Source organism: Bufo bufo, chromosome 4, assembly GCF_905171765.1.
Source record: "Bufo bufo chromosome 4, aBufBuf1.1, whole genome shotgun sequence".
Lineage (NCBI taxonomy): Eukaryota > Metazoa > Chordata > Amphibia > Anura > Bufonidae > Bufo > Bufo bufo.
Genome location: NC_053392.1, coordinates 451,217,049 through 452,240,929, shown reverse-complemented (window position 1 = coordinate 452,240,929; position 1,023,881 = coordinate 451,217,049). Strand labels below are relative to the sequence as shown.

Below are 1,023,881 nucleotides of genomic sequence, written 5' to 3'. Positions count from 1 at the left end.
CAACATTTCGGTTCGCACACTGGAACCTTTTTCAAGCAGTGATACAGAAAGGGAGTGCACATAGCATATATATAGCATGTTCCATATCAATTAATCAATAACATAATTAAGTAAAAAAAGTGATAAAAATCATAAAAGTGTATTTCAAAATCAAATTATAAATGATTCAAAAACAAGTGAAGCCCATATTAAACATACAGTATAAGTGGCCTAAATGTATGTATCCTCAATAGTGCATATACCTAAGAGACTACAAGTCATATTTCATGATGATTAAGCCATTCATTAACACCCAGGTGATCTAATAAATAACATAATTAAAAACAATAGTTGAACGTTTGTAACCTGATTCGGATCCCAACGACACATGGAGATCTGGCATGGTGTAGAAACAACTGCGCCTGCGCGACATTGCTTCCGCAATCCTCCTGGTGTAGGCAGTCTTCTATGAGTGGATGTGTCCCCTGATCAACAGGTCAGCTGACCGGAGGATCAGGTGACCGGAATGCTGAGATCACATGAGGCCTATTTGTAAACGTTGCTACAGCAACCATCACATGACTAAGGTCCTGCATTTTCTTAACAAACCTTTCGCAGGATCTATGTCTCCATTTGTTTTATAGGAAGATAAAGATAACCTCCATCACCCTAATATAGTAACCTATATCCACACCCGCAGTTCCCGGATAGCAGAGAAATACATCTCAATTAAGTAATCATTGTTATTGACTTGCAAGTTAGTTAATTGAGTGGAGTGGCTCACTGCTGTTAGTGGATGGTACGGTGCTACAAACTAATAATTGAGGACGCCCTGCCTCAATTTGGTAAATGTAGTAAATGAGTAAGGAAGCGAGCACTCGCTCTATGGCAATACTCAGATTTAATGGTTAAAAATGGCAAGTTAATACACTTTGAAATAATACAATGATAAAATACAATGGGTTAAAACACAATATAATTAATAGGTCGACCTTATATGAGGCAATAGTGGGGTTGGTACAATTTCATATAGGGGGCTTATTCAAGCATAACTAATTCTCCAATGGTATCCAAATATAAACGTGATACAACCAATATGTGAATAAAACCAATTAGGTGAAAAAAGGTGAAAAAATAGTCCTGGCATCAGGATAATAAATACATAATAATGTCCATAATATACAAAATAGTGCTTGAAAAACGTGAAAATATCTGAAAAATAGTGCAAATAAAAAGAGGACCGCTGATGGAGCGATGCGTGCTTGCGCACACCAATGTGCTTGTATTCCTTCCTATAACAACCAAGAGCGTCCGAGTAGCTGTAGATGCGCACCTGACCGCAACAAACAATATTAGCCGTTGGCTGTGTTCCGTTGTTCAATGTTACAAACAGACTATAATAGCCGCTGACATATTACCTCTAAATAGCTCGCTTCCTTACTCATTTACTACATTTACCAAATTGAGGCAGGGCGTCCTCAATTATTAGTTTGTAGCACCGTACCATCCACTAACAGCAGTGAGCCACTCCACTCAATTAACTAACTTGCATTTCAAACGCCCATTGGGTGTGAGCTCCTTCTGCTAGTAGGATGGACCTATGGCATCATATTCAGAGCAAAAAACTTAAGGCAGAGTCCTATAGATTCACGGCTGATGAACATATATCTATAGAAGGAGATAAATCTGTAACAATGAGTTTCAGAGAATTAGAAGGTCTGCTTCAGAAGCAGCTGAGGCAATTTTGGGAAATCAGATCGCTCCAGCATCATATTGAACATGGGATAATACCCAAAGGATTGCAGATCATCAAAATTCCAGCACAAGATCTTCTCAATGGTGCTTTTGAGAGTGAATGGAATAGCCTTCTGTTTTCTCAATCTATTGCCTTAATGAACTTAATTGTTAAAAGGAGAACAGAAATATTGGAGGACTTAAATAAGAAAATAGATAAATTGAAAGAGCAACTAGACAAAATCCCCAAAAATGACGAATATACGATGTGGCAGGATAGAATCTGCAAAGGATTGGATAAAACAGAGGCAGATATAATAAATAAGAAAACTAAAAAATATACAGAGACTCAGGGAATTAAATATAGAGGGAGTGCACATAAATCTGATATACCGAAAACACAGGTATATGTGAATGAAGACAGAGCCATGAATAGACAGGATGATAATAGGGAGACACACCATACGATACCAACTAGTAATAGGTATGACCTATTATCAGAACATCATCATTTTTTAGATCATACTCCTGCACACCACAAAACTCGGGTGAGACAAAGGGAGGAATCACCGAGTTATCATCGCCGACAATCACCCACTCACCACTACAACCTGAGACACAAAAATCCCCCACACCAAATACCGAGGGAGGACAACTTTTACCATACCCCTCCTCCTCGGAAACACTATGGGAGACTGAACGAGGAAATGAACAACAACAGATCCCAATATTACAAACCGTCAGAAGAGGGAAAACTAGGAGGAGCAAAAGAAAGAGAAACGAGGTACAGGAAGCATCATTAACATCAAATAAAAATGTTATTGTAAATCTCAGCCCAATTACACTTACAGAACCACAAGTTTCTTTGTTAAATAAGGGCTTAAAATATGCTCCCACTGCTCAAATAGATAAATTCTCCACGTATATAGGTATACAGAAATTTATTAGGAAGATCTGCCTGAAGAAGCATTTTATTAAAAATCCGTTAGAAACTGCAAGAAGTCAGCCGACTAATTTGTTCCAATATACTACTCTTAGGAACAAGTCGAAAATGTACCCACGTAATGAAATCAGCAAAGAAATGGCCACCTTCCAAAAATGTGTGGAGAGAGATCTAAGAAAGATGAGAGATAAGGCCAGTAATAATAACTTGACCACAAGAGAGATTTCAGCGATTAGAGAATTACAGAAAAACAAAGCCATCACTATACGCCCAGCAGACAAGGGGGGCGCGACAGTGATATTGGATACTGGGAAATATAATGATGAGTGTTGGAGACAGCTGATGGATACCAACACTTATCAGAAGCTGTCAAAGGACCCATTGATACAATTTAAACAGGAACTGGGAGAACTATGTGAAAAAGGATTACAAGATCAGGTTCTTCTCCAACGAGAATTGGATTTTATATTGGGCACTCAGGGAAGGCTGCCTGCCTTCTACTGTCTGCCCAAAATCCATAAAAACCTAGAGAACCCCCCTGGACGTCCGATAGTATCCGGTATAGGCTCCATTACCTCGAATTTGTCCAAGTATATTGATACTCATCTTCAACCATTGGTGAAGAAATCTCTATCTTATGTGAAGGATACCACTCACATTATAGAGATCTTGGAACAATTGAGGGTGGAGCCTAACTGGATAATGGGTACATTGAACATACAGTCCTTGTATACGGTGATTGATCACCAACAAGGCTTAGATGCTATACAAAGGCAACTGACTACAGATGCAGTTCTACAAGTTACTCAGATTGATTTTATTTTGAAGGCTATTAAATATATTTTGCAGCACAATTATTTTTATTTTGAGGGAGACTACTATCTGCAGCGACAGGCACCGCCATGGGTACCAGGTTCGCCCCCAGCTACGCCAATTTATTTTTGGCTGATTGGGAGATGACCACCATAGACCCTATGCTGGGGGGGGGACCTGGTCCTATGGCGGCGCTATATTGATGATGTCATTTTTATTTGGAAAGGAGATATGACCACATTGGAAGTCTTTTTGAAGAATTTGAATTCAAACAATAAGGGCTTGATTTTCACCTCAAATATTAAAAATAAGACAGAATATTTGGATTTATTAATTGAAGTTGCTGATGGGAGATACAAGTGTAGTTCCTTTCAAAAACCCACAGCGACTAATAATTTTATTCCTTTCTCCAGCTGTCACCTCCCAAGGTGGTTGATCAATGTCCCCACCGGGCAGTTTAGACGATTAGACGCAACTGCACGGAGGATGCTAAATTTGAGGAGGAGGCTAGAAAAATGAAATCCTACTTTGAGGATAAACAGTACCCTAAGGGAGCGATTAATGAAGCCCTAACCAATGTGAGACAACTGGATAGACAGAAATTTTTCAAGGAGAAACAACAGTTGCAGATGGATGATTCCTTTTTGGATATCAGACTTGTGCTCCCTTTTAACAATAATTATAAAAGGATCCAAAAGATGATTAGGTCCCACTGGCCATATCTACTGAGTGATAAAACTATAGGTCACCTCCTACCACATGTACCTAAAATTACTTTCACTAAAGCTCCCAATTTGGGTTTAAAGGTAGCCCCATCAGTCCCGAATAAAATTCAAAAAGACAGTACACTAGGTTCCTTTATGAAGATGAAAGGATTCTATAAATGCGGCAGGTGCATAGGATGTAAATCCAATAATCTACCACGCAAAACCCTAGAGATTTGTTCAACCCAGAACAAATACAAATGGAAAATAGATGATTGTATCTCTTGTAATACGTCAAGGGTGATTTATCTGATCCAATGCCCCTGTAACCGTCAATATATAGGTCGCACAAAACGCCCCCTACGGGAACATATCTCGAATATCAAAAAAGGGTATGAGAAGCACTCACTGTCAAAGCATTACAAAGATACACACAATAGTAATCCAGGGAACCTAAAATTTGTCGGACTAGAGAGGATCAACCAACATTGGAGAGGAGGAGACTATATTCAGAAGATGTCCAGAGCAGAATCTAGGCAGATTTATGAATTCGGTTCCTTACTACCATTTGGACTAAATTCTGATATGGAGTTGTTTGGTTTTATTTAAGGCTGGGGCCCCATTCCCGATGGTGGGTCCCAAACTTGGCCATTTATCGGCGCTGGGACCCCCCCTCTGGTTTGGGACCCTGGCCATATCCGACCATCTCCATACCTACACAATATCAGTGCCTATGATCTATTTATATTTATATATTTTGTTCATTTATTATTCGTTGCTGCTTTTATCTTTTTTTATTGTACATATACAATTTTTATGTCATTAGCTAATATATTTACTTTTTAATTGGGGTATACTGATTGATTATAACCATTTAAATAAAAAATAAGCAAAAACGCACCTATAAGAAAAAAACCGCAACAAAAACGCAATAGAACCGCAACATGGCCGAAATTGCCAAAAACACTCCAATCCTGGATTATGGAAACCAGGACTTATAGAGGACCCTATGAACGTATAAAAAGGAGGAGGTTAGGAGTGCATGATATACCACTGAGGAAGGGATTGGAATCCTCCCGAAACGCGTCTGGACTATCAGACATTCCGCTTATACCTTCATATGAAGGACTTATGCATGGCCATGCTATAAAGAAAAACTACTGACCTAAGAATTGCTACTTTATGACAAATTGAACAGCTCCAACCACCTGAGCGGGTACAGAGACCGGACGGAAGTCCCACTCGTATCATCGCGAGAACGGGCTGGAGTGTCAGAACCTGCAAGCCGTGAAGACACAGCGGTGTGCCTAGCAGATTTCTTACAGCGTCCAAAGTAAGCGATCCCTCTACATGCAATATTTTAGGAGGTAAGATCGTTCAACTCTTGGGAAGGACTATCCTCTATTTAGAGGTAATATGTCAGCGGCTATTATAGTCTGTTTGTAACATTGAACAACGGAACACAGCCAACGGCTAATATTGTTTGTTGCGGTCAGGTGCGCATCTACAGCTACTCGGACGCTCTTGGTTGTTATAGGAAGGAATACAAGCACATTGGTGTGCGCAAGCACACATCGCTCCATCAGCGGTCCTCTTTTTATTTGCACTATTTTTCATATATTTTCACGTTTTTCAAGCACTATTTTGTATATTATGGACATTATTATGTATTTATTATCCTGATGCCAGGACTATTTTTTCACCTTTTTTCACCTAATTGGTTTTATTCACATATTGGTTGTATCACGTTTATATTTGGATACCATTGGAGAATTAGTTATGCTTGAATAAGCCCCCTATATGAAATTGTACCAACCCCACTATTGCCTCATATAAGGTCGACCTATTAATTATATTGTGTTTTAACCCATTGTATTTTATCATTGTATTATTTCAAAGTGTATTAACTTGCCATTTTTAACCATTAAATCTGAGTATTGCCATAGAGCGAGTGCTCGCTTCCTTACTCATTTACTATTGTTATTGACTGACAACGTGAGTTGCAGACTACATTTCTGCACCTATGGGGTCATCAACATCTGCTGACATCGCTAAATGCCAACAGTTGTATCCGTAGGTAGCACCAGCCACACTGCCAGTCCCCCAACACAGCAGAGTAAAACTGTAATGACAGGGAGGATTGGCCCCCACACAAACCGCTTCAAGTGATACTCAGAGCGAATGTCAGGTAACCTCATCAAACACTGTCAAAAAAAGGGATCTACTAGGAATATGCAGGGCTCCCATTCCTAGGGGCTCCAGCATACTTCATTTACATCCCACTGATTGCCCTAGTAGTCATCTGCAACTCACCTATGTCAAGACAAAGGTACAAATTGTACCAGGCTAAATCCAAGAACTACTAATGAGGAAAGGGAACAAATAGGGAGAGAACAGTGACCTCATGTTCAATCACATCTATTATCCATAATTCTCCATATGCATATATTCGCTATAATTATCTAGCATCCTTATGTGTGGAGGGGATCTGAACCATTTCTTCGTATTCTCCAAATGTTCAAAAATACATTATCTGCAAGTTAAAACAGAACAATCCAGAAGAAAACACACGTCAGAGAGAGGAAAGAAACATCTTTACCATCTACTTTTTTAGATGTCCCTCCAACTCCGGATTTAGGAAACCAACCAGGAGAGGTGGACAAGGAGACACAGAAAATGGAAGAACAAGAAGCAAGAGGCAAACAAAAAAGAAGAATGTGAACAACAGACAGTGGTAAATATTTCCTCACATATCTTATCAGATGAACAGTTACATATTCTGTCAAAAGGTCTTAGCTTCTGTCCCAGTTCAAAGACGGACTGGATGCAATTAGAAATTGATTTGCACCAGTTCTTCAGGAGACTGAAGCTAAAAACCTGGTTTGCTACACATTATAGAAATATGGAAGAAAACCACAGAAATAAGATAATAATGCACTTAGTAAAGTAGATGCAAGCATTATATATGGACAAAGTCCTCACTCTGATATGATATCTGAGACACTTAGTCAATATATTTTGATCAAAACACATCTAAGCCCGCCGACCAAGCGCCAAGGTGGTCTCAGGTCAGGCGGGTCCTACGCTAAACCTACCTAAGCCATTGGGCTTCTATGTTCAGGAGCGCAGACGCCGCACATATGGTGTGCTGCTCCTAGTCACCTCCATGTGCATGAAGCAACCAATGGGAGGAGGAGTAAGCACACCTATATGTACCACCTAATCAAGGTGCTCTATTGGATAGGAAGGGCAAAAGTGCAGAGGAATGCTACTCCCAAGATAAAATAGGTGGGCATTCACACTTGAAGGTGCCACTCCCTCAAGCAAATACTACATAGACAAAAAAAAATTCCTCAGAATTCCGCCTGACCTGAGACCACCTTGGCGCTTGGTAGGCGGGCTTAGATGTGTTTTGATCAAAATATATTGACTAAGTGTCTCAGATATTATCATATCAGAGTGAGGACTTTGTCCATATATAATGCTTGCATCTACTTTACTAAGTGCATTATTATCTTATTTCTGTGGTTTTCTTCAATAATATGGCCAGGGACATCCGCACATTTGTATATCATATCGTGCAGGATGTTTTTATCTTAGTTTTTCTGTGGAATTTTTTTTTTGCCTAATAGAAATATGGACTGCACCGCAAGGACTGAATTACAACTATCTGATTTTGACCTATTCACTAAAAGTGATTTTTCTCCTCCCATTCCCTTTGGTGCTATTGATGTGTTCATGGAATCAGTCATTAAGGATATTGATATGTTAAAAAAAATCTGACACAGGGAATTTGCAGCACCCCAATGTGACTGTGAAAGAGAGGCATTGGTTGCTCTTGCCCGTGACCACGACCTCACCATCAAGTCAGCTGACAAGGGTGGTGCGGTCGTGGTCACGGACACAGGGAAATACATTGAGGAAGCCATGAGACAGCTAAATGATCCTTCTGTGTATAAAAAATTGTCTCATGACCCGAAATGGGAACTTGAGAGACGTATTAAGACACTATTGGATTTGGGCCTACGAGATGGCCTAATAGATGAAAAACGTAGGACTTTCCTGACTGTGCTGTATCCAAGAACACCAATATTGTATTTGCTGCCAAAGATACACAAAGACCTTTTCAATCTTCCTGGGAGACCGAAGCCTCGGCCAGGGATTCCCTGTTTAGCAATATATCGATCTTTCTTGGCAGAGTGTTGCGTATATATGCAATCTCTGCCATATCATACATCAGGGATACTTCAGATTTTTTTGTTAAAGATCAGAGAGGTGACAATACCAAATGGCGCGTTGTTGGTGTCCTTGGATATAGTCAGTCTCTATACTAGCATCAGACATGAATTGGGTCTGGAGGCAACTAGGGATGCACTAAAAAACTCCAAGTATACACCTGAGTGTCAAGATTTCCTTCTGGGATTACTCCATGCCGTACTGACCAATAATTATTTTCTTTTTGGGGATGATTTTCTTATGCAAATGAGGGGTACGGCAATGGGGTCGAATGTGGCACCCACTTACGCCAATATCACTGTGGCCTTCCTGGAGGAGATGTACGTCTATATGTCCCACCACTTCAGCCCTGTGCTGGGGTGGTAGAGATACATAGACGACATCTTCTTCATTTGGACGGGCACGGAGATACAGTTGGCTGAGTTCTTTACGTATTTGAACTCAGTGGATCAGGACATCAAGTTCATCATTTCTCAATCTCTTGACAAAATGGTGTTTCTTGGTACCCTGATCACTATTCATGATGATGATGTGGAAAGCAGGATACGCATTAAGCCCACTGATAGGAATACACTATTACATTATACAAGTGCACATCCGAGACCTATGGTAAAATCTTTGCCGATGAGTCAATTCCTAAGGGCCAAAAGAATAGTGAGTAATCCGATACATTTAAAACAAACTTTGACTAATTTGACGGATGCTTTCAGAAAACGTGGGTATCCAGGAAGGAGTCTTGACACACAGATGAAAAAGGTAGAAGAAGTGAGCAGGGAACAACTGCTGACTACCAATAGAAACAAGATACATAGAACCAATAAAATTCCTCTGGTGACCACTTACACAGAAGATAGCTATCAGGTCAGGAATATCATCAATAAACACTGGCCCATTTTAAAACATGGCCTTGGTGAGGTTGATGAATTTAAGAGTGCACCCTTAATGTCTTGCAGGCGACATAGGAACTTAAAGGATAGATTGGTCCATGCGGATGTGGGCCCCATTAAAAAAGTGGGACAAACCTTTTTAAAAATACCTAAGAAGGGATGCTTCTCATGCTTGAACTTCATTAATTGCAAACAGATTCAGAAAGGAGGAACATTTATGCATCCAAAAACTGAGGTCACATATAAAATAAATTTTATGTGACATGTGATTCTACTTTTGTGATATATGTGTTGTGGTGCCCTTGCCTACTATTATATGCAGGAGAAACTACATTGGATTTTAAAACACGCTTTAACCAGCACCGTTATACCATCCGCAAAAAGCGGATGGACTTACCGGTGTCAAAACACTGTTCAGAAATGGGTCATGGTGAGAGAGATATAAAATGGATGCTCATTGACCATGTCCCATTGTCACGAAGAGGTGGGAATAGAGGCCTAATGTTAAAAAAAAAGGAGAAATTCTCTGGATTATGAAATTAAATACCTTAAAAGCGATGGGATTGAATGTTGAGTTCAGACCTTGGATATGTACTTAGATGGTGTCTCCATTGGTTGTGACTCAAGTCTTGCTATGTCGACCTGCTAGTTATATGTGGGGTGCTATTGACTTTTTTCTAATGGTCCCCCTTGTTTTAACTTGCAGATAATGTCCTCCCTGTCATTACAGTTTTACTCTGCTATGTTGGGGGACTGGCGGGCACAGCTAGACTGTATTTGGGGACAAATGCAGTGTGGCTGGTGCTACCTACGGATACAACTGGTGGCATTTAGCGATGTCAGCAGATGTTGATGACCCCATAGGTGCAGAAATTTAGTCTGCAACTCACGTTGTCAGTCAATAACAATGATTACTTAATTGAGATGCATTTCTGCTATCCGGGAACTGCGGGTGTGGATATAGGTTACTATATTAGGGTGATGGAGGTCATCTTTATCTTCCTATAAAACAAATGGAGACATAGATCCTGCGAAAGGTTTGTTAAGAAAATGCAGGACCTTAGTCATGTGATGGTTGCTGTAGCAACGTTTACAAATAGGCCTAATGTGATCTCAGCATTCCGGTCACCTGATCCTCCGGTCAGCTGACCTGTCGATCAGGGGACACATCCGCTCATAGAAGACTGCATACACCAGGAGGATTGCGGAAGCAACGTCGCGCAGGCGCAGTTGTTTCTACACCACGCCAGATCTCCATGTGTCGCTTGGATCCGAATCAGGTTACAAACGTTCAACTATTGTTTTTAATTATGTTATTCATTAGATCACCTGGGTGTTAATGAATGGCTTAATCATCATGAAATATGACTTATAGTCTCTTAGGTATATGCACTATTGAGACTACATACATTTAGGCCACTTATAGGCTTCACTTGTTTTTGAATCATGTATAATTGGATTTTGAGATACACTTTTATGAATTTTATCACTTTTTGTACTTAATTATGTTATTGATTAATTGATATGGAACATGCTATATATATGCTATGTGCACTCCCTTTCTGTATCACTGCTTGAAAAAGGTTCCACTGTGCGTACCAAAACGTTGTTATTGGTGAGTAAGCTACACGCTTTTACTTAAGGAAGTGCCGTGTATTTCCTGGGATTATTTATATATATATATATATATATATATATAGAACAAAGAAATCGGACTGCACTCCAGTTGTGTCTTCAATGAAAAAAGGTTTATTCACCCATAAGTGGCACAAGCGACGTGTCGGCTCGCAATGAGCCTTTCTCAAGCATTGATAGGATGTGAACAAGTTACATATAAAGGGGTGTCAATCATAACAATTAGTGCTTAAACTTAATTGATAATTACAATCATATCTGCAGAAAAATATTACAAATAGAACAACATATTGCCAATTCAATATAATTGAATAAAGTGAAAAAAAAACAGTGAGTGCATAAAGTGCATAATGTATCAAAATCACATCTGAATTCATCCAAAGCCCTAATTGGTCACAGCTGTATTCTACTCAGGACATGACGATTACAGAAATCATAACGATACACATGTGTGAGAGGAGAAAACAAGTTAATTGGTACCTGGAATAGTGCTAGCGACCACGCTGTCCATCGCGCTGTACAGCGCGTCCTTGCAGTGTCTATGCGCATGTCCCGACCGGCTACTGCGTCATACTACGGCGCCCTCTATGGGACGCAAGCACATGTTCGAGTCACATATCAGTGACGTAGGCGACGTATGCTGCGTCATACTCCGGCGCCCTCTATGGGACGCAAGCACATGTTCGAGTCACATATCAGTGACGTGGGCGACGTATGCTGCAGTAGATACACGGGATGACGTGAACTACCTAAAAAGGAAGCGCATGCGTGTAACTAGTCCCCGGTATACTAACCACCATATTGGATAAGGGAATGCTGCCCTATTGTAAATATATATGATGTATACTATGTAAATTGCCGTTTTCCGTTCCACATTAAGTCACTCAAAATATGGGCAGGTTGGAAGAGTCCCCTCCTTTTCCAAGAAGGAGGCTCAATTCCAATCGTTACCCCAGTCCTGGAAGTACGTCGGTACCATCAGTACTGTGGGTTCCAAACCTGCTATAATACGTGACCAAGAGGGAGTCTCCTCATTATCATGTATCAGAACGTTACTTATTGTTAAGTCGGCAACATAAAATGATATGAACCTAAATTCCATTCTAATAAAAATTGGAAAAAATGAAACAACTGACACAAAAATTCCCTATATTGCACCTTCGGGACATGTGCAAGACACCACAAGAGAACAATATATAAATAATAAAGAAACCATTTTTTTCAACGTAGGTCTCTCATCCACTGTCCAGGTCCATCAACTTTGCAAGATACTGTCACTACCAGAGCTTTGGGAAGTTCTCACAGCTCTGTTTCTCCACCCCTGTGATGATGTCACTACTAGAGCTGGGAGGCGTTCACTACTCTGTTTACTTCTGGTTTCTTTCACCACAGCTGTCCTTCATGTGTTTGATTTTCTTCTCTTTATATCACCCCTCCTCCTATGATAGGATGTGGATTATAGTTCTCACTTCAGTTGTGGCTCTTGCTTTGGTTTCTTCACTTGTAGCTATCAGTCCACTGGACCAGTGTTCTGCTGCAGCTAGCACTCCGGATTTTGCCAGCCTGTCCTTGGATCCGTCTTCTCTGCGGCTACAACACCTTCAGCTAAGTCTGCAGACATTGTTGTATTCCTGTTTGTTTTCTGACTGGATCTGAGGTGGCCACGGTTCCCTCCATATACTGAGTAGGGCACTGGTGGCCGTGCCCCTTCCACTATTGTAGGGGTTACAGTGGTCATTAGTCTTAGGCACGTGGGCATGCCTCGTTCCGCCTTTTGGATCCGGGCATGTGCTTTAGCAGAATAGGGAAAGCGTTGAGGGTCGGACAGGGGTCACCCTTTATCCTCCCTAGTTCTGGGTCCAGTCAGTTGCTCTGTACTGTGAATTACTATCGTTGCTCACATACACCCGTGACATTATAATCCACCAAAACCGTCCTTTTTTGACATGGATCCGCTTTCTGACCTGGTTGACCGCATGCAGGGTCTTTCTTTGGAAGTAGCGGATCTCCGTCAATCTATGACCCAGCTTCAAGCATTGGGCCCTGCTCCGGCTCATGGAGTCTGTTGCGAGCCAAAAGTCTCACTTCCGGAGACGTTCTCCGGGGGCAGTGAGAATTTTGTTCGTTTCAGAGAGGCATGCAAACTCCATTTTTGCTTGTGTCCTCACTCTTCTGGTAATCAAGAGCAGAGGGTGAGGATTGTCATCTCCCTGCTCAGGGGTAATGCTCAGACTTGGGCTTTTTCGCTGCCATCAGGGGATCCCTCCCTTCGATCCGTGGAGGGATTTTTTGTGGCCCTGGGGCAGATTTATGATGACCCGGATCGTGTTGCTCTGGCCGAATCTAACCTACGTGTTTTATGCCAGAACAAACGGTCTGCGGAGCTTTATTGTTCTGAATTTCGGAGATGGGCAGCTGATTCGGGTTGGAATGATGCTGCACTCCGGAGTCAGTTCTGTCATGGTCTCTCGGAGAGATTAAAAGATGCGTTTGCTTTCCATGAGAGACCAACGTCCTTAGAGTCTGCCATGTCATTGGCGGTACGCCTTGACAGGCGTCTAAGAGAAAGAAACGAGACCTCTCTGTCCAGCCATTGTCAGTCTAGGGGCAGTGGTGCGGACTCATTCAGTGTGCAGGGGCCTCATCCTGTCTCGCTCCCCTCTGAGGAGGAGCCCATGCAGCTAGCTCGACTTGCCCCTGATAAAAGAGGATTTAGTCCTCAGAGTATGCTGTGTTTTTGTTGTGGGGGCATAGGTCATTTGGCAAATGTTTGTCCGTCTAGGAGATTCTTGAACCGTACTAAGAGCGATAATAAGAGAAAAATCTCAAAAGGTAAATCATCAAGTTCTGCTTCATCTGCTACTTTGGGCAAAGTTGATGTAGGATTTGATGCTTTTCCTCTGACCTGCAGTTCCCGTTTTCTCCTGTCTGCCAGGGTGGCGCTAGAGAGCAAAGTAATTTCTTGCGAGATTTTTGTCGATAGTGGAGCGGCCGTCAATCTTATTGACACTCAATTTGTAGCCATGCATGGTTTTCAGGTTTGCACATTAGATAAAGATATACCTGTTTTTGCTATTGACTCTGCTCCACTCTCACAGAGATCTCTGAAGGGCATTGTTCACAATATCCGGCTAGCTGTAGGTGACACTCATGTGGAGGATATATCTTGTTTTGTCCTTAACGGATTGCCGTCTCCTCTAGTTTTGGGGTTACCCTGGCTCACTAGACATAACCCCACTATTGATTGGCAAGGAAGGCAAATAAATGAGTGGAGTGATTTTTGTAGAGAGAATTGTCTCACAGCGACTTTTGCAGAGGTGTCTACTAAAACGGTGCCATCATTTCTCTCTGATTTCTCGGACGTGTTTTCCGAGAGCGGTGTTCAGGAGCTACCTCCTCACCGGGAGTTTGACTGTCCCATTAACCTCATTCCCGGCGCCAAGCTGCCAAAAGCACGCCTCTACAATCTCTCACAACCGGAAAGAATCGCAATGCGAACTTACATCTCCGAGAGTCTCGAAAAGGGGCATATTCGTCCCTCAAAGTCACCTGTGGCCGCGGGTTTTTTTTTTGTTAAAAAGAAAGATGGCTCTCTGAGACCTTGCCTAGATTTTAGGGAGCTGAACCGTATCACGATTCGCGATCCCTATCCCCTTCCTCTGATCCCGGACCTCTTCAATCAAATTGTTGGGGCCAAGGTGTTTTCCAAATTGGATTTGAGAGGCGCGTACAACCTGGTCAGGGTCAGAGAGGGGGATGAATGGAAAACGGCCTTTAATACCCCTGACGGGCATTTCGAGAATCTCGTTATGCCTTTCGGCCTGATGAATGCTCCGGCCGTCTTTCAGCATTTTGTTAATAGTATTTTCTATCATTTAATGGGGAAATTCGTATTGGTATATCTTGATGATATTTTGATTTTTTCCCCTGATGTTCAGACCCATCAGGATCATCTTTTTCAGGTTCTGCAGATTCTGCGGGAAAATAAATTGTACGCCAAGCTGGAGAAATGTCTTTTTATGGTATCGGAGATTCAATTTCTGGGTTTTCTCCTCTCTGCTTCTGGTTTTCGCATGGATCCCGAGAAGGTCCGTGCTGTACTTGAGTGGGAGCTTCCTGAGAATCAGAAGGCATTGATGCGCTTTCTGGGTTTTGCGAACTATTACAGAAAGTTCATTTTGAATTATTCCTCTGTTGTCAAACCCCTCACTGACATGACAAAAAAGGGGGCGGATTTTTCCTCTTGGTCGGAGGAGGCGCTTGCAGCCTTTTCTAAGATTAAAGAGAATTTTGCGTCTGCTCCCGTCTTGGTGCATCCCGATGTTTCCTTACCTTTTATTGTTGAGGTGGATGTTTCCGAGGTGGGTGTGGGTGCGGTTTTGTCCCAGGGCCCTTCCCCTGCCAAGTGGCGACCCTGTGCCTTTTTCTCTAAAAAACTCTCCCCGGCAGAGAGAAACTATGATGTGGGAGATAGGGAGTTGTTGGCCATCAAGTTGGCTTTCGAGGAATGGCGCCATTGGTTGGAGGGGGCCAGGCACCCTATCACCGTTTTTACCGACCATAAGAATCTGGCATACTTGGAGTCGGCCAGGCGTATGAATCCGAGACAGGCCAGATGGTCTCTGTTCTTCTCCAGATTCAATTTTGTTGTTACATTCCGACCTGGGATAAAAAATGTGAAGGCTGATGCTCTCTCTCGCTGTTTTCCGGGAGGAGGAAACTCCGAGGACCCGGGTCCCATTTTGGCGGAGGGGGTAGTTGTTTCTGCTCTATATTCCGATTTGGAGGCCGAGGTCCAGGCTGCCCAGACTGAGACACCTGCCCGTTGTCCTTCTGGGAAGTTGTTCGTGCCTCCTGAGCTACGTCACAAACTCTTTAAGGAGCATCATGATACGGTTCTTGCTGGTCACCCCGGGAGTAGAGCCACGGTGGATCTCATTGCTCGGAGATTTTGGTGGCCGGCTCTTCGTAAGTCGGTGGAGGGTTTTGTGGCTGCTTGTGAGACGTGCTCTCGCGCTAAGGTCCCTCGTTCACGGCCTTCAGGTTCCCTTCTCCCGTTACCCATTCCTTCCCGTCCTTGGACGCACCTGTCCATGGACTTTATCACGGATCTTCCTCGTTCCTCGGGGAAGTCGGTGATCCTGGTGGTGGTGGACCGTTTTAGCAAGATGGCTCATTTCGTACCTTTCCCTGGTTTACCCAATGCTAAAACGTTGGCGCAAGCTTTTGTCGACCATATTGTTAAATTGCACGGCATTCCCTCTGATATTGTTTCCGATAGAGGCACGCAGTTTGTGTCCAGGTTCTGGAAGGCTTTCTGTTCTCGCCTGGGGGTTCGGCTGTCCTTCTCTTCTGCTTTTCATCCGCAGTCGAATGGTCAGACTGAGCGCCTTAATCAGAATCTGGAGACATATTTGCGCTGTTTTGTTTCAGAGAACCAGGAGGATTGGTGTTCATTTCTCCCTCTTGCTGAGTTTGCTCTGAACAACCGTCGTCAGGAATCTTCCGGTGAGTCACCATTCTTTGGTGCATATGGGTTTCATCCGCAGTTTGGTACATTCTCGGGAGGGGCTCTTTCTGGTTTACCTGAGGAGGAGAGATTTTCCTCGTCTTTGTCTACCATTTGGCAAAAGATTCAGAGTAATCTTAAAAAGATGAGTGAGAGGTATAAGCGTGTGGCTGATAAGAGACGTGTGCCTGGTCCGGACCTGAATGTGGGTGATCTGGTGTGGTTGTCTACTAGAAACATTAAGTTGAAGGTTCCCTCCTGGAAATTGGGTCCCAAGTTTATTGGGCCTTATAAAATCTTGTCAGTCATCAATCCTGTTGCCTTCCGTCTTGATCTTCCACGGGTTTGGAAGATACATAATGTATTTCACAGATCTCTCTTAAAACCATATGTCCAGCCCACGGTACCCTCCTCTTTGCCTCCTCCTCCGATTTTGGTTGATGGCAATCTGGAGTTTGAGGTTTCCAGAATTGTGGACTCTCGCATGGTCCGCGGTTCTCTTCAGTACCTCGTTCATTGGAAGGGTTATGGTCCTGAGGAGAGGATGTGGGTTCCGGTGTCGGACATTAAAGCCACTCGCCTCATCAGGGCATTTCATAGGGCTCATCCTGAGAAGGTGGGTCCTGGGTGTCCGGAGTCCACCCGTAGAGGGGGGGGTACTGTCACTACCAGAGCTTTGGGAAGTTCTCACAGCTCTGTTTCTCCACCCCTGTGATGATGTCACTACTAGAGCTGGGAGGCGTTCACTACTCTGTTTACTTCTGGTTTCTTTCACCACAGCTGTCCTTCATGTGTTTGATTTTCTTCTCTTTATATCACCCCTCCTCCTATGATAGGATGTGGATTATAGTTCTCACTTCAGTTGTGACTCTTGCTTTGGTTTCTTCACTTGTAGCTATCAGTCCACTGGACCAGTGTTCTGCTGCAGCTAGCACTCCGGATTTTGCCAGCCTGTCCTTGGATCCGTCTTCTCTGCGGCTACAACACCTTCAGCTAAGTCTGCAGACATTGTTGTATTCCTGTTTGTTTTCTGACTGGATCTGAGGTGGCCACGGTTCCCTCCATATACTGAGTAGGGCACTGGTGGCCGTGCCCCTTCCACTATTGTAGGGGTTACAGTGGTCATTAGTCTTAGGCACGTGGGCATGCCTCGTTCCGCCTTTTGGATCCGGGCATGTGCTTTAGCAGAATAGGGAAAGCGTTGAGGGTCGGACAGGGGTCACCCTTTATCCTCCCTAGTTCTGGGTCCAGTCAGTTGCTCTGTACTGTGAATTACTATCGTTGCTCACATACACCCGTGACAGATACCTTCTCCAAAAGTATAATTGTACCTAAAATAATGAAATAAAAATATATTAGCAGTGATTTATATATAATTCATTTCACAATTTTCTTTTTAGTTACTAATTTTTGAGTTACTAATTTTAAAAGAAATGTATTATAGCCAATAAATCCGTCTACTGCAAAAGAATCGCCTGACGTAATACAAAAGCATAAAAAGGCAAACCACCCCATTCATAACCCACCTACATATCTATAGTCAATGTTTAATCCATTAGGGTGTAAACTATTTAAGGTCTGAATCCAATACATTTCTCTTTTTTTGAGTAGAGAAATCCGGTCCCCACCTCTCCGTGGCATTTGCACCTGATCAATTATCCAGCACCTAAGTTCTTTTTCACTATGCTTTTTTGAGCTAAAGTGTCTGGGAACTGGAAGGTCTGTGCGTCCCTTTCTAATAGTGTAGCGGTGGTTATTCAGTCTGGTCTTTAAGTCAGTGGAAGTCTCTCCCACGTAAAGGAGTTGACATGGGCATGATAAAACATATATGACGTACAAAGAATCACATGTTAGGTGAAACTTAATAGGATATGTCTGTCCTGTCTCAGGGTGTGTGAATACCCTGGATCTACATATCACACGGCAGTTAACACAATGTAGGCATGGATAACACCCAATGCCACATGGTGCCAACGTTGTCTGTCTGGAAACTACTTTGGGTCCAACGTCAGCTCTCACCAGCTGATCCCGGATGTTCTGACACCTACGATAGGCACATAGTGGTAATGCCTCAAATTCTGGTACTGACCCTCGGCAACATCTTAATATTGCCCAATTTTTCTTTAGGATTTTGTTTATGGCAATGCTATGCTCAGAATATGTGGACACAAACGTAATTCTACTGTGGCTCTTGCTTTTTTGATTACCTGACAACAGGGTATCTCTGTCCACCGCTGACGCTTTTAATTTCTGTGCCTCAAGCAGTGTACTGGGGTACCCCCGTTGCTTAAATTTAGTTATCATCCCATCTACTGTTTGTCCATAGGTATCATTATCTGCCACAATCCTCCTAGCCCTTAAAAATTGTGAGTAAGGCAAATGCTTTACCATACTCCTGGGGTGACAGCTTTCATATCTTAACATCATGTTTTTATCGGTGGGCTTTGTATATAATTCAGTAGAAATGACCCCATTGGACACAATAACATTAGTGTCCAGAAACTGAACAGAAGTATCCGAATAAGTGACGGTAAACTGTAGTTCATCATCCACCCCATTCAAATATCCGTGGAAGTCCTTCAGTTGTTGTTCGGTCCCAGTCCAGATGAGGAAGACGTCGTCTATGTACCTCCACCATCCCAGTATATACTGGGCATGGTGGGAGCCATAGATGACATCCTCCTCAAACTGGCGCATGTACAGGTTCGCATAGGTTGGGGCCACATTGGACCCCATCGCTACGCCTCGCTTCTGGACATAGTATGTGTCCTGAAACAGGAAGTAGTTGTGTTCAAGTACAATAGTGAGTAAATCAATAATAAAGGAACAGGCCTCAGATGTCAATGACGACATATCCAGCATTTTCTTAACTGCAGAGATACCTTTCGTGTGGTCAATAGAGGTGTAGAGGGATATGACGTCAAAAGAGGCCAGAATATTTACTCTAGTCTTATCCAAATTCACTTGATTCAGTTTTATCAAGAAATCAGATGTGTCTCTGATGTAGGACTGACCCCCAGTAGAGAAGCCACGTAGCACCTTATCAAGAAAGATCGCCACGTGGCCAAATACTGAGTCAGTGCCCGAAACAATGGGGCGCCCTGGAGGGTCCACCATTGTTTTGTGGACCTTTGGTAATACATAAATTACCGGCGTGATGGGATGAGATACCAACAAGTATTCTTTGAGCCCTTCATCTATGATCCCTGCCCTCAGGGCCCCAGACACACATTCATCAATCATCCGTATAATACAGAATTTTGGATCGTGTGGTAACGGATTATACACTTTAGTATCACTCAACTGTCTTAAAATTTCTTTCACATATTTGACAGTGTCCATCACCACAACAGCACCGCCTTTGTCGGCGGGTTTAACCGTTAAGTCGCTATCCCTTTTAAATTCATTCAATGCATACACCTCCGCTGTAGTGAGATTGGGATACTTGAAGCCACCCGGCCGTGAAAGAGACTTCAACTCCCCAATCTCAGTTTTAACTGCAGAGATGTAGGCATCAATGGCTGGATCATTAACCACCGGTTGGAAGCAGCTTCTGTTGGACAAATTAAACATCTTACAATTAAACTCACTAGATCTCATAGTTTGTTCACAACTTGTTCCCTGAAACCATAATTTTAACTTAAGGGAGCGAAAAAAATTACTCAAATCGGACTCCACATCCTGCCAATTCACCTGTGTATTTGGACAAAATGATAGTCCTTTAGATAAAACAGTTACCTGTGCAGGAGTCAATATTTTTGAAGATAAGTTGATGACTGCTACTTCTTCGTTTTTTGTTGTGTCCGTGTTTTCATGTTGCGCATTTTTGCGGTACCTTCTATATCTGCGGCCGCCTCTCCTGGTTCGCTTCTTTTTGCTGTATTTAAGTCCATTTTGTTCCCTAAAAAAGCCTCAGAACCGCTTTGATGTGATTGAACATTTTTCTTGGTTTTCTTATCCCTTGTGTTAGTAAATCCAAAATTGCCAGGTTGCCAGCTGTAGATGTCTCCTTTTTTGTAGTCTTCACTATCCCGGGCCCATTTGATTCTCTTGCCGTCTTCCAACTCTAGTTGTAATTGTTGGAGCTGTGTGTATGTAGTATCCTTGAATTGTACAAATTGATCCTCCGTCATAAGTGTGCATAGTTGCTGTTCAATCTGCACCAGATCACTTGTCAATGTGGCGACTTCTTGCTGTAAAAACTCAATATTTAATAGTATAAAGTCCATAGAGTATTTATTGGATAACGTCTCAAACCGTTTACAAAAAGAGTCACTACTAGAAAATAAATTGGGGCGCAAATGGGATCGCATCCCTCTGGGGATCCTTTGTTCCCTATAGTAATGCCCTAAAGTGGTCATGTGAAGTTTCAAAGATAATGTCCGTTTAGATGAATATTCATATTTTCTTTTAAGTTCTTTTAAAGATGGGTTAGTGAGAAAAGCAGTATCTCCCTGTATGCCATTCATAATGCGTTCAGCATCCTCCTGCGTGAAGACGCAACCACTGGGTGTGTCATCTTGCGACATGTTATTGCAGTACAATTGAAACGATGGTAATCGAAAAAATATTTAGAACGGTGTGCTATGCCAATATCACATGAATATTTGGAAAAAAATTACCAGCAGCACCACCAAAACAGGAATCAAGTAGAGAGGGTGCAGGTCCGAGTATGGTAACTGGTGCTTACCCACTGATACGGAACAAAGAAATCGGACTGCACTCCAGTTGTGTCTTCAATGAAAAAAGGTTTATTCACTCCCTTAAGTTAAAATTATGGTTTCAGGGAACAAGTTGTGAACAAACTATGAGATCTAGTGAGTTTAATTGTAAGATGTTTAATTTGTCCAACAGAAGCTGCTTCCAACCGGTGGTTAATGATCCAGCCATTGATGCCTACATCTCTGCAGTTAAAACTGAGATTGGGGAGTTGAAGTCTCTTTCACGGCCGGGTGGCTTCAGGTATCCCAATCTCACTACAGCGGAGGTGTATGCATTGAATGAACTTAAAAGGGATAGCGACTTAACGGTTAAACCCGCCGACAAAGGCGGTGCTGTTGTGGTGATGGACACTGTCAAATATGTGAAAGAAATTTTAAGACAGTTGAGTGATACTAAAGTGTATAATCCGTTACCACACGATCCAAAATTCTGTATTATACGGATGATTGATGAATGTGTGTCTGGGGCCCTGAGGGCAGGGATCATAGATGAAGGGCTCAAAGAATACTTGTTGGTATCTCATCCCATCACGCCGGTAATTTATGTATTACCAAAGGTCCACAAAACAATGGTGGACCCTCCAGGGCGCCCCATTGTTTCGGGCACTGACTCAGTATTTGGCCACGTGGCGATCTTTCTTGATAAGGTGCTACGTGGCTTCTCTACTGGGGGTCAGTCCTACATCAGAGACACATCTGATTTCTTGATAAAACTGAATCAAGTGAATTTGGATAAGACTAGAGTAAATATTCTGGCCTCTTTTGACGTCATATCCCTCTACACCTCTATTGACCACACGAAAGGTATCTCTGCAGTTAAGAAAATGCTGGATATGTCGTCATTGACATCTGAGGCCTGTTCCTTTATTATTGATTTACTCACTATTGTACTTGAACACAACTACTTCCTGTTTCAGGACACATACTATGTCCAGAAGCGAGGCGTAGCGATGGGGTCCAATGTGGCCCCAACCTATGCGAACCTGTACATGCGCCAGTTTGAGGAGGATGTCGTCTATGGCTCCCACCATGCCCAGTATATACTGGGATGGTGGAGGTACATAGACGACGTCTTCCTCATCTGGACTGGGACCGAACAACAACTGAAGGACTTCCACGGATATTTGAATGGGGTGGATGATGAACTACAGTTCACCGTCACTTATTCGGATACTTCTGTTCAGTTTCTGGACACTAATGTTATTGTGTCCAATGGGGTCATTTCTACTGAATTATATACAAAGCCCACCGATAAAAACATGATGTTAAGATATGAAAGCTGTCACCCCAGGAGTATGGTAAAGCATTTGCCTTACTCACAATTTTTAAGGGCTAGGAGGATTGTGGCAGATAATGATACCTATGGACAAACAGTAGATGGGATGATAACTAAATTTAAGCAACGGGGGTACCCCAGTACACTGCTTGAGGCACAGAAATTAAAAGCGTCAGCGGTGGACAGAGATACCCTGTTGTCAGGTAATCAAAAAAGCAAGAGCCACAGTAGAATTACGTTTGTGTCCACATATTCTGAGCATAGCATTGCCATAAACAAAATCCTAAAGAAAAATTGGGCAATATTAAGATGTTGCCGAGGGTCAGTACCAGAATTTGAGGCATTACCACTATGTGCCTATCGTAGGTGTCAGAACATCCGGGATCAGCTGGTGAGAGCTGACGTGGGACCCAAAGTAGTTTCCAGACAGACAACGTTGGCACCATGTGACATTGGGTGTTATCCATGCCTACATTGTGTTAACTGCCGTGTGATATGTAGATCCAGGGTATTCACACACCCTGAGACAGGACAGACATATCCTATTAAGTTTCACCTAACATGTGATTCTTTGTACGTCATATATGTTTTATCATGCCCATGTCAACTCCTTTACGTGGGAGAGACTTCCACTGACTTGAAGACCAGACTGAATAACCACCGCTACACTATTAGAAAGGGACGCACAGACCTTCCAGTTCCCAGACACTTTAGCTCAAAAAAGCATAGTGAAAAAGAACTTAGGTGCTGGATAATTGATCAGGTGCAAATGCCACGGAGAGGTGGGGACCGGATTTCTCTACTCAAAAAAAGAGAAATGTATTGGATTCAGACCTTAAATAGTTTACACCCTAATGGATTAAACATTGACTATAGATATGTAGGTGGGTTATGAATGGGGTGGTTTGCCTTTTTATGCTTTTGTATTACGTCAGGCGATTCTTTTGCAGTAGACGGATTTATTGGCTATAATACATTTCCTTTAAAATTAGTAACTCAAAAATTAGTAACTAAAAAGAAAATTGTGAAATGAATTATATATATATCACTGCTAATATATTTTTATTTCATTATTTTAGGTACAATTATACTTTTGGAGAAGGTATCTTGCAAAGTTGATGGACCTGGACAGTGGATGAGAGACCTACGTTGAAAAAAATGGTTTCTTTATTATTTATATACAGGGAGTGCAGAATTATTAGGCAAGTTGTATTTTTGAGGATTAATTTTATTATTGAACAACAACCATGTTCTCAATGAACCCAAAAAACTCATTAATATCAAAGCTGAATATTTTTGGAAGTAGTTTTTAGTTTGTTTTTAGTTTTAGCTATTTTAGGGGGATATCTGTGTGTGCAGGTGACTATTACTGTGCATAATTATTAGGCAACTTAACAAAAAACAAATACAGTGGGGGAAATAATTATTTGACCCCTCACTGATTTTGTAAGTTTGTCCAATGACAAAGAAATGAAAAGTCTCAGAACAGTATCATTTCAATGGTAGGTTTATTGTAACAGTGGCAGATAGCACATCAAAAGGAAAATCGAAAAAAAAACTTTAAATAAAAGATAGCAACTGATTTGCATTTCATTGAGTGAAATAAGTATTTGAACCCCTACCAACCATTAAGAGTTCTGGCTCCCACAGAGTGGTTAGACACTTCTACTCAATTAGTCACCCTCATTAAGGACACCTGTCTTAACTAGTCACCTGTATAAAAGACACCTGTCCACAGAATCAATCAATCAAGCAGACTCCAAACTCTCCAACATGGGAAAGACCAAAGAGCTGTCCAAGGATGTCAGAGACAAAATTGTAGACCTGCACAAGGCTGGAATGGGCTACAAAACCATTAGCAAGAAGCTGGGAGAGAAGGTGACAACTGTTGGTGCGATTGTTCGAAAATGGAAGGAGCACAAAATGACCATCAATCGACCTCGCTCTGGGGCTCCACGCAAGATCTCACCTCGTGGGGTGTCAATGGTTCTGAGAAAGGTGAAAAAGCATCCTAGAACTACACGGGAGGAGTTAGTTAATGACCTCAAATTAGCAGGGACCACAGTCACCAAGAAAACCATTGGAAACACATTACACCGCAATGGATTAAAATCCTGCAGGGCTCGCAAGGTCCCCCTGCTCAGGAAGGCACATGTGCAGGCCCGTCTGAAGTTTGCCAATGAACACCTGAATGATTCAGAGAGTGACTGGGAGAAGGTGCTGTGGTCTGATGAGACCAAAATAGAGCTCTTTGGCATTAACTCAACTCGCTGTGTTTGGAGGAAGAAAAATGCTGCCTATGACCCCCAAAACACCGTCCCCACCGTCAAGCATGGGGGTGGAAACATTTTGCTTTGGGGGTGTTTTTCTGCTAAGGGCACAGGACAACTTATTCGCATAAACGGGAAAATGGACGGAGCCATGTATCGTGAAATCCTGAGCGACAACCTCCTTCCCTCTGCCAGGAAACTGAAAATGGGTCGTGGATGGGTGTTCCAGCACGACAATGACCCAAAACATACAGCAAAGGCAACAAAGGAGTGGCTCAAGAAGAAGCACATTAAGGTCATGGAGTGGCCTAGTCAGTCTCCGGACCTTAATCCAATCGAAAACCTATGGAGGGAGCTCAAGCTCAGAGTTGCACAGAGACAGCCTCGAAACCTTAGGGATTTAGAGATGATCTGCAAAGAGGAGTGGACCAACATTCCTCCTAAAATGTGCGCAAACTTGGTCATCAATTACAAGAAACGTTTGACCTCTGTGCTTGCAAACAAGGGTTTTTCCACCAAGTATTAAGTCTTTTTTTGTTAGAGGGTTCAAATACTTATTTCACTCAATGAAATGCAAATCAGTTGCTATCTTTTATTTAAAGTTATTTTTTCGATTTTCCTTTTGATGTGCTATCTGCCACTGTTACAATAAACCTACCATTGAAATGATACTGTTCTGAGACTTTTCATTTCTTTGTCATTGGACAAACTTACAAAATCAGTGAGGGGTCAAATAATTATTTCCCCCACTGTATATACCCATTTCAATTATTTATCTTTACCAGTGAAACCAATATAACATCTCAACATTCACAAATATACATTTCTGACATTCAAAAACAAAACAAAAACAAATCAGTGACCAATATAGCCACCTTTCTTTGCAAGGACACTCAAAAGCCTGCCATCCATGGATTCTGTCAGTGTTTTGATCTGTTCACCATCAACATTGCGTGCAGCAGCAACCACAGCCTCCCAGACACTGTTCAGAGAGGTGTACTGTTTTCCTTCCTTGTAAATCTCACATTTGATGATGGACCACAGGTTCTCAATGGGGTTCAGATCAGGTGAACAAGGAGGCCATGTCATTAGATTTTCTTCTTTTATACCCTTTCTTGCCAGCCACGCTGTGGAGTACTTGGACGCGTGTGATGGAGCATTGTCCTGCATGAAAATCATGTTTTTCTTGAAGGATGCAGACTTCTTCCTGTACCACTGCTTGAAGAAGGTGTCTTCCAGAAACTGGCAGTAGGACTGGGAGTTGAGCTTGACTCCATCCTCAACCCGAAAAGGCCCCACAAGCTCATCTTTGATGATACCAGCCCAAACCAGTACTCCACCTCCACCTTGCTGGCGTCTGAGTCGGACTGGAGCTCTCTGCCCTTTACCAATCCAGCCACGGGCCCATCCATCTGGCCCATCAAGACTCACTCTCATTTCATCAGTCCATAAAACCTTAGAAAAATCAGTCTTGAGATATTTCTTGGCCCAGTCTTGACGTTTCAGCTTGTGTGTCTTGTTTAGTGGTGGTCGTCTTTCAGCCTTTCTTACCTTGGCCATGTCTCTGAGTATTGCACACCTTGTGCTTTTGGGCACTCCAGTGATGTTGCAGCTCTGAAATATGGCCAAACTGGTGGCAAGTGGCATCTTGGCAGCTGCAAGCTGCAGCTTGACTTTTCTCAGTTCATGGGCAGTTATTTTGCGCCTTGGTTTTTCCACACGCTTCTTGCGACCCTGTTGACTATTTTGAATGAAACGCTTTATTGTTCGATGATCACGCTTCAGAAGCTTTGCAATTTTAAGAGTGCTGCATCCCTCTGCAAGATATCTCACTATTTTTGACTTTTCTGAGCCTGTCAAGTCCTTCTTTTGACCCATTTTGCCAAAGGAAAGGAAGTTGCCTAATAATTATGCACACCTAATATAGGGTGTTGATGTCATTAGACCACACCCCTTCTCATTACAGAGATGCACATCACCTAATATGCTTAATTGGTAGTAGGCTTTCGAGCCTATACAGCTTGGAGTAAGACAACATGCATAAAGAGGATGATGTGGTCAAAATACTAATTTGCCTAATAATTCTGCACGCAGTGTATTGTTCTCTTGTGGTGTCTTGCACATGTCCCGAAGGTGCAATATAGGGAATTTTTGTGTCAGTTGTTTCATTTTTTCCAATTTTTATTAGAATGGAATTTAGGTTCATATCATTTTATGTTGCCGACTTAACAATAAGTAACGTTCTGATACATGATAATGAGGAGACTCCCTCTTGGTCACGTATTATAGCAGGTTTGGAGCCCACAGTACTGATGGTACCGACGTACTTCCAGGACTGGGGTAACGATTGGAATTGAGCCTCCTTCTTGGAAAAGGAGGGGACTCTTCCAACCTGCCCATATTTTGAGTGACTTAATGTGGAACGGAAAACGGCAATTTACATAGTATACATCATATATATTTACAATAGGGCAGCATTCCCTTATCCAATATGGTGGTTAGTATACCGGGGACTAGTTACACGCATGCGCTTCCTTTTTAGGTAGTTCACGTCATCCCGTGTATCTACTGCAGCATACGTCGCCCACGTCACTGATATGTGACTCGAACATGTGCTTGCGTCCCATAGAGGGCGCCGGAGTATGACGCAGCATACGTCGCCTACGTCACTGATATGTGACTCGAACATGTGCTTGCGTCCCATAGAGGGCGCCGTAGTATGACGCAGTAGCCGGTCGGGACATGCGCATAGACACTGCAAGGACGCGCTGTACAGCGCGATGGACAGCGTGGTCGCTAGCACTATTCCAGGTACCAATTAACTTGTTTTCTCCTCTCACACATGTGTATCGTTATGATTTCTGTAATCGTCATGTCCTGAGTAGAATACAGCTGTGACCAATTAGGGCTTTGGATGAATTCAGATGTGATTTTGATACATTATGCACTTTATGCACTCACTGTTTTTTTCACTTTATTCAATTATATTGAATTGGCAATATGTTGTTCTATTTGTAATATTTTTCTGCAGATATGATTGTAATTATCAATTAAGTTTAAGCACTAATTGTTATGATTGACACCCCTTTATATGTAACTTGTTCACATCCTATCAATGCTTGAGAAAGGCTCATTGCGAGCCGAAACGTCGCTTGTGCCACTTATGGGTGAATAAACCTTTTTTCATTGAAGACACAACTGGAGTGCAGTCCGATTTCTTTGTTCCGTATCAGTGGGTAAGCACCAGTTACCATACTCGGACCTGCACCCTCTCTACTTGATTCCTGTTTTGGTGGTGCTGCTGGTAATTTTTTTCCATATATATATATATATATATATATATATATACACTCACCTAAAGAATTATTAGGAACACCTGTTCTATTTCTCATTAATGCAATTATCTAGTCAACCAATCACATGGCAGTTGCTTCAATGCATTTAGGGGGGTGGTCCTGGTCAAGACAATCTCCTGAACTCCAAACTGAATGTCAGAATGGGAAAGAAAGGTGATTTAAGCAATTTTGAGCGTGGCATGGTTGTTGGTGCCAGACGGGCCGGTCTGAGTATTTCACAATCTGCTCAGTTACTGGGATTTTCACGCACAACCATTTCTAGGGTTTACAAAGAATGGTGTGAAAAGGGAAAAACATCCAGTATGCGGCAGTCCTGTGGGCAAAAATGCCTTGTGGATGCTAGAGGTCAGAGGAGAATGGGCCGACTGATTCAAGCTGATGGAAGAGCAACGTTGACTGAAATAACCACTCGTTACAACCGAGGTATGCAGCAAAGCATTTGTGAAGCCACAACACGCACAACCTTGAGGCGGATGGGCTACAACAGCAGAAGACCCCACCGGGTACCACTCATCTCCACTACAAATAGGAACAAGAGGCTACAATTTGCACGAGCTCACCAAAATTGGACTGTTGAAGACTGGAAAAATGTTGCCTGGTCTGATGAGTCTCGATTTCTGTTGAGACATTCGAATGGTAGAGTCCGAATTTGGCGTAAACAGAATAAGAACATGTATCCATCCTCTGATGGCTACTTCTAGCAGGATAATGCACCATGTCACAAAGCTCGAATCATTTCAAATTGGTTTCTTGAACATGACAATGAGTTCACTGTACTAAAATGGCCCCCACAGTCACCAGATCTCAACCCAATAGAGCATCTTTGGGATGTGGTGGAACGGGAGCTTCGTGCCCTGGATGTGCATCCCTCAAATCTCCATCAACTGCAAGATGCTATCCTATCAATATGGGCCAACATTTCTAAAGAATGCTATCAGCACCTTGTTGAATCAATGCCACGTAGAATTAAGGCAGTTCTGAAGGCAAAGGGGGGTCCAACACCGTATTAGTATGGTCTTCCTAATAATTCTTTAGGTGAGTGTATATATATATATACACACACATATAGTTCTATATTTAAGTCAATTTTGTCAATTTTAGTTAGTAATAGTTTAGATTTTTGAACCCACACACGTTCCGTCTGCGTGTGTGGGTCCTGCACCTGCTGAGCGCCGGTCAGTATTGTCAATTACTGACTGCGTCTGCTCAGGTTTAGTGCCTTTAAAAAAATAAAATAAAATCAGTTAGTGCTAGCTACTTATATATATATATACATATATATATATATATATATAATGGAAAAAACTATCGGCAGCACCACCGGAATTGATGGTATAACAAAAAAAGAAGGACGGGTGCAAAGTCCAAGTATGGTAACTGGTGCTTACCCACTTATAGACGGCAAGAAAATCGGACTGCACTCCAAACGGTTCTTCAGTAAAACAGTGTAAGTTTTATTCACCCATATGGTGGCAAAAGCGACGTTTCGGCTCGTACATGAGCCTTTCTCAAGCATTGATAAAAAGTGCACAACATATACACTCACCTAAAGAATTATTAGGAACACCATACTAATACGGACCCCCTTTTGCCTTCAGAACTGCCTTAATTCTACGTGGCATTGATTCAACAAGGTGCTGATAGCATTCTTTAGAAATGTTGGCCCATATTGATAGGATAGCATCTTGCAGTTGATGGAGATTTGAGGGATGCACATCCAGGGCACGAAGCTCCCGTTCCACCACATCCCAAAGATGCTCTATTGGGTTGAGATCTGGTGACTGTGGGGGCCATTTTAGTACAGTGAACTCATTGCCATGTTCAAGAAACCAATTTGAAATTATTCAATCTTTGTGACATGGTGCATTATCCTGCTGGAAGTAGCCATCAGAGGATGGATACATGTTCTCATTCTGTTTCCGCCAAATTCGGACTCTACCATTTGAATGTCTCAACAGAAATCGAGACTCATCAGACCAGGCAACATTTTTCCAGTCTTAAACAGTCCAATTTTGGTGAGCTCATGCAAATTGTAGCCTCTTTTTCCTATTTGTAGTGGAGATGAGTGGTACCCGGTAGGGTCTTCTGCTGTTGTAGCCCATCCGCCTCAAGGTTGTGCGTGTTGTGGCTTCACAAATGCTTTGCTGCATACCTCGGTTGTAACGAGTGGTTATTTCTGTCAACGTTGCTCTTCTATCAGCTTGAATCAGTTGGCCCATTCTCCTCTGACCTCTAGCATCCACAAGGCATTTTTGCCCACAGGACTGCCGCATACTGGATGTTTTTCCCTTTTCACACCATTCTTTGTAAACCCTAGAAATGGTTGTGCGTGAAAATCCCAGTAACTGAGCAGATTGTGAAATACTCAGACCGGCCCGTCTGGCACCAACAACCATGCCACGCTCAAAATTGCTTAAATCACCTTTCTTTCCCATTCTGACATTCAGTTTGGAGTTCAGGAGATTGTCTTGACCAGGACCACACCCCTAAATGCATTGAAGCAACTGCCATGTGATTGGTTGACTAGATAATTGCATTAATGAGAAATAGAACAGGTGTTCCTAATAATTCTTTAGGTGAGTGTATATATAGGTGTACCAATCAGACCAATCAATACATCAGCATAATTGGAACTTTACAGAAATCCGTGAAAAAGTATCCAAATATTCATAAAAAGACCATGGTCATGATGATTAATAAAGTGACAAGTGCTACAAAAGTGTCAAGTGAAAAATACGATAAAATATCATATAATATTACAGCAGATACATAATTATACACAGTTGTTCCATGTGCATACATGATTAGGGCTAAAACTTTAATCATAAACATGTGTATAGGGAATAGGCTAATGAGTTAGTACCTGGTGGAGTGATGGTGCCCACATATACTATCGCGCTGTTCAGCGCGTCCCTGGGATGTTACAGCGCATGTCCAGACTGCACATACAGTACAGACCAAAAGTTTGGACACACCTTCTCATTCAAAGAGTTTTCTTTATTTTCATGACTATGAAGGCATCAAAACTATGAATTAAAACATGTGGAATTATATACATAACAAACAAGTGTGAAACAACTGAAAATATGTCATATTCTAGGTTCTTCAAAATAGCCACCTTTTGCTTTGATTACAAGATGGGAAACCCTCCTCCAATTGTCCCCCCAAGGCTACCTGCACGTCAGTGCCATCCGCACCGTGGGTGACATTACTGCTATATTGCGTGACTTAGAGGGTTCTCCTCAATTGGATGTAACAGAACGGTAACTTATAATAAGTCAGAAGTCAGCAATATAAACTAAATCATTATCCTTTAGAAAAACATCCTCCATTATATACAATCGGGACATCCGCACAAACCCCCAGAGAATAAATATGAAATTTTCACAATAAAACGAAGAAATTCATTGTGGGCTCCTCATCCACCATCCAGGCTCATCAGTTTTCCATAATATCTTCCCCCAAAGTTCAAGTGTTCCTGAAATGATACAGAAGTATTAGTGATGAACATGACACCAAAACTTATACCCTAGTTTTACTTATTTTAGTTTTTGTTAATACTTTTTCCATTTACGTTTTTTTTTGTAATATTTTTTATCAATGAACCTGTCCCCTACAGGAAGGAATACTTCGCATACCATCCACAGCAATACAGGGCAAACGTGCCTCTCACATACCACCCCCATACCCAGTGTCGGACTGGGGTGCCTAGGGCCCACCAGTGGAATAGATTTTGGGGGCCCACCCTAGAGCTGGAGATATAACTTGTTCATTTTTCAGTCTCGCACACATGAATGTATGCATTTTAGCACACAATACAGAAACAGTATGCTAAACAGAACAGTATTGTGCACTGCACTATATCAAATAGTTTCTCTTTAAAGGGAGTCTGTCATCACAGTTTCACCTTTTTAACCCTTCCCATAGCTTTCGAGCAGCATTACAGTTGATAAAAACGTTACCTTTATAAGCAATCGTGGACTTATAAAACTGGCAAAAATCATCTTAGTAGGATGTGCAAATGAGGGCTCGCAAGTGCCCAGGGGCGGCGTCAACCTCGTAGGTGCCCAGGCAGCTCTGCCTTATCGCCGCTTCCCCCCGCCCATCCTTTCCCTCTGCCCGCCCATCTTCTTACTTCTTCTTTTGCAGAGATCCCGCGCCTGCGCACTGAGTCCGTTAGCCGGCACATGCGCATTAATTACTGTGATGCCGTACCAGGAATGGACATCGCAGTGTGCATGCGCCGGCCGATGGACTCAGTGCGCAGGTGCGGGATCTCGGCAACTACGAGGTTGACGCCGCGCCTGGGCACTTGCGAGCCCTCATTTGCATATCCTACTAAGATGATTTTTGCCAGTTTTATAAGTCCACGATTGCTTATAAAGGTAACGTTTTTATCAACTGTAATGCTGCTCAAAAGCTATGGGAAGGGTTAAAAAGGTGAAACTGTGATGACAGACTCCCTTTAAGCAACTCATTTAGTTGATAACTGTATCTGTTATGTACAGTCAGCAGTTTGGACAGCAGTCACACGTGGACCTTCCATGTCCTAGATGAACCACCCAGTCCCCCAGCCTAAACAATATCCAAAGTGAAGGAAATGTTTCCTGCATATTCAAAAGGATAAGTTTATTGAAGTGCTGGCAGTAGTGCCCGGCCTCCTCACAGCTCACCAAGCTTAGCGCCGTACATTGTATAGTGGCTGTGCTTGGTATCATGCTCAGCCCCTTTCTCTTCTATGCGGCTGAGCTGCTCCTAGGCCACTTGATCAATGAACGTGACATCACATGTCCCAGAAAAATCACAGAGAAGGGCACAGGGCTCACAGGAGCCCCGGTGCCTTCTCAAACAGCTGATCGGCAGTGGTCCCAGGTAGGGATCGACCGATTATCGGATTTACCGATATTATCGGCCGATATTCAGGGTTTTCAAAGTTATCGGTATCAGCATCTAACCTTGCCGATATGTCGATAACGAATCGCGAACATGGATCGCGCTGCTATCAATGCGATCAATGTTCCCTCAGCAGCACAGGGGAGAAGGAAGCAGTCCCTCCCCCCTGTGCCGCTGCTGCCACCAGTGAGAGGCAAGAGGGGAGGAGGAGGGGAGGGGAGGGGCTGTGGCCATTGCGCCACCAATGATGTTAACTCAGTTATTAATTCAAATATAGGAGGCGGGTGAATCATATAGCTGCACCTGAGGGGTTAACTGTCGCGGATCGCAGCTACCTCTCATAGAGGTCAGGTGTCGCTATATTTTAATTAATGGGCAAGTTATGTTCATTGGTGGCAGTGGCAGCTTCTGATCAGAGCCCAAGCAGTGTAATTGCGGGGCTCTGATCGGGTACCATGGCAGCCAGGACGCTACTGATGCCCTGGCTGCCATAGTCAGCTCCCTGCTGACGTGTACTATGCACAGGGCAGCAGGGAGAGTGTGACGTCCTATTCACCCTGATAGAGCTCTATTAGGGTGAATAGGACAAGGGATCCAGGTTCTAGCCCCTAAGGGGGAGATAGTTATTAAACTAAAAAAAAACACCAAAATATTAAGTATAAATATTTAATCTTAGATATATAATGGCATCTCTTCATTTAGCAACAGATTTGTGTAGGAATTTGTGAAAATGCACAAAATATTGGCATAAATTATCGGCTATCGGCCTGAAAGTTCACAGGTTATCGGCTCTAAAAAAAATCTATATCAGTTGATCCCTAGTCCCGGGTGTCAGACCCCCACCAATCAGATACTGATGACCTATCAACAGTCATATGTGACTGATATCAGCCGCTCCTCTTATAACGCTCCAGCACTGATATAACCTCCAGAGACATTACATCCTATGTGACTGATATCAGCCGCTCCTCTTATAACGCTCTAGTACTGATATACCGTATTTTTCGCCCTATAAGACCCACCGGCCCATAAGACGCACCTAGGTTTTTGGGGAGGAAAATAAGAAAAAAAATATTTTTAACCAAAAGGTGTGCTTTTGGTGGGTTTGGAACTAATGGTGGTCTGTGGATGGCACTGTTACTGGGGATCTGTGAAGGAGACTGTTATGGGGGGGGATGTGTGAAGGACACTTATGGGGGGATCTGGGGATGGCACTGTTATGGGGGATCAGTGGATGATTCACTGTTAGGCCTCATGCACACGACCGTTGTTTTATTCCGTGTCCGTTGTTCAGTTTTTCGGGATTTTCTGCGGACCCATTGACTTTCAATGGGTTTGTTGAAAACTCGGCTAATGCACCGTTTGTCATCCGCGTCCGTGATCCGTGGTTCCAGTCCGTCAAAAAAATATAACCTGTCCTATTTCTTCCACGGAAAACGGTTTGCGGACCCATTCAAGTCAATGGGACCGTGAAAAAACGCGAAGGCACACAATATTGTAATCCACGTCCACGTGTCCGCATCCGTTTTTTTCCTATCATTTGCATGGCAAACTTGACTTAGATTTTTTTTTACTTTCCTTCATGTCTGGTGATCCTCCAAAAATAAAGGAAGACACACGGAAACAAAAACGGAAACGGAACAACGGAACCCCATTTTGCGGAACGGAACACAACAACGGTCGTGTGCATGAGGCCTTATGGGGGGATCTGTGGATGACGCACTGTTATGGGGGGATCTGTGGATGGCACTGTTATGGGGGATCTGTGGATGGCACTGTTATGGGGGATCTGTGGATGGCACTGTTATGGGGGATCTGTGGATGGCACTGTTATGGATGTGCCATCACAGACCCCCCCCCACCCCATAACAGTGCCATCCACAGACCCCCCCCACCCCATAACAGTGCCATCCACAGACCCCCCACCCCTTAACAGTGCCATCCACAGATGTCCCCCATAAAACTGTCATCCACAGATCCCCCCCACCGCTCCAGTGCTGCAGTATACAAATATAAAATGTCTCATTCAATTAAAAGTGATTAAACATGCCCCCTCACTCCTAATATTACCGTACACCCTAACAGCTTCTGTACTACGCAGGCAGGCAGGCAGGCCGGGCGGCCAGCGCGTTACTCACTGACGTCACGTGCCTGCGCCGCCTGCTTGATTCATAAAGTAGGTGGCGCAGGCAAGTGACATCAGGGAGTTATGATGCCGCCCGGCCTGCATTCTACAGAAGCTGTTAGGGTGTACGGTAATATTAAAAGTGGGGGGGGGGGGGCATGTTTAATCACTTTTAATTGAATGAGACATTTTATATTTGAATATTGCAGCACTGGAGCGGCGGCGCCGGAGTACAGTGACTGCACCGCCCCGCCGCAATTGCCGGCCCCCAGCTCCTCCTCCCAGTCCCTCCCCGCTCGCTCATACATCGCAGCCTGCGATGTAAAAATGTCAGCATTCGCCCCATAAGACACAGGGGGGGGGGGGGGGGGGTCTTATGGGGCGAAAAATACGGTAACCTCCAGAGACATTACATCATATGTGACTGATATCAGCCGCTCCTCTTATAACGCTCCAACGCTGATATAACCTCCAGAGCAGGGGCGTACATGCAGGGGTCGCAGTTGCGACCGGGCCCGGCACTCAAGGGGGCCCAACTGCCTGTGGACCCCTGGCCCCGCTCTGCAGTAGTGCTGTGCCTGCCTGTATAAGGGCTGTTTCACACGAGCGAGTGAGTGTTTCACAAGTGTGTGAGTGTGAACCTCTGCTCTGGACATAGCGACATAAAGCTGTCAGTATGATTCTGTAGAAATAAGGTCAAGCAGAGGCACATAGCATTATAAATCATGATAATGCCGTGCGCTCCTGCAAGTCCAGAGCGGAGGATCACACTCACACACGGAGCGCGATTCCCGCAATGGACTCGCTCGTGTGAAACAGCCTTAACCCGGGCGGCCGACCTGGGGCCTGCCGCCCAGTGTTGCGTTTCTGCGCTGCAGTGCCAGCCCTACCCTCCTTGAGTGAGTCTCCTCCCCCTGATTCTCCTCCCCGTGCGGGTGCGGCGTGGCTAGTCATTTCCTGTTGGGTGGCCGCACCGGACATGACGTTTCCCTAGGCTGCGCAGGCGCACAACAACGGCGAGACGCAGCAGGGAGAAGGCGCCGGAAAAGCTTTCGGGAGAGCGTGAAGAAGCCGGTGCCGGTCCGGAAGTGAAGATAAGATTTGTGAAGAAAAAAAAAAAAAAAAAAAACTACTACCCAGCATGTTCTGGCAGTAATAGTAAATGGATATTGGTGCAATTCTGAGCTACTAGTCTATATAATACAATATAATATTATGTATTATATAGACTAGTAGCTCAGAATTGCACCAATATCCATTTACTATTACTGCCAGAACATGCTGGGTGTAGTAGTTTCAGCCCAACTGGGCAGTCAGAGGTTGCAGGCTACAGAAATATAGCAGAGTTAGGCTACTTTCACACTGGCGTTTCTGGGTCCGCCTGTGAGATCCGTTTCAAGGCTCTCACAAGCGGTCCAAAATGGATCAGTTCAGCCCCAATGCATTCTGAATGGATGCGGATCCGTTCAGAATGCATCAGTTTGCCTCCGTTCAGCCTCCATTCCGCTCCGGAGGCGGACACCAAAACGCTGCTTGCAGCCAAACGGATCTGTTCTGAATGGATACAAGCATTTGCATTATAGGTGCGGATCCGTCTGTGCAGATTCGTTTTGGTGTCCGCCTGGCATGCGGAGCCAAACGGATCCGTCCTGTCTTACAATGTAAGTCAATGAGGACGGATCCGTTTTCACTGACACAATATGGTGCAATTGAAAACGGATCCGTCTCCCATTGACGTTTAGTGTAAGTCAAAACGGATCCGTTTGCATTATCTTGTTTTTTTTGTTCGTGGTAATGCAAACGGATCCGTTCTGAACGGATACAAGCGTTTGCATTATAGGTGCGGATCCGTCTGTGCAGATACAAGACGGATCCGCACCTAACGTAGGTGTGAAAGTAGCCTAACTCTGCTGCTGGTGGAGGGAGGTTGGGGGGGGGGGCCCCATGGATTGTGTGTACGCCACTGCTCCAGAGACATTACATATTATGTGGGGGTGAGGGGCTGGGAAAGTGTGAAATGCCACTGATGAGAGGGAAGAGGGGGACACTGGGAGACATCACTTGCTCTGTATAAAGTATAGGTGAGATAGTTGGTGGGCAAAGGTCTGTGAGGGGCTGGAACAACAGGGGGACACAAGATGTGCTGGGGCAGCAGCTTCAGGACTCTCCTAACTTCCCACTTCCCTCCCACAGTAACTTACCCCAGTGCTGCTGTGTGGAGTAGTGGGACCAGAGAAGAGGACTGAATTTTATACTGGAGGGAGGCACAGTGACACAGAGAGAGCAGCGTCTCCATCTCCTGCTGCTGCCTGCCTCGGCTGTCGGCTCCTCTGGCTCCGCCCCCTCCTCACACAGGATGGAATCTCACACTGCAGAGAGGAAGGGGGGGGGGAGCTGTCTGCTCATGTCGGGTCGGTGAAGTTTACTTTGGAGAAAGGAACAAGTGCTGCAAGGTATTGTGCTGTCCCTTTCACCGAAGTAAAATGCTATGTGTGCCAGTGCTGCAGTCCAGCCCCTGATAACAGCCAGGTGCCTGAAAGAATAGTAACTGCCCTACCCCTGCTGGTGGCTCTGGCAGTAGTATAAGCAGACAGGCAAGGGGCCCACCGGGCATTTCACCGGCTTCCCGGTGAGCCAGTCCGAGCCTGCCCATACCTATAGTCTATGTTCAGTCCATTAGGATGTAGACTGTTTTATTGTGAAAATTTCATATTTATTCTCTGGGGGTTTGTGCGGATGTCCCGATTGTATATAATGGAGGATGTTTTTCTAAAGGATAATGATTTAGTTTATATTGCTGACTTCTGACTTATCGTAAGTTACCGTTCTGTTACATCCAATTGAGGAGAACCCTCTAAGTCACGCAATATAGCAGGAATGTCACCCACGGTGCGGATGGCACTGACGTGCCAGTAGCATTGGGGGGAAAATTGGAGGAGAGTTTCCCATCTTGGAAAAGAGGGGACCTCCTCTATACTGCTGATAGTGGGATTCACCCATAGTGACTTAATGTAGAACGGCGCAGGCTGTCAGCTTTTACTATAATGATCTTACATAAGAACTGGTTATGTTCCCTTTTTCAAGATGGCGGTTGCTAGCCCAATGATGACTATGCGCATGCACCGCCTTCCTCTGCCATCGGCGGATGGACGCGGCTGGTGACTGCAGTGTGCGCCGGTTGCGTCACTAACGTGTGACGTCGCTGGTCATGTGCGCCACCGCTCGGACGCCTGCCGATGATGTATGTGCAGTCTGGACATGTGCTGTAACATCCCAGGGACGCGCTGAACAGCGCGATAGTATATGTGGGCACCATCACTCCACCAGGTACTAACTCATTAGCCTATTCCCTATACACATGTTTATGATTAAAGTTTTAGCACTAATCATGGATGCACATGGAACAGCTGTGTATAATTATGTATCTGCTGTAATATTATATGATATTTTATCGTATTTTGCACTTGACACTTTTGTAGCACTTGTCACTTTATTAATCATCATGACCATGGTCTTTTTATGAATATTTGGATATTTTTTCACGGATTTCTGTAAAGTTCCAATTATGCTGATGTATTGATTGGTCTGATTGGTACACCTATATATATATATGTTGTGCACTTTTTATCAATGCTTGAGAAAGGCTCATGTACGAGCCGAAACGTCGCTTTTGCCACCATATGGGTGAATAAAACTTACACTGTTTTACTAAAGAACCGTTTGGAGTGCAGTCCGATTTTCTTGCTATATATATATATACACTGCTCAAAAAAATAAAGGGAACACTTAAACAACACAATGTAACTCCAAGTCAATCACACTTCTGTGAAATCAAACTGTCCACTTAGGAAGCAACACTGAGTGACAATCAATTTCACATGCTGTTGTGCAAATGAGATAGACAACAGGGGGAAATTATAGGCAATTAGCAAGATACCCACAATAAAGGAGTGGTTCTACAGGTGGTGACCACAGATCACTTCTCAGTTCCTATGCTTCCTGGCTGATGTTTTGGTCACTTTTGAATGCTGGCGGTGCTTTCACTCTAGTGGTAGCATGAGACAGAGTCTACAACCCAAACAAGTGGCTCAGGTAGTGCAGCTTATCCAGGATGGCACATCAATGCGAGCTGTGGTAAGCAGGTTTGCTGTGTCTGTCAGCGTAGTGTCCAGAGCATGGAGGCGCTACCAGGAGACAGGCCAGTACATCAGGAGACGTGGAGGAGGCCGTAGGAGGGCAACAACCCAGCAGCAGGACCGCTACCTCCACCTTTGTGCAAGGAGGAACAGGAGGAGCACTGCCAGGGCCCTGCAAAATGACCTCCAGCAGGCCACAAATGTTCATGTGTCTGCTCAAACGGTCAGAAACAGACTCCATGAGGGTGATATGAGGGCCTGAAGTCCACAGGTGGGGGTTGGGCTTACAGCCCAACACCGTGCAGGACGTTTGGCATTTGCCAGAGAACACCAAGATTGGCAAATTCGCCACTGGCGCCCTGTGCTCTTCACAGATGAAAGCAGGTTCACACTGAGCACATGTGACAGACGTGACAGAGTCTGGAGACGCCGTGGAGAACGTTCTGCTGCCTGCAACATCCTCCAGCATGACCGGTTTGGCATTGGGTCAGTAATGGTGTGGGGTGGCATTTCTTTGGAGGGCCGCACAGCCCTCCATGTGCTCGCCAGAGGTAGCCTGACTGCCATTAGGTACCGAGATGAGATCCTCAGACCCCTTGTGAGACCATATGCTGGTGCGGTTGGCCCTGGGTTCCTCCTAATGCAAGACAATGCTAGACCTCATGTGGCTGGAGTGTGTCAGCAGTTCCTGCAAGACGAAGGCATTGATGTAATGGACTGGCCCGCCCGTTCCCCAGACCTGAATCCAATTGAGCACATCTGGGACATCATGTCTCGCTCTATCCACCAACGTCACTTTGCACCACAGACTGTCCAGGAGTTGGCAGATGCTTTAGTCCAGGTCTGGGAGGTGATCCCTCAGGAGACCTCCCGCCACCTCATCAGGAGCATGCACAGGCGTTGTAGGGAGGTCATACAGGCACGTGGAGGCCACACACACTACTGAGCCTCATTTTGACTTGTTTTAAGGACATTACATCAAAGTTGGATCAGCCTGTAGTGTGTTTTTCCACTTTCATTTTGAGTGTGACTCCAAATCCAGACCTCCATGGGTTGAAAAATTTGATTTCCATTTTTAATTTTTGTGTGATTTTGTTGTCAGCACATTCAACTATGTAAAGAACAAAGTATTTCAGAAGAATATTTAATTAATTCAGATCTAGGATGTGTTATTTTTGTGTTCCCTTTATTTTTTTGAGCAGTGCATATAGGCTACATGCACACACCAGTAAAAAAAAAACGTCCGTTAAAAACTGACACACTGTCAGTTTTTCATGGCCATTTTGCATCAGTGTGTGCATCCATTCTCTGTCCTGTGTCCCTTTTTTATGTCCGTTTTGCATCAGTTTTTCATGTCCGTCAAAAACGAATGAATGAATTTGATTGGCAGTTATTTGTAGACCTAACCTTCTGAGAACACCCACAGGATGGTCACATGATTAACCCAGAAGCCATTTTCTGTTGCTTCAGGAGCATAGAGAGCCTTTTAGGATTTCTTAGTTTGTTTTCAGTGGTTTCAAGCATCTTTATTGCATGGACCGTGGACCGTGGACCAATGGACCGTGTTCTGTACCATGGCAACAGGGTTCTGTACCGTGTTCTGTACCATGGCAACAGGACCTCATCTGATTGGGCTCTTGTGACCAGTGGACATGATTTCCATAGTTTACATATGTTACCTAAATTCTAAAATAAAATAATTTGGAAATAATTGTTTGCTGTAATTTGTTGAAGGGCTCCTGTGTCCTCAAATAAGCTGCTGGCTCTCACTGATGCCAGCCTACTATAGTGACACATTTCCAGAGCTCACTGTGCAACTTCTCTCATGGCAGTCAATACTTTATTGACACCATCATGGCAAATATTGACTGCCATGACAGAAAATGGTAGATGCTAGGCCCACCTCCCACCAGTGCCTCTCAATCCCCCATTGATACACTTCACAGGGATGCAAAAGTTAACTTGTTTAATATCATAAATTAAAGAATTTCTAAACGTTTACTATGTGTGGTACTGAGCATGTGCATCCACCTCAGGTGGATAAATACTGAAAAGAACAAACAGCAGGTGGCGCTATACAGATATATTTTGTTGAATAACGACGGGCTAAATTAAGGGACAAATTTATTAAGAGCAGCATTTTAGACGCCAGTCTTAATAAAGCCCCTGTGCTGGCGGAGGATCCGCTGAAGTTATGAAGAGGCGTCAGCCTCTCCTTAACTTTGGCCAATCCAGCGCCACTTCTAAATGTAAGACAGCTTACTAGCTGTCTTACATTTAGACTATTTTCTACGCCTAAAACAGGCGTAGAAAATGGTGAATGAGACAGACTACCCAGCCCATCCCCCTTTCCCGCCCACAATTTTAGACCTGGCATGAGCCTGGCAAAGTCGCAGATAGTGACGCAACTAACTGTTGCATCACTATCTGCCACGGAAATACGCCTAATATAGACGGATTTCAGAATAGAAAATGACGCCCGTTTACATGCAATTCCATAATAATTACGATCCAGGTGCTGGTTTGAAAAAAGTAGGAAATATATATGAATTTTTACTAAACTAAATAAACTGTAAAGAACCTGAAGCAAAAACTTCAGCAAGGGAAATTATAAGTCCATCAAATGGCCAGAGGTGGAAAGCAACCCTGAGGTGTCTTGTGATCTTTCTTGGCCGCCTTGGCTGGAACACAAAGGGGATGTGGATGGCTGTCCACTATTACCGGAGGAGGATGGCTGTGACCAATGATCATATTGACTTTGTTGAGGAGGAGGTGGGGCATACAGGCCAGGTCCAGATAGAGATGGGCCACAAGGATTTCCTTGAAAAAGAGAAGATGCTATGTTACGGGGCCTCAAATGGTAGTCCTGATTGTAATGGAGGGATGTTGATTCCCCCCCCCCCCAATACTGCGTACATGGTGCAGATGAGCCAGGTGGAACAAGGGCCTTATCTTGCTGAATACGCCACATATTCACAGCATGCAGTATGGGAGAGGGATCATGAGGTGGTACAAATGCCTCCAGTACAGTAGCAACTACCATTTGGGCCCGATAACATACCACCTCTGGGACCCGCCTTAAAAGGGGTGCCAGAGATCTTAGGAAGGCCTCTTCATATCCTTCAGAAGAGGACTTCTCAACATAATTCAGCACCCGCTCATGAATTTGGGCCCTGGTAGCATCCTTACGACGCGTTGAGGCATAAGGCACAGCGATGCCCAATTCCAGTTTTTAAACATATTGCCCAAAACATGAACACTATTAATTTATATGGAAAGAATATACTGACTGTTGCGTATCCATCACACGCTTTAAAAACTGTAATTGCCTTGCAAATGTATAAGGCCTCTTTTTGCTGGGTGCATCTCCGCTCCTTCCATGTTTTAATGTTTTTTAAACTGATCTTGGCAGGATGCCCATCTTGATTTCAGATCTTTCACTAGAGCAAAAATCTAAAGAATTTATAATTAAAAAAAATGGAAAAAGTGGACATTATACCATGACACTGCATACATTAGTGCAAAAGAAATTGACTGATATACTTACCAAGATGTTCTTTGGCTGAAATAGCGTGGAACATCTGGCCTGCAATGTCCGACCATGCTGTATCTTTCTTATAGCGGTCGTGATACTGATCCAAATTGACATCCCAAATTTCTGGATTGTCTTGGACCAGTGTGATGAGACGCTCAACATCAATGTACAGAGGCATGATGATGATGCTATGGAGAGCATTACAAAGCAAGTATAAATTGTAGCCAAAATGTTTTTAAAAATATCTACTGCAGGTGCGCTAAGAGGCATAACAGCTTGTGCCTGGAGGTGCAAAGGGGGCATAAATAGTGTGTGTGCGGGCAAGGGTGCATAACTATTGTTATACACTGTAGTAGTAGATCATGAAAAAGGCAAGCAAAGGTTTATAATTTTAACGTATTTGTAAAATTATAAAAGAATAGAAGTGGGGCACTCTCTTGAAGTATAGGGATCTTTAATTACACATATCACAATAAACTAATAAAACAATCACAGTATAATATCAGCGGTAAAAGAGCAGATAAAATGTTGGTATTGGCAGTAGTATAAAATGGTATAAATATTGAACTTAAACAAATAACGATATAAATATATAAAAATATATTAAATAGGCAGTATCAATAAATAGGATCCCAATATATATAAATTTTGAGGATAGGATGTTATATTCAGATAGTCAATGATAGTAATTTTCACTAATCATGCTCTGATGTGTAATTCCATACACGGTGATTCACTCCGGCACCAATCCTTATAGCAGGTATTTAATTTAATAGTCAAAGTCCCAGGCGTATGCAGCTTTGAAAGTTTGTTTAAACAGTAAATCAGCTGCTTGTACGTACAGCGGCGTCCCGCTGTATTGGTAGGAAGCGATCGCTTTAGGTGGGATATGCAAGAGCTTACCCGAGAATACTTCTATTCTTTTATATATTTATTCTTATCAGACTGGGTGTTGTCTGTTAGTGGGTGCACCTCTGCTGGATCCCCATCTCATTTTAGTGCGACATTACCTATTCTTATCGTATTTGTAAAATTATTTCATTTTTCACAGATCTGCTTTTGGCCTGCGACGGATTCGCTGGACTACATGAACGTGGCGTGTCTAATTGATTGCATAAATTGGTCAAAAAGGGCTGTAGTTGGTGTGTGTTTTTTTAAATAAAGATTTTTTCCATTATGGTTTTATTTTTTTCCATTTAATCACTGGGTCTTATTGTCAGCCAGCAGTGTTTTTCTACCCCAGAGCTGATATTAACCCCCCCACACACACACATTACCCTGATACCCAAAGCCTCAGGGCTGCCGGGTTGCCGTCAGGGGTGGAACCATTTTATGTGATGGTTCTGCTCTTGAGGCGGCTGGTATTTTTATGGTGAGAAGGGGCCAAGAACCATGGACCTTCTCATCCTGATAATGTCAGCCCCTCAGCTGTTGGTTAAAGCGGTTATCCGAAACTATAAACTCCCCCCCCCCCCCATATGCTGGGCCCCTCACACAGAATATACTTACCCTGCTCCCTGTGCCGCTCCTGATCCCCGCACCGCTGCTTCTCCCCCTGCACCTATGAAAACATCCAGTGTCAGGGGGGAGCAGCCAATGGCAGACGGGAACGGTCACGAGTCTCTCTAGCATTACCCGCGATGCTAGGGAGGCCCGTTCCCGTCTGCCATTGGCTGCTCTCCCCCGACACTGGAAGTTTTCATAGGTGCAGGGGGAGAAGCAGCGGTGTGGGGACCAGGAGCGGCACAGGGAGCAGGGTAAGTATATTCTGTGTGAGTGGCCCAGCATATGGGGGGGGCATTTTATAGTTTCGGATAACCCCTTTAAACCTAGGCTGGTTATGAAAGAGGGGGGACCTTATGTAATTTATATTTTTTTTATTTGGGTTAAAAAGAAGTGGGAATCCACTTTTTTCATGAGTTCTAGAGATAAATAAAGCAAGCTTCCGTCTTCGTACAGCATTAAAATCATGGGCACAGCAGATGCATATTGAGTTATCACGAAGTCTTGGTGAATAACTAAGGATATCAATTATTAAAGGGGTTGTCCGAAATCTCTCTGACACACACGTCACTCCTGTTCTTTGCATGGCCACCGCTGCATCTCCCCATTGCTTGGATCAAAACATCCGGCGACGGGGGAAGAAGCTAATAGAAAGCAGAGATCACGCTAGGGAGGCTCGTCCCCGTCGTGGCCTCCTGGGGAGATGCAGTGGTGGCCGTGCAGTGATCAGGAGTGACGCGATGTCACTACCAGAGCTTTGGGACATTCTCACAGCTCTGTTTCTCCACCCCTGTGATGATGTCACTACTAGAGCTGGGAGGAGTTCTCACTGCTCTGTTTACTTTTGGTTTCCTTCCTCCCAGCTGTTCCTCATGCGTTTGATTTCCCTCTCTTTATATCACCCCTCCTCCTATTGTAGGGCGTGGATTATAGTTTTCATTTCAGTTGTAGCTCTTGCTTTAGTATCTTCACTTGTAGCTATCAGTTCACTGGACCTGTGTTCTGCTGCAGCAAGCATTCCGGATATTGCCAGCTGTCCTTGGATCCGTCTTCTCTGCGGCTGCAACACCTTCAGCTAAGTGTACAGACATTGTTGTGTACCTGATTATTTTCTGACTGGATCTGAGGTGGCCACGGTTCCCTCCATATACTGAGTAGGGCACCGGTGGCCGTGCCCCTTCCACTATTGTAGGGGTTACAGTGGTCATCAGTCTTAGGCACGTGGGCATGCCTCGTTCTGCCATTTGGATCCGGGCATGTGCTTTAGCAGAATAGGGAGAGCTTTGAGGGTCTGACAGGGGTCACCCTTTATCCTCCCTAGTTTGGGTCCGGTCAGTAGCTCTTTTACTGTGTATACTATTGTTGCTCACATACAGCCGTGACATTATAATCCACCAAAACCGCGCTTTTTTGACATGGATCCGCTTTCTGGCCTGGTTGACCGCATGCAGGGTCTTTCTTTGGAAGTAGCGGATCTCCGTCAATCTATGACTCAGCTTCAAGCATTGGGCTCTGCTCCGGCTCATGGAGTCTGTTGCGAGCCAAAGGTCTCACTTCCGGAAACGTTCTCCGGGGGCAGTGAGAATTTTGTTCGCTTCAGAGAGGCATGCAAACTCCATTTTTGCTTGTGTCCCCACTCCTCTCGTAAGGAGGAGCAGAGGGTGAGGATTGTCATCTCCCTGCTCAGGGGTAATGCTTAGACTTGGGCTTTTTCGCTGCCATCAGGGGATCCCTCCCTTCGATCCGTGGAAAGATTTTTTTTGGCCCTGGGGCAGATTTATGATGACCCGGATCGTGTTGCTCTGGCCGAATCTAACTTACGTGTTTTATGCCAGAACAAACTGTCTGCGGAGCTTTATTGTTCTGAATTTCGGAAATGGGCAGCTGATTCGGGTTGGAATGATGCTGCACTCCGGAGTCAGTTCTGTCATGGTCTCTCAGAGAGATTGAAAGATGCGTTTGCTTTCCATGAGAGACCAACGTCCTTAGAGTCTGCCATGTCATTGGCGGTACGCCTTGACAGGCGTCTAAGAGAAAGAAACGAGACCTCTCTGTCCAGCCATTGTCAGTCTAGGGGCAGTGGTGCGGACTCATTCAGTGTGCAGGGGCCTCATCCTGTCTCGCTCCCCTCTGAGGAGGAGCCCATGCAGCTAGGTCGACTTGCCCCTGATAAAAGAGGATTTAGTCCTCAGAGTATGGTGTGTTTTTGTTGTGGGGGCATATGTCATTTGGCAAATGTTTGTCCCTCTAGGAGATTCTTGAACTGTACTAAGAGCGATAATAAGAGAAAAACCTCAAAAGGTAAATCATCAAATTCTGCTTCATCTGCTACTTTGGGCAAAGTTGATGTAGGAATTGATGCTTTTCCTCTGACCTGCAGTTCCCGTTTTCTCCTGTCTGCCAGGGTGGCGCTAGAGAGCAAAGTCATTTCTTGTGAGATTTTTGTCGATAGTGGAGCGGCCGTCAATCTTATTGACACTCAATTTGTAGCCATGCATGGTTTTTCAGGTTTGCACATTAGAAAAGGATATACCTGTTTTTGCTATTGACTCTGCTCCACTCTCACAGAGATCTCTGAAGGGCATTGTTCACAATATCCGGCTAGCTGTAGGTGACACTCATGTGGAGGATATATCTTGTTTTGTCCTTAACGGATTGCCTTCTCCTCTAGTTTTGGGGTTACCCTGGCTCACTAGACATAACCCCACTATTGATTGGCAAGGAAGGCAAATAAATGAGTGGAGTGACTTTTGTAGAGAGAATTGTCTCACAGCGACTTTTGCAGAGGTGTCTACTAAAACTGTGCCATCTTTTCTCTCTGATTTCTCGGACGTGTTTTCCGAGAGCGGTGTTCAGGAGCTACCTCCTCACCGGGAGTTTGACTGTCCCATTAACCTCATTCCCGGCGCCAAGCTGCCAAAAGCACGCCTCTACAATCTCTCACAACCGGAAAGAATCGCAACGCGAACTTATATCTCCGAGAGTCTCGAGAGGGGGCATATTTGTCCCTCAAAGTCACCTGTGGCCGCGGGTTTTTTTTTTGTTAAAAAAAAGATGGCTCTCTGAGACCTTGCCTAGATTTTAGGGAGCTAAACCGTATCACGATTCACGATCCCTATCCCCTTCCTCTGATCCCGGACCTCTTCAACCAAATTGTTGGGGCCAAGGTGTTTTCCAAATTGGATTTGAGAGGCGCGTACAACCTGGTCAGGGTCAGAGAGGGGGATGAATGGAAAACGGCCTTTAATACCCCTAACGGGCATTTCGAGAATCTCGTTATGCCTTTCGGCCTGATGAATGCTCCGGCCGTCTTTCAGCATTTTGTTAATAGTATTTTCTACCATTTAATGGGGAAATTTGTATTGGTGTATCTTGATGATATTTTGATTTTTTCCCCTGATGTTCAGACCCATCAGGATCATCTTTTTCAGGTTCTGCAGATTCTGCGGGAAAATAAATTGTACGCCAAGCTGGAGAAATGTCTTTTTATGGTATCGGAGATTCAATTTCTGGGTTTTCTCCTCTCTGCTTCTGGTTTTCGCATGGATCCGGAGAAGGTCCGTGCTGTACTTGAGTGGGAGCTTCCTGAGAATCAGAAGGCATTGATGAGCTTTCTGGGTTTTGCGAACTATTACAGAAAGTTCATTTTGGATTATTCCTCTGTTGTCAAACCCCTTACTGACATGACAAAAAAGAGGGCGGATTTTTCCTCTTGGTCGGAGGAGGTGCTTGCAGCCTTTTCTAAGATTAAAGAGAGTTTTGCGTCTGCTCCCGTCTTGGTGCATCCCGATGTTTCCTTACCTTTTATTGTTGAGGTGGATGCTTCCGAGGTGGGTGTGGGTGCGGTTTTGTCCCAGGGCCCTTCTCCTGCCAAATGGCGACCCTGTGCCTTTTTCTCTAAAAAACTCTCCCCGGCAGAGAGAAACTATGATGTGGGAGATAGGGAGTTGTTGGCCATCAAGTTGGCTTTCGAGGAATGGCGCCATTGGTTGGAGGGGGCCAGGCACCCTATCACCGTTGTTACCGACCATAAGAATCTGGCATACTTGGAGTCGGCCAGGCGTATGAATCCGAGACAGGCCAGATGGTCTCTGTTCTTCTCCAGATTCAATTTTGTTGTTACATTCCGACCTGGGATAAAAAATGTGAAGGCTGATGCTCTCTCTCGCTGTTTTCCGGGAGGAGGAAACTCCGAGGACCCGGGTCCCATTTTGGCGGAGGGGGTAGTTGTTTCTGCTCTATATTCCGATTTGGAGGCCGAGGTCCAGGCTGCCCAGACTGAGGCACCTGCCCGTTGTCCTTCTGGGAAGTTGTTCGTGCCTCCTGAGCTACGTCACAAACTCTTTAAGGAGCATCATGATACGGTTTTTGCTGGTCACCCCGGGAGTAGAGCCACGGTAGATCTCATTGCTCGGAGATTTTGGTGGCCGGCTCTTCGTAAGTCGGTGGAGGGTTTTGTGGCTGCTTGTGAGACGTGCGCTCGCGCTAAGGTCCCTCGTTCACGGCCTTCAGGTTCCCTTCTCCCGTTACCCATACCTTCCCGTCCTTGGACACACCTGTCCATGGACTTTATCATGGATCTTCCTCGTTCCTCGGGGAAGTCGGTGATCCTGGTGGTGGTGGACCGTTTTAGCAAGATGGCTCATTTCGTACCTTTCCCTGGTTTACCCAATGCTAAAACGTTGGCGCAAGCTTTTGTCGACCATATTGTTAAATTGCACGGCATTCCCTCTGATATTGTTTCCGATAGAGGCACGCAGTTTGTGTCCAGGTTCTGGAAGGCTTTCTGTTCTCGCCTGGGGGTTCGGCTGTCCTTCTCTTCTGCTTTTCACCCGCAGTCGAATGGTCAGACTGAGCGCCTCAATCAGAATCTGGAGACATATTTGCGCTGTTTTGTGGCAGAGAACCAGGAGGATTGGTGTTCATTTCTCCCTCTTGCTGAGTTTGCTCTGAACAACCGTCGTCAGGAATCTTCTGATAAGTCACCATTCTTTGGTGCATATGGGTTCCATCCGCAGTTTGGGACATTCTCGGGAGGGGCTCTTTCTGGTTTACCTGAGGAGGAGAGATTTTCCTCGTCTTTGTCTACCATTTGGCAAAAGATTCAGAGTAATCTTAAAAAGATGAGTGAGAGGTATAGGCGTGTGGCTGATAAGAGACGTGTGCTTGGTCCGGACCTGAATGTGGGTGATCTGGTGTGGTTGTCTACAAGAAATATTAAACTGAAGGTTCCCTCCTGGAAATTGTGTCCCAAGTTTATTGGGCCTTATAAAATCTTGTCAGTCATCAATCCTGTTGCCTTCCGTCTTGATCTTCCACGGGTTTGGAAGATACATAATGTATTTCACAGATCTCTCTTAAAACCATATGTCCAGCCCACGGTACCCTCCTCTTTGCCTCCTCCTCCGATTTTGGTTGATGGCAATCTGGAGTTTGAGGTTTCCAGAATTGTGGACTCTCGCATTGTCCGCGGTTCTCTTCAGTACCTCGTTCATTGGAAGGGTTATGGTCCTGAGGAGAGGATGTGGGTTCCGGTGTCGGACATTAAAGCCACTCGCCTCATCAGGGCATTTCATAGGGCTCATCCTGAGAAGGTGGGTCCTGGGTGTCCAGAGTCCACCCGTAGAGGGGGGGGGTACTGTCACTACCAGAGCTTTGGGACGTTCTCACAGCTCTGTTTCTCCACCCCTGTGATGATGTCACTACTAGAGCTGGGAGGAGTTCTCACTGCTCTGTTTACTTTTGGTTTCCTTCCTCCCAGCTGTTCCTCATGCGTTTGATTTCCCTCTCTTTATATCACCCCTCCTCCTATTGTAGGGCGTGGATTATAGTTTTCATTTCAGTTGTAGCTCTTGCTTTAGTATCTTCACTTGTAGCTATCAGTTCACTGGACCTGTGTTCTGCTGCAGCAAGCACTCCGGATATTGCCAGCTGTCCTTAGATCCGTCTTCTCTGCGGCTGCAACACCTTCAGCTAAGTGTACAGACATTGTTGTGTACCTGATTATTTTCTGACTGGATCTGAGGTGGCCACGGTTCCCTCCATATACTGAGTAGGGCACCGGTGGCCGTGCCCCTTCCACTATTGTAGGGGTTACAGTGGTCATCAGTCTTAGGCACGTGGGCATGCCTCGTTCCGCCATTTGGATCCGGGCATGTGCTTATCCGGGCATGCAGAATAGGGAGAGCTTTGAGGGTCTGACAGGGGTCACCCTTTATCCTCCCTAGTTTGGGTCCGGTCAGTAGCTCTTTTACTGTGTATACTATTGTTGCTCACATACAGCCGTGACACACGAGTGCTGGAGAGCAGGTAAGTATAATCCATACAAGGGGACCTGGCATTTGGGGGGAATATTTTTGATATTGGACAACCCCTTTAATAATCGATTTCCGAAGATATTTACCGAGACTTTGGTGATAACTAATTACACATACACACAGCCTATGCATTTTACTGCTGTACAGAGAAGGAAGCTTTCTTTTTAACCACCCAAATAAAAATAAAAAAATTACATAGGGTCCCCCCTTTTTTTTATAACCAGCCAAAGTTTAGCCAACAGCTGGGGGCTGACATTATCAGGATGAGAAGCTCCATGGTTCTTGGCCCCTTCTCACCCTAAAAATACTAGCCCGCAGCTGCTTCAAGAGCAGAACCATCATATAAATGGTTCCACCCCTGACAGCAACCCGGCTCTTCCTGGCACCACTGAGACTTTGGATACTGGGGTAATGGAGGGGGGTTTAATGTCAGCTCTGCAGTGGAAGAACACCACTTGCTGACAATAAGACCCAGTGATAGTTATGGAAGCTGTTAGATACCTCCATTACTACCACTGCAATTAGATGGAGATAAATCAAACCACAATGAAAGAAATCTTTATTTAAATAAACACGCCCCAACTACAGCCCTCTTTGACCATTTTATTCAATAAACTCCACATGACTCTTTCATGTAGTCTAGCGAATCCGTTGTAGTCAAAAAGCAGATTTGCTAAAAATGAGAGAGATAACAACAATTTACCATTGGTTTTGCAAAATAGTAGTTATGGTCCCTCTGCCCCCATCATAGTAGTTTTGGCCCCCTACGGTCCCTAAGCAGTAGTTTAGACCCCATACTGCCCCGTAAACATTAGTTATGACACCTAGCAGTAATAATGTCCTCCTTTTTGGCCCCCAACTATAATCATGACCCCCATGGTGCCCATATTGTCCTCCTTAGTGCCCCTAACTAAAATAATGTCCCCCACGGTGTATATAATTTTTTTTATACTGCCCCCAGTTTTAATAATGCCCCCATGTAGGCTCCCAGCTAAATAAATGTCCCTCACGGTGTATCGAATTTTTTTTTATAGTGCCCCTAGCTTTAATAATGCCCCCATGTAGGCCCCCAGCTAAATAAATGTCCCCCACGGTGTATATAATTTTTTTTATAGTGCCCCTAGCTTTAATAATGCCCCCATGTAGGCCCCCAGCTAAATAAATGTCCCCCACAGTGTATATAATTTTTTTTTATAGTGCCCCTAGCTTTTATAATGCCCCCATGTAGGCCCCCAGCTAAATAAATGTCCCCCACGGTGTATATCATTTTTTGTATAGTGCCCCGGGCTTTAATAATGCCTCCATGTAGGCCCCCCAGCTAAATAAATGTCCCCCACGGTGTATATCATTTCTTTATACTGCCCCCAGCTTTAATAATGCCCCCATCTAAATAAATGTCCCCTACGGTGTATTTCTTTTTTTTTTTTTTTGCTGCCCCCAGCTTTAATAATGCCCTTATGTAGGCCCCCAGCTAAATAAATGTCCCTACAGTGTATATCTTTTTTTTTGCAGGCCCCAGCTTTAATAATGCCCCCATGTAGGCCCCCAGCTAAATAAATGTCCCCCACAGTGTACGGTATATCATTTTTATTAATTTTTCGCTGCCCCCAGCTTTAATAATGCCCCCATATAGGCCCCCAGCTAAATAAATGTCCCCCCACAGTGTATATCTAGTGTCAATCGGCTGTAAAAAATTGTCCCATTGATTTCAATGGGGTCTGTCCAGACGTAAAAACAGCCAAAGATAGGACATGTCCTATTTTTGGACGGATGCTATTCACTTCCATTAAAAGAACGGCCATGTGAATAGCCCCATAGACTTTGACTGGTGCTAAAGGCCAGTGTCACGTGCATGAGGCCTAAGTCAATTTTAGTTAGTACTAGTTTCGATTTTTGAACCCACACACGAGCCGTCTGCGTGCGTGGGTCCTGCACCTGCTGAGCGCCGGTCAGTACTGTCAATTACTGACTGTGTCTGCTCCGGTTTAGTGTTTGTTTGTTTTTGGAGCCTTTTTTTTCTAAATTTTAATTTTATTCTTTCACTTATCTTTTTCTCTTTTCTTTCTCTCTTTTTTTCTTAATCATAAATTTTATTTTAATTAAATTCATTACAAGCCCCCTCACGTGTTAAATCACTACATACACCCCCTGACATTTTTCACTTTACATACACCAATAAAAATAAAAATGTCCCATTCATCCCAGAGAATGTACTCCGCTAAAGAGGCATATGCCATCCTTGCCTCTAAAACGGAGTTTGCAAGTGAGGGAGAAGAGGATGCCACATTCCTCTACTCCATCATCATCGTCATCTGGTGATGAGGGACAATCAAGGAGACACCCCAGGAGAGATGAAGTAGAGCCCCACCTCCCCAGTGATCCCCTATGGACAACACCGCCTGAGGATTATGAGCCCCAAATTCTAGAGTTTGTGGGAAACTCTGGAATTGAGATTTTCAGATTGACTGCACGGGCTTCAGAGAAATAGATTTTTTTTTAATTTATTTCTCTGACAATCTCATAAATTTGATGGTGACCCAAACAAATTTGTACGCCCAGCAGTTTATTGCTCAAAACCCGACATCCTCATATGCTAGACCCCTAGGTTGGACCCCAGTAAATGCAGCATTCATTATGGGGCTGTTGCTGCATATGGGCCTGGTAAAAAAAAAAAACTAAATGAGACAATATTGGAGTTCAGATGTCTTTTTTTTTGTAATTTAATTTTTTATTATTGTATCTAAGTTACAATCACATCTGTAACAAACAAATGAATAGCAATGCAATTATCATGATCCATGCAGGGATCCATCAAGAAATAAGACTGATGCATGTTACATACCAAGATTCGGACATAAACTCAACATAAAATCAAGAACATTCTTCTGAAACAAGAAATAACATTGGTACATTAGCAAGAAAGGCACATAGCAATGAATTGTATATAGAAGAGAAGTTGGTTGCTCGACAGGGGTTAGTTTGTGACACAATTCACTTGCGTATCCATCTTTGGCTGGTGAATTGTATCCAAGTTTCCCACTTAGCCAGTAATTCTGACCATTTATTAGTTCGGAGAGCATATAATTTTTCCAACTCTAAATTCGCTTGTACAGAATTGATCAGCTCACGAATGGTTAATGGGGAGCTAGATTTCCATGATTTGGCAATCATCGCTCTGGCTGCTAATATGATCTGACCACAGACTGTCCTGACCTGTAACGGCAAGATTTCCAATCCCACAAAACACAGGGCCAATGACGCTGATTTAGTGATCTGCCCACCCACGACTCTCTCAAGAAAAAGGAACATAGCTTCACAGAAATTGGACACAATGGGACATTCCCACCAGACATGTTTGTAAGTGCCCACTTGGCCACAATTTCTCCAGAAAATTGGTGAGTATGTGTGATTGATTTTATGAATATGAGCTGGTGTAAGATACCATCTTAATAGTATTTTGAACGAAGTCTCCCAGTGAGAAGCGCTTTGGATACTTGTTTCACTATGGGAAAGGCTGAGAGCCACTCCTCAATAGTATGTGTAACCCCTAATTCTTCTTCCCATTTAAGTACAAAAGAAGGTTTTAGTGATGTCGCGGGCGATATAAAAATGTCATTAAAAAAAGTAATACCTTTTACAGAAGGTCTCTTATTAGAGAAAAACTCTTGTATTTGCTTAGGAAATTCTAGTAGATGATTATTAGGATTAATTAATGCATGCCTGATCCTCAAGTATTTATAGAAATCTCTATGTGAAATATCATATTTATTAGCTATATATTCAAAAGTATGCAATACTGTGTCATCAAAGAGATGTTGAATTGTTGATATACCAGCTGTCACCCACAAGATCCGGGATCCATACTTGTATATAGTGGTATGGAGGTTTTGGTTAGTGCGCCCATATAAGGCAGCATATTTTTCCAGGCTGTAGCCGATGCTCTAATACTAAGTAAGGAATGACCACCCCCATGAGTTTTTTGAGGATTTAAATAAAAAAAATTACATAAGGGGTGTAGGAGATGCTGAGCTCTCCAATTTTACCCATCTTTTATCACTGTCCCTCACCCACCAATCTTTCGCCTGAGCTAATATACACGCCCAATAGTATTTTCTAAGGTCAGGGATACTCATTCCCCCCTTAGCCCATGGTCTGGTCAGTGTAGAAAATTTAACTCTCGATTTTTTACCAGACCAGATAAAATCGGTGAGCAGTTTTTGAAGGGACTTAAATAAAGATTATGGTACTGAGACCCCTACTGTGCGAAAAATGTACAATTTTGGTGATTGCCACTCTTCATGCCCAGGACAATAAGGGCAGCGAGAAATTGCCGATCATATTAGATATCTTGGATCACAGTGGGGTATAATTTGATGCGTACATGTCTTTGCTGGAGTTGGTCAATGTGATTCCCAGGTAAGTAAAGCCTTTAGTCTGCCAGTGAAAGGGATATTGGGATATCAATTCTGCTCTCACCAAAGGTTCCACTCCGACTGTGAAGGCTTGGGTCTTCGTTAAGTTGAGTTTATAATTAAAAAACAGACTAGAACATGTTAATGATCCCTTGCACCCCTGGGAGGAACATCTCCGATCGAGATAATGACAATATGACGTCGTCAGCATATAACCCTAAAGTGTGCGAGGCGCCCTTGCCTTTAATGCCCGATATAACGGGGGACTTTCTAATCATTTCTGCAAACGGTTTCTTGCCTGGTTTAGGCAGGGTAACTATATGAGCCATGAGCATCTCATCTGGGAATTTACTTTCTGTCGCAGCTTTGTTAAAAGCCTGCGCTAGGTATGGCGCTATTGTCGGGAAGAAATTTTTATAATAGGCATTAGTAAACCCATCTGGTCCCGGGGCTTTACTTAATGGTAGAGATTTGATTGACATTTGTATCTCCTCGAGATAATGACAATATGACGTCGTTAGCATATAACCCTAAAGTGTGCGAGGCGCCCTTGACTTTAATGCCCGATATAACGGGGGACTTTCTAATCATTTCTGCAAACGGTTCCATGACCAGAGCAAAAATTATAGGGGACATTGGGCACCCTTGTCTTGTTCCGTTAGAGATAATGAATTGATCTGACAGGAATCCTGAGTAGAACACCTTGGCTGAAGAAGAAGAATACAGAGCTAGAATTGCAGATTTGATGAATCCCCGAAAGCCAAACTTATCTAATGTGGCCGAGAGATAACCCCATTACACCCGATCGAACTCCTTCTCCGCATCCAAAGCCAGAAACAGAGAAGGCGTTCGAGTGCGCTCGACCATCTGAACCAGATTAATGAACCTTCTTGTTCCGTCAGACGTTTGTCTCCGTGCTACAAATTCTGCCTGATCTGGGTGGATCATAAGTGGAATATATTTCAGTAGGGAGTTGCAAGGATTTTTGCATAAATTTTCACATCTGAGTTCAATAAAGATATGGGGCGGAAATTTGCGGGAGTGATCGGGTCCTTGCCTGGTTTAGGCAGAGTAACTATATGAGCCATGAGCATCTCATCTGGGAATTTACTTTGTCGCAGATTTGTTAAAAGCCTGCGCTAGGTATGACGCTATTGTCGGGGAGAAATGTTTTATAATAGGCATTACTAGTAAACTCATCTGGTCCTGGAGCTTTATTTAATGGTAGAGATTTGATTGACATTTGTATCTCCTCGCTCGTAATGGGACCAGATAAGACCTCGATCTGTTCTAGTGATAGATGAGGTAGCCAGACAGAGTCCAGAAAGGTATTAATGGCATCCTCTGTGGATTGCATAGTTTTATCATCATTTCGTAAGTTATAGAGCATTTCATAAAATTGCTTAAATTGATCTACTATTAGCCTAGGATCCATGATTTTGTGACCATTTTTATCTAGCAAGAAGCCAATGCGAGATGAGACTGTGGTCTGCTTAAGATGTCTGGCTAAAAAGGCGCCTGCCTTATTGCTATGTACATAACATTGCAGCTTGAACTTTTTAAGGAAGAATTCATGCTGTGAGGCAAGGATTACTTGTAGGCACTTTCTGAGATCCCTCAAGATTATTGAATGAGAGGCGTTTACTGAGGCTTTATTTAGAGTCTCCATCCGTTGAATATTGGAGAGTATATAATTAATCTCCTAATTACATTTCTTCTTCATCTGTGCACAGTGCATTCCACAAAATTTGGGGATCTATGTCAGGAGTTGCGTTAATATCGAAGTATGATACCAGGGCTTTAATCTATTCCTATAGTCTGGATGATTAAGTATTGAACCATTCAAACGCCATTGTGATGGGAGAGGAGATGAGAAGTGTTCTGAAAGTGTGACCGTAATGGGGGCGTGATCTGACCACGTAATGGTCTTAACAGTAGATGATATTACCTGGAGTAAGGAAGCTTACTTACCTTATTTACTAGAAAAAATTCATTCCTGGAGTATGATTTATGGGGGGTGGAGAAAAAGGTGTAGTCCCTTTCATTACCATGCTGACAACGCCACACGTCAAAGTATCCCTCTTCATTTAGAGACCATAGTGCCCAATTGATTGTCTAGAATGGAATTAAAATCCCCTCCCAGGATGGTAACTGCAGGGATGGAGCACGGTGCAGGAATGTCCACCAGTTGTGGCTAGCAGGAGCTCCGGCCTAATGACGGCAGCAGGTATGCAGCTCCCCGCTGGGTTCATGGCCGTGCTGGAGGCCAACTTGGCTGTAGCAGGCAGACATTACAAACTTTGAGCCTGGCGGATAAGTACAGAGCGCATCATTTACCGCCGCAGAGCCGGCCGTGCAGGGACCTGGCAACACTTGGTGTCCTGGGATGTTGCGCTGCCCGATCATGTCCACTGCTGTATACAGCAGGAGGAATGATGATGGGCTGATTGTCTTCCCTCCACTTGTCAGCGAGTGCAGCGCCGCTACCTGTGCTCCCGCTCTGCCTCCCCTGCACTAACTCCTCTTCCCCCGCCGAGGCTCTCTCACCGGAACACGGGCTCTGATGTCTGCCGGACAGTTATCACATAAGTATCGTCCGGGCTCCGGTAAAGGCTTCGCCATTTTTAACTGCCCTGGAGATGACGCATGGCGACATCAGCACGCTGCGACCGATAGACGGCGAGAGAGAGTAGCCAAACCACGATGGAACCGAAAGCTGAGGGGTCCGGGCAGGGTGGCAGTCCGAGCCTGGGCGCAAGTGATTTAAAAAAAAAAAAAAGGTTTCATTTTGCTCGCGGTCCTAACCCTCCAGTGGCTGCGCCCGGCTGCTGGTGTGCTGGGCCTATTTTCAAGCAGGGGCAGGAGCCCTGTATTCTGGTATTAAAAAAACACCCATTTTGGGCACAATACTTAATTTGCGCCCTTGTCTGCATCTGTACGTGTGAGATACACACTTTAGATACTGCTGTGCTATTCTGGTATTAAAAAAACACCCATTTTGGGCAAGATCCGAGAAATATGAGGAGAGCGTCAAAAAAGGGACGTGGCCTCGGTCGTGGTGCTGCTGGTGGAGCTCCTGTTACAGAGAGAGGACGTGGTCAATCTGTGCCAGCTACACACACAAGTGAAACACCTTCCTCAGGAGCGAGTAGGCGACAGAACCTTCAGCGGTATTTGGTCAGGCCTAATGCGGCTCTACGAATGGCGAGTGACCTGTGTAGTTCGGAGGAAGAGGCGGTGGTCACACAGAGCCACCAGCACAGCAGAGCAGGGTGCAAAAGCGGAGCGGCCGTCCCCTAGACAGTACGCCTGCTACTGCCCACTGCAGCAAGGGACCGAGCACACCAAAGCCAGCTCCAAGGAGTTCCCTGGCGTGGCAGTTCTTCAGACAATGTGCTGACGATAAGACACGAGTGGTTTGCACACTGTGCAATCAGAGCCTGAAGCGAGGCATAAACGTTCTCAACCTGAGCACAACCTGCATGACCAGGCATCTAAGTGCAAAGCATGAGCTGCAGTGGAGTAGACACCTCAAAAAGCAAGAAAGGTCTCTGGCTCCTCCTGCTTCCTCTTCTGCTGCAGTCTCTGCCTCTTCATCCAACTCTGGAGTGACAGTGCCACCTGCCACCCCGCAAACAGAGGATCTGCCAGCAACACCACCACCTGGGTCACCAAGCATCTCCACAATGTCCCACAGAAACGTTCAGCTCTCCATCTCCCAAACACTGGAGCAGAAGAGGAAGTACCCCCCTACCCACCCGCGATCCATGGCCCTGAATGCCAGCATTTCAAAATGACTGTCCTTTGAAATGCCGTCATTCTGTCTGGTGGAGACGGAGCGTTTTAAAAGCCTTATGGCGGTGGCTGTCCCAAAGTACGTCGTGCCCAGCCGCCACTACTTTTCCAGGCGTGCCATCCCAACGTATCGTCCTTAATTATGTCACTGGAGCGTGATCGTAAGATGCGTGAGTACAAGCACACGCTGGTAGATGCGCTGCTGGTGTTATTCCCACCTGACAGCGGGGGCACAGTGGAAGCACAAGGCAGAGGAGGAGGAAGAGGTCGCCAACACAGCTGGGGCACCACCAGCACCTCAGAAGGCAGGGTTAGCATGGCTGAAATGTGGAAAAGCTTTGTCAGCACGCCACAACAACCAGCACCACCAGCTGATATGGAACGTCTTAGCAGGAGGCAGCATTTCAACATGGTGGAGCAGTATGTGTGCACACGCCTACACATACTGAATGACGGGTCTGCCCCCTTCAACTTCTGGGTCTCCAAATTGGGCACATGGCCTGAGCTTGCCCTTTATGCCTTGGAGGTGCTGGCCTGCCCTGCAGCCAGTGTATTGTCTGAACGTGTAGTTAGAACGGCAGGGGGCGTTATCACAGACAAGCGCAGCCGCCTGTCCACAGCCAATGTGGACAAGCTCACGTTCATTAAAATGAACCAGGCATGGATCCCACAGGACTTGTCCGTACCTTGTGCACAATAGACATGTATACCGGCCTTGACCAGCCATTGTTATACTACAGCGCAATTGCTTATTGTTGTATTTTGGATATTTCACACTCTTTTGGAGTGTACCCTAATAAAAAATATTAATTATAATTAAAAAAAAAAACTGTGTTGGCTACCTTGTCCTCCTCCACCTCCGCTTCCACCTACACCGCTACGTCCACCGCCTCCTCAAACTACTCCATATGGACCTCCACCTCATAAATCAATTAATTTTTTTTTTATTTGTACGTATTTTATTTTATGTCAATTCACTAAATTGTCTGTAAAATTTTCGGGTTAAATTCACCACTTTTTGGGTGTGATATACCCCTGCTCTTCCTAGTAGATAGGTAACATTTCACAAATTTGTCTGTTACATAATTGGGTGTAATTCACCAATTTGTGGGTGTGATATACCACTGCTATACCTAGTAGACAGGTAAAAAAAAAAACATTAATTTGTCTGTTACATATTCAGGTGAAAGTCACCAATTTTCAGGTATTATATACCCCGGCTGTACCTAGTAGACAGGTAAAAACATCTCACTAATTTGTCTGTTACACTTTCGGGTGAAATCACCAATTTTTGGCTGTGATATACCCCTGCTCTACCTATTAGACAGGTTAATAAATTTCACAAATTTTTCTGTTACATTCTTGGGGGACATTTTACCATTTTTGCTGTGAATAAACCCCTGCTCTGCATAGGTGACAGGCAGTGGCGGATTACAATAGGGACGTTCGGGTCGGGGGGCCCAACGCTGACCCGAACGCCCACATACTGCGGCGGGGCAGGGGAGCGCATAGCTCCCTGTCCCGTTCGCGATCACCGCCATAGGCTTCAGGCCTTGTAGGCCTGAGGCCTATGCGGTAGAGAAATCCCGGCGCAGGCGTGCGTGATGACGTCATCGCGCGCCTGTGCCAGGATGCAGCACTGTGACGCGCCTGACTCATCCCGCCTTCCTCTGCGAGCAAGCGCCTGGCCCTGGACATAGGTGAGTATTTATCTTTTCATTTTTTTGTTAATTTTTTATTTTTTTATTTCATGTGCCTACTTTGGGGGGGGGGGGGGCACACAGGAGGACATATTAGGGAAGTTAAATCGAGTACATGGGGGCTGTATGGGGCCAAATTATTATGGGAGAGACTACTATGTGGGGGCAAATTTCTATATGCGGGCAGTGTGGGGGAAACTATTGTGTGTGGGGAAATTGCTATGTGGGGACAAATTACTATATGGGGCAGTGTGGGGGCAAATTACTATGTGGGGCAGTGTGGGGACACATTACTATGTGGGGCAGTGTGGGGACAAAGTACTATATGGGGCAGTGTGGGGGCAAATTACTATGTGGGGGAAACTATTGTGTGGGGGAAATTGCCATGTGGGGACAGTGTGGGGAAATTGCTATGTGGGGACAGTGTGGGGAAATTACTATGTGGGGGAAACTATTGCGTGGGGGAAATTGCCATGTGGGGGCAGTGTGGGGAAATTTCTATGTGGGAACAGTGTGGGGGCAAATTGCTATATGGGGGCAGTGTGGGGGCAAATTGCTATGTGGGGGCAGTGTGGGGGCAAATTATTATGAGAGGGACTACTATGTGGGGGCAAATTGCTATGTGGGGGCAGTGTGGGGGCAAATTTCTATGTGGGGGCAGTGTGGGAGCAAATTGCTATGTGGGGACAGTGTGGGGGCAAATTGCAGTGTGGGGAAAAATTGCTATGTGGGGGCAGTGTGGGGACAAATTATTATGGGAGGGACTACTATGTGGGGGCAAATTTCTATATGGGGCAGTCTGGGGGAAACTATTGTGTGTGGGAAAATTGCTATGTGGGGACAAATTACTATGTGGGGCAGTGTGGGGACAAATTACTATATGGGGCAGTGTGGGGGCAAATTACTATGTGGGGAAAACTATTGTGTGGGGGCAGTGTGGGGAAATTGCTATGTGGGAACAGTGTGGGGAAATTACTATGTGGGGGCAGTGTAGGGCAAATTACTGTGTGGGGGGCAAACTACTATATGGGGCAGTTTGGGGGAAATTACTGTGTGGGGGCAAATTACTATGGGGGGATTACTATGTGGGGGCAGTGTGGTGGATATTACTATATGGGGGTGTTGCTATTGGGGAGGCACTGTAGGGGCAATTCTATTATTTCTGGGGACACTATACAGGGATTATTGCCTGGAGCACAATATAGAGTGTTATTATTACTGGGGGCATTCTAGGGGACATTATAGCTGCTGTGGACACTATAGGGACATTTGGGGTAATTTATCAAACTGGTGTAACGCAGAACTGGCTTAGTTGCCCATAGCAGCCAATCAGATTCCACCTTTCATATTTGACAGCTCTTTTGGAAATCCAGTTCTACTTTACACCAGTTTGATAAATTACCCCAATTATGTCTATTAGGTCACTATTTTTTCAGCAGTATAGTTCCTGGGGCATTGGGAAGCACAACCGGCACAGTATTGGGGGTGGCAGGATGACACCAGGATGAGGAGGTTGATGGAAAAATTGAGAAATCTAACGTGTCTGTGTTACAAACTGTAGAGACGAGATGCGGCTGAAAGAATTTGCCATGGTGGTCTGGGTCAAATGGAGGAGAAGAGGAAAGAGAAGGTCTACATGACAGGAGATGTCACTGGATGTAAGAGGTATGTGGTGCTGTATTCTCCTCCATGTCTTTTTTATTACAATTATATGTATTTTAAATTTGGTGACCAAATTTTTCAGTTTAGGACCCAATTTGGGGTATTTTTTTAGTCTGAAGAGGTCATATGGCCTAAGAAGAGACTGTAGTGCCCATGAAGCACCGCAGCCTCTTCATACAAAAAAAAACTAAAAACTAAAATGGGGGGGGAGGGGGGGCAAGTTGGGTAGACAGCCCCGGGCCTATCATGCACTTAATCCGCCCCTTGTGACAGGGACCGAACTTTTTTAAAATCATCTGGTCCATTGGTGGGTGACCATTTCTGGTGACGAAAAACCCCTGCTCTGCATAGGTGACAGGGAATTAAATTTGTAAAATTCGTCTTTAAATTGGCCCTTTCATTCAATCCTTCTGCTTTAATAATTTGTCCCACATTTCACCTCTATCACATTGCAGCCATTGACCTCCCTTGAATATGGTCTCCTTTTCTCACGCTCCCTCTCCAGCGTGGAAACCTGATTCCCCGCTAACCGTGATCAACATGGTAGGCGCAGAAAAGAACATTGAAAGTTGATAGAGCAGATATCCAATTGGATCGTGGACATCACGGAGACTTGCGACATAGTGGAGCAGTATGTGTGCACCTGACAGCGGGGGCACAGTGGAAGCACAAGGCAGAGGCGGAGGAAGAGGTCGCCAACGCAGCTGGGGCACCGCCAACACCTCAGAAGGCAGGGTTAGCATGGCCAAAATGTGGAAAAGCTTTGTCAGCACGCCACAACAACCAGCACCACCAGCTGATATGGAACATCTTAGCAGGAGGCAGCATTTCAGCAACATGGTGGAGCAGTATTTGTGACCACGCCTACACATACTGAATGACGGGTCTGCCCCCTTCAACTTCTGGGTCTACAAATTGGGCATATGGCCTGAGCTTGCCCTTTACGCCTTGGAGGTGTTGGCCTGCCCTGCAGCCAGTATATTGTCTGAACGTTTGTTTAGCACGGCAGGAGGGGGTTATAACAGGTTATATTTCCCAATGTTTTGGGGTGTACCATATTTTAAACAAAAAAAATGTGTTGATTATCTCCTCCTCCTCCACCGCCACATCCACCGCCTTCTCAACCTCCTACTCCATATGGACCTATAACGATAAAGTCATTTCCCTATCCACATTTGTTTGCAGAGCACTAGCCATGCTCTTAACCACATTTTGATGCAATTTGCAGCTCTCTAGCCCTTTCTATGACATTTTTACAGCCATTTTAGTGCTCTAAAGTTTGGCTCCCCATTGACTTAAATGGGGTTCGGAGTCAAGTTTTTTGTGAAGTTTGACCGAACCCATCGATTCCGAACATCCAGGTGTCCGCTTAACTCTACTTTCCACCGCTTAAAATGTTTGTACGGGGGTGCTCTTTCCGAAATGGGGTCACTTGTTTTTTTATTTTTATTTCTGGGGACCTCAGGAAATTTTTAAAATGTGACATGGCAGCTAAAATCCATGTTTGCCAATTCAGGCCTGCAAAAACCATATTTTGCACTTTGCCTCTAAAGGCCGAATGTGCGCCAAAACAGCAGGCTACGAGCACATATGAGGTGTTCGCAAAATGGGGCAAAAATGGGGAACATATACTGGGGTGCATTTTTTCCTTGTGAAAATGAAAAATTGGGGTCTGCTAGTAATTTTTACAAATGTGTGCTTTGAAATGCTTATCTCAAGTAATTCTGCCTTCTGTGAGACACCTGTTTGGTAAAAAGTACCCTTTCCACCACTTAAAATGTTCGTACAGGGGTGCTCTTTACGAAATGGGGTTACTTCTTTGGGTTTTTCATTTCTGGGAACCTCAGGAATTTATTTAATGCAACATGTCAAAATCCATATTTAGCTGTTTGTGTCTAGAGCCCTGCCATGCGCCCATACATCGTTTTTTTTTAGCACATATGGGATGTTGGCGTATTTCACAGCCAAGCCTTTCTTAATTCTGTGAAACGCCCGATGGGTCTAAGTGCTCACTATTTTTGTTTAACAGTCTTGTTCTCAGCCATAACAACGTGCCCCTGCGCTTTGGGATGTGCTGACTGACCCCCTTTTTCTTTGCAGTAAGTGCTCACTATACACCTTGAAATATTCCTTGAGGGGTGTAGTTTCCGGAATGGTGTCACATTTTCGGGGTTTCCACTCTAGGGCCACCTCAGAGTGTCTTCATATGCGACATAGCTCCCAATTACCATTCCAGCTAAATCCTCTTTCCTAAACGCCATATGGGGCTCCTTCCACTCTGAAGCCTGCCGTGCGGTCATACATAATTTTTTGAGCACATATGGGGTGTTGGCGTATTCGGGGGGAAATGGGGAACAAAATGTGGGGTGCATTTTATTCTTTTACCCCTTGTGAAAGTGAAAAATGTGGGTGTAAAACAACTATTTTCGGTAAATAAAATTAATTTTTCATTTTCACAGTCAAGCGTTTCCTAATTTTGTGAAATGCCCGATGGGTCAAAGTTCTCACTACACAACTTGAAATATTCCTTGAGAGGTGTAGTTTCCAGAATGGGGTAAATTTTGGGGGGTTTCCACTCTAGGGCCACCTCAGGGTGTCTTCATATGCGACATAGCTCCCAATTACCATTCCAGCTAAATCCTCTTTCCTAACACCATATGGTGCTCCTTCCACTCTGAAGCCTGCCGTGCGGCCATTGTTACGACCAGAGGATGTGGATCCACTGTGTCAGCTGATAGAGGACTGGGAATTAGCCCAATATTGCTGACTGCTGACTCGCAGAGTCAGGACCCTGGTGTCTGCACCAGTTACCCAGAATGCAGCTACCTGCAGTAGTGTGAACAGAGTCCAACAAAGGCGGAGTAAAGGAACAGATGGTCTTTACTGGCAGACAGTATTCAAAAGTCACTTGACAGATACAGGCAAAACAAAGTTCAGAGCAATACAGCTTGCAGATATAAGTGGTCTCTGTCAAGGATGGTGTTGAAGAAAACTAGAAGACACAAATGAAGATCCGACTGACTTGATCCAAAACTAAGGAACAAGAGGGTAAGCCCTGTAACAGCCCTAGCACTCTCCCTTACTGCTCAGCCTATGCAAAAATCTCTATGGTAGATAATTGCATACCCTCTTTCCTCGACTGTATGACACCTGAACACCCTATAATAGTGAGGGGACACGACCACCGGCTCCCTACACTAAATACGGAGGGAGTCAGGGTCACCTAGGATCAAGACCACAGGAAAACAGAAATAAAGGAAGAGACTTATGTTGTGGATGCAGCAGTAGCAGCTTCTAGCATCAGCACAGTCCAGGAAGTTGTATAAACCGCAAGGTGAGGCAGCATGGGGAGGAGATAAATAGGGAGGCAATCACTGCTAATAGATGACAGCTGGGAGAGATGTCAAAATGAAAGCAAAACAAAAGAAGATCATGCAGGAAGTACTGAAGAACGTCTATCAGAACTTCTCAAAGATCTGGTGGTGACAGTACCCCTCCCTCTACGAGTGGACTCCGGACACTCAGAGCCCACCTTCTCAGGATGGGACCTATGGAATGCCCTGAGAAGACGAGTGGCCTTAATGTCCGCCACTGGAACCCACATCCTCTCCTCAGGACCATAACCCTCCCAATGAACGAGGTACTGAAGAGAACCGCGGACAATACGAGAGTCCACAATCCTAGAGACCTGAAATTCAAGATTACCATCAACCACAATCGGAGGAGGAGGCAAAGAGGAGGGTACAGTGGGTTGGACATAAGGTTTTAATAGGGACTTGTAAAAAACATTATGGATCTTCCAAGTCTGAGGAAGATCAAGACGGTAGGCAACGGGATTGATGATGGACAAGATTTTGTAAGGCCCAATAAACTTAGGACCCAACTTCCAGGAGGGAACCTTCAATTTGATATTCTTAGTAGACAACCATACCAGATCACCAACATTCAGGTCCGGACCAGGCACACGTCTCTTATCCGCCACACGCTTATATCTCTCACACATGCTCTTTAGATTATCCTGAATCTTTTGCCAAATAGATGACAAAGACGAGGAGAATCTCTCCTCATCAGGTAAACCATAAGCCCCCTCTCCAGAGAATATCCCAAACTGCGGATGAAACCCATATGCACCAAAAAATGATGACTTAACAGAGGACTCCTGACGACGGTTATTTAAAGCAAACTCAGCAAGGGAGAGAAAAGAACACCAATCCTCCTGATTCTCTGCCACAAAACAATGCAGATATGTCTCCAGATTCTGATTGACGCGCTCCGTCTGGCCATTCGACTGCGGGTGGAAAGCAGAAGAGAATGACAACCAAACCCCCAAGCGAGAACAGAAGGCCTTCCAGTATCTGGAAACAAACTGCGTGCCCCAATCAGAGACTATGTCTGAAGGGATACCATGCAGTTTGACAATGTGATCAATAAATGCCTGCGCCAGCGTTTTAGCATTGGGCAAGCCAGGAAAAGGAACAAAATGCGCCATTTTGCTAAAACGGTCCACCACCACCAGAATCACAGTCTTCCCCGAGGAACGAGGAAGGTCCGTGATGAAATCCATGGACAGATGTGTCCAAGGACGGGAAGGAATGGGTAACGGAAGGAGAGGACCCGATGGCTGTGAATGAGGGACCTTGGCACGAGCGCAGGTCTCGCAGGCTGCCACAAAACCCTCAACCGACTTACGAAGAGCCGGCCACCAGAATCTCTGAGCGATGAGATCCATTGTGGCTCTACCCCCCGGGTGCCCAGCAAGGACAGTATCGCGGTGCTCCTTAAAAACCTTGTGTCGCAAAGCGAGAGGCACAAACAACCTCCCAGGGGGACAAAGATCAGGAGCCTCTGCCTGGGCTGCCAGAACCTCTGCCTCCAATTCAGGATAAAGAGCAGACACAACCACCCCTTCAGCCAAAATGGGACCCAGGTCTTCAAAGTTGCCCCCTCCCGGAAAACAACGTGACAAGGCATCCGCCTTCACATTCTTAACCACAGGGCGGAACGTGACAACAAAATTAAACCTTGAAAAGAACAAAGACCATCTGGCCTGTCTCGGGTTCAGATGCTTGGCTGACTCCAAGTAGGCCAGATTCTTATGGTCGGTAAACACGGTAATAGGGTGTCTGGCTCCCTCTAGCCAATGGCGCCATTCCTCAAAAGCTAACTTGATGGCCAACAACTCCCTATCTCCCACATCGTAATTTCTCTCTGCGGAGGAGAGTTTCTTCGAGAATAAGGCGCTCGGCCACCATTTGGCAGGAGAGGGACCCTGAGACAAGATCGCACCCACACCCACCTCAGAAGCGTCAACCTCAACTATGAAGGGTAAAGAGACATCAGGTTGTACCAAAATGGGAGCGGAAGCAAAACTCTCCTTGATCCCAGAAAAGGCCTTACGCGACTCTACCGACCAGGAGGAAAAATCTACCCCCTTTCTAGTCATATCAGTGAGTGGTTTAACAACAGAGGAATAATTCAAAATGAACTTCCTGTAATAATTGGCAAAACCCAAAAAGCGCATCAGCGCCTTCTGATTCTCAGGAAGCTCCCACTCAAGCACAGTGCGGACCTTCTCAGGGTCCATGCAAAAACCAGAAGCGGAGAGAAGAAACCCCAGAAATTGAATTTCTGGAACCACAAACACACATTTTTCCACTTTAGCGTACAATTTATTCTCCCGCAGAATGAGCAAGACCTGACATAGGTGGTCCTGATGAGTTTTGAAATCAGGAGAAAAAAAATCTAAATGTCATCTAGATACACTAGTACAAATTTCCCCATTAAATGATAAAAAATGCTGTTCACAAAATGCTGGAAGACGGCTGGAGCATTCATCAAACCAAAAGGCATAACCAAATTCTCAAAATGGCCCTCAGGGGTATTGAAGGCCCCTCTTAAATCAAACTTGGAAAAAACTTTAGCCCCAACAATCTGGTTAAACAGGTCCGGGATCAGAGGAAAAAACTAAAGAAAAAACAAGCAGCAACAGGTGACTTAGAGGGTCGTCTGTGTCTCTTTCTCAGGCTCTCAGAGATAGAAGCACGCATAGCGACCCTTTCAGGTTGGGAGAGATTGCATAAACGAGATTTAGGCAGCTTGGCACCTGGGATGAGATTAATAGGGCAATCGTACTCCCGGTGAGGGGGCAGCTCCTGAACACCACTCTCAGAAAACACATCCGAAAATGCAGAGAGAAAAGATGGTACAGTCTTAGTAGAAACCTCTGAAACAGATGTTGAGAGGCAATTCTCTCTGCAAAAGTCACTCCACCCATTTATTTGCCTCGCTTGCCAATCAATGGTGGGGTTATGTTTAGTGAGCCAGGGTAGCCCCAATACTAGAGGAGTAGGTAACCCACTTAGGACAAAACATGACACATCCTCAACATGAGTATCACTGACAATCAAACGGATATTGTGAACTATGCCTTTTAACGATTTTTGAGAAAGTGGAGCGGAATCGATAGCAAAAACAGGTATGTCCTTTCCCAAAGTGCATACCTGGAAACCATGTGTTATAGCAAATTGATTATCAATTAGATTGACAGCTGCTCCACTATCTACAAAAATCTCACAAAGAATGTTCTTGCTCTCTAGCGCCACCCTGGCAGGTAGGACAAAACGGGAACTACAAGCAAACGGAAAACCTTCAATTTCCGCATGAACCTTGCCAATAGTAACAGATGGAATGTTTTTAGAGGACTTTTTTTTCTTTTTGTTACTTTATTACTCTCAAAAAACTGCCTGAATCTCCTAGAGGGACAATCATTTGCCAAATGATTTATACCTCCACAACAGAAACAAACCCTCCTCTGAGAGCTGAATCCTCTGTTGTTAGAGGCAAGCAAGCCCAGCTGCATGGGCTCCTGCTCAGAGGGGAATGAGAGAGACTGAGACCCCTGCGCACTGAATGAGACCGCCGCACTGTCCTTGGACTGAGTATGACAGGAAGGAGTGATCTCTCCTCTCTCTCTAAGACGCCTGTCAATACATGGCACACTCCAAGGAGATAGGTCTCTCATGAAAGGCAAATGCATCTTTCAATCCCTCTGAAAGACCATGGCAAAATTGACTTCGGAGTGCAGCATCATTCCAACCAGTATCAGCTGCCCATCTCCGAAATTCTGAACAGTATATCTCTGCGGACTGTTTACCCTGGCATAAAAGGCGTAGTCTAGATTCAGCCAGAGCAATACGATCCGGATCATCATATATCTGACCCAGGGCTAAAAAAAAATAATCCACTGAACGGAGGGGCCGTGCCCCCACCGGCAGCGAAAAGGCCCAAGACTAAGCGTTATCCCTGAGCAGCGAGATGATGATCCCCACCCTCTGCTCCTCATCACCAGAGGAATGGGGAAGTAGGCGAAAATGGAGTTTACAAGCCTCTCTAAAACAAACAAAATTCTCACTACCCCCGGAGAACGTATCCGGGAGCGAGATCTTAGGCTCAGAACAAACTCCATGAACGCAAGCTGAACCGGTCACCTGAAACTGAGATACAGTTTTACAGAGATCTGCTACCTCCAATGAAAGACCCTGCATGCGTTCAGTCAAAAGTGAAACCGGATCCATGCTTGAGATGGTTTTGGCGGTTTATGTCACGGATGGTGTTGAAGAAAACTAGAAGACACAAATGAAGATCCGACTGACTTGATCCAAAACTAAGGAACAAGAGGGTAAGCCCTGTAACAGCCCTAGCACTCTCCCTTACTGCTCAGCCTATGCAAAACTCTCTATGGTAGATAATTGCATACCCTCGTTCCTCGACTGTATGACACCTGAACACCCTATAATAGTGAGGGGACACGACCACCGGCTCCCTACACTAAATACGGAGGGAGTCAGGGTCACCTAGGATCAAGACCACAGGAAAACAGGAAAATAGAAATAAAGGAACAGACTTATCTTGTGGATGCAGCAGTAGCAGCTTCTAGCATCAGCGCAGTCCAGGAAGTTGTATAAACCGCAAGGTGAGGCAGCATGGGGAGGAGATACATAGGGAGGCAATCACTGCTAATAGATGACAGCTGGGAGAGGGAAGAGAGATGTCAAAACGAAAGCAAAACAAAAGAAGATCATGCAGGAAGTACTGAAGAACGTCTATCAGAACTTCTCAAAGATCTGGTGTTGACAGTCTCGTTGTCAGGCAGTGCAGGGTCAGGATCCGGGCAGACTTACAGCAGGCGATGTGCAGATGCGTAGTCAGATAGTGCAAAGGTCTATAATCCAGGTGATCCAATAAACAGATGGCAGGCAGATGCGTAGTCAAAACGAAGCAGAGGTCAGAATCCAGGAAATCCAATAAACAGACACAGTGGGGCGCTTTAGCAGGAGTCAAAAGGTAAAACAACCACGCTTGGGCACTTCATGATGAGCAAAGCTGCCTTAAATACAAATAGCCCTGCCTCCGAGTGGGGACGGTAATCAGGAACCAGCTGCCTACTCTTATAAGAAAGGGAGAGGTGCGTGCGCGCATGCTATAGCGCATCAGATGACACCTGGCAGTGAGGACGGATGCGGCGGTATGCTGGCGGGTGCCTGCGTCTCCTACCAGGTAAGCCAGTACTGGGACCCATGGTGCTGCGATGTGCAGACAGTGATCTGCCACCCTGCGGTGGGGACATAGAGGCATGAATATTCTCCGCTGATTCCCATGACCTTTCTTCAGGCCCGTAGCCCTTCCAGTCCACCAAATAAAAGGTCTTACCTCTGATAATCCTCCTGTCTAGAATGTCCTTGACTTCAAACTCATCATCCATAGTGACAGGAGGAGGGTTCTGTGAAGTGCCTTTGCAAAACCTGTTAAAGACAGCTGGCTTAAGTAACGAAATATGAAATGAGTTGGGAATCCGCAAGGTAGGTGGTAGTTTGAGCTTGTAGGCAACAGGATTAATTTTCTCACAGAAAAAGGTCCCAAGAATCGCAGAGCCAGTTTGTAAGAGGGAAGTCTGAGACGGATATTCTTAGAAAAAAGCCATACCTTGTCTCCAATGGCAAACTGAGGAGGAGTTCTGCGCCTCTTATCCGCAGACCTTTTCATCTGGTCCGCTGTTCTCCGAAGCGATACCTTAGTGTCAGACCAGACCAGAGACAGCTGCTCCACACAGGAATCTGCCGCAGGAACTCCTGAAGAAGGCCGCACGGGAAGAGGAACACTTGGATGTCGTCCGTAGACCACAAAAAATGGAGATTTACCTGTGGCTTGGTTGACTCGATTGTTATGAGCAAATTCCGCCCAGGGAAGATGCTTCACCCAGTCGTCCTGATGGGCATTGGTGAAATGTCGCAGGAAGCTGACCAATATTTGGTTCAGGTGTTCCACCTGGCCTTTAGACTGTGGATGATAAGCAGAAAAAAAGTCAAAAGAGACATTCAGAGACTTGCATAAAGATCTCCAGAACTGGGAGGTGAATTGTACTCCTCTATCCGAGACTATATGGAGAGGAAATTCATGAAGGCGGAAGATATGTAAAATGAATAGCTCAGCCAGACGAGGAGCAGATGGCAGACCTGGAAGCGGAATAAAGTGTGACATTTTAAAAAAAATGGTCAACTACAACCCAAATGACTGTACAGCCCTCGGAGACAGGTAAATCGGTTATAAAGTCCATACCAATATGCTTCCAGGGGACTTCGGGCACCGATAGTGGCAATAATAAACCTGAAGGTTTCAGTCTGGAAGACTTATTCTAGGCACACAAGGTACAGGAAGCCACAAAGTCTCCAATATCCACGGTTATGGATGGCCACAGGGAAATATCTGGAGTTCAGATTCAAGGTCCCCCGTTGACCTGGATGGCCAGCAATCTTGGATGCATGCCCCCACCGTAAAACCTTCCTTTGTTTAGATTCTGGAACAAAGATCTTACCTGGGGGGACCTTGGACAGGTTGACTGGAGCCACTGGGACTACTTTAGTTGGCTCAATGATGAACTGGGGTTCGTCTTCTGAATCTGTGGTTTCAAAGGACCTGGAGAGAGCGTCTGCTTTGATATTTTTGTCAGCGGACCGAAAATGCAGTTGAAAATTAAATCGGGCAAAGAAGAGACCAACGAGCCTGACGAGGATTGAGTCGTTGAGCTGTCTGCAAATAGGTCAGGTTCTTATGATCGGTGTAAATTATGACCGGTAGGCTAGAACCATCCAGAAGATATTTCCATTCCTCTAGAGCCATCTTAATTACTAAGAGTTCCCTGTCCCCAAAAGAATAGTTTTTTTGGGCAGTGGAAAATAACCACAAGGAGACATACGACATGAGGCATTCTTCTGTGACAGGACCTCCCCGGCTCCCACGGGTTCTGGCGTCTAAGGACTGGAGCTGAAGAAAATGTTTGCTTGAGGGAGGAAAATGCTGTCTCTGCTTCAGCGGACCATTGTTTGGGATTGGAACCCTTCTTGGTCAGACCAGAAATAGGAGCTGTCAGGGTAAAAAAATTACGGATGAATTGACGATAGTAATTGGCAAAACCCAAGAACCTTTGTATTGCCTTCAGGCCGGAGAGACGGGGCCAGTCGAGCACTGCTGCCACCTTTCCAGGATCCATTTGAGACCATGATCCGAGATGATGTACCCCAGGAAGGGCAGGGACGACTTTTCAAAGACGCACTTTTCCAATTTAGCGTACAGACGATTCTCTCGTAAGCGTTGTAAGACCATCTGCACATGCCTGCGATGAGTTCTGATGTCTCTGGAAAAAATAAGAATATCATCCAAATAGACAACACAAGAATAGAGCAGATCTCGAAAAATATCATTGACAAACTCCTGGATGACAGCAGGGGCATTACTGAGTCGAAAGGCATGACAAAGTATTCATAGTGGCCATCCCTGGTATTAAAAACTGTCTTCCATTCGTCACCCTCACGAATATGTATTAAATTATATGCCCCCCGCAAGTCCAGCTTTGAGAAAAACTGAGCCCCACGGAGTCTATCAAATAATTCAGAAATTAACGGTAAAGGGTATTTATTCTTGATGGTGATCTTATTCAGACTATGGTAGTCTATACAGGGGTGAAGAGACCCATCTTTCTTTCACAAAAAAGAATCCTGCCCCTGCGGGTTAATTAGACTTCAAGGTTCTCCATAATGTAATCTGCTGTAGCCTGCGATTCAGCAGGAGACAGAGGATAAACATGACCCCGAGGAAATGTCCCAGGTAGTAAATCAATTGTGCAGTCATAGGGGCAATGAGGTAGTAATATCTCAGCCTCTTTTTTAATAAATATATCCGCAAAGGAATGATAGACCACCGGCAAGGCCTCTAGGTTTTTAGGGAGGGATATAGAAACCCTTTGTTAAATAGAACATAAGCACTTGCCTTGGCACAGCCCATTAAAGAACCTCTCCAGAGCTCCACTCGATTACTGGATTGTGCATCCTAAGCCAGGGCAACCCCAGCAAAAGAAAATGGGACAGTTCAGGGAGCACATATAGAGAAATCATTTCAACATGTAACCACCCCACCCGCAGTTCCAACGGCTCAGTGACGAACCGCACTGGATCCGTCAGTACTTGTCCACTGACGCCAGTTACCAGCAGGGGATTTTTAAGCAGGCGTACAGGAATGTGGTATTGACTCACCATAGCTTGATGTATGAACTTCCCCGCAGACCCGGAATCCAAGGGAGCGGATATGGAGACCTTGATGCCACCAAGAACCAGAGTCACAGGAATTTGGAGAGTAGAACAGTTTTCGCCTAGGGCGCCTCTCCCAAAGACCCTAAGCATTGGAGTTTCCAGACTTCTGGGGACAATTGCGGAAACGGTGACCTGGACCACCACAGTAGAGGCAGTGTCCAGAAGACATGCGAACACGACGTTCCTCATCCAAGAGCCGAGTGGAGTTCACCTGCATGGGTTCAGGATCCGAAAAGGAGGTGCGTAATGGAGACAGACATATTAGACTTAAACAGGTGTTGTGGAAGTCTTTTTTCCCGACGGACCTCCTGAGCTCGCCCCCCGAAAACCGTATGTCAATTTTAATAGCCATAAAGATCAGAGCCTCAAGGGAGGTAGGCACATCACGACCTGCAAGTTCATCCTTAATACATCCAGACAAACCTTCCCAAAAGGCCGCCACCAAAGCCTCCTCATTCCACGAAACTTCAGACGCTAAGGTGCAGAACTGAATCGCATATTGGCCCACCGACCAGCTTCCTTGACGGATGTGCAGCAGCGAGGAGGCCGCAGAAGAAGCTCGACCTGGCTCCTCAAATACCCTCTTAAAAGAGTCCATAAATAGTGCCACATTACTGGTGATAGGGCCAGATCTCTCCCATATTGGATTCGCCCAGGCCAGAGTCTCACCCTCAAGATGAGAGATAATGAACGCCACTTTAGCGCGATCTGATTGAAAGTAATGAGGAAGCGGCTCAAAGTGAATTGTACACTGGTTAAGAAACCCCTGACAGGTTTTCGGGTTGCCGCTGTAACTGGACGGAGCAGATAATGGTGGTCCGGAAAAGCTTGGCTGCGCTGCAGCCACAACCGGGACAGCAGGAGCAGTAGGAGCCTGTGCAGACTGTTCTGTAGAAAGGGGGTCCAGGTGAGCAGCTACATGCTGCAAGTAATTTATCACTTGTTTTTGGGTGGTACACTGTTGTTCAAGTTCCTGTAGTTCAGACATTCCTGGTTTAAAGCTGGCGGGATCCATGGCCCAAGCGTACTGTTACGACCAGAGGATGTGGATCCTCTGTGTCAGCTGATAGAGGACTGGGAATTAGCCCAATATTGCTGACTGCTGACTCGCAGAGTCAGGACCCTGGTGTCTGCACCAGTTACCCAGAATGCAGCTACCTGCAGTAGTGTGAACAGAGTCCAACAAAGGCGGAGTAAAGGAACAGATGGTCTTTACTGGCAGACAGTATTCAAAAGTCACTTGACAGATACAGGCAAAACAAAGTTCAGAACAATACAGCGTACAGATATAAGCGGTCTCGTTGTCAGGCAGTGCAGGGTCAGGATCTGGGCAGACTTACAGGAGGCGATGTGCAGATGCGTAGTCAGACAGTGCAGAGATCTATAATCCAGGTGATCCAATAAACAGACGGAAGGCAGATGCGTAGTCAAAACGAAGCAGAGGTCAGAATCCAGGAAATCCAATAAACAGACACAGTGGGACGCTTCAGCAGGAGTCAAGAGTTACAACAACCACGCTTGGGCACTTCATGATGAGTGAAGCTGCCTTAAATACAAATAGTCCCGCCTCCGGGTGGGGACGGTAATCAGGAACCAGCTGCCTACTCCGTTAAGAAAGGGAGAGGTGCGCGCGCACGTGTGCTATAGCGCATCAGATGACATCTGGTAGTGAGTACGGATGCGGCGGTATGCTGGCGGGCGCCTGAGTCTCCTACAAGGTAAGTCAGTAATGGGACCCATGGTACTGCGATGTGCAGACAGCGATCTGCCACACCTTGAAATATTCCTTGAAGGGTGTAGTTTTCAGAATGGGGTGACTTTTTGGGGGTTTCCACTGTAGAGCCACCTCAGGGTATCTTCACATGCGACATAGCTCCCAATTACCATTCCAGCTACAGTCAGGTCCATAAATATTGGGACATCGACACAATTCCAAAATTTTGGGCTCTATACACTACCACAATGGATTTGAAATGAAACGAACAAGATGTGCTTTAGGCCTCCTGCACACGACCGTTGTGTGCACCCGTGGCCGTTGTGCCGTTTTCCGTTTTTTTTTTCGCGGACTCATTGACTTTTAATGGGTCCGTGGAAAAATCGGAAAATGCACCGTTTTGCAGCCGAGACCGTGATCCGTGTATCCTGTCCGTCAAAAAAATATGACCTGTCCTATTTTTTTGACGGACAATGAAAGAACACGGATGCACACAAGATTGGCATCCGCGTCCGTGATCCGTGGCTGTAGGTTATTTTCATACAGACGGATCCGAAGATCCGTTTGCATAAAAGCTTTTTCAGAGCTGAGTTTTCACTTCGTGAAAACTCAGATCCGACAGTATATTCTAACACAGAGGCGTTCCCATAGTGATGGGGACGCTTCTAGTTAGAATATACTAAAAGAACTGTGTACATGACTGCCCCCTGCTGCCTGGCAGGTGCTGCCAGGCAGCAGGGGGCAGGCCCCCCCCTGTAGTTAACACATTGGTGGCCAGTGCAGCCCCCCCTCTCTCCCCTGTAGTTAACGGGTTAGTGGCCAGTGGGCCCCCCTCCCTCCCCTGTAGTTAACTCTTTGTTGTCCAGTGCGGCCGGCCCCCCTCCCTCCCCTGTAGTTAACTCGTTGGTGGCCAGTGGGCCCTCCCCCCTCCTCCTAATTAAAATCTCCCCCCTATCATTGGTGGCAGCAGAGAGTAACGATCGGAGTCCCAGTTTAATCGCTGGGGCTCCGATCGGTAACCATGGCAACCAGGACGCTACTGCAGTCCCGGTTGCCATGGTTACTTAGCAATTTGTAGAAGCATTATACTTACCTGCGAGCTGCGATGTCTGTGTCCGGCCGGGAGCTCCTCCTACTGGTAAGTGACAGGTCTGTGCGGCGCATTGCTTAATGATCTGTCACTTACCAGTAGGAGGAGCTCCCGGCCGGACACAGACATCACAGCTCGCAGGTAAGTATAATGCTTCTACAAATTGCTAAGTAACCATGGCAACCGGGACTGCATGTCATGGTCTTACCTTCTTGCTGTTCTCCTTCGTTTGACATGTGCTGGCGGCCATCTTGGTTTCTGGGTTTCTTGTAGCCTCCCACCCTGCGGCTCCTCCTTCCCACTGGGAGGAGCTGGATGCCCAGCTCATATATATAGGAGGTCTGTGGCTTCAGTTCCTTGCTTGGTCCTCCTGTGTTCACATGCTTCTAGACTGCTGCTGCTTCTGGTTCCTGATCCTGGTTTCGTCCGACTACCCTGCTGGTTCCTGATCCTGGTTTCGTCCGACTACCCTGCTGGTTCCTGATCCTGGCTTTGTCTGACTACCCTGCTGGTTCCTGATCCTGGCTTCGTCTGACTACCCTTCTGGTTCCTGACCTCTGGCTTCGCAAAGACTCTGCTTCGGTTTCGCCATCCGTTTGGACTTTTGCTTTACAGCTTTATTTTCAATAAAGCCTTCTTATTTTCACTTATCCCTTGTTGTACGTCTGGTTCATGGTTCCGTGACATTAGGACCAAGCCATGAATTCTGACGGTACAGGGCCATCCTCGCTACCCACGCTGGTTGCCAGACTTGATCAGCAGGATCACCTGTTGGGTCGGTTCGCTGTGGCGTTGCAAACCCTGCTTGAACGCACGGCTCATTTCGCTCCCGTTGCCGATGGGTCGGTTGTCGCTCCTGGGCCCGCGGTGTTTCGGGGTATGACCGGTTCTGTCCCTCTTCCACAGCGCTTTGGGGGAGAGCCAACTCAGTGCCGAGGTTTCCTTAACCAGGTGGGCATTTATTTCGAGTTGCTGCCACATGCCTTTCCCACTGAGAGATCAAAGGTGGGCTTCTTGATCTCGCTGCTCTCGGACAAGGCCTTGGCCTGGGCCAGCCCTTTATGGGAGAACAACAATCCGGTGGTTGCCGAGTTTTCCGGTTTTGTTGCTTCTCTTCGGAAGGTATTCGATGTGCCGGCTCGTGCTGCCTCTGCTGCGAAGCTCCTTATGTCCATCAGACAGGGTTCACGATCCGTAGCTGAATACGCCATTGAGTTTCGTACCCTGGCAGCAGAGGTGGGCTGGAATAATGAGGCTCTGGTCGCTGCTTTCTCTCATGGTCTCTCGGATGCCTTGAAGGATGAGGTTGCAGCTAAGGACCTACCAGTTAAGCTCGAGTCTCTTATTTCTTTCCTGATTTTGATTGACACCAGACTCAGGGAGAGACCTTCCTTTAAGGAGAGCCTGCGGAGGTTTTCTAACAGATTGGCGCCTACGTTTGCTGTCCCACCCGTGCCTCCCTCTCCTCCCACGCCTCCTGGGGATGACTTGTCTGGGGGTGAACCCATGCAGCTGGGGTTTGCTCGCCTGTCCGAGGGGGAGAGGGTACTCCGGAGACGCGAGGGCCGATGCATGTACTGTGGTCTCGGTGGGCATTTTCGGTTGGCATGTCCGAACCGTCCGGGAAACGCTCGCACCTGAGATCCTGTCGGGGGCAGATCTTGGGTGGAGTCTCCTCGTCCCCGGTTTCCCGTGTTGACAAACCACTGATCACTGTTGTCCTCTCCTGGGTCGGGGGCTCGGTGACGACCCAGGCGTTGGTGGACTCTGGTGCTGGTGGTTTGTTCATTGATAATGTGTTCGCTGCCGCCAATTCCATTCCTCTGCAGGCTCGAGGTTCCCCACTGGCTCTTGAGGCGATAGACGGCAGACCCCTTCTGCCGCCACACGTGACTCATGAGACCCTTCCAGTGGGGATAGCCATTGGTGCCGTTCACAGAGAGTCGGTCTGCCTCCAGGTTATTTCGTCTCCACACTACTCGGTGGTCTTGGGGTACCCCTGGCTCCGGAAGCATAATCCGACTTTCGATTGGAGATCGGCCGAGATCCTCTCGTGGTCACCGCAGTGTGGGGCTAGTTGCATCCATGGGTCTGTCAAGTTGCTGTGTACTTCCTCGGACTCTCTGTTGCCTCCTGAATACGAGGAGTACCGGGATGTATTCGATAAGGTGCGCGCGGTTGCCCTACCTCTGCACCGCCCATACGATTGTGCCATAGAGTTACAATCTGGTGCCGTTCCTCCTCGTGGCAAAGTCTATCCACTGTCGGTAGCGGAGAATGAGGCCATGGAGGAGTACGTGAGGGAGGCGCTTTCACGCGGACACATTCGCAAATCCTCGTCCCCGGCAGGGGCTGGATTTTTCTTTGTGAAAAAGAAGGGCGGTGAGTTGAGGCCTTTCATCGATTACAGGGGTCTCAATCGCATCACGATCAAGAACGCTTACCCGATACCCTTGATTTCCGAGCTGTTCGATCGCCTTAAAGGGGCCACGGTCTTTACCAAACTCGACCTGAGGGCGGCATATAACCTGGTAAGGATCAAGGCGGGCGATGAGTGGAAGACCGCGTTTAACACCAGGACCGGTCATTATGAATCCTTGGTTATGCCCTTTGGGTTGTGCAATGCGCCCGCAGTCTTTCAGGAATTCATCAACGATGTTTTCCGTGACCTGTTGCAGCAGTGTGTGGTGGTCTATTTGGATGACATCTTGGTATATTCTGAATCCATGGAGGCCCACATTCTGGATGTCAGACGAGTGTTGCAACGGTTACGAGAGAACAAGCTGTTCGGTAAGCTTGAGAAATGCGAATTTCACCGATCCCAGGTAACCTTCTTAGGTTACATCATTTCCGCTGAGGGGTTCTCCATGGATCCTGAGAAGGTTTCAGCTGTCTTACAGTGGCCCCAGCCCAGTGGTCTTCGTTCCCTGCAGCGCTTTTTGGGCTTCGCCAATTATTATCGGAAGTTCATCAGGGACTTTTCCATGCTAGCCAAGCCTCTCACGGATCTGACCAGGAAGGGCAGTAATTCCCAGGTCTGGCCGCTCGAGGCCATCCGAGCTTTTGAGGCTCTAAAGTCCGCCTTTGTGTCGGCTCCGATTCTGTCGCATCCCAACCCTGGGTTGCCCTTTGTCCTCGAGGTGGACGCGTCTGAGACGGTAGTAGGCGCCCTTCTGTCTCAGCGTAGAACACCAGAGGGTCCTCTGCTTCCTTGTGGGTTTTACTCCCGGAAACTGTCTTCCGCGGAGTGCAACTATCAGATTGGTGACAGGGAGTTATTGGCCATCGTGCAGGCCCTTAAAGAATGGAGGCACTTGCTCGAGGGTTCGGTGGTTCCGGTCCTCATCCTGACGGACCACAAGAATCTGACCTACCTTTCTGAGGCCAAGAGATTGACACCACGTCAGGCCAGATGGGCTCTGTTCTTGTCACGTTTTAATTACGTGGTCTCCTACCTACCCGGTTCCAAGAACATCAGGGCGGATGCCTTATCACGGCAGTACTCCGAGCTGTCCAGGGAGGAGTCGATTCCGACTTCGGTCATACCTCCGAATCAGATCTTGGCCGCCATTCGCACCAGCCTGACCTCTCCCCTGGGTGAGCAGATTTTGGCGGCTCAATCTGGTGCTCCCTCTGGGAGACCCAACGGCAGATGTTTTGTGCCTGAGGAGTTGCGCACTCGGTTGTTGCGAACCTACCATAACTCCAAGACCGCGGGGCATCCTGGAAAGAATCAGCTGTCCTGGGCTGTTTCACGTCTGTTCTGGTGGCCTTCCCTACGTTCCGACATCGCCGCATATGTAGCGGCATGCTCCGTTTGTGCCAACCTTCCGTTGGGCCTTCTGCAACCCATAGCCACCGGGGAGCGCCCATGGTCACACCTGGGGATGGATTTCATTGTGGACCTCCCTGCATCCCGAGGCCATACGGTCATTCTCATGATTGTGGATCGGTTTTCCAAAATGTGCCACTGTGTTCCTCTCAAGAAGTTACCCTCTGCACAAGAGTTGGCCACGATTTTTGCCAGGGAGGTCTTCCGGTTGCACGGTTTGCCCAAGGAGATTGTGTCGGATCGGGGGAGTCAGTTTGTGTCCAGGTTCTGGCGCGCCTTTTGCTCCCAGTTGGGGATTCATCTCTCCTTCTCCTCGGCCTACCACCCTCAGTCCAATGGGGCCGCAGAACGATCCAATCAGGCCTTGGAGCAATTCCTTCGTTGCTATGTCTCCGATCACCAAGACAATTGGGTTGACCTCCTGCCTTGGGCTGAGTTTGCCAGGAACACGGCGGTGAACTCTTCCTCTGGGACGTCTCCCTTCATGGCCAATTATGGGTTCCAACCTGCCGTGTTACCGGAGGTATTCTCTCCCCAGGATATTCCGGCTGTGGAGGATCACCTTTCCGTCCTACGTGCTTCTTGGGTACTGATCCAGAAGTCCCTTGAGGTCTCTGCGCAGCGCCAGAGACTCCAGGCTGATCGCAGACGAGCGCCTGCTCCTTCCTACCAGGTCGGAGACCGTGTATGGTTGTCCACCCGCAACCTCAACCTTCGAGTGCCCACTCCCAAGCTGACGCCTCGCTTTGTTGGTCCCTTCCGAGTGCTTCGCAGGGTAAACCCGGTAGCCTATGCCCTTGCGCTTCCTCCTGGCATGCAGATCTCCAACGGTTGGGTGCAGTTTTTGGTCCATTGGCGTGGTTATGGGTTCCCTCCGCAGATGTCCATGCTCCTGCCTTGCTCCGAGCCTTCCACGCACGCTTCCCTCAGAAACCGTTCTTTACTCCGCGGAGGAGGGGCCCTTGAGAGGGAGGTACTGTCATGGTCTTACCTTCTTGCTGTTCTCCTTCGTTTGACATGTGCTGGCGGCCATCTTGGTTTCTGGGTTTCTTGTAGCCTCCCACCCTGCGGCTCCTCCTTCCCACTGGGAGGAGCTGGATGCCCAGCTCATATATATAGGAGGTCTGTGGCTTCAGTTCCTTGCTTGGTCCTCCTGTGTTCACATGCTTCTAGACTGCTGCTGCTTCTGGTTCCTGATCCTGGTTTCGTCCGACTACCCTGCTGGTTCCTGATCCTGGTTTCGTCCGACTACCCTGCTGGTTCCTGATCCTGGCTTCGTCTGACTACCCTGCTGGTTCCTGATCCTGGCTTCGTCTGACTACCCTTCTGGTTCCTGACCTCTGGCTTCGCAAAGACTCTGCTTCGGTTTCGCCATCCGTTTGGACTTTTGCTTTACAGCTTTATTTTCAATAAAGCCTTCTTATTTTCACTTATCCCTTGTTGTACGTCTGGTTCATGGTTCCGTGACACTGCAGTAGCGTCCTGGTTGCCATGGTTACCGATCGGAGCCCCAGCGATTAAACTGGGACTCCGATCGGTACTCTCCGCTGCCACCAATGATAGGGGGGGAGATTTTAATTAGGAGGGGGAGGGGGGAGGGCCCACTGGCCACCAATGAGTTAACTACAGGGGAGGGAGGGGGGCCCACTGACCACCAATGAGTTAACTACAGGGGAGGGAGGGGGGCCCACTGGCCACCGAGTTAACTACAGGGGGGAGGGGGGGCCGGCCGCACTGGCCACCAATGAGTTAAAAACAGGGGGGGGTCTGCCCCCTGCTGCCTGGCAGCACCTGCCAGGCAGCAGGGGGCAGTCATGTACACAGTTCTTTTAGTATATTCTAACCTGAAGCGTCCCCATCACCATGGGAATGCCTCTGTGTTAGAATATACTGTCGGATTTGAGTTTCACGATCTAACTCATATTCAACAGTATATTCTAACATAGAGGTGTTCCCATGGTGATGGGGACCGCTTTAAGTTAAAATATACCATCGGATTGGAGAAAACTCAGATCCGATGGTATAAAAGGGACTCCTGGCTTTACATTGAAAGTCAATGGGGGACGGATCCGTTTGCAATTGCACCATATTATGTCAACGTCAAACGGATCCGTCCCCATTGACTTGCATTGTAATTCAGGACGGATCCGTTTGGCTCCGCATGGCCTGGCGGACACCAAAACGACTTTTTTTTCATGTCCGTGGATCCTCCAAAAATCAAGGAAGACCCACGGACGAAAAAACGGTCACGGATCACGGACCTACGGACCCTGTTTTTGCGGACTGTAAAAAAAAATGGTCGTGTGCAGGAGGCCTTAACTGCAGACTGTCAGCTTTAATTTGAGTGTATTTACATACAAATCAGGTGAACGGTGTACAACAGTTTGCATATGTGCCCTCCACTTGTTAAGGGACCAAAAGTAATGGGACAGAATAATAATCATAAATCAAACTTTTGCTTTTCAATACTTAGTTGCAAATCCTTTGCAGTCCATTACAGCCTGAAGTCTGGAACGCATAGACATCACCAGACGCTGGATTTCATCCCTGGTGATGTTCTGCCAGGCCTCTACTGCAACTGTCTTCAGTTCCTGCTTGTTCTTGGGGCATTTTCCCTTCAGCTTTGTCTTCAGCAAGTGAAATGCATGCTCAATAGGATTCAGGTCAGGTGATTGACTTGGCCATTGCATAACATTCCACTTCTTTCCCTTAAAAAACTCTTTGGTTGCTTTTGCAGAATGCTTTGGGTCATTGTTCATATGCACTGTGAAGCGCCGTCCAATGAGTTCTGAAGCATTTGGCTGAATATGAGCAGATAATATTGCCCGAAACACTTCAGAATTCATCCTGCTGCTTTTGTCAGCAGTCATATAATCAATAAATACAATAGAACCAGTTCCATTGGCAGCCATACATGTCCACGCCATGACACTACCACCACCATGCTTCACTGATGAGGTGGTATGCTTAGGATCATGAGCAGTTCCTTTCCTTCTCCATACTCTTCTCTTCCCATCACTCTGGTACAAGTTGATCTTGGTCTTATCTGTCCATAGGATGTTGTTCCAGAACTGTGAAGGCTTTTTTAGATGTCGTTTGGCAAACTCTAATCTGGCCTTCCTGTTTTTGAGGCTCACCAATGGTTTACATCTTGTGGTGAACCCTCTATATTCACTATGGTGAAGTCTTCTCTTGATTGTTGACTTTGACACACATACACCTACCTCCTGGAGAGTGTTCTTGATCTGCCCAACTGTTGTGAAGGGTGTTTTCTTCACCAGGGAAAGAATTCTTCAGTCATCCACCACAGTTGTTTTCTGTGGTATTCCGGGTCTTTTGGTGTTGCTGACTCACCGGTGCGTTGGATGGCAACAATACTCTGTAGCGAAAAATTAACCCCTAAAATGATAGATTATGAAGTTACTCAGCATAAAACTGGATCCAGAAGAAAAATCATCTTCACAACGTTGGGAGCTGTAGTTTTCCCAATTGTTTTTGACCCATCAGATGATCGGGGAGAGAGGTATGGCTTAGGCCGGCTTGCCATCACCGTTTTAGCTTACTGTTCTACTCATCTGTCAGAAGAACAGAAAAATAAACAACAACAAAAAAAAAATTGATCCTTTAGGCTACATTCACACGAACGTATTTCGTTTCCGTTCAGTTTTGTTTTTTTGCGGATTGGATGAGGACCCATTAATTTCAATGGGTCCACAAAGAAATGAGGACATAACACTGTGTGCTGTCCGCATCCGTATGTCCGTTCCGTAGCCCCGCAAAAAATATAGAGCATGCCCTATTCTTGTCCGTTTTGCAGACAAGGATAGGCATTGTTACAATGTATCCACACAAAAATGATGATTACACTTACCGGTAATAAGATTTTCCATGCCCCACGACAGCACCATAGAGAGAGAGAGAGAGAGGGATCCACCCCCAGGGACAGGAAACCTACAGAGTAAAATGGTGGAGCCTCTCTAACCCATCAGTGGATTTCAGAGCAAGAGAGGGACTCCTACTTATATTAAACAATTAATCAAGCAAAAACATCAATATAATCAAACAACATTTCTATATACAGTACAGACCAAAAGTTTGGACACACCTTCTCATTCAAAGAGTTTTCTTTATTTTTATGACTATGAAGGCATCAAAACTATGAATTAACACACGTGGAATTATATACATAACAAACAAGTGTGAAACAACTAAAAATATGTCATATTCTAGGTTCTTCAAAGTAGCCACCTTTTGCTTTGATTACTGCTTTGCACACTCTTGGCATACTCTTGATGAGCTTCAAGAGGTAGTCCCCTGAAATGGTCTTCCAACAGTCTTGAAGGAGTTCCCAGAGATGCTTAGCACTTGTTGGCCCTTTTGCCTTCACTCTGCGGTCCAGCTCACCCCAAACCATCTTGATTGGGTTCAGGTCCGGTGACTGTGGAGGCCAGGTCATCTGGCGCAGCACCCCATCATTCTCCTTCATGGTCAAATAGCCCTTACTTTCAAAGTTTTCCCAATTTTTCGGCTGACTGACTGACCTTCATTTCTTAAAGTAATGATGGCCACTCGTTTTTCTTTACTTAGCTGCTTTTTTCTTGCCATAATACAAATTCTAACAGTCTATTCAGTAGGACTATCAGCTGTGTATCCACCTGACTTCTCCTCAACGCCACTGATGGTCCCAACCCCATTTATAAGGCAAGAAATCCCACTTATTAAACCTGACAGGGCACACCTGTGAAGTGAAAACCATTTGAGGGGACTACCTCTTGAAGCTCATCAAGAGAATGCCAAGAGTGTGCAAAGCAGTAATCAAAGCAAAAGGTGGCTACTTTGAAGAACCTAGAATATGACATATTTTCAGTTGTTTCACACTTGTTTGTTATGTATATAATTCCACGTGTTAATTCATAGTTTTGATGCCTTCAGTGTGAATCATCAATTTTCATAGTCATGAAAATAAAGAAAACTCTTTGAATGAGTAGGTGTGTCCAAACTTTTGGTCTGTACTGTATAAATTTTAATTTAATTATTTTTTTGTTCTCAGAAAAGAACACAGAACTCCAGACAGGGAGTGAATAAGGAATGGTGCTCTCATGGGGTCTGGAAAATCTGATTACCGGTAAGTGTAATCATTTTTTCCCTCCCCCATGACAGCACCACAGAGAGAATTATAGACGAGAACGCCCTTCCTTAGGGAGGGACCACCGCTTGTAAAACCTTCCTACCAAAAGAAAGATCAGAGGAAGAGTACAGATCCAAACAATAGTGTCGAAAAAAAGTACAAGGAGAAGACCAGGTTGCTGCCCTGCAGATTTGTTGTATGGAAGCACCCTGTAATGACCGACGACATGCACAGGGAGGAAAACAGGGAAAGCCCTGCCCAAGGGAGAGGGAAAGGTGGTGACCCCTAACTCACCTTGCGGCTGGCACCTGACTGCCCTGACGTCCCTAGACGGGTTCCTCACCCGTGCGGGCGATCGCGTGCCTAAACCCTGGCTTTCCCTAATATGAGCCCTGGATAGTGAACAGGCCGGTGGGATCGCTAGTCCACACCACTATCACTAAGAGGGAAACACCAGGGAGAGGACAGACAAAACATACAAACACATACACCCAGGTGGGCGACCACAATAAACCAAAAAGGTCCAACAGGGATCTGGAGGGTAGCGTACTGGACCAACTACCAGCGAACGCAGCAACACAGCTCCAGAAGGTCAGAATAGATGTCCAGGCAGGAAGTTCTATCTCTGGCAACCAGAGAAGTGTGAGAGAGAAATATAAGGAGGTCTGGGAGTGCTGGACAAGGAACAGCTGAGAAGAAGGAGCTACGGATCCCTGAGTGAGCCAAAAGGGTTTGCTAAGCAAACCCAGAAAGCTACCATAAGGAAAACAGCCCTATCTTAAATAGAGCGTGCAGCCAACCGCTGCGACTTCCTGACCCCGGGTATAACGGAGTCAGGCATGGTCCTCGACACCCTCGTGACACACCCAAGAAGTGGAAACAGCGCGAGTTGAGTGAGCCTTCTCCAAGGTTGGAGGTGAAAGATCAGCCTCCAAGTAAGCTTGCAAAATACCCAGTCTAATACATCTAGACAGAGTATTTTTGGTAGCCTTCCTACCCTTATTCGGACCAGAGAAAAGACCAAACAAGGCAGAAGACTTTCTCCATCCTTCAGAAATTTTTAGATTTTTTTAGGATGGTCACAGAAAGAAGGAAGAATGATCTACTGAGATCTATGAAATTTTGAGGAGACTTGAGGCAGGAAAGCCGGGTCAGGATGAAAGATGACTTTATCTTCAAGAATTATGGTAAAGGGAGGATTTATAGAAATAGCATGAAGCTCACTAATCCTCCTAGCTGTTGTGAGTGCTACCAGTAGAACCATTTTATAGGTAAGGGTACTTTCACACTTGCGGCAAGACGGATCCGACAGGGTGTTCACCCTGTCGGATCCGTCCTTCCGCTATTTCGCCGTGCCGCCGCTCCGTCCCCATTGACTATAATGGGGACGGGGCGGAGCTCCAGCGCAGTACGGCAGTTCGCGTTCAGAGGCCGCCGGACTAAAAAGTCGGACATGCAGGACTTTTAGTCCGGCGGCCTTTTGCCGCGCACTGCCGTGCTGCGCCGGAGCTCCGTCCCGTCCCCATTATAGTCAATGGGGACGGGGCGGTGGTCCGGCGAAATAACGGAAGGACGGATCCGACAGGGTGAACAGCCTGTCAGATCCGTCCTGCCGCAAGTGTGAAAGTACCCTAAGATGTTTAATCGTAGCCGACTCAAAGGGTTCAAATGGAGGCTGAGTTAAGGAATTAAGGACCAGGTTTAGATCCCATGGGGGGACTCTTGGAGATTAAACTGGAGTTATCCTATCCACTGCTTTAAAAAATCTAAGGACCCAAGGATCCGCAGCAAAAAATAATTCAAATAGTACCAACAAAGCCCCATGGTCAGACCCTTCTGCAGAAACTCTAGAACATAAGAAATAGGGACTGAAAGAGGTAATTTTTCAGGGTTACATTTACAAAAATCTATACATTTTTTCCATGTTCTAGCGTAAATAGAGACTGTTACTGGCTTTCTACTTTTAAGCAGTGTGGAAATAAGCTCCTGAGAAAAACCTTTCCTGTCTAATAGGTTCCTTTCAAATTCCAAGCAGTTAAGTGTAGACCACCTACTGCTGGATGGAAGATTGGACCCTGGTTCAGTAGACCGGGAATCCCCGGAAGAATCCACGGTTCTGAGACCGACATTGTCCTGAGAAGGGTAAACCAGGCCCTTCTCGGCCAAAAGGGAGCTATGAGGATTACTCTCGCTCTGTCGCTCCTGATCTTCTTCAGAACTACTGGCAGTAATTGGAAGGGGGGAAAGGCATAAGCTAGAGAAAAGTCCCATTTCAGTAGGAAGGCGTCTACCCCATAAGGGGCCCTTGGATTCAGTTAAAGGGAATCTGTCACTAGCATATTAACAGGAACTGAAGTGCAGTGCCCGCCTAAATTTGAAAACTAATAACTCCTCCAAGTTCAGCTAAATCGCCTCCCAGAGGCGAGGCTAAGTGCTCCCCCCCAGCGCCGAGCTCTGCGGCAAACACCCCCGTCCTCCTCTCGCCTGCAACCGAAATCCCGCGCAGTGTCGGCGATTTAGCTGGCTGAGGAAACAGCGAACACGTCACTGGGATCGGCGCATGCCCAGTGACGCTGTTGAAGCTGTTGCCCTCAGTAGTCTTATCATAGCGCAGGCCCAGGAAATCGCCGGCACTGCGCCTGCGCGGGATTTCAGTTGCAGGCGAGAGGAAGATCGGGGGTGTTTGCCGCTGAGCGCGGCGCTGGGGGGGGAAGCACTTAGCCTCGCCTCTGGGAGGCGATTTAGCTGAACTTGGAGGAGTTATTAGTTTTAAAATTTAGGCGGGCACGGCACTTCAGAGGGGCGTTCCTGGGCACCGTGGAGAAAGAATAACGCCCCTCTGGGCTCCTTACAGCTTCATTTGCATATCATAAGAAGCGTTTTTTTGAAGAAATGACAAGACTCACAATAAAAAGAACAAGACATATGGATATAAGGTACTTTATTACACATGGATTCATTAAAAAAAAAATTGCTAATATGCTAGTGACAGATTCCCTTAAACAAAACAGATCTACCTTCTTGTTTTTGCTCGAGGCGAACAGGTCTATTAATGGCATGCCCCACAACCTTGTGATCTTGGAAAATATTAAACTGTTCAAGGACCATTCTCCCTGTCTTAGGGGATATCTGCTTAGGTAGTCTGCCTGCACTTTTTCTTTTCCCTTTATATGGAGAGCTGAAACATGACAGACCTGCTTTTCCAATCTCGTCAATAATTGGTATGCTTCCCAACTCAGGGCTACCGACTTTGTTCCCCCTTGGTGGTTCAAATAGGCTACCGTCACCTGATCTGATAATATCCTTACATGACCCGAGCCTAGAAGGGAATGGGAAGCCTCCGGTTGGAGGAAAAAAGTTTTTGACTCAGGGACCATTGACCCTGAAAGCTGTGCCCCTGAACATAAGCTCCCCACCCCCAGGGGTGATATGCCCACGGAATACCCTGACTCAAATTTTCTCTGTCCAACCATCAAGGTCGTCTTCGATATTTTTATCCTGATATCTAGGGCTCCTTTGTTCTTCTTGAATGCCATCAAAATTTCCGACTGCAACTGACGAGAATGCAGCTGCGCCCATTCTACCGCTGGGATACAAGATACCAGGGACCCCAGGACAGACATAGCCGTTCGAATCGACAGAGATGTAGAATAAAGGGATCTGATTTGGACTGAGAATTTTTTCTTCTGGGAGATATACCCTCTGTGTCACTGAGTTCAAGATTAGACCAAGAAACCTCTGCCGTCTTACTGGTTTTAGCCTGGATTTTTTGTTGTTCACTATCCAGCCCAACTCCTGAAAAGTTTTCATTACTAATTGAACTGCCTCCCTGCAACTGTTGCGGGATTTTGCAATGATTAAAAAGTCATCTAGGTATGGTATTATCAACACATCTTTTAGTCTTATAAACTATATCATTTCTGCTACCACTTTGGTAAAGATCCTCGGGGCCATCGACAGATCGAAGGGTAACGCCTGGAATTGATACTGCTGCAGATGACCGTTCATAGAGATTGCAACCCTGAGATACTTCTGGAATTCCAGGTGCATGGGTATGTGAAAATAGGCATCTTTTAGATCTATTACCACCATGAAACACTGATGAAACAGAAGCTGTATCGTGTTCCGCATTGTTTCCATTTTGAATTTTTTGAACACCAGGAATTTGTTCAAATCCTTCAGATTGAAAATAGTTCTGTGGGAACCACCTGGCTTGGGTACCAGAAACAGTGGGGAAAAATAACCCTTGTACAGTTCTTTGTGTGGAACAGGAACAAGGACATCATTTTCTATCAGATCTTGCACTTCTTTTATTATGGGAAAATAACCTTTTACAGAACAATTTTTTGCAACGACAAACCTTTGATGCGGCAAGAAGCGAAACTCTGGTTTTAGGCCTGTTTGAATAATGTCTAAAACCCATGGTCCTGCAATTTTTTCCCAGGCGGGAAGGAAGAATTTTAATCTTCCTCCCACTTTTAGCCTGGCGTCATTGCTGCGACTGTTTCCTATTTGATGAGGATGAGTTTCGAGCCAAATTTCTGGCCTTTGTCTTTGATCTTTGTCCCTAAACAGTCTCCTATTTGAATTACCCCTAAAGGAAAGAAAGGACTACCTGTACTTAGAAGAAAAAATCCAAGAAGGGTTAGGAGTAGGAAACCTTTTTTTTCTTTATCAGCTGCCTTCTCTAACAAATCATCTAAGTCAGGACCGAATAGAAACTCTCCCTGGCAGGGAATACCACATCATTTTTGCTTTGAGGCCACATCCCCTCTACTCCAACTCTTAAGCCAAAGCGCCCTACGAGCGGAGTTTGTAAGGGATGCAGACTGAGCGCTAAGTTTAACTGCATCAACAGAAGCGTCTGTCAAAAAGTCAGCCGCTTTCTGTAAGGTGGGCAGAGAGGATAAAATTTGATCTCTAGGGCATCTATCCTTTAACTGGACTTCTAGCTGTTGTAACCAAAGAGCTAAGGTTCTGGCAGTCACCGTAGCAGCTATGCTATGAGGAAGTGGACGCTTCCCATGCCCCTCCGTCACCCTCCGCACTGCCGCATGAAGTAGCTGTGCTCTGGTCACATAGAAAAGCTGCGTGTCAGAGCCTTCATTCAAGGATGTCCACGCACCATCTGCTCCAACAGTGTCTGGATCCTGAGTGCCGAGATGGAGCTTCCCGCGGGGCAGAGTTGTCCCCGAAAGTTACCCCGCAAAAACTGCTGCAAGATACGGAGGGCCCCTGGAGCACCTCCGTATCCTAGGGTCCTGCCAGCATGCCATTGCAGTGTGATGGACCCCAGCAGTACACCGTCAGCCCTCTAGGGCCTCCCTAGGAATACCAGACAGACGGTAAGAACCTGCAAAAGAAACTGTAGGCCTCCCACTCCAGGGACAGGAAACCACTGATGGGGTAGAGAGGCTCCACCTTTTTATTCTGTAGGATTCCTGTCCCTGGGGTTGGATCCCTCCCTCTCTCTGTGGGGGAGGGGGAAAAAGGATCCAATACGGATGCTAAAAGGACGTCAACCATATTTTTTGCGGACTGCAAAACACATACGGTTGTGTGAATTGTAGCCCTAGGCCTCATGCACACGACCGTGCATTTTTGCGGTCCGCAAACCGCGGATCCGCAAAAAAACGGAAGCCGTCCGTGTTGCCTTCCGCAATTTGCGGAACGGAACAGGCGCTGGCAATATAAATGCCTATTCTTGTCCGCAAAGCTCGGACAAGAATAGGACATGTTATATTTTTTTAGCGGGGCCGCGGAACAGAGCCACGGAGTGCTGTCCGCATCTTTTGCGGCCCCATTGATGTGAATGGGTCCGCATCCGAGTTGCCAAAACGGCGGCTCGGATGCGGACGCAAACAACGGTCGTGTGCCTGAGGCCTTATTTTGAGCATCAGTTATGATCAGTTTGTATAATTTCCATCAGAGAGCAGTTATTTCTGGTGGGAGAAAAAGTCCTGCATGCAGTAGTTTTTCTTCATTCAAAAATAACTAAACTCTGTTGGAAGTGACACAAACTGATCATAACCGTGTCACGGATGGTTATGCAGAAAACTAGAAGTCACAAATAAAGATCCAACTGACTTGATCCCAAACTAAGGAACATATGGGTGAGCCCTACAAAAGCCCTAGAGCTCTCCCTGACTGCTCAGCCCATGCAAAAATCTTAATGATAGAAAGTTGCATGCCCCCGTACCTAGACTGAGTAACACCTGAAAACCATATAATAGTGAGGGGACACGACCACCGGCACTCAATACGGAGGGAGTCAGGGTCACCTAGAATCAAGCCAACAGGAAAACACAAATAAAGGAATAGACTTATCTGAGCAACCAGCAGTTGCTGCATCTAGCAGTGAGCACAATCCATGAAGTGGTATAAACCGCAAAGTGAAGCAGTATGGGAGGGGATATAAAGGGAGGCGATCACTGCTAATAGATAACAGCTGGGAGAGGGAGGAGAGATGACAAAACGAAACCAAAACAAAAGAACATCATGCAAGAGGTACTGAAGAACCTCTGTCAGAACTTCTCAGAGATCTGGCAGTGACAAACTGATGTTCATAATAAAGGATCCGTTTTTTTTTTCTGTACTTCGGACGGATTAGTTGAATGGAAAGCTAAAAAGTAGTGTCGAGCGAACTTGTGTTTTCAAGTTCTGCATACAAGGTTCGAGTTATCTAAGAATTCCGTTACGGATTCCGCTACTACGGCCCATAACTTAGGGTCCGTGGTAGCAGAATCTATAACAGAATTTTTAGATAACCCGAACCTTGTACGCCAAACTTGAAAACACAAGTTTGCTCATCCCTACTAAACAGTGATGTGAACTATAAGCCTTAGGCCTCATGCACATGAATGTTATTTGGGTCTGTATCTGAACCACATTTTTTGTGGCTCGGATGCGGACCCATTCACGTTAATAGCGCCACAAAAGATAGTGTTGTCCACATCCGTACTTCCGTTACGCGGCCCCGTAAAAAAAAAAAAAAAAAAGCTGTGTGCATGAGGCCTTAGGCCTCTTTCACACGGGCGTGTCCGGATGCGTCCCGGTGCATTGCGGCAAACCCGCGGGAGTAGGAACTCAACTGCAGTCAGTTTTGACTGCGATTGCGTTCCAATGTTCAGTTTTTATTGCGCGGGTGCAATGTGTTTTCTACGCGCGTGATAAAAAACCGACTGTGGTACCCAGACCCGAACTTCTTTACAGAAGTTCAGGTTTGGGTTAGTTGTAGTGTAGATTGTATTATTTCCCCTTATAACATGGTTATAAGGGAAAATAATAGCATTCTGAATACAGAATGCATAGTACAATAGGGCTGGAGGGGTTAAAAAAATGTTAATTTTTTTTTAACTCACCTTAATCCACTTGTTCGCGCAGCCGGCATCTCTTCTGTCTTTAACTGTGAGCAATAGGACCTTTGATGACGTCACTGCGTTCGTCACATGGTCCATCACATGATCCATCACCATGGTGATGGATCGTGTGATGAGCTAAGTGACGTCATCAAAGGTCCTATTGCTCACAGTTAAAGACAGAAGAGATACCGGCTGCGCGAACAAGTGGATTAAGGTGAGTTAAATTTTTATTTTTTATTTTTAACCCCTCCAGCCCTATTTTACTTAGCATTCTGTATTCAGAATGCTATTATTTTCCCTTATAACCATGTTATAAGGGAAAATAATAATTATCGGGTCCCCATCCCGATCGTCACCTAGCAACCGTGCGTGAAAATCGCACCGCATCCGCACTTGCTTGCGGATGCTTGCGATTTTCACGCAACCCCAATCATTTCTATGGGGCCTGCGTTACGTGAAAAACGCACAAAGAGGAGCATGCTGCGATTTTCACGCAACGCACAAGTGATGCGTGAAAATCACTGCTCGTGTGCACAGCCCCATAGAAATGAATGGGTCAGGATTCAGTGCGGGTGCAATGCGTTCAACTCACGCATCGCATCCGCGCGGAATACTCGCCCGTGTGAAAGGGGCCTTATTCCGCATGGGTACAATGCGTGATGTGAACTCATAGCACCCGCACTGAATTATGACCCATTCATTTCAATGGGTCTGTGTATGTGACTGATTTTTGTCACGCATCAGTTCTGCGTTGAGTGAAAAACGCAGTATGTTCTTTAGGCCTCATGCACACAACCGTATTTTGTTTCCGTGTCCGATCCGTTTTTTTTTGCGGATAGGATGCGGACCCATTCATTTCAATGGGTCCGCAAAAAACGCGGACAGCACACCGTGTGCTGTCCGCATCAGTATGTCCGTTCCGTTGCTCCGCAAAAAAATAGTGCATGTCCTATTTTTTTCTATTTTGCGGACAAGGATAGGCATTATTACAATGGATCTGCAAAAAAACGGATCCGCAAAAAAAACGGATGCCATACGGAACATCATCCGTTTTTTTTGTGGATTCGCAATTTGCAGACCGCAAAACACATACGGTTGTGTGCATGTAGCCTTATTCTGCATTTTTCACACAGCCCTGGCCCCATAGAAGTGAATGGGGCTTCAGTGAAAAACGCATTGCATCCGGAAGCAAGTGCGGGTGCGATGCGTTTTTCACTGATGGTTGCTAAGAGATGTTGTTTGAAAACCTTCAGGTTTTTATCACGCGAGTGAAAAACGCATCAAAACGCATTGCACCCGCGCAAAGAAAAAACCTGAACAACTGAACGCAATCACAGACAAAACTGACCGAACTTGTTTGCAAAATGGTGCGAGTTTTACTTAATGCACCCTAAACGCATCCGGAGCCAATCCGTCACGCTCGTGTGAAAGAGGCCTTACAGTCTATCAGTTATTGTGAGCCAAAACCAGGTACTGCTCTAAACACAGAACAGGCAGCAGATCTTTCCCTTCTACCTCATGTCCGATCCTGGTTTTGGTTCGCAATCACGGACGTGTGAATACGGCATTAGGCCCCTTTCACACAAGCGTGACGGATTAGGTCCGGATGTGTTCAGGGTGCGTTCAGTGAAACTCGCACTATTGTGCAAGCAAGTTCAGTCAGTTTTGTCTGCGATTGCGTTCAGTTGTTCTGTTTTTTCCGCGCGGGTGCAATGCGTTTTTCACGTGTGTGATAAAAAAACTGAAGGTTTACAAACAACATCTCTTAGCAACCATCAGTGAAAAATGCATCGCACCTGCACTTGCTTGCGGATGCAATGCGTTTTTTACGCAGCCCCATTCACTTCTATAGGGCCAGGGCTGCGTGAAAAACGCAGAATATAGAGCATGCTGCGATTTTCACGCAACGCACAAGTGATGCGTGAAAAACAACGCTCATGTACACAGACCCATTGAAATTAGTAGGTCAGGATTCAGTGCGGGTGCAATGCTTTCACGCCACGCATTGCACCCGCGCGGAAAACTCGCTCGTGTGAAAGGGGCCTTAGGCCTCTTGCACACGAACGTATTTTCTTTGTGTCCGTTTCGTTTGGTTCCACATACGGTCCGTAAAAAATTCACTTCAATGGGTCCGCAAAAAAACTGAAGTTACTCCATGTGCATTCTGTTTCCGTATGTCCGTATTTCCGTTCCGCGAAAAAATAAAACATGTCCTATTATTGTTCACATTACGGACAAGGATAGGACCGTTCTATGAAGGGCCAGATGTTCTGTTCTGCAAAATAAGGAATGCACATGGACGTCCTCCATGTTTTTTGCGAACCACAACATCCATACAGTGGTGTGAACACAAGCCCAGTCTGCCTCTCTCAGCTGTTGACCTGGGAGGTGCAGGCCCGGCTTCAGGAATTCAGGCGCTCCTCTCCACACAGGAGTGGGCGCGTCCAGGAATTCAGGCGCTCCTCCCCACACAGGAGTGGGCGCGTCCAGTTATTCAGGCGCTCCTCCCCACACAGGAGTGGGCCCGACTTCAGGAATTCAGGCGGTCCTCTCCACACAGGAGTGGGCGCGTCCAGGAATTCAGGCGCTCCTCTCCACACAGGAGTGGGCGCGTCCAGGAATTCAGGCGCTCCTCCCCACACAGGAGTGGGCGCGTCCAGTTATTCAGGCGCTCCTCCCCACACAGGAGTGGGCGCGTCCAGGAATTCGGGCACTCCTCTCCACACAGGAGTGGGCGCGTCCAGTTATTCAGGCGCTCCTCCCCACACAGGAGTGGGCCCGACTTCAGGAATTCAGGCGCTCCTCTCCACACAGGAGTGGGCGCGTCCAGGAATTCAGGCGCTCCTCTCCACACAGGAGTGGGCGCGTCCAGTTATTCAGGCGCTCCTCCCCACACAGGAGTGGGCCCGACTTCAGGAATTCAGGCGCTCCTCTCCACACAGGAGTGGGCGCGTCCAGGAATAAAGGGCGACGCGGGAGCGCGCGGGGAGTGACGTGCACGGGAGGAGGGGACACAGGGCGATAAGGAAGCGCAGATGCCTGAAGGAACTCTCGCCTGGTATCTCCTTTTGTATTGTCTATGGACGTGATCATGGTTGACCGGTCCTAGAAGCAGACAGGTCTCTTCCGCTTGTGGCCGGGGGCTGGCTGTGATGGTTACGTTCGGGTGCTGACACCACTGTGGGCTGCACGTTGGGCTACATTCTGCCGCTCCGGCTCCCAAGGACGACGGACGGATCAATACAACCTCGGGGAAATACATATACGTTTTGCTTTCTTTTCTTTGCACCTTTCCAGCTGGGTGACTGTTGTTCAGTGAAGGGAAGTCATGTCGGGGAGCCGGGAAGAGGAGCGCCGCAAACTGGCCGACATAATTAACCACTGGAACGCCAACCGGCTGGACCTGTTCGAAATTAGCCAACCCACCGAGGTGAGTGCCCCTCCCGAGGGAAGCTGCAGAGGCAGATGCCAGCATAGGCCTCAGACGGGATCCGGAGCAGGCCCCGAGCAGGCTCTGTAGGTCAGGGCACGGGCGGGAGGCTAGCAGGTGGTGGCATGGCCTCCCCCATTCACCCTGGAATGGTGTTCTCGGGACAAGTTGTAGAATGTCACTTCAAAGCAACCTGGCATGAGCTGTATGCTGAGCTCCCTGGCAGTGGCGACAAGCTGGCTTCAGGTGTGTGGCATCATCATTGCATAATGCCAACTAATGTCAGGAATAAGGACAATAGCACAAACTATATTAACTCGTATAGTAAATGATATATAAACTGCCCATCACAACGGTGGCGGGTGATATTGCTGCTCTAATTATAAGAGACCATTAGGCCCCTTTCACACGGGCGAGTTTTCCGCGTGGGTGCAATGCGTGAGGTGAACGCATTGCACCCTCATTTAATCCGGACCCATTCATTTCTATGGGGCTGTGCACACGAGTGGTGATCGCAGCATGCTCTTTTGTGCGTTTTTCACGTAACGCAGGCCCCATAGAAGTGAATGGGGTTGCGTGAAAATCGCAAGCAAGTGCGGATGCGGTGCAATTTTCACGCACGGTTTCTAGGAGACTATCTGGATGGGGACCCGATCATTATTTCCCCTTATAACATGGTTCTAAGGGAAAATAATAGCATTCTGAATATGGAATGCTAAGTACAATAGGGCTGGAAGGGTTAAAAAAATAAAATAACTCTCCTTAATCCATTTGTTCGCGCAGCTGGCATCTCTTCTGTCGTCTTCTTTGAGGAATAGGACCTGTGGTGATGTCACTCCGCTCATCACATGGTCCATCACCATTGTAAAAGATCATGTGATGGACCATGTGATGAGCGCAGTGACATCACCACAGGTCCTATTCCTCAAAGAAGAAGACGACAGAAGAGATGCCGGCTGCGCGAACAAGTGGAATAAGGTAAGATATTTTTTTAACCCCTCCATCACGATTGTACTATGCATTTTGTATTCAGAATGCTATTATTTTCTCTTACAAACCATGTTATAAGGGGAAATAATACAATTTACACATCCTTGAACCCAAACCTGAACTTCTGTGAAGAAGTTCGGGTCTGGGTACCACATTCAGTTTTTTTTATCACGCGCGTGCAAAACACATTGCACCCGCGCGATAAAAACTGATCGCAGTCAAAACTGACTGCAATTGTGTACCTACTCGCGTGGGTTTGCTGCAACGCATCCGGACACGTTTGTGTGAAAGATGCCTTACTCTTTAGCCCCTGAGGAAGCCGGACTTGTGGTTGGTTGCTGCCGTATTGCCCTTTTTGCCTTGTGTCCGTATAGTGCTGTTTCTTTTTCATTCAGGTGCTGTGGGACACATTTATTTTTTATGCACTTTACTAACCCGTTTGGGGTCTCCTTACTGTCTACGGTATAATTATTTACTCCTATTTGTTTTTGTTTTTGTACCGTATGTACATTTCCTGAGTTTTGGAGTATATGGAACCTTATGCACTTGGTTAAAGGGTCCCTGTCACCTAGAAAACCGTCAGCAGTACCTTGTTGTCTTCTGTAGCGTAATTCCACAGTTGCTTGCTGTTTAATGTGCTGAAAGTCTCAGACTTTTATTCAACTGTCTGCACTATGTAAATTGTGGGTGGTCTTGAGGTCAAGCTTGCCGTCCGCCCACTCTCCCGCCCCTTAGCATTTGATAGTTCTCATTCCCTCAAGTGCTGGACTCTCTAGAACTTAGTCTTGCGCGTGCACCTTGTCTCTACCGCTCCTGCGCATTGTTCCCTAACGCTGTGAGCTAGTTTTCAGTGGCGCAATGTGCAGGCCTGCACGCATGAGCGCGCCACTAAACATTCATGTGCATACGACGTAGCCGTGCCTGAGTGTTCAGTGAGATGCTCTCACACATGTGGAAATGGTGGGGACGGGGCATACATGAGACTACGTTCTGGCGTCTAGCATTGAAGAAATAAGAACTTAGGGACGGGAAAGGGGGCGCTGTGAGCTTGACTTCAAGCGAGAAAGCTGCTGCCCCCTTGACTTAAAGACCACAGTTTACATTGTGCAGACGGTTGAATAAAAGTCTTTTTTTCACATTTTTGGAACCGCAAAGACACAAGCAACTTTGGAATTGTGCCACAGAAGACAAAAGGTACCGCTGACGGTTTTCTAGGTGACAGGCTCTCTTTTATAAGTAGGGTAGAAATATCACTCGCTACTAGTGTTGAGCGAACTTGTGTTTTAAGTTCAGCGTCTAAAGTTCAGGTTCGGGTTATCGAAGATTTGCGTTATTGATTCGGCTACCACGGACCAAGTTATGGTCCGTGGTAGCGGAATCCATAACGCGATTCTTCGATAACCCGAACTTTAGACGCCGAACTTAAAACACAAGTTCGCTCAACACTACTCGCTACCTTTTCAGTTGTGATTAATTTATTATATGCATTAATAAAGATTGTTTTTGTGAAATATATAATCTTTATTCCTTATTTGCAGACTGCCATTTTGTAGGTATTATGGCTTCTTTTGGACAGGACTGTGGAGTGGGAGTTGTGCTCGGTTCTAATTGTGGCTGGAGTTGGGGGGGTGGGGGGACTCTGGAACAAATCTGACTCCGTCTTTATAAAAAATCTCTTATTGTAGAATTCTTTCTTAGGAAGTTTAGGACATAAATTCAATCAACGGCTCTTATGTTACGGTCATAGATGTTGCCAGTGTGGTCACTGCTTTGCCACCAACAGAGTAGTAGAGAGGTGGTTCTCTGCTCTCGGGGCATCCATGAAAGAGGATCTGACTAAGACCTCATGCACATGACCGCAGTTTTTGCGGCTCGGATGCGGACCTATTCACTTCAATGGGGCCGCAAAAGATGCAGACAGCACTTCGTGTGCTGTCCGCATTCGTTGCTCCGTTCTGTGGTTTGCAATTTTTTTTTTTTTTTTTTTTTTTTTTTTTTTAACCTTTCCAATTGTCCATTTTGCGGACAAGAATAGGCAATTGTATCAATCGCTGTCCGTGCCACACTGCATATTGCGGAACGCACACGGACGCCATCTGTGTTCTGTGGACCGCAAAACACACCGGTCGTGTGCATGAGGCCTTAGGCTACATTTACATGACCTCATGTGTTTTGCGGTGCGCAAATTGCGGATCCGCAAAAAAGATGATGTCCCTATGGCATCGTGTTTTATTTTTTCCTTTCCTATCCATTGTAACAATGCCTAGCCTTGTTAGCAAAATGAACACTAATAGGACATGTTCTATATGAAAATCTTTTTTGCAGGGCTACGCAACGGATTAGGATAGCTCACGGTGTGCTGTTGACATTTTTTGCGGTCCCATTAAAATGAATGGGTCCGCATCCTATCCACAAAAGGAACGGACACAGAAACAAAATACGTTTGTGTGAATGTAGCCTAAAGGCAATATTTTTTCTGAGGACAAATTGATGGATTTCTTATTAAAAGCATAACCAAGTTTTCCAGTTATTGCAGGAATTTAAGGGAAACTCGCACGTACAAAACTGGTGACATGGCTACATAGCTACAGAAACAGAGTCCATCCAGACCTTTATTGTACTTGTCCATGGCTGCAACCTTCTTAAAAATGCTATTTATTGTCACCGTGAAGGGTCACAGATTTGTGAATGAGGCACTGAAGTGCCCCGGCATGCATGATCTTTCTGAGCCCTGCTGAAAACCTGCGCATGTGCTGTCATTGACAGAGATACCACTCACTCTGGACCCGCTCATACTGCGCACAGTCACTGACAAGTAAGCTGTAACTCTGTCCCTGATGGTGCACGCACAGGTTTTCAGGAGGGCTCGTAGAGCTGTCAATTATTCATGAAGGCTTGTGTAGCAGAGCCGAGAGAGGCGTTGGGCCGGGGCACTTAAAGAAGTATTCCCATTTTGAAAAAACATGTCCGCCGGGTGCTCTTCAGCCTCTTTGTCCTGATGCAGGGAAACCAGGAGGCCACTGAGAGAATAGCTTCCAGGGCTATGCCATTTGCGCAACTCCCATTCAAGTCCATGGGAGGTGTCAAATAGCGTAATTCCGCTACTTTAGCTTTCTCCGGACTTCCGGTGTCCCCAGGCTGGGATGAAGAGGCTGGAGAGAGTCCTGTGTTTCAATATGGGAATGCCCCTTTGACCGGCCACAATGACAATAAAAAGCATTTTTTACGTAATTCCGGTCATTGACACAGTAGATGTCTATATAGTCTCAGTGCTTTCATCCCTATTCAGCCATGTCACCAGTTTGCTATGTGACACTTTACCTTTAACTCCTTTAGGACCAGGCCATTTTTTGCAAATCTGACCAGTGTCACTTTAAGTGGTGATAACTTTAAAACGCTTTGACTTATCCAGGCCATTCTGAGATTGTTTTTTTTCATCACATATTGTACTTCATGACACTGGTAAAATGAAGTCAAATACCAAATTTGCCAAAAATGTGTAAGAAAAAAAAAAAAGCATATTTCCAAGTTTCAATTTCTCTACTTCTATAATACATAGTAATACCTATTAAACCAACAACCTGTTGGAAGAATGCATGACATCATATAAAACACCAAAAAACCCGTAGGGACGCACATATGAATAATATGAAAACTTTATTAGGTAATGAATAATTACAACAACTCATAAATAAATCATGGCAGCAATGCAGGTAGGTGCTGTCACAAGTAGCTCACCTGCTGACAAAGTATGACATCCCCACAACTTGTCTTGCTCAATACAAGAATATCTCAAAAGAGCAATAGCAAAAGTATACCAGTAATCTCCCAGAAAACTACCCCATATACCCAAATGCCTTATGTATAAACATCCGCATAGGGTCCCATAAGGGAAACAATCTGTGGATATATAACAGGCAGCTAAAAGGGAAAAAAAGGACAGTGAAATACCTAGGAAATGGTACAATACGGGGATCAAACCTCTAGTCAGCTGTGTATCTATAATTCATAGTAATACCTCCAAAAATAGTTATTACTTTACATTCCCCATATGTCTACTTCATGTTTGGATCATTTTGGAAATTATATTTTATATTTTTTGGGGATGTTACAAAGTTTAGAAGCAAATCTTGAAATTTTTCAGAAATTTTCAAAAACCCAATTTTTAGGGACCAGTTCAGGTCTGAAGTCACTTTGTGAGGCTTACATAATTGAAACCACCCAAAAATGTCCCCATTCTAGAAACTACGCCCTTCAAGGTATTCAAAACTGATTTTACAAACGTCGTTAACCCTTTAGGTGTCCCACAAGAATTAATGGCAAATGGAGATAAAATTTCAGAATTTAGATTTTTTTTTGGGCAAATTTTCCATTTTAATCCATTCTTTCCAGTAACAAAGCAAGGGTTAACAGCCCAAAAAAAGCTATATTTATTGCCCCGATTCTGTAGTTTGCAGAAACACCCCATATGTGGCCGTAAACTACTGTACAGGCACACAGTAGGGTTTAGAGGGAAAGGTGCGCCATATGGTTTTTGGAAGGCAGATTTTGCTGGACTGGTTTATTTACACAATGTCCCATTTGAAGCCCCCATGATGCACCCCTAGAGTAGAAACTCCATAAAAGTGACCCCATTTTGGAAACTACAGGATAAGGTGGCAGTTTTGTTGGTACTATTTTTAGGGTACATATGATTTTTGGTTTATCTATATTACATTTTTGTGAGGCAAGGTTACCAGAAATAGAAATTCTGAAATTTCATCTCCATTTGCCAATAACTCTTGTGGAACACCTACGTTTGTAAAATCAGTTTTGAATACCTTGAGGGGTGTAGTTTCTTAAATGGGGTCGCTTTAATGGTGTTTTTACTCTAGGGGTGCATCAGGGGGGCTTCAAATGGGACATGGTGGCAAAAAAAAAAATGACATCCAAATCTGCCTTCCAGAAACCATACCGCGTTCCTTTCCTTCTGCGCCCTGCCGTTTGGTCATACAGCAGTTTACGACCACATATGGGGTGTTTCTGTAAACTGCCGTATGATGGTAATAAATATTCAAGTTTTGTTTGGCTGTTAACCCTTACTTTGTTATTGGGGCACCGTTATTTTTTTTACCATGTTCATCTGAGTTGTGGGTTATTTTTATAGAGCAGTTTCTTACGGACGCAGCGATACCTAATATGTCTACTTTATTTATTTTAGTTTTACTAAATATTTTTGAAAACAACTTTTTTTTTTTTTTTAAGTCTGAGAACCAGTTTTTTAATCCAATTGTCAGTGGCTAAATTGGGATATAAATTTAGTACTCCATTAAAGTGTGGTACTCCCTAAAGCCACCAATAATGCAAAGGCCCGGATGATCGGGGCACGTGTCACACTGAGTAGTGGTGTCCTTCCGTATCCCCCTCCTGTGACACTCTCTGTACCTTTTTTTTGGGTCCATCCCTTCTTTCCAGTATGTGGGACCACACCTAGAAAGTGTTGGCCAGGGACTATCCGGGCGCCTACAGTTCCCGAGGTACTTTGGCCTGCTCTTTCCTGGTAAGAAACATAGAACTGAAGGCATTTCCCTGTGTTGCCAGCGCTCTGGGACAGCACAAAAGAGTTGTAAAAGGCAACCTGTACCAAGTAGACCACAACTTTTTTGTACCATGCCTGGGTTTTGCGCATGGCGTTGTATGGCTTGAGGACTTGATCAGAGAGATCAACTCCTCCCATATACCGATTGTAGTCGACGATACAATCGGGCTTGAGGACCGTTGCCGCGGTACCTCGCACAGGGACAGGGGTGATGCCGTTAACATGAATTGTGGACAGTAGAAGGACATCCCTCTTGTCCTTATATCTGACCAGCAACAGTTTTCCAGTGGTAAGGGCACGGGTCTCACCCCTGGGGATAGGTACCTGGAGGGGGTGGGCATGGAGGCTGCGTTGATGATTTTTTTTTTTTTCACACTGTCCCACAAGCGGACGTGGATCTGGCGGCGAGGGACTGGAACAAGGGGATACTACTATAAAAGTTATCCATGTAAAGGTGGTAACCCTTATCTACCAGTGGATTCATAAGGAACCACACAAGTTTCCCTCTAACACCAAGAGTGGGGGGACATTCTGGGGGTTCAATACAGGAATCTCGCCCCTCGTACACACACAACTTGTAAGTGTACCCTGAGGTACTCTAACAAAGTTTGTACAGCTTCACGCCATACCTCGCCCGCTTAGAGGGAACATACTGGCGGAAAAGGAGTCTCCCCTTGAACGCAATGAGAGACTCATGAACCGCGACCTCCCTTTCAGGTACATATGCCTGTACAAATTTGGCCCTGAAGTGATCGATGACCGTCCTGATTTTGTACAGGCGGTCATAGGCAGGATCACCTCGGGGGGACATGCTGCATTATCTGAATAATGCAGGCATTTCCGGATGGCCTCAAACCGGGAGCGTGTCATGGCCGTACTGTAAAATGGGGTCTGGTAGAGGATGTCCCCACTCCAGTAATGCCTGACACTAGGTTTCTTGACTAGGCCCATGTGCAGCATGAGGCCCCAAAACGTCCTCATCTTGGCTGCACTGATCGGGGTCCAGTCACCGGGCCTAGCCAAAAAGGAGCCCGGGTGTTGAGCAACGAACTGTTGGGCGTACAGGTTCGTCTGCTCCACCATCAAATTTACAAAGTGGTCACTGAAAAAAAGACTAAAATAGTCATATTCAGTGAAGCCCACTGTGGAAATCTGGATTCTTGGTTGGCCTACAAAATCAGGAATCACTGGCTCAAATCGCTCTGGGGTACACCAGACAAGGTCACCGGCAGGGGGCTCCGGTGGATTTAACTGGTGGGCCGAAAAACTAGTACGAGCCCCAGAGCTGCTTGTACTAGGGTGGGCCACAGGGTCCCTAGCATGGTGGTAACCTTGCTCCGCCTGGCGGCATCTCCGCCGCCTTGGGGGCTCATCATCGCTAGATGATGAGGAGGACACGGATGACAACAGGAAAGTGGGGTCGTCCTCACTGGGGCTCTCGGACTCTGAGGCAAGCTGGGCGTATGCCTCCTCTGCCGAGAACATCCGGCGGGCGATAGGGGAGTGTGTGTGCGTGTAAATCTTTATTCAGTGTGCATGTATGTGGGGGCACGGGTGTTCGCGAGCTCACCCTAAACCTAACAGACAAAAAAGGGGGAAAAAATGTGAATTTTTTTTTCAAAATCGATGATCAACCGTCCGAAGTTGATCAGCGGTGGGGTGTGCGATGCGCTAACAGTGGCCGGACGCTAAGAGTGCCAGCCACAGTCAGCGTACGCATAAAAAAAAAAAATGCTTGCACCCCTGCGGTTTACAGCTCGTTCCTATGCTCAACAGGATAAAGCTCATATCTGCATGGTTCTCACCTGCGCGTACGAACGTGCTGTAAAACTCCCTATGCCAAAGAAGTACAGGAGATTCTTTGGGGCGTATTGTCACGCGTTCGCACCCATAGACTTCAACGAGAACGCGGCGTAGGTTATCGTACATGGCCCAGAACTGTCCTCTTTGCTGTCTGTTCGCAATCGCAGGATTGACCCAGAACAGTCGCCTGCTCAGTCTCCTTCTCCTCAAACGCATTATATGCACTGCTGCAACTATTGCTGCAGTTCGTCTTCGTTTGCAGAGATCCATGGTTTAACAGACTGCATCCAACACTCCCCTCTGTACATAAACACACAGGAAAGGGTGATGGTGCTCCGCAGGAAGTCTTTCATTGGACACCTCAGTGTAGACATGGCTGTTTTTCATTGGACGCCTCTGTGGTCAATCCCAAGTGTAATGCAACAATTTTTTTTTTTTTTTTCTTTTTTCTCCCTATCTTTCTCTGAATATACCTGGGGGGTGCTGGGGACAGATTGGGGTGCTGGCTGGAGATCAGTGCAGTTCTGGATCCACGTGCAGCTCTCCTCGGCTCCCGGACACAAAAGTAGGAGGAGAGGAGCGCTGCGATAATTTGAATGAACCGCCGACCAATGAGAGCGGTCCTGAGGTGATGTCACCATCACCCCTCAGGATCGCAGGATGGTGGTGTATTATCACACCATCGATCACCATCCTGTTCCGGGTTATCGGGTCCCCCAGAGACCGGAATAACCCGGAAACGCAGCAAACCGCAGGTCTGAATTGACTACTCTTGGCGCATTTAGCCAAGGTGCCTGCTCAATGATTTGAGCAGGCATCGGGTTCCGAGCACCGGGCGGCGGTGTTCAGAACTATACATGACTTGTGTCCGGAAGAGGTTAAAGGGAACCTGTCAACTCCTAAATGCCTGTAATCCCGCCAGCACTACCTCAGAGTAGTCCGCAGTGTAATGCTAATCATACTTTATATCCTGCAGTAAGATGCGGCATAAGGAGGTCTCTCCCCCTCCCAGTGGCGTGCCTTAGGTATTTGGCACCCCTCCATATAACCCCCCCCAAAAAATAAATAAATAATAATAATAATGGGGTACAGCTGCTATGACATGGACGGTGCTGTTCTTGGTGAGCAGAGAGAAGGCCCTGTGCCAAGTTCTCAATCCAACCCCTCCCCCATCCCTATTGTTAGAGCTATTTGATAGGACATTACATAATACATCGCTATGAAACGTACAGGATACTCCACATGCCTCTTACATCCAGAGATGTCTCTTCTGAGGTAGACTTTCTTGTCTTAAAGGGAACCTGTCATGAGGATATTTAAGTATAATCTAATTATATACAATCATTAACTACTAAAAAGTACCTTAGTTGTATTCACTTACTGGTGTGACAGATGGTTACCTCATAATATACACACAAAGATGCCTTATGCTAATGAGCTGATTTGAGTGCAGCGTGACATCAGTGAGTCCAGGTTTTTTTTTCTTTTTTTATTAAATTTTTTTTTTTTTTCAAATCAGATTTTTTATTTAGTTTTTATATAAAATGCTTTTTTGAGGAAAATAAATTGCCATCTAAAGGTTATTCCATCATGAAATAAAGATTTGTTTTTTAATTATGTAGAATAAGGCTGTATGTGTTTAATTTTTTTTTTGGTAAATAAATTCCATTAAAGGATAACTGTCACATTAACCCTAATTTAAATTTTCATATATGTAGTTACTAATAACATGATATTCCAGAATCAGTTACTATTAGACTGACTTACCCCATATTTAATAAGATTCAGCCCTTAGCAACCAGTCTGCATAAAACTGCAATTTCACTATTCAGTTAAGATGGCCGCCACTGCCCTCACCCTGAGGCTAATTCCGCCTGTCCTCACTAGCCAGTAACAATAGCCCCCAAAAGTGTCAATAACCAGAGCCCTCCCCCTAAAGGGTTAATCTCCTGCAGCACAAAGGGGTCCTCTTACCACATGTTGCTTTCATTTATACACTGAGCAGATGGCAGATCTCCCTTCCCTGCTCTGCGCTGCTCCAACTCTGCATTCTCCAGCTCTGCTGAGTGAGGGAGCGTCGGGGAGGAGCTGGCTTTAATCATTTACTTACAGTCCCTGGCTGTCAGTAATGTGAGCCTGCACGCTGCGTGCTCAGTCTAAACAGATAGACGGACCATGCCTAGCAACCCTATTTTAAGCACAGGTAAAAGTAGGCAGTACAGGGAACAAAAATGTGGAATTAAGGGGTAATTCAATACACAGTGAAAAGTTGAAATAGGGCCACCAAGGAGATATTAAAGGATTTCTGTCATCAGAAATTACTCCTATAACCTATACATATGGCGATGTCCCTAGTAATTCAGTGAATCCTAAAGTGACTTTATCAAATGATCCTGTGGCTCTATAATCATAAAAAAGACTGTTTATATCACCTGTCAATCACTTCAAAATGTGTCCAAGGGGACGTCTCATGCTGAAAGGTGCCCAGCTGCAGCCATCTCTTTATGTGCCCAGCGCCGCCTCCTCAAGTGAAATCGCCGCCCTCCCTTTTATTATATACGCCTACTTCAGTTCGTGGCCGCCTCTGTGACCTCCGCTCGCTTTAGCCCGATCCTGCGCGTGCGCACTAGGTATAACCTGATGCGCCCGTGCGGACTACTGGCATCGGCCTCGTTTAGCAAAGTGCTCGAACCTCGTTTAACTTCGCTCGAAACTCCACAAACCGGCTGGGATGGGCTGTAATAGGGCGGTCTGTGGAGGTTCGAGCGAAGTGCGCCGGCAGGCGCATGCGCACTTCGCTAAATGAGGCCGATGCCAGTAGTCCGCACGGGCGCTTCAGGTTATACCTAGTGCGCACGCGCGGGATCTGGCTGAAGCGAGCGGAGGTCACAGAGGCGGCCACGAACTGAAGTAGGCGTATATAATAAAAGGGAGGGCGGCGATTTCACTTGAGGAGGCGGCGCTGGGCACATAAACGAGATGGCTGCAGCTGGGCACCTTTCAGCATGAGACGTCCCCTTGGACACATTTTTAAGTGATTGACAGGTGATTTAAACCGTCTTTTTTATGATTATAGAGCCACAGGATCATTTGATAAAGTCACTTTAGGATTCACTGAATAACTAGTGACATCGCCATATGTTTAGGTTATAGGAGTCATTTCTGAAGACAGAATCCCTTTAATCACTACTCCAAAAAAAATAAAAATGACAGTTATCTTTTAATCCATTCACAATGTCATGCTCTTCCAGAGGTTTTTGTAAGATTATTGGTCAGTTTCCCTGCCTACAAGATATTATCACAAATGCTTGGTTTACTTTTTGCAGTTCTCAAAACTGAATTTGACTCGGCAGAGATCACATGCCTCTTCTTCAGGCTACTTTCACACTTGAGGCAGGACGGATCCGACAGGCTGTTCACCATGTCGGATCCGTCCTGCGGCTATTTTGCCGCTCCGTCCCCATTGACTGAGCGGCCCCCGGGGGCGGAGCTCCGGCGCAGCACGGCGAAAGGCCGCCGGACTACAATGACCGCATGTCAGGCTTTTTAGTCCGGCGGCTTTCGCCGTGCTGCGCAGGAGCTCCGCCCCGTCCCCATTACAGTCAATGGGGACGGAGCGACAGTCCGGTGGCACGGCGAAAATGCCGCAGGACGGATCCTTCCTGCCGCAAGTGTGAAAGTAACCTCACAGCAAAAATGTTATAACATGAACAGAGTTGAGAAAAAGACCTTAATCCTAACTTCTACAAACCTATGAATACAGAATCAACCTAATCAAACTAATATGAAAAGTTATTCTAAAAATATTAATCTACTTGCATATTATAAGTTTATACCAGCAAGAATTAGTCCTTATGTAGAAAACTATGATTTAAATCAAGCCTTACTGACTACCTGTGCTCTTGCAGTCATCTTTATGGGACTGCCACTCCTAGGGAGAGTAGCAGCAGTGCTGAACTTTCTCCATTTATAGACAATTTGTCTTATCGTGGATTGATGAACAGCAAGGCTTTTGGAGATACTTTTATAACCCTTTCCAGCTTTATGCAAGTCAACAATTCTTAATCGTAGGTCTTCTGAGAGCTCTTTTGTGCGAGGCATCATTCACATCAGGCAATGCTTCTTGTGAAAAGCAAACCCAGAACTGGTGTGTTCTTTTATAGGGCAGGTCAGCTGTAACAAACACCTCCAATCTCATCTCATTGATTGGACTCCAGTTGGCTGACGCCTCACTCCAATTAGCTCTTGGAGATATCATTTGTGTAGGGGTTCACATACTTTTTCCACCTGCACTGTGAATGTTTACATGGTGTGTTCAATAAAAACATGGTAACATTTAATTCTTTGTGTGTTATTAGTTTAAGCAGACTGTGATTGTCTATTGTTGTGATTTAGAGGAAGATCAGATCATATTTTATGACCAATTTGTGCAGAAATCCATATCATTCCAAAGGGTTCACATACTTTTCCTTTCAACTGTATATTATACTTGCCTGGTCCCCAGCACCCGTGTTGCTCCTGATCCCCGCACATGTTTTGATGCACGCAATTGGGAGATGCAGCTGAGTAGGTCAAGTATAATCTATATGAGAGGCCCTGGCATGGGGGTATTATTGGGGCTTAGTAACCAATTTAACAGTTTCAGTTGGCTGGGGGCCTTTTTGTTTTAACTTGCTTTTTGCCACATATGTCCCCCAAGACATCAAAGATATCTCGGAGTACATGGCCATCACTGGCAGCCAGAGACTTGACCTGGTCCTGCTGGAGTGCTGAACCGAGGAACACAGGTGATGCCACAGGCAGACGATCAGCCTTGTTTCTGTCCAGAAAGACTGGCTCTGCATACTGCGGGTTGTGCACTCCTGGCTTAGAGCCACGTGACTATTGGCAACATGTGACTAGTGACATCACTCCTCCTTCTACCCACTCCATTCTAGCTTCTACATTGTGAAAAGTCTGGTTGTTCATGATCTCCTGCTTTCTCCTTCATAAACTCCTTTTTGCCCTGCCCACTTGATTAATAATAACTATTATATAGCACCACCATTTTCCACAGCGCTATACAATTCACAGCACCATGTACAAATCAAAATAGACATTACAGAATTATAGACTTGTATATAATTTGAACACTAGGTTTTAAGGCCCTGCGCTCAAGAGCTTACAAACTATGAGGAAATGGGGGTGACGCAAAAGGTAAAATTGGTTGTTTATAAAGTGGTCTAGCCATCTTTGTATTCAATAGTGTGGTGCAGAGGTAGCTGCATTGGCAGTTCTCTCCTAGGGAGAAAATGAAGGAGATGGTTGTCAATCATGAGCAGATGGGCGGGGAGAGCTGAATAACATGACTCTTCTCAGGCAGTCTTTTCTAGGTTTGGACTGCAATAATTATGATGCAGGTTCTTGGCAAGCACTTACTTTTTGCGCATGAATGACACATTGCTGAAATTAGCATGTCTGTCACTACTTTGAGGGCAGCATAACGTTGATGACTGGTTTCTTTTAAATAAAAGCTTTTATATTCAATGGCCGGTCAGTGAATTAGCATTGGCATTATATGGAGTTGGGCGGCATTTAAAACTGCTTCCACTCCTTGGAAAGCTTTCTACAAGATTTTGTAATGTCTGTGGGAATTTTTGACCATTAATCCAGAAGAGCATTTATGAGGTCAGATGCTGATGTAGAATGAAAGGGTCTGGCTTGCTGTCTCCATTTTAGTTGATTTCAAAAGTGTTCGATGTGGTTGAGGTCAGGACTCTGGTGGGTCAGTTAAAGGTGTATCCTGGTTCTTACAAGTTATCCCCTATCCACAGAATAGGGATAACTATTAAATCGGTGTATCTCCTACTGCTTAGATCCCCACCAGTCATGGGGACTGGGACCCTATGCCCCTTAAACGGCCACTCCACTCTGTACTTGACTGAAGCATACCTGGACTAATGGGCCTAGGCTAACCCTAAAAACAACACCATGGCATCATCCCTCCTCTACCATACTTTATAGTGGGCACAATTCACCCTACCCAGACTCCTTCATCAGACTACCAGAGAAAGAAGCGTAACTCGACACTCCACTGAAAACCTTTCTACTGCTCCAGAGTCTGGTGGCAGCTGCTTCCCATCCTGTGCTTGGTGATGTAAGGTTTGCATGCAGGCGCTCCATGGCATGAATCGTGTGGTGATGTGTGAGATTGGCATAGGGGGTTAGTGACTTTTATACACTACACATTATACTTGAGCAAATTGACCTTCAGGTCATAGATCCGAAGTTGATTCGTTCAAATACTTTGACGTTAATGCTGTTTCCGTACCGCACTAAAAATTTATTGGCTCTGTGGAACCGAACCTATAATGATAACCTATGAACTTTCAGGCCGATAGCTCCCTGGCTGTGCTGTAATCCAATCACAGCGGAGAGCTCACAGCCAAGGAGAAGGTGAGATCTGGAGCAAAACAATGTTAAATCAGCTTAAAAATCCACAGGTTAGGTTGGGTTCACAGGATGTGACCAGCGTTCTGTCAGAAGTATATGGCAGGAGGATTCCTGACCTATACGTATAATGGAAGGGTGTAATGTGGCGGTTATGTTGCCGATGCTTTTTTCAGTTACTGTTTCCTTAAGTCTTCAGACTGTAACTTGCCCCTTGTCCACTCGCCACCAGCCTTCCCTTGCAGACACAGCCTGGCATGAGAATTTAGATCTCCTCTGTCCTATTGGAGTGATCTGAGTGATGGTACAGTATATCAATATGTGGACAATGTCAGTCTGTGTTCATTGGTGAACTAACCAAACCCATGTACATCTTTTGTCGTGTGTGTATATGTATCTATCTTTATATCTTTTATTTTTTTATTCCTTTTAAAAACACTTTATAGGTTTTTGGTCACAAGACTCAGACAGATTAAAACGATTAGTGGCGTGGGTCGCTCCCTCTTTTCTCTGTCCTAGTATTATTCCTGTTACTTCTCAGCAAGTAAATAGTATCGATACCAACTGCAGCCTATTATTGTCTTATTTGTACCTATACTAGCTGTAATTCACTCCTGTTACGGAGCTCCCTCACTGCCACTAAACCTAAAAACATAAACACTGATACTCCCTGCATCATTAAAGGGAGTCTGTCACCTACTGGACATATTAAACTGTTATCACTGTCCTGTAGGTGACATAAACCGTTATCAGTTCGTACCTTTCTTTCTTATTTCTGTGTCTTTGATGTTTAACAAACAGTTTGAAGATATATGCAAATGAGCTGCAAGTGCCCAGGGGTGTACCTCTCCGAATGCAAGTGCCCATGTTCTCCTGAGAATGCTGTTATCGCTCCTTCCGTTTCTCAATGTAAGCCAGCCCAGTGCCCTGAAATCATGGACTCTGCCAGGCCCAACACTGACACAAACTGCCATGGGATTTCAGAGAGCAGAGTACATGATGTAAGGGTGCTGGGCTGAGGGGTGTTAACCAGTTGGGCGGTGTCCCTGCTCAGTCTGACCAAGTCAGCACTGACTGGATAGAGTGAGACTGTGCCGCCCCCCCCAACTGGTTAACCCCTCAAATAAAACAGTAGAGGTTTCCTGTTTAACCCCAACAATGAAAAAAAAACAAGCAATGATGCCAGGGTAAGGAGGTCTTTGATAATAGAAAATCTTTGGAATTCTGTGGACACAGATTTGATCCTGCTGCAAGATGTGAAAAATCCTATTCAACTAGGAGCTGTTATTCCAGTACCTCAGTCACAGACATTCAAGAGTCATTATTCCAAACTAACAGATCGCCAATTCAGAATGGAGATTGATCAAGTCAACCGTAACCCTCATGGTGCATTATGTCTGCATTTTTCCAGAATTTCAACAGTATCTCCGGTTTGTGGTCAAGGAAGGGGTAGAAATTCTTAATTTCTAGTTCTAATGTCAATCCTTAGGCCCCTTTTCACACGAGTGAGTTTTTTGCGTGATGCGAACGCATTGCGCCTGCACTGAATAAGGACCCATTAATTTCAATGTTCAGTTCTGCGTTGCATGAAAAACGCAGCATGTTCTATATTCTGCGTTTTTCATGCAGCCATGGCCCATAGAAGTGAATAGGGCTTCAGTGAAAAACGCATTGCATCCGGAAGCAAGTGCGGTTGCAATGCATTTTTCACTGAGGGTTGCTAAGAGATGTTTATAAACCTTCATAATATAAATATATTTTATTTATATCAACCGTGTGAAAAAACGCATCTTGACTCCTTGCTCTCGGGCGGGAAAAAACCTGAACGCAATCGCAGACAAAACTGACCAAATTTGCTTGAAAAATAGTGAGTTTCCCTGACTGCAATCTGGACAAAATTCAGTCTCGTTCATGTGAAAGACGCCTTAGGGATCTCTTCTGCTACTTGTCACTTTTCCTAAAGGTGATTGTACAATTTATGGCGTTCCTCAGGCAAAGATATCATTGTCCCATGCCTGGATGGCTTTCTTCTGATAGCATCATCCAATGTGTGGCTTCAGACCCACCTACAGTTAGTTCTAAATCTTCTGTTAGACCTGGGCTGGGTCATAAATATGGAGAAATCTGATTTTCTTCCAGACACCAAGAAAATATTTCTAGGCACTCTTTTAGAATTCAGGACTCTGCATTCGTTCCTGCTGATATGAAAACAGTTGTCGATAAGGAAGAAAATGTGTACCTTCCAGAGGTACATTTGCTCCTTTAAAGAAGCCATGCCCATTCTGGGTCTGATGTCCTCATGCATAAACATTCTACTGTGGAGCCAGTTTCCTATGTGACCCCTAAAAAAACCACGAATGTTGTCATTCAGGAATAGAGACCACTGAGTCTTAAAGCAAAGGATTCTGCTACCATCAGCAGTGAAACAATACCTGACTTGGTGGACTTCTCTGGCAAATTTGTGAGGGTTTCCTTGGAACCAGAGTATTTTTACATTTAGATATCCACATATGCCAGCAAACAAGGATGGTGCACTCAGGATAATAACTTTCAAGGCATTTAGCCAAAAGAGATGGCAGAACGATCCACAAATTTCCGTGAACTTCAGTCTGTTTGGGAAACCCTGAAGCTTGAGATTTTTATTAGACAACATGATGATGGTACCTTTTCTCAATCATCAGGGAGGAAAAACTCTTTGGCAGAAAAAAAAAATTGGAGCAAAAAATCCTTCCTATTGATTTCAACAGTTCATCTGAGAGGGTCGGGCAACCTAAGTGCAGATTACGGGTGCATATCAATACATTTAGAATATCATCGAAAAGTTAGTCAGTAATTCAATTCAAAAAGTAAAGATTCATTACACAGAGTGATCTGTTTCAAGAAGTTCTTTTGATGTTTCTTATGGCTTACAGCTAATGAAAACCCCAAAGTTAGTATCTCAGAAATTAGAATATTATGTAAGACCAATTAAAAAAATTATTTTTAATGCAGAAATGCTGGCTGAAATATATTTACAGTATATGCACTCAATACTTGGTCGGGACTCCTTTTTATGTAGGCGATCAGCCTGTGGCACTGCTGAGGTGTTATGGAAGCCCAAGTTGCTTTGATAGTGGCCTTCAGCTCGTCTGCATTGTTGGGTCTGGTATCTTTCATCTTCTTAACAAAACCCCTTAGATTCTTTATGGGGTTTAGGTCAGGTGAGTTTGCTGGCCAATCAAGCACAGTGATACTGTGGTTATTAAACCTGGATTTGGTACTTTTGGCACTGTGGGCAAGTGCCAAGCCCTGCTGGAAAATGAAATCTGCATCTCCATAAAGCTTGTCAGCAGAGGAAAGCTTGAAGTGCTCTAAAATTTCCTAGTAGATGGCTGCACTGACTTTGGAATTGATATAACATAGTGACCCAACACCAGCGGATTACATTGCTCCACAAACCATCACTGACTGGAAACTCCACACTGGGCCTCAAGCAACTTGGATTCTGGGCCTCTCCACTTCTGGGTCATGAGTGGTTTGACAAAAGGAATGTGACAGTTGTAGGACATGTCCTACATATGTCTGTGTGGTGGCTCTTACACTCAACTTTTCATTAAAATGCTTGGATACTGCACTCTGTAAACAGCCAGATTCTTTAGAAGTGACTTTTTGTGACTTATCTTGTCAGTGACTGTTTTCTGGACAACTGTCAAGTCAGCAGTCTAACCTGTGACCTTTGCAGGTGTTTTGTGTTGGTTAGCTGATTAGAGTGTGACAACAAGAGTCTACATCTTGAACTGTTTTGCAGTATTCTAATTTTCTTAAATACTAACTTTCAAGTTTGTTAGCTGTAAGCCATAATCAACATTTAAAGGAAAGAAATGCTTTAGCTAGATCATTCTGTATGTAATAAATCTATAGAATTAGAATTTTTATTTTTTTTGTTACTCAAATTAACTTTTTCGATTTATCTTCTAATTTATTGAGATGTATCTGAGTTGGCATCCAGGTCACTGAACATGGTCAACCACAGATAGACCTGTTTGCAAAAGACAGTCTACTCAGGTTTTTTCTTCTCACTAGTTCCCAGAGACAATTCAACAGCTATAGAGGCTCCTTATTAAATATGACACCTGTAACTAGCGTCTGCATCTCCCTCTTCCTTCTCCATTCTTTCAGTGATCAATAAAATTAGTCTTCTACTTTACAGTGCAGCACAAAAAAATTCACTTCCGGAAACTGAGAAAATCTGGAAAAAATATTGCTTATATTGAGGAGTTTCTAATTAAAGTTCGAGGTATGGGAGGTGGAGCCTGGCACACTAGGGGATGGCTGCTTGAGTTAGTGGTCCTCTCCTCGGTCTCATTGGCCTTAGCAATTGAAGTCCTCACCCGCCTTCATAATGGGCAAAGTTGGCAGACTTCAATATAGAGAAGCTTCTGGTACCCCAAAGAGCTCACAAACCCAACCAGATGTTGATAAATTTATTTTAAAAAGGCATGCTGCCCCCTCAAACGGAGCGCCGCTTCCTGTGTTGAGCAAACGGAAGACTCAGGGAATCAGGGCTTAGTTGATCTTAAAGGAAGTCTGTCACCAAAATTTGACAATATAAAGTGGCGCTCTAGCACAACTACACAAGATTCCAATGGTACCTTTTGTATTCTTCTGACTTTCACCAGCTGAAAAAAAGTTTTATCTATATGCCAATGAGGGCTCGCAAGTGCCCAGGGGCGGGGTTCTTGTTGCAGGTGCCCAGGCTGCTCTGCCTTCTTTTCATATTACCCCTCCCCAGCCTCTTGCTGGTCCCTCCCTGTAAGGCAGTTTCATCATCCCAAGTACCGGCCGAGATCCGTCGTGTGCACAGTTCACCGCCGGCCTGAGCATGCACACGGCAATGTGGATTTACTTGCCTTTCTCTCGCTCGGCTTGCCTCCAGTCTCCCTGCTTGCTTTCGGTCCGCCCCCTTGCTGCTGGTTTCGTGCTGTCCGCCGGCGCATGCGCACAACATGAAGCGATGTTGCTGCCCGCCATGGGCCTCGTAGTGCGTTGCCCAGGCCGGTGTTCCGTTATATTTTCCTACCTCGTGAGATTTCCCTACCCTCGTCACTTCCGGCCACACCTGACATGACATGAGGAGGTGTGGTGCGCCGCGCAGGCGCACAACGACTGGGTAGGGAAATTTCACAGCAGAGTTAGTTGGACACCAGCCGACGCTGCGCATGTGCCTGGAGCCTCACCAGCGGTTAGGCTAGGGATCAATTACGGGCCAGTGCGCAGGCGCGGTGATCGGATGGATGTTCTCAGCTGGACACCGGCCGACTCTGCGCATGCGCTGGGAGCCTCACCAGCTGTTAGGGAAGAGAGAAATTACGGGCCAGTGCTTTTTTCCTACCCCAACCGCTGGTGAGGCTCCCAACGCATGCGCAGTGTCGGCCAGTGTCCAGCTGAGAACATCCATCCTATCAACGCACCTGCGCACTGGCCCGTAATTTTTCCCTAGCCTAACCATTGGTGAGGATCCCGGCGCATGCAGTGTCGGCTGGTGTCCAGCTAACTCTGCTGTGAAACTTCCCTACCCCGTCATGCGCTTGTGCGGCGCGCCACACCTCCACATGTCAAGTCCAGTGTGGCCGGTAGTGACAAGGGTAGGGAAATATAACGGAAAACGGGCGCTGAACTGCGCACGCGCCATATCTCGGCCGGTACTTTGGATGATGAAACGGCCTTATAGGGTGGGACCAGCAAGAGGGTGGGGTAATATGAAGTCAGAGCAGCCTGGGCACCTACAACAAGAACCCTGCCCTTGGGCACTTGCGAGCCCTAATTTGCATATAGATAAAACCTATGTTTTTTCAGCTGGTGAAAGTCAGAAGAATACAACAAAGGTACCATTGGAATCTTGTGTAGATGTGCTAGAGCGCCACGTAAGCAGTTTATATTGTCGAATTGTGGTGACAGACTCCCTTTAACACAACTGGTGGTTGAGGGGACTCGGAACCAATCTCATGCAAGCTATCTCTCCGGTGATGAGAGCTCCTAGAAATTAAGTCTTACCTTCGACACATGGGGCAGCGGGTGGGCTGTATGCTCCATACATACGGTGCTGTCGTCTATACTCACCTTTGATAGGGTAATTCGCCAGAAATTTCTCCAACAACTCCATTTGAACACTGCCTTCAACTATATTGAAGACCAAGAAAACCTAAGCTGGCGTCAAAACCTACACATCGAGGGCTTGCCAGAATTCTCTGCACCAGGCCACCATCTTTGATTCCCTCATAGGACCGGACCGTGCTCGGGACACTCATCGAGCGCATACATAGAGCTCTGTGTCCTAAACCTCATACTGGAGACCCACCTCTAGAGATTGTCGGCTCCTTAATTAAAACGACCCTGAGGATCTTCCCCAGGCTGTGCGCTCTAAACCTGAAGGAGCTGCTGTGGCCCTGTACAAGGATAGCTCTCTGGGGCTCAGATCTGTAACCATGGAAACCAGGACGCTACTGCAGGCCTGGTTGCCATGGTTACTTAGCAATATTACAATATTAGAAGCATCATACTTACCTGCTGCGCTGTCCGTGACCGGCCGGGAGCTCCTCCTACTGGTAAGTGACAGATCATTAAGCAATGCGCCGCACAGACCTGTGACTTACCAGTAGGAGGAGCTCCCGGCCGGTCACAGACAGTGCAGCAGGTAAGTATGATGCTTCTAATATTGTAATATTGCTAAGTCACCATGGCAACCAGGCCTGCAGTAGCATCCTGGTTGCCATGGTTACAGATCGGAGCCCCAGAGCCATTAAACTGGGACTCCGATCGGAACTCTCCGCGGCCACCAATGATATTAATACAATGTTGGGGGGGGAGGCCGCACACTGGCCACCAATGATATTAATACAATGTTGGGGGGGAGGGGAGGCCACACACTGGCCACCAATGATAATACAATAGAGGGAGGCCGGGGGGGGGGGGCACACTGGCCACCAATGATATTCAAACTGGGGAGGGAGGGGGGGGGGTCTGCCCCCTGCTGCCTGGCAGCCCCTGATCTCTTACAGGGGGCTATGATATGCACAATTAAACCCTCAGGTGCAGCACCTGAGGGGTTAATTGTGCATATCACAGCCCCCTGTAAGAGATCGGGGGCTGCCAGGCAGCAGGGGGCAGTCATGTACACAGTTCGTAGTATATTCTAACTAGAAGCGTCCCCATCACTATGGGAACGCCTCTGTGTTAGAATATACTGTCGGACATGAGTTTCACAATCTAACTCATATCCGACAGTATATTCTAACATAGAGGCGTTCCCATGGTGATGGGGACGCTTCAAGTTAAAATATACCATCGGATTGGAGAAAACTCCGATCCGATGGTATAATAGGGACTCCTGACTTTACATTGAAAGTCAATGGGGGACGGATCCGTTTGAAATTGCACCATATTGTCAACGTCAAACGGATCCGTCCCCATTGACTTGCATTGTAATTCAGGACGGCCAGGCGGACACCAAAACGACTTTTTTTTTCATGTCCGTGGATCCTCCAAAAATCAAGGAAGACCCACGGCCGAAAAACGGTCATGGACCAACGGAACTCCGTTTTGCGGACCGTGAAAAAAAATACGGTCGTGTGCATGAGGCCTATCTGTCTATTTACCTCGGATTTCGTTACAGTCCACTTCACATATCAGACCGACCTTGAGACATTCCATACCTACTTGGGATATGACAGTATTTTACTCAACAGTCCCTGTGATTAGGGCTGCAGTAAACAATTATTTTAGAAATCTAGTATTCTACACATTTATTTTTACGATTTAATTGAGAAATAAAATATGAATGGTTTTCCTTTAATAAAAACTTCTCAGACCCCCTGCTATCAGTCCCCAACACCATTCCTTCCCCCCCCCCCCCCCCCCCGTGCGATCAGCCCAAGTGCATCAGCTCCACTATCCCCCAGTGCCATCAGCTCTGCTCCCCCCACCCCAGTGCAGTCACCTCCCCCACTCCCCCTCCTAGCCATCAGTGCCCAGCCGTAGTGCCAGTGAACTAAAATGTCCTGATGTGTATACGTCAGGATCCAGTGCAGCATTGTGCGAGCAGGCGGGTGACCACGGAGCGTGAGTAATAGCAAGCTCTTCACTCACATTCTGTGGTCACATGGCACAAACGAATCATCGATTTGAGTATTTTTTATTTTGTAATTATTTCAGCTCCTACCTATGATTCTCCCCTTTTTGAACTGCTGAAAGAGTTAAAGCTCTTGTCTCTAAAGAATTTTTTTTTTTTTTTTTTTTCTCATGATCACTTTAATCTGAAACCTGGGAAAACTACAAACTGTGACCATCAAAGAGACTTGCCTTTTTTTTATTTTTTATTCTTCAAGACCAACTCATCTTGAAGATCGATCCACGGTTCTTGCCCAAGATTGCGTCCACATTCCATAGGAACCAGGAAATTTTTCTGCCTTTCTTTAGTACTTCTCCATAATTTTGACCAGGAACAACATTTTCATTCTTTGGTTGTCAGGAAATACCTGTCAGGAAAAATAAAATACCTGGAAGCGAGAAAACATTGGAGAAAGCATCAGAGTCTGTTTGTCCAATTCTTGGGTAAAGACAGAGTGGTGAAAACCTCAAAAACCACCTTTAGCAAGATAGCAATTCAAGAATCCTCCACAAACCAAGGGATTTCTAGTCCGGTTTAACATGACAACAACCCTTTGTATTTTGGCTTGTGAATTTTTCCATGCTAAATCCATAGTGTAGCAATTTGAAAGACACTGTTGGGTGATGGTGGAAGAGGTAATTTTACCTCTGTGTTTTGTCCCAACAGAGGGTAGCAAGGGTAACGTCCTGTGGTTCTGTCATGTCAGACAGAACCCGGTGATCTGTGCCTTACTAGCTCACTGACTTTAGTTTGACAAATAAACTTAGACTTCATTTGGAATGAACAGTAACTCCTCCATCCTTGTGTAATTTTGTATTTTCATTATTTTGTGTCCAGGTTATTGGCAGAAAGCTGAAGTTTGGTGTATAAGGGCTCATGCGCAGGAACATGTGTGCCCAGTGTACGTTCTGTGGACTGTTAGTGTGCATGTCGTTTGTGGATGCGGTCCCATTCACCTGAATGGCTCCACAGTCTGCAAGAGACGGACCTGTTCTATTATTTTTGTAGTGTGGAAGCACGGATCGAAAGCACTTGGATGTCCACGATAGCACTGCTAATCTGTGCCTCCGGATTGCTCTGTATCTTGCGTACCCATTCAAGTTAATGGGTCCGCATTAAGAATACTGAGTGCACAGGGCCATTGCCAGTGCCTGTTTATTGTGGACTGGCGGTATGCAGGTCGCAATACGGGCACAGGGCACACATACGTGTGCATGAGCCCTAATAGAGTGGTATTCTTTCAATGAGTTGATTGTTCAGTAAACTCTACCTGTCATGCAAGAATTCTGTCTTTCAATTCTATTTGCTTTTCAACATGCTGCTGGAAAAAATAGCTTGTATTTTAGTGCACACTGTAGCTGCCCTATATGTAGAGTGTTGATATTAATAAAAATATATATATTTTTATTTTTTGACTTCGCAGTAAAGTAATCACTCTCCCATGTGTGAGCTTTGCTTTATAGCACCATGACCAGGGTTTACATGCTGTGGCACCCCAGTAAGGGTATGTTCACACATAGTGTTGAAGAAATGTATAATCTGTACTGAAAGAAGGTTGTGCAGCATGGTTTTTACAAACTCCATTCAGATGAAAGGACCAGTTGCAAAAATTTCTGTGTAACATGCCCAAAGTGTATTAATGTGGAAATTTCTGTAAATGTCGCATCTCCTGTGCTTTGTTCAGTTTTTTATTTTTTGTTGGTACTCCTGTAAAAATTTGTGGACGCTCCCTTATAATGTCCGCTTTGGTTCTTAGGGTGGTGGTTACTCATGTGACACATTCCTAAAGGAAATTAACACTGTTAATGCCATTGCTCACACTGAGCTATTTATGAGGAGTGACATTCCTCAGCTATTGTGTGCATGGCCCTGTTCTTTCCTACTCTCTGACTCTGTGCATCGTAGTATTCACTGAACGTATGTTGTTTGTGTTTGCTTCTCTAACCACCTCAGCCCCCCTCAGCTTAAACCCTTAATGACCAGACCACTTTTTACAATTCTGCACTACACTACTTTCACGGTTTATTGCTCGGTCATACAACTTACCACCCAAATGAATTTTACCTCCTTTTCTTCTCACTAATAGAGCTTTAATTTGGTGGTATTTCATTGCTGCTGACATTTTTACTTTTTTTGTTAATCGAAATTGACCTAAATTTTTGAAAAAAATGACATTTTTCACTTTCAGTTGTAAAATTTTTCAAATAAAACTACATTACCATATAAATTTCTCTAAATTTATTGTTCTACATGTCTTTGATAAAAAAAATGCAATTAGTGTATATTTATTGGTTTGCGCAAAAGTTATAGCGTTTACAAACTATGGTACAAAAATGTGAATTTCCGCTTTTTGAAGCAGCTCTGACTTTCTGAGCACGTGTCATCTTTCCTGAGGTTCTACAATGGTCAGACAGTACAAACACCCCACAAATGACCCTATTTCGGAAAGTAGACACCCTAAGGTATTCGCTGATGGGCATAGTGAGTTTATAGAAGTTTTTTTTATATTTTTTTGTCACAAGTTAGCGGAAAATTGTTTTTTTTTTTTTTTATATTTTTTTTTTGTAACTTGTGACAAAAAATAAAAACTTCCATGAACTCACTATGCCCATCACGAAATACCTTGGGGTGTCTTCTTTCCAAAATGGGGTCACTTGTGGGGTATTTATACTGCCCTGGCAATTTAGGGGACCTAAAGCGTGAAGTCTGGAATCCAAATGCCTAAAAAATGCCCTGTGAAATCCTAAAGGTGCTCTTTAGAATTTGGGCACCTAGGCTGCAAAAAAGTGTCACATGTGGTATTGCCGTACTCGGGAGAAGTAGGGCAATGTGTTTTGGGGTGTATTTTTACATATACCCATGCTGGGTGAGAGAAATATCTCTCTAAAAGACAACTTTTCCCTTTTTTTTATTTTTTTTTTTTTATACAAAGATGTCATTTTAGAGATATATTTCTCTCACCCAGCATGGGTACATGTAAAAAGACACCCCAAAACACATTCCCCAACTTCTCCTGAGTACGGCAATACCACATGTGTGACACTTTTTTGCAGCCTAGGTGCGCAAAGGGGCCCAAATTCCAATGAGTACCTTTTTAGGAGGGCATTTTTAGGCATTTGGATCCCAGACTTCTGCTCACGCTTTAGGGCCCCTAAAATGCCAGGGCAGTATAAATACCCCACAAGTGACCCCATTTTGGAAAGACGACACCCCAAGGTATTCCGTGAGAGGCATGGCGAGTTCATAGAAGTTTTTTTTTTTTTTTTTTGGCATAAGTTAGCGGAATTTTTTATTTTTTTTTTAATTTCCCTCAGTCTCCCTTTCCGCTAACTTGTGACAAAGTTCAATCTTTCATGGACTCAATATGCCTCTCAGCGAATACCTTGGGGTGTCTACTTTCCGAAATGGGGTCATTTGTGGGGTGTGTTTACTGTTCTGGCATTTTTTTGGGGGGGGGGGGGGGGGGGGGCTAAATTGTGATCAACCCTGTAGAGCCTAAAGGTACTCGTTGGACTTTCGGCCCCTTTACGCACCTAGGCTGCAAAAGTGTCACACGTGGTATTGCCGTACTCAGGAGAAGTAGGGCAATGTGTTTTGGGGTGTATTTTTACATATACCCATGCTGGGTGAGAGGTATATCTCTGTAAATTGACAACTTTGTATTAAAAAATTAAAAAAAGTTGTCATTTACAGAGATATTTCTCACACACAGTATGGGTATATGTAAAAATACACCCCAAAACACATTGCCCTACTTCTCCGGAGTACGGCGATACCACATGTGAGACACTTTTTTGCAGCCTAGGTGCACAAAGGGGCCCAAATTCCAATGAGAATCTTTACGATTTCACAGGGCATTTTTTACGCATTTGGATTCCAAACTACTTCTCACGCTTTAGGTCCCCTAAAGTGCCAGGGCAGTATAAATACCCCATTTTGGAAAGAAGACCCCCCAAGATATTCCGCGAGGGGCATGGAGAGTTCCTAGAATTTTTTTTATTTTTTTGGCATAAGTTAGCGGAAAAAGTTTTTTTTTCATTTTATTTATTTTATCTCTTACAAAGTCTCATATTCCACTAACTTGTGTCCAAAAATTAAATTTTACATGAACTCGCCATGCCCCTCACGAAATACCTTGGGGTGTCTTCTTTCCAAAATGGGGTCACGTGGGGTATTTATACTGCCCTGGCATTTCAGGGGCCCTAAGGCGTGAGAAGAAGTCTGGAATATAAATGTCTAAAAAATTTTACGCATTTGGATTCCGTGAGGGGTATGGTGAGTTCATGTGAGATTTTATTTTTTGTCACAAATTAGTGGAATATGAGACTTTGTAGAAAAAACTATTTCCGCTAACTTGTGACAAAAAAAATAATCTATGAACTCGCATGCCCTCAAAAGTGATCTTTTTATAGCGCCGCAGCGATTTTACAGTTTTTGCAGTGATCAGAAAAAAAAATATTCTGTCACTGCGGTGGGGCAGACTGAACGCGAGTGTGCGCACAAGATCAGGCCTGATCGGGCGAACACTGCGTTTTTTGTAGAGCCTATAGAACATGTCCTATTCTTGTCCGCAATTGCGGACAAGAAAAGGTATTTTCTATATAGTTCTGGCAATGTGCGGATCCGTAAAATGCGGAAAGCACATTGCCGATGTCTGTGTTTTGCGGATCCGCAAAACACATACGGACGTCTGACTGGAGCCTTACAGGGGGGGTGATCAATGACGGGGGTGATCAGGGAGTCTATATGGGGTGATAAGGGGTTAATAAGTGACAGGGGGGGGTTTAGTGTAGTGGTGTTTGGTGCTACTTTACAGAGCTGCCTGTGTCCTCTGGTGGTCGATCCAAGCAAAAGGGACCACCAGAGGACCAGGTAGCAGGTATATTAGACGCTGTTATCAAAACAGCGTCTAATATACCTTTTGGGGTTAAAAAAAATCGCATCTACAGCCTGCCAGCGAATGATCGCCGCTGGCAGGCTGCAGATCCACTCGTTTACCTCTGGTTCCCGTGAACGCACGCTCCTGTGTGCGAGATGACGCGCCGGCGCGTCCAGGAGGAATAACAGGGCCGCCGCCAGGACGCAATCCTGCGTACGGCGGTCCTGAGCTGGTTAAAAAAAAAAAGTTTGTGTTTACATATTTAAGTCTGTTAGTTTAGTGGATAACTATTTTTAATATATGTGCTACTATTTAGATAACATTACGCTGTTGCTATTGTATTTTGGAGTATCCCCTCATCGCTCTTACGTGCAGACATTCTTGACTTGTATCTATGCCTGAATGTGCAGCATAAAAATGTCAGATTTTTGTCATCAGCATTACAAGCCCAAAAGGATATGTAAAATCCAAATATATAGAAAACCTTATACCTTAAAATGGCTCTGAACATTGTGAAAACTTCTGATATGTAGTGTTGATCGAGCACAAAGTGCTGTGGCCGAACACATCGAGGTGCTCAGTAGAGTATAATGGAAGTCAATGGGAGAACCCGAGCATTAAACCAGGCACCCCTCTGAAGAGGGGAGAGTGCCTGGTTCATAGGAAAAGGTCAGAAAGTGACAAACATCACAAAATTTGTTCGGGAACAGCATGGGGGAGGATGTCTGGATGCATCTTGGACTCCCAGGTCGCTGCTGGGAATGATGTTGTCTGAGTAGTACGCCACTTTTACAGACTGACAATAATACGCACAAAACCAAAGATAAAATCGATTTTAGAGGAAAGCATTTTTAGTAAACTTTCTTTCCTGTATATTTACTTGTATATAAAGTGCAAGTTCTGCCAAAAGAGGCACTCCGATACAACCTGTATATCACATAAAGGAGGGCCTCATTCACATTGTGGTACAATTGTTCAGGTAGTGGGACTCCTACACTCATAAAGCCTATGCACTAAGTGAAATGGCTGCCAAAAATTACAAGGAATCGGCACTCCAATACACCCTTTGTTACACATAAAGGAGGGCATCATACACACCCTTGAAAAATTATGATCGATGGCCTGCTGATGACCCTCCTAAAGCATTTTGGAGCAAGGGCCTGCTGATCTGACAATCTAAAACATTAGGGGTGAGGGCCTGCTGCTTAGCTGACCATTGAAAAAAAATGTTAGAGTTCAAATCATCAGGCCGGCTCGCCTGACTACTTCAGCTAGGAATAATGGAATAGGACTCCGGTTCTATTTTTTGTTGGTTTTCGAAACTGGGGCCATTATTGAGAGGGACGGCTGGGGGCATCCGTATTGCGTTGGTAGAGGTGAAATTCTTGAACCGGCGCAAGACGAACCAAAGCGAAAGCATTTGCCAAGAATGTTTTCTTTAATCAAAAACTAAAGTCAGAGGTTTGAAGACTATCAGATACAGTCATGGTTCCAACCATAAACTATGCCATCCCGGCGGCCTTATTCCCATGACCCGCTGTGCAGGTTCCGGGAAACCAAAGTCTTTGGGTTCCGGGGGAAGTATGGTTGCAAAGCTGAAACTTAAAGGAATTGACAGAAGGACACTACCAGTAGTGGAGTCTGCAGCTTAATTTGACTCAACACGGGAAACCTCACCAGGCTCTGACACTGAAAGTGTTGACAGATTGATAGCTCTTTCTCGATTCTGTGGGTGGTAGTGCATGGACGTTCTTAGTTGGTGGAGCGATTTTGTCTGGTTAATTCAGATAACGAACGAGACTCCTCCAAGATAACTAGTTATGTGACCCCCGGCGGTGAGGATTGTGTTGACCAGACTCTTGGATAGTGAGACTGGACTTGTAGGTGAGGGCCTGCTGGGCAGCTGACCCTCTAAAATTTATATGTGAGGGCCTGCCTGCTCAATAAGCATGTTGATATGATGGAAGAGGAGGAGGTTGAGAAAAGGAAGATTCAACTATATACCCTTTTTTTTTTGCGATTTTGGAAGGGGTGCATGGGAATAGTGTATTCAGTACATTATAAATAACACATTTAAAGAACCTTTGCGTTCAGCTGCTTTACCTCTGCAGTCTAAGTCGGGGGCAATCCAGGCCTTGTTCATTTTTATGAACCGGTCAGCATTTTCAGTTGACAGGCGGATACGCTTACCTGTTATAATACCAGCAGCACTAAATACCCGCTCAGACAAAACCCTGCCGGCAGGCCAGGACCTCCAAGGCGTAGAGCGCCAGTTCATGTCACATGTCCAGCTTGGACACCCAGTAGTTGTAAGGCACTGAGAGATCATTGAGGATGCCGACATGGTCTACTATGTACTCCTTCACCATCTTCCAAAATTTTTCCCTTCTTCTGACACTAGGCGGCGCATCAGGGTGAGGGTGCTGGCGGGGTGTCATGAAACTGTCCCAGACTTTGTGGAGTGTTGCCCTGCCTCTACCTCATGGTTTTTGGAAGGCAGATTTTGCTCGACTAGTTTTTAGATACCATGTCTTATTTGAAGCCCCCCTGATGCACCCCTACAGTAGAAACTCCAAAAAGTGACCATTTTGGAAACTAGGGGTTAAGGTGACAGTTTTATTGGTAATATTTTTAAGTACATATGATTTTTTTAATCGTTCTATATTAAGTTTTTTGTGAGGCAAGGTAACAAAAGGCTTTTTTGGCATCTGACAGGTTAGATCATGCGCTATTTTTATAGAGCTGGTTGTTATGGAAGCGGTGATATCAAATGTGTGTACTTTGTTTCCATTTTACTTAAAGTATTTTTGAAAAGTTTGTCCATTTTCTGAATGAAAAAAAAAAATAAAAAATATATATATATATTATATAAAAAAAAATTATTCTGCCAATCGTCTTGTGCAAGCGCTCATTTTTTGCAGGCAGAGTTGACGTTTTTATTGGTACCATATGTTTTTTTTTTTTTTGATCATTCATTATTACACTTTGAGGCAAGGTGACCAAAAAAATTGTTTGTTTCGACAGTTTTTTAATTTATTTTTACAGCGCTGAACTGAGGGGTTAGGTCACATGATATTTTTATAGAGCCGGTCGTTACGGACAAGGCAATACTTTTTTCTTTAAGTTTTACACAATAATTTGAAACAAAAAAAAAAAGTTTGTTTCTCTATAGTCAGAGCCATATTTTATTTTTATTTTTTTGGGCGATTGTCTTAGGTAGGGGCTATTTCACTTTAACACAATAATTGCATTACAGTGTGTCAGACTCAGTACCAGCCAGCATTGCACTCGAGCACAAGTGATACTCGGCAGATCAACACTATTGGTATGTCATAGAGATGACAAGTTTTCTTTGCTGGCAAATTGCAAATGAAAGCTTACTGATAGTTTCTACCCTGAAGATGTAGTGGCTTTAGTCTACAAATAGCATGTGCACATAATTTCCTACTCTCTTAGCCAGGTGGTGTAGACTTGTCACGGTCCCTCCCGTGACAGGTGAGAAGATCGGCTAGACTTGCTGCACAGGTCTCTGTTTTCCTTTGTATATTTTTGTTTGGCAGGATCTCTCCTCTCCTCCAGGTTCTGCTTGTTATCAATGATGAGGCTCTATTTAGGTCCACCTCACACTGCGGTTGAGATTTCCTCTTGGAGTTGCTAGAGCTTGTTTGTCTTGGATCTCCTGCTTCTTCATTAATCTCAAAGCTAAGTACAAGTTGCCTGTTCTGGTTCTAGGCATCAGGGAGACGTGGGTTTCTTCATCTGGGAAGGAACCAGCTGTCTCGTTTCCTACCTATCCTAGGGCTCGTCAGTTTTAGCAGGGCATAGGTATCCGGCATATGAGAATTTCTACCATTAGGATCTGCTCATATTGGCAGGAGTTGGGGAAAGACCTAGGGATCACTAGCCGGTCACCATCCGCTTACCTTAGCTTTTGAGGCCTAGATTGTTGTCAATTCCTTGTGTGTATCTGGTGTTTTCTCCTTCCCCATTACCCGTGACCTTCTCAACCGCCCGAAAAACTGTTATCCTTTGTTTTTTAGTGCAGCTATGGATACTGTTTCTTCATTAGTTGATCTATGCAGGGGCTGTCTTTTGGAGGTAGCTGACCTCCGTACAGCCATTGCACAATTTCAGAGAGCACAGGCGGTCGGTTTCGGCAGCGGGAACCAAGCCTGCCCTAAACCTAAGGCCGCTCTCCCAGATAGTTTTTTTTCTGGGGTAAGTGACAACTTTTGTTTCGTTTCAGGGAGTTGTGAAAATTGTATTTTTGACTACGTCCTAAATCAGTCTTGGGCTTACTCCTTGCCGAACGTATCACAATCCCTCTGGTCAGTAGATGAATTTCAGAGCTCTGGGACTTATTTACGATGACCCAGATCGGGTTTCCCTGGCGGAATCTAAGTTGCGTGGTTTGCGGCAGGGAGAGTGTTCTGCTAAGTCCTATTGCTCTGAATTTAGGAGGTGGGCAACTGATACGGAGTGCAATGACCCAGCTCTCCGTAATCTGAGAACCTGAAGGACGCCTTGGCATTTTACGAAAATCCAGAATCACTGGAGGCGGCCATGTCTCTAGCAGTACGTATTGATAGAAGCCTGATGGAGAGATCTAAAGTTTCTTTGGCCCGGGACGTACTATCATATGGGGAAGTGGCCTCTAAAGAGACACTCAAGCTCATGTCTGGTGATGAGCCAATGCAATTGGCTCAGGGCACTCCTGGACCAGGTGATTAAAAACTTTTGGGGTTAAGAAAATACTTAGTTTTTTTCTGTGGTAAAGGAGGACATTTTGATAACAGATGTCCTTATGTTAAACATCAAGGTGAAAAAACAAACAAAAAACTAATGTCTAGTCCTCTTCTCACTCTTGGTAGTGTGGATGGGGAATCGTGAGAATGTACTTTTGTCATTTACCGATTAGTACCTGATTTCTCCTGCCTACCAAGGTGGTGCTAGTCATCAAAACTGTAGAAATGGAAGTATTTATTGACAGTGGGGCAGGGGTTAATCTAGTGGATGGCCAGTTTGTCCGTATGCATGGTTTGACAAGCGCATTAAACAAAAATATTTCTGTTTGCAATTAATTCCGCCCCTCTCTCTCAAAAGTGTCTGTCTGAAATGGTGTAGGACATTCGCCTAAAGGTTGTAAATGTTTTGTGCTGGAGTGTTTGCCGGCTCCTCTGGTGCCTGGTTTACCATGGTTAACCAAACATAACCCTACCATCAATTGACAAGCGAGACAGATTCTAGAGTTTGAAGTAATTACTGCATTGACAACTGTCTCAGCACGTCGATTTCTGTAACTACTAAAATGTTAACTTCTTTCCTTTCTGATTTTTCTAATGTTTTCTGAGGGTGGAGACCAGGACTTGCCTCCTCATCAGGAGTATGATTGCCCCGTCAACCTTATTCCTGGAGCTAGATTGCCAAACTCTCGGTTGTATAATCTTTTTGAACCCAAAAGAGTAGCCATGCTAAAGGTCATATTAGACCATCCTAATCACCAGTGGCTGCAGGGTTTTTCTTTGTTAAAAATAAAAAAAATAAATGATGGAACTCTTAGGCCATGTTTGGACTTCCGTTAACTTAATCGCTTCACTATGCGATATCCCTATCCCCTTCCTTTTGATCCCAGATTTATTCAATCAGATTGTCAGTGCCAAGGAGTTCTCTAAGTTGCATTTGAGGGGGGCATATAGTCTGTTAAGAATTGAGGAAGGGGACAAAAGGAAAACTGCCTTTAGTACTCCTGAGGGTCTTTTTGAGAATCTGGTCATGCCTTTTGGTTTGACCAATGCTCCTGCTATTTTTCAAAACTTCATCAATGACCTCTTTCATCATCTGGTGGGCAGGTTTGTGGTGGTTTATGTGGATGATATTTTAATTTATTCCCCTGATATGGAGATGCATGAGGATCACATGAGACATGTCTTACAGATCCGAAGAGGGAATAAATTGTATGCTAAAATGGAGAAGTGTGTGTTTGCGGTCCTAGAACTGCAATTCCTGGGGTACCTACTCATCTTCGGGTTTTCGTATGGACCTGAAAAAAGTCTGCTGTGTTGGACTGGGATTGACCCAAAGATCTGAAGGCACTCGTGCGATTTTTGGGGTTAACTAACTACTACCGTAAATTTATCTTGAATTACTCTACTGTTAATCCTTTAAACTGATATTACCAAGAAAGGCACGGATTTCTCAGTCTGGTCTGAAGAAGCATTACATGCTTTTTCAGTGATAAAGTAATGTTTTGCTTCTGCTTCTATTCTGGTGCGACCTGATATGTCACAACCATTTATTGTGGAAGTTGACGGATCAGAGGTAGGGGTTGGCGCAGTCTTGTCGCAGGGTCCTTCTCCTAGCAAATGGTTTGTGCTTTTTTCTTTAAAAAACCCTCGAACTTCCGGTTCCGGCGCTGGTATGTGAGGACGCGGTAACCGCAGCTCCTCACCGTCGGTTATAGCAGACCCGCTCCACCGGCTTCCCCGATCAGCGGAGGCATAAGTTTGCTGATCGCAGCCTCTACGAAGCGCATGGAGAGATATCTGCTCCGGAGCGGGCACAGAACAACTCTCCCCAACCGCATTGCTCCCGAGGCAGACAGGGAGCTTCTCAAGATGGCGCCGACCCCATCACCAGCGGTGCCGGACGCAGATCAGAAAGCGGTGGGTGAGGAAAACACCCAAGTGGATATGTTTGAAGGGGCAGGGGGATCTACAGACTTAAAACAGCTGGCGATAGAAGTAGCCAAACAGCTTGCCCCAGACCTCATAGCCTCGCTGTCCTCTACCATACAGTCAGCATTAAATAAGCTGCAAGAAGAAGTGGCACTGCATGACCACAGATTTCAAGAACTGGAACAGCGGGTGGAATGCATTGAGGAGGATGCTGCAGATACAGCAAGGCAGCACAAAGACATGGCACAATTAGTAGTCAAGTTACAGGAAAAAGTAGAGGACCTTGAGAACAGGTCCAGAAGAAGTAATTTACGACTAGTAGGGATCCCGGAATTAATACCGCCACAAGACCTACGTCGCTTATTTGAATCGGAGCTGCCGCAAGCATTAGGCCTACAAGGGAGGCGAAAAGTAGAGAGGGCACATCGAGTGGGACCCCTAAGAGAGCCACCCTCATCTCCATCTGATAGACAAAGACCCCGCCAAGTCATCTGCAAATACCTGGATTACTCGGACAAGGAGGACATTCTGAAGGCCTACAGGGTGAGAAGGGAGCCTTTGATTATCCGTGGCCATAAAGCATTGCTATTTGCTGATTACTCAGTAGAAACTACGAAAAAGCGCAGGGCTTTCAGCGCAATATGCACGGAACTTTACAGAAAAGGAATCAAGTTCCAATTGTTGTACCCGGCAGTGCTGAAAATTAATAAGGGAGACGGCACATTCTGTCATTTCACTGAACCCCAAGAAGCAGAAAACTTCTTGAATCAAGATGAAGACGAAGAAGGTCCGGCGAAAAGACAGAGGCAAAAGACACCTGAGGATCCCAACATGAACAACAGCTGGAGTCGAATTCCAGCTTCTTCTAAATCCTCGAACCGTGGATCGCCGAAGGAACAGCGGTCCTACGCCAGACAGCACGTCACTCACCGGGTGGACTGACCTCTCCTCTCATGGACGGTAAAACAGAAAAGGGGACTTTAACAAGAATATTACACTGACGGTGAGATACAGTTGCGCACTAGTTAACCGTGTATACCAGAAAAAAGGAAGGTCTATACTACTGGAGTGGTGATCCAGATAGAGTATATATGTTGTTGCTATCTATGCCTGTTATATTTTTACAGTTTATGTTGTTTCTTCAAGTTACAGGGATACCTGTTACAGGTAAATTAGAAATGTGCAAAGAGATCATGTGGCGAGGGAGGGATTGCTCTGCTGGGAGGTGGTCTCTCCGTTGGAGATGGGCATTGCTCTTCTCCCTATATATTATACCGAATAACAAAAGTCACAATACAACTTGTAGGGGAATTACATGAAAGTCATTTCATGGAACGTAAAGGGGTTGAGGTCTCCAAATAAGCGTATGAAAGTTCTCAGGCAACTTAAAAGGCTGAAAGCCGATATAGCGTTACTGCAAGAAACACATCTTGCTGGAGACGATTTTTCCAGAATGAAAAAGCTCTGGGTGGGTACGGTTTATGGATCAGCGGCAGTAGGAAGGAAGGGAGGAGTACTGACGTTGATAGGACGCCATATTCCACATACACTGAATGCCACTGACTCGGACTCAGAAGGCAGATTATTGCACACTCATATCTCAGGTCCATTTGGAGATTATAGCATATATAATATATACGCACCTAACCGAGATCAAAAAAGCTTTCTAGAAAAAGTAAGCAGCAAATTAGCGAGAGATACTCATCCGCATAAGATAGTAGGTGGAGATTTTAATCTAGTGATGCATACCCTTGAAGACAGGAGAAATGACGGAAATAAAAAACAGGTGCACACACTACAGGACTTTGCAGCATTCACAGGTTTGAAGGACTGCTGGAGGCTGCGACACCCGCAGGGCAGAGAGTATACACACTACTCACATGTCCATGATAGCTGGTCACGGATAGATTACCTGTTTTTGTCCCCGAGCATTTTAGGTAAGGTGAACAAAATTACCATAGGTGATCTGATTATATCAGATCACGCCCCGCTCTTACTCGAACTTACAGATCTTTTCCCCAGGGGACAAGATTATATCTGGAGATTTCCTAGCTTTCTCCTGCCAGATGATAACTTTCAACAGATGTTGCAGGGTTGGTGGATGGAGTATTTTGGGGACAATCAGGAACACGTCCATACGCCTGCACTGTTTTGGGAAACAGGGAAGGCTGTCCTACGGGGCCGTCTAATAGCCTATGTATCCTCCATTAAAAAGTTAGCGAGAGCACGATATCAAGCTGCTAGTGAAAAACTGAGGAACGCATACAATACTTATCTAGCAGATAAAACCTTGATACATAAAGAGCAATGGTCCACAGCCCAGAGAGAATTTGAGGACTGGGTAGAAAAAATAGAACATTGTAAAAAAACTAAACTAGATAGATTTACATAAATTTGGACATAAGTCTGGCAAACTTTTGGCGTCACTGGCGAAGGGGAGGAGACAAGACACATATTCACAGCATTCGTACGGGCGACAATACTAGGATACACAATCCCCAACAAATAACCAAGGTTATGGGGGAATACTTTGCCAGGTTTTATGAAGAGAAGGAAAATAATAGGGAGTTGGGAAGGCAGTTTTTGGAAACTCTGTCATTGCCTACACTTACAGAAGATCATTTGTTAGTACTAAATGCCCCAATCACAGCGGCGGAAATACAAGCTACCATAAAATCGTTCCCCACGGGGAAAGCTCCAGGCCCAGACGGCTATACATCTGATTTTTACAAAGCACTAACCCAGCAAATAACTCCTACCTTAACTACACTATACTCCTCTGTCCTGGAAGGACAGAGTATCCCTGATCAGATGAATACAGCGTTGATATCCCTTATTTATAAAAAAGGTAAAGATGCTGAAGATCCGGCATCTTATAGGCCAATCTCCCTTATCAACCAAGACATGAAAATACTCTCTAAAATTCTGGCAAATAGAATGGCAGAAATTCTCCCTTCCCTAGTGTCACCATTGCAGGTGGGATTTGTTAAGGGGAGATCTGCGGTAACGAATATACGAAAAGTGTTGCTGGCTCTTTCGGTGGCGAAATCCCCTAGATACAAAGACCTAACCCCAGCGGTGGTCACACTGGATACCGAAAAAGCCTTCGACAGCATAAGCTGGTCGTGGCTCAACCAAATATTAGACGTGTTGGGTTTTCGAGGTAGTTTTCGTACCTATTTGACGGCGATTTATTCCAATCCCACAGCTAGGATTTCTATGACTGGGTTTCTGTCCCCGGAGTTTGCGTTAGGAAGAGGAACGCGGCAGGGGTGTCCCCTGTCCCCCCTCCTATTTGACTTAGCAATTGAACCATTGGCCAGATATCTTGACTCCCCAGAACTCTATAAAGGGCTAGAGATTGGTTCCCGTAGCATGAAGGTAGCCCTATTTGCAGATGACATAGTGCTATTTATGGAAGACCCGGTGAGACATCTTCCTAAGGTGCTTCAAACAATATCCAGCTTTGGATCATTTTCGGGACTGAAAATCAACAATGACAAAAGTGAAATACTATTTCTGAATGATAGGACGGAGGTGAACGGGATAATAGCAATAGAAGGAATACCTATAGCCCGAACCTTTATCACGTACCTTGGTATCAAAATAGGAAGAAATATGGAATCTATATATAGGTTGAACTTTACCCCCTTAATAGAAAAGATTCTCAGGGAATTAAAACAGTGGCACGACCTTCCCCTTTCACTGATGGGCAGAAATCACCTGTTAAAAATGATGTCAATGGCAAAACTTCTCTACCCTTTGCAGACAATCCCCCTACTATTGAAGCATAATGACATTAATAAAATCCGCTCTGCTTTTGTTAGATTCTTATGGCACGGCAAACGCCCCAGGATTAATATACAAAAGTTAATAGCTCCCAAGGAATTAGGTGGCATTGCCTTTCCTGATGTTAGGCGATATAACCTTGCCTGTATGGCTAGGCATATAGCGGACTGGGTTAATAACACTAGTTATTACTCTGCGTTATCACTAGAAAGGGCATATTGCGCTCCTTGGTCGTTGAGTGCCCTACTACATGCTAGGCTACCCAATTTACCAACCTATATTAAGTCTTCAATCCTATTTAAAGACACAATAGCAACATGGCGCATACTACGTAGGGCGTACTGGCTACCGTTTAGGATTTCAAAGCACCTTCCGCTATGGGGGAACCCAGAGTTTCTGTTGGGTCGTACTAATAGCTTGTTTAAGGAGTGGAGAGATAAGGGGATCTGGTTGGTCAAACACCTACTACACGCCTCAGAACCCCGTTGGTTGAGCCGTGAGGAATTAATAGAAACATACTCCTTAACCAGATTTCAAACGATCCAGTTTGCACAAATTAAAATGGCTATACATTCCAATTTGGTTATGGTACACAAAGAAATAGGACAGAATGCTATAGACAAACTACTAGGTTTGGGGGGTGGGAAAACGTCAGTCTCTCATCTTTATTATGGTCTAAGGCAGGAAGACTCACGATACAATAAAATGGGCGACTTTAGCCAGTGGGAGGAGCAATTAGACACTGAAAATGTATCTCAATGTATAATAAAAGGATGGCTGAAGGTGCGTAAGTTCATTATTAATGAGGTGTGGAGAGACACCCAGCTACGTATCATGCACAAAGCGATCTACGGTTTTAACATTCCACCTCATCCACTTAGGCCTGATCGCGTAACAAACTGCCCCAAGTGTGGACTGGGATATACAGACCTTTTCCATGGATTATGGTCCTGTACACAATGTACTCAGCTATGGTCTGCTGTTAGTGATGTGGCATTTGAGATATGGGGACTAAGATTTACACTGAATCCTTTATTGTACATATTCCACTACGATGCAGAGGAGGAAAGAGGAAAACACCCCCCCCAGTTGTTCCATTCACTTTGTATTATTACTAAACGAATGATACTACAAAGGTGGCTGCAACCAGAATTACCCACTATTGCAGAAATACTCCACCAGTTAAAAACTTTGTTCTATATGGAAAGATCAATGATTTTTCAAACAAAAGAAAAACATACGCAGAAATTGTTTCAGAAATGGAAAAGATACTTGGTAAAGTACATGTCCATTGCGGAATTGCACTCCATCATGGAACCGTTTACACTAACGGAATGGTACTTGACGGAGCAGCTGAGGGGGAGCTTAGGCAGGTTGCAGGTAACGATGACTTGAGGAAAATCAACCTAACTCTTGGTTTAGCTACTGACCTCAATTTAAATGTCATGAACTCTTCTATGCACATTATACTATCTGTACCACTTACCAAATCACATTTAATTGATAAGATGCTGATAATTTCCCTGTGATTGGATCCCGTTGTTGTTTTAAAATACTTGAACCTGGGGTCTGTGTACCCCGATAACTGATTATGAACACGAATATATCTATTATGTTACATGTTTGTAATATGTGGGGCGTATTGCCCAATGTTATGTTGTCCTTTATACTAAGAAAAATGAATAAAGAAATTTATATAAAAAAAAAAAAACCCTCTTCTGCCAAAAGAAATTATGATGTAGGTAATAGAGTTGCTGGCCATTAAATTGGCTTTTAAGGAATGGTGTCATCGGTTGGAAAGAGCGGTTCATCCCATTACGGTTATTACTAATCACAAAAACCTGGCTTACCTGGAGTCGGCTAAATGTCTGAACCCAAGGCAGGCCAGATGGTCTTTTTTTTTTTTTTTTTTTTTTACTAGATTTAATTTCATTGTCCCTTATCGCCCTGGGATTACTAATGTCAAAGCCGATGCCTTGGCGCATAGCTTTCCCGGGGGTGGCGGGTGATTGTGATGATTCGGAGGATCCTGCTCCAATATTCCGATATTGGCGGATGGGGTGGTTGTTTCCGCCCATTATCCTGAACTTGAGGCAGAGGTGTTGGAGGCCCAGGCAGTGGCACCTGATTCCTGTCCTCCAGGGAAGTTGTTTGTCCCTTTTGGAACTACGACACAAGGTGTTTAAGGAACATCACTATACTGTTCTTACGGGACACCCTGGGAGCAGATCCACTGTGGATCTCATTTCCCAGAGATTCTGGTAGCCAGGGTTACGTAAAATGTGTTGAGGGCTATGTAGCAGCTTGTGAGACTTGTGCGTATGCTAAGGTGACTCATTCTCGGCCTTCAGGATCTCTATTTCCTGACCCTGGACTCATTTGTCCATGGACTTTATCACAGATTTGCCTAATTCCTCTGGAAAAACTGATTCTGGTGGTTGTTGACCGCTTCAGCAAGATGACGCACCTTATACCATTATCAGGTTTACCCAATGTAAAAACTCTCGCTCAAGTGTTTGTCGATAACATCGTGAAACTACACGGCATTCCCTCTCATGTGGTGTATGATAGAGGGACTCAATTTGTTTCCAGATTCTGGAAGGCGTTCTGTACTCTTCTGGGGGTCCAATTGTCCTTCTCTTCTGCCTTTCATCCTCAAGCGAACGGACAGTCTGAGCGCACTAACCAGAATCTGGTGACTTATTTGAGATGTTTTGTCTCTGAGAATCAAGAGTAGTCTTGATTTTTGTCATTGGCAGAGTTTGCCATAAATAACCGTAGACAGGAGTCCACTGATAAGTCGCCGTTTTTTGGTGCATATGGGTTCCATCTGCAGTTTGGCACATTTTCTGGTACTGAGACTTCTGGTATACCTGAAGAGGAAAGATTCTCCTCTTCGTTGTCATCTATTTGGCGGAAGATTCAAAACAATCTAAATAAAATGGGCAAAAAGTATAAACGTATGGCTGTCAAGAGACGTATGAGTTGTCTGGACCTGAGTGGGTGACTTGTGTGGCTGTCCACAAGCATTTAAGTTGAAGGTACCATCTTGGAAGTTAGGGCCAAGGTTTATTGGGCCATACAAGATCTCTGCCATCATTAATCCGGTGGCTTTTCATCTTGTACTTCCGCAGACGTTGCGAAACACATTATGAATTTTCAAGTCATTGCTTGAAAAATATGTCGAACTTGCTGAACCATCCTCCCTGCCACCCCCTCCCGTCATGGTGGATGGTAATCTTGACTTTCAGATTGCCAGAATAGTGAACTCGCGTGTTTTTTGTGGATCTCTTCAATATGTCGTACACTGGAAGAGCAAAGAATGTGGTTTCCGGCGATCGACAAGATTGCCAGTCTCCTTGTGAAGAGCGCATCCTGATAAGGTCTGTCCTGGGTGTCCAGAGGCCACCCGTAGAAGATGGGGGGGGGGGGGGTTTGGTACAGTCACAATCCCTCCCGTGACTGAGGTGAGAAGATCGGATAGACTTGCTTCACGTGAGGCAATCTGACAGGTCTATCTGTTTTGCTCTTTGTATGTTATTTGGCAGGATCTCACCTCTCCTCAGGTTCTGCTTGTTATCAGTGATGAGGCTCTATTTAGGTCCGCCTCACACTGCTGACCATGCGGTTGAGATTTCCTTTTGGAGTTGCTAGAGCTTGTTGGTCTTGGATCTCCTGCTTCTCCATTCATCTCAAAACTAAGTTCAAGTTGGCTGTTCCGTTTTGTTCTCTGGTGTGTTTTGGTTCTAGGCCTCAGGGCGACTTGGATTTCTTCATCTGGGAAGGAACCAGCTGTCTCGCCTCCTGTTATCTATCCTAGGGCTCGTCAGTTTTAGCAGGGCATAGGTATCCGGCGTATGAGCATTTCAACCATCAGGATCTGCTCATACTAGCAGGAGTTAGGGAAAGGCCTAGGGATTATTAGGAGGTTCCTCTTCCTTAGCTTTTGAGGTCTAGACTGTTGTCTATTCATTTCTTGTGTGTATCTGGTGTTTTCCCATTACCCGTCACAAGAACGTGTGTGATTGCATAATCTGACCATCAGTTTTGGCAGTGGGTCCAATGAGCCTGGTAGTGATAAGCAGATATGATCTCTAGAGCAGTGGTGGCGAACATACGGAATGGGTGCAGTTGGCACTCAGAGCTCTCTCAAGAGAATGGAGCGAGTACTTGTAATTATGCTGCACTTCCGAGATGATGGGCAGAGTAATGAAGAGTAAGCAATGCTGGCATAGAACTTTTCTTCCTCTTCAAATAGCAGATTAGTGGGGATGCAGTGTTGGACTCCCACTAATCAGATATTGGTGACCAATCCTAGGTCATCATTATAAACAGGCTGCACAACCCCATTAACCACTTAGTGACCACTAATACATATTTTTACTGACGTAAACAAATGGGGTTTTAGCTAAACAGCTGGCCTTAATCAATCATTACATGTACCCAAAATGGTGCATTAAAAACCTTTAACTTGTTTTGAAAAAAAAAAAAAAAAAATCTCATACAAGTACATTGATGAGAAAACAAAAAAGTTATAGCTCTTGGAATGCGATTTTTTTTTTTTTTTTTTTTTTTTTTTTTGTGTGGTCACTAAGGGGTTAATTGCAGTCTCCTTTCCTGTTAAATCTCCATGCATGCCATTTATCGTGCATGCGTCTGATCCTGTAATATCAAAACACGCATAAGGTAAGTACATTTTTTTTTTCACAAGAGAAGAATCCACTTGTGACAATAACTATATAGCTTTTTTCTTGTAACCCATTATCCCTTTCATGCTTTGCCGCAGAGCCTTGCTATCCACTTTTCAAACTGGTTTTCTGTCTTGTCCTTATTTCCTTTTTGTGGCCTTCCCAAAACTGAGAAGATTGTATGATGTCATTCTTGTATTCACTCTTGTCTCCAGAAATCTGCATCATGTTCTAAAGTGCATCTGTTCAAATAGTTAATGGCTGTATTAACTTTTGCCATCACTTGAATCTCCTTAATACTTAAAGGGGTTATGCAGTGATTTATATTGATGACCTATCCTCAGGATAGGTCATCAATATAGGATTACAAAAAGGGAGCTCTATGGCACATCAGAAGATTCTTTTTCAAGTGATTTAATACATATTTGTGCAATTACATCATTTTGTGTTTAATTTCCATCCAGAGTATGTATATAATATATTGGACCATAAAAGAAAGTCCCAACGTTTTGGTTGAGTATGTACCTTTATCAAGGGATCCTGGCCCATGTATGGAGCGAATACTTCTGGATCAATATGATTGGCTGGAATCCGACACCTGGCATCCCCGCTGATGAGGAGGTGGTGCTCCATACGAGTGTTCTGCATTGTCTCCTGTGGAGCTGTGGCATAGTTTGATTTCAAGTACTCACTCCATGGCTACTTGTATTTACACTGTACTTCTGAGACTAACAAGAAGTAGCACTTGTATGGAACGCCACCTCCTCTTCAAACGTCTGATCTGTGGGGTCCCGGGTGTCGACCTCCACGATCAGATGTTGATTACCTAGCCCATCGATAGGTTGTGAATTTAAATTGCTGCACAACCCCTTTTAACTTTTATTCTCATAATTAAAATGCTCATGATTAAGGTTATCGCTGACTCTCTGTATTACAACGCAGAGCTTATATGATTACCATATTTTTTTCATGAAAATGGGTATTTTAATGATCAAAGTATTAAAGGGTATTCAGTGAATGGCAATCTAGGGTAATATAGCCAGAAGTTATTTGAACAGATGTATTTTACCATGTTTGGTCTACCCACCGCTTCTGATTCAGTAAAATTGCAAACTTTTTTTTTTTTTTGTGCTGTTACTTCTATTAAAAACTGTAGGTACTCCAGTACTGCTTCTGTGAGTACATTAATGTCACTATCTGAGCTGATTCAGAACATCTGCCAAAGCATCTTGTAACATGGCTTCTGATCTTTCGTTCCAAGGCCTTACTTTTTTGTTATCACTTTACCTCACAAACATAATTGACTAAAAGTGATCAAAAAGGTATTAACAAAAACTATCTCATCCCACATAAAATAAGCCTGCATGCATAAAACACGGATACTGGCTCATGTGCGTTCCACCATCATAGAAAATGCCTATTCTTGTCTGCAATTTTTTATTTCTTTTGAGGGACCTCAGCACGGAACTATGGATGCGGACAGCACACAGTGTGCTGTCCGCATCTTTTGTGGCCCCATAGAAATTAATAGGTCCAAACCTGTTCCATAAAATTGTGGTACGGATGCGGACTCGTTCATGCGGTCCTGTGAATGCAGCCTTAAAGTAATCTGCTCGCTGTTGGTGGTTTGATTTACTTGTGACTGCTTTTAAGTTGAAAAATAAAATGCACATCTGCTCATTGTTGTAATTGGCGTATGAATCTTTGTTCATGTTGTGTGTTTTAGGACTTGGAGTTCCATGGCGTTATGAGGTTTTACTTCCAAGACAAAGCAGCAGGAAACTTTGCTACAAAATGCATCAGAGTGTCAAGCACCGCCACAACGCAAGATGTCATAGAAACCTTAGCAGAAAAGTTTCGGCCTGACATGAGAATGTTATCCTCTCCTCGCTACTCTTTGTATGAAGTTCATGTCAGCGGGGGTTAGTGTTTATTAATCATGGTGTTTATAATTTGCACATTTAGAAAAAACTTATATTGCCCTACTGCGTTCAACTATTAGCCATACTATGCCCAGTATCACAGGTTTAGGTGTCATTTCCTGTTTATATAGCCTTAATATATTCCATTGCTTTATATTACGATTATATCCTGCTCTTGCGAGCTAATTTCAGCAGATACTAAATAGGAGCTGGAAGGGTTAAGGGTGTTTTGTTTGATATGTTAATGCACTGCTTTAATGTCTTAAAGAAGAAAGAAGACTTGATGTTGATGAGAAGCCTTTGGTGGTTCAGCTTAACTGGAATAAGGATGACAGGGAAGGAAGATTTGTGCTCAAGAATGAAAATGACCTGATGCCTCCAAAGGTACTGCCCGTTTCCTTCACCGAACATCGTATAATCATTGCATTTTTTGTTTTGCCTCATTTGCTTTCGTCCTCCTTTTGGGCATGACTCTCCCAATACATGCACCATCCACAGTGTGTTTTACATAATTTTATACTAAACTATTGCATAGTTGTACGCAGATGACCACCATTGTAAAAACATTTTCCATGCAGCTGTAGAGTAACAGTATACCCACATTGCAGATTGACCCCTTTAGAAATTGCCCAGGAGTCTCCTGGTACATATGCCAAATGTTTTTTTTGTTCTCTCTCTCTCTCTCTCTCTCTCTCTCTCTCTCTCTCTCTCTCTCTCTCTCTCTCTCTCTCTCTCTCTCTCTCTCTCTCTCTCTCTCTCTCTCTCTCTCTCTCTCTCTCTCTCTCTCTCTCTCTCTCTCTCTCTCTCTCTCTCTCTCTCTCTCTCTCTCTCTCTCTCTCTCTCTCTCTCTCTCTCTCTCTCTCTCTCTCTCTCTCTCTTTCTCTCTCTCTTTCTCTCTTTCTCTCTCTCTCTCTTTCTCTCTCTTTTTCTCTCTTTCTCTCTCTCTTTCTCTCTTTCTCTCTCTCTCTCTTTCTCTCTCTTTTTCTCTCTTTTTCTCTCTTTTTCTCTCTTTCTCTCTCTTTCTCTCTTTCTTTCTCTCTCTCTTTCTTTCTCTCTCTCTTTCTCTCTCTTTCTCTCTCTTTCTCTCTCTTTCTCTCTCTTTCTCTCTCTTTCTCTCTCTTTCTCTCTCTTTCTCTCTCTCTTTTTTTTTTTTTCTCTCTCTTTCTTTCTCTTTCTTTCTTTCTCTCTCTTTCTTTCTCTCTCTTTCTCTCTCTTTCTCTCTCTTTCTCTCTTTCTCTCTTTCTCTCTTTCTCTCTTTCTCTCTCTCTTATCCATATGTTTCTCCCTGTATAATCATTGACCTTCATACTGGTAGTGAGTCTGAGGAGGTTTCTAATTTTTATGTTTGAGATGGTCCTAAAAACTACTTCAGAGCTGCTACCACAGGACAATTGGGTAGGGTACAAGGCGACCAGGCACACACAAAGGGAGGCGCTTCTTACTTTCACATTGTACTGGCAAATGGCTGACATTTTATTTAACCCCTTAAGGTCCAGTCCCCAAGCATGACGCCAGCTCGCATGTGCAGTGGGTGCCATAGCCCCCGGGTTTCTGCTATTTTTAATATATTTTGCCTTTCAGATGCCATGGTCAAATGTGGCCATGGCATCTGCGCAGTCTGGAAGCGGAAGTCGCACACTTCGTTCCGGTAACGGTATTCCCCGGCTGAGATGGTGGAACCTGTTACACTGCTCTAATAGGCTGAAACCTCAAGCAGGCATCAGAGCCTATTAGACGGACTATACCAATACAGGCCACTAGGTGGCAGCATTGTATTGGTATAGTGCAAATAAAGTCTTCAATGATGGCTATATAGCCATCAATGAAGACAATGGGCAATCTAATTGCCAGTTATTGTCACCCAAGGTGACTTAAAAAAGTAAAAAAAAAAAAAAGGTTTTACAAATATAAAAAAATAAAAGTTTAAGCCTTTTACTTAAAATAAAAATACTTAAACATTAAAAAATAAATATAATGGGCATCGCCGCGTGCGGAAATGCTCATACTATTAAAATATAACAATATAAATGGCATACGGCAAATGGCGTAACGAGAAAAAAATATAAACTGCCAAATTGTTTTTTTTTTTTTTTTTTGTCACTTCAACTACCAAATCACTTTATTTAAAAAAAAAAAAAAAAAAAAAAAGATCGAAAAGTCGTACACTTTTCAGATTTGTATCACTGAAAAGATCGTCCCGCAAAACATGAGCCCTCACACAGCCCCGTACACAAACTACAAAAAAGTTATAGGGGTCAGAATCCCACTTTTTTTTTTTTTTTTTTTTTTTAAAGGTTTAAATTTTTTTTTTCTCAGTATTAAAACACAAGAAAAATTATACAAGTGTGGTATTGTAACCGTACTGACCTGGTGAATGAAGATAACAGGTCAATTTAACCGCGTAGTGTACAGTGTAAAATAATAAAAAAAATATATTAAAACTTTTATCAGAATTGCGTTTTTCCCAATTCTACCCCATTTGGAATTTTCCCCCTCCGTTTCCTACTACATGATATGCAACCGTAAATGGTGCCATTAGAAAGTACAACTTGTCCTGCAAAAAATAAGCTCTCATAATGCTATGTGAATGGAAAAATAAAAGTTAGGACTGTGGGAAGGTGGGGGTGTAAAAATCAAAAACGCAAAAATTGATAATCTCGGGGTCCTGAAAGGGTTAATATAACAAAGAGGAATCAACCTGTTCTTTAACCACCTCCGGACCGCCTAACGCAGGATCGCGTTCCGGAGGTGGCAGCGCTGCGCAGAGTCACGCATATACGCGTCATCTCGCGAGACGCGAGATGACGCTCAAAGCCGGCCCGCGCATGCGCATCGCGGGCCGGCAAAAGTTAAAGAAGAAGTTCGTCACCAGCCTGCCAGCAACGATCATTGGCTGGCGATTTTTAAAAAATCCAATCACTGGCCATATAACAGATCATATTAGTAAATATGATCTGTTATATGGCTTCTCTGCTGGTCCTTTTCGTCGGTTGGATCCAGCAGAGAAGCAGACTGAACTGTGAGTAGCACCAAACACTTCACTGTAGCCCCTGATCACCCCCCTGCACCCCAATTAACCCTTTGATCACCCCTTTGATCGCCCCTGTCAATCACTTAGTGAAAGACAAAAAGTGATCAGTGTAAACTGTCACTTTTTTTTTTCCACTAGTATTGGCTGTTAGGTTTTAGGGATAGTTTAGGCCCCTTGGTTAGGTAGTTAGCGTCAGTTAGCGCCCATCCCACCGCAGTCACTTTTATTCGCTGATTAGCGTATCGCTAATCAGCATCTGTACTTTTATAGTATCTGTAAGTGATCAAAACTGATCACGGTCAGATCTAGAATAGTATTAGTGTCACCTTAGCTCGCCCTCCACTCAAAATGCAGTGTTTGCCTGATCAGGCCTGATCGGTCGCCCACACGTGCGTTCACCCACGCCCGCCCTACCGCAGTGACAAAAAAATATATTTTTTTGATCACTGCACATTCACTTTACACGCACTGCGGCGATAAAAAAATCAGTTTTGATATTTTTTATCAACCGCAGCGGCCTCCGGTACTTCGCTAGCCTCCCCTTTGTAAGACAGGTTTGCTTTTTTTCTTGGGTAGTCTCAGGGAATACCCCTAAATTTAGTAGTCCAAAATGTCAAACAGGGGGTATTCTTCTGAAGAGGCCTACAGGATTCTGACCCAGTCGGATGAGGAGTGGGAACCCTCATCTGACGAATCTAGCGGGTCAGAATATGAACCTGTGGAAAGCAGTGGCTCTCTGACCCAAAGTTCGGACGAGGAGGTGGAGGTCCCTGGCAGCACCAGGCGTACCCGGCCCCATGTCGCTAGACCACAGGTTGCGCAGGATCCGCTTCAAGAGCAGCAGAGTGGGGTTGTCGCTGCCGGATCACGTGGTGAGGCCTACACCAGCAGCGCAGCCCTTCCTGGACCTAGTACCAGCACTGCCGTACAACATGGTGAAGTAGCGAGCACCAGAAGGGCAGTTGAAGCTGGTACGGTGGCACGTGCAATAGTTACCCCATCGCAGCCACCGCACAGACAGGCCCGTAGAGCCCCTAGAATCCCTGAGGTGCTGGCAAACCCTGATTGGCAGTCACCAACTTCAGCCGCACCAGTAGTTCCCCCTTTCACCGCCCAGTCTGGAGTTCGGGTTGAGACGGCTCAAATCGTTTCGGCCCTGGGATTTTTTTAGCTGTTCTTGACTGCGGAGCTCTTGGACTTAGTCGTGGCAGAGACAAACCGGTATGCCACACAATTTATAACCGCAAACCCGGGAAGCTATTATGCCCAGCCTTTCCAGTGGAAACCAGTCCAAGTTTCCGAACTTAATTTTTCTGGGCCTTCTCCTCAACATGGGCCTGACAAAAAAGCATGAATTGCGGTCATATTGGTCCACGCACCCGATTCATCACATGCCCATGTTCTCTGCTGCTATGTCCAGGACACGATTTGAGACCATCCTGCGTTTTCTGCATTTTAGCGACAACACCACCTCCCGTCCCAGAGGCCACCCTGCTTTTGACCGGCTCCACAAAATTCGGCCCCTCATAGACCATTTCAACCAGAAATTTGCAGATTTGTATACCCCTGAGCAAAACATCTGCGTAGACGAGTCCCTAATACATTTTACCGGGCGCCTTGGCTTCAAACAATACATCCCAAGCAAGCGTGCCCGGTTTGGGGTCAAATTGTATAAGCTCTGTGAAAGGGCCACAGGCTATACCCACAAATTTCGGATCTATGAGGGAAAAGATCAGACCCTGGAGCCGGTCGGTTGCCCTGACTACCTGGGGAGCAGTGGGAAGACAGTCTGGGACTTTGTGTCACCCTTATTCGGCAAGGGGTACCATCTTTATGTGGACAATTTCTACACAAGTGTGGCCCTCTTTAGGCATTTGTTTCTAGAACGGATTTGCACCTGTGGCACCGCGCGAACTAGTCGCGTGGGCTTCCCCCAACGGCTTGTAACCACCCGTCTTGCAAGGGGGGAGAGGGCTGCCTTGTGTAACTAAGAACTGCTCGCGGTGAAATGGAGAGACAAGCTCTCCTCCATTCACGCAGACACGACAATCCAAATTGAGCGAGCAACCCGTGTCATTGAAAAGCCCCTCTGTGTCCACGACTATAATGCGCTCATGGGAGGGGTGGACTTCAATGACCAGATGTTGTCTCCGTATTTAGTTTCCCGCAGAACCAGACGCTGGTATAAGAAGGTGTCTGTATATTTAATTCAATTGGCGCTGTACAATAGTTTTGTTCTCTACAGTAAGGCTGGGAGAACACGATCTTTCCTCAAATTCCAGGAAGAGATCATCGAGAACCTCCTTTACCCAGGAGGTTCCGTGGCCCCATCCACCAGTGTAGTTAGCCGTCTACACGAGCGACATTTCCCCAGTGTCGTTCCTGGTACCTCAACCCAACCGTCACCCCGAAAAAGATGTCGTGTCTGTAGCAGGAGTGGAATAAGGCGTGACACCCGCTATTTCTGTCCTGACTGTGCTGACCACCCTGCCCTATGCTATGGAGAGTGTTTCCGGAAGTACCACACACAGGTACACTTCGCATAGGGATTGCATCTCACAGGACAGGCACACAGGGCTATTAGGGCCCTTTTACTCACAGCTGCTGCAAACCTCTCCTTTCACCTGGGATAAAGTGCATAATGTACTTTGCCACATCTTTGGGCGATTTGCACATTGTCCCATGGGGAAGGAGAGGTTTGTTCTATAAAGGTAAAAAAAAATAAACAAAAAAAAAATTACCGGTAAGTAAAAAAGTTAAAAAAAAGTTAATATGTTCTGTTCTAAAGTTAATAAAGTTATTGCTTTGCGGCCTGTTTTTTTTTTTTTTTTTACCTTCCAGGTGGACCAACCGATCGACTAGCTGCAGCACTGATGTGCATTCGGACAGAAGCATTGCGCTGCTGTCAGATTACACGCAAGTCGGTGTATGCGGCGCTGCAAGACGAGATTTCTCCTCTGCAGTAAAAGATACGTTTGCCGAGGCATATGAGCTGAGGAGGTGGCGGTGTTCATATACTTTGGCAAACACTTTGTATATATATATATATATAAAAAAAAAAAATCCCGGCAATGATTTATTCATCCACATCGATTGATGTGAATGGAGAAATCTGGTTTGCCAGGGCATACGAGCTAAGTGGGTATGGATGTTGGGCGGAGCTCCTATGTCCTGGCAGACGCCTTTCCCCTCCTTTTTCTTTTTTTGGCAGAGATTTTTTCATCCACATTGATCGATGCGAATGAAAAAATCTGTGCCGTTCATTTTTTTTCTTTCAGCCCAGAGGCTGAACGGAAAAAAAAAATCTCATTACCCGTATGCTCAATATAAGGAGAATAGCAGAAACTCCTAATGCTGGGCATACATGTAATGATTGCGGAGACCCTCAAATGCCAGGGCAGTACAAACACCCCACAAATGACCCCAATTTGGAAAGAAGACACCCCAAGGTATTTGCTGAGGGGCTTATAGAGTCCATGAAAGATTGAAATTTTTGTCCCAAGTTAGCGGAAAGGGAGACTTTGTGAGAAAAAAATAAATAAATCAATTTCCTTTAACTTGTGCCAAATTTTTTTTTTTCTATGAACTCGATGAACTCGCCAATACCTTGGGGTGTCTTCTTTCCAAAATGGGGTCACATGTGGGGTATTTATACTGCCCTGGCATTTTAGGGGCCCAAAAGCGTAAGAAGAAGTTTGGTATCCAAATGTCTAAAAATGCCCTCCTAAAAGGAATTTGGGCACCTTTGCCCACCTAGGCTGCAAAAAAGTGTCACACATGTGGTATCTCCGTATTCAGGAGAAGTTGGTGAATGTGTTTTGGGGTGTCATTTTACATATACCCATGCTGGGTGAGAGAAATATCTTGGTCAAATGCCAACTTTGTATAAAAAAAATGGGAAAAGTTGTCTTTTGCCAAGATATTTCTCTCACCCAGCATGAGTATATGTAAAATGACACCCCAAAACACATTCCCCAACGTCTCATGAATACGGAGATACCACATGTGTGACACTTTTTTGCAGCCTAGGTGGGCAAAGGGGCCCACATTCCAAAGAGCACCTTTCGAATTTCACAGGTCATTTACCTACTTACCACACATTAGGGCCCCTGGAAAATGCCAGGGCAGTATAACTACCCCACAAGTGACCCCATTTTGTAAAGAAGACACCCCAAGGTATTCCGTGAGGGGCATGGCGAGTTCCTAGAATTTTTTATTTTTTGTCACAAGTTAGTGGAAAATGATGATGATTGTATGAAAAAAAAAAATAAAAAAAAAAAAAAAATCATCATCATTTTCCACTAACTTGTGACAAAAAATAAAAACTTCCATGAACTCACTATGCCCATCAGCGAATACCTTGGGGTCTCTTCTTTCCAAAATGGGGTCACTTGTGGGGTAGTTATACTGCCCTGGCATTCTAGGGGCCCAAATGTGTGGTAAGGAGTTTGAAATCAAATTCTGTAAAAAATGACCAGTGAAATCCGAAAGGTGCTCTTTGGAATATGGGCCCCTTTGCCCACCTAGGCTGCAAAAAAGTGTCACACATCTGGTATCTCCGTATTCAGTAGAAGTTGGGGAATGTGTTTTGGGGTGTCTTTTTTACATAAATACCCATGCTGGGTGAGATTAATATCTTGGTCAAATGCCAACTTTGTATAAAAAAATGGGAAAAGTTGTCTTTTGCCAAGATATTTCTCTCACCCAGCATGGGTATATGTAAAATGACACCCCAAAACACATTCCCCAACTTCTACTGAATACGGAGATACCACATGTGTGACACTTTTTTTGCAGCCTAGGTGGGCAAAGGGGCCCATATTCCAAAGAGCACCTTTCGGATTTCACTCGTCATTTTTTTTACAGAATTTGATTTCAAACTCCTTACCACACATTTGGGCCCCTAGAATGCCAGGGCAGTATAACTACCCCACAAGTGACCCCATTTTGGAAAGAAGAGACCCCAAGGTATTTCGTGATGGGCATAGTGAGTTCATGGAAGTTTTTATTTTTTGTCACAAGTTAGTGGAATATGAGACTTTGTAAGAAAAAAAAAAAAAATAATCATCATTTTCCGCTAACTTGTGACAAAAAATAAAAAGTTCTATGAACTCACTATGCCCATCAGCGAATACCTTAGGGTGTCTACTTTCAGAAATGGGGTCATTTGTGGGGTGTTTGTACTGTCTGGGCATTGTAGAACCTCAGGAAACATGACAGGTGCTCAGAAAGTCAGAGCTGCTTCAAAAAGCGGAAATTCACATTTTTGTACCATAGTTTGTAAACGCTATAACTTTTACCCAAACCATTTTTTTTTTAACCCAAACATTTTTTTTTTTTTATCAAAGACATGTAGAACAATAAATTTAGAGCAAAATTTATATATGGATCTCGTTTTTTTTGCAAAATTTTACACCTGAAAGTGAAAAATGTCATTTTTTTTTTGCAAAAAATCGTTAAATTTCGATTAATAACAACAAAAAAGTAAAAATGTCAGCAGCAATGAAATACCACCAAATGAAAGCTCTATTAGTGAGAAGAAAAGGAGGTAAAATTCATTTGGGTGGTAAGTTGCATGACCAAGCAATAAACAGTGAAAGTAGTGTAGTCAGAAGTGTAAAAAGTGGCCTGGTCTTTCAGGGTGTTTAAGCTAGGGGGGCTGAGGTGGTTAAAGGGGCTGTTCAACCCCTCACTCAAAATTAATGAAGATCTGGAACATGTTTATGATAACTGAGCTGCTTGGAATTTTTTTTTTTTTTTTTTCTTGTAAGCACATCAGCTTTTAATTTTGACTTTAGTGGTTGGACTACCCCTCTAAATTACTTGTGAAGTAAACCTTTGTGTGTTCAAATTATATGAAATACAGAAATAAGTACTACCACTGTTTAGGTATGGATGATGACATATATTTGGTTATCTGGATCTATACAAGGTCTTTATGTAAGCTCTTATTGTCTTTCTTGTAAAGTGTAAAGTAAAGTAGATGTATTGGATTCCACGGAGGAAGATTAACATTTGGCATTATCCTCATTTGAACACTGTGTCTTTGTAATACAAATTTAATAATTTAATGTTCCATTGTCAGCCCAATGTCTTAAATGGCATAGCTCAATACAGTGCGCTGTTCTATTAAAGGGCTTCTGTGACTCCACTAAACTTTTTTTTTTTTTTTTGTCTCCTTAAAATCCTTATGCTGCGATTTCTCAATATATAATGCTATTACTCAGTTTGGTTCAGTACTTTATTTTTTAAAAAACTGACTTTTATAATATGCAAATTACCTCTCTAGTAGCAGGTAGGGCGGCTACCTGCTGCTAGCAGCCGCATCCTCCATTCATAATGACGCCCCCTCCTCATGTTGATTGACAGGACCAGCCAATGCGCTCGTCCTCTGACTGGACCTGTCTGCGTTTTAAATCTTGCGCCGGTCTTCAGTTGGCGCCGGCGCATTGAGTGGAGGACGCTCGCTCGGCCGCTCCATCCTTAGTGCGCCTGCGCCGGGTGTACATGTGAAGACCGACGCGAGATTTAAAACGCAGACATGGCCAGTCAGAGGACGAGCGCGTTCACTGGCCCTGTCAATCAACATGAGGAGGGGGCGTCGTCATGAATGGAGGATGCGGCTGCTAGCAGCAGGTAGCCGCCCTACCTGCTGCTAGAGAGGTAATTTGCATATTATAAAAGTCATTTTTTTTTTTTTTTTTTTTTTTATATAACTACTGAACCAAACTGAGTAATAGCATTATATATTGAGAAATCGCAGCATAAGGCTTTTAAGGAGACAAAAACAAACAAACAGAAGCCCTTTAAAGTCGACTGCCAGTATTTGTATTGTAATCATGTGGGGCTTTAGCAGCAGGAGCATAAACTGGGATTGTATAGATAAGGCTACTTTCACATCTGCGTTTTCAATTCTGCTATTGAGACCTGTCATAGGATCTCAATAGCGGAAGAAAACACTTCAGTTTTGTCCCCATTTATTGTCCATGTGGACAAGAGTGAACTGAACTAAACGGAGAGCACCAAAATGTATTCCGTTCTGTTTGGTTGCGTCCTCATCGCGGACAGAAAAACACTGCAAGCGGAGCAAGACGGATCCGTCCTGACAGTCAGTGGGGATGGATCCGTTTTCTCTGACACAACTGAAAACGGATCTGTCCCCCATTGACTTTCAATGGTGTTCATAAAGGATCCGTCTTGGCTATATAACACATAATACAACCGGATCCATTCATGACGGTTATATTATCAGAACGGAAGTGTTTTTGCAGATCCATGACTGATCCTCAAAAAAACGCTAGTGTGAAAGTAGCCTTAGGGCTGTTTCACACAAGCGAGTCCATTGCAGGAATCGCGCTGTGTGTGTGATCCTCCACTCTGGACTTGCAGGAGCGCATGGCATTATCATGATTTGGATAATAAAGCTGTCATTATGATTCTGTAGAAATAAGGTCAAGCAGAGGCACATAGCATTATAAATATGATAATGCCGTGCTCTCCTGCAAGTCCAGTGCGGAGGATCACACTCGCACACGGAGCGTGCTCGTGTGAGACAGCCCTTAGTCAGCAGTCTCACTTATTCTTTCCAATTGATTCAGCAAGACCATGCACAGTGATAGTAGACTGGAAATGCCTGTGAAACTTGTTTTCTGAATTGCCTTTCTGAATGTAGGTCACATTAGGTTAATACCAGTTGCATTTCTGTCTTTAACTTTAGAAGACTCAGAGTAATGGACCTGAAAAGCAGGAAAAGGAAGGTGTAATACAGAATTTCAAGAGGACCCTTTCTAAAAAAGAAAAGCGAGAAAAAAAGAGACGTGAAAAAGAAGCAATAAAATTAGCTGTGGATAGCGAAGATGGTCAGCAGTTCAAGGATGACTTGTAAGTATATTGTGAGGGTTTTTAATACTATTGTTTGTGTCTCCATTTGGTCACATCAACTCATCTACTCAGAGTTTTCAAAGTCTTGAGTGAGTTTTAGAAACTACTTCTTCGGCTTTACTATTGCACACTTACTCACCTTGAAAAACTTATGCAGAGCAGTTGGTGAAAATCCATGACAAAGAGCTCTTGAATCAGAAACGTTTACATTCCCCTTAGCTACATTCACCTTTCTGACATCTGCTGTAATAGTATGGCAGATGTCGGAGATGGCTTCCTCTGTGTAGCGGAGCAAGTGCCTTAGCAGCCAGGTGCCTGCAGTGTCACATAGCAGACCCCTGATGCTAAAGTCTGTGATTGGCGATAAGGCCGATTGCTGACATTTAACTGTTATATTCAAATGAAGGCCTGCAGATGGCAGCACTGCCTTGGAATATACTGAATTCTATATTCTGTAATGCATAAAGTATCCTTACAGAATAAACTTGGCAATCAAATGGTTGCCTGTTATAATCACTTAGTGTGACTCAAATAAGAAAGAAAAAATGTGAAGTAAAAAAAAAAAAACACTTATACGAAAAAATAGTTTATTGCTTTGTGAAGACAGAGTAGCAAAAAAAAAACCTTAAAAATGGAAAATGGCCATGTCAGGAAGGGATTAAAGCTCTGTTTTTCATAGTTCATGCCATTTTAATCCTTTTACACATTCCCTCTCTTAGGTCAGTTAGAATGACTTTTATATTTCAAGCATGTGACATGTCAGAATAATAGTAGAGACTGATTTATTTCAGTTTTTTTCTTCAGTGGCTCAGAAGTTTACATACACTTGGTTAGTATTTGATAGCATTGTCCTTAAACCCTTCCAAGTCTGCCATCTCAAACAGCAAAAAAAATAGATCCTGTGTTTTAGGCATTCGCTATGCACATATTGCATCCGTTTTAGCCATTTCCACCTGAAATCCGTTATTTTAGACTGGGAAAAAAGTCCTGCATGCAGGGTTTTTTCACTCTCTATCTTAAAAAAGAATCAGTTGCTGGAGGGGGCAGATGAATATATAGCCCTGATTGCGAGGTCTGTGATTGGCTGGGCCTTGTAATCGTGTTGATTCAGGATGCTGAAAGCGTACCTGCACTGCATCTGCTGGTCAGCGATCACTCACTCCCTCTGCATACTACATACTTGTGTTCTCACTACTGACTGACTTTCACACTAGTATTTCTCTTATCTGGCAGAGTATCTCAATACTGGAGAAAAACACTTACGTTTTGTCCCCAATCATTGGCAATGGGAACGAAACAGAACTGAACAGAATACTCCAAAGTGCGTTCCGTTTGGTTGCGTTCCCATACTGGAGAGCTGCGGTTTTCTTTACGTCATGGGATGTGGTTCAAAACAGATCCAACGTGACCCACAATGCAAGTCAATGGGGAAGGATCAGTTTTCTCTGATACAATAGAAAACGGATACGTTCCCTATTGACTTTCAGTGTTGTTCGTCATTGCTATGTTAAAGATAATACAACCAGATCCGTTCATATGGTTTTTTCTGTACCCTGCCAGATCAGGCAAAAAAAACGCAAGTGTGAAAGTAGCCTTATGCATTCTGAATGTGTATTCACTACTGACTACACTGTGTGTGCAATTATTAGGCAAGTGAGTATTTTGACCATATCATTTTTATGCATATTTTCCCACTCAAAGCTGTATAAATTTGAATGCTTATTGGGTTAAAGCATGATGAGGTGATGTGTGTTTGTGCAACGAAAGAGTGTGTGGCCTAAAAAGATCAAGACCCTTTATCAAGGTGTGCATAATTTTAGGCCCCTGTTTTTCTCTGGCAAAATGGGCCAATAAAGATTTAACTGACTCTGAAAAGTCAAAAATTAAGTCTTTCAAAGGGATGCAGCGCCCTTGAAATTGCTAAGATATTGGGGCGTAATCACAGAACCATCAAACATTTTGTTGCAAATGGTCAACAGGGTCGCAAAAAGCGTGTTGAGTTAAAAAAATAAAAATAAAAAATTTCCAAATTGACTGCCGGAGATTTAAGAAGAATCAAACATGGAGCGACCAGGAACCCAATATCTTCCATTGCTGTCATATATTCCACAACTGCAACCTCCCTGGAGTGCCCAGAAGTACAAGGCATTCGGTGCTCAGACACTTGGCCAAGGTAATGAACCCTCAAATTATTTATGGACTGATGAGATGAGTGACTCTTGCTGGCCCAGATTGACAAGCCTGTGGCTGGATTAATAACGGCACAGAGCTCCACTTCTACTCAGAAGCCAGCAAGGTAGTGGGTGGGGTTTTGTTATGGACTGGTATTAATGAGGACCTTTTTCGTGAAGATGGACTGAAATTCAACTCCCAAACTTAAAGGAAAAAGTCTACATCTTTGAAGAAAACCATGCTTTTTATGTAGGACAATGTTCCATCACATACTCCACTAAATGGCTAGCTAGTAAAGGTCTTAAGGATGAAAGAATAATCACATGGTCCCCTTCCTTTCTTGACCTAACCCCTATTGAGAACTTGATAATGAAGGTTTTGGAACCGCGCTGCTTGAGACTATGTTCCCCGGTCAATAGTGAATAGCACAGGGCACCGGCCCCTCTCCTCTTCACCCAAAGGATCCGATCTTCCACAGACCTCCTCCTCTACAGGGTTTAAGAAGATTGGCAGAATAGTGAAGCACCCTTTTGCAAGTTGGTTTAAAAGGTTTTATTCTACTCACAAGAGTCGGTAGACAAAAAGCATATAACACAATAAAACCGTCACGTTCCTGCCCGACCCGGGTTTCGCTGCCTCGCTTCTTCAGGGGCGACAACTGCGCATGTCCGCAGTAGGGCCCTTTAAATAGCCCAGCTTATCCCATTACATGAGCCGGTATTTATCCGGATCATATCCCAAAGTTACAAACAGTTTCAAATCATACATATTAAAATTACAAACGGTAATCTTTTTATACATTCAAAATAAAAGTAAAATAAAAGTTTCTCTTGCTATTATAAACTTGTTCACATATTCACCCTTTCGGGTTACCGCAATTCTGTTTAATAGGTATACTTCTTCAACCTACTACTAAACATTTCTATCCCACATCATAGCAGCCGATATCTTAAATCCCTCCAGCTTTACCTTCAATGTTCATAGTGCCGTCACCTAGGCTCTGCCCACTCCTGGAACGTCATTCAGGTATTCTCGACCTCTCCTCCTCCCTCCGACGCCCACATCACGATGTACCACCGCCCAATTGAACGGTCAGACCTTCATGACGTCGCTCAAAGGCCCTCAAGAGGCAAGGTAAAGAAAACCTGAATAGTGCTACCAATAGAGACACTTACAATATGCATGGTTTCAAATCAAATTCTATGTTCAGCCCACCTGGTTGTAGGGTCCCTAGCTGGTAGATCCACTCTACCTCTTTTCTATTAATTTGTGCCAACGAATCCCCTCCTCACCAGTGTGGCTTGACAATTTCTACTCCAGCAAATTTCAAGCCCCGCTGATTTTTTCCATGCGTGAGCTTGAAGTGGGCTGATACACTGTGGGTCATCAGACCTTTTTTGATGTTCCGTAGGTGTTCTTGTATCCTAACTTTCAGCTTCCTTACCGTCCTACCCACGTACTGGAGCCCACAGGGGCACTCCAGCACGTATATGATGCCCTCATTTTCGCACGAGCAGTTTCCTCTTATACGGAACTCCGCTCCATTCTTTTTGGATAACATACAGTTAATATTTCTCTGCCATTCTTTTGTATTCCGGTTCTTACACCCTGCACAAAATCCACACCAAGTGAATTTTCCTCCTTCCTTATTTAACTTTATATTCACTGGGGGGATAGCTCTGTGCACAAGCTTTGTTCTAATACTAGCCGCTTTCCTAAAAATAAAGGAGGGATTGTCTGGTATAATTTTTCCCAATATTGGATCGTTCTTTAATATTCCCCAGTTCTTTTTCACCACTTTTTTAATATTGTCAGACATCGAGCAGTATTTTGTCACGAAGGAGAACCTATAGTCCCTATCAGCCCTTTTCACTTTTTCTCTCATACATTTATTAACAAATATTAACTGTATGTTATCCAAAAAAAATGGAGCGGAGTTCCGTAGAGTGTCTCTATTGGTAGCGCTATTCAGGTTTTCTTTACCTTGCCTCTTGAGGACCTTTGAGCGACGTCATGAAGGTCTGACCGTTCAATTGGGCGGTGGTACATCGTGATGTGGGCGTCGGAGGGAGGAGGCGAGGTCGAGAATACCTGAATGACGTTCCTGGAGTGGGCGGAGCCTAGGTGACGGCACTATGAACATTGTAGGTAAAGCTTGAGGGATTTAAGATATCGGCTGCTATGATGTGGGATAGAAATGTTTAGTAGTAGGTTGAAGAAGTATACCTATTAAACAGAATTGCGGTAACCCGAAAGGGTGAATATGTGAACAAGTTTATAATAGCAAGAGAAACTTTTATTTTACTTTTATTTTGAATGTATAAAAAGATTACAGTTTGTAATTTTAATATGTATGATTTGAAACTGTTTGTAACTTTGGGATATGATCCGGATAAATACCAGCTCATGTAATGGGATAAGCTGGGCTATTTAAAGGGCCCTACTGCGGACATGCGCAGTTGTCGCCCCTGAAGAAGCGAGGCAGCGAAACCCGGGTCGGGCAGGAACGTGACGGTTTTATTGTGTTATATGCTTTTTGTCTACCGACTCTTGTGAGTAGAATAAAACCTTTTAAACCAACTTGCAAAAGGGTGCTTCACTATTCTGCCAATCTTCTTAAACCCTGTAGAGGAGGAGGTCTGTGGAAGATCGGATCCTTTGGGTGAAGAGGAGAGGGGCCGGTGCCCTGTGCTATTCACTATAGTCTCAAGCAGCGCGGTTCCAAAACCTTCATTATATGTATATCCAGTGTGAATTACCTACCACACTACTCCGGGACCAGCAGCAGCGCAAGTAACTGTCCGTGTTGGGACACAGGACTGACTTTTCTCTTTTTATTTTAACCTATTGAGAACTTATTGGCACTTCTTAAATGGGAGATTTTCAGTGAAGGAAAAATGTGCGTCTCTGAACAGTGTGTGTGTGTGTGTCCTGTAGGCGATCGCAGCAAACCGCAGGTCAATTCAGACTTGCGGTTTGCTGCGTTTCTGGGTTATTTGGGTCTCTGGGGACCTGATAACCCGGAACAGGATGGTGATCGGTGGTGTGATAATACACCACCAATCACCATCCTGCGATCCTGAGAGGTGATGGTGACATTGCCTCTCAGGATCGCCTCTCATTGTCCTTTTCAGTCCGGAAGCCCGAGGAGAGAGGAGCGCTGCGTCGTGTCTCAGAGCCAGCACCCCCCATCTGTGCAGAGATCAGGATCCAGCACCCCATCTGTGCCCCAGCACCAACAGGTATTTAGGGAAAGGCTAGGGACAAGTTAGATTAGGCAGGGATATTTAGGGAGCGAGCGAGTTTTCCATGCGGATGCGTTGCGGGAGGTGAACGCATTGCATCCGCACGGAATCCTGACCCATTCATTTCTATGGGGCTGTTCACATGAGCGGTGATTTTCACGCATCACTTGTGCGTTGCGTGAAAATCGCAGCATGCTCCTCTTTGTGCGTTTTTCACGTAACGCAAGCCCTATAGAAATGAATGGGGTTGCGTGAAAATACCAAGCATCCGCAAGCAAGTGCGGATGCGGTGCGATTTTCACACATGGTTGCTAGGAGACGATCGGGATGGAGACCCGATCATTATTATTTTCCCTTATAACATGGTTATAAGGGAAAATAATAGCATTCTGAATACAGAATGCATAGTAAAACAGCGCTGAAGGGGTTAAAAAAAAATAATAAAAAAAATTTAACTCTCCTTTAATCCACTTGATCGCGTAGCCCGGTATCACTTCTGTCCCCTTTACTGAATAGGACCTGTGGTGAGCATTAATTATAGGTCAAGGACATTTGATGACGTCACTCCGGTCATCACATGGTACGTCACATGATCTTTTACCATGGTAAAAGATCATGTGACGTACCATGTGATGACCGGAATGATGTCACCACAGGTCCTGTTGCTGCACAGAGATCAGATGAAGCCAGAAGGAGATGCCGGGCCGCGAACAAGTGGACTAAGGCGAGTTGAAATTTATTATTTTTTTTTAACCCCTCCAGCGATGTTTTACTATGCATTCTGTATTCAGAATGCTATTATTTTCCCTTATAACCATGTTATAAGGGAAAATAATACTATTTACAGAACACCGATCCCAAGCCCGAACTTCTGTGAAGAAGTTCGGGTTTGGGTACCAAACACGCGCAATTTTTCTCACGCGAGTGCAAAACGCATTACAATGTTTTGCACTCGTGCAGAAAAATCGCGGGTGTTCCCAGAACGTACCCGCACATTTTTCCGCAATGCCCGTGAGAAAGAGGCCTTACTGATTGCATCACCCTAAATCGGGTGTCTGGGGTCCACAGCACAGCTGTGTGACCCTAGACCCCCCAGGGGTGTAGCAGCTTGCCCCACCCCCCTGCCCCCACAACTTTTGTGGGGCGCAGGCAGGTTTTTTTTTATATTTATTTTGTGTGCGTACGCTGACTGTGGCCGGCACTCTTAGCGTCCGGCCACTGTTAGCACATCGCACACCCCACTGCTGATCAAATTTGGACGTTTGATCAGCGATTTTTTTTTTGATTTATTTTATTTTTTTCCCCATTTTTTTTTTTGCCTGTTTAGGTTTAGGATGAGTTCACGAACACCCGTGTCCCCACACACACGCACACCAAATAAAGTTTAACACGCATGCAGACACACACTCCCCTATGGCCTGCCGGATGTTCTCGGCAGAGGAGGCATACGCCGAGCTTGCCTCAGAGTTCGAGAGTCCCAGTGAGGACTAGGATGACCCCACTTTCCTTTTGTCATCCGCGTCCTCATCTAGCGATGATGAGCCCCCAAGCGGCAGAGCAAGGGGTCCGCCATGCTAGGGACCCTGTGGCCCACCCTAGTACGAGCAGCTCTGGGGCTCGTACTAGTTTTCCGGCCCACCAGTTAAATCCACCGGAGCCCCCTACTGGTGAACTTGTCTGGTGTACCCCAGAGCGGTTTGAGCCCGTGATTCCTGAGTTTGTAGGCCAATCAGGAATCCAGATTTCCACAGTGGGCTTCACTGAATATTATTTTTTTTTTGTCTTTTTTTCAGTGACCACTTTGTAAATCTAATGGTGGAGCAAACAAACCTGTACGCCTAACAGTTAGTTGCTCAACACCTGGGCTCCTTTTTGGCTAGGCCCGGTGGCTGGACTCCGGTCAGTGCAGCCGAGATGAGGACATTTTTGGGCCTCGTGCTGCATATGGGCCTAGTCAAGAAACCTAGTGTCAGGCATTACTGGATTGGGGACATCCTCTACCAGACCCCACTTACCCCACTTTACAGTACGGCCATGACACGCTCCCAGTTTGAGGCCATCCGGAAATGCAGCATGGTTCCCCCAAGGTGATCCTGCCTATGACCCCCTGTGCAAAATCAGGCCGGTCATTGATCACTTTGGGGCCAAATTTGTACAGGCCTATGTACCCGGAAGGGAGGTCACGGTTGAGGAGCCTCACAAGGTGACTTCAGACCTGAACTGGTCCCTAAAAATTGGGTTTTTTTAAATTTCTGAAAACTTTCTAACCCTTGTAACATCCCCAAAAACTAAAATGTCATTCTCAAAATGATCCAAACATGAAGTAGACATATAGGGAATGTAAAGTAATAACAATTTTTGGAGGTATTATAGAAGTAGAGAAATTGAAACTTTTCTCATTCAAAGAGTTTTCTTTATTTTCATGACTATGAAGGCATCAAAACTATGAATTAACACATGTGGAATTATATACATAACAAACAAGTGTGAAACAACTGAAAATATGTCATATTCTAGATTCTTCAAAGTAGCCACCTTTTGCTTTGATTACTGCTTTGCACACTCTTGGCATTCTCTTGATGAGCTTCAAGAGGTAGTCCCCTGAAATGGTTTTCACTTCACAGGTGTGCCCTGTCAGGTTTAATACGTGGGATTTCTTGCCTTATAAATGGGGTTGGGACCATCAGTGGCGTTGAGAAGTCAGGTGGATACACAGCTGATAGTCCTACTGAATAGACTGTTAGCTGCTTTTTTCTTGCCATAATACAAATTCTAAGTAAAGAAAAACGAGTGTCTATCATTACTTTAGGAAATGAAGGTCAGTCAGTCAGCCGAAAAATTGGGAAAACTTTGAAAGTAAGGGCTATTTGACCATGAAGGAGAGTGATGGGGTGCTGCGCCAGATGACCTGGCCTCCAGTCACCGGACCTGAACCCAATCGAGATGGTTTGGGGTGAGCTGGACCGCAGAGTGAAGGCAAAAGGGCCAACAAGTGCTAAGCATCTCCTTCAAGACTGTTGGAAGACCATTTCAGGGGACTACCTTTTGAAGCTCATCAAGAGAATGCCAAGAGTGTGCAAAGCAGTAATCAAAGCAAAAGGTGGCTACTTTGAAGAACCTAGAATATGACATATTTTCAGTTGTTTTACACTTGTTTGTTATGTATATAATTCCACGTGTTAATTCATAGTTTTGATGCCTTCATAGTCATGAAAATAAAGAAAACTCTTTGAATGAGAAGGTGTCCAAACTTTTGGTCTGTATGTGACGAAAAAACAATCTCAGAATGGCCTGGATAAGTCGAAGCGTTTTAAAGTTATCACCACTTAAAGTGACACTGGTCAGATTTGCAAAAAATGGCCTGGTCCTTAAGATGAAATAAAGCGCTGTCCTTAAGGAGTTAAGGGTACTTTCACACTTGCGTTTTTCTTTTCCGGCACTGAGTTCCGTCAAAATGGCTCAATGCCGGAAAAGAACTGATCAGTTGTATCCCCATGCATTCTGAATGGAGAGCAATGCTACGGTTTTATCTCCGGCCCAAAAAAACTGAAGACTTGCCTGAATGATGGATCTGGCATTTTTTTCCCCATAGGAATGTATTAGTGCCGGACTCTGCATTCAAAATACTGGAATGCCGGATCTGTCCTTCCGGTCTGCGTACTGATCAGGCATTTTTAAGATTGATCAGTATCCTGATACGTCTTACAAATGCCATCAGTTGGCATACGTTTTCCCGTATCCGGCAGGCGCTTTCTGCATGTGCGAGTGGGCGCTATCTTTAAAGTGGCGACTTTCACCATACACGTACAGCAGAGGTCACCAAGGGGTTAATAACTGTTTAACCACCTCCGGACCGCCGAACGCAGCGACGCGTCCTGGAGGTGGTTGATTCATTCCTCCTGGACGCGCAGGCACATCCTCTCGCGAGACGCGAGATTTCCTGTGAACGCGCGCACACAGGCGTGCGCGTTTACAGGATCGGAAGGTAAGCGAGTGGATCTCCAGCCTGTTATGATAACAGCGTCTAATATATCTGCTACCTGGTCCTCTGGTGGTCCCTTTTGTTTGGATCGACCACCAGAGGACACAGGTAGCTCAGTAAAGTAGCACCAAACACCACTACACTACACCCCCCCCCCCTGTCACTTATTAACCCCTTATGAACCACTGATCACCCCCTGATCACCCCATATAGACTCCCTGATCACCCCCTTGTCATTGATCACCCCCCTGTAAGGCTCCATTCATACGGACCTCTGAATTTTACGGATCCACTGATAGATGGATCGGATCCGCAAAACACATACGGACGTCTGAATGGAGCCTTACAGGGGAGTGATCAATGACTGAGGTGATCACCCCATATAGACTCCCTGATCACCCCCCTGTAAGGCTGCATTCAGATGTCCGTATGATTTTTACGGATCCACTGATGCATGGATCGGATCCGCAAAACACATACGGACATCTGATTGGAGCCTTATAGGGGGGTGATCAATGACAGGGGGGTGATCACCCCATATAGACTCCCTGATCACCCCCCTGTCATTGATCACCCCCCTGTAAGGCTCCATTCAGACATTTTTTTTGGCCCAAGTTAACGAAAATTATTATTATTATTTTTTTCTTACAAAGTCTCATATTCCACTAACTTGTGTCAAAAAATAAAATCTCACATGAACTCACCATACCCCTCACGGAATCCAAATGCGTAAAATTTTTTAGACATTTATATTCCAGACTTCTTCTCATGCTTTAGGGCCCCTAGAATGCCAGGGCAGTATAAATACCCCACATGTGACCCCATTTCGGAAAGAAGACACCCCAAGATATTCCGTGAGGGGCATATTGAGTCCATGAAAGATTGAAATTTTTGTCCCAAGTTAGCGGAAAGGGAGACTTTGTGAGAAAAATAAATGTCAATTTCCGCTAACTTGTGCCAAAAAAAAAAAATTTCTATGAACTCGCCATGCCCCTCATTGAATACCTTGGCGTGTATTCTTTCCAAAATGGGGTCACATGTGGGGTATTTATACTGCCCTGGCATTCTAGGGGCCCTAAAGCGTGAGAAGAAGTCTGGGATCCAAATGTCTAAAAATGCCCTCATAAAATGAATGTGGGCCCCTTTGCGCATCTAGGCTGCAAAAAAGTGTCACACATGTGGTATCGCCGTACTCACGAGAAGTTGGGCAATGTGTTTTGGGGTGTCATTTTACATATACCCATGCTGGGTGAGATAAATATCTTGGTCAAATGCCAACTTTGTATAAAAAATGGGAAAAGTTGTCTTTTGCCAAGATATTTCCCTCACCCAGCATGGGTATATGTAAAAAGACACCCCAAAACACATTGCCCAACTTCTCCTGAATACGGCGATACCACATGTGTGACACTTTTTTGCAGCCTAGGTGGGCAAAGGGGCCCACATTCCAAAGAGCACCTTTAGGATTTCACAGGTCATTTACCTACTTACCACACATTAGGGCCCCTGGAAAATGCCAGGGCAGTATAACTACCCCACAAGTGACCCCATTTTGGAAAGAAGACACCCCAAGGTATTCCGTGAGGGGCATGGCGAGTTCCTAGAATTTTATATTTTTTGTCACAAGTTAGCGGAAAATGATTTTTATTTTTTTTTTCCTTACAAAGTCTCATATTCCACTAACTTGTGACAAAAAATAAAAACTTCCATGAACTCACTATGCCCATCACGAAATACCTTGGGGTGTCTTCTTTCCAAAATGGGGTCACTTGTGGGGTAGTTATACTGCCCTGGCATTTTAGGGGCCGAATGCGTGAGAAGTGGTTTGAAATCAAAATCTGTAAAAAATGGCCGGTGAAATCCGAAAGGTGCTCTTTGGAATGTGGGCCCCTTTGCCCACCTAGGCTGCAAAAAAGTGTCACACATGTGGTATCGCTGTACTCAGGAGAAGTTGGGAAATGTGTTTTGGGCTGTCATTTTATATATACCCATGCTGGGTGAGAGAAATATCTTGGCAAAAGACAACTTTTTCCCCTTTTTTTTTTTTTTTTTTTTTTTTTTTTTTTATATACAAAGTTGGCATTTGACCAAGATATTTATCTAACCCAGCATGGGTATATGGAAAATGACACCCCAAAACACATTCCCCAACCTCTCCTGAGTACGGAGATACCACATGTGTGACACTTTTTTGCAGCCTAGGTGGGCAAAGGGGCCCACATTCCAAAGAGCACCTTTCGGATTTCACCGGCCATTTTTTACAGATTTTGATTTCAAACTACTTACCACACATTTGGGCCCCTAGAATGCCAGGGCAGTATAACTACCCCACAAGTGACCCCATTTTGGAAAGAAGACACCCCAAGGTATTCACTGATGGGCATAGTGAGTTCATAGAACTTTTTATTTTTTGTCACAAGTTAGCGGAAAATGATTTTTTTTTTTTTTTCTTACTAAGTCATATTCCACTAACTTGTGACAAAAAATAAAAAGTTCTATGAACTCACTATGCCCATCAGCGAATACCTTAGGGTGTCTACTTTCCGAAATGGGGTCATTTGTGGGGTGTTTGTACTGTCTGGCCATTGTAGAACCTCAGGAAACATGACAGGTGCTCAAAGTCAGAGCTGCTTCAAAAAGCGGAAATTCACTTTTTTGTACCATAGTTTGTAAACGCTATAACTTTTACCCAAACCTTTTTTTTTTTTTTTTTAGCAAAGACATGTAGAACAATAAATTTAGAGAAAAATTTATATATGGATGTCGTTTTTTTGCAAAATTTTACAACTGAAAGTGAAAAATGTCATTTTTTTTTGCTAAAAAATCGTTAAATTTCGATTAATAACAAAAAAAAAAGTAAAAATGTCAGCAGCAATGAAATACCACCAAATGAAAGCTCTATTAGTGAGAAGAAAAGGAGGTAAAATTCATTTGGGTGGTAAGTTGCATGACCGAGCAATAAACGGTGAAAGTAGTGTAGGTCAGAAGTGTAAAAAGTGGCCTGGTCATTAACCACCTCAGCCCCCAGTGCTTAAACACCCTGAAAGACCAGGCCACTTTTTACACTTCTGACCTACACTACTTTCACCGTTTATTGCTCGGTCATGCAACTTACCACCCAAATGAATTTTACCTCCTTTTCTTCTCACTAATAGAGCTTTCATTTGGTGGTATTTCATTGCTGCTGACATTTTTACTTTTTTTGTTATTAATCGAAATTTAACGATTTTTTTTGCAAAAAAATGACATTTTTCACTTTCAGTTGTAAAATTTTGCAAAAAAAACGACATCCATATAGAAATTTTGCTCTAAATTTATAGTTCTACATGTCTTTGATAAAAAAAAAATGTTTGGGTAAAAAAAAAATGGTTTGGGTAAAAGTTATAGCGTTTACAAACTATGGTACAAAAATGTGAATTTCCGCTTTTTGAAGCAGCTCTGACTTTCTGAGCACCTGTCATGTTTCCTGAGGTTCTACAATGCCCAGACAGTACAAACACCCCACAAATGACCCCATTTCTGAAAGTACACACCCTAAGGTATTCGCTGATGGGCATAGTGAGTTCATAGAACTTTTTATTTTTTGTCACAAGTTAGCGGAAAAATTATGATTTTTTTTTTTTTTTTTTTTTTTTTTTTCTTTCTTACAAAGTCTCATATTCCACTAACTTGTGACAAAAAATAAAAAGTTCTATGAACTCACTATGCCCATCAGCGAATACCTTGGGGTCTCTTCTTTCCAAAATGGGGTCACTTGTGGGGTAGTTATACTGCCCTGGCATTCTAGGGGCCCAAATGTGTGGTAAGTAGGTAAATGACCTGTGAAATCCGAAAGGTGCTCTTTGGAATGTGGGCCCCTTTGCCCACCTAGGCTGCAAAAAAGTGTCACACATCTGGTATCTCTGTATTCAGGAGAAGTTGAGGAATGTGTTTTGGGGTGTCTTTTTACATATACCCATGCTGGGTGAGATAAATATCTTGGTCAAATGCCAACTTTGTATAAAAAAATGGGAAAAGTTGTCTTTTGCCAAGATATTTCTCTCACCCAGCATGGGTATATGTAAAATGACACCCCAAAACACATTCCCCAACTTCTCCCGATTACGGAGATACCAGATGTGTGACACTTTTTTGCAGCCTAGGTGGGCAAAGGGGCCCATATTCAAAAGAGCACCTTTCGGATTTCACAGGTCATTTTTTACAGAATTTGATTTCAAACTCCTTACCACACATTTGGGCCCCTAGAATGCCAGGGCAGTATAACTACCCCACAAGTGACCCCATTTTGGAAAGAAGAGACCCCAAGGTATTCGCTGATGGGCATAGTGAGTTCATGGAACTTTTTATTTTTTGTCACAAGTTAGTGGAATATGAGACTTTGTATGAAAAAAAAAATCAAAAAAAAAATCATCATTTTCCACTAACTTGTGACAAAAAATAAAAAATTCTAGGAACTCGCCATGCCCCTCACGGAATACCTTGGGGTGTCTTCTTTCCAAAATGGGGTCACTTGTGGGGTAGTTATACTGCCCTGGCATTTTCCAGGGGCCCTAATGTGTGGTAAGTAGGTAAATGACCTGTGAAATCCTAAAGGTGCTCTTTGGAATATGGGCCCCTTTGCCCACCTAGGCTGCAAAAAAGTGTCACACATGTGGTATCGCCGTATTCAGGAGAAGTTGGGGAATGTGTTTTGGGGTGTCATTTTACATATACCCATGCTGGGTGAGAGAAATATCTTGGCAAAAGACAACTTTTCCCATTTTTTTATACAAAGTTGGCATTTGACCAAGATATTTCTCTCACCCAGCATGGGTATATGTAAAATGACACCCCAAAACACATTCCCCAACTTCTCCTGAGTACGGCGATACCAGATGTGTGACACTTTTTTGCAGCCTAGATGCGCAAAGGTGCCCAAATTCCTTTTAGGAGGGCATTTTTAGACATTTGGATACCAGACTTCTTCTCACGCTTTGGGGCCCCTAGAATGCCAGAGCAGTATAAATACCCCACATGTGACCCCATTTTGGAAAGAAGACACCCCAAGGTATTCAATGAGGGGCATGGCGAGTTCATAGAAATTTTTTTTTTTTGGCACAAGTTAGCGGAAATTGATATTTTTAATTTTTTTCTCACAAAGTCTCCCGTTCCGCTAACTTGGGACAAAAATTTCAATCTTTCATGGACTCAATATGCCCCTCACGGAATACCTGGGGGTGTCTTCTTTCCGAAATGGGGTCACATGTGGGGTATTTATACTGCCCTGGCATTCTAGGGGCCCTAAAGCGTGAGAAGAAGTCTTGAATATAAATGTCTAAAAAATTTTACGCATTTGGATTCCGTGAGGGGTTTGGTGAGTTCATGTGAGATTTTATTTTTTGACACAAGTTAGTGGAATATGAGACTTTGTAAGAAAAAAAAAAAATTATTCTGCTAACTTGGGCCAAAAAAATATCTGAATGGAGCCTTACAGGGGGGTGATCAATGACAGGGGGGGTGATCAATGACAGGGGGGGTGATCAATGACAGGGGGGGTGATCAATGACAGGGGGGGTGATCAATGACAGGGGGGTTGATCAATGACAGGGGGGTTGATCAGGGAGTCTATATGGGGTGATCACCACAGTCATTGATCATGCCCCTGTAAGGCTTCATTCAGACGTCCGGATGCGTTTTGCGGATCCGATCCATCTATCAGTGCATCCGTAAAAATCATGCGGACATCTGAATGGAGCTTTACAGGGGGGTGATCAATGACAGGGGGGTGATCAGGGAGTCTATATGGGGTGATCACCACAGTCATTGATCATGCCCCTGTAAGGCTTCATTCAGACGTCCGGATGCGTTTTGCGGATCGGATCCATCTATCAGTGCATCCGTAAAAATCATGCGGACATCTGAATGGAGCTTTACAGGGGGGTGATCAGGGAGTCTATATGGGGTGATCACCACAGTCATTGATCACGCCCCTGTAAGGCTTCATTCAGACGTCCGGATGCGTTTTGCGGATCCGATCTATCTATCAGTGGATCTGTAAAAATCATGCGGACGTCTGAATGGAGCTTTACAGGGGGTTGATCAATGACAGGGGTGTAATCAATGACAGGGGGGGTGATCAGGGAGTCTATATGGGGTGATAACCACAGTCATTGATCACGCCCCTGTAAGGCTTCATTCAGACGTCCGGATGCGTTTTGCGGATCCGATCCATCTATCAGTGGATCCGTAAAAATCATGCGGACATCTGAATGGAGCTTTACAGGGGGGTAATCAATGACAGGGGGGTGATCAATGACAGGGGGTGATCAGGGAGTCTATATGGGGTGATCAGGGGCTAATAAGGGGTTAATAAGTGACGGGGGGGGGGGGGGGGTGTAGTGTAGTGTAGTGGTGCTTGGTGGGACTTTACTGAGCTACCTGTGTCCTCTGGTGGTCGATCCAAACAAATGGGACCACCAGAGGACCAGGTAGCAGGTATATTAGACGCTGTTATCAAAACAGCGTCTAATATACCTGTTAGGGGTTAAAAAAAACACATCTCCAGCCTGCCAGCGAACGATCGCCGCTGGCAGGCTGGAGATCAACTCTCTTACCTTCCGTTCCTGTGAGCGCGCGCGCCTGTGTGCGCGCGTTCACAGGAAATCTCGCCCATCGCGAGATGACGCATATATGCGTGACTCTGCGCAGGGCTGCCACCTCCGGAACGCGATCCTGCGTTAGGCGGTCCGGAGGTGGTTAAGGGTGTTTAAGCTAAGGGGGCTGAGGTGGTTAATGAAGTATCACGAGCAGAGAAATTTCTATTTTCAAAAATTGTGCATTTTTCCTAAAAAAATAAATAAACACACAACTTTTTACCCAAATTTTTTTATTTTTTTTATGTAAAAACATAACTCAAACTTGCCACTAACATGAAGTACAATTTGTTACCACTAGAGATGAGCGAATTTCAGGTTATAAAATTCGTTCATGCTTTGTTTACTGGTAAAAGGTGAATTGTGTTATGGATTCTGTTACCACGAACCATTCTATGACTGAATGCATAACGGAATGCCTTTTAGATGCATTCAGTTATTCATTCAGTCAAAATAAGTCTATGGGCTGCATAAGGCTGGGTTTACACGAGTGTGTCCGGATTAGTTCCGGATGCGTTCCGGTGTGTTGCGGCAAACCCGCGCGAGTAGGAATGCAATTGCAGTCAGTTTTGACTGCAATTGTGTTCCGATGTTCAGTTTTTATCGCGCGGGTGCAATGTGTTTTGCACGCGCGTGATAAAAAACCGACTGTGGTACCCAGACCCGAACTTCTTTACAGAAGTTCAGGTTTGGGTTCGGTGTTGTATAGATGTTATTATTTTCCCTTATAACATGGTTATAAGGGAAAATAATAGCATTCTGAAAACAGAATGCTTAGTAGGTGATCAATTGAGGGTTAAAAAAAATAAAAAAAATTAACTCACCTTCTCCTCTTGTTCGCGTAGTTCTCCCGGTCTTTAGTTCTTTAAAAGATGAACTATGGGCTAAAGGACCTTTGGTGACGTCAGATCACATGCTCCAATCACATGGTCCATCACCGCGGTGATGGAGCATGTGATCTGACGTCACCAAAGGTCCTTTAGCCCATAGTTCATCTTTTAAAGAACTAAAGACCGGGAGAACTACGCGAACAAGAGGAGAAGGTGAGTTAATTTTTTTTTTTTTTTTAACCCTTAATTGATCACCTACTAAGCATTCTGTATTCAGAATGCTATTATTTTCCCTTTATAACCATGTTATAAGGGAAAATAATACAGTTTATAGACTGTCACCTAGCAACCATGCGTGAAAATCGCACCGCATCCGCACTTGCTTGCGGATGCTTGCGATTTTCACGCAACCCCATTCACTTCTATGGGACCTGCGTTGCGTGAAAAACGCAGAATATAGAGCATGCTGCGATTTTCACGCAACGCATAAGTGATGCGTGAAAATCATCGCTCATCTGAACAGCCCCATTGAAATGAATGGGTCCAGATTCAGTGCGGGTGCAATGCGTTCACCTACCGCATTGCACCCGCGCGGAAATCTCGCCAGTGTGAACGCAGCCTAATGGATCTGTCCCGTTTCCGTTATGCAGGAAAAAACTCCCCTGCATAACTGAACGGATCAGTTTTGTAGCCCATAGACTTCTATTATGACGGAATGAATAACTGAATGCCTCTAAAGGCATTCCGTTATGCATTCAGTCATAGAATTGCGTTATGGTCCGTGGTAATGGAATTCATAATGGAATTCACCTTTTTACCAATAAACAAAGTGAACGAATTTCAAAATATGAAATTTTCTCATCTCTAGCTACCATAAAACCGTCTACCAGAAAATGACTTTGATAAGTAAAAGCTTTCAAAAGTTATTTCCTCATAAAGTGACATGTCAGGTTTGCAAAAATTGGCCTGGACCTAATGGTCAAAAGTGGCTTGGTACTGAAGGGGATTAACAGGTGAAAATAGACAAGTGAGATGGGAAAATTTTCGTTTTTGTTTAGTTACATAACTCTGCACAGTAATTATGCAGACACAGATAATATCCTGAAAAAGCCAAAACCTCTTAATTTTATTTCATTTTTTATATTCAGGTTTATTAACTTTTTGGATCGTCTGACTGTTCAATAATAAAATTTGTCCTAAAATTCCACTTGCCCAATAATTGTGCACACACTGTATATAGTGTATACTGCATTTCTCCTTACTATTGTATACTACAGGGTAGCCCGCCTCACATAACTTCCAAATAGTAAGTCTGTCTTACTTGTCCATAGCAACTAATCAGAGCTCAGCTTAAATTTCCCTGTAGGAACTGAAAGCTGAGCTCTGTTTTTTGCTATTGGCCTGATTTATTATTCAGTTTGATAAAAGTGGCCTATTGTGTCAGAAAGATGGTGTTATTCCTGGAACAGTGAGTTGTGGAAGGCTATGTGCGAAGCAGATTGATTTATGATGACGCAAGCGACTTGAAATATAAGTTCACTCAACAGTAGTCTCAACGTTTCCTCTCATAGCTTGAAAAAAAGGCTCTGTGAATGAGCTGAAAACAGTGCGACCACAGGGTTGAATAAAGTGTTTGTGTGCAGAGATATATTTATATATATTCTCTCTCTCGAAGTCACTTTTTAAACTTGTGTAAAGTAGAACTGGCTTTGTTGCCCATACCTACCAATCATATTCTACCTTTCATTTTTCACAGTTCCATTGGAAAATGAAAGGAGGAACCTGATTGGTTGCTATGAGCAACTAAGCCAGTTCTACTTTACACTGGTTTTGATGCGTCTCCTCCACTGTGTACTTCTGATGATGATGTATAGTCTTGTGTACACACAGTCTTACCCTTGGGTCCTCGATGCGCTTAGCTGGCTGATTCAAGAAAAAGGCATGACACTTTGCCATGGGCCACAAAGGCCTAGAATAAGGCACCTATTCCTGGGACCAATTTCCTAGCACTTATCAAATGGAGAATCAAGAAAAAAAAGGAGGGGATCTCAAGGTTCAAAGGGTTCGGACGAGATAAAGAGAATGTGAAGAGAATAAAATTTGTAAATGTGAGGAAAAAAGTATCTTTAAAATAGAAGGGACATTACCAACCGTGAATTTATACTCAAAAATTTAGGAAACCCCCCAAAATTATATGAACCAAAAATAAGTGTTAGGAAGATCAAATGCCTGTTTGAAAAGTTACGTTTTCATCGCACGTCTGAATGAGGAGACTGGGAATCATTTTCAGGGCCAGAGGTAGGTGGTTCCAAAATCTGGCCCCTTGAGCCGAAAAGGATCTACCTCCACGTCTGATCTTGTTAACTTGCGGGATGTTCTATGTGTACATAGCATTGTGTGTCGTCACACTATACCAATCTGTGTGGGAAAAGTGACAGTTCATTGTGCAGATTGCACACAATACTTTATTTAGAAGAGTGTCAGTAATGAAATCTATATCCTGCTTATAACGCCATGCTTCTGACTGTAGATCGCTGCACTAACGTAATCAACAGAAATATTTATTGCTGTCCACAAATAATGGACTTTCTACAGAATGTAAAGAAATAAATCTGCTGATTACAGGTTGTAGCATACAAGCCGTCTGTATAAGTGGATGATGGCTGTGCTAAGTAACAGGATGTGGGGGCGCAGCCGTGGAGCTTGTGCTGGTGCATGTGAAATCCACAGGAACACCCACAGAGCTGAGGAGACATGAGAAACAGTGTTGTCAATCTGTGCACGTGAAGCAAATTGATACCAGAAAACTAACAAGTGCAGTTTTATTATGTGCTGCATTACAGTAAGAGATGGGGTTATTGATTTATAGAGCACAAAGGTGTCCATAGCCGTTAAAATAGAAAGTGTCCACTAACAATCCACATCCTCTGGATGAACTCAAGGAACACATCACAAACATTATCCGCCGCATCACAAGCAGTATCGGCCACATAATCAGACGTTCCCAAAGATGCATAGATGTGAACGGTGACCACTTGCAGCATCTTTTGTGACTTGTTGACTGGTGACTTATCATCTGGTCATACTATTGCTGGGAGCGGGCTACTTTTTTGTGGGTCATCCTGTATATACTGCATGCATCCTCACTGATTATATACTGAATGTGTCTTCGCTACTGACTTTATACTATATACTACTGTTGTAGAAATATTAATAATTGTAATCTGCTCGCATCAAACTTTGTGTAAGGAAATGTAAACCCCCTTTCCCTCAGCCACAGTCAGAGGCAGACACAGGTGTTACCATCTTGAATTCTGAGCAACTCCTCCTTCCCCCTGCCCAGTCTGTTTCTTTTATTTACTCGTAAAAGGGGCTGGCCCAAGACAAGGATACAGGAAGTGATGACATACAGGAAGTGATGACATGTCAAAGGACAGGGAAGGGCATCAATGTGGCTGGACAGACAATGCACACCCCATCCCTGTATAAGGAAGGAGAAGTCATGTCTATTTTTCTAACCAGCCAGGTGGCCGCCCATCCCCCACCACTGTCAGCATGGATCCCATTCAATACTGCTCAAAGCGACCAGTATCTAGTGAAGATCATTCTACTGTTTCTTATAGGTCTGTGAGACATTGCTACGGCTATTGTCAGTATATGGTACGAGTATACCAACAAGGCAGATATGCATGTCTTAAAAGCAGATATGTATCCAGAAAGGGATAGCGAAGCCGCAGCAGAGGTATAATATGTATCTCTCGTTATGCAGACTTCACTTCTCTAATGTGTATAGACATTTGAAGGGAAAAAGCCCAGTGCATTGCACTTAGAGCTCACAAACCGGCAAATGCCCCCCTACACGTCTCCAAGCCCATGAGAAGGTTTTCATACTGACTGTTTTACCACTGGTCCCGATTCAACCCAAGTACCCCCTGCTAGAGCGTTCTTTGTCATCTGTCTCCCTGTGTCGGATTTAGTCAATCTATAAAAACACACACACATCCAAAGATAAGATGTCCGCGTAATAAAATTTCCACAATACTACATTCAAAGAACAGTATGTATTTTGTGGTCTGCAAAACGCAGATCTACAAAAAAAATAAAGATGACGTCTTGCAATTTTTTTTTTTTCTTTTTCTTTTTTGCGGACCCATTGTAACAATGCCTATTCTTGTCTGCGAAACGGACATATGGAAATAAATGGGTCTGCATCCAGTTTGCAAAAAAATGCAGATCAGATGCAGAGCAATAATATGGTTGTGTAAATGGAGCCTTAATAGTATATCAATGTTTATCTGTGGTGTTACATAGGACTTCAGGTGTGGGAGTTGATTGCCTTGGAAGCATGATGAGTAGGGATGGGTACCCAGTGGTTATAGATGGATTGATTGTTAAACCAGTGTTAAATGGAGTCTTTGAGCAATAGTTTATTGGACCGCACAAACGCTTGTGGCCGTGTGCATGAGGCCTTAGGGCTCATTCACACGACTGTGGTTTGGTTCCGCATCAGAGCTGAATTTTTTGCGGCTTGGGTTCGGACCTATTCACTTCAATGGGGCCGCAAAAGATACGGACAGCACTGCGCGTGCTATCCGCACCTCTTGCTCCGTTCCATGGCCCTGCAAAAATTATAGATAATTTCCTATTGTCTGTTTTGCGTACATGAATAGGCATTTCTATAATAGGCCGGCCATTCTGTTCCGCAAATTGCGGAAGGCACACGGGCAGCATCAGTGTTTTGCGGATCCGCAAAACCACTGCACGTTTGTGTGAACAAGCCCTTATGCTGTGAAAAGCGCATGCCAAAGATCATGCGCCATTCACACGTGTTGAGAATAATTGTTGGCTTTCTAGTTTCTGCTTACAGTAAATGTTACACAGAACTGCCATTAACCACTTTCCTACTGCCGCACGAGTTTGAATTTTCGCGGCGGTAGGCATGTATTTGTAACCTGACGTATTTTCTCTTCAGGTTACAGAACGAAGTGGTGGCTCCATGTAGTGTAGGAGAAGGTGTTGGGGAGATCATGGGAGCGTGTTGATATTTGTGAAATTGAAGTAAAGTAGGCCCAATGATGGGGTGACTGGAGAGTGCAGTGAGTGTTCTCCTCCCAGTCCATGGCAGGAGGGCCAGAGGGGTCTGGGAAGAGTTGTTCAGTGGAGACCCATTGTTTGAATGGAGCATGTCGACACCAATCTGCAACCCGTTGGAGCATAGATGCAGCGTAATATTTCTGAAGATCAGGTATCCCTAATCCTACCCTTGTCCCTCGGAACATGGAGTAAAGATCTGGCCAATCTCTGGTTCCCATATACCAGAAGAAAAATCCCAGCACTTTCAATGTTGATTTTAAGCCGTAACGTCTTTATTCCGGTGGATACAAATATTACAGCCATTCACATCACATGCGGTAAAAACACGCGGTCTTGTCAGTCGACGCGTTTCAAACTTGGCAGTTTTTATTCATGACTCTGGTTCATCCCCAGCCCAAATTAATCTGAAAAGGTCACGTGTACAGTATCAAAGAAGCCAGCTGGTACGTTTATGTGGAGAGTCTGAAAGAGGTAAGGCAGACGCGGAAGAACGTTCATTTTGAAGATGGCACAGCGGCCAAACCAGGTATATGAACCTTTAGACCATCTCTTAAGGTCTCCCCTAATCTGACTTAGAGGGGTGTAATTCCTGCAGTATACTTCCTTCAGGTCTCTCGGAATCATTGAGAGCACACCATTAACCTTTGTGGCTGCTGAAGGCGAGGTATAAAGGGAGCGGATCCATGTCAACATTGAACCCTCAATGGCCACGTGATTCAACACTGCAAATAACCAAGGCCATCCCACTCTGTCAAAAGCTTTTTCGGCGTCAGTGGATAAGAGACAGAGAGAAGAGCGTTGTAACCTGGCATGATGAATCAAGTTCAGCACTTCGGTGGTATTGTCTCTCTCCTCCCTCGATGGAACGAAGCCTACCTGGTCGCTGTGTATAAGATCAGGCAGGAGCGGGACTAAGCGTGTGGCCAGTACTTTCACAAATAACTTAAGATCAACATTGAGCAATGAGATGGGGTGGTAATGTGCGTAGGCAGTAGGGTCCTTATCCTCCTTGTGGATCACTGTAATGTGTGTGTGCATCGTATTTTTTTGGGGAGGGGGTTTTCCAAACCTACCCTATTCAAGGCATTGGTAAGAGGGGTCTGGAGGAGGGGGTGATATTTTTGTAATATGAAGCTGGCAGGCCATCTGGGCCTGGAGCTTTGCTGGGCTGCATGGACTTCAGTGCCTCTCCAAGTTCCTCAGCGCTGATCGTTCCGCCTAGGCCCTCAAGGGCCTCTCTTGGGAGTTTGGGTAAACCCGACCTGGCCAGGTATGTGCACATAGCTGGGTCTAGAGACAGGCTATTGGGTTTAGGATAGGGGAAATTGTATAGGTTCTGGTAGAAGTGGGCAAAGGCCTCCGTTATGGAATCAGGATTATTCAGGACGTGGCCCCGTGGGGGGGCAGTTTGGGGGACATAATTTCTTGCTCTCTGTTCACGTAATGATCGTGCTAGAAGTCTACCACATTTATTACCATATTCAAAGAAATTTCTTCAACCCCCCTGGTAAGGATGGTTTTCGTGCGGACAACTAGCTTACCCCTGGCCGCCATTAGAGCCGAGCGAACGGTCAGTGCGTGGGAACATTTGTGTCTGCTCTAGACCGGCAATTTCAGACAATCTGAGAAATTTCAGACGCCCTCTCCTTTTTACGTCTAGCTCCATGCTTGATGAACTCCTGCCTTACTACACATTTGTGCGCAGCCCACACCGTAAGAGGAGAGATATTGTCAACTTGATTTTCCTCAAAATGGTGAGAGAGAACCAAGCTTCTTTCTTGAGACTTCCAAATCCTTTTTACAGGGATTCGTTCAGGCGCTATTGCCAAGATCTGGGAGACGAAAGAGGGGATTTCAAAGAAACATGGAGCATGGCATGATCCGAGAACGTCATGGGATCAATTGAGGAAGAGGCGATGAGTGGAACTGCCAAGTGTCTCCGCAAAAAAATTAATCTAATCGGGAGTAAACTTCCCTAGCTGCAGAGTAGTAAGTGAAATCCCTAGCGTTCAGGTTGACTGCTCGCCACAGATCCACCAGCTGGTGAGTGTGAAGATGATGATGTTTAATGCGACTGAGACATCTAGAGACATCTACAAGTGGGTCTAGAGCAACATTTAAATCTCCGACCAAAAGTATGCTCTCTGCAAAGCTATCCAATTTTGATGGGGTTCTTGCCAGGGCCCTGAGTTGCTTGGTATTAGGCAAGTATATATTGGCCAAAGTATAAAATTGACCCGCTATACGACCCTTGACAAACAGAAATCTGCCAGTGTCCTCTGAACTACTATCTAACAATTCCCAGGTAGTGGATCTAGCGATGAGGATACTCACGCCTCTCTATTTCAAAACGCAGCTATGGTATGCATCTGGGTATCTGGGGGACCTAAAAATCGGCATCACATCCTTTGCGAAAATGCATCTCCTGAATTAAGGCCATTTGTATGTTTTTGCACCACAGGAGCCAGAGAATGGAGGAGCGTTTCTCAGGCGTATTCAGCCCATTGGCATTGATTGATGCAAAGGTAATATCGGACATAGTCAAGGCCTGCAAGAGAACAAAAGGGGAGAGAGGAACAACAGGGGAGAAGGAAAAGAACAGTAGGATAGGTGGGCAGTACACTATTTATTTCAAAGAAAGGTAATTATGCCTGTGAGGCTAAATATCCAAACTGGCTAATCTAGGTCAGATAAGACAAAAATTAACCAGATAAGTAGTAAGGAAAATATACTAAATGAATAAACTAGAACTGAAGATGGCTTGCAAGAGAGGTTTGAGAGAGCACCTCATAAGTAAAGTTCTCCTAGACAAATCGGGTAGCATTTGAATCTGTGATCCAGCATACCATGTAGGACCCTGCCTCCAGGCTCTTTTCAAAAGTTCCTCCTTTTCTCTGAAAAAATGGACTCTACACAGAACATCACGCGGAGCAGAGTTATCTGGAGGTCTAGGACCCTGTGAACTCTGTCGAGCTCTATTTCTGACTCCGTAGGCCTGGAGAGAAGAGAATTGAATATGGTAGACACTGCTTTGCGCAAATCGGTGGCGGGGACCTCCTCAGGAATCCCGCGCAGCTTGTTAATGCATCGACCCCTGTTTTCTTGGTCGTCCAGCTGTAAAAGCAAGTGTCTGTTTAAAGCCTTTTGAGAGGCCATAGTTGTTTCCACATTCGTCAGATGAGCATCTAGATAAGTTGAAACTTGAGCTTGTGACGCCAGTTTAGTAGAAATGTTTGTTAGGTCAGCCTTGAACTCTGCTATAGCCTGGTCATTCTTAGATTCGACCATTTGTATGATCTCCTCCAGGTCCGTCTTAATAGGAAGAGTACTGAGGAGCGACCATATATCTCTTAGTTTCGGGCACTTGGAACGTCTACCAGGCGAAGAAGATGGAGTCTCTGAACAATCAGAAACTGCTGGAGAGTGAAAAATAGCAGGGGTAGAAGGGAAATCTACATGTGAGTTCTGGGAGGGCTGATCGTCTGTTGGCAACAGGTAAATAATCCTGTGCATGGCTGTGCCACTCGTGGAAGTTGGATGCCACCAGAATGTGGGGCCAGTGTCTCAGGCTGACAACAGAGAGGTGGAGAGGCCGGCAGACTGCAAGTCTGAGGACTGGATGTTGCGTCATGGGGTAGATCACTCACCAGAATAGGTAAAGAGGCTGCATTATCTGCTTCCATAAAGCAGGGGTCTTCAAGGGCAGTGGGAGAAGGTCTCCGGTAATCAATGCAGGAGGCTGGGGGGGCCGTTCATAATGATACCGGCATGTTGAGGTAGTGAGTTTGGTCTTGTCACGGGAACAGTTTTCTCATGCGCTCCCGAAGACGGGAGGGCCGACTGTTCCAGCGCCAGCGGGCATGGAAGGTGAGTGCAGGCGCGGGTACCTTTTTGTAGTTTGGCCATCAGCAGAAGTCGTCTGCGACGAGAAGGCCGACTGCATTGGGTTCGGTAAGCTGAGGGAAGGAGCGTGGCTTAGGGGAGCGAGTGCTGCTGTCACTTTGTTCCTCTGCGGGTGCCATCTTGGGGGAGCTGGGTAGGTGGGCCAGAGCCGAAGTTTGAGAGAAATAACTCGCGATGTGCGGTTCCAAAGTCAAATATGTGGACCCACAGCGGCCCGAACGTCTCACCATCCTCTTCTAGTATGATAGTGGTGTTGATGTGTTTAAAAGGCAGATGAGGATACACAGGGTCCGGGAGCTCTGTAAAGTGCGTGTTCACCGCTCCATGCTCAGGCCTCACCCCTCCTAAAAATAAAATAAAAAATTGGGTGAAAGTTATTTTATTGGTATCGTTAGTGTATAGCCCTTCCTACATTAGATTAGTCTTGAGGTGTGTGTGTGTGTGTGTGTGTGTGTGTGTTTGTGTTGTTTTTTTTAAATAAAAAATGATTAGTAGTAATAGACTAGCGGAGTGTTTGGTGTGTGTAATATATAGATAGGTGTTCTTTTCATAAAACGCACATGCGTAAATCTTCTCTTTATTTGTATAAAATGGTGCGTAGATATTTCAGCGCTGAAGTGGTGTATGCTTTTGCTAGTTCCTCCAGTGAGGAAAGTTGTGGAGAAGAGTCCGGTTCTGAGTATGAACTCATTGAAGGCCGTGACAAATTGACTGCAAGCTCTGGTGGCTCTGACTGTGACACCCACATGCCATAAAAATTCCAGAGAAGGCAGCAGAGTTTAGTCGCCAGTGATGAGGAATGTTTGGCGAGTGCCAGCCGTTATGTGCCCAGGCTGTCTGCAACCCACGTGGCACAAAGAGCAAGTCACAGCATTGGTGAACAGGGGGGGGGGGTGAATCTGTATGTGAAACTACCAGTGCCAAGGTCCATAGTCGGCTTCAAACACTATCTGCCCAGTCTGACATAAATCTGGTATGGTCCCTCTCAAATACGTCAAAAAATTTTCCCCACTTTGATTTATTTTATTTTTTTTATTACTGGGGAAATTTTTGAGGAACTTGTGCATCAGACAAATTTATATTCCTTGCAATATTTGGCAGAAAATCCAAATTCATCTTGTGCAAATTCAGGAGGCCAACTAAGGTGCCAGAATTTTTTTTTTCTTTTTTCTTGCCCTAACATTCAATATGGGAATCACCAAAAGAGCTCAGCTGACATTCTACTGGTCCACAAATCCCATACATGATACGCCAATTTTTACGTCTGTGATGGCTAGGTCACGTTTCCAATTTTTTTTTTGAGATTTTTACATTTCAATGATAATTCCCTTTGTCACAGCGACAATCCAGCTGGGCAAGTCAGACTTTACAAACTGAGGCCCCTTGTATCGTACCTTAATGGGAAATTTAGAGGAATTTATACCCCCAAGAAAAACGTCTGTTGAATCCCTGATCCAATTTACTGGCCGACTGACATTCAAACAGTACAACCCAAGTAAACGTGCTAGATATGGTGTGAAGATGTATAAGTTGTGCCTAAGTGGTATCTGCTACACTTACACATTTAGGGTGTATGAAGGAAAGAACAGCCAGTTGGATCCCCCTGATTGCCCATGGAAAAAATGGTCTTAGATCTAATAAATCCATTACTGAGACAAGGCCATCTGTGTGTGGACAACAACTATACAAGTATTCCACTGTTCAGACACTTGTATGAGAGTGGTAGTGCGGGAAGATTAGAAAAGGCTTCCCACAGTCACTTGTCAATAAAAATCTAAAGAAAGGAAAATCTGCATCTCTGTCCAGCTCAGAATTACTGGCTGTGAAAGACAGAGATAAGAAAAATGTTTTCTTACACGGCACAATCCATGACACTTCCGTATTCCTAGTATGCCTAAGTCGAAGACCCGCACATACAGAAAAGCCGCTCTGTCGTTGAATATAATAAGTACAGTAGGTTTCAACAATGAAATGATGAAACCTGGCACTACGAAAATCCAAACATTGGTACAAAAAGGTTTCTCTATCTGCTGCAGTATACAAAGAATCTGGAAATCGGGGTGCTTTTCTAAATTTTCAAGAGGAAGTTATAATATCACTACTGTATCCAACAGGTAATATTCCTGTGAGCTCTGAGTCGGAGTCTGTCAGTAGACTGAGCGAAAGGCATTTCCCTGATACCAATTCTCAAACCGGAAGCAAAACTAACCGGCAGAACAGGTGCAGGGTTTGTACAAAGAATGAAATTCTAAGGTCTGTTTCACACGAGCGGATGCCGTGTGTGACATCCGCTGCGTGAATGACAGCCAAGACCCAATGCGGACAGCAGAAGCACGGAGCATTAACATGACTGATAATGCTCCGTGCCTCTCTGTGATCTCTTTACTACGAAATCACAGTGACAACTTTATCTCACTGTGATTTCGTAGTAAAGAGATCACTGAGAGGCTCTGAGCATTATCAGTCATGTTAATGCTCCGTGCTTCTGCTGTCTGCATCGGGTCTTGGCTGTCATTCACGCAGCGGATGTCACGCACGGCATCCGCTTGTGTGAAACAGCCCTAAGAGACACCAGATATTATTGTGCTCAGTGTCCATCAAACCCTGGCATCTGTGTAAAAAATTGCTTCAAGGAATACCACGTCTTTACATTATTAGCCAAAATGTACCATATTTGCCCCAAATTTTCATACTGTATATTGCCATAAAACAAAATAAATAATTCGGTGGATTTGGCCAAAAACATTGTCACAAATAGGCTGTGGTGGTACGTGTATTTCTTACTGTGCCTAAACACAAACAATATAAAAATCTTTCACAAAGTTAGTGGATTGGGGGGGGGGGGGGGGTGTGTCGGTCATCATATAGAAAAGGTGTGTGTGTGTGTGTGTGTGTGTGTGTGTGTGTTTTTTTTTATTTTTATGGTTTGGCAGTTGACAAAATCTTTTCTGGCAGTATTGTGAAAAAGTATTTTGATTTTGGCCACCTAAATTCATTCAATTTTCCTAAAGAAAAAAAAAAGCCGAAAGCGCAAAGTCCAAATTTCCCCTAGATGAATTCCTTAGGGGGTCAACATAAAAAGTAGTCACTTTGGTTGTTTGTCAGGTTTTGGTACTGTACAACGTGTGTTCTGGCGGTATGGTGCTATAAAACCACCAATAGAAAAGTAGGCATCTATAATCCTCTCTACTCATTTCAGGCCTCCTGGTGGGCCCAGCCAGTAGGTAAACTTCACAAATTGCATCAATTTTCATAGTACACACATACGGTAATGGTTATAGACGTTTATTACAATTTTTTTTTTCTTGATCTTTTGTAACCGTTAAATATTGCTAAGATTGTAAAAATAAAAATTTATTTTTCCCCATAATTATAATTTTTTTGCTTAAATTTTTTTAAAATTTTTTTTTTTTTATCTGTCTTTTAAAGGGGTTGTCTGAGTTCAGAGCTGAACCCGGACATACCTCCATTTTCACCCAGAGGCAGCCCTCCTGACTTCAGCAATGGAGCAGTTCATGCTCCAATGCTCTCCTTTGCCCTGTGCTAAATCGCGTAGGGCAAAGGCATTTTCAGGAGTTCCGGTGAGGAACCGTGCTCTCCATGGGGCTGCCAGGAAGCACGGTAAAGTCACTGGCACTGATGGGTCGGCTTTAGCGCTGCCCTAGCCAGTAAAACGGCTAAAGCACGCCCATCTGAGGCGGTGACGTCACCGAGCACACTGCCGGGCGGAAGCCTCAGTCGGCAGTGTGTTGTTGTTAAAAAAAGAGCCCTTGCCCTGCGCGATCTAGCGCAGTGCAAGGTTGTGCATCAGAGCAAGAGATGCTCTGATGCTAACATCAGGGGGGCTGCCTAGGTGAAAATAAGGCTATGTCCGGGTTAAGCTCTGAACCTGGACAACCCCTTTAATGACATAAAAGAAAGGTCTAAGGTGCCCTGTGAAAAATGGCAAACACATGTAGGTTGGCTCAGAAAATAGATAGTTGTTTGCAGTTAGATAGCACCATTGCAAAAACTGAAAAAATGGCCTGGTAAGGAAGGGGGTTAAAAACTCTGTGTATAACATACATATAAGTAACTTCCTAATGTCTTCATGCAAAAGTGCTCATGCCTTAATTTTATCCTCAGACAGATATGTAAAATCCTCAGACAGATGTACAATAGAATTTGCCTCCTTGGAGTCACTTGTCAGCCCCTTTAAATAACAATATCTACATGCAGTAAAATGGTTGTATATATTTTTTATTCAGGCCTGGTGATAATCTTGCACGGTCTCCAACTTTTTTTTGTTGTCCTAGCGAGAACTCCCACTTTGCTGCTGAAGTTTACAAAGATATGCCAGAAACTAGTTTTACACGTACCATATCCAATCCAGAAGTAGTGATGAAAAGGAGGAGGCAGCAGAAGCTAGAAAAGAGAATGCAGGAGTTTCGAAGCTCTGATGGTCGACCAGACTCTGGTAACTAAATTACTTCTGTCTTGTTTTTATCATATAATGGAATTTAAGTACCGTAGATTACTACACTCATATACACAAATGTTTTATGTTATTTAGTGATGAGCAAATACAAGGACGGGTTAACCTTTCACCTTGCAGTGCATATTTTAGCAATCCTTGTGTATGTGTGTGTGTGTGTGTGTGTGTGTGTATATATAATTTCTTTTTTTTCTTTTTTCTTTTCATAACCTATTATTGACCACCAGTAAATCTTTTAAAACTGTCAATAAATAGCCTTGGGCTAGGGCAGGGGTGGCCAACCTGCGGCTCGCAAGTTGCATGCGGCTCCTAGCAACTTAATTTGCGGCTCGCAAGGCACCGGTCGGGACTTGTGTTATTGCATTACTAGGCTGCGCAGCCTAGTATCTCCTCTTATAAGAGAACATGGCATGTTCTTTCTGGTCAGACAGTGGAGAAGGAGGGAGGGAGTCCCTCCCTCTTATGACACGGCCGCCACTTAAAGCAGTGATGAGTGGGCTCTGAAGCTGCCAGCACCACTGCCACCAATGAATGTGCTGCTAATTAAAGCAGGAGGAGGTATGAAACTGCTGCACTGTTTGAGCTAGTGAGCTCGGCGAACAGCTGCAGCAGCCTCCTCCTCCTGAGTGTCCTGTCCTCAGCGTCAGCCTGAGCCCCCAGTCCCAGAATCGGTGTGCATTAGTGCACTGAGCAGCCAGCATAGCAGGTACAACATCCCCACACAGTGCAAGAGTGAATAGCCTGCCTCAAAGTAAAGGCAGGCAGCCAGTAAGATGTGGGGTTGATGTGACTCATTAACCCTAATCTTGCCACGGCCATGTTTTAAACGTGATAGGGGTCGTTTATTTTTAATGTCAGGCTGGGCACATGCTTTTGGACTGAACCCCATGTGCCTCACATTAATAAGTGACCCCCATCTCACGTAATGGGCAACATGGTGTAAGGGCTCATTCACACGCACGTGTGCTGCCTGTTGCCGTATTGTGGACCGCATTTGCGGATCCGCAATACACTGGCACCGTTCCGTGTGCATTTCGCATGACGGATACGGACCCATTCACTTCAATGGGTCTGCAAATCCGGAGATGCGGAATGGAAGGGCAGCACGGAGTGTGTGAAGTCCTATTCACCCTAATAGAGCTCTACTAGGGTGAATAGGACAAGGCCTTAAGGGGGCTAATAGTTATTAAATAAGAAGAAAGAAAAAAAAAATAATCTTAGAGGACCTTTTCATGCGATTTAATTAAAGGAGATATACACTTGTACCCTGCTTGATTTAAAAAATAAAATAAAATAAAAAATAAAATAAGAATATTCCTCCTGTGCCCCAGTGGATTTATTTTTTTGTGGTAAAGGGCGCTTTTTATTTTTATTTTTTGCTTCTTTTTTCACTTTATTTTTGTCCCACTCTGGGACTTCAACTTTTGGGGGGGTCTGATCCTCTTTACAATGCTTTACAATACTTCTGTATTACTGAATGTAATGCATTTCAGCCTGCATGCCTGTGAGATGAAGGGGGCTGGATCTCACAGGCTTTCTTGTAAGGAAGGCATCGGGCTGCCTTTCCTGCCTTTTTTTTTTTTTTTACGGTGTTCACCTGAGGGGTTTGGTCATGTGATATTTTTATAGAGCAGGTTTTTACGGACGCGGCAATACCTAATATGTATACTTTTTTTTTTATTTACTTAAGTTTTACACAATCAGCATTTTTTTAACAAAAAAAAGTTTGTGTCTCCATATATAAAATAGTACTAATCTTACAGTCACCTCATACCGCAAAAAATCAGCCCCTAAGCCAAACGCCCAAAAAATAACTATGGCTCACATAGTTATTATTTTTTGGGCGTTTGGCTTAGGGGCTGATTTTTTGCGGTATGAGGTGACTGTTAGATTAGTACTATTTTGGGGGGCACACGCCTTTTTGATCACTTGGTGTTGCACTTTTTGTGATGTAAGGTGATATAAGGTGTGTGTGTGTATGTATGTATATATATATATATATATATTCAAAGAATGAAGAGGCAGCACTTCCAGTTGTTAGGTGATAGGGTGACGACCCCAAACTTTATTCCAGCTACGTTTCTGCCTTCTCAATGAGGCCTTTGTCAAGCTACAACAGTGCTACACTGTGGGGTTCATATACCCACAATCCAATACAAATTGGTGCAATTAGTGAAACCACATGTGCACAATAAAATCACATGATCCCAAAAACGTCACATCTCACATGACTATTTGTGTAAACATATTCTACATGTCAAAATTTTTTATACAGAAGTGGTAACCTATTCAATAGTGAAGTACCTACTTAATAGGTTCTATATATATCATACATAGTGTTCCAATGTGCTGTATCAATATCCCTCGTGTACAGCTTCTAATTACACATATGTGAATACAAAAAGTGCTCCATCCATTAAGGGTTAAAATCAAATACTCGATGCAGCTGCATCATATTAAACTTTAAAAACTTTTTGGGACTAACAGTCATTGATCAGCCCGGCGCGTTGGCATCAGCGTCCCTCCATCAGCCAGGCGCATGCGCCGCGCGTCATCCGTCCACCTCCCCACGTCGTCGCGTCATCACGCACGCACCCTGGAACGCAACTTCGCCCAGTGGAGCGCACAGTGAACATAGCGGCGGCGGGGGGAGGGAAAGAAAAGACACATGACCGGACACACTGCCGGGGCGTCAAGGGGGCGTGCCTGTAACCATGGTGACACAGTGGAAATCAATACAAAACAAAAAGAGAGGGACATCGAGGCAGTCATGAGCGCATAATTACCTAGCCAACCTGCATATTGATGTGCAAATGAACCCAGGAGTGGCGGCCACTACAGCATCCATACACTGACCTGACGCAGTGCGCCCCCTAGGTTAATGTGCACATCCAGAGTGAAAAATCTGTGCAGTTGCAATGAGAGGGATCCATCCCATCTCCATGCACTAAAACTTGGTATATATACAGCCAACTTCTGGCTTATAGATTCCCGGTCCAGGTTGGCATCAAGTACCATTCTAGTAAAAATTGATGCAGGTCGGGTTGTCCTAACGTGCTACACGTGACTTGTCATCAGCGCCCCTCCTCAGCATAAGCCACTGGTCACCATTATGTCAGCGCGCCGGGGTGGTCCATATACGGAGCAGTCCAATCATGAGACAAAGGTTCATTGTGTTCTTCAAAACTTCCATCTATAAATAAACCAAAGATATGAGTGTATTTATCATACAAATGATTACAAATAGCACTGTTGTATATCCTCCCCATTCGACTCAACGAATAATATCACCTCCACATCTGATGAGCAAATAACACATTACCTATCCACATAACTCCCATCTGCATTCAGCATTAAGACCATCAGGTCTAAGTGTGCGCAATTTGTGTATCCACATGATCTCACGTTGTTACCTCCCCTTTTAAGTGGGGGAATAAAATCTATCACCCTGAACTTGAGATCCTTTTCCCTGTGTCCAGCCTCTACAAAGTGTTTGGACACCGGGAGGTCTCTCCGTTTCTGACGGATGGAGTACCTGTGATAGTTCATTCTCGTCTTCACATCACAAGTAGTCTCCCCAACATATAGGAGACTACAGGGGCATGTCAATAAATAGACCACGAATGAACTATCACAGGTCAAGAAATGTCTGATCTCAAACACTGTATTGGTCACTGGGTGTGTAAATGTTTCTCCCTTCAACATATAGTTGCAGTTTACACAGTTCAAACATGGATAGCTTCCAAATCTTTTTCGACCCATGTATGTCTGAACTGCGGTTTTATCACCTGCCACCTCTGCTCTAACCAATTTGTCCCTCAGACTGTCAGCTCTCCTGTAAGACATCAGGGGGGGTGTAGAGAATTCTTTCACATGGCCAAAATTGCTACTCAGTATAGGCCAGTGTTTCCTAATAACCCTTGCTACTTGAACACTTCCTTCAGTGTAGGTGGAAATGAATGGTATTCTGGCTTGTTCAGTCACTCTCTTAGGGTTCCTAGGTTTCAGATCATCCAGATGTTTCTGTATTAATCTCTTGGGATACCCTCTATTTAGAAATTTCTCGGCCATCTCAGACAGTCTTTTATTTTTTACAATAGGATCCTTTACAATGCGCTGGATACGGAGGAACTGGCTCCGTGGCAAAGACTTGACCATAGGCCGCGGATGGCAGCTCTCAAATCTCAAGAGCTTATTGCAATCCGTCGGTTTAATGTACAAGTCAGTTACCAGCCTCTTATCTTGTTTCCTCACCATAGTGTCCAGAAACTGGACCTGCTCGGTGGAGTGCGTCAGAGTGAACCGGATTTCAGGATCCATATTGTTCAAAAATTCATGGAACTGGGTCAATTCACCCTCAGTGCCCTCCCAGATGACGAACACGTCATCTATGTATCTCCACCACCCCAGCACATGGCTGAAGTGGTGGGACACATAGACGTGCCCGGCCTCCAGGTCTGACATGAAAATGTTGGCATAGGTTGGTGCCATATTTGACCCCATCGCGGTTCCGCGTAATTGGAGGTAGTAGCCATTTTGGAAAGCGAAATAATTGTATCTGAGCACTACACCGAGCAGGTCAGTTATGAACTCCTTACATTCATCAGTATAATGTGTTGAGATCAGACATTTCCTAACAGCCTCCACACCCCTATCATGATTGATAGAGGTGTAGAGACTGACCACATCAAAAGATGCTAGTATAGTCATGGGTGTCACTTCCACTCCAGCTATTCTGTCTAGGAAATCGCCTGTGTCCTGTATGTACGATCTAGCTGAACAGGCAAACCGCCGAAGAATCCTGTCCAGAAAGATTGCCAAATTAGAGAGTACAGACTCCCTCCCGGAAACTATGGGTCTCCCCGGGGGGTTACACATGCTCTTATGAATCTTTGGTAGCACGTACATTAATGGTGTCTTGGGATGTGTAACCAATAGAAAATTGTACAAAGACTCATCAATCAGACCTCCTAGTTTGGCTCCATCAAGTACCCTGGTAATGACTTTAATCACTTCAAACTTGGGGTCATGATTCAACCGTTTGTAAACCAGAACATCACCCACTTGTCTCTGTATCTCAGAGATATACCATGCGGTGTCCATTACAACGACGGCTCCCCCCTTATCAGCGGGTTTCACTGTGAGGGAGCCGTCGTTGCACAGCTCACCTAGGGCCCGTATCTCAGCAGATGTCATGTTCGGGTGTTTGAGACCACTGGTTTGTAAAGAATCCTTTAACCCTTCCATCTCCACCTTCACTGCATTAATGTACGTGTCAATAGCTGGACTTCTAATCTGTGGCGTGAAGTCGCTCTTCACGTGTAATCCAACACTGTGAAGGGAGAGTTCACAACCTCGTGCATCAGTATTTACAATTGACTGCTTCTCAGAAAACCAGACCTTCAACTTAATATTCCTAAAAAAATTTTGTAAGTCGACCTCAAGCTGAAACCAGTCAATACCAACTGAAGGACAGTATGATAGGCCTTTAGCCAAAAGTTCAGTCTGTGCAACTGTTAAGACTTGAGAAGATATATTTACCACCACTGATGATTTCTCTTCCTCGTGGGCCGATTCTTTACTGTGCGCTGATCTTTTTCTACATCTGTATTGTCTTTGTCCCCCACGTCTGGTCCTTTTGGATCTGGAGTGGGGCCTAAAAACGGTCATCACGCCGCTGTTCCATTTGCATGGATCCCACTTCTGTAGCCGCTTTCATTCTCTGGGTAGAATTACTGCTGTTGTTCCTGATATTGGTGGTGTTACCATAGTTAGGTTGTCGTCTCTGATTTCTCTGTTCTTGCCATGTGTACACATTTCCCCGTTTGTAGTCCTCCTCATCTCGTAGCCATTTACGCCGCTTAATCAATTCTTGCTCTTTTCTGAATTTCTCCAGATAGGCAGAACAATTGGTTAAATAAGTGTCATAGTCCTGTATAGGGAGAGCATCTTTCAATTTAATATCAGCTCTTTCGAACTGCTCACGTGTTGCTCCTAGTTCATGCTGAAGAAACTCCAGATTTAGCAATATCACATCTAGGGCATACTTGTTGGAGATTTGTGTGAACTTGTGTGCAAATTTGCTATCAGCCGGAAATATATATTATTTTCCGGCTGATACACACACCTGTACGCCCTGTGTCCCTGAGAGGTTAAGGGGATGGTGTGGTATGGAGGTCAGTGTTAGGGGGGCAGATTACTGTAGAGGACACTGTTAAGGAGGTGGGTGTTGTGGAAATCACGGTTAACTAGATGGGGTACTGTGGAGGTAACAAAGGGCTGGCTTCTGTTGTGGTTACTGTTTAGGGGGCGGGGGACTGTGGCGGTCACGGTTAAAGGGGAGGGTGCAGTGGATGTTACTGTTAAGGGAGCAGGCTGCTGTGGAGGTCCCTGTTAATGGAGAAGGGGGACTGTGGAGACCACTATTAAAGGGGCAGCGGGGGTACTGTAGAGGTCCCTGTGATGAAGAACACTATTTTTTTTTTAATGACACACAAACATTAAATGAAATGGATGATATATGCCGGGTCCTTCTACGTGTGTATATGTATTATTGACAGACTTATACATTAAAACTAGAATTCTCTTTTGGCCTATTATGTGAAAATCCCATAAACTTTGTAACAGACTGAAAAACTTTCTAATTTCAACGAAATTTTTATCTACCCCGGTCTTGTTAGATATTTTTGTGACTTCCTTAGAATCACTTTTCGTTAACCCTTCATTCCCCATCTGCAATGCTCTCCTGATGATGGTTCTTTGTTCATTCATCCTTATTTTGACTGAAAGCAAGGTCAGCCCAACATATCCTTTGCCACATGGGCGCTTCAGCATCTAAATAGGACAGAATGGGTTGCAGGTAAAATACCCTTTAATCTGGATTTTAATCCATTTCATGGGGTGTATACCAACATGACTCTTAATAATTGAAGATCAATATTGGCATGACGGGCATGAAAATCTGTTGATTGGGCATGCCTACTATCTTACATTATTTATTAATGGTATGTCTAATCATTCCTGAATGTCTGCCATATGTGGAAATGAAAACTGGACTTTCACAATTTTTTTTTTTCCCTTTTAAAAAGCTGCTTATGTGGGATGGCGAACACTTCTAATCTAGTTCTCCTCACCACCTCTTCCTGATAAGTTTCCTCATCTCTGTATAAGGTACTCTTTATCTGAGCTACACATCCAACGTGCACGGATGAATTGCATTTTCGGAATACCTTTTTAAACACTTGTGGAGCATGATAATTATCGGCTTTCAACAAATTGTTCTTATCCTTGGGTTTAGAATAAAGTGTGCTGGAGAAATGATTTTTATCTTTATGTACTTTGACATCCAGGAAATGAATCACTTCAGGTTCAGCATCCATTGTAAATTTAATCAAATCATGGCAATCGTTCAGATACACAAGGAAACACTCAACTCTATTCCCGTGCCACAGCAAGAGCACGTCATACACATATCGGAACCAGGCAATGATCTGATCTTGGAATAAACGAGCACAAAACAATTTTCCAAAAAAATACATTAAGATACTTCCATAAATTGAAGCCACAGGAGACCCTATTGAGGATTCCTGTAGCTGCAAGAAATATTCTATATCAAATCTGAAGTAATTTTTATTAAGTATTATATCGAAAATCTTTAGAAACTTAATAGCATTATGCAAAGCTGGATTTTCACATAACTTTTGGTGAACTGCCAAGATCTTATTCATAAAGGCAGGGGCGTAGCTATTGGGGGAACGGCTGATTTTAGGGTCCAAACCTAGAAGGGGCCCACGCAGAATGAGGACTAAAAGATTTCATGGTCAGGGCCCTCTCAACAGTATTATAATATGACATTGTATACAGAGACACTGTAGGAAACAGACTGGCTGCTGGGCCACGTCTGAGAGGGTGATCTTGATTAGGTACAGGAGTGGGGGTTGCATTGGAGTCCTTTCTAACTATGCCACTCCATAAAGGATATTGGTGTCTAGTGTACATAACTGTGACATTGTAGGAATCAAGTCCTCTTATTTTATTTAAAAACTCTCCAGTGTCTCCAGCCTCCGCACAACATCCTACAGAAATGAGCTAACATATAATTGAAGTGGGGATGAGGCTGAGTTCACACCAGACACAATCGGTCTACCCAGTGCTCTCAACATTTTTGTGTGTTTTTGGAAATAGATATAAGATTGGAACTTGAGGGAAGGGAATACTCAATTCAGTGAACAAATATGTACCAATAATACTTGCCACATATAGATTATTTTTTAAATGAAGCCTTTCACGTTTAATAATCATTTAATCTATGTTATACTTATAGCTTCCTCAACATATACATCTCTATTAATCGCCCCTACACCTTCCCCTTATTCACTTTTTTGATAATGATAGATTCTTCTTGTTTGAGTGATGTCATAGGTTGTTTCTCTCCACTGGACAAGTTATTAAAACTATGCCTATTGCATATGTCCCACTCTGTTAGGACATCCTTAATCACAAGGGTCTGAAACGTCTCAAGCAAGTCAGATTTCACCTCTGGATTGGAACAGCTTTTTTGCCTCCATGTAACTGGAATATCTCTCTTCTGCAATTTTTTTGAATGATTAAGGGTCCGTTAATAAAACACTATTTCTGGGTCCGCATCTGTTCTGCAACTTTGCAGAACGGGTGCAGACCCATGCATTTCAATGGGGCCACAAATGATGCGTTCAGCACACTGTGTGCTGTCCGCATCGATAGGTCTGTTCCGTGTCCCCGCAAAATAGATGGAGCATGTCCTATTCTTGTCCGCAATCGCAGACTAGCATAGGCATTTCTATCATGGGGCCAGCCATGTGCGATCCACAAAATGCGGAATGCACACTCTGTATCGGTGTTTTGCGGATCCGAAATTTGCAGACCGCAAAACACTTACGGACGTCTGAATGGACCCCAACATCGTAAAAATACATCTTGTAACACATATTACAACAAAGCTGATAAAAGACCAGCATAAACTCAAATTTATCACTATCCATCTAACAGGCACAATTCCAGTCTGTTATTTAATAAGGAATGCTTCCTTTCAGTTATATCACTAGACAATAGATTAACAGTTACTTCAACAGTGCTCTTACCGCATGTATCTGCATCGCTAGAGGTTCTTATTCAAAGAATTAAGGAATCTATTCTTCCGGTTAAGGCCTTTTTCTCACTGCCGTATTGCGGACTGCATTTGCGGATCCGTAATACACGGGTGCCGTTCCGTGGGCATTCCGCATCACGGATGCGCACCCATTCACTTAAATGGGTCCGCAAATCCGGAAATGCTGAATGGTACGGAAACCTACAGAGTGCTTTGAGGGCTGATGTGTTGTGTGCTGACAACTGTAGAGGCTCTGGGGTGAAATAATAAATGGAACCCTCAAGAGGTGATCCCATCTTGGAAACTACTCGCCTCGGCGGTGCAGGAAAGGTAAGTTAATTTATTTTATATCTTATTTTTGAGGTCTGATAAGGTTTTGGGGTCCAATTTGGGGGCTGGCGAGTTTTGGGTGGTCTGATCGGAGGGCGGGTGAGGGTTCAGGGTCTGGTCGCAGAGCTGGTGAAGATTTTTCTTTTTCTTATTTTGCTCATCTGCTGGTATGATCTGAAAAAGTAAGTGTGTGTGTATATGTGTATATATATGTGTGTGTGTATGTATAATATATATATATATATATATATATATATATATATATATATATATATATATATAATCATATAATCTATATATATATATAATCTATCAGCACTCCAGAAAGTCAAAGTCTTTATTTATTGGGGTAAATAAAGGTACTTTTTTTACTTTCTGGAGTGCTGCCCATTTTTTCTGTTTTTGTATTTCTGGATTGGCTTTGATCCGCATTGGGACAGTTGCACCCACCAGCTTGTTTCAAGGACGGTGCTGCCATTGTTTTTTCTTTTATATAATATATATTATATTATATTCCGCTTTATAGGATGCACTACTTCAAAAGCAGAAAAGCTAAGTAAATGTATTTATTTTATCTCTGATGGGCATCTGATCTGTGGTCTGACATAAGCTGTCATGGGGGTCTGATTGTGTGATGAAAAATATTTTGTTTTCTTTTCCTCTAAAACCTAGGGGGTGCTCCTTATCAGGTGCGTCTTATAAAGGGAAAAATATGGTGTATGTATAAAAAAAAGCATAGCTATAATTTTATGTAGATGGGAAGATGGATATATCCCTACATCTCCATTTCCTTTTGACTCGATCTATCTCGCGCTCTCTCTCTCTATATATCTATATCTAGAAAAATGTAAAAAAGGGCAGCAGTCCAACGGATAAAAAATAGAAAATTACTTTTTATTTTCCCATAAAGATGATGCGACGTTTCGGCTCTACACAGGAGCCTTCCTCAATAGATTATATTCTGAGTGTATGTACTTCCGCCAAAGGAATCTGCACCGTTGCATTTACAATTTGGCACACGGGTAGATCAGGTGTCCAAGAAGGTTTCTCGGCTCTCTAGGACGTACCGTTCCTGAGATATTCCCCAAAAATACAAATAAGGCACCATCACATGACCTACATTAGCCAATAGAAGCCTGCAGGTCTTTCTCCTCATACCCTAACTTTTTTATTTTTTATTTATTATAAATTTAAGGATACTTTTCCTATCGCCCATGACAGCACCACCGGAGAGAGGAGGATCCGCCCCACAGAGGCAGGAAACCTGCAGAATAAAACGGGCGGGCATACTCCTCCTCTTCAGTGTGGTTTCCTATCTCTGATGGGAAGCCTGCAGATCGGCATGCTGGATCCTTCCCTCCGGTAGTTCCCCACTAACCTGCGATCCCTGGAAGTGCGGCGGGAGCTGGCAGAGGCACATCTGAGCTCCGGAGGGGGCGGCAGTGTGCGGGGAGACGGCGGCATGTGTTACGCCGGAAGAAAACGCTGACCACCAGGGGGAGGAAGAGGAGCTGCTCCGGCTGTGAGTAGAAGTCTGCTCACAGAGCTGCTCCTAAAGTCACATGACGCCGGCTGTGACGTCATCTACAGGCGCCTATGAGAGGTGCACGAGTTTGTCTGCCCGGCGTCTCTTCCGATTAAGCCATGGAGGATGAGAGCCTTCAGAAGCGATCTGAGGATCCCACAGTTCCTGCCCCAGCTAAGCCCAAAAAAGTGGGGGCAAAGAAGAAAAATAAGGAGTGTGCGTTATGCAGCATGGGGTTGCCATCTGAATGGTAAGATGGAAATGTCTAAACATAACTGTTATAGCTTAGACGGAGTATCGCTGGGTAATTACATTTTGACCTGCAAACCTGTGTAATTCATTTCCCAGGGATAAGAAGATGTGCCAGCCCTGTATAGATAGGACGGTGGCTGAAGAGTCTCCCTCATTTTACAAATGTTTGCAGACATTGGTACGCTCTGAGATCAATGCATCCCAGGTAGCCCAGAAACGGCAAAAACCTAAAACCAGAGAACCCCCTTCGTCAGACGAGGGTGAGATCCCTTCTTCAGTATTTTGTCCTTCTGATATCTCATCACAGGACTCGTCGGGGGAAGAAGAAATACGAGGGGACCCTGTTTTCCGGTTGAAGACACCGAGAAACTCCTTAAAGCTATTCGCTCGACTATGGGCATAGAAGAAATTCGGGAACCCCGCTCAGTTCAGGATATTATGTTCGGGGGGTTGGAGTCCAGGCAGCATGGTACCTTTCCAGTGCATAAAAATGTATCAGCATTGATTTAAAGGAGAGTGGAAAAAACCCAATAGGAGGGTATTTATTTCCAGAAGTCTTAAGCGTAAATATCCTTTTAAGGAGGAAGATTCTGCGTCTTGGGATAAAGCACCTAGGATAGATGTGGCCATATCCAAAGTTTCCAGGAAAACGGCCCTACCATTTGATGACACCGGAATCTTGAAAGACCCGCTGGATAAAAAGGCGGATGCCTTTCTGAAAGGGGCCTGGGAGGCATCAACCTCCTTCTTTTAGGCCTAGTATAGCCTCCACTTGCACGGCCCGGTCTCTGATTGTATGGTTGGAAGAGCTTGAATCCCAATTAAAAAATAGATGCCCCCGTGAAGAGATAATAGCCTCCCTCCCTACAATTAGGAAGGCTGCGGACTTTCTGGCGGATGCCTCAGCCGACTCGGTTAGGTTGGCAGCCAGATCAGCGGCTTTGTCCAATTCTGCACGGAGAACTCTTTGGCTGAAGGGCTGGTCTGGGGACATTGCTTCTAAGTCTAAGCTCTGTGGTGTTCCATGTGAAGGGGAATACCTTTTCGGTCCATGTCTGGACGACCTGCTAGATAAAGCGGCAGACAGGAAGAAAAAGTTTCTGGGGTTTCAGGGATCTTTTTCTAACAGAAATAGGTTTAGTCGGTCCTTTCGTCCCTTTAGGGGTAGCCAGGAACAAGATAGGAGAACAAGGGAGGACCGATTCAGAGGGCAGAGGAAAAATAGAAATGATTTCTTTAACCAGTCCTCCGCAGACAAAAGAAAGCCTGAACAACAATGACGCCAGGATTCCGGTTGGAGGCAGGCTGAAGGACTTCTTAACGGAGTGGAAGAAAATTTCCCTAAGTCCGTGGATTTTAGATACAGTCAGCAAAGGGTTAAAGTTGGAATTCCTTCAGTCCCCTCCGGCCCGATTCCTTCCAACCATAGTTCCTCCTTCGGTCTTAGGGAAGTCAGTGATACAGGCAGAGGTGCTGAAATTAATAGAGAAATCTGTCTTGATCCCAGTATTAAAGGAAGAAGTAGGCAGAGGATTCTACTCTCCTCTTTTTTTTTTTGGTCAAAAAACCAGACGGTTCTTTCAGGACCATTATAAATCTGAAAAAATTAAATCAGTTCATTCAGCCCAAAAGATTCAAAATGGAAACAATACGATCAACAATCAATCTTCTTTATCCCTTATGCTTCATGGCTGTTCTCGACTTAAAAGACGCATACTACCACGTCCCCATTGCAATAGAACACCAGAGGTTTTTAAGGGTGGCCATCCAGTTGAAGGGTCAACTGGAACATTTCCAATTCCAGGCTCTACCCTTTGGCCTTTCCATGGCCCCAAGGGTGTTTACAAAATTAGTGGCGGAAGTAGCAGCCCACATAAGGGAGAAGGACATTCTCTTCGTCCCTTACCTGGACGACTTCTTAATAGTAGGTCAGACGGAAGAAGCGTGCATCTGGGCAGTATCAGAGATCCGGGTTATCCTGAACAGGTTAGGGTGGATAATAAACGAGGAGAACTCAAGACCCCATCCATCGAGGATGCAGACCTTCTTAGGCCTAATACTGGACTCTTCTCTCCAGAAAACCTTCTTACCTACAAGCAAGGTAGTAGTTGTCCAGAACAAGATCCGAAATCTAACCCGGAGACCGGTTACTTCAGTAAGGACAGCAATGTCGGTCCTCGGCTCCCTCACATCCTGTATTCCGGGAGTAAGGTGGGCTCAGCTGCACTCCAGAGCTTTACAGTGGGAAATCCTGTCTGCTTGGAAGGAAAGCCGGTCCTTAAATGCAAAAATGGAGGTCTCAGTCCAAACCTTACAGAAGCTATCATGGTGGCTGGATACGGAAAATCTCGTCCAGGGGATCCCGTGGAAAACGGGCGGATTAGTGTGTCTGACTACAGATGCAAGCCCTTGGGGGTGGGGTGCCCACATTTAAGGAACTTCCTTCCAGGGTCGTTGGGATCCCCTACAAAAAGTAGAGTCCTCCAACCTGAAAGAATTGATGGCAGTCGGCCTTGCGATGAGGGCCTCCCTTCCAAAGATAAAAGGGAAGGACCTAAGGATCCTTTCGGACAACAGGACTGTAGTCTCCTATTTGAACAGGCAGGGAGGGACAAGATGCAGGGCTCTTATGGAGGAAGCTTATGTCACTCTGAGTCTGGCAGAAAGGGTATGCACCTCGATTTCAGCAGTCCACATCAGAGGGGTAGAGAACAGACAGGCGGATTTTCTGAGCCGTCATACCCTGTCCCAGGGGGAATGGTCCCTAGACCCCATGGTTTTCCAGAGGATAGTAGATCTTTGGGGGTTCCCCGAAATCTACTTATTTGCCACGTATTCAAACAAGAAGGTGGCCAAATTCTATTCCCTAAGCAGAGCGGGATCCCCCTGTGGGATAGACGCCCTGACACAGGAGTGGAATTTCCACCTGGCTTATGCCTTTCCCCCTCTTCCCCTGATTCCCCGAGTTTTACGGAAAATCAGGGAGGAGCGGGCCACAGTGATCCTGATTGCGCCCTTCTGGCCCAGGAGGTCCTGGTTCACGGGACTCCGAACCATGTCGATTGCCGATCCCTGGGTGCTTCCGACGGTCCGGGGCCTTCTGAGCCAGGGACCTGTGAGACATCCAGCTGTAGACGCCTACATTTAACGGCCTGGATTTTGAAAGGTGGTTATTAGAAAAGGAAGGGTTCTCTAATGCCTTGGTTTCTACCCTGCTAAAAAGTAAAAAGGAGGTTACTATAAAGATCTATAGCAGAGTTTGGCACAAGTTCTTAAATTTTGCCCAGATCCAGTTAAGGAGCCTACCTAGGGTTGCTCCCTTGCATTCTATTCTTGAGTTTCTCCAGAAAGGTCTAGAGATGGGTCTATCAGTCAGTACCCTGAGAGTTCAGGTCTCTGCCCTGTCGATTCTTTTTAATCAGAACATAGCTAGTAGCCCTTGGGTTGCCAGGTTTTTTAGAGCTGTGGAGAGGTCTTCCTTGGTGGTAGTTCCAAAAGCCCCCCCCTGGAGTCTGGAGGTGGTATTAAAAGCTTTGTCTGGGCCCCCCTTTGAGCCCATTTGATTCTATTTCAATTAAGCACCTTACCTTAAAGCTATCCGTTCTGATAGCCTTGACTTCTGCTCGGAGGATTGGTGAGATCCAGGCCATCTCCATCAACCCTCCGTATACCTTGATTTTAGAGGACAAAGTTATCATCCGTCCTGACCCGGCTTTTCTTCCAAAAGTCGCCACCAAATTCCACCGCTCTCAGGAGATTGTTCTTCCCACTCTGTCAAAATCCTTCCTCTGAGGAAGAAGAATCTCTCCACTGTCTGGATGTCAAGAGAGCTCTTTTGGCCTATCTGTCCTCTACCTCTTCCTGGCGGAAATCTTCCTCACTCTTCTTACAGTTTCAAGGGAGAAACAAAGGTTCTGCTGCCTCAAAGAGTTCCATATCTCGGTGGGTCGTGTCAGCCATCTCCTTATCCTACCTTTCATCGGGGTTGTCTCCCCCGGGGGGCCTAAGGGCCCACTCGACCAGGGCGGTGGCTGCTTCCTGGGCTGAGAGGTCTTCTGTTCCAATGGAGAAAATTTGTGAGGCAGAGACCTGGTCTTCCCCTTTGACCTTTTTTAGGCACTATAGGTTGGACTTGAACTCTTCTGGTGATCCTTCCTTTGGTAAAGGGGTTCTTCTTTCTACTTCCCACCCTTATGGATTACTCTAGTAAATCTCCGGTGGTGCTGTCATGGGCGATAGGAAAAAATTGTATTACTTACCGGTAATTTGATTTTACAGAGCCCATGACAGCACCCTGGGTTTCCCTCCCTGGTGGTTCTTCTTTATTACACGGGTGTTGCAAAAAAAAAAAAAAAAAAAGAATATATAATATATGTTCCCTGTATACAAATTGCATGTCTAATTCATGTGGCGGCCTTCCTCCGATACTTGGAAAACTCACTGAAGAGGAGGAGTATGCCCGCCCGTTTTATTCTGCAGGTTTCCTGTCTCTGTGGGGCTCCTCTCTCCGGTGGTGCGGTCATGGGCTCTGTAAAATCAAATTACCGGTAAGGCTACTTTCACACCTGCGTTTAGGTCGGATCCGTCTGGTATGTGCCCAGACGGATCCGCACCTATAATGCAAACGTTTCGATCCGTTCAGAACGGACCCGTTTTGCATTACCATGAACAAAAAAAAAATTTTTTTTTTTTTGTTCATGATAATGCAAACAGATCCGTTTTGACTTTACATTGAAAGTCAATGGGAGACGGATCCGTTTGAAAATTGAGCCATACTGTGTCAACTTCAAACGGATCCGTCCCCATTGACTTACATTGTAAGTCTGGACGGATCCGTTTGCCTCCGCACGGCCAGGCGGACACCTGAACGCTGCAAGCTGCGTTCAGGTGTCCGCCTGCTGAGCGGAGCGGAGGACAAACGGAGCCAGACTGATGCATTCTGAGCGGATCCGCATCCGTTCGGGGCCGCTTGTGAGAGCCTTCAAACGGAACTCACAAGCGGAGCCCCGAACGCTAGTGTGAAAGTAGCCTAAGTAATACCATTTTTCACACCTGGCGTTTCTGGATCCGCTTGTGAGATCCGTTTCAGGGCTCTCACAAGCGGCCCAAAACGGATCAGTTCAGCCCCAATGCATTCTGAATGGATAAGGATCCGTTTAGAATGCATCAATTTGGCTGCGTTTGGCCTCCGTTGCGTTTTTTAGACAGTCTGACGATGCGGAGCCAAACGGATCCGTCTAGACTTGCAATGCAATTTTTCACTCGCACAATATGGTGCAATTGAAAACTGATCCGTCCCCCATTGACTTTCAATGTGAGTCAAGACGGATCCGTTATGAACAGATACAAGCGTTTGCATTATCGGTGCGGATCAGTCTGTGCAGATAAAAGACGGATCCACACCAAACGCGAGTGTGAATGTAGCCTAACTTGTGCTTCTGATTTTAAAGTTGCATGTGTTGGGAGAATTTGCTATCATAAGAGACAAAGGTAGAGCCAAGACACTATGTGAATGTAGCCTAACAGCCTTGTCAGTGATATGGTGTCTTATCTTCATACCTTTTAAAGGGGTTATGCCATGATTGATGTAAAAAAATAATTATCATATAGTATCATATACCTTTCTAACAAAGTTAGATCCAATCCCGTACCACACATGGATCCAGAGATCTCCCCATTCATTGCCCTCTAGATTATATTCAGCCCGGCCGCTCAGAGATGGTTGTGTACTTTCTGCTGCAGCTCTCTTCCTGTAACTGTCACAGCTTCTAACAGAAGGTACAGCTAAAAGAAAAGGTATCCCACGGCGCAAAAACCACCCGAAAGTTGGAGTGATATTGGTTATTATTTGAGCAAGTGGTACAACGCGTTTCGGGGTTTAACCCCTTCTTCAGGTACAATTGGCTTGCATACATACTGGTAAAATTGCATACATTTAAATACAGTAAAAAAACGCCAAAAACACACAGGAGACATTTTAACATCATAGCGAAAAATAAAAAAGAGGCAGACCAAATGGAAGCGCTAGCAGAATCTACACCTCAAGATCGTTTCATCAATACTGATCTGAGACCACGGTCTAACTTTTACCCCCTACATCATAAGGGGAATTTTATAGAAACTTTTTATGATCTGGTTTTAGACTATTTTAGATCAGTCGACAAATTACAAATTGAGAAACACAATCTCAGTTCCAAAGAGAAACTGGCTATCAAACCGCTCCAGGATAATCCGGACCTAATAATCCGCAATGCGGACAAAGGAGGTGGCATTGTCCTCCAGGATAGGAATGACTATATCAAGGAGGCGAATCGGATTCTGTCAGACACGGAATATTATCAACAGTTGACCGAAAATCTTCTCATGGAACACCAACAGTCGTTCAAAGCTCTTATCAACTCAGCATCCCATATCCTGAGTAAAAAGGAACATAATTACATTCTTATCACAAACCCAGTTATTGCTACCTTTTACCATTTACCCAAAATCCATAAGAGCACCTCTAATCCCCCTGGCCGTCCTATTATCTCAGGAATTTCATCACTCACGTGCAATCTATCCCACTACGTCGATATCCTCCTACAAAAATATGTAGTACAATTACCATCTTACCTGAGAGATTCCACTACCCTAATACAACTCTTGCGGAATATCAAATGGAAAGAAACATACCATTGGCTGACCCTAGACGTTACATCACTCTACTCGAATATTAAGCACGAACTGGGTATCAAATGCGTAAAAAGCTTTTTAGATACCGACGACCAATTACCAGCGGAACAAAATGATTTTATCCTAAGAAGTATTGATTTTATTTTGACTCATAATATTTTTAAGTTTGAAGATAATCTATATCTACAGACTAAAGGAACCGCGATGGGTACGCGTTTCGCGCCCAGTTTTGCTAATCTTTTTATGGGGGCTTTTGAGGACACTTATCTATAAATCAAAATTTTGGACACAAAATATAATTTTTTATCGTCGCTACATCGACGATTTGATTTTAATCTGGGAAGGCGACATTTTAACAATAAATGATTTTATTAAGGACCTAAATTCCACCAATTGGGGTCTCACCTTCTCAGGCTCAAGTGATAAATCCAAAGCTGAATATCTTGACCTAGAGCTACATATAAATGATGGATCCGTTAACACACAAACATTTTTTAAAGAAGTGGACTGCAACGGCTATTTGGACTATTCAAGTGAACATTTCAAGAAGTGGAAGAAAAATATTCCGTATAGTCAATTTAAGCGAATTAGGCGTAATTGCTCCAGGGACGAAGATTTCGTCACACAAAGTAATATAATTCGGTCCAGATTTCTACAAAAGGGCTATCCGACAGATGTAATAGATACAGCTTTCAATAAGGCACAAGCGCTTACACAAGCAGAGTGTCTGGCAGGAAACAAGAAACAAAACGATACCAAATACCACAATACCAACTTTTTAACCACCTATAACAGCAACCACATAGATATCTGTAAAATTCTGTCTAGACATTGGTATATCCTAAGAAAAGATCCCTTCCTGAACTCTGAGATAACAAAACAACCGTCTCTAGTATTCAGACGAGCAAAAACATTAAAAAATATGCTAGCCCCAAGTAAACTGAAGAACAAACGTGAAGAAGTAGGCAGCCAAGTTAATAAAACTCCGGGGAGCTATAGATGTAACCAACCAAGATGTCTCTGCTGCAGATCTATGAATAATACCACTTCTTTCATGGGCCGAAATGACAAATTTTTTAAAATCAAGGACGAACTAAACTGTGGATCATCCAACATCATCTATCTCATCACGTGTCCCTGTAATCTCCGTTATGTAGGGCGCACCATACAGACCTTGCGCAATCGACTTAACAAACACAGATCCAATGTGAAGAAAAAATTCCTCCAGCATAGTATCTCCAGACCTGCTACCGTCCACCACCAAGGCTCTTTTTTGGGATTCACGGTTATCCCGATCGAGCAAGTCCGATCCAACGGATACAACATTATCCAGACATTGAGGAAACGCGAGATGTTCTGGATATACAAATTAAACTGCCTCAATCCATATGGCCTGAATGAGGCTTTCAATATCAATTTATAAAATCCACCACTCCGAGTCCAGTTCATGCAAATACCCCAGCCCCAACAAACCCCCCCCCCCCCCCTTCTCCTATTATGTCCCATCCCCCCCCACCACATCCTTCGTCCATAGAGGTCCCTCCAAGGACCCTCCTTTAGTCATTAAAATTCTGCCATCCAATAAATCAGACACTTTAGCGACATAGCAATCCCACTTATTATCTTTTTCATACACCCTGCTTCTTTCGCCATCCCCAAGAAATGAATAGAAATGTCATACATCAAATATTATACATTTACCATAATCCAGCTCATTTCCAATGTGACATTCACTCTCTGACCCACTGATTTATTTATTTCCATAATATAGCCCAATATAAGTTCCATTAGTTTTAAATGCTATTCACACATTAGTTCTAAATTAGTTTTAAATGCCATTTATTTATTTATTTATTTATTTATTCATCTATTTAATTCATTTATCTTATTTTACCCTCTGACCCACTGATTATTTATTTCACCCTTGGACTTTCACCCTCTGACCCACTGATTATTTCCATAATATAGCCCAATATAAGTTCCATTAGTTCTATAAGCTATTTACACATATAACACATTTTATTTATTCATCTATTTATCTTATTTTAGTCCAAAACCAGGTTCTTCATAAAGGTCCCATTGTTTCCAGTCTGTGCAGTACGAATGTACTGCTCTTCAGCCAGCCCGATCCGACACTCCCCCTCTCTGACGCTACAGCTCGATTCGACACCCCCCCTCTCTGATGCAACAGCAGCGTCTGGTTGCTATGAGACTGAGTGTGACGTCTCCCAGCATGTGACCGGCCGCTGCCTCATGCGACCGCCTTTCGCTCCCAGCGGCTGCCTCCCCCTCATGCCCACGATCTTCATTAGACGGCGGTCACATGGTACAGCCATGTGACCGCATTGCATGACATCACCAGGGCCTGCAGGAACGCCCACGATCCAACCCTGACGGCGGTCACATGGTATAGTCATGTGATCAGATCACATGACAATACAAGGTCCTGCACCACTTCAAACTTTCTTATAACTTCCCCTGTATCCTAATCAATAAGTAGAAATCACAACACTAAGAATGATCTGCCCTTGAACAGGGACACCAAGTCTATATATCAAAATAAAGTTTTATAGGTAGTAAAGTATTTTAACCCCTTTGTTCACACAGCTCTGAGAGCCTGTTCAGTACCGCCCACTGACCCGCCCCTACCCCGCCCCCTGTGTGTTTTTGGCGTTTTTTTACTGTATTTAAATGTATACAATTTTACCAGTATGTATGCAAGCCAATTGTACCTGAAGAAGGGGTTAAACCCCGAAACGCGTTGTACCACTTGCTCAAATAAATAATAACCAATATCACTCCAACTTTTGGGTGGTTTTTGCGCTGTGGGATACCTTTTCTTTTATCTGAACCACTGGCTTTCTGCGGGATTCCAGGCATCCCTGAACAGAAGTATCCATCCCGGGCTGCACACCATCCGTTGTGAGGAGTTCATGGCACTTTGATATACGTCCACATTAGAGTTGTGCCTAAACTAGCACAACTCTATCAGGTGAGCCTCCCCAGTGGAGATACCTTTTTATCTATATTCTTTACGTTATTACCCTATGGTGCGCCATTCTTTTTTGTTCTATAGTGGAACGACGCCTGTTTCTGACTCTAACAGAAGGTAGGGCTGGTGATCGTTTAGGCTAGGAGGGCTACATGGCGAAATTTGTCGCAGAAAAGTAGCACAACACTTTTTATAATGATAGTCAATTGTCGCACTGAGAAATGCTGTGACTGCTACATGACAGTCAAGAAAATCCATCCAAGTTGATCGGCACTCATGTCTCAGCATGTCATAGTACGATACATTTCACTATCCTAAAAAATATCAGGCGACTTTTCTGCGTCGTTTCTAGTTGTACCCCTTTTGTCGCCCGACACATGTTGCCGTTTACCCCTAGACTTAAAAGGGTTGTCTCACTTAAGCAAGTGGCATTTATCAACGAAGGAAAGTTAATACAAACCACTTTCTAATGTATTATTGTTATACATATTGCCTCCTTTGCTGGCTGGATTCACTTTTCTGTCGCATTACACACTGCTCGTTTCCATGGTTACGACCACCCTGCAATCCATCAGCGGTGGCCGTGCATTCACACTATAGGAAAATGGATTACAGGTTGGTTGTAACCATGGAAATGAGCAGTGTATAATGTGATGGAAAAGGGAATCAAGCCAGTAAAGGAAGCAATATAGACAATCACAATACATTAGTAAGTGCCTTGTATTAATTTTCTCTACATGATGAATGCCATTTGCTGAAGTGAGACAACATCTCTTAATTGAGCATGTTCGACCAGTTCAGTGAGGCGAAGAAATAAGGAAAAGAACAAACCGCAGATGACTAGCTCACTGGCTATACTAAACTTTAATTACATGCAATTACAAAAGTATTCAGATCCAAATAGTGGTTTGAAAAATGTAGACTTTTTTTGCAACACAACCTTTTTGAGGTGGATTCCATGCATTTTTTTTGTAGATTTTTTTTGATGTAGGTTTTTGAGCCAAACACAGAAGTGGACTGAAAGGGAATAATATAAATATATATATATATAGCTTATATATCAGCTTGAGAAAGGCCTCATTGAGCAGGCCGAAACGTCGCTTGAATAAAGTTTGGGGTCCTCACCCGTTCACTCTATACTGGAAGTGCTGCCTCATCATTCGTCTGATATATATATATACAGGGAGTGCAGAATTATTAGGCAAGTTGTATTTTTGAGGATTAATTTTATTATTGAACAACAACCATGTTCTCAATGAACCCAAAAAACTCATTAATATCAAAGCTGAATATTTTTGGAAGTAGTTTTTAGTTTGTTTTTAGTTTTAGCTATTTTAGGGGGATATCTGTGTGTGCAGGTGACTATTACTGTGCATAATTATTAGGCAACTTAACAAAAAACAAATATATACTCATTTCAATTATTTATTTTTACCAGTGAAACCAATATAACATCTCAACATTCACAAATATACATTTCTGACATTCAAAAACAAGACAAAAACAAATCAGTGACCAATATAGCCACCTTTCTTTGCAAGGACACTCAAAAGCCTGCCATCCATGGATTCTGTCAGTGTTTTGATCTGTTCACCATCAACATTGCGTGCAGCAGCAACCACAGCCTCCCAGACACTGTTCAGAGGGGTGTACTGTTTTCCCTCCTTGTAAATCTCACATTTGATGATGGACCACAGGTTCTCAATGGGGTTCAGATCAGGTGAACAAGGAGGCCATGTCATTAGATTTTCTTCTTTTATACCCTTTCTTGCCAGCCAGGCTGTGGAGTACTTGGACGCGTGTGATGGAGCATTGTCCTGCATGAAAATCATGTTTTTCTTGAAGGATGCAGACTTCTTCCTGTACCACTGCTTGAAGAAGGTGTCTTCCAGAAACTGGCAGTAGGACTGGGAGTTGAGCTTGACTCCATCCTCAACCCGAAAAGGCCCCACAAGCTCATCTTTGATGATACCAGCCCAAACCAGTACTCCACCTCCACCTTGCTGGCGTCTGAGTCGGACTGGAGCTCTCTGCCCTTTACCAATCCAGCCACGGGCCCATCCATCTGGCCCATCAAGACTCACTCTCATTTCATCAGTCCATAAAACCTTAGAAAAATCAGTCTTGAGATATTTCTTGGCCCAGTCTTGACGTTTCAGCTTGTGTGTCTTGTTCAGTGGTGGTCGTCTTTCAGCCTTTTTTTACCTTGGCCATGTCTGAGTATTGCACACCTTGTGCTTTTGGGCACTCCAGTGATGTTGCAGCTCTGAAATATGACCAAACTGGTGGCAAGTGGCATCTTGGCAGCTGCACGCTTGACTTTTCTCAGTTCATGGGCAGTTATTTTGCGCCTTGGTTTTTCCACACGCTTCTTGCGACCCTGTTGACTATTTTGAATGAAACGCTTGATTGTTCGATGATCACGCTTCAGAAGCTTTGCAATTTTAAGAGTGCTGCATCCCTCTGCAAGATATCTCACTATTTTTGCCTTTTCTGAGCCTGTCAAGTCCTTCTTTTGACCCATTTTGCCAAAGGAAAGGAAGTTGCCTAATAATTATGCACACCTAATATAGGGTGTTGATGTCATTAGACCACACCCCTTCTCATTACAGAGATGCACATCACCTAATATGCTTAATTGGTAGTAGGCTTTCGAGCCTATACAGCTTGGAGTAAGACAACATGCATAAAGAGGATGATGTGGTCAAAATACTAAGGCCTCTTTCACACTTGCGTTGTCCGGATCCGGCGTGTACTCCACTTGCCGGAATTACACTCCGGATCCGGAAAAACGCAAGTGTACTGAAAGCATTTGAAGACGGAACCGTCTTCCAAATGCTTTCAGTGTTACTATGGCACCCAGGACGCTATTAAAGTCCTGGTTGCCATAGTAGGAGCGGGGAGCGGGGGAGCGGTATACTTACAGTCCGTGCGGCTCCCGGGGCGCTCCAGAATGACGTCAGAGCGCCCCATGCGCATGGATGACGTGATCCATGCGATCACGTGATCCATGCGCTTGGGGCGCCCTGACGTCACTCTGGAGCGCCCGGGGAGCCGCACGGACGGTAAGTACACTGCTCCCCCGCTCCCCGCTACACTTACCATGGCTGTCAGGACTTTAGCGTCCCGGCAGCCATGGTAACCACTCTGAAAAAGCTAAATGTCGGCTCCGGCAATGCGCCGAAACGACGTTTAGCTTAAGGCCGGATCCGGATCAATGCCTTCCAATGGGCATTAATTCCGGATCCGGCCTTGCGGCAAGTGTTCCGGATTTTTGGCCGGAGCAAAAAGCGCAGCATGCTGCGGTATTTTCTCCGGCCAACAAACGTTCCGTACCGGAACTGAAGACATCCTGATGCATCCTGAACGGATTACTCTCCATTCAGAATGCATTAGGATAATCCTGATCAGGATTCTTCCGGCATAGAGCCCCGACGACGGAACTCTATGCCGGAAGACAATAACGCAGGTGTGAAAGAGCCCTATTATATATATATATAAATATAAATATAAATATTTTACTTCTTCCAGCTTTAAACACTACTGGCTCAGGTGCAGAAAACAGCAGTAGTGGATGAGATGCATGAGAGTAGTGGATGTGTGGGGTCTCGGATGGGGACTGTGTATATAATAGATCTCTCACATATAGGACCTCTAATAAGAGCTTTTACCCTATACAGTCCCGATCCGAGGTCCTTGACAGATTCCAGGATTTCGTTCAGAGGGATCTCTGTGCTTTGAAAGCCATTTCAGATAAAAAAAAAATGTATAAAAATAATCTTACAAAAAATGAATATAAAGCTTTTGAAGAGTTACAAAATATGCAAGATGTTGTCATACGGAGAGCTGACAAGGGAGGAGCGGTAGTGATCCTAGACAGCGAGCTATATAAAAATCAGATTCTGGACTTATTTGAAGATTCCAGTGTCTATCTCGCATTGGATTGCAATCCTCTCCTCCCTTGTCAGAAAATGCTCAGTGCAATTTTGAATAGGGGCCACTCCCTGGGCATTCTGTCTAAAAAAGAAACTGAATTCATATATGTGGAACATGCAATTACACCCATATTTCACGCGCTCCCTAAAATTCACAAACCAGGTTTCCCTCCCTCATTACGCCCGATTGTGGCAGGCATCGGCTCTTATTCCGAAAACTTATCGGAATGGGCAGATTCCCTATTACAGCCACTTGTGCCACTGATACCGGGATATTTGAGGGATACTGGTACGGTTCTGGGCAACTTTCTTTCTTTTGACTGGCATAAGGATTATATATGGGTAACAGCAGACATCTCCTCATTATACACGAGCATACCTCACAAATCTGCCATTGTTGCTTTAAAATGGTTCTTAGTGTTACAGCAACTACACTCCAGAGCTGCAGGAATTTTTATGTTCATGTATAGATTTTTTGATGAAACATTAATTTTTTTATGTTCAATAAAAAATATTACCTCCAGCAATCAGGAATCCCTATGGGGGCTAAATACTCACCTTCAATCGCAAATATATATATATGGTGTGGTGGGAGAATAGAGTCCTCTTTTCTGACAATAACCCATATAGGGAGGATATAAAATGGTATGGTCGATTTATCGACGATATGCTGTGGGTATGGCAGGGGGACAAAGAGAGAATAGTAGTGTATAGAGTACTTGAATAACTGTACTACATCAATAAAATTAACGTTTTCCAGCGATCCGGAAAAAAATGTTTTTCTAGATCTCTGCCTGGAAGTGGATAATGGCACTAATAGGGTGGTTACATACACCCATAGAAAGCCTACAGCTGGTAACACTATTCTCTCTGCCTCCTCCTGCCATCCACCACACGTCCTAAAAAATATCCCCAAGGGAGAAATGATAAGGGCTAAGAGGAATTGCTCCACCCAGGAACTCTTTGAAAGAGAGGTTAAAAACATTGCAGGCAGACTTAAGATGAGAGGATACACCTAAACCAGTATAAACAGAGGTATAAATTTTGCTAGATCCAAAAATAGAGAAACCCTCATTTTCCCTGAAAAAAATAAAAACAAGAATAAAAAGGAAAATATTACTAACAAAGAGGAACCCATTACTTTCACCACAAATTATAGCAGAGATTATTTTAAGATTTGCAAAATTATACGAAAACATCTACATATTCTGAACTTCAATGAGGATTGGAAAAATATAGCATCCACAGGGATAAGATGTGTAGCGAAAAGAGCTCCCACAGTGGGCCAAAAAATTAGTCCAAGCCTATTCAGGGAAAATTTTCCTAGAATAAGCACCTGGCCCAAAACTAACGGAAATGACAAATGTGGCAGCAAAAAATGCATCTGCTGTCGACACATGCTCATCTCAAAAGAAGTCACATCCATGGCCAACAATAAACAACATATGTTAAAACAGTACATAAATTGCAATACAGATCATGTGGTATATGTTATAACATGCAGAACATGCAGTTTACAATATGTGGGCTGCACCACAAATGATTTGAAGGTGTGTATAAGAAAGCACTTAAGTGATGTCCCTCATTTTATGTCTCGCAATGTCTCAGCGGGAACAATGCATTTTGCCACTGTTCATAAGGGTGATATTTCTGCGTTTTCTGTACAGGGGGTGGAGGTTGTTTCCGCACCTATCAGAGGAGGTGATCGGAAACAAAAGCTTCTGAGTAGAGAAACATATTGGATGTTCATTTTGGAAACTTGTATACCAAAGGGTTTGAACAGGAAACATGATTTAACCTTGCAGTACATGTAATTCATCAGTATGTGATTTTTGAATGTATAACACTGATTTACTGCTTCTCCGCCCACGTGTTCCTGGGAGGATCTCCTAATCCTGGAACACCTGGGCCTGGGACGCAACCTCCATCCAATTAGAGAGGGAGGAGGAACCCTCCTGTGTTGTATATAAGTACCTGTTTTTAGCACACTATGTATTGTCTTGAAGAAGGGCTCAATACCACAGCCTGAAACGCGTCACAATCACTTTGTGTCTCTCCATGTGATATTTGTTGGATCTTAAACTATGCAAGCCGAATAAAGAACACATTTTTATACGTTAAAAGCTGGAATCAACCTCTTTGTTTTCGGACACATGAGAGTAGTGGATGCATGGAATAGCCTTCCTGCAGAAGTGGTAGCTGCAAATACAGTGGAGGAGTTTAAGCATGCATGGGATAGGCATAAGGCCATCCTTCATATAAGATAGGGCCAGGGGCTATTCATAGTATTCAGTATATTGGGCAGACTAGATGGGCCAAATGGTTCTCATCTGCCGACACATGTTTCTATGTCTGTTTTCCAAAATATGCTCTTTGTGAAACACCCTTAGGCCTCATGCACACTAACGTATTTTCTTTCCGTGTCCGTTCCATTTTTTGGATCCGCAAAAAAACCTGGAAGTTACTGTGTGCATTCCGTTTCCGTATGTCCGTATTTCGGTTCCGCAAAAAATAGAACATGTCCTATTATTGTCCGCATTACGGACAAGGATAGTACTGTTCTATAAGGGACAGCTGTTACGTTCCGCAAAATAGGGGAAGCACACGGACGTCATCCTTATTTTTTGCGGATCTGTTTGCGGACTGCAAAATACCTACGGTCGTGTGAATGAGGCCTTATTCTGCTACCCAGTTGCTGCTGTGCTCTTCATTCCACAGAGTAGAGTGAACTTTTTAGGATATGGAGATATATATATAATTTTTTTCTTTTTTTTTTTTTTCATTCTACACAATCAGATTTCTGACACCCATTGTATTCAATGGGATAATTTTCTGTGTTGTGTTGTGGAAAAACAAGCCATGGAAAATGCAGCATGTGTTTGTATGCAGATTTGCAATATTGGATGGGGGTGATACGTGGCATGACAAACTACAAATATATACAGCAGGATGCCAAGAATTGCAGGAAATGCCCAAAACATTTTGTACGTATATTCAGTGGATGTGAACATAGCGTACGTTTTCATAACTGTTCATGAATATATCATGTCCACTCAGGTTAATTGCAGGTTACCCAAGGCTTCTTCACATTTGCATTATTTTTATTTATTTTTTCTTTTAAGCATGCATAAATTGTTTCACATTGTCTTTATGATAAAATAATGTTAATTTTTTTTTGTTTACATAGGTGGTACCTTACGAATTTATGCTGACAGTTTAAAACCCAACATTCCATATAAAACCATCCTGTTGTCCACAAATGATACAGCAGATTTTGCTGTTATTGAAGCATTGGAAAAGTATGGGATGGAGAAGGAAAATTCTAGCGAGTTCTGCGTTGCCAAGGTGAGAACCTACACACTTGAAGGGTCTTTTCGAGGTTACTAGGGTGTTTCACAGATATGTTCATGTAGTTGCTTACCTCCTGTACATCTTTCCCATGTTTTATTCAAGTTGTACCACCAAAATATTTGATATTGTTCACAAATATATCCTTATTTCGTATCCGGACCCTGCCTTTGTCAGAGTTCACCATTTGGCATACAGATGTGCTTCTAAAAAGCTCCAACACCTGGTTCTGTGCATGCATCTAGTCTATTTGTAGATCAATCCTCCCCCCGTTACTGGGCCCTTTGCACGGTCCGATTCTCAACCAGATGATTGCTAACAATTGACTGTCTACTGGGTCCTCACTACTGAGTGTATACTGCTTGGGTCCTCCTCTCTACTGACTATACTATATACTGCATGGGTACTCACTACTAACTGTATACTGTGCACTGCATGTGTCCCCACTGTTGTCGATTTTGCTGGCTTGATCCATTTTTCCATCACATTATACACGGCTTGTTTCTATGGTTACGACCACCCTGCAATCAATCATTGGTGGTCGTGCTTGCACACTGCAGGAGAAAGTGCCTAAGCACACTCCCATGGTCATGGCCACAAGAGAGGCCGATGCTTTTTCCTATAGTGTGCAAGCATGGCCGCTGTATTACACAGTGGTTGTTACCATGGAAACAAGAATCTAATGCGACTGAAGAATGAATCAAGACAGCAAAGGAAGGTTTGCAGACTCAAAACAGCTTTTTTTAAAAAAAAAAAATTTTTTATTCATAAATATTGTGGTAGACTTTTTAGTCAGTTGCATGACAACTTTATTTTCTGTTTTGAATGAGTTAAAAATGGATGACTACATACAGGTGAAAGTCGAAAAATTAGAATATCATGAAAGTCCATTTATTTCAGTAATGCAAATAAAAAGGAATTGCACTAATGCAGCTTAAAATTGGAATTTTGTGAAAAGGTTCAATATTCTAGGCTCAGTGTCTCACTCTAGTGCGTCTTATGGGGTGAAAAATATGGTATACGGTTATACTTTTTTAAATTTAAGGTTTGATAAATGTTATCTTTAATAATTTATGGTCAGTTCGCATGGCTGATTTTTATTTTTCAAAATACAAGAAAAAGCGCTGGATTCAAGCAGATTTTTACGCCTCAAAATTGTGTTTTTTGACTCGTTTTTCAGGCAGATTTTGTACAGTAATTTACCCAAAAGCATATCTTGGTGCGTTTCTTTTTTTTACACGTGTCATAAAGAAGCAAGTGCTGCTTCCCATTGAAATGAATGAGAGGCTGTTTCTAGGCTTTTTTGGAGCAGATTTGGCGCTCATTTTTGAGCTCCAAAAAAACTTGTGTGAACTGACCGGTACTATGCACAGCATTAATTTATTTTTATGTATTAACGTGAATTCTAACATCTTGTTTACAGATAGTGTTACCTTCTGGTACTCAACATTCTGATAAAGCTATGAAAGAAACTATACTAGAAGATGAGGAGTGTCCTTTACAGATATTCCGGGACTGGCCAAGTGATAAAGGTAGTATCTGTTTTTTCTTTTTTTTCTTTTTTTATATTAAATGGTCACTATAATTTCACACAACTCAGTAGTACAGCCTAATATATTAAGTTATAATATGAAAAAAAAAAATATATATATTTTTCTCCAGTTGTTATTTTTTTTTTTCTACAGATCCCACACCCCCATCCTAAACTTTCATTCTAAAATGTGTGGTAAATCCATCTTGTTAAATTGTAGAGGGGCTGTAACGTAGTTTGTAAGGCTGAAAAAAGACATCCATCCAGTTCAGCCTGTTATCCTGAAAGTTGATCCAGAGGAAGGGAAAAAAAAAAAACCTGTGAGGTTAAAGCCAATTTTCCATATTTTAGGGCATAAAATTCCTTCCTGGCTCCAATCAGGCAATCAGAATAACTCCCTGGATAAAAGATCTCTCCAGAAATCTAATAAATATAAGGCTACTTTCACACTTGCGTTTGGGGTTCCGCTTGTGAGATCCGTTTGAGGGCTCTCACAAGCGGCCCCGAACTGATCCGTTCATCCCCAATGCATTCTGAATGGATAAGGATCCGTTCAGAATGCATCAGTTTGGCTCCGTTTCGCCTCCATTCTGCTCTGGAGGCGGATACCAAAACGCAGCTTGCAGCGTTTTGGTGTCCGCCTGGTCGTGCGCAGCGAAACGGATCCGTCCTGACTTACAATGCAAGTCAATGGGGACGGATCCGTTTGACGTTGATACAATATGGTGCAATTGCAAACTGATCCGTCCCCCATTGACTTTCAATGTAAAGTCCCTGTTTAATATACCATCGGATCTGAGTTTTCTCCAATCCGATGGTATATTTTAACTTGAAGCGTCCCCATCACCATGGGAACGCCTCTGTTAGAATATACCATCGGATTTGAGTTAGATCGTGAAAACTCAAATCCGACAGTATATTCTAACACAGAGGCGTTCCCATAGTGATGGGGACGCTTCAAGTTAGAATATACTAAGAACTGTGGACATAACTGCCCCCTGCTGCCTGGCAGCACCCGATCTCTTACAGGGGGCTGTGATCCGCACAATTAACCCCTCAGGTGCCGCAATTTTAGAAGCATTATACTTGCCTGCGCTGTCTGTGGGGTTAATTGTGCGGATCTCAGCCCCCTGTAAGAGATCGGGTGCTGCCAGGCAGCAGGGGGCAGTTAGTACACAGTTCTTAGTATATTCTAACTTGAAGCGTCCCAATCACCATGGGAACGCCTCTGTGTTAGAATATACTGTTGGATCTGAGTTTTCACGATGCGAAAACTCAGATCTGAAAAAGCTGTTTATGCAGACGGATCCGTTCTGAACGGATGCAAGCGTTTGCATTATAAGTGTGGATCAGTCTGTGCTTATACCAGACGGATCCGCACCGAATGCAAGTGTGAAAGTAGCCTAACCTGTAATATTACACTCAAGCAAATACATCCAGGCCACTCTTGAACACTTAGTGAATTCACCATCACCACCTCCTCAGGCAGAGAGTAATCTCACTGCTCTTACCGTAAAGAATCCTCTTCTATGTTTGTGTACTGTACAAACCTTCTTTCCTCTAGACTTCTTTCCTTGTTAGGCTCACCTCCCTCGTCACTTAACAACAATCCATAAATGATCGAAATTTCATGTGCAGGGGCACAGACACAAAAGCACACGTTCTCAAATTGTGTAAGCTGGGACTGAAGAAGAGACTGAGGGGAGAAAGAGGATATGAAGCTTCACAACTAGGTATCTGAGCCAGGTCCCTGGGTTTAGATCTAGGGTCCTTTAACAGTTCAGACAAAGACTTAATTCCACCCCCACACTAAGAACATCCTGCAATGGGAGGAGAAAATAAAAATGGTATAGAAGAAAAGGATATGTGTTTCTATCTGGTTTTAAGTGACAGAAAAAAATCTTTGAACTTTTCTTTTAAGTACACTATTTTTATCTATACTACGCACATCGTGAGGTCACTACAGGGCACTTTCATCGTTTCATTTACTAATGAGTGCTTTCATAATGGAAACGCTTCTTAGTATTCGCCCCATAAGACGTGAGGGGAAAGTGTGTCCTATAGGGCGAAAAAAATATAAATATAAATAGATATATAAAATATATATATATATATATATATATATATATATATATATATATATATATATATATATATATAAAATATACAATTTTTAATTTTTTTGGTTTATAGGGGAGCTTGTTTTTCAGTTGAAAAGGAGACCCATAGACTACCTCTCAAAGAAGAACAGGAGAACAGAAGGAAAGGTTTCAAAGAGCAAGGAAAGATTGGACACCTATGGCTATTCGCTTTCTCCAGACAAGCTACCTTATCTGGTTGAATTAAGTCCAGGTACTTTTTTTTTCCCTCCCCTTTGTCTTCATAGTGCAACAATCTGAGAATGCAAATTTTAAAGGTAGCTTAGAGGTCTTCTGGCATGCATATTAAGTTGTCATGTTACTGAACACATTCTCCTGTGGAATGTCGCAGACAGTATTATGTCATTCCGCTGCCTATGTCAGAGGCTCTGGAAATGGCAGAGTTGGGTACCAATGATTCTATTGTTCAGTCAATGCTGTCGGATGCTCTATTTTGTATCTGCATCCAATAGACTCATTTACAGTTGAGTGCAGGGACCACATAAACCTGGTGAATTCACCTGGTGCCACCTTAGTAATGGTGCACCATGGGCCCCACGTGCACCATTGTTTATTTGCCCTGCCTGTATTGCTTTCTTTAGGACAATGATGCAGTTGAATACTGTGGCAGGGGTGGTATTATTTTGTGCTGCACTGTTGTATTTTGCTGTGCTGGTAACGTATTTTGTTACACTATGGTATAGAAGGGCCCTCCTACTTCTGTTTTCCCAGCCCACTTGTGTTGCTCTGCCTTCTGTCAATTTGGACCCGCCTCCCACGTGGAGACGCTTTTATTTTATTTTTCCAGGGTCACGTTAATTTCCCAGTCTTCACCTGGGATGGGCAGAAATTACATGGCTCCTGAGCTGTGATGGGGATAGAACTGCAACTGAAAGTACTGAGCTGTCGGCTTAAAATAAATGTAGTAAAGCAATTGGAAAATGAATAAGGAGAGCTCTGTATCAATGTGAGGTACAGAGTGGATTCAATTTTTTTTAGAAAGATTATCATGTATTATGTTTTGTCCAATTTTTTTAAATTTTATTAAATATTGGCATAACCTAATTTGACTACTCATAGACCATAAACTCGACATATAGCTATGCAAGCGATATGCTGCTTCCTGGCCCGGCGGTCAGATATCTGCCGAGACTGTAGTATCAGCCATGGAGTAAGGCTGTACAGCATAGTATATTACTGTAAAGCATCTCTGTGGGTTGTATTCCCCCTGTACCTAGGGTTACTATGTCAGCCCTAGTTACAGGAGAAATTGGCATTTAACAAAAAAATATATATATTTGAGGTTTAATGTGCCCCTGGGGTCTTGTATGACCTTTTATGGGGGACACAAAATGAAAAATAAAAATTTCAGATGTAATAAAAACACCCTTTCCCCCAATTAAGTAAATTAAAATAGACCTATTTGGTACCACCACGTTGGTAACAACCGTCTCTATAAAAATATCACACGATCTACCCCATTTGGTGATCACTGAAAAAAAAAAAATAATAATTATGCCAAACAGCTATTTTTCTATTTCACTACCATGACGGCAACCAATTAGAGATTGACCCATGACCTTTGTAGGGGCAGGAACAGAGTTAAAATTACCCCCTCCCACCACCGTTCACCAGTGTGTTCCTGCCCCTACAGTGGTCAGGACAGAGGAAGCCCTCTCTGCCAGTCAGGGATGTGAAAAGGATTGTTATATTTTTTTTTATTTTTTTTTAGGCTACTTTCACACTTGCGTTAGGAGCGGATCCGTCTGGTGTCTGCACAGACGGATCCGCTCCTATAATGCAAACGCTTGCATCCGGATCCGTTTGCATAACCATGAACAAAAAAAAAAAAAAGTCACATTGAAAGTCAATGGGGGACGGATCCGTTTGAAAATCGAGCCATACTGTGTCATCTTCAAACGGATCCGTCCCCATTGACTTACATTGTAAGTCTGGACGGATCAGTTTGCCTCCGCACGGCCAGGCGGACACCCGAACGCTGCAAGCTGCGTTCAGGTGTCCGCCTGCTGAGCGGAGCGGAGGCTGAACGGAGCCAGACTGATGCATTCTGAGCGGATCCGCGTCCACTCAGAATGCATTAGGGCTGGACGGATCCGTTCGGGGCCGCTTGTGAGAGCCTTTAAACGGAACTCACAAGCGGAGCCCCGAACGCTAGTGTGAAAGTAGCCTTACCTGGGCACCGCATCGGGAGTCTGCGCTTCCCTGGCGGTATTTACCTGGGCACCGCATCGGGAGTCTGCGCTTCCCTGGCGGTAATCTGCTCCCAGGTATGTCTCCTGGCCTCCGGCGGTGTATTCCAATGCTGGCAGGGAGACTGCAGGGTCATGCTCACTGTTGATCAGGAGCCTACCCTGATGCTGCCACTGTCTCATATCTCCTAGTGAGACTAGCAGGCATCGACGCAAGAGCAGCACATATCACGGACGTCAGACATCACTTCCCGGTTCAGAACGGTGTGTGCGCACGCATACACGGAAGTGCTTCTAAATCCGGGAGACAGCAGGCACAGAACTGAGGGAGGTCTGGTGCCAGGAGAAAATATCGGGCCCAGAGATGCAGCCAAGGGAAGGAATAGTCTATTCCCTTACTAAAGTCTGCAACAGGGTTTTTAGCGGATGCTTCGGCTAAAACAGTCAGATTTTCGGCTGAAGACGCAGCGTTGTCAAATGCCGCAAGGAGAGCACTCTGGGTGAAATCTTGGGCAGGATATAAAACTTCTAAGATGAAATTATGTTCAATTCCTTTCTCCAGAGAGTGTGTTTGGGCCGGTCTTGGACAAAATACTAGAAAAGGCCACAAATAAGAGAAGGGTTCCCTGAGGAGAGACCACCTAGGAGAAAATTGACCTTTAAGTTCCCAAAATAACCAAGAAAGGTCTTATCGGGGGAAGGGCAAAACTGGACGCTGGAGTTACCAGAAAGGGGTGCGCAGTAGAGGGCATCTTCTCAATCTCCAAAATTAAAAGTACAGACAGACAATGACTACAGGGTATAAGAGACACTAAAAGGGTTTGTTCCTCAATGGCAGTCGATAACTTCAAACCCTGGGCCATAAACCTCTACCCCTCCAACACTGTTCTGTGTCTTTAAACCATTCCTCAAAGATACTCCTAAAAAATATCTAGGCACGTGTTCAGGAGCTCATAAAATTAGGAGTAGTTGTTCAGGTTCCTCAGTCCCAACGGGGACAAGGCTATTATTCAAATCTGTTCCTTGTGGGGGAAAAAAAAAAACTGGGGGTTCTTACCGAACCATAATAAACTTAAAGGATAACTGTCACATTTAGACCCTAATTTCAGTTTTCATATATGTAGTTACTAATAACATATTTCCGAATCAATAACTATTAGACTAACTTACCCCATATTTAATAAGGTTTAGCCCTTAGCGACCAGTCTGCATAAAACTGCAATTTCACTATTCTGATAAGATGGCTGCCACTGCCCTTACCCTGAGGCTAATCCCGCCTGCCCTCACTACTCACAATGCATTGAGCTCTGCACTAGCTTCTCCACCTCAACTGCACTTAGTAAACCCATGCAAGGGTTAATACAAGGTTATGGGGGGGCTGTACTTACTGAACCCATGCAGAGGTTACTTGTAGGATGCAGAGAAGTTGGTGAAGCCATGCAGTCATGCAGGGGCTGCACTTAGTAATCCCATGCAAGGGTTAATACAAGGTTATGGGGGGCTGTACTTACTGAACCCATACAGGGGTTACTTGTAGGATGCAGAGAAGTTGGTGAAGCCAAGCAGTCATGCAGGGGTTAATCCATAGGACTCCTGCAATGAAGTTCGTGAAGACCAGCACTGTATAGGAAGGTCTTGCAGTGAAGTTCCCGGGTCTGGCTGAAGCCTGTAGTCCTCCAAGCGCTCCTCTTACCACATGTTGCTGAGCGGCTCCTGCTCCAGCCCCCATTCTCCAGCACTGCTGAGGGAGCGTCTGCCAAGCGCAGGGATGTGGAGAAGTGTACACAGCCCAGGCACTGTTATCAGCTGCCAGGGAGGACCTGGCTTTTTATCCAATTCCTTACAACTTTTACTCTGGCTATCAGTTCAGACCAGTAATGAGAGGAGCAGCAGGCAGGAGGACAGCCTGCTTGTGTGTCCCCTGTCTTCCTCTGAGCAAGCTGGTAGACTTGGATGCCTAGCAACCTGATTTTAATCTCTGGTAACAATAGGCAATACTGGGGACAAAAATGTGGCTTTTAGGGGTTATTTATTAAACAATAAAAAATTGAAACAGGGCCAACAAGGTGATCTTAATCACCAAAATCCAATAGTGAAAAAAATAAAATAAATGCGACAGTTATCCTTTAAAGGTTCTGAACAGGCATATAACATACAGGAAGTTTAAAGTTGGAATCTCTGAGCACTGCCATCCCGCTGATGGGGAAGAACGCGTTAATGTGTACGATCGATTTTTAAAGTATGCGTACTATTACGTCCCAAACAAAGCTCAATCACTGGAGTACCTAAGATTCGCCATAAAAGATCCTATGGGGAACATCGTCCATTTTCCACCTCATCCACCATGACTGCAAAGATGAGATTGACCCTTGACCTCTGTAGGGGCAGGAACACAGTTTAAATTCCCCCACCCCTCCACCCCCTCAGTGTTTTCCTGCACCTACGGGGGTTAACACGTGGAGAGAGCCCTTGTGGAGGGAAGAGAAGAAGGAAGATCCCATTCTATTAACGGATATCCGGCTGCCCTCCCTCGGCAGGGGCTTAGGCTGGGCTGCAGGAGCATTGAGGACCCTTGTTCCGGCTTATGCTGGGGCCTGCGGTCCTTCCCATTCAGCAGACCTCCTTCCTCTGGTGGAAGCAGTCGGCTGCGAATGCGGTGTCCTCTTGTTCTAACAGGAGACCGGCGGGGGGAGCAGATGTGGCGCATGAAGCGCTGAGGCTAGAGGACGGTGCGGCGCATGAACGAGCCGGCAGCCCCAGGCGCAGTCTGACTTAAGACGCTGGAATTTGAAAAAATCGCGGGACTTCACTCAGCACTTGCCTGCAGTTCGCCCGCGATGTCTGAGACACCTACTCCCCGTCAAGAGGTCCCGGACCCCTCTGCAAGTGCCAGTACTGTGAGTCCCCTGTGGGGGTTTTGAATGCTAGACTCCTCTTTTCTGTAGACAAGCGTTCTAGCTCTATTAACTGGTTGTATACTTGGTTGTTCCTTTGTTTCCAGGGCACAAAATACTCTAGATCTAAGTCAAAGATATTAAAATGTAATGCCTGCTCTAAGAAGCTCCCGGAAAATTTTATAAGAAAAGACTGTGCAAGTCTTGTCTTTCTGAGATATGGAAGGAGGAACAACCAAATATTTTTTCTGAGATTAAAACCTTTATTCAGGATGAAATATAGTCCTCCTTAGCCTCTATATCTGCTCCCAGTGGTCCCCTTCATCCGCCAAAAAAACTTTAACTTTCTGTCCAGTCCTCTGAAGCGGACGAGGCAGAGGAAATTTCGGTCTCCTCTAAACAGATTATGGGAGAAATCATAGAGGAGGATAAGAAGTATTTTTTTCTCATCTGAACAAATGGAGGAACTATTAAGATCTGTCAGATCCACTATGGGAATCGATGACACACCTAAACCAAGCACTGTCCAGGACGAAATGTTCGGGGAACTTGGATTAAAAAAAAATCTATTGTTTTCCCGATAAATGAAAACATAAGAGACGATCATGGACGAGTGGCTAGACCCAGAGAGGAGACTGGGTGTCTCTAAGGAATTTAGAAACAGACTTTGTTTTGACTAGTCCTAGTGTAAGATCTTTAATGAGACAGCCAAGGTAGATATTCAGGTGGCGAAGGCAGTTAAAAGAACAGTGCTCCCATTTGAGGACTCCTCCCAACTAGGTGACCCCATGGACCGTAAAGCTGATTGGTTATTAAAAAAGGCCTGGGAATAGTCTGTTTAGCGTAAAGGCTAACATAGCTGCTACATCTGTAGCTAGGGCCATGTACATCTGGTTAGGGGAACTGGATGAACTTCTTAAAAACAAAGCCCCAAGAGAAGAGATCAGAGATTCTATCCCTTTACTTAGATCCGCTACAGCCTTCTTAGCTGACACCTCTGCGGAAACTATTCGTTTCTCCGCTAAAGAGGGGGCATTATCAAATGCTGCGCGTAGAGCATTATGGATGAAAGCCTGGTCTGGCGACAAGGCTTCAAAGGCTAAGTTGGGTTCTAACCCCTTCTCAGGAGAGTTAGTTTGTGTTTGGCCCTACATTAGACAAGATATTGGAGAAGGCTGCGGATAAGAAAAAAGGTTTTCCGGAGGATAGGGTTGAAATTGACGAAAGGGCTTCTTTTAAACCCTATCAGAGATCATATAGGGGAAAGGGGGAAGAGGTAGAGGTTTCATCCTTAACCCTCAAAACGGACAGTCTAGTAAACAATGACGCCAAGGTGGGGGGCAGACTGGTAAGTTTTTTATCTTCATGGAAGCAGATCACAACAAATCCCTGGGCACTAAACATTATTGCACAGGGATACAAGATAGAATTCTTTTCAGTTCCCCCCCAGAAGATTCCTAACCTCGTCTCAAGGCAGGTCAGATTTACCCACGTTATGGGACTCTTAAGTTCAGCCGTAATTCAAAGAGTTCCAGATCCAGAGAAAGGGGACGGTTTCTATTCAAACCTTTTCCTAGTAAAAATAGCCAGACCAGTCCTATCGTACCATGATTAATCTAAAACCACTAAACAGATCCATTCTGTACAGAAGATTCAAGATGGCATCCATCAGATCCACAATCCCGTTCATCCTGAAAGGGGCATTCATGTCCTCAATAGACCTCAAAGATGCCTATTATCACATTCCCATCCATAATCTCTCACGGAAATTTCTACGTTTTACAATAAAAGATCTAAGAGGTACTTTACGTCACTTCCAGTACGTTGCACTTCCATTCGGCATCTCTTCCGCTCCCAGAGAATTCACATAACTAGTGGTAGAAATGGTCGCTTACTTTCGCAAGGAAGGTTCAATCATTATCCCCTACCTCGACGACTTCCTGATTATCGCCCGGTCAAAGGGAGAAAATATGGCAGCAACCCAAAGATTCTTAAACATCCTTTCAGAGTTAGGCTGGATTATAAACATAAAGACATCTTCCCTCACTCCATCAAAAAGGGTAAGATTACTAGGAGTAGAATTTAAATTCGGACTCTCAAAAGACCTTCCTACCGCAGGACAAAGCAGAGTGTCTTATCAAAAAGATTTCGAGATTTTAAAGAGCTCACAGATGTTCCATACGAGAAGTGATGAGTCTGCTAGGGAATTTAACGGCTTGTTTAATTTCTGTTCCTTGGAGCCAGGCACACTTGAGAATAATTCATAGTTGGAACCTGAAAGAATGGAACAGAAACCAAGACAGATTTGGACAGAAAGATCCAAGTACCTCAGCGGGTGAAGTCCGATCTCGAGTGGTGGAAGCTCAGAAGGAACCTTCTTCAGGAAATGAGCTGGTTAAACCAGCCAGAGATCCAATTGATAACTGACACCAGAGCCTTAGGCTGGGGCGCAAAAATCAGAGAATTGTTTTTCAAGGTACTTGGCCAGAAAACAAAGAGAAGATCTTCCAACTTCAGAGAGTGATGTCCTCATGTCTCTAAGAAAAGGGGATTGGCTTCTAAAAGGTCAGCATCTAAAAGTTCTGTCCGACAACATAAAAGTAGCTTATCTAAAACGCCAAGGGGGAACAAGATCCAACCCTCTAGGAGAAGTAGCAAAGAAAATTTTTGCTTGGGCAGAAGAAAATTCCCTATAGTTATCTGCAATCCACTTGAAGGGTTCCGAAAACATAGAGGCAGACTACCTCAGCAGGAGAAGAGTAGAGGCAGTAGAGTGGTCTCTAAACAGGGTCATCTTCTGGGAAATAGTCTCCAGATGGGGTCGCCCAGAGATGGATCTATTTTCTTCAAAAGAAAATGCTCAGATAGATCTCTTGTTCCCTAGATCCAAGGGACAAGCCTTGGGCAGTGGACGCTTTTTCAATAAGCTGGAATTGGAAGCTGGTAAATGCGTTCCCTCCAATACCCTTTATACTTCGGGTCATTCAGAAGATCCAAAGAGACTGCTACAATAATCCTGGTAAACTCCTCTTTGGGCCAAGAGAAGCTGGTTTTCCAGTTTAAAACAACTAGTCCTGCAGGACCCGTGGGAAATTCCTTTCCAGAGGGATATGCTTGTCCAGGGCCCTCTAATTCCTCCAGATCCCCAGATATTCAAGTTAGCGGTATGGATCCTGAAACGAGACATTGAGAAGAAAGGGCCTTTCTGATAAAGTGATCCTTACACTCAAGGCTAGTAGGAAGAATGTTACTAATTCCATTTACCTCAAGATTTGGATAAAGTTTTGTTCCTGGCTCGGAGATAACCATCCGGATACATCTTCTCCCCCAGAATGGTCTAGATCTAGGGCTAAGACCCAGTACGCTTAAGGTGCAGATATCTGCTCTGAGCCCCTTCTTTGACACTAGCCTAGCTGAACATTGATGGTTAAGATGATTCATCAAGGCAGCGGTTAGATTAAGGCCTACTCTAAGGTCCAGAGTTACCACGTGGGATCTGAACACAGTACTTGAGGGATTAACAATGCCCCCCTTTTTTTCCTTTATCCAACATATTGTTAAAACCGCTATCCCTAAAAACGGCCTTAATAGTTATTACTTCGGCTAGGTGTATTGGGGAGTTACAGGCCCTCTCTTGCAGAGAGCCATATCTTTAGATTCTGGAGGACCATATTTGTCTCAGATTAGATCCAGGTTTCTTGCCAAAGGTGGTCTCTTCCTTCCACCGAGACCAGGAGATATTCTTGCCTTCCATTCCCATTCACCAGGAGGGGGAGATGGAAGACAAAATGAGACTTAGACGTGTACTGAGACAGTTATTCAGTATCTGGAGGTCAGAGAATTTAGGAAGGACTATAACTTACTGGTCCAATTCTCAGGTAGGAATAAGGGGAAGAAACTTACTGGGTCCTCCTTAGCCAGGTGGATTAGATCCACTATTGAATGCTGTTGTTCCATCCAAAAGAAGTCCTGCCCGGGGGTAGTTAGAGCTCATTCTTATCGAGCCACCGCCTCCTCTTGGGCAGAAAAAGGTGGAGTTCCCCTAGATCAGATCTGTAGGGCTGCAACTTGATCAAGTGTAAATACCTTCATTAGACATTATCGCCTTAGTCTGCCTGATTCTACGAAAATCCAGTTTGGCTGGAAGGTTCTACAGGCGATATCCCACCCAGGTTAGCCCATACTAACCCCATCCCAAAAAAAAAATATATAAAAAAATTAATAAAGTGGGTAATGGAAGAACTCTTTTATTCTGGGGTATGAAGTAATATCAAAAAAATTTTCTGTTCACCTACCTTGGTAATTTGTTAAACACTGAGGGGGTGGAGGGATGGGGGGGAATTTAAACTGTGTTCCTGCCCCTACAGAGGTCAAGGGTCAATCTCATTGTGGCCATCATGGTGGATTCAAGGAAATGGAATTACCGGTAAGACTAATTACGGTTTTTCAGTTTGTCGCCCTCCTCTTTGGAATTTCATCTGCGCACCAAGTTAAAAGTGGAGATGGTGGCTTTCCTGAGGAAAGAGGGACTTACTATAGTCCCTTATCTGGATGATTTTCTAATGATATCAGATTCAAAACATCAGATGGAAGCAGATCTAGGCAGATTTTGTCAACTTTTAGAAGGTCTAGTATGGGTAATAAACCAAAGACGAGGATGAAATTCCTTGGCATACGCCTAGACTCAAGAAAACAAGCATCCTTTCTTCCACCAGAAAGAATAGAATCCTTACAGGAAGCGACACGAGAATTCCTAGGAAAAAGGTCCTACTCTCTTAGGATTAATGACAGCCTGCATCGTGGCAGTTCCCTGGTGTCAATTCCACTACAGAACTCTCCAGGCCTGTTTACTGAGGAAATGGTACGCCAGAAATCACTAGACCAGAATTTTCTGATCCCGGGGCATGTAAAAAAAAAAATCCATCCGTTGGTGGCTAAATTCAAAAGAATTGGGGAAAAGGAGTAGTCTGGCAGAAAGTACCATCGATAGTAATCCACACCGACGCAAGCGGTACAGGATGGGGAGCAAAGGTCGGCTAAAATCTCTTTCAGGGAATCTGGTCTCCAGAGATAGCTGCCCAGTCATCAAATTATCGTGAACTCTGAGTAGTTTGGGAAACCTTTTAAAAGGTAGTCAAGGAGGAATTGAAGGGCCAGCACATAAAGATGATCTCCGACAATGTGACAGTCCATTTCAGCCATACATCTAAAGGGAAGCAAAAATTATGTAGCAGATTTCCTAAGCAGGAAAAAAGTAGACCAGGGAGACTGGTCTTTAAATATACAAATTTTCAAAATTTTCAACATGATTGTAAAAAGTTGGGGTCGTCCATCCATAGACCTATTTGCCTCAAGGGACAACTCAAAGGCTCCAATCTTTTACTCTCTAAATCCCAGGGACCAGCTCTAGGCGATAGATGCATTCTCTTAGACCTGGGATTGGGATCTCTTACGCTTTTCCTCTATTCCAGCTAATTCCCAGAGTTAGGTCCATAAATATTGGGAGATCAACACAATTTTAAGATTTTTAGGTCTATACACCACCACAATGGATTTGAAATGAAACTAACAAGATGTGCTTTAACTGCAGGCGGTCAGCTTTAATTTCAGGGTATTTACGTTCCAAATCAGGTAAACGGTGTAGGAATTACAACAGTTTTCATATGGGACCAAAAGTAATGAGAAATAATAATCATAAATCAAACTTTCATTTTTTAATACTTGGTTGCAAATCCTTTGCAGTCAATTACAGCCTGAAGTCTGGAAAGCATAGACATCACTAGACGCTGGGTTTCATCCCTGGTGATGCTCTGCCAGGCCTCTACTGCAACTGTCTTCAGTTCCTGCTTGTTCTTGGGGCATTTTCCCTTCAGTTTTGTCTTCAGCAAGTGAAATGCATGCTCAATCGGATTCAGGTCAGGTGATTGACTTGGCCATTGCATAGCATTCCACTTCTTTCTTTTTAAAAAACTCTTTGGTTGCTTTTGCAGTATGCTTTGGGTCATTGTCCATCTGCACTGTGAAGCGCCGTCCAATGAGTTCTGAAGCATTTGGCTGAATATGAGCAGATAATATTGCCCGAAACACTTAAGAATTCATCCTGCTGCTTTTGTCAGCAGTCACATCATCAATAAATACAAGAGAACCAGTTCCATTGGCAGCCATACATGCCCACGCCATGACACCACCACCACCACCATGCTTCACTGATGAGGTGGTATGCTTAGGATCATGAGCAGTTCCTTTCCTTTTCCATACTCTTCTCTTCCCATCACTCTAGTACAAGTTGATCTTGGTCTCATCTGTCCATAGGATGTTGTTCCAGAACTGTGAAGGCTTTTTTAGATGTCGTTTGGCTAACTCTAATCTGGCCTTTTCTGTTTTTGAGGCTCACCAATGGTTTACATCTTGTGGCTGAACCCTCTGTATTCACTCAGGTGAAGTCTTCTCTTGATTGTTGACTTTGACACACATACACCTACCTCTTGGAGAGTGTTCTTGATCTGGCCAACTGTTGTGAAGGGTGTTTTTCTTCACCAGGGAAAGAATTCTTCAGTCATCCACCACAGTTGTTTTCCGTGGTCTTCTGTGTCTTTTGGTGTTGCAAAGCTTACTGGTGCATTCCTTCTTTTTAAGAATGTTCCAAACAGTTGTTTTGGCCACGCCTAATGTTTTTGCTATCTCTGATGTGTGTTTTTTTTTTTTTCAGCCTAATGATGGCTTGCTTCACTGATAGTGACAGCTCTTTGGCTCTCATTTTGAGAGTTGACAACAACAGATTCCAAATGCAAATAGCACACTTGAAATGAACTCTGAACCTTTAATTTGCTCATTGTAATTGGGATAATGAGGGAATAACACAGCTGAGAAGCCAATTGTCCCATTACTTTTGGTTCCTGAACAAGTGAGAGGCACATATGCAAACTATTGTAATTCCTACATCGTTCACCTAATTTGGATGTAAATATTCTCAAATTAAAGCTGACAGTCTGCAGTTAAAGCACATCTGGTTCGTTTCATTTCAAATCCATTGTGGTGGTGTATAGAGCCAAAAGTGTTAGAATTGTGTCGATGTCCCAATATTTTTGGACCTGACTGTATACAGAAGGCCATTCAGGAGAAAGCAAATCTGATTCTGATAACGCCATTCTGGCTCAAAAGGAGTTGGTTCTCCCTGTTGAAGAGATTATCACCACAACAACCATGGATCCTTCCCCTCAGGAAGGACATTCTAACTCTGTGCCAGATCACACATCCTCATCTGGAATTCTTCAAGTTAACGGCATGGACCCTGGATCTGACATTTTTGAAACGCAAGGGTCTATCAGGGAAAGTTATATCCACTCTGAAAGCAAGCAGGAAGATGCTGACCTCATCCATATAGCTAAAGATATGGAAAAAGTTCTGTTCCTGGGCAGGAGAAATCAAACCCAATCACTCAGAACCTAATATTCAGCAGATTCTTGAGTTTCTTCAAAGGAGCCTAGAGTTGGGCCTTAGACCCTCTACCCTGAAGGTTCAGATATCAGCTCAGAGCGTTTTCTTTGATACTGATTTGGCTAATCACAGATGGATTAAAAGACTCATCAAAGCTGCCTCTAGATTAAAACCTTCAATTAGACCTAGAGTCCTTTCCTGGGATCCAAGTACGGTTCCCAGGGGCCTAACAAGACAGCATTTTGAACCTTTGGAGGGAAGTTCCATTAAGTTTCTATCTCACAAGACTGCTTTCCTCATAGCCATATCATCGGCCAGGAGGCTGGGGGAAATACAAGCCCTCTCGATCAGGGAACCTTATCTTACCATACGGGATGACAGAATAGTCTTGAGGTTAGACCCAGGTTTTTTACCTAAGGTAATATCTGATTTACATAAAGACCAAGAGATAGTACTACCTTCATTTTGCATAGATCCTAAAAACTCTAAAGAGGAAGCATTTCATTCCCTGGATGTCGGGAGAATGGTCCTAAAATATTTAGAGGTCACAAAGGACTTCCGATTAGCGGATAACTTGTTAGTACAATTTTCGGGTACAAATAAAGGGGAGATGGTATCTAAGGCATCCATCGCCAGATGGATTAACCCCTTATGGACTCGGCCCTATTTCACCTTACGGACTTGGCCATTTTTTGCAAATCTGACCAGTGTCACTTTAAGTGCTGATAACTTAAACGCTTTGACTTATCCATGCCATTCTGAGATTGTTTTTTCGTCACATATTGTACTTCATGACACTGGTAAAATGAAGTAAAAAAAAAAAAACATTTTTATTTATAAAAAAAAATACAGAATTTACCCCAAAATTAAAAAAAAAAGAGGAAAATTTCCAAGTTTCAATTTCTCTACTTCTATAATACATAGTAGTACCTGCAAAAATAGTTATTACTTTACATTCCCCATATGTCTACTTAATGTTTTGGATCATTTTTGGAATGATATATATTTTTTTTTTTTGGGATGTTTCAAGGCTTAGAAGTTTAGAAACAAATCTTGAAATTTTTCAGAAATTTTCAAAAACCCAATTTTTAAGGACCAGTTCAGGTCTGAAGTCACTTTGCAAGGCTTACATAATAGAAACCACCCAAAAATGCCCCCATTCTATAAACTACACCCCTCAAGGTATTCAAAACTGATTTTACAAACGTCGTTAACCCTTAAGTGTTCCACAAGAATTAATGGAAAATAGATACAATTTCAAATTTTCACTTTTTTGGCAGATTTTCCATTAAAAATTTTTTCCAGTTACAAAGCAAGGGTTAACAGCCAAACCAAACTCAATATTTATGGCCCTGATTCTGTAGTTTACAGAAACACCCCATATGTGGTCGTAAACCGCTGTACGGCCACACGGCAGGGCGCAGAAGGAAAGGAATGCCATACGGTTTTTGGAAGGCAGATTTTTATAGATGTTTATAGAGGCGGTCGATATGGACACTGCGATACCTAATATGTATACTTCTCCCCCCCCCCACCCATTTTTACCAATTTTTTATTTATTTTTTTATTTGGGGAAAGTTACATTTTTGTTTATTTTTACTTGAAACTTTTTTAATTTTTTGGTGGGAAAACTTTTTTTTCCACTTTTTTATTTTTTTCACTTTATTTTTTGTCCCACTTTGGGACTTGAACTTTTGGGGGTCTAATCCTTTACAATGCGTTTTTAGCCGTGGTGCCTGCTCAATGATTTGAACAGGCACAGTGTTCCGATCACCGCCCGCCGTCATGGGTCCTTAAGGATTCGGGATCCATGCCGTGTCGGTACGTCATGGGTCCCTATGGGATTAAACAGACCATTTCAGATTGCTTCAAGATTCAGGGACTTAATTGACCAATCAATATAAAAGCTCATTCCACTAGAACCATGTCATCTTCATATGCAGAAAAAGCTGGTGCTTTGATGGAGCAGACTTGTAGGGCCACAACCTGGTCCAGTATGAACACGTTTGTGAAACATTACAAATTAGACTTGTCGGGGTCCTCTGAACTATCATTTGGACGGAAAGTACTTTAGGCCAGGGCTCGACAAATCCCAGGCGCCAGGTCGCCATGGCGACCAGGAATTTAGTCCTGGCGCTTGGGTATTTGTCAGCCCGTTTTCAAAGGTGCCCGGGCGATGGGTGCGGAGCTGCCGTTCTGTCCGGAGGCAGCACCGTTTGAAACATCTCCGTCACAGCACACAATAGCAGAGACGCTGGCAGCAGGGAGGGGAGGGGCTCGGGAGGAGTGTAATCTGATCCTAGAGTGGAAGCTGCTTCTGCCAGCCCCTTCCCTCCCCGCCCACCAACCAATCAGAGCTGAGGCAAGGCAAGCACTAGCAGCTCTGAGCCGTCTGTACAGGGAGTTAGAATAGAAATGAATCGAATGAGTCACGGGTTAAAAGAATCTAAAGATCCGATAGAGACTCATTCGATTCATTGAGTTAAAAGAACAGTCAGTCAGACTCTAGAACAGTTTACACTGAGGCTGTGCTCATGCTTTTGCAGCAGTGATGTGACAGTGACAGGACACAGTTCAGATTACAGTGTGAATTAACCCTTTAGGATCAAATTGGCTTCTCAAGGAGATCTATATGTTAAAGGCATCCCTTCTTCTGTCTCATTCAGTAGCTATAGAACTAAGGGTACTTTCACACTTGCGGCAGGATGGATCCGGCAGGCTGTTCACCCTGTCGGATTCGTCCTTCCGCTGTTTCGCCGGACCGCAGCTCTGTCCCCATTGACTATAATGGGGGCAGAGCTCTGGCGCAGCACGGCAGTGCATGGTAAAAGTACTGCATGTCCAACTTTTTAGTCCGGCGGCCTCTCACCGCGAACTGCCATGCTGCGCCGGAGCTCCACCCCCGTCCCCATTATAGTCAATGGGGTCTGGGGACAGAGCGGCGGTATATGTAACATGGTATACAGCATTATTGGGGGGGCTCTATGGAGACGTGGGGGGGGGGGCACTATGCGGGCACCTACTGGGGGCTTTATGACGCGGCTCCGCCTGGCTCCTAACTTTTTTAGCTGGCTCCTAGATTCCAAGGAAATTTGTCAAGCCCTGCTTTAGGCCACAGTCCCCCCTTAATTTAAAGTGATCTTAGGTCTCTAATTGGTTGCAGTCAGTTTCCATGAATCCACCATGATGTCACAATATTCCCCCCCCCCCCTCAAAAAAAAAATAATAAAAAAAAAAAATTAACTTTTATATAGTTGGGTTATGGAGCACTGTAATCTAGTAACATGCTGGTAAACGGTGGTCGGAGGGGGTAATTTAACCTTTCTCTGTTCCTGCCCCTACAGAGGTCAGGGGTTAATCTTTAATTGTTTGCCATAATGGTGGATTCATGGAAACTGAATTATCGGTAAGTCTTATTCCTTTTTTTTTTAAATTTATTTATTCACCTAACAAAAAACATATCAAGCGATCAAAATGTTGCATGTACCTCAATGTTACCAATGAAAACGCCACCTTTTGGTGTCACCGTGTCTTTAACCACTTCCCGCAACTGTAACGCCGAAAGGCGTCATTGCGGCGGCTCCCCCAGGCTACGCTAACGCCAATAGGCGTCATCTCGCGTGAGCCGAGATTTCCTGTGAACGCGCGCACACAGGCGCGCGCGCTCACAGGAACGGAAGGTAAGAGAGTTGATCTCCAGCCTGCCAGCGGCGATCGTTCGCTGGCAGGCTGGAGATGTGTTTTTTTTAACCCCTAACAGGTATATTAGACGCTGTTTTGATAACAGCGTCTAATATACCTGCTACCTGGTCCTCTGGTGGTCCCCTTTGTTTGGATCGACCACCAGAGGACACAGGTAGCTCAGTAAAGTAGCACCAAGCACCACTACACTACACTACACCCCCCCCCCCCCGTCACCTATTAACCCCTTATTAGCCCCTGATCACCCCATATAGACTCCCTGATCACCCCCCTGTCATTGATCACCCCCCTGTCATTGATCACCCCCCTGTAAAGCTCCATTCAGACGTCCGCATGATTTTTACGGATCCACTGATAGATGGATCGGATCCGCAAAACGCATCCGGACGTCTGAATGAAGCCTTACAGGGGCGTGATCAATGACTGTGGTGATCACCCCATATAGACTCCCTGATCACCCCCCTGTCATTGATTACACCCCTGTCATTGATCACCCCCCTGTAAAGCTCCATTCAGATGTCCGCATGATTTTTACAGATGCACTGATAGATGGATCGGATCCGCAAAACGCATACGGACGTCTGAATGAAGCCTTACAGGGGCATGATCAATGACTGTGGTGATCACCCCCCTGTCATTGATTACCCCCCTGTAAAGCTCCATTCAGATGTCCGCATGATTTTTACGGATGCACTGATAGATGGATCGGATCCGCAAAACGCATCCGGACGTCTGAATGAAGCCTTACAGGGGCGTGATCAATGACTGTGGTGATCACCCCATATAGACTCCCTGATCACCCGCCTGTCATTGATTACCCCCCTGTCATTGATTACCCCCCTGTAAAGCTCCATTCAGACGTCCGCATGATTTTTACGGATCCACTGATAGATGGATCGGATCCGCAAAACACATCCGGACGTCTGAATGAAGCCTTACAGGGGCATGATCAATGACTGTGGTGATCACCCCATATAGACTCCCTGATCACCCCCCTGTCATTGATTACCCCCCTGTAAAGCTCCATTCAGATGTCCGCATGATTTTTACGGATGCACTGATAGATGGATCGGATCTGCAAAACGCATACGGACGTCTGAATGAAGCCTTACACGGGCGTGATCAATGACTGTGGTTATCACCCCATATAGACTCCCTGATCACCCCCCCTGTCATTGATCACCCCTCTGTCAGGCTCCATTCAGACATTTTTTTGGCCCAAGTTAGCGGAATTATTATTTTTTTTTTCTTACAAAGTCTCATATTCCACTAACTTGTGTCAAAAAATAAAATCTCACATGAACTCACCATACCCCTCACGGAAACCAAATGCGTAAAATTTTTTAGACATTTATATTCCAGACTTCTTCTCACGCTTTAGGGCCCCTAGAATGCCAGGGCAGTATAAATACCCCACATGTGACCCCATTTCGGAAAGAAGACACCCCCAGGTATTCCGTGAGGGGCATATTGAGTCCATGAAAGATTGAAATTTTTGTCCCAAGTTAGCGGAACGGGAGACTTTCTGAGAAAAAAATTAAAAATATCAATTTCCGCTAACTTGTGCCAAAAAAAAAAAATTTCTATGAACTCGCCATGCCCCTCATTGAATACCTTGGGGTGTCTTCTTTCCAAAATGGGGTCACATGTGGGGTATTTATACTGCCCTGGCATTCTAGGGGCCCCAAAGCGTGAGAAGAAGTCTGGTATCCAAATGTCTAAAAATGCCCTCCTAAAAGGAATTTGGGCACCTTTGCGCATCTAGGCTGCAATAAAGTGTCACACATCTGGTATCGCCGTACTCAGGAGAAGTTGGGGAATGTGTTTTGGGGTGTCATTTTACATATACCCATGCTGGGTGAGAGAAATATCTTGGTCAAATGCCAACTTTGTATAAAAAAATGGTAAAAGTTGTCTTTTGCCAAGATATTTCTCTCACCCAGCAAGGGTATATGTAAAATGACACCCCAAAACACATTCCCCAACTTCTCCTGAATACGGCGATACCACATGTGTGACACTTTTTTGCAGCCTAGGTGGGCAAAGGGGCCCATATTCCAAAGAGCACCTTTAGGATTTCACAGGTCATTTACCTACTTACCACACATTAGGGCCCCTGGAAAATGCCAGGGCAGTATAACTACCCCACAAGTGACCCCATTTTGGAAAGAAGACACCCAAAGGTATTCCGTGAGGGGCATGGCAAGTTCCTAGAATTTTTTATTTTTTGTCACAAGTTAGTGGAAAATGCTGATTTTTTATTTTATTTTTTTTTTCATACAAAGTCTCATATTCCACTAACTTGTGACAAAAAATAAAAACTTCCATGAACTCACTATGCCCATCAGCGAATACCTTGGGGTCTCTTCTTTCCAAAATGGGGTCACTTGTGGGGTAGTTATACTGCCCTGGCATTCTAGGGGCCCAAATGTGTGGTAAGGAGTTTGAAATCAAATTCTGTAAAAAATGACCTGTGAAATCCGAAAGGTGCTCTTTGGAATATGGGCCCCTTTGCCCACCTAGGCTGCAAAAAAGTGTCACACATCTGGTATTGCCGTACTCAGGAGAAGGTGGGGAATGTGTTTTGGGGTGTCATTTTACATATACCCATGCTGGGTGAGAGAAATATCTTGGCAAAAGACAACTTTTCCCATTTTTTTATACAAAGTTGGCATTTGACCAAGATATTTATCTCACCCAGCATGGGTATATGTAAAATGACACCCCAAAACACATTCCTCAACTTCTCCTGAGTACGTAGATACCAGATGTGTGACACTTTTTTGCAGCCTAGGTGGGCAAAGGGGCCCACATTCCAAAAGCACCTTTCGGATTTCACTGGTCATTTTTTACAGAATTTGATTTCAAACTCCTTACCACACATTTGGGCCCCTAGAATGCCAGGGCAGTATAACTACCCCACAAGTGACCCCATTTTGGAAAGAAGAGACCCCAAGGTATTTCGTGATGGGCATAGTGAGTTCATAGAAGTTTTTATTTTTTGTCACAAGTTAGTGGAATATGAGACTTTGTAGGAAAAAAAATAAAATAAAAAAAAATCATCATTTTCCGCTAACTTGTGACAAAAAATAAAAAGTTCTATGAACTCACTATGCCCATCAGCGAATACCTTAGGGTGTGTACTTTCCGAAATGGGGTCATTTGTGGGGTGTTTGTACTGTCTGGCCATTGTAGAACCTCAGGAAACATGACAGGTGCTCAGAAAGTCAGAGCTGCTTCAAAAAGCGGAAATTCACATTTTTGTACCATAGTTTGTAAACGCTATAACTTTTACCCAAACCATTTTTTTTTTACCCAAACATTTTTTTTTTATCAAAGACATGTAGAACAATAAATTTAGAGCAAAATTTATATATGGATCTCGTTTTTTTTTGCAAAATTTTACAACTGAAAGTGAAAAATGTCATTTTTTTGCAAAAAAATCGTTAAATTTCGATTAATAACAAAAAAAGTAAAAATGTCAGCAGCAATGAAATACCACCAAATGAAAGCTCTATTAGTGAGAAGAAAAGGAGGTAAAATTCATTTGGGTGGTAAGTTGCATGACCGAGCAATAAACGGTGAAAGTAGTGTAGTGCCGATTTGTAAAAAAGGGCCTGGTCTTTAGGGGGGTATAAACCTGTGGTCCTTAAGTGGTTAACAACTGGCTCTCTAAAAATATAATCTATTCCATCAGGTGAGCTCTGTAAAAAATAAAAATGATGCCAAAACAGCTGTTTGTCACCTCGCATCTTAAACATGTATACTGAATAAAATGGTACTGAAAAAAAGTACAGTATGTCCTGTAAAAAGCAAGCCCTTAGAAATCTATGTTGGCAGAAAAATAAACAAAAGTTTTTTTTTATAAATGTTAGTATATGGCGAAAATATAACAGATTTTTAATAAGATTTTATGAAAAAGTAGGAAAACATAAACTATATAAATTTATCGCTATTATCGTATCAACCTGCATATGCCACATATTGAACCACATAAAAAAAATTACAATTTATATCTTTGCCCTCCTCACCTCCCAAAATAATGCAAAGTGATAAGAAAACCAAATGTACCCCCAAATGGCACCAATAAAACTTATAGCTTGTCCTGCAAAAAAAAGTCCCCACACAGAAAAGTCAACAAAAAAATTTAAGTTATGGCTCTTAAAAACGATTTCTGCAAATTCCATGTTAGAAAATCCAAATGCCGCTCCTTCCCTTCTGAGCCCTGGCGTATCCCTAAACAGAATTTTTCATTTTCACAATCAAGTGTTATAAATTCTGTGAAATGCCAGTTGGGTTAAAGTGCCCACTACACCCCTTAAAAATTCCTTGGGTGGTATAATTTCTAAAATGTGGTCACTTTTTGGCAGCTTGCACTGTAGGGGTACTGTACCTTAGGGTCTCTTCAAATGCAATGTATGTCACCCAAAGACCATTCCAGCAAAATTTCCCTCCAAAAACCATATGGCACTCCTTGCCTTCTGAGTGCTGCCAGGTGCCCATTCAGCAGTTTACGACCACATATTGACCTCCAAATTGATTCTAAACATTCTAACGTCCTAAAAAATAAATTGGCGTTACCAAACTGATGCCAACATAAAGTAGACATATGGGGAATTTTATTTAATAATTACTTTTATTCAGTAACACTGTCTTAAAAGCAGAGAGATTCAAATTAGAAAAATAGTGAATGTTTCCAAAATTTATGTAATTGTTGTTGTAAAAAAAATAAATTAACCAATCCATTCTGAGATTGTTTTTAAGTTAAAGCATTCCAAAGTTATTACCACATAAAGTGACACATGTCAGATTTGCAAAATTAGGCTTGGTTAGGAAGAGGGTAAATGGCTGATGTGGAATTGGTTAAAGTGTAACTGTCATTCTTTTTTAAATGTGTAGGGGTAGGGATACTGACCATTTTTGTAATATACTTTACTTAAAGGGATTCTGTCACCTCGTTTTAGCCGATAGAACTGCGGACATGCACGGCTAGATCGCCGCTAGCATGTCCGCAATATTCATGTCCCAAAAAGCTGTGTCCTTTTATTGTGTTTAAAAAAGGATGTTATAGATATGTAAATTACACTGGTAAGGAGCCCAAGGGGCTGTACTAACCTTCTTGAAGCCCAGCCGCGCCCCCCCCCCCCTGTGAAGGAGCCCAGCACCGCCTGCGTCCTCCGAATCTCCTCCTTGCTCACAGTTAGATTGCCGTATTCTCTAAAGCGAGGTGACAGAATCCCTTTAAATCGTACATTTCTATTACAAAAATAGCTCTAAAGTGGCCCATTTTAAACCTTAGCAATTCTCCTCTGTCTTCGGTTTACATAACTTAGGAGACTTTCTCAACAAAGACTGTGTTATGTAAACAAGACAGAGGAGCATTGCTAAGGCTCAAAAGGGGCCACTTTAGAGCTATTTTTGTAATAGAAATGTACGATACAAGTAATTAAAGTATATTACAAAAATGGTCAGTATCACTGCCCCTATACATTACAAAAAAATAAAAAGCATCTCCTGCATACATCTATTACTTGGTAGTATTGTACAGTGCTATTTTGTACATTGCTATTTTGTAACAGTTTTTGTCTCAAGCTGCAATTGACTGTAGTTCCCAAAGATAGATGTTTACAGGGCTTGTAAAGGCAGGAGACTGAACTGCAGCTCCCTGCAGTCTAAGCAGAGCGCCTTTTGAGGAGAGTCTCAACTCGCCTCATAGATGATGATCCCCATCTAAATGCTTTTGTGAGGAGGGTGGGGGGAGAGAATCTGAGTAGACAACAGCTTTAATAAAATAACAATAAAACATTTGATATTTTACTTTAAGGGTACTTTCATACTTGCGTTAAACTTTTCCGGTATTGAGTTTCGTCCTAGTGGCTCAATACTGGAAAAAAAAACTGATCAGTTTTATCCTAATGCATTTTGAATGGAGAGCAATCTGTTTAGTATGCGTCAGGATGTCTTCAGTTCAGTCCCTGTACGGTTTTTGGACAGGAAAAATAGCGCAGCATGCAGTGTTCCGGACAAAACTGATCCGGTTTTGCGGTCAGCGCATGCGTAGACCTTTAAAAATTTGAAAAAGATAAATACCGGATCTGTTTTTCCAGATGACAACTGGAGATAATGCAATGCATTTGTGAGACTGATCCGGATCCGTCTACAAATGGTATCCGTTTGCATACACCTTGCCAGCGACTGAATTGCTTGCCGGAATCCAGCAACGCAAGTGTGAAAGTACTCTAACAAAAAATTCTACACTTCTGTTCATTTTATTGAACTTCTGTTTAGCAAGTTTCATGGTCTTTGCCTCGTGTTTCTTCTTATTGTAATTACTGCCCACTGAAATATTATCCTATGTCACTTTCTGTGACTGCAGCAGCCAGTGCCTGGCTCCAGCTCTGACGTTCCATACATAGTGAGGTATTTCTGCAGAAATGGTGTAGAATATTTATAAATGTTTGTTTTTTTAATTTTTATTCTCAACCAGTTGAAGCTTACTCTTAATGGTCAGAAAGAATAAAAACTGGAACTGAATTTTATTGATCTATATAATGTACTTGCCCAATCTGTATTTAATAATTTGTTTTTAATTAATTTATGTTCCTTTTTGAAAATGGAGATGGGTCAGACTCCAGAGATAAGCCAAAACTTTATCGACTTCAGCTGAGTGTCACCGAAGTTGGAACTGAGAAGCTGGATGAGAATTCAGTACAGGTAATCTATTTTTAATTTTTATTAGTATTAGAAAGTGTAAGTGTTTTCAAGTGATCACTAAAATCACAATATTTTCCACATACAATAATTTTTTCTGGACCTTTTTGAATCCAGAGGGAAAAAAAAGGCAGCAATCTGATTTGGAGTTTGCGAGCATATGAAGTTTGATCCCAAGTGTGTGTGTGTGTGTGTGTGTGTGTGTGTGTGTGTGTGTGTCACTGACTTTAGATTCATTAACTTATTTCAGGGACTTGGGTTGCAAGCTCAGGGCAAGAACCTCAAAGGTAGTATTTTCTGAAATGCTACATGTACTATGTGCCATACCAGAAAGACAGCAAGAAATTTAGGAGGTAAACAAGTGGCTCAAGAACCGGTGTAGGAGGGAGGGGTTTGGGTTCCAGGAGAACTGGGACCACTTCTGTCTGCTACAGGGCCTATCGTAGGGGTGGGATGCACCTCAGTGGGGAAGGTGCATCCATTTTTGGGGAGAAGATGGCTAGAAGGTTGGAGTGTTTAAAGTGGGGACTTGGGGGGCGGATAGTTATGACACTAGAGGGACTAGAAGAGTTCATAGCGAAAGGTGTGGTGTGTGTGGTGTGTGTGTGGTGTGTGTGTGTGTGTGTGTGTGTGTGTGTGTGTTAGTTAAAAAACAAAAAACAAAACAAAAAAAAAACATACAAAAACCTCTTGATTGTGCGAATACTAATGCCAGAAGCCAACAATAAAATTGTTGAACTGCAATGTCTAAACTATGAGATACTGGGAATAATTGAGACCTGTCTGGATGATGACTATGATTGGGCGGTTAACGTACAACGTTAGTCTGTTTTAGAAAGGATCGTAAAATAATGTAGAGGGCAAGGGGTTTGCTTTTACGGTATGTAAATTCTTGAATAAGGCTCAATTCAGACGTCCGTAAAATGTGGCTGCATCTGTTCAGCAATTATGCGGAACGTGTGCAGACCCATTCATTCTCTATGGGGCCGGAAGAGATGCGGACAGCACACAGTGTGCTATCCGCATTTCCGGAGCGTGGCCCTGATCTTCCGGTCCACAGCTCCGGAAAAAAATAGAGCATGTCCTATTCTTGTCCGCAATTGTGGACAAGAATAGGCATTTCTATGGGGTGCTGGCTGGAGCCTAAAACCCATACTCTGGGAAGATGTAAGTGAAGGAAAAAGTCACTGTGGGTAGAAATACATGGAGGCAAAAACAATTATACTGGTAGGAATTTGTTATAAACCACCTAACACACTGCCTGTCCAAAAAAAGTCGCCATAAAAATTCTCAATGGTGTTAAGGTCTGGACTCTGTGGTGGCCAATCCATGTGTGAAAATGATGTCTCATGCTCCCTGAACCAGTCTTTCACAATTTGAGCCCAATGAATCCTGGTATTGTCATCTTAGAATATGCCCGTGCCATCAGGGAAGCACAAATCCATTGATGGAATAACCTGGTCATTCAGTATGTTCATGTAGTCAGCTGACCTCATTCTTGGAGCACATACTGTTGCTGAACCTAGACCTGACCAACGGCAGCAACCCCATATCATTGCACTGCCCACACTGGCTTGTACAGTAGGCACTAGGCATGATGGGTGCATCACTTCATCTGCCTCTCTTCTTACTCTGATGCGCCCATCACTCTGGAACAGGGTCAATCTGGACTCGTCAGACCACATGACCTTCTTCCATTGCTCCAGAGTCCAATCTGTATGCTCCCTAGCAAATTGAAGCCTTTTTTTCTGGTTTACCTCACTGATTAGTGGTTTTCTTACGGCTACACAGCTGTTCAGTCCCAATCCCTTGAGTTCCCTTCACATTGCACATGTGAAAATGCTCTTACTTTCACTATTAAACATAGCCCTGAGTTCTACTGTTTTTCTTCGCTTTGATTTCCCCAAACGTTTAAGTTTCCCGCCACATTTCTTCCTCTAATACGATGGGTCCCCAATATCCTTCCAGTTTTTAATAATGCATTGGACAGTTCTTAACCCAATTTTAGTAGTTTCTGCAATCTCCTTAGATGTTTTCTCTGCTTGATGCATGCCAATGATTTGACCCTTCTCAAACAGACTAACATCTTTTCTACGACCACTAGATGTGTCTTTCGACATGGTTGTTTAAGAAATGAGAAGCAACTCATTGCACCAGTTGGGGTTAAATAGCTTTTTGCCAGCTGAAAGATAATCGCCCATGCAGTAATTATCCATTAGGAGGCTCATAACTATTTGCTTAGTTAAATACAGGTGGCGACTTTTTTTTTTTTTTTTTTTTTTTGGACAAGCAGTGTATAACATGCACAGAAAATCTACTAAGCGAAATAGATGAGGCGGCAAATCATGAGGTTGTTAAGGGGGACTTCGGCTACTCTGATATAGATTGGGAGAAAAATAACACTGAGCTTCCAAAAAGTAAATGTAAAATGTTCTTCAATTATATAAATGGGAAAAATTTAAACTGGGAATTTTAGGCCATTTAACCCCTTAAAGACCTGGCATATTTTCATTTTCACCTTTTTCTTTTTCTGGTCATGTTCCAGTAGCCATAACCTTATTACTTTTTTCGTTCACGTAGCCATATGAGGGCTTATTTTTTGCCAGACAAGATGCACTTTTTTAATGGCACCATTTAACTTTCCTTGTCTTGTATTGGGAAAACAATTCTTTGTGCGGTAAAATTTAAAGATAAAAAAAGAAAACACAATTCTGTCAAGGTTTTGGGGGTTTTGACATAATTGTGTTCACGGTGCTCTAAAAATGATACAACATCTTTATTCTGCAGCTCAATACAATTACGATGATACCAAACTTGTATAATTACTATTTTGTTTTATTTAAAAAAAAAAAAATTTAAAACCTTTTTGAAAAATCTATTTTTTTGTTTGCTTGAGCATTTTCTGACAGCCATAACTTTTTTGTATTTTAGTCTGCAGAGCTGTATGACAGCTTTGTTTTTTTGCAGAAAGAACTGTAGTTTATTGCTCGCATTTTTTGGTATGTACAACCTATTCATCACTGTTCAAATTTTTTTGTGGCAGACCGAAAAATATGGCGAATTGTGTGTTTACATTTTTTCCGTTACGGCGTTTACTGCACGTCAAAATTTATTCTTAGAATTTAGTTTAGACATTTTCGGACATGGCAATGCCTGTCTCAACATTCTTCATTGCGCGGGTTATGATCGGAAGGCAGAGGGAGCCGCATACTCTGCCTTACCTAACAGATGCTGCAATTTCTGTTGATTGTGAGATCTAAAGGGTTAAATGATGAGGTCTGGCATGATCACTGCAGCAGCCTTCTTCACACAATTGTGGGCACATAATGCCGTTCAAATATTAAATATTTCCATTTTGTCCACTATGACGGTTTAACCATGAGATTGACCCCTTGACCTCTGTAGGGGCAGGAACACTGTTTAAAAGGCCCCCCCTTTCCCCCCCCCCCCCCCCCCCTCTTCCTCAGTGTTTCCTGTCCCTTTGGGGCACTGTAGAATAACGTCCTGCATTTCTCTATTTTTCAAGAAATGCTTTAGAAGGAGCCCAACAAAATGTGCAAAGTTCGTGATGAAAGATAAAAATTAGGATTTAATTCTCATAAAAAGAAAGTTACAAAGTTTAGAAAGAGAAAAATATAGCACAGCAAGAAGTCTTGAAAGGTTACAAGCAAGCAATAAAACAATTAAAATAAGTGAAAAAGCTTATTTCCCCAAAATAACGTGTATGTGTGAATCTGTGTGTGTGTGTGAGAGCAACAGGTGTCCGTGCAAGAATGCTCTGCCTATGTCATGAAACAAAGCCATTTTATAGGTTGACTCTACATAGAGTTACATTGTATCCTAAATTTAACATTCTAACAGACATATATGGTTAACAAGTAAATTCCCTTACATCATGGTCTTCTATGTATACCTTATTTGTAAAGCTAATAATAATAATATGCTGAGAAGGAGGATTCCTAACCTTCCCAAATGCTATTGTCGTCTCAACCTGTCAAAATTGACACTTCAACACAAGTGCTGCCCTTGCATGGTCCTTGAAATAACCCTATCCTACTAAAAAAGTGTTAGTTTTATTATTTTACATTTCCCCCTGATTATGATTTGAAATATAAATCTTCAATCATAACCTCCTAATCTAACGCAATTACTCATCATTCGTATCTCATTTGTATCACATTCACTCATTGACCATGTTATAGCACTTGGTTGTTTGATCCATTTTTGATTCAGTATTCCATATAGAATTGGTATACTGAGTTCTTTTTAACATTTCTTTCAAAATGTTATCTCCTTTGTTAATTTCTTTCTTTATATTACTATATGTTTTCCTAATCCTATACATAACAAAAACTTGATAGATAATACACAAAAAATATAATAATAAATATAATAATAATAGGATGGGATAACGTATTCTCAACTGCTGTTTGTGTAGAAGATTTTGACCACATATTTACAGATTTCTTCAATTTTCCCCACCAAGATGTTCCAGACATGATATTCCATTCATGTTCTATTTCTGATAATTGTCCTTGTTTATGATTAAATGCAATTTCTGCTTCTTTTATTTGTTCACTTAATATTTTTAAAAGACCTTTATCTTTTTTAATTTCTTTTGTCCACTCATCCCACGGAAATTTGTCAATTGGAGTGAGATTAAATTTCATTGGAAGGATTTTCAATTGGGTTGTATTTATGGAAGAAATATTGAGTCTTCCTAAATTCATAGAGATTGCTCTCCAGTCTCCTTCCAAACAATATAAACCCTTGGTTAAATTCTCGTGATGTACACAAGAAGAAAAGAATGCTACAACCTTTTCTTTCTCAGACATCACTTGTACACAAACTTTGTTTGGACCAACTTGAGTTACCAAATCATGAATTGAGTATACATTCTCAATTCGTGCAAGGCAAGAAGTTTGATTATGGAAACAAGAATGATAAATCTCCTTATCTTGTTCCGGTAAACAGATTATTTTAGAAACAAAGTGTAAACATGAAGAAAGATCCAATTGTTCTATATGAGAACCATCATATGCAAATTCCGTATATATTGCAATTGATAAAAAATCAACTGTGTTTCACTCACGGGAACTCCTAAAACAGTTACTGGAACTACCATTTGTTCTCTTCCAGCTACTGGAATCAATGAGGTAGCTATACATGTGTTCTTATTACATCCTAACCACTTACTTACCCATAAATCTATATGTCTCATACTATCTCCAATTTTCCACCCAATTTTCATCAACTTTTCCTGTTATGGGAAAAATTTATGAATCCATTCTTTTTACATAATTCTGGGTTTTGAAACCAAATTTCCTCTCGAGATTTTCCCACTTTTCCTAATGCTATCTTATCATTTGTGAGATCTCCGGACCATGTAGCTGGCTCATTTCCTTTTATCACAATACTCCAGTATAATACATCTATTGATGTACATTCCCATGAACCAGTTCTATTGTTATGTATAAATGTTCCTTGTAATTGTGTGAACTTTGGTTTGGGTCCTGCTGTTACATGTAATTCAATGTGTGTATTATGTCTGAAGTGTATTTCAATACAACAGCTAGCACCAAAACCCATACAAAGACTTCCGGAAATGTCTCTGGAATTGTCCTGAATTTGTTCTTCCAGAAAATCCTCAAGACGAAATCCTCTTCTTCTTCGTGCAAGGATTGAAGTCTCTTTGTCATGATTACTCTTTTTATCATCAAGGAATTCTGCGAACGTAGCAGTTGTAAATATCATCATCAACAATGACATTCCCATCATGAAACAGCTTTTCCGAAGACATCCTTGTTTGTTGTGGATTGTGTATAACGTGAAGATTTTCATTCCCTGTGAAGAAAAGCAGTATCATTATTTTGGTACATACAATTTACACTGATCAACATGTACCCACAGTTTTTGTTGTCTGCGAGTATTCTTTGAAGCATTTGGTGTTCTTTGAACCAAAATCATTACTTGTCCCCTAGTGTCAATTATTTCGAAGGGACCTTCCCAATTGCTTTCCCAAGGTCCACTCTTCCTGAAGGTCTTAATCATTACAAAAGCACCTTTTACAAATTTAGAAGAGTGAGGTGGTATCATGCGTTGCATTTTAGATGCAGCATATGGAAGAATTGTACTTAAATTCTCCTGCAATAACTGTAACCACCTGGACCTTGCTATTGCATCTTTTTGAGGTGTAGACAAGAATGGTTCGTTTGGGAATATTAATGGCATTGTTCTTCCCGTCATTAATTCAAATGGAGTATACTGTGTTGTAGAGGAAACGGTTCCTCTTATACTCATAAGAACAAAGGGTACTGCATCAACCCATGTATTTCCTTTATCTAATAACATTTTTGCAATTCTTGTCTTAATTGTTCGGTTCATTCTTTCCACAATGCCTGCTGATTGTGGGTGATACGCTACATGGAACTGTTGTTGTACTCCTAGAATAGTACAAACAGTTTGCATGATTTTACCTGTAAAATGACTTCCTCTGTCAGAGGTAATCATTCTTGGGATCCCCCAAGTACAAAACACATGATTTACCAATGCCCTTGCTGTAGACAGAGCATCATCTTTCCTGACCGGTAAGATCTCTACCCATTTTGAAAATACATCCACCACCACTAATGCATACCTGAGTCCATGTTTACCTGAAGGTAGAGGACCAATGTAGTCTATCTGTAATGTAGACCAAGGACCATCAGCAGGTGCAATTCGTAAAAGTGGAGGTTTTTGTCCTTTAGGTCGTGGGTTGACTTGAGCACAAATGAGACATGACTGAACTACATCTTGAACAGTCTTCTCCATTTTGTCCCAATAAAATTTCTCTTTGAGAACTCCTAACAATTTTTCCTGACCCAAATGACCTAAACTCTCATGATTGTATTTGGTGAATTCCATTTGTAAATGTTTTGGGACAACAGGACGCAATTCCCCCTGACAGTCATGACACAAAACCCCGTTTTCACAAACAAAGGGAGGTTTTGGATCAACCTGAGAAGCAGCAAGGGACGAATCCTTCGCTTGTTCTTCTGCAAAAGAAGGAAAATGCGTGTCTGTTTTCCTCACTGGTAAAGCTTTCAAAGATTCAATTTCTTCCTTCAATTCTCCTGTCATAGCTGCTTCCTTAGCCAATGTGTCTACAGTGTTGTTTCCAATAACTAACTCATGTTTGCCTTTCCTATGTGCTGGGACTTTGACTATAGCATAGCTATTAGGATGTTTTGAAGCTATTTTGAATATGTCCTTGAGTGTATCACTATGCACTAGGACCTTGTTAGAGGAATCTACAAATCCTCTCCTTTCCCACACTGGTAAATAGTCTGTCAGTGATCTCACGACATATGAGCTGTCACTATAAATGACCAATGGATTCTTGTTTTCTTTCTCATCAATTGTCAGTACTGTCTTGACTGCTTCTAACTCTGCTCTCTGAGCTGAATAGTGTCCTGGCAGTCTATGCTGAACTGCATATCCTCTTTCAGGATACCAGATAGCATAACCTGTATAATACTTTCCCCCTGAACAAAATCTTGAACCATCAACAAATACTGGTTCATCACTGTTCTCTGCATCTCTCCTAAACAAGCTAGGATATGATTCATAAAATGTTTCTGAACATTCATGAGTTTTCCCTTCATACTGCATTAATTGAGGAAGTACATACTTGGCCTTGTGATCAATCTCAATTTGTTTTGATGATAAGGACAACAACCAATGTGCAAATCTTTGATTTGACACACCTGGGAGGTTTTTCTCAAGGAGAAGTTTTAGTGTGGAGTGAGGAGTCTGCAGAATGATTTTGTTAAATCCAACAATGTGTTCTGTTGCCTTAACAGCAAAATAAACACCCACCAAATGTTTTGCACAAATTTCAAACCCTTTTTCCACAGGTGTGAGAAGCTTAGAGAAATAGCCCAAAATCCGCCATTCTCCCCCTTGCAACTGCAAGAGTACAGCTGACACAGCCGTGTCTGAGGAGTGAACCTGCAAAGCAAAAGGTGCCTGAGTCATAGCTGTTGACAATGCTGGAGACTTTTGCATACTTCGCTTTAAAAGTTCAAATGCCTTCTGTTGTTCCTCTTCCCATGGTCCAAAAGAGTCATCATCATTATTTTTCAAGAGATCATAAAGAGGTTTAGCTTTTTCTGCAAAGCCTTCTATGAATTCTCTGGAAAAGTTTACCAGACCCAAGAAATGTCTCAGAGCCTTGTGTGATGTTGGAATGGGAAGAGAAGCAATAGCCTCAACCCTTTCTTGAAGCGGCTGTCTCTTTCCATGACTGATTAACACTCCAAGATATCTCACTTCAGTCTGTAAAAGTTTGACTTTCTTGGTGTTCAATTTCAAACCTGCTTCATGCAACAATGAAAATAATTCTGCTAAGAGAGATAAATGCAACTCTCTATCCTCAGTGGCTAAAAGAATATCATCAACATATTGCAACAGACAATCTGGTCTTGAAAATTTGGACAATACTTTTGCAACTGCCTGATGAAATATGCTAGGTGATAAATGTGCTCCTTGAGGTAATCTGCAAAATACATATTGCTCATCCATGAAACAAAATGCAAATTTGTATTGACAACTCTTTGCAAGAGATATGCTGAAAAAACCATTACTGATGTCTAAAACAGAGAAAAACTTTGCCTTAGCATTCAGTCGTGCCATTATGTCATGAGTATCTGCAACAATGGGTGCCACATTTGGGGTATACTTATTCAGCAGTCTTAGGTCCAATAACATTCGGTATGAACCATCAGGCTTCACGGTACACCACAGTGGATTGTTTGTTACTGAATTAGCTTTTCTAATGACACCCTGATCAAGCAGTTCCTGTATGATTTTAGACATGGGACCAATTGATTCAGGTGGCAATTTGTACTGCTTTTGGGGAGGAGGGTCTCTCCCCTCCACATTGACTAACACATCTTTCATTGTGCCCACATCATTCCTGAATTGTGCCCACAAAGAAGGAGTATATTGTACAATTTCTTTTAGAACTTCATCATCACCAGTTTCTGGCCACAAATGTTCAGAAGAAACAACTTCGTTTAGGCAAACAGTACCAACATGACTGTATTCAGTGGGATCAATGACTACAGGTTTAGATCCATCAACATCTTTCCAGATCACCTTATTTCCTAAGTCAATGACCCAACCCCATTTTTTCATTAGGTCAGTTCCTATGATGTTTTCAGAATTAGTACTATGCCAAATGTCTATTTTTGTTTTCAGATAGCCTGGTATTTCTAAATTAACATTCTGTGCTAAAATTGCCTTAGTGCCGCTTTTCCTACTAAAACCAACAATTGTACAAACAGGTGCATTTGGAGTTAGAGGCAAATCCTGATTAGTCACACTTAATTGAGCTCCTGTGTCAATGAGAAATGTCACCTCATTGCCCCGTAAGGATCCCCTTACAAATGGTCTTCCACAGTCATCTAATGAAACTGGAGCTACTAATTCCAAAGGACGAGAGGTCATAGTTCGTCCTAGTCATGGGGAAGGTAATAAACCAGCTGTCTCCTCAATTTTATTACCATAAGATTTCCCCTTGTACGAATTATTCAATGTTAATTCTCTAATTTGTCTTATTAAAGGTGCATATGGTGATTGTGACTGATCCTGCTCTGGAGGAGGAGCAGTTGGCACAAAACCATTTTCTTTCCCTGCATTCTGTGACTCATTTAGGAATTTCCTACATTGCCATTTTAAATGTCCTATTTTTCCACAATAATAACAAGTAACTTGTCCTCTTTGACATGACACCTTTCCTTTCTGTTTATATTGGTCTCTTTTCATGGGAGGGTTTGATTTAGGACGATTTGAATCTGTTACCTGATTTTCATCCTTTTTTTGGACTGCAGCAACTTTGACCCTTATACTACTTTGTTTTATGGATCTCCTTATTTGATCAATAAATGTTGCCGCTTCCTGTAACGTAGGCTTTCCTAGTGCTAACTCCCTGGAGACTGGATCAAGATATTTGAACCGTTTTACAAATGACTTTATCATTGCAGTGGGTTCAGAATCATCCTCAATTTCCATGACCATTCTATACGCCTGTTCAAATTTTATCAAGAATGCAAATGGATCATCCTGTAAAGTGGGCTTTAACATGTCAAGGATTTCAAATGTAGGAGTAGATTCTCCAGTAGTAAATAAAAGTAGTTGCCTCAATCGATCTGCTGGGGAACTATGTATTATTTCACGTTCATCATTTACTCTTGGTGTAGTCTCTAATCTCCTTGCCATATATGAGGGAAGCCATAATTTAAATACTTTGTTTTTCTGTTCATTATTTAGATTGAACTTATCAGCATTAGATTCAAAGATATCAGCATTGTGAAATGCATCCATCTTATCCGTATAAGCTGGGATATCTTTACAAATTTTTATCAACTGATCATGTATTTTTAAATTTAACTTGGCTGCCCTGTCATGTAATTTCCTCCTTTTGATTTCCTCAGTCTCTATGTTTTCATTTACATCAGCTGGACTAGTGTCTGGAATGTAGGACGCACCCGTATCTATGCCACTTTTTGTAATAATAGAAACTTTTTTCGTACGATGGCATAATTTTGATATGAGCTGTGTCCTAATTTCCATCTGATCCTCCAAATCTTCTATGTGTTGTGCCAAAATTTGACACTTTGGACAATCTTTAAAATCATCCTCTTCTATGTGTTCCTGTGTGTCTGTATCATGTGTGTCCTTATTATTCACACATATACTATGTGTCTGAGTCTGTGGCTGCCTGTCTTCAAGAACTAATGTATTGAATATTTTCACCATATGTAATACATTCCTGAGCTTCTTCTGCAATTTATCCATACACAACAACTTTTTGTCAATACTTATGTTTTCTTCTTCACATTGAGTATATAAACTTGCCCATAATTGTGCATTAGTATGGCTACTTACAACTTTAAACTCCAATTTACTTTTATCTGAATAAGAATTAAGAAATTCCATTACTTACTCAGGTACCGTGTATGTCCCCTTCTTACGTCTTCTTCCCACAGTCTATGGAAGGATCTCTGTGTAGTTTCTTCACAAGCCTCCGTCTGTAATACGTCTGGGAAGTGACACTTGCAACAGATGTATGGCTCAACTTCTTCTTTCTTTAGATTCGTTGTTGTTGTTTTCCTGAAGCTTGTAATAATAGTAATTACTCTCTTGGGCCCACCTCTTTACAAACTGAAGGAATTCAACAAAAATCCGCTGGCTCGCCAATGTAGAATAACGTCCTGCATTTCTCTATTTTTCAAGAAATGCTTTAGAAGGAGCCCAACAAAATGTGCAAAGTTCGTGATGAAAGATAAAAATTAGAAGGATTTAATTCTCATAAAAAGAAAGTTACAAAGTTTAGAAAGAGAAAAATATAGCACAGCAAGAAGTCTTGAAAGGTTGCAAGCAAGCAATAAAACAATTAAAATAAGTGAAAAAGCTTATTTCCCCAAAATAACGTGTATGTGTGAATCTGTGTGTGTGTGTGAGAGCAACAGGTGTCCGTGCAAGAATGCTCTGCCTATGTCATGAAACAAAGCCATTTTATAGGTTGACTCTACATAGAGTTACATTGTATCCTAAATTTAACATTCTAACAGACATATATGGTTAACAAGTAAATTCCCTTACATCATGGTCTTCTATGTATACCTTATTTGTAAAGCTAATAATAATAATATGCTGAGAAGGAGGATTCCTAACCTTCCCAAATGCTATTGTCGTCTCAACCTGTCAAAATTGACACTTCAACACAAGTGCTGCCCTTGCATGGTCCTTGAAATAACCCTATCCTACTAAAAAAGTGTTAGTTTTATTATTTTACAGGCACATCACAGAGAGACCTCCTGTGGGAGGTGAACATTTTTAGCTTTATTATTTTAAGTACCTGTTTGTGTTTTTTTTTTTTTTTTTTTTTTTCCCCTCCCTTCCCTCTGCCCTCCTATGGTTCATCCTAAAGCCGGGCAGAGGAAGACATTTGGGAGCAGATCTCGTCCCTTTCCAGCAAGGGCCTGTTTTCTCGCCACATGCACAGGGTCCTCCTTCCTTTTCTGTGTGGAAGCTGACCGTGCACTACAGAGCACACTGCACGCCGACCTCAGCGCCTGCTGTAAAAAGCGGCAGATTCAACAAGGCACCGCTGTGGTGTTCCTCCTCCAGGATAGAATGTGAGTTCCTGATGCCCCTGCAGGCTAGATGGATTCTACAGACCCACCATCAGCTACTCCAACCGTGAGTTCCCCTCTGAGGAGAATATGTATCACTATGACATGCTTAATGTTTATGGTCTTCTTATACCTGGTTGCTCCTCTTATAGGGAGTTAAAGAGCCCAGAATTAAATCCAAAGTCTCTAGATGTGCAACTTTTACCAAGAGGCTTCCTGAAAATCACAAAAATAAGCTCTGTCAGTCTTGCATTAATAAGCTTGTAAAAGAAGAGCAACCATCTATCCTTATGGAAGTTAAATCTATGATCCAGAACGAGATATAAAATCCACCCTGGCCTCCCTCAAATCTGTTCCACCTGCGAAAAGGTCTAAGATGTCCGTTTCATCCTCCTCTGACGCAGAGGACACGGACGAGGAGGCTTTTACCTCTAGTCAGAACATTGATGTTCTGTCAGAGGGAGAAATTGCGGAAGATAGTAAAAAATATTTTTTCTCTTCTGAGGATATGGAGGAATTATTGGGAGCTGTAAGAACTACCATGGGCATTGATGAAATACAAAAGCCCTGGTCGGTCCAGGACGAAATGTTTGGAGGACTTAGAGCAAAGAAATCCAAAGTGTTCCCAGTAAATTAAAATATTAAAGATATGATTCTGGACGAGTGGACAGGTCCAGAAAAGAGATTAGGTCTCTCTAGGGAGTTTAGGAACAGGCTGTTTGATCAAGCTGAAGTAAAAATCTTTAATGAAACACCAAGAATTGATGTCCAGGTAGCGAAAGTTGTCAAAAAGACCTCCCATCCATTTGAGGATTCTTCTCAGCTACTAGATCCAATGGAAAGGAAGGCTGATGCTCTTCTGAAAAATCCTGGGAAGCATCCATGTTTGGAATAAAAACTAACATAGCCGCAACATCAGTGGCTAGATCTATGTATATTTGGCTCAGCGAATTAGAAAACCATATTAAAAACAAGACTCCTAGAGAGGAAATCCTAAACTCTATTCCTCTTCTCAAGTCAGCCACAGCGTTCTTGGCCGATGCCTCAGCTGAGTCTGTTAGGTTCGCCGCTGAGGATGTGGCTCTCTAATTCAGCGAGAAGAGCATTGTGGATTAAATCTTGGGGAGGAGATAGAACATTTAAAGCTAAGTTATGCTCTATTGCTTTTTCTGGAGAGTATGTTTTCGAACTGGTCTTTATTCTCGACAAAGCAGCTGACAAAAAGAAAGGGTTCCCTGAGGAGAGTAAAAAAAAGCCCTTTCGTTCCTTTAACGCTCAGTCCAAATCCTGTAGAGGCAAAGGAAAATCGGGGAGGTGGAGCCATCAAAAAATGGGGGGAAAGGCAGGGGGTTTCCTTCTCAATCCCCAAAATAAACAATCCAATGAACATGGACACCAAGGTTGGGGGAAGGTTGAGAAGTTTTCTATCCCAGTGGGAATCCATGACCCGGAGTCCCTGGGCCTTGGACATCCTAGAAAACGTCTACAGGATAGAATTCTCAACTCCTCCAAAGAAGTTCGGGATAACCTCCCACAGCCAGAGCGTGTTAGACAAAATTTGGCCGGGAGTCTTAGATTTAATAGACTTAAACGTTCTCGAACTAGAAAAGGTTATTATTTAAACCTTCTTTTTTTTTTTTTTTGTCCAAAAAAACGGATTGGTCTTCCCGTTCCATTTTATAAATCTAAAAGGATTAAACAAAGCCATTACCTACAGGAAATTCTAAATGGAGTCTATATCTTCTATTATCCCCTTAATAAAAAACGGAGCCTTCATGACGTCCATAGATCTAAACGACTCCTATTACCACATCCCCATACACAGAAGTTCTCAAAAATACCTCAGATTTGCATTAATAGACAACGCCGGTGTGGTAAATCATTTCCAGTTCACTGCTCTACCCTTTGGGATATCTTCCGCCCCAAGGGTTTTCACAAAACTGGTGGTGGAAATGATTTCCCCTCTCAGGACAGAGGGATTAAAAATGTTTCCATACCTAGACGATTTCCTTATTATAGGCAACTCAGAACTAGAAATATCCAGTCAAAGGGATTACTTGATTCACAAGTTCACCGATTTGGGCTGGTTAATAAATCGCACAATCTACTCTAATGAAATTCCTAGGGGGTGATGCTAAATTCTATTACCCACATGTCATCTCTACCACAAGAAAAGTTGGCATCTTTCAAGGAAACAGTCAGTGTTCTATCAGGAGTGCCATGAGCCTTCTGGGAATGATGACCTCTTGCATCACCGCAGTGGAATGGTGCTAGGCCCATACCAGGATAACTCAATTCTGGATACTAGGGAAGTGGGACAGAAAACAGTCCTCCCTAGAGAAAGAGATCTATCCGCCTACGCGTAAAGTCAGATTTAAACTGGTGGACGGAAAAGAAGAATTTGTCGAGGGGCGTAACCTGGTTGAGAAATCCAGAAGTCCAGATCATGACAGATTCAAGCGGCACGAGCTGGGGAGCAAGGTAGTCTTCTCAAACTACCAGGGCAGGTGGTCAAACGAAATAAAACAAAGATTATCAAACTACCAAGAGTTGAGAGCTGTCTGGGAGACTCTAAAAGTATCCCAAAAACTATTGTCCGTAAAACATCTAAAAATATTCTCCGACAATGTAACAGCTGTGGCCTACCTAAAACACCAGGGGGGCACAAGATCTTCAAGCCTAAAGGGTCTGGCAGAAAGAATATTCTTCTGGGCAGAAAGAAATGTACTTTCAATAACAGCGATCTATCTAAAGGGTTCTGAAAACATAGAAGCAGACTAGATCGGCAGAAAAACTTTAGACCCAGGGGAGTGGTCCCTAAATCAAGAAATTTTTCAGAAAATTTTCAGAAGATGGGGAGTCCCTCCAAATAGACTTATTTGCGTCAAAAAACAGCGTGAAAATGGGGCATGGGCAGTCAATGCCTTTTCAGTCAGGTGGACCTGGAACCTCTCTTACGCTTTTCCTCCCTGAGCCCGAATTCCTCGCGTACTGCAGAAGATGATAACCGATCCTGTAACGGTAATACTGGTAGTTCCCTATTTGCCGTAGAGAAGTTGGTACAGTGCCATGGAAAATACCTCTCCAGAAGGACATTCTATCACCGGGTCCCATCCTTCATCAAGATCCCAGCCTGTTCAAATTATCAGCATGGATCCTGAACGCGAGATCTTAAAGAGTAAAGGTCTTTCAGAAAAGGTTATTAATACTCTAAAATCCAGCAGAAAAAGAGTTACGGTACTTCAGCAATGTATCTCAAAATCTGGAGAAAATACTGCAGTTGGCTGGGACAAGATTCACCAATAAATTCTCCCCCCAAGTATCGATTTTACATTTTCTCCAGAGGGGGCTGGATATGGGCCTCAGACCCAGTACACTAAAGGTACAGATATCTGCCTTGGGTGCATGCTATGATACAGATCTAGCCAGCCATAGGTGTATAAGAAGATTTGTAAGAGCTGCTTCTAGACTAAGACGGTCTATAACCCCAAGGATTCCCCAGTGGGATTTAAACCTGGTCTTGAAAGGTCTAATGAATTCTCAATTTACTCCCTTACAGGACATTTCAATTAAACATCTTAATTTCAAAGCTGCGTTCTTAATAGCTATAACATCAGCTAGACTTAAAGGGCTTCTGTCACCCCACTAAACAATTATATATATTTTTTTGGGGTACTTATAATCCCTATCCTGCGATATAGCTATACATTATTTTAATAATCATTTTCGTTCTGTAGATATGCCAAAAAATGTACTTTTATAATATGCTAATTACCTATCTACCAGCAAGTAGGGTGTCTACTTGCTGGTAGCAGCCACAAAAAACTGCCCCCTCCTCTTGTTGATTGACAGGGCCAGCCGCTATCTCCTCCTCCGGCCAGCCCTGTCAGCATTTCAAAAATCGCGCGCCTGTGTTCATTCAGCGCAGGTGCTCTGAGATAAGGAGGCTTGCCTCCTCAGCACCCCCTCAGTGCGCCTGCGCCGATGACGTCTTCTCTTTTGGTGATGTCATCGGCGCAGGCGCACTGAGGGAGTGCTGAGGAGGCGAGCCTCCTTATCTCAGAGCGCCTGCGCCGAATGAACACAGGCGCGCGATTTTTGAAATGCTGACAGGGCTGGCCGGAGGAGGAGATAGCGGCTGGCCCTGTCAATCAACAAGAGGAAGGGGCCGTTTTTTGCGGCTGCTACCAGCAAGTAGACGCCCTACTTGCTGGTAGATAGGTAATTAGCATATTATAAAAGTACATTTTTCTGGCATATCTACAGAACGAAAATGATTAATAAAATAATGTATAGCTATATCGCAGGATAAGGATTATAAGTACCCCAAAAAAAAAATTTGTTTAGTGGGGTGACAGAAGCCCTTTTAGGTGAAAATGAGCCCGGTCCATAAGGGGTTAAATGGGTTAAGAACTTTATAATGAAAAGGATTGTTCCACAGGATTGATGCTTGGCAAATGTGATGCCAGTATTCAAAAAGGAGTCAAAAACAGGAATATTTCAATGAACATAAGCCAATAACACTGTGTCAGCATGACTTCATGAGGGAACAGTCACGTCAAACTAATTTAATCAGTTGCTATGGGGTTTGCCTTTTATGTAAAGTCCTTGCAAAGAAGACCGACACTCGCTGATATCAATGCGATAACTTTTCTTTTGTTGTCACATGGAGGAACAAGTACAGGTGACGTGTTTCGACTCCATACGAGTCTTTGTCAAACCAGTGAATGGGAGTACAAAAATAGTACATTTAAATAGACCGCCTGTTACTACGTCAGCGGAAGTGACGTTCCGTAACCAGGGGAACATACAAACAAATGGAGAGCTTACACAAGAATATAGGCGCAAATACACGAAGGGAGGAACATCAAGGTAATAAAAATGTGAATATCAAAAAATAAGAAATATTAAAGGCAATAAATACAAGCTATCTCAATAAATGATATACAAAGATGTTCAATAATTGAACTCTATCTCCTTCCCTATGAGGAGATTGTACTTGCTCTATAATTTGGAAACTTAATTGGGAAATGTTGTGGCGACAGCTATCGAAATGAAAGGATATGGGTAACAGTAAATTTTTCTTCCTTATTGTCGATTTGTGTTTAGAAAACCGGTCTTTCATTCTGGTCGATGTCTCCCCAACATACAACAATCCACATGGACATTTTAAAATATAGACTATAAAGCCGCTGTCACAGGTGAAAAAACCTTTAATGGGAAATTTCTCTCCAGAATGTGGATGTACAAAATATTCCTATTTGACACTTGAGCAGTGGATACATTGTAGGCACGGAAATGTGCCCCTTTTAGGTGTAGCAAGTGTCATTTGTCGCAATGCGGTTTTATTGCTACCCTGATAATAATGTCCCTTTATGTTCTTGGACCTTCTGTAACAAATCATAGGTAAATTCTGTTACTATCCTCAGGATATGAGGAGACGGCAGTACGCCGTTCAAAGGGGTTGTCACTTCAGCAAGTGGCATTTAGCATGTAAAGAAAGTTAGAGGTTGTCCGGTCCCAAAATCTATTTTTATTTTTTTATTGTGCTCCTAACATTCCTCACCCTGCATACATATGTCCCCAATACCTGTTTTTCATGTCTGAGCTTTCCATCCACCCTAGAAGAAATCACATTATTCTGGCAGATCTGTTTACTTTATCCCCTTCTTGTTTTGTTGAATACATAACTTTATTGATACACAAGCCTGGCTGCACTGCACAGTGATGAGTCACAGGCTGGCCACGCCCCCCACTCTGCTCTGCCTGCAGCAGCCACACTCACTACAACTCCTGTGTCCAACTTTTTACACCCAGACATGAATCTACTTCTCACCCAGTGTCTAAATCCCATTACTGACCGTCCACAGGCTGTGCCCTAGCATGTGTATCTAATCCTATCCTGTGTGATACAGCCTGATGAGCGGTGTATCTAATCCCATCACTGATCGTCCACAGGCTCTTCCCTCACTATCTCCAGATTGTAATAAACAGCTGGAATCAGTAAGCGTATCTAACCCTTACATGTGTGTGCCTGATACACATCTTGTTGTGTGTGATACTGCCTGCTGAAGTGTATATCTAATACTATCTTGTATGATCTGCCTGCTGAGCTGTGTATCTAAACCCTTATGCATACAACCATATCCATTTTGCGATCCATATTTTTTGCAGTCCCATTGAGTTCTATGGATTTGAGATTTTGAAGACCAGAATAGGACATGTTCTGTCTTTACTGGAAGTGACATTCGGATGTAAAAAACACACTGACGTTCAAGTGCTTTCCACATCCGTATGTCAGTTCTGCAAAAGAGAGAACATGTCCTCATAATGGAAATCTAAAACCCATAGAACTCCATAGGACTGCAAAAAATGTGAATCGCACATGCATAGTATCCTTATTTAGTGGATCCGCGACTTGCAGACCACAAAACTGATACGGTTCTGTGCTCGAGCCCTATCACTTATACTCATTGCCCTTAACAGGGTCGTCGACTGCGCCCCCATAACGTGGACGTTGACGTTGCCCCCAGTTTTAAATCCAGTCGTCGTCTCCCCCCCCCCGGGCCATCCAGTACCCCCTGTGACATGCACAGCATAGCGATCAGCCTCTGTGGCTGATCGGTATGCTATCACTCCTGCACAGCGCTTACGGTGCCGTCTCCTGCTGGAGAAAGGAAGAGAAGACATGAAGATAAGAAGACTGACTACGGCCAGAAGCACAGAAAAGCCATCTGGAGGGACCATGTGAACGGGAGGCAGATTTCAAGAACGGCTGCACTCTGGAAGGGTAAGTATGTGAGCAATAATCTTTCTTCCACAGGTTAGCTTGTAATAGCCAAAAAAAGGTTAAGCCCGGAGAACCCCTTTATTACAAGCCACTTACTAATGTATTATTATCCCTGTTGCTTCCTTTGCTGTCTTGATTTATTTCACATTATACCTTGCCCGTTTCCAAGGTTATGACCACCCAGCAATCTTATCAGCATGGTCGTACTTGCACACTATAGGAAAAGGTACTGGCCTCTCTGGAGGCCAGGGCTGTGGGAACTCACATAGCCTGGTACTTTTTTCTATAGTGTGCAAGTACGACCATGCTGATAGATTGCTGGGTGGTCATAACCATGGAAACGGGCAATGTATAATGTGAAATAAATCAAGAAAGCAAAGGAAGCAACAGGGATGGTTGTAACCATGGAAAGGAGCAGTAAATAATGTGATGGATAAATGAATGAAGCCAGGAAGCAGTATGGATAAAAACAATACATTAGCAAGTGCCTTAACTTTCTCTACATAATAATTTCTGAAGTGACTCAACGTCCTTAACTGTAGCAACCAGTGGCAGGCAGCAGCTGTCAAGGCCAATAAGATACTGGGTGCTTCAAAGAGGCATAGATGCCTGTGATGAGAACATAGTCCTGCCACTTAAAAAATCTCTAGTCAGACCGCACATGGAGTACTTGGTACACTTCTGGGCTGCTGTGAACAAGGCAGGCATGGCAGAGCTGGAGAGGGTTCAGAGGAGGGTAACTTAAAGGGAACCTGTCACCGGGATTTTGTGTATAGAGCTGAGGACATGGGTTGCTAGATGGCTGCTAGCATATCCGCAATACCCAGTCCCCATAGCTCTGTGTGCTTTTATTGTATAAAAAAAAACCGATTTTATACATATGCAAATTAACCTGAGATGAGTACTGTCCCTGACTCTTCTCAGAGACAGGACTCGTCTCAGGTTAATTTGCATATGTATCAAATTGTTTATTTTACACAATAAAAGCACACAGAGCTATGGGTACTGGATATTGCAGATGTGCTAGTGGCGATATAGCAACCCATGTCCTCAGCTCTATACACAAAATCCTGGTGACAGGTTCCCTTTAAGTACCATATTTTTTGTCTAAGACCGATACGGCCAATAGGATGCACAACAAGTACAATAAGAATATTTTTTTTTTTCATTAGACGTCAGTTCAGACCACCTATCGGACCCCCATTGTTAATCAGACCTCAGCTCAGACCCCAATGTGATCTCAGGTTGGCCCCAGCCTTAGACCAGCCCCAGCAGATGAGCTCCCTTCCTCAGATCAGCCCCAGCAGATTAGCTCCGTGCCTCAGGGCTATCTCAGATCAGATCCCAGCAATTAAAATAAAAAAACACTTTTCTTTTCCCTAACGCCCCCACAACGGCACTTATTAAAGGGATGTCCCCGCCCCGGACAGTAAACAACGACGTAGAAGCAGAAGATTTAAGAACCTCCTCCCCCTTACCTAGTCAGTCGTTGTTTTCTGTCCGGCAGAAGTACGTGGAAGCCGCTCCTGTAGCAGGAGAAACTGTCTTTTCCGCCCAGCCTCACCTCGGTCCTGGGGTCCTTCCCCACTTTCATGTGGGAGGGCTGGAGCAGGGAACGGGTCCTCGGGGACGCATGGCCTCCCTTCCTGTTCCTGGGGATGCGCGGTAGTTCCCGAGAACTAACGCGGGATCTGACGTCAGCGGGTGAGATTCTCCTTGGGCAAGAGAATCTCGCGAGTAGGCGGAGCTCCAGCGGCGCGGAATTTAAAAGTTCCTCTCAACCAGCGTCCTCATGCTACGCTGAACCATGTTAGGCCCTGGAGATATGGACACTGCAAGGAAGCCTGTGGATCCCTCAACCTCTGCCCTCAGCCCGGTAAGCCTTCTCCCAGAGGAGTGATATGCTTAAAAACTGTGATATTCTGTAATTTAATCCTTATATTGCACACTTGGTGCCTGCTGCTTTCCACCACCGGTGAAGGGTCTGGCCTCCTTAGATGGTTCTTCTGCTGGTCTCTAAATGTGTTCCCCATTTTGTTTCTATGTTGATCTTAGGCCAGAGAGACCGCGACCCCGAAACCGCCTGGTGGAGATCTGGCATGGGAAAAAATGTGGCATTTGTCGCAAAGCACTCTCCTCCAAGTTGAAAAAACCTCTGTGCCCCAAGTGCACAGAAAAATTGTCTCAGAGGAATCTCCTTCCCTTCTCGATTCTATGAGGTCAATAATTAAAGAAGTAAATGCAGTAGACCTAAGAATGCCGTCATCCCCAAGACCATCCACCTCTCAAAGATCCCTAGGAGGAGGTGAAGGAGGCTCACTCTGTACAAGACCAGATGTACCAGGGGTTAGGGGAAAGGAGAAAAGAACCTTTCCCATTCACAATAATGTCAAATCCCTTATTGCTAGGGAGTGGAAAGATCCAGAAAATAGGGTTGCTATATCAGGCCCCTTTAAACGCAAATACCCCTTTGATGACGCCGATTCAAACCTGTGGGAAAAAACCCCAAAGGTAGATTCACCAGTAGCCCGGATCTCTAAAAGAACCTTGCTGCCTTTTGAGGATACTGGCCTCCTCAGGGACCCCATGGACTAAGTGTGAAAGCCTTTTGAAAAAATCATTGGAGACTAACACAGCTATGCTGCGTCCAAGTATAGCTTCTACCTGTACTGCAAGAACACTCTGTTTGGCTGAACCAGCTAGAAGGTCACCTGGCGGCGGGTACCCCGCGAGAAGAAATCCTGGCTTCCCTACCAGCTCTCAAGAAGGCGTCTAATTTTCTTGCTGTTGCATCTGCGGACTTAGTGAAACTCTCTGCCAGGTCAGCAGCCTTATCAAATGCCACAAGAGCTGTCTGGCTCCGCACCTGGTCAGGGGACGCGAGCTCAAAGAATCGCCTATGCTCCATACCGTGTGAAGGCGATAGATTATTTGGTTCCATCTTAGACGATATTCTGGATAAAGCTGCGGACAAAAAGAAGGGCTTCCCTATGGAGAACCGCTATTTTTCATCAGAGGCGTTCCTTTCGAAATCAAAGAAAGCCCAAAGGGGATCCTAAGGAAAAAGAGTTCAAAGAAATGGCAGCCCTCCAGAGGTAGGGGTAGAGGGTTTCCCTTTAACCCCGGAAATGCTTCATCCTCAAAACAATGACGCTAGACGTCAAGTGGGGGGCAGACTAATCCACTTTGCTGCCGTCTGGGAAAATATAGGAGCATCTCCCTGGGTGGTAGACACCCTAAGTCATGGCCTAAGGTTAGAGTTTCTGTCAATACCAACAGATCATTTCATGATCAACAAAATTCTGCCTCATCGAGAAAAACAATCTTGCCTAGAGTCAGAAATTACGTCACTGATTCAGAAAGGAGTAATTCGTCAGGTTCCTGCGGAAGAACAGGGCAAAGGGTTTTACTCCCCTGTCTTCTTAATCCAAAAACCCAACAAGACCTATAGACTAATTATAAACCTAAAAGGCTTAAACAAGTTTATCGTTTACAAGCGCTTTAAGATGGAGTCAGTGAGATCCACCATAAATGTCCTCCCTCAAGACTGCTTCATGGCGACCATGGACCTTCAGGACGCTTATTACCACGTCCCGATTGTTATGGCCCATCAAAAGTATTTAAGAATTGCTATCTATATAAAAAAAACTGGCTCTGTCACTTTCAGTTCATAGCCCTCCCCTTCGGGCTCTCCTCAGCCCCAAGGGTGTTTTCAAAGATCATGGCAGAGTTCGTCAAAGCCCTTCACCTAAGAGGCATTCAAATTATACCTTACCTGGACGACTTCCTGGTAGTTGCTCCCTGTGCAGAGACCCTTCTGTCCCACCTAGCAGACGTTCAGGAATTTATTACCACCCTAGGGTGGATAATAAATTTCAAAAAGTCAGACTTAAATCTGGCGCAAAGGAAGACCTTTTTAGGGGTAACATTAGATTCCCATCGATTAATGTCTTTTCTTCCACAGAACAAATAGATCGAGCTCCAGGAAAAAGTCTCGCTATTCTGCAGTCAAAGATCCACAACGGTAAGGAACCTCATGACCATTCTAGGTATCCTTACGTCAACAATCCAGTCAGTAAGGTGGGCCGAACACCACACAAGACCACTTCAGGCGTTCCTCCTATCTTCCTGGGATGGCACCTCCTCTGCCCTGGAAAAGCGCGTGATGATTCCGAAGTCGGTAAAAATATCTCTTATGTGGTGCAGAATCCGAAAACACCTTCAGACGGGTGTTTCCTGGAGACAAGGAGATCAAATGATCATAACCACAGACGCCAGCAGCATCGGCTGGGGGGGGTCACTCAGGCGGAAGAGTGGTCCAAGGAACGTGGGGAGCAGATCTACTACAAGCCTCCTCCAACTTAAGGGAACTCTCAGCGGTTTACAAGGTCATGGTCGCCCTCTTTACGCCTACATCACCAAAAAGTATAAAAGTCTTCTCAGACAATACTACTACGGTCGCCTATTTAAACAAACAGGGAGGCACCAGGAGTCGCTCCCTAGCAGCTGTAAGCGACAAGATCTTCTCCTGGGCAGAGAGCAACCTAATTTCCCTTACAGCCTGACATGTCAGAGGAGAAGAAAATACTTTGGCCGACTTCCTCAGCCGTCAGACTCTGAAAGAAGGAGAGTGGTCCCTAAATCCGCAAATATTTCATGAATTGTGTCTCAAGTGGGGGACTGCAAAAATAGATCTGTTTGCGACAAAGTCCAACAAACAGACCAAACAGTTCTGTTCCCTCTCCCAAAGGGACCAGCCTCTATGGATAGATGCCCTATCCCGACCATGGCCAAACTGCCTTCTTTATGCCTTTCCTCCCTTCAGCCTAATATCAAAGACTCTGATAAAGGTACAGGAAGAAAAGGCCAAGGTAATCTTTATAGCCCCTCACTGGCCGAGAAGATCCTGGTTCCCCTTGCTACTTCATCTTTCAGCAGGGGAATCCTGGATCCTCCCATCCGTACCGGATCTCCTTCATCAAGGCCCAGTAAATCACCCAAGCGTCAAACACTTGAACCTGACTGCCTGGAAACTGAGCGCAGCACCTTAAAAAAGAAGGGACTCTCGGATCCAGTTATCTCCACTTTCATGCTCAGCCGAAAAACCCATAACATCCAGAATTTATCTGCGGACCTGGAAAGCCTTTCAAAAATTCTCGGGTGACGTCATTTTGCCAGACATTCCTCAAATTCTGCAGTTCCTTCAAGCTGGACTTGAGAAAGGCCTCAGACCAGCAACCCTTAGAGTGCAGGTATCAGCCCTAAGTGCGTTTTTTGACGTCAAGTTGTCAGAATCCTCTTTAATAAAGCGTTTTCTTAAAGGCGCTATGAGAGACTCCTGTAGCCCGTCCTACCATTGCTCCCTGGGACCTTAACTTAGTGCTGTCTGTCCTAATGTCTCCTTTGTTTGAACCAATAGAAGAAATATCCCTGAGACTTCTTACGTTGAAGACAGTGTTCCTTACGGCCATTACAACTGCTAGAAGAGTCGGGGAGATCCAAGCCTTTTCATATAAGCCTCCTTATTTAACAATCCTCGATGACCGCATAATTCTGAAACATTGCCCAGCCTTCCTACCTAAGGTAGTGTCTAGATTTCACTGTGAACAAGAAATTTCGCTGCCCTCGTTCTGTCCTTCACCAACCTCGGAAAAAGAGAAGAAATACCACAACTTGGATGTAAGAAGGGTTGTAATCTGCTATCTCAACAGAACTTCATCCTTCAGGCACTGGGACCAACTGTTCTTACAGTACCAAGGGCCCAACAAAGGTAGCGGGGCTAGCAAACCTACAATATCCAGATGGATAAAAAATATGATCAAGCTAGCTTACCTGCAGAAAGACCTCCAGCCCCCGGTTAGGCTAAGGGTTCACTCCACCAGAGCAGTGTCATCCTCATGGGCTGAGGCGGCATCAGTATCATTAGAACAGATATGTAGAGCCGCAACTTGGGCCAATCCTATGACTTTTTTTCAATCACTATGACTGGATATCCTTAAGAACCAGGACTTATCATTTGGGCGCAGGGTACTTTCTGCTGCTGTCCCTCCCTAATCATATTACTCTGTTAATCCTCCAATAAGTGCCGTTGGGGAAAATAATTACTCTTACCGGTAATTGATTTTTCCGATAGCCTCCACAACGGCACTGGGATTCCCTCCCTGATATGTTGTTACATGGATCTAAGTTCTGCTAAAGACTTATTGTTTTCTTTCTAATGATGTAATTGTCCTTGGTTATTAATACATATGATTTTTTTGGCATCACTTCCGTGTCCTCTCTTATTGACTGACTAGGTAAGGGGGAGGGGGTTCTTTAAATCATCTGCTTCTACGTCGTTGTTTCCTGTCCGGGGCGGGGACATCCCTCCAATAAGTGCCATTGTGGAGGCTATCGGAAAAATCAATTACCGGTAAGAGTAATTATTTCTTTTTCTCTCCTGCTCCTCTCCTCCAGCGCTCTTCCTTCTGTCTGCTGTAATGTGACCCGACGCTTACAGCATGAGGTCACAAAGCTCTCTCATACTGTGGGCTGCCACAGCACAGGGGGAAAAAGAGTGTATATTATTGGGGCGAAAAATACTTGAATAACTGGAATGGGTGGACTACAGTACCCTGAAAGATTATCAAAATTAGGGTTATTCACTTTAGAAAAAAGAGGATTCTTTACGGTAAGAGCAGTGAGACTATGGAACTCTCTGCCTGAGGAGGTGGTGATGGTGAATTCACTAAAAGAGTTAAAGAGGGGCCTGGATGTATTACTGGAGTGTAATAATATTACAGGCTATAGCTACTAGAGAGGGGTCGTTGATCCAGTGAGTTCTTCTGATTGCCTGATTGGAGTCGGGAAGGAATTTTATTCCCCTAAAATGAGGAAAATTGGCTTTCACCATGTTCTCTTTTTTTTTTTTTTGTTAGTCCCCCCCCCCCTTGGATCAACTTGCAGGATAACAGGCTGAACTGCTTTTCAGCATTGTAAACTGTATGTGTATGCCCTTTCAATTTACATAGTAAGAATGTCAGATACACTTGCTTCCATGGTGTATTTGACCAATTGACTGGTAGATGCAGGCAGTCAACATGGGCATCTCACTGGTTAAACACCTGTATTACTACAGTGAATGCACTGATCGATATAATAGTGCATCTACTGTACAGTGCAATACTATGTGCTCTGCCAGGATGAGCTGCTGCTTTGGACATCAGGTGAGGGTGAAATAAGGTTGAAACATCTCAAAAAATGATTTTCAAATTCTTGTCTTGACCTTTTTGTATAAGGACTTGCTTAATCCCTCTTATGATTCTTTCTTTTTTTATAATCTTCACATTTTTAAATCCTATTTTGGATAATTTGGCACCAATTAGTGTCCAGACACCTTGTGGTTTCATTGTTTTCAGCTTACAACTGTCCTTCTGGAACAAATTATTATGTATCTTCAGGCTTCACCGTATATCCTTTTGTGTAAATGCAGTAGAACTGAATGATGTGAACTTGATCTTTTTATGTATTTTGGGGAATTTCTGGACAGACATCCACACAAAAACTGCTTCACAGCATGTTTACACTGCTGATTTTCCATGTGGATTTGGCATGTATGCCACACTGAAAGTCACATGTCCTTTGGGTCATCAGTGTGAATGAGATTCTGTTCCTCCATGTGCACTGGAATTAGTGTTGGGCAATAAAGCTGTATTAACGATATACCGTGGTATTTAGAAACGGCAATATGGCGATATCGCCATTTCTTAGATGCCACGGTATATTAGTGACGTCATAGGGGCAGACATACATCACAGTGCTGAATGCCTTTAAAACGTCCGGCGCATATTACTGCTGGCACAGTGGGGAAGGAGAGTCTCTCTTCCCAGTGTGATCCTGCTGCCGCTGTGCCACCAATAAGAAGGTAATAGTGAGGAGGAGGGGAGGGGCTGTGGCCTCTGCGCCACCAATGAGAATTACCCTCAATACAAATATAGACTTCGGGTGCCGGCCGTATCACATACCCGGCACCCGGTCTCAATGACAGGAAGCGGCGATCCCGCAAACCGAGGCAATTTACCCCTCAAATGCGGCACCTGAGGGGTTAATTGGCACGGTTGGAGCGAACCCTGTCATTAAGGCCTAGTGCCGGCTGTGTGATATAGCTGGCACCCGCAGTCTATGTATTATGGGGTAAATTACATTCATTAGTGGCGCAGTGTGCACCCATACCCCCAGTATTATAAATTATAATCATTGGTGGCACAGTGCACCCAAGCCCCCCAGTATTATAATCATTGGTGGCAGTTGCCACAGGGTCCCTTCCCCTCTTCACTCTTCATTGGTGTTGCAGTGGTAGCTTCTTATCAGAGCCCCAGCAGTGAAATCTCGGGGCTCCGATAGGTTACCATGGTGGCCAGGAGGGGGAGGGAGGAGGGACCGGTGTCATGCAAATGCGGTGGGGCCGGTGCGGTCACTGTACTCCGGCCCCACCGCTCTCTCGCTGCTTTATTGCTTAAACCTTTTATAATAATAATTTTAATTGACGCTTCGATCCTCAGCCCCATCTGTACTACCGTACTGACTAAATGTCCTGTAGCAGGCAGAGCAGGGCGGGCGGCCGTGACTCACTGACGTCACGTGCCTGCGCCGCCTACTTCATTCATAAAGTAGGCGGCACAGGCACGTCACGTGACATCAGTGAGTTCCGCCCGCCCTGCTCTGCCTGCTACAGGACATTTAGTAAGTACGGTAGTACAGATGGGGCTGGCGATCGGAACGACAATTAAACTTTGTATTATTATAAAAGGTTTAAGCAATAAAGCAGTGAGTGAGCGGCGGGGCCGGAGTACAGTGACCGCACCGGCCCCTCCTCCCTCCCCCCGCCTCCCTCCCACTTCTAACAGGTTTAGCTATGGTATATTAGGGCATCTGTGGATGCCACTATTATGGGGTGGGGGATAGGTGGATAGCACTGTTATGGGGTGGGAGATCTGTGGGTGACACATATATAGCAGTGCCATCCACAGATCCACCCCCATAACAGTGCCATCCACAGATCACCCCCTCCATAAGTGCCATCCACAGATCATCCCCCTCCATAACAGTGCCATCTACAGATCCCCTCCATAACCGTGCGTCATCCACAGATCCCCATAAGTGTCATGCACAGACCACCATTAGTTCAAAACCCACCAAAAGCACACCTTTTGGTAAAAAAAAATAAAAAAATCGTATTTTCCTTCTCAAAAACCTAGGTGCATCTTATGGGCAGGTGCGTCTTATAGGGTGAAAAATACGGTACATAAAAAAAAAAAAAATAATAAAAAAAACTAATTGGGTATTGCCATGTCTGAAGAAGTCCAAATTAAAGGGACACTGACAGGCCCAATAAGCATATTTAGGTATATATATATATATATATATATATATATATATATATATAACAGTACAGGTCTTCTAAAGTGTATAAAAAGCATATTAGTATACCCCCTACCACCTTATAAATACAGTAAACTGAAGTTTTTATAACCTGGTTGAATCGTCTTCATTCTGCCCAAGTGGCGGCGTTTCATCTCCACTTCTGCCCAGCCAGCCGTCCCCAACTGCCGTTTTGAAGCGCCGCCCAGCTCATCAATATTCACTTCGCTGGGCGGCTACTACTGTCCCCGACTTCGCAAGATCCGGCGCATGCCCAATACAATCCTATGGGCATCGGCCTCAGTCTCATCTTCAGCACTAGTATTAACCCCTTCTGAGGTGTAAGAGAGCAGCTCTCTGAACAGTGCCCGGCGCATGCGCATAACGCAGAGGCTGTAGCAGCCTCTAAGATGCAGACTGAATGCAGGCGCGATGTGATCCCAGCCAGTAAAGGTGCCGGGCACATGCGCTGAAGATGAGACTGAGGCCGATGCCCATAGGATTGTATTGGGCATGCGCCGGATCTTGTGAAGTCGGGGACAGTAGTAGCCGCCCAGCGAAGTGAATATTGATGAGCTGGGATGCACTTCAAAACGGCAGTTGGGGGCGGCTGGCTGGGCAGAAGTGGAGATGAAACGCTGCCCCTTGGGCAGAATGAAGACTATTCAACCAGGTTATAAAAACTTCAGTTTACTGTATTTAAAGGTGGTAGGGGGTATACTTACATGCTTTTAATACACTTTAGAAGACCTGTACTGTGTGTGTGTGTGTATATATATATATATATATATAATATACAGTACAGACCAAAAGTTTGGACACACCTTCTCATTCAAAGAGTTTTCTTTATTTTCATGACTATGAAAATTGTAGATTCACACTGAAGGCATCAAAATTATGAATTAACACATGTGGAATTATATACATAACAAACAAGTGTGAAACAACTGAAAATATGTCATATTCTAGGTTCTTCAAAGTAGCCACCTTTTGCTTTGATTACTGCTTTGCACACTCTTGGCATTCTCTTGATGAGCTTCAAGAGGTAGTCCCCTGAAATGGTTTTCACTTCACAGGTGTGCCCTGTCAGGTTTAATAAGTGGGATTTCTTGCCTTATAAATGGGGTTGGGACCATCAGTTGCGTTGAGGAGAAGTCAGGTGGATACACAGCTGATAGTCCTACTGAATAGACTGTTAGAATTGGTATTATGGCAAGAAAAAAGCAGCTAAGTAAAGAAAAACGAGTGGCCATCATTACTTTAGGAAATGAAGGTCAGTCAATCGGCCGAAAAATTGGGAAAACTGTGAAAGTAAGGGCTATTTGACCATGAAGGAGAGTGATGGGGTGCTGCGCCAGATGACCTGGCCTCCACAGTCACCGGACCTGAACCCAATCGAGATGGTTTGGGGTGAGCTGGACCACAGAGTGAAGGCAAAAGGGCCAACAAGTGCTAAGCATCTCTGGGAACTCCTTCAAGACTGTTGGAAGACCATTTCAGGGGACTACCTCTTGAAGCTCATCAAGAGAATGCCAAGAGTGTGCAAAGCAGTAATCAAAGCAAAAGGTGGCTACTTTGAAGAACCTAGACTATGACATATTTTCTGTTTCACACTTGTTTGTTATGTATATATGTTTGTTATGTATATAATTCCACATGTGTTAATTCATAGTTTTGATGCCTTCATAGTCATGAAAATAAAGAAAACTCCTTGAATGAGAAGGTGTGTCCAAACTTTTGGTCTGTACTATATAAATTTTTTTTTAAAAACACAATTTTTTTTTAGTCTCCTTCTCCCCTAAAAAATAGCATAGAACTGTTCTATTATGGGCCGCACGTTCTATAAATTGCGGAATGCACACTTTTTTTGTGCATTTAATTTTTCTTTTGCGTTGTATCGAGTATCATATAACTTTTTTATGGGACCGACATTGAATCAAAATTTTGGTATTGTGACAACCCTAGTCACGGGGGTATAAGTCCTTTAGGGCACTAAGAAATTGCATCTAGTGGCTGTAAATCCCAAGAGTCAGGAGACAGGCGCTGGATAACCGTCACTGCACTCTGGGGGCTGCTGCACAGAGAGGCTGGGGTTGAGAACAGTCACAGCGCTCTGGGGGCTGTGGTAATATGGCTGTAGTGTGTAGGGACTAAGACCCGTATGGGAAGCTCCAGTGTTTAGTAAATGACCCCCAATGTTTTATTTGACAGGCATCTTTATGATACCAAGGTGCCCTTCCTGACAGTGTGCACCTATGATGGGCACACTCTGAACAACCCACTTATCAGGGTTTTCTAGGATGTCCCATTTTCTGTGGGAGCGGTGAAGATGGCTGATATCTCCAGCACTCCCATAGAGAATGAATGGAGCAGCAGGGGACACGGCCGCTCCATCAGATTTGAGGGGGAACTGTGACCCCGTTCTTGGTGGGCAACTAAGAGATATTACTTCATGGGGGCATCAAGGAGACATTATAATGTATGGGGGCAACAAGGAAACACGAGTACATGTTTTGAGCGTTTTTTTTTTTTTTTTTTCTAAATGGGCATTTATCGCAGTCAATTTCTTGTTATTGTGGGAATATTTTTGATATCGCCCAACCCTAACTGGAAGTGGAGCTACACTGTGAAGTGCTCTCTGCCTTATATCTCAGTGACAGCTATATCATCCAGCCAGGAGACCACTAAGACGGTGAAGTAACTCAATGCAGAAAGCACTTAAAGGGTTTCTAACACCAGAAATACTGTATATGTAGCTGACTGACATTAGCGATGTGCTAATGTCAGCAGTACATAACAGTATGTTTCTAACGTTAGTCCCTGCAGCCGTTTTTGTTAAAAAAGCACTTTTATCATATGCTAATGAGCCTCTAGGTGCGATGTGGGCGTAAAATCAGCACCTAGAGGCTCCGCCCACTCACGCTTTATCCCGCCCAAGTCCAGTGTTGTGCCCGCCCAGCTCCTCTTGATTGATGGCACGGTCCGCCGCACCGCTGCCGAAATCCCGCGCCTGCGCCGTTCACTTCTGTCTTCGGCGCAGGCTGTGAGTGAAGGCAGCTCTCCTGATGCCGGCTTCCTCACTGTGACGTTGTCGGCGCAGGCGCAGTGAGGAATCCGGCACCAGGATCGCATCATTCACTCACTGCGCCTGCGCCGAAGACAGAAGTGAACGGCGCCGGCGCGTGATTTCGGCAGCGATGCGGCGGACAGTGCCATCAATCAAGAGGAGCTGGGCGGGCACAACACTGAACCTGGGCGGGATAAAGCGTGAGTGGACGGAGCTTCTAGGTGCTGATTTTACGCCCATATAGCACCTAGAGGCTCATTAGCATATAATAAAAGTACTTTTTTTTTAACAAAAAACGGCTGCAGGGACTAATGTTAGAAACGTACTGTTATGTAGTGCTGACATTAGCGCATCGCTTATGTAAGTCAGCTACATAACAGTATTTCTGGTGGTAGAAACCCTTTAACAGTGAAGCACCCCCTGAAGTGCACTTGCTGGAGCCGAATCTGGAATAATTAAACATTATTGGGTCATTTATCAAACTGGTGTAAAGTAGAATTGGTTTAGTTGCTCTTAGCAACCAATCAGAATCCACCTTTACTTTTCCAAAGGAGCTGTCAAAAATGAAAGGTGGAATCTGATTGGTTGCTATGGGTGACTAAACCAGTTCTAACTTACACCAGTTTGATAAATGATCCCATTTATTCACTCCACTCCTGATAATAAAAGCTCCACAAAGCTGGTTTATACTGTTCGTGCCAGCTCCTACCAATTGGATTCAACAGCTTAGCATGGTCCAAACTGCTGACAGACTCCGTATAACTTTTGAATTGTTTTTGTGACTTCTTACTTGTAATCATTTGATGCTGATGTATTGAGTTTGTATGCTAATTTGCATTGAGTTTGCCATTTTTAGTCATTCTGTTAATTTTGTCTTTTATGATAGTTGTTTGCACCAGGCATACAGCCCCATCACTGTGACCTTACAAATATGGATGGTGTAGTGACTGTTACTCCAAGAAGTGTTGATTCGGATATATATGTTGATGGTCAGTGCATCTCTGAAACCACAATGTTACACAGCGGAATGAAAGTGCAGTTTGGGTCATCACATGTGTTTAAATTTGTGGATCCCAGTTATGATCAGTCAGTGGATAAAAGACCTTCAGATACTGGACAAATTGCTAGAGGACAAAGGAATAAGTCTGGGTAAGTTGTTGACATATCAAGCTTTTTCCATTTCACAATTTGGATTCAGTATAATGTCTTTTTTTTTTTTTCCATCCATGACCGGTTGGGGTTCCTGCAGGACTTGATTGGGAACCATTGCATAGACTGTGGTTGATGGATTGAAGTCCCTTGTATGGACAAAAGCGGCACTGTTTACATGTTGTGGGGCTCAATTCAGTGTGCGCTGTAAGAACACACGATTTCTTTATTCATTTATATATTTTTATTTTTTTACACATTGATACAAATTTAATTTTGAAAATGCACCAGAATTTAGTCAATTTGTGTATATGCCTTGCACTAAGATAAACTATGTTAGACTCTTATTTTACCTCCTCTGACAAGGGGGCTCGGCTTAGCAGGAAATGGTAAATCAATCCCATATCCACCGAAGTAGTGGCACTAACCATTTAGAAAATATTTAAAATTGTTTAGTCCATGAGGTGGCAGGGCCTGCATGGTTAGGCCCTAGCCTGTGGGTCCCTTGTAGTCAATCTAAAAAGAAATACTACAAAGAAAAAATTTGGGGGATTCAGTCAGCACAACCCTATATGCAGGTGCACATCGCTATGGCGAAATACATATTCAAAGAAAAAAACACAAATGCAATAGCACTCTGCAACCAGCACTCCGCCCTGCCTCCATGCTGGATGTTGAGGCATTGGTGTACATTTTGGCCAAAGCGTAATAAGCCACTCACCACGTCAAGGTCGCCTCTATGGAGTGGTCCCTAACACTAGTTCCTACCTGTTTATGGGCCATGACAGCCACACAAAGTCCAGGGAGCGCAGGTACAGCATGAACGCCAGGCACACTCTGCTTTTAACCCCGTCCTGTGCCGTTACAGCTTTCATCGGATCCAGGGATGCAAGTACCAACATGCATGCTGAGCCCACTATATACTTCTCCTTTAGCCAAATGGCTACTGGTAGGCCCTGTAGAAGTAGACTCAGTTTTATACTGACTTTAAAACCAGCCTCCAGGGCAGACTAACTGGTCAGGTGTGCATGACTGCATGGAGATCACCACGCCTCCAATATATACTACAAAGAAAATTTGGGGGATTCAGTCAGCACAACCCTATATGCAGGTGCACATCGCTATGGCGAAATACATATTCAAAGAAAAAAACACAAATGCAATAGCACTCTGCAACCAGCACTCCGCCCTGCCTCCATGCTGGTTGCAGAGTGCTATTGCATGTTTGTGTTTTTTTTCTTTAAAAAGAAATACTGCAGCACTCTGTCTTCGTTTAATAATAGTTTAGGTTTATTCACCAAGAAATGTGTGACGTTTGAAATACTGTTGGGAGTACAAAAGTCGCACATGTCTTGATGAATAAACCACAGCAGGAGCTTTTATATAGCGCCGCAATATTCCTCAGCACTACTGGGTAATAAACACCTAGAACATTAGGAGTAAGAGCCCTGCTTCCAGGAGCTTACAATCTATGAGGGAATGAGGGTCATACAAAAGGTAAAGTTAATTGTTTTACAAAGCGTTCAAGCCACCTGTGCACTAAATAGAGTTGTGCTGGCCGAGCTGCATGAGCTAGTGGGTTTGGGGATTATAGTGGTTTGTGAGAATACGAATTCTAAAGTGCAATAGGCACATGATCTTCAGGTGCCCATTTCGCTAGATAAAGTAACATATAAAGTGTATTAGAAATGTTATTTCCTTCACTTGTAGGATAGGTTTTAATGAAGTTTACCGAAAGATGCAGCACTGAGTATAAACCTGTGTGGTACAGTATGTATCAACTCCTCAAATCTAACAGTTTGCAAGGTTGTGTGTATTAAAGGGGTTGTTTGGGTTCAGGGCTGAACCCAGATATAAGCTCCCCTTTACCATGTACGAATGGAACATCGCAGCATTTCCATATTTACATGGTCTCTGTGCCAGAGTTTTTTTTTTTTTTTTTTTTTTAGAACAAGCTCTTGTTGATTGTATACTGTTGTGGTATTTGACATTTGCACACCTTCATATTCATGTTACTGTTACATTATTTTAACTCCTTCTGAGATTTTCTTGTGCCACTTTGTACCTCAAGTTAGTGGTAAATTTGAGTCAATATGTTTTAACTAGGGATGCTCCGTACAGTATTAGAATGTATTGTCTCAGATGAGCCGAAGTTATTACCTCCCGAGACTTTGCGTAATAACTACATAAATTTGATTTATACTGTTAAAAACAATTTCCTGAACTCTGGTTCAGTTCCAAGTGGTACCTTCGTACAGTATTGAAACATCCAAAGTAGATTCACATATCCCTAGTTCTAACCTTTTATTTATAAAAAAAATAATAATCTAAAATGTACAGAATTTGGAAACAATTGTAATTTTCTAGATTTGAATTTTTGCTTTTAAGGCATATAGTGATGCCTCACAAAATAGTTATATTTTTACATTTCCCATATGTTAACTTTGTTGGCATCATTTTGGGTTAAATAAAAAAATTATTTATAGAATCGCACATCAATAACAAATGTAATAATACAGGAAAGTCATCAATGTAAAACATACAATCTCCAAGCATAATATAAATGAGGTTCACCCGTAAAAAGGAGATCAAAATCTAGCCATAATAGTAACAAATACAATTAAGGACAACACAAGACGTAACACAAAAGGGAGGGTCCTAGTTCTGCCAGAGAATAACATAATAGAAGAATAGACAAGCTAGCTGAATTATGAAAAGTATGCATGTCCACTGTATTGTAAATGTCTGGCATTGGGTCTGACTAAAGACTTGAGTGAAGAAAAAGCAGGAAAAGAAAAATAAAAAATGGCGAGGGAAGGAATAAGATGAAAAGAAAAGGCTACCTCAAGTTAAGCCTCCTCCATCCAACCAACTATGATATAAGGGGGAGTTTCTAAATGAAACTCACGGAAGTCATAAGGAGGTAAATGTGGAGTATATACCTATTTCAGATGCGATCATATCCTTCATTCTCTTAATCCTATGCAATTCCTTGGCCCAATTCACCCTAGAATGTGCAGTTGAGGACTTCCAAAATCTTGGTATCACCAATCGCATAGCCGCCACAAAACAGCAAAAGATACCCTTTTCGATGTGGTGAACAGGGCCTGGGAACATAGACAGAAATGCAATTTCCAAGGATATAGAGAAGGATGCATGAAAGAGCTTGTTATATAAAGCAATGTTATCATTCCAGAGTTGAAAGATCCTGGGACAGGACCACCAAATATTTTCCATGGTCCCCACCTCCACACCACATCTCCAGCAGGCATCTGAGCACGAGGGTTATAGCTTATGCAAACTAATAATAAATATTTAGAAAAGTTCCACCAACAAACTGCTGGAGCCCAGCCTTTCAGTTACCAGCTGAAAAAACGAATAAATCAAAAATAATTTAGGCTGGCTCACAGTATTTTTGCATATATAAAATTTATTATCCTGCTAAATGTTTAAAATAATAAACAAAACTTAGTTTAGTATCGACATATCAGCATAAATAAATGTATAGATATATACAGTGTGGAGCTCACGCACACACCTATACAGCTGGAGTACTCCAAACAAATAATTGCGTTTCGGAACAAAGTTCCTTCCTCAGTAGGAAGCATTTCACATTTATCTACTGAGGAAGGAACTTTGTTCCGAAACGCGTCTAGTGTGAACTAGACCTGACTATTGGTGCGTTTTTATAATCCTGCAAGAATTATCGTATCGAATACATTTTGAAAGGAGTGATTCTGACACCAACTTTAAGCGGTTCCAGCTGTAAATCATCGGCAAAGTGGATGAATATATGTCGGTATACTTAATACAGCAAAAATAACTCTAATCAGAATCAAACTGTGTACTGAGTGAACTCTGCTGTACCAACTTCCGCCACCCCGACAAACTCAAGCGGACTACGTCATCGACCAATGAACTACCATCTAGTTGGTCACGTGAGACGCCACACAAAACGGGTCAAGAGCCTACTCCGCAAGAAGAGTGAGTGAATTAACATCAGTCGGAGGCGGTGTAATCACCATCAGCTAACACGATTTGAGTGCAGAGCTTCTTTCATCAGGGACCGCAGAAAGGACACTTCCTGAACCACTCCGGTTCCAACAACCGGTAAACCAGTACATAATTATATGAACATTCGAGTGGTTTAACTGAACGAATCTTGCAGATAGACGCCAATATTGTTAGCCAAAAGGTCTAATCCAATTATTTGTTTGGAGTACTCCAGCTGTATAGGTATATCTTATGCAATCTAGACAGTGTCGGGTACCATCTGGACAGTATCTTATAGCTATTCTGTTGGATACCACATGATATTTAGATTGTATGAGTGAGGAGCATAGCCTTGTCCCACTCCTCTGTAGAATAAGAACTGCCTTTAGACTTCTCCCATGCACTAAGAAAGGGGATGGTATTGGTGGCCGTCCCTCCCAGGGGCACCCCATACACCGTGGAGACCAAATGTGTGGCTGGATAACAAGACCAGCAAATCTTCTCAAACAATAAAATAGAACGGGTCAGTTCCTCACGATGAACGTGGACCTTACCCAACTGCACAAGTGGCTATGGACAAACCAAGCTCCTCTTGGGATATTGACATTGGGATAAAAGAAGGAAAGAGACCTCAACCGACCAAATTAGCAAATTTGCATTAGAAATGACCTCTTTTTCCTTAAGTGCCCCAGCTCGGCCAAGTGTAGCCCCGGTTCAAAGTTCTTATTACCAAACAATGGTGTCATAGGGCTCTTTGGATTTGCAAGATTGTATAGAAGTTTAAACTTATCCCAACATCTAATGAGGGTGCGGAGAAAAATTGAAAGTGAGGATTAGTGACCTCAATGGAAGGGAAGACTTATCCGCTTCCATTTGCTCCCACAGTTTGACAGCCTGGTGTAAGTGGAGATTAAGTATAGTCATTGGGACCGTAGCTTTATAGTAAAGGGTGAAGTCAGCTAGACCACAGCGCCTTTTCTCCTTACTCCTACATAATATATTGTAACCTACTCTAGGGCCCACTCCTCCCCAAAGAAACTGATTGTTTTCTGAGGGTGATGAAGACCTTTGGCACCCAGATCGGCAGTGCCTGTGCTATATACAGAAACCTAGGGAGGATATCCATCTTCACAGCATTTGTCCTGCCAAACCAAAAAATGGGTAGAGCAGACCATTTGCCCAGATCTCTCTGAACACCCCCCAGACAAGCCTAATAATTCAACCGGAAAGCCCATTCAGGGCTTGGTGGGAGTTTTACCCCCAGATGTGTATTATAATCTGTAATCAATTTAAATGGGAAGGATTCCTTCAGGTGTGAGGCCCGAAAGAGCAGCCATGTAAGAATATATCGCCGAGAGTTTGGCTAAAGGTAATATTAGAGCATCCAAATCCCCAGTGGCCGCAGGGTTCTTTAAGAAAAACTCTTAGGCCATGTTTGGACTTCCGTGAGATAAATTGCTTTACTGTCTGTGATCCTTATCCCCTTTCTTTGATCCTGGATTTGTTCAACCAGATTGTCTATGCCAACGTGTTCTCTAAATTGGATTTAAGGGGGCATATAATCTGGTATGGATCAAGGAAGGGGACGAATGGAAGACTGCTTTTAATACCCCTGATTGTCATTTTGAGAATATGGTCATGCCTTTTGGGTTAACCAATGCCCCTGCGGTTTTTCAACATTTCATCAATGACCTCTTTCATCTGGTTTGTGGTGTATCTGGATCATATTCTAATTTATTCTCTTGACATGGAGACTCATAAGGATCAGTGTTACAGATCCTAAGAGAGAATAAATTGTATGCCAAGTTGGAAAAGTGTCTATTTGCAGTTCAGGAAGTGGAATTCCTGGGTTACTTACACTCATCTTCAGGTTTTCGTATGTATCCAGATAAGGTCCGTGCTGTGTTGGACTGAGATCGACCTGAAAATCTGAAAGCGCTTATGCGGTTTTTGGGGTTCACCAATTACTACCTTAAATTAATTTTGAACTTCTTGACTGTGGTTAAACCTTTAACGGACATGACTAGGAAAGGTTTGGATGTCTGTCTGGTCTAATGAGGCATTACAAGCCTTTTCAGCTGTGAAGGAATGTTTTGCTTCTGCTCCTATGCTGGTGCAACTGGATGTGGAAGTTGACGCATCAGAGTTTGGGGTAGTAGCAGTGTTGTCGCAGGGCCCTTCACCTAGTAAATGGCGCCCATGTTCTTTCTTCTCTAAGAAGCTCTAAACTGCTTAAAATAATTAAGATGTGGGTAATAGAGTTGCTGGCCATTAAGTTGGCTTTTGAGGAATAGTGTCATTGGTTGGAAGGAGCAATTTCATCCTACTATGGTAATTACCAATCACAAAATTATGGTTTACCCTGGAGTCTGCTAAACGTCTGAATCCAAGGCAGGCCAGATGGTAGTTGTTTTTTTACCAGATTTACTTTCGCCCTGGGGTTAAGAATGTCAATGCAGACTCTTTGTCGCATAGCTTTCCTGGGGGGTCCAATATTGTCTGAAAAGGTGGCAATATCCGTCCTTTATCCCGACCATGAGGCAGAGGTGTGGGAGGCCCAGGGAGATGCATCGGAGTCCTGTCCTCCAGGGCAAGTTGTTTGTTCCTTCCGAATTACGACACAAGGTCTTGGAGGAACATCATTTTACAGTTCTTAAAGGACACCCTGGGAGCAGATCTACGGTCAATCTCATTTCTCAGATTCTGGTGGCCGCATTTGCCTAAGTGTGTTGAGGGCTATGTGTCAGCTTCTGGTACTTGTGCACGTGGTAAGGTGACACATACTCTGCCTTCAGGATCTCTACTTCCATTGTCCGTCCCGACCTTGGACTCGCTTGTCCATGGACTTTATCACAGATTTACCGAACTCCTTAGGAATAACAGTGATTCTGGTGGTTGTTGATCGCTTCAGCAAGATGTCGCACTTTATAGCATTATCAGGTCTACCTAATACTAGAAGTCTCGCACAAGTGTGGTGTCTGATAGGGGGGCTCAGTATGTTTACACAATCTAGAAGGCATTCTGTACTCTCCTAGGAGTACAATTTGTCCTTCTCTTCGGCCTTTCATCCTCAGTCGAACGGACTGACTGAACACACTATCCAGAATCTGGAGACTTATTTGAGATGTTTTGTCTCAGAGAATCAGGAGGAGTGGTCTTCATTTTTTGTCTTTTGCCATAATTAACTGTAGGCAGGAGTCCGCTGATAAGTCGCTGTTTTTTGGGGCATATGGGTTCCATCCGCAGTTTTGCATATTTTCTGGTACTGAGACTTCTGGTATACCTGAAAAGGAAAGATTTTCCTCTGTCATCTATTTGGCGGAAAATTCAAAATGAATTAAAATAATGGGAAACAAGTATAAACTGATGGCTGACAAGAGACTTATGAGTGATCCGGACCTGAAAGTGGGTGATTCTGTGTGGCTGTCCACAAACATTAAGTTGAAGGTACCTTCTTGGAAGTTGGGTCCAAGGTTTATTGCTCTATATAAGATCTTTGCCATTATTAACCCGGTAGCCTTTCATCTTGAATTTCTGCAGGCTTTAAAAATTCATATGGTTTTCCACAAATCATTGCTGAAGAGCTATGTCGAACCTGCTGAACCGTCCTCCTTGCCTCCCTCTCCTGTCATAGTGGACGGTAATCTTGAATTTCAGATCTCCAGGATAGTGGACTCACGAATTCTCCGTAGATCCCTTCAGTACCTTGTTCACTGGAAGGGTTATGGTCCAGAGGAGAGAATGTGGGTTCCAGTGGCCGACGTTAAACTTTCACAAGGCGACTAGCATTTTCACAGGGCCCATCCAGATAAGGTCGGTCCTGGGTGTCCGGAGGTCACCCGTAGAAGGGGGAGAGGGGTGTACTGTCACGTTTCCTCCAGTGACAGAGGTTAGAAGATTTGAGACTGGCTGCACGTTAGGTTATCTGACAGTCTCTCTGTTTTCACTTGTTGCAGTGTTGGTAATGACCACACCTCTTGTCTCAGGTGTAGATTATGGTCATTTCTGCTCCTCTATTTAGTATGGACTTAAACTTCATACCATGTGGTTGATATTCTCTGCCTGGAGTTGGAAGAGCTGGTGTGTGGTCCTAATTTGAGTTCCTGCTCATCCATTTTCTATTGAAGATAAGTGTACTTCTCTTGTTGTTTTGTTGCTCCCATTTGCTCATTGTTTACTAGGCCTCAGGGAGTTGTTAGTTCGTTCATCTGGGAAGGAACCAGTAGTCTCAGGCCCTGTCTCTAATCCTAGGGATTTTCAGGAGTACTAGGGCCTAGGTTTCTGGTGTATAAATATTCCCACCTTCAGGGTCTATTCATACTGACAGGAGTCAGGGCTAGGTTTAGGGTTTTCCTAGGTGGTGACCTTTTCCTTTCCTTATCCTTGAGGCCTAGTTCCTGTTCATTTTCCTTCTGTTGTCATTCTGGTGTTCCTTCCATCCCCCTACACCAGGGGTGTCAAACTCAAATTCATCGGGGGCCGCATCAGCAGTTTGGTCACCCTCAAAGGGCCGGAAAACTTGGTTACTTGGCTTGGCCCTTGGGGATCTCTGACGCCACTTCCACACTTTGGCCGGGGGCTCGGTGGAGCTGATGAGGTGTTTTATCCTAATGAGAAAGATTTCATAATAAGTATTTGGAGAAGGTGCAGAGGGATAGCAGAGCAGGGAGAGGCTGGTGCTGCTACTAGGGGGTCATACCATGGGGGAGTAATAACCCTTCATAATGCCCCCCCAGTAGTAATAAATCTCCTTATAATGTGACAGTGCAAAAAATACCCCCTTGTAATGCCCCCATTTGAGCTAATGTCCTCATAGTGCCCAATAATGTGCCAGTATAAAATACCCCTATATAGTGCCCCTAGTAAATGACCCCATAGTGCTCCACACCCTCCTTCCTCCTAGTGCCCCCCATAATGTACCAGTATAAAATGCTCCAGTAGATGCCCTCAGTGTCCCCCATAATTTGCAAGTATAAAATACCCCTTCTTAGTGTTCCCCGTAGATGACCCCATAGTACTCCTCTCCCCCCCTTCTTCATAGTACCCACCATGTGTCCCAGTATAAAATTGTACTGTACAGAGAGCCCATATAAAATACCCCTTCTTTGTGGCATCAGTAGATGCCCCGATAGTGCCCCCAATCATGTGCCAGTATTAACAGCCCCCCCGTGCCAGTAATAGCCCCCTATGCCAGTAATAGCAGCCCCCTATGCCAGTAATAGCAGCCCCCCTGTGCCAGTAATAGCAGCCCCCAGTAATAAGAGCCCCTCTGTGCCAGTAATAAGAGCCCCTCTGTGCCAGTAATAAGAGCCCCTCTGTGCCAGTAATAAGAGCCCCTCTGTGCCAGTAATAAGAGCCCCTCTGTGCCAGTAATAAGAGCCCCTCTGTGCCAGTAATAACAGCCCCCAGTAATAAGAGCCCCTCTGTGCCAGTAATAACAGCCCCTCTGTGTCAGTAATAACAGCCCCCAGTAATAAGAGCCCCTCTGTGCCAGTAATAACAGCCCCCTGTAATAACAGCCCCTCTGTGTCAGTAATAACAGCCCCCCCTTTGCCAGTAATAACAGACCCCCCTTTGCCAGTAATAACAGCCCCCCCTTTGCCAGTAATAACAGCCCCCGCCAGTAAAAGTATTGTACATAATAATTTTTTTTTAAAAAAAACACTTACCTCCATGTCAGTGATGCGATGCAGGCCTCTTCTGGCCTGTGTCCCACGCTGTATGGCTCAGGCAGCGCGATGACGTCATTGCGCCGCCTGCGCCGGCCTCTGATAGGCTGCAGGCACTAGGCCAGCAGCCTATCAGAGGAAGGGAAAGGGACACACCTCTCCCTCCCCTACCGCAGCACAGGCAGGCATCTGTATCGCTGTCCTGAAATATCTTGGCAAAAGACAACTTTTCCCATTTTTTTTTTTTTTATACAAAGTTGGCATTTGACCAAGATATTTCTCACCCAGCGTGGGTATATGTAAAATGACACCCCAAAACACATTCCCCAACTTCTCCTGAGTACGGCGATACCACATGTGTGGCACTTTTTTGCAGCCTAGGTGGGCAAAGGGGCCCACATTCCAAAGAGCACCTTTCGGATTTCACCGACCATTTTTTACAGATTTTGATTTCAAACTACTTACCACACATTTGGGCCCCTAGAATGCCAGGGCAGTATAACTACCCCACAAGTGACCCCATTTTGGAAAGAAGACACCCCAAGGTATTCGCTGATGGGCATAGTGAGTTCATAGAAGTTTTTTTTTTTTGTCACAAGTTAGTGGAATATGAGACTTTGTAAGAAAAAAATATAAAAATAAAAAAAATCATCATTTTCCTCTAACTTGTGACAAAAAATAAAAAGTTCTATGAACTCACTATGCCCATCAGCGAATACCTTAGGGTGTCTACTTTCCGAAATGGGGTCATTTGTGGGGTGTTTGTACTGTCTGGGCATTGTAGAACCTCAGGAAACGTGACAGGTGCTCAGAAAGTCAGAGCTGCTTCAAAAAGCGGAAATTCACATTTTTGTACTATAGTTTGTAAACGCTATAACTTTTACCCAAACATTTTTTTTTTTAATCAAAGACATGTAGAACAATAAATTTAGAGAGAAATTTATATATGGATGTCGTTTTTTTTTTGCTAAATTTTACAACTGAAAGTGAAAAATGTCATTTTTTTGCTAAAAAATCGTTAAATTTCGATTAATAACAAAAAAAGTAAAAATGTCAGCAGCAATGAAATACCACCAAATGAAAGCTCTATTAGTGAGAAGAAAAGGAGGTAAAATTCATTTGGGTGGTAAGTTGCATGACCGAGCAATAAACGGTCAAAGTAGTGTAGGTCAGAAGTGTAAAAAGTGGCCTGGTCATTAAGGGTGTTTAAGCTAAGGGGTCTGAGGTGGTTAGTAAATTAAAGGGGTTCTGCAGTTCTTTTAAACTGATCTATCCTATGGATAGATCATCTGATCGGCGGGGATTGACACACAGGACCCCCGACGACCACCTGTTTGAGAAGGCAGCGGCGCTGGCAGTAGCCCTTCAGCCTTCTCGCTGTTTACCGCAGGCCCAGTAACGTCACGACTACTTTCACTGGTCTGGGCGCGGCTAAGCTCCATTCAAGTGAACAGAGCTTAGCCCCACCCAGGCCAGTGATACTAGTCGTGACGTCACTGGGCCTGAGGGGATACAGAGAGAAGGCTGCGGCTCTCCTGGAGCATTTAATTACGGGAATCGTCATTATTGCGGGTCACAGTAACTAGCTGCAGATCTCTGCTGTTTGTAACAGCAGTGATCTGCCGGCCATGACGCCCGCTACATGTTCAAGAGGGCGCTGTTTTTACACAACGCTCCAGCGTCGTACATGTACGGCACTGGTAGTGAATGGGAGAGGAACGGTCACCACAAAATGCAGTGCAATCTGGGAGCACCATGCTATAGGGCAGGAGGCGCTGAGCAGATTGATATATAGTTTTGTGGGAAAAGATTCGGTAAAACCTGCAATTTATACTTTTTTATCTTTGCTTTTCTCAGTTCCTAAACCACTATCTTTCTAGGGAGAATGTGTTATCAGTGATTTTATAGCATTGTGTGCATAAGCGATAGCTATTATTTACTGATAACCCATCCCTCCTGTACTGATACTTGTTCAGGAAGTGAAGAAATGCAAAGATATAAATGTATTACTAGTTTTACTGAATCTTTTCCTACAAAAATATATACCAATCTGCTCAGCTCCTCCTGCTCTATGACATGGTGCCTTGAGATTGCACTGAATTTTATGGTGACAGGTCCTCTTTAAAGTAAGCTCACAACATACATTGAGCTGAACAAGCATAAAAGTCGATAGAACATGAAATTCAACTCCCATTTCCTCCGGGAGTTTTGAATACCAGAGGAAAAAGTGTAGTACTACTAGAGTTCACCAAACAGTTCCTGTTGTGTTTTATTGGAGGGATACAGAAGCAAGATGGTCATCTGCACAAAGTACCGTACTGGAGTGTATACTACCTGCAATACTGCTCAAATTGAACTTTGTGCAGTAAACTAAAGTTTGATATCTAGTCTGCTCCGAAGTTACATGCTTATCAAATTAGTGGCAAGAACCTCTGTTCCCCAGTAACTATTTTAATGAAAGCGCTCCGGGACACAGATTTTTCAGAAATTTGATATGTTAGAGACATAAGTTAAAGACATGAGTGCTGGGACTCCACCCGATCCCTAGAATTAAGAGACAATTGCTGGCATATAGAGTTCTCTCTACTTGCTGCAGAAGAGGAAGCTACAGACTCTATATCAAATCTGTGGTGTGGTCGTGCTTGCAGTGTTGTGGTCTCCTGCATTGAGGAGAGAGCGCATGTAATGTACACACTTGCAGAACAAAATATTTGTCTCTGACATATCAAAAGTTTTCTGCAAACTATGACCCTTTAAATGAATTAAAGTTGGTATAGACTGGTGCTATGAAGTTGCCATGTTATTTAACCCACTGCTGTCTTAATGAAAATGTAAGGACTTTGGTATTACAACTGATACATAGAACGTTGATGTGTATCATATTAAAGTACAGAATCCTTTAAAAAAAAAAAAAATAATAAATCCATTAGGTTTTATTTAAATATTGTACATAATTATAGTGTTAATGTAATTATAATGGTACCTTTCTGCTATTGACCTCTAGAGCTCATGAAACGACGTTTGGAATGGAAGAAGAGGGATTAAGTGGACCATTACTGCAATCAAATAAGGTAATACTATTTTCTCTCTGTATGGCTGTTATGGTCTTGGTAATAGCTCCCTTTTGATGTGTATTTTCATAAATGCTTTGAATTCTGCTTAAATTTACAATGCTCAGCTATAGTATCTTTTCTTAAAGGGTCAGCCGCCCTCCATTCATTTCTATGGGGCCGCCGAAAATAGCCGAGCGCTTCGTTCTCGTTGTAGGTGCGGGTCCCAGCGGTGGGACCCGCACATATCAGACAATGGGGGCATATCCTAGTGATATGCCCCCATTATCGGAGATGGAAATACACCTTTAATTTTAAAACTGAAAATCGGACAACATATAGTACATGACAACCTGTTTTTAACAAAGCTAGAACCAGCCCTATACCTCACATGGGTCCAGAGATCTCCCCATTCATTGCTCTGCTAGATTTATATCAAGCTGGCAGCTCAAGGGGAGTGGCTTGTCTGCTTCAGCTAAGGGGGCGTGTCCATGATCTTCCTATCACAGCTCAGGAGGCAGTTGAAGGATGTAACTAAGCTTAGTGAGCAGGACAAATAAATAAGAAATGAAAAAAAAAAAAAAACTAAGAAGGTGGTGTTACACAGATACATTTTATTGAATAACTCAGTGGCTATACTAAACTTACATGCAATTGCAAAAGTATTCAGTTACAGGTGCTATTTTGAAAACCGTAGAATATTTTTTGTGGGACAACACCTTTAACCGCCTCCGGACCGCCTAACGCAGGATCGCGTTCCGGAGGCGGCAGCCCTGCGCACAGTCACGCATATACGCGTCCTCTGGCGAGATGCGAGATTTCCTGTGAACGCGCGCACACAGGCGCGCGTTCACAGGATCGGAAGGTAAGCGAGTGGATCTCCAGCCTGCCAGCGGCGATCGTTCGCTGGCAGGCTGGAGATGCGTTTTTTTTTTTTAACCCCTAACAGGTATATTAGACGCTGTTTTGATAACAGCGTCTAATATACCTGCTACCTGGTCCTCTGGTGGTCACTTTTGTTTGGATCGACCACCAGAGGACACAGGTAGCTCAGTAATAAGTAGCACCACACTACACTACACCCCCCCCCTGTCACTTATTAACCCCTTATTAACCCCTGATCACCCCATATAGACTCCCTGATCACCCCCCTGTCATTGATCACCCCCCTGTAAGTCTCCATTCAGACATTTTTTTGGCCCAAGTTAGCGGAAATTTTTTATTTTTTTCTTACAAAGTCTCATATTCCACTAACTTGTGTCAAAAAATAAAATCTCACATGAACTCACCATACCCCTCACGGAATCAAAATGCGTAAAAATTTTTAGACCTTTTATATTCCAGACTAATTCTCACGCTTTAGGGCCCCTAGAATGCCAGGGCAGTATAAATACCCCACATGTGACCCCATTTCGGAAAGAAGACAACCCAAGGTATTCGCTGAGGGGCATATTGAGTCCATGAAAGATTGAAATTTTTGTCCCAAGTTAGCGGAAAGGTAGACTGTGAGAGAAAAAAAAAAAAAAAAAAAAAAAAACATTTTCCGCTAACTTCTGCCAAAAAAAAAAAAATTCTATGAACTCGCCATGCCCCTCATTGAATACCTTGGGGTGTCTTCTTTCCAAAATGGGGTCACATGTTGGGTATTTATACTGCCCTAGCTTTTTAGGGGCCCTAAAGCGTGAGAAGAAGTCTGGGATCCAAATGTCTAAAAATGCCCTCATAAAAGGAATGTGGGCCCCTTTGCGCATCTAGGCTGCAAAAAAGTGTCACACGTGGTATTGCCGTACTCAGGAGAAGTTGGGAAATGTGTTTTGGGGTGTCATTTTACATATACTCATGCTGGGTGAGAGAAATATCTCGGCAAAAGACAACTTTTCCCATTTTTTTATACAAAGTTGGCATTTGACCAAGATATTTAATCTTGGTCAAATGCCAACTTTGTATAAAAAATGGGAAAAGTTGTCTTTTGCCGAGATATTTCTCTCACCCAGCATGAGTATATGTAAAAAGACACACCAAAACACATTGCCCAACTTCTCCTGAATACGGAGATACCACATGTGTGACACTTTTTTGCAGCCTATGTGGGCAAAGGGGCCCACATTCCAAAGAGCACCTTTTGGATTTCACCGGCCATTTTTTACAGATTTTGATTTCAAACTACTTTGCACGCATTTGGGCCCCTAAAATGCCAGGGCAGTATAACTACCCCACAAGTGACCCCATTTTGGAAAGAAGACATCCCAAGGTATTTCGTGATGGGCATAGTGAGTTCATAGAAGTTTTTATTTTTTGTCACAAGTTAGTGGAATATGAGACTGTGTAAGGAAAAAAAAATAAAAAATCATCATTTTCCGCTAACTGGTGACAAAAAATAAAAAGTTCTATGAACTCACTATGCCCATCAGCGAATACCTTAGGGTGTCTACTTTCCGAAATGGGGTCATTTGTGGGGTGTTTGTACTGTCTGGTCATTGTAGAACCTCAGGAAACATGACAGGTGCTCAGAAAGTCAGAGCTGCTTCAAAAAGCGGAAATTCACATTTTTGTACCATAGTTTGTAAATGCTATAACTTTTACCCAAACCATTTTTTTTTTTTATCAAAGACATGTAGAACAATAAATTTAGAGAGAAATTTATATATGGATGTCGTTTTTTTTTGCTAAATTTTACAACTGAAAGTGAAAAATGTCATTTTTTTGCAAAAAAATCGTTAAATTTCGATTAATAACAAAAAAGTAAAAATGTCAGCAGCAATGAAATACCACCAAATGAAAGCTCTATTAGTGAGAAGAAAAGGAGGTAAAATTAATTTGGGTGGTAAGTTGCATGACCGAGCAATAAACCGTTAAAGTAGTGTAGGTCAGAAGTGTAAAAAGTGGCCTGGTCATTAAGGGTGTTTAAGCTAGGGGGGCTGAGGTGGTTAAGCTGGCCTACACGTTAGTCTTTTGTCGACTGAACCCACAGAGAACGTCAAGTTAGGCGCTCACACTGTGTGTGGGGATCTCCTTACCAGGATCAACCCAATCCCTTTGTTCTAATGGGAGACACCTCCAGAAGTGTCTGGTAGCAACTTTCTCTATACTCTAATATAAATATTAGATGTATGGGGAAGCCAGTATAGAGGCGGGAAATTATGGGGGGATCTGTGGATGACGGACACTTATGGGGGGATCTGTGGATGACGGACACTTATGGGGGGGATCTGTGGCTGGCACTGTTATATATGTGCCATCCACAGACCCCCCAGCCCATAACGGTGCCATCCACAGATTCTGTGTGCCCCCCGCCGCCGTTTAAAGTTATTAAACATGCCCCCCTCACTCCTAATAGTACCGTATATCCGAATTTCTTCTGTATAATGTCGGCAGGCGGGCCGGGCGGCCGGCGCGTCCCTCAGTGACGTCACTTGTCTGCGCCGCCTGCTTCATTCATAAAGCAGGCGGCGCAGGCACGTGACATCACTGAGGGATGCGCCGGCCGCCCGGCATGCCTGCCGGCATTATACAGAAGAAATTCGCACACCCCAAAGGCCGGCCCTGAACGAGCCCCCCTTTACGGAGTCTGGCGCCCCTTCCTGGGGGGCGCGCCCCACTATTTGAGAAGCACTGGACTAGAGGAACAAGGTACCGGCCATGTGCGTTCTACATTTTGTGGAACACACGCGACCAGCCCTGTGATAGAAATGCCTACTATTGTCCATGCTCTTTTTTTTTTTGTTGTGGGGCTGTGGAATGGAACTATAGATGCGAACAGCACTCGGTGTGCTGTCTGCATCTTTTGCAGCCCAATTGAAATGAATGGGTTCACACCAGTTCCACAAAGTTGCAGAACTGATGCGGACCAAGAAATACGGTCGAGTGAAGGGGTCCTAATGTTGAGGACAGTGGTTGGCTACAGCGATCACCTGCTGTACATCTAAAGTGACCATGCATGACACAGACACCATGGCACATGACTGCTAGAGCCAATTACTATCTTTAGGTACTGGCTTTGGGTGGTCATGTACCATATACCAGCACATCACCCTTGCTGTTTGTAAACAAAGAGCTGGAAGACCTCACTGTGCCACAGAGATTGGTGCGGGAGAAGAGGTTGAGTATACCATCATTTCTTGCTTCAGGCTATTGGATGGCTTGAACACGAGTTAGATAAACAGAAAAGGCGGCACTCACCACTGTGGTAAAGAACTCCTTTATTCTTTCAACAGGATACAATAAAAATAGGGCTGGGGCGGACTCTTGCCTCTACACTGGACGCGAAGAGGTCTGTGTAGAGGCAAGAGTCCGCCCCAGCCCTATTTATATTGTATCTTGTTTTAAGAATAAAGGAGTTCTTTGCTACAGTGGTGAGTGCCGCCTTTCCTGTTTATCTAACTCGTGTTATTGCATGGACTATTTTCGTTTGAGGCTGAGTACCACAATCACTTTTGCTATAGACAGGTGCACATAAGAATCCATCATTACCTGTAGACATCGGCGGTGCCGCCCCCCTCATTCTGTTCTGTTATACTAATATACTATTGGATGGCTTGTCCAAGATTTTTAATTTTCTCAGACAGGCCCTTTAAGGTGATTTCCCCCAGTTCTCTCCATAACAACACACCTGAGACTGCCTTCCCCTGATAGGACAGGGAAAAACAGAGGTTTCAAAACCTCACCCTTCCTCTCCAGCACCAGTGCTTTTTCCTGTCCTGTCAAAGGGCAGACAGCCAAAGAGGTGATGGGAGCTTCCATTGGAAGTTCCTGGCTGAAATGGCACCAAAACTACTGCGTGCTGGCAGTGCTACAGTTAGTGGATGAGCATTTCTGAAGACCTTAAGCAAGCCCAATATATGTGGGATGTTTGAAAAATGGTTACCCTCCTTCCCATGCTAAACCTTTTTTTTAATGACTGTACTTTCATGGTGATTGAAGGGGAATCGTCAAATTTTCTGGAAGAAATCAGAGTCCTGGTTAAAGAGGCAATTTAATCAGACCTCTCCTCTAGGGATTCTGTAGCTGCTCCAAAAGTCCTGGCGTTTTCTTCCAAGAAACAGATTTATTGTAGTTACTGATTCTGAAGACAAGGTAATCTCTGATTTACAAAAAGGGGAAACATTACTTGTTTTCGCTAAGGATAATAAATATATATATAAAAAAAATCCTGTTTTAGAAAATAAAATGATTAAAGCATTTAAAGCCACTCTTCAAATAGAAATTCTAAAGAAGCAAGTCTATACAGAATGAGATTTTTGGGGGCTTAGGAGAAAGACAGCAGTCTGCATTTATGTTTCTTTATAATTTCAAATGATTCACAATTCTGGCAAAAGGAAGAATTCAGAAAAAAAAAAATATAATATTTATTTATTTTTGGCTAGGCAGCAGTATCAAGAGAGACTGAAAGATGAAGGAAAATTAAGTAGATTGAGTTATGGTAAGGGAAGGAACTTTCTCTTTAACCCCAATCAAAGTCTGCTCCCTCTCAAAAGTTCATCCTTACCAGTCTGCCATGCCCTCAACAAATCCTAATAAATGAAGGGGTCAAAAATTAAATTCAGCTGGAAGCAGTTCAACCAGTTCCTAGGGAACAATGTGGTACAGGTCACTACTCTAGTCTCTTCCTTGTAAAGAAACTGGGAAATTCAGAATTATAAATTATAAACCCAAAAATTTGCATTCTACCACAAATTCAAGATGGAGCTAAAAGGTAAGGGTTCTTTCACACTAGCGTTTTTCTTTTCCAGCATTGAGTTTCGTCCTACGTGCTCAATACCGGAAAAGAACTGATCAGTTTTATCCTAATGCATTCTGAATGGAGAGAAATCCGTTCAGGATGTCTTCAGTTCAATCTTGACTGTTCAGGACTGAGAATACTGCAGCATGCTACGGTTTTATCTCTGGCCAAAAATCCGGAACACTTGAACGCGGAGACCGAAAGGACGAATCTGGCAGTGCGGCATTTTGAATGCCGGATCTTGCACTAATACATGCCTATGGAAAAAAATAAAAAAATAAATCCTGTATCCGTTTTTCCAGATGACACCAGAAAGACGGATCTGGCATTTCATTGCATTTGTAAGATGGATCAGGATCCTGATCAGTCTTACAAATCCCATTAGTTGGCATACGTTTTGACTGATCTGGCAGGCAGTTCCGGCGACGGAACTGCCTGCCGGATTCCTCTGCCGCAAGTGTGAAAGTACCCTAAGCCAGTTATGGCAACAATAGGTTTGAAAGACGCCTACTATTGTATACCAATTTGTTAGTCATGTCAGTATCTCTGTATATGTACACTCATAGTATTCACCATTTCCAATGTTCATGCCAACTCTTCAGGTTATCTTAAGCACCTCGCATTTTCACAAAAATCATGGCCGAGGTGGTGGCAGCCCAGAGACTGAGATCAATCTGGACAATATTTTGGTAGTAGCAGACTCCAGTAGTAGAAGAACCAGCTGACACGTTTAAATCACACTTCAATTCCTTCAGTCCTTAGGTTGAATTGCATATTGGGTAAATTCAGACCTCTAGTCGAAAAGTATTTTTAGACATCCTTATAGATTTTGTCTGTATATGGGAGGTAAAGATATGATTGACCTGGTGGCTATCAAGTAAACATCTTTCAAGTGGGGTCCAAGACACTCGTCTACAATTCCTCTTGCAAAAGATTTCTGTCTGAGCAGAAAAGCTGGTAGTCACTCTAAGCAGTGCATTTGAAGTGCTCTCAATGTAAAGACAGATTTCCTCAGTTACCGCATAAGAGAATGGTCCCTTTTGTCCCAAAGTATTAACTCCATTGGTGAATTCCATTGATATTTTTGCATCGAGGGGGGGAAAAATGCAAAGAGGCCAATTCTTCTCCCTGTATCTAGGGATTACCCCACAGCTGTGGTTGTGTTTACCCAAAATAGACATTTAATCTAGCTTATGCTTTTCCCCCTCTGCTGTTACCCAAAGTTCTACAAATATTCATGACAGATTCTGATAGTTCCTTGTTTGCCCAGGAGGATCTGGTTCGGGCTGCTGAAGGCTTAGTGTAGAACACAATTTTTCTACCAGCACTTCCAGATGTATTGACCCAGGATCCAGTAAATCATACCAAATTCCAGATGCTAAAGCTGTTAGCATTAATTCTGAGAAGTCGTATTTGTTAGAAAAAGGGTTTTTGGAAAGAGTAGTCCAGACACTTTTATGTAGTAGAAAGTCTTTAACGCATCTAAAATATACCTTAGTCTGGAAGAAATTTGCCTCCTGGTGTGGTTTAATGATGGTTCTTCAGATATCCCCCTAATATTCCATATAATATTATTACCTAGTCCTTTCGTCCTGTACACTTAAGTCTGTATTACACCTGCCGATTTTTCAGCAGATGGTCGCTAACTAGCATTCATATGAGCACTCGTTAGTGAACACCTTGCAGTTTAATACTGCTGCCGATCGGGATATATTTTAAGCACGCTTAAAAATAATCATTTGCTAGTGGCAGATTGTGCCAGATTGTGCCGGCTGCTGCTGCTGGCAAACCCTTAGACAGCATGGGGATGAGCGATGGCATGACAATCGCCCCTTCCCCATGCTGTGGTGATCGCTGTGCCAATCCTAGGAATGAGCAAGTCAACTTTTCATAGATTTCCAGATATAATATTTCCAAGCTTATTTTTAAGTTAGTTCCTAGTTTTATGCCCAAGGTTTCCACTCCCTTTCATAGATTCCGGGATATAATATTTCCATCCTTTTGTGCCAATCCTAGGAATGAGCAAGCGTCAACCTTACATAATCTAGACATTAGGATTGGAGAGTTGACAAGAACCTGTTTATTCAGTTTGCTGGCCCTAATGAGAGAAAGAAGGCAACTTAAAATTTGTGGCTAAGGGCAAATCACTGTCAGCATTAAAAAGCCCACTTGACCAGGTCAATGGCAGCCTCCTGGGCAGAAAGCTCATTTAGGGCTCATTCAGACGGCCGTATGCTGTCCGCAAAAATACTGAATGCTATCCGTTTTTTTGCGGATCCGCAAAAAAAATGAAACATGTCCTATACTTGTCCGTGAAAATCAGGACATGGCCCCATTGAAGTCTATGGGTCCGCAAAAATACTGAATGCTATCCGTTTTTTTGCAGATCCGTTTTTTTGCGGATCCGCAAAAAAACGGATAGCATTCAGTATTTTTGCGGACAGCATACGGCCGTCTGAATGAGCCCTTACTTGTATAGAACAGATATGTAGAGCTTAGGGCTGCAGTAAACTATTATTTAAGTTATCGAGTATTCTACCGATTGTTTTTACGATTAATCAAGTAATCTAATAAGAAAAAAATGAATTAAGACTGTTTTTCCTTTATAAAAACTCATCAGACCCACCCTACCATCAGTCCCTAACACGCTTCGTTCCCCCCTGTGCAATCAGCCCAAGTGCATCAGTTCCCCCCCCGGTGCCATCAGCTCCACTATCCCCCAGTGGTATCGGCTCCGTTCCAATCAGTGCTTTTAGCTCTCCCATACCCCCAGTGCCTTTAGCTCCCCCCGCTCCTCCTGACACCCGGAGTGCACAGCGTCATTGGTTGCGGCCTTAGTCGCACCAACTTAACTTTTCAGCAGGGGCGCCGCTGACACTCCATCGTTCCTCGCTGCTCTGCGCCTGACGTCACACAGCACGTCAGGAGTTTAGTGCAGGCGGGGCCATGGATGTGTTGTGGAGTGTCCGGAGGCTTGAAAGGTGAGTATTCCGAGCGCAGCGGGAGACCACGGAGCTGGAGTAATGGCAAGGGTTTCACTCCCTCACCATGGTCACGTGACACAAACGAATCCTCGATGTAAAAACTAAGCATTGAGGATTTATTTTTTTGTCGAATTACTCGATTTAGTCGATTACTCGTTACAGCCCTAGTAGAGCTGCTACATGGAAAAGAATTGACATTTTTACAAAGCATTATAAATTGGACATATTTTTTCCAATAAGGACATGGCGTTTGGCCAGAAGATCCTTTGTGTTATTGTGCCACCCTAATCCTTGTAGTTTTTTGTTAAGTCTCAGATGTGCTGTTATGGACCTGACATGGGAAATGGTTACTAAACTCACTTGTAGTCCTGTTTTCTGGAAATATCTGTGAAAGCACAGGTATTTCTTTAATTTTGCTAGTTATCGTCCTTCTGTATTTAATGGTTCTGTTAAAACACTTTGGTGTTGGAGGGGAGAGGTTTTTAAACCTCTGTGTTTTGTCCTATCAGGAGAAGGCAGTCTAAGGTGTGCTTTTATGGAGACTTCAAGAAACACAGATTAGCAGTGATTGTAATAGGTCATCAGTATCTTTGCACTGCAAAATCCCTTTACCCTTTTGCTACCAGATGGGTAAGGCTACTTTCACACTGGCGTTTTGGTTTCCGCTTATGAGATCCATTTCAGGGCTCTCACAAGCGGTCCAAAACGGATCAGTTTTGCCCTAATGCATTCTGAATAGATAAAGATCCTCTCAGAATGCATCAGTTTGCCTCCGTTCCGCCTCCATTCCGTTCTGGAGGCGGACACTAAAATGCTGCTTGCAGCGTTTTGATGTCCGCCTGACGATGCAGAGGCAAACCGATCCGTCCTGACACACAATGTAAGTCAATGGGGACGGATCAGTTTTCATTGACATAATGCAAAACTGATCCGCCCCCCGTTGACTTTCAATGGTGTTCAAGACGGATCCGTTTTGGCAATGTAAAAGATAATACAAACGGATCCGTTCTGAACGGATGCATGCGGTTGCATTATCAGTGCAGATCAATGACTGATCCACACCAAACGAGATTGTGAAAGTAGCCTAAGCAAATGCAGCTGGCGCCATGGCCGGGTGGGGTCTACGCTGTTTCAAATAGCAGAGACCCGTGGCTAGGGACTTCGTCCGGGACAAATACCAATCACAGTCATTACGGCATCTCATAGCTCAAAAACCTGGGAGCACGCACTTCCAGGCTTCTTACTGGCATCCTCTGCGACCAATTAAGATGCCCGTAATTGAATTTAATATGCTGGGTCTCTATGAAGAGACCTAGGGTGTTGAAGCTGCAATTCTATCAGAAATGAGTAATTCTAGTACCATCATGGATCTATAAGAAACATGATGGTACAGAATAAAAAAAAATAGTGAGTCTTGTAGCCTCAAACATGAGCTACATAACCATAAAAAAGTTGAAAATATAAAAATTTTAATCACCCGCCTTTCCGTAGCATAAAAATATTAATGCATAAATAACAAAAAAAAAATAAACATCATGGACATCGTGTCTGAAAATGTCCATACTATTAAATGTAAAAATATTTTTCCAGTGCGGCGAATGGCGTAACGGAAAAACTTAACTTTCCAGCAGGGGCAACACCGACACTCCATAATTCCGCGCTGCTCTGCGCCTGACATCACACAGAGCGTCAGGTCACGGCGTGCGTACGTCAGGAGGTCAGTGCAGCGCAGGACCATGGATGTGCTGTGAAGTGTCCAGAGTCCCCCTGCTGGAAAGGTGAGTATTTCAAGCGCAGCGGGAGACCACGGAGCGGGAGTAATAGCAAGCGCTTCACTATCGCTCCGTGGTCACATGACACAAACGAATCTTCGATGCAAAAAATTTGCAGCGAGGATTTTTTTGTGTCGAATTACTCGATTTAATCGAGTAATCGTTTCAGCCCTAATCGACACCGATCGTGGCATCTGTGAGATAAAGCACAGGGATGCGCTTCCCTCTGCTTTCTGATTGGAGTGAAATCGCGGGGGTCCTATCGGTTACCATTGTAGTCTGGATGCTTCTCAAGTTTTCCAGGCCTGCCATGGTAAGCTCCCTGCTAAGTTGCTCAGCAGGGCGCGTGTGAAAATCCCATTCATCCTTATAGAATTTCTATTAGGGTAAATGGGGCAGGGGATGCAAAGATCACAGGTTCTAGCCCCCAGAAGGGGTTAAAAGTTGTTAATATAAAAGTAGAAAAAAGTTTCAAATAAAATTTGAAAAAATGAAATCACTCCTATTTCCCAATTTTACATATAAAAATATAAACAATAAAAAAAAAAATCAGCTATTGCCACGTCTGAAAAGTGTCTGAACTATTAAAAATTCACTTCCCCCTCCCCTAAAAATTTTAATAACAGGGTTCAAAAAGTCATACGTACCACAAAAATGCCACCAATAAAAATTACGGTTAATCCTACAAAAATACCTTTTTTCTAATTTAACCGCCCAATTCCCCCCCCCCCCCCCCCCCATTTTCAAATAACGGACATGGTAAATTAGATTGCGCCCTTAAAACTACAATCCCGCAAAAAGTAAGCCCTTATCTGTCTATGTGAATAGAAAATTAGCTATTGTAACATGGGGAGGAAAAAATGTTGAATACTAAAGCAAAAATGGGCCAGGTGCTTAAAGAATTTGATGTTTTTAATTTTTCTTGTCAAGAATTATGGTTTTAAAGCAAAAACTATAAAATCCTTCAGTTTTCCCACTGGCCGCTAAGCCTAATAGGTGCTACTTTTTGGTCTGTATTGGTCACTTTACTGGAGTTACCTGTTTATCTATACACAGAGGTGATATTACAGGCAAGATAAGACTGACAGATAAAACAGGATCCACCATTCAGATTAGGTGATTGTCAAAGCTTATCTATTCTTTCCTTGTACAGTTACCTCTGCACAGGTCACAGAGCATGCCTAGAGAACTCTCCCATAAAAGTCAATGAGGTCCCCTCAGGTCAGTTGCCTTAAAGCAACAGCTCAAGCAAGACGGCAGCTCCCATAATCATGTGCAGGTAATAGAATAAATGTGTAATCAGAAAAAAAAAAATTGATGGCACATTTCCTTTAAGTACCCCTGGGTGACCAGCCATTGTCTGAAGATTTAGGGTGCATGCTCTGACTCTTTGGGAGCTGGAGGGAGTATGTCCTTCGGGCAGCAAGAAGTAGTGCAGGTAGGATGTAGGCTACAGTCTGTGAGCATAGACGGCCAGCTACCCTGGTGGCCAGTCCTGCTGGGAAGGTGGAGGAGAAGACCAATGGGTGTCAGCTGCCAGCACACAGATGTGTGGGGAAGCATCTCATCTGCTCTCCAGCTGTTTGACAGTTTTCTCCTAGGGAAAAGTAGCAGGATGTGAAAAAAACAGACCATTCACTGGCTGCATGTGAGTCTTTTCCAGCTTGTGCTGCAAGGATTAAAAATAAATGATCCACAGACACCTAACAGCTGATAGGGGATCATTTGTTCCTATTCAAAGGGTTGTTCCAGCCAGAAGCATTTATCACAAATACATTGGATAGATCTGTGGGCTTCCGACCCCTAGGACCCCCACTATTCAATTCAGCTGCAAAACCTTGGCAAGGAAGGGTTTGGATGGAGTGGCAGTGAATCTTTTGCCTTGCCATTCCATTAAAAGTCTATGGCTCTATTAGAAACCATCAAGCCCACAGAGTCCTTAGCTAGGTTACATTCACATGCGAGACTCGAACAGGAACTTGAAAATGTTATCACTAAAATCAACCAAATTAAATATGATGACCTATCCTCATCCTTGAAGAGGCACTGATGCTCCAGTGAGCTCTGCAGTCTTTCACAGCTTTCTAAGCACAGCATCTTCCATAGGATAGTGACTGGGCTGATTTAGAGTAGGTGCTTGGAGTCACCTGACCCCACCCTCCACCGATCTCATATTGATGACCTATCCTGAGGTTAGGCCATCAATATCTCCAAAAACCCTTTAAAGCTCGTTTTCAACTAGGTAAACCCCTGGGGAGAAAAATCTGTGGATGATGCTTTGCCCCCACACCCTGTTTTACTTACTTGATCCCTTCTGTTCTGGACATCCATGGTCTTAAGATGGGCTTTTTCTCCATTTTGTTTCTTGTTCAAGACCAGCACAATGATTGGCACTCTGGGAACCTTTTAGTAGGGGAGTTGGTCTGCCTTGGGCAGGTACACTCCATAGAAATGAATGAGTGCATGTGAAACAGCTGCTCACTCACATTTTGAAAGTTTCCTGCGCTTATAGTAACTGAGGAGGGTTGAAATGAGAAAGCGGGATCTGGTACCTCTTTACTCATAGGCTGGTTTTGAGGATTTTATTGTGAAGTCCATTTCTAGATCACAATCTTCTGGGCTGCAGTGATGACATTGCATCAACAACACGTGATCATTTAATCCATTCAGGACCAAGACATTTTTCACTTTCCAAATATAATTTAGCAAATCTGAAATGTCCCTTTATGTGGTAATAACTTTAGAATGCTTCTTATGTATCTAAGCGATTCTGAGCTTTACAGAAATTTTTTTTGTTTCCATGTGTCTTCCTTTATTTTTGGAGGATCACCAGACATGAAGGAAAGTAAAAAAAAAAGTGTCAAGTTTGCCATGCAAATGATAGGAAAAAAACGCATGCGGATGACAATCTTGTGTGCCTCCCTGTGTTTTTTCACGGTCCCATTGACTTGAATGGGTCCGCGAACCGTTTTCCGTGAAAAAAATAGGACAAGTTATATTTTTTTGACGGACTGGAACCACGGATCACGGACGCGGATAACAAACGGTGCATTAGCCGAGTTTTCAATGGACCCATTGAAAGGCAATGGGTCCGCTGAAAATCACGAAAAACAGAACAACGGACACGGAATAAAACAACGGTTGTGTGCATGAGGCCTTATGCTGACAGAAATACTGCTTTTGCAGCCCAGGCCTGGAAAAGTCGAATCTACCTGAGAAGAGTCCTGGTTATCCATAATCTCCTGCTCTCCCCATCCATCTGCTGATGGTTGGCAGTTCTCTACTAGCGAGAAAGGGAGAAAACTAGGTAGAAGACAGTCAATCAGCAGGTGGGCAGGGAGAGCAAGAATTCATGAATAACCAGGACTCTTCTCAGGTGTCCGTGACTGTTTTCCAGGCCCAGTCTGCAATGATTGTGATGTTGGTTCTCGGCAACCACTTAGTTTTAACTTATAAATAACAGACCGCTGAAATCAACTCGCCTGTCTCTACTTTATACTGCCATTAGTATGGGCAGCATAAAGGTGATGACAGGTTCCCTTTAAGTCTGTTCTATAATGCCCTAAGGTACTGCAGCTGCTTCTGATGTGTGCTACTGAGATATTTACAAATAATTACAAAAGGAGGCAATGCTAAAAACACAAAGCAAAAAATATTAAACAGTAATCAATGTAGCAATTGGTGAATACAAAACCCCATCTTTTGTTCACAACAAATAGTCTTGCTCATATATTTACTCAAGCCGAGGATCCTATTTATTCAAAGCCCAGAAGTTGAAGATAAATGACCCTCTAACAATCCCTCAGACTAAATGAGCTAAGGCTACTTTCACACTCGGGTTTTGGGTGGATCAATCATGGATCTGCAAAAACGGATCCGTTACAATAATACAACCGCATGTATCCGTCCTGAACGTATCAGTTTGTATTATCTGTAACATAGCCAAGACGGATCTGTCATGAACTCCATTGAAAGTCAATGGAGGATGGATCTGTTTTCTATTGTGCCAGATTGTGTCAGTTAAAATGGATCCGTCCCCATTGACTTACATTGTGTGTCAGGGCGGATCTGTTTGGCTCAGTTTCGTCAAGTGGACAGCAAAACACTGCAGGCAGCGTTTTGGTGTCCGCCTCCAGAGCAGAATGGAGACTGATCGGAGGGAAACTGATGCATTCTGAGCGGATCCATTCAGAATGCAGTAGGGCAAAACTGATCAGTTTTGGACAGTTTGTGAGAGCCCTGAACATCTCTCGTAAACGGTAAGCCAAAACGCGAGTGTGAAAGTAGCCTAAAACTGGTGCAATGATACTGGTAAGCAGACAAAATCAACTCTTAGGGTTATAACTTAAAACTAAGTCCCAGACCACTACCAAGGTAAGAACTATTTCTGTGGAGACTGCCATGAGTAAGTTGTGGCTACTTATTTCTTAATAATAGTAAGAACACTAGCCGATTCACCACTCTTGCTGCAATTCACACAGCTGGTAAATAGCCACAACAGTCCCGCAATGAAATGTTAATACTTAATATAATTCGGAAAGGCTACACATCTGCTATTATCTAAGGGTACTTTCACACTTGCTTTGTGAGGATCCGGCAGGCAGTTCCGTTGCCGGAACGGCCTGCCGGATCCGGAAATCCATGCGCAAACGGATAGCATTTGTAGACTTATCTGGATGCGGATCCGTCTCACAAATGCATTGCAATACCGGATCCGTCTCTCTGGTGTTATCCCAAAAAACGGACCCAGTATTTTATTTTTTTCACATTTTTAAACGTCTGCGCATGCGCAGACCGGGAAACCAGATCAGTTTTGCCGGAACACTTGGTGCCGGATCATTAATGCGTTAAAGCATTTCAATGGAAAATAATGCCGGCATTCCGGCAAATGTTCTGGAGTTGTGGCTGGAGATAATACCACAGCATGCTGCAGTATTTTCTCCGGCCAAATACCTTAAGAGTGACTGAGCTGAAGACATCCTGATGCATACTGAACGGATCGCTCTCTATTCAGAATGCATTAGAATAAAACTGAAGCGTTTTTTATCCGTTATTGAGCCCCTAGGATGGAACTCGATACTGGAAAAGAATAACGCTAGTGTGAAAGTACCCTAAGGCTCAATGCATTTCTACATCTTACTAATGCCTCATCAGGAGCCTACCATGTGACCTAATATTCTGAGCCAAAAATAAGTATGAATGGGTGATAGCAGTGCGCGTCCCCTTTCACACAGGGGCAGCGCTTCAGCACTATGATGGAATTATAACCCTAAGAGTTGTTAACGTCCGCTTACCAGTATCATTGCACCATTCTTGGCTCATTTAGTGTGAGGGATTGTTGCTTAGAGGGTTACTTATCTTCAACCTCTGGGCTTTGAATAAATAGGATCCCCGGCTTGAGTAAATACATGAGCAAGACTATTGTTAAATTTTATATGTGAGCCCTACTCTGAGATATGGAGCAGATTATCCTTTTTTTCTATGTCCTGTGTATGTGCAGACATGATACCAGTTCACTCATCATGTTCTTACACGACTCAGTTTGAAGAATTACATGAAACTACTGTTACTTTAGAACAACCAATTTCAATCTTTCTTGGCCGATTTTGAAAAACATATATAGTTACGTAGTTGTTAAGGTTGGCGAAAGAGAAGTCCATCAAGTCCAACCTGTAATCCTGCTATATCGATCCCTGGATCAATGTCCATTTTCCTTTTTAAAAAGGGGTTGGGCCAAAACAAGATTTCTATACATTGTCATAAGCTTCAATGTTATTTTGAATTAAAAAGTAATCTAAACCTTTTTTGAAGCCATCTACTGTATTTGCTGTGACCAGCTCCTGTGGCAGGCTATTTCAGAGATTCACAGATCTTAGTGTAAAGAATGCTTGTCCCCTCTTATGACTGAATCTTTTTTTCTCCAGTCGTAGGGAGTGGGCCCTTTATTGAGGGGCTTTAACACAGAATTGCTTCCCTTGATATTTGTACTGGTTAATCGTGTCCCCCCTTAGACGTCTTTTTTAAGGCTAAACAAATTCAGTTAATCTAATCTTTTCTCATAACGAAGATCTTCCAGGCTCTTTGAGTTTAGTTGCTCTCCTCTGTACTTTTTCTAATGCCAGGGCATCCTTTTTGTGGACTGGTGCCCAGAACTGAACTGCGTGTTCCAGTTGAGGCCGCACCAACACTTTGTATAGTGGCAATATTACATCCCTGTCCCACAAGTCCATACCTTTTCTGTTGGCCTTAGAGGCAGCTGACTGGCATTGCATGCTGTTTTTTAGTCTATGATCTACTAATACACCCAAATCCTTCTCAACAACTCTCCCAGTTTCACTCCCCCTAGGACATATGCTGCATGCAGATTATTATCCCCCAAGTGCAAAACTTTACATTTATTTATATTGAACCTAATTTGCAAAGTGGAGGGCCCAAACAATAAGTTTGTCCAAGTCTGCTTGTAACTTAACAACTTCCATAGACTGGACCCTATTACATAGTTTGGTGTCATCTGCAAAAATAGAAAAAGCACTATTAATACCATACTCTGTCATTAATAAATAAGTTAAATAATAGTGGACCCAGCACCGAACCTTGGGGTGCACCACTTATAACTGGGGACCATTTAGAGTAGGAATCATTGACCCAAAACTCTTTGGTCCCTTTCACACGGCCGAGTATTCCACGCGCCTGCAATGCTTGAGGTGAATGCATTGCACCCGCACTGAATCCTGACCCATTCATTTCAATGGGGCTGTGTACATGAGCAATGTTTTTCACGCATCACTTGTGCGTTGTCAAAATCGCAGCATGTTGTATATTCTGTGTTTTTCATGCAATGCAGGCCCCATAGAAATGAATGGGGCTGCGTGAAAATCGCATTGTATCCTCAAGCAAGTGCGGATGCGGTGCGTTTTTTTTTTTTTTTTTTCCCACCCATGGTTGATAAGGAGATGAGGGATGAGCGACCCAGGACCCCATTTACTTTATTATTTTCCATTATAACATGGGTATAATGGAAAATAATAGTCAATTGAGGGTTAAAAAATAAAGATTAGTCACCTCATCCACTTGATTGCACAGCCAGGATCCTCTTCTTTGTTCTTCTTGAAGGTCCTGTAAAGGTACCTTTGCTGACGTCATCGCACTCAACATGTGACGTCAGCACAGGTCCTGCTGAATGAAGATATAAGGTCCTTCAAGAAGAACCATGTTATAATGGAAAATAATAAAATCTACAGAACACCAAACCCAAACTTCAGTGAAGAAGTTTGGGTTTGGGTCTGGGTACCACTTTCAGTTTTTTTCTCACGCGCGTGCAAAATGCATTGCACTTGTGCAGAAAAAGCTGGGCAACGGAACGCAATTACAGCCTAAACTGACTGAAATTGCGTGCCTACTCGTGCGGGTTTCCCGCAATGCACCCTGAACGCATCCGGCCCTCACCCGTGACACCCATGTGAAATAGGCCTTTGGATACGATCATGAAGCAAATTTTCTATCCAATTATAAATTCTATTTTCTAAACCAATAGACCTCAATTTACCCATTAGTCGTCCGTGTGGGACAGTATCAAATGCCTTTGCAAAGTCCAAAAAAAACAATTTTTTTTTTCTTTTAACCAATGTACCTCCTCAGTACAAAGCTACATTTCCTTAAGGTTTCTGACGCAGATTTGCGCCAAAAAACGCATGTTTAGAAATTTTATTTTTGCTTCCCATTCATTTCAAAGGGATATAAAGATTTTGCACCAAGATAGGGCATGCTGCCCTCTTCACAATTCTTTTTTACATGTGCTTCAAGTGCTGTTTGCCATTGGAATGAAAGGGAGGCTTTTTTGGACCTGATATTTGAGGCAGAAACGCTCCAAAATCAGTACAAAAAAACTGTGTGAACTGGCTTTCGACCAGCAGATTATCGACAACGAACGTTCCTGCAAATGCTCGTTCCCAACAACCTGGCCGTGTAAAGGTGCTGTACATCACCCGATGAACGAGCAAAATACTCGTTCATCGTGTGATCCTTTTGTTCGCGCAGGCACATAAATTATCCTGCTGCCCAGAAATAATACAGCTGTATGAGGACAAGCGATCCCAATAGCGACAATAGCGATCCCAATTGTCCTAATACTGTGGAGTTAATCACTGCATGTAAATGTGGCACTTTACCCCTACTGAATGAGCAGCTGACTGTCAGGAATGAGCACCTCCTTCCCGAAAATCTGCTGCTCCTTCAAGCGTCTAAATGCGGCTTTACTATGTGAATGCTGTTACACCCCCCCTCCCCCACTTTGACTTTTCCAAAATACCTATGTATCAATCTGCGCAGCTTCTTAAGCTCTATAACCTGCTTCCTGCATTTTGTTGTGACAGGTCCTCTTTTTAATGGGTTTAAAGCTCTTCTTTATTCTTCTACTATATATGAGTGGAGCATCGAAGCATTTCCTTGTCTTGTGCGGTCTGTTGGTCTGTTTACTGCCGATGACCTACCGGGCTTCATTTCATTATGCTAGGCGGAGACTTCACCAACACAAATGGGTGTCCGCTACTACTTTGCATAGTACCTGCCTCCAAAACAGCTTGGTGCAGTGCTATAAACAGCACTAGCATATCGAGGAGAAGTCCAGTACATCACCAGCAGAAAACAAACTGACCTTGCGCCGTGCAATGGGACACATCGGCAAGGAAATGCTTCAATGCTCCACTCATATATAGTAAAGTAATAAAGTATAGTGGAAGAGTCTGATTATTGTGTTCTTTTGAAGTGATATATGCTAAAGTTAACAACTGCAATGTTATTCACTATATAATTGCTTAATTGTAGATGACCACTAAAGTGGATAGTGATAGGATGCCAGGCACAACAGAACATGGCATGGTAAAACCAATCATCCGGCAAGATAAGCTACATGAAGGACTGAATGGAAGGTAAAGATACAAAAGCACATTGAGCAGAATTAAGTCAAATCAAAGGGGAAATTAGTTGAGTAGATGTCAAGGCTTTATTACGAACACTTTTGAATTTTTTTATGCAACTACCCAGGTGTACATAATTTTTTTTTTTTACACTGGCCCATAGAGTACACAGAATAAGCTGATATTTGCTTTTTTCTTACATATGATTTGTTGGTAACTTGTCAACTTTGCTCTGTAGACTTGGGAGAAGTCAACAAAGGGCAGGAGAGACCCCTCTATTAAAGAGGACCATTCCAGACATGCCTGTTTTAACCCCTTCTCTACCAAGCCATTTTTTTACTTTAACGACCTCAGCCCCCCTAGCTTAAACCCCCTTAATGACCAGACCACTTTTTACAATTCTGCACTACACTACTTTCACGGTTTATTGCTCGGTCATACAACTTACCACCCAAATGAATTTTACCTCCTTTTCTTCTCACTAATAGAGCTTTCATTTGGTGGTATTTCATTGCTGCTGACATTTTGACTTTTTTTTGATATTAATCAAAATGACATTTTTCACTTTCTGTTGTAAAATTTTTCAAATAAAACTAAATTTCTATAGAAAATTTTCTCTAAATTTTTTGTTCTACATGACTTTGATAAATAAAAAATGCAATAAGTGTATATTTATTAATTTGGGTAAAAGTTATAGCGTTTACAAACTATGGTGCAAAAAAATTAATTTGCACACTTTCTGAGCACCAGTCATGTTTCCTGAGGTTCTACAATGCCCAGACAGTAGAAACACCCCACAAATGACCCCATTTCGGAAAGTAGACACCCTAAGGTATTCGCTGAAGGGCATAGTGAGTTCATGGAAGTTTTTATTTTTTGTCACAAGTTAGCGGAAATGGAATTTTTTTTTTTTTTCTTACAAAGGCCTCATGCACACGAACGTTTTTTTTCACGGTCCGCAAAAACAGGGTCCGTAGGTCCGTGATCCGTGACCGTTTTTTCGTCCGTGGGTCTTCCTTGATTTTTGGCGGATCCACGGACATGAAAAAAAAGTCATTTTGGTGTCCGCCTGGCCGTGCGGAGCCAAACGGATCCGTCCTGAATTACAATGCAAGTCAATGGGGACGGATCCGTTTGACGTTGACACAATATGGTGCCATTTCAAACGGATCCGTCCCCATTGACTTTCAATGTAAAGTCCGGAGTCCCTTTTATACCATCAGATCGGAGTTTTCTCCAATCCGATGGTATATTTTAACTTGAAGCGTCCCCATCACCATGGGAACGCCTCTATGTTAGAATATACTGTCGGATATGAGTTAGATCGTGAAACCTCATTTCCGACAGTATATTCTAACACAGAGGCGTTCCCATTGTGATGGGGACGCTTCTAGTTAGAATATACTACAAACTGTGTACATGACTGCCCCCTGCTGCCTAGCAGCATCCGATCTCTTACAGGGGGCCGTGATCAGCACAATTAACCCCTCAGGTGCCGCACCTGAAGGGGTTAATTGTACTATCATATCCCCCTGTAAGAGATCAGGGCTGCCAGGCAGCAGGGGGCAGACCCCCCCCCCCTCCCCAGTTTGAATATCATTGGTGGCCAGTGCGGCCCCCCCCCCCCCCCCCTTCCTCCATTGTAATAAATCGTTGGTGGCACAGTGTGCGCCCCCCCCTTCCTCCCTCTATTGTAATAATTCGTTGGTGGCACAGTGTGCCCCCCCCGCCTCCCCCCCCCTTCCTCCCTCTATTGTAATAATTCGTTGGTGGCACAGTGTGCGCCCCCCCCCCCCCCCCCTCCTTCCTCCCTCTATTGTAATAAATCGTTGGTGGCAATCATTGGCCCCCCTCCCTCTATAGCATTTTCAACATTGGTGGCCAGTGTGCGGCCTCCCATCTTGCGCCCCCCCCCCCCCCGATCATTGGTGGCAGCGGGTTACTAGCAAAAGTACAAGATTCATACTTACCTGGGAGCTGTGATGTTCGTGTCCGGCCGGGAGCTCCTCCTACTGGTAAGTGACGGTTCATTTAGCAATGCGCCGCACAGACCTGTCACTGTCACTTACCAGTAGGTGGAGCTCCCGGCCGGACACGAACATCGCAGCAGCAGGTAAGTATTAATCTTCTACTATTGTACTATTGCTAAGTAACCATGGCAACGAGGACTGTAGTAGCGTCCTGGTTGCCATGGTTACCGATCGGAGCCCCAGCGAATAAACTGGGACTCCGATCGGAACTCCGCTGCCACCAATGATGATGGGGGGGAGGGGGGGGGGAGATGGGAGGCTGCACACTGGCCACCAACGTTGTTAATGCTATAGAGGGGGGGGGGGCAATGGGGGGCGCACACTGTGCCACCAACGATTTATTACAATAGAGGGAGGAAGGGGGGGGGGGGCGCACACTGTGCCACCAACGAATTATTACAATAGAGGGAGGGGGGGGGGCCGCACTGGCCACCAATGATATTCAAACTGGGGAGGGGGGGGGGAGGGTCTGCCCCCTGCTGCCTGGCAGCCCTGATCTCTTACAGGGGGATATGATAGTACAATTAACCCTTTCAGGTGCCGCACCTGAAGGGGTTAATTGTGCTGATCACGGCCCCCTGTAAGAGATCGGGTGCTGCCAGGCAGCAGGGGGCAGTCTTGTACACAGTTTGTAGTGTATTCTAACTAGAAGCGTCCCCATCACCATGGGAACGCTTCTGTGTTAGAATATACTGTCGGTTCTGAGTTTTCACGAAGTGAAAACTCAGCTTTGAAAAAGCTTTTATGCAGACGGATCTTCGGATCCGTCTGTATAAAAACTAAACTACGGCCACGGATCACGGACACGGATGCCAATCTTGTGTGCATCCGTGTTCTTTCACGGACCCATTGACTTGAATGGGTCCGTGAACCGTTGGCCGTGAAAAAAATAGGACAGGTCATATTTTTTTCACGGCCAGGAAACACGGATCACGGATGCGGCTGCAAAACGGTGCATTTTCCGATTTTTCCACGGACCCATTGAAAGTCAATGGGTCCGCGAAAAAAAAACGGAAAACGGCACAACGGCCACGGGTGCACACAACGGTCGTGTGCATGAGGCCAAAGTCTCATATTCCACTAACTAAAGACAAAAAATAAAATTTTACATGAACTCGCCATACCCCTCACGGAATACCTTGGGGTGTCTTCTTTCTAAAATGGGGTCACTTGTGGGGTATTTATACTGCCCTTGCATTTTTGGGGCCCTAAAGCGTGAAGTAGTTTTGAATCCAATTGCGTAAAAATGCCATGTGAAATCCTAAAAGTACTCATTGGAATTTAGGCCCCTTTGCGCAGCTAGGCTGCAAAAAAGTGTCACACATGTGGTATCGCCGTACTCAGGAGAAGTAGGGCAATGTGTTTTGGGGTGTATTTTTACATATCCCCATACTGTGTGTGAGAATATCTCAAAATGACAACTTTTTCCATTTTTTTTTTTTATACAAAGTTGTCAATTTAGAGATATTTCTCTCACCCAGCATGGGTATATGTAAAAATACACGCCAAAACACATTGCCCTACTTCTCCTGAGTACGGCGATACCACATGTGTGACACTTTTTTGCAGCCAAGATGCGCAAAGGGGCCCAAATTCCAATGAGTACCTTTAGGATTTCACAGGGCATTTTTACCCATTTGGATTCCGTGAGGGGTATGGTGAGTTCATGTAAGATTTAATTATTTTAGTAATCGAGTATTCAATCGATTATTTTTTGCGATTAATCGAGTAATCTAATAAGAAAAAAATAATACTGTTTTCCTTTATAAAAACTCATCAGACCCCCTGCCATTAGTCCCCAACACCCTTTGTTCCCCACTGTACGATCAACCCAAGTGCATCAGTTCCCCCCAGTGCCATCAGCTCTGTTCCCCCCCAGTGCCATCAGCTCTGTTCCCCCCCAGTGCCATCAGCTCTGTTCCCCCCCAGTGCCATCAGCTCTGTTCCCCCCCAGTGCCGTCAGCTCCAATATCCCCCAGTGCCGTCAGCTCCAATATCCCCCAGTGCCGTCAGCTCCAATATCCCCCAGTGCCGTCAGCTCCAATATCCCCCAGTGCCGTCAGCTCCAATATCCCCCAGTGCCGTCAGCTCCAATATCCCCCAGTGCCGTCAGCTCCAATATCCCCCAGTGCCGTCAGCTCCAATATCCCCCAGTGCCGTCAGCTCCAATATCCCCCAGTGCCGTCAGCTCCAATATCCCCCAGTGCCGTCAGCTCCAATATCCCCCAGTGCCGTCAGCTCCAATATCCCCCAGTGCCGTCAGCTCCAATATCCCCCAGTGCCGTCAGCTCCAATATCCCCCAGTGCCGTCAGCTCCAATATCCCCCAGTGCCGTCAGCTCCAATATCCCCCAGTGCCGTCAGCTCCAATATCCCCCAGTGCCGTCAGCTCCAATATCCCCCAGTGCCGTCAGCTCCAATATCCCCCAGTGCCGTCAGCTCCAATATCCCCCAGTGCCGTCAGCTCCAATATCCCCCAGTGCCGTCAGCTCTCCCCCACCCCAGTGCCGTCAGCTCTCCCCCACCCCAGTGCCGTCAGCTCTCCCCCACCCCAGTGCCGTCAGCTCTCCCCCACCCCAGTGCCGTCAGCTCTCCCCCACCCCAGTGCCGTCAGCTCTCCCCCACCCCAGTGCCGTCAGCTCTCCCCCACCCCAGTGCCGTCAGCTCTCCCCCACCCCAGTGCCGTCAGCTCTCCCCCACCCCAGTGCCGTCAGCTCTCCCCCACCCCAGTGCCGTCAGCTCTCCCCCACCCCAGTGCCGTCAGCTCCCCCCCACCCCAGTGCCGTCAGCTCTCCCCCACCCCAGTGCCGTCAGCTCTCCCCCACCCCAGTGCCGTCAGCTCTCCCCCACCCCAGTGCAGTCAGCTCTCCCCCACCCCAGTGCCGTCAGCTCTCCCCCACCCCAGTGCCGTCAGCTCTCCCCCACCCCAGTGCCGTCAGCTCTCCCCCACCCCAGTGCCGTCAGCTCTCCCCCACCCCAGTGCCGTCAGCTCTCCCCCACCCCAGTGCCGTCAGCTCTCCCCCACCCCAGTGCCGTCAGCTCTCCCCCACCCCAGTGCCGTCAGCTCTCCCCCACCCCAGTGCCGTCAGCTCTCCCCCACCCCAGTGCCGTCAGCTCTCCCCCACCCCAGTGCCGTCAGCTCCCCCCCCCCCCAGTGCCGTCAGCTCTCCCCCACCCCAGTGCCGTCAGCTCTCCCCCACCCCAGTGCCGTCAGCTCTCCCCCACCCCAGTGCCGTCAGCTCTCCCCCCCACCCCAGCGCCGTCAGCTCTCCCCCCCACCCCAGCGCCGTCAGCTCTCCCCCCCACCCCAGTGCCGTCAGCTCTCCCCCCCACCCCAGTGCCGTCAGCTCTCCCCCCCACCCCAGTGCCGTCAGCTCTCCCCCCCACCCCAGTGCCGTCAGCTCTCCCCCCCCCCCCCCCAGTGCCGTCAGCTCTCCCCCACCCCAGTGCCGTCAGCTCTCCCCCACCCCAGTGCCGTCAGCTCTCCCCCACCCCCCTCCTGACACCTGGATTGCACAGCGTCACTGGTTTCTATGATGCTGTGCACTCCAGGTGCCCGGCCTTAGTCGCGCCCCACCCCCTCGGTTTCACCAACTTACCTTTCCAGCAGGGGCGCCGCCGATACTCCATCGTTCTGCACTACTCTACGCCAGACGTCACACAGTGCGTCAGGTCATGGCGTCTGTACGTCAGAGCAGCGCGGGACCATGGACATACTGTGAAGTGTCTGGAGGCCCCCTGCTGGAAAGGTGAGTATTCCAAGCGCAGCGGGAGACCACGGAGCGGGAGTAATAGCAAGCACTTCACTCCCGCTCCGTGGTCACATGACACAAACGAATCTTCTATGCAAAAAAATTGCATCAAGGATTATTTTTTTTTGTCGAATTACTCGATTAAATCGAGTAATCGTTTCAGCCCTACTTCTATGAACTCGCCATGCCCCTCAAAAGTGATCTTTATAGCGCCGCAGCGCAAAAAAAAAATTCTCACTGCGGTGGGGCGGACTGAACGCAAGTGTGCGCACAAGATCGGGCGAACACTGCGTTTTTTGTAGATCCTATAGAACATGTCCTGTGGTAACATTGAGTCAAAATATTTTATTTTTATTTATTAAAAGATATCAGATTTAACAAATTAAAACTTGTTAATTTGCAAACTTCAATTTCTCTACTTTTATAATAGATAGTAATCCCTCCAAAAATAGTTATTACTTTACATTCCCCATATGTCTACTTAATGTTTAACCCTCCTCTTATGTTAGCTTTCTATTACTATCCATGATGTTAACAGGTCGGTTTTGACCCGTGTCTTAAATCAGCCATAAAATACCCTCTGAACAATTATTTATCATCCAATTTGTTTCTTACCTCTTGGTTACCTTGTTAGGCTTCTTTATCCTTGAAAAGATTGGTTTTAATATTTTTGGTGTGACCCCTTAGACCTTTCTTTTGATGGCATACCTCTCATTTTCAAATTTAAAAAATTGTAAAATAAACCTCAATACAATATTTACTTTATTTAGAGAAGCAGACAAGCAGGCAAAGAGATAGGCCCCTCCCTAACTACAGCTCACAGGGCTGAGAGGTGATTGGCTGTCAGTGTTACTAAGCAGAGAGTGTTTATGATTTCAGTTTTGGCATTTATTAGTGTCCTATAATCCTATATTATAACTGGGTCAGAATTGACCCTAACACCATAAACGTCTTAATTTTCACCACAGTATTTTATAATTTAGTGAAAAGGATTCTTTTTCTATTACATTGTTTAAAGGGCTTCTGTCACCCCATTAAACCGTTTTTTTTCTTTTTTTTTCTTTACTAATAATCCCTACACTGCGATCTCATCATACATAAGCTAATTAATGATTTTCGTTCAGTAGAATTTGTTAAAAATCTATTTTTGAAATATGTAAATTACCTTGCTACCAGCAAGTAGGGCGGCTACTTGCTGGTAGCAGCCGCATCCTCCGATGGTAATGACGCCCCCTCTGCTTGTTGATTGACAGGGCCAGCGGACGGGATCTTTCTCTGCTGGCCCTGCCTGTTTTGATTCAATATCTGGCGCCTGCGCCGCGGCCGTACCTCTCTTCAATCTGCGCAGGCGCACTGAGAGGCGGCCACTCGCTCAGCCGCTCCATCCTCAATGCGCCTGCGCCGATGACGTCACATCTACACCCGGCGCAGGCGCATTGAGGAATGAGTGGCCGCCTCTCAGTGCGCCTGTGCAGATTGAAGAGAGGTACGGCTGCGGCGCAGGCGCCAGATATTGAATCAAAACAGGCGGGGCCAGCAGAGAAAGATCCCGTCCGCTGGCCCTGTCAATCAACAAGCAGAGGGGGCGTCATTACCATCGGAGGATGCGGCTGCTACCAGCAAGTAGCCGCCCTACTTGCTGGTAGCAAGGTAATTTACATATGATAAAAATCGATTTTTAACAAATTCTACTGAACGAAAATCATTAATTAGCTTATGTATTCTGAGATTGCAGTGTAGGGATTATTAGTAAAGAAAAAAAAAAAAAACTGTTTAATGGGGTGACAGAAGCCCTAACGCAGGATCGCGTTCCGGAGGTGGCAGCCCTGCGCACAGTCACGCATATACGCGTCATCTCGCGAGACGCGAGACTTCCTGTGAACGCGCGCACACAGGCGCGCGCGCTCACAGGAACGGAAGGTAAGAGAGTTGATCTCCAGCCTGCCAGCGGCGATCGTTCGCTGGCAGGCTGGAGATGTGTTTTTTTTAACCCCTAACAGGTATATTAGACGCTGTTTTGATAACAGCGTCTAATATACCTGCTACCTGGTCCTCTGGTGGTCCCCTTTGTTTGGATCGACCACCAGAGGACACAGGTAGCTCAGTAAAGTAGCACCAAGCACCACTACACTACACTACACCCCCCCCCCCCCCCGTCACTTATTAACCCCTTATTAGCCCCTGATCACCCCTAATCACCCCTGATCACCCCATATAGACTCCCTGATCACCCCCCTGTCATTGATTACCCCCCTGTCATTGATTACCCCCCTGTAAAGCTCCATTCAGACGTCCGCATGATTTTTACGGATCCACTGATAGATGGATCGGATCCGCAAAACGCATCCGGACGTCTGAATGAAGCCTTACAGGGGCATGATCAATGACTGTGGTGATCACCCCATATAGACTCCCTGATCACCCCCCTGTAAAGCTCCATTCAGATGTCCGCATGATTTTTACGGATGCACTGATACATGGATCGGATCCGCAAAACGCATCCGGTCGTCTGAATGAAGCCTTACAGGGGCATGATCAATGACTGTGGTGATCACCCCATATAGACTCCCTGATCACCCCCCTGTCATTGATTACCCCCCTGTCATTGATTACCCCCCTGTAAAGCTCCATTCAGACGTCCGCATGATTTTTACGGATGCACTGATAGATGGATCGGATCCGCAAAACGCATCCGGACGTCTGAATGAAGCCTTACAGGGGCATGATCAATGACTGTGGTGATCACCCCATATAGACTCCCTGATCACCCCCCTGTCATTGATTACCCCCCTGTCATTGATTACCCCCCTGTAAAGCTCCATTCAGATGTCCGCATGATTTTTACGGATGCACTGATAGATGGATCGGATCCGCAAAACGCATCCGGACGTCTGAATGAAGCCTTACACGGGCGTGATCAATGACTGTGGTTATCACCCCATATAGACTCCCTGATCACCCCCCTGTCATTGATCAACCCCCCTGTCATTGATCAACCCCCCTGTCATTGATCAACCCCCCTGTCATTGATCAACCCCCCTGTCATTGATCACCCCTCTGTAAGGCTCCATTCAGATATTTTTTTGGCCCAAGTTAGCGGAATTTTTATTTTTTTTTCTTACAAAGTCTCATATTCCACTAACTTGTGTCAAAAAATAAAATCTCACATGAACTCACCATACCCCTCACGGAATCCAAATGCGTAAAATTTTTTAGACATTTATATTCCAGACTTCTTCTCACGCTTTAGGGCCCCTAGAATGCCAGGGCAGTATAAATACCCCACATGTGACCCCATTTCGGAAAGAAGACACCCCCAGGTATTCCGTGAGGGGCATATTGAGTCCATGAAAGATTGAAATTTGTGTCCCAAGTTAGCGGAACGGGAGACTTTGTGAGAAAAAAATTAAAAATATCAATTTCCGCTAACTTGTGCCAAAAAAAAAAAATTTCTATGAACTCGCCATGCCCCTCATTGAATACCTTGGGGTGTCTTCTTTCCAAAATGGGGTCACATGTGGGGTATTTATACTGCCCTGGCATTCTAGGGGCCCCAAAGCGTGAGAAGAAGTCTGGTATCCAAATGTCTAAAAATGCCCTCCTAAAAGGAATTTGGGCACCTTTGCGCATCTAGGCTGCAAAAAAGTGTCACACATCTGGTATCGCCGTACTCAGGAGAAGTTGGGGAATGTGTTTTGGGGTGTCATTTTACATATACCCATGCTGGGTGAGAGAAATATCTTGGTCAAATGCCAACTTTGTATAAAAAAATGGGAAAAGTTGTCTTTTGCCAAGATATTTCTCTCACCCAGCATGGGTATATGTAAAATGACACCCCAAAACACATTCCCCAACTTCTCCTGAATACGGCGATACCACATGTGTGACACTTTTTTGCAGCCTAGGTGGGCAAAGGGGCCCATATTCCAAAGAGCACCTTTAGGATTTCACAGGTCATTTACCTACTTACCACACATTAGGGCCCCTGGAAAATGCCAGGGCAGTATAACTACCCCACAAGTGACCCCATTTTGGAAAGAAGACACCCCAAGGTATTCCATGAGGGGCATGGCGAGTTCCTAGAATTTTTTATTTTTTGTCACAAGTTAGTGGAAAATGCTTATTTTTTTTTTTTTTTTTTTTTCATACAAAGTCTCATATTCCACTAACTTGTGACAAAAAATAAAAAGTTCCATGAACTCACTATGCCCATCAGCGAATACCTTGGGGTGTTTTCTTTCCAAAATGGGGTCACTTGTGGGGTAGTTATACTGCCCTGGCATTCTAGGGGCCCAAATGTGTGGTAAGGAGTTTGAAATCAAATTCTGTAAAAAATGACCTGTGAAATCCGAAAGGTGCTCTTTTGAATATGGGCCCCTTTGCCCACCTAGGCTGCAAAAAAGTGTCACACATCTGGTATCTCCGTAATCGGGAGAAGTTGGGGAATGTGTTTTGGGGTGTCATTTTACATATACCCATGCTGGGTGAGAGAAATATCTTGGCAAAAGACAACTTTTCCCATTTTTTTATACAAAGTTGGCATTTGACCAAGATATTTATCTCACCCAGCATGGGTATATGTAAAAAGACACCCCAAAACACATTCCTCAACTTCTCCTGAATACAGAGATACCAGATGTGTGACACTTTTTTGCAGCCTAGGTGGGCAAAGGGGCCCACATTCCAAAGAGCACCTTTCGGATTTCACAGGTCATTTACCTACTTACCACACATTTGGGCCCCTAGAATGCCAGGGCAGTATAACTACCCCACAAGTGACCCCATTTTGGAAAGAAGAGACCCCAAGGTATTCGCTGATGGGCATAGTGAGTTCATGGAAGTTTTTATTTTTTGTCACAAGTTTGTGGAATATGAGACTTTGTATGAAAAAAAAAAAAAATAAATAAAATCATCATTTTCCACTAACTTGTGACAAAAAATAAAAAATTCTAGGAACTCGCCATGCCCCTCACGGAATACCTTGCGGTGTCTTCTTTCCAAAATGGGGTCACTTGTGGGGTAGTTATACTGCCCTGGTATTCTAGGGGCCCAAATGTGTGGTAAGGAGTTTGAAATCAAATTCAGGAAAAAATGAGGAGTGAAATCCAAAAGGTGCTCTTTGGAATATGGGCCCCTTTGCCCACCTAGGCTGCAAAAAAGTGTCACACATCTGGTATCCCCGTACTCAGGAGAAGTTGAGGAATGTGTTTTGGGGTGTCTTTTTACATATACCCATGCTGGGTGAGATAAATATCTTGGTCAAATGACAACTTTGTATAAAAAAATGGGAAAAGTTGTCTTTTGCCAAGATATTTCTCTCACCCAGCATGGGTATATATAAAATGACACCCCAAAACACATTCCCCACCTTCTCCTGAGTACGGAGATACCAGATGTGTGACACTTTTTTGCAGCCTAGGTGGGCAAAGGGGCCCATATTCCAAAGAGCACCTTTCGGATTTCACAGGTCATTTTTTACAGAATTTGATTTCAAACTCCTTACCACACATTTGGGCCCCTAGAATGCCAGGGCAGTATAACTACCCCACAAGTGACCCCATTTTGGAAAGAAGAGACCCCAAGGTATTCGCTGATGGGCATAGTGAGTTCATAGAACTTTTTATTTTTTGTCACAAGTTAGTGGAATATGAGACTTTGTAAGAAAGAAAAAAAATAAAAAAATAAATCATCATTTTCCGCTAACTTGTGACAAAAAATAAAAAGTTCTATGAACTCACTATGCCCATCAGCGAATACCTTAGGGTGTGTACTTTCAGAAATGGGGTCATTTGTGGGGTGTTTGTACTGTCTGGGCATTGTAGAACCTCAGGAAACATGACAGGTGCTCAGAAAGTCAGAGCTGCTTCAAAAAGCGGAAATTCACATTTTTGTACCATAGTTTGTAAACGCTATAACTTTTACCCAAACCATTTTTTTTTTACCCAAACATTTTTTTTTTATCAAAGACATGTAGAACTATAAATTTAGAGCAAAATTTCTATATGGATGTCGTTTTTTTTGCAAAATTTTACAACTGAAAGTGAAAAATGTCATTTTTTTGCAAAAAAATCGTTAAATTTCGATTAATAACAAAAAAAGTAAAAATGGCAGCAGCAATGAAATACCACCAAATGAAAGCTCTATTAGTGAGAAGAAAAGGAGGTAAAATTCATTTGGGTGGTAAGTTGCATGACCGAGCAATAAACGGTGAAAGTAGTGTAGGTCAGAAGTGTAAAAAGTGGCCTGGTCTTTCAGGGTGTTTAAGCACTGGGGGCTGAGGTGGTTAAATAGAGGTTCCTGACAAAGTAAAAAAATCTTGATGCAATAAACAAATTTATGTGATACTTATAGACATTCAAAACCTGAAAACGGGTCGGTTCTGACCCTAACATAAGAGGAGGGTTAAATAATTTTGAAAATGACATTTTATTATCTTTGTGACATTAGAAGGCTTAGAAGTTCAGAAGCAAATCTTGAAATTTTTCAGAAAATTTCCAAAACCCACTTTTTAAGGACCAGTCCAGGTCTGAAGTCCACTTTGTGAGGCTTACATAATAGGGCCAAACTGATTCTACAAACTTTCTTAACCCTTTAGGTGTTCCACAAGAATTTAAGGAAAATGTAGATGATATTTCAGAATTTCACTTTTTTGGGCAGATTATCCATTTTAATCCATTTTTTTTTCAAGTAACAAAGCAAGGGTTAACAGCCAAACAAAACTCAATTTATTGCCCGGATTCTGTAGTGTACAGAAACATCCCATATGTGGTTGTAAATTGCTGTACGGGCACACGGCTGGGTGCAGAAGGAAAGGGAGCGCCTTATGGTTTTTGGTGGGCAGATTTCACTGGGATAATTTTAAGTTGCCATGTCACAGGGCTGGGACAAGGTCCACCACCAACAGAGGCTGAGCTGCCCAAGTGCGCTGCCCCCCCCTCCATTTAGATATGTATATTTGTTATTAATCAGACAACAGAAGGTTCTTATGGACGCGTCAATACCTAATGTCTACAATTTTTTTCATTTTTTTTTTTAACATTTAACAAAGTATTTTTTAAACAAAAAGAACTCATGTTTTAGTGTCTCCATAGTCGGAGAGCCATAATTTTATTTTTTGGGTGATTGTCTTAAGTAGGTGCTCATTTTTTGCGGGATGAGGGGACGGTTAGATTAGTACTATTTTGGGGGGCATGCGTCTTTTTGATCGCTTGGTGTTGCAGCTGTCAGTGACTGCAGGACCCCCACCGCTGATCGTGGCGGGCACAAGTCCTGTGCCCGCCCAATCAGTGCGTACATGTACGGCACTGTTATTTGTGTCCCGCATTTCTGCGCCGTACATCTACAGCGCTGGTATCCTCTGGGTTAATAGCTTCATGCATTTCCCATGTAATAACCATTCTAGAGCATCTATTCTTATTTCTCTATTGGTGCCATTCCTTTATTATTAAAGGGGCTGTCTGTGTTCAGAGCTGAACCCAGACATACCTCCATTTTCACCCCGGCAGCCCCCCTGACATGAGCATCGGAGCAGTTCATGCTCCTATGCTCTCCTTTTGCCCTGAGCTAAAGCGCACATTTTTTGGAGATCCGGTGACGTATAGGGGCTCTCCATGGGGCTGCTAGGAACCCTGGTGACGTCACCGGCCCTGATGGGCGGGATTTAGCGCTGCCCTAGCCAGTAAAAACGGCTAGGGCAGCGCGTAAGTTTGCCCATCAGAGCCGGTGATGTCACCGAACACACAGCCGGGCGGAAGTTTCCACCTGGCAGTGTGTTATTGAAAACAAAAGAACCCGTGCCCTGCACGATCTAGGGCAGGGCAAGGGAGCGCATCGGCGCATGAGCTGCTCCGATGCTAGTCTCAGGGGGGCTGTCTGGGTGAAAATAAGGGTATGTCTGGGTTCAGCTCTGAACCCGGACAACCCCTTTAAGTTATGAATGAATTGTTAGCAGTCTGCAGTAAGGGTACAGAGGGGTGGCAACGAGTTGGGGTGTGTACCTGCTATTGCAATCCCTCGTCCCCGTACAGAATCATTGTTTCTGGCCAGCAGAACTGTCCAGAAACTATGATTGATGTGCCTGCACGAACAGCGGGATCACCTGATAAACAAGCTTTTCACTAGTTCATCGTGTGATCTGCAGCACATTTAGATGGGCAGATTGTCTGGAACGAGCGTTCACAGGAACAGTCATTGATAATCTGCCTGAAAATCAGGCAGTCTAAATCCACCTTAAAGGCGTATTTACACTTCCCAATATTTGGGCAGATTATCGGGAACAAACGTTCCTGCAAATGCTTGTTCCCGACAGTTTGCTCGCCTAAATGTGCCGCTGATCAACAGATGAATGAGTGAAACGCTTCCAGGTTTTGGGCTTATCAGCTCCCAGCCTCTAAGTGTAATTGGTCCCTTTCCCACCCTGCATCTCCTCTAGCTTACTCTCTACATTCAACCTAGTCACAGAAGAAGTCTACAGGCTCCTCTTTTTACTTTCCTACTACATGCACTACTAACTAATATCTTCAATCTCTCTCCCTCTCCCTCTGCCTCCAAACATTCTATCATAAGCTAAAAAAAAATTTTTTTTTAAACTTCTTTTGACATGTCCTACGCAGATTAATACAGACCTGTCTCTAATCTCCCCTTTATCTCTAAACTCCTGGAGCGTCTGGTCTACCCTTTCCTCATCAGCTATCTCTATGCGATCCATTAGTTTGGTTTTCACACCCTACATTCTACAGAAACTACCTTTACCAAAGTGACCAATAACCTGACAGCTAAATGCAACAGTGACTACTCTTTACTAATTCTCATCTATCTCTCTGTGGCATTCAACACTAGGGATGAGCGCATAGACTTCGGATTAAAGATCCGAAGTCGATTCTCAGAAAACTCCCTTTCAATACTGTACGGAGCGAGCGCTCTATACAGTATTAGAATATTAGAATGTACCTTGGAACCGAACCCGAGGTCGGGAAATTTTTACTGTATTTATGCAAAGTCTCGCGAGAGTTTGCGAAGTAATAACTTCGACTCATCTGAGCCAATACATTCTAATACTGTACTGAGTGCTCGCTCCGTACAGTATTGAAACAAAGTTTTATGCGAATCGACTTTAATTGTTTCATCCGAAGTCTATTCGCTCATCCCTATTTAACACTGTAGATCACCATCTCCTCCTCACCATGCTCGACTGTATCGTCCTTAAGGACAGCGTTCAGTGTATCATCCGCTGACTCAACCTCCCCTCCTTTCCCTCTTGCTGTTGGGGTTCTTCAGGGTTCAGTCCTTGGTCATCTTCTCTTTTCCATCTACACAGCCCCTATTAGACAGGCGGATTTGGTTTCCTGTACCATCTCTATGCAGTTGATACCCCACTATATACTTATTTCTGTGATATCACCCATGCTGTACTACTGAACACAAGTGACAGTCTGTCCGCTGTCTCTAACATCCTGTCCTCTCTCTGTCTGAAACTGAATCATTGAAAAACCGAACTAGTTGTGTTTTCGTCATCGAATAACCGACCTAAACCTGATGGCGCTATCCTCACACTTAGGCAGCAAGCCTGCTATCTCGGTGTTTATGTTAAACCATTCTCTATTAAAATGAGGAAATGGAGCGAATTAAAGCCGAGTCTTCAGACCGCCTCCTCTCATGTTCATATAGACAAAAAGTACATCAGGTTAGGGGACGTAGCACAGTCCATCCATGGATTCCATATTTTAGAGAAGTGTTCTCTAGAATCAGGAAACGTCACATTGTTTCTGATATAGTAGTATTCTGTTGATTTTATGAATAACTGCTGATAGGGGGGGGGGGGAATTCAATCTGGAACTGCATGTATCCGTGCAGCGATCAATATATATTGTCAAAGCTTATACACCGCGTTATTAATTCTTGGAGGTTTACGACCCAATAGGTATTCGAGAGGATACCATAGATACTCTATGGAGTACTTTCAAGGATGTCTCCACAGTGTCACTTGCAAACTTCCTTTTCCCCCTCACGACAGCACCACCAGAGAGATGGACTCCTCCCCCAGAGACAGGAAACCTAGAGCACAAAAAGAAGCACTTCCTTCCCCTTCATCAGTGGTTTCCTGTCCCTAGGAAGCCTGGAGTAATCTCATAGCCTGGTGGGCTGTGTGTAGGGTCTGGCTGGGGGACCGTGGTAGTTAGAAATCCCTGTAGTTCATGGTAGCTAGCCCTGTAGTTCATGGTAGCTAGGTCCACCGTATGGCTCCCGGTGTAGAGCCGGTTCGTTCACCCCCAGCTGCAGGTCCTTTGACTTGCCGCCTGCCTCCTGCTCCCACCGCCCGCTCCTCGCCGCGGCCCGCTCGTACTGCGGGAGGGGCCGCGGCAGGTTAGTTGGAAAGCTTACCGCTTCAGCTGTATTACAGCTGCGGGTGGTGTGAAGGAAGGGTCCGGTGCTCCGGCGTGGTTGCGCTGGGAGCGCTGATAGCTGCTGCCATTTTGGAGGCGGGACCAAGATCACATGGGGCTGGGGAGGAGGAGTTCCTTTGGCTGCAGTTCTGCCTCCATTAAGTGAACTGAACAGCCAGTGTCGGTGATTCAGCTTCCAGGAGGGGGTGTTTGCCCAGAAGATGAGTGTCTCCAGTGAGGATACGGGCTCCAGGAGTGCTCGCTCAGAATCTTCTACCAAGGTCCCATTTACAGTACCGTGGGGCGAGGTGGTGAGTGTTTGTGTTTGGCTTGTGAATAGTTTTTTTCCTGACCCTTGGTATGGTTACTTTTTTCTTTTTAGGATGAGGGTCCCAGGAAATATAAAAAGGTTAAGAGCAAAGAATGTGCCATGTGCAAAGTCAGTCTTGCGGCTGACTATAATAAGCCTAATTGTGTCAGCTGCACTAATAAGGTTATTGCGCAAGAAACGCCGTCATTACTACCCCAGATGCAGCACATGGTCAAGAACCAAATAGAAGCCTACCTAAGAGGAGTTTTGCCAGCGCTTACGTCACCTGCACCTCAGCCGGCAGTTGCCCCTTCTGTCCCAGTGCCATCTGACGTTGAGGAAGAAGGTTTAATTATGGCCCATTCGGACTCGGGTATAGTCTGCGGCTTGTCAGACCTTTACTTCGATGTATATTTTTGTATATATGATTTTGCTCCAGCTATTTCTCTTACGTTTATGCAGGAGAAGAGTCAGAAAGGTCTGAAGATGATATGTCAGGCAGACCGTTATTTCCATGTGAAGATACGGATCAGTTGGTCAAGGCAGTAAGATCAGCTATGGATCTGGAAGAGGCTAGAGAGCAGAAATCTATCCAGGACATCATGTTTGAGGGTCTTGAAGTAAAGAAAAGGAAAATTTTCCCTATTCACCAGACTATGTCCCAACTTATTAAATGGGAATGGGAGAACCCGAATAAGAAATCGTTTATTTCTAGGGCCATAAAGAGGAAATACCCCTTTGATGACGCAGAGACCAGTTCCTGGGATCATCCGCCTAAAAATTGATGTGACTATTGCCAAGATTTCTAGAAAGGGTTCTCTACCTTTTGAAGATTTGGGGTCTCTTAGTGAGCCCATGGATAAAAAGGCGGAGGGGTTCCTTAAGAGAACCTGGGAGTCCACGGGGGCATCTCTTAAACCAAGCATAGCGGGTACCTCAGTGGCTAGGTCCATGATATTATGGATTGACCAGCTCTCAGCAGATATCCAAAATGAAGTTCCTAAGGAGCAACTGTTTGCCTCTCTTCCCGCAATTAGGCAAGCGGCCGCCTTCTTGGCGGACTCTTCTTCGGATACCCTGAGGCTGTCCGCTAGGGCTGGGGCCTTGACTAACTCGGCTAGGTGCGCTCTATAGGTAAAGAACTGGTCAGGGGATCTCGGCTCCAAAAATAAATTGTGTGCCATACCATGTGAGGGCCAGTTGCTTTCTGGTTTGGTCCTCACAGATTTGTTAGAAAAAGCGGGAGATAAGAAGAAAGGGTTCCCTCTGCCTCAGTCCTTCAGGCAATACCGTTACTTTTGTGCGAAGGGAAGGGGGCCAGGATAGAGGTAGAGGCCAGTCAGGCTTTAGATGGAGGGGTTCCCGTAAAAGGTAGCTGCTTTATGTTTAACCAGTCCTCCTCTTCCTCCTCTAAAAAGCCCAGCCCCCAATGACTGGGTCTTGCGGGTAGGTGGCAGGCTAAGAAACTTCTTGGCGGAGTGGCAGTTAATTTCAAGGAGTACATGGGTCCTGGAGACCATAAGGGAAGGTCTCCGTCTCTAGTTCATCAGCCTGCCACCTACCCGTTACATAGTCACAAAATGTCCACCGGGTCCCTCGGGTCTGTCTTCTCTCCAGCTGGAAGTCTTATCACTGATGGAAAAAGTGTTCCGGTTCCAGCAGAAGAAATAGGTCAGGGTTTCTATTCGACTCTCTTCCTTATAAAAAAAGCCGAACGGAACCTTCAGAGTCATCATAAATCTGAAGCCTCTGAATCAGTTTCTCACTTACCATCGGTTCAAGATGGAGACCCTGAAGTCAACGATAAATCTGTTAATAAAGGACTGTTATAGGGCATCTCTAGACCTAAGGGACGCCTACCTCCATGTGCCCATCCACAAGGACTTCCAGAAGTACCTAAGGTTGGCAGTTCATGTAAACTCCCATCTGTTGCACCTACAGTTCTGTGCCCTACCATTCGAAATTGCCGTCGCTCCAAGGATCTTCACAAAGATCATTGCCGAGATGGCTGTCCACATCAGAGAGGGGGGTGGCATCGTCATCCCGTATTTGGACGACTTCCTGCTGGTGGCAGAGTCCAAGGAAAAGTTTCTCTCTGGCAGAATCCTGACTAAATTCAATATCAGCGGTTCACTTAAGAGGAGACCTGAACCTGAGAGCAGACTATCTCAGCAGACACCGGATTCGTCAAGGATAGTGGAAGTTAAATCCAGAGGTGTTCCGGAAGATCTCGGCCTTATGGGGCAAGCCTCAGATAGATCTCTTTGCCACGAGAGTAAACAGGCAAGTCAGCAGATTTTACTCCCTATCTCCGGTGGACGGACCTCTAGCAGTGGACGCTTTATCTCAAAAATGGGATTGGGACCTAGCGTACACTTTTCCCCCGCTGGCACTGGTCCCCAGAGTTATCAAAAAGATAAAGGAAGAAAGGACAAAAGTCATCCTGATGGCTCCCTTTTGGCCTCGGAGGGCTTGGTTCTCCTGTCTAAGAGCCATGTCGCTAGGGGATCCCTGGCTCCTTCCGGAGCTTCCCAACCTAATCTTACAGGGCCCAGTATGTCATCCGGAGGTGCTCAATCTCCATTTGGCGGCTTGGCTTTTGAAAGGTTAACCTTAAAAGCTAAGAGATTGTCTGATGCCGTCATCTCCACGTTACAAGCCAGCAGGAAAGAAGTTACGTATAAGATTTGTCAGGATCTGGAGAAAATTTCTGTCCACTATTAACCTTGCTTCATTTGACCTGGAAAAACCCAGTTTGGCGGATATTTTGGATTTCCTGCAGGAAGGTCTGGAAAAGGGGTTGAGTGTGGCCATTTTCAAAGTTCAGGTTTCTGCCTTGGGAGCTTTGTTTGGCCAGAAGATTGCGGATCATCTCTGGATCATCAGATTCCTTAAGTCAGTCAAGAGACTGCAGTTATCCGTACCGATACGATCGCCAACTTGGGATCTTTCAGTGGTTCTTCAGTCCTTATGTGTAGGTCCTTTTGAGCCCTTAGCTGATGTTCCTCTCAGACTGCTAGTTCAGAAGACCGCCCTCTTGGTGGCAGTGACATCGGCTCGTAGGGTAGGGCAGTTAGCAGCCTTATCTGTCAGAGAGCCCTATACTCAGATCCTAGAAGACAGAAAAATCTTTTAACCGGTTCCAGCATTTCTGCCCAAGGTGGTCTCCGCTTTTCATATGTCCCAGGAAGTGGTGCTGCTCTCCTTCTGTGCTAATACCTCTTCCGAAGGAGAAAGGTGTTTTCATATGTTGGATGTACGTAGATGTGTCCTGGAATACATAGACAGGACTAAAGATTTCAGGAAGTCTGATAGACTCTTTATTCAGGTGTCAGGGCCAAATAAAGGGGACAAAGTAAGAGGAGACACCATCTCTAGATGGATCAGGCAGGGCATTTCTACAGCTTATGTCTCTGCAGGTTTGTCTCCTCCGGATAATCTGAAGGCCCATTCCACTCGGGCTGTGGCATCTTCCTGGGCAGAAAGGAGAGGGGCCTCCATTGACCAGATTTGCAGGGCGGCTACCTGGTCGTCTCCACACACTTTTTTCCGTCACTATAGACTGGACGTGGGGTTCCTTTTCTTCCTTAACTTTTGGCCGTAAAGTGCTTCAGGCGGTGGTCCCACCCTAATTTTTTTCTCTGGTATTCTCTCTGGTGGTGCTGTCATGACAGGGGGGAAGCCGGTAATAACTCACCGGTAATTGTTTCCTCATGGTCACGACAGCACCACGGGACTTCCCACCCTTCTATTTTTGTTTGTGCACAAGTGGTGTTCACGGGGTGTGGTTAAAAAATAAGTGTTAGCCTGTTCTTTGGTTGTTTAAGTTGTATGTGTTTAAGATGTTAACTAACTGGAAGGCTTCCTAGATCTCTGTAATTCACTGATGAAGGGGAAGGAAGTGCTTCCTTTTGTGCTCTAGGTTTCCTGTCCCTGGGGGTGGAGTCCATCTTTCTGGTGGTGCTGTCGTGACCATGAGGAAACAGAATTACCGGTGAGTAATTACCGGCTTTCTAGTCACTGTACAACAGTCGTGCCATTGCTGCAGTGTGAGATTCCCCTAAATCGCATTCCCTGCCATACATAAAGAACAATTTATTATCAGAGAGAGTGGACACGCAAGCAGGCACCATGTTTACCCCTCGCTCCAGTGCCGTACATGTATGACGCTGGTAGCGAAAGGGTTAAAAAGTCACAACCTTCCTTCTAGTAGGAAGGTGGAGTAGGAAAACTGGAGCAGCTTTTCTTGGCAAATGTTAGGTTTAAGTAGGGGTGGGCGGTATAGGCGATATAGGCGATATGCGATATAAATTTGGGCCACGATATGGATTTTCGCCATATCGCCTATATCGCCGGACCGCGATATGTTTGCGCTCTCTGCGCGCACCATTTACTCCTGAGCCTGCCGGCCGGCACAGTGGAGGGAGAAGGAGGGAGTCCCTCCCTCCCCACTGTGCGCGGCTGCCGCTGAACACCAATGAGGAGAGGACAGAGTAGGAGGAGGAGGGGAGGGACTGTGGCCGGCCATATCCCACAGGGTCCCCCTCCTCCCCCCATCATTGGAGGCAGTGGGCAGTTCCGATCGGAGTCCCAGCAGTGTAAAGCTGGGGCTCCGATCGGTTACCATGGTAGCCAGGACGCTACTAAGGCTCTGGCTGCCATGGTATGTTAGTGAGCAGCATTATACTCGCGTGCGCCGTGGCCGCCGGTCGCTCCTTCTGTCTGTGCGGCGCATTGCTAATGCTTATAGCATAGGGGGGCAGATAAGAGGCTGGGGGGGGGGGGCAGATAAGAGGCTGGGGGGGAGCAGATAAGAGGCTACCATAGGGGGGCAGATAAGAGGCGGGGGGGGGGGCAGATAAGAGGCTGGGGGGGAGCAGATAAGAGGCTGGGGGGGGGGAGCAGATAAGAGGCTGGGGGGGGAAGCAGATAAGAGGCTGGGGGGGAGCAGATAAGAGGCTACCATAGGGGGGCAGATAAGAGGCGGGGGGGGGGGGCAGATAAGAGGCTGGGGGGGAGCAGATAAGAGGCTGGGGGGGGGGCAGATAAGAGGCTGGGGGGGAAGCAGATAAGAGGCTGGGGGGGAGCAGATAAGAGGCTGGGGGGGGGGGAGCAGATAAGAGGCTGGGGGGGGGGAAGCAGATAAGAGGCTGGGGGGGGAGCAGATAAGAGGCTGGGGGGGGAGCAGATAAGAGGCTGGGGGGGGAGCACATAAGAGGCTGGGGGGGGGGAGCACATAAGAGGCTGGGGGGGGGGAGCAGATAAGAGGCTGGGGGGGGGGAGCAGATAAGAGGCTGGGGGGGGGGAGCAGATCAAAGGCTGGGGGGGGGCACATGAGAGGCTGGCTGCCATGGTCAGCTCCCTGCTGTTGTGTGCACAAAGCACAGGGCAGCAGGGAGAGTGTAAAGTCCTATTCACCCTAATAGAGCTCTATTGGGGTGAATATGACAAGGGTTCTAGCCCTTAAGGAGGCTAATAGTTATTAAATAAAAAGTAAAAAAAAAAAAAGTTTAAACACCCCCCAATATAGAAAACAATATATCGCAATATATATCGCATATCGCACATGCTTAAAATTATATCGCAATATAAATTTTAGGCCATATCGCCCACCCCTAGGTTTAAGGATAAGACAAGTTTATCAAACAAGTGACATATTTTATAAATGTTGCATAAGGTAAGACCATGCAACACAAAACACGTTAAATGGTCCCACAGTCTATTTCAGTAGTCTACACAATCATGGGAAAAACTGACATGACCGTTATCCAGAGGACACTCATTGACGCCCTCCACAAGAAGATTAAGCCGCAGAAGGTCATTGCTAAAGAAGCTGGCTGTTCAGAGTGCTGAGAGATCCCAGCATATTTATAGAGAGTGCAAAGAAAAAGTGTGTTAAAAAAAGGTGTACAAGCAACAGGGATGACCACAGCGTGGAAAATATTGTCAAGAAAAGGCCATTAAAGAATATGGGGGGGATTCACAAGGATTTGACTGTGGATGAAAGTCAGTGCTTCAAAAGCCACCACACGCATTTCTTGTTTCAAGCCACTCATGACCCAGAGACTATGTCAAAAGCATCTTACCGAAGCTGAGGGGGAAAAAGGATCGGACTGTTGCTCAATGGTCCAAAGTCCTGTTTTCAGATGAAAGTCTATTTTGAATTTCTTTTGAAAATCAAGGTCTGAGTCTGGAGGAACAGTGGAGAGGCACACAGCCTAAGTTGCTTGCGGTCCATTGTGACATTTCCACAGTCATTGATGGTTTGGTGAGCCATGTCATCTACTGTTATGTCCAAATTTTAGTGCACTTCATGCTTCCCTCTGCTAACAAGATTTATAGAGATGCTGATTTGATTTCCTAGCACGGGTCTTGGCACCTGCCCACACTGTAAAAGTGCCAATACCTGGTGTTATAACCACGTTATCACTGTGCTTGATTGGCCAGCAAACTCGTCTGACCTGAACGCAATAGAGAATCTGTGGCATATTGTCAAGATGAAGATGAGACACCAGACCCAGCGATGCAGACAAGCTTATGGCCGCTATCAAAGCAGCCTGGGCTTCCATAACACCTCAGCAGTGCCGCAGGCTGATTGCCTCCATGTCATGCCACATTGATGCAGTAATTCAATCAAAAGGAGAACCGACCAATTATTGAGTGCATATACTGTACATACTTTTCAGTAGACAAACATTTCTGTTTTAAAATAACTTTTTAATTGGTCTTGTATATTAATCTAATTTTTCCCCTCCCCTCCATGACGGCACCTTACTTGGAGATTATCCTCCTCCTCCAGCCAGGCAGGGACAGGAAGGTTCAAAAGGGCCCGCCTCCTCACTTATCTGCAGTGTCTTCCTGTCCCTGCCAGGCAAAAGATAGGAACTACGTTCGTGCTCCGGTCGGGAGCTATCGCGGATGGCGGGTGCATTGCGCCAGCCACAGTCTTACCTTGGGCAAGTAAGTCCGTTCCATGGAGGCCTGCCGCGGTCCTCTTCCTGTTCAAAACTCGCGCGCGCCAGCGCGTAGTGGCAGACCGCGGCAAACGGACACTCAAAGGAGTACTTCCGGTATCTAGGCCGCCCGTTGCCCGAGATTCTCGGCTCCGGCGGGTGACGTCATCTGGGGGCCTAATTGTGGTAGCCTGAGAGTCGCCAGCCTGGGTGACGTCTGAGGTCCTGGGGAGACTTCCGGCCATACGTAGGTTTAAAAACTGGCGCCCTGGTCAAGTCGGATGTCGGCCTCTGACCAGAGAGATTGCAAGCTTTCCTGCAGCCTCAGATATCCGCACATATGGATCAGGAGGAAGCTATGGACCAACCTGTAGCTGTGAGTGACATCCAGGTTGTGAGTATGGAATGCTGCTTGCACTGTTACTAAGCCTTTCTCATCTTTCCCCTTTTTTTGTATGGAAGAGTGACAAAGATAGTTCTGTAGGGCCTAAAATAACGCAGAAATCTAAAATTCCTAGATGTCGCGTGTGTTCGGCCAAACTCCCCGATAATTATGCTAAAAAACTTTGTGGGAAATGCATTGATAGCATTGTCAGGGAAGAAGTCCCGTCTTTAAAACAGGAATTGCAGTGCCTGATTAACAAAGAAATAAAATCCGCTTTCTCAGATTTTTCTGCAGCCGCTAGCGTTCCATCAACATCAAAACAGGGGCCCAGGAAAAAATCCCCCTTAAAAACCTCTTCATCTTCCTCTGATGTTTCTTCAGATAGCGATGAGAATAGTAATAATTCTGACTCTGATGGAGATTTTAAAAATTATCTATTTTCATTTGACGATATAAACGATCTATTGAAAGCGGTCAGGGATACCATGGAAATTAAAGAAGAAAAAATACATAGGTCCGCCCAGGATAGAATGTTTTCAGTATTAGAAACCAAGAAAAAAAGGGTATTTCCTGTACACAAAAATCTACAGTCTCTCATCTTGAGGGGGTGGAAAAACCCAGACAGGAAAGTTTTCCTACCCCGAACAATTAGGAAAAGGCTTCCTTTCGACGAAGAAGAATTATCCCCATTCTTGAATTGTCCTAAAATTGATGTTTCACTCTCCAAACTAGCTAAAGGGTCTTCTTTACCATTTGAAGATACAGGATCATTGCGTGATCCTATGGACAAAAAAGTGGATGCTAACCTTAAAAGAACCTGGGATGCGGTCGCGGCTTTATTTATACCTAATATCGTGGCCACATCCGTAGCTAGGTCCCTAAAAAGTTGGTTGGAACAACTAGATATACTATTAAAATCCAATACCCCATACGAAAACTTTGCAGACTCCTTCCCTCTCTTATTAAAAGCAGTAGACTTTTTGTCAGACACAACAGCGGATTCTGTTAGGCTGGCCGCAAGAGCTACGGCTCTAGCCAATAACTCTAGAAGGGCACTTTGGCTAAAAGCTTGGTCCAGAGACACAGGTTCCAAAGCAAAATTATGTAACATCCCGTTTTATGGTAACCTTCTCTTTGGTCAGGACTTAGATAAAATTCTAGAGAAAGCTTCTGATTCCAAAAAGAACTTCCCAGAGGATAAAAAGAAGAGGAAAGCTCCTTTTTTTTTCGTCCCCAAAAAAAGGTTAGTTTTCAAAATAAAAGGAGTAAGACGGAAAACTGGAGATCAGGAAGACAGAAAGGGAAGGGTTTTATGTTCTCTCCCCGTTCCGAGAAAACTTCCAAAAAATGACGCCAGAGCCCCAGTGGGGGGAAGGCTGGGAAAGTTTGTGGATTGCTGGGAAAAATACTCATGCAGCCACTGGTTACTAAATACCCTCCACAAGGGGTACAGTATTCCCTTTGTCAAGAGTCCCCCCTCTCTATTTGTTCAGACTCCAGTTCAGAGCTCGGAACATCTCCAGCTTTGCATGGAGCAAGAAATCGAACTGCTAGTTCAGATTAACGTCTTAGTTCCGGTACCAATGGATCAAGTCGGTCTGGGTTGTTATTCCAGGGTTTTCTTGGTAAAAAAAACCAAACTGAAAAATGCGTCTCATTATAAATATGAAAGCCCTGAACAGGTCCATAAAGTACGAGAAATTCATAATGGAATCGATAAGAACCACGGTCAAAGTTCTACAAGAAGGGGTGTTTCTAGCATCCACAGATTTAAAAGATGCGTATTTTCATGTACCCATTCATCCAGGGTCACAACCTTTCTTGAGAATAGCGGTATGGATCCAAGGGCATCTGAAACATTTCCAGTTTCAAGCACTACCCTTTGGGATAACGACTGCCCCCAGGCTTTTTACAAAAATTATGCTAGAGGCAATAACCCCTCTGAGAAAGGGAAAAATAATGATAGTTCCATATCTGGACGACCTTTTGATAGTGGGGGACTCCCAGAAAGACCTAGAGACCAATCTATCCAAAATGATAGACAGACTGGAGGAATTGGGTTGGATTTTAAATCGGGAGAAGTCTCACTTAGTTCCCACACAAAAAATAGTTTTTTTGGGAATTCTCATAGACTCGGTGAGCCAAAAATGCTTTTTACCAGCAGAGACGATCACAAAAATCCAATCCCAAGTAAAACAATTCAGTCAACAAAAATCCCACACCATAAGACAAACTATGGCCCTGATAGGGTCCTTTACAGCTTGTATCCCGGCAGTGAAGTGGGCGCAAATACATTCCCGTCCTCTTCAGACGTTTATGTTAAAAATATGGAACCGGAAACAGGATTCCCTGGACAGTCTAATAACAATTCCGGATCACATTCGGTTCTCACTAAAATGGTGGGAATTAAATTCAAATCTACAGAGGGGAGTTCCGTGGATAGTGAGAGATCAATTGATCCTCCCCACGGATGCCAGTCTATGGGGCTGGGGAGCACATCTCCAAACAGAGTCAGCCCAAGGGGAGTGGTCACAATCCCAGAAGAAATACTCATCAAATCACCGGGAATTTCTGGCGGTGTGGGGGGCTCTGAGTTACTTCTCAGGAGTTAAAGAGGTCCAATGTAGGAAGGAACAGATGCGCTAGCTCTTCCTTGGAATTTCCAACTGGCATATTGTTTCCCACCTCTGCCTCTGATTCCAAGGGTTCTCAGGAAAATAAAAGAAGAGAGGACCGAGGTAATCCTAATTGTTCCCAACTGGCCGAGGAGATCCTGGTTTCCTCTCCTGGCAAAGATGTCCAAGGAGGATCCATGGATTCTTCCCTGGTCAGAAGACCTCCTCTGTCAAAGGCCAGTTCTCCACCCAAAGACGCAAAGTCTGCACCTCTCTGCTTGGATCCTGAAAGGGCAGTCTTAAAATCTAAGGGTCTATCGGACAGAGTAATACCATGCTAGCCAGCAAAAAAGAAGTCACTAATAGAAGCATTTTCTGAACACCAGGAAACATATCTATTCCAGATTTTGCGGTAAATTCTAACTCCGCGGGGAGTATTTTGTCTATTCTAGATTTTCTTCAAGAAGGTTTTAATAAAGGGTTAAAACCTAGCACTCTTAGAGTTCAGATTTCAGCATTAAGTGCCTATTTAGATGCAAAAATAGCACTTAATCCGTGGATCATTCGCTTCATGAAGGGAACCGTCAGACTCAGACCCCGGAGCAGACCTCTGGTTGCTCCGTGGGATTTAAACTCTGTCCTTTCCGGTCTCACTAAACCCCCCCTTTGAACCCTTGGAGTCAGCAAATATCAGATATCTGACCCTTAAAACAGTATTTCTAGTGGCCATTACTTCTGCACGTAGGGTTAATGAGATACAGGCCTTCTCGGTTAAAAAACCCTTCATGACGATCAGGGACGACAGAATAATTCTAAGATTCGACAATTCCTTTCTACCTAAGGTGGTCTCGGAGTTCTATAGGATGGAGGAGGTGGTTCTCCCTTCGTTCTGTGAAAATCCCAGATCTATAAAAGAAGAAGTTTTTCACACTTTGGATGTCAGAAGGTGTGTTCTGAAGTATATATCAGAAACTAAAGACTGGAGAAAATCTAATAACCTATTTGTCCAATTCTTAGGGGGTAGGAAAGGATTAAAAGCGTCCAAACCTTCTATTACACGCTGGCTAAAATCGGCCATTTCAGAAGCCTACATAGCAATAGGAGAACGACCCCCGGTAAATATCAAGGCTCATTCTACAAGGGCAGTATCGACTTCTTGGGCGGAAGAAGCATCCGCTTCCTTGGATCAGATCTGTAGGGCAGCAACCTGGTCGAGTCCTCATACCTTTGTAAAACACTATAGGATAGATATTGATTCTAAAAGAGACCTATCCTACGGTAGGAAAGTTTTACAAGCAGTTGTCCCTCCCTAATTGACTAATCTGTTAGTTCTCCAAGTAAGGTGCCGTCATGGAGGGGAGGGGAAAAGTTGAATTAGTCTTACCGGTAATTCCTTTTTCGCAAATCCTCCATGACGGCACCGCTTATATTCTCCCCCCCCCCCAAAAAAAAAAAAAAAAAAGACTAGTTATAAAATGAAATAATTAGTCTAGAGTTATATGTATGAGATTTAATATGTATAACAGAGAATAGTTAAGTAACTGGTTAAGGTCACGAATGAGTGTGTAAGTTTAGGGCCTGTCAAGTCCAGAAGACACTGAAGATAAGTGAGGAGGCGGGCCCTTTTGAACCTTCCTGTCCCTGCCTGGCTGGAGGAGGAGGATAATCTCCAAGTAAGGTGCCGTCATGGAGGATTTGCGAAAAAGGAATTACCGGTAAGACTAATTCAACTTTCTGAGATGATGACTTTTGGGTTTTCATTAGCTGTAAGCCATAATCAACATTAAAAGAAATAAAAGCTTAAAATAGATCACTCTGTGTGTAACAAATCTATTTGGTATGAGTTTTACTTTTTGAATTGAATAACTTGTATTACGTTTCGAAGATATTCTAATTTAATGAGGTGCACCTGTAAATCAGATTCAAGGAGTACCCATTGTGGAGGATTAGGTAATGCATGAGTAGACAATAGAGATAACTGGGACGCTAAATAATACTTATAAAGATGAGGCGCTAAAAAAACACCCACTCTCTTGGGAAGATGCGTAATAGATCGAAATATTCAAGGATGTTTAAACGTCCAGATAAACCGGAAGATCTCATTTTGTAGGGGCAGATCCAGTGTCCTAAAGTAACAGTATTCATGGTAATGTAACCATCTGAACAGTATTAATGATTCACATCCATTTCAAACAGTGTAGCACAGCAAGCTGTACTGTTTTCTAGTTAGGGAAACAGCATAGCTTATTGTTTTACCTTGTTACTGTAGCTCTCATGCACTACAGTGAGAGCTACTGAAACAGTGAGCAACAGTGCGATCTGCAGTTTCCCTGCCGGCTAGTGGTCCGTGGTCCGGACTGTATCTTATCACCCTTTTGGTAACTGTGAGATAAGACAATGTTTTCAACATTAGTTAATGTGAGATTACCTTGAATTCCTATGTAACTTTGCGGAGAAATACACACCTGACTTTTTGCATGATCTTTGGTCACATCTCCTGGAGTTACTAATAATAGTCTTAATTTCCTCCATTTGTACACAATCTGCCTGGTGGTGTCTAAACTCTACGGAGGTGGTTTTGAAACCTTTTCCAGCCTGATGAACATCAAAAACTGAGTACCTCAGAAATCTTTAGTTTGTGCCAAGATAAACTTCCACAAATGTGTTGTGAAAATCACACTTTGATAGATCCATTTTGCCACTCAGACATGATAGTGGTTGATTTTTCCTTAACAGATAAATTGCCACGTCTAATATTTTTGATAAAAATTTGGTTATAGATAATTTTGAGTGGTTCACAAACTTTTAACAAGGGCTATATTAGTAATTGCTATATAATCATCTTACAAACACATTTGTCAGCAGTATCCACTAAGTGGCTAATCCCTTTAGGCACAGGCAATTATTTTCAACAAGCTTTTTCTCACCACATTTTATTTTATTTTTTTTAGAACTCAAAAGTCACATGGATCAGATCATGTATTGCCTGCAAGTATTGAGTTTAGAGAAAATTGTAAGTATTGAATTAATTCAGATGCTTAAAATCTGTTGGCGTACACAGTTGAGTCGCATTATTTTGACCACCAGCTAATATCCATAGTAACCACTGTGTGCAGGACAGACAGAATGGGAGTGATTCAGTAAGGTCCTAGTAGGCGGTCACAGGTATCTGGAGTCGTGTTGACTGTAGTGCATCCCACAGCTGTTGGAGGGTGCAATGGGGAGGATCCAAAGAGCGAACACAATGATAGAGATGGTCTCACAGATTGCATTTTGGTCTTTACTATTATTGAGCCATTTCTCTAGCTGTGTTAGGATGAGTTACTACTTCAGTTATTTGGTCAGTTATTTTCATCAGTTATTGTGAGCCAAAAACCAGTAGTGACGCCTACTCAGATTAGATGTAATGATTTGATTTGCATTTATTCTGTGTTTTTGACCTGCCCCAGGTTTTGGCTCCCAATAACTGATCGAAATAACTGACCAAATAACTGAAGTAGTAACTCATCCTAACACGGCAAGTGTGAATTCCGCTGAGCTCATGCACATGACTGTGTAGTTTATGGTCCGCAGAAAATACGGATGATGTCTGTGTGTATTCCATATTTTGTGAAACGGAACAGCTGGACCCTAATAGAACAGTCCTATTCTTGTCCGTAATGCGGACAATAATAGGACATGTTCTGTTCTTTTGCAGAATGGACATACGGAAATGGAATGTACTAATCATGAATAGTACCCCTCTGTAATGTAGACTACAACAATGAAAGGTCCAATATGAAATAATTTTTAATGGACTATGCTATATAGACAAAGCTGCAAGTATAGCACAAAAAACGCACCTTAATTAAAAAAAACTAACCTGAATCGCAAACGAGCTGCGATGGAACAAAATTACTCGCTAATAAGATCCGGACCAGATTTTAGATATAACCAAGATCCAGGCCGGACTTTTTGAAATACCAAGGCTAACTATAAAACACACTAATCTACGGAATCGGGGTATGCCACTGAGGAAGGGGAAAGCGTCTCCCCGAAACGAGTTTGGCGTGAATCCTGGACAGATACCCCCGAATCTTTCCTGGAACTTAGTGCACTATAACAAAGAGAAGGATTCCTTTATCCTACAACAAAAAGACCTCAATACATCATCCACCTGCGCCTGGAAGCAAAGAGCCGTGATCCTCACACAGGACTATTACCTGACGATCAGCTGTGAGAGATACGAGGGACGCCGACAACTCCACAGCCGAGACACCGGCACATAAAGCGGAGGAAAAACCAACTAACAAGTCCCATTGAAACAGCAACGCAGGCGGAGGTAAGCCTACACTTGTGGGTAAAATTCTATGAGGCTTACTATTGCGGTATGAGGAGGTGAAGTGAACGATAATAAACCCCATCACTCACCCACCAAGGATTTCCCTTGCCGGCAACTCGATTACAATATCAGAGCAATTGTCTGGAACTGTGTCGGCAATTCGATTACAACATCAGAGCAATTGTCTGGAACTGTGTATAGCTATTGTAATAAGAGTGGATATTCTCTACAAAAAAGCATTTAGTGTGCGGAGCGCTAATTGAATACTACCCATCTCTGGACATAATTCTGTTGATACGGGACATTATTAATACACAGTCATTCACCAGCACAATCGGTGTGATTTCACAATACAACAAAAGAGTATTGTATGGGACCATTTTATGAAGTTTGACCCATCAGGAGGAGTACTATTCTAGAAAGCGGAGACTGATTGCAACATTTTCTCTCCAATTTATTAGTCTATTTTTTTGAGGACCTATCGGGCCCATATTAGGAGACGCAGGAAGAGATAATTTAGTGCTATCAGTCCTTGCTACACTTCCTTTTTAAACAATTTTTTTTTTTACCATTGATAATATGCATATTGTGTTTTGATGTAATATTTATCTGCAATCCTATTTTTTTTTTAATTGTATTTGTCATTGTTGACATATATTTTACACACCATAATAAATAGTATCCTATTTTTTCCGTATACGAGTGCCTATCCCATATTTTAGTACATAACATAGTACATAGGGCCGAAAAAAGACATTTGTCCATCCAGTTCGGCCTGTCATCCTTCAAGTTGATCCAGAGGACGGAAGAAAAAAAAAAAAACACTGAGGTAGAAGCCAATTTTCCTCACTTTAGGGGAATAAAAAATTCCTTCCCGACTCCAATCAGGCAATCAGAATAAGGGTCCATTCACACTTCCGTTTTTTCTTTCCTGATCTGTTCCGTTTTTTGCGGAACAACAGATCTGGACCCATTCATTTTCAATGGGTCCAGGAAAAAATCGGACAGCACAATGTGTGCTGTCCGTTTCCGTTGTTCCGTTCCGCATGTCCTTTTAAAGAGGACCTTTCACCGATTCTTACCCTATGAACTAACTATACAGATATGTAGAGCGGCGCCCGGGGATCTCACTGCACTTACTATTATCCCCGGGCACCGCTCCGTTCTCCTGCTATGCCCTCCGGTATCTCCGCTCACTAAGTTATAGTAGGCGGAGATACCAGTCCCTAAGTTATGGTAGGCGGAGTCTGCCCTAGCGCTGGCCAATCGCAGCGCAGAGCTCACAGCCTGGGAGGTTATTTTCTCCCAGGCTGTGAGCTCTGCAATGCGATTGGCCAGCGCTAGGGCAGACTCCGCCTACCATAACTTAGGGAACGGAGATACCGGAGGACATAGCAGGAGAACGGAGCGGCGCCCGGGGATAATAGTAAGTGCAGAGAGATCCCCGGGCGCCGCTCCACATGTCTGTATACTTAGTTCATAGGGTAAGAATCGGTGAAAGGTCCTCTTTAAATATAAAACATGTCCTATTCTTTTCCGCAAAATTCAGATCCTGGTACAATACAAAGTCAATGGATCCGCAAAAAACGGAAGACATTCGGATGTCATTACGTATGTCATCCGTTTTATGCGGATTCCGTTCCTGGAAATTACATTTTAATTTTAATTTTATTTTTTTCAAAGAAATCCAAACAACTTTATTTGCTTATTGAAATTTATACATGTTTCCGTTTTTTGCGGATCCGCAAAAAACGGATGACATACGGAAACATTTTCAGGAACAACGGATCCGCAAAAAACGGACCGAAAATCTGGATATAGAAAAATACTGACGTGTGAATGTAGCCTTACTCCCTGGATCAACGACCCCTCTCTAGTAGCTATAGCCTGTAATATTATTACGCTCCAGAAATACATCCAGGCCCCTCTTGAATTCCTTTATTGTACTCACCATCACCACCTCCTCAGGCAGAGAGTTCCATAGTCTCACTGCTCTTACCGTAAAGAATCCTTTTCTATGTGTACAAACCTTCTTTCCTCCAGACGCAGAGGATGTCCCCTCGTCAGTCACAGTTCTGGGGATAAATAGATGATGTGAGAGATCTCTGTACTGACCCCTGATATATTTATACATAGTAATTAGATCTCCCCTCAGTCGTCTTTTTTCTAAAGTGAATAACCCTAATTTTGATAATCTTTCAGGGTGCTGTAGTTGCCCCATTCCAGTTATTACTTTAGTTGCCCTCCTCTGGGCCCTCTCCAACTCGGTCTGCCTTGTTCACAGGAGCCCAGAACTGACTAGCGATTTGTAAAGTGGTAGGACTATGTTCTTATCACTGGTATCTATGCCCCCTTTTTATTTTTTTGAATCAGTGTATTTTTTTTTATTGTCGATAAAATTGCAGCCAAATGACAATCAGCAAGTAACATTTGTTTACACAATAAAGTGCATCAATATTACAATATCTATTCGTTTTTGTCTTCATTACATCGCGTGCTTGACAACATTTTTTTTTATTCTCCCCCCCCCCCCCCCCATTTTTAATACCCTCCCACCCCAACCCTAACCCATAACAAAAAGTGCATTGTATTGTTTAGTGTTGTACATCATTACATCCCATTACAATGTGCGGTGAGACGGCCAACCCAACATCACATAGCATCCTATCATATTTAACAGAGCATATCCTATATTTCACTACTAGTATGGGACATTCCACAGAGTCAATCTCATTCTCTCAGCGATTCAACACGATACATTGTGGACTATAACGTGTGAACAGGATTACGGTAATCTACCTAATCCAGACATTTTGATCTCTGATACATTCTTCTGCTAGCGTCCTTGAAACTAATCCGGAATCGGACAGCCATCTATGCCCCTTTTTGATGCAACCCATTATCTTATTGGCCTTGACAGCAGCTTCCTTACACTGGTTTTTGCAGCTTAGTTTGCTGTTTATTAAAATTCCTAGATACTTTTCCATGTCGGTGTTACCGAGTGTTTTACCATTTAGTATGTACGGGTGACTTGCATTATTCCTTCCCATGTGCATAACTTTACATTTGTCAGTGTTAAACCTCATCTTCCACTTATCTGCCCAAGCCTCCAATCTATCCAGATCCCTCTGTAGTAGTATACTGTCTTCTTCAGTGTTAATTACTTTACACAGTTTAGTGTCATCTGCGAAAATTGATACTTTACTATGCAAGCCTTCTACAAGATCATTAATAAATATATTGAAGGGAATAGGGCCCAAAACTGACCCCTGAGGTACCCCACTAGTGACAGTGACCAGGGGGTAACTAAAGGCTCATGGGCTCCGGTGCAAGAGTTCAGCTTGGGCCCCCCTTCCCTCAGTGCTTTGTGTGTCTTCTTATGTGGCACAAGTGTCTTTGGGCCCCTTCATGCTCCTGGGCCCGGTAGCGACTGCTACCTCTGCACCCCCTATAGCTACACCCCTGACAGTGACCCACTCTGAGTGTGTACTGTTAATAACCACCCTCTGTTTTCTATCATTGAGCCAGTTACTTACCCACATACAGACGTTTTCTCCCAGTCCGAGCATTCTCATTTTATATACGAACCTTTTATGTGGTACAGTGTCAAATGCTTTGGAGAAGTCCAGATATACGACATCCATTGATTCACCGCAGTCAAGTCTAGAACTTACCTCCTCATAGAAACTGATTTAAATTAGTTTGGCATGACCGATCCCTCATGAAGCCATGCTGATATGGCGTTATTTGCTTATTTCTGTTGAGATGCTCTAAGATAGCATCTCTTAGAAAACCTTCAGTTTACCCACAACAGATGTTTAATTTACTGGCCTATAGTTTCCAGGCTCTGTTTTTGGACCCTTTTTGAATATTGGCACGACATTTGCAATGCGCCAATCCTGTGGGACATTCCCTGTCAGTATAAAGTCCGCAAATATCAGAAATAAGGGTCTGGCTATGACATTACTTAATTCCCTTACGATACGGGGGTGTATGCCATCCGGTCCTGGCGATTTTGTCTATTTTAATCTTTTTAAGTCGCTGATGTACTTCTTCCTGGGTCAGACAGGACACTTTTAATGGGGAATTTATTTTTACATTCTGCATGTTATCTGACAGTTTATTTTCCTCAGTGAATACATTGGAGAAAAAAATATTTAACAGCTTTTGCTTTCTCCTCGTCGCTCTCTGCGACTCCCCCCTCATTACTCTTTAAAGGGCCGACACCTTCAGATTTATACTTTTTACCATTTATATAATTGAAAAACATTTTAGAGTTAGTTTTACTCTCTTTGGCAATTAATCTCTTGGTCTCTAGTTTGGCTGCTTTTATTTGTTTTTTTAAATGTTCTATTTTTTTCCTTAGAGTTTTTCAGTGCTTCCATGCTACCCTCCTGTGTTAGTGATTTTATATGCTTTATTTTTGTCATTTATTGCTTTCTTTACAGTTCTATTTATCCACATTGTTCTATTTTTTTTTGCGATGTGGAGGCACGAGGGGAAACCCCACGGAAGCACTCAATAGTGCTTCCGTGGGGTTTTCGTGCCTCCGTCCCACACCAGACCTTCCGGATTGCGGACCTATTCAAGTGAATGGGTCCGCATCCGTGATGCGGGATGTTCCCGGCTAATGTCCGCACATTGCGGACCTACTGTTTGCGGGCTTCAATATGGGCAATGGCTGTGTGCTTGAGCCCTTAAGGAGCTGTCAGCTGAGCTGCCTGACCGAACTAAGTGAAAATTCAGATCCTGTTACTAGAGAAATTTTTTAATAAAGACCAATTTAAAAAATATTTTTAGCTCTAAATGAGCATAGTGCAATAATAAAAAAAAATTGGCCCCAAAGGTCTCCGTAGCCTTTAGGTCTGGGGAATTAGGGAAGCATGGTCCTGCTGGAAGATCCTATCTGCCCCAGAAAAGAAAATCCGCTTGTATGAGTGTAAGTGATCTGCAAGGATGGATTCTTACCAAATGGCTTGTATGCCCAGAAAATGGCATGAAAAATTTCCCAGGACCATTACTATGCCACCACCCTCTTGTGTTCTTCTAGCAATGGTTGCAGGTTATTTGTTCTGTTTCTCGCCTGACACACCACTGTCCTTCTGTTCGATGAAGCAGGAAATATGACTCATTGGAGAAGCAACCCTTTGCCAAGCAGTGATGTCCAATTCCAATACTGCTTTAAAAAATTTCTACCTATGCAGTTTCGTTAGCAGAGGTGCATTGACCATATTTCTGCTTCGGATCCCCATCCACAGTATGGTTCGGGGAACTGTTTTAGATACACATCTGGTAGCCCCCCTATTCCCTTTGGTGATGAGCTACTCCACTGTAGCAGCAATCCACCCTTGCGCAACTTCCTAGCCGACGTTCACCCCTTACATTCATGGCACCTGGTGCTCCGTAGTTTCCATGTGGCTTATTCTCATTGGTGCCATTTGTCAGCACTTTTGCCACAGAAGCACGCAACAGTTCACAAATTGTGCAGCTGCTACCCATGGCCTGGAAGACAATAGTTATCCTTATTTGCAACTCATATTAATCTCCCCTTTCACCCATGACAGCAACCATGTATATTTGTGCAAACAGCCTATCGCAACACCTTTATATACCCACCAAACAGGCTCGTGACGCGTTACTAACTTCATGAGCTACGGGTATAGTCTGCCACCATCGAAAGTAGGAAGTGGCCATAATGGGACTTGATATAATTGATGTGTTTTACGAACACATGTAAAAATCATGGTTATTAATGATTAAAAGTTAGACACATTTATGGCAATTTACCTTTGCTTTTTACTCGTTTTTTTTTTATTACTTTGCCTTTTAAAAAGTTTTTTCCAATACAGCTTTCCATTTCAGTGCAGTTGCAGACTTACCTTCGGCTTTACCGTGAATTCCTTAAGTGAACTGCTCTGATGTGTAGCCCTTTTATGTGAACTCCTGACAGGTCATAAACACTCATTTAAGTTAAATTCTTATGAAACTGATAAGACTATAGGTATAATGACTAAGCAGTCAGAATTTTATAGATAAGGGCTACAGAAGTACAGTAAAACAGAAAGTAATGGTCTGCAAATGCACTGGAAGCTGTAGTGGTAAATATATTTAAAGGCTTTTTAAAAGACTAGTTGAAAAATGTTTCAAGATTAATGAAATGCAGATATAAAAATAATTGCTCCCAAATGTGTCTATAGCGTTTAAAGGGTTTCTGTCACCCCACTAAAGTGTTGTTTTTTTTTGGGCTAGTTAAATTAGTTATATAGTGATATATTAAAATATAATAGTGTTCCTTACTTTGATCCAGCAGTTTAGTCAAAAAACGAAGTTTTATCATATGCAAATTCGGTCTCTACCAGCAAGTAGGGCGTCTACTTGCTGGTAGCTGCTGCAGAAATCCGCCCCCTCCTCTTGTTGATTGACAGGGCCAGCCGGGATCTCCTCCTCCGGCCAGCCCTGTCGGCATTTCAAAAATCGCGCGCCCATGTTGAATCTGCGCAGGCGCTCTGAGATGAGGAGGCTCGTCTCCTCAGAGCTCCCTCAGTGCGCCTGCGCCGATGACATCATCGAAATAGAAGACGTCGTCGGCGCAGGCGCACTGAGGGAGTTCTGAGGAGACGAGCCTCCTCATCTCAGAGCGCCTGCGCAGATTCAACACGGGCGCGCGATTTTTGAAATGCCGACAGGGCTGGCCGGAGGAGGAGATCCCGGCTGGCCCTGTCAATCAACAAGAGGAGGGGGCGGATTTCTGCAGCAACCAGCAAGTAGACGCCCTACTTGCTGGTAGAGACCGAATTTGCATATGATAAAACTTCGTTTTTTGACTAAACTGCTGGATCAAAGTAAGGAACACTATTATATTTTAATATATCGCTATATAACTAATTTAACTAGCCCAAAAAAAAAAAATCACTTTAGTGGGGTGACAGAAACCCTTTAAAGGGAACCTGTCACCGGGATTTGATGTATAGAGCTGAGGACATGGGTTTCTAGATGGTCGCTAGCACATCCGCAATACCCAGTCCCCATAGCTCTGTGTGCTTTTATTGTGGAAAAAAACCGGTTTGATCCATATGCAAATTACCCTGAGATGTGTCCTGTACATGAGATGAGTCCAGCGTGAAGGAGCGCAGCACCGCCTGCATCCTCAGAATCTCCTCCTTGCTCCCAGACGTCAGACAGCCAGAGCGCCGTAATCTCGCGATGCACGAGCTAGCGCATGTGCAGTGTCCTCATAGTGTTCCTTCCCTGTGCTGGCATCAGCCTCAGGGAAGGAACAGCGCTCGTGCATTGCGAGATTACGGCGCTCTGGCTGTCTGACGGGGAGCAAGGAGGAGATTCTGAGGATGCGGGGCGGTGCTGCGCTCCTTCACGCTGGACTCCTCATGTACAGGACACATCTCAGGGTAATTTGCATATGGATCAAACAGTTTTTTTCCCCACAGTAAAAGCACACAGAGCTATGGGGACTGGGTATTGCGGATGTGCTAGCGACCATCTAGCAACCCATGTCCTCAGCTGTATACATCAAATCCCGGTGACTGGTTCCCTTTAAGAACAAAATAAGAGCAGAAATACATAACCACTTCTTTCACCTTTTTTTAAAACTACAGCGTGTTCATTGCTGCTGCAGTTTTAACAGAAGAAAAATATGTACTAGCTCCATTTGATCTAGGGGTCTATTAACCCATTGTGGTCATTGCCCATGTATCACAAAATCTCAGTAGAGGACATGATTTGACTGCTAAGTCGGAATAGACCATAACTTTGTAATATTTGCCAACTTAAAGGGCTATTCGAGGGTTTATTATTGATGGTCATCAGTCGGATGGGCAAGGGTCTGACCTCCACTTTCTTAAATACATGTGCTATGTAAATGTTATTGTTTTAATACAAAAAGTTGCACAGTTGCAAGAAAAAGTATGTGAACCCTTTGGAATGAAATGGATTTCTGCACAATTTGGTCATAAAATGTGATCTGATCTTCATCTAAGTCACAACAATATACAGGGTGGGCCATTTATATGGATACACCTTAATAAAATCGGAATGGTTGGTGATATTAACTACCTGTTTGTGGCACATTAGTATATGTGAGGGGGGAAACTTTTCAAGATGGGTGGTGACCATGGCGGCCATTTTGAAGTCGGCCATTTTGAATCCAACTTTTGTTTTTTCAATAGGAAGAGGGTCATGTGACACATCAAACTTATTGGGAATTTCACAAGAAAAACAATGGTGTGCTTGGTTTTAACGTAACTTTATTCTTTCATGAGTTATTTACAAGTTTCTGACCACTTGTTCTAAAATGTGCTCAATGTGCTCCTTATTGTGTTGGGTGTCAGGTCCGAGCATTCCTAGATGAATAGTTTCCTGGAAAGTGGATTGGTCGTCGTTGGCTAGTTGAATGGCCCTCAAGGTTTCCCGATCTGACCCCCTTAGACTTTTATGTTTAGGGTCATCTGAAGGCAATTGTCTATGCTGTGAAGATACGAGATGTGCAGCACCTGAAACTACGGATACTGGAAGCCTGTGCTAGCATTTCTCCTGCGGTGTTGCTATCAGTGTGTGAAGAGTGGGAGAAGAGGGTTGCATTGACAATCCAACACAATGGGCAGCACATTGAGCACATTTTATAAGTGGTCAGAAACTTGTAAATAACTAATGAAAGAATAAAGTTACGTTAAAACCAAGCACACCATTGTTTTTCTTGTGAAATTCCCAATAAGTTTGATGTGTCACATGACCCTCTTCCTATTGAAAAAACAAAAGCTGGATTCAAAATGGCCGACTTCAAAATGGCCACCATGGTCACCACCCATCTTGAAAAGTTTCCCCCCTCACATAACTTCCTGTGGCGTTTCCTGTAGTTGCAGATCAGACTTGCACAACGGTCAGGAGTAATTCTTGACCATTCCTCTTTACAGAACTGTTTCAGTAAAGCAATATTCTTGGGATGTCTGGTGTGAATCTCTTTCTTGAGGTCATGCCGCAGCATCTCAATCGGGTTGAGGTCAGGACTCTGACTGGGCCACTCCAGAAGGCGTATTTTCTTCTGTTTAAGCCATTCTGTTGTTGATTTTACTTCTATGCTTTGGGTTGTTGTCATGTTGCTGCAACACCCATCTTCTGTTGAGCTTCAGCTGGTGGACAGATGGCCTTAAGTTCTCCTACAAAATGTCTTGATAAACTTGGGAATTCATTTTTCCTTCGATGATAGCAATCGGTCCAGGCCCTGACGCAGCAAAGCAGCCCCAAACCATGATGCCCCTACCACCATACTTCACAGTTGGGTTGAGGTTTTGATGTTGGTGTGCTGTGCCTCTCTTTCTCCACACATAGTGTTGTGTGTTTCTTCCAAACAACTCAACTTTGGTTTCATCTGTCCACAGAATATTTTGCCAGTACTGCTGTGGAACATCCAGGTGCTCTTGTGCAAATTGTAAACGTGCAGCAATGTTTTTTTTGGACAGCAGTGGCTTCCTCTATTTTATCCTCCCATGAAATCCATTTTTGTTTAGTGTTTTACGTATAGTAGATTCGCTAACAGGGATGTTAGCATATGCCAGAGACTTTTGTAAGTCTTTAGGTGACACTCTAGGATTCTTCTTCACCTCATTGAGCAGTCTGCGCTGTGCTCTTGCAGTCATCTTTACAGGACGGCCACTCCTAGGGAGAGTAGCAGCAGTGCTGAACTTTCTCCATTTATAGACAATTTATCTTACCGTGGACTGATGAACAGCTTTTGGAGATATTAACCCTTTCCAGCTTTATGCAAGTCAACAATTCTTAATCGTAGGTTTTCTGAGAGCTCTTTTGTGTGAGGCATCATTTACATCAGGCAATGCTTCTTGTGAAAAGCAAACCCAGAACTGGTGTTTTTTTTTTTTGTTTTGTTTTTTTTATAGGGCAGGGCAGCTGTAACCAACACCTCCAATCTCCTCTCATTGATTGGACTCCAGTTGGCTGACGCCTCACTCCAATTAGCTCTTGGAGATGTCATTAGTCTAGGGCAGGCATCCTCAAACTGCTGCCCTCCAGGTGTTGTAAAACTACAACTCCCACAATGCCCTGGTGTAGGCTGTTCAGGCATGCTGGGAGTTGTAGTTTTGCAACAGCTGGAGGGCCGCAGTTTGAGGATGCCTGGTCTAGGGGTTACATACTTTTTCCACCTGCACTGTGAATGTTTACATGGGGTGTTCAATAAAAACATGGTAACATTAAATTCTTTGTGTGTTAGGCTACTTTCATACCTGCGTTCAGGTGTCCGCTCGTGAGCTCCGTTTGAAGGAGCTCACGAGCGGTCCTGAACGCAGCCGTCCAGCCCTGATGCATTCTCAATGGAGGCGGATCCACTGAGAATGCATCTGCCTGCCAGCGCTCAGCCTCCGCTCAGTGAGCGGACACCTGAACGCTGCTTGCAGCGTTCGGGTGTCCGCCTGGCCGTGCGGAGGCGAGCGGATCCGTCCAGACTTACAATGTAAGTCAATGGGGACGGATCCGCTTGAAGATGACACCATATGGCTCAATCTTCAAGCGGATCCGTTCCCCATTGACTTTCAATGTAAAGTCTGAACGGATCCGCTCAGGCTACTTTCAGACTTAGAAAATTTTCTAAGTTATAATGCAGACGGATCCGTTCTGAACGGATGCGAACGTCTGCATTATAGGAGCGGATCCGTCTGATGAAACATCAGACGGATCCGCTCCGAACGCTAGTGTGAAAGTAGCCTTAGTTGTTTAAGCAGACTGTGATTGTCTATTGTTGTGACTTAGATGAAGATTAGATCACATTTTATGACCAATTTGTGCAGAAATCCATATCATTCCAAAAGGTTCATATACTTTTTCTTGCATCTGTATGTGGTTTTGATTTTAGATTTTTATGCTCTTTAAAGATCTAAATTATCTTAGTGGCCTACAAGGATTCTTTTGTGTTTTCTTAAAGGGGTTGTCTCAGTTCAGCTAATAGCATTTATCATGTAGACATGGTTAATACAAGGCACTTACTAATGTATAGTGATTGTCCATATTGCCTCCTTTGCTGGTTTGATTTTGTTTACTTTTTCCATCACATAATACACTGCTTGTATTCAGGGGTTACAACCACCCTGCAATCCAACAGCGGTGGTCGTGCTTGCACTACAGGAAAAAGTGCCGACCTCTCTCGTGGCCAGGACCGCAGGAGCGTGCATGTTGGCTGGTGCTCTGTTCTATAGTGTGACAGCATAGCCACAGCTACTGGATTGCAGGATCGGGTCGTAAGCCCTAGATCCAAGCAGTGTATAATGTGATGGGAAAATCAATCAAACCAGCATAGGAGGCAATGTGGACAATCAGAATACATTAGTAAGTCCCTTGTATTAACCATGTCTACATGATAAATGACAACACCTTTTTTAATGCCTTTTTTTTTTCTTCTCTCATTTCAGTGGAAGACTCCTTCCTCTCTGCTATTATTAACTATACCAATAGTTCAACAGTGCACTTCAAACTATCACCAACATATGTGTTGTATATGACCTGCCGGTATGTATTGTCTAATCAGTACAGGCCAGACTTCAATCCTGCTGAACGTACTCACAAGGTGATTGCCACTGTAAACAAGATGGTTAGCATGATGGAAGGCGTTATACAGGTGAGTAACTAGCTGTCATTGGGTGCCCACACATGTTTTCCAGTCGCGGGATCTGTATATATGAAATACCTAATAGCAGCTCCTGTACCTGCTATTTGAAACCGTAGCAAGTATCGGTGCAGTCTGAAAATGATCAAGAATTCACATGTGGATTCCGTAGCTAGACTGCATAATGTATGGTCACTGATGTTATAAAGGGCAACTAATATTAGGCTGCCAACACTGTTAAACATAGGTTTACCATCTTACAAATGTGTAAACAATGTGCATCGACAGTCTCTATCTTGGTGTTATCACACATTAGGGAAGATTTACTGATCTAATACTTCATGTAGTAAACGTGTGCTGCCTAGAAATCCATCAAATTTATGTATGATTTATCTGGTGCATGGCTGTCTAACTGATAACAACTATTGGCTTAGTTTGAGACAGAAGTTTACACCAGTGTTGTGATGCAATTTTGGTGCCAAATGCCTCATGTTAGGCCACACCTCTTAAAGGGGTTGTCCGGGTTCAGAGCTGAACCCCGACATACCCTTATTTTCACCCAGGCAGCCCCCCTGAGGCTAGCATCGGAGCATCTCATGCTCCGATGCGCTCCCTTGCCCTGCACTAGATCGTGCAGGGCACGGGTTCTTTTGTTTTCAATAACACACTGCCGTGTGGAAACTTCCGCCCATCAGTGTGTTCGGTGACGTCACCGGCTCTGATGGGCGGGCTTTAGCGATGCCCTAGCCGTTTTATTGGCTAGGGCAGCGCTAAATCCCGCCCATCAGTGCCGATGACTTCACCGAACATACTGATGGGTGGAAGTTTCCACACGGCAGCCGGGGTTCCTGGCAGCCACATGGAGAGCCTCGGTACGTCACCAGATCTCCAAAAAATGCCTTTGCCCTACGCGATTTAACGCAGGGCAAAGGAGAGCATCGGAGCATGATCTGCTCTGATGCTCAAGTCGGGGGGGGCTGCCTGGGTGAAAATGGAGGGATGTGCGGGTTCAGCTCTGAAACTGGACAACCCCTTTAACTGTAAAGCAAAACCCTTTGATTGTTGAGCCAAGCACTTTTGTCAGACTAGACACAGATAATCTTTCTAAACCTAAATGAACCGAATTGCGCCACATCTTTCCTCATTAGTGCTAACATTAGTAAATGGGGGTCATTGTGTCTGAATACCTTTTTATCTTTTTTGCATAAAGGCCGCCCCCTTGTTCATGGATTTATCTCCAATCATGTACTTGGCCACCGAATATCTGCTGTGTAAAACCGCAGTTTCACTGTTTAGCTTACAAAGACCAGACATCCACCATACATGTATGGCCTATGTTGGGAATGGGTTAAACAGTTCACATTTTAACCCTTTAATGACCAGGCCTGAAAAGGCCTTAACCGCTTGCCGCCACGCTAACGCCGAAAGGCGTCATTGCGGCGGCTCCCCCAGGCTACGCTAACGCCAATAGGCGTCATCTCGCGTGAGCCGAGATTTCCTGTGAACGCGCGCACACAGGCGCGCGCGCTCACAGGAACGGAAGGTAAGAGAGTTGATCTCCAGCCTGCCAGCGGCGATCGTTCGCTGGCAGGCTGGAGATGTGTTTTTTTTAACCCCTAACAGGTATATTAGACGCTGTTTTGATAACAGCGTCTAATATACCTGCTACCTGGTTCTCAGAGGACACAGGTAGCTCAGTAAAGTAGCACCAAGCACCACTACACTACACTACACCCCCCCCCCCCGTCACTTATTAACCCCTTATTAGCCCCTGATCACCCCTGATCACCCCATATAGACTCCCTGATCACCCTCCTGTCATTGATTACCCCCCTGTCATTGATCACACCCCTGTAAAGTTCCATTCAGACGTCCGCATGATTTTTACGGATCCACTGATAGATGGATCGGATCCGCAAAACGCACACGGACGTCTGAATGGAGCCTTACAGGGGCGTGATCAATGACTGTGGTGATCACCCCATATAGACTCCCTCATCACCCCCCTGTCATTGATCACACCCCTGTAAAGTTCCATTCAGACGTCCGCATGATTTTTACGGATCCACTGATAGATGGATCGGATCCGCAAAACGCACACGGACGTCTGAATGGAGCCTTACAGGAGCGTGATCAATGACTGTGGTGATCACCCCATATAGACTCCCTGATCACCCCCCTGTCATTGATTACCCCCCTGTCATTGATCACACCCCTGTAAAGCTCCATTCAGACGTCCGCATGATTTTTACGGATCCACTGATAGATGGATCGGATCCGCAAAACGCACACGGACGTCTGAATGGAGCCTTACAGGGGCGTGATCAATGACTGTGGTGATCACCCCATATAGACTCCCTGATCACCCCCCTGTCATTGATACACCCCTGTAAAGCTCCATTCAGACGTCCGCATGATTTTTACAGATCCACTGATAGATGGATCGGATCCGCAAAACGCATACGGACGTCTGAATGGAGCCTTACAGGGGCGTGATCAATGATTGTGGTGATCACCCCATATAGACTCCCTCATCACCCCCTGTCATTGATCACACCCCTGTAAAGCTCCATTCAGACGTCCGCATGATTTTTACAGATCCACTGATAGATGGATCGGATCCGCAAAACGCATACGGACGTCTGAATGGAGCCTTACAGGGGCGTGATCAATGATTGTGGTGATCACCCCATATAGACTCCCTGATTACCCCCCTGTCATTGATTACCCCCCTGTCATTGATCACCCCCCCCTGTCAGGCTGCATTCAGATGTCCGTATGATTTTTACGGATCCACTGATACATGGATCGGATCCGCAAAACACATACGGACATCTGAATGGAGCCTTATAGGGGGTGATCAATGACAGGGGGGTGATCACCCCATTTAGACTCTCTGATCACCCCCCCCTGTCATTGATCACCCCCCCTGTCATTGATCACCCCCCCCTGTCATTGATCACCCCCCCTGTCAGGCTCCATTCAGACATTTTTTTGGCCCAAGTTAGCGGAAATTATTATTTTTTTCTTACAAAGTCTCATATTCCACTAACTTGTGTCAAAAAATTAAATCTCACATGAACTCACCATACCCCTCACGGAATCCAAATGCGTAAAATTTTTTAGACATTTATATTCCAGACTTCTTCTCACGCTTTAGGGCCCCTAGAATGCCAGGGCAGTATAAATACCCCACATGTGACCCCATTTCGGAAAGAAGACACCCCCAGGTATTCCGTGAGGGGCATATTGAGTCCATGAAAGATTGAAATTTTTGTCCCAAGTTAGCGGAAAGGGAGACTTTGTGAGAAAAAAATAAAAAATATCAATTTCCGCTAACTTGTGCCAAAAAAAAAAAATTTCTATGAACTCGCCATGCCCCTCATTGAATACCTTGGGGTGTCTTCTTTCCAAAATGGGGTCACATGTGGGGTATTTATACTGCCCTGGCATTCTAGGGGCCCCAAAGCGTGAGAAGAAGTCTGGTATCCAAATGTCTAAAAATGCCCTCCTAAAAGGAATTTGGGCACCTTTGCGCATCTAGGCTGCAAAAAAAGTGTCACACATCTGGTATCGCCGTACTCAGGAGAAGTTGGGGAATGTGTTTTGGGGTGTCATTTTACATATACCCATGCTGGGTGAGAGAAATATCTTGGTCAAATGCCAACTTTGTATAAAAAAATGGGAAAAGTTGTCTTTTGCCAAGATATTTCTCTCACCCAGCATGGGTATATGTAAAATGACCCCCCAAAACACATTCCCCAACTTCTCCTGAATACGGCGATACCACATGTGTGACACTTTTTTGCAGCCTAGGTGGGCAAAGGGGCCCATATTCCAAAGAGCACCTTTAGGATTTCACAGGTCATTTACCTACTTACCACACATTAGGGCCCCTGGAAAATGCCAGGGCAGTATAACTACCCCACAAGTGACCCCATTTTGGAAAGAAGACACCCCAAGGTATTCCGTGAGGGGCATGGCGAGTTCCTAGAATTTTTTATTTTTTGTCACAAGTTAGTGGAAAATGATGATTTTTTTTTTTATTTTTTTTTCTTACAAAGTCTCATATTCCACTAACTTGTGACAAAAAATAAAAACTTCCACGAACTCACTATGCCCATCAGCGAATACCTTGGGGTGTTTTCTTTCCAAAATGGGGTCACTTGTGGGGTAGTTATACTGCCCTGGCATTCTAGGGGCCCAAATGTGTGGTAAGGAGTTTGAAATCAAATTCTGTAAAAAATGACCAGTGAAATCCGAAAGGTGCTCTTTGGAATATGGGCCCCTTTGCCCACCTAGGCTGCAAAAAAGTGTCACACATCTGGTATCTCCGTATTCAGGAGAAGTTGGGGAATGTGTTTTGGGGTGTCATTTTACATATACCCATGCTGGGTGAGAGAAATATCTTGGCAAAAGACAACTTTTACCATTTTTTTTATACAAAGTTGTCTTTTGCCAAGATATTTCTCTCACCCAGCATGGGTATATGTAAAATGACACCCCAAAACACATTCCCCAACTTCTCCTGAATACGGAGATACCACATGTGTGACACTTTTTTGCAGCCTAGGTGGGCAAAGGGGCCCACATTCCAAAGAGCACCTTTTGGATTTCACCAGCCATTTTTTACAGAATTTGATTTCAAACTCCTTACCACACATTTGGGCCCCTAGAATGCCAGGGCAGTATAACTACCCCACAAGTGACCCCATTTTGGAAAGAAGACATCCCAAGGTATTCGCTGATGGGCATAGTGAGTTCATGGAAGCTTTTATTTTTTGTCAGAAGTTAGTGGAATATGAGACTTTGTAAGAAAAAAAAAAAAAAAAATCATCATTTTCCGCTAACTTGTGACAAAAAATAAAAAGTTCTATGAACTCACTATGCCCATCAGCGAATACCTTAGGGTGTGTACTTTCCGAAATGGGGTCATTTGTGGGGTTTTTGTACTGTCTGGCCATTGTAGAACCTCAGGAAACATGACAGGTGCTCAGAAAGTCAGAGCTGCTTCAAAAAGCGGAAATTCACATTTTTGTACCATAGTTTGTAAACGCTATAACTTTTACCCAAACCATTTTTTTTTTTACCCAAACATTTTTTTTTTATCAAAGACATGTAGAACTATAAATTTAGAGCAAAATTTATATATGGATCTCGTTTTTTTTGCAACATTTTACAACTGAAAGTGAAAAATGTCATTCTTTTGCAAAAAAATCGTTAAATTTCGATTAATAACAAAAAAACTAAAAATGTCAGCAGCAATGAAATACCACCAAATAAAAGCTCTATTAGTGAGAAGAAAAGGAGGTAAAATTCATTTGGGTGGTAAGTTGCATGACCGAGCAATAAACGGTGAAAGTAGTGTAGTGCCGATTTGTTAAAAAGGGCCTGGTCTTTAGGGGGGTATAAACCTGTGGTTAAAGGGGTTGTCCATGTTATTTTTATTGATGTCCTATCAGGATAGATTATCAATATCGGATAGTCAGGGGTCCGACACCCCCACCAATCAGCTGGTTGAAGAGAAGGTGCACCCTGTGCCAGCCCAGCCTTATCATCATTGTTTACCTGCTCCTAACCGCAGAGGTGAGCAGGTGGAACTACAAGAAGTTGTCCCATTCACTTCAATGGGACAGATCATTCCTATATACTTGAATGAGCTGTCCCATTGAACCCCCGCCGCTTTGATATTGACCTATCCTTAGGATAGGTCATCAATAAAAATAACTTGGACAACCCCTTTAATGACAAAGCCAGATTTCTCGCCCATATTCCTTGGGGGACACAGGAAACCATGGGTATAGCTCTGCTCCCTAGGAGGCGTGACACTAAGTGAAAGCTGTAAGCCCCTCCTCCATCAGCTATACCCTTCAGCCTGGAGAAGAGACTGCCAGTTTTTGCTTAGTGTCCAAGGAGGCAAGACACCCCCTGCTTATGCAGGGTTGTTTTCCTATGATTTTTTATTTTTGCGTTATTTGTTGTTTTTAATTCGTTTTTTTTCTACCTACAGGGACAACAGAGGCGCATTAGACCCCTCTGTTTCTCCCGGGGTTGAGTTGCGCCAGTGCCGGTAATTCCGCACTGCCGCCTCCCCCACAGAAGACAAGGTGGACCAGGGCAGCCTCGCTCCCCTGCGTCCCGCCAGCTCAGGGTCGCCCGCACGCCAAGTCCCTCCCCCGGCTTCCTGCCACTGCGGTGCCAGGAGCTGAAGGGGCGACCCCGCTGGATGGATTGAGGGCGAAGACAGCGTATGGTGAGACAGGCTGCTCCAGCCTCCCCTTCCTCCCTCCCACCGCTGCTACAGGCCTCCTGGGCTCCCATGGCCACTGTTACTACATGGCCACTGCTACATCGTGCGCCCACCCCTCCCCCCCCCCCCCCCGGGCATATATCGGGACCGTTACCGGGCAGGGGAGTTTATCTGGGACGCTGCCTTCAGGGGACGGCTGCAGGAGAAAAGCAAGCCGTCTGCCACATCCAGGCGCGGAGGGGGCCGCTTTCTTGGCGTGAACGGCGCCATTTCAGGCCGGCACTTCATCATCCTTGGGGGTTAAAATCATTTTGCCGCGCGCGCGCGGCTCTGCTTCAGAGCGGCAGAGAGGGGGCGGAGCTTCCTACATGCGCTCCGCTACTTCCGGGTTCATCGCACAGTGCTGCGTGGAATCCTCTCTGCAGTGCGATCCGAAGCCGGTGCTGCTGCCTCTCCTCCACAGCCTCCTCAGTCTGTTCCCCTTACCGCTGCCGCTTGCATCATCCGGGTCTGGTAGGACTTTTAACCCCCTCCGTGCCACAGTACTGTCGCTTGGGTGTTATCCCCATTCCTTTCCTTGGGGTCTCCCACTTTAAGTGCAACATCTTTGTTCCACCATGTCAGACCCTTCTGCAGCCGCCAAGCCTTGGTACCATGCCTGTACTGCTTGTAGGGAACCCTTTCCCCGGGGGCAGTCTGATCCGCACTGTACTGCATGCCGGGCTCCACCGCAGCCTCAGTCGCCCGCTGTGTCGCTCCCTGCTGCCTCTGACCCGCCTGACTGGGCTAGATCCCTGTCCCAGGCCGTGGAAAGCCTCACTCATGTCGTGGGCCGCCTAATAGACAGGCCACCTACCCCGCAGGACGCCTCTCTGATTGTCGCGCCCTCCGGGTCCACTGCTTCTGCCGCTGCAGCGGGTTCACTCTCTATTAGTGACCCCTCCCGAGCTAGGCACTCTCAGAAGCGTATTAGAGTAGAGCGAGCCTCCTCCTCGGATGCCTCCCTCTCCCCGCCACGCGTGCGCACCCAGACGAGCCTCTCCTCTCCAAAGGATTCGCTCTCTGAAGGTGAATTGGCGGTTTCAGATTTGGAAATGGACTCGGCCCTGCCGTCCAAGCTAGCCTCAGCGATGGGTCAACTCATCTCTGATATTCGTGACACCTTTAAGGTGCAGGATGATCCCCCTAGCTCGGACGCAGCTAGCGTCTCATTTATCAGACCCAGGCAGGTCTCAAAAGTCTTTCCAATCCACTCTGATTTCTCCTCTGTGGTGTCTAAGGCTTGGGCTCGCCCGGACGCCCGTTTTGTCAACCCCAAGAAGCTGGACATTTGCTATCCTTTTCCAGCCGATGTCGTGGCCACATGGTCTTCCCCACCCAAGGTGGACCCCCCTGTGGCCCGGCTGTCAAAGAAAACGGCCATCCCTGTTCCCGACGGGTCCTCTCTTCAGTCAGCGGAGGACCGTCGCATGGAGACCCTTTCTAAGGGCATTTTTGCTGCCTCCGGTTCTGCTCTCAGACCGGTTTTTGCCTCTGCTTGGGCAGGGAAAGCAATCTCTGCTTGGGGTGCGCAGCTGGAACAGGAGTTGGACTCGGACGTCCCCATCCAGGACCTGCGTTCCTTGGCCCAGCTTATTGTTCGGGCCGGGAATTTTGTTTGTGAGGCCTCCCTTGATGCGGGAGCCCTTATTGCACGCTCCTCCGCCCTGGCAGTTTCCGTCAGGAGGGAGCTCTGGCTGAAGGTTTGGAAAGCGGACGCTGCCTCCAAACGTTCCTTGGCGGGGCTACCGTTTGCGGGTTCCCGCCTTTTCGGGGTCCGCCTAGACGAACTTATTTCGGAGGCCACGGGTGGTAAAAGCACCCATCTTCCTCAACCCCAAGCCAGGGGCGCCCCCCGCGGACGCCCTGGTGCGTCTCGTTTTCGGTCCTCCCGCAGGGCCTCTGGGGCTCCCACCACAGCTGCCGCTTCGGCTCCTCCCCAGGACAAGCATAGGAAGCCGTTTTTTCGGGCGCAGCCCTCCTGGCGCAAGCCGCAGGCTGCCCGCACACCCGCAGCAAAGCAATCCTCTGCCTGAAGGCGCGCCCCCACCCACCCGGGTGGGGGGCCGGCTCCTCCTTTTCAGGGACGTCTGGTTGGCTCACGTCTCCGACGCCTGGGCCCTCGAAATTGTGTGCTCCGGATACAAAATCGAATTTGCATCCTTCCCTCCAGATCGGTTCTTTCGCTCCCGCCCGCCACGGGACCCGAAACGCGCGGTTGCGTTCTCCGCGGCCGTTCAAGCCTTACTGGACAGGGGGGTGATTACCCCCGTTCCTCTAGAGGAAAGGTTCCAAGGGTTCTACTCGAACCTCTTTGTAGTTCCCAAGAAGGGAGGTTCCGTGCGGCCCATTTTGGACCTCAAAAAGCTCAACCGTTTTCTCCTCCTTCGACGGTTTCGGATGGAGTCCCTCCGTTTCGCGGTGGCTTCCCTGGAGCAGGGAGATTTCATGTCTTCCATCGATATACAGGATGCCTACCTCCATGTTCCGGTAGCCTGGTGTCACCATCGCTTCCTCCGATTCGCCGTGGGGGACCTCCACTTCCAGTTTGTCGCCCTTCCCTTTGGGCTGGCAACAGCCCCCCGGGTGTTCACCAAGGTCCTGGCCCCGGTTTTGGCCTTACTCCGTTCCAGGGGTGTTTTTCTGCTACCGTACTTGGACGATATCCTCATCAAGGCTCCGTCCCTTTCTCAAGCGGTTGCCAGCGTGGATCTCACTCTAGAGACTCTGACGAGGTTCGGTTGGGTCATCAACTTCCCCAAGTCCTCCCTTCCCCCCTCCAGACAACTGGTCTTCCTGGGAATGCTTTTAGACACGGGAGCGGCGGAAGTACGTCTTCCCTCGGAAAAACGTCTGATCCTCCGTGGGGCGGTTCGGGGTCTCCTTCTCCACCGTCGACCGTCCTTCCGCTTCTGCATGCGGGTCTTGGGGCAGATGGTTGCCTGCTTCGAGGCGATCCCGTTTGCGCAGTTTCACTCCCGCCCTCTCCAACGGGCGATCCTCTCCTCCTGGGACAAATCGCCGCAGTCTCTGGATCATCCCTTCCATCTATCGCCTCCGGTGAGGTCATCTCTCCGCTGGTGGTTACAGTCCCCTCTTCTGGGCAGGTCTTTTCTGCCACTCAACTGGTTGGTGGTTACAACCGATGCCAGTCTCTTGGGCTGGGGAGGCGTGTTTCCTCCCCGATCCGTCCAGGGCATTTGGTCTCCATTGGAGTCCAAACTCTCGATCAATGTCCTGGAGCTGAGAGCGGCCCTTTTGTCTCTACGACACTAGACTTATCTGTTGAAGGGTCATCCAGTTCGTGTACAATCGGACAACGACACGGCTGTGGCGTACATAAACCACCAGGGGGGCACTCGCAGCGCTGCTGCAATGAGGGAGGTCTCCAGCATTCTTCGTTGGGCGGAAGCCCACGTCCCGGCCCTATCGGCAATTTTTATTCCAGGGGTGGACAATTGGGCGGCGGACTTCCTCAGTCGCACCACTGTCGACCCCGGCGAGTGGTCTCTTCACCCGGAGGTATTCGAGGCCATTTGCCTTCGTTGGGGCATACCGGACGTGGACCTCATGGCCTCCAAGTTCAATCACAAGGTCCCCGCCTATCTGTCCAGGGCCAGGGATCCGGGAGCTTGCGGAGCCGACGCCCTCGTTCTTCCTTGGCGAGGCTTCGCGCGTCCATACATATTCCCTCCCATCCCACTCCTGCCCAAGGTCCTTCGGAAGATCGCGGCGGAAGGCGTCTCGGTGATTCTGGTCGCTCCGGACTGGCCCCGCCGGTCTTGGTATGCCGACCTCATGCTGCTCCTGGCAGACGCGCCCTGGCCGCTGCCCGCCAGGGAAGATCTTCTCTCTCAGGGACCGATCTTCCACCCGCGTTTAAGGTCCCTACGTTTGACGGCGTGGTTGTTGAGACCACCGTCCTGACACGTAGGGGTTTTTCTGCGGACGTCGTCCGCACCATGATCCGCGCCCGTAAGCCGTCCTCTTCTAGGATCTATTATAGGACCTGGAGGACCTATTTGGGGTTCTGTGCCGATCTGGGGATTCCTCCGCTCCGCTTTTCTCTCCCCACCGTTTTGTCCTTCCTGCAGAGCGGACTTGCCCAAGGTCTGGGTCTTAGTTCTTTGAAGGGTCAGGTGTCTGCGCTGTCCATTTTGTTTCAGCGCCCACTGGCCCCCCTTGGTCCTGTCAAGACCTTCCTTCAGGGCGTGGCTCACGCGGTTCCCCCGTACCGGCCTCCGGTACCGCCCTGGGACCTGAACCTGGTTCTCTCAGCGCTCCAGGCTTCTCCTTTCGAGCCTCTGCGGACGGTTTCCTTGCGACTTCTGTCCTGCAAGTTTATTTTCCTTGTAGCCGTCACCTCTCTTCGGAGGGTGTCCGAATTGGCTGCACTCTCCTGTCTGGAACCTTTCCTAGTGTTCCACCAGGACAAGGTAGTTCTTCGTCCGGTCCCTTCCTTCCTTCCTAAGGTGGTCTCCGCCTTTCATCTGAACGAGGACATCGTTCTCCCCTCTTTGTGTCCTTCCCCTTCCCACCCTAGGGAGAGGGAGCTTCATCGCCTGGACATTGTCAGGGCGCTCAAGGTTTACCTGGAGGTAACCAGCTCTTTCAGGCGTACTGACTCGCTCTTTGTGGTTCTGGAGGGGTCGCGCAGAGGGTTGGCGGCATCCAAAGTTGCTATCGCCCGTTTTGTCAAGATGGCTGTTACTGAGGCTTATCTCGCCAAGGGCAAGGTTCCGCCCCTCGGTGTTACCGCTCATTCCACTAGAGCGGTCGGGGCTTCCTGGGCTCAGAGAAATCGGGCTTCTACGGAGCAGATTTGCAAGGCGGCCACTTGGTCCTCCTTGCACACCTTCACCAAGTTCTACAGGGTGCATACTCATGCGTCGGCTGACGCTGCTTTAGGCCGTCTGGTGTTGCAGGCGGCAGTTGATTGATGCCTCCGGTGTTGGTCTAGTTTGTTCTGGTCCCTCCCTTCTGGGACTGCTCTGGAACGTCCCATGGTTTCCTGTGTCCCCCAAGGAATATGGGCGAGAAAAGGAGACTTTTGTATTACTTACCAGTAAAGTCTCTTTCTCGCTCTTCCTTGGGGGACACAGCACCCGCCCTTCATTTGGGTTTACAGTTGTGGTTCCGGCTTGGTTGCCCCCGTTGGGGCTTGACGGTTCTTTTTTCCGGTTGGTGGTTATCTTTCACTACTTGGACTCGCAACTGGCAGTCTCTTCTCCAGGCTGAAGGGTATAGCTGATGGAGGAGGGGCTTACAGCTTTCACTTAGTGTCACGCCTCCTAGGGAGCAGAGCTATACCCATGGTTTCCTGTGTCCCCCAAGGAAGAGCGAGAAAGAGACTTTACTGGTAAGTAATACAAAAGTCTCCTTTTTTTTTTGACTTTCAGAGAATAACTCATTAAGTCTACTTTCACATCAGTGTTTTTCCTTTCCTTTCATTGTCATTGGGGACAAAACTGAATGGAATGCACCCGAATGCACTCCGTACCGTTCGGTTGCGTTCCTATGCCAGACAGAAAAACGCTGCAAGCAGACGGATCTGCTTTGGAACATAATGTAAGTCAATGGTGCTGGATCTGTTTTCTTGGACACAAATGAAAACTGATCCGGCGCCTATTGACTTACAATGATTTTAGTGCCGGATCCGTCAAGGCCATTTTAGAGTTGATACAAGCGGATTCATTCATAACGAATGCAGCCCATTGTATTATCCTAACGGAAGCGTTTTTGCTGGATCCAGCAAATACGCAGATGTGAAAGTAGCCTTAAAAGTATTGCACATCCAAGTAATACGGAAATTCCCCGCCCCCCCCTCATATTGTACTTTTATTTAGTTGGTTAAATTAGACCTATACAAATTTGCATATATTTACTAAGAAAATTAAGTTATTTAAAAAAAAAATATATATATTTTTTTACTATTTTAACTGCAGTGTCTCATATATATACATACTATACAAAAATACTTTTTACATTTTTGGACAGTTTAGAAGACTTACTTTTAACATTTTGAAATGTAATGTGTTTCCTTAACCAAACCAAGTTTCCGGGGCACACAGGTTTCAGAATGATTGATTGAAAACACCCAAAGCGTCAACATTTTGAATCCTAGTCCCCTTAGCGTACTCATCTAGGGGTGTAGTGAGTGTTTTTGTCCAAAAGTTTTTGGTAGATATTACTGACCAGCAAGTCAAAAAAATAAAAAAATTACATTTTTTCCATGTGTCCTTTCAATGTCATATTGTTTGCACAGTGGAAGCAAAAATAAAATATGGGGTGCATTTCTTCATCACCTGTGTATAAATAAGTATAAATATATGTCTGGTCTAAGGGCCACCTAAACAAGTGACACTTTCTTTAATTGACCCAGCCATTTGCCAAAATCTTGTATGGAACAGCTCCAGCGTATGCCAATGAGTCCCCATTTTAATTAGCCCACCTGCTGCTAATTTATATGGGGGAAAAAACAGTCAAAGACAGGTGGGCGGAGAGAGCAGTGAGCTCATGAGTATGAGGACTTGTACGGCATGCGCTGGAGCTCTTGGTATTTTAAAAGTGAGGGCAGCAGAAAACTGGTGACTCAATACCTTTAAGCCAACTGCAAATCCATTGGACTTTTCAGGATTAAGTCTAATTTTCGTAACTCTTTATGTGGAACTATATTCTAGGCTTTAGTGAAATCCAGATAGGTAATATCCATGGCACTACCTTCATCCAACACAAGTGACAAAGTCAGAATAGTTTAACATGATGTAACCTCAGTGAAGCCATTCTGTTTTGGATCCAACAAGTTATTGGTTGTTAGATGGACAATTAGCTGCTTCTAAAGAGTTTTCATTATTTTTACTGCTACTACAATCTAACTGGCCTGCAGTTATCAGCCATTTTCTCTACTACCCTTCTTGTGGATAGTAACAACTTTGGCTATTCTCCAGTCATCAAGATCACTTGTTAAAAGGGATTGGTTATAAATCGGTGAGAGGTGCAGCAATCAGATTGCTGCTCCTTGATGTGGACACCGTATAGGCCTTTTTAACTTCAAACATGCAAGTTGACCTAAAACATTAGTCTTTAACAACACTGGAGCTTAACTTTTAGGCTAGGTCTACACGACGACATTTTGTTGCACCAATTTTGCGCAACAATTTTTATAATGGCAGTCTATGGTGTCGCACTGCAACATACTGCGACGCAACAGTCGCAGAAAATCCATTTTAGATGGATTTTTCTGTGACTGTCGCTTTGCATGTTGCAGTGCGACACCTTAGACTGCCATTATAAAAATTGTTGACATTGGTGCAACACAATGTTGCACGACAAATGTTGCAGTGTAGTTGTGCCCTATTTGTCTCGCGACAAATGTCGTCGTGTAGACCTAGCCTTAATCCTTTCCTGATATCCTCCGAACATGTGTTGAGGATGTCGGGTCTTTGAAGATTTTACACAGACTTAACTCAACAGAGCAAGATGCCATAGACTGCCATAGCAGTCTGTGATATAAGGCGCGCAAGTTTAATGCAAGAAACACTCTGTGTAAGAGCAATTTCCAGTTCTGACCCCTGCTCCTCCTATTATGATTTATAATGCTGTGTGTCCCTGCAATACCTCTGATCTATGGAATTGTTCTGACATTCCGTCATTGTAATTCAGGAGCTACAGCTCTGGCAGGAGCACACAGTATTATATAAATCATTATAATGCTGTGCAATCCTATCAGAGGAGCAGAGAGCAGAACGGGAAGTCATGCTAACACTTGCAGCATGTTTCTTGCAATGAACTTGATCGTATGAGTCTGGCCTGATTATAATGGTCATGTGTTAAAAGGAGAACTAAACCCTGATGAGACACAAATGCATTTAATCAATAGTGTGCACATAGCTCTGTCTTATAAGGTACTCTTCAAGCAGCTGTCATAAGCTGTTTAGGAAAGAACTTCCTTTTCCCCATTCTTCTCCATCTTCAGCTAAGGAAAGGCTAGATGAATGTGCCTGATGTAACACACATACAGAACAGGAAGTTCGAGAGAGGGGCGGGGCTTAAGCATCCACACTTTAACAGTCCCTGCCCATGGTCCCCACAGCCACTTTCTCTCCCAATCCTGAGACCCATCATCTGCCTCCAAGCCTTTTTAACTTGCTCATTCCACTCCAGCCAATTTCATTTTAATCCATTTACCCATGGGTGCTATAGACCGCCCATCTATGCCAGTGATGTCACCAGGCTCACTGCTAGGCGGAAGTCCCCGCTTAGCATAGTGATGTCCGGTATGTCACCGGCAGTTAACAAACACAGGCTTGTGCTAAATGATGCAGTGTGACAAGGGGGAGCGTTGGAGCAAAGAAATGCTCTGATGCTACACATATATAGTAAAAGAATAAAGAGCTTTTATCCAGCGTTCAACCCGTATAACCCCTTTTAAAGGGTGTATTTTTCTAAACAGGGTCACTTATAGTTTCACTGTCAAGGTTTCTGCAAATGTCATGTAATGTCAGCAATTGTTTTGCCGACTGATGACAGAACATCATTGTCTGAAAAGAGATGTGTGTTTTTCATCCTATTGGTGAAAGAGCTCTACTCAAGATATTTCTTCTGGTGTCATTGAACGTGTATGCACACTAACTAGAGCCAGCAATATGGACGGCTATATCTGCCAAGTAATTGTTCATTAGATGATAATTGTTCAACAGCCAGCAACCTACTTCTGTCTGTGTATGGCCACCTTTTAGATTAAAATTAAGAGAACAGTTGAAGTATGTGTTTGAGTGTCTTTTATATAGAAAGTCCAATGTTATCTGTAGGATATAGCTCTAAACATAAGAAGCCAGCCTACATACATTGCCTATAAAATCACCAGTAGAAACAATGTAAGCTGTCAGTGACAGTATCACAATGGTTATACATACACAGCCACCAAATATTACTCGGATATATACACAACTCACAAAAAGTTAGGGATATTTGACGTTCAGGTAAAATTTTATGGAAAATGTAATAAGTTCACTCTAGAGTGTCATTATAACATGAAAGTAGGGTATTTAAGTAGAAGCAAGCAATGGAGATTTCCTCATCTCAAACAATTCATTGAAACAAAAGCCAAAAGTGGTGGGTATACCCACACAAAGTCTCAATAACTTGTCAAGTGGCCTTAAGCATCAATTGCTGGTCAACAGCGACGTCTCATGCTGTTCACTAGTCAACTTATTGTCTGCTGTGGCATGGCATCCCATTGTTCTTGAAGGGCGTCCCTCAGGTCTTTGAGGTTCTGGGGAACAGAGTTACGAGCTTCTACATGGCAACTCGGCTGATCCCATAGGTTTTCAATGGGATTCAAGTCTGGAGAAAGTACAGACCACTCCATTTGAGGTACCCCAGTCTCCAACCGCCGTTCCCTAATGATGCGACCTCGATAAGCTGGCGCATTGTCGTCCATGAAGATGAAATTAGGCCTGTGTTCATGCAGAGACACAATGACTGGATTAATTATGTCATTCAAGTAGTATTGGTACCACGGGCGAATCTAAATCCCCCTCGGTCACGAGGGGAATATAGAGACAAAAAGAGAGAGGGGTGGGGGGCGCACAATAGGGTAGTACGTTCAACACAAACTAAATTGTTTGACAAATAGAGGTGCTCACCTTTAGGGGTTGTGCAAGTATAGACACAACTCTATTGTAGATATGTAGGTAGTTTATAGACCTTTAGGATCCGTGAGTGCAGCCGCAGAAGGAATGTCTTTGGGATCGGATGCCCAATCCCCCAAAGGATGCTTGCAGTAGGAGAAAATTCTGATCAGGCGCAAAATCACTGGTTCCAATGAGTCTCTGTTGGTGAATCTTCTTTATTTACATAATAAGTAATTATGCATAGAACAACGCGTTTCGGGGCTCACTGTCCCCTTCATCAGGTTAGCATATGGTCACCTGATGAAGGGGACAGTTTGAGCCCCGAAACGCGTTGTTCTATGCATAATTACTTATTATGTAAATAAAGAAGATTCACCAACAGAGACTCATTGGAACCAGTGATTTTGCGCCTAATTCAAGTAGTATTGGATTTCACTGTCCTATTCACCAAGTGTAGGGCAGTTCTGTATTGACCAGACACACCTGCCCATACTCTAATACCACCACCACCAAAGGCACAGTTGGTGACAACAGTGGTTGATGCGTGAACAGCACTCACGTTCATTGATCCCTTATGCAGTGTAGAATCTCCCTGACCCATGCAAGATGATGATGATGCCTGTGGTCAGGTACACTTGCAGGTGATAGAACACACAGACCATGCTGATGTAAATGGTTTTGAGTGGTCTGATGTGACACTTGGGTACCTATCACCTCCCTTAAATGTGATTGGCGTTGTGTGGCATTCTTCATCTGGTTCCACAGGGCATTGTTCACAATGAAGCGGTCATCAGTGTGGGATGTTTCCACTTCTATGCCTTTCTGTTACTCTTCCAGACTCTCTGCATGGAGGACATGGCCCCAATGAAGTCTATGGGTCAGCAAAAAAAAAAAAAACTGAATGCAATACGTTTTTTTGCGGACATGCTGAACTGTGTCAGCAAAAGGTCAGCAAAAAAAACTGAATGCAATCCGTTTTTTTGCGGACATGCTAATCCACGTTTTTGCAGACGGCATACAGCCTTCTGAATGAGCCCAATCTCTGTTGCAACCTGCTGATGATGACCTGCTGTGACACAATATAAGCTCAGTGGCCACTTCTGTCTGAGAACATCCTGCTTGAAGCCTCGTTGATCAATTGTTAGGAGTCATCTTGGTCTCATGATGTCAAAATGTGAACCGCATAATGAGGAGGACTGTTTAAATACCAGTTCTAAATGAACCAGGAAATTTATTGGGCAATTCATGGATCAAACACCTGTTGTGAATTTTGCTGTTAAGCTCCTTGTTAGAGAACAGCAAGTTGTGCAAAAAGTACTGAACATTGAACAGTTGGACGTGTGCATTCAAAAGTTTTGAGAAGGTAACATTAAGTTCATCTGTACAGGTTAGGCTACTTTCACACTAGCGTTCGGGGCTCCGCTTGTGAGTTCCGTTTGAAGGCTCGCACAAGCGGCCCGAACGCTCAGAATGCATCAGTCTGGCACCGTTTGTCCTCCGTTCCGCTCAGCAGGCGGACCCCTGAACGCAGCTTGCAGCGTTCGGGTGTCCGCCTGGCCGTGCGGAGGCAAACGGATCCGTCCAGACTTACAATGTCAATGGGGACGGATCCGTTTGAAGTTGACACAATATGGTGCAATTTTCAAACGGATCCGTCCCCCATTGACTTTCAATGTAAAGTCAAAACGGATCCGTTTGCATTATCATGAAAAAAAAAAAAAAAAAAACTTTTTTTTTTTTTTTTTTTTTTTTGTTCATGCTAATGCAAACGGATCCGTTCTGAACAGATCTAAGCGTTTGCATTATAGGTGCGGATCCGTCTGTGCAGATACCAGACGGATCCGCACCTAACGCAGGTGTGAAAGTAGCCTTAGAGTGCATTTTAGGTTCATCCTGAAATTTCACCCATAAGCCAAATATCCTTAACATTTTCTGAGCAGTGTATGTACATGTGCATATGACCAAAAACTACACATAGAAAGCCTATCAGAAATTGCCAGACCGCACAGAGATTAATTATAAATACTTTATGAAATCGTGAATAAAAAGGTATCGTAAACAGTGCAGGGAAAAAGTCGCATCACTAGATGAAACCACAAAGGGTAAAGTACACATTGCAATAGTCACTGCTGACAATATAAAAATCATCTACAATAGCATCATTTAACAAAGCCACCAATATATTGCCCATAATGCGAGTCTGTCTAGGTTGGCATCATCCTGGACAGAGACTTGCATTATGGGTAAGTCATTACTGGCTTTGTTACATGCTGCTATTGTAGATTCTTTTTATATGGTCAGCAGTGACTCTTGTAAGTGGTTTACCCTTTGTGGTCTCTTGCGGGTTTTAACACCTGTAAGATATATAGTACACTTTTGACCATTCCTGCTAGAGTCTTCACTTCCACTCGTAATGCATAATTTGAGGCTGTGCTGGGTCCACCATGCAGAGGATTTGAACAGTAGCCCTTTGTCCATTAGTAAACAGAGCCTGACCTAATGGAAATGGCATTTTACCTTCTGAGCTGTACTTATTCATATCTTGTCTGTAATATTTGTTTACAAGTTTCTTTCTCTGTTTTGCTTGATTTCCTCATCTGTTTTTCTACAGGAAGTAGACCAGGGTGACCAGGTAGGATATGGCAAACCCAACTACTTCAGCTTAGCTCAGTCTCATGCTGCTTTCATATATGAATACAATATTCTTTTATAAATGGGTGGACTGAACAGTTCATTACACTCATTCGGCGACTGGGGTTGTGCTGTACTAAAAATTCTTTTTTGACTGTGATTTTTTTGGCATCCCATAATCCTCTGCTTAATGCACTGCAATGTGGATATAATACAAGTTGTTTTGTTTGGTTTTTCTTTTTTTAATACCTTTCTTTTCTTTTTTTTTCTGGTTCCTATTTCTTGGGTCTCATCTAACCTGGCCCAGTATTCTTATGGTTGAGAAATGTGATAAACCAGTACCAAGTATTTGTTGCTGAGCACTTTGGGGCATAATGTATTTGCTTGGGGACACATGTTCTAATTACCAGATCGGTCATTACTTTCCACCTGAATAAAAGGACTTGCATTTTAACACATTCATACATGTAGATTTAAAAATGTGTATAGCGCATGTAGTGGTACTGGTTTATCTATGGTAACCTTTCTCTCATTTAGAAGGATGTAAACTGTTAGTGTTGTATTTGCGAAATATATTTGGCTTTTTTTTCTTTTTTTTTCGATTTATGCAGAAGCAAAAAAATATTGCTGGAGCTCTCGCTTTCTGGATGGCAAATGCATCAGAGTTACTTAATTTTATAAAGCAAGACAGAGATCTCAGTCGAATCACATTAGATGCTCAAGATGTGTTGGCCCACTTGGTTCAGATGGCATTCAAGTAAGAATTTTTACTTTGTTCTATGTATTGGACTTACGAGGTTAACTGGAAATTAATTTTTCATACCTATTTAGTTATTATCTGACCTTTTCTAGCTGCTGTTGTAGATTATAATTTGTGTTATTGCCTGCTGTAGCTTTTTGCTAGTAATAAAACAGTTAGTAAATCATATTGCAGCAGGTGTCTCATGCCGTCTTGTTCGCACCAACTTCTATCAGCCCCTGGTTTAACACCTTCCTCTTGCCTAAGAACAATCCTGAGACCTTCCCTGCTTAGAAGCAGCCCTGTATTATGTCACTATACAGAAAATAATAAAAAGATAATCTCTGCTTTAGGAGTTCTGTGTTACATGAATTTTTACTGCAATTTGTTAATTAGTTTTGATAGCTATATGTGTAATGTTTGCACAGAGTGGCATGTAACCCAAAGCAATGGGAGGAAATCTGTGAGAGGTAAGGCATGCTGTGCTGCCCCATTCATCAAAAGTGCCTGTGAGAAATTGATCTGGTTGCCCATAGCAACCATTTATATTTACAAAGCCATCTAAGAATTTAAACTTAAACCGAGATTGCCTTTGCTCTAACACTTTTTGCCCTGGCCTAGCTGCAGCCTGGCTGGCTGAATGATCCTGCCACATACAGGGCGGATTCTAGCTTTTCTGCTGTCAGAGAAAAATTGAGATTGCACCCCCTCCTCTTCCTCCTCCTCCCCCTTCCCAGTGCCAAATTCTTAATCCAATGCCTCCCCCAAATCTACTATGTGGATGGATATAGCACTGTGTGTATACAGTGCTATGAAAAATACAGGAGAATTCAGAACTACTTTCCTATTGCATTCGGTGATGTCTCCTCTGATGTAGATGTTCTCTTTCCTCATCTGACATTATGACTTCTTTAAGCCACGTCTTATCTCTGCAGAGTTTGCCACTCAGGCATCTTAGGTTCCTCACTTTTCCTTTATCCTCATGCCTCCTAATGCCCCAAAAAGGCTATCTTTCTGCTACCCCAATACCGTGCCTGTTGAGCTCCCCAATAGCCACAAACAGTATAGTGGAAAAAATGTAAATGCCATTGTGCCATAGTCCTCCATAGTAATAGTGCTCCCGAAAGTCCCACCAATAGTAATTTTCACACCGTGCCCTCATTAGTAACTGTGCTCCCAATTGGGATAATGCTCCCCAGAGTGCTCCCATTAGTAGCATTGCTCTCCATATTGTGCCCAATAATAATAATGCCCCCTATAGTGCTCCAGTAGAAATAGATATTCTGAAAGGCACCACTATAGAGTCCTCAGTAGTCATAAGGCTGCGTATAGTGTCCCCAGTAGTTAATGCATCCCTATAATACCCCCTAGTATTTAATATGCCTCATATAGTAGCCCCAGTAGTTAGAATGCCTTCCGTAGTGCACTCTGTAGTTATAAAGCCCTCCTGTAGTGCCTCCTGAAGTTCTACTGCCCCCTGTAGTTTTTTGCTCTGTAGGGCTAGTATGTATACCACCCTTCTGTAGTGCTCCATGTTTTATAATGACCCTTATAGTGCCAGTGTGTATAATCCTCCCTTGTAGTCCCCCTAGTAGTACCGACATATATTAAATAAAGAAAAATACTCACCTGACTCCTGCTCCATGCCATGTGATACAGGCTACAGGTCTCTTGCGGCTTGAGTTTCCACATTACATCACAGGTGGTCGCAATGACATTATGACCTCCTGTGCTGGTCTCACATGTTGACAGCACTGCTGCTTAGACAATGTTGGTCATTAGCACTGGGTTATTTACGCAGTGCTTAATTAGAGTTCTATTTTTTTAATACGTTTTTAAATTCTCTCCCCTCCCCGACACACCTGTGGCGTCAAGCATACTTACCTGCTCCCTGTGTGTCCCAGCTCCTTCAGTCCACTGCTCTCTTGTCCCTGCATGTAAACTTCCAGCATGGACAGGGGTCATGTGGGCCACTGCAGTGGAGCATGTGTCCTCTATACGTGCCAGATTACATGCATTCATCAGAGTGCAGCAAAGAGAGCGGTGGACCGAAGGAGCTAGTACTCAGCGTTGGGGAACGGGTAAGTATGCTTGACTCCACAGGTAAGCCAGGGAGGGTGATGTAAACGCAATCGGTCATCATGAAAATGCAATGTAAGGAAGAGGCTGTCACGATCTTGCCCGATAACCCAGGTGGCAGTACCTGATCAGACCGGGATCAGGTACCAGCAGTCAATCTGGACAAGTACTGACACTACACACACTATCTCAATTTGATCACTCTGCTTCCTACAATCTACCAGATTGCACGGGAGATCAAATTGTTGCCGGTTCCTTCCAACATTCTGAGAATCGCATTTTAAAGCAAACCGGTAGCTCAAAATTAGTAAATTGTAATTGCCTTAAAAAATATTGCCTGTGCTAGGTTAAATTGGTTTTAATAAAAATTGAAAGATGTAAAAAAACAAAAGCATACAAATATACACAGAGTTTTTAAAATAAAAAGTATGAAAAAAACCTGACTCCTCACACAGAGACTTGCAGCTTTCAGGTCCTGAGGCAAGACAGAAAGACACAGATCCTCATTCAATCAGATTGGCCTCAAAATGGGGAACCCGGTACAATCTGCTCTTTCCAATTTATAAGAATTGGTCCAGGCAGTCTGTAAATCCGCCTTTAGGGCGTGACATATGGGTTGGTCAGTCACGCTGAAATCTGGTCTAAAATGGATTTCTGCCCATAACTCTACACAGGAGAATGCCCGCCCGATAACTGTGGGCTAATTTTTCAGCTCTCAGTATTGGGGTCACAGGGGTACTAAACACGGGGATTCCAATCAGAATAACTGATTTTCTGAGCCAGGATTTAACATACGTGGGTGGCTTTTGGCATGTGTGGCAGTTACCTCCTGACCGTTAAAATGGCGTACCTCAATCTCTATTGAGCTGTATCTTTATTATGACCGGAGTAGGATTTTTGGATTTTCCCAATGACAGCGAGGTGTGGAGAGCAGCTTGCCCCCACCCTCCGGAAGCATGCCTCTATCACAGTGGTGGGCAAAATTTTTAGTCAACTGAGTCAAATATCAACAAAACCGCGATTGAAATTTCTTTTAAGAGCCAAATTCTTTCCTTACCCGGGAACTTTCACTACCCTCGTCACTTCCTGTTGTGACGCAGCACGTTCCGACGTTTGGAAGGAGGAGGTTCCTATTAGTGGGCAGAAATCTGGGTGATATGAGATGTACATGCCCTCTCCAGCTTTGCTAGGTGAAATGGGGCCCTGGGGCGAAAAACAATAAGGGCCCCCCATGCACATTTCTCCAGTCCAAACAGAACCAGGGCGGCCGCGGCCCCATGGCACATTTCTCCAGCAGTGGCAGTGCCAGCACATACACAGACATCTCTCTCATGAATATGAGATGTCTGTCCATGTGCTGGAACTGCTGGAGAAATGTGCCATGGGGCCGCCCTGGTTTTGTCACATCTCTCTCATGACTGAGTCATTCGCCCCCTCATGCACATTTCTCCAGTTCAAACAGAACCAGGGCGGCCCCATGGCACATTTCTCCAGCAGTGCCAGCACATGCATAGGCATCTCTCTCATGACCCCCCTCCAAATCCAATGCACATTTCTCCAGTCCAGTCCAAAAAACAGAACCAGGGCAGGCTAGTTACAGTACACTGGCTGGCACTAATGGAATCCAGTAACTAAGTTTTTATAACTTACCAACCTACCTACCAGTAACTGTTGGAACTTGGCTGCCTCCTGTCACAGTCCTTAAGTCTTCTGTGTGTGGGCGGCGGGCCTTCCCTGGCAGAGTCTGTGGGCTGTGGCTGGCTGCCGCTGGTTGTTCTTCTCTGCTCTGGGGGCGGAGCTGTGGCAACGTCAGACAGACGTGGCACGCTCACTCACAGCCACTGCTCTTCGAGTCTTTTAAAGAGGGAGGCAGAGTGGGGCTCAGAGCGGCCGCCGGCGGGGGGCCCCCTCCTGTCCATATTAGTTCGGACCGCGCGCCGCCCAGGACTGCGCTTAGCGGAGCGACAGTAGCCGAGTTACAAATCTTAGCAGCGCCACCACACGTCACCTGTAAGAGCCGCATTCAAGAGGCTAAAGAGCCGCTTGTGGCTCGCGAGCCGCGGTTTGCCGACCACTGCTCTATCATAAAGTAATAAACACCTTTTCTCGTACATTCTATTGGGGGACACAGACCATGGGTATAGCTTAGAGGTATTACTAGGTGGGACACTATGCAAATATAAAAGAGAGCTCCTCCTCCTCGGGCTATACCCCCAAGCTCCACCAGGAGGAAGTCAGTCTTTGCTTAGTGTTTGGTGAAGGAGGATGACACTTTAGTGATGCTACTCCGTTTTGTTATTTTCTTTGGCGCTTTCCTGGTCTCCCGTGGAGTGCCCTCCGCCGTCTGTTGGACGCTGCCTGGCTGCCTCCTCTTTCCCCCCCAAAGAAGACAAGCGGATCCGGGCTCGACCTGTTGGCTCCGACATCCCACCAGCTCCTGGGTCACCTGTTGCTGCCCTCCATCCAAAGCACTGTACTCAGGTGAGTCAGATGTCTGAAGAGGTGAGCCCTGCTGGTACAGAACAGAGGGAGAAGACTGCAGGAGCAGATAAGTATGGCTTCCCCTCTGCCTCACCCTTCTGGGATCTGGTGGCGGCTGGCTCCTGACAATGAGTCAGGGGAATGGATGGGCTGCCTGAGTGAGCTGGGAGATGGGTGTTTTCGTCCTGGAAGGGGCACCTGGAGGCACTATACCACGATTATCTCCCTGCTGGGTCTCTTAGACATTAACCGCCGATGCCTGCAACGCCGGCCCTGGTTAGGGGCGGAGTCTTCTTTCCGGCAGCTCCCGGCCAGCGGTGGACTCCCCGCCTATTCTGAGGGCCTCCGACGCTTTTAACCCCCGCCTTGCCGCTTTTCAGACACCGGACGACTGGGGGCAGCCATTTTTTTTACATAAAGCGCGCACACATCCTTCCCGCTTCTATGACGCGTCCTTTGAGCGGAGCCTCAGCGCTTCGCTCTGGCGCCTTTCTCCGCTTCCTGAGAAGCTCCTGCTGTTCTCTGCTCCTCCGGTGGATGTCTGTGTGTTGCCAGGGTGGTAGGTTTGTTTCTTTTGCATCCGGTTGTGGTTGCCATCATGCTTAAGCCTGGGGCCCCCCTTAAATCTTCCAAGACCTCTTCTCAGACCCCAATGGGGTCCTGTATGAAGTGTTTTCTGCCACTTTCGGTCTCTGGTATCTGTGCCTCCTGCCCTGCCCCTGAACAGGATCATCCCTCTCCTCCTTCCCTTGCCCAGTCCAGTTCCCCTCCTGTTCCTACGGAGCCTGCGGTTCCCGCTTGGGCATCTGCCATGTCCAGCGCGGCCGCTGATTTGGCCTTAGTCGCCAAGGCAGCCATGTCCTTTATGGAACGTATGGCAGTTTCCAATCCTGTGGCGCCAACCACTCCATCTCCTCTGTGGTTCTCGCAGAGGTCGCCTGACTACTAAGAGGCAGCGTGAGCGGCAGCATCCCTCCTCGGATAACTCAGTTCCCCCCCCCCCCCTCCCCCCCCAGGGAGCGTAAGTCTGAAGGGGAATTGTCCGGCTCGGACGAGGTCATGAAACGTGACCCCCTCGCCTAAGCTCTTAAGCTCTCCACCATCGTGGCTGACTTAGTGGCGGCTGTCCGTGACACCTTTAACCTCCAAGGGGATTCTCCTCCTTCCACTAGTCGGGAGTTCACCCTTTTCCCGCCCAAGAAGCCGGAGGCTGGCGCGTTTCCTGTCCATGAGGAATTTTCCGCGGTCATATCCAGGGCCTGGGACCGTCCTAATCAAAAGTTCTCTGCCACCAAACGCATGGATATGCTTTATCCTTTTTCGGCTGACAGTGTGGAGAAGTGGTCTTCTCCCCCCAAGGTGGATCCCCCGGTGGCCAGATTAGCCAAGAACACGGCCCTCCCTGTCTTAGACGGCTCCTCTTTGCAGGACGCTGTAGACAGGCGCATAGACTCTCTTTCCAAGTCCATTTTCTCACTGGCAGGCACATCCCTGCGGCCTGCTTTTGCCTCGGCATGGGTGGCCAGAGCCCTTTCGGTGTGGTTACATCGCCACCACCAAGACCTGGCGGAACAAGATGCGTCTGCTGACACACTGGATTTGGTTCTCCAGATGTCTCAGGCTTCCAAGTTCCTTTGCGAAGCTTCCATGGACATTGCTTCCCTCTTTGCCCGCATTTCAGCCCTCTCGGTAATTCAGCGCAGAGAGGTCTGGTTAAAAGTGTGGGACGCTGACGCTTCTTCCAAACGCTCCCTTGCTAATCTCCCCTTTGGGGGTTCCAGACTTTTTGGGCCTCAGCTGGACGAGTTCATCTCTGCCGCCACTGGGGGCCAAAATACTCATCTTCCCCAACCCAGGTCCAAGTGCATTTTTCGCACCAGGTCCTCCGGCTCCCGGTACCAGTCCTTTCGCCGCTTCTCGTCCAGTAGGACGTCGCCTGCTTCCTCCGCTGGGGGGTCTCAGGACTCCCGCAAGAAGCCCTCCTTCAAGCCCCAGCCTTCCTGGCGCCAGAGGGCACAGTCGGCCCGCCCTGCTGCTCCCAAGCAGTCTTCCGCATGAAGGGGCGCCCCCACCCCTCGTGGTGGGGGGCTGCCTGCTCTCTTTTCAGCAGGTTTGCAGAGCTCATGTTCAGGACGCATGGGCTCTAGAAATTGTAACATCAGGTTACAAGATAGAATTCGCGTCCAGACCGCCGGAACGTTTTTTCCTTTCTCGCGTTCCGGGGGATTTGGCTCGAGCCTCGGACCTCTTAATGGCAGTTTCCTCCCTTCTGGACCGGGTCGTTATTACTCCAGTTCCCCCAGAGGAACAGGGCACAGGTTTCTATTCAAACCTGTTCGTGGTCCCAAAGAAGGAGGGGTCGGTGCGTCCGATCCTGGATCTAAAGCTGCTCAACACGTTTCTGCGGATGCAGAGGTTTCTAATGGAATCCCTCTGCTCCGTTATTGTTTCTCTTCTTCCAGGGGAGTTCCTCGCGTCCGTAGACATCCATGACGCCTATCTGCATGTCCCGATCGCAGAATCTCACCAACGATTCCTGCGCTTCACCATTGGTGGCCGGCACTTTCAGTTTGTCGCCCTTCCTTTTGGGTTAGCGACCGCCTTTCGGGTCTTTACCAAGATCCTAGCGCCGCTTATGGCGCAGGCCGAGGACAGCGTCAGGATCACTGTTCAGACTCTGTAACAGTTCGGCTGGCTGATCAACTTCCCAAAATCCTCTCTCCTCCCATCCCAGAAGCTCTCCTTCCTGGGGATGGTTTTGCTTACCTCGGCCGCCAGAGTGTTTCTTCCAGTCTCCAAGTCCCCCCAGATCCAGGGGGCAGTGTCGCAACTGCTGCGCTCCCCATGTCTCTCCATCCGGGAGTGCATGCGGGTCCTGGGCCTTATGGTAGCCTCTTTCGAGGCCGTTCCATATGCCCAGTTTCACACTCGTTTGCTGCAACAGGAGATCCTTTCCCTCTGGAACAAGACCTCTCGTGGTCTGGACGCTCGCATCCGCCTGTCTCAGCGGGTTTGGGCGGCTCTTCCTTGGTGGCTGTCTCCTATGAACCTGACGTCAGGAAGATCTTTCCTCCCGTTCTCCTGGACGATCGTCATCACCGATGCCAGCCTCCGGAGTCGGGGCGGCGTTCTCCTGTCCCACGCGGTTCAGGGGGTTTGGTCAGCGGCGGAATCTCGCCTCCCGATCAACATCCTGGAGCTGAGAGCGATTTTCCACTCCCTCTCCCATTGGACTCCTCTCCTGGCCGCCCGGTAAGGATTTAGTCGGACAATGCCACGGCTGTGGCTTGCATCAACAATCAAGGCAGGACCCGCAGCCGGGCAGTGATTCAGGAAGTGAGGAGAATTCTGATGTGGGCGGAGTCTCATGTTCCGGTGTTGTCAGCGGTATACATTCCAGGAGTAGACAACTGGACAGCGGACTTTCTAAGCCGCAACAAGGTGGATCCGGGCGAGTGGTCTCTGCATCCGGATGTATTTGAAGATGTCTGCCGCCGGTGGGGCCGTCTGGATGTGGACCTGATGGCGTCCAGGCTCAACAACAAGCTCCCGTGTTCCTGGCTCGTGCCCGGGATCCGAAGACGTACGGGGTGGACGCGTTGGTGTCTCCGTGGCGGGACTTCAGCCTTCTCTGTCTTCCCTCCACTTCCTCTGCTGCCGAAGCTTCTACGCAAGATCGAGGTGGAGGGGATTCCGACCGTTCTCGTCACCCCGGATTGGCCTCGCCGCGCATGGTTCTCGGACGTGGCTCGGGTGCTGGCAGACGCCCCATGGCCTCTTCCCGACAGAGAAGATCTACTGTCTCAGGGCCCGCTCTTCCACCGGAATTTCCCTTAGTTTAACAGCGTGGCTGTTGAAACCTCCATCCTGAAGAAGGGGTTCTCGGATTCGGTGATTAGAACCATGATCAGAGCGAGGAAGCCGGCTTCCTCCCGGATTTACTATCGTACCTGGAAGGCCTTCCTTGCCTTTTGTGAAAGCTCGGGTTTTCCTCCCCTTTGTTTTTCCGTCCCTACGGTGCTCTTTTATTCAGTCCGGTCTCGAGTTGGGACTGTCGCTGAGCTCCCTGAAGGGTCAAGTTTCGGCTCTGGCCGTCCTTTTTCAGAGGTCCCTTGCTCTCCTGGGTCCTGTGAGGACCTTTCTTCAGGGGGTGGCGCATTCGGTTTCTCCGTACGTCTCCCCTTTACCTCCTTGGGATCTCAACTTGGTCCTGCGCGCCCTCCAGACGGCCCCCTTCAAGCCTCTGAGGGAGGTTTCCCTGACCTTTCTCACTTGGAAAGTGGTCTTCCTTGTGGCCATAACTTCCATCAGGCGGGTATCTGAGCTAGCCGCACTTTCCTGCCAGGAGCCTTTTCTGTTTTTTCACCAGGATAAGGTGGTGCTCCGTCCGGTTCCCTCCTTTTTGCCCAAGGTGGTCTCTCCATTCCACCTTAACGAGGATCTTGTCCTGCCCTCTTTTTGTCCTTCTCCGGCAAACCCCAAGGAACGCGCTCTTCATTCCCTGGATGTCGTCCGAGCCCTGAAGGTGTATCTGACGGCTACCGCCTCCGTCTGCCGTTCAGGCTCCCTCTTTGTGATTTCCGAGGGACCTCGTAAGGGTCTGGCGGCCTCCAAGGTCACTGTGGCGCGATGGATCAGTTCGACCATCTCCGCGGCTTATCGCGCTCGTGGTAGAGTTCCCCTGGCTCGGATTACCGCTCACTCCACTAGGGCGGTCGGAGCTTCCTGGGCAAGGCGCAATCGGGCCTCTGCGTCTCAGCTGTGTAAGGCGGCCACCTGGTCGTCCTTAGATACTCTTACAAAGTTTTATCAGTTGCATTCTCTGGCTTCGGCTGATGCTGTCTTGGGCCGCAGGGTTTTGCAAGCTGTGGTTCCTGTTTGACCGTTGGACATTCCTCCTGGTGGTGCTGATGGTTTTTTCCCACCCCATGGACTGCTTTGGGACATCCCATGGTCTGTGTCCCCTAATGGAATGTACGAGAAAAGGATATTTTTTGTGAAACTCGCCTGTAAAATGTTTTTCTCGTCTTTTCCATTGGGGGACACGGCTCCCACCCATTCTGCCTGTTGCAGGAGGGGTCCAGTTCAGTTTTGTTTTGTGGTCGGACCTCATGGGCTTTGGGTCGATGATTTCCATTATCTTTTTCTTTTCTCCTTCTCCTACTGCTTTTGCAACGTCGGACTTCCTCCTGGTGGAGCTTGGGGGTATAGCCCGAGGAGGAGGAGCTCTCTTTTATATTGCATAGTGTCCCTCCTAGTAATACCTCTAAGCTATACCCATGGTCTGTGTCCCCCAATGGAAAAGACGAGAAAAAGATTTTACAGGTGAGTTTCACAAAAAATCTCCTTTTGAAGCTGTCCACTATACAGGCATGTTTATATAAAGTGGAGGCCAGTGATCGATGTCGCCTCGTGTCAGGACTGGAATAGTGGATCAGGTATGAAATCCTTTGGCAGTCACGAAATAATCCCAAAAATTAGCGTAGTACAAAAAAGGTCAATCCAATCGGGTAGTCGGTTCCAGTTCCGGGTCGTGGCGGGCAGCAGAAATCGTAATCGAGGAAACGGGCAAGGAGTCGGTAGCTGGGAAGTCAGATTAAACAGGTTCACAGGAGGGAGCTGGGTGTTCACCATAAGGTTGAATAACTCAGCAATGAGTCAAGGCTCTGACTGGCTTTAAGTACACAGTGAACCCAGGACCGCCCCCCTGGTTGCCGGGCAACCAGGAGGCTTCCTTAGTCAGAAGCCAATCATAAGGCTGAGGGCGGTGACGGAGGCTGAAGCCCTCCCCCAGCCTGAGTAGCACCTGTGGTCTGGAATGGAGCATGTGCACTACGCTTGTATCCCTGCGCACGCGGCTTGTGTACCGCGCACGCGGCATCCGACTCGCGCAGGCGCACTGGCCACATTGACGTCAGGTGTCCTGTCAGGAGGAAGAGGAGGAGCTATCTGCGCCCGCCAACCCGATGCGAAACGGCCCCCCTGTTTCCCTGACACCTCGGGAGGTGGTCTGGTTTTGGATGTGGGGGAAGATGGAGAGGAGGGAGTTATTTGTTTGAATAAGGACATGCTCCAAGTCCCCAGAACACAGGCCAGCACTCATGCTCGGTGTGCCACAGAGGCATCATGCTATAGAGCAGGAGGAGCTGAACAGTTTAATATAGTTTATAGGAAAATATTCAGTAAAACTTGTGTTTTTATTCATTTAGGTTCCTAATTGTTCTGGGCTTTGAAGTCAAGGAGGTGGTCCTGTCACCGATGGACAGCCTTCCCTCTATGGCTGTGTATACAAAGGTAGCTGTTAATCACTGATAGGACCTCCTCCTTGACTTCAAAGACTAGAATGAGCAGGAATATAAATGTATAAATTACAAGTTTTACTGAATCTTTTCCCACTAAACTATATATCAATCCACTCAGCTCCTCCTGCTCTATAACATTCTGTCTGTATCTCAAACACTGCACAATTTTCCCTTTTAAAAACTTGTTAATGGAAACGTGTAACCAAAAATGTTATCTGCCAGTTAAAACCAAATGGTGACACATCTCCTTTTTTTTCTAATCTGTTTTAATTTTCAGATTTGTAGATTTTTATTTATTTTATTTCCTGGGGCTGCTTTTTTGCCTGAGCTGTTCATAACGGCATTTACGCAGCATTAAAAATTGCTTCACGGCATTCCCATGGGCCATAGCCACAATGGTCAGGAGGGGACCTCATTGTCTTCTATGGGAGAGTTTTCTAGGCATACTCTGTGACCTGTGCAGAGGTAACTGTACAAGGAAAGAATAGATCAGCTTTAACTATCACCTATTGTGAACAGTCGTGAGGTGTTATTACAGGCAGGATTAGAATAAGTTAAAGGGTTTCTACCACTTCGTTTTCGCATGATTAGCTTTCAGACACTAGCGATCTGCTAGTGTCTGCTCTACCAAACAATCCTAATATAATAGCTTTTGGTGCAGCCGTTTCACTAAAAAAAGAATTTATATGGATATGCTAATGAGCCTCTAGGTGCTATGGGGGCGTCATTAGCACCTAGAGGCTCGGTCTACCTTAACAAAATGCCGCAGCCCAGCGCGTCCCTCCAGCCCGCCCATCTCCTCCGGAATGCGATCCTCCCTGTGAGCAAGCAGACTAATTCTCGCGCATGCGCCGTGCGCGTCTGTATTCGGCGCATGCGCAGTGAATGTCTGACCGCTTTCTGCACAGACATCTCCACTGCGCCTGTTCCTCGGAGCACTATGACGTCATCGGCGCAGTGGAGATGTCTGAGCAGGGAAGCGGTCAGACATTCACTGCGCATGCGCCGAATACAGACGCGCACGGCGCATGCGCGAGAATTCGTCCGCTGGCTCACAGGGAGGATCGCATTCCGGAGGAGATGGGCGGGCTGGAGGGACTCGCTGGGCGGCGGCATTTTGTGAAGGTAGACCGAGCCTCTAGGTGCTAATGACGCCCCCATATCACCTAGAGGCTCATTAGCATATCAATATAAGTTCTTTTTTTTAGTGAAACTGCTGCACCAAAAGCAATTATATTAGGATTGTTTGGTAGAGCAGACACTAGCGGATCGCTAGTGTCTGAAAGCTAATTATGTGAAAACGAAGTGGTAGAAACCCTTTAACTACAGTGATCTGTACAGACCAAGAAGTGGGGCCAATTATTAGACATAGTGCCCAGTGCAAAAACTGCAGGATTTGTGGTTTTAGGTTAAAAAAAAATAACAATGATCAGTTTTATCCTAATGCATTCTGAATGGAGAGCAATCCGTTCAGGATGTCTTCAGTTCAGTCTTTTTGCCTTTTCAGGATGGAGATAATACCGCAGCATGCTGTGGTTTTATCTCCGTCCAAAATTCTGGAACACTTTCCATTTTTTCCCATTGACATGCATTATTTCGGATCCAGCCCCGAGTTGTCCGGCAAAACGGATCCGTTTTTTGCGGCCTGCGCATGCTCAGACTGCAAAAAATGTGAAAAAAAATGAATGCCGGATCTGTATTTACGGATGACACTGGTGAATATTTCAATGCATTTTCCATCAGTTTGCATATGGTACGTTTTGACAGATCCAACAGGCAGAATCCTCTGCCGCAAGTGTGAAAGTACCCTTACATTTAGACCTTTTTCTATGCCTTCCTAATTTTTTGCCACTTTTTTTCAAGGTTTTTATTCTTTCTGCACTAAAATGCAAGAATTACTATGTGTGGTATTGTGGTAATCGCATTAACCTGTAGAATGAAAGCAACAGGTAAATTTTACCACATAAAACACCATTAAAAAAAACCTGGTCAAATTGTTTTGTTTTTTTTTCCAATTCCACACCATTTGGAATTTTTTCCCCCGCTCACTACTACATTGTATGCAACTGTAAATGGTGCTATTAGAAAGTACAACATGTCCCATGAAAAATAAGCCTTCATAAGGCTATGTGAATGGGAAAAAAAAATAAAAAGTTCTAAGCAAATTAATAAATACCACATAAACAATTCTGGAGCAACTTTTCTTAATACTGTGCATTATGTCTTTTCTCAACTGGGTGTTAACATTTACCTTTATCAAAGCGGTGTATCAATACAGCCTGGCACTGTCAGCACTAGTAGATGGTGTCAGATCTTGTAGAGATGCATTCCCAACTGGTAACACTCAAATGGTAATATATTGATAAACTTCCTGTACAAATAGAGGAATGGCACAACATAGGGTTTTAGGAAAATGTGTGTTTAATTAACTCCCTGAGTATGTTTCTAATATATGACGAAGAGCATGCCTCGTAATTCTCCGGCAGTCGACGCACATAAACAGAAATCTACGGCAGCTCCTATCTGCTGTAGATTTCTATCTTCATTTGCATCAGAAAACTTCTAAAAATAAATTGCTGGCCAGTCCTCTCCCCTCCCGACCAAGTGAAATGTGACTCCTTTTTTTCCCCATTGGTGGTTTACTGCCACAATGGTGTATTTTCTTGGTTTCGGTTTATGAACTTCTGTGTGGCCTCCAATTAAAAACATTGAGAAGTGGATTCCACGCAATGACTGGTGGAAAATTTCCACAGTTGAAAAGCTTCTTGCCCAGAGGCCAGACACACACAGCAAGTTTCTTTCATTGAACTCGCTCATGTGTGTCTGGCCTAGGAGTTCTTGTGGAATCCATGTCTTCATTGATCTGAGCTATTTTGCCAGCATATGGGAAACATGCACAATATTATTAGGCAAGTGGTTTTAATGTTTTGTTTGATCCAGAGTCAAAGAAACTGGTGATGGTGCCAAACACAGGAATCACTATTTCTAAACTGTATATAGTTTTTTGTTTAGTGGGTTGTGTTATGCCTATTTATAAAAATGTATATTATCATACTTTAGCACACATAGGTACAAATGGTGACACAGGTTTTAATTTTTTATTGTACTTTGTATTTGTTTTTCCATATATTTAAAATAAATCTCCATTTTTCTTCCCTTCTTATCAGATATTTGGTGCATTGTTTGCAGTTGGAACTGAGCAACTACATGTCTACATTTTTAGATGATCCAGAAGAAAACCACTCTCAAAGACCTAACATAGGTTAGAAACCACTACCAAATTGAAATCATTTTATCATGTTTAAAGGGGTATTCCAGTCTTGCAACAGCCGGACACTGAATTATCCATATGCTTTAATAGAGAGGTTGCTGCACATGTGCATGACTCTCTCCAGTAAACAAGCAAGCAATAATAGGTTTGCCTCACATATTTCAATGGCAAGTAGCAGTGTTTGTGTACAGCTCTCTTAATAGAAGTACAGTGGGATGCGAAAGTTTGGGCAACCTTGTTAATTGTCATGATTTTCCTGTATAAATCGTTGGTTGTTACGATAAAAAATGTCAGTTAAATATATCATATAGGAGACACACACAGTGATATTTGAAAAGTGAAATTAAGTTTATTGGATTTACAGAAAGTGTGCTATAATTGTTTAAACAAAATTAGGCAGGTGCATAAATTTGGGCACGGTTGTCATTTTATTGATTCCAAAACCTTTAGAACGAATTATTGGAACTCAAATTGGCTTGGTAAGCTCAGTGACCCTTGACCTAAATACACAGGTGAATCCACTTATGAGAAAAAGTATTTAAGGGGGTCAATTGTAAGTTTCCCTCCTCTTTTAACTTTCTTTGAAGAGTAGCAACATGGGGGTCTCAAAACAACTCTCAAATGACCTGAAGACAAAGATTGTTCACCATCATGGTTTAGGGGAAGGATACAGAAAGCTGTCTCAGAGTTTCCAGCAGTTAGGAACATATTGAGGAAATGGAAGACCACAGGCTCAGTTCAAGTTAAGGCTCGAAGTGGCAGACCAAGAAAAATCTCTGATAGACAGAAGCGACGAATGGTGAGAACAGTCAGAGTCAACCCACAGACCAGCACCAAAGACCTACAACATCATCTTGCTGCAGATGGACTCACTGTGCATCGTTCAACCATTCGGCGCACTTTACACAAGGAGATGCTGTATGCGAGAGTGATGCAGAGGAAGCCTTTTCTCTGCCCACAGCACAAAAAGTGCCGCTTGAGGTGGGCTAAAGCACATTTGGACAAGCCAGCTTCATTTTGGAATAAGCTGCTGTGGACTGATGAAACTAAAATTTAGATATTTGGCCATAACAAGGAGCGTTATGCATGGAGGAAAAAGAACACAGCATTCCAAGAAAAACACCTGCTACCTACAGTAAAATATGGTGGTGGTTCCATCTCCAGAGTGCACTCTGCTATTTTTTGAAAGTCAAAGTCCCATAGCAGTGAATGGAGAGAGAGACACGCAAGCACTGCCACCTCTTCATTCACTTCTATGGGACTGCTAGAAATAGCTGCGCCGACACAGAGCCATTTTTGGAACTCCCATAATGGTGATTGAGGGAAGAGCAGGCACCCCCCAATTTGGTGGCCTGTTCTGGAGAGAAGAGTGAGTCCAAGAGAGGTGGGACACATACTTATCTGACATTTGTGACATAGCCTAACTATATTTCACAAATGTTGAGATGACAAAACCCCTCTAAATGTACTTTTTTCTTCTTTTTTATAGAATTTCTGGTTATTTTATATATATCATTTTTTTTTTTTTCCCCATATCCCTGAGCCATAGACAGAGAACTGAACTCAGAAGGTAATTCAGTATAGTTCTGTACGGGTAACCCAGGTACCTGTACAGAACAGTACGTTTTATCATTTTATTAGGCCTGTACAATTTTGTGGGGTTTTTGTTTGTTTTTTTTTCAACAAAAATTCTGAAAAAGAATTTAACATATAACAGGATGTAAACAATAGGTCATTTTCCAATGGATCGGTATGATTAGCGAAACCAGATTTATATAGGCAGGGGTGTGGAAATAAAGAAAAAAAACTACTTGTCGAAGGACTAAAGTGGGGGCTCAATCTACTTGTCCCTCATGACCATCTACTTGTCCTGAACTTATACTAACATTATACTGTATGGGGCGGGGGCCACAAGGAGATGTTATGCTGTATGGGGCGGGGGCCACAAGGAGACATTATGCTGTATGGGGCGGGGGCCACAAGGAGATGTTATGCTGTATGGGGGTGGGGGCCACAGGGAGACGTTATATTGTATGGGGGCGGGGGCCACAGGGTGACGTTATATTGTATGGGGGCGGGGGCCACAGGGTGACGTTATACTGTATGGGGGCAGGGGCCACAGGGTGACGTTATACTGTGTGGGGGCAGCCGCTTGGTGACGTTATACTGTATGGGGCACTAGGGCAGCCCCAAGGTGATGTTATACTGTATGGGGGCATAAGGAGACGTTATACTGTATGTGGGCAGCCCCAAGGTGATATACTGTATGGGGGCAAGAGGGAGACGTTATACTGTATGGGGGCCACAAGGAGACGTTATACTGTATGGGGGCAACAGGGAGACATTATAGTTTATCAAGTGCCACGTGCAGTGCAGATTGCAGGCAGGGCCAGAGCCTCAGAAGACAGACAGCACAACCTTTATTTCTGACACCCCTGCAGATGAGCGTTCCTCCCGGAGCCTGTCCACATCGCAGCTCCTGGCCTGACCTGCAAGCGCTGACTGGGGTCACATAGCATTATACTGATTTATGATGCTATGTAACCCTTACAGTTCTGGAATGTATTGGATAACACTGACATAATGCTGTCAGTGTTATCCAACACCTTCCAGAACTGTAAGGGTTACATAGCATCATAAATCAGTATAATGCTATGTGACCCCAGTCAGCGCTTGCAGGTCAGGCCGGGAGCTGCGATGTGGACAGGCTCCGGGAGGAACGCTCATCTGCAGGGGGCCGTGGGGTCTCTCACTCCTCTTCTCCCATCTTGGCCTGCAATTACTCAGTCTCTGGAGACTGTGTGCTGACTTACTGTGCGCTCCTGTGCTGGCAGGTGGGCGGAGACTTCGATACAGGAGCCGGGAGGAGCGGGGGCCGCCTGCAGGAAGTGATATGTACGGTACTCATATGCACGATGCAGGGGCAGGCTGACATAGATTTAGGAGCGGTCAGCTCGCGGCTAGCATATGACCGCTCCTATTACTGCCTAACCGACATGTCCCTGCTACTTGCCCGCACAGGGCTAAACAACTGTTCAAACTACTTGCCCGGCGCCCGGAACTGCATGTCCCGGGCGTCGAGCGATAGGAATTCCACACCCCTGATAGGTATGTTTAACCCGTCATGTATTATCACATGCAAGTACATAATAATGTGTGAGGGCTTGTATGGAGCAGGCTGCTGCTGTGGCTGCTTGCTGTTTATTACAGCAGACAATTGTCCGTACTGACTGGGAAAGGCAATCATGCCGAATGCAGTCATTTAACCCCTCAGATGCTGCAGTAAGAGATTGCAGTTTCTGTAAGGTAAGGCAGAGTGATGCTGCTTCCTCTGACTTCCAGTCGGAGACCCCGCTGGGCTCTGGTTACCATGACAGCATGGGGCCTAATGAGGCTTCCCGGGGCTGTCATATTAATCTGCCTGCTGAGCGATACACGAGGCCTAGCTCAGCAGAGAGTCCGGCAGACTTCCATTCACTCTAATAGTTTATTTTTAATGTAAAAATAAATAAATCAAATACTAAAAGTTTAAATCACCCCCTTTCCCAGTTTCACATATAAACAATAGAAAAATAAACATAATTAGGTATTGGCACATCCAAAAATGTCCGCACTGTTAAAATATGAAAATTTCTGTGAAATTGAAAAACACACTTTTTTTTGTCACCTTGTCCAGCCCCCCCCCCCCCCCCCCCCCATGGGCTTTATTTCTTTAAAAGTAGTAAAAAATAAAAACGATACTAGTCTGGTATCGCTGTAATCATATAGGAATGCCATGTCATTTTTAGAACACTGGAATTTTTATTTAATTAATTTTTTTCTCAATTTAACGCCACAAAGCATTTTTTCCAATGTAAGACATATTAACATAGTTTGTAAGGCTGAAAAAATACATCTTTCCATCCAGTTCAGCCTATAATCCTGCAATTTGATCTAGAGGAAGTCAATGCTACTCTATTCCAGATCATCCTCCACTCCAAGTGAAAGAGTGCGATCTAAAATCGTCTCCCATTTGATCATATACGCATGCTTAGTTAAGTCCCCTGGTGGAGTCTGAGAGCTTACACAATTTTTCAAACACAGTTGGTGTAGATACCTGTGAAGAATTTTATATAAGCTTTGGAAAAAGTGTTGTAACTGGGTATGTTCATAGAGGACTCAGGCAAATTAAACTAGGCTTTAATGCTTTCGAAAGGTAGTAGTCGCAGAGTTCTTTAGTCGACAATATCCGCGAATTGAAGTAGTTTGAGAAAACCACGGTCTAAGGTCTCCATAGCCATCGGGAGCAGCAGATTAAATAAAAAGCAGGTCATAGACTATTTCTCAGAAGCTAAGGGAAAGTGTTTACGTTTTCGCCATATGTTATATGTGAAGGACATCGGTCCCAGTAATTTTGTAGTTAATGTCGCTGGTACAGGTGACCACATGAGGGAGTTGGGATGTATAGGTGCTATCCACAGCTTCTCAATCTCCATCCACCTGGAGTAAGCGAAAAGTGTTGACCACGCCGGCAATCTCCTTAGGTGTGTAGCCTAATAGTATCTGGTAATATCTGGAACTGCTAGACCACCCTGCAGTTAAGTGCCGTAAGGGTGGTACACGCTATTCGGTGTCTTTTCCTGTTCCAGATGAACCGGAGTATAGACGACTGGAAACCCCTCAACTCTTTTCTCGGCACAGCAACTGGCAGAGTTTCAAACAAATATAATAGCTTGGGCAGGATAGACATTTTAACCGCTGCAATACGGCCAAATAGGGATATGGGTAAGGACATCCACCTGCTCATAAGAGCCTTTAGGTCTTTAAACACAGAAGGATAATTTTTCGCATACAGGGAAGAATATGTGGTGGATAAGTCCACACCCAGAGAGCGTATCGTGTCCGCACTCAATTTGAAATGAAAATTGGCTTTCAAGGTGGCTAACCCATCCGGAGGAAGGTTGAGTGGTTAAAGCCTCTGTTTTTGTTGTATTTACCTTGTATCCTGAAAGTCTGCCATATGTGTCCAACAGTTTGAAAAGATTTGGGCGTGTGATATGTAAGTCTGTCAGAGTGAGGAGAAGAACATCTGCAAATAAAGAAAGCTTATACTCAACCTGGTTAACTTTGATCCCATGTATGTCAGGATGAGATCTAATAGCAGCTGCCAGGGGCTCAATGCATAATACAAACAGTGGGGACAATGGACATCTTTGACACGTACCGTTATATATGGAAAAAGCGTTGGATGGGGCGAGAGGCATTTTAATGGTCGCTGTGGGTTGAGTGTATGTAGAGCATTGATGAATGCGCCTTTTTAATGCCAAAGGCCTGCAAGGTGGAGAACATAAATATCCAATTTAAACTGTCAAATGCCTTTTTGGCGTCGAGACTTAATAATAAAGCTGAACTATTTATGTTTATTGATGATTTCTATTAGATCAATAGTTCTTGTATTATCACCACCTTGACTGTCCCTGACAAAACCCAACTGGTCTTTGTTTATTAATTGCGGGAGCAAAGTTGAAAGTCGATTGGCGAGGGTTTTGGTAAAAAGTTTTAGGTCTGAGTTGAGAAGAGCTATAGGCCTATAATTTGCACAATCCATTAAATCTTTTACCGGTTTTGGAAGGAGTGTTGAGTGTAAAATTGAGGCAGGTATCGGGGATTCCTGAAGGAAGGTATTGAAGAGTGGAGTCAAATGTGGTAAGAGGATAGAGGAAAATGTCTTATAATATAAGTAAGGTAGGCCGTCTGGTCTGGGGGATTTATTGTTTTGTTTTAAGACCTCCTGCAGTTCCTCTATCGTGATTTGTGCATTTAGCGAGGAAATGGCCTCTCCAGACAGTTGCGGCAAGTTACATTGAGACAAAGGAGTGAAAAAGTGTTTGCCGTTTTGTCTGATCAGACGGTACTTGTTGAGGGAGGGAGTATAGGGATGCATAATATTCTTGAAAGAGGTTCGAGATAGCACCTGGTTCATATAACAGCGTGCCATCAGCCTTTCTCAGGACTGTTGGTTTCCCTGAGACTTTAGAGTCCCGCAATTGACGTGCTAAGATAGTATGGGATTTGTTACCCCAAGTATAAAACCTTTGCCATGAATATAACAATAGCTTTTTAGTTTTTTGATACGCCAGTTCGCGCAATCTAGCGCACAACATTACTATACGGCGCAACAAAGGCCGTGAGGGTCGTAATTTCAACTTGGTCTCCAAATTTTTTAACTGGGTCGTGACAGTAGTTTGTTGCAGATTACGGTCTTTTTTTTTTTTTTAAATCTGGCCCCCATAGCATTACAGTGACCCCTGAAAACTCCCTTTTGTGCCTCCCACGGTGTGGACATAGAGGATACAGAAGACTGATTTAAGAGGGAAGTATTCGGAAAGGCTGTCATGTAACTCTTACCTAAGTATTGGTTTAGCAAGGAAGGTTTCATTCAACCGCCAGTGGCAGACTTTCGTATGGTACCCAGAGGCTTTAATGGTGATGCAAATAGGCGCATGGTCTGACCATGTAATGCTTCCCACCTTTGCTGCACCTAGCATTCTAAGGGCTGGGATATTCCCAAAAGAATAATCTATACGGGTATGTGTGCGATGTGGATGGGAGTAAAAAGGGGAGCATTTAGAAGTGGGATAGTTTATTCTCCAGAAATAATATAGTGCATACTTTCGAATCGGGCATCTAAATAAGCGTGAGAGCCTACATTGTGCAGACAAGTGTGCAGTTACATTCGGAGACAATCTATCCCAATGCTCAGAGAAAGAGATATTGAAATCCCCTCCTATGATCATTGATGCTGGTAAGTAGCTGGAAAGATTCATAAACACCTTGTTAAGGAAGGGAATTTGAGCAGTATTAGGGGCATATAAATTACACAGTATAAGCAGATTACCAATAAGAGTAGCCTTAAGAATGACATATCTGCCATCAACATCATACACATGTGAGTCGACTTGCATAGGACAATCAGCAGATAGAAAAATAACATCCCCCGCAGTCTTTCTGCCCGCTGTTGAAGAGTAAACTCGCGGGAATGATTTAGCTGCAAATCTAAAGGAGCCCTCTCTGTCAAAATGTGTCTCCTGAAGGAAGACTACATCAGCTTTTTGAGAGCGACATTCATTAAGGGCCAACAGACGCTTGATCGAGTTAAGGCCATTTACATTTAGTGATACACATTTAATCATTTTCCATGTGTACAGAGGGCCCGATACCTGCTATAATAAGTACCCCAGGTGTTCCTGCAGGAGTCTTCCGACCAAAGATGCCTCCAGAAATCCTTAGTATGCCCAAGGCAAAACTGCAATATCTAGAAATATGAAAAGAGGGAGGAAAACACAGAAGGGAGGGAAAAAACACAAGACTTTGAACACAAATAAAAAAAACACACCATATTTTCAAAACCTTGGGGGACAGTATCCAGATAGGGATCAATATACACTGCTCCAAAAAATAAAGGGAACACTTAAACAACACAATGTAACTCCAAGTCAATCACACTTCTGTGAAATCAAACTGTCCACTTAGGAAGCAACACTGAGTGACAATCAATTTCACATGCTGTTGTGCAAATGGGATAGAAAACAGGTGGAAATTATAGGCAATTAGCAAGACACCCCCAATAAAGGAGTGGTTCTGCAGGTGGTGACCACAGATCACTTCTCAGTTCCCATGCTTCCTGGCTGATGTTTTGGTCACTTTTGAATGCTGGCGGTGCTTTCACTCTAGTGGTAACATGAGACGGAGTCTGCAACCCACACAAGTGGCTCAGGTAGTGCAGCTTATCCAGGATGGCACATCAATGCAAGCTGTGGCAAGAAGGTTTGCTGTGTCTGTCAGCGTAGTGTCCAGAGCATGGAGGCGCTACCAGGAGACAGGCCAGTACTTCAGGAGACGTAGAGGAGGCCGTAGGAGGGCAACAACCCAGCAGCAGGACCGCTACCTCCGCCTTTGTGCAAGGAGGAACAGGAGGAGCACTGCCAGAGCCCTGCAAAATGACCTCCAGCAGGCCACAAATGTGCATGTGTCTGCTCAAACGGTCAGAAACAGACTCCATTAGGGTGATATGAGGGCCCGACGTCCACAGGTGGGGGTTGTGCTTACAGCCCAACACCGTGCAGGACGTTTGGCATTTTCCAGAGAACACCAATATTGGCAAATTTGCCACTGGCGCCCTGTGCTCTTCACAGATGAAAGCAGGTTCACACTGAGCACATGTGACAGACGTGACAGAGTCTTGAGACGCCGTGGAGAACGTTCTGCTGCCTGCAACATCCTCCAGCATGACCGGTTTGGCATTGGGTCAGTAATGGTGTGGGGTGGCATTTCTTTGGAGGGCCGCACAGCCCTCCTTGTGCTCACCAGTGGTAGCCTGACTGCCATTAGGTACCGAGATGAGATCCTCAACCCCTTGTGAGACCATATGCTGGTGCGGTTGGCCCTGGGTTCCTCCTAATGCAAGACAATGCTAGACCTCATGTGGCTGGAGTGTGTCAGCAGTTCCTGCAAGACGAAGGCATTGATGCTATGGACTGGCCCGCCTGTTCCCCAGACCTGAATCCAATTGAGCACATCTGGGACATCATGTCTCGCTCTATCCACCAACGTCACGTTGCACCACAGACTGTCCAGGAGTTGGCAGATGCAGACCGTCCGCCACCTCATCAGGAGCATGCACAGGCGTTGTAGGGAGGTCATACAGGCACGTGGAGGCCACACACACTACTGAGCCTCATTTTGACTTGTTTTAACGACATTACATCAAAGTTGGATCAGCCTGTAGTGTGTTTTTCCACTTTAATTTTGAGGGTGACGCCAAATCCAGACCTCCATGGGTTGAAAAATTTGATTTTTATTTTTAAATTTTTGTGTGATTTTGTTGTCAGCACATTCAACTATTTAAAGAACAAAGTATTTCAGAAGAATATTTAATGAATTCAGATCTAGGATGTGTTATTTTTGTGTTCCCTTTATTTTTTTGAGCAGTATATTATGCCAAATAGAGTCCAAGCCCTATGGGAAAGAGGGTAAAAAAAAAAAAAAGAACCCGTTTTGGGGGAGCGAGACTGAATGTCCCCAAAGTTAAGGCACTCAAGGGACGTGAGCAAAGAAGAAAAAATATGGCCAAAAAGGAGAATGCTATACAAAAAGAATGTGTAATTTTCTCTAATCATGAAGACTCCGCATAATTACATGGCACTAAACAGGATATGTGCAGTGGAGGTCATCCCCCAGTAGGCTGTTCATGGGGGAGTAGCATGAGATCTGGATTCAGGTAGTCCATCCTGCAGAGGTGAGTGATGCCTCTTCTTTCAGACCGTATGCCAAATTTGGTGCTGGAACAGGCGATGGGTCTGGAACCTCCCATTCTTACGTTGCAGGCACAAAGATGTCAAGACCGGAGCAAAAAGACGGAACATCCGTGTGCGCACGGAGAATGGATGACTTGCCGTTCCTGGAGGCTATCAGCACAAAAGGAAATCCCCATCCATATGGGTTTTTCTTCTCTTAAGCGGACAAGTAGTGGCTGCAGGCTCTTCCTCTTCTGTAGTATCTGCGGGTCTCTTCATGATCCGATTCTACAGTCAGTGCGAGCAGACATTTGTTTAAGATCTTGCCTTAAAGAGGAAATTTCAGATTTGCAAGCACTCCTCACCTCAGTCAACAGCGCCTTGAAATCTTCCTTGGTAGGCAGGTGTTGTAAGATTTGGTGAAGTAAATTGGATGTCTGTGAAGACTCCTGTATCTCCTCATCTCCTTCGTCCACATAGTCTGACAACTGCTCCCAATTTGCGCGATCCCCATCGGTGCTCATTTGGGAATGCACTGGATCCTTGAGGTCGATGGGAGGGTCTGCCCATTCACGGCACCGCTGTGATGGCATGGCTGTTTGCCTGGGCTGTTTTGCCGCAAGTTTCGGCGGCATGTCGGTGTCCAGACAGGGTCGACTGGGTGATACCAAGACTGCCCCTGCTGGGTTCCGCCTTCTGTGTATAGGAGGTCTGGGGACAAATTCCCCCACCAGTGGGGATAGGAGAGAGGCGGTCGGGTTCTGTACCTCTGTGCGCTGTATTTGGCTGCAGAGGACGCGCGTACTTCCCCACCACACAGTCTTCAGGTGTCCGGACCGGAAGCAGGCCACAGTCAGTGGACGAAGGCGCCAAACGCTGTGTAAAATATGAATCAAATGTGGAGGACCTCAGGTGGGTGACTGGAACAGTGCTGGGTGCTCTTGGGTGCGTTTTCTTACCCATAAAACGTGCTGGTAAAGCATATGGATCTCCGTGCTTTAATAGTGCAGCGTTGCTCGGCACTTAGGCTGCCATCTCTGCAGATGTCCAGGCCCTGCCCCCTTGAATGAGTTTTTGATCCCTTTTTATAGAATTTTTTTGGGGAAGAAGTTGAAGCAACCAAAAATTATTAAGCCATTTCAATTTTTTGCCGTTACAGTGTTGGCTATAACACTACAAGATAAAAAAATATATAACGTACAAGATAAATATTTTATATTTTTATAGCTTAGGTAATTTTGGACCTTTTCATTATAATGTTTTTTTGTCATTTTTTGGGTTATTTTTTATATGTAAAAGGGAGAATTTAAAGGGAGTCTGTTACCTCGTTTTCACCAGTATAACAGCATTGCCCCACAGAAAATTGCAAACACATTCCAAACATACGTGTGTCTACTTAGTGTCTTTATTCCATGTCCAGGAACAGTACTTTTAGTCTGCTGAAAAACTGCTCCCAAGTGCCCAGCTGAAAGTAAGAACATCTTTTACTCCGACTTGTTCTCTAAAAGCTAGATCTTCCGATATAGTGGAAATAATGCTGTGTTTCTGGTATCGCCAACTTTCAAACAAGGTCAAGGCCATATTTCCTGCTGCTACCAATCTCAAGATATGAGCAGCTAAAGCAGCCTTCATTCTGATTTGCTTAGGGCACTTGGAGCAGCAAAACTCTGCACTTGGGAATTGTTTCCAGCATAATATAAGTGATTTTCTTGGACATGGAATAAAGACACAAAGTGTACACAGGTATGCTTGGAGTGCGTTTGCAATCTTCTGTGGGGCAGTGTGTTGAAAATATGGTGACACTCCCTTTAAAAGTTTAATTCTTGCGAATTGTTTTATCAACTTTTTTTTTTTAAATACATTTTTAGCTCTCTCGCGGGAACTTAAACATGTGATCATTGGATTGCTTATACCATAGACTGCAAAGGTTTACCTTTTGCACTCAATGAAAACTTTGCTATTTTCCTATTAAGCTCCCTACAGTTTTAGAATGTATTGGCTCTGATGGAACCGAACCAGAGTTCGGGAAATGTTTTTTTTTTTACAGTATAAATTTATTTCTAAAGTTATGTGAAGTCTCGCAAGACTTCGAAGTAATAACTTTGGCTCATCAGAGCCAATACATTCTAATACTATACGGAGCTCCTGCTCTGTACAGTATTAGAACAATGTTTTATGCAAATCAACTTCGGATGTTTCATCCAAAGTAGATTCGCTTATCTCTAGTTACAACCACACTGCAATCCAGCAGTGGTGGTCGTGCTTGCACACTATAGGAAAAAGTGCTGGCTTCTCTAGTGGCCAAGACCATGGGAGCACGCATAGGCACACATGCGCAGCAGGTGGCCCCAGATACGAAGTGGCCAGCAGTTGGCCGCCCTGGCCTCTTCATATCTGTGCTGCAGTGGTGGTCGTAACCCCTGGAAGTGAGCAGTGTATAATGCAATGAAAAATTTATCAAAGCAGCAAATGAGGCAATATGGACAATCACAATACATTAGTAAGTGCCTTGTATAAACTTTATCTACATGATAAATGCTATTTGCTGAAGTGAGACAACGCTTTTAAATTAAGATAATAAAATTAGGGGGGCACTCTACTACCTGGAACCAGTTGGACAAAAATATTTGCAGAAGTATTGTATAAATATATCAAATTTATTAAATACAAATAATATAAATAGTATAATAACGCTAGTTCAACCCAGTATTGTAACACAAAAAATATGAGAGAGAATTTTTAAAACATGTGGAGTAGCACATATTGTTTATCCCAAAGAAGAGTTTTTATATAGAGGGTGGAGATAGTATTGTTAATCTCTCAGGTGTCTCAATAAAATCCGGAAGACTGTTATTACAAGAAGTTTGATTGATTTGAACTACTAACAACTATATTGGATACCAACACTAACACACATGTGCTTAACCCCTTTAAGGACCGGGCCATTTTTTCCACCTTAACCACTTCAAATCCGGGCCATTTGCCCCCTTCCTGACCAGGCCTAATTTTGCAAATCTGACATCTCACTTTATGTGGTAATAACTTTGGAACACTTTTACTTATTCAAGCCATTCAAAGATTGTTTTCTCGTGACACATTGTACATAATTTTTTTAGGATGTTAGAAGGCTTAGCATTTTAAAAGCAATTCTCACCCACTTTTTAAGGACCAGTTCAGGTCTGAAGTTACTTTGTGGGGCTTACATAGTGGATACCTCTATAAATGACCCCATTGTAGAAACTACGCCCCTCAAGTTACTTAATACTGATTTTACAAACTTTTGTTAACCCTTTAGGCGTTCCACAAGAAAATGGAAAATGGAGATCAAATTTTTAAATTTCACTTTTTTCTGCAGATTTTTAATTTTAATCACTTTTTTTTCTTTAACACATCGAGGGTTAACAGCCAAACAAAACTCAATTTTTATTACCCGGATTCTGCGGTTTACAGAAACGCCCCACATGTGGTCGTAAACTGATGTAAGGGCACATTATGGGGCAAGGTGACCAAAAAATTGGTTGTTTTGGCACAGTTTTTATTTATTTTTACAGCGTTCACCTGAGGGGTTAGGTAATGTGACATTTTTTTTAGAGCAGATCATTATGGACGTGGCGATACCTAATATGTATACTTTTTCTTAAAGGGTTTCTGTCACCCCACAAAACTCATTTTTTTTTTGGGATAGTTAGATTCCTCATAGCGCGATATAGGAGAATATAATAGTCTTACTGTACTTACTTTCATGCGGCCGATTCTTTATAAAACGAAGTTTTATAATATGTAAATGAGGGCTCTACCAGCAAGTAGGGCGTCTACTTGCTGGTAGCCGCAGCAGAAAACCGCCCCCTCGCCGTGTTGATTGACAGGGCCAGCCGTGATCTCCTCCTCCGGCCGGCCCTGTCAGTAATTCAAAAATCGCGCGCCTCTGGTCATTCGGCGCAGGCGTTCTGAGATGAGGAGGCTCGTCTCCTCAGCACTCCCTCAGTGCGCCTGCGCTGATGACATCACCGAAAGAGAAGACGTCATCGGCGCAGGCGCACTGAGGGAGTGCTGAGGAGACGAGCCTCCTTATCTCAGAGCGCCTGCGCCGAATGACCAGAGGCGCGCGATTTTTGAAATACTGACAGGGCCGGCCGGAGGAGGAGATCACGGCTGGCTGTGTCGATCAACACGGCGAGGGGGTGGTTTTCTGCTGCGGCTACCAGCAAGTAGACGCCCTACTTGCTGGTAGAGCCCTCATTTACATATTATAAAACTTCGTTTTATAAAGAATCGGCCGCATGAAAGTAAGTAAGACTATTATATTCTCCTATATCGCGCTATGAGGAATCTAACTATCCAAAAAAAAAAAAAAAGAGTTTTGTGGGGTGACAGAAACCCTTTGTTTTACACAATAATAGCATTTTTGAAACAAAACAATTATGTTTTAATGTGTCCATGTTCTGAGAGCTATAGTTTTTATTTTTTGAGCGATTTTCTTATGTAGGGGCTCATTTTTTGCAGAATGAGGTGACTATTTTATTGGTACCATTTTGTGGGACATGTGCCTTTTTGATCGCTTGGTGTTGCACTTTTAGTAATGTAAGGTGACAAAAATGGCTTTTTTTGACCGTTTTTATTTTTTATGGTGTCTATCGGATGGGGTGGATCATGTGATATATTTATAGAGCCGGTTGTTACAGACGCGGCATTACCTAATATGTGCGTTTTTAATTTTTTTATATAAAATCAGGGAAAAAAGGCTTTTTTTATTTTTTTTTATTTGAAACTTACAATTTTTTTGCTTTTTAAAAAAAAAACTTTATTTCTGTCCAACCCTGGGACTTTTGGGGGTCTAATCCCCTCTGCAATGCATTACAATAAATCTGTATTGTAATGCATTGCCTGTTAGTGTATGACACTGAGTCATACACTAACAGGTTGCCTAAACATCCTCGGCACCCGTAGAAGACAGGTCCCAATGCTGTGCAAGGCATTGGGCAAACTCTGCACTGCCTTCTGACACATCGAGTCCATGCCACAGCAGTGCATGGACTCTATGCGCTCACTTACCCGCCGGAAACAACTTCTATGTCGCGGTCAACGTGGACCACTGTATATAAGGGGTTAATCCGCCGACATTGCTGTAAACAGTGATGTCGGCCAATACAGCAGGGCCCCGGCTACCAGGGACAACCGGTCCCCTGCACGGCGTTTTGCGTTAAGGGATTAAAGAAATTACATTATCTATTTGAATACCATAGAAATATCTCCCAGATTTTCTTAAGAGAGAATTGTAAAATTAACAATACTATCTCCACTTTCTATATAAACTTTTCTTTGGGATAAACAATATATGCTACTCCATATGTTTTTTTTAAAATTATTTCTCTTATATTTTTATTGTTAGAATACTGGGTGTTTATACTATTTATATAATTTGTATTTAATACATTTTATATATGTATATATTTATACAATACTTGTGCAATTATTTTTGTCCAACTGGTTCCAGGTAGTAGACTGCCCCCCTACCTACTTTTATTATTTTTATTATTATTATTTATATTTCATCCACGACTTGGGGTGTGTCGATGGTTGAGCACCACATCGGTACTTATCAGACTGTTTTAGCCACTATTCCCACTCTTTTAAATCAAGGTAACCACTAACATGTAAATATAATTTTCTCATGTCAAGGGATTAAAAATTGTGTAAAATATGTTTAAATGCAGTATGATTTATCACTTACTAATGTGTTGGTAAGCTACTTTAAACATGTTTTCACATGACTGGGATGCTGGCGTTCTCTGCATTCCTCCATCCCTGAGGTACGGGAAGTAACATATTTTGTACTTTTTCTCATGTCTGCCATTTTTGTAAATGGGCTGTAACTGTTGTAGGGTTGTCATATACTGTTGATGTGATGCCTGTTATTTTAATAACTTTTAGTATATTGCTCATTACTTTAAAACCATTTTCAAGCACAAAGTTTAAAAAATATTTCTGACATTTAAAAAGTCTTCAGCTGACTAATATTTTTTATTTATTTTTATTAAATTTGACTTTTTTTTTTTTTTTCTTTGGTCATTTTAGATGAAGTTCTGCATACTTTGACAGGAGCAATGTCTCTTTTGAGGCGTTGTCGAGTAAATGCGGCCCTAACTATACAGCTTTTCTCTCAGCTATTCCACTTCATCAATATGTGGCTATTTAACCGGCTGGTCACTGACCCCAACTCTGGCTTGTGTTCGCACTACTGGGGAGCCATAATTCGTCAGCAACTAGCTCATATAGAGGCATGGGCAGAAAAGCAAGGTTTGGAGCTAGCTGCTGACTGTCACCTTAGCAGAATAGTTCAGGTAAGTACTGTGACAATATTAGTGGGATTACAACCAGATAATAAAGGACTATTGGTTTAATCCTTATGTTGCAATGAATTTCTGGACAATTTAATGCTTCTGAATACACAAATAGACAAATATCATATTATACCTGTATATTATCTAAAACCAGGGACCTAAAACTATGTAGAAATTCCACCAGTTTTTACATTTTCAAAAAAGTTTATACATGCTACTTATGCCTAGGTGGCACTAGACATAGCTTCACAAAATCTCCAAAACTGAAGATAGTATTTCCAAGTTTTTAAAAAACTTGTCATCTGTATGTATCAGATTGGTGGGGCTCAATGGTCCAGCACCCTAACATTGAATTATGAAGAAGAGCTTTAATCCAGGGATTGCAGTTCCTTAAAGGGGTTGTGCAGTGGCTAAATATTGATGACCTTTCCTTTAGAATTTGATCAGCGGGTGTCCTGCTGTAGTCACTCCTGCCAATCAGCTGTTTGAAGAGGTCACTGCATTTATATGAGCACTGCTTTCTTTTCAAAATTATCTTTACGTTGTCTTTTTTGTAGCGACAGTGCAGTGTAATTAGAACTGCAAGTCCCATTCAATTCTCAAGACATACAATTATGGCGACAGTGGGCAACCCTGACAGCTTCCATCATGTGTAATAAGATTAAAGAGGTGTGCATGGGAGTGCTTCACCTATGCATTTGGGGAAGAGTAAAGGTCCCCCAACATTTGTGCTTAAAGGGAATGTCGTCATAAAATGACCTGCTGTTTACATCACCTTTTTATGCTTAACATATTTTAAAGCATTGATATTTTTAATTTTCCATGTCACTTTTTATATTCAAACTAAAACCACAAATCCTGCAGTTTTTGTACTGGCCACGATGTCTAATAATTTGCGCCAATTATCCCATGTAAGTCAATAGGGTCCCCTCCTGTCCAATGTGTCTGACCCATGCAGCTGCCATAAATAAAAACATTTTTTAATGCTTTGTAAATGCTGATAAGAACAGCTTAGGCAGCCCCATCATAATGTTCGGGAAATAAAAAATCTACATTTGGAAAATAAAAACAGATTAGAAAAAAGTGTTACTATCTGGTCTTAACTGGGAGTTAAAGGGTAACTGTCATATATTTATTTTTTATTTGTTAATTTATTAGAGCTAGGCATGTATACCTAAGTTAGTCTGTCAATGATTGTCAAAAGATCTGTAATTATCTTATAATAACAGAGTTTAATTAATGTCCCTTTCTACTGCTCCCTTAAAAGATCGTTACTAGGGCTTGTCTGTCTCCCAACGTAATGTCCTGGAAACAGAAGACGGAGGGGCGCCCCTTCACACTGCATGCCTGAATTAGGCTTCAGAGTGAGGAGGCGTGTCTCTCAGTAATCCACTCTGATTGGCTGGCAGTGAGCTGCTGGCTACAGCAAGTGTGTATGGGAAGTGAGGGAAATAAGTTTTGGCCTCAGAGAACTGGCAGAGGAGCCATCTTGAGATGGTCCTCATATTGTAAATGTTTAAAAAGCCGTAACTAAGGTGAAAACAAGGAAAACGGTGGTATGTGAAGAAACTAAAGATTGCTTTATGCATAATGCTGCTGCAGCAGTAACATTATGCTAAAATTGATTTCTTAATGATAACATGACCGTTATCCTTTAACATTTTTGTTGACACATTTCCTTTTAAAGACTGGTGGAACCAAAATGCTTTACTGTGCTAAACGCAAAAAAAATTATCAAGATGATAGAAGGCCTTTTCTGCATCTAAAAGAAGTAGAAGGCCCTCTACTCCCTCCTCCCTAGTAGCAGCATCAAGAGGATCCACCACCCATGTAGTATTATCTCTCATCTGATCAAAATGAACAGCGCCCACCTGGGACTTATAACCAGATGGGTAAGCTAACTGTTTAGAAAGGTAGTAACTTGGTAAAAAATCTTTAGATCAGAGTTCAGTAGACTGATGGCATGGTAGCTGGGGGCACTTAGAGGAATCTTTCTCTGGGTTAAAGGGGTTGTCTCACTTCAGCAAGTGGCATTTATTATGTAGAAAGTTAATACAAGGGACTTACTAATGTATTGTTGTTATCCATATTTCTTCCTTAGGGTCTATTCACACGTCCGTAGAATGGGTCCGGACCTGTTCCGCAACGTTGCAGAATGAATCTGGACTCATTCATTCTCTATTGGGCCGGAAGAGATGCGGACAGCACAGTGTGCGGTCCGCATCCGCATTTCCGGAGCGAGGCCCCGATCTTCCGGTCCGCGGCTCTCGAAAAGAATAGAACATTGGACAAGAATAGGCAGTTCTATGGGGGTGCCGGCCGGGTGTATTGTGGATCCGCAATACACTACGGACGTGTGACTGGTCCGTAGACTAATTTTCCATCACAAATTGTACACCGCTCGTTTCCATAGTTAACCTGCAATCCATCAGAGGTGGTCATGCTTGCACACTGTAATAAAAAGCACTGGCCTCTCTGGTGGCCAGGACCATGGGAGCATGCGTAGGCTGTGCTTTTTCCTATAGTGTGCAAGCACGACCACCGCTGCTGGAATGAAAGGTGGTCGTAACCATGGAAATGAGCAGTGTATAATGTGATGGAAAAATTTGTCCAGCCAGCAAAGGAAGAAATATGGATAATAACAATACATTAGTAAGTGCCTTGTATTAACCTTCTGTAAAGAAGTGCCATTTGCTGAAGTTGGGCTACTTTCACACTGGCGTTTTGAATTCGTTTGTGAGATCCGTTTCAGGGATCTCACAAACTGTTTAAAACGGATCAGTTCAGCCCAAATGCATTCTGAATGGATAAGGATCCTTTCAGAATGCATCAGTTTGGCTCCATTCCGCCTCCATTCCGCTCTGGATGCGGACACCAAAACGCTGCCTGCAGCGTTTTGGTGTCCGCCTGGCGATGCGAAGCCAAGCGGATCCGTCCTGACTTACAATGTAATTCAATGGGACTGGATCTGTTTTCACTGACACAATATGGTGCAATTGAAAACTGATCCGTCCCCCATTGACTTTCAATGTAAGTCAGGACGGATCAGTTTTGACTTTATTCTTAATAATGTAAACGGATCTGTTCTGAACGGATACAATAGTTTGCATTATAGGTGCGGATCCGTCTGTGCAGACACCAGACGGATCCGCACCTAACGCGAGTGTGAAGGTAGCCTTAGACGAGCACTTTAAGGGATTACTGTAATAATAAGATTGCAATGTGCACTCTGGGATACTCTCCCTTGCCATGAAGGTATTGAATAACTTGGTCATGAGGGAACATTATGACCCATACATTTTCTTTTAATGAGTCCAGATCAGATTATTTTCCTCCTGAAGCACCTCAACCATGTCCCCATCTCCTTCACAGTGATGATCTGTTTCAGGCGAGGTAAAGCCTCTGTTGTGAAGGGTGGGCAAGGAACATGCTTAAAGAGTGTCATCTGGCAGCATATTCCTCATTCCCTCATCTTGGTGGAGGGCAGAAAGAAAAGAGTACAATGGTGAATGATAATTATGAAAAAGGGGGTCTACTTAGTTGGTTCATACTAAGGTTTACCAAGAAAATTTTCAACTCAATATGAGATTGCGATAGCAGCATGAACCCATAATTGTCTGGCTAATAATTAGACTGCTTGCTTTTACAAGACATGCGACTTTTGATTTCAGTACCTCAATAGTGGAGTGTGTGAATACATATCTTCAAAGGTTTTCAGTAGTCACAACACAAATGCATGTACATCAATACATTCTTAAAGTATTTACATTGTGGTTCATTGGCAGTGATCAAATGCTTCGCTGATTCTTTAACAAGCCAGATATTATTCTATGTCTGCATTCAAGTACTTTGGGGGGTGGGGGAACATTGATTTGTAAATTAAATGCTTCTTTCCAACTTTATAGGCAACAACTCTTCTCACCATGGACAAGTACACTCCTCAAGATATCCCCAACATTAACAGTACCTGCTTTAAACTGAACTCCTTGCAACTGCAGGCTCTTTTGACAAATTATCACTGTGCCCCAGATGAACCTTTTATTCCTACGGTAATTATAAAAGATATTGCATCAAAGACTGTGAAAGCTGGAAATTGTCTTGTCTAGTCCTTACTACAGTGTGCTGATATTCAATATTTCCTATTTCACGCAGGAGCTAATAGAGCATGTCAGATCAGTAGCTGAAAATACTGCTGATGAATTGGCTCGCAGTGATGGACGAGAAGTTCAGTTGGAGGAAGATCCAGACCTACAGCTGCCTTTCCTGTTGCCTGAAGATGGTTATTCTTGTGATGTAGTTCGAAACATTCCTAATGGTTTGCAGGAATTTTTGGAACCACTGTGTCAAAGAGGTATGTAACACCCACATTAATATCTTCAGTTTGTATTGCTATATAGTAACAGAACCACAGAGCTTTGATTTGTCCTTTTTATATTTATTTTTTTATACATGTTGACTCATTTATACGTTGTAGTTGTCTCAGACATACTTTGGGTTTAAAATATCAGAGAAACACCTAAATGGCAAAACGTTCTGTATTTTATATTTTTGCCGTTTTCAGTTATGTACAGTTTTATATTGTGGTCAGATGTAGTGCCATACAGCACTAACATACATAATACATATATTGTTCCAAGATTAATCGTTTTGTACACTGTAGATTAATGGTGCATCCCTGCAGTACTAACCTATGATGTTGATGTCCAGGTCTCTAGGAGCAAGACTATCATAATCTGTAGCATAGGGAGCAGGGCTGTGGATCATACCATTGGCTGCCAGCAAAGTGCAGCACCACACGGTCTACAGTGCCGTGGATCTACTGCTTTGGGGATTAAAGGGATGAGGAAAACTCTGTAGTATGCATAGTATCTAGAATACTGGCAATATTCATGATTCATGTCGACCAGTTCTACCTTTTCTGATGCCTGAGGTGAAAATTAAAAAGGCATCCCGTTCCAAATTCTCAGTCTAACCCCTCTTCCCCAGCTCTACTGCTAAAGCCATAATTGTGATTGGACATTACATACAGCACGACATACCTCTTACATGCAGTGATGACTCTTCTGTTGACGTTCTCTTTTTCTCATCTTCAGTCCAGACCATCATGACTGTTTGCAGACATCCTCGATTCTTCTATAATTTTCTATCACCCTTCCCCTCCTGGTTTCCCAACAGTTTAATCATGATGCTACCTACAATACTGTGCCCCAAATACTATACTTATGAAATAACAGTGCCATATAGAAAGTCCCCACAGTGCTCCCCAGAGTCCTACCAATATTAATATTTCTCTCCCAAAGTGCTCTCATTAGTAATAGTGCCTCCCACAGTACCCCCAATAGTGATAACACTCCCTAAGAGTTCCCCATTAGTAGCAATGCCCTTCATATTGTGCCCAATAATAATACTTTCAAGTAGGGGCTGGCGATATGGCCTAAAATCTATATTGCGATCTAATTTTAAGCATGTGCGATATGCGATATATTTTGCGATTATATTGTTTTCTATATGGGGGGGGGGGTTTAAACTTTTTTTTTTTTTTTTTTTTTTTTTTTTTTTTCTTTTTATTTAATAACTATTAGCCTCCTTAAGGGCTAGAACCCTTGTCATATTCACCCTAATAGAGCTCTATTGGGGTGAATAGGACTTTACACTCTCCCTGCTGTCCTGTGCTTTGTGCAGCCTCTGATGTGCCCCCCCCCAGCCTCTGATGTGCCCCCCCAGCCTCTGATGTGCCCCCCCAGCCTCTGATGTGCCCCCCCCAGCCTCTGATGTGCCCCCCCAGCCTCTGATGTGCCCCCCCAGCTTCTGATGTGCCCCCCCAGCCTCTGATGTGCCCCCCCAGCCTCTGATGTGCCCCCCCAGCCTCTGATGTGCCCCCCCCCAGCCTCTGATGTGCCCCCCCCAGCCTCTGATGTGCCCCCCCAGCCTCTGATGTGCCCCCCCCAGCCTCTGATGTGCCCCCCCCAGCCTCTGATGTGCCCCCCCCCAGCCTCTGATGTGCCCCCCCCCAGCCTCTGATGTGCCCCCCCCCAGCCTCTGATGTGCCCCCCCCCAGCCTCTGATGTGCCCCCCCAGCCTCTGATGTGCCCCCCCCCAGCCTCTGATGTGCCCCCCCCAGCCTCTGATGTGCCCCCCCCAGCCTCTGATGTGCCCCCTCTAGTAACTCAAACCCACCCCCCTCCCTCCCTCCCCAGTATTAATCATTGGTGGCAGTGGCCACAGGGTCCCCCCCCCCCCCCCCCCCCCCCATCATTGGTGGCAGTGGGCAGTTCCGATCTGAGTCCCAGCAGTGTAATGCTGGGGCTCCGATCGGTTACCATGGCAGCCAGGACGCTACTGAAGTCCTGGCTGCGATGGTATGGTGAGCAGCATTATACTCACGTGCGCTGTGGCCGCCGGGCGCTCCTTCTCATAGGTCTGTGCGGCACAGACAGAAGAGGGAGCGCCCGGCGGCCACGGCGCACGTGAGTATAATGCTACTCACTAACATACCATCGCAGCCAGGACTTCAGTAGCGTGACTCCTGGCTGCCATGGTAACCGATCTGAGCCCCAGCATTACACTGCTGGGACTCCGATCGGAACTGCCACTAATGATGGTGGGGGGGGGGGAAGGGGGACCCTGTGGGATATGGCCGGCACATTCATTGGTGGTGCAGTGGCCACAGTCCCTCCCCTCCTCCTCCTACTCTGTCCTCATTGGTGTTCAGCGGCAGCCGCGCACAGTGGGGAGGGAGGGACTCCCTCCTTCTCCCCCCACTGTGCCGGCCGGCTCATCAGGAGAAAATGGTGCGCGCAGAGAGCGCAATCATATCGCGGTCCGGCGATATGGCGAAAATCCATATTGTGGCCCAAATTTATATTGCATATCGCCTATACCGCCCACCCCTACTTTCAAGGTACCCCCAGTATTAATAATGCAGTTATGTCTCCTTGTAGTGCCACTAGTATTTATAATGGCCCCCCTTTAGTGCCTTCACTATTTATAATGAACCATTAGGTGCCCCAATACTTAAAATGCCCCCCAGTAGTGCCACCAGATTTACTGCCACCAGTATTTAGAATTGCCCCCTGTAGTGCCCTCAATATGTTTAGTGCCACCCGGTAGTGCCTCCTTCATTTATCATTAATCCCTCTGTACCACTCCCTGCAGTGCCCCTTGTATTATAATGTCCCCCAGCAGTGCCCAATGTATTACTATAATATCACTACTGGTGCTGGGAAAGAAAAAAAAGTACTTACCTCCACATCGCATATCCTTTAAGCCTGAATTCCCTACGTCCCGTTGCAGGCAGCACAATGACGTCACTTGAGCCAGGATGCATGCAGACGTAGCATTGTCATTAAGTGTCTGACACCTGGAGCAGCGGGTCATATGTGACCCCCTGTGCCATTATTTGGCCTCATAGGCTCCAGGCCTAAAAGGCTAAGGCCTATGAGAGTGAACAGTAGGTCCATGCTAATCTGGTGCTGTTTGACTCACCTGTCTGGTGGCTCATGATTTTTAATAAAAAAGGGAATAAGAAAACCGTGTCAATTTGATATCCCCATAATTGTATCCACCCACAGAATAAAACAAACATGTAATTTATACTGAACAATGAACACCACCCACATAACACCAACTCCCCCCCCCCCCCCCCCGCCGCAAAACAAAAACCCCTGATAGACTTGCAATTCTTGACCACATTACTTACTAAGGCAAGAAATCTACATTTTGTCTAGCAAAATCACCAAGTCTTCACACAGTTCAACTGATAAAAAAATTATAATTGTGGCTCTAAAAATTCTTTTCTGAATACAGAATGCATAGTACAATAGGGCTTGAGGGGGTTAAAAAAAAATAATAATAATAATTTAACTCTCCTTAATCCACTTGTTCGCGCAGCCGGCATCTCTTCTGTCTTGTTCTGTGAAGAATAGGACCTTTGACGTCACTACGTTCATCACATGGTCCGTCACATGATCCATCACCATGGTAAAAGATCATGTGACGGACCATGTGATGAGCGTAGTGACGTCATCAAAGGTCCTATTCCTCACATAACAAGACAGAAGAGATGCCGGCTGCGGAACAAGTGGATTAAGGTGAGTTCAATTATTTTTTTATTTTTTTTTAACCCCTCAAGCCCTATTGTACTATGCATATCTACACAACCTTGATCCCAATTCAGGTCTGGGTACCACATTCAGTTTTTTATCCCGCGCGTGCAAAACGCATTGCACCCGCGCGATAAAAACTGAACAACGGAACGCAATCGCAGTCAAAACTGACTGCAATTGCGTACCTACTCGCGCGGGTTTGCCGCAACGCATCCGGACCTTATCCGGACAAGCTTGTGTGAAAGAGGCCTAAGAGTTTTACAATCTTTGTAAGGCTAGTTTCACACTAGCACGAAAATCTTCCAACAGAGCCTGCCGGAGTTCATTGTATCGCGCATAGCCAGAAAGGGCCGGACCGCTGCCAGGCCCCATTGACTATAATTGGACCCAGTTGGGGATCCCGCATGTTTCCGGCATTAGTGACTGAGTTCAGCAGGACAAATACTTCTGCAAGTAAAGTTTTTTTTGTCCGACCGCATCTTGGCTCTACCGCCGGGTCCCATTATAGTCTATGGCCTCCAGTGGGGAAAGGTAGGATCTGGCTATGTCGGATATGATGATCTCAAGCAGAACAGTCCGGCAGTTTTAGCGCTAGTGTAAAACTAGCCTAAATGTTATTTTGAATACTTTTTTTGGAGTACAGTCAGCCTTCTAACATCCCCAAAAAATAAAAGTAAATGACCCCATTTTGGAAACTACACCCTTCAAGGTATTCAAAACTGATCTTTACCAACTTTGTTAACCCTTTAGGTTTTCCACAAGAGTTATTGGCAAATGGAGATGAAATTTGAGACTTTCAATTTTTTGGCAAATTTTCCATTTTAATCCATTTTTTCCAGTAACAAAGCAAGGGTTAACAGCCAAACAAAACCCTATATTTATTGCCCTGATTCTGTAGTTTATAGAAACACCCCATATGTGGTCTTAAACTTCTCTACGGGCACACAGCAGGGCGCAGAAGGAAAGGAACGCTATTTGGTTTTTGGAAGGCAGATTTTGCTGCATTGGTTTTTAGACACCATGTTCCATTTGAAGCCCCCTGATGCAACCCTAGAGTAGAAACTCCCAAAAAAGTGACCCCATTTTGAAAACTACAGAATAAGGTGGCAGTTTTTTGTTGGTACTATTTTAGGGTACATATGATTTTTGGTTGCTCTATATTACACTTTTTGTGAGGCAAAGTAACAAAAAATAGAAATTCTGAAATTTCATCTCAATTTGCCATTAACTTGTGGAACACTTAAAGGGTTAACAAAGTTTGTAAAATCAGTTTTGGTTACTTTGAGGGGTGTAGTTTCTTAAATGGGGTCACTTTTTGCAGTTTCTACTCTAGGCGTGCATCAGGGGGGCTTCAAATGGGACATGGTGTAAAAAAAAAACAGTCCAGCAAAAACTGCCTTCCGAAAACCATATGGCGTTCCTTTCCTTCTGCACCCTGCCGTGTGGCCATACAGCAGTTTACGACCACATATGGGGCATTTCTGTAAACTAGAGAATCAGGGCAATAAATATTTAGTTTTGTTTGGCTGTTAACCCTTGCTTTGTTACGGGGAAAAAGATTAAAATGGAAAACTTGCCCAAAAATTACTGTTTTGGCACAGTTTTAATTTTTTACAACATTCATCTGACAGTTTAGATCATGTGCTATTTTTATAGAGCAGGTTCTTACCTAATGATATGTATACCATTTATTTAGGTTTTACACAATATCATTTTTGATCCTGGCTCCATAGTCTGAGAGCCATAGTTTTTTTTTCAGTTTTTAGGCGATTGTCTCAGGTTCGGTATCATTCTTGCGGGATGAGATGACTGTTAGATTGGCATTTTTGAACGCTTGCTATTAAATTTTTTTCACAGGGTTCATCTGAGGGGTTAGGTCATGTGGTATTTTTATAGAGCAGGTTCTTACAGACGCGGTGATACCTAATGTCTACTTTTTTTAAAATTATTTTTTACGTTTAACATAAAGCATTTTTGAAGCAGTCTGAGAGCCATAGTTTTATTTTTTGGGCCATTGTCTCATGTAGGGGCTCGTTTTTTGTGGGATGAGGTGACCGTTTGATTGGTACTATTTTTAAAACATAAAAAAAAAAAAAAACATTTTGAAGTTTCTGATACTCCCTGTGTCTGTAAGAGGTTAAAGGATATGGACACCTTCTGGTGTCAACGTCCCTCCCACCCCTACAGCAAACAGAAGTTGATTTTTACCTTCATTTTTGCAATCTTTCGGCTGCGGAGTGGCCTAACAAGATAGAGATGTGTATGTTACTAGGGGGTAATCCTGCAGTGTATATTTGTATATCTCACTGCCGCTCCACCACAATCTGCTTACAGACAGGAAGATTCTCCTGCGCCCATGAAAGACAAAGCAACTGATCAGGCTTGGGAAACTTGCCTGCCCGCCAGTCCTCCCGTCCACCTGAATGCCTGTCTGTATAGGAAATATATACAAGAATATATCATAGATCTCCTGCACATATACTACTATATATGTACTATATGCAGGATACATACATACATACATTCATTCATTCATTCATTCATTCATATAGGATATGTACATTGTATGGTGTGTGTGTGTGTATATATATATATATATATATATATATATATATATATATATATACTCTACATGCGCGGTATCTACTATACATACTGTATATATAGTACATCTTTAGTGCATATATAGTAGTATGTATAGTGTGTAATTTTATTATGTGCTGCATAACGGTAAGATATGGTTTAATAGATTTTATTTTTTTAAACCATTTGTTTTTATTTCGGTTTTGCCACAAGTACATCACATACCTTTAAATGAATATTTTAATAAACATTGTGGAGAACTTTCCATAAACTCCCCCCCCCCCCCCCCCCCGTCCATGCTACCCTTCCTCCCCCTTTGGTGTATGTATATATCGCGATCCTTACACCAGGACACTGAGGTCCACATATCACAAATTTCAAGAAACTAATGGTATTCTTATTGTAAGAGCAAAAAGTGCCAGGGATCTGATGGGTTCAGTTTCAAAAACCATTCCGTATGTAGGAATGGCCGCACCACTTCCAGTCTTTCCTCTATCGTGAAAAAAGCTGAAATGTATGGCCTCTATTTCCCAAAAAAAGATTTCGTTAGTTTGGATTTTTGTATTCTGCTTCAATTTTCTCCAAGTTTAGACATTTTTTAATGTCTTGAAAAGTTTCTGAAACAGGGGGGTATTTCCCAGCAACCAGTGCCTTAGAAGGCTCCTCTTGGCTGCTAAAATTACCACATGTATCACTCTCTTGGCTGCTAAAATTACCACATGTATCACTGGGGGAAATTTTGCCTTAGCTGTTTCTGTTTGTTTGTGGAATAAAAATGTTGGATTTAAAGGGAGTGTCACCCCCATTTTGTGTTTGATTTCATGTACGAAGCTCTCCCAGAATTCCTTCACCTTCGGGCAAGACCACAGACCATGCAGAACATCTGTATTTGATAATTTACATTTTGGACAGTGTGTGATCCTGCCCGCGATTATTTTCATTGGGTCTCTGGGGGTATGGAAGCCATATATTGCTTTGTGCATTATTTTATATTGAGTCTCTCTCCATATTTCGTTGCCTACCCATTTGCACACCTTTCCCCATCCTTCCACTATGTCTCCGGGAAGGTCTAGCTCTGGAAATTTGCGAAGCCAACCCTGGAACAGTGCAGCGTCTCCCCTCCGGGATATTACCTCGTTCATCACCCCATATATTTGGGCTAGGGAAGATATTGAGTTATTTGATCCTTCTAAGGTATCAAAAGGGTTGGTCTTCTTTTCTTTTGAAATATCTTGCACTCTGGATTTCAAGAAAGCTAGCGGTTGGTGAAAAGCTAAAAAATGGGAGCTTGGGATATTGTATAATGTCTGGATCTCCTCAAAGTTCATTTATCTGTTTTCCACTTTGTGCCATAGGTGTTTTACTTCCCTTATCCCTATATTCCTCCATCAAATAAATTGCTTGTTTATTGCGAACGCACTAAATTCTGTGTGAGTCCATATTTTCATGTATTTTGATAAACGTACCGGTAGGTGGAATAATTGTCTAACCACTTTCCACGCAGCAATGGTATCTCTCAGCAATATACTTAGTTTGACCTCTCTTGGAATTTCTGAGTATTTCGTGTGTAATATGGCATTCAAACTCCAGGGTTTGACCATTTCTGCCTCAATGGATAGTACTGAATAGTGTCATGTGTCTTTTAGCCAGTCTATACTATGCCTCATCAATCCCGCTAAATTGTACCTCCTAATGTCTGGCATGCCAACTCCCCCATTGCCTCTTGTCCTAGTGAACTTGTTAAGAGATATCGTTGATTTTTTTTTCCTTGCCATATGAACCTTCTAAATTCTTTGTTGAGGTTCTGGATGTCTGTATGTTTAATTAGGATTGGTAGTGTTTGCATTGGATATAATAATTTGCTAAAACATCATTTTTATAAGGTGGCAGCGGCCCAAGAATGATAAGGGTAGGTTTTTCCACATCCTAAGTTCTGCTATTATCTTACTGAATAGCGGGGAATAATTTAAGAAATAAAGTTGATCCGGGGTTTTCCCTATTCGGATTCCCAGATATTTTATTGAAAGTGGTGCGACAGTCACTGGACAAACCTCCAGTGGGAGATTATTGCGGTTTTTAGTTGGGGATAAGTCTAGTAACTCACATTTGGTCGGGTTTATTTTAAAACCTGAAAGCTTACCGAACTGTGTTAAGAGTTCAAAGACTTTGGGCAAGTCCACTCGGGGTTGGGATAAAAATAGTAGTAAATCGTCAGCACAATCTCTCCTATTCTGATCCCTGAGGTAACTCTGGTCTTTGCTAGCTTCCTGGAAAGCGGTTCTAGGGCTAGGTTGAAAAGCAGCGGTGATAGCGGGCAGCCTTGCCTGGTGCCTTTCTGCAGTTGGAAAGGTTGTGATAAGTACCCAGGTATATGTATTCTAGCTGTGGGATCTTTATATAGGGACGAGATATATGTTCTGAATGGTCCCATAAATTTCATGGAATCTAGTACCTTGTTGAGCCACCCCCAATTTACATTGTCGAAAGTCTATTGCTAATAATGCTGGGGCTGGGTACATATTTGGTGTTATCTTTATGGCATCTAAGATTGCTAATACTTTTCTAATATTGTATACTGCTGATCTTCCCGCTATAAACTCTGTTTGATGACATGACACCAACTTAGGCATGATTTTTGACAGCCTGTCCGCCATTATTTTCGATAAGTATTTTATGTTGTTGTCAATTAGTGAGATCGGACGGTAGAGTACCGTCTCTTCCTGGTTTCGGTAATACCTTTATATACGCTGTGTTCATATCTGCAGGTATTGGGAGCCCTTTCAACATTTGGTTATATAGAGTTGAGTGTGGGGGCTATTTTAGGGGCCAATATTTTATAGAATTCATTGGTATAGCCATCTGGGCCTGGGGTTTTACCATTCTTAGATGAACGCATGACATTTAAAACTTCCATCTCTGTAACGGGTTGGTTAAGTTTTGTCATGTCCTCTTCCGATATTTGCGTTAACAGTGAGAGATATTCGTTCGCATTATCTCTATTAATTTCTTGGTTTGTGTTCGCATATAGGGCTTTATAAAAGTCGCGTAAAATCCCTACTATCTCTTTGGGGTTGTGACACACTGTCCCTTTTGAATTTTTTAGGGTGGGTATTGTGGATGTGCATCTTTGACCTTTAGCCAGGTTCGCCAAGAGTTTACCCGATTTGTTCCCAAATTTAAATAAATGAGCTTCTCTTTTTAGGCCATAATATTCTTCTTTCTGTTTTAGCCACCTTTCATAGTTTGCTTTAGTTACCATCCATTGTTGTCTATTTAGTGGAGATGGGTTTGCACGAAATTGTGTATAGGTTGCCCGTAATGCTTTTGATAGTTCCTGGATTTTAGATTGGATGGTTTTTCTTAACCCCATGGTGAAGGTCATAATTTGTCCCCGCATAACCGCCTTTCCCGCTCTCAATATCAGGTGAGGGTCCCCGCTTTCCGAGTTTGTGTCCCAATAAGTGGGCTGAGGTCGTTGCGACGTTCCTGGCGTCTGGACCCTAGCAAGTTTTTTCGATCTGCCCGATGATCAAGCTGCCGACTACCTGACCGTAAAAGGTGTGATCCTGGCGAGACTGGGGGTGAATGTGTTGGTCCGGGCCCAGCGAGTGCATCAGTGGGAATTTAACCCAGTTGAACCCGCCAGACCGCAGTATTATAACCTGTTACACTGTTTGCAAAAATGGCTGCAGCCTGACGTACTGATCCCCACCGCTATGCTGGACCGTTTCTTGGGGTATGTGTTCTGGAGGGCTTTGCTGTACCCTCTCCAGCACTGGATTGGCCAGGTGTCTCCGGGTAATGCCTTGGAGATGGTCGACCTGGTGGAGCTCTACGAGGCCACCAGAAATCTACACTGGGGGTTCTTTTGGGAGGGGGCCATTCAAACCCCGGAAATCTCCACCCCAGACCCGGTGGCCGGTGCCAACTAAATTATGCCCCTCTGTAGACCTAGCCCCGGTGGTCTGCTGGTGATGTCAGGAGCCTGGACACATAAGGGCCGACTGTCCCCATCGGGGTGAACCCATGGACCCCAACTATGGCTACCGCCACTCATTATATGCCAGGAAGTTGTGTGCCACAGGAACCTCAGAGACTATAGACAATAGCCACCTGTGCCAGATGGAAGTGGGGGACACTCTGGTTAGTGGCTCTGCTGGATTCAGGGAGCCTGGTGTCCCTGGTAAGAGCTGCCCTGGTACGGCCCGCCGAGTATACTGGCCGAAAGGTCAGTGTAGTGTTTTCATGGAGACTTAAAGGACTATCCCACCTTCCTGGTCTCTCTATCAACGGTGGCCGGCAGGTGGACTCATGATGTGGCCGTCGCCACAAAATTACAGTATGAACTCATAATTGGGAGAGACTTTCCCGGCACTATGGCCGGATACGAAAGTTACCGACACCCTGGAGACAGACGTAACCCTAGCGCAGTGGCCTGGCTCAGGGGGGAGACCAGAACCCTGGGAACCTGGGCCAGCGGTAGGGGCAACTGCCACTTCGGTGGAAGAGGGGAGACAACCCCGCTAAGTGTGATGGTGAGAGACGTGGAGGACTTACCGCCGGCGTTGGCAGACCTCAACGTCTCCAGAGATAATTTTGGTACAGCACCAGAACCCGACTCTATCTCGAGCCTGGGAGAATGTGGTAGAAGTTGAGGATGAGCTGCAACAACCGGGGGCCGAGTCTGTTTCCCCGTTTTGTGGTTCAACAGGAGATGCTATACCGGGTAAATCAACTACGGGGTGAGCATATTGAACAGCTGGTGGTGCCCAAGGCATATCGCAAGCTCGTGTTGAAGTTAGCCCACCAACTTGTTCTTGGGGGACACCTGGGCCAGCAGAAAAAAACTAAGGATCGGATTCTACAGCAGTTCTACTGGCCTAGTGTGTTCAGAGAGGTGGAAAAGTATTGCCTAACTTGCCAGATAACCAGCCCCCAGCCACATTTCCATAGTCCTCTGATCCCTCTTCCAATTATTGAGGTTCCATTCGAGCGGATTGTTATGAATATCATAGGCCCAGTACCTAGGTCTGCTAGAGGGCACCTACACATATTGGTCATCCTCGACTATGCTACTCTGTACCCAGAGGCGGTCTGACTGACCAAGGGCCCCCATTTATGTCCAAGGTCATGAGTGAACTCTGTAAGTTGTTCCACATAAAACCGTTACGGACGTCCGTGTATCATCCACAAAGGGATGGCCTGGTAGAGAGGTTTAATCAAACATTAACAAACATGTTAAAAAGAGCGGTGTCTAAGGATGGGAGGGATTGGGACCTTCTTCTTCCCCAGGCCTCTACTGGATTCTCACACTTCGAACTGCTATACGGCAGACACCCTCGCGGTCTGTTGAATGTGGCCAAAGAGGCGTGGGAACAACAACCCACACCGCACAAAAGTGTTGTTGAATACATAACCCAGATGCAAGGACGGATGGAAACAGTGTTACCTCTGGTTAGGGAGCATATGGAGGCAGCACAGTGAGCCCAGAGTAGGGTCTATAATCGGCGGGCTCGGGTCCGGAGCTTTAACCCGGGTGATCGGGTGTTGGTTCTGGTACCGACCGTAGACAGTAAGTTCCTAGCTAGGTGGCAGTGGCCCTACGAGGTACTTGAAAAAATTGGAGAGGTAGATTACAAGGTACACCAGCCAGGGAGGCGAAAGCCGGAGCAGGTGTTCCATGTGAATCTGCTCAAACCATGGAGAGATTGGGACACCTGTACAAAATACAGCCCACGACCAGGGTTTTTAGGGGAAGCAGTTTCGGCCCCTCTGTAGCAAGGGAAGTGGCTTCCACAGTGAAAATTGCTGACAGCCTCTCCTCTAAACAGGCTCAGGAAGCCAGGGAGTTCATTAGTCGGAATACTGATGTGTTCTCGTACCTCCCTGGACGCACGTCCATAATCTGGCATGACATAATCACTGAGCCTCAGGCAAAAGTCTGGTCAAAACCGTACCGGCGACAAGCCATCGCGGAAGAACTGCAGCTAATGCTCCAGCTAGGTGTCATCGAGGAGTCGAAAAGTGAATGGGCCAGTCCGATAGTCTTAATACCCAAGCCGGATGGGACATTGCGGTTCAGTAACGACTTCCGCAAACTGAATGAGGTGTACAAGTTTGACGCATATCCCATGCCCTGAGTAGATGAGCTTATTGAGAAGTTAAGCCAAGCCCTGTATTTTTTTGTTGGACCTCACCAAAGGGTACTGGCAGGTACCCTTGACGGAGGCTGCCAAGGAAAAAACGGCTTCCCTGTCAGACGGAGGATAATCCACCCCACCTGACAGTGCTGCCTGTGTTTTATAGCCCAAACCAAGACCCGGCCTGGAATGTGGGGAGCACCCTGCACTTTGGCTGCTCCCAGTAAGAGCCGGCCCGAATCTGCTTTGCAGCCATACTAAATAGCAAAACCATGTCAGCCACCACTAGCTGCCGCGGACACATGCAATTAGCGGCTCTTACCTCACCGAGGCCAGGCATCTCAGTGAAACATACCTACCGTCAATGACGGACCCTTGCGCCTTCCTACAATATATATTATTTTATATATATATATATATATGCACTTATATATTTTATGCGCTTATATAGCGCTACTATATTCCGCTGCTCTTTACAGACATTAGCATCAAGCTGTTTCCAATGGGGCTCACAATTGAAGTTCCCTATCAGTATGTCTTTGGAGTGTGGGAGGTAATCGGAGTACCTGAAAGAAACCCACGCAAACATGGGGAGAACATACAAACACCATGCAGATGTTGTCCTTGGTCTGATTCGAAGCTAGGACCCCAGTGCTGCAAGGCACCAGTGCTAACCACTGAGCCACCGTGCTGCCCACTTTAAATATTATGCCTTCTCAAATAAACACGAATCGATAAACACTGTGGTAGGTGGGTTTGATTGGATCCAATGTCACCTAATCCATTTCCAGGCCTGAAATTGTAAATGCTGTGTATTCAGATTTATGATGGGGTCCCAGGTACATGAGCCCAAGATGCAAGTTTTAGTTTGAAAAGGAAACCTGTATCTGATATGTATTCCAAATAAAATTCAGATCCCGCTTCCAAAATCCAGATAACCGTGGACATTCCCATGTCGTATGCAGAATGGATTAGCTCTTACTCTACCCATTTAAGTGTTGCATTTGAGAGGCTATGAAATATAACCAGGGATTAGGGACAGAAAGCCCATTTGAATCCTTCCCTTTCTGGAGCATCTACATTTTATTCTAGCCGGGGCGCTTCCTCCAGATAAAGCTTCTGAATAAGCACGGAATCTTAAAGATCCTCTGGACATCCACACTGAGGAGTTGTGTAGGATGTACATGAGTTTCGGCATAAGGATCATCTTGAGAAGATTACTTCTCCCCACATCAGTCATTGGCAGTTTACACAAAGTATTGATTTTGTGTACAAAGCCAATTAGAAGTGAGTTTATATTATCCCTAACATAGTTACGAAGATCAGAAGATATATTGATTCCTAAGTATTTAAACCGATATGCTACCTGTAGCTGCGTGTTGGACAGTGAAATATGGGAAAATACAGGATCCAATGGAAATAGGATTGATTTATTCCAATAAATGGTGAGACCTGACCTGGTGCCAAAGTCCGTAATAAGAGACATAAGCAGATTAATGCACTTTTCAAGATCCCTGACATAGATTAGCTTGTCGTCCGCATACCGGAACACATGTTCTTTGTTCGTCCCAGGAAACATGCTAATGGTCCAATAGCATCGGAAAAAAGGAGAGCGGAAAGAGGGCAGCCCTGACTAATACCTCTCTCCGGAGTGAATCTTTCCAGAGCACCGCCATTAGTCTGGACCCTAGCTACGGGAAGATGGTATAATAATTTCACCCTTGAGATAAAAAAATTCCCAAAGCCCATGGCTCCCAAAAATAGCCCCATTTGATGCTGTTGAAGGCCTTAGATGCGACTAGTGAAAGGACACCCAGTAGTTTCAGAACGCCTCTGAATATTAATAAATAAATCTTCTGAGGTTAACCAATGTGGATTTATCTGGCATAAATCTGGCTTGATTCCTGTGAATATTGGTTGCAATCACCTTTTGTAACCTATTCACTTGTACTTTGGCTAAAATCTTAACTTCCGATGTCAATAAGGAAATAGGCCTATATGAGTCGGGGAGAGTCGCCTCTCTGATAGTCTGGTAAGACTCCCCTCTTCAAATGTTCAGTGTATACCGCCAACACTTTTGGCAATAAAGTATCTTTATATTGAAAAAAAAAAAAAAACTGTGTAGGCACTCCATCTACATCGGGGGTAGCCCATCTAACTGCAAGTGTTGGTCCAAGTACTGTGAATGCTCTGCAGAGAGTGAAGGCATAGATATTCCAGAAACATAGGCCTCAATATTATCCTAGTCTACTGTCCGTTTAGATCTATATAAATTCTTGTAATAAGAATGAAGCACAGCAATAATATTTAAGTGCACCATAGACAAAGCTCCCTCTCCTTTCCTAATATTCAAAATCCTTGACAGGCCGTTTTGTGCCTGGACTACTCTCACTAAAAGACGGCCAGAACTTTTCCCAGCCTCAAAATATCTTTATTCATTATTATTATTATTATTTTTTTTTTTAAGTCCATTATACTTTGTATGCATTAAGTGCTCTTTCAAGGTGGTCTGTGCAGACACTCGTGTAGCTTCATTCTCAGGGGAGGCGTTCATAGTATACATGATTTCCGTTTCTCTAAGACTGCTGACGAGAGTTCTAACGTTCTCTAGATTTTGTTTTACATCTACTAATTGCCCCTGAACAAATCTCTTGCATGCATCCCACACAACTCCCCCAGATGCCGACCCCACATTAATGAAAAAAAAAAAACTCCGCAAGGGCCCCGGTTATGCTCTCCCCAGTGTCAACCAATTGTTGCAAAAAAAAGTTACATTTTCACAACCCAACCTCAAAGTGCATCCTACTTTGAAAGTGGGGAGTGGTCTGACAGACTCCTGGGAAGATATTCAATGTCCACAATATAAGCCAACATATCTGGGGACCCTATTGGTAAATATATCCTAGGAGGTGTATTGGAAAAATGACCTGCCACAGGGTTTTGTACCCGCCATAAATCATACAGGCCTAACTCACGGATTTATGTGTTTTTTTTTTTTTTTTAGACTTACTATGTAACTGTAGAATAATAGTTACAATCACAATCTGATCAAGCTACCCCTGTTAAAAAAAAAAAAAATCAGACCTGTCAAAAAAATTTTTTTTAATTGACACTAGTAAGAAGTGACCTATTTTTATGAACTGTGCAAGAATTTATAGAAAGTTGGCAATGTCCCATTTCCTGCCTATTTCTTGGATTTTTTTTTTTTTTTTATAGTATTTATCAATTTTGATTCTATTTCCTGTATTTTGACCATTTGCTGCCTGTTCTGACTTTCGCCTAATCTCTGTACTGACCCTGTGCTACCTGCCCAGACTGTTTACTCATATCACAAACGCTGCCAGCGTGTCCCTGACTATGGTTTTGTCTGATCCCTTGTTGCTTGCAACCGTATCTCGACTGCCGTGGGTCAGCAGTCACTTGAACAGAGACTACTCCAAGAGTTAGTGACTTTATGGTTCCCCTGCACCGAAGTCCAGATTCCTGTATAGGGGTTAAATTATTAATACTGCGGTGGTTTGCATTTATGTGCAGTATCTCCCACAGGGGTAGCCCCAGACCAAATCTGTTTCAAGTGAGACCGTGGATTAACATCAGCTTTTTTTATTTTATTATGAATGTTTTCTTTAAACCGTTTTTTTGGTGGTGTTTTTTTTTTTTTTTTGCTATTTCTTTTTGTAAAAATCTGAACTTTTTCCATTTTTTTTTTTACTACTCATTGGGGGAGATTTATCAAACTGGTGTAAAGTAGAACTGGCTTAGTTGCCCATAGAAATCAATCGGATGCCAACTTTCGTCTTCCAAAGGAGCTGTGAAAAATAAAAGATGGAATCTTAATGGTTGTTATGGGCAACTAAGCCAGTGCCAGTTTGATAAATCTCTCCCAGTGTGCGTACAATATCCCATAGTTCTATTTTTTTAGCTGTCCTTCCTGCTTTTTATATTTAGACTGGAGTAAGATCAGCAGAGTAATCCTATAATTAGAGAACCTGGCGGGCAGTGTTATTTTCCTAAAGACTTCGTGCTGGAGTTGGGTGTGTAGGGCCCACCGGTAAAATTCATTTTGGTGGCTGACTGTACAGCTACTGTCCATGCAAGTATTATTGGACCACTGTTCTCAGTTTTGGGTATCTGTGCTAAACACAGTAGTAGTAGCCTGCTGCCTAGCCTATGCCTCAAAATGATCTGTCCTGGAGCCAATGTCAGTATTATGGTGACTGGCTCTGGTCTTAGACTAAGGCTTTCTTAGCTACTGTATGTGAGCTAGAAACACGTTCTCAGTGGCAGATAGCAGCAAGACTCTTTAAGAACATTGGTGATTGGGGGCCCTGCACCAGAATTAATAAGGCGAGTTTCTGGGGAAAGAGGATACTGGCTGAGCAGAAGGCTGATTGATGCTCTACACTGCCTATCTTTATGTAGTACAGTCATTGTGCTCTGTCATGTGCCACTTGTGCAGAAGGTGGGGGAAAAGGGGCCCACCCTCGCTCATTGCCCTCTGGGGGATTCACCTTCTCACATGAATGATCCAAGTCTGTTACAGATGGGTTCCAATGGAGATGGATTGGAGTTTGATTGCTTGTTCAAGTTCCCTAGGGCAGTGGTCGGCAAAGTGCGGCTCGCGAGCCACAAGCGGCTCTTTAGAACCTTCAATGCGGCTCTTTGATGCGGGTGGGCGGCCGCGCAGTCATATTGCGCCGCTCAAGCCGCTTGCAAAATGTCCGTCATGCGCCTCCTGCCCCGTCTGTCTGCTCCTTCCACTTTATGAATGAAGCAGGCGGGGCAGGAGGCGCATGACGGAGGGTGAGATGTCACGCGCACAGCAGCAGAAGGGCGGGCAGCGCGGCTCTAGTTCGGCTGCCCAGTGTGAGGAGGGGTGGTGTGGTGAAGAGGCCGCCGCTCAGGAGACTTGGAGCGAAATGTCCTGCAGCAGAAAGGTAGGAGCTGCCCCCGGTGTGTGCCCAGCGCCGGGCACTGCACCGGCCCCGCCACAAGTGTCCCTGCCTCCTCCCTTCCCCCCACTAATACATTACTTTACTTACTAGAAGGCACTTATGGGGGATATCTGTGGAGGGCACTTATTGGGGATATCTGTGGAGGGCACTTATTGGGGATATCTGTGGAGGGCACTTATTGGGGATATCTGTGGAGGGCACTTATTGGGGATATCTGTGGAGGGCACTTATTGGGGATATCTGTGGAGGGCACTTGTGGGGGATATCTGTGGAGGGCACTTGTGGGGGATATCTGTGGAGGGCACTTGTGGGGGATATCTGTGGAGGGCACTTGTGGGGGATATCTGTGGAGGGCACATATATAGCATCTTATGTCATCCACAGATATCCCCCATAAGTGCGTCATCCACATTACATCCACATCTGCAGACAAGTTTAATAAAAGTAAAAAATGATAAAGATAAAATGAAAAAATAATCAAGATCCAAATAAAAGAAAGTACATATAAAAGTACCGTATTTTTCGCCGTATAAGACGCACTTTTTCTTCCCCAAAACTGGGGGGAAAAAGTTGGTGCGTCTTTTACGACGAATACACATTTTGCCTGCATTAAAACTGCCCCTAACTTTGTGTGGTGCTTGTTCGCAGTCCTCTTTTTATGCTGTGTGCGCTGCAGGCTGGATTTGTGGCATGTACTGCGGGCAGTGGAGACTTCTCTGACCCTCCCTGCACGGCCAGGCTGTGTGTGTTCGGGCTTCCCTCTTCCTCCTATAACGTGCCTTGTCCCCCCCCCCCCTTCCTCCCGACAGTCTAACCACGTGCTGCCCGGGCACCATGTCAACGCTCTGCTGAGCTTACCAATACCTTTCCCTCCATCAGTGCGGGCTGTGCCTCCTCATGTCTCCCCGGGCAGTCTCACTCCTTGCTGGGCAGTGTGGGCACAATCCGCTTCTGGGCATATCTCCCGGGCACTGGGCATATCTCCCGCTGCCCTCAAATGTCTGCACGTATGCCCCTCCTGCTCCATACGTTCCGCCTCCTCCGGCCAAGGTTTACTGTGTGCTGTCCGTGCTCTGCTCCGCCCCGCTCCTACTTGATTTGATGCCCGTGATTGATGGGCAGAAGAATTGATCCGCCAAAGCTCCGCCCCCCCGAATCCCGGGGAGAAGACACCGCCCTCCCTACCTCATATTGCTGCTCCTGCTCCGCCCCCACTTCGCCTACTACTCTATTGGATGCCCATGATTGATTTGTATTTGGTTCAGAATCTTTTTTTTTTCTAGATTTTCCTCCTTAAAAATTGGGTGCGTCTTATATGCCGGAGCGTTTTATACGGCGAAAAATACGGTATGTAAAAACACACTCTGGGCTCATGCCCAGGAATGTAAGGGCGCCGTGCCTGTGCTGCGGACTGCAAATAGCGGTCCGCAATGCACGGACACAGACCATGGGGCAGCTGCATGAGGATCGTGGACCCATTCACTTGAATGGGGTTCGCGATCCACATCCGACTGCCTGCACCGCAAAAAAGTAGCGCATGCTGAAGTGAATGGGTCCATGATGTGGGCTGCACACGGCCGTGTGAAGCCCGCATCATGGACCCATTCATTTCAATGGGTCCAGGATCCGGGATATGAGTGCTACAGAGTGCTTCCGTGGTGCTTCTGGCTGTGCCTCCGCACCGCAAAAAAAGTTTTTTTTCTTTTCACGATTAACCCGTTCGCTACCAGTACTGTACATGTACGGCACTGGAGCGATGTGTAAACATGGCGCCCGATCGCACGGCAATAATGTCGATCGCGGTAATTAAATTCTTTAGATGCTGTGACCAAGTGAGATCACGGCATCTAATTGCGCAAAAACCGTGTGGCCAATTGGGGCATCGGTAATTGTGCTGAACACTTTGTCTCGCTGAAGAGGCTGAAAGTGTTAATGCTGCAATTCTTATTTTTGCCACCAGATGGTAGGCCAGGATCAGAAATTAGCAATATTGAGTTTAAATGGCATAACAAAAATCCCTGATGGAACAAAATGAAAAATAAAACAAACATTTATAGACTCATCTATGAGCCACAAAATCGCTAAAAAAGTAACGTTTTTTTACAAAATATATATATATATAAAAATATAAAAGTTTAAAATCACCCCCCTTTCTGTATAATTAAAAAATAAATACCTAAATAACAATAAATATAAACATCATGGGTGTCACCGCGACTGAAAATGCCCATACTATTAAAATAGAAGAAAAATAATTCCAATATGGCGAATGGCGTAACGGGAAAAAAGGGTCAAAATGACCAATTGCCCATTTTTTCATTTCTTCTCTTAGGCCCCTTTCACACGGGCGAGTATTCCGCGCGGATGCGATGCGTGAGGTGAACGGATTGTACCCGCACTGAATACCGACCCATTCATTTCTATGGGGCTGTTCACATGAGCGGTGATTTTCACGCATCACTTATGCGTTGCGTGAAAATCGCAGCATGCGCTATATTCTGCGTTTTTCATGCAACGCAGGCCCCATAGAAGTGAATGGGGTTGCGTGAAAATCGCAAGCAAGTGCGGATGCGGTGCGATTTTCACGCACGGTTGCTAGGAGACGATCGGGATGGAGACCTGATCATTATTATTTTCCCTTATAACATGGTTATAAGGGAAAATAATAGCATTCTGAATACAGAATGCAAAGTAAAATAGGGCTGGAGGGAAAAAAATAAAAATAAAATTTAACTCGCCTTAGTCCACTTGCTCGCGTAGCCCGGCATCTACTTCTGTCTCCTTTTTTGAATAGGACCTGTGGTGAGCATTAAATACAGTTACAGGACCTTTGATGTCACTCCGGTCATCACATGTTACGTCACATGATCTTTTACCATGGTGATGGATCATGTGATGACCGGAGTGACGTCATCAAAGGTCCTGTAACTGTATTTAATGCTCACCACAGGTCCTATTCAACAAAGGAGACAGAAGTAGATGCCGGGCTACGCGAGCAAGTGGAATAAGGTGAGTTAATTTTTATTTTTTTAACCCCTCCAGCACGGTTTTACTTTGCATTCTGTATTCAGAATGCTTTTATTTTCCCTTATAACCATGTTATAAGGGAAAATAATACAATCTACAGAACACCTATCCCAAGCCCGACCTTCTGTGAAGAATTTTGCGTTTGGGTACCAAACATGCGCGATTTTTCTCACGCGCGTGCAAAACGCATTACAATGTTTTGCACTCGCGCAGAAAAATCGCGGGTGTTCCCGCAACGCCCGTGTGAAACCAGCCTTACCCCAAAAATTTTTATAAAATGTGATTAACAAGTCACGCACACTCCAAAATGTTATCAATAAAAACTACAGATTGTTCCGCAAAAAATTAGCCACTGAACAGCTCAGTAGACATAAGTATAAAAAAGTTATGGGGGTCAGAATATGGTGATGTGTAAAAAAAAATAAAAATAAAATCTAAGTTTTCATTTATTTTTACTCTATTTAGACATAAATAACATATACATATGGGGTATCATTGTAATCGTACTGACTCAGAGAATGAAGAGCATGGGTCAGTTTTGCCGTAAACAAAACATCGTGGGAACTAAACCCGTAAAATTGCATATTTTTTCTAATGCCACCCCATTTGGAACTTTTTTTTCTGCTTCCCACTACATTTTATGCCATAATTAATAGTGGCATTAGAAAGTACAACATGTCCCGCAAAAAAAAGCCCTCATACAGCTATGTGACCGGAAATATTAAAAAGTTACAGCTCAAGGAAAATGGGGAAGAAAAACTAAAACGAAAAAACCTCCGGTAGCCTAAGGATTAAAACAGAAGAAAAACTATAAATGTGGTATTGTTGTAAATGCCCTGACCTGGAGAATGAAGGTAACAGGTCTTTTTTACCACATAGGAAACACTATGGGAGGCTTGGAGTAAAAAATGGAGGGAAAAAAAATATGTCCTGAAGGGATTAATGAAGTAAAGTACATAATAAAGGGGTTCTCCAGGAATTAATAAAATAAAAATAATGAAATATCATTACTCTTTAACTCAGTGTTGTGAAGTAACTTGTCCTGCTGTTATATTAGGACAGATTTTGTGTGCACTAATAGGACAGCAGCAATTTGATTTCTGACAAAACGAGCCATTGTAACTAATGAAAGGTATTTAGAAATATATTTTATATTAAAGTAATATTAACCTATAGGATACCAGCAGGACATGACTTAAGTCTTAGCGTCATACAGGTTTGGCACAGAACCGGCTGTCACTGACAACAGAGCCCCTGCTGAATACGCTGGCATTGGTGAAAACACTGATGTCTGTGTATTAACCCTTTGTCTGCCGCTGTCAGTTGACACTGGGCTTGTGGAGGGTATGGGTCCCCACGCTGTGTTGACTGGGTCCCAGTGGCTTAGAAGGCAGCCAGATGCCTTGCAGAGGCATCAAGGATTGTCTACGGATGCTTAGGAGATCCAGCGCCCAGGCTGGGTCTCCTAGGCAGTTATCAGTGTACTACACTGGCAGCTCAATGTAGTACAATGTGACAGCTGTTTTCCTTTTTTTTTTTTTTTTTTTTTCTTCACCTTCCCTCAGAAAAAGTGTAATACCAAGCGATCAAAGAGTCATATGCACCCCAAAATGGTACTAATCAAACCATCACCTCATATTGCAAAAAAAAAAAAACCTGCACAAGATTATCGGCAGAAAAATATTAAAGAAATATGTCTTTTAGAAAATGGCAACACAAAAACATGATCACGAAAAAAAAATGCTTTTGCTTTGTAGAACTTGACAAAACAAAAAATTTACATATTTGGTATTGCTGTGTCCATACCGCCCTGCTCTTTGAAAATATCACATGATCTATCCCCTCAGGTGAATTCCATGTAAAAAAAAAAAAAAAAAATCTGCCATTTTTTGGTCACCTTGCTGAAATATTGAACTGTAAAAAAAAAACATATGTACCCAAAAATGGTAACAATAAAAAGGTCAACTCTTCCCACAAAAATAACTAGTTTGAACCAAAGCAGAGTTCGGTTTCAAGTTTTAAAGTGGTTTTCCACTTAAGTAACTTTGGTAGTTTATTTTTTAACGAAGTCATGCGCGAGTTCGCAAATAAGTTTACTTCGGCTCATCGGAGCTCATACATACATTCTAATGCTATACGGAGACTATCTCTGTACAGTACTATTCCGAAGTTTTGAAAGAAGCGACTTAGGATTAAGCATCCGAAGCTCGCTTCGTTCAACACGAACAACTATTTTATTAGTTATCACTATCTGCTTTAAAAGCAGAGAAATTCTAATTTAAAAAACGAATTGTTCAAAATTTTCTGTAAAAATAGTATTTTGTTTTGTTTTTATAAATGAAGGTGAAACATATGGACTCAAATTCACCACTAACATGAAGTACAATATGTCGCCAGAAAACAATCTCAGAATTGGATAAGTGTTCCAGAGTTATTACCACATAAATTTGCAAAAATTATCCTGGGACTAGAGGTGAAAAGTGGTTAGAGTATTTTAATTTTCTTAATTCACGGAGAACCCGTTTAATAAAGTGAGGCGATGATTCTTTCTCTTTAAATGGAATAGTTGATATACCTTCATTTTTCTGTTTTTTAAGAACTGATGCCAAATTTTATTGGTGTAATCTTTTCTGTTGACATTTTTTCCTGCAGGTTACTGTAGACTTCTCCCTCATCCTCGTTCACCTGGGACTTGGACAATTTACTTTGAAAGTTCTGACTGTGACACTCACCTCCTGACTGAAAACACAGACATGGTAAAGTTTCATATTCAATTTTTATTTAATTTAAAAAGGAATTATTTTACAGCAGCTAATTGTTGGGATCTTCTGTGTTTTGCTGGAATGCCTTTTAAGCCCGTATCACATGCAGTCATGACTGTGCTTGTGATGTTGGTCTCGTGCTTGTGTGACATTCTCTCAGACTTCTTCTTTATAGTGCTGGCATTGTGCTGCAAAAAATAGCAAGATCATGTTAACACATTATTATTATTTATTATTAAAGCGCCATTCATTCCATAGCGCTGTACATATGAAAAGAGGTATACATACATAATACAGACAATTGCATTAATCATAAACAAGACGAGTTACAAACTGGTACAGAAGGAGAGAGGGCTTACAATCTACATGGTATGGGAGAAGGACACAGTAGTGAGGGTAATGTTAGTCATGGTGTGGGAGATGCACGGGAGAAATCTTTGAGGCGATTGTGGGAAGAGGTGATAAGAGGAGAGAAGGAGGTCTTGCGAGGATCGGAGATTGCGTGTGGGGATGTATCGGGAAAGTAGCTCGGAGATGTAGGGAGGGGACAGGTTGTGGACTGCCTTCTATGTACAGTATTTGTTAGTATTTTGAACTGAATTCGCTGGGCAGTGGGGAGCCAGTGAAGAGGTTGGCAGAGGGGAGAGGCAGAGGAGTAACAGGGTGAGAGGTGGATTAGTCGGGCAGCAGAGTGGAGGATAGATTGGAAGGGTGCTAGATGGAAAGCCACAGAGGAGAATGTTGCAGTAGTCTAGGCAGGAGATGATGAGGGAATGTACAGTCGTGGCCAAAAGTTTTTTTGAGAATGACACAAATATTCATTTTCACAAAGTTTGCTGCTAAACTGCTTTTAGATCTTTGTTTCAGTTGTTTCTGTGATGTAGTGAAATATAATTACACGCACTTCATACGTTTCAAAGGCTTTTATCGACAATTACATGACGTTTATGCAAAGAGTCAGTATTTGCAGTGTTGGCCCTTCTTTTTCAGGACCTCTGCAATTCGACTGGGCATGCTCTCAATGCACTTCTGGGCCAATTCCTGACTGATAGCAACCCATTCTTTCATAATCACTTCTTGGAGTTTGTCAGAATTAGTGGGTTTTTGTTTGTCCACCCGCCTCTTGAGGATTGACCACAAGTTCTCAATGGGATTAAGATCGGGGAGTTTCCAGGCCATGGACCCAAAATGTCAACGTTTTGGTCCCCGAGTTATCACTTTTGCCTTATGGCACAGTGCTCCATCGTGCTGGAAAATGCATTGTTCTTCACCAAACTGTTGTTGGATTGTTGGAAGAAGTTGCTGTTGGAGGGTGTTTTGGTACCATTCTTTATTCATGGCTGTGTTTTTGGTCAAAATTGTGAGTGAGCCCACTCCCTTGGATGAGAAGCAACCCCACACATGAATGGTCTCAGGATTCTTTACTGTTGGCATGACAGGACTGATGGTAGCGCTCACCTTTTCTTCTCCGGACAAGCCTTTTTCCAGATGCCCCAAACAATCGGAAAGAGGCTTTATCGGAGAATATGACTTTGCCCCAGTCCTCAGCAGTCCATTCACCAAACTTTCTGCAGAAGATCAATCTGTCCCCGATTGTTTTTTTTTGGAGAGAAGTGGGTTCTTTTCTGCCCTTGACACCAGGCCATCTTCCAAAAGTCTTCGCCTCATTGTGCGTGCAGATGCGCTCACACCTGCCTGCTGCCATTCCTGAGCAAGCTCTGCACTGGTGGCACTCCGATCCCGCAGCTGAATCCACTTTAGGAGACGATCCTGGTGCTTGCTGGACTTTCTTGGACGCCCTGAAGCCTTCTTAACAAGAATTGAACCTCTTTCCTTGAAGTTCTTGATTATCCTATAAATTGTTGATTGAGGTGCAATCTTAGTAGCCACAATATCCTTGCCTGTGAAGCCATTTTTATGCAACGCAATGATGGCTGCACGCGTTTCTTTGCAGGTCACCATGGTTAACAATGGAAGAACAATGATTTCAAGCATCACCCTCCTTTTAACATGTCAAGTCTGCCATTTTAACCCAATCAGCCTGACATAATGATCTCCAGCCTTATGCTCGTCAACATTCTCACCTGAGTTAACAAGACGATTACTGAAATGATCTCAGCAGGTCCTTTAATGACAGCAATGAAATGCAGTGGAAAGGTTTTTTTGGGATTAAGTTAATTTTCATGGTAAATAAGGACTATGCAATTCATCTGATCACTCTTCATAACATTCTGGAGTATATGCAAATTGCTATTATAAAAACTTAAGCAGCAACTTTTCCAATTTCCAATATTTATGTAATTCTCAAAACTTTTGGCCACGACTCTACAAGCATTTTCGCAGATTCAAAGTTAAGGAAAGCCCGAATGCAGGAGATATTTTTGAGTTGGAGGCGGCCGGTGTTGGAAAGGGCTTGGATGTGCGGTCGGAAGGAGGGGGAGGAATCCAAGGTCACTCCAAGGCAGCTGATTTGGTTGACCGGGGATAGTGTACAACTATTGGTTGTGATAGATAAACTGTTGGGGGCGGTTGAGCAAGATGGGGGGAAAGATGATGAATTCTGTTTTATCCTTGTTAAGTTTTTAGAAAGCGAAAGGAGAAGGATGATATAGAAGATAGACATTGTGGGATTCTGGATAGTAAGGGAGTGACGTCTGGACCAGAGAGGTAGATCTGTGTGTCGTCAGCATAAGAGTGATACTGAAAGGCATGGAACTCTGAGATGTCCCAGGCCAAAAGTGTAGATAGAAAAGAGCAGGGGTCCTAGGACAGAGCCTTGCGGGACACCAACAGAGAGGGCATGAGACGAGGAAGTGGTGCAAGAGTGGGAGACCCTAAACGTCCGGTCTGTGAGGTATGATGTGATCCAAGAGGGGGCCAGGTCATTGATGCCAAGAAATTAGTTTGCAACGGAAGGGAGTGGTCAACCGTGTCAAAGGCAGAGGACCGGTCAAGGAGGAGGAGGATAGAGTAATGTTTTTTGGTTTTGGCTGTTAGTAGGTCATTGGTTACTTTGGTAAGACAAGTCTCAGTCGAGTGGTGGGGTCAGAAGCCAGGTTGTAGGTGGTCAAAGAGGGAGCAGGAGGAGAGGTGAGAGGACAGTTCAGAATGGAAATGTTGTTCAAGTAGCTTTGAGGCATACAGAAGAAGTGATATGGGGCGATAACTGGACAAAGAAGATGGGTCAAGTGAAGGCTTTTTGAGGATGGGTTTAATAGTAGCATGTTTAAAAGCAGAGGGGAAGACATCAGAGGTTAGTGATAGGTTGAAGAGATGAGTTAGGGCTGGGATAAGCACTGTGGAGAGGTTAGGGATGAGGTGGGATGGGATTGGGTCAAGTGCACAGGTGTTGAGATGTGATCTGGAGAGTAGAGTGGAGAGTTTTTCTTCTGTAATGGCGGTGGAGAAGCGGGTTTTGGGAGAAGAGGACCGAGAAGTTGTGTAGAGGGTCTGTGGGGACTGTGTACTGAAGCTTTCTCTGATGTTAACTATCTTTTGTTTGAAGTATATTGCAAAGTCCTCAGCTGAGAAGAGAGGAGAGGGTGGGGGGACAGACGGGAGTTAAGTTTTAAAATGTTGTTTAGGGCTGTGGGCCAGGGAAGATATGAGAGATAAGAAGTAGGCCTGTTTTGCATCAGCGAGTGAGGCTTTGAATATGAGGAGGGATTGCTTTTATGCAGTAAATTGATCTTAAGAATGGGATTTCTCCCATCACAGCTCAGCAGCCCTGGAAGCTTGTCTGAGTTTTTTGGGCAGGTTGTTTTGCCAGGGTTGTCTGTAGATTTTTCGGGTCTTGTTGTGTGTGAGGGGGGCAACAGTGTCCAGAGCTGTACTTATGGTGGTGTTATATCGGGTGGGGGCAGCATCTGGGTCTTGGAGGGAACATATGGTAGAGAGTTGTAGAAGAGCGTCAGCAAGCAAAAGTCGAGATATTTAAGGTTCCTGCGGGGTTGTGCTAGTGTGTGGACCCGGGGAGCAGCAGAAGAGACCAATGAAGAGAAGGTGAGTAGGTTGTGGTCGAATAGGGGGAGAGGTGAATTAGAGAGGTTATATAGGGAGCAGAGGAGGGTAAAGATAAGATCCAGAGTGTGACCATCTCTGTGGGTGGGAGCTGAAGACCACTGTGATAAACCGAAGGAGCAAGAGAGTGATAGTTTAGAGGTGTCAATAGGGATGTTGAAGTCACCCATGATAATGGTGGGGATGTCTGTAGAAAGAAAGTATAGTAGCCAGGTGTTAAAGTGGTCAAAAAAGATGGTGGCTGCGCCTGGGGGGGGGGGGGGGGTCTGTAAATGACAGCTAGTTGGAGGGAGAGTAGATTCAAACAGAGTGTACTTCAAATGAGGTGAGCGTAATGGAGGATGGCAGTGGAGTTGAGCTGTAGGAGCAGGTGTCTGATAGGAGAAGACCAACTCCTCCACCATGTTTGCAGCCGGGGCGGGGGGGATGTGAGTGAATTGAAATCCACTATATGAGAGTGCAGCAGGGGAGGAGCTGTCAGAGGGTGTCAGCCATGTTTCTGTGAGACCCAGAAAGGAAAGTTTTTTGGAGATGAAAAGTTCATGAATGTAGGACAGTTTGTTACAGACAGAGCGAGCATTCCATAATGCTCCTGCAAGAGGAACCAAAGAAACAGGGGTCAGAGGAATGGTTATTAGGTTTAAGGGGTTGCAGAAATTTGTAGAAGGAGATTTGTAGTGGGACCTAGAGGTGATAGTGGGTATTTCCTGAGGGGGGCCTGGATTTGGAGAGTTATCACTAGCAATAAGGAGAAGCAGAGAAAGTGTTAGTAGGTGAGAATAAGAGAGGGCATGAGGTATCTGTGTGTGTTTTACGTTGCCAAACAGGTTTGTGCAAGTGGTCAGATGAGAAGGTAAGATGGAGGAAGAGATGAATAGTTCCTTGCTGGGTGAAAGGATGTGGAGGTATTTCAGGAGGGTTTGTAAAAGTGGGAAGAGTAAGTAGAAAAAGTGAAACATTGTTTGCATTAACTAGGTTTGTAATTACCTGTGGTCACCTTCTTGTCCAATTCTGGTATAATTCGGTATGTGCCCTTAAAGAGTTGCACTTGAAATATGGTGCATTGAAAAGACTAAGGTCTGAAAAGACCTAAGGACTTACATTTATACCACTCAGTGTTCAATCAGGTGTGACCAATTGGGAGGGTGCTACATATGGCTTAATCAAGGGAGGACCAGATACAGGGTGAAATAGTCAATGTAAACAAATACTCAATAAATCCAGCAGGGAAAAAGACATTAAAGTTCAGTTCAGACATACCAGGAATTAGAAGGAAAGATTTTATATATTAACCGTTTATGTGGCCTAGACCCCATCCAAGTGAACAGAGCTTAGCTGTGCTCAGGCCAGTGATACTAGTCGTGACGTCACTGGGCCTGAGGTAAACAGAAAGACGTCCACAGCGCTCCTGGAGCGCCGCTCCCCTCTTAAACAGCTGATCAGCAGGGCTCCCGGGTGTCAGACCGCTGCAGATCAGGTGCTGATCTATCCAGAGGATAGATAATCAGTTTAAAGAACTGCAGAACCCCTTTAAGATATAAGATCTCACCCCTGTCCAGTCCAGAACTTTTCATAGAAACTGATTAGTTTGACAGAACCATTCCCTCATAAACCCATGCTGAAATGACGTTATATGCTTACTTTCATTGAGATACTCCAGAATAGCATCTCTTACAAAACAGTTTACCCAGACAGATGTTAACCTTAACAGCCTATAGTTTCAGGGCTCTGTTTTAAACATTTTTCTGCATATTGGCAGTATATTTGCTAAGAGTCAATTCTGGGGAACAGGCCCTGTCATTATAGAGTCCTTAACCGCCTCCGGACCGCCTAACGCAGGATCGCGTTCCGGAGGCGGCAGCGCTGCGCACAGTCACGCATATACGCGTCATCTCGCGAGACGCGAGATTTCGCTCAAAGCCGGCCCGCGCATGCGCATTGCGGGCCGGCAAAAGTTAGAGGACAAGTTCGTCACCAGCCTGCCAGCCAATGATCGTGGCTGGCAGGCTGGCGATTTTCAAAAAAACAAATCAAAAGCCATCTAACACATCATATTAGTAAATATGATGTGTTAAATGGCTTGTCTGCTCCTCTGCTGGTCCTTTTCGTCGGTTGGTTCCAGCAGAGGAGCAGAGATCACTGTGAGTACCCACCAACACTACACTTAGCCCCAGATCACCCCCCATCACCCGAATTAACCCCTTGATCACCCCTTGATCGCCCCTGTCAATCACCTAGTGAAAGGAAAAAAGTGATCAGTGTAAACTGTCACTTTTTTTTTTTCACTGGTATTGACTGTTAGGTTTTAGGATAGTTTAGGCCCCTTGGTTAGGTAGTTTAGCGTCGGTTAGCGCACAGCCCCCCGCACCACAGTCACTTATTCGCTGATTAGCGTATCGCTAATCAGCATTTGTACATTTATAGTATCTGTAAGTGATCAAAACTGATCACAGTCAGATCTATAATTGTATTAGTGTCACCTTAGCTCGCCCTCCACCCAAAACGCAGTCTTTGCCCGATCAGGCCTGATCGGTCGCCCACACGTGCGTTCACCCGCGCCGCAGTGACAAAAAATATTTTTTTTTTTGATCACTGCACAATCACTTTCCAAGCGCTGCGGCGATAAAAAAATCAGTTTTGATATTTTTTATCAACCGCAGCGGCCTCCGGTACTTCGCTAGCCTCCCCTTTGTAAGACAGGCTTGCTTTTTTTCTTGGGTAGTCTCAGAGAATACCCCTAAATTTAGTAGTCCAAATGTCAAACAGGGGGTATTCTTCTGAAGAGGCCTGCAGGATTCTGACCCAGTCGGATGAGGAATGGGAACCCTCATCTGACGAATCTAGCGGGTCAGAATACGAACCTGTAGAAAGCAGTGGCAGTCTGACCCAAAGTTCGGACGAGGAGGTCCCTGATAGAACCAGGCGTACCCGGCCCCGTGTCGCTAGACCACAGGTTGCGCAGAATCCGCTTCAAGAGCAGCAGAGTGGGGCTGGCGCTGTCGGATCACGTGGTGAGGCATACACCAGCAGCGCAGCCCTCCCTGGACCTAGTACCAGCACTGCCGTACAACATGGTGACGTGGCGAGCACCAGAAGGGCAGTTGAAGCTGGTACGGTGGCACGTGCAGTAGTTACCCCGTCGCAGCCACCGCACAGACAGGCCCGTAGAGCCCCTAGAGTCCCTGAGGTGCTGGCAAATCCTGATTGGCAGTCACCAACTTCAGCCGCACCTGTAGTTCCCCCTTTCACCGCCCAGTCTGGAGTTCGGGTTGAGACAGCTCAGATCGGTTCGACCCTGGGATTTTTTGAGCTGTTCTTGACTGCGGAGGTCTTGGACTTAGTCGTGGCAGAAACAAATCGGTATGCCACACAATTTATATCCGCCAACCCGGGAAGCTTTTATGCCCAGCCTTTCCAGTGGAAACCAGTCCAAGTTTCCGAAATTATAATTTTTCTGGGCCTTCTCCTCAACATGGGTCTAACCAAAAAGCATGAATTGCGGTCATATTGGTCCACGAACCCGATTCATCACATGCCCATGTTCTCTGCTGCTATGTCCAGGGCACGATTTGAGGCCATCCTGCGTTTCCTGCACTTTAGCGACAACACCACCTCCCGTCCCAGAGGCCACCCAGCTTTTGACCGGCTCCACAAAATTCGGCCCCTCATAGACCACTTCAACCAGAAATTTGCAGATTTGTATACCCCAGAGCAAAACATCTGCGTAGACGAGTCCCTAATACATTTTACCGGGCGCCTTGGCTTCAAACAATACATCCCAAGCAAGCGTGCCCGGTATGGGGTCAAATTGTATAAGCTCTGTGAAAGGGCCACAGGCTATACCCACAAATTTCGGATCTATGAGGGAAAAGAACAGACCCTGGAGCCGGTCGGTTGCCCTGACTACCTGGGGAGCAGTGGGAAGACAGTCTGGGACTTGGTGTCACCCTTATTTGGCAAGGGGTACCATCTTTATGTGGACAATTTCTACACAAGTGTTGCCCTCTTCAGGCATTTGTTCCTAGAACAGATTGGCTGCTGTGACACCGCGCGAACTAGTCGCGTGTGCTTCCCCCAACGGCTCGTTACCACCCGTCTTGCAAGGGGGAAGAGGGCTGCCTTGTGTAACGAAGAACTGCTTGCGGTGAAATGGAGAGACAAGCGTGACGTTTACATGCTCTCCTCCATTCACGCAGACACGACAATACAAATTGAGCGAGCAACCCGTGTCATTGAAAAGCCCCTCTGTGTCCACGACTATAATTTGCTCATGGGAGGGGTGGACTTCAATGACCAGATGTTGTCTCCATATTTAGTTTCCCGACGCACCAGACGCTGGTATAAGAAGGTGTCTGTATATTTAATTCAATTGGCTGCATATAATAGTTTTGTTCTCTACAGTAAGGCTGGGAGAACACGATCCTTCCTCAAATTTCAGGAAGAGATCATCGAGAACCTCCTGTATCCACAAGGTTCCGTGGCACCATCCACCAGTGTAGTTAGCCGTCTACACGAGCGACATTTCCCCAGTGTCGTTCCTGGTACCTCAACCCAACCGTCACCCTGAAAAAGATGTCGTGTCTGTAGCAGGAGTGGAATAAGGCGTGACACCCGCTATTTCTGTCCTGACCACCCTGCCCTATGCTTTGGAGAGTGTTTCCGGAAGTACCACACACAGGTACACTTAGCATAGGGATTGCATCTCACAGGGCTATTAGGGCCCTTTTACTCACAGCGCTTTGCACATTGTCACATGGGGAAGGAGAGGTTTGTCCTATAAAAGGTAAAAAAAAAAAAAAAAAAAAAAAGTAAGCAAAAAAGTTAACTTCAGTTCAAAAAGTTAAAAAAAAGTTTGTTCTGTTTAAAAGTTATTATAAAGTTAATAAAATTTATTGTGTTGCGGCCTGGTTTTTTCTTTTTTTTTTTTTTTACCTTCCAGGTGGACCAACCGATCGATTAGCTGCAGCACTGATGTGCATTCTGACAGAAGCATTGCGCTGCTGTCAGATTACACACAAGTCGGTGTATGCGGCGCTGCAAGACGAGATTTCTCCTCTGCAGTAAAAGATACGTTTGCCGAGGCATATGAGCTGAGGAGGTGGCGCGTGGCGGTGTTCATATGCTTTGGCAAACACTTTGTGTGTGTATGTGTATGTGTATGTATGTATATATATATATATATATATATATATATATATATAAATATATATATAAAATAATAATAATCCCGGCAATGATTTATTCATCCACATCGATTGATGTGAATGGATAAATCTGGTTTGCCAGGGCATACGAGCTAAGTGGGTATGGATGTTGGGCGGAGCTCCTATGTCCTGGCAGATGCCTTTCCCCTGCTTTTTTTTTTTTTGGCAGAGATTTTTTCATCCACATTGATCGATGCGAATGAAGAAATCTGTGCCGTTCATTTTTTCTTTCAGCCCAGAGGCTGAACGGAAAAAAAAATATCTCATTACCCGTATGCTCAATATAAGGAGAATAGCAGAAACTCCTAATGCTGGCCATACATGTAATGATTGCGGAGACCCTCAAATGCCAGGGCAGTACAAACACCCCACAAATGACCCCATTTTGGAAAGAAGACACCCCAAGGTATTCACTGAGGGGCATATTGAGTCCATGAAAGATTGAAATTTTTGTCCCAAGTTAGCGGAAAGGGAGACTTTGTGAGAAAAAACTAAAAAATATCAATTTCCGCTAACTTGGGCCAAAAAAATAAAAATTCTATGAACTCGCCATGCCCCTCATTGAATACCTTGGGGTGTCTTCTTTCCAAAATGGGGTCACATGGGGTCACATGTGGGGTATTTATACTGCCCTGGCATTTTAGGGGCCCCAAAGCGTGAGAAGAAGTCTGGTATCCAAATGTCTAAAAATGCCCTCCTAAAAGGAATGTGGGCCCCTTTGCGCATCTAGGCTGCAAAAAAGTGTCACACATGTGGTATCTCCGTACTCAGGAGAAGTTGGGCAATGTGTTTTGGGGTGTCATTTTACATATACCCATGCTGGGTGAGATAAATATCTTGGTCAAATGCCAACTTTGTATAAAAAAATGGGAAAAGTTGTCTCTTGCCAAGATATTTCTCTCACCCAGCATGGGTATATGTAAAATGACACCCCAAAACACATTGCCAAACTTCTCCTGAGTACGGAGATACCACATGTGTGACACTTTTTTGCAGCCTAGGTGGGCAAAGGGGCCCACAATCCAAAGAGCACCTTTCGGATTTCTCCGGCCATTGATTTCAAACTACTTACCACACATTTGGGCCCCTAGAATGCCAGGGCAGTATAACTACCCCACAAGTGACCCCATTTTGGAAAGAAGACACCCCAAGGTATTCGCTGATGGGCATAGTGAGTTCATAGAAGTTTTTATTTTTTGTCACAAGTTAGTGGAATATGAGACTTTGTAAGAAAAAAAATAAAATCATCATTTTCCACTAACTTGTGACAAAAAATAAAAAGTTCTATGAAGTCACTATGCCCATCAGCGAATACCTTAGGGTGTCTACTTTCTGAAATGGGGTCATTTGTGGGGTGTTTGTACTGTCTGGGCATTGTAGAACCTCAGGAAACATGACAGGTGCTCAGAAAGTCAGAGCTGCTTCAAAAAGCGGAAATTCACCATTTTTTTTGTTACCCAAACATTTTTTTTTAATCAAAGACATGTAGAACAATAATTTTTGAGAAAAATTTATATATGGATGTCGTTTTTTTTTGCAAAATTTTACACCTGAAAGTGAAAAATGTCTTTTTTTTTTTGCAAAAAATCGTTAAATTTCGATTAATAACAAAAAAAGTAAAAATGTCAGCAGCAATGAAATACCACCAAATGAAAGCTCTATTAGTGAGAAGAAAAGGAGGTAAAATTCATTTGGGTGGTAAGTTGCATGACCGAGCAATAAACGGTGAAAGTAGTGTAGGTCAGAAGTGTAAAAAGTGGCCGGGTCTTTAAGGGTGTTTAAGCTATGGGGGCTGAGGTGGTTAAGAACCGGTCCATACGAGACCGGGAGATGTCTGTGTGAGATAATCACAGATCTTGAACTCCGTCAAGTCCGGTAGTGCAGGGAGTTAAGGTAGCAAAGCACGGCCTGTTGCGGAGCTTCACTCAGCACGTCCTGCCATGTTGGCGCCGGAACCCGAAGTCTAAAAATATTTTTTTTATACGGCGAATAGTGTAATGGAAAAAAGGATCAAAATGACCAATTTGCCATTTTTAATTGCTTCTCTTACCCAAATTTTTTTTTATAAAATGTGATAACCATTTTGGAGTGTGAGACTTTATCAGTCGCTATAACTATAAAAGAAAGTTATGGGGGTCAGAATATAATGTAAATCATTGTAATCGTACTGACCCAGAGAATGAAGGGCATGGGTCGGTTTTGCCACAAACAGGATGCCGTGGGAACAAAACCTGTAAAATGGTGGAGGAATAGCCCCCCCCCCCCCTCCCCGAATTCTTCCTATTTGGAATTTTTGTTACCAATTCCGAATACATTGCGTGTCATAATAAATAGTCTCGTTTACAAGCTTCTCCCTGCTTGAGGGAGTAGCCCGGCTCTGTAAACGAGACGTCATAGCCTTTGGTGCCCGCCCCTCTCTCCCTCTCCTCACACAGCCTCGGTGATGGTAAGCGATCGCTCATGTGCGATACTTACCAGAGCCGAGGTGATAGATTTTCTCCAGCAGCAGCACCAGCAGCAGGGTATGTGTCTGGCTCCTTCCCTCACTTGGGCAAGTTTTCACGTTCCCCTCCCGCGTCTGGGGATTGTTATTACACCCCGGGCCCCCTCAACAAGTCCCCATTATACGGTTAATACCCCCCCTCCCGGGAAAAAAGGAAATAATTGTCCATCATATAGCTTAGATATAGCTATATCTGCATCCAAGATATATCTTTATCTAATCTGTAGCTTAGATACAGCGGTAGCTTAGATACAGCTATATTTCCATCTTATGGATTGAGCCGTAGCTGTATCTGAGCCGTAGCTGTATCTGAGCCGTAGCTGTATCTGAGCCGTAGCTGTATCTGAGCCGTAGCTGTATCTGAGCCGTAGCTGTATCTGAGCCGTAGCTCATTCATGAGGGAGAACTCAGGCATTGTTGTTATACGCCCCCCTCAGCATGTAAACACAGCAATAACAGAACCATGTAAGGCTACTTTCACACCTGCGTTCGGGTGTCCGCTCGTGAGCTCCGTTTGATGGGGCTCACAAGCGGCCCTGAACGCAGCCGTCCAGCCCTAATGCATTCTCAGTGGAGGCGGATCCGCTCAGAATGCATCCGCCTGCCAGCGTTCAGCCTCCGCTCCGCTCAGTGAGCGGACACCTGAACGCTGCTTGCAGCGTTCGGGTGTCCACCTGGCCGTACGGAGGCGAGCGGATCCGTCCAGACTTACAATGTAAGTCAATGGGGACGGATCCGTTTGAAGATGACACTATATGGCTCAATCTTCAAACGGATCCGCCCCCATTGACTTTCAATGTAAAGTCTGGACGGATCCGTTCAGGCTACTTTCACACTTAGAAAATTTTCTAAGTAATAATGCAGACGGATCCGTTCTGAACGGATGCAAACGTCTGCATTATAGGAGCGGATCCGTCTGATGAAACATCAGACGGACCCGCTCCGAACGCTAGTGTGAAAGTAGCCTTAGGCCTCTTTCACACTACAGTATGTCCATTTCAGTGTTTTGCGTTCCGTTTTTCACTGATCCATTTTTCCATATTTTTTTTTTCGTTGTGTTTCCGTTTCAGTTCCGTTTTTCCGTTCCGTTTTTCTGTATGGCATATACAGTATACAGTAATTACATAGAGAAAATTGGGCTGGGCATAACATTTTCAATAGATGGTTCAGAAAAAAACGGAACGGAAACTTGCAAACAAGGAAACAGTCCGCTTAAGTGCCGGGGTAGGTGTGTGGTTACACCCGCTTGAAATTTGTAGTAGCTTGATGTCTTTAAGCGGACTGTTTCCTTGTTTGCAAGTTCATAGCTCACATTTAAAGTTGATCGGAGGTACGACTTCCTGCGCTGATAATACGTGGGACGCCACGTTAAGCGCAAAAAATCCGAACACTTTACTGCTTCCAAACAGTGAGTAATCTATCATAACCATTATATTATCACAGTGCACTAGCTAAACACTACTGAGCTATAACTGTGAAAGATTATATGCAATGAATCGCAAAGGACAATATTTCTATCTCAGCAAATTCCTATATTGAAAATATCGCTGATAAACTGCGGATTAACACAGAGACTGTATTCACTATTATTTTATAAACTGAGACTCGGTAGTATTGAAATGGACATTATATCCACTACTGAAATCTCAGATTGAAGTACACATTAACCCTTGGCATGGCTATATTTTAAGCATGTATTTTATGATTTTAGAGCGATAAGGTACCATATTTTGCATATTATATTAAATTGTATTTAATAAATTTTTAAAACTAAACATCGATTAGCGTTGGGTGTGAATCAGATGCAGGTGTGCCCCTTTTACATATTTTAATTTTTTTCCCCATACCTCGGATAACCCCTTTAACTCACATGTACAGTATATACCGTTATTTATATTATATTAACAATACTATTTTGTACCAAATTTGTCAGAGAGCTGAAAGGTGGACCCTCATTGTAGACTCCTCTGGAGGGCCCAAAGTACCCCAGTTTAACACTGGGCTGCAGCAATGTCGATCAGTGATGTACTAGAGTTTTATTGTAAACCTGTATCAAATTACTAGAAGACGAATAGCATTCCTAAAAACGTTATTGAATATTTAGTATTTTTTTTATTCTTTCGTAATCCGATTTTTGTTGTCTTATTCCTCTTTAGCTGTTAAGAAAAGACCCTGAAATGATCACTGTGACTTTAAAGAAACAAAACGGCATGGGATTAAGCATTGTAGCAGCAAAGGTGAGCGAGTCCATTTATGATTGGTTAAAGGGAATCTGTCACCCTGATTTTGGACCATTATCTACAGTAATGGTGGATTTAGATGCAGATAATCGCTTAAGCAATCACAGGCATCAGCGACTAAACGATCAAACGTTGTAGCAGACAACTAGTAATTCAATTAAACGATTATCGTGCATTTCATTAATGACAACCAATGATTGTACTTGTTCGCATTACTATTTCAAGACATTGAGCGAGCTTTTTTTGGTCGGATAGCTCCATTGTTAGAAACATTTACGTGAAACAATATTCATTCATCAACCGCTTGCGTTGGAATCGTAATGATTATCTACTCATCTAAATCCACCTTAAAACATTAGTATTGCAGATACTTCTGTATTGTCATGCATTGGCTGTAAGTGTATTACACACTGTAATACCCTTACAGCCTTCCTGCCTATGAGATCCAGGGGGCTGGATCTCTCAGGCTGTCACGGAAGGCAGCCCAGATGCCTAAGGAAGGCATCGGGCTGCCTGCCATGCCATCGGGTCCCTGTCACAGCAGCGCGGGGACCCGATGGCTGCTCCCTTCCTCCATGGACATCGCACATCCCGCGATCTGTGCAGGGGTTAATGCGCTGGCATCTGTGATTTCACCGATGCCGGCACATACAGCAGGGGTCCTGCTATCAGTGACTGCCGGACCCCTGCCGCTGATCGGGCGTGCACAGCTCCTGCACCTGCCCGATCAGCGCGCTGTAATTCATGTGGCACTGGGCGTGAAGGGATTAATCGAAGTGCTGCAAAGCGCTTGGATTAAAGCTTCTGCCCTTGCACTGCTGCTGTCAGGGACAGTGCAGAGCCCAGTAATCCTATTTAGAGTGGTCCCTTGCCTACGATCGCTCCGATTGGTTAGTCTGTTGGTTTCAGGCCCTGATCTGCACTTTGCAGAGCAGAGCCTCAAATCAGGCATTAGCTGATCTGTGCCCCCTGATGTGTGTCTTGCCTCCCCGGTATTTACCCTGTTCGCAATCTGTGCACAGTACTTTTAATTTTGCCGACCGTGTCTCCAACTGTGCCGCCAGTGTCCCTAACTGTGCCGGTCTGTGCCATCTGCCCCCCCCGCCCCCCGTTGATGTCCTGCAGAATGTGAGGGCGGCGAAGAAAATAAATATCCTTTTCACATATCCACTCATTTATAAAAGATTTTTAAAAAATAAAAAAAATACTCATGATTGGTATCGCTGCGTCCGTAATGACCTGATCTATAAAATGATTGATACTAATCCGACATCGTAAATGCTATAAAAATAAAAAATCTATTGCAGAATTGCAGTTTGTTTTTTGTTTTTTTTGCCCCACCTCCCCAAAAAATGAATAAAAAGTGATCAAAAAGTTATATGCATACCAAAATGGTTCCATTAAATACTACAGCCCATGCCGCAAAAAATGAGCCCCCACACCGTTACATTGATGGAAAAATTAAAAAGTTATAGGTCTTCGATTTGGTGATGCAAAACAAGTGATTTTATGATATAAAAGTGGTAGAACATAAATAAAACAATATAAATTTGGTATCGCCATAACCGTATCAACCCACATAATAAAATTATCTTACCAAATATACCACATGGAGAACCTTATAAAAAAAATAAAAAAAGTGATCAAAAAGTCATATGTACCCAAAAATCATACCATTAAAAACTACAACCTATCCCGCAAAATATGAGCCCCCACACAGCTCAATCAACAAAAAAATATAAAAAAAAAGCTATGGCCCTTAAAATCTATTTCAGCAATTTCCACATTAGAAAATGCTCATACCGCTCCTTTCCTTTAGAATTCTGCCGTCTGCTCATACAGTAGTTTACGACCACGTATGGGGTGTTGCCATATTGAGGAGAAAATGGGTAACACAATATGGGGTGCATTTTCTCCTGTTATCCCTTGTTAAAGTGAAAAATTTGGGCTTAAGCGACTTTTTCTTGCAAAAAATAAAATTTTTCATTTCACAGCCATGTGTTTCTAAATTTTATGAAATGCCTGTGACGTCACAGTGGTCAGTAAACCTCTCAATAAATTATTTGAGGGGTATAGTTTCCACAATAGTCACGTTTAGTGGAATTCTTCTGTAGAGGTTTAAATATGACACGACTCCCAAAAGACATTCCAGCTGCTCTCCTAAAACCATATGTTGCTCCTTTCCTTCTGCGCCCTGCCGTGTGCCCATACAGCAGTTGACAAACATAAATGGGGTGTTTGTGTAAACTGCAGAATCAGAGTAATAGATATTGATGTTCGTTTTGCTGTTAACCCTTGCTGTGTTATAGGAAAAAAAAATTCAATAAAAAATCTGCACAAAACTGTAAATTGTCAATTTTACCTCCATTTCCCTTTATTTCTTGTGCAACGCCTAAAGGGTTAACATAGTTTGTGAAACCAGTTTTGAGTAATTTGAGGGGTGTACTTTCTAAAATGGGGTCATTTATGGGTGGTTTCTAAGGATCTCAAAGTGACTTCAGAACTGAACTGCTCCTTGAAAAAGTCGATTTTGAAAATTTTATAGAAAAATTGTTTCTTAAAGGGAACCTTTCACCTAGAAAATGCATATTAAACCGCCAGCAGTACCATATTGCAGTCTGTAGTATGAGTATAAAGGTGTCTGTGTCTTTTCTGTGCAATGCGGCAGAAGTCTGTAAAAATACTTTTATTCAACGGGCCATGCTAAACGATAGTCTTGAAGTCAAGGGGGCAGCGGCTTTCTCGCCTGAAGTCAAGCGCATTAGGAAAAAAATGCGTTATTCTATGAAATGTTAATATACTATTTCAAGAGTCAAACACTTTAAAAAAAATATATATAAAAATAGTTTTTGTGTCTCAATTAACTTTTATTTCTCTAGCGTTAGAGCTGTGTGAGGGATTTTTTTATATTATTTTTGTGAGCTTAATCACTGTGCAGGTTAAATAATACAGTTTTATAGTTTGGGTAAGGCCTCTTTCACACTTGCGTTGTCCGGATCCGGCGTGTACTCCACTTGCCGGAATTACACTCCGGATCCGGAAAAACGCAAGTGTACTGAAAGCATTTGAAGACGGAACCGTCTTCCAAATGCGTTCAGTGTTACTATGGCAGCCAGTACGCTATTAAAGTCCTGGTTGCCATAGTAGTAGTGGGGAGCGGGGGAGCAGTATACTTACAGTCCGCGCGGCTCCCGGGGCGCTCCAGAATGACGACAGAGCGCCCCATGCGTATGGATGACGTGTCCATGTGATCACATGATCCATGCGCTTGGGGCGCCCTGACGTCACTCTGGAGCGCCCCGGGAGCCGCACGGACGGTAAGTATGCTGCTCCCCGCTACACTTTACCATGGCTGCCAGGACTTTAGCGTCCCGGCAGCCATGGTAACCACTCTGAAAAAGCTAAATGTCGGCTCCGGCAATACGCCGAAACGACGTTTAGCTTAAGGCCGGATCCGGATCAATGCCTTTCAATGGGCATTAATTCCGGATCCGGCCTTGCGGCAAGTGTTCCGGATTTTTGGCCGGAGCAAAAAGCGCAGCATGCTGTGGTATTTTCTCCGGCCAAAAAACGTTCCGTTCCGGAACTGAAGACATCCTGATGCATCCTGAATGGATTTCTCTCCATTCAGAATGCATTAGGATAATCCTGATCAGGATTCTTCCGGCATAGAGCCCCGACGACGGAACTCTATGCCGGAAGACAAGAACGCAAGTGTGAAAGAGCCCTTAGAATGGATGTTTTCCCTTTCATCCTCTGACGGCATACCATACCATGAGAGATGACCCGCCTCCAACCAGGTAGGGACAGGAAGTATAAATTAGACCCTCCTCCAGCATATCCTCAGTGTCTTCCTGTCCCTCCAGGTAGGAGATGGATCATCCTCATGGCACATGCTATGAGCCCGTTTCTGTTCAGGCAGGCAGAGGCGGTAAGAAGAAAGGAAATGCCTAGCACATGAGGGAAGCAGACAGCACCTGTGCCCTAGTTGGGTATTGTGGGGCTGTAAAGACTGTCAGGACCCCTGCTCCTTACCTCCCACATGGCGTGTCGGGCGTGGAGGTCCATGTGCGACCGGACACTCAGGGAGTCCCTCCGGTCTGTCCAGCAGCTCCGCATTGTGATCCGATAGTTTTGGCTCTCGCAAAGAACGCCACCGGAAGTCCTATGCAATTCACGTGCATTGCAACCGGAACTTCCGCCCTGTGGAACGCACGCGGTGGGGGGCGGAGCAGCAAATCGGCATGCTGATCATGGCGGAAGTCGCCCACTGATCTGAGGTCTGCAGGTGAGAGTATTTAAGGGGGGTTTGTGTTGAGAAGGTTGCTGCAACATGTCTGAACAACCTGGCCAGATGGAAACCTCCCAGGGACCCTCTATTGTAAGTAAGGTCCTGGGGGTTGGGTGAGTGCTGGTTGTATTACCTTGCTAACCCCAGTATGTGCCTCTCATCTTTCTCTTTCCCCCCCCTCAATGACTCTCCCTGTATGAATGCAGAGTGATAAGGATATAGTTCAGAAAAAAGCTAGTCCAAAAACAAAAAAATGTGTTGTGTTCAGCTAAATTGCCCGACGCTTATAACAAAAAACTTTGCAAAAAATGTACCTCTAATATGGTGAACGGGATGTTATACGGGAAGAAATGAGATCTGCTATGGCAGAAAATCCGGTCGTTACTCCTGGGACATCTAGCTCGTTTTAGGATCTGTGTTTAGAGCATCTCCCTGCCATCCTCTGACTCAGAGCCTGAGTCTGATTCGGAGGATGAAGATTCCGAAATCTCTTCCGGGTCTGATTCGGAGTATAAAAACTTCCTTTTTTCCTCTGAGGACACGAAGGAGTTAGTAAAAGCCATTAGGGCTACTATGGGGCTCTCACATGAGAAAGTGCAGAGGTCTGTCCAGGACCAAATGTATAGCAGTCTAGAACCAAGGAAAAAGAGGGTATTTCCGGTCCATAAAAACATGATGGAACTAATTAAAAGAGAATGGAAATCCCCAGATAAAAAACTTTGTCCCAAAAACAATGAAACGTCGCCTCCCATTCTGTAAAGAAGACGAGGCCCTATTAACAACTTGCCCCAAAGTGGATGTATCTTTATCCAAACTAGTGAAAGGGGCTAATGCTCTCCCATTTGAAGAACTGGGGACCTTAAGGGATCCCATGGACAAAAAAACTGATCAGGTCCTTAAAAAAAATCTGTGAGGCCAGCACAGCATTATTCAAGCCTAATCTGGCGGCCACATCTGTATCAAGGTCTTTAAAACAGTGGCTGTTACAGTTAGAGGTTCTCCTGAAAGAAGGAGCCTCTTATGATACTTTAAAAGACTCCTTTCCCCTACTAGTGAAAGCAGTTGATTTTCTGTCAGACTCCACGGCAGAGTCAGTCAGAATGGCCGCTAAGACCTCGGGCCTAGCAGTTGCAGCTAGGAGAGCTCTCTGGTTAAAATCCTGGTCCGGTGATACCGGTTCAAAAACGAGGCTTTGTAGTTTGCTCTTTCATGGGAACCTACTGTTCGGCCAAGATCTTGAATCCATCTTAGAAAAGGCCGCGGACTCAAAAAAATCATTTCCCAAAGATACAAATAAAAGGAATTTTCCCTTTCGTAAGAATTAAAAAGGGACTTCTTTCCAGGCCAAGAGAAACTATAGGGACACTCCTTGGTCAAAAGGGAAAAATCAAAAAAGTGCTAACAGAGGTTTCCTATTTACCCCAAGAAATACAGATTCCACTAAACAATGACAGAGAGGTAGGAGGAAGACTGAAGTTATTCTCAAAACAATGGGAAAATATCACAACAAATCCCTGGGTGTTAAACATCATTTTAAAAGGTTACAATATTACTTTTCGCCTTCCTCCTCCCCCAAACGTATTCAGAATAACCCCCATCCAAAGATCGGCTGTGTTTCAAAAAAATTTGGAAGGGGGGATTCGGGATTTGTTGACCCAAAAGGCCATTGTCCCGGTTCCCCTCTCTCAACAGAGGAAAGGTTATTATTCAACCGTTTTTCTGGTAAGAAAACCAGACGGGAAATCACGACTAATAATAAATTTAAAAAAATTAAACAAATTCATAAAACAAGTCCGGTTCAAAGTCCGGAGATTTTTTTTGCATCAATCGACCTAGAGGACGCTTATTTCCATATCCCAATTTGCAAGGAATCACAAAAGTTCCTCCGCATAGCGGTTTTCCTAGGGAAAAAATTGTCATTTCCAGTCTCAGGTGCTTCCATTTGGAATTACCTCCGCACCAAGGGTATTTACCAAGGTAATGTTAGAGGTGGTGGCCCACTTAAGAAGATGAAATATCCTGATATTCCCTTACTTAGATGACCTGTTGATCGTAGGCAATTCAGAAATAGATCTCAAAAACAACCTGTTTTCGACTTGCCAAACCCTGTACCATACAGGGTGGCTAATAAATTGGAAAAAGTCAAATCCTTGCCCATCCCAGAACCTAACCTTCCTCGGGGTTCGTCTAGATACGATCCACCAAGAGACAGTTCTTACAGACCAGAAGGTAATGGGGATAAACGGAAAGGTAACAAATTTCCAAAACCAACCTGTATGTACGGTCAGAGAAGCAATGAAACTACTGGGCTCTGACATCATGCATCCCGGCCGTAAGATGGGCTCAGTTCCACACCCAGATCCTGCAACAATGGATTTTGGAGAGTTGGAACAGGAACCCGGAGTCTCTAGAAGAAATAATTAAAATTCCCGGACCAGTGTTTCAGTCGCTACAGTGGTGGAAACAATCAAACCATCTGTTAAAGGGAGTTCCTTGGAACCCCGAACACTTAGTCATTATCACCACAGATGCAAGTCTTTGGGGATGGGGAGCGCATTGTTCTCACCTCTATTCCCAAGGAGAGTGGTCTGGCACTCAAAAATCTCTCTCGCCAAATCAAAAAGAACCCACGGCAGTCTGGGAAGCGATAAAGGCATTTGCCCATCTTGTACAAAACAAAGACGTTCAGGTAAGAACGGACAATACAACAGTCGTCGCTTACCTGAACCATCAAGGCGGGACAAGAAGCTTAGCACTGGGCATTCTAACAGAAAAAATATTCTCCTGGGTGGAGATTCATTTAACATCCCTATCAATCCATCTAAAAGGATCCCTTAACATAGAAGCAGACTTTTTAAGCATAACTTCCTTAAAAACAACAGAATGGAAATAATAATAATCTTGAACCAAGAGGCGGAGGTCCAAGTGGAGTAGGAAGTTGAGGTGTTCCACAAGAATTAAAGGAAAATGGAGGTGAAATGTAAAAATGTTTGTAGATTTTTATTTTTTTGTTAATCAATTTTTTCTTGTAACACCGTAAGGGTTAACAGCAAAAAACCTCAATATACATTACTCTAATTCTGCAGTTTACAGAAATTCCCCAATAAAGAAGCACCATATGGTTTTTGGAGGCAGATTTTGCTAGAATGGTTTTTGGGCACAATTTTGTATTTGACCTATAGTGGAAACCCTCAGTCACCCCACTTTGGAAACTTCACCCCTCAAAGATTATATTAAGGGGTTGTACTGAGCACTTTGACCCCATAAGCGTTTTACGGAAAAAGTTTCATTTCTTTCAATAAAATGTTTTCACAAGGGGTAACATGAGAAAAAGCACCCCATAATTTATCTATTTTCTCCTGAATACGGCAACACCCCATATGTAGTGGTTAAAGGGGTTATCCGAGTTAACTTAATTTCTCTCTATGGCTTTATTTCCCCTATACATTAGTTTTCCTAAATAACTTGCAGTACCTATCTTGTGCCGTTTCTCTGCTACACTAAACAGTCATGTGACCGCCCACGTCATCAGCTGTGACGTTCCGTTTACATGGAGCTCTCTGCTTGTCGGAGTGACTAAGCCATGTAAACGGAACGTCATCAGCCTTGGCCACGCCCCCACCTCTCTGGATTACAGTCCGTGCGGCTGTGAGTTGATCGCGCATGCGCAATCCTCACTTGTGCCGCGGCTACCTCAAAGTTCCTCCCTTCGGCTAATAGGTGATCGCATATGCGCGATCATCAGGCCAGGCAAAACCAGCAATAGCTTGGGGCCCCGAACTGGTTGTGGCCCCGAGCTGGCCAAGCAGAGTAACAGTCAGAAGATCCATCCAATGGTATAAAATATTCTAACCCCCAGGCGTTCCCATGGTGACGGGGACGCTTGCCTGGTTAGAATATACCATCGGATCTGAGTTTTTCGAGCTCAGTGAGATAGTAAAAAACTCAAATCCGATGGTATATTCTAACCCCCAAGCGTTCCCATGGTGACAGGGACGCTTGCCTGGGGGTTAGAATATACAGGGCACTGTAGTGAGCTCTTTACTTGCATTCTTGGCTCTGTACTCCGGTAAAAGCAGAGCAGGCAGTTCGGGGGGCGGCGCTCACTCACTGTCACTGACGTCACGCGCCTGCTCCTCCCACTAGGCGGAGCAGGCGCGTGACGTCCGTGAATGAACGCTGCCTGCACTGCCTGCTGTTGTTACCGGAGCTCAGCCAAAGTAAGAGTCTGAGACTCATAGATTTCAAAATAATAATAAAATAGCTCTGCATAGAAAAATGAAGTGAATGATTAGTACTGCTGCTGTGAGCGTCGGGGAGGGGGATCTGTGGATGGCACTGTAGGGGGATCTGTGGTCTGTGGATGGCAGGCAGTGTATGGCAGTGCCATCCACAGATCCCCCTACAGTGCCATCCACAGATCCCCCCTCCCCTAAACAGTGCCATCCACAGATCTCCCCCATAATCTTTTGCCTGTGTGAGATATAAGATGTTGACGTTTATGCAAGGTCAGTATGTGCAGAGCAGGGTGAGGAGAAGGTCAGATCAACCCCTCCCACAAATATTCATGAGGGAGAGATGAGTCATTGTTGTTACTGCTGCATGTAAACACAGCAATAACAGAACCTAGAAAAGGTGTAAAGATCTTTTTTTTCCCCCAAAAATCAAGCTTGACTAATGTATATGTATATCCTGATTAATTTTGTTAGGTTTTATTTTTTTTCCCATAACTCGGATAACCCCTTTAACTGCTGTGGGGGCACATGGCAGATCTCTGAAAGGAAGGAGCGCTGATTTTGATGGATTGGTTTACGGGGGACAATGGTTTTATTTTATTAGTGTTTGTCTTATGTGGAGGTTAATTTTTTTTCGGGATGAGTTGACGTTATCATTTTTACAATTTTGGGGGTGTACATGACTTTTTGATCACTCGATATAATGCATTTTGTAAGGCGAGGTGACACCATTTTTTTCTTTTTTCTTTTTACAGTATTCACCTGACAGAGTATATCATGTGATATTTTTATAGACCAGATTGTTACAGACTCGGCAATACCCAATGCGTCTATTTTTTATTAAGTTTTACACAGTGAAAGCATTTTTGTGTTGCTATGTTCTGAGAGCCATATTTTTTTTAATTTTCTGTCGATTGTCTTAGGTAGGGTCTAATTATTATTTTTTGGGGAAATATGGTTTGGTACCATTTTGGAGTACATACGACTTTTTGATCACTTGGTATTATATTTTTTTTGTGAAGCAAGAATGCCTGTTTTGACAGTTTTGTTTATTTTATATTTGATACAGCGTTCACATGATATATATATATAATATATATATATATATATATATATCATGTGATATTTTTATAGATATTTTTGTTGTGGATGCGGCTATACCCAATATGTCTATTTTTATTAAGTTTTACACAGTAAAAGCATTTTTGACAAGAAAAATATATTTTTTGTGTTGCAATTTTCTGAGCCATCTTTTTTTTTTTTTTTTTTGAGCAATTGTTTTCGGTAGGGTATAATTTTTTTTTGCTGGAAGAGACGACTGTTTACCATTTTGGGGTACATACAAATTTTTAATTAATCGGTATTACACTTTTTGTTTGGCATGGTGACCAGAAAATGGCTGTTTTTTTTTTTTTTTAGTTTTTATTATTTTTTTACAGCGTTCACCTTAAAGGGTATATTATGTGATATTTTTTTAGAGCAGGTTGTTACAGATGCCTAATTTTTTTTTCTTTTTTTTTTCTTTTTTTAACTTAATTTTGGGTACAGGATGTATTTTTTTTAACTTGAAACTTTACATTTTTTATTATATAAAACAATTTTATTTATTTTATATTTATTTCAACTTTTGGGGGTCTTATCCCCCTGTACAATGCATTACAATACATCTGTATTGTAATGCATTGGCTGTAAGTGTATTACACAGTGTAATACACTGATAGCAAGCTTGTCTGTAAGACGCAGGCGGCTGGGTCTCACAGGCTTACATGGAATGCAGCACGATGCCTATAGAAGGCATCGGGCTTCCTTTCCGACCATCAGAGATTTGATGGTTATAATGATGCATAGGACATTTAAGGAGGAGGTGACATCAAGCGTTCGACTGTGGAACGCACGTCGAACAATCGAGAATGGAACATGTGGGCCCAGCTAAGTTTTGTTATTTACCCCCATCTGATTTTTATTTATGGTAATTGACAGGGGGTAAATGGGTTCGGAGTTTGGAGTAAGGAATTCCCTGAGGAAGCTTAAGTTGGGGTTGGAGCTACAATGGTCGGTATTTTATTTTGATCACCTATTCCCCTTTGGGCTATTCCTATATACTGCACAGTTTTATATTTATATTGACTCTGTTTGAAGGTATGCGTTAACAGAGGGAGTTGCCAAATTAATGTGCGTTGAGTCCAATAGTGGAATTAGTATTATGATTACATGCCCAGTGTATCTTCATTTGCTGTATATGTATGCCACTGTTAAATGACAGATTTTAATATTATCTAAGATGCATTAATAAAGCTTTTGATTTTTTTGAAGTAATATGGCCGGTGTGGGAGTTGGTTTCTGAATTGGTGTGGTGAAGTTGTTCTGAACAACACACAGGGTTACGTGGTTGGGGTGACCATCCTGAAAAAAATCGAAATATTGGTGGTGATCAGTATTGTTGAGGGAGCTGAAGAAAGGCTGAAAATATAATATTCTTATTATAAATCCTACCTCTGTCCCTAATATGAAGCAGAGAGCCCAACACCAAAATCAGTTTTTAGTCCCATGGGGAGTAGAATATACAAATGGCTCATCTAAAGAATGGGTAGTTTTTAACTAATAGATCATTTATGCATTATTTCTATACATTTTATTGTGCTGTCTCCTTTAACCATTAAAAGCCCAGCGCCATACATGTATGGTGCTCTAATTGGGCGGTTGCAGGAGCTGCGACCGCTTGATCAGCAGCAGGGTTCCAGGTGTTCCTGACAGCTGAGCCCCTGCTTTATACTCCGGCATCAGTGGTATTAACCCCTTGTGTGCCACGGTCAGCGCTAACCATGGCATACACGACGTTTGCGGAGGGTACGGGCTCCCTCGTTATCGTTTCCCTGATCTGTGGTGATGGGGATCCGATGGTAGGAACAGCAGCCCAATGCCTAACACAGGCATCAGGGCTTGCCTCCTCTGGAAGCTTGTGAGACCCAGCCCCCTAGGTCTCACAGGCAGGCAGGCTGACAGTGTATTACACTGGTAATACACGGACAGTCAATGCATTACAATAAACATGTATTATAATGCATTGCAGAGGGGATACGACCCCAAAAGTTAAAGTCCCACCACAATAACAATAAGTAAAAAAAAAAGTTTGACAAAGTCAAGATGTAGAAGTGTAAAACTAAACCATAATAGGTATAGCCACGTACGTACCGACCAGCTCTATAAAAATTAACATGATCCACCCTGTCCCATGAACACCATAAAAAATAAATAAACCTGTACATTTTTGGGTCACCTTGCCTCACAAAAAGTATAATACCAAGCAATCAAAACGTCATATCAACACCAAAATAGTACAAAACTGTCACAACCCACAAAAAATTTGCCCCTACATAACACACAAACAAGTTGTTTTTTTTTCAAAACTGCTTTTACTGTGTAAAACAAAAACAAAACAAAAATAGAAATATTTGGTATTGCTGCATGTGTAACAACCTGCTCTACAAAAATATCACGTGAATGCCGTAAAAAAATAAATAAATAACGGTGGCATTTTTTTTGTCAACTTGCCTCAAAAAGTATAAAATTGAAAGATTAAAAAATTTACCCAAATAGCAATAAAAAGTCTCCTCTTTCTGCAAAAATTGAGCCCCTAGACAAGATGATCAGCAGAAAAATATATGTGGTTTTCAGAAAATAGAGACATGAAAACATGATTATTTTTTTTAAAAAATGCTTTATTATATAAAACAAGACATTTAATATCGTTGCGTAGCAGTTTTCATTTCGAGATGCTCTACAAAAATAAAACCTAATCTGTCTAATCCTGTGAGGTGAATACCATTAAAAAAATAGCAACTGTGCCAGAACAGCCATTTTTGGTTTCTGTGCCTCAAAAAAAGCATACTATTGAGCAATCAAAAATCATATGTACCCCAAGATAATATCAATAAAACTGTCTCTTTAGGACTCATGCACATGCCCGTAGTTCATTTTGCGGAACGGCAGGCCATAATGGAACAGTCCTATCTTTGTCCGTAATGCGGACAATAATAGGACCTGTATAATTTTTTTTGCGGAATGGATATGCAGCTATACGGACATGGAATGCACACAGAGTCATTTATGTTTTTTTGCGACCCCATTGAAGTGATTGGTTCCACATCCGGGCCGCAAAGAAAATGGAAAGGACATGGACAGAAATATGTTTGTATGCATGAGCTCTTATCCTGTAGTTTCCAAAATGGGGTCACTTTTTGGGAGTTTCTACTGTAGGGGTGCATCAGTGGGTCTTCAAATGCCTCATGGGAACTTAAAATTATCCCAGTGAAATCTGCACCAAATGGTGGTCTTTCCCTCCTGCTTAAACAGCGGTTGATGACCATGGGGTGTTAATGTCAACTGCAGGATCAGGGTAATAAATATTGAGGTTTGTTTGGTTGTTAATCCTTGCTGTGTTACATGAAAAATAGATTCAAATGGAAAATCTCAAAGAAAAAAAGTGAAATTTCACATCCAATAGGGTTATACCTATAGGGTTAACAACTTTATAAAATACGTTTTGAATAACTTGAGGAGTGTAGTTTTTAAAATAGGGTCATTTATGGCGAGGGGGGGCTTTCTACTGGGTAAGCCCCACAAAGTGACTTCATAACTGAACTGGTCCTTAACACCTTAAGGACCCAGGACGAGAATGCTCGTCCTAAATTGCCGGTACTTTGCGCCACGGGACGAGCGTCTCGTCCTGCGGTCCTTCTCTCCCCCCCATGTGTAGTCCGGCAATCAGCAGCATGAATCTGGCTGTTACTGACAGCCGGATCCCTTCTGCATCCACCAGCATCGGTGATGCCAGTGGATTAACCCCTCATATGCCGTGGTCCGTGCTGACCGCTGTGTATGGGAGGTTTGCGCTCCCACTCAGCCATAGAGTTCCCGTGCTGCGGTGGCGGGCACCCGATGGTTGCCATGGCAGCCCCAAGACATTCCAAGGCCTTGGGGCCCGGCATGTACGGAGGCCTATGAGGCCCAGCCCGGGTCTCATAGGCAAACTATCAGTGTATTACACTGTGTAATACACTGATGGTCAATGCAGTACAATATAGATGTATTGTGCTGCATTGAAACAGGGATCAGACCCTGTAATGTTGAAGTCCCATAGTGGGATAAAAATAATAAAAGTGAAAAAGTGTTTTTTACGATAAAAAAAAAAAAAATCTTGGTTTCATATAAAATTGTAAAAAAAAAGGAATAAAAAGACATATTGGGTATCACCGCATGCGTAACAACCTGCTCTATAAAAAATATCACATGATCCCCCCCCCCCCTCATTATTGTCAACTTAAATCACAAAAAGTGTAATACCAAGCGATCAAAAAGTCATATGCACCCTAAAATAGTACCAATCAAACCGTTATCTCCTACCGAAAAAAATTGAGCCCCTACATAAGACAGTCGCCCAAAATAAATAAATAAATAAATATGGCTTTCAGTATATGAAGACACAAAAAAAATCATTTTTTTATGTAAAGGCAAAACAACCAAAAAGTTATTTTTGGTATTGTCGCGTCCGTAACAGCCTGCTCTATAAATATACCACATGATCTAACCTGTCAGATGAACATTGTAAATAACAAAAAATAAAAACTGTGCCAAAGCAGCTATTTTTTCTTGCCTCGCAAAAAGTAATATAGAGAAACCAAAAATCATATGTACCCTAAAATAGTACCAGCAAAACTGCAACTTTATCCCGTAGTTTCCAAAATTGGTTTTATTTTTTTGGAGTTTCTACTTTAGGGGTGCATCAGGGGGGTCTTCAATTGTGACATGGCAGCTTAAAATTATCCAAGTGAAATCTGCCTTCCAAAAACCATATGGCGTTCCTTTCCTTCTGTGCAATGCCGTGTGCCCGTATGGCAGTTTACGACCACATATGGGGTGTTTCTGTAAACTACAGAATCTGGGCATTAAATATTATGTTTTGTTTGGCTGTTAACCCTTGCTTTGTTAGTGGAAGAAAATGTATTAAAATGTAAAATCTGCCAAAAAAGTGAAATTCTGAAATTTCATCTCCGTTTTCCATTAATTCTTGTGGAACACCTAAAGGGTTAGCAAAGTTTGTTAAATCAGTTTTGAAAACATTTAAATCAGTTTCTAAAATAGGGTAATTTTTGGGTGGTTTCTATTATTTAAGCCTCACAAAGTGGCTTCAGACCTGAACTGTTCCTTAAAAAGTGGTTTTTGGAATTTTTTTGAAAAATTTCGAGATTTGCTTCTAAACTTCTAACCTTTCTAACGTCCCCACAAAATTTAATGACCCTTGCAAAATTATCCAAACATGAAGTACACATATGGGGAGTGAAAAGTAGTAACTATTTTTGGAGTTATTACTATGCTATTATAAAAGTAGAGAAATTGACATTTTTAAATTTGCTAATTTTTGGAAATTTTTTGTTAATTTGGTATTCTAACACATCTTTTTTTTTCTGCAGGGTGCAGGACAAGAGAAGCTTGGTATCTATATAAAATCAGTTGTGAAAGGAGGAGCTGCAGAAGTGGTTTGTACCTTTATTTAAATATAGCTTCTATACTTTGGTATTTTTAGGGTTTAACACAAAGCTTTAAAAAGCAATTTCTTTTTTGCAAATAATGGGTGTGGCCAGATGTAAGCTTAAAATCAGTAGTGAAATAAACTTCAAATAATTGAGGAGATTTATCAAAATTGGTGCAAAGGAAAACTGAATCTGGTTGCTATGGGCAAGTAAGCATGTATTTCTTTAGGCCAGTTTTGATAAACCTTCCCCAGTGTGTGTTTTTTTTTTTTGTGTGGTGGTCTCCTCACTTTTGGGCCTCATGCACACGACCGTATGTATTTTGCGGTCCGCAAAAAAACTGATCCGCAAAAAATACGGATGGCGTCTGTGTGCATTCCGTATTTTGCGGAATAGAACAGTACTATCCTTGTCCATAATGCGGACAATAATAGGACATGTTCTATTTATCTGCGGAACGGAAATACGGACATACGGAAACGGAATGCAAACGGAGTACCTTTTTTTTTCTTTCTTTTTTTTTTTTTGCGGATCCATTGAAATGAATGGTTCCGGACACGGAAAGAAAATACGTTCATGTGCTTGAGGTCTTTTTGAGGTTTTTTTTTTATTATAATTTTTATTTTTTTATGCTGCATGCTCGAAATATGACTTTTTTGCTATTTTCTATAATGCAAAAAAAGTACAGAAAGTGCTTGTAAAAGCTAAAAAGCAAAGCTGTACAAAATCAAATAGTGCTGTAGAAACTTCACGCCCATTGTTGCCATTGCAAGTAAGCATAAAAAACTGTCCTATGTGGTACAAGCTCAGCCTGTAATTGTTGGAAAGTTTAAAAAACATCTTTATCAAATACCTGGAGAACATACCGAATCTCCTTTTGCACCCATCTGTCAAAACCCTCCTGTTTATACAGTTCCCATAGGAAAGCGTTATGCCACAGCGGAGTGTATCTAGTATATAAATCCCTGTTTCGTATCTAGTATATACTACCAAACCTTATGCATAAGGTGGAATATGGTTAAATATGGGGAATACAGTTTAAATGCAGCACACCTAGTGGGGTATGAGCTCTACTTTGCATCCCTGTAAATGTTTAAGCTGCAAAGCTAGAAAATACGTCCAAGGATGTAGTAGCACCACTGCTCCGCTATCCTTGGCCAGCTGTAATTTAGCAAATTTAATTCTTGGTGACCCTCTCTTTCATACTAAATCTCTAAATTAGTGGTCTATCCATTTAAATAAATCTTGGGAAATCCATATGGGAGCATTGTGCAAGACGGACAGCAATTGAGGCTTTAAAATGATTTTGATTAAGTTTGCTCAACCTATAACCGACAGCAGCAATTTAACTCCTCTGTTTCATGTTTCGTTTTGTCCAGTAATAGTCGTAAATTGAGCCCTATATAATCCAAAACATCCCTAGTAATCCACACTCCAAACTATTTAGTAAGTATTGGATTGGTATTCCTGAGAGTCCAAATCAGGCATACTCAAACTGCGGCCCTCTAGCTGTTGTAAAACTACAACTCCCACAATGCCCTGCTGTAGGCTGATACCTGTAGGCTGTTCAGGTATGCTGGGAGTTGTAGTTTTGCAACAGCTGGAGGGCCGCAGTTTGAGGATGCCTGGTCTACATGGTGCAGCCTGGACAGATGAGGATAACCATGCCGGTTTAGACCAATTGAGAAATAATCAGGGAATGTCCCAAATTTGTCAAGTCTCATAATGCTCGACAAAGACTCCTTAATATTATCCAGAAACAAACAAAAGCAAATCATTGGCGTATAAAGCCACTCTCTTCTCAATTTACCCTTCGGATACCCTTTTAATTTTTCTTCCCTATCTTCCTGGAGCCAAAACTTTTTTATTTTTCCGTTCACATATCCATATTAGGGCTTGTTTTTTGCAGGACAAGTTGTACTTTCTAATGCTATCATTTGGTATGGCATACAGTGTAGTGGGAAGCGATAAAAAAAATTCCAAATGGGGTTTTGTCCCTACGGCGCCCCCTTTTTGGCAAAACTGACCTGTGCCACATATGTCTAGGTTTTATATGTCTAAAAATAAATTAAAGCGGTGATGCTCATGATGTTTTAATTTATTCTAAGAAAAGGGGGGTGATTTTAAAAAAAGTTTTAATTTTTTTTTCAAATATATATATTTTTTTGACACTTTTTTTTTTTACTTTGTTTTATGTTTTTGTAGCCAGTCTAGGAGGCTACCTCATTCACAAATTTTTTATTTTTTTATTTTTATTTTATTCAATATTACCATATTGCATACGGCAGCATGTCAAAGAGGACCTTTCACCAGTTTTTACTTTGTAACAGCGATACCTCACACTGTAGCCCATGTTCCCTAGATGTCATATCGCAAATTTTTTTCATGATATGCTCGTCCGTAGCGCCACTGTGCCCCTCGTTCTGTTAAGGCGCCCTGTATGCTAATTGATGCACATTTGATCACGGCATCTGAAGGCTGTAATGACTGTGATATGAATTATTGCCAATCATAGGTCTCTGATATTTGAAACTGCAGAGACCCGCCAATTATGATGCCCGCTTCAAGCGTGAGCAGGCGCAATGTTTACACAAGTTAAATCCTGTAATCTCTGGTGCGTTTCGTAGAATAGCCGCAAAAGGTTCTATAGCCACTGCAAATAATGGGGATAACGGGCATCCCTCGCCCTAATTGAAAGCTGTCCGACATCTCAATATTAACTCCAATTCTGGCCTTAGGAGCAACATATAACCACTTATTTTCTCCAAGACAGCCCACAGTTATCCCTACTCCATGCTATCCAACTAAAGAATCACTTTGTAAGAAGAGTCACCCAGAGCCGCCTGAAGATTAGGAAACAGTCTACGAAGATAAATCGCATTGGATTTTGCTGGCGTACAACCTGATTGATTAAGAGGTGGCCAACTTCAGATTTAAATGACAAAAATAGGTGGTCTCAAAGGGCAGGAAATGCTCAACCCCAAATGCAGTTGTGCATTTATGCTCAGGGGAGCAGATACTGCGCTTGTGGTCTGTTGCTAAGGGTAATCGCCAGCAAAAGATGCATACAGTGGAGGATGCCCGCAGCAGACCACAGAGACATCCTACACCACCAGATGGTAAAATGTGTGGATGTGGAATGATATATAGAATAAATAGTTACAAGAATAGGTGTACTACTGTGGTGGATGCAAACAGTAACATCTGACTAAACCCTCACACTGATGTTAAAAATTAGACTTTAGCCAGTATATCCTTATATTAAGGACATACCTGAGCCCGCGCACCACGCCAAGGTTTCTCAAATGGCACGGGACCTAACGCTAAACCTACCTGTATGTGTAGTACCAGGAGCCAGTGGACAAATTACAGCAGCCTAAGGTCCTACTCACAGCAAACAGCTCCTAGTTCCCTCCAGTGTGACTAACCAACTTCAGTGCTAATACAGGTGAAACTAGAAAAATTAGAATATTGTGCAAAGTTCATTTATTTCAGTAATGCAACTTAAAAGGTGAAACTAACATGTGAGATAGACTCTTTACATGCAAAGCGAGATATCTCAAGACTTTATTTGTTATAATTTGGATGATTATGGCTTACAGTTTATGAAACCCCAAAGTCTCAATTTTGAGGTACCCTTTGCTTAGGGCAGGGGTCTGCAACCTTTAAGACATAAAGAGCCACTTGGACCCGTTTCCGAAGGAAAAAAAAAACTCGGAGCCGCAAAACCATTGCGACATTTAAAACAAATAGAACACTGCATATATTGTTTCTTACCTTAATGCTATATACAGGATCGTGCATTCAGCTGTCAATCTGAAGAAAAAAAGACTTTCACTTAACAATGTAAAATATATTTTTGCAAATTAATAGCTAATTAAAATATTTAATTTACCTTTACCAGACCCCCCCAATCATGTGCCAGTAATACCAGACCCCCCCAATCATGTGCCAGTAATACCAGACCCCCCCAATCGTGTGCCAGTAATACCAGACCCCCCTCCAATCGTGTGCCAGTAATACCAGACCCCCCTCCAATCATGTTCCAGTATTACCAGACCCCCCTCCAATCATGTGCCAGTAATGTCAAGATAAATCAGTGAAGGGTAGGGAATACGGGGTAGTCACTACCCCCTGTTTCCTACCCTTCACTGATTTATCTCGACTTCCCTGTGGTGTTTGGTTTTATCCTATACCAGAGCTGCCTCTCCATCCTACTGTTTCCTTTTTTCCAATCCCTCCATCGTACGGTCCTGGTGGCGCCCCTTCTCTATCTTTCTCTTCAGGGACAAAGCACAGTCCCTTGTAGCTTTTGGATAACCTCCCTCTTTTTTTCCTTTTCTCCACTTCTGCTCCATGTGCCAGTAATACCAGACCCCCCTCCAATCATGTGCCAGTAATACCAGACGCCCCCTCCAATCATGTGCCAGTAGTAATACCAGACCCCCCCTCCAATCATGTGCCAGTAGTAATACCAGACCCCCCCCCCAATCATTGTGCCAGTAGTAATACCAGACCCCCTCCCCCCCCCCCAAATCATGTGCCAGTATAATACCAGGGCCCCCCCATTATGTGCCAGACTGCCAGTTAAAAAAATAAATTATTAACACTTATACTTACCTCTTGGGAGCGATGCGATGCAGGCCTCTTCCGGCCTGTGTCCGGACTCCAGCGCTGTACGGCTCAGGCGGCGCGATGACGTCATCGCGCCGCCTACGCCGGCCTCTGATAGGCTGTCGGCCTAGTAGTGCCGGCAGCCTATCAGAGGAACAGGAAAGGGACACACCTCCCTGCCCTGCTCCTCCGCACAGCCTTCTGTTTGTATCGCTGTCCTGAGGACAGAGATACAAACAGATCACTATGGAGATGAGCGCTTCGCTTCCACAATGCCGGCGCACACACACACTGCTCATGCCCATGCCGGAGCCGCGGGTTGCCGACACCTGGCTTAGGGGGTATGGATTAATTAGCTGACTAGAGTGTGAAACTTTGAGCCTAGAATATTGAACCTTTTCACAAAATTCTAATTTTAAGCTGCATTAATGCAATTTCTTTTAATTTGCATTACTGAAATAAATGGACTTTTGCACGATATTCAAATTTTTGGAGTTTCACCTGTACTTTCATTAGTATATTATCTGATGTGAGGAGAGAGGCAACACTCAGGGAGGGTGTGATCTTTATCCGGCTTAGGGAGAACAACTATAGCAGCTTCATATAGGAAAGGTTGTAACCTCTCTGACTCATAAGCATTAATATAAACCTCTAAAAACTTGGGTAATAGGTCATCCCCCAGTTCCTTATATAGTTCCACAGATAGCCTGTCAGGACTGAGAGCTTTTTCATTAGTCATTGTGCTCACAATCTTCTTTAGTTCTACTAGAGCAGAGATGGGCAAACTGCGGCTCTTCAGCTGTTGCAAAACTACAAATCCCAGTCTGCCTACAGCTAACAGCCTACAGCAGGGCATGATGGGATTTGTAGTTTCAAAACAGCTGGAGAGCCGCAGTTTGCCCATCCCTGTACTAGAGTAAGAGGAGCCTCCAGGCGATCGGTCTCTTCCATAGACAGCGTTGGCTGGCAAATTGAGGCTAAATATTCATAAAAGTAATGCTCCATGTACGAGACTTTAGTTCGGTATAATGTTTCATAAAACTGCCTAAAATATAAAATATCCAGGGTAGTATCCATCAGCACCCCCTCTGGATTTAGCAATTAATGCACAAATGCAGAACACTGTTGGGCCTATAGTAGCTAATAAATGGCCTGCTTTCTTCCTATCCTCAAAATACTGTTATTTTAAGAAGAATCTTTTGCTAGCCGACTTCTCCAGAGTGTATGAATTGAGGGCTTCTTGAGCCTCTCTCCAAGCCTCCAGCATATCCCCTGAGGGAGCAGCAACATGCACCGCTTCCTTTGTATTCCACTCTCCTCCCATTTCCCGACTGCAAGATTTAATAGTGCTGATATTTTTACTCTCGGGAATGCTTTCATAGAATCCTTCAACGTTCCGATAGAGGCTGTTCCTTCATTAAATTGATAAGTCACGTGACGTGACTCCTGACAGCATTTAGATTAAACGTAACCAAATCGTGTTCAATCGCCACATCCTAGGACCCCAACAACACAGTTCTCAAGTGTCCTAGGGAAAAGCGTGGACACATAGGGCACAAATTTAAGACCCAATTCCCCAATGAGTCGGCCAGAAAAAGTGGTAATGTTCGTTGGAAGTGGAGATTTAATAGGGAATTTATCCAATGCTATATCCAAGTAATTATTAAAGTCCCCCATGATTAATTAAGGCCAACTACGTGCAGTCTGCAGCAAATTCCGAAACATAATTCAGTAAGATTACTAGAAATAAGTGGTACTCAAACAAAACAATAGCTGATCTTAGGGAGACTAGCTACAGAAAACACTGTGGAGCCTCATTTAAGAGTCTCGACACAGCAATCCAATGTGCAAAGCTCCCTGGGAAACAGTGATATGCAAAATAACCGTGGAGCCCCAGTTATGGGTCTTCAACACAGTGAAAGCCAGATATCCCTCAAAGAAAGGAAAACCGAGCATAACTGGATGGATAACTGGCTTGGGTCTTCCCCGTCACATCCTTAAAGCTTGTAAAAGAGTGGGATCTTGACATAGGGGCCACTTAATATGGTGGATTTGGTGATCTCTGTAATGGGGACACCCCTTTGCTCGGTTTTCCTTCCTTTGAGGGATATCTGGCTTTCACTGTGTTGAAGACCCATAACTGGGGCTCCACGGTTATTTTGCATAGAAATAAGTGGTGGTATATACAAAACTATAATAATACACACCATATTATATATTAAGCACTATACAGCTACATAACATCCCTCCTTGTCGATCTTAGTCCTCAGTGGAGAGAAGGGTCCATTTTTGTGAACAAGTAAGCTCACTCCCCTTGAATATGCAGAATTTACAGTGATATTCCCAGCTCATCCATAATTTATGGAGCCATCGCACAGTATCGGTCGTCATATGGATTTTATGTATGCCGATGAGTGATGGTGGCATCACGCATACCTCTGACATTCCACTAAAGCAACTCTGTCTCCATAATGCATCAGAACAAAAAATAGTTTTCCGTTTTGTATCACCAAAAAAGTGAGATACAAAACTGAAAACTGCCAGTAAAACCCCACCGTGGCATAACAAACTATATTAATTCTGTAATTTGCCCTAGCATGCTTTCAGGTTATCATAATTTCTGTGTTTTTGTTTGTCCACCTGCTTTTTGATGCTTGACCTCAGGTTCTCAATGGGATTGATATCTGGGGCGTTTGATTGCCATGGACCCAAAATTTAATTTTTTTTTGTTGTTCACTGAGCCTTTTTTCAGATTACTTTTTTCTTGTAACACTGTGATCCATCATGCTCCAAAAAGCATTCATTAACACCAAATTGATCATAGACTGTTGGGTGAAGTTGCTCATGGAAAATCTTTTGATACTATTCTTTATTCAAGGCAGTGTTCTTAGGCAAAATTATGCATGAGCCCCACTCCCTTAGCTGTGAAGAAAGTCCACACATGAATGGCGTCAGTCTGTTTTACTATTGGCATGACAAATGACTCACGATGGTGCTCACCTTTTCTCCAGTCATTTTCCAGTTGTCCTAAACAGTCAGAACGGGGCTTCATTAGAGTAAGTGACTATACTCCAGTTCTCTGCAGTCCAGTCCCTGTACTTCTTGCAGAATATCAGTCTGTTCTTGATGTTTTGCTTGGAATGAAGTGGCTTCTTTGCTGCCCTTCATGACACCAACCCTTCCTCCAAAAGCCTTCACCTCACTATGCGTTCAGATGCACTCACAACTGCCTAATATCATTCCTGAGCAAGCTCTGCACTACACTTAATCCCAAAGCTCAGAGATGGTCAACCTGATGCTCTCCAGCTGTTGCAAAACTACAACTCCCAGCATGCCCAGACTGCCTACAGCTATCAGCCTACAACAGGGCATGGAGGGAGTAGTTTTACAACAGCTGGAGAGCCGCAGTATGGCCATGCCTGACATAGCTGAATCCTCTTTAGGAGATGGTCCTAGCACTTACTGGACATACTTAGGTGCCTTAAAGCCTTCTTCACAGCATTTGAACCTCTCTTAAACAGGTCTTCTGCTCTATATATATATATATATATATATATATATATTCCCAAAAATAGAGCAGCATAATGTGGTGGTGTGGCACCTGAGGGGTTAATTGCCGCTGATCTGCTGCCAGTACCCGCCTCCTGTATTAAGGGTTAATTATCATTGGTGGCGCAGTGCTTCTTCCCCCCCCCCCCCCATTAAAATCATTGGTGGCACAGTGCTCCCGCCCCTCTCAACCCCCCAGTATTAAAATCATTGCTGGCAGTGGCCACAGGGTCCCCTCCCCTTCTCATTGGTGGCAGTGGCAGCTTCTGATTGGAGCCCCAGCAGTGTAATCCTGGGGCTCCAATCAGTTACCATGGCAGCCAGGACGCTACTGAAGCCCTTGGCTGCCATGGTAACATCCCTGATGCTGTGTGCACAGAGCAGCAGGGAAAGTGTAAAGTACTATTCACCCTGAAAGAGCTGTATTAGGGTGAATAGGACAAGGGATTAAAAGATCCCAGGTTCTGGCCCCTAAGGGGGGAAATTGTTATTAAATAAAAAGTGTAAAAAAAAATTTTTAAGTATAAATCGCCCCCTTTTCCCAATTTTACATATAAAATATATATAAACAATAAATAAATAAACATATCACACACGTCAGAAAAGTCCGAACTATTAAAATATTTTTAAAAAATATATCCGGTGAAATGGTATAGAGCAGGGATCAGCAACCTTCGGCACTCCAGCTGTTGTGAAACTACAATTCCCAGCATGCTCCATTCATTTCTCTGTGAGTTTTTAGAAGAGCAGAGCAAGTATGCATGATGGGAGTTGTAGTTTCACAACAGCTGGAGTGCCGGAGGTTGCCTACCCCTGGTATAGAGTATCGCAATACTTTTTTATGGTATCGAAATCGAATCAAAAATTTGGTATCGCAACAACTCTACTCTGTACACTGCCACTGTATATGTGTGTGCGGTACTGTGCGCTGCCGCTGTATGTGTGCAGTACTGTGCGCTGCTACTGTATGTGTGCAATACTGTGCGCTGCCACTGTATGTGTGCTGTTCTGTACACTGCCACTGTATGTGTGCGGTTCTGTACACTGCCGTTGTATGTGTGTGTGCGGTTCTGTACACTGCCGCTGTATGTGTGTGCGCGGTTCTATACACTGCCGCTGTATGTGTGTGCGCGGTTCGGTACACTGCCGCTGTATGTGTGTGCGCGGTTCGGTACACTGCCGCTGTATGTGTGTGCGCGGTTCGGTACACTGCCGCTGTATGTGTGTGCGCGGTTCGGTACACTGCCGCTGTATGTGTGTACGCGGTTCGGTACACTGCCGCTGTATATGTTGTTAATGCCCATGTTTGGTTTTAGACTTGTTTATGTGTTAATTTAAGGGGTGTTATTTTTGTTTATAAGGTAAAAAAACAAAAAACGGCTCCTAACTTTTTTAGCTGGCTTCTAGATTCCAAGGAAATTTGTCAAGCCGTGGTCTACAGTCTCAAATACTGCATACAGATATACAGATTAGGAGAAATAGTAAGGGGTAGTCACAGTTGGAGGTCATTGGTCACTTTGAGGGCAGTTGTTTTTTTCTACCTGACATACCCCATTATAGTCATTGTTATGTGACAGATCTCGCACTTCCATCACTTTAGTTGTTAAGCTCCTATAACTGAGAACAACTACAGTGTAAAACAGCGGTGTAAACCTTGTCTTAGCATTTCACAAATTATTTTGTTTTCAAATTCTAGGATGGGCGTCTAGCAGCAGGAGACCAGCTTCTTAGTGTGGATGGAAGAAGTTTGGTAGGACTGTCTCAAGAACGGTAATGCTACTAAAGTTTTAAACTTTTATCATTAATGGTGTATATGTGCAACATGCCAAATTATTTGACACTTACTCACATATATTGTGACGCTGAAGAAAAACCTTTCAGTTCAACACAAAAAAATGGATTAGTACAATAGATGTTTTAAGTTATTTTAATCATCTGAAACACTGCAGTAATTTTGGAAAGATTTACGTGGTGTAATATCTCACAGAACACATACGCTTGCAGCAAAAAAGAATTATAACTTCTGGATACATTACATATTCTTGTTTGTTCATGTTGGCATTAAACTACTTTGTTTAGATAAAAAGAAATGTGATGTCCAGTGGTCGTTGGTTTAATTAACAAAACACATTTTTGTAACAGGGCTGCTGAACTTATGACGAGAACGGGTTCAGTCGTCACCCTTGAAGTAGCAAAACAAGGAGCAATATACCATGGTCTAGCAACACTGCTAAATCAGCCATCTCCATTGATGCAAAGAGGTAACTATAGGTTTTTGAGTAGTAAATATTGTACACAAGGAAATGTTCACGAGCATTCACAGCATCATGGTGCAGTCAGTTGGTCAACAACACTATTCATATCGGAGATAGATAGATAGATATATATATATATATATATATATATATATATATATATATATATATATCTATCTATCTATCTATCTCAAAGAAAAATGGCGGCACTGGCAATGAAGAAGAAAAATTCGGGTGCACATTCCAGGGGAATGGACTTCTTATCCCAACAATTAAATCCAGAAAATGAGCGGCACTCTGGTAGATTAAGAACAAGTGATTCCTTTATTCACCCATACGGTGCAACGTTTCGGCTACAAAATCGAGCCTTTTTGAAAAAGGCTCGATTTTGTAGCCGAAACGTTGCACCGTATGGGTGAATAAAGGAATCAATAAATATATATATATATATATATATATATATATATATATATATATATATATATATATATATATATTTGAGTCACTTTACTTTAATACAATTTAATGTAATAGAGAATCTTCTAATTAACAAATTTCTAAATCACTTCAAAAATTCCACCAGCAAAAAACTGTAAAGTCATGGCCATCAGGGGTCTCACGTCCACCTAATTTGCAGTCCACTGCCTGTTAGGCTAGGTCAGTCTCTACTAACAGATAGACAGAAGACGGTTCCCAGGAAGTGGGGACTAGCTGAGCTCCTGACCCTGATAGAAGCACTGCATCTACACAGCCTTTGAAGATCAGAGAAGTTTCTGTATGTCTGTAAATCTGATTCTGAGCTCCCTAGAAGAAAACCAATGTAGTGGGAAGTAGGGCTGGGCAATTAATCAAATTTTATTAATCTGCCTTGGAGACTTCCTTATGTAGAAGATGGTGGTCGGCACTGCCATGTGTGCAGTATGTTGAATCACAGACGGGCACTTCTCAAAAAAAGTGACTGGTGGTGTTCAGCAAACACAGTTCCAATGATAATACAAACGAATAGAAACAAAGACAAAGCGGCAGTCGCCAATCTTTCTGCAGCTTTATTCAATTAGTCCATAAAACATACTGGATGCGGGTACAGCACAACAAGCAGGCAACAGCCATTTTGCTCTGTGCTTCTTCAGGCCTCAATGTGATGATGCCAGGGTACTCTTTTTTTATCATCTGATGATTCAGTTTTGTTTTTTTGTTTTTTTTACAGAATCGTCAAATTAGTTTTGTCTTTCTGCAGCGTCACTTACCTGACCTATGTGTAGTAACACCTGCACTGCTGGTGTATGTGTGTGTATGTATATATATATATATATATATATATATATAATATCTCTATAACCCCTGCACTGCCGGTCTATGTACAGTATAAATACATTTAAAATATAAATGCATTTATATTATTTATAATAGTATGGGCATTTTGGGATGTAGCAATGCCTCTGATCTTTCGCCAATCTATAGCTAATGTGTATATAGCCCTATAGCGAATATGGAATGTGTCATCAGAATATGCCCTATCATTTTAACCCTTTAGGGTCAAGGCCTATTTTAATTTTTCCATTCACATAGCTACATGAAGGCTTATTTTTTTACAGGACGCAATGGATTTTTTAATGCAAAACTGAAAAAAAAAAAAAAAGAATTCTGCCAAGGTTTTTGGAGTTTTGACATCACGGCGTACTACTTTAAAGCCGCATCCCTCTGCCTTTTATTCACAGGTGCCACAATCAGCGTTGATCACGACACCTGAGGGGTTAAATGTCGGCCAGCGTGATCTTCGCTTCCTGCTAGTGTGGGCGGGTGCTGGCTGTATGATACAGGCCTGCCCCATACATCTCCCCTCAGGCAATGACAGATAACATCTTTGTATAGATAACACAGGACCCACCATTCACAGTAGGTCTTATATCACAGCTTATTTACTCCCTCCTGACTTATGCACCGGTTACAGAGCATTCCTAGGAATATAAATCATTGGCGTGCCCTCCAGTCTATTTTGTCTATGGCCCTTGTGGCTGCACTCAAAGAGCAGGAAGTCTTGGCATATTTTTGGACATAGAAACACATAATTATTTTTTTAAACAATGTTCTTTTTAAAGACACATTCTCCTTCATTTGTATGATAAAAGGATAATCATCCAAAGCATAGGAGATAATTATTAGACCAATTGAGGTCTGACCGCTGGGATTCCCACCAATCACAATGGGGGGTCTTGTATCCGTGAAATTAATGGAATAGCTGATCAAGCATGCTCATTGTGTCTCCATCCATCTCTATGGGCCTGCTGGAAATAGCAAAGTGCTGTACTCTGCAATATCCAGCAGTACTATAGATGTAGTGGCTCCATTCATTCAGGGCATTCCAGTGGGATGGACCCCTACCAATCTAATAGTTATCCACTACTCAGTTGGTAGGGAATAGCTTTTATTTTCTGGAATACCTCGTTAAAGGCTATGTAGACTTGTAGGAGTTTTTTTTATTATTGCATTGTACTCATTTTGCGCTAAAAATCATTTTATCAATTGGTCTTTATTATTTGAGCCTCTTACTCTGCATAGCCTTGAGACTCTGTATTTTTACTCTGTCACGTAGCTCAGCTGACTGCTTACTTCTGACCTCTAAATGCCTAAACGTACATTATAGCTCAGTTCTTATCTTAATGATAAGAATGTGGCTAAAGAGTGTATTACACCGGCTGATTTTTCGTCAGATGATCACTAACGAATGTTCGTAGTAACGCTTCTTGGCAATCTGGCAGTCTAATACTGCCGCCGATTCTCTGATGAACAAGCAAATGCTCTATCATCGTGCAGTCCACATCTTTTGACAGGTTAATTGATAGGCAGGTTCTACTGCGTGCGGAAATGCCATAAATGTACACTGTAGAGTTCAGATGGGAAAGAACACCTTTTGGTTTTTGTGGTGCAGATTTTGATGGATTGGTTTACAGGTGCCATGTTGCTATGAACATCCTCTGGGGATCAGTACAGTTTTCTGACAACCGTTGCACTTATTTTTATTTTTTTCTGAACTTAGCTGTGTGAGGACTTGTATTTTGCTGAATGAGTTGGACATTTTCATTTGGTTCTATTTTGGGGTACATACACTGTTTTGATCACTTTTTTTATTTCACTTTTTGGGAAGCAGGAATTCAGCCATTGCTTTTTGAGTTTATTCTGGTGTACACCATATATGAGGAGAAAGGGGTACTTTTCTTACTTTAAATTTTTTATTTTTTTTATTTTTTTCCAAAACACCTTTTTTTGATTTATTTGGGACTTTAACTTTTGGGGATGTCTGATCCCCTCTACAATTTATTAAATACATGCTGTATTGTAATTCATTACGCTGTCAATATTTCATTGACAGTGTGCCTATGAGACCCAGCCTGGGGGCTAGGTCTCATAGGCTTTCATAGCCTGTGTAAGGCATCGGGCTGCCTTAGCAGCCATCGCCCCCCCCTGTCACCGCAGCACAGGGGGCGGATTAGGTCAGAGAGGGAGCCCCCTCCTTCCGCAAACACCATACATGCTGCGGTCAGCATTGACCACGGCATATTTTCACCAATGCTGGCGCATACAGCAGGGGCTCGCACTGCTACTATGCCCACCCTATCAGAGCACTGTATGGTGCTATATGTATTAGCAGAAGGACCCGGCTTCGCACGGGTATATTTCATGTATTTCATTTATTGTTTGTGTTTTGTTAAAAGATATCGACAGTATCCGCCATAAGTGACCTCTACAGTAGCCCGCCCCCTTAACAGTGAACTCCACAGCCCCTCACCCCTTAAAATTGACCCCCCTCCCCCCCCCCCCACAGTGCCTCGTCTCCTTAAAATGGGACCTCCACAGCAGTCCATCCCCTTAACTTTGACCTTCACAGCACCCCACTCCCTTGACATTGACCTGCTCTGGGTCCCACTCCCTTAACAGTGGCCTATACAGCACCCCACCCCTCAACACTGACCTCCATAGGGGACAGTCTTCTTATCTGTGACCTCCACTGTTCCCTGCCCCCTTAACAGTGACCTCTACAGCACCCTGCCCCTTTAAGGCTAGGGCTACATGATGACATGTCGTGCGACATTTTGTCGTACCAATGTCGCGCAATTTTTTTTATATTGATAGGCTATGGTGTCGCACTGTGGCACGACAGTCGCAAAAAATTCGTCCAAGGTGGATGCATGTAGCAGTGTAGTTGTGCCCTATTTGTCGTGCAACTTATTGTCATCGTGTAGCCTAGCCTAAAGCTGACCTATAGCAGTGAGCAAAAATGGCTGGGTTTTTCCACTTCACCACCATGACAGCCCAGAGAGATTGACCCCTGACCTCTGTAGGGGCAGGAACAGAGATAGGTTAAAAGAACCCCTCCCACCACCATTCACTAGTGTGTTCCTGCCCCTATAGCAGCCAGGACAGAGAAAAGTCCTCTCTGGCTTTCAGGGAGGTGAAGTGTATAAAGGACCTTTTTTTTTTTTCTTTTTTTCGGTACCTGGGTGCTGCATCAGCGGAAATTTTGCTTCCCTTGCGGGCCTCCCACCCAGGACTGCGTCGCCGGCGGACTCCGTTCTAAAGCTGACAGGGAGACGCCGGGGTTGCGCGGGAGCCTGCCCTGAGCGTCGTCTCTTCCAGGCCGCCGGGCGAGACCCAGGAGTGGACGTCTTCAAAAACTCACATGCACTTTCCCGCTGCGCTCTCTGCTTTGCCGGGCGAGATGTCGGACCAGGAAAAGGAGCTGCAGCAGAAGGAGCAGACCACTCCAGAGCACTCCTGCGTGAGTAGCCCACCTGGGCATGCCGGCAGATTGATATATGCTGATCTGGGGTGGAGTGAGCCTCAGGTAACCACTGGGTAGGAGCTCCTCTCGCCTAAGGTCTTCTGGTATAATGCACCTATACTGGATCTGCACAAAATTGATGGGCTGCTCTCTCACTTTAGGACAAACTAGCTTTGAAAAAGCTCAGGAAGACCGCCAGATGCATCCAGTGCTCCCGATGAATATCCTAAGAAACTTTGCAAGTATTGTATTGCCAGGATTGTGAGAGAAGAACAACCCTCAATTATGCAGGAATTTAGAACTATGATTCAGGAGGAGGTTAAATCTTCTCTAGCCTCCCTCCGTGAGGACACCCTGGGGGCTCGCCCACCTAAGCGTCCCAGAATGGCGGACATCTCCTTCTCAGACTCCGTGGATTTGGAGGGCGAGGCCTCATCTTCCAAAAAGGACGACGAGTACCCCCTATCAGAGGGCGAAATCGTCGAGGAATCTAGAAAATTCTTCACTCCTAGCGAGATGAGTGACCTTCTAAAAGCGGTCAGGGATACAATGGGGGTGGAAGACATCCAGAGACCCCACTCAGTTCAGGAAGAGATGTTTGGGGGATTGAAGGTCAAACGTTCCTGTGTATTCCCCATAAATGAAAATATTAAAGAGATGGTGATGGACGAATGGGCCCATCCAGAAAAGAAACTAGGTATTTCCAAGGAATTCAGGAACCGCCTTGTATTTGACCCGTCAGACTCTAAGATCTTTGACGAGGTTCCCAGAATTGACGTCCAGGTGGCCAAAGTTAATTAAAAAGAAACTCTCTACCATTCGAGGACTCCTCTCAGTTAAAGGACACCATGGAGAGGAAGGCGGACAGTCTATTAAAAAAATCCTGGGGGGCAGCTATGTTCAGTGTTAAGACCAACATAGCTGCTACTTCAGTCGCCAGGTCTATGTACGTGTGGCTAATTAAATTAGAGAATCATCTAATCAACAAGACGTCAAGGGAACAAATATTACTCTATTGCCTTGTTAAAATCTGCCACGGGGTTCTTAGCGGATGCCTCCGCCGAGACGATTAGATTCTCGGCCAAGGACGCGGCTTCGTCCAATGCTGCCCGGAGGGCACTGTGGATGAAATCTTGGTCAGGCGACATCACTTCAAAAATGAAGCTGTGCTCTATAGCCTTCTCGGGCGAATACGTGTTTGGTCCTGTATTGTACAAGATCCTCGAGAAGGCTGCTGATAAAAAGAAAGGGTTCCCTAAAGAGAAAACCCCTAAAAAGACACCCTCCTTTCGTAACCAAGACCCCCAAAATAGTTCCTTTCGTGGTAAAGGTAAATCTGGACGTTGGAGTCATCCAAGAGGGGGGTAAAGGTAGAGGATAAGGATACCTCCTTAATCATACTTCTCCCAATCCCTGGGCGCAAGTTCTTATCAGAAACTGCTACAGGATAGAGTTATCTCCCCCCCCCCCCCCCCCTCCGAATGTATTTCTGGTATCTCACCACTCTTCCCCATTCCAGCAGAACCAAATTTGGAAGGAGGTCCAGAATCTTCTGGACTTAGGAGTAGTGGTTCCTGTTCCCGAGCCTCAAAGGGGGCAGGGATTCTACTCCAACCTTTTCTTAGTAAAAAAGCCAGGGGGTTCCTCAAAAAGTTGAACCGATTCGTAGTTTACAAAAAATTTAAAATGGAATTCCTAGACTCTACCATTCCTTTAATTCAAAAAGGCGCGTTCCTTTGCACAATCGACCTGAAGGACGCATATATCATGTTCCTATTCACATCCAGTCTCAGAGGCTCCAGCGTTTTGCATTGAAGGATCACAGAGGCTCTGTTCATCATTTCCAGTTCGTGGCTCTCCCCTTCGGGCTGACCTCAGCCCCAAGGATTTTCACGAAACTGGTGGTAGAGATGGTCGCCTCCCTGAGATCTCAGGGGGTGACTATCGTTCCTTACCTAGACGACTTTTTGCTGATTTCAGACACCGGGGATCAGTCAATAGCGGATCGAGAGACCTTCTGCGCCCTTTTAACAGCCCTAGGTTGGGTGATGAACCTGAAAAAGTCATCCCTAGTTCCGGATACTAGGGTAAAATTCCTAGGGGTATTGCTGGATTCGGTAAAACAGACAATCTTTCTTCCAGCAGAAAGAATTCAGAACCTTCAGACATCAATCAGGGCCTTCCTAGGACATCGCTTCTTCTCCTTCAGAGAAACAATGAGCCTTTTAGGTCAAATGACAGCCTGTATTATAGCAGTCCCTTGGTGCCAGGTCCATTACAGGGCCCTTCAGTCCTGGCTTCTAAGGAGATGGGACAAACATCTGTCATCTCTAGACAAAAAGATCCTGATCCTGGGCCATGTAAAATCTTCAGTCCGGTGGTGGCTTCACACAGAAAATCAAAAAAAGGTCATGGTTTGGCTCAAACCCCCAGCAGTGCATGTTCAGACAGATGCCAGCGCAAAGGGATGGGGCGCAAAAATATACTCCAACCTCTACCAGGGAGTCTGGTCTCCTCAAATTGCAGCTCAGTCCTCAAATTACAGAGAGCTCAGGGCAGTTTGGGAGACAATACGAGCAGCTGCTCCAAAACTAAAGAACCAGCATATAAAAATGTATTCAGACAATGTAACGACCGTGTCCTACCTCAAACACCAGGGGGGCACACGGTCTCAAAAACTAGAAAGTCTGTCCAGAAGAATCTTCCTTTGGGGGGAAAAAAAGTAAAATCAGTATCTGCGATTCATTTAAAAGGAAGCCTAAACAGCGCTGCGGACTTCCTCAGCAGGACCACTATAGACCAGGGGGAATGGTCTCTAAACATAGACATCTACAATCTAATTGTCCAGAGATGGGGCCTCCCATTGGTAGATCTATTCGCTTCAAGGAAAAACGCAAAGGTATCAACCTTTTGCTCCCTAAACCCGACGGACAGGCCTCTAGCGATCGACTCCTTCTCCCTGCACTGGAACTGGGATCTTGCATATGCCTTCCCTCCGTTCCCGTTAATCCCAAGGGTTCTCCAGAAGATCATCAGGGACAAGGCCAGAATAATCCTGGTCACCCCGTACTGGCCCAACAGGAGCTGGTTCTCGATCCTAACCAACCTCTCCCCACAGGAAGTATTCTTTCTCCCAAGGAGGAAAGATATCCTGATCCAGGGGCCGGTTCTCCATCCACATTAGCCAGCCATAGATGGATCCAAAGATTCCTGAGGTCCGCAGCCAGACTAAGACCATCTCTTAAATCAAGGGTGCCTACCTGGGACTTAAACATTGTCCTTAGGGGACTCACAGGTCTTACGAACCCCTGGACTCGGGTTCCCTAAAGCACCTTTCTCAGAAGGTGGCTTTTCTTGTAGCAATAACATCAGCAAAAAGACTGTGCGAGATCCAGGCATGGTCAATAAGACAACCATACCTCACAATCCAGGAAGATCGAATTACCTTGAGGCTAGACGCGGGGATTTTACCAAAAGTAGTAACAGACTTCCATAGAAACCAGGAGATCGTTCTTCCCTCTTTTTGCGAGAATCCTAAGAATTCTGGGGAGGAACGATTCCATACCCTGGACGTCAAACGAACAGTACTAAAATACCTAGAGGTCACATACCCTGGACGTCAAACGAACAGTACTAAAATACCTAGAGGTCACATACCCTGGACGTCAAACGAACAGTACTAAAATACCTAGAGGTCACTAAGGACCTAAGAAAGGTGGACATTTTACTAGTACTCTTCAGCGGTAAAAATAAAGGTAAAGCAGCTTCCCGATCTATGGGTAAAACAGGCTATTACAGACTGTTACAAGATGGAAGGCATCAGCTGTGCAGACGTCATTCGGGCTCACTCTACGAGAGCCATATCTGCCTCATTCGCTGAAAAAGCAGGCGCTTCCCTAGATCAGATATGCCGGGCCGCAACCTGGTCCAATCTAAACACTTTTATTAAACATTATAGACTTGACTTATCCAGGTCTTCCGACCTGGCCTTTGGTCAGAAAGGTCCTACAGGCCGTTGCCCCACCCCAAGACGTATATAATCTGTTATGTCTCTCTGGGCCGTCATGGTGGTGAAGTGGAAAGCCGGAATTAGACTTACCGGTAATTCATTTTCCACGAATCCACCATGACGGCATGATATCCCACCCAGAAAATTATTATGCAGACTTGGTATGAGTTAATACCAAGGGAAAAAAAAAAAAACTGGAGTTGTTTCACTTCTTTACCGGTGGTTGTGGCACTATAATCTGGAACTCACTGGTGAATGGTTAAAAGGACCCCTCCCACCACCAATCTCTGTTCCTGCCCCTACAGAGGTCAGGGGTCAATCTCTCTGGGTCGTCATGGTGGATTCGTGGAAAATCAATTATCGGTAAGTCTAATTCCGGCTTCATGGAAACCTAGAGTAAAACTGTGTGCATGTGGAGACTAAGGGCCTGCGAGCTTCTATTGGCTGGTAAGGGACATCTGACCGTGTGTATGGCAGTTGGGATATGAAGAGAAAGACTTGCAGGTTTTTATTGGCTAATGCAGGTCATTATTTGGGACTATCTCAAGAATGGTACGTCCTAGAGAGCTGAGAAATTTGGTGAAGATCGGTCCAGTCATTTGGTCGCGCATAAAAGAGCAGACAGACAAACTAATTTTTATATATATATGAGACTATAGCAGAAGGACCCAGCTTCGCACAAGTATTTCATCTATTTAATTTCAGGTTTCTGTGTGTCGTTAACGGATATCGACAGTATCTCCCATAACATTGACCTCTACAGCATCCTGCCCCACTGTCTGCTGAGCTGTGTATCTAATGCTATCCTGTGTGATACTGTCTGCTGAGCTGTGTATCTAATCCTATCCTGTGTGATGCGGTCTGCTGACCTGTGTATTTAATCCTATCCTGTGTGATAATGTCTGCTGAGCTGTGTATCTAATCCTATCCTGTGTGATACTGCCTGCTGAGCTGTGTATCTAATCCTGACACGTTATATGACTGAATTTTTAAGGACATGCGAACTGCTAAAACCTGTGATCAGTTGTTATGGAAACCTGGAGTATGACCTGCGAGCTTCTATTGGCTGATAAGGGACATGTGACTGTGTGTATGGCAGTTGGGATGTGAAAAGAGAGACTTGCAGGCTTGTATTGGCTAATGCAGATAATTTTTGGGGAATTTCTCAGGAACAGTACATCCTAGAGAACCGAGACCCACTCTAAAACCTTCCCGGACCTTCTCACGTGTAATACTGCTTTTTGATCGCTTGGTATGTACCCAAAAATAATACCAATCAAACCGTCATCTCATGTCGCAATAAAAAAGACCCTACATAAGACAATCGGCCAAAAAATAGAAAAGATATGGATTTCAGAAAATGGAGACATAAAAGCATAATTTTTTTGTTTCAAAATTGCTTTTATTGTTTAAAACCAAATTATATTAAAAAAAAAAAAACATATTAGGTATAGCTGCATCCGTAACAACCTGCTCTATAAAAATATCACATGAGCTAACTGGTGAACACCGTAAAAAAATAAAAATAATAAATACTGTGCCAAAAAATAAATGTACAGTACTCAAAGTGTAATACCAAACGATCAAAAAGTAGTATCTACCCCAAAATAGTACCAATCAAACCTTCATCTCCTCCCGCAAAAAATGAGACCCTAATTAAGACAATCGCCCCAAAAATAAAAAAGATTTGGCTTTCTAAAAATGAAGACATAAAAGCTTGATTGTTTTTCTTTAAAAAATTGTGCGCTCTGCTGTGTTCCCGTACAGCAGTTTGCGACCACATATGGGGTGTTTCTGTAAACTGCAGAATCGGGGTAATAAATATTGAGTTTTATTTGGCTGTTAACCCTCGATGTGTTACATGGAAAAATGAATTAAAATGGAGAATCTGCCAAAAACGTGTAATTTAAAAATGTCCTCCCCTTTTCTTTTAATTCTTGTGGAACACCTGAAGGATTAAAAAAAAGTTTGTAAAATTGGGCACCTGCGGCAAGGGGGGGACAAGCGACGCATCTTGCGCCCTATTCGGAGCTCCCTCCGTTCTCAACCTGCCTGACGTCCGCAGACAAAGCCTGCATGTCTTTCGTCCGGCAAGCAGTTCTCCGCATGAAGATGCGCCCCCACCCTCTCGGGTGGGGGGGGGGGGGGGGGGGGAGTCGCCTACTCCTTTTTCAGCAAGTGTGGCGGGCCCACAGCTCCAGCGTGTGGGCGCTCAAAATCGTAACCTCGGGTTTCAAGATCGAGCTTAAGTCCCCTCTACCGCACAGTTTCTTCTCCTCCCAGCCGCCCAGGGATCCGTGTCGGGCGGCATCCTTTTTCCAGGCCATCCAGTCTCTCCTTGCGGGAGGTGTGATTTTCACAGTTTCACGAGTTTCTATTCCAACCTGTTTGTCGTCCCCAAAAAAGAAGGGTCGGTTTGCCCGGTCCTGGACCTCAAATTGCACATAAAATTTCTCTCTTCTATAGACATTCGGGACACGTACTTATACGTCCCCATTGCCCCAGCTCATCAGCGGTTCCTCCGCTTTGCATTAGGGCATCACCACTATCAGTTCGTCGCCCTTCCCTTTGGCCTGGCGACGGTGCCGCATGTTTTTACAAAGGTACTTGCTCCTCTCATGGCGCTTCTTCGAACCAGGGGCATCACCCTGATCCCCTATCTGGACGACCTCCTAGTCAAAGCTGCGACTTTTGGACAGAACGAGGACAGCCTGTGTATCACTCTGGATACCATGGCGCGGTAGGGTGGTTGGTGAACTTCCAAAAGTCTTCACTGCGTCCTGCCAGACGGATAACTTCTTTTATAGGTATGATCCTCGACACGGTCGCGGCGGTGGTGGGCCTGCCTCTGGACAAGCGGCTAGCCCTTCGTTGGTCAATCGACCCTTCCATTCGGTTCTGCATTAAAGTCTTGGGGGCAATGGTCGCTTCTTTCGAAGTGATTCAGTTTGCTCAATTTCACACCCGTTCACTTCAGTGAACAATCTTGTCGACTTGTTTCAAGTCGCCGGATTCCCTGGACCGTCACATCGTCCTACTCCGAAAGGTGCGGTCGGCACTCAGGTGGTGGCCTTCGACCCCAACCCTTGAATCGGGGAAATATTTTCTATGCACATTTGAGGCCCATTGTGGAGATATTTGGATCTTGTGTTGACAACTGTAGATGAAACCCTCGAGAAATTAACCTATATTGAAAACTACACCGCCCACAGGTGGTTTGCAAAAATTATGAACATGAGACTTTGTGAAATTAAAATTGTAAGTTTTCCACAGATATGGCATTTTGGTGCACAATATTAAGTGCCCACCATGTGCCATCTGAGACACACCATGCCCTTAAAATCTTTAGGTGGGTTCTACTGAATGGTAAAATGCCATAAATGTGAACATAAATTGCTGTTTGGGTATGCTGCTGGGTTCAAAAGGGAAAAAACACCTTTTGGATCTTTTAGTGCAGATTTTGATGGATTGGTTTATGGGTGCCATGTTGCTATTGAACTGCCTCCTGGGTACCAGTACAGACATTTTCTGACAACTTTGTTTATTTTTCTCTCGACAGAGCTGTGTGAAGAATTAAAGGGGTCATTTATGATGCTGAAATCCGCCTATATTAGGCATATTTCAGGTGCAGATCGCGGCTGCTGCATGACGTGTGTAAATGCACTTTTACACAGGGAATGCTGTCTGTCACTGGTAACACCTCCCCTGTGTACTGAGAGCTTTTCGCAGGGCTGGGGTATAAATGACACGTTTTACTGCATCTTTTCCCACAAATATAAATGAATGTATATATTCAAGCTGCTCAGATTGTATTGCATTTTGTGGTGACAGGTCCTCTTTAAATCTCCTTTCACCTCTTAAGAACCCCCGCCGTACATGTACGCACTGATGGATGTGACTTAAAGACAAACACTATACATGTACAGCGGGCTGATCTAGCGGGTGCAGGAGCTGACAGCTGGACCCCTGCTGCATTCGGCCGGCAGCGGTGAAAACACCAATACGCTTTGCCCGCAGCATGCAGAGGGAACGGGTGTCCTCCACATCTTCATCTGGTTCCCGCTCTGCAGTAGCGGAACCCGATGGCAGAGAAGGCAAGCCTGATGCCTTCCATAGGCCTCGGGGCTTTACTCCTACGGAAGCCTGTGAGATCCAGCCCTTAGTCTGGGTCTCACAGACAGGCTGTCAGCATTAAAGCTGAGAGCCAATGCATTACAATACAGGTTGCATTGTAATGCATTGCAGAAAGGATCAGACCCCAGAAGTAAAAGTCCCTGAGTAAAAAAAAAGTTTCAAGTAAAAAAAAAAATATACCCTTTGCCAAAATAAAACACATAAAATTTGTAAAAAATAAAAATACATATTGGGTATTGCCACATCCGTAATGACCGGCTCTATGAAAATATCACATGATCCACCCCCTCACCTGAACACCGTAAATTTTTTTTTATAAAAACTATGCTAAAACAACAATTTTTTTTGTAACCTTAAATCACAAAAAGTGCAACACCAAGCGATGACAAAGGCATATGCCCCCCAAAATAGTATTTATCAAACTATCACCTCATCCCGCAAAAAATAAGCCCCTACATAAAACAATCGGGAAAAAAAAAAAAAAATGATGGCTGTCAGAATATGGAGACACTAAAACATTATATATATTTTTTTTAAATGCTTTTTATTGTGTTAAAAGTGAAAAAAAAAGTATTTGGTATCACTGTGTCCATAACAACCAGGTCTATTATAATATCACATGACCTAACCCCTCAGGTTAACCACGTAAAAAAATAAAAACGCTGTAAAAAAACCTTTTTGGTCACTTTCCATCACAAAAAGTGTAATACAAAGCAATCAAAAAGTCATACGCACCCCAAAATAGTACCTATTAAACAGTCATTTCATCCCGCAAGAAATGAGACCCTACCGAAGACACTTGCCCAAAAAATTTAAAAAACTATGGCTCTCAGGATATGGAGACACTAAAACATGATTTATTGTTTTTGTTCAAAAATGCATTTATTGTTTAAAACTGAAACAAATAACCAAAAAAGTAGTCATATTTGGTATTGTGGCAAAACAACAAAAAATAAAAACTGTGCCAAAACAACTATTTTTTGTTACCTTGCCTCACAAAAACTGTAATATAGAGCAACCAAAAATCATATGTACCCTAAAATAGTATCAACAAAACTGCCACCTTATCCCATAGTTTCCAAAATGAGGTCACTTTTTTTGGGGGAGTTTCTGCTCTAGGCGTGGATCAAGGGGTCTTCAAATGTCACATGGCTATTTAAAATTATCCCAGTGAAATCTGCTCTCCAAAAACATGGCTCTCCTTTCCTTTTGCGCCCTGCCGTGTGCCCATACAGCAGTTTACGATCACAAATGGTGCGTTTCAGTAAACTACAGAATCAGGGTAATATTTAGTTTTGTTCGGCTGTTAACCCTTGCTTTGTTACTGAAAAAAATTGATTAAAATGGAAAATCTGCCAAAAAAGTGAAATTCTGAAATTTCTTCTACTTTTTGCCTTTAATTCTTGTGGAACAACTAAATGGTTAAAAATTTTGGAAAATCGGTTTTGAATACCTTAAGGGGTGAAGTTTCTAAAATGGGGCTATTTATGGGTGGTTTCTTTTATGTAAGCCCCACAAACTGACTTCAGACCTGAACTGGTCCTTAAAAATTGTGTTTTGGAAATTTTCTTTTAACATTTGCTTCTAAACTTCTAAGCCTTTTAACGTCCCAAAAAAAGATGTAATTTACAAAATGATCTAAACATGAAGTAGACCTATAGGAAATGTAAAGTAATAACTATTTTAGGAGGTATCACTATCTGTTTTAACCCATTAAAAGATAACTGTCACATTTAGACCCTAATTTCAATTTTCATATATGTAGTTACTAATAACATGATATTCCAGAATCAGTTACTATTAGACTGACTTACCCCATATTTAATAAGATTCAGCCCTTAGCAACCAGTCTGCATAAAACTGCAATTTCACTATTCAGTTAAGATGGCCGCCACTGCTCTCACCCTGAGGCTCATCCCGCCTGCCCTCACTACCCACAATGCATTGAGCTCCTCACATGCACTAGCCAGTAACAATAGCCCCCCAAAAGTGTCAGTAACCAGAGCTCTCCCCCTAAAGGGTTAATCTCCTGCAGCACAAAGGGGTCTTCTTACCACATGTTGCTTTCATTTATACACTGAGCAGATGGCAGATCTTCCTTCCCTGTTGTGCGCTGCTCCAGCTCTGCTGAGTGAGGGAGCGTCTGCCAAGCACAGGGACAGGGAGAAGTGCACACAGCCCAGGCACTGTTATCAGCTGCTGGGGAGGAGCTGGCTTTAATCATTTACTTACAGTCCCTGGCTGTCAGTAATGTGAGCCTGTACGCTGCGTGCTCAGTCTTTCAACAGATAGACGGACCATGCCTAGCAACCCTATTTTAAGCACAGGTAAAAATAGGCAGTACAGGGAACAAAAATGTGGAATTAAGGGGTAATTGATTACACAGTGAAAAGTTGAAATAGGGCCACCAAGGTGATATTAATCACCACAATCCAATACTCCAAAAAAACGACAGTTATCCTTTAAGGACACGGCCATATTTCACCTTAAGGACCAGGTCATTTTTTGCAATTCTGACCAGTGTCACTTTATGTGGTGATAACGTTAAAACGCTTTGACTTATCCAGGCCATTCTGAGATTTTTTTTTCGTCACATATTGTACTTCATGAAACTGGTTAAAATGGAATCAAAACAATTTATTTTTATTTATAAAAGAAATACCAAATTTACAAAAATTTTGGAAAAATTATCAAGTTTCAATTTCTCTACTTCTGTAATACATAGTAATGATACCTACAAAAATAGTTATTACTTTACATTTACCATATGTGTACTTCATGTTTGGATCATTCTGGGAATTTTTTGGGGATGTTGCAAGGCTTAGAAGTTTAGAAGCAAATCTTCAAAAACCGACTTTTTAAGGACCAGTAGAGGTCTGAAGTCACTTTGTGAGGCTTACATAATAGAAACCACCAAAAAATGACACAATTCTAGAAACTACACCCCTCAAGGTATTCAAAACTGATTTTACAAACTTTGTTAACCCTTTAGGTGTTACACAAGAGTTATTGGCAAATGGAGATTAAATTTGAAAATTTCAATTTTTTTTGCAAATTTTCAATTTTAATCCATTTTTTCCAGTAACAAAGCACAGGTTAACAGCCAAACAAAACCCTATATTTATTGCCCTGATTCTGTAGTTTGCAGAAACACCCCATATGTGGCCGTAAACTACTGTACAGGCACACGGTAGGGCGTAAAGGGAAAGGTGCGCCGTGTGGTTTTTGGAAGGCAGATTTTGCTGGACTGGTTTATTTACACAATGTCCCATTTGAAGCCCCCCTGATGCACCCCTAGAGTAGAAACTCTGTAAAAGTGACCACCTCTAAGAAACTACACCCCTCAAGGTATTCAAAACAGATTTTACAAACTTGCCGCATAGATTTTTCCCCACCGTCCCACAAGTGGACATGGATCTGGCGCCGAGGGACTGGAACAAGGGTATACTAGTTTAAAAGTTATCCACGTACATGTGGTAACCCTTATCTAGCAGTAGGTGCATAAGGTCCCACACAAGTTTCCCGCTAACACCCAGAGTGGGGGGACATTCTGGGGGTTCAATACGGGAATCTCTCCCCTCGTACATACGAAACTTGTGTACCCTGAGGTACTCTCACAAAGTAGATGATGAGGAGGACGCGGATGACAAAAGTAAAGTGGGGTCATCCTCGTCCTCACTGGGACTCTAAGTCGGAGGCAAGCTGGGCGTATGCCGCCTCGGCCGAGAACATCCGGCGGGCCGTAGGGGGGTGTGTGTGTGTGTGTGTAAATCTTTATTTGGTGTGCGGGTGTTCACGTACTTACCCTAAACCTAACAGAGAAAAAAAACGAAATAAAAGGGCAAAAAATGTGAAAAAATTTTGAACAAAAATTCTAACGCTCTGATCAGCCGTCGGAAGCTGATCAGCAGTGGGGTGTGCAATGCGCTAACAGTGGCCGGGTGCTAAGACACAGTGTCATGGCTAGGGCTATGGTCGTGACTCCTCAACCGCATGCGGTTGCCTGCGGTTTGGTTTTGTCTTCAATCACAGCTGAGGGCCGCTGGTTTGTGGCCTCACCTGTGGTTGCCGCGGGCAACTAGTTGTATGGTGTTGGTTTCAGCAGAGCAACCTGAGTGGTGCTGGGCAGCTTGCTGCATTGCATGCGGTTGCACCTAACAACCTTCATGTTGGGTGTTGTGTTTGTTTGTCGGTGGTGCACTGCGTTTTGTGTTGTGTGTGCACTAGGACTCTTCCCTTCACTGTGGCTGCCCGTGGCAACATTTGGTTGGATGTGTACATGTGGTGGCAGTGTCCCGGCCTGCGGGCTGACTCCCAGGACATGGTAGCCACCCATGTCGTTGCCTGCGGCAACAGCCACAGTGTGATCTTTGTTTGGACACTTCCCCTTTAAATGGTGTTTTCCCTTCCCTGGTGTTGGAAGGGTTAACTCCCTTTGTGTGTGTGAGACACTGGGTGTGTCTGTGTGGGTGTGGCCTCTTAGGCCTATAAAGCCTCAGTGTTTGGCATGTCTCAGTGGGTTGCTTCAGCCATGTGTAGCTGGAGCAGCCTCCTGTGTATATCATCTGCCAGTGGGGGCCACCCTTGTGGTCATACTGTCACGGCTGAGGATGGGGAAAATCCTCAGCCGTGCGATGTCATATCTGTATGTTGTATGTGTTTCCCCATTCCTTGCAGCTTGGCCAGTGAGACCCCTGTTCCTCCATGTCCAGAAGGAACAGGCCGTCTTACCCTGACTCCTAGTTCAGGGACCGGTCGGAGGGTAAGTTAGGGATCCGAGGTTCCTGAGCATGGGCCCTCCTACCTTCAAGGTCGGCCCATGCAGCTAGGAGTTAGGGTCAGGTTAGGGATGTGTTAGGAGGTGACCTGCTCCCTAATCCTGCTGTCCTGGCTGAGCCGCCTTACATCTTCTGGCATCGCACGGCTGAGGATTTTCCCCATCCTCAGCCGTGACACACAGTCAGCGTACGCAGAAAAATAAATGCTTGTGCCCCAAAAAGAGTTGGGGGGGCAAGCTGCAGGGGTCACACAGCTGTGGTGTGGACCCCAGACACCCAATTTAGGGTGTTCCCACAAAAACCTTTTTTTTTTTTTTTTGCACTAAACTTTCACTGAATATCTCTGCCTGTCCCTAACCTTTCCCTAAATACCTTTTTAGTGGCAGATAAGACTGTAGAGAGTCAAAAGGGGTGCTGGGTCAGGAGATCAATGCCGTGCTCCTCAGCTCCCGAACACAGAAAGGAGAGGAGCGCTGCAATAATTTGAACCGCCCTCCCGCAGCCAATCAGAGCCGATCCTGAGAGGTGATGTCACCAGCACCTCTCAGGATCGCAGGATGGTGATTGGTGGTGTATTATCACACCACCGATCACCATCCTGTTCTGGGTTATCGGGTCCCCAGAGACCCGAATAACCTGGAAACGCAGCAAACCGCCGGTCTGAATTGCCGTCATGCATTGTCCCATGGTGCCTGCTGAATGATTTGGCGGCGGGCGGTGATCGGAAATACTCAGGACGTACAGGTACACCATGTGTCCTTAAGAGGTTAAAAACAGAGAAATTAAATTATTTTTTTTTGTAAATTTGGTATGTTTTATAAAGACCGCCCCTCAGAGCTAGTGACGTCACCGAAGACACTGCTGGGCATAAGCCGCCGCCCGTAGGTGTGTTATAGCAAATAAAAGAGCCTGCCCTGTGCGATCCTGCGCAGGGCAAGGAAGAGCATGAACTGCTCCCATGTTCGAGTCAGGGGAGGGGGCTGCCTGTTTTAAATTATTTAGACTCCAATTTACCACTGTCGTGTAGTACTGTACAATATGTAACGAGAAAACAATCTCAGAATGGCTTGGATAAGTAAAAGAGTTTTAAAGTTATCCCCACATAAAGTGACACATGTTAGATTTGCTAAAAAAGGCCTGGTCCTTAAAGGGGTTGTCCAGGTTCAGAGATGAACACGAACATACCCAGAATTTCACCAAGGCAGCCCCACTGACAAGAGCATCGGAGCTGAATCGCACAGGGCAAAGGCATTTTATGTAGTTTTGTTGACTAACCAGGCTCTCCTTCGGGCTGCCAGGCGGAGGATTCCGCCCAGCATTGAGCCAGGTGACGTCACCAGCGCTGATTGTGTGAGCTTTAGCGCTGCCCTAGCCTGTAAAACGGCTAGGACAGCGCTAAAGACCGCCCATCAGAGCTAATTACGTCACCGAAGACACTGCTCTGCGTAAGCCGCCGCCCGTAGGTGTGTTAGAGCAAATGCTGCGTCCATATCAACCTGCTCTATAAAAATGTCACATGACCTAACCCCTCAGTTGAACGCTGGAAAAATAAATAAATTTAAAACTGTTGCCCCATAAAGTGTAATAATAAATGATCAAAAAATCATATGTACCCAAAAATGGTACCAATAAAAATGTAAACTTTTCATGCAAAAAACGAGCCCTGCACAAGACAATCGGCAGAAAAGTAAAAAAAAAATAAGACGTTTAGAAAATGGAGACATAAAAACATCATTTTTTTTTTTTTCAAAATGCTTTATTGTGTAAAACTGAAACAATCAAACAAAGAAAGTAGACAGATATCCTTACGTCCATAACAACCTACTCTATAAAAATAGCACATGATCTACCTTGTCGGGTGAATGTAAAAAATAAAAACTGCCGAAACAGCCATTTTTTGGTTACCTTGACTCACATAAACGTAATATATATAAATTAAAAATCATATGTACCCCAATATAGTACCAATAAAACTGGCACCTTATCCCCTAGTTTCCAAAATGGGGTCACTTTTTGGGAGTTTCTACTGTAGAGGGGGGGCTTAAAATGGGACATGGCATCTAAAAACCAGTCCAGCAAAATCTGCCTTCCAAAAACCATATGGTGCTCCTTTACTTCTGTGCCTTGCCGTGTGCCCTTCCATCAGTTTACGACCACATGTGAGGTGTTTTTTTAAACCGCAGAATCACTGTAATAAATATTGAGTTTTGTTTGGCTGTTATCCCTCGATGTGTTAAAGAGAAAAATCGATTAAAATGGAAAATCTGTCAAAAAAGTTACATTTTAAAAGGTCATCTCCATTTTCCTTTAATTCTTATGGAATACCTAAAGGGTTAACAAAGTTTGTAAAATCAGTTTTTAGTAGCTTGAAGGGTGTAGTTTCTACAATTTATGGGGGGTTTTCACTATGTAAGCCCCACAAAGTGACTTCAGACCTGAACTGGGTCTTAGTGTGTTCTGGAAAGTTTCTTTAAAATTTTCTTCTAAAATTCTAAGCTTTCTAACGTCCTAAAAAAATAAAATTGACATTTACAAAATGATGCCAATATAAAGTAGACATATGGGGAATGTTAAAGAGGACCTTTCACTAGTTTAAAAACTAACTATATCAGTGGGCAGAGCGGCACCCAGGGGTCCCCCTGCACTTACTAGTATGTCTGGGAGCCGCTCCGTTCGCCCGGTATAGGCTCCGGTGGACTCCCAGGCTATGAGCTGTGCGCTACGATTGGCCAGCGCTGCAGCAAGGGACAACCCTAATACAAAAACTCCGCCCAGTACAACAGAGGGAGCTGAAGACACCGGAGCCTATACCGGACGAACGGAGCGGCGCCCAGACATACTAGTAAGTGCAGGGGGACCCCTGGGCGCCGCTCTGCCCACTGAATATAGTTAGTTTTTAGTTTTTAAACTAGTGAAAGGTCCTCTTTAAGTAATAAATATTTTATGAGGTATCACTTTGTTTGAAGAGCAGAGAAATTGAAATTTAGAAAATTGCTAATTTTTCCAGATTTTTTTTGATAAATTTGGGATTTTTTCGTGAATAGGGGTTAAGTATATCGACTCAAATTTACAACTATCGTGACACAAGTACAATGTGTCACGATAAAACAATCTCAGAATGGCTTGGATAAATAAGTGTTCCGAAGTTATTACTACATAAAGTGACACATGACGGATTTGCAAAAAATGGCGTGGGCAGGAAGGTGAAAGGGTTAAATTATGTTATACACATATAAAAGTTTATCAGGTCACATTCTGTAAATACTGCTCAGTTAACTCTTTCCTGTTTTGTTGATGTAGCAAAGTGATTCCTTTAAAAATACCTGAAAGTGTCAATTACAATATATATATATATATATTTTTTTTTCTAATCATTCTTTCAGATCGTCGTGGCTCAGGAAAACCTCGACCTAAAAGTGAGGGTTTTGAGCTTTACAACAACAATGGTCAGAACGGGTCACCTGAAAGTCCCCAAATTCCTTGGCCAGAATACTCCGAACCAAAGAAACTGCCAGGGGATGATCGACTGATGAAGAACCGTGCTGATCATCGTTCCAGTCCCAATGTAGCAAGTAAGTTCAGATGTTCTTCACCTGCATGAAAAAATAGTCCCTCACAAATCGCCTCAGAGATTGAAAGGGTGCTAGCAGAATGACCCGGCTTTGCACGGGTATATTTCATTTAATGTTTGTGTGTGAAGTTAAAGGATATCCACAGTGTCCCTGAAAACAGTGACCTCCACAGCAGCCCACCCCCTTATCTTTGACCTCCACAGAGGTCGACTGCTTTAAAGGGTTTATACCATCAGAATTACTGTTATGTAGCTGACTGACATTAGTGATGTGCTAATGTCAGCACTACATAACAGTATGTTTTTTAAATTTCTCCCTGCAGCTGTTTTGCTAAAATACACACTTTTATAATATGCTAATGAGCCTCTAGGTGCTACTCACCCTTTTATCCCGCCCAGGTCCTCTGTTCTGCCCGCCCCGCTCCTCTTGATTAATGTCCAGGTTCCATGCATCGTTGAGAAAATCCTGCACCGTTCACTTCTGTATTCGGCTCAGGTGCGGTGAGTTAAGGCCGCGCTCCTGGTGCCGGCTTCCTCACTGCATCTGCGCCGACTAAGTCACAGTGAGGAAGCCGGCACCAGGAGCGCGGCCTTCACTCACCGCGCCTGCGCCGAATACAGAAGTGAACGGCGCAGACGTGGGATTTTCTCAACGATTATTCTAGATCCTATAAAGGACAATATATATAGTGTATATGGCTAATCAGTTGCCTAATATACAGACAAAATGTATACTATACCAGAGAATCTGTCTGGAAGAAATCAGCGTCAAGGTTCAATTGTGAAGTAAGATTAAATCCGATAATTTTTTTTCCTTCTGATCTTTCCTCTCTCTTGGGTGTCTTTGTGGCTTTCCTGGATTGATCTGATGGATCGATCTGATGCTCCCCTCTGTGTCCCCTCATACTATCTTTTATCTCTTTCCTAAAAAAGGACTTGACTTGGTCTTCCACGTGATTAACATCATTTTGTATTTCATCATCAACTTTTTCTTACCTCAACTCTACCCCAAGGGGGCATTAGGGTTCTATGTAAGAGTTGGTGTAATTACAAATCAACACTTCTATTTTCTTTTAATTTTGTACAAGATAACCTCTGACCTAAATCTAGGACCATGTTATAAATATAGATAAGAATGACATTTAACCTGACTACTGTCAGACATCCAGTCTACTTCAAAAATATACGAGTTTTAAAGAAACTCTTCCCAAATTTCTTATCTACACATACTTGAGCCAGGAGGTAATTAACTTCAAATGTCAGGGACTATATTGTAAACCTTACCAAAGAATCTATTTTGGTTACAGGATTGTACTCAACTTAAACCTAATGCGTATAATATCACAATACAATCAATTGGTAACAATTATAATCCTAATACAGATGTAGTAGTTAATACACATGCTTCATGAGATGTGTGTTTACATACACCTTAAATTGCTTTTCAATGGCTTTTGTTTCAAGATAACACGATGAGTTAAGAAATTTTAGTTAAGAGTTTGTGTGTTAAACCTGCTACATCTGGAAATATAAAAATTATCCCCTTCTATTTATTGGGAATGGAAAAAAATATCTTAGCACATTCAGTCCATTGTTTTCAATGCATGAAACATTTTAATGGTATCGGTCTACCTTCCCCCTCGATTTTATGACCTGGGAAATGTTTATGCAAACATTCCTAATTGTTCACTTACATTTCTCTGTCTTTAGAAATTCAACTCACTTTGACCTTTTAGAAACCAGATAAGATGGTTACCTTAAGGTTCATATACGAATCTGCAATGTGATATGTGTAGGCCTTCACAATATGGATTCCTTTTCTGTTCAATATATCTGACAAATCCCTCCTTCCCTTTCCCCTGTTATTCAAGTGTCCCAGACATAACTGGGAAAAAGGTCAGAAGAAATGTCATGTCCACCAAAATATATTTTTAATGTGAATCAAGTCTCTCGTTTTCCAACCACACGGATAAGGGAGCGCTACTGTCTTTCCCGGAACTCCGTCCATCATCCTTTCCATATTAATCTTTTATTTATATAAAAAATTTTAGATCCTGGAAAGGTACATGATCACACGGATCCTGTGTCCAATGGCCTTGGCATGCAGGTTAGAACGGAACTCGGCATGGATCATGCCATCATTGTTGTGAGCTCTGTTCACATGCGCAATATACCATTATTGTACCTCTCCTACTGGAATTGTGATATTGTAGTTCCTCATAGATTGTAAGCTCTTGCGAGCAGGGCCCTGACTCCTAGTGTTTCAGTTGCATATTATCCAGTTATTTTTGTTTTTGTTTTGTATATGAACCCTATGAACATGTAAAGTGCTGCGGAATATTATGGCGCTAATATAAATACATTTTATTATTATTAGTTCCATTAAATGGATATCCTTGGATCTAAATTTCCCAAAATTTTTCTAAGATAAAATCTTCTTATCCGTTAATGAAATCCTGGAACATCTGGTAACATAACTCCTGAGGAAGGACCCGGTTCGCGGTCAGGTTCAGTCCTAAACTGTGCACCAAGGATCAACACCATCCATACGACAGCTGTATCTTTGGTTGTCCTCATCATCTTGGTGCAGACTGTAACTCTTTTCTATTAAAGAAATCGAGATTATAAATACATGCTCTCATCATTTAATATTTGCAGTTTTCTGGCTGTGCTATGTAAAACATTTTGCAAAGAAGCAATCTGTAAGCTGAGAGAGAAATCATAATGTCAAATCATTATCACATTCTCTTAAGATACTTAAGTCTCTAATTCGGCTTCACCTTCCATTATTCTCAATTGATACCTAGGATGACAGACAGTTCTTTAACGTGAACCCATTTCTCTACACAACCATTTTTATCAATTTTCACTTTGTAAACCACAGGTGAGATTTTGTCGATGTCATAAGGACCTTTCCACGATGGAAGAAAGTTTTCTTTTTACTTCTTCTTAGTGGTTTTCATATCATAAGTTTTATTACTTACTGCTGCTTTCTCGGTATTCTTTTGCGCGAAAGGAAACACCTGTTGAAGATGCTGACGAAGGTTCTCCACATACTGATGTGTCGTGACTGCGTTGATCAGATTATGATCCGACGTGCGATACAACAGATGTTTTGGAAGTACCATTTTCCTACCTGTCATCAGCTCAAAGGGTGAGTAGTAATATCCATGGCACTCCAGTCCAGATATATGCAATTCTTTTTAATAATCAAAGAAGTGTTCACATCACTTATTATTCCATACAGTATTATTCACATCCAGGAGTAGAACAAATGTTTTGGCCACATTTTACTGTATTCCTGGGATGTTTCGGTCTGAATTAGACCTTTATCAGCAGGATCTCATTGGTGGCATGATGGTAGGTGCAATCCTGGATATCAGCTCAAAGGGTGACATCTTGGTAGCAGCACTTGGGGTGGCTCTAATAGCCATGAGCACTAACGGCAATTTCAAGTCCCAGTCTTTACCTGATTCCTTAACGTACTTTTTAAGGATGTTGACAATGGACTGGTTATAGCGCTCAACAGATCCACTAGATGGTCGATAAGCAATGTAAAATTTCCGTTTTACACACAAGATCTTCCACATCTTAGACATGAGCTCACTTCCGAAGTGCGATCCACGGTCCGAATCAATCCTTAATGGTAACCCAAATCTAGAAAATACATTGTTAATAAGCAAAGCTGCACATGTTTCGGCTGTGTTATTACTAGCTGGTAAACACTCTACCCACTTGGTATACACACAAGTGACTGTTAACATGTATTTATTTCCCCTTGATGACCTAGTGACAGGACTTATAAAGTCAATCTGTATATCAGACCATAGCAATGAGAAACATTTTTTCTGAAGTGGGGCACTATGTGTGGGACCTTGAGGTTGGAACTGAGCACAAACCAAACCTTGACAGTAAATTTGAACATCTTTCAACATATGAGGCCAATAAGCATAATCACGTAGTGATTCATAGGTAATTTTCTCCCCATGATGACCAGCTGAAGGCGCATCGTGAGCAACATTAGGCCTCTAAATGTAGTGGGAACTACCCACTATTGAATACCATTCTTTGAGGTCCTCATCAATAAACCATCAACAATACTAAATTGAGATTTGGTTTTCACTAGTAATCAGAGGTGTTCTTTTTGGGCATAATTATCCTCCAATATGGGATTGCTACTAGGATCTTCAATGTGATTATAAAAGATTCCAAATATAGGATCTTCCTTTTGGATCTTAATTAGATCCTCACTTGTAGACTCTTGACTCCATTGAGCCATATTCGTTGCAGACTGTTCCCTAGCTTGGCGTCTAGTGAAAGCTTCAATGGGCATCTTCTCTAATAAATGATGTATGTTTACATGATCACCATTTATGGCACCTTGTTTGGCAAGCTTATCGGCTAATCATTACCTTCTTTATCCATGTTCTGGGTTTTAGAATGACCTTTAGTCTTCTTCCAATAAATGGTTAAACCATTACTTTGGACTAACTCTTCTGACACCAAACAATTTTGCATGTTTCACAGGTTTGTTATTAGATCGCAACATGTTATTTCGTTTTTACTCGTTATTACTCAACAAAACTGTTCCGTACATAACTTGAATCTGTGACTATGACAAATTCTTTAATATTGTGCTTTAGAGCTATTTGAACAGTTTTGTATACAGCAGCTAATTCTGCTACTTGGCTACTTTTAGCACTAATACTGTAACCTACGGAAACATTTGGGAATTCACCCGTCCAATGCCCGCAACTAGTGTTCTTTTATCTCCTATGGTGGTGTGATAAGCACAACCATCAATGTATACACAGGGGAGTAGAGGACAATAATCTTCATCATTGGCTTTGTAAGGGGAAGATATTTGTTCCTCTAGGACAGGGGTGGGGAACCTTTTTTCTGCCAAGGGCCATTTGGATTTTTGTAACATCATTCGGGGGCCATACAAAATGATCAACTTAAAAATTAGCCTGTTATTATTTGGTCAAACATTTTTTTTGTATAATCTTTATTTATATACTCAATTTTTACAAATAAAGAACAGCACCCTGCATCACTGGACCCCTTTACATTACACAGCACCCTGCATCACTGGACCCCTTTACATTACACAGCGCCCTGCATCACTGGACCCTTTACAATACACAGCACCCTGCATCACTGGACCCCTTTACATTACACAGCACCCTGTACCTCTGGACCCCTTTACATTACACAGCGCCCTGCATCACTGGACCCTTTACAATACACAGCACCCTGCATCACTGGACCCCTTTACATTACATAGCACCCTGTACCTCTGGACCCCTTTACATTACACAGCGCCCTGCATCACTGGACCCTTTACAATACACAGCACCCTGCATCACTGGACCCCTTTACATTACACAGCACCCTGCACTGTGCAGGACATTAATACATGAGTTACCATGACCATTGACCGGTGCAGGACATTTACCTAGGGTTGCCACCTGTACGGGATTGACCCGGACTGTACAGGGTTTGAATCATGTGTCCGGGTCTCCTTCCGCCTTCAACCCGGACACATGATTCAAACTGTACTGTGGCTTAGCTGGTGGAGGAACACTAGTAGTTAAAGTTGGTAGGGGAAAGTTCTTATCCTTATACAGCAGTTCGGACAATTTAATCTGAGCCCCAATGTCCTCTTCTATACAAATACACTGAGTAATGTAATTGCCGGGATCAGCAGCACAAGGATTACTCTGCAGGGACTATTTGATGGTTTTCGGGCTCAGGCGGAGTAATCCTTGTGCAGAGGTTCTCAGTAATTACATTACTCAGCCAGGGTATCTGTATATAAGAGGACGTGGGGAGATTAGATTGTCGGGACTCAGAACTGCTGAATAAAGATAAGAACTTTCCCCTAATGACATTGTGATTTTTTTTTAATATGCAGCATGGGGGGAGGGGGTAAATGTCCTGCACTGGTCATGGTAACTTATGTATTAATGTCCTGTGCACTGTGCAGGACATTTACCCCCCTCCCCCCGCCGCTATGCTGCATATTAAAAAAATTTGCTGTATTTCATGATGCTGTCTGGCTGCCTTACTTGCTGCTGGAAATGGTTCCTCGTCGGTGGCGCTGGCTCGTCCTCTCTATGCTCCTCCCATCAGTGTCATCCCAGCCAGCATAAATGGTGATCCCCGCCCGGCGGCGTGACGTCACTCACGGCGGGCGGGGCTGTAAACCTAGGGAAGCATCTTAGCTGCAGTGCAATAGCTGGAGGCTGGCGCCGGCTAACAGGGGGGGGGCCGCAGGAGCAGAGTAAATGCTATTGGCTGGCGCCGGCTAACAGGGGCGGGCCGCAGGAGCAGAGTAAATGTATTGCTAAACACACGGACAATGAATGAATGATCGCCATGATCATCCATTCATTGTCAGTGTGTTTAGCAATACATTTACTCCGCTCCGTAGTGACAATCGGCGGCGGTGTTTTACAATCGCATGGGGGGCCGGATTGAATGATTTCGCGGGCCGCAAGCGGCCCGCGGGCCGCAGGTTCCCCGCCCCTGCTCTAGGAAATCTACTAGCTCTTCCTTTTGAGAATGAGTTGTACAATAATGAAGTTCAGCAAGTCCTTGAGCTACCGGACTCTTTTTATTTTGTTTTTACCGGACTTCCTATGGCCATCCTTGTAAGGACAACGTCCAAGCAGTTATTCTGCTGTTTGACAAATAACCATCCCTAATTGTGTTACTTTGTAAATTTTGCAGGGGTTGTTGTCGTTTCAATGATGATTTTCTCACCCTGATTGTAACTTCAAAAATTTTTGGAGGGCCTAGACTGTGGCTAATAAAGCTTTCTCAGAGTCATAAAATTTTACCTCTACAGGTGACAGGGACGTACTTGCATAATTTCAATTTGTTTCGTTTTTGAGACAGTACAGCACTGATACTGAGGTTCGTAAAACCAGTTTCCAGATAAAAGGGTTTACCCGCTTATGGATATGCGAGACATGGGGCTTGAGTGAGGTTTTCTTTTAAGCTCAATCATGGCTTGTTCCTGATCTCTCCCCCCCCCCCCCCCCCCCCCCCCCACGTCCATGGTACACCTTTCTTTAGTAATATTAACAATGGTTTACTGATTTCTGCATAATTATCATTAAACTTGCATGAATAATTCATCATACCCAAAAATGACCTCAGTTCACTGACATTGGTAGGCATTTTAGACTTCATCAGTCTCCCTCTTCTTCTTCTCGGGATTTAGGCCTTTGAAAGTAACCTCATGTCCCAGGAAGTTGACCTTGGTACGACACCATTGGGCTTTCTGCAATGAGATTTTATCACATGCCTCTCAACTGATTAAGCACATGCCTAATCTCCTGGACATGTTTTTCAAATGAGGTACTCGTCAACAAAATATCATCCACGTACGTAAAATTTCCTCTTTCAGTGGCATCAGGCATAGCTTTATGTAAAAACACAGCGATTTCATGATCTGAGTTTATATAACCCAATGGTAGTCTAGTCCATGCAAACTGCTCCTTACGAAAGCTAAATGCTAATTTTTATTGGTCTTCAGGACCTACCTTGATGGTCCAATATCCCTGAGCAGTGTGGTAAAGATTTTGGCACCTTGCATTTGTACCAAGCATTGGTCGACATATGGCACGGGCCAGCCAGACATACAGTACAGACCAAAAGTTTGGACACACCTTCTCATTCAAAGAGTTTTCTTTATTTTCATGACTATGAAGGCATCAAAACTATGAATTAACACACGTGGAATTATATACATAACAAACAAGTGTGAAACAACTGAAAATATGTCATATTCTAGGTTCTTCAAAGTAGCCACCTTTTGCTTTGATTACTGCTTTGCACACTCTTGGCATTCTCTTGATGAGCTTCAAGAGGTAGTCCCCTGAAATGGTCTTCCAACAGTCTTGAAGGAGTTCCCAGAGATGCTTAGCACTTGTTGGCCCTTTTGCCTTCACTCTGCGGTCCAGCTCACCCCAAACCATCTCGATTGGGTTCAGGTCCGGTGACTGTGGAGGCCGGATCTGGCGCAGCACCCCATCAGTCTCCTTCATGGTCAAATAGCCCTTACTTTCTAAGTTTTCCCAATTTTTCGCTGACTGACCTTCATTTCTTAAAGTAATGATGGCCACTCGTTTTTCTTTACTTAGCTGCTTTTTTTCTTGCCATAATACAAATTCTAACAGTCTATTCAGTAGGACTATCAGCTGTGTATCCACCTGACTTCTCCTCAACGCAACTGATGGTCCCAACCCCATTTATAAGGCAAGAAATCCCACTTATTAAACCTGACAGGGCACACCTGTGAAGTGAAAACCATTTCAGGGGACTACCTCTTGAAGCTCATCAAGAGAATGCCAAGAGTGTGCAAAGCAGTAATCAAAGCAAAAGGTGGCTACTTTGAAGAACCTAGAATATGACATATTTTCAGTTGTTTCACACTTGTTTGTTATGTATATAATTCCACATGTGTTAATTCATAGTTTTGATGCCTTCAGTGTGAATCTACAATTTTCATAGTCATGAAAATAAAGAAAACTCTTTGAATGAGAAGGTGTGTCCAAACTTTTGGTCTGTTCTGTATATACTCGTTAAACTGTCTGAGATCAGCACATAAACGCCATTGACCATTCCGTTAAAGGATACCAAGAATAGGATTATTCTAAAAACTGTGCACCGATCTTATACCTTTCCTTGAGATTCCTTATTTCTGCTAGCGAATCAAAACATGCTAGTGGAAGACGATATTGCTTGATATAAACAGGAGGTGCAGTTGGATCAGTCTGAATTCTATCAGTGTGTATATCTGTTAGACCAGAATCATAGGAAATCTTTAGCAAAGATATCCTTTAACTTCAAGAGAACTTATTTTAATTGTTGGCGCTTTAGATCATTAGAGCATCCATTGGCTAAGGATATTTGCTGCTGTACCATCTCCAGGTACCCTGGAAAAACTTCAGGTTGACTTATTTCTTAGGCTTCTTCAAGCCTGTCAGTAAGGTCATGACTTGACTTCCCAGACTTATCGGCAAACTCACGATATTCCTTGGCTTCCTGCTCATTAAGTGTATGATCAAAGATAAGGGAGGATTCCTCCACCGTGCAGGTACCTTCTTCAGGATGAAAAGGATAAATTGAACTGATGGTGAACAATCCTTCAGGAGAAGAATAGAATGTTTGTTCAACCAATTGCTCCTCGGTTAGATATGATTCAGGTATTCGGCAAATATTTGCATTTTGAAACCCAAAGGTATAATCCGAATCTAAAGCCAGACCAATTATAGTGTCTTTAGACAAATGGACCTCATTTGGCATACTATTATTAACAATGATTTGGGTTTTGAAGGGTTGTAATTTAACCATGGGTGTAGGATTTACTGAAATCCCTAATCATTGCATTCTGTTTGAGAGGCATATTAAGGCATCAGTATTCTTTAACTTCTGGCCTTTTGATACCTGAATCCGTAACAGGAAATTATTAGTACCTAGAGGGATAATAACATCTTGTGGTACTAATACACTTACTGCATATGGCAGTATCTGAGATGATTTGAGGGCTTCATATTCATTCAAAAAATCATCTGGATTTCCTTTTAATCTAGTCCACAATGTGGAATTCACCATATCCATGTGTATAGCAAAACAATGTAATATATCGTTGCCTATGTAAATGGAATATCGTGGCTCATTAAGTACCAGAAATAAATGAGTAGCTGATTTACCCTCAATAGAAATGGATAACTTTAGGATTGGCCATTTTGTTTTAGTAGGTTCCTACTAATATAACTGTTCTCTTGGCGTAAATTCAGTTTAGCCCTTTTAGTCCTCCCTAGGTCATTAACCTGTAATGGGAAGAACACCTCCTCGTTCACCTTTTCAATCCCTACTAGGAATTGTTCATGACCACTGAGCCCAGTAGAGTCAGTAGTTTCTGGATGGAGGTAAATTGTGAGAACATCACCTTCCAAGCAAACATCTCTAACTCTTTCAGGAGATAAACATATGGTGTTATCCTCCTGTCCACCTACCGTGGAGGATGAGGTGGCTTGTAAGGAGGAGACATCTGGAACCTGACTATTCCAATCACATGGCAGTTACGCAGACTGTGATAGGATTGGGAATGCTCATAATTAATGGGCATTCTCACTTGGGACCAGATAACCTTATTATAAAAATAAACAATGGGATTTAATCTTTTAAGGAAATCAATGCCAATAATTAAGCGATCAGAGGGCATATCAGCTATCAATGTGGGATGGCTAATTACTTTTATTTGCCACCTTGAAATCCAGCCAAGCTTTACCTAAGACCTTTAGGGCGGTACCTGAAACACTTACCAGGTTAGCAGTAAAACTTTTTAAATAATACTTCTCAGAAGATAAATCCTGTAGTTGAAATAGTTTTGGCATAATAAGGTCGCTTGGCTACCTGTATCTATCAAAGCCAATATTTGCGGGAAATTCTCACAGTTTCACTTAAATAAATTGTTATTCTATTTTATGTAAGGAACACAAATATTTTGAATGGCTTTTCTATTGATTATTGAGAAGGGTATGAATAATTTTGGACTGGACACTTTTTGCTAAAATGTAAATAAAAGCTGAGAATTTTTTTTTTTCCACAATAATGCCTCTTGTACATCGTCTTATCTTTTAGGAGACACCTATGTCATTTCCCGTAAAAAATTTGCCAGGGGTATGAATAATTATTGACAGCACTGTACCTCGCCCCTTTGTTCAACACTGAGCGGGTGAACACTTGCCAGACAGTGTACCCTGGACAGGGCATCCGCGTTTCCCTGTAAGCGGCCTGCCCTGTGTTCCACTGAGAACTTGAAGTTCTGTAATGACCAGAACCATCTGGTGACCCGAGCATTCCTCTCTTTGGCTTGGCTCATCCACTTGAGAGGGGAGTGGTCGGTCACCAGACGGAACTTTCTCCCCAACAGATAATAGCTGAGAGACTCGAGTGCCCATATGATGGCCAGGCACACTCTCTCCACTATACTGTACCTAGTCTCGGCTGGGGTAAGCTTTCGGCTCAGGAAACTAGGATGTTCCTGCCCATTGTTGTCCTGAGAGAGTACAGCTCCGAGGCCTACTTCAGAGGCATCGGTCTGTACCACAAATTCCCTCTTGAAGGTGTGTGTGACCAATACCGGGGACCCACACAGGGCAGACTTTAAAGCGGAGAAAGCCTTTTCCGCCTGTTCATTCCACTGAATAGTCACTGACTTGCGTCCCTTCAAAAGACCTGTGAATGGTGCGACGACTGTAGCAAAATTGGGGACAAACCTCATATAGTACCCCACCATACCCAGGAACGACTTTACTTGCCGAGTAGGGACAGGTCAGGGCCAATTCCTAATTGCCTCAATTTTGTTCACCTGAGGTTTCATTCATTCTGCGCCCAATTATTTACCCCAGGTGCTTGGTCTCTTCTAACCCTATCGCGCACTTTTTTGGGTTAGCGGTTAAGCCAGCCTTCCTAAGGGAGTCCACTACAGCCTGTACTTTAGCTAGGTGACTTTCCCAGTCGGTGCTATGGAAAACTATATGGTCCAGGTACGCCGAAGCGTCACCGACTATGTGCGCTTAGTACAATGTCCATTAGCCTTTGAAACATGGCGGGAGCCCCTCTAGTGTGATGAATGCCGTTTTCCTTGGCAGCCTTCGTCAAGGGTACCTGCCAGTACCCTTTGGTGAGGTCCAACACAGAACAATACGGTGCTTGGCCTAACTTCTCAATAAGCTAATCTACTTTGGGTATGGGATATGCGTCAAACTTGGACACCTTATTCAGTTTGCGGAAGTCGTTACAGAACCGGAGAGTCCCATCTGGCTTGGGTATTAAGACTATCGGATTGGCCCATTCACTTTTTGACTCCTCGATGACACCTAGCTGCAGCATTAGCTGCACTTCCTCCGCAATGGCTTGTCGCCGAGCCTTGGGTACCCGGTAAGGTTTTAACCAGACTTTTGCCTGAGGCTCAGTGATGTCATGCCGGATTATGGTTCAGACTAATGAACTCCCTGGCTTCCTGACCCTGTTTAGAGGAGAGACTGTCAGCAATTTTCACTGTGGCAGCCGCTTCCCTTGCTACAGACTGAGGGGCCGAAACCGCTTTCCTTAAGAACCCTGGTCGTGGACTGTCTTTTGTACAGGTTTCCCTATCTCTCCATGGTTTGAGCAGATTCACATGGTACACCTGCTCCGGCTTTCACCTCCCTGGCTGGTGTACCTTGTAATCTACCTCTCCAATTTTTCCTAGTTCCTCGTAGGGCCCCTGCCACCTAGCTAGGAACTTACGGTCTACAGTCGGTACCAGAACCAACACCCGATCACCCGGGTTAAAGTTCCGGACCCGAGCCTGCCGATTATAGACCCTACTCTAGGCTCGCTGTGCTGCCTCCATATGATCCCTAACCAGAGGTAACACGGTTTCCATCCGTCCTTGCATCTGGGTGACGTTTTCAACAACACTTTTGTGCGGTGTGGGTTGTTGTTCCTACGCCTCTTTGGCCACATCCAACAGACTGCGAGGGTGTCTGCCATATAGCAGTTCGAAGGGCAAGAACCCAGTAGAGGCCTGGGGCACTTCTCGCACTGCGAACATCAGATAGGGCAGAAGAAGGTCCAAATCCCTTCCATCCTTAGACACACCGCTCTTTTTAACATATTTGTTAATGTTTGATTAAAACTCTCTACCAGGCCATCCGTTTGCGGATGATACACGGACGTCTAACTGTTTTATGTGGAGCAACTTGCAGAGTTCCCTCATGACCTTGGAAATAAACGGGGTCCCTTGGTCGGTCAGAACCTCCTTAGGCAGACCCACTCGAGAAAACATCTCCATTAACTCCTTAGCTATGAGTTTGACTGATGTATGACGCAGTGGCACCGCCTCCGGGTACCGAGTGGCGTAGTCGAGGATGACCAAAATGTGTTGGTGCCCTCTAGCGGACTTCAGTACTGGGCCTATGAGATCCATAGCGATCTGCTCGAATGGAACCCATGCATCAACTGTTTCTTTCTCTGCAGTTTTGCTTGTGCATAACCTTCAGCATGACAGGAAGATATGCATTAAATAATTCAATGTATGGCTTGGTGAATGGTGTCTGTACCAATGGTTTGGCTTTGTGTCTTATGTTAGCTCTCGTTGGAATGGAAAAGAACTGTACAAGAAAGATGGTTTGCATCTTTCTCTCAAGGGAACGAATGTCCTCAGTGAACAATTCAAAGTATTTGCTAAGGAGCATTTAAACTAGGAAAGGGTGGCAAAAGAGTGATAATCCAGCAGTCCAACTGCCCCCCGGAACAATGACAGAAGATGCCAGTAGCACATAGGTTAAGAAATGACAAGCTCAGATTCTTGTCTAAAATTGCTCGCAGTTTAGGGAAGATCAATGAACTTTCTATAATCTATAATGGCATCTGAGAATATAGATTTAGTGGCTGTTACTGAGACATGGTTCAATGGGAGTAATGACTGGGATATAACAATACCAGGGTTCTCGCTATATAGGAAAGACAGAGAAGGCAAGAAAGGGGGAGGGGTGGCCCTGTATGTGAAAGATAGCATAAAATCTAAATTAATACAAGTTAGCGAGACCAATTTAGAGTCAGTTTGGGTTACCTTGCAGCTTGATAATCATAAGGTAACTCGTGTAGGTGTGATATATAGAGCACCTAGCCAAGTCAACGAATTAGATGATCTACTAGTTGAGGAAATAGCTAAAATGACATTGAAAGGGGAAGTTATCATTATGGAAGACTTTAATCTTCCTGATGTAAACTGGAAAACCAAAATAGCTAGTTCTGCCAGGAGTACAGATATTCTAAATTCCCTACTGGGATTATCTCTACAGCAAGTAGTTGAGGAGCCAACCCAGAAGGAGGCCATTTTAGATTTAGTATTCACAAATGGGAATTTGGTATCTGATATTACTGTAGGGGAAAGCTTGGGATGTAGTGATCACCAGTCAGTGTGGTTTACTATAAGTACAGTGACTGAGTCACAGCACACAAAAACCAAAGTTTTAGATTTTTTAAAAACTGACTTTTCTAAAATTAGATTAGTGGTATAAGAGTCCCTATCAGATTGAAACAGTTTCATTGGAGTCCAGGAGAAATGGGACTACTCAAAAGTGGCACTATTGAAGGCAACAGAAAATTGCATTAGGCTTGTCCGTAAAAGCAAAAAAAGGAAGAGACCACTGTGGTACTCAGCAGAAGTGGCCAAAATCATTAAAAACAAAAAGATAGCATTTAGTATTTATAAAAATAAAATAAAAACGAGTATGACAGGCAAATTTATAAGATTAGGCAGAGAGAGGCCAAACAAGTTATAAGAGCTTCTAAAGCACAGGCAGAAGAGAAGTTCGCTCTGTCAATGAAAAAAGGCGATAAGACATTCTTCAGATACATAAATGAAAAGAGGAAACTAAAACAAGGAATTACCAAATTAAAAACAAAAGGAAAGTTTATGGAAGAAGATCTATTACTAGCTGACTGCCTCAATGAATACTTCTGTTCAGTTTTTACAAAGGAAAATTTAAGAAAAGGACCTCATTTAGGAAGGAAGACTAATGAATCTTTTGATGCATGTGTCTTTTACAGAGAAAGAGGTTCTAAGTCAGCTGTCTAAAATTAATACAAATAAGTCACAGGGGCCTGATGGGATACACCCAAAGCTATTAAAAGAGCTCAGCGGTGAACTAGCAAAACCATTAACAGATTTATTTAACCAATCACTGGTAACAGGAGTCGTCCCAGAAGATTGGAAATTAGCAAATGTTGTGCCCATTCACAAGAAAGGTAGTAGGGAGGAACCGGGCAACTATAGGCCAGTAAGCCTGACTTCAATAGTGGGGAAATTAATGGAAACCATACTCAAGGAGAGGATTGTGGAACATCTAAAATACCATGGATTGAAAGATGAAAAATAGCATGGGTTTACTTCAGGGAGATCATGTCAAACAAATTTTATAGACTTTTTTTGATTGGGTGACTAAATTAATAGATGGCTGAGGTGCAGTAGACATCTTTTATCTAGACTTTAGTAAAGCTTTTGATACTGTCCCACATAGAAGGCTTATCAATAAATTGCAGTCTTTGTGCGTGGACACCCATATTGTTGAATGGATTAGGCTGTGGCTGAGGGACAGACAACAGAGGGTTGTAGTCAATGGAGTATATTCAGACCATGGTCTTGTTACTAGTGGGGTACCTCAGGGATCTGTTCTTGCACCCATATTGTTTGATATCTTTATCAGCAAAATTGCAGAAGGCCTCGATGGTAAGGTGTGTCTTTTTGCTGACGACACAAAGATTTGTAACAGGGTTGATGTTCCTGGAGGGATACACCAAATGGAAAAGGATTTAGGAAAACTAGAGGAATGGTCAAAAATCTGGCAATTAAAATTTAATGTTGATAAGTGCAAGATATAATGCACCTGGTTTTTATCTGCCGATACATTCTGTGTTTCTATCATGGGCAGGTGGCAGTAGTCCACATAGGCTGTACAGCTGCATTTTTTTATTGTACCCAGTCCCGTGGTTGGAGGGGATATATTCTTCCCCACACTCTTGCACTTTCTCAATATATGTTTTTTATCATATTTATTGTCTGGATGTATGTATAACAATAAAGTTTGCTTGTGGATTATTTTGTATGGTGTTTGGTTCATTTATAGGAGTTTATAGTATTTTTCCATACGTGACATTTTGGGGTTTTGACCTCTATTGGAGTTAATCTAAATAACGTTTTAGCCGCTGGCCAACGTTTCGCTCTATAGTCAGATCTTGTTCACGGCATGATTTTAGTACAGAAAATTGAAATATAAAAATTAGAATTAATTTAAGGTTCAGTAATGACAAAATTATGATACAAAGTGGATGTATAAGGGCTCTTTCACACTTGCGTTCTTTTCTTCCGGCATAGAGTTCCGTCGTCGGGGCTCTATGCCGGAAGAATCCTTATCAGTTTTATCCTAATGCATTCTGAATGGAGAGAAATCCGTTCAGGATGCATCAGGATGTCTTCAGTTCCGGACCGGAACGTTTTTTGGCCGGAGAAAATACCGCAGCATGCTGCGCTTTTTGCTCCTGCCAAAAATCCTGAACACTTGCCGCAAGGCCGGATCCGGAATTAATGCCCATTGAAAGGCATTAATCCGGATCCGGCCTTAAGCTAAACGTCGTTTCGGCGCATTGCCGGATCCGACGTTTAGCTTTTTCTGAATGGTTACCAGGACTGCAAGGACGCTAAAGTCCTGGCAGCCATGGTAAACTGTAGTGGGGAGCGGGGGAGCAGTATACTTACCGTCCGTGCGGCTCCCGGGGCGCTTCAGAGTGACGTCAGGGCGCCCCAAGCGCATGGGTGACGTGATCACATGGATCACGTCATCCATGCGCATAGGGCGCTCTGACGTCATTCTGGAGCGCCCCGGGAGCCGCACGGACTGTAAGTATACTACTCCCCCGCTCCCCACTACTACTATGGCAACCAGGACTTTAATAGCGTCCTGGGTGCCATAGTAACACTGAACGCATTTTGAAGACGGATCCGTCTTCAAATGCTTTCAGTTCACTTGCGTTTTTCCGGATCCGGCGGGCACCTCCGGCAAATGGAGTGCACGGCGGATCCGGACAACGCAAGTGTGAAAGAGCCCTAAGGTGGAATATAACATGATTATTATGCGGAGAATATAACATGATTGGTGCAAGAAACAAAGCATATTTATATTGGCAGCAGACAATTAATGAAATTGTATGAGGTATCCCGGAATGGTGGACTTGGAGCCATCTCTGACCAGGGGAGGGTAGTCCCTGTAAGTTCAATATTGAAATAAGTAGATGATAACTGAACCATCAGACAGTTGTACTAAGAGGACATAGATGGCTAAATGCATTGTAGTCCTAGAGGTGCAATATTATTGCTCTGTGCCCTGTTTTATGGACTATAGGTAAAGCATATGTTGAAGGCATATGTAGTTAGTTGTGAATATTGAAGGGGACAGCCACAGGGTGGCGATAACATATATTTACAAAATCAGGCATGGTGGATAAGTTCAAAGTGATAGATGTGGATAGCGCAGCGCTTCTAGTATGTATGGAAAGCATGTAGAGGGGACAAGCGCAAGGTAAAAACCAGCAAGCATATAGATTTAGGCATTGTGGTATTGGTATAGCGCTTCTAATATGTATTTGAGTTGCCTAGGAGTGCATTGGTGGTCAAAGGTTACATACCTTAGTCATGGTAGCACATGTTTAGAGTGGATGGCCCAAAGTGTGCGAGACTGCATCTCAAAACATAAATCAGATATCCGCTGCCAAAAAATAGTTATCTATATTGAACCTCATTTGCCAAGTGGAGGCCCAAACAGCAAGTTTGTCCAAGTCAGCTTGTACCTTATTAACTTTTTCCATAGACTGGACCGTATTACAAAGTTTGGTATCGGCTGCAAAAATAGAAATAGCACGATTAATCCCATCCTCTGTCATTAAAGGGGTTGTCCGGGTTCAGAGCTGAACCCGGACATACCCATAATTTCACCAAGGCAGTCCCTCTGACTTGAGCGTCGGAGCAGTTCGTGCTCCGATGCTCTCCCTTGCCCTACGCAGGGTAAGGGCTCTTTAATTTACAATAACACACTGCCGGGAGGAGGATTCCGCCCAGCAGTGTGTTCGGTGACGTCATTGGCTATGATGGGCGGGCTTTAGTGCTGCCCTAGCCGTTTTACAGGCTAGGGCAGCACTAAAGCCCACCCATCAGTGCCGGTGACGTCACCGGGCTCACTGATAAGCAGAAGCCTTTGCCTGGCAGCCCTAAGGGGAGCCCGGTACGTCACTGGAACTCCACAAAATGCCTTTGTCCTGCGCGATTCAGCGCAGGGCAAAGGAGAGCATCGGAGCATGAACTGCTCCGATGCTCAAGTCAGGGGGGCTGCCTGGGTGAAAATGGGGATATGTCCGGGTTCAGCCCTGAACCCGGACAACCCCTTTAATTATTATTTTAAAAGCGGACCCAGCACAGAACCTTGGGGTACACCACTTATAACTGGGGACCATTCATAGTAGGAATCATTGACCACAAATCTTTGGATACGATCATGAAGCCAATTTTCACTTCTCACGACCTCATAAAAACAAATCTGGTTAGTTTTACAGATTCTTTTCTTAGTAAAACCATGTTGGCTATCACTTATATTATTGACAGTTACATAATCCTGTATATAGTCCCATGGAAGGCCCTCAAACATTTTTGCCACTATGGATGTAAAGGATAACTGTCGTATGTTTTCTTTTTTTTGGAGTATTGGGTTGTGGTGATTAATATCACCTTGGTGGCCCTATTTCAACTTTTCACTGTGCATTCAATTACCCCTTAATTCCACATTTTTGTTCCCTGTACTGCCTACTTTTACCTGTGCTTAAAATAGGGTTGCTAGGCATGGTCCGATAGACTGAGCACGCACCGTGCAGGGTCACATTACTGACAGCCAGGGACTGTAAGTAAATTATTAAAGCCAGGTCCTCCCCAGCAGCTGATAACAGTGCCTGGGCTGTGTGCACTTCTCCCTGTCCCTGCGCTTGGCAGACGCTTCCTCACTCAGCAGAGCTGGAGAATGCAGAGTTGGAGCAGCGCACAACAGGGAAGGGAGATCTGCCATAACATGTGGTAAGAGGACCCCTTTGTGCTGCAGGAGATTAACCCTTTAGGGGGGAGGGCTCTGGTTACTGACACTTTTGGGGGGCTATTGTTACTGGCTAGTGAGGGCAGGCAGGATTAGCCTCAGGGTGAGGGCAGTGGCGGCCATCTTAACTGAATAGTGAAATTGCAGTTTTATGCAGACTGGTTGCTAAGGGCTGAATCTTATTAAATATGGGGTAAGTCAGTCTAATAGTAACGGATTCTGGAATATCATGTTATTAGTAACTACATATATGAAAATTGAAATTAGGGTCTAAATGTGACAGTTATCCTTTAAGCTTACTGGTCTATAATTCCTGATGAAGATCTAGTACCCTTTTTGAAAATGGGCACCACATTCGTCATTCTCTTGGTACAATGCCCGTCACTATAGAATCTGTACATTTTATGAACAGAGGCAAAGCAATAACTGAACTGAGCTCCTTTAGAACTCTAGGGTGTAATCCATCTGGACCTGGGCCTTGTTCACTTTAAATTTTTTTTAGCATGTTAAGGACCGTATCTAAAGTCAGCTAGGTAAGTGTGTTATTTGAGGTATTTACACCAGTGGCACAATCCTCATGAGATGCCCTCTCCTTTTGTATAGAACATTTTTAGAAACTCTGCCTTCTCTTGATCATTTATGGGCCCTACATGTTCTGACCTTTGTTCTTGCTCTCTTTGGCCACCTGTATTTCATTGTGCATTTTCGCTGATTTTATTACCCCCATAATCTATTTATTTAAACTTTTTAAAGGCTACAGCTGACCCCTTGGATTTCTATTTTTTAAAGGCCCTATTTTTGTCGTTATTGCCATTTTTACACTGTAAGCTATGTGGGGTTTATTTTATTTGCTTGTACTTGTTACCTCTAGGAATGGATTTAACAGTATACTTACCCAAATATACTTATCCAAAGTATATTTAAAGCGCTCCCATTTAGCAGTAACGTTATTTTTGTCCAGGCCACTTTCATTATTTTTATTTTTATTATTATTCTGTTGAACCACAATTAAAAAGCAATGTCTGATTTTTAATAAACTTGTTTTAATCCTTTTCTCAGTTTCAAGTTATTTCAGTTATCATTGTGGGCATTTATTTAACGGAAGGGTACCAACAATTTAATATATATCCATTCACCTATCTTGCTAATATTTTATTATATACCGGTATATTTCTAATTTTTTTTTATTTTATTTTTTTAAGATCAACCTCAAAGTCCAGGAGCTAAAATTGCTTATGACAGTACAGCACCAGTGAAGTTCACTTCAGTCTCTACTGGAAATTTGTGTATGGAGGTTAGTTATTTACATTTTCTATGATCAATTGTGTTTGGTCTTGTTCAATTTGTTTTTCAGTGTATTCTGTAAATAATGGTTCATTTTAGCAGTAGTGGTAACTTAAAGGAGTTCTGCTGAGCAGTATTTTTCCACAGATAGGAACTCTGATTTTCCTTTTTATACGTCAAGCTGGGTGGTGGTTGGCTTTCGTGGTCATGTATACCTCTATCAAAATTGGGCACAATAGAAAGAATAATATTTGCATGCGCAAGCAAAAAACGGCAAACTCCAACATGGAAAACAATCACACTGCAATGAAAGGTTGATAAAATATTTCATCTTTATTAGGCCTCATGCACACGGCCGTTGTTTTGGTCCACATCCGAGCCGCCGTTTTGGCGGCTCAGATGCGGACCTATTCACTAAAATGGGGCCGCAAAAGATGCGGACAGCACTCCATGTGCTGTCCGCATCCTTTGCTCCGTTCCGTGGCCCTGCAAAAAAAATATAGCATATCCTATTCTTGTCCGTGATGCGGGCAAGAATAGGCATGTCTACAATGGGCCGCCCGTTCCGTTACGCAAATCGCGGAAGGCACACGGGCGGCTTCCGTTTTTTGCGGATCCGCGGTTTGCGGACCGCAAAAAACAACACGGTCGTATGCATGAGGCCTTAGAGTATCAATATGATTAAAAGACAAATATAATGGGTTGAGACACCTTCCACAAAATAGGTGCCATACTGCGGTCAAGACTGAATAAATGTAGAAAAAAGTGGACAATGTCTTATTCACAATTAACAATTCTAAATATGAAGTACAAGTAAAAAAAAGTCCACCTCAAAGAAATCATTGAATACATTATAGACCCAGAAGTGGCTCCTATGTAGTCCCCAACACATGTCTTTTGCTGCTTCCTATCATACTATCATATTGGTACTATAGTAAAGATGAAATATTTTATGGACTTTTCGTGGCAGTGTGCCTTTGTTTTCTATTAAAGCTAAGCATGTTTACATTGGATTCAGCACTGTATTGAAAACTTGTATTTTTATTATTTTGTGTTATTTTGTATTTTTATAGGTACGGTCTACTTTTGTCATGGTTCTCCTTTTCTAAATTGTGTCTTAAATTTAGGAACTACAGCTGCCGTCAAGACCAGAGGCCTATCCAATTCCGACACAGACATATACAAGAGAATATTTTACTTTTCCAAACCCCAAATGTCAAGATAGAATAACTCCTGCACCAGGTCAATGGCCAGATTTTGAAGAGAAAGCACATGACCAAGTTGGAAATGACCACTCTAGCAATGCTTCCATTCAGGTAAGCAGTTCACAGGAATTGTCAGACAAGCTAATAAATAACATTATCAGTAGTGTTGTGTAATGTAATATCAGTCTTTCAGAAAACTGTATTTTCTTAACTCAATATTCATAGAAAACACTTTTCTGCTATACTGTACCATTCAAAATAAAATACTAATTATTTTCCTTCTGTGGAAAGGTAAAGGCTCTTAATGTGGACACAGTAATTTCAGTTTGATTGTTGCACATGCAAGGTAATCCCCATTAGAAAAATAGGAGGGGACTAGAATGACAGAATGGCAGCTGCTTTCTTGATAGGCTTAAAGGGATTCGGTCATCAGAAATGAGCCCTATAAGCTAAACATATGGTGATGTCCCTTGTAAAACACTGAATCCTAAAGTGAGTTTATCAAATGCCCCTGTGGCTCTATATTCGTAAAAAAAGCGGTTTATATCACCTGTCAATCACTTCAAAATGTGTCCAAGGGGACGTCTCATGGTGAAAGGTGCCCGACTGCAGCCATCTCGTTTAGGTGCCCAGCGCCGCCTTCTGAGCTGAAATCGCCGGCCTCCCTTTCATTCGATCTGCCTACCTCAGGTGACTAACCTTCCTTGTGCCCAGCCACGCCCGCCTGTGAAGGAGCCCAGCACCGCCTATGTCTCTCCTTTCATCAACGATAGATAGCCGTAATCTCGCGATGCGCGAGCTCGCGCAGTTCTTTCCCTGAGGCTGATGCCAGCACAGGGAAGGAACACTATACCGGCACTACGCATGCGCGAGCTCGCATATCACAAGATTACGGCTATCTATCGTTGATGAAAGGAGGAGATATAGGCGGTGTATAGTACAAGCGAGAAAACGATCACAGGTTCAAGTCCCTAAAAAAAAAATAAAGTTTTATTGATTGAGAAGATTGAATAAATTGTAAACAAAGTGAATTTACAGTTTTCAAAAATTCAGGTTCCGAGTGATTCTGACGCTTGTGTGATTTGATTCAGGCAAATTGCATATACGCATCATCTCGCGAGACGTGAGATTTCCTGTGAACGCACACAGGCGCGCGCGTTCACAGGAACTGCAGGTAACCGAGTGGATCTACAGCCTGCCAGCGGCGATCGTTCGCTGGCAGGCTGTAGATGCGATTTTTTTTTTTTAACCCCTAACAGGTATACAGGGAGTGCAGAATTATTAGGCAAGTTGTATTTTTGAGGATTAATTTTATTATTAAACAACAACCATGTTCTCAATGAACCCAAAAAACTCATTAATATCAAAGCTGAATATTTTTGGAAGTAGTTTTTAGTTTGTTTTTAGTTTTAGCTATTTTAGGGGGATATCTGTGTGTGCAGGTGACTATTACTGTGCATAATTATTAGGTAACTTAACAAAAAACAACTATATACCCATTTCAATTATTTATTTTTACCAATGAAACCAATATAACATCTCAACATTCACAAATATACATTTCTGACATACAAAAACAAATCAGTGACCAATATAGCCACCTTTCTTTGCAAGGACACTCAAAAGCCTGCCATCCATGGATTCTGTCAGTGTTTTGATCTGTTCACCATCAACATTGCGTGCAGCAGCAACCACAGCCTCCCAGACACTGTTCAGAGAGGTGTACTGTTTTCCCTCCTTGTAAATCTCACATTTGATGATGGACCACAGGTTCTCAATGGGGTTCAGATCAGGTGAACAAGGAGGCCATGTCATTAGATTTTCTTCTTTTATACCCTTTCTTGCCAGCCACGCTGTGGAGTACTTGGACCCGTGTGATGGAGCATTGTCCTGCATGAAAATCATGCTTTTCTTGAAGGATGCAGACTTCTTCCTGTACCACTGCTTGAAGAAGGTGTCTTCTAGAAACTGGCAGTAGGACTGGGAGTTGAGCTTGACTCCATCCTCAACCCGAAAAGGCCCCACAAGCTCATCTTTGATGATACCAGCCCAAACCAGTACTCCACCTCCACCTTGCTGGCGTCTGAGTCGGACTGGAGCTCTCTGCCTTTTACCAATCCAGCCACGAGCCCATCCATCTGGCCCATCAAGACTCACTCTCATTTCATCAGTCCATAAAACCTTAGAAAAATCAGTCTTGAGATATTTCTTGGCCCAGTCTTGACGTTTCAGCGGTGGTCGTCTTTCAGCCTTTCTTACCTTGGCCATGTCTCTGAGTATTGCACACCTTGTGCTTTTGGGCACTCCAGTGATGTTGCAGCTCTGAAATATGGCCAAACTGGTGGCAAGTGGCATCTTGGCAGCTGCACGCTTGACTTTTCTCAGTTCATGGGCAGTTATTTTGCGCCTTGGTTTTTCCACACGCTTCTTGCGACCCTGTTGACTATTTTAAATGAAACGCTTGATTGTTGGATGATCACGCTTCAGAAGCTTTGCAATTATAAGAGTGCTGCATCCCTCTGCAAGATATCTCACTATTTTTGACTTTTCTGAGCCTGTCAAGTCCTTCTTTTGACCCATTTTGCCAAAGGAAAGGAAGTTGCCTAATAATTATGCACACCTAATATAGGGTGTTGATGTCATTAGACCACACCCCTTCTCATTACAGAGATGCACATCACCTAATATGTTTAATTGGTAGTAGGCTTTCGAGCCTATACAGCTTGGAGTAAGACAACATGCATAAAGAGGATGATGTGGTCAAAATACTAATTTGCCTAATAATTCTGCACGCAGTGTATTAGACGCTGTTTTGATAACAGCGTCTAATATACCTGCTACCTGGTCCTCTGGTGGTCCCTTTTGCTTGGTTCGACCACCAGAGGACACAGGCAGCTCTGTAATAAGTAGCACCACACTACACTACACCCCCCCCCCCCGTCACTTATTAACCCCTTATTAACCCCTGATCACCCCATATAGACTCCCTGATCACCCCCCTGTCATTGATCACCACCCTGTAAGGCTCCATTCAGACGTCCGTATGTGTTTTGCGGATCCATGGATCGGATCCGCAAAACACATACGGACGTCTGAATGGAGCCTTACAGGGTGGTGATCAATGACAGGCGGGTGATCACCCCATATAGACTCCCTGATCACCCCCCCGTCATTGATTACCCCCCCTGTAAGGCTCCATTCAGACGTCCGTATGTGTTTTACGGATCCATGGATCGGATCTGCAAAACACATACGGACATCTGAAAGGAGCCTTACAGGGGGGTGATCACCCCATATAGACTCCCTGATCACCCCCCCTGTCATTGATCACAGGTCCGTATGTGTTTTACGGATCCATGGATCGGATCCGCAAAACACATACAGAAGTCTGAATGGAGCCTTACAGGGGGGTGATCAATGACAGGGGGGGTTATCACCCCATATAGGCTCCCTGATCACCCCCCTGTCATTGATCACCCCCCTGTAAGGCTCCATTGAGACATTTTTTTGTCACAAGTTAGTGGAAATTGTTTTTTTTTTTTTTTTTTTTTTTTCTTACAAAGTCTCATATTCCACTAACTTGTGACAAAAAATAAAATCTCACATGAACTCACCATACCCCTCACGGAATCCAAATGCGTAAAATTTTTTAGACATTTATATTCCAGACTTCTTCTCATGCTTTAGGGCCCCTAAAATGCCAGGGCAGTATAAATACCCCACATGTGACCCCATTTCGGAAAGAAGACACCCCAAGGTATTCGCTGAGGGGCATATTGAGTCCATGAAAGATTGAACTTTTTGTCCCAAGTTAGTGGAAAGGGAGACTTTGTGAGAAAAAAATTAAATAAATAATTTCCGCTAACTTGTGCCAAAAAAAAAAAACTTCTATGAACTCGCCATGCCCCTCATTGAATATCTTGGGGTGTCTTCTTTCCAAAATGGGGTCACATGTGTGGTATTTATACTGCCCTGGCATTTTAGGGGCCGTAAAACGTGAGAAGAAGTCTGGAATATAAATGTCTAAAAAATTTTACGCATTTGGATTCCGTGAGGGGTATGGTGAGTTCATGTGAGATTTTATTTTTTGTCACAAGTTAGTGGAATATGAGACTTTGTTTTTTTTTTTTTTTTTTTTTTTCTTACAATTTCCACTAACTTGTGACAAAAAAATGTCTCAATGGAGCCAAATGTCTAAAAATGCCCTCCTAAAAGGAATTTGGGCCCCTTTGCGCATCTAGGCTGCAAAAAAGTGTCACACGTGGTATCGCTGTACTCAGGAGAAGTTGGGCAATGTGTTTTGGGGGTGTCATTTTACATATACCCATGCTGGGTGAGATAAATATCTCGGTCAAATGCCAACTTTGTATAAAAAAATGGGAAAAGTTGTCTTTTGCCGAGATATTTCTCTCAACCAGCATGGGTATATGTAAAAAGACGCCCCAAAACACATTGCCCTACTTCTTCTGAGTACGGCGATACCACATGTGTGACACTTTTTTGCAGCCTAGGTGGGCAAAGGGGCCCACATTCCAAAGAGCACCTTTCGGATTTCACAGGGCATTTTTTACACATTTTGATTTCAAACTACTTCTCACGCATTAGGGCCCCTAAAGTGCCAGGGCAGTATAACTACCCCACAAGTGACCCCATTTTGGAAAGAAGACACCCCAAGGTATTCCGTGAGGGGCATGGCGAGTTCCTAGAATTTATTTTTTTGTCACAAGTTAGCGGAAAATGATTATTATTATTTTTTTTCTTACAAAGTCTCATATTCCACTAACTTGTGACAAAAAATAAAAAGTTCTATGAACTCACTATGCCCATCAGCGAATACCTTAGGGTGTCTACTTTCCGAAATGGGGTTATTTGTGGGGTTTTTCTACTGTCTGGGCATTGTAGAACCTCAGGAAATATGACAGGTGCTCAGAAAGTCAGAGCTGCTTCAAAAAGCGGAAAGTCACAGTTTTGTACCATAGTTTGTAAACGCTATAACTTTTACCCAAACCATTTTTTTTTTTACCCAAACATTTTTTTTTTTTATCAAAGACATGTAGAACAATAAATGTAGAGAAAAACTTATATATAGATGTCGTTTAAAAAAAAATAAATACAACTGAAAGTGAAAAATGTCATTTTTTTGCAAAAATTTTGTTACATTTCGATTAATAACAAAAATAAGTAAAATTGTCAGCAGCAATGAAATACCACCAAATGAAAGCTCTATTAAGGCTCTTTCACACTTGCGTTGTTCTTTTCCGGCATAGAGATCCGTCGTCGGGGCTCTATGCCGGAAGAATCCTGATCAGGATTATCCCCATGCATTCTGAATGGAGTGAAATCCGTTCAGGATGCATCAGGATGTCTTCAGTTCCGGAACGGAACGTTTTTTGGCCGGAGAAAATACCGCAGCATGCTGCGCTTTTTGCTCCGGCCAAAAATCCGGAACACTTGCCGCAATGCCGGATGCGGAATTAATGCCCATTGAAAGGCATTGATCCGGATCCGGCCTTAACTAAACGTCGTTTCGGCGCATTGCCGGAGCCGACATTTAGCTTTTTCTGAATGGTTACCATGGCTGCTGGGACGCTAAAGTCCTGGCAGCCATGGTAAAGTGTAGCGGGGGAGCAGTATACTTACCGTCCGTGCGGCTCCCGGGGCGCTCCAGAGTGACGTCAGGGCGCCCCAAGCGCATGGATCATGTGATCGCATTGGACACATCATTCATGCGCATGGGGTGCTCTGACGTCATTCTGGAGCGCCCCGGGAGCCGCACGGACTGTAAGTATACCGCTCCCCGCTCCTACTATGGCAACCAGGACTTTAATAGCGTCCTGGGTGCCATAGAAACACTGAAAGCATTTTGAAGACGGTTCCGTCTTCAAATGCTTTCAGTACACTTGCGTTTTTCCGGATCCGGAGTGTAATTCCGGCAAGTGGAGTACATGCCGGATCCGGACAACGCAAGTGTGAAAGAGCCCTTAGTCAGAAGAAAAGGAGGTAAAATTCATTTAGGTGGTAAGTTGCATGACCGAGCAATAAACGGTGAAAGTAGTGTAGGTCAGAATTGTAAAAAGTGGCCTGGTCATTAAGGGTGTTTAAGCTAGGGGGGCTGAGGTGGTTAATATAAAAATAATTAATGTACTGGCTGACATATTTTTATGTTCCATAGTTGCACAATACAAAATTTTCATGAATGACAGACTAGTGTACCTAATGTGAATGTTCTGTCAGTCAGTCACTCAATGTTATATTGTAGTGCTGAACTTGATTGAACAACTTTTTCAACTGCGCCAAACTGACACAGATTAATAAACTGCAAACAAATCAGATGTGTGCAATGTGTTTTTACCACTAACAACAATCATTTACCCATATTAACAGTTTATAAGGCTGTAAAAAGACATCTGTCCGTCCAGTTCAGCCTGTTATCCTGCAGTTTGATCCAGAGCAAGGCAAAAAGATCCCTGTGAGGTAGAAGCAAATTTTCTCGACTCCAGTCAATCAATCAGAATAACTCCCTGGATCAACGACCCCTCTCTAATAGCTTATAGCCTGTAATATTTTTACACTCCAGAAATACATCCAGGCCACTCTTGAACTCTTTTAGTGAACTCACCATCATCACCTCATCAGGCAGAGAGTTCCATCTCACTATGTTACTGTCACTTTGTCATTACTAAAGCCATCTTGTCGTTAAATTGCTTAAAGGGGGTTGTATCCAGTCCTAGGAGACCTCGGAATGTCTTACACAACTTTTCATGGGCATTCTGAGCACTTTTGATTTAGGTTGAATCTATTTGTACCTGAATCAAAGTTGACTGATTTGTTCGTATTAGACCCGAAACTATTTTCTAGAAATTCAGTGAACTCTACTAAATAAATAAAAAGCAGAGCAGCACTCCAAATTGTAGTAGAAAAAGAGAATGTGTTTATTCACCCATAAGTGACGCAACGTTTCGGCTCCAACATGAGGCCTTTCTCAAGCAATTGGAACAATGCAAAATGAATATTATATATATATATATATATATATATATATATATATATATATATATGTATGTATGTAAAAAATAGTCAGCAGCACTCCAGGAGATTAAGGCAAACGGTGGTTTATTGGACCCAAAGTCAAGCGACGTTTCGACAGCTTGTTGCTGTCTTTGTCAAGCATAGTGCACATGTGACTAAAGCATAGTATAAATAGGGATGTCAATCCAAACCATATTGACATCAATCAAATACATTATAATATAAATAAATGTCTTACAAACTGAGGGTGATTACAAAGTATACATGTGTTAAAGTGCCAATGTCTGGCAAACATAATGCATAAACAATAATAAAACATAGATGAAGTGTATCCTATATATTGTGGGAGGAAGCATAATTGGTGCAGATGACAGTGTTAATGAGGTGAATTAAAAAACTCACTGTCCGGTGGGGAACTGTATGCTGCATGGATCGTATGCAGTGGCGTCCTGGTTCTCACACTGCGCATGCGCGAGAACGGCAAATCTCGCGGTAACTGCGGTGGTCAGAGGCCAAAAAACAGCCTATACCAAAATGGCCACAGCGGTCTCACATACAGAATGCGCATGTCCGGTAAGTGCTGGGTGCCGCCCAGCGATCACTACACTAGCGTAGTCATGGAGACAAATAGTAAACACTGACAATAGGTCATGCGATCAGAAAGGAGAATCGGCGATACTGTCCACGGGTCCACAAGATAAACTCAGTGAGATCACCGGGCAGACGCCGAACTATATTATGATCGCAATAGTATATAAAAAATAAAGGAGATGGTGTGTCATCCAATAGTGACGGATCAAAATGAGAGCCATCAGTATAGGAGGGAGAGATGAACGTCACCGGGTTATACCCACGGACTATCATCTAACCCTCGACGGGGGGCGCCACCATCTCACAGAAACGGAGAAATATATCATAAATATCAAAAATGTAAATATGTTAACTAGATGAGTGGACTTCCAATACTCAATGGACAACAATATACATAAGCAATATATAAAGAATAAATTGCATTATATGTGACAAAAATAGGCGGAACAGGAATGATCCATTGCAATAACGATATTTGACGTATCATACAGAACCCCAATCACGGCAGTGAAGTTGAAAAGAACCTAAAAACAAAAGAGAATATTTTAGCATATATCTCATAGAAAATTACTTGATTAAACATATATGTACATGTGCATTGGACCCACAGCAGGAAATCGGATTACAGCAATCACAAGACAGAGACACTAATTGTGAACAGTAAAATAACCGTCACACCCTAAAGTCCACATTAAGCCCATTGGGTCTCAACGTATTTAACGTGTAAATCCAATATAATTCTCGTTTTTTTAGGAGACCGACAAGCTCTCCTAAAAAAACGAGAATTATATTGGATTTACACGTTAAATACGTTGAGACCCAATGGGCTTAATGTGGACTTTAAGGTGTGACTGTTATTTTACTGTTCACAATTAGTGTCTCTGTCTTGTGATTGCTGTAATCCGATTTCCTGCTGTGGGTCCAATGCACATGTACATATACATATATGTTTAATCAAGTAATTTTCTATGAGATATATGCTAAAATATTCTCTTTTGTTTTTAGGTTCTTTTCAACTTCACTGCCGTGATTGGGGTTCTGTATGATACGTCATATATCGTTATTGCAATGGATCATTCCTGTTCCGCCTATTTTTGTCACATATAATGCAATTTATTCTTTATATATTGCTTATGTATATTGTTGTCCATTGAGTATTGGAAGTCCACTCATCTAGTTAACATATTTACATTTTTGATATTTATTATATATTTCTCAGTTTCTGTGAGATGGTGGCGCCCCCCGTCGAGGGTTAGATGATAGTCCGTGGGTATAACCCGGTGACGTTCATCTCTCCCTCCTATACTGATGGCTCTCATTTTGATCCGTCACTATTGGATGACACACCATCTCCTTTATTTTTTATATACTATTGCGATCATAATATAGTTCGGCGTCTGCCCGGTGATCTCACTGAGTTTATCTTGTGGACTCGTGGACAGTATCGCCGATTCTCCTTTCTGATCGCATGACCTATTGTCAGTGTTTACTTTTTGTCTCCATGACTACGCTAGTGTAGTGATCGCTGGGCGGCACCCAGCACTTACCGGACATGCGCATTCTGTATGTGAGACCGCTGTGGCCATTTTGGTATAGGCTGTTTTTTGGCCTCTGACCACCGCAGTTACCGCGAGATTTGCCGTTCTCGCGCATGCGCAGTGTGAGAACCGGGACGCCACTGCATACGATCCATGCAGCATACAGTTCCCCACCAGACAGTGAGTTTTTTAATTCACCTCATTAACACTGTCACCTGCACCATTTATGCTTCCTCCCACAATATATAGGATACACTTCATCTATGTTTTATTATTGTTTATGCATTATGTTTGCCAGACATTGGCACTTTAACACATATATACTTTGTAATCACCCTCAGTTTGTAAGACATTTATTTATATTATAATGTATTTGATTGATGTCAATATGGTTTGGATTGACATCCCTATTTATACTATGCTTTAGTCACATGTGCACTATGCTTGACAAAGACAGCAACAAGCTGTCGAAACGTCGCTTGACTTTGGGTCCAATAAACCACCGTTTGCCTTAATCTCCTGGAGTGCTGCTGGCTATTTTTTACTTCTAGCTCATTGGACCTAGGTGCGGGTTCACATTTCGCCGGACGTGCACCCCTTGTCTACACAGTGTGCTGCCTCCTCATTTTCTCAATTTTATTTATATATATAATATATATATATATATATATATATATATATATATATATATAGTGAAAGGAAGTGACATCATCAAATTAAAGTGCTTACAAATTAAACTGGCATTAACTCATGCTGGCGTGATGACATTATAAATACATCATTTCATCACAAAGCATGTGTAATTAATCCATAATACTATATAATAAATGATAAAATAAGTGTCTAAACAAAAATTTATTTTCAGCCCAGTATGAGTGAAATGCAGTGATAAAAGCCATAGCTTTTATGGGCTTAAACAGTTACATTACCTTTTAGAAATTTTAATAGTACCTGCTCTCTGGGACTCTGAATCTAACAATACTGTATTTTTGGTTTGCAGCTATAGTTCAATGTACTTTTCTGTTTTTAATTTAACAGCGAGTTGCACGTTCCCAAGAGGAGTTAGGAGATGAACTTGAATTTCAATCAGAACGTGGTCATATGGAGCCTGTGATACGTAAAGATTTGGAATTTTTAGAAGGAAAGATAGATAATAAAGATGCTTGGATGAGTCATACCTCTACTATGGAATCTAGTACATCCAGCCAAGAACATCTAAACAGTTCTCTGCAAACATATTCTTCCACCTCATCATTAAACAAAACTGGTCCTGGGCGTTGGAAAACTCCAGTTCCATCTCAGTCTGCTCCAGTTGCTGGTTCACAGCCTGTTAGAACAGATGTTACACTACCACCACCACCACCACCACCTCCTCATTATGGAAATGAATTTGAGAATTTTGAGGGTGTTCCTGTGCCACCACTATCACAAACTCAGGTGAGCTCTCAATTAAACTCACAAGCTGCTGCATTAGAGAGGAAAAAAAGAGAAGAACACCAGAGATGGTATGAGAAGGAAAAAGCCCGTCTTGAAGAAGAAAGAGAAAGGAAAAGACGAGAACAAGAGAGAAAACTTGGAAAAGTGCAGACCCAGCCTATCGCCCCGCCTCAGGGTGTTATTCCACAATCTTCAGTACCAGTACCACCTCCAAATATAACACACCCAAAACCAGAGAAACCTGCAATTTTTTCACGTCCTCAAGAAACCGTTATTCGGGAGTTGCAGCCTCAACAGCAGCCACGCACAATAGAAAGACGAGACCTTCAGTATATTACTATCAGCAAAGAGGAACTTTCTTCCACTGACAGCCTTTCTCCTGATCCATGGAAACGGGATGCCAAGGAGAAGTTGGAAAAGCAGCAACAAATGCACATTGTAGATATGCTCAGCAAGGAAATCAATGAGCTACAAAACAAATCAGAGCGTTCTGTTGAAGAGAATGATAGGCTACGCAAATTAATGCTAGAGTGGCAATTCCAGAAGAGGCTTCAAGAGTCCAAGCAGAAAGATGAGGATGATGACGAGGATGAAGATGATGATGATGATATGGACGCCATACTTGTTATGCAGCGCCTGGAAGCAGAAAGAAAAGCAAGGGTAATACCATTTATTTATTTATTTTTTATTATAGTAAAAATATCTTGGCAAATTCTGTGCTGATGTGTTCAAATTTTTAATATTCCGGAAAGATGTTTAAAATGTGTGTTTCTGTTGTCGATCAGAAGGCGCTCTGTTCCCAAGTTATGATTTTTTATAATTTTTTTTGCAAATTAGGCCTTTGGTGAAATGATGGCATCATTGCATTGCAGGCAGTTCTGTGTCCAACCACATCCCTTGCTGCTTTGCTACTGCTTGGCCCTGTCAATCAAAGCAGCCAGTGAGGTGGTTAGCCACTGAAAGAAGGGGAGCTTGGGTGCAACAGGAACAATGGTAACACCCTCATTTTACCAATGGTTTAATTTATATATTGAGCAAAATTATCATAACTCTGAGAACAAAACCTTAGATGAACAAAAGAGAAAGTGTTTTAATCAGGTGAACCACAGCTGTGTGTCTATGCAAACAGTTTGACAGTGATCGCTGGTGATGGATACCCTTTAACCACCTAACTGTTTTGCCCGAGTTCCGCTCGGGCAGTGGGAGAAGTAGCTAACTGGAGGGGGGAGAGCTGCTTTAGAGCTCTTGAATGGTAGCAGCTAGAAACATGCAAATTGGTCTGGTTTGAAAGCTGACATTCCAGGCTTTCATACAAGACCAAAATGTCAGCTAAAGTCCAAACAACCGAGGAGAAATCGGAGAAATCACTGTTTGAAATCAATTAGGGAATAATTGCAGTTAAAACCGCTTTTTACTTTCAGCTGCATTCACAGTATGCCAATTTCTATCAGTGATATCTTCCCCTGTACATTGAAATGTCAGCTTTCAAACAAGAACAGTTCCATGTTTCTAGCTGCTACCATTCAGTAGATAGCAGCATCTAAAGCAGCCCTCCCCCTCCAGTTAGCTACTTCTCCCACTGCTGGAGCTGACTGAGGCAAAACAGTTAGGTGGTTAAAGAAGATACAATTACTATTTGTTAATGATTTTAATTTACAGATTAGTAAATTAAAGTCATTGAATATCATTGTAGAATAATATGAAATATTGTGCTATAAACAAATTTATCAAGCACACTTAAGGTACAGTCAGTGATTGTACAGTAATCAGAATAAGTGTGTTCCACAAAGAATAAAAAACTGATAAGTAGATGTAGACCACAAAGTCTATGCTCAAAACAGAATGGCTTATGTTTGGGCATTTATAGAAAGATACCTTTATTGTAGTACACGTGTTTAAAGGGCATTTGTCAGCAGATTTGTAGCTATGAAACTGGGTGCTGAAGCCGTCTGTGTTGGTCCCATGTTATTATGTGCCCGCAATGCTGAGAAAAATGATGTTTTAATGTATGCAAATGAGCCTCTAAGAGCAATGGAGGCGTTGCTGTTTCACCTAGAGGTAGGCTTCAGTGAATCGAGCTTCGGATCATGGAGTTTCAGCCCAAGTCGCGCAACAATTCTGTGAATGAATTCGGTAATCACTTCTGCATCTTTTAACCCCTTAGGGACCAGGCCATTTTTTGCAAATCTGACCAGTGTCATTTTATGTGGTGATAACTTTAAAACGCTTAGACTTATCCAGGCCATTCTGAGATTTTTTCATCACATATAGTACTTCATGACAATGGTAAAATGGAGTCAAAAAAATTCTTTTTTATTTATAAAAAAAAAATGCCAAATTTACCAAAAATTTGGCAAAATTTGCAAATTTCCAAGTTTCAATCTCTCTACTTCTATTATACATAGTAATACCTGCAAAATAGTTATTACTTTACATTCCCCATATGTCTACTTCATGTTTAAATCATTTTGGGAATGACATTTTATTTTTTGGAGACATTTCAGAAATTTTCAAAAACCCACTTTTTAAGGACCAGTTCAGGTCTGAAGTCACTTTGTGAGGCTTACATAATAGAAATCACCCAAAAATGACCCCATTCTAGAAACTACACCCCTCAAGGTATTGAAAACAGATTTTACAAACGTTGTTAACCCTTTAGGTGTTCCACAAGAATTAATAGAAAATAGAGATAAAATTTCTAAATTTCACTTTTTTGGCAGATTTTCCATTTTAATATTTTTTTTCCAGTTACAAAGCAAGGGTTAACATTTATGGCCCTGAATCTGTAGTTTACAGAAACACCCCATATGTGGTTGTAAACTGCTGTACGGGCACACGGCAGGACGCAGAAGGAAAGGAATGCCATACGGTTTTTGGAAGGCAGATTTTGCTGGACTGTTTTTTTCCCCAGTCGTCTCCATGACACCAAGTCCTGAGAGATTGACTTCCTTCTGATTGGACAGGAAAAACACAGAGAGGTTAAAACCCCCACCCCCTCCTCACATCACCAGTGTTTTTCCTGTCCCATCAGGATAGGAAGCAGGAGAGGTGCACGGAGCTCGTTTGGGCTCACCTGGAGTTTTTTTTTTTTCATCTGGGCCGAGGTCGGATCTGCAGTGCAGCTCTCCCTCCTCCGTTTGGTTAGGCCTGGGCTCGGGCACATAGGTAGTGCCCCTGCGAAGATTCCCTCTGCGGCGGTCCCGGAGGGCTTGATGCAGAGGGAAGGAGGAACACGGCGGATCGGCACTGTGATGTGTCCCTTCCGGCCGGCAGGCTGATGACGTCAGACGCCGGGGGCGGAGCTAAGCGCGCTGACGTCATCAACATGCGCCACAGGTCCTGCAGCATGAGAAGCACATGGAGACACTATAAAAACGCTCAGGACCTGTGTAACGGCGCCCTGCATAGCGCGGCTCACATATTTTGGTGAAGCATCTCTGAAACGGTCGGGAGTCAAGATGAGCACCCCCCTCACGCCGGGCTCTGGAACCGAGCCTGCATCAAACCCTGGGACAGTGAGTAACCTGTTCTCAGGTACATGCTTTGTATGGTGGGTTCAGTCTGCTCATCCTTTCCTCCCTTACCATTTCAGGGAGAAAAGGATTCGGCTTCTGCAGCCAAAAAAACTAGAAAATGTGGTATTTGCTGCAAAAGATTGTCTAACACTGGATCCAAGCCCCTGTGTAAAGAATGTACTGCCAGTGTCATCAAGTCTGAGTCTTCTAGTCTAATTGAAGACATTAGAAAAGTGGTAAAAGAAGAGGTTCAGCTAGCCTTAACTACCAGAGAACCTACTCCCCCCAAAGTTCCCCCCACTCAGGACGCCCGTAGTGTTAAATCACTTATCCTGGATTCCGACTCTGAGGGGCTGGCGGTCTCAGACTCCGAATCTGTCCAAAAACACCCGGCATCTTCAGATGAAGAGGGCGAATATAAGCGCTTCTTGTTCAATCCTGAAGATATTGATGAACTTATCAGGGCCATCAGGGCCACCATTCAGATGGAGATGCCTAAAACCCCTAGGTCTACCCAGCAAGAAATTTTTGGGGGTCTAGGTGAAAGGAAGAAGGCCGTTTTTCCAGTCCCTGATAGTGTCCAAAAATTAATTAGGTCTGAATGGGAAAAACCGGATAAAGGATCCTTTATCCCAAGAGGAATTAAGAGGCGCTACCCCTTTAGCCAAGAGGACTGTACGGATTGGGAGACCATTCCCAAAGTAGACGCGCCAGTGGCCAAGGTAGCAAAACATACGGCCCTACCGTTTGAAGACTCAGCACAATTGAAAGATCCTCTAGACAGGAAAGCGGAGAGTCTCTTGCGAAAGACCTGGGAGACTACGGCGGCCCTTCTCAAGCCGGGCGTTGCCTCCACATGTGTGGCCAGAACACTGAACCTTTGGCTAGACCAGCTAGAGATACATCTGGTCAATAAGACACCAAGGGATCAAATTCTAGAGAGCTTGCCTCTATTAAAGATGGCAACCTCCTTTCTAGCAGACGCAGCTGCTGAATCAGTTAAACTGTCCGCCCGTACAGCTGTTCTCTCAAATACAGCGAGAAGGGCACTATGGCTTAAAGCGTGGTCAGGAGATATCACATCTAAAAATAAATTAATCGCACTCCCCTTCCACGGTCAGTACGTTTTCGGAGAAGATCTAGATAAAATCCTAGACAACGCGACAAATAAAAAAAGAGGGTTTCCAGAGGAAAGATATAAACAAAAAAGGCAGCCCTTTCGTGACCGATTTTTTCAACCCGAAAATAAAAAAGATAAAGGGAAGACTGGGAGGTGGAGCTATGCGAAGGGAGGCAGGGGGAGAAGCTTCCTCTTCAACCCAAATCGGGCCGAAGCCTCCTCATCCAACAACAAACAATGACGCCATACCAGTGGGGGGAAGACTCAGCTCCTTTCTAAGATCTTGGGAGCATGTAACAAACAGCCGGTGGATCTTAAGTATTATACAAGAGGGTTATCTGATAGATCTTCTCTCTTCCCCTCCACAGAAATATGTGATCACTACCCTTCCCCCATCTCAAACTGCGACCTTAAAAAACGACATAAAAAACCTATTAACCTTGGACGCCATAGAGCCCGTCCCGAAAAATCAGACAGGACTGGGATTCTATTCCCGCCTCTTCATTATAAAGAAACCAAACGGGAAATCCAGGGTAATTATAAATCTGAAACATCTAAACAAATACGTAAGATATCAAAAATTCAAAATGGAGACCCTGAAGTCAGCAGTGAAACTCTTAAAAAAGGATGCAGTGATGGCCACAATAGATTTAAGCGACGCCTATTATCACGTCCCAATTCACAGGTCATCAAGGGAATTCCTAAGGTTCGCAATAGAATTGGAGGGAAACATTCAGCATTTCCAGTTCAGGTGTCTCCCCTTCGGGATCTCTTCTGCCCCAAGGGTTTTCACCAAAATAATGGCGGAAGCCTTGACAACCTTGAGAGAAAAGGCAATTTGTGTGATCCCCTATCTGGACGACCTACTGGTAGTGGCGGACAACATAGAGACCATGGGAATCCATCTCGGGTTAGTCCTGGATCATCTACAGAGCCTAGGTTGGCTCATCAATTGGAAAAAATCGGATTTAATCCCATCCAAACGGAAAGTTTTTCTGGGCATTACTCTAGACACAGTCTCCCAAAGATCCTTTCTACCACCTCAAAAGATAGTAAAACTTCAGACAGCTTTGAGGAAGTTCAAGAAGGAGAAATTCTGTTCAATAAGACAGGCCATGAATGTACTAGGGAGTCTGTCCGCTTGCATTCCAGCAGTTGCCTGGGCACAGTTCCATCTAAGACCACTCCAGAAATTCATCTTAGACAAATGGAACAGATCGCAATTAACCCTAGAGAGGAAAATATTCTTAGATGCAGAGACCAAAAAATCACTAACTTGGTGGCTCAGCAATTCGAACCTAGAAAACGGGATTTTCTGGGCACAAGATCTCCCTCTAGTCATCACAACAGATGCCAGCCTCCACGGGTGGGGAGCGGTCGTCCAGGGGAACTCCTACCAGGGAACATGGGGGAATTACGTGAGCCAGCAATCCTCAAATTTCAAGGAGCTGAGGGCAGTGTGGGAAGCACTGAAACACACAAGTCAGCTGGCAAAGGGTCGTCACGTCCTAGTCTACTCGGACAACGCTACAGCCGTGGCCTTTATCCAACACCAGGGAGGCACAAGGCATCGCCTGCTACAGAACCTGGCAAACAAAATCTTTTCCTGGGCAGAAGGCAACATTCAATCTCTTTCAGCGGTTCATTTGAAGGGAGTTTTAAACATTCAGGCCGATTACCTAAGCCGGCACAGACTAGACCCAGGGGAATGGATGTTAGCTCCAGAAGCCTTCCATTTAATCACAAAGAAATGGGGCAGGCCGACGATAGACCTGTTTGCATCAAGGAGAAATCATCAGCTAAACCAGTTCTTCTCCCTCAACCCCAGGGATCATCCTCGGGCAGTAGACGCCCTCAACCAGAGTTGGACAACAAACTTAGTCTACGCCTTCCCCCCATTTCCGCTTATCCCCAGAGTGTTACAGAAGTTCCTAAAAGAAAAGTGTACACTAATCCTGATAACCCCCTTCTGGCCCAAGAGAAGTTGGTTCTCCCTCTTGAAAGCCCTCAGCGTGGAAGCTCCTCTCCTTCTACCTCAGAGGCCGGACCTTCTAAGTCAGGGGCCCATTTCTCACCCAGACCTGAAAATACTAAAGTTAACAGCCTGGATTCTGAAGAATCCAACTTATTAAACTTTGGTCTATCAAAAAAAGTAGTGAACACCTTACTCCTTAGCAGGAAACAGAGTACCAACGACAAGTACCAAAAAATATGGAAGAAATTTGCTGATTGGTCTGGGACCTCCTTCAACCAGTTTAGAGCCAACATCTCACTAATCCTGGATTTTCTTCAAGAAGGGCTAGATTTAGGTCTATCCCCCAATACCCTTAGGGTCCAGGTATCGGCTTTAGGAGCACTATATAATACCAAGCTAACGGAACATCCCTGGATATCCAGATTCCTTAAGGCAGCAGATAGGATCAGACGTACAATTAGAAACATGGTGCCACCATGGAACCTTAATACGGTACTAGGGGGTCTAACCTCCGATCCATTCGAACCTCTGGACTCTATCCACATCAGATGGCTTACCATTAAAACGATTTTTCTGGTGGCAATAACCTCAGCCAGAAGGGTCTGTGAGCTGCAGGCCTTGTCCATCCAAGAACCATTCCTTGCAATATTTGAGGACAAATTAATTTTCAAATTAGATCCGACTTTCCTCCCCAAGGTAGTCTCGACCTTCCATAGGTCTCAGGACATTGTTCTCCCCTCGTTCTGTGACGATCCGAAAAACGATCAAGAAATCACTTACCACACATTAGATGTCCGGAGAGCGGTCTTAAAGTACCTGGAAGCTACCAGCCTTTGGAGAAAAGACAAAAATCTGTTTGTCCAATTTTCAGGTCCTAACAAAGGGAAGAGAGCGGCAAAAAGTTCCATCTCCAGATGGATTAAGATGGCAATCTCCGAAGCATATAAAGCTCAGGGAAAAGACGTCCCTGCTTCCCTAAAAGCACATTCTACGAGAGGCATGGCTGCCTCCTGGGCGGAAAAAGCCTCAGCCTCCTTACAACAGATTTGCAGGGCAGCAACATGGAAAAGAGTTCATACTTTCACTAAGCACTACAGACTAGATGTAGCTGCTAATGACGACCTAAGATTTGGACGTAAGGTCCTGTCGGCAGTCGTCCCCCCCTAATTGTATCTTTGATATTGTCTCAGGACTTGGTGTCATGGAGACGACTGGGGAAAAGAGTATTACACTCACCGGTAATCCGGTTTCCTGGAAGTCTCCATGACACCACATATATCCCACCCTTTTTTTTCTGCTATTAGCTATTATCCTTTCATCCTGGGGTTCTTCGTTAAAATACACTGGTGATGTGAGGAGGGGGTGGGGGTTTTAACCTCTCTGTGTTTTTCCTGTCCAATCAGAAGGAAGTCAATCTCTCAGGACTTGGTGTCATGGAGACTTCCAGGAAACCGGATTACCGGTGAGTGTAATACTCTTTTTTACACCATGTCCCATTTGAAGCCCCCCTGATTCACCCCTAGAGTAGAAACTCCATAGAAGTGACCCCATTTTAGAAACTACGGCATAGGGTGGCAGTTTTGTTGGTACTATTTTAGGGTACATAGGATTTTTGTTTGCTCTATATTACACTTTTTGTGAGGCAAGGTAACAAAAAATGGCTGTTTTAGCACCGTTTTTATTTTTTGTTATTTACAACATTCATCTGACAGGTTAGATGATGTGGTATGTTTATAGAGCAGGTTGTCACGAATGTGACCATACCAAATATGACTTTTTTGGGTTGTTTGTTTCAGTTTTACATAACAACCTGCATTGTTGATCTTTAGTGTCTCCACATTCAAAGACATAGTTTTATTTATTTTTTGGGCGACTGTCTTGTGTAGGGGCTAATTTTTTGGGGGATGAGAACTGTTTGGCACTATTTTGGGGTGCGTATGACTATTTGATTGCTTGCTATTACGCCTTTTGTGATGTAAGGTGGCAAAAAATTGCTTTTTTTACACAGTATTTTTTTTTAAATCTTTTTTTTACGGTGTTTACCTGAGGGGGTTAGATCATGTGATATTTTTATAGAGCATGTTGTTACGGATGCGGCGATAACTAATGTGTACTTTTTTTTAAATTTGTTTTAGTGTCTCCATATTCTGAGCCAGAGTTTTAAATTATTTGGGCGATTGGCTTAGGTTAGGGCTATTTTTTTGCGTGATGAGGTGACTGTTTGGTACTATTTTGGTGGGCATACGCCTTTTTGATCGCTTGTTGTAATTTTAGTTTTGTAAGGTGACAAAAAAAGGGTTTATTTAGCACAGTTTTTATTTTTTTACAGTGTTAATCTGAGGGATTAGATCATGTGATATGTTTATAGAGCCGGTCGATACGGACGCGGCGATACCTAATGTCTCCTTTTTTTTCCTATTTTTTTCCTAACTTTTTTTTAACTTTATTTGGCAGCTTCCTGCCTGTGAGATCCAGGGGGCTGGCTCTCACAGGCTCTTCACCGGAAGGCATCGCGCTGCCTTCCATGCTATCGGGTCCCCATTACAGCAGCACGGGGACCCTCCCAGGAACTACCCGTAAACGCCGCAAACCGCAGGTCTGAATTGTCCCAGGGTGCCTGCTGTGGAGCGGCGGTGATCGGAACTACACATGACGTATCGGTACGTCATGTGTTCTTAAGTATCGGGACATCATGACGTACCGATACGTCATGTGTCCCCAAAAGGTTAAATGAGTAATCCGAAGTAGGGTTCGTGACTTTTTGCATTTTTACACCATTCACTCCAGTTTTGTAATATGGGTGGAAAATTTGGTGTGGTTCGCTATGTTAATGAGTTTCACTCCAAATGTATCATTGCGACTTTTTAAAAAAAAAGTCGCAATCTCGCTGCAGGAGGAGGGTGGAGTAGGAAAACTGCAGAAGCATCTCTAGACAGAAGTGTTTGATAAATGTTGCTCCAACGCAGACTCAAGCAAAACGGACTTCAAATATTCTCCTCATGATAAATTCTCTCCATATCGTATGAAGAAATCAACTTTGGATCTGTGATCTGAATCTTGATTCGCTCAAGCCTACCGTACATAGTTAAAATGTATCGCCTGAAGTCGCATGAGACTGGTGAATTACTACGTTATTCCTATCTGCGTCTTAAAAATATTTTTAAAATAGGAATCCGAAGTGGGCTTCGGTACAGAGATACTGGCTAGTACCAAAGCCAATTTGAATTCCTATTTTAAAATGACGCAGACAGGAATACCGTAGTAATGTGACAAAAATATTGCATTTTTATTACAGTGTTCACATGATGGGTTAGGTCATGTGATATTTTTATAGAACTGGTTGTTACGGACGTGGTGATAGCTAATATGTTTTATTTATTTCACTTTAACACAAAAATTGCATTTTTGGAACAAAAAATTATGTTTTAATGTCTCAATGTTCTGTGATCTATAGTATAATTTTTTTGAGCGATTTTCTTATTTAGGGTCTCATTTTTTGCGGGTTAAGGTGACTATTTTATTGGTACCATTTTGTTTGACAAACACCTTTTTGATCACTTGGTGTTGCACTTTTTGTGATATAAGGTGACATGGCTTGTTTTGATATTTTTTATTTACGCGGACGCGGCAATACTAAATGTCTATTTATTTTATTTTTTTTCATTTCTATTTTTACATTGATTACTTAATTAAGGATTTTTTATTTATTTTTTACATGTGAAACCTTTTTTAATTTTTTTTATAAAAAAAATATAAAATATATTTTACACTATGCGTCCCCCATAAGGTCATTCAAGACCTCTGGGGGACATTTAACTTTTTTTTTTTTTTTTTCTTCTCACTATTGATTTCTCCTGTAACTGGGGCTGACATAGTAGCCCCAGTTACAGTGGAACTACAACCCCCAGAGAGGCTGTTAAGCAGAATACTGTGCTGTACAGCTTAAGTGCAGGGTTTAACGATGTCTGTGGAACACCCGACAGCTCCTGCACTCTCCCGACCCCGGCGGTCACATGACCACCGGGCCGGGACAGGAAGCGCATAGCTGCAAAAGTTAGTTTGGTAGTTCAACAAATAAAAAAGTTAGAAGTGTTTCAACAATGTGAGCTAAATCACAAAAAAAGTGACTGGTCATTAAGGCCTTTTCTGGCCTGGTCATTAAAAGGTTAACCAATAAGTGCTTTCCCCGCTAGTAAGGCCTCATACACATGACCGTACTGTGTTTTGCAGTCTGCAAAACACTGTTACCAGCCATGTGTGTGAAACATTTTGAGGAACGGAGCAACCAATGCGGACAACGCATGGAGTGCTGTCCGCATCTTTTGTAGTCCCATTGAAGTGAATAGGTCCACAAAAAATGTGGCTTTTATGCGGACCAAAACAACGGTTGTGTGGATGAGCCCTCAGAGAAAAGTGCTTACTGATTATTGCATGGCGCCTGTAACTCGGGGTGCAGGAGGCAGAAAGAACCAGTGAGCGCTGTCCTCTGCAATGAAGGAAAGTGCTTACTGGTTATTGCAGGGCGCCTATAACTGGGGGCAAAAAGCGGTAAGAACCAATGAGTGCCATCCTATGCATTGAAGGAAAGCATGTACTGGTTATTGCAGGGCACCTACAGCATATCTGACGGTGCAGGAGGAGGTAATTGCCAGTGAGTGCCATCCTCTGCAGTGAAGGAAAGAGCTTACTGGTTATTCAGGGGTGTGGAAATTTTTTAAAAAACTACTTGTCCAAGGACTAAAGTGGGGGCTCGATCTACTTGTCCCTCATGACGATCTACTTGTCCTGATACAAAAAATAATTTTAAATCAAAACCATATTTCAATGCACCGCCACGCTTCCTTATGCAGGGAGGTGGCTGGCTTGCGTGGTGTGAAATGACTCTAAGGCTTCTTTCACACGAGCGTTTCCGGATAAGGTCCGGATGCGTCCTGGTGCATTGCGGCAAACCCGCAAGTAAAATAGGGCTGGGGGGGTTAAAAAATTTTTTTACTCACCTTAATCCACTTGTTCGCGCAGCCGACATCTCTTCTGTCTTGTTCTGTGAGGAATAGGACCTTTGATGACGTCACTACGCTCATCACATGTTCCGTCACATGATCTTTTACCATGGTGATGGATCATGTGACGGACCATGTGATAAACGGAGTGACGTCATCAAAGGTCCTATTCCTCACAAAAGAAGACAGAAGGAGATGCCGGGCTGCGCGATCAAGTGGACTAAGGCGAGTTAAATTATTTAAAAAAAAACATTTAACCCCTCCAGCCCTATTTTACTATGCATTCTGCATTCAGAATGCTATTATTTTCCCTTATAACCATGTTATAAGGGAAAATAATAAAGATCGGGTCTCCATCCCGATCGTATCCTAGCAACCGTGCGTGAAAATCGCACCGCATCCGCCCTTGCTTGCGGATGATTGAGATTTTCACGCAGCCCCATTCACTTCTGTGGGGCCTGCGTTGCGTGAAAAACGCACAAAATAGAACATGCTGCGATTTTCACGCAACGCACAAGTGATGCGTGAAAATCACCGCTCATGTGCACAGCCCCATAGAAATTAATGGGTCCGGATTCAGTGCGGGTGCAGTGCGTTCAACTCACGCATTGCACCCGCGCGGAAAACTCGCCCGTGTGAAAGGGGCCTAAGTTTAGTCCTCGTTCACACCAGATGATTCTGTCCAGAATGCACTACATCGCGGCCGGCTCACTATGTTGTGGGGCAGGAGGGGTCGTGACGATCCATTGAAGTGAATGGCACCGGTCCGTAGCCACAGCCGCAGGATGTGCCTTGTGATCCTGTGCAGCCGATCGCATTGCAGGCGTTGGGCATGGTTATGGTGCCAATCACTTCAACAGACCACTACGCCCCCTCCGGCCCCACAATATAGTTAGCCGGCCGCAATGAGGTGCAGTGCATTCTGGACAGAATCAGGCCGGAATGCACTGCCTGGTGTGAACGAGGCCTTAGGCTAGGTCTACACTACAACATTTGTTGCGTGACAATTTTTATAATGATAGTCTATAGTGTCGCAGTGCAACATGCCACATGCTGCCACTGCGACGCGACAGTCGCAGAAAAATCCATCTCGAATGGATTTTCTGCGACTGTAGCAGTCGCAGCATGTCGCATGTTGCAGTGCGACACCATAGACTATCATTATAAAAATTGTCGCGCCACATTGGTGCGACAAATTGTCGCGCAACAAATGTCGTCGTGTAGACCTAGCCTTAATGTGATCACACCAATTAGTTTAGTGCACACTCTTGCTCTTAGCACATGACAACCTCTACATCTAAGTGGTTTAGGCAAATTAGCTGCTGATGTGGCATGGAAAGGAACCCCCCTCACCTTCCCAGTTTGACAACACCTGCAGAAAGGGGGTCCTCTGAGGGATGCTGGCAGAGTTGAAAGTTCTATCAATGCCCCTGGCTCTGTAAAGGCTCTGTACTACTCCTCTCCCCGAGCCGGACAGAACCTTTCATTGCTCCACCGCTCCAGATCTGTCATTTTCTCTTCCCCACGCTGTCACTACACCAGGCCCCCCCCCCCCCCCCCCTGCTCTGTCACCGCGGCTGCGTCACTGCTCTACGCCCAATGTTCGGTCACCGTCGATCCACTGTGTCCACTGCTCCGGTAAACAAAGCCTTCTCAGCCCTGCTATTTGCCCTTGCCCGCAGCAGGGCCAAGCTACTGAACAAACTACCTGCCCGGCGCCCGGAACTGCATGTCCCGGGCGTCGGGCGATATGATTTCCACACCCCTGTTATTGCAGGGCACCTACAGTATATCTGGGGGTGCAGGAGGCGGTAAGAACCAGTGAGGGCCATCCTCTGCAGTGAAGGAAAGCGATCATTTGTGAATAGGAGGGAGGCAGGAAATGTCGCCACTGGGTTTCCCAGTTAATATGATTTTTAACAAATTCCTGTAACATGGCCTCTGAAACAGAAGATTCATACTTTCCTGCTCCATGCTGCTCTGTCTTCCGGGGCACCTCTCCAGCAAATAACTGAAACGCAGTAAAACGCCTGCTTGTGAGTATGCCCATAGCCAGCCAGATGTAATCAGCGCCCGGATCGGAAAATGGGGACGGTAGATGACAAGGAGCAGGAGAGTATGAATCTCCTGTTTCAGGGACGTGCTGCAGAAACATGTTAAAAATCATTTTTACTGTCTGGTTGACAGTTTACTGGAAGGGGCTGGAGAAGATCCAGCGGTCATGGTCCATATCGGAACCAATGACAAAGTTAGAGGTAGGTGGAGCGTCCGAAAAATGATTTTAGGGATTTAGGTCAAAAGCTTAGGGCAAGGACCTCAAAGGTAGTATTTTCCTAAATACTACCAGTACCACAAGCCACACAAGAAAGGCAGCGGGAGATTAGGGAGGTTAACAAGTGGCTGAAGAACTGGTGTAGGAAGAGGAGGAGTTTGGGTTCCTGGAGAACTGGGCCGACTTCTCTGTTGGCTACATACTCTATCGTAGGGAAGGGGCAGCTGTGTTTGGGGAGAAGATGGCTAGAAGGTTGGAGAAGTGTTTAAACTAGGGACTGGGGAGGGCAATTACGTTATAGGATGGGAAGATGGTGCAGATAGACTGGGGGCAAGGTAATTGAACTGGGGGAGGAATGGAAAGAGGGACTAGAACAGCTCAGAAGGAAAAGTGTAGGGTAAAAAATATACATAAACCTCTTAAATGTATGTATACTAATGCCTGAAGCCTGACTAATAAAACTGGGGAACTGGAATTAGTGATGTGAGGAGGACTATGATATAGTGGGAATAACTGAGACATGGCTGGATGATGGCTGTGACTGGGCAGTTAATGTACAGGGTTACAGTCTGTTTAGAAAGGATTGCCAAAACCGGAGGGGGGAGGGGTCTGCCTTTATGTAAAGTCCTGTCTAAAGCCCACAGTCTGAAAAGATATAAGTGAGGGACATGAAAATGTGGAGTCACAGTGGTTTGAAATACATGGAGGCAAAAACAAGAATAAATTACTAATAGGAGTTTATTATAAACCACCTAATATACCAGAGTCCACAGAAAATCTACTACTAAACGAGATGGACGAGACTGCAAATCATGATGAGGTGGTTATTATGGGGGACTTCAACTACCCAGATATAGACTGGGAAACTGAAACCTGTATATCTCATAAAGGAAACAGGTTCTTGGCAATAACCAAAGACAATTACCTTTCCCAACTGGTTCAGGACCCGACTAGAAGGAAAGCCATACTGGACTTAGTATTAACCAATACACCTTACAGAACAACAGATGTGCAGGTTGGAGGACACCTGGGAAATGGTGACCATAAAGTAATAACCTTCAAATTATCATTTCTTCAGGGAGGAACAAAAATACCAGATTTCAAAAAATCTATATTTAGCCAACTATAGGCCTAACTAACTGGGACGAAGTCCTCAAAAATAAAAATACAGCCACAAAATAGGATATTTTTAAAGGCCTCCTAAAATCTTATTGTGAGAGGTACATACCTTATGGGAATAAAAGGTTAAGGAACCAGAAAAAAATTATGTAGATAAATAGAACTGTAAAGAAAGCAATAAATGGAAAAAAAAGAAAGCATTTAAATTACTAGAACGGGAGGGTTGCGAGGAAGCACTGAAAAACTATGAGGAAAAAAATTGAATATGTAAAAGAAAAATAAAAGCAGCCAAACTAGAGACTGAGAGATTAATGCCAAAGAGAGCAAAACTAACCCTAAAATGTTTTTCAATTATATAAATGGAAAAAAATGTAAATCTGAAGGTGTCTGCCCTCTACAGAGTAATGAGGGGGGAGTTGCAGAGAGTGATGAGGAGAAAGCAAAGCTATTAAATATTTTTTTCTCCACTGTATTCATTGAAGAAAATAAACTGTCAGATGAAATGCAGAATGTAAAAGTAAATTCCCCATTAAAAGTGCCCTGTCTGACCCAGGAAGAAGTACAGCGGTTTCATAAAAAAATCGCCAGGACCAGATGGCATACACCCCCGTATCCTAAGAGAATTAAGTAATGTCATAGCCAGACCCTTATTTCTGTTATTTAATGACTGTATACTGACAGGGAGTGTTCCACAGGATTGGCGCATAGCAAATGTAGTGCCAATATTCAAAAAGGGTCCAAAAACAGAACCTGGAAACTATAGGCCGGTAAGTTTAACATCTGTCGTGGGTGAACTGTTTGAAGGTTTTCTAAGAGATGCTATCTTGGAGTGCCTCAGGCCCTCAGTGAAAATTAGCAAATAACGCCATATCAGCATGGCTTCATGAGGGACATTGGTCATGTCAAACTAATTTAATCAGTTTCTATGAGGAGGCAAGTTCTAGACTTGACAGCAGCGAATCAATGGATGTCGTATATCTGGACTTCTCCAATGGATTTGACACTATACCGCATAAAAGGTTAGTATATAAAATGAGAATGCTTGGACTGGGAGAATATGTCTGTATATGGGTAAGTAACTGGCTCAGTGATAGAAAACAGAGGGTGGTTATTAACGGTACACACTCAGATTGGGTCACTGTCACTAGTGGAGTACCTCAGGTGTCAGTATTGTGCCCTATTCTCTGCAATATATTTATTAGTGATCTTGAAGAAGGCTTGCACAGTAAAATATAAATTTTTGCAGATTACACTAAACTGTGTAAAGTAATTGACACAGAAGAGGACAGTATACTGCTACAGATGGATCTGGATAGATCGGAGGCTTGGGCAGAGAAGTGGTAGATGAGGTTTAACACTGACAAATGTAAGGTTATGCACATGGGAAGGAATAATGCAAGTCACCCGTACATACTAAATGGTAAAACACTGTGTAACACTGACCTGGAGAAGAACCTAGGAACTTTAGTGAACAGCAAACTAAGCTGTAAAAACCAGTGTCAGGCAGCTGCAGCCAAGGCCAATAAGATAATGGGTTGCATTAAAAGGGGCACAGATGCCCGTGATGAGAACATAGTCCTTCCACTTTAAAAATCACTAGTCAGACCACTCGTGTAGTACTGTGTACAGTTCTGGGCTCTTGTGAACAAGGCAGACATAGCGGAGCTGGTTACTCGATCAGTGGGGGGGGGGGCAGGACTCCACACTGAACGCAGGATGGAAGGGGAACAGTAACTGGGCCTTGAAACTAGGGAAGAAACAGGTCACTTCCTAGACAACCCTAATCTAGGCCCTGATTTCCCTATAAGGACCTGGAATAAGTACAGAACCAGAGACAACCCATTCCTCCCAAGATGGACGAATGGAAGTCTGTCTCAGGCCCAGATACAACAACAGGGAATATAACAAATACAAACAAACGCAACACTTAACTTCTGTAGAAATGGAAGAACAGGATCACCAGAGAGGATCTCACACTAGCTCAACCAAACCCAAATGAAGCTATCAACTGCATAGTCAGAAGGGTGGGTTCAGACTATAAAGATTAAAAGTGATGACCACTGAGCAACAGCTGAGAAAATGGAAGTGGTCATTAAACCTATCAACACTGAATCAAGAGAAATCAAGGAGGTTGTTGGATTCCTCCACGCTCAGCCAATCTCCTTGATTTCCTGACATCAGTTACCTGAGGGACCGTGACAGCTGGAAGGGTACAGAGGAGGGCAACTAAAGTAATAACTGGAATGGGTGGACTACAGTACCCTGGAAGATTATGAACGTTAGGGTTATTCACTTTAGAAAATTGATGACTCAGGGGAGATCTAATTACTATGTATAAATATATCAGGGGTCAGTACAGATATCTTTCCATTTATCCCCAGGACTGTGACGAGGGGACATCCTCTGTGTCTGGAGGAAAGAAGGTTTGTACACAAACATAGAAGAGGATTCTTTAGGCTCAATTCACACCTGAGCGTTTTACAGCGCGTTCCTACGCGCTGTAAAACGCTCAACAAGGAGAAACCAATGCTTCCCTATGGGAATGGTTCTCACCTGGGCGTTTTACAGCGCGTACGATCGCGCTGTAAAACGCCCGACGCTCACACAAGTTCTGTAGCGTTTTTTTGGGCGCTTGTCGCGCGTTCCCGTACTATAGACTTTCGGGAACGCGCGACACTGTGTGCACGCTTGTCTCTGTATGCGCGCTTGTAAACGTCCGTACAATCGCGCATACAGAGCGCTCCTTTCAGAACGCTCAGGTGTGAATTGAGCCTTACGGTAAGAGCAGTGAGACTATGGAACTCTCTGCCTGGGGAGGTGGTGATGGGGAGTTCAATAAAGGAATTCAAGAGGGGCCTGGATGTATTTCTGGAGTGTAATAATATTGCAGGCTATAGCTACTAGAGAGGGGTCGTTGATCTAGGGAGTTATTCTGATTGGAGTCGGGAAGGAATTTTTTTTCTACTTAAGTGAGGAAAATTGGCTTCTACCTCACAGGGTTTTACTTTGCCTTTCTCTGGATCAACTTGCAGGATAACAGGTTAAACTGGATGGACAAATGTCTTTTTTTGGCCTTATATACTATGTTACTAGAAAATCTCTTAAGTTCCTATTACACTGCATGATATTCTGGACAATTATTGTAAACAAGTGTATAGGAGCCCTTATTCCTGCTATCTGGCCAGTATACTCATGCTGTCAATCGGCTGATAAACAAGGAATCCCTCGTTTGTCGGCTGATTTGCTTATTTTATCAGGATGAAATATGTACGATTATCGGCAGCACATTCGCCATGTAATCACATGTGTGCTACTGATAGAGGGAACGGTGGGAGGAAAGGTATTGATCATTCCTCCCCATTCACTTTCCATCGGCCTGTGTAAGTTTTATTTTTATTTATTTTTTATTTATTTTTTTATATTGCAGCTCCTTGAAATGCAAGTGCAATGTGACAATGTAGCCCCCAGACCTAAAAAGGTTGTGCACCCCTGCCCTAAAGGCTTATATATTAAAACTTCATATTTCTCAGCAATGCAGTCACAATTGCACATGGGACAAGCACAGATGCCAAGTTCAAATGCAACAAGTCAGCCAGTTTCATAGGTACAAATCTGCTGACAGATGCCCTTTACACTGAACCAACTGTGAGTTCCTGAATAAGTCTCTGAACGTACTTATACTGTGCTTTATCCAAGAGGTCACTGTCTAACACAGCAGTGGACATTGTGTGTAGTGGCACCTCTAGTATTGAGGGTAATTCCTAAGGAGAGGAAAGTTGAAGTAGCCAACGTCAGATGAGCAATGAGCCTTTCATACTTTGTACACTGGTATAGCAGGATTCTGAATTGTCCAGTTCAGAGATAAAAAAAAAAGGAAAATACAACAGAAGGTAGTAATGTCCAATATGCATACAGTATAGAAAACAGTCGAAAACGTTTGTGCTCACCTGGCATTGTGCCACAAATTTGCTCATCTTGATATAGTGCAAGGTAGTCACTAGGACTGTGTTGAAGATCTGCAATCCTGGTTGTTGGCAGTGGGGTCACTCCTCCCTTAACCGCATCCAGACAATTACTGATGGGAACCGTCCGTCATTGTACTGAGGTTGGGGGGGGGGGGGGTTCAGTGAGCCTTATCAGACTTATCTCCTTGCAGCACTGGTGCCAGCCCAGAGGTGGCAAACTGCTGAAATCAGTGGGCCTTCAGTGAGGGCAGCACTGTACAGGTGGCAGGTTCCCTTTTACATGGGCACTGTACTTTTACATAATTTTACTGCATTTAAAAGGATAACTGTCACATATATTTTTTTATTTGCTAGTTTATTAGAGCTAGGCATGTATACCTGAGTTAGTCAGATCAGTTATTGCCAAAAGATCTGTAATTACCTTATAATAACAGCTTTCACTAATGTCTCCTGTCCCTTTCCACTTCTCCCTTAAAAGACCGTTGCTATGGCTCATCTGTCTCCGGCTAGGAAGACAGAGGGGCGGTCCTTCACACTGCATGCCTGCATTAGGCTTCAGAGTGAGGAGGCGTGTCTCTCAGTAATTTAATCTGATTGGCTGGCAGAACGCTGCTGGCTACAGCAAGTTTGTATGTGACCTGAGGGAATGCAGTTTTGGCCTCAGAGAACTGGCAGAGGAGCCATCTTGAGAAGATCCTCATAATGTAGGTTTCAAAACTAAGGGGAAAACTCAAGGAAAACAGTGGTAAGTGACAAAACTAAAGATTGCTTTATACATAATGCTGCTGCAGCAGTAACCTATGCTAATTATTTATTTATTTTTATGAAAATTTGACAGTTATCCTTTAACAGAGAATGGTCTCATTAGCAAATCTGTCTGCTTACCGCTGAAAACATGCTCTAAAGTTTCTCTAGTAGCAGAGATGTAAGATGAAGTTGGGGTAGTGGGAGCATGTCATGTATTAGCACAGGGATCAGCAACGTTTGGCACTCCAGCTATGGTGAAACTATGACTCCCAGCATGCACGCTTGCTAGGCTGTTCTCAGAAGTTACATAAAAGCAAATGGAGTGCCTCTTGACAGCTGTAGATCAGTCGAGTATACTTTCTGTAACTTCTAACTGAAATCATTAGGCCTCTTTCACATGAGCAAGTTTTCTGCGCAGGTGCAATGCGTAATGTGAACTCATAGCACCCGCACTGAATCCTGACCCATTAATTTCAATGGGTCTGTGTACATGAGCATTTTTTTTCATGCATCAGTTCTGCGTTGTGTGAATATCGCAGCATGTTCTATATTCTGTGTTTTTCACACAGCCCTGGCCCCATAGAAGTGAATGGGGCTTAAGTGAAAAACGCATTGCATCCGCAAGCAAGTGTGGATGCAGTGCGTTTTTCACTGATGGTTGCTAAGAGATGGTTGTAAACCTTCAGTTTTTTTATCACACGCGTGAAAAAAGCATTGCACCCGCACCAAAAAAAAGTGAACAACTAAACGCAATCGCAGACAAAACTGACTGAACTTGTTTGCAGAATAGTGCGAGTTTCACTGAACGCATCTGGACGTAATCCGTCACGCCTGTGTGAAAGAGGCCTTATAGAGCTTCTAAAGATTTAGTTGCCATCTAGCATGCTTAGTGATGGACCGTATAATATAGCTCACTGGGAGCATCATGTCGGTCCATCACTCAGTAAAAGGGGGAGTGCCTCGTGCTTGACATGTCGGGTCGCATATTCTGAGTGCTGCGGACCTGCTGCAGCGAACATACATCAACTAATTATCCTAGCTTTATCCTGTGCCCGCTGTCATTCAGTATTGTGCCTACGTACTATGAGTCTTCGGGAGCTCTGTGCTGCCTCGGACATCAAAGTTTTTGCTGGAAACAGATACCGCATGTGATTACCATCTCCCGCCATATTAACTTGGCCTTCACCATCACAGGCAACTGGACTGCTGCTCTCCTGAGAACATAGAAACTTACTGCTCGTGCTCTCCCTCTGCCATCTACTGTGTGGAAGCAGTTTTCTGTGTTACAAGGCTGCTTATATGCTGCACTGCCTTGGTTGGGAGGCCAAATGGAAGTGAGAGCATGGGCACTGCACTCCATTGCTCTAATTATCAATTAAAACATCCCATTTATTACAGGGGTTTAATGGTCTTTAAAAAATATATATTTTAGGCCCTGGCATCTGAAAAAATCTGCAAGCAAGTGGTGCTAATGAGTCCCACCAGGCATTCCAGCCTGGGGTCATTTACAAGAGAGGAACCCCACCATTCAGACCTCCACTGCCTCCCTGACTGGCTAAACTGATGAATTTATAGTTGTAATGGACCTCCTATGACAGGGTCTCAAGAATTTGAAGGACCGCGTGGCGCATGCTGAAGATCACATTTCTTAAATGATTGCATGGCTCCTATGTCTGAAAAATTACAAGAACTGACACATAAAGCTGGTGCCAAAAGGCAGATGATGAAGAGAACCATTCTAAGACTAACAACCTTCACATTGACATCAGCTCTTTCAGGCAGATTGACGAAGACCAGAAAACTTTGTTGAATAGTGGCTGCGGACTGGCCATAGAACCTGCAGGAAAATTTCCCTTTGGGCCGATGCACACGAGGCTGCACAAGCCCTCCTCACAGCTTCCAGCTGGGTACATAAGGATCTGATCCTCTCTGCATTAAGTGTAATGCTAAGCGCATCAGATACTTATACACATGGCCAGTGGCTACAGGATGGTGATACAATTGAATACTATGGCTTGGGTGGCAGTGTTTAGTTCTGCACTGTGGTATTTGGTGATGCTGAGGAGCAATTTTGTGCTGTACTATGCTATTGCTGAGCCTGCCTATTTCTGTCATACCTGCTTATTTGTGTTGCCCCACCTTCTGTCAATTTGGACCCGGGCTCTTTTATTTATTTTTCCTGGGCCACTTTAAGTTCCCAGTACACCTCTGAGTGGCTGTGTGATCTGTTTCCGGACTTTGTTTTTTAGAGCCTTTCCAGTCGAGTGCACCCACTGCATCCCTGCAAAACCTCCTATTCCCAGAACACCTCCACGTCCATTATTGGCACGTCTCCTAAACTTTAAAGAATGAATAAACTTCAGATTTTCTACACTATGGCTTACGTTGCATGTTGTTGATGGAGACAGAGTGCAATTCTTTAAAACTCAAGCTAAAACGGCTACATGGCTTTCTACCCATTGGCGTTAATCAATATCATAGTACTGTTTTGTTGTCCATTGCCTGTAACTGGTCTATATCTTCTCCTTGCCTTAGGCTCTGTCCTGGCTGTATCCCTGTTCAGTTTTTTTTTTTCCATTCAGGGCTGTTTAGTTCATGGCAGCTAGGCCAGCCCGCCATTTACATACTATACTATTGCTTATTTGCCTTCACCACTTTGGGCTTGGGACAGGTGCATAGTTTCTAAGATTTCACGGCCTACTAACACTTAGCAAGCAGGTTACTATTTTATATCATCTATACCTGTTTAGTAACACTGATCACTCTTAGATTACAGAAAAAAACTATGTGCCACACATATATATCCAATACTTATTGGTATTTACACTTGACCACGATGATCTTCATATTTATTCCCTTGCGTTGCTCTCAATCTGTTTTGTTGTGTTTATATTCCTCCAGAGGATTTCAACTTTTTGACACATAGCAATTTCCTTTCATTCATACTGATACAAGAGCCTATATACTCTTTTAGTGGATCCAAGGGGCCTATCCTATCACTGATAACATCCTGCAGTGGGGATCGCTAATCTTACATGTTTATGATGGAATGTTAGAGGTTCGAGATAAGAGATCTATGGTCCTTTTTCTTCGTTGTAAGAAACCCCTTATAGTATGCCTGCAAGAAATCCACCTCACTTTCTTGACTATCAAATATCTCAATTGATTGGTCCAGCCACACTTTCTCAAGTTTTTTTCCGGGGGGTGTCACTTCTAATGTTTATGTGAATGTGAAAATTACTGTTTTGGACACTAACTCCAGGCAATCCCTCCAGATAGATTGCCTTCTAGTCACTCACTTCCTTAGTTGCAGGACTTAGTATTCCAATAAGCAAATGTTTCAACAATTCAATGTTAAAAACTTGAATCCTTTATTGGGGTATGTTAAAGACCATAAACCAAAAAAGGTTTTGGTCCAAAGAAATGCTGTTTAGTTCCAATATGTTCCAAGGCAGTTTAAAACATGTCGGCACTAAATGCTCAGGGATTTTAAGGGGAATACAATAAAAAGCAGTAAGGAGAATTTATAATTTTGCCACATTTATCCAGGGCAGAAATAGAGAAGAATATTTATCGTAATGTTGTTATAACTCTAAAGTCAAAACCCTGAAATTTACTAGGGACTAGGTTAAGTACTGAAAGGGACAACAAAGTGCGTAGATAGTAAGTTGACCACTGAAATTGGTAAATATGTTGAATGTGGCCCCTGGTTTCCCCCAACACGTGAAAAGGTACTGGATTCGGTGACATTTAGCTTGTAATATGAAATGATTGCAATGATTTAGTACATGTAGTTTTTCCGAAATGCGTTTACATTCGGGGTGCTGTAATTATTTATATGTGCTTGCTGTACTCAAGAATAAAGGATCATCACAGCTTTTAAGGACGGTGCTGGTTTTTATTTTGCAGATATTAATGCACTCAGCTAAAGGTTCCATAACTATTTCGAGTTCTATAGGTGACGATGGTAAACCTTGTCAGAGAGAAAACCAGAGGCCGACAGCCTTGTAGAGGGACCAGAGTACAAGCCCAGTATAGCCAAGAGGATAGGTCCCTGGAAGCCAAACTTACTAAGAACTTGTTCCAGGAACCCAGTCAAATATTTTTACCTGCATCTAAAGATACAAAGAGTGTGGTTCCTGGACAATTAAGCTATTTTTAACAGATCTATCATACACCTGGTCCCCTCTCTGCATTTCTGGTGAACCCCAAAGCCCATATAATCAGTAGCAGTTGGAGAGGGGAAAATCTTAATCTGGATCACCAGAATGTTGGTAAACAGGTTTAAGTCTCAGTAAGGAAATGGGCCTAAAATTAGCGGGTGAGGTAGGCGGTTTCCACCATTAACATTTCAGGTGGAATAGAGCCTAGGGTCAAAACATGATTAAATAACTTACACATGTAGGGAAGCAGGTTAGAGTGAAAGCTCTTATAGTAGTCAGTCACATAACCATCAGGACCAGAGGCTTTGGCTTTATGTGCTTAAGAGAAAGTAAAATCTCCTCTTCGGTAATGGTATTTAAGACCATGAGATTGGTTTCTGCAAGTGAGGGGATGGAGACAGATGCAAGAAAGGAGGTTATAGCGGCAGAGGATGGCTGAGGTGTATCTGTATGAAGATTGTATAATGAGGAGAAATAATTGGTTGCAAAAGAATTTGCGATCTGTGTGTGTCCGACAACTGTACTGTTAGACAAATGTAACCGCTCAATTCTGTCATCTTACAATTCAGACGCCGGGCATGTAACGCCCCTGTTCTGTTACCCATATGGTAAAATTTGCGTTCATGTGACGCGCGCATGTACTGGGAGTCGCATGATGTGACTTCTGATATTTGGAACGCATGGGTTCCGAAGTGGAATGCATGCCAAAAGCAGGAAGGGGATTAATGCTTCCAGTTTGGCTGCATGGGAACGCCGGCAGGGAGTTTTTAAACCCTGTCATCAGCATGCTGCCAGAAGCATCCCAGCCAGCCTGAGGGCGTGTGTGGATACCCTAAATGGAAAACACTCATCTGGAATTATGGAGGAGAGTAATCAGCACGTTGATGTCCAGGAGGTTCATGATGGCAGACCAGTATTTCTGGTAGGGTAAAGGGTTTGATCCTCATGCTTTTACTTTCTTTTAGAATCTAATGGGGCTTATTCTCTTGTTTGTTAAAGAATACCAGAGAGGGCCCTAAAAAAAGCCACGTCTAAGACTAAGGGAAGGGAGTGTGCCGAAAGCGAGAAAAAACTCGCTCCCTCGTCCAAATTACTATGTCGGCATTGTGTGAACAAAGTAGTTGAGGAAGAATCCCCGTACATGCTTGAGTATCAAGGACATTGTTAAATCTAAAGTTTCAGACTTTATTAAAGTGTTTAAGAAATGCCTCCCTGCCTTTGCAATGGGCAAACAAGGTCACGTTAACTTGATCTCGGATTCAGAATCTTCTTCTGAAAACTAGCAGGGGGAGGTCCTAAACGATTCAGGTTCTTCCTTGGATAAAGAATCTTCCGGTAGACCCTTATTTTCTGCAAAAGATACGGATTCCTTACTTAAAGCGATAAGAGCCACAATAAAAATAGATGAGGCTAGGGAGCAGAAGTCTATTCAAGACATTATGTTTGGGGACTTTGTACATAAGCGGCCTAGAGTCTTCCCATTAAATGAAAATGTTAAATATCTAATTCAAAAAGAGTGGAAGAAACCTGATAAGAATTTTTTTTATCCCTAGAAGTGTTAAGAGGAAGTATCCTTTTGATGAGGGTGAATCCTCTATTTGGGATAGGCCACCGGAATTAGACGCCCCTGTAACCAAAATCTCAAAAAGAACTTCCCTACCTTTTGAAGACCTTGGTACATTAAAGGATCCAATTGATAGAAGAGCGGAGGTCTATTTTAAGAACGTATGGGAGGCCTCTACCCAGGCCTTATAAGCCCAACATCACTACTACCTCTACAGTCAGATCCTTAAATTTGCTGGTTGCAGGAGTTGGAGTCTCATATTCAAAACAAGACTTCAAGAGATCAGCTTCTTGTGGTTTTCCCAACAATTTTCAAGGCAGTAGATTTAATCTCTGATGCCTCAGCGGATGCAATACTATTGAATGCTAGATCAGCAGCTTTGTCAAACTCTGCTAGAAGCGCTATTTGGCTTAGGGGTTGGTCTGGGGATACAGGTTTAAAAAACAAGCTATGTTCTCTCTCTTGTCAGGGGGATTTTCTTTTTGGGTCAGTGCTTAATGACCTGTTAGAAAAAGCCTCTGATAGCAAGAAAGGTTTTCCTGTTTCTAAACCCCCTAAAAAGCAGTTTTTTCGTAGGAACAGGAGGGTTTTCAATAGATCTGACAGAAAACGAAATAACTGGAGAGAGGCTAGAGGTAAAAAACATAAAGGTTTCCTCTTCAACTTCCAGTCTGGTTCAGGGCCTAAGTCAGGTCAGCAATGACTATTACGGTCCAGTGGGGGGGGAAGACTCTCTCTTTTCTTAGGCTTGGGAGAAAATCTCAGCAGGCCTGTGGTGAATAAACGGAATAATAAGAGAAGGGTTTCACCTGGAGTTTGTCTCCCCCCTTCCGGAAAGGCTAAAGATTACAGATTTATCTGCAAATTCGGAAAAAATGTGCCATTAAGGGAAGAAATTTTTTCCCTACTAGAGAAGGAAGTTTTTGTCTCAGTCCTTGACTTAGAAAAATGCAGAGGATTTTACTCGTCCCTGTTTCTAGTACCCAAACCAGACTGCTCTTTGCAGATGATCGTAAACTTGAGGGAATTAAATCAGTATCTCAAATACAAAAAGTTCAAGATGGAATCCATTCAGTCTAAAGTAAACGTCTATTCAAAGACTGTGTAATGGCTACCATAGACATAAAGGACGCTTATGTTCCAATTCATGCGGATTTTCAAAAATTCCTCATTGTAGCAGTGCCTTTAGAAGGTCAAATAACTTCTCTACAATACAAAGCCCTTCATTTTGGCATATCCCAGGCCCCCAGACTTTTCACAAAGTTAATGGCGTCAGTGATTGCCCATATAAGAGGAAAAGACGTTTTAATTATTCTTTATTAAACTTCTCTAAAGTCCAGATTGTCCTTTAAGTCCTCCTCCTATGTATAGGATTCTGGATTTTCTGCAAGAGGGTCTAAATAAAAACCTACGGCCTAGAACGCTTAAAGTCCAGGTTTCTGCCTCCTTTGACTCCCCTATTGTGAACCATCCCTGGATTAGGAGTTTCTTTAGGGCTGTTAGTAGAAACCTTTGAGTAAATCTTCAGTTCCCCCGTGGGATCTAAATTTAGTCTGGTCTGGGATGATGGAGCCTCCTTTCGAACCTATTCAGGATTTATCTATCAAAACTCTATCCTTTTAAAACCGCTTTCCTTGCTGCTAATACATCGGCAAGGAGAGTTGGGGAGATTTCTGCCTTCTCGGCGTCCCCTCCCTATACTAATATTTTGGAGGATAGAGTTCTCATTGGACAAGATCCAGCTTTCCTTCTCAAGGTGGTTTTGCATTTTCATAGATCCCAAGACATTGTCCTCCCTTCTTTGTGTCAATCCCGGAGAAACGAGAAAGAAAGGAGGCTCCATTGCCTAGACGTCAGGAGGTGCCTCTATGAATATTTGAAGGTTACCAGTCAGTGGATAAGGTCTTCTAGGCTGTTTGTGCAGTTTGGAGGGATGGTGATAGTTTCTTCCAGAACTTTGGTCAGATGGATTGTCTGGGCCATTTCCTTAGCCTATTCTAAAGCAGGTAAATCTCCACCTTTTGGGTTTTGGAGCTCACTTAACTAGGACCGTCTCTACCTCCTGGGCATCAGTCATGAACGGATCCGATTGTATTATTTCTTCTATAGCCATGACGGATCCGTCTTGAAAACCACTGAAAGTCAATAGGGGACGGATCTGTTTTTGATCGTGTCAGACAAAACTGATCCGTCCCCATTGACTTACATTGTGTACCAGGATGAATCTGTTTGGCTTTGCTCCGTCAGACGGACAGCAAAACGCTTCAGGCAGCATTTTGGTGTCCACCTCCAGAGTGGAATGGTGACTGAACGGAGGCAAACTGATGCATTCTGAGCGGATCTTTTTCCATTCAGAATCATTAGGGCCAAACTGATCCGTTTTGGACTGCTTGTAAGAGCCCTGAACGGATCTCACAAACGGAAAGCCTAAGAATCTGAGCGTTTGTCATTTTGGAAGAAATAAAACAAAAGATATTTTGTGTGGTCTTCCAAGCGGCACAATCAGCAGCAGTCCCAAACAGGAGTAGGTCTCTTCTCCTCTTTTAACCAAAATAAACTGCAATTCAGGGTCTGCGCTTGGACTTCATCAGTAAGGAACAGTTCACACACAGCAACACTTCCACGAGACGATTTTATCTCGATTAAAAACAATTCCAGCTCCTTGGTCTCAATTTCCACTAGCAATCACAGCTCAGACGTATGGGCATTTTATGTGATGTGAACAAGTGTCGATCTTGTAAGTAAAATAAAATGTGTAGTGTTTCAATAACCCGTGGGTATTGCACTATGTCGTGTTCCTTTTAAAGGATAAAAGAGCTGCGATTGCTGGTGGAGACCGAGGAGCTGGAATTGTTTTGAATCGAGATGAAATAGTCTTGTGGAAGTGTTGCTGTGTGTGAACTGTTCCTTACTGATGAAGTTCAAGCGTGGATCCTGAATTGCAGTTTATTTTGGAAGAAATGTTTTACATGCAGTAGTCCCCCCACGCCCTAGGCTAGTTCTATTCTAGTCGTTTCTCAAGGGTGCTGTCATGGGTGTAAGAGAAAGTCAGGATTACACTTACCGGTAATAGTTTTTTCTATGATCCCATGACAGCACCTGGAATTTATTGCCACCATATATTCAGAGTTTTCTATAATAAAAAAAAGCGGGAGAAGATATATTTGTATATATTTGTATATATGTGTATATAGTAAAAAAGAAAAAAAAAGCTCCTGTCCTGGGTGGAGGCGGTCTCTCAAGGGTGCTTTCATGGGCTCATGGAAAATTGATTACTAGTAAGTGTATTCCTGAATTTCAGTAGTATCATTAAAGCTGAAAAACTCAAATACGTAAGATCATAATACTTATTGTCAATCAGAACACTTATAGGGGCGTTAGCAGACAGAGGCGCTCCCAATGTCCAACCTAGTCACCTTATCTAACAAGTCTCTAGAAATTTAAAAATGATCTATGTGGCACTGAGACATGTGCACCTGATATGAAAGGTGAAATCTTTTTCAATGACATGCTGGTACCACCTAATAGCATGAAAGCACGCCTCTCGAAGCGTGGTTGCACTAACATGGATGGACAAAAAGAGAGACCTTATCAAATGAAAAGTCGCTTCTTATGGCCTTAGAGCACCCAGTGAACAGAGACCAGTTGACGCTACCTTTCAGTCAGGTGATACTTCATCTAGTCTTGTAGATATTCTCTTAGGAGACTTGGAAGCAGCTAGTAGCTTATGAGCCTCCGACTGTGGTGTTTGGCAAACATGCTGGGCGTCATTATGCAGAATCAAAAGCTTCACTAGATATCAGGATGACCCCTGATATCTATGATCTATAAACAGCCCTCTGCTAGGGTACTGGCAAATGGCCTCCTTCGCATTTTGCAGTGTAAGCTTGGTAAAAAGGTTTCTAATTTTAATGCTTTTCCTGCCAAGACCCCTTTATGGTATAGTAAGGTACTAGAGCATATTCAAACTTTACCAGACTCTAAAGTTTTTGTTTTCTCCCACTACACAATATAGATGCTTCTCCCCAGACTTTCTACATCTTGTGTTTTTGCCTCGAGTTACAATTGTTCTGGACAGCAATAGCGAATTTACTTTCTGAGGTAACAGGGCAAATTGTCCCTGCTACTCCTAAATTTTGAGTCTTTTGGAAGAGCAGTGCTGGAGTCATAATGTGCGATCATTACGACCTAAAACGCTATTCTTTGCTCGCAAATCTATAGCACTGAGATGGATTTCCAGATGTGCCCCTTTCCCTTATGTGAAAGGCGAATTCTTAATATTATTATCCCATATAAAATGATGGTATACAAAAATAGAAAACATTCCAAGACAATTTGCAGCTCCTGCCTATGCTCCCTGGACGATTACTAACTCTTGGCATAGTATATGGGTACCCATGTACTATGCCAGTATTAGCTGAGCGGAGTAGGCTTCTGCCAGCTTCGCTGAGCTAAGAGGGCTGACATGCATTTCTCTTAGCTTAGCGAAGCAGGATCGCACTCCGCTCAGCTAATCCTGGCATAATAAAATGGTACACAGTAACTTTGTGCTATGCGAGGAATTAGTAATTGTCCAGGGAGCAATATGCGCTCTTGCCCGTATTCCCTGCGCTGCTGCGGCCCCATTGATAAAATGTACTCCGTACACCTCTGAGTTGTCAGTGGTGTAAAAGAACAGAGTTTTTTAGGCAGGGAAAAGTGTAGTAAAAATAGAAAATTTATTAATAAAGTATATTACAGTTTTATTAGGGACAACATATTAAGTTTTATGTAAAGGTTTAGCTACTCTTTAATTTGTTTTGATTTTTAACTCAACCAGAGACATGTAACCGGGCCCTAATTTGACACAGAAGTTGACCGTTTTATTTATATTCCCAGATCCCGTTTTTCTCCATATTATGATGTATTTGGATGAATCTTGTCTGCTAGACTCGCCATTACGTAAATGCCTGCCTGATTATGACCCATTTATTGTTATGGTTGTATACGTTAAAAGGGTTTTCAGAGATTTTTATACTGATAGCCCTAATTTATTTATTTTTTTTATTTTTATTTTTTTACGTTGTAGTTATGGAGGGAGCAAAATGCATAAAACCATTAAAAATATAAAATAAAATAAAAACTGTGAACTGACACACAGAACTGACATGCAGAAAGAGATCCATGTCTTCTGCCCTGGGAGGATTATCATTCTGCAAATACTTCAGCATTTTTTATTTGGTTTATGAAAAATTGAAGAAATGGCTACCAACTGTTTTCTACATCCCATTGTGTTTGTTGCACAATGGCCATACAGGGAGCAGAGTTACACACAGGGACAGTGATGGCATAACAAGGGTATGAAGTGGAGGCATCCAAGTGGCAGAATTATTGCGTATTATTGACAGTTTTCTAGAGCCCATTATATTTTTCACACAACGGGCCTTATTGCACATGTGAACTACAGTGCAAATACAGTGCATTCATTTTTCAACTCAGTGGGCTGCAAATGGTATGAATACATATCCATTGGAACATGCATATTGAAAAAGAAACGCTGTGTGCACAATTTTTTTTTTATGTGAATAAGACCATTTAAATATTAGTCAGGGTCTTTAGTATGAAAATGTTAATAATCACCTAAAAGTGGTGATCTGCAATACCAGACAATCTGTTTCACGTAAAAACACATATGTGCTCTTGTATAGGGTAATGTGAAGGAGGTGACCATGGTCGGATGACACAAGCTGTAGATTGCTCAGTTTGTATGGTGTATCTTGGAGATCTACCTGCTGCCTGCACTAATCTCACAGGATGGTGGCAGCATACAAGGCAATAAAAGAACTGGAGCCCACCTTTAGCCCTCTCCTTAGGTTAATTCTACACTGGGTGAAAAAGCTCTGTATTTGCCGCTAAGGATTTTCTTATGTCAGCTTGAATGAGCACAGGTTGAAGAAAAGTTTAGCAGCGTTAATTTTATCTTTGCTGCAAGCAAAATCATCTAAGGCTACTTTCACACTAGTGGCAGGACGGATCCGACAGGCTGTTCACCCTGTCGGATCTGTCCTGCCGCTATTTCGCCGGACCGCTGCTCCGTCCCCATTAACTATAATGGCCGCTGGACTAAAAAGTCGGACATGCAGTACATTTAGCCTTTCGCCGTGTGCTGCGCCCGAGCTCCGCCCTGTCCCCATTATAGTCTATGGGGACAGAGCGGCGGCAGGACGGATCCAACTAGTGTGAAAGTAGCCTAAGCCTTAAAGTGACTGTTTTTGTCACACGTTCACTGTGCTGAATGAGCTTCAATTTTTTTTATTTTTTTTTACTGTGGCATATTGGATAGCAGAAAATCAGCTGTTGATTTTGCTACAGATCAGCAGCAGAATATATTGCACAATCTGAGTTGCATGCAAATTTTGATGCAGATTTGGTTGCATCTTTGTAAAGCAGAGGGTGAAATCTGTGGTGGAAATCCTCAGCATAAATTGACAATATGCAGATTTCAGATATGCACTGTATGTTATGTGCAGATTTCATTATGAAACCCTTCTGCAGCAGCTCTAGTTTTTTTTTTGATATCCACGTTTCTGCTACTATAAATGCTGGAGATTTTCTGCGGGATGCCACTGGAAAATCTGCATGTTATATGCCACATATGGCTTCAACCTCACTGCACACAGATTTGTGAGCAGAAAATCCACATCAAATCCGTACTAAAACTGCACAAAAAAAGTGCATAAATCTGCACTATTTATTGCGTGTGTTTATGTGCGGTTTTTTGTTGTTGAGGATTTTCTGTATGTTCATAACCCAATTAAAGGCTATAGAGAAAACCACTCTACAGAAGGTGTGGAATCACACAAACAGTTGACAGCCCCAGGTCAATATCTGCAAGAAACATATTTGGATCTTATTAATTATGATGGTACTGTATTGCTCTGTGGGTTTTTCCCCCACAAAACCCTAAGGGTGACTTTACAGGCAACACATTTTGTTGCAGAATATTTCTGTGACAAAGTCCGTTCCATTCATCTGAGTGGAGCTTGCAGAAATCTATATGCTTTCCACCAATACAACCCTAAATGTGAAGGCACCCTAAATGTTTTACCTGTTGCAATTCTTTCTCTCTACAAATTATGGAGCTAAATTTGACTTTAGTATTGTGTAGTGTAACTTATAAAGTACTTTGTTCTAGCTTACTTGTAATGATGTGTATTTCTACAGGTTTTTAAATCTGCAGAATGTCAATTTATACTGTGGTTTTCCTTAACAGATATCACCCCTTGCAAGTCATAGTGTGAAATCTCTGGGAAATCTGCACCAAAATCGGCAAAAAACTCCTCCCAATTTAGTGCAGAATTTGCCCAGTTATCTTGCTGACCCACCACATGTGGCTGTTCCCTTTAGAACCTCCAGTGGTAGCAGAAATCTGGTTAATAATAAACTGTTATCATCTACTGGTTAAAACCAATATATTACAGAATGAAATCAAAGTTGATATTTCTCTCCTTTTTAACATAACTTATTCCTACTGGTTTTTTATATGTTGTGACCCTTTAAACTAAAAGAAATGACTGTATGACCTTGCATGGACACTAATGGCTGAACGCAAAAAAAGAGGATTTGTCTTATGAAATCAGAAGTTGAATATTATTTCACTTAGCATATTTTCCCCCTCTCCTCTTTGCTATCTGCAGCAGACTGCTGTGCCAGCAATCTCTGTTCTAGATTTGGTATGTTCTGTTTTTCTTTAATCTTCAGCCATCTTCATATTCTTCCTTCTTGTAACTCTTATGATGATCACATTTTCTGTATTAGTATATGTGCTGTCTTTTCTTTGTCTTTAGTGTACCGTTATAGGATAATTCCTTCATGTTTCTTGAAGCATGCTGTGCCTGGAAGTAGTATCACTATTAGATTGGTGTTGTTTGCTTTTTCTGTTTCTTACATTTATGTTGTAAATTTGTTTCGTTGTAAATTTGTTTCGTTGTAATTTGGGGATTCGCAATTTTTAGTATTCCTACTAGTATTGCTAAAGTAAATTTCCTAAGACACTTTAGTGTCTAATCACAAGTAATTAAGTGCCAAAGGTTGCTGATCCCTATTTTGATGACTTGTTTGCACTCATGTTTTATGTCCTTTTTGCTAAAGATCTTTGTGCTCCTGGAGTTGGTTATAAGAAGCCAGTGGATTTATGTAGTGTATGCTTCTTCTTTTTTCAATCTTCACAAAACTTAGAAACATAAGTACTGTATGCTTAATCTTTTGAACTGTCTCCTTTTCCTCAAAAAATTTAGTTCTGTTTACAGCTGATTGTTTTTTCTTTTTTGTTGAAATAAGCTGGGAAGTATTAATTGCCATAGAGACCCAAATGATGCAGTGCAATGTAACATTTGTCAATTTGACTTTTTGTTAACAGTTAAGAAAAGTAACCTTTTTGGGGAGCTGTTTGATGCAGGTTAAGTATTTAAAGGGGTAATCCCATCACAGACAATGGGGGCATATCGCTAGGTTATGCCCCCATTGTCTGATAGGTGCGGATCCCACCTTTGGGACCCGCACCTACAATAAGAACGGAGCGGGGAAACAAACGCAGGGTGTACTGCGCATGCGCAGCCACCCTCAATTCATTTCTATGGTGCCGCCGAAAATAGCCGAGCACTGGCTCTATTTCCGTCTGCCCAATAGAAATGAATGGGAGCAGGGGCCCCACGTGCGCAGTGCGCTCCCATTCACTTCTATGTAAGTAGCACTTGGTGGTGGACAGACAACGAGAAATCCAGGGTCCTCCAGCCACAACTCTTCCCGCTCCATTCTCGTTGTAGGTGCGGGTCCCTAGCAATATGCCCCCATTGTCTTTGATGGGATTACCCCTTTAAGAAGGCAAATTTTCAAATAAATTGTAAGTGAAATATGAATGGTTTGTTACTGAATGACACAATAAAAATGTCATTTCCATATGTATGAATTGTTTTTGTAGTATTTATCGTTACCTTAAAGGGGTTTCCAAAAATGGACATCCACCGGATAGTGGATAAAAGTCTGATCCATGGAGGCTCTACCACAGGTACCCTAACTAATTACTAAAATAGGGGTCACCATCCTAATCCTGTTCATCTTCACTGCGCAATGAGGAGAAATTTGAACGGACTGTTGGTTCTGTAGGGGTGGTGCCTCTCTATTCAAAATGTATTGAACTGACAGCAACAGCCGTGTGCATCATTTGGGTGTGTTAGCCGCATTAAAGGGAGCACAGTTGTAAACGGGGACATTAACCCTTGCATTGGGGACTTCTATAGCCATCCAGAACACCCAGGAAATTCTCATAAAATGGAGTAATTTGGAGTAAATTTCCCCAAACTCCATCTTTGTGGTTGACCTGCTCTTTTTCCAGAGCTATTGGCCACAATAAGAGGGCAGCAGGGTACATGCTTGACTGCCACTCCATTAAAACTGTTTCTAGTTTTGGTCATGCAGGGAAAACCTTTTTATAATCTATGTACACTTTTAACAAGATAAGATAAAAATAATTTATTCCTTCATTAATTTTCAGACTTGTTCTTTGTTTCAAACTTCCCATGGCTATATATATCCCTTTCAGTAATAAATGTTTTATTACAAGTTTTGGTTACCAGATTTTTGCAAATGGAGCTTTAATCCAGAGATTGGCCTTTGTCTTTTAAAGTAACATTGGTGGATATTTGTTAGAACTAGAGGTACTTTTTCTTGTTTGAAGCCTTAATCATTTTTAAAATTTAATGATTTGTGCTGGTTTTGAGCTAAAAATAATTTTTTAATTGGCCTTTATTGAAAATATGGCATCCTTTTTTCTGTACAGAGCTGCTGACATGCTCTATTAGCAACTTTTGGTTTTTCGGTCTTTTCCGTAAGACTAGGAGCATACGAACTCCTTTTCTATGCTCTCTGCCGTTATAAATACTCATTATAGATCAGTGGGTTAGGGACACTTAACTTTTAAAATGTGTCATTTAATGCTTATTTAGTGATGTAATTGACTCTGGGGACTGTTGTAGGTTTAATATATCTCTGTGCTGCTTTCTCTACACAGCTCTGCATTGTATACATTATGCACACAGTTCTGCACTTGTATGCATTGCAAGCAGAGCTCTGTACTTTATTACACACATAGCTTTATTCCTCTGGATAGATCATCAGTATCTGATTGGTGGGGATCCGACACGCGGGACTCCTGCCAATGAGTAGTTTTGGAAAGCATTGGCACTCGCAGTATTTTTGCGGTTCTCGTGCATTCTGAATGGAAAGAGATCCGTTCAGGGTGCATCAGAATGTCTTCTGTTCCAGCAGAATTACGTTTTGTGATCGGACACAAAAACGCTGCAGGCTGCGGTTTTGTGTCTGGTCATAAAAACGAAAAAATAAATCTGGCACTGAAAACAATGTAAGTCAATAGTGACAGATTCGTTTTTGCAGGAGTCTTTTACCCACTACTTTTAATGTAGTTAGTGACTGATCCTTTTTTTTTTTCCGTTTTGATTTCACACAACCGCATCCCAACGGTACCGATGCATCCTGATGTCCAAAATCAAAACGGATCAGTTTAATTCCGGTATTGATATACTCTGCTAGATCTCCATACCGGAACTAACAACACAAGTATGAAAGTAGGCTAAGAGAAGAGCAATTTCTGACTTACCTGTACTGTATGTTCATACTCTGGTGAAAACATGATTTTTTTTTTCTCCAATATCCCACGTATTGAAAATCTTTAAAAAAGACTGTTCTACTATCGCGTTCACTTCAAAAGAAGACACTAAGAAATTTCTGCATTAAAATTGATTATAGCTGCTAACATAATAAAAATGTATTATGCCTGACTGTTTGAGGTGATGAGGGGTTGGGAGTTTTTGGAAAGTTCAACCCCCCCTTATTCTTGGCTCCCTAACAGATCATTACTATGACCTCCTTAAGGAAATTGTTTTTAGAAGAGAGCAATGTGATATGTTGCATATTGCCTGAGATAAATTAAAGGGATGATGGGCTATTCAGCTGTTCAAAGACGCTGCAGCGCTCCGTGAGTGCCTAGGCATCTTCCTAGGCCAGGAACATCACTATACATTGGTCAAGTGGCTTAGGTGCAGCTCAGGCCCAAGTGAATGTGGATACTCTGCAGTACCAAGCACAGATGCTATTCAATGTACGGCGCTGTGCTTGGTAAGCTGTGAAGAGACAGTAGCGCTCACTGTAGCTTTGGTGTAAGCAACAACCTTTTCAAACAGCTGATTTGCGGGGTTGCCAGGAATCATACCCCTCCCATCTGATATTGATGATTTACTATTATTGCAGGAGATTTAGGCTACGTTCACATCTCCATTTAAAATATCCGGCTGGCTGATCTGCCAGAAATGTCGGCTGGACAAAAAAACGTTCCATGCAACAGTTTTTGTCCAGGCGAAACCTGGCATTTATGCCAGAAATCTGCCGGACCTCATTGCAGTTGGAACAGCCACCGGATCGCCTAACAGAGATGTAAAGGAGGCATTATTTGAATAAGAACGATCTTAAAATTGCCTTGGTTTTTTGTGTAGGTCTTGCGAAGGTGATTTGATAATTTTCTTTTGAAGCAAAATAAACTAAAGAAATGCAGAGTGAGGGACACCCACAGGCAACTGTATTTAATATTTATGCCCCCGCTGATCCAAGAATTTTTCTCAAGATGACTGACAGGATTTTGGCTTCAGATTTTAATTTAGTGTTAAAACTTGAAGGTAGATAGGTCTGCTTTAGTCAGATTTTATGGCAAGGGTAATATCTTTTAAAAACATGATCAAGAATTTAGATGACAGGGGCGGATTGGCCATAGACCTTAAAGGCAAATTTCCTAGTGGTCCGATAACCAGAGGGCTGCCCTAGCCCTCCTATCGGCTGCTGGCTGGGTACATAATTAGCTTTCAGCGGTAATTAACGCTGTGGGAATCACTCATGTACCCAGCCAGTGACGGCACTTGCCCTCCTGAATTCAGCTGCTGTGGCCAATATCTTACCTCCTAAGACCCCTGCTCCATATCTTAATCAGAGACCGCTGGAGGAGGAGGACAGAAATTGGCATCTATTGATGGCCACCAGGAAGGGGCAGCTTTTGGAGCAGTATATGAACTGCGCATGCACTAGCTGTCTTGCATGAGAATGAGATTATGGCGCTTCAACTGTGTGATGTCTGGGAGCAGGGAGGAGAGTTGGAGGATGTGGGATTGTGCTGGGCTCCTGAAACTTTGGAAACAGCCCCTTGGGCTCCTTACTGATCTAATTAGCATATTTATAAAATCGTTTTTTCTAACTAAACAAAAGCATATCTAGCTATTGCACATGCATATTACGGACATGCTACTGTGAATCTAGCAGCACATGTAAAGGGCTTTATATGCTAAAACTAGCTGACAGAATTTTTAAGGGTACCATAATGTTTTGTCCAGGCCAGTTTCATTAGTCTGTTTTTGTTTTTATTTTTTTGTGTTAATTTTATTTTTTATTATCACTTGTCAGTTTTGCATTATTTCATTGACCATTGTGGGTTTTTCTTTCTTTAACGGAAGTTTACAAATTGTTTTGTCAATGTCTGTAAATGCTGTCAAGACCAAACATCAAGATGTTGTCAATGCCCCACAGCAAATAGCCAGGCACATTATTATTATTATTATTATTATTAATGACATACAGATGTGTTCCATGTGCGTTCCGTATTTTTTGCGGACCTATTGACTTGAATGGGGCCTCGAACCGTGATTTGCGGACAAAATAGGACATGCACTACTTTTTTGTGGAACGGAAATACGGAAACAGAACGAAGTACCTTCTGTTGTTTTTGCGGACCCGTTGAAGTGAATGGTTCCTCATACGGTCCGCCAAAAGAACGGAACAGAAGTGGAAAGAAAATACGCTTGTGTGCATGAGCCCTTATCATGATTGATAATGCTGTGTGCCTCTGCGTGACCTTTCTGTAACAGAATCCTACTGACATAAAGCTGTTGGTATTATTCTGTAGCATAAAGTCACACACAGTCCAGAACGCACCGTCTCTCACACGGAGTGTGATTCCCGCAAGGGACACTCTTGTGTGAAAGAGCCCTAAGGGCCAATTTTTGGACTTAATTTATAATTTATGTAGGTGTCCAAAGGCACAGATGAGAGTCTCCGACTTCCTGTCTGATCCCCTCATGGGAGCTGTTCCGTTGCTGTGACAGGTTCTGGCCTTCTGATGGCTCAGAGGCCTGTCATAGTGAAGTTCCTATCAGGCCCAGCTGGTGGCAGGGCTTGGTAGTAGCACACTGATTCTCCCATAGTCTTCAATGTTCAATGATTTCAGTCTATGGGAAAAGAGATCAGACAAACGTGTTAAAGTCTCTTTCAGGGTCTTAAAATGTAAAATATTTAAAAACTAAAGATATAAAAATTCAAAGCACCGACCCCCTTTTTCCATTTTAAAAAGAAGCAATTAAAAAAAATATATACTTGAACTGTATGGTGAACGGTGTAATGGGAAAAATCAAAATGGACGATTTGGTCAAGACTGAATAAAAAGGGATCAGAAAGTAATGCACATTCCAGTGGTATCAGTAAAAACTACTCAACACTCCACAAATAATGACATTGATATAAAAAAGTTATTTTTTTAAAGTATTAAAACACAAAAAAAACTATTAAAATTTAATTATGGCTGTCATCATGCTAACCTGAAGAATGAAGTTAACAGATAAGAAGGGAATGCTATAAAAGCAAAAAAAAAGTTTCCCACTACATAATATGCATTAAATGGTGCCATTAGAAAGCACCGCAAAAAACAAGCCCTCATATGGCTAGGAGAATGAAAAAATTATGTCTCCAGGAAGGCAGGCAGTAAAAAATAAATAAATAAAAAAGTAATTGCTGCATACTTAAGGAGATAAGCTCAGAGGGAAGGAGATAAAACACTCCATGTTTGCAAATTATTTTCTAATGTATGGGAGTAATATGAAGGCTAGTATTGATAAAATATGACACCAGTGAGTTTTTAGGTTATAAAGTAGATCAAATAGAATGTGAAGTATTAATGTTGGTGAATAATTCAGATTTAAGATAGTAACATAGTACATAAGGCCGAAAAAAGACATTTGTCCATCCAGTTCAGCCTGTCATCCTGCAAGTTGATCCAGAGGAAGGCAAAAAAAACTGTGAGGTAGAAGCCAATTTTCCCCACTTTAGGGGAATAAAATTCCTTCCCGACTCCAATCAGGCAATCAGAAGAACTCCCTGGATCAACGACCCCTCTCTAGTAGCTATAGCCTGTAATATTATTACACTCCAGAAATACATCCAGGCCCCTCTTGAATTCCTTTATTGTACTCGCCATCACCACATCCTCAAGGACCTGATCTTTTCTGACCGGGAAAGAGCAGGCCAAAGTACCTCGGGAACTGGAGGTGCCCGAATCGTCCCTGGCCAACACTTTCCAGGTGTGGTCCCCCATACTGGAAAGAAGGGACGGACCCAAATATGGTGCAGAGTGTGCCACAGGAGGGGGATACGGAAGGACACCACTACTCAGTGTGACACGTGCCCTGATCATCCGGGCCTCTGCATTATTGGTTGCTTCAGGGAGTACCACACTTTCATGGAGTACTAAATTTGTTCCCCTTCCCCAATTTAGCCACTGACAATCGGATATAAAACTATGGTTCTCAGACTTGAGACACTAAAACTAAAAAAAAGTTTTCAAAAATATTATTTAGTAAAACTAAAATAAATAAAGTAGGCATATTAGGTATCGCCACGTCCGTAAGAATCTGCTCTATAAAAATACCCCATGACCTAACCCCTCAGATGAACACAGTAAAAAAAAAAAAAACGGTGCAAAAAAGGTATTTTTTTTTCACCTTACATCACAAAAATTGTAATAGCAAGCGATCAGTCATATGCCTCCCAAAATAGTGCTATTAAAACCGTCCTCTCATCCCTCAAAAAATGAACCCCTACCTAAGATATTCGGCTAAAAACTAAAAAAAATAAATGACTCTTAGACTATGGCGATACTAAAATGTTTTTTTATTATCAAAAGATAATAGTGTAAAACATAAATACATTTTTTTTAAAGTAGACATATTAGGTATCGCCGCATCCGTAAGAATCAGCTCTATAAAAATACCCCATGACCTAACCCCTCAGATGAACATGGTCCAAATCTTTTTATAAAAACGGTGCCAAAACAGCAATTTTTGGGCAAATTTTCCATTTTAATCCGTTTCTTTCCCAGTAACAAAGCAAGGGTTAACAGCCAAACAAAACGTAATATTTATTACCCTGATTCTGCAGTTTAGAGTAGAAACTCCATAAAAGCGACCCCATCTAAGAAACTACACTCCTCAAGGTATTCAAAACTGATTTTACAAACTTTATTAACCCTTTAGGTGTTCCTCAACAGTTTATGGCAAATGGAGATGAAATTTCAAAATTTCTATTTTTGGTAACCTTGCCTCACAAAAATGTAATATAGAGCAACCAAAAATCATATGTACCCTAAAAATAGTCCCAACAAAACTGCCACCTTATCCCGTAGTTTCCAAAATGGGGTCACTTTTATGGAGTTTCTACTCTAGGGGTACATCAGGGGGGCTTCTAATGGGACATGGTGTAAATAAACCAGTCCAGCAAAATCTGCCTTCCAAAAGCCACACGGCGCACCTTTCCCTATACGCAGTACCGTGTGCCCGTACAGTAGTTTGCGGCCACATATGGGTTGTTTCTGCAAACTACAGAATCGGGGCAATAAATATAGCATTTTGTTTGGCTTTGTTACTGAAAAAAATTGATTAAAATGAAAAATTTGCCAAAAAATCTAAATTCTGACATTTTTATCTCCATTTGCCATTAACTCTTGTGGAACACCTAAAGGGTTAACGACATTTGTAAAATCAGTTTTGAATACCTTAAGGGGTGTAGTTTCTAGAATGGGTTCATTTTTGGGTGGTTTCTATTATGTAAGCCTCACAGTGACTTTAGACCTGAACTGGTCCTTAAAAAGTGGGTTTTTGAAAATTTCTGAAAAATTTCAAGATTTGCTTCTAAACTTCTAAGCCTTGTAACATCCCCAAAAAATAAAATGTCATTCCCAAAATGATTTAAACATGAAGTAGACATATGGAGAAAGTAAAGTAATAACTATTTTTGGAGGTATTATTATGTATTATAGATGTAGAGAAATTGAAACTTGGACATTTGCAAATGTTTCCAAAATTTTGGTAAATTATTTATTTTTTATAAATAAAAATGAATTTTTTGGACTTCATTTTACCAGTGTCATGAAGTACAATATGTGACGAAAAAACAATCTCAGAATGGCCTGGATAAGTCAAAGCGTTTTGACACTGGTCAGATTTGCTAAAAATGGCCTGGTCCTTAACGTGAAATATGGCTGTGTCCTTAAGGAGTTAAGTATTTTCATATTATGCGGGTATAACTATGTATTTTTATATGATATTTATAGTATGTATCTACTATATATTCCAGAACTTATTCTCCCTCGCGCATGAGTTAGGGGCGTGTCTCCAGAAACGTTGCTCAGAGGGGATCTGCTTATTGAACATTTTTGTATTTTGGAAATACTCAATAAAAAAAAAATATGAAGATGAACTACTTGCGGTTCGTGAATATGAATTAAGAAGCTCGGTATATTATATGCTATACCAAGAGGTTAAAAGTAATCCAAGGTTTGCTTATTGAACTTTTCCTGTGATTGCCATGGGAGTGGTAAAGCTCCCTATGCAAACTGGGCGATTATACATGTGGCGATTTTAGATTGATTTTGTGGATTTTGTAGTACCCGTTTCATGCATTTTACATATTTTCTGTGTGGCTCTGCACTGAAGCAATCTTGTTTGGAGTTGACTGGGAAGGGCAGCTATATAAGCAGAGTTTGGGAGCATGTGAGTGTTCACAAGTGTGTGTTTGTGTCTTGAAGGTATAATCCTCAGGATTCATCAACAATAAGATCAGTGGGGGTCCGACACCCAGAACCCAGTTGTTCTAGAAGGCAGCGGTGCTTACACTATCACCACAGCCTTCTCACAGCTTTTGATGACCACACGTTCATCGGTCATGTGGCCTAGGCACAGCTCAGCCCCATAGAAGTGAATGGGGCTGAGTTTATACCAAGCACAGACGCTATACAACGTATGGCGCTGTGCTTGGTAAGCACAGAGAAGGCTGGGGTGCTCACAGAGGATAGGTCATCGATATTAAAGTCATATAAAACCCCTTTAAGTGTGTGACTTAAGATAAGTGACTTTAGATTCAGGGAGTTTAGTAGGGGACTAAATTAAATCAATTGTTTACCACTTCATTACATTATATTATTGTATTTTTCTCTTTTCTGGTGTAATCCCCATTAGCAAGTCTTCTTCATTATTGACAAGGCAGTCCAGTGTACATCGTGTGATATGTATGCAGTCCTGGAACAGCTGCTTGAGGGTGCATAATTTTTATTTTTTTTGCAGAATGTGAACAAATTGCACGTTTGGAATCCCAGATCCTGTATCTAAACGAGTGAATTTTAACGTTGAGATAGATGGAGAATCAGCAAAGTGTGGTAGCTAGCTGGGTAAAAGAAGAGTAGAGGGAAGAATGTCAGGGAGCCCTGATCTGACACATGCCAAAAACTTTACAAGGTTGGTAGATGAGAGGAATGTTCGTTCAGGGATAACACTACTGCAGCAATGACAAAGTTAGAAGTAAGTGGACCCTCCTTAAAAATTGTCAGAGATTTGGGTAAGGACCTCAAAGGTAGTATTTTCTGAAGTACTTCCTGTACCAAGAACCACACCTGAAAGGCAGCGGGCAATTAGGGAGGTTAACAAGTGGCTCAAGACCTGGTGTAGCAAAGAAAGGTTTTGGTTCCTGGAGAACTGGGCTAACTTTCAGCTACAGACTCTATTGTAGAGATGGGCTCACCTCAATGCAGCTGATTTGGGGGAGAAGATGGGTAGAAGGTTGGATGAGTATATAAAGAGACTAGGGCAGAGCTGAACACTTCATAAAGAAAGTTGTAGGGTAAAAAATATCCAAAAACCTCTTAATTGTATGTTTACTAATGCCAGAAACCTGACTAATAAAACTGGAGAAATGGAATTAGTAGTGTGTAAGGAGGACTATGACACATTGGAAATAACAGAGAAATGGCTGGATGATAGCTTCGACTGAACGGTTAACGCATTGGGTTGCAGTCTGTTTAGAAAGGATCCTAAAAACTGGAGACACTCTGGGAAGATATAAGTGAGGGTAATAAACTTGTGGAGTCACTGTGGGTAGAAATACATGGACTAAACAATTATAAAATACTGAGTTTGTTATAGGCCACCTAATATTACACAAAATCCACAGAAAATCTGCTACTAAGGGAAAAATGTTAGTACATAAACTGAGAACCCTTAGTAAGTTATTCAAGAAGTTGGACGTGACTTTGTTGAATAATTTCAGAACCAAAGCAGAGTTCGGTTTTAAAGTGGTTTTCCATTTTAAAAATCAACTACCGAAGTTATTCAACAAAGTCGCGCACGACTTCTTGAATAACTTACTTCGGCTCATCGGAGCCCATACATTCTATTATTGTACGGAGCCGGATCTCCATACAGTATTATTCCGAAGTTTTGAACGAAGCGACTTCGGATTAAGCATCCAAAGCTCGCTTCGCTCAACTCTAGTATATAAGATTCAAAAAGGAAGTAATTAGAAGATTTAAGGGCCCAGGTGGAGACTCCGGAGCAACAGTGCATCATACATCCAATAATAGATAATAAGAAGTTGGCAGGAAACACAGTAACAATATCAACATAAGCGTTATACGGATACAGAAAGATATAATATGACTGGATGGAAATTATTTTTTGGCAGCCTAACATACTGGGCATGATGATTGCTTCACTGGTGGCCTCTCAGAAGCTAATAAATTATGGGGTTTATTTATTAAGACCAGTGTTTTAGACGCCGGTCATAATAAAGCACCTGCGCTGGAGGTGGATCGCTGAAGTTTTGTAGAGGTGCCATAAATTTTTGCATTCAATACTACACTCTGTAAAGCAATTAACACAAAAGAGTATACTGCTCTAGATGGATCTGGATAGATTGGAAGCTTGGGCAAAGAAGTGTCAGATGAGGTTTAATTAATTACATGTTTATGACTTCTTAGTTTAGAGATGAGGGTTAGTAGATGACCAACACAAAGTGAAAGTGTAAGTACCAGTCACAAAGTTAGAAAACCGTTAACCCTTTCTGACAGAATGGCTCAATATTTTTAATAAAGGCCAATTGCATTTCACTCATTTTTGGCTAAAAATAATATTTTCAATCCTAAAAAATGCCGCCAAAGGTGTACATGGCCTTTAATAAATGTGTTGCAAAACATTTATGCCATTTTTTTTTTTATGTGGATTGCTCTCGAATTCTGGTGTTTGGTTAGTTAATCTCCTCAACTTGCATTGCTTATGATTACATTGATGTCAATATTCATGCATTCTGAATCTGTATTTTCTGTAAGCTGTCTGCATAGGTGAACAGTTTTTTTGGGATCTTCCAATGTCTAATTAAGGCCTCATGCACACGACAGTGTTTTTTCACTGTCAGTGATTTGGCTTAAGTGGTCCGTGTCCGATTTTGCTTGTTGTGTTTCCTTGTGTCTTCCTTTTTTTTTGTCTGACGGGGAAAAAAAGGAAGGTTAATGAAAAGTGTAATTTTATTGCACCAAGGTCTTGTATCAGATTGTGTTTACACAGCACGATCTGCTGCCGGCAAACGTCGATTTTTGTGTGCGCACAAACGATTGGATTACCCAACGAACGGGCTCTTGACTTGTTCATTTGGGTTATCGGCGGTACATTTACACCGCCAGATAATCACTAATGGCCTGTGTAAAGGACCAATAATTGGTGCATATAACAAAAGATCTGTGTGTGTTAATGACCATCTCACCAATGATTGGTCAGAAAATCATCAAATAATCTGTTGATGTAATACAGCCCTAAGGCAACATTCACAGCGTTCACTGTATCAGACATTGCCAGACATAGCTGGACACCGCCGAATACTATTGACTTCTCGTTGACCAAAACTAAAACTAGAATTTAGTGTTTTTTGTTTTTCTGCTTTGGTGTGTAATATTTACTCAAGATTTTAGTACAATTATTTTATTAGGTAGGACTTTTTTTTTATCTAGTTGAAATTAATATTTTTCTACGTTAGGCTAGCTTTACATCTGAATATTTAATTCCAGCAGGCTGTTCCATCAGAGAGCTGATGGATGTGAATGGATTGTCCTCTGGCCCCATTAGAGTATAATGGGGTCCAGCAGATATTTTGTTTGCATCTGGCTCACAAGCAGAGAACCCACTCGACACATACCGCTGCTGTTTGTGTCCAGAAAATCCTCCGCTTGCCTCCAGACGACTCTATCACTGCTACTATTTTTGTAACCTTTTCCTCATGTCTGCTGTCTACAATGATCTACAGGTTTTTACATTGGCAACATTTGTTTTAAATGTGGCCTATTGAAATTGTCTTCCTACAGATTGTACTTTTAAATTAGTCAATGTTCTTGTTAACAATCTAAAGAGTTTTACTATGTTATAGCTACCATTTTTTTGTTTTGCTATAGAAGAAATGATTTAAAAGTGCATGAAAAAGCATCACTAAAGAAAAAGTATATCTCTCAGTTACAGGATGAAGAAAGGAGGCGGCAACAGCAATTAGAAGAATTTCGTAAACGAGAAGTTGAAGAGCGCATGAGACAAGAAGAGCAACGAAGGCATCAAGAGGAGGAGCGGACAAAGCGAGAAGCTGAAGAAAAGGTTTTGTAAAATTTTTGTTTAAAATGGCAATTCAGTTGCAGAACATATAATTTGTTCATAGCTGGCTTTATTCTTTTGGATTTCAGCTTACAGTATATATTTTTATACAGTCAGTTACGTCCATTATGACCTGTTACTGTGTCCTGTAATTTTGTAACGGTCAAGAAAGAGACCCTCCCCCCCCCCCCCCCCCTCCTTTTTAAACATGATTTAATTAACCATGATATTTTCCTTTTCCAGAAAATCTTGTGGTTCAGACCCCCACTAATAAGATACTTATCACCTATCATGTGTATAGTTGATAAGTAGTTATGGTGGGACTACCACTTAATATTAGAAATTATGGTCTATCTGTCTCGGTCCTTAAAGGAGTTATGCAGGGCTTTAAAAATGGAGTGAGTTCCAAATCACCTCAGTCAGTCAGCTGTTTGAAGGGGCCTCTTTATTGGCAGGCACAGCTACATACTGGTTTAAGTGCTCTGTCCATTCCCTCCAGTGGATTGAAGCAACATCAGGAACAGCTACTTCTGAAAAATATGGAGCTGTGCTTGGTAAACACTGAAGGGGATGCTATGTTTACCTGAGTGCCATGGCCCCTTCAATTAGCTGACTGTGGTGGTGCTGACAGACCCCCACTGATCTAATTTAATTGCCTATCTATCAGTGTTAGGCCTCATGCACACGGCCGTTGTTTGGGTCCGCATCGGCGGCTCTGATGCGGACCCATTCACGTCAATGGGGCCGCAAAAGATGCGGACAGCTCTCCCTGGCTCCGTTCCGCGGCCCTGCTAAAAAAATATAACATGTCCTATTCTTGTCCGCGCGGAAGGCAACACGAGCAGCTTCCGTTTTTTGCGGATCCGCAAAAAACGGCTCGGTCGTGTGCATGAGGCCTTATGCTGCATTCACACAACAGTGAATTTTTTTTTTTTTTAATGGATGCAAACAGTGATTTTTCTCTTAAATGACTAACTTAATTCTCCTGCTCCACCATCATTCCATTTGGTGGTCTCTCCTGCAGTCACCGTTCCCTGGTCTTCTCCAGGCCACGCTGAATTGTGAGCAATGCTGAATGCAGTGAGGATATGTGCAGAATCTGAAAGCGTTCATTGGTATTCGCTTTATAAAATGCACTGCCATTTTTCCCCTACTTTTGGGGGGGAGCATCTTATACCTCATTCACGCGTCAGTGTTTTGGTCAGTGATTTCCATCAGTAATCTTGAGCCAATGGGCTCCAGCTCTAAACACAGAACAGGTGGTGAAGTTTCCCTTATACCTTATGTCTGTGGAGGCTCCAGTCCCCTGGTTTTGACTCACAATCACTGATGGAAATCACTGACCAAAACACTGAGTCAATGAGGCTTTATAAAGCGTAAAATATGTTGTTTGTGTGTATATATATATGTGTGTGTGTGTGTGTGTGTGTGTGTGTGTATATATATATTTTTTTTTTAAAGAGAGCTAAAATGTGTAATTTTTTAATTTGCTCAATTCCTTTTTCTGTGATTGCTAAATACATTACTGTATTTTTTGGACTATAAGACGCATTGGACTACAGGATGCACCTAGGATTTGGTGAATGAAAATAAGAAAAAAACTTTTTTTCCATCAGACCTCAGATCAGACCCCCAAACCTACCATCAGACCCCCAAACCTCCATCAGCCTACCATCAGACCCCCAAACCTCCATCAGCCTCCCATCAGACCCCCAAACCTCCATCAGCCTCCCATCAGACCCCCAAACCTCAATCAGCCTCAGATCAGACCCTATCCGATCCCCCCAGCCTTTATTAGCCTCAGACCAGACCTACCATCAGCCTTCGATCGGACCCCCAGCCCCAATCCGCCTCAGATCTGACCCCCAAAGACCTCAGATCAGAAGTTAAAAAAATAAATGAACTTGCCTAGCTTGCTTCGGGCAGCGATACAGATCCAGGACTCTCTTCTTGTCCACCACTTCTTCTGGTCCGTTGTGCACTGTGACCTGATGTCGCACAGCGACATAATGGAAGCAGTCTTTAGCATTCAAGACTAAGACGCACTGCCACTTCTTTCCCACATACGTTGGGGTAACTTATGTGGTAAAAAAGTGTACTATAGTCCGAAAAATATCGTAGTCTTTTGCGGTTATCTCAATGTCCTGGTATACAGAGATGTATCTGTGGATACCAGTATATTGTACATGAAAATTCCTTCCATTGAAAACAGGGTGCTATCCCATACAGAAGTTCATGCGTGTGAGATCAGGGATAACAGTAAAGATCTAATGTCCTGGTATACAGAGATGTATTTGTAGATATAAGTATATTGTATGTGAATGCTACTAAAGGTTTTAAGTGAGAGACATTTCCTCAATTGCTCTGTAGCAAACTGGTAAGGTGTCAGAGTCCCATACAGAAGGTTTCGAGTTTGAGACAATTAATGAATTTCCACATATTGTCAGATTGACTCTATACAGCGAGGAACAGAAGTATTTTAACACCACGGTGATAAATCATAGAAGGGTCTGATTGCAGGTGCATTCCGTCTCTGAGAGACAGAATAAAAAATTCAGGGAATCACATTTGTATGATTTTTCAAGAATTTGTGTCTTGAACATAAGTATTTGAACACCTGAGAAAATCTGTGTTAGGGCTCATGCATACGAATGTTTTTTGCGTTCCGTATATGTGCCGTATTTTGATTCTGTATACGGAACCATTCATTTCAATGGGTCCGCAAAAGATGCAGACAGCACTTTGTGTGCTGTCCGCATCCGTTTCTCTGTTCCATGGCACCGCAAAAATTAGGAGGCATGTTTTATTCTTGTCCGTTTTGCAGACAAAATTAGGCATTTCTATAATGGGCCTCATGTTCCGTTCCGCAAATTGCAGAAGGCACACGGGCGCCATCCGTATTTTGCGGACCGCAAAAAAAAGGCAAAGTCGTGTGAACCAGCCCTTTGGTACAGAAGCCTTTGTTTGCAATTATAGGTGTCAAACGTTTCCTGTAGTTCTTGACCAGGTTTGCACACACTGCAACAGGGATTTTGGCCCACTCCTCCACACAGATCTCCTCTAGATCTGTCAGGTTTCGGGGCTGTCACTGAGCAACACAGAGTTTCAGCTCCCTCCAAAGATGTTCTATTGGTTTTAGGTCTGTAGACTGGCTAGGCCACTCCTGAACCTTGATATGCTTTTTACGGAGCCACTCCTTGGTTATCCTGGCTGTGTGCTTCGGGTTGTTGTCATGTTGAAGACCCAGCCACGACCCATGTTCAATGCTCTGACTGAGGGAAGGAGGATGTTGCTCAAAATCTCAATAAATGGCCCCATTCATCCTCTCCTTTAATAGAGTGCAGTCATCCTGTCCCCTTCGCAGAAAAGCACCCCCCAAAGCATGATGTTAACACCCCCATGCTTCACAGTAGGGATGGTGTTCTTGGGATGCAACTCATCCTTTTTCCTCCAAACACGACGAGTGAAGTTTAGACCAAAAAGTTCTACTTTGGTCTCCTCTGACCACATGACTTTCTCCCATGCCTCCTCTGGATCATCAAGATGGTCATTGGCAGACTTCAGACGGGCCTGGACATGTGATGACTTGAGCAGGGGAACCTTCCATGCAATGTATGATTTCATACCATGACGGTGTAGTATTCTAACGACAGGGACCTTTGAAACTGTGGTCCCAGCTCTCTTCATCTCATTGACCAGCTCCTCCCTTGTAGTTCTGGGCTGATTCCTCACCTTTCTTATGATCAGTGATACCCTACGAGGTGAGATCTTGCTTCAACAGTTGATCTATTTTCACCAAGTTGCTTGGCAATTGCCTTGTAGCCCTTTGCAGCATTGTGGAGGTCCACAATTTTGTTTCTGGTGTCTTTTGACAGATCTTCGGTCTTGCCCATGGTAGTAGTTGGTGTCTGACTGACTGTGGGGTGGATAGGTTTCTTTAAAGAGCTCAGACAGGTGCCACTAAGTTAGATTAATGAGTGGAGTAGAGGTGGACTTTTTAAAGGCACAGTAACAGGTCTTTGAGAGCCAGAATTCTTGCTGTTTCTCTGGCGTTCAAATACTTATGTTCAGCAGTGCAAGACAAATAAATGTGATTTCCTGAATAGTTTTTTTTTTAAATTCTGTGTCTGAGTGGGAATGCACCTACAATGTGAATTTCAGACCCCTCCATGATTTCTAAGTGGGAGAACTTGCAAAATCTCAGGGTGTTCAAATACTTCTGTTCCTCACTGTGTGTGGGTATGTATGTGTGTGTGTATGTATGTATTAGGGCTGCACGATATGGGAATTTTGTGCGATTGCGATTAGGGCCCTAAAAATTGCGATAACGATGTGCAATGCGATATTTTAAGGGAATTGTGCTAGAGGTCTATTTGCTTGGATTTTCCCATATGAGCCGCTGACGCGGCTGGGTATGACATAGTTATTGGGGATCTGTGGATGGCGCTGTTATGTGGGGGATCTGTGGATGACGCTGTTATGTGGGGGATCTGTGGATGGCGCTGTTATGTGGGGGATCTGTGGATGGCGCTGTTATGTGGGGGATCTGTGGATGGCGCTGTTATGTGGGGGATCTGTGGATGGCGCTGTTATGTGGGGGATCTGTGGATGGCGCTGTTATGTGGGGGATCTGTGGATGGCGCTGTTATGTGGGGGATCTGTGGATGGCGCTGTTATGTGGGGAATCTGTGGAGGTGTAGATCTGTGGATGACGCTGTTATGTGGGGGATCTGTGGATGACGCTGTTATGTGGGGGATCTGTGGATGACGCTGTTATGTGGGAGATCTGTGGAGGACGCTGTTATGTGGGAGATCTGTGGAGGACGCTGTTATGTGGGGGATTTGTGGAGGTGTAGATCTGTGGGTGACGCTGTTATGGGGGATCTGTGGAGGACGCTGTTATGTGGGAGATCTGTGGAGGACGCTGTTATGTGGGGGATCTGTGGAGGACGCTGTTATGGGGGATCTGAGGAGGACGCTGTTATGGGGGATCTGGGGAGGACGCTGTTATGGGGGACCTGCTGAGGACGCTGTTATGGGGGACCTGCGGAGGGCACTGTTATGGGGGACCTGCGGAGGGCACTGTTATGGGGGACCTGCGGAGGGCACTGTTATGGGGGACCTGCGGAGGGCACTGTTATGGGGGACCTGCGGAGGGCACTGTTATGGGGGACCTGCGGAGGGCACTGTTATGGGGGACCTGCGGAGGGCACTGTTATGGGGACCTGCGGAGGGCACTGTTATGGGGGACCTGCGGAGGGCACTGTTATGGGGGACCTGCGTAGGGCACTGTTATGGGGGGAATCTGTGGAGGTGTAGATCTGTGGATGACGCTGTTATGTGGGGGATCTGTGGATGACGCTGTTATGTGGGGGATCTGTGGATGACGCTGTTATGTGGGAGATCTGTGGAGGACGCTGTTATGTGGGAGATCTGTGGAGGACGCTGTTATGTGGGGGATTTGTGGAGGTGTAGATCTGTGGGTGACGCTGTTATGGGGGATCTGTGGAGGACGCTGTTATGTGGGAGATCTGTGGAGGACGCTGTTATGTGGGGGATCTGTGGAGGACGCTGTTATGGGGGATCTGAGGAGGACGCTGTTATGGGGGATCTGGGGAGGACGCTGTTATGGGGGACCTGCGGAGGACGCTGTTATGGGGGACCTGCGGAGGACACTGTTATGGGGGACCTGCGGAGGGCACTGTTATGGGGGACCTGCGGAGGGCACTGTTATGGGGGACCTGCGGAGGGCACTGTTATGGGGGACCTGCGGAGGGCACTGTTATGGGGGACCTGCGGAGGGCACTGTTATGGGGGACCTGCGTAGGGCACTGTTATGGGGGACGTGTGCTATGACACATATATATATATATATATATATATATATATATATATATATATATACAGTACAGACCAAAAGTTTGGACACACCTTCTCATTCAAAGAGTTTTCTTTATTTTCATGACTATGAAAATTGTAGATTCACACTGAAGGCATCAAAACTATGAGTTAACACATGTGGAATTATATGCATAACAAACAGGTGTGAAACAACTGAAAATATGTCATATTCTAGGTTCTTCAAAGTAGCCACCTTTTGCTTTGATTACTGCTTTGCACACTCTTGGCATTCTCTTGATGAGCTTCAAGAGGTAGTCCCCTGAAATGGTTTTCACTTCACAGGTGTGCCCTCTCAGGTTTAATAAGTGGGATTTCTTGCCTTATAAATGGAGTTGGGACCATCAGTTGCGTTGAGGAGAAGTCAGGTGGATACACAGCTGATAGTCCTACTGAATAGACTGTTAGAATTTGTATTATGGCAAGAAAAAAGCAGCTAAGTAAAGAAAAACGAGTGGCCATCATTACTTTAAGAAATGAAGGTCAGTCAGTCAGCCGAAAAATTGGGAAAACATTGAAAGTAAGGGCTATTTGACCATGAAGGAGAGTGATGGGGTGCTGCGCCAGATGACCTGGCCTCCAGTCACCGGACCTGAACCCAATCGAGATGGTTTGGGGTGAGCTGGACCGCAGAGTCAAGGCAAAAGGGCCAACAAATGCTAAGCATCTCTGGGAACTCCTTCAAGACTGTTGGAAGACCATTTCAGGGGACTACCTCTTGAAGCTCATCAAGAGAAGGCCAAGAGTGTGCAATGCAGTAATCAAAGCAAAAGGTGGCTACTTTGAAGAACCTAGAATATGACATATTTTCTGTTTCACACTTGTTTGTTATGTATATAATTCCACATGTGTTAATTCATAGTTTTGATGCCTTCATAGTCATGAAAAAAAGAAAACTCTTTGAATGAGAAGGTGTGTCCAAACTTTTGGTCTGTACTGTGTATATGTGTGTGTGATAGATAGATGATAGATAGAGATATATACATATATATATATATATATATATATATATATATACCCACACATATTGGGCCCATGTACATACAGGGGAGACATGTATATGCAACAACATCCCACTTGGTCATTCAGGGCCAATATACAGTGACTTGCAAAAGTATTCAACCTGCCCCCCCCCCCCCCCCCCCCCCCTTGACTTTATTCATATTTTGTTACATTACAGTCTTAAGTTCATTGTTTTGTTAATCCAATTTTTATGTGATGGATCAGAACACAATAGTCGCAGTTGGTGAAGTGAAATTAGAAAAATATATAAATAAAACTATTGTTTAGAAATAGAAAACAGAAAATTGGCATGTGCTTATTGTATTCACTCCCTTTGTTAGGAAGACCATAAAAAGCTCTGGTGCAACCAATTACCTTCAGAAGTCACATAATTAGTGAAATGAGGTCTACCTGTGTGCAATCTAAGTGATCTGTCATTACATATACACACCTTTTTTGAAAGGCCCCAAAGGCTGCAACACCTAAGCAAGAGGCATCACTGCCATGAAGACCAAGGAGCTCTCCAAACAAGTAAGGCACAATGTTGATGAGAAGTAAAAGTAAGGGTTGGGTTATAAAGAAAATATCCAAATCTTTGATGATTCCCAGGAGCGCCATCAAATCTATCATAACCAAATGGAAAGAACATGGCACAACAGCAAACCTGCCAAGAGACGGTCGTCCACCAAAACTCATGGACCAGGCAAGGAGGGCATTAATCAGAGAGGCAACACAGAGACCTAAGGTAACCCTGGAGGAGCTGCAGAGTTCAGCAGCGGAGACTGGAGTATCTGTACATAGGACGACAATAAGCCGTACGCTCCAAAGAGTTGGGCTTTATGGCAGAGTGGCCAGAAGAAAGCCATTACTTTCAGCTAAAAACAAAAAGGCACGCTGTGAGACTCCCAAAATGTACGGAGAAAGGTGTTCTGGTCTGATGAGACTAAAATTGAACTTTTCAGCCATCAAAGAAAACTCTGTCTGGAGCAAACCCAACACATCACATCACCCAAAGAACACCATCTCCACATTGAAACACGGTGGTGGCAGCATCGTGCTGTGAGGATGTTTTTCAGCAGCAGAGACTGGGAAACTGCTCAGAGTTGAGGGAAAGATGGATGGTGCTAAGTACAGGGATATTCTTGAGCAAAACTTGTACCACTCTGTGCGTGATTTGAGGCTAAGACTGAGGTTCACCTTCCAGCAGGACAATGACCCCAAACACACTGCTAAAGCAACACCTGGGTGGTTTAAGGGGAAACATGTTAATGTGTTGGAATGGCCTAGTCAAAGCCCAGATCTCAATCCAATAGAAAATCTGTGGTCAGACTTAAAGATTGCTGTTCACAAGCGCAAACCATCCAACTTTGGACGAGCTGGAGCAGTTTTACAAGGATGAATGGGCAAAAATCCCAGTGGTAAGATGTGGCAAGCTCATAGAGACTTCTCCAAAGCGACTTGGAGCTGTGATTGCTGCAAAAGGTGGTTCTACAAAGAACCTTTAGGGGGGGTGAATAGTTATTCAAATTGACTGTTTCGGTTATTTTGTCCTATTGTTTGCTTCACAATAAAAAAAAATTAAAAAAACTTCTTCAAAGTTGTGGGCATGTTCTGTAAATTAAATGATGCAAACTCTCAAACAATCCATGTTAATTCCAGGTTGTGAGGCACCAAAACACGAAAAAAATAAAGGGGGTTGAATAATTTTGCAAGGCACTGTGTATATTTATATATTAGACATATATATATATATATATTCAAATCTCCCACTTCCCTCTAGAATCCCCCTCTTGTCGAGAACACATCAATAAAGTTAGAGGGTAGGGTTGGGATATATTTGCCTCCTCAACCCCATTCGCTGTTGGCAACAGTTCAGGAAGTACTGAAGTATAAATCTGGCTCTTAGGTACTATGACATCGCCCATCACGACCGACACCTCCGACCTGCCCTTCAACTTAACCAAATGTCTCCATCCACAGAATATACCGTCTTCTTCTTTGGATCTTTGTCTGGAACTTTCTTGGTCTGCTGTCTGTCAGTGTCGATCTTCAGGTATCAGCCACTCCCAATGTAGTCTTTTCCTGACTCTGGAATGGCTTCACCCTCACAGTCTCTAGGTCGATCCATGTAGCAACCGTGGACTGGCCTCCTTTTAATTCTACTGTCAGTCTCGATCTTTAGGTATCAGCTGCTCCCACTGTCGTCTTTTATTATTCAGACTCTGGGATAGCTTCACCCTCACAGTCTCCAGGTTGATCCACATAGCACCTTCTTTCTGTAGTACGGTCAACTGTGGAATGGCCTCCTGTTAGCAACGGCACGACTTTTCTTCCAATACTACTTCTTCCATCTTGATTGAAGAATCTCTCGTTGAGGAGGTTCTCCCATGGACAGATACGCAGGTTTTTACAATGCAGGTCAGAATTTCTGAGTAAGAGGTGATGTCATAGTACCTAAATTCTAACTGCGGGAAAGAACACGGCACTAACGGACATTCAGTCCAACCCTTACGAACTTCACCGTTCTTAGGGCTAAAGTGGCAAATAACTTAGTAGAGGAGGGGGCCTGTCCCTAGGGGATCTACTCTTTTCCATATTTCACACAAAACAGATACTCCCCCACCCAACACTGCCAAACCAATAGGACAGTAATATAATCAATACAAATACGACATTATGGGGTTTCAGGACCAGTTTGAAATCCTGTCCCGAACCCCATAATGATACATATAAGTCCTAAGGTTCCCAGGCTTCTCAGAAGTTAGACCCTTAACCTTCTTCTTCGCTGTCTCTCATGTCCATGAGGTACCTGGCTTCAGGATTTTACTGGAGTTAAGTCCTGAGCCTCTTCCTCCAATTAACTTCATGAAGTTCTGGTGTAACTGGTCAGCAAGTTCCTTGACCGTCCGGTCACGATCCCATGTAGATGATAACCAGAACCAAAAGAACTTTCACTGGGTGTATCACAAGATTGTAGCCTTAGAACTGTAGTCGAATAGACTCTCCCACCATGAAACCTTGGATCTTGGTCTTGTCATGGGTTAGTTGTATGGTGGCCCGATTTTCAGTCTCTCGAAGATTGAGTTCTTTACCAAAACCAAGAGGAATCTTCTGAAGTCTCACGGGAGTGTCAGGGCTGCTATCAGGTCTCTTCTCTGGCATCATCGGGATATTTCCTTCTGCTTTATTGTACCCATTCCTGGGACAGAAGAAAATACTCTGCGTTCCTGGGGGGGTTCTCCCCTCACAGTGCAATTAGTTGCCAAATCCCAGCACCAATACCTTTTTACCCTAGTGTAGAGAGAGGCATTGGGCTGACCTTCATCTAACAGGACCCCTTGTTATCCTAACACTGGTGTGTAAACACCCAACTATCAGAGGATCGCGCTCTCTGCTTACACATCCCTCTGCACCAACAGATAAGGATGGGTCACCCTAATAGGTTAGGATACCCGAGGGGAGCTGTGGACAAAGCACCATCTTGTTATTGATGGCACAGTGTCCCTGTCTTAATCATGTGTACTCAGGCTGATTTCACCCTGTTATCCTGTCTTGTGGAGGCCAGTAGAATCCATGGCATAAGTCATGCCTTGACTTTTCAGGACTCCACAACACAAACACAGGCCACACTCTGCCGCCAATCACTCTGCGTCCAATCTAAATCAGAGCTATGTTACCTGTCCGGACTTACAAAAGTGAATGCACAGTGTAACCTCACACTGAACACAGTGCCAAGGTTACCTATACGCAACCCACTGCCTGTAGTCCTTAGTATAACACAGCCGTACAGAAAACCTTGAGCAAAACAGTGTTACCCGTCCAGATCTGAGACCTTGGCTGCACAGAATAACCTCACACTATACTGTGTGAAAATGTTACCTGTCCACAAACCAACACCTTCCTCAGTCCACAGTATAACACAGTTCTACTCAAAGGGGACACAAGAATAATCCAAAACAGCAGCGACTGGACTCACATAGAGGGGGATATATAATCATATACACTGCCTGTTCAAAAAAAAAGTCGCCACCTGGATTTAACTAAGCAAATAGGTTTGAGCCTCCTATTGGTTAATTACTGGTAGCTGCAAATGCAGTGAAGGAGTTTAAGCAAGCATGGGATAGACATAAGGCCATCCTTCATATAAGATAGGGCCAGGGGCTATTCATCGTATTCAGTATATTGTGCAGACTAGATGGGCCAAATGGTTCTGATCTGCCGACCCATTCTATGTTTCTACTACATGGGCGTTTATCTTTTAGCTGGCAACAAGTTATTTAACCCCAACTGGTGCAATGAGTTGCTTCTCAGTTCTTAAACAACCATGTTGAAAGACATCTCGTGGTCGTGGAAAAGATGTTACTCTGTTTGAAAAGGGTCAAATCATTGGCATGCATCAAGCAGAGAAAACATCTAAGGAGATTGCAGAAACTACTTAAATTGGGTTAAGAACTGTCCAACGCATTATTAAAAACCGGAAGGATAGTGGGGACCCATCGTATTCAAGGAAGAAATGTGGCTGAAAAAAAATCCTGAATGATCGTGATAGGCTATCACTTAAACGTTTGAAATCAAATCGAAGAAAAACAGTAGAACTCAAGGCTATGTTTAATAGTGAAAGTAAGAGCATTTCCAGACGCACAATGCAAAGGGAACCCAAGGGATTGGGACTGAACAGCTGTGTAGCCGTAAGAAAACCACTAATCAGTGAGGTAAACCAGAAAAAAAGGCTTCAATTTGCTAGGGAGCATAAAGATTGGACTCTGGAGCAATGGAAGAAGGTCATGTGGTCTGATGAGTCCAGATTTACCCTGTTCCAGAGTGATGGGCGCATCAGGGTAAGAAGAGAGGCAGATGAAGTGATGCACCCATCATGCCTAGTGCCTACTGTACAAGCCTGTGGGGGCAGTGCTATGATCTGGGGTTACTGCAGTTGGTCAGGTCTAGGTTCAGCAACAGTATGTGCTCCAAGAATGAGGTCAGCTGACCTCATTCTTGGAGCACATACTGTGCACATACTGAATGACCAGGTTATTCCATCAATGGATTTTTTCTTCCCTGATGGCACGGGCATATTCCAAGATGACAATGCCAGGAATTAATTGGGCTCAAATTGTGAAAGATTGGTTCAGGGAGCATGAGACATCATTTTCACACATGGATTGGCCATCACAAGATCCAGACCTTAACCCCATTGAGAATCTTCTCCGCAAAGCTGGAGAAGGCTTTGCGGAGCAGTCAGACTCTACCATCATCAATACAAGATCTTGGTGAAAAATGAATGCAACACTGGATGGAAATAAATATTGTGACATTGCAGAAGCTTATCGAAACAATGCCACAGTGAATGCGTGCCGTAATCAAAGCTAAAGGCGGTCCACTGAAATATTAGAGTGTGTGACCTTCTTTTTTTTTTTTTTGGTGGTGGTGACTTTTTTTTTGACAGGCTGTAGGTATGTATATTTATGTATATGTACCGTATTTTCCGGCGTATAAGACGACCCCCAACTTTTCCAGTTAAAATATAGGATTTGGGCTATTCTCGCCGTAAAAGACTATTCTTCCAATGCTATTTACTTTGGCATCAAGATCTGCAGGTAATTGTTGTGCAATTTTTGTCTTTTGCTGCCGTACCAGATTATGCCTGTTACGACTGTGACTGATCCAGACAGGTCTGGGAGGAGAAGGTCGCAGCGACTTGCTACTCGCGATAGCTTGTGAGTTTGCTCCGTGGTTCAGGGTATGTCATCTAGGTTTTGCCTTGTGAACCTTTTTGTTCTGACTGGGAGTTTGTAGGCATCCTTCTCAGGTGAGTCCTTACTTCCAGTGCTACTCTGACCTTTAAAGGAGATCGTTTGATGGTGTTGCTGGGGAGCTCTTGTCCGGCGTGGACTGTCGTGTTTGGGATCGCCTTCTCTGCTCGTGACTGGATAAGTCTATCTCTGCTGTTGTTTGTTTGTTGCTGTCTTCCCCTGTTGTTATCCTAGACGTGAGTGATGGTGACTAGCGCTCCCATCGGCCTTTCCCCAGTCTAGTCTTGTTAGGGCGACTGAGGGTTTAGGCATCCTGCTCGCCGCACGGGTTCACACCCCGTCTAGGGTATCAGGGCAGACAAGTGCCAGCTTAGGGTTAGTCAGGGGTGGCCATTCTATTTCCCATCCGTAGATAAGGGTCCCCCTTCCCCTCCGTCTGGTGCGACACGACTGCTGCTGGGATAGCGGTCGTGACAATGCCTTTCCAGGAATCTAGTACACCAGGATACAGTGGCCTTAAATCGGTTGCTGTGACCTGGGTTAGATTTGGCCAGCTGAAGTGCAAACAAATGTATTTTATTTCGTGTCACTACATAACCGTTTTGGCGATGCTCATTCACCATGTCTGCTACATGTTTTTCGAGTTCTGGCCAATGTGGGGTGCCTCTTCTTAATGCACACTTACCCCTTGGCATACTCTTTAATGCTTTTTCCATTTGCTTTCTAGTCCTGAACCATCTTTTCTGTTACTCCATATTGTCTTGCAGCAGCACAGTTATGTTCCATGGCAAAGTTTACAACTTTAAGTTTGAAACTGGCTTCGTATTTCTTTCTTTTCGCTGGTAGAGCCAAGATGGGGTCTTGACTGTTGGCCATTTGTATACTGTACTGGTGCTGTACTGTATTCACCGCCACATGTATCTGCTCCCCAGATAGACTGTTTTTTCACCACAGATAAGATGCACACCAAAGTTCATTAGAGATCCGCCGTTCCAGCATTAGAATTGGCTGAAGTGCAGATGCTCCTGCTTCCCCCTGCCTTCCCTCAGAATCGCCAATCCAACCCAGTATACAACAACCAGCCAATCACGGCAAGCGATGTACCGGTATTTTCTGTGCACACTGCATACAAAGCCTGCTTGGATTGGGTGGGTCAGCTCTCCCTGCCTGCCCGACCCTCCCTGTCTTCAAGACGATCTGAGCGGTAGTACGCAATGTGATACTGCTGGCATGAGAGAACCACTGAGAGCAGGGAGAGGGGGCTGCTTCAGGAGCGGCTGGCCGGGATGCAGTGCACGGTGGCTCAGCTAGAAGGCGCCTGAAGCTGGAGAAGGACATGTTCTCCAGTCCGGCTAGGAACTAAGTTTCAGCACGCCATATACCGGCGTATAAGACGATCCCAGACTTTTGAGAAGATTTTCATGTGTTATATATATACCCACACACACACACACACACACACACACACACACACACACACACACACACACACACACTTGGGGCATATCCATATATACAGTTGCAAGAAAAAGTATGTGAACCTTTGGAATTATATGGATTTCTGCACAAATTGGTCATAAAATGTGATCTGATCTTCATCTAAGTCACAAGAATAGACAAGCAGTCTGCTTAAACTAATAAAACACAAATAATTATATGTTACCATGTTTTTATTGAACACCGCATGTAAACACTTACAGTGCAGGTGGAAAAAGTATGTGAAACCTTGGATTTGAAGAACTGGTTGTACCTCCTTTGGCAGCTATAACTTCAACCAAACGTTTCCTGTAGTTGCAGATCAGACGTGCACAACGGTCAGGAGTAATTCTTGACCATTCCTCTTTACAGAACGGTTTCAGTTCAGCAATATTCTTGGGATGTCTGGTGTGAATCGCTTTCTTGAGGTCATGCCACAGCATCTCAATCGGGTTGAGGTCAGGACTCTGACTGGGCCACTCCAGAAGGCATATTTTCTTCTGTTTAAGCCATTCTGTTGTTGATTTACTTCTATGCTTTGGGTCGTTGTCCTGTTGCAACACCCATCTTCTGTTGAGCTTCAGCTAGTGGACAGGTGGCCTTAAGTTCTCCTGCAAAATGTCTTGATAAACTTGGGAATTCATTTTTCCTTTGATGATAGCAATCCATCCAGGCCCTGATGCAGCAAAGCAGCCCCAAACCATGATGCCCCCACCACCATACTTCACAGTTGGGAGGAGGTATTGATGTTGGTGTGCTGTGCCTCTCCACACATAGTGTTGTGTGTTTCTTCCAAACAACTCAACTTTGGTTTCATCTGTCCACAGAATATTTTGACAGTACTGCTGTGAAACATCCAGGTGCTCTTGTGCAAACTGTAAACGTGCAGCAATGTTTTTTTTGGACCGCAGTGGCTTCCTCTGTGGTATCCTCCCATGAAATCCATTCTTGTTTAGTGTTTTACGTATCGTAGATTCGCTAACCGGGATGTTAGCATATGCCAGAGACTTTTGTAAGTCTTTAGGTGACACTCTAGGTTTCTTCTTAACCTCATTTAGCAGTCTGCACTGTGCTCTTGCAGTCATCTTTACAGGACGGCCACTCCTAGGCAATTTGTAGGCAATTTGTCTTACCATGGACTGATGAAAAGCAAGGCTTTTGGAGATACTTTTATAACCTTTTCCAGCTTTATGCAAGTCAACAATTTTTAATCGTAGGTCTTCTGAGAGCTCTTTTGTGCGAGGCATCATTCACATCAGGCAATTCTTCTTATGAAAAGCAAACCCAGAACTGGTGTGGATTTTTATAGGGCAGGGCAGCTGTAACCAAAACCTCCAATCTCATCTCATTGATTGGACTCCAGTTGGCTGACACCTCACTCCAATTAGCTCTTGGAGAGGTCATTAGTCTAGGGCAGGCATGCTCAACCCGCGGCCCTCCAGCTGTTGCAAAACTACAACTCCCAGCATGCCCGAACAGCCTACAGCTATCAGCCTACAGCAGGGCATTGTGGGAGTTGTAGTTTTACAACAGCTGGAGGACCGCAGGTTGAGCATGCCTGGTCTAGGGGTTCACATACTTTTTCCACCTGCACTGTGAATGTTTACATGGTGTGTTCAATAAAAACATGGTAACATTTAATTCTTTGTGTGTTATTAGTTTAAGCAGTTGTGATTGTCTATTGTTGTGACTTAGATGAAGATCAGATCAGATTTTTTTACCAATTTGTGCAGAAATCCATATCATTCCAAAGGGTTCACATGTAGCCCATACAATTTAGCCCTTATATATATTCAAATCTTCCCTCTACAGCATCTTTTAGAAAACCTTCAAATAGTTTACCCACGACAGTTGTTAAACTTACCGGCCTATAGTTTCCGGGCTCTGTTTTTGGACCCTTTTTAAATATTGGCGCCGCATTTGCTATGCTCCAATCCTGTAGAACTCTCCCTGTCGATATACAGTCCTTAAAGATCAGAAATAAGGGTCTGGTTATGACATTACTTAATTCTCTTAGGATACATGGGTGTATGCGATCTGGTCTCTGCGATTTGTCTATTTTAATGTTTTTAGTGCCATTTTTATATGATCAAAGAACATTTTATTGTACTCATTATGAGTTAAAAATCATTTGCAATTGGTTTCTATTGAAAATATTGAGTCCTTTTCTCTGTACAGAGCTAAAATGCTATATTAGTAGGATCTGAATTTTCTCTCTGCTCTGTCAGAAAGCTACTGTAGCTGACTGGCTCCTTATCTCTGCTCTTTCACCTTTATAAACACTCATTAAAGCTCAATATGTGGTTTAAATAAAAAAATTTGACCTCTTAGTAAGAAATGAGTAAAATGCAAGCATGAAAAAAATTGGCCCTGAAAGTGTACATAGCCTTTCATTTCCTTAGAGATGGTGATTTGTCCATTTTAATCTGTTTAACCAGGGCCAGAACAGGCCATTTCCCCCACTCATGAATAGATAGTACATGTTGGTTTATTCAGTTATTCAAATAATTCTTTTTGTGGGGCTTCATTTTTGTTATTTTAAGTATGGGATATACATTTTGCAGTCGCTGGGGCAGAAATTGAAGCTGCTGTATGGCCAAGTTTTCTTAACAATTGATTTATTTTTATTTTATATTTCAAATTATGCCCCCATAAGTTCATGATAAAGGGAAATTTTGCTTCTTGGTAATTGGAGATTTATCTATCTCCATGTTCCGTCCCTTTTATTCCGTTCCTAGACTGTTGTCTTTGTTTCCTATATCACCAACTTACTCTGTGTATCATATACACACCCCCCAGCCCTTCATACACCCCAGGCATAACATACAACCCTCACAGATGCGTATTTATAAAGGTACTTTACTGATAACACAAAGGTGACAAAGCAATAGACATTACATGAAGATACAAATACAACACATTACATAGAGGACACCTCCACACACACCTGCCTCCTTTCCTGCTCTCCCTGAATGCTAAGTAAATGTGGCTAATAATGTGTATAGACATACAATATATATATATCCAGATCCCAACATATACCGTCTACTGGATCTGCACTTAAAACCAGCTCACATCCAATACCTGACTATTAGTACATGTACATATAGAGACTCGTGTATAAATAGCACATATAATCAACACATCCATAAACACAAGCCACAAGATCCACATGTAAATGGGATACAACTACAGACTACATATATCTATATGTACATATATAGGGGGAGATTCTGCATTGGAGCTCAACACTAGTGAATATCACTGAATAATATCAGTATATACTAGATCATACTTGTGTGGTCATCGGACTGAGGGTCTGGCTGGAAACCATATTTTCCTGTAACAGATCATACAAGATATTAGTCGGACATTTTAACATTCATTTTTTTGTTGCCCAATTACTCTGTAACTGGGGTTGGTTTATGAGACCCAGTTACAAGGGTAGTCTAGCTTTAGAGAATGCTTCCTGGACTGTATACACAGCTTACATTGAGTGTACGGTATACAGCATTTATGAAGGTACTGTAGGGATGGTAAAAAAATAAAATAAAATTGGCAGTGGACAGCACAAATTAATAATCCCATAAATGCAAGTCCAAATATGCATGCACTACCTAAGGCACATCATCTATAAATATAAACATGGTGGGCAGACAAATCATTATATATTTTAGTCTATTAAAGAAAAGTCATATTTTTATTTAAGCACAATTAAAATCAATACATCCAGTCATAACAGTCCACAGAACAAGATGAAACGGACAAAAGGAACGCCTAATGAGCAACAAATGGTACTAACCGTGATAGATACCTGAATAATAGTGCAAAAGAAGATCAAGGCAGGGCAATAATCCCTATATAAGTCACGCAAACTGTAGGGGAAAAATGTAACAGACCCACTACTGCTCAGAACACCACAATAACAGTTACTGTCCATAGTTCGTCCAGTGGAGGGACAAAGCTTTTCTCTGGAATGGTGTGTCCTTTGTGTTGGTCTTACTGTTTGACACTCGGAACTACTTTTATTAATGTATTCTGAAGTGGTAGCGGCTTTTATTGAGGTTTCTGTTGTATTTTTCTTTGCTGTTTTCTAAAGCATAACTTTTATAGGTGTTGTACTCTTATTCTCCTTCTGTTGTACTATTATTTATATATAGGCATTTGATATAGTAGTACCACTTTTGCCCACCAGATGTCACTTTGTAGGTTTCTTCTTCTTGTGTTGATTGTTATGACAGTTTTTATTCATTTTAATTGTGTACTTATAAAGATATGTCTTTTCTATGGAAAGACTGGCTATTTTGATAAGAGAAAGACTTCAGGCTCGGATACTCTTTAAATACTCTTAACTGAACTTCAACTGGAGTCCTGACTATATCCAGAATGTAGGCACTTACATCACCGATTGAGTTATCATCTGACAGCAATACATCAGCTGTGAAGCCCTTTTCAGTGAAAGCAGTCAGTCTCGATCTAGAAAACACTGATTAGATCCCTACTTGAGGCGTTCTCCTGTAGGATGAGCTTCGGACCACTTCCCTGAATGGGTACAGCTTTATACAGATTAACTTAAGAACTCCACTCCCTAGTGGAATGTGCAGTATAAAGGGTCACCTGTACCTTTTGTTCATCTGTTATCATTCTGGACCCCAGGGTGGCCAATTTCCAGATCTCCAATAAATCAGAATGCCAAAACAACCTTGAAAATATATTCACACAAAGTATAACTCCCTCCCACAAACAATCCTAAAAAATCTTCAGTGTCCTTCACATGCCACAATGGCACTAAACATGAAGTTTAATATGAGCAGATACAAAATGGTATCCAAATTATCAGAAACTACATCTTCACACTTTACTGGTGGTCTGTGACGGCTAGCTTTCTGCAGCTGCATGGAGAACTTGGATGTTCAGGAACGACCTTTCAGAGTTTGTCATCTAGCGGTCTGCAGTAGTTTGCAAGTAGGTGGCTCTGCACCTCTTACTGGGTTAGACATTTAGAGGAGAGTTTACTGTATCCCTCTTCATAGCACTTGACATTTCATTTTTCATTCCTCCCTGATTACTTTTTAAAGGGCTAATACTAATTCATTTGTTTTTACTACTTATACAATGGTAATTAAAGAATATTTAGGATTAGTTTTACTTCCTTTTAGCAGCAAGTTTCCATGTCTTCAGCTTTCTGCCCTAATCTATTTTTTATATTATTTATTTTCCTTCTAGTTTTTAGGGTTGCTTGAGAGAGATCCAGAACTGATGTACTACAAAAATGCATACAAATTAATTCATTTTTGTCCCCCCACAATAACCGTTTAATAAGGGAACCTTTTTGGTCCTCTCACAGAACATATTACAGACTTTTTTATTGGAGTCATCAGTTTTGCCAGTTCAGTTTTCAAATGGAACTTGTTGAACCCCATTAGGCTGTATTCACATGGGTGTTGGAGGCTTGTTAGCAGCCTCCATCACGTGGGGAGGGGGAGCTGTTCAGTAGCATAAAGTAGTGACGGACAGCAGCAGCCTATCGTGTGTTATTTTTCAGTAGTTTGGGATAACTTAAATGTTATTCCTTGCAGCACACTGTGCCCGATACAGGCTTTCCTGTGATGCAACTGCTGACTAGCAGATTTCCCTTATTATGGCATATAAGAAGAAATCTTTAAATCTAAAGCTGTAGGGCAGGGAAGCCTGCATATCATGAATGCACCAGACTGCTTACTGGCAGCATGCTGCAAGAAATAGAAAAAATAAATATTAAGTAAACCGCTTAGAACATTCTAACATAGCATAAGTCATACCTTATCAATCTCTTACTGCTTCGGTTCTGAAGCTTCCTGGGTCCCCCACCGCTCTCTACTTCCTTCTCAACATGGACCTGTGACCACAGCAACCAGTCGTTGGGAAAAGTGGAGACCCACTTGAGCTTGTGATTTGCTGCAGTAGTCGCATTGTTCTGTCGAAAAGGAGCAGTAATTAATGACCAGTGAGGGTTTGGTAGAGTGAATATTCCTGAATGAACAAGCCCTTTAACACGAGTGACAGACTGTTCACAACTGCATTTCTGTCACTTTTTTATGTCAAGCTTTAGCTTTACTTAGTTCCCCTTTTAATGTGTGTGTATGTTGTTTGTATAATGTTTGAATACTGGAAATGTTTAATTTAATTTTTTATTTTTGGTTAGCAGAGGAGGCAAGAAGAAGAGTATTACAATCGCTTGGAAGCAGAGAGGCGCAGGCAAAATGAGGAAGCAGAACGAAGATTACTAGGACCTGAAGAGCCTGGTCTGTACAGACCTCCACTTCCACGGGAATATGAACACACATACCCACCCCTCCTGTCTAACGCTCCACCTCCCCCTCCTCAGCGAAACACTTCCTACCTCAAAACACAGACCCTTTCACCTGACACCGTTTACACTGCCAAGTTTGTTGCATATACTGATGATGAGGAAGACACTAACCTAGCAGGTCAGGATAAGTACTCCAGCACAAGAAAGTCTTATGGTAACCTCCTTCCAACTACATCTAAGCCACAGCTGCCTGCTGCACGCCCACCTCGCCCTGTGTCCGATGGCATTTTTCTTTCAAAGTCATTACAGCCAACTTCAGCCAATTCCAACAGTACTGGTAGAAAAGCAGACCTGTCCCCTCCCATATCAGGTCATCCAAGTTTTCTCCAACAAAGCATCTCCAAAGGTACAGTGTATACAATATGTATGAAAATCAAATCTAACCTATCCCACCTCTTTGATTTATTTACCCTAGACTATCCTTCTACGGTTCTGGGTATTTTGTTAAAATAGATCATAGGGTTAAAAATAACTAAGATTGTTTAGTGTTCTCCAGTGATGCCCCACTACTGATATTCTAGTGCCGCTCTTATCCCCGCTGTTCTCCACTTCTTGTCACGAGTTAACGCTCTCGAAATAGCAGTAGAGACCAGTTCAGCAATTGCCAATTTCAGTGTGTCGACCATTCCTAATATTTCTGTTGTATCAAGCTAAGACAATTAACCTCCTAACAGTCACATTAAAATTGGAAAAACCGTCCCAAAAATGTCACTTATTATTTAGATTTTTAATATATGTCTGAAGCAAATATTGGTGGAGCACAACTCTGGACATAATTGCATTTTTAACCCCTTATTGTTAACTAAGTTTAGCCATAAGGACCAGTAACATTTTCCACCTCTGTATTCCTGCAGTCATGACTTTACTTCTAAAATATTTTCTCGACTGTGCGGGATGAGTTGTAGTTTTTTTTTTTATGAACCATTTTGGGGTACATATAGTGTATTAAATTACTTTTATTATTTTTAGAGAGATAAATAAAAACCACCAGTTTTAACATTATATTGAATAATTCACGGCGTTCACTATGTGGTTTAAGTAGCATATGATAACTTTATTCTGTGGGTCTTGATAAATTTGATAATACCCACTTCCTGGGATTTGCAGCAGATAGCGCTATTGTCCTAGTCTCATTTGAAAGCGGGCAATGCCCATTTCTCACACAGCTACAAAATACTTTTCTCAAAAACTGTTAGGTGTTTAAAGGAGAGCAGTACTGGAATGCCAATGGTGGGGGATTTTCAACTTTATTTCTGGCCAGAATACCACTTTAATTTGCCCTCTAATTTATTTTTGTTTTGGGTTTTTTTTGCTTGATTTTTCAAATAGTATTGAAAATTAAAAACAATGATGACGCATGATTTTCCTTAGCTTTTTTTTTTTTCCAATCAAAATCCTTCACTCTTAAATCACTGAAATTCTCTAAAACATTTTTCCCCTTTACATATTTAGAAAAAATTTAAGATAATTGTACAAATTAAAGTACTGTTGGTTTTGGCTACCATGCTTTGCTTCTACATGTGATTCATTTAGGCCATATGCTGCTAGCATGAGCTTTAATCATCTGTGTTACTCTTTATTTACTTGGTGCATCCTCACAAAACTGTTTATAGACCAACTAATGTTCTTTTACAAGTGTTACTAATGTTCTGTTTCTCACTTTCTGATGCACATGCCCTTAAAACAGAAAGCTTTTAAATATTAAAAGGGTTGTCCAAGTTAAGTGAATACGTCCCCACCAGCAGTAAATGTTAGAAAATAACAAAGCCACACTTATCATACTTCTCAACTGCCACTTCCAGCGTTTCACTCTATCTTCCTCACTTCAGAAATGATATTCTGTGCACACCAGGTCACCTTGCATCCTACTGTATCACTGACCTCAGAGTGTGGTGTTGAAAGTGTCAGGGGAGAATAATTGTAAACATGACTGGGGACATATTTTAAACTTTGGACAACCTCTTAAAAGGCTTTGGTGGCATTATTTTTATTATTTCATTCTACTTATCTTAATATTAGTTTTATTAAAAATGTTCAACAGTTTATCTTCTACAGCTTTTAACTTCTATTCCTTCTCAGTGATATTTGTAAGAGAGCTGCTCTATTTGCTCCATCTGTGGCCCTTATCTTTATTTTATCAACAGATCATAAACACTCTTTTAAAGAGAACCTGTCACCACTTAATGCAGTGCAATATGCAGACAGCATGTTGTGAAACAGAAGCTGCTGAGTAGATTTATGTATAGTTTTGTGGAAAAATATTCAGCCAAACTTGTAACTTATTAATTTAAACCTCTGCTCTCTGAACTTAAGAGGGTTAAATAAAGCACTGTAAATCTGATGGTCGGCAATATATGCACAAGCTAAGCAAGTTTTAGGCAAAAGAAAATTATATTTACTAATTTCCCTAGTTCTGTTCTGGTCCTTTGTTGATATGCAGTTGCAGAGCTGTGGTGGAAAAAAAAACCACACACACATGTTGTATGTGTGGGACTGCAAGTCCCAGCTGTACAGTACAATGACAATCCTGATACATACAGGATCTTCCCCACCTACCTGTTCTTGTGAAATGCTCTGCAGACACTTCCTCATAGCCAGCATTAGAGAACAGAGGAGAGAACTTCGGCACTGTGTTTTCAGGGTGATGAGGGAGGGAAGGTCCTGTGCACAGCATTTACCTCCTCGGTGCCTGGGGATGTGGAAACCCTGCAGCTGCTCAGTACCTGAGACAGAACCTCCAGCCCCGAGTCTGTGCTACTTATGGCAGAAGGGGTTAAACTGTGCTGCAGAACCCAGTGGGAGGGGGGAGACAGGGCAAACAGCTCAGCCAGCAGTTCGGTTGTGGCTTATCACTCCTAATAGCAAATCCTTCACATTGAGGTTCAGTGCACATAGGCAGACCTGCTTCTTCAGCCTTGTGCATGGAATGTCATCAGAGCAGGGAAAGAAACTGACATCACAGGTCATGTGACGCTCAGCGAACTAGGAGAACATGGCCATTATAGAATTGAAAACCCCTTACTTTTGCTTAGTTAGAAATAAAAAGAACTAAACAAAAGAACAAAAAAAGTTTGGAAAACACCTTTTGACAACCAAAAAACAGAGGTTACTCCACGTGCATTCCGTTTCCGTATGTCTGTTCCGCCCCAAAAAAAATAGAACATGTCCTATTATTGTCCGCATTACAGAAAAGGATAGTACTGTTCTATTATGGACCAGTTCTGTTCTGCAAAATACAGAATGCACACAAATGTCATCTGTGTTTTTTGCGGACCGTAAAATACATACGGTCGTGTGCATGAGCCCTAAGGGGAGTTTGCGGGGCATTACTCTTGAATGCAATGAAAACAACACCAAATAATGTCACTGACATATATAGCTGTTGGGTAAAGGCATGGTTGATGGCTTTAACAAAAAAATGGGGCAGATTTCTTAAAACTGGTGTAAAGTAGAACTGGCTTAGTTGCCTATAGCAACCAATCAGATTCTTCATTTCATTTTTCAGAGCTCCTTTGTAAAATGAAAGGTGGAATCTGATTGTTTTCTATGGGCATCTAAGCCACTTTTCCTTTACACTAGTTTAATAAATCTCCCCCGATGTGTTTAAAAATTATACATTAATGGGGGCTGAGTGCTTGCCCCTGTTTATACTCGCACAAGTGATTGTCAGGAAAAAAAAATGGCTCAGCATAGAAAATTCTCCCTTTTAATTGAGAGCAGCAGGAGTACAGTTTGGAAGGTAATATCGGCATGTAACATAAAAGGCAGTAGATCAGCTGATTATGGGTAGTAGTAGTGGCAGATACATAACATTAATATTTTTAACAGTAGGAGATTAGCAGTGAGGAATACAGCCGCAGTGGTGGCAGCAGGAGCCATATGGTACATGTTGACAGGCAGGCAGACAGCAGCAATGGCATGATAGCGGCAGCAGCAGCCGCTATATGGAACCTGATGGTATGCAGGCAGACAGCAACAGTGGCAAGATGAGGCACCTTAAGCAAGGCTAGATCTATTCATTGCCCTCAGCTAGAACTCCTCTAGCTGAGGGCAATAAATAGATCTAGCCTTGCTGAAGATGCACCATCTTGCTACTGTTGCTGTGAAAATCCTCCTAAATCCATGTCTGGTTCATTTTCACAAAAGTGATGTTTTGGACACTGGAGTAGGGCAACTTGGTCTGTTTGAGTGTCACCTCGCTGGAGGCTGAGCAAGAAAGAAGAAAGTATACTGGGGTAACTTTTCTAGTCTGCTTGCCTAGATGTCTATGGGGTCAGGGACAAAGGTATGCTCTGGACACAGGGCAGAATCCAGGTAGGACTTATTCTGGACGCTGAGGCAGTAGGTCTCAATTTGCTGATTTGCCTCAGCCTGGTTCAGTATGTGAAAAAACTATTCCATCATATTGAGGAGACTGAACTGGCTATCTCTCTAACTATATCATTTTTATTATTTGTTTATGTATACTGTATATTTCTGCCACATAATATCACCCCAAAGAGATCTAAATTAGCCCTTTGGGGGACACTGACTTTTTTATTTTATTTTTTTTATTTGTATTTTATAAAAAAAAAATATATATTTTATACTTTACTTATATTTTTGCCACATATGTCTTTAAAAGACCTCTGGAGGACACTAACTTATTTTTTTTGTTTTTTGCACTTTTTCCTTTTATTCTTTTACTTGTTATATTTATTATATCAGTTTTGCATTTCTACCATTATTTATATTTATATATATATATTAATATTGCCACATAATTTGTCCCTAAGAGTTCACTAAAAGACCCAGGTAGGACTTATTCTGGACGCTGAGGCAGTAGGTCTCAATTTGCTGATTTGCCTCAGCCTGGTTCAGTATGTGAAAAAACTATTCCATCATATTGAGGAGACTGAACTGGCTATCTCTCTAACTATATCATTTTTATTATTTGTTTATGTATACTGTATATTTCTGCCACATAATATCACCCCAAAGAGATCTTAATTAGCCCTTTGGGGGACACTGACTTTTTTTTTATTTTTTTTTATTTGTATTTTATAAAAAAAAAATATATATATTATACTTTACTTATATTTTTGCCACATATGTCTTTAAAAGACCTCTGGAGAACACTGACTTATTTTTTTTGTTTTTTGCACTTTTTCCTTTTATTCTTTTACTTGTTATATTTATTATATCAGTTTTGCATTTCTACCTTTATTTATATTTATATATATATATATATATATATATATATATATATATATATATATATATATATATATTTATTAATATTGCCACATAATTTGTCCCTAAGAGTTCACTAAAAGACCTTTCATGGACATTTATTTTGCACTTTTTCTTTCATTTGTATTTTATAATTTAATTTTATTCTTTTTTCAATTTATAATTTTTTTTAACATGTCCCCAAAGAGGTCACTGAAAGACTTCTCAGGGTCTACTAAGACCCTTCAGCTCTGCTGTGCCCCCAAGACACTCAGTGATCACAGGATCGCCGTGTCCAATCGAGGAAGTGACATAGATGCTCCCTCTATTCACTGAATACTGCTCATTGGGCACTTTGCTATTATCTGAGGAGAAGGCAGAAGCGGTAATAAACTACTTCTGTCTTCTCCTTGGTTCCCATTACAGACTGGCGCGACCTAACCTGCTCCTGCTAGCAGGTGCGGACTGGGAACTTAAAGTGGCCCCAGACAAAATACTAAAAGTGACCCTGTTTTGTACTTGTGTCCAAACTGACATTATACCACCCCAACAGAGCCAAATACCACAGTCCATCTCAAAATACTGCCCCAACAGCACAAAATACATCCCCAAAAGTTTGCACTGGCTGGCCATGAGGAGGGTTCAGGCAGCCCCCTGGGCATCAGCCCACCGGGAAATTTCCCTGTAAGGTCTATGGCCAATCCGCTCCTGGCTGCTAGAGAGTGGGATCAATAGCTGTAATCAGCACAGTGCAGCGCTCCAGGCAGAAAGACAGTAGAACAGGTCCACAGACAGTGGCTTTGCTTCCGCGTGTTGTGCATCTCTGGCATAGACCCATCCACCTTCAATAACAACTCAACACAGAATGACATTTGCTCGCTCTGCACAGGCACCCGATTGCCTGAGTGGCTAAAAACAACTTTATCAGCCAATCAGGGCAAGCATCCCCCTTCCACTTCTAGGGTCATGTGAGCATCCCTCTTCTTCCTCACTTGTGCTCTGTGTGCAGTTTTACTGGTTTCGAAGTGAACTTGAAAAGCTTTGGGTTTGTTTGGCGAGCACATTTTTGTGAAATTCATAAGGAACGCAGTTTATTAGGAATCAATTTGCTCATCAACAAAATGATATTAATCTGGTCAACTACTTCTGCTATATAACACACTGCCTGTAGATTACACTGTTTCATTGCACAGGTTCTCTTATAACACAATGCTCTCTGCAGGATGTTATAGAGCAGGATATGCTGAGCAGATTGTGAGAAAGGATTTAGTAAAACATGTAATTTATACATTTAAAGCTCTGCTATTTCTGTCTTCATTGTTCACGGGAAGTGTTATCGGTGACTGACAGCTATGTCTCTATACTCACACACAGTGCTATTGATTACTGATAACACCTCCCACGTGAACAATGAAGTCAGAAAGGAGAGATTTCAAAGTGCACTACAGGGGTGTAAGGTAAGTGTCCCCATAGTAAAACTCAGTAAGTAAAAAGTACAGGTATTGCAGAAACCCAATAAGAATGTTATGAGGAAATTGCATGTAAATTATTTGTCCAAAAAGCATCTAAAGGGTTAAAATTGTAGAATTGGAGCTAGCGCCAGTCCTGCCAGCTTCAGCAATGTCAGCTGTATATTATAGATTACACCAATAACTGGTGGCACAGGCTCAACTCTTGAGCCTGTGCCATCGTTGTGCCACACATGTATGCAGCAGTCAGCACATTGAGTGTCTGTTAGAGTAAATAGGCACTCGCACATGGTGCCCCCTCCCTCTACATATTGAGTCACTACATTAACAGCCACTCACACAATGAATGACTGCTGTGCTTGCTGAGGCTAGGATTTAGGTGTGGGACCTATGCTTATACCAATTTTCAGGCCAGGGATGCTCCAGGTCACAGTGGTCATGAGTCAGGATGAGGTCAGAGACTGAAACTCTGCTGAACTTGATTTGGCCCGTCTCTCACAGTTCTCTCCTGCTTGTATTATTCACTGTAATGTCGACAGATACATCAGGCAGGTGAATCAGCAGTGGTCAGGTGCCAGTGCCCAAAACTCAGCATCTCCCTGCTTATTGGCCAGCTGTGTGTGTTGACTGACAGAGGAGCTAATGCCCTTAGGGACTAGGATAACAGGCAGGGGCAAGGAGAAAGGGAGGTATGTATTAAGGTTGGATAGGAGATGGGGCCATTACGCCTAGCCAGCACCCTCCCTCCCCCCCCCCCCCCCCCCCCCCCCCCCCAGACTCTCTTGCCCCATAGCATGTGCCTGGTGTGCCTCTATGAATACTGTATAAATTACAAGTTTTACTGAATCTCTTCCCACAAATTGATTGAGATAGAGTGATTATATATACAGCAAAAAAAAGCCAGCAGCACACCATGGGATTCAAAGAAACACGTGCGGTTTATTCACTCAGTGTCATGTAGCAGGGACATTTCTACATGACACTGTATTGAATTGGACCGTGGTGCTGGTTCACATTAGCCTGATTTTGCACCCGATCAAGAAAGTGTGCTGCATCTTCATTTTTCATTTTTGATTTTATATATATATATATATATATATATATATATATATATATATATATATATAATCTCAATCTACTCCTTTTTTCCGTCTCTTTAACATGCTGCCTGCATATTGCACTGCATTATTTTGTGACAGGTCCTCTTTAAAGGCGTTCTCCGGGAATTAATAAAATTACTGAGCATACTTAAATATTACTTTATTTAAAAAAAAAATAATCCCAAATAGCCTTCATTATCTATAATGGCTTGTTTTCTCTAGGGGTCAAGCATCAGGTGAAATAAAATGGCCACTGCCCTATTGGCGCACACAAAATCCATCCTACTGACACAGGTGGACAGGTTACGTCAAAGCAACGAGCCAAAGAACTGCCTCAGCTCTCCTCACTATTCTTACTATCATGAATTACAATTTATGACCTATTGTTTAAAATCACATTTTAATGTTTAACATATTTTGAAAGAATCTTTGACGTTATTTTCCATTTATTTATATATATTTTAACAAAAACCATAAGGTCCTGCAGTTTTTGCACTGGCCACTAAGTCTAATAATTAGCGCAACTTCTTGGTCTGTACAGATCACTTTACTGCAGTTACTGCTTATCTGTACACAGAGTTGAAATCATTACAGGCAGGATTAGAATGACAGATAAGACAGGATCCACCATTCACAATAGGTGATTGTCAAAGCTTCTTTCCTTGTACAATGACCTCTGCACAGGTCACAGGGCATGCCTTGAAAACTATCCCATAGAATTCAATGAGGTGACTATTGTGTCTATGGATCATGGGGCTGCCGTAAAGCATTTTTTTTTATGCTTTCTAAATGCTGTTAAGAACAGCTCAGGCAAGAAGGCAGCCCCCATAACCAAGTTCAGAAAACAAAATTAAAAAAATCTGCAATCAGAAAGTAAAATCTAATTGGAAAAAAAGAATTGTGTTGCTAACTGGTTTTAAATGGCAGATAAAATTTTGGTGACACATTTCCTTTAACCACTTAAGGACCACAGGTTTATACCCCCCTAAAGACCAGGCCCTTTTTTACAAATCGGCACTACACTACTTTCACCGTTTATTGCTCGGTCATGCAACTTACCACCCAAATGAATTTTACCTCCTTTTCTTCCCACTAATAGAGCTTTCATTTAGTGGTATTTCATTGCTGCTGACATTTTTACTTTTTTTGTTATTAATCGAAATTTAACGATTTTTTTGCAAAAAAATGACATTTTTCACTTTCAGTTGTAAAATTTTGCAAAAAAAAACGAGATCCATATAGAAATTTTGCTCTAAATTTATAGTTCTACATGTCTTTGATAAAAAAAAAATGTTTGGGTAAAAAAAAATGGTTTGGGTAAAAGTTATAGCGTTTACAAACTATGGTACAAAAATGTGAATTTCCGCTTTTTGAAGCAGCTCTGACTTTCTGAGCACCTGTCATGTTTCCTGAGGTTCTACAATGGCCAGACAGTACAAACACCCCACAAATGACCCCATTTCGGAAAGTACACACCCTAAGGTATTCGCTGATGGGCATAGTGAGTTCATAGAACTTTTTATTTTTTGTCACAAGTTAGCGGAAAATGCTGATTTTTTTTTTTTTTTTTTTTTTTTCTTACAAAGTCTCATATTCCACTAACTTGTGACAAAAAATAAAAACTTCTATGAACTCACTATGCCCATCACGAAATACCTTGGGGTCTCTTCTTTCCAAAATGGGGTCACTTGTGGGGTAGTTATACTGCCCTGGCATTCTAGGGGCCCAAATGTGTGGTAAGGAGTTTGAAATCAAATTCTGTAAAAAATGACCTGTGAAATCCGAAAGGTGCTCTTTGGAATATGGGCCCCTTTGCCCACCTAGGCTGCAAAAACGTGTCACACATCTGGTATCTCTGTATTCAGGAGAAGTTGAGGAATGTGTTTTGGGGTGTCTTTTTACATATACCCATGCTGGGTGAGATAAATATCTTGGTCAAATGCCAACTTTGTATAAAAAAAATGGGAAAAGTTGTCTTTTGCCAAGATATTTCTCTCACCCAGCATGGGTATATGTAAAATGACACCCCAAAACACATTCCCCACCTTCTCCTGAGTACGGGGATACCAGATGTGTGACACGTTTTTGCAGCCTAGGTGGGCAAAGGGGCCCATATTCCAAAGAGCACCTTTCGGATTTCACAGGTCATTTTTTACAGAATTTGATTTCAAACTCCTTACCACACATTTGGGCCCCTAGAATGCCAGGGCAGTATAACTACCCCACAAGTGACCCCATTTTGGAAAGAAGAGACCCCAAGGTATTCGCTGATGGGCATAGTGAGTTCATGGAAGTTTTTATTTTTTGTCACAAGTTAGTGGAATATGAGACTTTGTATGAAAAAAAAAAAATTTCCACTAACTTGTGACAAAAAATAAAAAATTCTAGGAACTCGCCATGCCCCTCACGGAATACCTTGGGGTGTCTTCTTTCCAAAATGGGGTCACTTGTTGGGTAGTTATACTGCCCTGGCATTTTCCAGGGGCCCTAATGTGTGGTAAGTAGGTAAATGACCTGTGAAATCCTAAAGGTGCTCTTTGGAATGTGGGCCCCTTTGCCCACCTAGGCTGCAAAAAAGTGTCACACATGTGGTATCGCCGTATTCAGGAGAAGTTGGGGAATGTGTTTTGGGGTGTCATTTTACATATACCCATGCTGGGTGAGAGAAATATCTTGGCAAAAGACAACTTTTCCCATTTTTTTATACAAAGTTGGCATTTGACCAAGATATTTCTCTCACCCAGCATGGGTATATGTAAAATGACACCCCAAAACACATTCCCCAACTTCTCCTGAGTACGGCGATACCAGATGTGTGACACTTTTTTGCAGCCTAGATGCGCAAAGGTGCCCAAATTCCTTTTAGGAGGGCATTTTTAGACATTTGGATACCAGACTTCTTCTCACGCTTTGGGGCCCCTAGAATGCCAGGGCAGTATAAATACCCCACATGTGACCCCATTTTGGAAAGAAGACACCCCAAGGTATTCAATGAGGGGCATGGCGAGTTCATAGAAATTTTTTTTTTTTGGCACAAGTTAGCGGAAATTGATATTTTTAATTTTTTTCTCACAAAGTCTCCCGTTCCGCTAACTTGGGACAAAAATTTCAATCTTTCATGGACTCAATATGCCCCTCACGGAATACCTGGGGGTGTCTTCTTTCCGAAATGGGGTCACATGTGGGGTATTTATACTGCCCTGGCATTCTAGGGGCCCTAAAGCGTGAGAAGAAGTCTGGAATATAAATGTCTAAAAAATTTTACGCATTTGGTTTCCGTGAGGGATATGGTGAGTTCATGTGAGATTTTATTTTTTGACACAAGTTAGTGGAATATGAGACTTTGTAAGAAAAAAATAATAATAATTCCGCTAACTTGGGCCAAAAAAATGTCTAAATGGAGCCTTACAGGGGGGTGATCAATGACAGGGGGGGTGATCAATGACAGGGGAATGATCAGGGAGTCTATATGGGGTGATCACCACAGTCATTGATCACGCCCCTGTAAGGCTTCATTCAGACGTCCGGATGCGTTTTGCGGATCCGATCCATCTATCAGTGCATCCGTAAAAATCATGCGGACATCTGAATGGAGCTTTACAGGGGGGTAATCAATGACAGGGGGGTAATCAATGACAGGGGGGTGATCAGGGAGTCTATATGGTGTGATCACCACAGTCATTGATCATGCCCCTGTAAGGCTTCATTCAGACGTCCGGATGCGTTTTGCGGATCCGATCCATCTATCAGTGGATCCGTAAAAATCATGCGGACGTCTGAATGGAGCTTTACAGGGGGGTAATCAATGACAGGGGGGTAATCAATGACAGGGGGGTGATCAGGGAGTCTATATGGGGTGATCACCACAGTCATTGATCATGCCCCTGTAAGGCTTCATTCAGACGTCCGGATGCGTTTTGCGGATCCGATCCATCTATCAGTGCATCCGTAAAAATCATGCGGACATCTGAATGGAGCTTTACAGGGGGGTGATCAGGGAGTCTATATGGGGTGATCACCACAGTCATTGATCATGCCCCTGTAAGGCTTCATTCAGACGTCCGGATGCGTTTTGCGGATCGGATCCATCTATCAGTGCATCCGTAAAAATCATGCGGACATCTGAATGGAGCTTTACAGGGGGTGATCAGGGAGTCTATATGGGGTGATAACCACAGTCATTGATCATGCCCCTGTAAGGCTTCATTCAGACGTCCGGATGCGTTTTGCGGATCCATCTATCAGTGCATCCGTAAAAATCATGCGGACGTCTGAATGGAGCTTTACAGGGGGGTGATCAATGACAGGGGTGTAATCAATGACAGGGGGGTGATCAGGGAGTCTATATGGGGTGATCACCACAGTCATTGATCACGCCCCTGTAAGGCTTCATTCAGACGTCCGGATGCGTTTTGCGGATCCGATCCATCTATCAGTGGATCCGTAAAAATCATGCGGACGTCTGAATGGAGCTTTACAGGGGGGTAATCAATGACAGGGGGGTAATCAGGGAGTCTATATGGGGTGATCAGGGGCTAATAAGGGGTTAATAAGTGACGGGGGGGGGGGGTGTAGTGTAGTGTAGTGGTGCTTGGTGCTACTTTACTGAGCTACCTGTGTCCTCTGGTGGTCGATCCAAACAAATGGGACCACCAGAGGACCAGGTAGCAGGTATATTAGACGCTGTTATCAAAACAGCGTCTAATATACCTGTTAGGGGTTAAAAAAAACACATCTCCAGCCTGCCAGCGAACGATCGCCGCTGGCAGGCTGGAGATCAACTCTCTTACCTTCCGTTCCTGTGAGCGCGCGCGCCTGTGTGCGCGCGTTCACAGGAAATCTCGGCTCACGCGAGATGACGCCTATTGGCGTTAGTGTGACCTGGGAGCGCCGCAGAAATGACGCCTTTCGGCGTTAGCGTGGCGGGAAGTGGTTAAAGGCTACCGGTATATAAACCTTCGGAGGCAATTTTTTTTTATGATTGCAAATTAAATAATTTTTTCAATTGGCCTTCATTAAAAATATTGAGCTGTTCTGTCACAAAGGATTAACTGTTTTTCTAACTGTGTGACTGGTACTTTTACTTTGTGCCGATCATCTAATAAATTTATCTCTAACTACTGAGAGGTCATAAACACTTATTTAAGCCACATTCTTATCAGTAAGATAAAAACTGAACTATAATGAGTGTTTAGGAGATCAGAGAGCAGAGATAAGGAATCCTTCTGCTCCTAGTCTGACAGAAAATGCCAAGGGTGCTACTAGAGCATGTCAGGTCTGTACAGAAAAAAGGAATCCATATTTTGAGAAGGACTGAGGCAGCGCTTTAGCTTACTGCTCTGAAGTAACCTGTGCAGCTGTGTCATTAGCAGGGGTTTTGTGAGTGCTTATAGCAGCCATTTTATTTCATTTGGTTGTATCCCTAGAGAAAAATGACTATTATACATACTATTATTTGGGAATGTGTTTATAATAAAATAATGTTTAGTATTTTCAGTAATTTTATTTTATTAATTGCTGAACCCATTTAAGCTAAATTCTTATCAAACTGATAATGGTTACAGATCTCTGATGGAATTCACTTGGAAGGAACAGTCTTCAGGTGCAGTGAAATGAAAGCTATAGAAAACAAACTATTTAAAAATGTAAGACTAGTTGTAAAAATTATTTTTAGCCTCGGGTAAGTACAATGCAATAATGAAAAAATGTGTCCAAAGGTGTCCATAGACTTTAAAGGTCCAGATTGTTTTAGTTTTTTTCATCCCAGCCAGCTGTATCTTTTAAAAATACATACTGAACTTCTCCCCATTATTCTGTTCCTGCACCCTGGTTCTATTCACTGGTCTTATAGTTCTTTTCCGTAAACTTACAGATGGATAGAGACACTTGCACATCTGCAGCTTATGACTGGCTTCAGCTGTAACGTGTCCCCAAGCAGCCCTTGCCACTTTGAGACACATCATCACTGAGGCCAGTCATAGGGTGTAGTGGCACACTGTCCATCCAGAAGTTGACAGGCTACTATACGATTTTCTTATATTAAGAACAAGTAGTAATTTAATCTATTACCTTTTAGTATTAGCAAGTTTAGTAGTAAAGTATTGCAAATAAAAAATGTACACTTTCTGCAGTAAATGATAGGCTGTCTCTCTGATCTGCCTCTCAAGTAACAAGTTGTAAATTGACAGGGGTTGTGCAGTGAAAAAATATTGATGACCTATTCTCAGGATACGTAGCTCAGCAATATCTTTGCACTGCACAATACCTTTAAGCCACAACGCAAATCAGTGAACAGAGCCTTCACCATTCTAATTTCTGCAATAAAGTTACGTTTGCAAGGTAATTACAGTCCTATACATCTAAATAGTCTTTGTTCAAAATCTCATACTGCAGAAAGAACCATTTCTGTACAGAATTCACTTCAGTCACAGAAGATCTGGGTGACAGGGAATGTGTCACCACAATCTTGGACTATTATCTGCAGTAATATAAGTAGTCCTATAGATAAGTGTTTTCCTACTGCGTTCTTTTCCCTCCCTGTCAGCATTTAGAGTTGTGATGAAATACATTGGTAGTGACTGCTGTGCATGCGCACAGAACTCCTTTCTATATGTTAGCACGACACAGCAGTCCAGACTCTGTTTTTCAGCACAGATTTTAGTGCTGACATTGGAGGAATGGATGATCTGGGCTCCTTATGTGCAGTACTACTTATGTATTACTGCAGATAATATCCATAATCATGGTGAAAGATTCTCTTTAATGGGAGTTTTCCCATAAACTATTTTTCACCTATCCTGTTCCATCGCTGGGTTCCACACAGATCACAATTCCCTGTGTGATTGGAGAGGTGGTTCGTATGTTTACTACTGCTCTATTCACTTGTGTGGGACTGATAGAGATACTATACACGGTAGTCCCATAGAAGTGGCCATGCATACGCACTGTAAAACTGTGATCTGTGGAGGTTCCTTTGGTCTATCCTCCAGTGATCAAACATTTATCATCCTGTGGATAGGTGATACATCTCATTTGTGGGAAAAATTCCTTTGAACCAGGTGAGACATTTGTGAATACATTTTGGAATATTTCAGGTTTTTCAGTTTTCCAAAAGACCCCATAAACATGCAAGGTTAGTTGAGTGTGCATTGTGTTCTTAGTAATGGGAGATTAATTAGAAGGTGTCAGATACACTTGAAGTTCTTGAGGTTTTTTTTGTTTTGTCATAGTCAGATCATGTGGGAAGGAGAAAGTTTTTTTATTTTTATTTCCAGATTATTTAAATCTATACTCCAAACTTTCACATCAGCTGTTTTTATTCAGGCTTTGAGATCCGGCAGAGGATCTTAAAACTTGAATAAAACTCTTCCGTTTCATTTAATACATCCGGATGTATCTGTTTTATCCGGATACGGTTGTATTTAACAGAAACTGAACAAACCAGATCTGGTATCAAAATTATTGTAAGCCAATGAGTGTCTGATATTTTGGTGGCAAAAAAAAAAAAAACGGTTCCGGCATGAAAATCAATGTAAGTCAATAGTGCTGGATTCGTTTTTTTCATTGCAGACCAGACACAAAACGCAACAAAATGGAACTGATGCATACTGACAATGAATGGGGACAAAACTGAACCGTTTTTGCCTAGTTTTGAGATCCTTTGCTGGATCTCAAAACCGGAAACCAAAAACGCTGATGTAAAAATAGCCTTAGTTCAAAGATGTACCACAAAAACTGCATTTTCAGCTTTAGGGTATCACTGATTTCACGATTTCCATAAGGCTGGTGTCACGTACAGGTGATTTTTTTGATACTTTAGTTTTGCATGCTTTTTTATCAGTGTTTTTTTTAGGCCAAAAATGTCAGCTCCAGATGTTACATTAGTCAAAAGTCTATCGGAAAAACTGTATTAAACACACCGACACTAGTGTTTTTTGGCAGAGGTGTCTCTTGACCCTAGAGGTGTGTTTTTTGGGTAACATGGGTAAGGCCTCATGCACATGAACGTATTTTCTTTCCGTGTCCGTTCCGTTTTTTTTCCGGACTGTATGTGGAACCATTCATTTCAATGGGTCTGCAAAAAAAAGGAAGGTACTCCATGTGCATTCCGTTTCCGTATGTCCGTATTTCCGTTCCGCAAAAAAAAAACATGTCCTATTATTGTCCGCATCACGGACAAGGAAAGTACTGTTCTATTAGGGGCCAGCTGTTTCGTTCCACAAAATATGGAACGCACACGGACGTAATCCGTATTTTTTGTGGACTGCAAAATACATAGTCGTGTGCATGAGGCCTAACATAGTAACATAATTTATAAGGCTGAAAAAAGACATCTGTCCATCCAGTTCAGCCTCTGTTGTCCTGCAAGTTGATCCAGAGGAAGGCAAAAAAAAAACTGTGAGGTAGAAGCTAATTTTCCTCACTTTAGGGGAAAAAAAATCCTTCCCAACTCCAATCAGGCAATCAGAATAACTCCCTAGATCAACAACCCCTCTCTAGTAGCCATAGCCTGTAATATTATAACAGTCCAGAAATACATCCAGGCCCCTCTTGAACTCTTTTAGTGAACTCGCCATCACCACCTCCTCAGGCAGAGAGTTCCATAGTCTCACTGCTCTTACCGTAAAGAATCCTCTTCTATGTTTGTGTACAAACTTTCTTTCCTCCAGACGCAGAGGATGTCCCCTCGTCATAGTCCTGGGGATAAATAGATGATGCGGGAGAGCTCTGTTGTACTGACCCCTGATATATTTATACATAGTTATTAGATCTCCCCTCAGTCATCTTTTTTCTAAAGTGAATAACCTTAATTTTGATCATCTTTCAGGGTACTGTAGTCCACCCATTCCAGTCATTACTTTAGTTGTCCTCCTCTGAACCTTCTCCAGCTCTGCTGTGTCTGCCTTGTTCACAGGAGCCCAGAACTGTACACAGTACTCAATGTGTGGTCTGACTAGTGATTTGTTAAAGTGGAAGGACTATGTTCTCATCACGGGCATCTGTGCCCCTTTTAATGCAACCCATTATCTTATTGGCCTTGGCAGCAGCTGCCTGATGCTGGTTTTACAGCTTAGTTTGTGGTTCACCAAAATTCCTAGGTCCTTTTCCATGTCAGTGTTACCCAGTGTTTTACCATTTAGTATGTACTGGTGACTTGCATTATTCCTTCCCATAAGCATAACCTTACATTTGTCAGTGTTAAACCTCATCTGCAACTTCTCTGCCTAAGCCTCCAATCTTTCCAGATCCATCTGCAGCAGTATACTGTCCTCTTCCATGTTAATTACGTTATACAGTTTGTCATCTGCAAAAATTGATATTTTACTGTGCAAGCATTCTACAAGATCATTAATAAATATATTGAAGAGAATAGTGCCCAATACTGACCCCTGTGGTACCCCTCTAGTGACAGTGACACAATCTGAGTGTGCACCATTAATAACCACCCTCTGTTTTCTATCACTTAGCCAGTTACTTACCAACATACAGACATTTCCCCCCAGTCCAAGCATTCTCATTTTATATATTAACCTTTTATGTGCTACAGTGTCAAATGTTTTGGAGAAGTCCAGCTGTACGACATTCATTGATTCGTCATGGTAAAGTCTAGAACTTGCCACCTCATAGAAAATTATTAAATTAGTTTGACATGACCGATCCCTCATGAAGCCATGCTAATATGGCGTTATTTTCATTGAGGTACTCCAAGATAGCATCTCTTAGAAAACCTTCAAACAGTTTACCCATGACAGATGTTAAACTTACCGGCCTATAGTTTCCAGGCTCTGTTTTTGGACCCTTTTTGAATATTGGCAACACATTTGCTATGGGTCAATCCTGTGGAACACTCCCTGTCATTATAGTGCCCTTAAATATTAGAAATAAGGGTCTGGCTATGACATTACTTAATTCTCTTAGGATACGGGGGTGTATGCCATCTGGTCCTGTCGATTTGTCTATTTTAATCTTTTTAAGACGCCGCTGTACTTTTTCCGGAGTCAAACGGGGCACTTTTAATGGGGAATTTTCTTTTACATTCTGCATTTCATCTGACAGTTTATTTTCTTCAGTGAATACAGTTGAGAGAAAAAGATTTCATAGCTTTGCCTTCTCCTCATTACTCTCTGCAACTCCCACCTCATCACTCTGTAAAGGGCCGACACCTTCAGATTTATACTTTTTTTTTTTTGTTTTTTTGTCCTGCTTGAAAAAAAATGCAAGTACCAGTGTGTGTTTGCATTTTTTATGATGTTTTTGCATGGCATTTGTATAACAATACATTTCCCCTATACTGCTGTACAGAGGAAGTTACATAGTGGTACATACTTTCCATTAAAATGAAATATAAAAAAAAATGATTGGAAAACACTAAACACTTTAAACACTGTAAGAAAATACTATGGTCACCATAAGGAACCACAGCCAAACTCATAAACTGCTACCAGTCTTCCTTAAGGCTCTTTCACACGAGCGGATGCGGGTAATCCGCTGTATCAAAGAGAGCCAAGCCCCGTTCCGGACAGCAGAGACACGGAACATTAACATGATTAATAATGCTCCGTGCCTCTCTGTGATCTTTTTACTACCAAATCACTGTGAGATAAAGTTGCCACTGTGATTTTGTAGCAAAAAGCTAAAAGAGAGGCACAGAGAATTATCAATCATGTTAATGCTCCGTGTCTCTGCTATTCAGAACGGGACTTGGCTCTCTTTCACGATTAATAATCGTTAATAAAAGCTAATAGCGAACAAAATCAAATGTTTTACTGACCTTTCAAATCTCTGACTCTACTGTGCTAGCAGTTCATGATTTTTCTTTAAAATGCTTCTGCAATAACACATTGTCTATACCATAAGGGTGTCAAATTTTGTTGCAGAAATTTTTGTAACTGAAAATTAGGTACATTCATCTGAATGGCATTGTTTTGGTGGTAAGCAGAAGGATTTTGGCAAGACTTTTTTAGGTGAATGACATCCTAACAGTAAATTATAGGCAGCAGTGATGAAGTGTCACCATTCTGGATAGTGATTAGCTGCCCTGGCTTTGTGTTGGTACAGTGCGATATACCTGCAAAAACTACAGAGGGACTACTAATCCATCAGTATGGAAGATTTGAAGTGTGAGTAAGCTACAGTGGTCACTTAATTGGTTCCAGGACGACCATTGTATGTTGAAACCATTGTGACTTAAGTCCATAGCTTTATGGAAAACTAATAATTGGCTAATAGTGATTTTTTTTTTTTGTGGTAGTGTTCTACATCTGAATTAGGCTCTGTTCACATTGTGATGTGGTTTTGGTTTTATCAGATGCGGCATTGATTATTTTATTTTTATAGGAAAAATATCATGTAACAAACGCACTTTGTCATGATTTGTGATTTTTTTTTATTTATTTTTTTCTCCAGTTAGCTAGCCACTTTTTATTTTTTGCTAGTAGATTTCTCCAGCTATTGCAAGAAGTGAATATTATCAGTACTGATGTGCAAATCTGTATTACACAAAACAAGATTCTAATGCTAAGGTGTTCTAAACAAAAACATATTTCTGGATCCATCTCATGGAGCCTCTAATGCAGATGTGAGTGTTCTAATATTCATTTAAGAATAAGATGAAAAATTAGAGTTAAGTTGTGTAAAACGATGATCTGTTAAACCTTTTTTTTTTATATAATGGTCAAATTCTTATTCCATCCGAATTCTTACTCTGTATCAACAGGTGTGGTACTTGGAAACACTGAAAAGGATTTAAGAGACAAAAGATTGAAAAGGTAATTTTTTTTATTTTTTTTTATGTATTCATTTTATTTTTATTTTAGTTATTTTTCTAAATATCCTTTTTTTCATACAGTCAGGAAGGTGATACTGGTGGAGCCCCAGAAAGCTTAACTTTTAAGGAACGTCAGCGTCTTTTCTCCCAGGGCCAAGATGTTTCAAACAAAGTAAAAGCCTCCCGCAAACTAATGGAGCTGGAGAATGAACTAAATACAAAATAATACTGTATTTTGTCACTGACAGGCATTTTATGAGTTTATAGTATGAACATTTTTCTTAATGATAGATCTTTCGGGGAGAGAGGTTCATGGTTAAAGGTGTGTAAAGGGGAGAAATATATTTTTTCTGTAAAGAACAATTTTATGATTCATTTATTCAACTATTCATGTGGTATTTAGAAATAATGCAATAATAAAAAGCATTTTTTCCAATTCTTAAAATTGTGAAAATTAAGATACTTATAGATCTATATACACATACATACATAGATGTGTCCTTGCTTACCTTTTCTTTTGGTCCCAGATATCCAGAGAAGAGTGGCATGAGACGAGCCCATTTTTTTTTTCTTCTGGCTGGTTATCTCACACCAATCATCTCATGATATCTCTAACCAAGAGGAGTATATTAAATCGGATTGTAATTGCCACATGGAAACAACTGTTTTGCTAAATATTACTGCATCTTTGTATGGTAAATGATTTCGGATAACTGTTTCTCCTTGTTAATAAGCTACAGAGGAAAAATATCTAAAACCTGAAGTCTTGATAAATTCTCCCATACCTCTAGTTATGGATTTTACCTTAGTGGTGTATACGTACATAAATAATGCAATTATGACACAATAAGTAGGCTATATGATAACTCTAAATTTCACTTTTTTTTTTTTTTTTAAATAACACTAAGTACCAGGGGTCTAGGGCTTTTGTTTTGATTTTTCTTTTGTTAAATATGCTCAGAACCTGAGAGCAGAAAGTAAGATATATTTTCATATGTTGCACAAATGAAATGGTTATTGATAAGTGTGCTATACACATTATACTATTAGAAAATATGGGGTTCAGTGAATATCCTATTGCTGTTCCAAAAATTAAAGAAATCACATTTTGGAGATTGTGTTTATGGAAGCAATTTAAATAAATCTTTGATTATGTTAGTCACTGACATTTTGTAAATTTAAATAACCTGGACATCCATCATGTAAAATGTAAAACAGTTAATGATAATTAAAATGGATATATGGATTGTAGGTCAGCTGGTTTGTTTTGCTGTTCTCATTGGAATTGTTTTGCATCATGTTTGACTTCCTTCGAAAAACTTAAAAAAACAAACAAAACACACAACTTGTCAGATTAAGTGTTAATTATTGCTGTGGGTATCCACTCACACTTAACTTTTTGCTCTTAGTAATACTCTTGCAACACTAGCCGAAATCTGTTACTATTGTAGAGATGTTCTTGAAATAATTCCTCTGCACTCACAGACACAAGTGATGCTTCAAAATGGTTTAATTTGAAAGTGGACAGAAGATATATAATTAACATTTTCAAAAACATCTGTCCCCAGTGTGGAATATGGAATCATTGGCATTTGTGCTATATACTGCATGACGTCATGACTGAGTCGATACTGGATTGCAGTACACCGCACCACTGTTTCCACGTCAGTGACAGATGCTCTTGATAAAGGTCTGTTGCTGATAAAATAAACACAAATGAACATTTATCTCCTGTCCATATTCAATTTGTCAGAATAAAGTCATCTTGAAGCATTCTTTATCTTTCAGTACAGTGGGATTCTTTTGAGTGCTTGGAACCACTAAGCTTTCCACCTACTACAGTACAGTTGTGCAGACTTTACTGTACTTTCTATATTGAAGTACAAATAAATCTGTTGTACACAAAACATGTCACAGTATTCTAACACTGTTGACATCTCCATTGTGGTTTACACTACATCCTAGAATTCATACAGAATATTTAGAAGTTATCCAGCCTCAGGACCAATACTGTTTAGCCATTCACTACAGAAATTTAGTTTAAAGGGAGTCTGTCAGGTAGTTTTCACTAATCTAACTACAAGCACACAGCAGGGAAGTGCTGCATCATCATGATGTCAATCCAGAGAGGAGGAAGCAATCGGAGCTTAGGGGAGGAACACACAGCAGAGAAGGGTGGTGAGGTTGGGCACTTTCAAAAGCAAAGCCAGTCCCACTGGGCACTTGCGTGCCGTTTTTCATAGGATTAAAAGCTCTTTTCCTGGACATTCAATAAAGAGTCAAAATGATATAAAAGTATGTTTAGCAGGCTTGTACAACTTTAGGATTGCTGGTAGTTAGTGAAAACTGCCTGACAGACTCGTTTTAAGTCTAATAGCAAAAATTTGTATTGTTGACATTACAATTTATAGAAATACCATAATAGTAGTAGTAATCATAAGCTGTATGCGTAATTGGTTTTCTAATACAAGAAAATATCCAACTGGTTGGATAAAACGTACTGAACTCTGTTACCATGAGAGATCAGCTCCATGTAAGCCATAAGTCAGGATACCAATGATACATAATGAGATCCATTTTTCTCAAATTTAGTTAAATTGCATATTTTATTGTGTATAGCAGTGGTCACCTCACATGACTTGTGATTCATTGGTTAAAAGTCCTGCAAGTTGTAGTATGCATTCACATCACGAAAAATACTAAGATGTGATCATGTTAGAACTCCAAGTCTAGTCAACTGCAATAAAACTATACATGAAGTGTTATTTGGGTAGAAGTATGGTAAGCATAGCACATCCACATCACACTGTACTTTTTGACAGTTTGTGCATAAAGGGGTTGTCTGGATTCACCTTTAATAAAGAATAGATAATTACCTGAGATCCTGCATCGGTTCTGCCATCCAGGCTCTGTTTACTTTGAGACAGTGGTGATGTCACATCAACAACAGGTGGCTGCTGCAGCCAACCACTGGGCTGAAGTGACTGGCTGCAGTGGTTACATGTTGTCGACTTGATGGCACCACTGTAGGCAGGAAAACACAGGCCCGCCAGGAGAACCGGAGCAGTTGCAAATAATTCTTTTTTTTGTTGCTTCTTGAAACCGGACAACCACTTTAATGTATACAACATCTTCTTCTTTTTTTTTTTATTTATTTATTTTTTTATGCATACTACTGATTTTGCACTAAAAATCTTTTCTTCATTTGGTCTTTATTAAACAATTTCAACATCTTTTCCTCTACAGTTTTCAGTTTCACTGTATCTGCAGATTGTTGCATCTCCTCTGTGAATCTGTCTCATAGCTGCTCTAATGGCTTGATCGGTAGCCCTTATCTCCAGTTCAACAGCTGATAAACATTGTTAAGCCATATTCTTGTCAAACTGATAAGAATATGGCTGGAATGAGTGTTTATGAGCTGTCAGCAAACTAGAGATCAGGGCTGTGAGCCATCAGAACAGCTGTCTGGATTCACTAAAAAGGAGAAGCACGATCTGTCAATGCAGTGAAACTGAAAACTGTTGAAAATGTTTAATAAAGGTCAATTTTCAATCTTTAGCCCAGAATAATTAAAATGCAGTAATAAAAAAATGTTTATTGAAGACGAGGAGGCTGTCTGCATTCGGAACAACGTCTATTTCATATAATGTCATGTATGTTGTTGCTAAAGCACAATTTTGGTCTTAACATGAGTGCTGGTTTGCACGAGTGCTAAAATGGGAATAATTTTTATCATGTTTCTTTTCTGGTAAGAAAATATAAGTCACTTTAACATGACAGTATTTTCGGTCAATATTTATTGCAGAATGTTTTTTAGGTTTACAAATACTGGTAGAAAATACTAATGGAAAATATTGACCAAAATTGCGTATGAATGCATCGGTTCTGCCTGAGGACATAATCAGGCAAAGTATAATTTTGCTTGTTGCAGTGTACTTAAAGGTGATTATAAATGAAGAATATATTTTATTGCTGTATAAAGGCTTGTTTCTAAGCGAAAACAACATTCAAACATTTGAAGCATATATTTGCATCACTTATCTTTGGCATACACCATGCTTTTCATAAATGTTCCTTATTAATGAAAAATGTCAACTGCTGTAATTTCCAATTTCTACTGTATTTTACTTGCAAACTGTTTTAATAAAGTTTGTATGTAACTATGTCTTTGGATTTTAGTTTTTATTTTCAAATAAATATGCTTTTCTGTTCTCATAGCAAAAATATATAATGTTTGCATGATAGTACAAGCATATACAAGATAGATTGTATAGTATCTCTACTGTACAGTAAAGTGAGTACACCCCTAATATTTTTGGAAACATTTTATTATATCTTTTTATGGGACAACACTGAAGATATGATACTTTGATGCAATGTAAAGTTGTCAGTGTACAGCTTGTATAAGTTTAATTTGGTGTGCCCTCAAAATAACACACACACCGCTACTAATGTCTAAACCGCTGGCAACCCCTAAATGAAAGTGGCCCAATTAGCCATTTTCCCTCCCTGGTGTCAAGTGACTCGCTATTGTTACAAGTAGTGTTGAGCAAACTTATGTTTTTAAGTTCGGCGTACAAGGTTCGGGTTATCTAAGAATCCCGTTATGGATTCCGCTACCACGGACCATAACAGAATTCTATGACTGCATGCATCACGGAAGCCTGTAAGAGGCATTCCATCATAATAGAAGTCTATGGCCAGCATAGTCTTCTATTATGACGGAATACCTCTTATAGGCACTGTAACTGCAGCCTGTGCTCATTTATAGCTGACACATTCTAGTTTATTTTCAGACACTTTATTTACATTCCTCTAAGAAAAAATATTTGATTTAATGTACCGTAAATGCATAATATTTCTTGTCTGAAATGTTTATTATTTTTCACTAACTAGCTCATAGTAACAGTAGCATTTAAAACACCAACACTTATGGCCAGTTGAACTAGTCAGACCTCTAGCAAATTTTGGTCTGACAATTACATGTATGTAAAAAAAAAAAATAATCATAGTGCTCATAGAGCACTGACTTCTGTGGTCTGGTTACTGGCTCGCCGTAGCAGTTTCACTGGTGAGAAGGTGTAACTACAAGTATGGCATCCCTCTTAATTTCTATGGGATGGCTCCATATGTTCAAGTAAGTAGGAAGGGGGCATCTACACATAAAGTCGTCCTTCTTTTTTTTTCTAAATTAAATAATCCTAATTTTGATCTTTCTGGGTACTGTAGTCCACCTATTAGTTATTTCTTTAGTTGCCCTTCTCTGAACCCTCTCCAGCTCTGCTATGTCTGCCTTGTTCACAGGAGCCCAGAACTGTACACAGTACTCCATGTGTGGTCTGACTAGTGATTTGTTAAGTGGTCGGACTATGTTCTTATCACGGGCATCTATGCCCCTTTTGAAGCAACGCATTCTTATTGGCCTTGGCAGCAGCTGCCGGACACTGGTTTCTACAGCTTAGTTTGCTGTCCACTAAAATTCCTAAGTCCTTTTCGATATCGGTGTTACCCGGTGTTTTATCTTTTAGTATGTGCTGGTGAAATGGAAGTTATCTGGTTTTCAAGGATCCATTTGTTTCCAACTTTTTTCATGGGCATGATCCCTTAACCCCTTAAGGACCCATGACGTATCGGTACAGCATGGGTCCCGAGTCCTTAAGGACCAATGACGTACCGGTACGTCATGAGTTTAAAATAAGATTGCGGCGCCCCGGGGGTTAATCCGAACGGGATGCCTGCTGAAATCATTCAGCCGGCATCCTGTCACAACGCCGGGGGGGGGTCATGTGATCCCCCCGTATCGGCGATTGCAGCAAACCTTAAAATGCCCGAAATAAAGTTTTATTAACCCCCCTGCACCCCTGAATGATATTATGTGGGCGGGTGGTGCAGGGGGGAGTGTTGCGGCAGGCGGGATTGCGATCCCCCGCCCGCCTCCCCTTGAATAATCGTTGGTGGACAGTGGTTATACCAGGGTGTCAGCACATTGCTGACACCCTGGTATAAACGGCTGACATCGGTGATGCGATGTCAGCCGTTTAACCCTTTCCATACAGCGGTCCGTACAGACCGCTGTATGGAAAAGGTTAACAGCTCAGGGAGCACCCTCCCTCTCCCATCAGGGGGCTGCTGTGCCTTTGCAGCCCGCCGATGGGAGAGGGAGAGAGCCCCCAGACAGCCCCGTCCTTCCCCTTCCCCGTCTGCGCAGTTGTGGCTACAACTGAGCAGACGGGGAAGGTTCCCATGGCAACAGGACGCCTTCTCAGGCATCCTGCTGTCCATGGTGCTGAACAGATCTATGCTAAAGGCATAGATCTGTTCAGACAAAGTGTAAGTAAAGTACAGTACCCTATATAGTGTACTGTACTGTATTATACAGACATCAGACCCACTGGGTCAAAAAAATAAAAAAAATGTGAAAAAAAATACATTTATCACAAAATAAATACACTACACATATTAGGTATCGCCGCGTCCGTAACGACCTGATCTATAAAACGGTCCTGTTACTTTCCCCGCACGGTGAATGCCATAAAAATAAAAAAAATAAAAACTATGATAAAATTTAAATTTTGCCCACCTTACTTCCCAAAAAAGGTAATAAAAGTGATCAAAAAAGTCGCATGTACGCCAAAATAGTACCAATCAAACCATCATCTCATCCCGCAAAAATCATACCCTACCCAAGATAATCGCCCAAAAACTGAAAAAACTATGGCTCTTAGACTATGGAGACACTAAAACATGTTTTTTTTTTGTTTCAAAAATGAAATCATTGTGTAAAACTTAAATAAATAAAAAAAAAGTATACATATTAGGTATCGACGCATCCGTATCGACCGGCTCTATAAAAATATCACATGACCTAACCCCTCAGGTGACCACCGTAAAAAAAAAAAAAAAAAAAAAACGGTGTAAAAAAAGCCATTTTTTGTCATCTTACGTCACAAAAAGTGTAATAGCAAGTGATCAAAAAGTCATATGCACCCCAAAATAGTGCCAATCAAACCGTCATCTCATCCCGCAAAAAATGAGACCCTACTTAAGATAATCACCCAAAAACTGAAAAAACTATGGCTCTTAGACTATGGAGACACAAACATTTTTTTTGTTTTAAAAATAAAAATCATTGTGTAAAACTTACATAAATAAAAAAAATTGTATACATATTAGGTATCGCCACGTCCGTGACAACCTGCTCTATAAAATTACCACATGATCTAACCTGTCAGATGAATGTTGTAAATGACAAAAAATAAAAACGTGCCAAAAAATCTATTTCTTGTTACCTTGCCACACAAAAAAGTGTAATATAGAGCAACCAAAAATCATATGTACCCTAAACTAGTACCAACAAAACTGCCACCCTATCCCGTAGTTTCTAAAATGGGGTCACTTTTTTGGAGTTTCTACTCTAGGGGTGCATCAGGGGGGCTTCAAATGGGACATGGTGTCAAAAAAACCAGTCCAGCAAAATCTGCCTTCCCAAAACCGTATGGCATTCCTTTCCTTCTGCGCCCTGCCGTGTGCCCGTACAGCAGTTTACGACCACATATGGGGTGTTTCTGTAAACTACAGAAACAGGGCCATAAATACTGAGTTTTGTTTGGCTGTTAACCCTTGCTTTGTAACTGGAAAAAAAATATTAAAATGGAAAATCTGCCAAAAAAGTGAAATTTTTAAATTGTATCTCTATTTTCCATTAAATCTTGTGCAACACCTAAAGGGTTAACAAAGTTTGTCAAATCAGTTTTGAATACCTTGAGGGGTGTAGTTTCTTAGATGGGGTCACTTTTATGGAGTTTCTACTCTAGGGGTGCATCAGGGGAGCTTCAAATGGGACATGGTGTCAAAAAACCAGTCCAGCAAAATCTGGCTTCCAAAAACCATACGGCGCACCTTTCCCTCTACGCCCTACTGTGTGCCCGTACAGTAGTTTACGGCCACATATGGGGTGTTTCTGTAAACGGCAGAGTCAGGGCAATAAAGATACAGTCTTGTTTGGCTGTTAACCCTTGCTTTGTTAGTGGAAAAAATGGGTTAAAATGGAAAATTAGGCAAAAAAATGAAATTCTCAAATTTCATCCCCATTTGCCAATAACTCTTGTGCAACACCTAAAGGGTTAACGAAGTTTGTAAAATCAGTTTTGAATACCTTGAGGGGTGTAGTTTATAGAATGGCGTCATTTTTGGGCGGTTTCTATTAAGTAAGCCGACCTGTAGTGGTCCCTAAAAATTGGGTTTTTGTAAATTTCTGAAAAATTTAAAGATTTGCTTCTAAACTTCTAAGCCTTGTAACATCCCCAAAAAATAAAATATCATTCCCAAAATGCTACAAACATGAAGTAGACATATGGGGAACTTAAAGTCATCACAATTTTTGGGGGTATTACTATGTATTACAGAAGTAGAGAAACTAAAACTTTGAAATTTTCAAAATTTGTGGTAAATATGGTATTTTTTTTATGCAAAAAAATATACTTTTTTGACCCAATTTTAGCAGTGTCATGAAGTACAATATGTGACGAAATAACGATCTCAGAACGGCCTGGGTAAGTCAAAGCGTTTTAAAGTTATCAGCACTTAAAGTGACACTGGTCAGATTTGCAAAAAATGGCCAAGTCCTTAAGGTGAAATAGGGCTGAGTCCTTAAGGGGTTAAGATTATGGTCACTGTTGTAGATAATGAAGATTAAAGGGGTTATCCGGGCCATTCCTATTATATGACCCTTCAAAGTAACCTGTGGAAGGAATTTCATCAGTTGTATACTTACCTTCCGCTACCCAGAGTCATGTCATGTGACTCCACTCCACAGGATTTCTCTTCCAGCAATGTTCAGTTTTCTGTCTTCCGGGCCACTGCATTCAAAAGAACATCATCACTGTTGTCACCTTCAAATGCTGCTCGGAAGACTTCGGGGGCTGGGGGAGGCTTACATTGTTGATGCATGCTCAGTACTATTCTAGTACTGAGCAAACATCAGGGCCTCTCAGCTGACATCCCTGTTAGCTGCTACAAGAAAGCTTGAGACCTGTGGCCTCAGCAGTGTAATTGGCATTTTGTAAGTAGACAGACACACATAGATATAATACACTACAGGGACACTGTGGCTGTCACTGTTATGGAGATGCTGGATGTCATTATTAGGGTTCATGCACACGACCGCTTTCAGCTGGTGCCTGCAAACAGTGGATCTGCAATATATGGGCACCGGCCATTTGTGCACCGCATCATGGATGCTAATTCATTCACCTAAATGGGGCCACAATCCAGAAGGTGCAGTTTGGAACGGAGGCACAGAACCTCTCTGAAGCACCACGGAGTGCTTCCATGGTTTTCTGTCTGTGCCTCCACACATGTTCTATTTTTTTCCAGTGTAGATATGTTGCTATGTTATGTGCTCAGGAGACTCGCCATTTTTTTTCTCCACTTCTGTTTCAGGGTGGTTGTTTTTTGTGAGGGTTGTTGAATTTAATAAAACCAGCATATACAGTCGTGGCCAAAAGTTTTGAGAATGACACAAATATTAGTTTTCACAAAGTTTGCTGCTAAACTGCTTTTAGATCTTTGTTTCAGTTGTTTCTGTGATGTAGTGAAATATAATTACACGCACTTCATACGTTTCAAAGGCTTTTATCGACAATTACATGACATGTATGCAAAGAGTCAGTATTTGCAGTGTTGGCCCTTCTTTTTCAGGACCTCTGCAATTCGACTGGGCATGCTCTCAATCAACTTCTGGGCCAATTCCTGACTGATAGCAGCCCATTCTTTCATAATGACTTCTTGGAGTTTGTCAGAATTAGTGGGTTTTTGTTTGTCCACCCGCCTCTTGAGGTTTGACCACAAGTTCTCAATGGGATTAAGATCTGGGGAGTTTCCAGGCCATGGACCCAAAATGTCAACGTTTTGGTCCTCGAGCCACTTAGTTATCACTTTTGCCTTATGGCACGGTGCTCCATCGTGCTGGAAAATGCATTGTTCTTCACCAAACTGTTGTTGGATTGTTGGAAGAAGTTGCTGTTGGAGGGTGTTTTGGTGCCATTCTTTATTCATGGCTGTGTTTTTGGGCAAAATTGTGAGTGAGCCCACTCCCTTGGATGAGAAGCAACCCCACACATGAATGGTCTCAGGATGCTTTACTGTTGGCATGACACAGGACTGATGGTAGTGCTCACCTTTTCTTCTCCGGACAAGCCTTTTTCCAGATGCCCCTAACAATCGGAAAGAGGCTTCATCGGAGAATATGACTTTGCCCCAGTCCTCAGCAGTCCATTCACCATACTTTCTGCAGAACATCAATCTGTCCCTGATGTTTTTTTTGGAGAGAAGTGGCTTCTTTGCTGCCCTTCTTGACACCAGGCCATCTTCCAAAAGTCTTCGCCTCACTGTGGGTGCAGATGCGCTCACACCTGCCTGCTGCCATTCCTGAGCAAGCTCTGCACTGGTGGCACTCCGATCCCGCAGCTGAATCCTCTTTAGGAGACGATCCTGGCGCTTGCTGGACTTTCTTGGATGCCCTGAAGCCTTCTTAACAAGAATTGAACCTCTTTCCTTGAAGTTCTTGATGATCCTATAAATTGTTGACTGAGGTGCAATCTTAGTAGCCACAATATCCTTGCCTGTGAAGCCATTTTTATGCAACACAATGATGGCTGCACGCGTTTCTTTGCAGGTCACCATGGTTAACAATGGAAGAACAATGATTTCAAGCATCACACTTCTTTTAACATGTCAAATCTGCCATTTTAACCCAATCAGCCTGACATAATGATCTCCAGCCTTGTGCTCGTCAACATTCTCACCTGAGTTAACAAGACGATTACTGAAATGATCTCAGCAGCTCCTTTAATGACAGCAATGAAATGCAGTGGAAAGGTTTTTTTGGGATTACGTTAATTTTCATGGCAAAGAAGGACTATGCATTTCATCTGATCACTCTTCATAACATTCTGGAGTATATGCAAATTGCTATTATAAAAACTTAAGCAGCAACTTATCCAATTTCCAATATTTATGTAATTCTCAAAACTTTTGGCCACGACTGTACATGATTAGTACACCACTACACTGGTTTGAGCACAAAGTTATCTGTGAGTGATATCAAATTTATATTCTATTTCCATTTATTTCAAAATTCCATTTCTGAAATTATTAAAACCAGCATATAGGTGATTATTACACCAATGCACAGGGTAGTGCATATCATTATCTATGAGGCCCCAAAATGTCGGGGCTATGGAAGGGATGTCAGCGAATGAGCCAGAATATGGGTAGTAGCAACACGAGGTATACTGCCAGAAGTAGTAATAGTAGTAGGCGGCTGCAGTTGTACCTGGCGTTGAAAAGGTACAACATTATCGTAGAGGAGAAAGAGGATGAGATTGTGGAGTAGATGACTCAGTCATCTCATTTGCAGCCATATGACATGGAGGAGACTTTGGACACTGACACCGTGCCATGGAGTCCTCTCTGCCCCTACTTAGTGGGGTGCCTTTCTTTTTTCTATGAAGTGGCAAGAAAACCCCACCACGCCTTAGGGCAGATAGTCCAGAGAGTCTCCCTGTTGACAATTTGTGTGAGAGACATCACCTCTTGGGCTGCCCTGAGGATAAGGCTGGTGACACCCATGCATAGCTGTGATGATGGTAGTCGGGGAAGATGCAGGGAAGGGGGGCCCAGGAACCCACTATGACATTGCACGGTCTAATAAAAAGAGGCAGGGAGAGTGAGGACTCCAATAACAATTGTGTCCTGGACAGGACTTTGAGCCAGTTCACGGTGCGAAGTAGCAGGCAACATCAGTGGAGAAGGGTGGGTGGCATAGGAAGCAATAAAGAGCACAGGCGATGTACCTCCAAAAACAACAGCCAGGGCCACATCTGCTTCAGGATCCAGTGATGCCGCTGACACTGCGGATGGGTTAGGCCCAAAACATGCCAGTGCTAACCCAAGTTCGGCTGCCTATAGCTCTGTGCAAGCAACTCCTGTATGGTATTTTTTTTTCCCACAAGGCAGGCACACAAAACAGCTATTTGAAAGATTTGCAGGATTTAAATAAGCTGTGGGCGTTCAAACACAATCATGGGTACCAGTGGCCTATTGCAGATCATGAAACAGCATAACTGGTTTCTGGGAAAATGCAATGGGCCAGCATTTCCAATCGGAACAAATCTGTCCTCATACTGGTACTCTTTGTGGCAGCCGACCCACATCCCCAAGCAATATGGTATCTTTGTCATTATCACCTTCTTCTTCTCCTGCTAAGACTCCTCCTTGTCCTCCGCTCCATCGTGGGACATCTATTATGAAATGTTTGGTCATGAAAAAACTTTTCTTCACCAGCAATTAGCTTGTCTACAACCTAACCAAGTCAGTGCCGATGCAGTCGCCGCAGTACCATTGTAGTAGTGCCTTGTACTCTTATGTAGTGTAGAACATGGGCCACTCCTAGCTGTACTCCATGGTGGATACATGGACCAACTGTTACGAGCAGGGACAGTAGAGGTGGCACCCCAGCAACATGGCCAGGACCTTGTGCCCACCACCACCATGATATCAGGCTGGCTCCCACAGGTAGCACTTATCCAACTACCTCCTCCTCTATGAACATTGTCCCATCCCCAACAGCAGTAGGGCACAGCGTCGCTCCCACTCATCCTCTCTCCTATCACTTGTCAAGTCACATGTTGCCATGCTGTGTTGATGATTGGCATGGGCAAGAGTAGCCACACAGGTAAGCAGTTGCTAAAGTACATCAAGCAGCAAAAATTCTGCTGGCTGTCACCCAGCAGACTCCAACTGGGCAAGTTGGTCAGCAACAATGGGTGCAAGATCCTGGCCATCCTGAACCTGGGGTAAATAACACCTGCATGGCCTTTTAAAACATGCTATGGCTTGTGCTAGGTGCTGGTAATGTCCCGTAGCCTGTCCCCCTTTTCAGACATTCTCACCTGCAGCGTCAGAATGGTCTGCACACAACAACACTGCTTAATCCGCAACCTTTCAACTCGCTGGAATTCAACATTGCACATGCTCATGCATCTGTATGAGCAGCAGAAAGCCATGAATTATTTTGTCTTGCACCAGACCACCTCAGCAGCGAGCATGTGTTTCAAGGTTGGAAAGCAGGCACAAGAACTGACCAAGAGATTTAGTGAGAGAGGCTATAATGAATCCTCATTGAAGAAGGGCTATTTTAGAGCTAAACGATTTAGAAGAGATGAACTTTTACAACAACGACCGAAAGTGACATCGAACTCTCAAAGAAATATGGTACGTTTTATTACCACATATAATTCGGGCCATGATGCGGTGTTAGAATCATTGAAGAAATACTGGAGCATCTTGCACATGGACCCCACTTTGAAACAACCTCTATATTCCAAACCCTCCCTTACTTTTCGAAGAGATAACAACATCAGTGATGTTCTAGTTCACAGTCACCATCAGGGTACTAATTCCCCTAGATTGTTTGGCTCCAAGGGCCCCAAGTGGGGCTGCCGTCCATGCGGGAACTGGGTTGCCTGTGTTAACATCTTAACTACAACCTCTTTTACAGATTCTACTGGTCAAAAGACTTATCAAATTACCCATACGATCACATGTAATACCATTGGGGTAGTTTACGCTGCAAGCTGTCCATGTGGGCTTCAATATGTTGGTCTCACCTCACGTGAACTGAAACGTCGAACTAGGGAACATGTGCTGGGGATACAGTCTGCTCTAAATGAAGAAGATGATACCTCTCTGAAGACGAGCATGTGTTGTTTCAAGGTTGGAAAGCAGGCACAAGAACTGACCAAGAGATTTAGGGAGAGAGGCTATAATGAATCCTCATTGAAGAAGGGCTATTTTAGAGCTAAACGATTTAGAAGAGATGAACTTTTACAACAACGACCGAAAGTGACATCGAACTCTCAAAGAAATATGGTACGTTTTATTACCACATATAATTCGGGCCATGATGCGGTATTAGAATCATTGAAGAAATACAGGAGCATCTTGCACATGGACCCCACTTTGAAACAACGTCTATATTCCAAACCCTCCCTTACTTTTTGAAGAGATAACAACATCAGTGATGTTCTAGTTCACAGTCACCATCAGGGTACTAATTCCCCTAGATTGTTTGGCACCAAGGGCCCCAAGTGGGGCTGCCGTCCATGCGGGAACTGGGTTGCCTGTCTTAACATCTTAACTACAACCTCTTTTACAGATTCTACTGGTCAAAAGACTTATCAAATTACCCATACGATCACATGTAATACCATTGGGGTAGTTTACGCTGCAAGCTGTCCATGTGGGCTTCAATATGTTGGTCTCACCTCACGTGAACTGAAACGCTGAACTAGGGAACATGTGCTGGGGATACAGTCTGCTCTAAATGAAGAGGATACCTCTCTGAAGACGATTTCACGTCATTTCAAGGCCCACCATGCATGCGATGGCTCCCTTTTAAAGGTAAGAGGGATAGATAGAGTTTTCATAGGCAGTAGGGGTGGGAACTGGAAACGCCTTTTGGCTCAACGTGAAGCCAAATGGATTTTCGAGCTCAATACTGTTACTCCCCATGGTCTAAATGAGAGTCTTAGTTTTGCGTCTTTTCTCTAAGTTTTTCACCATAAATTTATTCCAACTTATATTTATTACTTTCTTGCTATTGAGGGATTCTCTATTTTGGCTTCTATTGTGTTCCTTTTTATGTTGATCAATATATATGTCTAGTATATGTATGTTTGTATGTTTATCTGGTATAATTATTTATTTATGTTTTTGATGTCTATGTGTGTGTATATATATATATATATATATATATATATTTACATACATGCATACATATATGGTTGCTTTAGGTTTAATTATCTGGGGTATGAGTTTGGGGCAGATTGTTCCTGCTCTCATTCATATGTATCCTTCTGGATATATAATTATATACATTTGATTCTATTCAAAAAACTTTTTTATTTTTATTCTTTTATCTGATTTTTAATTGTTTTTTGTTTTTCGATAGTTATTAGGTGTGGCTGCCTTGTTCGTGTTATCGATCCTTTTCTTGGAGAAGTCTTATGGATTAATTCATATACAGAATCATCGACGAGTATTTTATCATTTTTACATTTTATTTTTATTTTCATTTTCATTTTCATTCCATTTTTATCCCATTTATTCATATAGCTCATATATATATATATTTATTATCCCCCCCCCCCTTTTTTTTTCCCCCCCTTCACATTCATATATCCATTGCGGTATTCCTTTTGTCCCCCACCACACCATCCTCTATCCCCCTTCATTTATTCACACTCATTCACACCATTTCATCACCATATTGATTTTTCATGTGTCATCTATTAGGTTCCTCCCTTGGTTTTTCATTTTCACATATCTCATCATTTCCCTTTCATCCACATTCACTCACCTTGTTCACGCTGGCACAGTTTTCACTTTATTTCAAATTTTTTGATAAACACATTTATGGGGGTGGCTATTCGTCTCCTCTCTGGGTTGTCATGTTCCATCCCAAATCTTTGTTATTACATGGACATAGACATTGTTTTTGTGCACATTATGTGTCACTTTACACACATTCCTCATTTCCTTTATATTTTATATTTTTTATTCTTTTTGTGATTATGTACATCCACGCACCAATTATGTACTCATCCACAAGGGTGCATCAATTATCGTATTATACACATATTCTTCTTTTATGCCTGATGTCTGTTGCGGCACTCAGATTTCCGGATGGTTGATGCGTTCTAGGGGCCACGTGATCGGCTTTTGCGTCTCGGCGTGGCCCTTTGGAACGCATCATCTTTCTTCAGCTCACATGTTTTTCATCTTACCTCGCTTTACTTGTCGCATGATCATCATGAGATGACATTTGATTATATGTAGCTATATTAATTCGGTCTGCATCTCTTCTCCTTTAAACCGGAAGTGACGTAGTGAGTTCCACTGTGGAACGCACACGCTTCACCTCTGTATGTGGCCACACACGAGTGTGTTTTCTCCTTCCCCCAGCTGTTCATTGTTAATTTAGGTATTTGCTATTTAAAAAGCACCTCTTTAGGCATAACTTGCACACACACCCCCTGAGGAAGCTTACGCGAAACGCGTGTTGGGGCTCTTTTGGATCACTATTCTGGTATTTATGTAATTTTCTATTTATCATATTGTTCATTTTATTGTCCATGTACATTGTATTTTTTGCACTTTGCACTTTAACTTATATTTTGGCTCCAATATCTTGTTCACATTCTTTGGTGAGGTCATTGTAATATGTATTCCATTTGGGTATTTATCAATTATTCAGTATCTCCTTGACCTTTCCATGAATTGTTTTTACATGTCGTCCATTTTGTGATCCTTTCCCACCCTGTGTGTCTCTCGTCCACCCATGTATTATTTTTTAGTGTATTTTATCGGATTTCCCCTTTTTTTGGGAACCATAATAAAGTTTATATATATTGCTAGTCGTGCTTTGCCTTTTTTCTTCTTTGGTGTTGATACTTGGTGTACAGGCCTAGTACGCATACTCACTCAGTGAGTTTTCTACTATTGGTGTTTCCTTTGCTTATGCAGTGACAGGCAGATCAGTGATTACTAGATAGCCATACTTTTAGATCCTCCTTATCAAAGCCAAATGAGGGAATATTTTCCTGCCAAAGAAAGGGAGGCTGCATTAAGAGAACACTGTGTACGCAGCATGCTGCAGGTTATGGCAACCAAATGCCTGTTGCCAGCCTGCAGCAGCAGCCAGTTCAGTCTCTTCAACATAATGGAGCAGTTTTTCCCTATGCCGCACCAGGCAGAAGAGAACAAGTAAGCAAACTCCCATCTCTTATACTGCCTTGTATGTTCCATGCTATACTTCTTCTACTGCCACTACTATTGTGGCCACGTGTCTCTTATTACTCTACCCTTTTCACATCCACGCTGCACTGCTGCTGCTCCCAGTTCAAAGGAAGAATTTGCCAGACTCATTCACAATTAGCTACTTTTTTTTTATTATTTCATGCCAAAAATGAAGTAATACATAGGTTAATACATAAAATCATGGTAGAGAAAACACATGTTGAGCTGATTGTAATAACAGGGGTGTACATAAATACATGATAAAGGGGAGAATTGTCAGTAATCAAGTCCTTCAATTCATTATTCCCATGATTCTAAAATTATCTCCAAAAGTATCATAAATAGGGACACATAAATATAGGCTCTACTGGGGATTTGCTGGTAACAAAGTCCTTCAATTAATAATTCTCATGATTCAAAGAGTCTTTCAAAGGTATGATAAATATGATATAATAAATATAGGTGTAAGTTATATGGTCCGGTATATAGGGAATGCCACTAAAGGTGTGGACTAGTTAGAGCGGTCCTTGGAAACATCAGTGGTCCTGTAAAAAAAATAGGAATAAGGGAAAGGACAAACATTAGGTACCTGTAGTACATGTGTGTCTAGATCTAGATCCTGTTTAAATAATACCCTATAGATAAGAGTACAATTTTTTTATGCTGACCTGGTTTGAGACTGCCATACTTTTACCATTTTACTGGCTCCCTCAGCTTTGTTGGCTGATCTTTTTCTTTTAGGCTACTTTCACACTAGCGTTTTGCTCTCCGGTATGAGAACGGTACGGAATGCATTTTGGAGCACTCCGTTCTGTTCAGTTACATTTTGTCCCCATTGATATTGAATGGGGACAAAACGGAAGAGCTTTTTTTCCGGTATTGAGACCCTATGACAGATCTCAATACCGTAAAATATAAACGTTAGTGTGAAAGTAGCCTTACCTAGCATTTCTTTCCATCTACTTCTCTTGTTAGTAATCATATCATAAGTTCATGGCTCAAATATGCTAATTATACGTATACATTTCAGTTGTCCAGATGCCTCATTTAAGTATTAGACTGATATGCAGACAGGTTCACCAGCATATTGAGTGAGATGTGTGTATTTAGTATAGAGAATAAGATATAGTGTCTTAGATCAGAGTCTGCACAATCCAATTTTCAAGACACTACAATTGTAGAAATACAGACAAGCTCACCACTATCGGTACATAATATTCCAGATGGATTTCTGTGGTTGTAGTATATATATGATATGATGTGATATAGTTCACACATCACCTATGACACACACGACTTATGCAATTCCATTGTTCAAACAGTACGGTTGGGGGTGGCAGATCTCAGTTAAATGCTGCAAAAACTATTCTCCAGGTATTGAAATGCACACAGGCTTAAAATGGCACCACATTTGCTTAGCGCCAGTCCTGTGGAACAGACCCTTTCATTATAGAGTCTGTAAATATGAGAAATAAGAGTGTGTATAAGGGTCTGATTCCTGCTTTAACCCTTTCCTTGCCAGCCCTGTATTATATATTTCCTACAGATTAAACCTTTTGACTGCCGAATGTTGATCTGTATCAATAGACAGATTTCCAACAATTAACCCTTTGTCTAGGAACAGTTTAGTGATAGGGGAGGCGCTACTATTGTATGTGTGTGTAGGTAATTTTAGAGGGTAGTGTGGGTTTTGTATAGTATTGTTATTGTATTAGTAGTGTTCATATATACACACTACTAAAAAAAAAAAATATTAGGGATTATTGGCTTGTGGGTGAAATTTCAGGATAAACCTAAAATGCATACTAGCCTTTACAGATGAATTTCATGTGACCTTCTATAAACTTCCGAATGCACATGTCTAACTGTTCAATGTTTCAGTTCTTTTTGCACTACTTGCTGTTATCTAATGGCAAAATCCACAACAGGTGTTTGATCCATGAATCAACCAATTAATTTCCTGGTTCAATTAGAATTCGTATTTACACAGTCCTCCTCCTCATCATGTTCACATTTTGACATCATGAGACCAAGACCACACCTACCACTTGATTAACAGTACCTTGCCATTGCAAGGATTCAAGCAGGATGTTCTAAAATGGAAGTGGCCACTGACCTTAAAGTGTCAGAGTGTCATCAGCAGGTTGCAATAGAGATGCAGAGAGACTGAAAGAGTCGCAGAAAGACATAGAAGTGGATGTCCTTTGGCCACATCCCACACTGATGACAGCTTCATTGTGACCAATGACCTTCGGAACCTGATGATAAATGTCACACAATTCCAGGCACGTTTAAGGGAGGTGAGAGGGGCCAAATTATCATGTAAGGCCATTTGAAACTGTTTACATCAGCGTGGTTTGCGTGGTAGACGACCTGCAAGGGTACCTGACCACACCACCAGGCACAGGCGTCATCATGTTGCATGAGTGAGGGAGCATCTACACTGGATGAGGGACCAGTGGGCCTCAGTGCTATTCACTGAAGAAAGTCAATTCACACTGAGCAGAAATGATGGCCTCCAACGATGAGACATCAAGGAGAGCGCTATGCATCAGCCACTGTTGTCACCAGACAAGCCTTTGGTTGTGGTGTTATAGTGTGGGCAAGTATGTCTAGTCAATACAGAATTGCCATATACTTTGTGAATGGTACAGTGACAAGCCCGTTCTACTTGTATAACATCATTAATCCAGGCGTTGTGCCTCTGCAGGAACAACACAGGCCTAATTTTATCTTCATGGATGACAATGTGCCAGCTCATCTAGGTTGCATCATTAAGGAGACTGGGGTACCTCAAATAGTAACCCTTCAAGAGGTACTGTTAATCACTTGTTAGGTGTTGTCTTGGTCTCATGATATCAAAATGTGAACAGCATGATGAGGACTGTTTAAATGCCAATTCTAATTGAACCAGGAAATTTATTGGGCGATTTATGAATCAAACACCTGTTGTGAATTTTCCCGTTAAGCTCCTTGTTAGAGAACAGCAAGTTGTGCAAAAAGTACTGAAACATTGAACACTTGGACATGTGCATTCAAAAGTTTAGAGAGGGTCACATTAAGTTCATCTGTACAGGTTAGAGTGCATTTTAGGTTCATCCTGAAATTTCACCCACAAGCCAAATATCCCTAACTTTTTTTTTGTACTGTATGTCTCTATCGAAGAAAGACCCACAGAAGTCCCACGAGTGATCATCACTCTCTGTGTCTCTGTTGGGGGGGGGGGGGGGGGTTACGGAGCGTTAACCCGCACTCCCTCCCATCCAGACTAGCCAGCATCTCTGCATCCGTGTTAACCTCCCAAGGGTATATAGAGAACACCCAAGAGACTACTTGAAAGTGTCTCTAACACCAATGAGGGCTGGCCATCAGGGTATCACCTTTGTGTGATCCCGGGCGCCCACCCAGTTCAAGGGAGTAGCATGGGTGAATCTGATTCTCAGAGCAAAATACATGACTACTTAAAATATAACGGACACCACCTTGTCACAAATCCGTCTCTTCCAAGTTCCCAAAGAAAAGAGGGGACAAGGGAGGCACGGAGTCAGAGACAATGGCGTCCGCGAGCCCCCCCAATAGACACAGAGACTGATGATCACTCGTGGGTCTTCTGTGTTCCGTCCAGCAATAGTCTGCATTAACTGTGGAGCCTTGATTTACCAAGTGTATATTTCTGCATGATTCCCACGGAAAAAAAAGGGGAGTGCCGGCCAGTAAGGGCAGGAGCACGAGCCCTGCATTCAAGTGAGCAAGCGGCCATTTTGATGTGGTTCCCATACCTTTGACGTACATTCTCGTGTCTCGCGAGAGCGTGAACAGCGGCGCATGTGCAAGCCGCTTTTCCGGACGCCAAGCAGGTTCCATCATGCCATCATGACCGAACGTGACGACTCCATATGTTTTTAAGGTTTTAATCAAGTTGTAATTGACACCCACTGAGCACTTTGTATATTTTTATTGATAATCATGTATTTCTATCAACACGGTCATTGTATTTTAACATGATATGCACTTTATATGAGGTCACGAATTATGATATTATCATGATCAGATAGATGAACTATGTTTTTAAAGTCACACTTGAGATTTATTTAGCACTTTATTGATTATGGATTTTGATTATGTAAATTGTTTGCACTATTTATGTATGATACTGTGCACATGTCATTCAGCTGGACAAAGGCTCCATAGAGAGAGCTGAAACGTTGCTGCTAGATGGGTTAATAAACCATCCACTTTTTTCATCACTATTCCTGGAGTGCTGCCTTTTTTATTCGATATATGCATTTGGGACCTTTCCCAACGGGGGCTGCTGTGCCATTTCAGCCCCGGATTCTTGACGGGATCACAGAGGGAGGGGGCCCCCTCCCTCCCCATCACCCGCTGCTCTGTTGTGGCAGTGGGTGATGGTTACCATGGCAATCGGATGCCTTCACAGGCTTCTGGCTTTCCATGGTGCTGATCAGAATCAGACGAAGTGTAAAGTGAAAATACAGTACAGTACACTATTATACACAGTACAGTATTATACAGACATCAGACCCAGTAGATCTTCAAGAACCAAGTGGGTCTGGGTCAAAAAAAAAAGTGAAAAAAGATTTAAAATAAAAAAACGGATTTATAACTGATTAAAAATAAATTAAATGCACTACACATATTGGGTATCGCCGCGTCCGTAATAACCTGCTCTATAAAAATATCACATGAACTAACCCCTAAGGTGAATACCGTATAAAAAAATATAAAAAAGTGTAAAAAAAAAAGCCTTTTTTGTCACCTTACATCACAAAAAGTGTAATAGCAAGCGATCAAAAAGTCATAAGCACCCCAAAATAGTGCCAATAAAACAGTCATCTCATCCCGCAAAAATCAAACCCTACTCAAGATTATCGCCCAAAAACTGAAAAATATATGGCTCTCGGACAATGGAGACACTAAAAATGATTTTTTTTTTGTTTCAAAAATGAAATAATTGTGTAAGACGTACATAAATAAAAAAAAGTAGACATATTAGGTATCGCTGCGTCCGTAATAACCTGCTCTATAAAAATACCACATGATCTAACCTGTCAGATGAATGTTGTAAATAACAAAAAAATAAAAACGATGCCAAAACAGCGATTTCTTGTTACTTTGCCTCACAAAAAGTGTAATATAGAGCAACCAAAAATCATATTTACCCTAAAATAGTACCAACATAACTGCCACCCTATTCCGTAGTTTCCAAAATGGCATCACTTTTTTTGGAGTTTCTACTCTAGGGGTGCATCAGGGGAGCTTCAAATGGGACATGGTGTCAAAAAAAACAGTCCAGCAAAATCTGCCTTCCAAAAACCATATGTCATTCCTTTCCTTCTGCGCCCTGCCGTGTGCCCTTTACAGCAGTTTACGACCACATATGGGGTGTTTCTGTAAACTACAGAATTAGGGGCCATAAATATTTATTTGGCTGTTATCCCTTGCTTTGTAACTGGAAAAAATGGATTCAAATGGAAAATCTGCCCAAAAAGTGAAATTTTAAAATTCTATCTCAGTTTTCCATTAATTCTTGTGGAACACCTAAAGGGTTAACAAAGTTAGTAAAATCAGTTTTGAATACCTTGAGGGTGTAGTTTGTCAAATGGTGTCATTTTTGGGTGGTTTTTATTATGTGAGTCTCACAAAGAGACTTCAGACCTGAACTGTTCCTGAAAAAGGGGGTTTTAGAAATTGTCTGTCTAAACTTCTTAGCCTTGTAACGTCCCCAAAAAATAAAATGGCATTCCCAAAATTATCCAAACATAAAGTAGACATCTGGGGATTGTAAATTAATAACTATTTTGGAGGTATTACTATGTATTATAGAAGTAGAGAAATTGACATTTGGAAATTAGCTAATTTTTCCAAATTTTTGGTACATTTTGATTATTTGTATAAATAAAAAAATATATATTTCACTCCATTTTACAAGTGTCATGAAGTAGAATATGTGATGAAAAATCTATCTCAGAATGGCCTGGATAAGTAAAAGCGTTTTAGAGTTATTCACACATAAATTGACACTGGTCAGATTTGCAAAAAATGGCCTCGTCCTTAGGCTGGGTTCACACATGAGCGTTTTACAGCGCATTCCTACGCACTGTAAAATGCTCAACAGGCAAGAACCAATGATTCCCTATGGGAATGGTTCTTACCTGAGGGTTTTACAGCGCGTACGAACGCGCTGTAAAACGCCCTACGCCCCAAGAAGTACAGGAGCTTCTTTGGGGCGTTTGCTAGTTGCTGGAGCCGCGTCTGTACGCCCGATAAAATCGCGCATACAGAGCGCTCCTTCGGTACGCTCAGGTGTGAACCCAGCGTTAAGGTGAAAATGATCCCGGTCCATAAGGGGTTAAAGAGGGGAAAAGAAAAAATGGGAATACTTACAGAAACACTTAAGAAAATATGAAAACAGACTATTTTTTCTTTTTTCATTTTCCCAAAAATAATAAATAAATCAGGGGGAGAAAACTGAACTGGATCGCACATACACAATTCTATGCTTTGATCTAAATAAACTCGCTATTCAGCACCATATTGAAGTGTACAGCCCCCATACTACATGCTGTACAAGAGGCATTAGTGTCAGTGTCGGACTGGGGTGCCTAGGGCCCACCAGTGGAATAGATTTTGGGGGCCCAGCCTAGAGCTGGAGATATAACTTGTTCATTTTTCAGTCTCGCACACATGAATGTATGCATTTTAGCACACAATACAGAAACAGTATGCTAAACAGAACAGTATTGTGCACTGCACTATATCAAATAGTTTCTCTTTAAAGGGAGTCTGTCATCACAGTTTCACCTTTTTAACCCTTCCCATAGCTTTCGAGCAGCATTACAGTTGATAAAAACGTTACCTTTATAAGCAATCGTGGACTTATAAAACTGGCAAAAATCATCTTAGTAGGATGTGCAAATGAGGGCTCGCAAGTGCCCAGGGGCGGCGTCAACCTCGTAGGTGCCCAGGCAGCTCTGCCTTATCGCCGCTTCCCCCCGCCCATCCTTTCCCTCTGCCCGCCCATCTTCTTACTTCTTCTTTTGCAGAGATCCCGCGCCTGCGCACTGAGTCCGTTAGCCGGCACATGCGCATTAATTACTGTGATGCCGTACCAGGAATGGACATCGCAGTGTGCATGCGCCAGCCGATGGACTCAGTGCGCAGGTGCGGGATCTCGGCAACTACGAGGTTGACGCCGCGCCTGGGCACTTGCGAGCCCTCATTTGCATATCCTACTAAGATGATTTTTGCCAGTTTTATAAGTCCACGATTGCTTATAAAGGTAACGTTTTTATCAACTGTAATGCTGCTCAAAAGCTATGGGAAGGGTTAAAAAGGTGAAACTGTGATGACAGACTCCCTTTAAGCAACTCATTTAGTTGATAACTGTATCTGTTATGTACAGTCAGCAGTTTGGACAGCAGTCACACGTGGACCTTCCATGTCCTAGATGAACCACCCAGTCCCCCAGCCTAAACAATATCCAAAGTGAAGGAAATGTTTCCTGCATATTCAAAAGGATAAGTTTATTGAAGTGCTGGCAGTAGTGCCCGGCCTCCTCACAGCTCACCAAGCTTAGCGCCGTACATTGTATAGTGGCTGTGCTTGGTATCATGCTCAGCCCCTTTCTCTTCTATGCGGCTGAGCTGCTCCTAGGCCACTTGATCAATGAACGTGACATCACATGTCCCAGAAAAATCACAGAGAAGGGCACAGGGCTCACAGGAGCCCCGGTGCCTTCTCAAACAGCCGATCGGCAGTGGTCCCAGGTAGGGATCGACCGATTATCGGATTTACCGATATTATCGGCCGATATTCAGGGTTTTCAAAGTTATCGGTATCAGCATCTAACCTTGCCGATATGTCGATAACGAATCGCGAACATGGATCGCGCTGCTATCAATGCGATCAATGTTCCCTCAGCAGCACAGGGGAGAAGGAAGCAGTCCCTCCCCCCTGTGCCGCTGCTGCCACCAGTGAGAGGCAAGAGGGGAGGAGGAGGGGAGGGGCTGTGGCCATTGCGCCACCAATGATGTTAACTCAGTTATTAATTCAAATATAGGAGGCGGGTGAATCATATAGCTGCACCTGAGGGGTTAACTGTCGCGGATCGCAGCTACCTCTCATAGAGGTCAGGTGTCGCTATATTTTAATTAATGGGCAAGTTATGTTCATTGGTGGCAGTGGCAGCTTCTGATCAGAGCCCAAGCCGTGTAATTGCGGGGCTCTGATCGGGTACCATAGCAGCCAGGACGCTACTGACGCCCTGGCTGCCATAGTCAGCTCCCTGCTGACGTGTACTATGCACAGGGCAGCAGGGAGAGTGTGACGTCCTATTCACCCTGATAGAGCTCTATTAGGGTGAATAGGACAAGGGATCCAGGTTCTAGCCCCTAAGGGGGAGATAGTTATTAAACTAAAAAAAAACACCAAAATATTAAGTATAAATATTTAATCTTAGATATATAATGGCATCTCTTCATTTAGCAACAGATTTGTGTAGGAATTTGTGAAAATGCACAAAATATTGGCATAAATTATCGGCTATCGGCCTGAAAGTTCACAGGTTATCGGCTCTAAAAAAAATCTATATCAGTTGATCCCTAGTCCCGGGTGTCAGACCCCCACCAATCAGATACTGATGACCTATCAACAGTCATATGTGACTGATATCAGCCGCTCCTCTTATAACGCTCCAGCACTGATATAACCTCCAGAGACATTACATCCTATGTGACTGATATCAGCCGCTCCTCTTATAACGCTCTAGTACTGATATACCGTATTTTTCGCCCTATAAGACCCACCGGCCCATAAGACGCACCTAGGTTTTTGGGGAGGAAAATAAGAAAAAAAATATTTTTAACCAAAAGGTGTGCTTTTGGTGGGTTTGGAACTAATGGTGGTCTGTGGATGGCACTGTTACTGGGGATCTGTGAAGGAGACTGTTATGGGGGGGGATGTGTGAAGGACACTTATGGGGGGATCTGGGGATGGCACTGTTATGGGGGATCAGTGGATGATTCACTGTTAGGCCTCATGCACACGACCGTTGTTTTATTCCGTGTCCGTTGTTCAGTTTTTCGGGATTTTCTGCGGACCCATTGACTTTCAATGGGTTTGTTGAAAACTCGGCTAATGCACCGTTTGTCATCCGTGTCCGTGATCCGTGGTTCCAGTCCGTCAAAAAAATATAACCTGTCCTATTTCTTCCACGGAAAACGGTTTGCGGACCCATTCAAGTCAATGGGACCGTGAAAAAACGCGAAGGCACACAATATTGTAATCCACGTCCACGTGTCCGCATCCGTTTTTTTCCTATCATTTGCATGGCAAACTTGACTTAGATTTTTTTTTACTTTCCTTCATGTCTGGTGATCCTCCAAAAATAAAGGAAGACACACGGAAACAAAAACGGAAACGGAACAACGGAACCCCATTTTGCGGAACGGAACACAACAACGGTCGTGTGCATGAGGCCTTATGGGGGGATCTGTGGATGACGCACTGTTATGGGGGGATCTGTGGATGGCACTGTTATGGGGGATCTGTGGATGGCACTGTTATGGGGGATCTGTGGATGGCACTGTTATGGGGGATCTGTGGATGGCACTGTTATGGATGTGCCATCACAGACCCCCCCCCCCCCCCCATAACAGTGCCATCCACAGACCCCCCCCCACCCCATAACAGTGCCATCCACAGACCCCCCACCCCTTAACAGTGCCATCCACAGATGTCCCCCATAAAACTGTCATCCACAGATCCCCCCCACCGCTCCAGTGCTGCAGTATACAAATATAAAATGTCTCATTCAATTAAAAGTGATTAAACATGCCCCCTCACTCCTAATATTACCGTACACCCTAACAGCTTCTGTACTACGCAGGCAGGCAGGGCGGCCAGCGCGTTACTCACTGACGTCACGTGCCTGCGCCGCCTGCTTGATTCATAAAGTAGGTGGCGCAGGCAAGTGACATCAGGGAGTTATGATGCCGCCCGCCCGGCCTGCATTCTACAGAAGCTGTTAGGGTGTACGGTAATATTAAAAGTGGGGGGGGGGGGGCATGTTTAATCACTTTTAATTGAATGAGACATTTTATATTTGAATATTGCAGCACTGGAGCGGCGGCGCCGGAGTACAGTGACTGCACCGCCCCGCCGCAATTGCCGGCCCCCAGCTCCTCCTCCCAGTCCCTCCCCGCTCGCTCATACATCGCAGCCTGCGATGTAAAAATGTCAGCATTCGCCCCATAAGACACAGGGGGGGGGGAGTGCGTCTTATGGGGCGAAAAATACGGTAACCTCCAGAGACATTACATCATATGTGACTGATATCAGCCGCTCCTCTTATAACGCTCCAACGCTGATATAACCTTCAGGGACATTACATCCTATGTGACTGATATCAGCCACTCCTCTTATATCGCTCCAGTACTGATATAACCTCCAGAGCAGGGGCGTACATGCAGGGGTCGCAGTTGCGACCGGGCCCGGCACTCAAGGGGGCCCAACTGCCTGTGGACCCCTGGCCCCGCTCTGCAGTAGTGCTGTGCCTGCCTGTATAAGGGCTGTTTCACACGAGCGAGTGAGTGTTTCACAAGTGTGTGAGTGTGAACCTCTGCTCTGGACATAGCGACATAAAGCTGTCAGTATGATTCTGTAGAAATAAGGTCAAGCAGAGGCACATAGCATTATAAATCATGATAATGCCGTGCGCTCCTGCAAGTCCAGAGCGGAGGATCACACTCACACACGGAGCGCGATTCCCGCAATGGACTCGCTCGTGTGAAACAGCCTTAACCCGGGCGGCCGACCTGGGGCCTGCCGCCCAGTGTTGCGTTTCTGCGCTGCAGTGCCAGCCCTACCCTCCTTGAGTGAGTCTCCTCCCCCTGATTCTCCTCCCCGTGCGGGTGCGGCGTGGCTAGTCATTTCCTGTTGGGTGGCCGCACCGGACATGACGTTTCCCTAGGCTGCGCAGGCGCACAACAACGGCGAGACGCAGCAGGGAGAAGGCGCCGGAAAAGCTTTCGGGAGAGCGTGAAGAAGCCGGTGCCGGTCCGGAAGTGAAGATAAGATTTGTGAAGAAAAAAAAAAAAAAAAAACTACTACCCAGCATGTTCTGGCAGTAATAGTAAATGGATATTGGTGCAATTCTGAGCTACTAGTCTATATAATACAATATAATATTATGTATTATATAGACTAGTAGCTCAGAATTGCACCAATATCCATTTACTATTACTGCCAGAACATGCTGGGTGTAGTAGTTTCAGCCCAACTGGGCAGTCAGAGGTTGCAGGCTACAGAAATATAGCAGAGTTAGGCTACTTTCACACTGGCGTTTCTGGGTCCGCCTGTGAGATCCGTTTCAAGGCTCTCACAAGCGGTCCAAAATGGATCAGTTCAGCCCCAATGCATTCTGAATGGATGCGGATCCGTTCAGAATGCATCAGTTTGCCTCCGTTCAGCCTCCATTCCGCTCCGGAGGCGGACACCAAAACGCTGCTTGCAGCCAAACGGATCTGTTCTGAATGGATACAAGCATTTGCATTATAGGTGCGGATCCGTCTGTGCAGATTCGTTTTGGTGTCCGCCTGGCATGCGGAGCCAAACGGATCCGTCCTGTCTTACAATGTAAGTCAATGAGGACGGATCCGTTTTCACTGACACAATATGGTGCAATTGAAAACGGATCCGTCTCCCATTGACGTTTAGTGTAAGTCAAAACGGATCCGTTTGCATTATCTTGGTTTTTTTGTTCGTGGTAATGCAAACGGATCCGTTCTGAACGGATACAAGCGTTTGCATTATAGGTGCGGATCCGTCTGTGCAGATACAAGACGGATCCGCACCTAACGTAGGTGTGAAAGTAGCCTAACTCTGCTGCTGGTGGAGGGAGGTTGGGGGGGGGGGGCCCATGGTTCAGTTTTGCACCGGGGCCCCATGGATTGTGTGTACGCCACTGCTCCAGAGACATTACATATTATGTGGGGGTGAGGGGCTGGGAAAGTGTGAAATGCCACTGATGAGAGGGAAGAGGGGGACACTGGGAGACATCACTTGCTCTGTATAAAGTATAGGTGAGATAGTTGGTGGGCAAAGGTCTGTGAGGGGCTGGAACAACAGGGGGACACAAGATGTGCTGGGGCAGCAGCTTCAGGACTCTCCTAACTTCCCACTTCCCTCCCACAGTAACTTACCCCAGTGCTGCTGTGTGGAGTAGTGGGACCAGAGAAGAGGACTGAACTTTATACTGGAGGGAGGCACAGTGACACAGAGAGAGCAGCGTCTCCATCTCCTGCTGCTGCCTGCCTCGGCTGTCGGCTCCTCTGGCTCCGCCCCCTCCTCACACAGGATGGAATCTCACACTGCAGAGAGGAAGGGGGGGGGGGAGCTGTCTGCTCATGTCGGGTCGGTGAAGTTTACTTTGGAGAAAGGAACAAGTGCTGCAAGGTATTGTGCTGTCCCTTTCACCGAAGTAAAATGCTATGTGTGCCAGTGCTGCAGTCCAGCCCCTGATAACAGCCAGGTGCCTGAAAGAATAGTAACTGCCCTACCCCTGCTGGTGGCTCTGGCAGTAGTATAAGCAGACAGGCAAGGGGCCCACCGGGCATTTCACCGGCTTCCCGGTGAGCCAGTCCGAGCCTGATTAGTGTACATTTTGATCAAAAAGCATAAGCCACACCAAGGTCGCCTCTTTGAGTGGGAACTACTCTGACAAAAAGGCGCAGCAAAATGCGTGACAAAGTGGCACTTCCCTAGTAGGCGGCGGGACCCAGGAGTCAAACAAAGAAATGTGTCAGCCTCTCTGGTGGTTGGGACCGTGGGAATACTTACAGAAACACTTAAGAAAATGTGAAAACAGACTATTTTTTTTTTCTTTCTTCATTTTCCCAAAAACAAAAAATAATAAAAACGACATAAAATGTCTCACTTATCACAAAAAACATTTAAAAAAACGTAGACATTATCTAAATGACCAAATAGGAAAAGAAAAGTTATGGCATTTAAAGACACATGTACTAAATAATTGGAAGATGTGTCTGTTAGGGAGGGGGGGAGGAGTAAATGGTCAATATGTCGGGTAGGGTTGAAGAATTAGTCAATAATTATTGTCATTTACTTAGAGAAGATTAAAAACTAAAGAAAATGGCAAAGTTAAATACAAAAGCAGAGAAATAAAAATTTAGAAAATTTAGAAAAAGAGTCTCTTAAAAGGTTTCTACCACCACATTTTGACCTAATTAGCGGTCAGACACTAGCGATCTGCTAGTGTCTGCTGTACCTAACCATGCTATTGTAATTCCTTTCTCTGCAGCGGTTACCCTAAAAACATAGTTTTATTGGTATGCAAATGAGCCTCTAGGTGCTATGGTGGCATCTTTTCAGCACCTACCACTCACCATTTCTGCCGCCCAGCGTGCTCCAGCCCGCCCCTCTGCTCTAGATTGACAGCCTACTCGCGCCTGCGCCGTGTGCTTCTGTATTCGGCGCAGTGACTGTTGGACTGCTCCCTGCGCCGTAATCGGCGCAGGCGCAGTGAAGATGCCGGCGCAGGGAGACAGTCACTGCGCCTGCGCCGAATACAGAAGCACAAGGCGCAGGCACGAGAATTCGGCCGAGATGGAGAGAAGTAGGCTGTCAATCTAGAGGAGAGGGGCGGGCTGGAGCACGCTGGGCGGCAGAAATGGTGAGTGGACGGAGCCTCTAGGTGCTGAAAAGACGCCCCCATAGCACCTAGAGGCTCATTTGCATACCAATAAAACTACGTTTTTAGGGTAACCACTGCAGAGAAAGGAATTACAATAGCATGGTTAGGTACAGCAGATCGCTAGTGTCTGACAGCTAATTAGGTCAAAATGTGGTGGTAGAAACCCTTTAATGGCTTGGATAATTAAAGCATCCCAACGTTACAGATTTTTTTAAACTAGGCTCTATCAGGAAGGTGAAAAATAACAGGAACGGGATAAAATCCATCTAGTGGGATTAATAATAATGCTTATTTACGGCATAGTGAAATAAAAAAAAAATGTTTTCCTTTAACCATATGTACCTTGCTATAAACAAAAAAGTTGAGGTATTTCAGGGGAAAAAGAGCAAAAGTATGGACACTAATGGGAAATGTAATTTGCATCAACCCTACCAACACTTTGCTATGGGGGTAAATCAAGAAAATGCAGTCCACCTCGCAGTCGCACACATCGGTTGTGCTGCACTCAGGGCTCGGGCTGTTGTGTGCTCCTCCAGTCCCAGGCTGTAGAGAACAGAAAGCTGCTGATTGGTGGATTAGAATCTGATCAACCAATCAGCACTTCCCCTCAGAAACATGAATGATAATTGCTGTTACAAACTGTCATTCCTGGTTGCCGGCTGCAGGAGGAGGAAGATGTCTCCCAGCTTTGCTGCATCACCCCCTCTGTCTGCAAGAGAGAAGCATCCGTGTGTCTGTAGTGAAGTCTGCGACCCCTCTTTAGATCATGGTAAGTTCTCAGTCAGACATTACTGGACCAGGGAACTGTATGGGATGATTTATGTGGATGAAGAGGTTCATCTAAACCTCTGCATAAGACGAGTGGAGCTGTTCATAGCAGCCAATAAGGTTCCAGTGCCTTTGGTTCATCTATTCACTGCCCCCTTCATCGTACTGGTCACTTCCCACCCTAATTTACAGATCACTGCCTTATCTTACAATTCACTTCCATATATTACTGGTCACTGTCCTAACTTACTGGTTATTACCCTACCTTACTGGTCTCTATCCGCCCTATTTTACTGCTAACTGTCCTATCTTCAATTCACTGAGATTGATGATATAGAACACCAAAGAAGATATGTTGGGAATTATGGGTTATCTCAATGTCCTGTTTTTGGGTATGGTCATGAATCAGTAAAATCAGTTTTTTGATACTACAATTGGGGTTATGGATGATATTTATTGTGGGTGACTCTCACAACGTACCCATTATTAACCACGTCAGCCCCCCTAGCTTAAACCCCTTTAATGACCAGACCACTTTTTACAATTCTGCACTACACTACTTTCACGGTTTATTGCTCGGTCATACAACTTACCACCCAAAATAATTTTACCTCTTTTTCTTCTCACTAATAGAGCTTTCATTTGGTGGTATTTCATTGCTGCTGACATTTTAACTTTTTTTGATATTAATAAAAATTGACCGAAATTTTTGCAAAAAAATGACATTTTTCACAGTCTGTTGTAAAAATGTTCAAATAAAACTACATTTCTATATTAATTTTTCTCTAAATTTATTGTTCTACATGTCTCTGATAAAAAAAAAAATGCAATAAGTGTATATTTATTGGTTTGGGTAAAAGTTATAGCGTTTGCAAACTATGGTGCAAAAAAATTTATTTACGCACTTTGACTTTCTGAGCACCTGTCATGTTTCCTGAGGTTCTACAATGCCCAGACAGTAAAAACACCACACAAATGACCCCATTTCGGAAAGTAGACACCCTAAGGTATTCGCTGATGGGCATAGTGAGTTCATGGAAGTTTTTATTTTTTGTCACAAGTTAGCGGAAATTGAATATTTTTTTTTTCTTAGAATGTCTCATATTCCACTAACTTGTGACAAAAAATAAAATTTTACATGAACTCGCCATGCCCCTCACGAAATACCTTGGGGTGTCTTCTTTCCAAAATGGGGTCACTTGTGGGGTATTTATACTGCCCTGAGAAGTAGTTTGGAATCCAAATGCGTAAAAAATGCCCTGTGAAATCCTAAAAGTACTCATTGGAATTTAGGCCCCTTTGCGCACCTAGGCTGCAAAAAAGTGTCACACGTGGTATCGCCGTACTCAGAAGAAGTAGGGCAATGTGTTTTGGGGTGTATTTTTTACATATACCCATGCTGGGTGAGAGAAATATCTCTGTAAATGACAACTTTTCCCATTTTTTTTTATACAAAGTTCTCAATTTACAGAGATATTTCTCTCACCCAGCATGGGTATATGTAAAAATACACCCCAAAACACATTGCCCTAGTTCTCCTGAGTACGCCGATACCACATGTGTGACACTTTTTTGCAGCCTAGGTGCACAAAGGGGTCCAAATTCCAATGAGTATCTTTAGGATTTCACAGGGCATTCTTTACGCATTTGGATTACAAACTATTTCTCACGCTTTAGGGCCCCTAAAATGCCAGGGCAGTATAAATACCCCACAAGTGACCCCATTTTGGAAAGAAGACACCCCAAGGTATTCCGTGAGGGGCATGGTGAGTTCCTAGAATATTTTTTTTTTGCCACAAGTTAGCGGAAAATGATGATTTTTTATTTATTTTTCTTACAAAGTCTCATATTCCACTAACTTGTGACCAAAAATAAAATTTTACATGAACTCACCATGCCCCTCATGAAATACCTTGGGGTGTCTTCTTCCAAAATGGGGTCACTTGTGGGGTATTTATACTGCCCTGGCATTTTAGGGGCCCTAAAGCGTGAGAAGTAGTATGGAATCCAAATGCGTAAAAAATGCCCTGTGAAATCCTAAAGATACTCATTAGAATTTGGGCCCCTTTGTGCACCTAGGCTGCAAAAAAGTGTCACACATGTGGTATCGCCGTACTTAGGAGAAGTAGGGCAATGTGTTTTGGGGTGTATTTTTACATATACCCATGCTGGGTGAGAGAAATATCTCTGTAAATGACGACTTTTCCCATTTTTTTTAAACAAAGTTCTCAATTTACAGAGATATTTCTCTCACCCAGCATGGGTATATGTAAAAATACACCCCAAAACACATTGCCCTACTTCTTCTGAGTACGGCGATACCACATGTGTGACACTTTTTTTGCAGCCTAGGTGCGCAAAGGGGCCCAAATTCCAATGAGTACCTTTTAGGAGGGCATTTTTAGACATTTGGATTCCAGACTTCTTCTCACGTTTTAGGGCCCCTAAAATGCCAGGGCAGTATAAATACCCCACATGTGACCCCATTTTGGAAAGAAGACACCCCAAGGTATTCCATGAGGGGCATGGCGAGTTCCTAGAATATTTATTTTTTTGGCGCAATTGATTTTTATTTATTTTTTCTCACAAAGTCTCCCTTTCCACTAACTTGGGACAAAAAGTTCAATCTTTCATGGACTCAATATGCCCCTCAGCGAATACCTTGGGGTGTCTTCTTTCCAAAATGGGGTGTTTGTACTGCCCTGGCATTTGAGGGTCTCCACAATCATTACATGTATGGCCAGCATTAGGAGTTTCTGCTATTCTCCTTATATTGAGCATACGGGTAATGAGTTATTTTTTTCAGTTCAGCCTCTGGGCTGAAAGAAAAAATGGACGGCACAGATTTCTTCATTCGCATCGATCAATGTGGATGAAAAAATCTCTGCCAAAAAATGTGCAAAAAAAAAAAAAGAGGGGAAAGGCGTCTACCAGGACATAGGAGCTCCGCCTAACATCCAAACCCACTCAGCCCGTATGCCCTGGCAAACCCGATTTCTCCATTCACATCAATCGATGTGGATGAATAAATCATTGCCGAAATTTTTATAATTTTTTTTTTATATACAAAGCGTTTTCCAAAGCATATGAACACCGCCCCTCAGCTCATAATCCTCGGCAAACGTATCTTTTTTACTGCAGAGGAGAAATCTCATCTTGCAGCGAGAAATTTCATCTTGCAGCGCCGCATACACCATCTTTTGTGTAATCTGACAGCAGCGCAATGCTTGTCAGAACGCACATCAGTGCTGCAGCTGGTTGATCGCTTGGTCCACCTAGAAGGTAAAAAAAAAAAAAAAAAAAAAAAAACAGGCCGCAACGCAATAAATTTATTAACATTAACTTTATATAACATTTGAAACAGAACATTAACTTTTATAAACTTTATTGAACTTTTGGAACATTAACTTTTTTGCTTACCTGTGATTTTTTTTTTTTGTTTTAACCTTTAGTGTTGCGGCTGAGGATAGGGTAAACCCTCAGCCGTGCGAGGTCTCTCTGAGATATAGCTGTTAGGCCAGGACAGGAATCAGGGAGCAGGTCACGTCCTATCACATCCCTAATTCTGGCCCTGTCTCCTAGCCGTATGAGCCGACCCTGATGGTGGGAGGGCTCATACACCGGAACCTGTAATTCCTACTAGCCCTCAGGGTGGCCCTGGACTAGGAGCAGGGTAAGACGACCTGTTCCTCCTAGACACGGAGCAACAGGAGTCTCACTGGCCAAGCTATAAAGGAGAAGGGAAACATATACAGACATATGGCAATGGCAGGTAGTTGAAACTAGTATCACACCTACCTGCCACAGACACACAGCCTGGAACCCGTGCACAAGTGCTGCAGTCCACAACAACATAGATGGACACAGCACACACCAAACATCACACAGGAACCCAGGAACCATACGCTGCAATAAACATAAAGAGACACCACTAGACATAACATAACATAAGAAGATCAATGTCTAAACATAAGTTTATGACCACAAGGGTGGCCCTTACTGGCAGATGGTATAAGGAACCAGGAGGGTGCCTCCAGCTTACAAACAAGGCTGGAGTACCCCTCAGACCTCAGGTCTCAACTGAGGATATATAGCCCAAAGTAGCCACACCCATACTAAGACACACCCAGTGTTCACACACAGAAGGGAATTAACCCTTCTCACACCAGGGAAGGGAAGACAGCCACTTAAAGGGAAACGCACACCAACACACTCACCTGTTACCGCCGGCAACGGCATGCGTGGAAACCATGTCCTGAGGAACAGCCAGCAGGCCGAGACACTGCCACCACATGCACACAACACCAGACGTTGCCGCGGACAACCACAAGTGAAGGGAGGCGTCACAGTGCACACAAACATAACCTCGTGCACAACAAACAGACATACAAAGTGCATACCTACACACACACCCAACCAGGTGTAACCGCATGCACTTGACAGCAGGCTGCCCAGCAACAGCTCAGACTGCCACACTGCCAAGTACCAACCATGTTGCCAGCGGCAACCACACGTGAGGCAACATATAAACACAAATTGCCATAGGCAATCGCATGCATAGACAGTGAGCAGCCCAGCAACAAGCTCAGGCTGCTACACTGCCAAGAACACAATGTTGCCAGCGGCAACCACACGTGAGGCAAAACACTCACAGCTGCGGTGAACAACCAAATGACCGCTGACAACTGCAAGCGGACTCAAAGAGTCACGACCATGACCATGGGTCGTGACATTTAGAGGTCAAACCTCTCCTTCCCCATGGGACAATGTGCAAAGCGCAAATCGCCCAGAGATGTGGCGAAGTACATTATGCACTTTGTCCTAGGTGAAAGGAGAGATTTGCAGCAGCTCTGTGTGAAAGGGCCCTAAGACCCCTGTGTGCCTGTCCTGTGTCACGCAATCCCTATACTAAGTGTACCTGTGTGTGGTACTTCCAGAAACACTCCCCTAAGCATAGGGCAGGGTGGTCAGGGCAGTCAGGACAGAAATAGCGGGTGTCACACCTTATTCCACTCCTGCTACAGACATGACATCTTTTTCGGGGTGACGCTTGGTGTGAGGTACCAGCAACGACATTGGGGAAATGTCGCTCGTGTAGACGGCTCACTACACTGGTGCTTGGGGCCACGGAACCTCCTGGATACAGGAGGTTCTCGATGATCTCTTCCTGAAATTTGAGGAAGGATCCTGTTCTCCCAGCCTTACTGTAGAGAACAAAACTATTGTACATAGCCAATTGAATTAGGTATACAGACACCTTCTTATACCAGCGTCTGGTCCTGTGGGAGAGTAAATAAGGAGCAAACATCTGGTCATTGAAGTCCACCCCTCCCATGAGCAAATTATAGTCGTGGACCGAGAGGGGCTTTTCAATAACACTGGTTGCCCGTTCAATTTGGATTGTCGTGTCTGCGTGAATGGAGGAGAGCATGTAAACGTCACTCTTGTCTCTCCATTTCACCGCGAGCAGTTCTTCGTTACACAAGGCAGCCCTCTCCCCCCTTGCAAGACGGGTGGTAACGAGTCGTTGGCGGAAGCCCCGGCGACTAGGTCGCGCGGTGCCACAGCAGCCAATCTGTTCTAGAAACAAATGCCTGAAGAGGGGCACACTTGTGTAGAAATTGTCCACATAAAGGTGGTACCCCTTGCCAAATAAGGGTGACACAAAGTCTCAGACTGTCTTCCCACTGCTCCCCAGGTAGTCAGGGCAACCGACCGACTCCAGGGTCTGATCTTTACCCTCATAGACACGAAATTTGTGCGTATAGCCTGTGGCCCTTTCACAGAGCTTATACAATTTGACCCCATACCGGGGGCGCTTGCTTGGGATGTATTGTTTGAAGCCAAGGCGCCCGGTAAAATGTATCAGGGACTCGTCTATGCAGATGTTTTGCTCAGGGGTATACAAATCTGCAAATTTGGTGTTAAAGTGGTCTATGAGGGGCCGAATTTTGTGGAGGCGGTCAAAAGCTGGGTGGCCTCTGGGACGAGAGGTGCTGTTATCACTAAAGTGCAGGAAATGCAGGATGGTCTCAAATCGTGTCCTGGACATGGCAGCAGAGAACATGGGCATGTGATGAATTGGGTTCGTGGACCAATATGACCGCAATTCATGCTTTTTTGTCAGGCCCATGTTGAGGAGAAGGCCCAGAAAAGTCTTAAGTTCGGAAACTTGGACGGGTTTCCACCGGAAAGACTGGGCATAAAAGCTTCCCGGGTTGGCGGCTATAAATTGAGTGGCATACCGGTTTGTTTCTGCCACGACTAAGTCAAAGAGCTCCGCAGTGAAGAACAGCTCAAAAAACCCCAGTGCCGATCCGATCTGAGCTGTCTCAACCCGAACTCCAGACTGGGCGGTGAAAGGGGGAACTACTGGTGCGGCTGAAGATGGGGGCTGCCAATCAGGGTTTGCCAGCACCTCAGGGACTCTAGGGGCTCTACGGGCCTGTCTGTGCGGTGGCTGCGACGGGGGAACTACTGCACATGCCACCTTCAACTGCCCTTCTGGTGCTCGCCACTTCACCATGTTCTACGGCAGTGCTGGTACTAGGTCCAGGATGGGCTGCGCTGCTGGTGTGTGCCTCACCACGTAATCCGACAGCTCCAGCCCCACTCTGCTGCCCTTGAAGCGGATCCTGCGTAACCTGTGGTCTAGCAACACGGGGCCGGGTACGCCTGGTGGTATCAGGGACCTCAACCTCATCGTCCGAACTTTGGGTCAGACTGCCACTGCTTTCTACAGGTTCGTATTCTGACCCGCTGGATTCGTCAGATGAGGGTTCCCATTCCTCATCCGACTGGGTCAGAAGCCTGTAGGCCTCTTCAGAAGAATACCCCTTCCTTGCCATTTGGTCAACTAAATTTAGGGGGTATTCCCTGAGACTACCCAAGAAAAAAAGCAAGCCTGTCTTACAAATGGGAGGCTAGCGAAGTACAAGAAGCCACTGCGATTGATAAAAAATATCAAAATAGATTTTTTTATCGCTGTAGCGCTTGTGTAGTGATTGTGCAGTGATAAAAAAAATATATATATTTTGTCACTGCGGCGGGGCGGGCGTGGGTGAACGCACGTGTGGGCGACCGATCAGGCCTAATCGGGCAAACACTGCGTTTTGGGTGGAAGGCGAGCTAAGGTGACACTAATACTATTATAGATCTGATTGTAATGAATCAGTGACTGCGGTGCGGTGGGCTGGGCGCTAACTGAAGCTAACTACCTACCAAAGGGGCCTAAACTAACCTAAACGTAACAGTCAATACTGGTGGGGAAAAAAAGTGACAGTTTACACTGATCACTTTTTTCCCTTTCACTAGTGATTGACAGGGGTGATCAAGGGGTTAATTGGGGGTGATGGGGGGGTTATCTGGGGCTAAATATGTAGTGTTTGGTGTACTCACTGTGATCTGTGCTCTCTGCTGGGACAAACCGATGAAAAGGACTCAGCAGAGAGCACAGAAGCCATTTAACACATTATATTTATAAATATAATGTGTTATATGGCTGGTGGTTCGTTATTTTAAAACAACTGTCAGAACAACTCCAAACATGTTCTGACAGTTTCTGGCTATTATGGGATGATGGGAGTTGTATTTCTGCAGCAGCACTTGCTGAGCCAGAGGTTGGAGACCATTTTTCTAGAAGTTGAAATAATTTCTTGCATCAATTGTTATCAGGGTTTTGGTTTATTTCTAGTTAACATAAAATTTTATATTACTCTGTTGCCTCCATAATTGCCTGGAAATGATTTATATGTTGTATTCTTCCTTGCAGGTGTGCACATGTCCATTTTGTAGGAAGGATGACATCACAGCTACAGAGTTGACAGTCTGATAGCCTAGCTCGACTGCCCACCTCTCCTGAAGACCCCTCAGTCGAATGGAGGACATCATCTCTGAAAGAGGGTCCCACAGATGCATCCTAGCAGTTTGAGCACCACTCCTACAAGAGTCAATGCCCTGAGTGATTTCACTGGGGAATTACTCCAGGGTGGTACTTGTGTTGGGATGCACCTCTGGCTATCATCATTCTATAAGATAATGATGTAGGTGTGTGCTGTCAATAACCCCATAAAGATTTGTGAATGTTTCGATGAAATGGCTAGCTACTATCAGACAACCAGGAATGGATGTCTAGCATCCCATGATCTATGCAGCTTATCTGGATACTTCATGCAGTACGGGAAGTCTAAGTGGCCATTTATGGACAGGTAGGAAAGATAGCTAACAAATGAGAAATGCATATATGAGTGATAATGTAATGATAAAAAGAGGAGAAAATGTGGCAGGAAAGAATTAACTCTGATTTCTTGTATCAATCATTATCAGAGTTTTGGTTCATGTCTGGTTTCTTTCCACTTTCCTGCTTCTCCTCTATTGATATAACATTCAATTATTGACTGGAAATGATTAATATGTTATATTCCTAGTTGAGGGCTGGATATGTCCATTTTGTAGGAAGGATGACATCACAGCTACAGAGTTGACCGTCTGATAGCCCAGCTCGACTGCCCACCTCTCCTGAAGACCCCTCAGCTTTTTGAGAGTCGGGTGGAGGACATTATCTCTGAAAGAGGGTCCCACAGATGCACCCTAGCAGTTTGAGCACCACTCTTACAAGAAGAGTCAATGCCCTAAAAGCGTGATTTCACCGGGGATTACTCCAGGGTGGTCCTTGTGTTGGGATGCACCTCTGGCTGGCTGTCGTCGTCCTTTTAGCTAGATAATGAAGTGAGTGCTGTCAATAACCCCATAAAGAAGCGGGAATGTTCAGATGAAATGGCAACTATGAGGTGGTCAGGAAGGGATATCTAAAATTCCATGATGTATACAGCTTATCTAGATACTTCATGCAGTACATGCAATTTAAGGGGCCTTTTTATAGACAGCTAGGACAGATAGTTAGCTAACAAATCAATGAGAAATGCATATATGAGTGATAATGTAATGATCAAAAGAGGAGAAAATGTGAAAGGAAAGAAGTAACTCTGATTTCTTGTAGCAATCATTATCAGGGTTTTGGCTCATGTCTGTTTTTTTTTCCACTTTCCTGCTTCTCCTCTATTGATATAACATTCAGTAATTACCTGGAAATGATTAATATGTTATATTCCTAGTTAAGGGCGTGGACATGTCATTTTGTATGAAGGATGATATCACAGCTACAGAGTTGACCGTCTGATAGCCCAGCTCGACTGCCCACCTCTCCTGAAGACCCCTCAGCTTTTTGAGAGTCGAGTGGAGGACATCATCTCTGAAAGAGGGTCCCACAGATGCACCCTAGCAGTTTGAGCACCACTCCTAAAAGAAGAGTCAATGCCCTAAAAGCGTGATTTCACCGGGGATTACTCCGGGGTGGTCCTTGTGTTGGACTGCACCTCTAGCTGGCTGTCGTCATCTTTTTAGGTAGATAATTATGTGTGTGTGTGTTGTCAACAACTCCATAAAGATGTGTGAATGTTCAGATGAAATGGCTACTATGAGGCGGCCAGGAATGGATGTCTAACATCCCATGATCTATGCAGCTTATCTGTATACTTCATGCAGTACAGGCAGTCTAAGGGGCCTTTTCTAGACAGGTAGAATAGATAGTTAGCTAATAAATCAATGAGAAATACATATGTGTGATAATGTAATGATCAAAATGGTGAAAAACGTTAAAGAAATAAATTATTTCTAATACCCTGCCTGCCTGTAATCTAATTTCATTCATATTAATAATATATTCTGTTGTGCTTGAGAAAATTATACTTATATCCGCATAAAAACTTTTTTAACAAGAAGATCTCATATCTTGAGGACCCGTCGAGCCTGCCATCAACACCCCCACATTCCAAGAAGACAAGGACACATATCTCTGGAATATGACTGCTCGCATTCGAATTAGTTGTTTACCATGTTCAATACTAGTGTTGAGCGCGAATATTCGAATTGCGAATTTTTTTCTCGAATATCGCAATTTCGAGATTTCGCGAATATTTAGAATATCGTTCTATATATTCGCGAAATCGAATATTCGTTTTTTTCTTTTTTTTTTTATTATATTTTTTTCTTTCCCACTTCCCTAAAATTGTTCTTACCTGTCCTTTGGATTCCTGGCTTCCTGGCTGCTCCAGTCAGTGGCGTTTTCAACTTACTGCTATATTTCATATTAGCTAAATTACAATCTAATCTATATGTGTATTTTACGAAATTTCGCAATAGTCGCAATTGCGATGCGAGTAATATAACACGAAATATTCGCATGAAGATTTCAACTTAGCACTGCTATACTCCATATTCTAGCCTAATATGGAATATAGCTGTGCTAAGTTAGCACTGCTATATTCCATATTAGGCTAGAATATGGAGTATAGCAGTGCTAAGTTGAAATCTTCATGCGAATATTTCGTGTTATATTAGTCGCATCGCAATTTCGACTTTTGCAAATGTTCTTAATATTGCTCTAACTTCGTCTTTTAGAAATTTCGTAATATTGCTCTAACTTCGTCTCTTAGAATATTACGAATATTCTAAAAGACGAAGTTAGAGCAATATTAAGAAATTTCGTAAAATACACATATAGATTGTAATTTAGCTAATATAGTGCTATAATCCCTTTTTTTTCCTGTAATTTTTTTTTGCCTCTTCTGAACCTAAGTTTTGTAAAATATGTACACTATTAAAAATTATTACTATAGCAGTATATTAGCTTAAATACAATCTATGTGTATTTTACGAAATTTCGTAATATTGCTCTAACTTCGTCTTTTAGAATATTACGAATATTCTAAAAGACGAAGTTAGAGCAATATTAAGAACATTTGCAAAAGTCGAAATTGCGATGCGAGTAATATAACACGAAATAGTCGCATGAAGATTTCAACTTAGCACAGCTATATTCCATATTCTAGCCTAATATGGAATATAGCAGTGCTAACTTAGCACAGCTATATTCCATATTAGGCTAGAATATGGAATATAGCAGTGCTAAGTTTAAATCTTCATGCGACTATTTCGTGTTCTATTACTCGCATCGCAATTTCGACTTTTGCAAATGTTCTTAATATTGCTCTAACTTCGTCTTTTAGAATATTCGTAATATTCTAAGAGACGAAGTTAGAGCAATATTACGAAATTTCGTAAAATACACATATTAGCCTAGCCATAGTCATTAGCATAGGAACGTTGCCTTATACTATCAAGATAAATTTTCGCAATATGCGAAAAAATAATTTCGCGATAATTGGAATAATTGCGAATATTCGATTTCGACGAATATAACACGAATATTCATGCGAATATTCGCGAAATATCGCGAAATCGAATATGGCACCTCCCGCTCATCACTATTCAATACTACATGCTCTTTGCATGCTGTATGTGACTATATTGTAATCTTACAATATATTATCATATTACTTTATTGTAATCCCCTGCGGGGACCCTTAAAATGAGTGGAGAGGCAATTCTACTTGAACTAGATGATCGCGTTAATTGTCTTATGAAGAATGCCTTCATTAAAGTGGGCAACGTTAACCAGTTATTGACTGCCCATTTATATACATCTGGGGGGTGTTGCATTTAACTCCACAAGGACATTAGATCTTTGTTTCAGTTGTTTCTGTGATGTAGTGAAATATAATTACACGCACTTCATACGTTTTAAAGGCTTTTATCGACAATTACATGACATTTATGCAAAGAGTCAGTATTTGCAGTGTTGGCCCTTCTTCTTTAAGACCTCTGCAATTCGACTGGGCATGCTCTCAATCTACTTCTGGGCCAATTCCTGACTGATAGCAACCCATTCTTTCATAATCACTTCTTGGAGTTTGTCAGAATTAGTGGGTTTTTGTTGGTCCACCCGCCTCTTGAGGATTGACCACAAGTTCTCAATGGGATTAACATCTGGGGAGTTTCCAGGCCATGGACCCAAAATGTCAACGTTTTGGTCCCCGAGCCACTTAGTTATCACTTTTGCCTTATGGCACGGTGCTCCATCGTGCTGAAAAATGCATTGTTCTTCACCAAACTGTTGTTGGATTGTTGGAAGAAGTTGCTGTTGGAGGGTGTTTTGGTATCATTATTTATTCATGGCTGTGTTTTTGGGCAAAATTGTGAGTGAGCCCACTCCCTTGGATGAGAAGCAACCCCACACATGAATGGTCTCAGGATGCTTTACTGTTGGCAGGACACAGGACTGATGGTAGCGCTCACCTTTTCTTCTCCGGACAAGCCTTTTTCCAGATGCCCCAAACAATCGGAAAGAGGCTTCATCGGAGAATATGACTTTGCCCCAGTCCTCAGCAGTCCATTCCCCATACTTTCTGCAGAAGATCATTCTGTCCCTGATGTTTTTTTTGGAGAGAAGTGGCTTCTTTGCTGCCCTTCGTGACACCAGGCCATCTTCCAAAAGTCTTCGCCTCACTGTGGGTGCAGATGCGCTCACACCTGCCTGCTGCCATTCCTGAGCAAGCTCTGCACTGGTGGCACTCCGATCCCGCAGCTGAATCCTCTTTAGGAGACGATCCTGGCGCTTGCTGGACTTTCTTGGACGCCCTGAAGCCTTCTTAACAAGAATCGAACCTTTTTCCTTGAAGTTCTTGATGATCCTATAAATTGTTGATTGAGGTGCAATCTTAGTAGCCACAATATCCTTGCCTGTGAAGCCATTTTTATGCAACGCAATGATGGCTGCACGCGTTTCTTTGCAGGTCACCATGGTTAACAATGGAAGAACAATGATTTCAAGCATCACCCTCCTTTTAACATGTCAAGTCTGCCATTTTAACCCAATCAGCCTGACATAATGATCTCCAGCCTTGTGCTCATCAACATTCTCACCTGAGTTAACAAGACGATTACTGAAATGATCTCAGCAGGTCCTTTAATGACAGCAATAAAATGCAGTGGAAAGGTTTTTTTGGGATTAAGTTAATTTGCATGGCAAAAAAGGACTATGCAATTCATCTGATCACTCTTCATAACATTCTGGAGTATATGCAAATTGCTATTATAAAAACTTAAGCAGCAACTTTTCCAATTTCCAATATTTACAGTTGCAAGAAAAAGTATGTGAACCCTTTGGAATGATATGGATTTCTGCACAAATTGGTCATAAAATGTGATCTGATCTTAATCTAAGTCACAACAATAGACAATCACAGTCTGCTTAAACTAATAACACACAAAGAATTAAATGTTACCATGTTTTTATTGAACACACCATGTAAACATTCACAGTGCAGGTGGAAAAAGTATGTGAACCCCTAGACTAATGACATCTCCAAGAGCTAAATGTAATGAGGTGTCAGCCAACTAGAGTCCAATCAATGAAATGAGATTGGAGGTGTTGGTTACAGCTGCCCTGCCCTATAAAAAATACACACAAGTTCTGGGTTTGCTTTTCACAAGAAGCATTGCCTAATGTTAATGATGCTTTGCACAAAAGAGCTCTCAGAAGACCTACGATTAAGAATTGTTGACTTGCATAAAGCTGGAAAGGGTTATAAAAGTATCTCCAAAAGCCTTGCTGTTCATCAGTCCACGGTAAGACAAATTGTCTATAAATGGAGAAAGTTCAGCACGGCTGCTACTCTCCCTAGGAGTGGCCGCCCTGTAAAGATGACTGCAAGAGCACAGCGCAGACTGCTCAATGAGGTGAAGAAGAATCCTAGAGTGTCTTGGATATGCTAATATCCCTGTTAGCGAATCTACGATACATAAAACACTAAACAAGAATAGATTTCATGGGAGGATACCACAGAGGAAGCCACTGCTGTCCAAAAAAAACATTGCTGCACGTTTACAGTTTGCACAAGAGCACCTGGATGTTCCACAGCAGTACTGGCAAAATATTCTGTGGACAGATTAAACCAAAGTTGAGTTGTTTGGAAGAAACACACAACACTATGTGTGGAGAAAAAGAGGCACAGCACACCAACATCAAAACTTCATCCCAACTGTGAAGTATGTGGTGGGGGCATCATGGTTTGGGGCTGCTTTGCTGCATCAGGGCCTGGACGGATTGCTATCATCGAAGGAAAAATGAATTCCCAAGTTTATCAATACATATTGCAGAACTTAAGGCCATCTGTCCACCAGCTGAAGCCCAACAGAAGATGGGTGTTGCAACAGGACAACGACCCAAAGCATAGAAGTAAATCAACAACAGAATGGCTTAAACAGAAGAAAATATGCCTTCTGGAGTGGCCCAGTCAGAGTCCTGACCTCATCCCAATTGAGATGCTGTGGCATGACCTCAAGAAAGCGATTCACACCAGACCTCCCAAGAATATTGCTGAACTGAAACAGTTCTGCAAAGAGGAATGGTCAAGAATTACTCCTGACTGTTGTGCACGTCTGATCTGCAACTACAGGAAACGTTTGGTTGAAGTTATTGCTGACAAAGGAGGTTCAACCAGTTATTAAATTCAAGGGTTCACATACCTTTTCCATCTGCACTGTGAATGTTTACATGGTGTGTTCAATAAAAACATGGTAACATTTAATTCTTTGTGTGTTAATAGTTTAAGAAGACTGTGATTGTCTATTGTTGTGACTTAGATGAAGATCAGATCATATTTTATGACCAATTTGTGCAGAAATCCATATCATTCCAAAGGGTTCACATACTTTTTCTTGCAACTGTATGTAATTCTCAAAACTTTTGGCCACGACTGTAGGTACTGTGACATAGTAAAGGGAATTGCATGTGGAGGCAGGTATTTTCCTCCCAGTGTGTGCTGCTGGACTAATTAGCAGTCAGGTAAGGTCAAACCTTTGTGTCAGGTGGATGTGCAGCACGCCAGACCTGCAGGGTATTGCGATTAGTGAGGTCACGGTTATGGGCAATTGAGGGTTACTCACTTTTTGGAGGACCCTGGGCAGGCATGCGGCAGTGAAGGAGAGGTAGACACAAGTTCCTCTGGGGCACACTCTGTATGTAGGGACCAGGCCTGATGGTGGATGAGGTGCCCTGGATGTTGCGGGTGTTTTGAGTGCCTGGGGCAAGGTCCCTTTAAGGATCGTGACGCCAGTGCCTGTAACGGTGGCACACCGGTTTCTAGGAGCAGTAATTGAGGTACACAGATGATATGGTGAACCAAACGTTGCTTTACTTGGAAAACAGTCCAAACTTTATACAGACAGTTGGTTATGCAGTCCCTTGAATCATATCATTCACAAACAGGTTTACTTCTTAATATGGCAGGTAACAATCTTGCAAGATACTTGGAGGGTAAACAGTTAATGCTTCACAGACAAGGCTGCTTTATCCCCTCAGCTATTCTAGCTGGCTGGATCCCAAGGCCCGGATGCCTAAATGCTGGCTTTAATCCTTGGTAATAAATCTTCCTCCCGTATTGACCCTTGCTTCTTACTTTATAGTACTTCTGCCCATCAGGTTACTTATCTGAGCTGGTTGTATTGTTCCTGTTGTGAGGGAAGTTGCAGGTTTCTCCCAGGAGGTTCATTCCTACTACTGGGGTTATCTTCTGAGCTAACTGTGGCTCACTTTACCAACAGGCATGCTATAATTCTTCGCTAGCCTCCTGGTAGCAACTAGCAGCCTGGACTATCCAGCTGCATGTCAGGAGGAGGCCCTCAGCATATCTCTGGCTGGTGCCCTCTAACTTCTGTCTCCACAGACTCCTGACTACAGACTTCTGACCCCTCCCTGTCTGGGCCTGAACATTTATACTAGGGGCTCCCTATCTCCCTCTAGTGTCTAGGATGCCTAACTACACCCTCATAGGCCTGCTATGCATGACACAGGGGAAAACATTGCATACAAAAACACACAGAAAATACATTAACATACATGGTCAAATATAATATTACTGTCCCGTAGGAGTAACACGTGACCCAATTGACCCTTGTGTAGTGCCCACCCCTACCTAGTGGGACACTACAGATGTGGGAGTCACTCCCGTGGTGGCTCTGCTGGACTTCCTGGTGCAACCCACTGAGTTTACAGGATGGAAAGTCGGGGTACTCAGCATACATGGGGATTTAAAAGAGTACCCCACTGCTCTGGTGTACCTAATCACGTGTGCCAGCAGGCAGATCCATGAGGTGGCCGTAACCACCAGCATGCACTATAAAGTGATACTAGGAAGAGACTTTCCATTGTTCCCAGCCCTGTGGCCGGCCGTTGTACATACTGATCCCCGGGAGATAGGGAAAGCTCCAGTAGCGAGGCCTGGCCCAGTTGTGGTGTTAGAACACCAGAAACCAAAGGCGGAGGGGCCCACAGTAGGTCCAGTGGGTGAGGGGAAGACAATCCCACTGAATAGGATAGGTAGGGAGCATAGGAAGATAGCTCAGCCAGCCCAGAATCGGGCCTATAATCGAGCATCTGGGGTCCGTAACGGTTGCCGGGGAGATCCAGTTTTGGTTTTTGGGCCTCCTGTAAGTTCCTCGCTAGGTGGCAGGGGCCCTAAAAAAAACATCAGAGAAAGTTGGAGACACAAATTACAAGGTACGCCAGCCAGGTCGGCAAAAGCCGAGGCAGATCTACCATGTCAATTTACTAAAACCTTGGAAGGTTAAGGAGACCTGTACTGAGAACAGCCCGTGGCTGTTCTAGGGGAAGAGATTCCGGTCCCTCTGCTACAGGGGAAGCGGCTGCCACAGAAAAGATTACTGACAGCCTTTTCCGCTAAACAGACTCAGGGGGACAGGGAGTTCGTTAGTTGGAACACAAATGTGTTCTCTAACCTCCCTGAACGCCCTTCCGTAACCCACCATGATATTGTCACTGAGCCCCAGGCAAAAGTCTGGTTAAAGCCGTACCGGGTGCCCGTGGCTTGGCGGCAAGCCATCTCTGAAGGAGCGATACGGAGTTGGCCACGGCCTGTCACCACCTGGACAAAGAGAAAGTCCCGGGTCACCGGATGGCTCTGGTCACTGCAGAACTTTGAGTTCACGGTGGAGCACAGAGCAGGCCGGTTGCAGGGAAACGCGGAGGCACTGTCCCGGGTGCACTGTTTATGCATGTGTTCACCCCCTCAAGGTTGAACAAAGGGGGGGTATGTGACATGTATGTGTAGGCAGGTATTTTCCTCCCAGTGTGTGCTGCTGGACTAATTAGCAGTCAGGTAAGGTCAAACACCGGACTGGATCGCAGGTGCCAGTCCGGGTTTTTGTTAACACCTAGCTGCCTTTAAAAGACAGCTGGGTTCATGCAGAGGGGATCTCTGTATTGGGATCTGAGGCTTGTGTCGGGGAGGAGGGCTGAAACCCTATGTGAGGGGAAACAGGCCGACTTAAGCCTGCTGAAGGACTCTTGTTGGCAGAACAGGCCGCATGGTGTGAACTGACACCAATCCTGAAAGGTGACATTTTTGCTTGAAAGTGTTTTTTTGTTCTGTGAACTTTCTAACGTGTAAATAAACACTGAACTTTTAGTTTACAAGCTGGTTGGTGCCTCTATATTGCGTCCGCTTATTTTGTTTACCAGAGCGAATCCCCACAGTACATAGAAATAAAATAGGTACATATGAGATTGTAGATATTATAGACATGAGAATGATTGATTGATAGACATGGAAGGATATATATAAGAGATAAATAGATACAGTATGAGAATGATAGATAGATATGAGATATATAGATAAGATATATAGATAGACAGACATATAGACAGACTGACATAGAGGGATGCATGGATAGATATGAGAGAGAAATAGTTACAGTATGAGGATATGTAACACCCCAGAGTGATGTTACCACTTCTGCACCTTGTTTTTATCTTTTATGGTCTAACCTGTATGTCACCTATGTATTTATTTCCTGGTCCCTCAACATTGTGCATTTATAATAATGTTATGTAACTGTTCATTTCATGTGCCTAGTTCACCAGCATGTGGCAGCGTTTCTGGCAGAGCTATCTTAGATAGAATGGAACTTACCATTCCATTCTCCCCCCCGGAGAGAAGTGGGCTAGTCCTACTTCCTGCAAGAAGGGTGGGGACCAATTAGAGTTAGAGTTTAGTTTACCCCCTGCAAGAGGAAGGGTGTGAAGGGGCATGTCTTTGCTGGACGTGCCCACGCCAACCAGAGCACCTTAAGCTCTGCTGGCCATGGAGGTAGAAGCCTAAAGCCTCAGGAGCCAGGAGTAAAGTTTCTTGGCTGATGATAAGAACAACTAAAAAGTGAAGTGCAGCATAAAGAAGAAGACAGGTTATCCAGTCAGCTTGTCAGTACAGCAGAGTGAGAGAAGGATAGAGCAGAGTTGAGTTTGCCTGCCAGTTTAATGCTAAATCCTGCTGGAACCAAGACAAAGCCTGTGAACTGTTTGAAGAAACGTTTATTCAAAGTAAAGCTGCCATTAAACTTCATCTGAAGGTCTGGACTCAAGTTCTTTCCAATCCCTTAATTGTTCCCCCTTTTCATTGCTTCGGAGCCAAAGCCTGGGGTCCAGCAGTATCGACGTAGTAGCACCGTGACACATAAAGATACATTTAGGCCGCACTACACCACTCAGCATTTCCTACATCTGGGGCGCGTTATAGGAGGGCCCTGGTGGCAGGTGCCCGTTGCAGTTAGATAGACAGGATGGATAGATATGAGAGATAAATAGTTACAGTATGATGATAGATATCTTACTTGTATCTTAGTGCTTTTAAGTGGTGTGCTGCTACTTTATTTGTATATACATAGCTTGCTAGCATAGCATGGTAGCTTGCACCTATTAACCCTGGAGGTGCTGGTTCATTCTTTGATTATGTAGATAGATAGATCGATAGAAAGAGGTAGATATAGACAGACTCACCACTTGAAGCCTTTATAGTAACTTAGTGAAGCATGTCAGGGACAGCACCAGCAGGTCATCTCTGTGGGATTAGAAAACAAGTAATGCCATCCCAGCATATAGACCCTATCACTGTCAGGTGAGTCCATGTGTGTGGAGTATATCGCCCAGACTATTTGTCTGTTTGTTATGACACTAGGCTATGTTTAACTGTGGATAGGTCGGTATACACTCCATCTACAATATATTCTATATTTTATATGATGACCTTTGTACCCGTTGGTCCACCCCTGTCCCCCTTTATGCCATTAGTGCTGAGGACTCACCCCAGAATTTATAAAGATGGCATACATCTGATGAACTTTCAATTATACATGTATTTTATTGGTGTTTAGTGGTCTATTGTATGCCGGGATGGTGTTTTTTCTGTCCCTTCTCTCCTTTTTAACCACTTCCCGCAACTGTAACGCCGAAAGGCGTCATTGCGGCGGCTCCCCCAGGCTACGCTAACGCCAATAGGCGTCATCTCGCGTGAGCCGAGATTTCCTGTGAACGCGCGCACACAGGCGCGCGCGCTCACAGGAACGGAAGGTAAGAGAGTTGATCTCCAGCCTGCCAGCGGCGATCGTTCGCTGGCAGGCTGGAGATGTGTTTTTTTTAACCCCTAACAGGTATATTAGACGCTGTTTTGATAACAGCGTCTAATATACCTGCTACCTGGTCCTCTGGTGGTCCCCTTTGTTTGGATCGACCACCAGAGGACACAGGTAGCTCAGTAAAGTAGCACCAAGCACCACTACACTACACTACACCCCCCCCCCGTCACTTATTAACCCCTTATTAGCCCCTGATCACCCCTGATCACCCCATATAGACTCCCTGATCACCCCCTGTCATTGATTACCCCCCTGTCATTGATCACCCCCCTGTAAAGCTCCATTCAGACGTCCGCATGATTTTTACGGATCCACTGATAGATGGATCGGATCCGCAAAACGCATCCGGACGTCTGAATGAAGCCTTACAGGGGCGTGATCAATGACTGTGGTGATCACCCCATATAGACTCCCTGATCACCCCCCTGTAAAGCTCCATTCAGATGTCCGCATGATTTTTACGGATGCACTGATAGATGGATCGGATCCGCAAAACGCATCCGGACGTCTGAATGAAGCCTTACAGGGGCATGATCAATGATTGTGGTGATCACCCCATATAGACTCCCTGATCACCCCCCTGTCATTGATTACACCCCTGTCATTGATCACCCCCCTGTAAAGCTCCATTCAGATGTCCGCATGATTTTTACGGATGCACTGATAGATGGATCGGATCCGCAAAACGCATACAGACGTCTGAATGAAGCCTTACAGGGGCATGATCAATGACTGTGGTGATCACCCCCCTGTCATTGATTACCCCCCTGTAAAGCTCCATTCAGATGTCCGCATGATTTTTACGGATGCACTGATAGATGGATCGGATCCGCAAAACGCATCCGGACGTCTGAATGAAGCCTTACAGGGGCGTGATCAATGACTGTGGTTATCACCCCATATAGACTCCCTGATCACCCCCCTGTCATTGATTACACCCCTGTCATTGATCACCCCCCTGTAAAGCTCCATTCAGATGTCCGCATGATTTTTACGGATCCACTGATAGATGGATCGGATCCGCAAAACGCATCCGGACGTCTGAATGAAGCCTTACAGGGGCATGATCAATGACTGTGGTGATCACCCCATATAGACTCCCTGATCACCCCCCTGTCATTGATTACCCCCCTGTCATTGATTACCCCCCTGTAAAGCTCCATTCAGATGTCCGCATGATTTTTACGGATCCACTGATAGATGGATCGGATCCGCAAAACGCATCCGGACGTCTGAATGAAGCCTTACAGGGGCATGATCAATGACTGTGGTGATCACCCCATATAGACTCCCTGATCACCCCCCTGTCATTGATTACCCCCCTGTCATTGATTACCCCCCTGTAAAGCTCCATTCAGATGTCCGCATGATTTTTACGGATCCACTGATAGATGGATCGGATCCGCAAAACGCATCCGGACGTCTGAATGAAGCCTTACAGGGGCGTGATCAATGACTGTGGTGATCACCCCATATAGACTCCCTGATCACCCCCCTGTCATTGATTACCCCCCTGTAAAGCTCCATTCAGATGTCCGCATGATTTTTACGGATGCACTGATAGATGGATCGGATCCGCAAAACGCATACGGACGTCTGAATGAAGCCTTACACGGGCGTGATCAATGACTGTGGTTATCACCCCATATTGACTCCCTGATCACCCCCCTGTCATTGATCACCCCCCTGTCATTGATCACCCCCCCTGTCATTGATCACCCCCCTGTCATTGATCACCCCCCCTGTCATTGATCACCCCCCCTGTCATTGATCACCCCCCCTGTCATTGATCACCCCCCCTGTCATTGATCACCCCCCCTGTCATTGATCACCCCCCCTGTCATTGATCACCCCCCCTGTCATTGATCCCCCCCCTGTCATTGATTACCCCCCCTGTCATTGATCACCCCCCCTGTCATTGATCACCCCCCTGTCATTGATCACCCCTCTGTAAGGCTCCATTCAGACATTTTTTTGGCCCAAGTTAGCGGAATTATTATTTTTTTTTTCTTACAAAGTCTCATATTCCACTAACTTGTGTCAAAAAATGAAATCTCACATGAACTCACCATACCCCTCACGGAAACCAAATGCGTAAAATTTTTTAGACATTTATATTCCAGACTTCTTCTCACGCTTTAGGGCCCCTAGAATGCCAGGGCAGTATAAATACCCCACATGTGACCCCATTTCGGAAAGAAGACACCCCCAGGTATTCCGTGAGGGGCATATTGAGTCCATGAAAGATTGAAATTTTTGTCCCAAGTTAGCGGAAAGGGAGACTTTGTGAGAAAAAAATTAAAAATATCAATTTCCGCTAACTTGTGCCAAAAAAAAAAAATTTCTATGAACTCGCCATGCCCCTCATTGAATACCTTGGGGTGTCTTCTTTCCAAAATGGGGTCACATGTGGGGTATTTATACTGCCCTGGCATTCTAGGGGCCCCAAAGCGTGAGAAGAAGTCTGGTATCCAAATGTCTAAAAATGCCCTCCTAAAAGGAATTTGGGCACCTTTGCGCATCTAGGCTGCAATAAAGTGTCACACATCTGGTATCGCCGTACTCAGGAGAAGTTGGGGAATGTGTTTTGGGGTGTCATTTTACATATACCCATGCTGGGTGAGAGAAATATCTTGGTCAAATGCCAACTTTGTATAAAAAAATGGGAAAAGTTGTCTTTTGCCAAGATATTTCTCTCACCCAGCAAGGGTATATGTAAAATGACACCCCAAAACACATTCCCCAACTTCTCCTGAATACGGCGATACCACATGTGTGACACTTTTTTGCAGCCTAGGTGGGCAAAGGGGCCCATATTCCAAAGAGCACCTTTAGGATTTCACAGGTCATTTACCTACTTACCACACATTAGGGCCCCTGGAAAATGCCAGGGCAGTATAACTACCCCACAAGTGACCCCATTTTGGAAAGAAGACACCCCAAGGTATTCCGTGAGGGGCATGGCAAGTTCCTAGAATTTTTTATTTTTTGTCACAAGTTAGTGGAAAATGCAGATTTTTTTTTTTTTTTTTTTTTCATACAAAGTCTCATATTCCACTAACTTGTGACAAAAAATAAAAACTTCCATGAACTCACTATGCCCATCAGCGAATACCTTGGGGTCTCTTCTTTCCAAAATGGGGTCACTTGTGGGGTAGTTATACTGCCCTGGCATTCTAGGGGCCCAAATGTGTGGTAAGGAGTTTGAAATCAAATTCTGTAAAAAATGACCTGTGAAATCCGAAAGGTGCTCTTTGGAATATGGGCCCCTTTGCCCACCTAGGCTGCAAAAAAGTGTCACACATCTGGTATCCCCGTACTCAGGAGAAGGTGGGGAATGTGTTTTGGGGTGTCATTTTACATATACCCCTGCTGGGTGAGAGAAATATCTTGGCAAAAGACAACTTTTCCCATTTTTTTATACAAAGTTGGCATTTGACCAAGATATTTATCTCACCCAGCATGGGTATATGTAAAAAGACACCCCAAAACACATTCCTCAACTTCTCCTGAATACAGAGATACCAGATGTGTGACACTTTTTTGCAGCCTAGGTGGGCAAAGGGGCCCATATTCCAAAGAGCACCTTTCGGATTTCACAGGTCATTTTTTACAGAATTTGATTTCAAACTCCTTACCACACATTCGGGCCCCTAGAATGCCAGGGCAGTATAACTACCCCACAAGTGACCCCATTTTGGAAAGAAGAGACCCCAAGGTATTCGCTGATGGGCATAGTGAGTTCATGGAAGTTTTTATTTTTTGTCACAAGTTAGTGGAATATGAGACTTTGTATGAAAAAAAAAAAAAAAAAAAAAATCATCATTTTCCACTAACTTGTGACAAAAAATAAAAAATTCTAGGAACTTTCCATGCCCCTCACGGAATACCTTGGGGTGTCTTCTTTCCAAAATGGGGTCACTTGTGGGGTAGTTATACTGCCCTGGCATTCTAGGGGCCCAAATGTGTGGTAAGGAGTTTGAAATCAAATTCTGTAAAAAATGACGAGTGAAATCCGAAAGGTGCTCTTTGGAATATGGGCCCCTTTGCCCACCTAGGCTGCAAAAAAGTGTCACACATCTGGTATCTCCGTACTCAGGAGAAGGTGGGGAATGTGTTTTGGGGTGTCATTTTACATATACCCATGCTGGGTGAGAGAAATATCTTGGCAAAAGACAACTTTTCCCATTTTTTTATACAAAGTTGGCATTTGACCAAGATATTTATCTCACCCAGCATGGGTATATGTAAAATGACACCCCAAAACACATTCCTCAACTTCTCCTGAGTACGTAGATACCAGATGTGTGACACTTTTTTGCAGCCTAGGTGGGCAAAGGGGCCCATATTCCAAAGAGCACCTTTCGGATTTCACTGGTCATTTTTTACAGAATTTGATTTCAAACTCCTTACCACACATTTGGGCCCCTAGAATGCCAGGGCAGTATAACTACCCCACAAGTGACCCCATTTTGGAAAGAAGAGACCCCAAGGTATTTCGTGATGGGCATAATGAGTTCATGGAAGTTTTTATTTTTTGTCACAACTTAGTGGAATATGAGACTTTGTAGGAAAAAAAATAAAATAAAAAAAAATCATCATTTTCCGCTAACTTGTGACAAAAAATAAAAAGTTCTATGAACTCACTATGCCCATCAGCGAATACCTTAGGGTGTGTACTTTCCGAAATGGGGTCATTTGTGGGGTGTTTGTACTGTCTGGGCATTGTAGAACCTCAGGAAACATGACAGGTGCTCAGAAAGTCAGAGCTGCTTCAAAAAGCGGAAATTCACATTTTTGTACCATAGTTTGTAAACGCTATAACTTTTACCCAAACCATTTTTTTTTTACCCAAACATTTTTTTTTTATCAAAGACATGTAGAACTATAAATTTAGAGCAAAATTTCTATATGGATCTCGTTTTTTTTGCAAAATTTTACAACTGAAAGTGAAAAATGTCATTTTTTTGCAAAAAAATCGTTAAATTTCGATTAATAACAAAAAAAGTAAAAATGTCAGCAGCAATGAAATACCACCAAATGAAAGCTCTATTAGTGAGAAGAAAAGGAGGTAAAATTCATTTGGGTGGTAAGTTGCATGACCGAGCAATAAACGGTGAAAGTAGTGTAGTGCCGATTTGTAAAAAAGGGCCTGGTCTTTAGGGGGGTATAAACCTGTGGTCCTTAAGTGGTTAACGGCAATATATGTAACATTTATTATGTACACAATAAAGTATTTTTTTTTATAATTGGTTGTTTAGCAGCTCAAGTCTTCTTTTGTTTTTCTCATCTCTGTGGGGTGTCTGGACAAGGTGCACAGTGCACCACACAAACTGCTCCCAACAAAACAGCATGTGGGAGGAAGCAGTTGTTGCTTTCCTTCTCAAGAGACTTCACAGCTCACAGAAAACTCAGGGGCCGTCACAGTTGTTAGGTAAGAGCTCATGACGGGGAAGGAGGGATGGAGCAAGGTGAAAATGAATAGCTTCATTGCCTTTGGGAAAGCTGCTCTGGCGCCCCCTTCAGGAATGCAGGGCAATGCACCCTGTTTTGCCACACTGGTTGCACAACCCTAAGGCTGGCCGTGCATTCAGCTCCTGCAGTGCATCCTGGTCAGTAGTCACCCTTGTATTTTTACTATCTGTGGACCAGCTGAGCAGGGGGCCCGGTGCAAATCATTCAGTATGGTAGCGCTGCAGTGCAGGGATTTATTTGTACAGTAATATGGGTCCAGCAGGCAGTAGATTCGGGCCTAGGACAAAACATCCAGGGCCGAAGCCCTGAATGTTTTTACTTACTGATGCCTATGTATCCCCAGTGGCGTTGCTACGGCTGATCTCATCCGGTGCGGTAGAAAATGGTGTCACACCCCTCGGGATGAGTCACGTAGGGAACGTCCATCCAGCTCCGCCCTGCCGCCACGGACGTGCCTTCACTGAGCCTGCCAACCGACCCAAGAGGTAACGGGAGGCGGTTTGGATAGTAAACAGACTGCTGACGTAGATAGAGGGGGGTGCTAAGCAGACAGATCGCCAACGGACAGGGGTGGGATTAAAATTTTTAAGAACAGGTTCCCTACTCAACGGCGGACGTGCGGCGTCACGACACATACACCATATATATCCAACACACATACACATAAATACACCATATACATGGTACACATACATAAATACACTATATATACAGCCCTAATGAATATGGTCCAATTCTCTAAGTCCCCCCCCTCCCCCACATTTTGCTGTACTTGATATACAGCAGCACGTACCTCTTACATCCAGGGCCTCCCAGGTGACGTCTCCTCCAATGTAGATCTTCTCTGTCATCATCTTCTCCATTTGGTCCAGATACTTCTTTCAGCCACTCCTCGTCTCTGCAGAGTGTGACACACAGACATCTTAGTGTCCCCACTTTTCTATCATCATCCCCCAACCTGGAGTCCCCACAGTGTTATTCTGCTGCTCACTGTGCTTTGGCCCCAATACCACAAATACTATCCTGAAGAAATAATAGCACCCCATAGTAATAGTCCTCCTCCTCGTCCCACCAATAGTAATTCCCTTCTAGAATGCCCTCATTAGTAATACTGCCCCATACACTGCCCCACATTAAGTAATATGACCCCCTACACTGCCCCACATGAAGTAATATGACCCCCTACACTGCCCCACATGAAGTAATATGACCCCCTACACTGCCCCACATGAAGTAATATTCCCCCACACTGCCCCAGATTATGTAATTTGCCCCCACACTGCCTCACATTATGTAATTTGCCCCGACACTGCCCCCATTATATGATTTGCCCCCCATTATGTAATTTGCCCCCACACTGCCTCACATTATGTAATTTGCCCCCACCACCCTGCCCCACATTAATTAATTTGCCCTCCACACTGACTCACATCATGTAATCTGCCCTCACACTGCCCCACATTAAGTAATTTGCTCCATCCATTGTTATTTGCCCCCACACTGCCCTCCATTATGTAATTTTCCCCCACACTAAGTAATTTTGCCCTCACACTGCCCTCCATTATGTAGTTTGCCTGCCACACTGCCCCCCACTAAGTAATTTGCCCCCACACTAAGTAAATTTGCCCCCACACTAGTTAATTTTGCCCCCAGACTGCCCTCTATTATGTGTCGCTGATCCTGTACAGTCTGTACTTGCCGGCTGCGTGAGCATGAGTTCAGTTAAGTTCAGTGTCTTCGGCGCGCAATCCCGTCCTGCGGCGAGTGATCCCGTGAGACCCACCGCGGGAGGTTACGGGTCTCGCAGGATTGCGCGCCTTAGTGACTGAACTCATGCCCGCGCAGCCGGCAAGTAGAGGATCAGATCAGCGACACAAGTACAAGAGGGCGGGTGCTAGTGGTGTTGGGAACTTTGGTCCGGCGGGTGACACCCCATCAGACTGGTGTCACCCGTTGAGGCCCGCACCCCCCTCACAATGCCACTGTGTATCCCCTATATAAAAATGACTGAAAGTGAAATGGGACTTTACCTCTTACGGACACTGTGTATTTCCGATCACCGCCGTGCGGTGATCGGAACTGGATGCCTGCTGAAATCAATCAGCAGGCACCCTGGGACAATGCCGAGGGGGGTTCTGTGACCCCCCCCCCCCCATATCGGCAATCGATGCAAACCGCAAGTCAATCCCCCGCGGGGATCAGAAACTTCAAAATGACCTAAATTTTGGAATTTCCAGGATGGCCGAGCGTTTAGCAAGCAGAGTGTCAGCACATTGCTGACACTCTGCTTGAAATGGCTGACATCTGTACTGTGATGTCAGCCGTTTAACCCCTTCCTACAAAGGAGTGGTTTTGCAGGTGTTGACCACAGACCATTTCTGTTCTCATCCTTTTTGGCTGTTTTGGTCACTTTTGCATTTTGTCATTGCTCTCACCCCTAGAGGTAGCATGAGGCGGTGTCTACAACCCACAGAAGTTGCTCATGTATTGCAGCTCATCTAGGATGGCACATCGACGTGAGCTGTGGCAAGAAGCTTAGCTGTGTCTGTCAGCACAGTGTCCAGAGAATGGATCAGAAACCAGAAGACAGGCCAGTACACCAGGAGATGTGGAGAGGTCCGTAAGAGGGCAACAACCCAGCAACAGGACCGCTACCTCCTCCTTTTCTGCAAGGAGCAGTGCCAGAGCCCTGCAAAATGACCTCCATGTGTATTCATGTGTCTGCTCAAACTGTCAGAAACAGACTCCATGAGGGCGGTATGGGGGCCCGATGTCCACAAGTCAGTGTTGTCATTGGCACCCTGTGCTCTTCCAAGGATGAGAGCAGGTTCGCACTGAGCACATGTGACAGACGTAATAGAGTCTGGAGACGCCATGGAGAACACTCTGCTGCCTGCAACATCCTCCAGCATGACCGGTTTGGCAGTGGGTCAGTAATGGTGTGGAGAGGCATTTCTTTGGAGGGCCACACAGCTCTCCATGTGCTGGCCAGAGGTACCCTGACTGACATTAGGTACCGGGATGAGATCTTCAGACCCATTGTGAGACCGTATGCAGGTGCAGTGGGCCCTGGGTTCCTTCTGATGCATGACAATGCTAGGCCTCATGTGGCTGAAGAGTTCCTGCATGATGAAGGCATTGATGGTATGGACTGGCCTGCCTGTTCCCCAGACCTGAATCCAATCGAGCACATCTGGGACATCATGTCTTCCATCCACCAATGCCACGTTGCATCACAGACTGTCCAGGATCACTGATGCTTTAAATTGGCCACTGTATGTATACACATAATACAGAGATCTGTATTGACATGATCAGGGAAAGTGTCCAATAATAATATAGGCAGACTCTGTGTATTTCTCATTAGTATTGTCATCTCACATACAGGTGCTTGTGAGAAGTATATGAACCAAGAACTATGGTGTGTAATTGCTGCACTGTTCTGTGAATCACTGGAAAGCTAGTGGGGAGATGAAATACACTGCACTAGAGAGTGTATAAAAGAGGTGCCCATGCTACACCATGAGAAAGGGACTGAGCAGGCTTCAAGAAGTACTGGGCTTAGAATGATGATGTAATGGGCGGGGAAGAATAAGGAGGAGGAGGAGTACTGGGCGTGGAGCAACAGTACAAGGGTACAGAGAAGAGCTGCTTCCACACTGAGGACGCTCCCAAGAAAGATCGAGCAGGGAGAGGCGTGCTATAAGAGAAATGAGGACAGCTCAGCTTTATCAAAACACACATCAAGGTGCTCATTTAGCTTTAGTATATCATATAATAAGCAACTGGAGTTTTTTTTATATATTTTTTTTATTTTCATAAACTCGGAAAATGCCTTTTAACCCAGCAACAAGGTTATACAAGATATCCCTTGTATATAAACAAGAATTCAGTTTATTCTGCAGCACAATACAGAAATTGATACCGTTCACATCATTCTAGATCCTCAAATCTCCCCCATTATGACATAACGGAGGATATTTATCAAACTGGTGTAAAATAGAACTGGCTTAGTTGCCCATAGCAACCAATCAGATCCCACCTTCAAATTCCAAAGGGGCTGTGAAAAATGAAAGGTGGAAACTTTAACCAGTTTGATAAATCTCCCCCAATGTCCCCATCTCACACACAATAAGTCAATAAGTGGTGTACCCCCAGAAATATTGGGAACATACAAACTCCAGGCAGATGTTGCCCATGCCTGGATTTGAATTCAGCACCCAAATGCTGCAAATACTCAATGCTAACCATAAAGCCACCATTATACTGTATATTTCTCTTCTTTTTGATTCCTTGTTCTGTAGTGGGAAGAATATTCGCAATATATTTCTTTAAACATTTCTCGTGCTCCAATCTGGAAGGATGTATTTAAGAATTTAATATCACGATCAATACATATATCTAAGATATGAAAGATCCCTTCTGTCAAATACTTTTTTACTTCAGGCTGAAGCGTCACCTACATGAAAACAAAAGAAGAAAGTGTTACAAAGGTGACAATGCTAAATAAAGTGGATAAAGAGTTATTTTTTTAAAGGCAGGAAAACTATTACCCTAATATAAAAATAAAAAACTTATTGTGTGGAGATCAGTTTGCAAAAGTCTTCGAAAATAGTTCATGCTTTACATTGATATGTACAGTATATTAAAGGCCTTCTGTCACTAGAATCATTGTAGTGATACAGGCTGGCCTTCAAAATGTGAGCAGGTCATATATTTAAAGTTCAGTTTTCTCAGAAATAAATCCATAGGTGGCGATGTGACCAAAACTGCTAGCTTCTGCTGAAATGTCTACATGTTGCAGGTCAGCTGGTTCACTACAATAGTTCTGGTGACAGACGCACTTTAATATCTGTCCAAACTAAAATCTAATCTTAGAATTGGTGTGTCTACTAGGATCTGTGCTGGAATCATTCATGGTTAATGTGTTTATTACCTAAACCCAGGCACATTAGATGTTAAAACATTACTATAATAAGCCAAACCCTGTACTAGGCTTCGAGGCTTATTGCTGGTATATTACAATTCAAGCCTGTAGGTGGCAGCACTGAATTGTAAAATACCGATCTTTGTATATTGCAATGGATAAAATGTAATTACTTTATACAAATTGCAATCTAATGAAAGCATGCTGAGGTCCACTTGGGGGCCCCCCCACAAAAAAAAAAGTTAAAAGCTTTTTAAAAATATAAAAAAATATATCTAAAAATTCAAATCACCCTCCTTTCCCCACAAGAAAAATAGCATAAAAAAATCATCATAGGTACTGCTGTGGCCAAAAATGCCCGCATTATTATATCATAGTGACTAGTATATCAATAACAAAATAATTACTTAACTGTAAATTGATGATTTTTTTTATTGTTATGAAACACATACTGGGTTAGGCTACTTTCACACTAGCGTTCGGAGCGGGTCCGTCTGATGTTTCATCAGACGGATCCGCTCCTATAATGCAGACGTTTGCATCCGTTCAGAACGGATCCGTCTGCATTATAACTTAGAAAATTTTCTAAGTCTGAAAGTAGCCTGAGCCATATGGTGTCATCTTCAAGCGGATCCGTCCCCATTGACTTCCATTATAAGTCTGGACGGATCCGCTCGCCTCCGCACGGCCAGGCGGACACCCGAACGCTGCAAGCAGCGTTCAGGTGTCCGCTCACTGAGCGGAGGCTGAGCGCTGGCAGGCGGATGCATTCTCAGTGGATCCGCCTCCACTGAGAATGCATTGGGGCCGGACGGCTGCGTTCAGGACCGCTCGTGAGCCCCTTCAAACGGAGCGCACGAGCGGACACCCGAACGCTAGTGTGAAAGTAGCCTTATTGTCAAGATTGAACTAATCATCACTGAGGACCAGCAATTGACTGCATTTCAAGATCAACCTGGGTTTGTTATTTTAACAACTGCTAACTACTGTTACAATGTCACAATTTGATTCTACTATTCTGCTTTATATCAGAACAGTTAGGTTACCAAAGTGTAAATTATACATATACATAAAGTGACAATGGTATACACATAATAAAAATGTATTTAGAATCACACATTTAGAAAAACAAAAAATGAGACATCATCTTAAGTCATAGTAATGGAAGAGAAAACAGATTTATACCTTCTGCAGTTCATGTATATACTGTGAAACAATGAAAGTAGAAAACACAGTGAATTCCTCAGTCTTTGCGGCAATGAAAGTATAGTTTCTTTCTACCAGCTTGGCACATTTTTGAATATTAATAATACCTTTAAAGAAAAAAAGAGTTTTAAAAGGTGAACTGAAAGTATAGTATGCACACCTAAAGATTAAGGGAGTTATCAAAGACTTAAAAAGACCTTCGAGAGTGCCCGACCCACGCGGAGGTTCATGCTCTGAACATTAACATTCTATTGACGGGGCCACGGCGATGACATGTCACCTATGTGGAATGTCACTGGGTCACATGTCACCTATGTGGCATGTCACTGGGTCACATGCCACCTGGGTGAAAGGTCGCCACTGTGGCCAGTGACTGCAGCAGTCACACGTGGTGGCCGTCAACAGGATATCTATGCCAGAGCATCAAGGAGCTGCAGAGATGGCTGGGTGCAATGAAGCCGGAAACTAAGTAGCGGGGAACAGATAAGTATGAACCCCAACTGCGGGTCAACCACTCTGAGGTCTTTTAAAGTCTTGCATAACCCCTTTAACTCTTCTCATACCATTACATATGCTGTCATGCCACAGATAAAATTTGCACTTAATAAAATTTTAACTCTTTCACTGGCAAGGATGCAATTCATCATGGCTTCTAACTGCCGTTCAGTCCTGGGCAACCCATTAACCCCTTCACGACACCCATTTTTGTATTTTTTTTTTTTTACTCCCTGTCTTCTCAGAGCCACAACATTTTTTTTTTTTATCCATTTACATAGCTGTATGCAGACTTATTTTTTGCTGGACTAGTTGCCCTTTCTAATGGAACCATTTAATACTGCATACGATGAAGCTGAAAAACAATCCAAATGAGGAGCAATTGGGAAAAACAAAACAAAAAACACTAATCTGCCAAGGATTTATGGGTTTTGTTTTTACCATGTTTCCTATGTGGTAAAAAATAAAAATAAATAAAGACTTTAAACAAAACAAATTTTTTCTTTGCATCGCCATATTCTGATCCCTATTATTTTTGTCTATGGAGCTTTGTGAGGGCTCATCGTTTGTGGGGCAGTTTATATTTATAACATTTTGAAGTGTATATGACCTTCTGATCACTTTTTATTAAATTATTTGGAGAGGTTAAACAACCAAAAACCTGACAAATCATCCACTTTTTGTTACTCCATTCACCGGGATATAAATTTTTATATTTTTAATAGTACCGTCATTGTGCTGTGATGCTAATGATGCTCATTTTTTAATGTTTATTTTTAATATGAGGAAAGAGGGGTTATTCGAAACTTCATGTTTTTTTTAATTTATATTTTGAAAAACATTTTTCTTTTTTTTTACTCTTATTCTACTTTAGTATGCGATTGTCTGATTGTTTCTCCCATAGGCTGCAATGGTTTAATATTGCCATGAGCAGGGCTTCACAGGAAGTTCGCCATGACAGGCCTTGGAGCCTATAAAATGCCGGAGGGTGCCACAGCAAAACGGACAAGAATAGGACATGCCTCATAATTTTTGCGGGGCCATGGAACGGAGCAACGGATGCGGACAGCACACTGAGTGCTGTCCGCATCTTTTGCGAACCCATTGAAATGAATGGTTCCCTATACGGATCGTATAAGGAACTCCAAATACGGCCCATTTACAGAACGCAAAAAACGTTCGTGTGAACGAGCCCTAAGGCAGGGTTTCTCAACTCCAGTCCTCGGAACCCACCTACCGGTCAGGATTTGAGAATATCCCACAGAATGAATACCTGTGGTAAATCCTGATGCATGGACACCAATTATATCACATACTCAATACTAAAGAAATCCTGAAAACATGACTCGTAGGTGGGTCCTGTGGACCGGAATTGAGAAACCTTACTCTAAGGGTATATTAACACATCGGTTTAAAAGCATAACCTCTTCATGCACCTGTGTGTAACTGCAAGCCCAGGTGAGCAGTAACTTTTACAGGAGGCTGTGACACTATAAATTGTCACAGCCCCAGAGCCTCTGTTCTCCCAGACAGAGGAGACACGGGGGCTGCTGGCAAGGGACCAATCAGGCGTCAAAGGCGTCTGGGCTATGTATCTAAGGTCGCAAGCACACAAACGTATTTTCTTTTAGTGTCTGTTCCGTTTTTTTTTTTGCAGACTGTATGCGGAAACATTCATTTCAATGGGTCCACAAAAAAGTTACTCCGTGTGCATTCAGTTTCCGTATGTCCATTTTGCAAAAAAATAGAACATGTCCTATTATTGTCCGCATTACGGACAAGTATAGTACTGTTCTATTGGGGGTCAGCTGTTCCGTTCTGCAAAATACGGAATGCACACGGATGTCATTCATATTTATTGCAGACCGCAAAATACATATGTTCGCGTGCATGAGCCCTGAGGGTATGATCAGGCTTAGTGTCATTGTTACAGTGCATTGCATTAGGTTACTATTGCAATGCACTGTTTAGCCATCTGACCCACTGGATCTTAAAAAAAAATTTAAGTAAAAAAACTAAGTTTAAAAATAAATAAAAATGTAAATAATTTTTTTTTGCCTTTTCCCATAGCAACTCATTTATAATTGATGAAAAAATAAATAGAAAATAAATAAAATAAACTACACATAATTGGTATTGCCGTGTACTTAACCTCATCTCTAAAGGGATCACATACGGTGAACACCGTAAAAATTTTTTTTTAAAAACGAACAAAAAATGTAAATAAGGGATAATAAAAAAAAAATGATACAAAAAAAAAAAAACTACAGCCTGTCCCGCAAATAACAAGCCCTCACACAGATATGTTGATGGGAAAATAGAAACGTTTTGGGTCTTAGATAAGGCGATGCAGAAAAAAAAAAAGATTTTTAATAAAAAGTGAGTTAATGACATAAGAAAAACAATACAAATCCATAACCGTATCGACCCACAGATTAAAATGATATCAAATATACCACATGTAGAACCCAATAAAGAGTAAAAATAAAAAACACTGATAGAATTGCAATTTTTGCACACTTCATCTCCCAAATGATATAAAAAATGATCAAAATGTCATATGTATGCCAAAATGATACCAATAAAACTACAGTCTGTACCACAAAAAATAAGACCTCATACAGCTTCATTGGGGAAAAAATAAAAATGTTATGGATGTTAGAATATGGCAATCCAAAATAGCATTCATTTTTAACAGAAAAGTGATTTTATGCTGAAAGTATTAAAACATACAAAAACTACCATATATAAATTTGGTATCACCATAACCATACCAACTCACAGAATAAAATGATCATATAATATATACCGCATGAGGAACCCCATAAAAAATAAACACCATTAAAACACCATTAAAACACCATTAAAAACGTTAGCCTGTCCCGCAAAAAATAAGCCCTCACAAAGCTCCGTAAAAAAAAAAAGGCCCTTAACCCCTTAAGCACCGAGCCATTTTTTGCAAATCTGACCAGTGTCACTATGTGTGAATAACTTTAAAACGCTTTTACTTATTCAGGCCATTTTGGAAACTACACCCCTCAAGGTATTAAAAACTGATTTTACAAACGTCGTTAACCCTTTAGGTGTTCCACAAGAATTAATGGAAAATGGAGATGAAATTTCATTATTTGACTTTTTTGGCACATTTTCCATTTTAATAATTTTTTTTCCGCTAACAAATCAAGGATTATCAGCCAAACTAAACTCAATATTTATTGCCCTGATTCTGTAGTTTACAGAAACATCCCATATGTGGTCGTAAACTGCTGTACGGGCACACAGCAGGGCGCAAAAGGAAAGGAACACCATATGGTTTTTGGAGGGCAGATTTCACGGGGATAATTTGAAGACCCCCTGATGCACCCCTAGAGTAGAAACTCCAAAAAAGTGACCACATTTTGAAAACTATGGGATAAGGTTGCAGTTCTGTTGGAACTATTTTAGGGTACAGATAATTTTTGGTTGCTCTATATTACACTTTTTGTGAGGCAAGGTAACAAAAAAAATTGCTGTTTTGGCACTGTTTTTCTTTTTCTTTTATTTACAATGTTCATCTGACAGATTAGATCATGAGCTATTTTTATAGAGCAGGTTGTTACGGACGCGACAATACAAAATATGACTACTTATTTTGTTGTTTGTTTCAGTTTTAAATAATAAAGCATTTTTGAAAAAAATATTTTTTAGTGTCTCCATATTCTGAAAGCCATATTTTTTTTTTGGGCGACTGTCTTATGTAGGGGCTCATTTTTTTCGCTATGAGATGACAGTTTGATTGGTACTATTTTAGGGTGCATATGACTTTTTGATCGCTTTTTTTTTTTTTTTACGGTGTTAGGTCATGTGATATTTTTATAGAGAAGGTTTTTACGGACGCGGCGATACCCAATATGTCAACTTTATTATTTACACTAATATTTTTGAAACAAAATAATCATGTTTTAGTGTCTCAATAGTCAGAGCCATAGCATTATTTTTTGGGCGATTGTCCTATGTAGGCGGCTAATTTTTTGCGGGATGAGCTGACTGTTAGATTGGTACTATTTTGGGGGGCATACGCCTTTTTGATCGCTTAGTGTTGCACTTTTAGTGATGTAAGGTGACAAAAATGACTTTTTTTGACATATAGATATTTTTTTAAGGTGTCTATCGGACGGGGTGGATCATGTGATATATGTACAGAGCCGGCCGTTACGGACGCGGGAATATCTAATGTGTGTGTTTTTTCTTTTTTCTTTTCTATTATAAAGTGAGGGGAAAGGGGCTTTTTTTTTCTTTTTTTTTTTTTTTAACTTGAAACAATTTTTTTTGGGGAAAACACTTTTTTTTTTTTAAACCTTATTTCTGTCCCACTCTGGGACTTCAACTTTTGGGGCCCCTCTGCAATGCATTACAATACATCTTTTTTGTAATGCATTGCCTATTAGTGTATGACACTGAGTCATACACTAACGGGTTGCGTAGGAGACCCAGCCTGAGGCTGGATCTCCTCGGCTCCCATAGAAAGCAGGTCCAGATGCCGTGCAAGGCATTGGGCAGCCTCTGCACCGCATCGGGCTGCCTTTCCACCCATCGCGCGGCGGTGATCGGAAATACACAAGGCGTACCTGTACACCTTGTGTCCGCAAGAGGTTAAAAACAATTTCCACAAATTCCATGTTAGAAAATGCAGATGCTGTTCCTTTCCTTCTGAACTCTGCTGTCTACCCATACAGCAGTTTATGACCACGTATGAGGTGTTGCCATATTCAGGAGAAAATTGGTAACAAATTGTGGGGTGCATTTTCTCCTGTTACCCCTTGTGAAAATGAAAAATGCGAGACTAAAGCAACATTTTCTTGTAAAAATTTAATTTTCCATTTTCACAGCCAAGTATTTCTGAAATCTATGAAACGCTTGTTGGGCCAAAGCATTCACTCTGCCCCTCGATAAATTATTTGAGGGGGTGTAGTTTCCAAGTGGGGTAATTTTTTGTAGCTTTCTTTTTTAGGGTATCTCAGGGTCCCTTCAGATGGGACTTGGCTCCCGAAAACTATTCCAGCAAAATCTGCCCTCCAAAAACCCTGTGGCACTCCCTGCATTCTGAGCACTGCCTGTCACGGCTGAGGATGGGGAAAACCCATTCAGCCGTGCGATTACTGAATATGGTGGTCGCTGCTAGGCCAGGACAGGAATCAGGGAGCTGGTCACCTCCTAATACGTCCCTAATTCTGACCCTGACTCCTAGTCGTATGAGCCGACCCTGATGGTAGGAGGGCTCATACTCCGGAACCTTGGGGTCCCTACTAGCCCTCAGGGTGGCCCTGAACTAGGAGCAGGGTAAGACGACTTGTTCCTCCTAGATACGGACGAACATGAGTCTCACTGGCCAAGCTGCAAAGAAAGGGGAACATAAACAGCTTATGGCAATGGCAGGTAAATACAACTAGTAACACCACCTACCTGCCACAGACACACAGCCTGGAACCCATGTACAAGTGCTGCTGTCCACAACAATACTAACAGACACAGCACACACCACACAGGAACCCAGGAAACCATAGCTGCAATAAACACAGAGACCAAAGAAACATCTTCATACATCAGACATAAACTTATGACCACAAGGGTGGCCCTCACTGGCAGATAGTATATAACCAGGAGGATGACTCCAGCTAACCATGGCTGAAGTACCCCTCAGATACAGGCATCCAGCGGAAGCTAAATAGCCCAAGTAGCCACACCCACACACAGACACACCCAGTGTTCACACACGAAGAAGGGAGTTAACCCTTCCTACACCAGGCAGGGTAGTGAAGCCACTTAAAGGGAAAAGCACATAAACAACACACTCACCTGTTACTGCCGGCAACGGCATGCGTGGCAACCATGTCCTAGGGAACAGCCAGCAGGCCGAGACACTGCCACCACATGCACACAACACCAGACGTTGCCGCGGACAACCGCAAGTGAAGGGAGGTGTCACAGTGCATACAAACATAACCTTATGCACAACAAACCGGGAAAGTGCACACATACACACACACATAGCCAGAGGCAACCGCACGCATCAGCAGTGAGGCGCCTAGCAACGAGCTCAGGCTGCTACACTGCCAACACCTGTTGTCCGCGGCAACCGCACTAGAGGCAAACTACTAACAGCCCCCAGACCGCGGGCAACTGCATGCGGCTCCCAAGGAGTCACGACCATGCACATGGGCGTGACACTGCCGTGTGCCCATATAGAGGTTTACAATCACATATGGGGTGTTTCTGTAAACTTGAGAATCAGGGTAATAGATATTTACGTTCATTTTGCTGTTAACCCTTGCTGTGTTACAGGAAAAATGGATTGAAATAAGATTTTAGATCTTGGAGATAGATCTTGGAAGATACGCATTTGTGTACTCTCATATTCAATATGCTCAGATAGCCTCGTGAGTTGTAATATTTCTTCTTTCACTCTGTAATTTAACAGATGGCAAATAACGTCTCGTGGCTGTTTAGAGTCTTTGGGTTTCCTCTGTAGTGCTCTATGTACTCGCTCTAAGAGGATGTCTTCTGGGCAGGAGTCTTTCTGGATCGATTTAAAGATTTCTAGAAGTGTAGCATGTAAGGCTGTTGGAGCTACGGTTTCTGGGAGGCCTTTTATTCGTAGGTTATTTCTGCGGCCTTTGTTCTCTTGGTCTTCTAGGGCTTCAAAGGCAGTGTTAAGAAGGTTTTGGCAAGTGGACATACTTTCTGTAACGGCATTACTGAAGTTACATATGGCCGTTTGTGCATTTTCGAGTTGTTCCACTCTAGTGCCTATATGTTTTATCTCTTGCTTTATATCTTGTAAGTACCTTGAAAGAGGATCTAGCGCTTTGGCCAGCGTTTTTTCCAGGGGTTTTTGTAAAAAGGAGCGGGAAAATGGTAGGGAGTCTTGGTGAGATGAGTTATCCGTCTCGCCGTCTGATTCATCACCACTGTCCAATTGGGCCACTGGGATGGAGGCTTTAGACGGTGGGTTCATTTTTTGAGTAGAAGAATTGGAGTTTCTTTTTTATGTATTTATCCATTTCTCCAAGTGGAGCATTAGGTTTTGGGGAGGCACTTATCTTTAGAAACAGCTTGCCCTATTTTCACCATGATAAGGTAGATATTTCAGCAGAAATAGTTGGGTCTCATTGAAGTTATGGTAATAGAATCACATCTGCAATGGTGGTGCAGATTTGTGTTCACTACTGATAAATGCTGGAGCAAGCACCTTTAAAAATTGGGCCAGAGTCCCAAAATTGAAGTGGTGTGACACTTGATCTAGTGATGGCAGTGACAGGTTGTAAGAGTAGACCCCTGTGTTGGCCTGGATAAATTAGAGCTTGGCTCTTAATAGGAACAGCAAAAAATAGAAAAGAGGGGGCCATAGCAATTGGGTGCAGCGGGGGGAGGTGGAAACGCGTGGTCTGGTACCTCTAATATGGAGAAGCCCCACAGATCTCCCCGATGCGGTATGCAGCTGATATACGAATCAGTGTGGCGCTTCCTGCTGCGTGTTCCTCTAGTCAGCAACCTCCGTTCCTGTGTGACTTCACTAAAGGCTGTGGCTGCGGCCTGGTGTCTGACGGAAGGCCATCCGCCTCACTAGGAATAGGGGGAAGAAGTATCCCAGCTGACCTCAATCCAGTCACGTCACAGAGTTGTGCTGGCAGCGTGCGGATGTTTTATAGAGGGCCGTCGGCTCTGCTAGTCGGGTAGGTCTTAGTATGCCACTGCACGTGTATGATGGCGCCGACTGTCGATTCCCCCTCGCTACTGCGCCTTCCGGTCCGGTGTTATTCTTCCAGTGTCTGTGGCTGCAGCCCAGTGTCAGGCGGAGGATTTCTGATCATACCGGAGAGCTTGTGTAAGTGATTCTCCGTCAGCCCGGTCTCTCAGAGCCCCGTAGGGGTGCTGGTGATGCGCGGGATAGACCAGAGGGAGGCCGGAGGTTGCGCTTGGTGGGAAAGGCCTCAGTTCAGCAGGTTGCCAATGACTTTAGGATGAGAGGAACTGAGGGTCCCAGAGGGTGTGTTAGGAAGCCCACAGGTTCTGTAGATGAATCGGCAAGTTCTGGGCTTTGATAATCCGCCGATGGCCAAGGATTAAACTTTGAGAGCTAGAGAGCTCTGCGAGACGTGTTAAGGAAATTATCCAGCTTTTCTGAAAGTGGATATAAAAATATTCATAGATGTTTTTCATTTCTCTGTGTGCGTGATAGCATGTGGTGACAATTGGAAAAAAACAAAGCATATGACAAGATGACCTAAGCTAAAACCTATAGGAGTTAGCCGTGTGTGTTAAGACAAGATAAGGTTTGTACGTGCTAAGGTGCAAATATGCATTTCTTGCTAAAAACCTAAACTGAAGCAGTAAACACATTTTTGGAAAAGTGAAACTTGTAAAATACTAACCAATCAATAGATGGATTCAGTTCTAACCAATAAGAAGTATTATTTGTGTACCAATCAAAAGCCATTATTGAAATATTTGTAAACCAAATAGGTTTTACTTTGAGAAAGCTTATCAATACATAGAAAGCTTATCAATAAAGTGCAGTCTTTGGGCTTGGACTCCCATATTGTTGAATGGATTAGGCAGTGGCTGAGGGACAGGCAACAGAGGGTTGTAGTCAATGGAGTATATTCAGACCAAGGTCTTGTTACCAGTGGGGTACCTCAGGGATCTGTTCTGGGACCCATATTGTTTAATATCTTTATCAGCGAAATTGCAGAAGGCCTCGATGGTAAGGTGTGTCTTTTTGCTGATGACACAAAGATTTGTAACAGGGTTGATGTTCCTGGAGGGATACACCAAATGGAAAAGGACTTAGGAAAACTAGAGGAATGGTCAAAAATATGGCAACTAAAATTTAATGTTGATAAGTGCAAGATAATGCACCTGGGACGTAAAAACCCAAGAGCAGAATATAAAATCAGTGATACAGTCCTAACCTCAGTATCTGAGGAAAGGGATTTAGGGGTCATTATTTCAGAAGACTTAAAGGTAGGCAGACAATGTCATAGAGCAGCAGGAAATGCAAGCAGAATGCTTGGGTGTATAGGGAGAGGAATTACCAGTAGAAAGAGGGAGGTGCTCATGCCGCTCTACAGAGCACTAGTGAGACCTCATTTGGAGTATTGTGCTCAGTACTGGAGACCATATCTCCAGAAGGATATTGATACTTTGGAGCGAGTTCAGAGAAGAGCTACTAAACTGGTACATGGATTGCAGGATAAAACTTACCAGGAAAGATTAAAGGACCTTAACATGTATAGCTTGGAAGAAAGACGAGACAGAGGGGATATGATAGAAACTTTTAAATACATAAAGGGAATCAACAAGGTAAAAGAGGAGAGAATATTTAAAAGAAGAAAAACTGCTACAAGAGGACATAGTTTTAAATTAGAGTGGCAAAGGTTTAAAAGTAATATCAGGAAGTATTACTTTACTGAGAGAGTAGTGGATGCATGGAATAGCCTTCCTGCAGAAGTGGTAGCTGCAAATACAGTGGAGGAGTTTAAGCATGCATGGGATAGGCATAAGGCCATCCTTCATATAAGATAGGGCCAGGGGCTATCCATAGTATTTAGTATATTGGGCAGACTGGATGGGCCAAATGGTTCTTATCTGCCGACACATTCTATGTTTCTATGTTTCTAAGTTACACCCTTTGAATTGCATATAAATAAATGGGCTAGGACACTCCCACTTTGGGTTCCTGACAGAATTTGAACTATACTCAGACTTCTATCATTTTCCTCCGTCGACGTCATTCACCTGAACACGAGGCAACGATCATCACGTGACTGACCCTTGGTCTGCCACAACAGACGAGTCTTGGCAGATTGGCACCTCCCCCCTCTTTCTGAGTGATATTTATAGTGGTCTCCTGGTTGGAGGGGGACAGAGTTTAGTGTTTTTTAGCTTCTGAAACCTGTCTGTTCCAAGTGAAAAGTGCAGTCTAGCGTCAGTACAGTTCCACAAGCGAATAGTGGCTGAATTATACTAACATACACAGGACGTTTAAGCACTGAGTGCTATATAGGTAGCAAGTGTGTGACCTGGGGGGAGTGCACCCCCATTGGTCATAGCAACTATAGCACATCAAGCTCACTACAGACTAGGCATCAGATAGTTTTAATCCTCTTTAGCTCACAGTTATTTAAGTATTTCTTAAACACTTTATTAAAAGTTAAGTTTTATCATCTGGGACAAGTGATGTTATTGGCCGAATTAGGCTTTAGTTGTTGTTGGTTTATGAAACCCTTCCCAGGTAGGGTCGCAATTGTTCATTATACTCCTGGTTGGATTCTACAGCTGTCACTCAGAAGAAAGGGGTTGTAAAGCTCAATGTAGAGAGCACTTCCGTGACACTCTGCTTCTAGAGCATTTGCAGGAACAGAGCTTGCCAGAGTAAAAGTTTATATTCATACTAGTCCTGATAATAAAAGAACCACAAAAGGTATATTTGTCATGCTATCCCTAGCCTCTACATAGTGTTGTCAACAGTTTAGCGTGGTCAAAACTCCTGACAAACCCCCTTGAAAGAACTGATTCTTTCTATATTAACGCCTTAAAGGGGTTATCTGAGTCATAGCTATATACGTTACGGTGGCTTATAAGATTGTCAAAAAGACATTTCTAATTTACTCACATTTATTCTGCAGGCTTTCTGAACTGCCGATGTGGGTCACGTGACCCCTGACGTCATCCACCAGGCTCCGGTGGTGACGGCCTAGCGGAGTATGTGAGCGGACGTGGGTTGCAGAGCTCCTCCGCTACCTCGGACATAAGATCCTATTAAAATCCTGCTATCAAAGCAATATTACTTATATCTGGACGGAAAGTCATCAGGGAACTCTTCTGGACTGCTGGGGTGGACAAAGTAGGTCAGCATGACCCGTAAGAAGGAGCAGCGTGGGCCGGAGAAGGAGGCTCAAGATGGCGCCGGCAGCACTCCAGGACGCTCAGGCCGTGTCTCAGAGCTCCAGAAAGAAGCAGCAGCCAAGCTGGGGAAATACGCCAGACCAGCGTCGGTAGCCTCTGGAAAAGGTACCCCTAGGAAACTGAGGGGGGCAGAGGACATGTCTGATGCAGACTCTGATGTGGAAGGGCACGGCCCGGATAATATACCGGCGGCCTGTTCTAATCGATATGATACGCTGGCAGGGGCACACGAATATCCGCCCTCAGAACCGCCAGATTCAGACACGGAGGAGCCGACGTTAAAAGATGTTATGCAAGCCATAGCAAAATGTGGCAAGTCCCTGAACACGCTTATTATGCAGGTGGGGGCCATTAAGGAGGATGTCTCCATAGTGCGACACGATATGAGAAAGTTGGCCGACCGCACTACAGCTTTGAAAGGCCGAATGGGTGAAATGGAGGATGCTATAATACCTCTAAACCAATAATGTGAGAGACTACTCCAGGAGATTGGATGTTATCGCCGCAAAGCAAGACGATCTCGAAAATCGATCTCGCAGAAATAATGTGCGGGTGGTGGGAGCACCAGAGAAAGTAGAGGGCAGGAATCCGTCAGAATTTTTCGAATCCTGGCTAAAGGAGAACTTTGGCGCAGATGTATTGACCCCCTTGTTTGCCGTGGAGAGGGCTCATAGGGTCCCTATGCGACCCCTACCACCGGGTGCTCCACCCAGAACAGTCCTGATTAAAATCTTACACTTCAAAGACCGGGACATTATCCTAAGAAAAGCTCGAGATAAGCCAGAACTGTCTGTTGATGGTCATAAAGTGGCACTATTCCCGGATTATTCACAAGAGGTTCAGAAGCGGAGAGACAGATTTATTGATGTGAAAAGGCGATTAAGAGCAATTGGCGTATCTTACTCCATGATGTATCCGGCCAAGCTACGAGTTGCCGCACTGGGAACCACCCACTTATTTGAGGATCCGAAAGAGGCAGCAAAGTGGACTGATCGACATGAAAGGCAGCTGGTGGCAGAACAAGGCTGATTCACACTAGAGGGACTTCCACTCTATTTAGAGGCTCAGGTTATTTTGTTTTGATGGATGTGGTCTTCTGATATTGGGATACGAATGTCAGAATATGGAGGTGTGCGTGCTGTGAGTATGTGAGCAGGTCTATTACTATATTATTTTGCTGGAAGAATTGATTGTCAGGTATAATCACTCCTTAATTGTTTTTCTTATAGTTGTCCGGGGGGCATGGAGAGGGAGGCCCGAGGTCCGTTTTAATCTGAGCCCACTTACTAAGGTTGCGCGAGCGCAGTTATTTTTATTTATTTTTTGTTATTTTTTGGTGCGCTTCAACCTCTTATCCAAGAAATTGGAGGTGGTACTTGACAGGCGACTGATTTCGGCAGCGGGTTGTACACCCTTTTTTCCCACTGGCCTGTATTAGGTGTTATTGTGGGGCTCGCTGGTGAGATGGTCGCTGTGTTAAGTAATAGTTTTGAAATGTTTGGGAGGGTTAGTTGTGGGGGGGAGGGGAGGGGGGGAACATGTTTAACCCAAGTGCACACACTGTATATGAAGGTATAAGTAGAGGTCTGTGGTTCAAATATGGAATGTCTTATCACTATGTCTATTCTCTTGCTCCTATTAATCTGACTGCTAGGGGTGCATATTTTATGACATTCAAATATGGCAGGGAAGGTAAACGTTATTAGCTGGAATGTGAGGGGAATTAAAGATGAGATCAAGAGACGGGCGGTTATGGACTGTCTGAGTCAATATCAGCCTGTGATATGTTGTGTGCAGGAGACTCATTTCACCTCAGATCAGACAAAATTGCTTACCCCTAGGTGGGCAGGGCATTGCTATCATGCCACATTCTCATCATATGCGAGGGGGGTGAGTCTCCTGATACACAGATCAATTGCATTTCAATGTATTGCTAAAAAGGTGGATAACGGGGGGAGATTTATCTGCCTGCACTGTACAATTTTTGCAACGACTTGTGTCCTAGTGGGAGTGTATGTTCCACCGCCATACTCGTCAGTGGTGCTTAATAACATTCTACAGTTTATAGCAGGTATGCCTGACATTCCGTTCTGCTGATGGGAGACTTTAATAATGTTCTTAACCATGACCTAGATAGAATGGGGTTGGGCCAAAGCCTTCAAGGGAAAGGAATGACGTAGTTTGGTGTTTTGATGCAGGAAGCCATGCTATTAGACTTCTGGAGGATGAAAAACCCGGTAGTAAAGCAATTTTCATGTTGCTCTAGTACGTATAATTCACTATCTAGGATAGACCTAATTCTTGGAAATGAGCTGTTAGGGCAATATGTGGGAGATGTAAAATATTTGCCGCGTAAAATCTCGGATCACTCACCGGTAGTAATGGTTTTGGATCTCCGTACATCAAGGAGCAATAGGTGTGGGGGTTGGAAGTTTAATCCTTTCTGGTTACCTCTCCTACCAGATGCCGGCGGAATTGGCAAAAAACTTGGAGTTTTTTCAGATTAATTTACTATCTGCTACTAAATTAGTAGTTTGGGAGGCCATGAAAGCCTTTTTGAGAGGTCTGCTTATGGCTGAAGTGAACAAGAAAAAGAGTGAATCTAGGGCACACAAGAGAAAGTTAATTATGGAAGTAGAAACAACAGAGGCAAATTTTATCTTGCATCCACAAGATGTCACTAGAGAGAAATGGAAAGAGTCTCAACAGAAATTAAATGATAGGTTACTGATGCAGGCAAAAAATAAAAGATTCTTTCAAAAGCAAACCTTCTATGAAGGAGAGAAAGCAGGTAGACTTTTGTCATTGATATCTAAAGCCCAATTACAGTCCACTTATATTGCAGCTTTGAGAGGGTTATATTGTAATTGTATTACAATTTTTCTTGAAAAATCAATAAAAATGATCTGAATTTAAAAAAAAAGGCTCCGGTGGTGACGTCTCATGTACAGGATTCTCCCTGCCTTAGGGAGTGGCCCGGCTCTGTACACGAAACGTCAGAGCCTTGTGTGCCCGCCCCCCTCTCTCTCCTCTGGCTGCCGCGGCTCCTGTGAGGGATCGCACATGCTCGGTCCTTACCAGTGCCGGCAGCCGTGCAGAAAGATTCAACAGTGTGCCCGCTCCCTCCCTGTGATCCTAGATATAGCTGTGATAAAGCTTAGATAAATATAGCTTAGATACATATAGCTGTCATATAGCTTAGATACATATAGCTCTCATATAGCTTAGATACATATAGCTGTCAGATAGCTTAGATACATATATAATCTGTGTATCCGCAATGTGACAGGAAGATCTTCTGCCTGCTAGGAGATGATCATGTGTTTTTTTATGCAAAGTTAGGTTGTGCAGAGCAGGGGGCGGGGAAGGTCAGATTATTCACACCCACAAATATTCATGAGGGAGAGCTTAGTCATTGTTGTTACACGCCCCCACAGCTAAGCTGCAGCATGTAAACAAAGCAATAATAACAGAACCATGTAAAGGTGTAAGTATGGGTTTTCTCCTAAGAAATCAAGCTTAAAGGGTTTCTATCACTTCGTATGACATATTTAGGTGTCAGACACTAGCGATCCGCTAGTGTCTGCTCTAACAAACCATCCTAATATGATAGGTTTTGGGGCAGCCGTTTTTGCTAAAATAACAACTTATATCTATATGCTAATGAGCCTCTAGGTGCTATGGGGGCGTCATTAGCACCTAGAGGCTCAGTCTACCTTCATAAACTGTCGCCGCCCAGCGCGCCCTCCAGCCCGCCCATCTCCTGCTGAATGCGATCCTCTCCGTGCGCGTCTCTGTTCTGCGCATGCGCAGTGAATGTCTGACCGCTTCCCTGCTCAGACATCTCCACTGCGCCTGTTCCTCGGAGCACTATGATGTCATCGGCGCAGGCGCAGTGGAGATGTCTGAGCAGGGAAGCGGTCAGACATTCACTGCGCATGCGCAGAACAGAGACGCGCACGGAGAGGATCGCATTCAGCAGGAGATGGGCGGGTTGGAGGGACGCGCTGGGCGGCGACAGTTTATGAAGGTAGACGGAGCCTCTAGGTGCTAATGACGCCCCCAGAGCACCTAAAGGCTCATTAGCATATAGATATAAGTTGTTATTTTAGCAAAACGGCTGCCCCAAAACCTATCATATTAGGATGGTTTGTTAGAGCAGACACTAGCGGATCGCTAGTGTCTGACACCTAAATATGTCATACGAAGTGATAGAAACCCTTTAAGTAATGTATATGTATGTCCTGATGAGTTTCATAAGGTTTTATTTATTTTTTTCTCCATAACTCGGATAACCCCTTTAAAGGCTGATGCCCTTTAGATTTTTTGTACCTGTCCCCAGAAGTGCATCATATATTTTGAAACAAAACATTGCTCCCCACCACTCAGCCATCTTCCTGTCCCTGGCTTGTAATCGTCACTGGAGCCAATAATTTGCTTCAATGATGACATTTACCCAAAATCGCACATGACTTCTGGGTCATGTGCCACTTGGCAACATATCACTTCTGAAGCCGGTTATTGGCTGCAATTGCCCACATGACCTTATCTATCAAGACGTTTGCAGGCCAGGAGTATGGACGTTTGCTGAATGAAGCCAGGGAGCTGGAATGGAGCATTGGTAAATAACTAATACTTTTTCCATAGGTACAACATGCTGCTGTCAGTTAATTCCAAAGGGCTGGACAACCCATTTAAAGAACCCATAAATTATCTCCACAAGTATAAGTTGTAGCTTGTTATGTATGAACTATAGTTGGTGCGATTACAAACATTGTGTGTTGTGTTAGGGCTTACCACGCATACTCAATAAGTGGTGAAAGTACTGGTGTTCCTGAGTGTGTGGACTGTTTGGAGTATGTGTTACATCAAATTTGTAATCTGTGTGAGGCAATTGTGAGCTGTGGAATAGTGTTAACCTTCATAAAAACTCAAGTAGGTTACCTTTGTCTCCTTTTTGTTGTCCCTCATGCAAGACGGATGCAACCAATCTATGAAAACAGCTCAAGAATGTGGGAACTGATTTCAACATTACCTGGATGTACGGAGAAAAACAGTGAGAGACTAAGTAAGGAATTATAAAACAGATTACATTCAACACAAGCATGTCATTTTAAAACATAAAAAAATCCTGGACTTAATGCATAAAAACTGTAATGTAAACTGTCATGTTTATGCTGGCATACAAAGCAATGCGTGAAAATATTCACAGCTTAAAGGGAACCTGTCACCGGGATTTTGTGTATAGAGCTGAGGACATGGGTTGCTAGATGGCCGCTAGCACATCCGCAATACCCAGTCCCCATAGCTCTCTGTGCTTTTATTGTGTCAAAAAACCGATTTGATGCATATGCAAATTAACCTCAGAGGAGTCCTGTTCCTGACTCATCTCAGGTTAATTTGCATATGTATCAAATCGTTTGTTACACAATAAAAGCACAGAGAGCTATGGGGACTGGGTATTGCGGATGTGCTAGCGGCCATCTAGCAACCCATGTCCTCAGCTCTATACACAAAATCCCGGTGACAGGTTCCCTTTAACCACCTCAGCTCCCCTAGCTTAAACCCCCTTAATGACCAGACCACTTTTTACAATTCTGCACTACACTACTTTCACGGTTTATTGCTCGGTCATACAACTTACCACCCAAATTAATTTTACCTCCTTTTCTTCTCACTAATAGAGCTTTCATTTGGTGGTATTTCATTGCTGCTGACATTTTTTTGATATTAATCGAAATTGACCAAAATGTTTGCAAAAAAATGACATTTTTCACTTTCTGTTGTAAAATTTTTCAAATATAACTACATTTCTATATAAATTTTTCTCTAAATTTATTGTTGTACATGTTTTTGATAAAAAAAAAATGCAATACGTGTATATTTATTGGTTTGGGTAAAAGTTTACAAACTATGGTGCAAAAATGTGAATTTACGCACTTAGACTTTCTGAGCACCTGTCATGTTTTCTGAGGTTCTACAATGCCCAGACAGAAACACCCCACAAATGACCCCATTTCGGAAAGTAGACACCCTAAGGCAGTGATGGCTAACCTTGGCACTCCAGCTGTGGTAAAACTACAACTCCCAAGATGCCCCCCTTGCTTGGCTGCTCTCAGAACTCTGTAGAAATAAATGCAGCATGCTGGGAGTCGTAGTTTCACCACAGCTGGAGTGCCAAGGTTAGCCATCACTGCCCTAAGGTATTCGCTGATGGGCATAGTGAGTTCATGGAAGTTTTTATTTTTTGTCACAAGTTAGCGGAAAATTATTATAATTTTATTTTTTTCTTACAAAGTCTCATATTCCACTAACTTGTGACAAAAAATAACATTTTACATGAACTCACCATACCCCTCACGGAATACCTTGGGGTGTCTTCTTTCTAAAATGGCATCACTTGTGGGGTATTTATACTGCCATTGCATTTTAGAGGCCCTAAAGCGTGAGAAGTAGTTTGGAATCCAAATGCGTAAAAAATGCCCTGTGAAATCGTAAAGATTCTCATTGGAATTTGGGCCCCTTTGCGCACCTAGGCTGCAAGAAAGTGTCACACATGTGGTATCGCTGTACTCAGAAGAAGTAGGGCAATGTGTTTTGAGGTGTATTTTTACATATACCCATGCTGGGTGAGATAAATCTCTCTGTAAAAGACAACTTTTCCCATTTTATTATACAAAGTTGTCAATTTACAGAGATACAGGGAGTGCAGAATTATTAGGCAAATGAGTATTTTGACCACATCATCCTCTTTATGCATGTTGTCTTACTCCAAGCTGTATAGGCTCGAAAGCCTACTACCAATTAAGCATATTAGGTGATGTGCATCTCTGTAATGAGAAGGGGTGTGGTCTGACATCAACACCCTATATTAGGTGTGCATAATTATTAGGCAACTTCCTTTCCTTTGGCAAAATGGGTCAAAAGAAGGACTTGACAGGCTCAGAAAAGTCAAAAATAGTGAGATATCTTGCAGAGGGATGCAGCACTCTTAAAATTGCAAAGCTTCTGAAGCGTGATCATCAAACAATCAAGCGTTTCATTCAAAATAGTCAACAGGGTCGCAAGAAGCGTGTGGAAAAACCAAGGCGCAAAATAACTGCCCATGAACTGAGAAAAGTCAAGCGTGCAGCTGCCAAGATGCCACTTGCCACCAGTTTGGCCATATTTCAGAGCTGCAACATCACTGGAGTGCCCAAAAGCACAAGGTATGCAATACTCAGAGACATGGCCAAGGTAAGAAAGGCTGAAAGACGACCACCACTGAACAAGACACACAAGCTGAAACGTCAAGACTGGGCCAAGAAATATCTCAAGACTGATTTGTCTAAGGTTTTATGGACTGATGAAATGAGAGTGAGTCTTGATGGGCCAGATGGATGGGCCCGTGGCTGGATTGGTAAAGGGCAGAGAGCTCCAGTCCGACTCAGACGCCAGCAAGGTGGAGGTGGAGTACTGGTTTGGGCTGGTATCATCAAAGATGAGCTTGTGGGGCCTTTTCGGGTTGAGGATGGAGTCAAGCTCAACTCCCAGTCCTACTGCCAGTTTCTGGAAGACACCTTCTTCAAGCAGTGGTACAGGAAGAAGTCTGCATCCTTCAAGAAAAACATGATTTTCATGCAGGACAATGCTCCATCACACGCGTCCAAGTACTCCACAGCGTGGCTGGCAAGAAAGGGTATAAAAGAAGAAAATCTAATGACATGGCCTCCTTGTTCACCTGATCTGAACCCCATTGAGAACCTGTGGTCCATCATCAAATGTGAGATTTACAAGGAGGGAAAACAGTACACCTCTCTGAACAGTGTCTGGGAGGCTGTGGTTGCTGCTGCACGCAATGTTGATGGTGAACAGATCAAAACACTGACAGAATCCATGGATGGCAGGCTTTTGAGTGTCCTTGCAAAGAAAGGTGGCTATATTGGTCACTGATTTGTTTTTGAATGTCAGAAATGTATATTTGTGAATGTTGAGATGTTATATTGGTTTCACTGGTAAAAATAAATAATTGAAATGGGTATATATTTGTTTTTTGTTAAGTTGCCTAATAATTATGCACAGTAATAGTCACCTGCACACACAGATATCCCCCTAAAATAGCTAAAACTAAAAACAAACTAAAAACTACTTCCAAAAATATTCAGCTTTGATATTAATGAGTTTTTTTGGGTTCATTGAGAACATAGTTGTTGTTCAATAATAAAATTAATCCTCAAAAATACAACTTGCCTAATAATTCTGCACTCCCCGTATTTCTCACACACAGTATGGGTATATGTAAAAAATACACCCCAAAACACATTGCCCTACTTCTCCTGAGTACGGCGATACCACATGTGTGACACTTTTTTGCAGCCTAGGTGCGCAAAGGGGCCCAAATTCCAATGAGAATCTTTACGATTTCACAGGGCATTTTTTATGCATTTGGATTCCAAACTACTTCTCACGCTTTAGGTCCCCTAAAATGCCAGGACAGTATAAATACCCCACAAGTGACACCATTTTGGAAAGAAGACACCCCAAGGTATTCCGTGAGAGGCATGGCGAGTTCCTAGAATATTTTTTTTTTCGCACAAGTTAGCGGAAAAAGTTTTTTTTTCCTCTTACAAAGTCTCATATTCCACTAACTTGTGACAAAAAATACAATTTTACATGAACTCGCCATGCCCCTCACAAAATACCTTGGGGTGTCTTCTTTCCAAAATGGGGTCACATGTGGGGTATTTATACTGCCCTGGCATTTTAGGGGCCCTAAAGCGTGAGAAGAAGTCTGGAATATAAATGTCTAAAAAATGTTACGCATTTGGATTCCGTGAGGGGTATGGTGAGTTCATGTGAGATTTTATTTTTTGTCACAAGTTAGTGGAATATGAGACTTTGTAAGAAAAACCAAAAAAACAAAAAATCTATTTCTTCTATGAACTCGCCATGCCCCTCAAAAGTGATCTTTATAGCGCCGCAGCGATTTTACTGTGTTTTTGCAGTGATCATAAAAAAAAAAAATTCTGTCACTGCGGTGGGGGGGACTGAACGTAAGTGTGCACACAAGATCAGGCCTGAATCGGGCGAACACTGCGTTTTTTGTAGAGCCTATAGAACATGTCCTATTCTTAGGAAATTAGCTGTGTATAATTTGATGGAAAAATGAATCCAACCAACAAAGGAAGCAATATGGACAATTACAATATATTAGTAAGAGCCTTGTATTAACTTTCTCTACATGATAAATGCCACTTGTTCAAGTGAGACAACCCCTTTAAATGTGAAGTACCTTAAATCCTGCCAAAATTAACTATTCTCTCTTTGTTACAGACACAGATGTGACAGCAACACGTGAGAAGACAGAGATTGTGCTGGTCTCTGGGGAGAGTGATACCCAAGTCACTGCAGCGGATTTCAGCGCTTGATGCCCTAACAGACCACCCATGCACCATGGCACAGTTGGCGAATTGCTCGCCAAATTTTGCCAAACATGTTCTGGGATGGACCGGCCAAAAGCAGACGTAACCAAATTGCCTCAGACAAACGAACAAAAATGGGCGTCCTTCAGCAAGAGCCCACATAATAGCACCTGGCATCTGTCAATGTCCGGGTATTCTAGCTACGCACAAATGGCACCAGTAAAAGATCTAGTTGCTGGATCATCTCAATGTGGACTAACCTGATCGCCATGTTGAATTTGCAAAATGGGTGTCACAGTAATTGCAATGGAACTCACATTTCACAGAGATGGTACTGTACAGTGATAAAGCAAACTTGTACGTGAATGGGGAGGTGAAAAAAACAAAAAAAAATTTCAATACAGGTCCGACACAATTCCGCACTGCAAAAATCTCTCCAAGATGGTTGGCACACAGAAAATCGTGGTGTGGTGGGGGGGAAAGGGGTCGAAGATAGTATAGTGGGCCCATTGACAGTGAACTTACTGTTATACATGACAAAAAAAAGTTTAAAAACAAACACAAAAATATTAAGTTTAAATCACCCTCTTTCCCAATTTTACATAGAAAATACATAAACAAATAAACATATTACATATCGTCACGCCCGAAAAAGTGCAAACTACGGTGTTAAAATATAAAAAAATATCTCCTATGTGGTGAACGCCATAACAGGAAAAAAAAAAAAAAACATGCAATTCGCCATTTTTTTTTGTCACCTTGACCCCCCAAAATATAGAATCGGACTGTTCGGTTATGGGCTGGACGTTACATAAAACGCAGAATGCACGCAGCTTTTTTGGAGTTTTACTTTTTTCGCGTGGTATCGAGTAGGAATAATACAAGTCACACCTACATACTAAATGGTAAAACAGTGGGTAACACTGGCATGGAAAAGGACCTAGGAATTTTGGTGAACAGCAAACTAAGCTGTAGAAACCAGTGTCAGGCAGCTGCAGCCAAGGCCAATAAGATAGAGGGTTGCATCAAAAGGGGCATAGATGCCGGTGATGAGAACATAGTTCTGCCACTTTACAAATCACTAGTCAGACCACACATGGAGTACTGTGTTCAGTTCTGGGATCCTGTGAACAAGGCAGACATAGCAGAGCTGGAGAGGGTTCAAAGGAGAGCAACTAAAGTAATTACGGTAATGAGGGAATTACAGTACCCTGAAAGATTATCAAAATTAGGGTTATTCACTTTAGAAAAAAGATGCCTGAGGGGAGATCTAATTAATATGTATAAATATATCAGGGGTCAGTACAGAGATCTATCCCATCATCTATTTATCCCCAGGACTGTGACTGTGACGAGGGGACATCCTCTGCGTCTGGAGGAAAGAAGGTTTGTACACAAACATAGAAGAGGATTCTTTACGGTAAGAGCAGTGAGATTATGGAACTCTCTGCCTGAGGAGGTGGTGATGGTGAGTACAATAAAGTTATTCAAGAGGGGCCTGGCTGTATTTCTGGAGTGTAATAATATTACAGGCTATAGATAGTAGAGAGGGGTTGATCCAGGGAGTTATTTGATTGCCTGAATGGAGTCGGGAAGGAATTTTTTTCCCCCCTTAAAATCATCAAGTACAGATTTTTTTTTTTAGGCATGCCAAAAGCCATGTTGGGGTAGGCACCATCTTTGAGTGTGCAATGGCTCTCTTTTAAACTAGATTTGATTTTGTCTAATCGCTTGAAGATCATTGCATTAGGCTTGTGATTTTCTTTGCACGTTATGATTAGCCTTTTATCTGCATAGTCGAATCTCTTGTTTACATACATGCATATAGCTAATATCGCCAGTCCTGTCTGTGTCCCTCTTCCTCCAATTATGTTGCATTTCTCGCAAATCCTCTTAACTGTTTTATCATATGAACTAATAAAGTATATGAATTATTGTAATTGAGTGCAGTCTGGTAATTTTTTGTAGGTTTGTGGATGCAATCATAACCATAGGCACACATCATTTTTTGGCCTAAAGGGAATAAATGCAACATATTGCATGGTTTGTTATTGCTTTTAGTTGTGTAGATGTTCTTTCCCTATACAAATGATGAATCTTTTTCCTTTTTACAGCATATTTTAAACCAATATATTAACTACCGTACAGTTAGTTGTGTAGGCTGCATTTTTAAAACACAAAAGAAATTTCATTATTACAACAATTTGATGTGTTATTAGAATCTTAAATTACCTTTGGATGACACTGTAATACAGAAAATAGCACTTCATGTATTGCCAAGAATACTGTATAGAAGTCTTCCGTTTTCACATTTTCAAGTGGCACCGTTAGGAGTGTGCTTAATGAGAGCGTAACATGATGGGGATTGATTAGAAAATGCTCTCCTCGTCGTAAAAACAAAGCCATAGTGTGAAGCACAGGGACAACAACAGTGGAAATTAGCGTATGTTCTTTACAAGCTTCGATGCTAAGGGCCTGCAAGGAGTAAAAAGTAAAAAAAAAATTAGTCTTGCCCATAATTTAATTATTGATAACACGTTAAAGAGAACTGGTCACCTCCCCACACCCTATTAAGTGCAGTACTACATGACTAGTACTACTCCCGCTGACCATTGGTCAGAAATCTATAAGTCTATACTCAACCCTGTTTCCCTACAAATAAGAGCTGGAATACATTGTGAGGACTAAATTGCACATGCACATAATGGAGATGACTCAAAGATCAGTCCAACAGTGGGGAAACAGCGGTGAGTATGGACATAGATTAGTGATCGGAGGTCAGCAGAAGCAGTTCTATTCAAGTGAGGCTGCACTTAAGGCTTGAGGGAGATGACAGATTCCCTTAAATGAAGTAGAAAGAGAGGCATTTCCTCGTGGTCATTTATTAAGACTGGCCATTTAGACGCCGGTCTAAATAAGCCCTATAGCTGGTGGTGGATCCGCCGGAGTTATGTAGAGGCACCGGCCTCTACATAACTTTGGCGGATCCACCGCTTCTAAATGTAAGCAAGCTGTCTTATATTTAAACCATTTTCTCCGCCTAAACCAGTAAACGGTAAATGAGCCCGTCCCCTTCCCCACCCACTTTTTCAGACCTGGACTGAGTGTGTCATGGTAGACTTTTTAAAGGATCCCTTAACAAGGGGATTGTCTGCAATGCTCCAAATCATAGAATTTTGTCTAGGGGCAAAAGAATGAGAAGACATGCCTCATGGTGGTATTTGTATCTTACTCTTCTTCTGACCCCAAAAGGCAGAAGATCCCTTTTATTAGCAAAAACCTGGGTGTTACCCTTAAAACCTAAAAGTACAAATGAACCAAAAGGATTCTAACATGCAGATCTATATGTCTTAACATACCATATGGACACAATTAAGGATACTCTAGCATGGTAAAAACAAAGCAAAGGAATTCCTTCTTCTAGATACATGAAATCCTATATGTAGCCATCTAGCTTTATACCAAATAATGCAACCTAGGTATATCAAAGATTTAATTATATTTAGTTAATCCTACTATATCACTTGATACCCCTTGACTTTTAAGCAAGTGCAGCACTTGAGTCCTAGATTTCAATCTGACCAAGGACAACATCTGCATGGAGTTTGTATGTTCTCCATGGGTTTCCTCTGAGTACTCCGGCTTCCTCCCACACTCCAAAGACATACTAGGCAACCAATTGTGAGCTCCATTGGGGACAGTGAGTGATGACAATGTATGTAAAGTGCTGCGGCATATGTCAGCGCTATATAAGTGAGTAAAATAAATAAGCCTTGACCCAAAGAATGTTAAAAAATAAAAAATAAAAGAGCAATAGCACAGTAAAATGGTGGTGGGTTGCAGTCCGGCAGCGTGATCTGTGCCTGCAGTGCTCAAATGGGAGTGCAGGGAGCTAAGCGGTCAGTAAATGAAAGGACTGGCATTCTAGCAAATAGCACTTCCATCTGCAGTGATGGAAACGCTCATCGCTCATTTATTTTTTGCACATTTTCCATTTTACTCATTTTTTCCCGTAACATGACAAGGGTTAAAAACTAAAGAAACCTAAATATTTATTACCCTGATTCATAAACACCCCATGTGTGGTTGTAAACTGCTGTATGGTTGCACTGAAGGGCTCAGAAGGGAAGAAGAGCTAAATGGTTTTAGGAGGGCAGACTTTGCTGAAATGGTTTTTAGGTGCCATTGAAAAGACCTTGGGTACTTCTATATGTGGAAACCCCCAAAAAGTGACTTAATTTTGAAAACAATACTCCCAAAAGGTGTGGAGTGAGCACATTGGCCCAACAGACTTTATAGAATTTAGAAACACTTGTCCAAGAAAAATTAGATATTAGATAAATGTCAGTAAAGGCACAATTTTTTCATTTTTAAATGAGGTAACAGGAGAAAATGCACCTCACAATGTGTAACCCATTTTTTTCTGATTACGGCAACACCCCATATGTGGTTGTAAACTGCTGTATGGGTGCGCCGCAGGGATCAGAAGGGAAGGAGCGTCAAATGGTTTTTGGAGGGCAGATTTTGTTGGAATGGTTTTTGGGTGCCATGTATCATACAGAGACCCCAAGATACCCCTATAGTGGACCCAATTTGGGAAACTACACTCTCCAAGGAATACTTCAAGGGGTGTAGTGAGCATATTGGCCTAACAGACATTTCTCAGAATTTAGGAACACTTGAAAATGAAATATTACATATTTTACAAGAAAATGTAACTTTAGGCCAACTTTTTCATTATCACAAGGGGTAACAGGAGAAAATGCACCCCATATTTTACTATGGGGGTAACACCACATATGTGGGTGTAAACTGCTGTTTAAGCACACTATGGGGTTCAGAAAACAAAGAGCACTATGTGCATTTGAGGCCTAGTATGTTTACTTATACAGCAATCACTGACAACTTTAGAGACTTGTGACGTTAAATTATAAAAAACAAAACAAAAAACACAAGAAACAATGGTGCAAAGTGTAAATGCCAATTTTTACAGATATGGCATTTCAGTGTCCAATATGTTGCGCCCAATGTGTGCCAATGTGAAACGCAAGTCCTCTTATTATTGTGCTGTGCTTCCTGGTTTTAAAAACACCCTACATGTGGCCCTATTTGAGAGGGCTCAGGAGTATAGGAGCACCATGCGCATTTTGGCCCAATGTGGTGATTTACACCGCTTGTGATGACAACTATAATGGCTCTGGGGTAAAATAATAAAAGGAACCCCTGAGAAGTGACCCCATTTTGGAAACTACACCCCTCAAAGGATTTATTAAAAAGGCATGTAGTGAGTATTTTTACCCCATAAATGAATGTGCAATGGACAGTGGAAATGAAAATTGCTAATTTTCCAGACCATGTCCTTTTAATTGTTAGGAGAGTTCTAATAGATACTGAAATGACATAAATGTGGATGCAAACTACTGTTTAGGTACGCTGCAGGGTTCGGAAGGAAAAGACCAGCTTTTATAACTCAGATTTTGGGTGGCCGGATGCGGAGCTAGGAGGATGCGCAAAGAAACAGCTCCAGCAGGTACCGACACAAAGCGGCACAGTCCTCCTGGACCCCTTAAATCACATCCTAACACGCTCCACAGTTGCCCCAAGCACTCACCTCCTAACTATGGGCAGCACTGAGAAAAAAGATGCGGCGCCAGCGAAGATCGAGGTCTTTGTCCCGGCCTTAGGCAAAAATCAAGATGGTGCCCGCAGTTCTCATTACAGAAGCGCCGAGAGAGACTGCGCATGCTCAGAATCCTCCCTGCCCTCCTCAGTGCATAGTTCCCCAACCAGCAAACAGTGATTCCTCAGTGAAAGCCAAAAACAGCCCCACAATAAAGAACAAACTGCTTCTTCAATGATAGGCTCTTTGGAATGTATACATGAGGCACAGTCACAGCCTTCCCCCAGCAGAGGCATAAATAGTCATCCAGTCACAGAATCTACACTGAGAAGTCTCTTATCTGAGCCAAAGCATTCAATAGATAAAGATATCACCACTGTCTTCTAAACATTGCAAAAAGGGGACAGAACCTCCCATATTGAAAATAAAATGGAGGAATTTACAACCGCACACAATCAATTAGTGAACGCACACAATAAGGTAGAGGATAGCTCAGCACTTAAACTCAAGCTAGCAGACTTGGAAGACCGCTCAAGACGTAACAATTTGAGGTTTAGTGGGATCCCCGAAAGTATTAAAGCGGACGCTTTGCAGGATTTCGTAACGGATTTCTTTGCAGCGCTCATCCCATCAGCAGAACAAAGAGATTTGCTTATAGACAGAGCGAATCGCATACCTAAGCCTAAAAGTGCACCAAACTCAGCCCCTAGAGACGTCATTGCAAGACTTAATTTTTTTCATTCTAAAAGGAGAAAATTACATAAGCCGTTACAACAGCTCAAGATCTCCCGGAGCGCTTCCAGAACATCTTGGTGTTTACAGACCAATCTGCTACCACCTTAAACAGACGTAGGGAATTCTCTACTGCCAACAAAGTCTTGAGGGACAACATCGCCTACAAGTGGGGATATCCATTCAAATTGATAGTCGCCAAAAATGGCATAACCCACGTCCTGACATCGCCGAGAGAAGCCATGACACTACTGCAAAAATAGTAAATGGTAACTCTGGACAAAGACACAAATTCTTCACTAAAGAAAAGACCACCAATGCTTTCTAAAGAATAGACATAAATCATGGGGACGATCCTGAACTGCAGTCACCTATGGTCTTGTGAGTTAACCCTTTATAGTTTCAGGTACCCGGAGAAGAGAAGAAACAACTAACTTCTTTGATCTCCCCCCTGTAATATACTGGATAAATAGAGGATCCAGTAGGTTCACTTAGAACCAGACTCTTACCTATTCTACTGTTATAATTACAGTTTAATTTGCTACAGTTAGCTGTTTAGCGGTAGTATACCCACCGCTTTTTCTTCTTAACCTCATTGTATTTTTCTTTTTTTATGGTTTTCATTTTACTTAACAATGACATTTATATTTCTATACATTTGTATTTAGGATACTAATATGGTTTTTACTATCTCTAATATTAATACTAAAGGCCTTAATAGCCCTTTTAAAAGATCAATGTTCTGGAAGAAAGCAAAACTATTAAAATCTGACATAATATTTGACCAAGAGATCCACTTAAATAAAGAGGACACTTTTAGGTTGCATCATAGGAAGTTAGAACTTCACTAATATTTTTACCGCTCCAGCCACAGGGTAGAAAAAAGGGGTAGAAATAGCGATTAAATATAATTTCGTTTACCAACTCATTAAAGAAATAATGGACCAAGACGGAAGATATATTATTTTCGTATGTAATATTAATAAAATATATACATTAGTCACCATATATGCCCTTAATCATGAACTTCTTTTCATTAAAGATTTATTATTAAAAATATCCAGCATAAGACAGAGTTCATTGCTCATTTGCGGAGATTTAAATTTATCTCCGTCACCCATTATGGATAAATCCTCCCATCCAGATTCCAGTCACTCGTCCCTATTTGTACAACTTCTTTTATCAGAAGATCTGTACGATACGTGGAGAGTGCTACATGCCTCCGAGCATGACTACACATTCTATTCCCATCCACATAAAACATTCAAGAATTGACCTTATTATAGTAGATAAATCCCTGAAATGGATCTCACAAACGGAATTCAAAACGCCAGTGTGAAAGTAGCCTTAATAAAGACCAACGCGGCTTAATTAAATCTAGGCAAACTATAGACTGAACCAGGAGAATAATTGATCTTATTCATGTGACGGAGATTGGTTTGGATGCCTTCTCTGTTGCTATCACTGGACGCAGAGAAGGCATTTAATCGCGTACACTGGGGATACTTGTTTGAGATCCTTTCTAAATATGGGTTCAATGGTAACATTTTAAATGCAATCAAGCTTTTGTACTCCTAACCCTCAGTATACATCTCTGGAATGATGTCTGACAGGTTCTCAATAAGTAACCACACAAAACAGGGGTGCCCCCTTATCTCCTATAATTTTTGCCCTGGTGATAGAACTGCTTGCTGAAAGAAAATCTAAACGCACCCATTAATATCTGTAATTAGTGTTGATGATTATAACTAGGGATCGACCGATTATCGGAAGTACCGATATTATCGGCCGATATTCAGGATTTTGTACATTATCGGTATCGGCATCTAACCTTGCCGATATACCGATAATGCGCAAAAAGCGAATACTAGTGAGTGCGTCCATTATGGAAGAGTGCACTAGTATGCATCGGATGCCAGGAGCGGAGAAGAAGCGCAGCAAGCGTTCCGATACTCACCCTTCCCTGGTCTTCTTTGATGGGGCCCACACTGCACTGATCTGACCCCGTACAGCTTCAGGACGTAGTGCGCGCACTATGACCCGATGCTTCAGGTGACAGTGCAGCGCAGGCCGGAGAACACAGGGGAGCGAGACGCCGGACCCGGAGATAAAGAGGAGCCGCGGCGCAGGAGAGGTGAGCAGTTTTTCATTTTATTCATGAGGTCTGATAGGAGTTAATAAAGTCAGTGAAAGGGGGGGGCGGGGGGGGATGGTGTGGAAATTGGCATTTGGCACTAGTATATTATAAATTGACTACCAACTAAGGGCTTTATTAATTTTTAATTTACATTTATTATATACTAGTGCCAAATGCAAATTTCCACCACCTCAGTGACTACCAACTAATATAATATATATATTGTGAGATATAAAATATCGGTATAAATTATCGGCTATCGGCCTGAAAGTTCACAGATTATTGGAATCGGTTCTAAAAAAAAAAATCAATATTGATAGATCCCCAATTATAACCATAAAATTGGGTTGTTTGCCGATGGCATAATACTAGCACTCACAGATCCCCTTAACTCCCTACCAGCAACTATGCAAGTATTAGAGAAATTTACATCAGTCTCATATTATAAACTAAACGTCACTAAATGCCAAGTCTTGAATCTGGGATTAAATCAATCAGTAACCGCCCGACTAAGAGCAATGCATCCACTTCAGTGGAATAACCAATATATCACCTACTTGGGTATAAAAGTCGCACAGTCTACCTCAAACCTCCTCTCAACTAACTATACACCTTTAAGGGAGAAAATAAAAATGGAGCTAAATAATATGAAAAAACATGAGATTAAAATGTTCATTCTGCCTCAGATATTATACTTGTTCCGTAATCTACAGATACCCTTTCCTATGAAAATATTAAAGGAACTGCAATCTAAATATATATGGTTAGACAAACACCCGAGAGTTCAAGCTGAAGTACTATACTTGCCTCTCTCTAGAGGGGGGTTCAGGTGCCCGTCTATTGTAAGATATTATAGATAGGGATGAGCGAACCCGAACTGTATAGTTTGGGTACGTACCGAATTTTGGGGTGTCCGTGACACAGACCCGAACATTTTCGTAAAAGTGCGGGTTCGGTGTTCGGCGCTTTCTTGGCGCTTTTTGAAAGGCTGGAAAGCAGCCAATCAACAAGCGTCATACTACTTGTCCAAGAGGCCATCACAGCCATGCCTACTATTGGCATGGCTGTGATTGGCCAGTGCAGCATGTGACCCAGCCTCTATATAAGCTTGGGTCACGTAGCGCTGCACGTCACTCTGCTGATACAAGTGTAGGGAGAGGTTGCAGCTGCGACGTTAGGGCGAGATTAGGCAGATTAACTCCTCCAAAAGACTTCATTCAGTGATCGATCTACAGTTGTGGATCATTGAACAGCTTCTATTCAATTGCTCAGTGTTTTTAGGCTGCCCAGAGCGTTTTTCAGTCACTTTTTTCTGGGGTGATCGGCGGCCATTTTGTGGCTTGTGGTGCGCCAGCACAAGCTACCACCAAGTGCATTTAACCATCAATAGTGTGGTTATTTTTTGCTATATCCTACATCAGGGTCAAGCTTTCATCAAGTGCATTTAACCATCAATAGTGTGGTTATTTTTTGGCCATATACTACATCAGGTGCAGGCTGAGCCTGTGTCACCCAATTGCATTTAACCATCAATAGTGTGGTTATTTTTTGCTATATCCTACATCAGGGTCAAGCTTTCATCAAGTGCATTTAGCCATCAATAGTGTGGTTATTTTTTGGCCATATACTACATCAGGTGCAGGCTGAGCCTGTGTCACCCAAGTGCATTTAACCATCAATAGTGTGGTTATTTTTTGGCCATATACTACATCAGGGGCAAGTTGAGCCTGTCACCCAGCGCCTAAAAAATAGGCCTGACATTTATATTCATCCAAATCTGTACTGTTTTAGCTGGTCCAGTTATTTTTAGTGACTGTCAAAGCACAGTTTTTGTTCTGGGTTGAAAAACAATTCCCAAATTTGCAATTCTCAAAACTAGTGGTTTCTGCTGTATCAGACCTACTTTAAATCTATCCCTAAAAGGGTATATTAGATTCAAGGTGCTGATAGGGTCATTCTGAAAAACTCAACACACACGCTACAGTGCAGATCCAAGTCTAATTCTGTGATTAAACGTATACCTGCCACACAGCGCCTAAAAAATAGGCCTCACATTTATTTTCAGCTAAATCTGTCATTACTGGTGTGCCTGTATTAGTGTAATACGGTACCTAAATAGATAGCCAGATAGTGTTAGGTGTCTGTAAAAAAAGGCCTGAATTTTAATTCAATACATTGTCCCGAATAATATTTTTCTCATTGTGGTGAACGGTAACAATGAGGAAAACATCTAGTAAGGAACGCGGACGTGGACATGGTCGTGGTGGTGTTAGTGGACCCTCTGGTGCTGGGAGAGGACGCGGCCGTTCTGCCACAGCCACACGTCCTAGTGTACCAACTACCTCAGGTCCCAGTAGCCGCCAGAATTTACAGCCATATTTGGTGGGGCCCAATGCCGTTCTAAGGATGGTAAGGCCTGAGCAGGTACAGGCATTAGTCAATTGGGTGGCCGACAGTGCATCCAGCACGTTCACATTATCTCCCACCCAGTCTTCTGCAGAAAGCGCACAGATGGCGCATGAAAACCAAGCTCATCAGTCTGTCACATCACCCCCATGCATATCAGGGAAACGGTCTGAGCCTCAAGTTATGCAGCAGTCTCTTATGCTGTTTGAAGACTCTGCTGCCAGGGTTTCCCAAGGGCATCCACCTAGCCCTTCCCCAGGGGTGGAAGAGATAGAATGCACTAACGCACAACCACTTATGTTTCCTGATGATGAGGACATGGGATTACAACCTCAGCACGTCTCTGATGATGACGAAACACAGGTGCCAACTGCTGCGTCTTTCTGCAGTGTGCAGACTGAACAGGAGGTCAGGGATCAAGACTGGGTGGAAGACGATGCAGGGGACGATGAGGTCCTAGACCCCACATGGAATGAAGGTCGTGCCACTGACTTTCACAGTTCAGAGGAAGAGGCAGTGGTGAGACCGAGCCAACAGCGTAGCAAAAGAGGGAGCAGTGGGCAAAATCAGAACACCTGCCGCCAAGAGACTACGCCTGCTACTGACTGCCGCCATCTGGGACCGAGCACCCCAAAGGCAGCTTCAAGGAGTTCCCTGGCATGGCACTTCTTCAAACAATGTGCTGACAAGACCCGAGTGGTTTGCACGCTGTGCCATCAGAGCCTGAAGCGAGGCATTAACGTTCTGAACCTTAGCACAACCTGCATGACCAGGCACCTGCATGCAAAGCATGAACTGCAGTGGAGTAAACACCTTAAAAACAAGGAAGTCACTCAGGCTCCCCCTGCTACCTCTTCTGCTGCTGCCGCCGCCTCGGCCTCTTCCTCCGCCTCTGGAGGGACGTTGGCACTTGCCGCCCAGCAAACATGGAATGTACCACCAACACCACCACCTGCGTCACCAAGCATCTCAACCATGTCACACGGCAGCGTTCAGCTCTCCATCTCACAAACATTTGAGAGAAAGCGTAAATTCCCACCTAGCCACCCTCGATCCCTGGCCCTCAATGCCAGCATTTCTAAACTACTGGCCTATGAAATGCTGTCATTTAGGCTGGTGGACACACACAGCTTCAAACAGCTCATGTCGCTTGCTGTCCCACAGTATGTTGTTCCCAGCCGGCACTACTTCTCCAAGAGAGCCGTGCCTTCCCTGCACAACCAAGTATCCGATAAAATCAAGTGTACACTGCGCAACGCCATCTGTGGCAAGGTCCACCTAACCACAGATACGTGGACCAGTAAGCACGGCCAGGGACGCTATATCTCCCTAACTGCACACTGGCTAAATGTAGTGGCGGCTGGGCCCCAGGCGGAGAGAGCTGTTTGGCGCACGTCCTTCCGCCGCCAAGGATCGCAGGGCAACATTCTTTGCCTCCTGTCTTCTCCTACTCAGCTTCCTCCTCCCCTTCTTCCACCTGCTCATCCAGTCAGCCACACACCTTCACCACCAACTTCAGCACAGCCCGGGGTAAACGTCAGCAGGCCATTCTGAAACTCATATGTTTGGGGGACAGGCCCCACACCGCACAGGAGTTGTGGCGGGGTATAGAACAACAGACCGACGAGTGGTTGCTGCCGGTGAGCCTCAAGCCTGGCCTGGTGGTGTGCGATAAAGGGCGAAATCTCGTTGCAGCTCTGGGACTAGCCGGTTTGACGCACATTCCTTGCCTGGCGCATGTGCTGAATTTGGTGGTGCAGAAGTTCATTTACAACTACCCCGACATGTCAGAGCTGCTGCATAAAGTGCGGGCCGTCTGTTCGCGCTTCCGGCGTTCACACCCTGCCGCTGCTCGCCTGTCTGCGCTACAGCGTAACTTCGGCCTTCCCGCTCACCGCCTCATATGCGACGTGCCCACCAGGTGGAACTCCACCTTGCACATGCTGGACAGACTGTGCGAGCAGCAGCAGACCATAGTGGAGTTTCAGCTGCAGCACGCACGGGTCAGTCGCACTGCGGATCAGCCCCACTTCACCACCAATGACTGGGCCTCCATGCGAGACCTGTGTGCCCTGTTTCGAGTACTCCACCAACATGGCCAGTGGCGATGACGCCGTTATCAGCGTTACAATACCACTTCTATGTCTCCTTGAGAAAACACTTAGGGCGATGATGGAAGAGGAGGTGGCCCAGGAGGAAGAGGGGTCATTTTTAGCACTTTCAGGCCAGTCTCTTCGAAGTGACTCAGAGGGAGGTTTTTTGCAACAGCAGAGGCCAGGTACAAATGTGGCCAGACAGGGCCCATTACTGGAGGATGAGGAAGAGGTGGAGGAGGATGAGGATGAAGCAGGTTCACAGCGGGCTGGTACCCAATGCAGCTCGGGCCCATCACTGGTGCGTGGCTGGGGGGAAACACAGGACGATGACGATACGCCTCCCACAGAGGACAGCTTGTCCTTACCTCTGGGCAGCCTGGCACACATGAGCGACTACATGCTGCAGTGCCTGCACAACGACAGCAGAGTTGCCCACATTTTAACGTGTGCGGACTACTGGGTTGCCACCCTGCTGGATCCCCGGTACAAAGACAATGTGCGCACCTTACTTCCTACACTGGAGCGTGATAGGAAGATGAGCGAGTACAAGCGCACGTTGGTAGACGCGCAACTGAGAGCATTCCCAAATGTCACAGGGGAACCAGTGGAAGCCCAAGGCGAAGGCAGAGGAGGAGCAAGAGGTCGCCAACGCAGCTGTGTCACGGCCAGCTCCTCTGAGGGCAGGGTTAGCATGGCAGAGATGTGGAAAAGTTTTGTCACCACGCCACAGCTAACTGCACCACCACCTGATACGGAACGTGTTAGCAGGAGGCAACATTTCAATAACATGGTGGAACAGTACCTGTGCACACCCCTCCACGTACTGACTGATGGTTCGGCCCCATTCAACTTCTGGGTCTCCAAATTGTCCACGTGGCCAGAGCTAGCCTTTTATGCCTTGGAGGTGCTGGCCTGCCCGGCGGCCAGCGTTTTGTCTGAACGTGTATTCAGCACGGCAGGGGGCGTCATTACAGACAAACGCAGCCGCCTGTCTACAGCCAATGTGGACAAGCTGACGTTCATAAAAATGAACCAGGCATGGATCCCACAGGACCTGTCCATCCCTTGTGCAGATTAGACATTAACTACCTCCCCTTAACAATATATTATTGTACTCCAGGGCACTTCCTCATTCAATCCTATTTTTATTTTATCATTATATTGCGGGCCAACCCAAAGTTGAATGAACCTCTCCTCTGTCTGGGTGCCGGGGCCTAAATATGTGACAGTGGCCTGTTCCAGTGGTGGGTGACATGAAGTCTGATTCTCTGCTATAACATAAAGACTGATTCTGTGCTGACATGAAGCCAGATTCTCTGTTACGGGACCTCTCTCCTCTGCCTGTGTGCCTGGGCCTAAATATGTGACAGTGGCCTGTTCCAGTGGTGGGTGACGTGAAGCCTGATTCTCTGCTATGACATGAAGACCGATTCTCTGCTATGGCATGAAGAGACTGATTCTCTGCTGACGTGAAGCCAGATTCTCTGCTATGGGACCTCTGTCTAATTGATATTGGTTAATTTTTATTTTTTTTATTTTTATTTTAATTCATTTCCCTATCCACATTTGTTTGCAGGGGATTTACCTACATGTTGCTGCCTTTTGCAGCCCTCTAGCTCTTTCCTGGGCTGTTTTACAGCCTTTTTAGTGCCGAAAAGTTCGGGTCCCTATTGACTTCAATGGGGTTCGGGACGAAGTTCGGGTCGGGTTCAGATCCCGAACCCGAACATTTCCGGGAAGTTCGGCCGAACTTCTCGAACCCGAACATCCAGGTGTTCGCTCAACTCTAATTATAGAGCCTGCATATCTGAGCAGCTAAGATGTCTATGGAGGGGTGAGGAGGAGAACAGGCTATGGATCTCAATTGAAAAGCATTTAATGAGAATATCTAAACAATCCTCATTCTTTTACGTTCATTCAATGACAAAACCAAAAGCATAAAATACACCTCTATCCTACAATTGATGCGGCTTTAGAATTATGGAACTTATTAACCACCATAGTGAAAGTCATCAATGTGGATTTCTATAATGCCTACCTAAAAGTATTAGAGAGGTGTATCCCAGATTTGGATTTCAGAACATGGGTTCACACTGGTATTAGGTATTTAGGGGAATCATTTGAAAATGCTGAATTATTACCTTTTAATACAATTAGAGATAAGTAAGGCATACTGAATAAGGAATTTTACAATTACTTCCAGATAAGACACCTATTGTCTAAGAAAATGAGTCCACGGCCTGTTCCCTCTAAGCTTTCTCATTTGCTACATAACCCCTCTCATCATCTCAAGGGACTGTCCCTATCACATAAACTATATATATACACACACACACACACATATATATACACACACACATATACATATACACACACACACGCAAAAGAAAAGGATTGCAGCACTTCGAATTGGTGAAAAAATGTGAAGTCCTTTATTTGCCCAAGGACTTCACATTTTTTCACCAATTCGAAGTACTGCAATCCTTTTCTTTTGTATCTATTGACGGTGGGTCGCGTCTAATTGCTGGCACAACTGACTTACGGTTACGTTTTGTGCTGCCTTTAACTATATATATATTGTCGGAAATGGGAAAAAGATTTGAACTGCTCTATTAGTACAGATCAATGACAGGCATCCTTCTCAATTACATCCAGGTTATCTAAGTGTATGAATCACCTAGAAAACTCAAGAAAGATTCTGTATAGGTGGTACCTTACACCGTCTAGGCTAAATAACATATACCCTAATACAACTAATCGCATAAATGAAAAATAGAGGAAAAAGCGGCACTCACCGAATCTTGGTGAATGTGTAATTCCATGCGCATAGGGACACATATTCAGATGGGAAGAAAGACGCATGTAGTTCGACAATTTATTAACTGCAAATCAACCTATGTAGTTTATGTGATTTACTGTCCCTGTGAGAGATTTTATGTTGGTAAAACTCAGAGGTCTATATGTGCGGTTTAGAGAACATAAGAGATCGATTGCAACAGGTATCGGTGCCATGCGCCTCATAGAACACGTTAATGACGTAACAAAGAGGTGTTATAATGTGCAGGCATCGAAAGAGTCAATTTACCTGCGGGAGGTGGAGACAGAAAACGTATTATATTACAGAGAGAGGCCGAATGGATCATTAAAACCGATGCCATGGGAGCATTAGGTTTTAATGACAGAAATGACCTTGATGTCTTTGTTTGATTTTTATTATTTTAATGTTCTATTTACTTACAGAGGTGATCCATGCGCATGATTGATTCACCTGTCTGGCTGTGACGTGTGGAGAGGAGACGGTATTTACGGCGCTCCTCCACCACGTCACAGTGGGCTTGACAAAGCACGATCTTAGCACGAAACGGCTGTTGCCTGACTATGCTGCATTTGTGACCGCACCTGCTGTGTTTTAACCTACAATAAAGCTACGTTTTGTGAAGATTCGGTGAGTGCCGCTTTTTCCTCTATTTTTAATTTATGCGATTATTGGACTGTTTGCCCTAGCAGAGCACCACCGCATGTTCCCTGGAAGAGAGTGTTACTGACATTATATCACGCTCAGTAGTGCCGGCTGTTATTTCTTTTATATTCCTAATACAACTAATATATGTTGGAGGTGCTCTGAACCTAAGGCAGACTGTCACTGTCAGATTAAAAATAGCGAGGTACTGGAAAAAAACGAATCCTCCCCCATTTGCTGAAATCATAAGTATGATTAGAGGGGTATTCCCATCACAATGATCAAAGTTTAATTTGTTACTGTTGTGCCATTGATCATTTTTGCAAATATGATGTAATAGCCAATTCCCACCTTTCTTCATAAAATTACTTCAATCCTACCCCAGTGTTACACTTTGGTTCCCCCTAGTTACGGTCCCCGCTTCTCGGGCAATTCCATGGGCTGCGCTTGCGCAGAAGAAGCACTTCCTTTCCCTGGCCTGCCGCTAATTGATTACATGAATGTGCACGCCGCGCACGCGCAAAGCTTTATTCTGATGTGCCCTATATAAAACAGAGATGCGCATGTTTGCAGCATGGGTTGCCTTCGGACCTGCAGAGTGAGAGAGGGCGTTGAGAGAGAGAGAGAAAGCGTTGAGAGAGGGCGTTGAGAGAGAGAGAGGGCGTTGAGAGAGAGAGAGAAAGCGTTGAGAGAGGGCGTTGAGAGAGAGAGAGGGCGTTGAGAGAGAGATAGAGGGCGTTGAGAGAGAGAGATAGAGGGCGTTGAGAGAGAGAGATAGAGGGCGTTGAGAGAGAGGGCGTTGAGAGAGAGATAGAGGGCGTTGAGAGAGAGAGATAGAGGGCGTTGAGAGAGAGAGAGGGCGTTGAGAGAGAGAGAGGGCGTTGAGAGAGAGAGAGAGGGCGTTGAGAGAGAGAGAGAGGGCGTTGAGAGAGAGAGAGAGGGCGTTGAGAGAGAGAGGGCGTTGAGAGAGAGAGAGAGGGCGTTGAGAGAGAGAGAGGGCGTTGAGAGAGAGAGAGGGCGTTGAGAGAGAGAGGGCGTTGAGAGAGAGAGAGGGCGTTGAGAGAGAGAGAGGGCGTTGAGAGAGAGAGAGGGCGTTGAGAGAGAGAGAGGGCGTTGAGAGAGAGAGAGGGCGTTGAGAGAGAGAGAGGGCGTTGAGAGAGAGAGAGGGCGTTGAGAGAGAGAGAGGGCGTTGAGAGAGAGAGAGGGCGTTGAGAGAGAGAGAGGGCGTTGAGAGAGAGAGAGGGCGTTGAGAGAGAGAGAGGGCGTTGAGAGAGAGAGAGGGCGTTGAGAGAGAGAGAGGGCGTTGAGAGAGAGAGAGGGCGTTGAGAGAGAGAGAGGGCGTTGAGAGAGAGAGAGGGCGTTGAGAGAGAGAGAGGGCGTTGAGAGAGAGAGGGCGTTGAGAGAGAGAGAGAGGGCGTTGAGAGAGAGAGAGAGGGCGTTGAGAGAGAGAGAGAGAGAGAGAGGGCGTTGAGAGAGAGAGAGAGAGAGGGCGTTGAGAGAGAGAGAGGGCGTTGAGAGAGAGAGAGAGAGGGCGTTGAGAGAGAGAGAGAGAGAGAGAGGGCGTTGAGAGAGAGAGAGGGCGTTGAGAGAGAGAGGGCGTTGAGAGAGAGAGAGGGCGTTGAGAGAGAGAGAGAGAGAGAGAGGGCGTTGAGAGAGAGAGAGAGAGAGAGAGAGGGCGTTGAGAGAGAGAGAGAGAGAGAGGGCGTTGAGAGAGAGAGAGAGAGAGAGAGGGCGTTGAGAGAGAGAGAGGGCGTTGAGAGAGAGAGAGGGCGTTGAGAGAGAGAGAGGGCGTTGAGAGAGAGAGAGGGCGTTGAGAGAGAGAGAGGGCGTTGAGAGAGAGAGAGGGCGTTGAGAGAGAGAGGGCGTTGAGAGAGAGAGAGAGAGAGGGCGTTGAGAGAGAGAGAGAGAGGGCGTTGAGAGAGAGAGAGAGAGAGAGAGAGAGGGCGTTGAGAGAGAGAGAGAGGGCGTTGAGAGAGAGAGAGAGAGGGCGTTGAGAGAGAGAGAGAGAGAGAGAGAGAGGGCGTTGAGAGAGAGAGAGGGCGTTGAGAGAGAGAGAGAGAGAGAGAGGGCGTTGAGAGAGAGAGAGAGAGGGCGTTGAGAGAGAGAGAGAGAGAGAGAGAGGGCGTTGAGAGAGAGAGAGGGCGTTGAGAGAGAGAGGGCGTTGAGAGAGAGAGAGGGCGTTGAGAGAGAGAGAGGGCGTTGAGAGAGAGAGGGCGTTGAGAGAGAGAGAGAGAGAGAGAGAGAGGGCGTTGAGAGAGAGAGAGGGCGTTGAGAGAGAGAGAGAAAGCGTTGAGAGAGGGCGTTGAGAGAGAGAGAGGGCGTTGAGAGAGAGATAGAGGGCGTTGAGAGAGAGAGATAGAGGGCGTTGAGAGAGAGAGATAGAGGGCGTTGAGAGAGAGGGCGTTGAGAGAGAGATAGAGGGCGTTGAGAGAGAGAGATAGAGGGCGTTGAGAGAGAGAGAGGGCGTTGAGAGAGAGAGGGCGTTGAGAGAGAGAGAGGGCGTTGAGAGAGAGAGGGCGTTGAGAGAGAGAGGGCGTTGAGAGAGAGAGGGCGTTGAGAGAGAGAGAGGGCGTTGAGAGAGAGAGAGGGCGTTGAGAGAGAGAGAGAGGGCGTTGAGAGAGAGAGAGAGGGCGTTGAGAGAGAGAGAGAGGGCGTTGAGAGAGAGAGGGCGTTGAGAGAGAGAGAGGGCGTTGAGAGAGAGAGAGGGCGTTGAGAGAGAGAGAGAGAGAGGGGGCGTTGAGAGAGAGAGAGAGGGGGCGTTGAGAGAGAGAGAGAGGGGGCGTTGAGAGAGAGAGAGAGGGGGCGTTGAGAGAGAGAGAGAGGGGGCGTTGAGAGAGAGAGAGAGGGCGTTGAGAGAGAGAGAGAGGGCGTTGAGAGAGAGAGAGAGGGCGTTGAGAGAGAGAGAGAGAGCGTTGAGAGAGAGAGAGAGAGCGTTGAGAGAGAGAGCGTTGAGAGAGAGAGAGAGAGAGCGTTGAGAGAGAGAGAGAGAGAGAGAGCGTTGAGAGAGAGAGAGAGAGCGTTGAGAGAGAGAGAGAGAGCGTTGAGAGAGAGAGAGCGTTGAGAGAGAGAGAGAGAGAGAGCGTTGAGAGAGAGAGAGAGAGCGTTGAGAGAGAGAGAGAGAGAGAGCGTTGAGAGAGAGAGAGAGAGAGGGGGTGTTCAGAGAGAGGGCGTTGAGAGAGAGGGCGTTGAGAGAGAGAGAGAGAGGGCGTTGAGAGAGAGAGTGAGAGAGAGTGAGAGTGTGTGTGTGTGTGTGTCGGAGAGGTATGAAGTGGAGGGACACAGGCACTGTCCTGTGCGTGGAGCGGTGTAGTCGCTCACTCCAAAGATGAGAACTTGTCCCTACGAGCCGTCATTCCGTGGCTACGCCCCCACCGCTCCGAAGCCACGCCCATGTCGCATAGCCCCATCCCCTGCAGGACAGCGGCCGGGACTGTGTGAGAAGGGGCAGTTAGGTAAAACTGCGACGGAAGTGTTCGTGAGGCGTGAGGTAAGATGTGATGCACGATATATATGACATCACAGAGGTGTGAGGCCACGTATGCTTTCTACCACCATAGGGGAGCGTCACCTGTTCTCACTGAAGCAGTCACTGATCCTAGAGTGGAGCAACAGACCACAAACTGGCACTGGTTTGCCAAGATTCACATTCATTCTGCCAGTTCGTCCTCACTTGCTCCTTAGCAACAGTCTACAAACTTCCACCTGTATTACAAAAGAGCCAGTGTGTACTGTGTCTTTAAAGGGTTTCTGTCATGGGAAAAATCGTTATGTAGCTTACTGACATTAGCAGCAACGCCCTCATAGCACCTAGAGACTTCATTAGCATATTATAAAAGTCTGTTTTTTAAGAGAACGGCGGCAGGCAGGTAGTTAACAAACATACTGTTATGTACTGCTGACATTAGCACATCGCTAATGTCAGTCAGCTACAGAACGATTTTTCCCATGACAGAAACCCTTTAAGAAGCACCTGACACCATGCCCCTTGGTGACTGCTGACAAGGTGGGAGTCTGTAACCCGCTGCTAAGGAGCAACTGACAGCATTTTACGTGGCAAACCTCAGTTGGATGTGGAAATGTAAACATTCTCAAATATAGTACAGGTCTTTGGTTAACACGAGCTAGTCCCCACCCCATGTATGAGTACGTTCATGTATGTGGCGAGTGCGTGTATGAGTATGTCAATGGATGTAGCGAGTGTGTGTGAGTGCGTCCATGTATGAAGTGAGTGCGTGTATGAGTGCGTCCATGTATATGGTGAGTGCCTGTATGAGTGCATCTATGTATATGGTGAGTGTCTGTATGAGTGCATCCATGTACAGTACAGACCAAAAGTTTGGACACACCTTCTCATTCAAAGAGTTTTCTTTATTTTCATGACTATGAAAATTGTAGATTCACACTGAAGGCATTAAAACTATGAATTAACACATGTGGAATTATATACATAACAAACAAGTGTGAAACAACTGAAAATATGTCATATTCTAGGTTCTTCAAAGTAGCCACATTTTGCTTTGATTACTGCTTTGCACACTCTTGGCATTCTCTTGATGAGCTTTAAGAGGTAGTCCCCTGAAATGGTTTTCACTTCACAGGTGTGCCCTGTCAGGTTTAATAAGTGGGATTTCTTGCCTTATAAATGGGGTTGGGACCATCAGTGGCGTTGAGAAGTCAGGTGGATACACAGCTGATAGTCTTACTGAATAGACCAGGCATCTCAAACTCGCAGCCCTCCAGCTGTTGTAAAACTACAACTCCCACAATGCCCTGCTGTAGGCTGATACCTGTAGGCTGTCCGGGCATGCTGGGAGTTGTATTTTGCAACAGCTGGAGGGCCGCGAGTTTGAGATGCCTGGAATAGACTGTTAGAATTTGTATTATGGCAAGAAAAAAGCAGCTAAGTAAAGAAAAACGAGTGGCCATCATTACTTTAAAAAATGAAGGTCGGTCAGTCAGCCAAAAAATTGGAAAAACTTTGAAAGTAAGGGCTATTTGACCATGAAGGAGAGTGATGGGGTGCTGCGCCAGATGACCTGGCCTCCACAGTCACCGGACCTGACCCAATCGAGATGGTTTGAGGTGAGCTGGACCGCAGAGTGAAGGCAAAAGGGCCAACAAGTGCTAAGCATCTCTGGGAACTCCATCAAGACTGTTGGAAGACCATTTCAGGGGACTACCTCTTGAAGCTCATCAAGAGAATGCCAAGAGTGTGCAAAGCAGTAATCAAAGCAAAAGGTGGCTACTTTGAAGAACCTAGAATATGACATATTTTCAGTTGTTTCACACTTGTTTGTTATGTATAATTCCACATGTGTTAATTCATAGTTTTGATGCCTTTATAGTCATGAAAATAAAGAAAACTCTTTGAATGAGAAGGTGTGTCCAAACTTTTGGTCTGTACTGTATATGGTGAGTGTCTGTATGAGTGCATCCATGTATATGGCGAGTGTCTGTATGAGTACATCCATGTATGTGGCGAGTGTCTGTATGAGTACATCCATGTATGTGGCGAGTGCCTGTATGAGTGCGTCCATGTATGTGGCGAGTGCCTGTATGAGTGCGTCCATGTATGTGGCGAGTGCCTGTATGAGTGCATCCATGTATGTGGCGAGTGCCTGTATGAGTACATCCATGTATGTGGCGAGTGTCTGTATGAGTACATCCATGTATGTGGCGAGTGCCTGTATGAGTGCGTCCATGTATGTGGCGAGTGCCTGTATGAGTGCGTCCATGTATGTGGCGAGTGCCTGTATGAGTGCATCCATGTATGTGGCGAGTGCCTGTATGAGTGCGTCCATGTATGTGGCGAGTGCCTGTATGAGTGCATCCATGTATGTGGCGAGTGCCTGTATGAGTGCATCCATGTATGTGGCGAGTGCCTGTATGAGTGCATCCATGTATGTGGCGAGTGCCTGTATGAGTGCATCCATGTATGTGGTGAGTGATTGTATGAGTGCATCCATGTATGTGGTGAGTGATTGTATGAGTGCATCCATGTATGTGGTGAGTGCGTATAGTGAGCAGATGTAGCAGAGATGAATATGAGGAGGTTCAGCCACAGTGCTGGTGGGATAGAGAAATAGACAGATGTAGAAGAGCTGTATATGCATCTATACAGATAAAAGGTCTAAGGTTTATACACAACTGTAGTAGAGCTGTATTGGAAAAAAAAAAATCTGTATCAGTGCGGGATGATCATGTTTTATGGGAGTCAAAAGCACAGATTATGAGTATGCTGGCTAACATGCTTGTGGGCTAATGTATAGTAGTGAATTATTGTTTTGCTGCACAGAATGGGTTTGTAAAAGATTAGACAGGTTCTGTGTGTAAAACTGTATTAGACTGCAGGACAGTCACATGTTACTGTCTACTTCCCATGGCTCTCTGAGTGATAATTCCCCAGCAGGGGGAGGGGCCTCACAGACACTGCAGGCTGACAGACTGATGACTCATTTTATCCACATGAACTAGCAGCAAGGACTGAGTTCTCAGTGTGATGTCATACAGAGGCGTGGCCGGCCTTCAATCAAACTGCCTAAGCCCGCCCAGCCTTAGAAGCAGGAAACCAGGAAGTGAACAGCAGAGCTGACTGCAGGTGAGGATGAAATAGCAAGATGGGAAAACCCCTTTAAGAAGTCGAATGTATGGCTTAATTTCTCCTTGAATAAAATATCTCTACAATACTGAGATGTGTATGAACAAAGGTTGGCTATTGATAAGAGCCAAACTTATGCTTATGTCACCTATTTTTGTCCGTCCCCCCCCCCCCTCTATTTTTCTTTCTCGTTACTTAACATTTCTTTTTTTCTTCAGTTATAATTTTTTATATACTTAGGGTACTTTCACACTAGCGTTATTCTTTTCATGTATTGAGTTCCGTCCTAGGGGCTCAATACCGGAAGAAAACTGATCAGTTTTATCCTAATGCATTCTGAATGGAGAGCAATCCGTTCAGTATGCATCAGAATGTCTTCAGTTCAGTCATTCTTACGGTATTTGGCCAGAGAAAATACTGCAAATACCGGAACACTTGCCGGAATGACTATGAAATGCATTAATGCCGGATCCGGCACCAAGTGTCCCGGAAAAACGGATTCTGTTTCCCGGTCTGCGCATGCACAGACCTTTAAAAATGTGAAAAAAATAAATACCGGATCAGTTTTTCCGGATGACATCAGAGAGACGGATCCGGTATTGCAATGCATTTGTGAGACGGATCCGCATCCAGACCTGTCTACAAATGCTATCCGTTTGCATACGGATTTCCGGATCCTCACAATGCAAGTGTTAAAGTACCCTTAGGGATTATATCTCATTCTCATGGATAGGTTGTCCATTGACAAAGTTTATATGCTCATGTGTCTGAATCATATACAATGACAGACAATGTAACTCTGTTTAAACATAAGACAACTTTATTGATTGATTGTTACAATATTTTGATAAATCAATAAAAAATTTGGTAAATCAAACAAAAAAATCAGATTATGATTGACTGGTTTACGGGTGCCATGTTGCTCTTGAACAGCCTCTGCGGTACCAGTACAGATATTTTCTGACAAGCTTACGTTTCTTATTTTTCTCTCGATGGTACTGTGTGAGGGCTTATTTTCTTGTGTGGTAAATTGCCATCATCATCAGTTCGATTTTGGGGGTGGAGTTTCCTCTTTTTCCCACGCTGGCCCTGTGGGGAAGCCATCTTTCCTCTCCTCTGCTTGTCAGTCGGAAGCTTCACTGGGGGACATATTTGCCTCCGCATGGGTGGCTAAGGTGGTCTCTGAATGGGCCCTTCGCCTGCACCAGGACATCGCCGCTGATCTTCCTCCAGCGGACCTCCAGTCTTTGGCCCTTCAGATCTCTCAGACAGGGAAGTATCTCTGCGAGGCCTCTTTGAACACAGGCTCTCTTGTTGCCCGCTTATCCACTCTCATGGTGGACTTACGGTGTGAGGTGTAGCTTAAAGTCTTAGCGGCAGACTCCTCGTCAAAACGTTCCCTTATGGGGCTTCCCTTTTCGGGCTCTCGTCTGTTCATTGCTTGGTTGGACAAGATAATCTCTGAGGCCACGGGCGTTAAAAGTACCCACCTCCCACAGGGCAAGGCGAAGCGTCCGATACGCTCTAGGCCACCGAACTTCCGTTTTCACTCCTTTTGCTGCTTCTCGGCACACCCAGGGTTTCCAATCAGAAGCAGAAGAGAAAACAATCCTTTAAACCCCAACCAGCCTGGCACCCGCGCCCCTGCCAATAGACAATCTTCAGCATGAAGGGGCGCCCCCGCCTTCTTGGGTGGGGGATTGGCTCCTTTTTCAGGAAGTTTGGTTGTCCCACATTTCTGACGAATGGGTACTCGAGATCGAGTTTGCCACCACCCTGTCGGACCGATTCTTCGTTTCCCAGCCACCCAGACACTGAGTTCAGGCTGCCGACTTTTTTCAGGCATTACAGTCCTTTCTCATCCAGGGAGTGATCTTCCCGGTTCCACTTGCGGAGCAGTTCATAGGTTTTTATTCAAACCTGTTTGTAGTCACCAAGAAAGAGGGATTCGTTCTGCCAGTTCTAGACCTCAAGTTGCTGAACTGGTTTGTCAGGGTCCAGCACTTCAGGATAGAGTCTCTCCACTCCATGGTTGCCTCTCTGGAACTGGGCAAGTTGCATAAGTTTTGCCGGATCCGGCAGGCAGTTTCGGCGATTGAACTGCCTGCCGGATTCCTCTGCCGCAAGTGTGAAAGTAGCCTTACTTTCCTCGGCATGATCCTCAACACGGCAGCGGTGACAGTCTGCCTCCCCGGACAAGCGGTTATCCCTTCAGCGGTCGTTTCGTCTTCTTCTTCGGCACAGACGTCCATCGCGTCGGTTTTGCATGTGTATGTTGGGAACGATGGTCTCTTCCTTCGAGGCTGTTCCATTTGCACAATTTCACACTCGTCCTCTCCAGCGGGCGATCTTCTCATCCTGGGACAAGACACAGAGTTCCTTGGACACTACTATCACCCTTCCCCCGCAGGTGGTGGCTCTCAACTCCAACCCTTGTTTCTGGCAAATCCTTTCTCCCAGTCTCATGGTCGGTCGTCACCACCGATATCAGCCTCTCGTATGGGGCGGAATCTTCCCACCTCGGACAGTCCAAGGCGAATGGTCTGTTGGAATCCAGACTGACCATCAACATCCTGGAACTTCGGGACATCAATTTGTCATTGGACTCCTCTCCTGAGGGGACTGCCGGTCCGGATCCAGTCGGACAATGCCACAGCAGTGGCGTACATCAATCATCAAGGGGGAACCTAAAGTCGGCCAGTGATGGCAGAGTTGGCCAAGATTCTGTAGTGGGCGGAAGAACATGTACCAGCCCTATCGACAGTCTACATTCAAGGAGTGGAGAATTGGACGGCGGACTTCTTCAGCTGGAAGACCGTGGACCCGGGCAAGTGGACTCTGCACCTAGAGGTGTTTAAATCCATCTGTCTCCATGGAGCCGTCAGCACGTGGATCTAATGGCATCCAGGATCAACCACAAGCTTCCCACCTTCATTTTGCGGACAAGAGATCCCCAGGCATGCACAGTAGAAGCACTAGTGGCCCCATGGACAGCTTTTCCCTCCTGTTAGTCTTCTCCCCCCCCCCTCCTACCCCGGGTCCTTCGCAGAATCAAGAGGGAGGGCATCAAGACGATCCTCATCGCCCCAGATTGGCCTCGCCGAGCATAGTACACTGATCTCATCCTCTTTCTAGGAGACGTTCCGTGACCTCTTCCTCTCAGGGACGACCTTCTCTCTCAGGGACCAGTCTTCTACCAGCATTTAGAATCGCTACGTTTGACGGTGTGGCTATTGAGACCGCCATTCTAAAGCGGCGGGGTTTCTCCGATGGAGACATTCACATCATCCAAGATATATCACAGGACTTTGAAATCTTTCCTGTGCTTCTGTGCGGACCGTAGCCTCTAGAAACATAGAAACATAGAATGTGTCGGCAGATAAGAACCATTTGGCCCATCTAGTCTGCCCAATATATCTGAATACTATGGATAGCCCCTGGCCCTATCTTATATGAAGGATAGCCATATGCCTATCCCATGCACGCTTAAACCCCTTCACTGTATTTGCAGCTACCACTTCTGCAGGAAGGCTATTCCATGCATCCACTACTCTCTCAGTAAAGTATTACTTCCTTATATTACTTTTAAACCTTTGCCCCTCTCCGCTCCGTTTTTCCCTTCCCACAATCCTCTCCTTTTTGCAAATGAGGCTGGATTTGGGTATTGGTCTTAGTTCTCTAAAGGGGCAGGTTTCAGCGCTTGCAATCATTTTCCATCGACCTCAGGCGCAATAGGCCTCGGTTAAGACCTTTCTCCCCTTTACTCTCTTGGGATTTGAACCTTGTGCTTGGTTCTCTCAAATCAGCTCTCTTCGAGCCTCTTGACACAGTTTCTCTCCGTCTTCTTTCCTGGAAAGTGGCCTTTCTGGTGGCAGTCACCTCCATCAAACGAGTGATGGAATTGGCGGCGCTCTCCTTTAGGGAGCCCTTTCTTATTCTGCAGCAAGATTAGACAGTGCTTCGTTCTGTGCCTTCCTTTCTTCCGAAGGTAGTCTCCGCCTTCCATGTCAATGAGGACATCGTTCTCCCCTCATTTTGTTCCTCACCTTGACATCCTAGGGAATGGGCCCTCCACTAGCTAAACGTGGTTCAAGCCCTGCGGATTTGTCTGCTTTGGAGTCATTTCGTCGTACCGACTCACTGTTCATTATTCCTGAGGGTCCTTGCAAGGGTTTGGCAGCCTCAAAAGGAACGATTGCCAGGTGGATCCGCTTGGCCATTGCAGAGGCATATAGCTCCCGGGGCAAGGCTCGGCCCCTCCGTATCACTGCTCACTCGACCAGGATGGTGGGCACTTCTTGGGCCCGTTTCCACCAGGCTTCCACTTTACAGCTGTGCAAGGCAGCAACCTGGTCTTCCTTGCACACGTTTACCAAGGTCTACCAGGTGCATACCTTTGCGTCGGCAGATGCCACTCTGGGTTGCAAGGTCTTGTGGGCTGCGCTATGTTAGGCTTCCACAACTGACTTCCATGGGTGTGTGGTTTCTTCCCTCCCCGTGGACTGCTTTGGAACGTCCCACGGTCCTGTGTCCCCCAATGATATGAGTGAGAAAACTAGATTTTTGGAGACTCCCCTGTAAAATCTCTTTCTCGCTGAATTCATTGGATGGACACAGCTCCCACCTTTCTCTAATGTTACCACAGGCGACGGCGGTTGTTTGACTGGTGGGGTCCCCAGTTTTGGGTTCGGACTCGCTGGTTATTGTTATTTTATCCTTGATTTATTTTCCTCCTACTGCTTATGCACAAACTGATATGCTCTCTTCAGGCTGGAGGGGGTATAGCCGGCGGGAAGTCTAGAAAGTCGTCTAGGTACGGAACTAGCATCAAGCCCGCTTTCCTTAAAAACACCACTGTGGCGAAACCAACCTCGCCACAGTGTTTTGGAGGGGGCTGTTTGCCAGCCTCCTGCCCCAGGATTATGGCCCATACTAACTTTGAAGGAGAAGACAGACCGGCCGCACAGCTTAAATCTGTGGAACTGTTTTGGGCAGGAAAGCCATGCTTGCGGCCGGCCAAATGTGACTTCCATGGAATTCGGGAACCCCTGCTCGGATCTGGGCGATTTTTGGATATGTTGTTCACCCAGATCCGAGCTATCCATGGATGTATACATTATAGGGATGTGTGGGGTTTTGAGGTGTTTTCTGTGTGTTGGGAAAAATTTGTGTTTTCTATCTGGTAGTGATTAAGTTAGCCCATTACGTTTGGTAATTGTATTTTGTGGATTGCGTCTCAGACAATGCCAGTGTGTTAGTTAATTGCGTCTCAGACAATGCTCATTGTATTTTGTTGATTGCGTTACAGACAGAGGGAAGGGGATTTTGTGTACAATTGCTGGGAAGGTTTGAATACTGTAAATGCATGTAATTGGCTGTTTTTACAAAACCCTGTGGGTGGTAACCTTGTTGGAAGATGTGTATAAATCAATGCTTGTGTGTTCAAATAAAGAGAGTTCCTGTTTTTATACCTTCATGAAGTTTTGGCTCATGTTTGGGGAATGGGATAACTACACTCTTGGGGATTGCTATATCACAATACTCCCCTGAGTATAAGCTCTTGTAAGAGCTTGTTCATGGTTCCTGCTCTCTGCATTTAGGAGAGGTTCACCCCCTGGAGCCTGGAGCCTTGTCGTAGGTCCAGGGTGGGTAGGAGACGGTGAGACCTCCACTAAGCTTCGGCGGTTCGTGGGGTCTGCAGTGCTAACTGTGTCAAGTGTAGTGCTTGGAGTCCTCTGGAAGCACTAGGAGCATCTATCAACGGAGGTACCCGGTCGGGGTGCTAGGCGTTCCGTTACAACCACCATTTCCACTACTAACTTTGTAAAGATCCTCGGGGCCGAGGAAATTCCAAATGGAAGGGCCCTGAACTGGTAGTGATGGGTTCAGCCCCCGGAGGAATTTCTGGGAACTGGTATGGATTGGGACGTGATAGTAGGAGTCTCGTAGATCTACTGTACACATCAGAGCATTTTTGGTTAACAAGGGTACTGTCGACGTCAGGGATTCCATCCTGAACTTTCGGTACAAGATGAACTTGTTTAAGGGTTTCAAATTTATTATCGTGCAGGACAAGCCTTCCTTTTTCTTTACCAGAAAAAGGTTCCAGTAAAACCCCTTTCCCTGGTCTAGGGGGGGACTTGAGTAATCACGTTCATCTTCAGAAGGTCCTGAACTTCCTGCCATAGATTCGTTTGGAAGAGAGTTATTAAGAATCTGTTTGGGGGTTTTGAAGACAGTTCGCTCCTGTATCCTGAGACTATGATCTCTCTTGTCCAAGGATTCTGGTAGAACAGATCTTCTAAACCCGCAAGCCCCCAAACATTTCCTCTTGGATAGAATGGGTTCTCTGTACCTCTTCCACCCCATGGTTGATCTAGCAGCTTTTAGGAGATCAGACATGTCCTCCATAGAAAAATAAAATCTACGGTTACTGTCAGATGATCCTGCGTCCGAATCCCCCTCCCATAATCTGACCGACGGAATGTCGTCTAACAGTCTCAGAATCAGAGGATAAAGGAGATCTAAGCTTCTTTTTTGGGTGGGGTGTATCCACAGGATTTGAAGATAAGTCAGATAAAGATGACCGTGTCTCTTCCTGAATCATTGTGCTAAATTCGTCTTTCAGAGAGGGAGCTTCATCACGGACAATGTTGGAAATGCAGGCTTTGCATAACTTCTTGGGGTAATTATCAGAAAGCCGAGCATTACAGGAAATGCACTTCAGAGATCTTTTAGTTTTCTTTTGTATCCATGATGGATAGAGATAGGGGGCCCATCATGAGTGCTAATATATATATATATATATATATATATATATATATATATATATAATCCCCCTCAAAGACTCCCTGACCAATATAATGAAAAACTTTTTCCCCAAGGGGGACTCACGGATGGCAGCAGTGACGGGTCCGACTCCTTTGGTGAGCGTGTCTCCGTTCCAGACATTGTGAGGCCGAGACACTGCTGCTTGGTGCACGGGCTCAGAACAAATGTCGGGTGTTCGGCTTTAAGCCGGTCAGGATGCCGCATGCTGCAAGTGTCACTCCGTCCGACGGAAGTGACGTCATGAGGAAGCGCCCAAAGCGCCGGGTGCGCAAACCCGGCTTGACCTACTAGAGGTAAGGCAGGAGACGTCGCCCCGGGAGCAGGCTCCAGATAAGACCAGAGCGAGCCCTCCCTATCTATCCCCTGCCCAGCGTTAGTACCAGGGGCAGGGGGACACCATAATCCATAATGGTGTAATGAGCTGAAAAGGTAATCGAATTATAGCTGGTAGAAGCTTCATCTCCCTGCATACAGGGAGACCTTTCTCTGCCCTGTCCTCTGTAGGGACAGGAAAACACTGGTGTTGGTGGTGGGAGGGGGGAATTTAAAGGGGTTGTCCGGGTTCATAGCTGAACCCGGACATACCTCCATTTTCCCCCCGGCAGACCCCCTGACTTGAGTTCATGCTCCGATGCTCTCCTTTGCCCTGTGCTAAATCGCGCAGGGCAAAGGCATTTATTGGAGATCCGGTGACATACCGGGGCTCACCATGGGGCTGACAGGAAGCCTGGTGACGTCACCAGCACTGATGGGCGGGATTTAGCGCTGCCCTAGCCAGTAAAATGGCTAGGGCAGCGCTAAAGCCCACCCATCAGAGCCGGTGACGTCACCGAACACACTGCCGGGCGGAAGTTTCTGCCCAGCAGTGTGTTATTGAAAACAAAAGAACCCGTGCCCTGCGCGATCTAGCGCAGGGCAAGGGAGCGCATCGGAGCATGAGATGCTCCGATGATAGCCTCAGGGGGGCTCCCTCAGTGAAAATATGGGTATGTCCGGGTTCAGCTCTGAACCCGGACAACCCCTTTAAACCTTTCTCTGTTTCTGCCCCAACAGAGTTAAGGGGTCAATCTCCTTGTATGCCGTGGTGATGATGATATGGAAAAAAGGAATATGTAAAAGACAGACAAAAGCAGCCAAACTGGAGACAGAGTGTCATTGCCAAACAGAGTAAAACTAAACCTAAAATGTTCTTAAATTATAAAAATTAGCCCCATAACTTTTTTATAGTTAGATCTACTGAGCTGTGGGGGGTCTTATTTTCTGCATGGCAATCTGTCGTTTTTATTGATACCATTTTGGAGTGTGTGTGACATTTTATTACATTTTTCTGGGTAAGAGAAGCAATGAAAAAATGGCAAACTGGTCAGTCATAGTACAGGAGTTTTCGGTCGCGGTGACACCCATGATATTTATATTTTTGTTATTTAGGCATTTATTTTTCTATTATACGGAAAGGGGTGTGGATTTAAACTTATTTTTTTTATATATATTTAACATTATTTTACATTTTTTATAATGATTTTGAAGCTCATATGAGCCTATAAAATCTGTTTTTTAATTTTGAACAATCAGGGATTTTTTAAATATACTGTATATTGCTCATTTCTTATGTTGGCCTGCCATCTAGTGGCCAAAATAAGAATCGCAGCCTGCTAGCCATTTTAACTTTATTTGGTTGAATTCCTCAGACACTTACCCTGCACCATTAATACAATGTAGATGGCATGCAGGTGAAGACTGAAGATCATATTAGCACTGCAGCCCCTTCAAACAGCTGATCAGCCGGGGTGCCAAATCAGATGCCCACCGATCTGATATTGATGACCATTCCAGAATATAGGTCATCAATATTGCAAAACTGGAATTACCCCTTTAATTGATGTGAACAACATCAGACCTCATGTTTATTTTCTTTATCAGTCTCTTTATTGTGCTCTGTAGATATGTTTTCTCTTTTACATATATGATTTTACATGGTGAAGTTACATTATTATCACGTCCTACGTTCAACGTCAGTAGTGCACAGCTCATGAAAGAATTCACATGTTGCAAGCTGGCTTGGTGGGTATATAAGGTGGGCTATAGGTTGTCTGTACACACATGCCTCGCTGCTGTCAGAGGTGAAAGAGGCAATTTATAAAGAGTTGCAAAAAGGATGATTATTCGCTTTTGGGCCAAGGGTGGTCGTATTTCTGAAACTGCACAATGTGTGAACTGCTCGCATGCTGCTGTGGGAAAAGTGACTGGGTAAATGGCACCATTGGGAATAAGTGATGTGGAAACACCACGCTACAGTGGACACCTACAAAATGAACCAAGGTGCTACCAGATGTGTGTCTAAAACAGCAGCTCAGTCAAACCTGCAGGGTATAAGGTTCAAAAGCAGACAGATTGTCACTGCAGCTTTGCTAACAAAGTTGTATCAGCAGAAAAGAATACAATTTTTGTGGCAGTATCGGAATTGGATCTCCGCTGATTGGTAAAGGGTTGTCTTGTGTGGCGTTTTCTGCTTTATCGAATGGGTGGGCATTGGCAAGTCAGACAAGACACATCCGAGAACAGATACTCTGCAACCACTGCTTGAAGTACACAAACTGGTGGTGGCAGTGTTATGGTCTGGGTAATCTTTTTGTGCAATTCTCTGGACCCACTCATCCATGTGGAAGGCATTATCAACCTGTCCTGTCGACAAACTTTTTTGGACGGAGTGCCAATTTAAAAATAAAATCAAAGCTGAAGTGTTCAGTGAGCTATGCCATACAGGAAAGTCAGATTATTCAAACATATGACAAACCAGATATTTACTAGCTACGGCCAAAAAATCTCAACGACACTGCCTGATTGCATGGTTTAACCCTTTCAGGACCCTGCCATTTTTCACCTTAACCCCTTAAGGACACAGCCTTATTACACCTTAGGACCAGGCCATTTTTTGCAAATCTGACCAGTGTCACTTTAAGTGCTGATAACTTTAAAACGCTTTGACTTATCCAGGCCGTTCTGAGTTTGTTTTTTCGTCACATATTGTACATCATGATACTGGTAAAATGAAGTCAAAAAAAATATTTTTTTTGCACCAAAAAATACCTAATTTAACAAAAATTAGAAAAAAAATTCAAATTTCAAAGTTTCAGTTTCTCTACTTCTGTAATACATAGCAATACCCCTAAAAATTGTGATGACTTTACATTCCCCATATGTCTACTTCATGTTTGAATTATTTTGGGAATGATATTTTATTTTTTGGGGATGTTACAAGGCTTAGAAGTTTAGAAGCAAATCTTGAAATTTTTCAGAAATTTACAAAAACCCAATTTTTAGGGACCACTACAGCTCTGAAGTCACTTTGCGAGGCTTACATAAAAGAAAACAACCCAAAAATTACCCCATTCTATAAACTACACCCCTCAAGGTATTCAAAACTGATTTTACAAACTTCGTTAACCCTTTAGGTGTTGCACAAGAGTTATTGGCAAATGGGGATGAAATTTTAGAATTTCATTTTTTTGCCTAATTTTCCATTTTAACCCATTTTTTCCACTAACAAAGCAAGGGTTAACAGCCAAACAAGACTATCTTTATTGCCGCGACTCTGCCGTTTACAGAAACACCCCATATGTGGCCGTAAACTACTGTACGGCCACACAGCGGGGCGTAGAGTGAAAGGTGCGCCATATGGTTTTTGGAAGGCAGGTTTTGCTGGACTGGTTTTTTGACACCATGTACCATTTGAAGCCCCCCTGATGCAACCCTAGAGTAGAAACTCCATAAAAGTGACCCCATCTAAGAAACTACACCCCTCAAGGTATTCAAAACTGATTTTACAAAGTTTGTTAACCCTTTAGGTGTTGCACAATATTTAATGGAAAATAGATACAATTTCAAAATTTCACTTTTTTTGGCAGATTTTCCATTTTAATATTTTTTTTCCCAGTTACAAAGCAAGGGTTAACAGCCAAACAAAACATTATTTATGGCCCCGATTCTGTAGTTTACAGAAACACCCCATATGTGGTCGTAAACTGCTGTACGGGCACACAGCAGGGCGCAGAAGGAAAGGAATGCCATACGGTTTTTGGAAGGCAGATTTTGCTGGACTGGTTTTTTTGACACCATGTCCCATTTGAAGCCCCCCTGATGCACCCCTAGAGTAGAAACTCCATAAAAGTGAACCCATCTAAGAAACTACACCCCTCAAGGTATTCAAAACTGCTTTTACAAACTTTGTTAACCCTTTAGGTGTTGCACAAGATTTAATGGAAAATAGAGATACAATTTCAAAATTTCACTTTTTTGGCAGATTTTCCATTTTAATATTTTCTTTTTCAAGTAACAAAGCAAGGGTTAACAGCCAAACAAAACTCATTATTTATGGCCCTGATTCTGTAGTTTACAGAAACACCCCATATGTGGTCGTAAACCGCTGTACGGGCACACGGCAGGGCGCAGAAGGAAAGGAATGCCATACGATTTTTGGAAGGCAGATTTTGCTGGACTGGTTTTTTTGACACCATGTCCCATTTGAAGCCCCCCTGATGCACCCCTAGAGTAGAAACTCCAAAAAAGTGACCCCATTTTGGAAACTAGGGGATAAGGTGGTAGTTTTGTTTGCACTATTTTTGTGTACATATGATTTTTAGTTGCTCTATATTACACTTTTTGTGAGGCAAGGTAACAAGAAATAGCTGTTTTGGCACAGTTTTTATTTTTTGTTATTTACAACATTCATCTGACAGGTTAGATCATGTGGTATTTTTATACAGCAGGTTGTTACGGACACGACAATACCAAATAGGACTACTTTTTTTGGTTGTTTGTTTCAGTTCTACATAACAAAGCATTTTTGAAAAAAATATGTTTTTTTTAGTGTCTCCACATTCTGAAAGCCGTAGTTTTATTTATTTTTTGGGCGACTGTCTTGTGTAGGGGGTCATTTTTTGGGGGATGAGATGACGGTTTGATTGGCACTATTTTGGGGTGCGTATGACTTTTTGATCGCTTGCTATTATTCTTTTTGTGATGTAAGGTGACAAAAAAATGGCATTTGACAGTTTTTATTTTTATTTTTTTACGGTGGTCACCTGAGGGGTTAGGTCATGTGGTAATTTTATACAGCAGGTTGTTACGGACGCAGCAATACCTAATACGTACATTCAGGTCCATAAATATTGGGACATCGAAAAATTCTAACATTTTTGGCTCTATACACAACCACAATGGATTTGAAATGAAACTAACAAGATGTGCTTTGACTGCAGACTGTCTGCTTTAATTTGAGGGTATTTACATCCAAATCAGGTGAACGGTGTAGGAATTACAACAGTTTGCATATGTGCCTCCCACTTGTTAAGGGACCAAAAGTAATGGGACCATTGGCTTCTCAGCTGTTCCATGGCCAGGTGTGTGTTATTCCCTTATTATCCCAATTACAATGAGCAGATAAAAGGTCCAGAGTTCATTTCAAGTGTGCTATTTGCATTTGGAATCTGTTGCTGTCAACTCTCAAGATGAGATCCCAAGAGCTGTCACCATCAGTGAAGCAAGCCATCATTAGGCTAAAAAAACAAAAACCCATCAGAGATATCAAAAACATTAGACGTGGCCAAAACAACTGTTTGGAACATTCTTAAAAAGAAGGAACGCATCGGTGAGCTCAGCAACACCAAAAGACCAGGAAGACCACGGAAAACAACTGTGGTGGATGACCAAAGAATTCATTCTCTGGTGAAGAAAACACCCTTCACAACAGTTGGCCAGATCAAGATCACTCTCCAGGAGGTAGGCGTATGTGTGTCAAAGTGAACAATCAAGAGAAGACTTCACCAGAATGAATACAGAGGGTTCATCACAAGATGTAAACCATTGGTGAGCCTCAAAAACAGGAAGGCCAGATTAGAGTTTGCCAAACGACATCTAAAAAAGAAAGCCTTCACAGTTCTCGAACCACATCCTATGGACAGATGAGACCAAGATCAACTTGTACCAGAGTGATGGGAAGAAAAGAGTATGGAGAAGGAAAGGAACTGCTCATGATCCTAAGCATACCACCTCATCAGTGAAGCATAGTGGTGGTAGTGTCATGGCGTGGGCATGTATGGCTGTCAATAGTACTGGTTCTCTTGTATTTATTGATGTGACTGCTGACAAAAGCAGCAGGATGAATTCTTAAGTGTTTCGGGCAATATTATCTGCTCATATTCAGCCAAATGCTTCAGAACTCATTGGACGACGCTTCACAGTGCAGATGGACAATGACCCAAAGCATACTGCAAAAGCAACCAAAGAGTTTTTTAAGGGAACGAAGTGGAATGTTATGCAATGGCCAAGTCAATCACCTGACCTGAATCCGATTGAGCATGCATTTCATTTGCTGAAGACAAAACTGAAGGGAAAATGCCCCAAGAACAAGCAGGAACTGAATATAGTTGCAGTAGAGGCCTGGCAGAGCATCACCAGGGATGAAACCCAGTGTCTGGTGATGTCTATGCGTTCCAGACTTCAGGCTGTAATTGACTGCAAAGGATTTGCAACCAAGTATTAAAAAGTGAAAGTTTGATTTATGATTATTCTTCTGTCCCATTACTTTTGGCCCCTTAACAAGTGGGAGGCACATATGCAAACTGTTGTAATTCCTACACAATTCACCTGATTTGGATGTAAATGCCCTCAAATAAAGCTGACAATCTGCAGTTAAAGAACATCTTGTTCATTTTATTTCAAATCTAGTGTGGTGGTGTATAGAGCCAAAAATGTTAGAATTGTGTTGATGTCCCAATATTTTTGGACCTGACTGTATACTTTTTTTTTTACACTAGCGTTTTTCTTTTCCGGCGCTGAGTTCCGTCCTAGGGGCTCAAATCCGGAAAAGAACTGATCAGTTTTATCCTAATGCATTCTGAATGGAGAGTAATCCGTTCAGGATGCATCAGGATGTCTTCAGTTCAGTCTTTTTGACTGATCAGGCTTTTCAGAAAAACGTAGCATGATCCTGAACACTTTGACTGAACGCCGATCCGGTCTTTTTCCCATTGACTTGCATTAACGCCGGATCCGGCGCTGTGTGTTCAGTCAAACTGGATCCGGCTTTTGCATGTTAAACCCGAAAAAATTAAAAAAAAAAGTTAAAGTCCATAAATTGCGGATCCGTTTTTTCCAATGCATTTTTTCATTGTGATCAAAATCCTGATCAGGATTCAAATGTAATCCGTTTTCACACGTTTTTCCGGATCCGGCGGGCAGTTCCGGTGTCGGAATTGAACGCCGGATTAAAACAACGCTAGTGTGAAAGTAGCCTTAGTGTCTCCATATTCTGAGTCTTTTTTTTTTTTTTTTTTGGGCGATTGTCTTAGGTAGAGGCTCATTTTTTGCGAGATGAGGTGACGGTTAGATTGGTACTATTTTGGGGGTGTATAAGCCTTTTTGATCGCTTGGTGTTGCACTTTTAGTGATGTAAGGTGACCAAAAAATTGTTTATTTAGCACAGTTTTTATTTTATTTTTTGACAGTGTTCACCTGAGGGGCTAGGTCATGTGATATTTTTTTATTTTTTATTTTTTTTTAGAGCCGGTCAATACGGACACGGCGATACCCAATATGTGTACTTTTCTTTTTTTTCCCCCTATTTTCTTTTTTGTCCCACTCTGGGACTTCAACTTTTGGGGGTCTGATCCCCTTTACAATGCATGACAATACTTCTGTATTATCATGCATTGGCTGTAAGTGTATTACACACTGTAATACACTTACAGCTTCCTGCCTGTGAGATCCAGGGGGCTGGAACTCACAGGCTCTCCCGGAAGGCATCGTGCTGCATTCCATGCCATTGGGTCCCCGTAACAGCAGCACGGGAACACCATGGCAGCTCCAATACCCGCAAGGACATCGCATGTGTCACGGTCAGCGCTGACCGCTGCACATAAAGGGTTAAGGCGCCGGCAGCTCTGATTTCACCAATGCCGGCGCATGCAGCAATGGTCCGGCTCTCTGTGACTGCCGGACCCCTGCCGCGTATCGGATACATGTACGGCGCTGGTCCTTAAGTCACGGACATCTGCGCCATACAGAATTCCAACTTTTTAGCAAATTTGCAGTATGGCAAAAATATGGATAGTACTGCTCTTTTGAATTTGCCTAAGGGACCAATATACACTGCTCAAAAAAATAAAGGGAACACAAAAATAACACATCCTAGATCGGAGTTAATTAAAAATTCTTCTGAAATACTTTGTTCTTTACATAGTTGAATGTGCTGACAAGAAAATCACACAAAAATAAAAAAATGGAAATCAAATTTTTCAACCCATGGAGGTCTGGATTTGGAGTCACACTCAAAATTAAAGTGGAAAAACACACTACAGGCTGATCCAACTTTGATGTAATGTCCTTAAAACAAGTCAAAATGAGGCTCAGTAGTGTGTGTGGCCTCCACGTGCCTGTATGACCTCCCTACAACGACTGTGCATGCTCCTGATGAGGTGGCTGACGGTCTCCTGAGGGATCTCCTCCCAGACCTGGACTAAAGCATCTGCCAACTCCTGGACAGTCTGTGGTGCAACGTGACGTTGGTGGATAGAGCGAGACATGATGTCCCAGATGTGCTCAATTGGATTCAGGTCTGGGGAACAGGCGGGCCAGTCCATAGCATCAATGCCTTCGTCTTGTAGGAACTGCTGACACACTCCAGCCACATGAGGTCTAGCATTGTCTTGCATTAGGAGGAATCCAGGGCCAACCGCACCAGCATATGGTCTCACAAGGGGTCTGAGGATCTCATCTCGGTACCTAATGGCAGTCAGGCTACCTCTGGCGAGCACATGGAGGGCTGTGCGGCCCTCCAAAGAAATGCCACCCCACACCATTACTGACCCAATGCCAAATCGGTCATGCTGGAGGATGTTGCAGGCAGCAGAACGTTCTCCACGGCGTCTCCAGACTCTGTCACGTCTGTCACATGTGCTCAGTGTGAACCTGCTTTCATCTGTGAAGAGCACAGGGCGCCAGTGGCGAATTTGCCAATCTTGGTGTTCTCTGGCAAATGCCAAACATCCTGCACGGTGTTGGGCTGTAAGCAAAACCCCCACCTGTGGACGTCGGGCCCTCATATCACCCTCATGGAGTCTGTTTCTGACTGTTTGAGCAGACACATGCACATTTGTGGCCTGCTGGAGGTCATTTTGCAGGGCTCTGGCAGTGCTCCTCCTGTTCCTCCTTGCACAAAGGCGGAGGTAGGGGTCCTGCTGCTGGGTTGTTGCCCTCCTACGGCCTCCTCCACGTCTCCTGATGTACTGGCCTGTCTCCTGGTAGCGCCTCCATGCTCTGGACACTACGCTGACAGACACAGCAAACCTTCTTGCCACAGCTCGCATTGATGTGCCATCCTGGATAAGCTGCACTACCTGAGCCACTTGTGTGGGTTGTAGACTCAGTCTCATGCTACCACTAGAGTGAAAGCACCGGCAGCATTCAAAAGTGACCAAAACATCAGCCAGGAAGCATAGGAACTGAGAAGTGGTCTGTGGTCACCACCTGCAGAACCACTCCTTTATTGGGGATGTCTTGCTAATTGCCTATAATTTCCACCTGTTGTCTATCCCATTTGCACAACAGCATGTGAAATTGATTGTCACTCAGTGTTGCTTCCTAAGTGGACAGTTTGATTTCACAGACGTGTGATTGACTTGGAGTTACATTGTGTTGTTTAAGTGTTCCCTTTATTTTTTTGAGCAGTGTATTAGAGACCCCTCCCCACCAACCACACACTCACTGGTACCATTCGCATTATCTAATTGAATCAGGTTATGGCAAGCCTAACAAAATAAACACAAATTTAAAACTCACCACTAGTGATGCTATAATCTGAGATGCTGCAGACCAGAATAATGTTCTTTTATCTTCTTCTAAAGAACACTTAAGTAGGAGTCTAGTCATTGTGATTCCAGCAAAGAGGACCTGAAAGATAAAATGTCTTATTGAGAATTGGTCACATTTTATTTTTAGTGATAATCTGTGTCAATCGATATGGCTTTTTTTCTGTGCGGTCTACTGTTCCGTAGAATACTGTTGAAAAACTGTTCCATAACCACCACTATAGATTTCAATTGAGTTTTCAGGTACCTGCTCCACCATTTGCCGGCCTGCGCCCTTCCCAGCAATGCAGTGACATTATCGTGCCTGCTGAGCAAGAGAGCACAGGCCAGGGATCATTCTCCAGCCTGAGCACTCTTCTGCTCAGCTCACCAGGGGCAATGACATCACTGCATCACAGCTGCTGTTCCTGGGGAAACAGGCTATGTATTTTATTATTATAACTACTGTGTTGGAGCACAAAGAGGACATGCGCGGAGTTAGAGGAATTGCAACACTGCTGCTGTTGAGCAGCAGATAAAGAAAAATTACCAACCTTATAACGCTTTCTCCACAAGTTGCAGACTTCAAGTTTGTTAAAAACGAACGTCAATAATGTGTGAAACTCTTCACAGGTACAATTTTCTGTTACTCCATTTAATAAGTGTTGCAGCTCTACTTCAGCATTCTGGAGTATCTGACTATTGAACCAGGGACCTCAAGATAGGAGGAAAGGAATAAAGCCGTTAAATACATTATTACATTACAGTAAAAGATCAGCTATTGGACACCTTTGGGGGAATTTTTTCACCAATTCATTCCAATTTAAAAATCATTTATTCGATTAATTTTAATTTAAAGGTTTCACCAGCTTATTCTCTGCAGTTTTCACGTTTTGCATCTGTAGACTATTCCTCTCTGCTTCACAGTGAATCCGTCAGAGAGCTGCTCTCTGAACTGACAACTGAAATGCTTATTTAACCTCTTCAGAACCCCTAACGCAATATTAAATGACTGGGGTGCGAGAAGTGATCTGATCCCGCTCTATACGCAGTGGTTGCCGGATGTTTAACTTAGGTGAAAAAAAAGCAATTCCTCCACCGTTTTACTTATGGCAAAACTGACCAATGCCCTTCATTTTCTGGGTCAGTAAGATTACGATACCCCATATGTATAGGTATAAACTTTGATAAAAAAAGTTTTTTGTTTTTTTTTTACATCACCATATTCTGACCACCATAACTATTTCATACTTATGTCTACTGAGCTGTTTAGGGGCTCATTTTTTGCGGAACAATCTGTAGTTTTTATTGATATCATTTTGGAGTGTGCGTGACTTCTTGATCACATTTTATTACATTTATTTGGGTAACAGAAGCAATGAAAAAAATTGCAAATTGGCCATTTCGACACTTTTTCCGTTATGGCATTCACCTTATTGGATTTTTTAAATAAATATATATATATATATATTTATTTATTATGGGCGTTTTTGGTTGCGATGATACCCATGATGTTTATATTTATTGTGGATGTGCGATCCAGTTCTGTTTTTCTCCCCCCGATATATGTTATTTGAATCTTTCTTCTTTACTACTGGAATCAGCACTCCTCCCGTTCGGCACAGGTGGTTTTAATTTCGCAGAAGTCTGCATATAAGTGGTCATTGACCTGTAGCTCCTGATAGCAATGGACATGTTGTATTAGACAACTGTTCACATGGTGCAGTACTGTGTGGTAGTCTTTGTTTTTGTGGCGCTGTGTTGGTGGGACCTAGTGCCATAGGTGGCACTGTGAGACAGCAGGGTTGCTGTTTGACTCCTGGGTCCTGCCGCCTACTAGGGCAGTGCCGCTTTATCACCGCACTGTGCTGCGCCTTTTTGTCAGAGTAGGTCCCACTCAAAGAGGTAACCTTAGCATGGCTTATGCCTTTTGATAAAAATGTACACTAATGCCTCTTGTACAGCATGTAGTTTAGAGGGCTGTACACTTTAATATGGCGCTGAGAAGAGAGTTTAATTAGATCAAAGCATAGCATTGTGGAAATTAGCCGCAGGTCTCTGCTGTATGAAACAGCAGAGACCTGCTGGCCATGACGTGCAAGAGGGGGCCATGTTTACACATGTACGGCGCTGGTAGCGAACGAGTTAAGGGACCAGTGGAAAAGGACAGGGGAAATTAATGAAAGCTGTTATTATAAGATAATTACAGATCTTTTGGCAATCATTGACAGACTAACTCAGGTATCAATGCCTTGCTCTAATAAACTAGCAAATAAACTTAAACTTCTTAGATGCTGCAGTCAAAAGCACCTCGTCATCTGGGGGGTTAAACAGAGGAAGGGGGATTCATCCATCCTCCAAACGGAAGCCCGTGTGTCAAAGTTGTGGAGCGCTAATCAGTTGCTATGGCAGACTGGGGCCTTTCCTGACAGGCATGTCTCAGAAAACTGCTTGTTAGAGCGGTTCTCTGCTTTTGCTATACTGATGACCTATCCTCAGTGCGGGTCCGACTGCGTGAACCCCCACCAATCAGCTGTTTGTTCTCTTCTCTGTTTACCTGCTCGCCGCTGACATTCCAGCGGCGAGCAGGTGTAATTACAGCTGCTCTGTCCGAGTCACTTGAATAGGATGGAGCCGAACCATTGAACTCGACTACGGCTGTAATTACACCTGCTCGTTGCTGCAAGTCAACAGCGAGCGGGTAAACAGAGAAGAGAACACAGCGCTCGTATGAGCTCTGCGTTCTCTTCAAACAGCTCATTGGCAGGGGTGCTGGTGGTTGGCCCCTGACGATAGGTCATCAATATAGCAAAAGCAGAGAACACCTTTAAAGCCTGCTACTGACAGGCAGACCATAAAAATCCCCTAGACTGCAGTAGTATACTAATGCAGTCCATGAAATAAGTTAACAAAGGATCGCATGTTAAAGTTCCCTAAGGGCAATATAAAGTACAGTACATTTTTTTTAAACGTTTAAGAAATTACTGCAGATTTACCATTTTTGTTTTATCATTTCACCCCACAAAAAATGTTGTCCCTTTTTTGAATAAAAAGTGATCAAAAACTTTTGTCCTACTAAATCGTACCAGTAAAAACTACAGCACACCTGCAAAAATCAAGCCTGCACACATCTCTGTAAATGGAAATATAAAAAAAAGCTATTGGTGCCAGAATTTGATGACGCAAAGAAAGAAAATATTTTCAAAAGTTTCGATTTTTTTTTTTATATTAGGAGATAAAGTCAATTTTGGCGCACATAAACCCCAAAAAAAAAAAAAAATTTTAAAAAAATGATGTTGCAGAAAAGAAAAGTAAAAAAGTAATGGCTCTTGGCAAGTGGGACTGAGAAAAACTAACAAAAAATGGGTGGATGCTGAGGGGGCGAAGCTAAATTCTTATCAAACAGATCATTTAGCTATAATGAGTGTTTGTCAGGGAAAGTACACATTGCAGCTACAGATTGAGCCATCAGGGGAGCTCTGATTAGATTTACTGTGAAGCAAAAAGCAACACTCAGATGCACTGAAAGTGTTAGCTGCAGAAGAAAACCTGCTGAAAATTTTTTATAAGCTCAGAATGCCGTTTTTTGTTCACTTCACTTCCCCCCCGAAAAACGGAACAAAAAGCAATCAAAAGCATACACACCCCAAAATGGTATCAATGTACAGTTCAGATCGCCCCGCAAAAAATGATTCCTCACCCAATACCTGCACATAACTACAAAAAAGTTATAGGAGTCAAAATGTGGCAATGAAATGAAAAAAACGGATTTAGTACTTACCGGTAATTCAGTTTCCATGAGATCATCACAACGGCATACAAGGAGATTGACCCCTGACCTCTGTAGGCGCAGGAACAGAGAAAGGTTTAAATTCCCCCCTCCCACCACAAACACCAGTGTTTCCAAAATCACACAGAGCAAACAAGGTGGTGAGTAATGAATACAAGAACATAATGACTTGAGAAAGGAAGGAAGATATTACCTCATACCTTCCGGAGGCCTCCTAAGAGCACAGGACAAGAAAAAAAATGGGAGGTAATAATGTGCCGTCGTGATGATCTCATGGAAACTGAATTACCGGTAAGTACTAATTCCGGTTTTTCCATAGCATCATCACGACGGCATACAAGGAGATATACAAAATAAATATCAAGAGGGGGCAACTGCTTGAAGGACCTTACGTCCAAAAGACAGATCAGAAGCTCTGGAAAAGTAGAGTCTTTAATGCTTTACAAATGTATGGACACTGGCTCATGTGGCAGCTTTACAAATGTCATCAAGGGAAGCTCCAGCCCTTTCAGCTTGAGAGGATGACATGGCCCTGGTTGAATGGGACCTCAGGTTAACGGGACATGGGAGATTCTGAATCTCGTAGCATAGAGAGATAGTGTTCCTGATCCATCTGGCCAGAGAGGATTTGGAAGCTTTCTGGCCTTTGTTCTTCCCTGCAAACAGGACTAACAGAATGTCCGACTTCCAGAAGCTCTTGGTAGCCTCAATGTAATTTAATACAGGGCGTCTGACATCTAAGGAGTGGAAGATTAACTCTTTGTTATTTGAGGGGTTTTGACAGAAGAAAGGTAGGATGATCTCTAGGCTGCGATGGAAGCTGGACACAACTTTAGGGAGGAACCCTGGATCTAATCTGAGAATAATCCTGTCGTCTAAGATAAGCAGATAGGGTTCTCTGAGAGATGGCGCTTGTATTTCCCCGTGTCCCTCCTTGGTGTGAGAAATAAGTGATGGTCGTCATGTTGTCTGAGAGGATCTTTAAATTGTGACCCTGAAGACTCTCCTCCGCCACTTTTAGGGTTTCCCAGACCGCCATCAGTTCCCTGAAATTTGATGACTGTGACCTGATTGATTGGGGCCAGGTTCCCTGAAACAGATTCGCGCCCCAACCTGAAAGACTTGCGTCTGTAACGACCTGCATGTAGGGTCTGTCACGACCTGCATGTAGGAAGTCTTCTGCCACGGTGTCCCCTTGGACAGATTTGAAGAAATCTTCCACCAATCTAGGGACTTCTTCACTGACGGTAGGATAGGTACCATGCGGTCTAGTGAAGACTGTTGTTTGTCCTAGATCCCGAGGATCCAGATTTATAAGGGCCTGAAATGATTCTGACTCCAGGGTACTGCTGGTATGCATGAGGTTGATAGACCCAACAGGCTTATGGCTTCTCTTATTGAGCATGTCCTCTTTCCCTGGAAAGTTCTGATTCTTCATTGCAGAGCTGTGATCTTGTCCTGAAGAAGAAAAGTAGCCTGGGAGTCTAGAATCATCCCCAGAAAGTGTATTTTTGTGGATGGTGAGAGGATAGACTTGTTCCTGTTCACTATCCATCTCAGTCTGCCTAGTGTTGATAGAAGGGTGTCTAGGTCTAATTCGATTTGGCGTGGACTGTCGCTGATCAGAAGAAAGTCGTCTAGGTACGGAACTAGCATCAAGCCCGCTTTCCTTAAAAACGCCACCATTTCCACTACTAACTTTGTAAAGATCCTCGGGCTGAGGAAATTCCAAATGGAAGGGCCCTGAACTAGTAGAGATGGGTTCGGCCCCTGTCGTCTCTGATGGCAAACCGGAGGAATTTCTGGGAACTGGTATGGATTGGGACGTGATAGGAGTCTCGTAGATCTACTGTACACATCAGAGCATTTTGGGTTAACAAGGGTACAGTCAACGTCAGGGATTCCATCCTGAACCTTCGGTACAAGATGAACTTGTTTAAGAGTTTCAAATGTATTATCGTGCAGGACAAGCCTTCCTTTTCCTTTACCAAGAAAAAGGTTTGAGTAAAACCCCTTTCCCTGGTCTAGGGGGGGACTTGAGTAATCACGTTCATCTTCAGAAGGTCCTGAACTTCCTGCCATAAATTCATTTGGAAGCGCGTTATTAAGAATCTGATTGGGGGTTTTGAAGACAGTTCGATCCTGTATCCTGAGACTATGATCTCTCTTGTCCAAGGATTCTGGGAGATCAGTTCCCAGGATGTCAGGAAGTTTGACAGCCTTCCCCCACCCCAGCGTCATTGTTTATCGCTTGGTTTAGAGTGGGAGGAAGGGAAACCTTTTCCTCTACCCCCTTTGGGGTAGCTCCAGCGCCCGGTCTTCCCCTTTCCCCTGTATGATTTGTCTTGATTTGAGGAGGAACGAAAGGGATATCGGCGTTTATAGGACCGGTCTTTAGGAAACCCCTTCTTTTTGTCAGAGGCCTTCTCTAAAATCTTATCCAACACTGGGCCGAACACATACTCTCTTGAGAAGGGAATGGAGCAGAGCTTCAATTTAGATGTCTTATCCCCCGACCAACACTTCATCCAGAGTGCCCATCTGGCTGCGTTGGAGAGGGCAGCATCTCTAGCTGAGAATCGAACCGACTCGGCCGAGGAATCAGCCAGAAATGCGGTGGCTGATTTGAGATGGGGTAGGGAATTTAGGATCTCCTCCCTAGGGGTTTTATTCTTAATATGGTCCTCCAATTCATTAAGCCAGAGAAACATGGATCTGGCAACGGAGGTTGCCACGATAATAGACTTTATGTTACACATTGCAGCCTCCCATGACTTCCTCAAGAGGCTGTCGGCTTTCCTGTCCATGGAATCCCTCAACTGGGAAGCATCTTCAAAGGGAAGGGATGTTTTTTTTATTCACCTTTGCCACCTGGACATCGATCTTCGGGATCTCATAAAAAATGTTGGACTCCTCAGGATCGAATAACAATCGATTTTTGAAGGCAGTGGAGACCCCTAAACGTTTTTCAGGGTCAGACCACTCCTCCAGAATCATGTCCCTAATATTCTCGTTAATAGGGAATATACAGATCTTCTAAACCCGCAAGCCCCCAAACATTTCCTCTTGGATAGAATGGGTTCTCTGTACCTCTTCCACCCCCATAGTTGATCTAACAGCTTTTAGGAGATCAGACATGTCCTCCATAGAAAAATAAAATCTACGGTTACTGTCAGATGATCCTGCGTCCGAGTACCCCTCCTCCCATGATCTGACCGACGGAATGTCGTCTAACACAGTCTCAGAATCGAAGGATAAAGGAGATCTAAGACTCTTCTTTTTGGGGTGGGGTGTATCCACAGGATTGGAAGATAAGTGAGATAAAGATGACCGTGTCTCTTCCTGAATCATTGTGCTAAATTCGTCTTTCAGAGAGGGAGCTTCATCACGGACAATGTTGGAAATGCAGGCTTTGCATAACTTCTTGGGGTAATTATCAGAAGTCGAGCATTACAGGAAATGCACTTCAGAGATCTTTTGGTTTTCTTTTGTGCCTCCTTGGAGACCTAAAAGAAAAAATGTATCCATGAGGGATAGAGATAGGGGGCCCATCAGGAGTGATTATATATATACAGTACAGACCAAAAGTTTGGACACGCCTTCTCATTCAAAGAGTTTTCTTTATTTTCATGACTATGAAAATTGTAGATTCACACTGAAGGCATCAAAACTATGAATTAGCACATGTGGAATTATATACATAACAAACAAGTGTGAAACAACTGAAAATATGTCATATTCTAGGTTCTTCAAAGTAGCCACCTTTTGCTTTGATTACTGCTTTGCACACTCTTGGCATTCTCTTGATGAGCTTCAAGAGGTAGACCCCTGAAATGGTTTTAACTTCACAGGTGTGCCCTGTCAGGTTTAATAAGTGGGATTTCTTGCCTTATAAATGGGGTTGGGACCATCAGTTGCGTTGAGGAGAAGTCAGGTGGATACACAGCTGATAGTCCTACTGAATAGACTGTTAGAATTTGTATTATGGCAAGAAAAAAGCAGCTAAGTAAAGAAAAACGAGTGGCCATCATTACTTTAAGAAATGAAGGTCAGTCAGTCAACTGAAAAATTGGGAAAACTTTGAAAGTAAGGGCTATTTGACCATGAAGGAGAGTGATGGGGTGCTGCGCCAGATGACCTGGCCTCCACAGTCACCGGACCTGAACCCAATCGAGATGGTTTGGGGTGAGCTGGACCGCAGAGTGAAGGCAAAAGGGCCAACAAGTGCTAAGCATCTCTGGGAACTCCTTCAAGACTGTTGGAAGACCATTTCAGGGGACTACCTCTTGAAGCTCATCAAGAGAATGCCAAGAGTGTGCAAAGCAGTAATCAAAGCAAAAGGTGGCTACTTTGAAGAACCTAGAATATGACATATTTTCAGTTGTTTCACACTTGTTTGTTATGTATATAATTCCACATGTGTTAATTCATAGTTTTGATGCCTTCAGTCATGAAAATAAAGAAAACTCTTTGAATGAGAAGGTGTGTCCAAACTTTTGGTCTGTACTGTATATATATATATATATATAATGCACATATAATCCCCCAGCAAGAGGACAGGGGGATCAAAAGAGACTCCCTGACCAGCATAATGAAAAACATTTACCCCAAGGGGGACTCACGGATGGCGGCAGTGGCGGGTCCGACTTCTTTTGGTGAGCGTGTCTCCGTTCCAGACATCGTGAGGCCGAGACACTGCTGCTTGGTGCACGGGCTCAGAACAAATGCCGGGTGTTCGGCTTTAAGCCGGTCAGAACGCCGCATGCTGCCAGTGTCACTCCATCCGACGGAAGTGACGTCACGAGGAAGCGCCGGGCGCGCAAACCCGGCTTGACCTACTAGAGGCAAGGCGGGAGATGTCGCCCCGGGAGCAGGCTCCAGATAAGACCAGAGCGAGCCCTCCCGATCCATCCCCTGCCCAGCGTTAGTACCAGGACCGCAGGGGGACACCATGATCCATAATGGTGTAATGCGCTGAAAAGGTAACCGAATGATAGCCGGTAGAAGCTTCATCTCCCTGCATACAGGGAGACCTTTCTCTGCCCTGTCCTCTGTAGGGACAGGAAAACAGTGGTGGTGGTGGTGGGAGGGGGGAATTTAAACCTCTCTCTGTTCCTGGCCCTACAGAGGTCAGGGGTCAATCTCCTTGTATGCCGTCGTGATGATGCTATGGAATTATATATATTTTTTCAATATTTAAACTTAAAGGGGTTGTTATCGAACCCCTATAATGAACCCCCCCTTCAATGCCCAGGCTCCTCATATACATTATACTTACCTGCTGGATCCCTGCACGGCCGCAGCTGCATCTCCCTGTCACTCAGATCAAAACATCCGGCAAGGGGAGGGGGGGAGCAGCCAATAGCTGGCCATGAAGGGGACAAGCCTCCCTGGCGTCACCCACAATGTTAAGGAGGTTCGTCCCCATCGTGGCCTGCTATTAGATGATATCACCCCCGCAAACCCCTCCCCCCCCATGCTTTGATCCACACGACAGGGAGATGCAGCGGCGGCCGTGAAGGGATCCGGAGTCAGGGAGTAGCCAAGTATAATGTATAAAAGGAGATTGGGCATTGGGGGTCATTATAGGGGTTGCAGCGCTCCAGGCCAAATAAAATTTTTAGTCGCCAAATTTAAAATACATATAATTTATATAAGAAAAAAAAAAACAACACGTCATACCTAGGGTTGTCACGATACCAACATTTTGATTCGACAAGGTGACTAAAAAATGGCAAATTGTACGTTTTTTTTTTCTGCTACGGCGTTCACCACATAGGAGATATTTTAAAATATTTTCATAGTTCGCACTTTTTCCAGTGTGGAGATATGTGATATGTAATTTTTTTTATTGTTTATATATTTTATATGTAAAATTGGTAAAGGGGGCGATTTAAAGGGAGTCTTTCACCGAATATGACTATTACAGACCACTCAGATCAGGTTCTCCATTGCTTTCCCCAGATTACTATGGTACCTTTCATATTGCAGTCCATCGCCGATTTGCTCCAAAAAACACTTTTATACAATATGGTAATTAGGTTCTGAAGGTGCCCAGGGGCGGCGTTCATGCGGCCGGTGCCCAGGCCCCTCTGCGCTTTGCTTACCAAACCCCTCCTCTTTCACCCCTCTGGCCCGCCCTTGTTTAATCTGATTACCTCCTCCTTTCCGTCTGAAATCCCGTGCCTCCGCCGGCTGGATCGGGTTGCGTAGGCTGGCGCATGCGCATTGAAAGTCCCTGTTCCTCTGTCCATAATGGGCAATGCAGTGCGCACGCGCCGGGAATGTGTGGAGCGGCGAGGACGCAGGATTTCAGACAGAGAGGATGAGGCAATCAAATTAAACAAGGGCGGGCCACAGGGGTGAAAGAGAAGAGGTTTGGTAAGCAAAGCGCCCAGGGGCCTGGGTACCGGCCGCATGAACGCCGCCCCTGGGCACATTCAGAACCTAATTACCATATGGTATAAAAGTATTTTTGGGAGCAAATCGGCGATGGACTGCAATATGAAAGGTACCATAGTAATCTGGGGAAAGTAATGGAGAACCTGATCTGAGTGGTCTGTAATGGTCATATTCAGTGAAAGACTCCCTTTAAACTTTGTGTTGTTGTTTTTTTACTTTTTATTTACTAACTATTAGCCCCTTTAGTGGCTAGAACCTGGGATCTTTTCATCCCTTGTCCTATTCACCCTAATAGAGCTCTATTAGGGTGAATAGGACCTCACACTCTAAATGCTGCCCTGTGCTAAGCAGGGAGCTTACCATAGCAGCAAGGGCTTCATTAGCATCCGGATCCGTCTACAAATGGTATCCGTCTGGTGACGGAACTGCCTGCCGGAATCCAGCGACGCAAGTGTGAAAGTACCCTAAGGCTACTTTCACACTAACATTTTTGCTGGATCCGGCAAGGCTCGGCAAAAACGCTTCAGTTACTGATAATACAACCATATGCATCTGTTATGAACGGATCTGGTTTTATTATCTTTAACATAGCCAAGACGGATCCGTCATGAACTCCATTGAAAGGACGGATCGTTTTCTATTGTGTCGGAGTTAAACAGATCAGTCCCCATTGACTTGCATTGTGGGTCATGACGGATCAGTCTTGCTCTGCAACCCATGATGTAAAGAACACCGCAGCATGCTGCAGTTTGCTCTCCGGTATGGGAACACAACCAAAAAGCGTTCTGTTCAGTTACGTTTTGTCCCCATTGACAATGAATGGGGACAAAACGGAAACTAGAAAATTGTGAAAGTAGCCTAAGATGTGTTTCAAAAACATAGATTAACTAAACAGTGTTGCAGGCAACCAGCAAAATTATACATTTAACATACTTCTACACCCATGTTCGATACTTACTAGCAAGGAGATTTCCCACTGCAGTAAATACAGAGATGGCCAGACCTTCTGGTTTAGGATAAACCTCTTTCACTGGAATACATACAGTCAAATAATGCAGTGCAGACTTCAAAAATGCATTTTGTTCCTTTGCATAACAAAGCTCCTTCAGAATCTGTGAGCAAAACAGTCTGTATAGTTCAGAATTATGAAGGTTGCCATCAGCAAGTTCTGCTTGAAGAAGAGTAGTCGTAGACGTTACTAGGATGAAGGGTAAAAGTGGACTAGCGGCAGAGAGCTCTAAGCATTGCTGAATAACAGTCTTCAGCTTTCCAGCAATTTGTTTCAATAGAGAACTTAAACGTTCAGTATGTTCTTCGTTAGCACTTTGTTCCTGGATAGTAAGTATAAAATGATGACACAAGTTTTTCAGTATCACAATATGCAACTGACCCATAAGAGTACTCCAGAATGTTTTTTCCATGTTGGAAACAGAATGAAGCAAAAAGGCTGTGAATGTTTCTAGATTAATAAGAATACTTTGTTTTCGTTTGATCACCAGAGATAAAAATGTGTCAAAAAAGGAATTCATAATGTCAAGAAAGTTTTGCCAGTAGGGTTCATTGGTTTCAGTAACCGTCCAATTAGCTGACTGGATGCAGGTTAACACAACTTTTAGAAAATCACTAGCATATGCAATCTTAAATAAATAATTTGCATGAGTACTACTAAGCAGAGATGTTAAACCTTTATAGCACTCACTTGTAACATGGAGGCTCTTCAAAGAGCTTGAATTAGCTAAAGATAATAAGAAGAGAAAACATCGACATAGGTCTGGAGGTGACAGGCTGTCAGGTTTTAAAACACAAATTAACTCTATCAGCTTCATTATTAAGTCTGTGTCAGTAAAACTGACACATTCATTCATCTTTGGTACAGAGGAAATAAGTTGCAGAACATTCTTCATATTGGTCACAAACACTGGATCTTCACAACTGTCAATCACTCTTGGATTAACAATTGTGTTTCCTTTGTTATACACAGAAAAGGTATACTCATGCCAATCTGTGTCTTTCAAGGAAAGAAGAGATAATATTTCATGTATTCCAGTTTGCTCTCTAACCAGCATGGCGCCTTTTTTTAAGATGCTGGTTATAAAAATGCACTGCAAGATGCCCATTTCTGAAAAAGAATCACCCTGGAGTAAACTTTTTGAAACCTCTTTAAAAGCAATTAAAACATCACCGTCAACTTGCTTGCTTTGGTTCTTAGCAGACAGGTGGGTTTCCAAGAGAAAGTCAGCAATATTGTACATATCAGTGAGGGATATATATGGAAGAAGAATCACAATATTTGAAACAAAAAAGTGCCACTGAGTAACAGGAAGGCAATTCACATTAACTGCATTAGGAACTGCAATAACATTGCCAGTAACTGGTTCTTGGCCTTTGGGGTTCATGAGAATTATGCTAGAATCAACAAAAAAAGATGCAGATGCTTGAAGAGTGAGAATTTCATATTCAGTTGGCATATGCATGTGCAAAAGGATAAGCTTTATTTTCTGAATGGATAGAAGTCCAGAGTAGAACAAGCCGATTAGACTGGATTGCTTACAAAGCCTATGAATCTTATGCCAACATTCCTTATCTTCAAAAAATATGGAAAAGTTCCAAAACTCCAAAGGAAAGTCCAAGGGAAGAACCAGTTTACACATTTGTGAGATATATTTGTCACAATTTAATGCAGACACAGTATCGACTTCTATCCATGTATAAAGAAGCATAAGGACAACTTCACATAGCTTTTCAAGCCACAATGTATCATCTGCTTCCACATCACATTTCTTCAAAATGGTTAGGGAAGGCAATATCAACTCTTCAGTTATTTGTTTCATTAGATCCTGAAATCGGTGGATAACCAGCACTGGAGTATTACTGTCTAAGCTCTTCATGTTCATCATTAAGCAATGCAAGAGCGAACAAAGGTGTTCCAGTTGTAAGCTAAGACTTTGATCATCTTCAATATGGTGAAGCTGACAGTTTTCCAAAATCATAGCCCACATATCCAACATCTGATTAGGTGGAAGTTGCACAAGAAACTCTACAAGCACTTTGGTCAATCCTGACAGTAGAATTGGGTTCTTTAATTTTTCTGTTGATAGCTGACAGATGACTGCAAGTATTTTTGCAAACAGTTTTGGAACCTGTCGAAGTTTAGCATATGTCTTCAGAAGGCTAATAACAAAGGTTTCCTGTGCTTTCCTGACATGTATATCAGATATATCTGCATCAAAGCATGCATGTATTATGTCAGCAAGGTCTGGCTCCAAAATGCGATGATTTAACAAGTTCAAAGTTTGCAAGCACTTGAACCAAGGTGGTGAGGGTTTGCTAGTATTACTCACTAGTATTTCTGTTAAACTTCGGTAGAACTTGTACTGACTACCCTTTCCTCCTATGTTATCCTCTGCAATATTATATATATTATGACTAAGAACAAGGTTTAGCATGCTTTCTAGTGCGGTTATCCCACCTGGCCATGCTGGAAAAGATTCTCTTACGTCATCCTGCTTTTCTCCAAAAGGTGCACAAAGGCATCTGAACAATTTGACAAGCATTTGAAAGCAAATTATTTCATTTCCTTCTCTGCAGTAAGAGTCTAAAAACAGTTTATATAGAAGGGAAACAGAATTAGACAAAAAGGAAAGCTGCATATTTTTCTCACAAAATTCTATTTTCTCCAGTTTTGCCAACATAGACCAAACCGGAGTCATGAAATCTTTGAATGACCCCTTTTTCTTCTCCGATTTCTCCAACTGAGGAACGAGCTCTTCTTTGTAAAAACTAAACAGTTCAGCCTGGAAAAGGCCAGTATGAAGAACAATCTCCATATTACTCCCAATGTCTTTGATGAGTTGGTGGATTCCATGGTTAGCATCCTTATCAAAGACATGGATATTAAAGGCATTCTGTAAAATCAAAAATGGTTCAAAAAGTTGTGTGAGCACATGTGTGAAAAGTCTGCTGCTGTTGTTCTGCTGCCTCTGTAGAACTGTATACCGTTTAAGAGCTTTATTAAATACATTTAAAACTTGATGCATGATGGCATGCTGTGAATGCACACAGTGACAAGCTAATAAGCATAGCTTACTTAAAAGTTCTACCAACAGTTCACATTTGGCTCTGTAGAGCATTCCAAAACATGGAGTGGAGAGGACACCTTGACAACAGCTTAATACTGTTCCAATATAACTTGAAGGACTTGACTGCGTAGGTGCAACTGCAATAATATCATTCATTACCTAAGAAGAAAAACATCAGGATGTTAGTGGCATGTTAAACAAGTGAAAGCATATAAAGTCAAAAGTGTATGCCAAATGGATACTTATAAACATTGGAGCATTTCATTAAGTGTATATGAAATTTGGCACAACACCATAAACTACCGTATTTTTCGGTCTATAAGATGCACCTTTTTCCTCCTAAACTGGAGGAGGGGGGGGGGGGGGGGGGGGGGGGGGGGGGGGGGGTGTTGGAATATATATATATATATATATATATATATATATATATATATATATATATATAGTAGCTACTAAACAAGTCAGCGCGGGTTCTATTTTTCTTCTTTTATTACTAGTTTTTTTTCCTATTTTTTGGGGTGTTTTTGGCAATTAACCCCATGTTGGAACCCTGCAGCGTTCATACCCCTGTCAAATTTTGACTTAAAGATATTTATTCAACCAGCAAGTAATTTTATGACGGGAAATGACATCGGTGTCTCCCAAAAGATAATAAGACGATGTACAAGAGGCATTATTGTGGGAAAAAAAACATTTCTCAGCTTTTATTTACATTTAAGCAAAAAGTGTCCAATCCAAAATTATTCATACCCTTCTCAATAATCAATAGAAAAGCCTTTATTGGCTATTACAGCAATCAAACGCTTCCTATATTTGCAGACCAGTTTTTTGCATGTCTCCACAGGTATTTTTGCCCATTCATCTTTAGCAATGAGCTCCAAATCTTTCAGGTTGGAGGGTCTTCTTGCCATCACCCTGATCTTTAGCTCCCTCCACAGATTCTCACTTGGATTCAAGTCTGGACTCTGGCTCGGCCTCTCCAAAACGTTAATGTTGTTGTCTGCTAACCATTTCTTCACCACTTTTGCTGTGTGTTTTGGGTCATTGTCATGCTGAAATGTCCACTGGTGCCCAAGGCCACGTTTCTCTGCAGACTGCCTGATGCTGTCGTTGAGAATCCTCATGTATTGCTCTTTTTTCATGGTGCCGTTTACTGTGATTAGGTTCCCTGGTCCATTGGCTGAAAAACACCCCTAAAGCATTAGGTTCCCACCACCATGTTTGACAGTGGGGATGGTGTTCTTTGGGTTGAAGGCTTCTCCTTTTTTACGCCAAATGAAGGAAACATCATTGTGACCAAACAATAAAAATTTTGTTTCATTTGACATTAACACAGAAGACCAGAAGTCATCTTCTTTGTCCAGATGAGCTTTTGCAAAGGCCAAGCGAGCTTTTGTGCGCCTTATCTGGAGAAGTGGCGTCCTCCTTGGTCTGCATTGTGCAGTGTCCGTTGGATTGTCTGCCTTGAGACATTGCCACCAGCAGAGCCCAGATTCACCAGGATGGCCTTGGTGGTGATCCATGGATTCTTTTTCACTTCTCTAACTATCCTCCTGGCCAACACAGGTGTCACTTTTGGCTTCCGACCACGTCCTCTGAGATTTTCCACAGTGCAGAACATCTTGTATTTTTTGCTCAAATGTAAATAAAAGCTGAGAATTTTTTTTTTTTCCACAATAATGCCTCTTGTACATCATCTCATTATCTTTTGGGAGACACCTGTGTCATTTCCCATCAAAAAATTACTTGCTGGTTGAATAAAAGTAACTAAGTAAAAATTTGGCAGGGGTATGAATAATTATAGACAGCACTTCCAGTAGAAAAAGTTGTGGTTTATTAGGCCACAGTGGCACAGTAAAGAGACGTTTCGGCTCAAAACACAGAGCCTTTCTCAACCATCAAACATAGGTGTAACACAAGGTATAAATAGACATACATGATTAGGGGGTGGAGCAATCAATCAATATGATCATTACAATAAAAAATGTGTAAAATATAAATAAATAGTGGATATAATGTGATATATAACGTGATACAATATATGGCAACAATGGTACAATGCATGATTATACATAAATTACAAAAAATTAATAATAATACAGTGCAACCAATACATAAATCCAATAAGTGGCACCAATATAGATCGGCTGCTGTACATTAGCATAATTACATTAGATTAAAAACAGGAGGGGCAAAGGACAAGATCGGTAACATACCACATGGAACCAACGTACATCCACATGCAGTCAATGGCCAAACTTGGCGTCTATCCCTGAGGAGTGCGCAGGCGCCAGGTTGAGTCTCAACAGTGTGACGTCACACCGTGCCCGAGGTAGATGTCCCGCACATCACCTACCCACTCGGACGCAGCGAGACCGGAAGTCCCTGTCAGCATTCCAACGTGCATGCTCACATGAACCCATGTCCAGAAGCGCCATGTTGGATGCTGGCAAGGTAACCCAAAGTTGCATTATTCTTATAGTAAACGGCTCGCAGGAAGCAAAAAAGGAAATGGACACCCCTGTTCAAGGGGGTACAATATCCTAATGCTGGGCATGGAATATGAGCCCGATCGGCACTACCGTGTCAATCGTGCATTCAAGCGCCGCCCCATACACGCCTCCTGACACCGCCAAAGACAGGGTTCTCCTGACAACCATGGGATATATTCTACTACTTGTGAAGATATCTGTCGAGGTTCAACCTGGGCCAAAGCACAAATAAACCATAATAAGATAATGCTGGACAGGCATGGGATAACAATGTTTATCCATATAGTATGCTAGCATCTTCTCCATATTGTTCCTCTTCTTATATCAAGAAATCTATGAAAAAGAGAGCGAATAGGATCATGAGTAAGTTCTTATATGATCACTTATGTCTAACTACCATCACCCACTACAGGACTAAAGCAGAACAGAAAATGCAAACTGACATTACGGGGCAAACCACCTCTTACGAATATACCCCTAAATTATAGTCTACGTTCAGACCATTAGGTCTCAAGGTGTTAAGCGTATGTATCCAAAGCAATTCCTTCTTTTTTAGTAGCAAGATTCTATTACCTCCACGTCTAAGCAGGGGATCAATGATCAATAATCCAACATTTTAATTGTTTCTCAGAATGGTTCTTCTCTACAAAATGTCTGGGAATGGGTAGATCCTGGCGTTTTTTCCTAATAGTGGATCGGTGATTGTTTAAACGGGTTTTGAGATCAGTGGATGTCTCCCACATATAACAATCTGCAGGGGCAACTCAAAACATAAATCATAAAGTTAGAATTGCATGTGAGGTAAAAAGAGATAGGGTACCTCACATACGTCACCGGATGTATAAAAGTCTTGCCCTTGCAGATATGTTTGCAATTGACACAGCTGAGACATGGGAAGCATCCCATGCTCCGCTGTGTCAATGTACTCTGTACTAATCCAGGACCAGGACCAATGTCCGCTCTCACCAGCTGATCCCGCAGGTTCCAGGATCTCCGATAGGAGAATAGAGGGGGAGATCTGAATTCAGGAATTTGATTCAGACAGCCTCCCAAAATGCCCCAATATTTCCTAATAAGACGATTAATCTCAAGACTGTGTTCAGTTTATCGTGTAAAAGAAAGGAACCCTATTGTGGGGACCTTTTGTCTCCTTTCTCTTCAGTGTATCTCATCTATCCATGTCTTGGATTTTATCAATTTGGGACTGTAAACTCCAAATATATTGCGGAGATCAGACGACAACTTGATGACACTGAGGTTTATCTAGCACTTCAGACCGATCCCAAATTTGATATTGCTATGTTACTACTATGTTGCTAGATTAATCAACAAATGTTTAACCAATGCGGTTCTGGCTGGCATCATTGACAATGATCTAGTTGAATTCTGTACTGTTAATCATCCGGTTACACTGGTATTATATGTGCTCCCAAAAGTACACAAATCTCTGATCGACCCCCCCAGGTCGTCCAATTGTATCGGGCTCTGAGTCTATTTTCAGCAACATCTCCATTTTTTGGGATAAACTTTTACTGAATTATGCATGTGGGGCCGAATCGTATATTCAGGATACCACTGATTTTCTATGTAAATTGGAGAATGTTGACCTTGTTGACACACATCCTATAATTTTGGCATCCTTTGATGTGACATCATTATATACCTCGATCGACCATGACCTTGGGGTCAGAGCGGTTAGACGTATGTTAGATTTGTCTTCCCTGACTGCACAAACATGTGATTTTGTTGTTGATCTTCTCAATATCATTCTGAGGCAGAATTATTTTCTGTTTCAGGATGTATTTTATAAGCAAATAAGGGGTGTGGCTATGGGGTCCAAAGTGGCCCCCACTTATGCCAACATATTCATGAGATGTTTTGAGGAGGATGTCGTCCATGTGTCCCACCACCGCAGTAAGATACTGAGGTGGTGGAGATACATCAACGACATCTTCCTCATTTGGACTGGTAACTGCTCCGAACTGTTGGATTTTCAGTGTTACCTTAATAGTATTAACAAGGAGTTACAATTTACCCTTGTACATTCAGAAACTGAGATCCAATTCTTGGACACCACTGTCAGATATCAGGAGGGACAATTGCATACTTGCTTATTTACCAAACCGACTGATAAGAATACCATCCTGCATTTTGAGAGTGGTCATCCACGTAATATGGTGAAGCACCTTCCTTTCTCTCAATTCCTGAGGGCTAAGAGGATCGTCTCTAACCCTGATGTTCTGGATGACAAGCTTGAGGTCATGGTTGAGAAGTTTAAACAAAGGGGTTATCCTCCCAAGCTATTACAGTCCCAAATTGATAAGATCCAAGACATGGATAGACGAGATACACTGAAGAGAAAGGAGACAAAGGGTCCCCACAATAGGATTCCTTTTATTACACGATACACTGAACACAGTCGCGAGATTAATCGTGTTATTAGGAAACATTGGGGCATTTTGGGAGGATGTCTGAATCAAATTCCTGAATTCAGATCTCCCCCTCCATTCTCCTATCGGAGATCCAGGAACCTGCGGGATCAGCTGGTGAGAGCGGACATTGGTCCTGGTCCTGGATTAGTACAGAGTACATTGACACAGCGGAGCATGGGATGCTTCCCATGTCTCAGCTGTGTCAATTGCAAACATATCTGCAAGGGCAAGACTTTTATACATCCGGTGACGTATGTGAGGTACCCCATCTCTTTTTACCTCACATGCAATTCTAACTTTGTGATTTATGTTTTGAGTTGCCCCTGCAGATTGTTATATGTGGGAGAGACATCCACTGATCTCAAAACTAGGGATCGACCGATATTGATTTTTTAGGGCCGATACCGATAATTTGTGAACTTTCAGGCCGATAGCCGATAATTTATACCGATATTCTGTGAAATTTCATTTTTGAAAAAAAATAAAAAATTCCAACACAAATCTGCTGAAAATGAATATTTTTTATTGTTAATGTGTAGTTTTTTTTGTGTAAAGCTTTCTTTTTTATTTATACTTAATATTTTGGTGTTTTTTTTAAACTAACTTTTAGCCCCCTTAGGGACTAGAACCCTTGTCCTATTCACCCCGATAGATCTCTATCAGGGTGAATAGGACCTCACACTGTCCTTGCTGCTCTGTGCTTTGTGCACACGGCAGCCAGGGCTTCAATAGCGTCCTGGCTGCCATGGTAACTGATCGGAGCCCCAGGATTACACTGCTGGGGCTCCGATCGGAGGAGGAGGGGACCCTGTGGCCACTGCCACCAATGATTAAAACTGGGGGGGGCTTGGGTGGGGGGGCGCCACCAATGTTTTTAATACTGGGGTGGGGGGCGCACTGCGCCAATGTTTTTAATACTGGGGTGGGGGGTGCACTGCGCCACCAATGATTAATACTGGGGGGCTTGGGGGGGGGGGGGCACACTGCGCTACCAATGAACATAAGTCTCTAATTTATTCATATACAGGAGGCGGGAGCTGGCTGCAGAATCACATAGCCGGCTCCCGACCTCTATGAGCGGTAGCTGCGATCCGCGGTAGTTAACCCCTCAGGTGCCGCGGATCACAGCTACCGCTCATAGAGGTCGGGAGCCGGCTATGTGATTCTGCAGCCAGCTCCCGCCTCCTGTATATGAATAAATGAGAGACTTCTCTTCATTGGTGACGCAGTGGCCACAGCCCCGCCCCTCCTCTTGTCCTCCTTCCTCTCATTGGCGGCAGCGGCAGCACAGGGGGGAGGGAGACACTGCTTCTTTCTCCCCTGTGCTGCTGAGGGAACACGGAGAGCGCTGACAGCAGCGCAATCTGTGTTCCCCATACGTTATCGGAATATCGGCAAAATAGATGCCAATACCGATAACTGTCAAAATCCTGAATATCGGCAAAACCGATAATCGGTCGATCCCTACTCAAAACCCGTTTAAACAATCACCGATCCACTATTAGGAAAAAACGCCAGGATCTACCCATTCCCAGACATTTTGTAGAGAAGAACCATTCTGAGAAACAATTAAAATGTTGGATTATTGATCATTGATCCCCTGCCCAGACGTGGAGGTAATAGAATCTTGCTACTAAAAAAGAAGGAATTGTTTTGGATACATACACTTAACACCTTGAGACCTAATGGTCTGAACGTAGACTATAATTTAGGGGTATATTCGTAAGAGGTGGTTTGCCCCGTAATGTCAGTTTGCATTTTCTGTTCTGCTTTAGTCCTGTAGTGGGTGATGGTAGTTAGACATAAGTGATCTTACTCATGATCCTATTCGCTCTCTTTTTCATAGATTTCTTGATATAAGAAGAGGAACAATATGGAGAAGATGCTAGCATACTATATGGATAAACATCGTTATCCCATGCCTGTCCTGCATTATCTTATTATGGTTTATTTGTGCTTTGGCCCAGGTTGAACCTCGACAGATATCTTCACAAGTAGTAGAATATATCCCATGGTTGTCAGGAGAACCCTGTCTTTGGCGGTGTCAGGAGGCGTGTATGGGGCGGCGCTTGAATGCACGATTGACACGGTAGTGCCGATCGGGCTCACATTGCATGCCCAGCATTAGGATATTGTACCCCCTTGAACAGGGGTGTCCATTTCCTTTTTTGCTTCCTGCGAGCCGTTTACTATAAGAATAATGCAACTTTGGGTTACCTTGCCAGAATCCAACATGGCGCTTCTGGACATGGGTTCATGCGAGCATGCGCGTTGGAATGCTGACAGGTACTTTCGGTCTCGCTGCGTCCGAGTGGGTAGGTGATGTGCGGGACGTCTACCTCGGGCACGGCGTGACGTCACACTGTTGAGACTCAACCTGGTGCCTGCGCACTCCTCAGGGATAGACGCCAAGTTTGGCCATTGACTGCATGTGGATGTACGTTGGTTCCATGTGGTATGTTACCGATCTATATTGGTGCCACTTATTGGATTTATGCATTGGTTGCACTGTATTATGATTTTTTTTGTAATTTATGTATAATCATGTATTGTACCATTGTTGCCATATATTGTATCACGTTATCACATTATATCCACTATTAATTTATATTTTACATTTTTTTTTATTGTAATGATCATATTGATTGATTGCTCCACCCCCTAATCATGTATGATAATTATTCCTTGTGTTACACTTATGTTGGATGCTTGAGAAAGGCTCTGTGTTTTGAGCCGAAACGTCGCTTTACTGTGCCACTGTGGCCTAATAAGGCTACTTTCACACTTGCGTTTGGAGCGGATCCGTCTGGTGTCTGCACAGACGGATCCGCTCCTATAATGCAAACGCTTGCATCCGTTCAGAACGGATCCGTTTGCATTACCATGAACAAAAAAAAAGAAAGATTTTTTTTCTTTTTTTTTTTAGTTCATGATAATGCAAACGGATCCGTTTGGACTTTACATTGAAAGTCAATGGGGAACAGATCCATTTGAAAATTGAGCCATATTGTGTCAACTTCAAACGGATCCGTCCCCATTGACTTACATTGTAAGTCTGGACGGATCAGTTTGCCTCCGCACGGCCAGGCGGACACCCGAACGCTGCAAGCTGCGTTCGGGTGTCCGCCTGCTGAGCGGAGCGGAGGACAAACGGTGCCAGACTGATGCATTCTGAGCAGATCCGCATCCACTCAGAATGCATTAGGGCTGGACGGATCCGTTCGGGGCCGCTTGTGAGAGCCTTCAAACGGAACTCACAAGCGGAGCCCCGAACGCTAGTGTGAAAGTAGCCTAAGGGCTCTTTCACACTTGCGTTCTTGTCTTCTGGCATAGAGTTCCGTCGTCGGGGCTCTATGCCGGAAGAATCCTGATCATGATTATCCTAATGCATTCTGAATGGAGAGAAATCCGTTCAGGATGCATCAGGATGTCTTCAGTTCCGGAACGGAACGTTTTTTGGCCAGAGAAAATACCGCAGCATGCTGCGCTTTTTGCTCCGGCCAAAAATCCGGAACACTTGCCGCAAGGCCGGATCCGGAATTAATGCCCTTTGAAAGGCATTGATCCGGATCCGGCCTTAAGCTAAACGTCGTTTCGGAGCATTGCCGGAGCCGACATTTAGCTTTTTCTGAATGGTTACCATGGCTGCCGGGACGCTAAAGTCCTGGCAGCCATGGTAAAGTGTAGCGGGGAGCAGCATACTTACCGTCCGTGCGGCTCCCGGGGCGCTCCAGAGTGACGTCAGGGCGCCCCAAGCGCATGGATCACGTGATCGCATGGATCACGTCATCCATGCGCATGGGGCGCTCTGAAGTCATTCTGGAGCGCCCCGGGAGCCGCACGGACTGTAAGTATACCGCTCCCCCGCTCCCCGCTCCTACTATGGCAACCAGGACTTTAATAGCGTCCTGGGTGCCATAGTAACACTGAAAGCATTTGGAAGACGGATCCGTCTTCAAATGCTTTCAGTACACTTGCGTTTTTCCGTATCCGGAGTGTAATTCCGGCAAGTGGAGTACACGCCGTATCCGGACAACGCAAGTGTGAAAGAGGCCTAAGCCACAACTTTTTCTACTGGAAGTGCTGTTCCTTTCAGTCTATATTCTTTGGGTAAGCAGTGACACCCCTGGACATAGCACCCGTTATTAATGTTGTGAATTGGTGCTGCCATACACTTTCCACATACATATATATATATATATATATATATATATATATATCAGTGTATCTTATAGTCCAATGCTAATGAGGTATGCAGGAAGTGCAGGGAGGTGAAGGCAGCTCTGCGCTGGCTATACTCAACCTCCCTGTTCTTCTGGGCTGACTGCGTACAGCGCCAGGACGTAGTGCACGTATGTGTATGCTATGATCTGACGCTGTGTGATGTCAAGCCACAGTGCAGAACAGGCCGGAAGAAGACCAGGGAGCAGTGAGTCTTAGTTCCTGGATCTGCAGAGTGGCAGCACCGTCCAGAGCAAGCGAGGCAAGTTTTTTTTTTTTTTTTTTTTTAAATGTCTGATCTGTGGTCTGATGAAGAATTGGGGTCGGAAAAGGATTAGGGGTCTGCTGAAAACATTTTGTGTTTTCCTCCTCTAAATGCTAGGTACGCCTAAGGTTACTTTCACACTAGGGTTGATAGAATCTGGCAGGCAGTTCCGGCAACCGCCTACTGGATCCAGCAAACCGTATACAAACGAAAAGCTTTTTTTCTGGATCCGTTAGACAGATCCGGTGATATACCGCATCTGTCTCATCTGGAATAACGGATCCGGTATTTACATTTTTACAAAAGATCAAAAGCAAAACTAGCTCCTCCTATATCCTGGCGCGGGCGCAGAAAACCGGCATTAATACATCTCTACGGCAAGTGCGGTATGGAGCCTAATTCACATCTCTAGGGTGAACATAATGAGCATAGGTCTTTTTTCAACCGTACTTTGTTGCTATATACAATTAAAATTGTAAAAAAAAATACAATGAGATTCTTTTTATTTAATGTATAACAGTCCAGGAAGTCTGATAAACTTTATATGATTGTGCACTGTTCAATTCTCCAGATAATCTGGCAAATGTCAGATTAAAGGGATTGTCTTACTCCAGCAAATGGCATTTATTATGTAGACAAAGTTAATACAAGGTAAATTTTCAGGTGACTTATACACTGCTTGTTTCTAGGGGTTATGGCCTCCACTGCAGCGCAAATACGGGTTGGCCATAACCCTATGGCCAATACTTTTTCATATCATGTACAAGCATGGCCACAAAACTTTACATAAATCAATAGTCCAACTTTGTAATATGGTTTATCAGTGAGAAATGTCTAGTTCTCATGTTATCAGCTGTTTACCTATCTCCCCCCCCCCACGCCCAATGTATGACAAGTGCCTGTACAGAATTACACTGCGAGCACAGTGCTCGCCCCTTAAGGGTACAAAGATTATGGTCATCCTATTCTTGCAAGACTCTTCCTAGGCCAATGACATCACATTCCTGTCACATGGCCTAGGTGCAGCTCAGTCACATTCAAGTAAATGGGGAACTGCAAAACTAAGCAAAGCCGCTATCCAGTAGACAGCGCTATGCTTGGTAAGATGTGAGGAGGTGGTGGCGTTCACCAGAGGTCTGATAAGCGCCTTTGCTTTCTCAAGCAGCTTATGGGCCAGGTGCAGGGAGATCCTGAGGATAGGCAATAAATATTACCCCTTCCCGACTGCCATACGGCTATATACGTGCTATTTGCACATACCCCGTGCAGATAGCACGTGTATAAACGTCATGGCAGCTCTTTGTTCCAAGTGCTGCAAAACGCTTAGATTAAAGCTTCTGCCCCTGCACTGCTGCTGTCACGGACAGCATACAGTCCAGTAATGCCTGCAAAGGACCAATCAGAGTGATCCCTTGCCGGCGATCGATCCGATTGGTTAGTCTGTGCAGACTAACTAATTGGATCGCGGCAGTGTAAAAATGCCTGCTCCAGGCTATGATCTGCAGTCTGCTGTTGAGGGCCCGAAATCAGGTAGGTGTCCTCTGTGCCCCCCCCCCCCCCCCCCCCCCCCGTGAGCCCTGCCTCTTTGCCGGGCAGGCGCTCTCCTGCCAGCATCTGTCACCGCCTGCCCCTGATGCAGTCCCCCCCCCCATCCATGTAACCTGCCCCCATCTGTACCCCCTGCCCCTGATGTGGTCCCCCTGCTGTATTGGATGGCCATCAGCAGCGAGTGTCAGCTGTATGCTGACAATCTGCTGTAACCCCTTAGATGCCGTGGCAGCTGCATTCATGGGGTTAATAGAGGGAGGGGGCTCTCTTTCTCAACCATCGGGCATTGCAAACTATAGTTCAGCCATCAGCCCCACTGGATCTTCAAGATCCAAGAGGGACTTGATAAAAAAAAAAAAAAAAAAAAAAAAAGTGGGAAAAAATAAATACATTTAAATTAAAAAAAAATTAAATTAAATTGCCGTCTCCTATATCCGCTCATTTATAAGAGATTAAAAAAAGAAAAAAAAATGGCTATATAAATATATCACATGATCCACCCCGTTCGATAAACACCATAAAAAATAAAAACAGTGTAAAAAAAAAAAGCCATCACAAAAAAGACATCACAAAAAGTGCAACCCATGCGATCAAAAAGGTGTATGCCCCACAAAATGGTACCAATAAAACTTTCACCTTATCCCGCAAAAAATGAGCCCCTACATAAGAAAATCGCTTAAAAAAAAACCAAACTATAGAACATGGAGACAAACATTTTTGTTGTTTCAAATATGCTATTATTGTGTAAAAAGTTAAATAAACACCGTAACACTGATTTTCTTTAAAAACAGTGCCAAAAAAAAGCAATTTGTCACCTTACATCACAAAAATTGCAACACCAAGCAATCAAAAAGGCGTATGCCCCCAAAATAGTACCAAACTGTTACTAAAAATTGTGTACAACTTAAATAAATAAGGAAACGTATACATATTAGGTATTGCCACGTCCGTAACGATCTGCTCTATAAAAAATGTCACGTGACCTAACCCCTCAGGCGAACGCTGTAAAAAAAATAAAAAAATTAAAACTGATCCAAAACAACCAATTTTTTGGTCACCTTGCCTCAAAGTGTAATAATGAATGATTAAACAACCTGCTCTATAAAAATAGCACATGATCTACCCTGTCAGATGAATCTTGTAAAAAATAAAAAATAAAAACTGTGCCAAAACAGCCTCACAAAAAACATAATATAGAGCAATTAAAAAATCATATGTAGCCCAAAATACACTGCTCAAAAAAATAAAGGGAACACTTAAACAACACAATGTAACTCCAAGTCAATCACACTTCTGTGAAATCAAACTGTCCACTTAGGAAGCAACACTGAGTGACAATCAATCTCACATGCTGTTGTGCAAATGGGATAGACAACAGGTGGAAATTATAGGCAATTAGCAAGACACCCCCAATAAAGGAGTGGTTCTGCAGGTGGTGACCTGACCACTTCTCAGTTCCTATGCTTCCTGGCTGATGTTTTGGTCACTTTTGAATGCTACCGGTGCTTTCACTCTAGTGGTAGCATGAGACGGAGTCTACAACCCACACAAGTGGCTCAGGTAGTGCAGCTTATCCAGGATGGCACATCAATGCGAGCTGTGCCAAGAAGGTTTGCTGTGTCTGTCAGCGTAGTGTCCAGAGCATGGAGGCGCTACCAGGAGACAGGCCAGTACATCAGGAGACGTGGAGGAGGCCGTAGGAGGGCAACAACCCAGCAGCAGGACCGCTACCTCTGCCTTTCTGCAAGGAGGAACAGGAGGAGCACTGCCAGAGCCCTGCAAAATGACCTCCAGCAGGCCACAAATGTGCATGTGTCTGCTCAAACGGTCAGAAACAGACTCCATGAGGGTGATATGAGGGCCCGACGTCCACAGGTGGGGGTTGTGCTTACAGCCCAACACTGTGCAGGACGTTTCGCATTTGCCAGAAAACACCAAGATTGGCAAATTCGCCACTGGCGCCCTGTGCTCTTCACAGATGAAAGCAGGTTCACACTGAGCACATGTGACAGACGTGACAGAGTCTGGAGACGCCGTGGAAAACGTTCTGCTGCCTGCAACATCCTCCAGCATGACCGGTTTGGCATTAGGTCAGTAATGGTGTGGGGTGGCATTTCTTTGGAGGGCCGCACAGCCCTCCATGTGCTCGCCAGAGGTAGCCTGACTGCCATTAGGTACCGAGATGAGATCCTCAGACCCCTTGTGAGACCATATGCTGGTGCGGTAGGCCCTGGGTTCCTCCTAATGCAAGACAATGCTAGACCTCATGTGGCTGGAGTGTGTCAGCAGTTCCTGCAAGACGAAGGCATTGATGCTATGGACTGGCCCGCCCGTTCCCCAGACCTGAATCCAATTGAGCACATCTGGGACATCACGTTTCGCTCTATCCACCAACGTCACATTGCACCACAGACTGTCCAGGAGTTGGCAGATGCTTTAGTCCAGGTCTGGGAGGAGATCCCTCAGGAGACCGTCCGCCACCTCATCAGGAGCATGCACAGGCGTTGTAGGGAGGTCATACAGGCATGTGGAGGCCACACACACTACTGAGCCTCATTTTGACTTGTTTTAAGGACATTACATCAAAGTTGGATCAGCCTGTAGTGTGTTTTTCCACTTTAATTTTGAGGGTGACTCCAAATCCAGACCTCCATGGGTTAAAAAAGTCTATTTCCATTTTTTTTTTTTTGTGTGATTTTGATGTCAGCACATTCAACTATGCAAAGTATTTCAGAAGAATATTTAATTAATTCAGATCTAGGATGTGTTATTTTTGTGTTCCCTTTATTTTTTGAGCAGTGTAGTACCAATAAAACTGGCACCTTGTCCCCTAGATTCCAAAATGGGGTCACTTTTGGGGAGTTTCTACTGTAAGGCGTCTTTCACACGGGTGTCGCATGTGAGGGCCGGATAGGAAGCGTGCGTGTGAGAATGTTTGGTATCCAGACCCGAACCCAAACTTCTTAACAGAAGTTCGGGTTTGGGTTAGGTTTTGTGTAGATTTTATTATTTTCCCTTATAACATGGTTATAAAGGGAAAATAATAGCATTCTTAATACAGAATGCTTAGTAGAATGTCCATTGAGGGGTTAAAAATAATAAACAAATTTAACTAACCCCATCCACTTGGTCGTGTAGCGGATCTCCTCTTCTTTCTTCAGGACCTGGGTAAAGGACCTTTGATGATGTCGCTGCGCTCATCACATGATCCATGACCATGGTGCTGGACCATGTGATGAGTGCAGTGACGTCATCAAAGGTCCTTTACCCAGGTCCTGAAGAAAGAAGAGGAGATCTGCTACGCGACCAAGTGGATGAGGTGAGTTAAATTTGTTTATTATTTTTTAACCCCTCCATCCCTAATTTCCTTAGCATTCTGTATTAAGAATGCTATTATTTTCCCTTATAAACCATGTTATAACATGGAAAATAATAAAGATCAGGTTCCCCATCCCGATCGTCTCCTTAGCAACCATGCGTGAAAATCGCACAGCATCCGCACTTGCTTGCGATTTTCACGCAGCCCCATTCACTTCTATGGGGCCTGCTTTGCGTGAAAAACGCACAATATAGAGCATGCTGTGATCTTCACGCAACGCACAAGTGATGCGTGAAAATCACTGCTCATGTGCACAGCCCCATAGAAATGAATGGGTCCGGATTCAGTGCGGGTGCAATGCGTTCACCTCACGCATTGCACCCGAGTGGAAAACTCGCCCGTGTGAAAGAGGCCTAAGTGTGCATCAGGGGGGATTCAAATGTGACAGGGCATCTAAAAATCAGTCCAGTAAAATCTGACTTCCAAAAACCATATGGCGTTCCTTTCCTTCTGCGCCATGCCGTGTGCCCTTATATCAGTTTACGACCATGTGGGGCATTCCTGTAAACTGCAGAATCAGGGTAATAAATATTGAGTTTTGTTTGGCTGTTAACCCACGATGTGTTAAAGATAAAAAATTTATTAAAATGGAAAATCTTCCAAAAAAGTGAAATTTAGAAATTTCATCTCCATTTTCCTCTAACTCTTGTGGAACACAAAGGGTTAAAAAAGTTTGTAAAACCAGTTTTTAGTAACTTGAGGGGTGTAGTTTCTACAATGGGGTCATTTATGGTGGGTTTCCACTACGTAAGCCCCACAAAGTGACTTCAGACCTGAACTGGTCCTTAAAAAGTGGGTTTTGGAAACGTCCTAATTTTTTTTAATGGCATTTACAAAATGATGCCAACATAAAGTAGACATATGGGGAATGATGAGTACTAAATATTTCATTAGGTATCACTTTGTTTTAAAAGCAGGGAAATGGAAATTTTGAAAATTGTGAATTTTTCAAAATTTTGGGCAAATTTTGGATTTTTTCATAAATAAAGGTGAAATATATTGACTCAAATGTAATGAAGTACAATGTGTCACAAGAAAACAATCTTAGAATGGCTTTGATAAATAAAAAGCATTCCAAAGTTAAAGAGTGATTTGGCGCACTGTATTATAATAAGCAGTAAACTCGCAACAGGGAGGAGACGCAGTTTTCTGCTGTGGGCGTCTCCCTCTCCCTGGCTGTGAGCGCGATCCAATCAGAGCGGACTGCTCACAGCAAGGGAGAAGGAATCTTGCAGTACTTTTAGTCCGGCTGCCGTGCCGCTGCCGGAACTCTGCCCCCGTCCCCATTATAGTCAATGGGGACAGAGCGGCAATCTGGGCGCACACGTGAACTAGCGGCAGGACAGATCTGACAGGCTGTTCACCCGGCGGAGTCCCCTGCCGCTAGTGTCAAACTAGCCTTAAAGAGGGCCTTTCACTACAATAAAAAATCTAATCTAAATCCTTCTCCCAACGCTACAGCCTGGGAGAAGGAGACGCTGGCAGGCTCCTCCCAGTTGTAGCCAAAAATCTGAAGATACCGGAGCCTATACCGGGAGAATGGAGCGGCGCCCAGGGATAATAGTAAGTGCAGGGAGATCCCTGGGCGCCACTCTCCATGTCTGTATGCTTAGTTTAGATTTTTTATTGTAGTGAAAGGTCCTCTTTAAGTCTCACAATACAAACACATACTTGAAATCAAACACCCGAACGCTCACAAACTCGCGTTTTTAGTCTGCTTATGAAGGTGCTACACTCCCAGACAATTCCAGACTGCTGATTTTTTTTCTTCTGAATTCATTACATTTCTAGGGAACGGCTACTGAAAATCTTTGTTCACCCTATAATGTTTCTATATTGGAAGAATTCAGAAGAAAAAAAAGGACTGTATTCTTGTGATTGTTACAAGTTGCCTGCTTTAGGCAACTTTTAACAATCACAAGAATACAGTCCTTGCCTGAGTTCTTGAGATTATCTTTTGCACTTAAAAGGAGGATTACATTTTCAGAAAAAAATATAACCATTGCATAATTAAGCTAAACATTTTTTCCAATATAATATCTGTATCAATTATTCAGTTTTAAGCCCTTCAGCGTGTGGCCAATTCTGACCTCAACTGAATATCAACTTTTTACCATTATTACCTGAGCAATGGCAAAGCGAAGCTTTAGAGATTTGCCCTCTTCCATAAAACTTTGTAACCTACTGCTATGTAAAATTTTGTCCAAGAAGATCCATAGTTTCTGCTCGACATCCTCTTCTAGGCTTTGCTTCTTTGTATGAAATCCAACCAAAGCTTGGCTCACCCAGTCAAGTAAGAACTACATTGAAAAGAAATATATATTTTAATACAAAAAAAAAGTTATTTTATTAAGGCTATTTTCCGGTATTGAGAGACAATTTTTATTTTATTTTGAGTTTTAAACTGGTAGAATCAGGTACAACAGTACATAATAGCAATGGTAGTACATAGGTATTACATAATATAGGTATTACATAAGAATTACGTAGGTGTACATATAGATAACTGAAGTTATCTATATTTATTAGGCCATAAGAATACGCATTGTACAGTTAATGTACTCAAGCTTGTTTATATGTGACAGCACAATTTGGGAATGACGATAAGTAAAGAGGCGAATCTATACTTTAGGGTTGTTGCAGGTATCGAAATTTCGATACCCAATCGATACATTTGTTATTTCCATTTTTTTGATACTGGCCTGCGCTGCTGCGCAGTCTAGTATCACAGAACATGAGCGTGCTGCTGTCAGCGCGCTCATGTTCCCTCAGCAGCACAGGGGAGAAGGAAGCATCAGGTGCAGGGAGATCCCTGGGCGCCGCTCTATGTAGCCTGGCAACTTAACTAAGTCCGAACACACGAAAGGTAGTCTTAAAGGGGTTGTCCGGGTTCAGAGCTGAACCCGGACATACCCTTATTTTCACCCAGGCAGCCCCCCTGAGGCTAGCATCGGAGCATCTTATGCTCCGATGCGCTCCCTTGCCCTGCGCTAAATCGCGCAGGGCACAGGCTCTTTTGTTTTCAATAACACACTGCCGGGCGTAAACTTCCGCCCGACAGTGTGTTCGGTGACATCACCGTCTCTGAGGGGCGGGCTTTAGCTCTGCCCTAGCCGTTTTACTGGCTAGGGCAGAGCTAAATCCCGCCCATCAGTGCCGGTGACATCACCGGGCTTCCTGGCAGCCGCATGGAGAGCCCCGGTAGGTCACTGGATGTCCAAAAAATGCCTTTGCCATGCGCAATCTATTGCAGGGCAAAGGAGAGCATCGGAGCATGAACTGCTTTGATGCTCATGTCAGGGGGGCTGCCAGGGGTGAAAATGGAGGGATGTCTGGGTTCAGCTCTGAACCCGGACAAACCCTTTAAGCTTTTAATACAGGAGGCAGGTGCCGGCAGCAGAATCAGCGGCAGTTAAAGGTTAATTATCATTGGTGGCACAGTGTGCCCTTCCCCCAGTATTAGAATCATTGGTGGCGCAGTCGCCCCCAACCCCCCCAGTATTAAAGGGCAATTCCCATCTTCATGATCAGGTTTCAAATGTTTACACTGGTGCCATACTTCATTTTTCTAAATTGCTTCTATTATTTATAATGCGCCCATTTACAGGGCTCCAGATGGCGACCAAAATAGTCACAAATGCGACCTAGAATTGCTAAATGGCGACAAGACTTTGTAGACTTGTCGCCATTTGCGCTTAGACCTCTGCCGCTTTCAAATTACTGGCATGGCACGCGCTGCTGTCAGCGCGTGCCATGTTCTTCTAAACAGCACAGGGGAGAAGGAGGCAGTCCCTCCCCCCTGTACCGCTGCTGCCGTTGCCACCAATGGGCTGTTAGCAGGGAGGAGGAGGGGAGGGGCTATGGCCACTGCGCCACCAATGAATATCGTTTATGCTTAATATAAATGCAGGCTGTGGGTGCCGGACACATCCCATACCCGGCACCCAGCCTCTATGACTGCGCGCTGCGATCCGCCGCTATTAACCCTCCAGGTGCCGCACCTGAGGGGTTAATATCGGTGGATTGCAGCGCGCAGTCATAGAGGCTGGGTGCCGGGTATGGGATGTGTCCGGCACCCGCAGCCTGCGTTTATATTAAGCATAAACGATATTCATTGGTGGTGCAGTGCACCGAACCCCCCCCCCCCCCCCTTCCCAAACCCAGTATTATAAAGTAAAATCATTGGTGGCACAGTGCGCCCCCAACCCCCCCAAAGTATTATAATCATTGGTGGTGCAGTGCGCCCCCAACCCCCCTCCTCTAAGTATTATCATTGGTGGCAGTGGCAGTTCTGGCAGTTGGTGTTTTCTTTTTTTCACGTGGTATCGACCGATTATCAGTTTTACCGATATTTCCAGGACGATATTCAGGATTTTGAACGTTATCGGCATCTATTTTGCCGATATACCGATAACGTATTGGGAACGAAGATCGCGCTACTCTCAGGGCCTTCCGTGTTCCCTCAGCAGCACAGGGGAGAAGGAAGCAGTGCCTCCCTCCCCCTGTGCTGCTGCTGCCGCTGCCACCAATGAGAGGAGGGAGGACAAGAGAAGGGGAGGGGCTGTGGCCACTGCGCCACCAATGTAGATACCTCTCTCATTTATTCAAATTCAACAGGAGGCGGGAGCTGGCTGCAGAATCACATAGCCTGCTCCCGACCTCTATGAGCGGAAGCTGCGCTCTGCGGTAGTTAACCCCTCAGGTGCCGCACCTGAGGTGTTAACTGCCGCGGATCGCAGCTACCGCTCATAGAGGTCAGGAGCCGGCTATGTGATTCTGCAGCCAGCTCCCGCCTCCTGTTGAATTTGGCTCCTAAATTTTTCAGGTTAGGAGCCAAAGGCTCCTTGATATTTTTTTTTTTGTCTGGAGCCCTGATTTAGCTAAATTACCTTCCCTTCTACCCCATTGTTTACATTTGGCAACCCATAGATGCGGCCGCGGAGCGGTGGCCGTATCTATGGGCCGCGCTCGCGCACACCGCACTTACTTTTCACCCAGGCAGCCGGTCATTCCCACGAGAGAGCGCACGTCTGCTACAGAGCAGCGCATGCGCGTTTCATCTTTCTTCACTGCCGTCTGATACAGAGCCGCATGCTCTGTATGCAGCGCGGCTGTAGGGGAGAGAATTTAGGAAAATTAGCGGAGGTGCAGGGGAGCTGTCTGGGCTTTGTGATCTATTGGCAGCGTTCAGCAGCGCAGCCCTGATCTCCTCAGTGAGTGGTGAGGTAATCAGGGCTGCGCTGCTGTGTATAACTGTGGGACGTGAACTTGGTATCAGGTGACGGCAGCTGAGCCGGAGGAGGTAGTGCAAAATGGAGATCCCGGGGAGAGGTGTCGTGCTGCTGCCACGGTCCAGGATTTCAACTGAGACATTTTTGTGGCACAACATCCTGGAAACCTCCATTGAAAAAATGATCCATGCAGAGAAAGAATGTGTCTATTGTCTGACGGCAGCAACGCTCTGGCCAGCTAGTCCTTTCACTGACTAGTATGTCTGAAGTTTCTGAAGAGGTAACCCCTTACAGTGCAAAGAGTAATAGAATTGTGTGCTCACACCCCTCCCTTTTCAATTTCAGGACCAGCGGAACCCCATGCTGGCACTGATGTGAGTTAACCCCTTCCATCCCGCGGTCCGTAGGGACCGCTGTATGGAAAGGGCAGGGAGGGAGCTCCCTCCCCCATCGGGTGCTGCGCTGCTGTCAGCCCCGATGGTTACCATGGCAACCGGATGCCTTCACAGGCATCCGGCTTGCCATGGTATATCTAAGCCTGATCAGGCTCCTGCTAAAAGGCAGGAGCCTGACCAGGCTTAGTGTAATATAAAATACACTGCAGTACACTATACAGTGTACTGCAGTGTATTATAGAGGCATCAGACCCAATGGATCTTCAAGAAGCAAGTGGGTCTGAGACAAAAATGTTTAAAAAAAATTGAAAAAGGTGAAGAAAAAAAAATTAACATTTTCCCATATCCGCACTTTTCTAATTCAGTAAAAATTTAAGAAAATAAAATACCCTAAACATTGGGTATTTTAGATTGGAGTATAAGAATTACTTAAAGAGGATCTTTTACTACAATAAAAAAATCTAAACTAAGCATACAGACATGGAGAGTGGCGCACAGGGATCTCCCTGCACTTACTATTATCCCAGGGCGCTGCTCGGTTCTCCCGGTATAGGCTCCGGTATCTTCATATGTTCGGCTCAATTGGGTGGAGCCTGCCGGCGTCTCCTTCTCCCAGGCTGGAGTGCTGGCCAATCGCAGCGCTCAGCTCATAGCCTGAGAGAAAAAAAAACCTCTCAGGCTATGAGCTGAGCGCTGCGATTGGCCAGCGCTCCAGCCTGGGAGAAGGAGACGCCGGCAGGCTCCACCCAGTTGAGCCGAAAATCTGAAGATACCGGAGCCTATACCGGGAGAACGGAGCGGCGCCCAGGGATAATAGTAAGTGCAGGGAGATCCCTGGGTGCCGCTCTCCATGTCTGTATGCGTAGTTTAGATTTTTTATTGTAGTGAAAGGTCTTCTTTAACAGAAAAAGCACAACACAGGATCTTCTTCACAGGAGCTAAATACTTTTCCCAAGCTGGAAATTGAGATTGAGCGAGAGTTCGTCAGATATTATACAACCTTATATTCAAACAATAAAAACTATCAGGGCGGAGACGTCGAAAAGTTCCTGGAGAAAATTCATCTCCCTAAATTATCAGAACAGGAATGTAAAATATTAAATCGACCTATAGATTTAAAGGAACTATTTGAGGTTGTCAGGACTATTCGGGGAAGTTCCTCTCCAGGGACTCACGGGCTCCCGTTTGAAGTTTATCGTAACATGGAGAAACAATTTTGCCAATGCTATTACAGGTGTTAAATAACACGTATCAGACCGGGGAACTCCCTTCATCTCTATGTGAAGTGGTGATTACCCTTATTTAAAAAAAAAGATAAAAAGGATGAAAGCAAGACTGGTGCGTATCACCCAATTTCTCTGTTAAATACAGATGATAAAATCTGCGCAAAAATATTCGCTAATAGACTGAAGAATGTCATTGATAGGCTAATCCATCCAGACCAGACGTGGTTTATACCCAAGAGACTTGTACAATCCAGTATACGTAGAGCTTTTCTGAATATGTAGGTTGAAGAGGGGGGAGGTTCCCGCTCCATCCTGTCTTTAGACGCTGAGAAAGTGTTTAACAGGGTGGAGTAGGAATACTTATGGCAAGTCATGCATAAGATGAATCTGGGCCAATACTTTATTAAGTGGGTCCAGATTTTGTATAACCACCCCAAAGCCAGAATTAATATTAACTGAATATGGTCTGAACAAATAGAACTGTATAGAGGAACTAGACAGGATGTCCCCTTTCTCCTTTATTGTTTTGCCTTATTTATGGAACCATTGGCAGCCAAAATTAGATTGGACGAAAGGATTAGCGTATGAATGGGACCTCTGACAAGATAAGTATGTATGCTGATAACATCTCGGTCTTTTTGGGGAACCCAACATTCCAGCGGTCTTATTTTATGGAACTAATAGATAAGTTTAGTGATATTTCGGGGTATAAAATGAACTGGGCCAAATCAGTACTGCTACCACTCGACCAGGCAACTCCACTGAACCCCCAAGGAATTAGGGTATTAAAACCTACGGAATATTTGGATTATCTAGGGGTAAAGTTGGGCGCAAGTATATTAGATTTCACGAGACTAAATGTCTCCCCCTTGCTGATCAGATGCAAAAACAAAATTAGTGTTTGGCAAAAGCTACCGATAGGACAGGCGGATATAATCGCACTCATTAAAATGGTGTTAGTTCCCCAGATTTTGTATATTTTGGCAGCCTGCCTAGTTTGGATAGAGGATTGTTTCTTCAACCATCTGGAATGGCTGCTGAATGAATTAATCTGGGGAAGAAAAAGGGTAAAACTAAAACAAAAATATCTTCGGTTAGCGGAAGAGGATGGCGGGCTATCGGTTCCCTTTTTTCAGGGATATTATTTAGCCTCCCAAGTCCAATGGATAAAGTCAGGGGGAAACAAAATAAATGAATATTAGGGCTGCACAATATGGGAATTTTGTGCGATTGCAATTAGGGCCCTAAAAATTGCGATAACGATATGCAATGCGATATTTTAAAGGGAATTGTGCTAGAGGTCTATTTGCTTGGATTTTCCCATATGAGCCGCTGACGCGGCTGTGGAGGACGCTGTTATGTGGGGGATCTGTGGAGGACGCTGTTATGTGGGGGATCTGTGGAGGACGCTGTTATGTGGGGGATCTGTGGAGGACGCTGTTATGTGGGGGATCTGTGGAGGACGCTGTTATGTGGGGGATCTGTGGAGGACGCTGTTATGTGGTGGATCTGTGGAGGACGCTGTTATGTGGGGGATCTGTGGAGGACGCTGTTATGTGGGTGGATCTGTGGAGGACACTGTTATGTGGGGGATCTGTGGAGGACGCTGTTATGTGGGGGATCTGTGGAGGACGCTGTTATGTGGGGGATCTGTGGAGGACGCTGTTATGTGGGGGATCTGTGGAGGACACTGTTATGGGGGATCTGTGGAGGACACTGTTATGGGGGATCTGTGGAGGACACTTATGGGGTGGAGCTGTGGATGGCACTGTTATAGGGGATGTGTGCTATGACACATAGGGCCATGAGGGGGGCCAACATAAGAAACACACATATAGCATCTTATGCTGGTCCCCCTCATGGCCCTATGTGTCCCCTCATGTGTCCTAAACTGCGCACATAACTCTCCTATTGATAAAATGGCCAGCCTCTGTACTTTCACTATGAATGCACTGCAGCGAGCGGGCCGGCCGGGCGCGTGACTGACATCACTGTAACACTCCTCCCACTTCAGGAAGCAGGAGCGTGACTAAGTGACGTCAGTCACGCGCCGGCCGGCTCGCTCGCTGCAGTGCATTCATCGTGAAAGTAAGTACAGAGGCTAGACATTTTATCAATAGGAGAGAGGACATTTTATCAATATGGGCCCCTTCATATATAATCGCAGCATTTTCGGGTCGGCCGAATCGCCATATCGCATTTGGCGATTATCGCGATTCGATTATTTTTGCGATATATCGTGCAGCCCTAATGAATATCTAGTAAAGGGCTTTTACGGCCCAAAATACAACATATTTAGTATATTGGAGACCGGATTGATTAAAACTAAAGGGAAAAAAAGCCCAATATGCCGAATGGTTGACTTGGTTTGGGGTAAAATGAAAGGAATATTAGGAATTTTGAAGACTTCACATTTTCCACCTTTATGGTGCAATAGTAATATTAGTGAATTTCAATTATTCACAGAAAACAAATATTGGGAAAAATATGGTATTATTTATGTATCACAGTTAAGAATGGGGAAATAAGATCACTAATAGAACTATGTCCTGGAATGAATCTAGACTCAATGAGCCGGTATCGATATTATCAATTGAAACATGCATTTGATGCTGCACAAAATAGGGAATATTTTATCACAACAAAACACTAATTCATAGACTCTTGTTATCAACACACGACAACAAGGGTGACTATCTCCCAGGTGTATAGGAGAATAAGGAAGGGTTTGGGGAAAATACTAAAATTTAATAGTGGAGGAAAAATGGGCAAAGGATATAGGATCAAACAATAGAATGGGTGAATATATACAAAAATATAAAAAAAGACAACGATTTCCAGCAACCTTAGGTTAATTTATTTTAATATTATCCATAGAATATATATGACCCCCATATTGTTAAGTAAGATCTATAAAAAGCAAGAATCAAACTGTTGGAAATGTAGAGAAGAGTCCGCAGATTATTTGCATATGATATGGAGCTGTCCAAGTGTGCAACTTTATTGGAGGGAGGTTTTCCGAGCCCTAAAGGCAGAGTCTATAACATCTCTTCTACGTAATCTGGAAGTCGCCGTTTTAGGTAGTATCCCATTATTAACCAGAGATAAAAAGAAAAAAAGGGTTTGGATAAGGGGTCTTATGGTAGCAAGAGTGATTATTGCGAGAGAGTAGGGTTCAAAAAGAGCACCGAACATTATGGAGTGGAAAAATTTACTGGCACGGATCGAGAGGTTCGAGGAACATATTGCCGGTAGCGGATGAGTGGAGTCGTTGCCTGGAGGGGGGAGGGTGGGCGGGGGCGCGAGGGAGAGACGAGAGCAACCATCATTAACGGTGTGGGTGGATGTAACTCGGGTGACAATCAATCCGGATAGAATGAAACTCAACTGGGAGCTTGGTAACCTCCCACAACATAGTACACAACTTGCTAGTTTTGTAGTGTTCTTGTTTACTGTACCTTATTATATTGACTGTCCTGGCAGATTGTGTATTAAGGTATCCGGATTATTTTATTGTCAAATTGGTTTATCTTTGTATTTTGTATTGGAAAATTAATAAACAAATATTAAAAAAAATTTATAAAATGCCCTAAACATGTTTGGAATCGCCACGTCCGTAACGACCAGCTCCATAAAAATATCACATGACCTAACCTCTCAGGTGAACACGGTAAAAAAATTAATAAAAACCGTGCTAAGAATGACATTTTTTGGTCACCTACTATCACAAAAAGTGCAACACCAAGCGATCAAAAGCTCTCTGATTCCCCAGCAGGGGGAGGAGCCTCACAGACACTGCAGGCTGCCAGACTGATGAGTCATTCTCTTCACATGAACTAGCACGCAAGGACTGAGTTCTCAGTGTGATGTCATAAGGAGGTGCGGCCGGCCTTCAATCAAACTGCCTAAGCCCGCCCAGCCTTAGCAGCAGAAAACCAGGAAGTGAACAGCAGAGCTGGCTGCAGGTGAGGATGAATTTGCAAGATGGTAATACCCCTTTAAAATCATTGGTGGTTCAGTGCCCCCTCCCCCCCTCCGTATTAAAATCATTGGTGGCAGTGGCCTCAGGGTCCCCTCCTCTTCATTGGTGGTGCAGTGGCAGTTCTGATCGGAGCCCCAGCAGTGTAACCCTGGGGCTCTGATCGGTTACCATAGCAGCCAGGACGCCACTGAAGCCCTGGCTGCCATAGTCTGCTCCCTGCTGTTGTGTGAACAGAGCACAGAGCAGCAGGGAGAGTGTGAAGTCCTATTCACCCTGATAGAGATCTATCAGGGTGAATAGGACAAGGGATGAAAAAATCCCAGGTTCTAGCCCCTAAGGAGGGAAATGGTTATTAAATAAAAAGTAAAAAAAAACAAAAACCTTACCAAAATATTAAAGGGCTTCTGTCACCCCTCAAAAGTCATTTTTCATTTTTGGGCTAATTAAAATCCTTATAGTGCGATTATTCAATATATAGTGCTCTTACCTTTTTCTGTTTAGTTTCTTTAAAAACCGCATTTTTATAATATGTTAATTACCTTGCTACCAGCAAGTAGGGCGGTTACTTGCTGGTAGCAGCCGCATCTTCCTTTAAAAAAAGCCCCCTCCGCCTGTTGATTGACAGGGCCAGCGAGCGCTCTCCTCCTCCGGCTGGCCCTGTCTGCAATTCAAATCCCGCGCCTGCGCCTTAGGTGTCTTCATTCGGCACAGGCGCTCTGAGATAAGGACGCTCGCTTCCTCAGCATTCCCTCAGTGCGCCTGCGCCGATGATGTCACCTCTAAACCCAAAAGAGAAGACGTCATCGGCACAGGCGCACTGAGGAAGTGCTGAGGAAGCGAGCGTCTTTCTCTGAGCGCCTGTGCCGAATGAAGACACGTAAGGCGCAGGCGCGGGATTTGAAGTGCAGACAGGGCCAGCCGGAGGAGGAGAGCGCTCGCTGGCCCTGTCAATCAACAGGCGGAGGGGGCGTTTTTTTAAAGGAGGATGCGGCTGCTACCAGCAAGTAACCGCCCTACTTGCTGGTAGCAAGGTAATTAACATATTATAAAAATGCGGTTTTTAAAGAAACTAAACAACAGAAAAAGGTAAGAGCACTATATATTGAATAATCGCACTATAAGGATTTTAATTAGCCCAAAAATGAAAAATTACTTTTGAGGGGTGACAGAAGCCCTTTAATATTTTGGTGGGGTTTTTTTTTTTTTTACTTTTTATTTAATAACTATTTCCCTCCTTAGGGGCTAGAACCTGGGATTTTTTCATCCCTTGTCCTATTCACCCTGATAGATCTCTATCAGGGTGAATAGGACTTCACACTCTCCCTGCTGCTCTGTGCTCTGTTCACACAACAGCAGGGAGCAGACTATGGCAGCCAGGGCTTCAGTGGCGTCCTGGCTGCTATGGTAACCGATCAGCGCCCCAGGGTTACACTGCTGGGGCTCCGATCAGAACTGCCACTGCACCACCAATGAAGAGGAGGGGACCCTGAGGCCACTGCCACCAATGATTTTAATACTGAGGGGGGGAGGGGGCACTGAACCACCAATGATTTTAAAGGGGTATTCCCATCTTGCAAATTCATCCTCACCTGCAGCCAGCTCTGCTGTTCACTTCCTGGTTTTCTGCTGCTAAGGCTGGGCGGGCAACAATAAATAAACATATCACATATCGCCACGTCCAAAAAGTCCAAACTATTAAAATAGAAAAAAATGTATGCCCGAATGCCGGAACAGGAAAAAAAAAAAAAAATTGCGCGATTAGCAATTTAAAAAAAATGTGGAATGCACGTGGCTTTTTTGGTTTATTTTTTTCGCGTGGTATCGAATGGTATCGAGTATCGCAATACTTTTTATGGTATCGAAATCGAATCAAAAATTTGGTATTGCAACAGCTCTACTATACTTTATTACAGATATGAAAGGACTAAATCCCAAAAAGTGCCGTTCTCTATTTCACAGATTGTCATGTTCCATATAAAACAGTATAGTACGTTTAATACTACCATCACGCAACATTCCGGTATTGAGAGCCGGCAGAGGATCTCAATACTGGAGAAAAACGCAAAACTTTTATCCCAATTCATTGTCAATGGGGACAAAATGTAACTGAACAGAACGGAATGCTCCAAAATGTATTCCGTTCCGTTTGGTTGCGTTCCCATACCAGAGAGCAAACCGCAGTAAGCGGCCGTTTTCTTTCCATCATGGGATGCGGAGCAAACCGGGTCCGGCATGACCCACAATGTAAGTCAATGAGGATGGATCCATTTTCTTAGACAATAGAAAACGGATCTGTTCCCCATGGAGTTCATGATGGATCCATCATTGCCATGTTAACCCCTTCCTGCATTATCATGTAGATGTACGTGAGCGAATACGGCTCCTTGTCGCATCCTCACGTGCATGTACATGATGGGATCGGCAGGTGCAGGAACTGCACCCGCTCGATTCGCAGCACGGGCCCGGCTGTTACCGATAGCCGGGCCCCTGCTGCATCAGCCGCTATCGGTGTGTGCACTGATGCCGGCGGTCATCGCTGACCGCGGCACGTTCGGGGTGTAGAAAGGGAGGGGGCTCCCTCTGACTCCATCGGCCCCCTGCGCTGCGCTGGCAGGGGGTCAATGGTTGCCATGGCAGCCCCGATGCCTTACACAGCCTACAGCAGCCCTTTTTCCTAAATAAAGTTAAAAAATTAAAATAAAAAATGTAAAAGGTAGGGGAAAAAAGAAAAGTAGACATATTACGTATCGTCGCGCCCGTATCGACCAGCTCTAAAAAATATCACATGAACTAACCCCTCAGGTGAACACTGTCAAAAAAGTTAAAGTTAGAACAACCAATAAGAGAACTCCAGTGCCATATATATAATGCACCGGGAACTAGTGTACAATACTGTAACCAATAAAAATGACAATACCCTCAACATCAGGTTGACATGGCATTACAGCCAGGAAAAGATAGAGTTCCTGGATATTCCTATGAGTAGGGAAAAGGGTGGGAGAGTCTCCATGGACCTATATAGAAAGCCGACCTCCACTAACACCCTCCTGCATGCTAAATCATCTCACTATCCACAGATTGTCAGGGCAATTCCACAGTTTTTACGTCTTTGCCGCATCTGTTCAAGTGACCAGCGATTTAAAATCCAATCGAGGGACCTTTCTAGGAGATTCCAAAATAAAGCATATAATCAACAAGATATCATGAGGGGTTATGTGCGAGCCAAATCTACAACCAGAGATTCCCTCTTGGTAAGTAAAAAAAAGACTGACAACATGAGTTGCCGTTTCATTACGTCTTTTAATACACAGTGGCGAAAAATATGCCAAATACTTGCCAATTACTGGCCTATACTATTATCGGATAATGATCTACGGACAACACTTTCGGATTATCCACAAGTTACATGGCGACGTTCTAAAAATTTTGGAGATCTTCTCACGAACAGCCATTATGTTTCTTCCCCTCTGTCTAACATTTTTGGCAGTAAGGGTCCTAGGTGGGGCTCCTTTCCATGTAATAATTGCCAGGCGTGCAGATACATGGTCAGGACATCCACATTCACTGATACAGAGGGCACACGTGATTACCAAATTGTGCATCATATCACGTGTATCTAGGGAGCTTCGCGTGAGCATTTTTGAGCACGCTGGTAAAATTCACAAAGCAGCCACTATGAAGACAGAGGAGCTGAATAAGCTATAACCCATAGCTTTACATTTTAGGGAAAGACACAATTGTGATCCCAACATCTAAAAGTTAGAGGTATTGATAGGGTTAAAATGGGTTGTAGAAGAGGCGACATTAAAAAAAACGTCTCCTTCAGCGTGAAACAAGATGGATAGTGTTACTCAAAAGTGAGATCCCAAGAGGTTTAAACGAGAGTTAGCTTCAGGTCTTTTTTGCAAATCGCATTTTTTTTTTATTTTGTGTCGTCTTTAAGATATTCATTTTATGTTTGTTTGCTTTTTTTCTAGTACACATAATTGTGTTATGAGGATGGTGAGGTCTACTTGGAGGTACAAGAAATATGGACCTTATGAAGAAACATTATAAAGTGGAACAACATAAAGCTGGCAATATATATGGCACTATACAGCATTCTATGCATTGTATATGTACAACATATTTGGTTTTGTTTTAAAGGGATTCTGTCACCTCGTTTTCGATTATAGAGCTGCGGACATGCACGGCTAGATGATTTTAGAGATATGTAAATGAGCCTTGTAAGGTGCCCAAGGGGCTGTACAAACCTTCCTGGTGCCCAGCCACGCCCCCTGTGAAGGAGCCCAGCACCGCCTGCGTCCTCCGAATCTCCTCATTTCGTCACAGTGAGATTGCCGTAATCTCGCGATGCGCGAGCTCGCGCATGCGCAGTTCCTTTCCTGAGGCTGATGCCAGCATAGGGAAGGAACACTATACCGGCACTGCGCATCGCGAGATTACGGCAATCTAACTGTAAAGAAAGGAGGAGATTCGGAGGACGCAGGCAGTGCTGGGCTCCTTCACAGGGGGGCGTGGCTGGGCTACAAGAAGGTTAGTACAGCCCCTTGGGCTCCTTACCAGGGTCATTTACATATCTCTAAAATAATTTTTTAAACACAATAAAACCACACAAGCTTTATGGGACAGGTATATTGCGGACATGCTAGCGGCGATCTAGCCGTGCATATCCGCAGCTCTATAACCGAAAATGAGGTGACAGAATCCCTTTAATATGTATTGGTTTATAAATCACTTGTAGATTTTATGCGTGCATTTTTTATGAACCTCTTTTTTTTGTATTTGTCCTTAATTAGTGTTGCACTTTATATCAAGATTATTACATCAGATGCACCATTTCATAGCAACGTTATTGCACTTTATTATATGAATTAAGCTTTTTACTGTAATATTTAGCACTTTATTACATTGTTTTTTTATTTTAACACTTAGCACTTTTTTAATAAAATTGTTTTCATTGCAATGTTAAAGCACTTTATTATGCATATACACTGCTCAAAAAAATAAAGGGAACACTTAAACAACACAATGTAACTCCAAGTCAATCACACGTCTGTGAAATCAAACTGTCCACTTAGGAAGCAACACTGAGTGACAATCAATTTCACATGCTGTTGTGCAAATGGGATAGACAACAGGTGGAAATTATAGGCAATTAGCAAGACACCCCCAATAAAGGAGTGGTTCTGCAGGTGGTAACCACAGACCACTTCTCAGTTCCTATGCTTTCTGGCTGATGTTTTGGTCACTTTTGAATGCTGCCGGTGCTTTCACTCTAGTGGTATCATGAGACGGAGTCTACAACCCACACAAGTGGCTCAGGTAGTGCAGCTTATCCAGGATGGCACATCAATGCGAGCTGTGCCAAGAAGGTTTGCTGTGTCTGTCAGCGTAGTGTCCAGAGCATGGAGGCGCTACCAGGAGACAGGCCAGTACATCAGGAGACGTGGAGGAGGCCGTAGGAGGGCAACAACCCAGCAGCAGGACCGCTACCTCCGCCTTTGTGCAAGGAGGAACAGGAGGAGCACTGCCAGAGCCCTGCAAAATGACCTCCAGCAGGCCACAAATGTGCATGTCTGCTCAAACGGTCAGAAACAGACTCCATGAGGGTGATATGAGGGCCCGACGTCCACAGGTGGGGGTTGTGCTTACAGCCCAACACCGTGCAGGACATTTGGCATTTGCCAGAGAACACCAAGATTCGCAAATTCGCCACTGGCGCCCTGTGCTCTTCACAGATGAAAGCAGGTTCACACTGAGCACATGTGACAGAGTATGAAGACGCCGTGGAGAATGTTCTGCTGCCTGCAACATCCTCCAGCATGACCGGTTTGGCATTGGGTCAGTAATGGTGTGGGGTGGCATTTCTTTGGAGGGCCGCACAGCCCTCCATGTGCTCGCCAGAGGTAGCCTGACTGCCACTAGGTACCGAGATGAGATCCTCAGACCCCTTGTGAGACCATATGCTGGTGCGGTTGGCCCTGGGTTCCTCCTAATGCAAGACAATGCTAGACTTCAAGTGGCTGGAGTGTGTCAGCAGTTCCTGCAAGACGAAGGCATTGATGCTATGGACTGGCCCGCCCGTTCCCCAGACCTGAATCCAATTGGGCACATCCGGGACATCACGTCTCGCTCTATCCACCAACGTCACGTTGCACCACAGACTGTCCAGGAGTTGGCAGATGCTTTAGTCCAGGTCTGGGAGGAGATCCCTCAGGAGACCGTCCGCCACCTCATCAGGAGCATGTACAGGATTTGTAGGGAGGTCATACAGGCACGTGGAGGCCACACATACTACTGAGCCTCATTTTGACTTGTTTTAAGGACATTACATCAAAGTTGGATCAGCCTGTAGTGTGTTTTTCCACTTTAATTTTGAGGGTGACTCCAAATCCAGACCTCCATGGGTTGAAAAATTTGATTTCCATTTTTTTTATTTTTGTGTGATTTTGTTGTCAGCACATTCAACTATGTAAAGTATTTCAGAAGAATATTTAATTAATTCAGATCTAGGATGTATTATTTTTGTGTTCCCTTTATTTTTTTTGAGCAGTGTATATATATATATATATATATATATATATATATATATATATATATATATATATACACATACATACACCAAAAAGAAACACAGCAGCACAAGACCAAAGATGGCGGGTGCAAGTCCTCTCAGCAGCAGGCTTGGACGGCTATAAACACATATAGTTTCCAAAGATGAGGCAGCACTCCAATAGAAATAAAAAGTGGATTCTTTATTCCCCTCTGTGCAACGTTTCAACCGTCTCAATGCGGTCTTTCTCAAGCATTGAGAAAGACCGCATTGAGACGGTTGAAACGTTGCACAGAGGGGAATAAAGAATCCACTTTTTATTTCTATTGGAGTGCTGCCTCATCTTTGGAAACTATATATATTATATATATATTATATCTCTCTTTAAAAAATTTAAAAGTGTCAAAAAAGTCACCTTACATCACAAAAAGTGTAATACCAAGCAATCAAAAAGTCATATGCATCCCAAAATTGCACCAATAAAACAGTCATCTCATCCTGCAAAAAAAAGACCCTACATAAGACAGTCGCCCCAAAAGTAAAAAATAAAAACTATGGCTTTCCGAATAAGGAGACACTAAAAAAAAATCTTTTTTTTTCAAAAATGCTTTATTATGTAAAACTGAAACAACCAAAAAAGTAGTCATATTTGGTATTGTCGCGTCCGTAACAACCTGCTCTATAAAAGTACCACATGATCTAACCTGTCAGATGAACATTGTAAATAAAAAATGGTGCCAAAGCAGCTATTTTTTGTTACCTTGCCTCACAAAAATAGAGCAACCAAAAATCATATGTACCCTAAAATGGTACCAACAAAACTGCCACCTTATCCCATAGTTTCCAAAATGCGGTCATTTTTTGGAGTTTCTACTCTAGGGGTGCATCAGGGGGTCTTCAAATGTGACATGGCCCTCCAAAAACCATATGGCATGCCTTTCCTTCTGCGCCGTGTGCCTGTACAGCAGTTTCACGATCACATGTGGGGTGTTTCTGTAAACCGCAGAATCAGGGTAATAAATATTGAGTTTTATTTGGCTGTTATCCCTTGCTTTGCTACTGGAAAAAAATGGATTAAAATGTAAAATCTGCCAAAAAAGTGAAATTCTGAAATTTCATTGCCATTTTACATTAATTCTTGTGGAACACCTAAAGGGTTAACAAAGTTTGTAAAATCAGTTTTGTATACCTTGAGGGGTGTAGTTTCTAATATGGGTTTCTAATTTTTGGGTGGTTTCTATTATGTAAGCCTCACAAAGTGACTTCAGACCTGAACTGGTCCGTAAAAAGTGGGTTTCTGAAATTTTACGAAAAATTTCCAAAATTTGCTTCTAAACTTCTAAGCCTTCTAACGCCCCCAAAAAATAAAATGTCATTTTCAAAATGATCCAAACATGAATTAGATGTATGGGAAATGTAAAGTAATAACTATTATATCATGTATCACTATTATAAAAGTAGAGAAATCGAAATTTTAACATTTGGGAATTTTTTTAAAATTTTGGTCAATTTGGGATTTTTTTTTTACAAATAAAGGTGAAATATATTGACTCAAGTTTATGACTATCATGAAGTACAATGTGTCATGAGAAAATCTCAGAATGGCTTGGATAAGTAAAAGTGTTCCAAAGCTATTACCACATAGTGACATGTCAGATTTGCAAAAAATGGCCTGGGCAGGAAGGTGAAAACAGGCCTGGGGTTGAAGGGGTTAAAGGCTATGTACAACTTTGGGGGGCAATTTTTTTTATTCCATTGTACTTATTTTGAGCTAAAAAACATTTTTTCAATTGGTCTTTATTAACAATATGGAATCCTTTTTTGTGTACAGAGCTGACCTACTCTACTAGCTGCCTGTGGATTTTCTGACATTTCTGTCACTTGCGGGACAGACGGACTCCTTATGTCTGCTCTCTCACATTATAAACACTCATTATAGCTCAGTTCTTCTCTTATTGTTTTTTTTATCAATTGTCTTTTTATTGACGGTTTTTACAAGAATAAACATGTACATACATAAAAGAAAACATGACTTTGGTGTACATTATTCCTGATACAAAGATATAACTGAAGTCATTTCTTCTCTTATTGTTAAGAATGTGGCTTAAGTGTTTATGACCTCTTAGCAGTTTAGAGGTAAGGGTTATTAGATGACCGGCAGAAAGTTAAAGTACCAGTCACACAGTTAGAAAAACAGTTAATCGTTTGTGACAGAATGGCTCAATATTTTTATTGACTGAGACCACTGTGGCTGTGCTTTGATGAAAATATATTAACTAAGAGTCTCAGATTTTATCATTAGAGTGAGGGCTTAGTCCATATATTATGTTTGCATCTATTGTTTTAGTGCATTATTTTCTGTGACTTTTAGGCACTGAAGACCCCAAAGGGTGCTTGGTTACAATACTTTCACCTGCAGGGGTTAATTTCTAAACAGGGTCCTATGTCTTCTTTAGCCTCTTCTCTTAGACCATTTGAATCACTTTTTTTGTAGACTTGCTGCTAGTCAGATGAGCCGAAGTAAGTTATTCACGAAGTCGAGCGTGACTTCGTTGAATAACTTTGGTAGTTGATTTTTAAAGTGAAAAAAAACACTTTAAAATTTGAAACCGAAATGCGAGACTTTGCGAATAACTTACTTCGGCTCATCTGAGCCCATACATTCTAATACTGGAAGGAAACAGATCTCTGTACAGTATTATTCCGAAGTTTTGAAGGAAGCGACTTCGGATGAAGCATCCGAAGCTCACTTCACTCTACACTAGTCGTTGCCCACTCACTCTCTCTCTCTTAGTTATAAAACGTTGCTTCAGGAGGAGACCGGGGACTCTAAGCCATATTTCATTGTCCCTTGGGAGAGGGAACTGAGATGCACACTTTCTCAGGAACAATGGACTAAATCTCTTATTCGCTCTCAAACTTTGAGGGAGATTTATCAAACTGGTGTAAAGTAGAACTTGTTTAATTGCCCATAGCAACCAATCAGATTCCACCTTACATTTTCTAAAGGAGCTGCGAAAAATGAATGGTGGAATTCGATTGGTTGCTATGGGCAACTAAGCCAGTTCCACTTTACAGTAGTTTGATAAATCTTCCCCTCTGTTTCTAATCATATTCAAGAAATCCGCTATAAAATAGATAAAGTATATACTCACTGGTATAAATCACCTGTCAAATTGCACCGTTTCCTTCAGTTTATGCTGGGTGTTGGCAGCTCTAGGTACTATGTTACATATTTGGTGGAGCTGTCCTTTGAATGGTAATTTACTTGCTTCTATCTGATGTACTGTGTAGTGATGGATCATAATATTTTCTTTTCTACTAGACTTCTTATTTCTCCCTCACTTTTTACTACTATTTTCCCTTTCCTCCGTCTTCCTTTTTTTTTTTTTTTTGCAACTTATATAGCCTTTATTTTAGTTTTTTTTTGCAGTTTGTTTTGTCTCTAATGCTGTATTACATAACATAAAATAATCTGGAAATTGGACTCATGTAAAGAGTTTCCCCACCCTCTATGTTTTGAAGTTTTACTGTAATGAACAGACTTTCAATAAACATACAGGTGAAACTGGAAAAAAATTTATATTGTGCAAAAGTTCATTTATTTCAGTAAAGCAAATCAAAAGTTGAAACTAACATATGAGATAGACTCATTACATGCAAAGCGAGATATTTCAAGCCTGTATTTGTTATCATTTGGATGATTATGGCTTACAGCTTATGAAAACCACAAATTCACAATCTCAGAAAATTTGAATATTGTGAAAAGGTTCAATATTTTAGGCTCAAAGTGTCACACTCTAGTCAGCTAATTAATCCATAACACCTACAAAGGGTTCCTGAGCCTTTAAATTGTCTCAGTCTGGTTCAGCAGGAAGCCGCAGGGATGACCACAGCCTGGAGAGGATTGTCAGGAAAAGGCCATTGAAGAGTGTTGGGGACTTTCCCAAGGAGTGGACTGAGGCTGGAGTTAGTGCATCAAGAGCCACCACACACAGATGGATCCTGGACATGGGCTTCAAATGTCGTATTCCTCTTGTCAAGCTTCTCCTGAACAACAAACAACGTCAGAAGCGTCTTAGGCTACTTTTACACTTGCATTAGGAGCGGATCCGTCTGGTGTCTGTACAGACGGATCCACTCCTATAATGCAAACGCTTGCATCCGTTCAGAACGGATCAGTCTGCATAACTAGATCTGATTTTTCACTTCGTGAAAACTCAGATCCGACAGTATATTCTAACACAGAGGCGTTCCCATGGTGATGGGGACGCTTCAAGTTAGAATATACTAAAAGAACTGTGTACATGACTGCCCCCTGCTGCCTGGCAGGTGCTGCCAGGCAGCAGGGGGCAGACCCCCCCCCCTGTATTTAACTCATTGGTGGCCAGTGCGGCCGGCCCACCCTCCCTCCCCTGTATTTAACTCATTGGTGGTAACCATGGCAGCCAGGACTGCAGTAGCGTCCTGGTTGCCATGGTTACCGATCGGAGTCCCAGCGATTAAACTGGGACTCCGATCGGAACTCTCCGCTGCAACTAATGATGGGGGGGTCGGTCATTTTAATTAGGGGGGAAGGGGGGGCGGCCGCACTGGCCACCAACGAGTTAAATACAAGGGAGGGGAGGCCGGCTGGTTACCGATCGGAGTCCCAGCGATTAAACTGGGACTCCGATCGGAACTCTCCGCTGCCACCAATGATGGGGGGGTCGGTCATTTTAATTAGGGGGGGGCGGCCGCACTGGCCACCAATGAGTTAAATACAGGGGGGGGGGTGGGGGGTTTGCCCCCTGCTGCCTGGCAGCACCTGCCAGGCAGCAGGGGGCAGTTATTACACAGTTCTTTTAGTATATTCTAACTTGAAGCGTCCCCATCACCATGGGAACGCCTCTGTGTTAGAATATACTGTCGGATCTGACTTTCACGATCTAACTCAAATCCGATGGTATATTCTAACAGAGGCGTTCCCATGGTGATGGGGACGCTTCAAGTTAAAATATACCACCGGATTGGAGAAAACTCCGATCTGATGGTATATTAATAGGGACTCCTGACTTTACATTGAAAGTCAATGGGGGACGGATCCGTTTGCAATTGCACCATATTGTGTCAACGTCAAACGGATCCGTCCCCATTGACTTGCATTGTAAGTCAGGACGGATCCGTTTGGCTCTGCACGGCCAGGCGGACACCAAAACGCTGCAAGCTGCGTTCGGGTGTCCACCTGCTGAGCGGAACGGAGGCCAAACGGTGCCAAACTGATGCATACTGATCGGATCCACGTCCACTCAGAATGCATTAGGGCTGTACGGATCCGTTCGGGGCCGCTTGTGAGAGCCTTCAAATGGAACTTACAAGCGGAACCCCGAACGCAAGTGTGAAAGTAGCCTTACCTGGGCTAAGGAAAAAAAGAACCGGTCCAAAGTCCTCTTTTCTGATGAGAGCAACTTTTGCATCTCATTTGGAAACCAAGGACCCAGAGTCTAGAGGAAGCATGGAGAGGAGACACTATGCAAGATGCTTGAAGTCCAGTGTGACGTTTCCACAGTCTGTGTCACCTGCTGGTGTTGGTCCACTGTGCTTCATTAAGTCCAGAGTCAATGCAGCCGTGTACCAGGAGCTTTATGGTGATGGTGACTTCATTTTCCAGCAGGACTTGGCACCTGCCCACACTGCCAAAAGTACCAAAACCTGGTTCAAACCTGGTTCAAAACCTGGCCAGCAAACTCGCCTGTCCTGAACCCCATAAAGAATCTATGGGGCATTGCCAAGAGAAAGATGAGACATGAGACCGAACAATGCAGAAGAGTTGAAGGCTGCTATTGAAGCATCCTGGTCTACCATAACACCTCAGCAGTGCCATAGGCTGATGGCATCCATGCCAAGCCGCATTGAGGCAGTAATTTATGCAAAAGGGGCCCAAACCAAGTACTGAGTACATATGCATGATAATACTTTTCAGAGGTCCTACATTTTTCTATTTAACATCCTTTTTTTATTGATTTCATGTAATATTAAAATTTTCTGAGATTGTGACTTTGGGGTTTCATAAGCTATAAGCCATAATCATCCAAATTATAACAAATACAGGCTTGAGATATCTCGCTTTGCATGTAATGAGTCTATCTCATATGTTAGTTTCATCTTTTAAGTTGCATTACTGAAATAAATGAACTTTTGCATGATATTCTAATTTTTCTAGTTTCACCTGTATATTGAACAATAAATAATACATAATAAAGGCTACTTTCACACTCGCATTTTGTGTGGATCCGTCATGGACGGATCCGTTCAGATAATACAGCCGTCTGCATCCTTTCAGAACGGATCCATTTGTATTATCTTTAATATAGCCAAGACGGATTCGTCTTGCACACCAGGGAAAGTCAATGGAGGACGGATCAGTTTTCTATTGTGCCAGATTGTGTAAGTGAAAACGGATCCGTCCCCTATTTTACAGATATCATGTAGACATGTCCAGGGTGTCCAGAATTCAGTCGCTGATGCACTGTCACGCTTCAATTTCCAACATTTCTTTCAGGTCATGCCAGAGGCGGAGCCAGCAGGACTATCCCCTCCAGAGTTCAATAACCTACGCATGGATAAGCACAATTCATTTCATCCGCCAAATCCATCGTACAAAGATCACTGTCTGCCAACACAGCCAGAAATTACAAGACCGGTTGGAACGGCTTTAAAAAATGTTCTCTTCTCCACCCAAGGAGAGGCACAGAGAAGATCACTTATTTAATGGCGTTTTTGGCTTACTGTCACCAACACCTTAAACTCGGCTATAATTCCATCAGATTATACATGGCAGGGGTGCAATACTACTCTACCTTAAAAAAATCCTGATAGTCCCCCGCAATCAAGGCAATTCTTAGGGGGATTCAAAAAAGTTGCCAACCCAGCACTCCAAGCAGACAATCAGTTTCAGGGGAACTGTTTAGGAAGCTCTCCAATTCCCTAAACAGCAACCCCTTTGGGCTCCAACACAGCACGGTTATCCAGGCGGCCATGTATTTAGGCTTTTACGGTTTCCTGCGACCAGGAGAATTCACAGGTTTCTCTCCCAGATCCAAGGGCTCAACTAAGAGCCAGCTAGCCTGGAATCACGATTTTCATCTTGCAACTACCTTCAACCAAAACATCACATGTCCAAGTAAAATATTTAAAATCCTTCAATAAGTGGTGCGCCGTCCAGGTTTTCAATAAATTAATAAGTTCCTTGGCAAATTCCTCCCCAGATAGCCCGCTATTGACTTTCAAATCCAAGCCCCTCACGACAGCACAGTTCGTATCCCACATCCGTCTATTAGTTTCAGGCCTAGGTCTTGACCCCAAAACCATATCAGGACACTCCTTTCGAATCGGGGCCGCCTCCGCGGCGTCCAATCACAATGTACCCAGTCATATCATCCGTAAAATGGGTCGTTGGGAATCATCTTGCTTCACCAGGTACATTCCCAATCCACACCAGGAAATTTCAGAAGCTTTTCGTAACCTCGTTTTGTAAACCTTGTACCTATTCAATAAAATCCTAAAATCTACCCTGCTTGATTTTTTGTCCCCTATAGGCTACCCACGTTCGCGGCTATGGGCACAATCCAGGCCTTTTAGTTAGTCAGCAGCTTGGATAGGTCTATTCCTTGGCACCGTCACGCCAGCCCCAGTATCCGTAGCCACGACCATAATTGTCAAGGCTGATTTCAGCCTGTTATTGTGGGAGGGGCGGAGGCTTTATAGGCTCCTCTCCCACAGACTCTCAGCGCTGGCGTCACTCCGTGCCCCACCATCCCTCCCCTTTTTACGGGCTTCCTCAGGGTATGCCCCCTTATAGGCTACCCACGTTCTGGCTATGGGCACAATCCAGGCCTTTTAGTTAGTCAGCAGCACGGATAGGTCTATTCCTTGGCACCGTCACGCCAGCCCCAGTATCCGTAGCCACGACCATAATTATATATGTATTTTATTTTAAATCGTAGTCTGTTGAAATCTTTGGCTCATATGCTGAAAATATCACAAACACAATCAAAACGACAGACCACGAGGGACACTGTGGCATTCACTGCACCCATGACACTGGATGTGACTAAGGGGGAACTCCACTTCCATGCTCTCTTTCATACCCACCTACTGCATTTTGCTCCAAAAGGAGTTAAACAATCCCTAAACATGTGCACGCACAATGCTGCTGCCAGCCATCAGTACGGCTTACCCTGGTTACAAACGCACAAGCACTCACAGGCACTAACTGCATTGTAGCATACAATAAGCAAGCCTCTAACACACTAGAAGGCAGTGACAAAGGGTAGGTGGGGATAGGCGACTGCCTAGGGTGCCACATGACAGCAAAGTGCTAGGGGTGCAATTGGAAAAAATGTGCCTGGCAGCGTTCGCTACTAAGCCCCAGCTGTGCTTCTGACAGATTTAATCCCCACTGCTGAGAAGGACAAGAACGCTGCACAGGCAGATTATTATTTGGCAGACCAGAGTGCCCAACATCAGTACTGGCAATAGAAGCACAGCTGGGGCTGAGACTGCGGAGGTGCAGTAGACATCGCTCATCTAGACTTTAGTAAGGCTTTTGGTACTGTCCCACATAGAAGGTTTATCAATAAATTGCAGTCTTTGTGCTTGGACTCCCATATTGTTGAATGGATTAGGCTGTGGCTGAGGGACAGACAACAGAGGGTTGTAGTCAATGGAGTATATTCAGACCATGGTATTGTTACCAGTGGGGTACCTCAGGAATCTGTTCTGGGACCCATATTGTTTAATATCTTTATCAGCTAAATTGCAGAAGGCCTCGATGGTAAGGTGTGTCTTTTTGCTGATGACACAAAGATTTGTAACCGGGTTGATGTTCCTGGAGGGATACACCAAATGGAAAAGGATTTAGGAAAACTAGAGGAATGGTCAAAAATCTGGCAACTAAAATTTTATGTTGATAAGTGCAAGATAATGCACCTGGGGCGTAAAAACCCAAGAGCAGAATATAAAATCAGTGATACAGTCCTAACCTCAGTATCTGAGGAAAGGGATTTAGGGGTCATTATTTCAGAAGACTTAAAGGTAGGCAGACAATGTCATAGAGCAGCAGGAAATGCTAGCAGAATGCTTGGGTGTATAGGGAGAGGAATTACCAGTAGAAAGAGGGAGGTGCTCATGCCGCTCTACAGAGCACTAGTGAGACCTCATTTGGAGTATTGTGCTCAGTACTGGAGACCATATCTCCAGAAGGATATTGATACTTTGGAGAGAGTTCAGAGAAGAGCTACTAAACTGGTACATGGATTGCAGGATAAAACTTACCAGGAAAGATTAAAGGACCTTAACATGTATAGCTTGGAAGAAAGACGAGACAGAGGGGATATGATAGAAACTTTTAAATACATAAAGGGAATCAACAAGGTAAAAGAGGAGAGAATATTTAAAAGAAGAAAAACTGCTACAAGAGGACATAGTTTTAAATTAGAGGGGCAAAGGTTTAAAAGTAATATCAGGAAGTATTACTTTACTGAGAGAGTAGTGGATGCATGGAATAGCCTCACACTGCCCCTCTGGTCCCCCCTGACCCAGGAGCCTCACTGTCCCTTCTGCTCCGCTCCCCAAGCGTGCCTCACTGTCCCATTTGCTTCACCCCTGCCGCAGGTGCCTCACTGTCCAGTCTGTCCCTCCACCCCATCCCAGGTGCCTCACTGTCCCCTCTGTCCCTCCACCCCATCCCAGGTGCCTCACTGCTCCTTCTGCTCCCCCAACACCTCATGCTCTCCCCACAAACAGGCCCTGGTGCCTCACATTCGTTGCTTCCAATGGCACATACACTAACGGATATGGGGGACAGGAAGTGTTACTGGCAGTGGCACCAGAGTCACCTCCCCACTTCAAAGCCCACTGCAGCAGACTGCCAGCTATGGTCCTCCACTGAGGCTGCTATGATCCATTGGTGGCGAGTCGACCTTGTGTATGTATGTATGTATGTATGTCTGTATAAAAGCGTGTCTGTGTGCGTGTGTATGTCTGTATTAAATGCGCCTCCGTTTATAGGATGTGCTGCTATGAGTGACCCTATGTGTATGTAAAAGTATATTGCGTGTAACTCAAAGTGTACATGTGTGTAAAAACATTCAGATATTTTTCTATGGATTTTTGTTTTTACAAAGGCAGAGGGCATATTTTCTTCTGACATGGGCAAATGTAGGGTTGATGCTGTTACTGCATTAATGTAGTAGGTTTGAGATCAATTTAAAACTTTAAACGCTGAGCATCAGTCAATGACTGGGCTCAATGGTGATGTGTCCTGAGCGGTATTTTACTGCTGAGTAATGAGGCCAGTGATCAGCTGCAATGGTGCATGTGAACCCATTGGTGCAGGGCATACAGGTGCAAGGACATTTAGAAAAAAAGTCTTGGCCAATCCCTTTTGTGAAAATCTTCAGGCGACAAGACAGACTTGGGGCTCATGCACACGACCGTATGTATTTTGCGGTCCGCAAAAAAACAGATCCGTAAAAAATACAGATGACATCCATGTGCATTCCGTATTTTGAGGAACTAAACAGCTGGCCCCTAATAGAACAGTACTATCCTTGTCCGTAATGCGGATAATAATAGGATATGTTCTATTTTCTTAAAGAACGGAAATACGGAAACCGAATGCACACGGAGTAACTTCAGTTTTTTTTGCGGACCCATCGAAATAAAAAAATATATATATAAAAAATAAAAAACGGAACGGACACGGAAAGAAAATACGTTCGTGTGCATGAGCCCTTATAAACAAAGAAAAAAATCTTTACTCACCTAAGATCCCTCCATTCCAACCTTGTGAATCCGGTCCCCGTCAGATTGGAAGTGATGACGTTACATCTGTCATTTATGTGACAGCTCAGTGGTAACGTGTGATTGAATAGCACATGACCATTGAGGCTAGTGATTGGTTTAGAGCTCACATGAACGATGGATGTCACATCACCACTTCTGGTCCGACTGGGGGCAGGATCACAGCACTGGTACAGAGTGGACTTTTGGCAGGAGAGTGAAGCTTTTTTCTTTCTTTTATCAGCTGTCTGCTCCCATGAAAATCTTCAAAACTCTCAGATAATCGCTTCAGGAGAGGTCCGTACTTGACTAAAATGCTGTGGATCTACTGTCATTGATTTGTATGTGGCAAATCTGTAGCATTGTACATTCAAATGGTGTGGAATTGGAAAAAAACGCAATTCCTCCACCGTTTTATGGGTTTTGTTTCCATGGAGTTCTGTTTGCGGCAAAACTGACCTGTGCCCTTCATTCTTTGGGTCAGTACGATTACAACGATACCACACACACAAATGTTTTTGTGTCTAAATAGTGTAAAAATAAATTTAAACTTTGAGAAAAAAAATATTTCGTAGTCACTGTGATTTCGTAGTAAAGAGATCACAGAGAGGCACGGAGCATTATCAGTCATGTTAATTCTCCGTGCTTCTGCAGTCTGCATCGGGTCTTGGCACTCTTTCACGGAGCGGATGTCACGCACGGCATCCGCTCGTGTGAAACAGCCCTAAGGGGGCGTACTTTGCCTTAACTGCCTAGGACACCAAAATACCCGACCCTGCACTCTAGCCTACTAGGTAACAAAGCAAAGTGTACTTAGCGGGTGGGGGCTCATTTAGGGCAACTATCAGAACTCCTGTGAGCGCCGCTGCCTTCTCACAGCTCACCAAGCGCAGCGCTATCCATTGTATAGCGGCTGAGCTTGGTATCGCACTCAGTTGCATTCACTTCTATGGGGCTGAGCTGCTCCTAGGCCATGTGACACATGAAAGTGTTGTCACTCGGCCGAGGAAAAGCAGAGAAAAGGACTTCTCAAACAGCTGATCAGCGAGGGTCCTGGGTGTCGGACCCCCACCGATCAGATACTCATTCATGCTGAGGTTAGGTCATTAGTATAAAAATCTCAGAAAACCCCTTTAAGATTTAATATACAAACGTTACAGGGTTTAAAATATTACAAAAAATTACAAAAAGAACGTATAGATATGCAAAGTGCAAACAATACAGTAAGAAATGGGGATAAAATAAATTACAACCCAATTAGACCACTGAGGGATCCACACTGAGAAAAGCTTAGTCAATGTGACCTCCAAGCTTGGTGTGTCTGTCCATGACACATTATGGGGTTATCATATGTACAAAGAGACCAACTACAGTGATCCCTAAAGATACAATGGCCTCAGGATACAGTATTTTCAATATACATTGGTCTATTCTGACCCATCGTAAGTTGAAACTAGACTAAACACACAATGCCTCAGACTCAGATCCAACCCATCAAGGCCAATTCTCTGTTAAATAAGGCTACTTTCACACTGGAGTTTCTGGGTCCACCTGTGAGATCTGTTTCAGGGCTCTTACAAGCGGCGCAAAACGGATCAGTTCAGCCCCAATGCATTCTGAATGGATAAGGATCCGTTCAGAATGCATCAATTTGGCTGCGTTTGGTCTCCGTTGCGTTTTTTAGACGGTCACTAAAACGCAGCTTGCAGCGTTTAGGTGACCGTCTGACTATGCGGAGCTTAACAGATCCGTCTAGACTTACAATGTAAGCCAATGGGGACGGATCAGTTTTTCACTGACACAATATGGTGCAATTGAAAACGGATCCGTCCCCCATTGACTTTCAATGTAAGTCAAGACCAATCCGTTTTGACTTAGACGTTTTTTTGAATGAATAATGCAAATGGATCAGTTTTATAACGGCTACAAACGTTTGCATTATTCGCGCGGATCCGTCTGTGCAGCTACAAGACGGATCCGCACAGTGTGAAAGGAGCCATAGCTGTATTAGTTGCTAGTTAGGAGCTAGTCCTGGCATTGTGTCTCTCGTTGCTTTTGGCGCCTGATATGTTAAAGAGGACCTTTAATGGGTCCAAATATTGTAAACTATCAGGATATGTAGCGCGGCGCCCAGGGATCTCACTGCACTTACTATTTTTCCTGGGCGCCGCTCTGTTCGCCCGCTGTGGCCCCCGGTATATTCTCCCGCCCTGTATGCTAATTGCTAGCATCAGAGCAATGGGGAGGAGACTGCCCTTTTTCATAATGGGCATCTCCTTCTCCCGAGCGTCACAGCCAGGGAGAAGGTGACGCCCATTGTGAAAAAGGGCAGTCTCCTCCAAATTGCTCTGATGCTAGCAATTAGCATACAGGGCGGGAGAATATACCGGGGAGCCACAGCGGGCGAACGGAGTGGCGCCCAGGAAAAATAGTAAGTGCAGTGAGATCCCTGGGCGCCGCGCTACATGTCCTGATAGTTAGTTTACAATATTTGGACCCATGAAAGGTACACTTTAATTTAGAGTTTCAGTACAGGTAGTAAGACGGCCGGGTTACTAAATGGGCGTCTCCTTCTCCCTGGCTGTAGCGATGGCATCTTTAGGGGCTGTCTTATCTGGTAAGTACACCAGTTTGTAACCCATAATCCCATGAAAGGTCCTCTTTAAGAACTGACACCAATAGTCCATTTTCAGGATCCCTCAAGGAAGGATCTCACAACAGGAGAAGCGTCTTCGTGCCCTGATTATGAATATCTTGGTGGATTATTCAAAATGTGAATTATGATGAAGAGATTTCAAATATGTGTTATTTTCCCTGCCAATGGACCTAGACATTATCGATTCCCTATGGTTTGGGGAGATGGCCATTTTAAATTCCTTCCTTTCCCTAGGTAAGGGAACTTTCACACTAGCGGTATTCTTTTCCGGTATTGGAATCCGATAAAGGGTCTCAATACCGGGGAAAAAAAAACGCATCAGTTTTGTCCTAATGCATTCTAAATGGAAAGCAATCCGTTCAGTATGCATCAGGATGTCTTCCGTTCCGTCCCTTGTGCATGCTGCTGTATTTTTTCCGGCCAAAATCCCGGATTAATACCGCACTTGCCAAATCCGGCATTAATTTTCGTATTAATGCCGGATCCAGTACCAAGTGTTCCTGGAAAATTCTGCATCACCGAATCCGGTTTTCCGGTCTGCGCATCCGCCGGGACATAGGAGGAGCTATTTTTGCTTTTGCTTTTTAAATACCGGATCCGTTATTCCGGATGATACCAGATGAGACAAATCAGTCTAACGGATCCGGAAAAACAAGCTTTCCGTTTGTACACGGGTTGCCGGAACTGCCTGCTGGAATCAAAAAACGCTAGTGTGAAAGTACCCTAACAGAAAGTCCTGGCAAAAGGGACATTTAGAGCTTTCATTCCTCTGGAAATTTTATTTGCAAACCTCTGTGTAGGAATGTGTAGTGGGGTCTGGATTTATACAGAATGTCATATGATACAATATCATTCATAATACAATTTAAAAAAATAAGATCACATGCAGGATATAGGATGATTCATAACAATATGTCATGAGCCCCCATTCACCCAACAGCAGCCAGTCATTTTGGTGATATGCAGTATACACTTTTGCTTTTTATTGTATAGAAAAGTGCAGCAGACCACTTTCCTATATAGTTGACCACCGCAAAAAAAATAAAATTATATATATATACATACACACACTGCTCAAAAAATAAAGGGAACACAAAAATAACATCCTAGATCTGAGTTAATTAAATATTCTTCTGAAATACTTTGTTCTTTACATAGTTGAATGTGCTGACAACAAAATCACACAAAAATTAAAAAATGGAAATGAAATTTTTCAACCCATGGAGGTCTGGATTTGGAGTCACACTCAAAATTAAAGTGGAAAAACACACTACAGGCTGATCCAATTTTGATGTAATGTCCTTAAAACAAGTCAAAATGAGGCTCAGTAGTGTGTGTGGCCTCCACGTGCCTGTATGACCACCCTACAACGCCTGTGCATGCTCCTGATGAAGTGGCGGATGGTCTCCTGAGGGATCTCCTCCCAGACCTGGACTAAAGCATCTGCCAACTCCAGGACAGTCTGTGGTGCAACGTGACGTTGGTGGATAGAGCGAGACGTGAGGTCCCAGATGTGCTCAATTGGATTCAGGTCTGCGGAACAGGCGGGCCAGTCCATAGCATCAATGCCTTCGTCTTGCAGGAACTGCTGACACACTCCAGCCACATGAGGTCTAGCATTGTCTTGCATTAGGAGGAACCCAGGGCAAACCGCACCAGCATATGGTCTCACAAGGGGTCTGAGGATCTCATCTCGGTACCTAATGGCAGTCAGGCTACCTCTGGCGAGCACATGGAGGGCTGTGCGGCCCTCCAAAGAAATGCCACCCCACACCATTACTGACCCAATGCCAAACCAGTCATGCTGGAGGATGTTGCAGGCAGCAGAACATTTTCCACGGCGTCTCCAGACTCTGTCACGTCTGTCACATGTGCTCAGTGTGAACCTGCTTTCATATGTGAAGAGCACAGGGCGCCAGTGGCGAATTTGCCAATCTTGGTGTTCTCTGGCAAATGCTAAACGTCCTGCACGGTGTTGGGCTGTAAGCACAACCCCCACCTGTGGACGTCGGGCCCTCATATCACCCTCATGGAGTCTGTTTCTGACCGTTTGAGCAGACACATGCACATTTGTGGCCTGCTGGAGGTCATTTTGCAGGGCTCTGGCAGTGCTCCTCCTGTTCCTCCTTGCACAAGGGCAGAGGTAGCGGTCCTGCTGCTGGGTTGTTGCCCTCCTACGGCCTCCTCCACGTCTCCTGATGTACTGGCCTGTCTCCTGGTAGCGCCTCCATGCTCTGGACACTACGCTGACAGACACAGCAAACCTTTTTGCCACAGTTCGCATTGATGTGCCATCCTGGATAAGCTGCACTACCTGAGCCACTTGTGTGGGTTGTAGACTCCGTCTCATGCTACCACTAGAGTGAAAGCACCGCCAGCATTCAAAAGTGACCAAAACATCAGCCAGGAAGCATAGGAACTGAGAAGTGGTCTGTGATCACCACCTGCAGAACCACTCCTTTATTGGGGGTGTCTTGCTAATTGCCTATAATTTCCACCTGTTGTCTATCCCATTTGCACAACAGCATGTGAAATTGATTGTCACTCAGTGTTGCTTCCTAAGTGGACAATTTGATTTCACAGAAGTGTGATTGACTTGGAGTTACATTGTGTTGTTTAAGTGTTCCCTTTATTTTTTGAGCAGTGTATATATATATATATATATATATATATATATATATATATATATATATATACACACACACACATACACCAGACAGGATACCATTTTTTAATCATTGTGGCCAATGTACGCCGTATGCTACTATGTGGCTATACAGTGGCATACACTGACAGTACATGTCAAAGATTACTATCCACATATGCTTTTAATGTGTACAGACCATAATATGTATACAGCAGTATTTTACAACTGGACCCATCACCAGAGGATAGGTCATCAATATAAAATCCTGGATAACCCCTTTCATGGCCATTTACACATGCTCATCAGAGTAGGTGAGATCTGCACTTATAGGCAGCAATCGCTCCTCCCTATACAAACTGTTTCTGACCATCTGCTGCCGTATCCGTATCAGCAATACTTTTAACCGATGAACAAGGGTTTGCTCAATAATTGGCCCCTTTACAAGCATTCATACGGAGGTCCGTGATAATGATTAGCCAGATAACCATCCCACGCATACTTCCGCAGACATGAAATAAACTAGAGCAGAGTTCATATATTCACATTTACCTGTTCCTTGTTAGGAATCAAACACTGATGGGAAATCCAAGCAAAATGAGCTAGTTTTAGTTTATGTCCCCAAGAAATCTTTGAGCCTTTCATCTTCAAGTGGATGCCAGAGTAAATTCCAGCCATTGTTTCAGTCTCCTGTAATAGAAGGAAAAGTTCAAAAACAAAACAAAAAAAAACACCCGATGATAAGAATGCCTTCATACGCAGCAGATTTTGTTGCAGTTTCAGCAAAACACTCACGGTCGTGTCAATGCACCCTAAGGGGTTCATGCAACAGTGTCATCCATGCTGATTGCAAGCAATGACCGTGTGTAATGGGGTTAAACTTGGTTTATCTGTTGCAGTCCACTACAAGTGCAGTGAACCAGGAGTTGTGGGCTCCTCCTGCCCATTACTGTGCATAGGGAGAAAGCTGTGAATCAGCAGCAAGGGGGGCAGGGGGAACCAGCATCTCAAGAATACACTGGACTTTCTGTTTACAACAAGTACCTGTAGCTGAGTTTTGCCAAAAGAAAAAGAAAAAGAAAAAAAAACACAGGGCTGCATTCAGCATCATTGAGAACAATGCACCAAACATCCCGTCAGGTTCTGAGCAGGGCTTAACAAAACCCAGTCGCCATGTAAACCCCACAATTGTACCTGGTGACTGGGTTTTACTACCTGCATTTGGGGCCGTATGCTGAAACTGGTATTACATGGGACGGCCGAGCGACCAATTGTCAGGGAGGAAGCTGCTTGTTCAGTGAAGGAGACCGATGCATTTATATGCAGAGTAGCCAGCAGTGTGATACTAATCATACTATCCTGCAGTCCGATGCTGCATAAGGTCATAAAACGATCTTTTATCCTCCGTCTGCGCTCATTTGCATGTCAGCTTGAAGTCAAGGGGGCAGCGGCCTCCTTGCTTCAAGTCAAGGTCACCACACCTCTTCTTGCCTTTGAGTGACAGCCCGCAATTCAGCTTCGCTTTCCCAAGTTTTGCGCATGTGCGGTGCCCTCTGTTTTACTGCGCGATCCCATGTCAGGGCATGGCATCACGTAGTAAAATAGAGGGCACCGCACATGCGCGAAACTTCGGAAAGCGAAGCCAAATTGCGGGCTGTCACTCAAAGGCAAGAAGAGGTGTGGTTACCTTGACTTGAAGCAAGGAGGCCGCTGCCCCCTTGACTTCAAGCTGACATGCAAATTAGCGCGGACGGAGGATAAAAGATCGTTTTATGACCTTATGCAGCATCGGACTGCAGGATAAAAAGTATGATTAGTATCACACTGCTGACTACTCTGAGGTACTGCTGGCGGGTTTACATGCATTTAGGAGGTGACAGTTTCCCTCTAACCCCTTAAGGACACAGCCTTATTTCACCTTAAGGACTTGGCCATTTTTTGCAAATCTGACCAGTATCACTTTAAGTGCTGATAACTTTAAAACGCTTTGACTTATCCAGGCCATTCTGAGATTGTTTTTTCGTCACATATTGAACTTCATGACACTGGTAAAATGAAGTAAAAAAAATGCATTTTTATTTATAAAAATAATACCAAATTTACCCAAAATTTGTAAAAAATAATAAAATGCAAATTTCCAAGTTTCAATTTCTCTACTTCTATAATACATAGTAATACCTCCAAAAATAGTTATTACTTTACATTCCCCATATGTCTACTTCATGTTTGGATCATTTTGGGAATGATATTTTATTTTTTGGGGATGTTACAAGGCTTAGAAGTTTAGAAGCAAATCTTGAAATTTTTCAGAAATTTTCAAAAACCCAATTTTTAGGGACCAGTTCAGGTCTGAAGTCACTTTGCAAGGCTTACATAATAGAAACCACCCATTCTATAAACTACACCCCTCAAGGTATTCAAAACTGATTTTACAAACTTTGTTAACCCTTTAGTTTTTCCACAAGAATTAATGGAAAATAGAGATACAATTTCAAAATTTCACTTTTTGGGCAGATTTTCCATTTTAATAATTTTTTTTCCAGTTACAAAGCAAGGGTTAACAGCCAAACCAAACTCCATATTTATGGCCCTGATTCTGTAGTTTACAGAAGCACCCCATATGTGGTCGTAAACCGTTGTACGGGCACACGGCAGGGCGCAGAAGGAAAGGAATGCCATACGGTTTTTGGAAGGCAGATTTTGCTGGACTGTTTTTTTTAAAACCATGTCCCATTTGAAGCCCCCCTTATCCACCCCTAGAGTAGAAACTCCAAAAAAGTGGCCCGATTTTAGAAACTACGGGATATGGTGGCAGTATTGTTGGTAATAGTTTAGGGTACATATGATTTTTGGTTGCTCTATATTACACTTTTTGTGAGGCCAGATAACAAGAAATAGCTGTTTTGTGATTTACAACATTCATCTGAGGGGTTAGGTCATGTGATATTTTTATAGAGCCGGTTGATACGGACACGGCGATACCTAATATGTATACAATTTTTTTTATTTATGTAAGTTTTACACAATGATTTCATTTTTGAAGCAAAAAAAAAAATCATGTTTTAGCGTTTCCATAGTCTGAGAGCCATAATTTTTTCACTTTTTGGGCGATTACCTTGGGTATGGTATGATTTTTGCGGGATGAGATGACGGTTTGATTGGCACTATTTTGGGGTGCATATGACTTTTTGATCGCTTGCTATTACACTTTTTGTGATGTAAGGTGTTGAGGAACGGTTGAGACGTGTGCATATATATCCATGCATGCCTGCAAACACGTGCGGGCATGTATGGTATATATATGCATACATTAACCACCGCATCATGGGGTGATGCCCATGGTGATCCCCAGGGGCTCATGGTGGCCCCTGTGGGAAATATGTGGTCCCTGGAAGCTGTGCCCCCTTATAATCCCCCTTATATTAGTATATATATGTGCCCCCTTATATACAGTGGGGGAAATAATTATTTGACCCCTCACTGATTTTGTAAGTTTGTCCAATGACAAAGAAATGAAAAGTCTCAGAACAGTATCATTTCAATGGTAGGTTTATTGTAACAGTGGCAGATAGCACATCAAAAGGAAAATCGAAAAAATAACTTTAAATAAAAGATAGCAACTGATTTGCATTTCATTGAGTGAAATAAGTATTTGAACCCTCTAACAAAAAAAGACTTAATACTTGGTGGAAAAACCCTTGTTTGCAAGCACAGAGGTCAAACGTTTCTTGTAATTGATGACCAAGTTTGCGCACATTTTAGGAGGAATGTTGGTCCACTCCTCTTTGCAGATCATCTCTAAATCCCTAAGGTTTCGAGGCTGTCTCTGTGCAACTCTGAGCTTGAGCTCCCTCCATAGGTTTTCGATTGGATTAAGGTCCGGAGACTGACTAGGCCACTCCATGACCTTAATGTGCTTCTTCTTGAGCCACTCCTTTGTTGCCTTTGCTGTATGTTTTGGGTCATTGTCGTGCTGGAACACCCATCCACGACCCATTTTCAGTTTCCTGGCAGAGGGAAGGAGGTTGTCGCTCAGGATTTCACGATACATGGCTCCGTCCATTTTCCCGTTTATGCGAATAAGTTGTCCTGTGCCCTTAGCAGAAAAACACCCCCAAAGCAAAATGTTTCCACCCCCATGCTTGACGGTGGGGACGGTGTTTTGGGGGTCATAGGCAGCATTTTTCTTCCTCCAAACACAGCGAGTTGAGTTAATGCCAAAGAGCTCTATTTTAGTCTCATCAGACCACAGCACCTTCTCCCAGTCACTCTCTGAATCATTCAGGTGTTCATTGGCAAACTTCAGACGGGCCTGCACATGTGCCTTCCTGAGCAGGGGGACCTTGCGAGCCCTGCAGGATTTTAATCCATTGCGGTGTAATGTGTTTCCAATGGTTTTCTTGGTGACTGTGGTCCCTGCTAATTTGAGGTCATTAACTAACTCCTCCCGTGTAGTTCTAGGATGCTTTTTCACCTTTCTCAGAACCATTGACACCCCACGAGGTGAGATCTTGCGTGGAGCCCCAGAGCGAGGTCGATTGATGGTCATTTTGTGCTCCTTCCATTTTCGAACAATCGCACCAACAGTTGTCACCTTCTCTCCCAGCTTCTTGCTAATGGTTTTGTAGCCCATTCCAGCCTTGTGCAGGTCTACAATTTTGTCTCTGACATCCTTGGACAGCTCTTTGGTCTTTCCCATGTTGGAGAGTTTGGAGTCTGCTTGATTGATTGATTCTGTGGACAGGTGTCTTTTATACAGGTGACTAGTTAAGACAGGTGTCCTTAATGAGGGTGACTAATTGAGTAGAAGTGTCTAACCACTCTGTGGGAGCCAGAACTCTTAATGGTTGGTAGGGGTTCAAATACTTATTTCACTCAATGAAATGCAAATCAGTTGCTATCTTTTATTTAAAGTTATTTTTTCGATTTTCCTTTTGATGTGCTATCTGCCACTGTTACAATAAACCTACCATTGAAATGATACTGTTCTGAGACTTTTCATTTCTTTGTCATTGGACAAACTTACAAAATCAGTGAGGGGTCAAATAATTATTTCCCCCACTGTATGTCCCCTGTATGTGATGCCCCAGATATATGAGGGTGTGTGTATATATAGATATGTGTGTATGTGTTTGCACACGTGTCTATGTATATACACTTATGTCAGCATGACAGTATGTATGTGGGCTTATTGCTGCCCATTCATACCCCCGGTTCAAGCATCTGTGGATATATATATGCATATATGCAATTCCAACTGTTATCAACAGAGTTGTTATAGCCTGTAGGATAACAGCTGATTAGCATCTAGTCCCCTTTTGTTCAGGCCCAAAGCAATCAGACGCTTTGGCACCGTTTGTGAGGGGACCTTCTAACCAGAGACATCAAGAAGCTGAGAACCTGTTTTTCCACACCTCTGCCCATGGCTAAAACTCCATGCCCCTACTCCCAGCATTTTTGGGACTGGGGGGGGGGGAGGACTCTGGGGATTGTAGGCAGGCATACGTCACAGTGACACTATGATGTCACATGCCTGAGGAAGGAGGAGGGGGTTGCTTTTGGGCTATAAAACCCCGAACCGGCCAGAGGTGCGGTCTCTTGCAACCAGACTAGATTCAGAGATGCAGGGGAGAGAGCAGCTTCATGATGACCACCTGGATAAGGCCTAAGTATACCTGTGTAGCCCCTACCTACCCCTCACATATCACCCCTGGTCCTGTAACCCCTTACCCTTGCCATGTTACTGGACACCCTGATCCCCCCCAAACCCTTGCTCCACCGTGTAACCCTTTCCCTACCCTGATTAACCCCTGGTGGTAACCCCTGCTCTAACCCTGCCACACCCCCCCCCCCCCCCCCCCACTGTACACTTGCAGGGTATTCACCCTTGCATTGCTGTACAGTTCTGATATTATCCCCATTGTTAACCCTTTGTGTTTGTGGTCGGTTTACACCCCTGTGAGACCACCATTAACCCTCGTCGTACCCCGTAGGGACAGTGAATAGTCAGGTGGGGTGGGTTACTGATATTTGTGTGTATGATGTATTATTGTAATGTATAGATAGTATGTGGGGTGGAATTTGGGATTGTGTAGTGTAGTTAGGCTTGTATTGTGTTTATTGTAGTACTGTTTCTGTACTGCGGTGTGTACGTCTATATGTATATATATTCATATCCATTGATCCATGAATATATATATAGATATAACGTATTGCTAGACTGATATAATTGTATTGTGTAATAAATATTCCTTATTGTTCATAATGCAGTGTATGGTGTTTTTAGTAGTCGCCGTCGTAGTATAGTGATAGTAAGGCGCTTGCAGCTAGCGTAGTGATTAGTGTAAAGCATAGCGAAGGTATTGTTATTATATAAAGGCTTAAATGGGCGGAGTTATCACTAGATGGCTCCTCCCATTTATGAATATTAATTATCGATATTTGCATAAATATTGGTGATTAATATTCTCCCTTTACATTGGCGAGCCAGGTAGGATTTACCCTTGACACCCTGAGAGAGTAGTCTGTGACCGGTCAAATCATCAGGTCAAGCCGGTCCAGACTAACAGAGATTTTTCCCTGACTTTGGGAAAAAGAACTGTGTTGAAGAGTGCGTCCCTGAGGATGGAACAATTCAGGAGAAGGGAGCACGGATGCAGTGTAGATGGAGCTGGGCCATGCAGAGCAAACATCAGATGTTTTGCATGTGGTGGCCTAGGTCACATAGCGAGACACTGCAAAACAGATAGGATCATAACACACAGGACAGGAAACCAAGTCACGTGTTTCAGGTGTGGGAACAAAGGACACATTGCAAGGAATTGCCCTTGTGCAAGTAATTGCAATGTGTCCAACAGTATCAGCCAGGTAACAAATTGTGCAGTGGGGTCTAGTCAGCCTGGCCATAACGGGGTTACCTCTCGGCAGCATCACCAGCTGCTGAGGGGTCAGAGTGGCCAGGCTAGGCTAGGCAACACTTGACACCCCTGTACTATTTTTTACACCGTTTGTTCCCTGTGTATGTCCATGTTGTGTGTTTTTGTTATCTGTTTGTAAGTTTTTCTTGATGTTGATGGTGGTAGTCCTTGTCTACGGATGTGTTCTACCATGCTGATTTATGTAGTGTTGTAAGTCCCATCTGCTGTCTGTTTCATTCTGTGTCCCCTTGCAGTGGAACAGTGTTATACTGTGGATCAAGGACGTATAGGCTTGCGAGCAGATAATTTCACACGGGAAATCCTACACAAAGGATGATGTGATATTATTCTGGGCAGCCAGGGTCTCAGATCGATACAGATAACACTGTTTTGCTCAAGGTTTTCGGTAGGACTGTGTTGCGCTGGGGACTGGGGCGTACAGACAACATTGGTGTAATGTTGTGCTGTGCACTTAATTCTAGTCCGGTCAGGTAGCACAGCTCTGATAGGGATTGGACGCAGAGTGTTTGGCAGCAGAATGTGGACTGTGTTCTTGTGTTGTGGGGGCCTCGGGAGCCAGGGCATGCCTATGCCATTGGTTCTGCGGGCCTCCACAAGATGGGATCACAGGGGGAAATCGGCCTGGGTACACACGAGCGGACGGGGATACGGTGCCATCAATAACAAGATGGTGCTTTGTCCACAGAGCTCCAGTTATCCTAACCTAGTAGGGTGGCCATCCTTATCTGTTGGTGCAGAGGGATGTGCAGCAGAGGACTCAATCCTCTGAAGGTAGGGTGTTCAGACACCAGTGTTGGGATAACGAGGGGTCCTGTGAGATAAAGGGCAGCCCAATACCTTTCTCTACCCATGGGTCAAAGGTATTGGGGCTGGGAATTTTCACATTAATTGCACTGTTAGGGGAGAATCTCCCCTGGGAGCGCCTGGTATTTTCTTCTGCCATAGGTGTGATTTTTATATGGAGCGGAAGAAAAACCTAGGAGATGCCACAGAAGAGGCCAGCTATTCCCCCTGACACTGTTGTGAAGCTCCAGAGGATCCCACTGGATTTTGGCAACTAAGCGACCTCTGCCTAGAGGTGTTCTAGAGAAGACTGTGCCACAATCCAGCGGGAGCATTATTTAAGGCTCTGGAGGAAGACTTGGGAGACGTTCGGGTGGAAGAACTTATTCACTTGTTTCACCCAGTGAAACTTCTTCTGGTTCTGGTCATCGTAATCGGAGGGTCAAGGGACTTACTGACCAAATACACCAGAACCAGACAGAACTTTACAGAACTATCCGGAGGAGGAGGCTCAGGACATAACTCCAACTTTGTCCTGTAGCCAAATATTTTATGGACACTTTGTTTCCTATGAGGGTTCGGAACGTATAACATGTACTACCCTGAAACCCCATAGCACATTGTATTGTATATATATTGATTATGTTTGTTGGTTGATTGTGTACCCATAGACACTCTAGGTACAAATGTGTGACAGCCTATACCCAGGGAAACTCGCCCAACGCATTGCGGTGAGTTATAATTTGGCAGGACACATTTGCATCCTATAGTCGTTTCCCATTGACACAGGGGTCTGCGACCTACCTGTGTCTTTGGAGGTGTAGAGATATGCCAGGTTGCATGAGTCTCTATGGGTACACACATTTAATGGAATTTGGTGGTGTTGGGAGGGATGTGACATGTGTTTTGTGTGAATGGGGATAAGGTTAGGTCACGATAGGGACAGGCATCATTCATTTGCCACCTTGAACCCTGGAACGGTGAGGTTCTTAAGGGAAGGGCTGGAGGTGTAGTGTGGCGGAGGTGTTCTCCGCAGTAGAATTTAGGTACTATGACATCACTGCTTAAGAGTCTGACCTGCCTTGTAAAGACCTATTAATCTGTCCACGGGAGAACCGCACCCATCAAGATGGAAACAGACATTGGATAGAAGAAAGTTGGGATAAAGACTGTAAGGGTGAACCCACTCCAGAATTGGGGGGGGACGAAGATACCTGAAGATCGGCAGAATTACCGAGAGACTGTGGGGGTGTGGTCACTCCAAAGTGGGGGTGGCCGACACTAAGACTGTTAAAGAAAGACCAGCTAACCAAGAGACTGTGGGTGTGTGGTATCCTAAAGATGTCAAGAAGAAGACAGAAGGGCAGGTCGGAGGAAGCTGGATTGGGGATGTCTAAGTACCTAAAGATCAGTGTGCACTACAGTTCTTCCTGAACTTCCACCAAAGATGGGGTTGAAGGGGGGCAAACATATCTCAACCCGTTCCCCCATTATATTGTCGTATTATATTCCGACAACAGGGGGATTGTTGAGGAACGGTTGAGACGTGTGCATATATATCCATGCATGCCTGCAAACACGTGCGGGCATGTATGGTATATATATGCATACATTAACCACCGCATCATGGGGTGATGCCCATGGTGATCCCCAGGGGCTCATGGTGGCCCCTGTGGGAAATATGTGGTCCCTGGAAGCTGTGCCCCCTTATAATCCCCCTTATATTAGTATATATATGTGCCCCCTTATATATGTCCCCTGTATGTGATGCCCCAGATATATGAGGGTGTGTGTATATATAGATATGTGTGTATGTGTTTGCACACGTGTCTATGTATATACACTTATGTCAGCATGACAGTATGTATGTGGGCTTATTGCTGCCCATTCATACCCCCGGTTCAAGCATCTGTGGATATATATATGCATATATGCAATTCCAACTGTTATCAACAGAGTTGTTATAGCCTGTAGGATAACAGCTGATTAGCATCTAGTCCCCTTTTGTTCAGGCCCAAAGCAATCAGACGCTTTGGCACCGTTTGTGAGGGGACCTTCTAACCAGAGACATCAAGAAGCTGAGAACCTGTTTTTCCACACCTCTGCCCATGGCTAAAACTCCATGCCCCTACTCCCAGCATTTTTGGGACTAGGGGGGGGGGAGGACTCTGGGGATTGTAGGCAGGCATACGTCACAGTGACACTATGATGTCACATGCCTGAGGAAGGAGGAGGGGGTTGCTTTTGGGCTATAAAACCCCGAACCGGCCAGAGGTGCGGTCTCTTGAAACCAGACTAGATTCAGAGATGCAGGGGAGAGAGCAGCTTCATGATGACCACCTGGATAAGGCCTAAGTATACCTGTGTAGCCCCTACCTACCCCTCACATATCACCCCTGGTCCTGTAACCCCTTACCCTTGCCATGTTACTGGACACCCTGATCCCCCCCAAACCCTTGCTCCACCGTGTAACCCTTTCCCTACCCTGATTAACCCCTGGTGGTAACCCCTGCTCTAACCCTGCCACACACCCCCCCCCCCCCCCCACTGTACACTTGCAGGGTATTCACCCTTGCATTGCTGTACAGTTCTGATATTATCCCCATTGTTAACCCTTTGTGTTTGTGGTCGGTTTACACCCCTGTGAGACCACCATTAACCCTCGTCGTACCCTGTAGGGACAGTGAATAGTCAGGTGGGGTGGGTTACTGATATTTGTGTGTATGATGTATTATTGTAATGTATAGATAGTATGTGGGGTGGAATTTGGGATTGTGTAGTGTAGTTAGGCTTGTATTGTGTTTATTGTAGTACTGTTTCTGTACTGCGGTGTGTACGTCTATATGTATATATATTCATATCCATTGATCCATGAATATATATATAGATATAACGTATTGCTAGACTGATATAATTGTATTGTGTAATAAATATTCCTTATTGTTCATAATGCAGTGTATGGTGTTTTTAGTAGTCGCCGCCGTAGTATAGTGATAGTAAGGCGCTTGCAGCTAGCGTAGTGATTAGTGTAAAGCATAGCGAAGGTATTGTTATTATATAAAGGCTTAAATGGGCGGAGTTATCACTAGATGGCTCCTCCCATTTATGAATATTAATTATCGATATTTGCATAAATATTGGTGATTAATATTCTCCCTTTACATAAGGTGACAAAATTTTTTATTTTTAGCACAGTTTTTATTTTTTATGATGTTCATCTGAGAGGTTAGGTCATGTGATATGTTTATAGAGCCGGTCGATACGAACACTGTGATACCAAATATGTATACTTTTTTTATTTATGTAAGTTTTACACTATAACAGCTTTTTTCAAACAAAAAAAATGATGTTTTAGTGTCTCCATATTCTGAGCCATAGTTTTTTTATTTTTTGGACCATTGTCTCAGGTAGGGGCTCATTTTTTGCGGGATGAGGTGACGGTTAGATTGGTACTATTTTGGTGGGCAAACGCCTTTTTGATCGCTTGCTGTTGTACTTTTTGCGATGTAAGGTGACAAAAAAATTGTTTATTTAGCACAGTTTTTATTTTTTATTTCTTACGGTGTTCATTGCACGGTGTTTTACGGCGTTCATTGGGGTTAGGTCATGTGATATGTTTATAGAGCCGGTCGATGCGGACACGGCGATACCCAATATGTATACATTTTTTTCCCCCCTAATTTTTACCAATTTTTTTTTACTTTATTTGGGGAAAAGAAAGTTTTTGTTTATTTTTACTTGAAACTTAAATTTTTTGGGGGGGGGAACTTTTTTTTTTCAACTTTTTTTTTTTCACTTTATTTTTTGTCCCACTTTGGGACTTGAACTTTGGGGGATATATTCCTTTACAATGCATTCCAATACTTCTGTATTGGAATGCATTGGCTGTATGAGTAATACTGTGTGTATTACTCATACAGCTTCCTGCCTGTGAGATCCAGGGGGCTGGATCTCACAGGCTCGTCACCGGAAGGCAGCGCGATGCCTTCCTTAGACATCGCGCTGCCTTCCATGCCATCGGGACCCCCCACAGCCTCATGGGGACCCGATGGCACCACCGACACCCGCCGCAACCACAGGTAAAAGCCGCAAACCGCAGGTCTGAATTGACCTGCGGTTTGCGGCTATCGCCGATACGGGGGGGTCACATGCCCCCCCCTGGCGTTGTGACAGGATGCCGGCTGAATGATTTCAGCCAGCATCCTGTTCGGATTAACCCCCGCGGCGCCGCAATCGCGATTTAAACTTAGGGCGTACCGGTACGTCCTGAGTCCTTAAGGATTCAGGAAAAAGGGCGTTCCGGTACACCCTAAGTCCTTAAGGGGTTAATAGAATTTACTTGGCTGTAAAAATGAAAATGTTCATTTCTTACAATAAAATGTTGCTTAAGATCCCCATTTTTTTCATTTCCCACAAGGGGTAACAGTAGGAAAAGCACCACAAATTTTGTTAAGCATTTTCTCCTGAACACGTCAACACTCCATCCATAGTTGTAAATTGCTGTTTGCGCACACAACAGGGATCAGAAAAGAAAGAGTGCCATATAGTTTTTGGAGGGCAGATTTTGGTCGAATGGTTTACGGGCACCATGTTGCTATTGATCAGCTATTTTCTGACAACCATACATTTTATGTTTTTCTCAACGGAGCTTTATCATTGGTTTGATTTTGGGGTACATACAACTTTTCAATTGCTTTTGATTTAGCAACTCTGCTATTGCTTTTTGAGTTTTTGTTATTGCGGCAAACACCATGCAGGAAAAATTATGTTATCTTTATTCTGCTGGTCAGTACAAATACAGAGATACCAATTGTATAGATTTTTTATTTATTTTTTTACATTTTACACAAAGCATTTTTGAAAAAAAATAAAATCCCCCAAAAATTCCTGTTTTAGTGTCGCCATTTTCTGAGAGCCATTTTTTTTTTTCCCGCTGATCTTCTTGTGTGGGGGGGTCATTTTTTGTGGCTTGAGTTGACGTTTTCATTGATACCATTTTGGGGTATATAGTACTTTTTAATTACTCGCTATTACGTTTTTTTAAAGGCAAGGTGAAAAAATGGCTGGTTTGAATTTTTTTTTTCCATCATTCACCTGAAGGCGTAGACCATTAGATATTTTTTATAAAGCAGGTAATTACGGACGCGGCAATATCTAATATGTCTATTTTTTATTTTTGTTTGCAATTTTTTTTTTACTGTTTTTGTATTGCCATTTTTTATTTATTTTTTCTGTCAATTGTCTTGTGTAGGGGCTAATTTTTTGCAAGATGAGGTGACTTTTTCAATAGTACTGCTCACTACTACACTTTTTGTAAGGTAAAGGGACCAAAAATAATAATTCTATTTTGGCAACGTTTTTATATATATATTTTTTTACAGCATTAGTTTGATGTGGAAAATCGTGATATATTTTATATAGCTGGGCATCATGGAAGCCGCGATCACTAATATGTCTTTTATTTTTTATTGTAATTAGAATACTTTTTTTTTTTTTATCCCATTGTGGAACATTAACTTTTAGTGGTCCGATCCCCTCTGCAATGAATTACAATACATAATGAGGTGACCCAATGGGGTCGGAGAAGGAGCCTTCCCCCCCTCCCCATAAACTCTGTGCTGCAGTCAGCATTGACTGCGGCATACAAAGGGTTAATGCTGATACTGGCGTATTCATTCCTATAAATACGGCGGCCATCTTAGAGTCAGACATTTTCAAGCATTCTGAGTGCAAGGACAGACGTGAGAAGGGACAGCAATTGGAAAAACCTCATTGTGAAAAAAAAATAATGAAAAGAAACGATTTATAAGTGCAGGAAAAGGATAGGGAGGAATCATGTCACAGCATCTTAGTGCAAGTGCTATGTTGAAAAGCCTTTAGTGGCTTATATATTTTCAAACAAGAAAAATATATTCTCAGTTCACTTCTGCAGTTATGTGTGTTGATTTGCAACCAAGTATTAAAAAGTGAAAGTTTGATTTATGATTATGTCCCATTACTTTTGGTCCCTTACAGGGTTCCAGACAAAAAAATATATATATATCAAGGAGCCATTGGCTCCTAACATGAAAAATTTTGTCGCCAAATTTAAAATACATATAATTACAGTATAATAAAAAATAAAAAAAAACACGCCTTACCTAGGGTTGTCACAATACCAAAATTTTGACTCAATTTCGATACCATAAAAAAGTATTGCGATACTCGGTACCATGTGAAAAAAATAAAAACACCAAAAAAGCCGAGGGCATTCCAGATTTTATGGAACGTCTAGACCATAATAAAACAGTCCTAACCTAATTTTTGTCGGGACAAGGTGACCAAAAAAATGGCAAATTGCAAGTTTTTTTTTTTTTTTCCCTGTTACGGCGTTCACCGCATAGGAGATATTTTTTAATATTTTAATAGTTCGCACTTTTTCGGGTGTGGAGATATAAAATATATAAACAATAAAAAAAATACATATGTAAAATTGGGCAAGGGGGTGATTTCAACTTAATATTTAGGCGTTTTTATTTTTTAAAGGGATTCTGTCACCTTGTTTTAGCTTCTAGAGATGCGGACATGCACGGCTAGATCGCCGCTAGCATGTCCACAATATACCTGTCCCATAAAGCTGTGTGGTTTTATTGTGTTTAAAAAATGATTTTATAGATATGTCAATGACCCTGGTAAGGAGCCCAAGGGGCTGTACTAACCTTCTTGGAGCCCAGCCACGCCCCCCTGTAAAGGAGCCCAGCACCGTCTGCGTCCTCCAAATCTCCTCCTGGCTCACAGTTAGATTGCAGCGAGCTCGCGCATGCGCAGTGCCGGTATAGTGTTCCTTCCCTGTGCTGGCATCAGCCTTAGGGAAGGAACTGCGCATCTCGCGAGTACAGCGATCTAACTGTGAGCTAGGAGGAGATTCGGAGGACGCAGGCGGTGCTGGGCTCCAAGAAGGTTAGTACAACCCCTTGGGCTCCTTACCAGGGTCATTTACATATCTATAAAATCATTTTTTAAACACAATAAAAAGGACACAGCTTTATGGGACAGGTATATTGTGGACATGCTAGCGGCAATCTAGCCGTGCATGTCCGCAACTCTAGAAGCTAAAACGAGGTGACAGAATCCCTTAAACTTTTTTTTTTACTTTTTATTTAATAACTATTTCCCCCCCTTAGGGGCCAGAACCTGGGATCTTTCATCCCTTGTCCTATTCACCCTGATAGAGCTCTATTAGGGTGAATAGGACTTCACACTCTCCCTGCTGCTCTGTGCACACAGCAGCAGGGAGCAGACTATGTGTCCTGGCTGCCATGGTAACCGATCGGAGCCCCAGGCTTACACTGCTGGGGCTGCAATCGGATCTGCCACTGCCACCAATGATAATAATACTTGGGGGGGGCGCACTACGCCACCAATGATTCTACTTTATAATACTAGGGTTGGGGGGGGGTTCGGTGCACCGTGCCAACAATGAATATAATTTATGCTCAATACAAATGCAGGCTGCGGGTGCCGACCATATCCCATACCCAGCCTCTATGAATGCGCGCTGCGATCCGCCGCTATTAACCCCTTAGGTGCGGCACCTAAGGGGTTAATAGCGGCAGATCGCAGAGCGCAGTCATAGAGGCTGGGTGCCGGGTATGGGATATGGCCGGCACCCGCAGCGCAGCCTGCGTTTGTATTAAGCATAAACTATATTTATTGGTGGTGCAGTGGCCACAGCCCCTTCCCTCCTCTGCTATCAGCCCATTGGTGGCAGCGGCACAGGGGGGAGGGACTGCCTCCTTCTCCCCTGCGCTGTTGAGAAGAACATGGCAAGCGCTGACAGCAGCAGTGCAAAGTCTTGTCGCCATTTAGCAATTCTAAGTCGCATTGGCGACCATTTTGGTCGCCATCTGGAGCCCTGCCTTAACAAGTGGGAGGCACATATGCAAACTGTTGTAAGTCCTACACCGTTCACCTGATTTGGATGTAAATACCCTCAAATTAAAGCTGACAGTCTGCAGTTAAGGGTCCATTCACACGTCCGCAATTCCGTTCCGCATTCTGCGGAACGGAATTGCGGACCCATTCATTTCTATGGGGCAGCACGATGTGCTGCCCGAATCCGCAATTCCGTTCCCAAAATAAAAATAGAACATGTCTATTTCAAATCCATTGAGGTGGTGTATAGAGCCAAAATGTTAGAATTGTGTCGATGTCCCAATATTTCTGGACCTGACTATTTCTGCTGAAAGCTTTTACTGGCCTATTTCAGTACAAAAAGAAAAATATATTGTCAGTTCACGTCGGCGGTTAAATGTGTTGAAAGCATAGCTGGGAGTCAGCAGGGTGGCAGCAGTGGGAGGTCAGGAGCCGAATGTGCCCGGGGTAGACCACCTGCTTCGCAGCAGCCTACCTGCCCGGGAAGTAGTGGTGCAGGGGTTCACGGGAGTAGCGGCGGTAGCAGTCAGTCAGTACGGCAGTTATATGTGTTATTTTGTATTTCAGTACAAATAGAAAAATATATTCTCAGTTCACTTCGGCGGTTATTTGTGTTGAAAGCGTTTAGTGGCCTATTTAAGAACAAAAAGAAAAATATATTCTCAGTTCCCGTCGGCGGCGGTTATATGCCTTGAAAGCGTTTAGTGGCCTATTTCAGTAGAAAAAGAAAAATATATTCTCAGTTCACGTCGGCAGTTATATGTGTTGAAAGCATGGCTGGAAGTCAGCAGTGGGAGGTCAGGAGCCAAACGTGCCTAGGGGTAGAGCACCTGCTTTGCAACAGCCTACCTGCCCGAGAAGTAGTGGTGCAGGAGTTCACGGAAGTAGCGGCGGTAGCAGTCAGTCAGTGTGGACTGTTGGGGGGGATAAAAAAAAAAAAAATAACCTACTCGGCGGTGTGGCAGCTTTTTGTTAAGCCGCCAGAGGAGGTTAACATGGCCATATGTAGAATATGTCGACAGTAGGTGAAGCGTGGCCAGGGTGCCAATGTTGGTACCACAGTCCTGCGTCAACAAATGCAGCGTCACCATATGTGGTATCCTGATGCTGCTCCTACTGCCATCTCCACACTATGTCACCTTGCCACTCTGTGGCCTCATCCTGATGCTGCCGCCACCTCCACACTCTGTCATTGGCACATTCTGGTCTCCTCATGCTGCTGCCAAGTCCAGACTCTGTCCTTGTGCCACTCAGTGCCTTCCTCATACTGCTGCCAACTCCACAATCTCTCGTCGTTCTGCTACTCTGGCCTCCTCATGCTGCTGCCACTTCCACAATCTCTCGTTGCCGTGCTACTCTGTGGCCTCCTGATGCTGCCGCCACCTCCACAATCCATCGTCGTGCCACTCTGTGGCCTCCTGATGCAGCTGCTACTGGTCATCATTTTCTCATTTAGATGGTGGTATCAGTACCCCTGAATGGAAAATTTTCCTAGATGCATCCAGAATGAGGAACCACACTCAAGGGTAAAGATGCAGTTAGGTCTCCTGAGGATCCAGTGACCCCAGAATATAAAACTTTAAGCTACGTTTCGGGCTTGGACGCCCTTTATAAGTCTGCTTGTAGTGGTCTCTAGGGAGCAGAGTTCTTCAAACCCAGAACATCGCTTACGTTTTTGTATTCTGGTGCCACTTTATCCTCAAGATCCTAATTGCATCTTTACCCTTTGATTGCTGGTTCTTATAGTGGATATATCTAACACTGGTGATCCCTCGAGTAGTGCCTCACTATTCATATACGACCATCGGGTATACAACTTCTAGCGATTAGGGTACGTAGACATAGTGATTTTGGCCACCAAAGCTGTCGCGCAACCAAAGATCGCCGGGTAGCGTCACTGCCTTTGCTGCGGCACACGATTTGCAAAAAATTCTAAAGTGCCGAATTTTTTTTGTGACGTGTCAGTCGCAACAAATGTTTTAATCCTGCTCCAACTCCATTCATTTCTATGGCAGCTCCACCACTCTGCGAGCTTTGTTTAAGCAATAGCTATTGCAGCCAAAAATTGCACAGTAGCCGCACCCTTATAGCTAGAAGTCATACACCCTGTGGCTGTATATGAATGGTGGGGCACTACTCGAGGGTCCACTGCAACCCTATTCATTTCTGTGGAAAACCCGGTACTCTGCGATCCTTGGTCACGTGACTGCCACGTAGACGTACCTTTACTGGAAAACCTGCCTAGCAGTGTGGGAAACGGAGATGTAAGAACATCTATGAACTGTGCAGGTTGCGCTTTGTTGCTGTAGAAGTTCTGTCTGACAATCCTACATGTTGACTATATTGGAGAATGCAGACTGTGCCGCCAGGATCTGCCCTCGTCCTCCAGGATGTGTGTAGCGTTCTTGGATCTGAACGTTATGTTGATTCCATGTTCTGTTTGACCTTCATTTCGTTCTGGGTGATGTGACTGGTGTTTGACGGGGGCTCCTCGGCGTGTCCTGTGCTCCTCTCTAGGAACGCCATCTTTTCTGCTGATGGTTTGATTAGATGTATTTCCTTATGTAGAAAAGTTTTCCAGGACAAGCACCTGCGCAGTATGCCATGGGGTGTCAGCCTCTCATCGCTGTTATTTTATTTCTACTTAGTCAGTTAAATACATGGATCTAGCAAGTGTAGAGTGAAGTTAGTGGGTAAGCTTCATGTGAGACACAGGAAAGGAACCCAAGCCGCGCCCACCCTCTATGACGGGTAGTGTGAGGGGCAGATCTTCACCCAGCAGACGTCTGCAGCGTGTGTCTGAAAGCCCTTTCTTCTTAAAGAGGCAGAACAGCGGAGGGTCTAGGCGCAAATGGCGACAAGACTACAAAGTCTTGTTGCCATTTTGCAATTCTAAGTCACATTGGCGACCATTTTGGTCGCCATCTAGAGCCCTTGCCTGGCTGACCTGATTTATTTGACCTTCATTCTTATCTGTCAGAAGGAAGGAAAAATGAGACGCACAACGGATCCTGTCTGTGTAGCAGCTGTAAGGCCTGTTTGGTCCCATCAGAATTGGCTTATGATTTGGTACCCAAAAGCAGGAGTGGGTACAAAACACAGAAGACATGTAAATATTCCATTCACGTGTCATCTCTGTTTTGGATCCACTCCTGTTTTTTTTTGGCATTAGCAATACTGAGGGATTACTGACCAAATGCTGACCGAGTGAGGGCAAATGCTCCATAGACAGGATCCGTTTTTTGTGGGTTCTTGTTCTGACAGATCAGAGGAAGGGCAAAATAATCAGTGACGTCAACACAAACTTACTGCTGACACCATCTCTACTCTGTCGGGGGGGGGGGGGCTCTACTTGCATAAGCATTTAATAGAACAGGGTCTGTAGACATCTATGTGGAATCAGCTGACGGTGTAAAAGGAGTGCGCTTCTTCTTGACACCAACATCGAATTGTAAGGGTCCATTCACACATCAGCAATTTCGTTACGCATTTTGCAGAACGGAATTGCGGACCCATTCATTTACATATGGCATCACGATATGCTGCCTGGAAACGGAATTGCGGACCCGCACTTCCGGGCCCACAATTCCGTTCCCAAAAAAAATAGAACATGTCCTATTCTTGTCTGCAATTCCAAAATTCGCTAATTTCTACTAATTAATGTTTATTTTTAACATGGGGAAAGGAGGGCCGATTTATATATATTTTATATGTAGAAATAAAGCACTCTGGAAGGTGATGCTCAAATCTCAGGCTGCAGGCCCATACATCCAAATAAAAGAGGTAGATCAGCACTCACTCTTGAAGCTAATATTTCCATAAACAAAATACAGGCAGATGTGACGTAAAGTGAAGATTTATCTGCTGATCCACTTCTACGTATTATTTTTATACATATTTAAAAAAAAAGTTTAAACCCCTTCCCGACATATGATGTACTAGTACGTCATGGCGGCAGGTGCGTTCCCGCATTTTGACATACTATTACGTCATGGTGATCGGGCGGACACCGGAGCTGTGCACGCCCACGGCAGTCCCTGATAGCCAGGCCCCTGTTGTACCGCTGTACATGCCGATGCTGGCGGATTAACCCCTTATTTGCCACGATCAGCGCTGACAAGGACATAGAAGGAATTTGAGGCGGGTGAGGGAGCCCATCAAGTCCCTGCGCTGCTGTGGTGGGTACTCGATGGGTGAGAAGGCAGCCAGATGCCATGCAGACTGTTTTAAAAAAAATTAAAAAAGCTATTTTTGTCACCTTACATCACAAAAAGTACAACACCAAGCGATCAAAAAGGTGTACGCTTCCCAAAATGGTACCAATCAAACGTGATCCGACCTAATACAATTGCCCAAAAAAAAAAAAACTATATATATATATATATATATCTATATCACAGAAAATCCGCAGCACTCCTTGAAGTAAAAAAATGTGCAGTTTATTCACACATGTCAGGAAAAGACAACGTTTCGGTTCTCTCACAGAACCTTTCTCAAGTCAAGTGAACATAAAGTGCATACGTGCATATATAAATACATCTTCACATCGTGACCAATTAGTTCATCAACCAATGCAGTCATAGTGCACTCCCCTATCAGGGTAAGCTACAATTCATATAATTAACTCCACATGTTAACATACGCACCGGTTAATCTCGGTGTATATCAGTGATATTCTCAGTAGTGTTTAATCATCATAAGTGTACAAAAAGTGCATATAAAAATAACCAGTGCAATTAAAAACCTAGCTGTAATACCTTGCCGGGAATCTATGAGGAGAAGTACACGGAGAAGGCGTCATTTACTTGTGTGGAGCCGCGCCACTCATTCGCGTCTGCTGCTCCTTAGTGTGCATGTGTCAATCCCTATTTCCTTGTGACGCAGTACATAACCGTTTTACGTCACCCCTGGGCGGAGTCCCAATGTGATCACGCCCGATCGACCGTACCAACGTCTATGACGCACATCAAACATGCGCCAGTGCGTTGCACTAGTCATCCGCGCCCTGTCACTGGTCTACATTCGCCATTTTTAGTTAGGGCAATCATTTGGGCAATGCTATACACCTCTATTTCTCCTAGTAGTTCCTCCTCATACTTACTACCCGGCATAGGCAAACACCTAGATAGCAGTTTGAACAATATGTACATATAGATATGTCATATATTTACCATGAACATATCCCTGTAGCTTCTGTTAAATCCACCATATACAATATACAGAATACATCAGATCACATGCCCTATGTACAGGAAATTAACTAACCATTCCTCCTGTAACCCTAAATTCGACATTTAACCCTTTGGGTTTCAGTGTATCTAGCCGAAAAATCCACCTAAGCTCAGTTTTCTTTAATATATTCAATCTAAAGGTTTAACATGATCTATGATCATAAATCTCAGATCACTTTTCTACAAAATGTTTCGACACGGGCAAATCTCTTCTTTTATTCCTAATGGATTGTCTATGGTTATTCAACCTAGTCTTTAGATCACACGTGGTTTCACCAACGTAGAGCTGTTTGCAAGGGCACCATAATACATATATCACCCATGACGAATCACAGGTGAGATAATGCCTTATATTAAAGATCTCTCCCGTGTCTGGATGTGCAAACACTGATCCCTTCACCATCAGTTTACAGTTTACACATCCCAGACACGGGAAAGAGCCCGTGCGCCTTGTCTTAAGAAACGTCTGTCTAAATTGGCCCTTTTCAGGCACTCTGGAATGTACAACCTTGTCCCTGATATTCCCTGCTCTTTTATATGCCATCATAGGCGGTTTTTTAAAAGCAGCGATATTGGGATGGCCACTGCTTAGTAGTCCCCAGTGTCGCCTCACTATCCTTTCGATGCTTGGGCTCAACTCACTATATGATGATACAAAAGGCAATCTATCGTTCGTCTGTTTTTGTTTAGAAATCAACAACTCCTCCCTGGGGGTTGCTTTTGCTCTATCAGCATGTTTTTTCACTAGCCTTCTAGGATACCCCCTGTCTATGAAGGATTGTTCCATATTATTCATCGCTACATTCATATTCTCATCTTTATCAACTATTCTCCGTACTCTGAGCATTTGACTGAACGGCAGTGAATCCACCATCCTTCTTGGGTGCCCACTCGTAAAATGCAATAATGTATTCTTATCTGTGGATTTGAGGTTCAAATCCATATGTACCTGGTCATCCTCGATGTATACTTGGGTGTCCAAGTACTGCACCCGGTCAACCGATGCCGTTAACGTAAATTGGATCTCCCGGTCAAGAGAGTTCAAAAATACGTGAAAGTCCATCAGTTGCTCCATGGTGCCAGCCCAAATGAGGAAGATATCGTCTATGTACCTCCACCACGTCAAAACATGGTTGAAGTGGGGAGATACATAGACAAGTCGTTCCTCAAATGACCGCACAAAAATATTTGCATAAGTGGGCGTGGCATTGGACCCCATTGCCGCGCCCATCGTCTGCAAGTAGAACTGTCCCTGGAACACAAAATAGTTGTTCCTCAAAGACAGCTCCAAAAGTGTCAATATAAACTGACGTGCTGGAGTGGAGTAATCCGAATGTCGCAACATCTCCGCTACAGCCGCCAGACCCTTGCCATGGTTAATCGAGGTATACAGTGACACTATGTCAAAAGAAGCCAAAATCGCCCCCTTTGGGACCCGCATTCCTTTAATTTTGGTGATGAAGTCTCCGGTGTCCCTAATGTATGTATAAAATTCTGAGAGAGTATGCTATGGGTGCTAAATCATACATTAGGGACACCGGAGTACGGAGAATAGTTGATAAAGATGAGAATATGAATGTAGCGATGAATAATATGGAACAATCCTTCATAGACAGGGGGTATCCTAGAAGGCTAGTGAAAAAACATGCTGATAGAGCAAAAGCAACCCCCAGGGAGGAGTTGTTGAATTCTAAACAAAAACAGACGAACGATAGATTGCCTTTTGTATCATCATATAGTGAGTTGAGCCCAAGCATCGAAAGGATAGTGAGGCGACACTGGGGACTACTAAGCAGTGGCCATCCCAATATCGCTGCTTTTAAAAAACCGCCTATGATGGCATATAAAAGAGCAGGGAATATCAGGGACAAGGTTGTACATTCCAGAGTGCCTGAAAAGGGCCAATTGAGACAGACGTTTCTTAAGACAAGGCGCACGGGCTCTTTCCCGTGTCTGGGATGTGTAAACTGTAAACTTGGTACGGTCGATCAGGCGTGATCACGTTGGGTCTCCGCCCAGGGGTGACGTAAAACGGTTATGTACTGCGTCACAAGGAAATAGGGATTGACACATGCACACTAAGGAGCAGCAGACGCGGATGAGTGGCGCGGCTCCACACAAGTAAATGACGCCTTCTCCGTGTACTATTACAGCTAGGTTTTTAATTGCACTGGTTATTTTTATATGCACTTTTTGTACACTTATGATGATTAAACACTACTGAGAATATCACTGACATACACAGAGATTAACCGGTGCGTATGTTAACATGTGGAGTTAATTATATGAATTGTAGCTTACCCCAATAGGGGAGTGCACTATGACTGCATTGGTTGATGAACTAATTGGTCACGATGTGAAGATGTATTTAAACATGCACGTATGCACTTTATGTTCACTTGACTTGAGAAAGGTTCTGTGAGAGAACCGAAACGTTGTCTTTTCCTGACATGTGTGAATAAACTGCACATTTTTTTACTTCAAGGAGTGCTGCGGATTTTCTGTGTTGTTTATCCTGTCCTGTATCGGGGGACCACCGCGGGCACCTGCACAGCTGTAGCTGTTCATTAAGGAGTGCTGCCTGACCCTTTCTATGGATAGAGATATATATATATATAGCTCTCAGAACATGGAGACACTAAAACATTTTTTTCGTTTCAAAAATGCAATTATTAAAGTGTTAAAGTGAAATAAAAAATAAATTTAAAAAAAGTATACAACCGTCCGTAACAACCAGCTCTATAAAAATATCACATGAATTAACCCCTCAGGTGAACACAGTAAAAAAAAAAAGAAGGGTAATAATGAATGATCAAAAAAAAAAAAGAATATGTACCCAAAAATGGTACTAATAAAAACGTCAACTCTTCCTGCAAAAAAATTAGCCCTTGCACAAGACGATCGGCAGAAAAAAAATATAAAAATATGGCGTTCAGAAAATGGAGACAAACATTTTCTTCAAAAATGCTTTATTATGTAAAACTGAAACAAACAAGTAGACATATTTGATATCACCGCATCCGTAACAACCTGTTCTATAAAAAATAGCGCATGATCTAACCTGTCAGATGAACACTGTCAAAAAATAAAAACAGTGCCAGTTTTTTCGGGTATCGAACTTTCAATACCCAGTTGATACTTTTGTCCCGGAATCGTTACGATACCGGGATTTGCCTTTTATCGATACTAGGCTGTGCTACTACACAGCCCAGTATCAGAGAACATGGATCGCTCTCAGCGCGGCCATGTTCCCTCAGCAGCACGGGAAGAAGGAAGCAGTCTCTCCCTCCCCCTGTGCTGCTGCTGCCATCAATGACAGCGCAGAGGGGAGGCGGAGGGGAGGGGCTGTGGCCACTGCGCCACCAATGATAATTAACGTTTAATATACAACTACAGCTGGCGGCAGAAACACATTGCCGGCATCCGACCTCCGACAGGGTGCTGCGATCCACAGCAATTAACCCCTCAGGTGCCGCAACTGAGTGGTTAACTCCCGCTGATCGCAGCACCCTGTTAGAGGTCGGATGCCGGCAATGTGTTTCTTCCGCCGGCTGTATTTGTATATTAAAAGTTAATTACCATTGGTGGTGCAGTGGCCACAGCCCCTCCCCTCCTCCGCCCCTCTGCGCTCCCATTGGTGGCAGCGGCAGCAGCACCTGGCTGGTTAGGGGATAAAATGTGGATTTGTTTTTCAAATTGGATGGAATTGGGGTGGGGGTGGTAGCCTGGAGTTCTGTATTTGCATCTTTGTTTGTATCATTATCAAGCATCGTGGGGATACAAACAAAGATGCAAATACAGAACTGCAGGCTACCACCCCCACCCCAATTCCATCCAATTTGAAAAACAAATCCACATTTTATCCCCTAACCAGCCGGGGCCCCCATCTGGAGAGCTTCTATAACATGGTGTTAGACGACCTGAAAACCATGTCTACTCTCTCTTCGAAGGCACCACGAGCTACCACCTCTAACAATCTCAGCTCCATTGAGATGAGCCCTCAATCTCAAACGTAATCAGAATATAGTTATTAAGAACGCGGACAAGGGCGGGGGGATAGTTATTATGGACCAACAGAATTCTGTCTGATCATGAATATTAAAAAAATCCCTCACCAATCTGATCATAAGATGGGCGTTATCGATAAGAAGGAAATAAATTTCCTAGTGACACCTCATCCATCTATGCCCCGTTTTCATTTCCTACCCAAAATTCACAAATCCCTTGCCCAACCCCCAGGAAGACCCATCATTTCCAGGATTGGATCCCTCACATCCAATCTATCTGCCTATGTCGACTATTTCTTCAGAAATATGTCATACAATTACCCTCTTATCTAAGAGACACCACCCACCTTCTAAATATCTTAAAACCGTTCAATTGGAAGTACGGCTTCATGTGGGTCACCCTTGACGTGTCTGCTCTTTACAGCAACATTAGACACGAAGTGAACCACTTCTTAGAAACTGACCCCTCTATGCCCTCGACCCAAAAAGACTTCATCATCCAAGCAATCGAATTTCTCCTTTAATGACACCATCTACATCCATGAGAAAGGTACCGCTATGGGCACTAAATTCGCTCCGTCATAGGCGAACCTCTTCATGGGTCTGTTTGAAGAGAAATTTGGCCTTATTTCCCATCCAAATATTCGTCGTTACCACAGATACATCGATGCATCATTTTCATCTGGGATAGGGAGGCTGAACAACTATTGAATCTTATAGAAACATTAAACACCAATGACTGGGGACTGACGTTCACTTTAGAATACAGTCCATCTGACGCAATCTTCCTTGACACCCACCTGACTGCAACACAGGATAAGATCACAAAAACTAATTTCAAAAAAGTAGACGCCAACAGCTACCTAGATTTTAAAAGCTGTCACCATCGAAAATGGCTTAAAAATATTCCCTATAGTCAAATGAAAAGGGTCAGGAGGAACTGCACCGAAGACCTCACTTGTAAACAGCAACTTTAAACACTTACTGACCGTTTCTGGGAAAAAGGATATCCAAAAAAACTTAAAGGATTCCCTTTAAAAAACATTATGTTTAAGTCAAGATGAAGCCCTCAAATCAAACAGAGACTAAAAATAACACTAATACCCAACAACAACAGAACACTAGAGCAACCCACAGGACTAGTTTGATCACTAGATACAACTCCAGACACACTGATATCCGAAAAATATTGACGAAATATTGGGGGGGTCCTACTAAAAGACCCAATACTAAAGAAAGATCTACCGCCCCTCCCTATGATCACCTATAGACGTGCGCAAACACTCAAGAACATTATTGCACCTTCCTGCCCAAAATTATTGCCAACTGTAAAATAGGTCCGAACCCTGCCAATTAAAAAGGCTAATCCCGCGAAGATAGGTGCATGTGCTGTCATACCATAACACATAATACCAAGGAAGTTGCCAGAAGTACGTACCTCATCAAAAGAAAAATTTCTATTGAAACAAGAGATGAACTGTGGGTCCAGCAATATCGTCTATCTTCTCCAATGCCCATGTAACTTACAGTATGTAGGGAGGACCAGCCAGACACTGCGCGAGAGAATGAATGAGCACCGCTCGAAAATCAGACGTAAAATCGCAACACACAGTGTCTCACGGCACTTCTCCGTCTGTCATGACGGTGACCCTTCTGCCCTGAAAATGACCCCCCTCGAGTGGATCCCCAATTCCTACCAAACACTCTGCAGAAAAGAGATGTATTGGATCTACCAGCTCAATACTCTCTCCGTTTGGACTCAATGAGTCTTTAGAATACATCAGTTATTAGATACACATTTTGGACATCTACATAGAATCATTTAAGAAAGATCCTACTACAGTGACCCCCTACAAGAATAGTCAGGATCACTATAGTCAATCATATCGTATTCTGTCTCATATATCCATTATTATAAGTTTTTTTTCATCCTGCATGATGTCATATATTATAACCATTATCTTCTAACCGACCCCCTGATGAACCAAAAGTGGGGAAACGCGTCGGGGTAAAAAACCGACATCATCTGTATAATAAATTCCCAATGTACAGGGTTGTACAGGGCTAGACAGGGTAGGTATGGGGACAGGGTGATCCCACCATCAGGGCTCATCCCTGGGCAGAGGATTATCTTAGGGCGGGTACAGGGAGAGAACCATCCCCAATACCCTTAGTAATGTGCCCCATCATCTACCCAACTCCCAACCTCCATTAAATGTCACCAACGCCCCGGGAATTTATACATACCTGAACTATCTTATGTATCTACTAGTCTTTTTCACCAATTCACGGTGGTAGTTGGGCAACATCTTGTCCTGTTATTATTTTGGATACCCGGTTATCAGAGGGTGTATATATTTATGCTTTTTAAAGTAAAATTAATAAAAGCAATATTTTAAAAGGGTCCATTTCCAGGTTAAAAATCATTCTATTTTACTCTATTCTACACAGGTGATTGGCGCCGACCTAGTGGCTGGGTTATTTTACTTTATTACTATATACAGCTATCCCTGCTGTGTATTCAGCCACCTCTGGCAGCCTACTACTGATCTGCCTCCCTACCCACTACTGATCTTTCTCTCTCCTCCCCGGTGGCGCCCGGTTGTTGTCTATTGGACCACCTTTGGAGATATTATCCAAGGGTAATCTGAGACGAACACTTTTTTGGGGGTTTATTTCCTCTCCTCCTTCTATATGCTATGTAAAACAGCAGGCATCAGATGGCTCAGGAGTTAAGCAGGCACCATCTATAAAGGGGTTATTAAGGAATTAATAATGATGACCTATCCTTTGGATAGTTTAAGAGTGCCACCTCTTTTAACAGCCGATTGGTGGGGACCTGGATGTCGTACGGATAGGTCATCAATATAAAATTACTAGATAATCCCTTTAAAGACTTGACATCTGCCATAGCTCCCATGCAGATGATCATAAGTTGGGCCATGTCCAATCCAAATTTTATGCGGCTTGGACATGGACCCATTTATTTCTAGGGAGCTCTAAAAATGCGATTGATATCCGTGTGCTGTCGATCTGTATGGGCGTTTCACAAATTGTACAACATATCCTCTTGTCCGTTTTGCAGACAAGAATAGGCATTTACAACAGGCCAGACTTGTCTGACGAAATAAAAAAAAAATAATAATAAAAATAAAAATAATTTACAGCTCTCTGAATGCAGTGATGGAAAAAACCTGCATCTTTAGAGCCTGGGCACAAGCTAAGACGCAGTTCAGTTGGACTCCACTACAACATCTGCATCCAGGTAAAGTGGGTGTCAAGCAGGAATTTTCAGACAGATTTATTCATACATGTAATGAATGTCAGACCAGCACCTATCTCCGGAATAGGACCCACATACAAGGCCGCCCACCACTAAAAGACTTCCAAAAACAGATGAGTGCTGGCTCAGCTATTTCCAGCAGTCCCATAGGGGTGAATGGAGCCGGGATGAGCGAACTTATGTTTTCAAGTTTGGTGTATAAGGTTCAGGTTATCGAAGAATTCCGTTACCACGGACCATGGTCGCAGAATCCATAACGCAATTCTTAGATAACCCGAATCTTGTACGCCGAACTTGAAAACAGAAGTTCACGCAACACTAGTTACTGCTGATATGTGGTGTTCACTAATTTACAGGGGTACCCATTCTGTAGATAGGGAGGGGGGTCCCAGAGGTGGGACGCAACTAACCGCCATTAGCAGCATATACTAATGATGACATGCAATCAATTTCCCAGAGGGGTCAAACACTTCCATTAAAGAAATATATATATATTAGTAAATTTAGCTAAAATATCAGGGGCATGTCGCCCTTACTACTCTTTTAGATAGTTTTGTGATTGGTGTAGGTTCCACAGGTCAGCCCTCCAACGATTAGGTGCTTATTCCCATCCGGGTCCGCAAATTATAGGACATGCAGGCCCACGGTCAGTGTGGAAATCCATGCATCCCTCACAGAATCAGTACCAATAGGGATTTTGGAGGTGAAAGACTCCCTTTAATAACTTGGCACAAGGGCACAGACCCGCCTGAAGCCTGTACAGACCGCGGCTGAGCTTTCCACTCCGCTGTAGAAAGCTTCCCAGGGGATCCCAAGTTTGTAGAACGGCTCACTGTCACAGCCCGCTCTTCCGCCCACATCAGTTCCAACATACACGCTCCTTCCTTACCTAATAACGGAAAGACACCGAGCCGTGACAGTCACAGAAGCAGATGGCTGTCCATGCTACAACACACGTGCACTGGAGGAGGAGTCACGCGGTGGAGTCTAACCTCCATGCGCCGCAAGGACTTTCTGGAGTCACGTGGTGCGGAAGCAGAAGATGGATTCTGGAGCAGGTTTGCGTGTAGAATGGATTTGCTCTTGGTAGGTCCTCTCCAGTTGACTAGTGACGAAGATGCTAGAGACCAGAATGGAGTTGTTAGAATTACCTCCCAAGTGTCCCTCTTTTTGACTTAAGTCCCGCTTTGATTCTTAAATGTCACTCTTTTGGACCTGGGGAATTAATTCTTAAATGTGTAATAATAAATTAACTAAATTACTCCTTACTAAACTATCTGTCTGGTTTCTACCTGTATATTACAGCATAACGTCATTATTTGGTGCAATTTGGACCTTAACCCCTTAAGGACTCAGCCCTATTTCACCTTAAGCACTTGGCCATTTTTTTGCTAATCTGACCAGTGTCACTTTAAAGGGGTTGTCCGGGTTCAGAGCTGAACCCGGACATCCCTCCATTTTCCCCCCGGCAGCCCCCCTGACATGAGCATCGGAGCAGTTCATGCTCCGATGCTCTCCTTTGCCCTGCGCTAAATTGCACAGGGCAAAGGCATTTTTAGGAGTTCCGGTGACGTACCGGGGCTCTCCGTGGGGCTGACAGGAACCCTGGTGACGTCACCGGCACTGATGGGCGGGATTTAGCTCTGCCCTAGCCAGTAAAACGGCTGACGTCACCGAACACACTGCCGGGCGGAAGTTACCGCCCGGCAGTGTGTTATTGAAAACAAAAGAGCCCGTGTCCTGCGCGATTTAGCCCAGGGCATGGGAGCACATCGGAGCTAGGCTTCAGCTCTGAACCTGGACAACTGTCACAACCAGACAGCTGAGAAGCTCTGACAGAAGCCTTTCAGAACCTCCTCCTTGAGTTTTCTTTGTTTTGGTTTTCAGTTCCTCATCTCGTTAGCCTCTCTCAGCTGTCATGCAGTTGGACTGATTGCATCCCTTTAAATTCCTCCCCATAATGCAGTAGTGTGCGGCTTATACAACTTCCTGGAGTGTGTGTGCATGCTGTTCCTATTTCCCAGTCTTCTGCAAGATAAGTGCTGTTCTTTTATTTGTGATTTTCTGTTTGCTGGATCTCAGGAGACCCTGACTCCCTCCGTGTCTAGTGTAGGGAGCCGGTGGTCGTGTCCCCTCACTATTGCAGGGGTCTCCCTTTTGTTCCTTAGTTGTGGATCCAGTGAGTCATAGATTATTTTGCATTGTCTTGTTTCCTGTACACTATCCGTGACATTATAAGCCGCCATAACCGTCTCAAGCATGGATCCGGTTTCACTTTTGGCTGAACGCTTCCAGGGTCTTTCATTGGAGGTAGCTGATCTCCGTAAGACTTTTTCTCAGTTTCAAGTGACCGGTTCAGCTTGCGTTCATGGAGTTTGTTCGGAGCCTAAGATCTCGCTCCCGGATACGTTCTCCGGGGGTAGTGAGAATTTTGTGCGTTTTAGAGAGGCTTGCAAACTCCATTTTCGCCTTCTTCCCCATTCCTCTGGTGATGAGGAACGGAGGGTGGGGATCATTATATCGCTGCTCAGGGGTAACGCTCAGTCCTGGGCCTTTTCGCTGCCGGAGGGGGCACGGCCCCTCCGTTCAGTGGATGAATTCTTTTTAGCCCTGGGTCAGATATATGATGATCCGGATCGTATTGCTCTGGCTGAGTCTAGACTACGTCTGTTATGCCAGGGTAAACAATCCGCAGAGATATACTGCTCAGAATTTCGGAGATGGGCAGCTGATACTGGTTGGAATGATGCTGCACTCCGAAGTCAATTTTGCCATGGTCTTTCAGAGGGATTGAAAGATGCATTTGCCTTTCATGAGAGGCCTATCTCCTTGGACTCTGCTATGTCCCAGGCCGTTCGTATTGACAGGCGTCTTAGAGAGAGAGGAGAGATCTCTCCTTCCTGTCATACTCAGTCCCGGGACAGTGCAGCGGTCTCATTCTGTGCGCAGGGGTCTCAGTCGCTGTCAGCCCCTTCTGAGCAGGAGCCCATGCAGCTGGGTTGATTGCCTCTGACAATAGAAGATTCACCTCGCATGGGAGGGTTTGTTTTTGTTGTGGAGGTATAAATCATTTGGCAAATGTTTGTCCCTCTAGGAGATACAGGCAGTTTTCTGGGAGTAATAAAGAAACAAAAAGGAAAAAATCTTTTAAAAATGTTCCGTCTGTTACTATTGGCAGGGTTGAGGCGGAAATTGAAGGTTTTCCGTTTGCTTGTAGTTCCCGTTTTGTCCTGCCTGCTAGGGTGGCGCTAGAGAGCAAGAGCATTTTTTGTGGATAGTGGAGCAGCTGTCAATCTCATTGATAATCAATTTGCAATAACTCATGGTTTCCAGGTATGCACTTTGGGAAAGGATATTCCTGTTTTTGCTATTGATTCCGCTCCACTTTCTCAGAAATCATTAAAGGGCATAGTTTAATTGTGAGTGATGCTCATGTTGAGGATGTGTCATGTTTCGTCCTTAGCGGTTTGCCTACTCCTCTAGTGTTGGGGCTACCCTGGCTCCCTAAACATAACCCCACCATTGATTGGCAAGCGAGGCAAATAAATGGTTGGAGTGACTTTTGCAGAGAGAATTGCCTCACGACATCTGTTTCTGAGGTTTCTACTAAGACTGTACCACCTTTCCTCTCTGAATTTTTGGATGTCTTCTCTGAGAGTGGAGTTCAGGATTTGCCCCCGCACAGGGAGAAGAATTGTCCTATTAATCTCATCCCAGGCGCCAAGCTGCCTAAATCTCGTTTATACAATCTTTCCCAACCTGAGAGGGTCGCTATGCGTGCTTATATCTCTGAGAGTCTGAGAAAAGGACACATACGACCCTCGAAGTCACCTGTTGCCGCTGGTTTTTCTTTGTTAAGAAAAAAGATGGTTCTTTAAGACCTTGTCTGGATTTCAGGGAGCTGAACAGTATCACTATTCGTGACCCTTATCCGCTTCCTCTGATCCCGGACCTGTTTAACCAGGTTGTTGGGGCTAAAGTCTTTTCCAAATTAGACCTAAGAGGGGCATACAACCTGGTCAGGGTCAGAGAAGGAGATGAATGGAAGACTGCCTTCAATACCCCTGAGGGCCATTTTGAGAATTTGGTTATGCCTTTTGGATTGATGAATGCCCCAGCTGTTTTTCAGCATTTCGTGAACAGCATTTTTTATCATTTAATGGGAAAATTTGTATTAGTGTATTTGGATGACATTTTGATTTTTTCTCCTGATTTCAAAACTCATAGGGACCACTTACGTCAGGTCTTGCTCATCCTGTGGGAGAATAAATTATACGCGAAACTGGAAAAATGTGTGTTTGCGGTTCCAGAAATTCAATTTCTGGGGTTTCTTCTCTCCGCTTCTGGTTTTCGCATGGACCCCAAGAAGGTCCGCGCTGTGCTTGAGTGGGAGCTTCCTGAGAATCAGAAGGCGCTGATGCGTTTTTTGGGCTTTGCCAATTATTACAGGAAGTTTATTTTGAATTATTCCTCTGTTGTTAAACCACTCACTGATATGACCAGAAAGGGGGTAGATTTTTCTTCCTGGTCGGTAGAGGCGCGTAAGGCCTTTTCTAATATCAAGGAGAGTTTTGCTTCCGCTCCCATCCTGGTACAACCTGATATTTCTTTACCCTTCATAGTTGAGGTTGATGCTTCTGAGGTAGGTGTGGGTGCGGTCTTGTCTCAGGGTTCCTCTCCTGCCAAATGGCGACCGTGTGCCTTTTCCTCGAAGAAACTCTCCTCCGCAGAGAGAAATTACGATGTGGGAGATAGGGAATTGTTGGCCATCAAGTTGGCTTTTGAGGAATGGCGCCATTGGCTAGAGGGAGCCAGACACCCTATTACCGTGTTTACTGACCATAAAAATCTGGCCTACTTGGAGTCAGCCAAGCGTCTGAACCCGAGACAGGCCAGATGGTCTTTGTTCTTTTCAAGGTTTAATTTTGTTGTCACGTTCCACCCTGGGGTTAAGAATGTGAAGGCAGATGCCCTGTCACGTTGTTTTCCGGGAGGTGGGAGTTTTGAAGACCCGGGTCCCATTTTGGCTGAAGGTGTGGTGGTCTCTGCTCTTTTTCCTGAATTGGAGGCAGAGGTGCAGGCAGCCCAGTCAGAGGCTCCTGATCTTTGTCCTCCTGGGAGGTTGTTTGTGCCTCTCGCTTTGAGACACAAGATTTTTAAGGAACACTACGATACGGTCCTTGCTGGGCACCCGGGGCAAGAGCCACACTGGATCTCATCGCTCGGAGATTCTGGTGGCCTGCGCTTCGTAAGTCGGTTGAGGGTTTTGTGGCAGCCTGCGAGACTTGCGCTCGTGCCAAAGTCCCTCATTCACGGCCATCAGGTCCTCTCCTTCCCTTACCCATTCCTTCCCGTCCTTGGACACATCTGTCCATGGACTTCATAACGGACCTGCCTCGTTCCTCGGGGAAGACTGTGATTCTGGTGGTGGTGGACCGTTTTAGCAAAATGGTGCATTTCATCCCTTTTCCTGGTTTGGCCAATGCTAAGACGCTGGCGCAGGCATTTATTGACCACATTGTCAAATTGCATGGTATTCCTTCAGACATAGTCTCTGATAGGGGCACGCAGTTTGTTTCCAGATTCTGGAAGGCTTTCTGTTCTCGCTTGGGGGTTCGGTTGTCATTCTCTTCTGCTTTCCACCCGCAGTCGAATGGCCAGACAGAGCGCGTCAATCAGAATCTGGAGACATATCTGCGCTGTTTTGTGGCAGAGAATCAGGAGGATTGGTGTTCTTTTTTGTCCCTTGCTGAGTTTGCTTTAAATAACCGTCGTCAGGAGTCCTCTGATAAGTCACCATTTTTTGGTGCATATGGGTTTCATCCGCAGTTTGGGACTTTCTCGGGAGAGGGGTCTTCTGGTTTACCTGATGAGGACAGATTCTTCTCGTCTTTGTCATCTATTTGGCAAAAGATTCAGGATAATTTAAAGAGCATGAGTGAGAGATATAAGCGTGTGGCAGATAAGAGACGTGTGCCTGGTCCGGACCTGAATGTTGGTGATCTGGTGTGGTTGTCTACCAAGAATATCAAATTTAAGGTTCCCTCCTGGAAGTTGGGTCCTAGGTTTATTGGGCCTTACAAGATCCTGTCTGTCATCAATCCTGTTGCCTACCGTCTTGATCTTCCTCAGACTTGGAAGATCCATAATGTTTTTCATAAGTCCTTATTGAAACCTTATGTTCAACCCATTGTACCCTCGCCTTTGCCTCCTCTTCCGATTATGGTTGATGGGAATCTTAAATTTCAGGTCTCTAGGATTGTGGATTCTCGTCTTGTCCGCGGTTCTCTCCAGTACCTCGTTCATTGGGAGGGTTATGGTCCTGAGGAGAGGATGTGGGTCCCAGTGACGGACATTAAGGCCACTCGTCTCATCAGGGCTTTCCATAGGTCCCATCCTGAGAAGGTGGGCTCTGAGTGTCCGGAGTCCACTCGTAGAGGGAGGGGTACTGTCACAACCAGACAGCTGAGAAGCTCTGACAGAAGCCTTTCAGAACCTCCTCCTTGAGTTTTCTTTGTTTTGGTTTTCAGTTCCTCATCTCGTTAGCCTCTCTCAGCTGTCATGCAGTTGGACTGATTGCATCCCTTTAAATTCCTCCCCATAATGCAGTAGTGTGCGGCTTATACAACTTCCTGGAGTGTGTGTGCATGCTGTTCCTATTTCCCAGTCTTCTGCAAGATAAGTGCTGTTCTTTTATTTGTGATTTTCTGTTTGCTGGATCTCAGGAGACCCTGACTCCCTCCGTGTCTAGTGTAGGGAGCCGGTGGTCGTGTCCCCTCACTATTGTAGGGTCTTCAGGTGTTAGATAGTCGATGTACGTGGATATGCGACCATCCACCTTTGGGGTGTTCGCATAGGCTGAGCAGTCAGGGAGAGTGTGCCAGGTCTCATGCAGGGGTCTCCCTTTTGTTCCTTAGTTGTGGATCCAGTGAGTCATAGATTATTTTGCATTGTCTTGTTTCCTGTACACCATCCGTGACAACAACCGCTTTAAGTGGTGATAACTTTAAAACGCTTTGACTTATCCAGGCCATTCTGAGATTGTTTTTTCGTCACATATTGTACTTCATGACACTGGCAAAATGAAGTTAAAAAAAATCATTTTTATTTATAAAAAAATACCAAATTTACCAAAAATTTGTTAGAAAAAAGCAAATTTCCAAGTTTCAATTTCTCTACTTCTATAATACACAGTAATACCTCCAAAAATAGTTATTACTTTACATTCCCCATATGTCTACTTCATGTTTGGATCATTTTGGGAATGATATTGATTTTCCTGAAGGTTTGGGGAATAATACCCCTAACCCTACCTGAGAGGGTGGCATCGGCTCCAGGGCGGCCAGAGGGAGAAGTTCCAGAATTGAATTCTCCAAAATAGTCTGCTTTGGATTTTGAAGGTTCTAAGACGCAATGAACCTGTCTGGAGGGTACAGAAGAAAAGAAAGCCCATAGACGTTTTGGATAGTGCTTAGGACCCAAGGGTCTTTTATTTTTTGTACCCACACCCGAAAAACCACGACCGCCTACTGGAGTATCTTGATTGTCAAAACGGTTGCTTCCTGTTAGGCCTAGGGCCCCCTGAAATTCCACCTCTTCTAGAGGGACCACCCCCTCTCCCTCTACCAGATGCCTGAGAGAATCTTGCTCTAGGAGGCGATCTCTCTCTGTTGGAGAAGTACCTACGGGGTGGTCTAGAAGCTTGCGGTAAAGAATTACCCTTTTTGTCTCATAATTCTAGCATTAAAGTGTCCAATTCTGGACCAAACAGCCTACCGGGGGAGTGATATTTTGAAGGGTTGTCCCCAGATCAGGGGTGCAACCACAGCGCTCTTCTCCCTGCGGTAGAGAGGGCCATAGCCTTAGAGGCAAACCACAACTGCTGATTTGCTAAGTCACATAAGTAGTCAATCACCATATTTATATTTTTAAATGAGGACAGAATATCATCTCTCTGAACCCCTCCGTCTATGTCTTCTTGCACCTTGTTAAGCCACCTTCTCAAGGTGCGCGAAACTTCACAAGATGCAAGAGATACAGCATACGGACTTGCTGTTGCCACATATGATCTTTTGAGGGCAACTTCAATTCTCCTGTCCATTGGATCTTTAAGGCTTGAGCCATCCTCGGCAGGAACTAAAGTTCTTTTAGAGATTTTTGCTATAGTTGTATCCACTATAGTTGTGTCCTTAGACTGGGATTCCTCCAAGGCAGTGGTCCCCAACCTTTTTTGCACCAAGGACCGGTTTCATGCAAGACAATTTTCCCAGGGACCGGGTTGGGGGGGGGGGGTTTCTGGGGCGGGGCTTAGGGGGTGGGGGGGGGGGCTGACTGATTCACGCGCATAACAAAACACAAGGTGCATATTAAAATATATAACACTATATAACGACTATGTAAACTGACTATGGTCTCTGCTGCACTGGTCTCTGCTGCACTGTACCGTATTTTTCACCCTATATGCACCTAGTTTTAGAGGAGAACAATAAGAAAAAAATATTTTTCATTACACCTCAGGTCAGACCAGCAATCAGACCCCCAATGTTAATCAGACCTCAGATCAGACCCCCAATGGCTCAGATCAACCCCCAAACCTTTAGCCATCTATCAGCCCCCAATGTCAGCCATAAACCCCCCCCCCAATGTCAGCCATAAGCCCCCCAATGTCAGCCATTAGCCTCCCCAATGTCAGCCATAAGCCCCCCATTAGCCCCTCATGTCAGCCATAAGCCCCCATTAGCCCCTCATGTCAGCCATAAGCCCCCCATTAGCCCCTCATGTCAGCCATAAGCCCCCCATTAGCCCCTCATGTCAGCCATAAGCCCCCCATTAGCCCCTCATGTCAGCCATAAGCCCCCCATTAGCCCCTCATGTCAGCCATAAGCCCCCCATTAGCCCCTCATGTCAGCCATAGGCCCCCATTAGCCCCTCATGTCAGCCATAAGCCCCCATTAGCCCCTCATGTCAGCCATAAGCCCCCCATTAGCCCCTCATGTCAGCCCCAGGTCAGCCATCAGCCCCCAGTGCAAATAAAAAATAAAATAAAAAAACACTTACCTCTCCTGCTCCTGGTCACCATCGCGATCCTCTTCATTCTGCTGTGTATAGCGGCGCACAGTGTGAGGTCACAGAGAGACTTCACGCTGTGCGCAGCCATGCACAGCCGATAGCCGAGCCGAAGACCAGGAAGTGGTGAGTACAGATCATTCACCGCTTCCTGGTCCTTCTGTACTAATGAAGCGCTTCCATAATGTACAGCGTTAAAGACTGCCCTGATCGCCGCGGCCCGGCAAACCATCTTCCAGGGCCCGGTCCTGGGCCGCGGCCCGGCGGTCGGGGACCGCTGCTCCAAGGGGTACATCAGTTTGAATCTCCTAGAGATTACAGGAGCCTTTTCTGGCTTTTTCCACTCCTCCTGCATTAAGGCAGAGTTCAAGTCATCTATTTTGAAGGCCCTTGGCTCTCTACCATTCTGGGGAGCTTCTCCCTGGTCCCCAGGCTGGCCCTCGGCCTGCACAAGCTTAAGCAATTTTTGTGCTTTTTCCGCAGGAAAGTAAATCTTTCCTTTATCAAAGCCATCCTCATCAGATGTCTCTTTTGAAGAAGCATTTCTTTCCTCTATTATAGCAACATCCTCGTCCATAGGGTAAGATCTTGCAGATGCAGTTTATCAGCCAACGCCAGAAAAAACAATCTATAGCTGCAGCAAACTGATTGAAGCAGGCTCAAGAAACCTGCTGAAGGATACTGCACTGCGTAAATACCCCAGCTGGAGCCATAAACTGTGGAAGCCACACCCCCAACACCGCCCCTCGCTTCGTCCTCCTGGTTTTCAAGTTATATACACAGCCCTACTACTGCTGTCTTATCTACAGCAAGCAGCAGGAACCATAATATACAGAGACAAAAAGGATACATTGAATGAAGACCGACCCTGACACGCCCTCTGCAATCAGAGTTCTGACGCCCGGCCAGCCTGTAAGCACAGAAGTGGATAGGAGACTAGACGGCAGATGAGAGCTGTTCCTTCAGTCTCATTCGTATCTCTTTCACACTTGCGTTGTCCGGATCCGGCGTGTACTCCACTTGCCGGAATTACACGCCGGATCCGGAAAAACGCAAGTGTACTGAAAGCATTTGAAGACGGATCCGTCTTCAAAATGCTTTCAGTGTTACTATGGCAGCCAGGACGCTATTAAAGTCCTGGTTGCCATAGTAGGAGCGGGGGAGCAGTATACTTACCGTCCGCGCGGCTCCCGGGACGTCAGAGCGCCCCATGCGCATGGATGACGTGCCATGCGATCACGTGATCCATGCGCTTGGGGCGCCCTGACGTCACTCTGGAGCGCCCAGGGAGCCGCACGGACGGTAAGTATACTGCTCCCCCGCTCCCCACTACACTTTACCATGGCTGCCAGGACTTTAGCGTCCCGGCAGCCATGGTAACCATTCAGAAAAAGCTAAATGTCGGGTCCGGCAATGCGCCGAAACGACGTTTAGCTTAAGGCCGGATCCGGATCAATGCCTTTCAATGGGCATTAATTCCGGATCCGGCCTTGCGGCAAGTCTTCAGGATTTTTGGCCGGAGCAAAAAGCGCAGCATGCTGCGGTATTTTCTCCGGCCAAAAAACGTTCCGTTCCGGAACTGAAGACACCCTGATGCATCCTGAACGGATTTCACTCCATTCAGAATGCATTAGGATAAAACTGATCAGGATTCTTCCGGCATAGAGCCCCGACGACGGAACTCTATGCCGGAAGAAAAGAACGCAGGTGTGAAAGAGCCCTAAGGAGAAAGGTAATACACTTGTCCGGCTCACAGGACGCAAAAATACTCAATGAGCTGAAGGGGGTTGTAGACTTAATTATTAATTGTGCTGCTGACAGACGCTAGGGAACTTTTTTATATATATATATCTGTTTACATAGATATATGAGGGCTTGATTTTTGTGGCACAAGTTGTACTTTCTAATTCCATTTAATATTGCATAGCATGTAGTGGGAAGCTGGAAAAAAAATACAAATGGGGTGAAACTGGAAAAAAAAGTGCGCAGGTGATTTGAATTTTTACAGTGCCTTGAAAAAGTATTCATACCCCCTGGAACAATTTTTTATAAATAAAAATCTAAAAAGTGGGGCATGCATTTGTATTCAGCCCTCTGTATTCTGATACCCCTAACTAACATCCAGTGTGACCAATCGCCTTCAGAAGTCACTTAATTAGTAAATAGAGTCTACCTGTGTGTAAATTATTCTCTGTATAACTACAGCTGTTCTGTGAAGGCCTCAGAGGTTTGTTAGAGAGCATTAGTGATCAGAAGGATCATGAAAACCAAGGAACACATCAGACAGTTCAGTGATAAGGTTGTGGAGAAGTGTAAAGCAGGGTTAGGTTAATTAAAAAAAAACATCCCAAGCTCTGCACATCTCACAGAGAGTTCAATCCATAATCCGAAAATGGAAGGACTATGGCACAACTGCAAACCTACTAAAACATGGTTGTCCACCTAAACTGACAGCCCAGGCAAGGAGAGCACTAATCAGAGAAGCAGCCAAGAGGCCCAAGATCACTCTGGAGGAGCTGCAGAGATCCACTGCTCAGGTAGATGAATCTGTCCACAGGACAACTATTATTTTTGTACTCCACAAATATGGCCTTTATGGGCAAGAAGAAAGCCATTTTTGAAAGCAAGCCATAAGACGTTCCGTTTGCAGTTTGCCACAAGCCATGTAGGTGACACAGCAAATATTTGGAAGAAGGTGCTCTGTTCAGATGAGACCAAAGTTTAACTTTTTGGCCTAGATGCAAAACTCTACAGTATATGTGGCGGAAAGCTGCACATGACCCTGAACAAACCTGTTTCTTCAGTAGGGACAGGGAAGCTGGTCAGAGTTGATGGGAAGATGGATGGAGTTAAATACAGGGCAATCCTTGAGAAAAACATGGTAGGGGCTGCAAAAGACTTGAGACTGGGTGGAGGTTCACCTTCCAGCAGGACAATAACATGACCCTAAACATACAGCCAGAGCTACAATGGAATGGATTACATCAAAGCATTGTCAAAGTCCAGACTTAAATCCCAATCTTCCCTGTGGCAAGACTTGAACATTGCTGTTCAGAGATGCTCTAATCTGACTGAGCTTGGGCTATTTTGCAAAGAAGAATGGGCAAATATTTTAGCCTCTGGGTGTGCAAAGCTGTTAACAGACATACCCACATAAGACTTGCAGCTGTAATTGCTGTGAAAGGTGGTCCTATAAAGTATTGACTTGGGGTTGAATACAAATGCAGTTTCCAGACTTGTATTTATTAAAAATTTTGAAAAACATGTATCAATTTCTTTTCACTTCATGCATACTTGCTACTTTGTGTTGGTCTATCATCTAAAATCCCAATAAAATGAATTTAAGTTTGTCGGGGTAACATGAAAAGATGTGTAAAAGTTCAATGGGTATGAACACTTTTCAAGGCACTTTTTTATTGGATTCTTTTAGGAGTTTACCATGCTCACTGGAGTCGTGCCACAGTAATACAGAGGCTGCTGCACACACACTCTGGCTTCCCCGATCCTAGGTCATATTTGGCATATCTGGCTTCCTCGATCCTAGGTCATATTTGACCACGGCATTTCAGGCGTTAAATGTATGAAATGTATGCTGTTAAAAACACCAGTCACCTGGCGGCTATGGTGCATGCAAGCAGGCACCATCTTTAAAGTACAGCCCAGCGCCGTACATGTTGGGAAGCGGTTAATCCAGTCAGAGGACTAGAAGGCTAGGGGGTGAAAACATGTTACTTTTCGGCCGCTTTCAGATGAGTGAGTGTCATGCTCCGGACTCGCAGCGCTCTCCCGTCCTGACCTTCCAGCACTGTCAGGGTCACATAGCATTATATTAATTTATGATGCTATGTAACCCTTACAGTTCTGGAATGTATTGGATAAGGCCTCATGCACATGGCCGTGGCCCGTATTGCGGCCCGCAAACAGCGGGTTCGCAATATGCGGGCACCATCCATGTGCTCACCGCATCACAGATGCGGACCCATTTACTTAAATGGGTCCACAATACAGACTTGTTCTATTTTTTTTGTGGTGCTGATCGATCACGGACCCATTCAAGTTGAATAGGTCTGGAACCGTCGCAGCTGCACGGATGTTGCCCGTCAAATTGCGGTCCCCAGTGCACGGGATGGCCGAACAACAGCTGTGTGCAAGAGACCTTACACTGACATAATGCTGTCAGTGTTATCCAATACATTCCATAACTGTAAGGGTTACATATAGGGTTGAGCGAACCCGAACTGTAAAGTTCGGGTTTGTACCGAACTTTTGGATTTTTGGACCCCGAACCCGAACATTTCAGTAAAAGTTCGGGTTCGGTGTTCAGGGATTTCTTAGCGCTTTTTGAAAGGCTGCAGAGCAGCCAATCAACAAGCGTTTAACTGTGTGACCTTAGAAGCCATCAAAGCCATGCCTACTAATGGCTGTGATTGGCCAGTGCAGCATGTGACCCAGCCTCTATATAAGCTTGGGTCACGTAGCGCTGCACGTCACTCTGCTCTTACTAGTGTAGGCATAGGATGATGCTGCTGCTGTGAGGGAGAGAATAGGACAGAATCTGTTATCAGAACTCCAATTGAACTCAGCGATCTACATAGATTAAGTTGTGTGGGTGCAGTGCACAATCTTTTTTTTTTTTATAATTTTCTTTTTATTAAAGAAGTTATAAGAGTAAAAGAAACATACATATTTCCTTATGGAGTCTGCTGACCATCAAGTGATCAGTAAATATGAAAGATTTGACAATGCAAATAAATCACATAAATGCATAACAAGCAATTCCAGTTCCATCAATAATAATTTGTATATAACCCGATCATCGGGGGAGTAGTAATATAACTGAGCAATAACTGCCCACGACTATAAAATCATAGTGTATAACATTGTTATTACTATGAACAAAGGACAGGAGGGTAGACAGGGGGTGGGGGAGGGTGAGAAGGATACTATTCAGCAGTCTCTGTGAATGTGTCCCAAGGCTGCCCTACCTTTTGAAATTTGTCTATAGAGTTATTGATAAGCGCAGATAAATATTCCATTCGTCTAACCTCCATAATACTAGAAAACAGATCAGGCCGAGTCGGTATGTCCTGTCTCTTCCAGTATTTAGCTATAAGGCGTCTAGTCGCCGACAATATGTGAAGTATTAAGCAGAGTACGTGTTTCTTTAGTACTATTGGGGGCATGTTCAGTAAAAACATATATGGGTCTAGTGAGAATTTTGTATTAATTAGTTGCAATATAAGATGTTGGGTCTCTCTCCATAGTGGGAATATGGCATGACAGTCCCAAAAGATGTGAAATAAAGACCCTTGGCCAGAGCCACACCTCCAACAAGTACCAGAGACAGTAGGATTCAGGTGCCTGAGCATCTGGGGTGTGTGATACCAAAACATCAAAAGCTTATAGGAATTCTCTCTATAGGTCACACAAGTGGACGACATTGCTGCTCTACGCCATATAAGCTGCCAATCACTCGGCGGTATTTCCTTCTCCAGGTATCTCTCCCATTTATAGAAGAAGATGAATGCGCACTCAAATATCCGGACACACACAGAATCTGTAAAGCATCACTAAATATTTATTATATAGATGCAAATATCAAAGGGATACATAAATGTACATACATAGATTATATAACACAATTAAGAAATAGGGTATATACCTAAAAATAGATAAAATTAATAAAATTTATCTCAGTAATCCTGCCACTCAGTGGATGAGCTGGATAGAATAGCTGCTCAGCACTTGTTGTATAGCTATAGTCGAATCCTCTCTATGTATAGCAAGTAATTATAAATCCTATATATCAACCTGAAAATGAAGGTGAGTGAATGCAAACACAATTTAAATAAGTGACTATAAACACAATAAAATATAGCACAAATATATGAACTGTGAAAAATTTATGCAAAACCAGAAAGTCCGTCAATTCCAGTGTCAGAATAATGTGAAAAAAGTCCAAGGCTTGATGAACATATAAGGTTATAAAATATATAGTGTGAATAGTAATCACACAACAAAGGGTTAATGTTGAAGTGATAAATCCTGTGATGTCCGCATATAGGAACGTTTGGGCAGAAGTATTGAAACAATCCCTGGAGGGGAATGAAGTCCACTCTGTTACTTTGTATACAATGTTGCAATGTCACAACTAAAGTGTCAGATTCGCAATATAAACTGATATGAAGTTTCCATATTAAATAATACAGGGAGAGGATCCTATACTCACATATACCGGGATGATGTCCATTTCGTGGCGTCCCACGTGGTGTGAGTAATAGGTAGGCTTACCTCTGCCTGTGTACTGTTATAGGAAGATTTCCACCAATGCCTTAGTATGGGCGCTTGTCGCTGCTCCGCATAGTCCTGCAGTCAGAACGGGGTGCTTCTTTAGCTGATATGGAAGCACTAAGGAGTGGGTTCCCTGTTTGTCTTAGGCGTCCCTTGTATCCCCGTCCGTGCTCAATACAGGTGCTTCAGGCTTTGTTAGCTGTCTGCTATTTCCGGTATTACATCGGATATTAGCAGTCTGAATTCCTTTGGAGTAGAAAGCGCTTTCTTTACCGATGGTTGTAGCAGCGGTGTTAGCTTCTCTTATTGCCGGTTATTTGCCAAATATAGATCCTTTATCCTCCACGCCAGACGCGTTTCAAAGGCTATCCTGCCTCCTTCCTCAGTGGCTCTATAGGATCTGTCTGGCTAGCCGGCTTTTATCCCTACATCTTGAGAATAGGCTTCATAGTAAATTTGAGTGCGCATTCATCTTCTTCTATTATTGTCAGTGATTTGAGTGCGACATCAGTTCGGAGCACCGTTCCACCCCTAATCAGAGGGAGAGCCGTCCTATATCTTTGCTTTTATCTCTCCCATTTAGACATATACGCATGCCGCATAACCCGTGGGGATTCTGGAGTTGAGAGAAGAGCATATATGTCTGATATAAGACCCCTGGTAGAGGTCGAGAGTTTACAAAGTCGTTCAAACATTGTCGGAGTAGATACCTTCGTATCATTAAATAGGGTTCTAAGCAAGTGCTGAATTTGTATATGCTGCCATCTAGAGGACTCAGGTAGATTGTATTTTTCCTTAAAGGGCTTCTGTCACCCCACTAAACCTTTTTTTTTTTTTTGTTGCTTACTTATAATCTCCACACTGCGATTTATGCCTACATAATCAAATTAATCATTTTGGTCCTGTAGATTGAAATCAAATTCTGTAAAAAATGACCTGTGAAATCCGAAAGGTGCTCTTTAGAATATGGGCCCCTTTGCCCACCTAGGCTGCAAAAAAGTGTCACACATCTGGTATCTCCGTACTCAGGAGAAGGTGGGGAATGTGTTTTGGGGTGTCATTTTATATATACCCATGCTGGGTGAGAGAAATATCTTGGCAAAAGACAACTTTTCCCATTTTTTTATACAAAGTTGGCAATTGACCAAGATATTTCTCTCACCCAGCATGGGTATATGTAAAAAGACACCCCAAAACACATTCCTCAACTTCTCCTGAATACAGAGATACCAGATGTGTGACACTTTTTTGCAGCCTAGGTGGGCAAAGGGGCCCATTATCCAAAGAGCACCTTTCGGATTTCACAGGTCATTTTTTACAGAATTTGATTTCAAACTCCTTACCACACATTTGGGCCCCTAGAATGCCAGGGCAGTATAACTACCCCACAAGTGACCCCATTTTGGAAAGAAGAGACCCCAAGGTATTCGCTGATGGGCATAGTGAGTTCATAGAACTTTTTATTTTTTGTCACAAGTTAGTGGAAAATGATGATTTTTTTTTTATTTTTTTTTTCATACAAAGTCTCATATTCCACTAACTTGTGACAAAAAATAAAAACTTCCATGAACTCACTATGCCCATCAGCGAATACCTTGGGGTCTCTTCTTTCCAAAATGGGGTCACTTGTGGGGTAGTTATACTGCCCTGGCATTCTAGGGGCCCAAATGTGTGGTAAGGAGTTTGAAATCAAATTCAGTAAAAAATGACCTGTGAAATACGAAAGGTGCTCTTTGGAATGTGGGCCCCTTTGCCCACCTAGGCTGCAAAAAAGTGTCACACATCTGGTATCTCTGTATTCAGGAGAAGTTGAGGAATGTGTTTTAGGGTGTCTTTTTACATATACCCATGCTGGGTGAGATAAATATCTTGGTCAAATGCCAACTTTGTATAAAAAAATGGGAAAAGTTGTCTTTTGCCAAGATATTTCTCTCAGCCAGCATGGGTATATATAAAATGACACCCCAAAACACATTCCCCACCTTCTCCTGAGTACGGAGATACCAGATGTGTGACACTTTTTTGCAGCCTAGGTGGGCAAAGGGGCCCATATTCCAAAGAGCACCTTTCGGATTTCACAGGTCATTTTTTACAGAATTTGATTTCAAACTCCTTACCACACATTTGGGCCCCTAGAATGCCAGGGCAGTATAACTACCCCACAAGTGACCCCATTTTGGAAAGAAGACACCCCAAGGTATTCCGTGAGGGGCATGGCGAGTTCCTAGAATTTTTTATTTTTTGTCACAAGTTAGTGGAAAATGATGATTTTTTTTTTTTTTTTTTTTCATACAAAGTCTCATATTCCACTAACTTGTGACAAAAAATAAAAACTTCCATGAACTCACTATGCCCATCAGCGAATACCTTGGGGTCTCTTCTTTCCAAAATGGGGTCACTTGTGGGGTAGTTATACTGCCCTGGCATTCTAGGGGCCCAAATGTGTGGTAAGGAGTTTGAAATCAAATTCAGTAAAAAATGACCTGTGAAATCCGAAAGGTGCTCTTTGGAATGTGGGCCCCTTTGCCCACCTAGGCTGCAAAAAAGTGTCACACATCTGGTATCTCTGTATTCAGGAGAAGTTGAGGAATGTGTTTTAGGGTGTCTTTTTACATATACCCATGCTGGGTGAGATAAATATCTTGGTCAAATGCCAACTTTGTATAAAAAAATGGGAAAAGTTGTCTTTTGCCAAGATATTTCTCTCAGCCAGCATGGGTATATATAAAATGACACCCCAAAACACATTCCCCACCTTCTCCTGAGTACGGAGATACCAGATGTGTGACACTTTTTTGCAGCCTAGGTGGGCAAAGGGGCCCATATTCCAAAGAGCACCTTTCGGATTTCACAGGTCATTTTTTACAGAATTTGATTTCAAACTCCTTACCACACATTTGGGCCCCTAGAATGCCAGGGCAGTATAACTACCCCACAAGTGACCCCATTTTGGAAAGAAGACACCCCAAGGTATTCCGTGAGGGGCATGGCGAGTTCCTAGAATTTTTTATTTTTTGTCACAAGTTAGTGGAAAATGATGATTTTTTTTTTTTTTTTTTTTTTCATACAAAGTCTCATATTCCACTAACTTGTGACAAAAAATAAAAACTTCCATGAACTCACTATGCCCATCAGCGAATACCTTGGGGTCTCTTCTTTCCAAAATGGGGTCACTTGTGGGGTAGTTATACTGCCCTGGCATTCTAGGGGCCCAAATGTGTGGTAAGGAGTTTGAAATCAAATTCAGTAAAAAATGACCTGTGAAATCCGAAAGGTGCTCTTTGGAATGTGGGCCCCTTTGCCCACCTAGGCTGCAAAAAAGTGTCACACATCTGGTATCTCTGTATTCAGGAGAAGTTGAGGAATGTGTTTTGGGGTGTCTTTTTACATATACCCATGCTGGGTGAGATAAATATCTTGGTCAAATGCCAACTTTGTATAAAAAAATGGGAAAAGTTGTCTTTTGCCAAGATATTTCTCTCAGCCAGCATGGGTATATATAAAATGACACCCCAAAACACATTCCCCACCTTCTCCTGAGTACGGAGATACCAGATGTGTGACACTTTTTTGCAGCCTAGGTGGGCAAAGGGGCCCATATTCCAAAGAGCACCTTTCGGATTTCACAGGTCATTTTTTACAGAATTTGATTTCAAACTCCTTACCACACATTTGGGCCCCTAGAATGCCAGGGCAGTATAACTACCCCACAAGTGACCCCATTTTGGAAAGAAGAGACCCCAAGGTATTCGCTGATGGGCATAGTGAGTTCATGGAAGTTTTTATTTTTTGTCACAAGTTAGTGGAATATGAGACTTTGTATGAAAAAAAAAAAAAAAAAAAATCATCATTTTCCACTAACTTGTGACAAAAAATAAAAAATTCTAGGAACTCGCCATGCCCCTCACGGAATACCTTGGGGTGTCTTCTTTCCAAAATGGGGTCACTTGTGGGGTAGTTATACTGCCCTGGCATTTTCCAGGGGCCCTAATGTGTGGTAAGTAGGTAAATGACCTGTGAAATCCGAAAGGTGCTCTTTGGAATGTGGGCCCCTTTGCCCACCTAGGCTGCAAAAAAGTGTCACACATCTGGTATCTCCGTACTCAGGAGAAGGTGGGGAATGTGTTTTGTGGTGTCATTTTACATATACCCATGCTGGGTGAGAGAAATATCTTGGCAAAAGACAACTTTTCCCATTTTTTTATACAAAGTTGGCATTTGACCAAGATATTTATCTCACCCAGCATGGGTATATGTAAAAAGACACCCCAAAACACATTCCTCAACTTCTTCTGAATACAGAGATACCAGATGTGTGACACTTTTTTGCAGCCTAGGTGGGCAAAGGGGCCCAAATTCCTTTTAGGAGGGCATTTTTAGACATTTGGATACCAGGCTTCTTCTCACGCTTTGGGGCCCCTAAAATGCCAGGGCAGTATAAATACCCCACATGTGACCCCATTTTGGAAAGAAGACACCCCAAGGTATTCAATGAGGGGCATGGCGAGTTCATTGAAAAAAAAAAATTTTGGCACAAGTTAGCGGAAATTGATTTTTTTGATTTTGTTCTCACAAAGTCTCCCTCTCCGCTTACTTGGGACAAAAATTTCAATCTTTCATGGACTCAATATGCCCCTCAGCGAATACCTTGGGGTGTCTTCTTTCCAAAATGGTGTTATTTGTGGGGTGTTTGTACTGCCCTGGCATTTGAGGGTCTCCGCAATCATTACATGTATGCCCAGCATTAGGAGTTTCTGCTATTCTCCTTATATTGAGCATACGGGTAATGAGATTTTTTTTTTCCGTTCAGCCTCTGGGCTGAAAGAAAAAAATGAACGGCACAGATTTCTTCATTCGCATCGATCAATGTGGATGAAAAAATCTCTGCCAAAAAAAGAAAAAGGAGGGGAAAGGCGTCTGCCAGGACATAGGAGCTCCGCCCAACATCCATACCCACTTCAGCTCGTATGCCCTGGCAAACCAGATTTCTCCATTCACGTCAATCGATGTGGATGAATAAATCATTGCCGGGATTTTTTTTTTTATATATATACAAAGTGTTTGCCAAAGTATATGAACACCGCCACCTCCTCAGCTCATATGCCTCGGCAAACATATCTTTTACTGCAGAGGAGAAATCTCGTCTTGCAGCGCCGCATACACCGACTTGCGTGTAATCTGACAGCAGCGCAATGCTTCTGTCCGAATGCACATCAGTGCTGCAGCTGGTCGATCGGTTGGTCCACCTGGAAGGTAAAAAAAAACAAAACAAAAAAGAAAAAACCAGGCCGCAAAGCAATAACTTTATTAACTTTAGAACAGAACATATTAACTTTTTTTAACTTTTTGAACTTTTTTACTTACCGGTAATTTTTTTTTTGTTTAGTTTTTTTTACCTTTATAGAACAAACCTCTCCTTCCCCATGGGACAATGTGCAAAGCGCAAATCGCCCAAAGATGTGGCGAAGTACGTTATGCACTTTATCCCAGGTGAAAGGAGAGGTTTGCAGCAGCTGAGAGTAAAAGGGCCCTAATAGCCCTGTGTGCCTGTCCCGTGAGATGCAATCCCTATGCTAGGTGTACCTGTGTGTGGTACTTCCGGAAACACTCACCAAAGCATAGGGCAGGGTGGTCAGGACAGTCAGGACAGAAATAGCGGGTGTCACGCCTTATTCCACTCCTGCTACAGACACGACATCTTTTTCGGGGTGACGGTTGGGTTGAGGTACCAGGAACGACACTGGGGAAATGTCGCTCGTGTAGACGGCTAACTACACTGGTGGATGGGGCCACGGAACCTCCTGGGTAAAGGAGGTTCTCGATGATCTCTTCCTGGAATTTGAGGAAAGATCGTGTTCTCCCAGCCTTACTGTAGAGAACAAAACTATTGTACAGCGCCAATTGAATTAAATATACAGACACCTTCTTATACCAGCGTCTGGTTCTGCGGGAAACTAAATACGGAGACAACATCTGGTCATTGAAGTCCACCCCTCCCATGAGCGCATTATAGTCGTGGACACAGAGGGGCTTTTCAATGACACGGGTTGCTCGCTCAATTTGGATTGTCGTGTCTGCGTGAATGGAGGAGAGCATGTAAACGTCACGCTTGTCTCTCCATTTCACCGCGAGCAGTTCTTCGTTACACAAGGCAGCCCTCTCCCCCCTTGCAAGACGGGTGGTTACAAGCCGTTGGGGGAAGCCCACGCGACTAGTTCGCGCGGTGCCACAGGCGCAAATCCGTTCTAGAAACAAATGCCTAAAGAGGGCCACACTTGTGTAAAAATTGTCCACATAAAGATGGTACCCCTTGCCGAATAAGGGTGACACCAAGTCCCAGACTGTCTTCCCACTGCTCCCCAGGTAGTCAGGGCAACTGACCGGCTCCAGGGTCTGATCTTTTCCCTCATAGATCCGAAATTTGTGGGTATAGCCTGTGGCCCTTTCACATAGCTTATACAATTTGACCCCATACCGGGCACGCTTGCTTGGGATGTACTGTTTGAAGCCAAGGCGCCCGGTAAAATGTATTAGGGACTCGTCTACGCAGATGTTTTGCTCGGGGGTATACAAATCTGCAAATTTCTGGTTGAAATGGTCTATGAGGGGCCGAATTTTGTGGAGCCGGTCAAAAGCTGGGTGGCCTCTGGGACGGGAGGTGGTGTTGTCGCTAAAATGCAGGAAACGGAGGATGGCCTCAAATCGTGCCCTGGACATAGCAGCAGAGAACATGGGCATGTGATGAATCGGGTGCGTTGACCAATATGACCGCAATTCATGCTTTTTTGTCAGGCCCATGTTGAGGAGAAGGCCCAAAAAAATTTTAAGTTCGGAAACTTGGACTGGTTTCCACCGGAAAGGCTGGGCATAAAAGCTTCCCGGGTTGGCGGATATAAATTGTGTGGCATACTGGTTGGTCTCTGCCACGACTAAGTCCAAGAGCTCCGCAGTCAAGAACAGCTCAAAAAATCCCAGGGCCGATCCGATTTGAGCCGTCTCAACCCGAACTCCAGACTGGGCGGTGAAAGGGGGAACTACAGGTGCGGCTGAAGTTGGTGACTGCCAATCAGGGTTTGCCAGCACCTCAAGGATTCTAGGGGCTCTACGGGCCTGTCTGTGCGGTGGCTGCGACGGGGTAACTAGTGCACGTGCCACCGTACCAGCTTCAACTGCCCTTCTGGTGCTCGCCACGTCACCATGTTGTACGGCAGTGCTGGTACTAGGTCCAGGGAGGGCTGCGCTGCTGGTGTATGCCTCACCACGTGATCCGGCAGCGACAGCCCCACTCTGCTGCTCTTGAAGCGGATCCTGCATAACCTGTGGTCTAGCGACACGGGGCCGGGTACGCCTGGTGCTGCCAGGGACCTCCACCTCCTCGTCCGAACTTTGGGTCAGAGAGCCACTGCTTTCCACAGGTTCATATTCTGACCCGCTAGATTCATCAGATGAGGGTTCCCACTCCTCATCCGACTGGGTCAGAATCCTGTAGGCCTCTTCAGAAGAATACCCCCTGTTTGACATTTTGGACTACTAAATTTAGGGGTATTCCCTGAGACTACCCAAGAAAAAAAGCAAGCCTGTCTTACAAAGGGGAGGCTAGCGAAGTACCGGAGGCCGCTGCGGTTGATAAAAAATATCAAAACTGATTTTTTTATCGCCGCAGTGCGTGTAAAATGAATGTGCAGTGATCAAAAAATATATATTTTTTTGTCACTGCGGTGGGGCGGGCGTGGGTGAACGCACGTGTGGGCGACCGATCAGGCCTGATCGGGCAAACACTGCGTTTTGGGTGGAGGGCGAACTAAAGTGACACTAATACTATTATAGATCTGACCGTGATCAGTTTTGATCACTTACAGATACTATAAAAGTACAAATGCTGATTAGCGATACGCTATTCAGCGAATAAAAGTGACTGCGGTGCGGTGGGGTGGGCGCTAACTGACGCTAACTACCTAACCAAGGGGCCTAAACTATCCCTAAAACCTAACAGCCAATACCAGTGAAAAAAAAAAAGTGACAGTTTACACTGATCACTTTTTTTCCTTTCACTAGTGATTGACAGGGGCGATCAAAGGGGTGATCAAAGGGTTAATTGGGGTGCAGGGGGGTGATCAGGGGCTAAGGTGTAGTGTTGGTGTACTCACAGTTCAGTCTGCTTCTCTGCTGGATCCAACCGACGAAAAGGACCAGCAGAGAAGCAGAGAAGCCATATAACAGATCATATTTACTAATATGATCTGTTATATGACTTTTGATTGGATTTTTTGAAAATCGCCAGCCTGCCAGCCAATGATCATTGCTGGCAGGCTGGTGACGAACTTCTTCTTTGAATTTTGCCGGCCCGCGATGCGCATGCGCGGGCAGGCTTTGAGCGAAATCTCGCGTCTCGCGAGATGACGCGTATATGCGTGATTGTGCGCAGCGCTGCCACCTCCGGAACGCGAATCTGCGTACAGCGGTCCGGAGGTGGTTAAGCGCCAGTGGCAAACCCTAGTAATTGGATGTCTAGTGTTTAACGTAAAAAAAATAGGCACGTGGTCTGACCACGTGATAGACCCTATATCAGCGTCCATCATTAAGCGCATTGTGGGGATATTACCTAAGAAGTAATCAATTCGAGTGTGCGTACTGTGAGGATGTGAGTAGAACGTAAACGTCCTGGATGTAGGGTAATTCACTCGCCACAAGTCATACAACGCAAATTTTCTCACTAATCGTCTAAAAAGGCGTGAACGCCTAGCCTGCTCTCTGGAAGGAGGCTTTTCTGCTAACGTCTGTCTGTCTAGCGTTTCAGAGAAGGAGATATTAAAATCACCTCCCACAATAAGTGCTGCTGGAAGTAAATGAGTAACCTTCGTGAGCACCTTAGTGAGGAAGGAGATCTGTTTGGAATTCGGAGCATATAAATTACAGAGGACAATGGGGGTACCATGCAAGGTTGCTTGCAGGATAATGTAGCGACCCTGAGGGTCAGATATCTGTGAGGTCACCTGGAGTAGGCAATTAACAGATAAAAGGATCGTAACTCCAGCCTTTTTTTTATCATTAAATGCAGAATACGTTTTGGTGAATAGTCCAGCTGCAAATTTAAATGTTCCCGTAGCGTCAAAGTGTGTCTCCTGGAGGAAGACTACCTCGGCTTTTTGAGTACGACACTCCGTCAGGGCCAGTCTCCTCTTAACATTGGAGTTTAGGCCTTTGACGTTTAAAGACATACACTTAATCGTGGCGGAGAGATTGGTTGGGCCATGTACTTGTTATTTTGAGAGCAGAAGATAGTCCTCCAGGAAACCTCACTCCAGACACCCCAGCCGAAAATCTGCAAAAAAACATAGTCAATATCCTTAGGCACATCAAACAGATAATAGGACATGGGACACACGAGGGTACAAGGGGACACACAAGACAATAGCATAGAGAAGAGACTGATAGGAATAATCCAAACATTGGACTTTAACGTCCAGGCGGGGGCATTCAGATAAGGCCTGCAACTTCTGATATGGCCCTGTCTCATTTCCTCAGTTCCCGAGAGAACAAAGGAGAGGAAGAGGGCAAAAAAGGTCAATCCCCCTGTGGTGGCATGGTTGAACATACCCGGCATAAAGAACAAAACAGTGTTAGAACGGTATGCATAGAAACTGAGCTCTAGGGAAGCTTTACAAAACGTTACACTCTAACGGTAAGGCAAGAAAAACGTATGAAGAACATCAGCCGCCATTCAAAGTGACAAACTTTTAGGAGACGAGCATTAAGATACTACTTAGATCACAGCAAATCAGGTCAGTTCATCTCTCAATGTGGATCCCCTGGATTCTTTTCCTGACAGGGATCTACGGTTCTTGCTTCTTACTTGCTCCCAGACTGGGGGAGGCGCCATCATCGGGTCAGGGACCTCCCAGTCGTCAATAGGGGGTGCAGGAACCCCCAGCGTATCGCAAAAGGCAGACAAGTCCGCATGGGTCCCCAAAGGCACAGCTTTCCCGTTTTTATTAGCAATAAGCGCAAATGGATATCCCCAACGGTAGGCAATTTTCTTCTGCCTCATGGAAGCTAAGAGAGGTTGAAGTATTCGTCTTTTTTGCAGGGTCAGCCATGATAAGTTCTGGTAAAGTTGTACATGGACACCATGAAAGTCAATGACTCGGAGTGTGCAGGCTTTGGACATTATAGCTTCTTTGAGCTGAAAATCCGTGATGCAGCATATGACATCCCGGGGCTGTGCTGATGCGTTTTTGGGGCGCAGGGCCCTATGAGCACGATCCATCTTGATAATGTGGGAAGGTGGGGACCCCAATATGGTATTAAATAAGTCATTTAGGACCTCATGTATATTTTCTTCTGATTCCTGTTCAGGCAGGCCCCTCACTCTGATGTTGTGTTTGCGGCCCCTGTTGTCAAGGTCCTCTAAATGCCTGGAGTTATCCCGAACAACCTGGGAGCATCTTGATATAGTAGATTGGAGATGAGCAATATATTTGCGAGTGACATCATGTTCTGTTTCTAGAGAATCTACCCTGGCCGCAACCTGTTTAAAGTCCTGACGCAAGGACGAGATTTCTGTTTTACACGTACTTCTCACTTCTTTTATAAGATTCTTAAAATCCTCCTTGGTAGGAAGGTGCTGTAAGGACTTTAGCAAAGAAGCTGATGATTGCGATAACTGCATGGCACCTTCATCTGTGTCATCATTCATGTCAGACTGTGAGTCCCAAGGGGTATCTTCCCCCTCTAATCTCCCTTTGGCCTGAAGGTGGTCCAAGGGGTCCTCAGGGGGCTCAGCCCAATCCCTCCTGCGCTGGGACGGTGTGGCTAGGGTATTCCTGCGATTGGGCGCCATTTTTGGCGGCATGTTTGCGGTCGATTCGGGCACTGGGGACTGCCCAGCTATGCCCAATGTCCCCTCCTGTGTGACAGGCCTGTATATAAACTCCTCAGCCAGCGGAGATAAGGGGGAGCTGGTTACCTGCTGCAGACCGCTTTGATCCGGATGCTGCGGCAGAGGAGCCTCTCCTCTGTCTCCTCCTGTAATGGCGCCCGCGATAGTTTCGCGCCTCAGGCCCCAGGGAACAGTCGGCGCTGGAGCACGGCGGTCTAAGTATGCTGCTATGCTGTGATTCCTCAAATTAGGTTCCGTGCTGCCTCTGGATCGTTTTGAGGGCAGCGATTTCCCCATGGGAGTCAGACACCGGGCTAATGAGGCTCCTGTAATAGCTCAGGACGGCGGAGCTCTTTCTCTAAGCTGCCATCTTGCCGGACTGTCAAGCCACGCCCCTGTGCACAATCTTTTTACCCTGCCCTGAGCCCAGTGACAGAGAAAAATAACTTTTATCCGTCTGTTAGTCAGGTGGGCAGCGGCGGCCATTGTATGCAAGCTCAGTGCACAAGCACTGCATCTGTGCTTTTGTGAAATTCAAATCCAAGCTTGAAATACTGCAATAATAATCTGGTTTTAAAAAAACACCCTTTTTTGGCAATATCCAACATCTAGTGCCTTTGCAGGATTAGTCAGTGTGCAATTTAAGCTAGAAATACAGCTATAATTTTCTGGGTTTTTAAAAACACCCTTTTTGGGCAAAATACACAATTTTGCAGCCCTTGGTGCATCTGCACGTGTGAAATTCAAGCGTTATATACAGCTTTCATATTCTGTTAGTAAAAAAAAAAACTTTTGGGCAAAAAACTAAATTTTGCAGCCTTTGCTGCATATGTCATTGTGAGATACACCCTTTAGATAATGTGGTTCTATTCTGCTATTAGCAAAACAGCCATTTTGGGCAAAAAACTTAAATTGCGGCCTAGTCTGGATCTGTACGTGTGAAATACACACTTTACAAACTGTTGTTCTATTCTGTTATTTGAAAAACAACAATTTTGGGCAAAAAAACTTAAATTGCGGCCTAGTCTGGATCTGTACGTGTGAGATACACACTTTAGATACTGTGGTTCTATTCTGTTATTTGAAAAACAACAATTTTGGGCAAAAAACTTAAATTGTGGCCTAGTCTGGATCTGTACGTGTGAAATACACACTTTACATACTGTGGTTCTATTCTGTTATTTGAAAAAAAAAATTTTGGGCAAAAAACTTAAATTGCGGCCTAGTCTGCATCTGTACGTGTGAGATACAACCTTTACATAGTGTCGCTCTATTCTGCTATTAAACACCCATTTAGGGCAAGATCCTAAATTTGAGAAATACACTGCTCAAAAAAATAAAGGGAACACAAAAATAACACATCCTAGATCTGAATTAATTAAATATTCTTCTGAAATACTTTGTTCTTTACATAGTTGAATGTGCTGACAACAAAATCAAACCAAAAAAAAATATCGAAATCAAATTTTTTAACCCATGGAGGTCTGGATTTGGAGTCACCCTCAAAATTAAAGTGGAAAAACACACTACAGGCTGATCCAACTTTGATGTAATGTCCTTAAAACAAGTCAAAATGAGGCTCAGTAGTGTGTGTGGCCTCCACGTGCCTGTATGACCTCCCTACAATGCCTGTGCATGCTCCTGATGAGGTGGTGGACGGTCTCCTGAGGGATCTCCTCCCAGACCTGGACTAAAGCATCTGCCAACTCCTGGACAGTCTGTTGGTGGATAGAGCGAGACGTGATGTCCCAGATGTGCTCAATTGGATTCAGGTCTGGGGAACGGGCGGGCCAGTCCATAGCTTCAATGCCTTCGTCTTGCAGGAACTGCTGACACACTCCAGCCACATGAGGTCTAGCATTGTCTTGCATTAGGAGGAACCCAGGACCAACCGCACCAGCATATGGTCTCACAAGGGGTCTGAGGATCTCATCTCGGTACCTAATGGCAGTCAGGCTACCTCTGGCGAGCACATGGAGGGCTGTGCGGCCCTCCAAAGAAATGCCACCCCACACCATTACTGACCCAATGCCAAACCGGTCATGCTGGAGGATGTTGCAGGCAGCAGAACGTTCTCCACAGCGTCTCCAGACTCTGTCACGTCTGTCACATGTGCTCAGTGTGAACCTGCTTTCATCTGTGAAGAGCACAGGGCCCCAGTGGCGAATTTGCCAATCTTGGTGTTTTCTGGCAAATGCCAAACGTCCTGCACGGTGTTGGGCTGTAAGCACAACCCCCACCTGTGGACGTCGGGCCCTCATATCACCCTCATGGAGTCTGTTTCTGACCGTTTGAGCAGACACATGCACATTTGTGGCCTGCTGGAGGTCATTTTGCAGGGCTCTGGCAGTGCTCCTCCTGTTCCTCCTTGCACAAAGGCGGAGGTAGCGGTCCTGCTGCTGGGTTGTTGCCCTCCTACGGCCTCCTCCACGTCTCCTGATGTACTGGCCTGTCTCCTGGTAGCGCCTCCATGCTCTGGACACTATGCTGACAGACACAGCAAACCTTCTTGCCACAGCTCGCATTGATTTGCCATCCTGGATAAGCTGCACTACCTGAGCCACTTGTGTGGGTTGTAGACTCCGTCTCATGCTACCACTAGAGTGAAAGCACCGGCAGCATTCAAAAGTGACCAAAACATCAGCCAGGAAGCATAGGAACTGAGAAGTGGTCAGGTCACCACCTGCAGAACCACTCCTTTATTGGGGGTGTCTTGCTAATTGCCTATAATTTCCATCTGTTGTCTATCCCATTTGCACAACAGCATGTGAAATTGATTGTCACTCAGTGTTGCTTCCTAAGTGGACAGTTTGATTTCACAGAAGTGTGATTGACTTGGAGTTACATTGTGTTGTTTAAGTGTTCCCTTTATTTTTTTGAGCAGTGTATGAGCAGAACATCAAATAAGGGACGTGGCACAGGTCGTGGTGCTGCTGGTGGAGCTCCTATTGCAGGGAGAGGACGTGGTCGATCTGTGCCAGCTACACGCACAAGTGAAACACCTTCCTCAGGTGCGAGTAGGCGACAGAACCTGCAGCGGTATTTGCTCGGGCCTAATGCGGCTCCACGAATGGTGAGGCCAGAACAAGTACAGGCGATAGTAGATTGGGTTGCTGACAGTGCCTCCAGTTCCTTCTCATTGTCTCCCACCCAGTCTCCTGCTGAAAGATCAGAGTTGGCACCTGCAGTCGATGTCAATCAGTCTTTCACCTCACCCCCTTGCAAATCAGCCAAGCAGTCTGAGCCCCAAGTCATGCAGCAGTCTCTTCTGCATTTTGATGACTCTGTTAGCAAGGTTTCCTAGGGCCATCCACCTATCCCTGCCCCAGAAGTGGAAGAGATTGAGTGCACCGATGCCCAACCACTTATGTTTCAAGATGAGTACATGGGAGGACCATCGCAGCACGTCTCGGATGATGACAAAACACAGGTGCCAACTGCTGGGGCTTTCGAAAGTGTGCAGACCGACAAGGAGGGCAGGGGTGAAGACTGGGTGATAGATGATTTGGAGGACGATGAGGTCCTCGACCCCACATGGAATCAGGGTCATGGGAGTGACCTGTATAGTTCGGAGGAAGAGGCGGTGGTCGCACAGAGCCACCAGCACAGCAGAAGAGGGAGCAGGGTGCAAAAGCGGAGCGGCCGTCCCCTAGACAGTACGCCTGCTACTGCCCACCGCAGCAAGGGATCGAGCACACCAAAGCCAGCTCCAAGGTGTACCCTGGCGTGGCAGTTCTTCAGACAATGTGCTGACGACAAGACACAAGTGGTTTGCACGCTGTGCAATCAGAGCCTGAAGCGAGACATAAACGTTCTCAACCTGAGCACAACCTGCATGACCAGGCATTTAAGTGCAAAGCACGAGCTGCAGTGGAGTAGACACCTCAAAAACCAAGAAAGGTCTCTGGCTCCTCCTGCTTCCTCTTCTGCTGCAGTCTCGGCCTCTTCATCCACCTCTGGAGTGACAGTGCCACCTGGCACCCCGCATCTGCCAGCAACACCAACACCTGGGTCACCAAGCATCTCCACAATGTCCCACAGAAGCATTCAGCTCTCCATCTCCCAAACACTGGAGCGGAAGAGGAAGTACCCCCCTACCCAACCGCTATCCCTGGCCCTGAATGCCAGCATTTCTAAATTACTGGCCTTTGAAATGCTGTCATTCCGTCTGGTAGAGACGGAGAGTTTTAAAGGCCTTATGGTGGTGGCTGTCCCACAGTACGTCGTGCCCAGCCGCCACTACTTTTCCAGGCGAGCCATCTTTTCCCTGCACAACCAAGTGGGGGACAAAATCAGGTGTGCACTGCGCAACGCCATCTGTGGCAAGGTGCACCTCACTACGGATACGAGGACCAGTAAGCACGGTCAGGGACGTTATATCTCCATAACAGCACACTGGGTAAATGCAGTGGCGGCTGGGCCTGAGGGGGATAGCAGTTTGGCACATGTCCTTCCACCACCGAGGATTGCAGGGCGCTTCAGTTTGCCTCCTGTTGCTTCCTCCTCCTACTCTGCTTCCTCATCCTCTACCGGCTCCTCATCCGGTCAGCGTAACACCTTCACCACCAATTTCAGCACAGCCAGGGGTAAACGACAGCAGGCAGTTTTAAAATTTCTGTTTGTGGGACAAATGTCACACCGCGCAGGAGCTGTGGACGGGCCTTGAACAACAGACCGATGAGTGGTTGGTGCCAGTGAGCCTCAAGCCAGGCCTGGTAGTCTGCAATAATGGTTGAAATCTCGTAGCAGCTCTGGGACTAGCCGGTTTGACGCACATCCCTTGCCTGGCGCATGTGCTGAATTTGGTGGTGCAGAGATTCCTTAAAAATTACCCCGATATGTCAGAGAAGGAGGAGGAAGAGGGATCATTTCATAGGGTTTCCGGGCAGTCATTCACAAGTGGCTCCGAGGGTGGGTTCCTGCACCCACAAATGCCAGGTACACAATTGTCCAGCCAGGGCACAGTTCTGGAGGATGACGAGGTGGAGGATGAGGAGGAGGAGGAGATGGAGGAGGAGGAACCTTGTTCACAGCAGGGTGGCACCCAGACCAGCTCATGGCCATCACTGGTGCGTGGCTGGGGGGATACAGAGGACACAGACGATACACCTCCCACAGAGGACAGCTCTTCGTTGCCTCTGGGCAGCCTGGCACACATGAGTGATTACATGCTGCAGTGTGTCTGCAACGACCGCCGAGTTGCCCACCCTCTAACCCAGGGGTGGGCAATTATTTTTTCGATGGGGCCACATGAGAAACTGAAAATATTTTGGAGGGCCGGGCCAAAAGGCTAAACTCAATACTGCATAAAATCAATTGTATTTCTTTATAAAAAGCAGTAAATATCATTGTTGGACAACTGGTACGAGTACTTGTTATAGTTAAACAATGAAAAAGTGAGGTTGCCTTACAAGAAAAAAATTTAAATTTATTAAACAAAATTTCCCAAAACAATGAACATTTTTCACTATTTGTGACTCATATTAGTGAAAGCCATTGTCCCCCTGTGAATCCAGCCATTGTCCCCTGTGAATCCAGCCATTGTCCCCTGTGAATCCAGCCATTGTCCCCCTGTGAATCCAGCCATTGTCCCCCTGTGAATCCAGCCATTGTCCCCCTGTGAATCCAGCCATTGTCCCCCTGTGAATCCAGCCATTGTCCCCCTGTGAATCCAGCCATTGTCCCCCTGTGAATCCAGCCATTGTCCCCCTGTGAATCCAGCCATTGTCCCCCTGTGAATCCAGCCATTGTCCCCTGTGAATCCAGCCATTGTCCCCTGTGAATCCAGCCATTGTCCCCTGTGAATCCAGCCATTGTCCCCCTGTGAATCCAGCCATTGTCCCCCTGTGAATCCAGCCATTGTCCCCCTGTGAATCCAGCCATTGTCCCCCTGTGAATCCAGCCATTGTCCCACTGTGAATCCAGCCATTGTCCCCATGTGAATCCAGCCATTGTCCCCTGTGAATCCAGCCATTGTCCCCCTGTGAATCCAGCCATTGTCCAATGTGAATCCAGCCATTGTCCCCTGTGAATCCAGCCATTGTCCCCTGTGAATCCAGCCATTGTCCCCTTGTGTACAGAACACCCCCCCGGCCCCCCCATCATATACAGAACACCCCCCCCCTTACAATAGTACACACCCCTCCCCCCCCCCCCCTTGCCTTTAGAAACGTAATGCTCAGAGATGATCAGCCATGTGTTAGTCACACTGACTACACACAGCACAGGGGGAGGCGGCCGCAGCTTCATGCTTGTCGGCTCTGTGACTGTCAGTGTCAGACAGTCACAGCCGATACTATGAGAGCCGCGGGCGCTGCGCTGTTACAGAGAAGGGAATAATTGCGGCCGGCCGGGTCCCGGGTACGGCTCGCACGAGGCACCCCCCCCCTGCTGTGTCTTACCTAGACAGTACTGACGCTGCCTCCCTGCCACCGCGCCATGCCACACGCAGCACGCCGAGTCGGAAGTCCTCTTCATTCGCGGAGGAGGGGTATCGTTGCTTGGCACGCCTCTGGCTCCGCCCGGGGGCCGGATTAAAAGGTCCGCCGGGCCGTATACGGCCCGCGGGCCGTAGTTTGCCCAGGTCTGCTCTAACCTGTGCTGATTACTGGGTGGCCACGCTGATGGATCCTCGTTACAAGGACAACGTACCGTCCTTAATTCCGTCACTGGAGCGTGATCATAAGATGCGCGAGTACAAGCCCACGCTGGTAGACTCGCTGCTGGTGGTATTCCCACCTGACAGCGGGGGCAGAGTGGAAGCACAAGGCGAAGGAAGAGGTCTCCAACGCAGCTGGGGCACCACCAGCACCTCAGAAGGCAGGGTTAGCATGGCTGAAATGTGGAAAAGCTTTGTCAGCATGCCACAACAACCAGCACCACCAGCTGATATGAAACGTCTTAGCAGGAGGCAGCATTTCACCAACATGGTGGAGCAGTATGTGTGCACACGCCTACACGTACTGAATGACGGGTCTGCCCCCTTCAACTTCTGGGTCTCCAAATTGGGCACATGGCCTGAGCTTGCCCTTTACGCCTTGGAGGTGCTGGCCTGCCCTGCAGCCAGTGTATTATCTGAACGTGTGTTTAGCACGGCAGGGGGCGTCATCACAGACAAGCGCAGCCGCCTGAGCCGCCTGTCCACAGCCAATGTGGACAAGCTCACATTTATTAAAATGAACCAGGCATGGATCCCACAGGACTTGTGCAGAATAGACATGTATACCGGCCTTAATCAGCCATTTTTATACTACAGCGCAATTGCTCATTCTTGTATTTTAGATATTTCACACTCTTTTGGAGTGTACCCTAATAAAAAAATAATTAAAACCAAAAACCAGTGTTGGCTACCTCGTCCTCCTCCACCGCTGCTTCCACCTACACCGCTACGTCCACCGCCTCCTCAAACTCCTACTCCATATGGACCTCCACCTCATAAATGAAGTTTTTTTTATTTATTTGTATGTATTTTATTTTATGTCATTTCACTACTTTGTTACATTTTCGGGTGAGATTCACCAATTTTTGGGTGTGATATACCACTGCTATACCTAGTAGACAGGTAAAAAAATTTCACTAATTTGTCTGTTACATTTTTTTATGAAATTCACCAATTTTTGGGTGTGATATACCACTGCTATACCTAGTAGACACGTTTAAAAAAATTCACTAATTTGTCTTACATTTTCGGGTGAAATTCACCAATTTTTGGGTGTGAGATACCGCTGCTATACATAGTAGACAGGTAAAAAAAATTCACAAATTTGTTAAATTTTTGGGTGAAATTCACCAAATTTTGGGTGTGATATACCACTGCTATACATAGTAGACAGGTAAAAAAAATCACTAATTTGTCCGTTACATTTTCAGGTGAAATTCACAAATTTTTTGGTGTGATATACCACGGCTATACCTAGTAGACAGGTAAAAAAAAAAATCACTAATTTGTCTGTTACATTTTTGGGTGAAATTAACCAATTTTTGGCTGTAATATACCCCTCCTCTACCTAGTTCAGTGATGGGCAACCTTTTTTTTCAACTGAGCCAAATATCGCCAAAACCACGATTGAAATTTCTTTGGAGAGCCACATTTTTAAAACCTAAAATATTGCGTTAACAGTACCAGTGAGGACTATTAGGGCTCATGCACACGACCGTGTGCCCGCCGTTGCCATATTGCAGGTCGCATACGGCGGGTCCGCAATACACGGGCACTTGCCGTGTGCAGCCCGCATCAAGGATCCATTCACTTCAATGGGTCCAGGATCCGGAATATGAGTGCTACAGAGTGCTTCCGTGGTGCTTCTGGCTGTGCCTCCGCACCGCAAAAAAGTAGCGCATGCACTACTTTTTCGCGGTGCGGAGGCACAGCCAGAAGCACCACGGAAGCACACTGTAGCACTCATATCCCCGATCCTGGACCCATTGAAGTGAATGGGTCCATGATGCGGGCTGCACACGGCCGTGTGCAGCCTGCATCATGGACCCATTCATTTCAGCATGCGCTACTTTTTTGCGGTGCGGGCAGTCGGATGCGGATCGCGAACCCCATTCAAGTGAATGGGTCCGCGATCCTCATGCAGCTGCCCCATGGTCTGTGTCCGTGCATTGCGGACGGACCGCTATTTGCGGTCCAGAGCACAGGCACGGCGCCCTTACATTCGTGGGCATGAGCCCAGAGTGTGTTTTTACATACTTTTATATGTACTTTCTTTTATTTGGATCTTGATTATTATTTCATTTTATCTTTATCATTTTTTACTTTTATTAAACTTGTCTGCAGATGTGGATGTAATGTGGATGACGCACTTATGGGGGATATCTGTGGATGACGCACTTATGGGGGATATCTGTGGATGACGCACTTATGGGGGATATCTGTGGATGACGCACTTATGGGGGATATCTGTGGATGACGCACTTATGGGGGATATCTGTGGAGGGCGCACTTATGGGGGATATCTGTGGAGGGCGCACTTATGGGGGATATCTGTGGAGGGCGCACTTATGGGGGATATCTGTGGATGACGCACTTATGGGGGATATCTGTGGATGACGCACTTATGGGGGATATCTGTGGATGACGCACTTATGGGGGATATCTGTGGAGGGCGCACTTATGGGGGATATCTGTGGAGGGCGCACTTATGGGGGATATCTGTGGAGGGCGCACTTATGGGGGATATCTGTGGAGGGCGCACTTATGGGGGATATCTGTGGATGACGCACCTATGGGGTATATCTGTGGATGACGCCCCTATGGGGGATATCTGTGGATGACGCACCTATGGGGGATATCTGTGGATGACACATATATAGCATAAGATGCTATATAAGTGCCCTCCACAGATATCCCCCATAAGTGCCCTCCACAGATATCCCCCATAAGTGCCCTCCAGTAAGTAAAGTAATGTATTAGTGGGGGAAGGGAGGAGGCAGGGACACTTGCGGCGGGGCCGGTGCAGTGCCTGGCGCTGTGCACACACCGGGGGCAGCTCCTACCTTTATGCTGCAGGACATTTCGCTCCTCCTGGACCTGAGCGGCGGCCTCTTCACCACTCCTCACATGGCCGGTGTTCTGCAGAAAGTCCGCCGCTGCCCGCCCTTCTGCTGCTGTGCGCAGCGTGACATCTCACCCTCCGTCATGCGCCTCCTGCCCCGCCTGCCTGCTTCATTCATAAAGTGGAAGGAGCAGACAGACGGGGCAGGAGGCGCATGACGGACATTTTGCAAGCTTGAGCGGCGCGATATGGCTGCGCGGCCGCCCACCCGCCAGCCCGCACCAAAGAGCCGCATTCAAGGATAAAAAGAGCCGCATGTGGCTCGCGAGCCGCGGCTTGCCGACCACTGACCTAGTTGACAGATTTATAAATTTCTTTATATATTCTTGGGTTGACATTTTACAATTTTGGACATGAATAAACCCCTGCTCTGCATAGGTGACAGGGACAGAATTTTTTTAAATAATCTGTTCCATTGGTGGGTTACATTAACCCATTTCTGGTGATGAAAAACCCCTACTCTGCATAGGTGACAGAGACTTAAATTTCTAAAATTCGTCTTTAATTGGCCCTTTCATTCGATCCTTCTGCTTTAATAATTTGTCCCACATTTCCGCTTCATCCCATTGCAGCCATTGACCTCCCTTGGACGAGGTCTCCCTTTCTCACGCTCCCTCTCCAGCGTGGAACCCTGATTCGCCGATAACCGTGATCAACATGGTAGGCTCAGATCTGCGGCCATTTTGTGGCTTGTGGTGTGCCAGCACAAGCTACCACCAAGTGCATTTAACCATCAATAGTGTGGTTATTTTTTGCTATATCCTACATCAGGTGCAGGCTGAGCCTGTGTCACCCAAGTGCATTTAACCATCAATAGTGTGGTTATTTTTTGGCCATATACTACATCAGGTGCAGGCTGAGCCTGTGTCACCCAAGTGCATTTAACCATCAATAGTGTGGTTATTTTTTGCTATATCCTACATCAGGGTCAAGCTTTCATCAAGTGCATTTAACCATCAATAGTGTGGTTATTTTTTGGCCATATACTACATCAGGGGCAAGTTGAGCCTGTCACCCAGCGCCTAAAAAATAGGCCTGACATTTCTATTCCTCCAAATCAGTACAGTTTTAGCTGGTCAAGTTATATTTAGTGACCGTAAAAGCACAGTTTTTGTTCTGGGTTGAAAAACTATTCCCAAATTTGCCATTCTCAAAATTAGTAGTTTCTGCTATATCAGGCCTACTTTAAATCTGTCCCAAAAAGGATATCTTAGATTGAAGGTGCTGATAGTGTCATTCTGAAAAACGTAACACACACGCTACAGTGCAGATACAAGTCTAATTCTGTGATTAAAGGTATATCTGTCACACAGCGCGTAAAAAATAGGCCTCACATTTATATTCAACCAAATCTGTACTGTTTTAGCTGGTCAAATTATTTGTAGTGACCGTAAAAGCACAGTTTTTGTTCTGGGTTGAAAAACTATTCCCAAATTTGCCATTCTCAAAATTAGTAGTTTCTGCTATATCAGGCCTACTTTAAATCTATCCCAAAAAGGATATCTTAGATTGAAGGTGCTGATAGTGTCATTCTGAAAAACTTAACACACACGCTACAGTGCAGATACAAGTCTAATTCTGTGATTAAAGGTATATCTGTCACACAGCGCGTAAAAAATAGGCCTGACATTTATATTCAACCAAATCTGTACTGTTTTAGCTGGTCAAATTATTTGTAGTGACCGTAAAAGCACAGTTTTTGTTCTGGGTTGAAAAACTATTCCCAAATTTGCCATTCTCAAAATTAGTAGTTTCTGCTATATCAGGCCTACTTTAAATCTATCCCAAAAAGGATATCTTAGATTTAAGGTGCTGATAGTGTCATTCTGAAAAACTTAACACACACGGTACCGTGCAGATACAAGTCTAATTCTGTGATTAAAGGTATATCTGTCCCACAGCGCGTAAAAAATAGGCCTGACATTTCTATTCCTCCAAATCAGTACAGTTTTAGCTGGTCAATTTATATTTAGTGACCGTAAAAGCACAGTTTTTGTTCTGGGTTGAAAAACTATTCCCAAATTTGCCATTCTCAAAATTAGTAGTTTCTGCTATATCAGGCCTACTTTAAATCTATCCCAAAAAGGATATCTTAGATTGAAGGTGCTGATAGTGTCATTCTGAAAAACTTAACACACACGCTACAGTGCAGATACAAGTCTAATTCTGTGATTAAAGGTATATCTGTCACACAGCGCGTAAAAAATAGGCCTCACATTTATATTCAACCAAATCTGTACTGTTTTAGCTGGTCAAATTATTTGTAGTGACCGTAAAAGCACAGTTTTTGTTCTGGGTTGAAAAACTATTCCCAAATTTGCCATTCTCAAAATTAGTAGTTTCTCCTATATCAGGCCTACTTTAAATCTATCCCAAAAAGGATATCTTAGATTGAAGGTGCTAATAGTGTCATTCTGAAAAACTTAACACACACGCTACAGTGCAGATACAAGTCTAATTCTGTGATTAAAGGTATATCTGTCACACAGCGCGTAAAAAATAGGCCTGACATTTATATTCAACCAAATCTGTACTGTTTTAGCTGGTCAAATTATTTGTAGGGACCGTAAAAGCACAGTTTTTGTTCTGGGTTGAAAAACTATTCCCAAATTTGCCATTCTCAAAATTAGTAGTTTCTGCTATATCAGGCCTACTTTAAATCTATCCCAAAAAGGATATCTTAGATTGAAGGTGCTGATAGTGTCATTCTGAAAAACTTAACACACACGCTACAGTGCAGATACAAGTCTAATTCTGTGATTAAAGGTATATCTGTCACACAGCGCGTAAAAAATAGGCCTGACATTTATATTCAACCAAATCTGTACTGTTTTAGCTGGTCAAATTATTTGTAGTGACCGTAAAAGCACAGTTTTTGTTCTGGGTTGAAAAACTATTCCCAAATTTGCCATTCTCAAAATTAGTAGTTTCTGCTATATCAGGCCTACTTTAAATCTATCCCAAAAAGGATATCTTAGATTGAAGGTGCTGATAGTGTCATTCTGAAAAACTTAACACACACACTACAGTGCAGATACAAGTCTAATTCTGTGATTAAAGGTATATCTGTCAGACAGCGCGTAAAAAATAGGCCTCACATTTATATTCAACCAAATCTGTCATTACTTGTGTGCCTGTATTAGTGTAATACGGTACCTAAATAGATAGCCAGACAGTGTTAGGTGTCTGTAAAAAAAGGCCTGAATTTTAATTCAATACATTGGCCCGAATAATATTTTTCTTATTGTGGTGAACGGTAACAATGAGGAAAACAACTAGTAAGGGACGCGGACGTGGACATGGTCGTGGTGGTGTTAGTGGACCCTCTGGTGCTGTCACAGCCAGACAGCTGAGAAGCGCTCACAGGAGCTTCTCAGATCCTCCTCCTTGAATTTCTTTGTTTTGGTTTAGTTTCTCATCTCGTTAGTCTATCTCAGCTGTCATGCAGTCAGACTGATCGCTAGCCTTTAAGTTCCTCCCCATAATGCAGTAGTGTGCGGTGGATACAACTTCCTGGAGTGTGTGTGCATGCAGTTCCCAGTTCCCAGTTCCCTGCAGATAAGTGCTGTTTATGTTTTTGTCTTTTCTGGATCCAGGTGACCCTGACTCCCTCCGTGTCAGTGTAGGGAGCCGGTGGTCGTGTCCCTTCACTATTGTAGGGTCTTCAGGTAATAGATAGCCGAGGAACGTGGATATGCGGCCATCCACCTTTGGGGTGTTCGCATAGGCTGAGCAGTGAGGGAGAGCGGCAGCTCTATTGCAGGGGTCTCCCTTTGTTCCTTAGTTGTGGATCCAGAGAGACATTGTTTATATGGTATTGTCTTGTTTCCTGTACACCATCCGTGACATTATCAGCCGCCAAAACCGTCTCAAGCATGGATCCGGTTTCACTTTTGGCTGAACGCCTCCAGGGTCTTTCATTGGAGGTAGCTGATCTCCGTAGGATTTTTTCTCAGTTTCAAGTGACCGGTTCAGCTTGCGTTCATGGAGTTTGTGCTGAGCCCAAGATCTCGCTCCCGGATACGTTCTCTGGGGGTAGTGAGAATTTTGTGCGTTTTAAAGAGGCTTGCAAACTCCATTTTCTCAGTCGCTGTCAGCCCCTTCTGAGCAGGAGTCCATGCAGCTGGGGTTGATTGCCTCTGACAATAGAAGATTCAGCCCGCAGGGGAGGGTTTGTTTTTGTTGTGGAGGTATAAATCATTTGGCAAATGTTTGTCCCTCAAGGAGATTCAGGCAGTTTTCTGGGAGTAATAAAGAGACAAAAAGGGAAAAATCTTTTAAAAATGTTCCGTCTGTTACTATTGGCAGGGTTGAGGCGAAAATTGAAGGTTTTCCGTTTGCTTGTAGTTCCCGTTTTGTCCTACCTGCTAGGGTGGCGCTAGAGAGCAAGATCATTTTTTGTGAGATTTTTGTGGATAGTGGAGCAGCTGTCAACCTCATTGATAATCAATTTGCAATAACTCATGGTTTCCAGGTATGCACTTTGGGAAAGGATATTCCTGTTTTTGCTATTGATTCCGCTCCACTTTCTCAGAAATCATTAAAGGGCATAGTTCACAATATCCGTTTAATTGTGAGTGATGCTCATGTTGAGGAGGTGTCATGTTTCGTCCTTAGCGGTTTGCCTACTCCTCTAGTGTTGGGGCTACCCTGGCTCACTAAACATAACCCCACCATTGATTGGCAAGCGAGGCAAATAAATGGTTGGAGTAACTTTTGCAGAGAGAATTGCCTCATAACATCTGTTTCTGAGGTTTCTACTAAGACTGTACCACCTTTCCTCTCTGAATTTTTGGATGTCTTCTCTGAGAGTGGAGTTCAGGGTTTACCTCCGCACAGGGAGTATGATTGCCCTATTAATCTCATCCCAGGCGCCAAGCTGCCTAAATCTCGTTTATACAATCTCTCCCAACCTGAGAGGGTCGCTATGCGGGCTTATATCTCTGAGAGTCTGAGAAAAGGACACATACGACCCTCGAAGTCACCTGTTGCCGCTGGTTTTTTCTTTGTTAAGAAAAAAGATGGTTCTTTAAGACCTTGTCTGGATTTCAGGGAGCTGAACAGTATCACTATTCGTGACCCTTATCCGCTTCCTCTGATCCCGGACCTGTTTAACCAGGTTGTTGGGGCTAAAGTCTTTTCCAAATTAGACCTAAGAGCGGCATACAACCTAGTCAGGGTCAGAGAAGGAGACGAATGGAAGACGGCTTTCAATACCCCTGAGGGCCATTTTGAGAATTTGGTTATGCCTTTTGGTTTGATGAATGCCCCAGCCGTTTTTCATCATTTCGTCAACAGCATTTTTTATCATTTAATGGGAAAATTTGTATTAGTGTATTTGGATGACATTTTGATTTTTTCTCCTGATTTCAAGACTCATAAGGAACACTTACGTCAGGTCTTGCTCATCCTGCGGGAGAATAAATTATACGCGAAACTGGAAAAATGTGTGTTTGCGGTTCCAGAAATCCAATTTCTGGGGTTTCTTGTCTCCGCTTCTGGTTTTCGCATGGACCCCGAGAAGGTCCGCGCTGTGCTTGAGTGGGAGCTTCCTGAGAACCAGAAGGCGCTGATGCGTTTTTTGGGCTTTGCCAATTATTACAGGAAATTTATTTTGAATTATTCCTCTGTTGTTAAACCACTCACTGATATGACCAGAAAGGGGGTAGATTTTTCTTCCTGGTCGGTAGAGGCGCGTAAGGCCTTTTCTAATATCAAGGAGAGTTTTGCTTCCGCTCCCATCCTAGTACAACCTGATATTTCGTTACCCTTCAAAGTTGAGGTTGATGCTTCTGAGGTAGGGGTGGGTGCGGTCTTGTCTCAGGGTTCCTCTCCTGCCAAATGGCAACCGTGTGCCTTTTTCTCAAAGAAACTCTCCTCCGCAGAGAGAAATTATGATGTGGGAGATAGGGAATTGTTGGCCATCAAGTTGGCTTTTGAGGAATGGCGCCATTGGCTAGAGGGAGCCAGACACCCTATTACCGTGTTTACTGACCATAAAAATCTGGCCTATTTGGAGTCAGCCAAGCGTCTGAACCCGAGACAGGCCAGATGGTCTTTGTTCTTTTCAAGGTTTAATTTTGTTGTTACGTTCCGCCCTGGGGTTAAGAATGTGAAGGCAGATGCCCTGTCACGTTGTTTTCCAGGAGGTGGGAATTTTGAAGACCCGGGTCCCATTTTGGCTGAAGGTGTGGTGGTCTCTGCTCTTTTTCCTGAATTGGAGGCAGAGGTGCAGGCAGCCCAGTCAGAAGCTCCTGATCTTTGTCCTCCTGGGAGGTTGTTTGTGCCTCTCGCTTTGAGACACAAGATTTTTAAAGAACACCACGACACGGTCCTTGCTGGGCACCCGGGGGCAAGAGCCACACTGGATCTCATCGCTCGGAGATTCTGGTGGCCTGCGCTTCGTAAGTCGGTTGAGGGTTTTGTGGCAGCTTGCGAGACTTGCGCTCGTGCCAAGGTCCCTCATTCACGGCCATCAGGTCCTCTCCTTCCTTTGCCCATTCCTTCCCGTCCTTGGACACATCTGTCCATGGACTTCATAACGGACTTGCCTCGTTCCTCGGGGAAGTCTGTGATTCTGGTGGTGGTGGACCGTTTTAGCAAAATGGTGCATTTTATCCCTTTCCCTGGTTTGCCCAATGCTAAGACGCTGGCGCAGGCATTTATTGACCACATTGTCAAATTGCATGGGATTCCTTCAGACATAGTCTCTGATAGGGGCACGCAGTTTGTTTCCAGATTCTGGAAGGCTTTCTGTTCTCGCTTGGGGGTTCGGTTGTCATTCTCTTCTGCTTTCCATCCGCAGTCGAATGGCCAGACAGAGCGCGTCAATCAGAATCTGGAGACATATCTGCGCTGTTTTGTGGCGGAGAATCAGGAGGATTGGTGTTCTTTTTTGTCCCTTGCTGAGTTTGCTTTAAATAACCGTCGTCAGGAGTCCTCTGATAAGTCACCATTTTTTGGTGCATATGGGTTCCATCCGCAGTTTGGGACTTTCTCGGGAGAGGGCTCTTCTGGTTTGCCTGATGAGGACAGATTCTCCTCGTCTTTGTCATCTATTTGGCAAAAGATTCAGGATAATCTAAAGAGCATGAGTGAGAGATATAAGCGTGTGGCGGATAAGAGACGTGTGCCTGGTCCGGACCTGAATGTTGGTGATCTGGTGTGGTTGTCTACCAAGAATATCAAATTGAAGGTTCCCTCCTGGAAGTTGGGTCCTAGGTTTATTGGGCCTTACAAGATCCTGTCTGTCATCAATCCTGTTGCCTACCGTCTTGATCTTCCTCAGACTTGGAAGATCCATAATGTTTTTCATAAGTCCTTATTGAAACCTTATGTTCAACCTATTGTACCCTCGCCTTTGCCTCCTCCTCCTCCGATTATGGTTGATGGAAATCTTGAATTTCAGGTCTCTAGGATTGTGGATTCTCGTCTTGTCCGCGGTTCCCTCCAGTACCTCGTTCATTGGGAGGGTTATGGTCCTGAGGAGAGGATGTGGGTCCCAGTGACGGACATTAAGGCCTCTCGTCTCATCAGGGCTTTCCATAGGTCCCATCCTGAGAAGGTGGGCCCTGAGTGTCCGGAGTCCACTCCTAGAGGGAGGGGTACTGTCACAGCCAGACAGCTGAGAAGCGCTCACAGGAGCTTCTCAGATCCTCCTCCTTGAATTTCTTTGTTTTGGTTTAGTTTCTCATCTCGTTAGTCTATCTTAGCTGTCATGCAGTCAGACTGATCGCTACCCTTTAAGTTCCTCCCCATAATGCAGTAGTGTGCGGCTGATACAACTTCCTGGAGTGTGTGTGCATGCAGTTCCAAGTTCCCAGTTCCCTGCAGATAAGTGCTGTTTATGTTTTTGTCTTTTCTGGATCCAGGTGACCCTGACTCCCTCCGTGTCAGTGTAGGGAGCCGGTGGTCTAGTGCCCCTTCACTATTGTAGGGTCTTCAGGTAATAGATAGCCGAGGAACGTGGATATGCGGCCATCCACCTTTGGGGTGTTCGCATAGGCTGAGCAGTGAGGGAGAGCGGCAGCTCTATTGCAGGGGTCTCCCTTTGTTCCTTAGTTGTGGATCCAGAGAGACATTGTTTATATGGTATTGTCTTGTTTCCTGTACACCATCCGTGACAGGTGCTGGGAGAGGATGTGGCCGTTCTGCCACAGCCACACGTCCTAGTGTACCAACTACCTCAGGTCCCAGTAGCCGCCAGAATTTACAGGGATATTTGGTGGGGTCCAATGCCGTTCTAAGGATGGTAAGGCCTGAGCAGGTACAGGCATTAGTCAATTGGGTGGCCGACAGTGCATCCAGCACGTTCACATTATCTCCCACCCAGTCTTCTGCAGAAAGCGCACAGATGGCGCATGAAAACCAAGCCCATCACCCCCATGCATATCAGGGAAACTGTCTGAGCCTCAAGTTACGCAGCAGTCTCTTATGCTGTTTGAAGACTCTGCTGCCAGGGTTTCCCAAGGGCATCCACCTAGCCCTTCCCCAGGGGTGGAAGAGATAGAATGCACTAACGCACAACCACTTATGTTTCCTGATGATGAGGACATGGGAATACCACCTCAGCACGTCTCTGATGATGACGAAACACAGGTGCCAACTGCTGCGTCTTTCTGCAGTGTGCAGACTGAACAGGAGGTCAGGGATCAAGACTGGGTGGAAGACGATGCAGGGGACGATGAGGTCCTAGACCGCACATGGAATGAAGGTCGTGCCACTGACTTTCACAGTTCGGAGGAAGAGGCAGTGGTGAGACCGAGCCAACAGCGTAGCAAAAGACAAAGAGGGAGCAGTGGGCAAAATCAGAACACCCGCCGCCAAGAGACTCTGCCTGCTACTGACCGCCGCCATCTGGGACCGAGCACCCCAAAGGCAGCTTCAAGGAGTTCCCTGGCATGGCACTTCTTTAAACAATGTGCTGACGACAAGACCCGAGTGGTTTGCACGCTGTGCCATCAGAGCCTGAAGCGAGGTATTAACGTTCTGAACCTTAGCACAACCTGCATGACCAGGCACCTGCATGCAAAGCATGAACTGCAGTGGAGTAAACACCTTAAAAACAAAGAAGTCACTCAGGCTCCCCCTGCTACCTCTTCTGCTGCTGCCGCCTCGGCCTCTTCTGCTGCTGCCGCCGCCTCGGCCTCTGCCTCTGGAGGAACGTTGGCACCTGCCGCCCAGCAAACATGGGATGTACCACCACCACCTGCGTCACCAAACATTTCAACCATGTCACACGGCAGCGTTCAGCTCTCCATCTCACAAACATTTGAGAGAAAGCGTAAATTCCCACCTAGCCACCCTCGATCCCTGGCCCTGAATGCCAGCATTTCTAAACTACTGGCCTATGAAATGCTGTCATTTAGGCTGGTGGACACAGACAGCTTCAAACAGCTCATGTCGCTTGCTGTCCCACAGTATGTTGTTCCCAGCCGGCACTACTTCTCCAAGAGAGCCGTGCCTTCCCTGCACAACCAAGTGTCCGATAAAATCAAGTGTGCACTGCGCAACGCCATCTGTGGCAAGGTCCACCTAACCACAGATACGTGGACCAGTAAGCACGGCCAGGGACGCTATATCTCCCTAACTGCACACTGGGTAAATGTAGTGGCGGCTGGGCCCCAGGCGGAGAGCTGTTTGGCGCACGTCCTTCCGCCGACAAGGATCGCAGGGCAACATTCTTTGCCTCCTGTCTCCTCCTCCTCCTACTCAGCTTCCTCCTCCTCTTCTTGCACCTGCTCATCCAGTCAGCTCAGTGGCGTACCGCCAATAGAGGCAGGTTACGCCACTGCTATGGGGCCCGCGGCACCGGGGGGCCCGGAGCGCTCGGAAGGCCCCGCCCCCTCCGTTTATTTTAGCTAAGTAGTAGTAAGCACTGCAGTACTACTAGTACAATTATGAAGAACACACTGGGCGGCGCAGGGACCGCGGCACTTGCCTTTGATCGGCGGGCCCCCTCCTCCCTCCTCCCCCCTCCCCCCTTCCCTATTAACCTGCTCATCATGCTGCCTCGGCCCTCACTTGATTCTCCCGCCCGGCCAGCCTGCAGGTGTGTTCTAATTTTCACACTGGCCAATCAGCGCAAGTCAGCAGCACACAGAGGCAGCTGCTGATTGGCCAGTGTTTGTGGGTAGCAGGGACGGGCGCCGGACATACACTGCATCGATCCCAGCCCCAGACTGAAGGACTGCCTGCCCGCTCCTGACCGGACACGGTTGGTGCCGGACTGCCGGTGGTTTATTATATTGGGAAGGGTCCTCAGCCAGGAATGGGATGGATAGATAGGTTAATGCAGGCAGCAGCAAGATAACTCATAGGGAGGGGGGCCCATAGAGAACAGTCTGCTTTCCTTCTACTCTGTCCTGTATGAGCCTCCCCCCCCTGAATCCTCTATGAGCCCCCTTAATGCCCCCATTACCCCAAAATGTCCAGGGGGGAGGAGTAGGAGGAAAGCACACTGTCCTCTATGAGCTCCCCCCCGAGTCCTCTATGAGCCCCCAACCCCTAATGCCTCACAAAATGCCAGGGGGAGAGGAGTAGAAGGAAAGCACACTGTCCTGAGTATTTTGGGGGGCATTAAGGGTTTGGGGGGCTCATAGAGGACAGTCTGCTTCCCTCCTACTCTGTCCTGTATGAGCTTTCCCCCCCTGAATCCTCTATGAGCCCCCCAATTACCCCAAGATGCCCAGGGGGAAGGAGGAGTAGGAGACAAGCACACTGTTCTGAGTCTCTCCACCCCCCCTGAGTCCTCTATGAGCCTCCTGCCTCCCAACCCCTAATGCCCCCATTACGCCAAAATGCCCAGGGGGAGAGGAGTAGAAGGAAAGCACACTGTCCTGAGCATTTTGGTGGGCATTAAGGGTTTGGGGGGCTCATAGTGGACAGTGTGCTCTCCTACTCCTCCGCCCCGGGCATTTTGGGGGGCATTAGGGATTCTTTAATGGGGGTGTGGCATGGGAGGAGCCAGGACAGGAGGTGGGATGGGCCAGGGGTGGGTAGTGGGCGGGGTTATGGGGCCCAATTCAGATGCTTGCTATGGGGCCCAGTGATTTCTATGTACGCCCCTGAGTCAGCCACACACCTTCACCACCAACTTCAGCAGTTCTGAAACTCATATGTTTGGGGGACAGGCCCCACACCGCACAGGAGTTGTGGCGGGGTATAGAACAACAGACCGACGAGTGGTTGCTGCCGGTGAGCCTCAAGCCCGGCCTGGTGGTGTGCGATAATGGGCGAAATCTCGTTGCAGCTCTGGGACTAGCTGGTTTGATGCACATCCCTTGCCTGGCGCATGTGCTGAATTTGGTGGTGCAGAAGTTCATTCGCAACTACCCCGACATGTCAGAGCTGCTGCATAAAGTGCGGGCCGTCTGTTCGCGCTTCCGGCGTTCACACCCTGCTGCTGCACGCCTTCCCGCTCACCGCCTCATATGCGATGTGCCCACCAGGTGGAACTCCACCTTGCACATGCTGGACAGACTGTGCGAGCAGCAGCAGGCCATAGTGGAGTTTCAGCTGCAGCAACCACGGGTCAGTCGCACTGCGGAACAGCACCACTTCACCACCAATGACTGGGCCTCCATGCGAGACCTGTGTGCCCTGTTGCGCTGTTTCGAGTACTCCACCAACATGGCCAGTGGCGATGACGCCGTTATCAGCGTTACAATACCACTTCTATGTCTCCTTGAGAAAACACTTAGGGCGATGATGGAAGAAGAGGTGGCCGAGGAGGAAGAGGGTTCATTTTTAGCACTTTCAGGCCAGTCTCTTCGAAGTGACTCAGAGGGAGGTTTTTTGCAACACCAGAGGCCAGGTACAAATGTGGCCAGACAGGGCCCACTACTGGAGGACGAGGATGAGGTGGAGGAGGATGAGGATGAAGCATGTTCACAGCGGGGTGGCACCCAAAGCAGCTCGGGCCCATCACTGGTGCGTGGCTGGGGGGAAACACAGGACGATGACGATACGCCTCCCACAGAGGACAGCTTGTCCTTACCTCTGGGCAGCCTGGCACACATGAGCGACTACATGCTGCAGTGCCTGCGCAACGACAGCAGAGTTGCCCACATTTTAACGTGTGCGGACTACTGGGTTGCCACCCTGCTGGATCCCTGGTACAAAGACAATGTGCCCACCTTACTTCCTACACTGGAGCGTGATAGGAAGATGCGCGAGTACAAGCGCACGTTGGTAGACGCGCTACTGAGAGCATTCCCAAATGTCACAGGGGAACCAGTGGAAGCCCAAGACGAAGGCAGAGGAGCAAGAGGTCGCCAACGCAGCTGTGTCATGGCCAGTTCCTCTGAGGGCAGGGTTAGCATGGCAGAGATGTGGAAAAGTTTTGTCACCACGCCACAGCTAACTGCACCACCACCTGATACGGAACGTGTTAGCAGGAGGCAACATTTCACTAACATGGTGGAACAGTACCTGTGCACACCCCTCCACGTACTGACTGATGGTTCGGCCCCATTCAACTTCTGGGTCTCCAAATTGTCCACGTAGCCAGAGCTAGCCTTTTATGCCTTGGAGGTGCCGGCCTGCCCGGCGGCCAGCGTTTTGTCTGAACGTGTATTCAGCACGGCAGGGGGCGTCATTACAGACAAACGCAGCCGCCTGTCTACAGCCAATGTGGACAAGCTGACGTTCATAAAAATGAACCAGGCATGGATCCCACAGGACCTGTCCATCCCTTGTGCAGATTAGACATTAACTACCTCCCATTAACAATATATTATTGTACTCCAGGGCACTTCCTCATTCAATCCTATTTTTATTTTCATTTTACCATTATATTGCGGGGCAACCCAAAGTTGAATGAACCTCTCCTCTGTCTGGGTGCCAGGGCCTAAATGTGTGACAGTGGCCTGTTCCAGTGGTGAGTGACGTGAAGCCTGATTCTCTGCTATGACATGAAGACTGATTCTCTGCTGACATGAAGCCTGAATCTCTGTTATGGGACCTCTCTCCTCTGCCTGGGTGCCTGGGCCTAAATATGTGACAGTGGCCTGTTCCAGTGGTGGGTGACGTGAAGCCTGATTCTCTGCTATGACATGAAGACTGATTCTGTGCTGACATGAAGCCATATTCTCTGTTACGGGACCTCTCTCCTCTGTCTGGGTGCCAGGGCCTAAATGTGTGACAGTGGCCTGTTCCAGTGGTGGGTGACGTGAAGCCTGATTCTCTGCTATGACATGAAGACTGATTCTGTGCTGACATGAAGCCAGATTCTCTGTTACGGGACCTCTCTCCTCTGTCTGGGTGCCAGGGCCTAAATGTGTGACAGTGGCCTGTTCCAGTGGTGGGTGACGTGAAGCCTGATTCTCTGCTATGACATGAAGACTGATTCTGTGCTGACATGAAGCCAGATTCTCTGTTACGGGACCTCTCTCCTCTGTCTGGGTGCCTGGGCCTAAATATGTGACAGTGGCCTGTTCCAGTGGTGGGTGACGTGAAGCCTGATTCTCTGCTATGACATGAAGACTGATTCTGTGCTGACATGAAGCCATATTCTCTGTTACGGGACCTCTCTCCTCTGTCTGGGTGCCAGGGCCTAAATGTGTGACAGTGGCCTGTTCCAGTGGTGGGTGACGTGAAGCCTGATTCTCTGCTATGACATGAAGACTGATTCTCTGCTGACATGAAGCCTGAATCTCTGTTATGGGACCTCTCTCCTCTGCCTGCGTGCCTGGGCCTAAATATGTGACAGTGGCCTGTTCCAGTGGTGGGTGACGTGAAGCCTGATTCTCTGCTATGACATGAAGACTGATTCTCTGCTGACATGAAGCCTGAATCTCTGTTACGGGACCTCTCTCCTCTGCCTGGGTGCCGGGGCCTAAATATATGACAATGGACTGTTACAGTGGTGAGTGACGTGAAGCCAGATTCTCTGCTATGGCATGAAGACTGATTCTCTGCTGACGTGAAGCCAGATTCTCTGCTATGGGACCTCTCTCCAATTGATATTGGTTTATTTTTATATATTTTATTTTTATTTTAATTCATTTCCCTATCCACATTTGTTTGCAGGGGATTTACCTACATGTTGCTGCCTTTTGCAGCCCTCTAGCTCTTTCCTGGGCTGTTTTACAGCCTTTTTAGTGCCGAAAAGTTCGGGTCCCCATTGACTTCAATGGGGTTCGGGACGAAGTTCGGGTCGGGTTCGGATCCCGAACCCGAACATTTCCGGGAAGTTCGGCCGAACTTCTCGAACCCGAACATCCAGGTGTTCGCTCAACTCTAATGCTGACTTCTCTAAATACAATCTTTCCAACAAACAACAATTGAACAGCGGGGTGCCTCCTCAGTGTACATTCCCTCCACTGCTTACGAAAGTGCACGTGTTACCTGTAGTTTGGCAATTCGTCTTGATGGCACTAAAATCCCACCTTTGATCATTTCTAAGGGCAAGAAGGAAAATATTAAACGTGTTTCAGGCATTTTTATTCTTGAAACTGAAAAAGCCTGGGCCACACAAGCCGTTATAAGGAAGTGGGTCGATTTAATGCTGCTACTTGTTTTGCGGGGTGGCCAAAGAGGTCTGCTAATCTGGGATGCAGCCAGCACTCACCGCGCTAAAGACATGAAGAAATTTCTTCACGAAAGAAAAATAGATCAAATAATGATTCCTGCAGGAATGACGGCCTATCTCCAGACTCTTGATATTGCAATAAACAAGCCATTCAACGACAATTTGCGCTTAGAAATTAATGACTACATTGAAAATAGAATGGAGAGAAATCAGCGTGGAAACTTTGTGAAACCTAAATTGCAAGAGGTTGTGACTTGGGTGAAGAATTCATGGGAGAAAATCACTGACAGTTGCATTGCAAATGCACTACGAGCAGGCTACCTTGACAAGAAGTACTCATTTAAGGACAGTGCTATTGCTAAACATGAGAGATTTGGTCCACTGATTCTGAAAGAAATGGAGTCACAAGAAATTGACCAGGAAATTCAGGGTTTGGATTGTTATGATGATGTTCCAGAAGATGATGACATGACTGTCATTGAATAAATCTTACTTTGTGTTCATATCGGTAAATACCGGTATCAGTGTCAGTAAATGTACCATAGATTGTTGTACATGGAAATAATGGTACTGTAGTAACAAGAAATTCTTGATACCGTAGGATTCACAGTTTGTCTGGTTATGCTGGTTTGTGATGACAACTACTACCGTACCATATAAAGGTACGTAATAAATTTCCTTTTTTTTGTTCAACAATAAATGTGTACCGTATTTTTCTTCATGGAAATCATCCCCTGAAAATAAGACCTAGCGAATCTTTGGGAGCAAAAATTAATATAAGACACTGTCTTATTTTCGGGGAAACAGGGTAGCATCATAAATAAATATGCTGTGCGATCCAGTCAGTGCTGGGAGGCTAGGACGGGAGCGGCTCTGCGAGTCCAGAGCATAACACTTGCTCGTCTGAAAGCGGCCTTAGGTGACCAAGGCCCTTCAAAGTGGATGACTCCATCTAAGCTCTAAGGCTACTTTCACACCTGCGTTAAGTGCGGATCCGTCTGGTATCTGCACAGACGGATCCGCACCTATAAATGCAAACGATGGTATCCGTTCAGTACGGATCCGTCTGCATAACTTAGTCAAAAAGAGTCTAAGTCTAATTGTAAGTCAAACGGATCTGTCCTGACTTTACATTGAAAGCCAATGGGGGACGGATCCGTTTACAACTGCACCAATATTGTGTCAATGTAAACGGATCCGTCCCCATTGACTTACATTGTCAAGCAGCGTTTTGGTGTCCGCCTCCTGAGTGGAATGGAGGCGGAATGGAGCCAAACTGATGCATTCTGAACGGATCCTTATCCATTCAGATTGCATTGGGGCTAAATTGATCCGTTTGGGGCCGCTTGTGAGAGCCTTGAAACGAATCTCACAGGCAGACCCTGAAACAGCAGTGTGAAAGTAGCCTAAGGTGTACTTATTCTAGTCACAGGACTGCCAATAGACTAGAGGGTGAAGAGATGCCACCTTACAGTGGCCAAGTGCCTTTGCAGTCAGTGATAAATCTACTTATTGCTAAATCTACTCATTGCTAAAATCTACTTAATCCAGTCAGTTGACTTGGGAAAAGGCCTCAGTATGAACTGATGAGGTCCTTCCAGGGAAATTCAATGTTCTGGCCAACATCCTAAGCAGAGGCTTAACAATGTGGGAGGAGAGGCCCTCCACACTCCAAAGACATACTGTACAGATAGGGACCTTAGATTGTAAGACCCATTGGGGACAGTTGGATGATAATGTCTCTAAAGCGCTGCGGAATATAGTAGCGCTATATAAGTGCATAAAATAAAAATCACTGAGAAGTAGGGAGGTCCAGTGGTGGATTTTATAGTGACTTGCAACAATGCCAAGCTTCTAGTCCTTCTGCTCCCTGTATAATGAACACGATTCCATAGAATTTTTCACTAGCATACACATTTCTGCTGGTAGCGATGTATTCGAGGGTGATACTAAAGCCCTTCAAAATCGGGCTTCTCTCATCGCCATATTGCAAATAATACTACCAACCGCACAACTTCCTGCCCTGGGTTTGGTATTATTATTATACTATTGCACTATATTACATATTTATATATATTATATATGGTGAAGCAACAGCATCCTAAGCAACGGGATGCAATGTTCTTTCTCCTCACAGTGGGTGTGTACTGTAGGAGACTAGCAGTTGGCTGATTGCTCAGATGTTCTATTCCTGTGTGCTAGTGTTCTGAGTAAGGTTCCATTCACACGTCCGTGGTGTGTTGCGAATCCGCAACACACCCGCCCGGCACCCCTATAGAAATGCCTATTCTTGTCCGCAAGCTGCGGACAAGAATAGGACATGTTCTATCTTTTGCGGAGCTGCGGACCTGAAGATCGGGGCCGCGCTCCGCAAATGCGGATGCTGACAGCACACTGTGTGCTGTCCGCATCCATTCCGTCCCCATAGAAAATGAATGAGTCCGCACCCGTTCCGCAAAATTGCGGAACGGATGCGGACGTGTGAATGGAGCCTAATAGAATGCCGAGTTATGACCTATCAGGTTCTGATCCTGGGACTCGGTGCTCTGTTTAGACCCCTTCCTGGCCATATACCACTGCCAGTTATAATCTTGTTTGAGCTCCTTAGCTAGGTTCCTAGTTCTTTGATTCATTTTGATTTTTTCGTGCTTTTGACCTTGGCTTGTCTTTTGACCACTCTCTGTCTCACGTGATTTGCATTGTGCATCCCATCTGGTATTTGACCTTGGCTTGTCTTTTGACCACTCTCTGTCTCACGTGATTTGTATTGCGCATCCCATCTGGTATTTGATCTTGGCTTGTCTTTTGACTACTCTCTGTCTATCGTTTCTGTACTATGTTGTCTGCCTGGTTCTGTCCCATTTTTGTATGACTACCCGTGTGTTATTTTTGTCTCTGAACTTTAGTAGCATAGGGACTGTCGACAAGTTACAGTCTTTTAAACTAGGGCTTGAATTGCAAGTAGGCAGAGAAAGCGGGCTAGGTTCTAGGTTAAGGCTCACTGTCCATGTCTGTCCCTACCTACAGGCATTACAAACCATAATTGTACAGGCCTGCAGAATAAGCATGTCATGTCATTTTTAGCGAACAGTGAATGTCATAAAAACAAAACCAGAAAAACATGGCGGAAATGCATTTTTTTTTTTATTTCACCCATTTTCAATACCAGATATAGTGAATCCACCCCGTCCAGCAAAAGCCAGTTTGGACCAAATGCTGAAGCCCTGTTTTTCAATTCTGACGTGTCACTTTATTTGGTAACAATTCTGAAAGCTTTTACTGATCCAAGCGATTCTAAGAATATTTTCGTGACACATCATACTTGTGTATTTGTACTTGTGAATTTGAGTTGATATGTTTTACTTTAATGAATTAAAAAGAAAATGTACAGAAAATGTGGAAAAATTAGCAATTTTCTGAATTTTAATTTGTCAGATTTTAAGACAAATAGTGATACCTTGCAAAATATTAACATTCCCCATATGTCTAATTTATGTTGGCATCCTTTTGTAAATGTTTGTTTTTAGGATGTTTGAAAGCTTATAATTTTGGAAGCAAGTTTTGAAATTTTCAAGAACCTCTTGACCAAACCCGGAATGCAACAGCCGCGATGGGACCGCAGATCCACAGCAGTCCAAGGAACAGTAATAAATGGCAAGGATCACAGCAGCATATCCGGTGCGTCTTTTTATTGGAAGCCTTGAGTGCACACACAAGCAAAGTACGACGTTTCGGCTACGCAGTAGCCTTTATCAAGTATACTGCGTAGCCGAAACATCGTACTTTACTTGTGTGTGCACTCTACTCTACTCTACTGTGCTGTGATCCTTGCCATTTATTACTGTTCCTTGGCCTGCTGTGGATCTGCGGTCCCATCGCGGCTGTTGCATTCCGGATTTGGTCAAGAGGTTCGGTTGTGCTGCTCTACTACTTTTCTTTTGTGCAATTCAGTTGTGAAGTGACTTTAAGGAGCGCACATAATAGAAACCACCCCAAAATGAACCCATTTTAGAAACCACACCCCTCAATTTATTCAAGACTGATTTTACAAACTTTGGTAACCCTTTAGGTGTTCCACAGGAATAAAAGCAAAATGGAGGTAAAATAAAAAAAAAAATCATACTTTTTTACCAATGTAGCTGTGTGAAGGCTTGTTTTTTGTGGGAAGGGCTGTAGTTTTTATTGTTACCATTTTGCTGTACATATTGCCTTTTTGATCACTTAAGGCAACAACAGCTTCAAATTTGTCACTGGGCTCAGCGCATGCCCAGTGACACATTTAAAGCTGTTGCCCTCAGGAGCTTCTACATCGCGCAGGCAGTCCACGGTATTGCGCCTGCGTGAGATTTCACATAGCGGAGGCAAGGAGTTCAGGTGAGGGCAGTTACTTATGCTGGAAGAGGCGTGCTTGGACGCTAAAGGAAGGCCGGCTGGGCACTGTACGGGGGAGTTACTGGGCTCCAGTGAAGGATAATAACGCCCCTCCTCTGGGCACCTTGGACACTCATTTGCATAACATAAAAAGTGGATTTTATCGCTAATGAAACCATGAAACAAAGAATGAAGACTACAGCAAGAAATAAGGTATTTTATTGTACACGGCAGTAGTAACACCTTAATATGCTCAAACCAGGTGACAGGTTCCCTTTAAGGGGTTAATATTTGCTACAACCAGTGAATTTCTATTTAGAATAATAATATAATACTTTACCTGGAAAAAAAATCTAAATCAAATATTTAAACTTTCTGATACATTACTCTTGTAATTATCTTCTCCACATGTGAGTTACAGCTGAATTTACAATGCTGCTTCCTACCACTGGACATCCTTTAGTGCACTGGGACAGATTATGCTACATTGGGTTACTGTACAATGTACTGGCCCTTCTCAAAATGAAGCTAGGAAGCAATGCTTGGAGCTTTCACCTCTGAAGGCTACAAGATTTGTCTCTGGTGAATGAGACATGTAACATATTTTCAAAGGTAGGCCTCTTGCACACATCCGCAAAAAATACGGATGACCTCTGCGTGCATTCCGTATTTTGCAGAACGGAACAGCTGGCTCCTAAATAGAACAGTACTATCCTTGTCCGGAATGCGGACAATAATAGGACATGTTCTATTTTTTTTGCGGAACGGAAATACGGAAACTGAATGCACCTTCCGTTTTCTTTTGCGGACCCACTGAAATGAATGGTTCCGTATATGGTGCACAAAAAAACCGGAACGGAAAGCAAATACTTACGTGTGCAAGAGGCCGTACTCAGCTTTTTCTATTTTTATTGTATTTATATTCAAACGTAGACGGGGCTCTATAAATGTAGTCAGCAGAAAAAAAGGGGGGGGGGGGCTGGTATTTATCAAAACAAATATGTCAGTTTTGTGGCTTAAAAAAAGTCACAAGTTATGGCAACTGTGCCATTTTCAGTGATAGTTTGTCAATTTTTGCAACATTTGATTTTCCTCACCACTTTTTAAAGTGATCTATGTTTAAACGTGAGATTACAAATGGATTATGGCACATTTACTATGTGCGACTTTTTCAAAAGTCCCAAAAAAGTAGCAACCTACGCCAGGCGACCTCCTGGTCTACTTTTACACATATAACTGTAAACCACATTGCACTCACACCAATTGTTGCTGTGTGCCATTTCATAAATTTGGTGCAACGACACAATGCAAAACCAGACCTAAACGTGATATGAAATGTCCCCCAAAGTGTCTAAAAATGTAGATGTTTTTGTGACCAATTTATATCAAGTTGATGTATTTGCTATCGTCATTGTGGGTAAATACATGCACCAGTGGCTAAAAGCGTACAAACATTTTCTTTAAGAACCAAACTTCTTCATTCAGTCGTCTATCAAATGAAAAATACATAAGCCATGATTTGCAAACCCATATTTAGAATAGCAATTACAAAACACACACTTGTTCTCTGTGTTCGTAGTAAATAACTAAAGGAGTTATTAAAATACCAAATCATTAAACAGCATAGTTTTCGGTTAAACAAGGTAACGTATGTGAAACATGATTAAGAAAATCTTTAGGGAAAAATGTGAATGTTTGTAATTTCATGTGTATTTAGCTAACTTAGTGTAACTTCTGTTATACCCTTTACATGGTAGCCTGTATGATTTAAAATTAAGACTATATTTGAACTACTACAAATATAGAAATTAATGTTTATTCAGTTGGTGTGGTATGCAGTCCTCACAAAAGGAATAACATATTTATACAGTTTATTGTTCTAATTGACACAGTTACGCCTGGCAGTACCGAGCAGCGGTATCCAGTTCTGCTTCAAACACCTGTAAGACTGGAGCCATCAATCTTGAGATGAAGTTTCCTCCAAACCAAGCAACTCTCGAACGAGTCTATCGCCAAAATGAGCACGACTATAGCGTTTATCACGGTAAGCATCAGACATTTTGTAGAGGATGTATGCATTATTTATTGCAATGCTTAAAGAATACCAAAATACTTGCTGCCATGTTTTGTTTGCCTTGTGTGAAATAAAGTATCTAAAAGAGAATAAAAAATGAATTACATTAATATATACTTGTATTATTCATATATTTTAAATTTAACTATAACCATAGCAACCATTTGTTTCTAAATATAACATTATATAATTGATTACAGATAACTACATTTTGATTCTGAGACAGTAACAGCTTCTAATTCATATGTACAGTGTTCATTTTACAACATGGTCAGATATCATAGTCAAATCAGAATCATGTCTTTTTGAGGCAAAATGCTCTCCCTGACCCCTGAATCTGGTTCTGACAACAGACTTCGCCACCTGACTTTGATGTCTGACTTTCTTCACAGGTCAGGGTCAAAGTCAGAATGAATGAAGCTGCTGTTCCTTCTCGGCCTGTGTCTCTTAGGCCCCTTTCACACGAGCGAGTATTCCGCGCGGATGTGATGCGTGAGGTGAACACATTGCACCCGCACTGAATACCGACCCATTCATTTCTATGGGGCTGTGCACACGAGCAGTGATTTTCACGCATCACTTTTGCGTTGCGTGAAAATCGCAGCATGCTCCTCTTTGTGCGTTTTTCATGTAACGCAGGCCCCATAGAAATGAATGGGGTTGCATGAAAATCGCAAGCATCCGCAAGCAAGTGCGGATGCGGTGCGATTTTCACGCACGGTTGCTAGGAGACGATCGGGATGGAGACCCGAACCTTATTATTTTCCCTTATAACATGGTTATAAGGGAAAATAATAGCATTCTGAATACAGAATGCTAAGTAAAACAGGGCTGGAGGGGGTTAAAAAAAATAAAAAGTCATTTAACTCACCTTTATCCACTTGCTCGCGTAGCCCGGCATCTCCGTCTGACTCTTTTACTGTCTAGGACCTGTGGAGAGCATTAACTATAGTTTAAGGACCTGGGATGACGTCACTCCGGTCATCACATGGTACGTCACATGATCTTTTACCATGGTGATTCACCATGGTAAAAGATCATGTGACGTACCATGTGATGACCAGAGTGACGTCATCCCAGGTCCTTAAACTATAGTTAATGCTCTCCACAGGTCCTAGACAGTAAAAGAGTCAGACGGAGATGCCGGCTACGCGAGCAAGTGGATAAAGGTGAGTTAAATGACTTTTTATTTTTTTTAACCCCCTCCAGCCCTGTTTTACTTAGCATTCTGTATTCAGAATGCTATTATTTTCCCTTATAACCATGTTATAAGGGAAAATAATACTATTTACAGAACACCGATCCCAAGCCCGAACTTCTGTGAAGAAGTTCGGGTTTGGGTACCAAACACGCGCGATTTTTCTCACGCGAGTGCAAAACGCATTACAATGTATTGCACTCGCGCGGAAAAATCGCGGGTGTTCCCGCAACGCACCCGCGCATTTTTCAGCAACGCCCGTGTGAAAGAGGCCTTAGCCTTTTACTGTCTCTGTTACACAGAGGGATGGTGCTGAAAAGTTGAATAAAAGAAAGAGGACACATGCAGGAATGAAGGTACTTTATTGCACTTTGCTATGTTAACAGTATTATAGGCTCAAAATAGGTGACAGATTCCCTTTAAGGGAAAATAAATAAATCCTACATACTAGGACAGGTGCATATAGGTGGTTCAGACGTGGCATTATTAATAACTCTTTTCACACATGGGTGTTCTTTGTCTTGCCCGTTTCAATTGAATGAGTAATAAAGACTTTGTTTTCTCATGGCGTCATCTGCCACCGTGAGTTTGTTTATATTTTGATGCAAACTACATCAACATTCCTTCTGTGAAACAGTTTTTGATCAAAGTTTTAGATATACTGTGTATTTGCATGCTAAATCACACATCCAAAGAAAATCCCTATCTAACAGTTCCTTAGCCCATAGCTCAATGGCAAGGATCTGTCTCACAAGCAGTAGCATTTGGGCTCAAGACCCAATAGCACACATAAAGGAATTACATTTTTAAAACCCTAGCTAGGAGACAAATTCAAATGATGTTGGACTTTGATGTTTTACTTTCCTTACAGGTCAGGGTCAAAGTCAGAATGAGTTTTAGTATGCTAGATGTATTTGTATGCTAGATCACACAGCTAAATAAAATCCACAGCTAACAAGGACTGAGCCTATAGCTCAATGATAAGGGTTCTGGCTCACAGACAGAAGCTTTTGTATTCAAGACCCAATAGAAACCTTTAACAAAATGAATAGTTGGGGTCATTTATCAAACTGGTGTGAAGTAGAACTGGCTTAGTTGCCCATAGCAACCATTCAGATTTCACTTTTCACTTTCCAAAGGAGCTGTCAAAATGAAAGGTGAAATTTGATTGGTTGCTATTGGCAACTAAAGAAAATATAAAAAAGAGGATTAGGGAACAAAATATAAAATATGGGTGGGTGACCCAGAATATATGAAGAAGTAGGTGACGGGCGCCAAGAGGGTGGAATGTGTAAACAAGAAGAGAGTGTAGCGTTAGCTAACACACAAATATAAAAGGAAAAATACTTTGTCTTTGGGCTGAAAAGAGCACAATAAAACTCCAGTAGACCAAGAAAAGATGACTCACAATCAGGCGTCACTCTTTAGCAGGTCAGATGTGGTAAAAATGATTGTGAAGATATTGGCAATTAAAACCAATAATGGATTGTATTAGGTAAATGAACTCAATGGTCAATAAATAGAAATAAAAACATATATTCAAATCATAACAAGAAAATGCATATTGGCAACTAAGGCTACTTTCACACTCGCGTTTTGGCTTTCCGTTTGTCAGATCCGTTCAGGGCTCTCACAAGCGGTCCAAAACGGATCAGTTTTGCCCGAATGCTTTCTGAATGGATAAGGATCCGCTCAGAATGTATCAGTTTGCCTCCGTTCCGTCTCCATTCCGCTTTGGAGGCGGACAGCAAAACGCTGCCTACAGTCTGACGAAACTGAGCCAAACGGATCCGTTCTGACACACAATGTAAGTCAATGGGGACGGATCCGTTTTCTATGACACAATCTGGCACAATAGAAAACGGATCTGTCCTCCATTGACTTTCAATGGTGTTCAAGACGGATCCGTCTTGGCAATGTTAAAGATAATACAAACGGATGCATTCTGAATGGATGCAGACGTTTGTGTTATCTGAACGGATCTGTCTGTGCAGATCCATGATGGATCCGCACCAAACGCCAGTGTGAAAGTAGCCTTAGCCAGTTCTACTTTACACCAGTTTGATAAATGACCCCAAGTATTTTTAAACCCTAGGTAGGATACATATTCTGATGTCTGACTTTCCTCACTGGTCAGGGTCAAATGAGTTTCAGATACACTGTATTACAGCCAAAGATAAACCCTAAAGTAAGTAAACCCCGTATTGCACCCTAAAGTAAGTGAACCCCCTATTGTACACTAAAGTACGTGAATTCCTTATTGCACCCTAAAGTAAGTGAATCCCCTATTGCACCCTAAAGTATGTGAACCCACTTTGCACCCTTAAGTGAACCTTTTTTTGCACCCTCAACAAAGTGAACCCTACTGTGATTTGCAACCTAAAGTATGTAAATGCCGTATTGTAACCTAAAATATGTAAACTCCCTATTGCAATATTAAGAATGCACCCTGAAGTAATTAAACCCTGAGTAAGTGAACCCTTTATTGCAACCAAAAATAAGTGTACCCCCTACTGCAATTCAATGTAAGTAAACCCACTTTGCACCTTAAAGTATTTGCACTGCCAATATACCCTAAAGTAACTGAACCCATTTTGCACCTTTACGTGAACCTCTTTTTGCACCCTCAAGTAAGTAAATCTCTTATGACACCCTAAAGTATTTGAACTCCATATTGCAACCTAAAAAAAGTGAAATGTCAAATGCCAAATGTACCCTAAATTGAACCCCTTATTGCACCCAAAAATAAGCCCCCTTTTTCACCCTAAAGTAAGTGGACCCCCTACTGGAACATAAAGTAACTGAACCAACTTTGCACCCTAAAGTTAATCCCCTTTGCAGCCTAAATATATGAGGATAGAAGAAAATGCAGATCAAGGGGTGCTAATACCTATGATTTATTAAAGAAACTGATAGGCAAATTAAAACATTGCAACTTGTGCAATGCATTTCGTCATTTTTCAGGCACATACTGTCTGATTCATATACAGTTGCAAGAAAAAGTATGTGAACCCTTTGGAATTATATGGATTTCTGCACAAATTGGTCATAAAATGTGATCTGATCTTCATCTAAGTCACAACAATAGACAATCACAGTCTGCTTAAACTAATAACACACAGAGAATTAAATGTTACCATGTTTTTATTGAACACACCATGTAAACATTCACAGTGCAGGTGGAAAAAGTATGTGAACCCTTGGATTTAATAACTGGTTGAACCTCCTTTGGCAGCAATAACTTCAACCAAACCTTTCCTGTAGTTGCAGATCAGACGTGCACAACGGTCAGGAGTAATTCTTGACCATTCCTCTTTACAGAACTGTTTCAGTTCAGCAATATTCTTGGGATGTCTGGTGTGAATCGCTTTCTTGAGGTCATGCCACAGCATCTCAATCGGGTTGAGGTCAGGACTCTGACTGGGCCTCTCCAGAAGGCGTATTTTCTTCTATTTAAGCCAGTCTGTTGTTGATTTACTTCTATGCTTTGGGTCGTTGTCCTGTTGCAACACCCATCTTCTGTTGAGCTTCAGCTGGTGGACAGATGGCATATGGCCACATTTTTCAGGCACATACTGTCTGATTCATATACAGTAGAATGCTATATGGCTTACAAAAGGATACGGAGTATGTGCCTGAAGAAGTTGAGGGTACTGACTTAAATGAGGATGCTGAGACAGTATAGGGGGAGATTTATCATCTCCTTTGTGCCCAAAAAGTAACATGAAAAAGTTACAAAATGCTTGTTTGCGAGTTTTAGAAAAAATATCACAAGTGGTGTATTTTATGCTGCCCTTACCACTTTTCTGAAAGGGGGCACGACAAGGACAGAAAGGGGGCATGGTCAACAGCCGCAAAAAATGTATCTTTATTTACACCAGTTTTCTGGGGCAAATGAAGCCAGAAAGCCTGAAGAAGTCAGCAATACGCTGATGATAACAAATTGCACGAGTTGCAATTTCTTAGGCTACTATCACACTAGTGTTTCTATTATCCGGTATTGAGATCCGTTATAGGGTCTCAATACCGGAAAAAAATGCTTCAGTTTTGTCCCCATTCATTGTCAATGGGGACAAAATGTAACTGAACAGAACGTAATGCTCCAAAATGCATTCCGTTCTCATACAGGAGAGCAAACCGCAGCATGCTGCGATTTGCTTTCCGTCCTGGGATGCGGAGCAAAACGGGTCCGTCATGACCCACAATGCAAGGCAATAGAAAACGGATCCGTCCCCCATTGACTTTCAATGGAGTTCATGAAGTATCCGTCTTGGCTATGTTTAAGATAATACAACCAGATCTGTTCATAACTGATGCAGATGGTTATATTATCAGTAATGGAAGCATTTTTGCTGAACGCTGCCGGACCCAGCAAAAAGGCTAGTGTGAAAGTAGCCTTAATTTGCCTATCAGTTTTTAAATAAATCATTAGATATTAGCACCCCTCAATCTGCATTTTTGTCATGAACCAGCGAGTGTGAACCCACTGTGCCATGTGTCCTATCTTCGCTAAGGGCGTAGTCTAAGTGAGCCCCTCGTTCTTTCAACTAACCCTGATGGTGGGGATAGACTTTCCCGAGGCGAACACCATGTCGCTACCTCTTGAGGAGGATTGGCACACAAGGCATCTGGTCCAGACGGATCAGGAGGTACCTGAGCAATGTACCAGAGGTAAAGACGTAGTCAGCAGGCTGAGTTGTAACCAGGAGAAACAGTGCAGGACCAAAGGATGAGGCAGAGGCAAAGTCAAACAAGCAATAGGTCAGATCAGGCGGCACAGGTACAGGCCAGGCAATCATTGTCGGCAACCGGAGAGCCAAGACAAGCAGGCAGGGATTAAACACAAGGAGCTTGACGCTCAGTCACCGGGAAGAGGATTGAGCCACTTATGTGCAAGAGGGCTAGGATTGTTCAGCACATGAGCTAACCCATAAATCACAGAAAGTGACTCGCACCAACCCTAAAGGAAGCGATACAGAGAACAAGCTGGAAGCATGCTGTGCTCAGGGCTGGAAGAAAACAGCAGAGTGGATTCCAGGACAGACAATGCCTGTAAGGACAGAGCCCAGGACTAGTGTTGAGGGAAGTGAGCTTTGGATGCTTCAAAAATCACTTTATATTTTGAAACCGTACTCGCGCAAATTTTTAAATAACTTACTTTGGCTCATCGGAGCCCATACATTCTAATAATGTACAGAGACGAATCTCCGTACAGTATTACTCTGACGTTTTGAACAAAGCGACTTCGGATAAAGCATCCTAAGCTCACTTCGCTCAACACTACCCACGACTGAAGCGGTGAGTGTGGAAACACCAGCAGCATATCACTGCTGAACACAGAGCCCGGAACGCGACAATTTTTTTCTATCCTTATGCATTATCTATGCAGGATCCCTCCAGGGCAGAAGGGAGCTGCAGTGATTTCCAGAGTCCTTTGTGTCTACATGCCTGAAACAGCACAACGTCCTCCGATGAGCGGCCCTAACCTGGGGGAAATCTTTTACATTTTAGTTGGATTTCACACATGAGAAGTGGCCCTCTGTTCTTTTATTACAACCTAAAGTAAATGAGCCCAATTTGCACCTAAAGTATGCAAACTATTTATTTCAAACTAAAGTATGTGAGCAGCTAATGCACCCTAAAGTGAACCCACTTTGCACTCTAAAGTGTGTGAACCCCCTAGTGCACTCTAAAGTATGTGAAACCCCATTGCAATCTAAAGTGAACCCACTTTACACTCTAAAGAATGTGAACCTCTTATTGCACCCTAAAGTATGTCAACCGCTGATACACTCAAAGTAGGTAAATCCACTTTGTACCCTAAAGTAAGTGAACCCATTACTTTACCCTTAAAGGTTTTGTCTCATCACAGAGAATGGGGGCATATTACTAGGATCGCACCTAGGGGTGTAACGATCGCGGTCGTGACGGTGCCCGTGGGGGGAGGGCGCCGGCTGTACTCACATGTAATGGGGGCTGTTTGTTTTCAGAGTGAAGCAGGGAGACCTCTCCGCTCCCTGCTTCACTGTTCTTCAGAGCTCAGGCGCTCCCCCTGCTGGCCGCACATAGCACTGCTGGCTGTTGGAGGAGCACTAAAGGCCCGGGAATTAGCCTCCAGCACAGCCACCAGCGCGATGTGAGTGTGGGAGCGCGTCATCAGAGAAGAAGGTAAGTGTTTATTTTTTATTTTTTCATAAAGCTGATAAAAGGGGACAACAACTAGAGTGAGGGGGCACAAAAGAGCATAACCACTGTGAGGGGGCACATATCTGGCATAACTACTGTGAGGGGCACATAATCTGGCATAACTACTGTATTTTTCTCACGCGCGTGCAAAACGCATTACAATGTTTTGCACTCGCGCGGATAAATCGCGGGTGTTCCTGCAACGCACCCGCACATTTTCCCGCAACGCCCGTGTGAAAGGGGCCTTAGTGTTTCACGAGGTGGTGAATGAAGATGAGACACAGTTGCCAATAAATCAACGGTAATTAGTGTCTCAAGAGGTTGATGATGAGGATGAGACACAGTTGTCAATAACGGAGGTGGTTGTTAGGTAAACAAGTTAGGAGGATGAGCAGAGTGCGGAAGTGGAAGAGGAGGTGGTGGACGATGAAGTCACTGACCCAACCTGGGAAGGTGGCAAGCCGAGCGAGGACAGCAGTACAGAGGGGGAGGGATCTGCAGCACCGCAACAGGCTGGAGGAGGCAGTGGGGTGGCAAAAGGGAGAAGGCGGGCCACACCAAACAGGCCCGCAACTGTTCCCCGGAGCACACCCTTGCGGAAATCTCCCTTGCCAAGGGGTAGGTGTTCCGCAGTCTGGCGCTTTTTTGAGGAAAAAAGACAAAAGAATTGTAATGTGCAACCTGTGCCATACAAAAATGAGCAGGGGCATGAACACTAGCAACCTCACCACCACCAGCATGATCCGCCACATGGCATCCAAGCATAGGTGGGCTGAACGCCTGGGTCCACAATCTGTGTCTGTGGGTCACACCACTGCCTCCTCTTCCCCTGTGTTACGTGCTGGCCAATCCCCTGTCGAAGGCGCAGGCCCGGATGCCTCCCGCCCTGCACCTGGACCTTCGCAAGCACTATCAGCGACCACATCCACTTCCGTGTTCCAGCGCAGCATACAAATGTCCTTACCCCAGGTATTTGAACGCAAGTGCAAATACCCAGCCACCCACCCACCCACAAGCCATAGCACTAAATGCGCAACTTTTCAAATTACTGGCCCTGGAAATGTTGCCATTTAGGTTTGTGGACACAGGCCTTCCGCAGCCTGATGTCGACGGCCGTCCCTCGTTACGCAGCCCCCAGCCGCCACTATTTTTCACAGTGTGCCGTGCCTGCCTTACACCAGCATGTGTCCTGTAACATCACGCGTGCCCTGACCAACGCAGTTACTGGGAAGGTCCACTTAACCGCCGACACATGGACAAGTGCTTTCGGCCAGGGACGCTACATTTCCCTGGCGGCATACTGAGTGAACGTTGTGGCGGCCGCGAGCGAGTCGTACCCTGGGATGGCACAGGTGCTACCGACGCCAAGGATTGCGGGCCACAATTCCATCAGTGTTTCCGCCACCACTTACGTTAGTGACTCCAACCCCCACTTCTCCTCCACCTCCTCCACTTCCACCTCAGAATTATCCTCTTGCAGCACCAGTTAGCCAACACCGATTACTGTTGTTCACTCTTCTCGACCCCCGCTACAAAGAGAACCTCTCATCTCTCATTCCGGTGGTGGAGCGGATAAGCAAAATGGTGCAATACCAGAAGGTCCTTGTTGAAAAATTGCTCCAAAAATTTCCAGCTGACAACGCTAGCGGCAGAGTATTTAGTTCCTTGGGCAACAGAGGAGGGGAGACGAGGGGAACACACAGCAGTTCCAACAGAGGCAAGGCAACACTCTCCAAAGCCGGGGACAGTTTCATGACGCCCCGACTGCACCCTCACACTGATGCGCGGCCTATTGTTACAAGGAGGAAAATATTTTGGAAGATGGTGAAGGAGTATGTAGCAGACCGTGTCAGCATCCTCAATGATCCCTCTGTGCCTTACAACTATTGGGTGTCCAAGCTGGACACGTGGCACGAACTGGCGCTCTACACCTTGGAGGTGCTGGCTTGCCCTGTCGCCAGCATTTTGTCAGAGCGGGTATTTAGTGCTGCTGGTTTCTCTACTCTACCAGAGGAAAGCGGCTGAACATAAAGGCACTTTAAATGTGTTTTTTATAATGTACTGAATAAACTGTATTCCCATGCACCCCTTCCACCACAAAAAAGGGTATATGGTTCAATCTTCCTTTTCTCGTCCTCCTCCTCCTCCTGTTCCATTATATCCACATGCTTATTAGTCTGCCCTCGCTTCTAATGTTGTAGAGGGTCAGCTCACCTGCAGGCCCTCGCGTATAATGTTTTAGGGGGTCAGCTCACCAGCAGGCCCTCACCTACAATCTTTTAGAGGGTCAGCTCACCTGCAGGCCCTCGCATATAATGTTTTAGAGGGTCAGCTCACCAGCAGGCCCTCTTATATAATGTTTTAGAGGTCAGCTCACCAGCAGGCCCTCACATACAATCTTTTAGAGAGTCAGCTCACCTGCAGGCCCTCGCATATAATGTTTTTGAGGGTCAGCTCACCAGCAGGCCCTTAACCATACTGTTTTACAGGGTCAGTTCACCAGCAGGCCCTCGCCCATAATTTTTTCAATGGTCAGCTCAGCAGCAGCAGGCACTCGCCCCTAATGTTTTAGAGAGTCAGCTCTGCAGCAGACCCTCACCCCTAATGTTTTAGATGGTCAGCCAAGAAGCAGGCCCTCGCCCGTAATGTTTTTGAGGGTCACCAGCAGGCCATCAATCATAATTTTTCAAGGGTGTATGATGCCCTCCTTTATGTGTAATAAAGGGTGTATTGTAGTGCCGGTTCCTTGTAATTTTTGGCAGCCCTTTCACTTAATGCATAGGCTTTATGAGTGTAGGAGTCCCACTACCTGAACAATTGTACCACAATGCTAATGAGGCCCTCCTTTATGTGATATACAGGTTGTATCGGAGTACCTCCTTCCTTGTAATTTTTGGCAGCACTTGCACTTTATATACAAGTAAATATACAGGAAAGCATGTTTGCTAACAATTTTTCCTCTAAAATCAATTTTATCTTCGTTTTTTGTGTATTAGTGTCAGTCTGTAAAAGTGGCGTACTACTCGGACAACATCGTTCCCAGCAGCGACCTGGGAGTCCAAGATGCATCCAGACATCCCCATGCTGTTCCTGAACCATTTCGGTGGTGTTTCCATCAATTTCTGACCTTTTCCTATGAACCAGACACCCTCCCCTCTTCAGAGCAGGAGGTGCCTGGTTTAATGCTTGGGTTCTCCCATTGACCTCCATTGTGCTTGAGTGCTCGGTAGAGCACCCAAGCATCCCAAGATGTTCGACCAGAGCACTTTCGTGCTCCATCAACACTAGTTCTCCTAAAAACAGACATATATCAAGGGGAGAAAACAGAACTGGATCGCACATCCACAATGCTATGCTTAGATCTAATGAAACTCACTTCTCAGTGCAATATTAAGTGTACAAACCCCTTTACTGCATGCTGTACAAGAGGCATTAGTGTACATTTTGATCAAAAGGCATAAGCCCACTCACCACGTCAAGGTTGCCTCTTAGAGTGGGACTTACTCTGACAAATGGGCGCAGCACAGTGCGGTGACAACGCGGCACTGCCCTAGTAGGCGGCAGGACCCAGGAGTCGAACAGAAACCCTGCTATCAGACAATGTCACCCACAGCACTGGGCCCCACTGACCCACCAGCACAGCACCACAAAAACAAAGGCCACCACGCAGTACTGTACCATATAAACAATTGTCTAACACAACATGTCCTTTGCTATCAGGAACTGCAGGTCAATAACCACTTATCTGTAGACTTCTGCTAAATTAAAATCACCTGTGCCGAATGGGAGGAGTGTTGATACCAGTAGTAAAGAAGCAAGATTCAACATGCATATATCAAGGGGAGAAAAACAGAACTGGATCGCACATCCACAATGCTATGCTTGGATCTAATTAAACTCACTTCTCAGCGCAATATTAAGTGTACAACCCCCTATACTGCATGCTGTACAAGAGGCATTAGTGTACATTTTGATCAAAAGGTATAAGCCCACTTCACCACGTCAAGGTTGCCTCTTAGGCTTCTTTCACACGGGCGTCGCGTGTGAGGGCTGGATAGGAGGCGGGTGCATCACGGGAAAATGCGTGATTTTTCCGCGCGAGTGCAAAGCGTTTTAATGCGTTTTGCATGCGCGTGAGAAATCGGCATGTTTGGTACCCAGACCCGAACCCGGACTTCTTCACAGAAGTTCGGGTTTGGGTTAGATGTTGTGTAGATTTTATTATTTTCCCTTATAACATGGTTATAAGGGAAAATAATAGCATTATTAATACAGAATGCTAAGTAAATTAGGGATGGGGGGATTAAAAAAAAATTTAATTAAACTCACCTCATCCACTTGTTCGCGCAGCCCGGCTTCTCTTTCTTCTTCTTTGATGACCTGGGAGGAAAAGGACCTTTGGTGACTTCACTGCGCTCATCACATGGTCCATCACATGATCCATCACCATGGTGATGGATGATGTGATGAGCGCAGTGACGTCACCAAAGGTCCTTTTCCTCCCAGGTCAAAGAAGAAGAAAGAAGAGAAGCAGGGCTGCGCGAACAAGTGGATAAGGTGAGTTTAATATATATTTTTTTTTAACCCCTCCATTCCTATTTTACTAAGAATTCTGTATTAAGAATGCTATTATTTTCCCTTATAACCATGTTATAAGGGAAAATAATAAAGATCGGGTCCCCATCCCGATCGTCACCTAGCAACCATGCGTGAAAATCGCACCGCATCCGCACTTGCTTGCGATTTTTACGCAGCCCCATTCACTTCTATGGGGCCTGCGTTGCGTAAAAAATGTACAGTATAGAGCATGCTGCGATTTTCACGCAACGCACAAGTGATGCGTGAAAATCACCACTCATGTGCACAGCCCCATAGAAATGAATGGGGCTGGATTCAGTGCGGGTGCAATGTGTTCACCTCACACATTGCACCCGCGCGGGAAAACTCGCCCGTGTGAAAGAGGCCTTAGTATACAGCCTGAATACGGCAACACCCCAGTAGTCGTACACTGCTGTTTGGGCACACTGCAGAGTCCAGAACAGAAAGAGCACCATATGTATTTGAGGCGTAGATTGAGGATTTATACATCACTGGTCGATACCTGCAGAGTCTCTGAAGTTATCTATCATATTCCGGTTACAAGGACTACCTTTGCACAGTTTTCGATCGTGGAGTCCAGTTTACCTCCAAGCAATGGAGAGCTCTTTGCCGGCTGCTCAACATTGAATTATACTTCTCTTCGTGATATCATCCCTAGACCAACGGGCAGGTAGAGTAGGTCAGATCAGAGAACTATCTCTGGCATTTTGTCCCAGTTCAACATGACAACTGGGTACAATTGTCCGTGTCTAGCTGCATTGTGGGGCAGGTACAGTATCTCACAAATCTGAGTACACCCCTCACAGTTTTGTAAATATTTTATTATATCTTTTCATGGGATAACACTGACGACATAACACTTTGATACAATGTAAAGTGGTCGGTGTACAGCTTGTATAACAGTGTAAATTTGGTGTGGCCAAAAAATAACTCAACACGCAGCCATCAATGTCTAAAACGCTGGCAATAAGTACAACCCTAAGTGAAAATGGCCAAATTTTGCCCAATTAGCCATTTTCCCTCCTCAGTGTCATGTGACTCATTAGTATTACACGGCCTCAGGTGTGAATGGGGAGCAGGTGTGTTAAATTTGGTGTTATCGCTCTCATACTCTCTAATACTGGTCACTGGAAGTTCAACTTGGCACCTCATGGCAAAGAACTCTCTGAGGATCTGAAAAAAAGAATTGTTGCTCTACATAAAGATGGCCTAGGTCAGAGATGGCGAACCTTTTGGAGGCCGAGTGCCCGAACTGCAATCCAAAACCCACTTATTTATCACAAAGTGCCAACACGGCAATTTACCCTGAATATCAATACAGTATATCTTCCATGTACTTTATCATTTAGCTATAATATGCTGCCTACATTCAATGCGCTGCCTGTGCTGTTCATAGTGCGCCCTGCGCTGATGAATGGCAGGAAAAGTCTAAGGCATATTGGTACACCATAGACTTTTTCCAGGGTGTGGGTGCTGTAACACAGTGAGAGGTTTGGTCTGGAAAACGGGTATTTTCCTCCCAGCATGTGCTGCTGGGCTGATTTACAGCCAGGTGAGGTCAAATACCAGACCGGATTTTAAATAGACAGTTGGGCTCAGAAGCGAGGTCTCTGTGTTGGGATCTGGGAGCCTTGTGTCTGGATGAAGGCTTGCTACCTGTTTGGCGTGAAAACAGGTTGGTGCTGCTATGCTCAAGGACTCTTTGAGGCAGAATTGCTGCATGGTGTGATTTACCACCAACACCGCAAGGTGAATTTTTGCTCGTTTATGACTGCTTGTTTTGTCAGTGTGAATAAAACACTAAACTGTTTGATCCAAAGAACTTGCCTCTATACTGCATCCGCTAATCCTGTCTACCATTGCCTCTATACTGCATCCGCTAATCCTGTCTACCAGAGAGAAACCCCACAATTAGTGGAGGATGCGGGTAAGAGCAGAATGCCAATATTTTTGGTTTCTGCATTTTTCAGGCACGGTTGTATGTCGTACATTAAACCAGCTGTATTACAACCAGTTCCCCACAACAAAATGGAGGCTGTTGTGAAGGCCCTCATGGAGGCAAACCTGCAGCAATGCAAGGCTAATAAGCAGCGGCAGGAGACTAACCAGTTGCTACGTGATGGCTTTGCAGACAGCAGGAGAAACCCTGAGCGTCCATGATGCTCGGAAAGCAGTCCGTGCCGCGATTCCTAAGGTTTGCTAGGTAGTGGTCCCTAGGGACCTATTTACGTTCTTGGATCAAGTACTGTTTTTCCTTTTAAAACTTCACTTTTATTTTATTCCTTTAATAAATACTGACCTTTTATTCAATGTTCATATTATTACTATGCTAAAGACATTGTTTAAAACTATCAGTGATGCGGAGTGGCTCTATTTTCTTTGCTCTTAGTAATGTATATTCTTATAATAGTACATAGCATTTTCTGCGACCTTCTTGATATATGGCTCTTTTTTCCTCCTGTTTGTGTGTAACAACTATTGAGAACAGGGGGGAGGGCAGGGGGAGGGGAGGGTGAAGAGAGGTTGTTCTGTTCTTTATTACCCTCTCTATGGAGACGATGCGTTCGCGGAGCGTCAGGATCTATTGTTTATTACCATTCCCTTAGGTATATAGGGACATATATTGTGCTGGTGCACTGGTAGTAGCACCTATTGATTCTTTATTCCTCCTCTCGCTTCATATCAATCTCTCTCCATCTCCTATACACTCCTTATAGCTACTGCCTTCTATGCTGACTGCATCTGTTCAGATCTAGGCTCTATGGTTCGCTGCTGCTATAGTAGTATCTTTGTTAGTACTATTGTTAGAGCTTCTCCCGCATATCACTGCCTAAAAAGCTAACTCTCACACTCCCTGCATCCCGACATGTTTCGCTGTAACACAGCGTCTTCAGGGGATGATGCAGGTGTGAGTGTTGGGGGCGGGGTCCAGCCTTTGAAGGCTCGCTTTGGGTCACATGCTTTCAATCACCAATCCCTCACAGGTACGTCATACCCATATGTTTTCTTTATTCACACCCTCTTTTTTAATTGGCTCCAGTCCGTCATGTGCTAGTGACTCATAGGTATTCATCACGTCACTAGGATCGTACTGCTCCGCATTATAATTTATTCACGCCCCCGTCATGTGATCATGACTTATATTTGCATGTCACATCGCTATGCTCTTCCCTCACTGCGTCACTACGAGACCTCCGCTATTCTCGCGCATGCGCGAGAACTTGTACATTTCTGTCATTAGGTTTATTGCTGCGTCACTACGAGACCTCCGCTATTCTCGCGCATGCGCGAGAACTTGTACATTTCTGTCATTAGGTTTGTTACCTCCCCGATCCGCGCATGCTTGCGGACTTAGACTTTGACAGTGCGCTTCTATACTGTTGCATTGTCGACGCAGGCGCAGGCTTTTAGCTGGATTACCCTGGCCTTTCATTATTTCTGTGGTCCTTCATTCTTCCTGCTGGTACTGTATTCTATTTCTATTCAGTGCATATCTTCAGTATTAATTTAATACATTTCTTGCCACAGTCTTCATATATCCATATTTTTCCTAATTGTATGTTACAGATTTGGGTTTTTTCTCCAGTTAATCCTCCTTTTTCTAAATGGGTCTCTGTTAGGATGTCATAACTCAAATTATTTTTCCCTCATGACATATCTAATGGTGCATGCATGTTTACTCATATACACTATGTGTATACATTATCCTTTACACCAGATTTACATTTTACTTTCATTTCCTTGATGTTTAACATTCTTCTCCTTCCAGGGGGTGTTTAGATTATATATATGTTTTTGTTTATATGGTCTGTTCTTAAATTGAGCATATTATTTTTCTTTTTTCTTATTTTTTAAAAAACCGATTCTCTGACCTCTGGAGCCTTAGGGTTACTATTTCATTCTCAGGGTATGCATGTACATGTATATACCTATATCTATGCCTATATATACTCATAGGGATAGGGGGAAGTGATGGACTTATTTTGATGTCTCATTTTTAGATGTTTACTTTATGGAATATAATGTTTTGTCATTTATTTTGGTTTCACTAACTGCTCATAGCCAAAACACATTTATTTTAGGGCCGTAACCCTTCATCCATACTTTCATCTCCAAGAACTCCCCCCACTTCAGGATGAGCCTCCAGGATGAAGCTCCACACGGTCTGGACCCCTTCATCCGTTCGTATGGTAAGTATTATCCTATATTGTTAGTCATTTTTTTATATTATTTTTTGAAAGGTTTACTAGTTCTTTTTTTTATAAAAATTCCTTTTTCACTTTCCTTTTTATATATATATATATATGCGTCTTTTTCTATTCTCGGATGATCTTCTTTCGCCCCTCTGACTAGTCTATCTACAGTACATAGCCTTATTGTTAATAAGCTGGAAATACTTTGGATCTATTATTGTTCGTTATTTTAATTTTCCATTTTCTTTTTACTGCTGAATTGCTTTATAAGAAAGGTTGGAAGGTAAATCCTTCATTTATTCCTATTGGTGACAGGGATTTCAGCCGGTATATCCACTTTGCCTCTTCCTGTTGTAGTTTATTATCTACATCTCCTTGTCTAGGGCCCAGTTTGACCTTCTGTATTCCCCAAATTTCTAGACCTGCTGGATTTCCCTTGTGATATTTATTTATATGTCTCACTAGGGGTGTGTCATCATCAGTATTGAGGGTACTTAGATGTTTCGAAATCCTCCTCCTCAATTCCTGTATCGTTTTTCCAACGTAAATTTTTGGACATCTACATTGTATTGCGTAGACAACGCCAGTACTTTTACAATTGATGTACTCTCTGATGGTATACTTTTTCCCATCATGTGGGTTCATGAACTCTTTCTTTGGCACCATGTATTTACAAAATACGCATCCCCCACACGGGTATGACCCCTGTGTGGATAACCAGTTCTTTTTTGTGCTCATTTTTTTCTGGAAATGGCTATGGACCATAATATCTTTTAGATTTTGTCCTCTCCTATATGTCACCGATGGGTTTTTGGGCAGCACCTCCTTTAGATCTTTATCTGAGGTCAATATATGCCAATATTTTTTAAGTATCCCATATATTCTCTGGTGTTGGTAGTCAAAAGTGCCTATACATCTTATTGTTTTATCATTTTTTGGTACCTTTCTTTTGAACAGACTCTCCCTCTCCATCTTCTTGACCCTATTATAAGCTCTATAGAGCACCTTCCTAGGGTATCCCCTCTCTAGGAATCTCTGATACAGTATCTTGCATTCCTCTTCAAAAGCTGTCTCGTTTGTACAATTTCTTTTCGCTCTCAGATATTGTGCGACGGGTATGCCTCTTTTTAGAGGTTTGGGGTGGCAGCTTTCCCAGTGAAGGAGACTGTTACTGGCTGTGGTCTTCCTATATATTTCAGTCGTCACTTCACCCTCATTTTCTATATTGATCTTTAGATCGAGGAAGTTAATACTATTTTTATTTATCTCATTTGTGAATTGCAAGCCGATGTCATTCACGTTGAGGTCTCTAGTGAATGTCTCAAACTGTGGTATGGTGCCATTCCAGAATATCAGAATGTCATCTATGTATCTAGCCCAATACATTATATGCTCCGTGTGATGTGCATTCTTATCGGTGAAGACTTGTTTGTCTTCCCACCACCCCAAAAATAAATTAGCAAAACTAGGTGCACATACCGTCCCCATCGCGGTGCCGGTAACCTGTAAATAATATTGACCATTAAAAATAAAATAATTGTGTGTAAGTAAAAACCGTAATAAAGTGATAACAAAATTATTGTGCTCATGGAATTGTGTGCCTTTCGTGCCTAAATAATATTCTACTGCCTTAATCCCTAGGTCGTGATTAATACTTGTATATAGAGCCTCAACGTCTAGGCTTGCTATCAGGGTGTTGTCATTCACATGAATTTCTCGCAATTTCATAACTGTATCACTCGTATCCTTCAGATATGAGGGGAGAGTCTGCACAAAGGGTTTTATAATGGCGTCTACGTAGGCACTTATGCCCTCACATATGTTGTTGTTCCCTGAAACGATTGGTCTTCCGGGTATTGGTTCCCGTTTTTTGTGTATTTTCGGCAACGCATAAAACGTCGCTATTGTTGGATATGGTTTATAGAGGATTTTGTACTCTTCTTTTGTAATCAGATCTTTCCCTCTTGCTTCCATCAATATTTTTTTCAGGTCTTTATTGTATCTTTCTGTGGGGTTACTGTCTAATTTTTTGTAGGTGGTCTTATCTCCTAGTAGTCTCATCACCATCCCTATATACTCCTCTGTGTTCATTAATACAATATTTCCCCCTTTATCTGAGGGTTTTATTGTAAGATCCTGTCATTCAGTAATTTCACTGATGGCATTTCTTTCTTCAGGAGACAGGTTTTCGCCCATTTCATTTTTCTTCTTTTCTATTTTTTCTAGATCACCTGTTACGAGATTCACAAATGCCTGAATATTTGCAAATCTAGCTATTGACGGAGTGTATCTAGATTTAGGTCGCATTTTGCTGAAGGGGGCGACAGGTCTTATTATCTCGCCTGCTCCTTCCCTGGATAATTCTTCTAGAGTCTCTAGGGCTTGTTTTTCCCCACTTGTTGGCTCATACCCATGTTCCTCTTTGTCTTTAAACTCTTTATGTAGAGCTAGTTTCCGAGCAAATAGGTGGATGTCTTTTACCCACGTAAAACACTCAAATTTTGGAAGGGACTGTCGTACACCCCCACTCCAAAATTTGAGTGTTTTACGTGGGTAAAAGACATCCACCTATTTGCTCGGAAACTAGCTCTACATAAAGAGTTTAAAGACAAAGAGGAACATGGGTATGAGCCAACAAGTGGGGAAAAACAAGCCCTAGAGACTCTAGAAGAATTATCCAGGGAAGGACTGTCGTACACCCCCACTCCAAAATTTGAGTGTTTTACGTGGGTAAAAGACATCCACCTATTTGCTCGGAAACTAGCTCTACATAAAGAGTTTAAAGACAAAGAGGAACATGGGTATGAGCCAACAAGTGGGGAAAAACAAGCCCTAGAGACTCTAGAAGAATTATCCAGGGAAGGAGCAGGCGAGATAATAAGACCTGTCGCCCCCTTCAGCAAAATGCGACCTAAATCTAGATACACTCCGTCAATAGCTAGATTTGAAAATATTCAGGCATTTGTGAATCTCGTAACAGGTGATCTAGAAAAAATAGAAAAGAAGAAAAATGAAATGGGCGAAAACCTGTCTCCTGAAGAAAGAAATGCCATCAGTGAAATTACTGAACGACAGGATCTTACAATAAAACCCTCAGATAAAGGGGGAAATATTGTATTAATGAACACAGAGGAGTATATAGGGATGGTGATGAGACTACTAGGAGATAAGACCACCTACAAAAAATTAGACAGTAACCCCACAGAAAGATACAATAAAGACCTGAAAAAAATATTGATGGAAGCAAGAGGGAAAGATCTGATTACAAAAGAAGAGTACAAAATCCTCTATAAACCATATCCAACAATAGCGACGTTTTATGCGTTGCCGAAAATACACAAAAAACGGGAACCAATACCCGGAAGACCAATCGTTTCAGGGAACAACAACATATGTGAGGGCATAAGTGCCTACGTAGACGCCATTATAAAACCCTTTGTGCAGACTCTCCCCTCATATCTGAAGGATACGAGTGATACAGTTATGAAATTGCGAGAAATTCATGTGAATGACAACACCCTGATAGCAAGCCTAGACGTTGAGGCTCTATATACAAGTATTAATCACGACCTAGGGATTAAGGCAGTAGAATATTATTTAGGCACGAAAGGCACACAATTCCATGAGCACAATAATTTTGTTATCACTTTATTACGGTTTTTACTTACACACAATTATTTTATTTTTAATGGTCAATATTATTTACAGGTTACCGGCACTGCGATGGGGACGGTATGTGCACCTAGTTTTGCTAATTTATTTTTGGGGTGGTGGGAAGACAAACAAGTCTTCACCGATAAGAATGCACATCACACGGAGCATATAATGTATTGGGCTAGATACATAGATGACATTCTGATATTCTGGAATGGCACCATACCACAGTTTGAGACATTCACTAGAGACCTCAACGTGAATGACATCGGCTTGCAATTCACAAATGAGATAAATAAAAATAGTATTAACTTCCTCGATCTAAAGATCAATATAGAAAATGAGGGTGAAGTGACGACTGAAATATATAGGAAGACCACAGCCAGTAACAGTCTCCTTCACTGGGAAAGCTGCCACCCCAAACCTCTAAAAAGAGGCATACCCGTCGCACAATATCTGAGAGCGAAAAGAAATTGTACAAACGAGACAGCTTTTGAAGAGGAATGCAAGATACTGTATCAGAGATTCCTAGAGAGGGGATACCCTAGGAAGGTGCTCTATAGAGCTTATAATAGGGTCAAGAAGATGGAGAGGGAGAGTCTGTTCAAAAGAAAGGTACCAAAAAATGATAAAACAATAAGATGTATAGGCACTTTTGACTACCAACACCAGAGAATATATGGGATACTTAAAAAATATTGGCATATATTGACCTCAGATAAAGATCTAAAGGAGGTGCTGCCCAAAAACCCATCGGTGACATATAGGAGAGGACAAAATCTAAAAGATATTATGGTCCATAGCCATTTCCAGAAAAAAATGAGCACAAAAAAGAACTGGTTATCCACACAGGGGTCATACCCGTGTGGGGGATGCGTATTTTGTAAATACATGGTGCCAAAGAAAGAGTTCATGAACCCACATGATGGGAAAAAGTATACCATCAGAGAGTACATCAATTGTAAAAGTACTGGCGTTGTCTACGCAATACAATGTAGATGTCCAAAAATTTACGTTGGAAAAACGATACAGGAATTGAGGAGGAGGATTTCGAAACATCTAAGTACCCTCAATACTGATGATGACACACCCCTAGTGAGACATATAAATAAATATCACAAGGGAAATCCAGCAGGTCTAGAAATTTGGGGAATACAGAAGGTCAAACTGGGCCCTAGACAAGGAGATGTAGATAATAAACTACAACAGGAAGAGGCAAAGTGGATATACCGGCTGAAATCCCTGTCACCAATAGGAATAAATGAAGGATTTACCTTCCAACCTTTCTTATAAAGCAATTCAGCAGTAAAAAGAAAATGGAAAATTAAAATAACGAACAATAATAGATCCAAAGTATTTCCAGCTTATTAACAATAAGGCTATGTACTGTAGATAGACTAGTCAGAGGGGCGAAAGAAGATCATCCGAGAATAGAAAAAGACGCATATATATATATATATAAAAAGGAAAGTGAAAAAGGAATTTTTATAAAAAAAAGAACTAGTAAACCTTTCAAAAAATAATATAAAAAAATGACTAACAATATAGGATAATACTTACCATACGAACGGATGAAGGGGTCCAGACCGTGTGGAGCTTCATCCTGGAGGCTCATCCTGAAGTGGGGGGAGTTCTTGGAGATGAAAGTATGGATGAAGGGTTACGGCCCTAAAATAAATGTGTTTTGGCTATGAGCAGTTAGTGAAACCAAAATAAATGACAAAACATTATATTCCATAAAGTAAACATCTAAAAATGAGACATCAAAATAAGTCCATCACTTCCCCCTATCCCTATGAGTATATATAGGCATAGATATAGGTATATACATGTACATGCATACCCTGAGAATGAAATAGTAACCCTAAGGCTCCAGAGGTCAGAGAATCGGTTTTTTAAAAAATAAGAAAAAAGAAAAATAATATGCTCAATTTAAGAACAGACCATATAAACAAAAACATATATATAATCTAAACACCCCCTGGAAGGAGAAGAATGTTAAACATCAAGGAAATGAAAGTAAAATGTAAATCTGGTGTAAAGGATAATGTATACACATAGTGTATATGAGTAAACATGCATGCACCATTAGATATGTCATGAGGGAAAAATAATTTGAGTTATGACATCCTAACAGAGACCCATTTAGAAAAAGGAGGATTAACTGGAGAAAAAACCCAAATCTGTAACATACAATTAGGAAAAATATGGATATATGAAGACTGTGGCAAGAAATGTATTAAATTAATACTGAAGATATGCACTGAATAGAAATAGAATACAGTACCAGCAGGAAGAATGAAGGACCACAGAAATAATGAAAGGCCAGGGTAATCCAGCTAAAAGCCTGCGCCTGCGTCGACAATGCAACAGTATAGAAGCGCACTGTCAAAGTCTAAGTCCGCAAGCATGCGCGGATCGGGGAGGTAACAAACCTAATGACAGAAATGTACAAGTTCTCGCGCATGCGCGAGAATAGCGGAGGTCTCGTAGTGACGCAGCAATAAACCTAATGACAGAAATGTACAAGTTCTCGCGCATGCGCGAGAATAGCGGAGGTCTCGTAGTGACGCAGTGAGGGAAGAGCATAGCGATGTGACATGCAAATATAAGTCATGATCACATGACGGGGGCGTGAATAAATTATAATGCGGAGCAGTACGATCCTAGTGACGTGATGAATACCTATGAGTCACTAGCACATGACGGACTGGAGCCAATTAAAAAAGAGGGTGTGAATAAAGAAAACATATGGGTATGACGTACCTGTGAGGGATTGGTGATTGAAAGCATGTGACCCAAAGCGAGCCTTCAAAGGCTGGACCCCGCCCCCAACACTCACACCTGCATCATCCCCTGAAGACGCTGTGTTACAGCGAAACATGTCGGGATGCAGGGAGTGTGAGAGTTAGCTTTTTAGGCAGTGATATGCGGGAGAAGCTCTAACAATAGTACTAACAAAGATACTACTATAGCAGCAGCGAACCATAGAGCCTAGATCTGAACAGATGCAGTCAGCATAGAAGGCAGTAGCTATAAGGAGTGTATAGGAGATGGAGAGAGATTGATATGAAGCGAGAGGAGGAATAAAGAATCAATAGGTGCTACTACCAGTGCACCAGCACAATATATGTCCCTATATACCTAAGGGAATGGTAATAAACAATAGATCCTGACGCTCCGCGAACGCATCGTCTCCATAGAGAGGGTAATAAAGAACAGAACAACCTCTCTTCACCCTCCCCTCCCCCTGCCCTCCCCCCTGTTCTCAATAGTTGTTACACACAAACAGGAGGAAAAAAGAGCCATATATCAAGAAGGTCGCAGAAAATGCTATGTACTATTATAAGAATATACATTACTAAGAGCAAAGAAAATAGAGCCACTCCGCATCACTGATAGTTTTAAACAATGTCTTTAGCATAGTAATAATATGAACATTGAATAAAAGGTCAGTATTTATTAAAGGAATAAAATAAAAGTGAAGTTTTAAAAGGAAAAACAGTACTTGATCCAAGAACGTAAATAGGTCCCTAGGGACCACTACCTAGCAAATGTAAAGTCTAAAACGTTGACAAGTACTGTGAGGTCAAAAGCTATACAAATTTGTAAGCGATTCCTAAGGTGACCCCCGCAGACGACATCGAAACCTACCTGGTGATGTACGAGAAAGTGGCCATCAGAGAAAAGCTACCCCATGACCAGTGGGCTGAGGTTGTTGCTCCGTTCCTGGCATCCGATTCCCAGCGGGTGTATTTCGACTTGCCGGACAAACAAGCCTATTGAACAGTTGGTGGTCCCCAAGGCTTATCGCAAGCTTGTTTTAGATCTAGCCCACCAACACATTCTCGGGGGTCACCTGGGGATGCAGAAGACTCAGGATCATATTCTACAGCGGTTTTACTGGCCCAGCATATTCAAAGTGGAAAAGTTTTGTAAGTCTTGCAAGACCTGCCAGATAACTAGCCCCCAGCCACATTTTTCTGTAGTCCCCTAGTACCTCTCCCGATTATCAAAGTACCATTTGACCGAATAGCTATGGACCTCATAGGCCCAGTACCAAAGTCCGCCAGAGGGCATTAACACATCTTAGTCATTCTAGACTACGCCACTCGGTACCCAGAGGCGGTGCCACTGCGACATACCTCGGCCAAACTCATAGCTAAGGAGTTAATGGAGATGGTTTCTCCGAGTGGGACTACCTAAAGTTGTTCTGACTGACCAAGGGACCCCTTTTATGTCCAAGGTGATGAGGGAACTCTAAGTTGCTGCTCAGTGACATAAAACAACTACGGACATCCGTTTACCATCCAAAAACGGACGGTCTGGTAGAATGGTTTAACCAAACATTAAACAATATGTTGAAAAAGTGTCTAAAGATGGGAAGGACTGGGACCTTCTGCCCTATATCATATTCACAGTGCGAGTGGTACCCCAGGCCTCTACTGGGTTCTCGCCCTTCGAACTGCTATATGGCAGACACCCTGACGGTCTCTTGGACGTGGCCAAAGAGGCGTGGGAACAACAACCCACTCCACATAAAAGTGTCATTGAGTACCTTACCCAGATGCAAGATCGGATAGAGACAGTGTTGCCTCTTGTTAGGGAGCATATGGAGGCAGCTCAGCGAGACCAGAATCGGGTCTATAATCGGCAGGCTCTTTAACCCGGGTGATTGGGTTTTGGTTCTGGTGCCGACCGTGGACAGTAAGCTCCTGGCTAGGTGGCAGGGGCCCTACGAGGTACTCGAGAAAATTTGAGATGTAAACTACAAGGTGCACCAGCCAGGGCGGCAAAAGCCGGACAGGTTTACCATGTAAATTTACTCAAACTGTGAAAACATAAAGAAACCTGTACAGTAGACTGCCCACGGCTGGGTTTTCTAGGAGAAGAGGTACCGGCCCCTCTAACTGATGCAAGAGAGGCGGCTGCCACAGTAAAAATTGCTGACAGCCTCTCCTCTAAACACACTCAGGAGGCCAGGGATTTCGTTAGTTTGAACACGGATGTGTTCTCGGACCTCCCTGGACGCACTTCCATAATCCAGCATGACATTGTCACTGAGCCTCAGGCAGAAGTCTGATTAAAACCATACCGGGTACCCGAGGCTCGGCGACAAGCCATATCGGAGGAGGGACAGCTAATGTTGCAGCTAGACGTCATTGAGGAGTCAAAAAGTGAGTGGGCCGGGGGCGTGGTCAACTACCGGCATGTGAGCACGCATCTGAGATCTGCTCCGATTTCCCGTCTCAATCCTGCCTAATCCTAGCAACCTGCCGACTCCTATCACCGAGTGGACGGTGTGCAAGCACAAGAGGAAACCCCGCACACCGAAAATGGGTCCCAACAAAGCGCAAACCGCAACTGAAAAACTCAAATATGCGAGACAAGAGGCCCAACATGGCGCGCCGTGCCTTCACCATTAACCGCGGTCAGGCAGCGCAGCAAATGGAAGCAGAGAGCCCAAAGGAACCGGAGTTCACCCTGAAGACAGCCTATATACAGCTTATGTTGGCGATATCCTCCTGCCAGACATCGCTTACCGGCAAGATTGAGGAGGTGAGGGTGGATCTGGGCCTGCTTCGGCATGATGTTCAACTGCTTAGAGACCGTGTCAAGAACACGGAGGACAGGGTATCTTCACTTGAAAACCTGACCAGGCCCTTGGTGGGTAAGGTACAAGACTTGGAGCACTCTGTGAATCAGTGGCAGCAGAAATGTGATGATCTGGAGAACAGAGCCAGACAAAACAACGTTCAAATCCTGGGTCTTCCGGAAAAAGCAGGGGGTCAGGACCCTGCCACTTTCCTCGAGCTTTGGTTCAAAGCACTATTCCCAGAAGCGCCATTTTCCAACGCATACGCCATAGAAAAGGTGCACAGGGAGCTCCACCGAGTGTTCTCCTTGCGAGATTATTAAATTGGAAGGACAGAGATCTCATCCTCAGCCAAGCGAGGATTAAGCAAGTAATCGAGCATGAAAATGCGACAATTTCTTTATTCCCAGATTTCTCGGCCGATCTACAAAAGAAGAAAGCCACATTTGTCTCAGTTAAACGGGGCTTACGGGACCTGAATCTGCAGTATTCTATGGCATATCCAGCGTGCCTATGAGTTGTGGATGGCGAGAAAACCATTTTCTCCGCTGACCCCAAAGAAGCAGAAGATTGGGTCTCCAGAAAATCGGGACGTTCAGGACTACACTGATGCACTGGATGCGTACATTGCGCAAGTATTCCTGCTGTTTGGTGATTTACTGATCGTTATATCACCCACTTGTTATTGTGCCTTCAAATATGGGACTCGATGTTCCGTGCACTCCTTTGTTAGCTGTTTTAGCTGCAGAGCTATGTTATAACTCATCTTACCTTATTGTGCATGCCTTGTCACTATTTATGAACACATGTTGTATGTTGCTCATAATAATATGGGGTGGGAGCACTACCTGCATAGGTATTCCATCTAATTACACTATGCAGGTCCCTGAAATATGGGCCCATATACTACTGTAGTTTGATCAGATTCCAACAACCATCTACTCACCTTGTTACTTAAATGTACTAAGTTATGTTCCTTTAGGATTTGTTTTTTTCAGGTATAGGTTTTTCTTCCAGCAGGGCTAGATAGTGGGATGACAGGACATTGGTGTCTAGTAATGGTTCGCAGCTCTCCAGTGGAAAGAGTAGGAAGACATCCTATAAGATCAGAGATAAATCCGAAATCACCTCCATGAAAATCTTGTCGTGGAATGTAAGGGGATTGGGGGACCCAAAGAAAAGGATTGCAGTATTCTCACACATTCGCTCCTTTAACCTGCACATTATTGGTCTACAAGAAACAAGAAACTCACCTGACGCCAGAGACTGGGAGTAGACTTAAAAAAATCTGGGTTCAATACTTAGCTAACGCATTTGGAAGCTCACACTCTAGGGGGGTTGCTATTATGGTTCATAGTAGTCTTAGATGGGAGGTGCATCAATTGGTTATTGATCCAGAGGGTCAATATATCTTTCTGTATGTGCATATTAACTGTGTCCCCTACGTAGTGATTAATATATATAATCCGCCGCCTGCTTCTACCTCCTTACTGCAAACTGTGATAGGATTTGTTGCACAATACCCCAATGTTAGACTGCTTTGCATTTTAAAGCTTTGCTTTGCATTTTTATATGATAATGCATTGTGGGCTGGATAGATTTCACGGGGATTCTAGTGGGAATGATGATTCTCCTCCTGACACTGTTCTTTCCAGAGTAGCTGCTGAGATGGGGTGGCTGGATTTGTGGAGGATCAGACATCCACTTTTACAGGAATACTCATGCTTCACCCCTTCCAGGGGAGCTCTTTCCCGGATTGATTATATCTTAGGGAATGCTCTGGTTTATTCCGATCTTAATGATGTGCGATATGGGCCCCAGGGTCCTTCGGACCATGCCCCGATATTGGCTGAGCTTGAACTCCCTGATGTTGCCAGACAGGGAAGAAAGATGGGCATCCACCCCTTCTGGTTATCTCTTCTCACCACCAATGACAGGGTTCCTGATCAGCTGCTGATGTTTTTGGAAATGCAGGATGTTGAGACAGATGGCTTGTTGCTATGGGAAACGATGAAGGCGTATCTGAGAGGTTGCCTTAAATCATCAATATCCTTCATCAAGAAAGACATGCAGCGCAAATAGGTGGAATTAAACACTAGATGCAAGGAGGCAGAAAATGCATTCACATCCTCCCCAACTGAAAAGAATAGACTAGAATGGCTTAACAGAGGCAGATTATACATGATACATCTGTCAGAAAAAAGTAACCACAAACCATTCTTTCTCAAACAGCAGGCTTTTGAGAAGAGTAATCAGGCTGGCAAGCTCCTTGCGCACTTAGCGCGTGGCAGCAACATGTCCCCCCCAGTTATCAGAATTAGGGGTCCTGATGGGCTAGTGAAGGAGTCAGCGGATGGTATCCTAGAATGCTTTGAGAGCTTTTACACAGATCTATATGATTCCGTTGTGACTTACACAGCGCACAAGATGGAGGAATACCTTCTTGAGGTGCCTCACCCTCGGCTGAGTGATCTGGATAAAGGTGTCTTGGAGGATGATATCACTTTGGATTGGCCTGTTGGGAAGGCCCCTGGCCCAGATGGCATCCCAATAGAAGTATACTCCAGATACACTGACATATTAGGCCCACAACTCCACAAATTATATAAAACTGCTCATACCCGTGGATGTTTGTCGGATTCTATGTATGACGCCACAATTGTGGTTATTCTGAAGCCCGATAAAGACCCGTTGGAATGCGGATCATACCATCCTATTTCCCTTTTGAATCTAGATTATAAGATTCTCACTAGAGTTCTGGCAACTCGTCTCAATAGAGTGGTCACTTCAGTAGTGAACAGTGATCAGTCGGGCTTCATGCCGGGCAGGTCCACCTCTGACAACATCAGGAGGGCCCAAGTGATTGCACAGATAGGGGCGGCTGAGGGTGAGCACTGGGCTATGGCCTCCTTGGACACTGCCAAGGCCTTCGATTCGATTGAGTGGACATTTCTGCTTACTGTGTTGAAGAGCTTTGGCTTTGGTCCAAAATTCATTAGATGGGTTGAGATATTATACAAACGACCGAGGGCAGATAATAAATGGCCATCACTCTGGCTCCTTCCCACTGAATAGAGGCACGAGGCAAGGATGCCCTTTGTCGCCTCTGCTATTCGCGGTAGCTATAGAACATCTAGCTCTAAGAATAAGGCAGGATCAGATATACACGGGGGTCTCCATGGGTTGCAGGGTGGATAAAATAGGACTCTATGCGGACGATTTGCTTCTGTTTATGTCTGACCCCGAGGCATCGCTCCCTAGAGCAATCGAGATTATTGAACAGTTTGGTAGATTCTCGGGGCTGCGCATAAATTGGACCAAATCAGCTATTATTCCTCTCTGGGATCACACTTGGCCGTCTCACTACCACAACCTACCTGTGGTGGATCGTTTTAAGTACCTAGGGATAGTAATCACTAGAAATGCGCAACTATCATACACTTTGAACATTGAACCCCTGGTGGCTCTCTTTGTAGACAAATTCAAGTCGTGGAGATCCCTCCCCCTTTCCATTATGGGCAGATTGAATCTAGTTAAAATGATACTACTTCCCAAGGGTCTATACATCCTAGCTCATGCTTGCACTCCCATATCTAAAGGCTTCTTTGATCGTGTTCATGCCATGATTGCCTCATTTGTGTGGGGTGGAGCTAGAAGGAAACTTTCCTTGGCTGTGCTTCAGAGGCCTAAGATGCAAGGGGGTGCCTCTCTCCTGGACTTCTTTCTCTACTTTGGCTGGTCAGTTGAAGTTCCTGAGGTCTTGGGTGTTATCAGCTGATTTGCCTAATGCTGAGTATTTTTTACAGGAATACTTGCATTTGGGTACTCTTTGGCCAGTCCTAGAGAATTCACACTGCCCTCGCGGTCGCCTGCTGCCCCTTCACAGGTTAGCACATCAAGTATGGCAGGCTTCTAAATTACATTCATATAAGGATTTACCTGATGTCATCCCCTTGTGGGATAATCCCATGTTTGCTCATCTGAATCTGGTGGATGGGGCTGACATGTGGAAGCTTCATGGGGTCTGCACACTGGAAGACCTGTATGAGGGTGGGCACTTACGTTCCTTCTTGCAGATTCAGGACAAATTTGGTGTGCCCCGCAATATGTTTTTCAGATACTTGCAATTGAGACACGCCCTGCAGGCCCAGCTTAGAGAGGCGGGGAGGGATATCTCAAAATACCCTTTGATAGGAGTGCTGAGATCGCAGGGCCCGAGAGGGATTATCTCCATCCTGTACACCCACTTGCTATGCAACCATATGACAATGAACCCTCTTGCCATTGAGAACAAATGGAAGCTGTCCATACCCTCCCTGACGGAAGATGATTGGAGTGAGGCGTTTCTTACTCCGACCAGGGTTTCACCCTCTATTAATAATAGATTGATTCAGATGTTTATTCTGCATAGGAGCTACCTCACCTCACTCCAACCAGGCTACACAAGATGGGAAGGAATTCCTATAGTAGTTGCCACAGATGCTCGACAGATAGTGCCGACTTTTGGCATATGTTTTGGGAATGCAGCTATATCCGCCACTTCTGGACTTTGGTCTTGGGGGTGCTATCTACAATGGTTCCTGTCGCAATCCCTTTCTGTCCCAAACTGTGTATACTGGGTGTACTGGATGAGGAGTCGTGGTCCCGTTACAACAGAATATTTTTAGGGGAAGCATTATTCCTAGCCAGGAAGGCTATTGCGCTCCGATGGATGGGAGACAGACCACCGTCTCTGGGTCAGTGGAAGTCCCTAGTTAATCACGCAGTGTCCATGGAAAACATTGTCTTTAAACACAGGAAGTGTCCGCAAAAATTCCAGAAAGTTTGGGGAGAGTGGTGTTCCTCCACATTAACCTTGCAAAATTCACATATGTACTCTGTTTCTGACCTCACGAAAGGATACTGGCAGGTGCCCTTAATGGAGGCTGCCAAAGAGAAAACTGCCTTCATCACGCCTGAGGGGCTGTATCAATATAAGGTCTTACCCTTTGGTCTTCATAGCGCCCCCGCCACTTTTCAGCGACTAATCGACAATGTGCTTCGTCCACATCGTCGGTACGATTTGGCTTACCTGGACGATATTGTCATCCACAGTACCGACTGGGAAAGTCACCTACCCAAAGTGCAGGCTGTAGTGGACTCCCTTCGGAAAGCTGGCCTAACCGCTAACCCCAAAAAATGTGCGATAGGGTTAGAAGAGACTAAGTACCTGGGGTATGTCATTGGGTGTGGAGTCATCAAAACCCAAGTGAACAAAATAGAGGCAATACGGAATTGGCCCCGACCTGTCACCACTAGGCAAATAAAGTCATTCCTGGGAATGGTGGGCTATTACATGAGGTTTATTCCCCACTTTGCTACTCTAGCCGCTCCCTTGACAGGGCTCTTGAAGGGACGAAAATCAGTGATGGTTCGCTGGGATGATCGGGCGGAAGAGACTTTTGCCGCTTTGAAGTCGGCCCTGTGTGGGTCACCGGTTTTGGTGACGCACGACTTTGAGAGAGAGTTCATGGTACAAACGGATGGCTCCGAAGTAGGCCTCGGTGCTGTACTGTCTCAGGAAGTCAACGGGGAGGAGCATCCCGTTGTCTTCCTAAGCCGCAAGCTAACCCCAGCCAAAGCCAGGTACAGTATAGTGGAGAGAGAGTGCCTGGCTATCAAGTGGGCACTCGAGTATCTCCGCTACTATTTGTTGGGGAGAAAGTTCTGCCTGGTGACCGACCACTTCCCTCTCAAGTGGATGAGCCAGGCCAAAGACAGGAATGCCCGGGTCATCAGATGTTTTTTGTCTCTGCAGAACTGTAAGTTCTCGGTAGAACACAGAGCAGGCAGGGGGGATATGTGACACAGTGAGAGGTTTGGTCTGGAAAAACTGGTATTTTCCTCCCAGCATGTGCTGCTGGGCTGATTTACAGCCAGATGAGGTCAAATACTGGACCGGATTTTAAGTTCCGGTCCGGGTTTTGGCAGCACCTGGCTGTCCTTAAATAGGCAGCTGGGCTAAAGAAACTTAGGGTAAAGGTGCTGGCCCGCCTAAGCATGTCTCCAGACCTAAACCCTATTGAGCATCTGTGGGGCATCCTCAAACGGAAGGTGGAGGAGCACATGGCCTCTAACACCCACCAGTTCTGTGATGTTGTCATGTGGAGGAGTGAAAGAGGAGTCCAGTAGCAACCTGTCAAGCTCTAGTGAACTCCCAAGAGAGTTAAGGCATTGCTGGAAAATATTGACACTTTGGCAATTTTCACTTAGGGGTGTACTCACTTTTGTTGCCAGCGGTTTAGACATTAATGGCTGTCTGTTGAGTTATTTTGAGGGCATACCAAATTTACACTGTTATACAAACTGTAAACTGACTACTTTACATTGTATCAAACTATCATATCTTCAGTGGTGTCCCATGAAAAGTATAATATAATATTTACAAAAATGTTAGGGGTGTACTCACTTTTGTGATATACTGTAGGTCCTGGGCTCTGTCCTTCCTGGAATTCACTCCACGGTTTCATTCTAGCCCTGGACACAGGATGTCTTCCAGCCTGTTCCCTGAGAACCTCGTTAAGGGCCGGCACACGTCACTTCCTGTAATTTAAGGGTTTTGCACATGTGACCTGTGCGAACAATCCCAGCCATCCTGCACCTATATAAGTGGTCCAGCCCCATTCCCAGGTGCCTGAGCATCAAAGTTCCTTGTGTCCTGCAAAGGTTGCAGTTTGTGCCTGTGTTCCTGCATTCCTGACCCGTGCTTGGATTCTGGACTTCGCTTGCTGTTTGATCCTTATCTGTCCTGTCTCATCTGTTGCTGACCCAGATTGCCTAACCCAGTGGTGGGCAAACTTTTTTGTCAACTGAGCCAAATATCGCCAAAACCACGATTGAAATTTCTTTCGAGAGCCACATTTTTAAAACCTAAAATATTGCGTCAACAGTACCAGTGAGGACTATTAGGGCTCATGCACACGACCGTGTGCCCGCCGTTGCCATATTGCAGGCCGCATACGGCGGGTCCGCAATACACGGGCACTGGCTGTGTGCAGCCTGCATCAAGGACGCATTCACTTCAATGCATGCACTACTTTTTTGCGGTGCGGAGGCACAGCCAGAAGCACCACGGAAGCACACTGTAGCACTCATATCCCGGATCCTGGACCCATTGAAGTGAATGGGTCCATGATGCGGGCTGCACACGGCCGTGTGCAGCCCGCATCATGGACCCATTCACTTCAGCATGCGCTACTTTTTTGCGGTGCAGGCTGTCGGATGTGGATCGCGAACCCCATTCAAGTGAATGGGTCCGCGATCCTCATGCAGCTGCCCCATGATCTGTGTCCGTGCATTGCGGACCGTTATTTGCGGTCCGCAGCACAGGCACGCATCTTATGGGGGATATCTGTGGATGACGCACTTATGGGGGATATCTGTGGATATCTGTGGATGACGCACTTATGGGGGATATCTGTGGATGACGCACTTATGGGGGATATCTGTGGATGACACACTTATGGGGGATATCTGTGGATGACGCACTTATGGGGGATATCTGTGGATGACGCACTTATGGGGGATATCTGTGGATGACGCACTTATGGGGGATATCTGTGGATGACGCACTTATGGGGGATATCTGTGGATATCTGTGGATGACGCACTTATGGGGGATATCTGTGGATGACGCACTTATGGGGGATATCTGTGGATGACGCGCTTATGGGGGATATCTGTGGATGACGCACTTATGGGGGATATCTGTGGATGACGCACTTATGGGGGATATCTGTGGATGATGCACTTATGGGGGATATCTGTGGATGACGCACTTATGGGGGATATCTGCAGAGGGCACTTATGGGGGATATCTGTGGATGACGCACTTATGGGGGATATCTGTGGATGACACATATATAGCATAAGATGCTATATATGTGCCCTCCACAGATATCCCCCATAAGTGCCCTCCACAGATATCCCCCATAAGTGCGTCATCCAGAGATATCCCCCATAAGTGCCCTCCACAGATATCCCCCATAAGTGCCCTCCACAGATATCCCCCATAAGTGCCCTCCACAGATATCCCCCATAAGTGCCCTCCACAGATATCCCCCATAAGTGCCTTCTAGTAAGTAAAGTAATGTATTAGTGGGGGGAAGGGAGGAGGCAGGGACACTTGCGGCGGGGCCGGTGCAGTGCCCGGCGCTGTGCACACACCGGGGGCAGCTCCTACCTTTCTGCTGCAGGACATTTCGCTCCAAGTCTCCTGAGCGGCGGCCTCTTCACCACTCCTCACATGGCCGGCAGTGGGCAGCCGAACTAGAGCGCCGCTGCCCGCCCTTCTGCTGCTGTGCGCAGCGTGACATCTCACCCTCCGTCATGCGCCTCCTGCCCCGCCTACCTGCTTCATTCATAAAGTGGAAGGAGCAGACAGACGGGGCAGGAGGCGCATGACGGACATTTTGCAAGCAGCTTGAGCGGCGCGATATGGCTGCGCGGCCGCCCACCCGCACCAAAGAGCCGCATTGAAGGTTCTAAAGAGCCGCTTGTGGCTCGCGAGCCGCACTTTGCCGACCACTGGCCTAACCTATACCTCAGCCGCCTGCCCTGACCCATTGCTTGTATTACTTCGCCTCTGCCTCATCCTTCGGTCCAGCACTGTTGCTCCTGGTTATGAATCGGCCTGCTAACTACGACTGTACCTGTGGTTTGGCCTGGACCAGCTGATTTGTGTGCAAATCCACCTCAAGAAGTAGTGACCTGGTGTTCCCCTCAGGAAAGCCTATCCCCACCATCAGGGGTACTGTGAAGAACAAGGGGTTCAATTAGACAACCTCCTTAGAGGAGGTTGGTCATGTGGCATTCTGGGTTCACACTCGCTGGTTTGTGACAGAGGCCTTAAGCGATAAGGGAGTCAACCGGTGGTGTTTAATGCGTGTCCTCCAAATTGGTGCACTGACATTATTAAATGTTGGCTACTGTGTCCATAACTACTAAGCACAGTGCCTCCTGCTGGAGTAAAGTCTAGTTGCAAATTCAGCCAAAAGGTTCCAGAACCAGGTCAAGGGCACAGGACCCTCTTACAAGCATATGCATCTCCCAGGTGTGCTTTCCAATCAGCTTTTGTTAACTCCCCTGCATAGAAAATAGTCCCTCATACACAGCCCTAATGATTCCACAAATAAATAGCTCTAGTGTGTAATGCTAAAGATAAAGGCAATCAAAATACACAGACGCATTTATTCACTTAAGTGGGATCAGTTCTGCCTTAACCATCTCCGTCCACTACACAATGGATGGAGCAGTTTAGTTTTACCGCCTACTTCTGATGCCTACAGCTGATTGTCAAGGGTGCAGCCTGTCAAACCTGTGCTAATCAGATATTGATGGCTTATCTCTCCTGATTTTATGGCAGTGGTCCGTGCCCGACACCATCTCCCTTCTCTCAGTGGGCATGGCTGCCGCATTGCTCACCTGCCTATCTCACCAGTGGCTCATGCATGCAAGCGTCCTGTCTATTCTTCCTCACTCCTTGCAGTGCCTGTAGTATGGGGTTCAGTGGCTAGTAATGGTGCCTTGCAGCACAGGGTCCTAGGTTTGACATACGACCAAGGACATCTGCATGGAGTTTGTATGCTCTCTCTGTGATAGGGAATTTAGATTGTGAGCTCCACTGTGGGACAGCAAGTGGAGATAATGTCTGTAAATTACTGCAGGATATGTTAGTGCTATATAAGTAAGATAAATAAATACTGCCCCTCAGTGCCATAGGGTACATGCTCGCTTCCTGTGGCACCTAAAGTGCCAGCATGCACCCACATTTTCCACAGTCAGTGGCCAGTTACCTTAGGGTGGAAGCTGCCTGAGCAATAGGTTTGAGCTATTTAGTGTCTAGCTAAGGTGAGCTGTTATTTTGTTTGATTGCCCATGTACCAACCTCTGCTTTTTTTTGGATTTGACCCCTCTCTGCCTTACCTGAACTTTGCCTGTTTGTTGTATTGACCCTGTGCTGCCCGCCCTGATCTCAGACTGTTTACCAAATTGTAAGTATTCCACCTGTCCTGATCTTGGCCTGTCCCTGACTACAGTTTTGCCTGAAACGTAGAGGTTTCACACCAGTGTCTCTTGACCCCCATGGAGGTAGTGGCCTGGTGGTTCCTCAGTAGCAGAGTACATATCTACCTCTTGTACAGCATGCAGTATGGGGGGCTGTACACTTAATATTGCGTTAAGAAGAGAGTTTAATTAGATCTAAGCATAGCATTGTGGATGTGCGATCCAGTTCTGTTTTTCTCCCCTATATATATTCATTGCTTCAATCTCTGTTCCCTTAGGGCAGGCACTCGCTCACCTGTGGCCTCTTAAAGGGGTTCATCTACAAATCCTTTTCTTGCCAATGGCTGAGGTTCCCTTGATATATAAGGCAGTCTCCCCGGGGGGAGGGTGCCTGAGCTTTGAGGTTTTCTAGTCTCTACCAAAGGTGTGATCTCTTGTCTTGACTACCCATGTACTGTACCTTACCTGTTTACAGATTCTGTTCCGTACTGCCTGCCCTGAACTTGGACTGTGTTCATCCTTCACCTTGCTTGATCCCTTGGTGATTTATCTTTCTCCTCCATCTTGCCTGTGTTATCTCCACTTTATCCCCCACCGGTGTCCCTGTTTGTTCTCCAGTGTATACCAGCTCCACCCATGTGTTCCAGTACCTCAAGTTTTCAGTGCCAAGTTCTGTTTACTTAGTTTGTCTGTATTGTTCGTGCTCTTGCCCAGTATCCAGCCTGTTTGCCTTGCTTATGTCTGCTCACCACCCTGCCTGCAAGCTTCTACCCGTGTCTTTCTTTACATCTAGGACTCAAAGTTACCAAAAACCTGTCTAAGTGCCTGTTTACGCATACCTGCGATTTTGGTGCGATTTCTGCATTCTGAGAATCCTGGTGTTTGCACCAGAGTCCCTAACCCCATTGGGTCAGCTGCCGACCACACTGGGACTATTCCAGGAAGTAGTCGGCTGGTTGTTTCCCTGCAGCGAAGTCCAGATCCCTGTATAGGGGTTAACCCTTTTGCTACCAGCGCCGTACATATTGATTTTGCCACTTAAAAAGTAACTGGAATGAAATATTTAATTGCACATGACCGACACCTTGTTACTTACTTGCTATACTTATCATCATATTTACAGATGTAGCTGAGATGAGCAGCGAAAGCTTCAACTGCCAATGGACATGGGATCTCACTTTTTCTTTTTATGATGATGCCTACAAGGAGGAGAGAATATAGGTATTGAAAACAGCATTTTGATACCAAAATAAAGAAACTGCACAATAATATCCAATAACATCACTAAATTTAAGAAAATGTAGACATTCATTTAAAGAGAACCTGACACCTCTCCTGATAGGGTTAGTAACTTTTTGCATTTCCCATGTGATAATAATTCTGGAGAATCTATTGTTTTGGCTCTATATTGTGCCTGAATTATTCCTGCTAGAAGTTAAAAGGTACTGCTGGGTGTTACCATGAACACATGGGTCTGACTGTGCCCAATCAGTGCTGCCAGCATGTGCAGGGACACACCCCACCTGGTAACACCCATCTGTACCTTTACTGCAAGCTGTTAATTCATAAACTTCTAGTAGAAATAACAAAAAGGAATGGTATAACAGTCATAAGAATAGATGCTCCAGAATTGTTATTACATGGAGAATGCAAGTAGTTACTACAACAGAGATGTGTCTGTCGTGAAGAGGTGACATGCCCTTTTTAACATGTAGATATACTGATCATCTATGTACTAGGCCAGGGGTAGGCAACCTCCGGCACTCCAGCTGTTGTGAAACTACAACTCCCAGCATGCATACTTCCTCTACTCTTCTTATAACTCTCATAGAAATTAATGGAGCATGCTGGGAATTGTAGTTTCACAACAGCTGGAGTGCCGAAGGTTGCTGACCCCTGTACTAGGCTGTGAAAGCATGTGATTTTTATTTTTATTTTTTTAATAAAAAGACGCTAACAGTATAACATACATGGTGCACAAAAAATAAAACTCATCTATCACCCACTACAGAGTTCCAGACAGCCTCTAAAAATGACATCCGCAGAAGAATTGTGTATCAGGAACTTGAATTGGATATTCATAGTTAGGAAGCTGAACACAAGCCTAAGATCACAATGCGCAATACCAGTGATCCGTTGAAGTAGTATAAAGTAAGCCATTACTGCACTCTAGAGCAGTGGAGAAGTATTCTCTGGATCATGTTGCATTATGTAGCAGTAGAAGAATGTCTGAAGGAATGGTACTGTAACATTTGATGGAGGAGGGATAATAGCATGTATCTATTTGTCAGAGTTTGGGCTGACCCTGAAGAAAGGTAGTGGCAATGCTGTAGCACACAAATACTGTACATTTTAGGGCTCTTTCACACCTGCGTTCTTTTCTTCCGGCATAGAGTTCCGTCGTCGGGGCTCTATGCCGGAAGAATCCTGATCAGGATTATCCCCATGCATTCTGAATGGAGTGAAATCCGTTCAGGATGCATCAGGATGTCTTCAGTTCCGGAACGGAACGTTTTTTTGGCCGGAGAAAATACCGCAGCATGCTGCGTTTTTTGCTCCGGCCAAAAATCCGGAACACTTGCCGCAATGCCGGATCCGGAATTAATGCCCATTGAAAGGCATTGATCCGGATCCGGCCTTAAGCTAAACGTCGTTTCGGCGCATTGCCGGAGCCGACATTTAGCTTTTTCTGAATGGTTACCATGGCTGCCGGGACGCTAAAGTCCTGGCAGCCATGGTAAAGTGTAGCGGGGAGCGGGGGAGCAGCATACTTACCGTCCGTGCGGCTCCCCGGGCGCTCCAGAGTGACGTCAGGGCGCCCCAAGCGCATGGATCATGTGATCGCATTGGACACGTCATCCATGCGCATGGGGCGCTCTGACGTCATTCTGGAGCGCCCCGGGAGCCGCACGGACTGTAAGTATACCGCTCCACCGCTCCCCGCTCCTACTATGGCAACCAGGACTTTAATAGCGTCCTGGGTGCCATAGTAACACTGAACGCATTTGGAAGACGGTTCCGTCTTCAAATGCTTTCAGTACACTTGCGTTTTTCCGGATCCGGAGTGTAATTCCGGCAAGTGGAGTACACGCCGGATCCGGACAACGCAAGTGTGAAAGAGCCCTACATTTGTATGCTTACAACTTTATGGAGACATCTATTCAAACATGCCTGTACACTTGTGCAGAAATTGAGGTTCACAAAGAAGGTTTGATGAGTTTGGTGTGGAGGAACTGGAGTTTCCTGCACAGAGAGCTGACTTCAACACCACTTTTAGGGCTCATGCACACAAACGTATTTTATTATGTCCGTTCTGCAAAAAAAACTGAAATTACTCCGTGTGGATTCCGTTTCTGTATGTCTGTACTGCAAAAAAATAGAACATGCCCTAATATTGTCTGCATTACAGACATGGATAGTACTGTTCTATTAGGGGCCAGCTGTTCTGTTCCGCAAAATACTGAATGTAAACGGACGTCATCCGTGTTTTTTGCTGACCACAAAATACATAGGGTCGTGTGCATGAGTCCTTAGTATGAACAGGAATGCCTACCGAGATCCATACCTTCTTGTCTAACATTGATCTTTGATCTACCAAAATGTTATTTTGGGGAATGGAAAGAAATTCCCAAAGACATAAAAAAATAATCTTTGAAACCTTTATAAAAATAGGAAAGGTGTGTGTGTGTGTATATATATACACTGCTCAAAAAAATAAAGGGAACACAAAAATAACACATCCTAGATCTGAGTTAATTAAATATTCTTCTGAAATACTTTGTTCTTTACATAGTTGAATGTGCTGACAACAAAATCACACAAAAATTAAAAATGGAAATCAAATTTTTCAACCCATGGAGGTCTGGATTTGGAGTCACACTCAAAATTAAAGTGGAAAAACACACTACAGGCTGATCCAACTTTGATGTAATGTCCTTAAAACAAGTCAAAATGAGGCTCAGTAGTGTGTGTGGCCTCCACGTGCCTGTATGACCTCCCTACAACGCCTGTGCATGCTCCTGATGAGGTGGCGGACGGTCTCCTGAGGGATCTCCTCCCAGACCTGGACTAAAGAATCTGCCAACTCCTGTACAGTCTGTGGTGCAACGTGACGTTGGTGGATAGAGCGAGACATGATGTCCCAGATGTGCTCAATTGGATTCAGGTCTGGGGAACGGGCGGGCCAGTCCATAGCATCAATGCCTTCGTCTTGCAGGAACTGCTGACACACTCCAGCCACATGAGGTCTAGCATTGTCTTGCATTAGGAGGAACCCAGGGCCAACCACACCAGCATATGGTCTCACAAGGGGTCTGAGGATCTCATCTCGGTACCTAATGGCAGTCAGGCTACCTCTGGCGAGCACATGGAGGGCTGTGTGGCCCTCCAAAGAAATGCCACCCCACACCATTACTGACCCAATGCCAAACCGGTCATGCTGGAGGATGTTGCAGGCAGCAGAACGTTCTCCACGGCGTCTCAAGACTCTGTCAAGTCTGTCACATGTGCTTAGTGTGAACCTGCTTTCATCTGTGAAGAGCACAGGGTGCCAGTGGCGAATTTGCCAATCTTGCTGTTCTCTGGCAAATGCAAAACGTCCTGCACGGTGTTGGGCTGTAAGCACAACCCCCACCTGTGGACGTCGGGCCCTCATATCACCCTCATGGAGTCTGTTTCTGACCGTTTGAGCAGACACATGCACATTTGTGGCCTGCTGGAGGTCATTTTGCAGGGCTCTGGCAGTGCTCCTCCTGTTCCTCCTTGCACAAAGGCAGAGGTAGCGGTCCTGCTGCTGGGTTGTTGCCCTCCTACGGCCTCCTCCACGTCTCCTGATGTACTGGCCTGTCTCCTGGTAGCGCCTCCATGCGCTGGACACTATGCTGACAGACACAGCAAACCTTCTTGCCACAGCTCGCATTGATGTGCCATCCTGGATAAGCTGCACTACCTGAGCCACTTGTGTGGGTTGTAGACTCCGTCTCATGCTACCACTAGAGTGAAAGCACCGCCAGCATTCAAAAGTGACCAAAACATTAGCCAGGAAGCATAGGAACTGAGAAGTGGTCTGTGCTCACCACCTGCAGAACCACTCCTTTATTGGGGGTGTCTTGCTAATTGCCTATAATTTCCACTTGTTGTCTATTCCATTTGCACAACAGCATGTGAAATTGATTGTCACTCAGTGTTGCTTCCTAAGTGGACAGTTTGATTTCACAGAAGTGTGATTGACTTGGAGTTACATTGTGTTGTTTAAGTGTTCCCTTTATTTTTTTGAGCAGTGTATATATATATACACACTCACCTAAAGAATTATTAGGAACACCAGTTCTATTTCTCATTAATGCAATTATCTAGTCAACCAATCACATGGCAGTTGCTTCAATGCATTTAGGGGGGTGGTCCTGGTCAAGACAATCTCCTGAACTCCAAACTGAATGTCAGAATGGGAAAGAAAGGTGATTTAAGCAATTTTGAGCGTGGCATGGTTGTTGGTGCCAGACGGGCCGGTCTGAGTATTTCACTATCTGCTCAGTTACTGGGATTTTCACGCACAACCATTTCTAGGGTTTACAAACAATGGTGTGAAAAGGGAAAAACATCCAGTATGCGTTAGTCCTGTGGGCAAAAATGCCTTGTGGATGCTAGAGGTCAGAGGAGAATGGGCCGACTGATTCAAGCTGATAGAAGAGCAACGTTGACTGAAATAACCACTCGTTACAACCGAGGTATGCAGCAAAGCATTTGTGAAGCCACAACACGCAAAACCTTGAGGCGGATGGGCTACAACAGCAGAAGACCCCACCGGGTACCACTCATCTCCACTACAAATAGGAAAAAGAGACTACAGTATATGTTCCTGATATGTTATGAGCATTTAACCCGTAGAAGTTCCTCGCCGTACATGTACGGCGCTGGTGGACACGACTTAAGGACCAGCGCCGTACATGTACGGCGACCTGATCGGGCGGGTGCAGGAGCTGACAGCTGGGCCCCTGCTGCATACCCCGACATCAGTGAAAACACTGATGCCGGCATATTAACTCCTTGTACGCCACGGTCAAAGGTGACCGCGGCATGCAGAGGGTTTGCGGAGGGTACGGGTGCCCTCCGCATCTCCATTGGGTCCCCGCGCTTCAGGGACGGGGACCCGATGGCAGAGAAGGCAGCCCGACGGGGACTTGCCTTCTTCGGAAGCCTGTGAGATCCAGCCCCTTAGGCTGGGTCTCACAGGCAGGCTGTCAGTGTAAAGGCTGATAGGCAATGCATTACAATACAGGATGTATTGTAATGCATTGCAAAGGGGATCAGACCCCAGAAGTTGTAGTCCAAAAGTGGGACAAAAATAAAAAGTAAAAAAAGTGTTTTTCATAATTAAAAAAATAAAGTTTCAAGTAAAAAAAAAAAATCACCAAATAAAACACACAATTTTTTTTTTAAAAACACAAAAAATATTTCACATGATCCACCACCTCACCTGAATGCCGTAGAAAGATTTGTAAAAAAAACACACAAAAAACAAATGACATATTAGGTATTGCTGCGTCCGTAACCACTGCATCTATAAATATTTCACATGAACCACCACCTCACCCGAATGCTGTAGAAAAAATAAAATGAAAATTGTACTAAAATGGAAAATCAGAGATGTTTAGAGATGCTCTGGAAATCCCCTTTTTCAGCTTGCAGTGCACATGGATGGAGAAGACACACCAAGAGCAAGAAATGTACACACGGACCAACAACGGACACTTCACTTCAATCTTCACCAATGAACAATGACTTTCTTGTCATGGTTGTCATCACTAACACAGACATGTGAAAGAGGACTAATTCCTTAAAACAGGGAAATAAAATACTTACCCTGCTGAATAGGAGAGTATGCATTATTCAAAAAACGAAAGTGTCCTTTATTGTACCAGCAAATAAGGGACATTTTCCCCTTCATCTTGATTCTATATTGTCCTCGAGCCAGTGGTACTTCTGGGTTACTCATCATTGATAGTGGTAATCCGGTACAGTCACTTTTACGGGAGCTCAGCAGCCCACAGCAGTAAATATCTGAAAATAAAAGCAAAGTTTACAATCAATGAAGTCTTTTTGACATATTAAAATGGGTGATATTTATCAATACTGCTGCAAAGGAAAACTAAACTATTTGCCAATAGCAACCAGATACCACATTTACTTTTTTCAGAACTCCTTTGGAAATAAAGGGATTAACCCCTCTGTTTTGGCCATTAATGACCAGGTCATTTTTTTTCATTGCTTCATTGTCACCTTCCAAGAGCTATAACTTTTTAATGTTTCTATGTAGCCGTATGAGGGCTTGTTTTTTGCATTACAAGTTGTAGTTTTTAATGGCGCCCTTTCAGGGTACACATAACTTACTGATTACCTTTTATTAACTGTTTCTGGGAGGGAGATGGGAAAAACAAATACTGCCACTGTGTTATTACATTATAAATTTAGTGGTGTTCATTATTTGACATAAATAACACAATAACTTTACTCTATGGGTCAATATGATCACAGCAATACCAAATACACACACACACACACATCTATATATATTAATATAAATATATATATATATATGTATATATATATATATATATATATATATATGAAGAAGAGTTGTCCAGCCTTTCTTAGTGGAGTTCCAAAAGCACTTTATTGAATATCAAGTATTAAAAAACATCCAAGTACAGGTTGCGTCAGTCAATGCAACCTGTACTTGGATGTTTTTTAATACTTGATATTCAATAAAGTGCTTTTGGAACTCCACTAAGAAAGGCTGGACAACTCTTCTTCACTTATCCTTATTGCTCCCAGTCCGGGTGAGGGAGCGGTCCGTGTCCTAATGGTTGGAGTTTCCAGGCAGGTGAGAGCTGCTCTAATTACGTTTTATTTTTGAATGGATATATATATATATATATATATATATATATATACACAGTACAGACCAAAAGTTTGGACACACCTTCTCATTCAAAGAGTTTTCTTTATTTTCATGACTATGAAGGCATCAAAACTATGAATTAACACATGTGGAATTATATACATAACAAACAAGTGTGAAACAACTGAAAATATGTCATATTCTAGGTTCTTCAAAGTAGCCACCTTTTGCTTTGATTACTGCTTTGCACACTCTTGGCATTCTCTTGATGAGCTTCAAGAGGTAGTCCCCTGAAATGGTCTTCCAACAGTCTTGAAGGAGTTCTCAGAGATGCTTAGCACTTGTTGGCCCTTTTGCCTTCACTTTGCGGTCCAGCTCACCCCAAACCATCTCGATTGGGTTCAGGTCCGGTGACTGTGGAGGCCAGGTCATCTGGCGCAGCACCCCATCACTCTCCTTCATGGTCAAATAGCCCTTACTTTCAAAGTTTTCCCAATTTTTCGGCTGACTGACTGACCTCCATTTCTTAAAGTAATGATGGCCACTCGTTTTTCTTTACTTAGCTGCTTTTTTCTTGCCATAATACAAATTCTAACAGTCTATTCAGTAGGACTATCAGCTGTGTATCCACCTGACTTCTCCTCAACGCAACTGATGGTCCCAACCCCATTTATAAGACAAGAAATCCCACTTATTAAACCTGACAGGGCACACCTGTGAAGTGAAAACCATTTCAGGGGACTACCTCTTGAAGCTCATCAAGAGAATGCCAAGAGTGTGCAAATCAGTAATCAAAGCAAAAGGTGGCTACTTTGAAGAACCTAGAATATGACATATTTTCAGTTGTTTCACACTTGTTTGTTATGTATATAATTCCACATGTGTTAATTCATAGTTTTGATGCCTTCAGTGTGGATCTACAATTTTCATAGTCATGAAAATAAAGAAAACTCTGAATGAGAAGGTGTGTCCAAACTTTTGGTCTGTACTGTATATCTATATCAATGGAATAGATATATATATATATATATATATATATATTTATAGCAGCACACAGCAATATAAGTAAACACACTATAACAACACACTAATACGGCTCTAACTACACTAGTCACAATCTCACTATAATACTCACCCCCACAATCTAACTATACCTAACACATACACATTAACAGCAGTCCACCCAATCCTGTCAATATACTATCCCTACGGGGAATAACAAGGGGTTAATACAGACACTGCTGCTGCTGGGGTATGCAGGGCAGCCATGAAGGGGTATCAAGGGGTATAGTGTAAAACTAGGGTAGCAGGGGATATAGGGGAATGAGGGATATACAATGTTGGGAGGACACAGGGGAATTAGAGTACATTGGTGGTATAGGGGAAGTAAGGATTAATGCAGGGGAATCAGGGATAAATGCAGGGGAAGGTAAGGGTTAAATATATATGGCAGGGGTTCAGGGGATCGTTGGTGGTATAGGGGGAGTAAGGGTTAATGCAGGGGAATAAGGGATAAATGCAGGGGAAGGTAAGGGTTAAATATCAGGGGTTCAGGGGATCGTTGGTGGTATAGGGCAGGAGAATAACAAGGGTTAATTGTTGGTGGTATAGGGAGGGTTCAGGATACTCAGCTGGTATTATGCTCGTTGTCCAGGGGATGCTCGTTTGTCCAGGGGATGATCCTCTCTGCTCCTGGTGGTCCGACCGCACTCCTGAGCGTAGCGCCGCCGGACTATTTAAGCTCGGCGGCGCTCGCTCTTCTCCCACCAGTGCCGCGGCCGGCCCGCGCATCCCGGAAAGCGCTTCCAGGCGGGGGAATCCTTTGATCCTCCTGCCTGTGGAGCAGATGCACACCTTTGTTCCCATGTCCCTGTTAGGCACACCATCTCCGGATCTTATTGATCCTCTGTCCTTTGAAGAGGCCGACGCTGGGCATAATTGTCCAGCTGTCGGTCTCCTCCACCCCCCCAGCAGGCGCATTCCCGAGGTGGGGGCAGGGGAGATTGTGCAAAAGAATTACGGCCATACATGTCTATAGATGCTTAAGGCACATCTATAGACATATATGAGTGGACATGATATACATATAGGGGGCAGGCACATATGATGAGCCCACCTATACCATATAGAGGTATACATATATATTCATAGATGTTTGGGGCACATCCATAAATATATATGTACCTATACCAATAAACCCACCCAGAATATATTCTATATACATAGAGATGCATGCTGCCAAGGGGGCATACATACATCTCCATCTCCATACACACACATCCTACCTGGATGGGCCCATAAAAAGGGCCAATATATATGTATATATGTCAGGGCATATATACATATATATTTAAATATAACACTTCCCTCAACAGCACAACTTGCTATTCTCTAACAAGGAGCTTAACAGCAAAATTCACATAGGTGTTTGATCCATGAATCGCCCAATAAATGTCCTGGTTCAATTATAATTGGTATTCAAACAGCCCTCCTCTCCATGCTATTCACATTTTGACATCATGAGACCAAGACGACACCTAACAATTGATCAACAGTACCTCGCCATTGCGAGGCTTCAAGCAGGATGTTCTCAGACAGAAGTGGCCACTGAACTTAGAGTGTCATCAGCAGGTTGCAACAGAGAGTCAGAGAGACTGGAAGAGTCACAGAAAGGCATAGATGTGGACCTCCTTTGGCCACATCCCACATTGATGACCTCTTCATTGTGAACAATGCCCCGCGGAACCGGATGATGAATGCCACACAACTCCAGGCATATTTAAAGGAGGTGAGTGGCAACCAAGTGCCACGACAGACCTTTGAAACCATTTACTCTGCATGCTTGACGACCTGCAAGGGTAACTGATAAACATTATCATCTTGCATGGGCCAGAGAGCATCTACGCTGGATGAGGGACCAGTGGGCCTCAGTGCTGTTCAGTGATGAAAGTAAATTCAGGCTGAGCAGAAATCATGGACGCCAACAATGTTGGAGACATCAAGGAGAGTACTATGCATCAGCTCCTTTGGTGGTGGTGGTGTTACAGTGTGGGCAAGTGTATGTAGTCAATAGAGAACTGCCCTACAGTTTGTGAATGGTACAGTGACAAGCCCATACTACTTGAATAAACATCATTAATCCAGACATTATGCCTCTGCATGATCGAAACAGGCCTAATTTCATCTTCATGGAAGACAATGAGCTAGCTCAACGAGGTCGCATCATTAGGGAACAGCTGCTGGAGACTGGGGTACCACAAATTGAGTGGCCTGAACTTTCTCCAGACCTGAATCCCATTAAAAACCTATGGGATCAGCTGAGTTGCTGTGTAGAGGCTTGTAACTCTGTACCCCAGAACCTCAATGACCTGAGGGTTGGCCTTCAAGAAGGGAATCTATGCAGACAATAAGTTGACTTGTGAAGAGCATGAGACATCGTTATCAAGCTGTAATTGATGCTCAAGGTCACATGGCCAGTTACTGAGACATTTATATTTTTTGTGTGAGTATACACACTACTGTTGTTGGCTTTTGTTTCAATAAATAGTTTGAGATGAGGAAATCACCTTTGCATGCTTCTACATAAAGGGGTTGTCTGGGCTTTTAATATTGATGACCATTAAATGCCCGGACAACCCCTTTAACTGCCCTACTTTCATTAAATATCACTGTAGCGTCAACTTTTCATGTTTTCCATAAATTACACCCAAAAGCCAAATATCCCTAAATTTTTGTGAGTAGTATATATTTTTGTGGAAAAAGATTCAGTAAAACTAATTTATGCATTTATTTACAGTATTTTCTTTTTCTTAACACCACGTCCGTAAACAGCTCTCAGTATATGAGGAAGGTGTTATCAGTGACTGACCGTGTATACACATATACAGGGAATGCTATCAATTACTAATAACACCTGCACTGTGTACTGAGAGCTGTTCACGGGGTTGTTCTTAAAATGGGCTTGTCACCTCTCCTGACATGTATATAATAACAATTCTGGATCATCTTTTCTTATGTCTCTATGTCATGCCATTCTACTCTTATTCCTGCTAGAAGTTTATGGATAAAAGTACAGATGGGAGTTACCAGTCTGACACTGGCAGCATTGATTGAACAAGGTAAGACTGTGCAGGAACAGCCTCCCCACTGGTAACTCCAATTTATACCTTTATCCTAAGGCTGGTTTCCCACGGGCGTTGTGGGTGCGTTGCGGGAACATGCACGATTTTTCCCCGTGAGTGCAAAGCGTTTTAATGCGTTTTGCACGAGCGTGACAAAAATCGGCATGTTTGGTACCCAGACCCGAACCTGGACTTCTTCACAAAAGTTCGGGTTTGGGTTCAGTATTCTGTAAATTTTATTATTTTCCCTTATAACATGGTTATAAGGGAAAATAATAGCATTCTTTAACCTGTTAAGGACACAGGGCGTACCTGTACGCCCTGTGTATTTCCAATCACCGCAGCCCGGCGGGCGGTGATCGGAACTGGGTGCCTGCTGAAATCAATCAGCAGGCACCCTGGGTCAATGCCGAGGGGGGTTCTGTGACCCCCCCGTATCGGCAATCGCTGCGGATTAACCCCTTCTATGCCGCTAGACCCATAGAAGGGGTTTGTGTTTGAGGGAGCCCATCCAGTCCCCGCGCTGCTGTGGCGGGGACTCAATGTCTCAGAAGGCAGCCCAATGCCGTGCAGAGGCTGCCCAATGCCTTGCACGGCCTTCTACGGGAGCCGAGTAGATCCAGCCTCAGGCTGGGTCTCCTAGGCAACCTGTTTGTGAACTACTCACTGTAGTACACGAACAGGCAATGCATTACAATACAAATTCATTGCAGAGGGGATCAGACCCCCAAAAGTGAACATCAGAAATAAAAGTAAAAAAAAGTGTTTTTAATAAAATTAATAAAGTAAAAAAAGATTTAAAAAAACGCCCTTTCCCCTTTTTTTATAATAAAATAAAAAAACACACATATTAGGTTTCGCCACGTCCGTAATGACCGGCTCTATAAATGTATCACATGATCCACCCTGTCCGATAAATACTATAAAAAAAAAAAGGTGTAAAAAAAAAACATTTTTGTCACCTTACATCACAAAAAGTGCAACAACAAGTGATCAAAAAGGCGTATGCCCCCCAAAATAGTACCAATCTAACAGTCACCTCATCCAGCAAAAAATTAGCCCCTACCTAAGCCAATCGCCCAAAAAAAAAAAAAACTATGGCTCAGAATATGGAGACACTAAAACATATTTTTTTTTGTTTCAAAAACTGCTGGTATTGTGTAAAACTTAAGTAAATAAAAAAAAGTATACATATTAGGTATCGCCTCGTGCGTAAGAACCTGCTCTATAAAAATATCACATGACCTAACCCCTAGCCATTTTTTGTCACCTTACATCACAAAAAGTGTAATAACAAGCGATCAAAAAGTCATACGCACCCCAAAATAGTGGCAATCAAACCGTCATCTCATCCCGCTAAAATCATACCCTACCCAAGATAATCGCCCAAAAACCGAAAAAACTATGGCTCTCAGACCATGGAGACACTAAAACATTATTTTTTTTGTTTCAAAATTGAAATCATTGTATACAGGGAGTGCAGAATTATTAGGCAAGTTGTATTTTTGAGGATTAATTTTATTATTGAACAACAACCATGTTCTCAATGAACCCAAAAAACTCATTAATATCAAAGCTGAATATTTTTGGAAGTAGTTTTTAGTTTGTTTTTAGTTTTAGCTATTTTAGGGGGATATCTGTGTGTGCAGGTGACTATTACTGTGCATAATTATTAGGCAACTTAACAAAAAACAAATATATACCCATTTCAATTATTTATTTTTACCAGTGAAACCAATATAACATCTCAACATTCACAAATATACATTTCTGACATTCAAAAACAAAACAAAAACAAATCAGTGACCAATATAGCCACCTTTCTTTGCAAGGACACTCAAAAGCCTGCCATCCATGGATTCTGTCAGTGTTTTGATCTGTTCACCATCAACATTGCGTGCAGAAGCAACCACAGCCTCCCAGACACTGTTCAGAGAGGTGTACTGTTTTCCCTCCTTGTAAATCTCACATTTGATGATGGACCACAGGTTCTCAATGGGGTTCAGATCAGGTGAACAAGGAGGCCATGTCATTAGATTTTCTTCTTTTATACCCTTTCTTGCCAGCCACGCTGTGGAGTACTTGGACGCGTGTGATGGAGCATTGTCCTGCATGAAAATCATGTTTTTATTGAAGGATGCAGACTTCTTCCTGTACCACTGCTTGAAGAAGGTGTCTTCCAGAAACTGGCAGTAGGACTGGGAGTTGAGCTTGACTCCATCCTCAACCCGAAAAGGCCCCACAAGCTCATCTTTGATGATACCAGCCCAAACCAGTACTCCACCTCCACCTTGCTGGCGTCTGAGTTGGACTGGAGCTCTCTGCCCTTTACCAATCCAGCCACGGGCCCATCCATCTGGCCCATCAAGACTTACTCTCATTTCATCAGTCCATAAAACCTTAGAAAAATCAGTCTTGAGATATTTCTTGGCCCAGTCTTGACGTTTCAGCTTGTGTGTCTTGTTCAGTGGTGGTCGTCTTTCAGCCTTTCTTACCTTGGCCATGTCTCTGAGTATTGCACACCTTGTGCTTTTGGGCACTCCAGTGATGTTGCAGCTCTGAAATATGGCCAAACTGGTGGCAAGTGGCATCTTGGCAGCTGCACGCTTGACTTTTCTCAGTTCATGGGCAGTTATTTTGCGCCTTGGTTTTTCCACACGCTTCTTGCGACCCTGTTGACTATTTTGAATGAAACGCTTGATTGTTCGATGATCACGCTTCAGAAGCTTTGCAATTTTAAGAGTGCTGCATCCCTCTGCAAGATATCTCACTATTTTTGACTTTTCTGAGCCTGTCAAGTCCTTCTTTTGACCCATTTTGCCAAAGGAAAGGAGTTGCCTAATAATTATGCACACCTAATATATGGTGTTGATGTCATTAGACCACACCCCTTCTCATTACAGAGATGCACATCACCTAATATGCTTAATTGGTAGTAGGCTTTCGAGCCTATACAGCTTTGAGTAAGACAACATGCATAAAGAGGATGATGTGGTCAAAATACTCATTTGCCTAATAATTCTGCACGCAGTGTAAAACTTACATAAATAAATAAAATAGTTGACATATTAGGTATCGTCGCGTCCATAATAACCTGCTCTATAAAAATATCACATGACCTAATCCCTCAGATGAATACAGTAAAAAAATAAAACATAAAAACGGTGTAAAAAAAAAGCAATTTTTTGTCACCTTACATCACAAAAAGTGTAATAGCAAGCGATCAAAAAGTCATACACACCCCAAAATAGTGACAATCAAACAGTCATCTCATCCAGAAAAAAATGAGTCCCTACACAAGACAGAAATAAAAAATAAATATGGCTTTCAGAATGTGGAGACAGTAAAGAATATATATATATTTTTTAAATGCTTTGTTATGTAAAACTGAAACAAATAACCCAAAAAAGTTGTCATATTTGGTATTGTCGCGTCCGTAACAACCTGCTCTCTAAAAAATACCACATGATCTAACCTGTCAGATGAATGTTGTAAATAACAAAAAATAAAAACGGTGCCAAAACAGCTATTTCTTGTCTTGCCTCACAAAAAGTGTAATATAGAGTAGGGATCGACCGATTATCGGTTTTACCATTATCGGCCGATATTCAGGATTTTGAACGTTATCAGTATCGGCATCTATTTTGTCGATATACCGATAACGTATTGGGAACAAGGATCGTGCTGCTGGCAGCGCTCTCCGTGTTCCCTCAGCAGCACAGGGGAGAAGGAAGCAGTGCCTCCCTTCCCCCTGTGCTGCTGCTGCCGCTGCCACCAATGAGAGGAGGGAGGAGAAGAGGAGGGGCGGGGCTGTGGCCACTGCGCCACCAATGAAGATAACTCTCTCATTAATTCATATACAGGAGACGGGAGCTGGCTGCAGAATCACATAGCCGGCATCCGACCTCTATGACAAGTAGCTGCGATCTGCGGTAGTTAATCCCTCAGGTGCCGCACCTAAGGGGTTAACTGCTGCGGATCGCAGCTACCGCTCATAGAGGTCGATTTGAAGTCTGCCAAAAAAGTGAAATTTTGAAATTTTCTCTCTATTTTCCATTAATTCTTGTGGAACACCTAAAGGGTTAACAAAGTGTGTAAAATCAGTTTTGAATACCTTGAGGGGTGTAGTTTGTAAAATGGGGTCATTTTTGGGTGGTTTCTATTATGTAAGCCTCACAAAGTGACTTCAGACCTGAACTGGTCCTGGAAAAGTGGAAAAGATTTGCTTCTAAACTTCTAAGCCTTCTAACGTCCCCAAAAAATAAATGTCATTCCCAAAATGATCCAAACATGAAGTAGACATATGGGGAATGTAAAATAATTTGAAAATTTGCTAATTTTCCATAATTTTTGGTAAATTTGGTATTTTTTATAAATAAAAATGAATTTTTTTGACTCCATACAGGGGGATCTGTGGATGGCACTGTTACAGGGGGGATCTGTGGATGGCACTGTTACAGGGGGGGGGGATCTGTGGATGGCACTGTTACAGGGGGGATCTGTGGATGGCACTGTTGCAGGGGGGGATCTGTGGGTGGCACTGTTACAGGGGGGATCTGTGTGTGGCACTGTTATATATGTGCCATCCACAGACCCCCCCCCACCCCATAACAGTGCCATCCACAGACCCCCCAGCCCATAACTGTGCCATCCACAGATCCCCCCCATAAAAATGTCATCCACAGATCTCCCCCCCCCCCGCCACTCCGGTATACTAATATAAGATGTCTTATTCAATTAATAGTGATTACACATGCCCCCTCACTCCTAATAGTACCTTACATCCTAACAGCTTCTGTACAATGCCGACAGGCAGGCCGGGCGGCCGGCGCGTCCCTCACTGACGTCACTTCCCTGCACCGCCTGCTTCATTCATAAAGTAGGCGGCGCAGGCACGTGACATCAGGGAGTTACGCTGCAGCCCGTCCGGCCTGCCTGCCTGCATTCTACAGAAGCTGTTAGGATGTAAGGTACTATTAGGAGTGAGGGGGCATGTTTAATAACTATTAATTGAATAAGACATCTTATATTAGTATACCGGAGCGGCGGGGCTATACTACACTGACTGCACCGCCCCGCCGCTATTGCCGGCCCCAGCTCCTCTTCCCAGTCCATCCCCGAGTCCCCGCTCGCTCTTACATCGCAGCTTGCGATGTAAAACTGCAAGCATTCGCCCCATAAGACGCAGGGGCATTTATCTCCCATTTTGGGGGGAGAAAAAGCGCGTCTTATGGGGCGAAAAATACGGTATTATGCATTTTTGTACTTCCCGCCTTTTATGCAAATTAACATAAGAGTCATATCTTACTTGTGTGACCAGAGAAGAGTCATATTTTCAAGTTCTGACTCATCTCAGGTTAATTAGCACATGTATCAAATCGTTTTTTTTTACACAATAAAAGCACACAGAGCTATGGGGACTGGGTATTGCGGATGTGCTAGCAGCCATCTAGCAACCCATGTCCTCAGCTCTATACCCAAAATCCAGATGACAGGTTCCTATTAAGGTGAAATATGGCCGTACCCTTAAGGGGTTAATACAGAATGCTTAGTAGAAGGTCAATTGAGGGTTAAAAAATAAAATAAAAATTAACTCACCTTCTCCAATTGATTGCGTAGCTGCCGGTCTCCTGTTCTTTCTTCAGGACCTGTCAAAGGACCTGTGGTGACGTCACTGAGCTCATCACATGGTCCATCACCATGGTGATGTATCATGTGATGAGCACAGTGATGTCACCACAGGTCCTTTGACAGGTACTGAAGAAAGAACAGGAGATCGGCAGGTACGCGATCAATTGGAGGATTTTTTTAATTTATTTTTTTTAACCCCTCAATTGACCTTCTACTAAGCATTCTGTATTAAAGAATGCTATTATTTTCCCTTATAACCATGTTATAAGGGAAAATAATACAGTGAATAGACTTTCGTCCTAGTAACCATGCGTGAAAATCACACCGCATCCGCACTTGCTTGCGGATGCTTGTGATTTTCATGCAGCCCCATTTACTTCTATGGGGCCTGCGCTGCATGAAAAACGCACAATATAGAACATGCTGCGATTTTCATGCAACGCACAAGTGATGTGTGAAAATCACTGCTCATGTGCACAGCCCCATAGAAATGAATGGGTCCAGATTTAGTGCGGGTGCAATGCGTTCAACTCATGCAATGCACCCGCGCGGAAAACTCGCCCGTGTGAAAGGGGCCTAAGACTTCGAGCAAGATTAACAGAAGATACATACCTTGTTTTTCAAATTCTTCAAATAAATTCAAGCTTGTAATACTTGGGCCCGTAAATATGATGTAATTCTTTCCACATGAATACTGACATAAGTTCTTGGCTACAATACTGTGCAGTTGTGGCTTGTTTTTCAATGTGTCAAGACCATCTGTACCACTTCCTTCCTTCAAATGAACAAATATCTAAAAAATAAATAAAAAATAAATAAAAAAAAGACACAATTAGCACCTAAAGTCAAGAAATATTGTGTTGCAATAGAAAACAGACGAACGTGTAGTAAAAAGCACAATTGTTAAAGGGATTCTGTCATCAGATTTATCCCCTCTAACCTAAAAATATGCTCATGTCCAGACTAATAAGAAGAATCCTAAGCTGGCCTTATTAAACCTCACTGTGGCTCTATTTGCCCAAAAACCAGGTTTTTATAACCTGTCAATCACTTACTTAAGGTGCCCAAGGGTAGGTCCGTTAATACAGGGTGCCCGGCCGCACCCCTCGCCATCCGGTGCCCAGCGCCACCTTCCCTATCTTCAGCGCCGCCTTCTACAGCTCAGCGCCGCCTCCGCAATCCTCCCCGTCCCTCTGCCAGATCCCGCGCCTGTGCACTAGGCTCAGCCTGATGCGCCCGTGCGGACTCCTGGCAGCGGCTTCGTTGAGCGAAGTGCGCATGCGCCGGCCTGATGCGCACTTCGCTCATTCCTGATATGACCTGAAGACTGGCTGAGCCTAGTGCGCAGGCGCGGGATCTGGCAGAGGGACGGGGAGGATTGCGGAGGCGGCGCTGAGCTGTAGAAGGCGGTGCTGAAGACAGGGAAGGTGGCGCTGGGCACCGGACTGCGAGGGGTGGGGCCAGGCACCCTGTATTAACGGACCTCCCCTTGGGCACCTTAAGTAAGTGATTGACAGGTTATAAAAACCAGTTTTTTGGGCAAATAGAGCCACAGTGAGGTTTAATAAGGCCAGCTTCTGATTCTTCATATTAGTCTTCATATTAGTCTGGACATGAGCATATGTTTAGGTTAGAGGGGTTAAATCTGATGACAGAATCCCTTTAAGGATAAGTGCACAGATACACACACAAAATACATATATGTAAATACATTTGCCAACTGTCTGGGAAACTCCTGCAAAATGGGCAAAAGGGGGAATTCTCCCAAAAGTTCAGGCGGCCTCTTTAAAATATACTTACCTTTCCCATTCCTGCAGTCTAGGAACCTATTTACCACTAATCCACTGCCTAGTACTGTACTTTGTCGGGGTGGCCCCAACCGCTAGTATTACACACCTAGGGGGTCATTTATGAAACTGGCGTCAAGTAGAACTGGCTTAGTTGCCCATAGCAACCAATCAGATTCCACCTTTCATTTTGGACAGCTCCTTTGGAAAATGAAAGGTGGAATCTGATTGGTTGCTATGGTCAACTAAGCCAGTTCTACTTTACACCAACATTTTTTTACAACCCTGCCCAGTTATATTTGTACAGGGGAGAGAGTTTGTGATGGTCTTGCATATGGACATTACTTGGAATATTGAGGAATTCAATTGATCCCTCTGGATCCCTTTTTTTCCTAATGAGAATGTTTATTTGGTCGTCGCGGTTCCGTGATGTCATTTTGAGGTTGTTGGGCAGGTTATTTAAATGTGTTTGTATTGGGGAGTCTTCACTGCTTGACTAAGACATGGGTTGTGTCGAAACGTGTCACAGAATGAATATGTGGCGATAAAGAAATACTTCACAAGACGCTACATGTGAGTGGCGGTCCTTTTCTATCGTTATTGCTGTGTGGGACGCCGACCCTACGACATGTGCACTGCAAATTTTGCCTGCAGTGCCGACTGATTCGAATATATGATTCATTGGCCTTCAAGTGCGAGCACGCAAGACTGATTGAAGTGAGAGACCAGATGAGTACCTTCGCCTACAATGAGGATCAAGCAAGAGAGATTGTGGCACATTGCTTCAACAGATTTCCTGAAAATTCCCTCCAGTGAATTTAGGAGCAGAAATTTGGAAAAGGAATCGAAGCATTTAATATCCTTGGAATTACATGCAGCTATTTTGGCGGAATATCATTGCACACAGAGTATACTGCGAGGTTTACGGGTGAACCTGAGACCAACGCTTTTTGGTGATAATTTGTATTACTGTACCCGATTTGCCAGCATATTGAACAAATGCTCATTGGATCTTATTGTTTTAACAATTGAGCACTTATCTGCTGCCAATGATGAATGTAAGATCAAAATATCCACTATAGAAAATCAATTGAAGTATTGCCTGAAACTTGAAGATTTAAAAAATCTTAAAGGGTTTCTACCACCAGAATTACTGTTATGTAGCTGACTGACATTAGCGATGCGCTAATGTCAGCACTACATAACAGTGTATTTTTTACCTTTCTCCCTGTAGCCGTTCTGATAAAAAAAGCACTTTTATTATATGCTAATGAGCCTCTAGGTGATATGTGGGCGTAAAATCAGCACCTAGAGGCTCCGTCTACTCACCCTTTATCCCGCCCAGGTCCCCTGTTCTGCCCGCCCCGCTCCTCTTGATTGATGTGACGATTCGCAGCAGCGTTGACGAAATCCCGCGCCTGCGCCGTTCACTTCTGTCTTCGGCGCAGTGAGTGAATGATGCGCTCCTGGTGCCGGATTCCTCACTGCGCCTGCGCCGACTACGTCACAGTGAAGAAGCCGGCACCAGGAGAGCGGCCTTTACTCACTGCGCCTGCGCCGAAGACAGAAGTGAAAGGCGCAGGCGCGGGATTTCGTCAACGCTGCTGCGAACCGTCACATCAATCAAGAGGAACGGGGCGGGCAGAACAGGGGACCATGGCGGGATAAAGGGTGAGTAGACGGAGCCTCTAGGTGCTGATTTTACGCCCACATAGCACCTAGAGGCTCATTAGCATATTATAAAAGTGTTTATTTTACCAAAACGGCTGCAGGGACTAACGTTAGAAACATACTGTTATGTAGTGCTGACATTAGCGCATCGCTAATGTCAGACAGCTACATTACAGTATTTCTGGTGGTAGAAACCCTTTAAAGAGAAGATCGATAAACATTGTTCTGATCTAAAGAATAATAATAAGAGCACTAAACGTGCGAAACATATCAGGGATTCAGAAGACCAACTAATACATCGCATCTATAAATGGCAGGACGCATCGGGCACAGCTATTCCACAAGCGCAACCAATTGGCCGCAGGACAGGTTCCGTATCCTCTGGCTCTGGAAGCGACACTACAAGTGGCCAACGAGGAGCTTTTTTAGGAAAACGCAACTATCTAAAAAAAAATCACATCAGGAGAGCAGGCTGCCATCATCCTAGGGGCAGATGCACCACGAATGATACGATCGCAGGTACCGCAGAGACATTAGTGTTGAATCTTTCCTCAAAAAGTTTAAGTCCAGCACAAATTGATTGTATTACAAAGGAGCTTATTGTTTAGCCCGACGGAATTGGCACATTTAGTCTGGACATGGACTTGCAGAGATTTCTTCGCAATGTGCGTTTTAAAGCCCATTTATCTAATGATCAGTGTACATCTGTTCCGGGGGGGGGGGGGGTTGATGTGAATGTTCTTACCTTGAAACAATTTGATCTTAGGATAAAAAGTCATTTTACACCCCCTAAAACGTATCAACCAGTTGAAACGTTCGTCAATTTAGTACAACAAGATATAACAGCATTAATGCGTCAGTTTAAACAGGGCAATTTGTATGTACAGTACATCGCAATTTATCTACTGAACAGAGGTTCCTTGGGGGGGGGAGCCCTTGTTGTTTTAGACAAAACATTATGTGAATGAAATCCTGGAACAGTTATAAGACCGCACAACATATCACATATTACAGAGTGATGTCACCTATAACGCTCAAAAAGCTACCACACAAGTAGTTATAATCAATCAATTCTTTATTAAACATCCATTGACAATACACTGATGGGAACACTGAAGTGTTTACAGAAAATTAAAAACAGAGAGTGAGCTCCAGAGGGACTAGTAACCCACAATAAGCAGCAACAATATAGGTGGGGCTCATATGGCTAAAGTGCACACAGAATATGGGTTACAATACAGTCCCTGACAAAAGTCTTGTCACTTGTGTACAAATTGACCTGAAGTGCCGCTAAAATATATTTCTAATCAAGAGTTTGTTACAAGAAATGGGTAATTTTAATCCCAACAGTTTTTGTAATAATGTTTCAGTGCAAAACGAAACTGACAAAAAGTATTCTAATATTCACAGCTTGGTAAAGCCCACTGATTCAATTTTTGACAAGACATAAGTGTTGTCGCCTTGTCATATGAGCTTCACCTGTGACTAATAATGGATCAATTAGGTCTCAGGTGTGTATAAAAAGAACCCCAGTACACTAGACCTTCACATAAACTGCAACTAGACCTCTGCAAACATGCCTAAGATTCACCCGGAGACTAAAGTGTTGATTATCAAGAGGCTGAAGACCAGATCCACTGCTGATGTGGCAGACACCTTCAATGTGTCTCAGCGTAGAGTTCAGAGGATAAAAAAAAGATTTGAAGAGACTGGAGACGTTTTGGACAAGGCCAGGTCAGGCCGACCCCGCAAGACAACTGCTCGAGAGGACCGTTTGTTGGCTCGAAAATCCAAGGCCAGCCCATTTTCCACTGCAGCAGAACTCCACGAGACCTGGTCACCTGAAGTCCCTGTGTCAACCAGAACAGTTTGTCGGATTCTGTCTCGAAATGGCCTCCATGGTCGAATCAGTGCCCATAAGCCAGCACTAAACAAAAGACAATTGAAAAATTGTGTGGCATTTGCCAAGGGCCACAGCCTGCTAAAAGGATGGACGCTGGAAAAGTGGATTTTTCAGATGAATCTTCTGTTGAATTACACCACAGTCGCCGCAAATATTGCAGGAGACCTACTGGAACCCGCATGGAGCCCAGATTTACCCAGTAAACAGTGAAGTTTGGTGGAGGCAAAATCATGATCTGGGGTTACATCCAGTATGGGGGTGTGCGAGGGATCTGCAGGGTGGAAGGCAACATCAATAGTCTAAAATACCAAGAAATCTTAGCTACCTCTTATATTCCCAACCATAAAAAAGGCCAAATTCTGCAGCAGGATGGTGCTCCATCGCATACTTCCATCTCCACATCAAAGTTCCTTAAGGCAAAGAAGATCAAGATGCTCCAGGATTGGCCAGCCCAGTCACCAGACATGAACATCATTGAGCATATGTGGTGTAGGATGAAAGATGAAACATGGAAAGAATATTGATGAACTCTGGGAGGCATGCAAGACTGTTTTCTTTGCTATTCCTGATGACTTCATCAATAAATTGTATGAATCCTTGCCAAACCGCATGGATGCTGTCCTTCAAGCTCATGGAATTCATACAAGATATTACATTTGGATCTCACAGCACCACTACTTAATTTGCTGACATATTTTTGGATTTTCAGTAATGTTGTTCAATTTCTGTATAGGCGCCAAAACTTTTGTCTTGCCAAAATTTTACCTTTCTGTCTTGATTAAATTATAAATCTTTTTTTCAGTGAAACTAATTTATTTCAGTGCATTAAACATCATTTGGGAGGGCTTTAGCTTTTCATATGAGCTATTTCTAACACTAATTGATTAATTAAAAGTCAGGTTAATAGCAGGAGTTTCTACAAAATAGAGAAGCGACAAGACTTTTGTCAGGGACTGTACATCACAGGCATAGTCCATGCACAGCGGTGTAAACCTGCGTGCACCCCTACAGAATTGGAACTGCTGAGGGGAAAGAAAATACAATACAATAAATCACATAACTTAACTTACTGACCCTGATCTGGAGCAGCCGCCCGACGATCGTTTCGCTTCACACTTCCTCTAGGGGCATGTTTTTTTTTTATATTACAGAGTGACCCCCTATATCAAGAGCATGCTGGAAAACCTAATTGAGAGGCATAGAGAGGGTGGAACGATCGATGCCAAATTGGGGGAATTTTTGATTAATCAGCATCCAATCACCCCTGTATTTTATACATTACCCAAGGTGCATAAATCTGTGACTCAACCCCCAGGTTGACCAATTGTGGCATCGACCGATTCCATCCTCTCTCCGCCTGCAATGCTTTTGGAAAAGGTATTGACCCCCCTGACAAGGCTAGCACCATCATATTTGAGACACACTACACAATTTTTTAATGAGGTCTTACCATTACAAATAGATGAAGGCTGTGTTCTCGTCACTTTTGATGTGTGCAGCCTTTACACGTCTATTTAACACATGAAAAGCGCCTCCATGCCGTGAAATGTCTACTTGATCAAAGTACATATAGAGATGAAGAACGGGATTTTTTTCTTTCACTTTTGACTATTGTATTGGAGCAAAATGACTTTCCGTTTCAGGATACATTTTGTCAGCAGCAGTGGGGGACCGCGATGGGTTCAAACGTCGCTCCGCCGTACGCAAATTGTTAGATGGCTTATTTTGAGGAAAAAAAACATTTATTCCAATTACTTTTACCAGCAACATTGTCTTTTTTGGCGTCATTTTATGGCTCCCCAAGTGTTCCCTTTATAAGCTGTCCCTCAGGTTCTAAAGTGCATTGTTAAAGGGGTTTTCTGGGAGTTTAATATAGGTCATCAATATCAGATGGGCGGGGGTCCGACACCTGGCACCCCTGCTTATCAGCTGTTTGAAGAGAAGGCTGCGCTATACACTTGAATAGGAACAAGCCGTCCCATAAAAGTGAATGGGACAGCTTGTAATTACACCTGCTCACGGATGTGATGTTGAGGACAAGCAGATAAACCAACTGATCAGCGGAGGTACCAGCTGTCGGACCCCCGCCGATCTGATATTGATGACCTATTCCGAGGATTGGTCATCAATATTCAATTCCTGGAGAACCCCTTAAATTAATAAGCACTTCCATTGGGGAACCCTCATTAGTACAGGAGAGGAGGTGCAGAGAGCAATGAGTATGGCACTGCTAATGATGCGCTGGCATTGCTCACCACTCCCTGTTCACTCGGTGTCAGAGTTGCACTAGGTACTGACAGTGTACAGCTTCAGGTCGTAGTGGATGTAGGCGTAGACTATGACCTGACACTGTGCGACGCCAGGACACAGTGCTGTGCTAAAGAGCCGGAGTGGTAGCGGCGCCTGAAGGAAGAAAGGCATTTTTTATGACTGCTCTGAGGTCTGCATTTAGGGGATGGAGGGATTGAGTAGGGAGGGGTTATAGAAGGCAGCAGCGGTCTAATTTGGGGGTCTGTATAAATTTGGGGTCTGATTTGAGGTCTGTATAAATTTGGGCTCTGTGTAAATATGGGGTCTGATCTGGGATCTGCGTAAATTTGGGGTCTAATCCGAGTTCTATATAAATGTGGGGTCTGATCTGCGGTCTATGTAAATTTGGGGTCTGATTTGGGCTTTGCGTACATTTGGTGTCAGATCTGTGGTCTGTATAAATTTGGCATCTGATCTGAGGTCTATATAAATTTGGGGTCTGATCTGGAGCCTAAGTAAATCTTGACTCTGACCTGGGGTCTGTATAAATTTGGGGGCTCATTTGTGGTATGTATGTATATGGGGCTGATCTGTGATCTATATGAATTGGGGGGGGGGCTGATTTGGGTCTAGTCTGGGGTCGGAATGAATTTGGGGTCTGATCTGCAGTGTTCATTGATTTTGTGTTCTAGTCTAGAGGTATGTATGAATTTTGGGGTGTGTCTGGATGTCTGTATGAATTTTGGGGTCTGTATTAATTTTAGGGTCTGGTCTGATAGTCTGTATTAAATCTGGGGTCTGGTTTGGCAGTCTGTATTATTTTTAGGGTCTCATTTCGGGTCTGCATTAAAAAGGGGTTGTCTAACACATGAAATTTATTTTTGAAAACGGAATAGAATGCCACAAAAAAGTTGTGAAACCACTATCATCCCACTGTTCTCACCACTAGGGAAGCTCTTGGGGTCATTCAGGGACGGTGAGTGTGACACACAAATGTGCTATACGTGTTGTATATGTGGATATTACATTCCTGTAACATAGACGAGCAGGGATACTGTGTAGGCTGTAAGTACTGAATTTCACCGCTGTGTATACATCTACAGTATACTGTATTGTCTTAAAATCAATGTGGTCTGTGAAGTGTGGCCCGTATGGCCGGCCGAGTTTGAGACCCTGGTCCTGCTGCATGATCTTACCACTGTGTCTGACTGTCTGCTGCGCTCTGTGGTTCACTGTGGCCAATATCTATTGAGGATTTGATACTGAATGCTAGAGCACTGTGTCCAGCTCTCTGTTGATCTCTGTAGTTCCATGTAGCCAAAATCTTTTGTGGATTTGATACTGGATGCTAGATGAAAAATCTGAGATTCCTCAGTGGTTGATACCTTTCAATGGCTAACTGAAAAGACGATGACAAAATTGCAAGCTTTCGAGGTTACGTGGGCCTCTTTGTCAGGTGTCTCTTAAGACAGTGTCTGAAGACTCACATACTGTATTTAAATGAGACAAGTGATGTAAAGCAGATCAATATGAGTAGAGGAGGAAACAAACTGTTGTAACAGTAAATTGTTCTAGTAGAATAAATACTCCAGCAATGTGTTTGCAAAGTCGTAAAAATGTATTGAAGGTGCGGCTGTATACAACGTGACGTTTCAGCCTCACTTGGCCTTTATCAAACTGGTGCCACTGTAGATAGGGATCACAGAAAGCGTACCCTGTATAGAGATGTGCAACAGCACTATAGGAGATGCGGCAGTTGGCTTGCATGCCCTGGGTTTCGCTGAAGAGACCCAGAGTATTCAAACTACTATTCTTATTTTGTCCACCAGATGGCAGGCCAACAAAAGAAATGAGCAATAGACAGTAAAAGATTTTTTTTTTGGCTCATATATGAGCTTCAAAATCATTACAATTTTTTTTTTAAAACTGTTAAATATAAAAAAACTATAAAAGTTTAAATCACGAAAGGGGGTTTCTATATAATAAAAAAATAAATACCTAAATAAGAAAAAATATAAACATCATTGGTATCACTGCGACCGAAAATACCCATACTATTAAAATATAAAAATATTTTTCCAATACGGCGAATGGCATAACGGAAAAAAGGATCAAAATGGCCAATTTGCCATTTTTTATTGCTTCTCTTACCCATACAGCTCTGTAGATATGAATATAAAAAAGTTATGGGGGTCAGAATATGCTGATGTAAAAAAAAAAAAAAATGTGGGGTATCCTTGTAATCGTACTGACCCAGCGAATAAAGGGCAATGGTCAGTTTTGCAGCAAACGAAACACCGCGGGAAGAAAACTTGTAAAACGGTGGAGGAATTCCACCACATTTGGAATTTTTTTACCACTTCACACTACATTGTATTCCATAATTAATGGTGGCATTAGAAAGTACAGCTTGTCGGGCAAAAAATAAGCCCTCATACAGCTATGTGAACAAAAATATAAAAGAGTTATGGCTCAAGGAAGAAAAATGAAAATGCAAAAAAGATAAAAACCTTCAAAAGTGAAGGAGTGAAGAAGAGCCCTTTTGGTAAAGGTGTCTTCACCCAGAAAAGATTTTGATTCTGTATGCCCAATAATGTCCGTTCAATGTTCAATTGTGTTGAACAGGAAGGGTTAGCTAGTTGAAGCCATTTGACTAGATGTGTGGCCTGATGGCAGGTGTGCAAGTGACAAGCGTCCTTGAGATTTTGCTTTGAAGTAGATCATAATTTAATCTTGGACGTCTATGTCTACGTCCATAGAAAATAAAAGAACATGGATCTAAATCAGGAGTTAAAAGGAGAGCAGTATCCCTATGGGGGGAGACTGTATGACATATAGGAATCGTAGTTACACTGACGAGCAAAAGGGTAACAATGTTTTAGAATTTTTGTCTTACAGGCTCCATATCTTACCATCCACTACAGCTTCGAAGGTATGACTCATCTTGGCTATCTCATACAAAAAATTGACTCACTTGCAACTATTTAGCACATGATTAGTTATGCAAATTCTTGTCATTTGACTGCATTGTTACTGTTTTGCTCCTAATTAAAAATTTTATTATTTTGTAAATCCATCTTTGGCTTTCAACACTGCCTTAACCTTTCTGGGCATGCTCTTGATTCTCGATCGAAATATGTTCCAGGTCTCTTCTACACATTCCCAATGTTGGTGAACATTGGTCAACTTACACGAGTACGAATACAGTTTTTTGTTGAACTCTACCCACAAGTGTTCGATTGGGTTGAGGTCTGGGGACTGTGGGGGCCAATCCAGCACCTGTGCTTCATTGTCAATGAACTATTTCTTTGCATCTCGACGTATGCTTCAGGTTGTTGTCCCGCTGGAACACTATGTGGTCCTTTTCATACCCACAGTACTTGAGTGTACGAAGTAATTGGTCTTATAGGATACTCACATATAGCTCAGCATTGAGACCACCATTGATCCCTGGTCAAGTATCCAACGCCTTTGGCTGTGAAACAACCCCATAGCATCAGGCTTCCTCCACTGAACTTGACAGTTTCTTAAATTTCTCGCTCTGTTAGCCCCCTTTTCCCTTGTTTCTTCCAGACCCATTTGCACCCACCAGAGCCCAGTGGTGGGGTCACCAAATCACCATTTCCAATCTTTTACTGTTCGTGATTTTTTGCAAACTCGAGCCAATGCTTCTTATGATGATATTGAAGTTCAGACTTTTTCACCTTTTTTCAGGCCACCATTCCAGACTTGTGTAATGCACAATGCTTGCATGGACATCTGTGATCTCACTATTACGAAGCATACGAGCCACCTCCACTGCTGTGTTTGTCGCATTAGAACTGATAGACCTTGTGATGAGCCGACTTGCTCATTATTTTGCCTGTTGGCTTTGGAATGGATGGACTTCATCTCGTATTCTTCCAACTGTTATAGCACTCACATGATGCAGTTTGGCAATTTTCTTGGCCCAGATGATGCTGTTTCTCTTGGAAAATCTTCTTCATGGCTGCTCCTGGATTCGAACCAGTGACCTTTTGCTTGGTAATCAACCTAATAACACACTAAGCTATTAGGGAATGTGAGAACAGGTTGTAGGTTGTAGGTTGTAGTTTGTAGTATACAAGAAGAAAAAGATTGTTCTACCACCAGGAGCAAAACAATAACAATGCAGTTACGTGACAAGAAGCTGTATAACTAATCATTGCTAAATAGTTGCAAGTCCAATTTATGTATGAGAAGGCCAAGATGATTGTTTATAAAATGATGGTAGTCTCACGTTCAAAGCTGCAGTGGATGTTGAGGTATGGAGCTTGAAAGTCAAAAGTTCAAAGCATTGTTACCCTTTTGCTCTTCAGTGTAATCCTCTCTAGTTTTAGAACTAACTATAAGGATACCTAAATTAATAAGTCCCGAATTGTAGCCCCTAGCTTTGAGACGCAAACCAATAGTATCATATTCACGTCTCAAAGACTCATGCTGAGAACAGGTTCTTTTAGCATGTACAAAGTCTCCTATAGGCAAACTCCTGATGACATGTTTGGGATGACTACTATGAGCGTATAGCAATGAACTACCAGATATTGTTTTACAAAAGATGGTGGACTCTATATTTCCTGTAATGTAATCTCCTTTTGGCCTCAGCTCCAAACAGGTTACTATAACCTCTGATAGCTGAAAGATAAAACTCAAATAGTTGCAATTATTATTCATATAATAAAAAAAAAACATACTTTCAGGTTATCACCTTTCCATATGAGGAGCACATCATCTATAAATCTGCCATACCAGGCCAAATCTTAAATGTGTGGATTGGAATCAGTATAGATGAAGTGCTCCTCCCACCATGACACAAACAAGTTGGTGAGCATCTAGCACCCGTGGGGCACCCAAAAATTTTCAAATAAAATACTCCATGAAACATTAAAAAAAAAGTTATGCTTCAATAGAAACTGTTACTGTCAAAATAAACTCCCTAAGTTAGGGGCTGTAGCAAGCAAGATGATGATGTAAAGCAAATATGACTTGATAATGTGGTATAGATGTATATAACGAAGTTATATCTCTAGTTACCCAAACACATTCATCTTTCCACTTTATCGATTTCATAATTTTCAAAACCTCTTTAAAGCCCTTTAAATATCCAGGAACACTTGTTACCAGAGGTTGTAAAAGGTCATCTAGCCAGAATCCTAATCTATCAGTGAGGGATCCTATTGTGCGAAGAGGTGGTGGAAAGGAGTTTTTGTGAGACTTTTATATGACTTGGTTCTCTCCTGATGTAAGCCTTGTAGGTTTCCCAAGGGTGGGTTTGACTATGTCTGGGGAGTGGTTGAGGTGAAAAAATCCCAGCAGTTTTCCCACTAGTTTCTCCATATGGTAAGGATCCTCTAGGAGTATGTCATTTAATCTCCAGGACCATACTGTAGTGGGAAGTGGGGAGATGCAAATTATTTTAGTTGGAGCATGGTCTGAGACTGTTATCTGGCCTATAGATTTACTGCTAAGATATTGCAGATAGAAAGCAGATATGAAAATGTAATCCAGACAGCGAGATGTATCAGAGTAGAATGTATAGTCACGGCCTGTCAGATTTTGCAATCTCCAAGCATCAATCAAACAAAGATCTGCATAAGTGGTTAATAGTTTACATAGTTGTCACAAGGGTGTCAAGACCCACGCCTGACTCCGTTATACCCGGGGTCAGGAAGTCACAGCGGTTGGCTGCGCGCTCTATGTAAGATAGGGCTGTTTCCTTATGGTAGCTTTCTGGGTTTGCTTTGCAACCCTTTTTGGCTCACTCAGGGATCCGTAGCTCCTTCTCCTCAGCTGTTCCTTGTCCAGCACTCCCAACCTCCTTATATTCCCCTCTCACACTTCTCTGGTTGCCAGATATAGAGCTTCCTGCCTGGACTTCTATACTGACCCTCTGGAGCTGTGTTGCTGCGTTCTCTGGTTGTTGGTCCAGAACGTTACCCTCCGGATCCCTGTTGGACCTTTGTGGTCTGCTGTGGTCGCCCACCTGGGTGTATGTGTTTGTCTGTATTGTCTGTCCTCTCCCTGGTGTTTCCCTCTTAGTGTCAGTGGTGCGGACTAGCGATCCCACCGGCCCGTTCACTATCTAGGGCTCATTCTAGGGAAAGCCAGGGTTTAGGCATGTGATCGCCGCACGGGTGAGGAACCCGTCTAGGGACGTCAGGGCAGTCAGGTGCCAGCCACAAGGTGAGTCAGGGGTCACCACCTTTCCCTCTCCCTTGGGCAGGGCTTTCCCTTTTCCCTCCCTGTGCGTGACGCCGGTCATTACATTATATCTGGCACTTATTTTGTGTAGGTAAAAAAAAATAATAATAATAATTTTTACCTACTTAGAATCCAGTATGGATCCAATTGCTGCTCTGTCCAAACAATTTCATGGCCTGTCTTTGGAGGTGGCAGGATTGAAGGCGTCGGTCCTCCAGCAACAGCAGCAATTACAACTGACCGCAAGCCCAGCGGTTGCTACTGGTAACCATGTTGTTGCGGAACCCAAGGTCCCTCTCCCTGACAGATTTTCTGGGGGAAGGGACAAGTTTTTGACATTCCGTGAGGCCTGTAAATTATATTTTAAACTGCGCCCTTACTCTTCTGGTAATGAAGAACAGCGGGTGGGGGTTGTTATTTCCCTGCTGCAGGGGGACCCGCAGTCCTGGGCATTCTCTTTACCCACTGATTCCCAGGCTCTTCGGTCAGTGGATGAGTTTTTCGGGGCCTTGGGTCTCATATATGACGACCCTGACCGAGTCGCACTGGCTGAATCAAGTTTACGGAGACTCCTACAAGGAGAGCGGCCGGTAGAGGAGTATTGCTCTGACTTCCGTAGGTGGGCTACGGATACCCAATGGAACGACCCGGCTCTCAGGAGTCAGTTCTGCTCTGGGTTATCCGAGAGGGTTAAGGGTGCGCTTGCATTATATGAGACCCCCTTTTCCCTTGATGCGGTTATGTCCCTTTCTATCTGAATAGATAGACGCCTTAGGGACAGGTTGAAAAAACCGGAGCAATTGGTAACCCCTCCCAAGCAGCAGTTAGTCTGTACAGACTTAGACGAGCCTATGCAGCTAGGATGAACTACTCATCAGGTCCGTCCTCCTGAGGCTCGCCGTAGGCGTGGGGTTTGTTTTTTTTGTGGGGAGAGGGGTCATTTCATTAATGTCTGTCCTTCTTTCCTCAGAAACAAAAGACCGTCGGAAAACTACTAACCCAGGCTGTGTGGAGGATGTCAGCCGGGGGGTATATGTTTCCTCCATACGTACATCGCAATTTGTGTTGCCAGCAGTTATTGTTTTTGGTGCTAAGACGGAGACTATTTCTTTCTTTCTAGACAGTGGATCAGGGGTAAATTTGATAGATGCCCATTTTGCCTGCACTATGGGTTTGTCTCTCTGTACGCTACAGAGACCTATTCCCATATTCGCTATTGATTCTGCTCCTCTGTCTCAGAGAAACCTCACCCACATTAGTCATAATTTACACCTTCGGGTAAGGGACCACCATAACGAGATGCTTTCATGTTATGTTCTGGAGGGGCTTCCCACTCCGGTAGTGCTGGGCCTTCCCTGGTTGGTAGCGCACAATCCAGTGGTGGATTGGCAGGCCAGGGAGATATCGGAGTGGAGTGAGCATTGCAGAGAAAATTGCTTAAATAGCAATTGCTTAGTTGCCTCCATAACTACCCTACCTACATTTATTTCGGACGTTGAGGACGTTTTTTCTGAAAAGGGTTGTCAGAAGTTACCACCTCACCGTCCTTATGATTGCCCGGTTAACCTTATTCCCAGCGCAAAATTACCCAAGACCAGGTTATATAATCTTTCGGGTCCAGAGAGACAAGCCATGAAGGATTATATCTCCGAGAGCTTGGCTAAAGGACACATCAGACCCTCTTCTTCACCCGTGGCTGCAGGGTTTTTCTTTGTTAAAAAGAAAGATGGGGGCCTGCGTCCTTGCCTAGATTTTCACGAATTAAATCTGATAACCATCCGAGACCCATACCCTCTTCCTCTCATTCCTGACCTGTTTAACCAGATTGCGGGTGCTAGGTGAATCTCCAAACTTGATCTTAGGGGGGCCTACAATCTGATTCGTATCAAGGAGGGGGATGAGTGGAAGACAGCTTTTAACACCCCTGAGGGGCATTATGAAAATCTAGTTATGCCTTTCAGTCTGACCAATGCTCCTGCCGTCTTTCAACATTTCGTTAATGACATTTTTAGTCATCTAATCGGCAGGTTTGTGGTAATATACCTAGATGATATTTTAATTTATTCGTCTGATCTGAGAACACATGAGGTGCATGTCAGACAAGTACTGCAGGTCCTACGGACGAATGAATTATATGCTAAAATTGAAAAATGTGTCTTCGCCGTTCAGGAGATACAATTCCTAGGTTATTTTTTATCTGCGTCAGGTTTCCGTATGGATCCTAGGAAGGTCCAGGCAATTTTAGATTGGGATCTTCCTGAGAACCTCAAAGCTCTGCAACGGTTCTTGGGCTTCGCGAATTTCTATAGGAAATTCATTAAATATTATTCAGTTATTGTAAAACCCCTTACTGACATGACTAGGAAGGGGACAGATTTTTCTAAATGGTCTGACGCCGCTAAAGTTGCTTTTTTCCTCTCTAAAAGAGAGGTTTACCTCGGCACCTGTACTAGTCCAACCTGATGTCTCTCAGCCTTTTATTGTTGAAGTCAATGCGTCAGAGGTGGGAGTGGGGGCAGTGCTGTCTCAGGGTCCGTCTCCTGGCAAATGGCGTCCTTGTGCTTTCTTTTCTAAAAAACTATCTACAGCAGAAAAGAACTACGATATTGGCAATAGGGAACTATTAGCTATTAAACTAGCGTTTGAAGAATGGCGTCACTTTTTAGAGGGGGCAGTCCACCCCGTCACTGTGATTACGGACCACAAAAATCTTCTGTACCTTGAATCAGCTAAGCGTCTCACCCCCAGACAAGCTAGGTGGTCGCTATTTTTTACCAGGTTTAACTTTGTTATTACCTATCGTCCTGGGGCAAAGAATACCAAGGCTGATGCACTATCTCGTTGTTTCCCTGGAGGGGGTAATGTGAGTGATCCGGTACCCATTCTTCAAAGAGGAGTGGTTGTTTCTGCGGTACACTCTGCTCTGGAGGGGAAGGTGTTAGAGGCCCAGGGGGACGCCCCGGTCTCTTGCCCCTCAGAGAAATTGTTTGTACCGTTGAACCTGCGTTTCGAACTATTAAAGGAACATCATACTTCGGCACTTGCTGGGCACCCGGGTAGTAAAGCAACCTTGGAGCTATTGTCTCGTCGTTTTTGGTGGCCAAGGTTGCGTCAGGATGTATTGGATTTTGTGTCTTCTTGTTCTACCTGTGCGCGCGCAAAAGTTTCACATACACGTCCTGCAGGGTCTCTATTACCACTCGTCATTCCCAATAGACCATGGACACATCTGTCAATGGATTTTATCACTGACTTACCTTTGTCTGCGGGTAAAACAGTTATTTTAGTAGTAGTGGACAGGTTTAGCAAAATGGTACACTTCATTGCGTTACCCGCACTACCTAATGCTAAGACTCTTGCTCAGGTATTCGTCAGTGAAATCGTGAAGCTTCACGGGGTCCCTTCCGATGTTGTTTTGGATCGGGGTACCCAGTTTATTTCTAAATTTTGGAAAGCTTTTTGTTCCCGTTTGGGGGTACACTTGTCCTTTTCCTCAGCTTTCCATCCTCAGTCGAATGGACAGACTGAGCGTACCAACCAAAACCTGGAGACATATCTAAGATGTTTTGTGTCTGAAAACCAAGAGTTGTGGTCATCATATTTACCGTTAGCTGAGTTTGCCATAAATAATCGTCGTCAGGAATCCACTGGCAAGTCACCATTTCTTGGTGCATATGGTTTTCATCCCCAATTCTGTACTTTCAAAGAGGGGGGGTCTTCTGGGGTTCCCGAAGAGGAACGGTTTTTGTCATCTCTTTCATCGGTATGGCAGAAGGTGCAAGCTAACTTGAAAAATATGGGAGGTAAATACAAATGCATGGCTGATAAGAGACGGTCGCCAGGTCCGGACCTAGGAGTGAATGACTATGTGTGGTTGTCTACTAGGAATATTAAATTAAAGGTTCCCTCTTGGAAACTGGGTCCTAGGTTCATTGGCCCTTACAAAATTGTAGCCATCATCAACCCCGTGGCTTTTCGCCTGGAGCTACCTCAGACTTTTAAAATCCATAATGTCTTTCATAAGTCGTTACTCAAAAAATATGTTCCACCCCTAGAACCGTCGCCGCTGCCACCCCCTCCTGTTGTTGTGGATGGTAATCTAGAGTTTCAGATATCCAAAATTGTTAATTCTCGTCGGGTCCGCCGCTCTCTTCAATATCTGGTGCATTGGAGAGGTTACGGTCCCGAGGAAAGAATGTGGGTTCCTGCGTCTGAGGTAAACGCCGACAGGCTAGTTCGGGCTTTTCATGCCTCTCATCCTGAGACCTAGTCCTGAGTGTCCGGAGGCCCCTCGTAGAGAGGGGGGTACTGTCACGAGGGTGTCAAGACCCACGCCTGACTCCGTTATACCCGGGGTCAGGAAGACACAGCGGTTGGCTGCGCGCTCTATGTAAGATAGGGCTGTTTCCTTATGGTAGCTTTCTGGGTTTGCTTTGCAACCCTTTTTGGCTCACTCAGGGATCCGTAGCTCCTTCTCCTCAGCTGTTCCTTGTCCAGCACTCCCAACCTCCTTATATTCCCCTCTCACACTTCTCTGGTAGCCAGATATAGAGCTTCCTGCCTGGACTTCTATACTGACCCTCTGGAGCTGTGTTGCTGCGTTCTCTGGTTGTTGGTCCAGAACGTTACCCTCCGGATCCCTGTTGGACCTTTGTGGTCTGCTGTGGTCGCCCACCTGGGTGTATGTGTTTGTCTGTATTGTCTGTCCTCTCCCTGGTGTTTCCCTCTTAGTGTCAGTGGTGCGGACTAGCTATCCCACCGGCCCGTTCACTATCTAGGGCTCATTCTAGGGAAAGCCAGGGTTTAGGCACGCGATCGCCGCACGGGTGAGGAACCCGTCTAGGGACGTCAGGGCAGTCAGGTGCCAGCCGCAAGGTGAGTCAGGGGTCACCACCTTTCCCTCTCCCTTGGGCAGGGCTTTCCCTTTTCCCTCTCTCTGCGTGACGCCGGTCATTACAATAGTGCCCTGGTCGTAAAACTGTGCGCTTTAGAGGTGATGTCTGCCTCAGGGTCTAAAGCTAGGATCAATTCTTCTCCAAGAATCAGTAGCCCCTCCGCAAAGTCATGGACCGTAGATAAGGTCTTAAATGGCTTGACTCACTTCAGCAATTGGGATTTATCAGGTAGAAATACAGTAGTGCAAAGGCACTTACTAATTTATTGTGATTGTCCATATTACCACCTATTCTGGAGTGATTCATTTTTAAATTGCATTATACACTGTTTGTTACGGGGGTTACAGCCACCGCTGCAATCCAGTATCCACTGCACACCATAAAAAAGCGCTGGTCTCTCTACACCTCGTATCTGCAGTGTAGAGATGGCTGTAGCCCCTGGAAAAAAGCAGTGTATAAATGAGATTGAAAAATGAATCAAGCCAGCAAAGGAAGCAATATGGACAATCACAATACATTAGTAAATGCCCTGTATTAACTTTGTCTACATGATAAATGCCATTTCCTGAAGTGAGACAACCCCTTTAAGTAATCATTTAATTTGGCCAACATTAGGGGCGTATATATATAGTAATCACGGTGATTTGTCGGGGATATAAAGCAAAAGGATTTACATAAAAGAAAGGATCAAAGAAAAATGTAAAATGATTTTGATCCTCAAGGTGGACATATATGACACCTCAAAAACAATTTGATTGGTTATTTAATTATACAATAATTTATATACAATCAATAACAATGAATATAAGACCATTGATAGTAAAATGTAGTTCCCAAAATCCGCCACAAGATGGCACCAACACAAATATCAGCATATACACAGTACCTCTCAGACATATCTTGACCACAATTTTAGATCTAAAAACTCAATAACGTTAATAAAAGATATAAACCCTTGCTCTGCTCCCAACTATGATAAATCTCGGATAATGGGGCAGCAATATAAATTATCAAATTTAATTATCAATTATCCGCTAACAGCGGGAGTTTGCTAAATATCAGGCTGAATAATTTATATCAATGGTACATGAAACAAAGTTATACATTACTTAGAATACAGATGATGTGCAGGGACTAAGGGAAGTCATCTCTCAGGTACGTTCTGGTCATCGGGATTTTTCTCCTGGGGTCTCTCCTTTCTTTCTTGTTGGTGGTCCCCTTCCCTTATGTGTGTGTGGTTTATGATCACAAACTTATCAGTTAGACACACCTTCCTAGTTTGGAACTTTCCAATCACTGTCGGATAGGCGTGTACATGCGATAAGGGTGGTGATGTCACTACATCACCCAGAATGCACTTTTGCTCCTGTTGTAATGTCACCTACTCATACCTAGGTGGCACTGTTGTAAGCTATTAGCATGATACTATAAAGAATTAACTACGCAAGTCTGACTTCATCTTGCATTCTATACATTTGATATTTAGAACCTAAATCAATGCTAGAGGGATTAATTCTGACACTTCTTACCAATTAAGCACAGACTTCTAGGCGCCCCTTTGAATGTTTCTCACACTCCTAAATTTATGTTATAGATAATAAAATCATGAGCTTGTTTTCTCACAGAGATATCTGTGCCTCCTCTGCTATACCAATGGTTAATTGATTGTGAGTAAAAACACCACATCTTTACAGATACTCATTAACAAAGTACAAATACTCATTAACAAAGTCCATACCCAAACTGTCTTCATCATATAAGAGGAATATATATATATATATATATATATATATATATATAAAATGGCAAATAGATAAATGTCCTTAATAAGACGTAACAATATAAAACAATACATATGTCTTATTGCTTTTTCTTATATAAAACTAAGGTTGATTATAACTGTATATAGGCACCACAGATTTTCTGCCTCATTAATAGATACCAAACTGTAGAGTTAATTAGCACCAGCTGCTTCTAGAGCTTACTCTTATCTCAGCCATAAATTTATATAGAGACAAGAAGGCCTCTTTTCAGACTGGTACATTCATGAGAAGAAATTATCTGAACAGTGCCCTTCCCATGAACTCTCTCTAGAATTTTAAATACATACAAAGTGATGAATATAACAATATGAGCTTTTATATATATATATATATCAAATCCACTATAACTAGGATATTTAGATAAATGTTTTATACACTTATGAAAAAGCACAACAGATTTTACAATCTAATAGATAGCCTTTAGCATAAGATATCTACCTCTGGTGTCAATCTGTACTGCCTCTAGTTTGAAGGGGATATTCATATGAAAGGCAACAGATACCCCCTTGAGGCTGATGTATATGTACTATGGAACCACTGAGAGTATTCATATTTAGCTGAGGTATATAAGCAGATCCAAAATTGGTCTGCTGGAGGAGTATCCCTGGGGAGTCTTTCCGCTGTAAACAAAAAAACTGGCTTCTCTTTTGTGGCGAGTTCATACCTTTCACAATAAATTATGTGATACCTATTATCAGCCATGTACAGTCGTGGCCAAAAGTTTTGAGAATTACATAAATATTGGAAATTGGAAAAGTTGCTGCTTAAGTTTTTATAATAGCAATTTGCATATACTCCAGAATGTTATTGTCACGAGTTGGAGGTCCCAGGAGACCTCTGCGTCGTCAAGCAAAAACATACAGAAATACGGTACAGTCACAACAGAGTTTATTGCACAAACAGAATCCAAGGAGGGAAACACAGGGAAATTGAGAGCTCTATGTACCGTCCACACAGTGGGAGGAAAACCTCCACTGCGCACTGTCTAGTAATACTCCAGAGGGGCGTGACTAAGCAACTCCTGGTATTCACTAGGGCCCCAGATGGTAGGGTTAGGCTTTGCCGCAGGGAGTTGCCAGGGTCCACTCTGGAGCGTGAACTAGACAGTGACAACAGGAGCAAACAGACAACAGGTACCAGAAGGTACCGACGGTACATAGTCAAACATAACAAACAGGCAACTAAAAATACAAGCAGGAGTTCACGCAAGGGAACAGGAGTGGCAATGAGCAGAGAAGGATTAGCTCCACCAGTGGTATACTGCGTGGCCTTGCCCAAAGCACTCTGCAGCAAGGTACGCTGCAGCAAGGGCTTGCTGAACAGAGACATATAACATAACAAACAGGCAAATACAAGCAGGCAACTAAAAACACCAGCAGGAGTTCACGCAAGGGAACAGGAGTGGCAATGAGCAGAGAAGGACTAGCTCCACCAGTGGTATAGTGCGTGGCCTTGCCCATAGCACTCTGCAGCAAGGCACGCTGCAGCAAGGGCTTGCTGAACAGAGACATATAAATACACACAAGGTGACTCAAACATAACTGGCAGAACAGATAACAGAAACACAGGAAAGAGGACGGGAATGAACAAGTAGGAAACCCACAGAGCACAGACAGACATGGATCCCATGGGTCAGCAGCATGGGAGAGTGAGTACAAACAAGGAGCAGGACAGGACAACACACACCAGGAGAGCTGACACAGAACTGAGGAAACCTCAGCCTTATATACAGGTTCCAGGGGTGCAGCAGAGAGGCCACACCCATGGAGAAGACAGAGAGGATTAACTCCAAATAGGCACACAGGGGAGTTAACCCATAAACCACAAATAACACACAGGAACGGAGCTGCAGCGAGAGCATAGACAGAAGGTCACAGCCAGAGGTAACGACTGTGACAGTTATGAAGAGTGATCAGATGAATTGCATAGTCCTTCTTTGCCATGAAAATTAACTTAATCCCAAAAAAACTTTTCCACTGCATTTCATTGCTGTCATTAAAGGACCTGCTGAGATCATTTCAGTAATCGTCTTGTTAACTCAGGTGAGAATGTTGACGAGCACAAGGCTGGAGATCATTATGTCAGGCTGATTGGGGTTAAAATGGCAGACTTTTTTTTTTTTTTTTTTATTCACATATTTTTATTTTCAGTTTCAACATATAAAAATACAGAACAAGAAGAAGGGTAGACAATAAAAATACAAGAAACTACTCAAGCATGTGTTACATAATTATCGTTAAGTAACATCCAAATTCTATCCCTATCTTGTTTCATATCTAATAACAGAGATATATAAAGAAAAATTATTTATACCCAATAATTTTTTGACATTAACCCACACCAAGTGCATCATATTACTAATTGGGCACTTCCTACAGTAGGTGTTTGTGATATTGTGCTTTTAGCACGACAGCGTCGCGCTGATACTCGGCGACATGGTGCCGAGATCTCGCACTCACTGGAATAGTGACAGCACATCCCAGCAAGCGCGTCATAGAAGCGACGGGAGATCCGACTTGGATTCCCGCCAATTCTACACGTGTGCGGCGTTTGTTATGAATCCTGAGGGGGAAGTCCCCGCCGGATTTTAAATAAAAATCCGGCATGGGTCCCCACCTCAGGAGCATACCGGGCCCTTAGGTCTGTTATGGGTTGTAAGGAGAGCCCCCCCTACGCCGAAAAAATCATACCAGACCATACCAGACCCGTATCCAAAGCACGCTACCCGGCCAGCCAGGAAGGGAGTGGGGACGAGCGAGCGCCCCCCCCCCTCCTGAGCCGTACCAGGCTGCATGCCCTCAACATGGGGGGGTTGGGTGCTCTGGGGCAGGGGGCGCACTGCGGCCCCCCCACCTCAGAGCACCCTGTCCCCATGTTGATGAGGACAGGGCCCCTTCCCGACAACCCTGGCCGTTGGTTGTCGGGGTATGCGGGCGGGAGGCTTATCGGAATCTGGGAGCCCCCTTTAATAAGGGGGCCCCCAGATACCGGCCCCCCACCCTAAGTGAATGAGTATGGGGTACATCGTACCCCTACCCATTCACCTGCAAGAAAAGTGGTAAAAACACAAATAAACCACACAGTGTATTAAAATATTTTATTTTTCTGCTCCGGAGGCCGCCCCCTGTCTTCTTTATTAGCTCTTTTACCAGGGGGGGGCTCTTCTTCTTCCGCTATCCCGACGGGTCTTCTCCGCTATCCGGGGGGTCTTCTCAACTCTCCGGGGTTCTCCTTCTGTCTTCGCCGCTCTCCGTTGTTGACTCGGCGCACCCCGGTTCTTCGTCTCGCGAGATCTCGGATTTTAAATAAAAATTTAGCGAGACGAAGAACCGGGGTGCGCCGAGTCAACAACGGAGAGCGGCGAAGACAGAAGGAGAACCCCGGTTCTTCGTCTCGCTAAATTTTTATTTAAAATCCGAGATCTCGCGAGACGAAGAACCGGGGTGCGCCGAGTCAACAACGGAGAGCGGCGAAGACAGAAGGAGAACCCCGGTTCTTCGTCTCGCTAAATTTTTATTTAAAATCCGAGATCTCGCGAGACGAAGAACCGGGGTGCGCCGAGTCAACAACGGAGAGCGGCGAAGACGTAGGGGGGGCTCTCCTTACAACCCATAACAGACCTAAGGGCCCGGTATGCTCCTGAGGGGGGGACCCATGCCGGATTTTTATTTAAAATCCGGCGGGGACTTCCCCCTCAGAATTCATAACAAACGCCGCACACGTGTAGAATTGGCGGGAATCCAAGTCGGATCTCCCGTCGCTTCTATGACGGCTCTGTCTCCATCGCGGCAAGCCAGCTCGGCGCTGGCTCCCGCGATGGGGCTCGTAGGTGCTCAATCTCGCCGAGAAAGAGAGCGAGATTGACACAAAATCGGGTTCACCTACTGTACCTTTTATTTTTATAATCCCAGCTTCTAGGACACTAAGAATGTTATATTGGAGACCTTCAAACTCACCCACCAGAAATCGACGCAGTCTGTCGTCCTCTGTTATTAGCCACTGCAACTGGGAGGCATAATAGTAGCCTCGAAAACAGGGAACGCACAAGCCACCATCTTCTTCATCTAACCATAAATATTTTTGTTTCAACCTAACCCTTTTTTCCCCCCATATAAGATCATTTATCATTCCTTCCAGTACATTAAAAAAGTGATCCCCTATCCATACGGGGCAGGAGGAGATGACATACAGAATCTGCGGTAACAGTACCATTTTGATAATGGCGATTCGATCAGCCTGTCGCATCAATAATTTTTGCCAGGTAGTTATTTTGTTTTTAACCCTTATGAGCAGAGGGGAAATGTTAAGTTCTGTATATTCCTGGATCCTTGAGCTAATTTTTATTCCAAGATATTCAAATGATTCCGTGGGTTTCAGTATTTTGACATTTAAATCCGTTCGCGTGATTTCATATCCAACAGGGAGCAACAACGATTTTGTCCAGTTCACCCTGAAACCGGAGACTTGACCAAACTGATTTACTATCCCCATCAAGTAAGGCACCGTTGACACCCCCCCTCTAAGAAGAAGAGGATGTCATCCGCATATAAACATATTTTGTCTGATGCACCCCTTCCTCTGAACCCCCTGATTTTATCGTCTGCTCGCACCTTACACGCCAACGGTTCAACGAATATCGCAAAGAGTAATGGGGAGAGTGGGCACCCCTGCCTGGTTCCTCTTTGCAATGTGACCGAGTCAGTTATCTCCCCATTAATCTTTATCCTAACTTTCGAGTGATGATAAAGCAATTGTACCCTTCTAATGAATTTTTCCCCCAGATTCATCTCCTTCATTATTTTCCAAAGGTATGCCCACTCCACCCTGTCAAACGCTTTTTCTGCGTCCAATGACAGGATGGAGTGAGCAACCCCCCCCCCCCCTTCCCCGCTCATCTGGATATTCAACAGGGCCCGTCGAATATTCGTTTGAACATTACGTTTTGGCACAAAACCCGATTGATCCGGATGTATTATTTTTTCTATAACTCTCTTGAGACGATTCGCCAGCAATTTGGCACATATTTTAAAATCGGTGTTGAGAAGAGAGATGGGGCGATACGAGTCCACCTTACTCTCCTCCTTCCCCTTTTTGACTATGAGAGTTATTACCGCCTCGGAGAGATAGGCAGGGAGTTCGCCCCTATCCATAGATTCATTGATAACCTGCAAGAAGACTGGTAGAATAACCTCTCCATATCTTCTATATATCTTGAAGGGGAGACCATCCAACCCAGGACTAGAGTTACCCTTAATAGATTTCAAAGTATCCTGGAGTTCTTCCACTGTGATAGGGCCATTCAACAATTCCCTGTCTTCCTCCGAGAGTCTGGGGAGCGGTACATCCTCCAGGAAGAGTCTCAGGTCCCCATTCCTCCCCATTCCCTCCGAGGAGTACAGGTCCCTATAGTATTTAACAAATTCCTGCTCAATTTCGCCCTGGCTGGATGTCATCCCCCCATCTCTCCTCTCAACACACTTAATTCCACTGCCCCCCTTTTGATTCTGTACAAGTGTGGACAAGAGTCTTCCAGGCTTCCCAGATTCACAAAAATATCTGGCCCCCTCAAAAAACACTTTTTGTTGTGCCTTATCGGTCAAGTAATTTTTCAGTAGAGATTTGGCCTCTTCTAACTGAGCCACCGTCTCAAGAGAATTATTTGTCGGGAGATCCTCCTCTATTTTCTTTACTCTTTCCACCAACTCTCTCTCTTTTTTAGCGAATTTATTTTTAGACCCTTAATTCTACCAACCAAAATACCCCGTAGGTATGCTTTAAATGCGTCCCAAACGTGGTTTATTTGTGTGGAACCTAGATTATTTTGCCAATACTCCTCTATATCTGTGATAATTTCTTCATCCTTATTTATCAAGTTCAGCCAGTGCGGATTCAAACGAAACTCTACTTTTTGACCTAGAGCTTGTTTTAAGCGTCAAGCTAATCGGAGAGTGATCTGATATACTATTCACCTCGTACCTCATTCTTAATATCCGATCTATCAATTCTGGGCTAGCTAGTGCCATATCTATTCTTGAAATTATTTTGTTTCCACGGCTAAAACATGAATACACTAATTTATCTTCGTAAAGATACCTCCATACATCTATTAATAACAATTCCTGGGATATTCTTTTGAGGAGAGTTGGTTGACTTATGTCATATTTATCATTTGATATTACTGAGTATCTATCTAGCTTACTATTCATAACGCTATTAAGATCTCCCATTATTAATATGGGGCATTTACCTCAGGCGTCTGCAAACTCCAACAAACGATGTATAACATTTAGAGAAAATGGCGGGGGTATATACACAAAAGCTAAAATACAGACTATACCATTCCACTGACAATGAAGGAATACATATCTGCCCCTATCATCAATCTTGTGATCCAGTGGGAGATAATCCACTTTGTGATGTATATATACACTGACACCACATGAGTAGGTAGAAAAACATGAATGATACTGGTGCTTAGCCCATTTCCGCCTTAGTAAGTTTGTCTTATCCTCTGTGTTATGTGTCTCCAATAATCCCACAATGGCCGGGAGGTGTCTAATAACAGTGTCAAAAACCAGAACCCTCTTAACCTTGTCTCCCAATCCACGTACATTCCATGTCATAATCCTACTCATGTGTGCGTCCCAGCTGCAATTTCATACTTTTCATCCCCGCTAGACCCTCCAAGACAACCGTCCCCCCCAAGTCCCCTCCCCCCTTCCCACAACCCCCAACTGGTCGGCGAAAATCATATATTTCCCCCACCTCTTACACTCCGCTCTTTCCTTCCCCCCCCCCCCCACCTCCCCTTATCGTGCATAACCATATATATCATATTCCTATTTCCTTAGCATCCAGCCACTCCGCTGTTTCCTCTGGAGAGCCAAAAAAAGCTAACTTGACCTCGATATATAACACGCAGCTTTGTAGGGTATATCAAGGAGTATTGTATCTGGGCAGCAGCTAACCTCTTTTTCACATCTCTAAACTCTCGCCTTTTTACCTGTGTCTCCCTGGAATAATCTGGGTATATCTCTATGTTATTTCCATTAAACTCTATTGTCTGCAATTTCCTTTTACTTCTAATTATTGCATCTCTATCCCTAGAGCTTAATATTTTGGCTAGGATTGCTCTAGGAGCAGCCCCTTTAGGGGGGGGGGGGGGGGGGGGGGGGTCTCCCCGGGATCCTATGAGCTCTATCAACTAAGAACCATTGGGATAATACCTCATTACTAAACTTATCCTGCAGCCACTGCTGAATAAACCCCACTATATCCTCTCCTTCCACTCCCTCTGGAAATCCCACTAATCTAATGTTTGACCTACGAGACCTATCCTCCATCATAGTGATCCTATCCAGAAGGACTCTTTTCTCCCCATCTATATCTTTTACTCTTTTCTTAATTCCTTCCATATCCCTTTTCATTCCTCCAGAGGATATCTGAAGATCTTTCACCTTTTCCCTAACTTTGTTCATCTCCTCCTTAATAAGGGAGAGATCAACCTGTGCAGATGCTATCTTAATAGTCAATTCCTCTAAACTGTGATTCGACTGTTGTACTGCCCCCAGAATTTCCACCAGTTTCTTATCCACTGAATTTATTCTTTCCTCCATACCCTCTCCACTACTTATCCGCTTTTCCGCCCCTCCACTTTCCTCGGGGGCCTGCAGTTCTCCCCCTTCCCTTTCCCTTTGGGTCTCCCTATTTCCCCGTAGCGCACTCTTCATCCTTGGCGGAGATTTAAGATATTTTTCCAAACTAGTTGTTGTGCTGTTGCTCTTTCCTCCACCCGGCGAGGAGGTGCCTACAGACTTTCTATTATATGATTTCGGAGGCATATCTAAAACCAATAAGCCATTTAGACGAAAGGATACCCACAAAAACACAATAGCTTCCTCCCACCAGAGAAAGAGAAAGAAGAAAAACAAACAAATAAATAAAGAGCGGTTCCCTCAGGAGAAAGTCTAGAGGACCGTGGGGGCAACTAAAGCAATGATTCGGCAGATCACTGAGTCCTTTGCACCAGTTCAAATTCCTCCTCCACCAATACCCAACCCAGCACAGCCCTTAGCTCACAGTGAGGGAAAAAAAAATGAAAAATAGGTAGCGGAAAACAAAAAAAGAAAAAAACAAAAAACAAAAAAAAAACGTCCCGTTCTTTTCACTTTAGAACTTGTCAATCAGCGATTTCTTGCAGTTTCCCAAACTATTGGAGCAGATGGCTGCATTAGTCCAATATTCAATCTAGTCCTATAGTGATATAGTCCTACAATTCTCTAATTAGGCCCAGAACCCTTTTCCAACGAAACCAGAGTCATTCCAGTTTGCCGTCTATTTCTTCTGGCGAGGCAGCTGACCCCTTTATAGGTATTAAACTTCGGCTTCCCCTCATTCATTATATGACGTATACAGCATACAAAAGGCACCCGATATTCATATTGTAACAAAATTGTCCAAAATAATCCAGCTGTTCCAGTTGCTATTTGTTACAGTTCCCTTTTATTTATCATCGTCCACTCTTCAGCAACCGGTTAACTAAGCAGAGTTCTCCGCTCGGGGCGCCACCGTGGAATCCCTCCTAGGAGACCCCCCCTCCTGTTCTCACTGCAAACGTTCAGACCCTCATATGACCTTTGCAACACCTCGTCACCTCATTACTTCTAGGCCAGTTAGCGGCATTAATAACTAGTGGTAAACGAACCGGTGCGCTCGGACAGAGATACGAAAACAGGAAGGGGGCAACACTAAGGTGGTACCTGCTGGCCCTCTTGACCACCGACCTGGCCAGGACCCCGCTCCTCCGCTGCTTCGCACTGCTGGGTCTGCTGGAAGTAGAGGAAGCCGGGCGAAATCAGAGAAAGCAGACGCAGGAGGCTCTCACCGCGTCCAGCATCCGGTATACGCCACCTCTCTCCGCCACCATCGATCCCTCCGCTTACTCAGGTCAGTCGGCGTCACACAGGTCACATCATCTATTTCTGGGCAAGGCTCCTAGATGTCCCGGAAAGCTGTGGAGCTGTAAAGCCGGAGAGCCGGAGAGCTATCTGCCGCGGTCAGTCTGCTTCAGGACGCCACAGCAGCTACCCATGATGCACGAGGGAAGGGGGCGGGTGGGAGCGCGGCACGTCACCGCTCTCACATCATGCCGCTACGCTCCTTAAAATGGCAGACTTGACATGTTAAAAGGAGGGTGTTGCTTGAAATCATTGTTCTTCCATTGTTAACCATGGTGACCTGCAAAGAAACGCGTGCAGCCATCATTGCTTTGCATAAAAATGGCTTCACAGGCAAGGATATTGTGGCTACTAAGATTGCACCTCAATCAACAATTTATAGGATCATCAAGAACTTCAAGGAAAGGAGGTTCAATTCTTGTTAAGAAGGCTTCAGGGCACCCAAGAAAGTCCAGCAAGCGCCAGGATCGTCTCCTAAAGAGGATTCAGCTGCGGGATCGGAGTGCCACCAGTGCAGAGCTTGCTCAGGAATGGCAGCAGGAAGGTGTGAGCGCATCTGCACGCACAGTGAGGCGAAGACTTTTGGAAGATGGCCTGGTGTCAAGGAGGGCAGCAAAGAAGCCACTTCTCTCCAAAAAAAACATCAGGGACAGATTGATCTTCTGCAGAAAGTTTGGTGAATGGACTGCTGAGGACTGGGGCAAAGTCATATTCTCCGATGAAGCCTCTTTCCGATTGTTTGGGGCATCTGGAAAAAGGCTTGTCCGGAGAAGAAAAGGTGAGCGCTACCATCAGTCCTGTGTCATGCCAACAGTAAAGCATCCTGAGACCATTCATGTGTGGGGTTGCTTCTCATCCAAGAGAGTGGGCTCACTCTTTCCGATTGTTTGGGGCATCTGGAAAAAGGCTTGTCCGGAGAAGAAAAGGTGAGCGCTACCATCAGTCCTGTGTCATGCCAACAGTAAAGCATCCTGAGACCATTCATGTGTGGGGTTGCTTCTCATCCAAGAGAGTGGGCTCACTCACAATTTTGCCCAAAAACACAGCCATGAATAAAGAATGGTACCAAAACACCCTCCAACAGCAACTTCTACCAACAATCCAACAACAGTTTGGTGAAGAACAATGCATTTTCTTCACGATGGAACACCGTGCCATAAGGCAAAAGTGATAACTAAGTGGCTCGGGGACCAAAACGTTGACATTTTGGGTCCATGGCTTGGAAACTCCCCAGATCTTAATCCCATTGAGAACTTGTGGTCAATCCTCAAGAGGCGGGTGGACAAACAAAAACCCACTAATTCTGACAAACTCCAAGAAGTGATTATGAAAGAATGGGTTGCTATCAGTCAGGAATTGGCCCAGAAGTTGATTGAGAGCATGCCCAGTGGAATTGCAGAGGTCCTGAAAAAGAAGGGACAACACTGCAAATACAGACTCTTTGCATAAATGTCATGTAATTGTCGATAAAAGCCTTTGAAATGTATGAAGTGCGTGTAATTATATTTCACTACATCACAGAAACAACTGAAACAAAGATCTAAAAGCAGTTTAGCAGCAAACTTTGTGAAAACTAATATTTGTGTCATTCTCAAAACTTTTGGCCACGACTGTACATACTGGAGACAGTCATTCCAAGTGAGGGACCAGTGATAGCCTGCTAACAAACAACAACAACTATATATAATAACCAAGCGGGACCTAGGTAAAGGGCCATAATAACAAACGTCCAAATGGCAAAGGGTAAGATTTGCCCTACCTTGGATTAGGGAAACATTATTCCCATGTGGAGAGATCAGAAGTAAGCTCAGGAAGGGAGGGCGGGGGGGGGGGGGGGATCAATCCCAAAAATCAGTCCCCAATAAGTCCCACAGATACTAATTTGGAAAATGGTGCTTTAACCTAAATCTCTCAGGATAGGTGACAAACTCTGAACAGGTAATAAAAATGGGAGATAAAGTTACTTCTTAGGTCAAATGTGCTGGTCACTGGTGACAGATACATTTTCAAGTGTCCTCAACACTGACAGGAGGCTTCTTATTTCTGGGTGATTTTTGCTTCCCCAATCGCCATGTGAGTTGGTTTGGTAGTACAGGGAGGTGACAATCTTGGGAAGTGGGTAGATAAGAAGATATTTCCATCGTAGGTAGATCCACCTTACCTGTGGGTCATCATGACCACAAACTGTGGGTCATCATAACCAGCTCTAATATTTAGAGGACCAGATAACAATATTTCACTAAAGAAAATAGACTATACTGAAAAGCAAAACTGACCATTTTCATCTCTCCAATACCACTGATATCAGTGCAGCGGTGGACAACAATCTCCCCGCACTTTTTTCTATAAGGGATAAAACTAATGAAGTGACTCTTACACTACTTACCATTAAGGAATTTTCTTGCGAACAGATATAGATGACCTTTGGTATAAGACACTCCATGAATCTTTAAAGGTGTATTTAATATGTTATAATTATTGATGATATATCATGCGAATTTATTGACGTTTTTAGAGAACCATCGAATGTTCATTATAACATACTGAACATATCTTTTTATTAATATAGTAAGATTTTATCTGCTTAATTTTATTTGTATGTATAATAAACTCTGCTGTTTTGAACCTGGCCATTTTTCTCCATATATCGAGTGTGCCAGTCTTTTGGTATTAGATATTATATGTATTTTGAGGGGTGAGTCAATTTTGACCTGAGCACCTTTCCGTGATTGTGAGAGGGTGAGCTATTTCCCAGATACCTCTATCCTATAGATCCACCTTAACCCAGGCCTTGACAAGGTTTTCCGGGGAACAGATGATAATTTGGCAATCCTTTTTGGCTGTAGCAAGCCAGAACAGAAAGAGCCAATGAATCAGGGGCTTTCTAGCACATAAAGACTCTGAGTAGTTTCAACACTCTGCATTTGGTGAGAGTGCTGGCAGCTAAATCCTAAAACAACAAAATTCTAGTGCCTTCATAACTAACTTAAGTGGCCTCCCTCTCCACTTTTAAAATTTCCGGAGTCAACGTCGTTTAATTAGCCTCTATGATGATCACTCTGTAGTGGTTTGGGCTGCAGATCTCTATGAGCCCTCTCCACCAAAGATCTACTTTACTACTGGTTGGAGGACCTTGTTGGAGACAGATTCAGATAAGGCAAACATTTTTGATGAAGCATGGCAGACTGTCTCCTCAAGAGCAGCCACCTTGTTTCCAATCTGCTTCACTTCCGATTTAATGTCTGCCAGTTCTTTGACCACTGGGGAAATTGCTTGTGACAGCAACTTTTTGTCAGTTAGATATGGCACTGTCCTCTTCTGAGTCCTCTGCGCCGTAGAGCGTGGCTAAGTTTTCCAGCGCCATCTTGCCTCTCCCCACCGGGAAAACGTGCTTTTTCGTAAGACATTTTTCCGGATTAGTTTTGAGAGGTCTGAGCATGGTTGTTTGCTCCTTGACCTTGTCTTGAGCAGACTCCGCAATCTCTATCAAAAGTTTTTAAAAAGTTCTATGACACTTTCAGAGAATACATAAGAATGCCAGCCAAATCCAAGATTGCAAGAGACAAGTTAAAGGGTTTTTCACACAAATTGAAAAAAAAATCTGGAGTAAAGCATATCATTAACTATATCAATGCAAGAAACTGCTCTCCATTGTAATAATTTTTTTTTTTCTCCTTTTTCACTCAAATTATCTGGAGGACTCTTTTCCCTTTCTGAGGATGGGCAGTGCACTCATTAAGCACCTACAACCCCCTGTAAAGAAAATCGCAGAATGCTCTATATTGTGCATTTTCCACACAACGCAGGCCCCATAGAAGTGAATGGGGCTGCGTGAAAATCGCAAGCATCCGCAAGCAAGTGCGGATGCAGTGCGATTTTCATGAACGATTGCTAGGAGACGATCGGGATGGAGACCCGATCATTATTATTTTCCCTTATAACATGGTTATAAGGGAAAATAATAGCATTCTTAATACAGAATGCATAGTACAATAGGGCTGGAGGGGTTAAAAAATAAATAAATAATAATTTAACTCACCGTAATCCACTTGTTCACGCAGCCCAGCTTCTCTTCTGTCTTCATCTTTCAAAAAATATACTATTGTGTAAAACTTTAATGAATACAAAAAAGTATACATAATAGGTATTGTCACGTCCTTAACGACCTGCTCTATACAAATATCACATGACCTAACCCCGTTAACAAAAAAAAAAACGGTGTCAAAAAAGCCATATGCACCCTAAAATAGTACCAATAAAACAGTCATCTCATATCGAAAAAAAAGAGCCCCTACATAAGACAGTCGCCCAAAAAAAAAAAAAAAAACTATGGCTTTCAGAATATGAGATTTTCCACTGTAGCATAACATCAGTGGTGTTTCTGGTGGATACTCAGACACTGTGTTTCAAAACAGGTAAGGAATTTGTTAGACAGGGTATCACTATTGTCTGATTGCAAATGAGCATAGGCAAGTAAGGTGTTAAATTGCTGTTGGGGGAGGAGCCTTTGTGGGAGTGTGTGTATATATAGCAATATAGTATTAGCTTGCTAATTATAGCTTGCTGCTTTTCCAAGTGCTGATTTTATAAGTGCATTGGAGATATTCAGGAGGTAATCTGGACGTGGATACAATCTAAACAAGTAAGATTTGTTTGTTTAAAATCTTTCCCCTCTATCTTATATCATGCGCATGGACTGGGTGGAGGCGTCACACCAAAAAGACAAAAAAGTAGAACATTTCTTTCAGGTGTGGGAAAGCTTTATTAATATACTGCCGTTACATATCCGTAAGGCCATACACCAGGGGTGTCAAACTCAAATTCATCGGGGGCCGCATCAGCAGTTTGGTCACCCTCAAAGGGCCGGAAAACTTAAAGTTACTTGGCTTGGCCCTTGGGGATCTCGGACGCCACTTCCACACTTTGGCCGGGGGCTCGGTGGAGCTGATGAGGTGTTTTATCCTAATGAGAAAGATTTCATAATAAGTATTTGGAGATAATAGCAGCCCCCAGTAATAACAGCCCCCAGTAATAACAGCCCCTCTGTGCCAGTAATAACAGCCCCCAGTAATAAGAGCCCCTCTGTGTCAGTAATAACAGCCCCCAGTAATAAGAGCCCCTCTGTGTCAGTATTAACAGCCCCTCTGTGTCAGTAATAACAGCCCCCAGTAATAACAGCCCCTCTGTGCCAGTAATAACAGCTCCCAGTAATAAGAGCCCCTCTGTGTCAGTAATAACAGCCCCCAGTAATAACAGCCCCTCTGTGCCAGTAATAACAGCCCCCAGTAATAACAGCCCCTCTGTGCCAGTAATAAGAGCCCCTCTGTGTCAGTAATAACAGCCCCCAGTAATAAGAGCCCCTCTGTGTCAGTAATAAGAGCCCCCAGTAATAAGAGCCCCTCTATGCCAGTAATAACAGCCCCCAGTAATAAGAGCCCCTCTGTGTCAGTAATAACAGCCCCCAGTAATAAGAGCCCCTCTGTGTCAGTAATAACAGCCCCTCTGTGCCAGTAATAACAGCCCCCAGTAATAACAGCCCCTCTGTGCCAGTAATAACAGCCCCCAGTAATAACAGCCCCTCTGTGCCAGTAATAACAGCCCCCAGTAATAACAGCCCCTCTGTGTCAGTAATAACAGCCCCTCTGTGCCAGTAATAACAGCCCCCTTTGCCAGTAATAACAGCCCCCTTTGCCAGTAATAACAGCCCCCCCTTTGCCAGTAATAACAGCCCCCCTTTGCCAGTAATAACAGCCCCCGCCAGTAATAACAGCCCCCCCTTTGCCAGTAATAACAGCCCCCAGTAATAACAGCCCCCTTTGCCAGTAATAACAGCCCCCCCTTTGCCAGTAATAACAGCCCTCGCCAGTAATAACAGCCCCCCCTTTGCCAGTAATAACAAACAGCCCCCCCTTTGCCAGTAATAACAGCCCCCTCTTTGCCAGTAAAAACAGCCCCCCCTTTGCCAGTAAAAACAGCCCCCCCTTTGCCAGTAATAACAGCCCCCCCTTTGCCAGTAAAAACAGCCCCCCCTTTGCCAGTAAAAACAGCCCCCCCTTTGCCAGTAATAACAAACAGCCCCCCCTTTGCCAGTAATAACAGCCCCCGCCAGTAAAAGTATTGTACATAATAAAAATAATAAAAAAAAAAACACATACTTACCTCCATGTCAGTGATGCGATGCAGGCCTCTTCTGGCCTGTGTCCCACGCTGTATGGCTCAGGCAGCGCGATGACGTCATCGCACCGCCTGCGTCGGCCTCTGATAGACTGCCGGCCTAGTGCCTGCAGCTTATCAGAGGAAGGGAAAGGGACACGCCTCTCCCTCCCCTACCGCAGCACAGGCAGGCATCTGTATCGCTGTCCTGAGGACGGCGATACAGATGACTGGAGATGAGCGCTTCCACAATGGAAGCGCTCATCTCCCTGTGCCCAGCCGCTACGGCCAGCTCACTCGCCTGCCGCATATCGGCGGCGGCTGCGCGGGCCACATGACGAGGTCTGGCGGGCCGGATTCGGCCCGCGGGCCTTGTGTTTGACACACGTGCCATACACGAATGCTTTTCGGGGACCACGTGGTTTCTGCAACAGATGACAGCTGGCGAAGAACCGGTTCTACTATCCTGAATTGGGGGGGGGGGGGGATCTTTGAGCCCAAACACTCCCGAACATCTCCGTTTTTGTTCTAGTCTTTTCTTTATTTGTCTGTGTCGTTCTCTAATTCACTACTACAAAGTACAATAGGAATGAGACAATATCAGGGCATCTACCCCGGGAGCCCACTAGGGATCATATCAGTCTATAATATTAAGGCTCTCTCGGGGATGGCTGCTATTGTATCCCACGGAGGCGGACGGCTAATACTGACAGCTTAGTTGGGTTTTTGTCAGCCTCTGTATGTTCATGGACACTACAACTGGTAAATTACTTTGCACTTGTAAGAATGGATACCAATGGTAGCAGTGCGACACTGCCTTTGTTTGTATGTTTATTCTTTAAATATTTGAAAACTTAATAAAAACTGTTTAAAAAAAAAAAATAATCTTTCCCCTCTTTACAATGGCAGGCCTGGTTCTGTGCAGGAATTGTTGTGCTTATGTTTCAGGTTCCACTCTTCGGAGGTCTGATCTGTAGACAGCTCTCCATAATGCAGCAGGAAATCGCCTTTTTGAAATATGAGATTTGTAAATTAACCATTAAACAAACTCAGGCTGAGAACATTGCAATGCCACTGCCACAGAGGCCCCCTAGAAATGGAAGATGGGTTACTGCAGGTTCTGGTAGACTGAGAGTTGTGGATAGAAGACATGTCCCACAGTCTGTGGCTCTCCAAAATTCATTTGCCGCACTTTCAGAGTGCAAGAGCAACATGGAGGATGGCTCAAGCACAGTGGGTGAGAAACAATCATCTCCCATGCCTAAAGTATGCAAGACTGCAGCCAAAGACAAAAAGGAGAAGGTGAGGACTGATAGTAGGCAACTGTTGGTGGGCGATTCCATCATAAGAGGTGTGAAGTTTGAGGAGAATGGTGTTGTGAGATGTCTCCCTGGTGCTACCGCTAGCAGGGATAGACAACGGATCCTTAATATTGTTAGGCAAGCAAAGCAGGAAAGGGATGTTATTGTCCATCTTGGGACATTTGATCTGGCTTGCAATGAGGTTTCAAAGGTGAAAGAAGCTTTTCACACACTTGGAAAGGATATACGGGAGGTTGCATCAACTGTTTCATTCTCTGCAGTTTTGCCTGTGCATAACCTTCAGCATGACAGGAAGATGCGCATTAAGGAATTCAATGTATGGCTTGGTGAATGGTGTCTGAACCAAGGGTTTGGCTTTGTGTCTCATGTTAGCTCTTGTTGGAATGGAAAAGAACTGTACAAGAAAGATGGTTTGCATCTTTCTCTCAAGGGAACGAATGTCCTCGGTGAACAGTTCCAAGTATTTGCTAAGGAGCATTTAAACTATGAAAGGGGGGCAAAAGAGTGATAATCCAGCAGTCCAACTGCCCCCCGAAACAATGCCAGAAGATGCCAGTAGCACAAAGGTTAAGAAATGACAAGCTCAGATTCTTGTCTACAAATGCTCGCAGTTTAGGGAATAAGATCAATGAACTGGAGGCTATAATGGCATCTGAGAATATAGATGTAGTGGCTGTTACTGAGACGTGGTTCAATGGGAGTAATGACTGGGATATAACAATACCAGGGTTCTCTCTATACAGGAAAGAGAGATAAGGCAAGAAGGGGGAGGGGTAGCCCTGTATGTAAAAGATAGCATAAAATCTAATTTGATACAAGTTAGCGAGAACAATTTAGAGTCAGTTTGGGTTACCTTGAAGCTTGATAATCATAAGGTAACTCGTGTAGGTGTGATATATAGACCACCTAGCCAAGTCAAAGAATTAGATGATCTACTAGTTGAGGAAATAGCTAAAATGACCTTGAAGGGGGAAGTTATCATTATGGGAGACTTCAATCTTCCTGATGTAAACTGGAAAACCAAAATAGCTAGTTCTGCCAGGAGTACAGATAATCTAAATTCCCTACTGGGATTATCTCTACAGCAAGTAGTTGAGGAGCCAACCCGGAAGGAGGCCATTTTAGATTTAGTATTCACAAATGGGAATTTGTTATCTGATATTACTGTAGGGGAAAGCTTGGGATCTAGTGATCACCAGTCAGTGTGGTTTACTATAAGTACAGTGACTGAGTCACACCACACAAAAACAAAAGTTTTAGATTTTAGAAAAACTGACTTTTCTAAAATTACATTAGTGGTATACGAGTCCCTATCAGATTGGAACAGTTTCATTGGAGTCCAGGAGAAATGGGACTACTTAAAAGTGGCACTATTGAAGGGAACAGAAAATTGCATTAGGCTTGTCAGTAAAAGCAAAAAAAGGAAGAGACCACTGTGGTACTCAGCAGAAGTTGCCAAAATCATTAAAAACAAAAAGATAGCATTTAGGAATTATAAAAAAAAAAAAACGAGGATGACAGGCAAATTTATAAGATTAGGCAGAGAGAGGCCAAACAAGTTATAAGAGCTTCTAAAGCATAGGCAGAAGAGAAATTAGCTCAGTCAGGGAAAAAAGGCGATAAGGCATTCTTCAGATACATAAATAAAAAAAGGAAATTAAAACAAGGAATTACCAAATTAAAAACAAAAGAAGGAAGGTATATGGAAGAAGATAAAGAACTAGCTGACTGCCTCAATGAATACTTCTGTTCAGTTTTTACAAAGGAAAATGAAGGAAAAGGACCTCAGTTAGGAAAGAAGACTAATTCATCTTTTGATGCATGTGTCTTTACAGAGGAAGAGGTTCTAAGTCAGCTGTCTAAAATTAATACAAATAAGTCACAAGGGCCTGATGGGATCCCAGTGAAATCTGCCCTCCAAAAACCATAAGGCATTTCTTTCCTTCTGCGCCCTGCCGTGTGCCCGTACAGCAGTTTACGACCACATATGGGGTGTTTCTGTAAAGTACAAAATCAGGGCCATAAATATTGAGTTTTGTTTGGCTGTTAACCTTTGCTTTGTTAGCTGAATTTTTTTTTATTAAAATGGAAAATATGCCAAAAAAGTGAAATTCTGAAATTTCATCTCCATTTTCCATTAATTCTTGTGGAACACCTAAAGGGTTACCAATGTTTTTAAAATCAATTTTTAATAACTTGAGGGGTGTAGCTTCTTAAATGGGGTCATTTTTGGGTGGTTTCTATTATGTAAGCCTCACAAAGTGACTTCAGACCTGAACTAGTCCTTAAAAAGTGGGTTTTGGAAATTTTCTAAAAAAAAATTCAAGATTTGCTTCTAAACTTCTAAGGCTACTTTCACACTCGCGTTTGGTGCGGATCCATCATGGATCTGCACAGACTGATCCGTTCAGATAATACAAATGTCTGCATCCTTTCAGAACAGATCCATTTGTATTATCTTTAAAGGGGTTGTCCAAGTTATATTTATTGATGACCTATCCTGAGGATAGGTCATCAATATCAGATCGGCGGGGGTCCGACACCCGGCACCCCCGCCGATCAGCTGTTTGAAGAGAAGGCGCGCGCCATGCCAGCGCCACCTCCTCTTCACTGTTTACCTTCTTGCCGTTGCATCTGGATCGTTCCCATACACTTGTATAGGAGCGATCTGTACCATTGAAATGAATAGGACTGCTTGGGTGTAATTATATCTGCTCACAGCTGCAGATAACTTGGACAACCCCTTTAACATAGCCAAGATGGATCCGTCTTAACCACCATTGAAAGTCAATGGAGGACGGATCCGTTTTCTATTGAGTCATAGAAAACGGATCCGTCCCCATTGACTTACATTGTGTGTCAGAACGGATCCGTTTGGCTCAGTTTCGTCATACGGACACCAAAACGCTGCAAGCGGCATTTTGGTGTCCGCTTTCAAAGCGGAATGGAGGCAAACTGATGCATTCTGAGAGGATACTTTTCCATTCAGAATGCATTAGGGCAAAACTGATCCGTTTTGGACCGCTTGTGAGAGCCCATGACGGATCTCACAAATGGAAAGCCAAAACACCAGTGTGAAAGTAGCCTAAGCCTTCTAACGTCCCCAAAAAATAAAATGGCATTCACAAAATGATCCAAACATGAAGTAGACTATTGGGGAATGTAAAGTAATAACTATTATATGAGGTATCACTATCTGTTTTAAAAGCAGAGAAATAGAAATTTGGATAGTTTCGAATTTTTCCCAATTTTTCTATAAATAAAAATGAAATATTTTGATTAAGATTAACTCCTTTCATGAAGTACGATATGTGATGAGAAAACAATCTCAGAATGGCTTGTATAAGTAAAAGCATTTTAAAGTTATCACCACATAAAGTGACATATGTCAGATTTGCAAAAATCTGTCTGGTCCTTAAGGCCCCTTTCACATGGGCGACAATTCCGCGTGGGTGCAATGCGTGAGGCGAACGCATTGCCCACGCACTGAATCCTGACCCATTCACTTCAATGGGGCTGTTCAGATGAGCGGTGATTTTCACGCATCACTTGTGCTTTGCGTGAAAATCTCTGCATGTTTTATATTCTGCGTTTTTCACGCAACGCAGGCCCCATAGAAATGAAAGGGTCTGCGTGAAAATCGCAAGCATCCGCAATCAAGTGCGGATGCGGTGCGATTTTCACGCATGGTTGCAAAGGACCTTTGATGACGTAATCGCGCTCACCACGTGAGCACAGTGACGTCAGCGCAGGTCTTGATGAATGAAGATAGAAGGATCTTGCTTCACGCAGAACCATTAATTTCTATGGGGCCTGCGTTGCGTGAAAAACGCAGAATGTAGAACATGCTGCGATTTTCACGCAACGCACAAGTGATGTGTGAAAATCACCGCTCATCTGAACAGCCCCATTGAAGTGAATGGGTCCGGATATAGTGCGGGTGCAATGCGTTCACCTCACGCATTGCACACGCGCGGAATTCTCGCCCGTGGGAAAGGGGCCTTAAGGACCAGACTGATTTTTGCAAATCTGACCAGTGTCACTTTATGTAGTGATAACTTTAAAACGCTCTTACTTATCCAGGCCATTCTGAGATTGTTTTCTCGTCACATATTGTACTTCATGACACTGGTAAATAAGAATCAAAATATTTATAAGGGAAAATAATAAAATGAATAGAACACCTAACCCAAACCAGAACTTCAGTGAAGAAGTCCGGGTTCGGGTCTGGGTTAGGTGTCCTAAAGCCACATTCAGTTTTTTTTCACGCGCATGCAAAACGCATTGCATTCACGCGGGGAAAAAATCGGAACGCAAATCGCAAGTCAAAACTGACTGCAATTGCGTGGCTACTCGCGCGGGTTTCCCGCAATGCACACACAACGCATCCGGAGCAAATCCGGGACACCCGTGTGAAAGAGGCCTAAAGTGAAAAATGGCCCGGTCCTTATATATTCATTCACCACATACTAGCACTGCTTATCTGACCTCTGAAATGTCACAAAATAGCCACTTCAACAGTATAAAAATCACCTGTACAGATTCGCCCCATATAATTTTGCCGTTTGCTTCTACATTGGACATACAAACATTGTAGTTTGCTTGTTCATTGGAAGAAGCAAACGGCTACATGTATGTTGGAGTGCATTTTCATTATTTCTCTCAGTTATATGCCAAATGCAGGACTTTTGTTATTTCCGTTCGGTCTATATCAGAGCAGAACAGAAGTTTATAGTGCTGATGTGAATGGCCTTACCTGAGAAATGAATCCCGTTGAAGAACACTGCCTCACCCACAGAGTGAATTTTCTCTTCTTCCTTTTCCGTAATTCTCGCTCTGTACAAGAGGCAATAAATGCTGGATCTTCATCAATTAAAGGCTCATGAAGCACCTATAAAACAAAATATTGTTGTTAATATTGAGCTAGGAGTCTAGAAATAGAAGATTTGACAGAAAGAATAGAGCAGCATGTAGCACACTAATGCTCCTATCAAAATGACACCACACCATTATCGATGACTATTACATTCAGTGCTACCAAACATACAGGAGAATATAGCAGAACATACCTATTACAGTGTGCCATAAACATAATATCCCCCAAAAATAATTGTGCTAAGCTGATACTGTGCCAGGGTGCCCACAGCAATAGTGGTCCCAAAAGTCCCACCAATAGTGAACATTTTCTACCACAGTGCCCTTAGAAGTAATAGTGCACTTACAGTCCCACCATTAGTAATAATTAGTGTTCAGCAAAGCATCCTAAGTGGAATTTGATTAGAAGTTTAGGAAAAATTCGATTTGCCACCTATCCGAATTTCCTCACGCTTGGTTGTAACAAATAGTTTTTTCCTATAACGACTGCTGCCCTGGTTACAAAGTAAAAGTGAGAAACCCGGGAATGTGATACGACCCATAGTACCGAGCAGCCAGTCAATCCACCGAAAGCCATCCATCCATCTCCTGTGATGTGAAAGCCCCATAAAAGCCTCATCACGCGCTCTCCGCCATTTTACTGTGAGCTGAGCTTAGGGAGAGACTTCACAAGCACTTATGCGGTAGGGACAGTGTTGTCGAAAGCTATTAATATTTATTAATAATAATTACATCTACAGTGCATATAAAAAGTCTACACACCCCTGTTAAAATGTCAGGTTTCTGTGCTGTAAAAAAATGAGACGAAGATAAATAATTTCAGAACCTTTTCCACCTTTAATGTGACCTATAAACTGTACAACTCAATTGAAAAACAAACTGAAATCTTTTAGGTGGAGGGAAGAAAAAAGATAAAAATAAAATAATATGGTTGCATAAGTGTGCACACCCTTAAACTAATACTTTGTTGAAGCACCTTTTGATTTTATTACAGCACTCAGTCTTTTTGGGTAGGAGTCTATCAGCATGGCACATTTTCACTTGCCAAGATCTGCCCACTCTTCTTTGCAGAAATACAATACAATAGAAGATCCAAAAGGTATATGGGCTTCACCAGTACTCCAATATCAATCAGCAAAAAGGGGGAGTATCATTAACTAAAATATTACTTTTAATTCAATGTGCAGCTAAAACACACCACTAAGATGCATCATCATAAAAACAGATGGGGTCCAAACCTGGTACCCCAGTACTGGTAGAAAAGTAATTAAACCTGCTCCACCAGACCAAAAGAGCTACTGGGATCAGCGAGAATTTCCTGGAGGGTCTGTATAAGGATATCAGAAGTAGGCCGGATACGAGGTCACTAGATGGGGGTGGCGTCTGTAAAGGCGATGCAGAACTGTGCCCTATATAACCCTATGAAAGGGGAAGGGGGCTAGTTTCATTCTGCCTATCTACACAGAGCACCCGCCCCAATAGGGGCGACCCCGTCCGGATACCTGTTCCTATCCCAGACCTGATCCCTAGTGCTAGTAAATAATAAATGTGGCCAGTTAATAATTCCTTATGACCTCCTCAGTTCTTGGTAATGTCACTGTTGTGCCATATTTTCTCCACTTGATAATGACTGTCTTTACTGTGTTCCTTGGTATAACTAATGCCTTGGAAATTCTTTTCTACCCTTCTCCTGACTGATACCTTTTAACAATGAGATCCCTCTGATGCTTTGCAAGCTCTCTGTGGACCATGGCTTTTGCTGTGGGATGCGACTAAGAAACTTTCAGGAAAGACCAACTAGAGCAGCTGAACTTTATTTGGGGTTAATCAGAGGCACTTTAATGATGGCAGGTGTATGCTGACTCCTATTTAACATGATTTTGAATGTGATTGCTTAATTCTGAACACCGCTACATCCCCAGTTATAAGAGGGTGTGCACACTCATGTAACCACAATATTTTAGTTTTTTTTAGTTTTCTTCCCTCCACCTAAAAGATTTCAGTTTGTTTTTCAATTGAGTGGTACAGTTTACAGGTCACATTAAAGGTGGAAAAAGTTCTGAAATGATTTATATTTGTCAAATTTTTTTTTTTACAGCACAGGAACCTGATATTTTAACAGGGGTGTGTAGACTTTTTATATCCACTGTGTGTATGTGTATATATATATATACACACACACACACACACACATTTAAGAACATCGGATAGAGAGAATGCAGGGACAGTGCAGGGAAATCGTAGGGAGAGTTTTTTGAGACTGTAGGGAGACAGCAGGGACAGTGCAGGTTTAGTGTAAATGACGTGTGAATCTTGTTGAACTGCTGCCGCCTGAGGAGGTGGTGATAGTGAGTTCACTAAAAGAGTTCAAGAGGGGCCTGGCTGTATTTCTGGAGTGTAATAATATTGCAGGCTATAGCTACTAGAGAGGGGTCGTTGAACCAGGGAGTTATTCCGATTGCCTGATTGGAGTCGGGAAGGAATTTTTTCCCACTAAAGTGAGTAAAATTGGCTTCTACCTCACAGGTTTTTTTTTTGCCTTACTCTGATTCAACTTGCAGGATAACAGGCTGAACTCAGGTAGAAGCCAATTCTCCCCACTTAAGGGGGAAAAAAATTCCTTCCCTGCTCCAATCAGAATAACTCCCTGGATCAACGACCCCTCTCTAGTAGCTATATCCTGTATTATTACCCTCCAGAAATACATCCAGACCCCTCTTGAATTCCTTTATTGTACTCACCATCACCACCTCCTCAGGCAGAGAGTTCCATAGTCTCACTGCTCTTACCGTAAAGAATCCTCTTCTATGTTTGTGTACAAACCTTCTTTCCTCCAGACACAGAGGATGTCCCCTCGTCACAGTCACAGTCCTGGGGATAAATAGATGATGGGATAGATCTCTGTACTGACCCCTGATATATTTATACATAGTAATTAGATCTCCCCTCAGTTGTCTTTTTCTAAAGTGAATAACCCCACTTTTGATAATCTTTCAGGGTACTGTAGTCCATCCATTCCAGTTATTACTTTAGTTGCCCTCTTCTGAACCCTCTCCAGCTCTGCTATGTCTGCCTTGTTCACAGGAGCCCAGAACTGTACACAGTACTCCATGTGTGGTCTGACTAATGATTTGTAAAGTGGTAGGACTATGTTCTCATCACGGGCATCTATTCCCCTTTTGATGCAACCCATTATCTTATTGGCCTTGGCAGCAGCTGCCTGACACTGGTTTCTACAGCTTAGTTTGCTGTTCACCAAAATTCCTAGGTCCTATTCCATGTCAGTGTTACCCAGTGTTTTAACATTTAGTATGTACGGGTGACTTGCATTATTCCTTCCCATGTGCATAACCTTACATTTGTCAGTGTTAAACCTCATCTGCCACTTCTCTGCCCAAGCCTCCAATCTTTCCAGATCCATCTGTAGTAGTATACTGTCCTCTTCCATTTTAATTACTTTACACAGTTTAGTGTCATCTGCAAAACTTGATTTTTTTACTGTGCAAGCCTTCTACAAGATCATTAATAAATATATTGAAGAGTATAGGGCCCAATACTGACCCCTGAGGTACTCCGATCGTGACAGTGACCCAATCTGAGTGTGTACCATTAACCCTTTGTTTTCTATCACTCAGCCAGTTACTTACCCACATAGACATTTTCTCCCAGTCCATGCATTCTCATTTTATATACTAACCTTTTATGTGGTACAGTGTCAAATGCTTTGGAGAAGTCCAGATATATGACATCCACTGATTCGTCGCTGTCAAGTCTAGAACTTACCTCCTCATAGAAACTGATTAAATTAGTTTGACATGATAGCATCTCTTAGAAAACCTTCAAACAATTTAGGTTACTTTCACACCCATGTTTAGTGCGGATCAGTCATGGATCTGCACAGATGGATCCATTCAAATAATACAACCGTCTGCATCCGTTCAGAACTGATCCGTTTGTATTATCTTTAACATAGCCAAGACGCTTGAACACCATTAAAAGTCAATGGAGGACGGATCATTTTTCTATTGTGCCAGATTGTGTCATAGAAAACGGATCCGTCCCCATTGAATTACATTGTGTGTCAAAACGGATCAGCTTGGCTCAGTTTTGTCAGACGGACACCAAAACGCTGCAAGCAGCGTTTTAGTGTCCGCCTCCAAAGCTGAATAGAGACGGAACGGAGGCAAACTGATGCATTCTGAGCGGATCCTTTTCCATTCTGAATGCATTAGGTCAAAACTGATCTGTTTTGGACCGCTTGTGAGAGCCGTGAACGGTAATGGTAGCCGCTGAATCTGCTTCTCTTTTCAGCAATCATGAGCTTTGTGAGTTCAGGGATGTGTGCAAGAGACAGATGAGGGCGACACAAGTGACGACTAAACAGATGATGATGATGATGATGATGTAGCCGATCGCATGTGGGTGCCGGGTGAAGGGAGGGCATCGTCATCATCAGGGGGCCAGGGTGGCAGTGTGCCTGTGAGACAGCAGGGTGGAAGCAGAGGGAGATCTGCGGCCAAATGCAGGAGAGATACACAGTCTGCTACTTTGTCAGATTTTTTTAAAGAGACTGGCAATAGCAGAAGGTATAATAACATTATAATTTCTTTAGATAGACATTTGTACTATCTAGCCACTTAAATGTAAGAGCGGGTTAACACTTGCATTAGGGTATTCTGTTATAGGTTCAGTTTATAACGGAATTTCCAGACAGAATGCAAAAGGGAAGCTTTTAAGAGGCATTCTATTTTGAGCCGTCATAATAGGAGTCTATGGGCAAGCATAACGGACCTGTCTGACTTTTATTATGACGGATCAAAACGGAATGCCTTTTAAAGGCTTCTGTTTTGCATTCCGTCCACAAATTCTGCTATATTTCGTTATAAACGTAACCTATAATGGAATACCCCAACGCAAGTGCGAACCCACCCTAACAAGGCTAGGTTTAAACTTATAAGATTTAACAGGGTTGTCCAAGATGATTAAAAATATCAGACAAGTCCTGTAATATCTTATATACTTCTACTCACTGTTTTTCCAGTGCTTTATTCAGAGGCGCTAGTTCGGTCTTCCTATGGCTGCTTGTTTACAAACCACATTGATGACATGACCAGGACCATGGGGGTCATTTATTTCAGTAATGCAAATTAAAGGGGGTGTCTGGGTTCAGAGCTGAACATGGACATACCCTTATTTTCACCCAGGCAGCCCCCCTGAGGCTACCATCGGAGCATCTCATGCTCCGATGCGCTCCCTTGCCCTGCGCTAAATCGCGCAGGGCACTGGCTCTTTTGTTTATCATAACACACTGCCGGGCGGACGTCACCGGCTCTGATGGGTGGGCTTTAGCACTGCCCTAGACGTTTTACTGGCTAGGGCAGTGCTAAATCCCGCCCATCAGTGCCGGTGACGTCAACGGGGTTCCTGGCAGCCCCATGGAGACCCTCGGTACGTCACCGGAACTCTTGAAAATGCCTTTACGTCACCGGAACTCTTGATGCTCAAGTCAGGGGGGCTGCCGGGGTGAAAATGGAGGTATGTCCGGGTTCAGCTAGTACAAATGTCATATTTCCCAAATATGTAATATGGGTCTTGGCTCTAGTGATAGGGAGCCTTGTCAACCACCGCTGGGATCCCCCAGTGTCCGGAAACAGTTAGTAGCTCGCATTTGGCCATATTTACTCGGTACCCCGAATAGGAGCCAAATACCTTCAGCTCTTCAAATATTCTCTCTATATGATCTTGTGGTCTAGCTAAAAAGAGGATAATGTCGTCAGCAAATAAAGATGTTTTCAGACGTGTTTTGCCAATCCGTATCCCCTCAAAGAGGTCAGATTGATTCAAACTCCTGACCAGTGGCTCTAGAGCTAAGTTGAAGAGAAGGGGCGATAAGGGACACCCCTGCTGTGTACCTTTCTGTAGGGGGAAAGGACTTGAAAGGAATCCCTGCGTGTATACTCTCGCTTTGGGGTTTTCATAAAGCCGGGATAAAAAGTTCCGAAAATGCCCAACAAATCCCATCTTGTCCAATACCGCATCCAGCCATGCCCACCGTACATTATCAAAAGCCTTTTCAGCGTCAAAAGTGAGCATGGCTGGAGTCTCTCTCTCCCCAGTCCCCAGGACTAACCCTGTCTAAGACAGCTAGCACATTTCTTATATTAATAACTGCACAAACCCCACTTGCTCAGGGGCAATCAGGGTAGGCAACATAGTCGCCAGGCGATCAGCCATAATTTTGGAGAGTATTTTCGTGTCAACGTTTATGAGAGAAATGGGTCTGTACGACCCCAGGTCTAGCGGATCTTTACCCGCCTTGGGCAGCAGCTTAATGTATGACACATTCTCCCTGTCAGGGGGCGCCTTTCCCTCCAGCACCTCGTTGTAAAGCGTCAGCAGAACTGGGGATATCTGGGTAAATAAGGTTTTTTAGTACTCCCCCGTATAGCCGTCGGGCCCCGGGGCTTTGGAATTACCCAGGTGACGAATGACTGCCTGGAGCTCTTCTATGGAAATATCTGCATTTAGCTGCGTAACCTGGTCTTGTGTGAGCGATGGTAACTGTACCTTATGTAAAAGAGTATCTACTAGGCTAGCATTAGTCTGATCCTCATATAGAGATTTATAATAGTCTCCCACTATTCTGCTAATTCCTGCCGGGTTAGTGATCACTTTGCTATCAGAGTTTCTGAGAGCAGATATAAACTGTGGGCGCCTCCTACCATTCGCCAGGTTCTCCAACAGACGGACGGCTTTTTTGCCAAATCTATGCAGGGTGGCTTCAAAAGCCGTAAACCGCAGAGATTCCCTGTCTTTAGTGAGCTTGTCGAAGTCCTGACGCGCCTCAACCCATCTTTTCTTATTTGCTTCGGTGGGATTTCCTAGAAAAGCAGTATAAGAAGTCCTAACTCTAGCGCTAGCTTCTTCCTGTTGTAACAGCACTTTATTTTTCATCCCGAACACATAGTTCATTATCCTCCCCCTCATCACCACCTTAGACGTATGCCAGAATAAACTGGGATCCTCCATATGCACCTGATTAGCCTTGTGGTATTCTTCCCACCACCCCACTAGCTTATTCTGAAAGTCCTCGCGAGATAATAACTGGGAAGGGAATCTCCACAGATAGTCTGGGCCTCTTGGATATTCCATGCTAAGGACTAACTCCACCGGCGCATGATCCGCAATCACCAGGTCTCCCACACTCGCCTGTTCCACCCTCCCTTTCAAGGAGTGATGTACTAGGATATAATCTATCCAGGACCACGAATCCCTCGCATGAGAATAAAAGGAGTAGCATCTTTCATCGGGGTGTAGCTGTCGCCAAGGATCCACCAGCCCAGTCACCTGCAGTATTTCTGACATTATTCCATCCCGAGACCTGGTGTTATTTTCTCTATAGTAATTGCATTTCCTATCTTCTATCTCATTGAGAACTGTATTAAAGTCCCCCCATACTATCTTATTGGGACACGTATCCTGCAATAACAGCTCTTCCAGCTCTCTATAGAACCGCACATTATTATGATTCGGTCCATATATATTGTACAAGCTGTATTGAGTCTCCTGCACCTTCATCAACACATGCACCCACCTTCCCTGGCTATCTGACACAGATCCCAGTACCTGACAATTAAGCTGCCCATTAATAAGGACTAACACTCCTGCTTTTCTGTTAACCGCCGGTGAGCCCACAACCTGTGCAAACCACAACTTTTCCATTCTGGAAAAATCCTCCTGACCTAAATGTGATTCTTGTAGTAGGACTATAATCGGGTTTAAATTTTTTGAGATGTCTGAGTACCCTCCACCACGATATCACTTTCATTGTGCCGGGCTGGGGCAGTAGGCCTAAATTTGTCACCTCCAGAGTGATAGCCCTAGAACAAAACGAGTTCCCTCTAACCCCAAGATATTGAAATAAAACAAGCAACAAAAATATAACACAAATTAAATGGTCGCGTCACCCCCCTAGCTTAACTTTTGTAAACGACTCCCTTTTTTCTGTGCTACAGGACATTAACCGCCACCACACAGCCCCCAGAGTCAATATTGAGGCAGGAGCCCGATGGGTCTAACATGACCCCTCGGGTCCCCAGCCCCTCCCTCCCCCCCCTCACCCCCCCTCACCCCTTTCAACACTGCCAAACAGATAATAAAACTGAGTATGACAGATTATATAGAGAGAAGCAGAAAAAAAAAACCACATAATTACTAACAATGGTCTATCAAGAAACCAATGAACATTAGCCTCTTCGGCGTCTGTAGAGTCCCAAATCCCACAGCAGTATGCGTTAGTACGCCTCCTATGCAGTATGGGCCGAAGCAATTAGCTCTTCTTTGCAGATGCTCTACGACCCCCCGGAGATCTCTGATCCCAAGGCAGTGGTGCAGTTTCCTGAGCGTCCCAGTTCTGGTCTGCTGACGACCGATCTTCCTGCTTGCCAGGTGAACCCTTCGATGGGCCAGATGTAAATGACTCATCAGTCCGGTAATAGTCCCGGTTCTCCTTGGTTCGTAGGAGCATCTGTTCTGCTTCCTGGGGGTCTCTATAGAACCGCACTGATCCATCCCGCAAAGTTACTTTCAAACGAGCCGGGTATTGTAACTGGAATCACATCTCCCGTTTATACAGCTCCGAGCAGATTCGGCTACAGTCTCTACGTTGGCGGGCCACCGCAGCCGAGTAATTGGCAAAAAGAAGAACAACATGACCCCGGATCCTGAGGGGCCCTTTACGAGCCCGGAAAGCGCGTAGAATCGCCTCTTTATCGCAATAGTCCAGATATCGCATAATCACCTGGCGCGGCTTCCCTCTAGCATCCGCCATATTGTTATCTCTGCGACCTTTGCGATCCGGCACCGGGCCGATACGGTGAGCCCTCTCTACCTAATGCTTGCCCTCCAGACCAAGGGCTTCGGGCAGCTCCCGCTCACATACCTCCATCAGAGCTTGGGGCTTAATACTCTCAGGCAGGCCCAGGAGTCTCAAGTTGTTCCGCCTGGACCTATTTTCAATGTCCTCCAGACGGTCTCTCAAAATAATGTTCTGTTTAAACAAATCCTGGGCTTCGCTGTCTGCTCTTTCCAGCGCCTCTTCCACTTGCACCAATCTTTTCTCTACATCCTCTATGCGAGAGTCTTGCTGGGCCAAAGCCTCCCGGATCTCGTGCAGGGATTGTGTTAAGGTTTTAGTCAGTGTCTCTCTAATGTCCGGCGCCAAGTGTCGTGCCACCTCGATCGCCAGCGACTGATAATCAATTGCCGGAGTGTCAGTTGTCACTGTTTAGGGTTCAAGGGGCGGCAGTTCCACCGCCTGCGAGCTTAACAACACAGCTGGTGAGGCCGGACGGGGATCCTCCATCTTGCCGAGTGCACTCTCCCCACGTGTGCCTTTGCCCCTTGTCATTATTCTGTTCCCGCTCCGCAAATGATAGTGGTCCATGTTCCAATTTGTTCAGGTATGAAGCAGACCGGACCTCTCACGTTCCGGTCCCTGTAGTATGCCAAAGCGATGGAGCGGGACTCGATTTCGGTGGATGGTGTCCGGAGCTCTAGCACTCCACGTCCTGCATCACAGCGCCGGAACCGGAAGTCCCAATGGTTTACATCTTGTGGTGAACCCTCTTTATGCACTCTGGTGAAGTCTTCTCTTGATTGTTGACTTTGACACACATACACCTACCTCCTGGAGAGTGTTCTTGATCTGGCCAACTGTTGTGAAGGGTGTTTTCTTCACCAGGGAAAATATTCTTCGGTCATCCACCACAGTTGTTTTCTGTGGTCTTCCGGGTCTTTTGGTGTTGCTGAGCTCACCTGTGCGTTCCTTCTTTTTAAGAATGTTCCAAACAGTTATTTTGGTCACGCCTAATGTTTTTGCTATCTGTCACGGCGCCGTCTAGGAGGCGGGCATGTCCAGAGCACCCACGCATCATCAGTGCGTCCAGCGTCACCCGCGCTCCTGATAATACTATGCGTGCATCTATCTGCATTCATGCTAATGGTTTTAGGGCTGAGCACCGAGCTGATCACTCGGTGCTCGGCTGTGTAGAGTCATGTGACGCTGGCCACGTCACATGACCCCTCTAGCTCCCTATTTAAACAGGCAATCTGCTGGCCACAGATTGCCTGTTATTTAGGTTCCACCTGCGATTTTGTCTTTCCTGGCGTACTGACCCCCTGCTGAATTCCTGACGATCCTCTGCCTGCTCCTTGTGTACTCTGCTGCTCTCCTGGTATTCTGACCCCGGCCTCCTCCTGATGATCCTCTGCTGACTCCTTTGCTACTTCACGACTCTCCTGGTATTTATGACCCCGCCTTCTCCTGACTATTCTCTGCTTGCTCCATTTGTACTTTGTAGGTTTCCTGGTATTGACTCGTTCCGTTCACGTTCTGTTGTTTGTCTGTCATCCCTGCACTTATTCCAAGCTAGGGATTGCCGTCCAGTTGTCCCCTGTCATTAGGACTCGCGAGGCAAGTAGGCAGGGCCAGGGGGTGAGGGTGGAGCGCAGTGGTCACTTCCCTCCCCCCTGTGTGTGTGTACGTGACCGTTACACTATCTCTCTGATGGGTTTGTTTTGTTTTTTCAGCCTAATGATGGCTTGCTTCACTGATAGTGACAGCTCTTTGGATATCATCTTGAGAGTTGACAGCAACAGATTCTAAATGCAAATAGCACACTTGAAATGAACTCTGGACCTTTTATCTGCCTATTGTAATTGGGATAATGAGGGAATAACACACACCTGGCCATGGAACAGCTGAGAAGCCAATTGTCCCATTACTTTAGGTTCCTTAACAAGTGGGAGGCACATATTCAAACTGTTATAATTCCTACACCCTTCACCTGATCTGGATGTAAATACCCTCAAATTAAAGCTGACAGTCTGCAGTTAAAGCAAATCTTGTTTGTTCCATTTCAAATCCATTGTGGTGGTGTATAGAGCCAAAAATGTTACAATTGTGTCGATGTCCCAATATTTATGGACCTGACTGTATCTCTGACAATCATGACAATTGGGTTGATCTGCTGCCCTGGGCGGAGTTTGCCAGGAACTCTGCTATCAACTTATCCTCCGGAATGTCTCCGTTTATGGAGAATTTTGGTTTCCAGCCCACTGTATTGCCTGAGTCATTCTTGCCACAGGACATTCCGGCTGTGGAGGATCATCTTCGTGCCCTCCGTTCCTCTTGGGTGCGGATTCAAGAGTCGTTACGGGTTTCTGCTCAGTGTCAGAAGCTCCAGGCTGACCGGAGGCGTTTGCCTGCTCCTTCGTACCGAGATGAGGAGAGGGTGTGCTTATCGACTCGTAATCTGAACCTCAAGGTGCCTGCTCCTAAACTGGCCAGTTTTGTTGGACCTTTTCGCATCCTCTGTAAGGTGAACCTGGTTGCCTATGCCGTTGAACTTCCTCCTGGCATGCGTATCTTCAACGTCTTCCACGTGTCGCTTTTGAAGCCACTGGTTTGCAATGGCTCTACCGGCTCACTTCCTTGCCCTCATCCCATTCCTGTGGGCAATGATGATGAGTATGAGATTAGCAGCATCATGGATTCTCGTCTGCTCCGAGTTCGAGTCCAATTCCTGGTTCACTGGAGAGGTTATGGTCCCGAGGAGCGCTCCTGAGTTTCCTCCGCTGATGTTCGGGCGCCCACCCTTCTCCGTGCTTTCCATGCTAGCTTTCCGCAGAAACCGATTTTTGCTCCGTGGAGGAGGGGCCATTGAGTGGAGGGTACTGTCAAGGTCTTACCTTGTCCTCATGGTGGCGCCATATTGGACATGTGCAGACTGCAGTCTCTTATAACCTCTGAGTGCATCATCACTTTCCTGCTGCCTGGGCGTCGCACAGTGATGATGTGGCAACACCTGACTATATCAGTCTGCTCAGGCTTCAGGTTGATTGCCCTTGCGTTTGTTCTCAAAGGTGCATCTCTGGCAGTCTGAGCTCCTTGTGTGTTCCTGTGTATGATCCGGCCTGGCTGATGTTTCCTCTGGCTCTTAACCCCGCATCGGCAGACGTACCCCCTGTGGATCTGAACCCGGCTTGGACCACTACCGGCTTTGGACCTGACCCCGGCTTGGACGACTACCCGCTTTGACGACTACCTGCATTGGACATGACCGGTTTCTTCCTAACCTCGCTGACCCTGATGAATGTTTATTTATGTTCCTTTAAATAAACAACTTTATTTTACCTGCGTTTGCATGTGGTCTGGTTTCCTGGCTCCCGTGACACTGGCTCTATAAAAATATCACATGATCTACCTCAGATGAACGCCATAAAAAAATATAAAATAAAAACTGTCATAACGTCATTTTTTTTTGGTTACCCTGCCACAAAAAAGTGTGATATTGAACGATTAAAAAAAATCTTTATCTGTAAGGACTGAACTATTATGTAATGTAACATGAAATTGTATGCTATCTATTACATCCCTTCCCCATACAATATCCATTCGGTGTCTGCAGAGTAGGGCTGCATGATATGGGAATTTTGTGCGATTGCGATTAGGGCCCTAAAAATTGCGATAATGATATGCGATATTTTAAAGGGAATTGTGCTAGAGGTCTATTTGCTTGGATTTTCCCGTATGAGCCGCTGACGCCGCCTCAGAAGCCCCTGCCGTGACCCGTCACCCAGGTACCGTATTTTCTGCTTTATAAGACGAACCTGATTATAAGACGCACCTAGGTTTTTGAGGAGGAAAATAAGAAAATAAAAAGATTTTGAACCAGAAGGTGTTCTTTTGGTGGAGTTTGAACTAATGGTGATCTGTGGATGGCACTGTTATGGGGGAATCTGTGGATGGCACTGTTATGGGGGAATCTGTGGATGGCACTGTTATGGGGGAATCTGTGGATGGCACTGTTATGGGGGAATCTGTGGATGGCACTGTTATGGGGGAATCTGTGGATGGCACTGTTATGGGGGAATCTGTGGATGGCACTGTTATGGGGGAATCTGTGGATGGCACTGTTATGGGGGAATCTGTGGATGGCACTGTTATGGGGGAATCTGTGGATGGCACTGTTATGGGGGAATCTGTGGATGGCACTGTTATGGGGGAATCTGTGGATGGCACTGTTATGGGGGAATCTGTGGATGGCACTGTTATGGGGGAATCTGTGGATGGCACTGTTATGGGGGATCTGTGGATGGCACTGTTATGGGGGATCTGTGGATGGCACTGTTATGGGGGATCTGTGGATGGCACTGTTATGGGGGATCTGTGGATGGCACTGTTATGGGGGATCTGTGGATGGCACTGTTATGGGGGATCTGTGGATGGCACTGTTATGGGGGATCTGTGGATGGCACTGTTATGAGGGATTCTTTGGATGGCACTGTTATGAGGGATTCTTTGGATGGCACTGTTATGAGGGGCCTATGGATGACGCACTGTTATGGGGGGGGGGGGGGAATCTGTGGATGATGCACTGTTATGGGGGATGTGTGCTATGACACATAGGGCCATGAGGGGGGCCAGCATAAGATGCTATATGTGTGAATGACACACATATAGCATATTATGCTGGTCCCCCTCTTGGCCCTATGTCCCCTCATGTGTCCTAAACCGCACACATAACTGTCTTTGTATGCAGAGTCTTTCTTTACTGCTGAAACAATCGCTCTCCTATTGATAAATTCCTATTGATAAAATAACCAGTCTCTGTACTCACTATGAATGCACTGCAGCAAGTGGGCCAGCCCTGACGTCACTCAGTCAGTCACGCTCCTCCCACTTCATTAATGAAGCAGGAGTGCGACTGACTGAAGTTATGCAGCAGCCGGCCTGCTTGTTGCAGTGCATTCATAGTGAGTACAGAGGCTGGTGATTTTATCAATAGGAGTTTCAATAGGAGTTTATCAATAGGAGAGAGATTGCTTCAGCAGTAAAAAAAGACTTTGCATACAAAGACAGTTACCGTATTTTTCGCTTTATAAGACGCACTTTTCTCAAAAGTGGGGGGGAAATGGCTGTGCGTCTTATAAAGCGAATACTTCACTGGCCACTATGCTGCACAGCGCGGCCAGCGAAGTATCAGTGTGGAGGGAGGAGGCGGGGCCTGGTGCAGTGACTCTACTCTAATACTGCAAGTATAGCATTAAGACAGCGCAGACCGGCATCTCCCTCGGTCATGCGCCGCCTGCTCCAGCTCCCTCTGTCATGCGCCGCCTGCCTGTTCATTCATAAAGTGAGATAAGCAGGCAGGCGGCGCATGAGGAGGGAGCTGGGGCAGGCGGCTCATGACCGAGAGAGCTGGGGCAGGCGGCGCATGACCGAGGGAGCTGGGGCAGGCGGCGCATGACCGAGGGAGCTGGGGCAGGCGGAGCATGACCGAGCGAGCTGGGGCAGGCGGCGCATGACCGAGGGAGCTTGGGCAGGCGGCGCATGACCGAGGGAGCTGGGGCAGGCGGCGCATGACCGAGGGAGCTGGGGCAGGCGGCGCATGACCGAGGGAGCTGGGGCAGGCGGCGCATGACCGAGGGAGCTGGGGCAGGCGGCGCATGACCGAGGGAGCTGGGGCAGGCGGCGCATGACCGAGGGAGCTGGGGCAGGCGGCGCATGACCGAGGGAGATGCCGGTCTGCGCCGTCTTAATGCTATACTTGCGGTACTACAGTAAGTACCGTACAGAGCATATATAATTAGATATAGATCTGATTGAATGTTTAACAGTTGCGGGGCCCGGTGTATTAGAGTAAAGTCACTACACCGGGCCCCGCCATGAGTGTCCCCGCCTCCTCCCTCCACACTGATGCATCTGATGGGGGATCTGTAGATAACCCTTATGGGGATCTGTGGATGACATAAGTGTCCTCCACAGAGCCCCATAAGTGTCATCCACAGATCCCCCATCAGTGTCATGCACAGATCCCCCCTCAGTGTCATTCACAGATCCCCCATCAGTGTCATCTACAGATCCCCCATCAGTGTCATCCACAGATCCCCCCCATCAGTGTCATCCACAGATCCCCCCCATCAGTGTCATCCACAGATCCCCCCATCAGTGTCATCCACAGATCCCCCCATCAGTGTCCTCTACAGATCCCCCCATCAGTGTCATCCACAGATCCCCCATAACAGCATAGCGGCCGGCGATACATCAGTGTAAGCCACGTAAAAAGTCAACCATCGCTTTATGAGACGCACGGTCATTTTCTTCCCTCTTACAAAGCGAAAAATAATCGCTGCATTTTTGGGTCGGCCAAATCGCCATATCACAATCGGCGATTATCGCGATACGATTGCTTTGGCGATATATCGTGCAGGCCTACTGCAGAGCATAAATAGCTTGCTGGACTTTGTAGTGCATTAAAGGCTAATTAACATTAGCTTATTGTATGTTGAAAACACAGATTCACCCACCTCATGCAGCAACAGTGAGAGCAGCCAGAGCCCACTCAGCACACCAGGTCATGAACTAGCAGGTAGTCATCAGCCTTGAGTAATGGACAAGTAAGTGTACAGGAAGCCATACTACCAGAAAACGCTACACTTCCCGACTGCGCTAAGCCTCGCCCTCCAATCCATTTTTAGCTAATCAGCACGTGTTTTACCAGGAACCAATCAGGGGGCTAGTTACAGCTGCTGTCCATTGTGGCTCACATGACAGAAGCAATAGGAGTGGTTGGGAGCAGCTGCCCGAGTCATATGAGACCAAATTAAACTTTTTTGGCCTAAATGCAAAATGCTATGTGTTGCGTAAAACTAACACTGCACCTCACCCTGAACACACCATCTCCACTGTGAAACATGGTGGTGGCAGCATCATCATGCTGTGTGGAGGCTTTTCTTCAGCAGGGAAGCTGGTCAGAGTTGAAGGGAAGATGGATGGAGCTAAATACAGGGCAATTTGGAGGAAAACCTGGCAGTGGCAGCAAAAACCTTTAGACTAGGGCAGAGGTTCACCCTCCAGCAGGACAACCCTGAACATACAGCCAGAGCTACAATTGAATGGATTAGATCAAAGCATATTATGTGTTAGAATGGTCCAGTCAAAGCCCAGACCTAAATCCTATTGAGAATCTGTGGAAAGACTGTTCACAAATGCTCTCCATTTTGCAAAGAACGGTCAAAAATATCAGCCTCTAGATGTGCAAATCTGGTAGAGACATACCCCAAAAAGACTTGCACCTGTAATTGCAGTTAAAGGTGGTCCTACAAAGTATTGACTGATTACAGATGCACAAATTTACGTCGGAGGACATGCATTTAAAAATGGCTTGCAGCAGGCACCATAGCTGCCGGGTGTCCGCTGTTTTAAACAGCAGACACCCAGCACTAATTTCCGCGACTGGTGGTAATGCCGGTCGCTGACTTTTAACTCTTCAGATGCCGTGGTTATATGTGACTACAGCATCTGTATGCCCTAAAACCCAGAAGGGCACACTTCTGGGTGTGCTCTGGCTCCCATGGGCAGGGATCGGGGAAGCCGAAGCATGTACAGTAGCAGACCCGTCCTACTCTGTGACAGGAGGCTGCTGCATATTAGTTTCTATGGAGCCCCTGCCTATGGTAGGGCTCCATAGGAACATAATTAAATTCTCATTGACTCTCATTGCGGAACCAGGTGATGAATACCACACAACTCCAGGCACATTTAAGGGAGGTGAGAGGCACACAAGTGTCATGTCAGAGCATTCAAAACCGTTTACATCAGCGTGGTCTGTGTGCTAGGCAAGGGTACCTGACCACACCAGCAGACACAGGCATCATCGTCTTGCTTGGGCCAGGGAGCATCTATGCTGGGCGAGGGGCCAGTGGGCCTCAGTGCTGTTCACTGATGAAAGTCGATTCACACTGAGCAATAATGATGGCCACCAACCATGTTGGAAACATCAAAGAGAGCGCTATGCATCAGCCTTTGTTCTCACTAGACGAGGCTTTGGTGGTAGTGTTGTTACACAGTGTTACAGGCACTGAAACCAGGAACAAGAGTGAATTTAAAATACAGAAGTTGTATATGTCCTTTATACTTTCTCTCCTTTTATGATCCACACCTGATTTTACCCTCAAGAACTGCATTAAAAAACCCTGAATTTGTGGCAGATCCCGAACAACTCTACTTGAAGGTGATATCAAGCGCATGCAGGTTCATCTAGAGGAAGCTCTGAAAGAAAACAGGAGCTTAGGAGACAATTCTATTCAGAAAACCATCCACCCATTTTCATAAAAAATTACATAAAGGTTGTTACTATGTGATAAAAATTGTTTGATGTGTCACTTTAACCATCCTATTAAAGAAAAGGACTTGTCCATAAAAGAAGCTTATCAAAAGCTCAGCGAACTACATGAACGATTCCTGGAAGCCTGGGTTTCATGGAATCCAGACAGTTGCTCCATGCAGCTACTAGTGGTTCTGAACTGGCAAAGAAGCCCAGCAACATGACATTGTGTACTCCATCTCATATTTCATTCTAATGCTGACTGGCATCAGGTCGTTGTGTGTGGTGGCACAGAGTTTTCTAACTTAGATCTGGCCTGAGGTCTGAAATTGGTGGTATGACATAATTCCCTTTACATATTACCACTGAAGGGATTTTCCCATATGAGACAAATGGGGTCATATCGCTAGAATGGGGTCATATAGAAGTGAATGGGAGCGAACAGTGCTGCGCGGCCACCACTCCGATTCATTTCTATGGGGCAGATGGTAATAGCCGAGCCAGCGGTCAGCTATTTTCGGCGGGCCCATAGAAATTAATGGAGGTTGGCTGCACAAGCGCTCTCCACCACTTTCAGGACTCTGTTCTCGGTGTAGGTGTGGGTCCCAGAGGTGGGACCTGTACCTATTAGACAATGGGGGCATATCTCAGCGAAATGCCCCAATTGTCTGAGATGAAAAAAAAACCTTTAAGCCTAAAATATGTACATTGATTTATGAGTAGTTTCCTATTACTTGTTATAGCCTTTATTCTCTTTAGAAACATTTTTATTTTGAGAATTTTATTTTCAGTGGATCCCCAAAGCTAGAAAAGGTTGGGAAACGTAGCTATACACTGATGCTACCAGGGTAATCTCTCCCTGTAGATCCTGTTATGGGTTCTCGCTTCTTGCTATAGTGATGGTGTCGGCATGATCTCTCTCTGGGATCTTTCCCCTGTAATCTGGGTGCTCTCATTCCTCCTAAGGATAGTGTTGCTGTCTACAACTTTTTCCACTCCCTGCTGAAATCTCTAACAATGAACAGAGCAATTGCAGGAGACACTTGTTTAGCTAGTGGAAAATACCATGTAGGTGAGATGATCCTCACCTGGTCACACAATTATGGTGTTATTCATGCTTCGAAACATTTATACATACATCTCTTGACAGATTTACCTGTGTTTGTGAAGGTCTGAAAGAGGAATCAAAACTATTCTGCAAAGAGTTAAGGAAGGGTTGAATCTTGTAAAGTCCATGGGTAGTCTGGCTAGAGCGGAAAGCCACAATATGGAAGAATTTAAGAATTTTCTCAAATCGTGATTGTGTCATAACAAGTGAAATGCTCTTGTTGCTATAAAATCCACCACTCCATATGCTTAGCACAGATTCACAATGATGGGTACTAGTTGATATCATGTAGCCCAGAAATGCTTTCATTTCAGCAAGAGTGACATCTATCCATGCATCATCATATCCAAATCTTTCTTGGAACTTCTTAGCATACATATTGGTCTGAGTCACCATGCTTTTAATCACATTATCAGGGACAAACAGTTGAAAAAAATCTATTGCACTGGAGTTGGATGGCATTATGCGGGTAGGCCCTGCAAACAAACAGAAACATTTTTACTCACAATTGTAAAACACTTAAAATAATCTGGTATTCTGCCAGCAAGATCATAAGATGAAATCTAACAAAATGAGGCTATGCTAACATCCTGACATACGTGCTAAAAGTAGGTATTCATTAGGTTACATTAGCCAGATGGAGGCCAAAGAGTATCTTTTTGGCCTCAATTTGCCCAATATAAGTCAGTATTACCTCTATACCTCAACAAAAAACAAACAGAATGGAACAGCGTATTAAACTGTGCTATTTCATACGACATCCAATAAAAACAGACATGTTAAATATATAATTTATTTACATTTTTTTTTTTACAATGGAACCCAAATGTAGGCATTTGTTAGATGCATCTCTTTGACATATATGCCATGGTGTATATAGTAAAAATAAAAATAAAAATAAATAAAACATAAACATGATGTGAACAAAGCCTAAAACTGCACATAAAATTGGAGACATATACCTATAGATTACTATACACTAGTACAGTTCCATACAACATAGAGGCGTAATATGACTGTGCGCATGAAGCCTAAAGGTGCAACGTCACTGACCACCCTCCTAGTGGTTGGTGCACAATCCCCACCCAATCCTTCCTGCCACCAGATTAAGGTATGCAAACATTTATCACAGTGAAGGACAGCATTCAGGAATGTAATGCAGTTAGGAGTGACTTTATCCCGACGTTGGTGTATTTTCAATAAAACCATTCCCAACTACATTACATTCCTGAGTGCTGTCCACTCACTGTGATAAAGTCAATACGGAACTGTAAAAATGTATTTTATAACATGTCACACATAATTGTAAGTTGCAATCACTTACAACCCCAATTTCAAAAAAAGTTGTGAGGCTGTGTAAAATATATATATAAATTAAGACAGAATATGATGAAATGCATAATTTATTCACAAAAGATCATAGAGCACACATCAGATGTTAAAAGTCAGACATTTTACCATTTCATGAAAAAAAATTAACTCCTTTAAAATTTGAAGGCAGTAATACATCTAAAAAAAAGTTGGTACATGGTGTGGGGTTTCGCTCTGGTAGACAGGATTAGCGGACGCAGTATAGAGGCAACAAGTTCTTTGGATCAAACAGTTCAGTGTTTTATTCACACTTTAGGCAAATGACAAAACAAGCAGTCATAAACAAGCAAAAAGTCACCTTGCGGTGTTAGTAGCAATTCACGCCTTGCTTTTGAGCCCAACTGCTTATTTAGTGACAGCCAGGTGCTGCCAAAACCCAGGCCGGCACTTAAAATCCGATCCGGCATTTGACCTCACCTGGCTCTAAATCAGCCCAACAGCACATGCTGGGAGGAAAATACCTGTTTTCCCAGACCAAACCTCTCACTGTGTCACAATGGGCAACAAAAGAATGGAAAAGTAAGTGGTACTAACAAAAAAACAGCTGGAGGAGCAGTTTGCTACTAAGTCAAATGACTGGGTATATAAAGAGGATGTTAGAGAGGCAGAGTCTCTCAGAAACAAAGATGAGCAGAGGTTCACCAATCTGTGAAAAAACTGAAAATTTCAGGAAAAATGTTCCTCAACGTAAAAATGCCTAGACCTGTGATGGCTAACCTCCGGCACTCCAGCTGTGGTCAAACTACGACTCCCAAGATGCACACTTGCTTGGCTGTTTTCAGAACTCCACAGAAATGAATGGAGCATGCTGGGAGTCGTAGTTTCACCACAGCTTGAGTGCCGGAGGTTAGCCATCACTGGCCTAGACTTTGAATATCCCACCATCTACAATACATAATGTTTAAAAATTCTGAGAATCTGGAGAAATTCATGTGGTCAAGGGACGAGGCCAACAGATAATGCTGGATGCTCGTGATCTACAGGCCCTCAGGAGGCACTGCATTAAAAACAGGCATGATTCTGTACTGGAAATCACTGCATGGGCCCAGAAACACTTCCAAAAATCATTTTCTATGAATATGGTTCGCAATGCAATCCACAAGTGGAAGTTAAAGCTGTAATATACAAAGAAGAAACCATATATCAACACGATCCAGAAATGCCATCAGGTCAAAGCTCATTTAAAATGGACTGAGGCAAAATAGAAAAATTGTTCCGTGGTGTCAAAATTTTAAATTGTTTTTGGAAACCACAGATGCCATGTCCTGCAAATTCAAGAGGAAAGAGACCACCCAGCTTATTATCAGCGTACAGATCAAAAGCCTGCATCTCTGATGGTATGGGACTGCATTAGTGCCTATGGAGTGGGCGGCTTACACATCTGGGAAGGCACTATCAATTCTGAACAATATCTAAAGGTTTTTGAACAACATATGCTCCATCCAGACAATGTCTCTTTTTCAGCAAGTCAAAGCTAAACCACCTACTGCATCTATCACACCAGCATGGCTTCGCACAAGAGTCCAAGTGCTGAACTGGCCAGCCTGCAGCCCAGACCTTTCACCAACAGAAAACATTTTGCACATCATTAAATGAAAAGCCAGACAAAAATGACCCAGGACTGTTGACAAGCTTGAATCCTACATCAGACAATAATGGGACAACATTCCTCTCCCAAAAGTCCAGCAACTGGTGTGCTCACTTTCCAGATGTTTATAGACTTTTGTAGCGAGGATGCTACAAAACGGTAGACATGTCCCTGTCCAAACTTTTTTGAGAATTATTGCTGCAATCAAGTTCTACATAAGTGAATTTTTACACACCAATGTCCACCAAATCCGCGTACACTCCTAATCCGTGATAATCAACCTAGGAGAAAAGTTTGTGGTTGATGCTGCAAGAAATAGCAATTTGCCTGTGCTGGACTGGTGTACGGGATCCCCGCTGTAATTCTCAGTAGTACTGCTGGAGTGTTCGAGTCTTCAGGTTTCCTCTACAAGCGTGCGCGGTCCCGGCCAGTGACTCGTGCGCGCGAGGGAGACCAAGCTGGTAATCCTCGAGAGCGATAGTTCCGTGTGACGTCACCCTTAGGATGGGTGCCTTTTTTAACCAAAAAACCTCAGACGCATTTTGGAATTAACAAATTCCTTCCTCAGGGATGGTTGTTGGTTCTTCTCTCTGGAAATAAGTAGGCATTCGTTCCCAGAGAAAACGGATCCATCCCCATTGACTTAAATTGTGTGTCAGGACGGATCCGTCTTGCTCCGCACCACATCGCGGACAGAAAAACGCTGCTTGCAGCGTTATTCTGTCCACGATGGGAGCGCAACCAAACGGAACGGAATGCATTTTGATGCATTCCATTTCGTTCAGTTTTGCCCCCATTGACAATGAATGAGGACAAAACTGAAGCGTTTTCTTCCGCTATTGAGATCCAATGATGGATCTCAATAGCGGAATTGAAAACACTAGTGTGAAAGTAGCCTTAGAGGGTAGGGGTCAGACTTTATGGGAAAAGGGCATGGTCTAAAACGTGCCATTATTTGACAGAAATTTCCCCACAATTGTGGCATAAAAGTTTGTCTCTAATGGTCCCTTTACACGGGACGATGATCTATCAGGAGGAAGATGCTGATTGCTAGCGAAGGAGACGGAGTATACTCCTCCAGAGTATGGGGAGGAGCGATCGCTAATGCCATCGCTCTTCCGCATACTGACTTGTTTCCTGGCAGTATAGCATGTTTACACAGCACAATCTGCCACTGGGAAACTAAGATTTTTCTTTTTGTGCTTCACAAACAATTACCCAATGAAAGAGAGTTTCACTTGTTCAGCGGGCAATCGTCAGTGCATTTACACCACCAGATCATCGCTAACGAGCGTTACTAGTAACACTGATTAGCGATCATCTGTTTAATTGTCGGCCCGTGTAAAGGGCCCTTGAGCCAATCTATTAGTATAAACACTCTAATCTTTAGATGCAGAGAAAGCATTGGATAGGGTGAACTGGGAATTCCTTCAAGCAGTTGTAAAGAAATACTACTTAGTCTTTATTCTAGGCCTAATGCCCTGGTACGGCACAATAGGTGCACGTCTAATGTATTTGATATTTCAAATGGAACAAGGCAAGGATGCCTGCTTTCACCAGTGATTTTTGATTTCGTTATTGAACCCTTAAAGGGGTTGACTCACGTCAACAATTGGCATTTATTATGTAGAGTAAGTTAATACAAGCCACTTACTATGGTATTGTGTTCTCCATATTGTCTACTTTGCCGACACTCCAGAGATCTTCCATCCTCTTCTTCCCACGCTGCACTGGAACCTAACGTCACACAGCATCAGGTCATAGTGCGCGCTTATGTGCACCAGGTCCTGATGATGTGTGCAGCGATGTGCGGGCAGGCAGGTGACCAAGGAGCACGAGTAATAGCAAGCTCTTCATTCATACTCCGTGGTTACATGGCACAAACGAATCATCGATGCATAAAATTAGCATCAAGGATTTTTTTGTGTCGAGTTAATTGATTAATTCGAGTAATCGTTTCAGCCATACTTACAACCACCCTGCAGTCCAGCAGTGGTGGGTGTGCTTGCACACTATAGGAAAAAGCACCAGTCTATGCGAACTTCAAAGGTCCTGGCCACCAGAGAGGCCAATGCTTTTTCCTATAGTGTGAAACATGAGTCTAACAAAGGATGTTAAGGAGAAGGACTGAAAGACTCCCTTAAAAAATGTTTCCAGTTTTTTTATTTTTTTTCTGTATTAAATCACAAGAAAAAAAAACAAAACATAAATGTGGTATCACTGTTATCATACTGACCCAGAGAATGAAGGGAAGAGGTCTGTTTTACTGCATAAAGAATGCCATAAAAACGAAAACCCATAAAACTACAGGTGAAACTATATCGTGCAAAAGTCCATTTATTTCAGTAATGCAAATAAAAAGGAATTGCAGCTTAAAATTTGATTTTTGTGAAAAGATTAAATATTCTAGGCTCAAAGTATTACACGGTAGTCAGCTACCGTATTTCTCGCTTTATAAGACGCACCTGATTATAAGACACACCTAGGTCTTTGAGGAGGAAAATAAGAAAAAAAATATTTTGACACACTGTTATGGGGGGGATCTATGGATGATGCACTGTTATGGGGGGGGAATCTGTGGATGATGCACTGTTATGGGGGGATCTATGGATGATGCACTGTTATGGGGGGGAATCTGTGGATGATGCACTGTTATGGGGGGGAATCTGTGGATGATGCACTGTTATGGGGGGGGGATCTATGGATGATGCACTGTTATGGGGGATGTGTGCTGTGAAACATAGGGCCATGAGGGGGGCCAGCATAAGATGCTATATGTGTGGGTGACACACATATAGCATCTTATGCTGGTCCCCCTCATGGCCCTATGTTTCACAGCATCACAGTACTTTATTCTTTGTATGTAAAATCTTTAATCCTGAATCAATCGCTCTCCTTTTGATAAACTAGCTGACACTGATATATCGCCGGCCGCTATGCAGCACAGTGTGGCCGGCGATACATCAGTCACAGTGCGGGGAGAGAGGAGGGGCTGGAGGCAACTCACAGCGGGGCCCGGTGCAGTCACTGTAGTACACCGGGCCCCGCGCACAGAAGTCTCTTTGTATGTAAAATCTTTCATTAATCCTTTATACCTTCATTAATGAAGTGGGAGGAGCGTGACGTCAGTCACACGCCGGCCGGACAGCACGCTACATTCATAGTGAGTACTGATGCAGGCGATTAGGCTAGTAAAGTTTATCAAAAGGAGAGCGATTTACGGTATAAAGGATTAATGAAAGATTTTACATACAAAGAGACTTCTGTGCGCGGGGCCCGGTGTGAGTTGCCTCCAGCCCCTCCTCCCTCCCCGCACTGTGACTGATGTATCGCCGGCCACACTGTGCAGCATAGCGGCCGGCGATACATCCGTGTCAGCCCTGTAAAAAAAGTCAACCATCGTTTTATAAGACGCACTGTCATTTTCCCCCCTCTTTTGGGGGAAAAAAAGTGCGTCCTATAAAGCGAAAAATACGGTAATTAATCCGTATCCCCTGAGCAAAGGGTACCTCAAAATTGTGACTTTAGGGTTTCATAAGCTGTAAGCCATAATCATCCAAATTATAACAAATAAAGTCTTGAGATATCTCGCTTTGCATGTAATGAGTCTATCTCATATGTTAGTTTCACCTTTTAATTTACATTACTGAAATAAATGAACTTTGCACAAGTCTAATTTTTCGAGTTTCACCTGTATGTTGCAATTGTGTTTTTATCCCAAACCCCCCCCCTTATTTGGAATTTTCCTCCAACTTCCTACTACACAGTATGCAATATTAAATGGTGACCTAAAAAGTACAAAAAACCCTCATGTGAAATGATTAAAACAAAAAAAGTTATGGCTCTGGAAAGGCAGGGAGCAAAAAAAAAATAAAAATGCAAAAAACAGAAAATTGGCATGTGTTACTTTATGGCCCTTTACACTGGCGTCGCGAGTGAGGGTCGTATGCGTTCAGGGTGCATTGCGAGAAACCCGCGCGGGTAGGCACGCAATTGCAGTCAGTTTTGTCTGCGATCGCGTTCTGATGTTCAGTTTTTACCGCGCGAGTAAAATGCGTTTTGCACGCGCGTGAGAAAAAACTGAATGTGGTACTCAGACCCGAACCCAGACTTCTTCACTGAAGTTCGGGTTTGGGTTAGGTGTTCTGTAGATTTTATTATTTTCCATTATAACATGGTTATAATAGAAAATAGCATTCTTTAACCCCTTCCCGACACATGACGTACTACTACGTCATGGAAGCCACTGCGTTCCCGCAATTTGCCGAAATAGTACGTCATGTGATCGTGCGGGCACCGGAGCAGTGCGCGCGTGATCACTGCAGGGGCCCGGCAGTCCCTGGTAGCCGGGCCCCTGCTGTATCCGCTGGCATCGTTGTAAAAGCCGATGCTGGCGGTTTAACACCTTCTATGCCGCGGTCCGCGCTGACCGCGACATAGGAGGGGTTTGTGTCAGGTGAGGGAGCGCATCGAGTCCCCGCGCTGCTGTGGTGGGGACTCGATGTGTCAGAAGGCAGCCCAATGCCGTGCAGAGGCTGCCTAATGCCTTGCACGGCATCGGGACCTGCCTTCTACGGGTGTCCAGGAGATCCAGTCTCAGGCTGGGTCTCCTAGGCAACCTGTTAGTGTATGACTCAATGTCATACGCTAACAGGCAATGCATTACAATACAGATGTATTGTAATTAGGGTTGTTGCGGGTATCGAAATTTCGATACCCAATCGATACTTTTGTCCCGGTATCGATACGATACCGGGATTTCCGTTTTTTCGATACTGGGCTGCGCTGCTGCGCAGTCTAGTATCTCTGAACATGAGCGCGCTGCTATCGGCGCGCTCATGTTCTCTCTCAGCAGCACGGGGAGAAGGAAGCTGTCCTCCCTCCCCCTGTGCTGCTGCCGCTGCCACCAATGAGAAGAGAGGGGCGGAGGAGGGGCGGCAATGAGAAGAGAGGGGGTGGAGGAGGGGCGGCAATGAGAAGAGAGGGGCGGAGGAGGGGCGGGCGCACTGCGCCACCAATGATAGGATTACTATCGGAGCGATGGGAGGAGACATCAGCTTCACTAGTGGGCGTTCCTTTTCCCTGCGCTGCGATTGGACAGCGCTACAGCCAGGGAGAAGGAACGCCCACTAGTGAAGCTGATGTCTCCTCCCATCGCTCCGATAGTAATCAGCAGCATGTGGAGCAGGAGAGGAGACAGTAATGGGGCACTGCGGGCGAACGGAGCGGCGCCCAGGACTAAATGGTGAGTGCTGAGACATCGCTGGGCGCCGCTCTGTGTGGCCTAATAGTGAAAGTCTGGACTCATATACAGTAGTCAGTCTTTAACACATACAGGAGGCGGGTGCCGGCAGCAGAATCGCATTGCCGGCACCCTGCCCCTGACAGGGAGCTGCGATCAGCGGCAGTTAACTGCCGCTGATCTGCTAGTACCCGCCTCCTGTATAAAGGGGTAAAATCATTGGTGGTGCAGTGTGCCCCCTCCTCAATCCCCCCATCCCATTAAAATCATTGGTGGCACAGTGCGCCGGCCCCTCTCAACCCTCCAGTATTAAAATCATTGGTGGCAGTGGCCACAGGGACCTCTCCACTCCCCCTCATTGGTGGTGCAGTGGCAGCTTCTGATCGGAGCCCCAGCTGTGTAAGCCTGGGGCTCCGATCGGTTACCATGGCAGCCAGGAAGCCCTGGTTGCCATGGTAACATCCCTGATGCTGTGTGCACAAAGCACAGAGCAGCAGGGACAGTGTGGAGTCCTATTCACCCTGATAGAGATCTATCAGGGTGAATAGGAAAAGGGATGAAAGATCCCAGGTTCTAGCCCCTAAGGGGGGAAATAGTTATTAAATAAAAAGTGAAAAAAAAAAAAACACTAAAATATGAAGTATAAATCACCCCCCTTTTCCCAATTTCACATATAAAATATATAAATAAACATATTACATCGCCACGTCAGAAAAGTCCAAACTATTAAAATATAAAAAAAAAATCTAGGTGGTGAATGCCGGAACAGAAAAAATAAAATAAAAACTGCGCGATTCGCCTTTTTTAAAAATGAGGAATGCACGTGGCTTTTTTTGTTTATTTTTTTCGCGTGGTATCGAATGGTATCGAGTATCGCAATACTTTTTCATGGTATCGAAACCGAATCAAAAATTTGGTATCGCAACAACTCTAATTGTAATATATACAAACGGAAAATACAAATCACATTTGTATTTTCCGTTTGTATATGTATTTCGCCATAGTGATGTGCACCTACATACAGGTTGTGCTGACTCAATCCCCCACATTTTTTCTTAGATGTATTGTAATGCATTTCAGAGGGGATCAGACCCCAAAAGTGAACAAAAAAAAAAAAGTAAAAAAAGAAAAGTAAAAAAAAAAAAAAAAAAAAAAAAAGTGTTTTTAATAAAATTTATAAAGTAATAAAATTAATAAAGGAAAAAAAAAACGCCCTTTCCCTTTATTTTATAATAAAAAAAAACGGAAGAAAATAAAACCCTGACACATATTAGGTATCACCGCGTCCGTAATGACCGGCTCTATAAATATATTACATGATCCACCATGTCCGATAAACACCATAAAAAAAATAAAAACGGTGTAAAAAAATAAAAAGGCATTTTTGTCATCTTACATCACAAAAAGTGCAACACCAAGCGATCAAAAAGGCGTATGTCCCACAAAATGGTATCAATAAAACCGTCACCTCATCACACAAAAAATGAGCTCCTACCTAAGACAATCGGCCCAAAAATAAAAAAAACTATAGCTCTCAGAACATGGAGACACTAAAACATCATTTTTTTGTTTCAAAACTGCTATTATTCTGGTAAAGTGAAATACATAAACAAAAAATATACATATTAGGTATCGCCACGTCCATAACAACTAGCTCTATAAATTATCACATAACCTAACCCCTCAGGTGAACACCGAAAAAAAAAAAAAAAGATATAAAAACTGTAAAAAAAAGCTATTTTTGCCACATGACATCACAAAAATTGCAACAGCAAGTGATCAAAATGGCGTATGCACCCCAAAATAGTACCAATCAAACAGTCACCTCATCCTACAAAAAATGAGACCCTACCTAAGAGAATCGGTCAAAAAATAAAAAAGCTATCACTCTCAGACAATGGAGACACTAAAATATGATTATTTTTTGCTTCAAAACTGCTATTATTGTGCTAAAGTGAAATAAATTTAAAAAAGTATACATATTAGGTATCGCCACGTCATAAACAACCAGCTCCATAAAAATATCACATGACCTAACCCCTCAGGTGAACACCGTAAAAAAATTAAAAATAAAAACTGTGTAAAAATAAAAAGCCATTTTACATCACAAAAATTGCAACACCATGCGATCAAAAAGGCATATACCACCCAAAATAGTACCAATCAAACCGTCACCTCCCGCACCCCGTCCTCACCTAAGACAATTGGTCAAAAAATAAAAAAGCTATGGCTCTCAGACTATGGATACACTAAAATATCATTATTTCAGTTTCAAAAATGCTATTATTGTGTAAAACTTAAATAAATAAGAAAAAGTAGACATATTAGGTATTGCCACGTCCGTAATGATCTTCTCTATAAAAAAAGTCACATGACCTAACCCCTCAGGTAAATGCTGTGAAAAATAAATAAAAACTGCACCAAAACAGCCAATTTTTTGGTCATCTTGCACAATAAAGTGTAATAATGAATGATCAAAAAATCATATGTACCCAAAAATGATACCAAAAAAAGTCAACTCTTCCTGCAAAAAACGAGCCGCTGCACAAGACGATCGGCAGAAAAAAATAAAATAAAATAGGGAGTTCAGAAAATGGAGATACAAAAACCTAATTTTTGTTTTCAAAAATGCTTTATTATGTAAAACAAACAAACATCATAGAAAGTAGACATATTTGATATCATTGCGTCCGTAACAACCTGCTCTATAAAAATAGAGCATGATCTAACCTGTCAAATGAATGTTTTTAAAAATAAAATCCAAAAACTGTGCCAAAACATCAATTTTTTGGTTACCTTGCGTCACAAAAAACGTAATATAGAGCAATTAAAAATCATATGTAGCCCAAAATAGTACCAATAAAACTGGCACCTTATTACGTAGTTTCCAAAATGTGGTCACTTTTTTGAGTTTCTACTGCAGGGGTGCATCACGGGGGCTAAATCTGCCTTCCAAAAATCATATGGCGTTCCTTTCCTACTGCGCCCTGCCGTGTTCCCGTAAAGCAGTTAACGATCACATGTGGGGTGTTTCTGTAAACCACAGAATCAGGGTAATAAATATTGAGTTTAGTTCGGCTGTTAATCCTTGCTTTGCTACTGGAAAAAATGGATTAAAATGTAATATCTGCCAAAAAAGTGAAATTCTGAAATTTTATCTCCATTTTCCATTAATGGATCTTGTGGAACACCTAAAGGGTTAACAAAGTTTGTAAAATCAGTTTTGAATACCTTGAGGGGTGTAGTTTCTAAAATGGGGTCATTTTTGGGTGGTTTCTATTATGTAACCCTCACAAAGTGACTTCAGACCTGAACTGGTCCTTAAAAAGTGGGTTTTGGAAATTTTCCTTCTTTCAGATGGGCGTCGCGTGTGAGGACCGGATAGGATGTGGGTGCGTTGCGGAAAAAAAATGTGCACGAGTGCAAAGCGTTTTAATGCGAGTGAGAAAAATCGGCATGTTTGGTACCCAGATCCGAACCCGGACTTCTTCACTGAAGTTCGGGCTTGGGATCGGTATTCTGTAGATTTTATTATTTTCCCTTATAACATGGTTATAAAGGAAAATAATAGCATTCTTAATACAGAAATTAGGGATGGAGGGGTTAAAAAAATAAACTCACCTTATCCACTTGATCGCGCTGCCTGGCTTCTCTTCTCTTCTTCTTTGATGACCTGGGAGAAAAGGACCTTTGGTGATGTCACTGCGCTCATCACATGGTCCGTCACATGGCCGCTTGTGCGTTGCGATTTTCACGCAACGCACAAGAGATGTGTGAAAATCACTGTTCATCTGCACAGCCCCATTGAAGTGAATGGGTCCGGAGTCAGTGCAGGTGCAATGGGTTCACCTCACACATTGCACCCGTATGGAAAATTTGCCCGTGAGAAAGAGGCCTATCTGTTCCTCTGGTGGAGAAGAAGAAGGTAAGTAAGAACACAGAAGTGAACCCCACCAAAAGTACTGAAATCAGTAAAAATTGTGCTCACTTTGATAGCAGCTTTTTTATACCCAGAATCCTCAGGGTGGGAGTCAAGGCTGCGGCCGATCCCCTGTGAGCACTGCGTTGTCTTCACCCGCTCGCTATCAACATTGCAGTGGCAGAGCAGTGTATTTACAGCCACTCCGGCCTATTTTCTTCAAACAGCTGGGAATGGGACCCCCGCTGATCTGATATTGATGACCTATCATGAAGATGGGTCAACAATATAGGAAACCGGACAACCCCTTTAACCCTCTGAATGCTGGCAGTGTGAAATCAGTGGCCCCTCGTCATATTTAACCTTTACAAACAACATTTACTTATTCAAATCAGCAAACTGTGGCTGGCTGCCCACTTTGATGTCAATTCCTATGCCCAGACTAAACTCAACTGAATTTTATATGGGACATCGTCCTCTGTATGTTGGCAGTATGAGATCAGTGACGTCACCGATTCTGATGGGCGGGTTTTAGCGCTGTCCTAGCTGTTTTACTGGCTAGAGCAGCGCTGAAGCCCACCCATCAGTTCCGATGACGTCACTGGGCTCCCTGAGCAGCCGGAAGAAGAAGCTTCAGCGCTCCTGCAAGAGACCCGGTACGTCACCGAGTCTAAGAAAACTTCACTTCCGGCAAAGAATTTCCTATCAGAAACATGTGGAAAAGATAGGACATGGATGTATGTTATATGTATGTCTGTCTTGTACTAATGGAACAAAGTCCTTAATCCCGGACAACCCCTTTAAGGCTACTTTCACATCTGCGTTTTCCTCCCACAGGATCTCAATACCGGAGGAAACAGCTTCAATTTTGTCCCTATTCATTGTCAATGGGGACAAAATCGTTTGGCATGCACAGGAATGCATTCTGTTCCCATGACGCACACAAAAACGCTACAAGCAGCGTTTTTTTTAGTGCGTCATAGGAAAGCGATCAAGACGGATCTGTCATCAAACACAATGTAGGTCAATGGTGCAGGATCCGTTTTCTCAGACACAAAAGACCGTTTTAGTCATTTTAGAGATAATATAACCAGATCCGTTCAGGACGGATGCAGACGGTTGTATTATATACCGGATGCGTTTTTTTCTGATCCCCTGACGGATCCAGCAAAAAACGCAGATGTGAAAGTAGCCTAAATCCCACTTCTAAAAGTCTTCATGCGGCTTTCAACTTCTATGACCTTAGGACAGCTGAGAGCAACAAATGTTATGAAGGAGATAAGTTCTCCTAATTGATTATTAAAAACAAATATCCAGATTATGGAAACAAGATGATCTACAGCCATAGAAAGAGAAAATGGAGGCTGGGCACAATCTACCAGGAGAGATCCCAGGCAGTGGCATGTGTCCATCTGATGATGGATTCCTTACCAGTAGTCTCCTTGAATCTAGGGCTGGGCACATGCTGAAGGGTGGAGGACCAGCCATCCTCCTCATCCACGTCGCCTTCGGGCGTTCTCTGGCAGCCAGCATCACACATAGTCGCCTGTCCACCTTCCTGCTCCTTATCACAAGGGTGGACGGCGTCTTGGACCGGACCGTCCTTTCCGTCCACAGCCCTGCGCCTCCCGCCTTTAGGCCCCATGTCACCGGGCATGTCGGGCCGATCTCCGGGCTCATAGCTCGCTGGGGTTTCTGCAGCATCATCTTCCTCGGAGGAGCTCGCCTCAGCAGATGAGTCCGGGGACGTAGTGTAGAACGGGTTCCCACTGCTGTCCTCGGAGTCACCGAAGAGGTCATCGGAGATCTGCAGGCTCTCATAGCGGGTGCGGGCGGCTTCCAGCAGAGACACCTTCTTCTTAGCGGTTTCTGAAACATCAGCCGGCATCATCGTAATGGAATTCCTGCTAGTGGTGAAGAGGATGGAGCTGCTGGAGAATGATCAGAGCTCGGGCACTTCCGCTCTCCTCCCGTCATCTGCCTCTTTTTCATTTATCCTTTGGGTGGTGCCTAAACTCCATGCGCCGTATGGTACATACCTGGTCCTCACCAGTGATGGGCAATAGCTCTCTCTACAGCAGCTGTCTATTCCCCATCACTGGGAAGGACCATATAGCCCCCTAGTGTTCAGGTCCAGAATAGAGGTAGCATCTAGCCCACCACAGTGATTGGGCTAAACTTCATCTTCCAGAAGGACCTGGTCCTTACCAGTGATGGGCAATAGCTCTCTCTACAGCAGCTGCCTATTCGCCATCACTGGGAAGGACCATTTAGCCCCCTAGTGTTCAGGTCCAGAATAGAGGTAACATCTAGCCCACCACAGTGATTGGTCTAAACTTCATCTTCCAGAAGGACCTGGTCCTTACCAGTGATGGGCAGTAGCTCTCTCTACAGCAGCTGTCTATTACCCATCACTGGGAAGGACCATATAGCCCCCTAGTGTTCAGGTCCAGAATAGAGTGTTCAGGTCCAGAATAGAGGTAACATCTAGCCCACCACAGTGATTGGGCTAAACTTTATCCTCCAGAAGGACCTGGTCCTTACCAGTGATGGGCAGTAGCTCTCTCTACAGCAGCTGTCTATTCCCCATCACTGGGAAGGACCATTTAGCCCCCTAGTGTTCAGGTCCAGAATAGAGGTAGCATCTAGCCCACCACAGTGATTAGGCTAAACTTCATCCTCCAGGAAGGACCTGGTCCTTACCAGTGATGGGCAATAGCTCTCTCTACAGCAGCTGCCTATTCCCCATCACTGGGAAGGACCATTTAGCCCCCTAGTGTTCAGGTCCAGAATAGAGGTAGCATCTAGCCCACCACAGTGATTGGGCTAAACTTCATCTTTCAGAAGGACCTTGTCCTTACCAGTGATGGGCAGTAGCTCTCTCTACAGCAGCTGCCTATTCCCCATCACTGGGAAGGACCATTTAGCCCCCTAGTGTTCAGGTCCAGAATAGAGGTAGCATCTACCCCATCACAGTGATTAGGCTAAACTTCATCCTCCAGAAGGACCTGGTCCTTACCAGTGATGGGCAGTAGCTCCTTCTACAGCAGCTGCCTATTCCCCATCACTGGGAAGGACCATATAGCCCCCTAGTGTTCAGGTCCAGAATAGAGGTAGCATCTAGCCCACCACAGTGATTGGGCTAAACTTCATAGAGTGTTCAGGTCCAGAATAGAGGTAGCATCTAGCCCACCACAGTGATTGGGCTAAACTTTATCCTCCAGAAGGACCTGGTCCTTACCAGTGATGGGCAATAGCTCTCTCTACAGCAGCTGCCTATTCCCCATCACTGGGAAGGACCATTTAGCCCCCTAGTGTTCAGGTCCAGAATAGTGGTAGCATCTAGCCCACCACAGTGATTGGGCTAAACTTCATCCTCCAGAAGGACCTGGTCCTTACCAGTGATGGGCAATAGCTCTCTCTACAGCAGCTGTCTATTACCCATCACTGGAAAGGACCATATAGCCCCCTAGTGTTCAGGTCCAGAATAGAGTGTTCAGGTCCAGAATAGAGGTAGCATCTAGCCCACCACAGTGATTGGCTAAACTTCATCCTCCAGAAGGACCTGGTCCTTATCAGTGATGGGCAGTAGCTCTCTCTACAGCAGCTGTCTATTACCCATCACTGGGAAGGACCATATAGCCCCCCTAGTGTTCAGGTCCAGAATAGAGTGTTCAGGTCCAGAATAGAGGTAGCATCTAGCCCACCACATTGATTGGGCTAAACTTCATCCTCCAGAAGGACCTTGTCCTTACCAGGTATGGGCAATATCTCTCTATACAGCCTCTGTCTATTCCCCATCACTGGGAAGGACCATTTAGCCCCCTAGTGTTCAGGTACAGAATAGAGGTAGCATCTAGCCCACCACAGTGATTGGCTAAACTTCATCCTCCAGAAGGACCTGGTCCTTACCAGTGATGGGCAGTAGCTCTCTCTACAGCAGCTGTCTATTCCCCATCACTGGGAAGGACCATTTAGCCCCCTAGTGTTCAGGTACAGAATAGAGGTAGCATCTAGCCCACCACAGTGATTGGCTAAACTTCATCCTCCAGAAGGACCTGGTCCTTACCAGTGATGGGCAGTAGCTCTCTCTACAGCAGCTGTCTATTACCCATCACTGGGAAGGACCATATAGCCCCCTGGTGTTCAGGTCCAAAATAGAGTGTTCAGGTCCAGAATAGAGTGTTCAGGTCCAGAATAGAGGTAGCATCTAGCCCACCACAGTGATTGGGCTAAACTTTATCCTCCAGAAGGACCTGGTCCTTACCAATGATAGTTAATAGCTCTCTCTACAGCAGCTGCCTATTCCCCATCACTGGGTAGGACCATTTAGCCCCCTAGTGTTCAGGTCCAGAATAGAGGTAGCATCTAGCCCACCACAGTGATTGGTCTGAACTTCATCGTCCAGAAGGAACTGGTCCTTACCAGTGATGGGCAATAGCTCTCTCTACAGCAGCTGCCTATTCCCCATCACTGGGTAGGACCATTTAGCCCCCTAGTGTTCAGGTCCAGAATAGAGGTAGCATCTAGCCCACCACAGTGATTGGGCTAAACTTCATCCTCCAGAAGGACCTTGTCCTTACCAGGGATGGGCAATATCTCTCTCTACAGCAGCTGCCTATTCCCCATCACTGGGAAGGACCATTTAGCCCCCTAGTGTTCAGGTCCAGAATAGAGGTAGCATCTAGCCCACCACAGTGATTGGTCTAAACTTCATCCTCCAGAAGGGCCTGTTTTTTTACCAGTGATGGGCAATAGCTCTTTCTACAGCAGCTGTCTATTTCCCATCACTGGGAAGGACCATTTAGCCCCCTAGTGTTCAGGTCCAGAATAGAGGTAGCATCTAGACCACCACAGTGATTGGGCTAAACTTCATCCTCCAGAAGGACCTGGTCCTTACCAGTGATGGGCAGTAGCTCTCTCTACAGCAGCTGCCTATTCCCCATCACTGGGAAGGACCATATAGCCCCCTAGTGTTCAGGTCCAGAATAGAGGTAGCATCTAGCCCACCAAAGTGATTGGGCTAAACTTCATCTTCCAGAAGGACCTGGTCTTACCAGTGATGGGCAGTAGCTCTCTCTACAGCAGCTGTCTATTACCCATCACTGGGAAGGACCATATAGCCCCCTAGTGTTCAGGTCCAGAATAGAGTGTTCAGGTCCAGAATAGAGGTAGCATCTAGCCCACCACAGTGATTGGGCTAAACTTCATCCTCCAGAAGGACCTGGTCCTTACCAATGATAGGCAATAGCTCTCTCTACAGCAGCTGCCTATTCCCCATCACTGGGTAGGACCATTTAGCCCCCTAGTGTTCAGGTCCAGAATAGAGGTAGCATCTAGCCCACCACAGTGATTGGTCTGAACTTCATCGTCCAGAAGGAACTGGTTCTCACCAGTGATGGGCAATAGCTCTCTCTACAGCAGCTGCCTATTCCCCATCACTGGGAAGGACCATTTAGCCCCCTAGTGTTCAGGTCCAGAATAGAGGTATCATCTATCCCACCACAGTGATTGGGCTAAACTTCATCCTCCAGAAGGACCTGGTCCTTACCAGTGATGGCCAATAGCTCCTTCTACAGCAGCTGTCTATTCCCCATCACTGGGAAGGACCATATAGTCCCCTAGTGTTCAGGTCCAGAATAGAGGTAGCATCTAGCCCACCACAGTGATTGGGCTAAACTTCATCTTCCAGAAGGACCTGGTCCTTACCAGTGATGGGCAGTAGCTCTCTCTACAGCAGCTGTCTATTCCCCATCACTGGGAAGGACCATTTAGCCCCCTAGTGTTCAGGTCCAGAATAGAGGTAGCATCTAGCCCACCACAGTGATTGGGCTAAACTTTATCCTCCAGAAGGACCTGGTCCTTACCAGTGATGGGCAATAGCTCTCTCTACAGCAGCTGCCTATTCCCCATCACTTGGAAGGACCATTTAGCCCCCTAGTGTTCAGGTCCAGAATAGTGGTAGCATCTAGCCCACCACGGTGATTGGGCTAAACTTCATCCTCCAGAAGGACCTGGTCCTTACCAGTGATGGGCAATAGCTCTCTCTACAGCAGCTGTCTATTACCCATCACTGGAAAGGACCATATAGTCCCCTAGTGTTCAGGTCCAGAATAGAGTGTTCAGGTCCAGAATAGAGGTAGCATCTAGCCCACCACATTGATTGGGCTAAACTTCATCCTCCAGAAGGACCTTGTCCTTACCAGGGATGGGCAATATCTCTCTCTACAGCCTCTGTCTATTCCCCATCACTGGGAAGGACCATTTAGCCCCCTAGTGTTCAGGTACAGAATAGAGGTAGCATCTAGCCCACCACAGTGATTGGGCTAAACTTCATCGTCCAGAAGGAACTGGTCCTTACCAGTGATGGGCAATAGCTCTCTCTACAGCAGCTGCCTATTCCCCATCACTGTGTAGGACCATTTAGCCTCCTAGTGTTCAGGTCCAGAATAGAGGTAGCATCTAGCCCACCACAGTGATTGGGCTAAACTTCATCCTCCAGAAGGACCTTGTCCTTACCAGGGATGGGCAATATCTCTCTCTACAGCAGCTGCCTATTCCCCATCACTGGGAAGGACCATTTAGCCCCCTAGTGTTCAGGTCCAGAATAGAGGTAGCATCTAGCCCACCACAGTGATTGGTCTAAACTTCATCCTCCAGAAGGGCCTGTTTTTTACCAGTGATGGGCAATAGCTCTTTCTACAGCAGCTGTCTATTTCCCATCACTGGGAAGGGCCATTTAGACCCGGGTGTTCAGGTCCAGAATAGAGGTAGCATCTAGCCCGCCGCAGTGATTGGGCTAAACTTCATCTTCCAGAAGGACCTGGTCCTTACCAGTGATGGGCAGTAGCTCTCTCTACAGCAGCTGCCTATTCCCCATCACTGGGAAGGACCATTTAGCCCCCTAGTGTTCAGGTCCAGAATAGAGGTAGCATCTATCCCACCACAGTTATTGGGCTAAACTTCATCCTCCAGAAGGACCTGGTCCTTACCAGTGATGGCCAATAGCTCCTTCTACAGCAGCTGTCTATTCCCCATCACTGGGAAGGACCATATAGCCCCCTAGTGTTCAGGTCCAGAATAGAGGTAGCATCTAGCCCACCACAGTGATTGGGCTAAACTTCATCTTCCAGAAGGACCTTGTCCTTACCAGTAATGGGCAGTAGCTCTCTCTACAGCAGCTGTCTATTCCCCATCACTGGGAAGGACCATTTAGTCCCCTAGCGTTCAGGTCCAGAATAGAGGTAGCATCTAGCCCACCACAGTGTTCGGGCTAAACTTCATCTTCCAAAAGGACCTGGTCCTTACCAGTGATAGGCAGTAGCTCTCTCTACAGCAGCTGCCTATTCCCCATCACTGGGAAGGACCATTTAGCCCCCTAGTGTTCAGGTCCAGAATAGAGGTAGCATCTATCCCACCACAGTGATTGGGCTAAACTTCATCTTCCAGAAGGACCTTGTCCTTACCAGGGATGGGCAATATCTCTCTCTACAGCCTCTGTCTATTCCCCATCACTGGGAAGGACCATTTAGCCCCCTAGTGTTCAGGTACAGAATAGAGGTAGCATCTAGCCCACCACAGTGATTGGGCTAAACTTCATCCTCCAGAAGGACCTGGTCCTTACCAGTGATGGGCAGTAGCTCTCTCTACAGCAGCTGTCTATTACCCATCACTGGGAAGGACCATATAGCCCCCTAGTGTTCAGGTCCAGAATAGAGTGTTCAGGTCCAGAATAGAGGTAGCATCTAGCCCACCACAGTGATTGGGCTAAACTTCATCCTCCAGAAGAACCTGGTCCTTACCAATGATAGGCAATAGCTCTCTCTACAGCAGCTGCCTATTCCCCATCACTGGGAAGGACCATTTAGCCCCCTAGTGTTCAGGTCCAGAATAGTGGAAGCATCTAGCCCACCACAGTGATTGAGCTAAACTTCATCCTCCAGAAGGACCTGGTCCTTACCAGTGATTGGCAATAGCTCTCTCTACAGCAGCTGTCTATTACCCATCACTGGAAACGACCATATAGCCCCCTAGTGTTCAGGTCCAGAATAGAGTGTTCAGGTCCAGAATAGAGGTAGCATCTAGCCCACCACAGTGATTGGCTAAACTTCATCCTCCAGAAGGACCTTGTCCTTACCAGGGATGGGCAATATCTCTCTCTACAGCCTCTGTCTATTCCCCATCACTGGGAAGGACCATTTAGCCCCTAGTGTTCAGGTACAGAATAGAGGTAGCATCTAGCCCACCACAGTGATTGGGCTAAACTTCATCCTCCAGAAGGACCTGGTCCTTACCAGTGATGGGCAGTAGCTCTCTCTACACCAGCTGTCTATTACCCATCACTGGGAAGGACCATATAGCCCCCTAGTGTTCAGGTCCAGAATAGAGTGTTCAGGTCCAGAATAGAGGTAGCATCTAGGCCACCACAGTGATTGGGCTAAACTTCATCCTCCAGAAGAACCTGGTCCTTACCAATGATAGGCAATAGCTCTCTCTACAGCAGCTGCCTATTCCCCATCACTGGGTAGGACCATTTAGCCCCCTAGTGTTCAGGTCCAGAATAGAGGTAGCATCTAGCCCACCACAGTGATTGGTCTAAACTTCATCGTCCAGAAGGAACTGGTCCTTACCAGTGATGGGCAATAGCTCTCTCTACAGCAGCTGCCTATTCGCCATCACTGGGAAGGACCATTTAGCACCCTAGTGTTCAGGTCCAGAATAGAGGTAGCATCTAGCCCACCACAGTGATTGGGCTAAACTTCATCCTCCAAAAGGACCTGGTCCTTACCAGTGATGGGCAATAGCTCTCTCTACAGCAGCTGCCTATTCCCTATCACTGGGAAGGACCATTTACCCCCCTAGTGTTCAGGTCTAGAATAGAGGTAGCATCTAGCCCGCCACAGTGATTGGGCTAAACTTCATCCTCCAGAAGGACCTTGTCCTTACCAGGGAAGGGCAATATCTCTCTCTACAGCAGCTGCCTATTCCCCATCACTGGGAAGGACCATTTAGCCGTCTAATATTCAGGTCCAGAATAGAGGTAGCATCTAGCCCACCACAGTGATTGGTCTAAACTTCATCCTCCAGAAGGGCCTGTTTTTTTACCAGTGATGGGCAATAGCTCTTTCTACAGCAGCTGTCTATTTCCCATCACTGGGAAGAGCCATTTAGCCCCCTGGTGTTCAGGTCCAGAATAGAGGTAGCATCTAGCCCACCACAGTGATTAGGCTAAACTTCATCCTCCAGGAAGGACCTGGTTTTTACCAGTGATGGGCAATAGCTCTCTCTACAGCAGCTGCCTATTCCCCATCACTGGGAAGGACTTTTTACCCGACTAGTGGTCAGGACCTGAACAGCAGTAGTATCTAGCCTGCTCACAGTGATTGGCTGTGGTGGATCATAATAGGGGCTTTTGAGTCAGTAGCCCCAGGCCCGACATATCTGCCCATATTGCGGAATACATTCAGCAGCACTGAGTGCTGGCGTGCCCCCCTAAGCTGTGCAGTCACACAGGTACTATTCCCACTATCCGCTGCAGTCCCCGCCTCCTTCCTCTTGCTGCGCTGCCGTGTCCTCCTGCATACCAAGAATGGCAGTGTCCATTTGACAAGGGTTTTTCTTGGTATAGAAGCTCAGCCCAATTCACTTGAATGGGACTGAGCTTCTCCTAGGCCACGTGATTTACATGGCCTAGGAAAAGGTATAAGCCATCACGGAACGTCACAACCTCTTCATACAGAAAAAAAAAGTATTAGTTGGCATACAGAAGGGGGGATGTCAGGGGAAAATGGAGGGAGGGGGCACAAGTTGGTTAGACCACCCCAGGCCTATGATGCACTTAATCTGCCCCTGGTGATTGGGCTATACTCCATCCTCCAGGAGAACCTGGTCCTTACCAGTTATGGTCAATAGCTCACTCTACAGCAGCTGTCTATTCCCCATCATCTGTAGTGACCATTTTTGCCCTGTGTTAGTCAGATCCTGAACGATGATGATATTTAGTTGCTTCAAAGTACATACACTGCTCAAAAAAATAAAGGGAACACAAAAATAACACATCCTAGATCTGAATTAATTAAATATTCTTCTGAAATACTTTGTTCTTTACATAGTTGAATGTGCTGACAACAAAATCACACAAAAATTAAAAAATGGAAATCACATTTTTCAACCCATGGAGGTCTGGATTTGGAGTCACACTCAAAATTAAAGTGGAAAAACACACTACAGGCTGATCCAGCTTTGATGTAATGTCCTTAAAACAAGTCAAAATGAGGCTCAGTAGTGTGTGTGGCCTCCACGTGCCTGTATGACCTCCCTACAATGCCTGTGCATGCTCCTGATGAGGTGGCGGACGGTCTCCTGAGGGATCTCCTCCCAGCCCTGGACTAAAGCATCTGCCAACTCCTGGACAGTCTGTGGTGCAACGTGACGTTGGTGGATAGAGCGAGACATGATGTCCCAGATGTGCTCAATTGCATTCAGGTCTGGGGAACGGACGGGCCAGTCCATAGCATCAATGCCTTCGTCTTGCAGGAACTGCTGACATACTCCAGCCACATGAGGTCTAGCATTGTCTTGCATTAGGAGGAACCCAGGGCCAACCGCACCAGCATATGGTCTCACAAGGGGTCTGAGGATCTCATCTCGGTACCTAATGGCACAAACAATTGGACGGCACTGTGCTCTGGTAAGGTCCGGGTGCGCGGTCAGTAGGTCGGATCCCTCTAGTAATATGTTTAGAAAGACCAGCACTCCGTTTTGCTGAGCTGAAAACTTCTTTATTCGTCACCCATGTGACGCACGTTTCGGCATAAGGTTTGCCTTTATCAAATACAGGTGATGATAGCTCAATACAACACATGTAATGCACCATTTAAATACACCTTTTGAAATACCCGCCCCTCATCATGTGAGCGGTCATGTGGCTGTAATTGAAGGCATACGCCCCCAGCCACATGACCAGTCACCTGATCACGGCATCATGTTGCTATGTAACTCAGTATAAACAAGACTCAATCAATGGAAAGGAAATAGGATACGGCAGAGTATGTATCCATATTCATACCATACTACAGCGTCTGAGTTATCAATGATCAATTATAGAACCAAATACAAACAAACATATTATAATATACATATATTCTTTTAAGTGAAACTGCTCAGTGAATATTCTTTATTGAGGCCTTTGGGGGCAAGCGTCTCGAGCCGATAGATCCAATATGCTTCACGCTGGTGAAGCATCTGGATGCGGTTTCCTCCACGTCTTGGTAGGGTCACTTCCTCTATAATTTGGAAACGTAATTGTGAGATATGATGTTTTTTCTCAATGAAGTGTTGAGGGATAGGCAGCAGGCTACCTCTGGCGAGCACATGGAGGCTGTGCGGCCCTCCAAAGAAATGCCACCCCACACCATTACTGACCCAATGCCAAACCGGTCATGCTGGAGGATGTTGCAGGCAGCAGAACGTTCTCCACGGCGTCTCCAGACTCTGTCACGTCTGTCACATGTGCTCAGTGTGAACCTGCTTTCATCTGTGAAGAGCACAGGGCGCCAGTGGCGAATTTGCCAATCTTGGTGTTCTCTGGCAAATGCCAAACGTCCTGCACGGTGTTGGGCTGTAAGCACAACCCCCACCTGTGGACGTCGGGCCCTCATATCACACTCATGGAGTCTGTTTCTGACCGTTTGAGCAGACACATGCACATTTGTGGCCTGCTGGAGGTCATTTTGCAGGGCTCTGGCAGTGCTCCTCCTGTTCCTCCTTGCACAAAGGTGGAGGTAGCGGTCTTGCTGCTGGGTTGTTGCCCTCCTACGGCCTCCTCCACTTCTCCTGATGTACTGGCCTGTCTCCTGGTAGCGCCTCCATGCTCTGGACACTACGCTGACAGACACAGCAAACCTTCTTGCCACAACTCGCATTGATGTGCCATCCTGGATAAGCTGCACTACCTGAGCCACTTGTGTGGGTTGTAGACTCCGTCTCATGCTACCACTAGAGTGAAAGCACCGCCAGCATTCAAAAGTGACCAAAACATCAGCCAGGAAGCATAGGAACTGAGAAGTGGTCTGTGGTCACCACCTGCAGAACCAGTCCTTTATTGGGGGTGTCTTGCTAATTGCCTATAATTTCCACCTGTTGTCTATCCCATTTGCACAACAGCATGTGAAATTGATTGTCACTCAGTGTTGCTTCCTAAGTGGACAGTTTGATTTCACAGAAGTGTGATTGACTTGGAGTTACATTGTGTTGTTTAATTGTTCCCTTTATTTTTTTGAGCAGTGTACTTGTATTTTCAAACACAATATATGGGCACTAGTAAACTAATATTAAATATCTGGCAGACGGATGGATGCTGCCCACTATAATTGATAATCAGTGTTTGGATTAATATCCAGCACCGAGGTGTGTTGAATTCACACGTGTATCAACATCTGTACTAATGCCCTATATGCCATATTTTATATTTCATTTTTATTTGGTTACATACATTATTTTATCTTAGAATTGGAAAAAATTTGCATATAGGATTTGTATGTTGCACATGTAGATTTGCAACCTCATAGAAAACCAAGGTACCTGACTAACAACAGTAAATCGACTATGAGGCTGTAAATCATTAGTTTTTGGGTATTTGTATTCTAATTTTTTTTTTGCAATTTTATATTTTTATTCTTGGCAATAAATATTTGTATATTCATCAATTTTTGTGTAATTCTGTTCAACACCAGATAACCAAATGCCCTCCAATATATTTGTATGTTATAAAAAATGGTTTGGATACTAATCAGTTGGAGTAAACCCTAGCTGTAGGGTTGAGGTATAAAGCTTTAATACTTTTTAGGATAGGACCAGTGAAACCGAGTTTTTCGAGCGTGTTGAACATATAATCCCAATGTATTCTGTCAAATGCCTTCTCTGTGTCCAAAGATAGGAGCAGAGAAGGCATTTTTTACATTTCTATCCATTTTAAGATATTTATAAATGTACGTGTGCTATCAGGGCCTTGCCTTCTGGTGACGAACCCAATCTGATCTGGTTTTACAAGAAGCGGGATGATATTTTCTAATCTGCGAGAAATTATTTATGCATAGATCTTTATATCTGAATAGATAAGAGATTGGACGATAATTAGTTACTAATGAGGGGACCTTATCTGGCTTGGGGATCGTGATAATTGTTGCTTGCAACATTTCTGTAGGAAAATGACCATCTACCATTGCTTGGTTGTTGAATATATTCTATAACTGTGGGTTTAGAATACGTGAAAAATATTTCAAGTATTCATTAGAGAAGCCGTCTGGGCCTGGTGCTTTTTTTTTTCAGTTTAAGTGAGTTAATGGTTTCTATTATTTCCCTAGTAGAGAAAGGTGTGTTGAGGGTTTCTAGTTGAATAGTGGATAAAGTAGGTAAATTGATGGATTCTAAGAAATCTTTTATTGTATCTTGTTTGGGTTGTGTTGTTGAATTGTCATCTTTTAAGTTATATAATGAGTTATAATAATCCCTAAAGTGTAAAGTAATTTGTTATATGTAGGGGGTTCAGTAATTTACTATTGGTTGTTATATCTGTGAGGTGAGCGATTTTAGTTTTGTTTTGGCTAATCGAGTGAAAAATCTAAAAAAGTAAAGGCCTTATCCCTCATGGCCGTAGTAATGTGTAGATTAAGTTTTACAAGGTTGCGTTCATAGTCATCTAGGAGTAGTGACTTAATTTTGTCTCTTAATTGTATTATATGGTCTAAATTTTGTGAGTAGCTTGATGTTTTGTAATCTTTTTCAGCTTTTTTCAATTGATCCAGTTAGTCGTTTAGTTTTTTTATACTGAGAACCATATTTGATTAAAAGACCCCTAGTGAATGCCTTGTGGGCGTTCCAAAGAATAAACTTGTTAGTCTCAGGAACGTCATTGTTCTGGAAATAATCCTGAATATCTTTTTCTAGTTTACGCTGTAACTCTTTATTGGCAATAAGGTAATTATTAATACGCCAAACGTATTGTGGATTGGGTATGTTGGTTTCTTTTATAATAGTGATTAGCGGGGCCTAGTCTGACCATGTGATTTGTCCTATTTGTAAGTTAGATATTAGTTGAAGAGAGTGTCTATTAGCTAAACAGTAATCTATTCTTGTATATATCATGACATGTTGAACAGAAAGTGTAATCTCTTTCGTTTGCATTGATGTAGCGCCAAGAATTATATACACTGCTCAAAAAAATAAAGGGAACACAAAAATAACACATCCTAGATCTGAATTAATTAAATATTCTTCGGAAATACTTTGTTCTTTACATAGTTGAATGTGCTGACAACAAAATCACACAAAAAAAATAAATGGAAATCAAATTTTTTAACCCATGGAGGTCTGGATTTGGAGTCACCCTCAAAATTAAAGTGGAAAAACACACTACAGGCTGATCCAACTTTGATGTAATGTCCTTAAAACAAGTCAAAATGAGTCTCAGTAGTGTGTGTGGCCTCCACGTGCCTGTATGACCTCCCTACAATGCCTGTGCATGCTCCTGATGAGGTGGCGGACGGTCTCCTGAGGGATCTCCTCCCAGACCTGGACTAAAGCATCTGCCAACTCCTGGACAGTCTGTGGTGCAACGTGACGTTGGTGGATAGAGCGAGACATGATGTCCCAGATGTGCTCAATTGGATTCAGGTCTGGGGAACGGGCGGGCCAGTCCATAGCATTAATGCCTTCGTCTTGCAGGAACTGCTGACACACTCCAGCCACATGAGGTCTAGCATTGTCTTGCATTTGGAGGAACCCAGGGCCAACCGCACCAGAATATGGTCTCACAAGGGGTCTGAGGATCTCATCTCGGTACCTAATGGCAGTCAGGCTACCTCTGGCGAGCACATGGAGGGCTGTGCGGCCCTCCAAAGAAATGCCACTTCACACCATTACTGACCCAATGCCAAACCGGTCATGCTGGAGGATGTTGCAGGCAGCAGAACGTTCTCCACGGCGTCTCCAGACTCTGTCACGTCTGTCACATGTGCTCAGTGTGAACCTGCTTTCATCTGTGAAGAGCACAGGGCGCCAGTGGCAAATTTGCCAATCTTGGTGTTTTCTGGCAAATGCCAAACGTCCTGCACAGAGTTGGGCTGTAAGCACAACCCCCACCTGTGGACGTCGGGCCCTCATATCACCCTCATGGAGTCTGTTTCTGACCGTTTGAGCAGACACATGCACATTTGTGGCCTGCTGGAGGTCATTTTGCAGGGCCCTGGCAGTGCTCATCATGTTCCTCCTTGCACAAAGGCGGAGGTAGCGGTCCTGCTGCTGGGTTGTTGCCCTCCTACGGCCTCCTCCACGTCTCCTGATGTACTGGCCTGTCTCCTGGTAGCGCCTCCATGCTCTGGACACTACGCTGACAGACACAGCAAACCTTCTTGACACAGCTCGCATTGATGTGCCATCCTGGATAAGCTGCACTACCTGAGCCACTTGTGTGGGTTGTAGACTCCGTCTCATGCTACCACTAGAGTGAAAGCACCGCTAGCATTCAAAAGTGACCAAAACATCAGCCAGGAAGCATAGGAACTGAGAAGTGGTCAGGTCACCACCTGCAGAACCACTCCTTTATTGGGGGTGTCTTGCTATTTGCCTATAATTTCCACCTGTTGTCTATCCCATTTGCACAACAGCATGTGAAATTGATTGTCACTCAGTGTTGCACCCTAAGTGAACAGTTTGATTTCACAGAAGTGTGATTGACTTTGAGTTACATTGTGTTGTTTAAGTGTTCCCTTTATTTTTTTGAGCAGTGTAGATCCTTCTCTAATAACCATGAGTTCAATGAAGGGGGAGGTCTCTTGTTCTGGCTAGTAGTGTCTAAGGCTGGATTAGCTATAATGTTGAAATCACCAAATATGAATAGATGACCCTTTTGCAAATTTTTGGTAAAGTTGTGTAAAAAATAAATCTGCGAAGCATTGGGGCCATATAAATTACATATTGTATATGTTATATTATTCAGCTTACATACCAAGACAAGAAACCTTCCCCTGTTATCTTTCAATAGACATATTTTCTCAAATGCTATAGTCTCTAATTGCATACACACGCCTTTTTTGTGGTTGAGCATGAGTGGTAAATATGGGGGAAACGTTTATGCTTCATTCTAGACGTATCTTCTAGTAGTAGATGGGATTCTTGAATGCAGATGTCTGCTCCATTGTTTTTTTTCTTCCCTCTAGAGAGAATGGTGTTTATATGGATGATTAGGTCCTTTTACATTTAAGGAGAATACTTTAATAGTGATTTTGTGTTGTTGTGAATAGCTTACGATTGTCATAGATCCATGGGAATGGACTGTAAGTCTTTGGTTTGGCTTGACTGGCATAAATCAGTTCTTCTGGTTGGAAGTTCTGAGGACGAGTTGTTGTTGGGGTGGTTGTCTGGTTGTCATCTGATGTTGATTGCAATAAAGGACCTAAAAAGATACAAAGCAAAAACGCAAACAAAAACAGTAGAACTATTCTTGCGGGATTAGAATAACAGAGCATGATCTGGGCGATCAACAAGTGTATGGGGACAGTCATTGTGGACTTGTTAACACATGTGTTGTGAGGTTCAGGCCTCCTGAATATTCGTTGTTCGCTCTTTCCTGCTGTTTTCCTCAGGTTCTGTGATTTTAAGTTGCTACTGAGTAAGTAGCTTCTTCCCTTGTTCCAAATAAAGTATGACGTGGGTTTTCCCTTTTTTAAGGAAAATTAGATTGGTGGGAAAGCCCCATTTGTAAAGGAATTTTGTTTTCCCTCAAACATGTTGCGATAGGGGCACAAAAAGGTCAAAACAACTATGAAGGGGGCCACAATGAGGGCAAAACAACTATGAGGGGCAAAAGGAGGGCAAGACTAGTGTGAAGGGGGCACAAGGAGGGCAAGACTACTGTGAAGGGGGCACAAGGAGGCCAAAACTACTGTAAGGGGCCACATAGAATATGAATGGGGCAAATGTGTTGCGGGGCAAATGTGTTGCAGGGCAAATATCTGCCTCTACCACTAAAGGGGGAACATGTACTGTACATTTCCTGCAACCTATCCCTGCTTCTCCATTCAGCTTCCTTAAAAATGCCTCAAGCAGACTGTCGCACATGTGTATGGCTGCTTCATTTATTTCTATGGGAGTTCTGGAGGTAGCCAAGGGTTATATTCAGCTCTGTACAAAACTCCCCATAAAATTGCAGAATGGAGAAGTAGGGGGCCTGCATGGGGTACAGGGACCCCTTTCTTATAAATCTATTTATATGTATGTACATATTTATTTCCTTTTTATTTTTCAGTGCGGTAGACCACAATACTCTTGAAAAAGTAAGTAAAATTATTATATATTTTTTTGAATCAGATCATTTTTATTAAAGGTTTTACATACAGCCAATTATTCAGATTAACCGTAAAAAGTAAGTAAAATTTTAGTTTTGTTGTGTGCATTTGTTTTGTAATGTTCAATTATATATATTCTTTTCTTTTTACAGACATGTCTTCTTCAACTGATGCCAGGAGCCCTCCTCCTCGTCATACGCAGAGTACATACTGCGTTATGTGTTGTTATTCAAAAACGCATTGAAAAAGTATATTGATGTTATTAATAGGGATGAGCGAATCGACTTCAGATAAAACATCCGAAGTCGATTCACATAAAAGTTCTGTAAAAGCGAAATTCTGTACAGTATTAGAATGTATTGGCTCCGATGAGCCGAAGTTATTGCTTTGCAAAGTTGTGAGACTTTGCGCAATAACTTCATAAATTAATTTGTACTGTAAAAAAACATTTCTCTTGGAACCGAACCAGAGTTCGGGAAATGTTTTTTTACAGTACAAATTAATTTATAAAGTTATTGCGCAAAAGGCTCATCCGAGCCAATACATTCTAATACTGTACAGAACACCTGCTCCGTACAGTATTAGAACAAAGTTTTATGCAAGTCGATTCTCATCCCTAGTTATTAACAATTTTAAAAAAATTTAAAATTATAATCCAATGATTATTGATTAGTGTGAACATTATTTTAAATATATCTATTTTTTTTTTGTATCGTTATAGAGTTCCAGAGTCTCCACCAGGCAGGATGAGAAGGAAATTGTCTTTTATATTGATAATAACCTCCTCAATCAACTGGTGGAGGTGTGCCTGGCATCGTGGGACTACACCAACCGCAGACATGCAGACCATAATGCAACCCAACTCCTCTTGTATGAGATGAAGGCATTAGTCCCAAATTGGGAGGACCTCAAAGAAGGATCCATAAAGGGATCAGTGCCGTAAGTATTGATTTTTATTTGTGGAATGCATACATAAAGTCTAATGACGCAAGTGGTCTTCAATAAAGTTGACTCCTTCCTACTTTCCAGTTTAAAAAATTTTTTATTAAAAAAATCTAAATTTAAATAGGATTTTCGAAGTGGCTACAACAATTCCATAGTAAACCATTTTTTATTTACTCAACTCTATGGGTATGAAGATTAACTTTTTTTTTTACAGGAGCTCAGATAATAGTTCTGTGGCGGTCTATCAGGGACCCCTACAAAAAAGGATTACAACGAGGAACTTCAGGCCCCAAGTGGTTCAGGGGGAACTCTAAGGGGTAATACCGCTATCATGCCGCCTTGGGGTTCCTGAGGAGAACCTTGGAGTTTCAAAGGTAAGATATTCTGTAGATCACGTTTTATTTATTTAGCAATCCACTCTATGGTGGCCCCCTACAATTGTAATGTCCCCCATAGAGGCCCACAACTTTTAAATGTATTTGGGGGAAAAAGGTTACATAAAATAGCGAAAAGAATTCTATAAACAACTTGTATGTGGAAAGGCTCCTCGATAGATTGCAAAGAACCTAGAACAGGCATCCTCAAACTGCGGCCCTCCAGCTGTTGTAAAACTACAACTCCCACAATGCCCTGCTGTAGGCTGATACCTGTAGGCTGTTCGGGCATGCTGGGAGTTGTAGTTTTGCAACAGCTGGAGGGCCGCAGTTTGAGGATGCCTGACCTAGAACAATGACGTCAACACACAATCCAGACCTGCCCATGTTGTGATGTTAGCATGCTGCTCGGTTTGTTCTTTTCAATCGAGAGAGGAGCAACTGCCTTGCCAAGTGCACATTGATGTGGTGACTGTCTTGTGCACTGTGAACCAGCCCTAATTTTTTATTTTTTGCTTTTTGTTTGATTTCCAGAGCAGACAACACTCGGGCACCTGAAGTTCCTCAGACAACTGGTCAAGACACAGATGTTCCCCATATCTCAACCCTCCAGCGACCAACCGATGTCTAGATTGGCCCCAGTCTTCCAGGCCATTCATTATTCCTCGCCAGAGGGCAGGTAGGAGCAGTCAGGTGGACTACGAGGATCTCACAAGGCTCGTTTTCAAAGAGTTGCCACTTTATAGGAATGTTTTATGTGTCTGCAGGAGGGGGCTGTGTCAGCGCAACAAATTAGTCCGGTTCAACACTATTTGAAATCTCTGGTCCCCGTGATGGGGGTCAAAGGTTCGCCAAAACGTGCGTCGGGGTTGGCACCATCCCAGAGGAGAAACATAATGGGTAATTGATTCTCTGTATTACATGTAATTGATGTATTTTTGCACTATGCACATGCACTTTATTATGGTCTATATGTGGAAGATATACTGAGTTACCAATTGTGTCTCCTCTTGTGGATGTCGCATTTTCCGTGCACTTGTTTTTGTGTATGGATTGTTAACCATGAATTATGTTAATAAAATGTATTTATACTTCATGCGGTCTTGTAGTTTTTGATGGGTACTTAAATTTTATAGCAGATAGACATGGGCCAATAATAGAACCAAAAGGTTAAACAAATCATATACACTATTTTTAGAATATTTCATTTCAAGCATTGATATTTTAATAAATATACACTGGAAAATGTTCATTATAGCGCAAATTTAGAAACAATAAAGTATTAGTAATTACCTTATAGTAAGCATTAAACGTTGAGCAGGTGATATACTTCTTCTGAAAATGGTGTCAGGCCTTTCTATTCGATGAGAGAGCCTTTGCGGCAGATCAAAACTGTAAATGGTCATCCGGAGATTATTGAAAAACTTGTTTAGATGCATTCTCAGTTCCAAAAGCACCCCTTCTCATTCTGGTAGAAGAGACAGGGTGAACCCAGTATTGATGATGTCCCTGTATCGCTCAAAGACATCTTCTCCAGCATGATACCAGTATTAAGACTTAAAATCCAAATCTTATATGGTCTGGCAACATTTTCTGTATCTTTACAAGCAGAATCTGAAGCATATTTGCCCTTCGGTCCCATTTATATAACCACTGCCCAATTTGCATATGTAATTGAAGCTTTTGATCAATGACAACAATCACGGATCAAAACAACCGCCAACAGTAGAGGGGGGCGGGGGTTAGAAGCCAATATCAGGCCATGTCGGGGATGAGCATCCCCAGCCAAGATGCAGTGGCGGCCCTGCGGGGATCAGAGGTGACGTGGGTGCGGTAAGAATAACCTATAAGAGGACCTTAGTCCATTATATGGGGGTCTGAATATGGAAATGCAAAGAAAACCTTTGTTTCCATTTTTTTAAAGTATTAAAACACAAGAAAAACTATATACAATGTGGCATAGCTGTAATTGTACTGTACTGCAGAATAAGGGTAAAATTTCAGTTCTACTACACAGGGAATAGCATAAAAAAAAAAAAAAACTATGGTGGAATTACATTTTTCCCCCAGTACCACCTCATTTTGAATTTTTTCCAGTTTTCCACTACATCATATGCAATATGGAATGGTGCTATTAGAAGGTACAACCTGTGCCACTAAAAAAAACAAGCCCTCATACAGCTGTTTGAACGTAAAAAAAAAAATTATATATATATATTATATATATATATATATATATATATATATATATATATATACACATACACATATACACACTGCTCAAAAAAATAAAGGGAACACTTAAACAACACAATGTAACTCCAAGTCAATCACACTTCTGTGAAATCAAACTGTCCACTTAGGAAGCAACACTGAGTGACAATCAATTTCACATGCTGTTGTGAAAATGGGATAGACAACAGGTGGAAATTATAGGCAATTAGCAAGACACCCCCAATAAAGAAGTGGTTCTGCAGGTGGTGATCACAGACCACTTCTCAGTTCCTATGCTTCTTGGCTGATGTTTTGGTCACTTTTGAATGCTGGCGGTGCTTTCACTCTAGTGGTAGCATGAGACGGAGTCTACAACCCACACAAGTGGCTCAGGTAGTGCAGCTTATCCAGGATGGCACATCAATGCAAGCTGTGGCAAGAAGGTTTGCTGTGTCTGTCAACGTAGTGTCCAGAGCATGGAGGCGCTACCAGGAGACAGGCCAGTACATCAGGAGACGTGGAGGAGGCCGTAGGAGGGAAACAACCCAGCAGCAGGACCGCTACCTCCGCCTTTGTGCAAGGAGGAACAGGAGGAGCACTGCCAGAGCCCTGCAAAATGACCTCCAGCAGGCCACAAATGTGCATGTGTCTGCTCAAACGGTCAGAAACAGACTCCATGAGGGTGATATGAAGGCCCGACGTCCAGAGGTCGGGGTTGTGCTTACAGCCCAACACCGTGCAAGACATTTGGCATTTGCCAGAGAACACCAAGATTGGCAAATTCGCCACTGGCGCCCTGTGCTCTTCACAGATGACAGCAGGTTCACACTGAGCACATGTGACAGACGTGACAGAGTCTGGAGATGCCGTGGAGAACGTTCTACTGCCTGCAACATCCTCCAGCATGACCGGTTTGGCATTGGGTCAGTAATGGTGTGTTGTGGCATTTCTTTGGAGGGCTGCACAGCCCTCCATGTGCTCGCCAGAGGTAGCCTGACTGCCATTAGGTACCGAGATGAGATCCTCAGACCCCTTGTGAGACCATATGCTGGTGCGGTTGGCCCTGGGTTCCTCCTAATGCAAGAAAATGCTAGACCTCATGTGGCTGAAGTGTGTCAGAAGATCCTGCAAGACAAAGGCATTGATGCTATGGACTGGCCCGCCCGTTCCCCAGACCTAAATCCAATTGAGCACATCTGGGACATCATGTCTATCCACCAACGTCACGTTGCACCACAGACTGTCCAGGAGTTGGCAGATGCTTTAGTCCAGGTCTGGGAGGAGATCCCTCAGGAGACCGTCCGCCACCTCATCAGGAGCATGCACAGGCGTTGTAGGGAGGTCATACAGGCAAGGGGAGGCCACACACACTACTGAGCCTCATTTTGACTTGTTTTAAGGACATTACACCAAAGTTGGATCAGCCTGTAGTGTGTTTTTCCACTTTAATTTTGAGTGTGACTCCAAATCCAGACCTCCATGAGTTGAAAAATTTGATTTCCATTTTTAATTTTTGTGTGATTTTGTTGTCAGCACATTCAACTATGTAAAGAACAAAGTATTTCAGAAGAATATTTAATTAATTCAGATCTAGGATGTGTTATTTTTGTGTTCCCTTTATTTTTTTGAGCAGTGTATATATATATATATATATATATATATACATACATACACTGCGTGCAGAATTATTAGGCAAATTAGTATTTTGACCACATCATCCTCCTTATGCATGTTGTCTTACTCCAAGCTGTATAGGCTCAAAAGCCTACTACCAATTAAGCATATTAGGTGATGTGCATCTCTGTAATGAGAAGGGGTGTGGTCTAATGACATCAACACCCTATATTAGGTGTGCATAATTATTAGGCAACTTCCTTTCCTTTGGCAAAATGGGTCAAAAGAAGGACTTGACAGGCTCAGAAAAGTCAAAAATAGTGAGATATCTTGCAGAGAGATGCAGCACTCTTAAAATTGCAAAGCTTCTGAAGCGTGATCATCGAACAATCAAGCGTTTCATTCAAAATAGTCAACAGGGTCGCAAGAAGCGTGTGGAAAAACCAAGGCGCAAAATAACTGCCCATGAACTGAGAAAAGTCAAGCGTGCAGCTGCCAAGATGCCACTTGCCACCAGTTTGGCCATATTTCAGAGCTGCAACATCACTGGAGTGCCCAAAAGCACAAGGTGTGCAATACCCAGAGACATGGCCAAGGTAAGAAAGGCTGAAAGACGACCACCACTGAACAAGACACACAAGCTGAAACGTCAAGACTGGGCCAAGAAATATCTCAAGACTGATTTTTCTAAGGTTTTATGGACTAATGAAATGAGAGTGAGTCTTGATGGGCCAGATGGATGGGCCCGTGGCTGGATTGGTAAAGGGCAGAGAGCTCCAGTTCGACTCAGACGCCAGCAAGGTGGAGGTGGAGTACTGGTTTGGGCTGGTATCATCAAAGATGAGCTTGTGGGGCCTTTTCGGGTTGAGGATGGAGTCAAGCTCAACTCCCAGTCCTACTGCCAGTTTCTGGAAGACACCTTCTTCAAGCAGTGGTACAGGAAGAAGTCTGCATCCTTCAAGAAAAACATGATTTTCATGCAGGACAATGCTCCATCACACGCGTCCAAGTACTCCACAGCGTGGCTGGCAAGAAAGGGTATAAAAGAAGAAAATCTAATGACATGGCCTCCTTGTTCACCTGATCTGAACCCCATTGAGAACCTCTGGTCCATCATCAAATGTGAGATTTACAAGGAGGGAAAACAGTACACCTCTCTGAACAGTGTCTGGGAGGCTGTGGTTGCTGCTGCACGCAATGTTGATGGTGAACAGATCAAAACACTGACAGAATCCATGGATGGCAGGCTTTTGAGTGTCCTTGCAAAGAAAGGTGGCTATATTGGTCACTGATTTGTTTTTGAATGTCAGAAATGTATATTTGTGAATGTTGAGATGTTATATTGGTTTCACTGGTAAAAATAAATAATTGAAATGGGTATATATTTGTTTTTTGTTAAGTTGCCTAATAATTATGCACAGTAATAGTCACCTGCACACACAGATATCCCCCTAAAATAGCTAAAACTAAAAACAAACTAAAAACTACTTCCAAAAATATTCAGCTTTGATATTAATGAGTTTTTTGGGTTCATTGAGAACATGGTTGTTGGTCAATAATAAAATTAATCCTCAAAAATACAACTTGCCTAATAATTCTGCACTCCCTGTATATATATATAAAATAATTATTGCTCCGGGAAGGCAGGGATTAAAAAAAACAAAAACAAATGTAAATTGTCTGTCCTTAAGGAGTTAAACATTTTTATTAAGGCATATTGGCATAAATATTATGTACATCAATCAGCCATATTAAAGAAAAAGACATGTGAAGTGCACAAAACTATTATATACAATGGCATCTGTCAATGGTGGAGATAATAGGCAGCAAGTCAAGGATAAGTCTGAGCCAGTTTTGTTCATTGTCAAATGATGCTGGTAGATCTCCAATAGTCATGGGTACCAAGACTCATTGATATGCAAGGGGGTCGAATGCTAACCTTCCTGTAGTTGAATTTGCATAACATTCAGAGGTTTTGTAGAGGTCCATGCCTCGAGGGAGTCAGAGCTGTTTTGGTGACATGACAAGGACCTACACAGTAATGAATATTTTAGTGTTATGGCTGATTGGTATATATTGTGCTTGTTAAGAAGTATGCACATCTCCACTATAGAATCCCAGAGAATTTAGGGTCACCTAGTATGTATTAGCACTAGTGATGATCGAGCATGCTCGGCCGAACACCTGTTCGGCTCGAGCATCTTGATGCTCGGCCGAGTACCGTATGTGCTCAAGCGCCATGTTAGAGTCTCCTCCCCGCACGTTTCTTGGCTGCTACGCAGCCAATAAACATGCAGTAAGTACTGCCCTCACTGTAATGCCAGTAGCCATGTTGGCTACTGGCATTACAATGAATAGCTGGCCGGAACACGTCATCGGGTGCTATATAGCACCCGATTACGCATGTTCGGCTCATTTGTAGTCAGGTAGAGCTGAGCATAGGAAGGGACAGCGAGTGTAGGGAGTGCAACGGAATATTTTTTTTGTACAAAAACGTTTCAGAGACCCAAAAGTTCTAGTAAGGACTATTGTGTGTGACTGCAGCAATATATATTTTTAGTGCCTCCTGGGCTAAATACTGTGTAATAGGCCACTGCGGACAGTTAAATTATTCGCGCCACATCTCCTGTGTAAAGTGTGTGCATACCTAAAATATCAGTGACATCCAGCGTACCTTTTTCCGTAGACACTGCGATCAGTGATATTACCTGTGGTACCTATCCTGTATAACGTTTCCTAATCACAAATACCTTTGTACATTTTTTTGCGCACAGACCTCCAAATCCTACGCTACTGTACGTGTGACATACTTTCAAGCATATATTTAAAATGAAGGTGAGCAGTAAGGGACGGGGAAGTGGCCATGATGCTGATGGTGCACGCAGAGGCCATAGCCCTGGGCACGGAGAAACCGTGCCTGCTGCCAGAGCGCAAGAAAAACAATCACCCACGATACCTAGCTTCATGTCCCAAGGTTGCAGGGCGGCGCAGGACACCACTCTTGAAGTCAGACCAGTGCGACCAGGTGGTCGGTTGGATTGCAGCAGATAATGCTTCCAGTCGGTTAAGCACCACCCTGTCTTCCACCAAGTCCAGTCTCAGTAGCCAGGAGTCTAGTCAACACAATCCTCACCCTGATCCTCCTTCCTCCCACGATGAACAGTCTGGTCAAAAAAGTGATCCCACACTCAGATATTCCGAGGACCTCTTTTCAATCGCCATTACTTGATTTGGCCCTCTCGCCAAGCACGCTTGAAGGGGGACATGAGATCTTGTGCCCCGATTACCAACCTCTCGAGCATCCACAGTCACAGGAGCATAATGGTGGGGAACGGCAATTAGTGTTTAATGAGGTGGATGATGATGAGACATAGTTGCCAATGAGTCAACCGCAATGACTGTCTCAAGAGCTTGATGAAGAGGATAAAGACACAGTTGTCAATCACTGAGGTTGTGGTTAGGTCAATAAAATCAGGAGGATGATCAGAGTGAGGTGGTGGACGATGAGGTCACTGACCCAACCTGGGGAGGTGGAAAGCCGACTGAAAACAGCAGCACAGAGGGGGGAGGGATCTGCAGCACCGCAACAGGCTGGAAAAGGCAGTGGGGTGCCAAAAGGCAGAAAGCAAGCCACACCAAACGGGCCCGCAACTGTTCCATGGAGCACCCCCTTGCAGAAATCTCCCTTGCCAAGGGGTAGATGTTCCACAGTAGGGCGCTTTTTTGAGGAAAGTGCGGACGACAAAAGAATAGTAGTTTGCAAACTGTGCCATATGTAAATGAGCCGGGCGTGAACACTAGCAACCTCACCACCACCAGCATGATCTGCCATATGGCATCAAAGCACCGTAATAAGTGGGATGAACGCCTGAGTCCAGAATCTGGGTCTGCGGGTCACAACACTGCCTCCTCTTCCTCTATGTTACATGCTGGCTAATCCCCTGTCGAAGGCGCAGGCCCGGATGCCTCCCGCCCTGCACCTGGACCTTCGCAAGCACCATCAGCGACCACATCCACTTCCGTGTCCGAGCGCAGCGTCCAAATGTCCTTACCCCAGGCCTTTGAACGCAAGCGAAAATACCCAGCCACCCACCCACAGGCCATAGCACTAAATGCGCAGCTTTCCAAATTACTGGCCCTGGAAATGTTGCCATTTAGGCTTGTGGACACTGAGGCCTTCCACAGGCCTGATGTTGGAAGACGTCCCGTGTTACGCAGTGCCCAGCCGCCACTATTTTTCAAGGTGTGCAGTGCCCACCGTACACCAACATGGGTCCCATAACATCACACATGCCCTGACCAACGTAGTTACTGGGAAGGGCCACTTAACTACAGACACATGGCCAAGTGCATTCGGCCAGGGACGCTACATTTCCCTGACGGCACTCTCGGTGAATGTTGTGGAGGCCGGGAGCAAGTCGTACCCTGGGATGGCACAGGTGCTACCGACGCCAAGAATTGCAGGCCCTACGTCGATCAGGGTTTCCGCCAGCACCTATGTTAGTGGCTTCAAACCCCACTTCTCCTCCTCCGCCACTTCCACCTCCAATTTACCCGCGTGCAGCACCAGTGAGTCATCAGTCGGTAGCTGGAAGCAGTGTAGCACTGCAGTGGGGAAGCAGCTGCAGGCCGTGCTGAAGCGGATATGCTTAGGGGACAAACAGCACACCGCCACAGAACTGTGGCAGGCGATAAGAGACCAGACTGAGCTGTGGCTCTCACCACTCAACCTACAACCATGCATGGATGTGTCTGATACTGGCCGTAACTTGGTGGAGGCTTTGGAGCTCGGCAAGCTCAGACACATCCCATGCCTAGCCCACATGTTCAACCTTGTGGTTCAGCGGTTTCTAAAAAACTACCCCAATTTGCCTGAGCTACTGGTGAAGGTGCGCCGCGTGTGTGCACATTTCCGCAAGTCATCGACAGCTTCAGCCGGTCTGTTAACTCTGCAGCAGCGCTTGAAATTGCCAGCTCACCGGCTGTTGTGCGACATGAGCACGCGCTGGAATTCCACGTTCCACATGTTGGCCAGGCTTTGTGAGCAGCAGACGGCAGTAGTGGAATACCAGCTGCAACATGGTAGTCGCCTTTCCAGTTAGCTTCCGCTATTCACAAGCAAAGAGTGGGCATGGAGGTCTGACCTCTGTGAGGTTTTAAGAAACTTTAAGGATTCAATACAGATGGTGAGCGGCGATAACACCATTATCAGTGTAACCATCCCACTTCTGTGTCTACTCAAACGCTCGCTGCTCACAATTAAGGAAGACGCTTTGCATGTGGAAGAGGTGGAAATGAGGGAAGACATTACACAGGATGATAGCCAGACCACCCTCAGTTTGTCTTCTCAGCGCGAATTGGACAATGAAGAGGAGGAGACTGTTGCCTCCGCTACAGAGGGTAGTACCCATGGAAGTTTAATTCCATCTGTTCAGCATGGGTGGGCAGAAGAGGATGAGGAGATTGAGAGTGATCCTCCTGATGACAGCGAAGTCTTGCCTGTTGGTACTCTGGCACACATGGCTGACTTCATGTTAGACTGCCTTTCCCACGACCAGTGACAGATTACAATAGGGACGTTCGGGTCGGCAGCCCTGGGCCCAGCGCCGACACGAATGCTCACATACTGCGGCGGGGCACGGGAGCGCATAGCTGCCTGTCCTGTCGCCGATCACTGAGGCCTATGCGGTAGTGAAATTCCGGCGCAGGCGCGCGTAATGACATCATTGCGCGCCTGTGCTGGGACGCAGCACTGTGACGTGTGCACGCCTGCCTCATCCCGCCTTCCTCTGCAAGCAAGCGCCTGGCCCTGGACATATTTAGCTTTTATTTTTTTATTTCATGTGCCTACTTTGGGGGGACATGTGGGGGGGGGGGGGGGGGGGCGACGACAACACACAGGAGGACATATTAGTTTAGAGACATCAAGTACATCGGGGGGCGGGGATGTGAGGGCTGTTTGGGGCCAAATTATTATGGGAGGGACTACTATGTGGGGGGCAGTGTGGGGGAAACTGCTATGTGGGGACAGTGTGGGGAAATTGTTACAGTCGTGGCCAAAAGATTTGAGAATTACATAAATATTGGAAAAGTTGCTGCTTAAGATTTTAGAATAGCAATTTGCATATACTCCAGAATGTTATGAAGAGTGATCAGATGAATTGCATAGTCCTTCTTTGCCATGAAAATTAACTTAATCCCAAAAAAACCTTTCCACTGCATTTCATTGCTGTCATTAAAGGACCTGCTGAGATCATTTCAGTAATAGTCTTGTTAACTCAGGTGAGAAT

General features: G+C 43.9%; 3 protein-coding genes and 2 long non-coding RNA genes across 15 annotated transcripts; 1 reads left to right on the top strand and 4 right to left on the bottom strand.

The window, feature by feature from the left end:
• Positions 1–95,881: 95,881 nt before the first annotated feature.
• Positions 95,882–603,909, top strand: AFDN (afadin, adherens junction formation factor). Of its 11 annotated transcripts, none has more exons than XM_040429419.1 (33): positions 95,882–96,338; positions 141,041–141,236; positions 141,508–141,620; positions 151,985–152,148; positions 182,302–182,462; positions 210,501–210,658; positions 212,085–212,193; positions 214,386–214,544; positions 237,193–237,287; positions 269,606–269,868; positions 282,535–282,601; positions 301,879–301,982; positions 331,348–331,409; positions 344,150–344,355; positions 362,879–362,899; positions 363,510–363,655; positions 377,667–377,761; positions 393,121–393,386; positions 397,292–397,435; positions 397,539–397,737; positions 420,849–420,952; positions 434,842–434,922; positions 449,922–449,987; positions 459,841–459,914; positions 460,287–460,405; positions 481,484–481,672; positions 501,575–501,666; positions 502,784–502,972; positions 513,058–514,116; positions 559,587–559,721; positions 580,032–580,545; positions 599,696–599,747; positions 599,828–603,909. In XM_040429419.1, the coding sequence occupies exons 1-33, from the start codon at positions 96,237–96,239 to the stop codon at positions 599,970–599,972; spliced, it is 5,649 nt and encodes a 1,882-aa protein (XP_040285353.1). In that variant the 5' UTR covers positions 95,882–96,236; the 3' UTR covers positions 599,973–603,909. The 11 variants fall into 11 exon arrangements, with proteins under 11 accessions (XP_040285353.1, XP_040285354.1, XP_040285358.1 ...); XM_040429420.1 differs by having other exon boundaries at positions 141,505–141,620; positions 237,202–237,287; XM_040429424.1 differs by having other exon boundaries at positions 141,505–141,620; positions 580,032–580,131.
• On the bottom strand, positions 278,279–299,846 carry LOC120998662. Its single transcript, XR_005778454.1, has 3 exons — positions 299,708–299,846; positions 295,360–295,366; positions 278,279–278,293 (listed from the first exon to the last, which is right to left on the bottom strand). It is a non-coding gene; the product is annotated as an uncharacterized LOC120998662 (long non-coding RNA).
• On the bottom strand, positions 509,235–533,151 carry LOC120998661. The gene is made up of 3 exons (XR_005778453.1): positions 533,141–533,151; positions 529,103–529,110; positions 509,235–509,350 (listed from the first exon to the last, which is right to left on the bottom strand). It is a non-coding gene; the product is annotated as an uncharacterized LOC120998661 (long non-coding RNA).
• A 55,859-nt stretch (positions 603,910–659,768) lies between the features above and the next one.
• On the bottom strand, positions 659,769–813,952 carry URB2 (URB2 ribosome biogenesis homolog). Its single transcript, XM_040429416.1, has 10 exons — positions 813,839–813,952; positions 785,346–785,483; positions 753,403–753,579; positions 733,822–737,101; positions 723,226–723,386; positions 722,664–722,774; positions 685,179–685,421; positions 678,490–678,580; positions 662,083–662,210; positions 659,769–660,429 (listed from the first exon to the last, which is right to left on the bottom strand). Exons 2-10 carry the CDS (start codon positions 785,469–785,471, stop codon positions 660,232–660,234), a joined length of 4,515 nt encoding a protein of 1,504 aa, XP_040285350.1. The 5' UTR covers positions 785,472–785,483; positions 813,839–813,952; the 3' UTR covers positions 659,769–660,231.
• A 55,214-nt stretch (positions 813,953–869,166) lies between these two features.
• Positions 869,167–997,054, bottom strand: PGBD5 (piggyBac transposable element derived 5). Its single transcript, XM_040429415.1, has 8 exons — positions 996,764–997,054; positions 996,531–996,616; positions 983,028–983,455; positions 964,582–964,716; positions 923,458–923,638; positions 912,055–912,252; positions 906,290–906,392; positions 869,167–869,802 (listed from the first exon to the last, which is right to left on the bottom strand). Exons 1-8 carry the CDS (start codon positions 996,988–996,990, stop codon positions 869,607–869,609), a joined length of 1,554 nt encoding a protein of 517 aa, XP_040285349.1. The 5' UTR covers positions 996,991–997,054; the 3' UTR covers positions 869,167–869,606.
• Positions 997,055–1,023,881: the final 26,827 nt, after the last annotated feature.

Excerpts from the sequence above, each read along its gene's own strand:
- AFDN (XM_040429417.1), top strand. The coding sequence starts at position 96,237 with ATGTCGGGGAGCCGGGAAGAGGAGCGCCGCAAACTGGCCGACATAATT. Across the intron at positions 141,237-141,504 it reads TGAAGTTCATGTCAGCGGGG|AAGAAAGAAGACTTGATGTT; the intron begins GTTAGTGTTTAT and ends AATGTCTTAAAG. Across the intron at positions 501,667-502,783 it reads CTGGAAATTTGTGTATGGAG|GAACTACAGCTGCCGTCAAG; the intron begins GTTAGTTATTTA and ends TCTTAAATTTAG.
- URB2 (XM_040429416.1), bottom strand. The coding sequence starts at position 785,471 with ATGGCTGGAATTTACTCTGGCATCCACTTGAAGATGAAAGGCTCAAAG. Across the intron at positions 737,102-753,402 it reads TTCGCTTTGCCATTGCTCAG|GTAATGAATGATATTATTGC; the intron begins GTAATAATGGTA and ends TTTTCTTCTTAG. Across the intron at positions 723,387-733,821 it reads AGTGGGAAATCTCCTTGCTA|GTCCCTGGTTCAATAGTCAG; the intron begins GTAAGTATCGAA and ends TCCTATCTTGAG.
- PGBD5 (XM_040429415.1), bottom strand. The coding sequence starts at position 996,990 with ATGATGCCGGCTGATGTTTCAGAAACCGCTAAGAAGAAGGTGTCTCTG. Across the intron at positions 996,617-996,763 it reads AGCTATGAGCCCGGAGATCG|AACGCCCGAAGGCGACGTGG; the intron begins GCCCGACATGCC and ends TGGCTGCCAGAG. Across the intron at positions 906,393-912,054 it reads ATACTCTCCTATTCAGCAGG|GCATCATCATAAAAAGAAAA; the intron begins GTAAGTATTTTA and ends TCCTCCTTGTAG.